We start from the raw sequence: 1038273 nt of genomic DNA on the forward strand, positions 1-1038273 counted from the left end.
CGATTAGGGGGGAACATTTTCTAACTTGTAGAAGGAGTCCACTGTGACCATGATACAGGTGCAACCTAGGGAGACGGGTAAGTCCACTATAAAGTAATTTGAGATGTGTTTCCAAGGTCCAGGTGGAATTGGTTCTTGATGAAGTAGTCCCAAAGGCTTCTGCGTGATGTGTTTGTTTTATAAACAAACGAGACAGGTTTGCACATAGTCCTGAGTATCAGCTCCCATGTTGGGCCAATCGAAAGATCTTTGGAGCAATTCCAGAGTACTGCATATACCTCTATCGCTGGCCACTTTGGAATCATGGCTTCATTTGAGAACTTTTTGTCGGAGATCGGGGGATGGAATAAACAGTTTTCCATGGACAAAGAATAACCCATCTCTTCTGACCACTGGCTGCTTTAGAAGGACAGATGCAGGCTGTTCCAGGCTGAGGGAGGCCTCTTGAACTTGTTGCAAAAAGGATGTCACAGTGTAAATAATCTGAGTATGAGGGAACATCAGTTCCTTGCATTGTGTAGGGTTCTTTTCGATTTCTTCTTTGCGTGATAAAGCGTCAGCAATCAGATTTTGAGAGCCAGGTATGTAAGTGATAGAAAAATGGAATTGGGCAAAAAAGTGAGCCCATCTGGCTTGACATGTATTGTAGCATTCTTGTTGTTTAAGAACTTGCAGGTTTTTGTGATCTGTTCATATTTGAAAGGGATGCAGACTTCCTTGAAGTAGGTGTCTCCAATCCAGACAGGCTAGTTTCATGGCCAACAGCTCCCGTTCGATAACAGAATAATTCCGTTGGCTCGGGCTCAAAGTCTTGGAAAAGTAAGCAATGGGATGTTCTAATCCTTGATTGGATTGAAGGAGAACAGCACCCACCGCTGCTGCAGAGGCATCGGTTTCCAAAATAAAAGACTGTAGTTGGTCAGGCTGTTTTAGTACAGGAGCGGTGCAAAATCTTTGTTTTAAGCTGGAGAAACTGTCATTAGCTTCCTTAGACCAAAGAAAAGGATCGGAAGTCTTCTTCAAATGAGAGGTAATAGGAAGAGTGAGCTGGGAGAATTCAGGGATGAATTTTCGGTAAAAGTTAGCTAGTCTAAGAAATCGTTGGATTTCTTTAACCGAAGAAGGAGGTGGCCAGTTCAAAATTGCCTCTACCTTCTTTGGATCCATGGTGATCCCATGGTCGGATAGGATGAATCCCAAATAAGATATTGAGGACTGAGAGAAAGTGCACTTTTCAGGTTTAGCCAAAAGGTGATGCAACTGGAGCCGGCGTAATACCTCCTTAACATGACACTGATGGTCCTCTAGATTGCGAGAGAAAACCAGTATATCGTCTAGGTATACCACTGTGGTTTGAGCCAACAAATCTGAGATTAATCGGTCCATAAATCGCTGGAAAACAGAAGGAGCGTTGACTAGTCCAAACGGCATCACCTGGTACTCAAACAGGCTGTATGGAGTGCAGAAGGCCGTTTTCCATTCATCACCTGCTCTAATGCGGAGCAGGTGGTATGCATTCCTGAGATCGAGCTTTGTGAACAATACTGAGCCTTGAACAGACTGTAACACTTCTGTAATGATGGGCATAGGGTAACAGTCCTTAATGGTTAGCTTGTTTAAACCCCTATAGTCCATACAAGGTCTTAGTTCTTTTGTGTCTCTTTTTGGAATGAAAAACAAGGATGCCCCCGCAGGGGACCGAGAAGGTTTGATGAGCCCATCAGCGAGATTGTCATCCAGATATTGCTTGAGTACCTTCTTTTCAGATACCGAGAGTGGGTACATCCGGCCAAAGTGAACCAATGCTTGAGGAACTAGGTCGATTCTACAATCCTCTGATCGATGTGGAGGTAGTCTACGGGGAGACTGTTCCTTGAAAACATCAGAACATTCGGTTAGGTAACTGGGTATGCAATGGATTGCACTGGTCTCGGTAGAACATACGGTTTTAACATGTTCAAACAGTGGCTCGGGTAGACACTCCTCTTTACAGTGCTTGGAATGAAAGCTCAACAGATTGTTGGTCCAGTTGATAGTAGGATTGTGTTTTCTGAGCCATCCTATACCCAGTATAACCGGGAAGTGGGCTGCACGAATGATGTCAAAGCTCATTATTTCTGAATGTTGTTGGATGAAGACTTTTACTTCCTCGGTGGTATGAATAATAAGACCGGAACACAGGGGTGTTCCATCCACTCCTTCCACCTTTTGAACTTCCGTCTTTGCGAGTCTCTTTAGACCCACCTTGTCTGCCCATATGGTGTACAAGAAGTTACCGGCAGCTCCACAATCCAACAGGGCTTGTGTGTCAACTTCTTTCACTCTGAACTGTATCTTTACTGCTATGACCATCAGACGTGAATCCTCGGATGACTTGGCGGAGGTGACAGAAAGGGTTGTGTAGGGACTGGGGTTCGCGCCTCGATAGTCCGTCCTAGTAACTACCGAGGGTGTTCGTTTCCCGGTCTCCTAGGAGGAACATCTGGACAGTCCCGCAGCAGGTGGGAGGAAGCACCACAGTACATACAGAAGCTTCCCTCTCTTCTTCTTTTTCTCTCTTCGGGAGTTAATGGCGCCCGAGTAGTCCCAATCTGCATAGGTTCATCTCGGATGGGACGCGTGGCAGGAGAGGAGGACAAGGGGTTTGCTTCAGGATAGGATCCCGAACTGCGAATCTTCTTCTTCTCATTCTTACGTTCAGTCAAGCGGAAATCGATTCTTAGAACCGCAGTGAGGAGGTCAGAAAAAGTCTCAGGGTGAGGGATACGAGCAAGCTCGTCTTTCAGTTCTTCTCGCAATCCTCTGTGAAAAATGGTATATTGGGCTTGTTCTTGCCAACCCGCCTCGGCCGTCAATTTTTTGAAGATTGAGATGTAGGTGAGCAGGTCAGAATTTCCTTGATGAATATCCAGCAGATCCTCACTGGCTACGAAGGCACACCCTGTCCGGAGGAAAGTCTGTTGTAGGAGAGCTTAAAAGGCTGTGAAATCTTGCCGAACCAGGTCGGACTGGGATACTAATGGAGTTGCACATGCCAAGGCATTACCCGACATATGAGTGAGTAATCATGAATCCCACCTTGGCATGATCGGTAGCGAAGGCGCCTTTCCTAAAGGCAAAGTGAATGTTACAAGCCTCCAGGAATTATTTAACTTTCCTTTCTGAGCCGTCCAATTTCCCTGAAACCAGGGGTAGACGAGGGAGATCATCAGTTTGCTGTTCTTTAGCAGCCACCCTTTGCTGTAAGGCGGCATTGTCGGCTTTGAGTGTCTGTACTTCGAGATTAAGGTTTTGAACCGCAGCCAAAAGTTCTTGAATCTGCTATGGTGTGGCCATCTCTTCAATCTGGCGTTGCAAGCTATCAGGTTTGATGGTAATATTATCAGGTAGGTTGGTAATATCTTCTTCTTCATGGAGCTCTCCCTCTCCCCCTTCCTCCTCACCTGATGTTGTAGAAGAATAATCCAACTTCTTTCTTCGAGGTCGCCGGGTCTTCAGCCTTCTTTTTTTTGTGCAGATATGGTCTGCTTCGGAAGGAAGCCACTGTGATTCCAGTCCTGTGAATCTCCGGTGACTCCTCTCCGCAACAGCCGGAGCGGTGGAGGGAAAAAGCCACAGGCGTAAAGAAAAAACCAGATCTTCACGAGTAAGTACCGCCGCCGGTCAGAATGGTATGTACCAAATGAACGTAGAATCCAGGACAAATGGTGGTCGGGAAGGAAATCTCCCTGCAGGAGATCGAGAGGAATCCAGAATAAACAAACAGCCAAAAACGAAAAATGGTAAGATAACGGAACAAGAGCTTTCACCGACAGGAGGGAATCACACAAATTAGACAAATAAAGACAGAACAGGGGAAACAGAAAAAGAGGAAGGAAACCAAGAGGGATAAGGGCGACAGGCAAACAGCGATGCAGAGAGCCTGAAAGGAAGCAGAGAGGAATACAAACTGTCAGCAATAGAGTGGGTGGATCACCGCCAAGGGAAGTAACAAGGAGCGAAGGCAACAAGGAGAAATCCAGTAAGTTGCAACGTGCCGAGCCGCCAAGTACTGAATCAGAAATAGAACTCGGCGGCAGCCATGTTGAAAAAGACTAGACCGCTGCGGAACGTTGCAAAACAGCGTGATGGCACACTCTAATGGCGGTTGAGCTTCCATTTCCTCCATACTCGCCAGTCTCCCGAGTTCGTGATAATATGAGCCTCAACACTTCAGTTCCAGTGTCTCGAATGTGACTACCTAGCCACTTCTCCCCACTAACAATTCAGGCACCTCATTGGGGTGGGAGGCTGCCAGTTTGAACAATGCTTATTTCACCTTCACCAGTGTAATGCCATGTCACTTTTTATAGCTAGCTCTAACTGGTGCAGTTACGTTGCTGTGTAGCAAACACTAAGTGTTACTATCACAAAAGTATATATGCATTCGAGTTTATCCACCTCAGGCATAGGAAAGGCTGGGTCAGCCTTGCTGGAATTTGGTACTGTGATCTGCCATGTGAACACACATCCTTTTAACAAGTGCTTAACAAACTGAGCTATCTTCAGATAAATCATGGCACTCAAATGTATTCCTATCCATTTCAACTTTCAGTTTGGCACAGTATCTATATATTCCACGCAGACGGGTGAAAATACTACAGGAGTTGCGGGGAGTGAATGGACAAACTGTGTGTACTACAGTGAACACAAAAAACATTATATGATTAATTGATAAGAGCAGAATGTACTTGTCAGCAACAGCCTGGCAGCAGGTTTGGCGCCTCAGTAGTGCACCATAAAACACCCTGTTATGCATTATTTTAGTTTTGTTAAAAAAATGGACACTGACTCCTTTCGATCCGGCAGCCATGTGGGGCCCCTGCCAGGGTGGGAGCCCGGGGCATATGCCCCTTTTGGCCTGCCATAAAGACGTCTCTGTTGGCCCCTATGCCCATCCTGGTGGGTTGTGAGGGAGTCTTCTTTGATAGACTGAGAAGAGGCTGAATGCTCCGGGTCCATTTCTTGTGCGCTTTGCAGAAATCAATGAAGGCAGGCTTCTCTGCTAAGAGGCGTAAGTGCCTTCTGGATGCGCCATCCAAAGATAAAGGTAAAAGGGGGTACGTGCAATCAGTACAAGGTAAGTGGGTGTAAAGGCTTACGTTACCTATAGTGTGGCCAACCAGCCTGTGTTTTTTGGGACCGTCCTGATTTCAGCGGCTGTGTCCCATGTCTCGCACACAGCCTGCCCGGGACAGGTAAATGCCTTGACTTTTGCTTAGTTTTTACAGGCCATTACAATAAACACTGTCGGAGGTTGATGATTGTGCTATGCACACCATTAACTGTATTGACTGTCCCCACCATCAGAATGCTACAGGTGTAATGGAACCTGAAGAACATGAACGCTCTAGGTTGGGCAGTTAGAGAGGAATCTGCAGGATGAGAGCTAGCCTGGGCGGATGCCAATATACAGCTCTCCTATTTCCCACCTTATTCTTAATCTGTAACTAAATAAACCAAGTTTCCTTTTGTACTTCATGACTCCTGCCCCATCCTTACCTCCAGCGTGACTTACCTGAAGTATGATGACACTTCATTTGCCCAGGCACCCAGTGCTTGGGGAAGGATTATGGTCCTTAAGAGGTACAATTGGTGGGTGATAATAAAGGGGAGGGCAGCATAACACTGCATGCTGAGTGACGAAATGGGTCATACAGATGAATATAAATCGCATTGCATTTTATCTCACTCTGGATACAGGTTTAAAAGCCCACTGAGATTTGTTTAGGCTCCTGTACCGTTACAAGCTGATACAGTAATTTTCTATTCAAGGTGAGTAACTTGAGTTGTAATCATTCTTTTGCTCAACATGTTTCTATTAAAAATGATATATATTCAGGTGAGTTTCTTATATCATTTCTGTACTTTTCAAGGCATTGCAGTAAACATTTGTACTGTTTAGGCTTTCGAACCCCAAAGCTTAACAATTACTTATCCGAAGTAGCTGGGAAGACATCTGGTCACGAACTTACATCACACAATGACTCCAAATCCCGGTTTTGCCCCTTAACCAAGCATTGGAATCTGAGGCAAATGTTAAATATCGCTGTTTTTAATTGTACAGATTTTTATTTATTAAGCAAATAAATTCATAACAGCAACCATAAGTCACAATGACTGTAAATGAGTTTAATACAATATATATATAGTATACATAAGGTATTAATATGTAAAGAACATTATAAATATTTAAATAAATACAATCAAGCCGGTTTGGACACAGGTAAATGGTTTGTAAAGGTTACTGATAAATGTCCATTATATATGTACAAATCATAAGACATACAGGGAACACATACGAGAGACCACACGAAACAAGAGGAAAGAGACAAGAGGAAGGGGTAAATAGGTGGAAAGTAAACGGTCAAATAAGCTTCTAGCTTCATCATTTCACAGATACAGATAAAACAATGGGGCGAGAAATATAAGATAATAATATAATGAAATATTTTCTATGAGCCATGAGCCGACATATTGTGATAGTCTAAGTAGTTAAGGAAAGGAGCCCATTTCAGGTATAATTATCCAATTTATCTAAATAGTAGGCCATGGACTGCTCAATTCTGTGAGTATGACAAACGCTGTTCCACCAGTTCTTGCAGGAGAGGTTTTGAAGTTGCTTCCAATTAGTAGTGACGAGCTTGATGAAGGTAGCTATAAGAAGATCGTATAAAATGGAGGACGGGAGAGATATCTTTCCCTTAACTGCCACAGTGGCAAGAAAAATATTAGCAAAAGAAAGAGGAATCTGAACTTTAAAAATTATCATCATGTATTTCCAAACATCCTGCCACAACCGAAAAACATAAGGACAGTCATAAAACATATGTTTGTATGACCCCAGGGTATTTCCACAAGATCAACAATTTCCATCAGTGTGCGCCTGAGATTGCATGAGTTTTAAAGGAGTAATGACGGCTCTATGCATGAAAAATAGAAGGTTTTGGGTGATGTTGGCCGAAGTTGAGATTCTCCTGATTCTAGACCATAACAAAGACCATGTATTATCAACAAAAGTAGTGCAACAATCGGTTTCCCATTGAGTTTGGACAGTCCATTTCGACATTGATAGTTCTACAGGTTCCAATAGTTTATAAAGTGTGGCAGCTTTGACATCAGAAGCGGTGGAAAGCAGCAGTAACTTTGGGGTGTCAGGTGATAAGACATTGTTATCATGAGCCTGAAGTCTGTCTAGGCATGCATTAACCAATTTGTTGTAGAAAGTGAGATCTGATAGAGGAAGAGAGAAAGATTTCCTAAAATCTTGAAATGATGTTATAATGTGATTTTGGACGATTTGGTCAATATATCTAATAACTTTGGTAAGCCAGACCTTCCAGAAAAATATTCTGCTATTGGTAGTGACTGATTTGTTATACCACAGATAAGGTGAGAGCATTTGGGAGGGGGATTTCATTGATGGAAAAAGGAAAATTCTTAGGGCAGATTTGGATGCTTTAATGGGGCCAGAGAGGATGGAGGCTGCATGATGAAAGAGGAAAATGTTGTGGGGATGCGCCGTTTGTTTTTCAAGTTGACACCAGGATGGGAGGTCATCAGAGTCAAATGGGGCGTACAAGTAGCTAGTCTGTTTAAGTAGGAAAGCAAGGTGATATTTTTTGAAGTCATGAAAGCAGACTCCTCCCTGTTCAAAGGGGGTTTTGAGTTTGTTGAGTGCAGTCATTTAGATTTGTCTTTGACCCAAAGAAAATTGGGTAAGATGAAGTTGATGGATTTGAAAAAGGTGGTGGGAAGAGGAACAGGAAGCATTTGTAGCATATATAAAATAATGGGGGAAAGCATCATATTGATGGTGTTGAGACGTCCCCACCAGGAAAGAAATAAAGGGGACCAGGTAGAGGTAAGTTCGGAAAGCCTATTGAGGAAAATGTCTGTATTGATTTTAAAAGTACTGTTAATGGTGGAGGAAAACTGTATACCTAAATATTTGAAGGAGTTAGTACACCATTTGAAACCAAAAACGTCTAATTGATGTTTAAGGAAAAAGGAATTCAAAGACAGTAACTCTGATTTGTCTCTGTTGAGTTTGTAGCCCAATACTGGTGAAAATTTCTGTAGTACAGCTAGAAAGTGTGGAAGGTGTTGTTTAGGGTTCTTTGACAGGATAAGAATATTGTCAGCATATGCAGCTGTTAGGGAGAATTTGCAAAATGTGCTAATGTCCCTTACCTTTTGAGAGCCCCAGCAAAATTGCTGGATTTCTAAGATTTTATTTTTTACTTGCAAAGAGTGTGTGCCTTTTTTCCCACTGTTTCATGTATTTTGATGTGTGTTTTACTTTTGTGTTCTTTGGTTATGGAGTTTTAACACAACTCCATTGGCATCATATTTTTCTGTGTGTCACACAGCACCTTCAGTGCAATGGCACAGGGTTGTCTTTCAGACTTCCCAAGGTTTAAATACCTTCTCTGGGTCTGACTACCATCTCCCAGAGCCAGTACAGTTAAACTGATTTTGATAGTCTCTTTAAATTTACTGACCCAGCACACACTATCTTCCCATAGAGTGCTGGAGGGGTTACCTAACTTCCCCTGAGTCAAAACACTCATGTAACAGTAACATTTTACCCTTTCCTACTTTAAATGGCTGGTGGCAGTGGTTTAGATCAAACTGCCATGATTTTGCCCGACCTCTTACAATGGTAGCTAAAAATCGGGTCAGCCATGTTTTTCAATATGGCACCCAAGACCTATCTGTAAAAACAGACTCCGGTCATTTTTTTTCACCATTTCTTTAGGAAAGCTCCTTCGTGTGTTTGTCTCTGCGCGCCAAAACAGGTTTGGTCCCTTTGTCCATTGGCCTTTGGCGGGCTTCAGTGCTGAAGCCCTACTCTGGCGCCAGGGTGTTTGGGGTGGTCAGGTTGTGAGGGAGGTGGCCAAAACTTCCCGTGCGTAGTCTCCTAGGAGACCCGAATGCACTCTGGTGTGATTGGCCAGCTGGCTGTCCGGCAAGAACAGCCACCCTGCTGTGTGAGTGACAGCCAGGCTGGAGTGAATGGGGGAAAACTGTTTAAAAACAGGTCTCTGGGACTTGGCAAGCAGAGTCGACCACTGGAACAAAAGAACCGAAGACGAGCTGAAGGAAGAGGACTGCTGCAACTCCTGGACGACCGGTGAAGCCCTGCTGCAGGTCCGAATTGCCTGAAACTCCATCGACAGAGAAGCCTTTCAAGGTTAACTTCTTCCCTTGAGTTTGGTGGGAACAACCAACTCGCAAGCCACCTGGACAACGTCCCCATCTGGTCGAATTTTCAACAGAGTGCTGTTGAAAACCGTATAGCCAGAGGGAAGGAAACCAGCTTGTGGACTTTAAGGCACTCACACCTTAAACCGATGTCTTGCTACAGTTTTTGGCCTCATCCCTGGGCAGTGCAGGAACCTCCCGACATCCTCCTTCTTGTCCCCACGACGGAAGCTCAGGAAAAGCGAGATCTGCTCGAACTGCCAGGAACAACTGCCTCAGCTACAGCTTTCTTCATTAACAAGCTACTGTGAAAACGCGGTCCGGAAATCTTTTCGGCCATCGAGAAAGTGCGTGAAACTTTTCTCAACTATGAAGGCTTGCCCTTCCCTTAACATTCGTCAAACTTTTCACCTAGCCAAATTCTTCTCATCTCTGTGGCAAAGACTTAACCGTTATCTACCAGAACTGTGCTATCCTATACAAAAGACTCGAACCATTGACTTTGGCCCAGGCCTATTGAGAAGAATTGCTGGTTGTATTTAACTGAAACCCTTTGCCCTGCCTATTAATGTATTTGGGCTGTCTATTCGTATAATCTTGTCTTTTTACTCCTTTAAGAAGTATCTGAAGTGCCATTTTGCTCCCACTTCATTGGAGTTAAACTTGTTCATTTACTTACCGGTTGTATTTTTGTGGTTTATTAGTGTGTGATATTGAGCTGCTTATGCTAGTGTAATCTTTTCTAACTGACTGAGTAAATAAATGTATATTCTTTTACCAAGAAACCTTGAGTAAGTGTATATTTGAATCACTGTATTTGTTGGTCTTTTGTGTAACTTGTTCTACTGCTCACTTAAACTCTTGAGATAAGTCTGGCTGCTCAGCCATCGCTACCACTTTACTGTGTAGTACAGGCTAGTACCAAGGGTGATATTGTGCTTACACTTGCAGTCCTAATTGCCTGTAGTGTTCCCAAAGGGTACTGCAGGTGATTCTTCCTATCAGCAGCGACTTTAGTTTCATAATTACCAAAAGAAACACCAAGGATATTTTTGTTTTGCCTAGTGAGTTCTAAGAGAGGTTCAAAAGTGTACACATATAAAATAGGGGAAAAGGGGCATCCCTGTCTAGTAACTCTTTGTAAAGAGAAAAGTTATGAGGTTTGATCATTGATGAAAATGGAGGATTTTGGGTTTGAGTAAAAATGTTTTACTAGGGAGATGAAGTCTATGCCACACCTATGCCATTTTACAGCATGGAACATATAATGCCAACTAACTCGATCAAATGCCTTTTTGGTATCTAGTGCAATGGCGGCGTAACCCTGTTTGTCATTTTTATCTCTGGCAGTAATGTGTAAGGCGTTCAGTAAAAGTCTGGTGTTGGCTCAGATGTTTCTGCCCTTAACATATCCTACTTGCTCGGGTTTAACCAATTTGGAAAGGTGAGATTCTATTCTATCAGCTAATATTTTGGCGAATATAATGTACTTTCTACATTAATAAGGGAGATGGGCCTATAATTTTTAGAGAAGTTGAGATATTTCCTGGTTTAGGAAATAGAATAAGAAGGGCTTCCGAAAAAGTGCTAGGTGAAAATCCTTTAGACATATAAGAAGAAAATAAGGTTTTAAGTCTGGGGGTAAGCTGACTCGAACATTGATTTATAAATTCTGTAGATAGGCCATCAGGTCCAGGGGCTTTGCATCTACTCATTCCTTTGATGGCTTGGTTAATTTCACTAGTTGTAAGTTCTCCCTCGAGATCTGTAAGATCAGTTGTAGGGTAGGAGCTTCTGTTAATACCTCTAAAATAGTTCGAAAGATTGGATGCTGGGATCATAGAATCTGGGGAGTATAAATCAGAGTGGTATTTCTTGAAGATTTCGATGATGCCTAAAGGATCAGTAATTACAGTACCTATGGTATTTTTGATACTAGCAATAAGTATTTTTTCTTTTTTTTAGCTTTGAGATAAGATGCAAGGGCCCTACCTTCCTTATTCGAAGTTTGATAGATTTTGGATTAATACTTTAATATAGCACCAGAGGCTTCTTCAGTGAGTTTTTTATTAATTTGAAAATGTAGGGAGAGGACAGCACAGAGGTCTGAATTAGAGGAGGACAGATAAAATTGTTTTTCAGCCTTAGTAAGAAGCAAGTAAAGAGTGTCAAGGTCTTTTTTGTATTGTTTCTTTTTCATGCTGGAATAGGCAATAATGTGTCCTCTAAGAGCGGCTTTAAAGGAATCCCAATTATTACTTACAGAAGTATCATTGTCAGAGTTGTCAACAAACTAGTGATATTGGAATGAAAGTAATGATTGAATGAACTTCTTATCCTGAAGGAGGCAGTTGTTGAATCTCCATCTAGAGGATGGTCTTTTAATATCTGTGAGACCTAATGCAGTGATAACATGAGCATGGTCAGAGATAGTAATATTTGAGATGTGGGAGTCGGTAATGGAATTTGTAAGGGATTTGACATAAAATATGTAATCGAGGTGTGAAAGGGTATCATGGGGATGTGAATGGAATGCATAGTCTAAATCCACCGGATGTGCAAGTCTCCAGGTATCAATAAGAGTTGTCTCAGCTAGACATTGTTTAAAGGCCTTGTGTGACTTAGAATTTTTGAATGAACGTTTGGATTTTCTATCCAGTAAGGGGTCAAACACGTGGTTTATGTCCCCACATAGAATAAGGTTGGGGAAGTTGGATGTAAGAATAATCTATTTGATAGAGCCAAAAATCCAGATCAGGAAGAGTGGGACCATAAATGCACATGATTGTGATGTTGTCAGATCCAATATGCAATTTGAACCAGGCCCATCTCCCATGGTGTCCACATCCTGACCAACAATCTTATATGATAGTGTTTTACTGATCAGAATAGCCACGCCATTCCTCTTACCCACAGCAGCACTTGCTATTACATCCTTTACCCAAAAGGATTTGAGTTTCATAGCTTCTGAGAGGGAGAGATGGATTTCTTGCAAACATGCAATGGAGGGATTAAGCTTGTTCAGATGGGAGATGATCTTATATCTCTTAATTGGGTGATTACAGCCTTTAATATTCCACGTTACACATCTAAACACCATTGTGAATTACAGAAATTGTTAATATAAATAAATAAGAAACATGAGGGTAAAAAAAATAATTACGTATTCTAAGCAAGATAATAACTACCGCACTCTGTGCCAGCATATGATACAATAACCAATGCACCACCTATTGTAAGTATGACCGCGAAAGGGGGACACAAAGGGAACATGGGAAGGGTAAACTTAACCAGAAGGATAGAAAAAAAGAGAATAAGCCAGGTATTGAAGCACATAACAGTGATGATATAAAGAGGATTAGAGATACAAAAGGGATCAAGTACCCTTAGGATAAAAAAAGGGAGAAAGAAAAGTGTAGTAGATGACACCAGCAGGGCAAGAACAGCCCTGAGAGAAGATGGGTACCCAGAGGTGCCGGACCCACCACATTAGTGAGTGAATTTTAAAAACTGCAGCATAGCTTGGTATAGTAAAAATAGTCAGGTTCCAGATGTTGACAGGATGATGGGCAGAGATGTATCCATGTTTTCAGTTTTGAGAGAACGGATTAATGCCTTGAGATCTGCAGGTTCATCAAGGTTTACCTTAAAGGAGCAGGGATGATATAGTCCATACATGACGGTGAGCTGTATAAGCGCAGGATGGTAGGAGAGAAACTCGAACCTACGTTGGGCAGTCTTCCTGGCAACATCCTTTGAGATGTGAATCCTGTTACCGTGCCAAATTAGAGAGTTCCTCTCCTTGGATTTTGATATAATGAGCTGTAATTAGGTATACTCCAATAAGCAAAAAATCAAAGTGCGCAAAGGGCGTTGCAATGGTAGTGAACTTCTGGCAGGGCCAATACAGTGTGCACATTGAATATTGAGGGTTATTTCTTTAGGTATATGTAGTACCGCTAAAAGTAGACTTTGAAGAAATTAAATGGCATCATTCCCTACACATCCCTCCAGAAGCCCTGTAATGCGAAGGTTATTATGCCTGCTTCTGTTTTCTAAATCTTCGTTATGTTTTTGCAGTTCTTTAACAGATTTTTCCAACAGTAACACTCTAGGGGAAATATCTTCCGCAAGACCAATTCTATTTTCCATTTCTGCCATTCACTTTTCAAAGACATTCCACTTTTCATCCAGTTGTTGCAATTTTTGGTTGTGGTTTCTATGAAAGGTTTAAGTGACCTTATTTCTTGCAGTATGGTATCAATTGCATGGTCCACAGAGGGCTACGGCGGGGGAGACTCACTTTTTATCCTTTTATTGGCAGTAGAAGCTGCCTGTTTATCCTTTAAGACTATGGGCAGTTTTTGATTATTTTTCCCTGAAGCCATGTTGGAAATGATAGGAACCAATAATCGGAGGAAAATATCAAAGATGATGTATGACCAGCCCAAAAAGAGTCAAATTGTTAGAGCAGAGAGCAAGGAGTTCCTAAAGTAATAATATGTACTAAGTACGTTATATTTAAAGTGTGCTTCACTTCAAATTGCCATGTTATCCTGAACAAAGAGCTGGAATCTCATAAAGTTCATATAATGCACTTAAATCATGCAGTTAAGGTGTGCTTCTCTTCAAAATACCTTTAACCTTGTTTGTTTTTCTCCCTTTTTTCCTTTTTATCACAGGTGACCACTAGATGGCGCTGTTACAGCTGTAGAATGCCGACTAGGCCCGAGCCGGCAGGTTGCTTAAGTGCTGTTGCCGAGGGCTTCCTCACAAGTGACAGGAACATGAAGCCAACAGCTGCTGTGGGACCATGGACTCCGTGGAATTTAGGAGCCCTGCGGAAAATGGATAGGAGTCCTCCTCTGCGACTGCTGCCCACGTCCCTGGACATGAGAAGAAGAAATACATTAAAACGAAAAGCTGCAAGGTAAAAATCTGCATGTTGTGGTGAGCCGAAGGTACGCACTCAAGCTGCCGTTCACTACAGCGCCAAGCCACGCCCGCCCGCCCGCAAATATCGCTGTTTTACCTGCCAAATCAGGAGACCTTGGAAGTAATTCAGTTTTCATCTTTTCCTAGCAATAAGAACCCACACTCATGTTTTGCTAGAATATAGAGTTGTTACATGTACAATGATAGTGGCCATTGAAATATTGCACTTCACAAAATGATTTGGCTCTTGACTTACAGATGGAACCCTCCTTTAATTTCACTACCAGTGATGCGCTAGTGTATGGCCTGTTGACACTCCTTGCAATGTTCTTTTCTGTGATGACACTTCTGATGATGGCCATACATATGCAAATGAAGGGGTCTGCATGGCTTTTCTGCACAAGGCGTCATAAAACCCAGGACAGGCCCTGCACAAAAATGTAAGAGGTCAGTGCCATGTATTTATAACAGACCTACATCCCTCCTCGTTTTTTTTAGTGCTTTGTGTGCGTTTCCTAAACTGCCTTTGTCACTAATCTAACCATAAAAGTGGATATGGGATGACAGAGTGAGCGAATGAGGCTGTACGGAACCGTGTATACCAGAAACTGCTTCTGAAGTGCATCCACATGTAAAGTGTCCTGCTGAACCATTTTGTGAAGTTGGCCATCCTATTTCCCTGGGGATGCTGCTTTTTTTTAAAACATGCTGGGTGGCATGCTGTAACATTTGCAATGTTCAAATACAATTTAAACATGTTCTCCTGTGTAAAGGCAACCTTGCAATGGTTTTAAAGATTTAAAAAATGAAAGACAACCCTTAGCATGGCTTTCTGTTCAACAAGTCATCGCCAGCAAGTCCCTCTTCCTCGTCCATTACTTATTTGTGAGGGTAGCGCCCTCCCTTGACAAGAACCCTTCTTCTATTTCTTTCTTTGTTGCCTCGACCCTATTGCTGACAGTATAACCCCAGCATGCACTAGTTAGGGGTGGAGGGGAAGAACAGGCCCCATCTCCCTCAATTTAAACACACCCTAAAGACTGGGCTTCCTCTTTTACAGGAGGCAGAGGAGGAAGTACTCAGGGAATGGAAATGCCGAGAGAGGGCCTGCTTTCCAGGATTCATGGCAAAGCTGTAACCCCTAAGAGGAGAAGAGTAGGCACTACCCCTGTCTGCCACTAGAGGTAGCAAGCTAAGCCTCAAGGGGAAGCCATCTATGGCCCTGGAGGATGCCAGCGTGGACAGAAACGTGGTCTCCAGTTTGAGAAAAGTCTTTTCAGCACTCATTTGGCATTCGCATCAGCTACCTATGCCTCTTACACATCTGAGATAGCATTGGGATCAGTAAAGATGCTGGCACACACTTTGGAGGAAGGAGCAGCCTCTGTGCCAGTGTTACGTGATTTAAAATGGAATTTCAAGCTCCTTTCAGATCTGGCCTACTACGATGAGATAAAGGCAGCAGCTGTATCAGTGGAACCAGCCATTGCAGGCCATAGGTATGTAAACACCAGAGACTGGCATACAGAGTCCCATCAGAAGGCTGCAGCGATGAAGATGCCATTCGTCAGGATGATGCTCTTCAGAGACGAATTGGAAGACAAGGTCCATAAAGACTTTAGGGTTGATAAACAAGCGGGAATGTTACACAGAAGGCAGCAACCTACGTACTGATGGAAGGTGGAAAGAAATATGTCAGGATCCAGGAAGCCAATAAAGGATTTAGGAAGAGGTGGGGCAAATGGAAATAACAGACCCCAAGGAAAACAGGGACAGCTCCTTCTCCGGTACAACCAAAGATATCCTTACGCCCGGCCACTAGGGGCAAGTCTCTTTCAGCATATCTCCCCCTCTGACTCCAGCCTGTAGTTATGGCATTCTTGGGCTATTTCACCCCACACCTTCCACACAGTGTGGAAGGTGTGGGGTGAAATAGCCCTAAAATGCCCTAACTACAGGCCGGAGTCAGAGGGGGAGATATGCCCCTCAGCAACAGGCCTGCACTGGAGTAATGTGCAAATTGAGGCCTAGCAGTTGCAAAGTGAAAAGCAGCAAAATGAGGTGTCCAAACATGGAGATACCTAGAAATGTGCATTGCCTACTCGAAGGGAGAGACCAATGACATAATTTGCCAAAGTATGAGAAAACTGAAATAATATCCTCCTGAACTACTGTCCACAGAACCCTAAAAGGGTTTTTCTCAAGAAGACAGAATTAACGCTCTTCAGGACTAATCCAGCCAGGGCCAAATTGAACCATCAATACAAGCTTTTCAGCATTAATGAGTCCCAAATAAAGATCGTAAATAAAGTCAAAACTTTGGGGATGCATATGGAAGCAACACTGAGCGCAGAGGCTCAAGTTATGCAACTGAATAAGAACTGCTCCTATTACCCGAGACTCTTTGTTTGTTTGTTTGTGTGTTTGTTTATTCACTTGTAACACGCTCCAGACCTAAGAGTATCAGGACACGAAGGTTACAGGTAGGTTCACAGCTTAGTTACACAACAGATAAATTAACAATACAGATACATACATGCACAGAATAGTTGTAGGATAGCAGGAGACAATAAAGTTATACATTTTGATACTGTCCGCTTGGTGGAGTTTTACCGCTAGTGTACACACGGCTGGGTTAGATATCGGAGGATTTGAGCCAGATGGTGCATTTGGATCTGAAGTTTTGATATGGCTGAACTTCACGGATCTTACATAGAATACGTGCCTACTTAAGTGGGGGAAATTGCCCTACAGTCGCAAGAGCCACCATACTGTCCAGGTTGGCTTATGGCAATGCCCTATTATTAGGAGCAAATAAAGGGCACATTGCAAATACCCAAAAATCCAAAACAGGGCTCTGAGAATTATCAAAGAAGAAAGGAAAACGGAAAACATTAATGAAGACAGGAGAAACCTACACTGGTTAACTATTGAGGACAGAATTAACTTCAAGGCGCTGACTTTAGCTCATAGGTGCGTCCATGGGAAAGCTCTGGCATATCTTAAGACGAAACTGTTTGCCTATGTGCCGCGTCGTGCCCTCAGATCCGAAGCTCAGGGTCAACTCTTAATCACCAGATTTAGGAAAACAAACGGACTAGGCAAAGCCTTTCACATTAAGGTTGTGCCATTATGGAACAAGCTCTCACCACAAATAAGATTAGAGTCCTAATACAGTATTTTTCTGCAAAAAAACTCAAGACTAAATTGTTTAGATAATATCCCTGAATCAAATCAAGGCCCGCCTGGAATGGAGTTCCCCCAAATGCTGCTGTTCCTACTCCCGTTGTGTCCGTGTCTGTTGATCCGGTGTCTCCAGGGGAGATGGTGGCCAAAGTCCCAAATGGGGTCCTTGAGACTGAAAGGCAAGAGTTGCAGAGATTAGCCATGCACCCGCCATCCGCCCACAGAGTTCAATGTGCAAGAAGACCAGCGACCTTAAAGGCATATGACGGGCGCTGGGGGAAATTCTCAAAACAGTGCAAAAAGAAGGAGCTACTGGCTGTGCAATGTCCAACTCTGTCAGCTATGCAGTTTTTGAATGATGGGGTTGATATGGCATTGGCCGTTTCAACTTTAAAAGCACAATGGGCCTCCATCCAGGCTGTAAGGGACCCATGGGAAGTGGAAGCCGCGAATGAGAACCTGATAAATAGATTGTTGAAGGGGTTTGCTAATTCCAGACCACGTTTGGTTTTAGGCCTTTTAAAATAGGACTTGCCATTGGTGTTAAAACTGTTACAGGAGTCTCCCTTTGAGCCCCTTCAGAATATTGACCTGAAATATTTGATGTTTAAGACTGTGTGACCCTTACTTCTGTTAAGGATTTCAAAGGCACAGTGCACTCCAGACCAGGACTCTTCCTACTGGCCGAGGATGCAGCGCACAATCAAAATACTTTTATTTTATTTATTATGAATTCAATTTGAGAAGGTACCCAATCCGTCTCACACCCACCTTTACAAACACCCCGGGACACAGTGGACCATGAACCAGGCTGGTGTGTAATAATACAATATTTATTTACTTTTAAATTCCAATGAAAATCACACAAATTTAATATATGGCAGCAATCACCAGTGTGGTAATAATTACACTGTAAAATGACAAAACACACTTAGTTTTACCTTTAAACATCAGATATATAATGCACAAGTGAATACAGACAAGATTATTTTTGGGAGGTGTTTTCTGATAGCACCACTGTTAGTATTTCCCCCTGCAATGCTCCCTCAAACCCCTGTTGTGTGGGTAGAAAGGAGTAGCAAGGATTCAGGGATACTACGCAACAAACAGAATGCAAATCCGACCTTCCCCCTCTGAATGGCAGAATCGGATTGAAAACCTTTGAAAATTGAGCAAAAGAGCACTAGGAATTGGCTAAATACTTCATTTACATGTGCGGTTGAATGAATGAGGTCGAAATGAGTATAGCAGTATAAAAGATGTAAGAACACTAGCAAACTACAATGCAATGTACTAACAACGTGCATACAGTTCAGAAAATCGACTTGGGAAGGAAAAGCACAGTGCAGCCAAATCACACGTGGAGAAATTGCATTTGCTTACTTTCACGGGTTTAAAATGACAAAACAGCTTGAAAAATTGGTTAAACAGACAAAATCGGAATACGGTTTTGATGCTAAGGGACACATGCACATCACAGCTATAATATGAAAGTGAAAGGGTAGCTCTGAATGGATGACAGGATGAGATTCTTAACGGGAAAGAAAACTCAATTTTAAAAAAGAAATAATTTCACGGGACAACTCGGTGTTCAAAGGAAATGACAAGTTTTATTGAGACTAGATTTTAGTGGCTAGAAAAAAGGAACACCACCTGTGAAAAGGGTTAAACTGCATTTTCAACCCCCTCACGCTGTGTGCCTCTTTATGGGGGAATTAATTTATGTATTCAAAATAGTTCTAAGGACTTGCACAAGGACTGAAATGAATTGGAAAGAATGGCGCTAACACTTGGAGATCACTACAGTTTTTCCTCAGAACAAGGTACACGGAGGATTCTGACAGTTTTAAGGATTTTTTCTAGGGCAGTTATAGGATCTCTATGGAATTTGACCTAATACAAGGTAACAAAGCAAGGGATGCAGTTTGTGGTTGCTGGGGAAGGGAAATACTCACAACAAGCAATTGAATGGGGTAGCTTGGACAACAGACCGGGTTTCTGGACAGCGAGGAAAGGTCTGTTTACTGCACACAGCGGCAGGTTCTCCTAGAAGGGGACGGCTGGGCCTAGTCTGGTCACTGGACAGTGAGGTGGATCAGCTGGGAAAGCAGGTAGCGGGGCAAAAGCTGGTCTGGTCACAGGATGCTCCAAAGAGGGTACCACAGCTTTTCCCCCTTTCTCCCTGAATTATTGGGATTTTTGTGGGGTATTTCTAGATCAGTGGTTCTGCCTGAATAGGGTCAGCTAGCTCTGGCCTGGCAGTGGACTCTGGAATCTTGCAGGGTAAATCTGGAATGTCTGTGTCTCTGGATGCGAGGGGGCTGGAAATGTCAGAACAGAGTCTAGAGCTCCCTATGCCTCCCCTTTATATAAGGAGCATGACATCAGAGGATTTTATATGAGGCTGACTCAAGCCAGACACACCTCTTAACATCTGATAGGTCAGCTGTGGATGTCGCCTCCTCCCTGGAAGCAGATTGGACTGAAGGAGGTGACTCCATTTTATGGTGAGTGTTTTTACAATGTGCTTTGTGCTACCAAAGTTACTTTTGCCAAAATCAGTTATGGAACAAAACACTCATATTTACAAATGTCATCATTAGGAAACTTATAGGGCAGCCTACATATCTTACAAGACACATGCTGATCCAAATTCCAAGATGGTATGATGCTGTTTAGTCATTCTGGTAATCTTTCATCATTTCCATGGAAAATAGTTCACCTACAATTCTACAATTTTATATATGTATACATATTATCACTGGTCATGTTCTCATTAATTTTCAAAGTTGTACCATGTATGTATTCCCCAGAATTCACATTTTCCTGGCGTTTGCGTTCCCAACATGCTAGAAAACCCTACATCTTATTTAAATGGTCATAATTTCACATTAATATGTCTTTTGGTTACTGAAATAAATGACATAGCTGAATAGTCCCTGAAATCAACTGGGCTGACTTTGTGTTCCAAATATGGGCATTCCTTTCCAGGTCACAGCCAAATGTCAGGCTCTGGTCACTTTAGCCAGTGTTGTCATGGATTCGCCTTTGAAGCCCTTCGGTTTGATTTGAGGGGAAGTGTCACCAGGAATTCACACCTATTTGTCCTGGCCGTCCATTGTCTCATGCTGGAGCAGTGCCGCTTCGTCTGACGAAGGTGCGAGATGCTCCCCCTTGGCCCATTCATAGTTTCCAGGGGGCTGGTCCACTTGGGGGAAGATGATCCTGTTCCCAGGAAAAGGCAGGGCCCTATGAAGCCAGGGCCTGCCAAACCTGTTCTGGTGGCCTCAAAGTAATTTAATTTATTGCTTTATTTTTCTTTCCTTAACCAGAAAGCATGTCTTTTAGAAATAAATATCATGTATATGTTTAAAGCAAGCTCCCATCACATTTCTATGCAAGCACAGGGCCTTAGTTTAACATTTCACTTTTTTTTTTAAACGTATTTTTATTAGTTTTTTAAGTGATACAAAAGGTAAACAATCCCTCAACTCCCAATCCCGCCTCCCCCCACCCATCCTCTTCCGGAAGTATAGTCCTTGTTCCATTGAACTCGGGGCTGATTAAGAGGTGAATATGTCCATTATTTTTATGGAGTGCGGGCACCACTGTGCCATGTAGTCTGACTGGAGATATTCTAGCACTCCTCCCCATTCTTTTGTGAAGGAGCTGTGCGTTCCGTGGAGATTGTGTGTGATTTTTTCCATGGTCATTTGGGTCCAGACCTTAAGTAACCATGTGAACAGCATCGGTGGGTCTCTTTTTTTCCATCCCTGTGCGATTGTTGCCCAGGCCGCTATGAGTAGGCCCATGAAGCTTTTCCTTTGCGCCTTGGTGAGTGTGTTGTCATAGTGTTCTGTGAATCCACAGAGCCAGGTTTTCTCCGTGTAACGATCCACGTTTGGGAAGATCTTCTTCAGTTCGGCTAATACTTCTGTCCAGAAGAGTTTGACCTTAGGGCAGTCCCACCAGATGTGTCTCCACGTGCCTGCATCTGTGCAGCCTCTCCAGCAGCGATTAGGTGTATGTGGGTACATGCTGTTTAGCCTCTCCGGGGTGTAGTGCCATTGCGTGATGACCTTTATCCACATTTCTTTGGTTTGAACTGCTCTGGTCAGTTTGTGGATATCGGCCCATAGCGACTGCCACTGCTGTATGGTGATGTCTACCCCCAGCGTCTTTTCCCATCTTTTCATGTATGCCCACTTGATGTCTTCTCCCTGGGTATTTATGAACCTATAGAGGTTGGAGACTAGTTTTCTGTCTCCTGAGTTGGTGAGGAGAAACATTTCGAAGGCGGTAAGCTCTCTTGTTGCAGCTCGGATGATCTCAGGCGTGGTCAGCCAGTGTCTGAGTTGTTCATATTTGTACCTGTCCGCGTTTGTGAGGTTCCAGAGTGATTTGCAGTCGGCAAAAGATCTCATCTCCCCGTCTACGAACATTTCCCCTATTTTCCTGCAACCAGCTTCCTCCCAGTTCCCATAGGCCCCTTGCTCTGTCCCCGGAGGGAATTGCCGGTTCCTGCAGATTGGGGTGAACGGGGCAGTTGCCGTGGTGATATTCTCTTTCCGTGTCTGCTCGTCCCAGGCGTTCAGCGTGGTCCTCATGATCTCACTGATGCACAGATTTGTATGCCTGTGCTGCTTTGGTGTCCATAAGAGGTCTTCCAGTGGCGTTCTGGCGACTGCCCTGTCCTGTGTCACCCATATCGTTCGTTGATTGTCCCCTAGCCATTCTTTCAGGATCCTGAGTTGTGCCGCTTGGTAGTAGTTTTTAAAGTGTGGGAGAGCCAGGCCCCCTTCCCTAGTATTGGATGTGAGGATGGTTCTGGATACTCTGGGGGGTTTCCTGTTCCATATGAAGGACGAGACCGACTTAGCTAGGGCTCTGAAAAAGGAGTCAGGGACCCCAACCGGTAGGGATTGGAAGTAGTACAGCGCTTTAGGGAGGATGTTCATTTTTATCGATTGTATTCTCCCCCACCAGGAAATATTTAGGGGATTCCACCTCTCTAGATCTTTCTGAATCCTGGCAAGGAGTGGGGGATAGTTCTTTTTATACAATGTCTCTAACTTATGAGTGAGTGTTATGCCCAAATATTTTATGCCCTCCTCCGCGACCTTTAGGTCCAGATGGCCTGCCTCCCTTCCCAGTGTTTCACTGCTCCCGGCTAATATAAGCATTTCTGATTTTTTCTTATTTATTCTTAAGCCAGATATGTTCCCAAATAGTTCTAGTAGGCGGATCGCCTCTGGGGCTGAGTGGGTTGGGTCCTCCAGTGCCAATAACATGTCATCCGCATAGGCAATAACCTTATGTTGTCTCCCCGCCATCTCGATCCCCCTGATTTGGTCTGTTTCCCTAATTTTAATAAGTAGGGGTTCTAGGAATAGCGCATATAGGAGTGGTGATAGCGGGCAGCCCTGTTTCGTTCCCCTGGAGATTTCCACCCTCTCCGTTAACTCACCATTTACCGCTATCCTAGCAGAGGGGGAGGAGTAATTGGCTTTGATCATGTTAATATATTGATTCCCAAATCCCATGTGTTCCAAGGTTTTAAAGAGCATAGACCATTCTACACGGTCAAACGCCTTTTCGGCATCCAAGGAGAGTAGAACTGCAGGGGTGTGGGAGAAATTAATTTTCTCTATAAGGTGTGCTAGTCTTCTGGTGTTGTCGTGTGTCTGCCTTCCCGGGATGAATCCTGATTGATCTGGGTTAATTAATGAGGGGAGCAGTGGGGAGAGCCTGGCCGCCAGGATTTTGGTGTAGATTTTTGAATCTAGATTAATTAGGGCAATAGGTCTGTATGAGCCCGGGAGGGAGGGATCCTTCCCTTGTTTATGGAAAACTAATATTTTTGCCTCATTCATAGATGGGGTAACATTCCCGCTATCTTTGAAGGTGTTTAGTAGTCTCGTGAGGAATGGGGCGAGAATGTCTACATATTTTTTGTAGAATGGGGCTGTGAAGCCGTCCGGGCCGGGTGCTTTGTTGCGTGGAAGGCTCATTATCGCCTTTTTCACTTCACTTTCGGTTATCTGGGCCTCCAGGTCTGCTCTGGCTTCTTCTGATATTTTCTGACAGGGGATCGATGCCAGGAATCTGTTTTGGTCAGCTTCATTCGGGTTCTCTGTGGAGTACAGGTTCTGATAGAACTCCCTGAATGTGTCCCCTATGTCCTCGGAGTTCGTTAGCGTATCCCCTTGCGCACTTTTGACATTCCTGATGGTTGTTACGTTCCGCTTCGAGGAGAGCAGCCGGGCAAGATACCGGTCTGCCTTGTTGGCTTTTATGTAGTATTTCTGTTTGAGGTATAGGAGAGATCTCTGGGCTCGTTTGCTACGGAGGTGTTCGAGTTGTCCCTCGGTGTGTTTGAGTGTCTTTTTTAGGTCTCTTGTGGGGTTTGCCATTAATTCTTCCCGGATATCTGACAGCTTCTTTTCCAGTTCTGATTCCCATTGCCGTGTTTGTCTATCCCTGGTCGCCTTGAGGGCTATTAAATGGCCCCTGATTACAGCCTTGCACGCCTCCCATACGGTGCTCAGGGAGACCTCCCCCGTGTCGTTATGATCAAAGAATTCTTCTATTTTTTCCCTTAAGGATTCTCCCATCACTGGGTCAGATAGTATTTCTTGTGGGAGTGTCCATCTCCAAATTCTCTTTTCGTTCCTTGGAGTCGTCAGGTCCAACCAAAGGGGTGCATGGTCTGACAGAGAAATGGGGCCCAGTTCCAGGTTTTGAATTTTACCCAGGATCCCCACTGACACCCAGAAGTAGTCTATTCTAGACATTGAGTTGTGAACGTGTGAATAGTAGGTGTATCCCTTGGTTTGACCTTTGTGTTCCCTCCATGCGTCCCACAGAGCCATGCCTTCCATCTGTTTTTTCAGTCGCTGAGAGGGGGCGCTCTGGTGGAGGGGTCCGCTCGCGCTACAGTCAGATTGGGGGTACCAGGCCAGATTAAGGTCTCCTCCTATAATCATTTCCCCCTTCGCGTACCCCTCCAGCTTCCCCATAGTGTCCCTCAGAAAGCCATCCTGGCCCGAGTTTGGGGCGTAAATGGAAGCCAATGTCAGAAGGGTGTTGTGTAGTTTGATATTAGCGAAGACATACCTTCCATCCTTGTCTGATGTTTTGTCGATCACCTTTACTTCCATACTCCCTTTCACAGCAATTAACACTCCTGCCTTTTTTTCCCCTGCATTGGATTGTGCTATAATCTCGTAGCCTCTCAGGCGTATTTTCCCCCTATCTTGAGCTTTAATGTGGGTCTCCTGGAATAGTAGCACATCCGCCTTTTCTCTTCTTAACATGATCTCCACTTTTTTCCGTTTCACCGGGGAGTTCAGACCCCTAACATTTAGAGTTACGAATCGTATCTTCCCCATTTCAGATAGTCAGATTGTATATGTGTTAGGCCCGAGGTAAATTTCCCCTTCTCTCTTCCGGAAGATCTTCCCTCCCCCCCCAAACTGTAAATAAGTCCCTCAACCAAAAACTTTGTTCCAACTTTACACCCGAGGAGGGCCCGGGTACCTATGGTAGCTTTGGCGTTCCGCCTGTCGCTCCCAGCCCTCTGTAGGCTCGAGGTTAACTTAGTGGGGAGTCCTAAACCCCACAACATTCCTTGACCTTGATGTGGGTTGTTCCGGCTCCATGCCGGGCCAATTATGTTTGTCGTTTGCGAGTTCCATCATTGGGTGCCGTTTCCACGGCTGCCTTCCGCTGTAGAGCCCCAGGTCTCGTGTACTCTTAGATTTGCATCCTCTATTTTATTCCGCTTGACCCCTCCCCTCCCCCCCGCGCCGCTTTCTTTTCTGTCGGACCATTTCCCATCCCCCCAGTCTATTTTGCGATTCCCCCTTTTTTCTATCCTTTCTGGTCGAGGACTCCCCTGTCTGGATGTCCAATATGGTTAGCCCCTCTTCCAGGGAGGTCACCCTCCTTTGTTTCCCATCCCAGTCGAACAGCAGACCGAAAGGGAATGTCCATTTATATTTTATCTCTATTGTGACCAGTTCCCTCGTGAGTGGGGCCATCTCTCTTCTCTTTAGGAGTGTAGCGGCTGATAAGTCCTGAAACAGCTGAATGTCTACCCCGTTCATCCTAATTTGATCCATCTGCCTTGCTCTTCGTAGAATAAGCTCTTTTTGTGGATAGGAGGACAGAGCCGCCAGGACGTCTCTGGGTCTTTCTCCTGGTGCCCCTGTGCGTCTCGGGCCTACTCTGTGTATGCGATCGATCCCCACTGCCTCTGGGTCCTGTGCGTCAATGATATCCCCGAAGACCTCCTGTACCGCCTTCCTTAAATCCCTGTCTGGGACCGATTCTGGCATATTTTTAATGCGAATATTCGATCTGCGGGACCTGTTCTCTAGGTCTTCGCACTGTATTTCCAGATTATGGGTCAGGCGAACTAGGTGCTCTTGTGTTTCGGCGCTCTGCAGAGCCTCTTCTTCTGCGTTTTGTACTATTTTTTCTAGGGTGTTCGTCCTTTCTTCCAGGTTGGCAATGTCGTGTTGTACTCCTTGTATTGCCTGCTGCATATCCTGTTTGATTGCTGCGAACTGGTCTTGGACCGTTGTCATTAGTTTATCTTGTAGTTCTTTAAACCAGGAGTGCATATCGTCTTTTGTCGGGGGTTGGGAGCCGGGGGCCATGTCCCTCGCCTCGGACGTGTTCGCGGTCTGCAGGGAAGAGTCCTCCTGTACTCTGCTCCTAGTAGTCACCGGGGTCTCCACCGCCCACATTTGTATAAGGCTGGAGTCTTGTTTGGGGGGCTGCTGAACCTGTAGGGTTCCCCCCCCTCTCTTCTTCGCTTTAGACATATCTTCCTCTAATAGTTCTTGCCTTTGCTTCCCCCGGACGAGCCTTCCCCCTCTCCTGTTTCTATGGTCGGGGAGATGCCTCCTGAAGGGTGGGCCTTTATGCGTCCTGCTGCGTGTTTCGTGTCCCTTCTTGAGTTGCTGGTTGTAGGGGGTGGCTGCGAGGGGATACAGGGGAGGAGGGGGGGGGATAGCCTTCTTAACTGTGCCACCCCCTGTATGGTCCCCACGGGCGCGGCTGTGTTGGGGCTCCGGACTGTACCTCCCTTGGTGATTGCTCCGTCCACCAACTTTTGAGACTCAGGGAGGGCCCGGCCCCAGTGCTCCAGTCCTTGGCCGCCTTCAACTGTGGGGGGGGGGGGGGTGGTGGTCCCCCTCCGCCCCGGCCGAGTTGGGCCTTCTTGCAATTCTTGCCGCCCGTGTGGGGGGGGGGCGGCCCTCCAAGTTCGCCTCACCTTATAGTCCACCGGACTGGGGACCGCCGTTGGTGTCTTATGCCTCAGGGCGAGTGCTTGCGTGCGGTGCGACACCCAGTTCCTTCCCTCTCCTCTGCGGGGTCCTGTGCTGGCTGGGGGGCGTCCCTCGTCGGCGCCGGATGAATGCTGAGGCTCCGGTCAGTGGCGCCTCCCGGATCCCCACAGCCCGCGCCGACGGCCTCCGCTCCGCGTCTCTGGGGGGGGGGCCTGTGTCGCTCTTTCGCTGTGCGAGGGCCGCACCTTGTCCCGATGGGGGAGGGGGAGCTTCACTCCTCGGCACGGGAGGCGACTTCCTCGGCGCGGGAGGCGACTTCCTCCCACGGCCAGTGCCGTGAGCCGCACTCGTAGCTGTGTGTGCGGAACGGCCGCCCTCCGGATCGCTGCTTCTGAGGTGCTTATGTGTGGCCCGGCGGGAGCGAGACTTACGCACGTCTCCTCGCTCCGGCGGCCATCTTGGAATCAACATTTCACTTTTTTAAAAGGCACTTTCTTTTTCATCAAAAGCACCCTTATACACGTGGGTTGATTCTTCTGGGATGTCACTTTCACAAATTCAGCTTTCTCTAGCATCTAGATTCTGAACATTATTTATAGCCCCAGTCAATTTCTAATACACAGAAATCTGTCCAACACAAGGGTCCTATGAAACTGACATAAGCAAAGAGAGAGAGGGCTTCTTGTGAAGAATTTGCCTGGGTTATTTTGTTGCAAAAGGTGAAGCGTTTGCCATATGGCTTGGAGTGAAGTTCTCTGCTATTTCACAGATTTTGCTTGACACAGCATGCCATTCAGTGAGGAATGCCTTCATTTGCTGGTGTACACCCTGAATATGGGTGTACATGAATGTGCCTTACTGGAACCAACTGGGTAATGTTGAAAAGATGAAAAGAGCATCAGTGCGCAGTCATTTTAAATGCAGAACAGTTTCTTTTTCAGTGGGAAGTTTTGAGCTGGCAGCATAGCAGTGCTGCCTTTGAATTATTTTCTTTGGTGCACATAAAGAAAACACTGGCAGCCATTCTCAGGGTGTTCCGGGTTCCATCTCGCCCCATATGTGCTTGGTAAAAACAGCGCAGCCATTATTTTGTTGCCTGCAAAACGCAGTTTTGATGCAAGGCAATGGTGCTCAACAGAGCCAGCGCAGCCATTCTGCTGGTAACTGCTGAAATTGCAGTTTGGTGATGTAGGGGAGTTCTGCTGAGCTGATAAATGTACCCCACACTGCAGCACGAAGGCTAGCAGAGATTGGGGCCCTGTTATACAAACCTCCACATTTAGAGAGGGGATGGGCTGTATTTGAAATGTGACCCAGCTTTCCAGCCAAAGGTAATCTCCAAGTGACACTTGGCACAGGATACAGTGCTACCTTCCTTCGTCCAGGCCTTCCCCCAGCTACCCCTCTCCGCAGGTCTCATGCTCCGGATGTGAGGCGGGATGTACTCATGCATCTGGGTAAGACAGCTTCTATTCGTAAATCAGTTTAATCTTCACTTTTGGGGGTGCAAATCCAGGAAGGAATCCCTAGCACCCGTCGTTGCACAAGAGATATTATTAAGATGGTGCATGAGGTTTCAGGTCTACCCCTACCAGAGTTCAGGGATGTTACACCAGGGCAATGTCAACACCCTGGGCGGAGGCCCAACGGGTATTCTTACAGGACAGCAACCTGGGCAGAGTCTAACACCTTCACAAGATGTTATCATTTAAATATGCACACTGAAGGGGCAAGGTTGTTTTGGAGGGGCGTTCTAAGTGCAGGAGCATTGTGAGCAGACGTTGAATATGCCTAAAATAAAATGGTGCTGGGGTGCGCACACAGTGTACTTTTTGGTCAGAGCCTGATTTCTTATAATGCCTCATAAGTATGTACACTATTAGGTAGAGGAAAGTTAGGTAACATTCAGATTACTTACTGGTAATCTTCATTACTCATAGTCTCGCTCTTCCTCGTCTGAGTACTTACGGCCCACCTCTGCCTGTTGCATGGTATGAAATGAGACTTTGCATCTTTGTTGCAAGTATAAAGAAACTAGTGTGTAGTATAAAGCCGCCCAAAGGAAGACAGGAGCCAGGCAGGCTTTTCAACAGGGCTTTATTACCAACAGGTCTGCAATCATGAGGCACTGATAATGTCCTGGATTAGCTGGGCCAACGTGGCCAAACAAGGGTTTGGGTGCCGTGTCTCTGGAGCACCGTTAAACTAACAAAAGACTCCCGTGCTCGGAGGAGCCGGGAAGACGCTGCTTTCCGCGTCCTCAGCTCGTCCCGTAATGCGCGCGTAGCGCGCGGGGGCGGAGCTGGTCGCGCGGGCGAGATCTCGCGAGAGCGGTGCTCTCGCGATGCCTCTACACACCTCCCTTTTCCCAAAAGCAGAACGAGTTCATTGTAGTGCATAGTCATTGTATCTCACCGGTCTTCTGCATACCCTTCGGGGCCTCTCGCTGATTTCAGGGCATGGTCTCTGCTGTTCTGGTTCAGGACTTTCACATGGTTCTTCCCGTTCCTCTACGCTAGCATCTTTTTCTCCTTCGCTTCCTTCTGCTTCTTGCTCCTCATTTCTCCTAACGTCATTTCCGGTTTCTACGTGGGGTGTCTCTTGGGTCCTCGCTTCTTCTTGCCTTCTCTGGTATACTGCTACCCTTTCCAAGTTCCACGAACGCCCGTCTTCCGTGCGGACGTGATTGGTCCCTTGGTGAGTTACTTTTATGGGCCTACTGTATCGGGATCCCGTGTCTGGGTCCTTTCTTGGCAATTTGATTTTGACCCAGTCCCCTTCTCTTATGTTGGGCGCTTGCTTCGTCCTTCTTCTTTCATCACTCCACGCTTTCATGCGTTTCTTGTTTCTCTCCATGCGCCATACTACTTCAGTCATGTCGACTGCTTCATCTTCCCTTACTTTCGCCAGCCATGGAGGAATGAGGGTGGATGCCGCACTCCTCCCTCTCAACATTTTGAATGGGGATATTTGGGTAATCCCATTTGGCGTAAGTCTGTGAGCCGCTATGGCTTCTTTGGCAGTTTTGAGGGGGTTCATTCCTGACGCTGTTGCCAGTTGGATGGCCCCTTTTATGAACCTATTGGCCCTCTCCACCAGTCCATTTGCTTGGGGGTGATACAAGGCCGCCTTCTTTTGTTTGATGTGGTTCTTTCTTAAAAATGCTTCCATATCTTTGGATACTAGTTGCACCCCATTGTCCGTGACGACTTCTTTGGGGAGGCCTTCCCTCTGGAAAATTTCAGTGAGTACCTCTATGACCGTCTCTGTGGTTATATTCGGGACAAACTCAGCTTCGACCCACTTGGATAAGTAGTCGACCAGCACTATGCCGTATTTATGTTCCGTTTCCATCGCCTCCAGGGGCCCTATGAAGTCAATGCCCACTTTGGACCATACCGCTTCTGGTATCTCCGTGGGAATGAGAGGCGCTTGTCGGACCTTAAGTCTTTTGTCACTGTTCAGGCATTCATGGCTGCGCTCTATCATGGCGCGTATTTCCTGGTCCATAGACGGCCACCAGTAAGCTTCTCTCACCCTGCGGCGAGTCATCGTGTTCCCTAGGTGCCCCGCGTGGGCCCTGCAGAGTATGGTGCGCCTCATTCCTGTGGGGGGAATGATCTGATCCATTTTCATGATTATTCCCTCCGTTTCCGACAACTCATCTTGCACCTTCCAGTATGCTCTCATGCCTTCCGGCAGCATTTTCTCATTGGGCCAGCCCTCTTTGATCCAATTGCGTATCTTGGCCATGATTGGGTCCTTCCCATCTTCTTCTTCCCAGTGTCTTTCGCTGAGTTCCAGGTAGTCTGGGGTCCTTATGTCTGATATGGATGCGACTATGCATTCCCCCTGTAGGAATGTGGTAGCCCTTTCCTTGTTCTCGGGCAGTCTCGACATGCAGTCGGCTTGCGAGTTTTTCCAACCCGATATGTGATGGATATCGAATGTGTATTCTTGTAGCTTTGCTGCGATGCGAGCTAGCCTGGGCGTGGATGTTTTGGTGCCTCCCGGGCTGAGCATGTGGATGAGTGGCTTGTGATCTGTCACCAGTTTGAACTTTGTGCCCCACACATATGTTCTGAAATGTTCGACTGCCCATGCGCATGCTAGCATCTCCTTTTCAATCGTTGAGTAATTTTGTTCTGCTTCTGATAGTGCCTTAGACGCGAAGGCCACCACATGTTCGGTGTCACCTCTCCTCTGCGTTAGCACTGCTCCTAATCCGTACGCACTGGCGTCCGTGGTAATGACCGTGTCCCACTCTGGGTTGAAGGGTTGCAGACACGGAGCTTTCATGATGTGGTGCTTTATGGTGTCCATTGCCCTCTTCTGAGGTTCTCTCCACGAAAATTCTGTTCCCTTTTTGAGTAGATCGCGTAGGGGAGACGTGGTTTCCGAAAACTTGGGTATAAATTTTGCGTAATACTCAGCCAATCCCAGAAACGACCTCACCTCTTCTTTGGTGGCTGGTTCGGGAGCTTTGGTGATGGCTTGCATCAGATTTTCTTTCGGGCTGATCCCTTTTTCCGAAATTTTGTATCCCAGATATTCCACTTCTTTTACTCCAAACGAGCATTTCTCGTGACGTAAACGCACTCCTGCGTCTTGTAGTTTGTTAAGAACCACTTTGAGGGTGGTATCATGCGTCTGCTTGTCCTTTGCATAAACCAATATGTCATCCTGAAAATATACTACATTTTCGACTTTCCTGAGTAGGACGTCCATCATGCGCTGAAAGGCCGACGCAGCTGACGACAACCCGAAAGGCATTTTCGTGAATTGGAACGTGCCAAAGGGCGTGATAAAAGCTGTAAGGGGTTTCGACTCTTCATGGAGCTGTATCTGATGATATGCATTTCTCATATCAAGCTTCGAGAATATTTTGGCCTCCTTCATTAATAATATGAGTTCGTTTATGCTTGGGAGTGGGTAGTTGTCCGCGATGACTTCTAAATTTAGACTGCGCAGGTCTATGCATACCCTTAATTCCTGTGAGTGGGGTTTCTTTATCAGGACGACTGGGCTCAGCCATTCGGACGCTTCAATTTCTTCTATCACTCCTTCCCTCTTCATTTTGTCCAGCTGTTGTCTCAGGGTGTCCCTTGCTGTGGCCGGTACTGGTCTCACCCGATGTTTGACAGGGACGGCATTTCTTTTGAGCACGATCTTGTGAATGAAGCTTTTAATGTGTCCCGGCTCCTCCGAGAAAAGTGTTGGGTAGTCGCCCTTTACCACCGATTCACTCTTCATATTGACTGATAGAACTTGATCTTCTGTGCTGGGATCCAGTCTGATTTTTAACTTGTCTTGATCATCCCAGCCCAATACTGCCGGCCCTTCATGGCTGAAGTAGACCCTGGTGATGGTTTCCCTTCCTTTGAATTCGACTTTTCCGTTGATATACCCTAAGAGTTCGACTGAGGCCCCCCCAAACACTGTGGGCTTGTGTCGTGTGGTGAGCACTTCCACTTTCTCTTTACCCACCATGTCTTTATATGTCTGAAGGGGTAGGATGGTGAGATCCGACCCGGAATCTGCCATGACCCGAGTCTCTCTTCCGTCGATTCTGATGACGCAGTGAGGCTTCTCTCTCCTGGCTCGGGTGCTGTTCACCATTATGACCGTGGGTCTCCCCTCCTCATCTGACGAGGATTCTCTTTCTTTTGTGTGGTCCGTGGTGAGGCTCGCGACTTTCTTGTTCCTCCATCGACACACTGTCGAGAAGTGTCCTATGCGTCTGCAGATTGAACACTCCTTGTCTCTGGCTGGGCACTCTCTGTCATAGGCCAGGTGTTTGGTGCTGGAGCACCTATGACACTTGAGGGGTTCTCTCTTGCTGTTTCTTGACTCTCTCGTGTCTGGTGCGGATTTCTCCTTTCTTGGACGGAATCCAACTGCTTGTATTTCAGTGGGGACTTGGGCTCCTGTAAACTCTTTCCTTCTCCCCGCGGTTTCTTCTACCGCTCTGGCAATTTCCACAGCTTTTTCTAACTGTAATTCTTTTTCGAGGATGAACTTATCCTGGACTTTGCGACTGTTGGTATGGACGATTAGCATGTCGCATATGCGGTTTTCCGCGTCGGTACCAAAGTTACACAAAGCTGCCAGTTCCCTTAACTTCGTGACGTAGTCATCGACAGGTTCGGACTGTTCCTGTTTCCGAGTGTAAAACCTTATTCTATGGAGTACAGTGTTCTCTTTGCTGGCGAACCTCTTAATGATTCTCCTCACGGCCTCCATGAACACATCGTCATTGACGTCATCTACTGGTATCGGGGTAAGGCCTTCAAATATTCTTTGCCCTTCCACCCCTAAGGCGTTAAGTAACATGGCCCTGCGTCTCACCGCTGAAAATCCAGATCCGCCCATCGCCTCGACGTAGGTCGTGAACAGGGGCTGCCATTGTGGCCAAGGAATGGCAGGCCTACCTGGTGTCTGTAGAAAGGGTGGTGGCGGTGTGGCTCCCTGCATGTTTCTGCGCGGTTTCTTGTGGTGATCCTCGTCGCCAATTTATGTAGTATAAAGCCGCCCAAAGGAAGACAGGAGCCAGGCAGGCTTTTCAACAGGGCTTTATTACCAACAGGTCTGCAATCATGAGGCACTGATAATGTCCTGGATTAGCTGGGCCAACGTGGCCAAACAAGGGTTTGGGTGCCGTGTCTCTGGAGCACCGTTAAACTAACAAAAGACTCCCGTGCTCGGAGGAGCCGGGAAGACGCTGCTTTCCGCGTCCTCAGCTCGTCCCGTAATGCGCGCGTAGCGCGCGGGGGCGGAGCTGGTCGCGCGGGCGAGATCTCGCGAGAGCGGTGCTCTCGCGATGCCTCTACATAGTGCATGCTGGGGCAAGGGCAGAATTATAATCCCAGGAATATGGTAGGGGAAATAGAAAGTGGGTTCTGGACAAGGAAGGGTGCTACGCTCATAAGTAAGTACTGTGAGAATGAGGAGCATGACTAGGAGTAATGCAGATTACCACTAAGGAATAGGGTGTTGAACTTATCATAACTTTACATTAAAAAAACGAATCAAGCAGGCAGCCCAGTGGCCAGTCGGATGGATGGGAGTGCCGTGAGAGCTCGATGCCACGCCCCCAGCCACTTGGCCCCGTGCATTAAATAAGCCTCTTTAGCTACGGGGTTCGTTGGCAGGGAGGCAGAGCGGCGAGTACTATAGCGCCCACGCTGTCAGCTATGCAGGTGCGATATCTTTTTGGCACAGCGCTGCTGCTCTGTGTTTGGAGTCTGAGGGGTCGGAGCGTGCGCGCTGAGCAGGTGAGAAGCCGCGAAGTACCCTGTGCGGGGGAAGGACGGGGATCCACAAGATCGAGAGGGATCACTGAATGGGGGGCGTTGGGAGGAGAAAACAGCTGGAGTCATCAGCGCGAGAAACAGAATGAAGGAGCAGAAGTTAAAACGGGCTAAGTGATGAGCAAGGGGCAGACACGTAGGTAGGCGAGCACCCATCGAAGCGCGACAGTAAGGAGGTTATTGACAGATGGGGAGCAGGAGGGGGGCTTTGGAAGTAGGTGTACAGCGCGCGGGACATGCAACAAGTGCCTAGAATTCCACATACTGCCCCCGCCACACACAGCCTTTGGGGGCACAGAAGGAGTGTTTTAAGAAAGGTATGCCACTTTGGAAAGAAAGGCACGCAGCAATGCAGGTGAGTGGACGTGCCAGCCGTACTCTACGACCGATAAGGCAGCAGGACATGTCACACATGCACGACATCCTCGTGCTTGTCGGCTTCGCAAATAATTCTGCCAAATGCACCAAAACTCTCAACGCTGATCTGCGCGATATTTTTTAAGGGGTCTCTTTCTGCAGAATATTTGAACAACGGTAAAATAGTACATTGGACAGAAAATGTGTCCAAACGAGCCAAACACGAGAAGAAAAACTGCCCCAGGCACCAAGAGACCGGGCGCACTGCTCTTGAGTCCCGTGATGAGTCCGCGTTTCCCCTGAAAAGGAAACTGGAGGTCAAGAACGCGACATCAATTCACAAGGCACTGCTGCACCATTTAATGAGTGTGTAATTAGCAGTGAAGAACGGTGTCAAGCGAATAACACGCATTTACACAGAAGAAAGAGAGACGCTGGCCAATGTTTACCAAATCTCCAAGAACAAGAACGGAGTCGTTGTTACTTCTATTTTTTGTGTTGTATGGTAAACATATACACGTCTATAATAGATCATATACATTTAAAAAAAGACATATATATGTACACACACATACATATATTGATATATCTGCGCATAATCACATCCCCAATCATACTTCATACTGGCCGACATAATTCACCACCAAATTAACAACTCGCTTTAACATGACTTTGCCAAGATCCCCCTTGACTGTAAATGGCTTTCCAGAATGACTAGGGTAAAGATCCCTGACGGCCGCCGCCGCGGATTCCTGCAGAGTCGAGTTAAATGTTAATTGTTAAAGGTATTTGTACCGCGCACCGTCACCAACGGAATTGGTCCCCAGGCGCTCTGGCGGATCTGTAAACGATAAGGTGGGATGGGTTAGTAAGGTGAAGAGGGAGTAGGATAGTGAATGGAGTGGTGTTCTGTTGGCAGTTTCAGCTCGGTTAGCACCGGGTGCTGAGCTTTGGTGCGGGTATTGGATCGGATCAGTCCGCGTGTGCTGTTGCTCCGGCTTATGTGTTGTTGCAGTGCTGTGAAGTGCGTGCGGCTTGTTGTGCAAGAGGTGGTTGTGTGAGTTGTTTGAGTGAGATAAGTATGCAGAGTTTGAGCTTATATTGGTTAGTGGGTTACCTGACCTTTAGCATGCTAACATTCACAGTTTTGTCTAAGTGTGGCACTTGTTGGCCTTCATAATCCCATCTAGATGCGGCACAGGCCAATGTTTGCTTGGCTCTGGCTTCTGGCAAGGGCGGCACATCCTGCCCAAAAGATGTACACGGAACTCCCCGAAGCTTTGATCTCCCCGAAGCCCCTACGCTTTGCCCGAAATAAAACCAAAGATGTCTGGGGCATTCATTCTAATATATACTTGAAAAGCAGCATCTTTTTCAGGCGAAGTGTGTTCTGAATAATATCCGGAGCCAGCACTTTTTACTCGAAAATCTTTTTTTAATTTAAATCTTTTTGTTAATAGTAAGGCAACCATGTCAGTCTATTCTACATGACATTTACATGTTTGCACACATCCCCCAGAGGCCAAGTTCCCTAGTGAGAGGAATATCTGCACCTTTGACAGCAATGACAGACCTTTCTCTTTGCTTCTGCCTTCGCTCCCCCTCTCCCCTGCTGATCTGTTCTCTCTTGGCACCGTGCACCTGGCCACCCTCCGCCCTCCGGGCCCAGGTACCTGCTCACCCTGCCACCCCCCGCACTGCCTCTGGACCACCCCTTGCACTGGGGTCTGTATCTGTACCCATACAGTCCCACCTCTTTTTTCTTCCTGCACTTATCAGACCTACCCAGTCTGCTGCTTTAAACCCAGCTCTTGCCAATTGCTGGCTGCACTACCACTGTTTGTTGCCTTTATTATTTATTTATTTATTATTATGTATCTGTTTCTCCTTTGCTACGCACTTTCCACTTCTCCCCCTTCCATGCACTTTCCCCTTTCCCTCTCCCATGCACTTGCACGTTCACAATGTCACTGTGCCTAGTAAGATGGCTGTTTACTTCTTCCCTGTTCCCCTCCCTTGCCTTGTCGCGCTCTGAAACACTTGTGTACGAGCGCGATAGAAATAAAATATCAATATCAATGTCAGCTCTATCAATCTGTACGAAGTAAGCCACAAGTTCAATTCTGACCAATATAGCCATTGAAGGCCGGGTTTCCCAACCCTGCTCTGACACATTATATCCGTTATCCACGTGGCAGTCCTAACAAGGAACTTATCCAGCCAGGTTGAGTCTCCCACTGCCCAGAACTCCGGACTGCAAAGGAAACCTAATTAGATGTTCAGTATCTAAGCTGTATGAGCGAGGCAAAGGCCCCCATGCTTACACTCGAAACCAGCAATTGTTGGTGTGTTCTGTTAACGACAGACTCTTGGTGTCTTTTCTATTTAAGTTCTATAGCCAATGTTTATTTTGCGCTACCTTCTTCAATGAGAGTCACCGAATTGTAGTCATGAAATAATGACAATATCTGTATACAACAGCCAAGGTGTGTGCACTGAGCTCAATTTAGGAGGTAAATAACCCACTTTCCCCAAGTCACAGTGCAATTAGACAAGGGGAAAGTACATATTATGCTTGAGTGCTCTGTTGGTCATTCATTCTATTGATAATGTTTTTAATGCGTCCAATCAGATCTGAACCAGTGTGTTTAAATTGAGTTATATCAACAAACCCGTTTCTTGAGGCATGCAAAGTGGGCGGCTGGCCAAGGAGCAATTGCCCTGATGGGGCGCAATTGCCCGAGGGAAAGTAGTGGCAGCAGGGGCTGTCTCTTACTCTTCTGACTGGGGTTACGAACTTGCCTAGTACTTACGTGAGTCTGGGCTATCATTATCTTGGGTTTTGTGCCGCTTGGGACATAAAAGGGTGCAAACATGTTAAGGCCCTCTCACCGGTGGGCGCCTATGGAATCCAACTGTCCATCACGATCGATTGCATAGAGGACATAAAGGTGTATTCCAGTCCCCTAAGAGCCAAATTGCTCTCTACCTGGGGCGTGAATCCCCCAGATTCTCCTCTGGCTGCTGTAAGGTTTGTTCGAGTGACTGGCTGGCTTGGCTGTTAGTTTTTAACCTTAAACCTTTTTACCTAATGTAGATACCGAAACGGATTCACCGAAAATCTGTACATCAAATTATTATTATTATTTTTTTTTTAATTGGGGTGCGGGGAGGTGCCCCCCAAACTCCTGTTTTCCACCCTTAGAAACACCCCAAACATTCCCAAATAATGTTTTTGTTTTATTGGGGGGTTTGGCGGGTCCCCCTAACCTCCTATTTTCTGCCCTTAAAAACACCCCAAACATTCCCAACTAAATTTGACTCTTCAACCCACCCAAACATACATACATGTATTTTTCACCTAAAAAAAATTAAGTGAAAGATTTTTTCGGGGAATAAATCTTTCAATTAATATTTTTAGGTGAAAAAGCCTTGATGAAAAATCTCTAGGTGAATAGTTTGTATACCTTTGGACTGCAGTGACCTATACTGTGTGTGTGGGCAGTCGTCACTCTTACTGTAAGTCTGTAGCTGTCCCTCTGTGTAACTCTGCTCTTCCGGCCGCCTTCTCTGTTTCTTGAAGTCGACTGACCAGATGTTTAGTTTACAACATGCACATTGTTTCAGTTTTGGGTGTAAATTGTACGTCCATTTCACCAAAATGCCAGTGGTAGCGAAGTGACATCACACAACCCTTGACCTCTGATGACATCACAGGATGTGATGGAATTTTAGCCCACCCTGAAGTGATATCGCGGGTAGCGATGGAACACGACCTTTCAACCCTTGACAAAACACGAAATTTCATCACGTAGCATTGTTCCTAAGTACACTAAGAAAAATATGGTTACGATATCACTATAATGTGATATATATTTCATATAAGAATGGATCGCCATATGTATTGTTAAGATCAGTGTGTATAGGCCCATATTACCAAATTGCTGTGAATGCAAGCAGACGTTCATGGCAGAATTATAATGATGTGTTATTATATAGGACTTCAGCTTAACCCTTTATATAGAAAAATATACATACCATATTACGCTCTCTGTGTTGGTACTCATTTATCGACCTCAGAAGGATGAAAGGCTGAGTTGAGGTATTTAAGAACAGACTAAATCAGTGACTCACCCCGTGAAGTGTGCCCGAAATAAACCTTTAATGAGTCTAGCAATTATTCTATAGAATTCCAGAAAGACACATTTTTTGGTATTCCTGTTCTTTCTTATTTAGGGTCACTGCTGAAAGTGTTAGACTTGTGGGACCGCTGATCCTTTTTAAAAAATTTTTTTTTAAGAGGCCTGCATAATCAAGTCTTCCACTCCAGAAGCAAAGAGCCACATGATGCTGGCCATAGCCCAGGAGCTTGCATTAAAAAAAATATATATTTTTGCTTTTTTTAGGGGTTGCAAGGGAGACCACAGGGGTAGCAAGGGAGACCAGTTGTGACCCCTGGCGACCCCTAAATGATGTCCCTGATTCGATATAACAAAAGGCAGGCTCTGATGTATTGTTTTTTGTTTTCCTGCCTTAAGTGTATCAAACAAACTACCCTGTTCTGTTAAAGTGTGCCAGGCCATCGCCTGAAATTAAGATACGACTTCATAGTCTGATGAGCTGCAGAAGAAAAATAAACTAGGATTCTTAAGCTATCAGCAAGTAGGCACTGAAGAGAATACCACCAGAAAAAGGTGTTGCTATCAGTGACGTCGTTTAGGGATCGCCAGGGGTCGCACCTGTGAGCCCTGAGGTCTCCCTTGCTGCCTCTGTGGTCTATCTTGCCAGCCCAAAAACAAATAAAAAAAATGTATTAATACAAATAATTAAATTAGGACTCCTAGGCTGTGTGCCAGCAGCAAGTGGCTCTTTGTTTCTGGAGTGGTGGGTTTTCTGATAGCTATAGCCATTAAAATGCTCAGTGGGTTGAATGCTCGCTCCTGCAATGTGTGTGTGATCGGCATGCTTCAGGTTTCACTCCTGGCAAGGTCAACTCAGCCTTTCATCCTGCTGAGGTTGATAAATGAGTACCAACACAGGTTGGGTAATATTGTATGTATATTTGCTCTATATGAAGCGTTTAAGCATAAGTGCTATGTAATAACATATTTTTCGTAGTGTACTCAGAAACAATGCTATGTGATGCCACTTCCTGTTTGGTCAAGGGGTGAAAGGTCGTGTTCCATCGCTTCCAGTGATGTCACTTTGGGGTGGGGTCAAATGGCATCACTTCCTGTGATGTCATCAAAGGTCAAGGGTCGTGTGATGCCACATCCGCTACTCCAGGCATTTTGGCATTTTGGTGAAATGACGTCCCTGTATCGAATTGCAGTTATTAATGTGCGCAAGTACCTTTGTGCTGCCAGGGAGATTTTTGCAGTGTCCCTCCACATTTTCATATCACAGCCAGGACGAAACACCCACTGCTGTCAAAATGTTTTATGTTGTCCTTCTGTTAATCAAGGTTGTACTGTGCTCTAAGTCATCGATGAAGACTATGAAGCTTTCTCCTGCTCCCTTAAAATTCATGCATAAGTGCCATTCACACGAGCTTATCTTTTACATTCACAGAAATAAATCACAATGCCATTTCTTTCTTTGTATAATATTAGTACCAGCTACGTTCAATGCAAAACATACAAACATATTGGCACCCTCGAATGAAAAAGAACATTGCCAAATAAGCTGTTCTATTGGACATTCCTCGCTCACGATTGTCCCCAGCCATGTTTCTGTGCCTTTCACAAAGGACACGCATCCATATGAAAATCAGTGTGGTCCCTCCTGCAAGGACAGTGCAGCTCCAGAATGCTGGGCAATTCTCCACTGAATGAGGGTGTTAACAGCAATCCTGGACACACGTGCCCGCCTTGATCGGCATCATCAGTGAGCTGCCACTGTACCGCTATAAGCACGTGGCTGTTTGCCCTCCTGTGTCTGAACCACCAATAGTGGACTGGTTTACAGGGATCTATGGAGATTTCACCGTGGGTCCTCTGCACCATGGGCCTCTTTTGTGTGGTTACCTATTTTATTTTAATATGATATTTGACTGGTTAATTGTCACCAGTCGACTGGAAGGACTCGTGTGGATATCCCACTAAATTTCTTCTTATTTACTTTGTATAGAAGTTGTCTTTTTGTATTTGATTTCTTCAATAATTCTTGAGAAAATGTTGATAATTCCGATGAATTTATGGTGAAAATATTTTTATTCAATCATTTGTATTTTTGTGAGGCCTTTAGCAAACATTATACTGTTCAATGCATTTCGGTCAATAATAGACCTTCATCAGGAACTGTTAATAGTAAAGAAAAGAATAATTAACTAAAGTTTTTGTGTAATTTTGCATTAACAAAGAGATAATCATGTATTCTAAATTGTAACTATACACATTGTGAGAAAAGTACCTGTGTAAAACGTTGCTTCAAATCTTTGGCCTGATTTACTATTTTTCCTTATTGGTAATTCCAATTTCTCTTCACTCAAGCACATTTGTTTATGTTAGCCGTTGCATGTCTTTTAATGTCACTTCTTTGACTTCCTGGTAATATAAATAGTAACCAAAATATATTCAAACTCTAACAAATAACATATATAAATTATTCTGTTGGTTAAAGTTCACCCTCCCCACAGGGGGAGTCTTACCTGTTGTGTAGACCAAGGTAATAGCATTCGGGCACCTTGCTCGCGTGAAAACGCGTTGCTGGTTGTCCCGTTTGCTTTTATGTTGAAAAAATGGCGCCGGCACACAACGCGGTGACGTCATCAACGTGATGACGTCATCGCGCGCCGGCGGCCATTTTGAATTAGTCAAAAATCGTTGTTGGATGATTGTAAATAGTTATATTCATGTGTAAAGCTCTTTAAATAAAGCCTTCTCATTGCTAAACTCTAAGGGAACCTCCTAAGATCCAACATACTTGATAATCCAATGTAAAAATAAACATAAATTAAAGACATGATCTAGTAGCTATATAAACTATGGTTGCTCCATTTAAAGTGATACACGTGTTTCCAAAGTTATTAGAGCACGACAATATACATTTGATCTTTTTCAATGTGAACTGCTACTAATATAAATGAGTTACTTGCTTATTAGAGCTCTATTACCATGTAATTCAGTCTTCTACACACATTATTGAACATATTATAGTTGACAACATACTTACGTTCTAAAATGCAAGGTATAATTTCAACTTTATAATTGCCTTTAAAGAAAACATGCAAAATTACATTCCTCGTTGAGACCATCCGGTTGCATGGAGTTGAGTTTTTCAATCCAGAGAGTTTCTTTCTGGTTTAAAAGTCTGTTAATATCCACTCTCTGTCCTTGATAAACTTCTAGTACATCCAAGATTTGAAATTTCAATTGTGCTATCTGGTGTTGAGCTTCTTTGAAATGTCTCGCTACTGGGGATTTGGTGTTGCCTGTGCGAATGTTAGAACGATGTTCATTCCATCTAATTTTCGCTTTACGAGCAGTCTGTCCCACATAAAATTTGCCACACGGGCATTTGATACTATATATGACGTTCATGGTGTCACATGTTGCACATTTTTTCAAGTAGATTTTGTGTCAAAAAAATTGTCCTGAAACATTGGCATTTCTTATCAGAAGACAGAACATTGGGATATCTGTACACCACTCCACCAATGTTTGCTTATACTAGAAGTAAGAACATTAAGGATATGCTTATACGCAGTGACTCTCAAGTACAAAAACAAAGAACAACAAAGAAGGGAACTTATCCATGTTTAAATTGTTCAAATTGTAATATGGTCCAGAAGGGGGATGTTGTATTCCACCCAAAAACAGGACACAAAATCTACTTGAAAAAATTTGCAACATGTGACACCATGAACGTCATATATAGTATCAAATGCCCGTGTGGCAACTCAACTCCATGCAACCGGATGGTCTCAACGAGGAATGTAATTTTGCATGTTTTCTTTAAAGGCAATTATAAAGTTGAAATTATACCTTGCATTTTAGAACGTAAGTATGTTGTCAACTATAATATGTTCAATAATGTGTGTAGAAGACTGAATTACATGGTAATAGAGCTCTAATAAGCAAGTAACTCATTTATATTAGTAGCAGTTCACATTGAAAAAGATCAAATGTATATTGTCGTGCTCTAATAACTTTGGAAACACGTGTATCACTTTAAATGGAGCAACCATAGTTTATATAGCTACTAGATCATGTCTTTAATTTATGTTTATTTTTACATTGAATTATCAAGTATGTTGGATCTTAGGAGGTTCCCTTAGAGTTTAGCAATGAGAAGGCTTTATTTAAAGAGCTTTACACATGAATATAACTATTTACAATCATCCAACAACGATTTTTGACTAATTCAAAATGGCCGCCGGCGCGCGATGACGTCATCACGTTGATGACGTCACCGCGTTGTGTGCCGGCGCCATTTTTTCAACATAAAAGCAAACGGGACAACCAGCAACGCGTTTTCCCGCGAGCAAGGTGCCCGAATGCTATTACCTTGGTCTACACCACAGGTAAGACTCCCCCTGTGGGGAGGGTGAACTTTAACCAACAGAATAATTTATATATGTTATTTGTTAGAGTTTGAATATATTTTGGTTACTATTTATATTACCAGGAAGTCAAAGAAGTGACATTAAAAGACATGCAACGGCTAACATAAACAAATGTGCTTGAGTGAAGAGAAATTGGAATTACCAATAAGGAAAAATAGTAAATCAGGCCAAAGATTTGAAGCAACGTTTTACACAGGTACTTTTCTCACAATGTGTATAGTTACAATTTAGAATACATGATTATCTCTTTGTTAATGCAAAATTACACAAAAACTTTAGTTAATTATTCTTTTCTTTACTATTAACAGTTCCTGATGAAGGTCTATTATTGACCGAAATGCATTGAACAGTATAATGTTTGCTAAAGGCCTCACAAAAATACAAATGATTGAATAAAAATATTTTTACCATAAATTCATCGGAATTATCAACATTTTCTCAAGAATTATTGAAGAAATCAAATACAAAAAGACAACTTCTATACAAAGTAAATAAGAAGAAATTTAGTGGGATATCCACACGAGTCCTTCCAGTAGACTGGTGACAATTAACCAGTCAAATATCATATTAACATTTTTTACCACCCTAAGCAACGGGGAGGAATCTGGCGACAGGACTAAATACCTCACCGAGTATAGACTACCTTATTAACTAACGAGTAGTGCCCACTCTTTCTCTTATTTGGACATTACCTATTTTATTTTCACATTTTCTGATGGGGAAACGGGTTGGGCTGGCTCATACTATGTATATGGGGCCACTTTCAAAAAAGCATGTCTAGAGCCTCCTTTGTTTTCTTAGTCCACCCCTGGCAGCCACCCCATGGAACCGCTTATTTGACCATGTTTGTCTTCAGTAGAGGGACTCTCACATTTTTGTAAATATATTCGCTACAAGTTGCTTAAAAATAAACCATTGCACAGGTCAGAATAATTGACAATTACTATTCCCTAAAACCGAATGCTTTTAAGCTAGCTTTTCTTTGAAATCATGCATACATTGCACAGTTTAGACAACATTTTGTAAACAAAGTTCTAGGGAATAACCCCCCACCCCAACAATGACTCCCTCTATGGGGTTCATGCTGCACTGGTGCACTCACTTGAGAATTTGGGGTCAAGCATTTTCATGCTGGTAGAAAACCAATGGATTTCATATCCTATGGATTCTGCCTGTTTTTAGCATCTGCTTAAAGCAGGTGGAGTCCAAATTAATCCACTATAAATGCTGCCTACGATGAATTAATGGCAGGCAACATAAACACTTTTTTTCTCTAACCGTGTATAAAAGCAAGGCGTAAAGGCATTGTCACCTGTTTTTTCACTTAACTTTTGCACCCCTTTTTGCAAATCTGGAACATTGAATAGAGGAAACCCAACAGCACGCACATGCTAACGTTTGTGGTCTCATACGTGCATAAACAAAATAGGCCCCTCTGTGTTTATCTAGGGAAAAAGCAGAGAAGTAGACTTATTTCTGCTAGAACCCCCATATTAGAATAGAAAGGAAGCTAATCAGAAGATGCCTTAAGCATCATTGATATGTTCATCTGCAAATGTTATTCACAAAGGTTTGCTACATGGCATTGTTTTGTGGGAATGCAGGTATGCAATACAGAGACAGGATTACCAGTTACAAACGATCTCTTTGTTTCCCACACCTGCTACACCAGGGGCTGTTGGCTTGTTCTCCAGCCTGTCTCGTATTCCCCCAGAAGTAAAGTGCTTCCTGCCCCTCACCCTATTTATGATCCCTTGGCCATGTGGATTTAACCAAAGCCCCATCTTGACAAATGCCAGCCTTCAAGATGCTTCAACCAGGAACCTGGCTGTTCCTGGGTGGGAGTGGTCCTTGGGAACACAACAGACATCTCCGCATTGGCTCCAGTGTTAGGCTTTGTGAATCAGGTGTATAGTTGTAGGTGCAAATCCGAGATGATCAGAAGTATCTCCTGATTTTCTCCAACGCACACATCTGCGAACCCGCCCCTCATAGAACAGTAATGTGCTGAAACTGATTAATACCAGCACAAATATTATCCTGTTGGATAATAACAGCACTTAACATCTGCACAAACCGTTTTTTTAGAAATTGTTCCCTGGAGGATTCTGCTGCCATCCACCGACCAAAAGTAAAAGCCCTGGGATGTATATTTAGACCCAGCACTCACTAAGGAGGATTCAAACTAGACTGCACATATATGAATATTTGCTTCGCATTGGATACTGCAACCCCCTTCACCCTGGATCTAGAAAGGAACTCTTTGTCGGATTACAGGGGCTGCAAAGTGAAATTGCGGGATGGTCAGACCCAGCCCACAGTTCTGGGCTAGAAAGAGGCGGTTTTATTAAAACTCAAATGCATTCAACCAAAAAAATAAAGGTGAAATCAAGGCAAAGGTTGGCTCTAGCTTTATGAAGGGAAAGTCACCACAATGTTACACAATCACATTTATATCCCTATTTTTCACACACAACCACCCATTTACATAATCAATTATATTTGTATATTAAGTTCTAAATTACAATAGGTCTGATGATTTCACTTTTGTATCTTGCCAGTTAATATGTCAATACCTATGCACATAAAGTTAGATGTGCAAATGCTACAATGATCTTTGCTTTTCCCAAAAATCCTATACATGCTAAAATCAAAGAACTGTTTCAGGTCTAATGCTTCCCTGGTAGATATGCTGTGGGGGGCTTCTAATATGTGTGCAGTTTACAATCGGCTTATAAGGACTTGCATTACAATTCTGCAATATTTGTATACACATAAACATTACAGGAACTGCGGTAGAGGCCCTGCAGTTATGGTTAAGTTGCTCAACTCATAGAAAGAGCACTTTTTGGGTGGCTTATAACTTTGCCCCCCCACCAGATGGATCCTCACCGACCTTGCAAAAAAAGGTATATCGCCCCCTGCTTTATTGAAGTTTGGTGTGGTTTTGTTCAGGGGGGTCAAAGTTATAAGGGGGGTCCCAAAATGTGTGGAAATCCTCATAGACGCAGTAGAAATATAATGTGCTCAGCCCAATCCGCTGGACCGATTTTTACCAAATTTTCACTTGGAGCGACTGCTTGGTCCTGAAAGCGTGCTTTTGTAAATTTGCTGTAAATTCACCCAATAGTTTTTAAAGAAATTGCCAAAAAGTAGGTAAAATAAAATTAGTGATATCTGCGTCCGGTCCCTGGACTCATTTCCTGATTCGGAGTCCGCAGACATCTCTGGACCAATCAGAGAGCAGAGTGGTGTTCACAGACATCATACATGCTCACTGATTGGTCAATTAAAAACAAGAGGTGCGTCATATTTTTTGAAATAGTCGCCATATTGGATACACGGACTGCCGCCCGTGTCTGCGTATAGTGCAGTGAGAAAAAAGTGTGCAAAACACATTTGGGGTTATTTGGTGAAAGAGAGGCTGATAACGGTGGGGGAGTGGAATAAATTTGATATGGAACTGTTTTATAGGTGAAAAAAGGGTTTGCAGGTGCCGCCGAGTCCACAGACATCGCCGCTGACCCCGAACAGTGCAGTGGGAAAAAAGCCTGGAAAACACATTTGGGGTTATTTGGTGGCTGAAAGAGGGTCTGGGAAGGGTGGGGGAGTGGAATAAAGTTGGCATGAAGCTGTTATTAGAGCTGAAAAAAGGGTGTGTAGGTGCTATGGAGTCTGCAGCCAATTTTAGTGTCCAAGGACATCATTTGGATTGTAGGCGGGTCAGGGCGAGTCTTGATATTTGAAGGTGTATTGTACGTATGTGTTAAATGGTTTAATTGCATTGTGGTGGTTGTTGCCAGTGGCCAGATTCTTGGGGGCATGGGCCAAACTCTAGCCGCTGGAAACACGTAGGGCCTGATACATGGAATGTTTTCCCATGGGATTGCACCATTATAAAACACTTCCATGAATCAGGCCAATAGTATACTACTAAGTATTGATTTACGTGTATTCCCACCAAGAGGTGTAAAGATCCTGGTTCATTCCCATCAACATTTTGAACTTAATTTCAGACAAAGCGTTCCTAAACTGTGGAACTCAAATAATGCAAGACCAAATACAAATATTGAGTTGCTGGGGTTAAAAAGACTTGTGTAGAAAGAAATGATGTGAGATCATCTTCTGGTTTAGACTAGGTAGATTGGCTCGAGGGGTTAGTGACTGAGGAAAACACTGACAGTCCTCTAAAAACCCTCTCATGGAACATAGCGGGCCAAAGAAGAGTAATTTCGTATCTGGCCTTGTGCGACTTTGTGAGACAGTACCAGGTTCTAATTTTTCTGGAAACATGGGCTCTGGACCTGATTGACTTTCAGGGCTATGTACATTTTACGATCCCAGCCACCAAAGGCCCTAGAGGAAGATCGATGGGAGGTCTGCAGATTTGGTATGATGTGACATTGGATTGGAAGGTGGACCCTATTGAAACAGGCTTCTCTGATCTTCAGTTGGCCATGCCAATAAAACTGGGTGAGCAGTGTTTGCTCTTCAATTTATATAATAGACAGAGTATGGGATATGGCTGGAGGTCTTATTGAAGATGCAGGAACTCACTAATTCCAAAAACCCCTTTATTCTACGAAGTCAGTTCACCCTGGTGGCAGGGGATATGAACTTGCAGATAGAACCACTGGCAGCCACAGAAGATCTTTGGAAAGACCAGGATTTGACCTGGAAAATCCCGCCTTTGCTGTCCGCCCACCCCTAAAAGAACGCACAAAGTTGCAGTGTAATCAGCGTGTATTATCGCAAATTTAAATCTCAGAGCTTGCAATGTAAGCTTGACAGGCGACAAACCTGCTAAAACAACATTTAGAGGTGCGAAGGGGTAGTCTCATATTGGTTACATATTTATAACTGGTAGTAGCTGGTTTAGAACCAGGGATCTGCCTGTAGTTGACAGGAATGAGAGTGATCACAACCCTCTCTCATTCAAATCATGCATAGGGGTTGGTGGAACCAGTGGGGTGAAGGGACCAATGACTAACCAAATTATTTTTTTGGTTGGTCATACCAGAAAATATATTAAGTTAGCTATCTGGATCGGTAGGGAACTTAAAGGTGAGACATATACAGCAATTCTAGAGAATGTGGGGAATATCTGCAATCCCAAATTATTGGCTAGTGCTGTGGTCGCAGAACTTTGACCCTGGGCATGAACCTAATACAATTCTTGACTACTTTGGAAGACAAAATAAAAAAGGGGGTACTGGTGATGAACCCCCGGTATGATGAGGTGTGTTGTATGGCTAGAAAGGACTTAGTCAGATGTGCTGGATCAGATAAAATCGTAGATGTTTGGCAGAATCACATGTAAGTACCCTTTGGGAACTACAGTGGTAGAGATGGCTGAGCAGCCAGACTTATCTCAAGAGTTTAAGTGAGCAGTAGAACAAGTTACACAATGGACCAACCAATACAGTGATTCAAACAAACACTTACTCAAGGTTTCTTTGTAAAAGAATATACATTTATTTACACAGTCCATTTGAAAACATTACACAAGAGAGAGCAGCTCAATATTACACACTAATAAACCACAATTACACAACCGCTAAGTAAATAAACAAGTTTAGCTCCACTGAAGTGGGAGCAAAATGGCACTTCAGATACTTAATAAAGGGGTAAAAAGACAAGGTTATAAGAATCAACAGCACAAATGCATACATAGGCAGGGCAAAGGGTTTCAGTATACTACAAGTAGCAATTCATCTCATAGGCCTGGGCCAAGGTCAATGGTTCAGAGTCTTTGTGTTGTGTAGCACAGTTCTGGTAGTAATGGTTGAGTCTTTGCCACAGAGTTTAGAAGAATTTGGCTACGCGCAAAGTTTGACGAATGTTTAGGGAAGGACAAGCCTTCGAAGTTGAGCAAGGTTCCACAAAGTTTAGCGATGGCCGAAAAGATTTCCGGATCGCGTTTGCAGAATACCTTGTTAATGAAGAAGAGCTGTAGCTTCAGTCATGGGGACAAGAAGGAGGATGTCGGGAGGTTCCTGCACTGCCAAGGGATGAGGCCAAAAGCTTAGCAAGACGTCGGTTTAAGGTGTGAGTGCCTTAAAGACCATGAGCTGGTTTCCTTCCCTCTGGCTATCCGGTTTTCAACAGCACTCTGATGAAAATTCGACCAGATGGGGACGGTGTCCAGGTGGCTTATGAGATGGTTGTTCCCACCAAACTCAAGGGAAGAAGTTAACCTTGAAGGTCAAACTCTGTCGATTGGAGTTTCAGGCAATTCGGACCTGCAGCAGAGCTTCATCCAGGAGTTGCAGCAGTCCTCTTCCTTCAGCTCGTCTTCGGTTCTTTCGTCCCAGTGGTCCACTCTGCTTTCCAAGTCCCACAGACCTGCTTTTAAACAGTTTCCCCCCATTAATTCCAGCCTGGCTGTCACTCACACAGCAGGGCGGCTGTCCTTCCTGGACAGAAAGCCAGCCAATCATGCCAGAGTGCATTCAGGTCTCCTAGGAAACTAAGCACATGGAGTTTCGGGACCTTCCCTCACGTCCTGTCCACCCCAGACACTCAGGCGCCAGAGGAGGGCTTCAGCGCTGAAGCTCGCCAAAGCCAATGAACAAAGGGACCAAACCTGGTTTGGCTCGCAGAGACAAACACAAGAAGGACTTTTCCTAAAAGAAATGGTGAAAAAAGATTACCAGATTCTGTTTTTACAGATAGGTCTGGGACGCCATGTTGAAAAACATGGTGACCTGATTTTTAGGTACCGTGGTTAGCGGTTGGGAACAATCACGGTAGTTGATCTAAACCACTGCCACCAGCCATTTAAAGTAGGAAAAGGTAACATTTTACTGTTACATGAGTGTTTTGACTCAGGGGAAGCTAGGCAACCCCTCCAGCACTCTATAGAAAGATAGTGGGCCTCATTACATGGTAGGCGGTAAGGGTTTACCGGTACCGGTATTTTACCGGTACCGGTAAATCCTTACCGCCTTACTACGAGGTCCCTTTGCGGGTTGGTGAATTTAACACCTGCTTTTTGCAGGTGTTAAAAATCCAACCCGCAAAGGGACCTTGGTGCTAATTACGGTACCGCAATTTGCGGTAACGTAATTAGCGCCTTCCCCATTCCCATTATGCCCTATGGGGCACAAATGGGAATAGGGAAGGGCAATGGAGGAAGGAGGAATTACCGCCTTCCTAACCTTGGAATAGGGCGGTAATTCCCCTTTCCTCCAAGGCGGTACCGGTAAAATACCGGCATGAACCATGGCGCTAATAGCGCGATGGTTTACCGCCTACTGTGTAATGAGGCCCAGTGTCTGCTTGGTCAGTAAATTAAAAAAACTAGTACAGCCAATTTCTCTGGGAGATGGTAGTCAGTCCCATAGAAGGTATTTAAACCTTGGGAAGTCTGAAAGACATCCCTGTGCCACTGCACTGAAGGTGCTGTGTGACACACAGAAAAAGATGATATCTATGGAGTTGTTTTAAAACTCCATAACCAAAGAACACAAAAGTAAAACACACACAAAATACATGGAAGAGTGGGACAAAAAGGCTCACACTCTTCCCAGGAAAAAAATAAAATCCTAGAAATCCAGCAAAGTTGCTGGGGGTCTCAAAAGGTAAGGGAAATTAGCATGTTTTGAGAATTCTCCCTAACAGTGGATAAGAGTGCACTCTGATCCTTAAGAGTTAACTATTTATTTATTTATTTGTATAGCGCTAAAGCCTGCGGGCATCAGAGCGCTTGCCAAAGAGACAGGACCTAAACAGACATAAGATGTGACAACAAAACACAAATATAAGTCAGTTCTGTGATGTGCTTGAATTTGTGGTCTGGTCGGGTGCTTATTTGAATAGCAGGGTCTTTAGTTTCTTTCTGAATTGTATGTAGTTTGGTTCAAATTTCAGTGTCGCAGGTAGTTCGTTCTATTTAAGGATACATCTGCTCGAGAATGCCTTGCCAAGGCCGTTCTGCTTTTTAGCTGGAATAGTTTGGAGGAGGCCTTTATTAGCTGATCTAAGTTTTCTGATTGGTTCATGCCAATTGAATTGTTTCTTTAGATATGCTGGGGCTTTACCGGCATTGATGGACCATGGTGAGGGACTTGAATGTGATTCTCTCCTCAACTGCCAACCAGTGCAGGTCTTTCCTGTCACTCGTAATGTGCTCCCTTCTTGATTTTCCCGTGATTGCCCTGATTGCATTGTTTTGCATCACCTGACACTTATCAGGCATTTGCTACTTGCTCCCAGTAACAGGGAATTGCCATAGTCAAGTCTGGAGAGTATAGTAACTCTGGCTATAGTAGCACTATTTTTCTGATTAAGATTAACTATAAGTTGTTAGTACAGAGGAAGAAAGGGGCATACGCAAAAGCCTCCTGTTAAGCATTATTTGGCTCTAGAGGAGAAAACTACCATTAGATTTTGGAAACCGGTTACGCCAAATGTACTCGATGGTGAGCAAACTTTGCATTATTGCGTGTCAGGAACTGTATAGAGGAGTCATTTCTCCAGACTACATGCAGCCCTGGAGGCTGTTGAACAAAATGAATGGATTGTCCCCTCTTTCACCCGAAGAGGTATTCTGTCTCCAGGGAAGAGGGTGAACAGGCCCTGGTTGTTCAGAAATCTGGGAAAGCTGCTGGCCCTGATATGGTACCTCTGGATTTTTATAGGGATGAACTTAATCTCTGGGCCCGGTTTTGACCAGAGTATTTAATGTGGCTATATACTCAAGGGTAGTCCCTAGAACATGGAGGGAGGCAACAATAATACCAGTGTATAAAAAAGGAGTAAGAGGGCACCCATGAAATTACTGACTGATTTCGTTATTAGATTGTGCTGGGAAGACATTCGGGAATGTACTCCAAGTTAAAGTACAGAGATGGGTGGATGATTTAGAGATTATTAGTGATGCCCGGGCTGGGTTCTGTGCCAGTAGGGGCACTGTGTATCACTGCTTCCTACTCCTTTTATTAATTCTGAAATATACCAAATTGCTTAAACTATAAGCCGTATTCTTAGATCTTACAACAGTCTTTGCCTCAGTGCCACAAGAATTTCTGTGGCAAGTTCTAGAAGGGAGGAAAGCACCGACTGCCTTAGTAAATGCTATTAAATTGCCACATGTGGAGACAAAGGCCTCAGTTCGTTATGGGCTAGGAGGGGAACAAACCGACTCCTTTGCTGTTCAGAAGGGGGTCTGCCAAGGATGTGTATTGGCTCTGCTCCTGTTTTCAATATATATTCAGGAAATAGTCAATGCCTTAGAGGTGGGAGCCTTAGATGCTCCTAGAATTCAATCCAAGAGGTGGCCAACCCTCTTCTTAGCAGATTATACGGTTATTCATGCTACATCACCCAAGGGGTTGAAAACATTGCTTGCCATCTTTCTGGGAAAATGTAAGGAGCTTTGCCTTGATTTGAATGTTAACAAAACAAAAGTTATGGTTTTTAAACCATCGTTCAACAAACCCTGTCGTGTGAACATAGAGGTAGAGGGCTCACAACTGTTGATTGTTGCAATGAATTGTGCTGAGGTCTAATCTGAATAAAGCTTTAAAATGAATGAATGAGTATACTAATATGTGTATAGTAATTTCAGGTACTGTAGGGGAGAACACATTATTTGTAATAGGGTGGAAGGATATATTTGAAGTATATATAGTATTTATGATTGTAGTACAGTTGAGGATGGTGCTTGTGGAATATGTATTTGTTTCTTTGTGAAGATAACAAATAGGATAATACTTTGTATGGTTACTTAGTTAAAAAAAACTATTATAATAATGTGAGTGTAAATGTGACAGTATATGTTTGTTTGAAGTGTGTTGTAATTATGGGCATATTCTAACTACATTGGACTTTACAAGACGTTTTTCAGTAAGAATAATTGTGATGACATATTTGAAGTGTATTGCATTGAAGGGTATTTTAGAAGTAGTTAGATACCTGTTGGCATATTCTAATTGTCTTGGCTTTTAAAAGTACTATTGTAGTATTATGGATGTAGTTAGATACCCGTTGGTGTATTCTAAATGTTTATTGTTCTACAGTTTAGTGGTTAAATTTGGGTTGAAGGAATATTGCATAGGCATTTGTTAGATTTGCCGGTAAACTATGTTTTGGAGTAACAGAGGTGTTGTTGCATTCAAACCAACCTCTTCTTTTTTGACATATGCAGTATAGTGGCCTGGAGTGGTTGTAGCACTAGTGTGGTAGATTATGCCCACTGTTGTGAAGGTTTTCTTGCCAAGAGATACTTGGCTGTGTGTGAGGCTAGTAAGCCTACACTTGTTTTTGGTACCATCTGCACTGTACCTTAGATGCATTAGTAGCACATATTGGCCATTTGAATTTATTTGTATGTTGGAACGATTGTCTGAATTACAAAAAGGGCATAATATGCTATGGTTTGCATTCTGGAAAAGCTGGTGAAATTGCATGGATTCAGAATTTGGTGTGGATAGATACACAAAAGTTTCATTAGGGATGTGCTCTTGTGGAACATGGTTGCGGAGAGTGCATGTATGTTTCCATGTGTATAAAATCTGGAATATTTCATTTATTGGGATGTTTAGTATTAAGTACATGGGGAATTCTTGTGGATTTTCCTGTATGTCTGTGACGAATGTTACCATTCATGTAGAGTAGTCTAATTCTTGCCATATACCAGAGACAGTGTAAGTGCTGTCAGAATTATTTGTGGTATTTCTATTAAAGACAAGCATTTGTAAACACATCTGTTTAAGTAAATGTTCTGAACAATTGGTGGCAATTGGAAGAGAAGATTGATTGCTACATTTGCACAGCAGTTTACCCCTGTTGTGTTGCTGAATTTAAATGGAGCAGAGAGTTGTGCCTCTGGATCCTTTGATGGGCCTGCAGTTGTTTTCTGAGAAGAGATATTTGTCTCTGTATCTTCTGACAGACGTGTAGTTGATTTTGTACTAGACAGTTTTGTGATTGTATTATTTGATGGAGCAGCAGTTGGTCTTAGTTTCTTTAGCAGTATTTCTGGGAGATCTGTCCTATGTTCCGTTTATACTAGTTTTCTTTTGAAAGGTTTTCTTTTTTGAGCTTCAGGGTACAATCTGGCTGGGAGTGTACTGTGCGCATAGCCTGTTGTATTCTAGGATGCAATATCAGTGTTGATTTTGTTTGCATCAAAGTTAACTAGGAATAAACCACTGAGTTTACAGAGATGTGAAAATGCTGCGTAACACATACCTTCTTTGAAGATTGTGCTGCCAATGTTAATCAATGCATGATCTAGATTTATATCTTGCAATTTGTGAGTAGTGACAGCATATGCAAGAGATAAAGAGAATTGTTATTTTGCGGCCTATATTTTAACTTCTGCAAGTTTGTTAAAGGGGATATTAACAAAATGAATGTTATTGTCATGTGGATAGGTTTCGAAGCCAACATCTGTACCAATTGCTCCATTGACTAAACCTTGTTCTACATCAACGTTACAGTTTAGAATTACTCTGCAGCTTAGACACAGAGTTAATGCTTTTTCTAATCCAGCTGTGTTGGAAATACATTTGTCTAAGCTATTTAGTCATGCTGTTGCTTGTTGACTCATAGGAAGTGTCATGCCACTGCACTTTTAGATTGTCTGTGGAGCTGATGTTCAGTATGGGATTGCATTTCTTTTTTCAACATTATATCACTGAATTGACTACAGCTTGCAAGGGTTGGAATTAAGGACATGCATTTTATATTTTTTTGAGTTAGTTGTTCCATGACATAAAAAGCAGATGGGTTTTGCCCATTTAGCTCATGGATTAGTCTAGTATGTAAGATGGAATTTGCATCTTTATCAAGCAGACCAGTTCTAATGCTTTATAAAATGTTAGCATAGGTTAAATCTGTAGACTGATGCATGTTTTGAGTTAGTACTCTGTAGCGAAAATGTTGCCAGAGATTTACTTTTCCAATGCTGTGTGTTTAGCATTGTCCAAATCTGCGACAGGATTCACAAAAGGTGGATGCTTTTCTGGGTTTTTTATGATAGGTCAGCAAGGGTTCTTTAACCTGTTATTGTTTCAGACTTTAGGAAGGAGATGGATAATGCATTGTTTGTGTCCTAATGATTTGAAAATAGGTTGACCTTTTACTAGTGTTAACTGTAGGAGGTCTCCGCAAAAAATAACATGTTTTCATCCAAACAGTTCTTCGTAGTCGGTTTTTAGGACTTCTTGCTTGCATTCTAAGATGAATTAAAGCCAACATGAGTTTGGAAACCATGCATACTTCATCTATGAGGAGCACTTTCATTTGTTTCATAATTCTGCTTACTTCAGTAGCAGCTTCTGCTGATAATTTGTAGTATTCCAATTTCTTTTGGTGTTCTACTTGTAGGAACAGTAGTCGGTGTAAAGTTACACCTCCTATGTTGTAGGCAGCTAATCCTGTCGGCCCTGTTACACCAGATGAAAGGTTGTTGTTTGATATGTCTTGTAGAAATGTGCTGATTATTTTAATTAAGAACATTTTACCAGGACCAGCTTCACCACTTACAAACAGGAGCAGAGGTTTATAATTTTTTACAGCTGCACGTTTTAGTTTCATGCTTAAAACCATGTTCAATTTCTTCAGTGACTCTGTTTGGGTAGTAGGTGTCAAATTGTTTTTTAAAATGTCATCCCGGAGGTCTTTTAGTTCTGTTTTCTCAGCTTTGGTGAGATAGGCTGTGACATATCTTGCAACTGGAGTGGAATTGTCCTTTGCAACTGCAGTGGAATTGTCTGCAATGCATTGTATTTCTATATTTGCATTCCACAAGAGAGCAATGATTGCATTGTAATCATTGATGTACTTGGATGCTTCGTCCCTTTTATTGTCATATGTGTTTATAGAGGATTTGCCTATTACACTCTGTCTGACAGAAGATATCAAGCTATTTACTTTTACCTTTTTTGCAAACTTCTATAGTGAAGCAAAAGCGAAAGTTGGTATAGTATTTACCTTTGCTTTTATATCTATGTCAGCAAAATGTTCCACACTTATGTTTTTGGAAGCATACGATTGGTGTGCGTAGGTCACTTTGTGTGGTTTCTGAAGGGATGTCACTGGTAATGTATTTTCCAATAAACTGTAAAATAGTGGCATCACTGTCAGGCCAATTTGGGAGCATCTTTTATCCACACAAGCATGTGGATGTGTGACGCTCCTCTGTATTGATATTCTTTTCACCAAAAGAAGTGTTCAACTTCTCAGAGTGGAGGAGTATTATTGTTGCAGATGAAGTGCAGCATGGCAATGAAGCAATGGTGAAAGTACCGTGTTACATTGGCAGGGTCAAGAGAACAGAGTTCCTCTGGTGTTTGGATATCTAGTGCCACCTTATTTTGGTTTGCAGTGCATAAGAAGTCATGCAAGTCATCCCATGCCTATTCTGCACAACTTAAAGTAACAAACCCTGTAGGTGGGCCTAGGTTCCTTAACATACAACATACATCAGCGTGATATCGGAACCAGAATTATTTTATACCTTGCATGTTTGCCAAGAGATTTGGACTACAAAACCTCATCTTTGTCGTTTATCTTTTGAAGCCGTTGGGTAGCAGACATGTTTAAAAAATTAGAGCATGTTTTTAATTTGTGTGCAACTCCATAACATAGAGTTGCTAGTTCACTTTCGTAAAGGGGGTGGAATGGTGTCTTTGGAGTGTAGTTGGTATGATATGATATGATATGATATGGTATGGCATTTATAACGCGCCTATACACAAGTGTTTCACAAGGGTGAATTGTATACTGGTCTAAAATGTTGGCTACACTAACAGAATCTATGTGCTCAAATTGGCCAGTTGCTGGTGAATCTTGCATTATTTAGGTGGTTTCTCTTAAGTTTTCCTCTATATTTATATCTGTGTAGTATTGATTGTATTCTTTGAGATATTATAGAGGTTGTCTAACTTTGTTTAAGCCGACTAGCTGCTGCCACATTTTTTTGTCTTTTGTTAGTAAACCATTAACTAGTACAATCAATGATTGATCTATTAAGTGTTGCACTCCTAGAGTTTGTACATTTTCTTTAAGATCTGAACGCAAATAAATGCAAATATACTACTTGGCCACAAATGCCTTTTAGTAACTCAGATGGAGGCAATTTGGCCGTTTTCAGTTAAAGCCGTATTATAGCTTGAAATTGGTGTACTGCTTGGATTATAATACTCTCATATAAATGAAGTTGTTGGAGAGCTTTTGGAAGTGGGAAGATTTCTAAGTTGTTAGTAATAGCACGTGATGGCATTTGGTTATTGTCAAGCTTTGTATTGCAGATGGTGCAAACTATTGAGGGGTCTTTTATTTAGTATTTATTTTATGTTGTTATATATAAAGCTAATTGGGACCATTGGGATTCCAAAACAGATACAAACTTGGTCTGGTATTTCAGCAGATGTGTTTTGAAACGTAACTATTTCTTTTTTGTATATGTTAGGAGGTTGGTGTCTGTGAGGCTTTTGCTAGTGTTTTCTGAGGTTACTGGATTTTGTAAGTCAACTTTAGTTCCAAAATATTTACTTTGGATGTGCTCTATTCCTCAAAGGTGTTCTTTGTCTGTTCCATGTCGGAGAACGTTATTTAAACTTTGGACTTCCAGCGCAGGACCTTTTGCATAGTACAGTCTATGCACAAGATTTTGTATAGTGGAATGGTGTATTGCTAACATTTTGATATAGTGGAAGGTGCTTTTGCAATCAGTTTCTGAAATGCAGGCTAATGAATGTCCTTGCAGTCCAGTGTGGCAGCGCACTGGGCAGGAATCTATGGTTTGTAAAGTTTTACTTTTGTCTTTTATTTTCACATTGTGATTGAGGAATTGTCGTACAGATTTGAAGGATTGTTGGCGTACGATACATGTTGCTGCGTGTCCATTTGAACTTTGGACGGTCTGTTTGGGTGAAAGGAACATTTGTTTGAAAGTTTGTATTTTCTGTAAGGGTTCTTTTGCCATAATGGTGTCTCCTACCATTTCATACCCTCGGACATTACTGTCTATTGCAATTGTTTTTTTGTTCTTGTTTATAAGCCTCTTCATTGAAATATGGTTCTGTGCTGTTTGTGTGAATCCATTCACCTTCACAGAAGTTTGAAAAGGTATCTATATTGACATTGCACATGTTTAGAAGTACTTTTTTGTAATTTATTGATTAATTTAGTTAGTGGTTTCATTCTGTTTAAAATCGATATAAACAACTTTCTCTTTAGTAGAAAAGCACTGTCAACTAGAGCTTCGAGGATTAGTCTTCTGCTGCAGCTTTTAAGGATAGATTGTGACTTTTAAGCTGTCTTTATAAGATTGTGGAGATTTTCACAGTGGAACATTTTTTGCAAAAGTAGTTTTTTGGAATGCTTTACTGTGGCTACGTTAACACTGGTAGATTAGTAGGTATGCTTTTGCTTGTCCATGTTTTGTTACTTGCAAGAGGGGCCTTACATTTTTTTTTTGTTGAGTGAGGTTACTAGCTGTTTTGTTTTAACGTTTTCTATACATTGTTTTGGAGGTGGATGACTATAGGGCTTGCCTTTATTCTTATATGCTCTATTTTCTCTTTGTTTTCAATGGAGTTGCCTCTTAGTAGGCATTCTGTTCTGTCTGTTGGGAAAAAAGAAAGTTTGGGTTTGAAAGTTGTGGATTGTATATGCATGTATTGTGCATGGGTGTGTGGGTGTGATTGTAGAGATGCATAGAGTGCTCTGCGATTGTGTAGTGGGATGATAGGTGTGGTTAGGAAGGTTGTAAGAGTAAGAGTCTGTAGAGGTGTGATGGGCTTGGGTTAGTGAATAAGGGAGTGGTGGTGTGATTGAATAAGTAGGGACATTATTATGTTTTGAGGAAAACAGTGGGTGTTTGAATGCTGGTGTTTGGATGGGAATAGATGGGAATAGAAAGAGTGTGCATGTTGCAATATAATAGGTAAGAGTGAAATAAATGTTGTTGATTCAAAAAGAAAACTCTAGGCTAATATATAGTGAAAGTACATTGTTACAATTAGAGAGATATATATGCTATATTAATGTACTTACTTTGTAGGATGTGAAGAGTGTTCTTTTTTTGGTAGCTGTCTTTGGCAATCCTCTTCTTTCCTGTAATTGTAAAAGAAAGTTAGTTGGTATGTGTGGTTATGATGAAGTACTTTTATTAAGAAAGGTTTTTATATATTTATGAAGGTAGGAGGAGCTGTTGGGGAAAAAGAGTTAATGAAGTTGTGTTGCAGTGTTTTTAAAGAATAGGGAAACTGTGGCCTAGTGGTAATGCAATGGCAGATTGTTGCTGCTGCAGTGTTTGGTGTCTTATAGTAGAGGTTGGGAAAGAAGAGCATTTTATATGTAAGGTGAAGTGTTGTATGTAGATACTTTGGTGGTATACAGATATGTGTGAGCAGGTGGAGAATGGTGGCAGTGTAAGTGATGTAAAGAGTGAGGATGGAAAGTGTGACATTCAAATGGAATCAAAACTGCTGGCCATTTAAACATGTTTCTTTTTAGGAAAATGTTCATGAAAGTAAAAAAGTACAATTTCTAAAAGGGTTGCCCTGTGCTACAGTGTCCACAGACACCGCGGTAGTCTGCGGACACCACACGTGCCATTCAGGTCCTTTAAGGATGCCAGGCATGGAAAGGGTACTGCGGAATCGCAGACAGTTGTGGATGTCTGCTGACAACAGCGGATAAGCCAATCCGGTTTCGCGGGTGTGGTGTACAGGAAGACTATGTAGCAAGAGTTATCTTTGTTGTGTGCAGTGGAGATGGCTATGGCGATGGCTATGGCTTTGAGGAAGCAGAGTGTTTGGATCATGGACGATTCTTGGGTCCACTGGCTAAAGGGGTATTCTGAGAAGTGTGGATTGTTTGAGAATCTTGGATTAGATGAATTTCAAGTTTCATGGTATGGAGTGCGTGTTCGAGGAATGAAGTGGGCGGAATTCCTCCGGTTTGTGAGAATATGGTTAACTTGAAGCATCTGGACATCATAGTAGATCACTGTGAAGGCAACAGTTTGGGCTATGTTACTGGAATTGCATTACAGTTTACAATGAAGGATACATTTGGAAAATTGATGGAGCTGTTTCCACATTCAAAAAATAATTGTTTCTCGAATAGCTCAGAGGCAAATGTTAATGTGTTCGAATTGATTTTGTTCACAAATTGAGAAAGCAAGGTGCAATGTGAACAAAGTTGTATGTGCATTATTCGAGAGATAGTGGCAAAGAACAACGTGTTAGTTTAGTACATACAACCAAATAATCCAAAAATATATATAAAAGCCAGAAAGAGAAAACAAGTTACTTTTAAGAGCCACCATTTTTGAACGAAAAACAATTAAAATGATTTTGATTCCTCCATCTCACGCCTGGAATTTTGTGATGTCATCTTTGATGTCTGGGTGTTAGTCTTAGCAGTGCACAGTGGTGGTGCAAGATATGGTTACTTAGCTTACCATAACTAGCATTTCTGGTGGTGTTCGGTTTTACTTGTAACCATAACGTCTCTTTTATAAAATCTTTTCACTGAATATATTATATATATTATTATTATTTTTTTTTTTTCTCACTAGAAAAAAACTTTGTTAGAGGGACGTTATTGTTAAGTTGCACTACTAAAAACCTGTGAAATTCACAAAAAATACTTTATAAATGTGACATTATGGTTCAAAGTACAATCGAAAAACCCCTGAAATTCGACAGTTATGGTAGGCTAAGCAACCATAACTGCCCGCACCACTGTGCACTGCTAACACTAACACCCAGGACATCAAAGATGACATCACAAATATCATTGATGACATCACTGATGACATCACATGTGCATTTACTTTTCAACGAGAGGTTGTGAATTTAGCTTTAGCAAAAAAAATCTGGTAATATCGGGACATGTGTAATAAAGTACATACTTCATCACGCAATGTAGTGTTGTAAAGAAAATGTTATTGCAGTGTTCTTTCTAGTACAGGAACCTACTCATACAGAAATGTAGGTATTGGCTGCAGCATACACCACAGAAGTGCTAAGTTTGTACTTTCCAAAGTTGTATAATAAAAAGGTGAATGTTTCCGTATCACACTTTTCTGGTCAGTGAAACATGTACTAAGTTGCTAATAATGCATCACTTACTATATATATCTAGTACTACACACAAAACATAAATAGACTACAATGCATACAAAGATGGGGCTTATATGTGGAGAGTAAAGTAAGCATACAAGAGGCAGTATCATTAGCAACTGTGTATAATGAACATGATTGGATTCATGCACAAAAATGATTGCTGTGTTTCATGCCTGCTACTTCCGCTGTATATGTACATCAAACGCTGCGATTAAATTCTAAAGAAAGTAGTGTAAGAACATGTGAGAATAGCAACATTAATAAATGTAATACCTTTTGAAAGTGAAGTTTCTGACTGTCAGTAAATAAACCCACCTGGCCTAGATATGGCAGTGAACAAAAAACGAAGGGGATACACATGTGATGTCATCAGTGATGTCATCAATGACATTTGTGATGCCATCTTTGATGTCCTGGGTGTTAGTGTTAGAAGTGCACAGTGGTGCGGGCAGTTATGGTTGCTTAGCCTACCATAACTGTCGAATTTTAGGGGTTTTTCGATTGTACTTTGAACCATAATGTCACGTTTATAAAGTTTTTTTAGTGAATTTCACAGGTTTTTAGTAGTGCAACTTAACCATAACGTCGCTCTAACAAAGTTTTTTCTAGTGAATTGTACGGGATTTTAGTAGGCCAACTTAACCATAACGTCCCTTTAACAAAGTTTTTTTCACTCAATTTTACAGGTTTCCAGTAGAGCAACTTAACCATACCGTCCCTTTTGCAAAGTTTGTTTACTAAAGATGATCGGTTTACAGTAGTGCCACGTAACCATAATGTAAAGCAACTTCTGACTTATTTAAACACCTTGCGGAGAATACCACTTGACAATATGCTGGTGTACAGCACGGTAACGTGTCCCCGAATCCGTAAACACTTAACAGTAAGATGTTGGTGTCGTGGACAATGTGGAAACAGATTTTATATTGATGTAGGAACGTCCACCTGCAACATTTGCCTTGCACAGCACCAACACGTATTGGTAGTTAGCCATTAACAATGTAGTACACATTGCATACTTTCAGCAAAAGTTTTAGTTATCTGAAAATGACATCAGCTAAGGCCATCCCTCCTCCCCAAGAAACAGCAGCACTACTGTAATGAAGGAGCATGACAAACACTGCCCCAACCTTAGAAATAACAAACGCACAATATTTTTGCACCAGACACCCACTCCCCCATATCACTGTTTGATGCGTCTTTCCTCATTTCCATTTGCAAATGGCCTTATTAGCTATCCCATCAAAAAAGAAAACCAAAGTAACAAAGTAAATGTTGCGTTAAGGACCACCTTTCACAGTAAAGGACATAGACGCTATAAGATTTGACAGTAATAGTATAGATGTGCAAAGCATTAACGTATGCTATGGAAAAATAGGATTTCTGGTTATAATCCGGCCTGCCGCGGGCCGGATTACAAAACAAAATCCTTTTTCAAGATGGCCACCATCGAAAGGAAAGGCGGTTGTTCCATACATAGCCCCTCTTTGCTTTCCATGACAGCAAGGAGAAAGCAACAGGATTTACCGTGACGCAGAACCTGTAAATAACCATATAGCAACGTATAACGTGCTACTTTACATTTTGAAATGATACATGTGATTTTAAAAGAAAACAGTAACATTTTAAAATTTGGAAAGTACTTTTATTTAACAAACAACTGTCAGAGATGAATGAACTAATTCCATTTCCAAATAATTTGTAGCAATGTCTCTAAAGCCAACATTGACAATGTTCATGGAGAGACACATGCAGTTAATTTTGCATACACAAAGTATACGTTTCTGTGAAAGCACTCGATTTGTTTGCACAGGTATGGCCTCACACCACCATAAATGATATTAAGTCGCTCCTTGTCGCTAGTTCAGCATGGGGACAGAGCGGCCCTGGCCTGTCATCCCATAACATTATAATGGACAGGCACCCGGTCACCAGCAGTTGCATCTGGCGTGCAAAGAAGCCGGCATCTGGAAACCATGGCACGCACAGTACGGCAAAATGTAGCTAGGCGGAAAACGTAAGAGAAAATCTGTGTCAATACCCAACCTTTACGAAAAATTTCCAAAACAGACACAAAGATTGTGGAAAATACTACACTAATGTAAGTTGGCAAACATGACATTTTAAAGAAATATTAGAGTTGACCATGGGTACATATAATGACACCCTACAAACGCAGATAAACAGCACTTGCCGTAAGGGTTAAAAAAAAGGACAACTACACAGTGAGATGGTAATTCAGTTATGGAGGCAGCATGAATGGACAAGCAAGAAAAAAATGACATGTCATAATGTTACACAAGACCAAAAGAACATGCAAACTGATACACAAAGCTATGTGGGCAAGCATAACATTTCAAAGAAAAAGAAATAACGGTCATCAACGGTGACTCGAGTCATAGCCTGCAAACTCGAACAATGTACACTCTTTGTTATTGGAGGAAAATTACAACTGCGCAAAAATATAATACTTCAGTTACATTGTCACAATTAGTGTACAGTCGTCAAAATTAAACTTACATCATCTTGACAGCCTCCATTAGTTTTGCCAAAGTCAGACAGCAAACTGTTTGCATCAAAGAATCTTCGTAAACTGATATTTCATGTTCCTTACAAACGTTTTTAAAATATAGCCTTATCAAATAGTATTTTTTTTTCCAAGCTTTCATTCCTTGAGTAGCTTTTAAAGTTTCACTTTCGCTCAAGGTAAAAAAACAATAGCCCCTTATGAATTGACTTTGATGCGTGGGCCTACTGAGCTCGCAACCAAAAAAGCAAATCAACTGACCTTCACTCAGAAGGCAAATACATTCTCACTTTGCAGCAACATATCCTATCATGAGAACCGCTGCTCCCATACTCTGCATAAACCAGTTTCCATCAAACACTCCAGGTGGCCGCCTCAGATTTCAAAACATAGGATGCCAGTCCGACTTCAATATTAATCTGAAAACATTGTAACACAGACGCAGGCATTGGTCGCCGTGCATTGAGCACCAAATTCCACTTTACCGTATGAATTTGGTGGCAAGCAAACACCACTTTTTCAATTTTCCGCAGCCACATTCCATTCCAACCTAAAGAAAGCTCACCTTCGGAAACATTATTTCATAATTTTAACAAGTGCATTAGTGTCTTGCTTTGTATGTGTTACCGGCGATGTCCGTGTACACCAAAAGATGAATAAAATATGGCGGAGACCGTGAAGAAATCTGACGCACTTCACGCTGTTCCACAACCAATCAGTGAAAGCGCCACATGTCCGCGGACATGAGGCTACGGATTAGCCAATCGATTTCTTGTCCGCGGAGCAAACAGGGAAGTGCGACCGCGGAGTGGACATAGATATCACTAATTTTTCCAGACATACTTTTACATCGTTTTAAAGAAAAGTACTGGACGGATTTTCACCAAATTTACAAAAGCATGCTTTTGAGACTAAGCCACTGCTCCTGCTGCAAATTTGGTGAAAATCCATCCAGCGGTTTGAGCTGTAGGCATGCGCAAAGTTTTTTCCCTATCCATTCTATGGGAAAAAAAGACGTTTTGGGACCCCCCCTGGACCAAACCTCACCAACCTTGGCAAACAAATTCAGAGTGGGCCATATACTTTCTTTGCAAAGTTTGGTGAGGATTCGTCCAGGGAGAGCGAAGGTATAAGCCGCCCAAAAAGTGCTCTTCCTATGGAAACAGCAACTTAACCATAACTACACGGCCACTACTGTGGCCGTGTAATATATATTCATATTTATTCACTGAAAAAACCTTAGTTACAGTGCCGTTAAGTTGGGCAGATGTAAAGTAACAAAACTCTTGACATTCAGCAGCTGTGGGAAGTCAAGATCAGCTAAACTCAGAGCATTCCCGTTGATTTCTCCTATAATCCATGTCCCCCATAATGCAATGTTGTATGCCATTGTGAATCCCTTCTCTCATAATATATATATGTGCTCATGGGCTTTACAACGGGAACGTGCTGAGTTAAGCTGGTTATGATGCGTTAAATCTGCACAACTTAAATGCAGTTTCACTAAGTATTTTTCAGTGAATTTCCTGGCCTTCGGCCGTGTCCACTGTAGATGTTCCCCCAATATGTTTCAACCATTGCCAGTTGGCACGGCCTCTGGCTGCTTTCGGACCCACTAACCAGGGCCTTAGTCACTGGCCAGTGAGCACAGCCTTTGGCCATGCCCATTGTATATTTTAAAACACTACCGGGCCACCAGCCATGGCCTAATCCAGCGATAACTGCCCCATAGTTAAGGTAATCACCTTGAGTCATAGGAAATCTGAAAATTCTATTGCTAATAAGTTTTGACTTGCAGGACGGATATGGCTGATATTTTCCAAACAAAAAGCCAGACTGGACAATTTGGGAATGATTCGTTAAAAAATGAAAATGTTGTTAAGAAAGCAAAAAAGCGCTGTTTTCAGCCTACTCCCATTCATTTCACCATAGAGGAAAACGTCAGAATTTGGTAAAGCCAAAGTGCAAAAACTGCTCAGCAGATTTGGAGCAAATAAGAAACAATTTGGGCATGAAGTGTTGACTTAATTTACGGGGCAGATTTGGGGTTATTCCAATCAGGAGTTTTTAAATATTTGATGGGGAAAGGCATGCACTCCTGCTCCCAAAAATGTAGCAATATCTCCCATGGTGCTTTGCAGCAGAGAGCATTTCAGAAATCAAAAGTTGCCTTTTTTTTGCTCAATGCGAGCGATTACCTGGGTTATACCAGAGAATGCGAAAACAAAAAGTACTCAAAAAGCTATTTGGAGGAAGAAAAATTATGAAATGGCATCAACGGAGAGGTGGGAGGGGGAAGAGGATAACATGTGGAATTGGAGACTTGGGGATAGTCTGGCCAGCCAGTTAGAGTTCAAACATTTTCGGATTATCGGGGGAATACCAGGGGTATTTTGCAAGAATACAGCGGCTACAACATAAGACGTGCTCTGAAATGAAAATGCATCACATGAACCATGGAAGAGGGTAGTGGGCGAGGGCATGGGAGGGGAAAAGTAGCTGAGGGGGTGCAGGGACCATAGAAAGAGGAGGGGACATGTGGTGAGTGCCTGTGAGGGCAGGGAAGAGTTTTTCATGTTCAACCATTTTTGCATTATCGGGGGAATATGGGAATATCGCCCAGGCATGGGTAGTTCATTGCCGCTGTATGTGTAGTTCATTGCCTTTATTGGGGGGAATGTCAGGGGAATCCCACAGGAATTAGAAGAGAGAGGAAACTTTTACACCTAGTGGTCCCAAAGGACCCTTTTGGTGCAACATGTGCGGTGGTCATGGCCAAAGGCCATAGCTAGTGGGTCCCAAAGGAACCTATTGCTGAAACATGTACAGTGGCCATGGCCAAAGGCCATAGCTAGTGGGTCCCAAAGAAACCTATTGGGGCAACATGTGCAGTGGCAATGGCCGATGGCCAAGATAAGTGGGCCCCAAAGAAACCTATTGGTGCAACATGTTTAAACATTTTTTTATTTAAAAAGGTATTTATTACTTTTTCATCAGTCTTTCACCTTTACACTAAAGTTCACAAAATTGTTCCTAACAAACATGCCTCGATAAATCTTGATGAGATCCATTTCATTCCTCCTTCTTTGTCAGGGATATATTGTCTTTTTCGTTGCTGCATTCAAAAACTTTGTCCAAACAGGCAATTACAAGTGTCGTCCTTTCCCCCTGAATACACCAGTCATTGCTATCACATGTTTTAAATTCTTCGAAGAACCCTCCCGATATCACTGTTTTCTGCGTGTTTAGGACCTTGCAGGATAATACTAGATGTTTTGGCGTTTCTTTTTCATTTTCTGACCGTACATAACCTGCAGTCCGTGTTTATTGGGCCGTCCTTTCCATTAATGTCTAAGACTTCAGGGTTGGATGCAGATTTAGGCGAACTCTCATTAATTTGGATCTGGTAGGGCATGTCAGTGATCATTTCCTGGTGACATAAGTTCACTCTGTTTTCTTTTTCTAGAGTCCGAATCCAATCCTGTCTCCAGAGTTTGATCTTTATTGAATTTGGGTTAGATTGCAACTGGTCTTCATCGTATTCAGGTAATGTAGGACTTTGTTACATTCTGTTCTCTTGTCTTGTAGGTCTTTATCACGTCCTCTTGTCATTCCCTCCTTTACTGCTCCGAAGCCTAGTACTCGGTTATCCAGGCTACAATTACAAAAGACATTCAGCTTCTTCGAGGTGACTTGCAGGTGCAGGGAAATCAGGCCTAGTTCTTGCCTTATTACTGATGCTGGCATACAGTTTGGAATTTTCAACAGCATTTTCCAGAATAGGCCTTCTAGTATGTCCTATGTTTTCTCAGGGATTTCACCAAAATCTTCAGCCCCAAAAGTCACTATTGGGGCGACCTTCATTTTGTAGAATGTCAGAGTAGGGCTAACTGAAAATGTACCGTATTTTCTATAGACCAATCTGCCTTGATTAGCCAGTGTCTGCATTCTAGATCTCAACATGTTTACTTGATGTACTTCTCTTAGAGAAGTACTTATGCAGCTGCCCAAATATAGGAATGCAGACACTTCAGGTAGGCCAACATTCTCAATGTGCCATGGTTCTTTGACCGGCTTCCTTCCCCTTGCTGATTGAAGTGTCAAAATCCTTGATTTAATTAGATTAACATTCAAGCCATTTGCTTGCATGTACTCGTTAAGGGCTTTTAGTTGTCGCTGTAAGCCCACTGGGGGTTGGTCTTTTAGGACCAAGCCGTTTGCGTACATCAAATGGTCAATGCTGGTCACAGCAATGTTTGGGGGAAAGCACCTAACTTCTTTCAGTGCCGCTATTAGGTCTGACAGGAAAGGATTAAACAGAGAATGTGCCAAGGGGCAACTCTGTTTTAGGCCTCTAGTTGTTGAGATTGGGCGAGACATGGTGACTCTTTGGTCCATATTTATCTGTAATACTGTGCCTGAGTTTAGGTCCTTGATTGCTTATAGTACGTCCCAAGGACAGCCCTATTTGGCCAGCTTGGTCCAGAGCATGTTCCTGTTAATCAAATCAATGCCTTGGATAGATCAATGAAGGCAAGAAGTTTTCTTTTTACGGCAAATGGATCGCTTTTTCAGTAGGTTAAGCAAGAATACATTCAAACCTGACTGCTGCCATTTGTCCATTTGCCTTGAGGTTAGAGTATTCACATTTAAAACCGGCAAGGTCAACTTAGCAAATGTCTTCCCCCACCGCGTCTAGGAAGGCGATAGGCCGGTAGTTGCTGGGGTTTGTCCTGTCACCCTTCTTAAAGATGGGGACGACTATGGCTCTTTTCCAGGAAGACGACACTTGCTTCAGTATTTTTATCAGTTCGAATAAGATCTCCATATATTTTGCCCAGAGTTCTGGTTCTTCTTTCAGAATGGTGTTCGTCAGGCCATCAGGCCTTGGGGCTCTCGAGCTGCTGGCTTTTTTAATAAGGTTACAAATGTCTTCAGCCTTCATTTTAAAGGTCGACTCTACACCGCTGCTAGGGCTCATTGCGGACAGTTGATCTTCTTGCTCATTGAATACCTTCTCGAAGTGTAATATCCATGTCTTTTCCTCTACCACATTAGTTTGCAAGGCGGTAGTTACATGGTTAATTGAGTTTAGAATTTTACAAACTCCCGCTGTTTATCTTTTGCAGATTTTTTGCATCATTGATTCAGCATCTTCTTGGATCATCAGGTATTTATGGGCTTTTACCCAATTTGTGTATGCTAATTTCCTTTGATCAGATCAGCTGTTGTCTACTCTTATCCTTTTTATGTCCGATCTCATTTTTTTTCCTCTCTTCGACAAGGACCTGTTGAAACAAATGCTTATGCTGGAAATCACTCTTTTGGGTCCCCTTCCTTTTTTCCATAAAGGCCATCAGTAGCTTTGGGTAGTCCACTCTCAAGCCTTTATCTCTGTTCATATTTTGTGGTAGGTCCTCCAGTTCTTTTGTTAGTTTCTTTTTTCTTACTGCATCTATTATTAGGCAGTTCCCCCTGTGGTTAATTACCATTGGGCAAGTATAGCGATCTCTGGGCGGGTTGGGAACTCTAATACAGGATATCTTGATTATGTTGTGGTTACTCTGGGATGTCAAAGTTACTTCGAGGGAGGCCACCAAAGGAAGTAGATTTCCAGACACAAAAATGTAATCCAGAACTTTTGTGGAGTCTTCCCGCTTCAGGTATGACAGGCTGGCGTGTCTCCCCTGGTTTGCCTGTTCATCAGATGTACGTCGCAGGGCTCCAGTTCTGCTGTTCACAACCTTCCTTTAGCCAGTCCAATGGTCTTATGGCCCAGATTGTCATGGCCTGCCACCTGATGGTCTTCCAATGCATCCATGTTGAAATCGCCACGTATGACAATTAGTGGGTCTGGTAGGGAGAACATTAAGTTATCTAGCAGTGACATGATCTCCATGATGAATGTAAGGTTATCTATCCCCGCGGAGTTCCAGAAGATGTTACATAATATCAACCATTCAGGTATGTCGGACCTTATCCCTGAGCTTTTAATCAAAGTCACTTGCGTGAACTGGTTTGGGTTCCAAATTTCAAAGACATTATATGGATTTGTGTTTTTATCAGCGTTAAGAGTCCCGATGCTGGTATTCCTTTTAGGCCTTTAGTGGCAGGGTTCAGTAGGGTAATCCATCTAAGACTGGTGGAGTTCTCAACTAGGTTCATAGAGGCAAATTAGCTTGTAGTCGGCCTATCTACGTTCTTCTTTGTCAAACAGATGAACGACTACCCTGGTGTTCCAGCATCCAATTGTCCACCCCGTTAATGAGGGGGACATACATTGCTAGACTTTCCCTTTTTTCACCACTAAATCTTCTGCCATCCATCCTGATGAGTCGGCCTCGTCTCCACTTGGGGTCTTGTTTGAGTGGTTGGTGACTCTCCTTTCCGATGCAGCAGAGTTATCCACAAAGATATGTAAGGGGGACGTCACGTTATTTTCTCCGTCAGCTCCTTTCCGCTTTGGAGCTTGTTTTCGGAGCCGTGTCTCAGTTAACGTTGTTTGCGACACTCCTTCTTGCAGATGTAATCTGGTTGTTTTTTATGGTGCCCAAGGATTCCCTTTGGGCTCCCCATTTTCTGTTGGTGTCATTATCTCAGAGAGGGAATAACCCACAGATATGTGTGAAGCCTCCTCAAGTATGGTGTCTTTTATTACTACATCTTCCAACTTTCTCTAAGTGGTCCTCTCTCGTGAATGCCACTCTGGCAATATCGTCTGTTGTTATCAGTCTTACTTTTGGAATCCGATGTAACATTTTCAGGATGTTTGCTCTGTTCAAAGTTAGGCCATTGTTTATCCTGGCGGTCCGTTCAAGAACAATGCTTGGGTCCCAATTGTCAAGTTTCCTGGATCTGTTCCACTCTTTAAGGGGCCCTCTAATGGTTCTGGTTCCTTCACAGTGGTTGTCGATGCTAATTACGGATAGGGGAGAGTAGTTTTGGACCACTGTTGGTGGGGGATTATCCCTCCTGTTTATGTCTGCTGTTCTAGTCTCACTGAGGTTTTGTTCTGGCTTGGGTGTGAGCACTTCTGGGTGAGGGTTTTAGGCTTGTCCCTATCTGGGAACCTGGACTCACGGATGGCAACATCACAGCCAGGGCTAGGTGCTTCTGTACCAGAGTTCTAAAGCCATCTTGCTCCGTCACGCCAAACAGGCTAGTGTGTCTTTTTTTTTTATCAGGGCCCCTGTGATGTTCAGGCCATCTCCATATGTTTCATCTGTTTTAGACAGAGGCGTGTTCGAGAGCTCCTCCCTTTCTGATACAACCGAGTATGTGGAATAGTCCAACATTTGTTCCATGAGCTTCTCCTCACCTGGTGAGGTGTCTACATGTTTGTAGACAGGGCTTTTTTGGAATTCCTACGTCTTCCCTTTTTGTTCCAGGGATTTCTGCTTCGAAAAAAGTAGTTAGATTCTTGCTGGGAGATGGGGAGGGTTAACTTCTTGAAAAATTGGTGGCCACTATTAGACTTGCCCTTGGCCGGTTTTGTGTGGCCCATATGACTTTCAAATCACTTGTCTGTCAAATATTGTGGATTTTCTTTTGAGCCCTTTTTTTGCCTCTTCAATTTGACAAATAGTGGGTAATCTGTTGCAGGGTTGGATGGAAGGGCAGCTGGGGGTTCTCGCCTGGTCCAACAGTTGTCTGCCTCCTTGACCGTAGTATTAGGATGCTCTTCCTCTTCAATTGAGGCTTTTTCATCTTCGCTCCGGAGAACTCCTTTGGGCTCACCCACAGAAGCCTCCTGCTCTGCTTCCTAGCCATAGGCTCACGTTCTAGTTGGTTAGTTTTGTTTGTTATTTCTGGGTCATCCATCTCCTTTTCAATAACTGTGTTGGAATTTCCTGTCCCTCGCCTATTTGGGGGGTTCTGCGGTGGCTGCTGTGGGATGTTTTTACCCATGCATCCGATCCCTACCTCAAAAACTGTGCAGTACTGGCATTGAAAACATCATGATGGCCAGAGCTTCCCAGAAAATGCCCAGGGAAAGGCATGAAGAATAGGCTGCCACCCATTTTTGCCGATGTTATGGGCACAGAAGGGCACTGCCTAAAACCACCATTGGACTACCCACACAGTAGCCTGAAACCATTGGTAATGGCAATGCTGATTGCCAAAAGCAACCTAGAATTGTGGGGAATTCATTTTCTTAAATCCCAAAAATGGGTGCATTACCAGTACTCACCACTATCAGAAAGCCGGCGTTTTAAAACAACACCAGACTTTTTTTTTGTGTAAAACTGAATAAATGAACCCAAAGCAGGCCAAAGAAAGACTTACTGAGGGGTGGATACAATGTAAAGTTATATTCTGAAGTGACTTGAAGGTTTATAACAAGACTGGCTGAGCTGTGGATTTCAGCAGTTTAAGTAAATTTGGACTGAAAGACACTAAAAATCTAAATGTTTAAAAGAAATGAGTGACCTACTTTGAGTGTCACATGGGTTGCAATTGTTTAAATGAATCAGCATTCTAGCTGCATATGTAAAAATTGTTAGTTTTATTTGAATGCAGAAAACTAGGTAACTAAAAGTGACAATAGCTGGGGCCTGGCTTAAGGAACTGAATTCTGCCCACCAGCTACCGCCGACAGGAGTTGAGACTTGCACAACAGCTGTGTTCCCAGGCCTAGCTGCCTTTTGCTGTTCCCACCAAAAGGGATATGACACTTCTCTGATTGAATTACCAAGGGACTGCTAGAGACTAAACATAGGACCCAGGCAGAGGGTTTATTGGGGGGAGGCCATAAATGGCTTCCTCTTGAACAATGGGCCTTCCAGGACCCAGGCAGATGCTTTATTGGGGGGACCATAAAACAGCTTCCTCTTGGCAGAAGCTGGGAGGGGCAGGGTCTCTGAGCTTGGCAGAACTGGAAAAACCAGAAATTCAACCTTGTGCTGGGGGGAAACCACACCCCTTTGGGGCCAGAACATAACTCTAAAAAGATGGATCATTCATAGAGCGGACTTGTGAAAATTATTTAAATGATACCATAATTCTTGTGATTTTTCTGCCCACATTTTAAGAGGTTTTTACAACCGGTATGATCTGGGGGCAAGCTAGCAGTTAAGAGGGTATTACTTAAAATGTATGCATGTTAAAAATCTGACACTTCATCAATTAATGTCCATACTCCTTGCGCACATGTGTGTAAATTTGGGTTAATGTCCGATATTGCAAAACCAGTTAAAAAGTGCAAATGTTGCCATTTCTGAATGCAAGCCCCCAGGAAGAGCAGATTTGGACAGGGTATACCTCCTGTGATATGTGATGGGTGCATGTAATTTTAAACAAATGTGTACCTGTGCAAATATGTCTTTTTGATCAAATATAGATTGTGTGCAATTTTACAGGGGAGTGTCCTTTCTGAAAGCCATTAAATGACATCATTCTGACACACAATCCTGCTCTCCAGTGAGAACGCAAAGAATTCTCCAACCTATCAGAACTCTGAAGGGGTTGGGCCTAGAAAGCTAGCCTCTCCACCCACTTTCAAAACACATAAAAGCAGACAGTCAGGACAGATAGGGACATTCTATTCCATCTGCTGCGGGACGCTCTGCCGGGAAAATCCATACTTTACCTCCATCAACCTCCAGAGAGCCAACATAGAGACTTCAATCTATCCACCTTCAGAGACCAAGACTTTACTTCAGAATTTGTAGCAGAGAGGTCAACTACAAGCTAAATCCCTCTTTAGCAGGCCTCAAATCATTGCCATTATCACAGCCAGGCGAGCTGTTTGAATTCTTTGCAAGAACTCTTGCCATTTGCCAGAGAGCAGTGTGGTATCCAGAGAGAGACCAGCTGAACCGAGACCGCTGTATCCGGACCCACAGACCTGATCAGAACCAGAGACCCAGACCAGCAGAGTAGAGCTGACCCCGACGCTGTGCGCAGAAACCGTCCGTGGCGAGTGAAGAAAACCTGTTGACCAGATCCGTGGCGAGGCCCATTTATTTAAAAAATATATTGTGAGTACCTAGCAGAACTGTGCAGAACCAATCTCTTAGTTAAAATAATATAATTCAATCTATTTTAATCTAACCAGAACTGTCTCCTAGAAGTTGTACCTGTCATTTGCAAAGCTGTCACCTGTCATTTTCTAGTTGCAAGCTGTAACTTGTCACTTTGAACTTTTAAAATTTCAAATCTGAAAAACGACCTTTACCATATCGCTCATATCTCCGTGACCGTTTGTCTTAGAGACTTGCAGTAACTTTCCTCTGAAAGCTGGGAATCTTGGCTTTTCAACGAACCTAGAACCGCATTCCTAGTCCCTATACTTTTGCCGCAATCGCGGAAAAACGCACTCGCGAATTTTACCGCGATTTGCAAATTTCTCCACGTGTGAAAACAGCAGCTTCCTTGCTTTCATTTGCCAAAAATTCGTTTAACCTGCCAATCATTCCTAGAACATTGCTAAAGTAAGCCTGAACTTATTTAAACCAACTAATCCTCAACCTGAACCTCCAGAGGGAATTAAAATCATTTTAGCACATTTTCCAATATATTGCTATCACATTTTAAAGCATTTTGAGCCTGTGTAAAACTCATATCTATTCTCCTCTAAGCTTGCTGGGAAACTGGAACTCTGTATTACATTGTGATTGTATACCTGAACCGTGTGCTCTTCCTTCCATCTCCTTACATTGTATAGGGGGGGTGAATTGCCACAAAGGGAAAGTGATTACCTTGTCTTTTGTGAAACCATATCAGTTTATCTTCTATACTGCATTTCATTCATTCAACCTTGCATTTCCTTGAACCCTATAAAGCATTCTCTACCACATTATTCTTCTGTCCCTATTTACCAGTGTGCTACCTTATCCATTTCATGTCAACTCCTTAGTGATTATAAAGAAGTGGGCTAGTGCCAGATTCTCTGTTGTTAATCTTTATCATATCAGATTAAGTGTGATATTCAATTATTAATTTATTATAAAGTGTGATATATATATATATATATATATATATATTGTTTAAATTCTCAAATAAACCTTTTAACTTGCAAAACAGAACTACTTCTTGGCTCAGTGGAGTCAGGGGGATTCCAAGAGAGGGGTGTTATATAGGGGTAGTCATCCAGAACGCATGAACTGGACATAAAGATATATCAATAAGGGTTTCCATTCAGTATCCCAGACTAGGCATTGACATAGCTGTATTGTTGAATTGAATCCTCTTACACTGCGGGCCCACTGGAGTATGTAATACCCAGAGGTTTCTAAGCGCAGACTTAGTGATCGCACCTATGGTGCTCTGTGTCGTCTTGCTTCCAAAGCAAGCACGTTGCCCCTGAGCTATCCTCACGAGACATGGTGGTCGATCTGATGAAGTGTATGTGCTTCAATTTCCTTTTTTTTTGGACGGCACGTCGCAACCTTTTTTCTTCAATAATCAGACTCAAGATCAGATGTAGCATATTTTGTCTCTCTTCTTTCTGCATCTCCAATTTGCTTTGGACAGCTGAACCCTTACACAAATATCATTTTTGAATGAAGCATGGCCATAATGGTTGCCTGGTCCTTTACGTGGTTGTCAATTGCCTCGTGCAATTTCATAAATGGTGCCAATACCAATGTTAGTGCACCCATAGTACTGACATTAATTGGTGTATCCACTTGAGCCTTACGTTGCATACACTTCTGTTTTTGTTTTCCCTTTTTTTTGGTGTTGGTGAGGGTTAGCCCCATTTCCTCCAGTGCCTGGGTCGAGGTTGAGTCGGTACTTGTGGCCGATGGTAGTGGATCCATTATCACGCGATCCTACTCTGATTATTCTCAAGATAACTCATGTCTGTGCCTCTTTCTGCCTTTTATCCCCCTTTTAGTTTTATGCAGAGGGTGCACTCCAGAGTTTCCCGGGACCCCAGTCTGCATTATTAGTAGTTTTCCTTCTTGTTTACTACCCCGTAAGTGCAAGGATCTTCTTTGACTGCCTGTCTGATCCGGGCAAGTCGGTGCCACTCGAGAGTTTCCCCTAACAGGCATGCTTCCTTCAAGTTCCGTAGTGTAAATCATGCTGGCCAATTCACTAGGCCCTCTTAGGTCTTCAAGGGCGTTTGGGAGGTGGCTTTCAAGCATGGTGTATTTTATTTTTGGTGCGTCTAATCCAAGCCTACTGCTAGTAGCCATCCCACATCTTTCCAGCAGGTTCCAGCTTGCAAGTAGCGTGGAGTCTTCGACCTCCCCAAGGCCCTCCTCTTGATCAGTCCAGGATCTTGTCAAACATTTCGTCGCTTTGGAACCAGTGTTCCTATAGTGGAATCTTGTTGAGTTTGTGATGTTAGTTATTCCCAGACCTGGTGGCTTCCATTGGTAGGGCCCCTTGAAAAGAGTTCATTTTTTTAGATTTGTGGGTTCACCCCATGGGGCTCTCTCAGTTGAGGTTAAGGGTAATAAGTCTACATTGTACCTAATATAGGGTCCCTTTCCACTGTGGAAAGTGATTGTGACTCCAATACTTGTTGCCCTTGGCCCACCTTTTATCCTGAGGCCAACAATGTCTGTTCTGGGCCAGCAGGGGTGTGGGGCTTCATACCTAGGATTTCAGGAATATGTGGCTCTGTGTCTCTCGTTTTGGGGCCTCTGCCACTGTACCTGTAAGGATCAGGTCCAAATGTCTGTTTAATAATTTTAGCTGTAATGGTTTCCAGCGTTCTGCCAAACCACTGCAGTGATTCATTTGAGCCCTCTCTGCTGTCCCTTGGATCAGTCCTTAGTGGCATAGCTGGCCTTAAGGCTTCCGCCATTGATTCCTGGTCGCATTTGGTGAGGGGACAGGTTATCAGAGGTAATAGGACGGGGTTGGGTTGAGACAGGCCATATTTTTCCAAATATGAGGCAGTGTAGGCAGTTACAAGTATTCTTGGCATCAGAGCGGGAGGTGCTGCAAAATCGAAGTGGCTGAATGTATTACATTGTGTGTCTCCAAGGGGCTTACACAAGTTAGACCTTGGAGACAGGTTGTTATGCGTTATAGTGTACCACTTTCCATTTCACTCACCTCCAGCAAAAGGTTCTTCTCTGAGTCTCCCGAATTCCATCCATTTGGGGTAGACTTCGGAGGAAGGCCCATCTTTTCCATTGATGGGGCAAGTCACCCAATGCACGCCAGAGGGGGGATCCCAACCGGGCACTCACCAGGGTGACAGCAGTATGGGTGGCGAAGCAGTCCAGCAGTAACTGCAGGTAACTGCTTACACTCTGCTTTCACTCTGCTTCACTCTGCAAAGTGAGGCAGTGTTTTTAAAGGCTCCTCCTCTTTTCCTCTACACAGCAAAGGCAGACCAGCAGCAGTCCACCCAGCATGGTTCTGCAGGTAACTGTTCACACTCTGCTCTCACTCTGCTTCACTCTGAAAAGTGAGGCAGTGTTTTTAAAGGCTACTCTTTTCTTACAAACAGCAAACAGCAAAGACAGACCAGCAGCGGTCCGCACGGCACAGCTTTGCAGGTAACTGCTCACACTCTGCTCTCACTCCGCTTCACTCCGTGAAGTGAGGCAGTGTTTTTAAAGGCTCCTCCTCTTTCCCTCCAAACAGCAAACAGCAAAGGCCGACCAGCAGCGGTCCGCACGGCACAGCTCTGCAGGTAACTGCTCACACTCTGCTCTCACTCTGCTTCGCTCCTTGAAGTGAGGCAGTGTTTTTAAAGGCTTCTCCACTTTTCCTCCAAGCAGCAAACAGCAAAGGCAAACCAGCAGCAGTCCACACAGCATGGCTCTGCTCCAAGAAGTGAGGAACCTATTGGTGCAACATGTACAGTGGCCACAGCATGGCTCGTGGGCACCAAAGAAACCTGGTGCTGCAATATGTTCAGTTGCCGCAGCCAAATGCCATGGCTAGTGGGCCTCAAAGAAACTTAATGGTGCACCATGTACAGTGGCTAGTGGTTGTGGGCCAACTCCCAATGATTAGATCAAGAAAATACAAACCTCTAGGGAAAAAGACTAGGTGAACCCGCTTTTGAGAAAGGCAAGAATTTTATTTTTGTATACAATGTCCCCCCACACACTCAGAGCATCGTAAAGTTGGAAATCATGTGGAGTCATTTACGGGTAAGGCCAGTGCCCAGGGCCAGCCGTTTTCCAAACTCTCCACACTGTAAATGTAGTACAATACTGAGGCCCCCTGTCGTGGCTCCTAGTGTTGGCTGCGACTGCCCTGACCACCTCACTGCGGCAGCCACAGGAGCGTACCATGCAGGCTCCATGATCCTCCCTTCAGGCCCAACACAGCAATGGCACAGCCTGACTCAGGGCCCTGCACACAGACTCCTCTGTGGAAGTTCCTCCGGGGAGCACGCAGATCCTACAGCTGCAGTGTTTGTGGCACCAGCCCTCATACGGTGCAGGAGGCACAATGATCACAGGCCTCTGCTGCATCTGACTCGCCAATGGCTGCTGTCCCTAAAGCCCCCTCAGTTCCTGGCAACAAACTTCTCCTGGCGCACCCTGAACAGCCAAGATGAGCTATGGGCAGGGGGCAGGGTATACAACCATCCTAGCCGCTCCGATGGTCACATATATTTATCCCCAGGTGGAGCTCTATCTTCAGGTGCCCATTTTCTTTGGCACCCTCTAGCTCTACCCAGGGCAGGGTCTGTTGTGATGGAGAGAGTTATAAAACGTAGACAGCTGCAGGGACATCAGCTAGGGGTCACGAGGTCTCCCTTCCTACCCTTTAAAAAAGAAATTTAAAACATAAAACTTTTTTTTGAGGCTCCTGGGCTCTGGCCAGTAGCGTGTTGCACTTTGTTTCTGGAGTGGCTGGTTTTCTGATAGCTATTGCCAGTAGGATAGCTCAGTGGGATGAGGGCTCACTGCTGCAATGTGTGTGTCATCTGCAAGTTGGAGGTTTGAATCCCAGCAAGGTCAACTCGGCCTTTCATCCTGTTAAATTGTACCAACACAGGTTGGGTGTAATTGTATGCATATTTGTTCTATATGAAGCGCTTATGCGTAAGTGCTACATAATAACACATCATTATCGTTTGGTCTTGGACGTCTGCTTGCATTCACAGAAATGTGGTAATATGGGCCTATACGCACTGATAATAACTATACATATGGTGATTCATTCTTGTATGAAATGTATATCACTTTACAGTGATATTGTAACCACCATATTTTTGTAGTGTACTTAGAAACAATGCTATGTGATGCCACGTTCTGTTTTGCCAACGGGTGAAAGGTTGTGATCCGTTGCTTCCCGTGATGTCACTTTGAGGTGGAGTCAAATGACATCATTTCCTGTGATGTCATCAGAGGTCAAGGGTCATGTGATGTCACTCCCGCTACCATTGGCATTTTGGTGAAATGACATCCCTGGACGGCTGGCAGAAGAACCTCCCACACACACATGGCAAAAAATTAGAGGGTTAGCTAGTTTATCAGTACAATGGCATATTCTGCAAGAGTATCTAGCCCAGGGAAGGTTTTTATTTTAGTTTGCAAGTCCTGTTTAGGTCCTTAGATGGCCTTGTGGACCATATATAATGCCTGGGCCTGAACCCTAGATTTTACAGGTGGACAGTGCAAAGAGCAGCAGACAAATGATCTTGAGGACCCAGATAGCCTTCTCTAGTAGGCCAAATAAACAGTTTTGCAATACTTCATTCTGCCTGATACGAAGACACTGATCATTATAAGTTGGGCATTGCTGGAAAAGTACTTGAAGACTTCACGTAGTAGCCTTCTCAGACGAAAGAATCGATTTTTATTTCACGGGCACATACATGATGTCCACACATCTTTAGTGCATTGGTTCTGGGGGCTGGTTATTAGAGAATATCTCCTGTAAATTCTCATCAAAGTGATTGCAATAGTTTCCCATCAAACTAAGAAACTATTAATCACTGATATGCTGAGGGCCACGTGACGTACTACTTTCTCATGTGTTGCATTTGTCCGAATGCACATGTAACTAAATGTGCCAATTAAGCAACATTGAGACGGGATTGCATGAAAAGATCGAATAAAAAATGCTGAATGCGCGTTTTTGTTGCATTCGGCATAGGTAAAAAATACTGAATCTGAAAATTCCGAATTAGGGGAGGGTGGGGTTGCGGGGGTGTTCCCCGCTCACCTAATTTAGTATTTTCTGCTTTAGAGGCTGTGGGGGTGCCCCCTGCATACTAAAAATATAAATAGCAAACAACCAAAAGCTTGAATTGCAAAATGCGGCAAAGTGGCCCACTGTATTTTGCAATTCGAGCTATTTGTGATTCACTATGATCACGTACATCCCATTGAGACACATTTGAAATGTTGTTTTGTACAATGGCATTTACTGCACAATCTACAAAAGTATTTTCAGAAATTGTATTCTAATTGCTTATTTATAATGCACTTAATACCCAGGTTTCTAAGTGTTAGGGAGAATTTTCATTTCAGTGCTTAATTACTCCCACCTTAGAGACCCCTCCAGCTCTTTTGCTGGACTTTGGGACTTTTTACCTTTAACCCTATGGGTTTTCTTTGTTTTTGGAGTGTGGCAAACTCCATCGGCTTCTACTTTTATATGATGACACACAGCACCTTCAGTGCAGTGTCACAGAGAGGTTCCTTTGATTTTTCATAAGGTTTAAATACCTTCTCTTGGGTAAACTACTGTTCCCAAGAGTAGAAAAGTGAAATTGACTTTACTTACCTGTTTTTCCTATGTAGGTCCAGTACACCCCATCGTATGTGGAAGTGCCGGAGGGTTACTTAGTAGCCCCTTTTCTTACTTACTCATGTAATATTTTTTATGTTACCCTCACGACTTTAAATAGCCGGTGGCAGTGGTTTCATTTTCCTACCATTTTGCATTTCTACTGCAATCTGACCCCTCAGCTTCAGCAGTGCACCCATGGGTGCCCATTTTGTTAAAATGGCCCCGGTCTTTGTTTTTTACCATTTCTTGTTTGTGAGGTTTTTCTTGGGTTTTACTCTGCGCGCCAAACCCTGTTTAACCCTTTTGTGTGTTTTGCCATTGGCAGGCTTCACTGCTGAAACCTGCCTCCGGCCCCAGTGTTTCTGGAAGGGCAGGAAGCGAGGGAGGTGCCCGAAACTCCCTGTCCGTAGTCTACTTGGTTACCTGAATGCACCCAGTGTTGATTGGCTGGCTAGTTGTCCTTAGAGGACAGGCACCCTGCTGTGTGAGTGGCAGCTAGGCTGTCCATGAATGGGTGGAACCTGCATAAAAAGCATGGCTTCTGTAAGCAAAAAAAGAGTCGACCACTGGACCAAACATCCGATGAAGGAAACTGGAAGAGAAGCTTGCTGCACCCTCCTGGACCGTTGAACTGCCCGGTGAAATCCTGCTGCAGTGCTGAAGCTCCAACTCCGAATCAACTAGAGAAGACCCGGAACGGATGACTTCTTCCCTTGGGTTGGTGGGACCAACTAACCCCAGGATGAACTTTGCTGAAGGACCTTCCCCAACTGGTTGTACTTCTTTGCGGCTGCTGGAACCGAGTGCCAGGTGTTGAGAAATCCGTAATCGAGTGCATCTTCTTTAAGCCAGACTAGAGCTCCAGGAAAATCCTGAAGCAGGACGAACCAAGCGAGTCACCTCACCAGAGTGCTGGACTCCAAAAGCAACGGAAGCCCATCAAGTGTCCAAGAACCAAGGTGGTGCTATTTGCTGGTAGCTGAAACCGTGAAGTGCTGCTGATCTGAAAAGACCCTGTAGTTGCCGCCGACCTTCAAACTGCAGTGCAGGAGTCCTTGGGATGTCCTCCCTCTTTTCCCCACGTCTGAGGCCCAGGAGACAAGGATCTGCAAGACTGCCACCAGAAGAGAAGTCAGCTGGATCCTCCTCTTCAAACCTAAGGTACTGTCTTGACTGAGGGGTACTTAACTTTTTTGTTTGTAGCTTGATTTGATTTTTATTCACTGGAGACTTGTAGTAGCTGCAGTTTGCAGAGTTGATTCCAACTCTGCCCTTCACAAGCCTACCGGCTTGTGGCCCAACAGTGGTTCTTTTTCTACAAACTCTCTGAAACGTTGTGCAATACCTTGTGCTATTTAAAGGAGTGCCTCAGCTCCATAGACATTGCTCAAATTGACTTTGGCCATCCTGGCTCCCTGCAAACTCTTCTGATCCATTGACTTTGATTCTAACTGTCCCTCATTGGTGGTGCATAAATTTAACTTGTATTGCTGGGAAAGATCTAATCTAGACTTCATTGAGAGATTGAAAGGTATTCACATGTTCTGAGAACCTGTTAAACCTTTTCCTTCCCTAACCTGTTCCTTTTCCACAATCTCAGAACTGCATTAAGTACCAAAAGTGATATATCAATGCCAAACATTGTCTTAGTAACGGAAGTCATCTTAGGCATCCCAAAAGGTTATCTATTTGCTATCTGAAATCTGAGGTAGTGAGATGAAGTGTATTTTTATTGTTGCATATTGCCCCTTTTAAAGAAGGCATTTTTAAAACTGACCATTAAATAAATAATTATGTGTTAATTGGATACTTGTAATTGTGAATCTCAGTGTTACATCTCTACAGCTCACATTTACCCCTCTTGAGATACGTCTGGCTGCTTAGTCACTCTACCAACTTGTGTAGTACACACCTATACCAATAGGTGCTTGAGTGGAGTTGTGGGATCAATCTCTACAGATGCGCTAGTTACCAATCACAAAATATTATTGTTGTATAACCACTGTGTTTCCAAGAAAAAGAACAGTGGCAGCGAGTACACTAATTCCGTCAAACTTCCCACAGAGTTTGTAAACAGTAACACACTAGATTGAGGTTCGGGACAGTTTCTCGCGCTAAAAACCCTTGATTTAGAAAGTTCATCAATATCAAATGAATATATCACTCCGCAGAATCAGATAGTAATATCGATGATATTTATTCTTCTGAAAAGAAGACAGCCGACACGTGTTTTGACCCACTGGTCGTTGCTAAGGTGGTGTCATATCAGGAGCAAACAGAATGATTGTACATAAAGTAATTTAAAAAAAAAAGGAGTTCAACATTCAAAATGTTCAACATGGCAAAAATAAGATAATATTCAAGATATCATCATTGTTACAATATTATTGCACATACCATATTGTTGTTACGCTCACCTGGTATCCACAGGGATGCCACCCAGCCGTGTTACTCGCTGGTATGCTTCTCAGCTTTGCCCTGATGTGGTCTGCGGGTGTCACGCTCACCTTGCTCCCACAGGGGTGTCTATCGGACCCGGACAGCTGCGGTCTCCTCCAACGTGAAGCGTAGTGTAGAGATGAACGACTGGACTGGCCCACCTAATCTCATATGCTTGACCCGTAGAAGTATTCTCCTGCAAGTGGAGAAAGGGATTTAGCCACCCGTGGATTCTAGTAATGGCACCCCACTGTTCTCCCCACTAATCACCTCCGATATTCCCTTTCAGTAATCTCACCTTATGTTTTTGAATGATGAGCTCTCCATCCTGCATGGAATGCAGATACCACAAGATAGTACAAAGGACTTTACGTCTTTTCACCAGGTGGGCCACCAGAATTGTCTTTTAATTTTAGCTTCTGTTTTTGCGATACCTGGGTGTCCTTCCATCAGAGCATCATGATAATTGGAGATAACTAGTTCTTGTAGTTGTGTGGTAGAAATAGACGCCCTTGATAGTAAGGTAGGTCATTGCTGATTGAATAATCTTTGCCTTTCTTTACCCAGTCCTGCAGGATCGAAAAGTTGTTGGATTTTTAAATTAATATCTTCTAAAGTCTGTAGAGTGGTTATGCCAAGAATTCTTTGTTCTGAAATTATAGGCACCGGTTCTGGATTTCAATATGCTTCTCCGATCCCTATTTGGGATAAGGCATCTGCCTTGCCGTTTTTACAACCTGGTCGATAATTGATCACGAAATCGAATTCGGCAAAGAATAATGCCCATCGAAGTTGACGCGATGATTGGGCCTTGGCTGTTTTCAAATACTGCAAATTCCTGTGATCTGTGATTACAGTGATGTTATGCCTGGCACCGAGAAGATAATGCCGCCAAGCCTTGAAGGCAGATTTGATGGCTAATAACTCTTTATCAGTAACTGCATAGTTTAGCTCGGGTGCAGAGAACTTTCTTGACCAGAATGCTACTTGATGAAGTTGACCGGTTTCAGGATCCTTCTGGGACAGGACAGCTCCCATGGCTAAACTGGATGCATCGGTTTCAACTATGTATGGAAGCTCACGGCGTGGATGCTTTAAGACAGGTGCAGACGTGAATTTCAATTTTATTTCTTGGAAGGCTCTTTCAGCCTCTTCAGTCCACAAGAAGCGTTTGTTTTTTCCCAAAAGTGCTGCAATGGGGTGTACACTATGTGAGAATTCAGGAATAAATCTGCGATAGAAGTTAGCAAATCCAAGCATGCTTTGTACCCCTTTAACTGAACTGGGTGAGGGCCACTTGAGGATTGTGTCCACCTTTCGAGAGTCCATTCGAACTCCTTTTGGAGTCAGGATAAATCCAAGGAATTCAACTTCTGTAGAATGAAAAACACATTTCTCCAATTTTGCGTATAAATTGTGCTGGCGTAGTTTCTCAAGGACTGCACGAACGTGCTTAACATAGTCTGATTCTGAGGAGGAGTACACTAGAATATCGTCTATGTATACGACAACACAGACGTCAATGAGTTCACGAAGGACATCGTTCATAAAATACTGGAAGGCTGCTGGTGCATTGCACAACCCGAAGGGCATCAGTTGTATTCGAATAACCTGTACTTGGTGTGAAAGGCAGTCTTCCATTCATCGCCTTTCTTTACACGTACCAGATGATATGCCCCTCGGAGATCCAATTTAGTGTAGATACAAGCATCCTTTACTTGGTCTAGTAATTCGGGGATCAGAGGCAATGGGTATCGGTTCTTTACCGTAATCTGATTTAATGCACGGTAGTCTATGCACGTTCTAAGGTCACCTTCCTTTTTAGGCACGAAGAATAAAGCTGAGGATGCAGGGGACTTGGATGGACGAATGAAGCCATTAGCAAGGTATTGGTCCAAGTATTGTCGTAGGTGAAGATTTTCGGGTTCCGTAAGGGCGTAGATCCTACTGCATGGAGGTTGTGCACCGGGTATGAGGTCGATTTGACAATTGTATGATCTGTGTGGTGGTAAGGTGCCTGTTCTTTTTGAAAAACATCCTGAAATTCTTGATATTCCTGAGGCAACTGCACGACTGGATTAGTGACTGTGGCCAGGCCTTTGTTCAAGGTTTTTTCCGGGTAACAGGTGTGTGCACAATCCGGGAAGGTCACTCTCTTCTCTCGCCATTCAATACAAGGATTATGTGTTTCCAACCATGGCATTCCCAGAATTATTTGGAATTGCGGGGCCTTGATTAAATCAAACACAATAGTTTCTCGATGCCCATCTTGACCCAACAGTGTCATCTCAGTAGTGGAATGAGTTACGGGCCCAGAGGCAATTTCAGTTCCATCGACTGTGGTGATGACATCCGAAGCGGTCTTTTTACAAAGGGGTAGATTAATCCTTGAGGCCAATTCGTGGTCCATGTAGTTTCCTACGGCCCCACTATCAATGTATGCCCCTACTGCGTGCATACGTAATGGCTGCCTTGGATCAATAAGGACCATTGGTACGATTAGGTGCGAGGTCTGAGTGTCCTTCTTTAAGCTCGGCAAGCAGACCTCTACGCTTGTCGGGCGTGGTCGTTTCCCGAATCAGGCTCTGTTCGGCTTTTGTCAGCAACTCCTACTAATTTCTTGGGTGGTTTTATAGGACAATCCCGTAGAAAATGTCCTGCGGTTCCACAGTACAGGCATAATTGCATCTGCCGTCTCTTTTCTGTTTCCTTTTGAGTTAAGGGTCCTTTAACCCCCCCGATCTGCATAGGTTCTGATGCATCTGTTCCTTTGGGGGTAACGTTGGGTTTAACCCATACCCGATTCTCGACCTTAGCTCGATCAGCCTTTCTATTCTGAAGTTGGTGGTCTAACTGGACCACTAAGTCTATATATTCTGCGCAATCCTGAGGTGGGTTCACAACTTGAGCCAAAACATCTTTGAGTTCTCCCCAAAGTCCACGATGAAATAATGTAATCGTTTCTCTTCAGGCCATCCGGTTTCCACCACCAACCTATTGAAGGTTGCGATATAGGTTAGTAGATCCTGGTTACCCTGTCATAGGGATAAAAGTTCGTTATCCAGGGCCTGTCCCTGTGAATGTCTGGCGAATAGTCTTTCCATGCTCCTTTGAAAACCCTGAAAATCCCGAAGAAGAGGGTCATCCTGGTTGACTAGTGGAATTTACCAATCAGCTGCACTACCACTAGGATATGATAGAACAAAGGCTACTTTGGCTTGGTCATTTGGAAAAGCTCCAGGTCTGCATAAAAATTGCAAGCGGCATTGGTTCATAAACACTGCAAACCTTTTTGGGTCCCCAGGTGGAGCTAAAGGAATAGTCCCTGGTAGTATTACTTGCACAGGATTGCTCGATGAAACAGGAGTTGGGTTCCCCCCGAGTCCAGGTAGGGGAGTTTGCCCAGCTTGGTTCTGCAGCAGTTGTCTAGCAAGATCATCAGTGTGTTCCTTTGACACAATCAGTTCTCTCCTGAGGGCATTAGTTTCTTGGCGCACGGAGTGCACTTCCGCCCTAAATTCTCCTAATAATTGGGCCAGTTGGTCGGTATCTGAGGTTTCCATAATGCCCGGGTGGGGATTTGTAGATAGGCTTTGCGTTCTGTTACGCTCACCTGGCTCCCACAGGGGCGTCGATCGGACCCGGACAGCTGCGGTCTCCTCCAACATGAAGCGTACTGCAGAGATGACAGACTGGACTGGCCCGCCTAATCTCGTCTGCTTGACCCGTAGAAGTATTCTCCTGCAAGTGGAGAAAGGGATTTAGCCACCCGTGGATTCTAGTAATGGCACCCCACTGTTCTGCCCACTAATCATCTCCGATATTCCCTTTCAGTAATCTCACCTTATGTTTTTGAATGATGAGCTCTCCATCCTGCGTGGAATGCAGGGGCGAGTAGATACCAGTTACTTCACTGGTTCGAAGGTGTTGGAAGAGTTCCGGATGAATATTGACTCCGAGGTTCCTGGCGAGAACCCGTAAGTAAAAAGTCCCAAGAGTTCAATATGTCTGATGTTCACTCTTGTCCCATTCCCTTCTTGAGTTGCAGCTGGGTCCAAGAGAAGATTGTCTTGTGGCTGCTGTTGGCGTTCAGGTAAGAGTCTGTATTACTTAACACTGTCCGGTAAAAGATGCGTGTATTTAACTTGTTGTTTTCTCTCTCTTTACAGGTGCGGCATAAGATGTTGCGGGATGTTAAAGAATAATGCCTCCAGTGGTAAATAAGGTAAGTCTATGGTGGTAAAAAGAGATTGTATTTATTGGCTCTCTCTCGGCTCACCTTATATTTCTTTTGTCTTCCAGATGGTGGAGTTCGGCGAAGAAAATGATGGAGGCAGTGCCGAATCGAAAAATGCTGTGAGGACTGGTGAGTATGGCGCAGCACTGCAGCTGGCGATGCAACGCATGCAGAAATAATGTCCTTTCCAAGTTCGAAGACATGATGGATCCAGAATCAGGTAAGGAATTAAAATAATGTCCATGATCTAACCTTTCCTTCTTCTTTCCTCTTGTTCTAGGAGCTCTGGATTCGAGGCGGGCGTGGCAGAAGACTTGAGGCTGACTGTAGGCACGGTGAGCGTTACACTGCTGGATGCAGAATAACACGAAGCATGTGCTGCTGTTCGGGCATGGTTTAAATAGCCTGAAAAGTAATCCCAGGTAAGAAGTTCCCCCAGAACCACACCCAAGTAAAAAATTGTCCCTGACGGTAAAGTAGTCCCATTCAGGCCTCACGTTGGCTTGACTTCATTGCAGCATGGTCTGCATGAGGTAAGTAATGTACATGAGCCTGGCGCCTATGGCGCCAGGACTGATTTCCTCTATGAGCCTGGCGCCAATGGCGCCAGGACTGTACCCAGACAGCCCCTAGCCGGGGCTGCTGGGCTTTTAGTAAGCACCTGGATGCCTGCTCCCAGGGCTGATGGGCTTGGTCCGGATGCCCGGGGGTAGGCATCCTGACAGCGGGAAAGTTTCTGCCTTGTGGTAGAATCAGGCATGCTCTCCGTCCTGCCTTCTTTGCAGGGCCGCGTTGTCTTTCATGGGCGAGTGCGGTCCAGTTACTTCACTGACGCCGGCCCGTTTGATATTGTTCAGGTAGGTCTTATTGCTGTTCGTTAGTTTTGTTGCTATCCTGCATGCCTTTCTTTGTTTAATTTGTCTCTTTTTTCTCCCTTAGGTATGCAGAGCTTCAGCACAGGGAACTGGCTTGGTTGAGCCCCGCTGGTAATGATGGCACATTAAGAGCAGCCTCCATGTTGGCTGACAATACAATAAAGTAGGTCCCAAGCACATTGTTTTTCATGGTGTATGAGCCGGGCGCCAAAGGCGCCAGGACTGGCCCCATGAGGGCTTTTGAAAAGGATGCCAGGCTCTAGAGGCCCGAGTCCTGACTCCACCTGGCCAATGGGTTTGCCAGAGGGGGTTTTGGGCGAGGGTCGTGACAATTGTGTCACAGGTCAGGTCAAAAGATGGAGGGATGGATTCAAATGTTGACCGGTCGATTTTGAAGAGAAGTAATGAGAAAATGCATATAAGAATAGGAACCATAAATTAGCAGACTAATCAAGATATTGTTTGACAGTCACTACAAAATGTGACAGTATCCCAACAATGGATTTGAAACACCATTACACACACACTGTGCTTCTAACACACATGCAAAGCCAAATATTATTATTAGAATAAATGGTATATTCATAATGATCAGTACCAATTTATTAGTATTTCAGAAACGTGAGATCATATGGCCACACCTATTATAAGTCCGGTGCAAATTGTAACGTGGTGTCATTAAAGCTATCAGCACCTGCCTAGTGAGATAGTGCATGATGTCCTTGATTTCTATGATCTTATTAATGGCGAGAGCAAAGAACACTGAAACAAAACACAAGTGATAGTACAAATAATAAGGCTCATCCTATATGTTTTCCAAAGATCATAACCCCTTGAAGGGGCCGATGAAGTCACAAATATGATGCTTTAAGCACCAATTCCAATATAAGTTACTGTTAATGTTCAGATTGATCGGATTCTGTAAACGATTGAAGAAATAATAATAACTTTCTCAACAAAACATATTGTTTGTTGAATAGAGGCATGAATGCCAAGAGACGGATCTTACCTCCCAAAATTGGTCATATTGGTCAATAACTGTTGTAATAAATTTTAAGTCGCTGGAATAGCTCTAAAGAACCTTGTTCATGGTCAGTGCTACCGATGATTGCGAAAGTGCATCTCCTATAAACAATATAAATAATTGGAGATTACCGCAACTTGTGATTTACTCAAATGGAGTTAATAAGTTACATATTTATTCTATATTGATTGGATGTCAAGCTAAAAAATGAATCACTGATTCACTGTTTGCACTTGTTACATTGACCATTGCCTTTTAGCCTAATTTGAATAAGTATCACATATAAGAGGCTCACCCCAGTTGAATTAGAATAGAGATCCCCAAAGTATGATTAATAAACTGCTGACAAGTAGAAATGAAATCCCTCGTGGTACTCTTGTGAGTAAAGCCACGAATAGCCCAAGTAGGGAATTATACAGTCATTACTGCATGCCATTACCTATAAAATTCGGACAGATCCCCTCAAAGATTTTGATCAGCCGGGGCCCGTAACAAGATTGCCTTTCCTCTGGTTACCGCGATGCACAGAAGCGGCGAATGAGAAATCATGGTGCCTAGAACATCATGCGTAATGTGGCGCATGATGTCATAAGTAAACAACACATCTGAAACGTCACTTTCGAGTGGATTTTGTCCTCCAACGTATTCCTCATCTCAGATGTATTCCATCCAGCTTTGCTACTCTTCGGAAATTTTTTCGGCAGAGGGCGCCGTGCGTCGATATCGTCGAGTCAATGGTCCCTCAAAGGCCTCTGTTGAGGGTGACGTCATCGGGTGCATAAGTAGCACGCGCGGCGCCCGTTGGCCTCAGTTCCGTTTTTCTGCAGTATACGTTGCTTCGGACATTCGGCGCGCCTCGAGTTCTGTGAGAAGATATATAATAACGAAATATGTCCTCGTCATCGACGCCGACCACGACCCCAAAATCGGGATTCAAAAAGTGCAAATCGTGCGGGTCAAAAATGTCCGTGTTTGTGGTGCCTCGGAGAAGGCCACGACATGGAGGCCTGTACGAAGTGTCAGGCGATGACGGGGTTTGGCCTTGCGAGAGAGGAGAGGAAAGCTACAGGTAGGTCAAAAAACCGATTGAAAAACCTCTAGCGTCGAGTCGAGATCCCATGCAGAGAATTCTCCTCGACGCGAAAGGCATCGATCGAGGTCCCGTAGCGATTCCCATCACTCGTCGTCTTCGTCAAAAAGATCGAAGAAACGACGCCACTGGTCTCCCTCCACCTCGTCGTTAGACGAGTCTCCAAAAAAGATGAAATGCCCCACGAAACATTTGTCTACCGAAGAGTGGGAAGCATTCAGGGTCAAAATGATGGAGGTGTTTGAAAAAGCAAAGCCTCGGTCCATGCCTTCTTCAGAAGCCGGCCGGGAGCGTCATCGCTCCGACACTCGCACGCCCTTGAGCCCGGGTGATCGAAAAAGGAAGGATAGGGAACCTTCCAGGACGCCGAGTGAAAAACGCTTGAGTCGAGTCGACCACTCGAGGTCATCAACGCCATCCGAGACCCATCATATCTTGAAGGAAAAATCTTCGAAGGTCGCCTCGACGCCCTCGAAGCAGACCCTGTCGACGACCACGGTGTCGTTGACGCGTTGACGCTGTTATCGACGTCGACGCCGAAACCCTCGGCGCCAAAGGCTCCAGCCAAGCCAGGGAAGTCAGAAAAAGAGAAGGATAAGGTTATAAAACCTGTATTGTCCTCAGAGCCAGGTACTAGACCTCTTCCTCCTCCTCTCCCAGAGAAGGTTTTCAAGCCTCTCCCAGAAAGGAGTTTTTCAAATCCCTGACCTCAATTTCTGAGGAACAGGAGAGATCTGATGAGGAGAATGTACCTTTTGGGCTGGAATATGGCACCCCAAATGTGCCAGAATGCTGGATTTCAGAAGAAAGCAGAATGAGGGACTTGGTGGAATCATTACACAATGCAAGTGGAATTGACACATCTCTTGAAAACGACTTTGGCAGACCAGAACCAGGAGAGCATGCCAGTCCATCATACTGTCAATTAATGACAAAGGTAGTAGATTATTTAGGATGGGCTAAACCATCAGCCCAATTCATCCAGGATGATTTAACAGATATATTGGACCATGGTCCCACCGAAGACCCAGTACTACCCTTTCATGTAGCCCTGCAAAAAGGGTGGCCAAGAATTGGGAAACTCCGGATTCTATTCCTCCGGTAAATAAATCCCTCACCTCAAAATACCGCCCAGCCAGTAACGACCCCAGCTATCTGTCCAAACACCCAACTCCTGAGAGTCTGGTCATACAGGCAGCCACAGCTTCTAACAAACTTGCATACCCGTCTATCCCTCCAGACAGGGACGATAAGCGTGTGGATGGTTGGGCACGGAAGGTATTTTCAGCCGGGAGCATGGCATTGAAATCTGCCAACTCCACATGTGCCTTGGCAAAATTTTCGTACACTCCTTGGGAGTGCATTGCAATGGCGGCTGAGCACATCCCAGAAGGGGAAGAAGGGAAGGGTTCCTAGCCATCGTTAGAGATGGAAAGGAAGCCATGCAGGAATCCCTTCAATCTGGATTGGACACTGCGGATAGTGTAAGCAGGTCCATGGGCATTAGCACGGTAATGCGCAGATTTGCGTGGTTACGGAAGTCGGGTTTCGCACCGGACGTACGGAACCGCCTTCTGAACATGCCTTTTGACGGGTCTCACCTTTTTGGCATCAAGGCTGACGAGAGCCTTGAGAGGTTGCAGACCACAAAAGCAGCTGCCAAATCTTTAGGAGCTGCTATTAGGCAACCTCAGCCTTTTCGTGCGCAAGGACAGTCATGGAGGGGACGATCCTATCATTACTACACCTCATATGGAAAGGCGAGAGGAATGGCCAGTACAGATAATAAGGCTCATCCTATATGTTTTCCAAAGATCATAACCCCTTGAAGGGGCCGAAGAAGTCACAAATATGATGCTTTAAGCACCAATTCCAATATAAGTTACTGTTAATGTTCAGATTGATCGGATTCTGTAAACGATTGAAGAAATAATAATAACATTCTCAACAAAACATATTGTTTGTTGAATAGAGGCATGAATGCCAAGAGACGGATCTTACCTCCCAAAATTGGTCATATTGGTCAATAATTGTTGTAATAAATTTTAAGTCGCTGGAATAGCTCTAAAGAACCTTGTTCATGGTCAGTGCTACCGATGATTGCGAAAGTGCATCTCCTATAAACAATATAAATAATTGGGGATTACCGCAACTTGTGATTTACTCAAATGGAGTTAATAAGTTACATATTTATTCTATATTGATTGGATGTCAAGCTAAAAAATGAATCACTGATTCACTGTTTGCACTTGTTACATTGACCATTGCCTTTTAGCCTAATTTGAATAAGTATCACATATAAGAGGCTCACCCCAGTTGAATTAGAATAGAGATCCCCAAAGTATGATTAATAAACTGCTGACAAGTAGAAATGAAATCCCTCGTGGTACTCTTGTGAGTAAAGCCACGAATAGCCCAAGTAGGGAATTATACAGTCATTACTGCATGCCATTACCTATAAAATTCGGACAGATCCCCTCAAAGATTTTGATCGGCCGGGGCCCGTAACAAGATTGCCTTTCCTCTGGTTACCGCGATGCACAGAAGCGGCGAATGAGAAATCATGGTGCCTAGAACATCATGCGTAATGTGGCGCATGATGTCATAAGTAAACAACGCATCTGAAACGTCACTTTCGAGTGGATTGTGTCCTCCAACGTATTCCTCATCTCAGATGTATTCCATCCAGCTTTGCTACTCTTCGGAAATTTTTTCGGCAGAGGGCGCCGTGCGTCGATATCGTCGAGTCAATGGTCCCTCAAAGGCCTCTGTTGAGGGTGACGTCATCGGGTGTATAAGTAGCACACGCGGCGCCCGTTGGCCTCAGTTCCGTTTTTCTGCAGTATACGTTGCTTCGGACATTCGGCGCGCCTCGAGTTCTGTGAGAAGATATATAATAACGAAATATGTCCTTGTCATCGACGCCGACCACGACCCCAAAATCGGGATTCAAAAAGTGCAAATCGTGGGGGTCAAAAATGTCTGTGTTTGTGGTGCCTCGGAGAAGGCCACGACATGGAGGCCTGTACGAAGTGTCAGGCGATGACGGGGTTTGGCCTTGCGAGAGAGGAGAGGAAAGCTACAGGTAGGTCAAAAAACCGATTGAAAAACCTCTAGCGTCGAGTCGAGATCCCATGCAGAGAATTCTCCTCGACGCGAAAGGCATCGATCGAGGTCCCGTAGCGATTCCCATCACTCGTCGTCTTCGTCAAAAAGATCGAAGAAACGACGCCACTGGTCTCCCTCCACCTCGTCGTTAGACGAGTCTCCAAAAAAGATGAAATGCCCCACAAAACATTTGTCTACCGAAGAGTGGGAAGCATTCAGGGTCAAAATGATGGAGGTGTGTGAAAAAGCAAAGCCTCGGTCCATGCCTTCTTCAGAAGCCGGCCGGGAGCGTCATCGCTCCGACACTCGCGCGCCCTTGAGCCCGGGTGATCGAAAAAGGAAGGATAGGGAACCTTCCAGGACGCCGAGTGAAAAACGCTTGAGTCGAGTCGACCACTCGAGGTCATCAACGCCATCCGAGACCCATCATATCTTGAAGGAAAAATCTTCGAAGGTCGCCTCGACGCCCTCGAAGCAGACCCTGTCGACGACCACGGTGTCGTTGATGCGTTGACGCTGTTATCGACGTCGACGCCGAAACCCTCGGCGCCAAAGGCTCCAGCCAAGCCAGGGAAGTCAGAAAAAGAGAAGGATAAGGTTATAAAACCTGTATTGTCCTCAGAGCCAGGTACTAGACCTCTTCCTCCTCCTCTCCCAGAGAAGGTTTTCAAGCCTCTCCCAGAAAGGAGTTTTTCAAATCCCTGACCTCAATTTCTGAGGAACAGGAGAGATCTGATGAGGAGAATGTACCTTTTGGGCTGGAATATGGCACCCCAAATGTGCCAGAATGCTGGATTTCAGAAGAAAGCAGAATGAGGGACTTGGTGGAATCATTACACAATGCAAGTGGAATTGACACATCTCTTGAAAACGACTTTGGCAGACCAGAACCAGGAGAGCATGCCAGTCCATCATACTGTCAATTAATGACAAAGGTAGTAGATTATTTAGGATGGGCTAAACCATCAGCCAATTCATCCAGGATGATTTAACAGATATATTGGACCATGGTCCCACCGAAGACCCAGTACTACCCTTTCATGTAGCCCTGCAAACAGGGTGGCCAAGAATTGGGAAACTCCGGATTCTATTCCTCCGGTAAATAAATCCCTCACCTCAAAATACCGCCCAGCCAGTAACGACCCCAGCTATCTGTCCAAACACCCAACTCCTGAGAGTCTGGTCATACAGGCAGCCACAGCTTCTAACAAACTTGCATACCCGTCTATCCCTCCAGACAGGGACGATAAGCGTGTGGATGGTTGGGCACGGAAGGTATTTTCAGCCGGGAGCATGGCATTAAAATCTGCCAACTCCACATGTGCCTTGGCAAAATTTTCGTACACTCCTTGGGAGTGCATTGCAATGGCGGCGGAGCACATACCAGAAGGGGAAGAAAGGGAAGGGTTCCTAGCCATCGTTAGAGATGGAAAGGAAGCCATGCAGGAATCCCTTCAATCTGGATTGGACACTGCGGATAGTGTAAGCAGGTCCATGGGCATTAGCACGGTAATGCGCAGATTTGCGTGGTTACGGAAGTCGGGTTTCGCACCGGACGTACGGAACCGCCTTCTGAACATGCCTTTTGACGGGTCTCACCTTTTTGGCATCAAGGCTGACGAGAGCCTTGAGAGGTTGCAGACCACAAAAGCAGCTGCCAAATCTTTAGGAGCTGCTATTAGGCAACCTCAGCCTTTTCGTGCGCAAGGACAGTCATGGAGGGGACGATCCTATCATTACTACACCTCATATGGAAAGGCGAGAGGAATGGCTAGTCAAAGGGGCCAGAAAAAGGCTGCTTGTGGTGGACGAGGAAAACATGCTAAACCAGCTCCAGCTGCAGCCTTTCTGCCATCAGCGGCTGCAACATCCGCCACAAAACCACTTTGAGGACTTGCATCACAAAACACCTGTAGGGGCAGGCTGTCACAGCATCTGCAAGAATGGCGAGCCATTTTTTCAGATGTTTGGGCTCTAGAAATAATAGCCCAAGGTTACTGCCTTCCTTTTCTAATGCAACCTCAAAGCAATCCACCAGGGAGACACCCGTTGAAGTCTTCAAACCCGCTCCTACAGCAGGAAGTTTTAACCCTGCTGGAGAAAGGTGCTATAGAACCAGTACCTGCAGCGGAGAGGAACAAGGGATGGCACTCCCCGTATTTTTTGATACCCAAAAAGGATGGAGGACTGAGACCTATCTTGGACTTAAGAAACTTGAACACGTTCCTCAGAAAGGACAAGTTCAAGATGGTTACCCTTTCTCAGATCCTTCAGTCCCTTCAACTTCAGGACTGGTTGGTGTCATTGGACCTCCAGGATGCTTATTTTCATGTGGCGATTCATCTCAAACACAGAAAATACCTGAGGTTCATAGTTGGCGACTCACATTATCAGTTTTGAGTCCTGCCTTTCGGGTTGACCTCCGCCCCAAGGGTCTTCACCAAGTTAATGGTAGTGGTGGCAGCGCATCTCAGGAGAGGGGGGATTCATGTCTACCCCTACTTGGACGATTGGTTGATCAGAGCGAATTCTGCCGAGCAAGCACTGGATGATCTGAAAGTCACCTGCCACTTCCTCAACAAACTGGGCTTCTCCCTCAATTTCAAGAAGTCACAGATGACACCTTCCCAACAGCTTCAGTACATAGGAGCTGTATTAGACACGTCCTTGGGAAAGAGCTCGCCTCCCAAGTTGAGGGCTCAAGACATTCTTCAGATGGTTTCCAAATTCCAAAATACCCAAAATCTCCAGGCTTACGACTTTTTAAGGTTGCTCAGCCTCATGGCATCCTGCATCTTTCTGGTGCCAGAGGCACGCTTGAGGATGAGATCCCTTCAATGGGCCCTAAAGACTCAGTGGTCCCAGTTCTAGGGTCAAATGACGGATCTTCTTCAGATTCCGAACAAGGTCAGACAAGACCTTCTATGGTGGACCTGTACAGAGAACATCCTAAAAGGAGAACCCTTTTTGGCAACCATGGCCGGAGATCACAGTAGTGACGGACACCTCACTCCTGGGGTGGGGAGCTCATGCCAACGATTTGAAAATCAACGGTCGTTGGTCTCCATCAGAGTCCAAACTACATATCAACCTTTTAGAGCTGAGGGCAATCAGACTAGCGCCTTCCTGCCATCTGTCAAGGGAAATAATGTCCTGATAGTGACGGACAACACACTGGCCATGCACTACCTAAACAAAAGAGGAGGTGTGGGGTCACTACCTCTGTGCAGAGAGGCAATTCAGCTCTGGTATTGGGCGATTCAGGAAAGAATCTCTTTAACGGCAATTCATCTAGCCGGGGAAGAGAATATGACGGCAGATGCTCTGAGCAGGCAGAGCACGGTATCCCACGAATGGGAACTGGCTCAGGAAGTCATTCAAGAGATCTTCGCCCTTTGGGGAACCCCTCAAGTAGACCTGTTTGCAACCGGAATCAACCGAAAATGCGAAAGGTATTGCTCAAGGGAATTTCCCCCAAGAGGAGCCCTAGGGGACGCGTTCGTGGTGGAGTGGAATTTCCTACTATTGTACGCATTTCCTCCGATTCCCGTCATTCCTCAGGTCATCAGGAGGCTGAGAAGGTTTCGGAGCCGCATGATCCTAATTTCCCCGGATTGGGCTAGGAGAACGTGGTACCCAGACCTTCTAGACATGTCCATCTGTCCTCCAGTACGTCTTCCTCAGAGAGAGAACCTTCTCTCTCAAATGGAGGGTCAGGTTCTCCATCCAGAGGTCAAAACGCTCAACCTTCATGCTTGGTATCTGAAAGGCTGAGATACAGGGATTGGAACCTTCCAGATGACGTTATGGAGGTGTTGCTTTCGGCAAGAAGGCCAGCAACAAAGTCTCTATACCGTTGCCGTTGGAAAAAGTTTTGCAATTGGTGCAGAGAAAAGAATGTCGATCCTTTCCTATGTTCTATTCCGGAAGTATTATCTTTCCTTCTGACCCTAGCACATAGAGGTCTGAATATCGGAACAATAAAAGGTTACCTTGCGGCGCTTTCCATTTTCAAGCGCTCATCGGAAGAATGCTCCTACTTCAAAATTCCTTTGATAATACAATTCTTAAAGGGACTCACTAATGTGTTTCCTCCTCACCCATTTCAAGTACCGATCTGGGATCTAAATTTAGTCCTAAAATTCTTAATGTGTGCACCATTTGAGCCTATGCACACGTGTCCATTAAGATTACTAAAGTGGAAAACAGCCTTCTTGGTTGCTCTAACATCAGCAAGAAGAGTGAGCGAATTGCAGGCACTGTCTTCTGGGCCACCCTATACTGTGTTCCATAAGGACAGAGTTGTGTTGAGGGTAAAACCATCATTTTTACCGAAAGTAATATCTGATTTTCATTTAAGTCAGAAAATTGTCTTACCCGCATTCTATCCTCCACCCCATCCTTCGAAGGAGGAAGAAAGATTACACAGGTTGGATCCGAAAAGAGCTTTAAGCTTTTACATCTCTAGACTTTCCAGACTTAGCGTGGACAACCAGCTGTTTATAGGTTACACAGGAAGGAAACTGGGTCAATCGGTGACAAAACAGACAATTTCACGCTGGATTGTGCTTTGCATTTCAGAATGCTACAGACTAGCTCAAAAAAGACCCTGAGGAAGGGTTAAGGGCTCATTCCACCAGAGGCATCGCCTCCTCCACGGCCCTTCAAAGAGGTGTTCCAATAAGATCCATCTGCGAAGCAGCAACTTGGTCTTCGCTACACACCTTCTCAAAATTCTATAACCTGGATGCTTCCCAGTCTAGGGAGCTAACTTTTGGAAAACCAGTACTATACTCAGCCATCTAAGAGTATCGAAAAATCTACCCCCTCCTCCAGAGGAATTGCCATACTGCTTTGGGAGTCTGTCTAAGATGAGGAATACATTGGAGGACACAATCCACTCGAAGAACAAGTTACTTACCAACTGGTAACGTTCTTTCGATTGGATGCTCCTCCAACGTATTCCTCTTCGCCCTCCCAGCCTACCCCTCTGTAGATTTTTCCAGGTTATTGCCATCTCAAATCTCGCAAGGCTCATACCTGTCTGCCGGCACAATCTACACAGTACAAGATCAAAGATAAAAAGGGGAAAAACAGAACTGAGGCCAACGGGTGCTGCGCGTGCTCTTATACACCCAATGAGAAGGGACCATCGACTCGACGACATCGACGCACGGCGCTCTCTGCCGAAAAGATTTCCGAAGAGCAGCAATCCTGGATGGAATACATCTAAGATGAAGAATACGTTGGAGGAACAGCCAATCGAAAGAACGTTACCAGTTGGTAAGTAACTTGTTCTCCTCGTGCAGTAAAGAGAGATGTAATTCCTCTGTGTGTAGATAGTAAATGAAGAATTATTTTACCTTATTGGCCATGAATTAATAAGGAGCACAATTATTGCTGATTATATCACTGTTCTGCTATTCAAATTTGCTGAAAGATATTGGAGAAAAGAATGTTATATATGAATGAACCATTAAAAGTAGGGTGCCATGAGCCACACACGAGCTGCCCCTGCTCATTAAATTGTTATTATGTCTTTTTGGAGAAAGTTAAAGCTTAAGGTTTAAAGAAAACTGTCGTTGTTGACCTAAGGAAAATGCTAAATCATATTTACAGGGGAGATTTAATTCCAAAAAACGGTGTCCAACTCTTTATTCCATATAACTCCTTAAGAGATTGTAATGATACCACAAAACTGTATCACTATGCTGGGATTTCTAAATAATGTTGAGAGTCAAATTTTGAAACACATCCCCAAAGAAATATATAAATAAATCATTTGCCACCTGTCAGTAATTAGTGGAGTAGGCAACAGAGTTTTACAGTCTGAAAATATCTCAAATACCGTCTTCCATTATGACATCAAATGTTGCATCTACTGATGTACATCTTAAGGTCTCAAACAATAATTAAAAAACACATGTATCTCACAAGCTACTCCTCACTGATGACGCCCAACAAGGCTGAACCATGTCTGGGGATGCTTGTGGTCTCATGCAGAAGGGATGTGACCTAGCAGTTCGGGCTTGACTTTCCCTTTTGGGGTGGGACCAATCCTGATTTGCATATGGGTTTTCCCCTTCTGTAATGGCTTGGCAGGCTGAAAAACTATGGTCTGGAGGGTTGCCCAGAGCTGTGCCTGTGGTTATGATTCATTCAAAACCTTCCAGCCATCACCTTTCTGTTTTGCATACTGTGCATCAGCCAGTTTATGCTTATAGTCCTTAGGAGCAGCCCATATATCTTTGAGACAACATCTTGCCCGAGGAAGCGTAGCATACAACCCTTCCATATCATTTGCCCGTGGCATATTTGACTTCCACATATTGGCCGTGGGATATACATGGTTTAGCTAGCAAAAGCCCAAGATTTAACAATCTGCGCAGGATAATAGTAATTGTGCACTCTACGCCAAACACAGATGTTCGTCCATATGCTTCCACCTGAAAGCCAGTGATGTCCAATGCACACCTCTGACAAGTATGACACCAGCATTGGGCAGGCCCAAAGCATATGTAGGAAGTCTGCGTCAGGGGTTCGGCACCTGGGACATCTGCCCTCAAATTCTGATTTGAATAGTAAGATTCTGGCTGGGGCATAATGAAGTCGATTAAGAAAAGTAGATGAGCCTATATTTTGAGTTAGTCTACACATGCTCAGCCATTGCACATCCGTGAACCCCATCTGCAAGTCTCGACTCCATTTGAGTCTAGCTTTTGACTCTATCTGTGGGGCATTCTGTTGTACTAGGTTATACAAGCCAGATATCCCTTTCACCCCTGCAGAATTATTTATGTGGCCAAACATGGGTGGGGAGCGGGCTCTGATGGAAAAGAAGGACAATGTGCTCTGAACAAAGTTTGCATGCATTTTTATTGTAATAGTTGCAATGCCCCGCTCCCAGTCCTAGCCCTGACTCACTCCCAGTCCTAGCCCTGACTCACTCCCAGTCGATGAAATGACCCTCCTCAAACATATCACCCAGCTTTTGGAATTGTGCCGCATGCCAATCTATGATGAGCCTTCTGTCCATGGTGGGGTCTTAGGGCCTGATTCATAGAGGTACCTTTTTATCAACTTGGGTAAGATTCTACACCCGCCGGATCAGTTTCCTCCAAGCAAGGAGGGTGGATCCCACTGGGCCTACAGGATTGTCCTGTTTCTAATAGTCATTAAGCAATAGGGTTTGTAGATTGGTGTTGCTAGAGGTCCCAATTTGCAGTTTAACGTGGGGAGGGGCCTTATCTGTCCTGGACCGATATGCTGTGGACTGAGCATGCGCAACCAGGTCGTATAGTTCGAAATCTGGAGCTTCAAGTCCCCCAGATTCATAGGGTAGTGCTACCATTTCATTCTAAGTCCAGTGACCACACAAAATCGGAGCACATGCTGACCAATTTGGTGCAAACGTATCTAACTGACCATACCGGTGTAACCTGGAACATATATAGTATCTTGGGAATGAGGATCATTTTTAGGAGTGACATTGGTAATTTGCTGCAGTTGGATCAAATAGACTCCATAGTTACAGTCAAGGACTCCTATGTTTGTGTGGGGGAATATTGCACCCAATGATTTAAGTGGGGTGTTTGACCATTGGAGTTCGCCCATGTTTGCGTGTCTCAGTGTTTTTTGGGTGAATGGAAACACTTAAAATTTAGCTCTATTGATGCAGAGACCTAAGTATTATCTGAAATTAGTCACCACTTGGATCACAGGCTCTATGCTCAGTTACGGATCACTTGCAAAAATGGTAAAGTGATATCATTTCAGGGGTGCCCTCTCACCTGATGCCCTTATGTTGGAGTGTACTTCGAGTGATTTCTGCCAATGGTTCTACTACCAATGTCAATAGTAGAGAGGAGGCATCCCTTACTCATGTCCCAGGCCAAATGGAGTATCGAGGAGAACATACCGTAGTGAAATGCTTTGTGTTTGACTATCTAATCCAGGATGTAACATTGGGGCTAAAGCTGCATTTCTCTAGAATTTTGAAGAGGAACAACCAGAACACAGAGTCAAAGGCCTTCTGCATGTCTAGAGAGACTGCCATCGCATGTGATTCTTGGTCTCCTTGTAACAGAATGTTAAAGAGTCTGCACAAATTTAGTACCATAGAGCGTTTCGGGTTGAAACCAGACTGGCTTGGGTGTATTGGATGAGGCATAGGGGGTAAAAGTCTAGTTGCTATTATTTTGGTGTACATTTTAATATCCATATTAAAAAGCGAGAATGGGTAGTCTGATGTGAATCTCCCTGCACATCTAACAACTGCAAGAGGGACATTATCAGAAGAATCGCCAAAGCTGCAGCTGAATGGAAGCATGGAATTGTGGAGGAACGGTCAGATCAACATCCATCATGATATTAAAGTCCCCCCATATAATGGAAATATCTGCTATAAACAGAATAGTAGTCATTTGCCTGTAAAATTCTGGGTCATACACATTTGGCCCATATGTATTGACCAGTCCTACTGCCATTCCGGCTAAATTTCCCCACACAATCATATACCTCCCCATGCCCCTACGCCTGTGACGAGCAGTCTGTATAGTACCTATGGTTTCACCATTTCCTGGCAAAGGCCTCATGTATCCTTCCCGCTGCAGGAGTCTCCTGCAACATAAGGATTTGTGGGGAATGTTGTTCCACATATGCAAGTAACTTTCTTGCTTTGATAGGGTTATTCAGCCCACGGACATTCTAAGTGTGGAACGCTATCACATCATCACAAGTTCAGCGCCATGGAGCATCCCTGGTTGAAACGAGACTGGTTTGGGTGTATTAGATGAGGCATAAGGGGTAAAAGCCTAGTTGCTATTATTTTGGTGTACATTTTAATATCCACATTAATACGTGATAATGAGTGGCAGGAGCCACATTTCTCTGCTGGCTTACCAGGTTTCAAAAGTAAAATTATTATGGCTTCCCCCAAATGATTCTGGTAGTGCCCCATTTCAAAGGGATTCCTCCTAGACCTGTAAGAGATACAGGCTTATCAGGTCCTGAAACTCCTTATAGAATTCTGGCCATAGGCCATCCGACCTGGGTGCCTTTCCATTAGACAATTCACAGAACGCCATTTTAATTTCTTCTTGCGACGTATGACTTTTGAGTAGGGGTCTGGCCTCACCAGAGAGTAGAGAAATCTGAATACCATCTAGGTATTGCTCCACTTTGGTACTGTAATTGTAAATTGTAATGGTTATTTATAACACGCTTAATACCCAGAGGTTTCTAAGCGCACACCTGGGGATTGAAACTGTCTTGCTCAGCATCGTCTTGCTACCAAGCCGAGCACGTGGCCCCTGAGCTATCCTCCCGCGACCTGTCCTCCTCCTCCCTTGGGCCGCAGAGTTCTGAATAAAACTGATAACAGGTGTCATTTATCTCTGCGCTAGAGTGCAGTACTGTTTTCTATTTACAAATGATATATTTAACGGTTCAGAAAACACCCCACCCGAGTACAGACAGATTCAGTACAAATCCAAAAATCTTCCCTATATTTTCTCAACTACACACAGTCGCCCAGCATTCCAACGTCATTTCACATGGCAGTCTCCTCATCAAATCTTCCAACAATTTAGCATTCGCTTTCACCTTTGACACAATAAACTTATAATATTTGCTCACCAAATGACCTTCTGACTCAGCGTGCACATTCAGCCACGAGAAGTCAATGTCCTCACCATCCGGCATTTCTCCAATATGGGGAAATTCAAAATTGCAAGCGACAAGATTTACTGAGACTGTCCACTCTTCTGACATTATGAACGGGATAGTGTTAATACAGTCTCTTTCCTAACCACATGGACCAATAGTATACTCGTCTACCTGCTTCGTCATATCGTCCTGCCATCTATGGGCTATCCAGTACTTTTATTTCCCTTTGAGCCGCTTCAAAGAAGGTATCTAACACAGTTTTATTTTCTATTTGTAAGTGTGTTGTGGGCGCTGCAGCATGTCTGGACTCAAGCACCGTGAGCCTTCTTTCAGTATAGATATAATACTTTATCATTTTTAGGATGCTGAATATAGTAGACATGGCCATCCCTCGCACAAACACTTTAAAAGCCTACCATAAGGAGTTGATGAATGAGACTGACACCATGTTGTGCTCGAAGTATTGAGTCATTTGATCATGCATATTGACAGCAAACGCAGTGCAGATGGCTTGAAATGGCATGCTGGTTTGCGGCCTCCATCCACTGAGAAATTTCAGATCAACTTGGTGATGGAGTGGTCGTAGAAAGTTCTAGGCACATGTCTCTGGAGTACATGTTATGCACTGAGGAGTAAAATGTGTATTCCCTGTCCACCTTATGTAGGACTCTCCTTCTGCCATCCTCTGCAAAATGGTAGGGACCGCATTAGTCAACCCTCTGTATGATCTACCTGTGCAATCAAGTGCAACATCTAGAATAGTGTTCATGTCATGTACCCATATCCCGGAGGCCGTGGGGTATCCCATACACAAAGTAAACAGCTCCTTGTAAAAGTCAGTGTCCTTTATATTCAGCACGTAACAATTCACCAACAGCACTTCCAACTGGTACAGTTTACCATGCAACAGTACATATCGGCCTTGTGTATCAATCTTGGTGCCCAGCTCCAGAAAATGTTGTGATCTATGTAGAAGGGTCATTAATCCTCTTGCCCGAGAAGAGAAGGATGTGAAGAACCTCTGGTCCCCGGAGTGTTTTCCAAGAACGCCAGTGTGAACCACGATAGCATACATCTCTTGCAAAAACATTATGTAGTCACCAGGCCTCTGGCAGTATCTTACAGGCTTTTATTGAGTTGCCCAGACCTCTCATATTTTAACTATAAAATATTGTCCCATTGGTTACATTACGTGACACAGCCATATTGGGCAGCATGACCACTGACTATCCCCACAACCAGTTTGCTGTGTGCCAGCATCGTCTGCACATATATCAACAAGTGCCATTTCTTTGTTAACGTCAACCCAACCCCAGCTCTCCCCACTGTGACTCCCCTTGAACGGTGGCAGTGTAATGATGCCCCCATACCAATTAACCAAATAACAAACATTTGCATAGGGGCTAACTGCTTAGGCACACAATATCAGTTATGATATGATATGATAGTTTATTTATATAGCGCCTATACACAATGTGTTTCAAAGCGCTTTAAGGCAAGGGAGGGAACAAGGGAAAAAACAATGACATTCTTTTAAGCCATGAACAGTAAGGATGTGAAATTAACGATCATACTCGGCCTGACGACATTTCAGATAGTGCAAGAGCTAAGACATAGATAAGGAAGGGAGGGGGAGATTGGGAAGGAAATGGAAACAGACAGGCGACTACCATACTAGGCCTGCCGACATTGCTGGTAGAGCCGGAAAAAAAAACAAGAGGTGAGGGAGAGGGGTGCAGAAAGGTAGGGGAAGAACAAAACAAGCGACTATGATATTAGGCCTGACGACATTTCAGATAGTGCTGGATGGGAGGTGGGGAGTAAAAAACCAGTAAGGGGAGGGAGGAGGTTACAGACGAGGTTGCTATCATACTAGATCCATGGACAATTCTGATAGAGTAAGTGCATAGAAGAAAGTAAGGGGAGGAGAAAGGAAAAGGAAGAAGGGAAAGGAGGAGAGAACAGAGAGTTAGCAGTCAAAAGAGTGGAGAAGCAAGAGGGGAGAGTGAATACAATTGCAGAAGTCAGTAGTAACACATAATGTTGCGAGCCAGGATACAAGATGAAGATGGGCACAGCATGAATCAGGGCCACCATGAGTACAAGATGCAAAAGAAGTTCACCATGAGAGTTGAGAAAGGGTGACGCATCATGAATGAATGAAGTCCATAAAAGTAAAATCCAGCATTGTACACAAGACGGTGATGGTGAAACCAGAATGTATCAGTACAGACTCCTGCAGAAGTAGGCTTGAGTGGGGTGAGGGGGAGCAGGGTAGAGGAATCAAGCAAAACCGGCAACACCTGTGTGCGAGAATGGGGGGCGCAAGGGAACATAACGGGGGACCAGAGGGAGTAACACATGTTGGTGCATGCCTACCTGCTGTCTGAGCAGGGGGTCAGGCCCTGGGTCCTCCAGGTCCAAACAGGAATTCCCCTTTTCTTCGTCTGCCCTTCGCTAAGGACGCCCGGGCGAGAGACGCCCTTGATCTAATAGTTAAGAGCATGAAGGAAGAGGCAGGGCTAAGAAGGTGGGTGGTGCTTGCTAAGTGGTGAAAAGGAGCGGCAAGCAGGAATGCACCAGGTGGGCGGGGCTTGCTAAGTGGTGAAAAACAGCGGCAAACAGGAAGGCACCAGGTGGACGGGGCTTGCTAAGTGGTGAAAAAGAGCAGCAAACAGAAAGGCACCAGGTGGGTGGGGCTTGCTAAGTGGTAAAAAGAGCGGAAAAACAGGAAGGCACCAGGTGGGCGGGGCTTAGGCCAGGTGACCGAGATCCACTTGCACCTGCTCCCCATCTGCAAAGGAAAAGAGGCTGGAGGGCTCCTTAAGTAGGGAAAAGGAGCGGCAAACAGGAAGGCACCAGTGAGCGGGGCTTGCTAAGTGGTGAAAAAGAGCGGCAAACAGGAAGGCACCAGATGGGTGGGGCTTGCTAAGTTGTGAAAAGGAGCAACAAACAGGAAGGCACCAGGTGGGCGGGGCTTGCTAAGTGGTGAAACAGAGCGGCAAACAGGAAGGCAGCAGGTGGGCGGGGCTTAGGCCAGGTGACCTAGATCCACTTGCACCTGCTCCCCATATGCAAAGCAAAAGAGGCTGGAGGGCTCCTTAAGTAGGAAAAAGAGCGGCGAACAGGAAGGCACCAGGTGGGCGGGGCTTGCTAAGTAGTGAAAAAGAGCAGCAGGCAGGAAGGCACCAGGTGGGCGGGGTTTAGGCCAGGTGACCTAGATACACTTGCACCTGCTACCCATCTGCAAACGAAAAGAGGCTGGAGGGCACCTTAAGTAGGGAAAAGGAGCAGCAAACAGGAAGGCACCAGGTGGGCGGGGCTTGCTAAGTGGTGAAAAAGAGCGGCAAACAGGAAGGCACCAGGAGGGCGGGGCTTGCTAAGTGGTGAAAAAGAGCGGCAAACAGGAAGGCACCAGGTGGGCGGGGTTTAGGCCAGGTGACCTAGATCCACTTGCACCTTCTCCCCATCTGCAAAGGAAAAGAGGCTGGAGGGCTCCTTAAGTAGGGAAAAAGAGCGGCAAACAGGAAGGCACCAGGTGGGTGGGGCCAGTTGCCTCAATGTGATCAGCTATCAATATCAGATTTTATATGAAGACAAATCCCTACAATTAACCCAACCTTATCTTAGGTTAGCAGGTTATCCAGCATGCATGTACTCACAACCCCAACTGGGAAGCAATAGGATCAGGGATCACAGGGATGGGGATCTTGACTTCAATAAATGAGACTGCTGCATCCGGCAGGGCAATAAAATATGTTTTGTCCTCGTATTGAAACCTAAGGCGTGCAGGAAAAAGCACTGCATATTGGTTCTTCCTTTCTCCAAGAAGATTCTTGACTCCAAGGAACGAGTGTCTTTCTGGCTGAAATGCAACAGAACTGTCAGGATAGTGTACATTAAATAACCCAAAATCCAAATGATAAACAACAATCCCAAATAATCGATGCACCTTTTGCAAGAAAAACTGCATTTTATTACATGCAAAAGTATCAGACGGTCCAGTTGAACCGAAACAACATGGAGCTCGCTCCACCCAGTTACGTCTTTGATAGAGGAAAATCCAAATAAACAAAACTATGCATAATAAAGATTACAACATTATCCCACTCTCCCCATGAGGTAACACTGATATACAATTCTAATGATCCCTTATAGTCCATTATCCTATTGGTCCCATATTATCTGAAACACATTCCCCTAAACACGTGACCTACTACTTCATCACTAGGAGTTGATTAACTACCAGGTACATTGTTACCATATCACATTTAGTTGACGAGTAAATATTCCTTACCATCACGTGATGTGCACCCCTCTGTTGTCCGGGATGATGGAAGAAGAGCGTCAGCGGGATGTTTGTGTGTCATCTGCGTAACACTGGCAGTTAGGGGAGAAGGAGGAAATGGGGAGTTCAAGTTGAACAAGTTAAGTGTTAAAGAGCCAAGGAGAGAGGTTGGAGCCCTGCGGAACACCACAGGTGGAGAATGAGGTGGAGGAGGAGAAAGTGTCTAGAATAACCTAGGACGGAAGGTCACTTAGGAAGGAGGTCTGCCAGTCCACTGCCCACTCCATGATACCTAGGATATCGTCGAGCTGTTTTATGTGGATGGAGCATAATAACATTATTTAACAAGGATTATATAATTGGTGAAATGGAAACGTTGGGATTTTAGCACAGTTTTCAATGTCTTACAGTTTGTAATTTGATAGCAGTCTAAATTACCTCACATCCCATCTTTAGTTTTAGAACAATGTGAAGAGGTAGCGAAGTCAGATAATTCTTTGATAGAGCAGAGCTCTTGCTGAACCAAGGGGTTTGTGTTTTCTGTCAGAGCCAAACATGAGCTGGAATGGCAAAAAACCCATACCTGGCTTGTTTCCTTCCCAGCCCACAAAACAAGCCCATACCTGCACCCTGTGTACCTACCCCCACAACATTAGACACTTGCTTGTCATCCTCCCTCCTCACCAGTGTGCTCAACATAAATTGTTAAAATTATAATTATTTATAGAGTTATACTATAGAATATAAACCCATATGAGAGAGGCTTTCACTACAGATATTTAAGGAGGAAAATAAGGCACAGTGATGAAAAGTGATTTGCTTAGGATATACATTCACATAATGTATGAAGTGTGGAAGGTGGGGATTTGGGCTCGGTCTTCCTGGCTTCACAGTTGCCAATTAAGAAAGCAGGGGAGACTTCATCTTCTCCTATTCCACCTACAATATTAGAAACAGAAAAATATTCCTGCAAAGTTGTTATTTAAGGGCTAAACTAGTATACTGTTCCATAAAACTGGTTTTCAAAGCACCAATGTATCTGCAAGGGTACAGTGTATTAATCATCTGTATCCTGAGGCAAATACATCTGAGAAACAAACTTAGATTATACTTTTGAAGCACCAAGTTGTATGATAAAGCAACCCGAAAATGTATATGAGAAGTAGTAATTGAAACCTATGTTTATAAAGCAAGTATGCATCAGTTAGTGAGAAAAAAGAAAGGTGATACAAGCCAGTCCCACAATTGGGTGCAGTGGCATGCAGGTGAGCCAGAGATGTCAACAACAGTCAACCTGCTTAACTACTGTTCCAGATTCTTACCTCCATCTTATTCAGTTAGACAGTAGACCACCTTGATTTGCCAGTCAGCTACTGCCAGACACGACAAGAAGCCGTGGTCTGGGTCTCGCTGGTAATTGTGGCTATGGGTTCTACATTTGGACAATGCAGAGTGAAAGATTGTGAGGGGGCATGGCTTTCTTTGTGCTCCCAAGTTACACTTTCTTGGAAAGTCGATGGCATATGTTAATTTACGGAAGCAGAGAGAACTGCAAGGGGAATACATCATGGTCATGGTGATGGAGAGGGAGCAAGAGCGACCTATTATATTTATGCGTTTTGTCAAATAAGGTGGAGTGAGTGTGTGTGTGTGTGTGTGTGTGTTTCCGTTTCTGTGTCTGGGGTAATGTGTTTGAGTGTATTTGTGACAGTGTAAAGTATAGGTGGAAGGATGTAACTGTGTTCATGTGACTATTGTAACTATAAGAATCTGGTGTTGATTTTCACTTGTGTCTTTTGTTGGTCACATAAGAGAAGAGTGTTCTGAACAAGACAATGAAAAACTATAACAAACTTAGGGGTTCATTCAGAGTTGGATGGTAACAGTAAATTATCAATATTTGGGAAATACCGTTGATTTTACCATGCACCGATTAAGGATTTGATCAAATGCCGTTGGTGGTATTGCATGGGAATACCAGCTGTTGGATTTTAGGCAGACATTTTGTACAAAATCCACCAAATGTTTACGTCCGCCTTGTAGTTGGATGTAAAAAATACAATCTGGCACCAAATTATATAAATCTTTCTTTTTACTGTACAGAGTCTTAGCACAGGTCCCTTCAATAGCGTGAATGTTTTTACAAAGATTAAAAAGGTTTGTATGTCTGATCTCCTCATGCCACCTCACCCATATAATTAATAAAATTGCCAAAACCTATCCTTTTGTGCATACATATATCAACACTAGAGATATGCACCACCACTGTACATAATACATTTCTTCCTTCACATTGATGCTGAAAATGGCGGAAAACAAATGTTAAAAAAAACGTTTTACATTACTGTCATTGGAGGTGGTGTTTCTGAAATAGTAAGGTGCCCCTGCAGCCTAGACTCCTCTCACTCACTGTGGAGGCCCATGTGCGGTGGCCTCCCATGCACATCTAAAACATTGCTGAAATGAAGATGAATGCTTTGCCCAATTTACACAATCTGAGCAGGCTTTCCAGCTCTCTGTTCCTTTGTCGCAGGCTAGATTCTGAAGGAGTTCTATTTCAATTATTTATTTTTACTTTGGAGCTCTGGCCCATGAGGCAACAGCCGACCCAGCCTGGGGGACAATTGCCCCTTTACCCCATTGCCAGGCCGTTCCTGAATACGTACATTGTTACGGCATGATCTGGACTCTAAATCTTCACGCTTCGATCGGGCTGCCACCAATTCCTTCCAGACCACGGCCATCTCAGCAGTATGTCGTTCAATTTTATCCTCCAAGTCACTGAACCACATCACGACTTGTGTTATGTGACGGATCTCTCTATTTAATTTGGATTTCAGGGAATTAATATTGGCCATGTTGTCATCCAGCTTCGAGTTTGCCAATGCAAACCCACTTTGCATAGCTGCCATGATCAACTCTAAGTGAGTAGGAGGTGTTGAGCTTCCACCCGGGATGTTATCTGGTGTGGCCATCAATGTTATACCTTTAGCAGGTGCGTTGGTATATTACGCCATTAGCCCATGCTTTTTACCAGCTCCTCTTGTCATATAAGGTGTGGTTTTGACAGCAGCCCCACTGTGACGCAGGATCACCTCACTTAGCAATCATTACTTCACGTTGTGATCTCACATAGCTGTGTCAATTCCGCTCCAAATTATTGATCCAACGTGTGAGGAAAGCGCATCGTAGTATCACTGATGATTACCACTGATTGTATTCCTGTCTCTGTCTCTTCAGTGGTCCCCATGAGGTGGGCGTCATACACAACCACCCCTCAGCTCTTTTCCATAGCGGGAACAAACAACAGTACAGTGGTAGGTGGCTACACTGCACCACCCGTATTTAATGGCACCTCCTCTCCTGAGTCTCATAAAGAGCGGATGATGATGGCCAAAATAACTTAGTAGATCTTGGGCACACTGTCCCTCCCCACCATGGCACAGGATATTCTCACCACGGTGGCCTCAGGATCTGTACCAAGTGCCGTGGCACATTGCCTGCCAGCCTCAAACTGTAGCACACACAGCTTGCACTAGGCCGAGCATAGCCCTGACCTCACACTTCCCATGCATCCGAATGAGCAAAGAGCTCATAGTGTGATCACACAGCCACTCATTCCAAAGCCCTGCTGCGCTCACCAAAAGAACCCAAGCCGCCTGAGACTTTCAATCGTTGCGCCCACCAGCCTCCGACACCAGCACTAGCATGGTGGAGAACCAGATGTTTCCGCTAGTCACATTAGACGGCACTCACAGCCCATCTGTCAATGGGCGCAGAAGAGCTGTGGCCTCACGTCCACCAGGAACCCAAAACGTAGAAGAGCCCAGAGTGCGTTCTCGTCATCTCTCTCCTCGTAGCTCCGCAATGCACACCTACAGGATCGATCAGTCCTAAACTTTGTGTGGCTGTACCCAACGGTCCTCAACACCGGCACAAGCACAAGGAGACATCAACTGGCACCCGGTGCAGGATTGATTCAGCAAAGGATCTTGTCGGGCTCCAGGGCACAGACATTACACAGCAATCCTAGTTGCTGCTCAGCAGCTCCCCCTTCTATACAAATCTTCTACCTATAGCTTCAAAGTTTATATCGTTCTGCAGCTACAGCTAAGTACTTTGCTACTGTGGGGTCCAGGATTGTTAAATTATTTAGGTACTCCTTTGAAGGGGAGCCCACATTACTTTACCTTTCCCATGGGAAGTGTTCTTTGAGGTGTTAGTCACACATATGAGCGCCTGGAGACTGCCCTTGGGTGGTATCAGTGTGACGTATAAATCAACATAACATAACATACCACCAACATGACTGAAGCAAAGAGGGAAAGTGGTTTTAAAACCTGCACTACATGCAAGCTGAAGAACATCTATGTTGAAAATGCCCATAGGTTGTCTTCTCCAAGTATGCTGATTATCTCTCGGGAGCACAGACATTGCCATCAATGCCCCCTCCAGTGCACTGTAACCACAGCTAATGGAACAGCTTGGTTTCTACCAGCTATTAGCTGGGCCCCTCCCAGCCACCAGAACAACCTGGTCCCTCAGCATGGAAATTCCAAGCACCCTTCAAACTCTGGTGTCAGAACTTTAAACATGGGTTCCTTCAATCCCTCCTCTATTGCCAGTGCCTTCCATACAGTGACCTCCTCCACCTACTATGCACCCCAGACTGCCTTCTGGCTGAAGATATGCTGGTTCTATACCAAGTTGATACCTACCTCAGCAGCAACTCAGGTGCCTATGGCCGCAAATGTTTGGATGTACTCAGAAAAATGCACATGTCTAACCCCTTGTTTGATTGTTGAACATTATACTATGGTCTCTCCTGAGAGAGAAGAGAACTTGACCCATGCTTATGCGAGCCTGCTAATTGAAATTGCTATCTGTATCTAGCCTGTCTTTACGGTGACATCTAGAATTGCTCATAGCCAGATAGCTGCACGTAGTCTTGCTACACTCTGTCAGATGTTACTGCATTCAGCCCGCTAATAGCATAATTATAGCCTATCTGCACTCTGACCTACGCAATTGCACCTAGCCCACTAACTGGACCTAACCTATCTATGGCCTGCTATCTGAAATTGCACCCAGCCTGATTGTCGCATTTAGCCTGCCTGTACTTAGCCATTCTAAATTGTATTCTGACTACTGAAATTGCACCTAGCCTGTTAGTCGCATTTAGCCTGCCTGTACTTAACCATTCTAAATTGTATTCTGACTACTGAAATTGCACCTAGCCTGTTAGTCGCATTTAGCCTGCCTGCACTTAGCCATTTTAAATTGTATTCTGAGTACTGAAACTGCACCCATCCTCTTAGTCACTCCTAGCCTGCCTCTACTCAGCCACTTAGCATGTACACCCTAGGTCTTGGTAAACGTACCACAGCCGTTTCCAGGTCACCTTGGCTACCACTGCATATCACCTCGCCATCATACTCGTAGTACAAACACTTAGCTTGACCACCAAAGCTAACACTGTGAGCCTCTGCGCAACGCCCTCTCCAACCCATCTCGCCTACCCCATCATGCTCGACACACAACAACCTAATACAGGATTTAAAATGAACCAATATCAAGATAATACCACCATACAAAGGCCATGTAATACTGTAGACAGAAATCTAAGAATACGCGCCCGCCTGTCCAAACTGCATGAGCCTCCAGCTAAGAAAATTGAACTACTTAATCTCCAAAAAAATACAGTTTCCCTTGAAGGTTACTGCAGATCCCACCAGGAAATATTCCAATCCCAACAGACCTATACTAAATGGCACCAAACAGACCGCTAAAGTTAGTCATAATACTACCTGCCCAAACTTAGAAAGCCACAAACCTTATCTCAAAGGAGCGCTTATAAACGCCAGGTCTCTAGTCGCACACGCAACAGAGATCTCAGATATCATTCTTACAGACAACTTAGACTTCCTGGCCATCTCAGAATCCTGGCTACATGACGCAGCAGGCCCTGCCCTATCATTAGCAGTCTCGGACAACTACACAATTCTACGAGCTGACAGACACACCTCCCGAGGTGGAGGCCTAGCAATCATAGCTAAAATCAGCTTAGACATGAGAATTATCACAACCACCACTTTGAAATCCTGTGAATGCCTCACGGTCAAAATAGCCATCGCTAATTCACAAACACTAAACATCATCCTTATCTACAGACCACCAGGTCCTATTGGAACCTTCGCTGAGGACATTTCTACATCCTGTCCAATAACCTAAAAAATACATCCCAAACAATAGTGCTAGGTGACCTTAATCTAGGCTATAATGATATTAAGGGTATCCAATCTACAGCGATTGCCCTGACCCTGAGAGAGCTAGGAATCTCCCAGAAAGTTAACTTACCCACCCACAATAAAGGTCGTATCCTTGACTGGATAGCAGAACATAACTGTGAAGTAAATATCACGGATTCCGTACCTCAGATCTGGACTGGCAACCACCTGCTATTATTCACAGTGACGACTAACCCGGCTACTGCCCAGTCCTCACTTGCCCCACCCTTGCCCACGAGGAACAAAAAACTCATGACAGCGGAAAATCTGATGCCCATCATAATACCTAAACTGAACTCACTTCCAGGCATTATGGATCCTAATGTGTTAGTTGAACAGTATAATGAAGCCATGCACTCAGCCCTCGACCAAATAGCTCCGCTCAAACTAAGAAACAGCAAACCGAAAAAACACCTCAACTCATGGTTCACGAATCATCTAAAAAATCTCAGGCTAACTAAAAGAAAACTTGAAACCATTTGGAGACTCTCCCCATCAGTCGAAAATAAACTCAACCTTTCCAAAGCCTCCTCCCATTACAAGAAAGAAATACTATTAGCCAAACAAGAAACGTATAATACTAGAATATCTAAATCGAAATCTAGTGTCAGAGACTTGTTCAATATTCTGAAAGAATTGGAAACCCCCATTGTACCTCAAGAAAACTGCACCAATGATAAAAAATGGTGCTCTAGCATACAACTTGCCCTAACAAATAAAGTAGCTAATTTACAAACTAAAATTGCTCTCAAGAAGGCATCTCTAACGCCTCACATCCCCCAGAGCTCAGCGCCACCACCACAGCCCAATCAAAAAGCCCGATTCTGCTTCTCCAAGGTATCGACCATTGAGGTAGAAAAGGTCATTCTGGGACTTAAACCCTCCAACTGTAAAGGCGATCAATGCCGAGCACAACTTATCAAGGATGCTCCATGAGAACTATCGCCATTTATAACCAAACTTATCAACTCCTCCTTTACCACAGGCATAATACCGAATAACCTAAAAGAGTCCTGGGTACTGCCACTATTGAAGAAACAAACCCTCGACCCTGCCATTCCCACAAACTTCAGGCCCATCACGACTGTGCCCTTTATTCTAAAAATTCTAGATAAAGTGGCCTACATGCAAATACAAAACGTCCTAGAATCCAACCACCTACTCGGAACCCGCCAATCAGGATTCCGCCCACAGCACGGAACTGAGACAGCTCTAATAGATCTTAAAGCCCAAGTAGACGAATGCAGAGATAATGGCCAAGCAGCCCTACTCCTCCTTCTGGACATATCTGCGGCATTCAACTTAGTGGACCATACAGTCCTATGTAGCCACCTTGACTCTGCAGCCCATTTCTCAAATGAGGCTATAACATGGATCAAGTCATTTCTGAGTAACTGGACTATGAGAGTCTTCGCCCCATCAGCCTCAGCAGACCCGATCCCTATAACCTGTGGTGCACCACAAGGATCTTGTGTGTCACCCACCCTCTACAATGTCTTCACGAAGCCCCTCTTTGACGAAATGGATCATCTGGGTATCGCCTACACTAACTACGCAGACGATAGCCAGATCCTCCTTCCGCTCTCAGGAGTTTACGCCAAGGATTTGGCTCTAGTGAACAGAATCTATGGCATCGTTCAAGCATGGATGGCCACCCACGGCCTATGCCTGAACGATGATAAAACCGAGATTATCATCCTAGGCACCCCAACCTATGTATCCAAACTCAGTCCTGATTATGCCAACTTCATTATTGATGGGAACAACATAAAAGTTGCTAACGAAGTGAAAACCCTAGGATTCTACCTACACGCCACCATGAACTTTACCAAACAAGTTAACTCTCTAGCCTCTGCTACGGCATACACATGCAAACTTATCAGAGCTAGTAAACAATTCCTCTCCACAGACAGCTGCATTACACTTGCTAGAGCTTCTTATACTATCCAAACTGGATTATTGTAATGGACTCTACATTGGGGCAAATAAACAGACCATTCATAAAATCCAAGTACTCCAGAACAATGACTTGAGAGCAGCACTCAAGATTAACAGAAAGGAGCATATATCCTCTATAAGAAGAGAACACAAATGGCTCTCCACATTTGATAAAATTCAACTCAAGATCGCCTCCCTCACCCACAAATGCCTCAATAATAAAGCACCACCATACCTTATGGACAGGTTATGTAAAAGAACCTCATCCAGACCCACAAGAACAGCTAACGCAAACTGCCTCCAAGTCCCGCGCTTCAAACTCTCCACTATAGGAAGACATAGCGTCCCAGTCAAGGCTGCACAGTTATGGAACTCCCTCCCCCATGACATCAGAGAACCTCAGCCCTTCGCCAACTTCAGACAGAACCTAACCAGGTGGCTGAGAGCCAATGACATCTAACTACTCTACTCTAACCTGCACTTCCCTTTAATTGCTCTGCCCTTGACTCCCACGCTCCGCCCTTAACTCCCACTCTCTGCTCCTGGAGCTCACTTACTATGCGATTGAAGTTCCATGTGCAGCACATCACTCTGACATTGGTGACCCGATATGTCACATTGTACATAACTGTATATTACTGCCCCATAACTATGCAGGAAACATGCACCTGTTTCCCTTTGTTCCTGACCTCTCCTTGTACATACTTGCCTATTGTAACATGGTTGATGTCTGTATTTCCTTGTACATACCTGCCTATTGAAACACTGTTGATGTCTGTATTTTTCCTACTTATCATGTACCTGTAACTAAGTTGAGCATATCCTTGTCTGTTTGCGCCCGGATGCCCCAGGGTATGGCGCTCTATATAAATAATAAACTAAACTAACTAAACTAAACTAAACTACAAGGACTCTGAATTCAGGGAGGACAATCGCCAGGATACCAATTCCACACACAGTTCATCTTCTGATGTATTGGTTGACTTGGCACCAGATGACAGAGAACCAGAACAACACCCTCCATGGGATTCAGCCCGGACAAATTCAGCGTTTTTCATGCCAAAGTTCACTTAAACTAATATCCATTAGATACAGTTCCTTCTTGGTTTGTTGAAAAGTGCCCCTTCCAAGTTCCACAAAGAAAACAGCACCAAAGGTAATCCTGGATAAAGTTTTTAAAAAGTACCACTTCTGCTTTGACAACAACTCTTCTCTTGCAGCGTCTTGAATACAATTAATCAGGATGCTTCCTCTAATGAGGTTGCTCTCTCTTTGGAAACTCCTTTCCCTAAATGATACAGTGAAAGCAGGCTCCTCTACCTCACAGTATACTACTGCTTCAACTACATCCGAAGGAAAATGTTCTAAAAAAATGATAGACAACCACAGCTTTACTGCTTCTGCGACAAATGGTAACTTTAAAAATATGTTAGGCAACTTAAACAAGACTCTTCAACCTTTACGGGTTGTCAAGGCACTCGTCTTTCTCCGCTATAAGAGGGGCAGCCTCTTTGCCTCTCCTTTTTGTCTTTCAGCTACCACATATTGACTTCTAGACGGCTTCTTTCTGTCAGCTTCAACAGCACTCAGCTTCACAGATTTTTTATTTCTTTTTAACAAGCAACCAGCTCCTTACCACAGTGGTATGCACACCTTCTGATTTCCAGTAGTTACCCCAAAGCTGTATTGCCACTCTTTCAGCCTTGGATAATCTTGTCACCCTTGTATCAGAGGCCTCTGGGTTTGTATCAGCTTCAACAACTTCAGAGCATCAGTGTTCAAATCTTAATTGGGCTGGTTTCACTTTATAAAGGAACTGTCTACTGGCTTGGGTAATGATTGTTCTGTTCGTGACTTCAGCATCTTCGACAAGTCTTAAGTATTTGTTCTGAATGTTACAAGAGGCAGTTTTCACTTTTGAAACTAATATAGGTCTACACAATCTCTCTTTGATGATAAATTTAGTTTACAAACGTGTCTTACCTTTTATTCAGGTATCTTTATACTTGAACAAGGATCCGGAAACACAGTTTCTTATACGTGACCTTTCTGTGATGTGAAATATTCTTGTAACACTTTGGGAAAGTCAATTACTACTTCTTGACCAATTACCAATAACGCTCTCCCGCTTGATAGGAGGCATGCAGCATCCCGGTAATGGTTTTAAAGACAACAATGGGAAAAGAACAATTTTCTTCTCACACGAGCACTGTAACTTGTGCTGAAAATGTGTGATACAAATTTCCTTTGTTATTGAAAACGTACCATCGCTGCAAACAACTTCACTCGCTCCAACTTCTACGCAGGTGTGAATTCAACTGGCAACATTTACCGTCAAGGTAATTCTTGTGCTTTGCGGGTACGGAGCTTCACTCACTGGCTCCAAAGTCACAGCGTTTGCAGGCGGCTTCCACTTCCTGACTTTCTTACTTCTGCTACTACTGCTATAGGCTCTATTGGGACCCACACCCTTCTGGAGCATGGAATCTGGGGTCCGGACTCAACAATGAAGAGTCTTCTTTGCTCCAGCTTCGCTTTGCACACAGGCCTTGGGTGATATCATGACTTCAACTCTGCGGTCACAGCAATTAGACGCAAATGGAAAGACTGCTAGTTTCTCCCAGTCTCTTCCAATGCAGCCACAGCACAGTAGGATTTGTGAGCACAGGACTTACTTAGAGCCTGATGGTGAAATCCGCTCTTCCTTAGCTCCTGCGTCTCTTCTGTGGTCACACTTCCTAGTGATCTGCCAGCCTTGTGCTCTGCTTCTTCTTCTGCTACTGCGGCCGACCTTTCAGCTGCTGCTCTGGCTTTCTTTTTTTATTTTTTACTGCTCCTTCCTGCAGCAGCCTTTTATGCCTGTCAGGTGTGTTAACTGACTTCAGGTGCAGGCCCTTAGAGCTAAAGGACAGGCAGTGGCAGGGTCAGGCATTTAACTCTATCTACCTCTTCAGCCAGATTTTGCATACCAAGTATCTTTGGGTCTCACCTTAAGTTACCAGGGGAATCCAGATGTGGACCTTCTGGATTCACTGCTCTAAGAGAGGCACAGCTTCACCTCACTGATGATGCCCAACTAGGATGAAACACATCTATGGGGGTTGCTGTGGTACTCTTGTTCAGAGGAGAATTGCCTAGCATTTCGGTGCTGGACTGCCCCTGGGCAGGACAAAGACTGATATGCGGGGATATTTCTTCTCTGTGAAATGAACAGTGAGCTAAAGACTTGGTTGAGACTCTCACAGGGGCCACCCACCCAAGAACAAGTCAATGGGCTATTTTCGTGCTGGTAGATAGTTTCCCAGACCCCCTTCTGTTTTGCATACCAAGTAACTTTGGGTCTCGCCCTAAGTTACCAGGGGAATCCAGACGTGGACCCCTTGCTCACTGCATTAGAGAGGCACAGCTTCACCTCACTGATGTTGCCCAACTAGGCTGAAACACGTTTATGGGGTTGCTGTGGTACTCTTGTTCAGAGGAGAATTGCCTAGCATTTCGGTGCTGGACTGCCCCTGGGCAGGACAAAGACTGATATGCAGGAATATTTCTTCTCTGTGAAAGGGACAGTGAGCTAAATACTTGGTCGAGACTCTTCCAGGGGCCACCCACCCAAGAACAAGTCAATTGGCTGTGTTCTTGCTGGTATAGAGTTTCCCAGACCCCCCTCTATTTTGCAATAATAGGTAGAGGTTGTAAGGGAACAGTAGGAGGAATTTCTGTACTGGTCTTTTGACAAAGTTCACAGGTGTTTATGTACTTCTTGATGTAAGCATAGATGCTAGGTCAGTAAAATCAATTCACAATTTGGGCTTGTGTCTTGAGGATCCCTAAATGTCCCCCTGTTAAATGAGCATGCTTCATCTCCAGCACTATGTATTTATGGCTTTTTGTTACTACAATCTGGGTTCGGGATTTACCAGATGGATCAACATCGCCTCTATATAGTAAACCATTCTGCTGGAAAAAAATGTTCCCCCTTTTTCTCTACTTTCCTTTTCATTGGTAACTTGTTTAAAGGCTTCAGCTAACTGAGGGTCATTATGCTGAGCAAACGCTAAATCAGGCATGATTTCTTCCTCTTGATCTACATTCAATGGAGGTTTTAGGTTGTGATCTGCTTCTCCAAACCCTTGGGTTCCTCTAGACGTTGTTCCTGAATTCTTAATTTCTTTATGCTTTGGGAACATGGTACACCCCAAGATTCTTGTGCTATTCTTTCCCAAGCCTTAACTTGATATGCTTTCTTTCCGTCATGCATTTAGATTTTTATGTCACCTCTAGAGTCTGGATCAATCACCCCTGCCAACATGTCCAGGCAATACCATGAGGCTAGGCCAGACTTCAAGGCAAGGCAAATATAAGTACCATTAGGGGGTGTGAGAATTAAATCTGTGTGGATCAATGCTCTTTCCCCTCGTTTAATTAATTCTCACCTGCTACAACCAATGTCAAATCCAATAGTGTTCAGTAGCTATAGATGGACTAGAAACTCTTTTACTAAGTTTTTCAAATCGTGGGGTTCCCCAATTTGTATCAATTGAGTCTGATCCAACACCTGATACCATATTAGAGGGGTCAATAATGCGAGGCAGACAACTTCTTTTAGTTTTCTCAGTATTTAACATTTTATTTCAAAGGAAAAATACAAGTAAAACCTATCCAAGCCTACTCTACCATGGAATTCCCTACCTAGTCTAGGATCTAAGGGGAAAATCTCTGTACATATACAAAACTGGCCCTCGCTCTAAACAACAAAACATTCCAAACAAACCATGAACAACATAAATACAAGATTACCAAACAACCAGTGTCTTGGATGACTTCTGTCTGCACTGGGTAGATCTTCTTCCCCAGGAATGTCCATAGTACATTTCTTCAAAGGAAAATAAAGTCTTAAATCAGTTCTTGAAAAGTTCCAAAGAAACAAAAGTTCACTTAAAAAAAAATTCATTAGATATAGTTCCTTCTCGGTTTGTGGAAAAGTGCCCCTTCCAAGTTCCACAAAGAAAACAGCACCAATGGTAAATCTGGATAAAGTAAAAAAAGTACCACTTCTGCTTTGACAACAAATCTTCTTTTGCAGCGTCTTGAATACAATTCGTCAGGATGCTTCTTCTAATGAGGTTGCTCCCTCCTTGGCAACTCCCTTCTGTAAATGATACCGTGAAAGCAGGCTCCTGTACCTCACAGTTTACTACTGCTTCAACTACAACCGAAGGAAAATATTCGGACAAAACGATAGACAACCACAGCTTTACTGTTTCTGCTGTAAATGGTAACTTTAAAAATGTTAGGCAACTTTAAACCAGATTCCTTGACCTCCACGGGTTGGCAAGGCACTCTACTTTCTCTGCTATAAGAAAGGGCAGCCTCTTTGCCTCTTCTTTCTGTCTTGCAAATACCATAGAAGTCTGTCTTTGTTTCTAGACTGCATCTTTCTGTCAGCTTCGACAGTCTCAGCTTCACAGGTTTTTTTGATTAGTTCTTTTTAACAAGCACCCATCTCCCTACCCCAGCTTTATACACACCTTCTTATTTCCAGTAGTTAACCCAAAGCTGTATTAACACTCTTCCAGCCTTGGATAACCTTGTCAACCTTGTATCAGAGGACTCTGTGTTTGTATCAGGTTCAACAACTTTAGAGCATCCTGTTCAGATCTTAATTGGTCTGGTTTCACTTTATAAAGGAACTGTCTACTGGCTTGGGTAATGCTTGTTCTGCTCATGACTTCAGCAACTTCTACAAGTCTTAAGTATTTGTTCTGAATGTTACAAGAGTCAGTTTTCACTTCTGAAATGAATTTAGGTATACACGATATCTCTTTGATGATAAACTTCAGTTTACATACTTGCACTCTCTTTTATTCAGGCAGCTTACTACTTTAACGAGGATCAAGAAACTCAGTTTCTCATACGTGACCTTTCCTGTGATGTGAAATATTCTTGTAACTCTTCGGGAAATTCAATTACCACTTCTTAATCAATTACTGATAACGTTCTCCCACTTAATAGGAGGCAAGCAAGATCCAGGTAATAGTTTTAAAGATAACTATGGGTACAGAAAGACTTTCTTCTTATGCAAACACTTAATACAAATTCCCTTTGTTATTGAAGACTTACCATGACTGCAAACAACTTCACTCACTCCAACTTTGATGTGAGTGTGAATCCAACTGGCTACAGTTACCAGCAAGGTAATTCTTATGCTTTGGGAATACAGAGCTTCACTCACTGGCTCCATTGTCACAGCATTTGCGGCCGTCTTCCACGTCCTGACTTTCTTACTTCTACTACTACTGCTACAGGCTCTGTTGGGACCCACACCCCTCTGCAGCACGGGTGTCTGGGGTCCGGCCTCAACAATGGAGAGTCTTCTTTTCTCCAGCTTCCCTGGGCTTGCTTCTGCACACATGCCTTGGGTGGAATCACAACTGCATTTCTGCACTCACAGCATTTAGGCACACCTGAAACAACAGCTGGTTTCTCCCAGTCTCTTCTTAGGCAGACCTTCCAGCTCCTGCTCCAGCTTCTTTTTACTGTTCCTTCCTGCAGCAGCCTTTTATGCCCTTCAAGTGTGTTAATTAGCTTCAGGTGCAGGCCATTAGAGTTAATTGCCTCACCCTGCCACAGGCTGCTAGGTTTGACTGCCTGTCCTTTAGCTTTACATGCCTCTTCAGCCCTCTTCTCCATCACAGTTTCTGAGGGATTCTGGAACATGTAGTTTGTTTTAAGGAAATTAGGTTTATCTTCCTCCGTAGGTTGGCAAAAGGCCATTAGAAGGGCAGAGTCATGAGGAAAGTGAGAAAGGGGCTCCTCTCAGTCTTTCTGGTCTGATTTCTCTCCCCCCAACAGGTGATGCTCCTGCAGTACACCACCCCCTGGGTTTGGATCAGAGAGTGCCTGCCTTCACCTGGCCACATGAGAACAGTACCAGACCAAGGTTCTGGGGGGAATCTCATCAGATTCTCCACAATACCTCCAACAAATTCTTACTGTATCTACAACATCTATGCTGAGGAATCAGGGGTAGGACAGACAGTCCTTCAAATCCTGTTTTCCTGCAGTGAGGCACGCTTCCCCTTCCCCACCTGCTCATGTTTAAGTTACTGCTTTGTAATCTATTCTACAGAATGTGAATCTATGAAAGATCCAATGCTGTAGAAATAATTAGTTGCTTACCTGTAACTCCTGTTCTCCAGCATTGCTATCTTTCATAAATTCCCATGTAACCCCCTCCCTCCGCCAAACCGAAAGAGGCTCATCTCTGCACTGATGAAGGCCACTAGGAGAGGAGCTAAGGAAGGCTCTTCCGTTTGGCTAAAGAGTGAATGACCCAAATGGAGTTTAATAGCAAACTAAAGTGAGTGAAGTTTCTTATTTCCATTGAAACTGCTTTATTATTATCGGGGATTCCATCCTGATGATGAAGAGTATTTAACAGCATGTGAATCTATGAAGTGTACCAATTCTGGAGAACAGGAGTTACAGGTAAGTTACAGGTAAGTAACTGATTCTTTTTTTTAAAACAATTTTTATTGATTTTTACAACAAACAGTCAACAATAAACAAAGAACCCTAGCAGTGCTTTGTCATAGCATTTTAGCATTATGAAAATAACATAAGTATCTACTGCTTGCCCTTATCCCGCCCTCCAACTCGAGCTTACTACACTTTGTCCTCCGTCTCTTTGTCCTCTGGGGGTATCAGTTCTTTAATGCAAAAGCCTGTGATGTTAACTTGCTTTACTTTTTTCTCTTCTTTTGTTTTAAAATACACTCACAAAGAATTGTGTAATCTAATTGATTAAAATAACCCACGGAGGGTACTTTTTACTTTCATAATAGTTTGTGTCACGAAATTGGTTTCATCGACAGTGTTGATCTGAGAAACTACAAATCTTAAAATTAATTAAGTGCTTAACGTTCATACACACCCACATTTGGTGTAACCACCATTACTCCTGGGAATAGCCATTGACTTCCCCAGACTTAAGTACTCTAATTCCCTAAGCTAAAAAATTGTAAGACACACAGATCTATAATTGCAAGTAGTAGGGCTCTTATCGAACTCCACTTACTAGCTACATTCACTCATTAGGATTGAATTCCCCCTGGAGTGCACTGAGGGTTGGCAGGTAGCAATACATGTCCTTCTCCTCTCCTCTGGGGGTACCTACCCATCTGTATTCTCAGAAGAATCATCACTTGAGCCGTCCTGGGTGGGCCTCGACAGGGTGGCCACTAGATGTTTCCAGGCCGTCAGGGTTTCTACTTCACCCCCCCCCTATAGGCTGCTTCATCCCATACTACTGTTTCTGCTTCAGTCCATTTACGGAGATCGTTCCAACAGACCTCTATCTTAGGTCTATTACATGCTTTCCACCTCATGGCAATTCTGCGCTTAGCGAGTATATAAACCAAATCTTTAAGTTTCCTGACAGGTTTAAATTGACGCGGTCTAGGAACCCCCAAACCATGCAAGCCCACACTGATTCCACCTTTAAATTGATCCCTTTCTGGTTTAATCAGTGTGCTACTTCTCACCAGAACTTCCCAATTTCCAGGCATGCCCAAAACATGTGTATCAACCCTGAATTTTCTTTTCCGCACTTGGGGCATGTTTGTCGTTCTGCGCTTTTGAATCAGGAAATTCTCTGGGGGGTCATATATGCTCTGTGGGTTATCAACTGTATTTGTTGTAGGGCTCGCATTCCTAGACACTTTTTTATGATACCCTTGAACACGCTCCCACAACCCATCAGTCATAAGTTCCCCTGCTTCATCCTCCCAGTCCTGCCTCATTTGGGTCACTTCCTTTCCCACCCTGGACATCAGTAATTCGTAAATTCGGGAAACCTCAGGCCCTCCATCTGCGACATCATATAATGTTTCGATGGCCGTGTCTGGTTATTCATAGCATCATTTCCGACCCTTTCTCCCTTACCCGCTGTACCAGTCTGGTATAAGTAATATACTGCCCCAAGTGTAAACCCGTTTCTTCCACCAGCACATTAAATTCCTTTATTTCTCCTTCTTACCATATGTCTCCCATTGTTGCAATTCCCACCGGTTCCCAATGCCTATGAATCGTCTTCCTTAGTTGCGGTCCCCCCTGGTCAATGCCACTAGCGGCACTTGCGGGGAACCCGGGGTCGGGTTCTCTATGGTCTGGCAAGCCTTACGCCATATTTTCCATCCTAGTTCCAGCATTCCCCGGCACCCTTTTATCTCTTGTTTAGGCAGCCATATCCATTATTTTAAGAAAAATGGGGCACATTCAGATCTCAACAGTCTGGATTCTGATGTTGAGTCTTCCGCTAACCACTTAGTCACGTATTGTAGTTGACTGGCCAAATAATAGATCTGAAAGTTAGGCAGCTTAATACCCCCTTTGTTATATGTGTTCTTTAGTTTCCATAGGGCTATCCTATTCCTGGTTCTAGCCCAGAGGAAGCCCCTGCATATGCCTTGAAATTTAACGAAGAATCACTTAGGTATCAAGTATGGTATGTCACCAAAAAAGTGTAGTAGCCTGGGTAATATGACCATCTTCAGCAGCGCCCCCCCTCCTCATCATGGTCACGGGGAGCCTAGTCCAGAACTTCATGCTATTCTCCATGTTTTTCACTGCTTTCTCAGTGTTGTATGTATATTCTGCTTCCACCGTGTGGTAGATGTCAATCCCCAGGTATCTAAAGGTACTGGTCTCCCAGAGTATTGGTAGTACTGGCAGTTGTTCACACGGGACCCCTATGTACCTTCCCAGGGGGACTATGCATGACTTTTTAGGGTTGACTGCAATGCCGAAGAGCAATGCAAATCGCTCCATGACTTCTAGGATATATTGCAGATTTTCTTCAGGGTACCTCAAGTATAGCAACATGTCATCTGCAAATAACGAAATTAAGTGTGGTCCCCCTTTTGTGTAGATCCCCACTTCCATGTATTGTTGTCTCAAGTATATCGCTAGGGGTTCCAGTGCTCGAATGTACAGCATCGGGGACCAAGGGCATCCCTGTCTAGTGCCCCTGCTGAGTTGCCACCTCTCTGAAATAGTCGCTCCCGTCCTGACTCTGGCTAATGGTGAGCTACACAGTAATTTCACCCACTTCAGGTACCCGGGTCCCATCCGTATTATTTAGGGCAGCCAGCAGCCAAGGCCATTTGACGGAGTCAAAGGCCTTTACTGCGTCTAATGATACAACAGCCAACTCGCCCGAGGCTCCTTCTGTTTGCTCTATGACAACATATCCGGTCTGATCAGGATATATTAGTCTGCGTATGACATGTTTCATTCTATTTGCCAACACAGCCGTGAGTATCTTGCTGTCCTAGTTCAGCATAGATAGCGGTCTGTACGACCCGCAGTCCATGCTTGGCTTATTGGCTTTGATTAGTGGAATAATTATCGCTTCTCTAAGGGATTCTGGCAATATACATGTTTTAAATGCTTCTTTAACATTGCCATTAGTGGGGGGAGCACTTCCTTCTTATACATTTTGTAGAATTCGCTGGGAAGTCCATCCGCTACTGGGGTCTTACTGGTAGGTAGTTGCACAACCACCGCCTCTAGCTCTTCCATTGTGATTGGGGCTTCTAGGTTTTCTTGCTCTTCAGCAGTTATGTATGGTAAGCCAATATCCTCTAGTGTTTCCGCTATCGCGCTCCCTCCACCACCTCCTGCGTCCCCGTAATATCGTTTATAGGATTCAAGGAACTTTTCATTCACGCCCTCTTGGATATCTAATATTTGTCCACTCTCAGCCTGTACCACTCTGGTCATTTGTCTGGGGGTCTCGCTTCTATACAGCAATTCTAGCGATCTCCCCGGCTTGTCTCCCCCAGCATGCTGTCTTTCTATGTAATTCTTATAGTTTAAATTGCATAATCCCTCCCAGTGTCCCACACATTCCTGCTGCAATTGGTTGATGGTTTCAGCATCCTCCCGGGAGTTTCCTCCTCTACCTAGGATCATCTCTAGTTTCCCCTCTGTGTTGTGTAGACTCAGTAGTATGCCTCCCTACAGCCCTTTAGATTTGGCTATAGCTGCTCCTCTCACCACCACCTTAAATGCTTCCCATAGGGTTCCAGCCGATTCTACACTCCCTGTGTTATTTCCAAAGTATTCTATGATTTCTCCTCTGAGGTCCTCTCTGAACAGCGTATCTTTCAATGCTTCTGCTCTAAGTCACCAAGTAGGGATTTTAGCTCTCGGAGCCACGTATTGCCATGCTGAGACCAATGGCGAGTGGTCAGAAAGGACCCCCGCTTTATACTCTGATAGCATTATTTCTCCCGTTATCTCCTGTGAGGCAAACACATAATCTAGCCGTGTGTACAGGTTTTGTGGGGCCGAGTAATGTGAATAATGTCTATCATGTGGGTGATGTAGCCTCCACATATCCTCTAATCAAAGATCTCCCAGCAGGGTCCTCAGTGCTCCGGCAGTGGGGGTGGGTTTGTTGAATTTCCTGTCTGACCTATCCACCCTTGGGTCCAGCGTGCAGGTGAAATTGCCGCCCGATATAACCGCGCCCCCCAGGTACGGGCTAATTTTACTATATAGGGTCCTAAAATAGGCCACTAAGTGACTGATTCTTTACCCAATTTCTTTGAATATATTTGCTGTAAAATGCACAATTTTAACCCAAGTTATTACAAAACTTTCTCAGGAAGTTCGAGCTAACTTTTTCGACTAAGTCGTTGACACATTCGGGGCACATTTTAATGCCCCACCAATCAAAAACGTCCCAGTTGCTGCTGCATTGCCCTCATTTGCACAAATCCAAAGCTCGGAAGGATACGGTTCCAGGCATTCTAATGTGCATCCCAGTAAAATACTGGAAAAATAATACAATTCCCATGTACCTGTTAGGAATTGATGCAGATATAGACACAATGCACAAAAGGATCATTACTGTCCTTTCTGTGCCTTTCTTTCACTTAGGACAGAAGCTGCCTGGAGTGTTTCTGTTTTGAACATGGGACAATAAAATTAGAGCTCCAGTAAGAGTGTTTCTGTTTTGAACATGGGACAATAAAATTAGAGCTCCAGTAATTCCATTTCACCATATTTCCAGGTCGCCACCACAACCCCATGTGCCCCTACAAGGTGACAAACATGTAATGGGTCCTAGCCCAAGAAAATAACACTTGCTAATTTGGGAATACCATGTGTGATTTGTTCATTTATATTTATTTTTAACACACATATGAAAATCAAGATCTATTTTTTTTACAAAAAGCGCTTCTTCAAGAAGATTTTTAAAAATCATAGTGTCTGTTTGGTATAAGGTACATTCTACTCCAGGAAAAATAGTGAACACGGATGATAAGTGAGTTCATAGTTGTTTAGATTGCACTGATCCACGTTCACTTTCGTACACATAGATGCAAACCCAGGTTTTCAATATTATTGGGTCTCTGTTTCGGGGGACAGTGTGCTCGTGCATGCAGTGACACACGGAATACAGACACATCAATCAAGTGTATCTAGTGTTGGACATCATTGGCAATATTGATTATTATAAGACCTCAGCGATCCCCAAACTCCCTCAATGCCACCCTGTTTGCCAGAATACAGAAAACCTACTGACTGTTTCGGAAAGTTGAAAACAGATCATTTCAATTCATCGAAACATTGGTGGGATTTGAAAAATTAATTGCAGAATATGTGAATCTTTAGTGGAGCATTTCATAGTTCACATGCCTAGCTGTACTCCAGTTTAGTATGAGAAACGAAACTGGCATGACTAAGCAGGAAAAGCGGTGAGGTTATTTGTCAGTTGCATGTTACTCATTGAGTTGCACACCTTTTCAAAATGTGAAAGTTAAAATGTGAAAGACACGTCTGCCAAGTACTAAGAAAAGATGCAGCTAGATGCCTCCACTAATGATATGTTAGAGAAAACTTGCATAGCTCCTTGACATAAGATTTGATGGATTGGGGGGTCGCTATTTCAAGGTTTCTGAGTAAAGGAATATACATTTATTTACACCATCACTTATAAAGTAGTACACTATTCTAAATCAGCAGAAAATCACAGTCTTAATATACTACAATAACACCCATTCAATTCTGGACAAGTTAAACTCAAAATGAAGTGTGAGCAAAATGGTACTCCAGCAATTTAAAAGGGAGAAAGGACAAGGTTATTCAAAATCAACAACACCAACACGTTATAGGCAGGGCAATCTAGAAAAGGCTACTACAACTAGTATTCAAGTCAATAGGCCTAGGCCAACGTTAATGGTTCAGAATCTTTGCAGAGGATCACACAGTTCAGAGTAGTTTGCGGTTAATTCTTTGCCAAGAGTTCAAAACAAAGTTAGTCGGAGGAAAAGTTGTTTAAAGGAGAAGAGAAGGACAAGCCTTCGGAGAGGTGAAAGATTTCAAGCACTTTCACCACGCTCGGACGGAGGGAACAACCGGATTTGCACAGTGCCTTAAAAGAAGAAGAATGCTGCAGCTGAGGCAGTTGTTCCTGGCAGTTCCTGCAGGCTCACAGTTCCTGAAACTTCAGTCATGGTGACAAGAAGGAGAATGGCTGGAGGGTCCTGCACTGCCCAGGGAAGAAGCCAGCAGCAGAGCAAAACGTTGAATAAAAGATGTGCTCCTTAAAACCCAAACTGGTTCTCTTCCCACTGGCTATCTGATCTACTGCAGCAATGTACAGTAAATTCGACCAGGATGAAGACCGGTGTCTGGCATTTGGTGAGCTGGTTGTTCCCACCAAGCTCACGGGAAGAAGATTCCTTGCAGATCTCCTATGTCGTCGAAGTTTCAGGCAATTCAGACCTGCAGCAGGGCTTCACCGGGTGTCCAGTAGTTGCAGCAGTCGTCTTCCTTCAGCTCCTCATTGTTTCTCTCGTTCCACTGGCGACTCTGCCTTCCAGATCCAGAGACTGGCTTTTTATGCATCAAATCCCCCATTCAAACAGCCTGACTGTCAATCACAAAGCAGGGTGGCTGTCCTGGAAGGACAGCCACCTAGCCATTCAAACAAGATTGTGATTTGGATCTCCAAGGAGACCCTGTGCAGGGGGCCATAACCCTCCCCCACATCCTGCCCACTCAGACACTCAGGCGCCTAAGGAGGGCTTCTGTGCAGAAGTCTGCCAAAGGACGGCGAACAAAGGAACCAAACCTGGTTTGGCGCGCAGAGTAAAACACTAGAAAGACCTTTACTAAAAGATATGGCAAAAGAACTCGACCGGAACCAAGTTAGAATAAACGTGGATTACCGGTTTTTGTTCGAGGCTACCACCATAGCCTCTAATGGTATCAAGGCTATTTCCATAGTCCGCGGTAGAATAAAAATGGTAGATACCAGTGCCACCAGCCAAATCTTAGAGAAAGGGGAACAAAATAATGTTCCCTGAGAATCAGACAAAAAGGGGATAACTTTTAACCCCTCCAGTACTCTATTGGAAGATAAGGGTGTACTGGGTCTGTAAATTTCAAAAGACTAATAAAGTCAATGGTAACTTTACATGCTCTGGGAGACAGTAGTCAGTCCCAGAAAATTGAGTTTAAAGTGGGAAGTCAGAAAAGACAACCCTATGTCACTGCATTAAAGGTGCTGGGTGACACACAGTAAAAAGATGATGCCTATGGAGTGGGTAAGACTCCATAGTCCATGAGCATAAACATGTACAACACACAGCAAAACACAGGAAAATAGGCTCATGCTCTTACCAGGTAAAGAATTTAAAACCTAGAAATCCAGCAAAGCTGCTGAGGGACTCAAAAGGTAAGGGAAATTAGCCATTCTGGAGAATTCTCCTTAACAGAGAGCCCCTCACAAAGCCCTCGCACCCTCTGGCGAAACCCAGTCAGGGAGGCTGTGCACACTTCTACTACAGCCCAGGTACGTGCATTGCCCCTGGCCACCCTCCTCGTGTCCACTCTGATGGATTGAATGATGGCCTGTACATGCCCGTTGTGGGCTTTGGCAAGGCCCTCCATGTGGCGCTGGCTTGGCTCCATGGCATCGAGGCGCTCCATTACAGTGCTCAAGGTGGCAGTTGGCTCAGGTGGGGTGCTGGGACGTTGCCTGGTGGGACCTCTGACTGTGGACCCATAGGAACTAGTGTCTGTATCTGGCTCCAGTGTGTGTGCACGTCAGCGCTGTGCCTAGCCCTGTGGCCTCGGGCTGTATTCGGTCTCCCAAACTGGGCTCTCAGGTGGTGTGTGTGTGATTGCTCACATTGTCTGAAGACTTTTGCTGGTGCCGCGGCTGCATGTTTGTCATCACCTCTCCCTCCTCCTGGGTGCCAGTTAGGGGGGGCTATATCCTCACTTGGCAGGGTGACTCGACATTAGCCACTGGTGTGCACCTGGCAAGCAGGCCTTGGGCAGTGGGTGTGCCACTGCTGTGGCGGGGAGTGGTGGAGTGCGTCTTGCGACTGGGAATTGACTGAAACAGGGCTGTTGGACTCATGCACAGGCCTGGCCTGCTTGCATCTGGTAGCGGATTGGTAGAGATGGGGTCACATGCTGAAGGGGGTTGCACTTTGGATGTGAATTTGCTCTGGTGACATTGCTAGCATAGCCGCTGCTTGTCTCGCATGCTCCTGATTCCCATGACTGGCTGGACTGTCCATATGGTGTTTGGGGGGGGGGTGGGTACTTGTCACTGCCAGCCACCAATGGGGCACTGATGTGCCCTGCCATGGTTGTGGTGCATGGCGCTTGGATGTGTCCCTTGGCTGCCCTCCCGACTGTTCTGCCTCACAGGGGTGGCCTAGGTGTACTGGGACATGGGTGCTGCTGTAGGTGCCTGTAGTAGCTCCCAAGCACTGCCCCCAGTCACAATGCCTGGCTCATGGCTATTTCCACTGGGGGATGCTGTGTTGGACTGCTGTCATTACATTTTAAAGGGGGTGGGGAGGCTTGACTCACCTTCTTCCTCCTGGGTGCCAGTGTCGGCCTAGGCTCCTCCAACTCTCTCTATCCCCTCAATGTCGATCAAGGTGCTGTAGATTTCCTCCGAGGGCATCATGTTGAGCTGTGGTGATGAGCCTCCCCCTTGGCCATGCTGTCCGTGCGATGCTGCACCAACATTCCCCGCAGGTCATTCCATCTGTTTCGACAATCTTCCCCGGGGGAAGCGGCCGAATGCTGACACATTCTGGCTCACACCCAGGCAGATCTGGTTGCACCGCTGGGAGGAGGACATTATTTTGCCTTTCCCCATATAATTCTGCATGGTGGGCCACTACCTCATCCACTAATGCATTCAATTCTGCCTCTGTAAACTTAAGTTCCTGTAGACGATCTTGGGATGCCTTGCCCCTTGCCCTCTCCTTTGACATGTGTGGTGTTCAAAAAGTGTAAATGGCTGCCAGGGGTTTGGATGTTGAATGGATTGTGAATTCCAAGATGGTTGCCACACTCTTTTCCGTTCTGGTGGTGATGCATTTCCCGTCGGCTAATAGAGCGCGCTAATGGCGATGCCGGCAGTAGCGCTATTTTCGCTGGTTTTTCAGATGGTAGGCTAATTGCCGGTGCTGTTTTCGTCAGGCGTATTTAGCGTTACTGTCGGGGCCATTTGCGCATGCCTGCATACTTGTGCCACGGCACCCAGCGGTATCGCTAATTACGCTTGGCGGATTTAACGCCTGATTAACGCCCAATTTATGATGAGGCACTAAGTTTCGCTTTGTAACACTGATGAGCCAAAACTAATAGGGCCCTGTAAATTACGTCCAGGGGACTAGTTACATTTGAACTTTGGTTCAAACAGGTGCCCACCACGTAACATTTATCTGTTGCACATTGGAGTGCAAAACGGGGGTGTAAAGTGGAGGCAACATCACTTTTACGCCTCCAGCTTGCACTCCACTATGCAAACCGAGTAAACACTGCCTGCCATTTATGCATGGCAGCCAGCGTTTACAATGGTTTCGGTAATAATTCACAGCATTTTTGCCACCATGATGTGCGGGCGTAGTTGGAGTGTTTGTATGGCACAGAGGATGGGGGAGGCGGAATCCTGAATTAAAATCTATGTCTCCCTCCCCTAAGAAATGATTGAATATATGTCATTAAGTAAAAAATGCATACATTTTACACGCGTTTTACTCCACACTATGACAAACTTGAGCACCCATTGATTGAAGATTTTAAAGATATGACTTTGTTTCACATTCTGAACAGTGACATTACTCTCGAATGACAAATCTCTGGTCTTTCATGGAACTGAAGCAAACACTCTATTTGCATATGTCATCACTGCTTACTGACAGGAGCGTTATTCTAAGAAGGACTTTTAGATGAAGAACGGTTAATTGGCATTGCTGTCCTTGCAATTATGTGTAGGAGTGATGCTTGCTAAAATATCACTATTCCATCTAAGCGTGGCGAATGCTAACATTCACATTTCTATCTAGATGCGATGCAGGCTAAAGTTAAGAATTCCATCTAAGTTTGGCGCATGCTAACATTCACAATCCTATCTAGGTGTGACCTGGACTAAGTTAAGAATTCCATCTAAATGTGTTAGTTAAGTGCACATAGAATGTTTAATTACAAGATTATCATAGATTGCCGATATGCCCTATGTATCTATGTACATACAGTCAAAAGTGAGACTGGGCAAACCTGCTCAGATATAAATGCCCAACTATAGTGTGTTTTTTTGAGGCGTCGAGTTTTTAAGTAGTCGAGTTTTGAGGAGCCGAGTTTTGAGGAGTACAATCAGTGGTACTGGCAAATTGTTTCAGGTGATTCCCACTATTCTTGTATAAAAAAGGCATTCATGTTTTTTCTTCCTTGTTAGGAAGAAGGGTGCTAGTGAAGTTGAGGCATACACTTTTACTGAGGGAGAGGTAGAAAATGAATAGGATTTAAAGAAGTGGTGGAAAATGAAAATAGGATGTTCTGGAGGGAGAGGCAGAACATTACAATAGGATTTAGCTGAGTGATATGTACACACATGAATGAGACAGGCCACCTCTTCGTCACTATTAATTACGCTACTACTTCTCAGTGGCCACCTTGTATGACAGACACATGTGGTGTTTCTTGTCAGTGGGGTGTGAACAACACAGAGAATAGTTTAGATGTAGGAGAGAATAGTTTAGATGGAGGCAGGGTATTGGATTACATTTAGTGGCTGTAAATGAATGTGCCATCATTTAGTAATCAGACCAAATACTTGTTGATGGCAGTGTTGCGAATAAGAAATGTTAGAATTCTTTTGAGGCAAGGGAGTGCATCCAGTTGCTGTAAATGAGTGTCCAATTCTAGCTGCCATACCGAATACAAGTTGTTTTTGGTTCCAAGTCCCCTTCTACTTACAGTCCTTGTTGGCAGGATGCGATTATAGTCAGTGGCCGTAAACGAGTGCACCATTGTTTGGTGGCTATACCAAGTACGAGCTGCAGAGAAAAGGTCTTATATTTCTTGGTTGTCAAGAGGAAATTATAATCAGCGTCTGTAAGTAACTGTGTCATCTTTATGAGACCATTCCAAATACTTGTTGATTGTGAAGTTGAATATATCACATTTTAGAATTCATTTCAAGCAGGGCATTCAGTGCAACTTGTGCCGTTTTCTTGTGGCAATGGAGAAGTGGCTATAGTTAGTGCCAACATGCTCAGCGGACCTAAATGTGCCAGGGGAGAGAGCATGCAGAAGAGATTCATGCCATTGTCTCCCGGGCATAAGGGGGATCAAGATTGTATTAACCAACGAGCCGGGAGAAACAAGTGTTGGGGCACATGTTGTGAAATGTTCTTGGTCTCTTCTACCACTACTCACATCACTGTTGATGGGTTTGAGGAGGATATTAATGATGGTCATGACCAAGATGAAGGTGGCTGCCTCTCTGAGCTCAGGCCCCAACACATGATTTTGGAAGCCAGTGACACATAGGAACGGAAGGAGGAAGATGATGCCACAGTTGCAGAGACAGGAGGAGGGGACCGGGGACAGACAAAGCTACTCTTCCAACTTTGAACAAGGTCTAGCAAAGACAGCCTAATCTGAATGCGTGAGACATTTTGGACATTTATTTTAGTCAGGATTTAATATTGGCTTTGAATTAAGAGCAGGCTAGGTGCATTTACCACATGTCACCACAATGGCAAATACACATTGTCCTATTGTCCTCTCTTCCATCCATGACAGGAGACTGAATAATGGAAGGAGCCTATTCCTATCTGGTAGCAATTTAGTTTCTACAGATGAAAAATACAATTATGTACAGTTAGGTCAGGCGAAACATTAATTGGATTTCTGGCACCTGAGGGTTTTATGTAAGTGTTGCAGCATGTTCGCAAATCGTAGCCATGTGGGCCAACATTTGGTCCATTACTTTGATTCCAGTCTGGCTTAACTCCTTTAGTGCCAATAAATGCCTTTCTCAAACTTTTTCAACTATTTTTAACCCCAAACCCTTTACCAATGGAAAAGAAGAGGGGAATGGACCAAGAGAAGGAGGCCAGAATAGAGGGGTCCATAAGATAGTGGTGGAGGGCGGTGGGAGCACCACAATTACCTCCTTATCACTATTTATGTAAAGCCAGTTGTTACACATCCATACTCCCATATCCTCCCAGCAGGCCTTATACCTATCCGCGGTCTCAGGGATTGAGATATCAAATCGAACCAAGATTTCAGTGTGGTCTGCATATGAACAGCAGCGAAAGCTGTGGGAGAGGATGAGCTTGGTGAGACGGTGGATATAGATATTGACCAACACCAGAGATATGGCGGTTCCTTGTGGGACACCACAAATGAGAGCTGTGGGGGAAGAATGAAAAGGAAGAAGAGAAAGGGATTGTGAACACACTGAGAGAGAAGATGCGAACCAGGAAAGAACAGCACCTGAAAGGCCTGCCGCGGCAGCGCGGTCAAGCAGGACATCATGGTCGATCTTATCAAAGGCGGCAGAGAGGTCAAGTGAAATTAACGCTCCGACGCCACATTGATCAAGCATCCATATCATGGGACCGTGTGGGACTGGACATTCTGGGTCCTGTGAGAAGCCAAGGGAATCTTAAATATTGCATAGCGTTAGTAGATATGTTGTCTCAATGGGTAGAGACATCTTGTGTACAGAACATATGTATTGGTGATAGGTTTCGTTTTCTGGACGCCATTTTCAAGAGGGAAGGATATCCCTCTATACTGTTTACTGAAAATGGGGTGCAACTAGTGTCTGAACAGATGGAGCCATTTTTTAAGGGGAATGGTATAGATCATTGCACCAGTGCTGTTTATCATCCGGAAACCAATGCTATTGTGGAATGCTTCCATAGGGTCATTAAGGACAGCATACGGGATGCAATTTTGGGAGGGAGAGTTTGGAGGAAGGCTGTTGATGATACAGTAGTAGTTTATAGGTTCACACCACAATCGACCACAGGTGCTCAGAGGGAGAAAGTCCAATACTAGAGTGCCCGCTGTGGCTAGAACGGGCCAACTTGAGCAAGATTAACATTCATACGTTTAGGGAGAAGGTTAAGAGGACACAAGATGGAAATAAAGTTTATTTTGATTTGAGGAAAGCTGCCGAAATAAAGGTTGTCGGTGTGGGAGATTGGGTGCAAAGAGAATGTTCTCCATGAAGGAAGGAGAAATGCAGCTTTAGTGTGGTCTGAACTGGTCAAGGTTGTAGAAAGCTTGCATGGAGCAGTAAAACTGCGGATGGCAGAGTTTAGAATGTGACTTAAGTATGCAGACAGTCTGGAATGAGTAATTCAGGAAGGGTTTTGTTGTGAGAGGAGGTAGGAAGGGAAGAATCAAAGAATGATTGCTCCAAAAGGGAATGTCGCAAACCAAGCTACTTGAGGGAGTATGTGGAGTAAATGTTACAATGGGAATGTACATTTTTGGGATCCACCAAAGGCTATCAATGTGATTGTACGTTTTGGGATCAACTTAACTGTTTTGTGTTTTATGTTTTCTATTTTTTTAGAGTTTTTAGTTTATTTTATTCAACAAACAGGTAAACACCAACACTCTCCACTGTGACAATGTGTTCATCTACATATTCTTTCAAGTGGGCATTACGTCATCATCACTACTGGCTCAATATCTTGACAACCCCCCGACACGATTTGTGCAAGTGCACCAGCTACTGCCGTTTATCATGTCATGTGCCCCATTGGTTCCAATAGTCTGTGGCTATGTGCCGCTACTAGCTGCCGTTCAGGGGTTTCAGGTATCCACAGTGTTGGACATCATCTGTGTCATTGCATTCCATGCTTCTATTCCATCCATCTCCTCATACATTCCTTTCTGCAATGCCCTGTGCCACACTACAGTCTCAGCCAATAACCAGTGTCTTAGGTTTGCCCACCAAGCATATATCCTGGGACCCTGAATTGACTTCCAGGCCATCGCTATCCTTCGTTTTGCTAAGACATAAATCAGGTCCTTCATTTTTGAGAGGTGAGCAGCCTGCATTCCCCCTCTCGGGAACAATCGCAGCAGACAGAACTCCGGGGGCCATCCTTGCATCTGGCTCCCTCCCCACCATCCCCGCTTTTACTCTTTCTGCGGAATTTTTCCAAATGTGTGCACATGTCTGGTCAATAGTTACCCTAATTTCTGGCAATGCTTATTTCTTCTTTTGTTTTAACCATCATTTAAGAAGACTGCACCTAGTTCATACCATGTTGAGTTTTGGGTCACATGGAATGGAGGTGTGTAATATTCTGCTCTATGCAGAACTAGAATGGGGAAGGTGGAATGGGGCAGGAGAGAGAACGCAATGGGGTTGAGAGAATGCGAAGAGGGAGACTGCAAGGTGGAGCCGGTGGGGCGCTTAACGATTACTTAATAACAAGTTTAAGTTGCAGTTGAGTTCAGCCACGTTATTTCAGAGCCCTTCAGTACTTTTCCCCCACATAGGGACTGCCTCATGACAGTAATTTGATGAACCATCAACTGGCCACTTAGCCCCTTACAAAGAACTCTGACTACTTTGTCATGTTTAGCCCAAGAACCTCATGACTCCACCCTCCTTTGGCAACTGCATATAGTTCCATGGGTAAAAGGGATATATGTCTAAGTGGGCTAGCAGAAGAGTGACCTTCTGGAAGTTTGCCCTAATTTGCACTAGTGCCATAGCTGGTCATATAGCACAGTGAGCTAGACGCTCGCCCCTGATATCTGTTCTCAGCCTGCTGTGGTAGGTTTGAATCCCAGCAGGGTGAACTCAGCTTTGAGGCTGGTAAATTGAGTACCATTCTGTGGGATAATAATGTATTCTATTATTTCAGCGCTCTGAGACCTGTGGGTGTGTAGCGCTATATAAGAAATGTAAATACAAAATAATACTGTACCTTTTTAGCAGTGGGGTAAACTTTACCCTGGTGTAAACATGCCTTTTAGCAGTAGGGCAAACTTTACCCTTGTGTAAACATGCATTGGAAATCTAAGTTTTTGACCGAGGGCAAGTTTGACCTAATGCAAAGTTGCTCTTGCAGCAGTGCTACGTTTCTGTAATATGGCCCCAGATGTGCCTCGAATATGCAGCAAATTAAGCAAATGTGCAGTTTTTCTCACTTCATACGCAAATATGAAAATGGAGTAAAACATCAGTAGCTGAGCACAGTTCGCACTTGAACACCTTAACACCACCTCTACGAATGAATGTAAATTGCTTGCCAATCTAACGCCTGATAATGAACACTGTACCAAAATATACAAGGCAATATTGCAGTACCCCCAAAATCAGGACCGCCGGTGGTGTAGCTGTTGTTATATGCAAGTAAAACATGCTTACATTTCAGGGAGGAGCTCAAGACCCTCCTGCTTAAGGAATGGATCCCCCTAACATTTAAATACACGCACCCTCCTCTTTCCACCCAACCTGAAATTCCCCCTATGACTTGTAAAGCTCTCTGTTGCTTCCTGGAGCGAGGTCTGCCCTCAATAAATACCCTAAAAATAAAAGATAACAATAGGTGTAGAAGTGAGAATTCCATTTACTCTTGCAGAATTTCAAAGGCATTTATTTAATATTATCTTACCTAGGAAAAGGGTTTAGAGGAATTTGGTGAAGTGTTTCTTCCTTAAAGGGACTCATTGCAACTGAGCAAAAGCGAACTAAAGCTGAGCTTATCTGAACGTGCTACCTCATCTGCATCACACTTACTGCCCCCACACAGATTGCTGAAATGTTTCAGATGGGTGTTCCTGTGGCGTCTTCACTATTTGACACTTCTCTGATCTTTATCGTAATTTGCATACCAATATTTTCTTGTAGGTGTACTTCAAGGAGGGAAACTCCAGGCAAAGGAAGTAAGGAAGGATGTGTGTGACACACATAATGATAATTGCTTCAATTCTATTGTGACTAATGCAATGACACAGTGACTGCATGCACGAGGTGTTGACATACCTAGAAATGAAATTATTTTGTAAGCTATTCGAAAGCATGTCTGCTCTGGCTGCGTTCCTCTTTTACAATGTTTTACCTGTATCGGAAGCTTGCTTTACTTCCGCCCCCCTCCTAACCTCATCGCGCAGGTGGTATGGACTACATGGCCGAAATTATTTGCTTTTGCTTGGTCTTTTGAATCTCTTTGGCTGTACAGTATCAACTGTTATTTGGAAAAGATGATCAACAGTGCCTTCGTACCCATAGATAGAAGTTGCCAATAGCGTCACAACAAAGAGATTGGCAGTCCAGTTGTATTTAATGTGTGCGCATGTGTCTGCCTTTTGGCAGAGCAGTGCAAATCAATCTCACAGGTTTGTTTGTGAAAAAGGTTGAATCTAACTAAGGGAGATTACAAGGTCGTACCCACTGCCCACCTCCGCTTCTACTTAACAAACCAGAATGCCCTAACCAAAGTTTCAATGATTTACCTGCACCACCTCCTCGCTCTATGAAGAATCGCAACTGCTCCAAATGACTGCCTGGCCCCCCCACCCTAAGAACTATTTACTCTCCTGCTGGGCATTCCAGTCCCTCATCCCTCAGGACAACTTTAAGGTTTTCCTTGACGACCCCAGTCCGAAATCAGGATTACTGGCACCGTTTCGAATTTCAGCCTACTAGCCCATCATGGCACCCTAGCCGCCTAATGTCAGCGTTCACCTTTTTTCCATTCCTCTGTTTTTTCCCCATATAACTTTAATTCAAGTAATCCTCAATTGGCATCATTTTCATTTTCAGCACCAAGAGAATACCTCCCAGACGGTGTAATATCTTCCTCCTAAAGTCGCCTTTATGGCATATAACCTCTCCAAATACCACCTCACACCAGGGACGTCATTTCACCAAAATGCCAGGGGTAGTGGAAGTGGCATCACACGACCCTTGACCTCTGATGACATCACAGGAAGTGATGTAATTTGACCGCACCCCAAAGTGACATCACTGGAAGTGATGGAATACAACCTTTCACCCCTTCTCCAAACAGGAAGTGCCATCACATAGCATTGTTTCTAAGTACACTACGAAAAATATGGTTACAATATCACTGTAAAGTGATGTACATGTATACAAGAATGGATCACTGATGGATCACCATATGTATTATTAATATCAGTGTGTATAGGCCCATATTACCAAATTACTGTGAATGCAAGCAGACGTCCAAGGCCAAATGATAATGATGTGTTATTATATAGCACGCATGCTTAAGTGCTTCATATAGAACAAATATACATACAATATTACCCAACCTGTGTTGGTACTCATTTATCGACCTCAGCAGGATGAAAGGCTGAGTTGACCTTGCCGGGAGTGGAACCTGCAACATGCAGATTACAAACACATTGCAGCAGCGAGCACTGAACCCACTGAGCTATCTTAATGGCTATAGCTATCAGAAAAGCAGCCACTCCGGAAACAAAGCGGCACATGCTGCTGGCACAGCCCAAGGGTAGAAGGGAGACCTCTGGGGTCATAGGTGCAACCCCTTGTGACCCTTAAATGACATCCCTGCCTCTCACCATCCATCTCCCTATGTTTTGACATTTCACTTCCCCTTAATGAAAGCTAGTCTGCTATGATAGACCATATTTATATTTGTTTTTGTGTTTTTTTGCATCACAAAACTTGCTCGCGAGAAGCAGAGGGCTGAGGAAGACTTCAAGGAACCGGAGGGCAGTTTACAAGGAGTCCAGAGTGGTGCTAGAACCGGGGGAAGAGCTACATAAGTCATTCTTAGAAATTGCCTGCAGAGCATGGTTTTCTGTTCTTTCCTGAACTACAGAAGCGTTGGGACGGTCCTGATTGCTGCTGTGATGGTCTTCTTGTATGCTGGGGCATAACATTATAAGGACTGTTTCCTGATTTTTCCCTGCTGGGTAGTTTAGTCTCCAGCCAAGCAATGGTCTGGCACCTAGAAGAGCCTGTACCACCCGAGATGTTTTTTATTTATTACATTTTCTTATTTTATTGTGTATTTGTTTGGCACTTATACAGTAAGTCAATTCTGTTTCAATGCGCCCAAGAAGTGATGATGGGCCAGGTGTACTGTGCGGAGCCTGGCAAAGAGGGCATTACTCCTTTCAAGGTGTGCAATCATGAGAGGCTGCACCATGGCCCGGGGAGTCCTTGTGAGGGAGCAGGGGGGTCTGGTATTACGCGGTCTCGGCTTTCTTATTGATTTGCTGCTGAAAGGGGATGTTGCTGTCAATGATGAACTTGAAGCATTTGGTGGTCGGGGCAAGTTGGAGATTGAATCCGTACAGGTGCATCTAGTTCAGACATCCTTGGATGGTTTCCTGTTAGGGATGTTTGAGTGGCATGAACACCATTTTGGTTGAGTCAGGTTTTAGGTATGCGCTGGTGATTAAAATTAATTGGTGGTTAGGCATTTCTAGAGGTAAGTGAAGTAGTGGGAGAAGTTTACTTTAAGGTTCAGCTCAGTGTCATCCGCGTACTGGTGCTGGGAGATGTTTGGGTTTAATAAGTGATCCCAATGGTTGCATGTATCTATTAAAGATCCTGCAAGAGAGGATTGAGCTCTGTGACACCCAGCAGGTAACCTGGCAGCGGTCAGATCAGAGGGTGCCCATCTGGATAGCATGGTATCTACACAAGGTGATCTAGGAGGAGAACCGTTTGGGAATGCTTCCTAATAACAGGTAATAGCTTTCAGTGTTTCAAACAAAACAACCTCATCTGTGTGAACAAACTCTTGAACTCCCTCTTTACTTCCCTTTTAGCGTTGGGTATAGCAACAGTTTTCTTAACCTCTTGCCAAATCTGCCATGGTTGAACTACCCTCCAGCTCGCTTTTTAATAAGGGGCTGTAACTAGCAAGTTCTCTGACATTCCATGTCAAATCTTGTTTCTTGCACCAAATCACTCTCAACCAGCTATATCAGCACCACCTCAAGATGTCCCTTCTTTAGCTCCAAATCTATCAATGTTGCAAATGGGCCGTATTCTTGCTCCTACCCAAACCATTCCATCTCCACCTCTTTACCAGGGTTGACAATTTTTACATTTATTGGTGTAGAGTGAGCCTTATTGTGCAAATGTTGACCAGGGTGATGCCATGGGAAGTGGCAGCACATGGAGTGCCATCAGAGGGCATGACATCAAATGCACTTACATGTCGGTGACATAATAATTATGCTTATTTTTTTAATGACACTCCATTTTACACCAAACTAAACATTATGGAATAAAGTTTTTAAATGAATCATAACCAGTAGCATTGCGTTCGGTAACCTTCCCTATTGTAATTATTTTAGTCGTCTACACTATTACAAAAGTAAAACAGTTATTTGCAAACTTTTTTGTTCCTCAAGCATTGGGAATAGTCCAGTCGGAACTGCTAAGTCATGTCCCCTGTACATGCAACACAACAACCCCATACTCAATCAGTGAGGTGCAACTTGATTCCCCAGGCTTAAGAAATACACTCTCTCACTTAGGGGGGCATCTAAAATGAAAAGGTGATGGATGGATGTCTTTGAATCAATAACCTGTGTCATTTCATAGGCAGCGTCCTGTACCAATGTTGTGGTAGACAGCACCATCAACACATGGTTAGGGTGGCTGGTGTGCCTGTTCAGAAACACATGTTCTAACGGCTCCTACTGGATTGCTGCTGTTGACAAGACAAAGACTATTTGTCATATGGATGGTCTTGTTCTATAATGATTCTTGTTGCCATTCTTTTTAATTTCAGGTTCTCTTGATCATTCAGCATTTCTTCTATTTCTATTTTTCATTTCTCTCTGTGTTGCTCCATGTTAATTAATGGTAATACCTCACAATGTCCTATAATTGTTTAGATTACCATTTTACAACCCGATACCCTTACGATCAGTGGTAGCAATATCGCATCGCCCCGCGTCTATGAGGGACGCGAGGCGTTCATGTGGTACTTATGAGTAAGAGCAAGAGCTGCGACCACTCGTGCAGTTCTAGGTATGTCCTTCACCAATTTAGGTTTTCTGTGAATAACACCGCACTTAGAGACTTTATAACCAGTGCTTAATTACCTTGCATTTAGCTGCAGAGGGAAAACGCGCAATTGCACGAACGCCATTTATGGCCACCAGCACTTAAGCAACACCGTTTTTCTTCCCTTAGATACCTGCCATACCACAGAGGTAAAGGTTTCAATCTTTTCCATCTTTTGCCACACATTTTGAGCATTTTACTTGTACGAGCCCTTTTTACTCATTCTCACATTTCTCTCTTCCTCCCCTACACTATTTGGTACTCTTCCCATTATTGAAACTTCGACCGGATGGAATGTATTTTCCCTTCTTTATTATTTCCATTAATTATGTTGGTATGTCATACCCCCCTACAATATGTCACTTTTGAAATCCACATTTTGTTATGCATTTGATTGTTTTAACAACAGATTGGCCCTGATGAAGGAAATAGGTTTCCGAAATGCATTGGCATATTTAGTCTGTTTCACTCATGAGCTGTGGCAGCTAGTTCCTTACTAAGAAATTATTGGTGACTGTTTTACTTTAAGACTGTTTTTGATAAATTACCATTTGTGAAAAACAACAGCGACTTTTTTGTTGGAAGACCCGAATCAAGTTTTGATAACACAATTGAATTCTTCTGAACTTTGATTTACTTCACAACCCGTATTGGGTTAAACTGAGAGCGGCCGTGTGACTTGGTTTTTTTACCCGGTCTTTTGCTGCACTTGTTCTATAATGGGACATGCAAGCTAAGAAATTATGATATGGAATGCAGAGAGCAATGATAATAATTATTACAAAGCTGTGCATCCATCACTTTTGGATTTGACTCCTCTTTCCCTTCATATTTCTATCATTCACCAACCAATATGTTTTAAATTATCCTTCTGTAGGTAAACCCATGGAATAGATAATTAGAATATAATTTGTCAAGTATCTCAGATGCTTACTGCACCTTCTGCAGAGATCTCTGTACTAGCCACACGTGTGCATCCTGGATGAGCCATCAAAGCATTGTATACTTCTGAGACTGATAAAAATTAGTAACCTTGAGTAAGTTCATGACCTCTTGTCTGGGAAGCATTAGGGGGAGTGATCAATGGAGCTGTTAGCAGCCATAAGCTTTATGGAAGCTTTCCCCAGTCCCTCAGAGGCATGAGTGTAAGTGTAAAGAAGGTCCTTCTGTATCCCCTCAAGCATTCTGACATCTGTGGATTCTGACACTGGGACTGGACCATAGGAAGAATGGACACCTGGGTACAAGTTCACAGTCATCTTTAATACATGTTCAAAAAGACACACTGGAAGCAAACAGAGCTCCTTCAATCAGCTTGCTTATATAGGTATTTTCAATGATGCCATACTTTCATGCAAATTCAGGATACACATCTGATTGGTTCTCTTAGCAAGAATAAAAGCCCTCCTTATCTTTGATTGGTTGGCTTATCTGTCACTCAATAAGCCCACATGAGTTGATCATTGGAAAGCCCTGGCTGACTGACACATAGACTGATAATCTTATTTGAGGTCCAGCTGGACACAATTACACACCTACTTTAACTCCTGCCAAAAATCAGTCCTTATCTGCTTCTCGAGGTCCTGACAAATATAATTGGCAGCTTATACCGTGCAAAACTCCATAAGCTAATTTTGTTTGCTGCCAGGTATTTCAACTGATCTGTACAAATTGGTAACTACCTTGTCTTTTTCTGATTTACCATCAATCATATCTACTTTCCCTGCCAAAAAGTCTAAATATATCCTTTTAGACATGCTTATGTTATATTAAAATGCTGCCAAAGAATATTCTTTGTCTGCACGAGTCAGGGCTTTCGACACCTGGTCTCACAACGCCATTTTGTATCTGACATTCATTTTAGAAAATATCTCAGTCTGTTCAGCCTCGCTACCAAATGGTAAGCCGTTATTTACTTTTTGAGCATACCTCATTTTCTATCCAGTTTCCAGAATATATGTTCACATATTCATGATGATCAAACAGGGGTCATGTCAAGCGGAACAACATTTTTTAAAATCTAATACATGAGTGTTAGACCGACAACAATTAGAAAAAAGGAGCCCAGAGTGAGAACAAGGAGGCCAAAAACACCAAACAATAAACAATTTTATATCATTTAAAAAAATATACATATTGTCATTTTATTATTATATCACAAATAGATAAAATGCATATTCAAACTGTATATGCCTATACCAGATATTGGCTCATTATGTTACAGATAAAGTACATCAGAATTGAAATGCATTGTACACCATTAGAGCAGACCACCTAGAGGGTCCATCTCGCATATAAAAGAGCAAGGCACCGGGGACCCAGGGTGAGTGAAGGGGATCACTCAAGGAGGGAAAACAGTGTCCACTTGTGTGTCTGCGATATCCTAACAAAGGTCTAGGAGACATGCAATCACACAATGTTTTATAGTATCAATTCAAATAAAGAGAATTACACAGATAATTGAATTGGGATGCCATTTGTTGACTAACCTAGTGTGGAGACTACAGAATATTCTAAAGTCAACACAATACTTGGGGAAAAAATCATGTTGGTAGTTTCAACGGGGTGAAAACGTCTAGCCACATTGTAGTTGATGCCCGTCTACCTCAGGACGATATGCTACCTTGTTGTCAACAGCCTCAAATTGTGGCTGAATTCAATTATAAGCATTTCTTGAAACATAGATAAATAGACAAACCCAAAGTGGGTAGTCGATCCATTTACTGAACCGGACTGGCCAATCCCAGCATCATCTATACAAATCTAGTGACGTGTAAGTCCTACAATATGTAGATCACATTGGATGAGTCTAATCAAGGTTGCTGGAGTAAAGAGACTTGACGGAATCAGAGCAATAGAAAGCCTTAAGTTGATCAAGTTGGTTAAATGGCATAAATCACATAGCTCATGGAGGCAGGGGGATGGCACTGGTAGCACTACTCCACCATTGTCATATCATGCATGCATCAAATGCTCGCATACATAGAAACTCTTTCATCAATACCCATCCAGACGATCCAGATACATATTCATGATGTGCATATAATACCTGAGGCACCCTTCACATCTTGTGTCATTCTGACCCCCCAAAAAATGCCACCCCACATGCACGCTTTACCTTCAAAAAGCACTATAATTCTGATTTTTGCAATATTGGAACCATTCATCAGCCTATCATGTTATCTATACTCAGTTTGAGGGGGGGCCTGGTACCCTTATACGCTCCCCCCCTTTGGTCAGTATTAGAACTCTGTTCAATGCACGACCACTATACCCATTGTCCACCCTCCCCCTTGTTAAGTGTACCTGTACATCCCTGTCTCAGTCACCTCCCTCAGTGTTGTGATTTATCTGAACTTGGGAGGTATCATAAAAATATTTCTACAGAATCAACAGTGACTTCAATCATTTTCTACTCTCTTAATCTAAAACATATATGTATCTCGTTTTGCCAAAAAATCATTGCAACGTTTCTCCCTCTTTGAACTTTTATGCGTGTATCCTCAAAGAATAACTTTATTTGTACCTGTCTGGATCCCACCGCCATTACCCAATTAAATGTAAACATAAAATAAACAAGTGATTTTTTTCTCACACACTACGAGAATCAGGAGAAATCATTCCTTGTTGAAGCCCACCATCCCATTTTTCTCCTGTTCCATCCACATGCAACATTTAGTTCATTTACTCTTTTTCCTTTCTCCCACCCCATGACATTTCCTTGTTTCATGCCTTTTCCACATGCACATTTTAAATTTTGCCCTGTGTCTTCCGTTGACACATCTTCCACCCAATTCATCTCTTTTTCCTTATTCTGCATCCAAGGACCTTCTTTATGATCAGTCCATTTATTTGTATTTGTCCTTTGGGCTGCTTTGCTTAAAGATCACAGGCCCCTTTTCATAGGCCAGTACTTTTGATTTTATTATTCTTTGCCATTTGCCATCATAGAGTACTGGAACTCTCAATCTTCTGATTCAAATTCAGATAGTCAGTGGGGGGGCATTCGATTGTTTCTTGGGAACCAAAGATGGGGGAGTCTTATAGGGACACATTTTTAAAAAAAGTTGCAACTGGCTGGGTCCCTCAAAACCCTTTTCACACTGGGATTTTCTCCCTGCTCGCAGGATCAGTTGCCATGATTCATCTGGTGTGTAGCTATCTGTCGTCCATCTGTAATATAAAACTGAATATGTTTCTTGAAAAATAAGTGTATCTTTATCGTCAGTACTGCCTCCTTAAACACAAACCTTAGACTACTTATGTCCCTAGTTTAAGCATTCCTACCTCCTAAAACAATTTCTACTGCATTTTCTCTTTTTCTAATATAATAGGATGGCTGCTCCTTCTCTCTTTTGAGCATATCTGGGTACCACTTTATACTTAATAAATACTGGCTGATACCTGAATGTGGCTATGACATAAAGCATATGCATCTTTGCCTTTTTCCTGGCATTGCCCTATTTTTCACGGGCCTTCTTTCCAACAATGTTAATAGCAAAGGAAACATTTTCTCTGTGGTTGTCACTCTTCTCCCCACAGATTTGTACAGTCTCCTTCTTTATGATAAAATAATAAACTACAAAACAAACAACATAACAAATTCAAACATTTTTTCAAAAAAAGGATGTGTTTTCTTCAATTGCTCCCCTTCGTTCTTCTTGGTGCATCCATAGCTGAAGAAGTAGATGCTGGTATTGGTTCCTGCCCCCTGTAGAAAACCAAAATAGAGGCAAAATATTTTTTTTTTACATTAGCAGAGCAATCAGTTATGTCCTCAGAGCGGTCCTTTGCTCTTTCCTTTTGATCAAGAAATGTTTACTGAGGTCATTTCTTGACCCTCTCAGCCCACACAAATATAGGCTCACGTTTCTAAAACAAAAAAGAGACATTGGTGCACATTTAACTTCCTTTGAATTTTCCATACGTATTCTGTGTTTAGTCGTTTCTGCTATGGTGAAAATGTTCTCTGTACTTTTAAAGTCCTCCACTAAACACAACAAGAGGTTGAGGGAATAACAATTCCCACTACTAATCGACCCTCATTTAGGTGCGTCACCTTTAGATACAAACACAAAGGGTAGAGGGGCTACCAGCTCTATTTTTGCCAATTGATAACCAGGGAGAAGTCCTCTTCCTAATGGAGTGGGACCGTGGCCATCTTCTTTCTTTATTGTGTTTATTCTGTTCAGACATAAGTAACATTTTCCATTGTCCTACCTACACCAATCTTGCCTACCCATGTTATTGGGAACCCAGCACTGTTCCTATTAAATGCATGCAAGAGTAATATATAGGCATACATCGTTTTGCCTATTTTTTATATTTCCTACATTTGCCAAATGCACATTTTTGGCACGCCACCTTCTATCCAAAGGTCTTCTTATTCTTTTCATTAGATATGGCCATTCCTGTATATCTATGCTATTCTATGCTCACACCTGGTTGTACCCTTCTTGGGAAAATTCTATCTATTTTAAAAAACTGTATCCCTTACACTCTTCTTACTCCTAATAATGATCAATAAGGTTTGCTCACACACTTGCTGTGTCAACTGGTACTTACCTTTTCATTTTCTACTTGTCCACCAACACTTACCTTTGTCATATATAATGTTTCTTCCCATTATATCTACTAAGACCATATTGACATTCCTCCCGTGCTCAAAAATGACAATAATTTTCATCTGTAAAACATAAATCAACATCATCAGATACATACACTGTTTTTTATTTACTCTCATATGTTCTTTGGTATAGTTCTATTACAAATTCCCTCATACTGTCAGATCAATCTTGGCCATACATACCGCTTTGGCCTTTCATTAATCATATTTTCTTTTCTTCAAAATACACTACACTAATCAATTATAACCAGCACCATCAATTGTGGTCATTATTTGCAAATCTGGATATCTTATCCAGACCTTCCTTCATCACCCTTGTCTCACAATGTTACTCTTTGTTCTTTTATTTGCACCTTCTATCAACTTGTGCTTTTTAGTGCTTTAATATCCATTAATTAATTATTTATTGATCTATTTCACTCCCTAAATCATCGCCAATCTTTTCATTTTGAACTTCTGCGCTTTTATCCTTATCTGTTTATGATCACTTTACATTAATTAGTCTAATTGCAATGCAAACCTCTCCCTTTTTACATATTTATAATCCCTTACATATGTGTACCTTTTTATTTTGTTCCTGTATTCCTTTCAATAGACTCACGTCATGAGGGCCTATGGGGCCCTGCTGCATCATTGCCATACGCTATAAGATTTCCCCTTCCTTCTATTTTTATCCAGTATGTTATGCTCCTAAAAAACACCACTTCATCATCTGTTGAGTCCTCTCTAAATATTTCGTCATCAGTGATATCAGTCAACCTAGACCCTTCTTTGCAAACTATCATGTTCTCCATAGTCTACCCTCATCATCCATTCCTTCAAGCATTGCCATTTTCCCTCGTAATATGGCTGCATCTAATTCTTCAGGGATTACCTGTTCCCCCTCTTTGTCCTTAGGTATCTGTGATTTTGTAAACAAATTCATTAGGTATTCTCACCATCTTCTCCACTAGGCCAGATAGCCATGTTAATAGAATGCTCACCCCATAAATAGAAAAACCTCCAAATCAACTGGAACATCTCGCAGAGCCACTTGCTCTGTGAGTGACAGTATAAATTCACCACATTTAAATAGTGTATTCCAAGAGCGGAACACACTATCCCCTGTTCAATAAATAAAATATCATTTTAAGATTTGTCATTAAATCCCTTCCCAAAATATTGACTGGTGACTGTCGCAAATATAACAAAGGATCAGTCATGTCACACTCTACTACAGAGATTGGTAATTCATCAACAAAAGGAAGTCAACACGTAGCTCCAAAGAACCCTTAATCATTTATGACAATTCCCACCATTGGATATTTGTCCTCCTTTGTTCATGGATGTGCAGTGCCAGTGTCTACTAATAAAGCAAAGGTTTTGCCTCCTAACATCACATTAACCCTTGGCTCCTCTTGGGGGTCTAAAAATTCTGAACACATCAAGTCGGCCTGTGAGCTGTCCTATTCTGGCTGCATGTATACCCCTGTTCCCGTGAAAGGATTTCCTCCTGCCACAGTGGCACCACCTATTGTGGGTGTCAATATCTGTCCTGTGTTTGAATATCACTAAATCTGCATGGGGGCTCGTTACAACTGCCCCTGTAGTAAATTAATTTGAACTTGCTTTAGCTGCTGTACCTGTTGCACTCTCAGCGCTTGTGTCTGATACAATGTCTGATCCTGGGCGAACCCTTCCCTAGCTTGTGAGGTAATGCTGGAGGATAAGCTGTCCCCCTCTTGAGAATTGCCCATTTTATACATTTCCTTGACCCCCACATGTGCGCACAATGTGCCCTGTCATTCCACACATCCAACATATATGAGGGTTTCGTCTAATTAGCCCTCCTTGGTTAAATCCTTCTTGCACATTCTAATTCTAATTTTGCCCATTCTGAAACACACTTTGAGTGCTTTGAAATCCACCCTTCCTCTGTAACCCATGCCTCTATTTTTTGGTCTAAACCCTTATCCTCCTTAATCCATCGGGCGCTGATTATTTGTCTGTGATGTACCTACTGTTTGCTGTATTCCTAGCCCTTCTCTGCCTTGTCAATACCCCCCTTCTATGGCATATTCTGACAATGTTTTTCTGAACCAACTTGGCTTCCTCAATGTTCCTAGCAATGGCTTTCTTCTTATTCTTCTCCTGTAACACCTGGCAATGATGTACTATAGTCAACTGTATCTCAGGTCATAGTTTTGTTTCATTTCCACTTGCTTCTTAAGTTGCCTCTGTACCTGCCCAGGCAATCCCTGACATAAAATGTGTTAAAATACTGCCACTGTTTTTCCCCACAGCTCACGCACTTCAAGAGTTCAGTGCACCTAAATGTACGCAAGCGGACCTTCATCCTCTTTTATTTAGTCTTCAAAAAATCTAACTTCTTTTATATCATATTTTAGCAATGTCCCTAACTGGTATTCCTAATATAAAGTGAAAGCATCCTGAATGTATGTGTGTGTGTGTTCTTATTGCAGTATTGAATTCCTTCCTCTGACTACTTATGTGTATTTTTGTGTGCATTGAGCCTGCAATCCATTCATTGCCTGTACTTCCGCAAGATCATGTGTGCATGTGTGTGCCTGCACATGTGCATGTGTGCATGTGTGCATGTCACTCCCCCTCTCCTTATAATTATATCATGAAAGAGATTCTAAACTTAATCATCTCTATTTTTCCCCAATAAATCAATCCATCACATATAATAATAATCCATGCTATGCTTCAATAATTGTGCCAAGCCTCCTTCATTCTTTGGCCGTGTCCAGTCCTGCTTGTACTTATTCAAAAATACACTTTATTCAAACAAAGGTTTACACAAACCTAAATAATGCACTCCTTATTCTTGAAAATCATATCAATCAAGGTGTGTGCGCTATAGAAAATGCTCTTTACCCTAATATTTTCTCAATACAACTGTTTAAATATATCATGCCCTTTGTCCATATCATGTGTAACCTTAGCCCGGTGCGCTTTGCGAGCAGTTCCCCTCATTAACCACTGCTTCCTCATTCTAAATACACATTATTGCATCAATACATGCTTTTCCAATATTTTAACCCAAAAGGTGTTTTTTTCATTTTTTCTTGCTATTTCCCATATATATTCACAGTGCTTAGTTTAATGTAATTCATTATTGCATTGATATACTATTTACTGTAATTTGCACTCATAATTACATTTCTATTTTCTGCGACACTCTTTCACAATTGTGTGATTTTAAACACATCCTTCATCATTTTTCTTTTTTCTTCAAATGCCTCTATATAGTATGGTCATACTGTTGCAGTGGGGTAAACACTGCCCCCCCCTTGAAGCCTTGGTGCACATGCCTAAATCGGCATGTATAACATCCCCATGATTCTACATTGCATTGTGGTGCATATCCTGTCTCTTCTCTCTCTGTCCTTGATTAACAATGTTCTCACTGTTCTAACCACCCACAGCACACCTCTGTGCCTTTCATTTGCAATCTGTCTTTCTTGTTATAGTGCACTGAAAACCTTTTAGTGAAGACAACTTTCCTCCCTCCTTCATCCGTGCACTATACTCTGTCAAAAATGTCCCATCAATCACCAACAAGAAACAGCTACTTGCCCAGCATAAAATGAACAAATCAGGGGTGATCCAGTGTGTGCCCAACAGAGAAGCATCCAACACCAACCCCAGAAAAAAAACAACCAACCCCCTAAAAATAGGAAGTGACCTGTGTGACCCTGAACAGTGACTCAATGGGGTCTCCCCAGCTCACATTTGTATAATAATTTGGAGCAGCCTCCCATTCAAAACAGTATATTTAGAATAAAGTTCAACCACATAGTTTTCCTGTCCAAAATCAAAATTTCTTCAAAATATACACAACCAGGGGTTTAATTACCCCACAATATAGGAATCCAATCCAGTGCTTCTCTCAGCATCTGGCTTCAATAACCATGCACTAATGCTATGAAAAAATTGTGTTTCTCAAAACTTACTAATTTGTCAATTACACTGCGTGTGTCAACCAAATCAACCCATAAATGAGCATCCCTACTCCAGAACACATAAATCATATATATATGTCATAAAAAATCCCAAAAAAGAACACATTCATTTAATGGGTTTTGGTTCAACTCCTTATTTCGTTAAGAGTCAGGGATAGCCCCGGCTCACTTTCGGCTCAGTATCCACAAGAAAATGCATTTTCAAAACTACACAGATGAACCATTAAACATATTTCTTGCATACTTAAACACATATCAGATTTGATCTTACTAATTGTCACTGTTTTCAATCATCTGTTCATATGTATTTCTTTTCTTCCTGTTTTCAATGTGAATACACATACAAATGTTTTCCTAATTTGCCCACAGCTTCGCTAAATATAATTGTCAACAGCATATTGCTGCTTCTCTGTGCAGGCTGGTTCAACTGCATTAACTCACAGGACTATACTTGTTTTTAACTGTAAAACAGCTCTGTTTTTTCCTGCAACCGTTCATTCTTTTTGGCTCAGCTGGCTTTATCTCGAGCCTTGAACAAGAGCTTTAGCTACTCTCAGCAGAGTGGTTTTAAACATAAATCTTCATTGTGCACTGCCAGCGCTAGCCATTTTTCTCTGCTGTGCACCGCACATCCCGTACAAGATTGCTTATATCTCTGTGTTGTTTCACTTTTAAAACATGTCATATATCACATTCCCTTCACTTTCTCAAGGAGGAAGGGAATCTAGTGTCGGATCTTGCCTTAAAAACAAATTTTAAGGACTTTTTCCTGTTTTAACTACACAGTTGTAATCAGCAAAATATTCCCTCATGTGCAATTTCCCTTTTGTCTTCTTTTCTATGATGTGCTTGGTGGCTTTCTACCGTGCAAGGCTTTTTCGCTTCCTAAGGCTGTTATTTCTATAAGTATACAAACATTAACCCCCTAGCTACCTACCTGAAGTCACCCACCTGAAGGGTGCAAAGTAGTCCCAATTTTGACTTCATTTTTCTTTCGTTTTACCAGCAGTCTTAAAACATCTCAAAACAACAAATGTGAGCTCGCCCGTCAATGGCTTGCTCAAACCTCTTCCTTTTTCACTGCTCTCTGCCTATCTCTGGGTTGGTGCAAATCACCTTCTCCAAATAAATAATATAATTTCTTGATTTTGTCTCAACGTTTTACAACTCATTATTTCTCTTCGACACCTTAATTTAAAACAGACACACTAACAGACAGACAGACTAGTTGACTCTTTTACATTTAAACCTCAGTGCTTTTTTCTTATCTCTGCCCCTAAATTTACCACAATAGGTGTTTAAGTTGTTATCTTATAGGGATCTATCCTCTGTATAGCCTAGATTACTTCGACTGAAATGTACAACGACTTATTCTGAAAGCCCCTTGGACCAGGACTCTCCGGGCCTCTTATCTCCTTATCTCTTATCTATATACACAAAAACACCACTCATTATCTTTTCTACACTATTTTCTAGGTCCCCTGTTACTTTTTAAACCACTGATTACTTTTGTTAACTGCTGATTACTTACTGATTACTTTTTAAACAACCCCAATACTTTTCCCTTTATACATAACATGTCTTATTATTATTTCTTCCCTTGCCTCTGTGCCCCACAATACATACCACAATCCATAGATGTCAAAGTGCGCCATGCTGACAGCCACGGGAAGCCCTCCCCTGACAAATGAGAGCACACTAGAGATCCAATTACCCTGTCATTTCTCCTGGGGCTCTCCCCATCTCTGTCAGCATGTCAGCATAAGCCTGGGTTCTTGACCCTGAAAGATTTGTAGGGTCCCTTTGTACAGTCGCCATGTGTAAAGAATGTCCTTCTGCATCCCCTCAAGCATTCTGACATCTGTGGATTCAACACTGGGTCTGGACCAAAGGAAGAACGGACGCCTGGGTACATGTTCACAGTCATCTTTAATACGTGTTCAAAAAGACACACTGGAAGCACACAGACCTACTGCAATCAGCGTGCTTATATATGTCTTTTCAATGATGCAATACGTTCATGCAAAATCAGGATACATATCTGATTGGTTCTCTTAGACAGAATAAAAGCCCTCCTTATCTTTGATTGGTTGGCCTATCTGTCACTCATAAAGTGCACATGAGTTTATCTTTGGCAAGCCCTGTCTGACTGACTCATAGACTAAAAAGCTTATTTTAGGCCCATCTGGACACAATTACACATCCTTTAACTACTGCCAAAACCAGTCCTTATCTGCTTCTCGAGGTTCTGCCAAATTTAATTAGCAGCTTATACCATGGAAAACTTCAATAATCTCATTTTGTTTGCTGCCAGGTATTTCAGCTGATCTATACTTATTGATAACTACCTTGCCTTTATCTGATTTACCATCAATCATGTCTACTTTCCCTGACAAAAATTCTAAATATATCCTTCCAGACGTGCTTATCCTATATTAAAATGCTTCCAAAGAATATTTATTATCTGCATGAGTCAGGGATTTGCACACCTGGTCTCATGACGCCATTTTGTATCTGGCATCCATTTAAGAAAATATCTCTGTCTGTTCAGCCTTGCTACCAAACTTTTGAACATAATTCATTTTCCTGAATATATTTTTACAAATTCATGATGTGCATATAATACCGAGGCACCCCTCATTTCCTGGGTCATTCTCACCCCCAAAAAAACATATTGCCCCACATGCACTCTTATCTTCAAAAAGCACTATCATTCTGGTTTTTGCAATACTGGAACCATTGATCAGCCTATCATGTATCTATACTCAGGTTAAGTAGGGGCAGGGGCCCTGTACCCTTATACACTAGCAAAAGTGTCACTCACATATACTGGGTGGTGGGAAAAAGTACACTGTTTTTCTGATTCGTAGTCAGGGAATAGTTCAAGTAGTATTCTGTGCATAGGTATCAACTTCTTAAGGTTTTGTGTTGGGGGCCCATTCTTAAGGCACAACATTTCACTGAACCAGAAGTGACATCAAAGGAAGGGAGAAACTGCCCCCAAAATTGTGGAGGGGTGGCTGAGCTTCAAATGTGTTCCTTTTTTAGACTAGACAAAATAATGCTCTCTGGTCCTCCATTCTGTCAGTCCCATATAACCCAATATTGTAAAGGAAAGGGCAGTAAGGACGAACCGATTGAACGTGCTGCCTATTTACACTCTTGTATCAGAAAATGTAGAAAAAGCCTTCATTTTGTATTGGGTGAGGGTAAAGATGTTTTGCAAGATCTGGCTTTCAGTTCATGTACTATATTATTGTGCATCATGTGTAGCTTGATTTTCCTCTTGTAAATGCTGGTCTGCATGTACCAGTGTGTGAAGTGTTGGGAGCCTTAAAGCCAGGACTGGCTGAGAATCTTACAATGGACATGCGCCAACTCAAGATTTCACCCTTTTGGGTTTTACACTAGTGGTAAAGACACCTACCCTAAGGCATTAATTGCTACAGTTGTACAATTTGGTTTGCATGATATGATTACAGGATGGATTCCCTCCGAAAATACAAAATGTTCAGCAAAATAAAGAAATCAACAAGTGACGGTGGTTGTCAGTATAAGAAGATGGTTTAACTTGGTGCTGTGTGTATTTCCCAGAGGCTGTAATACTAAGTTAGCAAGACTCATTTTAGTAAGAGAATACAGGATAGCAGAGATGATACCTTTTTATATAGATGTAAACAGGTGCTCCTGAGCAAATAACAGTATGCTCAGATAGGGAGAATTTCACACTGAGGTGTAAATGGTCCTACATCCAGCTCCTGACAGCTCAGGCATTTGCTACTTTGTCAGGACCATGCATCAGTACTGCAGTTGTATATGACAGGTGTGTGTTTCACATGAAAGACAATGTTGTTATACAAGCATTCCGAAACAAGCCTCTTCCACCTTCATTATACCCGAGTGCCCCTCCTGTATTACCTATTTACCATTGCCACCACACTCTCATTATCCAACAGAAATGTCCCCCTCTTTTCCCACCACTAATCATCCCACAAACACTTGGCTGCCTGCCCTGGAAAGAATTCCCAAAAAGGCTACGCTTTGTCCCTGTCTTTTTCTAAATCCCGGGCATTGTTCAGCAAAACATGCAGTCCCAGTACAGGCCTAAACCGAAGGCCTCAGTTGTTTTTGTAAGGATTCCCACATTCCATAGAACTGATTCTGAATGCACCCACATAGAGACGCCATTGAAAGCCTTCAGGAATTTCAACCATAAATCCAGGTCCCGTCTCAGCCTAGCCTACACACATACTGTATTGTGTAGCTTCTTAAGATCTACCAACGACATACCTAACATTTGGCAAAATGCTCTCCCTAATGACTCAACTTTACAAGTGAAATTGAGGTGCCCCAATAACTCATGGACTTCACGCTTCCTGGCCACATAATCTCTCAACCTTAAACACTGTCAATCTAGACCCCATAGCCACTGAGTCAGCTTAATCCTTAGGAACATCAACAGCATGGAAACCCTTCTGTCTTTTGCAAAACTAGCAGTAGGTCCCCTGCCAACTTCTGAAATGCCCCCCCGAAGATGAGCGCATACATCACACACCTCACCTCCCCCCACCAACAACATTTTGCCCAAATAATGGACTTCTCCATGTATACCTAGAAGTAACTATGATTATCAAGCAGGTGGAAATCATCTGGGTGCACTGGCAACAATGTCAACACTGACTTGATGTTGTATTTATCAATTTGTGCCCTTCTTCGGTACCACCTCATCAACTTCATAGCCTCGTCAGAGCTCGAGGAGATCACCAGATAGTCTTTCAGAGAAATTTATGGTATTTCACTATCCCTCTCTTCAGGCCATGACAGGTGAGTAATTAACCAAAATCCCCCTCTTCTTTTTAGGCACAATGCCCGTTGTGGAAACCATCAAATTCTCTAATGACACCCACGCCAAAGGGCCCATCATCTGACATCCCCTCACTTTTCATATGTCCACCCCACCAGCTTTCAGAGATCATCCACCAACTCCAAATTCTCAGCCCTCTGCCACCCTTTACACCACCATAGCAAATCCAAAGAGCAGCCTCAAAACCCCTTCTCAACAAACAGGCACTGTCCGGGTAGTGATCCAGTTAATCCCAACAGTTTCCTACCACCTTTTCTATCTCTAACTGCTCCCAGATCTCTTGCACTGACTTTGCAAGGCAATACTTAACTTCACATGCCAGTGATGCAGAATCCTTTGATTTTCTCAGATCTGTGAATAATCCTAAATAAATCACATTTTGTGTGACTAAGGGGCCGATATAATAGTTTGCTCAACCCCGATCCTTCCTATTATTGGCTCTTACCTCTTAAACTTGTCCTCTTCCCCATCCTCTCACCATTCAGGTTCTTGTCTTGACCTTTTCTTTTCAGCACTCCCCTCTCTTGGGACCATCGATGCATATTCTGTTTACTCTTCTGATCACCTTTTACTTTCATTCTCCTTTCCCTCTCTTCCGCCTCCTGCTCCCTTTATTCCATCCAATTCTTTCTCTCATTGGAACCTTTGTTCTTTTGATTCCCCTACGTTTCTTTCTTCCCTTCCTTCCCTTTCATCCTCTCTTCAACCCTCTCTTCCTCTCTTCCCCATCTCATCTTTCTCTTACTTTTCTCCTGAGGAGGCTGTCAATTTTCTTCAGTCTTCTCTTGTGTCTACTCTTGACCATAACCATTACTTCTATCACAATTTGCCATGAGTTCCGCACAACCAAACTGGTCTGCAATAACCAGGCCTAGCCCTGCTCCCATCATGAAGTACAAAGCCAGCTGTACACCTTCAAACGACAATGCTTTGCTGATTTAAAGAATAATGGGATACATAAGGATTCTCAACTTCAAATCTGTTTTGAAGCAATGCACCATTATCTCATGAAGGAATTGTTTTTTAAAGAACTATAACATGCTAACTTCCTGATGTTAGTTTCAGATTTGTCATTTCCATCACCTTGTTGTCCTGCCCGTTTGCCTGGTGCAATGTCTGCTTGGACAGGCATCATTTGAAATGTATATACTAAAAGCACAGTGTTTCTCTTTCATTACTTGCTACCTATGGCATCCAAGAACCTTTGGAACAAAATGTTGTGGACTACAGTTTTATCAACTAACTAATTTAGAGTTAGCTTGTCCTTGGAGCGCTGCTAAAATAGCCCCTGAATAATAGCTGCTGGTAAGCCAATCTATGTACAGCGATTTTGTGTTCTCAGACTGAGGGTTTCTCAGAGAATTGTCTGTTATTTACAGTGCTTCCACGTTCTCGCTTCTCTACTCTTTCACCACCTGTGTATGGTCTACAAAGCCCGCACAATGATACACCTGTGCCCGCTTACTTCTTTTTGTTAAAACTCGACTGCATAGTATTTTAGACGCATATCCTCTAATGCCATGGCTTTACATCTGTCATGTAACTGTTGGTTCTCAGCTCAGACTAGGCAATGTTTAATGCATATGTGTATCTTTCTGAATGTGTCCAGGTGTGTTTCAATAATTGAATGTATTGAAAATATTGGTGTATTCTGGTGTACCTTTGTGGTGAACTAATAAAGCGACTGATGAAGGCAGGTTTCACTAAATGCTGTGCTAGGACAATACATGCATTATATGTTGGTCCTTAGTAAGGCTGCTGTTGATAACAAGCAGTGGCGTATAAACTGATAAACGAGTACCGTTCTTTAAAATATTAACATTTCTAACGCTCTGTTTCTTTCTTTTGTTGCAGTCCCTGAACTGTACTCTTTATGAAGGTATGTATATATATATATATAAAAGTGTCATTTCTCCTTTCTCCACCACGTGCCAATTAGATGTTTGCTTCATAGCAATGCCATCCAAAATTATTATTACTGTATAAACAATGAAGAGGTGAAGACAATCTTGATCATGTGATGCCAGGGGTAATACCGCCGGGATACCGCCAGGGCAAAATGCGTTACCGCTACTCAGTCCGGCGCTATTTGCATTGGGTGTTGTCATTAAATTACAAAGCTGGCAATCAATGATGGAAGAATATGCTTGAGCCAACGATGCTTGACCACCAGAAATCATAGGGACGCAGCCAACGCTGGACATGTTTCAGCCATGGTAGGGCTTGTGAGTGAAGTGTGGGTTGATAACCATAGGATTGCTTGTGCAGATGGGGTCTGGCCTATTACATCAAGAAGGACTTCTACATTTAGGGGGCAGCGACAAGAATGATTTGAATAAGGCCGATAGCCTACTGTGATAACACGGGCCATGTAGCGATGCAATAGAATGCCATTCAAAAGAATTTGCATTGTTGACTGAAGTATTTTCATACATCACTTTGTGTACTCGTCGTATTGTATGGCCTTGAGGGGCATGATGTGACCTGCACTGTGCTACTAAATGACTTCTTTATAGTAACCAGCTGAATGAAACCAGAACATATTTTCATCATGTATGCACATCTCTGCAGGGCTCATGCTCTAATTCCACAGAAAGTAAAATAGGTTCTTAATGCAGGTGTAGCTATATTACACCTCTGTTAACACCCTGTATTACACTGCAGAGATTATTTTCCGTTTTTAGAGGCAGAGTGGTCCATCAAACAGGAGTACCATTTCCTCCTAATCTTCCTGCTCCAACTCCAAAAACCGAATCGTTTTGCGCAAGAATGTTCATTTTCATGCTTGTGCTGGTGTAAAATCAATGCATTACTATGGAATCCTCCTGTTTCTAGCAACTGGTAAAAACAGATGGGTTCCATAGGAGTCCATTGTTAATTCAGCTGCCATGCATAAATGGCAGGCAGCATATACACTTTTTGCAATACTACTTTGTGAAAAAGTAAGTATATCAACGATTGTGCCTGTGTATACACCCTTTTTTCCACTTTCTAGTGCAAATGACTACATTTGCATTGTGGAGACCTGTTTCCAAATATAGCTGGCTCGCTCTGTGAAAATTTTACAATGTGGTACATTATCTTTGGTTTTAATGACATTTAAAATAAAATGCCAGAAATTGTGCAACATGCCCACAATAGATGCTCATCTAATATATTTACATAGTTGCTCACATTGATAACGTATTTCTGAGATGTCTTAGATGTGTGCAAATCAAAATAAAACCTGGACCTGATGCTTAGAGAGAAATAGATGTAGTAACCCGGAAGTGACGGAGCGGGATGGGACGCGAAGGCTGAAGCTCATCAGCTTGTGGAGATGGGACTCCTCTACTTTCTAGTTGTGTTCTAGGCTATTGTACATGAATCTAATTAATTATTTGTCTTGCTTCAAGATATATATAGTTCTGTAAATACAAGATTAAACAATTTAGTCATACTGGATAGATCAACGATTGGTCTTCAGCGCCTTTTAAATAAACTTGGGGAATATGCCACCGTAAACGGGTTTTCAATCAGCCCTCTGAAATCCAAGATACTTATATTTAAACATCCGAAGAAGAAAATAGGTTACGGAAACTGGGTTTTGGATGGTAAAGCAGTCCCCCGCGTCAAAGATCTCACCTATCTGGGCTACGAAATCTTTGCCTCTCCCGCTATCTACAAGGTGAACACAGCAATCTTGGAAAAAGCCAAAAAGATAATTCCTCAAATAAAAAAACTGAATGTAAAATTTTGTAAATTTTCTATTCTCCCACTTATTAAGTTCTACATGGCCAAAGCAGTTCCAGTCCTTCTCTATGGCCTGGAAGCAAATCCCTTGCTATGGCACACTAATTGGAACAAATTAGAGGGTCTTTTGTGGAAAGAATATTTGGGTCTTCCAATGTGCACCCCTCTGGTGAGCCTATGCTTCGAACTTGGTCTAGTTTCTCTTGGATGTCGAGCAGACTGGAAAATTATTTCATTATTCTGTGAAATAACAATCGCAAGCAAAACCTCTCTCTACTCCGACGTGAATTAACATCTCAAAAACTCAAGATCCCAGTTACTTCTTGGTTTAGAGAAGAAAGTCAGAGGCATCCTGCTTAGACTCGACATGACATTAGAAACTCTAATATCCAATCCCTTGAAAGTGAAAAAGACCCTAGAAATAAGTGATTGGATCGACACCATTGACTGAGTGAGGAATCTCCATCCCCCTACCTTCAAGTTCCTCGCTACCTTCAAGTTTCCAGACAAGGGAATAAGAAATAACTTCTTAAGACTCAGGCTATATCTAGCCCACACTCGGGAAAATTTGGCCAGAAGAAACTTGGGGGACCAATCAAAAAAACTCTGTAGACAATGCGACTCTCCAAGCCAACAATCCCTAAAACACCTTCTATTGGACTGCGAAGGAACTTGGGAAACAAGACTGCTGTTGCTTAGGAGATTTGTGGATAAGGAAGAGAGTCTAACATCAGAGTTTTTCTGGGACAGGCTGATTGCCGGCAAGGAGAACATGTTGACGGCAACAATAGTAGAAGTCATGGAAAAATGCTCTTTTCTATCATAAAGGAAATCATTCGCCCCCGGAAAGAGCGTTGCCATCATGTGATTGGTCCCCTGTGTTGCCCCTGGGTTCTTCTTGTATTCCTTTTTTTGTTTTGTTTATATTTATCCATTTTCTCTTGCATTCTTCTTCCTTCTGCCTGCCCACTGTAGTTTTATTTTTATTTTATTTTATTGAGCTCAACTGTGAAAAACTTATTTTTATTTTTGTAAAGGTTTTTCTTTTTAAAAACCAAAACAAATAAATAATAATAAAAAAAGGATTAAACAATTTGCATAGAAAGCAACATTAATATTTTGTATATATAAGAAACAAACCAACTGCCTTCACTGTTTTCAAGCTGTATTCCTGGAAGTATAAAACTAAGATATTATGCATATTAAACATTTTCAATACTTTTCAACATCTAATTATACATTCTATTAAAGAAAGGTACATTTGTTCACAGTGGGGAGGCAGCTTTTGGTGTCGGGGGTGTGGGTGGTGAGGGCGTCTCCCAAAGGGGCCTCAAGTTTCCCTTTTATTTATTTTATTGTTTAAAGTGCAGACCTAGCTTGGGAGCAGTGGCACACATGCTCCGAGTGCAGGTAGCTAGTGTATGGGCTGGCATCTTTTAACAGTAGTTCAGTGATGTGAAATGAGGTCTGTGCATCGTTATGTGTGTCCATCGGGATTAATCCTTGGTTGTGTTGATGAAAAAGCTACGTTTTGACAGATGTGCGAAATTGGAAAATTGTGGGGGCATTCTGAGCCATACCTCAGAATCAGTGACAAGAGAAGATTTTTTTGAGGGTCTATGCTTTGTGCATGAGTTGTGATTCAAACCGATTAGTCGATTTGCTTCGCTGGGAGCGTGTGCTCCTGGATACATGGAGTTTAACCGCCAGGTACGCTGGTGTACTACTCGTGACTACTTTGAAGACGATGCATGCAGTCTTGAACAGTATCCTGGGTTGGAGTGGAAACCAATGTAGTTTGCATAGGATGGGGTTGATTCAGTCATATTTCTTTGCACCCGTAATAAGGCGTGTACAAGTGCGGTGGACTGCTTTTAGAGGAGCCAAGTGAGCAGCTGGGACCCCTATCAGGAGTGCTTTCTCCGATCGATGTGAGAGACAACAAGGGCCTGCACTACGGTCCTGACGTCCTGCAGCAGGATGAAGGTTTTGATTTTGCTACGGGTGAGATTTGGAGCCAGTCTGTTTGGTCCTTATTGGCTATGTTTTTCTGTAAGGACAGGCTGCTGTTAATGGTGAAGCCTAAGGATTTTTCTGAATCCGAGAGTTGTGGATCAAACCCTTCTCAGTGCATATCATTGTGCCATGGTTGGACCAGTCATTTAGTGGGTGGACCGATGAGGACAAATTCATTCTTGGGTGGGTGAAATTTAAGGTAGGCAGTTGACATCCAGGGCTGGATGATGGCTAGGTAATTGCAGAGATGATGTCTGTCCATTGGGCTTTTTACTCTTTTGTACAACTGAGTATTGTCAGCGTATTGGTGGATGGCTGGATTGGGATCGTTATGGAGCGTGCTGAGAGGCTCCATGCAATGGTAAATAGGATTAGTGGGAGGATGGAATCTTGGGGGACTCCACAGGGAGGGTGGAAGCAAGCTAGAACATAGCAAGTTCATCTAGACAGCCTGGTGTCTCCCCGAGAGGTAGCAGGTAAACCAATCCAGGACAGTGCCAGACAATCCCATCCTATTGGCAAGGAGGGAGAGGAGGATGCATTGGTCAACGGTTTTGATTGTAGCTTAGAGGACGAGGGGGAATGAGTCGCCCTTATCCATGATTTTGGAGAGCCTCATCCACCACCTGGATGATGGCTGTCTCAATGCCGCACTTGGGGCGGGAACCTGACTGATTGTCATTTAGAAGTTAACGTAGTACTATTCTGGTGATTAGTTGTGTAGCAACTACTTTCTCCAGGATTTGCCAATAAACGGGAGGTTCGTAATTGGCCAGTAGTTGGCCAGGTGGTATTCATCTAGGGTTGTTTTATTTTTAAAAGAGGTCCTATGAGGCCAGTCTTGAGGCTGGTTGGGAATTACCGTTCTGTGAGGGAGGTATTAATGATGCCGAGGAGCGGTTTGAGCGCCTGGCCTGTCAATTGTTTAATGATGTAGGCCGGGATTATATAGTCAGAATAGTAAGTAGGTTTGAGGAAGGCAATCGTTTTTAAGAGATCTAGTGAGAGAGAGGAGAGAATTAGATCCAGAGAGGCAGTGTGTGTGCTGGGGCACAGGGGGTGCTAATGCTATGGGAGGTTGTTTCGACAATCTCTTGGATTATGTCATTTTTTCCATACAAATGTGTCCAATTCCGTCGTGTTTTTCCTGAGTTGCTGGTTCAGGTGAGGGTTTGGTACAATGCTTTACTACTTCAAAAGGGCTTTGCTCCTGTTAGAGGCTGACGCGATAGTGGTGGAGTAGTAAGCAGAATCCTATGATTGATGTGGAGAGATTCGAGGTTGGAGAAGTTTGTTTGTTTGTTTGTGTATTTATTTATATAGCACGCCTGACCCGGGGGTAAATGGGCACTTAAGGTAATGGTTACAGGATACAGTTTATACATTTATTAAGTTTATGCAGAATATACAATTTATACAGTTTAGACAGTTTATATAGTATATACACAGGTATAATATAAAGATGAAACCTTCGAGCGCAAAGGCAGGAAAGAGTGAATGCTAGGGTATGTATATGTGAGGTCCGGAGTGACATGAGGTAATATTAATTTTTATTCAGTAGCCAGGTAATGACATGGTTTCTGAATGATTGAAAGGTTGAGATAGATTTGATGTTCAGTGGAAGTGTGTTCTAAGTTGGGAGGCTAGAACTGGGAAGCTGGTTCCGCCGGCTCTTTTTAGGGTGTATCTGGGCACCACCAGGCATAGTATGTTGGTGGATCTGGTGATTCTGACAGATGATATCATGGTAAATTTGTTAGTGATATATAGAGGGGCTTGGTGGTTTAGGGCTTTGTAGGTGAGGCAAATAGTTTTTAGGTTGATTTTTTTGTTGTATGGAGAACCATTTTCACGATTTTCTAATAGTAGAAATGTGCTCTCTCCTGGGAATATTTAGTGCAGCTCGTAATGCATTGTTTTGGAGAACCTGCAGTTTGTTGATTATGGATTTATTCGCGCCTAAGTATAAACTGTTGCAATAGTCTAATTTTAACTGTATAAGTGCTCTGGCTAATATGAGGCAATAAAGGTCTGCAGGCCTTGATCAGCTTACCTGTGTGGGCAGTGTCTGAGGCAGTCATGTTGATTTGTTTAGAGAGGTTGGTGTTGGCATCTAGGTAGAAACCAAGGGTTTTTACGCTTTTAGCAATGGGTATAGTGTTTCCATCGATAATGATGCTGTTGTAGTTAGGGCTGAGTTTCAGGAGGTTGTTAGGTGAGCCGACAAGGAGCAGTTCAGTCTTATCATCATTCAGGCAGAGGCCATGTGTGGCCATCCAAGCCTGAATGATGGTGAAGACTTTGTTAATCCGGCCGACGTCAGAGCTGTAGTTACCTGATAGAGTTAGGAGTATCTGGGTGTCATCTGCATAGTTAGTGTAGGTGACACCCAGATGGTCCAATTTGTCAAATAGTGGCTTTGTAAGTATATTATACAAAGTTGGCGAAACATAGGAGCCTTGTGGAACACCACATGTGATGCGGATTGGGTCAGCCGCCACTGTAGGTGAGAAGAGACGCATGGTTCTGTTTGCGAGGAAGGATTGGATCCATGTGATAGCAGAGTTGGAGAAGTGTGCTACTGATGATAGGTGGTTACATAGGATTTTATGGTCAACCAAGTCAAAGGCTGCTGAGAGGTCTAAAAGAAGTAGGATGGCAACACTACCTTTATCTTTGAGTTCATCAATCTGACTTTTGAGATCAACAAGTGCCGTTTCTGTTCCATGTTGAGGTTTAAAGCCAGATTGACGGATTCCTAGTAGTTGGTTTGTCTCTAGATAGTCTTGAATTTGCAGGCAAGCAACTCTATCTAGGATTTTCAGTAGGAACGGGACAGTGGTGATAGGTCTATAATTGGTGGGTATAGACGGGTCTAGTGTTTGCTTTTTAGAAGTGGGAGAACCCATGATTGTTTCAGATTGCTTGGGACTGAGTTGTTGGTGAAAGACAAGTTTATTAATTTGGTAATAAAGGGGGCTAGATCCCTGGCTGCGTCTTTTATAATCTGCGAAGGGCACCTGTCCCCTTTACAGTTGGATGGTTGCAAGGAGGCTATATGTTTTTGTACTTTAGGTAGTTACCTTATTGAATGTAAAGCGTGAATTGATGTCAATAGGAGGAGGTGTGTTGTACTGGTAGTTTTACCCGTGGTTAGTTGCTGTCGTTTGTTCTCTATTTTAGTTTGGAGCCCTGTGATTTTGTTGGCGAGGGCATTCTGGATGCTAGTGCACCAGGGTTTGTCCTTCGTACAGGTATCTGCAGGAGGATTAGGGTTTTATAGTTCCTTTAGAATGTTGAATAGTTCTCTAGTGCTAGATCCTGCCTGGTTTATCCTGGAGTTGAAAGTTTCTTTTTTGGTACATATTATCTAATTTTTTTTATAAAGAGGTGATATTAGTGAGTTTGGTTCTGTTTTCTGTGGAGGGTTCCGTTTTCCACAGTGTCTCAAGTTTGAGTTCAGGGGTGTACCAAGTGTTCAAATGTGCTCAAGGTTTCCCTTTACGCATTTTCAATGGGGGAATGGTGTCGATGGCTTTAGACATGGACTCGTTGTAGGTGTTGACCAACAGGTTCAGGTCAGCTGTGACAGGTAGTGCGTTAAGAGTGGGGGCTACCAGGGGTATTAAAGCTTCAGCTGTAATGTTCACTTGTTCCTAGTTGGGCAAACTGGTACATTAGGGGCTCTAGGTTATTGATATTGATATCTAGCGAAAGGAGATAGTGATCAGTCCATACAAGTGGTGAGGAGTCCTTGAAGGTAATATTGCAATTAAGGGCAGCTATTCCTTCGAGCGTCCTTCCTTTCGATTGAGTGGGTTGAGAACTGAATTGTGAGAAGCCATGCTAAGCTAGTGCATTAGCCAGGGAGGTAGCTGGGGGGTCACTGGGGTCCTTGTAACCAAGGTTGAAGTCCCTGAGGATGATCATTTGTGCTGAGGGTTTAGAGCTCTCGGCTACTAGTGATGTGATATCTTCTTCGAACGATCCAGGAGGACCTGGGGGCCTGTATATTAGGTGAATCATAATTGTGCTTTTGGGAGATGTTTGAAATTTGACTGTAAGATGTTCACATGATTTTAGCGGAGAAGAGGTGGCTAGTCTAATGTCTAGAGACGATTTAAAGATGATCTCCATGGCATGTCTCCATGGTAATGGTTTTGTGCCACTGTTTCTCTAGGGTTCTGATTGAGCACTTGATGGAGGCAAGCACGGGGATGTACCAAGGGGCAGATGGTTTGGTAGTGGTGCTGGTTTTTAGGGGTGCATGAGTGTCCACCAGTTTCATGGCCAAGTTGTTGGATAATTCTGGTAGGACCGATGTACTCCCTGTGGTGGGGAAATCTGTAAAGTTTGCTAATAGCTCATTGACCAGAAAGGTTTTGAATATGCAGTGTTGAGTAAGGGGGTGTTTAGCCTGAGCTTTGTGGGTCGTAGTCGAGTGGGTGACCGATATTGGGATGGCGCATGGTCATACCTGTTGAGTGGAATAGGGTCTGTGCAGATGATGAGGGTGAATGATGTTAAGATTATGTCTAGGGTGTTGCCTTGTTGTTGTTGTGGAGAAGAGCACAATCAGCTTAAGGCCCATAGATCCGATGAGTGTGAAAAGTGTGCCTTGAGGGTGGTTGGTGGCTTGAGACTCGGGAATGTGAACATCTCTGAGAAAGTCATTATTATAGTGATTGATTCACGGTCAGTCATCGGTGGTGAATATTTTCAATGGAGGGGCCCCTATGTTTGCAAAAATTAGCTTGGGTAAACAAGGGTTATCTCCCAAGATGTTTTCTAAAATAATGTGTTACAATGGTGCATTTTACAGCACAATGTTGTAGAAAATGGGGTTAAAAGCCAAACAAATTACAATTGGTTATCTATGGTAGCACATGATATAAAACAATACCATGCCACCAACAGTACACAGGAGCAAGGCACAACATTCTATCTTGGGCTGCAGTGGCCGCTGTAAACAACTTGCACAAAGCTGCGACAACAGCCTACATTTACCACATTATTTATCTCTGTAAAATGACTTGCATAAAATTGTGGCCACATTCTAGGCTAGTAATAGCCACTGACAGTGACTATTACTGGCATAGAAAATTGCATGCATGAGACTGCACCCACAATATATCTATGTCAGTAGTGGTCACCGAAAATCACTTCCAGAAAGCTGCAACAACAATCTATCTTTTCCAGTAACGGTCAATGTGACTTACTTGCATGAAGCTGTGGCCACAATCTATTTGTGGCAGTAGTGGTCACCATAAGTGCCTTCTATTAGGCTTTGGCAGCAACCTATCTATGCCCATAGTGGTCACTGCAGTGACCATTACTGGAATAGAACATTACTTGCATGAGGCTGCAGCCCAATACTTGCTGCTGTAAATCACCTGCATGAATCTGAAACAACAATATTTTTTTCCAGCATATCTATGCAAGTAACTGTAAGTTACTTGCATGAAGCCATGTCCACACTCTATCATGCAAGGTATGTTCCTTGTAAATCAATTGCATGAGGCTTTGGACACAATCTATATTTGCCAGTATTAGTCACCGTGAATGACACAGAACATCACTTGCATGTGGCTGCACCCACAATGTACCTACACCAGTAAAGGTTACTGTAAATCACTTCCCAAAACTGCCCAATACGTGGGTATTGGTACTTTCCCCCGGCCCTGCCGCCCCGAAGCCCATGCAAACACATGTGTAATGGTGGAGATAAGTGTGCAAGTAACACCTCCCCCTCCTCACTACTCTAAAAATGAGAAAGAGTAAAACAAGCCCAGCCACCCAATGAGCCTAGGTATTACAAACGATAAACGTTGAGACAGAGTATATTTAACAGTCAAACATTAAATGCACATACATCTGTCATAAAGAATTAGTTAGGTTGAACGACACAAGTAGAGAATATAGGCAATAGAATGTACATGTAATATGCTGAAAATAACATATGTTCCTGCCTACCAAGAGAGGGACTCACTACATTGATAGGGGCGGATGAAACTATAGGTAGATAAAGGTGCTGTATACACAGGCAGGAAAACCAACGTATGACAGATGTACAAGGTGATGTTACGCTCACCTGGTATCTACAGGGATGCCACCCAGCCCTGGTTGGATGATTTGCATTCTCGAACCTTCTCCCGATCCCTTGGTAAGGCCTCTGGTTAAAGATGGGTCTGCAATATAGGAGAGCTGGATTCAATACCAGATTGTCTTTATGTTTTCTCACCTCCCTTGGCCTCAACTTCTTCCTCCCCCTTGGGCCCTCTCCTCACCTTAATATTGTAGAAGCTGGATTCTCCGTCCTGCTCCTCGTGGCTGGGGCGCGTGGATGTGGGGGGCGAGCAGTGACCACGTTACTTCACTGGTGCAAGCCCCCCCTGTGGGAATCCAGGCCTGTTGCGACTCCGTAGGTTTTCCTGCTTTACATTGTTTACACGCAGTTCTTATGTTCCTCTTAGTTCGAATAATAATGTCTTGCTTCTTTCCTTTTAGGTATGGAAAGGTATTTTGGAGTTGTCATGCAGTTTGAAGATAAGCATGGGCCGGTAGGCGAAAGCGCAGTGTGCGCAATGCTGTCCGGTGAGTAATGCGCGATGTGCGGCGCTGTTTCACCTTTTATATTGCTAACCTGTGTCTTTTCTCTTCTTGCAGGTTGCGATGTTCCTCGCCGAGCGCTGTAATGTTCCAACAATGATACTGACCAGGAGATGACTACCCAGGTAAGAATTGTGTGGCTTTCTTCATTCGGAAGGAAACGTGAGTTAACGCTTACTAATGCTGTCTTTCTTTCTCCTCTTTCCAGGTTATGGTATTCCAGGATGTATGCGGTGCCAGGTGATGGAGTCCGTACCTTCAGGTGAGTGAAACTGAAGTTGGCGATGGATTGAAGACAGGATACTGTTCCAGGTAAGTTTTGTAGTGTTCTTTCTCTCTCTGCAGGTCCTTGGTTTCAGGTAAACTGGCATCAAAGAACTGGACACGGTGAACGTTACGCTGCCCACAGCAGAATATCGCAAAGCATGTTCTGCTGTTTGGGTGTGGTTTAAATAGTCTCAGGTAAAGTAGTCCAGGTAAAACACTCCCAGGCCTGCCACTCCCAAAGTAGTCCAGGTAAAGTAGCCCCAGGCCTGCCACACCCAAAAGACTAGACCGCATAGCTCAGTTCCTTGTAACTGAGCTATGTGTGTGCCTCCATGTTGGCTGAACCCCCACAAGTTAAATAGTCCCAAGTAAATAGTCCCATTCTAATGTTGTTCTTCATGATGGTTATGAGCCTGGCGCCAAAGGCACCAGGACTGACTCCAAGAGAATCTTGCATGAGGTTTTAAGGCCTTTGATCTGACCCTAACTGGAAGGCTGACTTGCCAGTGAGGGCCAGAGGCAAGGGTCATGACAGGCGAATGTGAAACAAACTAACGTCGAGATAAGTCGCCAACATGCAGGCCAAGGTGAAAAAGTACAGCCATTTTCTTCAACATGGAGGCCGCAGCAGGCCCAAGAATTAGCAAAAGTATTAGACAAGATGCTGAAACTCATGACAACACATCTATTTCACAAGCTTTTTGAAGCTGGACAGACAGCAGTGCACAGTGAGTGCCAAGGTCAGAACGCTGGGAAGGGAGTAGTGGATGAACAGAACCAAGAAGGAAGATACAGTTCCCAGAACTCTGGAGCCAGGATTGTCTCACAAGTGGGGCCTATAGCTAATGTAGTTGGGCACACTACAGTGACATTACCATCTGTAAATCCCCACAGAGCGCTGCTGAGTGGGCATTTACAGATCTTGGGTGGCCCTTGCCTGCTCAGGCACTACCCTGTCTACGCCTCTGAGAACGCAAACCAGCAGCCTCCCAAGTTAATTCAATTAATAGAAGCATTGATGCCCAGGTGCATGAGAATGGTATGCCAAAAGACATTGTAGAGAGTGGACGAAGGGTGCCCCAAGTGGCAACACGAAATACACATACACTCGAATTAGCTGAAAATGAAAATAAATAGGAAGCTCATTCTCCAAGACAGTCCTCTAACATGGGATCAAGACACCCGAGAACACTGGCTATTCATTATGAGACGAGTATAGATGAGACACCTGCTTAACTCCCTAGCACACAGATATATGCAAAATGATACACAAGGCCATGTACAAAGAAAAGGGAGGGCCTCATCGCCTGGGAACGATAAGGAGATGGTTTCGTTGGAATTAGGACAGCACATCGACTTCCCACCCCACCCTATGTCTCTCTTTCTCGTATCTTGATGGCTGTCAAGATGTCCAAGGTTGGTGGGCAACTGCCAACCGATACAAATCGCTTGTGTCACACCGCCTATAATGAATAGTGCCAAACAATTAATTATCAATATAATGATGCTATTGAAAGCATTATCTCAAGTAGGTTTGGCCCAGGAGGAGCCATCCGATATGTCTAACCCAATCACGGAACTAACACCTTCATGCTCTACATGTAGCTTACAGTTAACCAATTAAATGTGTTCATATGTTTTGAAATCAAAATTGTATTATGACGACACAAATGACGTGTCGTCTATTTAAAAACCGCTCACACCTATCATAATGTTGAGAGCTGATTCTATGCTGGCCTGGATGAGTTTGTTGCTTTGAATAAAGCTGGGTTTTCCTGTGCACTTTAAGTACTCCATTGTTGAGTATTGTTCTTACCAGTGCAGTAAACTGGGCCCTCTTTGCACATGCACATGATCCATGCTTTGCATTTGCACTGCACACACATACCAGGCAGATATCCATCTACTAACTCAGACACTGGTTTGCGTGCACGCCCATCACACACACACACTACTACTACTAAATACACATGTAGACTGACTCAAAACTCCTGCATAAACATATGCGCACTTGCACTACATGTGTTCCATTCAAACACGCACACATACATACAGTTTTTACCTTTAGGGAACGAGGGCGCACAGAGTAGAACACTGGATCAGGCCTCGCTGGTGCACTCAGAAGTACTTGGACATATGGGTCACGCTTAACTTGGTAGCTTAGCAACCTGAAGGCAACCTGCCTAACACGCATGCACTTTAAACAACAAAAATAACTTGATAAAAGATAAAAACAAAATGTAATTAAAAATCAATAATCAAGAGGTAGTTGTCTTTTCTGGAACTTTTCTGGAACTCCTATTTTGCATTTTAGATTTTTTGTAAATGGTGAAGTCCCAGCATGCAAAGTGAATCACCAGAACGGAGTCTAGGTGCTTACCTAATGTCTGATCTGATCTCACAGTTTAAACCTACAGATGTCTCTCAGGTTTTTAAAGGTAATGCTTATTCTATGTGTATAGGTCCAGCAATGTTCCTGGAGTATTTGCCATCTGCCCCATTTTGTCATTCACAACAAAAGCCTGGCTGCATTCCAGTACTCCACCTTTCTAGTCACTCAGGTAACTGCATAATCACGCTCCGGTGTTCATTGGATCTGTTTTCCTGGTTCCATAGTTGCTTTTTAAAGTCTTCTGCCATGATCTACCCACTCTAGGACAGAACTGCAGCCTATGACATATAGAGCCTCCAGCATCTGTGTGTATCCTGCAGCCTGAGTGATAACATTTGACCCTGGTCCAGTACAACCCATGCAGTACATTTTGCTGGATTAGTTTTGGGAGTCAGATCACTTTTACTGTCGAAGACCACGCCCAGAATCCTCTTACATTAGTCATTCAATAGCACTCTACCTTGGTAATGTGACCATGGTGTTATAACTGTATCCACATCTGTGTCATCCCCTTACCAGTGGAGGGAGAGGTGCAACTGATCTTGTGCCGTAAATGGTTCTGATGTAACAGGTGACTTATCCTTGGCTCCTCGGTTCAGGAGCATTCCCACCCTTTCCCAAAGTATGTCCTGCATCAATACGTATTTGGTTTGCTCTCCTTCCAGGAGCTTGAATCTTCCTCTGTGAGAATCAAATGAACATGGTGAAACCTCCTTCCATACATCTTCAATGCAGTTTATGAGAGCCGACATCTGTATCTACAGACCAGGTAGCACTTATTCAGCCAGGTAACTGGTTTCATCAAGAGAGAAGGCGGTATGCAGAAGAAACGTTTCCCATACAAATGATCACTGTTGTAGACGGTCTCTTAACTTCTCTATAGTAAATCTCGGGGACACCGGCATCCCAAGGTAGTTCATCCTTGCAGCCCTTGAAAGAAGTGTGTACATGTCTTTTGGTGACATAATGGAGCTCTTTTTCAATTGAGCCGTGACGCCAATGAAAGGTGTAAAAGCCTTGCGTAAGATGCTCACAGTAACGTAGTCAAAAAGCTGACTAGTGTTTTGTACATTTCCAAACATGTGAGAAAGGATTTCTAAAGCATGGTTTATTGAATTTCATAATATGTATATTTCTGTTCATAGTAAACATGTGTTGGAGTGCAGCGTTTAAATGACGGAAGGAGTGTTAGGGAGAATTCTCATAAATAAATGGCAGATTTCCCTTACCTAATGAGTCCCTCAGCAGCTTTGCTGGATTTCTAGGGTTTATTTTTTTCACCTGGTAAGAGTGTGAACCTCTCTTATATGTGTCCTCTAAGATATTTACCAAAGTATTGCTCAAGGAACTTAATGATTGGGTTAGTGAAAATAATATTTTACCTCCCAACCAAATAGGTTTCCGTGACAAATCTAGTACTGTACATAACTTGATGATGTTTATATCTTCGATAGAACATGCCTGGAAAAAACGCAATCTAAATGTTTATTGCGCATATATTGATTTTTCTGCGGCATTTGACACCATACTTCGAAACCGACTCTGGAAAAAACTAAGTACATGGGGGATTCCCCAAGGTCTGTTAAAGATGTTAATGCTGTTACACTCTGATACATTAGTACGCTTCAGACTCAATGCAGCTGGTAAACTTTCGAAATTTATGGCCACTAGCTGTGGTGTTAAGCAAGGCTGTATGATTGCTGCCATCCTTTTTAATCTGTATCTATCAGATACGATGAATGCATTCTCTATCCCAGAAGCTAACCCCGTGAGAGTTAATGGAGTAACTATTGGATGGCTTGCCTATGCTGACGACCTGCTATTGTTAGATTATACCCCGGCGGGCCTTCAGCATATGCTTGACTCTTTGGCTATCTACTCTGCTGAGAATGGTTTAACCATTAACATCGATATGAGCAAGATAATGGTCTTCTCTAATAAATGCAGACCGAAGAAATACTCTTAGAGCTTGGAAAGCAAAAAAGTGGAACAGTTCAAATCATATAAACATCTGGGAGTTGTTATTGATGAAAAGTTGAATTGGGAGGAACAGTGGTCATCTATCAAGAGCAGATGTACTGTGGCTGCAAACGCTTTAAGTGTTTTTATTGGTCGCAATTGCTGTTATTCGGTCATTGCAGTTCTCAACATTTACCTTGCAAAAATAAGATCAATGCTGCTCTATGCTGTGGAAATTTGGGGGCATACGTTTGTCAAACGTATGGTCTTTGAGTCTATTCTCTTAAGAAAATTACTACGTCTCCCTCCGAGAGTGAGTGTGGAATATCTGTATTTGGAATTCAACATCAAAAGTTATCTGTATGCATATATCTGCCAATGTGTTCTATCCTATGAGAAAGCTGCAACACTCCGCACTGAAACTATCTTCGTGCCATTTATAAAAGCATATCTTAGTCTGGAAGGTAATGTGTTGATTGGTACCATGGTATCATTCAAAGACTACACTGTACATGGACTAATGGGTCTGATCCAGGTACTCTTTCTCTACTATCTTTAAAAATGAGACTTAAGGTCAAAGTGCAGGACTATTGCCATGAACAAAATATTGTAAACTTAGCATCTAAAAAGCATTGTGGCAGGTTTCTTGATGAATATATGAGTAGAGTGTTGTCTCCCTCTTATATTCTTGCTTATCCCAATGCTGGCATAATTCGCACCTACCTAATGATGAAATTTAATGTGACTGATGCACTAGAAACAAATTGTGCGAACATTGGTTCCACACATATGTTGAAGTATTGTCGCCTATGTGGAGTAAATGTAGTTGAGTCCCTTCATCGTCTAATCATGTGCTGTGAAAGTCTAAATGATCTGCGAACTACATGTTTTAAATCTTATAACAATGACACAGTGATGACTGAGATCTCTGAGCAATGGATGAATTTTATGCGAGGCAATGATATTAACTTGATATATTTTATGGTGGTATTTTATTTGAAAATTGTGGCAATTTGAAACTGTATTGTAAAGCACATGTGAAAATGTAATATGTTTTTAGATTGTGTGTATTTATGTTGTTTTGTTAATGTGTTATACAAAGCCAATTGGCTATATGTATATCTAATAAATAAATAAATAAATAAATATGTGTTTTGCTGGGTTTGTTTTTACCATTTATGTGATCTTGGGCTCTGGAGCCTCACCTACTCCATGAGCATCATTTTTGTGTGTGTTACACAGCACCTTCAGTGCAGTGACACAGGGTTGTCTTTTAGACTTCCCACTGACTCAATTTTTCTGGGACTGCCTACTGTCTACCAGAAACATGTAAAGTTGCCGTTAACTTTATGTAGTCTCTTTAAACTACAGACGTAGTACACCCCATCTTACATGGAGTATTGGAAAGGGTTCATTCTTATCCCTTTTTGTTTCTCTTGGAGCACTTTTTCGCTCCCTTTTCATCAAGATTTGGCTGGTGGCAGTGGTAACTACCCTATTTTTCGGCCGCGGTTATCTTATATAACCATGGTATTGTTTTAGGCTATTTTATTAGCCTCGAACATAAACCCGCTTGACCAGATATATGTTATTTTGGCTCCGGCTGGGTTTATTCGCCATTTCTTTTTGTTAATGTCTTTCTCGTGTTTTACTCTGCGCGCCAAACCAGGTTTGGTCCCTTTGTTCGCCGACTTTTCGCACAGAAGCCATCCTTAAGGTGCCTGAAAGTCTGGGTAGGCAGAATGTGAGGGAGGAGTCTTAGGACCACTGCCATGGGATCCCTTGGTAACCCAAGTTGCACTTCTGTTTGATTGGCTGGGTGACTGTCCTTGCTAGGACAACCACCCTCCTGTGTGATTGACAGCCAGGCTGTGTGAATGGGGGAACACTGCATAAAAAGCAGGTCTTTGGGACTGGAAAGGCAGAGTCGCCACTGGAACCAAAGAACCAATGAGGAGCTGCCAGAAGAGGACCCCTACAACGACTGAACCACCTGGTGAAGCCCTGCTGCAGGTCCGAATCTTCAGAAACTGACAACAGAGAAGATCCTCCAGGAAACTTCTTCCCTTGAGCTGATGGGACCAACCAGTTCACCCAAACTGCAAGCCTGGACCCCTCCTCTGGTCAATTTCACTGTACAGACCTAACCAGATAGCCAGGAAGGTTGGACCCTGCTTGGGTTTTAAGGAGCGCACCTTTTATTCATTGCTTTGATCTGCTGCTGGTTTCTTCCCTGGACGCTGCAGGACCCTCCAGTCTTCCTACTTCGTGTCAGTCCGACATTCGCTTCAGGAACCGTGAGCCTGCTGGAACCACCAGCCTCAGCTACAGCTTCTTCTCCGAATTAAGGTACTCTACAAATCCGGTTGTTCGTTTCGTTCAACCACGGTGAATGTGTTTGATATCTTTCTCCAATCCGAGGGCTTGTCCTTCTTTTCTCTTTGAACTAACTTTTCTGCCAACCAACCTCCTTCGGAATCCGTGGCACCAACTTTACAGCGAACTACCCTGAACCGTGTGATATTGAGCAAAAGACTTTTGACCCATTGACTTTGGCCCTAAGCCTTTTCTACCTGATTCTATCACTGTAGTTCCTCATGCACAAATTTCCCTGAGTACTTACCTGTTGGTGTGGTTCAATTTCTATTAACTTTGTCTTTCCCTCCCTTTTAAATTGCTGGAGTGCCATTTTTCTACCACTTCAATTTGTGAGCTTAACTTGTCTGGAACTTATTGGGAGTGGTGTGGTGTATTAAGCTTGTGATTTTTAAACTGCTTTATGATAGTGAAATATTATATAATTAAAGAGTAAATAAATGTATATTCTTTTACTTGGAAACCTTGAGTCAGTGTTTGTTTGAATGATAGAAATTGCTGTCGTTTTTGTAACTATTTGATACTGCTCACTTGCTCTTGAGATAAGTCTGACTGCTCAGCCATCGCTACCATTTTACTGTGTAGTACAGGCTTGTACCAAAGTTGAATTTGTACTGTCACTTGTAGTCTTAATTGTGTGTGCTGTCCCCAAAGGGAACTGCATATAATTCTGCCTAACAGGGAGCATGGTTAGTCTACTCATTACACAGGTAAAAGTGCATTGCTGAAAACATGCACCAATGCTCAACATTTCTAACTCTGCGGCTAAGCAGAATGGGGTCCAGTTCTAAATAAATTGCTGCGCTAAAACATCATTGGAGTTTTTAGATAATGTAGTTTGTCATCACTGAATGGGACACCCACAGGTTAACGCTTGTGTGACGTCTGTAAAGATCTGAGAATACATTTAACTAAGGACAACTTCGTATAATGTTCATTTACATTTTTTAGGTAATCGTATCCCTGTTAAGTCAGTTTAAAGTAGCCAATTTTTAGGTCATCAGAGAATTCATTATGTTCTTGTCCTTAGATGCAACCTTACTTAGGCATTGGTTTTGAAGGTGGTCATTCCCCAAAATACAATTTGTAAGCTCATAGTAAAAGGACACACCTCAGTAGGGAATGAGACCAGGAGAAGGGTTGAGAGTAAAACAAAGTTTTATAGAAGTAATGCATGCAGAGGAGAATACAACAACAGTACATTATAAGCCTTAGAAACGTCACTAATGACGTTTCCCTATAGGTACATCAAGTTGCATTGGGATTGGTGAAAGACTTGGATACATTATAGTGGTGTAGGGACCAGTTCCACAGGGTTGGCTGGCAGTTTGGAGATCTGGTAAGCATTACGTGTGTTCATCTGGGCTCATCCTTGCGCGGTGAAGGTCAGGACAGGTCCATGGGAGGAGATGCTCTATCTAAACTAAGCTATACACTATCTCCTGATATGCAGTGAATAATGCGAAAACATAAACCACATACTATCATACGAGGATACCTATAAATTGTAGACTTTTATTTATACATTCCCGCCTCAAGTCTTTGTAGAAGTACAGGGTACAAGGGTCTTGCCCTCCAGGTGCATTATCAGGGGGCTTGATCTCAGACTTATTTGTCATGGCACCCAAAGCTTGAGGGAATGGATTGATAGGTGTTGGTTTTAGGCGATATATGATGACATGAGACCAGTTATATTGGGGGCACTCTAGGGTGGTCAGTGGGGAAGGGTCACACTCCTGCTACATCAAAGGGATAATGGAGGAGCAGAAGGTGGGGGTAAAAGGAGCAAGAGCAGATTTGTGGAGACAAATGGGCCACAAGTCAAGATTCGCCCCGGTCACACACAGGGCAGTGATCTCAGAGGAAGGAACTGAATACACTTTTCACTTGTAACAATTTGCGCCAGAGCATCTGTGAGAAATGAGCTTTGGTGCCACAGACACGGGAGGAGGAGGTGGGGGCTGTCAGTGTTCGCTATGTATAGCGCTGCAAAGGAGAGAGAAGGCTTCTTAGTTAGCAGGATGCTGCCTAGTCCAAATATTGAGCCTGGAGGTGCACAAAATGGAGTCTGAATGTGTCTTGCAATAGCCCCTCTTCTGCTGTTGAAAGGGAAGGGCAATGGAGTATGTTTCCCCACTATTGCACGAACATTAGGTTTCTTTTCGTGCCGAAAGTACGGGGGGCAAACTGACCTGTCCTCCCTTACAGTTTTTAGTCAAAAATACCAATACAAAATATCGGGAACATTCTTTAAAGGAGCAAGAAATGAGCAAGAAATGAGAAGCATCTTCTTTGTTTCGGAGCCCTCAGTAGGAACTGAGTGTTTCTAACCCCTGCTGCGCTCCTGTGGTGTTTGCATCTCACCTCGGCATACCGATGGTCTGCTTCAGCAGTGTAATTTTTTCTTTTTAATTCTGATGATCATCAGATATACAGGACACCGAGGTACTGAGATGTACCTAGAGGTGCCTGAAAAGACTTGAGTCTGCAGGGTCGCCCCCTTACCACCGACATATTCGAACAGCAGATGAAGGGCTATGGTTGGGATCCCATATGTAATCCCACCACTGCATTGAGTGTATGAGAGGCGTTATGCACTCAGACAGCCATATAGAATGTATCCTCTCACTGAAAGTGTGGAAGGATGCCGAATGGAATGATGTTAGCATGTACATATGGACATCATGGAGGATAAAGTGAAATCTGATGAGTGATGTCATGAAGAAGATATATGAACCTATGCTGAAACGATAAGAAAATACTTAAGAGTGAGGATGTAACTGAAGCACCAAGGGAAATATGTACCTAAAGCTAAAGTAATCATGCCTATATAGAAGAATTAAGTAACTTACTGGTCAATAACTATAGATGCGCAGTAGCGCAAGGTAGATGAGACATAGAAGCTTGCTATAGAGGAATATATAACGTGGCAAGGACAGCCATAACAGGAAAATGGACGTTGGCTCATGTCGAATTCAACAAAGCTACCTCAGAGACAGACAAAGGCTGCAGAATCAGGAGATGCTGAAAATAAGGTTTGTGTGCAAAACAGCAATGAGTCGAGATTGGCCTAGATTGGCCTAAAATGAAGGATACTATTTTAAGGAATAATTGCAATGTACAAGAGAGTTACACGGATAAGCCCTGAATGTGAGACATTCCTCTTAGATTAAGGAAGAAGAAAACATCTGCAACAGTCAAAGTATTGGACAATTAAAAGTGTATGAAGTCTATGGAAGGTAGAGTGAGCAAGTCTCGAGAGGCAAAAAGGAGCCACAGCACCCGGCATAATTGAAACACATAGCATTAAATAGAAGGCTGAAATTGATAAATTCGTGGTCTCTTCACATGTGACTCAGAAGTCGAAGACAAGGTCTATTTGTTAGAGCCTTAGACGAAGATAGTGGTGTGCTCACAATCCCTCAAATGTTCCAGGAGAGTGAGCAGGCTACAAGGGCAACTACAGATGGAAGACTTTGGCTCTTGGCTGATCAATGAGGGATGATGGATTAATTGGGAGAACAGGGAGTAATCGGACACAAGTCAAAGCATCTAAGTTTCATTTCACGTACGTGCTGCTAAAGAGCCGAAAGTCCCAGGTTGGGATAGTATGCCAACCAATCAGTGGGTCTAAGGGGCAACCTAACATACAATATTGCATTGACCAATCTGCTGCTATTTTGTCCACTATAATCTATAGTATACGTATTTAGAAGTAGTTCAAGGCATGTCCTACAGATAAGGAGCAGTCAATGATGTATTAATTCTTATATGTTCTATTATTAGATATGTTCCACTAACCAATCCCTCCCTTCGATCGGTTTTATGATTTTCCACATAGGATGACATCATAGATGACGCCTATTTAGGTATAAGACCTCTGTGTAATCAACTTTGTGTGTGAGTGTGCATGCATAGTCCGATGCCTGTGAGTTGTCCCTGCTTTATCAAATGAGAATAAAGTGGTACTTCGCCATAATCCTTGAGTCTGTCCGGTTATTTGGTCTGAGATCTTTATTTGTAATTCCATCTAGCACAAGAGATGCTTCAAGGTGCTAGAGCACAGAGCCAACCACTATGATGATATCACCACCTTGGCCTCATTACAAGTTTGCTGGTACAGTAACAACAATACCGGTAAGCTTGCTGTTACCGTTGTTACTGTACCGGCAAACAACGAGTTCTGCTCGCGGGTGCCTTACCGCCAGCCAGGACTGACGTGCCGGGTCAGACCGGCACCCATGAGCAGACCATGTCGGATGCACCGGCACCATTCAGAATGGTGCCTGTGCATCCGTCCTCCCCATTCCCATTGTAACGGGGAGCATTTTTTACCGGCGCCCAGGAATGGGCAATTACTGGGTCCAGCGGGGCCGTAATGACCCAGTAATTGCCCATTCCCGGGCGCCGGTAAAAAAACTACTTTGGCGGTTTTATCGGCACGGCTACCGCCGTAGTCGTAATGAGGCCCCTTAACATTTTCCTGTTAAGCCGACTAGCAGACCTCAAGTCAGATGGACCAAACCCCAGCTTTCCACCATCAAGCCTTTGATGGAGACTGATCCCACAGACTACGCCGTGCAATCCGTACCGTCAAGATCTTCGGGCAGCCAGCTCGAAGAACCCGTTGCAGTAACTGAGTTCTGTCAAGACACAATGCACTATTTCACAGATTCCCAGTAGCATCTAGCATGCAGAACACTACTGTTTTGTAGTGCAAAAAGGTTACCCTGGTCACTTTTCAAATTGATACTAATCCACATATAGGAAGAAGTCTCAAGTGTGAGAAATATGTTCATAATATGAAAATCCCTGTAGGTCCAACCTTCTAGGGTCAATAATATGAGTACCATTGAGCTGGGTAACAATAATGGGCCTCATTCCGAGTATGGCGGTAAGGGATACCGGTCACCGTTAACGAGACTGGTGCCGGTAATCCCTTACCGCCACATTCCAAGTTCCCTTCGCGCCCTCGTCCTTAACACCTGCTTTTAGCAGGCGTTAGGAACGAGGGCGCAAAGGGGCTTTTAAGCCAATAACAGTGACCGTAAAGTACGGTCACCGTTGTTTGCAATTTCCCCATTCCCATTGAGCTCTATGGGGGCTCATTTGGGAATGGGGAAGAGCCCTGGGGAATGGGAAATTACCGTCCTGGTTAACTTGGAATAGGGCGGTAATTTCCCATTCCACCAGGGCGGTGCAGGTACGGGTCCGGCGCCGACCAAGGTGCTAATAGCGCCATTGGTTAGCGCCAGACTCGGAATGAGGCCCAATATCTGTTACTTTCTATAGCGCCAAGAGGCTCCCCCCCGGGTGGGTAGTTGAATATGCACACTAGAAATACACCTGTTATGTTATGTTGAAAAGGAACACAGTAATTTGTCTCTTAGAGGATCATGCTTTACCGCCGTAGTTCTATGTTGAAGTGTACACTCTAATCATGGACAGAGCCTTTGGTAATGTCAGATTACATTTCTCATTTGTTTTTGACTTAGCATGATTTAGTGTTCAGTGTGAAAAGGTGAAATAAAGTACAAAAAGCAACAGATTATAATGATGTGCAAATAGCACAGAATGACAAGTGACACTGGGGCAAACATTACAAATGATGCAAACAGCTCCCGAAAAGAGAATGAGACTAAGGAAATCCCCAGAAACCATGCAAATAGCTACTAAATCCACTACTGCCCATGCAACTAAAATACACAGAGGCCATTAAAAACTTTCTCCAACACCCAAAATGAATACAGAATATGACAGAGGGCAATGCACAACCCAGACGCTGTGCACATTTGGGCCTCATTACTACAAGTATGACGGAGCGGTAAAATATTGGTGGTAATGGAATTACTGCCAATTATCCCACTGCGTCATATTACAGGTATGGTCCTGGAGTTGAGGATTTACCTCTAGCACAATGCTGGAGGTAAATCCTCGAAATCTCTGCCGACAAATGGGCAAAATTGGCGGAATTCTGCCAAAAAGCCCCACCGCCACTGCCACTTGTAATCCGGTGGTAATTCCACCAGACCAAGTGCCGGTAATAGTAATTCAGTTACTATATACCACCAAACTCGTAATGAGGCCCATTATGATCAATTCATGCCCAGTACTGTGCGTGTAAGGTGGGGTGCTCTTCGCGGAACTTAAGGTTGCGTGCTCTTCGCTGAACTTAAGGTTGCGTGCTCTTTGCTGAACTTAAGATGGGGTGCTCGTCGCATTCTGCTCCCACTACTCGGTGCGTGCAAGACAAGCCCATCATTTTCAGAGGAAATGTGTGTGTAGTGTTAGGTGGGACCCTCCTGTGTGCGTTGCCCCTTTAAGGGGATGTGTTTTCTTGATGTGTATGGCCCCTTTAAGATGGGCCATGACTGCGCCATGGCCCAAGCTAATAAAAGGAGCCCCTGCAGGCACGTGAGATAGAGCGGCTGCAGACTCCCAAAGAGGAACGACTGAGTCCGTGTCTCATTATCAATGTAGGTCCCAGGCCTACACGTGGAGGCACAGGCCTGCACGCCCAGATGCTGAGGGACCCGCGTGCCAGGATGGCAGCCGAGGTCCCCTCAGTCAGAGGCCTGGCAGGCTGTGACCCCACGCCAGGGTGCCGAGACCCATGGCACCCGGGGCCATGCCGGATGTCCATGGCAGGCCCCCACCCCACACATGGTGGGCCTGCACGGCGCTAGCAGAGATAGCGCCCAGGGGCGCCTGCCGGATGACCATGGCAGGCGACCCCCAACAATGGCGACGAGGACCATGAGCCCGCGTTGCCCCCCCTGCTGCTAGGAAGTGGTGGGGGGGGGGAGAAGAGTTTCCAGCCCCACCGCGGTTTCGCGTGGCCTGCGCCTTACTGCCGTGGCACTGGGCGGTGTAGGCCCGGGCTGCCCCGCAGTGAGGCATACACCCGGCAACGTTCCGCCGCAAATAAGATGGAGGTGAGGTGATCCATGGCGTGTTTCGCCCCGGCCGCGGCCCTCAGTGGTGGGGGTGCTCGTGCGGCCGGGATCGAGGCACGGTGGCACCCTGACTCCTGCGACGTTCATTTTGTGCAGGGGGAGGGGACGAACACCACCCGGTGCGGTGGGACATGTTGTGAATTATTCCCCGACATCCTGCCATACGGAGGATGAATGGGTGTGCCCCCGGAATTGCAATGAGCGGTGTACGCCGCGAAAGGAGGGGCGAATGGCAGACCCCTGCGGCATCCGCTGTGCGGAACCGTCGTATCGTGCCTGTGGCCCTGGTGCACCTGCCGTTGCAGAGGCCCAGTGGCCATCCCGCCCCAGAGACTGCGGATGCTGCTCCAGTCCGGAGCAAGCAAGAAGAGGTACGGTCGCAGCGGCAGTGGTGCGCCCCCATGGGAGTCGGACTGTCTTCCCCCAGCCGCGAGAAGGTGGAGGACGCGCTGGCCCGCCCCGTGAAGAGGAGAAGGAGCGGCGTCTGCCGCGAAGCAAGAGGCCGTGCTGGCCCGCCCCTGTACGGTGGGTCCTCTGTCTTCCCCCAGCCGCGAGAAGGTGGAGGACGCGCTGGCCCGCCCCGTGAAGAGGAGAAGGAGTGGCGTCTGCCGCAAAGCAAGAGGCCGTGCTGGCCCGCCCCTGTACGGTGGGTCCTCCCCAGCCGCGTCCCTCTGCGTGGAGGGTGCTCGTGCGGCCGGGGGAGAATCCAGTCTGCTGCTCCCTGCGGCGTTCGCTGTGCTGTGGGGGTGAGGTGGGGATGCCAGCCTGAATTTAAAAAAAAAAAAAAAAAAAGAAAAAACAAAAGAAAAAAAAGGAAGCTGACGCGTGTGTGTGCTGTTCCGGCACCCCTCCTCGGGGTGCGGGGATGCCAGGCAGCGGAGAATGTCGCGCTCCAGTCTAGCACGAACAACGGGAGGTGGATTTCCCCTGCAGGTGGCAGTGCTGACTGGTGTTGTGCTACCGCCAGAGTCCCCACAGTGATCACAGGCCCGGCAGAGCTGTCGGATGCTCCAGTCGGGAGCAGGTGGATAAGAAAATACCCGTGGAAGATCCCGGGCCGCTGCGGGTGAATGCTACTGTGCTCCAGCGGGAGCAGAATGGAAATAAAATACACATACATGCTCCCTGCTGGAGCGTATTCAAGGACAGCTGATGGCCCTCTGACAAGCATGGGCCCGGTGGGGAAATAGAAGAAGAGCTCCAGTGGGAGCGGACGCCTGGAGGTGGGTTTCCCATGCAGCAACAGCATGGTTATGCGCGTTGCAGTGCTGTTGGAGCCCAAGGATGATTCTGGGCTGACAGGCGGTGTGAAGTTGGGTGCAGAGTCCAAGTCCCTGCAGAAGACCATAACTCCCATATGACGGGAAACAGCAACACCACAGCCTATCAGTCAAGAAAGATAGCTGTTTTCCCCTAAGAACTGTTCAGACATCCATACAATCTGGAGAGGACAAGAAAGGCTAACCTCAGGCATACCAGAGGGGAAGGGCAGGACGGCAAGATCTGAATTTGAGGCTATCCTTCCTCGGGTGCTGGTGCAGTCATCCTTTCCTACTACGGGGTAGGTCGGGGAGGTCGTCGGGAAGTAGATGAGCAGCAGCCCCCACAGCGATACAACCCACACCCAGACCTGAGTGAGGTGGGCAAATATGGACCACCAAATGCTTTTGGGGATTGGCTGCCTGGAGCTGTGTCCTGTTGTCAGCTCGAGGAGAGCACAACAAAGAACGCGGCCACAACAAGCGGGGGAAAACACCCCATGTCGACTGAGGCAGAAATTTGACCCCGAGGCCCAATGGCAGCAATATGTCACTAAAGCGGAGCATCTCCAGCAGCGCCAGGATGGTTCTGCCACCCTCCGGCTCATCAGAATTCCACACATCGACAGTGGGATCTCCACCCTCATGCTCATTGAGGCTCTCAAGCCAGGACGTTGGAACTATCTGTTCACTGGACACCGCCCTAGCAGCGCCATCAATGAGGCGGTGCCGGTGCTGTCCATCAAAAAAATGTTGTGCTCACGGGGCAGGGGGAGAAAAAGGCCCTCCAGCACCGGGGAAGTGGCGCAAGGTGCTATCAGGTGGCTCGAGAGGGTGGCTCCCACCACAAACCTGTGACGCCAATCCAGCCCAGCGGTGGCAGCCGGGTAAGACCTGGCACACCGTTACAGTAGTCTGAGGGGAAGGCCAACCAGCGCAGGGGTTATCGTCTCCCGGAACAGCACCATCAAGCATAAACCACCCTGCCCACCATATCGGTGGCCCTGACTGCCCGCCACTGAAGACACCCTGGCGGTCTGTTGCTGATGACACCTTGCGCGCGATGCCGTCGAAGGGACAAGCTCAACGGGGTTTGGGGAAGATACCTGCTGGAACCCCTGAGTTCAATCGACAACTTGTGTCTGACCAAGTAACCAGGCAGCTGTGGGCCCTAAAACCAAGAATCAGTGCATCAGTCGAGAAATGGGTTGCAGCTCATCATGAGTGCTTGTGTGCCCTTCTGTGCCCCTGGAGGAAAGAGATGTGCCAGAGCGGGGGAGCATCGCCAACAAAAAGGGGTGAGTGATGCCATATCACCCCGTACTTGATCAACAGCACATGGAGCAGCCTGGATGCCCCGCAACCGGCGTCTCGCTGCTCTGCTCGGAACATCAAGGGACTAGGCCGATGTGGCCCCTGGTGCCCGCCAGGTGCGGCTTTGCCGGCCGTGAACTATACCATCCATGGGCCGGAACTCGGGAAGTGACTCCTGAATGGATGCGGATGGGAGATGGACTGGTCTAATGCTGCCCTGCGATTGTTTAAAGAGGGCTCAGTAGTATTGTGCTTTGATGCTGTGAACCTGCATAGTAGCTAGATGTTTTAAGTAGTTTCAGCAAAGAATAATAGGGTGAGGCTGTGATCCCGCAGTGGCGTGTGTGCATGTAACACCAGCCGCCAACCATGGCATCTGTTTGTGTATTTCCCGTTCCGAGCCCCAGGTTAATAAAGGGTTTTTGCGAACTGTGGTGGAACTGCCCCCATTCATCTGGCAGCTCACTTGCCACGACTGTCACCTGTTTCAGTGTGTTAGAAATGTGTTAATATATGTTAGGGTTGTAGATAGTATGTGTTAGGTCTTTAATGGTTTGAGCAGGCTGAGTATGTGGCGGTGGCCTGTCTCGTTATTTGCCTGCCCCACAAGTTTTAGACCAAAAGGTACGTCATTGTTTTTATCAGGTGGAATGCCTGTGTGTTTCAGCACTGTCTTGTTTGTTCATTATGAAAAAGGAGGAGTGTTAGGTGGGACCCTCCTGTGTGCGTTGCCCCTTTAAGGGGATGTGTTTTCTTGATGTGTATGGCCCCTTTAAAATTTTACCTGGTAACCCTACGACCTCCCTCCGTGCAACAATCAAATTAGTGGTGGACAAATGGCTTACAGCAGGCCTGTTAACCGATGTGGAAAGACAATTCTTAATTGTTGATGGGCCAACAATGCCAACTGCTTATTTCCTGCCAAAAATTCACAAACCGTTTGTTAAAATACCAGAAGGGAGACCTATACTGAGTGGAGGTGGTGGTATCCTGGAGCCCACCTCCCTGTACATCAATGAATGCATTTCACCATTAGTCAACAACATACCTACTTTCATTCGTGACACAATGCACATTCTCCAGATGCTTAACCAACTGCCTATGTTACCTAATCTTGTCCTGGTTACACTTGATGTAAAAGCGCTTTACACATCCATTAATCATCGGCAAGCAATCAGCAGTATAGACTTTATCTTTCGTGCTCATTCAGCCTCGTTTTTCGAACATATCGAAATGATCAAAGATTTACTATCTGTTGCCCTTACCAACAATGTATTTCTTTTCAATAACACTTACTACAGACAGTTGATCGGAGTTGCAATGGGGGCAAGTTATGCCCCAGCGTTAGCTAACATTTTCATGCATAATTATGAACAACAACTCGTTTTCTCTAACCAGCTTTTCACGCCACATATTCACATGTGGAAACGTTATATCGATGATGTGCTTTTGGTTTGGAATGGTTCTATTGAGCTTTTAAATGAATTTGTTGCTTATCTCAATTCCAACAATTGGGGCATTCAATTTACACACACGTATAGCCCCATATGTGTTAATTTCTTAGACCTTACTATCAGTATCTCAGATAATCAGTTTGTAACTAAAACTTTTAGAAAATCTACATCCGTGAATGCAGTTCTGCATGCTACTAGCTGTCATAGGAAAACTGTAGTTTCCAATATACCCAAAGGCGAATTCATTCGGGCAAGACGGAATTGTCTGCTTACGAAAGACTTCGACCAGGAATGTTCATTGATACGCCAAAGGTTTATAGCTAGAGGCTATGACGTACGCTCAGTAGTAAAAGCAGAACATGATGTACGGACCATGAAGAGATGCGATCTACTCACTCCGAAAATAAGGAACGAGACTGTTCATTCTCAGAAACTCAAATTTATTACTAGATTTAATTCGGATAGTTCGCTGCTTTACAATATAATCAAACGGCATTGGCACATCCTACAACTTGATCGTGATATTACTCCTTGGGTGGACAACTCACCAAGTTTTATCTATACTAAGGCAAACAACCTCAAGAACATACTTTCTCCTTCATTCATGTCAATCCCACCCAAGCAACATACTTGGTTACACCAGCCCCCACGCCCTGGTTTTTACAAGTGTGGGGGCTGCTCCACGTGTTCACATGCACTGGAGACTACCTCCATCGACTTCGGACACTTAGGTACACATAAGATTTTGTCTTTTATTAATTGTAATTCGAAATTCTGCATTTACTGTATTAAATGTGTCTGCGGCCTATTCTATATTGGCAGTACAATACGCCCGCTGAAAATTCGTATCAGGGAACATCTGTACTCAATTACTCAATCTGACTCCAAATATCCCCTAGCTTTGCATTGGCAAAGATCCCATCAAATGGATAACAAGACAATGATCAAATTTGCTGGGATGATGAAGGTGTCACTTCCACAACGTGGAGGCAACCAGATACTCAAACTTAGACAATTGGAAGCCCGATTGATTTGTCAATACCGTACTGTAGAGTTTGGCCTGAACACAGACCATGAACTATCTGTCTTTTTGTGATTACATGTTGTTTAAAAGTTATGGTACACGTGTGTTTTTTAAGGTCTTCGCACATGTCATGCCAATAGGTACCGATTATTTGTATGGATGTCAATGGTAATCAGCCGCTATCTACATGTCATTACTCAACTATCATGCTATCTACCCGGGTGCAGCGCCCCCCCCTTTTTTTTTTTTTTTTTTTAATGAATACACTTGCTAGCATGGGCGCAACCGTTTTAACACAATCCTTGCATATCCAGTCAGGTCGAGGCGCACTTCCTTTATTTAGCATCTTTTTCAGCACATGCAACACTCTTTATTATAGATGCAGGCACAGGTGTTTTAAAATACACTACTGCCATCCGTGGACAGCTCAAGTGACTTCATACTCCAATTAATTAACTAATGTCTTCCGGATCTATGTCCTTCTGTCTCGCAATTTTTTTAAAAATTTTTTTTATTTATTTATTTATTTATTTATTTTTTATTTATTTTTTTGTAATTCCAATTCTACTTGTGCATTTACCATGCGCAATTTATTTCCGGCATACGCACACCTCAAACATATCCTTGTCTATATGGAGTAGCCTTAATGATTTCCTTTACATGATATCTACACTAGTCCATCATGGCGCTCTTGTTTTCCCATTAACTCTGTGGTGACTCGCCTGTGCACGGGCGTTTTCACTGTTGCTTCCCTCACATCTCCGAGTTATACTCGGCACACAGAGGGTTCCCGTTTGGCTCCAGTTCCCCACATAGCAGTGAAAGTACTGGTGAGTCAACGTTGACAATTTGTACACGGACCCTTCCAGCAAGAATTCTTGCTGCTTCAGATGTCCACAGAGATAAACCACTCAATTAGCTAATTGACCTCTTGTTGCTTTGTTTTCTTTGGCTCTTGCCGCACCTGCATTCTTCGTTTCCTGCCCGTGCTGCAGCAAGATAATAATTTACTGAAAATTCATTCGTGCAACTGCAAAATAATGGTATGTCATTTCTTTATTTTCAAATGACTGCTAGGTGGAAATCTAGTCAGTCAGATTCCTACATAAATAGCCATCCCGTCTTTTGCTTTATAGGGAGCCCACGCCTAACTTTGTCAGATTACTCAACTTCTACCTTTGGTAAGTGGGATAAAACTATATATATAATATTAAAACAATTTTCTATGACGCAACATATTTGCAACCCCTCTTTTTATCGTATTCGATTCATTAAGTTGCCACTTGATAAAACATTTTTTAATTTTGCATTTTTCTCTAGTATTCAAAATACACACTAGCCAAGATTAAGGTACAATTTTAACAGTCAGTGGCCTTATACATGTATTTCTGGCTGATTACCATGAGCATCTTCTCTCACTGAATAATTTTGTTGTTCTTTTGTCTTTTTTCTCTCTCCTCCCTCTTTTCATTGTTTTATAATGTGTTATGTTTTTTCCACCGAATTACGCACTTTTTGTGTTTTCATTTTCTTTCTTTGAATTGGGTTGATTTGATATGTGCATTCGTTGCAACTGTCTGTTACTTTAAACCATATACTCAATGTGTTGGTTTGGCAAACCCTAACTGCCTCCTTGCCCTGGGTCTGGGGACTGGTTTGTTTTGCTGTTGAATCATGCTTAACAAATGTTGTCGTTGTACATCAATGTTTTATAATTTTGCACAAGCAGCCTCAGTAGAAGAGCGGGAAGCTCGAAACACGTGTCAGGCTGCACCAATTCTGATTAAAACCACTCATTTAATTTGCAATTGCTTATTATTCTATGTGTGTGCGCAGTTTGAGAGCAAACCCTTTCTTTCTCTAATTCCAATTTCCAGTGGGAATTTGGCAGGCTCCTACTCAAGCTCTCAGCCGCAGCCCTATCACAGCCACATAAGTTACCGTTCTATGCGCTGTATCCTGCTGGCCTTTTCTGCCACTTTTTCTTCAAACCCATTTATTGTAGTCCATAGTACTCCATGGGGATTTTGGCAGAATTACCACAAGTGGTAATTATGACAATTTCGTTTATTTTTGGCAGTAACGCAGTGGATTTATCTCCAGTTGTTTGCTGGAGGTATGTCCTCCACTTTATCACTGAACTTGTAATACAGCATTGTGATAATGCTGCAGTAACGGACAGTGCCTTAAGTGGCACTACAAATCGAGCCGGGGCTCATCGATGGGGCGTGGCCTAACAGCGGGGGTCCTGCTGGCCCGTTAGGCCGCGCCCCCTTGACGAGACTCGGCTCAATGGGCTACTGGCACTCCTGCCAGGCAGCCTTTTGTGGAGATCAACACCCTCTCCCCATTAGGGAGAGGATGCTGATCTCTGCATTTATTTTTTATAGGCTTGCCGGGCAGGGGACAGCGCCTCGCCTATTCAGCCTTAATGGTGGCGATGCCCCTCGCCAGCTGGGGAGGGGCTGCGTCACCATTAAGGCTGAAAGGGTGAGGCTGCTGGAAGCTGAGGCCTTTTTCCTAAAGACTGAAACTCCTGCAAATCCGTGGGAGCTTCAGTATTTAGAAAGCAAGGCCTCTGCTACCAGCGGCCTCACGTTATCTCCTTAATGGTGGCGCCGGCCCACGGGCATAATTTGATTAAAGGGATGCCTCGCAGGTGCGGCGCCACCATTATGGCTGAAAGGCATTTTTTTCTGAAGTCTGAAGCTCTCGCACACGAGCGAGAGCTTCAGGCTGTAGAAAAAAAAGCCTTTTCGTGTAGTGGCCGGGGTTGCCAGGGGAGATTAGTGGGCCCTGGCAGGGCCCCGCCTCAAAACTAAATTTCGGAGCCTGCCGAGGCTCTGCCCCGGCAGGCCCCGGCCCACTTAAAGCCCTGGTAACGGAACTACCAGTCCATTACTGTCGTTTTTTACTGCACCACCATACTTGTAATGAGGCGCTGTGTCCCAGAATCAAACTTTTACAATAGGTGACTCCAATATTTGCTCAGACTGATTGTTGTTGAAGGGTTTGGAAAACCTTTGAGCCTTGCCCAGGGAGACAATACTTTGGCTCTGACAGCACGTTTGCAATTTTTCTGCAAAGATGCAGTTTAAGCAAAACGCAGAAAAGAGGTATGCCCAGGTTCAGGGAAGGATCTGGTTCTCCCTGCCTCGTCCTTGCCACATGCTATTCCGGAGAAGCTTATCCAGCCTTGGTTTCAGAGTTCATGAAGTTAATTATCATAGAGAGGGCAGGGGTGTCTTAAAATGTGACACCACATATTTAACTTCCTCTTTAAAGCCATCTTTCTCATTAACCATTCCTCTGATTCTATAGGTTGCAAGTTCACCATTTTGACCATATATATCCTCAGAAAATGGTGCAAAAGTGCTTTCTTTATATAGTAGAGGGATGGACAAATAAAGCCAAATCATTACTGGACTAATGACATTGCCTGTCAAAACACCTTGGCAAGATGATCTTCTGTTGTGTGGCACTCAACAGAGGCACACCTGCTTGGCAGTGTTGTTTCCCCTGGCCTTGCCACTTTGGTGGTGCCATTAGCTACTGATTATCCTGCTGTTGTCTTCCTCTGCTGAGTGCCCCTCTGCCTCACTAATGATACTGGACACTATGCAGTACTGATTGAAGTCATGGGCCATTCAGTGTTAAGGTCTCAGTGAGTTGGTTGCCTGGCACATGCAGGGACGTCATTTCACCAAAATGCCATGGGTAGCGGAAGTGACATCACATGACCTTTGACCTCTGATGACATCACAAGAAGTGATGCCATTTTCCATCCCACCTTGAAGTGACATTACAGCAAGTGATAGAACACGATCTTTCATGCCCTTGACAAAACAGGAAGGGACATCACATATTGTTCTTAGATACGCTATGAAAAATATGGCGGCGATATTACTATAATGTTATATACATTTCATACAAGAATGGATCACCATATGTATCGTTAATATCAGTGTGTATAGGCCCATAATACCAAATTACTGTGAATGCAAGCGCACGTCCAAGGCCAAATCATAATGATGTGTTATTGTATAGTACTTACGCTTAAGCGCTTTATATAGAACAAATATATATACAATAGCACCCAACCTGTGTTGGTACTCATTTATCGACCTCAGAAGGATGAAAGGCTGAGTTGAGGTGTTTAAGAACAGGCTAAATCAGTGACTCACCACCTGAAGTGTGCCTGGAAATAAACCTTTATGAGTTTAACAATTATTGTATAGAATTCCAGAAAGACAAATGATGCGTTATTCCTATTCTTTCTTATTTAGCGTCACTGCTCAAAGTGATTTTTTTTAAGAGGTCTGAACAAGAATGTCAGCCACTCCAAAAATAAAGAGTCACATGACACTGGCCAGATCTCATGAGTTTACATTTAGAAAAAAAAGTTAAAAAAACAAAAGTTTTAAAAAAATATTTTTTTCTAGGGGCAGCAGGAGAGACCACAGAGGTAGCAACAGAGACCTCAGGGGTCACAACTGTGACCCCTTGCGACCCCCAAAAGATGTCCCTAGGATCAAGCCAGGCACATGCCTGGGTACTGAAGTACATCATGCTGGCTGAATACCAGAAGAAAAAGGGGAAGTGCCCAGGTTAACAAAGCCCTGCATGTGCCCACTGCGAGGCAGCATTTTGACACTGGCATATACACACGTGCATGCCAGCACCTGCACCTTATCCTTGGCTGCCTGGCTGCTGTCCGCCCTACATGCAAGTGGCAGAAGCTCACCAATGATAACCAGCACAAGCGCACACTGCGGTTACCGGCGGTTACCTCCTATCACATTACTATTCATAAAACTGGATAACTAGCACCGCAGTGCCAGCAAGGTCCACACTATTGCTTGTTGTGTGGCTGAGACTGACCAACTGTTCAAAAAGAAAGTTGCCAAAGAAGCACATCTTAATGGAAATGAGTGTGAGACAATAGGTGCAGATGCTCAGAAATAAGTCCCAGGCCTCAGCCATGGCAAACAACCCCACAAACAAAGCACTGCCCACCCCTAAAACGTGAGGCAATTCTCATTCTCTCACTCAGATTTCTTTGGTTTTCCTTTTGGTTTAAAGATGCCCTCAAGAGCATCCACAATACCCAAACACATCTGAACAGTAGGATTTCATTCAGAGGCCCGTTAAGTAAAGCATTGCAGATCAAGCGCTCGACCCTGAATATTGCAAGCTCCTGCCAGAGTAAATATTTCCTGGTATACTAATCTAACTCTGGTCTAGAGTTTTAAGGCAGGAAAACATTTCTATAGAAGGATCAACAAAAGGCACACGTGTCAATTCAGTCAAGGCCTTGAACTTTAATCTCACAATATGCTTAACCCTTTCACAAACACAGTATCCCCATGTCCAAGAAATTGCATAACAGCATCCCTGAAATGTGTCAAGTTGTGAGGGATGTGACTGAGCCTCCCCTTAAGGCACCATTGGCTCCCTGGTGTCCCTCATATATTTTATTTCCCCCAACTCTCTACCTAACGTACAACACTGCCCCCACACCAGCTCGATCTGGGCATTAGCCAATGAGGACATGTTTGCAATATTGACTGGATTTGGCCATTGAAAGGTCTGAAGGCCTTACAAAAGGTAAATTCATCCATGGGCAGATAAGAACTCTGTCATTTCTGTTTTATGTAGCGAACACATTTTTTAGCATCTTTTAAAGCATCTGCATTCCAATGAGCTGGTACATTTACCTGATTGGGAAAGAAACCAATACACATCTCCCTTAGTTTCCAGAGGAAATATGGAACCTCATTTAAAAGATCCAATACATTGTTAAGCCCTGAAGAAACATCTCAAAAGCCAAAACATAGGCACATACCTAATATGGTAATACCTTTTCGTATTATGGTTTTGCCTTCTACTCTTATGTGAGCAAACTGACATGAGATGCTCAAATTAGGAATAACAATAGTGGTTTTATTTGGAAGAGAATAACACAGAAATTACTTATTGCATATGATTGTGTTTGGTGGGGTATGTGAAATAGCTTATCATACCTCATATTGTTCAAACAATATCACAAGGTTTTGTATTAACAATGCGAAAGATTTGCTAAACAGTGGGGACCCCAGAGCTATTACACTAATTATTCCACCCAAAGCCGAGGTGCCCTTACTCTAATACACAGGAATCATAGGTTCTCATGTCTCCACTCGCGAATAGACCCACTTGGGCGATATGTATTAGTCATCGGCAAACTGCAAAACCAGGAGGTAGCCATCTTGAATATATATGGGATGAATATGGATGACCCCGACTTTTACCTGCACCTGGCCTCTGTCCTGGAGAGTTACCCCTGGTCCAGAGCATATGGCGAGGCGATTTCAATATGATACTAGATGTCACCCTAGACAGATCGGGCTCTAGACCTCGCCAGCTCTCCAGAGCAGCCCACACTATTCTTCAACGCTCCCTCAACTGGCAGTGGTGGATGCTGGCGGCTAATGTACCCCGATTCTCGCACATACTCCTACTATTCCTCAGTTCACAACTCATATTCTAGGATAGACAGATGGCTTATATCAGACATACTGGTCAGGTGCCTGTCCCATCTGGCTATCCTCCCCAGAACATTATCAGACCATTCACCAGGGAACATCTCATTGAACTGGGGCCAAGACTATGATAAAACGAGACAGTGGAGGATGAGGCCCCACGCCCTTCTTGATCAGGTCTTCGCCTATGAACTTGAATCTTCCATCGAAGAATTCTTTGAGATCAACACGAACTCTGTGACAACACAAGCCACCCTCTGGGAATCCTTTAAAGCATGCACGAGGGGCATCGCCATTTCCAAGGGGTGTGGTATTTTGAAGAAAATCCGGGTGGATATCTCTAGTAGCGCATCGACCGTGGCTAACCTTGAGACTCAATACGCCCAGGATCACTCTCCTACCACACTAGCATCACTGGGGTCGGAGCTGGACAGGTTCCGCAGACTAGTAGAATGAGAAGACAGATTCCTGGACAGCCCCCAGTTGGTAAGGAAATAAGGTGAGGGAGAGCGGACAGGCCGCATGCTAGCCAGGCTGATACGCCGAGAATTTGGAGCCCGCAACATACTGGCAATAGTGAGGCCCGATGGTACACTGGCTACCTCACCACAAGACATTAACTCTGAATGTCTACCATTTTATACCTCCCTGTATTCGAAAGTGGATGGTCCCCATATATCAGAAATCGACTCCTATCTAGAAAAACCTCCCTCTTTTTCGGTCCTGTCCACTCCAGCTAGCATTTCCCTGGAGAGACCTTTTACTCCTGAAGAACTCATGGAAGCCATTGAGTTGTTGGCATCGGGAAAAGCATCTGGTCCGGATGGCCTCCCCATGAACTTTTATAAGCAATACAAATCTCACCTGGTTCCACATTTACTGGCCCTATGGGAGGAGGCGTGCAAAAAGGGCATATTTCCCCACTCTCTCTGAGAGGCAATGATAACAGTCCTCCTCAAACCTGGCAAACCCCCCACCCAATGCGCCTCATACCGCCCCCTTTCACTAATTAACTGTGACCTTAAAATATACACTAAACTACTGGCCAATCGACTAGCTTCATACATGCCCAACATCATTCACCCTGACCAGGCGGGTATTTGTCCCAGAGAGGTCCACATCCCTGAGCATAAGAAGGCTCTTCAATGTGATCAGTAGGATCAACCTGAATGCACAGGCGGTGGCAGCCACCTTAAATATGCAGAAGGCATTCGACTCAGTGTCATGGGAATATTTGTGGCGAGTTCTTGAGAAATGTAAGTTTGGCCCTGATTTCCGAACCTGGGTTAAGCTGCTCTACACCGGCCCATCAGCCAGAGTTCGCACTGAGGACAGGTGCTCCACCTGCTTCCAGAAAGCCAGAGGGACATGACAGGGATGCCCGTTCTCCCCGCTAATATTCGCCATAGCCATGGAACCCTTTCCTGACATGATGCGCCAGTCACACACTCACAGAGGCTTGCGCACAGTGGGCCAATCCGATATTGTTTCCTTATACGCCGACGACGCCCTCCTGTACATCCGTTCTCCAGAAACCAATCTTGCCCCGATTTTGAGTGATGTAGGCCGATTTGGACACATATCTGGGTTGGAAGTAAATTGTTCTAAATCTGCCCTATTCCCACTTACAGACTCCACGCAACCCCCCTCTGATCTATGGGGATTCACTTGGTCTCAATCCAGCATCACTTACCTGGGGGTGGCAGTTTCCCGGCATACGGCGAAGTTGCGCGAGGACAACTACCGGAATTATCTCACAAACCTGGCTACTAAAACTACTAGTTGGACTAGACTCCCCATTTCCCTAGCAGGTAGGATTGGAATACTTAAAATGGTAGTGTTACCTCAACTCCTCTACCGATTCACCAATCTCCCTTTATGGCCGAGTGATGAATTCTTCAAGTCGCTACGCCACATAATCAACACCTTTCTTTGGCATTCCGGCACAGTCCGCCTCAAACTGACAACACTGACCACCCCTAAGGCATTGGGCGGATTAGGCGCCCCCGACTTCATTAAGTACTGGGTGGTAGCTCAATCTCAATTTGCTTCCCATTGGTTTAACACCATAGATTTCCTCCTCATGTCCGGTTAGAGAAACTAACGGTTAGTGACCGAGTGATTGGTTCCCTCATCCTTAAACCTGTCGCACTTGACCCCGATTCAGCAGAACTCGTGGTTAGCACATCCTTAGCACTCGCCAAGTTCTGGAGAATGGTCGATACAACTCACCCATTCCATAGCGACCTCCCACTCTGGAACTTCTTCCCTGATGTCCCATACAGTCCACAATCCACTGTATCTCGCTGGGCTGATGCAGGCTTCTTGACACTCCGCGATGCCTATAAACAGGGCAACTTCCTTGAATGGACTGACCTCCCTCTCTCCCTCAAGGGGAAGCATTCAGCATGGCTACAATACTCCTCTCTCCAGAAGAATCTTAAAGCCAGATACCCCGACTTCCCCATGCTACCACCTGACGAATGCATAATTACAGAGCTCTGTTCCTTTGGCTCCTTCAAAGGGAACGTGTCAAGGCTTTATACCCTATTACAGAATAGAGCTGCCCCTCCTTCACTAAACTGAGACTCAGGTGGGAGGAGGATCTCAGAGTTGAGATTACCGATGAACGTTAGTCCCGAATGTGCGCTTGCACCCATGATGTTTCCTATAACTCTAGGTTCAAATTAATACAATTTAAGGTGCTGCACAGATATCATCACACTCCAAATAGACTGCATCATATCTTTCATGAATGTCCTCCCAGTTTCCCCAGATGTGGCACCGACCAAGCATCCTACATTCATATGATCTGGTATTGCCCACATCTGACTCAATTCTGGACCGAAATATGTTCCACATTGTCGGACATACTAGATCACACTATTGACCCCTTCCCAATGTGCTTTCTCTTCCACGACTTTCCCCAGTTGGGGCGTGGTTCTAAGAGGCTTGCGGGACTTTGCATGGTATTGGCTGTACGCTGAATATTGATGTGTTGGCTTCGCCCTAGGGTGCCCACGTATGCACAGTGGCTCAGGACAGTCACTTGGGCGTATGATACCGAAGAGGCCTGGAGTGTACTGCAACATCCACATTCGAGACCAAGGGATATCTGGCGAACGTTCCGCAATTACATGTCTGCCTTGACCTCAACCTCAGATTCTGAATCATCTTCCCCCCCTGGTCCCCTCAACAGTGCCGCTCTGTGAACTGTGTCTCCTTTAATCCAGATTCCAATACATCACCTAGAACCTAACCCTTGTGACCTGTACAGAATCCCAACATTGTACTGTAGAGTAGGTATTGTGTAAAGTGTATATTGATGTCGCTCTGTGACCATCTCTGTCTGCCTGTGTGTTGTCAAGTCAAATAAAGGCTAAAAAAAAAAACTGAGGACAACTCCGTATAGTGTTCATTTACATTTTTTAGGTAGTCATATCCCTGTTAAGTCAGTTTAAAGTAGCCAGTTTTTAGGTCATCAGAGAATTCATTATGTTCTTGTCCTTAGATGCAACCTTACTTAGGCATTGGTTTTGAAGGTGGTCATTCCCCAAAATACAATTTATAAGCTCATTGTAAAAGGACACACCTCAGTAGGGAATGAGACCAGGAGAAGGGTTAAGAGTAAAACAAGGTTTTATAGAAGTAATGCATGCAGAGGACAATACAACAACAGTACATTATAAGCATAAGCCTTAGAAACGTCATTAATGACGTTTCCCTATAGGTACATCAAGTTGCATTGGGATTGGTGAAAGACTTGGATACATTATAGTGGTGTAGGGACCAGTTCTACAGGGTTGGCTGGCAGCTTGGAGGTCCGGTAGGCATCACATGTGTTCATCTGGGCTCATCCTTGCGAGGTGAAGGTCAGGACAGGTCCATGGGAGGAGATGCTGTATCTAAACTAAGCTATACACTAACTCCTGATATGCAGTGAATAATGCGAAAAACATAAACCACATACTATCATACGAGGAAACCTATAAATTGTAGACTTTTATTTATACATTCCTGCCTCAAGTCTTTGTAGAAGTACAGGATACGAGGGTCTTGCCCTCCAGGTGCGTTATCGGGGGGCTTGATCTCGGATTTATTTGTCATGGCACCCAAAGCTTGAGGGTATGGATTTATAGGTGTTGGTTTTAGACGGATAAATGATGACATGAGACCAGTTATATTGGGGGCACTCTAGGGTGGTCAGTGGGAAAGGGTCACACTCCTGCTACATCAAAGGGATATTGGAGGAGCAGAAGGTGGGGGTGAAAAGAGCAGGAGCAGATTTGTGGAGATGAATGGGCCACAAGTCCAGATTTGCCCAGGTCACACACAGGGTAGTGATCTCAGAGGAAGGAACCGAATACACTTTTCACTTGTAACAATTTGCGCCAGAGCATCCATGAGAAATGAGCTTGGGTGGCACAGACACGGGAGGAGGAGGTGGAGGCTGTCCGTGATCACTGTGCGCAGCGCTGCAAAGGAGAGAGAAGGCTTCTTAGTTAGCAGGATGCTGTCTAGTCCAAAAATGGAGCATGGAGGTGCACAAAATGGAGTCCAAATGTGTCTTGCAATAACCCCTCTTCCGCTGTTGAAAGGGAAGGGTAATGGAGTATGTCTCCCCACTATTGCACGAACATTAGGTTTCTTTTCGTGCCGAATATACGGAGGGGGGCAAAATGACCCCTCCTCCCTTACAGTTTTTAGTCAAAAATACCAATACACAATATGGGGAACATTCTTTAAAGGAGCAAGAAAGGAGCAAGAAATGAGAAGCATCTTCTTTGTTTCGGAGCCCTCAGTAGGAACTGAGTGTTTCTAACCCCTGCTGCGCTCCTGTGGTGTTTGCATCTCACCTCGGTATAACGGTGGTCTGCTTCAGGAGCGCAATTTTTTCTTTTTAATTCTGATGATCATCAGAGATAAAGGACACCCAGATACTCAGATGTACCTAGAGGTAGCTGAAAAGACTTGAGTCTGCAGGGTCGCCCCCTTACCACCGACATATTCGAACAGCAGATGAAGGGCTATGGTTGGGATCCCATATGTAATCCCACCACTGCATTGAGTGTATGAGAGGCGTTATGCACTCAGACAGCCATATAGAATGTATCCTCTCACTGAAAGTGTGGAAGGATGCCGAATGGAATGATGTTAGCATGTACATATGGACATCATGGAGGATAAAGTGAAATCTGATGAGTGATGTCATGAAGAAGATATATGAACCTATGCTGAAACGATAAGAAAATACTTAAGAGTGAGGATGTAACTGAAGCACCAAGGGAAATATGTACCTAAAGCTAAAGTAATCATGGCAATATAGAATAATTAAGTAGCTTTCTGGTCAATAACTGTAGATGTGCAGTAGCACAAGGTAGATGAGAGATAGAAGCTTGCTATAGAGGAATATATAAAGTCAGGAGATGCTGGAAATAAGGTTTGTGTGCAAAACAGCAATGAGTCGAGATTGGCCTAGATTGGCCTAGGATGAACGATACTATTTTAAGAAATAATTGCAATGTACAAGAGAGTTACACGGATAAGCCCTGAATGCGAGACATTCCTCTTAGATTAAGGAAGAAGAAAACATCTGCAACAGTCAAAGTATTGGACAATTAAAAGTATATGAAGTCTAAGGAAGGTAGAGAGAGCAAGTCTCGAGAGGCAAAAAGGAGCCACAGCACCCGGCATAATTGAAACAAATAGTAAATATTTGTTAGAGCCTTAGACGAAGATAGTGGTGTGCTCACAATCCCTCAAATGTTCCAGGACAGTGAGCAGGCTACAAGGTCAACTACTGATGGAAGACTTTGGCTCTTGGCTTATCAATGTGGGATGATGGATTAATTGGGAGAACGGGGAGTAATCGGACGCAATTCAAAGCATCTAAGTTTCGTTTCACGTACATGCTGCTAAAGAGCCGAAAGTCCCAGGTTGGGATAGTATGCCAACCAATCAGTGGGTCTAACGGGCAACCTAACATACAATATTGCATTAACTAATCTGCTGCTATTTTGTCCACTATAATCAATAGTATACGTATTTAGAAGTAGTTCAAGGCATTTCCTACAGATAAGGAGCAGTCAATGATGTATTAATTCTTATATATTCTATTAGTAGATATGTTCCACTAACCAATCCTTCCCTTCGATAGGTTTTGTGAGTTGCCACGTAGGATGACATCATAGATGACGCATATTCAGGTATAAGACCTCTGTGTAATCAACTTTGTGTGTGAGTGTGCATGCAACAGTCCGATGCCTGTGAGTTCTCCCTGCTTTATCAAATGAGAATAAAGTAGTACTTTGCCATATTCCTTGAGTCTGTCCAGTTATTTGGTCTGAGATCTTTATTTGTAATTCCATCTAGCACAAGAGATGCTTCAAGGTGCTAGAGCACAGAGCCAACCACTATGATGATATCACCACCTTGGGCCTCCTTGCTGATACCGGTTTTATAGTACCGGAAAACTAGGAGTTCTGCTCACGGGTGCCTTACCGCCAGCCAGGACCGACCTGCTGGGGCGGGCCGGCACCCGCGAGCAGACCATGTCGGATGCACCAGCACCATTCAGTATGGTGGCGGTGCATCCGGCCTCCCCATTCCCATTGAGCCCTATGGGGCTCAATGGGAATGGGGAGCATTTTTTACCGGCGCCCAGGAATGGGCAATTACCGGGTCCAGCGGGGCCGTAATGACCCGGTAATTGCCCATTCCCGGGTGCCGGTAAAAAACCTACTCTGGCGGTTTTATCGGCACGGCTACCGCTGTAGTCGTAATGAGGCCCCTTAACATTTTCCTGTTAAGCCGACTAGCAGACCTCGAGTCAGATGGACCAAAACCCAGCTTTCCACCATCAAGCCTTTGATGGAGACTGATCCCACAGACTACGTTGTGCAATCCGTACCGTCAAGCTCTTCGGGCAGCCAGCTCGGACAACCCGTTGCAGTAACTGAGTACTGTCAAGACTCAATGCACTATTTCACAGATTCCCAGTAGCATCTAGCATGCAGAACACTACTATTTTGTAGTGCAACAAGGTTACCCTGGTCACTTTCCAAATTGATACTGATCCACATATAGCAAGAAGTCTAAAGTGTGAGAAATATGTTCATAATATGAAAATCCCTGCAGGTCCAACCTTCTAGGGTCAATAATATGAGTACCATTGAGCTGGGTAACAATCATATCTGTTACTCCGCTAAGAGGGCCCCTTTGGGTGGGTAGTTGAATATGCACACTAGAAATACACCTGTTATGTTAGGTTGAAAAGGAACACAGTAATTTGTCAATTAGAGGATCATGATTTACCGCCATAGTTCTATGTTGAAATGTACACTCTAAACATGGACAGAACCTTTGGTAATGTCAGATTACATTTCTCATTTGTTTTGGATTTAGCAGGATTTAGTGTTCAGTGTGAAAAGGGGCAAACATTACAAATGATGCAAACAGCTCCCGAAAAGAGAATGCGACCAAGGAAATCCCCAGAAATCATGCAAATAGCTACTAAATCCACTACTGCCCATGCAACTAAAATAAACAAAGGCCATTAAAAACGTTCTCCAACACCCAAAATGAATACAGAATATGACAGAGGGAAATGCACAACCCAGACGGTGTGCACATTTGGGCCTCATTACTACAAGTATGACGGAGCGGTAAAATATTGGCAGTAACGGAATTACCACCATTTATCCCGCTGCGCCATATTACAGGTATGGTCCTGGAGTTGAGGATTTACCTCTAGCAAAATGCTGGAGGTAAATCCTCGAAATCTCTGCTGGCAAATGGGCAAAATTGGCAGAATTCTGCCAAAAAAGCCCCACCACCACTGCCACTTGTAATCTGGTGGTAATTCCGCCGGACCAAGTGGCGGTAACAGTAATTCAATTTGGTGGTATCTGCAGGATTTACCGCCCCGATACTACCAAACTCGGAATGAGGCCCATTATGATCAATTCATGCCCAGTTTTGTGCGCTTAAGGTGCGATGCTCTTCGCTGAACCTAAGGTGGGATGCTCTGCTCTTTGCTAAACTTAAGGTGGGATGCTCTTCGCTGAACTTAAGGTGGGGTGCTCTTCGCTGAACTTAAGGTTGAGTGCTCTTCGCTAAACTTAAGGTGGGATGCTCTTCGCTGAACTTAAGGTGGGGTGCTCTTCGCTGAACTTAAGGTTGCGTGCTCTTCGCTGAACTTAAGATGGGGTGCTCGTCGCATTCTGCGCCCACAGCTCAGTGCGTGCAAGACAATCCCCTCAGTTTCAGAGGAAATGTGTGTGTAGGAGGAAGTTCTAGTTTCAGTGACGTTCAGCCAAATCCTCCATGTATTCAAACATGTTTAGCGGGTTCCAGACAATACATTTCCAGTGATTCAATGCAACCACATAAGTACAGAGTTCTCATCTGCAGTGACATGCCTTGATGGTCCTGGGCACTGCAAATGCCATTTTTAGTTGTGGCTGAATAGTGTAGAAACGACCTGGGTGGCCAAAATAATTCTCCAGGTGAGCTTGCTGCTTTCATGTAAGGATAGAGCACTGTTGCATGATGTCTCCTTCCTGTTCATTAAAATGTGGCTGCCGGTACCAAGTCTACAACACGCAATATGGATTAGATGAATGTAGCGCCACACCCGGCGAAGAAGGCATGCATAAAACGTCTTCTGTCATTGAAATCATTGTGTTCTGAAAAACACAGCATTTCCAGCACGAATCCATTGCACAGCACTACACCGAAAATGAGCCGCTAGAGGCTGACAACAAAACAAGGACAGCCTTGGTAAAATGAGTGGGTGCGCCTGAATTAACAAAGCTGGTGTTGCTTTAAGACTGTTATCACAGGGGTCTGCAATCTATGGTTGTCCAGATATTTAGGACTACCACACCTATCATCCCCCACTATTGTCTATGGTAGATAGAGCTGATGGGAGGACTACAACAGGGCTGATGAGATTTGTAGTACAAAACATCTGGACAGCCAAAGGCTAACGACTCTTGCACTAGACAAAAGTAAGGACATGGCGTATTTCCAAGTTTATTGTTTCTTTGAAGCACTAAGAAAAGTTCATATGCGCACACATTCATGACACTTTGAGACTTGTCGCTGTCTGCGTGCCATTGCTTTAAATGATAATTTATTATTTATATAGCGCTTTTGCCAAAGTGCTGTGCATAGAACATTTACATACAATTATCACTCAAACAAAGTTGGTTCCTAAACATGACACCTTTTTTAAATTGTTTTTTTTTTAAATGATTGGCCCATGTCTTTGCAGTGACCTGCAACCTGTAGCTCTCCGGATGGTTTGGACTACGACTGCCATACCTCACCATTGAATATGCAACATTGGCCAGTGCGAGTTGGCCAAATCTTCCAGCGAGCCAAAGGTTGCATATCCCTGACGTGGGTCAAGAACTGCCTGCTCATAGGTGAGGGGCGCTGCAGGAACAGCTGCTGCTTCTGTGCACAGCACCTCAGAGAGAGGCCAGTCTCTACCTTGTGCTCTATGTTGACAGTCAACATTACTGCAGGCCTACTACTGTCCTACTCTCAGCCATGCTCCCTCCCCGCTCCTGCAGAAGCCTCCACGAATGCCACTTAAGCATTGCCATTTACTACTTGTAGTTCTGCTCTGCCTCTGGTGGATAGCACTGGAAACAAGCATTGGCAATGCCAACAGTTTGGGCTTTTGTGTAGGCATGGGAAAGGCTTTGCCAGGCACTGCCATTGTGGTATTAACTGGCCATCGAAGGTAGCAGCTGCAAAACTGTGCGAGTATATGGGCACATAATAGCATTGCCTGGAAAATGCCTAATACTTATACACAAAGCAAAACTGTTGGCTCTGTCTGTGCTTATTTTTAACAGGACTTCCGTGCAGGACACACATAATGTATATGCATTGAGTGGCTGAAGGTAGACCTGGCTGAGACATTTTTATTCCACCAGTGGTACGTTTACAGCACAATTAAGTCATTAACTCTCAGAAGACTGATTTGAAAAAACACTGACAGGCACTTAGAGCACAACGATTGATGGGAAGGCTTGATATAGATAGCTCAAAGAGGTCCCAGGAGGATGCGTTTTGGGCTGGAAGTGGGTATGAATGGCCATAGTGATTAACATGGCTTTCGGTAGTCAATGAGTTGATAAATAATCAAACAACACCCAGAACACCCACAATCTTTGTGTTCCTCCTCATATACCATTTCTCCCTACCTGTACCCTAATGCAATAGTTTCGGCTTGTAGGTGGCATGTGAGTGCAATGCCTCCAGGATCACTGCTGGGGACTTTTAGGACCTTGGCAGTGTGACTTCAGGAGCTACATTGATTGCTACAGCTGATCAATAAAGTGCCTAGGTGAGTTTCGTGCTCTGGCTGCCGGAGCTAAGCTCAGTATCGGTAGGATCTCTGCTAAGTGGCAGCAGGAGCAGTAGTGCGTGTTCACAGGGGCTCAGTATTGGCAGGTGCTTAGCGAGTTAGCAACTGGAGCTCTGTGTGGAACCTACAGGACCTCACTTGGGTGTTTTCTGTCGCTCCGTTGTGTAGAGTACATGCAGGTGGTCACTTGTGTAGCAGCAGCTCAGTGGAGTGCCCACAGACACTCAGTTTTGTGGCTGCAGGGGATCATTGTGATGCCTTCATGTGCTCCTTGAGTTGCTGCCAGGAGCCCAGTTCATTGAATACTTGGATTGCACATTATTAAAACAAGCTAAGCGGCATTTACACTGGAAACATTAAGCAAGTATCTTTAACTTCATGATCCCATGGCAAAATATATGAACACAAGGCAAAATATATCTATCTCCACTTGAATAACTCACAATGTAAGTGCTACTCTATGACATGGGTCTATCCTGCCCTTCACAATTTAGAATGCCACGATCCCAACATTTCATCACTCCTAGGTCGATACGTTGCTTAACATTAAATTGTGTAATAATAACACCTCTTATGATTGCAGCGCTTAGAAGCATGAGGAATCTGGCATGAAGCACTACATAAGAACAGATATTATAGCTAAAGCTCCAAACGGTGCAGTGAATTCTTTCACTTTTCGGCCCCTTCCTATATGTGTCTTGGTTATTTTCTCAATAGGAGATTAAATAAACGCCTTTCGGCCTCCGATGGTAAATCAGATGGAATACCGCCAAACGAAATTACTGTTACCGCCACTTGGTCCGGCTGATTTACTGTCAGATTACAAGGAATGGCAGGCAGTGTAAGTCCCCATTTATTGTAGTCCATAGGACTCCATGGGGATTTTGGCAGAATTACCACCAGTGGTAATTATGACGATTTTGTTGATTTTTGGCAGTAACACAGTGGATTTATCTCCAACTGTTTGCTGGAGGTACATCCTCCACTTCATCACTGAACTTGTAATACGGCATTGTGATAATGCTGCAGTAACGGAACTACCAGTCCATTACTGTAGTTTTTTACTGCACCACCATACTTGTAATGAGGAGCCGTGTCCCAGAATCAAACTTTTACAATAGGTGACTCCAATATTTGCTCAGACTGATTGTTGCTTAAGGGTTTGGAAAACCTTTGAGCCTTGCCCAGGGAGACAATACTTTGGCTCTGACAGCACGTTTGCAATTTTTCTGGAAAGATGCAGTTTAAGCAAAATGCAGAAAAGAGGTATGCCCAGGTCGAGGGAATGATCTGGTTCTCCCTGCCTCGTCCTTGCCACATGCTATTCCGGAGAAGCTTATCCAGCCTTGGTTTCAGGTCTGGCTAGACTGTGCTTTAACTCGCGGACAGAGCTCATGAAGTTACTTATTATAGAGAGGGCAGGGGTGTTTTAAAATGTGACACCACATATTTAACTTCCTCTTAAAAGCCATCTTTCTCATTAACCATTTCCTCTGATTCTATAGGTTGCAAGTTGACCATTTTGACCATATATATCCTCAGAAAATGGTGCAAAAGTGCTTTCTTTATACAGTAGAGGGATGGACAAATAAAGCCAACTCATTACTGGACTAATGACATTGCCTGTCAAAACACCTTTGCAAAATTATCTTCTGTTGTGTGGCACTCAACAGAGGCACACCTGCTTGGCATTGTTGTTTCCCCTGGCTTTGCCACTCTGGTGGTGCTATTGGCTACTGATTATCCTGCTGTTGTCTTCCTCTGCTGAGTGCCCCTCTGCCTCACTAATGATACTGGACAATATGCAGTACAGATTGAAGTCATGGGCCATTCAGTATTAAGGTCTCAGTGAGTTGGTTGCCTGGCACATGTAGGGACGTCATTTTACCAAAATGAATGCCATGGGTAGCGGAAGTGACATCACATGACCGTTGACCTCTGATGACATCACAGGAAGTGATGTCATTTGCCACCCCACCTTGAAGTGACATCACAGGAAGTGATGGAAAACGACCTTTCATGCCCTTGACAAAACAGGAAGGGACATCACATATTGTTCTTAGATACACTATGAAGAATATGGTCGCGATATCACTATAATGTTATATACATTTCATACAAGAATGGATCACCATATGTATCGTTAATATCAGTGTGTATAGGCCCATAATACCAAATTACTGTGAATGCAAGCGCACGTCCAAGGCCAAATGATAATGATGTGTTATTGTATAGTACTTACGCTTAAGTGCTTTATATAGAACAAATATACATACAATAGCACCCAACCTGTGTTGGTACTCATTTATCGACCTCGGAATGACGAAAGGCTGAGTTGAGGTGTTTAAGAACAGACTAAATCAGTGACTCACCACCTGAAGTGTGCCTGGAAATAAACATTTATGAGTTTAGCAATTATTGTATAGAATTCCAGAAAGACAAATGATGCGTTATTCCTATTCTTTCTTATTTAGCGTCACTGCTCAAAGTGATTTTTTTAAGAGGTCTGAACAAGAATGTCAGCCACTCCAAAAATAAAGAGCCACATGACATTGGCCACAGCTCATGAGTTTACATTTAGAAAATAAATGTTAAAAAAAGAAAAGTTTAAAAAAAGAAAAGTTTTTAAAAAATCTTTTTTTTCTAGGGGCAGCAGGAGAGACCACAGAGGTAGCAACAGAGACCCCAGGGGTCGCAACTGTGACCCCTTGCGATCCCCAAATGATGTCCCTGGGAACATGCCAGGCATATGCCTGTGTATTGAAGTACATCTTGCTGGCTGAATACCAGAAGAAAAAGGGGAAAAAGGGGAAGTGCCCAGGTTAACAAAGCCCTGCATGTGCCCACTGCGAGGCAGCATTCTGACACTGGCACATACACACGTGCATGCCAGCACCTGCACCTTATCCTTGGCTGCCTGGATGCTGCCTGCCCTACATGCAAGTGGCAGAAGCTCACCAATGATAACCAGCACAAGCGCACACCGTGGTTACCGGCGGTTACCTCCTATCACATTGCTATTCATAAAACTGGATAACTAGCACTGCAGTGCCAGCAAGGTCCACACTGTTGCTTGTTGTGTGGCTGAGAATGACCAACTGTTCCAAAAGAAAGTTGCCAAAGAAGCACATCGTAATGGAAATGAGTGTGAGACAATAGGTGCAGATGCTCAGAAATAAGTCCCAGGGCTCAGCCATGGCAAACAACAAGCAAACACTGCCCACCCCTAAAACGTGAGGCAATTCTCATTCTCTCACTTAGATTTCTTTGGTTTTCCTTTTTGTTTAAAGATGCCCTCAAGAGCATCCACAATACCCAAACACATCTGAGCAGTAGGATTTCATTCAGAGGCCCGTTAAGTAAAGCATTGCAGAGCAAGTGCTCGACCCTGAATATTGCAAGCTCCTGCCAGAGTAAATATTTCCTGGTATACTAATCTAACTCTGGTCTAGAGTTTTAAGGCAGGAAAACATTTCTATAGAAGGATCAGCAGAAGGCACACGTGTCAATTCAGTCAAGGCCTTGGACTTCAATCTCACAATATGCATTAGCCCTTTCACAAACAGAGTATTCCCATGTCCAAGAAATTGCATAAACAGCCTACCTGAAATGTGTCAAGTTGTGAGGGAAATGAGGCTGGCCTCTCCTTAAGGCACCATTGGCTCCCTGGTGTCCCTCATTTATTTTATTTCCCCCAACTCTCTACCTAACTTACAGCACTGCCCCCAACACCAGCTCGATCTGGGCATTAGCCAATGAGGACATGTTTGCAATATTAACTGGATTTGGCCATTGAAAGGTCCGAAGGCCTTACAAAAGGTATTCATCCATGGGCAGATAAAAACTCTCATTTCTGTTCTATGTAGCAAACACATTTTTAGCATCTTTTAAAGCATTAGTATTCCAATGAGCTGGTACATTTACCTGATTGGGAAAGAAACCAATACACATCTCCCTTAGTTTCCAGCTTCTTATGTGAATAAACTGACATGAGATGTGCAAATTAGGAATAACAATAGTGGTTTTATTTGGAGGAGAATAACACAGAAATAACTTATTGCATATGATTGTGTTTGGTGGGGTATGTGAAATGGCTTATAATACCTCATATTGTTCAAACAATATCACAAGGCTTTGCATTAACAATGCAAAAGATTTGCTAAACAGTGGGGACCCCAGAGGTATTACACTAATTATTCCTCCCAAAGCCGAGGGGCCCTTACACAAATGCACAGGAATCTTAAGTTCTCTTGTCGCCACTCGCGAATAGACCCGCTTGGGAGATATGTATTAGTCATCGGCAAACTGCAAAACCAGGAGGAGCCATCTTGAATATATATTGCCCGAATATTGATGACCCCAACTTTTACCTGCAGCTGGCCTCTGTCCTGGAGAGTTACCCCCTGGTCCTGATCATATGGGCACTAGATTTCAATACGATACTAGATGTCACCCTAGACAGATCGGGCTCTAGACCTCGCCAGCTCTCCAGACCAGCCCACACTATTCTTAAAACGCTCCCTCGACTAGTGGTGGTGGATGCCTGGCGGCTAATGTACCCCGATTCTCGCACATACTCCTACTATTCCTCAGTTCATGACTCATATTCTAGGATAGACAGATGGCTTATATCAGACATACTGGTCAGGTGCCTGTCCCATCTGGCTATCCTCCCCAGAACATTATCAGACCATTCACCAGTGATCATCTCATTGAACTGGGGCCAAGACTATGATAAAATGAGACAGAGGAGGATGAGGCCCCACGCCCTTCTTGATCAGGCCTTCGCCTCTGAACTCGAATCTTCCATCAAAGAATTCTTTGAGATCAACACAAACTCTGTGACAACACAAGCCACTCTCTGGGAATCCTTTAAAGCATACACGAGGGGCATCGCCATTTCCAAGGGGTGTGGTATTCTGAAGGAAATCCGGGTGGATATCTCTAGTAGCGCATCGACCGTGGCTAACCTTGAGACTCAATACGCCCAGGATCACTCTCCTACCACACTAGCATCACTGGGGTCGGAGCTGGACAGGTTCCGCAGCCTAGCAGAACGAGAAGTCAGATTCCTGGACAGCCCCCAGTCGGTAAGAAAATATTGTGAGGGAGAGCAGCCAGGCCGCATGCTAGCCAGGCTGCTACACCGAGAATTTGGAGCCCCCAACATACCGGCAAAAGAGAGGCCCGATGGTACACTGGCTACCTCACCACAAGACATTGACTCTGAATTTCTATCATTTTATACCTCCCTGTATTCGAAAGTGGATGGTCCCCATATATCAGAAATCTACTCCTATCTAGAAAACCTCCCTCTTTCGGTCCTGTCCACTCCAGCTAGCATTTCCCTGGAGAAACCTTTTACTCCTGAAGAACTCACAGAAGCCATTGAGTCGTTGGCATCGGGAAAAGCCTCTGGTCCAGATGGCCTCCCCATGGACTTTTATAAGCAAGACAAATCTCACCTGGTTCCACATTTACTGGCCTTATGGGAGGAGGCTTGCGAAAAGGGCATACTTCCCCCCTCTCTCCGAGAGGCAATGATAACAGTCCTCCTCAAACCTGGCAAACCCCCCACCCAATGCGGCTCATACCGCCCTCTTTTGCTAATTAACTGTGACATTAAAATATACGCTAAACTACTGGCCAATCGACTAGCTTCATTCAAGCCCCACATCATTCACCCTGACCAGGCGGGTATTTGTCCCAGAGAGGTCCACATCCCTGAACCTAAGAAGGCTTTTCAATGTGATCAGTAGGATCAACCTGAATGCACAGGCAGTGGCAGCCACCTTAAATATGCAGAAGGCATTCGACTCAGTGTCATGCGAATATTTGTGGTGAGTTCTTGAGAAATATAAGTTTGGCCCTAATTTCCGAACCTGGGTTAAGCTGCTCTACACCGGCCCATCAGCCAGAGTTTGCACTGAGGACAGGTGCTCCATCCCCTTCCAGAAAGCCAGAGGGACACAACAGGGATGCCCGTTCTCCTCGCTAATATTCACCATAGCCATTGAACCCTATGCTGACATGATGCGTCAGTCACACTCTCACAGAGGCTTGCGCACAGCGGGCCAATCTGATATTGTTTCCTTATACGCCAACAACGCCCTCCTGTACATCCGTTCCCCAGAAACCAATCTTGCCCCGATTTTGAGTGATGTAGCCCGATTTGGACACATATCTGGGTTGAAAGTAAATTGTTCTAAATCTGCCCTATTCCCACTTACAGACTCCACGCAACCCCCCTCTGATCTAAGGGGATACACTTGGTCTCAATCCAGCATCACTTACCTGGGGATGGCAGTTTCCCGGCATACGGCAAAGTTGCGCGAGGACAACTACCGGAATTATCTCACAAACCTGGCTAATAAAACTACTAGCTGGACTAGACTCCCCATTTCCCTAGCCGGTAGGATTGGAATACTTAAAATGGTAGTGTTACATCAACTCCTCTACCGATTCACCAATCTCCCTTTATGGCCGGGCGATGAATTCTTCAAGTCGCTACGCCACATAATCAACACCTTTCTTTGGCATTCCGGCGCAGTCCGCCTCAAACTGACAACACTGACCACCCCTAAGGCGTTGGGCGGATTTGGCGCCCCCGACTTCATTAGGGACTGGGTGGTAGCCCAATCTCAATTTGCGTCCCATTGGTTTAACACCAGAGATCCCCCCCTCATGTCCGGTTAGAGAAACTAACAGTCAGCGACCGAGTGATTGTTTCCCTTATCCTTAAACCTGTCCCACCTGACCCCGATTCAGCAGACCCCTTGGTTAGCACATCCTTAGCACACGCCAAGTTCTGGACAATGGTCGATACACCTAACCCATTCCATGGGTTCTCCCTCTCTGGAACTTCTTCCCTGATGTCCCATACATTCCACAATCCATTGTAAATCGCTGGGCTGATGCAGGCTTCTTGACACTCCATGATGCCTATAAACAGGGCAACTTCCTTGAATGGACTAACCTCCCTCTCTCTCTCAAGCGGAAGCCTTCAGCATGGCTACAATACTCCTCTCTCCGGAAGAATCTCAAAGCCAGATACTCCGACTTCCCCACGCTACCACCTGACAAACCCATAATTACAGAGCTCTGTTCCTTCGGCTCCTTCGAGGGAAGGTGTCAAGGCTTTATACCCTATTACAGACTAGAACTGCCCCCTCCTTCACTAAGCTGAGACTCAGGTGGGAGGAGGATTTCGGAGTTGAGATTACCGATGAACGATGGTCCCGAATGCGCTGTCTCTTCCACGACTTTCTCCAGTTGGGGCGTGATTCTAAGAGACTTGCGGGACTTTCATGGTATTGGCTGTACGCTGCATATTGATGTGTTGGCTTCGCCCTAGGGCACCCATGTATGCACAGTGGCTCAGGACAGCCACTTGGGCACATGATACCGAAGAGGCCTGGAGTGTACTGCAACATCCACTTTCGAGACCAAGGGATAGCTGGTGAAAGTTCTGCGATTACATGTCCACCTTGACCTCAACCTCAGATTCTGAGTCCTCTTCCCCCCCGGTCCCGTCAACAGTGCCGCTCTGTGAACTGTGTCTCCTTTAATCCAGATTCCAGTACATCACCTAGAACCTAACCCTTGTGATCTGTATAGAATCCTAACATTGTACTGTAGAGTATGTATTGTATAAAGTGTATATTGATGTCGCTCTGTGACCATCTCTGTCTGCCTGTGTGCTGTCAAGTCAAATAAAGGTTTAAAAAAAAAAGAAAAAACTAAGGACAACTCCGTATAGTGTTCATTTACATTTTTTAGGTAGTCGTATCCCTGTTAAGTCAGTTTAAAATAGCCAGTCAGTTTTTAGGTCATCCGAGAATTCATTATGTTCTTGTCCTTAGATCCAACCTTACTTAGGCATTGGTTTTGAATGTGGTCATTCCCCAAAATACAATTTATAAGCTCATAGTAAAAGGACACATCTCAGTAGGGAATGAGACCAGGAGAAGGGTTGAGAGTAAAACAAAGTTTTATAGAAGTAATGCATGCAGAGGGCAATAAAACAACAGTACATTATAAGCCTTGGAAACATCACTAATGACGTTTCCGTATAGGTACATCAAGTTGCATTGGGATTCGTGAAAGACTTGGATACATTATAGTGGTGTAGGGACCAGTTCACAGGGTTGGCTGACAGCTTGGAGGTCCGGTAGGCATCACGTGTGTTCAACTGGGCTCATCCTTGCGAGGTGAAGGAAAGCACAGGTCCATGGGAGGAGATGCTCTATCTAAACTAAACTATACACTATCTCGTGATATGCAGTGAATAATGCGAAAACATAAACCACATACTATCATATGAGGATACCTATAAATTGTAGACTTTTATTTATACATTCCTGCCTCAAGTCTTTGTAGAAGTACAGGGTACGAGGGTCTTGCCCTCCAGGTGCGTTATCGGGGGGCTTGATCTCGGATTTATTTGTGGCGGATTATATATGGCGCCCAAAGCTTGAGGGAATGGATTGATGTTGGTTTTAGGCGGATATATGATGACATGAGACCAGTTATATTGGGGGAACTCTAGGGTGGTCAGTGGGGAAGGGTCACACTCCTGCTACATCAAAGGGATAATGGAGGAGCAGAAGGTGGGGTGAAAAGAGCAGGAGCAGATTTGTGGAGACGAATGGGCCACAAGTCAAGATTCGCCCCAGTCACACACAGGGCAGTGATCTCAGAGGAAGGAACCGAATACACTTTTCACTTGTAACAATTTGCGCCAGAGCATCGGTGAGAAATGAGCTTGGGTGGTACAGACACGGGAGGAGGAGGTGGGGGCTGTCAGTGTTCGCTGTGCGCAGCGTGCAAAGGAGAGAGAAGGCTTCTTAGTTAGCAGGATGCTGCCTAGTCCAAAAATGGAGCCTATAGATGCACAAAATGGAGCCCGAATGTGTCTTGCAATAGCCCCTTTTCCGCTGTTGAAAGGGGAGGGCATCTTTTCGTGCCGAATGTACGGGGGCAAAATGACCCCTCCTCCCTTACAGTTTTTAATCAAAAATACCAATACACAATATCGGGAACATTCTTGAAAGGAGCAAGAAATGAGAAGCATCGTCTTTGGTTCGGAGCCCTCAGTAGGAACTGAGTGTTTCTAACCACTGCTGCGCTCCTGTGGTGTTTGCATCTCACCTCGGTATACCGGTGGTCTGCTTCAGGAGCATCATTTTTTCTTTTTAATTCTGATGATCATCAGAGATAAAGGACACCCAGATACTCAGATGTACCTAGAGGTAGCTGAAAAGACTTGAGTCTGCAGGGTCGCCCCCTTACCACCGACATATTCGAACAGCAGATGAAGGGCTATGGTTGGGATCCCATATGTAATCCCACCACTGCATTGAGTGTATGAGAGGCGTTATGCACTCAGACAGCCATATAGAATGTATCCTCTCACTGAAAGTGTGGAAGGATGCCGAATGGAATGATGTTAGCATGTACATATGGACATCATGGAGGATAAAGTGAAATCTGATGAGTGATGTCATGAAGAAGATATATGAACCTATGCTGAAACGATAAGAAAATACTTAAGAGTGAGGATGTAACTGAAGTACCAAGGGAAATATGTACCTAAAGCTAAAGTAATCATGGCAATATAGAAGAATTAAGTAGCTTTCTGGTCAATAACTGTAGATGTGCAGTACCACAAGGTAGATGAGAGATAGAAGCTTGCTATAGAGGAATATATAATGTCAGGAGATTCTGGAAATAAGGTTTGTGTGCAAAACAGCAATGAGTCGAGATTGGCCTAGATTGGCCTAGGATGAACGATACTATTTTAAGGGATAATTGCAATGTACAAGAGAGTTACACGGATAGGCCTTGAATGTGAGACATTCCTCTTAGATTAAGGAAGAAGAATACATCTACAACAGTCAAAGAATTGGACAATTAAAAGTGTATGAAGTCTATGGAAGGTAGAGTGAGCAAGTCTCTAGAGGCAAAAAGGAGCCACAGCACCCGACATAATTGAAACAAATAGCAGTGAATATTTGTTAGAGCCTTAGACGAAGATAGTGGTGTGCTCACAATCCCTCAAATGTTCCAGGAGAGTGAGCAGGCTACAAGGTCAACTACAGATGGAAGACTTTGGCTCTTGGCTTATCAATGTGGGATGATGGATTAATTGGGAGAACGGGGAGTAATCGGACGCAATTCAAAGCATCTAAGTTTCGTTTCACGTACATGCTGCTAAAGAGCCGAAAGTCCCAGGTTGGGATAGTATGCCAACCAATCAGTGGGTCTAACGGGCAACCTAACATACAATATTGCATTAACTAATCTGCTGCTATTTTGTCCACTATAATCAATAGTATACGTATTTAGAAGTAGTTCAAGGCATTTCCTACAGATAAGGAGCAGTCAATGATGTATTAATTCGTATATATTCTATTAGTAGATATGTTCCACTAACTAATCCTTCCCTTCGATAGGTTTTGTGATTTGCCACGTAGGATGACATCATAGATGACGCATATTCAGGTATAAGACCTCTGTGTAATCAACTTTGTGTGTGAGTGTGCATGCATCAGTCCGATGCCTGCGAGTTCTCCCTGCTTTATCAAATGAGAATAAAGTAGTACTTTGCCATATTCCTTGAGTCTGTCCAGTTATTTGGTCTGAGATCTTTATTTGTAATTCCATCTAGCACAAGAGATGCTTCAAGGTGCTAGAGCACAGAGCCTACCACTATGATGATATCACCACTTTGGGCCTCATTACAAGTTTGCTGGTACAGTAACAACAGTATCGGTAAGCTTGCTGATACTGTTGTTACCGTACCGGCAAACTACGAGTTCTGCTCGCGGGTGCCTTACTGCCAGCCAGCACTGACCTGCCGGGGTGTACCGGCACCCGCGAGCAGACCATGTCGGATGCACCAGCACCATTCAGAATGGTGCCGGTGAATCTGGCCTCTCCATTCCCATTGAGCCCTATTGGGCTCAATGGGAATGGGGAGCATTTTTTACCGGCGCCCAGGAATGGGCAATTACCGGGTCCAGCAGGGCTGTAATGACCCGATAATTGCCCATTCCCGGGTGCCGGTAAAAAAACTACTCTGGCGGTTTTATCGGCACGGCTACTTCCGTAGTCGTAATGAGGCCCCTTAACATTTTCCTGTTAAGCCGACTAGCAGACCTCGAGTCAGATGGACCGAACCCCAGCTTTCCACCATCAAGCCTTTGATGGAGACTGATCCCACAGACTACGTTGTGCAATCCGTACGGTCAAGCTCTTCGTGCAGCCAGCTCGAACAACCCGTTGCAGTAACTGAGTACTGTCAAGACATTTCACAGATTCCCAGTAGCATCTAGCATGCAGAACACTACTGTTTTGTAGTGCAACAAGGTTACCCTGGTCACTTTCCAAATTGATACTATTCCACATATAGCAAGAAGTCTCAAGTGTGAGAAATATGTTCATAATATGAAAATCCCTGCAGGTCCAACCTTCTAGGGTCAATAATATGAGTACCATTGAGCTGGGTAACAATAATATCTGTTACTTTCTATAGGGCCAAGAGGGCCCCCCCGGGTGGGTAGTTGAATATGCACACTAGAAATTCACCTGTTATGTTAGGTTGAAAAGGAACACAGTAATTTGTCACTTAGAGGATCATGCTTTACCGCCGTAGTTCTATGTTGAAGTGTACACTCTAAACATGGACAGAACCTTTGATAATGTCAGATTACATTTCTCATTTGTTTTGGACTTAGAAATATTTAGTGTTCAGTGTGAAAAGGTGAAAAAAGTACAAATAGCAACAGATTATAATGATGTGCAAAAAGCACAGAATGACAAGTGACACTGGGGCAAACATTACAAATGATGCAAATAGCTCCCGAAAAGAGAATGAGCCTAAGGAAATCCCCAGAAATCATGCAAATAGCTACTAAACCCACTACTGCCCATTCAACTAAAATAAACAAAGGCCATTAAAAACTTTCTCCAACACCCAAAATTAATACAGAATATGACAGAGGGAAATGCACAACCCAGAAGGTGTGCACATTTGGGCCTCATTACTACAAGTATGACGGAGCTGTAAAATATTGGCGGTAACGGAATTACCGCCAATTATCCTGCTGCGTCATATTACAGGTATGGTCCTGGAGTTGAGGATTTACCTCCAGCAAAATGCTGGAGGCAAACCCTCGAAATCTCTGCCGACAAATGAGCAAAATCGGCGGAATTCTGCCAAAAAAGCCCCACCGCCACTGCCACTTGTAATCCGGTGGTAATTCCGGCGGACCAAGTGGCGGTAACAGTAATTCAGTTTGGTGGTATCTGCAGGATTTAACACCCAGATACCACCAAACTCGTAAAGAGGCCCATTATGATCAATTCATGCCCAGTATTGTGCGCTTAAGGTGGGATACTCTTCTCTGAAGTTAAGGTGGGATGCTATGCTCTTCCCTGAACTTAAGGTGGGATGCTCTTCGCTGAACTTAAGGTGGGGTGCTCTTCGCTGAACTTAAGGTTGAGTGCTCTTCGCTGAACTTAAGGTGGGGTGCTCGTCGCATTCTGCGCCCACAACTCAGTGCGTGCAAGACAAGCCCCTCAGTTTCAGAGGAAATTTGTGTGTAGGAGGAAGTTCTAGTTTCAGTGACGTTCAGCCAAATCCTCCATGTATTCAAACATGTTTAGCGGGCTCCAGACAATACATTTCCAGTGATTCAATGCAACCACATAAGTACAGAGTTCTCATCTGCAGTGACATGCCTTGATGGTCCTGGGCACTGCAAACTCAATTTTGTGTTGTGGCTGAATAGTGGAGAAGCGAGCTGGGTGGCCAAAATAATTCTCCAGGTGAGCTTGCTGCTTTCATGTAAGGATAGAGCACTGTTGCATGCTGTCTCCTTACTGTTCATTAAAATGTGGCTGCCGGTACCAAGTCTACAACAAGCAATATGGATTAGATGAATGTAGCGCCACACCCAGCGAAGAAGGCATGCATAAAACGTCTTCTGTCATTGAAATGATTGTTTTCTGAAAAACACAGCATTTCCAGCACGAATCCATTGCACAGCACTACACCGAAAATGAGCCGCTGGAGGCTGACAACAAAACAAGGACAGCCTTGGTAAAATGAGTCAGTGCGCCTGAATTAACAAAGCTGGTGTGCTTTAAGACTGTTATCACAGGGATCTGCAATCTAAGGTTGTCCAGATATTTAGGACTACCACCCCCACTATCCCCCACTATTGTCTATGGTAGATAGAGCTGATAGGAGTACTACAACAGGGCTGTTGAGATTTGTAGTACAAAACATCTGGACAGCCAAAGGCTTCCGACTCTTGCACTAGACAAAAGCTTCAGTAAAGACATGGCGTATTTCCAAGTTTATTGTTTCTTTGAAGCACTAAGAAAAGTTCATATGAGCACACATTCATGACACTTTGAGACTTGTCGCTCGCTGTCGGTTGAAGCACTAAGAAAAGTTCATATGAGCACACATTCATGACACTTTGAGACTTGTCGCTGTCTGCGCGCCATTGCTTTAAATGATAATTTATTATTTATATAGTACTTTTGCCAAAGTGCTCTGCATAGAACATTTACATAAAATTATCACTCAAAGTTGGTTCTTAAACATGACACCTTTTTTAAATTGTTTTTTATAAACAATTGGCCCATGTCTTTGCAGTGACCTGCAACCTGTAGCTCTCCGGATGGTTTGGACCATGACTGCCATACCTCACCATTGATTATGCAACCTTGGCCAGTGCGAGTTGGCCAAATCTTCCAGCGAGCCAAAGGTTGCATATCCCTGACATGGGTCAAGAACTGTCTGCTCATAGGTGAGGGGTGCTGCAGGAACAGCTACTGCTTCTGTGCACAGCACCTCAGAGAGAGGCCACTCTCTTCCTTGTGCTCTATGTTGACAGTCAACATTACTGCAGGCCTACTACTGTCCTACTCTCAGCCATGCTCCCTCCCCGCTCCTGCAGAAGCCTCCACGAATGCCACTTAAGCATTGCCATTTACTACTTGTAGTTCTACTCTACCTCTGGTCGATAGCACTGGAAACAAGCATTGGCAATGCCAACAGTTTGGGCTTTTGTGTAGGCATGGCAAAGGCCTTTGCCTGGCACTGCCATTGTGGTATTAACTGGCCATCGAAGGTAGCAGCTGCAAAACTGTGCGAGTACATGGGCACATAATAGCATTGCCTGGCAAATCCCCAATACTTATGCTTGTGGGATGTTTCAACCCACTATTCCAGGCCCTGCAACATTACTGTGCATTGCTTGCAGCAGAATCATCAGAATGGCAGCCGGAAAGCATGCTGCTCACTAAAACTCACCAGAAAGTGCGCAGTAAAAATCTGAAAAATAGGCTGCCATCCACTTTTGCCTATGTCAGTGGTAACACAGGAGACGACTGCCAAAACCCATCATTTGGCTGCCCACAGAGCAAAATCATTGCAAAAGAAACACAGAGCTGTTTTAAAAATCCATTTTTCCCTGGCTGTCAAATTTGCAAAACTCATGGCTCACAAACCACCCAAAAAGATCCAACCTCCTTGTTGGGTGGTGAACATCATTCTACTTCAACAATCCACATAAATATAATGTCAGCAGGAGTATATGTTATCAGAACAAAGTCCACTTTTGAAGATGATTGCTGGAAAGAAATCTGTCAAAAATGGAAGTAATACCGTTACTCACCTCTGTCAGACTCTGGCGATTTTAAAACCTTTCATGTTTAAAGTTATACATTGAACTAAAACTATGCCAAAGAAAAACTTGCTATCAGAAGCGTAAGAGGTGGTTACAATTCAAAACTATATTTTAAAAAGGCTTGAAGTAAGAAATTGGTTGATGTATTTGTTAAAAATTTAAGTTATATTTTAGGACAAGACAATTTCAGACATTGGCCCTCATTACGAGTTCGGCGGTAACCTTGCCGCTATTGGCGGCATGGCTGCTGCCGAAATTGCGTTGGGGTCCGGGTCCTCGGAATGGGGACTTACCGGGCCATTCCGAGTTCGGAAGCCCCGGTAATTCCTCCCTCCAAGGACCCGGACACGGTCCTTCCCCATTCCCATTTCAGCCCCCATAGGGCTGAATGGGAATGGGAGAGGGAGAAAACAATGGGCCATTATGAGATGGCCCGTTGTTTGCTCCCTCTTCCCCTCGCGGGACCCGGTAAGCACGCCTGGTTTTCCCAGGTGTGCTTACCGTGTCCCGTGAGGGGAACTCGTAATGCGGCGGTACGGAGTGAACGGCGCCAGCACCTTTTACGGTGCCGTTCACTCCGTACCGCCAGGGTCGTAATGAACCCCATTTTGTTTAAAAGTTAAAGTTTCCCACACTGAGCTTCAAATACATTCCACACCCTTTTACCCAACAAAGGAATATTCCCCCTGCTCTCTGCTAAGAAACTGGCAGGCTGGTGTGGAAGGAACTAGGAGGGACACTCTGGCATGTTGCTCTGGGAAAGAGACAATGGAGTCCTTGAACTGAATGGAAATGCTAATTTGGATGTGACTGACAACAACTGCCCTGGCAGGAAGTCAAGCCATGTGACTCTCTGACTCAGCCAAGCTTTGGAGGTGGGCCAGACTGAAAATGTAGAATTGAAATTGGACTAAATACATGTTTAAGTAAAAGACTTATAAAATATTGTACCGAACTGACAAAAATATGAAACTTAGAGATTATTAAAATGAAAAATTCGCTCACAGTTTAAAACTAATCTGAAATCTGTGAGACATTCAGAGACTGAACCACAACATTTTTAATATTGTAGCTATTGTGATTGTGTTAGAAACATGAAAAATTACAGGAATATGCCCAGAGGGTATGTGCATGTATGTATAAAAAATCGTACAGATTCGAAAATGTGTAACCAACCAAAAGCGCGAAAAATTGTCATTTATGAACCAGAACTCGTAGGAAGATAAGATTTTGACAGAAACGTACCTTAGGCACTCTGTGATGTGTAAATGTATTATTAATAAGTTGTCCATATTGAAAATATGTTTTTTGGGAAAAATAGATCTTCTGGGTAAAAGCAAAGGGGAGGTTCTTCCCTAGATTGTAAATGGCGGCATCACTCTGACACATGATGACACCTCATGACACACTGTTCCTTTCTCAAATCAGGGGACAGGGAAGTCTCTGACCTATCAGATCCTTAGAGGGTTGGGCATAGACAATCAGCCTCCCCACCCACTTTGGAAAATGGATAAATAGGGACGGCTGAGGACAGGAAAGACACACTTTTCACTCATCAACTGATCCACTGGCGAAGCACCCTGCAGGAAGATCCAGACTCTAGAACCAGACTCCAGATCCAGACTCTAGAACCAGACTCTAGAACCCTGAAGCAGAGGCCTAAACCAAAAAGCTGAACCCTTTTCAGCAGGCCTTTAAAAATCTTGCAAACCTGATTTAACCCCTAACTTCCACGGGGCCTAACCTAACTGATCCAACAGCCTGTCAGAGCTGTTTTGCTGCTACTGGCCAAGAACCGTGCTAGAACCCAAGAACCAGATCAGTCCAGCAGAGCTGTAACCCAGAAACCATCAGACCCAGTCCAAGAGGCTGCGCAGACCAGAGTGCCTTGCTGAGAGCAGAGTCAGGTGCCCTGAAGCCTGTGCGGTGGCGAGCAAAGTCCAGTCCAAACCTTTGACCAGATCTTTGATGGGCCCATTCCATTCCAAAGCCATAGTTGTAGGTATTTAGTGTAAAACTGTCCATAACCAACCTCTTAGTATTAAGTACCCCAATCCAACTATTCCAACCTATTCATAACTGCATTTTTGAATCTCTTTTGTCTATCCTAAATTCTTCTCTCCTCCACATAATCCTTGATAATTGTAGTGATAATCATCTTGTCTCTAATATATATTTTCTGGAGAAAGGCAATCGTCTCGTGCAGACAGAAACCATCCGGAGGCGCCTCTGGATAGGTGGCTGGGCTGTCGTGTAGTTTGCGCCTCCACAGACTCTTTAGTGTAACGAAATCTTTGTTCCAAATCTTCAACAGTGCATCTTTCATTTTGAAATCTTGACTCTTTTGAGAAAAATCTACCTTTATTAAAACCTCTGTACCTTTTGCACCATATGTGCTAGGAACAAAATTCCAATTCCTTATAGTTTTTCCGTAAGCGCGTTTCCTGCGCGCAGAAAAGTTGCAGCGAATTTGCATTTGGCTCAATTTCACCACCTGTAAAAACAGCTATTTCTTGTTTTCAACTTCTGAATTTCGTTGTCCATCTGCTAATCATTCAACAATCATTGTTAGTGGCTTTGGATTGGTTCAGGTAGACACTCTCACTAGTTCTGAATCCCATTTAGTAAATTAAAATCATTTTTAGCATTTTTGCCATTCAATTCAACCACATTTAAAAGCAATTGACCTGTTTTAAAATCATTACTGTTCTCTCTAAGCTTGCCGGGGGGAATCGAGATTGAAATTGAAATTGTTGATTGTTATTCCTGAAACCTGTGTGCCCTCATTCCATATCTTCATATTGCATGTTGGGGGGAGTGAGTAGTAACAGGGGGAAAGAGTGATCACATTGGCCCTCATTAGGACCTTGGTGCTAAGTGTTTAACAGCGCTGTAAAAGGCTGCGGCGCTGTTAAACACTTAGCGCCTTACTACGAGGTCCCTTTGCGGGACCCGACCTGAACGGCTGATGTAGACCAGCCGGTAAAGGGACCTTGGTGCTAAGTATGGTACCCCAATTTGCGGTACCATACTTAGCGCCTTCCCCAGTCCCATTGAGCCCTATGGGGCAAAAATGGGAATGGGGAAGGGCCAATGTTCAATGGGAAATTACCGCCCCGCCAACCTTGGAATGGGGTGGTTATTCCCCATTGAACATTGGCGGACTCGTTACGATACCGGCACCAACCATGGTGCTAATAGCGCCATGGTTTAGCGCCAGTATCGTAATGAGGGCCATTGTCTTTGGTTAAATTCATATCAAGTTTATTTCTGTGTTGCATTCTTTCCTATCATTGCATTTCATTGAATCCGCACAAAGTATTCTCTGCTACATTAATCCTCCTATTCCTACTCCTAATTGATTAAAGAGATTGTTGATATTGTAATATTACCAATTGCTGATCATTGTTCATATTCATAAGTGTGATATTCAGATATTATTCATATTCATAAAAGTATAATCTATATATTGTTCAATTCTTCAAATAAATCTTTTCATTTGCAAAACAAACCTATTTCTTGGTTCAGTGAGACCGGGGGGGATTCAAAGAGAGGGGCGTTATATAAGGGTACATCATCCACAATTAAAAGAACTTTTGACATAACAATATATAAATAAGGGTTTCCATTGGGCATCCCTTGCTAGGCATTGACTTAGTTGTAGTTGGAGTGCTGGATTGAAATCACTTACATACACAAACCAAAACTGTTCGCTCTGTCTATGCTTATTTTTAACAGGACTTCCGTGCAGGACACGCATAGTGTATATGCATTGAGTGGCTGAAGGCAGACCTGGTTGAGACATTTTTATTCCACCAGTAGTATTTTACAGCACAATTAAGTAGTTAACTCTCAGAAGACTGCTTTGAAAAAACATTGTCAGGTACTTAGAGCACAACTATTGATGGTAAGGCTTGATAAAGATAGCTCAAAGAGGTCCCAGGAGGATGCATTTTGGGCTGTGATGGGCTGGAAGCGGGTATGAATGGCCATAGTGATAAGCATGGCTTTCGGTAGTGAATGAGTTGATAAATAATCAAACAACACCCACAACACCCACAATTTTTGTGTCCCTCCTCATATACCATTTCTCCCTAGCTGTACCCTAATGCAATAGTTTCGGCTTGTAGGAGGCATGTGAGTGCAATGCCTCCAGGATCACTACTAGGGACTTTTAGGACCTTGGCAGTGTGACTTCAGGAGCTGCATTGATTGGCTACAGCTGATCAATAAAGTGCCTAGGTGAGTTTCGTGCAATGGCTGCCAGAGCTAAGCTTAGTATCGGTAGGATCTCTGCTAAGTGGCAGCAGGAGCAGTAGTGCGTGTCCACAGGGGCTCAGTATTGGCAGGAACTTAGTGAGTTAGCAAGCTCTGTGTGGAACCTACAGGACCTCACTTGGGTGTTTTCTGTAGCTCCGTTGTGTAGAGTACCTGCAGGTGGTCACTTGTGTAGTAGCAGCTCAGTGGAGTGCCCACAGACACTCAGTTTTGTGGCTGCAGGGGATCATTGTGATGCCTTCATGTGCTCCGTGAGTTGCCGCCAGGAGCCCAGTTCATTGAATATTTGGATTGCACATTATTAAAACAAGCTAAGCGGCATTTACACTGGAAACATTAAGCAAGAAGCTTTAACTTCATGATCCCATGGCAAAATATACGAACACAAGGCAAAATACATCTATCTCCACTTGAATGGCTCACAATGTAAGTGCTACTCTATGACATGAGTTCATCCTGCCCTTCACAATTTAGAATGCCACGATCCCAACATTTCATCATTCCTAGGTCGATACATTGCTTAACATCATTAAATTGTGTAATAATAACACCTGTTATGATTGCAGAGCTTAGAAGCATAAGGAATCTGGCATGAAGAACTACATAAGAACAGATATTATAGCTAAAGCGCCAAACGGTGTAGTGAATTCTTTCACTTTTTGGCCCCTTCCTATATGTGTCTTGGTTATTTTCTCAATAAAAGATTAAATAAATGCCTGTTGTCCTCCGATGGTAAATCAGACGAATACCGCCAAACGAAATTACCGTTATCGCCACTTGGTCCGACTGATTTACTGTCAGATTACAAGGAGTGGCAGGTGGTGTAAGTCCCCATTCATTGTAGTCCATAGAACTCCATGGGGATTTGGCAGAATTATCACCAGTGGTAATTATGACGATTTTGTTGATTTTTGGCAGTAACCCAGTGGATTTATCTCCAACAGTTTGCTGGAGGTACATCCTCCACTCCATCACTGAACTTTTAATACGGCATTGTGATAATGCTGCAGTAACGGAACTACCAGTCCACTACTGTCGTGTTTTACTGCACCACCATACTTGTAATGAGGCGCCGTGTCCCAGAATCAAACTTTTACAATAGGAGTTCATGAAGTTACTTATTATAGAGAGGGCAGGGGTGTCTTAAAATATGACAACACATATTTAACTTCTTCTTTAAAGCCGCCTTTCTCATTAACCATTTCCTCTGATTCTATAGGTTGCAAGTTGACCATTTTGACCATATATATCCTCAGAAAATGGTGCAAAAGTGCTTTCTTTATATAGTAAAGGGATGGACAAATAAAGCCAAATCATTACTGGACTAATGACATTGCCTGTCAAAACACCTTTGCAAGATGATCTTCTGTTGTGTGGCACTCAAGAGAGGCACACCTGCTTGGCAGTGTTGTTTCCCCTGGCCTTGCCACTCTGGTGGTGCTATTGGCTACTGATTATCCTGCTGTTGTCTTCCTCTGCTGAGTGCCCCTCTAATGATACTGGACACTATGCAGTACCGATTGAAGTCATGGGCCATTCAGTGTTAAGGTCTCAGTGAGTTGGTTGCCTGGCACATGCAGGGACGTCATTTCACCAAAATGCCATGGGTAGCGGAAGTGACATCACATGACCTTTGACCGCCGATGACATCACAGGAAGTGATGTCATTTTCCACCCCACCTTGAGGTGACATCACAGGAAGTGATGGAACACGACCTTTCATGCCCTTGACAAAACAGGAAAGGACATCACATATTGCTCTTAGATACGATATGAAAAATATGGTTGCAATATCACTATAATGTTATATACATTTCATACAAGAATGGATCACCATATGTATTGTTAATATCAGTGTGTATAGGCCCATAATACCAAATTACTGTGAATGCAAGCGCATGTCCAAGGCCAAATGATAATGATGTGTTATTGTATAGTTCTTACGGTTAAGCGCTTTATATAGAACAAATATACATACAATAGCACCCAACCTGTGTTGGTACTCATTTATCAACCTCAGAACGATGAAAGGCTGAGTTGAGGTGTTTAAGAACAGGCTAAATCAGTGACTCACCACCTGAAGTGTGCCTGGAAATAAACATTTATGAGTTTAGCAATTATTGTATAGAATTCCAGAAAGACAAATGATGTGTTATTCCTATTCTTTCTTATTTAGCGTCACTGCTCAAAGTGATTTTTTTTAAGAGGTCTGAACAAGAATGTCAGCCACTCCAAAAATAAAGAGCCACATGACACTGGCCACAGCCCATGAGTTTACATTTAGAAAAAAAAAGTTCAAAAAACAAAAGTTTTAAAAAAAGAAAAGTTTTTAAAAAATCATTTTTTTCTAGGGGCAGCAGGGGAGACCACAGAGGTAGCAACAGAGACCGACCCCTTGCGACCCTCAAAAGATGTCTCTGGGAACATGCCAGGCACATGCCTGGGTATTGAAGTACATCATGCTGGCTGAATACCAGAAGAAAAAGGGGAAGTGCCCAGGTTAACAAAGACCTGCATGTGCCCACTGCGAGGCAGCTGTGGCACAGCAAAGCCTGTGTCATTCTGACACTGGTACATACACACGTGCATGCCAGCACCTGCACCTTATCCTTGGCTGCCTGGCTGCTGCCTGCCCTACACGCCCCAGCCACTCACACTAATAGAGGAGTGCTGTAAGTTATTACAAGTGGCAGAGGCTCACCAATGATAACCGCACAAGCGCACACCGCGGTTACCGGCGGTTACCGGCGGTTACCTCCTATCACATTGCTATTCATAAAACTGGATAACTAGCACTGCAGTGCCAGCAAGGTCCACACTATTGCTTGTTGTGTGGCTGCGACTGACCAACTGTTCAAAAAGAAAGTTGCCAAAGAAGCACATCTTAATGGAAATGAGTGTGAGACAATAAGTGCAGATGCTCAGAAATAAGTCCCAGGGCTCAGCCATCGCAAACAACCCCACAAACAAAGCACTGCCCACCCCTAAAACGTGAGGCAATTCTCATTCTCTCACTGAGATTTCTTTGGTTTTCATTTTGGTTTAAAGATGCCCTCAAGAGCATCCACAATACCCAAACACATCTGAACAGTAGGATTTCATTCAGAGGCCCGTTAAGTAAAGCATTGTAGATCAAGCGCTCGACCCTGAATATTGCAATATTGAAATATTTCCTGGTATACTAATCTAACTCTGGTCTAGAGTTTTGAGGCAGGAAAACATTTCTATAGAAGGATCAACAGAAGGCACACGTGTCAATTCAGTCAAGGCCTTGGACTTTAATCTCACAATATGCATTAGCCCTTTCACAAACACAGTATCCCCATGTCCAAGAAATTGCATAAACAGCCTACCTGAAATGTGTCAAGTTGTGAGGGAAATGAGGCTGGCCTCTCCTTAAGGCACCATTGGCTCCCTGGTGTCCCTCATTTATTTTATTTCCCCCAACTCTCTACCTAATTTACAGCACTGCCCCCAACACCAGCTCGATCTGGGCATTAGCCAATGAGGACATGTTTGCAATATTAACTGGATTTGACCATTGAAAGGTCTGAAGGCCTTACAAAAGGTAAATTCACCCATGGGCAGATAAGAACTCTGTCATTTCTGTTTTATGTAGCAAACACATTTTTGAGCATCTTTTATAGTATTCCAATGAGCTGGTACATTTACCTGATTGGGAAAGAAACCAATACACATCTCCCTTAGTTTCCAGAGGAAATATGGAACCTCATTTTAAAGATCCAATACATCGTTAAGCCCTGAAGAAGCATCTCAAAAGCCAAAACATAGGCACATACCGAATATGGTAATACCTAATTCATATTATGGTTTTGCCTTCTACTATTATGTGAATAAACTGACATGAGATGCGCAAATTAGGAATAACAATAGTGGTTTTATTTGTAAGAGAATAACAGAAATTACTTATTGCATATGATTGTGTTTGGTGGGGTATGTGAAATAGCTTATCATACCTCATATTGTTCAAACAATATCACAAGGCTTTGCGCTTTCTGCCTCTACACTACAGGTGTGTTAATCAAGCAATAAGCCCCGAGCTGGCACCATTACAGCGTCAGGTAATGCCCCCGGGGCCCATACGCAAGGGCCTTTACAAAGGCCTCAGGGGCATTACCGGACACAGTAATGGCCTGCCGGCGAGGGGCTTATTGCCATTGGTACTCCGGCCTGTTAGACTGGGGTACTAATGGTCTTTTTTTTTGGTTGTGAGATGCGTTGCGTTTCGCAGCAAGGAAAAAAGGGAAATAAATGGTTGCCACAGACTGGGAAACGTAGTCCATTTTCCCTTTCCGTGGCGGCCATAGTAAACAAAGTAAATAGGTGCCATGGAAGCTGAGACATAGACTCCGATTGGTTATGGACAAGGGAGTGGGCTAATCTGATACACCTAGACTATGATTGGTTAAGGACAAGGGAATTGGCTTAGGTGCCTGAATGACGTGGTCTCAGAAGAGCTGACTCATTCCAAGAAGGTGGGTGGAAGTGGCGATGGGAATGGTTGGTATCCTCCTTCTGCCATACCACTTTTCCATAATTACGGTTTGCTGCAGTAAGACTCACTGATCAGGAAATGCAGACTGGCGACCTTCTGCTGGCATAACATGGCTGCTTTTCTGCATGCTGGTGCCCTTTTTTGAAATGTTCTTTTCTACTACAATAGACCAGGCTGCCTTCATCAAAAACGTCGAGGGGAGGGTAGCGAGTTACAGGAATGGGGGTAATTTATTAATCAGTGCCCCAATGGGGAGGTATATTGAATCTTCCTTTGTGCCTCTAAAAAAGCATTAACTTATATTAACTTGATATGTAATGAATCGAATATATCCTTGAATGTTCAAGATTGAATAGCCAATTCAAGCAGCACTCCATTATTAAAAGAAAGAAAACTATGCTCTTGCATTCAAAATTATTTCTTAAAAGAAACTCATTTCAAGTAGGAGATGAGTGAAACCCAGATGCATTGTAAACTCTTTCCGGAAAAACACTTACTTTCCTTTTCCACAAAAAGCAGAGCTTTCTGAATCATTATTTGCAAGATGATCTCCTTCACATTTTCAGGTGCAACGAGGTAGGAAAGGTGGTTCCCGGGTGATTGCTGAGCAAAGATACCACATTGCTGTGTATACATGCGACAAACAAGAAGCATGAGGATATCTCTTGATATGAAACTGGGAGATTCTGATAGGGGAGCCAATAACTGCAGGTGAATTTAATTCTGTAATAGACCAAAAATGTACACATTCAGTTCCTATTCCCCAGCTAGAAATTCGACCACTCCATCACAAATTAAAGGTGTTCTGGTACCAGAAAATGGACAGATGCTCTTGACCTTCTTTGCATGTGCTAATAAAGGATATTCCTAAATATAATGCTTTTTGCTACACATTCCAGTACATGCCAACAGAAAATTTTGCAATCGATTAAACTATGTTATCCGACCCCTGTATTTCCTTCTAAGTATGGGAAACTGCACAACAAACCCCAGGTTTAGCTGTAGATTAAAGGACACAACCATAGGTCACACTGCTTTGACCGACAGCTTGTCCAAAAGGTTTGCCCAATGCATTGCACTAAATGTCAAGTTGGATATGACTTAGAAGGCACTCGGAGAAGCAGCGACCACTAGAGAAGTTACCAGCTGGACCTCTGCTCTTCACATGTACAAAGCCCCTGTGCGAACAGAGCATGTGCTGAAATGGAGAGCCCATGGATGGGAAACACTGTATGCATCCATGGGATTTATAAAGCGCAAAGCAAGCTGGGAAGCAATGGAGTGCTTTGCAAAGGGGACACACTGTATGGGTTACAAGTAGAGTGCATGCATGGTAAAGGGAATTGAAATGGGTAGAGGAAGCAGGGGAAAGGGGAACTCCAGAGATGGAACAATAGTGTTGAGTGGAGTGATGAGCAAATAGTATGCATCTTGTTAGAATTGAATCGTCTCAGATGGGAGATGCCACGTGCAATCTGGACGCAATGCGGGCAAACAGAATGGCGCCATCCCGAACCAAGCATAAACAATTTACTTTAGTCAACCAAAAAAAGGCTACTACAATTCATTTAAAGTATCATTATTCTAAAATGAACACCACGATACATAGCAAGACATTAATAAATGCAAAGATATAACATTCGCCAAATATTGCTAATACAGATTTAAATGAAGGTCATAGGTAGCCAAAAAGAAATCCTTTAAAAATAGAAACTCCGAAGGGATTATTTATGTATGTGTTTATTAGACAAATGCGTGGATAATTTGTGACTACTATACAAAATGATCACCAAGGGGCTGCAGACCAGCAGGTACAGTAATGATATGTAGTAAATATTGAATGCAGAAATATTGGGGAATATATCAATCCATGTTTGGAAGCCCCCATCCAGTAAGAGGATGTGACCCAAAGAAATCATGTCATTTGCAAGCATCAAAGCCTCCAGTTTGACAGTCACCCTCTCTTTTAATACCAAGTTTCAAAAAGGAATTATGCACGCTCTCGTCCAGGTTATACGTGCTTTTATTGCCACACCAGTGGCAGACTCAAACCTCACTCTAATCCAAAAGCTAGCCAAAGACCCACACGACTGCAAATAGTAGCACCCGATTTCAGTAATGTGTCTAGATGACAACATTTTTATCATTAGCTCAATGCTGGCACAAGAATCCTATTAATCACATTTATTCAACCCTGGCCAATCTTGCTATTTAAGCAGAAAAACATGTTCGAAAATACTACAATGTTAGTCAGTTAAATTAATATTTACATCACATATTGTTTAAAATCCCATGTGTAGGAGGTTTAGAAGTAGACAGCCGTCGCGCTATGAGGGAAGTGCCCAAAGTATTTGTATTTGTATTTATTGTATTTATATAGCGCCTTAATCCAAGGTGCTTTACAGTTTAACAACAAGATTACACAAAACATAGAACAGTAGAAGCAAATAATATACATGAATTAGACCAAAAAACAGTGTGTAGAACAATTTGCATATGAGAAGGAGGAGAATGGGAGGGGGTCGGGGAAGGAAGGATGAGGGAGAGAGATTAGGGAGTAAATAACATAGTAGGAAGAGAGGTCATAGGAAGGAAGGTGGAGAGTGAATAGAGTTGAGATGGGGGTAATAGAGGGAAAGAGAGATAGAAAGAAATAAAGGGAGAGAGAGAATAGGGTGTGGGGGGAATGAAGGAGTGATTTCAAGGAGGAACGGAATGAAGAATAGGTGGGGATGGAGCAGAAAGAAAGAGGCAGGGAGTTCCAGTGTAAAGGGGAAAGGAGCTGAAAGGAGCGGAAATGAGAAGAGGCACAAGGGGGTGTGGGAACAGAAAGTAAGAAGAGATCAGCGGAGTGAAGGGAGCGAGAGGGAGTGTGGAATGAGAGAAGAGAGGAGAGGTATGGAGGGGCAAGGTCATGAGAGATTTAAAGACAAGAAAAAAGGTAGTGAATTTTAAGTTGAGAGTGGAAAGGAAGCCAGCCTAGGTTGGAAAGTGACTTAGAGATGGAGTCAAGGGGGGAGAGAAGGCAGAGGGTGCGGATAGCAGAGTGGTAGATGGATTTGAGGGGGGTAAGGTGAGAGGCAGGGGGACCAAGGAAGAGGGAAGAACAATAGAAAAGGTGAGAGAAGATGAGGGAGGAGATTAAAAGTTTGGTAGCATGAAAGGTGAGAGAGGAACTGACTTTACGGATGTTAAAGAGGTTGTAGTGACATGCACGAGAAGTAAGGGAGATATGATGGGAAAAAGAGAGGGAAGGGTCGAAGTAAATGCCTAGATTACGAGCATGGGTGGAAATAGGAAGGTTAGAAGGGGGGAAATGAATGGACGGAGGTGGAGTGGGGGAAGGAAGTGTGTTAGAGGGAAAGATTAGTACTTCAGTTTTATCAGCATTGAGAGAAAGATAGTGAGATGACATCCAGTTTGTAATGGCGGTAAGACAAGAAGAGAGCTTTAGATGTAGATCAGGGGTAAAGGAAGAGACGGAGAGATATAGTTGGGTGTCATCAGCGTAGAAATGGTGAGAGATCCTGAAGGAGGAGATGATAGGGGTGAGGAGTGAAGTGTAAAGAGAGAATAGGAAGGGACCCAGGACAGAACCTTGGGGAACGCCATGGTCCAAAGGGAAGGTAAGGGAAGATCGACCACCCCAGGAGACAGCAAAGGAACGTTGGGAGAGGTAAGAGGAGAGCCAGTTAATGACAGAGCCTTTGAAGCCAAAGGAGGAAAGAGTATTGATAAGTAAAGGGTGATCGACAGTATCGAAGGCAGCAGAGAGGTCTAGGAGAATGAGAATTGAGGATTGCTTAGAGTAGTGAGCGGTGAGGAGGGAGTTAAGGACATAGGTGATAGCGGTCTCAGTGGAGTGTTTAGGGCGGAAACCAGATTGAGAAGGAGGAAGGAGAGAGAGGTTAGTGACAAAGGTCGGGAGCTGACAGTAGGCTTAGCATTCGAGTATTTTAGAGAGGAAAGGTAGAAGTGACATTGGACGAAAGTTGGAAGCAAGAAGGGTTTAGCAGAAGGTTTCTTCAGAATAGGGATAATAGTGGCGTGCTTGAAGGCAGTAGGGAAGGAGGCCGCGGAGAGACAGATATTGAAGAAGGAAGTAAGATGAGGGATAAGAGAGGGGTAAATTGTAGGAATAAGGAGGGTAGGGATGGGATCAGAAGGGGCAGCAGAGGGGTGGGATTTAGCAAAGATGAGGGAGACGTCAGAGGGAGTGACAGGAGAGAATTCAGACATCCAAGCAGAGGGGGAGTGGAAGGAAGGAGGGGGAGGGGAGCAGAGAGGATAAGAGTTCATTTTTTTTTAAGAGAAAGAATTTTAGCAGAGAAGAATTCAGCAAAGTCAGAAGGAGAGAGAGGAGAGGAAAGAGAGGGGTCAGGGGTGGGAGGGGAGAGCAGACGAGAGTTTGAAAGACATGACGAGGGTGAGAGGCTTGTGAGTGAAGAAGGTTAGAAAAGTAGGAGCGTTTAGCAGCGTTAAGACAGGAATCATAGAGAGAATGATAAGAGAAGTAGGGGGTTTGGTGGGAATGAGTAGGTATTTGAGCCAGCGTCGCTCAAGCTGACGAAGGAGATGACGCATGGACAAAAGGTGAGGGGAGAGCCAGGGTTGGGAAGGCTTACGGGTGGGACGGAAAGAGGAGAGGGGGTAGAGTTGATTAAGACTAGAGGAGATGGAGGAAGACAGAGAGGATAGGGCAAGGTCAGGAGGGAGAGTGAAGTCAGAGAGAGGAGGAAGAGAGGAAGAGCAGGTTTCAAGGAAGAGAGAGGGGTTAAAATTCCAGAGGTCACGTTGAGTAAAAGAGTTGTCAGAGGGTAGGGGAATGGGAGGTGAAGAGCAGGGGGTAAGGGAGAAAGAGAGAAGAGCATGATCTGATAGGTAGGTGGGTAGTGAGTAGACAGATGAGGAGGAATAGGTTGAATTAAAAATGAGGTCAAGAGTGGAGCCAGAACTAGCCCAATGGTCCGCCAAAATGGACGCCTGCGCAATAAAAGAACACAGAATATACACCGCACAGGGATGCCCAGCTAAGGCCACCAGGATCTGGGGGAAATGGGAGGAGGGTGCGGACTGAGGACTGGGGTGTGGAGGTGGGCGGACGGTTGGGAGAGTACTCAATGATGTAGCAGTGGGGCGCACTGCCATAGAGGCAAATAAGATGCGGCACAGCGAAACCTCATGGACCTGATACGGCGGCTGGAGGCGGCAGGGGGTGGGGGGTGTTTGCAGTTTGTATGTTGTACAATGTTATTAAAACTAATAAAATGTGATATTAAAAAAAAAGAGTGGCGCCAGAAGAGTGAGTAGGAGAGGAGGGGAGAGGGGAGAGAAGGTAGGAGTCAAGGATAGAGAGAAGAGGTGACGGTTGAGGGAGAGTGGGAAGGTGAATGTTGAAGTTGCCGAGTACAGTGAGGGTAGAGGGAGAGAGGGAGATAAGAGAAGGAGGTGGTCAAGATCATCGTCGAAGCAAGTAAGGTGACCAGGAGGTCTGTAGATAATTAGGAAGGAGATGGGGTGAGGGGAGGTGAAGGATTTAAATAAGTATTCAAAAGAAGGGAAGGTAGGAAGGGACAGTGAGGAGGTAGATGAAAGGTAATTAGGGTGGAAGAGGAGTCCAACGCCTCCGCCATGACCAGTGGGACGAGAGATATGATGAAAGGAAGAAGAGGGGGTAGTTAGGGAGGCAGAGACCATAGAGTTGTGAGGAGGGATCCAAGTTTCACTTAGACAGAGGAAGTGAAAGTTAAAGCGAAGGAACATATCCAAGGCAGCTCCAGGCTTATTGCAAAGAGATCTGACATTCCAAAGGGCATTGTTGATTAGGCTGGAAGAATGGATTGGGGGGTAGATGAGGTTACGATGATATGGAAGGTAAGGGGAAGGGGGTTGAGCAAGGGAATAGACATGAGAAATAGGGGAAGGACAAGGAGGAGAGGTAGGAGGGGGAGGGGCAGATGGGAAGGAGGGGGGAAGAGCAAGGAAGGTGAAAAGGAAGGATTTTGGTCCATGACAAGGAGAGAATGCAATGTTAAAGTGATAGGGATTGAAGGTCAGGTGATGGAGGGTGCTTAGTGGTAGAGTGGATCAGGTGAAGGTGAGGGCTCAGAGAAGGGCTGAGGGGGGAGAGAATGCATAGTTAAAGTGATAGGGATTGAAGGTCAGGTGATGGAGGGTGCTTAGTGGTAGAGTGGATCAAGTGGAGGTAAGGGATCAGAGAAGGGCTGAGGGGGCAGAGGAAATGCTGTTAAAGGTTGTCAGGTTGTGGACAAGAGCAAATCATTAGGAAAGTATGGGGGCGGAGATGGCAGCAGGGCGGCTGAGGGTACCACTCTTGGGAGGTTTATGAGTTAGAAGTCAGAGCAGAGAGTCACGGTAACAGCAAGAAAAGGGGGTGTCCATAAACTCTCTACGGACGTGAGGTTCTGAGCAGGACTCAAGATAGATGCTGCAGCAGCACTCCAGATGGTGTAGAGGAGGCGCTGGACCTCATTACCCTAGAGCTGCGCTCAGGAGATGAGGGTCGTCACAGCAGGTTGGAAGAAGATGGCGAGACCTGCAGAGCGTCCGTGGGGTGCAACTGTGGGAGGTATGAGTCAGAGCAGGTAGACACGGTAACAACAAGAAAAGTAGGTCCATAAATTCTCCACCGGCGGGAGGTCCCGAGCTCCGACAGCAGAACTCAAGATAGAAGCTGCAGCGGTACTCCAGATGGAGCAGAGGAGGCGCAGGATCTCACCACCCAGGAGCCACGCTCAGGAGATGAGGGCAGTCACCACAGGCTGGAAGAAGAGGGGGTGAGACCTCAGGGAGGGATCTTACTGGAGGAGGGGTGGACAGGAGCGAGCAGGACCCAGCGGAGATCACAGCAGCCAGCCAACTGAAGTAGCAGGAGGCAGATGGTGTCCGGAGGTGGGAGATAAAACTGCAGGCTGGAGGGATCGTCCGGAGGAAGCGGAACCCAGAGCAGCAAGAGTCTAATGAGGGTCGCAGGTGTGAGCTGTACCTGTAGGCTGGAGGGATGGTCAGGAGGAAGCGGGACCCAGAAGCAACAAGAGTCCATTGAGGGTTTCAGGTGTAAGCTGTACCTGTAAGCTGAAGGGATGGTCAGGAAGAAGCGGGACCCAGAGGCAGCAAGAGTCAATGGAGATCACAGGCGTGAACCGTACCTGTAGGCTGGAGGGGTGGTCAGGAAGAAGCGGGACTCAGTGGCGGCCAAGCTCAACAGAAGGTCTCAGGAAAGGAGCAGCAGTGGCACACCGGATGGTGCAGTAAAGGCACGGGACACCAGCGCCCAAGAGACGAGTGCCGCCACAGCAGGACACCAAAGAGGGGCCTTGGAGGAGGAGGAGTGGCCCGCAGAAAGCGGGATCCAGAGGAATCACACCCACCAGCCAACTGAAGCAGCAACAGACAGATGGTGGCCGCAGGCCGGGGCTACAACTGCAGGCTGGAGGGACGGCCTGGAGGAAGCGGGTCCAGAAGCGGTAGAAGTCCAACATCAGGCACAGGCGTGAGATGTCCCCGCAGGCTGGAGGGGATGACAGGTCAAGACAGCAAAGAGAGGCCCTGCAGAAGGCCAGATGGGAGTGGATCACCGTAGAGACCCCACTGATCACAGCAGGAAAACATCCGCCGGAAGGCCCTGAGGAGGCTCGGGCCGGGAGAGGTCCAGTTGAAGCCCAAGTTGAAAGGGGGTCACCCACAGTGAAGAGGCCCCGAGGGCTCTCAGTCCATAAGCCTGTTGAGGAGGCTGATGAGAGGCGGCAACGGCAGCAAGCAGGGCAGTGCAGTGGGAGCGAGAGTGATGCTGATTACAGTGGGAAGCAGCAGCCGGCAAACACCGATGCACCCTCGGAGTCGGAGCTGGGAGAGGCCCGGGGCGCTCACACAGAGGCGGGAGCAGGAGGAACCGACAGTCAAGAGACGGCTGCTGGGCTGGTTGGAGGGTCCGAACTTCAGAGAACTTGATCCATTGATACCTCAAGGTAAGAGCTTGAAAACGTAAAGTGGAGTAGTATGTAATAGTTGTAGATACTGTTTTAAAAGGTTTAACTCAGCCCCAGATCAGGGAGACATCGAATGAGGCAGCCGAGCTTCTGCGCCCCCTGGTGGAAAACTAGTAGTAGAGAAGTAAACAAAGTAGTGAAGACGGTGAGAAAGTAAGAAGTGAATTGATGAACTGTGACTGTTATAATAGAACTGCTCAAAGGGGTGGGCCAGTTTAAAGAGATTTTGAGTATTTTAAGTGTTGTGTGAGAGGGGCCCAAAGGAATGAAAAAGGTAAGGAAGATATACAGCTGTTGCGAGAAATTATTGATGAGAGATGGGTAAGGAAAGAACAGGAGATAGAGGAAAGTGAGGCAAAGTGGGCAGAGGTAGTCCTGAAGAGTGGGAGGAGGAGTGGAAAAACCCTAGGAAGGAGAAAGAGGAGGTGAGAAGGAGAAGTGTGAAGAAGGAACATTGGGTTACCTCCAGGAGGTGAAGGAGGAGGAATGGATGAGGTAGTAGAGAAAAGAAGGTGGCAGGGGATTATTAAAACCTGGGTGGTGCACCCTAGACGAAAGAGGGGTTCATGCAAGTACACAGGTAATATAGTACAAGCATTTGTGGTAGTGAGACAGATGCTAGGGAGGGGAGAGAGATTGGAAGATGTGGCTTGAGCAGCAGAACCCTGACAGAATGGGGGTGGTGGGGCAATGAGGGGGTATCCGGATAATATTATCCCCATATATATGGTCGCCGTACATAATATCGCCGGGAAAAGGTTGTGGCGATATTATATGGGTGACCATATATATGGGGATAGGGGCAGCCAAAAAAAAAAAAAAAATAAATAAAATAAGGGTTTGGGGGGGTGTCCCCTGCATGTTCCATGCAATAATGTCCCCACACAAAACGGCCATTTTTTGGCGATATTTTTGCATGGCGATATTTTTGTGGGGACATTATTACATGGAACCAATGAGGGCTCTAGCGAGAACCCTGTTCCAGCTTTAGACCATCCTCCTATTAACCATTGGGTCCAACCTATTTTGGAAGGCCTGCCACTCACTGCCCCACTTACAGAAACCTCCCACAGGCTCCTAGTATTTAGATTACTCTTGTGACTGAGAACCAAGGAGAAGCAATCCTGAGGACTTTGAGAACGAGGTTCTTAGAATCTTTAAACCTGGGACTGAGAACTCGGGAGTAGAGACCCCAAGAACTATGGAAGAGTAGGTTATGGGAACACCTTAAAACCCAGGACTGTGAACTTTATTGGCTGGAATTGCCGGGAGACATTCATCCCCAGACTTACTGAATGCTGGCAGAACATGTTGTTGGAACACTTTACTTTCAAGAAGACACTTTCCCAGAGCACTACTCAACCAAGGAGAAGAACCATCCTGACAACCCTCAGTTTAAGTCAGACTCTACGTGTTTGTTTTGGCCAATCCTGTTCACATTTCTTTATAAAAAACCTTCCCTTGCATTGCATGTTTTTCAGTCAATGTCCTCTATGTGACCAGGTGCAATTTGTGAGATCGACAGGCTGCCCTGCACCACTTTACATTCAGGCCAGTTTTGGGACTACCAACCCTGGGGTAACACTTGAACTCTGAGTGAGCTATAAAAAACCCTTATTATTCCCCAACTCTCCCTCTCTCTGAGATCCAGTAGCCCCTATCTCAGCGTTTTCCTGTCCTGAGCAATCATCCTTAGAAAAGTGGATGCAAGACAAGTGGAATGCATGTTGGTGGCCAAGAGATAGGATTCTCCAATAAAAGGACTATGCTTTTACTGCTTGAATACCAAATATAGGATTCCCATCAAACACTCCCTAGCTATCTCCATCTTGTTTGGCTCAAAATTATTACATCCTGGGGAGAGAGAAAGTCTTGAGAGGGATTGATGTGCATGTGGACCTGTCACCTCAGTGTTGTGGGATTTTGTCTCTACTGCCATACAAGTTCAATCTCCCCTAAGAGTGGCTTGCACCCTGTTACACACCAAATACCCTGGAAGCTAGTGGTCTTACGACTGAACTATTCAGAGAAGCCCCTCTACATTTATCATGAGGAAGCCATTGGTCATTTGTCTTTGAGGCTCTATGATTCACAAAAGAAGCCTGAGAACCTTGTGAACACATGAAATCTGAAGGTAGAGATCCCAGTTTCCAGAAGGCGAACAGCAGAGTAGATACCAATGCATAGCCCAGACAGTCAGAAATTAGAGGTTCTCTAACACTATCCTGCCTGCTGGTGGCATAACATCAGCCTTACCCTGACCCGTCTGAACAACCCGAGCCAGGACACGGACAACATTGAGTATACTGGTAAAACCTGCGGGTGACGGAAGGCCCTGAACACTCCGAATGAAGGCACCAATGAAGAGCCAGTGGGTCCACACCTCATACACAGAAATGTACAGTGAGACATTATCCAGGACATCACTAAGCCTTCTATACACCCTTGGGTCCACAGTGGGAAAGACCAAAGTATCTCCATCTTAATGTACGGGTGTGAAGCTGGAAATGCTTTGGAGGTACAGAGCCTCCGCGTCCTTGTCTCACTACTTCCCCTGTATGTGTTTTTTTGGTATGTTTTCTTCCACAGGGGTCCGGTCTGGACCTTTGGCAGTGCAACTATTCATCTTTATTTTGTGGTGAAAAATACCCATGGGCTTGTAGAGGAGCAGTTCATGCCTCTGCAGGAAATCCCGCCCCACTACCTCCTATATGTTGGGAGCCTGAGATTGTGCCATGCTTAACACCAGCGTTTGTAACCATACCACAGCGAGTATTCGAAAGAAGGTATCCACTAAGAAAACCATATCAAATGTATCCCCGAAGAGACGACAATCCGAGGGAGGAACTCCCTGAAGAAATATCAATAAGTGTGAAAGAGAAGCTGGTGAGGTCACAAGAGACGAGCATGACACACTGAGAATATTGGCTGAAGAGAATGCATGGATCTTGCAGAAACTGATGATGAAGTTAAGAATCCAGTGAACTTTCATTTGCGAAAAGAAGATTGCATGTGCGCGAAGCACTGCAGAAAATGCAAGTCGTTCAATAACTGTACAGATGCTGTAACGCAAGTAGACAAAGTGATCATAGAAGCTGGCTATATGTAGTGAATCGACTGCAGGGGAAGCAGCCATTGTATATAAACTGGACATCAGTGTCATGAATTTAGTAAGCCAGGACCCATGGAGAGGAAAGGCCTGAGAACTGTGTCGCAGACAAGGATAAACTGAGATTGTGGAAACAAATGGCGAGGCTGTCTGACCTGGTATTAAAACTGAAGCAGCCAAGTTCTGTTATCTATTCTTGAAGGCAGTAAATGTGAGAAGAGGAAGCATCCCTTGTTAAAGTGCAACGATAGAACACCAGTGTGCCAAGTTTTTTTCATTTAAGACATTTAAATGCTGCAAAATGGCCAAATCGTGGTTTCCTGTCACACGAGCTAAGGATGGAAATAGAGTTCATTTTCCCATATATTCCCAGAGACAAGAACACTTTGCAAGGCAGAAGGCATGGGTGATGAAGATTGCGTGGTTTCCTGTGGAGACCGGCCGATAGAAATAAACTTGCAATAGGAACCGAGATGGTGGGAAGATCCCCTTTTGACGAAATCCCTGTCCAGTTTCCATGGGTGATCTGTGGACGGAAAGCGAAGTGGTCGGATTGGAGGAGGAGTCAATACCGAAGGCCTTCGAGTTGATTAACGAACGAATGGTGAGTAGACTAAGGGGAATGGCAAATGAAGGGGATGGGATCGTGATCATTTTAAAGTAACAGGAAATATTGTGTGAAGAAAAAGTATCACCTAGAGTGCTGGCTCAAGGGAGTTTCAGAAGGAGACATTTCAAATCCAAACTGGGGTAGAACATAAATATATAATGCGCAAACAGGTTTACGTTTGGTGAAGTCTCAAACCGTGTATCGGGTAATAAAGTAAAGGCGAGAGAGACAAAGGTGATCACAGTGTTTATTAATGTGTAAAGTCGACTAGTCTGTATGTTGTTTGTTGAGTAAAAATATTGAAGAGCGATAAAAGTTGTGAAGTAATTGATAAAGGTTGCGGAGCAATAGTGATTGAGCATTGCAAAATGATTGGTACCAATCAAAAGGTAGAGCTAGCCTAAAGGGTGTTGAAAGACTGGTGATTTAAGTAAAAGTATAAAGGTTATTTCATAGGTCTGGTAAGTATTGACAGTCAATTGAGACTTGTCATTATGGGAGATACTCCTCTGATGCACTTATGTAAAGAGTTACCAAAGCACGTGCCCAAGCTCAAACAGTATAGTGCAGAATGGAGGAAAGGCATGGCAGATAGAATGTTCATGCTATGGCCACAAGGGGGATCATTGTCAAAAGCGGTATTACAACACATGACCACATACTTGCACGCTGCATACACGGGGAAGAGATTAGAGAAAAGATTAGCAATTTTAGAGCTCTGGAAAATGTACCAAGAAGAAAGGGAAGACCTGCCCCCTGAAGAGTGGCTGCTTAGTCAGTGAAAGGAGGAAGACTTTGAGCCTTCAGCTTCCCTCACCTCGCCTGCTGTAAAAGACACTAGTACGGGAGAACCAGGGTTTTATCCTTTAAAAGAATTGAAAGCAGCAATGGTGTATAGTAATCCGATATACGAGCCTCCAGCCTATAGTAGCGATGATAGTCCAGGGGAGAATAAGAGAAAAGAAGAGATCTAGAAGATCATACAGACATCAAGACATCAAATATAAGACTATTCAGACATCAACATTGGCTGCACTCTTATCCCAGTCCTTAATCAAGTTAAAACGCTGGGCGTGTATTTAGACACCAATCTAACAATGTCTAAGCACATAAACGCTCTATCATCATCTGCTTCTTATACAGCTAAATTGATAGCCTTGAGCTGGCAATTCATATCAGCACAGAACTTCGTCACTCTGTCCCGGGCTCTCATCGTATCGAAATTGGATTACTGTAATGGATTACTCCTAGGTACATCAAAAACACATTTTTTGGATAAAATGCAACTCCTTCAAAACAAAGCGCTGCACGTAGCACTAGGTCTACAGAAGTCTGAGCACATCTCTGCCATCCGAAGAGAAGCCCACTGGCTTCCCATAAAAGCTAGAATTGTATTCAAAACCCTCTGCATCACGCACATGTGTCTTGCTAAAAAAGCTCCCATTTATCTTAACAATACTGTCACAGTAAATAAATCAGCCAGAATGCTCAGGTCTAATACAAATGCCCATTTGGCAGCTCCCCGATACAAATATGTTAGAGCCAGGGGCAGCAGATTCCCAATAATGGCCTGAAAAATTGGAATAAGCTCCCACTTCTGATCAGAAACGAATCATCCCACCAATGCTTCAAAAAAGCCCTAAAACATGGCTATTCAACAAATACTAGGCAAGGGTTTGGTAATGACTACCTGTACCCTATCTGTAAGCCTGCCTGTCTGCACCATTGAGTTACCAATTTAACCGATGAACCTAACGCTTTTGTAGCTGCTGCACTAGTCATTGATGCCTGATAGCAATTTAGCTAGATTATTTGTATTCACTGCCTGTTTAATTATTTGTCATGTATTTGTAATTGTGATTGAATTTTGCCACACTGTCTGTAACTACGCGGTGACACCTGAGGGTTTGGGCGTATAATAAATGCAATAAATAAATACAAGAATACAAGACAAAGTAGAAAGAAGTGAGCGGTCGAAACTGTCGACAGAAATAGATAGGGAGATTAAGAGATGGAAAGGAGAGAAGGATAAAGCTGTTGTGATAGTGCTCGTGCAGAATGAACTGATGGGAGGGCAGATATTACTTAAAATAGATGGGAAAGGCATCAAGGAAGTTAAGCAAAGAGAAGATAATGATGAACAAGAAAGAAAAGATAAAGAACGAGAGAAGAGATTGAAAGAAGACAAGCAGGAAAGGAAGAGCAGGGAACGATGAGAACAGATATATCAGGAGGTGCAAGAGAAAAAGAAGAACAGGTAGAAGAACAAAGAAAGTATGACAAGAGTCATAAAGCGACAGAGATAGGGTTAGAAGAGAAAGGAAGAGAGAAGAGGAGGAAGCACAAAGACTAAGGGACAGAGTGACGAAGTTCTGTGCTGATATGAATTGCCAGCTCAAGGCTATCAATTTAGCTATACAGAGACAAAGGGAAGAAGAGGGAAGAAGGGAAGGAGTAAGGTGAGAAGAACAAAGGCAAGAGGAAGAAAGAATAAAAAGAATAAGAAGGGATGTGAGAAAGTGAAAAGAACTAGATGAAGAAATAGAACGAAGAAGAAGACAGTGGGGTCTTTATACCAGTCTCATTCGTAAGGAACCAATAGGGCCAAGCCCAGAAATACGATGGGACAGAATAGAAGAGATTCCTCTGATGAAGGAAGGGTAGTATTGGAAGAAGGAAACGTTGATGCAGTGAGCATCAGAGAAAAGATCAATAAAGTCTATCAAGAATTAAAGGAACATATCAAGTATGGAATTGAGGGAAGAAGGATCAATCACTAGCATTTCAATCACGAAGCGAAGAAGAAATTCTGTTCAGTCATGAATGTAGAGCATTGTCCTTAAGCAGACTGAACCTAGACAAAGGTGAGGAAGATAATAGCCACACTAGTTGGGGACAAGACGTATCAGACGACGAAAGAGAGTCCAGTCTTGGGGTAGGAGAAGGGAGCATGTGCAGCCCTGAAGGAAGCCTGCAAATGGATAAAGAAGTAAGATGATCACATCTGGAACAACCTAAAGATAGGACGCCAGATCCCATAGCATATCCAAAGGGTCCACAAGGACGATCGTACAGTGAGAAGGGAAAATCACCACCATATGTGAGCAGGTTAAGATAATTACCGACAAGGAGGCAGACAGAGACGAATATCCCTGCCATGGATAGACAAATGATGGAAGCCAACTCTGGGTTTGGGTTCACGCAGTTTCCCTTGTTGGAAAAAGGGGGAGCCAGAACACAGTATATCCCATGGCCGCAGATGGACAAGGATAATTTAAGGTGTAAGCTCCCGAGTTTGACTTTGGGTGCTGGGAAATGGATATATGAAATAGAAAAAATGATGAGAGGAAACACGCTGGCCATAGGGGACATACATGTCTCCTGGCAGCTATTCTTGGGGAAAGGGCTGATGACATATGGAGGAGACCAGGGTATTCAGGTGTGATAGCACAAAAAACAGCACATGACGGAGCACTTTTTAATAATTGTAGAGCAGACGTGTGGAGCGCTCTCAGGTACAGTACCCCGATACATCAGATATGGGTGCAATTATGACACATAAGATGAAGGAAGATGAAGACCCTATTGCTTACATTCAGGAGAAATGGCAACTTGAAATTTGCGAGCCTAGTGGGAATGGAAGCAAAACCTTGGCCTGAGATACAGTTGACGATAGTACACCATTGTCGGTTATTACAAGAAAAGAAAGATGAGGCTAGGAAAATTGAAGAAGCCAAGTAAGTCGGATTTCTTTTTATAAATGTGCCATATAAGGGGCAGTATTGACAAGTGGAGAAGGATTGGGAGAGCAGGAAGCAATGGGTGCACCTTGGGTGCATAGTAGGTGAGTAATTAACCGCTGGTGGATCAAAGTGGATATGGGTTTGTGCCACGAGGCAGATGTATGGGCTATAGAGGAAGAGGAGGTGGATTCCAAAATAATCAAGGTGAGTTTCAGAATACACAGAATGAGAATCAGAGTACTCAGGGAGGATATAACCAAGGGGGACTTGTCAGATGGGCACCCCCAGTATGTTGGACTTGTGGGATGACAGGGCACATTGTGCACGTACGTGGAAGCCAAGCGTATGTACAAAATGGACAATTTTCAAGAGGGGGACAGCTTATCCTCTGCCATATAGTACACAAACTAGAGAAGAGTTTGCCCAAGATCACACAGTTTATCAGACACAAGTGCCGGGAGTACAGCAGGTACAACAACAAGAACAAGTTCAAATGAATCCACCACAAGGGCAATCACAACAAGCCCCTATGCAGACACAGCAGTATGCAATCACAGGACAAGTGCTGATACCCACAATATGAGGAGTCACTGTGGTAGGAGGAAATCCTTTCACGGGTACGGGAATGAGCCTCTACCCACAATAGGACAGCTCACACAGTGACTTGATGTGCTCAGTACTATCTGTGACGCCAGACCCCAAGAGGAACCCAGGGTCGATGTGATGATAGGAGGCAAATCCTTTTCTTGTTGACACTGGAGCAACTTGTTCGTGTATACGAGAAAGAAAATATCCAATGTTGGGAATTGCCATTAATGCACAAGGGTTCTCTAGAGCTACGAGTCGAGTTCCTTTTAATAATAAATTACCATTCTCTATAGGAGAATGTGATATGTCTTTTCCTTTGTTATATTCACAACAGACACTGGTTAACATTTTGGGAAGAGATTTAATGACAAAACCTAACATGACGATTTCATTCACTGATCAAGGGATAGTGTGTTCCACCCCAGGAATACACTATTTAAACATGGGCAAATGTATACTGGCGTTGACATGGCAAGTGGCTCTGCAAGGCGTTCCAGTAGATCCAGAAATGTTTCTATATGGAGTAAGCATTCTACTGACATGGCTACCTGGCTTGGTGGGAAAAATTGTGAGGATACCTGATAAGTTTCTGTTTAGACCATGAATACCTATGGACGAAAAAGGGGACAGATAATCCCTATAGAATTAGAAGCAGCCATAGTATGAAGGAAAATGGCAATGCTCGAAGGAGTAGATGATGAGGATAGACCATGGAGAACAGTAATAGCTCTCACGGAAGGGCACATATTGACTGACATCACAGTTGACAACATGTTCAGGGAAGACCAAACAGATGATGAAGTAGTGTTCTTTATGAGCATCACATACTGGATAAGGATAGAAAAGAGGGAAGTCCCACAGCGAATGGCGATAATGAGGCAGCATCCATAGTTTTTTCAGGAAGACTTGGAGAAGGTGCCCAGCGTCCTTATGACGTAGGTTTATTAAAGTGAATAGGGGAAGTTCAAATAAATCTGAAGCTAGGAGCGATTTTGCCTTGAGCAAAGCAGTACCACATGTCTCGAGAAGCTGATGAAGGTACATTTAAGACCTTTTCAGCATTGATGAAACAAGGGATTCTGGTGCCATCAGAATCATCGTGTAACACTGCACTGTATCCGATAAAAAAATCTAAAGTAGTATCATGTAGATTTATACAAGATATGAGACTGATTAACCAGATTATAGATGCAGAGTTTCCTGTAGTACCTATTCCAGCAATGATACTATGCAGTATCCCGGTGGAAGCTTGATATTTCACGGTGATCTGTTTCTCGATCGCACAAGGAATCACAAGACTTGGCGTCATTTACATTCCACTTGACTGAAACATACTTGTTTGCCCCTGGGGTACTGTGAGTCCCCTTCGACGTTTAACAGAGTCCTACAGATGGATTTAGGCAATATTGATCTTAAGAGTGTGGTGATACAATACGTAGATGACATTTTAATTTGTAGCACCATGGAAGATGAGTGCAGACAAAATTCTATTCAGTTGATGACTATTCTAGCAGAAAAGGGATATAAGGTAGACACGGAGAAGTTACAATATTGCCAAGAACAGGTGTTATACATAGAGCAGTTGATTTTGCATGAAGGAAAGAAGGTGACACCTGAGATAGCTGAGGCGAAATACAGTTAAAGATATGCATCCGTTTCTGGTGTTATGCAACTATGTTAGAGCCTGGGTGTATGATTACAGTATATATGCAAGACCCCTTTTTGCAAGCTTTAAAGAAAGCACAAGTGGATAAAGTAAAAATAGAGTGGACTAAAGAAATGGAGGGGTTTGAGGAGTCGAAAAAAGCCATTTGTGCAGACCCTGTTTTAGGAATTCCCAATTATGCTGAGGAGTTTTATCTGTTTTCACACACAAATGGGACAGTTATGACAGCAGTGCTCATGCAGAGAACTACATTGGGGTACAAGCCTTTAGTGTATTACAGTGGGATTTTGACCCAGTAATGAGAGGACCTTTCCTCGCGAACAATCGTTGGCTGCTGCCACGTTCACAATTGAGAAGTCTACAAGTATTGTTATGGGCTGCTCTATGACTCTTTTTGTTTAGCATGCTCTTTTTGCCATTTTAGAGAAACCCAAAGGTGCGTTGACATCCCAAAGAGCTTCAGCATATGAGGTAATGATTGTGAACCCAACAATTAAGCTTGCAAGATGTAAAATAGTGAATCCTGTCATGTTAATAGCTGATCCAATAGGAGAAGGTGATCAGGTGCATGACTGTGCTAATGATGTTGAATTTTATGACGATATACCCTGTGTGAAGGAAAATGCTTTAGCGGGAGGGGAAATTCTCTTTATTGATGGTTTTTCGAAAATTGGTCAGACTAGTGGGGAAAGGCATTCAGGCACAGCAGTAGTGAGACACAGATCAAATGGAGAATTTGAAGTTGTAGCAAATGCAAGGCTACGTCTCACTTTTCAGCGCAAGCTGCAGAATTAGTAGCGCTTATTGTCGTGCTCGAGCAACACTGTGTACAGTGACTCCACCTAGGTGCATCAAACTTACATGCAGGGTTAGCACGTTGGAAAAGGAGGGGCTACCTCCGTGCAAATGGCACTCCAGTGCAGCATGCATTCTTATTACACATGCTTATCAAGGCACTACAACTCCCAGTAGCCATAGCGGTCATTAAATGCGCAGTGCACACTAAGCGAACAGATGTTCTCTCTTGCGGGAACGAAGCCGCAGACGAAGAAGCCAAAAGGGTTGCATATTCCCCAGATATTTTGAGTTTTGACACAGAGTTTTAAAGAAAAAGTAGTTACAACCATGTTAGTGCAAGAAGGGTTTAATAAATTGTCGATAACCCAACTAATGGAGATTCAAGGGAGTGAACCGTAGGAAGAGCAGGAATTACGGAAGCGAAGGGTGTGTTCTTTATCCTCCACAGAAGCATTATGGCGATAAGGCAGCACTGGAAAGCCGGTGATGCCAGTAGCATTATTAAAGGTTGTGCTTGAACAGCTGCATCAACCAGCACATGTAACTAGGGAGAGTCTTGCTGCTACGATTGCAGAAGACTGGTTCATTCCGAATTTGTTGGAGCATGTTGCACTATTTATGGTTAAGTGCCTCATTTGTCAAAGGTTTACTGCTGGGCATACACTGAGAACAATCAGAGGGGTAATACCTTGACCAAATGGTCAGTTTCAGCATGTACATATTGATTATGTCAATATGCTGCAGGTGTGTAATGGATATAGGTATCTATCAGTGGTGGTGTGTCACTTCTCTAGGTGGATCGAGGCAGGTCCATATACACACCCTGATGCCACTTGCACAGTGAAGTTTTTAGTGTGTGAAGTCTTCCCGAGATGAGTGTGTGTGAAGTGCTGAGATCCGACAATGGTCCACATTTTGTTAATGGGCTATTTGAACAAATAAGGCTTCAATTGAATATAAAGCACAGGTTTTCTTCTGCTTATCACCTGTAAGCAAACAGATTTTGCGAGAGACTCAACGCCCCCTTAAAGAAAGGATTGCCAAGATTAAATTGACTTTGAAGAAGAGATGGCTATATTGACTACACCTAGTGTTATATGCCTGTAGGAACCAGCCAGGATCAGACCATCACCTCACCCCTCATGAACTAGTGACAGTGAGGCATATGAGAATGCCCTTTACACCTCCATCTTGGAGTAGAAGTGATGCCCAGAGTGTAGCTAAAACTTTGGGTGATGAATTGCACGACTATTTGACATTTATGACCTCTAACATCAGATCAAGTCAAGCGCCAGGTGGGTTGGTCTTAGAACACACAAGAAGACAATTCAACAACCAACCTGCCTAAGTTATATGTTGGAGACCTAGTGCTCATTAAAAACTTTACTAGAAAGAGGCATGAGCCACAATTCAATGGTCTCTTTTGCATTGGGAATAGAGCCCCTTCAGCTGTAAAAGTCCAAGGGAGACGGGCTTGGCTTCACCTAGGGTGTGTAAAGGTCTACAAGGGTGAAATCTGCCCTCTCACCATTGGCGATCCAGAAGCAAGACAAGAAGAAGAATTTCAGCATGTGCAGACTCGATCAATGACGAAGATAAAGGACGATAAAGCAGATTCACTTTGAACTGAGATTTGAACGGACATTTCAGGAATTTTGAAAAATGAACTTTAGAAATACACATTGAAGCATTAAAGTTATGCCAAAACATCAGTTCTTGATCAGAAATTGGAAACAAGATCAGTATCTGGATTCATTTCATGGTGAATACCTGTTCTAAGCAGTTAAACATATGGTACTTACCGGCAGTGATCATCGGCTTGTGCTTGTTGTTTTAGTGTTTATGCTACAAGCTTATCCTGCCCTTATCAAAAGAAACAGTGATATTCACATTTTTACAGGATCCTAAAAATGTCCCTGTGATAAGTATTTCTATTATGAGGAGCTGGTTCTTCTCGATAAACGCTACTCCTCCTCCTCCCTTCGATAGTATAGCTTTCCAGTATGGCCAGGGAGAGTGCTGGGCTGGCAGCTGCATGGAGCCATGTTTCGTTGATAGCTAGGAAATCTAGATTATTAGTAGTGATAAGGTTGGCGATATCAAGCACATGTGCTGGGAGTGATATTGCATTGATAATTGCGCCCTTGAGCGAAGGTACTTCTAGGTTGGTGTTGTCTCTGGTGGCCAAGTATATTTCTGAGCTTGGTGAGAGCGTTGAGGCTGGTAGCATTGAAGAGTTTGGGGTGTAGATAATGCTGATGATGCGGCAGGCTTTGGTGACAGTGGTGAGATAGCGTTGGGCTTCCGAAGTTCATTGTGGGTATCCATGGAGTTAAGTGTAGTATCAAGGTGGTTATCGCTAGTGAGTTAAGTGTATTGTCCTTCAAGTTGCACAAGGTGATTGGAGGGGGTGGTTGGAAGTTCTTCTTTAGAGTTGGGGTAGTGGCTCTTGAGCTGTGTGAATTTTTCCTAGTGGTGGTTGGCATCAGTTGCCAGCATGAGGCTAGTTGAGACCTTAGTCTGAGATTTTGGGTGGGCAGCAGGCATGGGAAGTTGCGGGTAGGTGTGAAATTGAAGGTGGTGACCCGAGGGACTAAGAATTTGGAATGGCTAGGGCAAGGCAAGTGCTTCGGTTCTCTGTCCAATGGGATGTCTATGGAGTTGGCTTGCATGGTATTGGGCAGGAAGCAGGTTGGTGGGATGGTGTGTGAGTATGGGAGGTTGTGTGACATTTTTAGGGTTATGGTGTGTTTGTAGTTGGGAGTGTCATGGAGTTGGGGAGTGGTGAGGCGGGTCATTTGTTTCTGGCTATCCATATTTTGATGGTGCCCAGTCATAGTAAATCTAGGGGTGATGGTGCATCGATATAGTGTAGTAGTGACCTGCGAGGCGGCAGGGTACAGACATTGAGGTGCTAATCACATAGGCGCTTCTAAGTGCTGATCATGGGGGGACACAGAGAGCTATAAATCATCACTAGTAGTACTAAAAATGAGTTAGGTAGTGGCAGCAGAGTACAGTTCAAATAGGCACTACAACATGCAAATCACACATGGGCTGCAGCATTCCATTCAAAGAAACTCATCTAGGTGCTTATCACACATGGGCAGCAGAATTCAGTTCAAATAGGCACATCCAAGTGCTAATCACATATGGGCAGCAGAATGCAGTTCAAAGAAACACATCTAGGTGCTAATCACACATGGGCAGCAGAATTCAGTTCAAATAGTCACATCTAGGTGCTAATCACACATGGGCAGCAAAATGCAGTTCAAATAGGCACATCTAGGTGTGAATCACACAAGGGCATCAGAATGCAGTTCAAGTAGGCACATCTAGGTGCTAATCACACATGGGCAGCAGAAAGCAGTTCAAAGAAACACATCTAGGTGCTATTCACACATGGGCAGCAGAATGCAGTTCAAAGAAACACATCTAGGTGCTAATCACACATGGGCAGCAGAATGCAGTTCAATTGGACACTTAGATGAGGGAATGGATACAGAGCAAACCTGGGCGCTTCTAGGAGCTAGGAGCATGGGGGACAGCAGGATGGTTGCACCAAGTGGATGTGACAGGATGCGTTTGGAAAGTACCGCATGGCAAGGCATTGAAATTAGGGCTTTCAGGTATCTACTTTCGGGTCAGTGTTTGATTTAGAGCACTGTTGGGGGAGACGAGTAAATCTTGGGAGAGGGCTTGATTTTTCTGATGAGCCTATGGCAAGTTTGATGGTCCTGGTAGAGACAGGCTAGTAAAGGGAGGTTAGTGTTATCGGAAGGGCGAGGCCAGTGCAGTAGTAGATTTTGTGATCAACACTCGATGATATTTAGTGACTGTGTTGGGGCAGGCCTCCTTACCGTTGTAAGAAGGGGCTGTTTCCTGCTGATTTTGCATCAAAATGAAGCAGGCAGACCTCGTAGACTCGCAGCTCCTGCAGCCACAAACTGTGAAACTAGAAAATAATGGTGCACTGTGTTACTTAGGTGCATTTAAGAACTACAGCAAAATTGCTATGCTATGGAACAAACAAACCATGAAAAGAGACACAAAAGAGACACAAAAAGAAGACACAGAAATGGGTTAAATTCCAAACACAATACACTTTATTCATGCCTTGCATTGCATGACAAAATGACAGCAAATCACTACATAAGCAAGCAAATCAGCACTTCTCTAAGCATAAGTGCAACTAGCCCAACACGTCCGGCTTCTCCTAGCAATGCTCTCAGACCAGCTGAGCCTAACCTACTGCATCCCTAGCAATGCTCTCCCTAGTATTAGCAAATAGCAAAACCCCTAAATAGCATTTCGCTGATCCACACAGCACTCTCTAACCCCCCTGATGAGACAGCACCCTTCCCTATAGCTCTCTCCAAAAATCCTGATCTCCAACACACTCATGCCTCCCCTCATCTGCCATCTGCATCTCCTGGCAGCCCTGCATCTACTCAGTCAGATGCCCTCGACAGTCTCCTGCTCTCTTGACAGACAGCAGACAAAGTCTACTCAACAGGGACCCCCACAGTTATACATTGTGATGATGCAAATAGCAGTCTGTTCATTTCTATGGCTATGCATGCATATACTATAATCATACAATTTCAGCCAGCTTAGCATATTGCAATAATTTGACATGACATTTCTACATTCTCAGAACAGGACATCATATTGTGTCTTGCTCGAGACATGGAGACATTCTATTTGCTAATCCAAAACAATCTTTCTCCGCAGTCAACCAAAAAGCACATTCTCTCCTCCCAGCTCTCTGCCAGGCAAGGCCATCTCCCTCTGTGCCAAACAGCTACTGGCAAAGACAATTGTTTTCATTCCATTCCACACTGTGCAAAAACATTCTTCGGTGCACAGCAAAGCCGATTCAGAAAGGGAGAGGGAGAACAGCTTCTCTCTTGCGCCTAACAGCACTGCTATACTAAAATGACTATTGATTCGCATGACTTTCAAGCAAATATGGAACCATTATAGCTTAAGCAAACCCATCATGTTAATATGGCCTATTTCTAGTTAAAAGCATAAATGAATACATGCTCAATGGATGATTTAATAGATGAATTACTCACGTGATAACTACCATAGAAAAATGTGGACTAACAAATTATCCTTTTATCATTCTGATAATTCATCCCAGGAATACCTATACTTAGACAGATAGTCAGTGTGATATGAAAGCAAATAGCTAGATTCTCAGAAATACTCAAGCAATACTAACATGGACATTTCAATGATGCCACTGGAACAGCAAAAGTGACACTCTATCAGTGGTGTTCTGGCAGAACCAAGCAAATCTATCATAGCTGACAAGGTGTCAGATTTCTGGAAACATGCACATGGCATGGTCAAATAAGCAGGCTGTGGCATTCAAATAAGCAGGCAGATTTCTAATGGTCACTGCATGCAAATAGCAATGCAATAGTGCCAAAATGTGGTGCATTTCATTCTAATAACCCCAAATCATTTCTCTAAATGATGCATAGCAATCCGTGTCAATATCAAACAGCAAAAAGCTGAATTTAAGGGTTCATATATCTCATCCTGGTGTTCAAAATGCATAACTATTAAGCATGTGTATTCAAACGAAAACAAAGCATAGCAAATCAAAGCAGGTGTATTCAAAAAATTAAGTGACAAGGTGTCACATAATCAGTCTCTAGCTGAACGGAACTGATCATTTCAGTCTGTAGCCAAACAGTATGTGTGTGGACTAACAGGACAGGCACAGACAGGGGCCAAGGAAAGAGGGCCTTCGATTTTGGGGGCTGACTTACACCTACTGACATTACTATTGGCTCTTAATAAAGCCCAGTGGCCAATTGCCATGTAGTAGCATCCAGGAAGGAGGCATGGTAGAGATCTCGCCGAACCACAAAGGAATCAGACATTTTGTAGTAGTTTCCGATAATGATGTTCTCTTGGTAGAAACAGGCTACTAGAGATAAAGATGCTCGGACGTGACTCAATAACCATTCTACACGATGAAGGTACAGCCAAGTAGACTTGTATCACAGTGCAATGCTGGCGTTGATTCCTGGGTCTGTGCAGATACATTGATTATTTAAAATCTGTTAGATGTGTGTACTCCACCCATAAGACTTACCCAGTGGGTTGCCGGGCTGCGCTGTTCCTGCAGTGAGTGAGGGAGTGTTGGGGTCTCCTGCCTACACAAAGTGGTGGATGAAGGGAGGGTTGGGGGCTTCTGCCCACACAAAGTAGCTGATGAGGGGAATGGATGTGGTCAGGAACTCGGGCACAGACAGGGGCCTTGGAAATGGGGGCCTTTGAGTTTGGGGGCCAGTTTACGCCTACCGGCATTGCTATTGCTCTTAATAGAACCCCGTAGCCAATCACCAGATAGTAGCATCCAGGAAGGAGGCATGGTAGAGATCTTGCCGAGCCACAAAGGAATCGGCCATTTTGAAGTTGTTTCCACGGATCTACGGGATCCGACCGTGGCTGATTTTGCCACGGCTGAAAAGTTTGCATGTGAAATGTATGAACCACAAAAGGTTTGTACATTTCCCATGCAAACACACGTTCATAACCCCTACATACCCACACCCCCACCCACACCCACAACATACACAGGGCACCCCCCCACACACCCCCACCCATACCCCCAACATACCCACACCCCAATTACCTTTCATTGCGTCACGCTGTGTCCCTGCAGCGCCAGTTCCCTTTCACTTCCGTGATCGGGAACCTGCACCAAAGGGACTTTTTCTGTTTTTTTCGGGAGCTGTGGGGGTTTCCCCCCACTCAGTAGACTGTAAAGTATAGTGAGCGGGGTGCTGCGGGGGACAACCCCGCAGTCCCATTTTCTTTTTTTTTCGGTTGTACTGCGGAGGTGTTCCCCGCAACACCCCGCTTTCTTTACCACACAGTATAGGGAGCGGGGTGTTGCGGGGGACACTGCTGCAGTCTTTATTTTTATACTTACCTACAATGCTACCATCAAAGGTTTGAACTTTTGGTGTTCAAACCTTTGGTGCTAGCATTTTACGGTCTTTTTGTATGGTCGGAGCTTTTGTTTTTGGTCCGATCATACAAACCCGTTTCCAACAATGATGTTCTCTTGGCAGCAACAGGCTACTAGGGATAAAGATGCTAGAACATGTCTCAATAACCATTCTACACGATGAAGGTACATCCAAGTAGATTTGTATCACGGTGCAATGCTGGCGTTCTATCCTGGGTTTGTATAGATAAATTGATTATTTAAAATCTGTTAGAGGTGTGTACTCCGCCCACAAGACTTACCCGGTTAGTTGCGGGGCCATGCTGCTCCTGCAGCAAGCGAGGGTTGGGAGCTCCTGCCCACACAAAGTGGCTGATGAGGGGAGGGTTGGGGGATCCTACCCACACAAAGTGGCTGATGAGGGGAATGGATGTGGTCAGGAACTCGGACACAGAAAGGGGCCTTCAGAAGAGGGCCTTCGATTTCAGCGGCCGGCTTACGCCTAGCGGCGTTGCTATTGGCTCCTAATAGAGCCCAGTGGCCAATCGCTAGATAGTAGAATCCTGGAAGGAGGCATGTAGAGATCTTGTTGAGCCACAAACGAATCAGCCATTTTTAAGTTGTTTCCGTCAATGATGTTCTCTTGGTAGCAACAGGCTACTAGGGATAAAGATGCTAGAACGTGATTCAATAACCGTTCTACACGATGACAGTACAGCCAAGTAGATTTGTATCACAGTGCAATGCTAGCGTTCAATCCTGGGTTTGTACAGATACATTATTTGAAATCTGTTAGAGGTGTGTACTCAGCCCATAAGACTTACCCAGTGGGTTGTCGGGCCGCGGGTTGGGTGCTCCTCCCCACACGAAGTGGCTGATGAGGGGAGGGTTGGGGGCTCCTGCCCACATGTAGTGGCTGATGAGGGGAATAGAAGTGGCAAAGAGGGTGAGGGAGATGGTAGAGTTAGAAGAGACTTTGTGAAGAGACTGCGTTTTTAAGTGTTGTGAGGGAGGGACCAAAAGGGGTGAAGAAAGTGTTGAGAATAAACTGCTATTGTGAGAAACTATTGATGGGAGATGGATAAGGAGTGAACAGTTGAAAGAGGAAAATGAAGCAAACTGTATGGAGGACGTGCTAAAGGAGGTGGAGAAATGAAGAAACCTTGGAAAGGTGAAAGAGGAGGCGACAAAGAGAAGTGAATTAGAAACTTTGGGTAACCTTTAGGGGGTGAAGGAGGCTGTATTATCATAATTATATTTATGATTATAATATATTTTTATAGCACAAACTGAACTCGAAGCATTGGTAGTGAGAATTTAACAAGTCATGAAAAGATTACTAATAATTATCACAGTACAATGCGGCTATGTCGGTGTGCACAAGATTTCTGGAATCTGGGTATTAGGAGGAATTGAAGAAAGCACAACAACGAACGTGAAGGACTATGGGAGAGTATAGTAATGAGAATCAGGAAGCAGGGCATTATTAAAGCCAGGCGCTGCCTAAGTTAAGAGGGTATTCCCATGAAGACAGATAACAAAGCAGAAGGATTTATTGGTGCGAGACTTGAGGCGAGACATGGGGAAGACAGAGAGACTGGAGTAGGTGGCTGGAGGAGCAGAACCCTGACAGAGACAAAGGCAATGAGAGGACTATTGAGAACCATGTTTTATCTTTAGGCCACACTCCTCTCATCCTCTGGCCCCAAAGCATTTTGTAAGGCCCACCGATCGCAGCCCCACTTACAGATTCCACCAACGAGCTTCGAGTATGGGGCTGATACCTGGTAATGAGACCCAAGAGGAAATGCTTCTAAGGACTTTAGAAAACAGTGTGCTGAAACCCTTAAACCCTTGACTGAAAACGCAGCAGAAGAGACCCCGAGAACTGTGGGACAGCAGATCGCAGGAATATCTTAAAATGCAGGACTGTGAACTCAAGTCATTGTTTTGAACTGGCATGGGACACCCAGTCCCAGACTTACTGAACATTGGCATACTTTGTTTTTGAATACTTTAGTGCAGCCCATACTTGTTTATTTTGGCGAATCCTGTACACATTCATTAACGAAAACCATTTATTAATCTGGTTCCCTGGACTCGCCTGTTTGTTGATTACAGTCATCTGTGTGATAAACAGAATGTATGAAGTTTGGAGTGGCCAACCAGGAATATTCACCCTAGACAAAATATTTCAGCGGGTGTGGGTCTCACTTTAGCACATTCCTGGAAATTCCCAAACTCTCCAATGATGTTTCTCTATGGGGACAAAAATATGGTGTCTCCCATTGATGGAAGGAATGTAAACTACCATTCCTAACTGCTCCTCACATTCCCAAATGTATGCATTTCTTGTATAGACTGTGTTACGCAAAGTAATAATGTATTAAGTGCTATGCCTACTTCCATGGATAAGTTGAGTACAGCATTCAGAGCTGATGGGGCTATAAGTGAAGTATTGCGAACTAATAGTCCTTCAATGCGTTGGAACTGCTACCTAATAAATGCAGTCAGCAGGTACCAAAGATATTGAAAGACATGTTTAAGCTCATTCTATAAATCATTTCTCTGTATGTTTCTAAACGTATTTATCGTCATTGTTTTGTGTTAACTGTTTGAATTTTTCTTTGATTTATCTGTTTGCTATTCATCGATCAAAGACAATTAACATATGGTTTTAATTAATATTTACTAAAGACTTCAAATGCTGTTTGTTTATATCGTTACGCCACTACAGAAACATGTTTCTGGGCTATAAACAGGTTCATTTGAAATAAAGGGAGTAGGCCTTATCTTTCTAAAGAATTATGTGCAGTAAATCAATAGGAATATGTTGACTTAGGGTTCTGAAGAGAATAATTTTTAAGTGTTGTGAGGGAGGGACCAAAAGGGGTGAAGAAAGTGTTGAGAATAAACTGCTATTGTGAGAAACTATTGATGGGAGATGGATAAGGAGTGAACAGTTGAAAGAGGAAAATGAAGCAAACTGTATGGAGGACGTGCTAAAAGAGGTGGAGAAATGAAGAAACCTTGGAAAGGTGAAAGAGGAATAGTTTCTGAGGTTACTTTCGAAGTCCCTTTAATTTTAACTTGGCAAGCGTTGCTGAATTTGCATGTTTGATGTTTGTGACTGTACAAATATTTGCATCATTAAAGCACAACGTATTATCATCTTAATTAAAACTGTAGGTCAGAGGGTGCAGGCCATATCAGTGACTATTGATTTTAACATGTGCTCACAAACAACAGCTGAAGACTTGGTCTAAAATACTTTAATTAACAGAGCTCCCTATGAAATCCTGCTGTTCAATTCAGAATTGAATGCTTGTTGTTCGAATGAACATCTGTCAAGTGAAATAAATGCTAAAGAGACACACCCCTGTAGACTTGATTGAGGGGTGGGTGCTGGCACCTGCATATTACCCATAGCTTGTGGGTAGCCTTTTGAAAATGTGCTATCCATCATCTCCTGCCATGTACAGTAGAAGGGATTTCTTGGCAACATCATCTGGTTCCACACTGCTGCAAAATACAGCTCTAGCCACCTCCAACATCAGGGAATAGGGGAGCAGAAGACCCTCTTGCATCAAACGTACCATTGGGTATCTGGGTACCTAGCCATGGTGGTATGGCCAGGGCTTTGGGTCCCTGAGGGGATAGCCTCACAGTGCCATCACCGAGGCTCTCCTTATCCATGACACGATGGCTTGCTTGCATTTCGGACGTCGTTCAGCTGTCACTTCCAATTGTCCTAGTGGGCAGCGTGAAGCGGGCTGAGATGCTGTGCAGGAGGCCTGCAACAGTATGCGCAATGCAGCCGTGCGCTAATCGAAGGCACCACTGTTACTGCAGGAGAGGCTTGGAGAAGTGCTTAGTGGGACCGCAGGCCAGGGGATTGTAGGCCACATGCAATGGGGTGAGGAAAGTATGGCTTCTTCTGTGGTAGAGCAGCCGAATGCAAGAAGCAGCTGTGAAAATCCTGGGCAATGCGCACCGCTGCTGGGCAGAGGTTGACTGCCATCAGGGGGCGTAGGATACGCATGGAGGGAGTAACAAAGTTACCCTGCACCCTCATCGCTGTCAATCGTTGTGTTCCTCCTCATCCTCGTGGGTGGATGGAAATCCCACAGGGCACACAAGCGACAGATGGTCAAAGTGCTGACATTAATATTGATGTACTCTGTTCATGTGGTTACATGCTGGTATTGACTCTGCAGATCCCCAGTCACCTTTATTCAATTGATGCATGACAGTCGGTGCATCACACATGATCATGTGTATGTACCTCACAGGTGGGAATTGGATCAACAGCGCAAACACGGAAAATCATCCAGCCCGCAGCTCGCCACAGGAAAACGCCTCAGGTAAACTTGATGCGGGTGGACACATTGCATTTGACTGTGATATGATATTACCAGCAGATCGCTCTCTTCCCATGCGCCGCTGGAAACAGTCCAGCATACGCAGCCTATCTCATCACAGAATTGAAGAAATAAAACCACATCCCTCCAAATGCACTGTGCACTTCCTATCGGATTAAAATCACATGCTGCCTCAATCCAGTGGTCGTTCATTTCCTGAGTAAAATCCTATGCTTTACAGCAACATGTAGAGTGTGCTTCTGCCTTTCTCCGCTATCAGCATTGCTTCGCTTGTTTTCTGATTGGCCATTGATGCTTCTCAATGAAGTGTAGTGATGGAAGAACATTCATTGCAGATGGGGGTGGCTAGTCATAGCCACAATTGCCCATGAACTGCGGCCTCAACAGCTGAGATTGACTAAGAAAGATAGCCTCTCACTAGCCCCCATTATTATTATAATTATTATTAAGTTCTACAAAGGGCAACGCGCCCCCAGGCCTCAGTGCGCGCAGGGCAGAGGGGAACACTGAAGAAACACAAGGTAATCACAGAGAAAGGTCTGATAAGAACCAAACAACGGTCCCTAGAGCATCTGAGGTCAGCCCATGAGACTGTTATTAGAGGGGTAGAGTTAGTAGAATCTGTGGTGCCGGTTTCAATAGTTGCTTTTGCCCAGGCTGCAGAAAGATGACTACGGGTCCTTCTTAGAATGCCTGACGCTCACTTAAGCTGTCCATGACTGTCCCACGGCCTTGCACTCTGTTTGAATGCTGGGAAGTGAACCATGACGGGGAAGAGCAGTGCCTTAAGTGGCACGACAAATCGAGCCGGAGCTCATTGAGAGGCCGTGGCCTAACAGCGGGGGCCTTGATTGCCCATTAGGCCACGCCCCCTTGACGAGCCCCAGCTCAATGGGCTACTGGCACCCCTGCCAGGCAGCCTTTTGTAGAGATTAGCACCCTCTCCCCTATGAGGAGAGGGTGCTGATCTCTGCATTTATATTCTATAGGCTTGCCTGGCAGGGGACAACGCCTCCCTATTCAGCCTTAATGGTGGTGCTGCCCCTCGCCAGCTGGGGAGGGGCAGCCTCACCATCAAGGCTGAAAGGGTGAGGCCACTGGAAGCAGAGGCCTTTTTCCTAAAGATTGAAACTGCCGCGAATCCACGGGACTTCAGTATTTAGAAAGAAAGGCCTCACGGGTTCTCCATAATGGTGGCGCCGGCCCATGTGCATCACTTGATTAAAGGGATGCCTCGCAGGTGCGGCGCCACCATTGTGGCTGAAAGGCATTTTTTTCTGAAGCCTGAAGCTCTCGCACACGAGCGAGAGCTTCAGGCTGTAGAAAAAAATGCCTTTTCGTGTAGTAGCCGGGGCTGCCAGGGGAGATTAGTGGGCCCCGGCAGGGCCCCGCCTCAAAACGAAATTTCGGAGTCTGCCGGGCCTAGGGCAAGCCCCGGCCCATTTAAAGCCCTGGGGAAGAGGGAGTGCGCGACAATAAGGGGTCCGGTGCCTCAGTATGACGGGTAGGAATGCTGAGGACTGTTAACAAGGGCTGCTGAGGTGTCCTGTGAACACCTGTGTTTCCAGTTACGCTCTGAATTGTAGGGGAGTACTGGCTAGTCTGATGTTCCAGAATCACGATGCATGTTTGTTCTGGTCTTTTTCTTTTTGTATTTCTTGATTACCAGTCTCACAATATTGAGACTTTCTGTGTTGTGTTTCCCTCCTAAAATGGCTGAATTTTCAGTCTGGTAGGTGGGAGCATTGGTTGTCATAGCCCCCTAAGTGATACATGTAGTCTTAGCTCTGGACGACTTCTTCTAGATGAAGACTCTCACAGAGTGAATTCGAGTAGGAGTGGGATCAGGGCCCCCAGTAACTTGTGGCATGTATTTAACCATATCATGTTCCATAAATGCATCATGGGATCAAGTAAACTTCCTGCTTTGACTACACATTTCTGTCATGCAAGGGGAATCCCAAAGCCATGCACCCCTTCTTCACTCAGCAGTGAATACTACATATGCAGTCATGCAAAGTTTAAAGGATTTGGACGCTAGCCTCTCACGTCGAGTAAATAAACAAGCATCCGCAAAGCCAGTAGTTTTGGCGCTTACTGCTGTTCTTTGCATTTTGCATTTATAGGCACCGGGGTGTTAGGAGAACAGTGCAAAGTTTCAAAGGAGGATGCGATGAGGGACATGGGTGTCCAAGAACATGAGAAGGAAGGGCAACAGAGCAAGGGAGGAAATGATTGAGAGAGGGTGCCATTGATGATGAGCAACAGGAAATATGAGTGAGAAAGCTTGAGAGTGGGAGGGTAAGAAATAAAGTGACAGTGTGAGAGGAAGAATGAGATGGTAGACAGTGGCAGAGGGATAAGTTGAATTTTGTAGAGAGAGTGGGGCAGGTTCGGTATGGGTAGAGAGAGTAGGGATAGGATAGGTGGTTGGGGGTAGAGAGAGTTGGAGGTAAGGTAGGTAGCTGAGATAGAGTGGAGGTAGGGTGGGAAGGGGTAGAGAGTGGGAATAATGGTGGGTGTAGATAGAGTGGTGATTGGGTGGCTGGGTGTAGGTAGGCTGGGTGAGTGGAGGTTGGGTGGATGGGTGGATGTAGAGATAGTGATGGGTGGGTTCCAGGAGAAAGTGGAGGTCGGGTAGATGGAGTAGAGTGAGTGGGGAAAGGGTGAGGGGGTGGGGTGAGGGGGTGGGAGCAGAGAGAATTGGGGTATTGTGGGTGGGGGTACAGAGAGTGGACATAGGGTGTGAAGGGGTAGAGAATGGGGGTACGGTGGGTGGGGTTAGAGTGTGGAGGTAAGGTGGATGAGTGGTGGTAGGGTGGTGTGGGTGAAGAGAGAGGGGTGGTAGGGTGAGTGGGTGTAGAAAGAATGATGGCAGCGTGGGGGTGAGTGGTGGTAGGGTGGGTGGGGATGGGTGGTGGTAGAGTGGGTGTGTGGGGGTGTGTGGCGGTAGAGTGGGTGAGTGGAGGTTTTTGTAGAGATGGTGGAGGGGTGCTGGGAGAAAGAGTGGAGGTAAGGTAGGTGGGGGTAGCGTGAGTGGATGTAGGGTCAGAGGGTGGGAGTAGAGAGAATGGGGTACGGTGGGTGGGGGCAGAGAGATTGCAGATTGGGAGGTTGGGTAGGGGTAGAGAGAGTGGGGTTAGAGTGGATGGGGTAAAGAGAATGGGGGTAGGGTGGGCAGGTGGGGGTACAGAGAGTGGAGATAGGGTAGGTGGGGTAGAGAGAGTAGGGCTGGAGTGGGTGGGGTAGAGAGAGTAGGGATAGGATGGGTGGGTGGGTGGGGTAGAGGGAGTGTGGGTCGGGTCAGTGGGTAGGGTAGAGAGAGTGGGGGTACGGTGGGTGGTTGAGGGTAGGGTGGGTGGGGATAGAGGGAGTGGGTGTAGGGTGGGTAGGTATTGATAGAGGGAGTGGGAGTAGGGTGGGTGGGTATTATAGAGGGAGTAGGGGTAGGGTGGGTGGAGTAGAAGGAGTGGGGGTAGGGTGGGCGGAGTAGAAGGAGTGGGGGTAGGGTGGGTGGGGTAGGGTGGATGGGGTAGAGGGAGTGGGGGTAGGGTGGGCGGGTCATATAGAGGGTGTGGGTCGATGATGGCTGGGTGGGTAGCGAGAGAGTGGGGGTATGGTGGGTGGTTGGAGATATAGAGATTGGGAGTAGGGTGGATGGAGGTAGAGAGAGTGAAGGTAGGATGAGTGGGTAGGGGTAGAGAGAGTGAGAGTCAAGGTAGGGTGGGTGGGGGTGTAGAGGTTGTGGGTAAGGTGAGTGGTGGTAGACAGGGTCGGGTTATAGAGGATTGGGTGGGTGGGGTAGAGAAGGAGTGGGTAGGGTGAGAGGGTTGGTAGTGGTGGGTAAGTAGGTGTGGTTAGAGAGTGGGATTGGGTGGGTGTAGGTAGAGAGAGTGGAGGTTGGGTGTGTGGGGGTAGAGATGGTGGGGGTAGGGTGGGGTAGAGAGTCACAGTTGGGTGGGTTGGGGTAGAGAGAGTTGGGGTAGGATAGGTGAATGGGGTAGAGAACAGTGGTATGATGAGAGAGTGGGGGTAGGATGGGTGTGTGAGGTTACAGAGGCGTAGGATGGATGGGTAGGGGTAGAGAGAGTGAGGTTTAATAGTAGGTGGGGGTAAAGAGAGTGGAGTTAGGGTGCGTGGGGGTGGAAATGGTGGGGTTAGGGTGGGTGGGGGTGTAGAGGGTGGGGTTAGGGTGGGTGGCCACTGGTAGAAAGGGTGGAGTTACAGTGGATTGCGTGGGTGGGAGAAGAGAAGGAGTGGGTAGGGTGAGAGAGTGGGTAAGTAGGTGTGGGTAGAGAGTGGGGGTGGGATGAGTGCGGTTATGGTGATGGAGTGGCAGGTAGAGAGTGGGTGTCGGGTTCAGGTGGACAAATAAACAGGTCTTTCATCAAAAGCAGCCCCAAAAATAAGCCAATTGACTAAAAAAACAGCCCAAAATAGCCCAATATGAAATTGTGGCGCAGCTGAGAAATGGAAAGCCCAGCACCTGACATGCTTCTTACACAGCTGCTGATTAATGCACATTGTTAGGGAGAATTCTCTTAAAAGGCTAATTTCCCTTACCTATAGAGTCCCCCAGCAGCTTTGCTGGATTTGCAGGGTTTATTTTTTTCTCCTGCGAAGAGTGAGACTCTTTTTCTCACTGTTAGACATATTGCTGATGTGTGCACCCTCAGTGTGCACCCTCAGTGCATTAACACAGGGGTGTCATAGTGACCCCCAAACATAGACTCCATACCCTGGGGCTGACTATTGTCTCCCAGGGCTTGTAAAGTTACCATTGACTTTACTAATCAAACCTTATGAACTTAACCAGTACAAACCATCTTATGTGGAAGTACTGGAGGGGTTAATCATTTCTACCCTGTGTCTGTTTTATAGGAGACAATTGGGGTCATTACGACCCAGGCGGTAAGTACACCAACTTTACCACCATGGTGTAAACTACGTTTACACCATGGTGGATGGCGGATTTGCCGCCCCATTCCAAGGTGAGTGGGGTGGTAAATCCCCATTTCCCATTTACCCTTCCCCATTCCCATTTTTGCCCCATAGGGCATAATGGGAGTGGGGAAGGCGCTAATTACGGCACCGTAAATTACGATGCCGTAATTAGCACCAAGGCGGTTTAGCGCCATGGATTTTAACGGCTGCTAAAAGCAGCCGTTAAAATTGGAATCAGGCGTTAAGGGTTAACGACGGCATTAACCCTTAACGCCTGAGTTGTAATGAGGCCCAATGTCTCGTCCCCCTTTTATCGAAGTATGGCTGGTGCCAGTGGTTCTACCACTTTTCGTTTAACCGCGAATAGTTTCCTATGGGAATTTCCCATTGTTCGAGGCAATTTCTTTAAATAGTAGCCTCGAACATACCCCCGGTTTATTTAATTATTATTTATACTCCGGTTTGGTATTTTTGCCATATCTTTGTTAAAACTTCTTTCGAGCGTCTTACTCTGTAATCCTAACCCAGGTCGGAGTTCCTTTGTTCGTCCTTTTGGCGGGCTTCTGCAGAAGCCCTCCTTTCGGCGCCAGTGAGTCTGGAGTAGACATGATGTGTCGGAGGGGGAGTAGGCCCCCTGGATAGGGTTGCTTCAGCAACCAAAGTCGCACTCTGCCCTGATAGGCTGGGGGGTTATCCCGCCAGGATAACCACCCCGCTGCGTGAGTGACAGCTAGGCTGTATGAATGGGGTTTTTTCTGCATAAAAGCAGGGATCTGAGGATTGGAGGACAAGACGTCACCACTGGACCTGAGAAAACTGAAGAGGAGAGAAGCCGAAAGACATCTGCAACGACTGAACCACTGGTGAAGCCCTGCTGCAGATCCTCACCACTTTTCTCCCACGACAAGAGAAGATCTTCACCTTCCCTTGAGCTGGTGGGGACAACCAGTTCGCCAATCACCTTCCAGGGCCTGCCTTGGTCGAATCACCAGTGCCAAGCACTAGGAGACCGGATAGCCAGGCACCACGACTGCGATTTAAAAGAGCATACCTTTTATTCCGTTTTGGCATCACCGCGGCACTTCTTCCCTGGGCAGTGCAACGACTCTAACCTTCCTCCACGACGAGAGCCTCTCTTCCTCATCTGTATCTCCCGAACTGCAGGAACAGCCAGGAACCAGCGCCGCCACAGGAGCCTCATCCACCTTTAAGGTACATTGTTCCGCCAGGCCTCCCGTTTCGTTCGATACTGCTAAAGGTGTTTTAAATCCTTTACTTTCCTTCTGGGCTGGCCGTCCCTATTGCCTAACATTGTCTTTTTACCTACTGCACCCTTGTTTTCAACCGTTAAACAAAGACTTGACTGCAGCTATTAGAACCGTTTGATCCTGGGCACTTTGCCTTGTACCACTGACTCTGGCACAGGCCTATTGACTCTGGCTAATTCTGTTACAACTGCCCACTCTAGATTGCTTTTCATCAAGAAATGTGTTGGTGCACCTAAACTCTTATAACCACCTTTTCCTTCCCCTTTATATATTGTTGAAGTGCCATTTTGCTCGGTTTTCACCTAAGTATTGCTTATGCTAAAGTACTGCCTTGCCTAACCTGTTCACAATCCAATTGGGAAGTGTTGCTGGTGTATTTAGGAGTCTAACCCTGTATAACTTGACCTTTTCCTCCCTCTGAAGAAATTGTTAGAATGCCATTTCTGCTTGGTTTACACTGTGTCATTTTGCTCAGTTTTCACTCTTGCTCAAACTTGTCTACAATTTAAATAGGAAGTGGTGTATACTTTTATTGACTGTTTTAACTTGCTTTATTGATAGTGATTTGTGTGTTAAGAGTGTGTAAAATAAATATATCTATTCTTTTTGATACCAAGCTTTGGTCAGTGTTTCCTTGTCCCATAGTACTGTAGTCCTATTGTGTAAACCCTGAATACTGCTCATCTCCCTCTTGAGATAAGTCTGACTGCTCAACCACAGCTACCAACTACATCTTTATGGTACAGACTGATACCAAAGGGGATTTATTGCATATACCTGTAGTCGTAGTCTTCTGCAGTGCTCCCTAAGGGAACTGCATAGGATACTGCCTAACACAAATATTGTCAGGGAACTTCTTTTTGTGTAGTATGGTGGAGGTGTTTGGAAAAAGAGATTTGAGTGATTCTGCGGTTTCATGCCATGGCATTGCCCGTTGCTATACCAACCAGATATTCTCAATCCAGAACCCCAATTCCCTGTCTCTCTCTTCTGTAACAATGGTTTCGGCATCAGAAAACCACCTAACCTGTAGAGATGCAGAATTAGTGGAAAGTGGGGGAAGACTGCAGCACACAAAGTGATAAGAAACCATGGGGAAATGGCACTCATTGCAACAGTAAGAAAATATTGTCTTAGTGCTCCCAACACTATACCTTGATGTATACATTGCGCTAGCCCACTTTTCAGATCACAGAGATGAGATAATATATGCCACATGCTTTTTGTTCTATAGAATGAAGAGGACACATCACACAGAGTAAAACACTCTATAAATTCCCACTTTTTTGTGGAATTCATTTTAGATTCTGTCAATGAGTTCAAATTTTATTTTTGGATTGTTAATTAATGAAGATTACCAAGGCGGCTAGCACGTGTAGTCTTTATTCTATTAAAGACGTAGAGATGAGCATTATGCTTAACTCTCTTATTGCCACTTCCCACAGCAGCCAAAATTTCAAAACTCTGAACTTCAAATATAAAAACGTTCTTCTCTTTTTGCAAACCACAACACCAAACATAGAAAGAAAACAGTCCACATGACCAAATACACTTAGAACTACAAGTCCCCACAATCCTTTAAGGCCCTTGTAGTCTTGACCTCCACCACAGCACCAATCCGAGGTCGGCACAGTCCATGTCTCACTTCCTGTCCCAAACTCCTTTATCTTTCTTTGATGATTCGATAACCAAACTGTGAACTCCTTCAACATAAACCGGAAATGTCAACAACTAGACAGCTTTCCAAAACTCTGTGTGTGCTCATTTCCTTCGAGGTACCTTCTCCCTCAGCCGTTCATGGCTTCCTCCCCTAGAACCAAATCAGAAAATACATCATTAGGGCGGGAGAATGCGGTCTCCAGTTACGAGACATCAACAAAATAACTAAACCGATAATATCAGACTTCCATTATTCCATTTAAATTATCAACTTCATCATCCAGATGATCACTTTACCTCACCATCCAAACCTTCCTCGCGTACAAGGGTGGGAATAATGCTCCCCTCCGAGTCTTTAAGAGAATCAAGACTACTTGCACTAGCCGCCTTGGTAATCTTCTTTCCATGACAAGACTGGAGGCGAGCATTATGCTTGTTCAAAGCTTTCCAACACCATCTTGGCCAAAGAATCTACCGGTTTGAAATAGTCCTAAAAATAAATTCTGAAGACCAATCTGCTGTTTTTAAAATATCATGCAATGACACTCCTGCCGCAAAGGCTCTGGAAGCCATCGCTCCTCTCACGGAATGCGCTCTAAACATGTTTTAACATGTTACAGTTTAAGCAAACCCATCGTGTTAATATGGCCTATTTCTAGTTAAAAGCATAAATGAATACATGGTCAATGGATGATTTATTAGATGAATTACTCACATGATAACTACCATAGAAAAATGTGGACTAACAAATTATCCTTTTATCATTCTGATAATCCATCCCAGGAATACATATACTTAGACAGATAGTCAGTGTGATATGAAAGCAAATAGCTAGATTCTCAGAAATACTCAAGCAATACTAACATGGACATTTCAATGATGCCACTGGAACAGCAATAGTGACACTCCATCAGTGGTGTTCTGGCAGAACCAAGCAAATCTATCATAGCTGACAAGGGGTCAGATTTCTGCAAACATGCACATGGCATGGTGAAATAAGCAGGCTGTGGCATTCAAATAAGCAGGCAGATTTCTAATGGTTACTGTATGCAAATAGCAATGCAATAGTGCCAAAATGTGGTGCATTTCATTCTAATAACCCCAAATCATTTCTCTAAATGATACATAGCAATCCGTGTCAATATCAAACAGCAAAAAGCTGAATTTAAGGGTTCATATATCTCATCCTGTTGTTCAAAATGCATAACAATTAAGCATGTGTATTCAAACAAAAACAAAGCATAGCAAATCAAAGCAGGTGTATTCAAAACGAAAGCAAAGCATAGGAAATCAAGCATAGGAAATCAATGCATGTGTTCTCTGGACATAGGCCAATCATTTCAGTTTTCTCTGATGTTGTACATTCATTCTCTTGAACACAAGAGACATTTCAGAATATTTCCAGTCATTAGCAAGTGACAAGGTGTCACATAATCAGTCTCTAGCTGAACGGAACTGATCATTTCAGTCTGTAGCCAAACAGTATGTGTGTGGACTTACAGGACAGGCACAGACAGGGGCCTTGGAAAGAGGGCCTTCGATTTCGGGGGCTGACTTACACCTACTGGCATTACTATTGGCTCTTAATAGAGCCCAGTGGCCAATTGCCAGGTAGTAGCATCCAGGAAGGATGCATGGTAGAGATCTCACCGAACCACAAAGGAATCAGACATTTTGTAGTAGTTTCCGACAATGATGTTCTCTTGGTAGAAACAGGCTACTAGAGATAAAGATGCTCGGACGTGACTCAATAACCATTCTACACGATGAAGGTACAGCCAAGTAGACTTGTATCATAGTGCAATGCTGGCGTTGATTCCTGAGTCTGTACAGATACATTGATTATTTAAAATCTGTTAGATGTGTGTACTCTACCCATAAGACTTACCCGGTGGGTTGCCGGGCCGCACTGCTCCTGCAGTGAGCGAGGGAGTGTTGGGGTCTCCTGCCTACACAAAGTGGTGGATGAAGGGAGGGTTGGGGGCTCCTGCCCACACAAAGCAGTTGATGAGGGGAATGGATGTGGTCAGGAACTCGGGCACAGACAGGGGCCTTGGAAATGGGGGCCTTTGAGTTCGGGGGCCAGCTTACACCTACCGGCATTGCTATTGGCTCTTAATAGAACCCCGTGGCCAATTACCAGATAGTAGCATCCAGGAAGGAGGCATGGTAGAGATCTCGCGGAGCCACAAAGGAATCGGCCATTTTGAAGTTGTTTCCATGGATTTACGGGATCCGACCGCGGCTGATTTTTCCACGGCTGAAATGTTTGCATGTGAAATGTATGAACCACAAAAGGTTTGTACATTTCCCATGCAAACACACGTTCATAAGCCCTACATACCCACACCCCCACCCATACCCACAACACACACAGGACACATCCCCCCACATATCCCCACCCACACCCCCAACATACCCAAACCCCACTTACCTTTCATAGCGTCGCGCTGTGTCCCTGCAGCGCCAGTTCTCTTTCACTTCCGTGATCGGGAAATGGCGCCAAAGGGACTTTTTCTTTTTTTTTCGTGAGCTGCCGGGTTTTCCCCCTACTCAGTAGACTGTAAAGTATAGAGCGGGGTGCTGCGGGGGACACCCCCGCATCCCCATTTTCTTTTTTTTTCGGTTGTACTGCGGGGTTGCTCCCCGCAACACCCCGCTTACTTTACCACACAGTATAGGGAGCGGGGTGTTGCGGGGGACACCGCTGCAGTCTTTTTTTATACTTACTTACAATGCTACCATCAAAGGTTCGAACTTTTGGTGTTCGAACCTTTGGTGGTAGCATTTTACGGTCTTTTTGTATGGTCAGAGCTTTTATTTTTGGTCCGATCATACAAACCCGTTTCCAACAATGATGTTCTCTTGGCAGCAACAGGCTACTAGGGATAAAGATGCTAGAACATGACTCAATAACCATTCTACACGATGAAAGTACATCCAAGTAGATTTGTATCACGGTGCAATGCTGGCGTTCAATCCTGGGTTTGTGTAGATAAATTGATTATTTAAAATCTGTTAGAGGTGTGTACTCCGCCCCCAAGACTTACCCGGTTAGTTGCAGGGCCATGCTGCTCCTGAAGCAAGCGAGGGTTGGGGACTCCTGCCCACACAAAGTGGCTGATGAGGGGAGGGTTGGGGGATCCTGCCCACACAAAGTGGCTGATGAGGGGAATGGATGTGGTCAGGAACTCGGACACAGAAAGGGGCCTTCAGAAGAGGGCCTTCGATTTCAGCGGCCGGCTTACGCCTAGCGGCGTTGCTATTGGCTCCTAATAGAGCCCAGTGGCCCATCGCTAGATAGTAGCATCCAGGAAGGAGGCATGTAGAGATCTTGTCGAGCCACAAACGAATCAGCCATTTTGAAGTTGTTTCCGTCAATGATGTTCTCTTGGTAGGGATAAAGATGCTAGAACGTGATTCAATAACCGTTCTACACGATGACAGTACAGCCAAGTAGATTTGTATCACGGTGCAATGCTAGCGTTCAATCCTGGGTTTGTACAGATACATTATTTAAAATCTGTTAGAGGTGTGTACTCGGCCCATAAGACTTACTCAGTGGTTTGTCGGGTGCTCTTCCCCACACAAAGTGGCTGATATGGGGAGGGTTGGGGGCTCCTGCCCACATGTAGTGGCTGATGAGGGGAATAGAAGTGGCAAAGAGGGTGAGGGAGATGGTAGAGTTAGAAGAGACTTTGTGAAGAGACTTTGCGTTTTTCAGTGTTGTGAGGTAGGGACCGAAAGAGGTGAAGAAGGTGTTGAGAAATAACTGCTATTGTGAGAAACTATTGATGAGAGATGGATAAGGAGTGAACAGTTGAAAGAGGAAAATGAAGCAAACTGTATGGAGGACGTGCTAAAGGAGGGGGAGAAATTAAGAAACCTTGGAATGGTGAAAGAGGAGGTGACAAAGAGAAGTGAATTAGAAACTTTGGGTAACCTTTAGGCGGTGAAGGAGGCTGTATTATTATTATTATATTTATGATTATAATATATTTTTATTGCAAAAACCGAACTCGAGAGAAACAGAGCACTGGACAGGACAAGAAGCATTGGTAGTGAGAATTTAACAAGTCATGAAAAGATTACTAATAATTATCACAGTACAATGTGGCTATGTCGGTGTGCACAAGATTTCTGGAATCTGGGTATTAGGAGGAATTGAAGAAAGCACAACAACGAACGTGAATGACTATGGGAGAGTATAGTAATGAGAATCAGGAAGCAGGGCATTATTAAAGCCAGGCGCTGCCTAAGTTAAGAGGGTATTCCCATGAAGACAGATAACAAAGCAGAAGGATTTATTGGTGCGAGACTTGAGGCGAGACATGGGGAAGACAGAGAGACTGGAGTAGGTGGCTGGAGGAGCAGAACCCTGACAGAGACAAAGGCAATGAGAGGACTATTGAGAACCATGTTTTATCTTTAGGCCACACTCCTCTCATCCTCTGGCCCCAAAGCATTTTGTAAGGCCCACCGATCGCAGCCCCACTTACAGATTCCACCAACGAGCTTCGAGTATGGGGCTGATACCTGGTAATGAGACCCAAGAGGAAATGCTTCTAAGGACTTTAGAAAACAGTGTGCTGAAACCCTTAAACCCTTGACTGAAAACGCAGCAGAAGAGACCCCGAGAACTGTGGGACAGCAGATCGCAGGAATATCTTAAAATGCAGGACTGTGAACTCAAGTCATTGTTATGAACTGGCATGGGACACCCAGTCCCAGACTTACTGAACATTGGCATACTTTGTTTTTGAATACTTTAGTGCAGCCCATACTTGTTTATTTTGGCGAATCCTGAACACATTCATTAACGAAAACCATTTATTAATCTGGTTCCCTGGACTCGCCTGTTTGTTGATTACAGTCATCTGTGTGATAAACAGAATGTATGAAGTTTGGAGTGGCCACACAGGAATATTCACCTTAGACAAAATATTTCAGCGGGTGTGGGTCTCACTTTAGCACATTCCTGGAAATTCCCAAACTCTCCAATGATGTTTCTCTATGGGGACAAAAATATGGTGTCTCCTATTGATGGAAGGAATGAAAATTACCATTACTAACTGCTCCTCACATTCCCAAATGTATGCATTTCTTGTATAGACTGTGTTACGCAAAGTAATAATGTGTTAAGTACTATGCCTACTTCCATGGATAAGGTGAGTACAGCATTCAGAGCTGATGGGGCTATAAGTGAAGTATTGCGAACTAATAGTCCTTCAATGCGTTGGAACTGCTACCTAATAAATGCAGTCAGCAGGTACCAAAGATATTGAAAGACATGTTTAAACTCATTCTATTAATCATTTCTCTGTATGTTTCTAAACGTATTTATCGTAATTGTTTTGTGTTAACTGTTTGAATTTTTCTTTGATTTATCTGTTTGCTATTCATCGATCAAAGACAATTAACATATGGTTTTAAATAATATTTACTAAAGACTTACATTAGGAAGAAATGAGCTTCGCGTTTAGCAATTAAAGTAAATGCATACCGTGTTCAAATAAAAGGGAAATGTGTTCTCGAGGTCAAATGCTGTTTGTTTATATCGTTACGCCACTACAGAAGCATGTTTCTGGGCTATAAACAGGTTCATTTGAAATAAAGGGAGTAGGCCTTATCTTTCTAAACAATTATGTGCAGTAAATCAATAGGAATATGTTGACTTAGGGTTCTGAAGAGACTGTACTGAATAGTTTCTGAGGTTACTTTCGAAGTCCCTTTAATTTTAACTTGGCAAGCGTTGCTGAATTTGCATGTTTGATGTTTGTGACTGTACAAATATTTGCATCGTTAAAGCACAACGTATTATCATCTTAATTAAAACTGTAGGTCAGAGGGTGCAGGCCATATCAGTGACTATTGATTTTAACATGTGCTCACAAACAACAGCTGAAGACTTGCTCTAAAATACTTTAATTAACAGAGCTCCCTATGAAATCCTGCTGTTCAATTCAGAATTGAATGCTTGTTGTTCGAGTGAACATCTGTCAAGTGAAATAAATGCTAAAGAGACACACCCCTGTAGACTTGATTGAGGGGTGGGTGCTGGCACCTGAATATTACCCATAACTTGTGGGTAGCCTTTTGAAAATGTGCTATCCATCATCTCCTGCCATGTACAGTAGAAGGGATTTCTTGGCAACATCATTTGGTTCCACACTGCTGCAAAATACAGCTCTAGCCACCTCCAACATCAGGGAATAGGGGTACAGAAGACCCTCTTGCATCAAACGTACCATTGGGTATCTGGGTACCTAGCCATGGTGGTATGGCCAGGGCTTTGGGTCCCTGAGGGGATAGCCTCACAGTGCCATCACTGAGGCTCTCCTTATCCATGACATGATGACTTGCTTGCCTTTCGGATGTCGTTCAGCTGTCCCTTCCAATTGTCCTAGTGGGCAGCGTGAAGCGGGCTGAGATGCTGTGCAGGAGGCCTGCAACAGTATGCGCAAAGCAGCCGTGCACTAATCGGAGGCACCACTGTTACTGCAGGAGAGGTTTGGAGAGGTGCTTAGTGGGGCCGCAGGCCATGGGATTCTAGGCCACATGCAATGGTGGTGAGGAAAGTATGGCTTCTTCTGTGGTAGAGCAGCCGAATGCAAGAAGCATCTGTGAAAATCCTGGGCAATGCGCACCGCTGCTGGGCAAAGGTTGACTGCCATCAGGGGGCGTAGGATATGCATGGAGGGAGTAACAAAGCTACCCTGCACGCTCTTTGCTGTCAATCGTTGTGTTCCTCCTCATCCTCGTGGGTTGATGGAAATCCCACAGGGCACACAAGTGACAGATGGTCAAAGTGCTGACATTAATATTGATGTACTCTGTTCATGTGGTTCCATGCTGGTATTGACTCTGCAGATCCCCAGTCACCTTTATTCAATTGATGCATGACAGTCGGTGGATCACACATGGTCCTGTGTAAGTACCTCACAGGTGGGAATCGAATCAATAGGGCAAACACGGAAAATCACCCAGCCCGCAGCTCGCCACAGGAAAACGCCTCAGGTAAACTTGATTCGGGTGGACACATTGCATTTGACTGCGATACGATATTACCAGCAGAACGCTCTCTTCCCATGCGCCGCTGGAAACAGTCCAGCATACGCAGCCTATCTCATCACAGAATTGAAGAAATACAACCACATCCCCCAAATGCACTGTGCACTTTCTATCGGATTAAAATAACATGCTGCCTCTCTATGGTGCATCGCTAAAAATCCAGTAGTCGTTCATTTCCTGAGTAAAATCCTATGCTTTACAGCAACATGTAGAGTGTGCTTCTGCCTTTCTCCGCTATCAGCATTGCTTCGCTTGTTTTCTGATTGGCCATCGATGCTTCTCAATGAAGTGTAGTGGTGGAAGAACAGTCATTGCAGATGGGGGTGGCTAGTCATAGCCACAATTGCCCATGAACTACGACGGCCTCAACAGCTGAGATTGACTAAGAAAGATAGCCTCTCACTAGCCCCTGTCATTATTATAATTATTATTAAGTTCTACAAAGGGCAACGTGTCCGCAGGCCTCAGAGCGCGCGGGGCAAAAAGTCAAGTCAGGGGAACACTGAAGAAACACAAGGTAATCACAGAGAAAGGTCTGATAAGAACCAAACAAAGGTCCCTAGAGCATCTGAGGTCAGCCCATGAGACTGTTATTAGAGGGGTAGAGTTAGTAGAATCTGTGGTGCCGGTTTCAGTAGTTGCATTTGCCCAGGCTGCAGAAAGATGACTACGGGTCCTTCTTAGAATGCCTGACGCTCACTTAAGCTGTCCATGAGTGTCCCACGGGCTACGTCTGTGGGGCTGCAGCTCATGAGTTGTGCAAAACCTGTGCTGAAGTGGTTGTCTTCCTGGCCTTTATTTATTTATTTATTTATTTATTTACATTTATATAGCGCACAAGCAGCCCAGGGGCATTGAGGCGCTGTTACTTGCATTGAAACTTAGTTACATGGTACAGGTAAGATAGCGGATGTTGACACATTGTAAATGTTGCAGGATGACGTACTGTTGTTATAAGTATTGCTTTTGATCATATGATACAATATACATGGGGCCTTGCACTCTGTTTGAATGCTGGGAAGTGAAACATGATGGGGACGAGGGAGTGCGCAACAATAGGGAGTCCAGTGCCTCAGTATGATGGGTAGGAATGCTGAGGACTCTTAACAAGGGCTGCTGAGGTGTCCTGTGAACACCTGTGTTTTCAGTTACGCTCTGAATTGTAGGGGAGTACTGGCTAGTCTGATGTTCCAGAATCACGATGAATGTTTGTTCTGGTCTGTTTCTTTTTGTATTTCTTGATTACCAGTCTCACAATATTGAGACTTTCTGTGTTGTGTTTCCCTCCCAAAATGGCTGAATTTTCAGTCTGGTAGGTGGGAGCATTGGTTGTCATAGCCCCCTAAGTGATACATGTAGTCTTAGCTCTGGACGACTTCTTCTAGATGAAGACTCTCACAGAGTGAATTCGAGTAGGAGTGGGATCAGGGCCCCCAGTAACTTGTGGCATGTATTTAACCATATCATGTTCCATAAATGCATCATGGGATCAATTAAACTTCCTGCTTTGACTACACATTTCTGTCATGCAAGGGGATCCCAAAGCCATGCACCCCTTCTTCACTCAGCAGTGAATACTACATATGCAGTCATGCAAAGTTTAAAGGATTTGGACGCTAGCCTCTCACGTCGAGTAAATAAACAAGCATCCGTAAAGCCAGTAGTTTTGGCGCTTACTGCTGTTCTTTGCATTTTGCATTTATAGGCACCGGGGTGCAAGGAGAACAGTGCAAAGTTTCAAAGGAGGATGCGATGAGGGACATGGGTGTGCAAGAACATGAGAAGGAAGGGCAACAGAGCAAGGGAGGAAATGATTGAGAGAGGGTGCCATTGATGGTGAGCAACAGGAAATATGAGTGAGAAAGGTTGAGAGTGGGAGGGTAAGAAATAAAGTGACAGTGTGAGAGGAAGAATGAGATGGTAGACAGTGGCAGAGGGATACGTTGAATTTTGTAGAGAGAGTGGGGCAGGTTGGGTATGGGTAGAGAGAGTGGGGATAGGGTGGGTGGATGGGGGTAGAGAGAGTTGGAGGTAAGGTAGGTAGCTGAGATAGAGTGGAGGTAGGGTGGGAAGGGGTAGAGAGGGGGGGTAATGGTGGGTGTAGATAGAGTGGTGATTGGGTGGCTGGGTGTAGGTAGGCTGGGTGAGTGGAGGTTGGGTGGGTGGGTGTATGTAGAGATAGTGGTGGGTGGGTTCCAGGAGAAAGAGTGGAGGTCGGGTAGATGGAGTAGAGTAAGTGGGGAAAGGGTGAAGAGGTGGGAGCAGAGAGAATTGGGGTATTGTGGGTGGGGGTACAGAGAGTGGACATTGGGTGTGAAGGGGTAGAGAATGGGGGTACGGTAGGTGGTGTTAGAGTGTGGAGGTAGGGTGGATGAGTGGTGGTATGGTGGTGTGGGTGAAGAGAGAGGGGTGGTAGTGTGAGTCGGTGTAGATAGAGTGGTGGCAGGGTGGGGGTGAGTGGTGGTAGGGTGGGTGGGGGTGTGTGGCGGTAGAGTGGGTGAGTGGAGGATTTTGTAGAGATGGTGGAGGAAGGGTGGGTGGCTGCTGGGAGAAAGAGTGGAGGTAAGGTAGGTGGGGGTAGAGTGAGTAGAGGTAGGGTCAGAGGGTGGGAGTAGAGAGAATGGGGTACGGTGGGTGGGGGCAGAGAGATTGCAGATAGGGAGGTTGGGTAGGGGTAGAGAGAGTGGGGGTAGAGTGGATGGGCTAGAGAGAATGGGGGTAGGGTGGGCAGGTGGGGGTACAGAGAGTGGAGATAGGGTAGGTGGGGTAGAGAGAGTAGGGCTAGAGTGGATGGGGTAGAGAGAGTAGGGATAGGATGGGTGGGTGGGGTGGGGTAGAGAGAGTGGGGGTACGGTGGGTGGTTGAGGGTAGGGTGGGTGGGTGGGGATAGAGGGAGTGGGTGTAGGGTGGGTAGGTATTGATAGAGGGAGTGGGGGTAGGGTGGGTGGGTATTATAGAGGGAGTGGGGGTAAGGTGGGTGGAGTAGAAGGAGTGGGGGTAGGGTGGTGGGGTAGAGGGAGTGGGGGTAGGGTGGGTGGGTCATGTAGAGGGTGTGGGTCGATGATGGCTGGGTGGGTAGCGAGAGAGTGGGTCTAGTATGGCTGGGTGGGTAGCAAGAGAGTGGGGGTATGGTGGGTGGGTGGAGATATAGAGATTGGGAGTAGGGTGGATGGGGATAGAGAGAGTGGAGGTAGGATGAGTGGGTAGGTGTGGTTAGAGAGTGGGATTGGGTGGGTGTAGGTAGAGAGAGTGGAGGTTGGGTGTGTGGGGGTAGAGATGGTGGGGGTAGGGTGGGGTAGAGAGTCACAGTTGGGTGGGTTGGGGTAGAGAGAGTTGGGGTAGGATAGGTGAATGGGGTAGAGAACAGTGGTATGATGAGAGAGTGGGGGTAGGATGGGTGTGTGAGGTTACAGAGGCGTAGGATGGATGGGTGGGGGTAGAGAGAGTGAGGTTTAATAGAAGGTGGGGGTAAAGAGAGTGGAGTTAGGGTGCGTGGGGGTGGAGATGGTGGGGTTAGGGTGGGTGGGGGTGGAGAGGGTGGGGTTAGGGTGGGTGGCCACTGGTAGAAAGGGTGGAGTTACAGTGGATTGCGTGGGTGGGAGAAGAGAATGAGTGGGTAGGGTGAGAGGGTGGGTAAGTAGGTGTGGGTAGAGAGTGGGGGTGAGTTGGGTGGGGTTATGGTGATGGAGTGGCAGGTAGAGAGTGGGTGTCTGGTTCAGGTGGACAAATAAACAGGTCTTTTGTCAAAAGCAGCCCCAAAAATAAGCCAATTGACTAAAAAAACAGCCCAAAATAGCCCAACATGAAATTGTGGCGCAGCTGAGAAATGGAAAGCCCAGCACCTGACATGCTTCCTACAAAGCTGCTGATTAATGCACATTGTTAGGGAGAATTCTCTTAAAAGGCTAATTTCCCTTACCTATAGAGTCCCCCAGCAGCTTTGCTTGATTTGAAGGGTTTATTTTTTTCTCCTGCTAAGAGTGAGACTCTTTTTCCCACTCTTAGACATATTGCTGATGTGTGCACCCTCAGTGCATTAACACAGGGGTGTCATAGTGACCCCCAAACATAGACTCCATACCCTGGGGCTGACTACTGTCTCCCAGGGCTTGTAAAGTTACCATTGACTTTACTAATCAAATCTTATGAACATAACCAGTACAAACCATCTTATGTGGAAGTACTGGAGGGATTAATCATTTCTACCCTGTGTCTGTTTTATAGGAGACGATGTCTTGTCCCCCTTTTATCGAAGTATGGCTGGTGGCAGTGGTTCTACCACTTTTCGTTTAACCGCAAATAGTTTCCTATGGGATTTTCCCATTGTTCGAGGCAAAACAGTAGCCTCGAACATAACCCCGGTTTATTTAATTATTATTTATACTCTGGTTGGGTATTTTTGCCATATCTTTGTTAAAAATTCTTTCGAGCGTCTTACTCTGTAATCCTAACCCAGGTCGGGGTTCCTTTGTTCGTCCTTTTGGCGGGCTTCGGCACAGAAGCCCTCCTTTCGGCGCCAGTGAGCCTGGAGTAGACAAGATGTGTGGGAGGGGGAGTAGGCCCCCTGGACAGGGTTGCCTCAGCAACCCAAGTCGCACTCTGCCCTGATAGGCTGGGGTGTTATCCCGCCAGGATAACCACCCCGCTGCGTGAGTGACAGCTAGGCTGTATGAATGGGTTTTTTTTTCTGCATAAAAGCAGGGATCTGAGGATTGGAGGACAAGACGTCACCACTGAACCTGAGAAATCTGAAGAGGAGAGAAGCCGAAAGACATCTGCAACGACTGAACAACCGGTGAAGCCCTGCTGCAGATCCTCACCACTTTTCTCCCACGACAAGAGAAGATCTTCACCTTCCCTTGAGCTGGTGGGGACAACCAGTTCGCCAATCACCTTCCAGGACCTGCCTTGGTCGAATCACCAGTGCCAAGCACTAGGAGACCGGATAGCCAGGCACCCGTCCACCACGACCACGATTTAAAGGAGCATACCTTTTATTCCGTTTTGGCATCACCGCAGCGCTTCTTCCCTGGGCAGTGCAACGACTCGAACCTTCCTCCACGACGAGAGCCTCTCTTCCTCTGCTGGATCTCCCGAACTGCAGGAACAGCCAGGAACTAGCGCCGCCACAGGAGCCTCATCCACCTTTAAGGTACATTGTTCCACCAGGCCTCCCGTTTCGTTCGGTACTGCTAAAGGTGTTTTAAATCCTTTACTTGCCTTCTGGGCTGGCCGTCCCTATTGCCTAACATTGTCTTTTTACCTACTGCACCCTCGTTTTCAACCGTTAAACAAAGAATTGACTGCAGCTATTAGAACCGTTTGATCCTGGGCACTTTGCCTTGTACCACTGACTCTGGCACAGGCCTATTGACTCTGGCTAATTCTGTTACAACTGCCCACTCTAGATTGCTTTTCATCAAGAAATGTGTTGGTGCACCTAAACTCTTGTAACCACCTTTTCCTTACTCTTTATATATTGTTGAAGTGCCATTTTGCTCGGTTTTCACCTAAGTATTGCTTATGCTAAAGTACTGCCTTGCCTAACCTGTTCACAATCCAATTGGGAAGTGTTGCTGGTGTATTTAGGGAGAATTCTCTTAAAAGGCTAATTTAACTTGACCTTTTCCTCCCTCTGAAGAAATTGTTAGAATGCCATTTCTGCTTGGTTTACACTGTGCCATTTTGCTCAGTTTTCACTCTTGCTCAAACTTGTCTACAATTTAAATAGGGAGTGGTGTATACTTTTATTGACTGTTTTAACTTGCTTTATTGATAGTGATTTGTGTGTTGAGTTAAGAGTGTGTAAAATAAATATATATATATTATTTTTGATACCAAGCTTTGGTCAGTGTTTCCTTGTCCCATAGTACTGTAGTCCTATTGTGTAAACCCTGAATATTGCTCATCTCCCTCTTGAGATAAGTCTGACTGCTCAACCACAGCTACCAACTACATCTTTGTGGTACAGACTGATACCAAAGGGGATTTATTGCATATACCTGTAGTCATAATCTTCTGTAGTGCTCACTAAGGGAACTGCATAGGATTCTGCCTAACACAAATATTGTCAGGGAACTTCTTTTTGTGTAGTATGGTGGAGGTGTTTGGAAAAAAGAGATTTGAGTGATTCTGCGGTTTTATGCCATGGCATTGCCCGTTGCTATGCCAACCAGATATTCTCAATCCTGAACCCCAATTCCCTGTCTCTCCCTTCTGTAACAATGGTTTCGGCATCAGAAAACCACCTAACCTGAAGAGATGCAGAATTAGTGGAAAGTGGGGGCAGGCTGCAGCACACAAAGTGATAAGAAACCATGGGGAAATGGCACTCATTGCAACAGTAAAAAACCATTGTCTTAGCGCTCCCAACACTATACCTTGATGTATACATTGCACTAGCCCACTTTTCAGATCACAGTGATGAGATAATATATGCCACATGCCTTTTGTTCTATAGATTGAAGAGGACACATCACACAGAGTAAAACACTCTATAAATTCCCACTTTTTTGTGGAATTCATTTTAGATTCTGTCAATGAGCTCAAGTTTTATTTTTGGATTGTTAATTAATGAAGATTACCAAGGCGGCTAGCGTGGGTAGTCTTGATTCTATTAAAGACGCAGAGGCGAGCATTATGCTTAACTCTCTTATTGCCACTTCCCACAGAAGCCAAAATTTCAAAACTCTGAACTTCAAATATAAAAACTTTCTTCTCTTTTTGCAAACCACAACACCAAAACTAGAAAGGAAACAGTCCACATGACCAAATCCACTTAGAACTACAAGTCCCCACAATCCTGCAAGGCCCTTGTATTCTTGACCTCCACCACAGCACCAATCCGAGGTCGGCACAGTCCATGTCTCACTTCCTGTCCAAAACTCCTTTATCTTTCTTTGATGATTTGATAACTAAACTGTGTACTCCTTCAACATAAACCGAAACTGTCAACAACTAGACAGCTTTACAAAACACTGTGTGTTCTCCTTTCCTTCGTGGCACCTTCTCCCTCAGCCGTTCTTGGCTTCCTCCCCTAGAACCAAATCAGAAAATACATCATTAGGGCGGGAGAATGCGGTCTCCAGTTACGAGACATCAACAAAATAACTAAACCGATAATATCAGACTTCCATTATTCCATTTAAATTATCAACTTCATCATCCAGATGATCACTTTACCTCACCATCCAAACCTTCCCTGCGTACAAGGGTGGGAATAATGCTCCCCATCGCGTCTTTAAGAGAATCAAGACTACTTGCACTAGCTGCCTTGGTAATCTTCTTACTATGACAAGACCGGAGGCGAGCATTATGCTTGTTCAAAGCTTTCCAACACCATCTTGGCCAAAGAATCTACCGGTTTGAAATAGTCCTAAAAATAAATTCTGAAGACCAATCTGCTGTTTTTAAAATATCATGCAAATACACTCCTGCCGCAAAGGCTCTGGAAGCCATCGCTCCTCTTACGGAATGCGCTCTAAACATGTTTAAGTCAATGCCCGCCCAGCACATGACTTCCCGAACCCAGCTAGATATGGTGGCTGAAGCTACGGCATCAAAAGGCCTCCTACACGCTATAAGTGACTGCTGTACCCCAGCAGGTCTCACACTCTCTGTCACTCTCTCATACTCCTTAATGCAACGCACCACAGACAACTTGGGCTCATCTGGAAAGTATGGATATGAAACAACTAAAGAAGCGCTCTTCGTTCTCTGTGCAATTTGAAATGCTACCCCATCTGGATAGAAGATCTTTCTGTCTACTTCGAAGGCTTTCAGATTTGAAACCCTTCTACATGACACTAAACACAACAACATAGCTAACTTGCCCGACAAACGCTTAGCAGTCAAACAATCGTTGTCCGGCCACTGCTTAAACAGTGGCAAACTTTCTCAACATCCCACATGACTGAGTATTTGGGAACGGGCGGCTTCCGCATCTTCATTCCTCTCAAAAGTCTCACTACCGCAGGATGTTCCCCGATAGGGCGACCCTCGAACCGCTCATGCGCCACTGAAATTGCAGATCTATAAACTCCTAGCATATGGAAAGCTTTCCCACTTGCTGCCATCTCCACCAGAAAATTGAGAACATGTACTATAGAAGCCGAAACGGGATGAATACATTGCAGCCCACACCATCCTGCCCATTTCTCCCATGCAGCATCATTGCTCCTAATGGTAGAGGGAGCCCAGGAATCCCTGATACAATCTGCAGCCTCTCTCGAAAGGCCTGGAAAATCCCATCTTCTCCTGAAATCCTGCAGGCTAACAGCTGCAGAGCTCCCGTCCGAACTAAGGGATGCTTCTGACCAGAAGGGTTGCAAAGCAGGTCCTCTTCCCATGAAATCAACCTCGGAAAATCCAAGGAAAGTTCCATCAGAGTCGAAAACCAAGCTTGAGACTTCCAGCACGGCGTCACTATTACCACCTCCGCACGTTCCCGATGTACCTTCGCCAGGGTCCTCATCATTATAAAAGAGCGCCCCCCCAACTGTGCAGGAACGCATTTGTCCCTAAAGCCTCTGGGTTTAGCCTCCAGCTGCACAATTTCTGCAGCTGTGCGTTCAGTCTGGAGGCAAAAAGGTCTATCTCCATCGGCCCCCACATGCCTGCAATTGCTCTAACACTCTCCTGTGCAACCTCCAGTCGCTGGAATCCATTAGATACCTGGAGTTCCAGTCCGCCATCGTGGTCTGGACTCCTGGGAGATACTTAGCAGTTATCACTAACCTCCTCTGCAGGCAGTATCTCCGCTAACATCCTCGACTTCGTACCCCCCAACTTGTTTATATAACGCACTGCTGATATGTTGCCCATTCTCAATAGAATGCAACAATTGACACAATTGACCTTGTCCTTTGCAAAAGCTTGCACTGTGAACGACCCTGCCAATAACTCTAGACAATTTATATGTAGCCTTAACTCTTCTTCTGACTAGCGGCCTCCTGTCTGTATCTGACTGCACCTGGCGCCCCAACCGGCCCTGCTCGCATCTGACTCTATGACTATCACTGGCTATCTCTGGCACGTCCCCGAAGATATATTCTGAAACCACCATTGCAATTCTACTCTCCCTTCCTCATCCAGAGGAACTAACTGGTGATATCTTACACCTCCTCGCAGGTGCTTGATCTTCAACCTCTCGTGCGCTCTGTAGTGCAGAGGCCCCGAAAGATAGTTTGAATAGAGGACGCCAGAAGCCCTACTATGCGAGCGCAACAAAATGACCCTCTTCTCCATTGCTATCCTCAACTCCTTCTTTATACTTCTCATTTTCTGCTGGGGCTGTTCTAATGTGGCTTTCCTGGTGTCTACTACAAACCCCAGAAACTCCATCCTCTGTCTCGGATCGAGCTCCGATTTCTCCCGATTGACCAAGAATCCTAGAGAAGGCAGCAGGTTGCTGACCCAGCTTACCTGCTCCTTCAGAATCCATTGCCTCTGGGCCAGAATCAAGATATCGTCTAGGTAGACAATAATTCTGATACCCCTGCTCCTGATGGCTTCTGCAACCGGCTTCATCACTTTAGTGAAAGCCCAGGGTGCTGAGGCTAGCCCGAAAAGGAGACAAGCGAAGCGCCATCTTCGCTTCTGCCAAAATAATCTGATATAATCCCTGAATCCTTGCTCTATGGGGATGGTAAAGTAGGCGTCCTACAAATCTAGCCTCTCTAACCAGTCTCCCTTGCGAAGTAAATCTCTCAGAAGATCCATCTTGAAATGCCTGTAAATCAGCCACACGTTCAACTCTTTCAAGTTTATCACCGGCCTTGACTTCCCTTTCCTGTGAACCAGGAACATATTGCTGTAAAACCTGACAATTTCGTCTGAACGTTTCTCCATTGCCCTTTTTCTGCTAGTGCACACAGCTCTCTCTCGAGCAACAACTCCTCCTCTCTCGACATTCTCATCCTGTATGGAAACCTGGCCTGACGCGGCACACTCACAAACTCCAGCCTTAGCCCCACTACGGCTTGCAAAACCCAAGCATCGCCTGATATCGCGCGCCACCTGTCTATACATAATGCTGTGCGCCCCCAACTTTGGGGTAGCCCTCTCTTTCAACTCTTACCTCCGGCAGGACTCTGTTGTCTGAAATTTCCTCTGCCTCTTCTCCCAAGAAAACCTTTCCCCCTGGCGGGGAAGAAGGCATCGTGCTGCCTGCTCTCTCAGTACTGTGACCTGGGTCCTTGGGGTCGTCTTGTAAAGGAATGACCAGCTGCACGACCCCTTTTTTGCGGCCGGTCCCAGCCAGGGCTGGACTGGGAACCAAAAGTGGCCTTGGAATTCGTTTTCAAAGTGGCCCCATATTTCACACGTGAGCCCAACCCTTCTATGTAGGGATTGAGAGTGTCCCCCAATAAAATGTTGAATACAAAAGTTATGTTTTAAATGATGCACAAATGAGAGACCGAATGTTTCAAACGGTCCCTTGCAGACTGATTGTCTGACCTCTCGGTACAGCCTTTTGCACAGAGCTCTTCAATCTCGCCTAGGCTCACTTCCCTTGCCCTCCAATTCCCTCACCCCTTTGTTTCCCTACTTGCTTTCTGTCTTCCCCTGTCTGCCACCCACCTTCATACTATGATGCATCTGGCCTGCAGCGCAACCCAATTAATACCACCGCCCTAAAGCGCATGCAGTCACTGCATGTGCATGTACAGTTATACAGGCACGATAAATGTATTCTTGGAATAATCATTTAAACTAGGGGGGCAACATCAATGAACTTTCCACTCCCTGTGGACTGCTTCCCAAGGCACATTCATCACTGAATGAAGGAAAGTAAGAAATGCAGCGATTAGAAAATCAGCCTGCCTGCCAATCCCTCGCCTTCCCAATATTCAACCACATCTCTCTACCCTTCAAGCCAAAGCACTCGCTGCTGCCAATGGGACATTGACAGGCGCATGATTGCAGGAGAGCTGGGGGTAGGGGGGAGGAGGGTCGAGGCAACGACTCATTCTTCAAGCAATACTCAAGTGTCTTGCTTCAGACTGCAACTCTTAAAGCTGCACCAGAACAGCCTCCTTAGATTGTGTAAAGAAGTGAAATGCCCTCACACAAGTTTCCCCCTGCCCCACCCCACACACGTTCTCTGAAGTTAACCCCACTTCCAAAATATGAGGTGTTACACCTCACACCCTAACCTAGAAAGAAGGACCGAGCACACAAGACCCCCATGACGCCTTAAACTCAACTGCCCCATCCGGGGCTTCAAAGATGCCGAAATCAAACAAAGGCAAGAGGCATATTTCACAGAGCTCCGGGCCATAAAACCCCCACCCACCGAGCAATCTATCCCGCTCCTCCACCGCAGAAGCTGCAGTCCACCCTCCACGGCACACTCTTTTGGACGATGGCCCTCTGCTCTAGCACTGCTCAGAGTATGCCGCACAGATGCTGGGATATTGCACGGGTGCACATGCTCTGAACATTCAGGGGCTACGTGCACCACGAGGGCTAACATGATGCACACAATACAGAGGCCGAATGTTTCAAACTATCCCTTACAGACAGATTGCGGGACCTCTCAGTACAGCCTTTGCACTGTTTGCTCCAGAGATAGTTCTTCATTCTTGCCCATGTAGATCAGCTGGTTGAGCGCCTGCTGCGGAAATACGTGAGTAATCTGTTACAAATATACAATAGGGCTACCTTTTCACCCTGCCCCATTCCCCCGACCAGAGATCGGTAGGGAGAGTAGCAAGCAATTCTGATTAGAATCAGCAATGAGTGTTTATGGCAATATCTAATGCATGTACAACATGGATATGCATTGGATGTAATAGCACGTGACTGTAGCACAAACTTCCAAGTGGTGCTTTCCCGGGGCAAGGGCTAGCATGGGGCAGCACCTGCTACTTAAGCCACAACAGGCAACCCGAGTTGTGCCAGTGGGCGTTGTGTACATTGTGAATATTTGTATTTTTGAATTGCACATTCATTGAGTCACTGTGGATTGAATGGTCATGCCACAACCCCTTTGTTGCGGCCCCCTCCTAAAAAAAAGTCGCCCCGAAAAATGGGGCCGGCCGGCAGCTGTAACACAAGAAGAATGATCCCACTGATTGAGTGGTTTGTTAGCTTGTTAATATATTCATTTTCCTATTTTAATACTTAAAGCAAGCAGTGAGCACCTGCTTAAGAGGGCAGAGAATACATTGGAAACAAGGTAAGATTAAGCCGAAAAGAATGGGATACGACACGGAGCAGCATGCAAGCGGAACGATATAATGCCGAGTGCCCCAGAGAATCATTTGAATTCCCATTAAAAACCAAAGCAACTACGGGTTCCCATCCCTTCCTACAGGTAACCCATTGCCACCCTCATGCACCACGTGCAGCTTTTCACAGAAACTAACGGAAGGGTGCAGGACCATGCAGGGTCTGTCCTGCCTCGGTTTGTTAAAGTATATGCAATGACAGCTAGCAACCCATACGTGTACCCTGTAGTCTTCCCCATACACCATTCCCCATGTGCATATTTCCAGAAAAAGTAACTCATGCAGAGGTCTCCATGTGGCTCAGCATAATGAGAGGAATGTGTTCAAGAAAGACACCCACTCCTCATCATAAAAGTGAAAGCATTGGCACGTGGCATGCAATACCCATCGCCATATGTGCAGTGCTGCTCCCTTCATTGGACCAATCCTGGCACCACTCCCTAGCAGCATACGCACCTGAAATCAGTGAAGAAGTGCCGGCACCGGCACCCCGGGGCCTGTGCAAGCTTCCCTGCCTGTTTTCCTAGTCTTAGGAGCAACGCAGCAGAGTCAGCAGTGAGGTCGCCTGGACTGCTCTGCACCTGCGCAATGTGTGCATCATGTGATGTGAGCACTGCACAGCAGATAGTCTAGGGCTGCAGGGCACGTGTGGTTCCCTTGCCCTGCCCTCAATGAAATGTGCAGGCGTGAGGCCGTCTGTCGCCCCGCCGGGTAGGGGCACAAAAGAAATGCAGCATCCAGTATGATAGTGAATATCGAACCTCCAAGGTTGGCCTGGATGTTCGTTCATAATTCATGTATCCTTCCGAGCAAGAAAAGAGGCCCTATGACCCCAAGGCCTACCAGGGGAAGTCCCGGTATCACGGTGGGCCAGTCCAGCACTGGTCCCAGCGAAAACGTGCCCCGGAAAGATCTTGCGGATGGAGGATTGCGCTTTCTCTAGTGCTGTGTATCTACCTACGAAACAGGATATTTCCTTAACAAACGCCTCGCCAAACAACAGCCCTTTAGCTGCCTGGCCTGCCTCATAATTGGCGAGGTACCCTAACTTGCTGTCAATCTTCAGCAACAAGCTCTGTCGCCTCTCCGCCGAATGAGCACTGCCTTAGCCTTTTTCAAGGCCAATTAAGTTTGAAGGTGAATTCCGAAAAGTTGAGGGCTGATCCTCCCAGGTGAGGGCGTCAGGGTGGCTGGATAGCCAGACAGTGCCAAGTTCGGCCTGAGCTTCTAAAACGGGAACTCGTCTTAGAAGCTCAGGCCGAACTCGCCCTGAAAAAGACTAAGGTTGAAACGCGTGTCGGCTGTGTTGTTGTTTTTTCACCATGTCAAAAAATTGTCATTCATTAATAGAATGATGTTCTTTTTGGTGCCAACCAACCAAGAAATAAATAACACTTGTAAATGACAAAACAATAAGACGTGATCATTGATTTTACCAACTCGCACAAACTGTGACACTATGGACTAACATATCCAACCAGCGTCAAACCGATCCATGGATTTGTCATCCCCACAAAGCATGTAACCAAACAGGAACCTTGGAGTTGGTCCCTAGACAAACCAGGATTAAGGCTGCAGGTAGATCTAGTAAAAAGCAACAAGCAGGTGCCCAGGAGAGAGGGAGTCCCAACACCTTAACTCCAACCATTGTAATACCGGAAGAACCTGTTTCTTCCACCTATACATCCTAAGGCATATCTTCCCTTACCTCACTTTCCTCACTGTTTTTCCGCCATCATCTCCATCATCCTCTCTCGCTTAGACTACGCAAACTGTCTTTACCTAGGTGCACCAGCGTTTCAGCTAAGGAAGCTGCAAAGAACTCAAAATGTTGCAGCCCGCCTGCACATTAGCCTACCTCCCAGAGAACACATCCGCCCTACACTGAGAGTCTGCCATTGGCTCCTTTTTGGCCTATGCACTACCTTTAAAGCCATGTGAATCACCTACTGGGTCATCCACAAGAAAGGGCTGGCATTCCTTCAATACAAAGTCACCCACTACCACCCTTCAAGGATGCTCAAATCTGGCACAGCATCTCTCCTAGTAGTCCCACAGTACAATTCCTCCAGACTCGGCAGATCCTACTTCTCTATCCAAGCACCGACCATCTGGAATTCCCTACCTCAGCACATTTGCAATATTGACAATCACCTGGCATTCAGAAGGGCCCTCAAAACCTGGCTTTTCCCTGCCTCCTCTTGAAACCCTCCCCCACTCTACAATCTCGATAGGCGCACATAAACGTGTACCCAAACACAACACTCATATCTGCCAATACCCCCCACGCAGGATTGTAGTTCCCAACTCCAACTTCCCTAGAAACCCGGAGCGAACGCGCCGTCGCGCACTGGCAGGCACAGTCTGCTGCAGTTTGTGAAGGAGGTGAAAGGGAGGTGAGTCCGTCCTAAACCCTTGTCATTTTATTTTACTGGTGATAATAATAAGCAAATAAGCGCCTGTGCTCTGATCAGATTAGTGTAAGTGCATTAATTACCTTAACTCATTTGAGCACTCGGTTAATCTATTAATTGAGCTGGAAAGTATTATTCCGTACGGTGGTTTGAAAGTGAAAGTCAACCGATCACGGGACTCGCCTATGGTGAAAATAGGGCTACTTAACACGCGTTCCTTGAACAAGCATGCTCATAGTGTCCATGATCTCATCCTAGAATGAGACTTGGATATTATGTGCATCACGGAAACGTGGCTCAAAGACCCTATAGGTCCAACTGGCAGTAATGCTACGCCAGAAGGATATATTCTATATAACAAAAACAGAGAGTTGGGGCAAGGTGGAGGCGTAGCAGTTATAGCAAAAGATGTGTTCCATCTTTTTAAAGTTAACTTTGACTGCAGTGGATGTGACACCATGCAGCTAAAGTTGACTCATACACCTAATGACTGCCTTAACATTATTGTTGTTTATAGACCCCCTTCCCTGACCTCCGATTTTGAGAGTGAACTAGGCTCGCAACTAAGCAAACTGGTTTCTGATCATTCATCCTCCTTGTTAGTAGGAGACATGAATAGATGGAGAGGAAACCCTGAGGACAAAGAGGCTACTGCTCTGGAAAATGCCTTGCACAATTTGTCTTTTCAAATAGTAAATAAGGAACCCACCACCCCACAAGGTAACCAGTTAGACTGGGTCTGCACCAATAACCTAGTCTCCTCTCAGATTAAGACAGAGCCATGTATCTGGTCTGACCACAGTTTGGTGACATTGGAAATAACCCTAAACTCTCCAATCAAGCTGTTAGAGAACCCACATGTGAAAATCGCAAACCGAAACTTTAAGGGAATCGGTCCTGAGCAGTTAAAACTGTGCAAGAGATGATCGATAAATATGCACCTCTTAAAAACAAGATGGTTAGGAAAAACAGCTGTAAGGCGAAATGGTTTAATGAACATATATATTTGCTCAAACAGAGTAAACGCGCCAAAGAACGTGTATGGCATAAGACCCACACGCAGGCAGACAGAGAGAACTGGAAACGTGCCGACCAAGTGTACCAGAAGGCTATTAGAGAGGCAAAGTCAAATTACTACAACATTGAAATCGAGGCAGCCCCAAACTCGACAAAAAAACTCTTTGATATTCTTAAGGACATAGAAAAGCCCAAAATCCTCTCCCCTCCTCAAATCACCACTAAAGAGGATTGTGAAAGGGTTCAAGCGGGTTTTGCCTCAAAAATAACCAAGGCCAGGAACAATATAATCCTGGCTAGAGAGAACACCAGTTTGGAGCCCCCGACAAGAAAGAACTCCTATCCGTAGGAAAGGAAAGCTTTAGCTTTGCAGAAGTCTTAGAGGAAGAAATGTGCAGGGTAATGGCAGGCATGAAAGCCACTTCCTGCGCTGAAAACATTCTTCCCACTAAGATCATCCTGGATAACAAAGAACTTTTTGCCCCGGTACTGACAAGGCTAGTCAATGCCTCCTTCCTAGAAGGTGTAGTCCCGAAGGACTTAAAAAAAGTGACCATTACACCGCTTGTAAAAAAGGCAGGCTTGGATCCCAAAGAACCCAATAACCTCCGTCCGATTACCAACTCCAATTTTATCTTAAAAATTTTAGACAAAATTGCAACCAATCAGCTGCAGAAACATGTCGAAAATGCAGACTTGTTACATGACCAACAATCTGGCTTTAGAGCGGCCTACAGTACAGAGTCCACAATGCTAGACCTACAGACACATATGCTAGAACTGACAGAGAAAGCGAAGACTGGGTTACTCATGCTGCTCGACCTCAGCGCTGCATTTGATCCAGTAGACCACCAATTGCTACAGTCAGCATTGGATAAACTTGTAGGGTACTCAACTAAAGCACAGGCCTGGTTGGCCTCTTTCCTGAAGGACAGGATGGCACGAATACACTGGGGCGAAAACTTCTCAGAAGCAACCCCGATACTGTTTGGAGTTCCCCAAGGTGCCCGTTTGTCCCCTCTCCTGTTTAACCTTTATATAAGAAGCCTCTGCTCGCTGTTAGAAAAAAATGGCGGGATTTTTACCAATTACGCTGATGATACTCAGCTACTATTTGGGTTAACAGGAGACCATGCTGTGGACAGTGCGCAGATCGAGAAAGTTTATAATATTATCGACACCTGGATGCAGAAGCACTGGATGTGCCTAAACAACACCAAAACGGAATTAATGATATTTGGATCGAATCAAGCTAGGTCCAAGCTAGATCCCCAATATAAGAATTTCCGTATTAAAGATACAGCCATAACAGTGGTACACAAGGTAAAAACCCTAGGAATGATGGTGGAAGCTTCCTTGGGATCAGGCGCACAGGTTAGTTACTTATATAAAAATAATCTGTACTACCTGCGTCTCCTAAGAGCTATCAGACCATACATTAATGAGATCAACGCAGCCTCCATCGCCAGAGCTATTCTGCTATCACGCCTGGACTACCGAAATCCGCTGTTATTGGGAGCGTCAAAAAGGGAGCTAGTTAAATGCCAGGTCATGCAAAACGATGCTGTTCACATCATTAAAAGGAAGAAACAAAAGGACCATATATCAGACAGTAGGAGGTACTTAACACTGGCTCAGAATCGAGGATAGAGTCAAATTTAAAGCGCTAACGATTGTCCATCGATGCCTCTTTGGAAAGGCGCCTGCCTACTTTAAGAAGCATTTCTCCTGGTATGCCCCCCGTAGAGGCCTAAGATCTGCTGATACTGGCCTACTAAACATCCCAGAAGCCAAACGGGCACCAGGAAGGGGCAAATCCTTTCCCGTCAAAGCATCCAAATACTGGAATAAGCTCCCCAGGCAATTAAGACAACAAGAAAACTACGCTACTTTCAGGAAAGCTCTGAAAACTAGACTTTTCCAATAACTTAACGCAGCAAATTATCGAGAGACTTAAATTGCAAAGGACCAAAACTGCGCTTCACCGCGCCCTGATGCCTGCGGGCTTTCGGCGCGTAACAAGCATAAAGTAAAGTAAAGTAAAGGATGCCGGCAGCATTCGCAGTGGCACATCGTGACAAACTCTTCCTTCCCAAACACAACAAGAATCATACCCACCAATACCCCACGGATGCTGGCAGCTTTCACAGCGGCACACCGTGACAAGCTCTTCCTTCCCAGACACAACAACACCCCTCCACACCGACACCCCATGGATGCTGGCAGGATTCACAGAGGCACACCGTATCAAACTATTGCCCTCGCACAATCCCGGGCCGCCATCCCTCTGGGCCCTCTCCCACTGCTCAGACTTTTGTTCCAGGGAGACCATGAATAGCGACACCAGTCAATTGCACTGAACCAAGAAGAAGAAAGCAGTGGAACTACAGCCAAGACAATTATGTTTACCCTACACCATGTCTGTGGACACAAACCACAGGCATGGCCACCCATCCATGCACCCTAGAATGCAGCTATGGCTATGCTATCCCGGCCTAGCAGCAAACATAGCCATCCACACTGAAACCCGTGATGTATCTCAACACCTCTGCCATTAGTATACAGCAACAACCAATGAAAAAGATTTGGTTTAGCTGGGCACACATTGAATCTTCAGCACTAGACCCCTATCCTAAAACACCAACAGCCTGACCTCTGGGCTGCTTACTGAAGCCTAGCCATCCCACCTAAGTCTGAACCCGGCAGAAATGCACATAAGCATCTTTAATTCAAACTCTTAGAACCTCCTGCACATGGACTGTGGTCACCAAGGGCGTTCCAACCACAACGCACATTGAGGCATACAAATGGGTAAAGGGCACTATATCAATCATAAATATAATGCAATAAAATACAATACTAAGGACTAAGCTTGGTCTCTTGTATTCCAGACTGAATTTAGTAATCATCCTAAGAGTCAACCTGCAGAGGTATCAAGTAGGAGGCAAATTGTATAAATATATTACTTTACAGGCATTGTTGGGGTGGTCAGGAAAGGTCATAATCATGAAGAGCGGTTCATGTTGCATGCGCCATATTTGTGACTGTGGGTGTGACAAAGTTAGTGTGAGGTCACAATTTTATATATGTATCCAGTGTAGTTAAATGTGAATGGGATATGTTACTTTAGTGTTACTTTGTGTACAAATGGACGTATATTAGATTTGCATGCACGTAGAAAGACAAATACCAAAACCACCAAATCAAATATAAAAACTGATCCAGGCATAATGTGTGATGAAGTGCCTAGAGGCTGGGCAGCGAGGACTTTGATAATGCACATACAATGAAGGGGACTGGTGATAGAGAACCCACTGTGAAGAAAACATGACAGTTATTAAACAGGCATGCAGACTGATATACATATACAGGGAATTATAAATTCACAAGTGGTGTTTTTTTTATAAATGGATTAAAACTCGGCAGTCAGGGTTTCGCAAGATGAATTTTAAGTGATTTGGAGAAACTGGTTTTGCAGATTTTCAGATGCCAGAGGTTTGTGCACTCATGTTTGCAAGAGTGTGTATGCAGGTGCTCTGATACCATTTCTACCTGCTGAACAGTGCGTGTGTTTTCTTAGAAGCATATTGTAGTTTTCCGATTGCCATGCATTAAGGACACCTGTTAGATAGGCTGAACAATGGGAAAGCATTTTTCTATTGGGACATCTCTCGCTACGATTTTGCTTTTGCGTTGTGACAGACTGTAGTTCACTGGAACTACAATACCCATAACCCCATGCCCTGTTATTCCTGTGGGCGGTGCGTCAGCACTGGCGCGTATGCAGAGGCCAGTTGTCGCCGGCTTGCTTTCTGCTGCTCTCCCTCTCTACTTATCTCTTGTGCCCATGTAAGACTTGGGGCCACTCCTCCTCATCTACTACCGCATTCGGGTTGACACCTGATGCCGGTCCAGATATAGCAATGTGCCCTTGATAGTTCGACCTCATTCTCCGACGATGCTTCCATTCCAACGAAGGTTGTGGCAAAGGAAGGCCTCTCCGGCCCCCCCTACTTGCTTTTTCCCTACTTAACACATGTTCCCTTATGCAACATGGATTGAGGTGGAAGATCTACTTTCCCACTCTAATTTTGACTTCCTCGCAATCATTGAGTACTGGCTCAGTAACTCCATTCCTACTGAAGCCATCCTAGCGGTTTCCCCCGACTATGAGATCTTTCAGGCAGATTGTGAAAGTACGAAGGGAGGGGGCGGTGCCCTGTTATACAAAGCCAAGTATCAGTGTTATCTCTCATCTCATGACCCCCCTGACGATTGTAAATCTTTAGTGGCTAAGCTACAAATTAAAGTAAACACCTCTCTTACTATCGTGGTCATCTATTGCCCCCCTAGACCTCTTCCCTTGTTTTAGGAGCAACGTCTAAACCTTCTTAATAAAACTTCCAAGGTTAACACACCAGTCCTGCTACTGGGGTACCTCAACCTCTGAGCCGATGTGGCTACGGACAAAGCTGCACAGTCACTGCTCGCAGCGCTTAATACCATTGGGTTTGCCCAACAAGTAAAAGATCCTACTCATACAGGAGGCCATATTCTAGATTGGATTTTACTACATCAGGTCTCCGCCTCCGCACCCTCCATCTTCCTCTGTCTCTGGTCCGATCACTATCTCCTGACCTTTTTTGTTAACCTCCCGGTATCTCCACCTAGAGTCACTGCCCTCCCAAGATAGTCTATTAAGACCAGTTGGGCTGTCTTGAGGACTATAACAAGGCCTCCAACCTTGCACTTCACCTTACGGACACACTTGGCACGGTCATGGAAGAACTAGTGCTCCTCATCACCAGATGTGTGAAGCCTGAAACTCCTCCTCAAAGATGGTTCAATAATGATATCCTGACCTTCAGACATCTAAGGAGGTCCGCTGAATGAGCCTGGCAGAAACAGCTCTCCCCAGCTACACTAGCCCTTTATCAATTGGCAGTGAAAAACTTCAAGGCCGCTGTGATGCAGGCTAGATCCTCCTACTACAACAAAATAATCATACAGGCCAAATCAAGCTCTAGGGAACTATTTGCCTTTTTGAGGGATGATTTTAAGAGCCAACCGCTCACCACAGTGCACCATCTAAGGACTCTGCCTGTTGCCAAATATTTCATGACACCTTTACCGCCCAAGTTGCCTCACATCTGCAATCCAGCATATCTCACAAAGATCTGACCGGTACCCCTAGGCCTCCCCCCGTGAGCACAGTACTCCCCTCGATCCCTATCGCTAAATCTCAAGCTATGTTCTCCTCCCCAAGAACCCTGGCTAAAATTACCCGGATCATATCCACCATGAAGCCTACCTCATGTAAGGTTGATTCCTGTCCCTCAAGGCTCGTGGTCAGCTGCCTTGATATTCTAGGCCCCTGGTTGACCAAACTCATCAACCTGTCCTTTGTCGAAGGGTGGGTCCCCACCTGAGACAAGTTTGGATCAACCCCTACTCAAAAAGACAACTTTCACCCTCTTCAGGTTATAAACTATCGTTCAATCATAAATGTCCCGTTCCTCCTTAAAATCATGGACCAGGTTGCATACCTGCAATTTCAGAAATTCATAGAGGAAAACAGCATACTTGGCACCCGGAAATCTGGCTTCAGAGCTCCACATGGCACGGAGACCGCCATGCTTGACCTTAAGTCGAATTTTCCTTTATCATTGACCAAGGCCACCCCGCCCTTCTTATGTTGCTGTACCTTTCTGACGCTTTCGACCTGGTTGACCATGAACTGCTGACGACCAGGTTGCAATCCCTGGTAGGTTGTTCCAGTTCAGAAACACAATGGTGACCTCCTTTTTGGGCCCCCGTACAGCTAGGGTCACCATAGATGATGCTTGCTCCTCACCCACATTACTTACCCATGGGTATCTCAAGGCTCCTCCCTTTCACCCACTCTGTTTAACATCTATATGCTCCCACTTCTTGCGATTCTTGTTGACATGGGTGTCCTGTATACAAACTATGCAGATGACACTCAGGTCATCCTAAAGTTTTTATGCATTTACTCCCAGGATCAGACCATCAACTCCTTATACTCCACCATCCACTCTTGGATGGAAGTGAATTCAATGGCTCTCAATGCAGAGAAAACCGAGATCCTTATCACTGCATCCAGTCATATGCTAAAGAAACAGTCCCCAGAGTATGCCAGCTTTTCCATCGCCAATAATACAACCATACCTGTTTCCATGAGCATCAAAATGTTGGGTGTTACTTTGGATGCTGAACTTACCTAACTCTTCAGCCTTATTCACCACTTTCACTTTCAGAAAAAAATGTCTCTGCTGGCCTCATCCTTAGTCAATTCGCGGCTTGACTACTGCAACAGTCTCCTGGCTGGCACCTCCCAGTTGAACTTCTCTGCTCTTCAAGTGACCCTCAAATGGGGCAGTAAGAGCCGTTCTAGGTATTCCTAGACGACATCATATCTCCAAGGAAAGAAGAGAGCTGCACTGGTTGTCCGTGAGGCAATGTGTGTCTCATAAGATCTTGACCCTAGCCCACAAGTTCCTGACCCATGAGACACCTGTCTACCTCACAGGGTAAATGAGTAACTTCGACCTTCAGATGGTCAGCTCAACTAACAAACTGGCCAGAGTTTTTATGGCCATGTAGTATCGCAAAGGCAGATGTAATCTTGTTTAAGTGTATGGGGGCTTTACAGAGGGATTCAAACATTTGCTTTTGACTAACAATAAACATGGAGTGAAGGACGCCTAAGGCCCAGGTTGACTGATAATGCCCGTATTTTGATTGTTTTGAGGATGTGCCATGCGTGCTGAATTGGTAGTCGTTAAATTAGAATTTTCCCAATGACACCAGTAAGCAGGGGTGGATGACATGGCTATCGACATTTCAAAGGGAACCTGTTCGGTCTGCTCTCTCTCATGTCGTTTGAAGGATCCGTGCAGACCATGTGCAAATTACACTTAGGATAAGGAGGTCTAAGACCAGCTGGGACTTGTAATGAATTACGTTTGTACTGAAATGTATAACTGTGTGATGATGTCATGACTTACCATGGACGAATCCTAAAAAGGGGTGTGTTCTACACATAAGCTGAAGATGGTAGCTAAAATAACGGCTACCAATGAGAATGGAAGAATTGGCGAAAGATGGGATTTATTTGCGCATGTTTTAACCAATCATGTGTTGGGGTGGTTTGTAATAAAATATATATGAGTGTTTTAACTGTTGCTAAAATGTATATAATGTGTCAACTTGTGTGGTTCTAGGAGACGTGGATTAGTTTGACTCCATAGGGTCATCTAGCTTCTCGGCCATTTGTACAATAAATTTGCTTTACGTACAAAACATGCACTCACTTCTTAGGTGGAGGGCCCGCATTGGGTTAAGGTGATTAAGGTCCCACCCCTACAGCACTACTGACCAGATAAATTATGAGAATATGATATGTGAAATAATATTGACAACTTCCTCCTCCCCTTCATCCTGTATGAGACTTTCATCAGTCCCATATAATTTCATCGGCAGGCATTTTTAAGCCTGCAATTTAAACATGTATGAAATAACGAAGAGTTAATCGATAAAAAAATAAAATAAATGCTGTATGGGGGTTTCCCCCAAACCTCCCTCCTGCACCTATTTGTAACTATACCCGACCCCGCAACCACTTATCTGCCTTTTCACAACCCCCCCAAAAAGATTCGATAAACTTTCTCGTTATTTCATACACGTTTAAATTACAGGCGTAGAAATGCCTGGCGATGAAAGGACGTCGTACCCTTTCATCGTGGTAAGGGATCATTTCAGAACTATTTGTAGGAGTTCAAAGAGGGAGTCAGGAGCGAGTCTTCCCCCTGAACATTTTGGGTGGCAATAGAGCCAATGGGATATATGTGGCACCTTGGCTATGCTGGGGTGTGCAGGGTGTTTATATGTAGCAAAGCTCCGGAACTTTCAGCAGTTTGTTACAGCCCATCGCGCCACTCTCTTGCTCTCCCTTCCTTTATATGGCTGTCTTGACGGAAGCTTTCTTAACTGGTCTAGGAAGTAGGAGGATATGACATATTCTTTATTTTCTTTTTATTTTCTCGGGTGTGACGGTGCAGCCTGGTCCGACTGTTAAGGTTTTGGGGCGGGTAGGTGGGGTATGTTATATTGGGTGAGGAGGAGGATGTGTGGGTGGCGGGGGGGAAGGGGTTTGAGCACAGAGTTGCATTACATGAAATCCTTAATTCTGGTTGACATCCAGCTCATTTTCCTATGTTTGCAGTGAGATGAAGCAAGAACCTAACAATCCCATTATCAGAAATTATATTGGAGTAAGACCAAGAGAAATATAGCAAAGTATCTGCCTCTGATTGTAAGACATTTGAACTCTGGCTCTTGCACTGCATGTCTTCAAATTGTTAGAAGCCAGGGAATTGAGACAAATAAAATATAGAAATTATAACTTGAGAATTATTGTTTTTCAAATTACCTTTCATTTGGACTCAGATAAGGAGGCAATGCAACCAGATTGTAAATCCTCTGGAAACAGCACCCCTTCATGACAGCCTCAGAACTACCATTGAGAAACGTGAATGTGTACTTCTTGGCAGTAGTATATTTGAAATTCCGCTCTATTTTGCTTTTCTTCTACTGGAACCCTGTTAGTCCATCAGTCTCCAAGATAGCTAAGGTTTGGAACGGGCAAGTGAGGCACATTTTTTTAACATTGTATAGAACATATATATAGTGTGCAGCCACAAAGCTTATGCGCAGTGGAGTAACTTTGCAGAAAATGTTGGGGGTGACATGATATCTGAAGAAAAGTTGCTCCAGCCAAATGAATGGGCACAAAATGGTGTGCCATGAAAGTTGGGGGGGACAGACACCCCTGTCCCCCCTAAAATTACGCCCATGCTTATGCATGCCAATTACAGCCTCATAAATATTGCTGACTGTTAAATAGATGACTTCTTGTATAATAAATATACTATTTTCCAATTGTGCTGGCATCCTTCTCACTGATGTCCTCTGCTGTTATATGTCTCAGGAAATTAAATAGAAGTGTTTGTACCTTAGGTGTTCCATGAGTGATTTACCTAGCAAATCACTGGTGAATAAAAGAGGGTTCTCAGATTGTGTTACACATTTTATGCAAGGTATGTGTAACAACAACTTACTCTACTTTCTGCCTGATTTTCCTTTGTTGTTTTAAATGGACTTGAATGTTTGTTTTTGTTGAGTATGGGCTAGGGTCATAAGTAGTTTTCAGTTTGTCAACCACAGGTCTCATTAATTATTAAATGTGCACATTCAACTTTCAATTTACAGTGAAGTAGCTACAGCATGAACAACAGTATAACCAAATGATACAATTATTTGTGATTTTGCAGTAATGAGGACAATACCCTGACTTTCTCACATCTTCCTGCTTCTTTTCTAGAAACATCAATATACACAGTAATACCTCAGTCTTTGTTTGAGGGCCCATTGCCATGGCAGTATTGTAATGGGCCATTGTTGTACAATTGCAGAATTCTTTCATCTCTGATGAAGCACCAAATGTCTGTTGGGGTTGAAACATGTTGGGGTATTGATAGGGAGGAGAATGTATCATCTTCTCAAGTGGATACATTTTAGATTGATCATTGTTCTGTTTGTCAAATAATAATATTGACTGTTTTTAACAATGTATCATCCAATTCTCGACAAGTGACATATATGGTGATGGCTTGATGTGATAGATGTAATGTCAGTAAAAATACTGCACGTTTGGACTAGCAACAACATAAATAAAATACATGTGTTAGACAAAGCAGTAGTGCATTCTGCAGTAAGACCGGATGAAGCCTGGTGTTTTTGAATAGTTGACTAAATCGATTAGCTCCATGGCTGCCTCCAAACCAGGCTCCATTACCGTGTTCCTGTAATGGGGACTTACCGGGTCATTCCGACATAGGAGGACCCGGTAAGTCCTCCTTGCAGGAACAATTCCCCATTCCCATTTGAGCCCCCATAGGGCTCAATGTGAATGGGGAGGGAGGTAACAACGGGCACATTACAAGTGTCCCGTTGTTACCTCCCTCTTCCTCTCGAGGGGCCGGGAAAAGACGTCTGGTTTTACCAGACGTATGATCTGGGTCCCGCAAAGGGAAACTCATAATAGGCGCTCCCGTAATGAAGGGGGCGGTCCCGTACCGGCCCCCTTCATTACGGGAGCGCCAGGGTCGTAATGAGGCCCAAAGTATGCCTTTTTGATTTGTAAGAACTGGCTGAGGGCGAGTGTACTTTTCTTTAAGCGATATAGTTTAATTTAATCTACTGCCTGTTCTAATGACTGTACTTAGAGACATGATGTATTGCCATACTGTATATAAGGTACTTCCAAGTATCACTGTATAACATCATTTTGGGTACAGCTCCAGAGAATCAGGCATAAATGCTGTCCTGTCACCTCCTTCACAGGCTAGCCCTCTCTCTCTCTCTGGGAACTACCTCCCTTTCATGCCAGCCACATACCTTTAAATTGAGAGTGTCAATAGAAACAAAGAAATCAATTTACCTGAAGTGTCTTGTTGTCTTGTTGAGACAAAAGGTCTTGTACTGCAGCAAAACGTACCTCATTTGTTGGTTGATGTCACAAATGTCGATAGCAAGTGTACATGCAAAGGAAATGCACTCTGGTGGTTTCTATTGAAGAGCAGGCTCATTGGGTGTGTGTAATAGATACAACTGCAGTCTCTGCTTTACCTGGGGCAACTGTTTACATAACTGATTACAGAACCGCTAAGAGGGCATAGTACAACTATAATTCCTGGGCAAATACAAATATATTTACATATGCTTCTGTGAGCTTTGTCCATATGAGGTGTATCTTTGTTGTATTTATTTATTTATTTATTTATTTATTTATTTATTGAGCATTTGTTAGGCACCTTATACAACAGAATTGTGTTTCAAAGTGGCCCAAGGCTAAAAGTGCAGGGAAAAGGGGGAATAATAACAATGGCAAAAAACATAAAATACAGTCATGGCCCTACTGGGCCTTGTAGCATTCGGATGGGCTAGTGCAGGAGGAAGGGAGGGAGGGAGGGCAGCGGAGAGGACAACCTCCGGTGGAGGGCCCGGAAGGGAAGTGCAAAGGGGAGCCAAGGCGGAGAACCTCAGGCTAAGTGCTAGTGCAGGTGGCTCCCAAGGGTGGGATGTAGGGACGCCAAGCAGGGGTCCGCAAGGGCAGTGGGGGGAGGGTGCTAGTATCGACTGGGAAGAAGGGCCAGGAATCCTGTGAGTTTTGAGCAATTTCTGCAACTTAAGGAGGTCCAGCTCAAGCCTGTTGACAGCCGAGGAGAGAGACCTGCCCCCCGCTCTCTTCTTGGAGAAGCATTTGGCAGTCAAGGAGTTGGAGTTAGAGGAGCATAGGGCTCTAGTAGGGGAGTATGTTGGGAGGGAACATTGGAGATAGCATGGCCCCATGCCCCAGAAGGCCTTGTAGATGATGCAGATGGTCTTGAATTTGATCCTTGCAGCCACTGGGAGTCCGTGGAGAGAATCTAGGGCTGGAGAGATACAGTCCCTGGGCTTGACGCTAAGGATAAGTCTTACAGCCCTATTCTGGATTAGCTGGAGAGGTTGTAGGGAGGAAAGATGGAGATTGAGAAAGAGGCTGTTGCAGTAGTCCAGTCTGGAGAGGGCCAGAGATCTGGAGACATTGAGCTTCTGGGGAAGGTGCGGAAAGGAAGAATGCCTCTTAGGAGGTAGTGCTGGAAGTGGGGCTTCTTAGTAAGGTCCATGATGTGAGGGGTGAAGGAGAGAGCGGAATCGAAGATGACCCCAAAGTTTTTGGCCTTACAGGATAGTGGGGTAGTGGGCCTAAGGAGGGTGGCCACAGGGTAGGAGGAAAAGAGGGCGCAGGTGTCCCAATGAGAAGGATCGCCATCTTACTGGCATTAAGAGAACGATGGTTAGCTGCACACCATGCTAGAATGGCAGACAGACAGTCAGAGATCAGAGAGGAGGAGGGGTTTAGTAGAGCGAAGTTTGACGGAAAGCTGTGTGTCATCAGCATAACACTGGAAATGTGGAGAGAAGGAGGACATTAGGTGAGCAAGAGGGGCAAGATAAGTATTGAAGAGCCAAGCATGGTGAAGTGAAGTGGTGGAGGTGATAGGGCCCAGTTTCATCTGGGAAGGGCGGTTAGTGAGGAAAGAGGGCAGCCAATCCAATGCCCAGTCAGTGATGCTGAGGGTGTCACAGAGTTATTTTATGAGGATAGTATGGTTGACTGTGTCAAAGGCAGAGGAGAGATCAAGGGGAATGAGAACAGTGGGAGAGTTGGAGTCGAGATTTGCAAGCACGGTTTCACAGGTACTCAGATTGATGGTCATGAAAGCAACCAATAAGATCAGTGTGGAGGGTCAGTTGGGGGAGGACCAGCTTCTCCAAGAATTAACCCAGGAAGGGGGTAGTGGAAATAGGGCAATAGGAGGGGCCAGTAAATGTCTTTTTTAAGCAAGGGTGCACAAGGGAGTACTTGAGGGCTAGATGGAAAGAGCCAGTGGCAAAGGAGTGGTTGCAGAAGTCAGTAACAGTGAGGGTGAGAGAGGAGATGTTGTCTTTAATGGTTCTGGAAGAACAGGGGAGCACCTGTTTGCAGGAGACCTTAATAGGGCGTACCACTTTAAAGACCTCATCCGGTGCTGTGGCCAGGAGGGAGGAGAGTGAGGGCGGTGGAAGGAGGGGAGCCAAGGGAGGCAGGGGAGCAGGCATGGAAGTGGAGATGGGGGTTGTGGAGAGTGTGGACAAGGTTTCCTGAGATTTTGATGTGAAATAGGAAGCCAAAGCAGTGCAGAGTGCCTGGGAAGGAAGCAGAGCGTTGAAGCCTGCAGCTGGATTGGCAAGTTGCTTGCAGATTTTGAACAGTTTGGCTGTGTTGCTAGTGGCTCCAGAGATCTGGGCTTGAATTTGGGCCAGTTTCTTGGAGCGGATAGAGAAGCAATATTGCCTTTGGAGCAGGCGGCAGGCCAGTTTTTCAGAGGGTAAACCCAAGGTCTGCCATTTCCATTCATCTACTCTGCACTCGTTTCAGAGATGCTAGATTAGAGTAGTACCAGCAGTTGTTCTTTGAGGCATGTTCTAGGCAGATCCTCATGACAGGGGCAAGGATGTCAAGGGTGTTAGAGGTGCAGGTTAGCAAGGACAGAGTCAGAGGGAGAGGCAGTGGTGGGGCAGGAAGGGGGATGAAGATGGAGGCAAAAGCAGCGACTGACACTCACTTGATAGGTCGGATGACGGCAAAAGAGGCTGGTAGTGCTGGGGGTGGCTCGGATAGAGGGCCCAGGGGCACCAGGCAGGAGAAAAGGAAGGAGTGGTAGAACCAGGAGAGGGGGTGGTGACCGGATTAAAGATGTCGCCAGAAATGAAGGCATCCAGAGTGTGACCGGCAGACTGGGTCACACCAGAAGGGAAAATAGAGAGAGAGAGGGAGTCACAGAGATAGGGCCAGGGGGCCTGTAGATAGTGGAAAGGGTGAGATAGAGAGTAGGCGAGACCCCAACCTACAGACAAGGCATTCAAAAAGAGCTGTAGGATTCAGTAGATATGATGGAGGCAGGGACCCACTTAGGGAAGATTAGGGCCACTCCATATCCAGGCCTGTTGGGTATGGGTTTGGAGAGGACTTTATAGTCCACAGGAAGGAAAGTGTCAAGAGCAGTGAAATAGTTGACATTGAACCACGTCTCAGTAACGGTGAGGATGTCTAGGTCAAAGTCTTTGAGAAGACGACAGATGTCAGAGGAGTGTTTGATAGCAGAGCAAGCATTCAGATAAGCTAAGCGAAGCTGGTTACCACCATTGAAGGTTTTCTGAGCAGGCATACAGGGGTATGGTAATGCCGTTGGTGCAAATATGAACCTAGGATTGCAAAAATGTAGAAATGATGAAGAAGTTGTTTTCATGTGCAGAATAAGGTAGTTCCCTGGCCTGGAGTACAGGATTCTATTTCGAGTGATGAATGCAGAGCACAAAGAGTTGAATGAAAAGACCATGTGCGTAAGACATATTTATGTTAAGATTAGGAGAGGCAAGAACATTTGTAGGAGCCAAGTGTTGGATACATAAGATGGCAAGAACCCATGTGGGGTGCAGTGAGCAAGGTATGGGTAGGTGCATAGCTAAACTTGGCAATCAAAGCAGCTTTCATACACTCATACTGACCTCTCTCTTCCACACACAGCTTCAGAATGCAGTCATTACCAGTTTAAGATACTGTACTTAACAAACACTTAGACCAAACCTTCTGGTCAACATCATGGATATCACAAGCCATTTCAAATGCCTCTATACATTGGAGAATATCAGAACCCTCCACATACACACCAATCAAATCTTTCATTTGGTGGCAGAACACCTGACAGCCCCAACTGGTCTAGCCGTAGTCTCCACTTTAGCTTTCTCCATCTGGATTCCTTGGTTTTCAGTGTCTCTGTCTTTGAGTATTACTTGTCCCAATTCCTCCTTTCTCAGCTCACCTTCTGTTTCTAACTTTTTGTACGGAAAGGCTAACTTCTCTCTTGGTAGCTCCAACATTAGTAGTTCAAGTCTCAGAGCATTCCCCTGAAGAACAGTGCTGGGTTTTGGAGGTGAAATGGCAGGAGAGGGGGCAGTCCCACTGGTAGATTCATTAATATCTCCAGGGGCAAGATCCCCAATGGTTGCCATAAAGGTGAAGTGCCTAGGACCTTCAAGATTTATTGGGAAGATGAGCTCCTTTATAGTGAGTCCGCTGAGCCGGTACCTGGTACAGTTAAAAGGGTGGTTGTACCCAAGATCTACAGGTACTTCCTTCTGCAGGTGGCACATGAGGTGCCCTTGGCTAGTCATCTTGGCACTAAAGACCAAACAAAGGATCTCATCATAATTTTACTGGCCCAGGATGGGGGTAGAAGTGGAAGCCTTCGCAAGACCTGCCCCACTTGCTATTTGTCTGCTAGGCAGTGTCATTGGCTCACTTCAGCCTTTAACAGTGGTAGGCTCACCATTTGAGAGGGTAGGCATCAGCATTGTCGGTCCCTTATACCCTGCCACATCAGGGGTACATAGGTTCACACTGATTCAAGTAGATCATGCCACCAGGTACCCTGAGGATATAGCACTTTGGATGATCCCTGCCAGGGTGGTTACCAGGGCTCACCTGGGCATCTTCACCAGAGTTGGCTTCCCTAAAGAGGTGGTCTTAGACAGAGAAACCATTTTTATGTATAGCTATATGCCAGCAATGTGGAAGGAGTGTGGTGTAACTTACAAGGTCAACATCCTACCACCCCCAATGGTCTGGTTGAGAGATTTAACACAACTCTCAAAGTCAGACTGGGTTCTTTGGAAGAGCCCCTGAGGAAGAAATTGGACCCCCTACTATCATACCTGCTGTTTGCCTAAAGGCAGGTGGCTCAAGAGGGTGTTGGGTTCAGCCCTTTCGAGCTCCTCACTGGCCATCCTGTGAGGGGGACTTTGTCTTTTTACGAGAAGGTTCGGAAGCCAACCCTACAGGTCGCGCCAAGCACCGGGAGGACCAAGTGTTAAGTGTCAGAAGGAGAATGGCACAGATGATGGGCCAGGCATCAGCAAACCGTTAGGCAAGCCAAGAGTTTAATACGTACTGGCATGACCTTAAGGCCTCCCAGGTGGACTGTATTCCTGGCCAGGAGATCCTTGTTATGGAGTCAAACAAGCCTAGGGATTTGGCAGACAAGTGGACAGGACCCTTCAGGATAATCGTCAAGGTGGGCAAGGTCAACTGTCTGGTTCACATGGGTACCCCTGGGGTCGCCCCTGAGGTCTTCTGTGTGAACTGGCTCAAACTCTACCACCGAACGAAGGCAGTCTCATGTCTTTTGCTAGCTTCAGAGCAAGTGGAGGATGAAAGTGAGCCCCTTGCTGATTTTCTGCATAGAAGCCCTCAGGGTGGCTCAGTCGAGGGAGGCATCACTCTCCAGATCTGACATCAGAGCAGCAGAGGACCTGCAGGGCTTTCTCCAGAAGTATACCCCTCTGTTTTCACTGACACTAGGCCTAACCCCATGGTGCAGGCATTAAATTGACACTGGTGACAGTGTACCTGTCAAAGGCAGATGCCACAGGATGTCAGACACTTTAAAGAACCACATCCAGGCAGAGGTCACCAAGATGTTGGATTTGGGTGTAATTGAACCCTCAACCAGTCCCTGGTCCAGCCCTGTGGTCCTTGTTCCCAAGGCCAGTCCCCAGGCAGGTACCAAAGATTGGAGGTTCTCTGTGGACTATAGAGGGGTCAATGCAGTCACCAAGATTGATGCTCACTCCTTGCCCGGGGATAATGACCATAGCTGCTGCAAAGTTTGTATGCAGCTTTGACCTCACATCAGAGTATTGAATAATAGCTCTCACTGACCAGGCCAAGGGGAGAACTCCTTTCTCAACTCCTTATGGGCTCTACCAGTTTAGGGTTGTGCCATTTTGACTGAAGAGTGCCTCTGCAAGTCAATCATGCCCTCAGTGGACAAGAGGCCCTCTGTGTGGCCTATCTAGATGACATTGCTGTCTACAGTTTGATTCGGGAAGAGCATCTGACTCATTTGGATGTGGTGTTGCACAGTATGCCATGGACAAGGATAAGCAGTTTAAAACTACTACGGTGGTGATTTGATATAGTACAAAATGATGGTAACATAATAATACTTTTGATGCCAAGTGCATTTAGAACATTTCTTTGTTTCCTAATCTTTGGTCCAATTTAACAGATTCACATGCACTTAAACTGTCACAAAACATTCATTTTCACCTTCTACACCACCCCAACTGCACATCTGTGGCATTTCACCCCAATTTTCATCCTTTTATTTTATCCCTACTCTTTTTCTGCCACATACTGGATACCCTGGGAGAAGGCACAATACACCAAACCCCAGGCAAGCTAGGCACACTGAGACCTCTAGCATGCTGCTTTGGCACAGTATCAAACCCCTGTAACATAATATGGCATGAATTCCCTGTCGAACCACATCTTGCACACTCCTCACCCGCCACTGGTTTGGAAAATGCTCCTGCAGTGTGACGGTTACATTCCTACAGGACACACCCCATGACAATGTGTGCTTCCAAATACAAGGCCAGTCGCCACCACAGGGGATGACTTTGTCACTGCAGCTATGTGGTTTACATATTATGTCTTCTTTCTGTCATCTTCTTGTTCACATATTTGTAAGAGATCCATGCAAAACAATCTCCTTATACCTTCTGTTTGCCAACAACGGCCTTACCTTTTATTAATTCAATATTATATGCAGATGCATAAATCACAGATGCATTTCGGACTACAAAGTCCTTCCTGAGGTCACATACAGGTCATCTACAACATATAAGTCAAACAACAGTCAATATATCAGGTGATATTACGATTGCAATAACCCACATATCAAGACAATTAGAGCGCAATTCGCGCCACATACATTAATAATATTGCAAATCAGTGTCAGCCAGTATTGGCCAGATCACAATTATTCATATCCATGTATAATATGTATTCATAAAGCAGGGTTTATAGTCATAATCTCGAATACAAATATGTCGAAAGTCATAATGTCGAAAAAATAAAGTCGAAAACAAAAATGTCGAATTTCTTTTTTTTGTTGATTTTTATTCGAAATGGGGGGGTTCCCCCCAACCCCCCTTTTTTAATTTTTTTTTATGTTTTACCCCTTTTTTACCACCGGAACCCCAAAAAAACATGTAAATTAAAAAAAAAAACAATTCGACATTTTTGTTTTCAACATTATTGTTTCGACATTATTGTAATTCGACATTTTGTTTTCGAGATAATGACTGGACACCATAAAGCAGACATCATATGAAAATAAAGCAATGATAAAATAAAAGCAAAAAATGTGCAATTGGCCACAGTACTTAAAGAACAATTAACACAGATAGACAACGTAAAAAAACAGAGATCAATAAACAGTATATAGGTCAGAACAGCATATTACAGTTACATTTGTTCAATCTCCACACACAGTCATATATAGAAGTTTAGCCAGTTTCTATCGCAAGAGAAAAAGGGGAAAGGAGAAAAGAAAAGAGAATAGAGTGCAGTCTATCCGCATGATTGCCACAGCTAACGGGACTCTCTGGTGTTGCTACTGTCCATCTTGGTGTCTATCCTAGGTGGCCAATGAGGGCCTGTTAATCATATCAGTGCCTAAATCTCTAAAACAGTTGCTTCCCAATTCACCTTGTCATGCTTGTTGTACTGTAATCAGACCTGCAAGACTCGTGCTGATTCTAATCTGTTCCCGGCCGGCCGGCACGCCCATCTAATTCGCAATCTATAAGATGATGTTCATGATCAAAGACACGTTGTCAAACGCAACAGACCTAGTAGTAGATCTGTCAAGCAGAACATTTACTGATCATGAAACAAGGACACTGAAGAAAGGAGTAATGTGTGTACCAACATATAGCACCAACATGTTTGACACAAAAGTTGAACTCCACCAATTGGTACACAAACTGAAACTTAAGGTGTTCTTTGTGGAATTACCTCCACCAAAGGATTCAGGCGGAAGATCGGAGGAATAAATCGAATGTATCCCTAAGAGCACATTCACCGCCCCTAAAGTGTTCCAGTAATTCACATTTTTCACAAGATGTTATTATCAGACATGTAGAAACTCCATTTTCGGAAACCCAAAAACAACAACCTCAAAAGAGGCAAATTATCTCAAATAAGGGCACTACATACAGATCCGACCATCACTATTCGTCCAGCTGACAAAGGAGGGGATAGAGTGTTACTTGATACTAACGATTACAAAATTGAATGTGAATGGCAACTTAGTGACACTAACATTTATGCCAGTCTAGAACATGACCCTACCACAGGCCGATTTGGAACAGATTGTATCTTTAGCTGAAGAGATGGAATGGATTTCTCATAAAACAAGATCATTCCTATACACTCTATACTCCCAAATACTACATTTTTACCTACTTCCGAAAATACATAAAGAAATTCATAAACCACCAGGAAGACCTATTGTGGCTACTACAGGAGGGATTTTACAACCACTTAGGAGAATGCACTTCGATTACTTTCTACAGATTACTTTATACAGAAAACTCCAACTTCTATCAAGGACAGCACACATTTCCTACAAACACTGGATCAGATTCTACCCCGCGACAATGGCATTCTCTTCACTATAGATGTTAGTAGCCTGTACACTAGTATGCCATACGACCAAGGACAAGAAACTGTGGAATGGCTATTACTGAAACAAGAAGATATTGGAGCATCTAAAGAATTCATTGCACAATCTTCAAAACGAATGAGCAGAAAGGCAGAAGATAGGACGCAGACTTGAAGGGGCAGCAGAGCAGAGGATCGAATGGACTAAGGCAGCAGCAGGAAAACGGACTGGAGAGAAACCAAGAGAGGAAGAAGGTGGGCAAGACAAGGAAGAAGCAGCATACAGGGAGAGAGGTTCAAGGAACAGGTGCATCAGTGCAAAAGAGGAAGCAGTTGCAACACAAAGTTTGACCGTTTGCTAGGAGGTTTTATGGCAGCCGGCTTCGGAGTACCAGTGTTCTGGCATGTGACGTCAGCCGACATGCATACTGTGGAAGCCATGCTGGAGTGGGCCAGATAATAAATGCGACTCCGCCATCTTGGTGAGGGAACGGCCCATCTCTACCGCACCCATAACGACCAACAGGGATGTAGCCTCACATTAGTAATGTGATTGAGCCCAAAGGGAAAAATGAAACTATACATATAAGACATATTTGCACATCTAATAATAAAAACAATGATGGTACTGCATAACATCTAGTATTCACCAATGCAACTTTGACCATCTATGGAGGTTTTTTTTAATTGTGCTGATATAGTTTCTATTGTTGTGAGTAAACCTCATAATAAAAAAGATACTTGAGAAAGGATTGCTAGTTTTATGATCAGCATAGGCAATTTGAAGTCCTGTCTATGATACTAATCTCAGATAGACATGACTAGCCCTTTTTCTCTCCAGAAATATCCAATCGTATCGTTTGTTATTTTGCCAAAAAAACCACAATGGGGTATATGTTCAATCTGATTTACATCAGCAGCTCGGTTCTCTTTTCACAAATAGTTTATTTTATTTCTGTTCATTGCTATTTTTCAAATCCGTTAATGTTTATGAAAAGTTGGTGTTTTATTAGACAATAGGGTAATTTGCAATTAACCTAGGAAACATATTATGGGCCAAAAATGCCGGAGCCATACAATTGACTTAGTGCTGAAGTGGTGCTCTGTGATATTGTAAGAACAATGAAGATGCTTGAGAGGTATTAGACTTTACACTGACTTCTGACTTTCACCTCCACACGAGGTACAGGTAAAGTTGAAGCTGTATAAAAAGGGCTGTAACATCATTATAATAGTGATAGGTTGTGCAACAGAGATACGTTTTGAATTGGCAAAACTTTTTGATATTACTTTACAAATGGTACTGTTCCAAATACGCTACGTGACAAAACATCTAAATTTAAAAATGGATTGAGATTTAGGCAGACTGAATGTTATTTGCTTCTGCCAAATTGCCTTAGGTAGCGATTAGGCACTTTCCATTCTAATCACAAGGTCACGTTGTTCAACATTTTAACAATGATACCATTAACAGAGCATGTGATGGGCCTACAGGGCTGGATTTGGAGGACCAGGGGTTTAGCATCGCTCTCGGGAAAACCTTCCAATACACTCATTGATGTTCAGTTTAGAATTATGACGATGATTATTTTTAAATATACAATGAAATTCACCTCAGCTAACAGTTATCTTGTATATTTGTATCTCTTCAAGGTCTTGTTAATCCTCCCGAGATGTCCCAACATCACACCCTCACCCCTTCAGACCTTCATAGCCTCCGGGCCAACATTTCGGCAATTCAAAGCGAGACCCCCTATTTAAATGTAAGCTGGACTGTGAGTGGGTCTGGTAAGTACATCACATTCTTGTAGTCTAGGACATATGTTTTAAGACCATATAGTGCTCTACAAAAGGTGCTTTTGGAAATCGTTCCAACAGGAGTGGGAAATGTAAATTCAAATGTGTTATTTAGTGTTAAAGCCCACACTTAAGGGAGGTAGCATAACCATGATCAGAATGAAATCAGACAGGAAATAACTAAGCAACGGGAACGAGTCTTACAGTGAGCTCGTAAGGTAGACAAGGTAACTGTGCACCTTCAGAAAGTCTGACGCCTCAGAGTCAGATGGAACGACCTTGCATAGAGAAGCACATAACCTTATGTGTAGTCACTCTTCAGTTCACCACTCATGGCCGAAGATACATTGGTCCGGTTCCCTGCCAAGCTTTGAAGGTCATACTGACCAGCTTCTTCTTCACATGTGCACAACAGGAAAACGCATTTTAAGGACAAAACCAATTGAAGATCTCTCCTGCATTGATTTAAACATGCCCCATTTCATAACTACATGACGGATGCATGGTTCTGGATGTTTGCCTCACACTAGATCAGGGGTTTTCAACCTTTGGTTCTCCAGATGTTTTGAACTACAACCCTCATCATCCCTAACCAGCATAGTCAATAGCCAAAGATAAAGGGAATTGTAGTCCGAAACATCTGGAAAATCAAAGGTTGCAGACAGCAATGAAGGACCAATAATGTTAGCATAAGGTTCCAGGTTGTATTCTCACAGATATATTGCCAGTATATATTAATATTCCTTATCTCTGCCAAAATTGTAATTTCAATTTGATCTTTTAGGTGCTACTTTAGAGTTTTTAGTGTACGGCCTCAGATTGTGGGCATAGATACTGACCTCAGCCTTGATGTTGGCTAATACGTGGCCATAAGAACTGTCAAGAAAAGCTGCACAGTTTTGGCTTTTAGGCGGTGCTTTAGTCCAACTGGCAGTTGTGGATTAAAGTTGGCACTTGAGCACCACTACTAGTTGTGCTTTATATAGGCTGCTTCACTATCACCTAGCACAGTCTAATGAAGCTACACAGTGTTAGCTCATAGGTAGTGTTTTAACCCCACTGCCAGTTTCAGATTAAAGGTGGCAATTTAGCAACACCACTACCTTTGGTTCAAATATGGTGCTTTACTATCATCTAGTGTGATTACATAGTTTTCGCTTGCAGGCGGTGCATTAGCGTGCAACATGGTGCACAATTAAACACAGTCGAATCAGGGTGATGAGTGAGGCAGAGGGAGCGCAAGGGAACTACACTCCTCTACCATAGTTCTGCTCCTTTAGCAGGAGGCTAGCAGAGCGGAATGAGTTTCTTTTATCAGGAGTAGTCCACTCCAACCCTCCCCATGTCTTTTTTCCCCTGCTGCGGGCCCTATGTGCCAGGTGTTACGCTCAGCTATCTGTGCTGTGTCTGGATGTCATTCTTAGGGTGAGTTAGCCAGGCGAGGACATGCCTCAGATGGACTGTTTCATTGTACCCCACATCCACTGGACTAGAATCCTACTGCTGCCCCTCTTGGTTTGTTTTGGCTTAATTTGGGTGAGTTGTCTCACCTCAATGCCTCTTCCAATGGGGTGTCTCTGCTCCACTTCTCAGGCAGCCATGGATGGCTTTGTGGCTGGCCTGGAGAGTCCACTTGCTGCAGTTTTTGGCACTCTGCCTCACCCTGATATCAGCTCTTCCTTCCATGGAGGCCCAGGCTGCCATTCCTTTCTTCCTTGTTGCTGTTTTTTTGTTGAATTCAACTAGTAAATATGATTTTAACTGGATCTTTTCATCACTGGAAAGAGCTTGTAGATTATACTAGAGTCTGCTCTCTCAGTGTAATTACGTATTGCGCTAAGCAGGTAATAGCCAGCTAAATTGGGACTAAGCTGGATGCCAGGGTATCCCTGCGGGATGTTCTAGCAACCTTAATAGGCGATCATGCTGGAGGCTGGAGTCATTTCGGTTGACCCTTTTGGTCAGGTTCTGTCTCACTTCTCACACCATAATGTGGCAAATCGACAAACCATGTGAAAAAAAGTGTTAGGTAGAAATCGACGTTTACCTGCTGATTTAGGCACGTGTACATTCTAGTGGCTTTTATGGGTTTTAAACTGTATTGTTCCGCCCAGCCTGGCTCAAGTATTGCTCTGGCTTTGTGTGCTCTGCCTTAAGAATCCTTATGACTACTAAGGCAGTGGTACCCCACATGTAATCCACATTGTCCCAGAGTAGGTATCTCCTCTCTGTTAGTCATGAGGAATTGGTGATGGTGGCGTTTTGTTTGTGTAAAACTGCACTACTTGCTGGACACCATTTCACCTGGCTGTGTCTTTTTTGACTTCCTCGTCCATTTAAAAAAATGAGGTTATATGTGTTTGCTTGAAAGCCTGAGTTGGCACATTAATATCCCTTGTTCCTATTTGTGTGTGAGAGTAATTGGCCATCGTTGGCACTAGATCAGATCCCTTATCCAAGGTATGGGGGTGTAGTCAGCCTGGAACCATGTTCTTAATGGCATATGGATATCCCCCTCTGAAATAATCTGCATCCCGCCCTTTGTGTGTGAGTGTTTGCAGGGATGGGCAGCCATTGGCTGTCCACTCTTCTGTTTAATCTATGCTTGGTGTGTGAGTGGGTGCTGTGTACACTCACCGCTACCCAAGAGGGATACAAACAGACTGTTAGGGACAATTTTCAGAAATGTGCTAATTCCTCTCTAATTTAGAGACTCCTTTACTGCACCATTGCTGGATTTTGAGGACTTTAATATTTCACCTGGAGAGAGTGAGAGCCTTTTCCCACTCTCTCATGTATTTTGTCTATGATATGAACACTGTGTTTCTTTAGGTTGTGGAGTCTGACACATTCTATAGGCATTATCTTTCTACATTGTGACACACAGCACCTTCAGTGCAGTGGCACAGGGAAGTCTTTCAGATTTCCCAAAGGTTTAAAAGGTATAAACCTTTAAATACCTTTCTGTTGGATAACTACTGTTTCCAAGAGCAGTAAAGTGAAATTGACTTTACTTACCTTGGTACCTTTCTAGACCCAGCACACACTATCTTACCATAGGGTGCTGGAGGGGTTACTTAGTATCCCCTTAGTCTAGTTTCAATGTTATGCTACCCTTTCCTCGATAAATGGCTGGTGGCAGTGGTTTACTTTTAACTACCATGATGTGCTTTTAGCGCGGGTTGCGCTCACAGCTACGGTAGAGCACCCAAGGGTGCTATTTTTGTCAAAATGGCCCGGTCTGCTTTTTTCGCCATTTCTTTGTGGAAAGGTCCTTCTTGAGATTTACTCTGCGTGGCAAACCAGGTTTGGTCCCTTTGTTCATTTTGTCTTTGGTGGGATTCACAAGTGAAGCCCACCTCTGGCTCCAGTATGTCTGGCGGGCGCAGGAAGTGAGGGAGCTGCCCGAAACTCCCTGTGCTTAATCCCCTTCATTACAGAAATGCACCCAAGGTGATTGGCCAGCTGGCAGTCCAGAAAGGACAGCCACCCTGCTGTTTGACTGGCAGCTAGGCTAGAATGAATGGGAGAAACCTGCATAAAAGGTGAGGCTTTTTGGCTTGGAAGGCAGAGTCGACCACTGGATGAAGGAATCTGAAGAAGAACTTGGAAGAGACGCCTGCTGCAACTCCTGGACCATTGGTTTGCCCGGTGAAGCACTTCTGGTGTGCTGACGCTCTCGGACCAATCAACTCCAAAGTAAGTCCGTCTGGACATCCTCTCAAAGCTGGTTGTATTTCCACTGCTGCTGGAACCAAAGAGCCAGGGAGAGGAACACCAGATTGTGTGCGTTGCTTTTAAGTTGGCCAAGAGCTCCAGCAAGATCCTCCGGACTCCCAGGAAGCAGGACTGACCGAGCTTGAGCCACCTCAACAGAGTGCTATACCCCAGATGCAAGGAAAGCCCATTACAACAGCCAAAAGTCGACAGTGGTGCTATTTGCTGAGACGCGGGGAGCTGAAACCGTGAAGTGCCACTGAAAAGAAGTTGGTCCTTTTTCTGTCGCCGACCATCCCGTTTTGTTGCAGGAGTCCCCAGAAGTCCTCCCTCGTGTCCCCATGACTGAGTCCCAGGAACAACAGGATATGCAGAGCCACAGAGGAATAGAAGCCCGCTGGAAGCATTTTTTCTAATCAAAGGTATTGTACAGTCGAAAAGAACTTACCTCTTGTTGTGGTAGCCTTACCTGATCTCAGTTGAGACTTGTCTTGGTTGCTTCTGTAGAGATGCTAACAGCTTCTTTACCTCAGAAGACTAATCAGCTTTTGGCCCTATGTTGATTTCTTCTTTTCTACAAAGACTTCTAAAACATAGTGCAAGACCTTTACCTACCTGTAAGAAGTGCGTCAGCTCACCTAGACTTTTGTCCAATTGACGTTGGCCTGGCCTGGCTCCCTGAATGACTCTTCTTCCTTCAGTCTTGGTGTTTAGTCTTCCTTCGAAGAAGGGGTTAACTTACTTTGCATTGGGGGTTGCCAAAAGTACTTAACTGCTTCAGAATATTTGTGTGATCTCTTGTTGTGTTCTAATAACCTTTTTCTTTGACATACTCCTAAGTATTGCTCTAAAACAGTGATATATTAATTTCCACAGTGTCCTAGCTATTTAGGTCACCCGAGGGTGTAGGAAGTGTCTGTGTGTCATCCCAAATGGGTATTTGCTGATTTAGAGAAACTAAGAGTGTGTATCTTGGAGTGTATTTGTGTTACTATTATATTGCTCCTTCTGAAGAAGGCTTACTCATACTGACTGTTAAATAAATTAATAAGTGTTTAATCAAGAAACCTTGTGTATAAGAGTTTATTTGAGTACTTGTCACTGTGCATCTCTGTGTAACTCCCCTACTGCTCCCATTGACCCCTCTTGAGATAAGCCTGGCTGCTCATCACACTACCAACCTGTGTAGTGCAGACTTATACCAAAGGCTGGGTTCCTATTGCCAGGAGTTCAAGGTTGTTGTAGTGCACCCAAAGGGTACTGCTTCAAATCTTGCTCCAAACCTTGCTTTACACAGACCTTTTCACTCACCTTATCTACTGCTTGAACTCTTCACCTGCACTCATGGAAGGCCCTGCTGCGTGAAGAAGGACCAAAGCTGCACATCAGAATCCTGTGACTATCCACTCAATTTGACAGTGAAGCTCCTCCTCTCCGGAAGATCAGAAGGACCCCACTGTGGTGCTCCTTCTCCCTGATCTGGGGGATTTTGACAACACCTCCTGCTCTGAGCTCTCATCTCGCTGACGCTCCTGACTGTACCTGCATCACCAATCCAGAAGTGTGAGTCCCTGGACCTTGAGGACTCTCAAGCATTTGGACCTGAGGTTCCCCATCCTAGGGCACAAGGCAGGTGCTCTAGTTCAATTTCCTCCATCTCGGATGGTCCAGGGACCTGAGCTGCTTTCTGTCCTACAACCACACTGCCCAACACACCTCTTGTTTCTTCTGTTGTGGTTTGCCCCTTTGCAGTGTGACTTAACAAGTATATCTTCAATATAAAAACCTTCCCTGGGGTCCTGTGACTCTCACTACATCCTCAAAAGCCAATCCTGTGCCTGAGGAGGATGGAGGACACTTGCTTCCAACTACTAACAACCACGGAATCTTTGCTTTTCAGGTCCTCGGGTTTGGACCCTAGACCCTGAAGACTTTGAATCTTGAAATGTCTTCCTTTCAAATGGTCTGGGGGTTCCTTCTGCACTGATGATTAATTGCTGGAACCTACGGTGGTTACAAAACAACGTGAACAGTGATTGCCTCGAGAAACCGCAAAACAGCCTGTGTTGCAGAACAGACATCAGTGAAACAATGCATTAAACACCCGTCAGTGACCTAAATACAAGGTGTACAAAAGAGATTATCTATTTTGAAAGCTTTACTATTAAGAATTGAATTGTTCACTGTGAAGTCATGAACCAATTCGAAGTTAAAATACTGAAATAGTTGTGTGTAAAAGGGGAACTACGTTTTTCTGGTACTAAAGCAAAACTCACAGATACAGTTTCTCTTTTCGAAGACCAGTTGTTTGCAGAGGAGGAGCAATCCTCGAAATTTCCATTGTTAGTCCCCAGCCCATCCATGGATGAGTCCATCATCTTGCAGCAGATGGAGTTTGATTTTAAATGACACATCTGGAAAAAGAGAGGGGGGTTGAGTTAAATACATTGTATTTGGGGCACTTGAAGCTCAAGGAAGATCTGGAAAGAGACAGCATCGAGCAGGAAAACGCAACAGCTAACAGAACCAGAGAGCTGGAACTAAAACTGATAATCAAGGAGTTGGAGCTTGAAGCAGCAATGCAAATTAATGTGAAGGGATTAACCCTGTTGTGCAGAACTCCCTGATGATTGGTGGATGTAGGACGGTTGGAATGTCTGATGCTCTAAGCCTGGTGGGTATCTGGCTCAGAATGCTTTAGAAGCACTATTCAAATTAGATGAAACTGAGCAACAGAATTAGGAATGTATGAAAAACAGATTGATTGTGAAATTTGGTAGGACTACCACTCAATACCTTTAGAAGATTAGGGAGCATAAAAACATAGACATTGTGACGGGGTCCACTTGGGTAACTGCTTCCAATAAAGACCTGCATGGTTGGAGGAGAAATTACAAGGTGGACTCCTTTTGAAGGCCTTCTGAATGCTAGTTCCTCATAACTATACCAGTGTCTTTCTGACTCTAAGGAACCTGGCCTAAAATGCAGCTGATCTCCTGGTTTGCTACAGAGTATCTAAGCAGTGGTCTCCTCGGAAGAATGAGTGGCACAAGCCTAACGCTGAAAAACATATATCCAAACAAGCTCACAAAATAGAAGGGGCTGGGTCCCATGGGGTGCTAATAAGCCTAATGGAGTGCATGCCCTGAAAGAAGTTAAACAAAACCTTTGTGGGATGTATTTACCCATGCATCCGAGCCGTACCTCAAAACTGTGCAGTACTGACATGGAAAACATCATGATGGCCAGAGCTTCCCAGAAAATGCACAGGGAAATGCATGAAGAATAGGCTGCCACCCATTTTTGCCGATGTTATGGACACAGAAGGACACTGCCTAAAACCACCATTGGACTACCCACACAGTAGTCTGAAACCCTTGGGAATGGCAATGCTGATTGCCAAAAGCAAACCCATAACTGTTGGGAATTCATTTCTTAAATCCCAAAAATGGGTGCAGTACCAGTACTCACCACTATCCAAAAGCCGGCGTTTTAAAACCACCCTGTGTTTCTCTGAAGGCAGGCTCAAACTGTCTATTTTAAACATTGCAACACATCTAAAAACTCACTGGACACCAGCAGACATTTGGTAGAATGAAGTGTTGTGTGCCTACAAAATCCGGGAAATGAAGAGCCCAAAACAATGCTTATAACAAAACTGCTATGGAGTCAGCAGTTTAAGTTGCACTGGATTTAAAGACACTAAAATCGAAATGTTTAGATTAAATGAGTGACCTATGTTTGGTGTCACATGCCTTTGTAACTGTTGAAATGCCATAGTTTTGCACTTAGAATCAGCCTTCTAGCTGCATATGTGAAAATGTTTAGTTTTATTTGAATGCAGAAACTGGGGAACAAAAAGTGACATTTTATCTGAAACCCGGCTTAAGGAACTGAATTCTGCCTGGCAACTACCCCCATCAGGAGTGAAACTTGAGTCACAGCTGTGTTCCCAGGCCTAGCTGCCCTTTTGCTGCTCACACTAAGGATATGCCATCTATCTGATAATTGAATTACCTGTGCTCTACAGGAGCTCTGAACAAAGCCTGTCTTGACTCATGCAAAGGTTTTATTACAGCGGTCGTAAAATGTAGCTTCCTCTTGGCAGAAGCTGGGAGGGGCACTGCCTGTGAGAGCAAGCTGGCTTGGCAGAACTGGATAAACCAGTATTTCCACCATGTGACCTGGGAAACCACACCCCTTTGTAGCCAGAATATTGTTTAGAAAAAGATGAATAACTCATGGTGCGGACATGTGAAAATTTTATAAATGATACCATAATTCTTGTGATTTTTCTGCCCACATTTTAAGACGTGCTAGGACCCGGTGGTATGTTCAGGGGGGTTTTAGCGGAAAAGAGGATATTACTCAAAATGTGTGCATGTGAAAAATCTGACACTTCATCAATTAATCTCCATACTCCTTGCGCACATGTGTGTAAATTTGGGGTAATGTCCGGAATTGCAAACCAGTTAAAAAGTGCAAAATATTGCCATTTCTGAATGCAAGCTCCCAGGAAGAGCAGAGTTTGAACAGGAGATACCTCCTGTGATATGTGAGGGGTGCATATGATTTTAAAACAATATGTACCTCTGCAAATATGTATTTGTTTCAAATCTAGATTTGTGTGTAAGTTGACAGGAGGAGTGGACTCTCTGCAAGCCATAAAATGACATCACGCTGACACACACTTCCTTCCCCAATCAAATGAGAAATGGAAGTTTGACCAATTAGAAGCTGAGAGAGAGGTAGGGTCAGTGATGCTAGAACACACCCACATTCTAAACACATAAAAGCAGACAGACAGGACAGATAGGGACTTTCAAATCCATCTGCCGCTGGAAGCTCTGCCGGAAAAATCCATACTTTACCTCCATCAAACCTCCAGAGAGCCAAACTAGAGACTTCAATCTATCCAGAACTAGAGACCCAGACCAGAGAACCAGAGAGAGCTGACCCAGATCACTGTGAAGTGCAGAGACCAGAGGCGAGTCTAAAACCCTGACCAGATCCGTGATGAGGCCCATTTCACTCAAGAATATAGTGTGAGTACATAGCAAAACTGTGCAGAACCAATCTCTTAGTTAAAATAATATAATTCAATCCTATTTTAATCTAAGTAGAACTGTCTCTTAACCGTCACCTGTCATTTGCAAAGCTGTCACTTGTCATTTTCTAGTTGCAAGCTGCACTTGTCTTTTTGAACTTTAAAATTTCAAATCTGAAAAACGACCTTTATTTAATCGCTCATATCTCCGCGACCGTTTGTGCTAGAGACTTGCAGTAACTTTCATTTGAAAGCTTAGAATCTTAGCTTTGAATCGCACCAAGAACCACATTCCTACCCCTTATAGTTTTACCGCAATCGCGGAAAACGCACGCGCGAATTTTGCCGCGATTTGCACATTTCTCCACGTGTAAAAAGACAGCAGTTTTGCTTTTCCTTGCCAAAAACTTCGTTTACGTGCTAGTTACTACTAAAGCATTGTTATGGTGATCCTGAATTCATAGAGAGTAGCTATCACTCACCCTGAACCTCTGAAAGGGAATTAAAAGCATTTCCAGCATATTTCTCATCCATTGCTAGCACATATAAAAGCATTTGGGCTTGTGTTTTCAAAACTCCTATCTGTTTTCTTTAAGCTTGCTGGGGATTGAACTGAATTACATTGAATTGCATTTCTGAGAATTGTGTGCCTTCCTTCCACTTCCTTGCATTGCATAAAAGGGGGGAGGGGATTGCCAGAGAAAAGTGATTACATTGTTTTGTTGAAATCATATTGAGTATTTTCTGTACTGCATTTCATTCCACATTGCATCCATTTGAAACCATAAAAGTATTGTTGCTACCTTATCCATTTCATGTCAACTCCTTAGTGATTATCAAGAAGCGTGTTAGTGCCAGATTCTCCGTTGTTAATATTTATCATATTAGATTAAGTGTGATATTCAATTATTAATTTATTATAAAGCGTGATATATATATTGTTTAAATTATCAATTAAACCTTTTAACTTGCAAAACAGAACTACTTCTTGGCTCAGTGGGGTCAGGAGGATTCCAAGAGAGGGGTGTTATATAGGGGTAGTCATCCAGAACGCATGAACTGGACATAAAGATATATCAATAAGGGTTTTCATTCAGTATTATAGACTAGGCGTTGACTTAGCTGTAGTGTTGAATTGAATCCTCTTACAAAGTGGGGGCTCGTCCGGGATCGTTGGGTTAGATTTACCACTTGTGCAGCTTAATACAGTGTGCTAACTGACGGGATACATACATCCGGTCGGATCACCACGCTGCATTACGCTGTGAAGCATTCCTCAAAAGGGACACTCCAAGAAAAGTTCTGTTCTGCAAAAATAAAACACTAACTTCTGTAAGTCAGGACAGAGACCAATCTCTAGAATGACGACCTTGGTAGATATGAAAATAGCCAGAGAGCACTTCTTACATAAACTATTTGTGAGAGGTGAATGGGTTGAGCAGGGCCAGGATGCCTGGTTGCAGGCCATCACGCGACAGGTCACTGAAACAGGGTCAGACTTATGGAGAGATCAGGGTCCATTACATGTGGCCCTGAGTGAACTATATATGGCTCCTAAAGCCAAAGAGGAACACAATAAGATTGCCAGGATAGCAGCATACCTGTACCTATATATGGAAGACATGCAGGATAGATGTGCTGAAAGCCAAAATCTGGCAAATAGGCAACAGATGGTGTTAGAGAAGGTCCAATCTGACCTGGTCTCTTCTGAGCAGAGGCTGCAGAGGAGCCAGGAGTCAGAAAATGACAGCAGACTGTACATCACTAAAATGAAGGAGGATATGGATGTGCTGCAAAAGGAAAAGTCAGAACAGGATACCAGATTTCTGGCCTTGCAGAAGGAACACCAAGAAGGTTTGGACTCCCTACTGCAAAGCCAGAAAAAGCTGGAGCAACAGCTAGACTTCAATAGGGCATGTGCTGAGCAGGTAGTCACCCTGCAAAGCCACCTAGATAGAGAGAAGGCAGAGAGCAATAAACTGATTTTGAAAGACCTGGATACCCAGACAGAGTTTGACCAGGAGCGCCAGAAAGCTGGTACCTTCCAAAGGCAGAGGGACGACCTGGCGGCACAAATGCAGGCTCTTAGTCAGGAAAGAGACGCCATAGGCCAGGAAGTCTGCCATCTAAAAAGAAAAATGGAAGAAAATCACCTGGCCCACCAGGGACTGGGTGACCTCCAAAAAGAACACCAGAACTTGTTAGAGCACACCAGGAGGGTGGAGGATGCTCTAGCAAGAAAGGAGCAGGCCAATAGGGACACAGCTCAGGAGGTAACCCTCCTGCAGCAAAGACTGGCCCAGTGCTCCAGGACCAATCAGGAAACACAGAGAGAGAATGAAGCTCTCTGCCAGCACAATGATAGGCTCCAACAGCAGGTAGCGATGCAGGAGAGACTGATAGAGTCGAGTAAGGCCTTAACTGAGGAACTGAAGGCACAAATGCAGGCTCTTGCATTGCAACAGGGAGCAGGGGCGGATAGAGATGAGGTTCGCTGGGAAATGGAAACTCCGGAGCATAACCTCAGGAGCCCTAGTACCAGAGGCCCTCATACCTCTCAGTCCCTGGACTCTGCCACCCCCGTGTCCCCTGGCGCACATGAGCACAGGGCCACAGGGATGGCAGATTACTATCCAGCCAGAAGCATGGGGCTCATAGGCCAGTACCATCCAGGAATGGAGGGGCGGGCATCCGGGTATGGGCACCCAAGCATGGTGCAATTCAGTGGGGAACCCCAGGAGAGTAGGCCCATTAAGGGCATCCTGAAAACCTCTGCCCAGTTAGGTCAGTGGAGGGGGTACCCGTCAAATCCTGGCAGCAAGGAGGAATCTGAAGACTCCTCTGAACTGCGCAGGACACAGGAGACCAGGTCCCCACATTCTGCCAGCCATTCCCAGGCTCGCAGAATCCGGGAAAACCTGGAAGAACAGACGGGAACCTCTGGGAGCAGTGCCTCTGAGTCCGAGGACGAATGGACAAGGGTTACCCGAACCAAAAAGGCCAATAAGGCAAAAAGGGCCTTGCTGAAGGACCCCTTAAAGCAGATTAAGGCGATCAGGAGCGTTATCACGCCTTACCATAAGAACGCTAAGTATTCTGTTTGGGAGCAAGCGTTGTTTGAACAAATGATGGAGACTTTCCATTTGAAGGACAGCCAAAGCTGTATTCAATATGTAAAGTGGACCTTCTCCCCGGAATACTCCAGTTTCTTTGCGGGGCTGGAGGACCAAAATCATTTAAGATGGTCCACCTATAAGGCGGCCATCTTGAAACATTTTTCTGTTCACAGAAATCCTCAAGAGGCTCGCAAGGCAGCCTACAATTTGCAATGTGGGGAGGATCAGGCCCCACAAGAATTTGTGCAGGAGTTAAAGCGTGCTTTTGCACAGACCACAAGAAGGGTGCGCACGGATAGCAGGGAATTTATTAATACGTTTTTCCATGCCTTGCCCAAATATATCATGACCCAGCTCGTGAGGGATTTTCACGAGAAAAGATCTTTAGACTGGGTCATTGAACAGGCTACCCGGATCTATGAGGTGCAGAAACCGGTAGATAGCAAAAGTAATGCCCAGAAAAACCCCAAAGCCAACAGCACCCCTGCTGCTGCCAAGGTGGCAGAGGTAAAGGTTACCCCCGTTTTGGATTTGGAGATGGGGGGGCCTAAAAACCTACCTGCACCTAATAATGCTAGGCCCAGAAGGTCCTCGGGTCAGTCACAGACAGGGAGCCAAGGAGGCAGCCCCACAAATGGGGTCCCTCGCTCTCCTGATTATGTAAGTCCCCGTTACAAGGGAAATCGACCCATCCTGGGTTATGTGTGGACTCCTCCAGCCCAAGGGGGGGGATCCAGCCAAGCACCTAACCCAGGGAACTTCCCTCCAAACTTCCCACAGGAGGGCAGAAATTCTCTAAACCCTGGGCAGAACTTTTTCCCCAGATATCCTCCCGACTTTCAGCCCCAAAACCATCCATCCTTCTTTCCCCAATTCCCTGAGCCCAGACCACTGAATCCGGGAGAGGGGAGGCCAAGGGTGGAGGGGTACCCAAATCTTCCCAACCCGGGGTATTACCAGAGGAGGGACAGCTACCCTTCCCGGGATCAGCCCAGGGGAGAAAACAGGGCCCCGTATCAGCCTAAGCGGGTTTCCCAGTTAGAGCGCCAGGTTCAAAACATGGCGCGGGATATGGGTCATATACTGATGGCGCAGCAGAACCCTCAGATCAGCATGCCGGCGCAGAACGCACCCAACTCTGGACCTGGTGCTCCAGAACAATGACGGGGGCAGCACCCCGATAACTCACCGGTTCCCAGGGAGGAGGCACAAGGGGAAGGGGGGTGTAAAGCCTTGGAGGAAGCTTCCTTCCTCACTTGTAAACAGCCCATGGAAACCCAGGAACCGGAAACAAAATCTCTTGCCCCTGAAAGTCTGCCTCCTAAGGAGCAGAGGGGGGGTAGGAGAAACAAAAGACCCAAACAGACTCAGTTTGAGGAGGAGGTACAGATCTTCCAATTTGAGGGAGAGGGATCCTCAGAGGATCCTGGGAAAAGGATCTTCTCCTTCAGAGAGGGGGGAACTCCTCCCAAAGAAAAATGGGTCCTTAGGGATGAAAATCCAGACTGGGGAGATGTGGAGACTGAGCTACCGCCGCCCACCATCTCATCCCAGAACCAACAGCAAGAAAATCCCCGGGTTCAAACCCATACTGGGGACTGCCTCCAAAAAGGGGGGGGGGCGGCCCAGAACTGGAACCAGGGGAACCCACAATGGCTCTGATCTCCAGTTGCCAAATTTTTCTTTCAGATTCCCAAGACTCTCCACAGAATTCTGCCCAAATCTCTTCGCTAGCAATGTCCAAAACCAGAAAGTTAGCCCACCAGTTGTCCAAAAATGTACATTACCTGTGCCCCCTTGAGGAGAAGGAGGGAAGATATTATGCCCCGGTACAAGTACAGGGGCAGGGTACAATCTCGGCACTGGTGGACACTGGATCTCAAGCTACCCTTCTGTCCAGAAGGGCCTTTGACAAACTGAATGCAGGAAGGGGAGAGGATTACCAAATTCCTCTCACCTCTCTTCCGGGACAACTACAGAACTTTGACGGGAAGGAAATTCCCGTTGAGGGGACTGCAGACTTGGACATTAAAATTGGGCGACATAAGTTGAAACACCCGGTCATAGTTGTGACCCCGGAGGGCACCCCTTGTTTACTAGGGAATGACCTCCTGAGAAGGTTGTCACCCCTAATAGATTGTGTAAACAAGGTCCTCTGGACCCAGACTAGCCGACCAATAAAATTAAAATAGAGTGTCAACCATGTTAGTTTAAACGGCACATGCCACATGGTTGAACAAAAATCTGACCAAGTAGAATTTCACTTCCAGAACAACCAGATTCCAGACGTGACAGTAATAGCAGTAGGACAACAGACTAGTGATGGGGGGTCCTCTCTATTTCTGAAAATCAACCTTCCTTCCAGTTTAAGGTGGTATTCCACGCTGGAAGGAAACACTCTGAAATTCTATACCAATCCACAATCTGAAACTCCCACTCCTATAGTCCAGAAAGATGTGAAATCAGCTCAGAGCCTGGCTGATATTCAGCAAATTGGAGAGCAGTTGTTCATCCCTGTTCAGTTAAATGATGGGAAGGACTCTGTTCTCGCTCGGGTGTGTGTGAGCAACGGTAAGAGCTTCATCAGCGAAGCCATGTTTCGCCAACTCCCAAAAGATCCAGCCATTCCCACCTTCAAACTGATAGACAAATGGGAAATGGACCTGGAAGCACCTAATTCCAAACATCTCCTGCCAAGCAGGTGTATGCTCAAAATCTCCATTGGCAACAAGAGCATAGTCCATAATTGTTGGGTCGTGCGAGACGTCCCTGCCGCCTTTTACGTAGGCAGTGACATTCTCAATCGCTTTGCCATTAGTTTGGACCTAATAAACTTCAAAGCTTGGTCCCGATTAGCGGATAATCCCATGGGCTTTGATGATCCAGAAAAAGCATTTAGGTCAGCTCAATTGCTACCTTATGCAGTTGAAATTCAGGTTAAAGAGGAAGTCACCATCCCAGAAAGGACCCGACAATTCTCCCTGGAAGTGAAAGTTAAAAGGGGACAAGAGTTGAAAAACCCTGATGCTTACATACATCTAAATGCTTCTCTCCAACAGCAAGGGTTGGGGGTAAACCCAACACCATTAGTCAACATAGAACATGACACCATTCCAATAGAGGTGGATAACAGCGACTTAAAGAGTATTACTCTAGCCGCAGGCACCATTATTGGAATGGCGGTTGATGACCGACATTTCTCCATTGATCTTAGAAATGAACTGTTAGGACCAATCCCCAAGGACTGTTTTGACAGTGACAGTGAGGACAATACAACACCAGACAGGATTTTTACCCGGCATGGGGGGAACTTCCTGGTGTACACTTCCTGCCCTTATGGTAAGGAAGATGTGACTTGTGAATTCAGGAGGGATGAGGTGATTTTCCAGGTTCATGAAGGCTGCCTTGCCCACCTGAAGCCTCGGGTCCAAATCAGCACTCTGACCAGGGACTTCTCCACCCAGCTGGAGGAGGCCGCGGAGATAGCCAAACCAGAAGTCTTTCCAGGCTTCAGGCAGATGGTGGAAGAGAGAGTCAACCTAGCTGATGCCTGTGTGACTCTGGAACAAAAGCAAAAGTTGAAACAAGTTTTCTTGGATTTCCAAGATCTCTTTGCGGTAGACTCATATGACTGTGGTCGCACTGACATCCACACAACAACAGTCCCCACGGACCCTGGCATGACTCCTGTGTTTGTGAAGCAATATCGCTTGCCTCTCGCATCAATGGAGTCCCTTACTGAAATAATTAAGAACCTTGAGTCCAGGGGAATAATCCGTCCAGTCCACAGCACCTTCAATAACCCGGTGCTGGGAATATTGAAGCCGAACGGCCAGTGGAGACTCTGTGCTGACCTTAGGGAGCTCAAGAAACGGGTCCATACTTCCCGATGGCCTCTGCCCTACATTGACCAAGGGCTGGCCCAGATTCAGGGGTCACAGGTATTCACTGCAATAGACCTGACCAATGGATACTGGACCGTGCCTGTCAGTAGGGAGGACCAATACAAACTGGCTTTTACCTTTGGGGGCCAGCAGTACACATGGAGCCGGACTCCCTTCGGATACCTTAACTCCGGCAATGAATTCAACATTTTCCTACATAAGGCCATGCCCGACCTGGGTGCAAGGGGTAACCTGGCTTATGTAGATGATGTCCTCATCAAAAGCTCAACTGTTGAGGAACACATAGCGGAGATCCGTTATGTTCTGACACAGTTGAGGGCCGCCGGAGCAAAACTTTCCTTTCAGAAAGCACAGTGGTGTAGAACCCGTGTTAATTTCTTGGGGCATGAGATTACTCCTCAGGGTCTCTGTCCCCAGGAAAAGAAAGTGGAAGCACTTCAGAAACTGAAAGACCCCACAACTCTGCGAGAACTAAGGAGCCTCCTTGGACTGACTAATTACAGCAGAAAGTTCATTGAGGGCTACGCAGAGATTACCAGACCCCTGATTCATCTCCTGAAGGGGGGGGTCAAGTGGGAATGGGGACCAGAACAAGCCGAGGCGGTAAAACAACTCAAGAGAAGCCTCTCACAAGCGCCTTGCCTAGCTTACCCTGTCAGAAACAAGGAGTTCTTCCTGGAGACGGGGTTCTCTAATACGTGCTTTACGGCAGTATTATATCAAAAGCATGACAAGGTCAATAAAGTAATCTCCTATGCGAGCAAAACTTTATCCTCTGTGGAGGAAAAATTCAACGATTGTGAGAAGGCACTCCTGGCAACGGTGTGGGCATTGAAGAATTACCGCCCGTTTATCCAGGGGGAACACATCATAGTGGAGACTCCACACCAGCCTCTGCAATATCTCCAAAGTGACAGAATCCGGGCCGGAAATGTGAGTAATTCCCGAATTACTTCCTGGATTCTGTCAATGCAAGGCTTTCCTGTGGAGGTCAGATATGGCCAACACAAGAAGAGTCCACTCACGCAAGGTCTGGCTGACTTGCATGATTGTGCCAGAGAAAACTGTTTCGAGGACGAAAGTCTAAAAATAAAGGACAACATGGAGGCATACCTTAATTCCCCACACAAAGTCTTTGAAGAAGACAAGTGTGAGGGAATGCCCACTGTGTATGTGGATGGATGCTCTTACCATGTTGACAACAACGGGGAGAAAGAACTGGTGGCCGGCGTAGGGAATGCATGGGTGAATGAGTCCCCAGAACCCTCCGCTGGATACAAAATTGGTCCCCGAAGTAGTCAGGTGGCAGAATTGATGGCTGTGCATCAGGCCATCCTCACTGCTGTCCAGCATCAACTCCACAAACTGGTCATAATCACAGATTCGGATTATGTACGGAACGGGTTCGTGGAGCACCTGGTTAATTGGAAAACCAGAGGCATGTTATGTGCTAACAACAAACCCTTGAAACATGGGAAGTTGATCCAAAACATTGATGATCTGGTCACCTCGAAGGGGATGACCATCTATTGGAAGAAGATCAGGGGTCATTCCAAAGTAGAGGGACCAGACAAAACTGGAAATGACTTAGCTGATCAGCTGGCCAAAACCGGGGCCATCCAAGGGGATCTAATTGAGATTGAGTCCCTGTTGGGGGAAATCCAGGTCACTGCTATCACTAGGTCCCAGACAAATGCTCACAACGACCTTTCAATTGCACAATGGAGTAAGGAGACCCCTGATGCTGATTTGATTACAGCTCAGAAGGGGGATCCAATAATTGGTAAATTTTACCAGCACCTTGAGGACCCTGAGAACTTTCCCCTGACGGATACCGATTACATTGGGAAAGAGGACCTAAGAGTGTTGATGAAATGTCCAAAAATGTTCCGAATCCAAGACGGTTTGCTGGTAAGGAAATCCAAAGCTGGCCACGATCAGTGGGTGGTTCCTACCTCATTCCGAAGCCTGATGTTAAGTCACGCCCATGATGCGGCCACTGCCGGTCATAGGGGGTTTCACACAACATTGGAAATCTTAAGAGAGGTTGCATACTGGCCACACATGGGGCAGGACCTCGACCAATACTTGAAGGGGTGTCTTGTGTGTGCACAATTTCAGCCATCATCCCTCACGCATCGTGCACCTCTCCAAAAGAGGGGGATGACACTGCCATGGTCAGATTTACAAATCGACTTTTTAGGCCCCGTGATTCGCTCTGCTAGGGGGAATAAGTACATGTTGACCGTCACATGCTTGTTTACCAAGTGGGTGGAATGTCTCCCAGCCCCAAATTGCAAGGCAGAAACGGCAGCTGCCTTGATGATTAACCACATCTTTTCCCGTTTTGGTCTACCTCAAAGGATTGAGTCAGACAGAGGTAGCCACTTCACCAGTGAAGTAATGACAAAGATGTGGGAGATACTGGGGGTCAAGAGAAAGCTGCATATTGCTTATAGACCAGCTTCTTCTGGGGCAGTAGAGAGATATAACCGGACAATTGTGAGCATCTTAAAAAAGTTTGTGGCAGATTCTGGGCCAAGTTGGGATATCCGATTACCTCTGGTCCTAATGGCCATCAGATCTACCCCTTCATCTGCAACCAAAATGTCACCATTTGAGTTGATGACTGGGCGCAAGATGGTGCTTCCTCAGCATTTGCTCTACAGGACCCAAGAGCAGACACTGATAAATGCCTCCACTACTCATGAGTATGTGGAGAATTTAAGGAAACACCTCCAACATGCTTTTGCTTACGCTCAGCGGAATCTAGAAAGATCGGCTGATAGCATGAAGACCCATTATGACCTGAAAACTTCCAGGAAGGAATATCAGGTGGGAGACCGGGTCTATCTATACAACTTCCAAAGGAACCAGGCCAAGCAGCGCAAATTTTTGCCTACATGGAAAGGACCCTATGAGATCATCGACAAGATCTCCCCTGTGGCCTACAAAATCCACATCCCCAAAGATCCTTTGGCAGCGGGGGAAGACAAGTGGACCACATAAACCAGTTGAAATGTTGCCATCCCAGGCACGCTCTGCAACAACTGGAGGAATCCTCTGGAATCCTAGCGGGTACTGTCTCAGATTAATTCAGTTCCAACCATAAAACATACCACATCTAGTCTCTAAAATATTGTGATTTGCATGAAACTGTCTCTTAGTTATATTGTTTTTTTTTTCAAAATAAGAATGTAATGTTTTGTTATGATGAAATGCATATGCTGCCCCACTATCTCAACAGTGGTGGAAAAACGTCTATGAGTAGGTATTGCCGCTCTTCCTTTGTCGTCCTAGGAGAAAGAAAACCTGAAGACGGGCCAAGGAGGGCGATCCGGAGACCGGGAACGAAGATCCAATGGGCCCAGTGGACCGCCAAATATTCCCATCAGGACCGGCGAGGAGAACCGATCGATCAGTACCGGATGGAGGAAAAGATGCTGAACTGTGCCATCTATTGGAAGAAGATGAGGAAACATCCCAGGTCTTGCGAGTCCCATTCGTGAAATAGAATGGCCATCTCAAGAAGGGGGCTTGTGGGATGTATTTACCCATGCATCCGAGCCGTACCTCAAAACTGTGCAGTACTGACATGGAAAACATCATGATGGCCAGAGCTTCCCAGAAAATGCACAGGGAAATGCATGAAGAATAGGCTGCCACCCATTTTTGCCGATGTTATGGGCACAGAAGGACACTGCCTAAAACCACCATTGGACTACCCACACAGTAGTCTGAAACCCTTGGGAATGGCAATGCTGATTGCCAAAAGCAAACCCATAACTGTTGGGAATTCATTTCTTAAATCCCAAAAATGGGTGCAGTACCAGTACTCACCACTATCCAAAAGCCGGCGTTTTAAAACCACCCTGTGTTTCTCTGAAGGCAGGCTCAAACTGTCTATTTTAAACATTGCAACACATCTAAAAACTCACTGGACACAAGCAGACATTTGGTAGAATGAAGTGTTGTGTGCCTACAAAATCTGGGAAATGAAGAGCCCAAAACAATGCTTATAACAAAACTGCTATGGAGTCAGCAGTTTAAGTTGCACTGGATTTAAAGACACTAAAATCGAAATGTTTAGATTAAATGAGTGACCTATGTTTGGTGTCACATGCCTTTGTAACTGTTGAAATGCCATAGTTTTGCACTTAGAATCAGCCTTCTAGCTGCATATGTGAAAATGTTTAGTTTTATTTGAATACAGAAACTGGGGAACAAAAAGTGACATTTTATCTGAAACCCGGCTTAAGGAACTGACTTCTGCCTGGCAACTACCCCCATCAGGAGTGAAACTTGAGTCACAGCTGTGTTCCCAGGCCTAGCTGCCCTTTTGCTGCTCACACTAAGGATATGCCATCTATCTGATAATTGAATTACCTGTGCTCTACAGGAGCTCTGAACAAAGCCTGTCTTGACTCATGCAAAGGTTTTATTACAGCGGTCGTAAAATGTAGCTTCCTCTTGGCAGAAGCTGGGAGGGGCACTGCCTGTGAGAGCAAGCTGGCTTGGCAGATCTGGATAAACCAGTATTTCCACCATGTGACCTGGGAAACCACACCCCTTTGTAGCCAGAATATTGTTTAGAAAAAGATGAATAACTCATGGTGCGGACATGTGAAAATTTTATAAATGATACCATAATTCTTGTGATTTTTCTGCCCACATTTTAAGACGTGCTAGGACCCGGTGGTATGTTCAGGGGGGTTTTAGCGGAAAAGAGGATATTACTCAAAATGTGTGCATGTGAAAAATCTGACACTTCATCAATTAATGTCCATACTCCTTGCGCACATGTGTGTAAATTTGGGGTAATGTCCGGAATTGCAAACCAGTTAAAAAGTGCAAAATATTGCCATTTCTGAATGCAAGCTCCCAGGAAGAGCGAGTTTGAACAGGAGATACCTCCTGTGATATGTGAGGGGTGCATATGATTTTAAAACAATATGTACCTCTGCAAATATGTATTTGTTTCAAATCTAGATTTGTGTGTAAGTTGACAGGAGGAGTGGACTCTCTGCAAGCCATAAAATGACATCACGCTGACACACACTTCCTTCCCCAATCAAATGAGAAATGGAAGTTTTGACCAATTAGAAGCTGAGAGAGAGGTAGGGTCAGTGATGCTAGAACACACCCACATTCTAAACACATAAAAGCAGACAGACAGGACAGATAGGGACTTTCAAATCCATCTGCCGCTGGAAGCTCTGCCGGAAAAATCCATACTTTACCTCCATCAAACCTCCAGAGAGCCAAACTAGAGACTTCAATCTATCCAGAACTAAAGACCCAGACCAGAGAACCAGAGAGAGCTGACCCAGATCACTGTGAAGTGCAGAGACCAGAGGCGAGTCTAAAACCCTGACCAGATCCGTGATGAGGCCCATTTCACTCAAGAATATAGTGTGAGTACATAGCAAAACTGTGCAGAACCAATCTCTTAGTTAAAATAATATAATTCAATCCTATTTTAATCTAAGTAGAACTGTCTCTTAACCGTCACCTGTCATTTGCAAAGCTGTCACTTGTCATTTTCTAGTTGCAAGCTGCACTTGTCTTTTTGAACTTTAAAATTTCAAATCTGAAAAACGACCTTTATTTAATCGCTCATATCTCCGCGACCGTTTGTGCTAGAGACTTGCAGTAACTTTCATTTGAAAGCTTAAAATCTTAGCTTTGAATCGCACCAAGAACCACATTCCTACCCCTTATAGTTTTACCGCAATCGCGGAAATTTTGCCGCGATTTGCACATTTCTCCACGTGTAAAAAGACAGCAGTTTTGCTTTTCCTTGCCAAAAACTTCGTTTACGTGCTAGTTACTACTAAAGCATTGTTAAGGTGATCCTGAATTCATAGAGAGTAGCTATCACTCACCCTGAACCTCTGAAAGGGAATTAAAAGCATTTCCAGCATATTTCTCATCCATTGCTAGCACGTATAAAAGCATTTGGGCCTGTGTTTTCAAAACTCCTATCTGTTTTCTTTAAGCTTGCTGGGGATTGAACTGAATTACATTGAATTGCATTTCTGAGAATTGTGTGCCTTCCTTCCACTTCCTTGCATTGCATAAAAGGGGGGAGGGGATTGCCAGAGAAAAGTGATTACATTGTTTTGTTGAAATCATATTGAGTATTTTCTGTACTGCATTTCATTCCACATTGCATCCATTTGAAACCATAAAAGTATTGTTGCTACCTTTTCCATTTCATGTCAACTCCTTAGTGATTATCAAGAAGCGTGTTAGTGCCAGATTCTCCGTTGTTAATATTTATCATATTAGATTAAGTGTGATATTCAATTATTAATTTATTATAAAGCGTGATATATATATATTGTTTAAATTATCAATTAAACCTTTTAACTTGCAAAACAGAACTACTTCTTGGCTCAGTTGGGTCAGGAGGATTCCAAGAGAGGGGTGTTATATAGGGGTAGTCATCCAGAACGCATGAACTGGACATAAAGATATATCAATAAGGGTTTTCATTCAGTATTATAGACTAGGCGTTGACTTAGCTGTAGTGTTGAATTGAATCCTCTTACACCTTACATTGATGTCCAACAAACTGTGGAGATTGTGCTTCTTGTGTCCAAAGAAAATTGAACCTTATGTGGAAGGGGATAAAAGAGGAGATCCAGACCACAAGCTTCACTTTCCTACTTGGGCTGGAGTCCAATGGGACTTTGTCTTCCTTGGTGCCCATTAAAGTTTTCTAACACTGCAGCTGGAGTGCTCAAAAGTACTAGAAAATACATTCAAAGGGTTTCTATCACTGGTCATGCGACCACTGGTCTTAGAGGATATCAGACTAACAGGATATCAGTGGACATGCCTCTGATTCAGCTCTAGGTCGAGCTACACATCGAGTCTCAGATCACTGCACCTACTAGTGGGGCACCTAGAAAATGCCCTAGTGCCCAAGTACTGTAGAGATGTGTGAATTAGCTACTCCTATTCCAGGGGTTGGCCAAGAAAATGTCCATTCCATTGTTTTTTGGAGAATGTCCTGGAAGAACTTGGCATGGTAGTGCCAGTACTCTGATAGCTGCTGCTATGTTCAACAGGTCACAACCGTACGAGGCACAAGACGACAAGGCTGTCCTCACACCAAAGAAGCATCAGTCCTCTAAGGTGTCAAAAGGCTAAGAGGAAAAAGAAAGCCACCAGGAAAACATTGGGTACTTCAGCTCTAATACTTGAGCCAGTGCCTGGGCAAGCACCTACAGCAGGGTTTTGTTCCTATAGGGGAGATCCTGAGGACCCTCTAGTGTTAGGACCACTTGACATTAAATCTTATCCTGAACTACATCTTATAGTAGAAGAGGTCCCTGCAGGCAAGTAATTTGCCAAGGCCAGCTAGAGTGTCCTACTCTAGAAGGCTTGACAAAACAAGCAGATTCCCAGTCTAAAGGGTTAGCCCCTGGGAAATGCAAATGCTTATGGGAGGTTGGGCTTCTTTATAGTGAGCCTGTGGAGAATGAGGCTCGTGCCCACAAGAGGTTGGGGTGCCCAACACCTTGATGTCCATCTTACTCCAGTTAGCCCACATGTTTCCCCTGGCTGGGCACCTTGGAGTGAAAGGTAAGAGGTTGACTCTTAACATGTGCTGGCCTAAGTTGGGGGTTGAGATAAAGGGCTACCAAAAATCTTGTCATATCTCCAAACATCCGTCAATGTGGGTGGCAAGTGTCAGGGGCCAATTTATTTGCTTGTAGTGGTTTTGGTATCTTTGCAAGTGTTGGAATTGACATAGTCCAATAGAACCTCCATCCCCCTCAGGTAGCCTATTTATTATGGATGTGGTTGACCATGCCACCATGTATCCTGAGGCAATTGCAATGAGAACTGCCACTGCAAAATCAGTGGCACTCCTGGCTATTTTTATTCCTCAAAGAGGTTGTCTCTGAAATTCCGTCCAACTTCATGTCTCAAGCTAAGTGGCAGTACTGCATGTGAGGTATCCTACGCATTCTCCACAGTATATCATCCTCTGACCAATGGTTTAGTTGAAATATTCAACAAAATCCTGAGGATGGAGGATCTGGAAGATACCTTAAAGAAGAAGTGGGTATTCTTTTACTGTGATTTGTTCCTGCAGCAAAGTTCTTAAGGAGAGAGTTGGATTTATTCTATTTGAATTGAGTTTGTCCACCTTGTAAGTGGTCCCCTAGCCTTAGTCAGGGAAGGTTGGACAATATCTTCACATAATCATGCCTTGAATGTGTTAAAATATGCCCTGGGCCACAGGAGAACAATTATCAGGATGATGGGTGAGAAAAGGAAGAACTTGAAGGCAAGTCAGACTCTGATGAAACACTGGTTTGATCAGATGGTTGGTCTAGCTGAATGTGAAGAAGTTCTAGCCATAGAGGCTACCAAGCTGAGGGCTATGAAGGACAAATGGACAGGCCCCAACAAACTTGCTTTTACAACTATAGGAATTCAATTACTGATTGATTCAGGGATTAACAAAGAGGCTCTCAGAGTCTATCTTGGCTTCCATAGATACATAGATATGAAGTGTCTGGCTTGCTTTTGGTCTCGGATAAGAAGAAGGGTCTCCCAGATCTTCCCCAAAGATGGCTCAGTGCAAGGGGTAAACCTCCCACCACAGTTGACTCCTCAGCACCATCAAGACCATTTAGCTCTGCTCCAAGGATTCTTCTCCCTATTTTCACTTGAGCACAGTATAACGTCATTGTGCAAACATGAGATAGACACTGGGGATGGTGTGCGATGTATAGAACAGCACTGCCCATGCAAAACAGACATTTGAGCTAATTTGCCTGGCCACAATGCATTCCCTGTTTGGCTCTGAACTAGAGATGAACTTCTGGTGATGGCTACTGGGTGACTCTGTCCTGTTTGTGACTTGCCTGAAATGGCTAATTCTGCTTTCACATTTCAGGTGAAGGTTTTGTTTTTCATATTAAGAAATTCACCACTCATCAAGTAATCTAAATCCCACAGAAGGTTGGTAAGCATCTTCCACAGCAGTTGTCAAAGCAACATACAGGCATCCACAGAACAGGACAACATGAAGACCCCAATCCAAATGCTCAGACTGAATACAGTATGGCAACCCCCCTTCCCTGGTTTATATGGCTTTTACATCTCAACATAACACGGCCTTCTATGGAAGGGGAGTACCAGAAAACCTTTGATGGAGACAGTATACAATGTATCACAGTATCCCCAACCTGTTCGACATGTTTTGTATAATACGGCACATAGATATTGACTATATTGCCACATCTGGGTGAGGGCACATTAAAACATGGAACAGACATATTCAGGTACATTTTCTAGCAATTCACCGGTTTCTCAACTTACTACAGTTCTCACAGGGATCAAGCAGGGCCTGGTCTGCTTAATTAATGTTGTTAATTATACACACATAAACCGTCTCGTCTGGCGAGGAGGTGTTCTAACTGTCTGAGCCAAAGCGGAAATATGTGAGAATCGGACAATGTGTGAAGCAGCGTACCTTTTGTACATATGGTTAGAACATACGCACAACCGCATGGGTTAGGCTGGTTTGAGGCAGCGGATCATAATTCAATATGGCAAATGGGAGTGGTGCTTTAGCTGTGCGAGTAAGGCTTAAAGGCATTATATGACTAGTAGCATATATATATATTTCCCAAGATAATATATATTACAGGGCCAGTGGTAGAGGCCATGTGGCTATGCTCAAGTTGCTCAACCCATAGGAAGAACACTTTTTGCACATCTTAAAACTTTGCCCCACCCACCTACCCTAGATGAATCCTCACAAAACTTGGCAAACAAACATATATGGCCCCGTCAGATTGGCTCTGTGGAGCTTGGCGAGGTTTCACTGAGGAGGGGCAAAGTTATAGGGGCGTCCCAAAATGTGCGGTTTTTACCATAGACGCAATGGACAACAACTTTGCTCACACCTACAGCCCAAACCGCTGGATGGATTTTTACCAAATTTGTGGCAGGAGCAGCGGCTTGGTCCCGAAAGCATGCTTTTGTAAATTTGATGTAAATCCATCTGATAGTTATTTTTAAAACAGCCAATAAACATTGGTTACAAACATTTTTTGATATCTGGGTTCGGTCCATGGACTCACTTCCTTGTTCAGCCACTTCCCTGTTCGGTCCACATATGGGCCTCCGATTGGCCCAGGGGGGACGTGATGTCCGTGGACATCAGGGGATCCCACTGATTAGTCAATAAAAAGCATGAGGTGCGTCATATTTCCTGAAACAGCCACCATGTTGGATTCACAGACATACGCTGGTGTCCGCAGATAGCGCTGTGAAAACATATTTAAAACACAGCATTGCACTTGTTAAACTAATGAAAAAATCTCTGGGGCGGTGATGGGTGATGAGGATGGGATGATATATGGCTATAAAAAGCCAAAAAACAGGTGTTTTGCCCTCTCTGAAGTCCGCGAACAGTTGGGCTGTCCTTCGATCTTTCTGGATATCTCAGATGTTCGGGAGGCATCTATACATATTTCTGCTTTTCAGGGTTTGTGAAAAGCAGTTTTTGGATGGCTTGCAACTTTGATGTCACCCAATGAAACTCCATGGAATTATGAAACATCATTCTGGACCTGAGGGAGCGAAATTAGAGTGGGAGTCCCACAATATTTGAAAGCCTTACAAATGTGGTGACGTTTGACAAATGTGCACAAACATTTGCAAAAAGATTTTAGATCTAGATTTTAATGTTTTTACAAAGTTTGGTGGGATTTTGTCAAAAGGGGACAACATTAGAGAGGGGTTTGAACATTTTTAGATGGCTTATAACATTGTTGCCATTTGACGAATCTGCAAAAAAGTTTTCAGAAACATTATTGACCCAACCTTGAATGTTTGTGGAAAGTATAAATGGATTTTGTTGAGTGGGGGCTAACTTATATGATTTTATGTATGTACATCTTGACACTTTTGAAAAAATAAAACATGGATGGATTTGTAGCAAACTCCTGCAAAGAGTATTGGCAAGGACCTGAAAGCATGCTTTTGCAAATGTGTCTGTGTTTTATTTTTTGAAAAGTGTGATAATGTAGGTACAGAAAATCCCTGATTGTCTATCCCTATCCAGATATTGTGTGTGGCTAATAATCTCTGTGTGAATGGTAGCAAAATGGAGATTGTTGTTGTGGGAACACTGGTACCCTATTACTTTCCTATGTTCTGTCTGATGTCCTTGGGCTCTATATCCTCACCATTTGGTGAGGCTAAAAACGTTGGGGTTACCTTTAACTGCTCTCTTTCCTTGACTCCTCACATGTTGGACCTTTTGATGAAGGTCAATTTTGATCTTCACCTCTTTGCAAAAATTCTGTTTCTTTACATTCCCTTACAAGGTGAATGTGCGAGAGCCTTGTTATTCTGTAGGCTGCCCTACTGTAACAGCCTCTTTGTCAACCTCCACCTTTCTTCTGTACGGACCCTTTAGCTAATCTAGAATACGGCTGAAAGTGTTATGCTTGGCCTGAATGCCAGGGATCGTATCTAAGCAGTCCTACAATGTCTACACTGGCTTCTGGTGGCTGCAAGCATACAATTGAAGACCCTCTGCATCATCCACAAGGCTTTCTGGGGCCTGGGACCACGCCATTTCCAACTTTCTGTCCCTAAATACTCTCCTGCTAGAGCCTTCTGCTTGTTTAAGTCCAATAGTCTGTTTGTGAAACACTTCTCCAGACAGAGAGGGGAGGGAGAGCTCTCTGTTTGGCTGGTACCTTTGTTTTGAACAGTGTTCCTGCCAGTTTTAGACTTTGAGATGGACATTCTTAAATTCTGGAAAAATTTCAAAACTCTGCTTCTGTCTTTGTCTTTCCTTTTCTCATTTCAATGCTAACGTATCCCACTGCCAATAACACTGGTTACCTGGTGCCTCATTAACTTTATAGGTTTAAGGCACTATACCTAATTGAGACCAGTAGCTCCCTCCCACAGCTAGCCCTTTAGCTATTGGTGGATGGATCTGTGATCCGTGACTGTTTGAAAGCAGGCAATGAAGGACTGTTGCAACATAAAAGTGAAAAGTGTAGAAGGGCTGTCTTGTGCGATGGTGTGCATGTGCTATCTTGGTGTTTCAATGATGCCTGGTCTGGAAAGGGGACTGCGGAGACAATGGATAATTATGAAGGTCCATTGATTATGGTCATTGTTGTATGCTAGAGAAAGGTATTTGGGACAGAAAATATTTTCTGTGCTTTTTTCCTTTTCTCTAGTATAACCTTGTCCATTACTTCCATTAGCATAGTACAAAATACTAATGAAAATGTTAGAGAATCTTATTGAGTCGAACTACTGTATTGAAAAATGTAAAATAGATAGCCTCTATAAGCCCATTTTTTACTTCTATTTTTTAACTGTGAAAGGTGGTTCGTAAACCTTTTTTTGTGTTTTTTCATTTTGTGTTCTTTAGTAATTGTTTTTGCAGGAGAGGTTAGGAAATAAGGTGGGGGATGGAAGTAAGGGAAGGGACACTAACCACAGATAAAAAGAGGCAGGTGGACAGGGGAAGGTGTTGGGTGTTGTGGGATATACTGTGTGCACCAGGACCTCAAAACTGCCTTTGGCAGCAACAACAGAAAAATGGCTGCACCATTTTGCCTCACACACTTCAGGCAAAATGGAACAAGGGGACACACTGAAAAATAGGCCAGTGTGTTCTGAAACATATATGGAATCAAGTGAAAAGGAAAGCCTGCCATTGCTGCAAAAGCCAAAATCCTCTTCAAAATGAAACCGTTTTCACCCTTTCAAAATGCTGCTTTGATGCCAATTTCATCTGTCATTCTGAAAACACTGTGAGTAAAAAGGCCCAGTTAAAACCAACTCTCAGAGAAATCAAAAGCAACTTCATTTTAACTTCACAGGAAAAACGCATTTATTTCTTGACAAAATGTAACCAGTCGCAGCAGTTCAAAGAGACTTTTTATCCTCTGAGCCAGGTCAAGGAGAACTGTATCTATACTTTAGATAGGAGTCCTGCTGCAAGGAAAATGACTACAGCTGCCAAGACAGTGGCAATCTGAGGATCTGCAAACCGAATTAAAGTAAGAAATTAAACAATTTAAAACACATAGGCTGGAGTTGCAAGTGCTCAGAAACCTGTAATTCCAGTTGCCAGATATGAAACTCCTCCTTGAAACGGAGATACACCCTAAATCCAGGACACTTAGGTGCGAAGTACCAGCTTGAAAAACTTTGAATGGGATAGGACAAAGACAGTTCACATGCTCATCAGACATTCATCTTTGCTCCAGGCTGGGACAATTGCAGTCCCGAAACAATTAAGAGAGAGGCCCCCCATCCTGCTTGGAAGAAACTGCCAGTTGGTGTTAGCTGGGAAGACAAAAATGACAGACAATGACTCCCATTTGTCCTTTGACTATATTATAAAGAACTTTAAAAAGACTTATATCCCAGCTGTCAAAATTGGTAAAAATGTGGAATTTTCACCACATAAAAGTGGAATTGTGGGCTGTTTGAAAACTTGGTAGAATGTCGTGGCACACTCTGGACAGAAATGGTGATATATGTTGAATTACTAGAAAAGTACCAATGTTGCAAATGTCAAATATTGTGCATACATCCCCGGGGACAATTCGCATCTGTGTACAATTGGGGAATTGTGGGCCAAATCTTCAATGTGTAAAATTACGGAAATGTGTCAGAAAGACGAAACACGCTCGCACAGACTGGAGGTTTGGACTAATCTGTGCTGCACAAAATAGGTAACCTGTGTATCTGATTTACTAAGAGGTGGCAACTGCATAAATATCTGTTTTTGGCAAAATTGGATTTTTAGTAAAGGAAATGTGGGAGTTTCTAGATAAAGTAAAAATCACCTCATAATCCTGACATCACTTTTCTGATATCCAACCAATTGTGAGCAAGGCAGAGACTATGCCCTTGCCCAATCCTATTGTTAGGGGCGTTGGTAGTGAATCCTGCACCTGTCATATACTGTACTGATGTCATCTGGCATTATAAATAAGAGCCCCTGACTAGCACTCAGAACACACACACTGATTCCTGATTCCTATTCCATCCCAATCTCTAAGTCATCCAAACCTTATCCTGATAGCTGTAATATTGTCACAATCATTCTTGAAACCCTGCCTTTGATTCCTTGCGCTAGTGCTAACTTCTTTAATAATTTTGTCTTGTGAAATCCTAAACCCTTAGTCCTCCCTCGGGTGATCGGACTGGGTCGGCCAGGGCGGGCACCGAGGTGTTAGGGTTGATTCTGCGGATCAACTCCGGAGCTTACTGTGTCTCAAGCTGGTAGCCTAGCCTGAATGCCCTAGGTTAGAGTAAAACTGTCCTTGTCAAAATTGATTTCTGTTCCTTTTTAGCGCCTTTATTTTCCAAAAATGCACCTCACTAGATCTTGCATAACTCACTCAATTTAACAGCTAGAGACCTCATTTCACTTTCATATTGTACCTAGGATCCATAGCTACACACCACACCAAGAACTGCATCCAGATACAATATTTCACCTGTTTTTATTAAAAAACGTTTTGGTAAATTCAGGTGGGATTTGTGTGTAATTTTACAACGTGTCATTTTGGTTATAAACGGTTTTCAATCTTCCATTCAATTTCGAATTGTATGCTTTTGCTCAATCCATTGCTTTTGATTGCTAGTATCTTTCCAGTGTTGATCCAGTAAAGAATTGTTCTTGTTTCAAGAGTTTTAGACACATTCATTGTTTATCCATCCATTTCAGAGTGTCATTTTAGCATTGCCAGGGTTTAAATCCGTTTTACTCTCTTGTTTGGTGAGGGAAAGTCGGATTTCTATTCTGTTTCTTATTTGGCATTCCTGATTACCTGCTGATTCTGCTTATCCCCTTAAAATTGATTATTTGTGTGTTGAGGGAACATTGCAGTGGGAAATTGTAACTCCTGTGCTATCTTACCTAAAAGTACTCCTATTCCCTGGTGTTGTTTAGTTGTGTTAATGGAAGGTTAAACTAACTGCATTGCTTACATTCATATTGTTCTTATCACCACATTGGTGACTGCTGCCCCATATATTAAAAAGTGTGTGATTTTCTTGAATTTCTAAATAAATAAATGAAATAATATTACCTTTAGCTACCAGCCTGGTTCCTGGTCCATTGTGACCCGGGGTATTTGAAAAGGGGGTATGATACGAGTGGTGTATCTCTCAAATATTGAACCTATATATAACAAAATAAGAATTTCAGTTGTGCGCTGCATACTAGACTGAGACCAGGGCGTATCGCCTGATTGAAATCCTTAACAGTGTGTGTTAATTTTAAGGTATGGGGCAGTATTTCTCATGCTCCTTTATTACAGACTCGAAAGCACTTTGAAATTGCTCCCCCCTCTACAGAGTGGAGTGTTGCAGTATATACAGAATACTGTTGTTTTGGAATGCTATGGATCAACAGCTTCTGTTATGGCTTTCAAGGTAGCTGGTGGGATTTTTTGCCCCACAGGAGTATCCGGTGTGGTGGTAGTATTGGTTGAGGAAGATGAGGTAGAGGAAGCCAGTTTACTACTTCCTGAAAAAGGAACAGCCTTTCTCAGAGCATCCCAGTGGTTGGATTAAGTGCGGTAGCGCATGGAGGTGGTCCCATAGGAGTACTGGTCAGGTTGTCCGTGACTGAGTACAAAGTTGCACTCAGTGCTTTTGACCTTGGTAGCCTTAGCCTTTGGTACTCCCCCAACAGTGGTAAAGAACTGCCACACCCATGAATGTTTCTGGGTGCTAGAGGTAGCCATTAACTCTACTTCATCTTCCTGGTTCTCTTGATTGTTTTCTGCATGATTGCACTTCTTCCTTGTGTATGCCCTCTAGCTTTTTTTAAAAAACTTGATTTTTAGATTTTCCATACATAACAAAACATAGATGCACCAAACAGGTGCAGTCGTAGCCGTCATGGCCAACAGTGATTTACAGTTCCCGCCACCCTGTCCCATGATATTAACTTTAAAACAATTATTGTCGACTTGTCCACTATATCTCAGATCGCCATGTGTGATGCCGCTGATGGGTTCACGTCCACCCTCTGTGTTTGTGGGGATTGTGTTTGAGAGTCTGAGGTTTCTGTGTTGGAGAGTAAATATGCAATATATGGCCCCCAGATATCGGGGGGTTGTGCATGAAGAGGCAGTGTTCTTATGAATTCAGGGTCCATGTCTTGGCAGTACAGAATGTCTTTTTTCCAGGCTGTCAGCGTGGGACCAGGGCCCTGACCTCATGCCATGGCAATCCTCTTGCGTGCCAGCACTAGGAGAAGGGCGGCGAGTTTTCTCGACAAAGGCTGTAGGTATTTGGTTAAGCTTAGGAGGGCAATTATCGGTAGTGGGGTTAGATCCTCTCCAATTATCTCAGCAGTCGTTTGTAGGACCGAGGACCAAAAATGGGTTATCTCGGGGCAGTTCCAGGCGAGGTGAAGAAAGTATGCAGCCGCGGCACCACATCTCTCACATTGTGCCGATAGTTCTGGATGGTGCCTGTGTGTTTTGGCTGGGGTGAAGTTGGTTTGGTGCATGAAGTTAAAGTGAATTTGCTTGAAGTGGGTGTTTATGGCAACTTTCTGGGTTTGATGAAGTATGTAAGTCCAGTCGTCGACCAGTGTTGTAGCTTGAATGGCTGCTTCCCATCTCTGTTTCGCACAGGCGTCATTGGCTACCGTATCAGTTAGGAGGGACTTGTATATCATGGATACTAGTCTTCCTTCCCCTTTCGCCTGGATTACATTGTGTAGTAGGTCCCAAGTCGCTGGTTGTTTGGGGAATGATGGGAACAGGATCTGTAGGGTATAGCGTAGTCTGAAGTAGATGAATATGTCGAGTGATGTCGTGCCTCCTCTCTCTCTGGCCATCTGTGGGGTTATGAATGTGCCCTCGGGGAAGAGGTCTCCAAGGGATTGGAGGCTGACTTTGTTAAGCCATTGATGAAATATATTTTCAGCTGTCAGGGGTATCCCTGGGATGAATTTGATTGGCAGCAGGGGGGAGAATCTCGTGTGTACGTCGTATTTCCCTGCAAATTTCTTCCATATAGCGTAGGTGGAAAGGACAGTGTTCATCATGTTGTATTGTACTGGAAGATTGCTGAGGATGACAGCTCTCAGCAAGTTAGGTGATGCCAGGGCCTGTTCAATCTGTACATGAGGCCGAATGAAGTGTATTGTGTACCAGTGACTCAGGAATTGTGCCTGTGCCGCCCAGTAGTACCTCTCCATATCTGGGAGTGCCAGGCGCCTCGTGACGTTCGTAATGTTAATATTGCATGGGCTACTCTCGCTGGCTTCCCTGCCCATATTAGTTCCAGCTGAGGCTTTTAACTTTTTGAAAAAAGGATCGCGGTAGGAGAAGTGGTATGTTTGTGAATAAATAAAGATGTTTGGGGAGGCTTACCATTTTGGTCAGTGAGGCTCTCCCCCATAGTGTTAGTGGGAGTGACTTCCATCTCTGGATGCGCTCCTTGAGGGAAGTTAATGTCGTTGCATAGTTGTCTTTATATATCTCGCTATTATTTAGGGACATATAGATGCCTAGGTAGCGGACTTTGGAGCTTTCCCATTTAAAACCATGATCATCAAGGAACTCGGAGGTGTTTGGCGTCAGGGGAAATATTACTGATTTGGAGTGGTTGGTCTTAAAGCCTGATATATTGCTGAATCTGATCACTTCTCGCATTATCGGATTGAGGTTAGTTTGGGGGTTGTTGACGAATAGGATAACATCATCGGCGTATAAGGAGACAACTAGTTTATTGGGTCCCAGAGTGAGACCTCTATGGAGTTGGTAGGTTCTCAGTCTTGAGGTAAAAGGTTCCATTATTAAGGCAAACATGAGGGCGAAGAGGGGACAACCTTGTCTGGTACCACGTTCTAGCCTGATACTAGGGGATTTTGAGTTGCCTAAGGTAATATAGGACCACAGGTTGTTATAGAGCAGCAATATCATTTTAATAAAGAGGTTCCCGAGTCCCATTTGTTTGAGCGTCGTGAAGAGGTATGGCCATACCACGGAATCAAAGGCTTTTTCGGCGTCCAACAAGACGGCTATTGCTTGCTGTGTCGGATCAAGTGCCGAAATGACGCCGAGTAGCCGCCTGATGCCGTAGGTTCTGCTGCGGCCCGGGATAAAACCAGCCTGGTCTCCTAGCACCAGTGCGGGCATTAGAGGGAGTAGTTGTGTGACTAGGATTTTCGCCAAAATCTTGTTGTCGAGGTTGATTCGGGAAATTGGCCTGTATGAGGTGCAGTCTTCCGGGGGTTTACTTACCTTGTGCATAAGAAACACATTAGCTTCACGCAGTTGGGTGGAAGAATCCCCTGTTCTAGGGCTTCTTCATAAACTTGGAGAAGTAGTGGGGTAATGGTGGCTGCAAATGATTTGTAGAATTCCCCTGTGAGGCCAACAGGGCCCAGTGCTTTAGAATTTGTGAGAGTTTTGATTGCTTCTAGAATTTCATCTAGTGAGATTGGTGCATTCAGAGGTTTGCAGAGTTCCCTGTCTACCCAGTATAATTCGGTATCGTTAAGGAAGTGTTGCAGTATCTCAGGGTTTACATTACTTTTAGAGCTACATAGGTCTTGATAAAAGTTACAAAACGTATTAACTATTTCTTCCTCCGTGTACACTAGGTTTCCTTGTGTGTCACGAATATGCCCTACGCGGGTTGGTGTTTTGTCGATTTTTAGTAAGCGTGCTAGTAATGCCCCTGGTTTCTGGCCCTCGCCGTACTGGCAGATCTGAAGTCTGCGTCCTAGGAAATTCAGCTCGTGATGAGCAGTTTCTTTGAATTTTAGCAGTTCTTCCTTCAGTTCAGCTTGGGTCTGTGGTTCGTTGGAGGTGGTGAATTTAAGTTCGAGCTCCTTCAGACGTTGTTCACTACTTGCCAGTTCTCGACGTATTAGTTTTAATATGCCATTCTCTTTCGCCATGCACACTCCACGTACATAGCACTTTAGTGTTTCCCACAGAGTGCCGGCAGAGCTGACAGGGTTCTGGTTTACCTCGAGAAATGATGTGATTTCCTTTTGCAGCTCTGCCGCAAATAGGGCGTCAGATAATGATCCTGATTTGAATCTCCAGTTAAGGACTGGTGTCTTAGCGCTGGCTAGAGTGAACTTGAGTGTCACCATTGAGTGGTCAGAAAATGATTGTGGGAGAATTTGACTTGACCTCTAGTTATATGGGCTGCGAGTTGACACCATAATGTAATCTATGTATGAGCTGGTGTTATGGATTGCTGAGTGGAACGTCAATTCTCTCGCGTCTCATAAGACTCCAAATTCTTCTATTGCATGACATGTGTAAACAACACCTAAACAACAGTGTAGGAGGATACATGGGAAAAGGGACTCACTGATGCGGAATGGGGGCGATTGTGCAATTAGGTGTTTCCAAATATCGACTAGATTGAATGCTTGACAGATCTCTTTAACTTGAAGACTTGCTTTGGAGGGCTTGCTGGCCACATTTTGTGATTTATCGGTCTTGGGGTCTAGTGGTGTGTTAAGATCCGCACCCTAGATGATTGTTGCTGAGGTGAGCACCCCCAGATGTGTCATGACCCAGTTGAAGTTGTTTGGTCTGTCTGTGTTGGGGGCATATGAGTTTACCAGGGCAATTTCCTTCCCGGCGAGGATTCCTCTCACTAATAGGGATCTTCCTTCTGTGTCTTTCTGCGATTCGATTAAACTGAAGTTGGCTTTCTTGTCAATTAAGATTGCACCCCCTCTTGCGTATGATGAGTAGGACGAAAAGTACCTGTAGCATCCCCTGGAACGGGCCCAATGCTGTTCCGAGGTCGGCAGAAGATGAGTCTCCTGCAGCATGGCGATACTGATTTTGTGCCTCCTGTGGTATTGAAGGATCCTCCTGGTTTTTGTTGGTTGATTGCCACCCGGATGTTCCAGGTGGCTACTTTAAACATTTCTAAAGTAGGGGCGGTGGATGGTCGGTGACGGGCTTAGCGTTGTCGGCGGGTTTCGGCAGACGCATGGGAACATATGAGCATCTGATGGATTTTGTGGTTACCGTGACAGGGATTTGTGCTATCTCTGTGATGGAGCGTGGGTGAACTGTCGATGATGTCTTCAAGTATTTGATGTCCCTCCCTAGCGTGGGCAACCCCCAACTGGCCCACGATGATCCCTCCCTTATAAACGAAACAGTTAACATTGCTGTGCTTCGGGTGTTAGTAGCCCTCCAAGAGGGGGAGGGGCTCCCTTAAGTTGTAGGATATTCTTTCTGTTGTGGTTATTTTGAGTAGTGATGGTGGTGGTTTGGTTTTGCCTTTGCTTGATGCTCGGGGGGTGTTTCATGGCGGGTCTCTTCTCACTCAGTCTCCCCGTTGTGGTCTTGCATTGTTGGGGGCAGGTCTGCAGCCGGGCTTTACCTGCATGCTGTATTCAGAGTTTTGTGGGGAAGAGCATTGACTACAATATTTGATTGTCTTGTAGTCGGCGTTTGACAGCTGTATATGATCGCCTTTGTGCCTGGACCACTGGGGAGAAGTCTGGAAAGAATTGGGTGTGGTCTCACTCATATTGAAGGTCACCTTTTTCTCTCGCAGCTCTGAGTATCGTGTCACAGTCTTTGTAGTTTAGCAGCTTCGCTATAATCGGGCGTGGGTTTGCACCCGGGATTGGATTGGAGGTGGGGACCCTCTGTGCTTTTTCTAAAATGAATAGTTGGGAGAGAGCCTCTTTTCCAAATAGTTCCATGCAGATGTTTTCCACATGTTCTTCCATTTTTGTTCGAAGCTGTTGTTCTCTGACCCCAATAATTCTGATATTGTTTCTGCAAGAGCGTCCTTCAAAATCTTCATTTTCGGAGCATACTGCTTTCATTTGAGACTCTAGCAAGGACACTCTGGAGGTCAGTGAAGCTGCGCCGTCATCTAGATCCGATATGCGTTGTTCAACTGCATCTAGCCTGTCGGCATGCTTGTCTAAGCAGTGTTGGAGTTGATCGACCTTCGACGATAGTGTGTCGAGCTTGATCCCCAGGCCTCCAATTCCTGCTTTCAGATCCAACAGGATTTCCCTGATGTCGAAGTTCTGGGTTTGCTCGTCTGTTGGGGGGCCTCTTCTATGGGTGACTCTGGTCTACTGCTGGTGCTAGATGCTTTACTGGAGGAGCTGGCTTTGAAATTTAGTTTCTTTTAGGACTTGTCGGTCTTCCCCATGGTTGGCTTCGCAGTGCCTTCCGTTGGTCTGCAGCTGTTGGTTGATTAAGATGGTATTGGTGGCGTCTCAGTGAGGTCAGCTTCTTACGTCGATGTAACCCATTGTTCTGGATGTCTAATGGGGACTGGCCACTGGTGGTTGCGTGCTATGGTTAATCTGCACTCGGGACTGGTCCGAGGATTACGCCGGGATACTGTTGCTGGTCGGTGCCTTCTTAGGACTTTTGAAGCATGCAGTTATGACAGGATTTAGGGCGGACCACCGCGCTTTTGGCTGACTACGATGGTCAGGATTCGTTAGGTGGCTCTTGTCGTGGTTTTGGTGCCGTGTGGTTTTCAGCGCTCAAGCAAGGGTGGGGTTCTCCGCTCGCCTCATGAGGGACTGGATTGAATAGATTGATTGGAAGTGTCTTAAGATGTTTTCTTTTGGCTTCTCATGAAGTGCTATCTCCTGGTGTTTAAAGTGTCTGCCACGTTGCTCTTGGTGGTTGTGGTTGCTGTTCCAGGGTTGGGAACAACCTCTGCAGTCTGTGCGGGGGTTTAGCTTGCTAATTAGGGCTTTGCTGCTGGATCTTGTTGCTTATTCATGCCGCTGTTATTTGGTGGCTAGGAGAGAGATTGTAGAGCCTGATATATGCTGTTTGCTGTGCGCGTTGAGTGTAGACAGTTGAGGAGTGTGTCTCCCAACTGTCTGTTAGGCTGTGGGTTGTGAGCAGCGTTTCGGGAGTGTCTTTTTTTGAGCGAGGATTTTCCCCTTGGAAGGGGAGGCAACGCTGACTGGGCTGGAGTGTGCCCCCACGCTCACTGCTGACTTCGTATATCACACGGGCAGACCGGGGTGTCTGATGGAGCGAGTGCACGCCCAAGGAGCCGCGCATGCAGCGGTGCGCTCACACCTGTTTCAGTTCAGGGGTCGCCTGGGAGGAGTGGTGCAGCCTTTTCGCTTCCCGCTGGGTTGCTGCGGATACTGGAACACTTGCGCCTCCACAGGCGCCGGGGCCGCGCACACCCCTCTGCTTCCTCGTTGCAGCCCAGAGCCCTTGTCGGATCGTCTCCGGCTCTCGCCTGCTGCTCTCTCTCAGCGGCAGTCTATGTTTCTGCAGGGCTTCTCCTACTCGGGCTGTATGCAGCGCTGTCAGCGCGGGGACCAGGGGAGCGCGGTCGGGCGGGCCTTCGACTCCAGGGCCGCAGATGTGGAAACTCGGCCGTCTAATGAAATACTGGGCTCAGACTATGCTGCTATGCCTCACGCAGAGTCTTGACGGTGTTAGCATATAAAAATGGCATCACAGGAACGACCATGTAGTAGGATTTATTGGGAGCTACACAGAGCAATCTAGGAAGCCGCCATCTTGGATGGCCCTCTAGCGCACTCTCGTGTATGCCCTCTAGCTGGTGGTGGTTGTGTATACTCCTGGGAGAAGGGATGGAAATAGCTGAGGTCATTTTTGAAGATACATGGCAGTTCTGCTAATATTCTTGGAAGGATGTGTTTTCTCCTGGATTGCAGATGGAGAAGATAGTCTAGGAGCTGTGCAAGGGTAAACTTTCACTTTAAAACTTCCCATATAGGCTAAAAATACAGTTCTGAACTGTTTTCAGAGCATGGACCTATTTGTGAAGTGCGGACGCGTTCACAAAGTGCAAACATGCTTGCGGGCACGTCATCATGCCGTATGGGTACGTGTGGTCACGTGACACTGTCCAGAAAGTCCTTGGTGGTGTCAGATGTTCGCAAACATTTGCAAACACAAAAACAGTGGAAAAATTTGGAAAAACTGTAAAGAAGTGTTAAAAATGTTGCTACGAGGTGGGGATTGCCACAGTTTTAACTTAAAACTTTCTACAACTTTCTGAAAATGCATCTCCATTGGGGGTAAGTATTATATTAGGAAGTTGTCGCAAATTGGGGTGCATCAGTAAAAAACCCATGAAATTCATTGAAAAAATGTTGTTAAAGGGACATTATGGTTAAGTTGCACTAATGAAAATCGATTAAAACACTAAAAAACCTTTGTTAAAGGGATCTTATGGTTAAGTTGCACTAACAAAAAACCATGAAATTCAACGCAAAAATGTTGTTAAAGGGACTTAATTGTCACATGTAAAACCCAAAAACCCTTAAAATTCACCAGTTATGATAAGCTAAGCAACTATAACTCAAGCCACCACGGTGCACTGCTAAGACTAGCACCCAGGACATCAAAGATGTCATTGATGACATCACTGATTACCTCACATATCAAATTAATTCTGTTGAAAAGTCGGTAGAAGGGGTAGTGTAAAATGTTGGTAGAAACGTATCAGGGATGATCGGGGACATCTAATGAACTATTTAATGTATTAAAAATGTACTAATTTAAAGAAAATGTTCTTGTTAATAAAACAAGCTAATAATACTACAAATAGGACGTGGCACAAGTTATAGTTTCTTAGCTTACCATAACTGCCGAATTTCTAAGGTTTTTCAGTTGTAACCATAACTTCCCTTTAACAAAGTTTTTTGATTGAATTTCCTAGGTTTTTATTAGTGCAACTTAACGATAATGTCCCTTTAGCAACGTTATTTCAGTAAATTTTATAGGTTTCTATTAGTGCAACTTAACCATAATGTCCCTTAAACAAAGATTTTTCATTGAATTTATGTTTATGTTTATTGAGTTTATATAGCGCTTTAATCCAAAGCGCTTTACAGTAAAACAACAAGATACAATAATGAAAGAAGCATATTTACAAACATGAAACAAGTCAAAGATACAGTATGTTGAACAATTTACTTAATAGAGGGGAAGAGGGGAGGGTAGGGGAGGAGAGAGGAGGTAGGAAGGAGGTTTCAATGTCGGTTTTGAGGATGGCGGGAGTGGGGGAAGGGGGAAGGAGGGAAGGGAAGTGGGGGAGCCCCCAGGTGATCTCCTTGTGCCCCTGGTGGTTTCAATGTCAGATTTGGGGTCAGAGGGAGGAGGGGGAAGGAGGGAGGGGAAGGGAAGTGTGGGGGGGGCAGGGGATAGGGGAGAGAGGTAGGGATTTTTAATGGAGATTTGAATCCAGCCTGAAGAAGTCCAAGTCACGAACGGAACATGTGGCAATTTACCATGTAGCTGATATTGTATTTGCATGCCATGTTTTGGATGAGAGAAATGTTATCTCTTTTTTTTTTTTTAGATAAAGGCTTATTTTTATGCGTGTTTAAATAAAAAGTCAGAATTTAGCTGTACCTTTTTGCCCCGACACACGAGTGTCCGGATTTGTTTTTAGCGTCTTAACATCCTAGTTGCCTAAGAATATATTTTGCAGACTATGCCGATAACGCTTCTTGTTGTTTATTAGGGGAGTTTTTTGTTTCTTTTTACCCGTTTGATCTGGAGGCATCTGTTTATTTAAGAGAAAGAGCGTCTCTTTTACACAGGAAGTTGAAAGTTGGAGTTGCAGACTAGATCGACAGCTGTCTCCCGCCTAAGCGAATCGTGAATCGAAATCGGAGTAATTGTGATAAGTGTAGAGCTTGGTTTGCCTTCGCGGTGTAGCCACGGCTCGAGCGCTTTCATTTTCCTGAACGCATACGGCGGTGAAACACTCGCGCACACGGGCACGCAGCATTGTCTGCTTTGCATACCGTGGGAACAGGGGTGGACTGGGAACCAAAAGAGACCCTGGAAATAATGTTCGAAGTGGCCCCATAGTACACATTTTCAGAAAGCCCAACCCTTTCCCTGTGAGAAAATGTGGAAATACTACACAAAAGAAGCCCAGGGTACAAAAACCTACCGGAAATCTCCAGTTTCCTGGCTATAGGCCAGTCCACGCCTGCATGTCAAACGTTTGGTGGGTCCGCGCTAGCTTAACACTGTGATTTTTCCGTGTGTCATTTGTGACTGGAGTCACTTGCTGGCGCTAGATAGGAGTTTTGGGATATATAATGCACATCATTGCAATTTTTGAAAGAAGCAGTTCAACATATGCTGCTTTACTTGAACATAGTAGACGACCTAGGGGCAAAACGCAGGGCAGCAGCAAAAGTATTATTTAAAGTTGGCACTGGCGCTGGTGTGAAACAAAATGAACTTACATGTTCAGCCAGTCTAAATTGGCCCTCTTCCTGTGCCTACCTGCAAGGCAAAAAACCTTGGGGTCATCTTCGACTCCACACTCTCTTTCTCTCCACACATATCTGACGTCTCTAAGAAGTCACACTACCAGCTACACCTCCTCAGAGGGATCCTTCCTTTCCTCTCCTTCCCCCAGAAGCTCACTGTCTCTAGAGCCCTGGTTCTCTCAAAGCTGGACTACTGTAACAGCCTCTATCTAAATCTTCCTGCCTCTACTCTTCGCCCTTTGCAACTCATCCAGAACAGGACTGCGAGACTTGTCCTTGGCCTCAAGCCCAAGGACCGTATCTCTCCAGGACTGAAATCCCTGCACTGGCTCCCAGTAGCTGCGAGGATTAAGTTCAAAACCCTCTGTATTGTCCACAAGGCCTTCTGGGGCCTTGGGCCAAAAGACCTTCAACTCTCTCTTCCTAAATATCTTGCTTCTCGAGCTCTTCGCTCATCCACCTCCAACTACCTCAGGGTCAGCCGCTTCTCCAAGCAACGAGCTGGGGGCAGATCTCTCTCCGCAGCAGGGGCCTCCCTCTGGAACAGCCTTCCTGCCTCCCTGAAAGTTGAGGAGAACCATCTCCGGTTCCGGAAGCACCTCAAAACTTTCCTCTTTGCCTCTGCTTTCTCTCCCTCTCTCCCCTGCTAAAACCACTGAACCTGCACCGAATCTGCTACTGGACCACTCACCGATCTCGGTCCTTGGCCCAGCCACTCTTCCCTTTCACTGCCTACCTGCACCACGGGACAGTCTCTGTATCCCACAGCCCCTTCTCCCGGCACTTACCTTGCACTTGCCACCAGCTGGCCCTATTATTTATCTTGTATTCTACTAACCTTTACTGCACTTTCCTTGCACTTGCCACCAGCTGGCCCTATTATTTATTTTGTATTTTACTAACCATGTACAGCACTTCCCCCCTCTCCCCTTCCCCCTGCACTTTCCCAGTCCCTTCTACCCTTGCGCTTGCGCTGTCTGAATGACACCTGGCCTAGTAGGATTGTTGTCTGTCTCCCCGTGTTCCCCCCCACCTCGTCGCGCCTTGAAACACTTGTGTATAGGTGCGTTACAAATGCCATATCATATCATATCATAACCATCCAGCAAAAAATAGACCAGCTTGAGACTTAAAAAACGTGAGACTTCAAAGTGGTGGGAAGTGATGACGCTGCAGACTTATTTGGAAGAACAGAGGATACAGAGGGGGCTCAGAATTTGAACAGTTCCAACATATGAAGAAAATGACCCCCTATTAATAAAAGAGTGGACTGATCGTGCACATAATTGTTCTTTCAAAAAGATGGAGAGTCTTATGCAAACACGGACAGACTAAAGATGATTACGGATATTGCGGAAATAGAAGAACAGTTATTTTCCTCAAACAATGGGATGAACGCAAGAGGAGAATGTCATGTCTTGAAGAGAATCTTGAAAGATTTGTGGGCGAAAACCGAGTTCGTAAGCGAATTAAATTTAAAAGCAGCCAAATAGACTATGAACAAGGATGAATTTATACATTCCACAAACTGTTCGACAAGCAAATCAAGGAACGGGATGCATTTATCAAAAACCATCGTTACAACTAAAGAATCCATCATTCAAGAAACAAGTAGTTCTGATGTCGAGTTAACAGACTTGGAAGCATGGCCTATGAGGCTTATTTTCTTAGAAGAATTCAAACTGCTTCACCTGGACATCAGAATTGAAATGAAGGGCAGACCACCTACAAGGGGGAGAGCAAGAGGAGGAAGTAACAGAATGCTCAGACAAGGAGGGGCCCGCCACCGCCCTATTATAAATATACTCACAAATGCATAACAAGTACTTTATAAAATAAACAGAAATTCCGTCAAAGGGCAACCACTGCTTGTCACAAATGAACATAGTTGGCAAGGCTTCATAATGGTGTGTACGCCCCATAATATGCTTATGTGAGGAGTGCCTTACAGCCAAAATTGTTGCCAACAAAGAGTGCCCAAGGAGTTTCTCCAATTCTAGAAGTCGGAATAGCAAAAGAACAGGGAACGGACACATTTGGTATTACTGGTATGACTGGACACAAGATAGCCACATATGTGGCTTCCTTCACAGGATAGAAAGTGGACAGCGCAGTGAAGGAACAACGCACCATCAAATGGATGAAGCCACAGTGCTGTTCTACTTGGAGTCTATTAATGATGACCATATGTGAGATGCTCCTGGCGCGGGGCCACAGTGGCTACCCCTGTGGATCTGGAGTTTCGAATGGTGGCCCAGCAGATTTCCAAGTAGGTCCTGTGGACGTCTGCCGGAAGGTTCTGACAAGCCCTCATCCCCATCAGCAAGCACATTAGCCAATAGGTGGGAGGAGGCTAAGTGAATGGTGCATTTTTAACCATCAATATTTTATATGTAGTATGTAGTATATGCATAATCATAACATTACTTTTCTTATATTGTATAAGGTTTTGAACAAACCAATATACAATAAATTTAAAAATATTAAAAAGCTGGTTGTTATACCTTCCTAAAGCCAATGTGTTATAAGAAATGATGCGATTCAGAAAAGTCGGGATTGCACAGTGACAATAAATACTGTCATATTGTCTTTACATGTTTTAGTGTAATATTTCTAAATAAAAGATGAGTCCATGGCCAATATATATCATATTTTATATGCTTCTGTCACCAATAGAAAATTGAATTAATTCCTATTCTTTCATTTACAGGAGCCATCAAAGAGCTGAAGGCCACATTTCTCAGACTTCAGATAATTAAAGATGGAATTGATGAGAGGACCTTCAGTGTTCGGTGCGATTACAAAGAGCCATTTGAAAATGCGTCCACTCCTAATGGTCAACTAGTAAGATAAAGAATACATTTGAATATATATAATTGTAATTTGATGACTATACTTCGCGCCTAGAAACGCTTGTGTACAGGTGCGCTATAAATGCCACATCATATCATATCATATTCCAATGTGCTTCCTATGTGGACACCCCTACTCAAATATGCACGTGAAATCGTCTTTTACTTTTGGTTTTTAATAAATAGTCCTGTTAGTGACTCAGCTTGTGTTTGGGATTAGACATTTTTGACATCGGAGCGCAACTCCAGTTTTAGTGTACTTAAGTGATGAAAAAGAGTTTAGGCATTTATGATCCCAAACAAAGCAGGCAGGTGATCACACATAGACCATTGAGCAAAGATGATATTTAATTGAGCTTCTTCTTTTCAAAAGTAATACATTGTATTGCTGTTGAAAGGACTGATGAATGTTAACCAATACATGAGATGAAAAATTTGCTAAATTCTGTAACAACCCTCCCCAATTTTTGTCTTACAAAACTTAATTTGTTTTAATTATATTTAGGGTATTGGTTTTACATGTATAATTTAAGCAGATACATTGCACATTCAAATTAACTGTACATTATTTTTTATTTATTTTTTATTTGAAAGTGCGTTAGTTTTACAAGAAACCTTGTTTACACATAAATCCATACAACAAGAATCTACTTCGCTTCTTTCATTTTTCCATAGCCTTTTTCATTACAATGTTTACTTAATTAGTCTTTCTCCAAACATATAACAGTTTCCAAAAATCTTCCTTTGAAGAAGTTTGTTTTTATTCCTTAGGCAATGGTATTATCTCTTTCAGTCCCTGGCAATGCTCATTCATTACAAAATTAAAAAAATGTATTCCAGCACATGTAAAACAGGTGTTAGCCACTAAAATGAAATCTGACCACCAATCATCTGCTGATTTAGCTTTATAAACTGACAAGTATGAATTTAATCGTCTCGATCTTTGTTGCTTCAACGCAGGACATTCCAGTAGTAGATGCTTTGTTGTTTCCCAAACGTCTTTGTTTCTACAGAATTTGCATGATCCGTTCATTACTCCTTGATTACCAGTGAGGTGCATACATTCGTTAGTTGGATAAACGCCTAGCCTTATTTTCATCAATGCTTCTCTGAAAACATTTCCTGGAAACTTCTTACGGTATTTTGGAATGGAGTCCCTTTTCCGATGTTCCACAGGTCAATTTTCTTGTGTTTTGTACTCAAGCCGTGTTTCTCTGGTATTTATCCAATCTTGTCATTTTAGTTTCTCTTTCACTTTATTTGGATTGTCAATTAATTAGTCGAGGGAAGAATCAATCATCTTCAATGGTGAGTCCAACTATCTTTCTTGTTATTTAGGAGTTCTGTGTTTTTGCCTATCGCCTCGTTGGCCAGAATTTTATAGCCATCTAATGGAACTTTCATTGTGATCTTTCTTAGTAGCGATAGAGATCTCCATCTCACTGTTCCATATAAAGATTGTAACCCTAGTTCAGATCTTATTGCGGCCATAGGAGTACATCTAGGCAGTTTCAAGATAGGCTTTTCAAAAGATGCTTTCAAGTTTAGTCCATATTTTCCATTTTAAGTTCAACCCCACTTCACTTCCATATGTCAATATTGGTGTTACTTTTTGGATATAGAAGGAACAAACCACACTGATAGTGAATTTCCCAAACATTCCATTCAGCCTTTTGCCTTGTGCACATAATTTCTTGGCCTTGATAATTAATTCCATTCCCATTGTGTTATTGATTTTACCTTTTCCAGTCTCTGGTTACCTATTTTCCAAACAAAACTGTTTTTACTGCCCTTTTTTGTTCCTCCAATTGTGAGAATCTTGGTTTTGTTGATATGTATTTCTAACTTATTTTATTCCATATAAGCCAGTAATTCGTTCAGCAGATGACGTAAGCCAATTTCAGTTCTGTCAACCACTACCATGTTGTCTGCATAACACATCATTGCTATTTCAGTGTTGTTTTTTTGGGGGGGAAAATGTTGAGCATGACCCAAATCTTGAGGGAGGTCCGCGATCTATAATTTAAAGGATAGTTCCGGGACTTTTTTTTTATTGTCCCTACGGGTCGGCCATGTGTTTGTAAGCATAAATCGGTAGATCGTAGGAAACTTTCCTATGGACCTTACCCGACTTTTCGCCCATTATCGCACTCGAAATCAGCCTCCATTTTGTGATAATCCTATCATTTCGCCCCATCGACCTGGCTCACCTGCCTTTGCGGCACTAAATCCCCCGCCCCTGAGCCTGACATCAGCAGACGCGTACTGCCCATTTCAAGCACCTCTCGTGTCAACAATCGCTGCGCCTCAGCTATTGACGTGTTGCCATGGAAATGGCAGGACGCCTCTTTCCCCAATAAGTATAAACAGACCGTTTCACAACATACAGCAGCAGATTTTCGATTCCATTCCTCTCTCTGTGTTACTTTGAGTATTCTGTGACTCGTTTCAGTGCTCTGGTCAGCTACCTTCGCCGCTTGTAGCCCGTGTGAACACCTGTACCATCTCTGTAAATTATTTTACTATCTTTACCGCACAATGGCCACAATAATGCCGTATATGTACGAGCCCGAGTACACCGAGGAGGAACTACTGGCTAATGCCAACTGAGGAGGAGAACTGCTGCTGCCGTGAAAATTCCGGGTGCTTGGCCTACATTTCGGAAAGCGAGCAAAGTCTGCAGGAAGGCGAGCAAAGTCCGCAATGCATCACCGAGCTGCCAGAGTTCAGGGAAGCCTGCCTCTCACGGACAGTGTTGAGGATGATGATGGTGCTTATGCACGAACTTCGTGGCACTGTTCATCCGCGTAATCCGAGTAACGAGTAAGTATACTCTGTTTGTGATGTCAGTGATGCCACCACTATTTCATGGTCGTCTCCCACATATAAAATTACATTTACATATCATTCGAACACATGTAAATTGGTTCCATATAGTGCATTTTCTAGATATAATTTTTTTCTAAGAAAAATGACATGTGTTACCTGAATCGACATTGATAAGAAAGTTTGGTCAGTTTAATACAGTTTGCATCTTTTTTTTTCACAGGTGGTACAGGCTGGTGGCCTATCGTTGCTTCACTTGGTGGCTTCACGGGAGGCTCGGACACCTCGTTCGGAGAGTAATACCTGCCTGTGCGGTACTTGCCATTAGACAACATTTCCCCAATGACATTGGACAATACCGCAGATTTTCCCTCGATGTGCTGCAACCTCAACTTTACAATGTGTAATGTTTATTATTTATGTTTAATTAAAATCTAAAATAAAGCCCAACATATATTTTAACAATGGTTGTTTTGATTTTTTAAATGAATCTAGTGTGTCTCCGTTGAATAGCCTTCCAGTGCCTTGTCTTGTCACACCACATGTCTCCGGCCAGCATCCTCCCTCACGCTGGCCGCACACCTTCAATCCACATAACCGTTGAACCCATATATGCAGCAGTCATACATATATTATTTTGTGGGTTGGCATCAAGCGTTGGCAATAAAAAGCTGTTGGATTTTATTGATACAAAACATGGTTATAGGTAAATAATAAATATGGTTGATCATAATAAATCCTCTTTTTGGGCACCGGGTACAGAGATGACCCCCATATATTCTCCTGGGAGGGTGAGGTATTTATAAACTCACCCCCCTGCCTTCCATGTAGTAGATCCTGCAGCCATCCTCTTACATTCAGTTAGATGGCCTCTCCTTGGTGAGGCCCTGCGGCAAACGGGTCTTGTCTGCACGACCACCGCCCCGATCCACCCCCCGCCCTATCAAAGGCAGTTCGCACCAGGGTACTTGCGCTGCTGGCAAGTGGAGCTGTCAGGGAGCGATAAAGGCCAAGAGGTGCCAAAGACCATGTACACTTCAAAGTGGTCTATAGAGCATGGGTTGTTGTTCCCATGTCTACCTCCAGACCCCGTGTCTCCTGCCAAGCATCCCCCCTCACGCTGGACGCCCCCCTGCAATCCACATAAGTGTGTCTCCATTCACGAGTCTTCCTGTGTCTTGTCTGCACGACCACCGCCCCGATCCACCCCCCGCCCTATCAAAGGCAGTTCGCACCAGGGTACTTGCGCTGCTGGCAAGTGGAGCTGTCAGGGAGCGATAAAGGCCAAGAGGTGCCAAAGACCATGTACACTTCAAAGTGGTCTATAGAGCATGGGTTGTTGTTCCCATGTCTACCTCCAGACCCCGTGTCTCCTGCCAAGCATCCCCCCTCACGCTGGACGCCCCCCTGCAATCCACATAAGTGTGTCTCCATTCACGAGTCTTCCTGTGTCTTGTCTGCACGACCACCGCCCCGATCCACCCCCCGCCCTATCAAAGGCAGTTTGCACCAGGGTACTTGCGCTGCTGGCAAGTGGAGCTGTCAGGGAGCGATAAAGGCCAAGAGGTGCCAAAGACCATGTACACTTCAAAGTGGTCTATAGAGCATGGGTTGTTGTTCCCATGTCTACCTCCAGACCCCGTGTCTCCTGCCAAGCATCCCCCCTCACGCTGGACGCCCCCCTGCAATCCACATAAGTGTGTCTCCATTCACGAGTCTTCCTGTGTCTTGTCTGCACGACCACCGCCCCGATCCACCCCCCGCCCTATCAAAGGCAGTTCGCACCAGGGTACTTGCGCTGCTGGCAAGTGGAGCTGTCAGGGAGCGATAAAGGCCAAGAGGTGCCAAAGACCATGTACACTTCAAAGTGGTCTATAGAGCATGGGTTGTTGTTCCCATGTCTACCTCCAGACCCCGTGTCTCCTGCCAAGCATCCCCCCTCACGCTGGACGCCCCCCTGCAATCCGCATAATGCCACGACATATACACGTCATTCATTCACAAACACACCCCTGTTTCGAATTCTTTATAACCCACTTCATATTTCTAATGAGAACTTCTTTGCGCTTTGCTAGTCAACCCGTGAAGGTGCTGGTTATCTGCTCTTCGTCTCTGTGAACTTCCGTGACCACTTTGAGCAAACTCGTCAGTTTGCAACCTGTGAACTGCTCCCTGTTCTACGACAAGAAACTACTCTTATCCCTGCATCTAACTGTTTGTTCGTCAAGGTAAGTCCATGTACCATAATCATTTTGCGTCCAATTTTTTAATTTATATCTATTTGCTAGTAGTCATCAAATTGCATCCATGTTTTCTTTTCGTTCACGACAGTACATGCAAGGAACTAGTCACATGTTCTGAGTTTAGTCAAATTACTTTTTCTATTTTTTGAAAGTTATTGAAATACTTATCCGCATGTGAATAACGTGTATAGTTCCAAGAACCAAAACGGACCTTGCATTGAACCTTTTATGTGTCATTTAATGTTTTAACACATTGGTATTCATAGAGAATTGTTGATCTTTACTTTTCAGAACTTTCCATAATGCCTGCCTGTTCCATTGGCGGTTGCCCTTCGAAGACCCATAACAAATCTGAAGGTACTATAATGCATGTTTTCCCTAAGACAATAGATCAGATAAGAGAATGGGTCCGATATTGCGGATATCCAGCCTCTGAGATAGAAAGTAGAGTCCTAGAAGTCTTTGCGGACAAGAGGGGTGATCGATACCGCATCTGCAGCAGGCACTTTAGCCCAGACATGTACTCCACATCATTGCTAATAAAGAAGAAAACATCGCGAGCGAGGCGAAAATTGCTCTCAACCGCTATTCCCACTCTATTCGTCCACATCCCTCCACTGGTGAGTCAAGTTTACGTATTTATCTCTCGGCATTGCGGTAGTGTGTAGCATTAGCTAACAATAATTTCCCCATTTATGTATCCACTCAATATGAAGGCGGAAGATTCTCCATCCGTGTCGTTATTGCAGTCATCAGCCACTTCAAGCGCCTATCGGGTAATCTTACTTAGCTATTCTGACACTGACTTGTTTTAGGCATGTAAATCAATAGTTTTAATTGATCGTGTAATTATTTTACCTAATGGTACACCACAGTACTCGTCCTCTAGTCTTTGTTTTCAGTTATAATTATTGTTATCCAAAATAATGCAAGTACTGTCTTTCAGGGAGATGCTGAGGAGTCCAACGCATTGACGACAACCGTAGATGTCACTCAGATGCTCGAGGTACGTTTCCGGACAGTTCCATCGATGGAGATCATCAGATCTTGCATTCTTGTAGCGTGATTGTTACACACAATGTTTCTTTCGTTTTTAGCCATTGGTATGTCCTTCTGTCGTCGCCCTCCTATGTGTCTTCTTTTTTCAATATTGTGTTCATTACTAATGAAAGTCCTATGTTTCAGGGAGTCGATGGAGCATTAGTCCAAGAAGAAGGGGGAGCATGCAGTTACGGGTCGGCGCAACAGCTTGCAGAAGTGTGCACCGCAGTTACAGCGTCCCTTGATGTTCTTATGCATTTCAAGGTATGGATACTGACAGATCAATCATGCGAGATCAAATGACGTGATTACATCCGCTATACTTCCTTCTTTATTAACGCAAGTACTATGTTTCAGGGAGCTGACGGAGCTTCTTCAACAAGAACATCACCCCTAGTAGTTGATGCAGATCTCTGGGTGGTGACACTTCCAACGATGGAGCAAATCGAATAATATTTAGATATCCATTATTTATTTTAGACAACTGATCATTTGTGCAGGTCTATTTAGATGAGCCGTTGACGCCTGCAGAAAGTTTATGTTCTTTTAAACAAAATAGAAAACCATACTAATGCAATTACTGTGTTTCAGGGAGTTGCTGAAGCGTCATCTTCAATAATATCATCAATGGAAGTCTATGCGGAGCCCGAGGTATGGATCTTGACAGTTCAATCTAACTAGATCAACAATGCGTGAACTATTGTCGTTTGAATGTTCTACACAATGCGTTCATTCGTGTTTTGCTATTGAGATGTACGTATGGGTATTGGTCCCCAAGGACATTTTGTGTTTTCAATATTATTATACATACTAATGAAAGTTCTATGTTTCAGGGAGTCGATGGAGCCTCAGTGAGTGATGGATGTGCTTATCATGAAAATATAGTCGTTGCAGCGCGAGAGGAAGTGGAGACATGCACACACGAGTCGGAGCAACAGCGTCCAGATGTTGAAGTTCGAGGCAAGAAAGTTTCAAAGAAAAGAAAGCAAAAGAAGGTTAGTGTCCTGTTCACTATATTATGTTGTCTTTCACTGTCAATAGTTCAATACTGTAAGTTGTGTTTAAACTGAACATCCCTTTTCTAATCTGTCCTCTAGTTGCGAGTGGGTGTAAGAACTAGATCTACACAGACAGTGAAGCGAACGAGAGATGTTGCTTGTCAAACCTTTTGGCAGGGACTTGAGACTGGAGATGCATCGTGCCAATGGGAAGAATATGAAGTGATTGACAACGGAGCTATACCACCACCAGCCATTGATAGTGAATGTCCTCCTGGTAGTTTGGATGCAGTCGGAGATCAATTCACAGAATCCACACCCGCAAAAAATAAGAGCGCGCGAAAGTTGAAGACATTGTTTTTTTCTCCCATCTCCGGACAAGGAACAGTTGTTGCAGTGGAAGAGAATGACATGGACGACAATGAAACACCATCAATATCACTCAGCATAGCGGAAGACGATATCAGAGATTGTATCTTTCATGCGAGTGACATGTCCTCAACGTTACAGGCCGAACCAGCTGGGATGCAGAGTGACAGTATAAGGAAAGAGGCCAAATTCATTGTATTCGATAGCTGTTTGATGGATATTATTATGATGATGAAATGTGGGCATTGGGTTGGTGGGGAAGTATGTGGGGAGCCATTGATTAATGTGACTCGTGCAATTCGAGGCACTAACCTTAAAATACATGCCACCTGTACACAATATCATCCGTTCGCATGGTCTGCACAACCCATGCTGGGGCAACTGCCAGCAGGCAATCTACTTTGTGCAGCGGCCGCACTTTTTAGTGGTTCAAGTTTTAAAAAGTTACAGTATTTCTTTCAGTTTGTGGGAATCCATTTCATTGCGAAAACTCAGTTCTACAAATACCAAACCGATTATCTATTTCCAGCCATCAGCGAAGCTTGGAGAATGGAAAAAATGTCAATGGAAAGTACATTCGCGGGCAAACGCTTCAGGCTAGCCGGTGATGGACAGTGCGACAGCCCAGGATTTTCAGCCAAGTACTGCACCTACCACTTTCAGGACATGGAAAGTAAGAAAATTGTGAGTTCGGTGGTCGTGCAGGTGTCACAAAGTACATCCTCAGTGGCCATGGAGAAAGTTGGCTTTGTAGCATCATTGCAAGAACTACAATCGCGGGGAATGGTGATCGACCTGATAGCCACGGACAGACACGTTTCAATTGCCAAGACAATGAGAGAAGAGTACAAAAATATAAATCACCAATTTGACGTATGGCATCTTGCAAAAACAATCAATAAAAAATTGTCGGCTGCAGGAAAAAAAAAAGATATGCAAGGTATTTCACAGTGGTCCAAGTCAATCAGCAACCATCTTTGGTGGAGCTCAAAAACATGTGAAGGGTCGTTGGAAATTCTACTGGAAAAATGGCGGTCAGTAATGTTGCACTGTAGCAACGTACATCGATGGTCGACAAATGAACATTTCCACAAATGTGAACATGGCCATTTGTCCACAGAGGAGGCACGGAAGAAGAAGTGGTTGATTCCTTCATCACCCACTCACAAGGCCATTGAAAAGATTGTATTTGATAAAACTATAACAAGAGATTTGAGGGGACTCACGGAATTCTGCCACACAGGAGATTTGGAGGTGTTCCACAATATGTGCCTAAAGTACAGGCCCAAAAGATTGCATTTTGGCATGGAAGGCATGATAAATCGGACTCTTCTAGCGGTCTTGGCACATAACCATAATGTTGGCCGTCAACAAAGTAGGACGACCGGAACTTTAGGGACGCTTCGCTACAATAAGGCCTTCACTAAAAGAAGTAAACAATGGGTGATCAAACCAGTGTTTGAGGATATGCAATATGAGTTTATTGAGAGACTTATCGTAGATGTCCTCGATAGGCACATACATGGAGTGGTGAACGAACCTATGCAGGGGACAACTGCATTGCCACCCAACATTGCCTCTGTTCCATGTCCACCTAAAGCAGAGCTCATTGAGAAATACACATCACGGTTTAAATGATTGTAATTTGATTGTCTGTTCTCTCGAGTCTCCTCATGTTGCAGGCCCAAACTAGAAATGTGTGCTCGCTCAAAGTGAAGGTCAGCTGCTTTGATGTTTTGCTCGGGTGGCGGAACGGCCCACGACCCAGTATAAGGTTCTATTGTGATTTGACCTTGACAGGCCGGGACCATCCCGAAAGACTAAGAAAAGATAATGAATAAAATTTCAGAAACGAAACGATGAGCCACGTTCATTAGAAGAAGTAACGTCGGCAAAGAAGGAGTGGTGTTTCGGGTCTGCCCTACACAGAGACACAATGGAAAATGCAAATATAATGTAAGTAACTTTTGATGAGTTTATACCGCAATTTCATTACTATACAGTGGCTTTAAAGACGGGTTCAGTTGTACTTGTTCGTTCTATGTGGCATATTGTTTTCTACCGCGCACTATCTTGAGGAGAAACATCTGCTTTTACTGAAGTACCTCAAAACCTTCCTCTTTGCTTCTGCTTTCTCTCTCCCTCTCCCCTGCTACAACTGGTCCACTGTCTGCGACCTCGGTCCTGGGCCCTTCCACTCTCCACCTGCACTGCCTCCCTGTCAACCCCTGCACTGGGGGACTGTCTCAGTATCCTACAGCCCCCCCCTTCCCAGCACTTGTTCTGCACTTACCTTGCACTTGCCACCAGCTGGCCCTATTTATTTATTATTTTATGCTACTTACCTTGTACTCCACTCCCCCCCCTCATGCCTCGCCACGCCTTTAAACACTTGTGTACACCCAGTAGCGCTGTCCTCGCTATGAAATGAATAATTTTAATAAGGATCTGATGGTGAGACTAATTTCATTTTTTATGTTTTTAGGTACATCATTCACTACTGTCTGTGTCACGAGTACCAGACACCGGCGGACGGCTTCTACAGCCGCCAGTTGCTTCTCCGCGTGAACAACGTTACCACCCTGACCATTTTATGGGACGATCGCCAAGTACAAGTATGCCCTTACGCGGTACTAACGGTTAGATGCAACATACCTACCGTTGTGGTGGCCTAGTGCCTCGTTGTTGGAACAGCCATGCGATTATCAGTGCGACCGAAGAGCTTATTTTTATCGTAAACCAACACCCTGTGTACTGCACACGAACATCGCTTCCCTCAATACGAACTTTTTGGAACATGAGCAAATAAAAATGCAAATCGCTGAATATTCTCTAAACATTTGATGTCAAATAAATGTACTTTACCACATTTACAATCTTGCGGTTTGATTTCAAAGTACAGTTTCATATTCCGAATTGTGGTGCGCTGTATTGTGAGCTGATCTGTGTTGATTTCCGGGGTCTGTGTGGAGTCGCGTAGAAGACGCCTGGGCGCGTTTGCCTACGCAGCTCAGTCACGTCACGGATAGAGGCGGGGAATATGAATGTTTTGATAAAGTCTGTTTCAGGGGCGGGGGATTTGATTTAGTGCCGCAAAGGCAGGTGAGCCAGGTCGATGGGGCGAAATGATAGGATTATCACAAAATGGAGGCTGATTTCGAGTGCGATAATGGGCGAAAAGTCGGGTAAGGTCCATAGGAAAGTTTCCTACGATCTACCGATTTATGCTTACAAACACATGGCCGACCCGTAGGGACAATAAAAAAAAAGTCCCGGAACTATCCTTTAAATAAGGTCGCCGCTAACAGGCAACCTTGTTTTACCACTGTTTTAGTTCTTATCACCGTTGTTAGGTTACAGTCTTGAGATCTTATTCGTGTCAATGTATTTTCGTGCAGGGCTTTTATTGGTATCGAAATGTCCTCAGGGCAACCCCACTTTTGGAGTTTAGTCCAAAGAATTGCCCTGTCAACCCCATTGAACGCCTGCTTTAGATCTATGAACGCCTGATGTATTCTTTTGTCGGTTTGAATTGCGTTCAATTTTAGTAAAGACAGGAGAAATAGATATAATTCAGTACCAATGCCTTTTGTAAAGCCTGTTTGACGAGTATCAATGATTGCAATCCTGGCAGCACATTCAGTCTAGTTTGTTTGCAGGTCTGAAGCAAATATTTTCCCAATAGTGTCAAAAAAGGTGATCGGCCTGTAATTTCCCAGATCTTCTCTTTTCTCTTTCTTGAATATTGGTACTATGATCCTTTTGGTCCATGATTCTGGCAATTTCTTTTACTCATGGATATTTTTAAATCTCAAGTTAATCCATTTTGCACATTTTGACGGGTTCTTTTTGAGATGAAGTTTTGTGACTTCGTCTGGACCTGCTGCGGACGAGGCCTTTAATTTTTTTATTTTCTGCTCTATTTGGACTATGGTCAATGGCAAGTTCCAAGTGCAGTTTTTGGAACTTTTCTCTGTCTTCGTGGTTAGTAATTAACTTCCAAACACCTTGGAATAATGCTTTGCCCAATCATCTTGTGTCACACCGCTTACCAACTGGCTTTTTTGATTCAATGTCCGATTATTAATTATTGACCATAAGTCCCTTGAATTTGAATTGGTAAGGGCCATCAGAATGTGTCCCTGCTCTCGCTGCTGACGGAATCCTATTAAATAGTTTTTATAATATTTCTTCCGTTGTTTGATCTTCTGTAATTGAAAGGCACCAACAGATCTAGTCGTAGTTGTTGCTTCTTGGTTGCCACATTACTACTGTATTGATGTTTTGGCTTTAGCAGTGTTAGTTTCATCCCTGTCCTTTTCGTTTCATAGGCTTTTAGTAAACTGTTGTAGCAGGTGTCCATTTCATCGATTCAGACTTTTTAATTATATTTTTCAGTTAATGTTGTGATGTCGTTTCTTCTTATTCTTAACCGATTTTCTCCATTATTTAGTTCCAGTGGAGAGAAATTTATTTTAGCCCAATCTCCTCTTGTTTTCCATTTCCAATTAAGTTTCAAGATTGCAAAATAATCTCAAGGCTATCTACTTGGTGAAACCACTGGTTTAGAATCCATATAATTGTCGAGCTTGAGGAACCATTAGTCCAAGTTGGCTTACCAGGGATATCTCCCTTCAATATTATTAGATTGTTTGCTTCTGTCATCTGGATCCATTTTGCTTCATTCAAATCTTCACGCTTCAGATTTCCCAAGTTCGGAGTGCCCTGCTTATTTAAGCATTTTATATTTAGGTCTCCACACATGATCAGGATCAGATGGGGATCTTTAGAAAGTTTGTTCGTTATTATTTCTTCAATACTTCCCAACAGTTTTTTTGCATTCATTCTTACCAGATTCCAGTAGATATTGAATAGTAGTAGTTTTCGTTCACTCCTGGGGTCTTGCTCTACTATGTTTATTAAGACCCATTGTACAAAAGAATTCAGATTCCCTTTTTTATAAAAGTGACCCCAGGCTTGTGTTTTACTAATATCAGTGATCCCGCGTAAGGTCTTCGATTGGGTCTTATCAAGGCTGGATTAATGAGAACATCAAAGTTTTCACAGAGGGGTTTATCTATGAGCCACGACTCTTGTAGGCATATTATCGAAGCATGTCTCAGTTCTCTCCTTGATTCATTAAACAAATATCTAAATCCCCTAGTGTTCCAAGAAATCAAGGAGTCACGATCGAGTCCAGGTTTTTCTTCTTGTTAATTTACTTTTTTAATCACTAAAGTGCTTGCGACCCAGGACCAATCTTCATTTAAACTCAATGCTTCTTGTTGCATCTGTTTGCATTCCTTAAGTGTGATTCCATCAATATTATTTCCTATTGTAATCTGGATATTTTCAGCCTCTTTATTCAAAATAGTGTTGGGATCCAATTTTTTGGTATTATTATTATTTTTCTTTTTTTACCATTTGTTTGTGTTTATCCATCCTTGGTGGTGTTTTCTTATCAAATGGACTAGGGCTGTTTGGGTCAGTAAGTTCGTATCCCCTTTTTCTTAACTTTCCAACATTTTTTTAATCAATTTCTTCTTTGTTCTAGTGGAATTTAAGTGCAAAATTACTTTGTTGACCCTGTCTTCATTACAGTATTCAATGATCGCAATGTCATCTGAATCTATTTCCTTTCATTAATTTACACAATGTAGTCACTTTAGCACATTTTTCCTATTTAGGTTTATTTTGTTTGTTTCTGTAAGAACACTTTCTATCTTCACTTTTAAGTTGGGAGTCACTCTACGATGCATAGAGCGTGCTCGTTCCTTGTCAGGAGTATTTTTATCCTGACATTTTGCTGGTTTTGAGGGGTTCTATTTGACTCTGATTTTATCTTGGGTCTTCTTAGGAGATGAGTTTGATTTTTCCACCTCACTTTGCTTCCGTTTACGTTTGTTTTCCGTTGTAGTGAACAGCCGCATTTCAATTAGTGAATCGTCTTCGTCTTCGATCTCACTCATCGAGACCCCCGTATTTGTTTCTGATTCACTCAAGTCATCCTTTGATTTATCGGTTTCTCTACAGTCTGATTCATTGTTTTCCTGAATGTAAAATGATGCATCGTCGATCAAGTCCTGTGTCAGCTCTTTTTCATCGTCTTTGAGTTCCGAATCACTGTCATCTATGACTGGAGCTCATTTATGAACGACTCTGACTATTTCCTTACTCGATGTCCCAATCCTTTCTTTAACTGAGAGATTCTTTGTTTTGTTGTTGGCCTTTTCCGATATTGCCACTATGTGCCCCAAAAAGGCTCTGAATCCAGTCTGTTTCCCGTTAGAGCAAGATTTAATATTTTTTGTTTTTTTAGCTCTAACGTTAACAATTTCCCTGTTGTTTTTGACAGACTTTTAATTTTTTTATTTCTCTTTGAGCACCAATGATTCTTTTAATCTTTTTGATGGTACATTAAATTCCCGAATACATACTGTCTTCTGTTGTGATGGTTTTCATTTTTCCCATTTTTCCTGCTTCCATTGCTGTTAAGGGCATCGCAGGCACCTGAGGTTTCTGTTGTTGAAGAGTCTCTCGTCTAGCTTGTTGTTGCATTTCTTTACTATCGCTCTGATCTGTCCATATGGTCTCTTGGGTTGCAGCAGTTTGTGTCACGCTCACCTGACTCCCACGGAGGCGCAGGCCTGGTTTGGAGCGCTGTTGCCTCTTCTATGGTGAAGCGCAGGACTCGGAAGATGGACAGGACCGGACTCTCAAATCTGGCTTGTCTGACTCGCAGAAATATCCTTCTGTGTGTGAAAAGGGAGTATTAACAACCTGCGGGATAATGTGTAAGCCTCCCACTCCCTTCTCACCCTCCACGAAACCCTTCTGCGATTCCCCGTGAAGTCTCACCTTAGGGTCTCAAAGGACAAGTTCGCCATCCTGCTTCTGATGCAGGGGCGCGTTGTAATCCAGTTACTTCACTGGATCATGGATTGTAGAGAGTTCAAGTTTGCTTGAACTTCCCGGTAAAGTACTGTGAGAATTCTGTTTATAAGTATGAGCCCGAAATAATAAATGTCCGTTGTCTCTATTTCAGGTGCAGAACAAAGATTCCGAGATGAGCAATGGAACCGACGAAGGAAACTCAGGTGAGTTGTTTGATGAGAGGTTCCTTTAGTGTCCTTGCTTTAATGCACTAATGCTTGTGTCTTTTTTCCCCATAGGGGCCGGGGTTCGGAAATGCCAGAGATATGGCACCGGCCCGAAGTGAGAGGTGCAGTTCCAGTAGATATCAGGTAAGTCTTTAATGAGCGTTCAGGTAATGTCTTAGCATTCGCTCACTAACGCTGATGTCTCTTTTTTCCCCTTAGGGGCCGGGGTCCGGAAATGCCAGGATGCGGCACCGACCCGAAATGAAGTGGGAATGACCCAACAAGTAAGTGTTATGATGGCAAATTAAGGTTTTCTTATTCTCTTCCCTAGCTCACCTTTGTTCTTGTCTTTTTCTCCCTAGGCGCTGAAATGTGCTGCGGATCCAGATGGTCGCTGATGAACATGGAGGCACCTAGTAAAGGTGAGTGGAATGCGGCGCTGCAGCGATCAATGCAATGTGCTTTTAAAATGAATGTCTTCCTTTTCAGGATTGTCAGCGAAATGTCTCCGGAATGTGGATTTAGCAGGTAAGGACTCTTCTTTCTCCTATTCTCTTCTCTTCTCCCTTTGCAGGTGTTCCAGGATGCTGGCGGGCGTGGCAGAAGTCAGGATGCAGGACCAGACACGGTGAGCGTCCAGCTGCTAGATGCAGAACAACGCAAAGCGTGAGTTGCTGCTTGGGCGTGGCTTAAATAGCCTTCAAAGTAGTTCCAGGTATGCATCCCTCCTCTCAGGCATGTATTCTTCCTCCGGCCACACCCGTGTGGTTAAGTAGTCCCCAAAGATAAAGTAGTCCCATTCAGGCCTCTAGATGGCCCGGATGTTGCAGCATGGTCTGCATCAGGTAAGTTTACCCAAGCACCTTTAAACACAAAGTCATCTTTTATGAGCCTGGCGCCTATAGCGCCAGGACTGTTGTCCAATATGAGCCTGGCGCCGAAGGCGCCAGGACTGAGTCCAAAGGGCCCCTACTTGGGGCTGCTGAGACCTCCCTCGGGGACATAATGTCTGCCTCTGGGGTAGCTGGGCCTGGTCTGGCTCCTTGGAGGTAGACATCAAGACAGTTTGGCTCTGTCCTTTCCTTATTATCCTCGTTGTGGTGATCGCTGTCATTGTCAGTCTCTTCATGGGGAGCTTTACTACAGTATTTGTCATAATTTGGGACTTTGGTGCATGATCCAAGGGGTCCCTAAACTCGTTTCTTTTCCCTTGCCCCCTGCACTTAACATACTGGTCTCTCAATCTTTATTTTCTGCTGATTTTCTCATCCATTTCAGTGACTCCAACAGGGATTGCATCATTGTTTGTTTTTCACCTTGCTCGCCAACTGCTAGGTCGCATAGCCTTCTTTGGCAACCTATAGAGGTTTCTGCTTCCTCATCTAGTCGTTCTTCTACTTTTTTTAATAAAGCATTCCATGGCGACCAGAATGGAGAGGAGATATCATGGTTGTGTTATCCTTTACATTTTCATTAATGTATTTGTATAATTTGGTGTATGGGGCTAAGGAGATTGACAGTACTGCCATGACGTTGTTATGTATCTGTGTACTGGTCGCCATTGACAGTTGATTTTTATCAGATGTTGAGATGTTTGTCTCCTCTGCGGTTATTTTCTTCTCGCCCCCAGACATTTTTTTGTGGCGAGGTTCTCCCCGTTGTTCTACTCAATCGCTGAGCGTATCAGAGTTCACTTCTTGTCTAATCCTTTTCCCTAATTCTCTCTGCAGATACACTTCCTTTATTAGCATCTCATTATCTGCATCATTATCGATTTTTTGTGTTGTCTCTGGAATAGGACAAGTAGCTACTTGTTGTCTTTCTTTGAATGAGGTAGTATAGCAGCTTCCTTGGGTCACCTCTTGTGCACTGTCTGTGGCATCATCACAGTAGTAGCCATCCCTTCGATTCATTCATGGTTCACTGTGCATTGCTTTTTTTAACTTATATTTTTGATAAAATGTTGCCGCCATTCATGTTCAATTGTTTCCTCTGCAATTGAGGTTTTGTTTAGGCTTAAATTCCTTTTAAGTCACCGTTTTCCAATTCATGAAGTGGACATTTGATTTTGTGTAGGATTTTTCAGTTGGGATTTTGATTCCACCACTTTATTTTGGCCCTCAGCTACAGCAATATTTTGTATTGACATTAACTGTTTGGTTTTGTCGCCTTGAGGTGAAGTTTCTTCCACCCAAATCTCCTCCTCATCTTCCACAGTTGTGGATTCTTTGCACGGGACCATTAAGCCAGCGTCGTTTACATGCACTGTTTCTTCAGATCTTTCTTCGTTGGTCCTAATGTAAATGATTTCTGTGTTTGTATGACCACTATTTACATCAAGGTGACCATTACAGTCAATACGTATTGAGTGTATCTTGGAGATTCCTTTGGAATTGCTGGTTTTAAACTATTTTCATGTCTGTCACTGTTTGGTTTGTGGTCAAAGGCACTGTGGGTTTCACTATTGATATTTATGTTGTTTAAGATTTCTGTTTCATCGTTGTAACCCAACAGATCTATCTCTAGGTTTGATGTTTTGTGCAGATAGGTACTTTGCTAGGTTTCAAGTGCCGACTCGCTGATTATATTTTCTGTCAGCACATGTGTGTTCACCTCATTTCCACAAATATTGTCCTTTCTTCCCTCACTATTAATCACTTGTGTAGGAGGCAGTGAGGTAACAGGTAGTTGTGATGGTATTGAGGACTTAAACTGTGTCTCAAGTGACCAAGTGAGTTGCTTTACTGACTCTGTTGTCACTTATTGTGGTTCAATCATCTTTACAGTTGACTGCCCTTCGGCTAACGTCTCTGCATTCTCTGCATTCTCTTTGTTTACGAGGGATGTATTATTACCAACATTTTCATTTCCATTTGCAAGTAGTACTGCCTCTCCCTACAGATCTATGAAGGAGCCAATTTCATCTAGCTCAGCACATGTTACGTCATGTTTCACTGAACTAATAACGTTCTTTAATTCTTTGCAGTCTTTGCCGTCTTTCTCTAGAGGCTTATTCAACGCTGATGACTCAAACGGCTTATTTACAACCCCCCCCCCACTCCTTGCTCGCGGTTGACATTAACGTTCAAATTTGCTCGATTCCCCGTAGATGAATCAATACAGAGCGCCACCGCCTGGTTACTTTATTGAAAGCTGGGGGGGATGGGACCAAGTTTCCGCGTAATCTGCTGGCTTTTCGCTCCATACTGAATCGGACGGGGGAGACAGAGCTGATTCACCCGGGTATTTGGCCAGACGACATGTTTACGTGGAGATTCGTCCTCCATGCGTCCTCCTGGAGTCCAACAGTAGTGTAACTGGACTCAGCACGGACTCAACGTGTGGTGCTACGTGCCTGGAAACAGCTTTTAAGGTCAGTCCTTCCAATTAAAGGAGCAGTACTCCATGGGAGATCGGCAATAGGTCGGTCTTCTCTCACTGAACGCTGGACTCAGCACAGACTCAACATGCCTACAGTTGTACACTAGAGCTGGGGGATTTTCAAGAAGCATGGTAAACGGCAGTGCTGAGTGGGCATTCGGGGTATGGCTCAGTACGTAGAGGGATTACGATTACAAACCACTTGCAGCAAATTATCTTAGTCTTTTTAATTGCTTGGCCCAATTGCTTGGCCCAGAATATGGAATCATTTTTGAATATTTTTTAATAACAGTATGCGGAAGGAAGTATTACATAGATATCATTAGTCTGAAGACATTTTTACTGTTCATTAATGATATGTCTGTATATTTCATTCCAGTCCAGGCCTCATTACTTCCTATTGTTTTACAATATTCAAGTAGATCAGAATAATCTGACTCCAAAGATGATCTGTCCTTTAAAAACGTTGTAGTGTGAGGCATCCCTCAACAGGCCAGCCCTACCCAATACTGGCAACTGACACACTCACTGTCTGTTTTTTCAGTCTATCTGGCAGGTCTGGAATTGGTGTGATCCTCTGTGCCATCCATTTTTGGAGAGAAGCCATTTTTAAGTTGCTAAACACTTATTTACCTATCTCTTTTCTGCCTGTTAGCTAACATGGTTCCCTCACCTCTAACCTGCCTCTCTCCCTTGCTTCCTCTGTCTCCACTCTAGAACTTCACCCTTCATGGTCACATCCCGAGCAGCTAGCCGTACTGCCTACCTGATCTTAAAAATTGCCGATGTTCATTGTTCTTAATCTATGTATGTCTACTTATTTATTGTCCCTAGTGACTGTTCCATTTACTCCCCTCCACAACCTAATCAGAATGTCCCTCAAACTCATTCCATTGTAAGAACTTCACTGCTTCCCATCAAATCTGATTTTGTATGTATTGTGCGTTCTTTTGTGATCAAAAGAGCATTGTTCCTCTTGCATATAAATTAATTAATAAATAATTATTTTTCATTCCTTCTTTGCTTCGTTTGCTCCATGTCACTCTAACCAATGTTTCCTTAGCAGCGGTTTTCAACAGGTGATCAGTTGAAATTAGTTGCAGAACAATGCTGATATTGTGAAGAGGGAAATCATATTGGGCACAGCAATAGTTGGACAACTTCTAGTGTGAGGACAGGCCCCGCTCATGTTGTTCTAGGCTCCTTAACAACTATTTGTGAGAAAGCAGACAGATGCAAGTTTGGGTAATTGGTACCGGATTACCTATTGAAACTAATGAGTTCTTTATCCTCGAGTACTGACCCGCACAAGCAAAGGATGCTGTTGCACTGATCAGGTTTAGCAAAATCCTCCAAATGTTTACCTAATGCCCAGACAATCCTCTTGCTCTGGGGTTAAGTCCCACTTCCTCGAAAGGCCCCAGCTCCTATTCATGCCATTTTGTCAGCTTCTAAGATTTGTTTACAATTTCAAAATCTGTCCAGTGAACTATTGTCATGGTTCCCAGGGGTTGGAGGCTTCGGAATCGATGGAGGTGCCAACTACATTGATTGTTCCTTCACGTTCTAGCCGCGTTTCTTCTTCGCAGTCTAGTCTTCTTGCAACATGGCCGCTGGCGGGAGGCACTTAGCCATTCAGCTCCCGGTGGCGGACGCATTGCAACTCGTCAGGTTTCTCTCCCTGCTTTGTTGCCACGCTCCCTCGCATTTTCCTCTTTGCGGTGCTCCATTTCTCTACTTGCTCACCTTGAGCTTGCTCACCTTTTCCTCCTCTTTTTCCACTTTGCTGCTTTTTCTCTGGCTCGCCTGCCAGCTCCCTCTCTCCCGTTTGGTTTCTGCTTACCCGCTTTGTTTCTGGAGTTTCGCTGCCTGCCCTGCGCTGACAGCTTTCACCTTCTTCCTCTGGATATGTTCCGGCCTGCTTTTCTATATTTCTCCCTCCGTCTGTGACACCAGTCTTTTTACGGTGTTCAGACTAGTTCCAGCGAGTTTATCTTGGAACACTGACTTCTGCCACTCCCACTCAATCCCTATAGAGCATGTGTGCAGGGTTTGGTGTCACTATCCTTGTGGATCATTTACTGGTTAACTGTTCAACTGGATCTTTGGATTTCATCCTTGATACTGCACTCCAAAGGATTACGATCCAAGGTTCCCTTGGGTTTTTTTATGCCTAACAGCTTTTTCCCCACACGGCTGTTCCGGGAATGGAGTCACTGACTTAGCCATTCAGCAGTCACAGTGGCTCCCTTCCGTAGCAGGCCATATCTTCAACAACAAAAAAAGGAGATACTGGTTCAAAGGAAAAAGAAGATACCTACGCCAGAGCCAAGTTCTTCAGGTGAGGAGGATGAGGGGGACTTTGATACCGAGTTATCTACATCTGAAGAAAGTATTGTTGACAGTTTGCAATGCCAAGAATCCGACATGGCAACCGCAGAACAGATTCAAGAACCAGTGGCAGCAGCTTGAAAACTGAAATTACGGTTCTACGTCAGCTGGTGTGCAAAGGGGTAGATCAGTAGAAGCACTCCCTGATATTATATAATTAAAGATTGATTTACTCAATAATCTGTAGAAATATAAATATTTTTTTTGAGGTGCGGGGGAGGAAACGTGAACCTGGCACAGGATCACAATAACAGTATAAGTAGAAACAAAAGACCAGGATCCGAACTTAGGAGCCCTCCCGTCCCCTGCACTCTATCATAAGTCCATCAAATGATGGTTCAGCAATTTTAAATGTGTTTCTTGTAGTTAATTAATAATGTTCTGATTAAGTTAGTAGTAAGACTGAACACTCAGTGATTTCGTAAAAAACCCAAAAACAGGGGGGGGGGTTAATTAATGTCACAGTAAATTCACCATACAGATTTGAAGTGAAAAAGCCAAAATGACTGTCTACAAAAAAACAACATGAGAACAGTAAATAATGATAGTCCATTTATACAATTCGTGGCTGACGCGTTTTGGGATATTCATCCCTTCTTCTTGAGCCTATTGGATTTGGCCTGCAAAACCTAAACAAACATGAAAAAAAACCATTTCAACAAACATAGTATTCGCATGTAAAATGCTCCTGGTCCTTGTTAATCCCACATCAAATTTACATGTAGAGGTATATCTTAACTAGAATAGTTCAAGTGTAACTATCTGAGGTATTCATAAACGTTACTCCCCAATAAGGGGTCCCAACTGTGGCCAGTGCACCAGGAACAAATCCATATTTTACATCAGAAGATAATCAAAGGAATAATAGTGATTGCCCATCTGTGAGAAACATCTCCAGGGAGTGTGTGCCAAAAAAGTAGAGTGGCGGCATACCTTAAGTATAGTAGAGGTGAGGCGTAAGAAAACCCTCAAAGTTTGGTGAACTCGTGTCTCTCAGTTCTACCCACCAGCTGGTGGAGAAAACCCTCATCTCAGGCGTGCAAGATGCCTATACATGAGACATAAATGAAGCGGTTCTAAAAGTTTGGATATTAATAACACATGTAAATGGTCAAAGAGTATATTGAAAGATTATTCACGGAATACACTAAAAACAAAGAAATAAAGGGACAACAGTCCCTTATGAATAGAGATGAGTAGAGATGAATTAGGTCCATAAGTACGAAATGGGCGTGAAAAATCAATGGAAGTCATATGTAAAGCTCTCGCTTACCTTACAACCTGCAAGTTAAAACGGGAGTTACACGTGCGGATGCACTGCTGGCCCGGAAATATTCATATGTCCCAAAACGCCCTCGGGAACCAGAGTCTAAAGTGCTCTGCTGTAAAAATGAAGGAAACAAAAACTCAGAATGCTCCCCAGTGGAAAGGGGGGATCTGATGGATCGTGGTTTATAATAGGTAAGGCGCCATTGATATCGTGTTGTATTTACCTCTGCCAAGTAGTTTCAATGAAGCTATATGATTGCGTGTGAAGACAAAAACCGCTTCTGCTGCTAAATGTAACTCAAATACGAGCGCCTCCCGATCAGGGAGAAGAGTTGCTCGTGTGGACTGTGGTGGGTCTCAGCGTCTCCCTGGCAATGATCTACACAGACACCAGCCCATCCAGGACCGAGTGTGTGTGTGGGAAAGATAAAAAAAGGACTAGGTGAGATTTTCATGTGCATCAGAGCTGTAATGCTGGTGTTTAAATGAGCGCCATTATGGAAAGTGTATTGCACAACAGAAAAGTGCCTGCTGTTGGATGACAACAAGCAATAATCCACATTGGAAGACTGAACAGTGTGTTAGGGATGAGTCTCATGGATGCAGAGAGAATTATAATTATGTTAGTTGTCAAAGGACCCCAGATAAATTATTACGGACAATACATGTTAAATGAATATACGTGTTGAATACTATGGCCACAGCGGGGAACCTCCCAAGTGGGAGCCCTAGTGTATGGTAAATGTACCTAAATACAGGATATGTTATACATATGCTAAAGTATAAAGTGCACTGATGTAACAGTGGAAACGCCCCCAATGGAGCAACATGAATACAAACTCCATATCAATGCGTTAAAAGAAAGAAATAACGCATTGTAGGACATAAGTTATTGAACAGTGGGCCGGTCAACATGTCCCGGACTCATATGGTTTTAACAGTTGTTCCACTGTGGAAGACAGTAATGACACTCAATATGTCTATTGGAGTGGGTTCCATTATAATTAAATTCAGTCAAAACAGTTAAAGAGGCAGAACAGAATTTAGAAGGAGTGTGAGCAGGGTAAAATGTCTTTATTTACACACAGTATAGACCAGAGAGGACAGTGAAAGAGGATATCTTAAAACGCTACAGTGTGTTAGCACCATTGTTCTATAGGAGAACATGGAGTAAGGTCAAGTTCAGATAAAGCACCTTAAGGAAAACTCCTCATAAACCCTTGTGGGTTAAGTGTGTCTAGCTGGCTTATCCAAAACTTCTCCCTGCGGGAGAGGATGGATTGGTAGTCTCCACCTCTATGTGGCTTCTTGACGACCTCCAGAACTTGAAACTTGATCTGGGCAACCGTGTGATGATGTTCCAAAAAATGTCTTGCCAATGGGGATTTTGTATTTTTGCACCTGATGTTGGATTTATGCTCGGTTATTCTCTCCTTAACCGCTCTTGTGGTCTGGCCCACATACAGTTTGCCACAAGGGCATTTGATTGTGTAGATAACTCCTATCGACATGCAGGTCGCGAAGTCTCTGAATTTGAATTTCTTGCCCGTAAGGGGATGTGATATGCTTTCACCCTTAATCACGTTGTTACAGTGGGAACACCCCAAGCATGGGAATGTGCTTTTAAAGGCCATCATTGGGTATTTGGGGAGTAGTCTTTCCAGTAGTGGATCATTATGTAGAATGCTCCAATGTTTCTTAATTGCTCTACCGACTTGAAAGCTTTGACGGGAGTATTTAGAGATGTAAAGTAGTGGAGTATCCTTGTTTTTAATTTTGGGCGTGAGAAGTTGTTCCTTACTTATGTTAGAGGATCTCTCATTTGCTTTTTCCAAAATAGGTGTGGGTATCCCCTCTTTTCAAATTTGTCCAATAGCTTAGTGCATTCCACATCCAGCCCCGCTGGGTCAGAGACAATTCTCTTCAATCTAAGAATTTGGCTGTATGGTAAACTGCTTAGCATTGACTTCGGATGAAAACTCAAGAAGTGCAATAAGTTATTGCACTACTCCACTACTCCACTACTCCACTACTTTACATCTCTAAATACTCCCATCAAAGCTTTCAAGTCGGTAGAGCAATTAAGAAACATTGGAGCATTCTACATAATGATCCACTACTGGAAAGGCTATTCCCCAAATACCCAATGATGGCCTTTAAAAGAGGCCAGAACCTGAGGGATAAACTTGTGAGAGCTGAAAAACCTCCGAAAGACAGACAAATGCTTCTACAAACAAGGAAAAAAGGCACATTCCCATGCTTGGGGTGTTCCCACTGTAACAACGTGATTAAGGGTGAAAGCATATCACATCCCCTTACGGGCAAGAAATTCAAATTCAGAGACTTCGCGACCTGCATGTCGATAGGAGTTATCTACACAGTCAAATGCCCTTGTGGCAAACTGTATGTGGGCCAGACCACAAGAGCGGTTAAGGAGAGAATAACTGAGCATAAATCCAACATCAGGTACAAAAATACAAAATCCCTATTAGCAAGACATTTTTTGGGACATCATCACACGGTTGCCCAGATCAAGTTTCAAGTTCTGGAGGTCGTCAAGAAGCCACATAGAGGTGGAGACTACCAATCCATCCTCTCCCGCAGGGAAAAGTTTTGGATACACCAGTTAGACACACTTAACCCACAAGGGCTTAATGAGGAGTTTTCCTTGAGGTGCTTTATCTGAACTTGACCTTACTCCATGTTCTCCTATAGAACAATGGTGCTAACACACTGTAGCGTTATAAGATATCCTCTTTCACTGTCCTCTCTGGTCTATACTGTCTGTGAGTAAAGACATTTTACCCTGCTCACACTCCTTCTAAATTCTTTTCTGCCTCTTTAACTGTTTTGACTGAATTTAATTATAATGGAACCCACTTCAATAGCCATATTGAGTGTCACTACTGTCATCCACAGTGGAACAACTGTTAAAACCATATGAGTCCGGGACATGTTGACCGGCCCACTGTTCATTAACTTATGTCCTACAATGCATTATTTTTTTCTTTTAACGCATTGATAGGGCGTTGGTATTCATGTTGCTCCATTGGGGGCGTTTCCACTGTTACACCAGTGCACTTTATACTTTAGCATATGTATAACATATCCTGTATTTAGGTACATTTACCATACACTAGGGCTCCCACTTGGGAGGTTCCGCGCTGTGGCCATAGTATTCAGCACGTATATTCATTTAACTTGTATTGTCCGTAATAATTTATCTGGGGTCCTTTGACAACTACATAATTATAATACTCTCTGCATCCATGAGACTCATCACAGTCTTCCAATGTGGATTATTGCTTGTTGTCATCCAACAGCAGGCACTTTTCTGTTGTGCAATACACTTTCCATAATGGCGCTCTTTTAAACACCAGCATTACAGCTCTGATGCACATGAAAATCTCACCTAGTCCTTTTTTTATCTTTCCCACACACACACTCGGTCCTGGATGGGCTGGTGTCTGTTTAGATCGTTGCCAGGGAGACGCTGAGACCCACCACAGTCCACACGAGCAACTCTTCTCCCTGATCGGGAGGCGCTCGTATTTGAGTTACATTTAGCAGCTGAAGCGGCTTTTGCCTTCACACGCGATCGTACAGCTTCATTGAAACTACTTGGCAGAGGTAAATACAACACGATATCAATGGCGCCTTACCTATTATAACCAACGATCCATCAGATCCCCCTTTCCACTCGGGAGCATTCTGAGTTTTTGTTTCCTTCATTTTTACAGCAGAGCACTTTAGACTCTGGTTCCCGAGGGCGTTTTGGGACATATGAATATTTCCGGGCCAGCAGTGCATCCGCACGTGTGACTCCCGTTTTAACTTGCAGGTTGTAAGGTAAGCGAGAGCTTTACATATGACTTCCATTGATTTTTCACGCCCATTTCGTACTTATGGACCTAATTTATCTCTACTCAACTCTATTCATAAGGGACTGTTGTCCCTTTATTTCTTTGTTTTTAGTGTATTCCGTGAATAATCTTTCAATATACTCTTTGACCATTTACATGTGTTATTAATATACAAACTCTTAGAACCGCTTCATTTCTGTCTCATGTATAGGCATCTTGCACGCCTGAGACAAGCGTTTTCTCCACCAGCTGGTGGCTAGAACTGAGAGACACGAGTTCACCAAACTTTGAGGGTTTCCTTACGCCTCACCTCTACTATACTTAAGGTATGCCGCCACTCTACTTTTTTGGCACACACTCCCTGGAGATGTTTCTCACAGATGGGCAATCACTATTATTCCTTTGATTATCTTCTGGTGTAAAATATGGATTTGTTCCTGGTGCACTGGCCACAGTTGGGACCCCTTATTGGGGAGTAACGTTTATGAATACCTCAGATAGTTACACTTGAACTATTCTAGTTAAGATATACCTCTACATGTAAATTTGATGTGGGATTAACAAGGACCACTATGTTTAGCATTTTACATGCGAATACTATGTTTGTTGAAATGGTTTTTTTCATGTTTGTTTAGGTTTTGCAGTCCAAATCCAATAGGCTCAAGAAGAAGGGATGAATATCCCGAAACGCGTCAGCCACAAATTGTATAAATGGACTATCATTATTTACTGTTCTCATGTTGTTTTTTTGTAGACAGTCATTTTGGCTTTTTCACTTCAAATCTGTATGGTGAATTTACTGTGACATTAATTAAACCCCCCCCCCTGTCTTTGGGTTTTTTACGAAATCACTGAGTGTTCAGTCTTACTACTAACTTAATCAGAACATTATTAATTAACTACAACAAACGCATTTAAAATATTTGAACCATCATTTGATGGACTTATGATACAGTGCAGGGGACAGGAGGGCTCCTAACTTCGGATCCTCATCTTTTGTTTCTACTTCTACGTCAGCTGGTCACAGCCAGAGAACAACACCCTAAAGACCTTCCTCCAATGGCCCTGTTATCGGGAAAATGTGATCCCTCCCCCAAGAAGGTGAAGAATTCATAGAAGCCTGTGGAGTTCACTTCACCTTTAGATCTGGAACTTTTGCCTCAGACCATGCCAAAGTAGGGTTTATGATTTCCCATATGACGGGAAATGCCCTAGCTTCGGCAACACCTCTGGTATCCCAGGCAAATGAAGTCCTTCAAGAATACGGGGCATTTGTGAATCTCCTCGGACAGACTTTTCAAAGTCCCAAGACCATCTTTGTCGCCTGTGAGGAACTGCTTGACATTCGTCAAGGCAGTTCGGATTTACATTACCACATTTAAACAGTTGGGCGCAGATGCCGGCTGGCCAGAACAGGCTCAGTATTCGATATTTCGCTGAGGTTTAAGGGAAGAACTCAAAGATGAGTTGGCACGTACCCTGCGCCCTCCAACTTTCTCGGACCTTCTATCAGCAGTTCTCCAGATTGAGTTCCGTCTATCAGAAAGGCGAGTAGAAAGTAGAAATAAGCACGGCTTTCCCTTATCTCCAGACAATCACACCTCATCCTCCCCCTCTTCATCTCGTCCTCTAAGAGACAAAGAAGAACCTACTCAAATAGGAACCGCCCGGGCTCCCTTCACTCCGGAGGAACGGCAGAGAAGAAGAGAAGGGATCCTTTGCATGTATTGCGGATCTGAGATACACCTGTTAAGAGACTGCCCGGAAGGCCCTCCCATTTGGTCGGGAAATGGATATCCTCGGTATTAGAAGGGACGGATTACCGAGGCACCACTCCAGGTCCCTACACCACTATTGCAGTCTCTACTCCCACGTCCTCCGAGGATACTCGCCTCATGGTTATGCCAGTCCAGTTCCTTTGCAAGGAAGAAAGGGCTACTCGATTGTGGCGCTGCCGAGAATTTCATCAACACCTTATGGGCTGAGAAGGAAGGTATCCGACGCATTGAAAAGAAGGAAGACCAGAAAGTGGAATGGGTTGATGGTGACCCCTTGAGCTCTGGCCTCATAACCCATTCTACCGAGGAGTTGTTGGTGACCATAATGCAAGATACCGACATGCTATCCTTTGATATCATTCGAGCTGCCCCTTTTCCTGTCATACTGGGCATTGGATGGCTATGTCGCCATAAACCCTCCATCAACTGGTCAGAAACCTCCTAAGTTTCCACTCCTTGCACTGCAAAAAGAATTGTCTCAAGGGAGCGGGGTTTGCGGCTGTTAAGACTGTCTCGAACACCGAATCCCGTTCTATCCATTGCCTTCCCGGTTACGTTAGGGAATTTCAGGGTGTCTTCTTGGGAAAGATCTCCCTGGAATTACCACCACACCGACCAGAGGACTACGCGATAGGTCTCACTCCCGGTGCTTTGGTACCCTTTGGTAGAATGTATTCCCTCTCCTTGATGTTCAAGAAATCTTACACAGGGTCAAGTTAAATCAATTGCTAGTTTAACCCAAGAAATGTGTGTTTTCTTCTTCTACGATCCCCTATTTGGGGTTTATCCTGTCAGATCTGGGAGTCACTATGGATCCGGGCAAGGTGTCTGCTATCTTGGATTCGCCTTCTCCTACTTCTGTCAAGTAAGTCCAGAGATTTCTAGGTTTAGCAAATTTCTATAAGAAATTCATTCCGGAGTTCTCCAGTGCAGTGCTACCTATCATCTCTTTACTCAAGAAGTATTCTGCCTCTTTCTGATGGACTCCAGCTGCCGAGGACAATTTCTCCAAACTCAAACACCGTTTTTGTTCGGCACCCTTCTTACGACAACCCATTCAAACCAAACATGTCATCCTGGAGACAGATGCATCCTCTGCAGATATAGGTGCTGCACTCCTTCTAATTCATGAGGGCAAGGAAAACCCAGTGTCTTCTCTAAAAGCCTCACTTCTAGTCAAAGGAACTACTCCGTGAAAGTAAAAAGAACTATTGGCTATGAAGGGGGCTTGTGGGGAGTGGCGGCACCTTCTACAGGGCGGAGTTCTCCCCGTTCTTATTCACACAGACCATAAAAACCTCCAGGTCCTCCAACAAAAGGAGTCCGTTAACACCCGCCAAGCACGATGGGCTAATTTCTTCTCTCAGTTTAACTTCACCATCACTTATCTACCCAGCTCCAAAAACATTCTGGCTGATGCTCTTTCTAAGAAGACAGGCCAAGAATTCGAAAACATCAGAGAGCCTATGTTCCCGCACATAAAGGTAGTGCCCGTGGTCTCTACCTTTCTGCAACAGGTCAAGGATGCTTCTCATGGTATCTTAGGTACATCGGTTCCTTTCGCCCGCAACAGATTCAACCTGAAGGAAGGGCTACTGTTAATGAAACAGAGACTGTACTTGCCCACAGTGGAAGTGCGCCAGTTGGCCCTCTTCTGGTGTCAGGATTCAGTCACTGCAGGTCATCGAGGTGATAAAGGAACTATAGATTTGCTCAAACAATCGTTTTATTGGCCGGGTATGGCTAAGGACACGGAGGAATAAGTGAAAGCATGTCCAGTTTGTATACGCAGCAAATACCAGACTCAGGAGCCCATTGGACTCTTGGAACAGAGTCCGATTCCTCCAGGTCCATGGAGTCATATCTCCACTGATTTTGTGGTGGAATTACCTCTATCTCGCGGTTGCTCTTGCATAATGGTGACGGTTGATTCCTTTATGAAAATGGCACTTTTATCACCCTTGCCCGGCATACCAACAGCATCTGAAATGGCAGACGTCTTCATCAGAGACATTACCTACTTCACAGGTTGCCTCCTAAGATTGTGTCAGACTGAGGTAGCCAATATACCTTGCGTTTCTGGAAGGCCCTCTGTGGTCGGCTGGGGATTGAATGAGCTATGTCTTCTGGTTTTCACCCTCAATCCAACGGCCGGATGGAGCAGTTGAATGGAACTTTGGAACAATACCTTTGCTAATATATAAATCAACTACAGGATTACTGGGTTTGCCTTTTGCCTACAGCGGTGTTTGCCTATAACAACACCATACATACCGCGTTGGTCATGAGTCCATTCGTTTTCATGTACGGTTTATTCTACCAGTGTTACCAGGTTCGACCAACATTCCGCCTCTAGAGAGTACCCTCTCTCAGATTTCAGAAGCACACTCTACTGCCAAACGGAGCTTGCAGGAATCCAGAGACTGCTACAAAGTGCAGGCTGACAGGCACAGGCGGAAGACTCCTGACTGGACAGTTGGATCCAAAGTATGGCTGTCCACTAAATTCCTCCCACGGTGGGTGCATCCCACCAAGCTATCACCCCGGTACATAGGAACCTTTGAAATATGCTCTTAGATCAATCCAGTAGCCTTTCGTCTGCATCTTCTCAACACACTCAAACAAATCCATCCCGTTTTCCACTCCTCCTTAGTCTGACTTTTTGTGTCTGCTGCTCTAGCACGCCCAACCCCTACCTTTTTGGGCTCCTGTTGAAGCCCCCCTGAGGAATACGAAGTCCAGCAGACATGTGACTCAAGATATTGTAAGGGCTGGCTTGAGTATCTGGTCAAATGGAAGCAATACCCGAGTTCCGAGAATTTCTGGGAACTGGTGTCTTATGTCCATGCGCCACTTCTGGTCCGTAAGTTTCATCGGGCCCATCCAGGCAAACCAGGGGCTTGAAACACAGGAGGGGGCATACTGTCATGGCTCGTGGGGTTTGGAGGCTTTGGGATCGATGGTGGCGCCGACTCCATTGATTGTTCCTTTACGTTGAAGCCGCGTTTCTTGTACGCGGTCTAGTCTTCCTGCAACATGGACGCCGCAGGAAGGCCCTTAGCCATTGAGCTCCCGGCGGCGGACACGTTGCAACTCATCAGGATTCTCTTTCTGCTTTGTTGCCCCGCTCCCTCGCGTTTTCCTCTTTGCAGTGCTCTAATTCTTTTCTTGGTCGCCTTGAGCTTGCTCACCTTTTCCTTCTCTTTTTCCAATTTCCTGCTTTTTCTCTGGCTAGCCTGTCAGCTCCCTCTCTCCCATCTGGTTTCTGTTTATCCAGCTTTAACTCCCAGTATGTTTCTGGAGTTTCGCTGCCTGCCCAGCGCTGATGGCTTTCACCTTCTTCCTCTGGATATGTTCCGGCCTGCTTTTCTCTATTTCTCCCTCCGTCTGTGACACCGGTCTTTTTACGGTGTTTGCACTAGTTCCAGTGAGTTTATCTTGGAACACCAACTTCTGTCACTCTCGCTCAGTCCCTATAGAGCGTGTGTGCAGGGTTCAGTGTAACTATCCTTGTGGATCTTTTGCCAGTTACCTGTTCAACTGCATTTTTGGATTTCATCTTTGATTCAGTACTCCATTGTACTACGATCCGAGGTTTCCCTTGGGGTTTTTTATGCCTAGCGGCTTTTTCCCCACACGGCTGTTCCGGGAATGGCGTCACTGACTTGGCCATTCAGCAGTCACAGTGGCTTCCTTCTGTAGCAGGCCATATCTTCTAAAAGAAAAAGGAGATACCGGTTGAAAGGAAAAAGAAGATACCTACGCCAGAGCCAAGTTCTTCAGGTGAGGAGGACGAGGGGGACTTTGATACCGAGTTATCTACATCTCAAGAAAGTAGTGTTGATAACTATTCACTGTTTCGCAGAGACCTGAGACATCATTCTTTTTATTCACTATACGTCTCTCCAGTGATCCCAAATGTTCATCCATCCTTCACTCCACCACAAGTTTCTTCAGTGTTTTGTTGAATGGTGCCTGATAACCAAATATGCCAATATGTCAATATTCCGGATAGCAGAGAGCTGGGAAAAAGAGCAACATTTTTGTGAACAATAGTTGAGTTGAGGTTGTCGTCATTTCCAACAACCACCAAAATATATTTGTTTTGTTGCAATACATTGATCCAAATGTCTCTTACCTAAGGTTCTGTCACTGACTTTATACTGAATATGTATATATATAGTTAAGTTTACATTGATACCTACATAGGAAAATGCAAAACTGCTTTCCTCTGTAACTTTTGTTTGCACCCTTTAAAGTTCATCAAATTTGGCATGCCATTGATCTCACCACCTAAGCACACTAATTCAATATTTGGCAAGGTTTCATTAATGCTTTTATGCCTACTTTGTTAAGAATTTCTATGCATGGGTATTTCTCTTAGAGGCTTAAAAATGCATTTTTAGCCCAAGATAGCTCTAAATTGTCCATCCGCATCAATTTTCGAGATGTTTGGTGCACATATAGCTCTCACTTTGATTTTGTGAATACTGAAAAGATTTTGCAAATTTGATCAACCAAATTCAAGATATCCACTTATTAAAGCCAAAAGTATTATCAATATTTACAGGCATACAAAGCAGACCCGGTGGGCAAAAGGAAAGAAAAATATACAGAAAGACACACAAAAACATCTGCAGCCCCCGATCACTCACACACACCTATTTGGTCATGCTCAGTAGAGTTGGGGGACAAAACAAAATGAAAAATATACGGAGAAATGCTGCAAATTGTACAAGATAACACTAGTACACAACAGTCCAAACCAAATGGGCGAGTTAAGGTTCCAAAAAGGTTGGTTTTATTTTATGTGTAGTGTTTAATAATAGGTTAAACCTTGACTTTGGCATTCCCAAAGTTCGTAGATTGTAATTTCTTGTAGGTAGTAACCTTATCAGAGAAAAAACCTTACTTGAAGTAAATTGATTAAGCTTACACTATAAAAACCATGCACATTCAGTAACAAAACTTCACTTTAAGGGACACAAAATTGCAATATCTTCTTGCAACTGCCTGGTAAACTTCCCTGCCAGGACTTCTCATTCATTTGTGTTTGCCTGGAATACTCCCCTGCCAGACTTCTTGTATTCACACTTATCATTGCCTGGTATACTCTCCTGCCAGGACTTGTTATGATATGATATGGCATTTATAACGTACCTGTACACAAGTGTTTCTAGGTGCGATATTCACACGCCTTTTTATAATCACACAAAACTGCCTGATGTACTCCTGTCCCGGGACATCTCATTCACTTGTTCCTCTTTTACTTTCACAGTTGTGCATACCCTTCTTGGTATAGTATGTCTCCTTGATACATCATTCAATTTGTATTCCCCACATATTTGTATTCCATACAATCATATCTTGTTATGGGCCATATTCACAATATACTTCAATGGTTCTCATTCAGTCTCTTTACTTTATTCCCTTCTCTGGCTTAATTATGATAGTTCATATTTGGCGCCGTTATCCAAATGCCCTGGGGTCCCCCCTGTGTTTGGGTTGACTCGCCAGCTCTTGTTGGTGTCCTGGCCCCATTCAAGCTCAAGCGGCAAATGAGTCCCATCTGCTTTCCTCGCTGGACTGCTTTCGCTTCGATGTCTCCCGCAGCCTCATCTCAGCACGTCTGTTTCTATCCAGGGCCCAGTAGGTAGAATGCTGCTTTCCGTTGTTGCCACACACCGAGGAGAATTACACTCATTCCTGGTATGTCTGTGGCGCAACCTGTCTTCGCAGCGTTTCACATCTCCCCTGCAGGAGAGCCACTTGGCTCCGCCACACTGGTTCATGCTTCCAAGCTTCACAAGCCTTGCGGTTAAATGAGATGTCCTCTTCCAAACAGCAGCAGCACCAATGACTTGGCTTCCGGTCTTTAAATCTCTTGTGTACAGGTGCACTATGAAAACAACTAGACAGTTAATTGAGCTTGTGGCTCTTTTCGTTCTGTATAGCTCTTTCCCTCTTCCACATCCCAGTATTTGGGTAATTATGTGAAAATTAGTCTATTGTTGTCGGGTAATGTAGATTACTTGGAAAAATACCTTTAACAGTTCTCAAGGATAAACCAGTTTTATATGGTAAATATTTAGAGCTGGAAAGTGTGGTCTTGGATTTTCCATATTTTAGACCAGGGATTGAAGTTTGTTCTACAGAGTTTTGGGAATGGATTTTTCTAGTTTTTATAACAGGGGGGTGTAGATGTATGCTAATAGGCCATGAGGGTATTGAGCATTAAGGGGACATCTTCACGGGCAAATGGGGGATACCATGTCTCATCCAATGAAGCCATGACATCTACACAGAGGCTGTCTCCTCCGAAAGTGATCCTCCCTCATATAGCCGCCCCCAGGGTCAGGATCAGGTAGTGGCTGCCATCCCCAGGCCACATGGGAGGAGGTTACCGCTGGGAGACCAGTGATGACTCAGTTGAATTCATCACAATGGACTTAGGGTCTAACTCTACATCAAGCAAAAGGCATGTGTGTGTACATAGAGAGTAAACTACTTAAAGCATTGGTGCATACAAATAATGTGATGCACAATCAGGTACTATCTAAGATCTCTAATTGCTGTTACTAAGCAAGAAGAGCTTCATAGTACATATCCATTGTGCATAGGTTTCTCAACGTGTCACCATGTAGTCCGGACTCCGAGCAGTATGAAATGCCAAGAAGTAACAAAAATGCAAGTAAAAACTTGAAAGTTAAATGAAAACAAATTTATTGAAAAACAAAAAAACAACAAACAACGGAGGCAGTACCCAGTGGGACATGTCCTGTTACACCGCGTTTCACGCTTTACATAGCGCTTGTTCACGAACAGGGGGCAAAACAAACAAGGAGCTTACATAACTAAAGGTCCTTTCGTTATGTCTACTAGTTTCAGAGTTCACCATGTAAATAGGTGACACCAGCGGTAGTCATCATGAAATGTGTCAACATGGTAAAATACAACAAGCAAAGTATACAGGCTATGTTAGAAGTCAGTCTGCATATAGTACATCATTGACAAAATAGTATATAATGAAGGTACACAATAAAACCCAAAGTGGGTACAATGGTCAGTGATTTTCCCATATATACTAATAAACAAAAAATAAAATGCATAGTGCAGAATTTCAAAGTCTGTTTTAATGCAGTACACAGCAGGATGCCACAACATCATAATAGAGTGCAAATACAAAAAGAGTAATGATAATTAGACCAATGACATATATATTGTATTGTGTTATGGTTTAAACGCTAAGGGCCTAATTCACAGAATCTTTATATAATGGCAAAACCCCATTGGAAAATGCTTTGTGAATCAGGGCATTAGACCTTTCACAAAACGCTTAATATTCAAAATCATTACATACATTTTATATATATATACTTTATTGTGTTTCAGTTCAAAAGAACTTTTCACAAAACAGTATAAACATACACGTAGCAAATTAAAATTAAAATCCAAACATTTCATACAAAGTCAGTATCATAAGCAAGAATACAAGATAAGAATAAACGTACCTACATTTACATCTGTCACAGATCTAGGTATAATTATTAAAATTAAAACTAAGGGGCTTTCATATTTACTTGCACTAAATTGTTAAATTGACATACCTATGTACGTTTCTCCTGCAGGTAGCTAGATCCCAGTAATTTCCTTTTCAGGAGTGGGTTACCCCCCCCTCCCCCGAGAAACTTTATAGCTCAGGTCTAGCCCTACTCTTATATAGAGCCAACCTATAAATCCGCTAATAATTTCACATTTGCTTCAAACTGCCTTAGCCGGAAGTTTACCACCTTCCAGATTTGAGTGGTTGCAATTATAAGATTCTTATTCCACCCTGCTAAACATCTCAACCAAAACCTTTCACTAGCAATATGGTTAAAATCATGTTCATATTCTGCTAGATATTTTTCAAAATATTTCTCATATATAGAGCTCATGTTCTTACAACAGGTTATCACATGTCTTATGGTTTCTTTCTCTTGTTTACTGCCACACAGTCTACACATTCTTCTTTCCTCCGGGATATTTAACCAGGCACCTCGCACACCGAGAACATTAAGTCGGTTTAGCCTCATATCCAGGAAGATTTTCCGATTAACCTTTGAGGGCATAAGCTTTAGATAAAACTGAGTTTTTTTTATACAGGAAAGGAAGTTTTGCATATGAATCTAAAGAGCCAAATTCTGCAACCCTATCATTACTATGAGTCCAGTCCCACTTTTTCAAGGAATCTTTTAGGGACTTCAACACCGCCCCCTCTCCGTAGTCCCATTTAGGGACAAAAGCAGTTCTCTCAAAGATATCCTCGATTTTTTTCTGGAAATTATTCAAAGCCCACATATTTCCTCCCTTAAGCCCATCATGAACTATATGCAGTAGTGAACCTTGCTGTGCATATTTCATTTTGATATAGAGCTTTGCTCTGTTTAGGTCGATTTGGGTAGATAGAGATATCAGCCCCAGTTCTGACCGGATAGCCTGGATAGGTGTATAATTAGAGAGGCCTAATATTCTCCTCCATATCACACCTTCCATCACATCCGCCCAATCCGCCCAATCCGAGAAGGAAGTTTCCAAAGCATACAGGAACATTGACACCAGCTTTTGCTTATATAGGTTAATGATTCCCAGTAGGCTAAATCCCGCTGTTTTCTTGGAGAAGTTTACAACAGCTGCTAACGTTGCCATTATCTTGGTTCGTTTATTCTTTTGAACTAGTGGATTCATTTTCTTCCTTTCACCACATATTTCCTGGCCAAAATATTTATAGCTATTAACTTTTTTTATTGTTCCCAATGAGCATAATATGGAATTTTTTTTATAGCAATCGGTCCAAAAGCTCATAAATTGATTTTTTTTTTAGATTAATTATAAGACCATTCGTCTCTGCATATTCACTTAGGGGCGAGGCACTATTACAAATACCCACATATGTGTTGTCCATGATTATTATATCGTCTGCATAGCAGATCCACCCCATCTTATGGTAGCCAATTTTGGGAAAAGCATTCATTTTATCTTTAAAGATATTACCAAAGTCGGACATAAACAGATTGAAAAAGATGGGCGCTAACGCACAACCTTGTCTCACACCTTTTAGAATATTGGAGGGTTCAGATAGAGTTCCTCGATTATCTAAACGTATCTGGGCTTTGCTATCATCATAAACCATCCTGCACAGATACAACAAATTTGCAGGCATGCCTCAAGCTTCGAGTTTCTTCCAAAGACGCTCTATCGAGTTGAAGGCGGAGGTAAAATCAACAAAGAGAACATATAATGGTAGATTTTTAGCTTGATTAGCCTTCTCAATAAGTGTATTTAGTATAAAGATATTATCTGTCGTTGCACAGCCTTTCCTAAAGCCTGTTTCGGCTTTATCTAGTATATTTTTGCTAATGATCCACTTATTGATTTCTTTAAATATCAGAGTGCAGAAGATTTTACTAGGAACATCCGTAAGTGCTATTAATCTATAATTCTCTGGCAAATTGCGTTGACCACTCTTAAATATAGGTATGATGTTAGCGGTCTTCCAGGAGTTAGGCATCCTTCCAGTATCTATGATTTTTTGATACATAATTAACAGAATGTCAGCCCAAACTTCTGGATTATCTTTTAAGATAATATTGCAAAGGCCATCGGGTCCTGGGGCTCTAGAGTTCTTTAACTTCTTAATTATTAACAGTATATCTTCCCTACATATTTTCATGTTGGTTATTGGGCAGATTTCAAGTTTTAACACTTCACCTTTAAACCTTTCGGTAAGGAAATGTATCCAAGTATGGCTATCTATGGGAATTAACAGCTCTGGGTTACCAGCATTATTCATGTTTCTGAAGTAGGCCCAGAATTTCCTAGCATCTCCTTCATTTAATATTTTAGCCATATTTGCCAGACTACATTCTTCTCTGAAATCTGATAAAACTTAATCATGTTGGAATACTTATTACAAATCTGCCTTCTACCTTTCTGGCTTTCTTCATAGCTCAAGCATAACTTATTTAATTGTCTCAGATTTCTGCGCTTCTCCCTTTTCATGTCCCTTATGTTTATGTCAAACCGTCTACTATAGGTATCCACTTCCTTCTGTGGGCACACATTCCCTGGTGATGGCATCATATCAGAAAGACTATGGGAGAACCAGGCAACCATGTTATCTACGGAGATATCAAGTAGCTGCAGCGGGTCAATTGTTTTACTCCATCTTTTGGCCTTTACCAAATTAGTATCCGACCAGCGAATTCTTGTACCATTGCTGCTACTATATACCTCCCCCACTGAATCTCTAGCAGGTGGTATCATGTGCAAATCCATTGTACTTTGTAATATATAATGGTCACTATATGTATTGATCAGGGTTTCAAAATCTAAAGTTTGACCAAACAACTTGTCACTTATACAAATATAATCCAATGTGGAATTATGAACATTATTGGTCCATGTTACAGTATTAGGGGATTTATCGTAGTTGCTTCCATTTCGATATATTTTATATAATAAAAGTGAAAGAATGAAAGAAAATAAAAGATAAACAGCAGAGGAAAATAAGCATATCATTTATACATTAAAGTAGTTAAACTAATTTGGATTTCTAAAATGGTTAAAAAAAGGTATGTATCTACAAGCTTAAAAATCAATTGGATACATTTCAAGGCTGCAATAGGTAGAGGGGTATAAGAGGACTCCAGGGTTTTTGGGAAGCAGATGGAGTAGAACAGTTTGCAAAGCGATCAAAGAGACTATGATGAATAGCAGTTAGAGGAGGACATATGGTAAATAAGTGTTACAAAATTCTCTATTTTATCTCTATCTCTGCAGAATCTGCATGTTCGTTGCTCTGCTGGGAGTGTCAGTCAGATTCCCTGAAACTCCATTGTGGGCAGAAGATTGAGTAACTGATTCACAGAGTGTTTTCCTATGGGATTGCACCTTTATGAAACCCTTCTGTGAATCAGGCCCTTTAAGTCTCAATCATAGAAGATTTCCACAATCCTTTTTATTAGGGAATTTCTTCAAGTAGGGAAGAGAGTTAGGGGTTTCTCTATAATAGTAGTATGTGAATAGAGCTTATAGGTTTTTCATAGGTCGCTGGTCGAAATCCAATCCATTCTCCATAGCTTGCGTTCAACGAGGCTTGGATTCTGAATAAGTTCTGCAAGGGATGAATACATTTTTCCAATGTTATCACAATCTCAGATATCCAGTTATTCAAAGTTTCACAGAAGGATTTGTATGCACAGTCACTCATTTTGCGGTATATCGACTCCGAAGGAGGTGACATACTCTTGGCCAATAATTACAGCCTCTTCCATGTAGTTATGGCGTTCAAAGAAAGTAAGCCCAGTTTGAAGAGTATTATGGCATTTGGAGTATGCAGGACTGGATTTCACTCTGTAGGTAATACAAGGGACCTATTTCCCTTTATCATATTTTGTTAACGGGATGATAGAAAGATTCCCATATTAATAGTCTATTTTGTATGGCTGGGTCGCATAGGCAATAACCTTAGGAAGGTAGTCTTTTGTAGTTCTTTTAAGGCTGCAATGACTAATCGTGATACCCAAATATTGCAATGACTGCACATCTTCGAATTGTTGCTTGACTAGGAACCAAGAGAATTTCCTTATTTTTCTTATTTTAGGTTCTAGGTTTTAGATACATTTAATTCCAGGTCTAGGTCCATTAGCTAAGCCTAAAGCACATCTAACAATCTCTGTAAGCCGAGAGGAGTTTGGTCCATCAGTACGATATTGTCCGTGTAGACAAAGTGCTGAATATGCACATGCCCAAGCCTCAGGGTAAAGGATGCTCTCTGCGTTAGAAAAGCACCCAGATCTTATATGTAAATGTTAAAAAGGGTGGGTGCCAGAACACATCCTTGCCGCAGCCCCCAAAAGATAGAAACTGTTTAGGTGGATTTGTACCGTAGAATCACAGTGTAAATGTTTAATTATGTTACTCAAAGAGGAATGACAGCACAGGCTGTCTAATTTTGCCCACAGTTTATCTTGATTCACCATATGAAATGCTTGAGTCAGGTTCATTAACGGCAAAGTACAATGGGAATCCTGTCCTTTTATCCTTTTGTTGGAGCACAGATCAGGTGAAAGTATTTGCAGAGATGCCCAAGCCTTTCCTGAATCCTGATTGGTAATGATCCCTACGCTGCAACATCTTCAGCCATTCCTCCACATTTTTTAGTACAAGTACTGAGAACATTTTGATGGAGGTGTCCAAAAGAGCAATGGGTCGATAATTGCAAGGTATCTTTTGGTCCCCCTGTTTTGAAAATTGGAACAAGAAAGGCGATCTTCCAGGAACTAGGGGCTCATTGATGTTGATGAATAATTAAAAGCAAGTGAACACTTTATGTGATCACAAATGCAGATTGCCCTTGAGTGTGGTCATGGCCAGGCCATCTTGAACGGGAACCCGTGAGGGGTTGGCTTTTAGAATCACCTGCAGTATATTATGTTCGTCAAAATTTAGATGCCATGCAACCTTTGGGTTTGTTATAGATTGATGGCTAATAAGAGTAAAGAGAGGAGCATATATTTGGGTGAAAGGATTTATCCATGTTGATTGCTGGATGGTATTGGTTTGCCAATAAATCTGCCATCCAGGTTGATTGTTAATTATTGCCCAGAGGTTAATGGTCTGTTTTGCACATACAAGATGCAGCATAGTTTCCACATCTGGTTGGTACATGAGACATCTGTGCGATTTTAGCCAATTTCTGTAGTTGTTTTTGAGCAGCTTCTGTTGGTTATTTGATTCTACCTTATTATTCCTCCAATGGTATCTGTTTTTATTCCTAACCTCCTGATCAAAACTGGAGCACATCTTATCCTACAAGAATTAGACACAGTTTTCTAATGAAATACTTAGTCAAGCAGTTTTTTACGTCCCATAACCATATCTGTGTTTGTTCTTAGAAGTGCCACTAGACTGCCATAGGTATTTAGATCGAGATTTGGAATGTGATTTAGAATGTTCCAAGTATGTTAACAACAGGGTGCATGCCCAGTGCATGAATGGCATTTCCTGAGGGGGAGGGAGGACTAGAGAAAGTAGAGGAGGTGATTTGGGGGATCTCATGGTCTTCCTGGAATAGGTCTGTGTGGTAATGAATTCCTATATTTAGCAACCTGTACCACCACTGAACGACCTCCCCTGCCTGAATCTGTGGGCAGAGGCCAGCATGTGGGAGGATGAGCATGGCATACCCCATGGTAGATGATCCTTCTGGCTGGGAGGTATGTGAGAAAAGCTGGACCCTCCCTATGGTTAATAGGCTGATCCATGAATCAATTGAGGTATCAGGGATACATTGGCAGCATTTGAAATTGCTGTCAGAGAGGGCCCTAAGGTTGTGAGTCTTTGGGTGATAGCTTTTGGGGTAGGGGGTTGGGGTCTGAGGGAGAGGTAAGGGGTTGGGGCAAGCTAAACAACCTTACCATCCTCCATGCACTCTAAGATCAAGTTCTGCGGACCTCCTAGTCATACCAAAAACCAGCTCAGTCAGGTTAGGTGGATCATCATTCTCAGCCCTGACCCCCACTCTGTGGAACACACTTCCACCCCACATCCGACTCACCGAGGACCTCATGTCTTTCTGCAAATTACTGAAAACATGGCTCTTCCCCTAAAATCAACTCTTAACTCAAACTCGATACCAGCAAGCAATGACCTTAGCCCAAAGCTGCTTTATTGTAAATAACAACCCAGCAGCATGATCCGAGCGAGAAATCGAAAACTAATAACCCTTAATGTAAATTAAAACAGATAAACTGAATAGAACGAGTGAAGTGGATGAAGGTAGTGAAGTGGTTGAAAGGAATAAACTGGATGAAAGCAGTGCAGTGGATGAAATTAAGGAAATGCATGAAATAAATGAAATGGCCGAAAGGATCAAAGTGGACGAGAGGAATAAAGTGGACGAGAGGATGGAAAGGAGGAGTACATGATACAGATGGAGTGCACGGAACAGATGCAGTACATGTAATATATAGATGGCATGGAATGATAGGGTGCATGGAATGAACGGAACGAGCGAAATAGATGAATCAAGTGCATGGGACGGATGGAGTCCATGACATGTATGGAGTGCATGACATGTATGGAGTGGGGTGCATGGGACGGATGGGGTGCATGGGATGGATGGGGTGCGTGGGACGGATGGGGTGCGTGGGATGTATGGGGTGCGTGGGATGTATGGGGTGCGTGGGACGGATGGGGTGCGTGGAACTGATGAAGTGGATGGAACGGATGAAGGCGATAGAACAGATGTAGTGGGTGCAGCGGTTGGAGTGCATGGTACAGATGGAGTGCATGGAATGCATGGAGCATGAAGAAGCTCGATCTCAAGCACCTACTGAAAACCGCCATATCACATCACCACGCTTACTCTCTTCTATACACCACCCCTCAACTAGAACACAGTGATACTATGACCCATTCAGTATAGCTGTTCTCATACCAACACCTGCCGCATACTCCCCATCATCCTAACTAAACACAACCGGCAGCGCACCCGTCAGCCTAGGCGTTCTCCTCAGGCCTAACGCAGCCAGAAACAGTCTGGTATCACCCTGCCAGAACTAACACATACTCCTAATCTCCCAACCACCACACCTACTGTCAAGAGTAGCTATGAAACGAATGCCACACCTACTCCACACATATCCGGTGAACACATGCACCCTATGACTCTCTCTCTCTCTCTCTACTGACTTGAACTACGGTTCCCGAGGGGTTCAACCTACCAGCGCCTTGAGATCATACCAATGGTACATAAGGCGCTATATAAATGCAAAGTAACGTAACATAACATAGCATATAATATGCGAGTTCCATATTAGTCCTGTGACCTGCTTATTGACCAATATGGGTGCACTAGCTATACGTGTCTCCAGTTTTAAATTAATATAAAAAAGTCACATTGGTCACTGGCAGTTGATTCTACAATTAGGAGATGTTTACATTAAGAAAATAAATAAGGTAAAAGGAAAATATAATGGATGAGTAATCTCTTTTACACCAAGTAGGTCTGGGTGAAATATCGGATTTGAATTTTATGTTCACCATGGCTAACCCCATGTCTTAAAAACGTTGGTTTAATGATGTACCCTTCTATTGGAGGCCTCCTTGTGGTGCAGAAAAAAGACACAAAGCATTAAAGTCACCCATCACCTGTATGTCACCAGAAAAAGAGTTTGACCAGAGTTCAATGCATTCTCTGATAGATTCAAAGAAAATAGAAAAGAAGTATTAGAAGGATTCCAATATATGTTCATCACCAAACAGTCTTGTTGTGAATCCCACCTTTTGTCCCTCCGGGCAATATTAACATGAATCTTTTGTTTTTTTTCTTTGATATGCAGCTTCTTTTTCGATATACAGTTTTCAATATACAGTTTCTTCTTCCACAATGTTTTGTGAAAAATCATTAATTTGATTAAACCAACTAAATATATAAAAAAAATATTAATTATTGATAGCGATCGGAAAGCTTTTGAGTGTGGTTTGAGCCAAAATCATATTGTTTATGGCTATGAGCAGACCTCCTTTAGGTCAGCCTAAATGTCCTCATATAGCGGGTTGGTGGTAGTCTGCAAAGCTATCAAGTGCAGGTTTGTCCCTGAGCCAGGTCATCATAACTATTCAAATTAATTGATTAGTACTTTCAGTTCGTTAGATGCACGTGACCATGCATCTTCCAAGAAATCAAAGCGAGAAGTTTATTCTCAGGAACTCATTCGTTATTGCCGGGTATGGAAGTTCTGCCATGCATAGTGACAGCCAAAGCATATTCTCTTTCCTCCTCCCACTTGGAAGATGATAGATCACATTCCTCCACACAGTACACTGCCCGTTTGTACGTGTTGTTTTTGGCCAGAGGTATGGCCAGGGTTTTCTCATTGTCCTTGTTATTTGGAAAGAGAGACCTGCGTTGGTTATTGTAATTTCTTTGCCACAACCCCGGGCATATACCTCATATCCCAAAGACAGCAGCAAGGATAATTCGCCCAGGAGATTAACTTCCAGTAAGTTGGATGCAAAGTTTATGACCACTCTATCATTTCTAAAGCGTGAAGTAAATTCTACTTTAAGTAAATCCTTTGAGGTCATCATTCCCAATCATAGTATCTCCTTTATTGGTGATGTAAAATGTGATGCCATTTATGATGCCATTAGTGATGTCATCTATGATGTCATGTTAACTAACGAAGAAGCCTTGTGCGCATGAACCTGTATGACTAAGAAGCCTTGTGCGCATGAACCTGTATGACAAACCTCTTTCATATTCTTGTAAAAGCGCCTCGATGCCTCCGGGCTCCAAGCTGCGCGATACAAATGCAAATAAATAAATGTGTGCCAGTATGAGCAGTGCACAGTAGGGGCACAAGTTATGACCAGAACTCATCAGATCTGGAGCTGCGTTTCCCACGGCTAAAAATCAACAATTTTTTTGAAAAAAGAAGGGCCATATCCCTTCTCTCTCTGGACATCCCCATAGCATACTACAGAGGTTCTCATGCGTCCCTTTTCAAAAATATGTCATGTCATCATTTGCTAATGGACCCACATGTCCAAGATGGCCAGTACCTGAAATTTTCCAGTAAGAGTTCAGCCAATGAAAAGACACCACAATCTGACGTAGCAGATCTTATCTATGTATCTGGTCCAAGCCAACTAAACTGAATTCTTTTCTCATCAGCCACTGCAATTCAAGCTTTTCAATTCAAACTTGCAAATCCACAATTGTATCTAAATAAATATGATAAAATGCTTCACATATATAGGGACGTTATGGTTATATGTAAAACCGAAAACCCCCTGAAATTCGCAAGTTATGGTAAGCTAAGCAACCATAACTCGCGCCACCACCGTGCACTGCTAAGAATAACACCTATGACATCAAACCCCTCTAATTTTGCCCCTCCTTGACAAAATCCCACCAAACTTTGCAAAAACATTTATATGTAGATCTATTATCAGTTTGCCAAAGTAAGTGTAGATTTGTCAAATGGCACCTCATTTATAAGCCTTTACATTATTTTGGGACTGCCCCCTCTTGACAGAATCCCACAAACTTTGCAAATTCATTCGGGATCAGGTCAGGAATAAAGGTGCAAAATTTCATCAGTTTCATTAAGTAGCGCCAAAGTTATAAGCCATCCAAGAACTGCTTTTCACCAACCATGTAATGCTGAGGTGTCCGCAAACTTCTCAGGACTGTTCGCGAACATTCGAACCCAGGGGAGTTGCTAGGTCTGGAAAAGACCCGGGGCTAAGCTGATGTCGGAACTGTTGGCACTGGGGGCTAGCTAGTGTTTTGGCTGTAGCTCCTGAGATTCTATCTGGGGCTACAACCAAAAGATCAGGGGCTACAGCCCCCTTAGCCCCCCCCTAGCAACGCCCCTGTTCGCACCGTTTGCGGGGGAAAACACCCGTTTTGTTGCTTCTTGCAGCCATATCCCATCCCATCCTCATCACCCCTCACATCCACAGAGATTATTTGATAAGTTTGACAAGTGCAATGTTGGGTTTTTTAATATGTTTTTACTGCGATGTCCACAGACAACGGTCGCTGTCTGCGAATCCAAGATGGTGGGCGTTTCCAAAAAACTGACGCACTTCATACTTTTCACTTTCCAATCAGTGGGCGCGTCTGATGTCCGCAGACACCACGTTGCCTTCCAAGCCAATTCGAGTCCTGTCCGCGGAGCGAACAGGAAAATGTGTCCGAGGAGCGGACATAGATATCACTAATTTTTTGGGACCTACTTTTTGGTACTTTTAAAAAAACTACTGGACGGATTTCCACCATATTTACAAAAGCACCCTTTCGGGACCAAGCCGCCACTCCTGTCGCAAATTTGGTGAAAATTCGTCCGGGGGTTTGGGCTGTAGGCGTGAGCAAAGTTTTTTCTCCATTCAGTCTATGGGAAATAAAAGACATTTTGGGACCCCCCCATAACAATTGCAATAAAATTCATAGTGTGCCAAATACTTTTTTTTGCAAAGTTTGGCGAAGATTCGTCCAGGGGGCGCGAAGTTATAAGCCGCCCAAAAAGTGCTCTTCCTATGTGTTTAGCAACTTAACCATAACTACATGGCTGCTACCGCAGACCATGGGCCTCATTACGACCCTGCCGGTAAGGGGTTTACGCCAGCGTTAGCTGCGCCGGCCCCTTACCGCCAATTACGAGGTCCCCTAGCGCCATGGTGCTTTTAACACCTGCTTTTAGCAGGTGTTAAAATCCATGGCGCTAAGGGACCATGGAGTTAATTACGCCACCGTAATTTACGGTGGCGTAATTAACGCCTTCCCCACTCCCATTATGCCCTATGGGGCAAAAATGGGAATGGGGAAGGGTAAATGGGGATTGGGGACTTACCGCCCCGCCAAGGTCGGAATGGGGCGGTAAGTCCGCCAACCACCATGGCGTAAACGTAGTTTACGCCATGGTGGTAAAGTCACGGCCCAGGCGGTAACTTACCGCCTGGGTCGTAATGAGGCCCCATGTAATATATATATGTATATATATATTTAGTGAAAAAACTTTGTTAAAGGGACGTTATGGTTCCAAGTAAAACCGAAACACCCCTGAAATTCCCCAGTTATGGTAAGCTAAGCAACCATAACTCGCACCACCACCGTGCATTGCTAAAACTAACACCTAGGATATCAAAGATGACATCACAAATGTCATTGATGACATCACTGATGACATCACATGTGCATTTACCTTTCATAAAAAGTCTGTGCAAGGGATTGTTATTGTAATGTTAATAAAAAAGTGTCAAGGATCATTAGAATAAAAATCATGAGGTACGTAGTGCATTAAGTAATGCATTAATCCAAATAGCATTGTATTATGAAGTTTATTCCAATATACTAAGGAACACATATAGTAACATAGGCATAGTGTGCATCAGAAATGATGGAGATGCAATATTAATAACCTTGCCATGTTAAATACTAAAATTATAAATGATTTCTTATTAGAGTCTTGCATACTGTGAAACATTTAATAAGTACCTTAACAATCCCACTTACTACATTATTGCATTACTGCACACAAAACACAAACAGACAACACATACAAATAGAGCATATACAGGGAAAGTGAAGTAAACTAAAAAACAGCAGTATTACCCGACAATCTTCATAACCTAACTGATTATCTTCATGCACAGAAATGATTGCTCTGCTTCAAAGCTACTACTTCCCTATGTATAACTATCACATATTGTGACTAGACCTTAAGGAAAGTAGTGTAAGTGCAATGTGTCCAAATATGAGCATATCCAGGGAAAGTACAGTAATAAAAAAACAACAGAACTATAAGACAGTGTTGATAACCTTACTAATCATCTTCATACATAGAAAGCATTGCTGTCTTCCAAGTCTGTGTTTTCCCCTTTGTATATGTTTCATATTTTTTGAGTGGACCCTTAGTGAATCACTGTAAGAAGATATTTGAAGTATAAGTCTACAAATATAGTACTTTGTACTATAGTATAGTGAATGTTTAGTTCCTGACTGTTACTGGCCTAGATATATCAGTAAAGGAAAAAAGAGTGAGCCAGACATGTGATGTCATCAGTGATGTCATCAATGACATTTGTGATGTCATCTTTGATGTCCTGGGTATAGACTGCATCTACTTTATATTTCTCAGTAAAGTACATAGACTCAATAAGATTTTCCAACATTTCCATTTGCATTTTGTGTTATGCTAATGGGAATATTCTGGCGTTCATCCTCCGTTCCAGGGACTGGAAAGGTGGATACCAGCCCAGCAGCCCAAGTTATTAGCCCAAGCGAAGCGAGGGTGGATAACAAGGTCTCTGGACCATTATCCCTCCACTGCAGCCCCTGAAATGGGCAATTAGCAGCCCAGGTTCCTAAAGCGGGAACCCGGGGTACTAAAAAAGCGGATTTTACTTCCTACACCGGGACGCCTTTGGAGTCCCGGTGTAGGAAGGAATTCCTTTTCCAAGATGGCCACCATGGAAAGGGAAGGCGGGGATTCCATACCGGGCCCCTCTTCTCTTTCCATGGCAGCTGCAGAAGGCAAAAAAAGAACCCTATGACCATATTACCACAAGCACTCTTCACCATCCAATCAGCGAACACGTTGCATGTCCGCAGACATGATTTAAGCTGATTAGCCAATCAGGACACTGTCCGCGGAGCGAACAGGGAAGTGTGTGTGTGACCTAATTTTTGGTTATTTTAAAAAAACTACTGCCTGGATTTTCACCAAATTTACAAAAGCACGCTTTCGAGACCAAGCCGCTGTTCCTGCCACAAATTTGGTGAAAATCCGTCCAGCGGTTTGGGCTGTCGTTTTTTCCCCATTCAGTCTATGGGAAAAAAAGACATTTTGGGGCCCCCCCTATAACTGTGCCCTCTCGGACCAAACCTCACCAAACTTTGCAAATAAATTCAGCCATATACTTTTTTTGCAAAGTTTGGTGAGGATTCGTCCAGGGGGAGCAAAGTAATAAGCCGCCCAAAAAGTGCTCTTCTATGGGATTAGCAACTTAACCATAAATACACAGCCACGGCAATGGCATTTCTCTGTAGGTGAAAGGGAGCTATGTGATTGTCACAGCACCAAGCTGCATGAGTTCCAGACAACAGGAGAAGGCCCCTCATTCATGGTTGGTTCCAGTTACAGGTCCACAACTCTCAGCTGAAGAAGGATTACCTTAATGATAGAGGGCTCAGAACTATATAGAGACACCAATGAATGGGATAGAGACACTGTGGAAGGTCTCCCCTGTGGAAGTGCAAATCTTCACCTTGCTGTATCTGACTTGGGCAATGGTTGTCCCAGCAGCAGTCTTCCAGTTTCTCTGTGTCTTCTCATGCTTCGGATACTTGGTGCAAATGGTTGACTGCCAGAATTGCTCCAGATGCTTCCCAAATATACAGAAAACCGGAGTGGGGAGACTCCAGACCAACAATGTTCAAACAACTCTGCTGTCCAATCATAGAGAGCAAGCTCGGGTACAGCAATGACCTCTCAACAGGTTTGGGATATGTACTGAGGTCTTCTGCCGTCCCTTAGCCAGCCCAAACCAGTTCCATGCACACAAAGTCTATTTCCTGGACTCTGGACAAAGCCTGCAAAGATGATTGCCCATATACGGCCATTTTCTACATCTACCTGGGACGAACACAGACAGAAGGACAGTTAAGTACACCAATAGTGCTCAAACAACATTAATAACCACAAAAGGCAGCCATGAGGTAAACAAATGTTTATAGGAGACCATCAACAATGGAAAGATAAAGGTACCACTGCCCCCGTCCTTTCTGGACTGCAGTAAGTATGGACACAATGCCCATATTGCCAACTGAAAATGGAAACTTGGTGCGTGCCCACTACTGACAATGTGGGAGGTAGTAGTGCTAGGCCATTGACCTAAGTGGGGGACAGGTTTCCCATGCACTGCTGTGCTTAAGGACTAACCAGTGCCTCCACAATTAAATGAATTAAGCAATTAACGGAGTTAGGTAAAAAATAGCATCCCTCTCAGAAAATGAGGCCAGGGTCTTAAAACATCAGCAGATATTTTGGTGGTCCCAGTGAAGTCGATGGAAAGGCTGGCATTTCTTTTATAGGGGCTTCATTTTGGAGCATCAATGGGAGAGTAATATATTGGGGCGTCTCCAAAACACACTTTTTCCTATTAATTTCCCATAGACAAAGGTTTTCCCTCACCTGCAGCCTGACCTGCTGCACAGATTCATGCCAAGTTTCGCAAGGATAATGTGTCTTCATGTGGGCAGAATGGATGTACGTTGATGCTGGCATTCCTAACCCTTGTAGACTTTCCATTACCTATACGCTGAGGGTTTGTAGATGAGAATTGTCATTCCCAACACCTGTAGACTTCACTTCTTTCTGGGTAGTAACCTAAATTTTTTTAATACTTTTTGTTTTCGCTGATTTCCACTTTTTTCCCTTTTCCTTGTCTAGTCTAAATGCGATTTCTGTGTATATTGCACGTTTGGTGTGCGTATGCATGTCCTGTGCGTATTGGCTACATTCTGCCATGCATGCCCCATGCAGCTCCGTGTGTGTTGTCTTTCTGCTTTATTCCGATCATGTTATTGCTGCTCTTAGTGTGACCTTGTATGCACATCGGGCTCATGACACAAGGCGTGTAACTGTCATGTCATTATTCACGAAAAGTGTGCTGTTGTTTGCAATCATGTGGCACACAAAAGTGCATGTGACATACTACACTCTGTCATGAAGCCCCGTGACATAAAACAAAGGCCAGATGTGAATGAATTGTTTTAACATTTCTTTATTAGGGTATTTTACAGGAGAGTCAACATCAACTCTCTTTAAGCCAAGAACGTGGACAAAATAACAATATATGTGTCAGGACAATTCTTGACCAAGATGTGATCACATATAAGTTAGCGTCCATCAGGGAGGTGCAAAACTATTCAAAGTAAACGTTCTTCTGTCCTTGTTAGGCCCAGGTGCTAGTCTTTCCAGGTGGCTTAATGCAACAAAATAGTTTTGGTGAATAGGTGAAAATGAATCCAAACAAAACAAAAGACAAATGCTCCTTGGATCCCGCTGCATCCTTCACAGTCCTTTAAAAAAGTGTCAATCTCTGTAATACATTACTTCCATGGCAATGCTCTTGTGCAGGTAGGGGATGTTGGGGAGGCTTCCACTACCTGGAGCCTGAAGGTTGTTCTGTAGTGGGGGAGGGGTCATGCTAGATCTGACCTAAAATTCAGGCCGGGAGCCATAGAAAGAAAGGAGGTGTCCCATTCAAATAATTGGGATTCTTAGCTAAGGGACCTCTGCCTAATCTCTCCTTAGGTACCCCACTGTCTGCTGACTTCTCTCACCCTACATCCTTCCACACCGTTTTTTATTCCGTCTGCGCCACTGCAAAAGAGGTCCAGCCATATGCAAATCAGTCATATACTGCCACCAATGGTAGCAGCCCAGCCCGAACTGCTAGGCCATGTCCCCATTGCACAGAAACACAAGATATTCCAGACATGTTTCGACCTTGCTGGGCCTCCTCAATGAGGTGCAGCTTGGTTCTGTATGCCACAGCGAGCCTAGAGACTCAAGCTATTCCTCACTGATGACGCCCAGAAACATTTCTGGGGATGCTTATGGTCTCGTGCAGAAGGGACGTGACCTAGCGATTGAGCTGCACTGCCCATTTTGGGGTGGGACTAAGCCTGATTTTGCATATGGTCTTTCACTTTCTGTGATGGCTTGGCAGGCTGAACAATAATGGTCTGGAGGGTTGCAAAGAGCTTTGCCTGTGGTTATGATTAATTCAAAACCTTCCAGCCATCACCTTTTTGTATTGTTTGACTTCTCTCACACATCCACTAACCGCAGCCACTTGCTTGTTCCTCCTTCCATCTTACACAACCACTGGACTTAGGGTGATTGAGTGCCTGTTTGTTCTTCCCCTTTGATATCAGGTTCTTCCAAGCCCCTCCTTTTCACTGCTTCCTATATTTTTCTCCACAGTTCCTTTTATCAGCTGCTCCTCATCTCCCCTTAGCAACTCTTCCTTAGATCCTCTTTTTGAATCTTCCTTCACCCCTCTTTTCAGCCACTGTGTAGTTCCTTTCTCCAGCCGATCCTTAGTTCCTTTCTTCCGCTCATCTGTGTTTTACTACTGCACCTTAAAGGTTTAAAAACATGCAACAAATGAATTTGCTTCATAATACCTCCTCCACATAGTCATTGCTTGAGACAGACTTGCTTATTGTTGTTCATGGTGTGAAAAAAAAAAAACTGTTCTGTGTCATATAGGCAGGCATGAACATGTGCTTGCCATGGGCATATGACATGCTCTCACGCTCTTTTGTTTTGGACCCCTTCCAACGAAATAGCCTTCATGAAAAGAAAGAACGAGCAGTGGGCTAAGCTTTGCCCCCAGAATGTGAGATGGCATACATTTCGTAGAAGACAGCACAGTACTATATTGTGAGAAAAGACGATATATCTAGGATGACAGAATAGTCCAGCGGCAATGGCTGGATATATGGCCATCAACTCTTTGGTTCCATAGTCTCAAATTTGGCTGACTGATCACACTCACCCCCACACTAATGCTTTATGCTCTTCATTTGGGGTGGCTGCCCAATTTTTACAACTCTAGCTCAAGGATTCGATCTTTAGATCTGTACCATGCTGATTTATTTGTTTTTTATATTACGTAAACATAGATAGGAGCAACAGAATGCTGTAGATGCTGTTGAAGGTAATATATGAGGTAAGAAGGGGTGTTAGAATATGTGGCACAGGATGACCCGGCTATGGGGGTGGGATGTCATGCTATGTTTAATTTTATAAGTAGCACTTTCTGGTGCTGGTATGTTTTGTAGCACAGTAGGTGTTACTATCACCAAAAGTTATATACTGAAGTTTATTGAACTCAAAAGAGAGGAGGAAAGGCTGAGTCTGCCTTGCTGGGATTTAGTATTGGGTTCTGGTATATGAACACAGAACTCTACAGCTGCGTAACCCGCTGAGCAATTTTCAGAACCATTGTGGCATCCACATATATCAATATGAATTTCAACTTTGTTTTATGTCCATAATCAATATGTTCTCCAAGGAAAGATGAGAACTCTCCACAGGTTGTGATAAAGTGAATGCAAAAACGGTATTGCTACAGTGAACAATGAACAATGAATCCATTACAGGATCCATTGGTCAGATTGAACAACAACAGCAAGGCTGCTGGGTCTGAGTCACTAGACAATATCATTGTTTTTCAAAAATATTGTACTGACATATTTTCTTAATGCAACTAGGTGGTGGGCCCTTTCACCCTGTGGCCTTTCTCCAATCTGCCACAGTCCTACCTATTATAGGGCCCTGACCCCTCCTTCCAGTTTATCTTTGTCCTAACAGAACTTACATGTATCTTGCAAAGAAGGCTGGTATGGGAATTGGGTAGTGTGCCCAGCCCCTGAGGATGGTTTACACATTTGATGTGGGACTTTGGGTTAGTTAGTCCCTCCCCATGGGCGGTCCTATCTCTGCTTGCCACACCCTGACCCTGCCTTCGGAATGGACTCCCTTAGCCTAACCTAGCTTAGGTGTAGGAGTGTGGAGACATTGTGAGCCGCTTCATTTGCCCACCCTGCTCTTCCTGTTGTTGTTTTGTATAGGATTTCTGCACCTTCTTTCCTACCTGAAGGGGAGCCGAGTAAGCAGGTATGGCTGGCTTGTATCGGGAGGATATCTCAGGGACAACATGCTCGCCTTGGAAGCAAGACGACAAAGAGCAACACAGGTTCGATCCCCGGGTCCACGCTTAGAAACCTCTGGGTATTAAGCGTGTTATAAATAACCAATCATATCATATCATACCTTATCACCACTCATACACGCTTCCCTTAAAGGAACAGTAGGCCTATGTGCTTCCATGTGATAAAAGCTCTGCCTTTGTTGGTGATTAGTGGAGTCACCAGCATGCTTGGCCACTCCGCCATTTACTAGTAAGGTCAGGAAGGGGTCTACTGCACAGATCTGAATAAATACATAATGTCTGTTGCTAATGTAACTAGTACGAGTATAGCGTATTCTTATTCATGCATAGTTTCTACATTCCGCCATCAAATGTATGAGACATGCATGTTCATGGTGTGGCCTTTTATGTGGATGCATCATACATGCCATTAGGCCTATGACACGTGCCGGTTGTGTGTGCATGTTAGTCTAATTGTGTAGATGTTGCTCATGGTAGGGCTTTGTGTACACTTGCATCATACTCGGAAGTATCTGTGTGGTAGGCCCTGTCAAAGGAAGGGTGGGGCTATGTGAAGCCTTCTTTTTTGTTGAAGGGGTGCATGACTCATGAAGGCACTGTAACGTAGTGAGAGAGAGAAGAGTCAACATCTACCCCTGTTACAACTGTACAATCTGTACAGTAGTGGTAGGCTAGAAGTGGGCAGGTAGCTAGTTTATACAAATCCTAGCTAATGCAGGTCAACATTGATTGCAAGGTCATTTTGTGATGATTCAATTTAATCATTGATTCAGACATATATATAAAAGCTGAAGGTTCGTATAGAAAGGAAAAGACAATTGTTGAACCTTTAAAAACTCACATTTAAGGCCACATTGGGCTTACAGAAAAACATTTGCAAACTGTTTTAAACATCACAGTTCAGTGAGTGAGGGTTAGTAGTACAAGTATATGGTGCGAAATTCAATACTACTTGTGAACTAGTAGTATATTATGCTTGTCGACACATGGTAATGTTTCTGGTTTGGGGTGGAGTCAACCTTCACTTGTGTTGAATTGTTCGCAGGTGAAGGGTCCGAACTGTCATCAGGACGTAGTTCAAAAAAGAAGGGTGAGCGCCTAAAGGGACAGATGACACGTGAGTGGGGGTGACCTGGCATACAAATTAATCTATATAGAGTCTGCATGCTAAAAACCTACCTTGGTAGTGTCAGCAGTTGAACTTTGTTGGCTGCGCTGGTTACTGGCAGGTATTTGTAGCTATAGTCTACAAGAGGGAGTAACAGTAAGTTACCTAGGTATTATGGCGATTCATAGCAACTCGAAGTAATAATCGAAAAACAAAGGCATACCTTCCGAGGCCGGTATGGCAGGATCAATATGCCAGAGGGTTCGCGGGTGCACGGGTTAATTGCGTGGTTACAGGGACCAGAATAGGTTGGCAGTTGGCTGTGCATGGTTGCTGAAATGGGTGAAATATGTTGCAGGTAAGTATTTAATGGACTTACTCTTAACGATTAGAGAGATTTAAATAGATTGTATGACGTTGGGTGCCTGTGATTTCAGGGCAATTTAATAATTCCTATGACTTGTGACTGGGCACGGCTGTGAACGTGCCTACCATGATGGAAACAGGCTAAATGGTCTATTAATTAACTGACGCGAAAGCCGTGATCTCAAGACAAATTAATAAATCTTGTGACTGGGCACGACAAAGCAACTAACAGTGAAAGTGCCTAACACGATTGAAAAGGTCAAGGGGTCTGTTGAGTAGCCGGCGCGAATAATTGCAAAAACGAGTTAAGGTGCATTGTGGACACCGCATATCCATGAGGAAATTAGCGTATCCGTGCGCTGGAGGCGTGGCTAGCAGCCAGAGCTTAAAAAGCTCAGTGTTCTTACCTTGGTGGCGTAATGTCTTTCAACGCGAGCTTTGCGATTAGAGAAAGAGATGTGACTCTGCTGGGTAAAGAAGGAGAGTCATGGTTGACGCGCATGCGTAGTACCAGATCGGTTGAACTATGCGCATGCGTAGTTGGATCTGATCTGGAGATGCTATTTAGGAGCAGTGCACGCATGCGTGGATCAGCGGCAATGATTTCTAATTGGGTACTGCAAAAGGAGGGCAAATGGGTGAAAGACCACAAAACAAAACACGGTGCAATTGTCAAATATTAACCTAAAGTACGTTGTATGCAAAATATTGAATTAATAATGTAAGTGTACAGCATATTGTCTGTTAGGTTCACGGGGCCTCAAAAATGGCAAAGAAACCGTGGAATTCAGGATGTATGGATGGAACATGTTCTAAAAGAAGTTGTTGGTTAGTGGCAATTGGATGACACATGGATGTCTCAAAAACCTATAAATTATAGTGGTTAATTTGAGGTATATAGATGGCATGTGGTAATTAATGAATTATGTCGTTGCCGGACAATACAGGGGTGGTATTGTGGCTACAGGACTGGTTAAGTGATGTATCCAAACCATATGTGTTTGGTGCCATTGGTAAAACCTCTAATTAAAAGCATTTATGAATCCATGTTTATTGTGACATCGTAACTATAGAAGAAACATAATTTAACAAAGGTTTCAGGTGCTCAAAAAACTTTATAGTATAAGGAAGAACAACACGCTAGTAGTGGATTGACCAGAAGGGAAGTTGGAGTGTTATTATTTGAAAAAGAGGTTCCATTTGATAGCCACATTTAGACCTTGTTTGACTGAGTTAAGGCGGTAAATCCATCGTTGCTCCAGTTTACGAAGTGATAGGTCTCTATCTCCTCCTCTGAATGGTTTTCTGGATGTTTGAAGAACTTACCAGAAGATATCGCTGTGAGTGTGTTTTTTCTCTTTGAAATGTGCCACCATTGGCTTGTCTGGGATGTTGTTTTTTTATGCATGAACGATGCTCACAGATTTGTTGTCGTATTTCTCTTTTGCTTTTTCCGATGTATAGTAGCTTGTACGGGCATTGGATTGCATATACTGTCCATTTGCTTTTGCAATTGGTGAATGTGTTGAAGTTCCAGGTTTTACCTTTCAATTTGATGGATTTCATATCTTTTGTCAGACAACATACTGAACAGGAGCCACATTTGTGGTGGCATATGACGGGAGGTAGATTCCACAGAGTATTTTGTTGTTCAGGTTGTTTGGTAGTTTCAATGAAGGTATTCACTAGACGGTCTCTCAACGTTTGAATGCAAAGCGTGGTTTGGTGGGTTTGATGACAGGTCGGACCCTTCACCTGCGAACAATTCAACACAAGTGAAGGTTGACTCCACCCCGAACCAGAAACATTACCATGTGTCGACAAACATAATATACTACTAGTTCACAAGTAGTATTGAATTTCACACCATATACTTGTACTACTAACCCTCACTCACTGAACTGTGATGTTTAAAACAGTTTGCAAATGTTTTTCTGTAAGCCCAATGTGGCCTTAAATGTGAGTTTTTAAAGGTTCAACAATTGTCTTTTCCTTTCGGTACGAACCTTCAGCTTTTATATATAGGTCTGAATCTACGATTAAATTGAATCATCACAAAATTACCTTGCAATCAATGTGTGACCTGCATTAGCTAGGATTTGTATAAACAAGTTACCTTCCCCCTTCTAGCCTACCACTATTGCACAGTTGTAACAGGGGTAGCTGTTGACTCTTCTCTCTCTCACTACGTAGGCCCTGTCAAGCAACTAAGTGGATATAGAGAATTCAGACATCAGATACATTTGTTTAACATCTTTTAGTGCACTATTGGTTTAATCTGGGTAACCGTGGCCTTAATTTACCTAACAGGGGCATAAACCATGTGGGAGGTTTGCGTGTATCCTAGTGTAAATAGTACCTAATGCCACTGTCCAGGTTTCCATAGGCTTCACTGTAGATTTTCTTCACACATTCTATCAAATCCAACGGGTCAGCTTTTAGTTTACATTAACTCAGTGAAGGTCGAGTTCAATAATCAGACAAAAGTGGGTGCTTACATATTTTCATATATACAATGTATTCCACATCCACACATTATTGTTGGCATTAACATATAAAAGATCATAGATTCTCTCATACTGTTCTGCAATCGAGGGACCCTTAGCATGCCTGTGCTGCCTCAGTGCGGGAGTCCTGCATTGGCAAACTTTGCAGAGCTGCTTTCTGGGGTGTTGACATAGCTTCAATGATTAGTACATTAGCATAATGACATGATGATATAAGCCGAGAATCTTTGACCACCTTCCATCTGTATAACATCTAAATCTTAATATCCATCAAGGCCTTGCACCGTAACATCTGCTGTTCCTCTTTAAATTGGCAGTGTACAACAGATTGCATTATACACATTCACTGTTGGTTAACCCTTGCATTCCACACCTCTTCAGCAAGCTAAAATAGATCAAAATGTGGGCATGTCCATCTCACACAGTCACTCAGTCACGGCAAATCAAAAATGCACCAGGTCTTTCGAGGTCTTCCCTTGCAGGACCCATGACTGAATCATCTATTTCAACCTCTGCCTCTTTCACTTTCTTCCTGTCTTCTTCCAGCCCTGAATCACATCCGAGATCCAGAAACTCAAAACAAACATGTGCTGCATACAAACCACAGATCCCACCTTACTCCCTGTCTACACAAATGCCCTTATTGTCCTCACCTCTGCATTGGACTCTGCCAAATCATCTAACTTCGCACATCTAATCTCCTCCCTTTGTCTACTCCTAACCTGTACTCCTAACCTCCTTGTCTTTGCTCCACTATATTTCCTCTCAATTGTCCAAACTTTGTAACATCCTCACAGCCCTCCTACCTCTCCCTTACCCATCCTCCTTCTGTTTACTGCCTCTCGTGTACCCCTATATTCTTGGCTACTTCTCCCACACCTCTCCTACCAAATTAGCACCCATCCTCCACAGGGGTAACCTATCTTCTGCTACTATCGACTTGTTCGCTCCTCAAACAGTCAAAAACATCCTGGCTAACTATCACCCAGTTCTCTCTACCTATTATTCATAGGCCCTTGAGCATGAGGTCTTCAATTGGATCACTACGTACCTTGAGGATAATGTCTTTGTCGATCCACCACAATCTGGCTTGAGTAGTAAACACTATGCCGACATTGCACTCATGCATATGTTGAGCTTTCTCTCTGAGGCTCATCACTCTAAACTCTTTGCTATACTCATTCTTTTGGACCTCTCTCCAACTTCTGACAATATAAACCATTCCTCTCTACTCCTCACTCTCCAGGACCTTGCATTTCACAAACCTTCTCTCAGACTTATTGCCTATCTCCCTGCCGGTGTCCCCCAAGAATCCAACCTTGGATCCCTGCTCTTCGCCCTCTGTACCTCTGCCCTCGAAGACTTATAGCATCCATTGATTTGTACAATCACCTTGTTGCTGATGACACTCAAATCTTATTCTTTTTTCCCTCCTTTACCCCAGCCATATCAGACCCAATAACCAACTGCTTCACAGCGGCACGTCACTGGGTGGCTATTTGCTACCTCATGCAGAACCTTTAAAAAATGGAAGTCATCTTGTCCCTGCTTTCAACACCATCGCTACACTCCCTACTGCTATCTCCTTCTGACTCACCTTTTTGCGCCCTTGTCCAAGTCTTATAACCTTGGGGTCCTCTTTGATAGCGACCTATCGCCTGCAACACAACATCACTACTACCACCTGTGCTGCTCAATTTAACCTTCTCAAAGTTTGGAAAATTCATTTATTTCTTACCCATCTACAAATACTGCACAGTCATGCTCCTAACTCGACTACTGCTAATGCCTACTGCTTCGCTGTGCACCACCACTTCTACCTATTGACACCATGTTGGTTGGCTCCTCATGCACAAAGTGGCCCAAGTTCATACTCCTTGTCTACAAAGCTATCAATGGTCTTGCTCCTCAGTACCTGTCTGACTGTATCTCTGTCTACTCACCATCTAGTTCCCCCTGCACCTCCTCTTCATTGAACCTCACTCTCCCATGTGCCCCCTCTCGCAAAATAGTAATGTAATGAAGTATTTTCGAATATTTGCACAGTATTCCTCTTTAGTTTGACGCACTTGCCCACCATAGGTTAATCTTGCCTTTCGAAGTCACCTGTTTCTTATATTGTTTGTTTTGAACCTGGTCAGGTCCAACTTTGTCCACATAATCATAAAGTGGCTAACAACTTGTTCTGATCTGTTGTGCTATTGTACATGCAACCTACCGGGATTGCCTCTGTTATCTGTAAATGTGTTAAGTAATTACTGATGAAAATTGACATACCTGTTCTTCAAATAAATACAAATACACTCACCCGTTTAATATTTCACACACGTTATGCTAGTGTTAGTAGAAGTGGAAACTAGGAATGAATATATGCATTGATCACTCCACAAATGAATAAACACACATAAATGTACAGTCTTGTGTACATTTCCATCTCTGCTGCTGAATTATTGCTCTAATCAATATTGAATTCTTGCACTACTGATATTCCAGCTTTTTATAACTGGCAATGAGGCTATTATTGACAAAGCTTCCTTCACTCTTGCTTTCTCTATGTCTGTCAAAGAGGGATTGCAACCATTCCGTAGATGACGGGACATGCTCTATATTTTCGTCACTGCAATAATAATCTTTGATAGAACTGTGTGCGGCAAGTGAACTGACAGTACTTTGCTAGTAAAAGGATTTGCCAAAACATTCATTCCGTTATGAAATCGGATATACAAAATTATAGAAGGTTTCCAAATGTACTTGCTGACCACACATAACAACACACAATCTTACCAGCAGAAGAGAATGCCGTCATGACAGCTATTTTCAAATGAATTGTCTAACTAGTCCCACTCCATCCACCTTGGAGCATTCACCAGTGGAGGACATGTTCTAGCTGGGAACAGCTGCTTCCCCATAGGAGGGAGCACATGTTCTAGCTGCGAACAGCTGTTTCCCCAGAGGAGGACATATTATAGCTGGGAACAGCTCTTTCTCCACAGGAGGGAGGACATGTTCTTCATGGGAACAGCTGTTTTCCCAGAGGAGGGAGGACATGTTCTAGCTGGGAACAGCTGTTTCCCCATAGGAGGACATGTTCTAGCTGGGAACAGTTGTTTCCTCAGAGGAGCATATGTCCTAGCTGGGAATAGCTGTTTGCTGTGGATGTTTGCTCACAGCCTGACAATCTAGAAAAAAAAAATGTTTTTTTTTCCTGTCACATTTCATTCAATCTGATCAATAATATCTGTCTCTTTTTGCTCACTCTCACAACTATTTGATGGAAAATGTCTGACATTTTCTAATTTAAATCAATCACTGCTCCTTCCAAAGCCCATCAATTTCGAGTTGAGCTCCCTCACAAAAAACTAGCCAACCATTGTGGTGCTAAATGATTTTCCGTTTTCTCTCTGAAATTTTGAATCAATTCATGTTCCTTTGTAATAACGCTGTAGTGTGTTCACTTGATAGCCTCACAAACATTTTACCCAAACTCCCAAACATCAACTCAGAGGACTTTAAGTTTACTTCTTTGCACTACCAATGGATCACCCTTGTTGGACATTTGAAAGCTTGTGCCTTAAGTTAGCAACATTCAAATATTTGGGAAAAGAAATTCAGGCACCATCACAAGTTCTGGAAGGTGTGAATTCTTTCACAAAATGATTCTCCTATGTAATGAGTCCAGCGCAGATAACAAATGCATATGTTTCAATTTATGGTAATTGTTCACCTCTGTACTTGACCTCCATGTTCCCTCACAAGTGCTGCACGACCTGCTGTGTCCGTATCCCTTGACTCCACAATGGGAGGTTTGCTCCTACGACATGTCATCGTTGTTGAAAGTGTATATATATGGATGTTTGACTGTGAATAGGTTGTGTGGTGCCTTTGATCCTTTGGTTCAACATTGGATACCACCATTTCTAAGATTGTTCTAATGTATTATAATTGTAATTTTTTCCAAATGAACTATTTAAATGATGCATGCCGATGACTATCCTAGCATGATTGTAATTGGTTTGTGTTTTTATATTTTAGTGGAAATATTACTATGATAAATTCCTTGTAGAGCCTCATACTGATTATTTCATCAGCGCTTTCAATATACCGACAGCAAATCCAGGTGATGACGCACCTTCACACACTGTGTCTTTCACTTCACCAGGTACTACTTTTTAGAATTCAAATAAAATGAGTTTGAATTAAATGATGCATGGATTTCTGATGCTTTATGCTGGTGCATTCATTTAACAAATGCCTTTCTGCTGAGCATGCATTAATTTGGAGACAAATTGTAAATAACTTTTTTTGAACATCATATGCTTTTACATTTTAAAGATACATTAGAACTACCATCTAATCTGTAAGTACTTGTGTCATAAGGACATTATATTTTACGGTGTATGAATACACATATATATATATATATATTTTCACTGAAAAAACATTAACGTTATGCATGGGCGTTTCTAAGCGGGGGCTAAGAGGGCTATAGCCCCTGATCTTTTGGTTGTAGCCCCGGATAGAATCTCAGGAGCTACAGCCAAAAGACTAGCTAGCCCCGAGCCCCAACAGTTCCAACATCAGCATAGCCCCAGGTCTTTTCCAGACCTAGCAACTCCCCTGACGTTATGGTTAAGTTGCACTAATAAAACCCTATGAAATTAATTGAAAAAACATTGTTAAAGGGACGTTATGGTTGCAAGGTAAAATCTAAAAACCAAAGATATTTGCCAGCTATGGTAAGCCTTGGTACCATCTCATCTGTAAGTACTTGTGTCATAAGGACATTTTATTTTAAGATGTATGAATGCATATATATATATATATATATATATATATATATATATATATATATATATATATATATATATATATATATATATATTCACTGAAAAACATTAACGTTATGGTTAAGTTGCACTAATAAAACACTAGGAAATAATTGAAAAAACGTTGTTAAAGGGACGTTAGGGTTGTAAGGTAAAATCTAAAAACCAAAGACATTCGCCAGTTCTGGTAAGCCTTGCAACTATAACTTGCACCACCTCCATGCACTGCCAAGACTAACACCCAGGACATCAAAGATGACAGCACAAATGGCATAATCAATGACATCACTGATGACATCACATATGGGCAGTTGTTTTTGTTCAGTGACACTAAGAGATTTAAGAGGAGGACTTGATCTAGTCATACTGCATTGAAACATCATACACATACTCTAAAAGTGCTGTATATCTAGACCTTAACCTTGTGCAATGTTCGTAAGGTACTTTACTTAGGGTTTGGCCTGAGCACATGGTACACATACATGGAACAATAAGCAGGCTGCAGACAGACAATACAATTTGTATACATGATTATGAACTCTAATATTATTGTAATTGTCTGGTCATGGTATTACTTTCCTCCATAGTAGAGTTTCCCTTTATGTGCCTCAGATGTGTATGCATTGATACTCGCCATATATATTTTATGTACTAGTGTGTGTGCAGTAAATCTTGTATTGTTAGTTGCTATATCCAAGTTAAACATTAGCCAAGATTCTGATAGGCTTGGATTTTTTATTCATCTGGCCAAATACACTACTTCTATGGTTCATGCTGCAGCCATTGCCTATGTGTATGTATTACTAGATTTCTGTATTAACACCAAAGCTTCAGTACAACTTTTCTATTTCAATAAGTACATGTTGTGATACATGGAGTAGTTCATGAGAGGCCCCCTGATCACCCTTCATATGTTGCTAGCAACACTCTAAACAGAACCCTTTGTAAGGACTTTCCATCAGGATTGATGTCATATCAACAGTGATGTCAATGATGCCTCCTCTAGGCAAACCCTCACCGACATCCTCTTTGTCGTTCCCTCGCCATACATATGGTCTCTGTGTTTTATCCTTTCCCCTCTTCTCCCATTAATGGTGGCACCCATGGGAGGCCCTACTGGCCATCTTCGACTCCTCTAAGGTCATCATTAATGTTTACCTAAATGGTAGAATCTTGGTCAAAGGCCCTCAGGCCAATCTTCCCCTCTTTGACAGATGCTGCCCGCACCTCCTCAATTTCCTTCATTCTCCCGCTGTCCCCTCGCTTCCCTCCACAGCTTCCTTGCCTTTCCCTGATGCCTCCTCCTTGGCTACCTTGCCCTCTCCTCCTTCCTCTTCTGCCTCCTCTTGGGCTTCTTCTACACTTCTCCAGGGCGTACCTCTGATTTGTACCCCTCCCCAGAAGTCTTTCAAGGATGGCAACCTTCCCCATATTGCCACTCTTAACTCTCGCTCAGCTGTTAAACACTCCTCTGATATCTGCCGCCTCCTTGAAGAACTTGACCTCGAAGTCCTCTGTCTCACTGAGACATGGTTCATGGCAACCCTGTCATGAGCTTTCACACTCTCCTCCCTGACGGCTACAAGATCCGCTCAGCGCCCAGGTTCAACCGTTCCAGAGGGGGTGTAGCCCTGATCTTCGCCGAGTGGATTCCTGCCTCTGTCATTCCTACGCAAGCTTACTCCTCTTTCGAATGTCTTGTCTGCAGCAACTCTCTCTCTCCTAGCCATTCCCTTACTGTGGCTACCATCTATCGGCCACCTGGTCAGATCCCCTCCTTCCTCTCTGAGTGGGTGGACCTCTCCTCTTCCCTCCTGGTCTCGACCACTCAACTCCTCCTTCTTGGAAACTTTAACATCCACGTGGATGCTTCATGTCCTTCCTCTGGACTCTTTTGCGACCTCTAAAACTCTCTCTCACTCTCTATCCTCCCCTCTTGCCTGATTCACTATGCAGGGCACAGGCTTGATGCTCTGATCTCTACAGACCTTCTCCTCTCTATTCCTCTCACCACTCCTCTCTCCTGGAGTGATCACTTTCTCCTTTCCTCCCAGCTCACTCTCTCCACCCCTCAAGCCAAGCCAACTCCAACACTGCCACTTACCTTCTCGGTTATCTGACCCATGAAGCGTGTGTCAGTTGAGGCTTTCGCCAGCACTTTCTTACCCCCCGCCTCCCTTTGGCTGACTCACACCCTGACACAGCCCGCTCCATGCTCCACTCTGCTATATCTGATACTCTCGATGTTCTTGCCCCTGTCATGAGGATCCGCTTGAAGCCCAAACCAAGTGCAAATCCTGGTATGACTCAGACCTTGCCACCTTTAAATACAAGTGCAAGGTGGCTGAGAGAAAATGGCATGCTTCCGGTACATCCTCTGACAAAATAGCCTGCCGTCAGCCCCAATACCGGCTATCTGTCCACACCAAGAAGAGAGCCCATATCCAAGTCTGCATCTCTGCGGCATCTAACAACTCGGCCAAACTCTTAAAATCTGCAAGGAGCTGGCCAATCCTGCTGCAGTCTCTACCTCTCCTGTCCCCTCCCATGCCCTCTGCATGGCTGTGGCTTCTCATTTAATCTCTAAAGCTCAGGACTTCCTGTCCTTTCACTCTTCCTCTCCCCCTGCCCCCTCTTTTCGCTGTGTCACCCTTCTTCGGCCACCTCTCCTTCCTCCTTCTCTGCCTTTCCCCTGTTCTCTGCAGATGAGGTTTCTCAACACGTCTGATCTATGCAAGTCTCTTCAAAACAGGTTCATCCCTGTTCCTCCAAAACCATCAAAGACCACATTGACACCTTGGCCCCTGCTCTGGCTGACTTCTGCAACCACTCCTTCCCACTGGAGTCTCCCCTTGCCCCTGATGCACTCCCTTGTGCACCCTCTTCTTAAGAAACCCTATGCCGACCCGTCCTGCCCAGCTAACTATCGTCCAATCTCCATCACTCCTTTCCTGGGCAAACTCCTGGAAAAGATGGCCATCTCGCAGCTTAATCTTTACACTGAATCTGTTGGTTGTCTCCATGACCATCAGCCTGGCTTCAGAGCTGCCTGAAGCACGGAAACTGCTCTCCTGAACATCCGTGAAGACCTGCTCTCCAATCTCGATTCCAATACCCTGTGTGTCCTCATCTTAATTGATCTCTCTTCTGCCTTTGACATGGTCAACCATGCCATCCTGCTGAACCGTCTCTGTGATAACTTGGGTATCACCGATCAGGCCCTGGCTTAGCTGACCTCCTTCCTCTCTGATCGACCCTCCCAAGTCCAACGTTGGTCGTTCCTCTCCTATCTCTCTATCTCTACCTGTGGTGCTCCCCAGGGGTCTAACCTCTCTCGCTGGCTGTTCAACCACTACCTGGAACTTCTTGCCCACCGCATTGCTGCTCTCTGCCCCAACTTTCAGTGCTATGCAGATGACACTCAACTCATTTTCATGCTCCCTTCCGCCACTTCTTCTCCTTCTCTCAACTCTGACTGTCTGTCTGCTATCCAGGAGTGGTGTGCCACCAAATATCTCTTCCTTAATACCAGTAACACCGAGATTCTCCTCATCAGCACACCTGCTCCCTCCTTTCCTGTCGCTCTCTGGCTGGCCTCTGTTGGCCATCTTCCTGCTCCCACCTGTGAGGCTAAAAACCTTAGGGTCATCGTGAGGATGAGTGATGTGTCAAAATGTCAGATAGTCAAGCTATGTGAACAGCTGGACCGATTTTTTGGGTGGGACACAGCTGTATTCTATGGGTTGTAGCACTTGCGGGTTGAGGGCGATGTATGTTTAGGGCAAGGTGCAGTCAAATTGCGTGTATGTTAAAGGTGTGCGGCTGTGCAAACAGCTGGGCTGCATTTTTTCATGGGACCCAGTTGTATTCTGTGGGACACAGTGCACAAGGGTCCGGTGAAGAAGGACTGAGGCATATTAATCTTAGCCATGCAGTGTTAATCATATATGCATGGGAAGGAGTGCTATGTTCCACCTAACTGACCCCTCTTGTTCACCCGATTTGCTCACGATGGAGGGTGGGCGGCGGTAAGTACTTGATTTGGGAGTGAGATACGGACTAAGTGTGCGAGGGTGCCGAGGGAAAGAGTTTTGAGTGCCTTCCAGAAGGCAATGTTTTCCTCTATATGGTGGATGCTTAATGGGAAGGAGTTCCAGAGGTGGGTGCTTGGACAGAGAAGGAGGAATCCTTATAGGGGTTGATTTTGTCCCTGGAATGACAAGAAGAAGTGCTGCGCCTGATCTGAAGTTTCTTTAGGCCTGTAACATGTACATTTATGCTGCAGGATCTCCGGTCCTTGGTTGTAAAATACTTGATGGGTGATGCACATCGCCTTGAAGGAGAATTGACATCCGATCGGAAGCCAGTGAAGGACACAGAGGGTGTGGGGAGATGTATTCTCTGGGGCCTAGGGCTAGGACGAGCCTCATGGCATTGTTTTGTGCTCATTAGAGTTTTCTTAGCTACAATCCAAGGCCCTTCGGTATAAGGCGTTAGCATAGGCCAGACATGAAAAGTTGATAGCAATGATCGTGGAGAGTCTGCGTGGGAAGGCCAGGTAAGGATAAAGGCAGCAGCTAATGCTGCTGCATTTTTTGTGTAACCACATTTTACCACAGAGTTGATGTGATGTAGTAGGGTCAAGTCTGTGTCCATAATGCATGTGAGATTTTTTACTGTGTTGGATGTAGTGGGAGGCGTGGCTGTGGTGTGGGTTGAGGGAAGAGGGTGGTCTTTCGACATAGCATGATCTCTGTTTTGCTTGGATGGAGTAGGATGTGGTTGGCCGTCATTCAGCATTTGATCTCTGAGAGGCAGGTTGTGAGATTGGGGAAGGTAGACGGGGGAGCTATTCAGGATTTTGAAGATGATTTGTGTGTCATCTGTGTAATTGAAGCATGATAGACAGTGGGATCGAATGAGTGCAGGTAGTGGGCTCAGGTAGAGGTTAAAGACGAGCAGGTAGAGAGAAGTGCCCGGCGTTACTCCGTGGACGACTGTGCAGGAAGTCAAGGAGAACGGAGGCAGGTGTACTATTTGAAATCTGTTGGAGAGGAAGGAGGATATCCAATTCAGAGCTGAAACCCTGATGCCAGGGATGTGTAGATTCTTGGTGAGGATGGTGTGGTCATTGGTGAAGCACACTGCTAAGAGGTCGAGTCGGATTAGGGCACTGCAACCTTCTCAGTGTCTTTTAAGATCATCCCAGATGGAGACTAGGCAGGATTTATTTCCTCAAATTAACAAGGGGGGTCCTGGGAGTCCCTCTGCAAGACATTAGTCCTGGTTATGAGAGACTTACCCAGATTCTTTAGCTCACTATCCTTCACAGAGGAAACATATCCAAACATATCAGTCTTTGTCCGGCCCTGCTTAGTCCAGCACGGAAATGCTAGCAATTCTCCTCTGAACAAGAGTACCAACAGCAACCCTCATCAGTAGGGTGGAGCTGTGCCTCTCTATGAATAACGAGCAATGGGTCCACGTCTGGATTCCCCCAGTAATTTAGGGTGAGACCCAAAGTTACTTAAATTATGCAAATTAACAAGAGGGGTCCTGGGAGTCCCTCTGCCAGACATTAGTCCTGGTTACGAGAGACTCACCCAGATTCTTTAGCTCACTATCTTCACAGAGGAGAAATATAAAAAACATATCAGTCCTTGTCCCGCCCTGGGACAGTTCAGCACCGAAATGCTAGGCAATTCTCATCTGAACAAGAGTACCAACAGCAACCCCAGACATGTGTTTCAGTCTCGTTGGACCTCATCAGTAGGGTGGGGCTGTGCCTCTCTAAGAATAGTGAGCAAGGGGTCCACGTCTCGATTCCCTTAGGAACTTAGGATGAGACCCAAAGGTACTTAAATGATAAATGATGCAAATTAACAAGGGGGGTCCTGGGAGTCCCTCTGCCAGACATTAGTCCTGGTTATGAGAGACTTACTCAGATTCTTTAGCTCACTATCTTTCACAGAGGAGAAATATCCAAAACTTATCAGTCTTTGTCCTGCCCTGGTGCAGTCCAGCACCGAAATTCTAGGCAATTCTCCTCTGAACAAGAGTACCAAAAGCAACCCCTGACACTTGTTTTGGTCTGGTTGGACCTCATCAGTAAGGTGGAGCTATGCCTCTCTAAGAATAGTGAGCACGTGTCCATGTCTGGTTTCCCCTAGTAGCTTAGGGTGAGACCCAAAGGTACTTAAATTATGCAAATTAACAAGGGGGGTCCTGGGAGTCCCTCTGCCAGACATTAGTCCTGGTTACGAGAGACTTACACAGATTCATTAGCTCACCATTTTTCACAGAGGAGAACTATCCAAAACATATCAGTCCTTGTCCTGCCCTGGGACAGTCCAGCACCGAAATCCTAGACAATTCTCATCTGAACAAGAGTACCAACAGCAACCCCAGACATGTGTTTCAGTCTCGTTGGACCTCATCAGTAGGGTGGGGCTGTGCCTCTCTAAGAATAGTGAACAGGGGTCCACGTCTCAATTCCCTTAGTAATTTAGGGTGAGACCCAAAGGTACTTAAATTATGCAAATTAACAAGGGGGGATCCTGGGAGTCCCTCTGCCAGACATTAGTCCTGGTTATGAGAGACTTACTCAGATTCTTTAGCTCACTATCTTTCACAGAGGAGAAATATCCAAAACATATCAGCCTTTGTCCGGCCCTGGGGCAGTCCAGCTCCGTAATGCTAGGCAATTCTCCTCTGATCAAGAGTACCAACAGCAACCGCAGACACGGTTATTTCCTCGTAAAGGTCTGAAGTCAGATTGAGCGGAGTCGATGATCTTGTTTGATTCTGAGAAGAGGTATAGTTGTGAGCATGCAGCTCGGTCAGCTAATTTAGCTATATAGCAGTTGTTTGAGATGGCCCTTTAGTTGGCCGGGACAAGAGGGTTGAGGGAGGTCTTTTTGAGGAGGAGCTTGATGTCTTAAATTCTGCTGGGAAGGTACCGGAAGTGAGTGATGAGTTGACGATGGAGCTTGCGAGGTAACTTGCACAGGTAGCTGTCAAAACTTCTTTTAGCATTGAGGGTGGGCAGAGGTCCCCCAGGGATCCTGAGGCTGACTGAATGATAGCAGCCTGAGGAATTCTAGGGAGAGAGGTGAGAAGGTAGAGAAAAGTGGAATAATGGAGGCAGAATCTGATGTTGTGGGTGAGGTGCAACCAGGGAGAGAGCGATGGGATTTTTGAGAGGATGGATTTGTGTCTATTTTGGGCTATGTTGTGGAAGTGGTCTGAGAGGGAGTCACAGAGGGATTGGAAGTTTTGGTGGTGCAGGAAGGGGCGTTCAATTCAGAGATGAGCTTGAAGAGTTCCCTCGATGGGTGTAGGGCTTTGGAGATTTTAAAGGATTCAATAGTTGCACCTCTCTTTGGAACAGCCTCCCTGCCCCTCTCAGATGTGGGCCAGACCTCGTTAATTTCCAGAAACAGCTCAAAACTCTGCTGTTCTCTACCTCTTTCCCTCATTCCCTTCCCTGTTAATCACCCCACTACTGTTGTGACCAGTGGCCTGAACCTCATGAATCTCACAGGATTTCAGGCCCTTAATCCCAGTTGGGAATTGCCTGCACTAGCACTTAGCCTGAAGTTCTCCTCCTTGTCTCCCCTTAGCACTTCCCGTCCAGGCCCTCCATCAGCACTTGTCCACTCCTCTGCTCCCCCCTCCTACCTCCTTTTCTCCTGCACTTCTCCTCACTGCACTTGCATGTCCGAATTCCACAAGGCCTAGTAGGACCACAACTGTTTCTTACTGTTTTGCCATTTTTATTATTTCTCCTGTTCCCTTCCCATTTAGCCTTGTGGCACTTTGAAACACAAATCTGTTGTATAGGTGCCTAACAAATGCCCAATAAAAAAATTAAAAAATATTAGGATGTTTATGGCTTTGCATATTTCTGCGTGATAAAACTTGACCTGGGAGGCATATGCCATTCAGCTGGATGACGACGGGTCTGCGCGCCATCTATGCTCCAGGATATGGTTCAAGGTTTTCGGAGTTTTGAGGGCTGGGATAAACCATCTGGATGAATGGCCTTCTCTGTTAGAGACATATCTGATGGGGGAGAGGGAGCTGAGTGCTTCTGAAAGCCAGTGATCAAAGTTAGGGATGGTGACCAGAATAAAGGTGGATGGAGGTCAGGGAGGTTAGTAGGGTCTCTGCCAGGCCAACTTTCATTTCCTTCCAGAGGCGGGATTGGGTTAGTGGCCCCAGATTTGCCAAAGGGGCAGGTGGTTCCACAGAGGAGAGGGTGAAGAGGACGGCAGAGTGGTCAGACCAGACATGCAGGCGTGGGAGGACTTCTGATGATCTTAATATCGCGCCTAGGGTGTGACCAGCAGAGTGGGTTGGCCCTGAGGCTAGCTGTGTTTGATGCATGATTTCCAAGTTGTCCAGTATTGGGCAGGTCATTAGGTTATGTGGCATGTTGAACCAGATGTTGAAATCCCCTAACACTATGAGGTGCTGGTGGGAGTCCATGAAGGCTGCTACGGAGTCACTTGGGGATTCCGCAAAGCTTTAATTGTATCCTGGGTGTCGATAGATGAGCAATAAGCTGTGAGTATAAGTGTGTGAGAGCAGGAATTTTACCAAGATAGATTTGCAGTATGTCACGTGTGCCTGTTCGTCAGAGTGCGAGGTAAACAGGGAGGCTTAGTGATGGATGGCAATTCTGCCTGCCCTGCTGGCCCTATTATGCACAATAGGTTTGTAACCCGGTGGGAAGGTTGGCCACAAGTGCTGTCGGCCACAAGTCTTGGGAGAACCAGGTTTGAGAGATGAAGAGAATGTCGGGTCATTCAATTTGGTTGTATATAATGTGATGATTTTCTGTGACAGATCGTTTGTTGAGGTTAGAGGGGGTTTAGATTCTGGGTGGGTGCTGTCAGAGGGGATGAGGTTGGCTCGATGCAGAGGTGAGAGAGGGCGATGGCTGATGCAGTGATGGAGGGGGTGAAGGGGAAGGAGGGCTAGGAGGAGAGGTTGGGCGGTTGGATTGTCATGTAGCGGAAGGGCAAAGTGGGGATTGGTGCAGGTCTGAGATGTGTGTGTGGGAAGGGTGTCCCTAGGGGGAGGTCATTTGGTTTCTGGTGGAGGGTGAGGAGAAAGAGGCCCTTCACTTTATTGGTGGACGTGCAGTGAGGGCTAAGATGGTGGTAGAGGTCTGGATGTTGGATGGTAATGTGGCTACAAGGGATGGTAGTGTATGTGGGGGAGAGAGTTGATTAGTGTGACAGGTGCTGGGGTGAGATAGGTTAGTGGAGGTGGATTCTGTAGCATTAGAGAGGGAGAAGGGGTCGGATAGGTAGGGGGAGTTTTGCTTGATGGAATGTCGCTGGAGGCGAGGTGTCTATTCCTTAGATATTTTGAGGGAGCCGGGGTCATGTGGATAAGGATTGGAGGGTCGACTGAGCACAGAGTTGAAGCAAGGATAGCACAAAAGTGGCTTAGAGATGCAAAGTGGAGATCTGAAGGGGTGGCTGTGGTGCTGGTGGGCAGGTTAAGCTAGTGGAAGTGGAGTGGTCAAAAGTGGGGAAGGCCTGGTGGAAGGTAGAGAGCTGGAAAGACAACCTATGTAAGGGAAGGTGGATGATCGAAGGGGTGCTGAGGTGATGGTTGTCTCAGCGGGAAAGGGGGTTGGTCATTGCTTCTCATGAGTGCTAGGTTGGGAGGGGGTAGCAACATGTAAGGTTTGTGTCTGACTGGGTGAATAGGGGCCGTTTTGGTGCACCAATTGAAACCTCTAATTTAGGAGCTGTTAGCCATAGTGAGAGGTTGTGACTGTGGGGGTGCTAACTTAGTGGGAGAGTGGGAGTTACTTATTCAGGGTTTTAGGGGGTAGAAATTAGGTCAAGGCGGCTTTACCTGGTTCTGGATGGGTGTCACTGGAACCAGACTCTGCAGTGCCTCCAAGAGGCAAAATGAGAGTGCAGCAGAGGAGGGATCAAACGTGGCACACTTACGTCAGTAAGATTCTGGGAGACAAAATGGAAGTGTGGCAGAGATTCCAAGTAGCAAATCCAAAGTGGGAACACTCTGGAGGCAAAATGCAGGTGTGGCAGAATGTCCTTACCTGCCAAACTAAAACTAAAGAAAGATGACCTATGGTCTCATTACGAGTCTGGCGGTAGCCGTGCCAGAACAACCGGCAGGCAGCCGGCGGACTCGTGAATTTTTCCGGCACCTAGCTCCATGGAAACACTGGGGGATTATGACCCTGGTGTTCCTGTAAATCAGGCGGCAGAAAAATGTTAATCCACATTCCCATTTGAGTCGCATAGGACTCAATGCGAATGGGGATGATGAAAGCATCAGGACCATTAATAACGGTGCCGGTGCTTCCTGGAAAGTCTGTGGGCGGGTGCCGTCCCGCCCGCCAGGTTAGACCTGGCAGGCGGGACGGCAGCCGCCCATAGACTCGGAGTAAGCCGGTAGGCTTACCGGCACCATTGTTACCGGACCAGCATGCTCGTAATGAGGCCTCTAGTGTCAAAAACACATCTGAGCCTCACAATTATTAAAACAATACAAATTAATAAGAAATAGTTTGGCTATCTTAGGTTCAACAAACCAGTATAACAGTTCAAACTTCGAGTTCTTGAAAAGTACTCCTTGTAACCAGGGTTGGACTCCCTTCCCCTGGATGAATTCAGGAATAATCTTAGACAAGTTCTGATTCAACAAGGATCTGTTCAGTTCAATACAAAAACATATTTTCCATCCACTGCATTGGCAAAGCAAAAGTCTTTTCCATAAACACGTGTTCAAAACTAAAGTAGTAGTTCTCCTCCACAATACCTTTCTTGATAAACCCGATGTATCTTTTATAAACACTTTTCATAAAGCAAGGCAATTTTATCCATAACAACATTTTATTTTTCAGGTTTCAAAGTAAACAGCTTATCACAAGCATTCTTCCAATGGAATGCTTTTTCAGGACAGCACAACCATTACTCGCAGGGATACAACACTCTGTTAAAATGATGTAGTTATCAATTTCTCACCACAACACCTTTACCACAACCACGTTTCCTTCATTCAACTGTTTCTTTCCTGGTCTACTCACCTGCCAGGACTAACTCTAAGTGGTCCGTTTCCTGGTTCACTCTCCTGCGAGGAAGAAAACTCCTACTAGTACAATTGATCTCTTCTTAGTGGCAATATGGGTTACAAACCTCCCCAAACTGGTATTTCCTAATTGGAGAATTGTGCCCTTTTTGCAGTCTTACTCATTCGATTAGATAGCCTTTTAGCTGTTGGTAATGGGGTTACAGTTTTCCCAAAATTGACTTTTCATGAATGGAGAATTGTGCCCTACTTGCACTTTCACTTCTTTTACATAGCCCCTTGAATGTTGGAAATGCAGGTTACAGGTTTCCACAAATTGACTCATCATTAAGGGAGAATTGCACACTTCTTGCACATTCACTTCTTTTAGATAGCCTCTTGGCTGTTGACAACGCGGGTTACAGGTTACCCCAAATCGGCTTCTCATAAGTGGAGAATTGCACTCTTTTTGCACTTTCACAGTTCACCAATTCAGGGGGTTGATTAGGCATGCATCCAACTCTCTTTGCCACCCCCTTCTTATGTCACTTTGCTCTCTGACTCCCAATAACTCAATGGTGGGAGCTGTCAATGCCATGAAGCACCCCAGTGCCCTGCGTCTCTTCTGAGGCTCACCGGTAACTGATGGCAGCTCCGGCATCCTTTCCAGGTTCTGCGTATTCCAGCGGATCTTCTCCGCAGCGTCTTTGCATCTCAAGAGCCTCTTCGGCTCTTTCACCGTCTGGATCTCTCTCCAGGAGCCTCGGCTGCTCCGCCTTTAGTGACCAGGGCTAACCTGACCTCTCTCCTTGCATACGGCGGCCCATCCGCTTCCTTGCCTCTCTGCACACCTGCTGCTATGCACGCATCCCAAGCCGTGGTCTAGGAGAGTAACGTCTCTCCTCCTCCTTCTTCTTCCACCTCCACCACATACACTTTTAGATTTAAATGTCCCACTCAGGTGTCTCGCTTCCCAACAACTAGACTATACCTTTCCATTAGTGGCATTTTTGATCTGCATCAACTCCTGATCCCTCTTCCTTGTCTCTGTACTACAGGTATTATGAATCTTGAAGTCTATAATGAAATTGAGTCTAATGATCCTTGTGCACGTTTGCTGCAACCATGCCTATCTAGATTTTGAAAAGTATACCACATAGCCAATCCCCATTTGCCATGCATGCTTTATTCCCTATTACCGGTCTCTGGTAGCCATGGCTAGTGGCCACAGGCTATGCCTCAGGCATGAAAGGTATATAACTCTTTTATGCACCTGTCCTTGCTGGGGCATGCCCACTGCCCATTTTGACCACATAGCGAGTCCCTTGAGGCAATGCCCACTTTAACACCATATCTAAGCCCTGGTGATCATGGGCAGTGACCAGATTGCCTGGGCATGGCCTTTGACCATGCCACAGCCACAGGCTATGCCTCAGGCACCAAAGTTATATCACTATGTTTTGTACCTACATGTTGACACTTTTGAAAAAATAAAACACAGGACAGATTTGCAAAAGAATGTTTTCAGGTCCTTGATGATGCTCCTCACTCAAGTTTGCTGCAAACCCATCCAGCACTTCTGGCTGTAGCATCAAGCAGAATTATTTTTTTCCAATTCAGCCCTATCCAGATTTCGAAAATGTTACCACCTAGCAGTCTCTGGTGGCCATGCCTACTTTATCCCCCACAGACTACGCCTCATCACCAAAGTTATATCACTATTATTTACACCTTTTCTTTCCAGGGTCCATGCCCACTGTACACTTTAAGCACATTGTCGGTCCCTGGTGGCCATGCCCACTTTAAAAACATAACCATGCCCTGTTGGCCATGGTCATTGGCCAGATTGCCTGGACAATCTGGCTTCTGGCCACAGCCACCAAAAAAAAAAAAACAAGGAAAAAAAAATACATATATATATATATATATATATATATATATATATATATATATATATATATATATATATATATATATATTTGTTTTACCTGTCTTTGCCAGCACCCTTGTGGCCATGCCCACTTTAACCCCATTGCCGTTCCTTGGTGGCCATGGTTAGTGAATGGACAGATTGTCCGAACAATCTGGTCACTGTCTATGGCCAAAGGGTGTGCCTCCGGCACCAAATTTATGTCACAAATGTGTGCACCTGTCCTTGCTGGTTGCCAGGCCCACTGCCTACTTTAACCACATAGCCGCCCCCTGGTGGCCATGCCAACTTTAAATTGCCTGGACATTCCAGACTCTGGCCATGGCCACAGGCTATGCTTCAGCCACCAATGTTATATCACTATTTTTTGTACCTGCATTTTGACACTTTTCAAAAAATAAAACACGAGAAAGATTTGAAAAAGCATGTTTTCTGGTCCTTGCCAATGCTCCTCGCACAGGCTTGCTGCACAAAATCACTTCAGACTTTGCAAAAACATTCAAAGCTGGGTCTATAATCTGTTTGCAAACATTTGTGCAGATTTGTCAAACGACCCCAAAAGTTATAAGCCATCCAAAAATGTTGGGCTCCCCACTCTAATTTTGCCCCCTATTGGTGAAAAAGGCACCAACCTTTGCAACTACATTTAAAGTTGGGTCTATATTTTAAGTGGGACATTTTGTTTCAATCAACGGTGCCAAAGTTATAAGCCATCTAATAACTGCTCCTCATGAAACCTGAAATGCTCACATATGCATGGATGTCCTCAAACATTGGTCAAGATCGTGGACATCATAGCATTGTCCCCAAACATTGAAAAACCACTCGATTATCGGCTTTTTCTACCCACATTTCATCCCATGCTCATCATTCCTCACCTGCCCAGAGATTCTTTCATTTGTTTGACAAGTGTAATGTGTTTTAAATATGGTTTGCCACGAAGTTCATAGGCTACTGGCGCAGTTCACAAATCCAATATGTCATTGATGTCAAAGGTTTTGATGACCTTCACGTTTTTAATTGACCAACCAGCGGCCGCGTACAATGCCCGCAAACGTTATGTGGATCTCCGATTGGCTCAGAGGTGTACGGAACCAGGAAGTGAGCGCAGGGATCACACATTTTTTGGATCTTTTTTTTACATTATTAAAAACTCTACTGGACAAAATTAACACCAAATTTGCAAAAGCACGCTTTTGGGACAAGGCCACTGCTCCTCAGGCAAGTTTGGTGCAAATCCGTCCAGTGGGCTGTAGTAGCAAGCAACATTTTATTCCATTCATGCCTTTCTGGATTTCACCCCTCCTATAACTTTTTCCCCCCTTGATGAAACTGCACCACACTTTGCAAAACTATTCAGAGTTGGGGCTATACTTCTTTTGCAAGTTTTTGTGAGGATTTGCCGCACAGCGCCAAAGTTAGAAACCACCCAAAAACTGCTCTTCCTATGGGAAGAGCAACTTCACCATAACTACAGGGTCACTATCTCTGACCATATATATATATTCAAGGACAAAACTTTAGTTGCAGGGATGTTAAGGTGAGAACGTAATGCAACAGAACCTCTGAAATTCAGCTAAAGCCACCTTAACTTTGCGCCCCCTGTTGCACATCCTTTGACCACAATTATAACATCACAGTTTACATCACTGATGACATCACTAATGACATGCTGTATGAGAATACTGATGACATTACAAATCACATCACTGATGCCATCACTGGTGACAAAACTAATTGCATTGAATATAGCTGATTACATCAAAAATGAAATTAAACAGAACATCATTTATAAGAACACTTTGATTACCTTAATAACAGTTTAGGTTACGGACTTGACCATGACAAAGGCTGGGGTGACTGGCCAGTACCAGAGAGCATAGCTATTTGTTGGTTACTGTTCAAAAATACAAATGTGCATCATTAAAAGCCATGCCTGTAGCCTGTCACTGTTTTCAAATAAACAGTGGGCAACATTCAGAGCTGTAGTCAGTGGCCATGGCTAAAGGCCATAGCTAGTGCCCATTAATATGTTGAAATATACTGTCCCCAAGCACAGAATCATGTCCACTGACTAGTATTGTGTTGGAGACCATGGCTACTGGCTGGTTAGTGTATATAATATACAATGGGCACGGCTGAAGGCCATAGCTAGTGTCTGGTTAGTATTCTATAATACACAATGGGGACAGCCAAATGCCATTGCTTATTGCATTTTATTATTGTAAAATATACAGTGGACATGGCCAAAGGATATGCAAACTGCTCAAGGTCAAATGCTATGGCTAGTGTCTCATTTATATGTTAGAATATATAGTGCGCACAGCTAAAGATAGTAGGCACTGGACTGTATTGTGCTAATGTCCATGTCTAGTGCCTGACCAGTGTATACAATATACATTGGACACGGTTGAAAGCTGTACCACTGGTAAAGGCCAAAATGTATGATTGGTAGACTGTTAGCGTTTTACAATATTCAGTGCACATGGGTAAAGGTTGTCACCACTGTCCATAATTGAAGGCCATGACTAGTACCCATTCATGTGTTAAAATATATTTGACCATGCACACTAACCATGGCTGAAGGCCAGTTATTGTTGTAATGTAATTAGTGTTGTCTCCAGTGATGGCATCAGTGATGTGATCTGTAATGTCATCAGTGTTTTCATACAACATGTAATTAGTGATGTCATCAGTGATGTGATCTCTGATGTCATCATTGTGGTCATAGGCCGTGCAACAGGGGGCATAAATGTAAGGTGGCTTTAGCTGAATTTCAGGGGTTTTGTTGCATTACATTGTCACCTTAACATCCCTGCAACTAACATGTTTTACTTGAATTTCAAGGGTTTTGTTACAAGGTATTGCTTGCCTTAACGTCCCTGCAACTAAAGTTTTTCTTTCAATTTCAAGGGTTTTATTATTGCATACATAATTCACATTAATAATACACACAATTCAGCCAATCAAAACACTGTATTATGTCTACAAAGTAAAATAAAAAGAAACTGAAGAAACGCATACCCCCACAAATAAACCTGTTGTTACAAAAAAAGAGTGTGCATATGTACTTAAAAGTATTGTTAAAGTATTTACATGTATATGTACTGTTCATGAATAGTTATTAGAATCTTACAGTAACTACAATATATTTACTAGACTACTGTCGATATATATGTAGATATATTTTTAAAAAACTGTTAAACAATTTTTGTATAGCTGCGTCTACTAAGGATACATGCGTGGCTATGCTTAATGACTGGAGGGGCGCAGGTAATCCGTGTTCGAAATGAGCCAATAAAAACGTCTGCATCCTTCGATGTCGCTATGCACCTTTGTGCCTACTACAGCAGCCAATGATTGAATGCCCTGCGGTTTCGCGCCCACACGTTTTACCCGACAACAAATGAACCAATCACACTTGTGGAATATGGACGCGATTATACCTATGCCATTTAATGTAACCCGTGCACACGAATAAGCCAAGGAGGTCTCTTCTCGAAACAATACATCAGTCAGTCATAATATACACTGCGGCTCCATGCTTACACAGGACTTGTACGCACGTCAATGATTCATCCAATCAAATGTTGCCCTGCATCGACACGGCTATGCCCATGCCGTTCAACGACATCCGTGCAAGCGAGACTGTCCAATCAGGCGGTGTGGCAGTTTGTAGCCAAGAAAAGTCAACAGACCCACAAACACATAACTTTACATTAATCATTCCTTTCTGTACTTGCTAGTGAAATGTTTTCTGAGTAACTACAACCACCTTTTGCACTTTACCCCTTAATCTCCTCATCCTTTTTACCCAATTTTCCCAAAATCCAATTTTTCTTTGTATTGTGATTTGTTTAGTTTGTCTATTTTTTGTTTTACTTTTTTATTTTCTTTTTCATTTTTTGCAGCATTGTCTTTTTCGTGTTGTCATTTTCATTCTTTTATATTTTCCTCCCCGCTTGGACATTGCAACATGTCTGACCATGACAGTAGGAGCAGTGAGGATGACGTTATCATTTGGGTGGACAATCCTTCACCACCAAGGATGAAGCACGCAGGCATGAAGAAAAATGCAGACTGTGCGCTTCTTTAAAGTGAAGGAACACCACTCCAGGAAAGAGGTGGAAGAGGTACTGTGCACCTTCTGCAGCAAGACTCTACGCCATGGCCCTTCCAATATTCTGCCTCAAAGTCGGGGACCATTAATAATGATTAACCATCTTGTGAGAGTCCACTGGGACGATGTCGATGATGAATATCGAAAAGCCCATGTACATCACAAAAGAACAATACATGTGATCCATTCTTTGAATAGACAAATATCAGCACCACCTTCAGAACCTCCATCCACCAGTACAGCAACAACGCCAAGTGCACATCAGCAGTGGTATCCACTACACTAACTACTCTGTTGCCGACACTCGACTTTTCCAAGATGCAAGTCATGTGTAAAGGATGCTGCGAATGGGTCGTCAAGGGAGATGCCACAATTGAGCAATGGCTAAAGTTAATCGCACAACATCAGATTACCTGTCATGCATAGTATATTATTTTAAATTGCAATTTTTCCCCTTTTTTTCTAACAAAAAAGGTTTCCAAAAAATATATGTTGTATTTTAATTGTATTCGCTTTGTTAAATTTTTCATGTATTTTCCTCCTCTATTCCACCTACCTCTTTCCATCCCCCCAAAATGGCCCTTTTAAGGGCCACCTTTTATATTACAAAAATAGATCAAATTAAACACAGACTGCTAAAATATATCACAATATCTATTGTAATTTATTTTATGCAGTTTTAGTACTCAGAATTAGAATGTCTGTAGCCACGACTATCAGAGCAGCGAGTACAAGCGCCCTAGTCATTGCTTACCTTAGCCATGCAAAAACAAATCCTGCTATGGATTAGTTGGTACTGTAACTGCGGCTAAAAATAATATTATAAAAAAATAAACAATTCTTTGTATGTGCATATATACATTGCACATATATATTTATCCCAAGTCTTACCAAATAGCTATGTCCTTCCATCTTTCTTCCATATATGAAGTGTGAAAAGAAAATGTTGTTAATATTAATGGTAAATGCCATTTATACTATGCACTATCACCACTGCATTGGTACTATGGTGTTCATCATAACAAAAGAAATATAACATTATTTGTTTTTTTTCTCATAATGATACTAAAAGAATACGGATTGTATTCCATATATACAACCATTACCAAGTTGTGTTCATTAATCCAGTTTATAGTCATAATGTTGAGTGAAATAATATCGAAAGTCATAATGTCTAAAACAAAAAGTCGAAAAAAAATGTTGAATTTTTTTGGGTCGTTTTTTGTTTGAAATGGGGGGATCCCCCAGCCCCCTTTTTTATTTTTTATTTTGTTTTACCCCTTTTGTTTACCCCCGGAACCCAAAATAAACATGTAAATTAAAAAATAAAAAATTCAATTTCTTTTTTTTTACATTATTGTTTAGACATTTTTGCAATTCAATATTATTTTTTCGACATTATGACTGCACACTCATTGATCCTGCTATAGAGGAAAAAAAACGTCTCAATGGAGAAAAGAACCATCTGTGCTATTATTTATAATATTTAACATTTAAGTTATTACGAACTACTATTTGCAAACGCAAATTCAAAAAAGAATTGCCTATAACATACATAGTTCGTGCACCAATAAATACATTTCACCACAATGCACAGATCTTACAATACCTTACATGGATTACTTTATGCTACATGATGACTAATTTACACATTACTTTATGCAATCTTCACCAGGAAACCAAGAACTATAACATAACTGTGGCATTAGTAAAATAAATGAATGAAGACATGCCAATACTGTAACATAATTTTGATTATTAATCTTTTTAAACTATAGCCATATAGATATTATCAATAATAGGTAGACAACATAAACTGTTGTGAATAAACATATTAACACTTAGCACAAACTACACTTATAACATAACATAACAAATGTAATTTCCATACTTCTCATAAAATGTGTGCATCCTTTGTTTGGCTACCTGCACACATGAAAAGTTCATAATGGCATTTCATATTATACACATCATTTTTTTTAAACTTAAAACTACAAATTATTATATAAACTTCTGTTAGCACTGATAGCGCTACACAGTGTGGAATACCTTGTTTTACAATATCAAAATTAATTCTAAATGATATCTACATTGCCATTTCATAACTTCTTTCATAATTTGGTGTGTGTCCTTTTTCTGGCCACCTGCACACCTTAGAAGCTAATCACAATTATCTTAAACCTACAATGTAAAATGAAACAATATTCACAGTTTAATGGCTGAACAGATTGTCCGACTTTTCTAAAAACTCCACACAGCACATAAAACATATGTATACATTTAACAAACTAAGCTTTTCAGTAAGTTATTTTGATTTTGTATTTTAATGTCACTATATGTTTTTGTAACTACAAGCTACTGTGTACTTGTTTCATATGTAAATATTCATGAGCTTCTACACTCCCTCACACTCAAAATAATGTACACTGAACCATTTATGTAACTTGGCACTTATAGGGAACACTTGTACATATTAAAATATACTGGCCCTCATTACGACCCTGGCGGAAAGTGACTGACCGGACCGCAACAGCGTAAATAGCGTTTCCGCCATTGCACGAAGGAGCATCGGGCACGAGCACCACGGCATGGCGGAAGTGCAAAGTCCGCGATGGCGGAAATGACCCCAAAACGGCCCACACCGCCGCCGTACGGCGCCCTAGGTGCAATACCGCCACCCATCACAGCGGGCACCGCAGAGTGCGCCTACCGGAAAGTACGGTGACCGGAAATATACGGAAACGGAAGTTAAAACATGGTCCCGGAACGGGAAACATCCCGCCGTACACCTATAAAACCACAAAAACCACACAACCACTAAAAACACTACCCCGAGACACACCCCAACCCGTCATCCACCCTAGCGAAACCAAGAAAAATGGGAAAAGTAGCGAAGAAAGCGTGCGACCGCAAGCGGCAGGTCCACTTCTCCCGTGAGGAACTCACCGTGCTAACAGAGACCCTCCAGGAGAATGCTGCCGTCGTCTTCTCCACGCAAATGACCAGGACGGCACTTGCGAACAAGAAGGCCATATGGGCTCTGGTGGCACAGCGGGTAAGCGCGGTGGGGACCGCACCCTGCAACCCACAGCAATGCAGAAAGCGGTGGGACGACCTGCGGATACGCGTCCGCAGCATACTCTCTGCCAACCGCAACATTGCCACAGCCACCGGGGGAGGTCCCGAATCACCCATCAAGTTGACCCCCTGGGAAGAAATCTGTGCCTCCACCATCGGAATGGAGAGCATAGAGGGAGTCGGAGGGATGGAGAAAGGAGAGCAGACATCAGAAGAATCAGGTAGGTGGCCCAGATAAAACAATGCTAAATCCACAATGTCCAATCATGTGAAGTACCATGTGTCCACATAGTGCAACAGAAACACATGTCCAGGAGAACGTCCACACACATCGCCCTGATAGCGCACCTTAAAACCACAATAAATACATAAATAATTAAAAACCCCTAAAACACCCACCACACGTCCAGCAGGCACACCCTAACTGCAGGCTGCCAAACAACTGCACCCTCACCCCACACACAAATAAAAGCACCTCCAAGGCACCGACCCAAATCACCCTCATGTACCACCCCAATGCATGTGATACAATGCCATTCCAATACCCACAGACCCATTAATAACCCTCGCCCTCCTTTACTCCACCACAGGCTCCGATCCAAACGACGAGCATCAGGACACCCCTACCAGCACACCTGCAAAGAGGGCCAAGACCAACGGCCAAAGACCCTCCACCTCAGCTGCACGCATCAAGACACGGCAGCAGCACAAATCAGGTGGCAGCACAGAGGAGGGAACATCAACAGGCACCCCAGCAGCCAGCATGCCCACAACACCACCACCACAGGTCCCCCCAACGGATGCCACAGAAGGCACTGCCTCTGGTGGCAGCAGCACCATAGGTGACACCCCATTGATGGCAGCATGCTCCGACACAGAAGACGGGGATGTCGAAGTCAGATCCATCCATGACCTGTCCCATTCCCCCTGTCTGTCCCATCCCGTACAACATGAGGATACCACGCAGGGGCACCCACAAGACGACGACTGGCCATCCCCCCCAAGCCCTGTGGCAAGGCAACATGAGGTCAACAGCCCCTCTGTGACACCCCCGCAAATGGCCATGGCCCAGCAGAGGCAACAGTCCCTCGACCAGTTAATCGTGCAACAGCAGCAACTGGCCACGCTCCTCAAGGACCATGCCGATGAATGTGGGCGCACTAAGTCAGACATAGAAACATCAACTGAGACACTCAGGGCAGAAATGGAGAGAAGTACAGAGACACTAAGGGCACAAATGGAGAGTAGCACCAAGAGCCTGAGAGTCCAGATGGAGAGAAGCACCGAGAGCCTGAGGGGGGAACTGCATGCGACGTCCAAAGACGTATGTGCCGAACTTGCCGCAGTGCGCCGTGTGCTCACTGAGCTCTCACAAACCCTTAGGGACATGCATGGACGTGAGCAGGCAGACACATCATCCGTAGCAAGTTCCGTCCAGGGCAGCCCCCAACGTAGATCTGGGAGGAACCTGCGCTCCACAGGCAGGGGTGCCCCTGACACCCGCAGAGGGGGCTTGCAATAGCGACAGCCCACTGACAATGAGCATCTTTGGACACTGGTGTTCGGGGGGGAGGTAGGAGGGTGGAGGGGGTGTGTTGGGCTCACTTGGGTGGCGGGTCGATAGGGTGTTCAACATGATATCACATATGCCATAAACAGTGCACGATCAACCAATGAGATGTGTGGACAATGATCTTTGTGTACTAGGCCATCATAGGCGTACAGTCCATATTGTGCATGTACCAGACACACACAGTGCCACGAGTCCCGTGTCCATGTATCAGCCACCAGGCGTGAGTGCTAGAAGCATGCATCAATGAGATGCTGACGAATGTCACGGCCCTCCGGTGCCTCGCAGACTCCTTGAGGTGCTGCCACATCCCCACCCTCATCATGACCATCATCAGGTGCTTGCAGTTCTGTGTCAGGGGGCATGGGCACATTTCTACGTACGCACATGTTGTGGAGCATGACACATGCCATGACCATCTTTGCAACCTTCTCATGGCGGTACAGGAGTCCCCCGCCAGACCTGCTGAGGCAGCGGAAACGAGTCTTCAGTAGGCCGAATGCCTGTTCAATGACTACACGGGTGCGTGAGTGGGCATGGTTGTAGTCCTCCTCATGCTGGTCCCGTGGGTTCCGGACTGGTGTGAGGAGCCATCTCTTCAGTGGATACCCAGCATCACCTGTATGTGGACGATAAACGTATGATGTGGAATGCCATTGCTACGTACGCACACCCCCCCCCCTTCCTGCCAGTTCATTGCCGCATCACATACCCCACATCATCATGCATGAAATGAGACTCACCGAGTAGCCAGGATCTGTTCCCTGCGTGTCGCTCCATGTAGCGTGGTATAGTAGAGTTCCTCAAGACCATAGAATCATGGGTTGATCCAGGGAATCTGGCACAACAATGTGTAATGATCCTGTTGGAGTCACACACCATTTGTACATTCAGGGAATGAAATTGTTTTCGGTTGCGGTACTGGGCCTCCATGGCATGTGGGACGACCAATTCCACATGGGTGCAGTCGATGGCACCAATGCAACCCGGTATGCCGGCAAGTGCATGGAATCCCACTTTTGTGTTGGTAATTTCCTGCTCCGAGCGTGGTAGAGAGATGTAGTCGTCTGCGTGCTGCAGGAGGGCATCGAGCACTTGCAATAGTGTCCGTGAGAACAGTGGCTGAGAAATGCCATGCAACTGTCCGACTGTGTGCTGGTAGGTGCCTGTGGCCAGGAAGTGGAGTACAGACACCACCTTCAGTAGGGGTGGGATGGCGGTTGGGCTATCTATCATGCTGACAAGGTCAACGTGTGTCATGTCCACTATTGCGGCTATGGTGTCCCGGTCCAAACGGTAGAGGGTGTGGATCTGCTCATCAGTGAGGTTGAACGGATGTGCTCGGAGGCGTGGGATTGTGGGCTGCCTGCGTGGTGGTAGTGGCTGTGCTGGCGGCCCTTGCTGGCCCTGCCTTGGCCTCCTCCTCCTCCTGCGTCTCCTCCGTGCGGCCGGTTGTAGTTGGTGTTCGTCTTCTTCTTGGAGTTGGAGTACTTGCAGTGCTATCAGGTCCCCCAGGGCCAACATCGCGAGTCCTGCCGGTAGCATTTCGGAGTGGGTGTGGTTGTGGGAGGAGACTGGGTGTGCAATTTATGTGTTTTCAGGCTGTATGGCCTCCACCTGTGGTGATTCATTCCACCTGTGCAAGCTGCTCTCCCCTTTGGCCGAGCACGTCCCGCACACAACGCTGCAATTCGAGGAATGGCATCTTGCTATTGCAATCATGTATTTGTACCCGATGGCCGTGTAACATTTGTTGATATGTACATTCGGCTATGGTCCCATTGTTTCACATACAATCTTTGCAGTCGCGAACAGACTTGTGATGGGTCAGTGGAACGTAGTACTCGAGTAACGGTGGGCCCTCATGCATCACTGTACCGAGTTGCACCGACGGGCGGGGCGTCCCATTCGTGGGTGAAGGCAGTTGCCATTTTCACACACAGCCGCACTAGATGGATTAATTTGTGATTTCAAACGGCCACAGATGCCTTTTCGACGTGATGTTGCAAATGAGGAATTCGAAGGGCGGCGCTTTCGGTTTTCAGCTAGCGCCGGGGAGATGCCCACAGGTCTGACTGCAAATATAACGTTCTTTTGTTCGATGTCCTTGAGACAGGGGCCATGGCGAGGAAGCAATGATTGATATGAATAGTTTTGGATGCGCAATAGTGACGTGGGCGATGAGGCCGGACGTTCCCAAATACATGTAACTTCACAACACTGGAATTACGGGCTGGGGCACTGTGGATTTTGCAGGCTGCATAACGCACAGACTCAATGGAAATTTCGAATGTTTTGTGAGTAAATATTCAGGCGTTTTTATAACAGGATGAGGGAATGATGAATGGATGCATGGGCAGGTGATTTGATACAGGGTTTGCCATGTACAGGGCTTGTTGGAATCTATCCGCCTCCCCTGCGCTATGTGATGCAGGGCTGCCATAGTGGGACCATCGTCTATCTGGCCTTGTTGAGCCCTCCCTGTCTCGACGCGCCTTCAGACACTTGTGTCCATGCACGTTAACATTCCCATCTGATGGAATCTGTTTTGACAGACGCATGCACAGGTACACTCGTTTGTGATGGTGTTTACACCTCGATATAGATAGTTATGAGTCGCAAGTGGTTTCGGGGTGGTGATGATCCTTTCGAGTGGGCTAGCATGCATATGACTGTGGATTTAGTGTGATCATTGAAGTGAGTTGTTCGAATGTAGTTCTGATGGCCATTCTGTTCTTTTTCTTTTCTTTTGGTTGACAGGTATCTCCTCCCCTTTTGCCACTGCCATCTGTATGCCACTCCTGCAGATGGCGTTTACTCCCGACACCTGCTGCTTCGTGTTAATCAGTGGAGCAGCATTACGATCTTATGGGACGATCGCCAATGGGCCACATGCCCTTACGCAGTACTAGTGGCTCGGAGCAACATTTCGGCCTTTCAGCTGGACTAGTGCCTCCCCATTGGGACGGGCCTGCGGTTCTGTGCGCTTCCATGTTGCCTTTTCGTACGTGAATGTGGCTCTGTGTACCATGATGGAACAGGGCGTCACACAAGTAGTAGCTGGTCATTCCTTGCGGATGCAGCCCACAATGGTGATATGTGTTTTGGAGTTCATGGACTAATGGCTGTATGGGCTTGGTGATTTAGTTGTGCATTAAATTTCTATTCTGATATGGGCCGTGTAGCGTTCTTCTTTGCGAGTGATGTGGCATATTCCTATTTGGGGAGCGATGTATTGTGAGGAGATCTGCATTGGGTTCCAGCTTCGGAGTTTAGTCGCGTGGTACTGTGCTGGGCGCGTTTGCCTACGGAGCCCAGTGAGGTCAGGGATGGGGGCTGCCAATATGACTGTTTGAATGTTGTCATGCTCAGGGGCGGGGGAATGGGTTTTGTGTAACAGATGCCGGTCAGCCAGGTGGACTGGTGGAATGTTGTGATTTTCGGAATATTGCTGATCACAGGTGCCTGTGTTTGCGTGCGTTTCTGGGGGGGGGACTGTGGTCATGTCCATTGGAATGGCTTCTGTATTCGTGCCATCTGTGCCCTGCAGCTCCCATTGGCCCCTCTTGTGTTTCTTTTGTTCGTTGGCATGCATGGGTGACTTGTACATTTCACTGGTTGCATTGTGACTTCATTGCACCTACGGGGAGTTGTACTTTGTGGGCAGGGAGCGGTGTACAGGCACTCAGTGGGGCCGTTTACGGTTGATTCGCGATGCCGTACTTCTCACCATGGCGGATTGGTGCTTTCCGCCATGCTTGATGGCGTTAGGTACATGTCCGCTAGGGTCGGAATTCGCGTACCCTTGCGCCATGGTGGTATTTACGGTTTGGCATGGCGCGCGCGCGCGCGTACTTGGTGCAGTTAGCGTTGGCGTTCACTACGGTGTCGCTAATGGCTTCGTACTTTGCGGTGACGGGTCATAGTCGCACCGAGCGGTATTCGATGGCGGTATTGCATTTCCGCCATCGTTTTTCGGATTCCGCCAGGGTCGTAATGAGGGCCACAGTGTTTTACATAATAAAATAGAAGTTGAAGATTGCAGAATGCTATTTTTTTTCTCTTTTCAATGATATAACCTTCACAATACTACCTCTACACTTATTTAGTACTATTTTTTTTAAAAACATCCTACTAGCAAACCATGTCCTACTTTACATAAACCACTTGGTGGAATAGGCTGATATTGGGGGACAAAACGAAATGGACACTAACTACGGTAATAATTATAGAAAGTGCTTTTCAAAAGATCAACGCACAGACGGACAGAGTGACCTGCTGATCAGCAGGAGGTCCACCTGAATCAATATTCTGGACAGTAATGAGCCTCAAGTGAGGGTTTGTTTATTCTTCTTGTCTTCTTCCTTTTCATCATCTTCTTCTTCATCTTTTCTTCTTCTCTTCTTCTTCCTTTCTTCCACCATATCCAGCATCATTCTTGTAAAAATTGCAAATGCGATTAAACACAAGTAAATAAAAAATTAAAAAATAAACCACTTATTAGCCTATTTTTCTATTTCAAATTTGTATTTTGCATATTTAGATTAACAAATAATATTACAAATATTTTTCAAAACTTTGCTTCTAAGAACATTAAGTAAGCATTTGTTAACCCCTTTGGCAATCTAGCTTGGTGTGTGACTATAAAGTCAGTACAAACAAGTCAATCTACTTCTGTATGCACCCATGTTGTGAAATGTCCAGATTCAATTGATTCCCCCTCATGAACAATAATTGCACACATTTTAAAAAATTTCTTACTAACAGAAACTTGACTGTTTACAAAATTCATTATTGACGTGTTCATTTTCCTACAATCAACATTGTATCTTTCAAGCATAATCTTACGTACTAGATTTTGCAGTGTTGATTGTAAATTACAACCACAGTCACTGCAATGCATGTCATGGAATGCTTTAGTTACAAGTTCAGAAATGTTACACTTTTCTGATCTGGCACATGCAGATACACAAATATTTCACAAAGATCTGGAATAGAATACCCTTTCTTACATTTTGGACACACATGCTTACACTCGTAACTAATTCCAACATACTTAACTACATTAACAGTTTCTTTCACTAATATCTCAAAGACATTCATTACAAATTCTTGAGTATCCTCCTGTGTATTTTCAGAACATTTTTCATTTCCACTTGCAGCAGCTACTACATTTCGGATTGACATTGCCGAATGTAAACTGTGTGAATTTTCATCTACAGACATTTTAAGAAATTAAAGTTCAACACATAGCTGTTTCTCTGCTGTTGAAGCTATTTCTTGCATCAATGGAGTCATTTGAAACAACATACACAAAGCTGCATTACGAGAGCATTCAACTCCTATTTCATTACTAAAGCTGCAATCAAAGTATGTTGCATTTGAACGGCTCTCCAACTCCATTCAATTCCATTGTTTTTCACTCTTGCAAGGACTGATTATATTTGAATGTGCTTTCACTGACTACTTACATTTCCTGGATGACTGCTTCACAGGTACAGGTATAAGATTCAGGTGATGAGCATACAGTAAACGCAACCTATTATATTATTCAATGCAAGAAATGTCAGCTGTCATTTTGCTTTCATCAAAGTTTATTAAAAATAAACCTTCCATATTTTTCACATGTGACAAAGCGGCATATGATTTTCGTACTTTAGACACGGTATAAGCAATGTCAATAAGTGCTGCTTCTAACGTCAACCCTTGTGATTTATGAATAATTATTGCATAAGCAGTGCACAACAGAAACTTTGCTCTTTTCACAAAAGTATCCTTAAAAAGCATCAAACGTGCAGAGCTCTGAGAAATCAAGTAAGTTCCTTCAACATGATCAATACTTGTACTGTGAGGTAAAATGTGAAATGCAATCAATCTTCCCATTGCTCCATTGACTAAACCAATTTCTACATTCAAATTCCTCTTCAACATTACTCGTGCATTGATGCACAGTTTTAAAACTCCTTCCAGACCTGCAGTTTTAGACATGGAATTCTCTAGTTGACCTAATCAAGCTTTTGCTCTCTCATCCACCTATAAAGTCACAACATGACCATCTAAAACATCACATGATTTATCTTTATCATATTTTGCTTCACTGATAGTAGCATTGTAGAGTTAAACTTGTTACACTCTGTAAGTGTGCACATCAAAGCGACACAAAAGATGTTTCTTTCCTTAAGAGTCAACATGACATCAGAGAGACTGCAATCTACATGTACAGGCTTCCCTTCAAGGCTACTTTCACATTTTCCTCAAGAACATCTATACAAATCTTATCTTAACAAAATTTGTAGAGCGCAACATAAGCCGGAAGGCAACTTGGCGCTGACGAGAAGGAGGAGGTCCAGTGCACAGAAGTTAAAACAGAAATGTCTTTAGTGCACAATTGAACGACTCAGTGCTGTTTAGAGGGAAGGGAAGCTGGTTCCAGGCCTTTGCCGCAGCCACCGAAAAAGCGAGCAGAAAGGTGGAAGGGAAACAGACTGAGGAGAACCAAGCCAGAGAGACCCACATGGAAATCTGGGAGATAAGGATAGAGTGGTGTAGGGTGTCAAACGCTGCTGATAAATCAAGCAGAATCAAGGCACCCATCCCTCCCTGAACAACCAGGCGAGTCAGATCATCCAACACGGAAACCAAGACCATTTCCGTGCCCCTGCCAGGATGGAACACAGATTGAAATGGATCAAAGAAATTGAAAGATTCCAAGAAAGTGCTAAGACGCGGATATTCCAAGAGCTTCATCAGTCAAGGGAGCAAGGTAATTGGCCAAAAATTAGACAGAACCGCCTGATCAAGCTCAGGCTTTTTTAACAGTGGAATGACAAAATCATGTTTTAAATTGTCAGGAATGATCCCAGAAGTAAAGGAATCATTAACAGCCTCAGTAAGTTGGGTGACAATGTCCCAAGATATTTTTTTAAGTATGGATAGTGGGACAGAATCCTTGGGAGAAGCAGACTTAAGGTTATACAGTGTGTACAACACTTCATCCTCTGTGAGTACTGGAAAAGAGGACCACTAAGGGACCGGCTTAGCGGTGGAAATAGAGCTCAGAAGAGAGAAGGGGCTCTGCAAATCTTTTTAAGCATTTCTGCATACTCTAGGTCTCCAGATTGCCTCATATTAATGGTAAGTTCCTGGAATTCAAAACAATTCCAAAGGGTCAAATGACCAATATTTCCTATACTTTCTTTGAGCATCCTTAGATTGCAGCATTCTAAAAACTGGTTGACCTTTCACAGGAGGTAATTGTAACAATTGTCCAAAAACAAATACATGTTTACCTCCTGTGGTAGTCAGTCTTCAAAACCTCTTGCATTTGAAAGTGAATGAAAGCTAGCATCAAGTTAGACACCATACTTACCTAATCTACAATCAAGGTATTTAATTTTCTAAGAACTTTTCCTACTTCTTGTGCTGCACTTGATACAAGTTTCCGATGTTCTAGTTTGTTGTCATGCTCCACTGGTAACATTAACAGGCGATGTAAAGTAACACCTCCTACATTAAATGCTTGTCATGATGCCTACCTCCAAAGAGCCAGGCTGGGCCCAGCAACCCCAGAGGCAGACATCATTTTCCCCAGGGAAGTCTCTGCGGGCCCAAGTCAAGGCCCTTTGGACTCAGTCCTGGCGCCTTAGGTGCCAGACTCATAGCGGACCCCAGTCCTGGCGCCTTAGGCGCCAGGCTCATAGAAGAGGATATGTGTTTAAGTGCTTGGGTGCACACTTACCTGATGCAGACCTTGCTGCTTCATCCAGGCCCTCTTGAGGCCTGAATGGGACTACTTTACCTGTAGGACTACTTCACCACCCGGGTGTGGTCGGGGAAGGATACATACCTGATTGGTGGAAGGATACATACCAGGAACTTCTTCCAAGGCTATTTAAAACCCACCCGAACAGCCACACGTGCTTCGCGTTGTTCTGCACCTAGCAGCTGGACGCTCACCGTGTCAGCTCCTGCATCCTGACTTCAGTCACACCTGCCAGCACCCTGGAACACCTGCAAGGGGAGAAAGGAAGAGAATAGGAGAAGAAAAGCCCTTACCTGCTAAATCTGCATCCCGGAGTCATTTCTCCAACGGCCCTGAAAAGGAAGACATCATTTTAAAGGCATTTTGTTTCGATCGCTGCAGCGCTGCATTTTACTCACCTTTGCAAGGCGCTTCCATCTTCAGCAGCGATCTTCCGGATTCAGCTACGCCCCGGCGCCTAGAGGAAAAAAGACAAGAACAAAGGTGAGAGGGAGAAAAGGAATAAGGAAAGCTCAGTTTCCTTTTAAGTCTTACCTGTTGGATTATTCCCACTGCATTTCGGGTCCTGTCGCTTCCTGGCATCTCCGGACCCCGGCCCCTATGGGGAAAAAAGACAAAGACATTGAATGAGCGAATGCAAAGACATTACCTGAGCGCTCATCCAGAACTGTTTCACTTCGGGTCGGCGCCATATCTCCAGCACTCCGAACCCCGGCCCCTAAGGGGAAAAAGACATAGGGCCTCATTACGACCCTGGCGGTAAGGGGTTAACGCCAGCGTTAGCTGCGCCGACCCCTTACCGCCAATTACGAGGTCCCTTAGCGCCATGGCGCTTTTAACACCTGCTTTTAGCAGGTGTTAAAATCCATGGCGCTAAGGGACCATGGAGTTAATTACGCCACCGTAATTTACGGTGGCGTAATTAACGCCTTCCCCACTCCCATTATGCCCTATGGGGCAAAAATGGGAATGGGGAAGGGTAAATGGGGATTGGGGACTTACCGCCCCGCCGACCTCGGAATGGGGCAGTAAGTCCGCCAACCACCATGGCGTAAACGTAGTTTACGCCATGGTGGTAAAGTCACGGCCCAGGCGGTAACTTACCGCCTGGGTCGTAATGAGGCCCATAAGCATTAGCGCTTGCTGCAATTAGACAACAAACATTATTATTAAGCTTGAACTTTTGAACAGAACTTTTACAGCACCTTACCTGAACAGTCAAGCTTACCTGAACTCCCATCAATCCTCAATCCAGTGAAGTAACTGGGTTTCAACGCGCCCCTGCATCAGAAGCAGGATGGAGAGCTCATCCTCCCAAACCCTAAGGTGAGGCTTCACAGGGAATCGTGGAGGAGGTATCGTGGAGGGTTGGAAGGGAGTGGGAGGCTTGAGCATTGTTCCACAGTTGGTAATACTCCCTTTTCACGCACAGGAGGGTATCCAACGAGCCAGGGAAGCCAGAATAGAGGGGCCCTTCCTGTCCATCTTCAGAGTTCTGCGCCTTCGACGCCGCGCCTCCGTGGGAACAAGGTGAGCGTTACAGAACGCAAAGCCTTACCACAATTTCCCACCTGGGCGCTATGGAGACTTCCGAGACAGATCAGCTGGCCCATCTTTTAGGGGAATTACGGGCAGAACTGCACTCAGCCCGGCAGGAGACTAATGCTCTCAGAAGGGAACTAATCCTATCCAAGGAAAGAACTGATGATCTGGCCAAAAGGTTATTGCAGGGCCAGGCAGAGCACACTCCTTTACCTGTTTCCGGAGATATTTCTACAACAATGGGTTCGAATAACCCGGTACAAATCAATCTACCTGGACACATGCCTTTGGCCCCGCCGGAACGTTTTGCGGGGGATCCCAAGAAATATGCCGTTTTTATGAACCAATGCCATTTACACTTTTTATGCAGGCCCGGGGCCTTCCCCAACAACCAGACCAATGTAGCCTTTGTACTATCTTACCTCAGTGGCTGTGTTGCCGATTGGTCTATTCCATTGGTAAATCAGGATGATCCCATTCTCCGGGATTTCCAGGGCTTCCAGGCCAGCATGGAAAGATTGTTCGCTCGACACTCGCAGGGACAGGCCCTTGACAACGAACTGCTATCCTTACGACAAGGTAATCAGGATCTTTTGTCCTATATCGCCACCTTTAATAGACTAGTTGTGGAAACCGGATGGCCTGAAAATAAAAGGATCACATTGTTTCATCGAGGCCTGCGCGGAGAGCTTAAAGATGTTATAGCTCAGATAGTAGATCCACCCCAGGCCTGCGCAGACTACATAGACTTAGTGGTTCAACTTGATCACAGACTTCAAAATAGAAAAGCAGATCGGCTCAAGTATGAAACCAGAGTACCTATCAAGACCCACGTTAACTCCAAGAGTACTGACGTTTCCGAACCTATGCAAATTGGCAGTGTTAAAGGACCATTAACGCAGAAGGAACGAGAGAGAAGGCGACAAATGCAACTTTGTCTGTATTGCGGAACTTACGGTCACTTTCTTCAAAGTTGTCCAGTTAAACCACCCAAGAAGGTGGTTGGAGCCACTGATAACGAGTTATTGACACCTGGTTCAGGAAACGACCTAGCCCGACAAGCGTAGGGGTCTGCTTGCCGAGCTTGAAAACAAACTCTTTGACCTCGCATTTTGTCATGCCAATGGTGCTTGTGAACCCAAAACAGCCTCAGCAGTTGCATGCTATAAAAGCATACATAGACAGTGGAGCTATTGGAAATTACATAGACCGTGAATTGGCTTCCAGGATTAGCTTCCTCTCCGCCCGAAAGTAACCCAAGATGTAATTACTACAGTTGATGGAACCGAAATAGCATCAGGGCCTGTAACTCATTCCACAGTTGAAATCACTCTGGTGGGTCAGGACGGACATCGGGAAACAATTGTGTTTGATGTGATCAAGGCCCCACAATTTCAAGTACTTCTTGGTATCCCTTGGTTAGAAACACATAATCCGAGAATAGACTGGCGAGCAAAGAAGATAACTTTTCCTGATTGTGAACCAACCTGTTACCCAAGGAATCCAGCTATGGGTCTAGCCTCTGTAACTTCCACCCCTGTACAGCTACCATCTGAATACCAAGAATTCCAAGACGTTTTTCAGAAAGAGCAGGCTAACACCTTACCTCCCCATCGATCTTACGATTGCCAAATCGACTTGGTACCCAATGCACAACTACCTTGTAGTAGGATTTATGCTCTTACTGAACCTGAGAACCTGCATTTGCGCCAGTATTTGGATCAATACCTGGCCAATGGCTTCATTCGCCCATCAAAGTCACCAGTCTCTTCCGCTTTGTTCTTCGTACCTAAAAAGGAAGGAGACCTTAGGGCCTGTATTGACTACCGCGCCCTAAATCAGATAACAATTAAGAATCGTTACCCTTAGCCCCTGATACCCGAGCTTATCGACCAAGTAAAAGATGCTCGTGTGTACACCAAGCTAGATCTCCGAGGAGCTTACCACCTGGTACGTATAAAAGAAGGCGACGAGTGGAAGACTGCATTCCGCACCAAATTTGGGCTCTTCGAATATCAAGTAATGCCCTTCGGTTTGTGCAACGCACCTGCCGCCTTTCAGTACTTCATGAATGATGTTCTTCGGGAACTTATCGATGTTTGTGTCATCGTTTATATTGACGACATCCTGGTGTATTCCTCCTCAGAATCTGATCACAGAAACCATGTTAGGGCAGTTCTTGAGAAATTGCGCCAGCACACATTATTTGCCAAGCTCGAAAAATGCGTTTTTCATACCACAGAAGTGGAGTTTCTCGGATTCATCCTGACACCTCAAGGAATCCGAATGGACTCGCGGAAAGTGGACGCCATTCTCAAATGGCCATCTCCTAGCTCTGCGAAGGGAGTGCAAAGCATGCTTGGCTTTGCCAATTTGTATCGAAGGTTCATCCCGGAATTTTCTCGAACTGTTCACCACATCACAGCTTTCCTTAAGAAAAATAAACGCTTTGAATGGACTCTTGAGGCTGAACAAGCCTTTCAGGACCTGAAAACCAAATTCACCTCTGCATCTGTATTGAAGCACCCGCGCCCAGATCTCCCTTACATCGTGGAAACCGATGCATCCAGTTCGGCCATGGGAGCTGTCCTGTCGCAAAGAGACCCAGAAACTAACCAACTACACCCTGTAGCCTTTTGGTCCAGAAAATTCTCTCCACCTGAACTCAATTACGCAATTACCGACAAAGAACTACTGGCTATTAAATCAGCTTTCAAGGCTTGGCGTCACTATCTTCTCGGTGCAAGACACACCATCACCGTAATTACGGACCACAGAAATTTGCAGTATTTAAAGACGGCCAAAGCTCAATCTTCGCGACAACTCCGATGGGCTTTATTCTTTGCGGAATTTGATTTTGTAATTACCTATCGCCCTGGCTGCAAGAATGGTAAGGCAGATGCCTTATCCCGGATAGGCATGGAAGAACCCAATTCGAGTTTAGAACCTGTGCCAATCATACCGGAACAAAGAATTCTGGGCTTGACTTCATTGCAAACCATTGAGGACATCCAAGCTCAAGTAAAACAGCTTTTTGACTCTTCTGCCTTACTGGAATGGAGTCAAAAGGGTCCTCACTACACCGTTAAGGATGATTTACCCTACTTCCAAGAGCGGTTATTTCTGCCAAGTAAAGAATTGCAGGAACTTGTCATTACCTGTCATCATGAATCATTAATGGAAGGACACCCCGGTATCGCGAAAACAGAAGAAAAGATCAAACGCCACTTCTGGTGGCCTTCTTGGAGAAAAGACATAAAGTCATTTGTGTTGTCTTGCGGAATCTGTGCCCAAAATAAGAGTCAAAAGAAAAGGCCAGCTGGCCTACTTCAACCTTTGGACATTCCACCAGCACCTTGGCACACCTCGTCAATGGACTTTATAACTGACCTGCCTCCTTGTGGTGGTTACAACACGATTCTCGTAATAGTGGATCTATTCTCCAAAATGGCCCATTTTATCCCTTTAAAAGGATTGCCGTCAGCTTCCACCTTGGCCAACGAATTTATGGAAAATATAGTGCGGTTACATGGTTTCCCTTCCATATTAGTCTCAGACCGTGGAAGTCAATTTATCTCCCACTTTTGGAAGAAATGTTGCCAACTAGCACAAATAGACGTGCGGTTATCCACCAGCCACCACCCCCAGACCGACGGACAAACCGAGAGAACCAATCAGACTCTCGAGCAATATCTGCGGTGCATGTTACACCAATCCGAGTTAAATTGGAAAGACATCCTTTGGATTGCAGAATATGCATACAACAATTCAGTGCATTCTGGAACCGGACAGACTCCTTTTTATACCCTGTATGGTCACCATCCTCGGACCTCTGACCTAGATCCACCTCTGACCCTGGAGATGCCTGCAGTAAATCACCTACATTCCACAATAACCCAAGCCTTCAAAGAAGCTACAACCCACTTACAGCAAGCCAAGAAAAAGTATAAAGAAAACGCTGATTTGCACCGAAGTAAAACTCCTCCTTACCAAGTAGGAGATCAGGTATGGCTAGCAACTAAACATCTACCCCTCAAGGGTCAGCGAACTTTTAATCCCAGATTCATTGGGCCTTACCCCATCAAAGCTATTATCAACCCAGTGGCCTTTAAACTCGATTTACCATCCAACATGCGGATTCATCCAGTTTTTCACGCATCTCTTCTAAAACCAGTACAACCTGGAACCAGACTGTCTGAGCCCCCAGGCCCTGTCCAAATTGATGGAGAATTAGAATTCGAAGTGAAAGACATTTTAGATTCCAAGATAGTTAAGTCGAAACTCTTCTATCTTGTTGATTGGAAAGGATATGGACCTCAAGAAAGATCTTGGGAACCCAGTAACTATGTTCAAGCACCACGATTAATTCAACGATTCCATCGAAGATTCCCGCACAAAACCAAAACCCCCGGAGGAAAAGACCTTGAGGGGGGGTACTGTCATGATGCCTACCTCCAAAGAGCCAGGCCGGGCCCAGCAACCCCAGAGGCAGACATCATTTTCCCCAGGGAAGTCTCAGCGGGCCCAAGTCGGGGCCCTTTGGACTCAGTCCTGGCGCCTTAGGCGCCAGGCTCATAGCGGACCCCAGTCCTGGCGCCTTATGCGCCAGGCTCATAGAAGAGGATATGTGTTTAAGTGCTTGGGTGCACACTTACCTGATGCAGACCTTGCTGCTTCATCCAGGCCCTCTTGAGGCCTGAATGGGACTACTTTACCTGTAGGACTACTTCACCACCCGGGTGTGGTCGGGGAAGGATACATACCTGATTGGTGGAAGGATAGATACCAGGAACTTCTTCCAAGGCTATTTAAACCCCACCCGAACAGCCACACGTGCTTCGCGTTGTTCTGCACCTAGCAGCTGGACGCTCACCGTGTCGGCTCCTGCATCCTGACTTCAGCCACGCCTGCCAGCACCCTGGAACACCTGCAAGGGGGGAATGGAAGAGAATAGGAGAAGAAAAGCCCTTACCTGCTAAATCTGCATCCCGGAGTCATTTCTCCAACGGCCCTGAAAAGGAAGACATCATTTTAAAGGCATTTTGTTTCGATCGCTGCAGCGCTGCATTTTACTCACCTTTGCAAGGCGCTTCCATCTTCAGCAGTGATCTTCCGGATTCAGCTACGCCCCGGCGCCTAGAGGAAAAAAGACAAGAACAAAGGTGAGAGGGAGAAAAGGAATAAGGAAAGCTCAGTTTCCTTTTAAGTCTTAGCTGTTGGATTATTCCAACTGCATTTCGGGTCCTGCCGCTTCCTGGCATCTCCGGACCCCGGCCCCTATGGGGAAAAAAGACAAAGACATTGAATGAGCGAATGCAAAGTCATTACCTGAGCGCTCATCCAGAACTGTTTCACTTCGGGTCGGCGCCATATCTCCGGCACTCCGAACCCCGGCCCCTAAGGGGAAAAAGACATGAGCATTAGCGCTTGCTGCAATTAGACAACAAACATTATTATTAAGCTTGAACTTTTGAACAGAACTTTTACAGCGCCTTACCTGAACAGTCAAGCTTACCTGAACTCCCATCAATCCTCAATCCAGTGAAGTAACTGGGTTTCAACGCGCCCCTGCATCAGAAGCAGGATGGAGAGCTCATCCTTCCAAACCCTAAGGTGAGGCTTCACGGGGAATCGTGGAGGAGGTATCGTGGAGGGTTGGAAGGGAGTGGGAGGCTTGAGCATTGTTTCACAGTTGGTAATACTCCCTTTTCACGCACAGGAGGGTATCCAACGAGCCAGGGAAGCCAGAATAGAGGGGCCCTTCCTGTCCATCTTCAGAGTTCTGCGCCTTCGACGCCGCGCCTCCGTGGGAACCAGGTGAGCGTTACAATGCTGCTAAACCTGTTGGAGCAGTTACAATACATGACAAAGAGAAATCTGTTACATTTTGGCTCAAAGCTCTCATTGCATTAATTGAAAAAGATGTATCTGTTCCTGCTTGTCCACTAACATACAACAAAACAGGTTTGTATTGCACACAAGAGCATTCACGCTTGTCATGCAGTAAACCATGTAAGAACCTATCTTTATTTTTATGATAAACTTATTTTTGCTCTATATTAGGTTTACTAACAATTTCATCACAATTGACATCTGCAACTTTACTTTGTTCCATTGCAATTTCTACTTCCTCCACAGCAAGCTCAACATCAGTTTGAATATTTGGCTCAGCAAGAACATTTTGACTTCCTGATGCAGATTCTTGACTGCCCTCAGGAGTCTCTTTTGCCAATTTAGCTGCCAAAAGTTCTTCTGTTCGTAGTTCTTTCTCCAGTAAATCCAAATACTGCTCACATTTTGAATATGTAATTAATCATTTTTTAGCAAAACCAGATTTTTCAAAAGTTTCAAAACTTCCAAGTAAATCACTCTATGCAAGCCATGGGAAGAACAACTGCAAAATACAGAAATAAAATGATTCCTTTTTCTCTGCACTTTGGCAAGAGAGTTTTATGTGGTTAATGAGACTTCCCTTTTCATGTCTCACTGAACAACCACTACATCCATATACTTTAAACCGTCCTCTGTCACTGTTTGCGTCAATATTTCGATATGAGTAGTGTGCTACTTCATATAAACAAAGATCCTCCAACAATTCAGATCGATTTGTATAATATGTATCAATCAAGTTGGTTTTCAAAATCTCTGTACTGTCAGATGCTGATTCAACTAACTGCTCAATTTCAGCCAAAGGCTTCAGTACCTGATTTCTAGTACTAGCTGGTCCAAGTCTTCGCTAATCCTTCATCAGATGGTTCAACAATCATTTATCTTTGGTTATTGTTTTTCAATTAATATTTTATATGCATTTGATATTCCAAAAACTGTTCTGATAAAAAGGCAATTATTTATTTGATAAATACTCTCTTCAATCTTTGTTTCTTAGATGCAGAAAACAAAAACAAAGGAACAGCGGATTTTGTAGATAAATTTAACAATTAAAATGGCTGACATGTTTTGAGAATTCAATCTCTTCTTCTAGAGCCAAAATTTGAACCAGAAAGAAACAATAAATCATATTTTAGAAACAAAAACAAAGCTAGGTTTTTGTGTTGTCTCAATACACCATTAGTCGTTAACCAAGAAATTCATAGTTCACAATGATCATCATGTTGGCAAAGTCAAAGGCCAAGTAACCTAAACACACGTTATGTTAACTCAATCAGAGATATCATGATTCGTGGTGACCAGTACATAAAGAGAAGAGGAGGATGCTTATGGTATACTTAAGACACAAGGTACCTATCACTCAAGGTGTGTCAATGGAGGGATACTTATGATCATCCAAATAGATAGGGTGTACATTGTATTGCTAGAATGTAGATTCTGATAGGCTAATGGAGAGTGGCTAGTAAAATAACCAGAATCACGGTATAACATTGTCAATTATGTGTTCAAGGCCAGGAAGCTCTGCCCAGCAAGAAAATGAACCAAATACCTTAATGATAATAAGTGGTTGCTCCTTATTCCTGATCTAAGAAAATATTTGAGTCATTCCAAAATGTGGTAGATGGCTTACAGTATTCTATTTTCTTGCTATACAGGTTCCTGTTGGATTCAAAGATACACAATTGATTGTGGAGGTGCAGAGGTAACCAAGACATTCATAAAGAGGCTACGTATATGCTTATAAAGGGGCACATGGTTAGTCAAACCTCATCTATTGAAGCCTGTGATCTTTATCCTGTGGTGGATGGAGCCACTCCAGAGCAATATGCTTGCAATTCGTTTTGAAACTAAGCAAGCAAGACGTTGTCTTCAAACCAGGGGCACATGCGTGCAAACTGTGGAAAAATAAAATATCCCTGTTATTCCAGCACGAATTTGACACTGGTCACAAGTGAGCTGTATACTTCATAGAGAAGGGTGAGTTCATAGCTTACAGCTATTCACCTTATACCTCAATCATTGCAGGTTACCCTTTATTCACAATCATAAGACCCACTTGGGATATTTTATTTTTCCACAGTTTGCACGCATGTTTACTCTTTTTAGAAGGGGCCTAAATGAGGAGCTTAAGGATGAGGTGTCTCGAGTCCCTCGTCCTCCTAACCTTGCTGAACTAATTTCCATGGTGATGCAAATAGATTACAGGATACAGGAACGACATAGGGAGCGTCGCAGACCCAGAAACCCGTGTCTTGCTTCAGGATATGTCCCGAGTCCCACCAGGGTTCCACCCGATGAACCGATGCAGATTAGCTTGGCACAGGGTTGTCTGACACCAGAAGAACGCAACCGGCGAAGACAGCAAAATCTTTGCATGTACTGTGGGGCCAGAGATCATTCTGTTCAGAATTGTCCCATCACTCCGGTAAGGAAGTCGGGAAACGCTCGTTCTCTACCGTCAGGGGAACCGCAGATAGAGAATTGAGAAATGGTTCCTCACCTTTGTTCGTGCCTACTCAAGGCACAGAACTTTCTAACCTTCAAATGGTTGTCTTGAACATTTCTCTTCAGTGGAGTAATGCAGAGCCCGTGCAGGTACCGGCTTTGATCGATAGTGGAGCTGCAGGAAATGTTATCGATCTTCAATGGGCCCAAAGGGTAGGAGTCCCTTCTTCTTCTAAAAAGTTAGTCATTCCAGTTGAATCAGTGGATGGAAGCCCCTTGGTTTCCGGGCCTATAACTAAACAAACTCTACCTCTGCATATGAAGATAGCTTCTCATACTGAGACCATCACGTTGGACCTCATTCGAACCGCCCACTATCCAATCATACTCGGATTACCGTGGCTCAAGATTCATAACCCGTATATTAACTGGACAGCAGGGACTCTTTTTATGGGGTCAGAACATTGTGTCAAATCCTGCCTGAACAACGAGGCTGTTGGGTTTCATCATAAATCTTCTTTGCAAGAAGTTTTTCCCACGTCCAAGATACTCAACCACCTTCAGGGCGTCCCAGACGTTTATCAGCCCTATAGCATGGTTTTCTCTGACACAGATTATGCTGAACTCCCACCTCACCGTATGGACGACTGTGCTATCGAATTAACTCCAGATGCTCCTATCCCATTCGGTCGAATGTACATTTTGTCGTCCCAGGAAAAGGAAGTTTTAAAGGAATACCTCCAAAAGAATTTACGCCATGGTCTCGTAGCTGAATCGACCTCTCCGGCAGGAGCTTCCTTATTTTTTGTGCCAAAAAAAGATACTAAAGAACTTCGACCCTGCATAGATTATCGTGGGCTGAACAAGGTCACTATCGCTGACAGATATCCAATGCCTTTGATTCTGGACATACTGGAAGCCGTGCAAGGCGCCACAGTCTTTACAAAATTGGATCTCCGCGGAGCTTATCACCTCATCCGAATTTGAGCAGGGGACGAATGGAAGATGGCCTTTCGTACACCTTTTGGGCATTTTGAGTATCGGGTCATGCCCGTTGGTCTCTCTAACGCCCTGGCCGTCTTCCAGCGTTTTATGGATCATATCTTCTCGGATCTCCTTCTTCACTCTGTGCTCGTCTATTTGGATTTTCTCCTCTTCCCGTTCTCAACACATTCAGCATGTTAAGAAGATGCTTCAGAGACTGTCTGATAACCACTTATACTGCAAATTGGAGAAATGTGAGTTCCACAAGGACAGAGTGGCATGTCTGGGTTACATTCTGTCATCACAAGGAACGGCAATGGATCCCCGGAAAGTATCCGCAATAGTTGATTGGGCGACTCCGGGGAATGTGAAGGATCTTCAGAGATTCCTCGGATTTGCAAAAACACGATTCGTTTTTGGGCCCATCCTTCTCACTCCAGACCAGTCAAAAAAGTTAATTGTGGAATTGGACGCTTCACACCATTCCCTGGGGGACGTTCTGTTGCAGGAAAACAAGCAGGGAATTGAATGTCCGGTGGCCTACTTGTCTAAGACCTTATCTCCTTCTGAAAGAAATTACACCGTTCTTGAAAAGGAACTATTGGCTATTAAACGTGCCTTTGAAGAGTGGCGCCATCTTCTGCTCGGTGCTCGACATACCATTAAAGTTCGAACAGATCACAGCAACCTTCGAGCCCTACAGTATGCACAGACTCGAAACAGCAGACAAGCCCGTTGGGCACATTTCTTTTCCCCTTACGATATTACTTTTACATTCATTCCTGGCAGAATCAACCTCAAGGCCGACGCCTTGTCAAGAAAGGATTCCACGTGTTTTCATTCTTTTCGATCTGAACCCTTATTTCCCAGGGCTCGCTTTTTGCTCATGGTTACAACCTTTCTACGATCCACCTCAGATGCTACCACGCTGTATCTGAAGAATAATCCTACGGCTTAACATGATTTTAAGATGGTTTTGTCCCAGGGGTGCGCCTATCGAGATAAACGGCTGTTCATACCTACTGAAGAATTGAGGAGGAAGGTGCTGAAGTTATGCCATGACTCGCAGATGGCAGGACATCGCGGGAGGGTCAACACCCTGGAACTCATACAGCAACACTTTTGGTGGCCTGAATGGATTAAGGATTACATGATTATGTTGCGGCCTGTTCTATATGCTTACAAACCACGACACCACATTCAGCACCCCAGGGTCTTCTCTCCAGGATTCCTGTTCCGGTTCGTCCCTGGCAATTCATTTCGACTGATTTTGTGGTTGACTTACCTGTCTCTAATGGTTTCACCGCTATAATGGTGGTTGTGGACTATTTTACTAAAATGGCCCATTTTATCCCGCTTCATCGGATTCCCACGCCCGCTCATATGGCGAGAATTTTCATCACCCGGATTTTTTCTCTTCATGGCCTTCCAGAGACCATTGTCTCGGATCGTGGTTCTCAGTATACCTCTCGATACTGGAGCCAGATCTGTAAAATTCTGAAGATCAATAAAGCCCTGAGTTCCGGTTTCCATCCGCAGACCAACGGCCAGACGGAGCATCTCAATCAGACTCTGGAGGGTTACCTACGTTGCTACATTTCAGCCTCTCAGGATAACTGGCACAAACTTCTCCCCTTGGCTGAGTTTGCCTACAATAACTCAAAACATTCTGCTTTGAACTCTAGCCCATTTCTATGCTCTTACGGATTCCACCAGATCTGCTTCCCTGTGGGTTTGGCTTCTCCTTCTAAATTTCCAGATGTTGATAGTCTGCTCTTAGCAATCCGAGATTGTCAACGGTTGGCTCGATCCTCTCTGCTTGCTGCCCAGTAACGCGCCAAGATGTTTGCCGACAGACGCCGTTCCACGGCTCCTCAGTTTGAACCTGGGGAGAAGGTCTGGTTGGCTTCTCGCTTCCTGCCCCGTCATCTGGAGCCCTCCAAGCTCTCACCGAAGTTCTTTGGTCCTTTCCCTATTCTTCAACGGGTTGGATCTGCTGCCTTCCGACTTCGTCTCCCTCCCGCTTGGTCTCGGATTCACCCTGTGTTCCACGTCTCCCAGCTTAAGAAGGATGTGGGGGGATCGCTTCTCTAGGCATCGGGGTCTTCGTCCTCCTCTGGTTTCTACTCCGTTGGGTCCTACATTTGAGGTTGCAGGGATTTGTGACTCCCGAATGCATCGGGGTCGTCTGCAATTTCTAGTTGATTGACGTGGGTATTCACCTTCCGATAGGTCTTGGGAGCCAGCTTCTGCGGTACATGCCCCGGATTTGGTTCGGCAGTTCTTTCGTTTGCATCCTGGTAAACCCGGTTCCTCTGCCCTTCGGAGGGGGCATACTGTCACGCCTCTCAGAAAGCGCTGGTCTTTGTGGCACCGTTGGATCCGGAGAAGTACGGCGGCCATTTTTACACCCAAGATGGCTGCTGCTACAGTCAGCTGCGGTCTAGCGGCCTGGTTTCAACATGGCCACTCCGCTCCTCCCTCCCGGCCGGGCACTGTATATCAACACCGCAGCACAACAGACGGATGCGTTGCTACTCCTAGCTACCAACGCTGCGTGAGTTTGGATCTAGGGTTTGTTCTTACCTGTCCTTTCCACATCCTGTACTTTTTATTTACCTTCTGTCTCCTATACTACCAGCTCCCGCACGTTCCCAGGAAATACACGGTCTGCAGTACGCCTACCGTCCCGCTCCCGCTCGCTGCTCGTTTCCTCTCACTCCCGAGGAAAACAACCGGACCGCCGCGGAAGTTCTTTCACAGTCGTCCTTCAGCCTCAACTGAGGTACCCAGGCCGGACTGACTGTTCCTTATTCTCATTCCACTTATAGGTCATTCTGACGTTTCTCCCTATCTTGCAGACAGTCCTACTCTTCCGTCTATCCATGGAACCTCCGTCTAATCCACAGTTTAGCGGGCAGACAATTCTTACCTCAGGTACCTCTTGAGCATTTGATCCCGTTTCCCATTTCTTCTTTTTGATCTTAACTAACCCCCTACTCCCATCTTAGAGCTGTCCTCCGAGGTTCCCGAGAAACAGAGACTCCGGCATCTCTTACCTCTATCTCCCAGTTCGCAACAAGGTGCTTACTGATACCTCTTATCTTACTTGTTCTAACACTGCCAAACACTATTACTTATTGTGTTCTGTCTACTTCCTCGTAGCCTATGGTACGAGATAACCTTATCCGGAATCTTCTCCCTCCTCAAGAATTCAGAAGCAGACGATCGACTGAGATGCAGGGTTTTCTTCCCCCTGAGGGTTTCCCTGGACTCCCTCTCCGTCCCTGGGGCTTGGCCCCGGGGAGGAAGGGGCGATCAGTGGAATCTACATCAACATCGCTACTCCTGATCTCCGGTCTCAAGTGATACTAGCCTCCTTCACTGCTGGTGAGTTTGTCCTGGATTCTCTCCTTGTCATTTCCACTGTTTAAACTTATTGAATGGTAATATACATAACAATTTATCAAATAAATAATTGCTTTTTTATCAAAACAGTTTTTGTAATATCAATTGCATATAAATACAATTGCAATAAATGCAACAATAACCAAAGATAAATGATTGTTGAACTGTCTGATGACGGATTAGTAATAGTGTGCAGGGGATCGAAAGGTTCCACAGTTTTGGATCAGTTTTTTTTCTTTACATAGTTATAGTAGTAGGCCTGTGCCAGATCTACTTTTCCTCCCCCACACCTTAAAATCCTTCAATAGATTGAGAGTAACCTTTATCCTTTAATTTAACACTTTTGGAGTGCATCTTCACATTTTCTTTTTGCCAAGACTTAACCAAACTACATTAAAGCTATATCCATACAGAGGCAAATTAGTTATCCGGTCTGCCGCTTCATAGCTACCACACTCTCTATGTGAACGCATCTTCAAACCAAAGCTTACAAGTTTCTGACTGAGACTTTTATCTCATGATAAATCTGCCCATACTTCAGCTACATTGCTCTTTTCTGCTTTTGTCATGTATGCTGTAACATAACGAGCAACAGCTGTTGAATTATCAGCACTACACTGTACGCATTCACATTCCATAGCTGAGCAATGATAGCATTGTAATCATTAATAAATTGGTATTCATTTATTTTTAAATGATAGATATTTATTTGAGACTTACCATTACCATGTGTCGAACAGATGACATTAAACTATCCAGTCGAGCAACTGGTGTCACAAGCCTTGGAAAGCCAAATCTACATTGCGTGTAGTACTTGTCATTATGTTTGTGTTTTCTTTGACAGTACTTTCCACATGACTTCCTTTGAAACTTTCCACCTTGTTGCATAGATCAGAATTCACGTGCTGAGCTTGAATAGAACAAGTAACATATTTTCAATGAACTCCATCATATAACCACCACTTTCCTTACCAAAGCGAGGAGCAACTTTAATCCACAACAGCATTTGTATATGTGGAGCCCCATATGCTTGGTACTCTTTCCTCCAAAAGAAATGTTCTATAGGGCCTAATGGACCATTTTCTTTATTACATATAAAGTGTAACATGGCTAAAGATCTGTGATACAAAAAAACTATGATACACATACAGGATCCATAGAACACAATTCTCCCAGAGTCATGTGTTCTGTGTTGTCTTTCTCTGCATTACTTTCCTGAATCCACTCTGCAAGATGATCTGATCCATACTTGGCACAACTTAAAGTCAAAAACCAGGTTGGAGATCCCAAGTTTCTGATCATGCATCTAACCTCAGAGTGTCTCCTATACCAATATTCTTTAGTTCCTCTCAATGTAGCAAGAATATTGGTAAGTTTGCCCTCTAAAACTTAATTTTATTTTACCTGTTGCAGCATCTCACATGCAGAAAGATTTTTAAATCTAGTTTCAGTCTGAAGTGTATGAGCAATAGCATAACATAATGTTGAAAATTCACTTTCATGCAATAAGTGAAAAATATTTTCAACTCTGATGCAGAATCGCGAATCTTCTGAATACATTCTTCTACAATGATATTCTGAAGCACCTTACAATCATCCAATCTCCCTCCAGTACCAGTTGTAAAAAGCATAGGAAAACAACAGGCTTCTAATGTCTTTTCCCAGATTCTAAATGGTGCACCTTTCATTGCTTTCATTTGATACAATTCTAAACTGTCACCCATGACTTCAGGAGTGTGTAGAAGATGAATAGTGTAATGTTCATACAAACTATTCCCTTCTGCAACATTATACATGCCGAAAATAACATTCACTGCTCTTGTTTGTTGACTCAACATCAATCATGGACAATTCTGGTACAGTCAGACAGCCTTTGTATAAATCATTGTGCTCCAGTAGAAACACCAATGCGTTTTTCACTTTTCCAATATCAATAAGCTGCTGCCAAATCCTCTTATCTTTAGTGACAACACCATTTACTAAAACAAACAAAGAATCTGCAATGTCGTGCTTCACTCCTAGATATTAACATTTCCTTCCAAATTCAGAGGTAAATACACAACTTTGCCTCTCATACCTTGCACTAATGACTTCTTAGGCAGATTTGACATCTTTGTTTGCAGTCTAACAATAACTTGAAAAGGATTAATAGTTTGCAATGCAATCACTTCAAACATGTTTGAAGCACAAAAGGGATATCAGGCACTACCATATCATTTAAGACACTTCTTGGTGCAATACATGTTTGATTATAAAATCCAACAAAGTGGGTCTAATTACGAGGTTGGAGGTAGCTTTGCCGGTAAGAGCGGCAAGGCTACCTTCATACCACATGAAAGTCCAGCACTCGCGAATGGGCAATTACCAGGGTATTCCGACCGGTAATTGCCCTTTCGCGGGTGACGGTAGATCCCCATTCCCATTTCAGCCCCATAGGGCTCAATGGAAATTGGGATGCCTGTAGCACTGCTACCGTTCATAACTGTGCCGGCATGCGGTCCGCCAGGCATGCAGTGCTCACGTGTGCCTTTCATTCCGCCAGGGCAGACCAGGGCAGACCTGGCAGAATGGAAGGCACCCGCGGCACAACTCAGAGTTTGCTGGTCCGGTAACAACGGTACCAGCAAGCATACCGGTACCATTGTTTCAGGACCGCCAACCTCGTCCAGGCCCAGTGTCCACAAACATAAAGTGCCTCACTTGTGTCAAATCATTCTTCTACAATCAAATACAGATGAAGTTCTTTCAAACATCTTCTACAGTGTGTTTAATTTTGTTCTAAACATACACTAGTTGCACTTGTCAACAAGATACACAAATAATGTCAGGTCTTTCAGTAGAAGACAACTCAAACATTGCAATACTTCTTTTATACTGTTGCCAAATCTGATCCTTTGAAAGCATAGGATCATCATTTCCACTTCCTGTAAGTGTTTCATCTGCATACACATACACTTTTAAATGCATCATATGTATCATTTGCATTGTAGAAACTAAACTTTATACAGTTCCAGTCACAAGTATTTGATTTGAAACTGCAAGAGAGATACTTGGTTTTTGCACTCCTATAGTTTAACTAGAAGGTATCTCATTTTCGTATGATGTGCAGCCAGCATCCGTATATGATGAAACTGACTCTTACATCTACTTTTATCAAGACAAGCTAGAGGGTGACCCAAAAGTCCTGTTTTTTCACGGATTTCACAGTCATCTATTCATTGTAGCATCTTGATTTGTCTTTGGACATTATAATTTTTGCGCAATACTAGCAAAAATCTCTTTAAAACTTTACAAGAAAACATATCAATATTGTACAAATAATTCCATACCTCATAATCCTTCTTTCATCTCATTTTTGAAGAACCTACAGTTTCCATTTCTGCATTATTACACTGTATGAATTCTTCTTTTTTACAAATCACACCATTTCGGACTTCATAGCTATGTCCCCTGTCATCAATGGCTAGTGGAACATTCTTTCCTTAAATGTAACTCTCCTCATTAAAAATATCTTTCAGTATGAGAAGTGTGTTTCCACCTTCCATCAAAGATGTCACAAAAGTTGTCATGTGTAAGAACATGAACTGTTTCTATGTTTGTATAGAATGGTGTAGTCAATTTAAGTAATTTCTTAAGTTTATTTAATACGAAAATAGCGTTCTTAATGATTACTTCTACTTTTTACTTTTGCATTACCACATATCTAGATTTTGGTTTCATGCTTCTCCAAAGATTGGTAAAAACCTGGGAGTGATACATTCTCCTATATATATCCTTATTCCTCTGTTTCACATTTGAAATATTTTTTCTTTTTTTATTTTCAATAAAAACATTGGGTCTGATTCACAGAGCATTTTACGATGAGGTTTTACCATTATAAAATGCATCTGTGAATTAGGCCCATTATTGGTTCCAGTAAAACTTTGTGTTGGCTTATCTCTTATTTCAACTTCAATATTTCTATAAATATCCTCAACACTAAAAATGGTTGCATTATCTACAGGATTTGAATCTACAAATTTGAAAACACTACTTTTCCAAAAATGATACTGTTTAACTCTACTTGAAGATGCCCCTTTCTTATAGCTCATCGTTCTTTTCTTGAAGGCATCTTATAAAAAAACCTGTATATAAAAAAATTGAAATGATTAAGTTCACACATTCCTTTCTTTATATTTTCAATATAAAATATAAGTTTCAAACCCAGGCTAGCAGGTGGAGAAGCACTTTATGGCCTGCCAACCCCGGATTTCTAAGGCCAAGAAAAACAAGACACTGGGCCTCATTACAAGTTTGTCGGTCCGGAAACAACAGTGCCGGTAAAACTATGAGTCTGCCTGCCGGAGCCGATGTGCCCGACAGGTCGGACCCTGCCGGACACAGCGGCCACGGTAAGCAGACCATCATGGAAGCACTGGCACCGTTATTAACAGTGCCAGTGCTTCCGTCTTCACTATTCCCATAGAGTCCTAGAGGACCCTATGGGAATGGGGAATTACAATTTACTGGCGCCTGACTTTCCAGACTGCCAGGGTTGTAAACCCCCAGTGTTACTGGCAAGTTGGGCACCGGTAAAATGTACAAATCTGACGGCAAACCGCTGGTAGTACCCATCAGCACAAGTATAATAGTTATTCGCACCCTGGGAATTTTCCTGCGTGCAGCTAATTTTCTTTTTTTCTATTCCTGAGAAAATATATACTAAAGTGAGTTCACCTCCCACCAGAAAAAAAAGATACACCATGATTTAAATCAAAAAGACACCTGTTCCCTTTTCGAATGACATCAAACATAAAATAAACTGTTTCAAATTGGCCTCCATAATTAAAAAAGGAACCTTTAAAATAAAATGACTACTACTACTCTACAAAACATATCAGCATGTCCACCCTTCCTCCACTATCCATCCCTAATATAATTACAGTTTCAATGGCTAAGTCACCTAGTAGCACCATAAAACGCCTCACAAACCTCTACTTAACAGATAAACGACAACTCCAAGTACAGAGCATTAAGTGCATTAGTGTTCACATAACTAAACCCTACCACACCCTTTCTTCTCCCAGCACCCATTTAATTACTCCTCTGCAGCCATCCTCAATAGAAAACATACACAATTAACTAGGTCTCCTGATTCCACCTATTTCAGCATAACACAATAGCCTAATGCACTATCCTGTCCTTCCTCTACAAACTAATAGCTACTAATGCTAATTAAAAAAAAAGATATCAGAATCTATGTCCTGTCCATCTTCACTCTACTAAAGTTTCAATGGCCATATGCCCTAACCAGTCCCTGAAAACGTTCTTAGCAAACCTCATCAATAATACTATTTCCTCCAACACACTACGCAACACCATTAATTTGACATCTTATACGCTATATTACCCATTTCCTACAACCATAAAAATGTCACATCCACACCATATCCAGAAAAAAGGATGTAATATGTCGAAATCCAATACATACCATAACAGAGAAAACAGGATTTAGAAAAAACAGTAGATAAACTAACAAAACAGATGCTGGAAAATGAGTCATTTGCTCTATCTACAATGCCAGATTTTGCACATTAAACCACCAACATAACCTCCACCATTAAGAAGGTGGGCATGACTGCAGCATGCTCTGAAAGGAAGCAAAGACCCATCCACTTCACCACTGTGGACATGACAAGCCTACCTGTACCTCAGAGAAGACTCAGGGTACCTTACAACCTGGTGGAACTCTCCTTCTGTATATTGTGCAGCTATATCTACTGATTAAAGGCATAACAACATTCATGCAACACATGGCCCTGCACGTAAGGAGGACATGATAGACACACATATCCAGGTTGACACTGTCCCAATAGGAACAAACAGAGTAAAAAATCAGGAAACCGTATTAGCTGCACCAGCTCACATCATTTACATACTCCAACACATTTATAGACACCTTGAATACAAAGGAAGTATACACACTACCATGACACACCACTTGAAGTTGGTAACTACATGCCATTGTTTAAACACACTCCTCCCAATAGGCTGTTGGCATGGTCCATGACCTGATAGAGTCAACATGTATTGCCACACATACTGACAAAGGTGGTAATGGCTGCCTTACACCATGTTACAGCACACATGGCTACCCAAAATCCCAGGGGCAACAGATGATATAAAAAGATGATTTTATATAATTGACCAGTTCGCAAACACCAATAGTTTCCTGTACTGCACACATGTGCTATATGCCATGTGTGTCACCGATTGTGAGGAAGCATGTCTTCCAGAACTGTAAACAATAGAAAACCCTAAATGAACAGATTACATGTGATGCAAACATAACTTGCACACTCTGTTTCATCAGGTTCTATAGGTCCACACAGCACTTCATGGTACTGTAAAACAGTACCCTGGATATATTCATGGCCACACACCTGGGACAACCGGCATATCTCCTTGGTAACTGAAACAAAGGGAGTGACTCAAAGGTTCAACACTAAGTGCCACTTAAGGTAGAGGGCTCAAATACCACTGCCTGTGACAGTGAAGGTGATGGGACAAATCTCATTGAGGTGGACAGTTATCATATAACCCACAATTATCAAATATACCCCCAAGAAAATCCCAAATCATAAGAAATCATAACTCATTTATAATGCAACTGTACACAAGTATTTATAGGCACAACAAGAGAAGAGAGGGAAGACAGAGGGAAGACAAGACACACAATCTTACTAGGCCTTGTGTCATTGTGTCATTCAAATCATTCAAATCATACAAGTGCAACAACGAAAAGTGCAAACAGAAAAGGAGGGAGTAAGTGCAAGGGAGAGAGGAGGGAAAACAGGACACAAATGCTGTGAGTAAGTGCAGCCAGGGCAGCATGGTTCTGGGTAGTGCAAGGATACTACTAACTGCTTATCCTCTTTCATGCACACTAGTATTATTCTCAACACTTGTGTCACCTGTTCATGAAGAGAGGTGGAAACAATGTACCCAGTGCTTTACCCAAACATGATAGTGAAAATCAATCCGGTAAATTCTAATACCATATGTGGTAAAGAGATGTACTGAATGATTACAACTTTGCCGCCAATCATGCAGTAATAGCAATTACCGCGTGTAAAAACGCACGCGGTAACATGCATTTGAGAAAACCATGAATGTATTATTGTTTCCAGTAATGCTCATACCAGAAACAAAAACACCACATATGCTCAAGTAGACACCTCAGAGGGTAGCCACCATAGCAGGTCAATCCATCAATAATAACAGCCAAGGAAAGGCATCCATTTTTCAGGATGGTTTGCTTAGATGCCTGTGATTAGCAAGTGTACATTAAACAAGAACTCTTTAGGATAACATTTATGGTTAAAACCTCTATTCGCATCGTACGCACCCACCTTAACAAATACAGTATGAAGACGTTTTTTATTAGTACAACATATTAGGCACTACTACACTCTTGCTTCTCCCACCACCCATTTAATTACTCCTCCTTAGCCATCCTCAACTAAAAGCATACACAATTAACTACCTCACTTGAGCGAGAGAACAATGAGAGTCTTCTCCCCATCAGCAGCAGCAGACCCCTCTCCTATTACTTGCGGAGTCCCACAGGGCTCATGCGTCTCCCCCACATTATAAAACATCTTCACCAAACCTCTGTTCGACGATCTGGATCATCTGGGTGTCACCTACACCAACTACGCAGATGACACTCAGATTCTCCTCCCACTTTCAGGGGATCACAGTAAGGACAGAGAGTTGGTGAATATGTTGTATCTCATCATTCAGGCATGGATGGCATCTCATGGCCTATGCCTGAATGATGACAAGACAGAGCTCATCATCCTGGGTACCCCCGCTAATATCAATAAACTAGGCCTTGAATATGCCGAATTCAACATAGACGGCAACACTATCAAAGTATCCAGGGAGGTAAAAACCCTCGGCTTTTACCTGGATGACACTATGTCATTCACTAAACAGGCCAACTCACTAGCATCCACCACTGCGTATACCTGCAAATTAATAAGAGCAGGCAGACCATTCCTATCCAATGATAGCTGTGTGATCTTGGCAAGAGCACTCATACTCTCCAGGCTCGATTATTGTAATGCCCTATATAGCGGTGCTAACAAAGCCATAACCCATAGGTTACAAATCCTACAAAATAATGCCTTGAGAGCTGCCCTCAGCATTAATAAAAGAGAACACATCTCCACTACCAGACGCCAACACAAATGGCTCTCCACTGACAATAAAATCAAACTAAATTTGGCCTCCCTAACCCATAAAGCCCTCAACAATGCTGCCCCTAGTTATCTGATGGACAAAGTAAAGAGAAAGTCATCCATCAGACAAACAAGAACTATCAATTCCAACTGTCTGATAATTCCCAGATTCAAACTCTCCACCATTGGAGGTAACAGCTTCCCTGTGAAAGCTGCTACATTTTGGAATTCTTGCCATACAACCTGAGAGCCGATCAACCCTATTTGCACTTTAGAAGGAATCTCATCAGTCATTTGAACTCCAACAGCCCCCGCATTTAATTGTACATTTTACACTTCTGTATAGATACTGATACTTTCTGTTTGAGGCCTTTGCACTCGCCACAAACAGCCTCTGTACATATCTGTATATTTCACTCCTTTGTATAGATATTGATATTTTTTATGTGTGAAGATTTGTATTTTTCTCATCCCTGTAACCCTTAATTGCATATATCTATAATTTTATCTCAACTGTATATTTCTGTAACATTGTAAGCTTTGCATATTCTTTCTGACTGTGCCCTGCTGCCCCTGGGTATGGTGCGCCACATAAATAAATAAACAAACAAACACAGTAGCCTAATGCACTATCCTGCCTTTCCCCTACAAACTAATAACTACTACTGCTAAAAGGATATCGGCATATATGTCCTCCCTCCACTGACCATCCCAACTGAACTAAACTTTCAATGGCCATATGCCCTAACCAGCCCCAGAAAAATGGCTTACCAAACCTCATCATCAATAATGCTGTTTCCCCCAACCCACTATGCAACCCCATTAATTTGACATCTTATACACCACATTACCCATTTCTTACATACTCTAACAATTCGACATCCACATCACATCCACAAAAAAACGGTGTGATATATCAAAACCCAAAACATGCCAGAACAGAGAAATCAGGATTTAGATATAAACAGGATGTAGATAACCTGAAAGAGCAAATGCTCGAAATTCAACCATTTGGTCTGCCTGCAATACCAAATATAAAACATTAAACCACCAAAATAATCTCCACAACTAAAGAGGTAGGCATGGCTGCCATGTGCTCTGAAAGGAAACAGAGATGCAACTGGCCATTAAACTTGCCAACTTCAAATATATCTGCTCTTGAAACCACACATTTTTCAATGATACACCTAATCACCAATATAGGGTCACAAAAACATCTTAATATCCAACTACAAAGCACACACACAGGCACAAATGTTGTTAAGGGTAAAGTTATACTGCTTGGTTCACACTAGGATTTTGTATATGCACCCTCATTCATATCACATCTTCCAATGTCACTAAGAAACAACCTTTATTTGCAGATATATTTTCTGGCAAACATAAGCATAGCATACCATGTCATCCTGCTTCACCACTCTCCTAAAAGCACTGAAGTAAAATATAGAAAACCCTACTTTGCAAACAATACTTATAAACTTGACCAAATGAGACACCTAAATATACTTCGGTTATCTTACAAATACAATAATTCTAACTGTGCATAATGTATATAAAGTACATAAAAACACGCTACCACTCACCTTCAGCTGCTCCAAATAATGAGAGCCAAACTCAGTAAATGTGCACACTCTGAGTTTTGAAATAATACTGCCAAAAGTTCACATAAATGTCACTTTCATAGCTTTCCCAATTCAATAGAACAAAAAAAGGACTGTAGAATGCAAACAAGTAAAATGACAAAACACATTTCTATCACAAGCTATATCAATCAATAAACCCCAACACAATCTTTCAAAGAATATGGTATACAATGTTTACACACCACATAAAAAAACTTTAATTTTCTTCCTAATTTTTCCCCATAACATACCCGCAGCTATAACCTCAGTTACATGACGAAAACCCGCCCATAGCCCTAGCTACACAAACATTTTTCTAACACGCTCAAGAACACATATTAGAATAATTTGAAAATCAATTTACATTAGCCTTCAAGGGACAACATCAAAATAGAAACACATTTACAAATCTGAGCTAAAATATCCATAATATAATATGATCACTGCACCAAAATTCAACCAGCTGTAGTCGCGGCTATAGCGATGCTATAGCGATACTCACGGCTGCACCCGCCACAAATACATGACGTGCCATTTGCCTGATCGTACTCACGGGTATAAAAGACTGCAACATGTGATTACTGCACTCATACCCGTGGCTAAGATGCAACAGTTATAGCCTCGGCTGCACCTGGCAAAAATACACGACATGCCATTTGCATGCTTGTACACACGGCTGTGGCCTGTCCCGTGGTTGGCATCTATGGCCGCAATACACCTGACAGGACACGTTTAATTGGCTGTTATTGTAGCCGTGACTATTTTAATAAAGGACAACAAACGCATTTTCCTTTTCCTTTCCTTTTCCTTAAAACGTTCTCTAAGTGGCTCTTAAAAGAGCCTTTTCGGGTCTTCTACCAACTCATCACCAGAATTTTCAATCAGAGAAAAACTCTTCACCTCCATGATGATTCAAAACATTTTGAAAAACCTGTCTGTGCCCTTTCTTTAGATGAGCAATTAATTTTCTTTTTCCAAAGAGAAACAAACCTGTGCTCCCTGTCAAAAATATTTCTCCACAATAGCAGCATATACCTCTCATTTCAAACACTCCATTTGATATAATATTTTAAAACCAAAAAACCCTGTAAGCCAATGCTCTGAGAACTCATCACCTATGTCCTCAACATCACTATTAACACTATTCTCAAACAATTCTCCACAACCTTCTGAACAGATACATTCTCTCCTTCTAGAATTTGCTCCTTGTTTCAAATATCAAATACAACAATAAATATATCCCAAAAACAGCACTGGTTCCTAAAGTTGCACCTCACCCATCTACACCTCACCAATTTTATTGGCATATATAAACATCACTCAAAAATACATTCTCTCAAACGATTCATACAATTCAACAGCATCTGAGCTAAATGAAATCCTATTGCAGCCACCCACCACATAATGAACACCCAATCACAAAGAAAACACAAACATTCCACCTTCTCCCCTCATTAATCTTCCTCCATTCCAAATTCTAACCCTGAACTGACAAGACGTATGCGTCAGTGCCAGTGCCACTAGAATAATGAAACAATACATGGAATGGCTGGATGAGAACTACCCTACAGAAGAAAAAATTAGAAAAGAAGACAATGCAAAACAATGCTCCAGAAGAAGATTCACCATCATCAGGATTGTGTAAGTACATTCTATATATTCCTGTAAAATGTGACTAACAATTACATTTAAATTAACAAATGTTAGTCTCCAAACATATACATTTTCTACCTATTGTCAAACTATCTAATGTGTATACAACCAACCCACATATTTTGAAAGCGTGTTATACCTTCAATAGTTTAAAAATATTTAAAATATTTTCAAACAGATGAAGAAGTGATTCAAGTGTCCAGAAGATACACAAAGGAAGCACCACAACACAGACCCACCAATCTGATTATGGATTCCTTGATATAATTAAACAAAATAATTATGAATATACAAAAAGACATGCAAAAAATTAAAAAGGACATTGAACATTTATAAGTAATTATGGAGAGTAAAAATGTGGCTACTGAACAAGATATCATGTATTAGAACTAAAACTGAAAGAAAATCCATAACCACATCTCCCCAAAATAAACTACTTTTCGACAAACTGTGTTTAACTATTTATTTACCTGTTTCAAATATGTACACCTATATGCATTAGTATTGATTAAAAAGTATTTCAAATGTTAAACTAACTGTTTGAAAACACTTCACTCAATACACATTCGAAACATATTCCAAATTCATTTTTTTAAATATATAACTTTAGCCACTGTGCTAAAATGTCCAATCACGCTGCGCAATCGAAATCCTGTCTGGACACCCCGCCATTGCTGTGGTTACCCGCATCTCCAATTGCAGATGGCTCCGTGGGCTGGATCCTGGCTGCGGCTTTACATCTATGTTTTAAAAAAAATGATGATATCCTTCTGAAAAAAAGAAAACATAATCAGTTCAATAACACACACACTTTAATATACACAATTTAATACACACATTGTTCTGACCCTCATATTGTATATGCAGTGCATCACAGGCACTATATATAACAGACACAACATTAGTGCATAGTACACTGTTGTTCTCTTTGCACATACTAATCAATGGGTCATTGGGAAAAAACATCCAACCTGGATTAAAAAACACATACAACAATATAAAAAAGTATAAGAAAACACCACTAAAAAAAACAACAGGGATTTATCAAACGGGTGAAAGTAAACAAAGAACATTATGGTGGTAGCATGCAGAACAAATTATGAGATGGTAAAGAAAACCTGGAGAACAAGAGACAATAGGGTAGGATAAATAAACTTGGAGAACAAGACATCAAACATATATAGTCCATCAAACTACTTTTTTAACTTTTCCATTTTGGGCAGCATTGTCTTTTTCATGTTGTCATTTTCAGTTGGCACGTCTTCAAAGTCAAGAAACAATGTGCAAAACAAGAGGTAGAGAGAGGAGGTACTCTTCACCTTGTACAATAATACTCTATGCCATGGACCTTCCAATGTTCCAAAGCAAAGTCTAGGAACATCAATAATAATTACTTCATCATAAAATAAAACACATGGGTCTCATTACTTACATAGATGGAGATCAGCACCACCTGCACACCACCATCTACTAATCCAAGAACGTCAACAGCGGTATCAAATGCACAGATTCCTCTTTTACCGACTTCCCTCATCACTGGAGCTGTGAGCCATGGTTGTACAAAATCAATCACCACACATTGAAGGTGCTGCCATGAGCAGCCATAGTCTGAAAACACCTGAACCACTGCATTTAAAGAATCATCCAAAATGCTAGAAAGGTCACAAAGGAGGATTTTTCATGAAGAGTTTACAGATATACTGCTCCCATCTCAGACAGTACCACTATGTTTTGAACCTAGGTTGGCCTTTTACAGGAGTTAACTGTACAACACCTAGTGAAAATCCACAGCTACAAAAACAATAGAAAAATAAGCACATTACAAACTTGCACAACACCACCAATTGAATTACCTCACAAAATACTAGAAACATGTACAAGTAATGCATAGCTCAAAATACATTACAAGTACAAAAGGTGCAATCAAAGAAACCTTCAGCCTTAATAACAAATACAAACGCTACATGTCCACATTTTTCAAACTTAAAAAAAAGTACAAAATACTTTTCACTCAAGCACAGCAAATGAATCTGATAGCAATGGTCAGTACAACTAACACACAGAATACTGCAAATAAACCTTCAAATCTGTACGTATGGAGCAACACTTACTTTCACATCAGCCACACTCCTGCCATGCTGCCATGTGCACAGTTAGAATTCAGGAATCAAAAAAGACAAAACTGCAGAAAATGGTGGCTTTTATACTTTCCAAAAGAAACACCAAAAAAAGAGGACATATACCAATAAAACTACTAATATGGCTGACACATTTTCAGCACAATCTATCACTAAGCTCTACACAAATGCAAAAGTAACAACAACCATTAACAGACAATGAAACTGACACAAACCCACATGGCATATTTCAAAGCAATGGCTATTCCACGCAGATCCGGATCCCAATTTGTACCCACGGCTACACACACATTTTCCTGCAAGCACCAAATCAAACTAAACTGGCTTTCAAACATTCAAATCAAATAAGTGAACAGCTAAGTACATAAAATAACATACACATATAAAATTGTGTACTGTATCATGCCCATGAACATATGATTATTGCACAGAAATTGTATATTTATAGACATGGCTGTAAATGTACCCGCGGCTCAGGCTGCAACCAATGAAACACAGAATAGTATTGACGCACCTACACCATGCTTTTTATAGACACAACTATTCTAACACCTGTCCTACACGTCCACTGGTAGTTGCGACTATTCGCAAAAACTTTGAATTCAAAATTGCATTTCCACTGCAACAAGTGTCAGAAACTGTTCCCAACATACCTACTAACCCACCCTCTACTCCTCATAGTCCTCCCTCCACACCGCTCGTTCCCACAATACCCCAAAACACTCATTGGATATAAGATGCCACCCCAACCAAAATTCTGGGTAGTCGTGACTATTACACGTCCACAAACACATGACGTGTCACTTGCTCTATCAAAGCCGCAGCTACAATGGGGGAGGTGCAGCACCATCCACCAATACAACACACACGTCATTCATACTCTGCTCATGCAAAGTACTAGAAATTCAAACTAGCAGTCATTTTCCTGGGAACAGAGAAATACTGCAGATATCATGGTTGGTTTGAAATCTGTGTGGCTGATTGGAGACAGTTGGCTGTTTTGGTTGTAAACTTTTTGTGAGAAACTAAATATTAACAAAGACCTAGGTTTGACAGATTTTATCATTAAATGTTTTGGATTGTGGGGAATGTGTTGGTTCCAGGTTTTTCCAAAATTGCTAAGTCTGAGAAGTACAGGGCACCCAGACGTCATCCTAATTCATTATGGAGGAAATGATTTGGGGAATGTATGAGGGGTGTCCCTTACTTTAATGATGAAACAAGACATGGAAAACCGAATGTAACTATTTCCTCACACCATCTTTATCTTTTCCAATCTCACTCAGAGGCAAAAATGGAGATGGACCACCAGATTTAATGGTAAAATTGAGAAATTACAGAGAAATTTTAATAAAGCAGTTTCAACATTCATGACCAACCACAGTCAATTATGGATTGCGAACAACATCATACAGTTCTACATGGGCAATTTCTATAGGCATGATAGAGTACACCTAACCGATGAAGGAAATGCAGTATTCCTTCATAACATCTAAACAGTACTCCTGTTGTGCAGAAGTTCTACACTCAGTGTACCCCAAAACAGTCCTTTTAAGGACTACTCATCATACATGAATACAATAAATAATAACTGAAACATTTTATTATTATACCCACGGCTACAATTCATTGGGCCTCATTACACGGTAGGTGGTAACCATGGCGCTATTAGTGCCATGGTTGCCGCCGGTATTTTACCGTGTCCGCCTTGGTGGATGGCGGAATTACTGCCCTACTCCAAGGTGAGTGGGGGCGGTAATTCCCCATTCACCAAGGCACTTCCCCATTCCCATTTTTGCCCCCATAGGGCATAATGGGAATGGGGAAGGAGCTAATTACGTTACCGCAAATTGCGGTACCGTAATTAGCACGGAGGTCCCTTTGCGACACCCTACTTTAACGGCTGGTTGGGTCCCGCAAAGGGAACTCGTAGTAAGGCGGTAAGGGTTTACCGGTACCGGTGCCCTTACCGGTACTGGTAAACCCTTACCGCCTAACGTGTAATGAGGCCCATTGACTTTTACCTTAGCAGCGGCTACAAAAAGTCAGTTAAAAGGGAGACTGACTTCAAGTTTTATACTAAAATCCAACTTAAATGATGAATACAGAAAACTACTCATGTGCTAATGTAAAGTAACAGAAAATAAGAATCATGAAAAAAGTCATAACGGTAAACTAGATAGAAAAACGTTGCACACCCAGACAACATAATACCATAAGTGAGAATACACAACCTAAAATACATTGTTTGTCGCATCTAAAACTAGACTACAATTGCTCCATTTTATATTAATTTTGTTGAAACTATTTTCTTCTATCTTTCTCAAAAGTCTCACATGCTGAAAAGTCTGAAAACACACATCCAAAATATAAAACGCTCTCTGATACCTACCAGGTCACTGACCATAGCCTTTGGCCATGGCCAGTGATTTCTTTCCCCCCGACATGACTGTACCTAAACAAACTACTTTCAAAAAAATATAAAACACAGACATACCAAACTATATAGCCACAGCTACCAAACTACACATACACTCAGCTATCTATAGTCCTTTGTAGGCCCGGATATAGCTGCAAATATCGCCAAAACGGCTGGCAAAGAAATCATTCCTACTCCCACTCCCTGCACCTCACCAAGTGGCTCTCTCATCTGTGCCAGCTCCCCCCACACCTTAAATGGCCTCCTCATCTCCCCTGCCCCTCCCTCTCAGCCCAGAGCACACGCTGCTTCTGTGACGCAGTTTGCTTTCAGATGTCAGCTATTCGCGGCTATAGGCGAGGCTAGAGAAAGCTTTGTGTTGCAAACTCAGTCCCTGGACCCCCTCCAGCTCCCAAATTTAACTCAGTGCTTTCTAGCCACCCCGCCCCACCTCTACCCTGATGGCATTTGTATTTGTATGTTTTTTGACCTGCAAATAGCTTTTTACTGTGTTTCATTTTCCCAAAACCTCGGCTGCAGCCACGATTATCTCTCGCATAAAGAGAAAAACAAGATGGTGGTCATTTCATTTCTGAAAACCATGATCCTGCAATGCATCATGGGATATATAACTATAGCCTTTCTTCGTCAAAGTTTAAAATAACCACATCACGGAATAACCCCAAACCACGCATGGTGTATGAGTCAATCTTTCGTGCCCAGGTTGTTTCGGACCTGGGAGCAAATCCGTCCAGAAGTTTGGGCTGTGCGCTTTGGCAAAAATTGACGTTTTTTGTCTATGGGAAAATGAATTAAATGGAATAGGGTGCACTTTTGGAAAAAAAAAATATATGCTTAATAACTTTTATTTTTTAACAAGTCTTTACAAATCTTTGCAGTCTGGGGTGCCCACAGACTTTTAATCACTTTTGAAATTTGGCCAAATCCGTTACTCAAATCAAAAGTTATTAACAACAGAATTTTGAGGGATTCCTATGTATCTCCGACTCACCTTAAGTATCTTTCTTGGAGATCATTGACACTATGTTGGGAGTGGGAAAAAGAAGTTGCTGCACCTCTACTCATGTTTCCTTAAGGAAAGTTTTTGTAACACATTTCAGTGACTTGATCCCATTTCTGTTGATATCCCAAGTTTGTTGATGCTGCTTTTCCATCATTGCTAAGGTAGTTCCGACTTTCTGATAGGTCGATCTGGTAAACTCTGCTGTGTTAGAAACTTTTTTGAACCTAGTGGTTTCGCTCACAGAAACATTAATAAACGCTGCACGCCACTACCAGTCCAAAAATATAGGTGAAAACTGCCCAAGCTTGGAGGATAATGAGTTCTTTATGGTTATTAGGGAAGCTTAAAATATAAAACCTTAAGAGACAAGGATGAAAGAATGACTCTTGAGCACATTAGAGCTGAACGTGGGCCTTCTGCAGGTATTGTTTGTGTCCTGCTTGCATGGTTGCATGAAAAAGCCTTTTAAACCTGTATCCGTCTTCAATCTTTAAATGAAAAAAGAAAGTGTAAAGAACTGTTTAATTTCAAACTCACATAGGAGATGTAGGCACAGGAATGGTGTTTATGATTTAGTTAGTAAGTCGTCCAGAAAATGTAAACAATATCAAATTAGTGTAGGTGCATTAAGTGGAAACTCTAATCGGTTCATTGTTTTGACTGCTAACAAATGTTATTAACGGGGTAATTTCCCAGTATCCATCAACAAAATATAGGTTCTGAACATTTCTGTGTTGAAATCTCACCTTGAAGCTTTATTGTCCCAGTGTTAAATAATTGTATTCGACTTACTTCATTATAAAATACATTTTGAAGGTTTTTATAACACAATACAGTACATTATAAACCATTTCATAGTAATGTGCAAGCAAGCATGCAGTTTTTGCTTTATAAAAGGAGGCGAATGTCATACTCAGTCACCCATGTGTCATGCTATCATATGCATATACTCTGGATTGGCAGTTCCATCTGCCTGGGTCAGGCCCTGCCACCAGGTCACCTCTGGCCCACTTACACTGCTGCACCTGCAGTCCTGACTCTGGCCCACCTGGTCCAACTCTGAACGTTTGAACTTGTTTGCAGTTTTATCCGGCCAGTCCTTTCCTGGCACTAATTGCGTGTGTTTGCACTTACCTTTTTTTGTTTTTACATCTGATGCCTGCACTTTCCTTTTCCACACCCATGCACTTATCTGATCTGAATGTGCCAAGGGTTTGAAGATCAATATCCTATCCTCCCTACCTTTGTACTTGAAATGCTACAAAGTGATATGTTAATGATAATGTTAATGTTAAAGGTATTTGCACTGCGCCCTGTCACCACCTGAGTGGTCCCCAGGCGCTCTGCCGGACCTGAAAATTAGGGCGTGAAAAGAAGGGGGTAAAAGAGGTTCTAGGGTGTAGTGGGGATAGGAAAGTGAGAATTGTAATGTCCTGTTGGCAGCCTCACCGTTTGCTGAGCTTAAGTGTGGTTTTCTGGTCGGTGTGAATTTCCATGTACTGTTGTACCGGGTTACGTGCTGTTTATCTTTTGTTCCAATGTGGTGAAGTTATTGCACGTTGCCGTGCAGAAAAGTGATTGTGTGAGTGTTTGTATGTGAAGTGTATGCGGAATGTTGAGGTTTTAGAGTTGAGGTAGGGGTTTTCCTTAGCTCTTTGTCTTTGTGTTTCTGCGCACAACATCTATGATTATCCTGTGTGTTTGGCATTGTAGTTTGTCCGCATAGTGGCAGGTACATTAAGGAGTGGCAGTTTTCTTCTGTATTACTCTAGTGGTATGTGTACCTAGCTAAAGCAGAGCACGCCTTACAAAATACCTTTGAACAAATAAATAAAATACCCCATATCATTTTTGCCACCATGCCTGAAGTGCATTAGTTTGAGAGATACCATATAGTTAAATCCAGCTAAAATACTATAATTAAAAAATCAGATTGCTGAGAGCCAATAATCTCGCTTTAGTCTGAAGTATATGAACAGCCACGAGGAATGGATGAAGCCACAAATTAACGTCTTCCCATATTTCAATATCCGTGGCCAAAGCATAATAACATAGAAGATTTATAGCACTTAGGAGGCGAAGTAATGCCTCTAATATATTCCTCCTTCAATCCTGCATTCATACAATTAGTTACCAGCTGGTCACACAAACCAAAGCTTTTTCTCACTTTGCAAAGTTGAACCCCATTATTAGATGGCCACCGCTTTGTAAATACAATAGATTACAAATTGTGCCAACAAGTCCAAGGTCTGTGCAGGGGTGGTCTGGAAACCAAAAGAGGCCCTGGAAATAATTTTCAAAAAGACTCAATATTACACATTTTCAGCAAGCCCAACCCCTTTCCTATGGCATAATTTGGAGAAAGAAAAACAAAAGAGGATCAGGGTGCAGAGGCCTACAAGGAAATCTCCAGAGTTCCCTATAGGCCAGTCCACCCCTGGGTCTGTGCCAGTGTGTACAGCTGCTTCTTGCAGCTTGTGACATAATCTGTGGCAGGCAAGCAACATCCACGCAATTACATCCAGCACTGGACAAAGCGGCAGGAGCTCATAGCTCCTGTTCCCAGACAAAACCTCAGTACTCGATTTCCCCTCGCTCATGTTATTTCCTCCAGCAGACCAATGTCTGGATACCCCTGGCGTAGGCAGAAAACACGACTCCATGGACATGCCAATGCGGCTTAGTCCAGACAACAAAAATGCTTCATTAATTTCCTCCCTCAAGGTAGAAATTTTCTTGAAACATGCACAGGTAGATGTGACAATACCTCTCTGGCTGAAGGTGGTAAAAACATATCCTAACTATGTCTCTTAGTCAAAGAGACATAGAAATAATAATTGTCTCTCTGAACATCTGCATCTAGCATGAAAAGGAAAAAGAAACTTAAATAAGCCTAGTGACCCAATTATGATCCCATACATAGGACCAGACCAGTCTGATCACATACAATAGAGAATACAGAAAATTGATTGTGCAAACCCAATGCAGTATTATCATAACCATATCACCTACACATCTATATCAGAGTATCCTTACATTTTGTGACACTGCAATCCAAAATAAAGATATTTCCCCTAACCCAAACTCGCTGTGAAAGTGTTGCTGATTCCATGCATCAATTTCCTGAGCTTCCCTAGAAGAGTTCAGGTGTTGATTACACTTGTGCTTTCTATTTTGGATTACACTGATAGCATATACCTGAGTTTACCTAAATCTCATTCAACCCCTTTATTGCTAAGGGCAAGTATGTTCATCCTGGATTCCTGAAAGGAAGTAATGTAGGCTCTGCCCACCCCTAATTAAGTAGCAGCTGCAAAGACTAAAGGGCACTGTAGCCTCATCAATATCACCCATGCCCCCATCCAGCACCCTTGGACCACATGCCCTCTTATGTTGATCAATGCTCGCTCAGCAGTCGCTCATGCTGCAGCGATCACTGACCTCATCTCGTACAACAACCTTGATGTCTTATTCATCACTGAAAAATTGTTTACCTCATCCTCCCCCCATATTTTTGACAACCTCTTACCCCAAGGCTACTCCATCCAACATGCCAGGAAGAACAGGAGGCGGAGTGGCAATCTATTACAGGAGAGATTTGCCATGCGCCATCATCCCATCTCCCAGAACAAGCTTGTTTGAATCACTTGCCTCCCGGTTCCCTTTATCGCACGAGGAATCCATCACCTCCCACCTCATTTACAGACCACCTCGCAGGGGTGACACTATCATTGCCAACATCGCCAACATACTCTCCTCTGCCAAATTAGCACATTCTGATAATGCCTTTCTCAGAGATGTTAAAGGCCCAGAGTCCCAGGCTGGCAACCACACATGAAGCACGCTTTTCACAATTACCAGTTCCATGGACCTTAAGCAGATTTTGCACTCCCCCACGCACAACAAAGGCAACACCCTAGACTTCACCCCCCCCTCATCTCCTGTGCAGACACTATCCCACTTGACTGGTCTGACAACGCCGCCCTAGCACTATTGGTCATCCACTCGACTACATCCCACAAAGGTCAGGTTAAATGCCCCTTCACTTAACGCGGCTCATTGAAAACCTTCCCATTCAATGACCTAGAAGCACATTTTGCAGACTTCCCCACCACAGGAAATGCCTCGGGCCACTTGGAATTTTTCAACAACTCTGCTATGAAACTAGTGGACACCAAACCACCCATCCTTGGTACACCCCCGGGTTCACCTCCTACAAACGCTCAATCAGATCCCTAGAGAAATGGTGGCATAAACACAGATACCCTGGAGACCCGACCAACATCAAACCTGACCTCTCACAGCTTGAGCATCCCCTGCACCCTGGCATGCTCACTGCCCACTCTCGACCAAATTCTCTCCTTTCTCTCCCCCGGATCTCCAAAAAACAATTGCCTCCCTCCTACATCTTACCGCAAAGAGAGGACGTGCAAACAATACTTCTCTTGTCATGTTCTCACTCTCTGGAACTCTATTGTGGTGTCCGCTCCGAATGCCACTACAATTCTCCAATTTTGCAAATTTCTGAAAACAAGGGTTTTCCAATGGACGCACATACCTATGCAAAGACCTCGACTTACCCACACTCTGTACAACTCTCTGCTGTTCTCAAACTAGGTCTGCGCTTTGAACAACAAAATTAAAATTAAAATAGAGTGTCTATTGCTCACACTACAAACATCCGCCATTCCTCCCCCCATCTTTCATCACTGCACTGGTTGAGGGTAGAGAACTGGTCGATAGAGTTTAACACAGTGTTGTGCCCTCCTTTGTGGTGCAGAAATCCCACAGACATATGCCTTGCCAATCGCATTGGTCTGGTGGGCGACTTCTCCCTCTCCCAAAGGCCACAAATGAACAAGAGGAGGAAACGGTGCAACTGTCTTTTGCAAAGCGATCGTGCAGAAACGGCATTGAAAATGACTTGCATGTTAGAGAAGCATTGACAATTCTTCTCTTTTAAGGTTCATTGTCATTGTTATAATGCTGAATGAAATGCAGGTTTAGTGTTGGTTAACAGTGCTGGGAATCTACCCTTTGTGCCGGCACTATTTGCAACTCTTAAATAACACTGGCTATTATTTCGGCCTTTTCTGAACACCAGTCTTAGAAAGGTTTCCAAGAAAACTTCCAATGGTGTAGACGGCTGTATTTTTTTTAATGCGTACACAGAGAGCAAACTCTCCCTAACCCCAAAGAAAAATTGCCCTCAAAATGATGGACACGAGGGGAAGAGCGAACGAGGCACGGTCGGGTGCAAAGGTGCATGAACATTTATTTTGTTTTGATTTTTGGAGGAGGGGCTGCAAAACAGGTAGGATGAAGAGAGCCAGTCGAGGCATAAGCATCATCATACTGTTCAGCATGTAGCTTTCCCCTGTGCATTGTGGCTGCATCCAGAGCAGCCTGATTGGCTGGAGGACCCACAGGGAGTCCTAATGCAACGTTTGTCTCACTTAAGGTTATCATTATAAGTGTTCTTTTATAACTCGCTTAATACCAGAGATTGGTTTCTAAGCGCAGGATTGGGATTCGAACCTGTGTTACTGCACACATTATTGCATCAACAACGCAGATACAGTTACACATGCGGACTAAAACCCTCACATGGCAGGTATTCCCACTATATACCCAGATATTTCTAGATGTCAAGGATCACCATCATGCATATACATGTGCCTATCCCTTTGCAATGTATTATCAAAATAGACAAGTACTATTTTTATATACCCAAGTTCTGAAATCATATGCTATGCGTTTTCATTTATTGATTCCATAAGGCCAGGTACTGCCATTATTTGACCAGGTACCTGCAACATACGAAAGGTATTGCCATTATATGCCAAAGTACTTCTGCAGTGTGCTAGGTATTGTTTTTATATGCCCTGGTATTCACATCATATACCAGATATTTCCAACGTATGCCGTGGTACTGAGATTAGGTACATTCATCATATGCTCAAGTACACACACATCAGGTGATTGATCGGGCCATCATATGCGCAGGTTCTCTGATTTTTGTCAAGAATTACCATAGTGTTGCCAGTACTGGCCTCCTAGACCTGTGCTGTGCCATTCATTGCACGGGTTGCTGGGCTGAAATTTGAAGCTTGTCGGAAAGTGTGGTTTCTTGAATTTTGACACCGCCCACACTCAACTTGGATCATCTCACACTTTTACTATAAATATCGCAATACAGTATTATTTTTTGTTAACGCCCTAATGTAGCAAATTATAGCATGGTGTTCTGGCCCACTAGGTCAAGTTTCCATTAAATGGTCACATACTCACATCATTTGGTAGGCAGTGGCCTTAATCTTTTATTATGCGATTAATACCGGAGACCAGTCTCTAAGTGCAGGACCTACATTCAAACCTGTGTTGCTCTGTGTTGTCTTGCTTCCAAGGCAAACGTATCAAATGAAGAGGGACTCAAACCATAAGCCAACATCGACTATCAGATATTGAAGCCCTGCCATCAATTGACAGACATTGGCATGATGTGCCCAGGTACACATATTATATACCAGGTGTTATACTCACATGCCTCGGTATTCATCGGTTTTGGAAGTAATTGCCATCATATGCCCAAGTAGTCCACCCATTTGTTAGGACTCCTCTATCACTTGGTTAGGTACTCACACCAGTTGCCAGTTATGTGCATCATCAACCCAGGTGCAGCATTTACCAAATATTGCCAATATATGGCACCCCATTGACCAAGTGTTGTCATCATTTGCCCTTGTGATCACATCATTTTTTATGAATTTCCATCAATTCCAGTAGTGCTCATCATGTAAAAAGCCATTCTCTTCCAAGATATTCACAGATCTTCCAGCTATTATCCTTTTTCCTAGCACTCACACATATCCATAGGCATTACCATCAGTTGCAAAGATATTGCAAAGGTACACACATCATTTGCCATTTATTGACATGTTTTGCCCTGGTAGAGAGATCAATTGATATGTACTGCCATGATTTGCCCAGTTACCCTGTCATGTAGCATGTATTCCCACTGTTATTTGTCCAGATCTAGAGACGAGGAGCATAGTTTGAAACCGAAAGCCCATATTTTGTCGGATATGATTTACCAGATTTTTCCCTAATGAGCTCTCATTTTATTCCTCATCAGGGGTGTGAGTGCAGGTTGTGCCCCAGAGAGAGCCTCACAGCTAAGGGGATCCAATGCACCCTGTTTTCCCATGCAATTCTCCTTGCACAGCTGTCTGCATGGGCTCCATTGGTTTGTCACAGCGTTTGTTTGGTTTCTAGTGGAATGCAGCTTGCTGGTCCCCAGGGATGTGACTAACAGCACATCTCAATATATCCACTACTGAATCCGATGGCCCGGCATTGTTCCTTGAAGAGTGTCGGTGTGATATGTATTTGCCATGTATGGATATGGCTACTACCTGGCTCAGGGAGCGAGGGCCACAACCTCCAGAATTAGATAGAACCTGTTTTGGAACAGTGCCAGGATTCACAACCCTATGCGGATGATATGCTACTGGAGTACAGACACATCTGTTCCAACCACAATGAGACAAATCAACAACTTCCATGTGCACTTGGGATTAAAGATAAACTGGTCAAAATCAGAAGCAATGCCGGCTTCAGAGGCATTTATTGGTCAACGGCTGAGTAATTATAGCTTCAGTAGGTGGCCGGATGGAATGCAATACCTGGGCATTTGGCTGACACGGGATGTGGAACGTATGATGGATGTTAATTTGTACAACGTAACAGAAAACCTGAAAATGACTTGCGTAGCTGGAACAAATTGAGGCTGAGTCTGTGGGGGAGAATGAATGCAATCAAGATGACTTCTGCTCCACGTATTAATTAGATCCTGAGTATGATTCCTATGGTAGCCAAAAAGAAGGTAATAAAGAAGATAGACAGTTTGATACAGTCATTCTTGTGGAATGGGAAACAACCTCTTCTGAAGGTGTGGAATCTACAAATATTGACTGAGAATGGTGGATTGGGGGTGTTGATTTTACAAACTACCAGCTGGCTTTCGGAGCAAGACAATTGCTTCCGTTCATTGAGAATTCTACGGATGTTTGGACGCAGGCACACAGTGCGATACTAACATCAGAAGATGCGAATGGATGCAAATCATATGCGCTGACAAAGGTCTTGAGGGAGTATTGTGGCAAGGCCTTATGAAGCAGACCCACAAAGATGTCTCCTGCTTTAGTAATTCATTGTTATGGCAAAACCCTGAGATTAATTTGGAAGGGAAAACGCTGTTGTGGCCAAATTGGTTTCTGAGCAGTATCCAATGGCTGGGCAATCTGTTTGAAGATAAAAAAAATGTATCACTTTTAGCAGATTAACTACTGAAAGGAGTCTAAAAGATTTCACATTCGGGGAATATCAAAGACTGAAGAGAGCTGTGGGGGAAAGAATTCCTAAAGAGTAGAAAGACTGGATGGATTAGTTGCGAGAATTCAAGTTGGAAGGACACACTGCCTCAAAGGTCTATAAACACCTGGCACAATTTAAAGAAACTAATGGGAAGTTACTGGACAAATGGTCAGAAGTGATAGACCCAGAAATGAGTGTGGTCAGGTGGAACAATATATGCAGTAATTGCGACATTGACATCATTAAATCTTAGAGAAAGAGCTAGACAGATCAAAATTCTGGACAGAGTGTACTGCACACAGCAGAAACTGTATGAAAGGAGTTTGTTCTAGTGAGACTGAACACCAGTCTTAGAAAGGTTTCCAAGAAAACTTCCAATTGTGTAGACGGCTGTATTTTTTTTAATGCGTACACAGAGAGCAAACTCTCAATAACCCCAAAGAAAAATTGCCCTCAAAATGATGGACACGAGGGGAAGAGCGAAGGAGGCACGGTCGGGTGCAAAGGTGCATGAACATTTATTTCGTTTTGATTTTTGGAGGAGGGGCTGCAAAACAGGTAGGATGAAGAGAGCCAGTCGAGGCATAAGCATCATCATACTGTTCAGCATGTAGCTTTCCCCTGTGCATTGTGGCTGCATTCAGAGCAGCCTGATTGGCTGGAGGACCCACAGGGAGTCCTAATGCAACATTTATTTTTTATTAACGCCCTAATGTAGCAAATTATAGCACCCCTTCCTGTCTAGGGTGGCCAACTTTACAAACCGATTTTGCAGGACACTCTCCTCATTGTCCTGAGCTCCTTTGAGAGCCAGGAGACGCAGTGGAGGTGGGGCACCGAGGTGCAAAGGCGCACGGGGTGGAGTCGGAGGAGGCAGCTGGAGCGTTTTGACAATCAATGCTATAGAAACCCTTGCTTAGAGCACAAACCTCAGCCCCTGGAGCACGAAAATAAACTACATAGCAATCAGAAGTGGAGCACCATCTAGGAGGACAGTCGGTGGGCGAACAACCTATTATATGGGCCCCCCAGTGCCCAGAGACAGCGGGAGGTGGATCTGGCCCTGCCACAACAGGAGCCCACAAGAGCGCTAAATCAAGAAGCTCCCGTGGGGAACGGTGATCCGACGTTAATCCATGGACAGAATCGATCATAAATTGGTCTGACACACTCCACTGAGCAGTGAAGATCCAGCTGAACAGAGTTCTCCACTCCCGACATAAACACTGAGGGATTAATGGAGGAACCCATTGCACGCATTGGAGAATGAGTGGCACACAAGATGGTGGCCCGAGAGGGACCGGCTGTTAAACGGCTGGGTACCGAGCTGTGCTGAGACATGGTGTTCTGGCCCACTAGGTCAAGTTTCCATTAAATGGTCACGTACTCACATCATTTGGTAGGCAGTGGCCTTAATCTTTTATTATGCGATTAATACCGGAGACCAGTCTCTAAGTGCAGGACCTAGATTCAAACCTGTGTTGCTCTGTGTTGTCTTGCTTCCAAGACAAACATATCAAATGAAGAGGGACTCAAACCATAAGCCAACATCGACTATCAGATATTGAAGCCCTCCCATCAATTGACAGACATTGGCATGATGTGCCCAGGTACACATATGATATACCAGGTGTTATACTCACATGCCTCGGTATTCATCGGTTTTGGAAGTAATTGCCATCATATGCCCAAGTGTTAGGACTCCTCTATCACTTGGTTAGGTACTCACACCAGTTGCCAGTTATGTGCATCATCAACCCAGGTGCAGCATTTACCAAATATTGCCATTATATGGCACCCCATTGACCAAGTGTTGTCATCATTTGCCCTTGTGATCACATCATTTTTTATGAATTTCCATCAGTTCCAGTAGTGCTCATCATGTAAAAATCCATTATCTTCCAAGATATTCACAGATCTTCCAGCTGTTATCCTTTTTCCTAGCACTCACACATATCCATAGGCATTACCATCAGTTGCAAAGATATTACAAAGGTACACACATCATTTGCCATTTATTGACATGTTTTGCCCTGGTAGAGAGATCAATTGATATGTACTGCCATGATTTGCCCAGTTACCCTGTCATGTACCATGTATTCCCACTGTTATTTGTCCAGATCTAGAGACGAGGAGCATAGTTTGAAACCGAAAGCCCATATTTTGTCGGATATGATTTACCAGATTTTTCCCTAATGAGCTCTCATTTTATTCCTCATCAGGGATGTGAGTGCAGGTTGTGCCCCAGAGAGAGCATCACAGCTAAGGGGATCCAATGCACCCTGTTTTCCCATGCAATTCTCCTTGCACAGCTGTCTGCATGGGCTCCACTGGTTTGTCACAGCGTTTGTTTGGTTTCTAGTGGAATGCAGCTTGCTGGTCCCCAGGGATGTGACTAACAGCACATCTCAATATATCCACTACTGAATCCGATGGCCCGGCATTGTTCCTTGAAGAGTGTCGGTGTGATATGTATTTGCCATGTATGGATATGGCTACTACCTGGCTCAGGGAGCGAGGGCCACAACCTCCAGAATTATATAGAACCTGTTTTGGAACAGTGCCAGGATTCACAACCCTATGCGGACGATATGCTACTGGTGTTACAAAGTACAGACACATCTGTTCCAGCCACAATGAGACAAATCAACAACTTCCATGTGCACTTGGGATAAAAGATAAACTGGTCAAAATCAGAAGCAATGCCGGCTTCAGAGGCATTTATTGGTCAACGGCTGAGTAATTATAGCTTCAGTAGGTGGCCGGATGAAATGCGATACCTGGGCATTTGGCTGACACGGGATGTGGAACGTATGATGGATGTTAATTTGTACAACGTAACAGAAAACCTGAAAATGACTTGCGTAGCTGGAACAAATTGAGGCTGAGTCTGTGGGGGAGAGTGAATGCAATCAAGATGACTTCTGCTCCACGTATTAATTACATCCTGAGTATGATTCCTATGGTAGCCAAAAAGAAGGTAATGAAGAAGATAGACAGTTTGATACAGTCATTCTTGTGGAATGGGAAACAACCTCTTCTGAAGGTGTGGAATCTACAAATGAAAATGGTGGATTGGGGGTGTTGATTTTACAAACTACCAGCTGGCTTTCGGAGCAAGACAATTGCTTCCGTTCATTTAGAATTCTACGGATGTTTGGACGCAGGCACACAGGGCGATACTAACATCAGAAGATGCAAATGGATGCAAATCATATGCGCTGACAAAGGTCTTGAGGGAATGTTGTGACAAGGCCTTATGAAGCAGACCCACAAAGATGTCTCCTGCTTTAGTAATTCATTGTTATGGCAAAACCCTGAGATTAATTTGGAAGGGAAAACGCTGTTGTGGCCAAATTGGTTTCTGAGCGGTATCCAATGGCTGGGCAATCTGTTTGAAGATAAAAAAAAATGTATCACTTTTAGCAGATTAACTACTGAAAGGAGTCTAAAAGATTTCACATTCGGGGAATATCAAAGACTGAAGAGAGCTGTGGGGGAGAGAATTCCTAAAGAGTAGAAAGACTGGATGGATTAGTTGCGAGAATTCAAGTTGGAAGGACACACTGCCTCAAAGGTCTATAAACACCTGGCACAATTTAAAGAAACTAATGGGAAGTTACTGGACAAATGGTCAGAAGTGATAGACCCAGAAATGAGTGTGATCAGGTGGAACAATATATGCAGTAATTGCGACATTGACATCATTAAACCTTAGAGAAAGAGCTAGACAGATCAAAATTCTGGACAGAGTGTACTGCACACAGCACAGAAACTGTATGAAAGGAATTTGTTCTAGTGAGACTGAACACCAGTCTTAAAAAGGTTTCCAAGAAAACTTCCAATTGTGTAGACGGCTGTATTTTTTTTAATGCATACACAGAGAGCAAACTCTCCCTAACCCCAAAGAAAAATTGCCCTCAAAATGATGGACACGAGGGGAAGAGCGAACGAGGCACGGTCGGGTGCAAAGGTGCATGAACATTTATTTTGTTTTGATTTTTGGAGGAGGGGCTGCAAAACAGGTAGGATGAAGAGAGCCAGTCGAGGCATAAGCATCATCATACTGTTCAGCATGTAGCTTTCCCCTGTGCATTGTGGCTGCATTCAGAGCAGCCTGATTGGCTGGAGGACCCACAGGGAGTCCTAATGCAACGTTTGTCTCACTTAAGGTTATCATTATAAGTGTTCTTTTATAACTCGCTTAATACCAGAGATTGGTTTCTAAGCGCGGGATTGGGATTCGAACCTGTGTTACTGCACACATTATTGCATCAACAACGCAGATACAGTTACACATGCGGACCAAAGCCGTCACATGGCAGGTATTCCCACTATATACCCAGATATTTCTAGATGTCAAGGATCAGCATCATGCATATACATGTACCTACCCTTTGCAATGTATTATCAAAATAGACAAGTACTATTTTTATATACCCAAGTTCTGAAATCATATGCTATGCGTTGTCTTTTAAACTGCCATCAGTTTTCATTTATTGATTCCATAAGGCCAAGTACTGCCATTATTTGACCAGGTACCTGCAACATACGAAAGGTATTGCCATTATATGCCAACGTACTTCTGCAGTGTGCTAGGTATTGTTTTTATATGCACAGGTATTCACATCATATACCAGATATTTCCAACGTATGCCGTGGTACTGAGATTAGGTACATTCATCATATGCTCAAGTACACACACCAGGTGCTTGATCTGGCCATCATATGGGCAGGTTCTCTGATTTTTGTCAAGAATTACCATCGTGTTGCCAGTACTGGCCTCCTAGACCTGTGCTGTGCCATTAATTGCACGGGTTGCTGGGCTGAAATTTGAAGCTTGTCGGAAAGTGTGGTTTCTTGAATTTTGACACCGCCCACACTCAACTTGGATCATCTCACACTTTTACTATAAATATCGCAATACAGTATTATTTTTTATTAACACCCTAATGTAGCAAATTATAGCACCCCTTCCTGTCTAGGGTGGCCAACTTTACAAACCGATTTTGCAGGACACTCTCCTCATTGTCCTGAGCTCCGTTGAGAGCCAGGAGACGCAGTGGAGGTGGGGCACCGAGGTGCAAAGGCGCACAGGGTGGAGTCGGAGGAGGCAGCTGGAGCGTTTTGACAATCAATGCTATAGAAACCCTTGCTTAGAGCACAAACCTCAGCCCCTGGAGCACGAAAATAAACTACATAGCAATCAGAAGTGGAGCACCATCTAGGAGGACAGTCGGTGGGCGAACAACCTATCATATGGGCCCGCCAGTGCCCAGAGACAGCGGGAGGTGGATCTGGCCCTGCCACAACAGGAGCCCACAAGAGCGCTAACTCAGGAAGCTCCCGTGGGGAACGGTGATCCAACGTTAATCCATGGACAGAATCGGTCATAAATTGGTCTGACACACTCCACTGAGCAGTGAAGATCCAGCTGAACAGAGTTCTCCACTCCCGACATAAAACACTGAGGGATTAATTGAGGAACCCATTGCACGCATTGGAGAATGAGTGGCACACAAGATGGTGGCCCGAGAGGGACCGGCTGTTAAACGGCTGGGTACCGAGCTGTGCTGAGACATGGTGTTCTGGCCCACTAGGTCAAGTTTCCATTAAATGGTCACGTACTCACATCATTTGGTAGGCAGTGGCCTTAATCTTTTATTATGCGATTAATACCGGAGACCAGTCTCTAAGTGCAGGACCTAGATTCAAACCTGTGTTGCTCTATGTTGTCTTGCTTCCAAGACAAACGTATCAAATGAAGAGGGACTCAAACCATAAGCCAACATCGACTATCAGATATTGAAGCCCTCCCATCAATTGACAGACATTGGCATGATGTGCCCAGGTACACATATGATATACCAGGTGTTATACTCACATGCCTCGGTATTCATCGGTTTTGGAAGTAATTGCCATCATATGCCCAAGTAGTCCACCCATTTGTTAGGACTCCTCTATCACTTGGTTAGGTACTCACACTAGTTGCCAGTTATGTGCATCATCAACCCAGGTGCAGCATTTACCAAATATTGCCATTATATGGCACCCCATTGACCAAGTGTTGTCATCATTTGCCCTTGTGATCACATCATTTTTTATGAATTTCCATCAGTTCCAGTAGTGCTCATCATGTAAAAATCCATTATCTTCCAAGATATTCACAGATCTTCCAGCTGTTATCCTTTTTCCTAGCACTCACACATATCCATAGGCATTACCATCAGTTGCAAAGATATTGCAAAGGTACACACATCATTTGCCATTTATTGACATGTTTTGCCCAGGTAGAGAGATCAATTGATATGTACTGCCATGATTTGCCCAGTTACCCTGTCATGTACCATGTATTCCTACTGTTATTTGTCCAGATCTAGAGACGAGGAGCATAGTTTGAAACCGAAAGCCCATATTTTGTCGGATATGATTTACCAGATTTTTCCCTAATGAGCTCTCATTTTATTCCTCATCAGGGATGTGAGTGCAGGTTGTGCCCCAGAGAGAGCCTCACAGCTAAGGGGATCCAATGCACCCTGTTTTCCCATGCAATTCTCCTTGCACAGCTGTCTGCATGGGCTCCACTGGTTTGTCACAGCGTTTGTTTGGTTCCTAGTGGAATGCAGCTTGCTGGTTCCCAGGGATGTGACTAACAGCACATCTCAATATATCCACTACTGAATCCGATGGCCCGGCATTGTTCCTTGAAGAGTGTTGGTGTGATATGTATTTGCCATGTATGGATATGGCTACTACCTGGCTCAAGGAGCGAGGGCCACAACCTCCAGAATTAGATAGAACCTGTTTTGGAACAGTGCCAGGATTCACAACCCTATGCGGACGATATGCTACTGGTGTTACAAAGTACAGACACATCTGTTCCAGCCACAATGAGACAAATCAACAACTTCCATGTGCACTTGGGAAAAAAGATAAACTGGTCAAAATCAGAAGCAATGCCGGCTTCAGAGGCATTTATTGGTCAACGGCTGAGTAATTATAGCTTCAGTAGGTGGCCGGATGAAATGCGATACATGGGCATTTGGCTGACACGGGATGTGGAACGTATGATGGATGTTAATTTGTACAACGTAACAGAAAACCTGAAAATGACTTGCGTAGCTGGAACAAATTGAGGCTGAGTCTGTGGGGGAGAGTGAATGCAATCAAGATGACTTCTGCTCCACGTATTAATTACATCCTGAGTATGATTCCTATGGTAGCCAAAAAGAAGGTAATGAAGAAGATAGACAGTTTGATACAGTCATTCTTGTAGAATGGGAAACAACCTCTTCTGAAGGTGTGGAATCTACAAATATTGACTGAGAATGGTGGATTGGGGGTGTTGATTTTACAAACTACCAGCTGGCTTTCGGAGCAAGACAATTGCTTCCGTTCATTGAGAATTCTACGGATGTTTGGACGCAGGCACACAGGGCGATACTAACATCAGAAGATGCAAATGGGTGCAAATCATATGCGCTGACAAAGGTCTTGAGGGAATGTTGTGACAAGGCCTTATGAAGCAGACCCACAAAGATGTCTCCTGCTTTAGTAATTCATTGTTATGGCAAAACCCTGAGATTAATTTGGAAGGAAAAACGCTGTTGTGGCCAAATTGGTTTCTGAGCGGCAGGGGAGTTGCTAGGTCTGGAAAAGACCCGGGGCTACGCTGATGCCGGAAGTGTTGGGACTGGGGGCTAGCTAGTCTTTTGGCTGTAGCTCCTGAGATTCTATCCGGGGCTACAACCAAAAGATCAGGGGCTATAGCCCCCTTACCCCACCCCTAGCAACGCCCCTGCTGAGCGGTATCCAATGGCTGGGCAATCTGTTTGAAGATAAAAAAAATGTATCACTTTTAGCAGATTAACTACTGAAAGGAGTCTAAAAGATTTCACATTCGGGGAATATCAAAGACTGAAGAGAGCTGTGGGGGAGAGAATTCCTAAAGAGTAGAAAGACTGGATGGATTAGTTGCGAGAATTCAAGTTGGAAGGACACACTGCCTCAAAGGTCTATAAGCACCTGGCACAATTTAAAGAAACTAATGGGAAGTTACTGGACAAATGGTCAGAAGTGATAGACCCAGAAATGAGTGTGATCAGGTGGAACAATATATGCAGTAATTGCGACATTGACATCATTAAATCTTAGAGAAAGAGCTAGACAGATCAAAATTCTGGACAGAGTGTACTGCACACAGCAGAAACTGTATGAAAGGAGTTTGTTCTAGTGAGAGGCATGTCGGAGATGCAAACACAGAGTGGGATCATCTGAGCGTATGATGTGGGAGTGCAGCAGTTTAAGGGAATTCTAAAAACAAGTCACATTGACAATGAATAATGTTTTGATGATTGATGTGGATTATGATTTTACAAGTATTTTCCTAGCGGAGGAGGATTTACTAGTGATATGTCTTTCCCGTATCAATGTTGGTTCTTCAGGGCATCGTTATCTGCAAAAAGAATTATACTGCGTGAATGGAAGAGTCAGCAAGTGCCTTCTGCCTCACCTTGGTTAAGAGATTTACAGCAAATGTCAACAATAGAGAGGGTGATTATGTACAGGAATATGAAAAGCAACCTATATGAACAAATTTGGGAAAGATTTGTGGATTTGTAAATCTATACATCAATGTCTTCTTATTCTGTTTCAAAGTAGAATGATATAGTAGGAGTGATGTTGTTATTGTTTGTAGACCACTAATGTGAAGAAGAGTGGGTGGAACTATCTGTGTATTCTGTAAAATGTGTTAAATCATGGATTGTAATGTTTTAAATTCATAATAAATATGCAAGTCCAAAAAAAAGGATTCACGACCATACTTGCATTTCGCTTGTTATGAGGTATATGTTCACATTACCTCTCCACAGATATCCCTTTATTCAAAATAATACTGTTAGTCCGTATGCTGTCCACCCGAACACCTCCTGAGAGTGGGCGGTAACTGCTTGAGCACATCTCCCACTTAGGGGCAAAGGACAACTTAAGATTGTGAAGATTTAGTAATGTAAATCACTATCCTGGACACCAGACTTGGAGATTACCCCTAAAACTAATTTCCCGCTAACCTCCTTTTTCATGCTCAATCACTTAAAGCAAAGAAAGGTGGGTCAGGGTAAAGCACAAATCCTCTGTTCCTCTCATACCATCCCGTTGAGTGGGTTCTCTGAGAGGCCCTTCTCAATAGCAGAAATACCCTATGATAGAGCTGCTCACCAGCTTTGTCGGGTTCTTATTCCTGCCATTGCCTTTGGCTTGTGGCAGCAGCAGAAAGGTCTAAACAAAGGCCATCAGTCCTACAAGGACTGGAGGTGAGGTACAGCATTGAGGTGTGGTGGAAAGGCAGATGTAAGAGTCAAACATGTATGGCCATTGCTGTATCTCCAAATCTGACTTACCCATATAATACATTTTGGCTATTTTAGGTGGTGCTTAAAAATCACCTGCAAGACAACACCTAAAGAAATATACTCCCATGTTTGGGTCTGAAGTGGAGCTATAGGTCTGAAACAATAACTAGTGTATCAAGCATGCTTTTAATTTCTGAGCAAACTAGCAATTTTAAATGGAAGTACAGTTTACCCATGGTGTGCTTTCTCCAGGTTATATGTTTGTCATTCAGATGTCTTACAAAGTAACAGTGGTCTATAGATGAATGAGGCACCTGCTAATTGTGAGCCTCATTGAATCTCAAAACTGAAGGTGGTGAACATTTCCTCCCACAACATGTGGTTATGCGCCTTCAAACTCTATACATACAAATATCAGTGTACTTTGAAAATTACAATCTTCACATTTGTAGCATATTAACATTTATTTTCAATGTTTTATGCTTACAGGCTGTGATAAAAGTATAATGAAACATTCTGTGAGATGTATTGAAAGGGGTAAGTAAATGCCTTGATTTAACTCTTTCTCTCTCTCTCTCTCTCTCTCTCTCTCACTCTCTTTCTCTCTCTCTCGCTCTCTCTCGTTCTCTCTCTCTCTCTCTCTCTCTCTCTCTCAGATCTACAGTAGCGTCCATGCATCTTTTTTACTTTAACTGTGTTTTCACCTTTACATTAATGCATCCTAGTAATTGAACTCAAGGGCAAGATTCTTGATGCCCGCCCTTAAGCACCAGTGCCCGGGCTTACACCATAGTCACACTGGCGTAACGGGGGCCCTCGCAGCCGCCACTGTGTGGGGGACCCTCTAACACATGTCCTGGGATGGGGCCGCACTTGGAGAAAAAAAATGAAAACACATATTTTCTCACATTTCTTTTTAAAAAATGTCTTTTGAATTCACTTGCATTCATAAAGAAATAATTTCTGTAACAGAAATAATGTCTTTATGAAGGCAGAGTGACTACAAAAAGAAACTTTCTTTTTGAAGTCTGAGGGCTCTCCCCACCCCAAGACATAGAAGGCCCCAAGCTGGAAGCCTCTATGTCATGGAGTGGGGGGAGCCCTATGACTTCAAAAAGAAATAGTTTATTTTTGAAGTGACTCTGCCGTCATAAAGTCATTATTTGTTATGGTTCGGTTATTAACGGAAAATAATTCTTTATGAAGTCAGAGTAACTTCAAAAAGAAACAATTTCTTTTTGAAGTAATAGGGCTCCCCTCAACCCCATGACGGTGTGTGTGTGAGTGTATTCTTAAAGGGTGTACACTTAAATGTGTAGGTGGCTGCCTGTGTGAGTGTATGGTGAAAGGGTGCACACAAATGTATTTGTAGCTGGGTGTGCGTGTATGGTGAAAAGGTGCACACTTAAATGTATGGGTGGATGCCTGTGTGTGCCTGCCTGTGTGAGTGTATGGTGAAAAGGTGCACACCTAAATGTACATGTGGCTGCCTGGGTGTGCCTGTATGGTGAAAGGGTGCACACTTACATGTATGGATGGCTACCTGGGTGTGCCTGTATGGTGAAAGGGTGCACACTTAAATATATGGATTGTTGGGTGTGCGTGTATATATATGGTGAATGGTGTGTGTGCTTGTGTTCAGGAACGCAACAAAACCTACATTTCGGGGAGGCTAATCCTTCAACTGTTGGGAAGGGCGCTAACTTCACGGGCGGTGGGGGTGAGGCAAACTTGTTTGTGTGGGGGCATCTAACTTCTTTAAGCATATTAATGAGACTATTCTAGTGCTATTCTCTCTCCTTTAAGTCTGAAAGCACCCACTTATGGACTGATGTGAGAATGAGTGGTCTCCTGTTCCCTCTCTATCCTTCCAATCACTCCCCTGGCATGCAAGAACTAAACCCACATCACGATTTAAATAGCCTAAAAAATGTGCCATTTGAATGCAGGTACTAACAGTGAAATGATTTACGTTAGTTACAAAATATAGAAAAGGGTTGTGACCATGGGGTTGGTTCGCTCAGGCCCTTGAGTTTGTTGTTGAAGGCTTGCTGCGTAGCTGTCACAGGGTGGTCAAACCCCCACCCATCCTAGATTGCAGATTTTTTGGAACTTGGTGTGATGCTAATCGCGCTCAGCCAAATAGGCCAATGGTAGTCAGGTTCTGTTTACTACTATTGGTCCTTGAAAATACATGAACAAAGTCCATTGAAAGTGTTTCTGGTTCTTTTAATCTTGTTAGCCATTAAAATAAGATTAAAAGAACCAGCAAAACTTTCAATGGCCTTTGTTCATGTAGTTTCAAGGACCAATAGTAGCAAACAGAACCTGACCACCTTTGGTTTATTTGGCTGAGCGTGATTAGCCTCACACCAAGTTCCAAAAATCTGATTTACGTTAGTAATTGCTGGGCCCTTCTTAACAGCAAAACCCAAGTGCCATTTAACATCTGAGTCCTGTTCTGACCGGCAACTGCTCTGAAGGTCATCCAGGTTGAGTCAACATAGCCCGAAATTGCAGGGGGGAGTGCTGAAGCCCAGTCAACTCAATGGTGTTACGCCACTACTTGTGTTTAATGCCTTGATTACTTATTGGTAATCGTCATTACTCCTAGCCATATTCTTCCTCATCCCAGTACTTGTGTATGAGGCAGTACTTGTGTATGAGGCACTCTGCCTCATACACAAGTAATGGGATGAGGTAGAGGTACATGGAGGTAATGCTTGTCTTAGCGACCTGTAATCCTCATTACTCCAACTCCCACTCTTCTTCATCCCAGTACTTACGTATGAGGCAACAAGCCTCATACGTAAGCTCTGGGACAAGGAAGAGGGATGTGAAGGTAATTTAGGGCCAAGGAGCTGATTTTGGAGGTTGGGGTAGGGGGTGGGAGGGAGTGGGGATGTGTGGGGGGCAGGATTGTGCGATAAATCATAAAGGTTCTCTTGTCCAGGTTAAGCAGGCATGATATGTGGTATTAGTGGCTAGAGGGGCATTTTGTTGCAGCCAGTCTAGTCATTCCTCAGTTTGGTATGACTTTTTTTAACTGTGCATTTCTGATAAAGCAATCCTGCTAATTGTAATTACCTGGCTAGACTGGCATTTGGGTGCTGCCAGTCTAGCCGTTTCTTACTGCAGCATTGTATATTTTTTTGGGCAACTGTGATAAAATTATATGATATTATATAAGTAATTTATAACACGCCTGTACACAAGTGTTTCTAGTTGCGACAAGACAAGGGAGGGAAGATAGAGGGAGGACAAGACAAACAATCTTACTAGGTCTTGTGTCATTCAGATTGTGCAAGAACAAGAAATGCAAGGGGGAAAGGGAGGGGGGAAGTGGTGCAAAGAAGAGGGGAGGGGAAAACAGGGCAGTAATGCTCTGAGTAGGTACTCGCGGCTCTGAGTAGTGCAAGGAGAACAAGCGACTGTAGGGTTACAGCCCCTAAGTGTGTGGTAGGCCCGGAGGCAGCGCAAGGGTAACTGATCATGGAAGAGCCAGGACTCAGTGACACTCTGAGGGTAGCCAAGCAGCAAGTCGGTACAGCAGACAGGTAGGTCAGGTAGGTTAGCAGGGGCGGGAGAGAGAGAAAGCAGAGGAGAAGAGGACATTTTTGAGCTGCTTCTGGAACTTCAAGTTTGAGAGGGGCCGGGAGGCCATTCCAGAGGGAGGCACCTGTAGAGGAGAGAGATCTACCCCCCACTCTCTGCTTGGAGAAGCATCTAACCCTTAGAGAGTTGGAGGTAGCTGGGGAAGGGCTCGAGAAGGAAGGTGTTTCGGAAGAGAGCATTGGATGTAGTGTGGGCCCCGACCCTAGAAAGCCTTGTGGACAATGCAAAGGTTCTTGAACTTGATCCTTGCAGCCAACGGGAGCCAATGCAGAGATTTCAGGGCTGGAGAGATATGATCCCTGGGCTTGAGGCCAAGGAAAAGTCTCACAGTCCTGTTCTGGATTAGTTGCAGAGGGCGGATAGTAAAGGAAATCAGATTGAGAAAGAGGTTGTTGCAGTAGTCCAGCCTAAAGAGAAACAGAGCTCTGGAGACAGTGAGCCTCTGGGGGAAAGTGAGAAAGGGAAGAGTCCCTGTGAGGAAGAGCAGCTGGTAGTGGGACTTCTTGGCGATGTCTGAGATGTGAGGAGAGAAAGGGAGAGTGGAGTCGAAGATGACACCAAGTTTTTTTGCCTTGCAGGAAAGCGAAGGAAGAGGGCCTAAGGTGGGCAGCCAGAGTGAGAGAGTGAAAGCAGGGGCGGGTTCCCAATGATAAGGAACTCCATCTTACTGGCATTAAGGCAGAGATTGTTGGAGGCGCACCAAACCTGAATCATGGATAGACAGTCAGGAATGAGCAAGAGAGGGGAGGAGCCTGAAGGAAAGCTGAGTGTCATCCCCATAAGACCGACCATTAGAAGAGAAGGTAGAGATCAGGTGGGCCAAAGGGGTCAAGTAGAGGTTGAAAAACCAGTGTGAGAGGATAGAGCCCTGGGGAAGCCACAGGTAAAGAGGGAGGTGGCACAGAGAAAAGGACCAAGTAGGACCTGGGAGGGGCAGTCCAAGAGCAAGGAGGTCAACCACTCCAGGGCCTGATCCATGATGCCCAGGTTTTCACGTAGTCGATTGATCAGGATGGCGTGGTTGACTATGCCAAAAGTAGAGGAAAGATCAAGGAGGATTAGGACAGAAAGAATGCTGGAATTAAGGTTAGAGAGCAGATCTTCACGGGTGTTCAGGAGAGCAGTTTCTGTGCCTCTTGCAGCTCTGAAGCCGACTGATGGTCATGGAGACAACCAGCAGATTCGGTGTGGAGACTAAGCTGGCAGATGGGCAGCTTTTCCAAGAGTTTTCTCAGGAAGTGGTGATGGAAATTGGGCGATAGTTTGCTGGGCAGGTAGGATTGGCAGATGGTTTCTTGAGGAGTGGGTGCACAAGGGAGTGCTTTAGGGGAGAGGGGAACGTTTCAGTGGCGAAAGAGTGATTACAGAAAGCGGCCAAGGCTGGAGCGAGGATGTCAATATGGTCATTGATGGTTCTGGAGGAGCAGGGGAGCACTTGTTTGGACAACACTTTCATAGATCAGACTTGTCTAGAAAACTCTTTGGGTGTTGTCGGAGAGAAAGAGGAAAAAGGAGGAGGAGAGGTAGTGATGGCCAAAGGGGGGCCGAGAGAGGAAGAGGGAGAGGAAGAGGAGATAGAGGAAAGGGTGTCCTGAGTTTTAGTGGAGAAGTGAGAGGCCAGATCCAGGGTCTGGAAGGGAACAGGAGGGTTAGAGACTGCAACGGGATTGGCCAGTTCCTTGCAGATTCTAAAGAGTTTGGCTATGTTGTTAGAGGCCGCAGAGACCCAAGCTTGAATGTGTGCTCTCTTCTTGATGAGTGTTATTGCTTCGACTGGCATTTTGGTGCAACTGGTCTAGGTATGTCTAATTGTGGCCTGGCATGCTTTGCTTTAATGTTATTACGTGTCTACACTGGTCTACAGTGTGCAGCCAGTGGGGCATGTTTTCAATGTGGCATGGCATTTTTAATAGCACAGCATTAATGTTCCTGTGTACCATTGGTGACTTGCATGTATTGGATTGGTGTTACCCTACAAAACAATTGCAAACACTATGACTTTTTAGCCAATTTTTCTCAGAAAGTGTGCAATATATTGCATTAAAACTCATATTTATATCTTTCTCCTCGTACAGTGTGCGGCATACCCCTTCAGCAGCATGTACGTGCATTTTGTGCAAGCGTGATAATTTGGGCCGGCCCAGAGTGTGGCACGACCTGTGATTTGTTGTAGAGTTATGGAGGACCTCAGCAAGGCTCGTAGGGGGGGCCCCCACATTTTGTGTTATGCCACTGCATAATGGTACCTCTTTTTGCCAACGTGAATGGATGTGAAGAGTCCATCCTTGTGAGTGTCTGTTCTTTCAATGTGAAGGTACACAGCAGTGCTCCTTGACATTGTCCATTACTTCAAAAAGCCAGAGATGAGATGCTACTGCCTGGATAATTCCTATGGGCAGTGTGGGATACAGATGCGGCTTTATGTGTCACTGGCTAATCTTCCTCGAATTTTTCAGATACGACCCAAGAACGGATGAAGTCAGTGTGGTTGTGGCGTCAGGAAGCTGGATTGACATCACACATTGAGCGTTTACCTGAGAAGAAGCCTACAAAAGTTGAACGTTAAGACCACCACTGATTGGTGACCATCAACATGTTTGAAAGGGGTTTAAGACCATTACACTTTGTTAATTTCCCGCAAAATATACAGAGTATGAAAATCTTATTTGGAATAATAAGGGAGAATAAACCTACCTGATAACAGAGTGAGGAAACTCATAAAGAACACACAAAGACTCAGCGTTCTGCTCATAGTAAAGCTCGGCCTAGTACCTTGGGGAACCAGACTATAGCCTCACAACACGGGAGAACACTCCATTTGTCTCCGTGGGCACTCCAAGTCTCCCCCTTGCCATGCCGTTTGCATAGAAATCCCTGGAACTGAGATGAACAGCAGCGGGCAGAGCTGAACATTGCACAAGCTGAACAAGCCTATTTTTACCAGTTGCCACCCATGTAGTGTCCGCACTCCTGTGAGTGTCTACTTGCCTGCTCTCCAGCTTTCGGGTCAACCAATACCAAGTCTGGCGCTTCTACCACCATAGCTCTGTTTCCTCTGGATCAGGAATGGTCAGTCTTATACCCCTGTCTTATTGAGCAGTCCCCTGTGTCTTCTGGGCCGTGCTTAACTCAGAAAGCCCTACTTGCCACAAGGCCAACACTACTGCTGAGACCACTCCTTGAAAGAAGGCGCTGGAGTCCAAAGTGTATTGTAGATCCTGTATTTAGTTCAGTAAGGTAAGGGGTAAGCTGCAAGTTGTAACCAGTTTGGTACCCACCAAACATATTATTGTAACTTGGTTGTTATGGTGTAAGCTGGCTGGGTAAACTGGCAGCGCATGATGGCATTCCACTATGGAATGTATGTCTATGCCTTCATGCACAGGATGGAAATGACAGTTCGGGAGATTGCTGTTGCCTGCCAGTGCTGTCGGGGCCCAGTATACTATTAAACTGGTGAATAATTACGGGGAACTTACTTGTACGTGTTTACTTACCTTCCGTGGATACAACACAATATCCTACCCCTTCTGGGTCTTGCTCCATCTGACCCCAGTGGAATATGCACGCACATTCCAGGCCCAGCAAAGCACTGAATGCACACAATGAGACAGACAGAACCTCACATCTCCTGTCTGTTCACACTCCCAAAGGCAATAAGACATCACAACCAATGATCCTCCGAGACCTACACAAGAAGACTATGAGAGCACATAATCCTAGCAGAGCCAACGTATTTGACAACACTCAATGGGACTACCCAAGCTAACGTGTTTTACAACTCTCAGCGGGACTAGCAAACACAACCAACCAAGAAGTACTTGACAGTAAAACAAAAAGATAGCCGTAGAGTTCCACGAGGTACCATTGTGCTATTTTCAAAGAAAACTCTGTCCCATTCATGCAAATGCCTGGGTAGCAGATCTTCGCAGGGGGATTGTGCAGACTAGGTCCCTGAATTCCTGGACTGGGCAGTAGCTATAAATCATAACTGTAGAGCCCCACGCCAACCAATCTGAGCATATCAAGACCATTGGCTGCGTCAGTGCTTGACTTCTTAGCTGAAATACTGAGTCGTCACTGGGTTGAGCCATGTGAGAGCCTCTACATTTATCCAGGGCTAAATAGTGAACATGTATGGGCATTACTGAGCTTGGTAAGTCTTGCTGATCCTGCAGTTGACCCTAACACTAACAGTCATAAAACAAGGAACATGTCCACGTAGAGGTGAGAGACCTTCTGTTAATACCACTTTCATAATCTTTAAATGTCTGGGGCTAAGCGATACTGTATAAAATATTTAAACAACAGCTGTCTAAACATCCTTTTACTCATAGCACTAATATAAACTTGGTTTCTCATCTGCCCCGCTCCATCCCTAAGTTTTTTGCAACGATTGCTCAACCACGTTTGCGACTAGGTGAGCAGAAGGAGGGTTTTTGAGCCCTGTTAGTCTATTCCTGGAACTGTGTTCACACTCTACAATAGAGCCTGGGGAAGAACCCTCACGTTAATCAGATATGAATTATATGGCTAATATGTTCCTATCCCCTTTGTAACAGTTTATTGAGAGGCCACCCTCAACACTGGGAGTTCCTTCCCTCCCCAAACTAAGTGTCACACAATAAAAGGTTACTGTCGGTACTTTTTATTTAGCCCTATCTCCAATTCATCTAATACTCATTTCATCCCTCCCACTGAGCTACCAATGATCCAAGAACAGGCCGGTGTACAGGAAATATATTTATTATTATTTTTTGTTATTAGATGTTTTGAATTATATGTTAAGAAAATCCAACTAAAATGTCAAACACTACTTTATCCATGGCACAACCGAATAAACTTCACTCAACATAAATAAATCATACAAGTGGGTTGAAAAGAACAAAAATCATAATTCTTTATTTTCTACACATTTCACTTCAAGAAATAATTAAACTGATCAATACATAAAAAATTAAAAATGTACTGCTGTGCAATTTCGATTTTCCTGTGTGCTTAAAAGGTTAGCAGTAGGGTTTATATATTGGTGTAAATGCATAAGGCAATTATGATTTCACTGACACTTTTGGTTTAAAATAAACCCAGAGTGATTTAGCGGTTTGTGTTTCAGGACTCCCCCTACTTTGGTCTGTGTTGGGGAAGTAGGAAAGACAAATTGGAATGATTTGGGAATTTTGGATCTCAGACCCCCTTCACTTAAAAGCCAGTGTTGGGGAGGCTGGATGGTAAAAATTGGGATGATTGAAGAATTTGGGGATTTCAAACCACCCTCCCCTTAAAGACCTGTGTTGGGGAAGCTAGCAGTTTAGGGATTGTTTTAGTTTAGGGACAAAGACACCCCTCTTCCTAAAGAAGTCAGAGTCAACAGGAGAAATGGTATCACCCAATTAAATTACAGTCTATAGTTTTCAGCGCACACCGAGAATGAGCTTTGTTAATTTCAAATTTTAACATAAATCACCCTGTGGTGTCCCACCAAGGGGAATTCATTAAATGAATACATTTAGTTAAATAGGCTAAGGATCTACACAGTTTTCCCCCTCCCCCCACCCACTATAAAGAGAAAGAAATCAGGGCCAGCGGATTCCCCCACCTTTTTGTTACAAAGGGCTCAAGTCTACTTGCATTGAAAACCTCTATTTAAATTTCAGGACAGCCAGCTGCATGTCAGTACCCTCTGGAAAGATAGGGCAGAGGTCTTGTCACTCCACTCTCAAGGATTGCCTCCCGCTCTCCACCATAGGACCCAGTCAGCTTTTAAGCCTTCCTAGAAATAGACGGCTCCACCCCGAGGCAATCTCTGCAAAATCTCCTTTTGGTGTTTCCTGGCAGCTGTCAGATGCTAATTTTCAGCAGCTCTCCCCAATGGTAAATTTCAGCAGCTCTGTTGCATGGTAAATTTCAGCAGCTCTGTGCCTTGCTCATAGTGCATTCCACTTTATATATCAACAATTACACCATCAAGTTTACAACCTTGGGGGCGTACCCTGCAAGAGTTCTCACAAATAGGATTGGACAGTTACCCTTCTCTCTCCTCCCAACTCCCACCCATCTCTAAGGATTAGTTTAGGAGATTGGAGCAGACATATGTCAATACCCATTTGTAATCGCCATTTGTTCTCATGTCATATTTTTGGCAAAAACTAGTTATGTTGCAAAACATCATAATTGTACTAATTACTGTCATACTATACATATTTGCTGATTCAGCTAATTATGGGGAATTAAATAACACAACACCAGGTCGGCACCATGTTGCACAGCCTTGTGGCAATTTTCTGTCATTTTGACCAAAAGCATAATAGTTAGCAACATGTAAATTATTACCCATATTCCCAATTTTACCCACGCCAACTCTCACATTTGGAATATTTTCAGATCAGTCAGAAACCCATCTTAGATGGTCATTACAGTTCCCTGAGTCACAGGTGGATGAAATTTATATCACCAAAATTGCCTGGAAATTATCTAAAAAATTAAACATACGTATAATTAGTAAGACTTATGGTATGACTAAAGGCCTCAGTTATAATAGTGCTTTTAAATTAATAGTAAATCTTCATGTTGGACAAATTGTAGCTCTCCTGCCTCCAGGCCATTTATTCACATTGGGCCAGTGTTTTTTATTGGTCTCTTTGAAGTTGGTTGTTTGAAGTTGATTTCAGCTCGTAAATACCTGCAATGCAACAGCTAGAGCATTTGGCCTGCTCAGAACTGCCCTTTCAGAGACACCAAATCTAGGGAAAGTCTGTTTTCAACACCTCTTAGCAGCCACACTTTATTGCAGTTGTAAACAGCTGGCGGGATGTAACAGACAAGCTTCCCGTGGAGGAGTTCTTTGTGAAGTTTGCCTAGAGCCCAACCATTTCTTCTTGGATGAAATGGAAGTCACAGATTGCAATTTCTAACCTCAGCCTTTACTCTTTGACATGCAGTGTGTTTTACTGATCAGGGTTCACTTTGCTTTTGCGCTGAAAGTGCAGGGCTGTTGCTTTCAGTCATTAATGAAATATACTTTTTATCATCTGCTGTTCGTTTTTTTCTGCTGAAAAGTGGGTCTGAATTGTTACAGTGTACCCCCTTTTGATGGGTGATAGTTTCATTGAAAAATAATGCATTTATTTCTCAGCCTGCAATGTGATATGCTTTTCCAATCAGCAGTCAGACTACATTTCTGTGTTCACCTTTCTCTGGATTTCCCTTGCAGAAAGACATCCAAATAGACTGCCTTAATAGGCACACAGGAACTTTTCATGGCAACCAAGCAGGCCTTTCTTTTCAAAAGTTTTGCCGGTATTTTGCATGTGAAGCATAATCTACCTTACCCTCAACACACGCAGCATGGGCCTCATCACGAATTGGGTGGTATCCCCGCGCTATTCCTGCTGGAATACCGCCCTTGTGCCAATAGCACTACCGCCAACCCCCCCGGCACTATTATTGCCAGATCACAGGTTTGGCGGAACAGTAATTGCCCATTCCCCATTGGGCCCATTCAGGAATTCCCCATTGGACCCAATGGGGAATTTTAGGTGTGATTTCCCGCCAGCGGTATTACCGCACAGTAATTGCACTGAAAATCAGCAAATTCCCGATGCATTAACCCCCTAGCTCAGAGCTGGGGGTAAATGATGCCAAACCTGTGATTTAGCAGACCCTTAAATGCAGCAGTAATAGCGTTACCACCACATTTAAGAGTTACCGCCAAACTCGTGATGAGGCAGCATGTCTTTTCCTTGATATCTTTATATGTTGGCTGGGGAACATTTTTCGTATGTGTTGCTTTAACTTGCAAACACACATGCAAAGCCGTTTTTGTGTGAGTGTTTAAAAATAAAAAAATGTATGTGAAAGTGACCTTTGACTTTCTTCTGGCACAATGAATTAAAATGGTGCTTTTCCTTTTGCAATGACAATTGGGCCTTCCTCACATGGCCCTCCCTTGTGCTTCTTGCAAAAACTCCAGAGTTTGTCTTACTAGGCTTGTTTTTCAATGTGAAGGATCTGTTATTTATTTTTATGAAGGCTGGCAGATCATTTTTTCCAGTGGTTCTTTTAGTTCTTTTGGCTTTGGGCGTTTGATTGCACCCCACACTTTCATGAAAATGATTTTAAGTTGGTATTTTAACTTTACTGTTCAGCACATCAGAGACCTTGTTTGGCACTGCACAATCTCTGCAAGGGCCGTAAACAGTCCCTCGACAAAATATGCTTTCTCCCTTAAGTTAAGCCTATTGATTTGGCTTGTGAAAGTGTGGGTCTGTTTAAAATTCATCTGTGTTTTGTGTTTGGTTTTTGAGGTTGTGCATGAATGGGATCAAGGCATGTGTTGTTAGTCTCAAGGGAGAGTTCCATCAATGAACGGCTACGCCGTCTTAACTCACACTTAACCCTCCACAGCAGTTATAATACATATTAATGGGAAGTGTGACATGCCACCAGGACTTGATCCCTTTACTTATGTGACAGTACTAGCGTTCCTGAACAGGGCTAGTGTACATTTACAAGGACAGTGTGATTCATTTTAGCACAGTTGCTGGATTTTTAGTGGAACAGTATCAGAACTTCTATTCGGGACTGCTACATGTTTTTGGGGCAGAACCTTTACTTCTCTTCACGGCTAGTAGTATAGTACACATGCACCGATTTGTCATGGCATCTGAACTCCACATTTATTCTACAGAGAGCATGTGCACATGTATACCAGCGTTTTAAAAATGTGCTGCAGAGAATGCGACTGGCCCTGGAGAGTTGCTTGCAGTTTATACATTCAGCTTTTCCTAGTGATTGTTTCGAATGGCAAAGTTTCGAAAAGAAATCCATCGAAAAAATGATTTTTTTTAATGGTGGGGTCCCCCTCAATGCTTGTTTTTTTTTACCCCTTAAAACCCATTATTGTAAAAAAAAAAAAACTTTACCTAAAAAACGCATTTTGTCAATGCTTTTTCTTTCTAAACTTTGGCATTCGAAACTATATATTGTAAGCAATGCCTGGATACCACATTTTCTGCTATCTTCTAAATGCACCCCTAATTTTAATCTAACTGAACAGAAATTCAAGCATAGGTGTAAGGAATTTTAAAAATGGGATAGGAAGCACAAATGTTAAAATAAAAAAAGAACAAGTAAGGAGAGTGATCTCTGAGAAGCACATCGGAAAGGTTCGCCATCAATCAAAAGAACAGTAAAAACACCAGCGCAAGATTTGCTCACACATACATCGGGTGTAGTACACAGAGCACCAGAATCTTTGCTCAAAAGCAGAGAATGTGCAGCATTGTAAGATTTCTTTGCACAGTCAAAACAGGTACCACGTCAGTGGCAGATTTACGGCAAAGGGCCCAGTGGGCAAAAATTACAGAGGGCCCCAGGTGGGTGGGTTGTGGAGGCGGAGCCTAGAGTGGGCAAATTTGCACAATGATAACATTTATGGACAAATGCTTCAGTTGTGTTTTTTACAGTTTTCTGTGTTTTGTGGTCTGACTCGAACTTGAGACAGCTGTGCCTCCTCGCCAGGTTTTATTGTCAATGGTGGTAATATCAGTGCTTAATTTGTGGGGGTGTTTGCCAGAGCTCAGCTCTGGCACTTATATTTGAGCCCTGCCACTTATTCTCATAAACTCAGTTTGATTATGATGTGTTTTGGAAACAGTATTATTTTATTTATCAGTCAGTAGTAGCAGAATAACAAGCAACAACTGGGTGCACTGGCCACATGTCTCTGCATGCTGGGCTGACTCATCGTAATTCATGTACCTGATCTCCCTCACTGATGTAGCAGTGCTCGGTATGTATTTTAAGAATACCAATGAGTTGGAATGTGAAAATAATGTGCTCCGATGCTGGTAATACCCTCAGCCTGCTTTAGTCATTCTGCCTGACATTGGTGCAGATCTGCTACTGCAATAACCACAATCACTGCCAAAGCAGGGTGGGCTGACAACAGGACAACCAGCAGCACCAACACCAGGGCAATGCCAGGTAAACGGCCATGGTCGAGGATGAGTGCATGTCCTGAGTGCCAACTTACAAAAGAAGATCTTGCATTTAAGAGGAAAGCTCATCTGTTCAGCAATGATTTTGCCTGCATTTGTGCATCAATTCACCATAGGAAGAAAGCATGCTTTGTTTGTTTTTGGTGCTTAGCCTTCAGTAGTTCCACTTGCCATCTAAAGATGCACAGCACAATGATAACAATGGTTATATGTTTAACGAAACACTTAAACATGTGTCTCATTTCAAGTCACAACTAGTATGTTATTTTATTTTGTGTTATGTTGATTGCTATCTGTAAACCGAATATCTGCCACAGTCAATGCAGCCAAAAAAACCCAGTGAGCCTGTTTACTCACAGATTTTACCCCAAATATGTTGACACTGTGGGGTACAGCATTGATGGGTGGCAAAAGGGGCAGGGAGCTGCCCGCCCCGATGTGTCACAAGCGTACTAGAAGAAATGTGGGCAGTGGTACATATTTTTTTTAACCATTAAGCACTGAGTAATATTGAATGACAAAGCCAGAAGCTTATGTTGAAAATTATAGGGTTCAAGGCAATGGGGAGGGACATTACAGGAGGAGATATCCCGGGATAATTCCGACAGCATGCGAACCATTTTGTGCATGTCCTTGGTGTTCTTATACCCAAGTTGGCAGATAAAAAAGCCCAGATGAAACCCAATGTTGGGGACAAGCCTGCGTGCGTCTGTAAGATGGTCAGTCATCCTGCATTTTGCGGAATTGTCCCAATAGCATGGTCCATGTCCCATGTCTCGCACACAGTCAGCTCGGAACAGGAATAAGGCCTGACGTTTCTCCTCTAAAACAGGGTCAGCTGTCCAAAGTCTTCCGAGCTAACAAATTTTCGTGTGACAGTTAAAAGCTCAGGGAAGCAGATTGCCTTTCCCACTCCATCCCCATCACTCCCAGGTTCAGCTTTGTGTCAACCTCATTTCAATAAACCGATTAAAGGTTGATGCCACAGACACAGGGGTGCATGAGTAAGGACTGTTGTCCCTTAGAAGGTGCAATTGGTGGGTGATAATATATGGGTGGGGAGTATAACGTTGCATGCTGTGTAAACTAATGGCTCAAGCAGATTACCTTGCATTGAATTCTCTTTCACTGCAAATACCTTTTTTAAAAAAAAATTAAAAAATGATGCTGCTTTTAGGTCCACATTCCCTCGCAGGCTGCTACTGCAATCGTGCATCGAGGGTGGGGAAAATAAAGCTATACATGTATTTGTGCTTGGCCTATGCCTATATGATAGGTTATTTATAGCACACTTAATACCCAGATGTTTCTAAGCGCGGACACAGGGATCAAACTTGTGGTGCTCCATTTCATCTTGCTTCAAAGGGGAGCACGTTGCCCCTGAGCTATCCTAATGTCAGTTTGCTTTCTTTTGTAATTCTTGAACTTTTCAAGACATTGTTAGAAAAAACAATTATTTTGTTTTTGGAATCCCAACCTTAAAATATATTTGTGACCCATCACTGGGAAGATATGTAGTCAAGTGCTTAAATCACAGCCTGAGTCCAAATACTGATGTCACCACTTTAACGAAATGTGTGGTCCTGGGAAAAGCATTTAATACCACTGTGCCTGCTCAGCACAGTCTGAGTGGCAATTGAAGTGATTTAGTTTGCAATTTTTGCTATGTCAATCTCTCTAGGTTTACTAAACTATTCAGTAGTTGCATATTAATAATAGTGGATATGTATAAATTACGCAGCGCATTATTCTCTTGGTTTATATGTGAAAACATTGTTTGATGGCTTTACCAATAGTGTCCTAGAGTACTGAAGACTGATGCCACTGGTTGTAATATTATTTAATGTGATGTTGCTTGTGATTGTGTAAGAGGAAGAATAGCTCAGGGACAACGCGTTCGTCTTGGAAGAAAACCAACGTTGTGCAACGCAGGTTTGAATCCCAATCCCACGCTTAGAAACCACTCATTGGTATTTAGCGCGTTATAAAAGAACAATTATAATCATTATAATCCATAGCCTGCAAATTAGGGTTCTGCATATCTTTTGCTGGACAGGTCGGGAAGAATAATTACAACATATCAGTGCCTTGTATGCCTAACAGTCCTACAGTGTTGTGATTCTGTTGTTCTGTGTATGTATTCAGGGGTCTCAGGGAAGGGGGAGGGCCCAAGCTGCTGCTCCTATTTTTGCTACCACACATCCACATATTTCTTACTTTCATGGCATTAAATGTGTACGTTGTCTTGTGTGAATGTTACAGGCTGTCCTTTACTGGCTGCTCTCAACTTAACTGAAGACTTTAAATGTGCGCTTTAGAGCAGGTTAGACTCTTTGCCTTTTTGCTCTGGTTTCATCTACATTAGCATCTTGCTGACAGAGCAATTACTACTTGCAGTTTAATGTTTCAGCTCACCTCTGGGTGCCTTCCCCATGAGATTAAACAGCATTCTTTTGTATCCATTCTTATTTAAGCAACCCAAGGATGCCAGAGTCTGTGTCCACCCCATAACTGTAGGCAAGGGGGGCCCAATCACATTGAAATGGGCTCCAAAGGACCTGATGAATTTCTTGCCAGGCCCTGTGATCCAGAACTAAAACTGCTCTTTGGTATTACTCTGTGCCTGACTGCCAGCAAGCAGAGATGAGGGTGTGTGTGTTGTGGCTGATGTTAGGAGATTGGGAAGGTGTCGGACCAGGACAATGCAGGGCCCACTCGTCCTTTGTCTGTCATCTGAGTGCTAAATCCGTGGTAGCATGGGCAGCATCAATAAAATCTTCTGTTGCCCATAGAATTACTTACACACTGAAAAGAAACAGCATGTGCATCAACATTAACAGTCCAGGATGAGGGTATCTGTGGTCTATGGTAGAAACATGACAGATTTTAACAATGGCAGCCACGAGGAAGGTATACAGGCTATAGAATGGATGCAGGCTGCAGATGAGTAGATATAAGGTATACATACCTCAGCATAGATGCAGAACGTACCTATTATTAGCCTCATAGAATGTACAAGTGCTCAAACATGAATCCAGGAAACAGCTTGGAAGCAACGAGGAAGGTACACACAACACATTGAAACACATTGTGCATAGGGCAGTATAAATACCAAATAAATAAAGTAAACATTAGCTTGGATAGAGGATACAGATTAGAAGTTACCAGGGAGTTATAGGAATCTGAATATAATATAGACTGAGATTGGAAGCAGGCTATGGTTTTAGTGGTGTTGTCATAACTGAGCAAAGAAACAACTTACATTGTGTGTTGCACCTTTTTCAAGACTCCGTGAAGGACGGTTGTCGTGTGGTAGACTTTGATCTGGTCCTCAGTTGTCATCTCAGTTGAGGGGACTTTCAGGAGTGGGATGTAGCCTCTGATGGTCCAGGAGGATGATTGCAAAGTTTCAGACTAAATCGCACTTCATGTGATGTTGCAGGTCGTGGAGGTCGCACCGCTTCCAGGAAGGGCGCAAAATGCAGTTCCTCTTCGGACTGGTTGGGCCCACCAGTCCAAGGGAGAAATGTGTCCACTTCGGGGCTTCCCTGTCACACAGACACTGAGGTCAGGACTGCAGTGGCTCTGGCGGTTGCTGTAGGTGGCTGCAGACGTCCTTCTTCTTCTTAATTGATTCTTTAGTTCCAGTGGTTGACTCTGAGTTTATGCTCAAATACCCTCGTCTTTTATGCAGGAAAACTCGCTGGGCCCCCACTAATCACTAAACAAGCCTTCATGCAAATCTGGGGGTTGGCTGTCCAAAGGGGACAGCCAGCCTCCCAGCATAAACTGGTTCCAGGCAGGCACACTGCAGCACAAAAGACAGGGTCATTTCGGTCACCTCCCCCAGTTCCTGTCCTTTCAGGTGCTCAGAGAACTATAGCGGGCTTTCCAAGGGAATCCTGCCAACGACAAAAGACCCATCAGGACCTCCCCCAACCAGGTAGGTAGGAGTAGGCTCATGTAAGAACAAGTCATCATGAACAGGGCTTAAAAAAAAGACAGCCACCATTTTAGGCAAATGGTGACCCTACTGTCCATTGTCACAGCTGCAATGGCAGCCTGCGACACACATCCAGAGAAAGTCATACAAAAGGATACCCTGCCACCAGCCTGTCTGATGAACTTGTAACAGTAACTAAAAGTTACTGTAACAGTGAGAACAAAGAGACAATGTTCCTCTGCACTCCACATAAGGTCGGATGCGCTGATCTCAAAAAATAAAATACAGGAGGGCCACAAGAGTGTCCCCCTGCCCTGGTAACTTGTGCTAACACAGGTAAAGTAAAAAGGAAAGCTCAAGGAGCTTCCAGCAACACTACACAGAAAGTGTTGTGCGCTGCAATAATAAAATGTAGATGCCAGAAAACATGGTATAAAATATCAAAAGGAGATAAAAAGCGGTCCCAAGGTTAAAGAATGAGTGAGTGGGGAAAAAGGTTCCCATTCACTCAGGAGAATCAGTCAAAAAATCTGATAGTCCAGCAAAAAAGTTGGGGGACTGACAAAGTGGGGAGAATTTCACTCAAGAAGGAAAGTCTACCTAACACACTGAGAGTGGAATCAAAACATCTGGGTTTGTGATGGGAGTGGGTAGCAGTAAAGTTGGTTTACAGTTTCCTGAGCCAGCACAAGTGGCTGTGGATTTATGACACAAAATATATTAGCCTTACCGACTAACCCCCAACTTTCCCTTAACACATCACCTAAGATTCTAGAAGCCACCTTAGACATGTTGTTTCATATCCAGTGAAGATCTGGGGGGAGAGATGGCTGGGCCGAAAGCTTGAAAGTGTTGTTCACTTTATGTCACTGTTCCAGTGAGGCAGGTGTAGGAGAGTGGCTGTGTTTTTGACGCCCACCGGGTCAGTGTTAGACCCTCTTTGCTGACATCTGCTAGTTTCTGAATTAGGCCTTTTGATTTGAAGCCCTGCTGCAGCGTCTCACCACTTTTCTTCCCCACAACGAGAGGGAATCTTCTTCACAAGAGCCTTCTTCCCTTGAGCTGGTGGGACCAACCAGTTCACCAATCGCTCCCTCGGACCTGCCTTGGTCGAATTGCCAGTGCCCAGCACTTGGAGGCCGGATAGCCAGGCAGCCATCCACTCGGACCGCGATTTAAAGGAGCGTACCTTTTTTTCGTTGGGCAGCACCGCGGCTGGTTTCATCCATGGGTAGTGCAGTAACTCGAACCTTCCTCCACGACGAGAGCCTCTCTTCCTCTGCTGGATCCCCTGAACTGCAGGAACTACCAGGAACAACCGCCACCGCAGGAGCCACTTCTTCATTCATCGGTACTTTGTTCCGCCAGGCCTCCCTTTCTGCATGGTAGCCCTTAAGGTGTTTTAAATCCTTTATCTACTTGTTGGGTTGGCCGCCCTTTTGTCTAACATTGTCTTTCGCCTTGCATCTACCTTTTCAATATTCGTTAACCAAAGACTTGACTGAAACTACAAGAACATTTTTGCTCCTAAGCTCTTGGTCCTGTACCACTGACTCTGACTCAGGCCTATTGACTCTGGCTGATTTGTTAGATCTGCTCTCACTACATTGATTCTCAATGAGAAATGTGTTGATGCACCTGGATTTTCTAAACTCCTCTTCCTTCCTACTGTTTTAACTTGTGAAGTGCCATTTTGCTCAGTTTTCAATTACTTATCTTTCTGCTAAAGTATTACTGTGCATTACTTGTTCACAAAACTTCAGGATGTGTTGCTAGGGGGTGTCTGAAGATATTTTGTTTTAACTTGTGCTTTCCCTCCCTTTCGCTAAATTGCTAGAGTGCCATTTGTAGTTGGTTTTCACTGTGCCGTTTTGCTCAGTTTTCACTATACCATGAACTTGTCTACAATGGACTAGGGAGTTGTATATACTTCCCTTGACCAAACTTAACTTGCTATATCAACTGTGATTTATGTGTTGAACTAGATGTGTATAAAATAAATCTATATATCTCTTTTTGATACAAAGCTTTGGTCAGTGTTTCCTTGTGCCATAGTACTGTAATACCTATTGTGTAAACCCTGAATACTGCTCATCTCCCTCTTGAGATAGGTCTGACTGCTTAGCCACAGCTACCAACTAAATCTTTGTGGTACAGACTGATACCAAAGGGGATTTTTCGTGCTCATACCTGCAGTCTTAATCTTCTGTAGTGCTCCCTAAGGGAACTGCACAGGATTCTGCCTAACACTGGTGTACAGCGGTGAGGATGAAAGTATTGGATTTACATTTTAGTGTGCTGCTAGTACCTTGGTTCAATTAACCACAAGGTTAACAGTCACAAAAAGTTTATTTTAACAAAGTCAAGTATGGAAAGTTATAGTCAGGAGACCCTCCTTACTAAAACGGCTGATTATCTTAAAGATTTGTGCAGACAGAAAGGTCTTCCTGTCAAAGGCAAGAAAACAGAATTGATTGATAGACTGTTAGAGAAACAAAGTCTAGATAGTGGTGCTGTAGGCCCTTCTACTCCAGGAAATGTAGCAAACAGTAATCAGGATAATGTTGAAGATGTTATTGTTGAGACAGATGAGAAAGAGGAGGATAACAATGTCATCCCCTCTGGCCCTCTGCCTGCTCAAAAGCCTCAACCTGTGGCTACTGGACCCTTACCAGGTCCCACATTAAGTTCTGAATTTATCTCACTAGAAAAAATTAGACTTGAACTAGAATTCAAAAGAATTAGGGCCCGAACTGAACAGAGACATCAAGAACTAAGGCTCAAAGAAATGGAGTTCAACCATGAGCTTGAGATGAAGAAATTGTCTTTGGAAAATGCTTCTCTCCCCGAATCCTCTAGATCTTCCATTCCAAAAAGCCTCTGGATGCCTAAAGAGATTGTGGGTATGTATGAACCGAGGTTGGATGTATTAGACTGGCTTGCTATGTTTGAATATAATCATGAGCTACAGATATCACAGGGAATCAGTTGATCCCCTGGTTATTCACTAGGATATCCCCTGTTGCATCTCATGTGGTAATGGAGTTGGGGGAGGTGTATAGGATGGATTATGAATGTGTAAAGCTAGCTTTGATAGCTAGATTTGGGAAGACTCCTTCCCAGTACCTTAAGAGGTTTAGGACCCTCAAAAAGCATGATAGTACCCCTTAGGCTACTTGGGTGAATGAATGTTTGAAGAATTTAGAGGGATGGATTAAGGGTTACTAAGTTAACCCTTATGAAGGAATGAGAAATCTTGTTATGATGGAGTCTATCTATGATGCCTGCTCTCCTGATCTCAGACAGCACGTGGCTGATTCAAAGGAATTGGATTCTAAGAAGCTAGCTAGGGCTGCTGACTTGTGGGTTGCCAACAGGGCTACTCGCAAGGATTCAGGGGTAACTCAGAAAAAATATGAGGGAACGCAGCCTAAGAAAGACAACAAAGAGAATTCAACTAATTCCAATTCCAAAGAGGGCCCCAAACAAAATTCTAAGGGTAAGCCACAAGGGAAACCTAATCAGGCTAGTGTACCTTCTGGTCCCAGACCAGAAGGAGGTCAGAACAAGCCACCATTCATAAAGACATTTGGGAAATGTTATGTTTGTGGCTCTACTGATCATGTGAAAGGGGATCCCAGATGTAAGGGTAAACCTTCAGGACTCCACACTGTCTCCTTAGCCTTTGCTCGAGAGGAGGAAGTACATATGGTCAGTGGCAATTTTCAACTACTAGCTGAAGACCCCCTTGGAGTCTCAGGTAGTGTATCTTTAGTATCCCTAGGGTTGGGGGAACAACAGAATTTAGATGTGTATAATTCTATCCCTCCTAATACTAAAGATTATTATAAAGACAGTGTCCTAATCAATGGTCAGGAGACCCCTGCCATTAGAGACACTGGGGCCAGCATAACTGTGGTGGATGAATCTTGTTTCAAGGTGGAGGATGTTGCTAAGGCACCCAAACGCCTCACCAAGTTAGCTGGAGGGCCTGTGCAGATGCTTCCCCAATTACCAGTTCTCATGCAGTATAATGAAATGACTGTCAGGATACCTGTGAGTGTACAACCTGAAGTACCAGGAAGGGTGCTGTTGGGCAATGATCTGAAAGACCTGAGAGTAGTGTCAAGTACTACCAGACCTCCTAGAAAGAGATTACAGGAGTTTACCAGACCTGCAAGGGAGAGGACCTTGAGAGGCTCTCCTGAGGAGATGATGGGAAAAGAAATCACTCCTACTCCACTGGAGGTACTGCTATTTCCAAGCAACCAGAAGCAAAGGGGAAACCCAAGACTTCAAAGAAGAAACCGGCAAAAAGCACTGCAGTGCTGCCAACCAGGAAATCTCCTACGTTGTCAAGAATCACACCTGTGATTCCTCATCCAGTTGAGGCTGAGAGTGAGGTACAACCCTCGGTGGTAGAACTAGAGCCTGAGGACTCAGATCTAGTAGGAGGCCAGGAACTAATTGGAGGTTTTGACCCTGTGGACCATCCTGAGCTGCAGTCTTTACTGGCAAAAGGTGGGCCCCAAAGAGCAGACTTCAGTAAGGGACAATTAGAATGTCCAACTCTGGAAGGTCTTTGCCACCAGGCAGCTTCTCAGCTTGAAGGGCAAGAGCCTGGGAAGTATAGGGCACACTGGGAAGATGGCCTCTTCTATAGTGAACCAACAGAGTCAACCCCTGGAGACTACAAGAGACTTGTAGTGCCCCAAGCGAACATACTCCAATTCCTGCAACTAGCCCATGAGATACCTTTGGCTGGTCACTTGAGCTTCAAGAAGAACAAGGGAAGGCTCTCTCTCTACTTTTATTGGCCTAAAATGGGGGTCGAGGTAGATAAGTATTGCAAGAGTTGCCACACTTGCCAAACTTCTGGTAAAAGTGGTTCCAAGAACGTGGCACCTTTAGTGCCTCTCCCTGTGGTGGGAGTACCATTTCAGAGGGTAGGAATCAACATTGTTGGTCCCCTTGATCCTCCAACTTCTTCAGGCAACAGGTTTATACTTGTTGTAGTAGACCATGCTACTAGATACCCTGAGGCAATTTCTATGAGGACTGTTACCACTCCGGCTGTGGCTAAGGCCCTCCTTGGTATTTTTGCCAGGGTTGGGTTTCCTAAGGAGGTAATACCCGACAGGGGGTCACATTTTATGTCCCACTACATGAAGGCCATGTGGAAAAACTGTGGAGTTACCTACAAGTTCTCAACAGCATACCACCCTCAGACAAATGGGTTGGTAGAAAGGTTCAACAGAACCATGAAGAGCATGATAGGAGCTTTAGAGGACCACCTTAAGAAGAAGTGATATCTTCTACTGCCATGCCTTCTCTTTGCATATAGAGAAGTCCCTCAGGAGGGAGTGGGTTACAGTCCCTTTGAGCTTCTCTATGGCCATCTGGTTAGAGGTCCATTGGCCCTGATCAAGGAGGGGATGGAGAGTGCTCCTTCCCCCACATCAGTCAGAGTCACTGACTATGTGATAGGACTCCGGAGGAGAATGTCACACATGATGGCTGAGGCAAGTGATAACTTGAAAGCAGGTCAGGCTCTGGTCAAGCATTGGCATGACCAGAAGGCCAACATGGTTCAGTTCACTCAAAACCAGCTAGTTCTTGTTATGGTCCCAACAAGGCAGAGGGCCTTGCAGGACAAATGGATGGGACCCTTCAAGGTTGTGGGAAAACTTGGAGAGGTGAACTATCTGGTGGAGTTAGGCAATCCTAAAGCGGCTCCTAGAGTCTTTCACATCAACCGCCTAAAGGCTTACGTCTCGAGACTAGAACTGGGAGCTTTGCTTCTAGCCTCAGCTCAAGAGGAGGAGAGTGAACCTCTGCCTGACCTCCTCAGAGGCAAACCTTTAGATGAGAAAATAGAAGGAGTCAATCTCTCTTCTAATCTGACACCTGAGCAACAGGAGGAATGCAAAGTTTTGTTGAATCAATTTTCCCCTCTGTTTTCTCTAGCACCAGGTTTGACCCCTTGGGGGCAACATGATATCCAAACTGGTGACTGTTTACCTGTCAAAAGCAGGGGTTACAGGATGTCAGAAAATGTAAGAATAGAGCCCTCTACTAGTCCATGTTCTAGCCCAGTTGTGTTAGTACCAAAGGCAGGATCCAAGGAGTTGAGATTCTGTGTGGACTATAGAGCTCTAAATGCAGTCACTAAGACTAATGCCATCCTTTGCCAAGGACAGATGAGCTGGTGGAAAGACTTGGCTCAGTCAAGTTCCTCAGCACATTTGATCTCACGTCAAGCTATTGGCAAATAGCCCTCACTGACCATGCCAAGGAGAAAACTGCATTCTCCACCCCAGTTGGCTTATACCGGTTTAAGGTTATGCCTTTTGGACTAAATAATGCACCTGCTACATTCCAAAGGATGGTTAATCAGGTTCTGAATGGGATGGAGGACTTCTGCATTGCATACTTGGATGACATTGCAGTGTTCAGCCCTACTTGGAAAGAATATGTTGACTACCTAGGATATGTTTTGCAGGCTCTTGAACAGGCTCATCTGACCATAAAGGCAAGTAAATGCCAGATTGGTCAGAGTAAAGTGGTCTACCTTGGGCATGAGGTAGGAGGTGGTGAAATAAGGCCTTTGCTCAGCAAGATTGAAAATGTTATGTTATGTTATTTTGCATTTATATAGCGCCTTATGTACCATTCGCATGGTCTAAAGGCGCTGGTAGGTTGAACGCCCTTGGGAACCAAAGTTCAAGTCAGTAGAGAGAGTAGAGAGAGTCAAAGGTGCTTGTGAGCACCAGATATGTGTGCAACTGGTATAGCATTCGTTTAATAGCTGCTTCTTAGCGGTAGGTGTGGTGGTTGAGAGATCAAGAGTATATGTTCGTTCTGGCACGATTTATCCAGACCGATTGTGGCTGCGTTAGGCCTAAGGAAAACACCTGGCTGGGAAGGGTGTAACCAGCAGTGATTAGTTAGAGTAATGGGGAGTATGAGGCAGATGTTGATATGAGAACAGCTATACAGAATGGTGTCATAGTATCTCTGTGTTCTAGTTGAATGGTGGTGTAAAGAAGAGAGTAAGCGTGATGATGTGATATGATGGGTTACATGCTCTTTCAAACGTTCCATGCACTCCAAACCATTCCATGTAAGTCACGCAATTCTATGCGCTCCAATCCGTTCCATGCACTCCGGTCCGCTCCATGCACTCCTGTCCGCTCCATGCACTCCCGTCTGCTCCATGCACTCCCGTCCGCTCCATGCACTCCAGTCCGCTCCATGCACTCCAGTCCGCTCCATGCACTCCAGTCCGCTCCAAGCACTCAGTCCGTTCCATGCACTCAGTCCGCTCCACGCACTCCAGTCGGCTCTACGCACTCGGGTCCACTCCACGCACTCGGGTCCACTCCGCGCACTCCAATCCGCTACACTCACTCCAATCCATTCCACGCATTCCAATCCGTTCCATGCACTCCAATCCGTTCCACGCACTTGAATCCGTTCCATGCGTTCGAATCTGTTCCATGTACTCCGATACGTTCCGTTTATTTCTAAGTTGTTTTATGCACTGAATCCAGGTATTTCACCCGTACCATCCACATACTTCCTTGTACTTTTCACATATTACACCAATACCTTCCACATATTTCACCCATTCCATCCACATAGGAACACCCGATTCCATCCACATACGTCATCTGTTCCATCCACATACGTCACCCGTACCATCCACGTACGTCACCCGTTCTATCCACATACGTCACCCATTCCATCCACATACATCACCCATTCCATCCACATACTTCACCCGTTTCATACGCTCTACGCACTCAACGGCTCTACGCACTCATCCGCTCTACACACTCATCCGCTCTACGCACTCATCCGCTCTAGGCACTCATTCGCTCTACGCACTCATCCGCTTTACGCACTCATCCGCCCTACGCACTCATCCGCCCTACGCACTCATCTTTTCTATGGACTCGTCCGCTCAAGGCACTCATTTGCTTTATGCACTCACCTGCTCTATGCACTCACCCACTCTACGCACTCACCTGCTCTTACACACTCCTCCACTCTGGACACTCCTCCGCTCTGGGCACTCCTTTGCTCTGGGCACTCCTTTGCTCTGGGCACTCCTCCGCTCTAGGCACTCTTCCGCTCAGCGCACTCTTCCGCTCTGTGCACTCTTCCATTCTGCGCCCTCTTTTGCTCTGCGCACCCATCACGCTCTGCGCACTCAACCGTTCTGCGCACCCATCTGCTCTGCACACTCATCCGCTCCATGCACTCATCCTCTCCCCGCACTCATCCGCTCTATGAACATGTTCTTTCCACACACTCATCTGCTGTATGTACTCATCTGCTCTACAAAGTCATTTGCTCATACGCACTCATCCGCTCTATACACTCGTCCGCTCTATACACTCCTCCGCTCTATATACTCCTCCGCTCTATATACTCCTCTGCTCTGCACATTCATCTGCTCTATGCACTCCTGCGTTCTACACACTCCTCTGCACTTACGCACTCATCCGCTCTACACACTCATCTGTTCTACACACTCATCTGATCTACACTCATCCGCTCTGCGCATTCATCTGCTCTATGTACTCCTGTGTTTTACACACTCCTCCACACTTACGCACTCATCTGCTCCACACACTTTTCCGCTCTACACATTCATCCGCTTAACATACTCATCCGTTCTATACACTCATCCAATCTACACACTCATCTGCTCAGTGCATTCATCCGCTCTGCGCATTCATACGTTCCACGCGCTTCATCCATTCCAACTATTTAATCCGCGAAATCACTTTGTTCATTCATCATGCGTTATCGATTCAGGCCATGTCACCTTTCGTACGCACTGGATTTGTCCCGTGCTCTCTATCTGTTTCATGCCCTACCCCGTCTCATGTACTTGAATCGTCTATTCTGTACTTTCCATTTATGCCATGCACTCATACAGTCAGTGTCATCAGTCTGTGTACTCATCAGTCTCTTGAATTCATCTTTCCATCCTCTTCTTTTTATTCATTTTGCCCATTTTATTCATTTTGTCCACTGCACTTATACCATCCATTTCATTAATTTAAACCTCCTTACTGTTTTGTACCATTTATTCTTTTTATCCACTTCACTGCTTTGATTTAGTTTACTCGTTCTATTCTGTTTGTCCTTTTAGTTTACGTTGGTGGTTATTAGTTGTCGATTTCTCGCATGGATCTTGATGTTGCATTGTTATTTGTTTTATTGTTATTCAAGATTTAGTAGTTTGTTGGGTTGGTGTCATTGAGATGCTGTTATTCAGTTTGGGTTAGTTTGCGTACGGGTTGGTTTTAGGGGAAGAGCCAAGTTTTCAGTAGTTTGCGGAAAGACATTAGATCTTCAGTTAGGCGGATGTGGGGTGGCAGTGCGTTCCAGAGCGTGGCTGAGAATGATGATCCGCCTAGCCTGACTGAGTTTGTTTTAGGTATGACTAGGAGGCCGGCTGAGCTTGATCTTAGAGTATGTGGAGGGTGATAGGGTTTTAGCTTGTCTTGAAGATATTGAGGTCCGGTTTTATTCAATGCTCGATGCGAGATGCATAAGGTTTTGAAAGTCACCCTTCGGGCCACTGGAAGTCAGTGCAGAGTTTTAAGGGCTGGCGAGATGTGGTCTCTCGGGCTGAGCGCTAGTAGAAGTTTGGCTCAGCGTTTTGTGCTCTTTGAAGTTTATTCAGTTGGTAAGCATGGACTCCGAGGTAGAGGGGGTTAGCGTAGTCCAGTCTTGATATAACAATTGATAGAATCGCGGAGAGTCTGTTGGGAAAGGAGAGATATGGAAAGATGCGCCTAAGAGTTTTAAGGTCGTAGTGGCAGGACTTTGAGACATTGTTGACTTGGCGCGAGAGTGTTAGGTCAGAGTCAAGGGTGCATCCAAGGTCTTTTACCGAGTTAGAGGGAGTCAGTGAGTTGCTCATGACAGATGGCCAGGGTAGTGGGTGTGGAAGAAGTTCGGAGTTGCCACATACCATGATTTCAGTTTTGGAGGGGTTTAACAAGAGGTGGCTTTTGGTCATCCAGAGCTCTATATTGAGGAGGCAGGAGGCGAGGTCAGGTCGGCAATTGAGTTTTGAGTTCAGGAGTTTTAGAATTAGTTGAGTGTCAGCGCAGTTGTAACACAGGATGTTGTGTGAATGAATTATTGGTGGGAGGGTGATCAAGTAGAGATTGAACAGGAGGGCAGATAGGCATGCTCCTTGTGGAACTCCCGTGTCAACTGGTCGGGCATGGGAGGAATAGGTGGAGAGTAGTGTTATTTGGTACCTATCTTTGAGGAATGAAGCTATGCATTTGAGAGTGGTTCCACAAATTCCTATGGAATGGAGGCAGTCAAGTAGGATTGAGTGATTGATTGTGTCGAAGGCGGCAGATAGGTCAAGAAGGATTAATGCGGCGCATCCCGCGGAGTCTGATGTGATTTTAAGGTCATCCCAGATTGAGGTTACGGTGGTTTCTGTTTCGTGTCGGGCTCTGAAACCTGATTGTGCGGGGTCTAGGAGATTGTTGGCTTCGACAAAGGCATTTAGTTGGGAGTAGGTGGTTTGGTCAATGAGTTTGGCAAGGAACCTGGTGTTTGAGATGTGGCGGTAGTTTTTGGGCTTGAGAGGGTCGAGGGAAGGTTTTTTTTTTAGAGGTTTGACATGAACCGTTTTGAATGCGTCGGGAAAAATACCTGAGGAAAGGGAGTCATTTATGATGGATCTTGTGTGTTCTCCTGCGCAGGTAGAAGCGAAAATGTATTTGAGGGTTGTGGCCGGGCAAGGGTCTAGTGGAGAGCCGGATGGTTTACAGGCAGAGAGAAGTTGAGAAATTGGTTGGGTGATATTGGACTAAAGGAGTCAAACTTTGGATGCACAGTGGTCGCAGCGGTGGGTTGGCCGGTATGAGGGGAGGGTTGTCTGGTGGATGTAAGAGAGCCAGTTTGGTGGTTAGCGCATTTGTTCTTTCGAGAGCCGTGGCATAAAAGTGGAGAGAGAGTGAGTCGCAGAGTGATTGTGAGGAGGTCGGGACAGTGTTAGTGTTCTCCTGCGCAGGTAGAAGCGAACATTTCTTTGAGGGTTGTGGCCGGGCAAGGGTCTAGTGGAGAGCCGGATGGTTTACCGGCAGAGAGAAGTTTGAGAAATTGGTCGGGTGATATTGGACTAAAGGAGTTGAACGTTGGATGCACAGTGGTCGCAGCAGTGGGTTGGCCGGTATGAGGGGAGGGTTGTCTGGTGGATGTAAGAGAGCCAGTTTGGTGGTTAGCGCATTTGTTCTTTCGAGAGCCATGGTGTAAAAGTGGAGAGAGAGTGAATCGCAGAGTGATTGTGAGGGGGTCGGGACAGTGGTAGTGCATGCCGGTTTGGTGAATTCGCTGATGATTTTGTGAAGTTCTTTGCTGGGGTTTTTGCAGTTTAGGATTCGGGAGTTGTAGTGGACTTTTTTCCTTTCCAGGTTTCGGCCTTGTACTGATGAAGGTGTCAGGCCAAGGCTGCTCTGCTCTCTTGGGTTTTGTCTTTCTGCCATTTGCGTTCTAGGTATTTATATAGTTGTTTAGTGGTCTTCAAATCAGGAGTGAACCATCTAGGGAACAGGCCACGGCGGGTTGATGGTTTGCAAGAGGGTGTGAGCCGCATTAGTGAGGTGTTGAGCCATGAGTCAAAGGCATCGGGGGTTAGTTGATTATTGAGTTGGCAGGTAGATGGAGGAGACTGGAGGAGTGCGTTGGCTAGGTCAGGAACGATTATTAGTTTTTTCCAACATTTGAGTAGATTCAGAGGTTCAGGTTTGAGTACAGGAAGCGGGTCGGGTGAGCGAATGGCGAAAGAAACAATGAAGTGATTGGACCATATGATAGGGGTGGGGAGGTTTAGAAGTATCCGGTTGTGGGAGCTAAAGATGGCATCAAGAGTGTGTCCTTTATAGTGAGTCGGGCCGTTTAAGTGGGGTTGGAGGTTAATCGCGCCTAGAATGTCAACCAGAGAGTGTGTCATAGGGTTGGTGGGGATGTCGAGCCATATGTTGATGTGTGAGCTATTGACCTATTCAATCATACCAATCCTATGCATGTGTAAATATGCAATAGACGCCACGATCATCCATACCTTCATCAACCTGCTAAATGACAGTCACCTACCTAGGCAAATAGACTATAGCCAAGCATTGAACATGACTGCCTCACTGTCTCACGTAACAAACATCAAGTCAACTGCAGTCCGACATAACATCTTAATATCCAGCACTAAACCCACCTCTAACACCAACTGTAGTGGAGCATGCCTCACTCTAGAACAATGGATAAACACATTTGCTCGAAAACCCACCCCAAATGTAGCATACCCAACTACCATCAGAAATACTAGATTAGGCTACAGATTCACCAGAAGGCACCCCACGCTCTCGCCTAGACTCTCACCAACGCTCTGCAGCAAATCAGACCCAAATAAAAACATACACCCTATACCACCAAACTTCCAGCCATGACACAATACCCAATAATATCAACCCACCCCTATCACAGGCCAATCATACCTCTACTTTGAAAGGCAGCCTCATCAACGCAAGCTCACTAACAGCCCACGCCTTGGACATCAATTACCTCATAACAGCCAACGACCTCGACCTCCTTGCCATCACAGAGACTTGGCTCCACCCCGCATCAGGTCCCCTCCTATCATTGGCCATCCCAGACCAATACACAATCATCAGACAAGATAGAACATCCTCCAAGGGTGGCGGCGTTGAAATCATTGCTAAATCCTCATTAGGCATCAGACAACCCCCCCAGCCAAACCCTCTGCTCTGCCGAACACCTAGCCTCCAAACTATCACTATCACCCACACAGACCATCTCAGCCCATCTGATCTACGGACCCCCTGGCCCACTCTCCTCTTTTCGAAGAAGACCTATCACTGCTGCTCACTAATAAAGCTAAACCTAGCCCATAAACTCTCCTCCTTGGAGACTTTAACTTGGGGCTTCACGACACTAACGACAAAAAAGCCACAAAGATAAGCAAGAGCATAACCGATCTAGGCCTCAAACAAAGGCTTGCACAATCCACACGCAAAAGGCCGACAATTAGACTGGATTGCAGACTGCAATTGCAACATTGCTATCATATCTAACTACCCTCTCGCATGGACTGACCACAATGCTATCCTCTTCTCCATTCCGAGAGACACTCCCATCCATGCTAAATCTATAGCCCCCTCGAGACTAGCAAGAAACACAAGAAATATAACAGCGGACAACATACTGCCACTTTTACAACTACTCCTACAGGGATACGTAGTCTCTGAGCTTAGTGAAGACCCAGCACATTTAGAAAACCTTTACAACACGACCATTCTTAACGCCATCAACAAAATAGCTCCACAAAAGCTTTGCAAAGCCAAGCCACACGCCCACCTTAATACCTGGTTCACCCCACATTTGAGAACCCTGCAAAAAAACAAAAGAACAGCGGAAGCCAGCTGGAGAAATACCCCATCAGCTCATAACAAAGAACATTTTAGATTAGCCACTACCACCTATAAATCTGCCATCTGTCTTGCCAAATCAGACTCCTACAACAAGCCTATTCAAAATGCTACATCCAACACTACAGAATTGTTCAACATTCTCAAAGAATTTGAATCAACCACACCCCATCCTACAACCTGCCTGAAGGACACCACTTGGTGTCAGAACATTCAAAAGACCTTATCAGACAAAATGGAGCTCCTACAAAAAAAGATTGAAAATAAAAAAGCCACTTTAACTAATAACCTGCCTGCTCCCACCACAACTACAGCACACTCTGACTGACATAACCTATTCAAATGTACCCCACTCAGCATTAAAGAAGTAGAAAAAATTATATTAGGTCTCAAACCATCCAGATGTAGGAGCGACATTTGACCAGCACCTATCATTAAAGAAACAGCAAAGGAGATCGCCCCATTTGTCACTTCACTTATCAATGCGTCCTTCAAATCCAACACAGTCCCCACAAACCTCAAGGGTGCATGGGTCATGCTCCTCCTTAACAAACCATCTCTTGACCCTAACAATCCTTCCAATTACAGACCTATCACCACCGCACCTTTCCTCCTGAAAATAATAGACAGAGCAGCCTGTCTGCAGATCCAACACCACCTGGAAAATAATAATCTGCTAGGGTTACGTCAATCTGGTTTCCAACCGAGACATGGCACTGAAACAGCCCCAATAGATCTAGTAACCCAAATTGAAAACATCAAAGACTAGATCTAGTAACACAAATCGGAAACATCAATGACTAGATCTATCAGCGGCGTTTGACTTGGTTGACCATAAAACCCTCCACAATCACCTCTCCTCAGCAGCCCACTTCTCCAACGAAGCAATCACCTGGATCCAATCATTTCTAAATAACAGAACCACCAGAATGTTCGCACTGTCGGCCTCTTCAACCCCCTCATCTGTCACCTGCAGAGTTCCACAAGGCTCCTGTGTCTCCCCCACAATCTACAACATATTCACAAAACCTCTTTTTGACAAACTAGACCAACTGGGCATATCTTACACTGACTACGCTGACGATACACAAATCCTCATACACTTATCAGGCAACCACGACTTAGACACACAAAGAATCAATGACATCTATCTTATTATCCAAGTTTGGAAGGCACAACATGGACTTTGCCTCAAAGACGATAAGACTGAGCTTATCCTTGTGGGTACTCAAGCCAGACTCAACAAACTTGACGACAAATTCAACACCTTCACCATTGACGGCATAATATCCAATATAGGTATAGGTGCAGTACTCAGTCAACTGGATGAGAAAGGTAGGGAGCACCCCATTTGCTTGATCAGTAGGAAACTGAAGGAACCTGAAACAAGGTGGCAACTATTGAGAGAGAATGTTTTGCCATTGTGTGGGCTTTGAAGAAGTTTAGACCAATATTGTATGGATCTACTTTCATCATTCAAAGACACCACCAACCCTTCAGATGGTTGATGCAAATGAAAGGGGAAACCCCAAAACTGCTAAAATGGTCACTCTGCCTCCAAGGGTTTGAATTTACCATTGAGCACATGTCAGGATGTCACCACCAAAATGCTGATGGTCTCTCTTGGATGTTTATAACCGACTAGAGGTAAGAGACTCATCCAGGAGTGGATTAGATCCTCCTGACTCTTAGTCTGGGGGGGCGAGTGTTAGGGAGAATTCTTATTCTATGGCTAATTTCCCTTACCCATAGAGTCCCCCAGCAGCTTTGCTGGATTTGAAGGGTTTCTTTTTACCTGCTAAGAGTGAGACTCTTTTTCCCACTCTAGGGCATTTTTGCTATGTGTGTTCTAGGCTATTTTTGTGTTTAATGCCTATGGGATTTTCTCTCCCCCATAGGAACCATCTTTATTCACATGTGTTACACAGCACCCTCAGTGCAGTGACACAGGTGTTTCGTAGCAATCCCCAAACATAGACTCCATACCCTGGGACTGACTACTGTCTCCCAGGGCATGTAAAGTCCCCATTGACTTTACTAGTCAATTCTTATGAGCTTAACCAGTACAACCCATCTTACTATGGAGGTACTGGAAAGGTGTAATAGTTTTTCCCTTAGGTTCATTTTCGAGGGGGTACCATAAAGTCCCTCTCTCTAAAGTTTCTGGCTGTGCAATGGTTACTACCATAAATATTCGACCGCAAATATTTCCCTATGGGATTTTCCCATTGTTCGAGGCTACCACTTTTTCTGACAGCCTCTAACATACCGCCGGTTTATTTTATTATTAACTTTACTCCGGTAGGTTTTATTTGCCAGAACTTTAATATAAATTCTTTCTCGTGTCTTACTCTAAACTCCTAACCCAGGTCGGGGATCCTTTGTTCGTCATTTTGGAGGGCTTCTGCCAAGAAGCTCTCCTTTCGGAGCCACTGAGTCTGGGCTGGGTCCATTGTGTGGGAGGGGGAGTAGGCCCCCTGGACAGGGTTTCCTCCACAACCCATGTCGCACTCTATCCTGATAGCCTGGAGGGTCTCCCACCAAGATGACCACTCCACTATGGGGGTCTTTTTGCATAAAAGCAGGGTCCTGAGGACTGGAAGAGCAAGACGTCACCACTGGAACTACGGAACCGAAGGGGAGAGGAGCCACGGACATCTTCAACACCTGCACTACCGGTGAAGCCCTGCTGAAGCGTCTCACCACTTTTCTTCCACACGACGAGAGGAGATCTTCTTCGCAAGAGCCTTCTTCCCTTGAGCTGGTGGGACCAACCAGTTCACCAATCGCTCCCTCGGACCTGCCTTGGTCGACTCACCAGTGCCCAGCACTTGGAGGCCGGATAGCCAGGCAGCCATCCACCCGGATCGCGATTTAAAGGAGCGTACCTTTTTTTCGTTGGGCAGCACCGCGGCAGGTTTCATCCCTGGATAGTGCAATAACTCGAACCTTCCTCGTACCCCGCTCGCGCCAGTGAAAACACATGGAAAAAGTCCCCCCTGTGGAGTGGGCTGCCTGAAGGAGCATGCCCAGGGTGGATGGGCTTCCTGCGGGGTATGGACTGGGGTGATGGGCTGCCTGTGGGGCATGTCCAGGGTTGATGGGCTGCCTGCGGGCCATGGACTGGGGTGATGGGCTGCCTGCGGGGTATGGACTGGGGTGATGGGCTGCCTACGGGGCATGCCCAGGGGTGATAGGCTGCCTACGGGGCATGCCCAGGGGCAATGGGCTGCCTACGGGGCATGGACTGGGGTGATAGGCTGCCTGCAGGGTATGGACTGGGGTGATGGGCTGCCTGTGGGGCATGCCCAGGGGTGATGGGCTGCCTGTGGGGCATGGACTGGGTTAATGGGCTTCCTGCGGGGAATGGACTGGGGTGATGGGCTGCCTGTTGGGCACACCCAGGGTGGATGGGCTGCCTGCGGGGCATGCCCAAGGTGGATGGCCTGCCTGCGGGGCATGCCCAGGGGTGATAGGCTGCCTGTGGGGCATGCCCAGGGGTGATGGGATGCCTGCGGGGTATGGACTGGGGTGGTGGGCTGCCTGCGTGGCATGCCCAGGGTGGATGGGCTGCCTGCCGGGCATGCCCAGGGGTGATGGGCTGCCTGCGAGGCATGTCCAGGGTGGATGGGCTGCCTGCGGGGTATGGACTGGGGTGATGGGCTGCCTGTGGGGTATGCCCAGGGTTGATGGGCTGCCTGTGGGCCATGGACTGAGGTGATGGGCTGCCTGCGGGGCATGCCAAGGGTGGATGGGCTGCCTGTGGGGCATGCCCAGGGGTAATGGGCTGCCTGCAGGACATGGGGAGGGTGGATGGGCTGCCTGTGCGTATTCTGGGGGTGCGTGTAAAGTTTTACACGCGATTGGCCTGTCGCGAGCGGGGTACGTGTATTCCGAGGTGTGTGTGTGAAGTTTTACACGTGATTTCGCTGGCGTGAGCGGGGTACGTGTATTGCGAGGGGTGCGGGTGAAGTTTTACACGCGATTTCACTGGCGCAAACGGGGTACGTGTATTCCGATGGGTTCCCTCCTGGGTGTGCCCCCCATGCCCCGCAGGCAGCCCATCACCCCTGGGCATGCCTCACAAGCAGCCCATCACCCCAGTCCATGGCCTGCAGGCAGCCCATCACCCCTGGGCATGCCCCACAGGCAGGCCACATGGCACCATGCACTAGGGAACCCCGACACATGTCCCCCACCCCACCCCCATTGACGGGCACCTGCCAGCAGGCCCCGACTCATGTCCCCTCACCCACCCATTGATGGGCACCTGCTAGCATGCCCCGACTCATGTACCCCCACCCCCACATTGACAGGCACCTGCCAGCAGGCCCGAATCATGTCCCCCCACCCACCCCCATTGACGGGCACCTGCCAGCAGGCCCCAACACATGGCCCACCAAACAACATGTCCTAACAAAACAGACCCATGGCCCTAATGCCAACCCAAATCCCCTCTCCCCCCAGTACAAGCATGCAACCATCCACTGCACCCACTCCCAAATTACCCATGCCATGAGAGTCTTAAAAGAACCCATTGAGAAAGGGGGCCTGTCCTCAAGAATCCTTTGTAAAGGGAAGATAGTATTTATTAAACATGCATGCACACTGAGAAAACGTATAAAGGGGATATATGAATCTACATGTAGTGGGCTTTTTATAAATCGATTAAAACACAGCAGTCAGGGGTTGACTTTGAGAAACTGGTTCTGTAGAGTTTTATAGGCAGGAGGATGGGTAAATAAGTAACTTCAACCTAAAGGAGCCGGCCATGGTTTTTGCGGTCTGGTAAGTATCGCACAAGGCAGTTGTAATCTCTTGACTACAAATGAGCTTGACAGCGGGCTTTCGCGATTTGATCTGACCAGCAATAAAGCATGGGGTGAATCAATGCTTGAGGCTAAAGTGATTGGAACCCATGAGTTTCAATTGTATTTTCAGATGTGCTGTGTGCGATGAAAGGGCAGTTATTTAGATTAGAATGTTCCAAGGGAGCCAGTGAAATGGGGGATGAGATAGTTACCGCTAATTCAAACAGAACCTGTTTACTCAGACTTTTCCATATTGCTTGAAGTATTTATGTGAACAATGTGCAATTAAGAGTTAAAGTCAAAGTGCTCAGGCCAGTTATTACTAGTAATGAATTATGATTGCACACAAATGTTTAAATGGATGTCATGACCTACCACGGACAAATCCTAAAACACGGACACATGAGCTGAAGATGGTAGTTAAGATAACGGCTACCAATCAGAATGTAGGAATTGGAGAAAGATGGGATTTCTTTGAAGAAGTTTTGCCCAATCACATGTGGGGGGGGGGGTCAATTGTAATAAAATATATGGGAGTGTTTTGAACTGTTGCTAAAATGTATATAATGTGTCAACACTTTGTGGTTCACTGAGACTTGGGTTAGTTTGACTCTACAGCGTCATCTAACTGCTCCCCGGACGATTGTACAATAAACTTGCTTTACATACGAAATGTGCAGTCGTTCCTCAGGTGGTGGGCCCGCTTAGGTTGAGATAATTAGGGGACCACCCCCACAATCTCATAACAAATGAAGTTGCTGTCCCTAACAAAACAAAATGCAATTGGCTAAGCGGATAGGTCTGTTTTTGTGTAAGTGTGACTAAGTAATAATAATAGCAGTAACAATATTATCAGGTTTTCATATTGTGCTTGATGCCACATTCCTCCTGCTGCCAAGCCCTGCAATTATTACCCAATTAGGTATTCAATGTACCCATTCCAGAAGGATGAATGGGTGATTCTGCCCTGCCATATTCCACCTTATGATGTGCAGTCTGAACATCTGTCAGAGGCATGTGCTTAATGCTTGTGCTCTCCTCCTAACCTAAGTGAGTGAGTAAATAGGGTTGTATGGGTGGATGAATGAATTGCTGAATATGCTTGTATGGGCCGATGTATGTGTGGTTGTGTGGTTGGATGAATATAGATGGATGAATTAGTGGAGGAGTAAAGTTAACGATTTTGTTGTGAGCAATTACAGAGAAGTAATAACATTAGTTTTAAATTACCGTGACAGGTTTTACAATGAAATTATTGTAATCAACTGTGAATTTGTATCATTATGTATTTGCATAGATATGACATAGAAGTTCTAATTCATTTTTGTATGTAAATGCCACTGTGTAGCATGCATGTATATATTCTGTGTAAAGTTTGCATAAACTAAATCACACCGAAATAAAAAATAAAAAAAAGAATATGGGTGGCCGGACTGTGAATATGGATTGGGTAGACTATGTAAAAAGGGGAAGGATGTAAGAAGTATTTATATGATATGATATGCTATGATATGGCATTTATAACACGCCTATACACAAGTGTTTCAAGGCGTGACGAGCCAAGGGAGGGGTAACACAGGGAAGACAAAGACAACAATCTTAATAGGCCACGTAACATTGAGATCGTGCAAGAGCAGGAGGGGGAAAGTGCGAGGGGGAAAAGGGGAGGAGAGAGGGAGGGGGAGTGCAGTACATTGGATAAACAGTAAATCAATAATAAATAAATAAAAATAATAAATAAGAACAATAAATAAGAATTGTGGCCAGCTGGTGGCAGGTGCAAGGGTAAGTGCAGACATTGGGTGTCAAGTGCTGGTAGGGGGCTGTAGGGATACAGAAACAGTCCCAGAGTGCAAGGGTTGCCAGGGGAGCAGTGCAGGTGTGCAACTGGCAGGGAGGGGACCTGGGCCCAGGAGCAGAGGGTATCCAGGTGACCAGTGCAGTTTCAGTTTCAGCCTGGAGTTCAGCAGGGGAGAGGAGGAGAGAAAGCAGAAGCAAAGAGGAAGGTCTTGAGGTGCTTCGGTAACCAGAGGTGGTTCTCCTCAATTTTCAGAGAGGCTGGGAGGCTGTTCCACAGGGAGGACCCAGCCGAACAAAGAGATCGACCACCAACTCGTTCTTTGGAGAAGCGACTAACCCTGAGAGAGTTGGAGGTGGATGAGCGAAGAAATCGAGAAGGAAGATATTTAGGAAGATAGAGTTGAAGGTATTGAGGACCTGGCCTCAGAAGGCCTTGTGGACAATGCAAAGGGTTTTGAACTTAATGCTTGCAGCCACTGGGAGCCAGTGCAGGGATTTCAGTCCTGGAGATACGATCCCTGGGCTTGTGGCCGAGGACAAGTCTTGCAGTCCTGTTTTGGATGAGTTGCAGAGGGCGGAGAGTAGAGGCAGGCAGATTTAGAAAGAGTCTGTAGCAGTAATCCATCCTAGAGAGAGCCAGATCTGGAGGTGCAGCTGGTAGTGTGACTTCTTAGTGATGTCAGAGACGTGAAGAGAGAATGAGAGTGTGGAGTCGAAGATGACCCCGTGGTTTTGAGCCTCACAGGTGGGAGCAGGAAGAGGGCCAAGAGAGGCTGCCCAGAGAGTGACAGGAAAGGAGGGAGCGGGTGTGACAATGAGGAGAATCTCAGTCTTACTGGCATTAAGGCACAGATCATTGATGGCACACCATTGCTGGATAGCAGACAGACAGTCAGAGATGAGAGAAGGAGAATAGGTGGCTGAACAGAGCCTGAAAATGAGCTGAGTGTCATCTGCATAGCACTGAAAGTTGGGCCGAAAGCAGCAACGCAGTGGGCAAGAAGTGTCAGGTATTGGTTGAACAGCCAGGGAGAGATGTTAGACCCCTGGGGAACAGGTAGTGATAGAGATATAGGAGAGGAAGGACCCAAGTTGGACCTGGGAGGGTCAGTCAGAGAGGAAAGAAGTAAGCCAAGCCAGTGCCTGCTCGGTGATATCCAGGATATCACGGAGACAGTTGAGCAGGATGACATGGTTGACCATGTCAAAGGCCGTAGGGAGATCGAGTAAGATGAGGACACAGGGTGTTGAGAAAGTCTAGAGAGAAAGTCTAGAGAGAAAGTCTTCATAGATGTTCAGAAGAGCAGTTTCCGTGCTTCTGGCAGCTCTGAAGCCAGACTGATGGTCATGGAGACAACCAACAGATTCCTTGTGAAGATTAAGCCGGGAGATGGCCAGCTTTTCCAGGAGTTTGCCCAGGAAAGGAGTGATGGAGATTGGCCGATAATTAGCTGGGCAGGATGGGTTGGCAGAGGGTTTCTTGAGAAGATGGTGCACAAGGGAGTGCTTCAGGGGGGAATGGGAAGACTCCAGTGGCAAAGGAGTGGTTGCAGAAGTCTGCCAGAGCAGGAGCCAGGGTGTCAATGTGGTCCTTGGTGGTTTTGGAGGAACAGGGGTGAACCTGTTTGGGCAAGACTTTCATAGATTGGACTTGTCTAGAAACCTTGTCTGGGGAGAGCAGTTGAAAGGCAGAAAAGGAGGGAGGAGAGGTGGCCAAAGAGGGGCCAGAGGAAGAGCAGGGAGAAGAGGGAGGAGGGGAGAGGAAGAGGGAGAGGACAGGATGTCCTGAGTTTTAGAGACAATAAGCCAGAGCCGTGCAAAGGGCCTGGGAGGGGACAGGAAAGGTAGACTGTAGCAGCATTGGCCAGTTCATTGCAGATTTTAAAGAGTTCCGCCAAGTTATTAGATGCCGCAGAGAGGCGTGCTTGAATGTGTGCTCTCTTCTTGCTGCCGACAGAGAGCCGGTATTGCCTTTGGAGCAGGTGGCAGGCCAATTTGTCAGAGGATGTACCGGAAGCAAGCCATTTCCTTTCAGCCACTCTGCACTTGCGTTTGAGGGTGACAAGGTCTGAATCATACCAGGAGCTGCACTTGGCTTTGGGTTTCAAGTGGAACCTCATTACAGGGGCAAAAACATCAAGATTATCAGATATAGCAGAGTGGAGCATGGAAAGGGCAGTGTCAGGGTGTGTGTCAGCCAAAGGTGGGGGGGTTGAGTAAGTGGCACCAAAAGCCTCAACTGACACAGGCTTCATGGGTCGGATAACCAAGAAGGTAGGTGGCAGTGCAGAAAGTGGCTTGGCCTGAGAGGTAGAGAGAGTGAGCTGGTAAAAAAGGAGACAGTGATCACTCCAGGAGAGAGGAGTGGTGAGAGGGATAGAAAGGGGAAGGTCTGAAGAGATAAGAACATCCAGCGTGTGCCCTGCAGAGTGAGTCAGGCCAGAGGGGAGAATATAAAGTGAGAGAGAGTCGCAGAGGTCACGAAAGAGTCCAGTGGAAGGACAGGAAGCATCCAGGTGGATGTTAAAGTCTCCAAGAAGGAGGAGTTGAGTGGTTGAGACCAGTAGGAAAGAGGAGAGGTCCGCCCACTCAGAGAGGAAGGAGGAGATCTGACCAGGTGGCCGATAGATGGTAGCACCAATAAGGGAATGGCCAGGAGAGAGAGAAAGCCTGCAGACGAGGCATTCAAAAGAGGAGTAGGCCTGCGTATGAATGACAGAGGCAGGGATCCACTCAGGGAAGATCGGGGCTGCACCCCCTCTAGAACGGTTGGATCTGGGAGCGGAGAGGATCTTGTAGCCACCAGGGAGGAGAGTGTCAAAGCTTGTGACAGAGCTGGCCGTGAACCATGCCTCGGTGAGACCGAGAACATTGAGGTCAAGTTCTTCCAGGAGGTGGCGGATGTCAGAGGATCGTTTGACAGCAGAGCGAGACTTGAGAGTGGCAATATGGAGAAGGTTGCCATCCTTGAAAGACTTCCGGCAAGGGGTACAAATCAGAGGTATGCACTGCAGAGGTGTAGAAGAAGCCTGAGGGGGGGCAGAAGAGGAAGGAGGAAGCAGAGGGGAGCAGGGAAGCCGTGGGGGACAAGGGAGCCAAGGAAGAGGCAGAGGGGGGAGGCAAGGAAGCCGTGAGGGGATGATGGGGGGTGGCAGGATAGGAAAGGAAATTGATGAGGCGCGGGTAGCATCTATCAAAGAGGAGAAGGTTGGCCTGAGGGCCTTGGACCAAGACAGTACCATTCAGGTAAACATTAATGATGACCTTCTAGGAGATTAAAAGGGGCCAGGAGGGGCTCCCACTGGGTGCCACCATTAATGGGAGAAAGCACAGAGACCATATAAATGTCCATAGATCTGGCGAGGGGATGACAAAAAGGATGTTGGTGAGGGTTTGCCTGGAGGAGGCGCTGGAATAGGGGTCAGCGATAGGGAGGCCAGGGTTGGAGACCAGGATGTCCTTTTTAAACTTCTTCACACCCGATTTAGTGAGGAGAGCAGGATAGTCGATAGAGAAGCAGTTAGAAAAGATAGGAGAGACAGAGAGCACCATAGAATAATTAGGGAGAGAAGAGAAGAAGGGGCGGGGAGAACACTAGGTAAGGACACAGGAAAGGGTGCAAGCAGACGAGACAGAGAGAGACGAGAGAGTAGAAGACAACTGGACAAGACGACAGGAACTGAAATAATAGTAGACAAGTTTGCTAGAATAATGCTTTGCTAAGAAGGCAAAACCACAGAACCGCAGTACATTCACAATGCAATTTTAAATACAGGAGAAAAACACCTAAGTCGGAGAGTCCTGTATAGTGGGGAAAAAGGCCTAGGTTTCACAATGCAATTTTGAATACATTCACAATGCAATTTTGAATACTTTCACAATGCAATTTTAAATACCAGAGAAAACACACCTAAGTCGGAGAGTCCTGTATAGTGAGAAAAAGTCCTAGGTTTCACAATGCAATTTTGAATACTTTCACAATGCAATTTTAAATACTGGAGAAAAACACACCTAAGTCTGAGAGTCTGCTAAGTGGCAGGGTTGTCAGGGTAGAGTGAAGGCTCTCATCCTAACCCGGGCCACTCCTACCTTACTTAGTAGCTGATGGTTGATGGCTGGCCACTGGTTTCCCCTGCTGACACCTGCAGACACGATATGGAGCTGCTTCGGTTGGAGCCGCCCTTTTCTGTGGGGCCCTTAGCCGCAGGGGCTGCCGGGCAGATTGCTGCCCAGGGAGGTTCAGGAATGACCAACAAGGCCGCCAATCAGGGGAGGTGGGCGGGCATGGAGGCAGGAGGGAAGGGGATCGCAGAAGTGGATGCGGGGGAGGGAGGGAGGAGGGAAACCAACAGCACTGGGAAGCACAAGATTTAAGGCAGCAAGTTAACACAATTAAGCCCAGGAGGGGCTCAGGCAATGCAGTGCTCACCTGTATGCAGCACGCCAAAAGAGATTGAATCAATTTGTCAGAGAGAGATAAAGAAATATATTTTCTTCTCCCAACCAGCCCAATGAAGGCAAGACGCCTCCCAAAATGGAGGGGCTGCTGGGTTGAGAGGGTCAGGGTGGCAACAGTGAAAAAAGCAGGGGTTGAGACAACGCCTGCATCTGGATTCGGCTGGATTAGGGCTCTTAGGCCCGTGGGGCTTGGCAGCAGGTTTGCAGGCTTTGTTGGGCAGGGTGCTGGCGGCGGCAAGAAGGAACACCGTAAAAGGCGGGTCCGGGGAGGGGTGTTCATCGGCTTCCCCATCTCAGACTCCATCGCTGTCATCGGTCCCTGCCCCGCGAGGTTACCGTGCCTGGAAGAAATAATTAATAAAAAAGATTGCCTTACCTTCAGAGATTCCTTCTACACCCATTCGGGATTTGCTTACTAACTCCGCCAAGGCATGCATGTTGCTAGTCTAATAACTGTGTTCAAAGTGCCATCATGAAGAAAACCTTTCCTTAACCTTTCATACAGCTATCACCTATTCCCAAATACCATCAACATATTATTAAATAGAAACATCTTTGCGAAAAGTGACCATGCTGTAAAGGTTAGCACGTCGAGATCACAACTAGAGCAGGATCCGGGAAAGACATATGCTGATTTGGCACTGATGGAACACTTCTGGAAGAACCCTCCAATTTCAGTGAGAGGAGAAGATTGCAGCACTGCGCCTGCTTGGCTTCCTGCAAGGCCCACCCCCCCAATCTTCTTGTGCCAGATAATAAAAGGACTGCTTTTTAGGTTCGTTTTAGGAAAAATTTTCAATAATCTGTTTAGGAAATGCTCTGGGTTAAGTCACTCTTTCAGACAACGAAATTGACTTTACAGGCCTTTCAATTGACTCAAAATGGAAACCAGATATTCACTACAAAAGAAACACCCACCTGCCTTTGAGTGCTCTGAGCAGCGGGGAGTCCCCTTTTCTTGGCTGACAATTCTGCTGCAAGAAGGTGAAAGGTGTGAATAGGAGAAATCAGACTAGTGAGGATTGGCACAAGTCCAACCGCCTTCAAACTTTCACCCAGCACAGATGATGACAAATATCAGTATGCAGCTCGGGCGGAGAAGAAAGAGTTTACGGCATGCCACGCACACCTCCATACGCCTCGGCTTATAACGAATGTCAGGCTTTAGACAGGCACGTATATCACTGATGCCACCCGCCCTTCAGATATCGGCTGTCACCATCAAGAAAGAATTACCAGTTTAGAAGAGAGTGCCAGCTATTGCTCCAGATCTAAAAACAATTAGTGGGCATTGCACGTGAACGATGCGGAGACCTGGAGGTGGCTAGCTATCCCCTCTGCCAAGGAGACCAACACAGAACTACCTCTGGTGGTAGGTTTAATGTATAATGGTTCTTTTCATTAACGCTAAAGCAGTGACGCGAAACTCGCCGTGGAAGAATTGCTAGGAGCTAAATGGTGTATATAGCTCATACAGTAGAAAGGGAAACCCTGAAATGAACGTGAACGTTTGACCCTGTAACATCACGTTCTCTAGGAGTAGGAATGGTAAACACTGCGTGTCTGCTAATGCCGCTGAAAGGAAGGTAGGTTGGAATATATCACTGTTATAAAGCCGATGTAAACTTTCTGCAGCTCTGCGCGCCTCCGTTGCTAGGAGACTAATCGGTGTAATGAAAACAATTAGTATAGGGAAGAACCCTTGCACCATTCTTTGAGACAGTATTCACCAATGGCATCATGCATTAACAAAACAAAGCGAGCAGTTCGCTAAACGCGACCCAGTCCAGCCCCAGATGTCAACGTTCAGCCTTCTGCGAACAAGCACGATTTCCCCGATTAATGATAAACAGCGCGGATTTGTGCAATGCGCCCGAATGCAAGTTTACATCAACGTTTTACTTAAAGGCAAGGCAAAAGTTCTTCAGCTCCGTCTTCATCCGTTGCTAGAAGATTAATGATTGTGAACATATAAACAATTCTAAAAAGGAAGCCCTGTGTTGTGACTGGTTAAATATCTTCTAGTCGTGGTGGCCATCTTTAATGCTAATGGTATGTTGATGCCTGAGTGTGACTGACGGCTTAGGCACACGTTGAAGAGTGGTGGGTGATCACAGAGTTCTGAATGTGCCCTTTGTGGGCCTGAGCTGGAGTGAATGGGGATGGCCGTGGGTGGTCTCTTTCGTGCGGGTATGCGCGCGTGTGCGAACGCACTGGTGGAACCCATGCAGCCTCATTCAACTTTGATACAATGCTCACAAAGGGGATAATGAACGGCATTAACAAAACGATCAATTTTCGCTAGTGATAAATGAAAATTAAAGAAAATGTCTGCCCAAACTCCACTTAGATCTCTTAAACTTTTACTAGTATGGATACCTCCTTCGCCTAACTAACCCCAGAAAGCAAACATAAGTCTCTCAGTGCCCTATGTAGACAAACTATTCACTTGCCCAAATCTCACATGATTTCCCAAATCCACGCAAGCTTGATCTCGACTGAATAATTACAGGACCTTCGACTCCATGCACTAGTTAGTTATTTCGCCCAAACTCTGTGAGAAGTTCCACCATCACAATTCGCTTGGGGTAAGGGCGCTGGAAAAATTACTAAAAATCCAGCTGTTGACACAACTGAAATCAGCAATCGGTGCATGTTTTTGAGAGATTTGCCAGAGATTCGAGCTGCACACAACGAGGACTGTTCCCATGTCGACCATCCAAAGCAGACAGAGGTAGAGTGCCATCTTGAGAGAGACATGTTGCCTAGTGCTGGAAGGAGAGGATTCAAATCCAACAATCGTACTGAGGCGTGGTTGAGGGAACCTGCTGCTTCCTTCAGGTCTTCACCCCCTGTTTGGAAAAAATAAATGTACATCTTTTCTTTGATTTAAACACTCCCAACGTGTAATTCTCCCAAATCTGTTCACATCCATTGTCCAAGGAGAATTCGACATTCACACAACTGTTTCAATTTCTTATCTGAGGATGATTTGATTGTTCCCTTTCTGATCTGAACTTTGATTTAAAAGGGATCTAAATTATTTGTTAATTTTCTATAGGGCATCCTAGTTCCGCTAAGCCAAAAGAAGCCGTAGAGGCTTCCTGTTGATTCAAATTACTGCAATCAATACAGCAGACGAAGCAACAGAAAATGTTAATACAATACATGATATGATTGTGAGGCATTCGACCATCTGCACGGGGAGTAGGCACTTGCCTGGGCTTTTTTGAAGTTTTTAAATGAAAATGAACGATGGGAGATCAACCTCAGAAAATGTGTGGGGATAATCTGCACACATTTCTCCTCTGCTCACCGCACAACAAACATATAGTCATGTGTACTTCGAAGGGACACAGCCCATAGGTGCAGTCCTCACTGTCATGTTCAGCTGTAATGTGACAGCCACGGGTACATCAAAGCATCCCAGGAATGGGAAGGAAACACCATTCTCCGACCATGGCCAGCTAAATTAAAATATCAAAGGTTCCATGGATCCGCCCTGTTCTATTGTAGTTCTGGGTGGTGGCAGCGCATACTGATGATAGTTAATTGAAGCAGGCCTGCGAAGGTGCTTGTTCACAGAATACAAGGGACAGGAACCACCAACACCTCTTTGATATGTAATGTGTCAACTTGAAGTTAGCTCCCACCTCTCTGTATGAAGGGCAGTGAATGGAATGTCTGGGACAACTGATTACAGTAGGCAACCCCTGCAGGGAGACCCCCTTTCAGAGGGAAAACATGTGTGAATTGATGGAGACAGAAAGTTTGTTCTCGCCACAAACTTCAAGGGATACCTGCACTTTGAGCAAGAGTCACAGAGAGCTCAATTAACCAGAGAGACACTTTGATCCACAACAGACAGGAAGATGGGTGGGACTTAGTAGTACATGTTGTCACCCCTTACCTTTCCTGTTGCAAAGCACTCTGGTAATGACCTCACGCACAACAGAAGATTGTTGCTGGGGACTCAGGATTGGTTCTTTAAGTTAGTGTCATGGCCACAGGCCCCAGAACACAAAAACCACACCATCTAGTGATGGGGGCAATGAGTCACTTAACTCACTTATGTCCCTTTGGGACCTATAAACACAGGGGCCCTGGCTGAACTCAGTCCTGGCACCTTTGGCGCAGGCTCATATAGAGATGTGATCTGGAACACTTTATTTCAGTGCAGGAGTGTTTTTACTTTAGTTCAGTGCTGGGGTGATTTTATTTTACAAGAACTTTCCAGGAGCTGAAAGCCTTTATTCCAGGGAACATCCTCATGTGCTGACTCATTGGGTGTGGCTCCCTTGCCCTGGTCCTCATGTGCTGACTCATCGGTGTGGCAGGGTGTGGCAGACAGGCAGGCTGAACCTGGTGGGTCTGGCTTCAGAAGCTCAGCTATATAAGGTGCTCCATCCTTAAGGCCGGTGCTTCGCGTTACTGTGCACTCGCATGCAACCTGATGCTGACCGCCGCTTGGACCAGTTTACTTACCTTTCAAACCAGGCGTTCTCCTGCATACTCACCTCCAGGAAACCGGTGCTTCATCGCTTCATCTGCAGACTCATCTCCTGACATCCAGTGATCTTGATCCCGAAGCTGCAGCACTGCACTCTGCATCCACAAACTCAGACCCTGTGAAGAAGAAGAAAGACAAGGTTAGAACCTCCGTCATAGGGCCGCGCCGCATTTGAACCCTGCGCACCTCCTAGTTAACAACTTACCAGCTACTGTACCGCTGCAGCTTCGTTCCTCATTCCCTTCGTCTGCCACCTCGAGCTCCACAGCTTCTGCCGGGCGTGCAACATCACCTGCAAGGGAACAAAAGCAAAAGAGCAAACATTAAAAAAGTCGAGCGGACAGCAATACAAGACAACAAACTTCACAATACAACAAAAACAGACAAGGAAAGACAAAGGCAAACAGGAACACTTACCTGAAGTATAGTGGCAAGGGACCAGTGAAGGAACTCGGTCCAGATCATACAAGCGCCCCTGCCTGAAGCAGCAGGATGGAGTGCTCGCCAAAACAAATCAACGGGTGAGCTTTCCAGGGACAGCGCATCCCACGGGTACCACGGTTTGGGAGCAGGGGTCTGGAAGGGTATCAGGTGCACAAGCTGGCATACTCACGCCCACTATTATCCATGCAGGAGCAGTCCCGAGCATCATCACCTATTACCACCAGTCACCACATAAGCACAGAGTGCAAAGTCCGACCCGAGCGACCTCACCCCCGGGAGGGCTGCAACCATGCCCCAACGCCTCCACAGAGACCAGGTGAGCGTAACAGGTACGCCTAGCCTGCACCAATCACTGGTGCCCATTTGGCTTTAAAATAGGGCTGAGACCCTCACTTAGCAGATCATCCAATGACTTTGAAAGGAGTAAGAAGGACCCATTTGGACCCTGACTAAAGGTACAGTCTGCCTTACAGCTTCTGCCAGAGATGCAAGGCCAGGATTTCCAAGAGAGAAGCAAGATCCCTCCACTAAACATCTCCCAGGGAACAGAGGGAGATACCAAGCTCAGAGGACCCATCCAGCAGCTCCAGAACCGGTAACCAGCCGGAACACATCGTGCCCCGCTAGGTTCTGTCAGCAAGCTTCCTAGTTGGGAAGTTCCAGAGAGTCTCTGAACAAAGGACAAGGCCATTGCCTGTAAACACTCTCCTCAGCTTTGGGCCATCCACCTTAAAGGACAAAAAAAGCACTGCGAAGAAGCTAGGAGGAGTGCCACAACAAGCATTAACCAGCTTCCATCTTTTAAGGACACATTTGAGGCAGTCAAGTCCTTGAACCACAACTGGCTGCACCACTGACTGTTGTCACTCTGCAGTCACTAAAGCCATCCGAGATGCCTTGGCCAGTACTCCAGATCAGCCAACCAGCAGAGAGACAATTATTGACCCCGGGCCGCTGTTCAGGCCAGCCTGCAGCCCTCTGTCCAGCCTTGCTTGCTGAGGTGTCTGCCGCCTGATACTCGCAGCTGTCTCTCATCTTAAACTCTGTCACAGGAGCTGAAAAGTGTCCTGGAACCGACTCAACGCTGTACTGCATCAAGATCATCTCAATCACCAGGTACATAGTGGTTCTGTCCCCTTGGTCCTTTGCCGAAGGCCCCTAGTGACACCTATGACCCCTTTCCCCCCCTTGTGCTGAAAGCAAATAACCTTGAACAGTTAAGACAGATTATTTTACCGACTACCCGCCTGTCAGTATTCACAGTGCATCCCTCTCCTGCATGAAACTGTCTGTCCTCTGTGTTCCTTTACAGGGTGCTAGAACTGTCTGTTGTAGTACTAATAAAGTTGATATTTTTACACAACCTTGACTGGACTGTCCCTTTTATCATTGGGTAATAATAGTATTTTCGCAGTGTTGCAACTAACCAACGATCCACGACCTTGCGGAGAGAAGCTTGCCATTCCGTCCACGTTACCAACATTGGACAAGGAGATTTATAATTTACTTGTGTTTCCAATCTGTTCAGATCCCTTCTGGTGTACTAGAGGTGTGGGGCTGATTGATGGTTTAGAAACTGATATTCATCCCAGGACTGCTGGTGCCCCGGAAGTTGATTCATCGCAATGATATGATATGATTTGGTATTTATAACGCGCCTGTACACAAGTGTTTCTAGGTGCCACAAGACAGAGAGGCGAGACAGAGGGAAGACAAGACAAAATATCCTACTAGGCCTTGTGTCATTCGGATCGTGCAAGTGCAACAACGAGAAGTGCAGGGGGAAGGGAAAGGGGGAAGTGCATGGGAGTGGGACGACGTAAAGTGCGATCAGAGCCACAAGGCTCTGGTTAAGTGCAGCCAGTGCTCCGCTGCTCTGGGAAGTGCACGGAGGCAGGGGAACTGAAGGAGTTGCAGTTACATGGGGATAATAGTTTGCCTGTATTAATATAAAAGCATTGACAATGCTAACATTTATGACATGTGACATCTGTGAACAACAGCAGGTGCCTTAACTCCTCATACATCTGTCTCCCCATTTGGACTGTGCCCCATAGAAAACAGTTGAGTCCCACGATAAATTTGGTCTAATTGTAGACATTTTTCCTGCGCCTTTTCCTTCTCATGCCTTCTTGAGCATCTTATCTATTCTCAGCCATCTTCCCAACTATCTACCTGACTTTGCTCCTCCCTACCACTACTGCACGCTCTATCATACTCTTCCTTTGCCTCACTGACAGGCAAAGCACTTCAACGCCATACATTATGGCAGGAGGTGCTATACAAATTCAAGATAACATAGCATACGTATGTATGTCCCATCCCTGATTAATAGAAAGTGTGCATAACCTTTATTCCATTGGGAATTAGGAGGTGTTTAAAATGTTGTCAAACTGACGCTTGTATGAGTAAAATGTTTGCTTAAAAGGTAAGCTGCCATTGCAAGGTTTATAGAGAGTATATTAGTTTGTGTTAAGATGACTCACACATATGTAGCAGTAAAATCAATTGCATGTTTTAAAACTGTGCTTTTCTTTAGCCTTAAGCATCTAGTTAATTGTTTGTGGTGTTCCACCTGCCTAGTCATCTGAATTAAGAAGTGTCGTTTGGCAATATTGCAGGGAGTGGTAGGACGTACGGAGTGGTAATAGCCCATCGCCTGAGCTGGAAGGCCAGAACAAATTAAAATCGAACTCCCTTAGTCTGGTTGCCAAGGAATAAGGACACCAATGCCAGAATTACCATGCAGTACTTTGTACCCTACAGAAACTCAAATGTGAGTTTGCCTCCCTGGTTCATGAAATCCTGTGTTCTTTGAATCCTGATCTCCTGCTCAGATGCCTCAGGATCAGGAATGCCTTCTCTGGCTTCTCCATCTCTTCCAAAAATGCAGGTTTGTGACTCCCCTCTATCACTGCCTCTCATACACTACTACCTCAATTCAGCTTCACCCGCCTCTCCTCTGGCTTTGTCATCCTCGCTCCTCTCTCTCTAGTTTATAGACTACCCTTAATATCTCACTTGGGATTAAGTCCCCCCATTGGCTCTGGTACTTTTCCTTCAGGAAACTTAACTCGACTTCTCTTGCGCTTGATGTTGCTACGGCCAGCTATCCCTCTCACAATCTAGTTAGATCTGTCTGGCTTAGGGGGGTCCTTCCACTCCCTACCCTCTGCTTGTGATCCTGGGTTGCCGGGTTTGGGCCAGAGCACTGAAGTTACAGGGAGTCTGTCACCCCTATTAAGCCAATGCCCTGATCATAGTGGGCGAGAGCTTGGGTGTGAGTGAGCTGAGGGTTGTACGTTCCTGGGAGGCTTGGGTATATCCACCTGGGGAGATATGTATGTTGATTGGAAGTTCCGAGATTTAGACAGTCTGCTCCAATTGCAAGGTCTTTCTGGGGGGGGGTCAGTTCTTGGGTGCATACCGGTGATGAGGATTACTAGGCATCAGTGGGAGTCATGGTGACCTGCTGAACCAGAGGTAAATTCACTTCTGGCCCTCCTGTACACGCTTTAAGATGGCTGGAGACCTGTTACTAGACTTTGGCCCTCATTACAACCCCGGCGCTAAACCATGGCACTATTAGCACCATGGTTGGTGCTGGTGTTGTAACGAGTCTGCCATGGTGGAATGAGGAAATACCGCCCCATTCCAAGCTTGGCGGGGCGGTATTTCCCCATTTCACCATGGCCCTTCCCCATTCCCATTTTCGCCCCATAGGGCTCAATGGGACTGGGGAAGGCGCTAAGTACGGTACCGCAAATTGCGGTACCGTAATTAGCACCGAGGTCCCTTTGCGGCACCCTACTTTAACGGCTGGTAAAACCAGCCATTAAGGTCGGGTCCCGCAAAGGGACCTCGTAATCAGGCGTTAAGGGTTTAACAGTGCCGACACCTTTTACGGCGCCGTTAAACCCTTAACGCCAGGGTCGTGATGACCCCCTTTATGAATGTTTGTTAAAGGGGACCAGCACTAGCAACATCACGCTAAAGTCGCGCTGGGAGTCTGATGTTAAGCCTGAAATATCTGACACGAAGTGGGACAGAGTGCTCATTTTTACCAAACATGTCTTTGGGATTGCCAGAGTCCGACTGCTCCAGGTAAACTTGTTGCACCGAACGTACATTACCCCTTGTAGGGTGGCTAGATTTAACCTGAATACTACATCGGCTTGCACCTGGTGCAAACGGAAGGGCGCTGACCTGATCCATATGTTTTGGAAATGTGCAAAGGTGCAAGGGCTCTGGGCTCAGATCGAACGGGCTTGCACTGCAGCTGGAGTAACAAGGACACTTGGAGCCCACTTGAATGCTTGCTGGCTGTGTATCCTAGGCAAAGTTAATATCAACATGTTGTCAAGTTCATGAACATGGCATGCATTCTGGCGAAAAGACGCATTCCATGGCTTGGAAACTCAAAAAAGGGCCGCAATATGCGTTGTGGCTTCATGACTTCCGCCTTTGGTGTGAGGCTGAAACAAAGGCGTGGCTAAATGCATTGCAACTCAACGATGACTCCACAGATGTCTTGGAAGCCTGGAAGCAGCCTACCTTAGCATTTCTTCATCCCTCTGATGATAAACCTCCCTGAATGCGTTGCCATTATTATTTGAGGTACTGTGCTTGATATGTATGTAATGGCGCACTTGAGTTATACCTCCCAATTAGGATTGGCTAAGCGACACTCCCGCACTCCAGCCTCCCTTGTAACTCCCCCATAATGCAGAGATTATTAGTTAACATATTGTACATTCAAGCCTTAGTTACATGTTTATATTAAACTGTTTATATTAGTTTTGTTTATGTGCATTTAAATCCTGATGTAATGTGATCATCGAAATGCAAATAAAGAGACTTTAAAATAAATAAATCCCTGTCACAATTCTGGCTCTGGTGCACATCTCCTCATTCTCATTGCCCCTCAGTGACTCAGTATCAAACATCATCCAGTTGCTGTAAGAACTCTTCACCCTCTCATTACTCTTTTTCTCAGGGTCTTGTTCCCTCTGCCTCAGAACAGCACTCAGCAACTCAACAGAGCTACAGCAAACCTGTATGGAAAAGTATAAGAAAGTATAAGGCCAAAGTCAAAGAAGCGCATACACATTGTTATGCTATAAGCAAGAAACTCTTTAAAAATCTAAAATTTTATGGCCAACAGTCTCATACCAAATACTTGAGCTCAGGAATACCCAGTTGGATAGCCTTAAGAAAGCACTCTTGCCACAAAATGTATGTCGGCTGTCTTTAAATCACTACTAGCTAAACCAGTAGCTGGATAGACGGATCGATATCTCATATGTTACATTACTAAAAAGTTTTATTAATTAATTTTACCTTTTTATTTTTACTTAGGATATAAATGAATGTGTATGTAGATGTTGATAATCTTTTTTAAGGAATATGACATTTTTATTGAAGCTTTTGTTCATATATGCTTATGTATGATTTATATGTGCGTATAATAGGCGAAATGAACTAAATGTACTTTGTATTGAAAGGTTGAATTTTTCAGCCAAATCAAATAAATAAAAAAATAAAATAATTACTAAAAAGTATCACATTACTGAGAACAAATGTTAAACAGTACAGCATAAAGGATGCAAAGCACTTAGTTATCATATAGCCAAAATTCACCTCCTATTGATACCTGAATATAAGGAGGGTTTGCCCCCACATTACTTATCATGCAGCCAGGACTCTGATCGCTACCCTAGTACTCAGAAAATTTGACTACTACTGTAGCCTATTCCTCATCCTCCCCCTTTATTATTTCTCCCCTCTCATAAAGGTCCCCAACTTCACCACACACACTCGCTGTAACATAACCAGAGACTCCCCAACCTCCACCTACAGACACCATGGTGGCCTGCTCTTCAAGTACATTTGCTTCCTCTTCAAAATACTCTTTCCTTTCAATGGCGGGCCCGACAATGTCTTGCTGTCTATATCTCTCTTTACTCTCCCTCTCATTCTTTGATGTCCTCTGCTCTCCACCTTTCGGTGCCTCCTCCTGCCTCTGCCCTTTTTCCCTACCTACCTCCTCCACTGGAATGTTCTCCCTATAGACATCAAACTCAGACAAAAAGTCAAAACCCGACACAAATACCACCTGCTAGCTAGTGAGGGAGCAACTCCTACCCCCTCTGCATCACCACTTCCCAACTGACACTCATATCCTGAGATAGCGCCTCAATTCCAATGTCACTTTTTTAGTGGTAACAGAGTTGCTGCTATTTCTCCTTCACTTTTGCGGTCATGGGTTACAAAACAAGGGGCACGAAGTTAAGGTGGCTTTTGCTGAATTTCAGTTTTTTTTGTTTTCACCTTAGCAACCCTGCAACTAAAGCTTTTCCTTGAATTTCAAAGTTTTGTTTTGCAATGTATTGCTCACCTTAATGTCCCTGCAACTTATTAAGTTTTTCCTTGAATTTACAAGGTTTTTATACCGTCGTTTTTTCCCACACCACTGGACATGGCCGGTATATTTTAGAACACTACAAGACCGCTAGCCATGGCCAGCGGGCACAGCCTTCGCCCGTGGCCATTGTATATTTAGAACCCTACCAGACCACCCACGGCCAGTGGGCCTGGCTTTCTGCCATGACCCCTGTGCATTTTTAAACACTACCAGACTACTAGCCATACTTTTTTTACATACTCAAAAAACGTTATTACCATGGTTTCAAGGTTCAAATGACACAACGGTACATTTGAGGGCATGGAATCAGAAAGACATGTAAAACTGTGTGCTGAAACAGCCATGAAATAATATGATTACTGCACAGAAATGTGTATTACAATAGCCATGGCTCTGACGGCAGTTATACCTGCAACTAGACATACCTGCCAAAATACATGATGTCCTATTGACTTGTCGATACCAGCAGCTATCAAAGTCTCGGAGGGTGTAATGTTTCATTGGCTGGTCTTTAGCCAGGCGCATAAGAAAAGCCCTGTGTAGCCACGGGTATATGTACATTTTAATATAACAGAAAACACAGATGTGCAAAAGCTGCAAACTTTAAAGAACATAAGGCTAGAGGTGAGGAGACATACAAATTATGATATGTGAAATTTGAAAAACGAATGAGTTCATTTGGTCCAAATTTCATGTTACCCGGGGCTATGAAAAATAGACAACAGAGAACATTTTCATTTGCAATAATATTTTATAACTTCTATGGGTGGCTCTTAAAAGAGCCTTTGGATTTTTATGGCAATATATAACCCACACATTTTGTTTCATTCAGACAAATGCTCCTCTCCTCTATTACAATTCAAAGAATCTTGCAACATTTCTCTGTGCTCTTTCCTCAGATGACAAATACATTTTCTTTTCCCAAAGAGAAAAGAACCTGTGCTCCCTGTCAAAAATATTTCTCCACAATTTGCGCACAATCCTCTCATTTGAAATACCCCATCTAAAGTAATATCATAGAACCAGAAAATGTTACTAAGCCAATGCTTTTGATACACCTCCCCTTTGTGCTCAACATCACTGTTAGTCCCATTTTCCAAATTCTCTATTCCTCCACAATCTTCTGAGCAATGAGATTCATCACCCGACACTCCACATTATGTATTGACACAATATCCTTTGAAATGTCCTCCATTTCTGAAATATCCAACAAAAACAATATCTATATCCTCTTTAACTCCACAATCTCCTAAAACGCACCTCACTCTCACGGAATACCACCTTACTATATAGAAAAACACTTAAGCTTATTAGGAAATAGAACCTCCAGTTTCATTGGTACATATAAACAGCATTCACAAAATGACATTGACCTATAGGCTGAACATCTGAACAGCAGCTGAGGACCTTGATGTCCTATTGGCAGCTGCCCATCATAGAAAAAATGAAGACCCAATCAGAAAGTAAATGCAGGGAATCCCACCTCCTTTCATCAGGTAATGTTCTTCCATTGTTCATTCTAACAAGTGAGGTGACAGACGGTGTTTTTCACTCTCACTCTTCAATGGACAACTACATGGTTGACTAGAAGAAAATTATCCCAGAGGAGGAAATACTGAAGGAAGATGCTCAAGAGAAGCAGCCACAAAAAAGAACACATCATTCTGGATTTTGTGAGTTTACTCTTTATGTGTATGTGAAATGTGAGTAAAAATAATATTTGTAAGTATCAGATATCATTCAACATATAGGTAGACCTTAGCTTACTGTTTTTTAAATGTCTGTGCTACCAGCAAAAGTACTTTAAAGTTAATTTTGTCTTCATTTGTTTAAAACTATTTTAAATATTTTCAAACAGATGAAGACGTGATTCAAGTATCTAGAAGGATTAAGCAACAGCCACCTCAGGAATTTCCTACACATACAATCATGGATACTTTAAAAGAAATGAAAGAAGCGTTCTAGAACATGCAGCTCCCGGGATGGCAGCTTGAATGCTGAGCTCCTGCGCCCTGCACTCATCTCTCTACATATATATCCACAATGGCTGATACCGACCCTTCTGAGACATCCCAACTGGCAAAGAGACAGAAGGGAGAAGGAGAGCACACAATAGAGGGCGAGAGGAGGGAAGATATACTACAGGAACTTTTGACCGAGGTGACTGTTGACATTGCAGAAATTAAAACAAAACTGCCTCAGAGGAAAAATATGTTGAACCTTATAACAAGATTACTTCAGTGGGGAGTAGCCTGAGCTTAGTGGTTTATGAGTCAAGGGGAATGGCTGAACAGATATGAGAGCAACAAATTCAAACTGAGAAATGAGTGCTGAAGTGCTCTGAACAGGAACATTCCTCAAGAAGAAACAATGGGCCTCATTACACGGTAGGCGGTGAGCCATGGCGCTATTAGCGCCATGGCTCATGCCGGTAAAATACCGGCACCGCCTTGGCGGAAAGGGGATTTACCGCCCCATTCCAAGGTTGGAGGGGCGGTAAATCCCCTTTCCGCCATTGCCCTTCCCCATTCCCATTTCTGCCCCATAGGGCTCTATGGAAATGGGGAAGGCGCTAATTACGCCACCGCAATTTTGCGGTGCCGTAATTAGCTCCGAGGTCCCTTAGCGGGTTGGATTTTAACGCCTGCAAGAAGCAGGTGTTAAATCCTCCAACCCGCAAAGGGACCTCGTAGTACGGCGGTAAGGGTTAGCGGTCATCGTTGCCATTAACGGTGACCGTTAACCCTTACCGCCGTCCGTGTAATGAGGCCCAATGTCCCTATTGTAGGATTTCCAGAGACTATTCAGAAGGCAAGGCCTGTGGACTTTCTGGAGAAAACCTTAATTAAAATGCTTAACTTGGATCCCAAACTCCGGTTTGAAATAGTGAGAGCTAACAGATACCTGGTTCCAAAACCAACACTTGGACAAAGGCCATTGTAAATTTGTAAGATTTCATGTGAGAGAACACATTTTAAGAAGAGCTTGTGAGTTGGGTGACCTTGCTTGGGGAGGCCACAAAATAATGATTTTTGAAGACCTGAGCAGAGACGTCCTAGAGAAGAGGAGAACTTTCAATGTGGCGAAATGGAAAGCAAGAAGCAAGCACCTGAAGTACTATATGGTCTACCTTTCAATTATTAGAGTGATACTGAATGCCAGGTTCACTCTTTCATAGATCATTAGGTGCAGAAGCGTTTTTGTCTGATGTTGACCATGAACCAATGGAGGAATAATTGACAACACAGAGACATATGACAGCAGGGAAGAAGAAAAGATGAGGAACCGGCATTTGTTGGTGTATTTGTGCATTGTCTACTTTGACTTCTGCATGGGAGAATTACATCTCATCTGAAGATTTATATGATTTCTTTTTTTATCTTAGGAAGTGTTTTGCATTATTAACACGTTCTATGCTTGATTTTCAAATAATAACATTATCATTTAACATATATATGCGCGTAGTTTCAATCAGTCGTTATAACCATTTCCAGTTTCATATTTTTCAATATAAACTTTGTGCGAGTTAGCCACTAGCATAGAAGGATTTATTAGAAAAGTGAACCCTATAGTGTTGCTGGACGTGATGGCGGAGACGTCAGGAAAGCAGTGACGCATGCAGGACGGAACACGCGGATATAGCAAATGATTGACATGGCCGGCAAAGGAGACATGACTAGATGTCATTCGTGAGGGTAAAAATGTTACGGACAATCGGCCGGAGAATGATCCATTAGAGGTGCACGTGCAGTGTATGTAAAACTGCACTTTGAGGTGGGCCACTGTGTTACTGTATTTAAAGACTCGTAATAAGAGTAAACGCCTTGTTGGAAGTGCTGTATGCAGTGACAATGACTCTACTGCGGCAGAGGCTACTTTATACGACAAATGTTGGAGAAAGTCATCACGGGGGGGATCGAGTGCGTGCATACAACAAGAACTCCTTTGCAAGTGGGAACTGTTTGCAAATTGTTTTGGGGTGGTATGTCCACTATTCTGTTGCTGTTCCTTTGCAAACGTTCACTTGTTAAAATAGTAGTGATACGTAAAAGCTCCACAACTATTCTACAATGTTCAGAGTATCCTATCTGGCATGACAAGTACTTGTAACCATTTCTATTGTGATCCCTATGTCATTACTATTGATTATGCCTCACGGGTCAACTTAGACCCAGAAGAAGATGATTTGGTAAGCAAGACCAGTGGAGAGATACTCAGTGGAAATTAAATAAGGGCAAATAGGGCTTTGCTGTATTGTCCATGAGGCATTTTGATTCATGTAAGGTACCTTGACATACAAATGGTTGAACAACTTGGGTATACATCAATTGTTTTGTGGCCATTTTGAACTTTAAATGTAATCGAAGACAAACAGACAATGGAGGATACATTCATGTTCTTAACTACAATGCCCAGATGAGACGATTGTTTATACTAGTTAATTGTGTTTGCTTATTCTCATTCAACTTTTGTTGGTGCCTTACAAGGATTATCCCAGCATGTCAAGTGTGTTTAAGGAACATCTAGTTGATACATATTTTCGATAGGGCTAATTGGTGTAGAGGCGTCTTTGTAGTCAAAAGTGCGGAGCTTAGAATGAAATGACCTATGATGTTTAGTGAGGAGGGGAGGATGGTAATTCTCCAGTATGAATGAGAATGGGGTATGGCACACTTTAGGATAAGATGGTTGGGGCTGAGGGGAGTACATCTTTTGATTATAGGGGCTAACTTGTTGAATCAATCCACCTGTTCTTGCTATTGATTTCAAAACCCTGCAGAAGTGTTCTTCAGATGAATCTGTAAATATTTACATGGGAAACGTACCATGTTTGATGGAAATTACATGTGCACTAATAAACGATGTGATGGTGGGAATCGGGAAATGATGCTGGAGCTTAAGTGACAAATGTTGGGTGGGAGAGCATACTTGATTGTGGTATATCTGGGTTGGGCACTGGCAAATGGGGAGTCATGGTTCGGAATACACTGTATATTGTAAAGGTCTTTGCTTATTTAAGGCCCGGAAGAATGCTCTGGACTGTCCTATTGCCGATATGTTGCTGTGTTTTTGGTTTTTGTTTTGTTTGTTTTTTGTCTTTTCTGTCTCTGTTATCTACTTAATGGATGTTCTGTGGGACAGATTTTATGTGGCCCAGAGTTCAGGGCTATGGTTTTTGAGATGACAACAGTAATTTTCACTCCCTTATCTGAAGTATATATGACAGGAACGCCTACCACTGCAAGGTTGAATGAAGAGTTTTCAGGCTATGGAGAAATAGATTTTGATTTTGGTAAAGAATGAGTGCATTGACAATTGTGACCTTGAATGTCAAAGGACTGAATTGCCCACGGAAGAGGAAGAAGGTGATGGCTAGGATATGGCGGGCAAAGGCAGATTTAGTCTTTCTACAAGAAACGCATTTAACTGATGAGGCCAAAACATTTCTCACCAATTTGAGATATCATCAGGAATGATCAAATTGTTTTTCCACGAGATCTAGGGGGTTAGTTTTTTTATTGAGGAAAGGCATGAAATTTAAAATTAATAAAGTGGCAATTGATGGTGAGGGATGGATGATTTATGATGATATTCTGTGCAGCGGTAACATCATTACATTGGGTTGTGTATATAGTCCTTGCCCACCAGGACAGATCTTTTTTGAAGGGATTGTTTAACTTTTATGTGAAATACATGGGGAAACAATCATGTTGGGAGGAGACTTCAATTGTGTTTTGACAATAAATTGTATCGTACTAGCAAATGCATATTCACCAATTTCGGAGTATGTAAAGAATTCAAACTTTTTCTTCAGAGATTTGACTTAGTAGATATGATATATGGGGGGTTATGCATCTATCTATAAAAAAATATACATTTTACTCTCTGGTTCATGACTCTTTTCCTTGAATTGACTGTGTATTGATTTCTGCTCAATTAATAGATAGAGCTTCCAGTGTGGACATCAGGGAGCGGGAGATCTCAGATCATGCAATGGTGGATCTCTGTTTGGATCTTGATAGGGAGCTATCTTATTTTTTACGGTGGAATCTTAAAGTAGGAGTTTTAAGAGATGCTGATGTGGTGGCGGGTACTCAGATGTTTATTGAGTTGTTTTTTAGAGACAATGCAGGTTCCGCGAAAGTCAGGATGGTGTGGGATAAATTTAAGGTGGCGTTGGGGGGAGAATTAATTAATAGAACCTCGTATCTTAAGAAAAAATGTATACCTGAATAAAAAATGCTTGAGACTGAACTATGTAATTTGCAGCAGAGCTATGCGCGATCTGGGAAAGCCAAACATCAATTGGAGATGGCTCTAGTTCAAAAGGTTTTAGCTAATAAAACAAACTCGATGGCAGACCAGGGTCTCTTCTTTATGAGACAAAGGTATTGGAAATGTGGAGATAAGAGTGGCAAAATGTTGGCTAACAGGCAGAATGGGTTAATTGAAAAATCGTATATCCAGTGTATAGAGGATGAGCAAGGCTATATGATGTTCAGAAATGTTGATATATGTAGGTGTTTTGGAACATTCTATGAAAGGTTATATACAGAGGATGTGTTTCCTCTGCAGTCTGATTTGGAAGAATTTTCTGAAACTGTGGATATAGCTTTGTTGACACCGGAGGATGGCACTGCCTTAGATGCCCGAATAGAGGTTGGGGAAGTTTTGTTAGCAATTAATTAACTTAAAGCAGAGAAATCTCTGGGGTTGGATGACTTACCTATAGAGTTCTATAAGTCCTTTGGAACAGTTTTAGCCCCCATTTTGAGTGAATTGTTTAACATCTTTATTACAGGATGAGGAGATATGTCCATCTATGCAGGAAGCTATGATCAAGCTGATCCCAAAACCAGGGAGGGATTGAAAGAAATGTGGTAACTATAGACCCATTTCATTACATAATGTAGATGTGAAATTATTTGCTAATAGGTGAATAGACTTGATAAATGTATCAGGAACTTAATTCATGTAACACAGGTTGGATTTATGAGGGGCATGATAATGTAAGGACCATCATTGACGTGTTGAGTCTACGTCAGGGAGAAGTGTTGAATCTTTTAAATATTTTTATTTTATTGTGCATTAGTCACATAAAGGACTTCTTACACATTGTTTATCACATAATAAATCATAAAACAACCAAAATAAGACACATATGACAATCAAAATATATCAATTAACACCAAATATTACAAAATAAATACACATAGTCTAATTCAGGTTATCGGATTGACACAAAAAAATAGTTTTTTCCAATCACAAGGATAATTTTATAAAATCCAATTCATTTAAGAATTTTAGTAAAGCAAGAGATAACAGAATTTCTTTCCCAGATGATATCCTGTGCCAAAAAGCCTGAGTATAAACCCAGGAGGGATCATGGACAAAATGTGCAAAGTATTTTACTCGCTGGGCTAGGGGGCAGAACAGGATATAAGCAAATGTAGCGATTCCTGTATAAACCCCTCGCAACAAAAAGTACATTTGGCAGCAGAAGGGTCTAATTTTTGCCAAATGCATTGCATTTCATTGGTCTTAAGCAAATGAATTTGAAAGCGCATAATTTCCGCCCGCCATGATGGGTTTGGAAAGCGTCTAATATACGCAAGGACATACTGACAAGGTTTTTCGCAAGTAGCATAACTTTTAGTGTACTTCAAGCGTCTGATCAAAGCTTTGGCATGGATCCAATTGTCCCGCATCAATGTGTGCTTCACCTTATCAGGATTTGCTTTAAGAGTATCATTAGTACAGTCACAGTTTTGGTGAATAATTTCAGCATCAATGTATAAAGTTGTCAAATAGGGATTCTGCTGATATGTGAACAACTCATCATGAACATCTAAGTACAGAGACTGATCTGTTGGAATTAGGATGAGTCTATAAAGAGCAAGTACCTTCCAATGATAATACGATTACAAGGAATGAAGACTCAATTATACCTTAATTTTGCAATGAGGAGTGACAACGGGAGGGATAAAGAATTCTTCCATATACGGCCTTCAAGCCGGTCCCAGTTGATTATTATTAGCGGAGGGATTGCATTCCATGCCGTATAAGATTGAGGGGAGAATCTTGCCCTCATAGAATCTTATAAGTGGCATTAGGGAAAATCTACAAAATGAATGAAATCATTTTTTCACTTGACTGGTGAATTGCAAAACCTTGCTCTCAAGTCACCTTGTAAGATTCATCAATGAATGATTAGTTCGAATATTGAATCCTAAATACTTGATATTTTTCTCTATCAACATTGTCTGATGGATTAATGACCAATGTAACTTGGGTGTTTTCTTATGAGTTTTATCGAACACAAGTATAGCAGATTTGTTAGGATTGACAGCAAGCACGTTTTTAATTACATACACCTCAAGAGCATTGAGAAGATGTTGCAGCCCTACTGGAGTATTATCTATCAGGGCTATATTGTCGGTGTATGCCAAGAAATTACATTTTCCTATGACTAGGGATACAAGGGTGAGGTTTTGTAGAAAGGAACCCAAATCAGATAGATATAAATTAAAAAGAAGAGAAGCGAGAAGACAACCTTCCTTACGTCTTTGCAATGGGAATGGAAGAAGATAAGTCACCCATTTGATTTAGCTGAATCTTAATTGTGGTGTTATTATGTAGGGCGATAATAATTTGCAGAAGTTCTTTGATTTAGCTGAATCTTAATTGTGGTGTTATTATGTAGGGCGATAATAATTTGCAGAAGTTCCTCCGGAATGTCCCAAGATCTTAATTTTAGCCAAAGTTTTGACCTATTTACAAGATCAAAAGTCTTTGATAGATCAATTAGGGCGATGCATTTCAGTCTTGCATTTTTCTTTTGGGACTGTGCCTTTAAGGTGTTAAATATTGCACCAATGAGTAGTGTGGAAAGGCCTTTGCGGAAACCAACCTAATATTTAGACAGTATTCCCTTATTATGAACCCATGCTTCAAGATCCTGCAAAACTAATCTAGCAAAAATCTTGCTATCGCCATCCATTAAGGCCATGGGTGAGTAGTTTGCAGGATCTGATGAGTCCCTTCTTATAAATAGGGATAACTATTGCTTGTTTCCAAGAAAGCAGGAATTTTACGGTCTTGATTATCCATCTAAAAAGATGACCAAGTATAGCTGCCCAAATGGTCGGTTCAGCTCGAAAGATCTCATTTGTAAGTCCATTACGACCTGCTGCGCGAGATTTAGATAAGTGCATGAATATGTTTAGTATATCACCCTCTATTATCTTTAAGGTCCACAGTGTTTTAAACTCAAGGATGTTTTCAGAGAAAATATCTGATTGTGTGTTATCAGTAAAATATGTCTCCCAAGTAGATGAGGAAATGATCAACGTTTGGAGCTTAACTTTGGGACTCGTTTTTAGTTTTAACCAAAGCCCAGAAGTTCCTTGTGTGCAAGGGCAGAAGAGAAGTTAGCATATTTTACCCATCTTGAATGTTACGTAAGATTCTGTGCCCTCGAGACCAGTGCTTGTAATAGTTGGCTAATTTATACTTCTCAGAGAGGTAAAATTCAAGTCAAGCTCTGCTAATTTTAAAACGCGAAAGTATTTTTTTACACATTTTTTTAAAATGTAGGTGATTTCATCAAATGTGTGTACATGACTTGCCACATTGGCTGCTAGGGTAAACCTAGGCAGATTCAGGTGCCAAATAAAATTCACAAAGTGGTCTGGGGATCAAAACCTTTTCAACTCACATGCATGGGCACAATTTACAATGGAATCCAATTTATCATTTAGCAAACGTCCACATTTTCTAAAAGAAGCAACACGATTCCCTTGCACATTCATAGACAATTGTGGTATCATAAAATTTAGCAAGCTCATACGGTTCAATGGAAAAAGCAATTTGCAGAGAAGAATGGTCACTTTGTAACATAGGAACTACATGTAACCATTGAAAGTATTGAAACAAATTGGTGCAAACAACAATGTAATCTATTGTGGAGGAACCTTTACTGTTAGACGAAGTCCAAGCAGGAGGGCAGTCAGATGGAATATTGCCATTAACAATGATTAAATTCCATTCCTTAAACAGTTGGTCCCACATTTCTCCATGGCAGTTATTAAGCTTGGATTTAGATAAAGACCTTACAGTAGGGGCGCAACAAGAAATAAAGTCTCCTGCCGGGAATCAGATTTTCAGATCGGTCAGAATTGATGAAAATTATTCTAGAAAGGGGAAAGTTCACAGGTTTCCGGATGCTAGTATATATTGACCAGAAGTAGGCCTCGGGTTACTGAACCCCATAAAATCATGATTCTAAGGAGTAGAATGCCACGGATGTTATTAGTGAGGCTCAAAACATCAAATTCTGTAGAATTGCGAAATGCGTTGATAAGGCAACCTGAAGGTTGGCCGCAATTTGGACAAATTGCAAGTTGGGAGATCATGTTGAAACAGTCCAGATATATCTCAGTCATCAGCCAAGTCTCTTGAAATAGGGCAAAATCAAACTTAGCAAACATAAGCTCCCTTGTGTCCCCGTGTCTGAATGACAAAGGGCCACAAGTGTTCCAACCTAAGAACTTGATCCCATCTTTTACCTAGCGTGTATTTTCAGAGACATGGAGCTGCTGAAAGACTTCAGTAATGATGTCCGGTAGTAAAGACAATAACTTAGACTTTTCATTCTTTCCAACAGCTGTGCCCATTACCCGAGGGTTACTTGTATCCATGACAGAGATCTGAGTGCCAGGCGAGAAGGTAAGTCTGTCTTTAGTAGTCGATGTAGACGGACCATTGGGATTTCCATTCTGTGGCAGAGATGGAAGAATTAGAGGTACCTCAACGCCTATTATTTTTTAATCCATTGCTGACGAAAAAAGCGCTTGAACACCAACATTAGACTTTAGAATCCGTTCCACAATTTGTGTGTTGATGTCATAAGGGAGTAGCACTACGATTTAATGCAGTGTGCCCTTTTTTTATTAGATTGTTTAAGCCATAATTTTGGAGCTGCAAATGGCTTAACTGCCAACAATGAATCAAGGCATTTAACAATTTGTTTTGGCAATGGTGGTAAACCACTTATAGGTATCTCCTGCAGAATTGAAGTAGACGAAATTGGAAAGGAGTCTGTTGTTGAGTCAGCCTTCAAAAATTTATTCATAGCCTTCACAGGTTTTATTCCACAAAATATAGGGGCTAATTTAACTGGTTTTGTGAGAGGAAAATCTTTAGATAATTGTGTATCAGTTTGGGAAGCTGTTGTAGATAGCACAGGACAGTTTCGGACCTTTTGACTTTTTGACATGTTTATCAGATTCTTTTGCAATGTTATCAAGAGCTTTGAAAACATTATTTGTTTCAGTTTACTTTTGTTTACTACTTTCAGGGTGTATTTTAGGATTTTGGTGAGAATCCAAAAAGTCATTTATAGTTGGTACTTGTTTAAGATTATTCTTTTTCTTTTTCCCTTTTAAAAAAAAATATTTTGGCATTAGGCAAGGGCTGGTCATCAGCAGATGCTAAAACAGTTTGCTGTCTGGGAAAAGATTTTGAAATATCGACACTTGACAGCCCTGTTTTGTCTTTAGGCTTGAAAGAGGTATAAAGAGTGTCCAGAGACTTAGGCACGAGATCAATACATTCCCCATCAGATAAAGCTTTCTCATCGACCGTCTGTGCTAGCTGAATAAATTCTTCCATCACAGAAGCAGATAATGGTGTATTGTCAGCATAAGATGATAACTGAGGAGAAGATGTTGATGGAGCTCCAGAGTTAGTGTCACAATTATTTTGGGCCTGGAGTGTGCATTTGAGTTCTGACCATATGCAGTAATTATTTGATTTGTAGGAACTAAAATAATTTGCAAAGTTATTCATGCATTCTGAATGCGCCTTTTCATTTGCAGAAACATGGGATGCAATTTGTTGGAACTGAGTGAACATGGTTCCATTTAGGCCAGTAAGAGAAGAGTCAAAGATTTAGTAGGTTCCATGATGATGCCTGAGTAGGTGTGCACTTCATCTTTCAATGACACAAAGACATTCACCAAGTAATTTTACTCAAAACTCGAAACTGACATGGTTGAGTTATGAGAATTGGGAGAATGAGGTAAGAGACTTTTCTCAGGAGATTGATTTCTGTAGCTTTGATTTGCATGTGGGCTACGCATCCACGCACCCTGACTTGGTGTGATTCGAGGACAATGAGGTGTTATTGCTGTAGTAGAGGAAGAAAGAGCGTTATTATGTTGATCAAAATTTCCTCTAGGCACTCGCTCTTTATTATGGTAAGTAGATGTCAGTGGTTCACAAGAATGGTCTGAACGTCGATGAAAAGTGTTAGAATCAGATTCAGGCAATAAATTGAGCCGAATCGGACTTACTGACCATGAGACATTTGCTAATCCATTCAGGCTGCAAGATCTTTTTTTTGTTTTGTTTAACAGTTTCGTTAATATTGCGCTTCCTAGAGGAGGTTGAGATAGTGTAGCCAAATGACTCTGGTAAAATATCCCTCACTAAGGTATTTGATGTTATAGACATACGAGGGAGGGATTCCAACACCCTCTGTTTCGAAGCAAGCCATATGAGACTGAGTCTTGTGTGCATCAATTTGTATATGTGCCATGTCTGTCAAAATGGCAGAATAAATAGCTGTGGGCATGGTATTGCAGAATGTTATTTAGGGAGTAAGTTTCTCATGTGGGGCTCAAGGGCACAGTGTACGCCCCAAAGTCAGCCCACAGGAGTTCAAATGTTAACTCCGGTAGAAAGAGGGCCATAAAAAGATGAAAAGACTGGAGCTTCTAAGGAGAACGCCGATGTGACAGATAGCGTGCTTGCCGTGCTCAATTTACGACAGTAGAAACAGTCGAGACTCAAAGGGAAAGTATGCCTGCAGTTACCTCGGCTGTTTTGTTTCCAAATGAAACGCTGTATAGAGTGTTTGTCAGAAGCGGTCAGTAAAGCAAAAAGCAAAGTGTTGGAGATAACGTCATTTCATTCCGTAGTTTACTTGTGGCGATGACATCCTCAGGTTTCCTCAGACCTTCTCAACCGAACACAGCCAAACACTTATAACACTTTGCTACGCTTTGCGTAGCGCGTCTGGTTACATGCTCCCAAAGACCAGCCTTCTTAAAGGAACAGCTTTTAATTCTCGCTGACTTCACAAAGAGAAACTAAAAAATAGTAATCCATTAAATCGGTAGCATTCCAAGGCAGCAGGCAGCCAAACACTTCTGACACTTCGACAAAGTGTTGAATGCTGTGCTAGTATTCATGGATTCCGACGGTGTCTGACAGAGTAAATTGGACTTTTTTAAAATCACAATGTAAAAGATGGGATTTGGAAATAATTTTCTCAAGGTTATCAGTTGTCTTCAGAATGCGATGAGAGCAAGCATCTAGGTGAATAATGAGGTGTCTGATTCATTCACCCTTACACACGGAACGGGACAAGGTTGCCACCTGTCGCCCTTTTTGTTTAATATTGCCTTGATGTCTGAATATTGGACATAAAGAGGTCAAGGTACTTATTTATGCAGATGACATGGTGGTTATCCTCTCTAGTCCAGAGTAGGGTAGCATGATTTTGAAAAATGCCTTCGACAAGATAGGTAGGGTTTCTGGCCACAGAGTTGATTGGGATAAGGTCTTTTCTTCTTTCTGTGACCTGCAGGAGAGGGGATTTTGCCAAATGGGAACTGCAAATGGTCAGATTGTCATGTAAAATATTAAGGTATTTAGGGATTTACTTGATTAAAGATATGAAGAAAATTGTTTATTTGAATATGAATGAATTGGCAGAGACTTTGAAAAGAGGCATAAGGAAATGGGAACGATTAACCTTGGGAATCTGGGAAAATGCTAACGTGATTAAGATGTCTTTACTACAGAATGTACTTTATGTTATGCAATCATTGCCCCTAAGCTTCTCACAGAAATTGCTAAAGTTGGTTGATCAAGTTCTTCAGCATTTTTTGTGGATTGAAAAGAAAAGACGGAAAATTCCTAAATTCATTTTTACTGCGCAGTATTAAGGAGGGGTTCTTGGTTACCCAGACCTTGAAAAGTATTATAGAGTATTTGTATTGAAGAAAGCAGCACTTTATATGCTACCTGAGAATGGGCATGAGCCAATCTGGTTATCGATTGAAAGAGATATATTTTCCCTATTGAAGTTGAACAATATTTATTTAATGGGGAAATTGCTTGGTGTAATTGGAACATTTCAGACACGGCTGTGACTAGAGAATCACTTGTCTGGTGGTTGTCTAACTTTAATGGGAACTTGTATTTACATTATAAGGCTTCTATCTGGCACAACCCTGGTCTTCAAATTGCAAATAAGACCTTATACTGGCAGAGTTGGATCTCTAAAGGGGTTCTAATTATAGGAAATGTACTATGAGATGGGCAGGTGTTATCCTTTGAGGAATAACAAAGTGTATACGGTTTGGGAAATAGAGAGAGAGAGGTAGGTTTAGAGAACTTGAATCCCTCTAGATACAGAGGTAAGCCAATAGAGAATGACCTGGCAGGTTGTCCAATATGTTCATCCTTACCGCTCATGTTATCCACTTACATAAATCTGATGCCTATAGGTTGTTCTACGGTTAATTCATGGCGAAAGTTGATAGGGGCATGGGAAGACGATTTAGGATGTGGTATTATGGATAGTGAGTGGGGACAAATGTGGTGTGCAGGCATTAGAAGTATATTGGATCTGAAGTTGAGAATCATCCATCAGAAGATTCTAGGATGACTATATTGGACTCTGGTTTGCATGTATAGTTTGGGTTTGATTGATAATGATGTTTGTTGGGGGTGTGGAAAAGAGAGGGTACGCTTATTTATTTGTTGTGGAACTATGTTAGGCCAGTGGAGGTTTTGGGGACTGTACTGGACAGATGGGATGTTTTATTTTCAACAAACATTCCTAGGATGCCTTTACAAACTCCTTTGTTATCTAGTAGGGGGTGGTGTGGAAATGCTAAACAATATAGTCAGTGGATTGACAAAATACTATTAGAGGCCATAAAACAGATTTTGAAAGTGTGGCAGACAACAATAAATCTGCAGGTAGAGAATGGGGTGAGTGATGTGTTGATATTATCTAAGTTAGAGAAGGTTATGTTTAAAAGGCAGGATCGAAAAGATGTTTATTTGGAACATTGGACAACCTTTAACTTCTTGTATGGTGGGTGAGTATTTGGTTGGTTTGGAGGTGGTTACAGATGACTTGAATTAATAAAAGGAATTCCGGGCAATGAGAATATTTGTTATGTCCGTCTACTTGATGTGTGAATGCAGAGGTTCTGTGTGAGTGATATCTTTTCTTCAATTTTCCCTTTATTGTTCTTGTTCATCTTGTGTTGTTGTCTTGTGAATCTTGTTGATTACGTAGATGAGGCAAATATATTTGGAAAGGATTGAGTTATGTCATGATTCTTGTAATGTGTAATTGATTCTGTGGAATTATTCAATGTAGTAGTGTAATTGCTTCCAGGGGGAACTGTAAATTCAGGGGTACATTGTTGAAAGTGTTCACTGTTGCAACTGATTCTATATTTGTTTGGGGAACCATCAAATAAAGAGTTTAAAAGAAATGAAAGACATTTAAATTAATCTTCAAGATTATATGGAATCAGTGAAAAAGGATATAAAAGACCTGAAACAAAAAATAGATAGTAAAAATGCAAACAATTAAAGATGCAGAAGAATACTACAAAAAAAGAAATCCCAAAACCACTTTCCCTCCCAAATAAATATTTTTACAAAACACTTTTATAGTTATATTTATGGTTGATGAAGAGAAAGTCATTAAATTCTTACAGTAACTTTCCACAAAGACTACTCTCAATATATCTAAAAATTGAACTTTTCAGAACTACCTATCACACATATATCTAGATATGTAAATTACACGGCCCACGGTAGCAGCCGTGTAGTTATGGTTAAGTTGCTAAATCCATAGGAAGACCTCCTTTTGGGTGGCTTACAACTTCGCTCCCCCTGGACAAATCCTCACCAAACTTTGCAAAAAAAAAGTATATGGCCCTTTTGGTGAGGTTTCGTTAAGGAGGGGTCAAAGTTATAGAGAGGGTCCCAATTCCGTTTTTTTTTTCCATAGGCTGAATGGAGAAAAACTTTGCTCACGCCTACAGCCCAAACCGCTGGACGGATTTTGACCAAATTTGTGGCTAGTGTGGCGGCTTGGTCCCGACAGCGTGCTTTTGTAAATGTGGTGGAAATCTGTCCAGTAGTTTTTTTTTTCCAAATGACCAAAAGGTAGGTCCAAAAAAATGTGTGGTTTCTGGGTTTGGTCTGCGGACCCATTTCTCTTTTCAGTCCGCAGACAGGGCTCAGATTGGCTTAGAAGGCAATGTGGTGTCCGCAGACATCCGGCACGTCCACTGATTAGATGGTGAAAAGCGTGAAGTGCGTCACATTTTTGGAAACACCAGCCATCTTGGATTTGTGGACAGACATCGCGGTAAAGACATATTAAAAAACACAACATTGCACTTGTCAAATTTATCAAATAATCTCTGGGGAGGTGAGGCGTGATGAGGTTGGGAGGGAATATGGCTGCAAGAATTTTAAAAAACAGGTGTTTTTCACCGTAAAAGTCTGTGAACAGTCCAGATGTTCGCGAACAGTGCGGTGAAGTTCGCGGACACCTCAGCATTGCAAGGTTGGTGAAAAGCAGTTCTTGGATGGCTTATAACTTTGGCGCCACTTAATAAAACTGCATGAGATTTTGCAATTCTATTCTTGACCTGACTCCAAATGAGTTTGCAAAGTTTGGTGGGATTCTGTCAAGAGGGGGCAAAATTAGAGAAGGGTCCCAAAATAATGTAAAGGCTTATAAATGAGTTGCCATTTGACGAATCTATACTTAAGTTGGCAAACTGATAATAGATGTAGCTATAAATGTTTTTATGAAATTTGCTGGGATTTTTGCAAGCTGGGGCAAAATTAGAGCGGGGGTCCCAAAATATTGTAAAGGCTTATATATGTGGTGCCATTTGACAAATCTACACAAAGGTTTGCAAAAAGATTATATATCTAGACATACATGTTTTTGCAAAGTTTGGTGGGATTTTGTCAAGACGGGGCAAAATTAGAGGGGGGTCCCAAAATATTGTAAAGGCTTATAAATGTGGTGCCATTTGATGAATTTACACAAAGATGTGCAAAAACATTATAGATGTAGATATAAATGTTTTTGCAAAGTCAGGTGAGATTCTGTCAAGAGGTGGCAACATTAGAGGGGGGTCTGAAAATATTGTAAAGGCTTATTAATGTGGTGCAATTTGACGAATCTAAGTCTGAATGGATTTTGTCAAGTGGGGGCTAAATTATATGACTATTGTATGTGCATACATTTGACACTTTTGAAAAAATAGAACATGGGTGGATTTCCAAGAAACCTGTGTAAGGAGCATTGGCAATGACCTTAAAGTGTGGTTTTGCAAATGTGCCTGTGTTTTATTTTTGACAAGTGTCATAATGTAGGTACAAAAAATAGTGATATACCTTTGGTGACTGAGGTGTAGTCTGTGGCCATGGGCAGTGGCCACATTGTCTGGGACATGGAATAAGGTCATGATCCTGACATCCTGGCTACTGGCCATGACCACGAGGGACAACACAAGGGGTTAAAGTGAACATGTCTACCTGCGACTGGCTTTGTAGTAAAGTTCTTCGAAATTGGGATAGGTTTGAAAGGGAAGAAAAATGTGCTTGTGGTAATATGGTCATAGGGTTCTCTCTTTGCCTTCTGCAGGCTGCCATGGAAAGCGAAGAGGGGCCCTGTATGGAAACCCGCCTTCCCTTTCCATGGTGGCCATCTTGGAAAAGAATTTTTCTTCCTACACCGGGATGCCACAGGCGTCCCGATCTAGGAAGATTTTTTTTTTTTTTAGCACCCCAGGTACCCGCTTTGGAAACCTGGGGTGCTATAGGCCTTCATCCCCCATTGCAGTGGCTGGAATGGGGGGGATAATGGTCCGGAGACCTCGTTATCCACCCTCGCATTGCTTGGCTGATAACGTGGGCTGCCGGGCTGGTATCCACTGTTCCAGTCTCTGGAACATGGGATCAACGCCACAATATTTCCATTAGCATAACACAACATGCTAATGGAAATGTTTGAAAATCTTATTGAGTCAATGTACTTTACTGAGAAATGTAAAGTAGATGGAGTCTAAGTTTCTTTTTTTGTTCTATTTTTTAACTATGAAAGGTGGTTCCTAAAGGAACATTTCTTTTGTTGTTTTCTGATCTATTTATTTTTTTGGCAGGAGAGCTTAGAACGAAAGGTGGGGAGGGAAAAGAGGGAAGAGGCACTAACCACTAATATGGAGGGGCAGGTGTACAGGGGAAGATGTTGCACATGTGTTACTTCTAAGGTAGTGGGCAGTGTTTCTCATGCTCCTTGATTACCACATCAAAAGCACTTCGAAATTGCTTCCCTCTGCAGAATGATGTGTTGTAGTATATACAGAGGACTGTTGTCTTAAATAAAATATGGCTCAACAGCAAGTACTGCGCTTTTTTTGTTGTGAAGGTCCACCAGGTGGTGGTGGCTCTTGGGGAGGAGGGATGGCAATAGGTGATGCCATTTTTAAGATAAATAGCAGTTTTGCAAAAATTCTTCCAAGTATTCACTGTGTACTAGATTGTAGGTGTAGGAGCTGTGCAAGGTTCATTTTGAAGTGTAAAGTTCCGAGATCAGTAGAAAATGCGCTTAACTACCGCAAAGCACGATCTGATCATGAAGTGCAGACGCGTTCTCAGACACATCATCATGCCGCGCGCCAGTGTATGGTCACGTGGCACTGTCCTGAATGTCCTCATATATTTCTTTGCATTGTTTGATTTGTGACTTTCTTTTCTTTTTAAAGTTCATAACAAATAACTGCCACTTAAATAAATAAATATATATATATATATATATATATATATATATATATATTCCTATCAGCAGCAATTTGCCTGGTGTTCTAAAATGGCCCTTCCCCAACCATCTAGGGTGGCATCTACCACCATCACCCAGTTGTGACATTGTGACATTTCAAACACATTATCTTGCAGTCCTGCAGATCGGGTGCAGGCAGGGTGGGATGAGGTTGGGTGGTGGTGGATGCAACAGAGGAAGCAACAGAAGTGGAATATAGTGTCACAGAGGTGCTTTTGTCCAGCAGATACCTGCATGCAGCTTGTGGACCATGGGCTCTCACCTTGTGATGGAAATGAGCCTTCCGACATGGTTCCTTCACATCATCCCAATGGACCCCGACAAGGTGCTGAATCAAAGAAGAGGTTCCTAAACATTGTGATGGTTTATTGGAAGGTCCCCTCCGCAACACCTTCCTACAGAAAGCACAGTGAACTTCCTCAACCTCCTTCTCACTCCGTTGCTCCTTGACATGAAAATACTACCAGCTATCAGCGACAGTTTTCTGGGCACACTGCTACTTCCATGAAGGTAAGACAGTACACTCCCACTCCGCCTCTTCATAACTGATGGTTCCAGACATACTTAAACTTGGGATCAGGAAGGAAAATACAAAACCATAAAAAACACATCACAAAAAGGACTCTGCCACTTAGAATGGAACATTTTTAAAATATATATATAACAAGCTAAAAGAAAAAAAACATAAACTACAAATTACTGGAAAAAGATTAAAGGTATAGGAACACGAGTGGTAAAATGCTCTTTAAAAGTTTCTAGAGGCTCACAAGCAAGTTCACCCACCAAGAGAATACAATCAATGAGTAAAAAATAGAAAGGTGTCTTTGGGTGTGAAGAATAGCCACGGCTACGCCAACAAGCCAACCACAGCATGACTTTTATATGATATGATAGGGCATTTATAACGCACCTATACACAAGTGTTTCAAGTGGCTATGCCCAGATGCAAAGGCGTGTTTGCACCTAAAACTTCAACCAATCAGATTGTGCGCTATGCTTATGCACCTACGCATGACTTGTAGCTGCGTCAATGGGAAGGGAAAATCAGGCAGTGTAGTTTGTGAATGAGGCAATGCGCCTTCTGTGCCAACCAATCAGATTGCGCACACTATATAGCCGCGACAACGAGAAGGCCCAATCAAGTGGCGCAGGTTGTTTATGTGGCTACGCGGATTTGCATGTATGCAATTGGAAATCAGAATGCATGGCAGACTTACGTGCCTACACATGACATATAGCTGTGTGTACAAGTTCAGCTAATTGGGTGATGCTGTGCATTAAAGCAGATAAACCCAGGCGCAATGACGTACCCGCTTGTACTCCATTGGCCATCAGATTGCATGCTGCGGTAATGTGGTGATACATGACTCATACCCGCGTCTATTCATTCTGATGTCTATTGGCTGAAACCATACGCGTACCATTCACAATTTATTCTTTGAAGCCGCTGGTATTTTAATTGACCTTTACTCATAGCCGCGGCTAACAAAGGCCCCGTTATAGCCGCGGCTAAAATACACTCTGTCCCATTGATCTGAAGATAGCCACTCATAAGTGCTGCTAGGTTGGCGGAGTTGCAATGAACGATATCGTAGCCGTGGATACGACCTACAGCTCACCACCTTGTTGAATGCTGCAGTAGCCGCAATTATGAATTTATGCTTAAAAGAAATCCTATTATTTACATATGTATATATGTGTGTATTCAGTAGTGCTTGTAAGTTACATTTTGAAATATATAGAGTAGGGGTGCCTTACTATTTGGCCAAATAGTTGGCCTAAGTATTTGGCCGGAGCCAAATAGTGAGCCGAATAGTAGTTTACTACTAGAAATGTGTCAATATATGCATAACAAGCCACAACTGTTGACTTTGTCAATGCTTGTTTTAACAGGACTTTAGTGAAGGACATGCAAAATGCTTATAAATGGATCATAGCTGTAACTAAGCTTCAGAAAGGGAGTTTTTTTATTGCTTGCTTTCATTGCCTAAAATGAAATTCCTTAGGGAATTTGGGCTGTGTGGGTTTTTTCAGTGAAACGTTCCTTCACAACTCCAATTACTTAAACATTTGTATATTAGAATAGGCACTGCTAATAACAAAGAAACAACTTTAAAAAGTTATTTCCCAATCTTTACAAATCAATCCCTGCTCCATGAAATAAAAGGTGAAGCCCACTTAGAGAAATAGTGTTCGTTGCCTAGTGTGTTGAGAGCATGTTTGTCTCTCCATTTGTTCTGCAGGGTGGGCCGTGGAGAGAGGAAAAGGGAGAGAGTTCAGTGCATTTCCTGCAACCTAAGCCTTTATTTTTGTTCCATTACATGCTTATTGCCATTTGCTGCTAGAAGTTGCAAAAACTCAATTACACCACTTATCCCCATATCTGCACACTGGTTTGCACAAAGCCCGAGACCCGCCTCTGCTGGATTGTCTTGTTTGTGTGCCCTGCGAATCGCGCCATTCACAGAAAAAGTTCACTTTGTTCTGCTAATTTTGCTGTCCACGGATTCCACCCCCTGCAATGGGGACAGGGGGCAGAGGTGCTGTAATCGTGCAGGACCGCTGAGCTGACTGTTCCTAGTTCCCACTGTAGAAATCCTGCAAAGCTGCAGTGGTTTGCATGGGAGGTTTCTGACTTCACTATCCCAGCTCTCTTCAAAAATACATGCAGCAACACTTGACTCAGCTGAGAATCTATCCCAGCCCGCCATGTCATTGTTTCCAGGGTAAAATGTCCCGTGTTCAGTAGCATCGGATTGTCTGCACATCCAGGGGCGCTTCCTGCATGCTTTGTCTGGCCATCCCGTGTAGGTGAACTGGATTAGTAGGGTCAGGCAAGAAGAAACACATGACTCCTTTGAGGCGATGGGGGGCTAGGTGTGTGGGCTGTTTTAAAAGTGCAGGCTGCCGGGCGACGTCACGCACGGACAGGGCTCACATGTGGAGCTGCCTATTGTGTGATCTGGGCAAATCCATTTTGGAATGCAATCAGGGTGTTTTTGTTGTTCACAACTCAAGGAAGTTTCCCAAAACCCTCTAATCCCAAGTAGGGAGGAGAGGGGTGGGGGTTTGGCATGTCAGCAGCTTGATGTCATTGTTTTTGTTTGGGAGGTGGGTTCTCAAGGCAATGTTGAGCCTTGTTTAGGGAAGTACATTGTCCCCAAGGTCTGCCATGTTATCTGATGCCGGGAAGCAGTTATGGATTTTTTGCACATACCACTATGCATTCTGGGACATGCTGTGTCGTTTTTCCCAAGGGCACTGTGATCCAACCAGCCCCAACGTGCGGATTTGCTGTTGGTTGAAATGTCTGGCTGACTGTAGGTCAACTGCAGAGCTGCCAACTGGCCACATGTCGGGACTCAAGAGTGTCCAGCAGAACCGCCCTTGACTGCCCTCAACTCTGGGTGGAAAGCGAAGACTTGCACATAGCCCCTTTGTTTTAGGCATCTGAAGGGGAAAGGCATTGTCGGACGGGCACCCTGCATTTCACTCCCATGCCTGCTCAGGGGGAAGGTAAGCATCCTGTGGCTTTTGCACTGCGCGGGCATAGAACTTGCACAGCCAGGACTTCAGCTATGAGTAAGTATTCAGCCAACGCCGAATAGCTGTTTTTTCAGCCGAAATTCGGCTGAATACTTACTGGAAGCCAAAGTTCGGTACACCCCTAATATAGAGTGTAAGAGATGATCGGAGTAGGGTGCAGAAGCATGAATATATTCAGTAGCGTTATGGTGGGTAGGAGTCAAGAGTATGCAGGTAGGTTGAGTGAATGCAGAGAAGCAGGCATAGAGGAGGTGTGCATAGGTAGGGACACTAGCCATGGCCAAAGTAATATGTGCAGAGTGAATATATAATGAATATGAACATTGTAAATAGAGTAATGTTGTTATTTGACTTACAATTTGCAGTAAGCATCAAATTAGGAATAGAAACCTAGTTAGATATGGTGAGAAGGGTATTTACACTTTTCTGTCTATCAAACAAAAGAACATATAATTAGTTAGAGAACATACTTTATGAAATACAATTAGTTACAGTTGTACACATATGTTGTATTTTTTGTTTGGTCCTCATATGCACTATGTTCGATACATTTGTGCGTACTACACTGTTGTTGTGTTCACATATAATTAACATTGGGTCATTCTGAAAAAATACAAGGTGGATGAAAATAACACGAACTGTCTAACACATTGATAAGGTGAATAGGTGGGAGTAGAGTGGGTGGGGATACACTAAGTGGGTGTGGGTACACAGGGTGCAGTAGGGTGGGTGAAAGTACAGAGGCTGGAAATTCGGTGGGTGGGGGTACAAAAAATGGGGTACAGTTGGTGAGGTTAGAAGGGAGGGAGTAGGATGGGGTGGATATAAAGAGTGAGTGTATGGTGCACAGTGGTTGGGGTAACATGTATGGGCAAGGATACTTCATGATGAAGGAGCACCATTCCTAAGAAGAGATTAAAAAAAGGGGTAGTGCAAGTTCTGCAAAGAACGGCTACACTGTGAACCTTCCAACGTGCCATCACAGTGCTTGGGGACATTCATCCTCATACAAGACTTACACCAACTCCACTGAAAGTGTATACAGTTTTTAAAAAGTTATTATTTCTTTATTGAAAAGTAACCTGCGTAGAAAAAGGGAAATATCTGAATATGAATGCTGTTCTTTTAAAAATGTACTTTCTAGCAGCCTTTTATAGGAAGTAAAAAAATAAATGCATAGGTGAATCAGGAGCCGCGCCATTTATACCGCATTTACAAACATCTCAGGAGGATAGCTCAGGGGCAATGTGCTTGCCTTAGAAGCAAGATGGCATGGAGCAACACAGGTTCTATTCCCAGGTCTGCGCTTAGAATCGTCAGGGTATTAAGCGCTTTATAAATAACCAATTAAATAAAATAAGTACGGATAAAACATTTGCAAAACATTTCTACAATACTGGTAAGTGGAAGTTGGAGAGAGCCGGTGTATTTTGTTGGCACTAGAAGTAATCTGATAGAAGTGCTTATAAACTAGTGTAGCTTTATATGTAGGGAAACATGCTACAGTTTAGGGATAGATATTTTTAATAGCATCAGAATAAAACACTGCTTATGCATAGGTGAATGAGCAGCACTAACATTTTTCTAATTTTGTAAAGGTAAGAAGAATGCACATTCTAAACACTTTTATAGTACAATTAAATGCCAGTTGATGTGAGCAGTTGGAAAATAGTGGCAATATATGCCATCGGATCGTAGTGGTTAATATAGCTGACACACACCAAACTGCAAATAAACCATTTAAATATGTAAATATTTACTGACACTTACTTTCACATCAGCCAAAAATGATTTTCTACTCTCCCAAGCACTCACCTCCACTGCCCCATCCTATTCCCCCTTTAACACTTGCAATTTCTGTGACGTAGTTTCGGTTGAGATGTCGGGTAGATGCGGTTACGCAGTCTGCCCAAATTCACACAGCATCCTACTGACCCGTAGATGGCCATGATTACACACATGCCCTGCATACATGCCCTGCACACATGCCCTGGAGATAGAATTGACTATGTGTGCCATGCAGTGATTGGCACTGTCATAATTGCATTTACACCCTTCATCCTTTGCTGCAATTAGCCGTGCAGGTGGTTCACCCAATCGTATCGCTTGTAACATATTATTTACATATGTATATATATGTCTATTCAGTAGTCCTTGTAAGTTGTACTTTGAGATATATACAGTTTAAGAGATAGTGGGAGAATGGTGTACAATGGTGGTACAAAACATGTAAGTATGGTGAGTAGGTGGAGTAGTTAGAGTTATGGAGGAAGGGGATAAAGAGAGTTGGAGTATGGTGGAGTATGGTGCGTGGTTGGGGTAGAGAGAATGGGTAGAGGGTGGGTGCATGTGGAAAAGGTGGGATATGGTAGGTGCCCAGAGGTAGAGACCCTAGCCATGGCCACAGTAATATGTGCACAGTGATTATGTCATAAATTGCACTTTTCTATCAATAAAAAAAGAATATATAATTAGTTTGAGAACAAACTTTATAGAACAAAATGTGTTACAGTTCTACACATATGTTTTATTCTTTTGACCTTCATAAGTAGTAGATCATATGCACTTTCATACAACATGTGTGCGCATTTCACTGTTGTCTTCACATAGAATAATCATTGGGAAAACAATCCAAAATGGATTTAAAAAACTCATAAAATATTGCATCCCAGCAAACTCATTATGAACATAAACTGAAGGGCCATGAACCCCAGTCAGAATTTCTTCTCTGTCCCTTTAACATATTCTGTTCTGATCTAAGTGGTGTTATAACGTGTGCTCATTTCATAGGCAAAATGGCCTTAGAGGGCGGCCCTTTCTCTGCTTTGAAGCTAAGCAGGGTTGACCCTGGTTACTGCATGAATGGGAGTCCTGGATGCCTCTCATGTCACTGGCCATGGCCAGTGAATTTTCTTCCTCGACCTCACTGTAGTTGTAAACATATATTTAAAAATAAAAAGTTGTTCCTATAGCCATAGGTACAGGACTAAAGATACCCTTGATTTTCTGTAGTCATTCTACGCGCGGTTATCAGGAAAAAACAGAAAAACCCAAAAATGCTTCCCTCCTGTGTGCCTACTCCCCCCTGCGTCCACAATGGCCTCCTAACCTCCCCTGCCCTCTCCACAACACTCACTGTTTCTGTGATGCAGTTTGCTCTGGTATGTCGGCTATTTGCAGCTATTCTTTCCGATAGCCGAGGCTACAGTAAAGCTTTGTGTTGCATATCATATCATATCAAACTCAGTCCCTAGACCTTCTCCAATCCCGAAAGTTCATTTGGTATCCTCTTGCCTCTCATCCACATCTAGCCGGATAGCGTTTGTATATTTTTTGACCTGCAAATGGCTATTTTTCTGCATTTCATTTTCCGATTACCCTCAGCTTTAGGCACAGATATCTCTTGCATCTAGGAAAATAAAAGATGGCACGTTTTTCATTTCTGAAAACCATGATCCTGCAATGCACCATGGGGGATATAACTATTTTGTTTGGGGTAGAAGGAGGCACCCCTTCACCATCAAATATTTTAAAAACCACTGCACGGAATAACCTCAAACCACAAAAGGCCTTGAATTAAAGCTTCTTGCCCAAGTTGTTTTGGACCTGATCCAGATCCGTCCAGCGGTTTGGGCTGTGTGGTCCAGCATAAAACTACCTTTTTTGTCTATGGGGAAATGAATAGGAAGTAGACCACAATTGTGTTTTTTTTAATTGTTTCATAATAACCTTTTTTTGTCCCTAATTGTCTTCAGAATTTCAGCCAAATCCGTTGCAAGGGTCAAAACTTATAAGCAATTCATTTTTTCTGTTTATTTCAGGTTTCCTATGGGAACCCGAATCACCTTAACTATAGGATGGCTACCACCACCCTATTATATATATATATATATATTTAAATATATATATATATATATATATATATATATATATAAATTCTTTCCTTTTCTTTGAGGTGGAGGTGATTCTGTAACACTTATCATTGTATTACTAAATGTAGATTCACACATTATTTGGGGATGGTTCTAAAGGTGAATAGTCCGGGAGTTACTATTAGAGATGTTTGGGTTTGTTCTTCTCCCTTGTTTTGTGGTTGCTGTTCCCTTCTTCTTTTCCATCTAAGGTAAACATTAGATTTTCCAATATGGTAATAGGGAGAGTTTTACTTAAGGGAAAGTATTTCTATATTACATCATATTATGACAGTGATTTTAATATCAGTTTTAGGTGACTGGCTGTGACATTATTTTGGTAATAACATGTATTACTCTGGTCTGAAAATATTTTACTGTCCTTTTTCCTTGTGATATGTTACCTTTTGGACACGACTGGAAATATGCAGTTTTAGACATCCCGTAATTTGTTTACTTGCTCATTTGCCATTTTGCACATATTGAAGCACTTTATTGAAACTGCTTACATGCAATTTTGCACAGCACCTGGACACTTTAAGGGCCTCATTACGAGTTTGGCAGTAACCCGCCGGTGGTTGCTGCCAAACTCATAACAGCGTTTCCACCGCCTTATATCCCGGTGCCACCAGGACATTACAAGTCCCGATGCCCCGGAATCATAGGCGGTGGAAAGTGTAAGTTCCCATTCCAGTGGAGTTTGATAGGACTCCACTGGAACAGGGGCAAGGACACACCGGTGCTAACGGTGCCTGTGCTTTTGTGTAAAAAAAGCTTGCAGGGGCTGGTGCAGACCTGCCGGGAGCAACGGCCCCTGCAGGCATACTCGTAATCTGGTGGTCCAGAAAGGGTGCCGGTACGTTGCACCCTTATTTCCAGACTGTCGAACTCGTAATGAGGCCCAAATCTGAATTTTTTACATGCAAATTTGCAATGAGCTGCTTTTATCATATCTTTGCTTGAGGAGTATTTACAAAGCTTTTAATTTCAGTAGCTTTTATGGTTTTGCTACGTACACAATGCCAAAGTAAGGGTAATGGACATGACTGCATAAATGCAGTACCAGAGATCCTATATACTGTTTTCATGCATTTTTTGCACAAACTTGAAGCACTTTATTGAATTTGTCGACATGCAATTTGCACAATACGTAGGCAACTTATATGATTTATACTAATTGGTGTCCAAAGCGTGTGCATTAGCTTACAAAATGAAGTGGCGTCAGTGAAACAGAGCATGTTTCATGGTCCTGTCGCGGGCAACACTGTGAACGAATATATTGGAGGTCATTACGAGGTTGACAGTAAGGTTTTAAAGGGGCTGGTAAAGCTGCTGGCCCCGTTAAACCCCTACCGCCGCATTACGAGGTTTGCTCGCGGGACCCGCAAAGGGCGCCTGGTAAAAACCAGGTACCCTTACGGGTCCCGCTAGCAGACCAGGGAGCTAACAATGGGCCCGTTATTAACTGGCCCGTTGTTAGCTCCATCCCCATTCCTATTGAGCCGTATGGGGGCTCGAATGGGAATGGGGATGTACTGGGTCAGGGTTCCTGGAATGAGGAATTACCGGGTCCTCCAAGGTTGGAATGGCCCGGGAATTCCTCATTTAAGGAACTCAGACCCGGTACGCGGTAAGGGGGTAACCATGCCGCAAATTGCGGCATGCTTACCTCCAAGGTCGTAATGACCCCCATTATGTTCTAGTCCGATAATAGGTTGTTTATCTTTTTTGCTTTTCCAGTACATCGCTTTGTTTTGAATCAGGAACCTGGAAGCACTAAGCTAAAATAGAATGTGTAATGCAGTGTGATTACTTCTCAAATGCACAATATGCGTCCCGCTTCTTGTGGGTTTCAGTCTTAAAGGTTGAATAGTCAATTATATGACTAGCCTGACTGGATACATGTCTATGAAATTCATAACGAGAGTACGTAAGAAAGGAAAAAGAAAAAAGATGCACTACGAACTTTATTGATGTAAACTAACGATCACCACTTTGACACATGCATGATGTTGTAAAGAGTACGCATATGCACAATTAGTGCTCCCATATTAGTTAAATTAGGCTGATAACTTGTATGTGTTAAGAAGGCGCTGTGCTTTACTTGATGTCACTACATGAACAAACAAAGGGTAGACACTAAGGAAGGACATCCCTTCTTTTCATTACCATTAAGTTGTATACAAAAAGTCAGTACCAACAAAGAAAAGAATATGTGATCAAGCCACCAGAGTGTGGTAAGACGCATCATGTGGCTTCATTTCTCCGCCTTTTAACCATCAGAAATGTGCTTCTTATTAAAGATTGTGTGATTTATTCTTTGGATGGCTGTTTCAATTATTTGGAGGAACATGAGTGAGGTCCATGGCATTGGAGTGCCTGTTTCAAAAGTATTAATTTATATAAGTTTTTTAAATGTTTATCCTATCTATGTCTAGCCCCTTTGTTAATGCCCATGGTCTATGTTCCTTATTCGATCTACCCCCCACCCCCCCGATCACCAGGCTTACTCACTAACGACTGCATACTGTATAGGCAATAGACTGTCTCTGTCATCTAATACTTTATGCCATGTAAATTACTGGCAAAGGTACCCGTTCCCCCAAATGGGTTCTGTAGACAGACCTGATGACACTCTCATCAATTGTTAAAAATCAATGATCCTGTAAGTCGCTGTTCGGATTTGCTTATCGTTTGATGCTCCCTGAAGGAAACTGCACTGAGAATGGGTATGTGTAGCTGGCTGACATACCCTGGAGCATATGTTAGGGTGCTTCTGCAATGGGTCTGCTCTCTGTGCATCTTAGGGCCTTGAAACATGTTTTCTGAGGTCCCATAGGGACGTCATGTTTTGTTCCTAATGTCGGGAACGGTCCATCGACGACCACATGGATGTTTCGACAATTTCAGGCAATTGTCTCATGTGTGAAGGTGCTGAAATCCAGGGAAAGGTGTGGGGTGTTTGAATGGCATGTAGCCAGTAATGTCTGGAAGGTCCTAACAGGTAACTATGCAAAGTTTGGTGAAACGGTATGGAATTGTATGAGGAACAACGCTTCGCCAAGCCAAAAACACACAAATGTTGACTTGTACTGAAATCCGGGGAAATGGGTGGGGTGTCCACATGTTTGTAGCCAGTAACGCCCGGAGTATCCTAACAGGTAAACATGCAAAATTTGGTGCAGATTGGTGAAACAGTGTGGAATTGTATAAGGAACAATGCTTTGCCACAAACCCAGCCACCCACAAATGTTCAGTTTTATAGATATAGACTTTTGTTTGAAATGATATAATCACTGTCTAAATACAAACATACAATAAATAAATTATAAAACGCAAAGTGCAGAACAATATAGAGGTTCAGCAAGGGGCCTATGGATTTCATTATACTGTTTCTTTCCTTTGTTCTTCCTGGGCGATAGCTCCTGCAGGTGGCTCTAACTGCTGTATGCATGCTGTGCATTTACACTGGCTTAATGAATGGTGGACACTCGGAGATCAAATGATTTGCAAACCTATGTCCTGCTCTGGTGTGGATTTCATAACCTTTCTTCTAATAAAGCATTTCCCTGATTACAAACATCATCAACAACACCAGTGTATAATCTCTTTAAATGCTCACATTTTTCAGTGCCTTTTAGGTCCTGTATGCTATATGATTTCAATGTGACTAGCACAAAATTCATCTTCATTTTATTTTTGGACTGCATATTAAGAGCGCTGCAGACTAATATGTAAATCTTGATATCCTTTACCCCATTTTGCACAGGAAGTCTTTGGAGTCCAAACATATCTGCCTGCATCGTGGAAAAGAATGTGGAAGTGAACTTTACACTATATAATTATGGAACAAAATATGTCGTCCTGCTGTATAATTGTTCGTCGACATTCCCCCTTCCCAATCGCAAATGTAAATATATTGGTGAAAGTGAAATTATTAAGGTATGTAACACGTAAACTCAGACACTCTTACTATGTGCCTGTTCTGTTTCATAAATTTGTGCACTTGAGAAAATGAGGAGACGCCCATAAGCATTTCAGATTTGCACCTGCTACCATATACCTGATTAACAAAACCTAAAACTCAAGCGCATTTTTAGATGACCGGAGTCTATCTAAAATGCCTATGAACACATCTTTGTGAATCCCGTTTGCACATGAGCATTTCAAAGATTTCCTTCGGCTTTAGGCAGTGGTCGAAGTGTACAAAAAGAAGTAGTGCAACTATGTTCCCTACTGGCCTGCACGATTCCCATAGACCCCGTCGCCACGCCCCCTCCCATGCACAATAAAAAAACCAAAACACATGTTCTTGCTGTTTAAGGGGAGGCCCAGTGCAGTGCACTGTAAGTGCAAGTTTTAACTTTTTCCTCCACTTTTATTTTAAAACGAAACCATTCCGGTATGTTTTCTTTTTAAAATTAAAAGTATAGGAACGGTAAAACTTAATTAAAAGAAGTAGAGGAGCACCTCTCCCGACCGCTCCCGCCCACTTGGACCACTGGCTTTAGGCGTTGTATATCAATAGAAGATGCTCGCCATCTTCTCATTTCCTCCTATGCAAAATGATATCACTCAGTGCTCTCATTTGTACCCAGTAATAGCGTATTTTGCGACTAAATTTGAGTTCATAACATTATCAGCACTTCACAAGTTAAATCATTTAATTTATTTATTTATTGGGCATTTATACGGTGCACTGTACAACAAAAAAAAAATCTCTAGGAGCCTCAACGTAACAAGGGGGAGGAAGGACAGGCTAAATTAAACAGTAGGGGTTTTACTAGGCCTTGTGACATTTGGGTCGCGCAAGGGCAGGAAGAAGGGCTAAGGGGTTGGTGGGGGGTAAATGCAAAAGAATAGATGCAAGGGCTGGGGATGGAATTCGTTTTGACTGGATACATAGAGTAAACCTTTTAATGTGTGTGTTCTTTTTGTTTTAAATTACATTTCAGAATAACGACTCAAGAGCATCTGTGCTGTTGCCAATCACGACTGAACGTGCACATACTAGAGTTTCGGTAAGTTTATTTTCTTTACTTAACTCATTTAAAAAGATGAATGGGTGGACGACCGGATGGATGACCACATGGATGGACGCCTTTATGTGGCACTCCTTAAGCACCTACACTGGAAAAGAGGCAAGTGATGCCAAACTGGCGCAGGGAAAACTCAATTAATACTCAACTTAGCTATTTAAATACGAAGAACATATAGAAGACGCCATGTATTAATACTCAGAGGCCTTGATTGTGAATTTTGCAGTATGTCGTAACAATTTGGCAACAGATTATCTTTAACACAGTTTCCTCATATTTCTTAATAAGGGTGTGGGGTAAAATATGCAGTAATTCAATGTACGGCATATAGTAAGCAAATATTACATTTCTGACAGTACTGAGGTATATTTTAGATATCACAGTGAGTGTTTAGCTATGATTTTACTAACACAATCAATAGAGCCATCTAACTAGTGCAATTTCTATCTATGCCTTCCAATTCCAGCCCTTCGATCAAGCCTTCACTTGCTCTGTGTGATTCTGTTTCCTCCTTTTTCCATTCCAAGATTATTGCCATATGATATGTGAATATATCAAAGTCAGACTGGATGCTTCAGAAAAAAACGAATCCTTCCCTGACCCTCCCACTCCTACTGCTTCTTCAGTCTCTTTTCCTGTGGTCTCTGAACAGATTGCTCTGAAAGCCATTCAGGGTCTCAAGCCAGCATCCCCTGCTGAGGCCATCCCCCCTGATATTATTACTGAAATCACAACAGCCATTAAAGCATCCTTTCAAGAGGGGTTGATACCTGGCTTCCTGAAACACGCTCAGGTGCTTCCGCTCCTGATGAAGCCCTGTTTGGACCCTGCTCTCCTGGCGAATTTTCATCTTATCTCCCTTCTCCCATCTATGATGAAAATACTGGAGGCATTGGTCTCTTTTTCAATCCGGATTCCGTCCTGGGAGAGGCACCGAATCAGTTCTTAATTCTGTATTCGATGACCTCACCCAGCTTGTAGATCAGGGGGGGGTGGGATCCTTGCTTTTACTTGACCTCTCGGCCACGTTCGACACGGTTGATCATTCTATACTTATATCCCGTCTGTGGACGCAGGCCTGGGGGGGCCAGGTACTGAGCTGGTTTGCAGATTTTCTGACCGATCGGTCTCAATCAGTCACTCTGCCCAGTACTGTTCGAAATCAGTTGCACTGTTCTGTGGAGTTCCACAAGGGTCGGCTCTATCACCAATTCTTTTTAATATTTATATCCATCCGCTGCTCCTTCTCATTCTATCTCACGGTTTTCGATATTATCCCTACGCAGATGACATGCAGATTGTGGTACGTCTGGATCTCTTTCAGTCTGACACTGCGGCCCGCCTTAGGAACTGTCTTGAAGATTTAGGTGCGTGGATGGCTACCAACTCTCTCAAGCTTAATGGTAGTAAAACAGAAGTCCTGGTGGTAGGGACAAACACCCCCCTTAACTACTGGACTCTGGACTTCTGGCCCACGTCTCTCGGCCCCTTCCCACTCCCTTCTCTCACAGTGAGAAATGTGGGAGTTAAGGTCTCATCTTCTTTGATGATGACTGAGCAAGTGGGTGCTATCTGCAAAGCCAGCCATTTCAAATTGCAGACTTTGAGAAAGGTTCTTCCTTTCATCCAGGGCCATTTTCATGCCCAAGTGGTTGGGGTATTGGTTCTTAGTGCAGTGGATTATTGTAACTCGCTGTACCTCGGCCAACCATGCTATCTGCTCAATCGGATCCAAATGATCCAAAATGCTGCTGCTCGTGCAATATTGCGCCCACCAGCACGCTCGCATATGCCCCCCCTCCTGCGACAGTTACACTGGCTCCCCATTGAACAACAGATTCTATTTAAATATATGTGCCTTGTTCATCGGGCCTTCTATAAGGCTGGAGCTGAATATTTGCAGGAGAAGTTTATCCACTATGTGCCTAATCGCCCTCTATGCTCCCAGACTGCGCTACTCCTTCTGGTTCCTCGCGTCAAATGCACTCGAACTGGAGGCCGTGCCTTCTCGGTGGCCTCAGCCAAAGCATGGAACCAACTCCCTTGGGCTCTCCGTGCTACTGCTAATCATCTGGCCTTCAGACGTGCTCTGAAGACTCTTCTCTTCTAGTGCTCTAAGAATCTTTTCTCTCACCTGCTACCCCTAGCACCAAGATGCCATTGGTGTACGCTGCGCTTTACAAATTTACATAACATAATATAACTGTGGGGTAATAGACAGACGATGTCAGACGTCCATATTTCGAGTGGGTTTAGTTATTTTTCAAGCAAGTAAAGAAGTTGTGTTTGCTGGTATGGCCATGCTCTTTGTTTTACATCATTGGAAAATGCATTGAAAGATGGGCTTTTGGGTCACTCTCAGGAGTGTGACCTGAAAGAAGGGCAATGACAGTTGAAGAAAGTAGCCCAGACTCTTTGGCTCTTCGGTTGTGATGGTGACCCCAGGGATTTTGTGAAATTTGAGCCTGTAGGCAGAACCCATAAGGCATATCTCCAGATCGCTCTGAAGTTTAGCGTGGCGGGCCTCAAGTCCTAGCTGTGACAGGAGAGTACTTCATGGGGGGAGAGTGTTAGGTGTATCTCCAGAAGGCTGCCAGAGTTGGTATGCTCAGCATAGATATTCTGAGAACATAAACAAGCACATGATCCTAAAATGGTTGGTTCTTGATGTGGGAGACATTGCAGGTCTCCATACATGGGGGTTGTGTAGTTCTGGCACCTCAAGCTAAATATAAGCTGGTTGGTTCCATTTTACCATTGTTGGAGTTTAAAATTGATTTTTTTCAAGAGGATATTACCACAGTGAGGACTAGTTCAATTTTGCGAGAGAATGAGCCCCTATAACTATGAGTAGGTCTAAGTTGTGGAACACCTTCTGAAAAACAATATGAAATTTTGGTGTGAAGAAAAGGTCTCTGACAACAAACAATGCCAAGAGGTGTGCTTTCAGCTGTGGCACGGAGGATGAATCCACTAAGTCAAGCCAGGTGCATGATCGTGATGAAGTTCCATTGGAATCGTGAGCAAGATCTCTTTTTTTCTGTTTACTGTTGCAGTTCCAATCCATCTAGTGTTGAACTTGTCTTAGGCCATTTTCCATTCAGTGAGAATCTCAAGAACCTTCATCAAGCTTGAGGTGTATCTCTCTGCGATAGGCATTTATGTGGTATCTTATAGTATGGAATTCCATGATACTGTGAGGATATGCGTAGATTGAAGAGGACTATCAAAAGAACTGGTGCTAGAGGTTCTTGCCAGATAACAGTGGTTCTAGAATGTGGATAACAGCTTGAGTTGGTGTGTGTGTGATTTGTGAAGAACAGATGTAGATAACTTGAGACCATCCAACTGATGTCTGCTGAAGTCATTAATGGCCACATTTCAATTTGTAGTCCATAGTGTCATAAACCGATGATAATTTGTGTGCAATGTGCCCAGCAATGTCACCCAGCGGCAAGAATTTGCTTTCATCTTGGAAAAAGAATACCTTTTCCCTCAAATGTAATATTCACTTCCCTGCCATGATCTGAACGCTCACAGGAAATATCTTTCCAGATGATCAAACTCCAGGTGGGAGGAGATTCACACGATTACCACAGTTCCAGTGCATTTGCAAAGCACAAAAGGCCAAAACATGGGTGGTAATTTGCCAATGTACTAAGGTCTGCTGGGTTTTCAGGGTTGTTTAGACAACATAGGTTACAGTGGGAAATCAGAGGTAAGAAAGGTTCTCATGATTTATGTGAATGGGCAGGACGCTGCATGCCTCAAGTTGTTGATCCGTGGATTGCACATTTCAATACGTCGGGGAGACTTTTTGAAAGACGGCAGGATCCTCCTCATGTCAACCTCTGAAAAAGGCCAAACTTCCAGGCTGGCTACTGACAGCGCAACTCTGAAGCGTAAATGGAAACAATTATATCATACCACATATGGTGAATGCATCACACTAAATGATCTTTACCTTCTTGCAAACTTCCTTGGTGGTGATGGGTGTGTGCAAGCCTAGTGGCCAACAATTTGTAAGAATAGCTTGATGGAGTTTTCAGCCATACAAGCCTTGAAGTGGGTCTTTTTTGCCCTGGTGTAGGCCAACGTAAACCCTGTGAATGTGTACCTCAATTGGGGCATTTTCTGCGGAGTGCAACCTTCCCATCTTAGTAGACAAGGTATTTTGGCAGATTAATAGACTTTATGTAGGCAAATGGGAAAGGAGTTGCAGGTGTTAAAGGTGACCACTTTACTGACGTTGATAGACCTTCCTATTAAGATATCAGTTGGGGTCTCCGTCATATGGTCTTTTGTATCCAGGATCGCTTTTGTGAAAGCAACTAGGTGAATCTTATTCCATTAAGTTCCACATTCGTATGGATAGAGGCATGCATTTTGTGCTCATTTGTCTATCAATGATGCATATGAGGATAACATTGCAGGAGCATTACAAAGACTAGCCTTTGGTCTGCTGCCTAAATACCATAGCGAAAAAGAGGTTGAGACTGATTTCCCAAAAATCTAGATGAAGCCCAATTAGACCATATCTTCTGTGATTGCTCGGTTGTAAATGTTATTGTAAATTTGTGAATATGCCCCAACTCTGTATCCATGTAAATATGTGCTGTGTATTCTTGCATTTGTGAATATGCTTGTAAATATATTCCGTAACTGATTGGGCCTCATTACGAGTAGCGCAGTAAAAACGGGGTCATTACCGGCATGGCGGATCGAGCGGGTCCGTGCTCGTATGACGCCGGTAATAGCGGGTGATTACGAGTGCGCAAGCATGCGCGAACCCCCATGCCGGTAATGGCCATACCGGCATGCCGCAAAAGGCCCTCCATCCCCCCGATAGCACCATCACGGGACCCGCCGATACCGGCACCGCCTAGGAGTAACCCCTAAATACCGACCCGGTAATACCAAAATGCTAATACCGGGCTCGTAAAACCGGACCCGTAAATAACTTCATCGCGTTGGAATGGGAAATGGGCCGACGGCCATCTTTAAAAACACAATCCATTGCAATCCTCCCAAACCACCTGTTGATTCCTGTTGAGCTCTGTGGCAATACTCTGAGGATGTCCAAGGCTACCCGGAAGACCACCCCCCAGCTGCAGAAACAGCATTTCTCTGACACTGAATTGAATATGTTAGCGGACACTCTTGCTGCACATGCAGCCCTCATTAAATCCCATGATATGAAGCGTGAGGACCAGCAGAAGAAAAAGGACATCTGGCAGGAGGTAGCCCGCAAGGTGTCGGCTGTGGGGACCACCCCACGTACTGTCAGGGACTGCCGGAAGAGGTGGGACGACCTCCGCTTGAGGGTCCGCAACATCATGGCAAGCAACAGGAGGGCGGCCATGGCCACAGGTCGGGGTCCCCACCGTCCTGCAAAAATGATGCCCTGGGAGGAGACCGCAAGCGGCTTCGTAGATCCAGAGTGCATCGAGGGATTCGGGGAGATGGAGATGGGTGCAGCATCATCCCCAGAACGAGGTGAGTGACCCTGCAGATCCCTGTAGGGGAAACCATGAAGTAGCACAAGTGATGTGGAAGAGAGTCTAGGTAAGACAATCCATGTCCCAACAGCCACATTAACATATCCAAGTCCAGATTGCGGGCCAAACCCTGCATGCTGAGTGCCAATCCCATAACCAACACACGGCCAACACACCTGGACCGTGCCCATGTAACACATCAAACAAACCCCAAATCAATGGCATGCCATCTGCCATGCAGTGAATGCCATAATGCCCCCTCAGAACACCCTGTGTGACACACCTGTAAGACATGAATGCATGATTGAATGAATATAGAACAGCACAATTGTATGCTTCTGGCATGTAACACCATCACTGATGCCCTGCATCTCTTCTACCCCCAAGGCACCGAAGAGGAAGATGCCAGGCAAGACAACACTGCAAGGGCATCCACGTCCCACCCCAAGAAAAGGGCTACCACCACCACCACCTCCGTGGCAGCCAAGCAGGCCACACCCACAGCCAGTGTGCCTGACTGGGCCGTCAAACAGCCAACAACACCTGCTGCCACCTGCGGACACACTACAGACCCAGCAGCCCACACCCACACCAGTTGAAGGGGAGTCCCTACATGCATCAGCCACCACTGAGGAAGACTTGGATGGCAATGTGGACCAGGAGGGAGTCACAGAAGTGACATGTCCACCCGGCCCAAGCCCCGTGTCCACCCCCCCACCCCATATCGAGCCCTCACCCACCTACAGCAGTGCTGATCCCTGCCTCCATGACTCGGACATGAGCACCATCGAGGAGGACAGCACCCAAAACGCAGGCCCTGTGAGTGCACCACCCACCACTCCAGCTCCCACCAACACCATCGAGTCACGACTGTCGAGGGTGGAGGCCCGACAGGAGGCCATCTTGGATCTCCTGCGGCAGTACATTGTTGATGGAGAGGACACCAGGCGGGGAATCGCCACTGCCATTGAGGGGACCACAGCGGCCATTGCAGCAAACACAGGCGCTGTGAATGCGTCGGCTGTGCTGATGCGGGACTGCCTGGGGGCAGTAACACAAGTCCTTACTTCAATCCTGCTCCACATGCAGCAGCCACGCCTTGGAGCAGGCATGGACCCTGCCACCGACTCATCATCAGCCACCACACCTGCTTCCTCAGTCCCCACCAACCCTGTGCGCCAGACCCAAAGGAGTGCACGGCACTCCGAAATGCTGCCCCCGGACAGCAAAAAGTCCCGCAAGTAGTGTGGGCGGACAATGGGAGTGGAACACATGGTTGGGGGTGAAGGGGAGCATTTTGTGGAGTTTATTGGAGGTTTTGGAGTTTGTTGGGTGGGTATGGGAGTTCACTGTGGGTTCTTGGAGTTTGTTGGGTGGGTATGGGAGTTCATTGCGGGTTCTTGGAGTTTGTTGGGTGGGTTTGGGAGTTAACTGGGGGTTGGAGGGGAGTGGTCACATTTTTGCTGTTTGAACTAATACACCCATTGTGTGAAAAAAACATTCAATGGCTGGACATTGTTCATTTTGTGTATATCCATTTAATGTGTGATGGTGTTCAGTGGCCAACTCCCAACAATCCCTGTGTGCATGTCCATATGGACCCAGTGTGTCACTGACACATGTCTATCATAATCCCTGTGGTTCAGAAGTATTCGTGAATCAGTGCTTGGCGTACTGCATGGCCATCCCGTGCATCACGTACTGGCAGGGGGGCTACTTCACCTCCGTCTCCATCCTCATCAACCTCACCCGGTGCATGCATGTCAATGTCAGGTGGCAGTGGTACATTTCTCCGGACGCACATGTTGTGCAGCATGACACAGGCCATGGTGATCTTTGCCACCTTCTCAGGCCTATAAAGGAGTGCCCCACCAGACCTGCTTAGGCAGCAGAAACGTGCCTTCAACAGGCCAAAGATCTGCTCAATCACAACACGGGTGCGGGTGTGAACACGATTGTACTCCTCTTCATGGCTGTTCTGCGGGTTCTGCACAGGGGTAAGTAGCCACGGCCTCAAGGGATATCCTCCATCACCTGCAAGCGAATACAAATAGGTGTCTGTCACTCTGAGCTGCCACCTTCACAGGAGGCACAGTCATGGCCGCAGCTATTTGGTGTGGACATGCACATGTCCCTGTACGTATGCCAGAATGTTAACTAGATGCATACTATACTGCTATGAGGTGTGGTCATCTGGATGTCGTTCAATAGATGATGCAGGGTGAAATAATGCATGCTGAGGCGGATGTACTGTGGATGTACAACAATGTTTAGCCTCCCATTTATGCTGTGTATTATACACTGTGCATGGTGGGAGAATGGAACAAAAGGCTCCCACCAATCCCCTCTCGCCCCTGGCCTAGAGGATCACGGCCAAGGCACCCGCCAAGAGAGGAGTTTGCCCATCTACCAGACGACCAAATACCCTGGTACAGGAACATACGGATGTGCCCACCCACCCGCCTGCCCAGCAGCCTGCCCTGCCCATGCCGACACCTGCGGCATGGATGAACTCGACTAAACCAACACATCGTTAGAGATGCCATGACGACCTAGCCAACGGTCAGCACACCTGTGCAAACATGCACACTGGACACTCCCACACCAATCCACACGAAGAACATACTCAGTGCTATGATGTAGGTGACGGACACACCCACGGACGTGCATCTTTATTATTTTTCACATAGGCTTTTCAAAATACAGAAACGCAAGACGCACAATGAACTCATCTAAAAAGCTTGCTCACGCTTCTCCTAAACCCAGGCGCCATAATGAGAAATATGACGAAGACACGATACTGGGGATAAAGCAATATGATACCATAACCTAAAGCGCCTGTGTATCAAACGGCTCCACCTATACACCAGACCCAAGTAGGCCACAAGCAAGAGCTTCCATGAACATTAAATGAACAAGAGTTCGGTTGCTGACCCTGCAGAATGAGCCCGCCGAAAGCAGACAGCCAAGGGCACAATGTTGCAAACTCGCATGCCGCAAGCCAACGCCAAGGTCACACCTGCAAATTAAACCAGGCACACAGTGGAAAAAACAATATTAATTGTGCAGAATTCTGCCTCAACCACGGTCCCACCTCACGTGACCAAGCCGAACCTGACAGGGTGCCAAGCCCAGGAGGAGGGAGGCGCCTGGATCCCTCGTTTCAAGACACAGGCAGATACAATTAAGCGACCCAATGAACATCTGCGGCGGTGGGAGTAGTCGGCCTTCCAGCACATGAATAAATCCTCACATTGTCTGCACATACCCCTAGTGAAACATTGTTGCAAATGACAGGTGCACCGCGAGCTGGGAACAGCAATGGTCCCAGACTGGGAGGCTCGCGAGTGGACCAATCAGAACATGGGGCTCTTATCACTGACGCCATTAACATTGACCAATCCTCAGGGGTCTTCATGTAACAATTTTCATGTATCAAATTGAAGGGACAACCCAAGCATACCACCTGACTAACCCTTAACCACTAAAAATACTCTCTATACGTATGCTATACTAACCCTACCACTCGAGCAACTAATCCAGAGTGGCGATAGGTTTTTTGCTAACGTTCCAAGGTGACGCAAGTAGCGCGTCATACTAAGGTAAAAAGGGCCTGCGAGCCCCACGATTAGGTGTGTCAGGACGGACGCGTACGATCCTTGACCATCCCTGCCGTTTTGTCTAATAAACAGCAGAACCACCTTGCTTCTTGCTTGTGTCTCATACTCTGTTGGTTTTGGGATATACGGGAGGAGTTGGGGCCTCCCTGCCCGGAGGTCCGCGGACGGCCCAGCCGACCCCGGGAGAATTTCCCCCCGACAGTTGCAATCCTGTTCAGTCATGCATTGCTTGACATAACCATGGTGGCGTGGTTGTGCCTCTTACTTGTTGTCATCGATATGCATAATTGGTAAAATGTTTGCCAGTGATGTGTAATTTTGGGTTTAGGAGATTCAGGTCAGGAGTGTCTAGCTCTGCATGCATTCTCCAATCACCGTCAATTGCCAACCAGGTGGAGTATGCAGCCCCCTCCTTTCCCACCCAGGTGCAGTATGCATCCCCCCTTTCCAACCCAGGTGGAGTATGCAACCCCCCCTTTCCCACCGAGGTGGAGTATGCATCCCTACACATCAGTAGCCCATTGCACTGCCATGACCCACTCAGGCAACTCACCAAGCAGCCAGGCATGTGGTCCAGCATGTCGCTCCATGTGACGGGGTAGCGTGGAGTTACGCAGCACCATGGCTTCATGTGTTGATCCGGGAAATCGGGCGCAGCATTGTGTGATGATCTTGCCGGAGTCACATGCCATTTGCACATTGATGGAATGGTATTGCTTACGATTGCGGTACACCACCTCTATGTCATGGGGGACTACCAATTCCACATGGGTGCAGTCCAGGGCACCAACACAATTGGGCATGCATGCCAGTGCATGGAAAGCTACTTTAGTGTCGGCTATCTCCTGGGCAGTCCGTGGTAGGGATATGTGGATGCTTGCGTGCTTCAGGAGGGCATCCAGCACTTGGTTCAGCATTCGTGAAAATAATGGTTGTGAAATGCCATGCAGCTGCACCACTGTCTGTTGATAGGTGCCTGTGGCCAGGAAGTGGAGCACAGACACCACCTTTAGTTGTGGGGGGAGGGCATTGCGTATTTCTATGAGGATGGCAATGTCGTTGTGTGTCATGTCCACTATGGTGGTGATGGTGTTCCGGTCCAACTGGTACAGGGTGTGGATCTGCTCAGGGGTTAGGTTGAATGGCCTGGGTCTGATGCAAGGGATTGGTGGCTGCCTAGGAGGCACTGCTGGCTGCGCTGGTGGTAATTGCTGGCCCTGTCTCGTCCTCCTTCTCCTCCTGTGTCTCCTCTATGCTGCCTGTTGTTGCTGCTGTATTTGTTGTTGTAGTTGGTGTTGTTGCTGTAGTTGTAGCAGTATAGGCATGTCCTCCAGCACCATGATTGCAACAGCTAGTGGTAGCATTTTGGTGTCGGAAGGGGTGTGGTGTGTGGGTGTACTCATTTTCTAGTGGCCCAGGCTCCATTGACTCCACCTGTGGTGATTGTGTGCACCTGTGGCAGTTGGCTTGATTGCTGATTGCTGTTTGCAGGTGGTCCACGATGCTTGTATGTATGGCCGGCATCGTGCAGCCCCTGAATACCGCCTTCGGGATGCCGGTATTTGCATGTCCGCGTGGGTTGTGATGTCCTCCTATTACCGGCATGCCGGTATTTGCTCCCCGAAGGGGTGTGTCCGCCCATGTCGGTATGAGGGGGCACGGTACGGGCGGTGCCGGTATTGGCGGGTTGTCGGGTCGGAAAGCCCCGGACCCGTTAACGATTCTTTTAACAGCAGCACAGTACTGTGAGTTGCGGTCTGTGGGCCTCATTACGACCCTGGCGGAACTGGTTAACGGGCTCCGCTCAAGGCATCGTTACTGGATCCCGCAAGGGGAAGAGGGAGTTAACAACGGGCCGCTCGTAATCGGCACGGTGTTAGCTCTATCCCCCATTCCCATTCAGCCCTATGGGGTCTGACATTGGAATGGGGAAGGTCCGGCCCGGGTTCCAGGAGGGAGGAATTACGGGGCCCTCCGAACTCAGAATGGCCTGGTAATTCCCCATTCTGGGATCCGGACCCGGACCCGATTTCAGTGCCAATAGCGGCATGGCTAGTGAAGCCCAGTGCTCCAGATAAGATTTTGAGGTCGGAGTATTTTACTCCCTATTATTAAACTTTGAGAGTAAATGTGATTTCAAGGGAGTAAGAATGAGTTTTCTCCTTCACAAGAGAGTAAAGCACATGTGTCATCCTGCCGACGTGTGCAAAGCGTTATCTGTATGGTCATCATTATCATGTGGTCCACATCATGACAGAAAAGATTTCTCTCACAACTAACAGATAAAGCACAGTGTGCAGAAGCACAAGCATCCTGTCGAATGGAAGAGACTGTCGGAAGCGGCTGCTAGCCGTTCTCAACGTTGGTCGGAAATAGTGCAGCTTGACACATCCCTTGGTGATTTCCTCTAGTGATTTTCTCAGCATTGTGTGTCTGGAGCAAAACTGTGACGCATTGAGAGAAGTTGAGGTGTTGCGGAGTGCGTGTAAGGTGCCCAAGAGCCTATTGGATTGAGAACTGTGTGAGGGGCACTGCCTCATTTATCATATATCATTTAATACATGTGCACTGGCAAGAGCTAAATAAGGGGCGAAAAGCGGGTAGAAAAAAACTGGTGGAGAAAAGCTCACAGATCGTCCCCTATTTTTACCTCACCCCTCCTGTGTATTGTCTGGTTTAGATGACAACTGGGTGGTGCTGTTTTGCGTTGCCTTCAGACAGCTTGTAGACCGCTCTAGAAGGGGGCAGGAGCAGGTTTTTCATTTGTTGCAGTGGACAAAAGTAACTGCACTGTCCTTTACACACTTGCAGAGTACACGTAGAGGGCTGGTTGGGCTACAATATATGATGTTGAGGAGAGCAGTTGCCTCCTGAGACTGCTGTGTGCCTGGCTGTGAGGAGGGACACAGCTGTTTGTAATTGTGCCGGGAAGGCATGTTTACCTGTACTACAAAGATCCGCAGCGCAGCGAGCGAGCGAGAGCAGTTGTCTGCAGCTAGTAGAAGTAAGTAGAAGTGAACAGATGGGGCTAAACAGGGCTGGCCGGGTTTTTAAACACAGTCTAAACCCAGTGAGTAAAACATGCATAACTTCGTAACTTGTAAACGGCACTGTATTGCCCAATAGTGGGAACTTGAGCTGTAGTTCATTTTACAAATTGAAAAGAAACACAAAACGGTGGCATGCCGCATGCCGCCCACACTGAGGAGTACAATAATACCCCTGGAGAGGGAAACGGTGTCAATGGATGAAACTAATCAGGGGATTTGTGCTCCTTTACCAAAAAAACCATAATACCCTGACTGGAGTGATTTGGGGATAGAGAATGTCATTCCCAGGAGGATAGCTCAGCGGCAACGTGCTTGCATTGAAAACAAGACGACACGGAGCAACACAGGTTCGAATCCCGGGTCTGCACTTTGAAACCTCTAGGTATTAAGCCATTATAAATAACCTATCATATCATTCAAGAGACAAACTCACTTATTTTCGTCTTGGGAATGCAGGATCCCTAACGCCCATTCCGGTGGAAAAGCTGAAGCAGGGGAAAAACAATCAACCCAAAAATTACTGCGTTTTTTCACAAATCAAGTTCACTGGAAGGCAGTGGTGTAGCGAGGCACCCCGCAGCCCTCCCAATATGGGGAGCCTCGCTTTCATATATCCGGGCGGGGTGGGCTCTTCGGACCTCAAAAATAAATAGTCTCTTTAATATAGAAGAAATTATTTCCTATACAGTCGTGTATAATGGAAATCATTTCTTTATGAAGGCAGAACGACTTCAAAAAGAAACTATTTCTTTTTGAAGTCATAGGCCGCCCCCACCCGTGACATGAAGGCTTCCAGGTTAGAGGCATCCATGTGAAGGGGTAGGGAACCCTATGACGTCAAAATAAATGTGTTTATTAGTATTTTTTAATCAGTGTTTTCCAGTTTACAAGAAACTTTTTACACTTAAAAAGAGAAAAGAAAGTACAAAACAATACAAAACAACACATCAGCAGCAACATTGCCCATTAATACAAACCCCAAAGGGTCAGATGACATTTTTCCAACACTACTGTTTCCTAATCATACCACATTTTCCACCATCCTTCCTCACCTTGCTGCACAATCAGTTTCAATTTTGCAAAAATGAATTCCAATAATTTACACAACGGTAGAATCAATGATTGATTATTCGTCATCATTAGTCTATCACATACCAGGTCTGCAACGACCGAATCCGTAGAGTGCACAAAAGAACCCAATAGTCCAGTCTTATCCCCAGAAATGCAGGACATTTTAGCACTGGATGAAATACAGATTCCGTTTCAGTGTTTCCACAGGCTCTACAGTCACACAGAGCTCTTGGAAGTTCCAATTTAGGACCAATAACTTTCAAAGTGGGCAATGCATTTAATTGAAGTTTCAGATACAATGTCCATTATTTCTGTGAAGGGAATTTAAGGATATATAGTCTTAGAGTTACTCTCGGTATATAGTATGTTTGTCTCTAAAAAACTTCAGTCTCTCCAAGTCCAAGACATCAGTACTCTTGTCCCATTGTCTCATCTTATTCTTACTAACATAATCAGAGTCTGACATTGCTATTAGCGTTAAATCTTGAAACAAAGTGCACAGCTGTTGTATTTTTTTCAAATATGGGCATTCCTCAAACTGTGTTAGACCCTCACTCAGGTAAAACCACAAATTAGGCTCTTACGCCATTAACAGCTTACTGAACAACATCAGACTGCGTTTCATGCATTGTGCCCACCATGATGTGAGGTCCAACTCCAGCCGTATGGCACTAATAGGTGTGGACTTTGGCAGTCCGAAACTGCCTTCCAGATCTTGCCTTCCAAAGAGTCCAGAAACTTTAGATTTTAAAAAACAATCAATTCACAATCATATAGAAACATTGCTGAAATTTTGAGTTTGTACAGTTCAATCAATGGTACAAGAGAGAACATACGCATTTTCCTCTTTGCTACTTTCTTTAGAGAAATACAGGACACCATTTTCTCCTTCATTTTGCCTTTTCGTTTTTTGACTAAGCCTTTAGTGCAGATCAGTAAACCAAGGTAACTTATAGTAGTTACCACGGTAACAGGTTGATTGTTTAGTCTACAAGGAAAAGGTCCAGTCTTTGCTTTTTTCATGAAGGACATAATGAACGATTTTGTGGGATTTATCTTTAGTTGATTTTCGTATGGATAAATGTCCACGCCCTCCAGGGTATGTTGTAACCCTGCCAGAGTGTAGTCTATCAACACAAAATCATCAGATCTTTCCATGTTGGAGCTAGACTCTTCCACCCTTGGCTTTTCTCGTAAATGTCTGCCATGTAAAGATTAAACAGTGTGGGCGCCGAAGTACAGCCCTGTCTCACTCCCTGGGTCACATTAATCACAGTTGACAATTCCCCTGATTGTTCAATCTTACTTTAACTTTCGTACCCGTGTACAATAACTGTATCATCTCCATAAGGCCACTATCTAGCTTCCACTTTCTTAGTTTTTGCCAAAGTCTATTTATATCGATATTATCAAAGGTTGCCTCTAAGTCGATAGCAGCAATGTAAAGTGATTTGCCACATAGTCCACCTATATATGAGCTACATGCACCTAAGGCAAGCACACTCATAATAGTCCCAACCCCATTTCCAAAGCCTGTTTGCAGAAGGCTAAGGATCCTATTAGACTCCGCCCAAGCAGTCAGCTCCCACAAGATTAGCTTAACAAAAACCCTTTCAGACAAATCTATCAGGGCAGTTGGGTGATAATTGGATGGTGAGGCTCTATCACCTCGCTTGAAAAATCGGTGCAATGACAGCACACTGCCAGGATTTAGAGAAGACACTAGTCTTAGCAAAATGTGTGAAGAGTCTAAGTAGAATGTCAGACAACAGTCCCAGATCATTTTTTATAGACACAGTTGGAGACCCTGTCTGGGCCACATGCTCTCTGTGGGATGTTTTTACCCATGCATCCGAGCCCTACCTCAAAAACTGTGCAGTACTGGCATTAAAAACATCATGATGGCCAGAGCTTCCCAGAAAATGCCCAGGGAAAGGCATGAAGAATAGGCTGCCACCCATTTTTGCCGATGTTATGGGCACAGAAGGACACTGCCAAAACCACCATTGGACTACCCACACCGTAGTCTGAAACCATTGGGAATGGCAATGGTGATTGCCAAAAGCAACCTAGAATTGTGGGGAATTCATTTTCTTAAATCCCAAAAATGGGTGCATTACCAGTACTCACCACTATCAGAAAGCCGGCGTTTTAAAACCACCAGACTTTGTGTAAAACTGAATAAATGAACCCAAAGCATGCCAAAGAAAGACTTACTGAGAGGTGGATACAATGTAAAGTTATATTCTGAAGTGACTTGAAGGTTTATAACAAGACTGGCTGAGCTGTGGATTTCAGCAGTTTAAGTAAATTTGGACTGAAAGACACTAAAAATCTAAATGTTTAAAAGAAATGAGTGACCTACTTTTGAGTGTCACATAGGTTGCAATTGTTTAAATGTCATAGTTTTAAACTTAGAATCAGCATTTTAGCTGCATATGTAAAAAATGGTTAGTTTATTTGAATGCAGAAAACTGGGTAACTAAAAGTGACATTAGCTGGGGCCTGGCTTAAGGAACTGAATTCTGCCCACCAGCTACCCCCGACAGGAGTTGAGACTTCCACAACAGCTGTGTTCCCAGGCCTACCTGCCTTTTGCTGTTCCCACCCAAAAGGGATATGACACTTCTCTGATTGAATTACCAAGGGACTGCTAGAGACTAAACATAGGACCCAGGCAGAGGGTTTATTGAAGTGGCCATAAATGGCTTCCTCTTGAACAATGGGCCTTCCAGGGCCCAGGCAGATGGTTTATTGCAGGGGTAATAAAAATGGCTTCCTCTTGGCAGAAACTGGGAGGGGGAGAAACTGGAGACAGAAACTGAGCTTGAAGAAAGTGGAAAGACTGGTTTCTGTACCATGTGACCTGAAAAGACACACCCCTGTAGCCAGAATATGGTCTTAGAAAAAGATGAATAACTCATAGTACGGACTTGTCATAATTATTTAAATGATACCATAATTCTTGTGATTTTTCTGCCCACATTTTAAGAGGTTTTTAGAACCGGTGGCATGATCTGGGGGCAAGCTAGCAGTTAAGAGGGTATTACTTAAAATGTATGCATGCTAAAAATCTGACACTTCATCAAGTAATGTCCATACTCCTTGCGCACATGTGTATAAATTTGGGGTAATGTCCGATATTACGAAACCAGTTAAAAAGTGCAAATGTTGCCATTTCTGAATGCAAGCTCCCAGGAAGAGCAGATTTGGACAGGGTATACCTCCTGTGATATGTGATGGGTGCATGTAATTTTAAACAAATGTGTACCTGTGCAAATATGTCTTTTGGGTCAAAATATAGATTGTGTGTAATTTGACAGGGGTGGGTTCTCTGTATCATAAACAGACCTCATCATGATGACACTTCATTTCATTCCCCCAATCAAGGGGAAGAGGATGAAGTGGCCAATGACAAGTGGAGAGGGGTAGAGCCTAGTGATGCTGCACACACACCCATTTTCAAAACACATAAAAGCAGACAGTCAGGACAGATAGGAACCTTCAAATCCATTTGCTGCGGGACGCTCTGCCGGGAAAATCCATACTTTACCTCCCTCAACCTTCAGAGAGCCAACATAGAGACTTCAATCTATCCACCTTCAGAGACCAAGACTTTACTTCAGAATTTGTAGCAGAGAGGTCAACTACAGGCTAAATCCCTCTTTAGCAGGCCTCAAATCATTGCCACTATTCACAGCCAGGCGAGTTGTTTGAATTCTTTGCAAGAACCCTTGCCATTTGCCAGAGAGCAGTGTTGTATCCAGAGAGAGACCAGCTGAACCGGAGACCGCTGTATCCGGACCCACAGACCTGATCAGAACCAGAGACCCAGACCAAACCAGCAGAGTAGAGCTGACCCAGACGCTGTGCGCAGAGACCGTCCGTGGCGAGTGAAGAAAACCTGACCAGATCCGTGGCGAGGCCCATTTATTTCAAAAATATATTGTGAGTACCTAGCAGAACTGTGTAGAACCAATCTCTTAGTTAAAATAATATAATTCAATCTATTTTAATCTAAGTAGAACTGCCTCCTAACTGTCACCGGTCATTTTCTAGTTGCTAGCTGTCACTTGTCTTTTTGAACTTCAAAATTTCAAATCTGAAAAACGACCTTTACCATATCGCTCATATCTCCGTGACCATTTGTCTTAGAGACTTGCAGTAACTTTCCTCTGAAAGCTGGGAATTTTGGCTTTTCAACGAACCTAGAACCTAGAACCGCATTCCTGCGCAAATTTTACCGCGATTTGAAAATTCCTTCACGTGTGAAAACAGCAGCTTCTTGCTAGAACTGTTAGAAAGTCGTTTGCAACCTGCCAATCATTCCTAGAACATTGCTAAAGTAAGCCTGAACTAATTTAAACCAAGTAATCCTCAACCTGAACCTCTAGAGGGAATTAAAGGCATTTTAGCATATTTTTCACTTCATTGCCAGCACATATAAAAGCAGTTTGGGCCTGTGTTTCAAACTTCTGTAGTCTAAGCTTGCTGGGGTGAACTGAATTACATTTGATTGCATTTCTGAGAACTGTGTGCTTTCCTTCCATTTCCTTGCATTGCATAAAAGGGGGGAGGGGATTGCCAGAGAAAAGTGATTACATTGTTTTGTTGAAATCATATTGAGTATTTTCTGTATTGCTACCACCTTATTCTTCTGTTCCTATTCACAAGTGTGCTAGTGCCAGACTATCCATTATTGATTACTGCTTAGATTCAGTGTGATATTCAATTATTAATTTATTATAAAGCGTGATATATATATATATTGTTTAAATTATCAAATAAACCTTTACACTTGCAAAACAGAACTACTTCTTGGCTCAGTGGGGTCAGGGGGATTCCAAGAGAGGGGTGTTATATAGGGGTAGTCATCCAGAACGCATGAACTGGACATAAAGATATATCAATAAGGGTTTCCATTCAGTATCCCAGACTAGGCATTGACTTAGCTGTAGTGTTGAATTGAATCCTCTTACATCTCGACATCTCTAGATCTCCTGTAGCCATTTCTATGTCTATTTGATCAAATTGGGGTTCCCACCCAGACCTCCTTTCATGGCTTTCTTCCAAAAGACTGACATTTCCAGATTTCGTATTACATTTTTTGTTCATGTACTCCACCCAGGCCCTTTCTGACACACAACAACTTTGTAGGCTGGTCTAAGGATCACCTATCCCAGTCAGAATTCTCAAAATAGCATGGGTATCTTTCATAGTAATCTTCTTAAACAGTACCTGATTCTTCTGAATATGCTTTTCAATTTTATGAAATTTTGAGCATCTACAATAAGACTGTCTTACTGGCTTTATTCGACTTTTACTGTCTGCCCTGCTTAAATTCGGATAAGGCCCCGTCAAAGCTTTGATACCTTTGTGCAGTTCTTTTTTCCTCTCATTCATCAGATTGTCAAATAATTGTATATGCCTATCAGGAATGAGTCCCCCCACCAATTTATCTTGCCCAGACCCAGTAGGTCCCAGTTTGCGCAATACCTGATGAAAGACATAGGGGACAGTGCAAATATTTTTAGTCGCATTTGGTAGGGAGACCCACCATGTTCTCAGATTCTTATTTTGTTCAGATTCTTAATTGGTGGAAGCCTGTTATTCTGTCCCTGTACAATAAGATTTCTGAGTCTGCCACACTCATCCACTCTCAGGAGGCCAACGTCCAGGACCATATGTAACATTGCACAGTCAATTCGACGAGTCCCAATTATTTCAAACATGCAAATATTAATTGACTCCACGTTCCCCACAAATAGATAATCAATAGTAGAAGCCCCCATCGGGGACTGCCAAGTAGGAACGTTCTTCCATTTTTCATTGAAGAGTACTTTTGTCTGTAGAAGGCCCCATCTGGCAAACAACAAAGAACAAGTTTTACCATAGGAGCTTCTCTTGGACCCGTCATTTGTTATAGGTACTAAGGCGATTCCTCAAATAATACAGCGTTTGCTACTGTACAACTACATTCACAATTAAAATAACCCCCACAACCACTGGACATCTTGGATGTAATTGGTGCCATTTCATCAGTATTTCATTGATCTCTATAATGAGAGAATCTAGCTTGGCACATATCGGATTAAAGTAGATATTCAAAATTTGTATGTGCATAGAGGGATCATTAATGGACTCAACATCCTCTGTTGCCATGGCTGCATCAGATATACACTGCCAATTCTGTACGGCACAATTCTGAGCTGCCCTTATCACCGCTTTGTTTGCTAGTTTCACATGTAACATAAAGCCATCAAATACTGGACAAGTAATCAGCCATGTCTCTTGCAACAAGACAAAGTAATATTTATTAAGCGTGTACTTTTTGCAGAAAAGAGTTATATCCTCGTGAGTTCCAACTGAGGACCGCCACCTTAGAAACTTGGCCTTGAGATTGGATTTCCATGGCGGGAATTTGTAAGCCTTTCCCGACCAAAGTATTATTTTCTCTGTTGGAATGCCTGCGATAGTTGTTTTCGTAGTGACAGGTTACTTCTAAGTTCCTTCGTTGCTCCAATCGCCACTTGTTATTTGCAGGCTTCATGTAGTAACTCTCAACGCCATTCACCAAATATCCTCTTGCTCTTGAAACACTAGATTTAACACAAGTTTTGAATGAAAATGAACAGCGCATTTCCCCATGCAAAGGTTGTCAAATAGATGCACAAATCTCAGGTTCCCAACTCTGGAACTGTGGATAGAAAGCTCAAAATCCTAGATCTATTTAACTGAAACCCACGTTCATCATCACGGATGGATTAAGGCAAATTCTGACATATGGAAACCTTAAATAAGGATTCATCCTCACCCCAGTCCTTTTCAAGTTATTTGTGTCAAACCTAAAAGTAGACATGGCTAAAGCCATGGCATTTCCACCAAGAATAAAAGGTCACCAAATTCAGTGGCTATTTTATGCAGCGATTTGGTGGTATTCGACCAAACCCCAATCGGACTGTAGAGGTCCCTGAAAGCTCATGAAAGTTACACTGAGCGTAACCATCCAAAAGTAAATATTAAAAATTCAAACATTATGGTGATTGCGGTCAAGTAATATAGAAAGAAAAATGAAATGTTCTCCTGAGTCCTTTCAAATTCAGAAATGACTAGAGTTGAGATTTAGGTTACAAGTTAAATAAGCCCTGAGGCGAAAGGGCGAGGTGATTCCTGTTTGGCTGTGGCGAGTGGACCTGCAGTTGAGAAGAAGGAGACAGAGAAGGCGAAGCCTCCCTGCTATCCACCATATTACCTGTTCACCCCCTCAAGGTGCGTGTGCCTTTAAGATTTGTCAGGTGACTGACTACTTAAGGCCGCCTTGGACGCCCTTGTGGCGTAAGCCCTGAGGCGAACGGGCGAGGTGATTCCTGTTTGGCTGTGGCGAGTGGCCGTGGCAAGGGAAGCTTTTCTTCAAAACTACAAACTCTTACAGTGCCTGACATGATTGCCGGCATTTCAACCCTTCTATCACCACGGACTCAAGCGCAAATCAAGCGTTGTGCCAGGAACGAAGATGCTATGGCACAAAGATCGAGACAATCTCAGGCTAGTCGATACTACTCCTGCGCCTCGGATCAAGAAGAAAGATCTATTCAGGTATTTGATTTAAATGCCCATATTACTACTGCTGGTGGCGCAAATCACACTACTGATCCCGAAACTGCTACTGAGATAAAAGTCTTTGATGAGACAAACATTGATGCATCATGCACAGATAACAATAACATTGTACTTACACCACGGATTGATGCTGTGCTTAGACCGAGTGCTTTGCCGCGGCTGTCGATGCCTGACTCTGGCAGCCAGGAGGGGCGGGGTGACTCCTTGATGAGTGGAGCTGTGCCGGCGTCCTTGTATGCCTTGGCCGCGTGGGCTGTCGAGCTCGTCGGCGAGTGCAGTGTACCCAGACCGGGGAGCAAGGGTGAGGTGGCTAACGCAGTTTCACCGCAGGTTGTTCTTCCGGGTTTGGGCTGTGAGGATACTGGGGGGCCTCTGGGGCTTGATGCCGTGCGGCAGCTCCTCCATGTGGCTGCTGTCTGTGATCCGCTGCCTTGAGACGACGCAACTGTATGGTGTTGAGGCTGTGCTTGCAGCTGCCGATGCGGTGAACGTCCCCGGGGACTCCGGACGCTCGAGCGGGGCAGCTGTGGTGCTGCCATTGCCGCTTGTGCCAGATCCATTGATCCCTGCTGTTCTCGGTGTTCAGTCTACTCCGGTGGAGGTGCTTGGTACTTCACCTTCATCGGATGACCGTATTCCTGCGTGTAAAGACGCACACGCTTTCTCAGATGCTGCCTCTTCAGTCCTTAGTTCTGCCATGATGCAGAACCCCGGATCGACAGCAGTAGGCAGTTCTGAGCGGAGAAATTCTTTGGAGGTGGTAAATAGGGTGCTAGAGAACCTGCTCCAAATAAACAAAGCACGTTCTCCAAAACACCTATCTGAACCTATTTTAGAAAATGAAGGTGGCACTAGAATATCCTTAAAGAGACATAATCATAATCTCTTGAATTCTAATGAGGATATCTGGCCAAGGGTCACATACAAACGCCCGAGGCTAAGTGAAGGGCATTAGATTCTTGAGCCGAATCAGACTTCTCCGTTGACAGTGCTTGACTCTCAAAAGCGAATTTCTAGTAATCGAAACATGCGTGTCTTAAATCAACACAATGCATTAAATACATCTGACTTGAGACCGAGTACTGCTTCAGTCTCAGATGATTCTTCAGCATCTGACTCTTCATTTGTGGATCGTCCTTTCCCAAAAGTAAGGAGGTCTAATATGGCCATGCCTCAACAAAAACAATTTACAAAAGACTTATCTCATAGCCTGCGGGCTCAAAAGCCTAGATGTGACCACATGCCATTTAATGAATTACAAGCTCTGTTAACCTCTTCAATGGTGCCATTCACAAAGCTATATGAGCCCATTAATGACAGCACTAAAGATTTAACAACCCTGGTAGCTCTAATGAACTCTAAATTAATACACCTGGAGGAATTGCAGTCAAGACAAAGTAACACGCAAGAAAAAGTAATTCACAAAATGATGATATTACTCTCATCTGTGAACGACCATAAAAGAAATGATGCCCTTGACAAAAAACTACTGGCAGAGGTTGCTAAAGAGGCTTTGGCGCTGTTTCGCCACAACCATCGGGCCGCATCTCCGACATCTCAAACTCCAGATGCAATGGTCCTAGTTCCTGATTCCCACGTTCCAATCTTAGCACTGGCAAACGACGCTCAGTCAACTTGCACTGATCAAGAAGAGGTCTTTGATGCCTCAAAACGTAATCCTGCTCTGCCGATTGCGGGAACAGCCTCAAATGATTCTATTGGAAGGGCCCGAAAATCAAAGGAAGGAAGAACTCTAAGTGCAGAAACTATTACTGGCAAGACGAAATCATAAGTCACCTGTGAGTCGCCTACGAACAGCGAAACCATTACTCTAGACGACATAGTCACTACTGTCCCGACTGGATTTGCGGCTGACACTTCCTTCAACAGTGCCTTTCTGCAGGCAAGAAGCACAGCTAACCTGGCCCAACTTAGTGTGCAAGTTGCATCATCTTCAACAGATCCGAATGTTGTAATAACATCTACCACTAAAGAAATGGCTGTTGAGACAACTCATCCTAAGACAGCCGATTTGTTTTCCATCTTTAATGGTGGCTCTCACCCTACTTCGTTAACAACAAAACCGATACAGCCTCAAAAACAACAAACAAAGAAATCTAAAAACCTTCCAGGGAGTAAGATGAATCGAGCTTGTGGGGCCCGAAAATTTTTACGGAACATTAAAGTGGTACAACTTGTAGAGAAAGTAAAAGCACCTATTATTGGTCTTCCTTTGAAGGGGCCTGAAAATAATACTCCAACGATTGTTCCACCACCTACATCAACAGAGAAGGAAGTCATCCAGATCGACGATGCCTTGCATGAAAGCTCGGAGGAATTGTTGGATCTATCTGTCTATAATGATTCAGATTGCGAGAACAGCGAGCAGCCGCTGGCCCGGTCTGTAGGGATGGCTGCATCAGATAGTCCAAAACTACATGAACCACCGAGAAAGGTTACACTCACTTTGCCAGTTGATAATGGAGCTGCGCTACCTAAGAAAAACGCGCTCACTTCCTCTGACGGGATGACTAACGCCAGAGATGTGATTAACAGTGAAAGAAGATGCTCAATTATTGTTGAAAACTCTACTGACGTGGCAAACAACACATTGCCGTTAAGTCCCGTGTTCCATACCCTACAAGAAAAAAGGGCTCTATCTAGGGCCAATCTAGAGGGAACCACCGTATCTATTATGAAGCCTGACCAACTGCCATCCGCTGGGGCAAGTGTTGGTCATGAGATGCATGACGGTAATGATTCAATGCCACCACTAAAATGCCCACCACACGGGCCCAAGGTCAAACAAATTACGGAGAGATTTGTCAAGTCCACTGCTACAACAAAATCTCAGAAAAACAAAACTCATGAAATCAATAGCCCTGTATCAAAGATCTTGATTGAGAGAATTGACTCTTGCGATAGTCTGATCTTGAATCGCACAAATGTTATAAAGCTGTTACACCATATTCCCCAATTACGAGCATTGAGCTCTCAGGACGTAAAAATTGTAGAGTTCCCTGATGAAAAACGGAACGACAAGGTGATCTTGCATCTAGCATCAAACATCATTGCAGGAGCTATCTTAGAGACTGCAGATGCCTTATTTTCATTGGGTTTTGAAGCTTACAGGTTCAACAAATCAACGCTGAAATATGTTACGGAATCAACGTCATCTGACCGACTCTCTCACACGAGAGAAGGAATGCCTGACTCAATTACTTAGAAGGAGCACTTTGATGACCCACATAACATCAAGAAGGTAGCCGACAAGCAAAATCTTGAGTCTCAGAAACCACATGGCATCTTAAAATTTGGGTTGCCGAAGGTCTCGTTTTCTGAAACTCATCTGGATGCTTTGAGTAGTAAGATGGACATTATTAGAATCACCATAAATGGAGGAATCAATTGTAAGACCACCGCAAACACTCCATCAAGCAGCCCGATGATTAAGGATCAAATGGATAATTGGAACTGGCTGGCAAAATCCTTAAAAACAGATTAAGTTAATGCCAGAGTGAGGAATCAAATCCATCCTGCACGTTCATATCATAGAACATGAGAGGATTTGTACATCTGCTTAATTCAAACTGGCTGCAAGGAATCCATGTAGCTTGCTTGCAAGAGACATGGATGATTACCTTACCTGTGGTCTCTGAATTTAATGGCGTCATCAATCCAGCCATTATACTAGAAAAGGGTCGTCCTATGGCAGGGTTGGTTACGCTTATTAGGAGATCATCGGGCTACCAATTTTTGAATTCGACAAACTTCTCCTCTTACATCCAGGTGTCTGAGATTGGGAAACACCATGACTTAAAGGCTTGCTTGGATCGCATACATATTATAAACATATATTGGAATCATGAGAGGGCGGGCTCGTATTCCTTTATAGATCAAATTTCAACAATTATTGACGACTTGATGGAAGCTACACGACCAATAAACTTAATAATCTGTGGTGACATTAACATAGTCTTCTTTAAACCATTAAAACCACAAAAAGAAAACATTGCAAAGGAATGGCTAGAAGAATTAAGAGCTTGTGACTTATCGATGCTAAATGGATGTACTCTTGGAGACATTCCACATGGTGCATCGTGGCATCGAGGCGACCTATCATCCACCATTGACTATATGTTTGCATCGGATGCCCTTCATTCCCGAGTCAAATCTTTAAAGGTGGTCCACATGCTTAATAGCGATCATGACATGTTAAAAATGGAGTTCGTAATTGCTAGTAATAAGCCTGGTTTAGAGTGGAAACCACAGGTTGAGGTGGAATCTAGTAGAATAAGATTGTGGTTGAACACAAATGAAGTGGTAAACTTATCAGAGCAATTTCACAGAGATGGTACAACAGTGGAATATACACCGCTGTTATCTGTGTTCAAATCAAAGAATTTAGGGCTAAAAAATGTGTCATTCAAAAATAGCCATTGTTTCGATTTAGAGGTGCTAAAGAGGAAGCGTCTAATGCGCTCGATAATCCGTAAAAACAAAATGCTTCCGATTAATGTAAGAATAGCGAAAAACAAGCTGGCGAAACAAAACTATAAAAACTGGTTAAAAGGTCACAGGCACCTATTGGTACAACAGGACGCAGAGAAGATGTTGACGTGCTTGAAAAACAAAAATAGTGGAGACTTCTGGCGTATTATTAACAATCTCGAAGCACCTCAAATGGCAATCCAAGCCTGCATGGTGAAAGAAGCTGAGTGGCAGTCACATTATGAGACTCTCTACAGTATACCGGACGTCACTCCAATTCTACCTACCCTACTGGAAGCATCGTGGGACACATATGCCCTCATTACAAGTCAGGCGGTGGACCATGGTGCTTTTAGCACCATGGTCCATGCCGGATTCCGCCATGGTGGATGGCGGAATTACCGCCCCATTCCAAGGTGAGTGGGGCGGTAATTCCCCATTCACCATTTGCCCTTCCCCATTCCCATTTTTGCCCCATAGGGCATAATGGGGATGGGGAAGGAGCTAATTACGGCACCGTACATTACGGTGCCGTAATTAGCACCAAGGTCGCTTAGCGCCTTGGACTTTAACTTCTGCAAAAAGCAGGCGTTAAAGTGTGAATCAGGCGTTAAGGGTTAACAGCGCCGACGGCGCCGTTAAACCCTTAACGCCTGACTCGTAATGAGGGCCATACTCTTCTAAAGAAGATATTATGGCCATTATAAAAAAAGCAAACAACTCCAGGGCCCCTGGACCAGACGGTCTAACAAACTTCACAATCAAACAACACCCTGAGATCTGGGCAGAGGTGTGTCTGGAGTTGTTTGACAGGATAAGAATACAACAGCAGACTCCGAGGACCTGGAAATCGGCTATAATTGTGCCCATCTTTAAGAAGGGAAACAGAGCCTGCCCTAAAAACTACCATCCGGTGGCACTGTTAGACGTTCTTGGTAAAATCTACGCTACAGTACTACAAAGGAAATTGATTGAATGGTCGATAAAGGCAAATAGGGTGGATATAAAACAAGCTGGGTTCGTCAAATACGTTGGATGTTCGTTGAACTTACTTATTCTGAACTTGTTGAAGATGGAGGCCATACGTACTAACACCAAAGTTTACCTTGCCTTCATCGTTTTTCCCACACATTTGACACCATCAACCGTGAAATGCTGTGGAACAAGTTGCGTCTATGGGGTTGTCCACCTGGCTTGGTAAATGCAATCAAAGATCTACACACAGACACATCTATTCGTATACGACTAGACCAAGCAGGAATGCTCTCCAACGAGATTAAGACGTTTAAGGGAGTGAAGCAGGGCTGCCCATTGGCCGCCTCTATTTTTAGCCTCTTCATATCTGACATTGGAGACGCCATAAATTCTGTTCGATCTTTTCCTCCCAAACTCCATATGTCGCACATTAGCTGGCTGTTATACGCAGACGATTTGATCATACTAGATATAACAGCGATCAGCCTACAAAGAAAGCTGGATGCACTACACAAATACATGAACACGAACCAATCAGAGATCAATACCTCTAAATGTGAAATCCTGGTGCTTAACAACTTGAAGTCTGTTCGAAACAGAACCAAAAGTAAAACCAAATGGAAGCTGGGTCACGAATTGATAGGCTTATCAAGCAGTGTGAAATATCTGGGCATGCGGATAAGCTCTAATATAAATGATGGCCCATGGATCATTGAAATTAGGAGGAAATGTCAGCAACTTGCCAACCAAGCGTTGATCATAAACAGAAAATTTGGAAGGTTTTCGCTCATTCCAGTTTGCAACTTTTATCAACAAAAGGTTTCTCCAATTCTCACGTACGGAACTGAAAATGCGCTGGGATGTGCCGACACCTTATGGGCTACACTAGAGAACATGTTTTGGACCAAAGCATTGAGTTTGCCAAAGGGGCTGTCCACGGCATGTATAAAATATGAATTGGCACTAACCTCACTGCATGGTAGAATTTGTTGGAACCTCTTGTCTTTATTTCATAAAACACAGAAACGCGAGAACATTCTGCAGTTTCAGATCCTACATGATATAGCTTCCGAGGGTCATACGATGGTAGCAATGTGGGCCAAACGCTGTGAAGTCCTACTCGTGGAATTCGACATTACCATGGAAACATTGCACGACAATCCGGATGCTGCAAAGTTAAAAATCTGGCATGCTGACTGGGCGGAGACATGCGCTCAAAGATCTGACAAGACCTTGGTGGCTGATGTACTGACTGAAGTAAGGACATTTAACTCCCTACAAAGGTACATAGTCCTGTTCCCGAGTGCAAAAGCAAGGAGAATGATCATGCTATTCAGACTGAACGCTTTCAAAACTAAAGAGCGGCTCAAAGAATGGGACCGTAACGGATCCCTAGATACAGCATGCAGGTTATGTGCATGTGAGGTGGAGACCCTTAAACATTTGGTATTGTTTTGTAGTAAATTGAGGGACGTGCGATCAATACATCTAGGCTCATGGGCCAAGGACCATCCTTCACTATGTGCTGATGAATGGTGGGAGGAAATGTTCCTCGGGATCGACATGAAGCTGATACTTCCACTCACATCTTTCCTAACTGTGATTGAGAATTTGTTGAAACCGACTTACCTCAATCTTAATGTCTGATTGTGAGAAAGATGTAATAGACAATTTGGGCTTTGGCAGGATTGGGCTTATTCATTGAATCTTGTGTAGGAATTGATGTTTGTAACAAAATTTTTTGAAGGTTTGTTTTTAAACCAATAAAAATATAAAATTAAAAAATAAAAAATAACAAAGCAAGTGAGGTTGTTTGGCCCAACGCATTAAGATCAAGGATGGAGTCACTAGTTATAAAAGGACTACTCATATTGGCAACATTTGGGAAATACACTTTACTTCCGGTGATTCAACATTACAAACCAAAAGGTCCCTATAATAACAATCAGGGCAGATATGCTCCTTTCTGTAATGCCTATAAATTGGAACTGACTCGAAGGGATTAGCTGGAAGAAAGTATTGGGACTACCTAACAGTGTCCCTATCCAAATCACTAGGTACGAGCTGGAAGCAGCACTAATCTTAAATCCCCAACAGATAAAAACAAAAATTTGAAGGACTGATTGGATTAGGACTTTGGATCAATCCACAATTTATAAAATGTTCAAAAACTTTAGGGATGAAGCAAATGCGCTGGATCACATACCACAATATTTGCAGAAATACCCAGACCTGAATTTTAGAAGTGCCTTTATGCAGATGTGCTTTAATTTTTTGCCCACACAGGAGGTTTTGGCCATTAGAGCAGCTTGGCCGGTTCAATAAAGATGCTGCAGATTGTGTATAAACCTGTATTACCTGGAAATCGTTAAGCATTGACTGGTAGATTGTAGAGATCTAGCAGAGATAAGAAGTTCCAGAATAGCTAAATATATAGTGCAGCATAGTTGGTTGGACCCAGATGATTGGCGGGCCATAATGTTTACTGGGAAATACCTAAGCCTCTCGATAACAATAATTGGTTTCTTGTCCAAAGTGCTGGAGAAGGATTTGATCTCAGTTAGTTTGATTCAAGGACTTAATAAGTCAATGAGTATTTGGAATGAGGGGGTTTAGGAATCAGGACTGGTGCATTTTAGTTATGTTTCATGCTGAGTTGATGTGTTTTTGTGGTTTAAGATTCAGATTCAATGATAAAAATTGTTTTACGGAAGAGTGTTTTTATTGAGGTATTCAAAGAGAAATGTGTTTTGTTTTGTTGTTGTATTTGATGAAGGTTTGCTTGCGCTAACCAACATCAAGAAAAAAAAGAAAATGGAAGAGATGAGCACTAACACTGTGAGCTTCCCCTGCATGCAAAGAATAGGTACAACTGAAGAATAAACTGCTTATCGCTTCCCTCAAACAGAACAGGCCAGCTTCAGTAGGAGCCGTTCAGGCTTCCCTCGCAGAAACAGAGAAGGCAAATCAGGACACCAGCAAACAAACCTTCATCACGTAGAACAGGTGGAGTTAATCCAGGCAAGGCAACGCAAGGGTAGAAGATACCCACACAGAACAGATAAGGAATGGGTCTCTGCAGTAAAAGCTCCTCTCACATAGCACAGGTGAACATGTCCTTCAGGAGTGCACATTCCCTAATATGGAAAGGATATGCCGTGGGCCTCAGTAGATAATTATTTCCTCACATCAAAAACAGGAATGACATGGGTCTCAACTGAACAGGATTAGTACAGATAAGGTCACAGTAATAGATGTTCCACTCTGCATCCCCACACGCAAGCTAGATGTGTATAGAATGGGAACAGCAAAGCCTCCCATCACAAAGAGCAGCACCCACATAGAACAGGAACAGTTAATTGCCTCTGCAGTACAAGTTCCTCAGAGATAGAACTAATATAGAATTGATAGTTACTAGTTCAAATAAGAAGGATCCATCTGCTTCCAGAATCAGAAAAACATCACATAGTAGGAAGTTAGTAAACCATAATTAGAAGGAATTAAGACCTAGAACAACAAATGGTGTGTGTACCAATTCCTAGCCACTATTCAGCTGGTTAATTTCCTGAAGCATATTGAAAAAGGTGATGTTAATATTAAAGGAGGATAAGTCACTCAATACGATTGTCATTGATCCTGCTCATTTGATCTCTTCTGTGTGTATTTTAATTTTAAAGACGTAGGCTTTGAGGTTTGATGGTAGAATTGTCTGATGACTAAAGTCTGCATTTACTGGAACTAGTTCTACCTAATGGTATGCCAGTGGTGTGATACGATAGCGCAGAGAGGTAAGTGCTCAATGCTAAAATCTACATTTAAACTCATAGGCACATGTTGCCTGTCCCAAGTTACAACTAGATCCTTCAGAGATCACTAAACTATTGACTGAGGTAATAATAATCACACTGCTTGGAGGTTGAAGGGACCGTGCATGAAGCACTACATAAAACAGTTAAATACCTATCTCGATTACCACTAAAGTAAGTGAGATTCAATTTCATTACAAATGCAACAATTACATTTTTGTTTCGTAATAGTGCTTGCGCTGATTGGAGAGTCAGGTTTGAATTGTTTAAGTGTAGGTTTGAAGATTTGAAAGAGGCTGTGACCACTATGATTGCTGACAACCACTTACCCTTGAGCAAGGGCCTTGATGCCTCTGACAAATTATAGTACCATTTACAACATTGAGTGATTGCATGATAAGGTTGTATGGACGTTTAAACTAGACATTTCATACTTATCCATACCCCAGATAAGGTTTTAAGATGGCAGTAATATAGACACTGTTTTAATAATTAGAGTGTAAATTATATTGTAGGAGTAAACATAATTTGCCTTAGCAAGAGTATAAATAGTATGTGAAAGGCAACCAGAACATTACTAAACGTGAAAATGAATAGAACACACCTAAAATAGTTGCATAGCAAAGATGTCTGTTTTCAAACTAGTAACCCATTTGTAAAAAACCTTTCCTCACACATTAATATGTATGAGCACACCACATAGATGCATCTTGATGCATCATGCGCCAGTAAGATATTTCAGCCAGTTGAGCGCTCGCTGCAATGTCCGAGTGATCTGCAGGTCGCTGGTTCAAATCCCGGTAAGGCCCACTCAGCCTTTCATCCTTCTGAAGATGAATGAGTAACAACTTTGTTTGAGTGATAATTGTATGCAAATATGTTCTATGTACAGTGCTTTGGTAAAATTCCTATATAAATAACACATCATTGTCATTACCATTAATGATAAATGCACACAACACCTGAACATTGAAAAATACTTTGAGAAGAATATGTTTTGAACACACCTTGTTACTGCGCCATAGTATAAGATAAAGTTCCAGAGTGCCGTTTCTTGTTAAACTAATTGGTTTTATTGGTGGCCCTTTTCATGATAACACGTGTTTCGGCATTATAAATTACTTTTTCAAATCAGGGCATATCTCTGTATCCTTTGCCGCTGGTCATAAGTGCATGATAGCCGAAAGTTTTGAATAATACCTGGCTAAATCTTGTCTGAAAATGATTACTTTCTCGTGTCCCGCGTCAGTTGAGAAATGTCCATTTCTGGTTTGTTCAAAACCTATTCTTCTACTTAGACAAACGGAGTAGGGGAACTCTTGGTCTCCGTTCTTTTGACACACCAATGCAACATTTTTGGAATTGCAATAAAATACTGGTTGCGGGGGTCGCATAGTGATATTACTGAAAGGTTCTCAGAGTTCTGTCTGAAAAATACTTTGGTGCGATGCAAGCAAGCTTTCACTAAAAAGCATAATTTGTTTGTTAAAAGAATACTTCCCAATTGTATGAGGTTTTCCATCTTATTACTACTATGATCCCAAATTGCAAGGAAAATAAATATGCATGCATTATGAAATGCATCATTTACATGAGCATCTACAGACCTAAAACACAGCAGAAATTGAACAAAAGAAACCATTCATCCTCTCACTGTGTGTTGTTTCTGACAGGCTTGGTGCATGCAGCACAGAGAAAAATGTCTGAACTGCTCCTACATGGCTTGCAATTTCATCCATGCAGATAAGACTCAAAAGAGGCATTCTGATTTCCATCAAGTCACATGCACTTTGCATTGCACTCTGTTACGTAAATGGTATGCATAGAAAGATACAAGGTGTCATAGTTACAAGATTCTAATACGTAAAAAGGCACAGTACAATGCTTATCTGGAGGCCTGTGGTTGGTCTGAGTGTCAATTGGGATTAGCCTTTGTTCAGTGTTGAAAAATCCACGTTTTGGGAGATTTCTGATATTGGAGAATTGTAGGGACATTCCAAGCCAATACCAGGATCGAGTTCCAGAGGTTGAGTGCGTGACAAGAGAAGAATTATATGGTGTCTAGTCAAATGGTCGACACAATTTGGTCAATAGGTCAAATGGTCGAATTCTTTTTTTAATTTATGTATATATTTTTTAGGTTTTCGTTTAGGAAACAAAAGGGTTTTTTAGCAAAAAAAGGGGGTTGGGGGGACCCCCCCAAAAAAAAAGAAATGTGGAAAAAAAAAATACATTCGACCATTTGACCTGTCGACCTTTTGGTGTCGACCATTTATCCTGTCGGCCATTTATATTCGACCAAATGACCTAGAACCGAATTATATATGGGTCCTCTTTTTGTGGATGAGTTGTGATTTGAGTGGTTCAGGGATTTGCTGTGCAAGGAGCGTTTGCCAGCAGATATGTGAAGCTTAGCTGCCAGGTACGCTGGTGTACTACTTTATAGATGGTACATGCAGTCTTGCACAGTATCCTGGCCTGGAGAGAAAGCCAATGTAGTTTGTGTAGGACAAGGGTGATTCACTCAAATTTCTATGCACCCTTAATTAGAAGTGCTGCAGCATGGTGGACAGCTGTTAGGGGAGCCAAGTGAGCAGCTCGATGTGCGAAACCACAAGGGCCTACGCATCCAGAAATGCTGTGGTGGGAAGAAGGGTTTGATATTGGGAAGGGTGACGATTTGGAGCCAGGCTATTTGGTTCTTCCTGGCTGCTGTCAATTGGGAAGCCTTGGGAGTTTTCTGAATCTGGCAATTGCGGATCAAATCATTCTAGGCGTATATCATTGAGCCATTGTCAGACAGGTTGTTGTTTAGCAGGGATACCGATGAGGATAATTTCTGTTTTGGAGGGGTTAAGTCTGAGTATAGAATGGAGTCAACCTCCAGGACTCTATGATGGCTAGTTAATCCCAGAGACAACTGATGTCCTGTTGTCTTTGCACTGTCATGTATAAATGAGTATTGTCTGCGTATTGGTGAATGGCTGTAGTAATATATAATATTAATAATGGTGGCTTCTGTGACTCTTGCCATCATTGTTTTTGAATTCCCAATGAGTTGATCCACAGGGTACAGTGGTAGACAGTTAAAGATGGAAATACCAAAATCTCAGGTAGCTGAATATGAGGGCTTCCCCCTTAGGGCTGGTTCAGCTGGTTGCACCACTCGCACAGCACACTGGGGGGACACAAACAGAGTGCACCACTTGGGCACAATTACAAAGGGCCCAATGGCAGCGGATGGTCAGAGACCACAACTCCCAGCACCTCTTTCAATCATCTGGAGACCAAGACACTCACAAGACTATTGAAGCCACACCCTCCTCAACAGCCGTGCCTTACGTTGTCTTCAGTTGTCTTCAGTTCATAAGCCTTACCTGTATCTTCAACGCGTTCTGCCCATCCACCACTCCAAATTCCGCTGAGAACTCGGGATAAGCCTTGGAACCTGAGTAATCAAGCGAAAAGGGCACTGTTAGGTCATACTTACCTGGGCACCTGCTTTTCTCTGCTCCAACCCTCAAACCACTTTTCATACTCATCTGCACAGCTGTTCTTTGCACAGTTTGCACTGTTTCAACACTCGAGGATTATTCACGGTTAGTTAACCCCTGCCTACCACCACGATTAGTGTGTGACTCGCTTCGCGCCTTACACCAGCATCTGTGTGGACGGGATCTCTTAACTGTTACTACAGATCCATGGCATTGCCTTTGGTATGACCCGGGAGACCTCCAAAAACAAAGAAATCTGGTTAACAAGCATTGGAAACCTTGCATTACTTTGAGAAAACAAGAAAAATCTTGTTATCCAGCATTGGATTACTGAAAGAACTGCAGAACTAGGAAACCTTGTGCACCTTGTCCCGGGAGGATAGCTCAGCGGCAGCGTGCGCGTCTTGGAAGCAAGACGACACGAAGCAACAACAGGTTCGATCCCCGGGTCCGCGCTTAGAAACCTCTGGGTGTTTAAGCGCGTTATAAATACGTAACTAAGATAACAAAAAATATACGCAACTAAGAAAAACAAACAATTCCTGTAACAGCGCCTCGATGCCTCCGGGCTGTGTGAGCGCTTTATAAATGTAAAATAAAAATAAGCATTGGGAGGACATGGAATAAAGCCTGTGAAGCAGCTGGTGGACCCATATTGTTGCTGCAAACAATAGCATTGGTGTGATAGCAGCATCCACAAGCCAACCCGAAGTATCTGGACTACAGACCGTCCTGCCAGTGCCTACTTCAACTGGTTGGAGGAGTTGGCAGACGTCAGACCCTACACCAGAGTTTCCAACTTCAGGTAAACAGCACAGCTTGAGAGGGCCCCGGGAGAACAGGAGGGAGATGGGGGGGTGCATAAGAACGAGAGATTGCATTAAGTTGTTCCTCCTGTCCACAGCATCCTGGGTGGGTGCTGTGATGAGTCAGAAATGAGAGTCTGATGCAAAGTTACCATGTATTGGCTTAAAGACTTTGATTTGAAAGTGAGTAGTTGAGAAAAGGCCTCTCTGAGCCCGCTCTATGAGGATTTTCCTACCTGTCCGTGTCAGGATGTCAAAAACAAAACTGTCCTGTGTCCAAAGTTCTATCCTGACTCTCACACTACAAACGTAGCTTTAAGGATAAAAGGGGATTTGTCTTTAACATTCTTTGGTTTGGAAAAAGTGTTCATAAAGGAAGGATACATAATTAAACAAAGGTTTCTTCAAGGATAAAGTTCTTGGACTCCGAGGTTAGCTCCCTTCCCCTGGATTCTTCTTTACTCCTTGAGATTTTCACATATCGTAGTTCTATGGGGCCTCTCTTGGCCAAATACAACACTTGTACAACAATCCTTTAGCTTCACAGTCTTTGGCCCTATTTTAGCCAAGTATAACACTTGCACAATAAATGTTTAACTTCACAACTTTGGTTTCTTTTCAAGAATAGTTCTTTGGGCCTCTCTTGACCAAATGCAACACTTGTACACAACACTGTTTGTCTACTTATAATCTTCAATTGTCTGGTATACCTCCCTGCCAGGACTTCTGTGTTGCACACTTGAATTTGCCTGGTGCACCCTCCTGCAAGGACTTTTGATTCACACACTTAAGGCTGCCTGGCGTACTCTCCAGCCAGGGCTTCTCTTTCACTCCACAGACTCGTGACTGCCTGCTATACTCCCCTGCCAGGACTTCGGCTCATTTGGGTTTCTCACCTACTCCCAAACTTGTCTGTATATAATATTCAATAATGTATCTTCCTGATATATTATCTTCCTCCTGCTTTCTTCTTATTGACACTGTGTACATTTTCAGATTTATAAATGGTTTATTTGCAAGTTAAATTCCTTTTTAGTATACCCATCTCTTTTCTCTCTCTCGGGTAAGTAACTTTCAGATATACATCTTCGGTGTGTTCGCCGATATGCCCCAGTGTCCACGTTGCTTTCTGGAGGTCTCACCGGCTTCTGCAGGCGTTCGTTCCTTCTCTTGCGGTTGGTAGGGAAGGATTCCTGCTTGCATCTCTCTTGCGGTCTTCTTTCCTTCGCTCGCCGAACTACTGCATTTTTCTCCCGATAAGTCTGCTATCCTTTTGGCTTCAGTAAGTGAACTGCTCTTCCCCTGCGTCTGTGAACACCCAGGAGTTTTTCACCTGCTCCTGGTGTTCCTGCAGCGCCTCTCAGTTCCACAGTTCCTCCTTTGCTTGGTGGCGAGCCGTTTGATTACACCACACTGGTTCTGGCTTCTCGACTCTCCGCTCTGTGCAGGAAGGGGGAACTCTCTCTTGCCAGTCGCCACAGCAGCTGCCCCTCATTCTGTGTTTGGGCTGCTTAAATTTCCCAGGCACAGGTGTGACCCGGGAAACACTGGAACACTCACTAGGTTTGCAGTCTCACCTGTTCCACATTACTCAATCCCTCCTCTTATTTATGTCAGTATTTGATTAATTCTGGGAACAGAAGTCCATTGTAAATGATTGAGTCATGGAACTTGCATGAGCATTTCCAAAAGATCTTGATGGCAAGACATCTTTAATAAACTGATAAGTGGAATTGAAAGAGGTGATTCTATCAGTTTGACGGCTGGTTCATAGTTTTAACTGAAGGGGTTTTCCTGTTCTTCATGGGAAAAGGAGTAGACACATTGCAATAAGCCATGATGGCCTTAGACATGGGAAGGTTGTTCTCAAAGGAAAATGGGGTATACCATGTCTCACCCAATGGAGTCATGACACCTCCCCGGAGGCCGTCTCCTCCCATGTGATCCTCCCTTATATTGCCGCCTCAAGGGTCAGGATCAGGTAACGGCTGCTGTCACCTGGCCACATGAGAGGAGGTTACAGCCGGGTGTTCGGTGATGACTCCACCAGATTCATCACAGTATACTGCGTCTGTCTCCTGGAGTGAGGGTATCAGCAAGACAGAGATCAAACCACACCAAAACCACATTCCCTTTGCTGGGACTTTCAGGGTTGTACATTATCCCAAACCTGGAAGACGTGGTGGAGGAGGTGGTGAGTCCACAGCGCTCTCGTTGGTTCCAGAACGTAAGACAAGCATGACACTGGACAAGGGGTGAGCATGTGCATTAGGTTTGCAATATGTTGTTTTTTGGATAGTTTATGGTGGAGGCAAGGCATCAATTTCACAGTTTTGATGGGGTGTATTATAAATCATAGAGGGCTTTGATGATTGGAATGTATACTCAGTAACACTGTTGTCTTTATGAAGATGTTTCAATGCATATCTGGTAGGTGACCATAGAGCCATGTTCCGTGGCCCACCATACCACTTTGCCATTTATGTTTGTGTGACACACGCAATGGGATAAATATAGGGTGCAGTTTCGCCAGAGGCAGCTGGAATGGGTAGGAGGAGCAGAGGAGTGGGGAACTCCAGAGAGGGTGGAAGTATAGTCGAGGGGACGGATCAGAGGTGGGATAAATGTTCTATGAAAAGTAATGTCTTCAGTTCCTTCCTATAGTGTAGGAGGGAGAGGGCAGTCTTATCCGTGTTGGTTACGTATTCCAGGGACAGGGTGCATGCTAGAAGAAGGCCTGTTTCATAGGGCCTCATTACGACCCTGGCGGAAATCGTGGCGCCAAATGCACCATGGAGCACGGCGGAAAGCTGCCGATAGCGCCATGGGGGTTGGCGGATTTACCGCCCCATTCCGACCTTGGCGGGGCGGTAAATCCCCATTCCCCATTTTACCCTTCCCCATTCCCATTTTTGCCCCATAGGGTATAATGGGAGTGGGGAAGGCGTTTATTAAGCCACCGTAAAATACGGTGGCGTAATTAACAACAAGGTCCCGTAGCGCCATGGATTTCTCCGCCCGGAAAAACCAGGCGGAAAACGCTCCATGGCGCTACGGGAACTCGTAGTAGGGCGGACGGGTCCGCCGCGAATACCGCTGGCGTAAACCCACTCCGCCAGGGTCGTAATGAGGCCCATAGTCTTTTACCTCTTGCAGTTCTTTTTCTTTCCAGCCTGGCAATGTCCTGATTTCTGGTTTTTATTCTGCCTCTGAAGATGTTTCTCGGGCAGGTAGAGCTCATCATCTACCAAGTCAATGAAAATCTGTTAATCTTGGGGATTCTTACTTGTCCTAGAATATATATGTAAGTGCTAAATAAAGTGCACAGTTAAGGTATGGCACCGGGCCTACAAACATAAAAAGATACTTATTCAGCTGTAGATAGTTATTTGTGAGATTATGCATTTTATGTCAAGACCTTGAAATGTCTGTATTGCCACATCGCATTACAGGTGGCCTCATTTTGCTAGTCTGCTTTAACCCATTTGTTAGCAGTGTGTCAGAAAATCACAGGAAAACTGGGCGTGGCCTATGCTTGTGTATTTTCATTGAAATTGGGAATTGTTTCAATTGTATTGTTCCATACTCTCAAATAAGTATTTCAAATCTAGAACTTAGTTTTATCAAACCTTTTTAAATGTCCAGGTTTAAAAGATAGTCAACATAGTTGTTATTTTGAGGAATGATTTCAAAGCAAGGTGAAATTGCATTACGAGTATCTGAAAATTGTGATAGTGCATATTCAATGGCAGCTCAGAAATATTGTCTAAAGTCAAGAAGAGTTCATTACCGCCGACTATTTATTTATTTATTTATTGTTCATATGTGTATCTTTTTATTGAAACCGTCTCTGCCTGGAGCGGATGTCAGAGCTGTCTTTATCACGTTTGATCAACTCGAGAAGTATCATAAACATGGTACTTGGTCATAACGGATAGCTGGAAACAACCTTGCCGTCAGGAGAACTCCAGACACTAATTTCATTTATCTTCTATCTCTGCGTGTATATTTAACAGTTTGGTTGCACCGAAATAAGTATTTTCATTCCTCATGAATGCACGAATTTAGAACACTGTTCCTATGCAAGTCCTGCTTCATAAGTTATCATATTGTGCTTGCGCTGTGTTTGTTTATTGAGGGTGGATTTATTTTTAAAAGTGCCATAGCACATTTCGAGCCTTGAACAGCCTTTGTTTTAAAGCAATGCTATTTCCATTCGTCTAATATGTCGTACCGTATTACTTTTGGTTCTAACATTATCCTCTTGACTTTAGTATTCAGTGTCACTTTTTCAAAGAATAGCAGTATTCCTATTGCGCACATTCCTTTGGCTTCCTAGTTGAACCACCCCCAGCAAGATAAAAACAAGTGTGTGCTATCTTTTCCACAAATACCCCTCTACAGGCTACACAGGTGTTAATCAAAATAAATCATTGGATCAATGCCAAGGAAGGATTTCTAGAACAGTAGCACAGTCATACAAACAATTCGCACCATTTAGGTTCCTGATGTGAGCCAGGTGTCACAACGGATCAATGTCAAGGAAGGCTGTCTACAACAACAGCACAGTTTAGGTTCCTGATATGAGCCAGGTCAGGGAAAGCTATATAAAACAGTAGCACAGTTAGGTTCCTGATATGAGCCAGATGTCGCAATGGATCAATGTCAAGGAAGGGCATTTAGAACAGCAGCATAGTCATACAAAATATTCTCACAGTTTAAATTCCAGATATGAGCAAGGTGTAGCAATGGAGAAATGCCAAGGAAGGCCTTCTAGAACAGTTGCACAGTTTAGGTTCCTGATATGAGCCAGGTCAAGGAAGGCTCTCTAGAACAGTAACCCAGTCATAAAAACAGTTCTCACAGTTTAGGTTCCTGATATGAGCGAGGTGTAGCAATGGATCAATGCCCTAATCTATTAGATCTTTTGGCGGCATTCAACACTGTTCACCACTCCACCCTGTTGTCCCGGCTCACAGCAGCTGGCCACTCTGGGGATTTCCTAGCCTGGTTTTCTTCCTTCTTGATGGACAGGAGTCAATGGGCCTCATTCCGAGGTGGGCATAAGGGGTTAACGGCGCCAGTGCATTACGAGGTCCTTTAACCAATTCCGCTAAGGGCGGCTGGTTTTACCGGTGGGAACCGCTAAAGGACCAGCAATCAAGGGTCTTTTGAATGCTTATGCAATCAAGGGCCTATTGAATAGCCCCCTAAAACTGTACTTAAGAAGTTGTTTGCCCCCACGAGCACTCAAAAAGGTTGCACTGTTCCAACTTCTAACAAGCTGGATTTTATTTGAACAGGAATTTCGTTACTAATTCACCCTTCTGATGAATGTTCGTTATTGATTTATTGAGAACAGAAACATGTTGAGACAATTATTCTTGGGACTGAAACTGAGATATCAAATTCGTTCTACATGTTAATAATTTGAGAAGTGCACACAATGAGAGTTAACCCTGATGCACACACCATTTCTTTAAAACGAATCATTAACTGAAGATTGATGAATTCCTATGAATTGTGGTTTTATGTATTTGTCATTTAATGTTATTGATTGTCACTTGATTTAATAATTTTTTAATGATGTTTCAAAATGAATGAAACTTTGTTATTATTTTTTTAAGTTAATTTGCCACATGATATCATCTTAACCAGTACAACCCGTGGCCTATATCTCTGTCTCATTTATAATTACTGAGATGCCATACTGCATGCATCAAGAAAATAAAAATGAGAACTGAAATCATTCATTATAGTTTATTCATATGCACCGTTTTATGTATATTCATAAAAGGTGATAGCAGAAAATGACCCAGAGTCTATCAAACTCTTCTGTTTCCCATGTCCTAAAATGAAAGATTTAGATTAATAAATACATACTAAATGCATTTATTTTAAGCCAGAAAGGCTTGAATTAATTATCTTAATTATCAATGCTGACATTGTGGCAAACCTTGAGCGGTAAACAGAAGAGACAAGCATTGGCAAAACCAATACATTTGATTTTCCAAATGTCGTATGGGGACTTCACAAACAAATTACAATTACAAAACCAAACCTTTTTGCTTTGCCAAAACTAATTTATTTTCTTTGGTAGACGTAGGTGAAATTAATAGATGTAATTACGGGTATTATCCTCAGACCAAACTACAATTCTTCTGAGGTGTGCGAGTGAGACAAGCAAGTTAATACACAAAAATCAAGTTTATAAAAAAATGTATGTGTGCCAACCCGCCTTCATGTCTTCTTGACATCCCTCCTTGGCTGGCCCACAACTTTGTATGTCACCTTACAGTGCATGGGCTCCTCACATGTCCCCATGAAGACTTCACTCACACTAAGAATCTATTAAATCCCATTTCAACACTAGAGCGTCAATGACATGGACATGCTTGTCCTACTGCCTACATAACAACAGTTCTCTGCAACCCCAGCATGACTCCAATGCAGTGTTCCAAGGGTAGCCTGATTTCACTGCTCCTGAGGCCATATCATGTCTAGTTGGCTGAGAGGCAATTGGGACAGGCATAGATTAGCAAGGGTAAGTACACAGAAGAAAATAGAACTAAGTTTATTTTCTTAATCTTCATTAGAAATGTAAGGGATTGCATCCAGAGCTAAAGGCACACAAAGGGATCCTGCAATCAACGTCTCTCATTCTTTGCGCTCTATTAGCCTCTGTTTGCCACTGGGTGCCACAAAGCATGCCTCACGCAAACAACCTCCAAATCAAACTCCAACACAGCACTCCACTGAAATCTCTAATCACATACACTTGCATTCTGCTCAACTGCAACGCTGCACCTTCACACACACACATGAAATCAATTAACTAATTTGGGCACACTCCCCAGACCCACCCTTTCTAACAGATATATGGCTCAAACCTCACCACAAGCCTATTATCCCTGACATGCTTTCCCCACACTATCTCATCCACCATAGAGGCCACCCACACAAAGATGGTGGTGACACTGCCATCATTTACAGAGACACACGTACACTTGGCAACCCCATACACCACTATAAACATCCTTTGATGTACTCTCTTTCACTTGCTCATCTGCAGGACACACACACCATATGTATCCACTACACTGTAGAGGAGCAACCTGATGGCTCTGCAGGAAGTCCCACCCCCCTACTACCTATATGTTGGGAGCCTGGAATTGTGCCATGTTTGACACCAGCAGTTGTGACTATTCCGTGGCGAATATTCGAGAAAAGGTATGCATTGAGAAAGCCATATAAAATGTATTCCCGAAGAAAAAACAATCTAATGGTTGAGCTCCCTGAAGGAATATGAAAATGAGAGAAAGAGAAGCTGGTGACATCACAAGGGACGAGCTTGATGCCCTGAAGAATGGTTGAAGAAGAAAATGCATGGATCATATAGAAACTGATGACGAAATTAAGAATCGAGTAACTTTAAAGTACGAAAGAAGATTGCACCTTTGAGAAGCACTGCAGAAAAAGCAAGCCACATACTTTCAAGACTTCGCAAATGGAGAAACAACCTGGATGGGAGAGCAAGACGCTTGTGCATCCTGCAGGTCGACAGGAAGAAATAGTCATGAAAGATTTGAAGAGAATTGAATGCCCTGATAAAACAGAGATAGCTGGATCGCCTGGATGTTAGGAGCATACTCAATTCTTGGTTTAAGGACAAGTAAAATCTAAGAAAGAATGGGAAGCAGGAATTATGTCCTGTGCAGCTAATCTACTGAAGTCAGAATAGGTGCAAGAAGTACAAAGAGTAAACGATTGGTGTTTGAAGTCATGGGTGAAACATGCCAAATTTCTGACATGGGTAGAAAATGAATCAGGTCCAATGATGGAGATTCCTTTGACAAAAGCACCATTGTGTTTCTGTAAAGTAAAAATAATTTGTGTGGGAGATAACAAAGGCTGCAAAACTACAGTGGTTGTCTCCAGAATGGGAGCAGTGACAGCTGTTCTAATGAATCAATATTGGGCTTGTGGGTCCAGGGCCTACATGAAGTTGCCCAAAGATTGGGGAGGAACGTGCTCCTCAGTGCTCATCCATGTTCCAGCATTAGTGATTCCTCAGAGTGACCTGAATATTGGAGAATTTCCAAAAGTAGATGCCCATTTGAGGAAGAGAAGAGAGCTTTCCTTTCTTAATTGAACCAGAAGAGAGAACTACTTCTTAGTAAAATCAATAGAAGCCATTGAATCTATCCCTTACAAGCACAGGTTTTTTAACCAGGCTGATTCAATATTTACATCTATCTTCATGCCAGGGATCCAGATGATGTCTAATGCTAAATGGTTTCGGATAACGAGATGGGAGCTTCTGCAGACAATTAACACCACCATAAAGGGATTCAATGCCATCAAGGAATAGCTGAGGGCCATACGACTGATGACCCTGCAGAACAGATATGTCCTTGACATGATCACTGCAATGGAAGGAGGAGTTTACGCCAGAATCGGGCCATCATGTTGCATGTTCATACCTTCTCATGATGACGAGAATGAAACCTTGACAGAGGCCATAACGTTGCTGACGAACCTGCACACCAAGATGGAAGACGAGACAGAGGACTTTACAGATGACAGCTGGTTTGCAACTATATTCTCATGGATTCCCATCCAGACAGCAACTCCATACCAAACAGTATCCATAGTCCACTCCTTACCATGACCTCACACACTCATCATCTACCCCACACACATAGCTAGCTACACCAACACCCTACTGTGTGCATCAAGTGTAAATCAAAAAAGAATGCCATCACCAAAGAAGCCCTGTGTGCAAACATTTAGGAGTGGGGGCAAAACACACAGACAGGTTCACCAGCATATCCACACACAGCAAAATGCTTTTATATATATATATTTCAGCAACATCCTCACCAGGGCAGGAACCTGTAGGATCCCCTTCCCCTACCCAGGGCTGAAGGAGCTGCAACATCCGGCCCACCGAGAGACCGCCTGAGCAGCAACTAAACTGCAGGATCAGCGTAACCCTAAGCGCTGTGAGACCTAGAGGCATATTGCGTGCCGACCTGATTTCGAGTGAATCTGCGAGGCTGGGCAGCTACCATTGTGCCTGAGCCCACGAGGTGCTGTTCGCTCTAATGCATCGTTTCCCTAAGATGGCTGCCGCATCTACGACCCATGTTTTGTTTATGAGCCGTTGCCTAGCAACAGTGCATTGCTTGGCTTTATAACCAATAGGACGGAACCGGAGGCGGAAGCCGGCCCGTCCAGACGAAGGCCCTCAAGAATAAGGCCATTACCTGTATGCGACCTGTCCACGGATGGGGGCACAATCCGTGAGTAGAATGTAGGTGACAAACACTTTACATTATCTAAACTGTGCCAATACATAAGATTCCCCTCCATATTGACTCATTATCAAAGGTATGACGCGTTAGTGCTTTACTGCTGAGCACTGCATCCTTGTGGTAATCTACTGTACTGTATTCGATGCAGCTCATTTGGTCACACCTGATACTGGTATCGAGCTACTGGAATTAGCCTTATAGATGCTAGCGTTGAATTTCAAACTAGCCTACCTGTTATTACAGCCGTAGTTACATGCCAACCAGCCTTTGTATACTAGGTGCTACACTTCTATCCTGACTTAATCTAGTCCGCAAGTTATTGAACTATACCAACTAGGCGCTTAACGTTCTACACTGCCACCTACTCTGTTACGGCAACACATTGTGACCTGCCGGCGGAATGTATATTGAGTGTCTACCCCGCTGCTTAGAACTGTTATGTGACCTTTGCATTATCTTTTGAATTCCTTCTGCATCGCTTGGTTATTTGCCTGCAGAATTTACATTGAGTGATTGCCCTGCTATGCTCACCATCTGCATTGCCTTCTGATGGTTATTTGCCTGCCAAAGGTTGAATTGCTATTTGCCTTTTGTATTGTTACTTGCCTGCAGACCGTACATTGTGTGATTGCCTTGCCCCCTAATACTGCTATGCTCACCATCTGCATTGCCGCTCCGAATTTGACATTGCATCGCACTCTTATCTGCCGGATGCATGTATACTGAGTGACTGATAACCTGCTGCCCACTCTCCCGCTAATATGCATCCCCAGAGTGCAGCATTCATCCACCGTCAACTTGCCTTTTGCCTCTTAATCAATCTTATAGCACATCTAGACTCAGCATCACCTTGCCTTAACACCCACACAGTAGCATTACCACAGAGCTACACACACGTCTTCCTGTAATCCTTTAGTACCACACAACACACATTTAACACGCACCCTACCGTGCACGAACAACGCCTCAGCGGTTCCTCTGATAACATACACCAGCAACTCCCTGCTCATTCAACCATAGACGTTCCGCTGGCTAACCCTTACCTCAACTATCCAGCTCTCTGGTTACAACAAGTTGCCAGGAAGCCCACACCTAACCAACCCTGCACTGTCTCATTGAGAAACTTGAGACTAGGGTCCAGACTACCTCACGTCTCCTACCACCGTTCTATCAGTGCCCAGTTAGCCAAACCATCTGACATTAAGCTTACAGCAGCCACCCAATACTATGCTCCCACCCCTCTATGGACACACCTTCATTGGACTCCACTCCTGACTCAAGTACCCTACTGTCCACTACGCAACCTTCAACAAGTATTAAAGCAGCACTGATCAATTCCAGGTCTCTCACTGCCCATGCCCTTGACATGGCTGACCTCATCACTACTCATGACCTGGACCTCATAGCCATCACTGAAACCTGGCTCCATGTGGCCTCAGAACCCCTGCTATCCCTGGCAATCCCTGAAGGCTACACTATCATCAGAAGTGACCGCAACACTGCTCAAACTAAAGGAGGAGGTATAGCTATTATTTACAAAACCACGTTAAATCTCTGTCTATCCACTTCTTGCCAATTCAAATCAGCAGAATCCCTCACAGCGAAGCTCACCATCTGCCCCAACCAGACCATCACTGCCCACATTATATACACCCCGGACCCTTATCCACCTTTACTGTGGATCTCGCCCACACGTTGTCTGAAAACACCAAGACTATTTCTCAAATCATCGTATTAGGCGATTTTAATTTAGGCCTCCTAGACCCCAACGATGCAGCTGCCCATGATGTCAATAGCCTACTACTTAACCTAGGCTTCACACAACGTGTTACCGCACCTACTCACACTAAGGGCAGAATCCTAGACTGCATAGCGGACCTTAACTGCAACGCTTATGTCAACTCCAACCTATCATTTACCTGGACCGACCATCACCTTATCACTTTCAGCATCCCCACTAAAACTACCCACTCCATTCCTAACATAGCATCTGCTACATCCACCAGGAACAAGCGCAACATAACTTGGGCCAAACTTATCCCACTCATCCTCCCTACCCTCAATGATCTTGCTTCCGCATGCTCGGATCCTACTGTCTTGGTAGACACTTACAATCAGACTATGCTAAAAGCACTTGATCTTATCGCTCCCTCCAAATTACGTAAACCTAAACCCAGGGCTCACCTTAACTCCTGGTTCACACCTCAGCTGAGAACCTTACGTAAGGAAAAAAGGACCCTTGAAACTCGCTGGAGAAGCCACCCTACAGAATCAAATAAAGCAAGTATGGCACTAGCTACGCTAAACTACAACAAAGCCATACCGTCTACTAAAAAAGAAACATATAATAACGTATTAAACATGCCCAATCCAACACCAAGGAGTTATTCTAAATCTTAAAGGAACTGGAATCCCCTGCCACTCCTCCAGACACCTGCTCCAAAGACAGCACTTGGTGTACAAACATCCAAAAGGCCCTCTTGCGTAAAATCACCATGCTCCAAACCAAGAGAGAAAAACAGCCTGCACTCTTTTATATCACAGCTTGCCCCCCAGGCTAACTACAAACCCAATACTGTATCCTTGCAACCATTCTGCTTCTCACCTCTCTCAACCTCTGAAGTTGAACACATCTTTAACAGCCTTAAGCCTTCTAATTGTCAGGGAGACTCTTGTCCTGCCACCATTATCAAGGAGGCCTCACATAACCTGGCGCCTTTCATTACTACACTCATAACTCCTCCTTCAGTACGGGGATCGTCCCTGACAACCTTGCCTGGGTTATTACTCTTCTGAAAAAACCAACCTTGGACGCCAACATTCCCGCCAATTACAGACCAATCTCCACTGTGCCATTTCTCTTAAAAAATCTTGATCGAGCGGCATACCTGCAGATCCAAGAATATCTAGAAACCAATAACCTCCTGGGTCTAAGGCAATCGGGCTTCCGCCCTCGCCATGGCACAGAAACTGAGCTTCTAGACCTAAAAACGCAAATTGAAGACTTAAAAGACAAGGGAAAATTGGCTCTCCTACTCTTATTAGACCTTTCCGCAGCATTTGACTTGGTTAATCATCAAATCATATGCCACCACCTCAAAACTTCTGCCAACTTCCCGGAGAAAGCTACAGCCTGGATTACTTCCTTCTTGGACAATAGATCCATGAGGGTATTTTCCCCCTCCGCCACAGCTGAACCTTCCCCTATCCATGTGGAGTCCCCCAAGGATCATGTGTGTCCTCGACACTCTAATTTGTCTTAACAAAACCTCTATTTTACATCTTGGACCGCATGGGCGTCATGTACACTAATTACGCTGACGACACCCAAATACCTATTCCTATCACAGGTGATCACAAAACTGACTCCCTAGCTATCAATGAAATTTATCAAGTCACCCAGGCTTGGATGGCACACCATGAACTGTGCTTAAACGACGAGAAGACTGAACTCCTCATCTTAGGTTCACCTCAAAAACTCAGTAAACTCGACTCTTCGTTCAAGTCCTTCACTATTGATGGTAATTCCATCAAAGTGGCCAAGGACACCAAGACACTAGATATTTACCTTGATTCCACCCTCTCCTTATCTAGACAAACCAATGCAGTCTCCTCAGCTGCATATTACACATGCAAGCTTATCACAGCCTGCCGCCCCTTTCTGTCTCCAGCCAACTGCACAACCCTAGCCAGGACTCTGGTCCTCTCCAAAATTGATTACTGCAATGCCATTTATTTGGGTACCAACCAATGCAATATCAGAAAACTTCAAATTATCCAAAACAACGCTATCATAGCGGCCCTTAACATCCCTAGGACCTCACACATCTCCGAATACAGACGGAGACTCTGCTGGCTTTCAGTTACCCAAAGATTCTCTCTTAAATTCCTGGCTCTTACTCACAAAAGTATCGCAAACCAAGCCCCCAGCTACTTATCCAACAGATTCACATCTCATTCAGCTGCGAGACCTCTCAGAAGTGCCCAATCTAACTACCTTGTCATCCCATGCTTCAACCTCCAAAAATCTGGAGGTCGCAGCTTCCATGTCCTCGCAGCTAAGTTGTGGAACACATTACCTAACCCACTCAGAGCTGAACCCTCTTTTCCTGCCTTCAAGCGTAATTCCAAAGCTTGGCTGTCCACCTACGACTAAGCTTGACCTTGACTGTAACAGTAATCATGGCATCATTGGCCTCTTGCATTATATCTTGCCTTGTATTTTGCTCAGCCTGTGCAACCTGCATTCCCTTGACTATGTAACATGTATATTTTGTATATTTCAATGTAAATACTTCTGACTGTAACCTGCCTGTAACTAAATAATGCGCCCAGTTGCCCTTGGGCCTTGTGCGCTATACAAATACATAAAATACAAATACAAATACAAATACAGATATATATATGGTTCATGGGTCACCCATAGTGTATATGTTTACTTGATTGCCATCTGACAGATCTGGCCTTTTTATCATCTATGCAACTGCAGGTACACTGTCATTCCGAGTGGGGTATTTCAAGTTTAATACACCATAGTGGTCTGGCCAAATCCGGTTATTACACTGCTTATAATGAACTGTGCATTTATATTTAGTATGTCCCTCATATTAATATATTTTTTTTTTGAGGATTCAGACTTAATTTTGGGACTATTATGGCCCACACAGTGTTTTACATCCTGGTCAGGACCACTTCTAACCTGCAACGAAATTGTTTATGCACTGTGCTTTTACTTCTCTGACTTTGCCTGTATTTTTAACCCTTTCTAATATGGCCGCTTTGTTTCCTCATGTTTTCCAAACAAATTGTTGCCATTGACATAGTTAAGGGACTGCACCTCAGAAGGGTATTTACCTTTGCTAATCTCGCTCCCCCTTACGTGATCAAGCGCTTAGTATAGCGCGAAACGCGTTGTTTGATGGCTGCTACCCCTAGGTGTCCTGCTGTTGTTTTGTTTTCTATGTGCTGCTTGTGTGTTGTGCATTCGGTTTTGCACGATGCATTTTTTAAATCTTTTTGTAAACATTAAAGCCACCAGTATTCTTTCTACTGTGTCCGTTGTGTTTTGTCCGACTTTTTTCTGAACCTGGCACTAGTTTTTGTGCCTGCGGGAGTGCGGTTCGCCTCTTCCTCCTTGTTTTGCAATCTTGTCCAACACGGAGCCTTCCGTGTTTGAACCTGCACCGGGACCGTCACCTTGTGCACGTCCTACTTTGATGCTTCGCTTGCTGAAGAGGATTGCTGCCGGTTGTGGCAGACCATACTGCCGATAGGACTCGGATCGAGTACACGCACGGGAAGACAACAACTGAAGCCACCTTACCGACCGGCGATTTCGTGTGTGCCGGAGGACACACGAGGGACCGTTGCAAGGTAAGAGTTTGTTTGCGGTTTGTTTTAACTTCCGTTCTGCCACACAAGTACTTACTGCATTCCTGATTCTAGCCCGCACCAGCCCTCAGGTCCTTTTGGTTACCGTCCTTACAATTACAAGGTGGTACTCCGCATTTTTTGGTTCTTTCTAGTCAAACTCTTCTATAATATTTACACTATTTCAGCCATAGTATGACAAGCACGCAGGACGCCTGGGTAGCAGCCCGGCTACTTCAAGCCAAGGATTTATTTTGTGAACAACAGGAATCTGTTGTTACATTGCCCACTGTTGGGGCTAATAAAAAGGCTAGCATTAATGTTAACAAGGAAGTGTCTTTACCGAGGTAGTATGAGAGACTCTGAAGAAGGGAAATAACTAAATGTTGGGAGGAGCATTCCCTTCAGATCTACCTGGACATTGAGAGAATACCACGAGGTTTACGCATCATGACGACTCCGTCTTTTGAGGACCAAGATCCATTGATGCTTGAGGAATGGGGTGCAGCGAGTAAAGGCTGCTCTGGCAAATTTTTGACAATTTTAGTAAAATATGCTAAATTGGATTGCGAACAAGCACTCAAAGAATTGGGTAAAGTAGAGTCTGATCTTACCAAAGTCCCTATAACAGAGGAAGGCAAATCTTTGCGTATAAAAATTGACAAAGCTTTAATTTCCTTTGAAGATGAAATCAAACAGCGTAAACACAGAACATTTCTCAGAGATAAAACAGACTATGAGATGGGTCGTGTGTTTACCTTTGCTAAACGCTTTGACTCTCTCTGCAAAACTAATGCTACACAGTCAACACCTGTCCAGTCTGGTGATCTGGCCGCGGCCACTTCTGAGTCAGATATCTCTGCATCTGAGACCGACAAGCCCATTCCTAAAATTAATTTTTTAGATGAAATGCGACTTTTATGTCAGGATGGAAAAAATCAAAAAAGAGGCAGAGGCCGTGGGAAGCCAAAAGGACGAGGAAGAGGACAGAAATCACAGGCAAAAAAGTCATCCGCCGAGGCCGACATGGGAACCGGTCCAAAGGCGCTGCAACAGGGCAGATCAACGCGCTCTGGGGCCAAAAACCAATCATAGACAATATGAAGATCTGTCAAATTATCAACCTGTCGTCCCATGTCCTTACCAAATCTCAGACTTCGCTTTTATCTTTGGGTCTTAATTTCTGTTCCACTGTGAATTATGATTACGCACAAGTACGCATAGACTTTGATAAGTTTATGCGTAAAATTAAGCTCAAGAAATTCTTTGCTAATACCACTGCCACTATAAAGCGTTCTGCATTACGTACCGGCGGCACTGATCTCTTAATTTCGGACATCCCTTCACTCATGGATCTGGCATGCCTCGATGATGACAAATATGATCCGATGAATGTTGACTTTTCTGATTTTGACATCAATCCCAATTGGGATACACGGACCAAGCTTAAAAACAAATCCAGATTCAACCCTCAATTTCCTGTTGGAGGCTGTGTCGAGGCTTTCCATGATTTGTGTATTGATGACCTCAGAAAACTTAGTCAAAAGACTGGCACAATTAAACAGAATCTTACAATTGCCCAACGACAAGCGATGAATGAACTTCAATTGTTATCCAATATTGTCATCAAACTGGCCGACAAAGGCTCCAATGTTGTTATCCAGGACAGAACGAAATATGTCATAGAGGCCAATCGACAATTACATGATCGCCAATGCTACACGAAACTGTTGAAAGATCCCTCGGAAGAAATCAGGACAGATTTGATTGCTCTATGTACTAGGTGGATGAATGAAGATCTATTGGAGGATGATCTGCTTAAATTCCTCACTCCAACATCTTATATCATACATAACATTTACTTCCTCCCTAAAACACACAAATGCCTTTCTAATCCCCTGGGTAGGCCTATTGTCACTTTATGTGGCTCACTATTGGAACACCTAGCCCAATTTATTGATGAAACACTTGTTCAATTTGTATCAGTGTTACCTTCCTACCTGAGGGATACTAAGGACTTTTTACAACACGTTACTAATACACCTTGGGAGGAAGGTTTACTTTTGGCCACTTTAGATGTAGTTTCTTTATACACATCTATTAGCCACACTATTGGTATTTCTGCATGTAAATATTTTTTGGACACCCGTTCTCTAAACTACCTTGGACACAGTACTATGATTCTGGACATGCTCTCACTCTGTTTACACAATGTTTTTCTTTTTGAGGGATGCTTCTATCGGCAAGTAAGGGGGACTGCGATGGGCAGTACTTTTGCACCACCCTATGCTAATCTCACAATGGGGTGGTGGGAGGCTACTTTCTTGTCTGATTTACTATTATCTTGTTTTCCGACACAGATTATTTCTTGGTGGCGGTATATAGATGACGTGTTTATCATTTGGAAGGGTACCGAAAGTGACTGGCTGCTATTTGTTAAAAGTATTAACAACAATCAAGTCAATCTTAGCTTCACCAAATGCCACAGTCGTTCAAAGATTGTGTATTTGAATGTGACTGTAATGATGGATGATTCAGGCATCAGCACAGCATTACATAAGAAACCAACCAATACTGGTCTACCACTCCATGCGAACAGCTGTCATCCAACACCTTGCAAAAAATCCATCCCTTACGGTGAATTTATTCGGTATCGCCGTAATTGTTCCAATGTTGCTTGTTTTGATCATCATTGTGCACAGACGGCAATGGATTTTTTGAAACAAGGATATCATAAAAGAACGATTGAAATGGCATATCTTCGAGCACGTGGAATGTCTAGGGACACATTACTGTATGACACCAGTCCCAAGGCTGCCATTAATGATGATCCTCGACTCATCATCACATTTGATACTGCCTCCAATGATATTCGTAAAATTGTGGAAAGGCATTGGCATGTTCTTACCTTGGATAATGACTTGAAGCCCATTTTGGGCAATCGACCCACCTTGACGTACAAACGAGTACCTTCTTTAAGGGACAAACTTGTGTCCAGTTTTTTACCTCCAGGGGGCAAGACTAAATGTTCTAATACCTGGCTTCCAGCTTCACATACGGGCTTTACCAAATGCATGAAGTGCAAAGCTTGTGCACATGCAATTGGCAAGAAATCTTTTGTGCATCCCATTGCACAAACACAGCAAATGATACGTCAATCCATTAATTGTGATACCACTTTCGTTGTTTATGTGCTCTCTTGCCCTTGTCTGCGTTGGTATGTTGGCAGTACTACATGCAAACTGAAACTCAGAATTCTACAACATTTGAGAGCCATTAAGAACTCTGATCCGACATACCCCATGGCAAAACATTTTAAATCTGAACATAACAATGATGTGAAAATGTTAACTTTTTTTGCTGTGGCGCATGTACCTCCTCATCCAAGGGGTACTGACCACATTTTGAAGCTGAGACAACTTGAAGCCAGATTTATTTTAGATCTTGACACCAAATACCCTAGGGGTCACAATGTAGACGAGGAGTTGTATACTTTTTTGGGTACTTAATTATTTGCTGTAGTCAATTTGCTATTTCTCTTGCCATTCTGTTTTGTTTTTCTTTGCTGGGGTTTTTCTGTTTTCCCAGTGAGACACTCTCTTAACTTTATGATTCCTGTCTTCACTTCTGTTGGTTTCATGCAGGTATTGACTTATTGACCCTTTTTTTTAAATTTCCTTTTCTGTACCTGCATGTCTTAGCTGATTATTTTGCATTATAGGGGGGGTACTTTATCTATAATATTTAGCTTATTCTGATGGCTCACATGCAGTCCTTTACACATCTATGGTTTTCCCTTTGTTTTTTGGAACTGTCTATTTTTCCTTTACTTTCATGATTGTGCTTGTCCAGCCGGTGGCCTGGTTTTAATTTGTCATGCTGCTTATAGCTTCTGGCTATGTGTGTCTTTTATATTTTCGATTGTTATTACCGCGTATGTACTTGCACTTTGACGGAATGGCTGCTAATTTTGCATTTTGCACAATTCATATTGTTGATGCACTTGCACTTTATCTGAATGGCTGCTATTCTGCCAGTTTGCACAGTCAAACGTGTTGATGCATTTGCACTTTAAGACATCCTCTATTTTGAGGTGGGCTATACATATTCTTGTCTGGCTGTTCGTTTTGCTTTTTTGCACTGAACATAGACACTTCATGGTCCAGCTGCTATTTTTTGCACTTTGCACATAATAACTTGCCTTTTGTACAGCTATGCTGACATCTTTATTCTTGTTGGCTTAGCTCCAACTTTTGACCATTTTTTCCATCTTTACTTGGCTGGCTTGTTTTTATCATAATTTTACCTGATTGTTGGGACTAATATGACTTGTTTGTTTATCTAATGGGACAGATTGAACATTTGCGGGTTTTATTCTGTATTCTTAGGCCTTGGTATTATTGCTCATATATGCTGGTGATTCCCATGTGACGTGATTCCACTGCTGATGGTGATTGTTTCTCCACAGGGGGTTCATGGGTCACCCATAGTGTATATGTTTACTTGATTGCCATCTGACAGATCTGGCCGTTTTATCATCTATGCAACTGCAGGTACACTGTCAATCCGAGTGGGGTATTTCAAGTTTATTACACCATAGTGGTCTGGCCTAATCCGGTTATTACACTGCTTATAATGCACTGTGCATTTATATTTAGTATGTCCCTCATATTAATATTTTTATTTTTTTGAGGATTCGGACTTAATGTTGGGACTATTATGGCCCACACAGTGTTTTACATCCTGGTCAGGACCACTTCTAACCTGCAACGAAATTGTTTATGCACTGTGCTTTTACCTCTCTGACTTTACCTGTATTTTTAACCCTTTCTAATATGGCCGCTTTGTTTCCTCATGTTTTCCAAACAAATTGTTGCCATTGACATAGTTAAGGGACTGCACCTCAGAAGCTTATTTACCTTTGCTAATCTCGCTCTCCCTTACGTGACCGAGCGCTTAGTATTACGCGAAACGCGTTGTTTGCAGGCTGCTACCCCTAGGTGTCCTGCTGTTGTTTTGTTTTCTATGTGCTGCTTGTGTGTTGTGCATTCAGTTTTGCACGATGCATTTTTTAAATCTTTTTGTAAACATTAAAGACACCAGTATTCTTTCTACTGTGTCCGTTGTGTTTTTTCCAACTTTTTTCTGAACCTGGCACTAGTTTTTGTGCCTGCGGGAGTGCGGTTCGCCTCTTCCTCCTTGTTTTGCAAATATATATATATATATATATGGCCCTCTCATCTTGGGATGTAGACACGCTGCCTGACAGGAGGCCTCTTCTGTCAGGCAACGTGAACACGCTGACTGGAGAGGTCTATTTCCTGTCAGGAACCCTGTGTATGCTGCTGGCATAATAATGAGAGCCAGCGAGGTGAGTCTTCCGATGACCTGTGTCTACCATTATTCACCACTACATTTGGTGAGGAGTCCTTTGGCTCAGCTAAAAAGCAATAAAAAAAACAAGTGTAGCGGGGGACGTGCCCCTGCAGAGAGGCATGCAGCACAGTCCCTCATGCAAATAAAGCACACAGGGGACAGTGCTGCCTGTCACTCAGGCGAGGTGGCGGCTGTTAATGTTTATATATTAATATATGTGCTGGGTCTGTGGCCCACGACCAAGAATGACAGGAGGCACGTCAGGATGTAACTATATCTATCTTTATTCTAACACATCCCTTTACCTGCTCCACCCTTTCTGGTCCATCCACGTGACCTGACAGTCACTCCTTATAGGGGCTGACATCAACCCACACATATCTCCTTACGTCCGTCTCACATCTCTTTAATGAGTCTCTTTTGTGCTGTTGACAGTCCTCATTGACCGTCCCATGTCCATCAGCTCAGTTTCCTCCAGCTTGGCTCTCTTTCCTGGTGCTGTTTGCAGATCTACTTCTTCGCTTCCTTCACTTTGGACGAGGGCCTCTTGACCCGTATCTCTCTTGACTGCTCTGTTCTCCTCTTCCTCTTACTTTTGACGGATGAAATGTTTGAAGAATGACACATTCTTGGTCACTTCTCCATTCTCATTCTGCGCCATTATCATTGTCCCTCTTACTTACTTCACTTGCAGGCGTGTGTCTGCGAACTTCGCGTCTGTCTTTCTCTGGATCTTCTGTTTCACTATCACCTCAACACCATCTTTGTGCTATTTTTCTCTGGCCCCTCTCTTCCAGTCAGTCCACTCTCTTGCTTGTTGCCTTATTCTAGCGTCTGCTTTCTTTATCTCCTCAATCACCATCTCTGCTTCCGGTTCCACCCGAAGTAGTCTCTTTCTTGAACAATATACCACCATGAGTTTGGTAGGTGTTTTCCCTGTGGCCTCATGTGGTGTGTTTCTATTGTGTCTCAGCATTCTGCACAAGGCTTGTTGGACGTTCATGTCATCAATCTGGGCTTTCTGAATGGTTATTTTAATTGATTACATGAATCTCTCCGCCATGCCATTGGTCGGCGGCCAGAGAAGAGTAATCTTTTGATGTGTAAAGCCCATGTGCTTCGGGAATCTGTCAAATTTGTGGCCATTTAAAGGAGGACCATTGTCTGTCTTCACCGTGTACGGGATTTTCCATTCACTGAAAACTTCATCAATTACTCCCTCTAGCTGTGCAAATGCCGTCATGTGAGTCCACTTTACTAGCAGGAATTAGAAGTCACCTGACCCCATTGGTCCATAGAAGTCCATGGCTACTTGGTTCCACACCCTCTGCGGGATGGCAGTGTCTTGCAATGGGATTGGCGTATCGCACCTTGCTGTGCACTGACATGTCAGGCAACGATGAACCATGTCTTCCACCATGTCGTCAATGAAAGGGAACCAAGCATGTAGCCTGAGGAGTTTCTTTGTGTTCTGTACCCGTCTATGTCCCTCTTGGGTGGCATGGACAGTGTTTCTCCTCAGGGACTTGGGCAATATCAGCCGACATCCACACAGTAGTACTTGCTGATAGGACACTGCCAGTTCGGTGCAGATCTTTGCCAGTCTATCAATTTAATTTCCCACTTGTCTGATTCTGGGTGCTGCTCTAGTCTCCTCTTGAAATCTCTCCACCTGTTATCCTTTGTTAATTTGATCGCCATTGCAATGGAAGGATTATCAGCAGATGCCTTCCAGCATGAGCGCCGGTGGCAGCGCATTTGTAGTGATGCATCTGATGTGTTCAGCATCTCCTTTCCTGGGTCCCTTCCCCATCTTCTGAGGATAGCATGAAATTTGGTCAATATGGTTATTCCCCCCCACCCCACCCCGGCCAGTATACCATCACATAGTCATACTCTTGGAGTCTTATTGCCCATCTCTCTATGCATGGCAGCATTTTTGTTCTTGAATTGCCAAAGGGGGATAGCAGTGTCTGGTGATCCATCACCAGTGTAAATTACTTTCTGATGACAAAATGGTGGAAGTACTCACACAGCGCCCAAGTTCCCTTTCTCCGCTTGGGAGTATGCACCCTGAGTAGTGGACAGTACTTTGCTTTCAAACGCTACGATGAGGCTCAGCAATGAGCCTTCTGGGTCTCTCTGGTTCAAAATGGCCCTAAGGCCAACCAGGCTAGCATCAAAAACAGTTTCAGTGTCCCACATCAGATTGCAATAACCCTCGCATTTGCGTAACCTTTCTTGATCTCCTCGAATGCTTTCTGACAGTCTTCCGACCATGTGAACAGCACCTCTTTCTTTAGCAGTCGTCGGAGAGTTCCGTCGTTGTGGCGTAACCAGGCAGGTATCTGGCACAGTACCCTGACATTCTGTGGAAAGACCTCATTTCTGACACTTGAGTTGCCGGGACCAGGCCAAGGATTGTTTGGACTTTCTCTGGATCTGGTTTCGTGCCCTCGTCCAAGATCACATGCCCATAAAAGAGCAACTTTCTTTTGTTTATTTTACATTTTTCAAAGTTCAGTGTGAGACCCACCTCCTAGAGTGCGTCACAGACCTTGACAAGAGCCTGACGTGTTCTTCTTGAGAGATGCTATACACCAAGATGTTGTCACTATAGTTATAAGCGGTCCTAATCGGCAGCAACACCTATCTGATGGATTATTGGAAAATCACTGCCACCGAAAAGATGCCGAAATTCAGGTGTTTGTATCTTACAGGCCGTTGTGTGTAGCAAAGGTGGGGAAAGACTGAGATGAGGAGTGCAGCTCCAGCTGGTGATAACCTTGAATAAGGTTTTATTTAAAGAATCTCGTGGCTCTGTTGAGTTTCACTATCATATCCTCGATCTTGGGACATTCTCTTTGCATGGCTATGTTGACCACCCTCATTTCAATGCACATCCTAATGCACCCTCCTTCCTTGGGGAATACAACAGCTCTGTTAGCTCCTAAGACACAGCCTGCTGAAGGCAAAACCCCACCCTCCAGGGGTGTTAGGGAACAGGGCACACTTTCTCATGAATGTGGAGTTTAATAACAGTCCCTTTCAATTTCCCAAGTCCTTTGAAGAGGGCTGGTTATGTCTCTCACATCTGTTCTTTGGACATTGGTGCTCTTGTGATGTTGGCGATGATGCTATCAACCACTGGCTGGCCGGCACTCCACATCACAACTTCTGTGTCTTGGCACTGTATGTCAATGAGTCCTAGCGACTTTACCGTTTTGTAGCTCTGCAGACATCTACCTCCTGCCAGGCTCCTAAGTACATGTATTGTGGCAGAGGCCAAACACCCTCTTTGTGTCAATGTCTGTTGAAATTGTCCAAGAGATGGTAGGGGTGTGCAAGCTCACCATTGGGAAATTCTGGCCATGGACTTTGATAGCATTTGTCTGTTCCCCATTTGGAGGAATTTTTGCTCCCCCATAATGTTCACTGTTGCCCATGTGTCAATAAGGAAACAGTGTGCAACTGGTCCCATTTCTAGCAGTACCTTAGGGATATCCTCGTCTTCCTGGTCCCCCTTCATCAGGTTGACATATTGTGATGCTGGAAATGCCTTATGACGGGACAGGGTCTCCTGTCCTTGTCCTACTTCTTTCTGTGTGTTTTCTCTATGGTTTCTGCCACTGAGGTCCCGCCTGGACCTCTGGCAGTGCAGCTCTTCATTCTTATCTTTTGGTGAACATCACCCATGGGATAGCCATATGGCACCCATGGGTGGGGGTACACCCTTCTACCCCTTATGTGTGTGTTTTGGGCACCTGTGTGTGTCCCACATAGCAGGGTATGGGCTGGTGGCAGCTACATGCTGACTTGACAGTGGCTCTGAGTATCCTCCTTTTTGGGATCAGTGGATTCCTGTCAGAAGGCAAGATGGCCCCTGTTGCCTCTTGGTTTCTATTGCCTTTTGCCTAGTTTCCCAAAAACCTGGGAAGCCCTGACTCTGTCCCTTCCTCCTGAATTGCTGTTGGTTGGAAACACCATGGGCCTCATCACGAGCCTGGGGTAACCCTTAAATGCGGCAGTAGCACCATTACTGCATTTAAGGGTTCGCCAGATCATGGCCTTGGCGGATTTGCCCCCAGCTCTGAGCTGGGGGCAAATCCGCCGCAATTTTGCAGATTTACGGCACTATTTCCACCAGCGCTAATACTGCCGGCGGTCATAGCGTGAAAATTCCCCATTGGGCCCAATTGGGAATGGAGAATTCCCGAATGGGCTCAATGGGGAATGGGAATCAACCGGTCCACCAAACCCGTGATCCGGCACTAACAGCGCCAGGGGATTTAGCGGTAGGGCTAATAGCCCCGGCAGTAATACCGCTGGGGTTACCGCCCAAGTCGTGATGAGGCCCCATGTATGTTTCTGTTGTTCCCTTTCCCCCTGACTGGCTGGTGGGTGGAAATACCATATATTGCTCTTTCGGGCTGCTTCCTATCAGACTGACTGGAGCCTTCCCAGGCGTTGTGTGCTGTGGGTACACCCTAGAGGTGGGACCTGTGTGAATGGAGTCTGAAGTGAATGCACATTCTCTGTTGTGGGTGTCTGGTTTCTGTGTGTGTGACACAAAGAATGAGACAGTCCTGCCGGAAACTGACATGAATGCAGTAGAGTGTGTTGAAAGGCTGGGTACTTGCCCCATTCCACATCATTTGTTATGGGAGTAAAATGCCTGAATGCCTGTGAGCCTGATTGTTTGTCTGCCTGCATGAATGCCCTACTGTGGGATTGGCTGACCGAGTCTGGCTCAGGCGGAGTGAATGAGGGACAGATGTGTATATCTGCAGACCTCTCACTTACCAATTTGTTCAGCAGCTGAAGTTGAAGCTTAGCAAGAAGAACCCGCTCCTTGAAGCCCAGCTGGAATAGAAGTCTGCTGCTGCATTTCTTCAACAATCCGAAAGCTGTCGTGTCTCCCAAGGACTGATACTGAGAGGACCTGCAAAGGAGACCTCTACCCGAGCTACAAGGTACCTTCGTGAAAAACTGCTACTCTTCATCAAAGTATCCTGGAAGCAAGTCATGAATGCCTACCATCCCGAGAAGGGGTCTTCAAAGTCCAGAGGAGGAGTGCCAGACATCTCGAGCCAGAGAAGTTCATTGCTGTCGCCAGGGTCCGGAGGTGCATCTCGTGACTGCTGGAAGCCATTGCGATCTACCACCCAGAAGAGGGGGTGTCCTGGCATTGTGCTGCTGGAGACCCGGAGCTGCGAAAGTTCCAAACTGCCCAAGAACATTTGAAAGGACATTCTTGCAGTCACCACTGACCACTTTTTCCAGCCAGAGAGAGCCCAGAGTCGTTGGGTTGTGTCGTTGGGTGCTATGGAAGGTCCACCAGTGGGTTTAACACCACCAGATGCTATCAAAGTCATTCCGAGGGTCCAGATTGGGTGAGGGTCTGAGGTCCAGTCCAGTGGTCGAGTCCAGGTCACCAGAAGTCATCCAGAATGTCAGAAAATCATGATATTCCAAAACCCGACACCAAAAGTGACTCAAGCACCTGTCGCCACCAGAAATCATCAAAGGGTGCCAGGGGTCTTATCTTCATCCACCATGCCATTGTAGGGACCACAGCAAGTTTCTTCTTCACAGGACCTCTACAGTCTGAGAAATCGTCGACCAAAGGAGAGCACCACAAAGAGCCAAACTGCTGTCATTACGCAAGACTTTGGTTGCTTTTTATTCTTGGACTCAGCATCAGAGTGGCTCTTTCTTCCAAAGGGAGTCCATCCTTGGAGGGAATTGTTGAATAAAGCCAAAAAACTCTGCCACTTTGCTTGCCAAGGCACCAAAGGTAATGTGACGAGGAGGAGCATCTTCTAGCCTCAGGAGTCGTCCAGGGGTCACAGATTTGTCTTGGATCCTGTTCTCCTGCAGCCTCTCAGATACTTTGGGGTGGTAGAACCTTTTAAAGAAAGCACAAGGTTGTTGAACAATATTGGACTAGACTGTAAAAGACAACATAAGTTACTCCTTAACCTTTCTATTACAGGTTGCCCAGGTGGGGGGAACTACTTGTCTAGTCTAAAGAAAGCATTTTGCCACTGTTCATAATTAACCTGCCTTATATAGCGTGCCCATGTGAAGTGGCCTGTTATGCCTGGGAGACTCTGAGTGATCGACTGTGGACTGTTACGTTTGTGCTTTCCAACGCGTCAAGAAACTTGGCCACGTCCCCTTGATTGCGTTTGTTTGAAAAAGGGACGCCACGCGCCCATGTTAAGTGGCCTGAGAAGTGGCCTGTAATGCCTGGGAGACTCTGAGTGATCGACTGTGGACTGTTATGTTTGTGCTTTCCAACGCATCAAGAAACATGCAGCACTTGGAATACTGGACAATTAAGTACTTAAATCACTTGGGAACGTATATATTCCACTAACACGCTACTAGTCATTTGTTTTTTTAGTGGCCACGCCCCCTTGATTGCGTTTGTTTGAAACAGGGAGGCGCACGCACCCATGTGAAGTGGCCTGAGAAGTGGCCTGTTATGTATGTTAGGCTGGGGGCTGGTGCATGGTGCTGGTAAGAAGTGTTTTTTCTCTTTTCTTTATACCTCTAGCACTTACTGGAAGTTTAAAAATGCAATTATATATTGATGTGAGGCACAAGCATGCAACAGACAGAGTAAAAGAAATGTGTGTTTCCCTAGATGAAACTGTACAAGAGGGCGGAGCGACCTCTGACGGGCCCATGGGATCAGACCTCACCCTCAAGTACTTTAAGACGAGATAGCTGCACCTTGTGGAGGATGGGGTGCAGGATCGAAGTACAAGGTCTAACTAGTTCTACAAGAGATAGGACCCTACATTATTTGGTCCCTTGTGATTGGGTAGGTTGCACCCCTAGGCATAAATCTCCACTTTAATTAGCAGCATGCAGAATGTTCACCCAGATGCAGAGTGCCCCAAGATTCACCCGGTCTCCTTTCCATTAATCAGTACTTTAGGGCTATGTGTCAATTAGTTGGCTGAGGATGGCCTTGAAACTGTAGCCTCTTATCAGGAAAGGTTATGGCATCCTCGGGTTCAGGGTGACATCAGACGTTGGTACCTCTTCGCCCTTGGCTGGTCACGTGTCTGTTCACCGTGAATCTGATTCACCGATTCTTCAAAGCTGCCGCTCTCCTCCCCTCTTGGCGTTGACCTTGAATTCCCAAGCATGAGCTACTTCTTACTGAGTTTCGATTCCGCTCTTCCCTTCTGGCTTTGGCTGGAATATGAATCTTGGCCTGTTTTACCCCTTGCGGCCTGGGCTTAATTATGCTTTACAAAATGGAGTTGCACTTGTATAATGTGCTTCATTGAGGTAGATATATTATTAGCGCTTGCCGCTCTATTCTTCTACTAAGCATTGCAAGCAGTACCATTTCCTTGGCTTCTTGCGTTCCAAGCCTATTTAGAGGCATTTGTTAGTTGCATATTTTCATCTCACTTCATGGTTACGTTTCTTTATATATCAACACCGTTTCTTCTTACACGTCCATTACATCGTTATTCTTTGCATTTCGCCCTTGTGTGTCATCTTTCAATCGTCGTTTATGTTCATCTGTACGTCTGTCTGGGCTCTTATGTCGTCACCATTTGCCCTCCATTAAGGCTCGTTGGGTCTCTTCGGGGACATTCTGTAAGTAGTCTTCATTTCTTGTCAGCTGCTGCTACGGTTGTCTCAGTGGGTACCGAGCTACCCATGGTTGTCTGGTTATAGGCACTTCAACAGGTATTGCACTTCTGATGGGCACTGGGCAGAGGCCTAGAGCTGCTCTCTGTTGGTTCATTTGTTCCTCATACGTCACATACCTTGGCGAGTATGTCCCTGGTACCTCAAAATGGGGGGCTGGGGTGCAGGCCATGTCTGGGACCTCCTCTATACTCCCCCCGGTCGGTTCATCAACCACTTCTGCTTCTTCCTTTGGGTTCGTCTTACTTGGCTCTTCTGCATCTTGTTCATCGTCTTCTGGGTTTGTACATGATGGTGTGAACGTAGGTCTCTTTGGAGTCCATATTTTTCATTCCTTTCAGACTTCCTGCTGTTTTTACATGTTTGTCTTTGTTTCAGGTCATGAGCTGACGTTGTCCATTTGGGCTGCAATAGATCCACTTTCCTTCATACTTTCTTCGTTTTCTGGGATACACAAACTTTGTTACTTCTGGCGCAAATTCGCTGGCCTTCACACAGTCTCTTATTTCTTCATCAGTCAGGTCTCTGGGCTTCCATCCTGGTTCGACATCGACCATGATCTTCATTCCAATGGCTTTCTTCGCAGTTTTCTGGCACTGTGTGATGATTATCTTGATAAAACAGGATCCTAGCAGTATCATTACTAGTAAAGCTCCCAGAAACTTGAATATATCCGCCATCCATTGTGGGACCCATGAGAATGGTGTTCCAAACCACGTCATCATCCACTTCATCGGCTTTGTTGATCATCTGGTTCTTTAGGTTTGTCAGCATACTTATGGCTTCTGTTAAGGTTCCATTTTCTTCGTCATGCGAAGGTATAAATGTGCAACATGATTCTCCGATTTTTGCGCAAACACCTCCATCCATCGCTGTGATCATGTCAAGTACATATCTGTTCTGGAGGGTCATCAATCGGATTGCTCTTAGTTCTTCTTTGATCATGTTGAATCCTTTTATGGTGGTGTTGATGGTCTGCAATAACTCCCATCTGGTTATCTGCAACCATTTAGTATTTGCTCCAACTTGGATGTGTGGCAAGAGTATTGCTGTGAATACTGATGAGGAGAGGCTAAACAGCCTCTGTTCATATGGGATTGCATAAAATGTTTTTTCTGATTTGGCAGAAAAGTAATTCTCTCTCTTCATTCGGGATACCAGTTCCACAGACCTCCTCTTCCTTAGGTGAGCATCTGCTTTCGGGAAACTGTCAATACTCAGGTCACTTTTTGGGATCACTAGTGCAGGAATGTGGACGTTCACTATTTTGCGTATGCCTCCCCAGTTCTTCGGCAGTCTTATGTATGCCTTGGATCCACACACCCAGTAATGATCCATAATTACTGCGGTTCCATGTACCATTCCTGGAGCGTCGAAGACTCGTCTAGAGTTCTGATTCTTTCCCATCTCCCTTGTGCCATTGTTTTTGAAACAGAATTTTGGGTTTTCTAGTGGCACTATCTGCAGGGGTCCTCCCCTGTCTTCGACCCATGTGAGTAGTTTTGCAAGTTTTGGCCATAATGGCTTGCATCAGTTCCGCACTATGTTGATGGTAGGTTTGTATTGACCAATGACCACCCAGGTTCTGCAGACCACCACTCTTTTCTCCCATCCGTCTGGTGAAAGCACTGTCCCCCAAATCTGCATTTGGCCTCTGTTCTTCCAACTTTGAGCCTCCTCTGGAGTTTTTCCTTGGACATTTAGCTTCTGGTTCACTTCCCATCTAATTCCAGTCCCTTTTACTCCAGGGTTCTCGTACCTGATTACATGATTCTTAGTATGGGCTCTGTTTCTTGTCTTTATGTCCTGAACATAATCATCCTCGTCAGGGTCAGTTGCTTCAGTTGCCCATTTCAGGGAGGCATGAACTTAACTGGCCTTTGGTCTTGCACATTGCTATGTGTGACATAGAGTGTGCTGTCTGGACATCAATTTATACAGCCACAATGATCTTGGATTTTCCCATGCTGTACGGTAGAAGTGCACAGACGAAGCATTCTCCTTCTGATTTTCTTCTTCCGACCTCCTTCATGTGTTGGTACCAAATGTTGTTTCCTAGATGTGCTGTGTTGTCCAGGTAATTGTTTAGTTCATTGCTATCTTCGTGTGGGCTTCTCTTGATTCTTAGTGTCTTTTTGTAGTTAGCTATAACTACATCTCTAAACATGTCGGTGTGACTTTTCTTTGCTGGAGGACTCTCGGCATTCTGGTCAGTGAAGCAGGCTTCATTATCTGTATCGCTGTGGTAGGAGAAGGTTTTGCGGTTCTTTTCCTCTCTTCTTGTATTCTCTCATAGAGCACCTTCAACCACCATCTGTGTACCATCTGTCCAACGTATGGCTGCGTCTTGGGCCTGGTGTTTGTTTCTTGTGTTGGAACTGGCGTGCTTATCACTGCAGTCTCTGTGGTCCTGTTTTACAATTCTTCATGTAGTATCCTTGCTCTGGTTATAAACGAGAATAAATGATCTATCAGCATTTGTGTCTTTGCAGTGAATTCTCTTGTAGCTGCTTCTGTCTTCTTGAGGGCTTTTGCTATATCTTCTTTAGTTGGTCTTTCATTTGCTTCTTTTCGGTCACCTTTATTATTTTCAGAGACCAGTTGTTTGATAGGCAGTCTCGTACCCTCTGTTGTCTTTGTTCGAGGTTCTGTAGCCATTGACACTTGCCCTTGTTCCTGTGCATTCAGTGTGTGAGTGCGTGTAGTGGTCAGTGCTACATTTTCATTCATTCCGTGCTGACCCTGTCTCCAGCTTTTCTCTTCATTTGTTACCTCAAGTGTGTATGAATCTCTGCTAATTACATTCAATTTTAGTTTGTTCACTTTACCATCAGATTTTCTTGGAACCGGAATGACTATGTAGGGTCTGGGTACTTTCGTGGGATTCATACGTACATTATGTGGTGGGTGCACTGAAATTGGAACGCGTCGTGCACCAATAAAGAATGCAGTTCTGATTGTTAATGATAGAAAAACAATGATAATCACTATGCATATACATATAATCGAGCGGCATGAAAGTTGGTAGCATTTCCTTCCAAGGAAGCGGGCGCCCCTCTGTTTGCGGGAGGACAAGGTTACTGTTCTGGGCGCCATCTCAATCATATCAATTGTTAAAGTTCTATTCTTTTCATTTACTCCACTATTGTCTTTCAGAAAGTTTGTAACAGAAAGGCCCTCATTACAAGTCAGGCGGTGGACCATGGTGCTTTTAGCACCATGGTCCATGCCGGATTCCGCCATGGTGGATGGCGGAATTACCGCCCCATTCCAAGGTGAGTGGGGCGGTAATTCCCCATTCACCATTTGCCCTTCCCCATTCCCATTTTTGCCCCATAGGGCATAATGGGGATGGGGAAGGCGCTAATTACGGCACCGTAAATTACGGTGCCGTAATTAGCACCAAGGTCGCTTAGCCCCTTGGACTTTTAAAAAGCAGGCGTTAAAGTGTGAATCAGGCGTTTAGGGTTTAACAGCACCAACGCTCTTTACGGCGCCGTTAACCCCTTAACGCCTGACTTGTAATGAGGGCCAAAGTGTCTTGTGCTTCGTAAGTGTCCCCCCTCTTGCGGTGACAATTGTCTCTGGTTACGGGATGCAGTTCCCTTGCTAGACTATGGAAAAAGATCAGACTATCCCCTTTGGTGTGTCACATTTATTGAGCATATTCAAAATAGGTCAATTCCCAGTCCACCCGCTGAATTTGCTTCAGTCCTGAAGACATGCTGGGTTCTGTTCAATGTAAACAAAATGGAAAAATACCAATCAATTCAAATCAAAGTCAGAAAAATAAAAAATAAAAATAGAAATAAAAATAAACAGTGGAGTTCTCGTCTCTGCTCTCTCGATCTGTCCCTGGGCGGAAAGATGAAGAACTGTGTCTGTCTCCTGGATCTGTCCCTCGGCAGAAAGATGAAGAACATTGTCTCATTCTCCTGGATGTGTCCCTCTGCGGAAAGATGAAGAGCTGCCTTGGTTTCGATCTGTCCCTCGGTGGAAGGTTTCACTGGAATCTCCTTAGATACTCTCTTTGAAAGTTGGACAGCTCCACTTGGAGCATGATATCATGGAGGAGCGTTCCCATGTGTGCGACATTAGCTGGATCTCTGATGAAGGGGATGACGTCCACCTCGGCAGGTCTTCCCACCCTTTCTGGAAAGTCAGTGGGCCTCATTACACGGTAGGCGTTGGACCAAGATGCTATTAGCACCTTGGTCCATGCCAGTAAAATACCGGCACCACCTTAGAGGAAAGGGGAATTACCGCACTATTCCAAGGTTGGCGGGGTGGTAATTCTCCCTTCCCCCATTGCCCTTCCCCATTCCCATTTTTGCCCCATAAGGCATAATGGGAATGGGGAAGGTGCTAATTACGGTACTGCAAATTGCGGTAACGTAATTAGCACCCTGGTGCCTTTGCGGGTTGGTTTTTAACGCCTGCTAAAAAGCAGGCGTTAAAGTACCAACCCACAAAGGGACCTCGTAGTAAGGCGGTAAGGGTTAACGGTCACCGGTACCATTACCGGTGACCGTTAACCCTTACCGGCTTCCATGTAATGAGGCCCAGTGACTAGGCGGAACATGACATTGGGCCTCATTACACGGTAGGCGGTAGCCATGGTGCTATTAGCGCCATGGCTACCCCCTTGCCGCATTCCGGGTCCGTGTTCTGGGAACAGGGACTTACCGGGTCATTCCGACCCTGGAGGACCCGGTAAGTCCCCATTCCGGGAACCATTCCCCATTCCCATTTGAGCCCCCATAGGGCTCAATGGGAATGGGGAAGGAGCTAATAACGGTACCACAATTTGCGGTACCGTTATAAGCTCTGAAGTCCCTTAGCGGGTCCCTTCCGTAACGCCTGGTAAAACCAGGCGTTAGGGGAGGGACCCCCTAAGGGACCTCGTAGTAGGGTGGTAAGGGATTACCGCCAACGGTGCCCTTACCGGTGCCGGTAATCCCTTACCGCCTACCGTGTAATGAGACCCATTGTGAGCCAGTCGGCTGTCCTCGGGTGATAGGGATATTTGTCTTGCTTTGTTGGGTTCTGGATCACAGGCCTTTCTTTTTTTTTTGATTAAACACCACTTTTATTGGTTTTATTGCATAATACACACACAAAAAAAAAAAAAAAAAAACGATGAACCAGAAGGGGTCCAGCAACCAAAAACATCACAAAAGTACATAGGGCCTCATTCCGAGTACGGCGATAACCAATGGCGCTATTAACGCCTTGGTTGACGCCGTACCCGGACCGGCAGCGCCTTGGTGGATGGCGGAATTACCACCCCATTCCAAGGTTGGCGGGGCGGTAATTCCCCATTCACCAAGGCACTTCCCCATTCCCAAATGAGCCCCCATAGGGCTCAATGGGAATGGGGAAGATGCAAATAACGGTGACCGTTCATTACGGTCACCGTTATTGGCTTGGAGGCCCCTTTGCGCCCTCGACTTTAACACCTGCTCAAAGCAGGCGTTAAGGGCGAGGGCGCAAAGGGAACTCGGAGTATGGCGGTAAGGGATCACCGCCACCGGTCTCGTTACCGGTGGCCGCTATCCCTTACCGCCATACTCGGAATGAGGCCCATAAGGTCCAGAATTCAGCAACACAAGGTTATGTTAGCGATTACATGTACACTCTTACATTTCATTTACATTCCGGCCACAGGCCTGTGTTGTACAAAAGTCTTATTGGGCGTTCTCCCCCTTTTCCCAGATTTTCCCCGCTTTCCCAGGACAACCTCTGGCCGCATACACTCTTCGCTCCATCGCAATGCATGCGTCTATCCATTGTGCATGCTCAGGGGTTACACCCGAACCCCATAGCTTGGCAATGTTGCGTTTGATCAGTGCCGTGGTGGTTGCAAACAGTAGCTTGTCAGTGCGAGACATCTCACCCCCGTCCTTGACACCCAGCAACATCAATTTAGGATCTCTGGGCATGATCCGACCCAGTACCTTAGTAAGTGTGTCGCAGCAGTGTTGCCAGTATAGCGTGATGTGCGGGCAGTCCCATATGATGTGGAAAAAGGTGCCCTCTTCCTGGTGGCAGCGCAGGCAATTCGGGTCTGTGGTTTTACCCCATCGGTACAATGCTACCCTTGGATAGTAAAATCTATGCAGGATTTTGAGCTGGGCAAGGCGTAATCTGGCCGAAATGGCAGTTTCTCTCGGGTACATTAGGATCGTTATCCAGTCTTCAGGCAGTATCTCTCCCACATCCCTTTCCCACTTAGACTTTAGACTCGATAGCTCTGGTGTGGCAAATGAGGTGAGAACATTATACATCACCAAGGTGATTTTGGCATCTATGCTATCTAGGACCAGGTTCCTCTCTATAGGGTTGCAGTCTGCCATGTCACGCAGGTCAGGCAAGTGCCACTGTAGGGCATGACTTAATTGCGTATGTCGGTATCGGTCAGTAACAGGGAGGTTGAACTCATCCACCAACCCCTCAAATGGCACAATTCCCCCATCCCGAATCACATCCCCCACTTTTGTTATTTCCGCAGTTATCCAATTCCGCCATTTTGGGAGCCTGTCCAGCTCAGGGATATGTTTATTTGCCCACAATGGCTCTACCGGTGTGGTTTTCCCTTCCCAGTTTATATGTTTATGCGCCTCTGCCCAGATTAGTGCCCGGTAAGCAGCCATTGTTTTGGTGGTGTTGGTTTTAGTTTTCCGGTATAGGGACTTTAGTGGGGTTATGTTCGCTCCATCTAGGGTGTCGGATTTAATGTGAGGTAGCGAGGGATTGCCGTGTAATAGGTCGTTTATTACTGCCATCTGACTCGCCCAATAGTACGTCTGTATACGCGGCAATCCTATGCCTCCCTCCCAGATGGAACGCTGCAGGGTGTGGAGCGCTATTCTCGGGTGTCCATTGTTCCATAGGAGTTTCCGGAGGGTTCTGTCGATTCTGTGAAACTCTTGTGTGGGGATGTGTAACGGGGCATTTTGGAGGATGTACAGGAATCTAGGCAGTGCCATCATTTTAAATAGTGCTGCTCTCCCCAGCACGGTCAGTGGAAGGGCGTTCCAATGTTTGACGTCCTCTGCAAAGCGGTTTATGATTGGGTGGAGGTTTTTCTCTACGTAATCGTTTAAGTTTGTTGTTATCTGAACCCCTAGGTATCGAAATTGGTTAACTTCTACACGAAAGGGGCAATTCTGTATCCCTATGCTACCCATCTCTTTCAATGGAAACAGTATGGATTTCGACCAGTTTACCCTCAAACCACTAAAAGATTCGTATTCATTCAGTAAGCGTATTACTGTTGGGCAAGAGGTTATGGGGTCTGATAGATACAGGAGCAGGTCATCAGCATATAATGAGACCTTATCCTCCCAATCATCTGTCCACCGGAAACCCTTCCACATTTGTGATTCTCTTAACAGAATCGGCAATGGCTCTATGGCAAGCGCAAAAAGCATTGCAGACAGCCCTGTCGTGTCCCCTTGCCCAATCTAAATGGCTGCGAGAGCCACCCATTTACTCTGGTCATGGCCTCTGGGGACTTGTATAGCAGCTGCACCCATCCCAGGAATTGGTCACCGAAACCCATTCGATGCATTATTTCCCACAGTGCTGGCCAGTGCACCGAGTCGAAGGCTTTCTCAAAGTCTATTGTTAATAACGATAAGGGACCCTGCAGGAGGGAGGATTTTTCGAGTGCAGCGTGCAGTCTGTGTATATTCATACGCGTAGACCTATGGGGCATAAAGCCGCACTGGTCTGGATGTATCAGTGAAAGGATAACTTTCCGCAGTCGATTTGTTAATGCTTTCGCTAGGATCTTGGTTTCAGTGTTGATTAACGAGATCGGCCTGTACGAACTACATTTCTCTGGGGGCCTATCTGGTTTGGGGATCACTATTAAGGTTGCTCTCTGTAGATCTGGGGGGAGCTGTCCCTGCTCCCTCGAATGTGTGTAGATCTGCAGGAGATGTGGAAGTATCGCGCTTGATTCTATCCTTTTCCATGTCTCCAACGGGAAGCCGTTCGGCCCCGGTGTTTTCCCAGGGTGTAGTTGTGACATGGCCAACTCTAGCTCCTCTTCAGTAATGGTTGCCTCCAGTAGTTCTCTCTGTGCGCCCGTTAGGGTAGGGAGGATAATCCCATTTAATACGGAGAGGTTGGTGGGGGCTTCCGGTGACCCATAGAGTGTTGCATAGTAAGCTGCAAAACCTTCTGCAATATCCTGATCTGTCCACAGCGGTTCTGAATTATCGGGTTTGATCATCCAGACCTGCTTATGCCCTTCATATCTGTGCTCCAGCCAGGCTAACATTTTACCCGCCTTTTCTCCAGTCTCATATAATCTTGCACACATCATAGTGTGTGCCTGTTTAGCGTTGTCTAGGGCTACATTGTGCATTTATTTTTGTGCAAGGACCAGTGCTCGGTTAGTTTCAGGCAGGTCTCGCGCCAGGTGTGCGCGTTCTGCACGTTCCACCTGTTCTTCAGCCTCTTTTACTTTTTGTACTTGAGCTTTTTTGTGCACCGTTGTCCAGGAGATAATCTCTCCCCGCAACACCGGCTTATACGTTTCCCATAACAATCCTGGGTTATCAATTGACCCTGCGTTTAGTTCAAAGTAATTGGTTGTAGTTTCTTGAATGCGTTCTACAAGCTCCGGGAAGTCTAAGTAATAATTGTTAAGGCGCCATTAAGGTGGAGGGATTGGCCTTGTCGCTGATAGTTCTATAAGTAGGGGCGAGTGGTCAGAGATGCAACGCGGAAGTAGGGTGGCGTTAAGTACTCTATGCACCTCTGTGTTTGGTACGAAAAAGTAGTCAAGTCTAACAGGCCTTTCTTTTGACGTGAACAGTCTGTACACTTTCCTGCTGCGTGGATTGCGACCACGTAGTTGAGCTTGATCCACAGCTGGTTCAAATGTTTAGTGTTTCTTGGGTCTCTAATGAAGGTAAGTGTGTCCATAGTTCTCCTGACGAGTCCTGGGCATTCCTCTATGATGCGAAAGAAAACTGTGTATGTGAGTCCATCTATGATCACCTGTGGTGGAAGCATTTTGTGTCCTTATCACTGTATTCAGGTAATTCTGCAAAGGCTTCCGCGATGACAGTCAGCAGTTGCCGGATTACTTTCTTGTTGGCAGGATCTTGAACAAAGTCTGTGACACTGGTGGCTCTCCCTACAAGTGACGGATATGATATTGCCACTAACTGGAAGTAGGTGTCAAACTCTCATAAGGGACGAGGGTATCAATCCCCTCTCCTGAACCACAGAAGCCTAATGGATCGACCCTCCCACCGTGGTTGGCACGGGTACCTGAATATCAATGAATACAGGAACACCACGTGGCAGCCAATGGGGGGAAGAAGGAGTTAGGGAAAGGGGATGGATTGACAAAGGAAAGATAGGGAACAGAACATACACATAGCATAGCAACTAATAACAGCGATCTTAACACCCTGAATATATCCTCCTAGTCCTATCAACCCTACTCATAAACCCTACATGTCATAAGTTCCTACAAAGGGCTTGTGGAGAGTCAGCTTAATACCCCTGAACACAAAGAATAACTCACCTGACCTACACAAAACATAACAGAGAAGTGCCCGGAAGTGCCTGTTTCGCCTGTGGAGAGCCTGCTGTGCCTGCCGTGCTTGTGATCACCGTGTTTCCGTGGATTTTCATGTGGACTTTCATGGACTGATTTAAGCTTTTTCTGTTGCTAAGGGTGAGGCATTTAGTACCTGAATATCTGAATATGCATATATACTTTTCAAGTATACATTAAGTCCCCCAAATATTCATATATATCTCTTTTAGAGACAAGCCCCGCCCACAAACCCGGAAACGTTGACAAATAGGCACTGCCGCGCGCACCGAGAAGTGCCCGAAAGTGCCTGTTTCGCCTGGGGAGAGCCTGCTGTGCCTGCCGTGCTTGTGATCACTGTGTTTCTGTGGATTTTCATCTGGACTTTCATGGACTGATTTAAGCTTTTTATGTTGCTAAGGGTGAGGCATTTAGTACCTGAATATCTGAATATGCATATATACTTTTCAAGTATACATTAAGTCCCCTAAATATTCATATATATCTCTTTTAGAGACAAGCCCCGCCCATAAACCCGGAAACGTTGACAAATAGGCACTGCCGCACGCACCAGCGCGTGCGCACCGAGAAGTGCCCGGAAGTGCCTGTTTCGCCTGTTTGTCCTGCGGGTCCAGGGCTCGGGGCCACGAAATGCTGTTCGTGTAATTACGAGCATCGAGTGAGAGAGGTGAGAGAAGTTGTAATTGGTCTTCGTCATAGAGGTAGAACGAGAGGTATCGCGATTGAAATATCATTCTGTATCCCGGGCTCTGTCGAAGGGCTTGTTCACTTTGCCGCATAGTAGCAGGCGGCAAACAAAGTCCTGTGTCCTCTCTGGTGAATTTGTTGCTACAGTAGCACAAAGACGTGAACTTTGATAGTGATTTCCGATAGTAAGGGCTGTGTTACATGTCCATCACACGTCCATTAAATCCAGAAGTAAGCAAACTCCCTGTGGGTCGCCGCGGGACTGGAAAAGAAAGCCGTCAAGAAAGGGTTCAGCCGGGAATTTAATTGACTCTGAGGATTTTGCAAACCTTGGTGCTCTTGGTGCATTGCACCTTGTATTTGTTCCCCGGAAAGGTTTGAGTCCGGGAGAAATAAGGGCAGTGTGCTATTTCGATGTGAAGGACTTCAAACGTGTTGCATTCTACATTGGCACTAACTAAACATCATTTGTAATCTGTGGTGGCAGAAAGGTTTTGATTTTTGATTGTTAAATTCTGTTTGGTTGACATAGGTAAGGGAGACATTGTCAGTGTGGATTCTCAAATTTATGCACACAAAATTAAGCGGATACCTTCTAAATGACACAATTGGGCTAAAAGAAAACAACGGGAAGGTAAAAACTGAAAAAAAATAAAAACAAAAAAAAAACTGCCCCAGGGAGAGGGTGTTTCTGTACGGGGAGTATGGTGGGAACCCTAAGGAGTGGCACAATACCAACGCAGGGTGGGGCCCATAAAAAAGTGGAGAAGCAAAACACAAGAGGCAAATTGACGAGGCAAAATACAATCACTGCAAGTGGGTCTTTTGTATTTACACAGACAATAAATCCCTTAGTGATAAGTCCCCTCCCCACTAAAATGAATGATGAAGATAGTAGGGATGCTCTGGGGGTGGTTGAGATGGACAAATGGGAACTAACTGGTATAGACTTTCTGCTGCTAACAAATGTAGTTAGTGATCGGATAATGGCACAAATGGAATCATTCAAGAAGACAGACCTCCTTGAACAGACAGCGCAGAAAAGTTTCTTAAGCATGCAAGAAATACCGGTAAGACCGTCGGTACTAAATATGGATGATTCCGTGCCCTCCACACTTCAGCCGGACAGGTCCCTCCTGGCCCCAGCAGTAAGTACGGAGTTAGACAGAAGGGTCAGGCTGTCTACTGGCCCTTCCACTCCTGCGAGGGCTAGGGGAGATGGACTTGAAAATGTACACCTACACAAATCCACTATTGGAATAATGGACGAGTACGAGATTTTAAAAAAATATGACCATTATGAAAACAAAATGGGTGAAACAATGGCCATTTTTGTAGGTGGGGAAATGGGCGATGGCAAGTCAACTGCAAACAAATGCTCTAGCCCGACCAACTCTGTTCCCACTAGGAGTCAAGAGACTGAGGAACTGATGTATACCCAGCCCAGCAAGGAACTAGAAGGGGGTGAAATCATGTCAGAAATTGAGTCTTTTCCGGTCCTAACCAGGATACTCAACCTCCTGGATGAGGGGCACGAAAAGACTCATGGAGAGATACAGGAGTTAAGATACATGATGGTAGAGTGTACAGAAAAAATGAGAAGGCTGGAGGGATTTCTACATGCCTTAAATATGAGTAAAAAAGAAATGTCTACAAACCCCCCTAAGAGTAATAAGATAATGCTTAATAAAGGCTCCCAAACAGAAAAAGAACCTTGCGAGAATGAATGTAATGGGAAAATAATTAAGGAAGAGGCTAATGAATTGAAAAGAATGATACTAATTAACTAAGATAAAATTAAAACTGTGGAGCAACAAGGCAAGAGGCTGCGGGGGAAAACAGAAATTAATACAGCAATGACCACAGAGCAGAAGTAAGAAAAATGCTGGATAGTCCATCAGCACTACTGAAGGTGATGGAGGATGAGGATGCTCAAATGCAAGTACAAAATCAGGAAAATGGAGGTGATCAGAATCAGGAAGAAGAGACACCGTATGTGTATGCCGTTTCATGCAGAGAAAAGAAAATGAGAGCAAGGGCCCTGAAGAGAAGAGCCAAGAGTGAGAAGGGGAGTACTGCAATGGAGTCTAAAAAATCAAAAAATCAACCTTCTCCTAAAATGAAAAATACCTCCTCTAACATTAAAGATATATGTAGCCTATCAGTAGAGGGAGGCCAACTAGACTTCACCCAGTTAAATGAAGAAAGCAAAATAGCTTTGGAGGTGAAGGAAATGCGGGATAAACAAGATTCTTTCAGGAAGAATGGAATGGGCACTACTCTGGGTACCCACTCGGAGAATAACAGTAAGGAATATGGAGAAGCCACAAATACACTATCAGAAGCTATTAAATGATAAAGAGAAAATGAGCAAAGCTAATTCTAAAAATAAAGGGTCCAAGGCAAATAAAAAAAATGATAATAAAAAAATAGAAAAGAAACAGAACAGAAGTAAAGTCGAAATTATTAAGGAGGAAAGGAGCATTCAGCAATTTTTTGGTGTAAAAAATAAGCAAAAGCCTATAGCAGACAGAGTCCCTGATAAGGTGGAAAAAGCAGAAGAAGTCAAAATACCCAGTAAGGCAGTAGATAGCCAAAAAGATCTTATTAGCACTAAACAGTCTGAGGAGACGAAATCAGCGGGAGAGCATGGTAGTGAGGATACAAATAGTAGTGAGCTGCAAATGACACCTAGTGAAGATATTAAAAAATTGGTACAAGAGGCTCTTATCAAAATTCTGCAGAAACCCTCTACGTTGGGATCTACTCCTCCATCTGGACCATCGTCATTTGCTCATAAAGGTTTTGAGAGACAACAGCAGAGATTTGTTTCGCAAGGAGTTGTGGAAGAAAATAAAAATCAGGAGGAGCAGGGTCACAGGGCCCAAATGAATGAAGCTGGTCCTGATACACGAGAGATCGTACAGAAACAAGGGACGGTTCTGATAAACACACAGGAAGGTGGGAGGGACCGGGGAGCGGAATGTAAGGACGGGGGGCCAATAGTAAATAAATCTAGAAATGAGCCTAAGGATTTTGAAGACCGGATTAGGGAGATAGCCGAAATGTGGAACATAAAGCAGGGCCATGAACAAGGCAGGGAGTACAATTGTGATAAGGAAGGGAAAAGTGACAACGAGAGGGAAGAATAGGGAGAGGGAAACTAGTAGAAACTCAAGGATAGAGGAGCAAGAGCAAACTCTATATAGTGCTTGGCCAGAAGATCAAAGAGAATGGAGAGAGCCGAAATTTGTGGATGACCCTAGTGTCATATTAAATTTCATGCTCACAATAGGAGGTCCCTCCTCATTACACAGAGGACGGATACTCTCCCTGTTCAATGAGATACCCCAGCTCTCCCTAATTACATTAAGTGATATTAAGCTCATTGATTACATACACCCTACACGATATGATTGTGTTAGGATTGTGTTCTACTCAAGAACCACATATGAACTGGCACTTACGGAAGGAGTGGCACTTCAACGATTTGGGTACGACATAGTAGACTTCAGTCAGGGCTCTGGGAAAAAACAGGGAAGAGAGATGGGAGGATATCCCAGTGAGACGCAAGGGAGGAAAAATCGAGAAGAAGAAAGAAGCTCGACAGTACAGACTCATTTAAATGAGATGGCTGAGTTAAGGCGGCTTGCACTGACTCTGCAAGAATCAATCTCCAAAATTCAAGGCATGAAAGATTCGACCTAGAGTATGGCAAAACTCAGCTTCCTAGCATGGAATTCTAGGGGATCGCGAGCCTTGCTATACTCTTATGATACATGTTCGGTGCTCTCTACCTATTCTGTCCTATGTATACAAGACACGTGGGCGGTTACCCCAATAGTATTAGATGGTTTTACTGTATTTCAGGAACTAACACAGAAAAAGCTAAAGGGGAGACATTCAGGGGGTCTCTTAATTGCTTTGAAGAACAATATTGACTTTAAAACCTTAACATTTTTTAATATAAGTAAAGGATATATAGCCACCCTCGTTAAAATACGTTGCAGGAAGCAACCCATACTCCTCTTAGTTTTAAATATATACTGGCAACCTGAAGGTGATCTAAAGGCATTTATTAATGCCATATACACTGTAATACAAGAATGTCAGGATATAAATGAGGAATTACACATAATCATGTGTGGGGATTATAATTCTGAAATATGCTTGGACGAAGGTAGAAATGAGTACACGTCTGGTCGTAAAATTGGTGAAAGAGTTGACTCACGGAAATGTCAACAGGGGGACATATGGACCGTCTTCCTGGGAGGTTGGGGCCGGCAAGGAGTAAATGACTTAATGGAAGACTCAATGGACAAAACAACATGGTCTAATGGTAAATGGGCATCCACTATAGATTATATCTTTGTTAGTACCAATATTTTTAATCTTGCCCAGGATTTTGCTTTGATTAGTACAAAGGAGAGTGATCATAAAATGTTAATAATGACATTGTGGGTAGACACGTATGAGGGGGGTGAGAAATACTATAACATAAGAGTGGAAACGAATACCAATTTGAACAGAATCTCCTGGCATAAAACGAACATCGAGAAAGTAAATGTACTATTCCAGGCAGATTTTGAAAATAATGTGTATGCCCAAAAAAAAAAAAAAAGTACTGTCACAACTCCTTTGGATATTACATCGAATCTGTAATCAGAGATAAAGCAGGAATCAAATATAAGGTAAAAAGTACGGGAGGGCACAAGCATGCATACTCTGTCGAAATGAGAACACTTAAGCAGGGAAGAAATCGTGAAGTCTCTGGTTTTCGTAGGCATTGTGCAAGCCCTCCTACAATGGAGGAAGTCGAGGAACTTCACGAAATAAAAAATAAATGGAAATCGAAGTTAAGATGTATGCGCGCAAAGCTCCTTCAGGGAGAGGCAGAGGGTATACTAAGAGCGTTGTACGATGTAAATACCCGTAGATTCTGGGCACTGGTTCACAATGGAGGGCAAGCTCAAACAAAAGTTCTGACAACTTGTGTTAATGCGGAGAAGTGGGAAGGACACTTTAGTAGCCTGTAACCTCCACCAACTGTGGTATGGGTCCCGTTACCAGAGACTGAAGATGCCACATGGAATATTCCCTTTTGTGTTAAAGATATTGAATATATCATTGTGAAAAGCTCTCCATCCAGGGCCCCCGGGCCAAACTTGCTCTGCAACAAGGTTATGAAAGAGAAAGCTAACTTATGGGCCAAAATGCTATTTTTTCTTTTTAAAGACATCATAAAGAAACATCTAATTCCAAATAGCTGGAGAATGTCTTACATAGTCCCAATTTATAAGAAAGGGGACAGGGCTTTACCAACTAGCTATAGGCCAATAGCCCTTTTGAATGTTGACTCCAAAATATTTGCAAGCCTAGTTTTAGAGCGTATTCTGAACTTGATGGATCTGTGTAATATTCTGTCGCCCTTTCAGTTTGGCTTTAGAAGGAACTGATGCAGGAGGTCTTTTAATAAATATTATGCAAAGAGTGGCATGGACCCCCGGAAATCTTCCTATCTATTTGGCGTCAATTGATTTAACATCTGCTTTCGATTTAGTCGATAGATCAATATTGTGGACAAAATTAACACACCTTGGGATGCCTGATTCTCTATTGTCAATTGTATACAACATGCACCAGGACTCTAGAATTAAGATCCGATTTAGTATGGAAGGAAATTTGTCCCAAGAAATAAGGGTTAAAAATGGACTTAGGCAGGGCTGCATATATGCGCCATCTTTATTCAATTTATACTTCTCCGATATAGAAGAGATTTTAAAAAAATTGGTTGTAAATTCACCTAAAGTGGAGGGAACTAAGATCCAGTGGACTGCCTATGCAGATAACGTGACTCTCTATGATCACACCCCAATAGGCCTCCAACGACTCTTAACTGCTTTTAAAGAATACATTATCAAAAATGCACTAAAAATTAATTATTCAAAAACAGCGATTGTTTGTTTGTCAAATAAGAAAAAACAAAAAATGAACACTCTATTTCTAAATCATGAAAAATTACCGACAAGGAACGTAATAAGATATCTAGGCTACCCAGTTTTTGGAAACAAGAACAAGGCAAACTTTAGGGCTTTATTGGAATCGAAAATCACTCCTACGGTTTCTCAACTATGTAAAGTTGATGGAAAATATGGTAAATTCTCTTCATTGCCCTGTATTCGCCTGTATAAAAACAGAATAGTGCCTCAACTGTGCCATGGACTAGAACTTGCAACGTTATGGTGCCGGATGGAAGTAACTGCATTTGAATCCAAAATCGTAAAAACGATGGTACGTTGCTTGCCAAAATGCATGCCTTTGGTAGCATTAAGATATGAGCTTGGCTTGCATTCGATTAGAAGTACCACAGAATGGCGCAGAATGGCCCTATTCAGGAAGCTGTTAATTAGCAAAGATACCACTCTATATGATATAATGGGCAGAGGCATTAGGAGTGGCGCTCCTACATCAAAGTACCTCAGGGACATGTTGGAAGAAGCAAATGAAATTCTGGACAAACTAGGGATCCATAGAGATACACTTATTACGAATCCAATGAAAATAAAAAAACTCTTGCTTCATTCCGATTGGAATTCAATTGTCCAAGAGGTTAAGATGACTCATTTATATAACCATATGGTCTCGGAATATAAACAAATGGGGGAGCTTGCACCATATCTATTAAATTTTCCCGATAAAACCTGGAGACATGAGTATATGAGATTTCGTTTCAATGTGCTAGGTACGGGACAAATAGTAGATATTAGAAGTGGTCAGAGTGAGGGATATTCCTTTTGTAGATTTTGTAAACAAAAGGAAAATCTGGAGACCTTGGAGCATCTACTGACCAGGTGTAACAGACTTAGGAACTAACGTATTAGTCACTTTAGCATGTATGTACCAAATACAGAATGTGTTCATTTAGATCTTTTGTGGCTCGATATGTTACACGGTACAAGAATCAAACTACAGATTGCCGTAGTCAGCTTCTTAAAGAACTATTGTTGTCTTTAAATAAAGGGTAAATGGTGTATTCTACAGGGCAAGCGATCAAGCATTTAGTGCAATTTTTATGAATGGAAAGTATCAGGATATGTTATAAGGGACATTCAGAATTTGGGTAAACGAATTTTATCTTTTTTTCTTTTAACTGTACAGTGTTGTAAACACTGAATCATAGGTGGGAAATATGAATTTCGTATGGAGGAAAATATGTTATGTAAAACTTGTATTAATTATGCTGTTTTTAAACCACAAAGAAATCATTTGTAATAGTGACTATGTAACTATAAACAAGTAAAATAAAAAATAAAAAAATAACATGGCAGTAGCAGAAAGGCACACACTAGGGAATTCCCTGTTATGAAGTAGACATACACATGGCCCGTATGGGCAAGCAAAAGCACATACACAAGTCACGTATGGGCAAGCAAAAAGCACAACACATGTCCCGTATGGGCAAGCAAAAAGCACAAACACATAGAGAACACAAAGAAAGTCCATTAAACTGCTCGTGGCTTACAGAACCTCATTGTTCCGTTTTTCCCCGCAACCAACAGTTGTATATACTGATGCGGGAGCAATAATCTGTGCACATATTTTCATGTTAAACATTAACCATTAGTATTTTGTTGTGTTCTGATGCAAGCCGAGTTAACTAACGCCTGCAAGAGCGTTTGACTTGCCACACTGTTAAATGGAAACCCCCACTTAACTGAATGCTCAGATGCCTTCTGAGAAAGTCCGAGCCTGAAGTGAAAAGTGAACTCCGTCTGCTGGCCTTTGTTCACCGCCGCGGCCTGAGTTATAGCAATGTTCCCCAACACCTAATAAGACATACGAGAGTGGGAGAGGTACTTAGCTTTATGCTCAGACGCCTCCGAAGGCCGCCCGAGCCAGATGAAACAATGCCCGATGTTGCCTGACCGCCTTGCGACACCACAGCGGTCCAGGCAATTCAAAAACCCAGCCTTTGCTCCGCTCCGTGGGACAGCTGCTTCAATTGAGATCCTGCCGCTTCTGCCTCCTAGGCCGCCTCCGCCCGTGTTCCATGACCGTAATCAACTGCACCGGAGCGCTGGCGGTTGAAGACTATAAGCCTCCGCCCTGATTGCTTACAGCTGTGTGGCGTGTAGGCTGAACTACAATCTGTTCCCATGCTTCCTGGGAAATGTAGTCTTTCTCCTCCTACTGCCTGCTCCACGCCCTTGCATATCCAAACCCTTCATTCTGACAGTAGGTGAGTACATCCCATGTGAGATTTCTGCTGGGAGATACCATGAATTCTGCGAAACAAAGTCTTGGTGTTGGTTGCTTTGGGCCACTGTTTTATGCTCTTAAATGAAAAGTCTTTGCTCACAGTCTATCAGAGTCTTGTTTTCCAACAATGCTCAAGTATGGCTTGATTCAAAAGTTCGTATTATCAGTGTGTTGTGGCTTAGATGTGCAATTCTCTTCTTCACCCTGCAACTATGCTGCACAGAGTGTCCATTTTAATCCCTTACCCCCTTTTCGTTCTTCTTCACCCTGCAGCTATGATGCACAGAGTGTCCGTATTATATCTTTATTCCCCTTTTTTTGGTGGAAATGTCCAGTCTTTTAAGCCACAACTTGCAGAGGAGTTCCTTTTCTTGGCTTTTGCTGCTCATGCATCCTTCTTCCTCGTCATGTATCTTGTCTGCACGTGCTGAGGTTCTTCCCCGATGTCTGTGATTTCTTTGCGGTGGGGTGCAGCTAGAGGGATCTCTCCAATATAGGGTTTAATGTCATTCAGGAAGACCCATGCTCTCCTGCCCTGCAATTTAACGGCTGACGGAGTGTAGTCCTCTACGATAAAGGGGCCGTTGAATCTTGGCTCATCCCACTTTTTTCTCGTGTGGTTTTTTACCAACACGGCATCTCCAGGGAAGATGAGAGGCGCACATAGACCTTGAACTGCATCTGTTTCTGCATCTCCTGCTGTGTTTTGTGCTGCGCTGCACCCTTTTCATTGTTGCTGTAGTTGGGCTGAAACAATAGTAAGGCTTGATGTCATGCACTTCAGGTATTCCTGCAGCTCGGTTCCCAAGATCTCTCGGGTTGCCTGGGCATCACATCTAGCTCTATCTCGTGGGGTAAAGGGGGTGTTCATTCTCCTTCCTGTAGCTATCTTGTGCGGCGTAAGATGATGGTCGGAGCCTGGTTGGTTCCGAAGAGCATACAATGGCAGTGGTAGACAGTGCAGCCATCCCCTCTTTAGAGTAAGCTTCAACTTGGCTATCCTTTCCTTTAACAAGGCATTGAGCCTCTCCCAAATACCATTACCTTCCGGATCATACGCCGATGAGAACTTTGCTTTATACCAAGCAGCAAGCTAATCTGCTCAAAGACTGAGTTTACAAAATGAGCCCGATTGTCTGACCTCATCACCTCACACACCCCCATCTAGGGAACACTTCACTCACCTGGAATTTGGCAGCACAGGTTGTGTCTGGGTGTGTACAGGGTCCTGCTTCTATCCATCTAGAGAATGGACACACCACTACAATTAAGTACCTGTACCCGTTACACACTTGAATCATGTCGACATAATCGATATGTAAGTGCTGAAAAGGCCCATTTGGCCGGGGGATGACTCCTCTCACTACTTTTAATGTGTGCCCAGCGGTGAATTGCTGGTTAATTATGCAGTTCACCATAAAGAATGCGACATGCTCTGCTAAATTCGGTATAAACCAGTCTTCTGCGAGCGTTGCAGCTAGATTTTCTTTTGTCATGTGAAATGGGTAATGTAACTGTTCCAATGTTATTTTTAGTAGGGGTACAGGCATTACTGGTTTACCAGTGCTGTTTTGCCACCACAATCCGTCAGAGGGGTTTAAAGAACACCCTTGACACTTCCACTAGTTCTTTTTGTCCTGCGGTGCCTCCCCTTGAAGCTCCATCACTTGAGTCTGCCCCATATTACTATAGGCCTTTGGTGTGGCTCGAGCTACCATCATTCGTTCATGGGTGCGTGGCACTTCTACTTCCATGATCGTCTCATTTTTAGACACCATATGCTTGGCCTCCGTGTCTGCTGCATGGTTTCTGAGTGACACAAAATCTGTCCCCTTAGTGTGGGCGGCGCATTTCACGACCGCTACGCCCACTGGGAGCTGTAGTGCCTTTATCAGCCTGTCCAATAAGGCTGCATGTTGCACTGGCGTGCCGTCTTCTCGGAGGTAGCCCCTCCTTTTCCAGCGTTCCAGTCCTGCGTGCACTGTGGACGTCACGTAGGGCGGAGTCACTGTACACCGTTACTTCCTGGTCTGCATGATTCTCAACTCAATGGCGAGTATCAATGCCAATAGCTCTGCAGCCTGTGCTGAATACTGAGATGATATTTGTGCACTGACGAATACTTGAAATTCTCTATTTGCTATATGTTTTATTACGGCCATGCCTGTATATCTTTGTCTGTCTTCTTGGTTGATTCTCGAAGAACCATCAATGAAAACGATCTCACCACCCGCCAGGGAATTCTCTTTCACCCTGGGGATATCGTCATAGAATTCTTCATAATTTGCACCGTCATGTATCGACTCTCCTTCAGTGACTGGCTCAGCTATGAACATAGCTTGGTTTACTGTTTTACATCAAACTATCTTGATCAATGGATTAGATATGATCACCTCATAGGCAGGGGCCCTTCGAGATGTCAATGTACCCTTTGGTTTCTCTAATATGGCAAATAATGAGTGCTCAACTTATAAAGTCATGGAGCATCCCATCACAATAGTTGTCGCCTTCTGCATAGCGAACGCTGCTGCAGCTAAGCTTTGTTCGCATGGGAACTGGCCTCTCATTTCTGGGTCCAGATTCCCACTGTAATACGCCAGGGTTTGTACCCCAACGAGGTTCTTTGGGCAAATACTGCCATCATAACGTTGCCATTCGTGTGTGAGAACAGGTAGAATTTCTCTGCATAATTAGGAATCCCGAGAACTGGAGCCGTACAAATCGCTCTCTTGAGTTCTGTAAACCCCTTTTCCATTGTCTCAGTCCATTCAATGTTTCCCTTTGTCGCCTGGGCCTTTTTAGGGCCTGGAGCAAGGGCTTGGTATACAAGCTGTAATCGAAGACCCATGCTCTAACATAATTGCACAGGCCTAAGAAGCTCTGCATTTGCTTTATCGTGAGTGGCTGAGCCGTGTTCATGATAGCTTCAGCCCTTTCTGGGGTTACCTTTTTCCCTTCATGTGAGATTAGCTGGCCTATGTACAGCACCTCTTGTTGACAGTATTGTAGCTTTTCCTTGTCAACCTTATATCCTTTCTCAGCCAGTATAGTCAGTAGCTGGATAGGATCGCGCCTGCATTGCTCTTCAGTGGTGCTGCAGATCAGAATGTCCTCCACATACTGCAGAACAATACTGTCTACTGCAATATTGCTTAGGTCCATTTGCAGGACTCTGTTAAAGATGGACGGGGATTCACAATACCTCTGTGGCAACTTTGTGCTTTTCAGATTTGTCTGAAAGTAAATGACGTAAGATCTTGTGAGTCACGGTGCAACGGGATTGAGAAAAAAGCATTTTTCAAGTCAATCACCGTGAAATATTTTGCCTCGATTGGTATGTTACACAGGATCGTAGATGGATTGGGACTAGAGGGAACTCGGCTTCGACAATATCGTTTAATGCTCTTAAATCTTGGATTAAACGCCAAGACCCTCCTTTTGATTTCTTGACAGGATAGATCACCGTGTTACAGGGTGACTCTGACGTCACTAGGATGCCTTGGTCCATCATGGCGGCGATTGTCTTCGTAATCCCTTCATCCGCTTCTCTGGACATGGGATATTGTTGCGCTCTTAGTAAAATTGCTCCTGGTTTCAGTTTAAATTTCACTTCTCCTACCCCTTTTCAGGAGGCTTACGTCATAGGGTCCTGTAGTCCATACTGTGACAGGCACCTGGGCCATATCGTCATCAAAGTATGCGGGACGGATCAGCGCCAACATCATTCTCTGTGGCACTTCTCGTTTGATCATTTTGACCCAGAATATGAGACTTACTTCTACCCTCGTCTCATCTAAGTCAGGGTGTTCTTCGAACAGATCGTCATTGGTGACGTCAGTCACTCAATACCCTTCTTCAATGGCGATAATCGCACACCATTGTCAGCCTTCATCATTGTATCCTTCGACCAATGCTACTTTCCCTCGTACTGCTGCAATATGTATCATCAAGGGAAATACTGTCCCCCTTCTTCATGCAGAGGTATTCTATCTGCAAGGCCTGGCAATCCCGCCATAAGCACACGCATGCCATATACAAAGACTTCTGGTTCTAATGGTATAGCTCTCATGGCTATGCATCCAGAGTATGCTCTGATCATTTTGCACACGTTTGAATAGTGCATTCCTGGAGTGGAGCATACTATGCTGTCCTCCGTGAACGAGATTGTCATATTCAACTTTGTCATTAAGTCTCGACCCAAAATGTTTACTGGGATCTGACATGAATACAATAAAGGCACATTCATCCGTAAAGAGAACTCTGCTGTGAGCTCCTGTAAAGCTCGGACTATCTATGGCCTGGCCGGACAAGGGGACAAGGAAAACTTGCCTTCTCATATGCACGAGCGAGTTGCACCTCTTTCCTCCTATGATAACATTCACCCTTGGTTCCCTGTTAGGGTCTGGTGTCACTGATAGGATAGAGCACATCAGAGTTCCCAGTGAGCTGTCCTAGTTCATATATAAGTTCGGTCCACTGTACGCTTGTGGATTTTCTCCATTCCCAGGGTTGCCTCCCCTTCCGGAGTTTGCGCCCTGAGACATTTGCGGTGGTGCCTGTTGGGATTGCCCTTGTGACGGGTTCCCTATGTTCAAGGGTTAAACCCCTTGCTGTGCACCTTGCTGCAAGCCTGGTGCTTGCTGCTGCACTGTGTGATTTTGTGCAATGCCCTGTTGGGGGATTGCAGGTGGATTCACCGTACCTGCTCCCATTCCTTGACCATTTTGCCACATGCCTTGGCTTCTGCACGAACGCGCCACATGCCCTGTCATACCACACAGCCAACATACTGGCAGTGGGTGGGCTATCTGTCCATTTGACATATCTGGATTGCCCATCTGTACGATTTGAAAGCCTCCTTGGTTTCTCTGGAAACATCCCTGATTACTTTGAAATCCTCTTCCTCTAAATCCCCTTCCCCTCAGGTAGAATCCCACTTTACCCTGGTTCTGTTGCGGTTTAGCCACCTGTTGTACATCTGTTTCAGCTGGGCTTATCAGCATGGCTCCTTCGAGAGCATACTTTGATAATTTCTTTTGCACGAGCTTCGCTTCCTCACCCTTACGGGTTGCTTCTTTTTTCCGATTCTTTTCTTGCAACAATCTACAGTAATGTGCAATAGTCAACTGTATTTCAGCCCAAGGTTTAACCTCCACTCCTACCAACTTCTTTAGCTGTTTCTGCACCGGTTCAGGTAACCCTTGGCACAATATATGGTAGAATACAGGGATAGATTTCGTCCAAGATTCATGCGTTTCGAGCACCCACGCGTCTTGGAAATTCTGGCTATAAACCAACAGATCTTGTGACTCCTTTATTTTTTGAGTCATTATAGCTCCCATATCGGAGTGTCTGGGTACAGCACTCGTAGCGCTTTCCACACTGCTGCTCTACAGTTATTAAATGGTGCTCCGTCATGGGTAGTGTTAATTATGGTTACCCCAGGGTACCCTGCCCGTTTCCACACATCGTCTGCCCTTTCACCAAGTATGGCGATTAGGAGGCCCTTAATGTCCACTATAGCTAACGTGACACCCCCTGTCATTTTTTCTAACTCATGTATCCACTTCCCGGCTCCCGATGTCAGCATTGGAAGCTTGTTTTTCAGGTTCTCTCGATCCATGTGTTGCCATGGAATATATTGTGGTCTTACTCCTCCTTTTTCTAGCAGCGGAAATTGTAATGCGCAGTCTTCCTTCTCTTTGCCCATGGCTCTCCTGTCTATCGCCGGGGTAACATTCCCGCATCACTGTCTACCTAGCCATGTCCTCAATCTGTATACATAAGCAGGGGGCTGACACCCCCCTCTGACCGTGGGGTGTCTCACATGTTGGTCAGGCTGCATGGCAGACTCTGATGTCCTAGGTACTGATTCGCTAGCGTCTGACCATCGTACCCCTTTGTCCCTTGGGAGCCGCTTTTCGCGCCGTCTCCCTCCCTTCTTCATTTGTCTCATCCTCCGTTTCCCATCCGGAGTTGGATATTGATTGTTCCGAATTCGCACAACTCCTTGCATCTTCGTGGTTCTTACTAATTTCTAGCCTGTCTAGGGGCAGTCTCCTGCTCCCACTACTTCGGTGACATCCTCTGTGTCATATAGCTGAGTGTTTTCCAAACGCTTGTCTTCCCTTCCCCGTGGGATGTCGGCTCCAACCCCATTTCATCATATATTTTATCGATTGTTTCCCCGATGCTTCTGGTGTCAAAGTCATATTCGATATTTGTCCCACTCGTGCCTGGTACTGAGTCATACACAGGAAAGAATTCTTCAATATTGTCCCATTCTACAACAGGATTGGGTTTTTCAACTTCCCGCTCCAAATATTCAAGATCGCGTGCCCTCTATCTACGCTTATGTTCTATATCATCGTCAACTTCCTTGCGCTTCCTTGCTTCTTCTCTAGTCTAATCTTCCCTTCTCCTTTCATTTCCACGTTCATTTGCCCTTCTAACTCCCTCATCCTTTCGCCTCTTTATCCTTTTCTCATGTACTCTTTGCTCTTCTTCCAAACTTTGCTGATTCTGTCTGTACTGGTCATAGGCTGCCTTCTGTTTGCGAATAAGCTGTTTTTCTTGCTCTTCGCGATATAGCTGTTCTCGCCTCAGCCTATCTTTCTTTCTTATTCTCTTGTCCCTTATTTCCTTTTCCTTTTCCCTTCTCTATGCCTCATCAGACCTATCTCTCGGTCTCACATCATCACTTCCTTTATCATCAAGTTTCAACAATATCTGTCCTCCCATCCATTCATCTTTTGCGAAGGCTATCTCATCAGTTCTGTCTTCACTTCCTTTCCATTTCTTTCCCTCTCTCTCTTTATCGAGAGGTGCAGTAATCTGTGCCTGGTCCTTCCTTTCATCATCGCGTCTCTCGTTGTCCCTCATGACTGTGGAGGTAACATTAATTTCCTGATCCTCCCTTTATTGTCGTGACTACTGTACACAGGCGACTCATTTGCGGGGTTACTATATCCCGTAGCTGCCTTTAGCTCTCTTAGTGGGTAGACTCCCTCTGACTTACTTCCCTTGATTTCTGGCTCAGGCGGGGCTGGTGGCACGGTAGGCGTCTCACCCCCTCTGACCCCCCTCCGTGCATACGTTTAATATCCAGTCTACGGGTGGCTCTTGCTACTTCGGCTGCTCGAGCATTTTTCCAAAGTTCTAGAACCGCAAGACGTTTCTCTAGTTTTTTACCTGTATATGTGGCCTGTAGATAAGTTGTCATATGCTGTAAACCAGCTTTAGATAGGGACCCGTTCTGTGGCCACGGCATAAACATCTTGTGGGCGGTACCCTTAGCCCACTTGGTGCTATATTTCTTGAGCTTAGGTGCATGTTTAGGCAACTGCTTACATAAGTGGGCAAGTGGGGTAATCTCCTCCATGTTTGAACTCTGTTACCAACAATACTTTCATGCAATTTCACCACCCCCAACAATATGAGCGAGCACCAAATACTGCAAGCTCCAAACCAATCTTTCCCGCAAAAAATGTAATATCATCACTTTACTCAGGAACATCAATCTGTGTGCGATTCCCTCTACATTACGGAATCGCGTAAAACCCAAAACTTTGTTTCAAACTATCAATGATACACAATTCTTTACATGTGGCATACAACAGAACATGTACAATAGACACTTGACAGACTAGACAGACACCAGCTGGACACATATATCTCTGCCTTCTAATCAATACCCCGACATGGGGTGTAAACGAACCCCCTTAACCATGTATTTAAACGTGGTCGTATCCTAATCGTCCCCTATTCAGTGGGCTCCGAGTTTACGTTTCTTCTGACTGCTATATTAAATTCAGGAACAAGGCAAATCCTCTCATTTTTATCTCAGGTGTCCTCCCTGGTATCCTCTGTTTTTCTTTCGGGTGTCTACCCGGTACCCCTCTGTTTTCTCTTGGGTGTCTATCCCGGTAACCTCTGTTTTCTCTCGGGTGTCTATCCTGGTAACCTCTGTTTTCTCTCGGGTGTCTACCCCGGTAACCTCTGTTTTCTCTCGGGTGTCTATCCCAGTAACCTATGTTTTCTCAATTATACTTGAGTCATTACCCCCTTATATATATACAGTCTTCTCTACTTCTATTTTGTTTTTTTCTGCCACCCTCCGTTACCTTTCCCTTCCTTGTTCTAATGCCTATAAGACGTTTGCCAAAGTATTGAATTTTTCGGTTCACTCACCGCTCGCATGGTTCCTCTCTCGATCTTCGGGATCACCGCCCCTCCTTTACTGCCTCCTTCGGTCTTTTCGTCTGATCGGCTGCCCGTAGAAATGAGAAGGGTTATGCTCTGTAAGGCAGGTTCCTTCAGACCCACTGCAGTTTTTGATGGACTTACACTATTATTGTCCACGGGAAGCTTCTCAGTCTACTCAGCTGAATGGCGAAGGACTCGTGATATTGCCGAAGACCTAGAGTTACTACGTGTCAACAGTCAATAGGTGTCTTATCAATAATTAATCAATAGTTAATGGTCAAAACCATCCCCACCGCTACCAAGTGTACAAGAGGGTGGAGCGACCTCTGGCGGGCCCATGGGATCAGAGCTCACCCTCAAGTACTTTAAGACGAGATAGCTGCACCTTGTGGAGGATGTGGTGCAGGATTCTCCTACTCCAACACAAATCAATAAGGACAACTCAATGGTTTGGCAAAGGGAAGTCCGTTTGATGACAAGTACAAAAAACGGGGAAACAAATGGAAATCAGCAGTGTTGCGATCAGCTGTCTCGCTTCAACTCCCACAATTTTCATTCAAACAGTAACAGTTATACCCAAAATTCGTCATCATTGACGTGTAACACTCATAAATTTGTCATGCAATTCTATTGGTCAGAAAAGGTAACGTAAGTATAGGTGCTATATCTGTATATGGTAACAGAGCGTGAGGATTGGATAACTCTCATCAGGTGGGCGTCTATGCCCATCCCTCTACATCACTCGTGATAGACTTCACTACAAGTACGACATCTAATTGGTTCTACAAGCTATAGGACCCTAGATTATTTGGTCCCTTGTGATTGGGTAGATTACACCCCTAGGCATAAATCTCCACTTTAATTAGCAGCATGCAGAATGGACACCCAGATGCGGAGTGCCCCAAGATTCACCCTGCCTCCCTTCCATCAATCAGTACTTTAGGGCTATGTGTCAATTAGTTGGCTGAGGATGGCCTCGAAACTGTAGCTTCTTATCAGGAAAAGTTATGGAATCCTCGGGTTCTGGGTGACATCAGACGTTCGTACCTCTTCGCCCTTGGCTGGTCACGTGTCTGTTCACCGTGAATCTGCTTCGTTTTCCTTCTTTTCATGTATTTAATTCTTCCTTAGCCTCGCCACCTGCCTGGGGCCTCTTTATCTCGACCTTCTGTGGCTGGCTGCTATACTCTGAAGTTTCGATTCATCGAAGATCCCGCTCTCCTCCCCTCTTGGAGTTGACCTCAAATTCCCAAGCATGAGCTACTTCTTACTGAGTTTCGATTCCGCTCTTCTATTCTGGCTTTGGCTGGAATATGAATCTTGGCCTGTTTTACCCCTTGCGGCCTGGGCTTAATTCTGCTTTACAAAATGGATTTGCACTTGTATAATGTGCTTCATTGAGGTAGATATATAATTGGCGCTTGCCGCTCTATTCTTCTACTAAGCATTGCAAGCAGTACCGTTTCCTTGGCTTCTTGCATTCCAAGCCTATTTAAAGGCATTTGTTAGTTGCATATTTTCATCTCACTTCATAGTTACGTTTCTTTATATATCAACATCGTTTCTTCTTACACGTCCATTAAATCGTTATTCTTTGCATTTTGCCCTTGTGTGTCATCTTTCGATCGTCGTTTATGTTCATCTGTACGTCTGTCTGGGCTCTTATGTCGTCACCATTTGCCCTCCATTAAGGCTCTTTGGGTCTCTTCGGGGACAGTCTGTAAGTAGTCTTCATTTCGTGTCAGCTGCTGGTACGGTTGTCTCAGTGGGTACCGAGCTGCCCATGGTTGTCTGGTTATAGGCACTTCAACAGGTACTGCACTTCTGATGGGCACTGGGCAGAGGCCTAGAGCTGCTCTCTGTTGGTTCATTTGTTCCTCATACGTCACATACCTTGGCGAGTATGTCACTGGTACCTCAAAATGGGGGGCTGGGGTGGAGGCCATGTCTGGGACCTCCTCTACAAAACAGAGGTTTGAAAAATCAAGCATAATTAGGAATGATACAGTTACCCAGCCCGCTGGCGTGAAAACGAGGCGAATGAGTTATTTAGAAGCGGCAGAGATGCCGCCACAAGCGGCTAATGATACAGACGAGGAATTGCTTAAATGTGCACAATGTTGTTCTTTACAATCTATAGGCAATATAAATTGTGAGGATGTAGGTAACGCGGTTATTGTTTTGGAATCCTCTCAATCTCTATTTTGCGATGACCACCCAACTGATATTCCTAGCAAAGACAGGGCGGGGGAGGCGAAAAGTGATTTGGATAATGTTTGTAATCTGTCGCTATCATTTTTGAATACTCCACCAATATTTGGCACAGGCGAGATCTTGTTGTTATGCTTATCACAGCATCTTGAAAATAGGGATCATAATGATGAAATTGGTAAATTGAGCACGATTCAGGAGCAACCATATGAAGCTGGTTGCGACATAATGGCTAATAATGGGATGTTTGAAGAATTGCACAAACAGACAAGGTTGCTGAATGAAATTGTTCTGGTTTTGACTGCAATGCCTGATATATGTTGTGAAACCTGGTTGCGAATGACGGAAGTGAAGGTACAGCCTAATAACAACTTAGATATGCAGGGAAATGTTTCCCAAAGTATTCATGAGGAATTAAAAGGCAACGGAGCGGTACCAGATGGCGCTGCCAAAATGAACTCGGATGCAGCTGCGGTGGTGCCAATTAAAGGCATTATGCCCCAAAGTGATGATAGAAAAGTATCCTGTGTTGAGAAAAAAGCTGAAATACCTGATTTCATAATTAAAGTGTCGAGAAAAAAAAGAAAAAAGACAAAGAGAAAGAATGCTCAGGCGCATGCTCAGGTGCAAAAAGCCCTTAATACTTCCTCTAGGAAATTCCTAAGGGACCCTAACATAAGGGAGGGAGAAAAGCATGTAATGGTGAACGATGAGGTTATCTTTGTGAATGAGGCATTAGGTATTAATCATGAGAGCCTTAAGGTAGATCAGATAAAGAATAAGGCGTCTCATTGTACCTATATAGAAGGCCCGAATACACTATCTGAGGCTATGAAAAATAAAGAAATGTCTGGAAGAATAGACAAAAATCTGAAATCTATAGAATTAGGAATGAAAAATATTTTTGATTTATTTAAAAATCCAAATGCCACTATGAACTTAGATAGTCCTGTATCAGATGTACCAATAAAGGCTTCGAAGGTGTCATGTTGGAGTGCTAACACTCAAGCTCCCCTAAAAAGGTACAATGATTGTGGCAAAGATATTGCGGGTGTGAACAGTGAGATGAATGTTGTTGGACAGAATGAAGAGAGGTTGAGAAATAATAAAATTAATGATTCTAAGGAATATCCGGAATTAAATAGAAAGGAGCAGAGTAAGGGTGAAGGTGGGCAACGCACCAGTAATATCATGAAGGGGGAAACCAATACAGTGTTAAAGGTGTCAATTGAACTGGAAGGGAAGGAAGTGAGGCAAGAGAAAACATGATTGAAGAAAGAAAAGAAGGGAATAGTCAGAATTTTAAATCAGATTTAGATATTAGAGGAGATACTAAGCAAGAAAAAGTATTCTCCTGAAAAAAGATGACTGGGACGGTAGAGAATGGTGTAAGAGGAACTGATATAACAAGGAATGAATCTATGATTGATGAGAGAAGAAATAGCATAAGGAATGCAGAGTATATGTGTGGAGAAGGATTCGGAAGAAATATATGCGATCAAAATGCCAATGAAAATACTAGAAAACTTGAAACTCAGCCATATTTAAGAAAAACGATATATCCGCAAGAGCATAGTCTAATCATGTGTAATATATACAAAGAAGACAAATATCAACCGTTAAATAGACCATTTATTTTGAGTATCTTTTCTGAGATTCCAGAATTAAAGCTGATCTCGAAGGCAGATATTAAATTGGTTTACTTTATACACATGTGTAGGTGATACCTGCTCCTTTGGTGAGAGCTCTGATCCTGAAAGAAGTTGCCACAATGCAGAAAAAAGGCTTTAATATCTATGAGTTCCATCAGAAAATGGAGAAAGAAGGATCTGGGCCCTACCCAAGTGCTACTAGGAATGTGCAATCTAAAGAGAGGCATCAGCCTTTTGTCATCCGCCGACATGTTTGGCGATTCCTTCCGCGTGGGCGGCTTCAATGCGGAAGACGGAACTGATTGTGCTACTACGTTTCCTCTAAACGTCTGGTATGGGTCTAGTGGTTTTCAAGATGGCGACCGCTGGAAGGTACTTAGCCGTATCTCTCCCAGCGGTCATCGCGTTGCAAATCCTTGCTTGGCTCCTTAGCTCTCTTTGGGTTTAGATGCTAGTGCTCTCTCTCCACAGTCCCTCTCAGCCGTTTCTCTCTCTACGGTCTGCTATTCTAGCGTTCCATTTTCTATCTTTCTCAGTCCCGTTGCTGGCTCCTCTTACCTCCGGCTGTGTCTCTTTCTTTTTCCCTGCTCGGCGCCCCTCCGCCGCGGCGAACTTTTTTCTCCACCTTCCTGTCGTCCTCTCTGGACTTGGCTCTGTGAGTATCCCTGCATCTTTTCAGTGCTCTGTGGGCTCTGGTCCATTTGTTCGGCTGCTCCAGCTTACTTCCTCCAACACACCTACTTCCTGGAATTCGATTATCAACAGCTTCTGGGTCCAGCGCCGACTTCTGGCATTGTTACTCGGCTCAACAACTCCCCAGAAGGGTTTTTTCTGCCTTTTTTTGGCTTTTTCCATTCTGCATGGCCTGATCACGGGAAAGGAGCTGCAGGACTGCTTACTCTAATAGCATTCACTGTGACTTCCTTCCGTGGCAAGCAATTCTCACACAAAAGAGAGAAAGATTATCTGGCCCATCAACATCTACGCTGTGAAGACTTCGAATCAGGTGAGGAGAGTGGGGAAGAAAGAGGGTTGGAGGAGACTCAAGAACAGTTCACCTTCTGATATTCATGGAGTTGACACCGGTTTGATAAAAGACATGCATGAGTGGCGAGAGTTAGCAATGTCACCGAAAGAATCCATATCTCAATTAAAGACTATGGGAAAGCCCCTTTAGTACAAGGGTGAGCTAGGGTCTGCTATCATGGAATATCAGGGGATGGTCTCACCTCGTTTCCGACAAAACATTATGCAATTCTGTGCAGAATTATGATTTTAAATTCTTGCAGGAAACTGATCCCTTTTATGGGATGGGTATGAGACTATATGCATAAAAGCAAAGGTGGGCAATAAGGGTCACCCGAAGAGAGGAGTTGTGATTGCCATAAAAAAAGATAATAAAGTGAAAAGAATTTCAGATGTTCAATTAGAGGACTCAATTCTGATTGTATCATTGGAGCTAGAGGCTGATGAAGGTGTGATTGATGTTATACTGATAAACATTTATTGGAATGCTTTAGCTAAATCTGATTAGGATTTAGAAGAGGTTATGCTGAAGATAGACAACATAGTGGGTGAATGGAAGGATCATAAAACTGGAGGTGTAATTATTATGGCCGGTGATTTAAACACAGATTGCCAATTAGATGAAAGTGAAATGTTAACTCCATCGATGGAGGAGGGGGACAGTGATCCTTTGGAGAAAAGTAAAAAGAACCGTGGAAATTTATGGTTAAGATATGCAGAGAGCTGGGGCCTTGAAATTATGCATAATATGATCTCCACTTGGAATGCCAGATGTCTAGAGTCTATAATTGACTATATTTCTGTAAGTACGTCTGTATTACTAAGGATGGGCAACCTTGTTGTTTCTAAGGCTGAATCAAGTGATCACTCTGTGCTATCTTGCATACTACCCTTGTGGAAAAAAAAGGTACAATGAATGATTGTGCTGTTTATAGTATGAATATAGAGGTCAATGTTAGAGGTTCTAGGATAAAATGGAATCCTGGCAAAGATTCGAAAAGTTTAACAATTTGGTGTTAACTGTCTATGATGCTCAGACCTATGAGATCAAAATTAAGTCATGTGCTATAGGCAAATATGATATGGTTATTGAAAAAGTGTTAGTGGAATATTGTATGCCTGGTAGGATGAAAGAAGCTATGTATAAAGATCACAAGCATAACTATGATATTGAAATTAAAAAGCAGAAAAATGCCAGGAATAGACAAATTTGTGATTTACAAAAAACTCTCCAGAATGGCGATGTACATAGAAATAAGGTCAAACAATGCAAACAGTATTACAGGAATTGGATAAAGAATCATCAAATATTCAAACAGCAAAATGACGCTGAACTTATGTTTCAATCAATGAGGAGTTCTACGACAACATCCTTTTGGGCTCTGATAAATAGCACAGAGAAAACCTAAACCCAGATGGTAATGAACCCAATAGCTTCTGAGGATTGGAGAACATTTTTTGAAAACCTATATAGGGAATTGAACTCTGAGGCTATAAAATGGGATACCATTCTCCACAAAAACTGGGCCCTAGATGTGTCTCCAACAAATATTCAGAGATACATAATAAAAGCTAAAGCTTCAAACACCCTATGACCAACTAACCTTTGATTTATGACGTTAAAAAACAATAAAGTGTTATGGGCAATATACTTCATATTTTATTTGTCGATGTATTACACAAAGAGAAGCTACCGAAATCATGGCTATTATCTTATGTTATACCTATATTCAAGAAAGGAAATCGATTGTGTCCTAGGAATTATCGACCAATCTCCTTAATGAACGATGAGGCCAAAATCTTTTCCTCCATAGTTTTGGATAAATTGGATTGAAGACAATAGCTTACTGGATATAAGACAGATCGGTTTTAGGAAAGGTATAAGTACAGACGCAGCTGGTATGCTATTGATGCAATTGCAAGGTGTTCCCAGATCCCAGAATTAAAGTAGGGGACCGTTATATATTGCATCAATGGACCTTTCTGCTGCCTTTGATAGGGTAGATAGGCCGTTACTCTGGAGGAGATTGATGGAGTTGGGTATTGACAATGATTTGCTAAATATTCTGGTTAGCTTATATTCAGATACCAGGATATGTGTAAGAATGAATAATGTAGGCTTAATGTCATCTGAAAAAAATGTTCCCAATGGCTTGAAACAGGGCTGTGCATTGGCTGCTATTTTATTCAATCTATATGTATCTTCAGCAGACCTAGAGCTAGATGGGAAAGGTTTGGCTCCACCGAAAATAGGAAAAATGCACTTTCAATGGTGCGCTTATGTGGACGACTTTTTGTTGTTTGAGACATCCAAAATAGGGCTGCAAAGACTAATAGGTCCCTTTGAGGACTTTATTATGACATTGAAACTCAAAATAAATGCAGAAAAAACATCTATTATAAATATAGGGAGAAGCACTAAGGTCTCATAGGGCTAATCATGGTATTGTGAAGGAATTAAAATCAAATCACAGAAAACTCTGAAGTATCTTGGCTTTGTATTTTCAAATATACCAACAAATAGCTTTATAAAAGAACTGTCTAAAACAAAAAGCTTTGGATTCAGCCAAGCAGTTAGTAGTAGAGTTAGGATAGTAGAAAGGAAATATGGAAATATACCCTACTTCCCTGTTTAGAATTCTATTCTAAAAAAGAAAAATACCTAGAATAATTTATGGTATAGAATTTGTCCCTGATGCTCTATCACATTATCTAAAGGTAGTAGAAGGAATGATGTGAAGGAATGTCCTTTTCTTTTTACCCAAATGCCTACCATTTGAAGCAGTAAAATATGATCTTGGCTTATATTCACTTGAAAGTTACATGAAGTGGAAAAAGGTGGGTTTACAGAGGAAATGCACGATAAGTGATTTCAATTTGCTAAGATGATTAATGATGACATAGGAAATTTCTCAAGGGAATTTAAGGCATCGGTTGAAAAATCTATGTGCAATCTCGGACTATCGCTAAATGTGTTGATAGAGAAGGAGCTGAAAATAAAAAAGATACTAAAAGCCTTTGATTGGCTTGAGAATAATGCTTATTTAATAAATACTAAATTATATATGAACGCTGTATCATTTTGGAAATGGGAGCCGAAAGCGGAACCATATTTACTTAAATACCCTTCTCTTATGATCTGAAACTGCACGATGAGATTTCAAACTAATGTGTTAAATACTTAAGAAATACGAAATGTACGGTTTCCTGATGTAGAGGAATTTAAATACTGGCACATTGTATGGTACAAGGTGAAAATGAAACATTATATCATCTATTAGTAAAATGTCCGAAACCTATGGGGAAGTGACGGGAATATTTTGAACAGTTTGTTACAGATACATCATCTGTAAATACTGAATTGCTGTGGTATGAAATGCTACATGGGAAATCAATGTTGAAATCAATGGTGCTAAAAATAAGACTCCTTTAGACGATGAGACACCAGAAGATTCTGAAACTCCGACAGGAGAAGCAACCAATACACACCCGTCGGCTTTTTTGGAACAAATACGCTGTTTCAAAAAAGGCAACCGGCAAGCTGCACTCGCCGCACTGGAAAAAATTCGATTTCAAGTACCACTCACAACAAGTATTTCGAGCCCAGGCCCAAGCATAGGGGCACAAGGGGTGGTAAACCCAACAGGAGGAAACGTTCCACCACCTCAGCGAAGAGTAAACAGGGCATCTTATCAGCAGAATCTGAGGAATCAGAACAGATAAACCTAATTTGTAACTTGCGAAGTTTTTCACTCTCCCCATGCAAATGTGCAGTACTCAATAAAGGACTTTCCTTTGCCCCATCTGGATACAATGAGTATGTATGGATTCAAATCGACCTTTTCAAGTTTATTCGTAAACTTAAACTTAAAAAATATTTTGCAACCCAAGTGAATTACTACAAGACCAAACCCACCATACCCAGTCCTTCAGACATCACACTGCAAATGATGCTTAAGACACACGTATTGTTGTCTCTTAATGAATGTGAACAAAATCCAATGATGAATGTAAGTGATCTTATGAAAGAATTAGATATACAACAACAAAATTAAAGAACTATCCAATAAATCCAAATTTGGACCAATTTTTCCGAAAGACAACATAATTGATACGTTTCATCAGGCTGTAATCAATGACATCCATTGCATAGAGGATATTTCTAAAAGCAAAAAATGCAACAGTCAGAAACATAACTTATCGTCTTCAGAACAATTAGCATTACGCAATTTAGTGGCCATGGATTCGCTAATCATTAAGGAAGCAGACAAAGGGGGCAATGTAGTGATCATGGATAAAAAGGATTATATTAGCATAGGATTAGAACATCTTAATTCTCCAGGCTGTTATGAGCAACTTTTAGCCAATCCTTTGCCCCACCTTCGGAACACAGTTTGTACATTACTGTGCAACTGGCACTCACGTGGCCTTCTTACAGATGTGGAAAAACATTTTCCTCTTGTAAATGGTCCCATCATGCCCACCGCATATTTTCTGCCCAAGATACACAAGCAATTCACACATATACCTGAAGGGAGACCAATCTTAAGTGGGGTCGGTGACATCATGGAACCCATTTCCATTTATATCAATGAATGTTTAGCACCCTTAGTGACCACGATACCGACTTTTTTGCGAGATACAATGCACATACTTCAAATTTTGTCAGAATTACAAGTAAATCCTGGGATGTTGTTGGTAACGCTTGACGTTAAAGCTTTGTACACTTCGATCAATCATGATAAAGCAATTGCAAGTGTTGATTACATCTATCGCAAACATTCTGCATCCTTTTTTGAACACATTGTTATGGTCAAAGAAATGTTGTCTTGTGCATTATGCAACAATTGTTTCTTGTTTAACAATTGCTATTACAAGCAGAGAATTTGTGTAGCCATGGGGGTTAGCTACGCCCCGGCACTCGCCAACATTTTCATGCACCATAACGAGGAGCAATTTGCATTTGTTGACAATCCTTTTGTTCAATTTATCCATGTTTGGAAACGTTATATAGACAATGTGATTTTGGTTTCGACGGATACAGTGGACTGCCTTAATGAGTTTGTAAATTACTTGAATAACAATGATTGGGGCATACAATTTACACATGAATACAGCAGCACTAGCATCAATTTTCTAGATCTTGTAATCAGTTTGGTGGACAATAGCATTGTAACAAAAACGTTTCGTAAGGCAACCTTAGTCAATGCAATTTTACATGCTTCAAGTTGCCATAAAAAAATCAGTTATCACAAATATACCAAAAGGGGAATTTATCAGAGCCCGCAGAAACTGTTCAAATGATAGTGACTTTTCAGATGAATGTACATTTTTATGCCAGAAATTCAAAGCAAGAGGTTATGACCAATGCATGGTGAACAAAGCAGAACATACTGTGCAAAGCATGAAGAGGGTGGATTTACTCACTCCTAAAATCAGATCAAACTCTACTCATACCAATAAATTAAAACTTATTACACGGTACAACACAGATAGTTCTAACTTGTATAAAATTGTCCGATGCCATTGGCATTTAATTCAGCTAGATCATGAGATAACACCCTGGTTGGATCCCTCACCTAATTTTATCTACAGCAAAGCAAGCAATCTCAAAAATATTTTATCTCCGTCATTCATGTCCAACCAGCAATCCACTATACCTTGGCTCAGCCAGAGAAGCAACCATGGTTTTCACAGGTGTGGAAGATGCTCAATGTGTTGTCCGCATTAGAGACCTCTCAAATAGATGTTGGTAAACTTGGAACTTTCAAAGTGAATTCTTTCATTAATTGCAACACAAAATGTTGTGTGTACTGCATTATGTGCATATGTGGCAAGCACTACATTGGCAGTACTATTAGGCCTCTTAAGATTAGGATACGCGAGCATCTATCCACCATTTCCAACCAGGTTTCCAAATATCCACTTGCCATGCATTGGCAAAAAATCCATCAATTGGACAACAAGTCACAGATCAAATTTGCTGGCATGGCAAAAGTAACTTTACCACAACGTGGTGTCAATCTCACCCTTAAATTGAGACAATTGGAAGCACAGTTAATTTGTCAATATCGAACTGTGTCTGATGGACTCAATAGCGACCATGAACTTTCTGTGTTTCTCTGAAGTCATGCTGAATAAATACATTATACCAGTATGGGGTTCCATATATTGTTAGTATACATTATGTAAAGGATTGTCTTGTGCACCCAACACTGGTCACCTTTATTGTCTGTTTGGATTAGCATCCACTTTATCTAACCCATGGCACAACAAATTTAGCCTCAATTTAACGGCATGGATGTAACACTCGTATGGGGGGACATCAGGGTTTTTTCAACACACGCTAAGTAACTTTTACCCCCAATTGGTTTTTCATAACACTCCTCACAGCTTAACTGCTTTCCTTTCTCAAATGGTTCAATCCTTTTTGTCCTGTGTGTCTGCAAGTGCTAGCAAATTAATGGTGCTCTCACTGCGGCACCCTTTTTTGTACTTAGCTCAGCATAAAAGCAACTGTGCAGAGCTTTTTCGCTAGCTAACCAGCTCCCATTATTCTTGCCAATCCCTAGGACTTACTGTCTAAGGCTTGTAACACTAAGTATATTCTTTCGAGTATTCACTCTTTTAGAATAGTTTGTCATTCAGTACATGCATCAGCACTATTATTGTAAACTGATCATTCATTCTTATTTATTTGAAATATGCATGCTCTCCATGTATTCTTGTTGTTGGGCACACACCCAACATGGCCGCCTTGATACTATGTACGCTTCCGGCTCCAAAGTGGAGCTCACGGCATACGACAAATGTAAAGCAGCAGCCCAGCCAACACGTGCGAGGCTCCTATTACATTCAGTGCGGGCGGAGACGCCGGTAAGCTTAGGTCATTCGCGCAGACCCCTTTGGACTTGCTTAGTCCTGGGAGCATGCGCATGTGACCGTCTCGCCGTTGCGAGGACTAATTACTTTTACTAATTAGGCCTTTTCTTCTCTGTCTCCCTTCAACTTTGTTTCGCGTGTGATGCTGGTTGCTATGGACATCTTCACCCATTGTTATTGAATTGACCACGGCTAGTTTCACTACGCAAATGCAGTTATATAGGTATGTAAACTGTACTGCATTAATCACGCACAGCATAATGTAATTTCAATGGTGTGTAACATAGACGTTTTCTGCTTACAGTGGAGCCCGGAATTGAATTCTATACATCAGTATTCATACAACTACATAGGTAAGGAATTCTGGTTATTCGCCATCACCTTCTGGATATAATTAGGCACAATTCTCATAAACCTTTCAACATTGTTTTCATTCGATTAAGTTTTTTAGTGCCAGATCTAGTTTCAATCATCTCAAGGTAAAACAAACCTTTTATTTTAGTATTATTATTTAGTAGCAGGACACATGTGTGACCAGTTTTGAGATTACAGGACAGTTCTTATCACTGATTATTGTCTTCTCTTTTTGTTTTTCTTTCCATGTATGGCACTTGCATTTATTTTTCAATCAAATTTAATGACCACTCAGTTCAATATCCTTTTATGGAATTTTATAATAATGCCATGTCATGGTCTTGGACTTTATTTAATTTGCGCAATTAATACTGTCTATTTGCAAATTGTGTAGGGCTATTATGTTGTTTTAAAACACCACCCCTATGTCCCAATTGTGTTTTTAGTTTGGATGGTTAATTCATATTGGTTTGTTCCAATTTATTAATGTCAAACATGTATATATAATTTAAATAAACTTGCAGCCTTGGAAGAAGAGCATTCTAGCTCGAAACATGTGTCGCTGTCTTGATATGCATTAAAAATGCTTAATTGAGCACTTTAAATTGTGTTTCTGTGCGCAGTTAATGGAAGCAAACCAACCCTCATCATAGTCTTTTGCGTAGACATCTTTGGCAGGGTGTCCACAACTTGCTCCCACCTGCAGCCTCTTAACAAACCTAATTCATTGTCAGGGTGGCAAACCTTAACTGTCCTCTTCTGCCAAATACTCGTTTCTTTTGCTAAAAATAAGAACAATTGCCTTTTTTTTAAATGTATGCAGTCTGGAATAGGAATAGTGATGTGGACCGTATACCAAATTTAGTGCAGGTTTTGGAGCACAGAAACTGTATACAGGTTGTAAATAGATGATGAATGTACTGAAATGATATATTTATATTCACATAGTTATGATTTTAAATGAAAGAAGGATTTTAGATGTGTAGAAAGGAAGGAAAATTGTAAGAATCATTATACATATATAATGTGATATTGGTAAAAGTGTAAAGGTTTGAATAAACCAAGACAAACAATAATAAAAAATTTAAAAAATTAACCTGCCTTTCTTTCATATTCTATGCTGGTAACACCTTATTTAAGAATTCACCTGCCATTTACAACTGTCTGCAGTTAGTGCAGTTATTACTGAATCTAAGTTGTGTGTGGTACCACATAGAGTGTATATATTTTCCTTTCTTTGAATAAGTCTTTCCAAGTACAAAGTGTTATTATTTATATGTGTACATATTGCTGAAGAATATTTTATATAAAGCTGTGTTATCACCTAACATAGTGTGTGGACATTCCTTTGTGGGGGCTTTGGGTAAACACTGTACTTAGGAACCTGCCTGCATCACCTCCTGAAAGCTTAAGCCTGGCTGCTCGTCCATAGCTACCAAATTGAGACCCTTGCTGGGGTTTTTCTGTGCTTTTACCCTACCAGATAGGGGTCAGAAGTACAGATACCCTCTCCAGTCTTTACACATATTCGTCTGTCAACTCATAGTAAAACTCCTGCTGCTCATCCGCATAGTCTGGGTAGTACTCAAGCTAATCTCATACGGATCACCATATTCCACATATTGGTGTTAGAACTCCTCGTATGCTACTGCCTCGTAGTCTGGGCCATGATCTAGCACCCTGATAAATCTCCACAGCATCTGCAAAAAAGATCTTGGAGCTCTCTATATCGGAGCCTCGGAGGTGGCGTTAACTCTTGGTTGCTGTGCGGCTTGACGCTCGCGTATGTTCTTTTCTCTAATCCTTTCTGCCTGTGTAGGCGTGCTGACGTAGGTAACGATAACGGTCTAGCGGCTTCCTGTGATATGAAGCGGAGAAGCCGAGATCGCATGGAGCTCCTCCGCAAGATCCCCCTGCATTTTTGGGTACTCCAGCTGCCTCATAGCCGGCTTGGGCGTACTTTAAGGTAACCCGACTGGTTATCTGTCAGGCCGCTATAAAGGACAGCACAATGCAGTGTGCTCTGATGCAGTAAGCGTGTCTCTTGATTGCAGGCACCGGTATGATAGCCCCTCCTCTTGAGGGAGGTGCAGCCTGCTGGTCATATTTTTTCTTCGGTTCCTTATTGACTATTTCCCGATTTTGAGTTTCCCTGGTCGATAGTATGGCCCCTAATAAGATGGTGGGTGTCTGCAGCTTACTGATTGAGAACCAGGAGCTTATTGACCTTTCCCTTGGGGCCATGTCGCTTGCAAGACTGGCGGATGTGGGCTTAGAGGGCTTAGTGGCATCCCCACCTTTGACCAACAGAGATCGTGTCTCAGAGGTCCTGGCACTCAGTTCTAGCAGAAGACTGAGATTGAAAGGTAGACACTTTGGCTCAGAGGTGATTAAAGTTGTGCATCCTGCCTCCCCTCGCAAATGCTTAATTCAGGAATGGGGCAGCCCATCATTGAAGACTGGACTTACAGGACTTGTAGACCAAGAGAGCATACAAAATTCTGGTATTATTGACTCCAAAGCACCAGTCCCGCCCCCACTGTGTCTCCATTCCTGGAAGGGTTTGAGAAATATGCTGGTAGGAACCTGATTCACTTAATTCCAACACCCCCTGCTTTACAGGGGGGGCTTGGCAAATTTATTTCAATCTGAACATACTGATCACTCTCAATGGCCCGCTCTTATGACTAGTATTGCCAATGAGCTACTTCTTTTCCTTTGACCTCGGTTTATTGGCAGATTCATTAAATGGCTGGGTGTTGGATTTACGTCCGCCTAGAGTGGACGATGCATCACAGACAGACAGGCTTTATAATCCAGCAGCCCGGTCACAGGTACATAATGCCTTTCAAGTCAATATACAAAGGGAGAAGATAGACAAAGCTCTACAAACCGACTCCTGCAGTGAGGAGTATCTGGTGACTTCTGGACCAACATTGACCAGCAATGAGAGGGCATATACCCCTAATGTAGACTTTAAAGAAGTAACACATGAAGTACCTCTACGCCCCCTGGTAATCTACCTGAAGGCTGGCCATAAAGAGGTTAATAAACATACAGCAGAGAAGGCCAAATTTAAGATGGTTCGCTCGCGGAATTTACAACTAAGAAAGTCACAGATGCCAAAAATAAACAACACAAGCACTCATGACTTTATTAAGTTCCACAGAAATTTCACTATTACCAACATTCGGAATATTGAAGGAAAAGACTCTAGAGAAGCACTGTGGAACAAAGTTCTTGCGGGGCTATGTCAGAGAACAGGACCAGGGGTGGTTAGATTGTCTGATTTAAAGATCCTTCGTAGGATGGACCTGAGGGGCTGGTGCTTGCAACCAAATAGTGACTGTGTCCTGGTTGGTTGTGGGGTCAGTACTCTACCTGCTTTCCTAAGAAGATGTAAATATCTCCCCAGAGGGTCCTCGAATTGCAACCTGATTCTTTGAGATATATTGCTTTAGGGAGTATCTCCTTGGACTTTTCCACCATCCTTAAATTGCTGTTATTGGATCCTTGTTTATTTATCCTTTTATGGCTGTGTTCTATATAACCTTGCTGACTATTTTTTGTTATATGTTACCTTGTTTGTATTTATGTTGTTTGTACTGTATGAGCCCTCAAGCCTCCGGGTTATTGGTGTGCAATATAAATGAAATCAAGTGAAAAGTAAAGTAAAGTAAAGTCTGTTTGGAGGCACTCATTGTTCGTCTGCACATGCTCGGGTGCTGCAGTCTTAACGACGAGAATGGCCTGCCCTCATGGCAAACTGTGAACAAGTCCTTCCATTCCACATTTGGAACCATGCCTGATTTATCGCAGGGCATGTCCAAGTATGCAGGAATGCAAACCCGCACCTCAAACACATTCTTTGTGGCCTTGCTAGCTGTCCGCTCTGTTGGTATGGGAGTCACAGGGGCCATCTCGAGGGTGTTGGACCTCCCACGGCCCATTTGTCCAGCTCTCCTGCGGTGCCAAGAGCTGCTATAAACTTCTCTTTCATCCTTGGCGTATCAATGGCGCTGCCTGCACAGTAACGCGCTCGTGTATTTTGGCTAGCTCCTATCAGTTTCGTCAGTAGTTGCTTCCTGAACGCGGATGATGTGCAACCCTCTATCACTCGAAGTCTGATTGCTTCATTGTCTGAGAAATTGGCGAATGGGCAATGCACCAGCTTCTGTTTTAAACTGATGATGAAGTCATCGACCAATACATGAGGCAATTGAGAGCATTGGTTGAACACATATCTCTCATAGACACAATTCGGTTTCGATAATCAGTTTTGTGTTCAATGTGTCCATCAGCAATTTGTAAGATGTCCTCTCAACTGCGGAAATTGTCTTGATAATCCCTTTTCCCTCTTACCCAGCCAGGTGTGGGAAAATGTCAGCTATGGCTGGTGACTTCTTCTCCAACAGCACGGATAAAGTCAGTGAATTTCTGTACCAATTCTGCCCACTGGGGCCCTTTGATATGTTGGGGTTGTAGTTGGAAGGGGCTAGGCTTCTGTAAGAATGTTGTGTGTGTGCTTGATCCCAGACTTGCATACTGATCAACTGCTTCGTTCTCCATCATACTGTGAACACAGGGATTCTGCTGACTTGTCAATGGGACCACACTTTCTCCTTCTTCCTCTTTTCTTCTGTCACCCTTCTATCTTCTCAGTATGTAGCACTGAGGCGCTATCTAGGCCCCTTCCACCTAGTACTGCTGCCCCTTTACTGTTCATTTCCCTTTTTAGTTGGCAGTGTATACGGATCTACAAGGATGTGTGTAGGCTGGTAGGCCAGGTCGCTGCGACATCTTGCTGATGGATGGGGATGGCTGCAATGTATGAGCCAGGATCACTCCTGTGTGCCTTGTCAGCCTCGGCGGTTGCTGGTTGGCCCAACAAAGTCCTCAGAGCCTGTGAGGAAGGAACGGGGCACGATGGGATAAGCAAATTGCTTTACCTCCCTTCCGGGGTTTGGAGTGGAAGGCAGCGGTGCGACCAGTTTCACTTCTTATTTATATTTCTTTTCTTTCAACTGTCATGCTCATGAGCACGTGTGGGCGGTCAAGCTTGCCCTGGGACACAGATCCAGTGAAGTCTCCGACCCCCTGGGAGGTGTCACGGGACACAAGAGTAGCGGGTGGTGTGGCTGTGGAGTGCAGCTGGCCGGTTCACTGTTGTTCCGCTGGACAGTGGAGGACAGTAACCTTTGGTGGGCTGAGTGCCGCATGTAATGACCCAGGATGCTGTGGAATAAGTGACAAGGCTGCGGATGGTAGCGCTCAAAGGCCCGCAGACAAGGGAAGTGCAGCGGATGCTGGACCACAACGTGGTCCGTAAATCTTGTTGCCAGTTGTTATTTATATATATATATATATATATATACATATATATATATGTGCTGGGCCAGAAAAGGATGACAGGAGGCACGTCTGGATGTAACTATAGCTCTCTTTATTCTATCTCCAACTTGTGCCTTCTCCTGCTCCACCCTTTCCGATCCATCCACGTGACCCGGCAGTCAATCCATCTTAAAGGGGCTTCCGTCAACCCATAACAGTGGCCTACCGCTCAGGTGGTGGGGTGGCACTCCCACCCATCGTGGCAGGCCGCCACTGTATTCAATACCAAAATAAGCATACATAATGCAAAAGGCAATAACCGAGCTTCAGGAAAAATGTTATACCAACAACATTTTTACTTTCCTAGCTTAAAGGGTATAGTTTAACAAGACTGCCAGACCACAGAGGTTCTTTTGGCTCTCTAGATTTAATAGGAGCATCAATACCTCTTTACGACTTCTACAATTTCCCTTATGAAAGGTAAGTGCCCGTCCTTGTCTTCTAATACCACATACAAAACACAAGAAAATGTTCCCTGTTCTCGACCTTTGTCCGCTCACAAACACATAATACTGATTTGTCTTTCTATCCTTGCCAAGTGGACATAGTCTGCAAAATATTCAGCTGGTACCTGTGAAGTCTAGTTATTAACAACCTGTGTGTCAAATTGGGAATATTTCTAGATGTGACATCTTGCAAGATGTGTTCATAACTTTGGCATACCTGCTATGCAAACAGCAGGGACAAATTTGCATAAAGGGGAGCTACGCCTGCAAAGATTACATGAAGGTTAAGAAACAGCCAATCAAGAATCAGGATTTCACTGGGAAAGGGGAATCGTTTATTGGGGAGACAAAAAACAATCATGCTAATTGTAATTGGTTATTTATAACACGCTTAATACCCAAAGGTTTCTTAGCATGGACCGGGGATCGAACCTGTGTTGCTCTGTGTCGTCTTGCTTCCTAGGTGAGCATGTTTCCCCTGAGCTATCCACCCGAGACAATCATCCACCCTTTCAAAAAGCACAAGGACCCGCAGTAAGTACCACAGATTGGACTAGCATTATAGAGGCAAAGACCAGAGAAGAAGAGTCTAACAGAGAACCAGGCTTTGGGAGAACCCAGAGAACAAATCACAAGGGAGAACATTAGAAGTAACAAAGGACTAAAACCTATATTCTGAAAGAGAATTCCAGAAAAGGAGAAAGAAACAAGAATGTGCTGAGGCCTATATCTTAGAAACCGACAGAGACCAGACCAGGGAAGCGTAATAGAATGCCAAGAACCTGAAGAGCACTATTTTTCAGGCACTGACAGAGACCAGAACTGGATAAGGAGAAGTGAATGTCAAGAAATGGTTGTGATCTATACCTCAGACCCCAGACCCAGAGAAGAGGAAGAGAATGTCAAGAAGTTAGAGATTCCTATATTGCTTTTTTGGACAGAGGCCTGAAACTGATACAGGGAAAACCTAATGATGGCTATTTCAGAAACTGGGAGGAGGCCAGACATTCAAGGAAACCAGAGAACACCCTGGCCTAAGAGCGTGAACTATGGCTGGTAGGTTATAAAGCACTGGCAGACTGAAAACCCGACACAAGGATGAAGAAGTATTTGCTAGTGTGTTCAAAGTAATATCATCATCATCAGCCTGGAAGAATGATTAGGAGTTAGAGGACGTTAATATCTGGGCTTGAACCAACTCTAAAGCAAGGAAGCGGGGTTATTGCCATTAGGAAAAATTCAAGAGCATACTGGATGCCATAGTCTAGATAGTGATAACAGAAAGTGAGCTGGGCACTAAAACCCTGAAACTGCGAGTAATGCCAAGAAATGGCTGTATAATGCCTGAGACTATGGAATCAAGAATGTGGGATGCAAGGAATTAGCTAGTAGTAGGGAAGGCACATGTTCCCATAGATAGTGTCTTGCACTATGTTGAGTTAGTTCAAAGGAGGACTACTTTGCAGATATAACCTGATAAAATACTCCAGGCAACAAAGTAGGCACCATGCAGAAAACAAAGACATTTATTAAAACCCCACAGCTGGGAGAAGTAATTAAAAAACAGCCCTGCAAGTTTGATATGGTTGAAGAAGTTCTCAGCCCTGCCCACTGCTAACACAACTTTTTATACAAGAAGACATTGGGCCTCATACAATGTTGCCAGTCCGGAAACAAAGGTGCCGGTAAGCTCACTTTCACCCTTGTTTCTGGACTGGGAATCTACTTGTTTGCCTGCCCCTGTGCCTGACAGGTCTGACAAGTCTGAACCTGCCGGACGCAGCAGTCATGGTAGGCAAACCCTTCACAGAAGCACCAGCACCATTAGAAACGGTGCCGCTGCTTCCGTGTCCCCATTCCCATTGAGTCCCATTGGACTCTATGGGAATGGGGACTTGCAATTTACCGGTGTTGACTTCCTGGGCTGCCGGACTAGTAATGAGCTGGTGGCACTGGGAAGTCAGGTGTCAGTAAATTATTACAAGTCCGGCTGCAATCCGCCGGTAGCACCATCAGGGTTACTGCCGGACACATAGTGAGGCCCATTCATTACATTTTGGAGCAGGTCAACAAGCTGATTGGTTCAACTATCCTTAGTCCCCAAACATTGGTGTATCCTATTGGCTAACATATTTCAAAACCCATACCATCCACTTCTGACATCACACCCTGAAATATCCCTCCCCTCAATGACATCACCATGTGCTGACCAGCAGAAAACTCTTAGTTATGCTTTGGCAGGCAAATATACAAAATAGCTGCAGTTACAAGATTTCACTGGATTCTGTTTGCTTGAATATAACATGAGACACGGACTAGAACATCGCTCCATTGCTCCCTAATTGGTTCCCTGTCTCCCCCTATCTTTTAACTTACATCATGCCGAGTCTAGTTAAAAACACTCTGCAAAGCACTGCTGAGATTTGTATTTTCAGCTATTTAATTCTTATTTTGCCATTACATTTTAATGTAAGAGCCTGTGCACCTGGATTCTGGGCGAAACCCTCCTCGCATTTCAACCTTGAGGTTTAGCATTGAAAATTCTTTTGTGCTCATTGAGCCTTTCTGATTTGCATGTGTTTTTGTGAATTCAGCCTTGTTGAGTTTTCTGAGGCCTGGAAGTCCTTGCTTATTTTGAGCTGTGGTGCCTATTTTAAAGAAGATGGCTGCCTAATCATGATTTCTTTAACGTCTGATGAGTTCTATGTTAGTTCTTCATGTATAAATGGATGCAGTTAAAATTCTTCATATATAAGCGCAAATATTTGACCTAGTGTTCATGTTCTTCATGTTGAGTGCATATTTTCTTCATGTCTAGTGCATGTGCACTTTGTGGTTACAAAACCCTATTTGCATATGTGCTAAAAGTCCCTGCACACAAATGCTCTAAGGAATAAAAACAAAACCTAATTATTGCGACACAGGTGACTATTATTTACTATCACTGTGCTCTCACACCCCTATATATCTATGTCTTGGAATTACATCTTGGATACTGCATTCACCTCTCTTCATTAGCCTATGCTGCAACCTTTAGTATTAGTAGCTACTATAATTTCTATAGTAATCCCCCCTGCCCCAATAGGCATTATCCTCACCCATTTTTGTAAATAATAAAAACCTGTTGAACCATATCCATGACTACTCTGTTCTATTAATCTTTTCGTTACACTCAAATTCACCATTTAGAACTAGGACGATATCTAGTCAAGTGTATAACTTGCATTCTCGGCTCAAATCCTGTGTTCCACAGATAACCAAAGTGTGATATTGGGCAAATCATTTAAGCTCACTGTCCTTATCTTCTAAAACTTTGAGTCCTTGTTAGCGATTCAATTCTCAGTATGTGCTATTTAAATACATAAACTCACTCATGGTTTTCTAGACTATAGTGTAGCACTGACAAAGCCAGCACGTGTTCCGCTGTAGCATCTTATTCACAATATAAAGAAAAATGTGTTGTTTCCATATGTGTGGGTTACTCTGAGAATGTTAGTTTCATTTCCAGTTATTGATTCATAGCAATTGAGACCAGGAAGATTAAAACAAATAGATCAAGTAGCAGCAATAAATGCTTTAGTGAAGCTAATTCAAGGAGAGTGCACCTTGCATATGCATGAGAATACAAACGTTAAGTCTATCCTTTACTTATCCCAAATCTGCTTTGTAATTACCCCTTGCTTACTGAAACATTTCCTTTTTATTCTGAAACACACTTCCATGTGTACTATCCTAAAGAAACCATCTCTTGACTCTTCGCTGCCTTCTAGTTGTCTTCCTATATCTCTTCTTCCCTTCCTTTCTAAAATGTTGTAATGTGTTGTTAACAACCAAGTCTCTGCCTACATAAATCACTCCGCTCTTCTTCTTCTTGATCAGTCGAGTTTCTGCCCTCTTCATTTGATGGAGACCGCTCTTCTCTCTTCTGTCTGCAATTCCCTACTTTCGACCGCTATGCAAAATAATCGTGTCTTCTCTTTTTTATTGACTTGTTTGCAGCCTTTGATACAGTCAATCATGCTATTTGACTTTGTTCTCTTTCATACCTTGGTTTTCAGGGTTGTGTAATTGATTGGTTTCGTTCCTACCTAACCAATCCCATGTATTCTGTTTCTTTGGGCGGGCAATCTTCATTGGTTGTCACTCTTCCTTTTGGTGTTCCCCATAGCCCTGTTCTTGGCCCTTTCCTCTTCTCTTTATAAACAACTGCTCTTGCTTATATTATTTCTTCCATCTCTTCCATCTGTATGCAGACGATTCCCAAATCTATCTTTTTTACTATGACACTTCTCTCGATCTGCCTGACTTTCATCTATTCAATCTTGGATGTCTGATCATTACCTTCATCTCAATCCATCCAAGATTGAAGTGCTATTCTTCCGTGCTACTACCATAGCTCTACCCTTCATCTCGTTTCTTCCTTCTTCTCTTCCTATTTCTTCTACAGCGCATAATCTCTGTATCACTTTTTACCCCACTTTATCTTTTACTTGCCATATCGCCTCAGTGGCTCGTTCCTGCCATTTTCATCTTTAAAACAATCGACGTGCCTGTCCTTTTCTTTCTTTCCCCAGCACTAAAATCCTTGTCTCCTCTCTTATCTTCTCTCAAATTCTACTTATCCGCACTTCTGCTCGGCCTTCCTGCATATTAGTTAGTCCCATACCCAGGTTCCTTTGAATCTTGGCTGTTATTTAATGGGCACTCAACCATCTGCAACAACAAAAAATGATTATGCATCAGCTCCTTAAGGGAGAGGAGGGAGGGAGGGTAGTTATGTTGCCTTAACACTTAACATGTCCGGAAGCACAATTGTGTACATAGCAGTTCAGAGGCATAGATGAACTGTAGAACATGTTTAAACGTGCATTTGCTTTTGCTTACATTAATATATACAATCTAGTAAACTAACAAAATATTAAAATATTCCAGTGGTGGATTACTTTCTCAGAAAAGTTGGATTCCTAGACAAAACACATATTATCTCATTTGATGTTGGGCTAAATAACAGTAGTTTGAACAGTCGTTGTCATTGCTCCTAAATTGCACCAGATTCAGTAATGCAGAGTGCTCTGCTGCTGGCAGGCTGCCAAAATTCCAGGCATTGTGGCATCTACTCTACGAGATGCTCATTTTATAGATGACCCACTGTAGGGAAGTATGTGGTTTTTGAGTAGAAAAAAGTGGTTCTTCTGATCCAAATGATATGATATGTTATTTGTAATGCACTTAATACCCAGAGGTTTCTAAGCGCGGACCCGGGATCGAACATGTGGTGCTCTGTTTCGTCTTGCTTCCAAGGCAAGCACATTGCCCCTGAGCTATCTGCCCGATAATGCTAAGTTAATTAGAAGACAAATAATAGGAGGGACGGGGTCAAGATAAAGATAGGACTACAATTTGGTCCTGAATTGACAGGTGTATGAGATAAATTTCTAAGGAGTGTGTGCCATCATTTTAAAATGAACATTAAAAATACTGCTTTAGTCGAATATTATGGATTGGAAGCCTATTTGGACCATTTCTTCTCAACTTCAATAGCTCAACTCTCTCCTAAAAAATGTCCGCTGCTATAACACAGCTTTCGCTAAGATCCACTCGATCTGCGTAATGGAGCAGTGAGTTGCCACCTGGGACCCTTTCCTGTATTAGCTTCAAGAGCTCTGGCAGAGAGCTAAAGCTTCCTATTGCAAGACCTAATAAATGGAAGCGAATGAGTGTGTTCTATTCAAACACATTTTCCAAAAGGGATGTTATACATTACTTGCTTACATTTTTTTTTAAAAGCCTTTCCCATCCGTTTTACCTGAGAAAATAGAAAGGAAGGACTATTGTTGGGAGAATTATGGTGCATATGTGACATTTAAAATGTATGCTTTGTGGGTAGGAATTTGTCTAAATGAGGACATACATAGCAAATAGGACGGGATACCTGCACATCATTTTCAGTTGTCAAACCACTCTACAAGTTCACTTAAGACAAACCTTGCTAAACTCTAGGTTAATTATTTTTGTATCTGTTTTTCAGGTAATCCCCTTTTTTCCTGGATGTCAGAATTACTGCCAAAGGCATCAAAAGCTGGTTGACTGCATTCGTGTTAAAGGTAAATAGCCTTATTGTTCTAAAATCTGCTAATCACAATTCATCTGCCTTTGGTAATTGCTGCAACAAATTAAAACCAAAAACTGATAGATGGAATGCAGGTGTCGCATTAATCATCATCGCTGTTATTGCTCTAGGCGACATTCAATACAATGGGCCTCATTACGAGGTTGGAGGTAACCATGCCGCAATTTGCAGCTTGGTTACCTCCTTACTGCATACCGGGTCCGGGTTCCTCAAATGAGGACTTACCGGGCCATTCCAACCTTGGAGGACCCGGTAATTCCTCATTCGAGGAACCCGCACCCGGTACATCCCATTCCCATTGGAGCCCCCATAAGGCTCAATGGGAATCGGGGAGCCCGTTGTTAGCTCCCTGGTCTCCTCGCGGGACCTGCTAAGGACGCCCTTTGCGGGTCCCGCGAGGAGACCTTGTAATAGGGCGGTAAGGGGTTAACAGCAGCGGCACCATTACCGGCGCCGTTAACCCTTACCGCCCACTTCGTAATGAGGCTCAATATGTTTAGGCCATCTGTGCCTTCCAGAAGCGGATAAGCCATATGCAAGTCAGTCGATATTACCGCAAAAAGGAGAAGTCTAGCCCTGACTAATAGGCCAGATTTCCTTTGTGCTGTCTGCAACAAAGTCCAATCCAGCTAAGTTTCAACCTTTTAGGGCCTACGCAGTTAGGTTATACGTGTTTCCCTATGGCACAGTGAGTGAAGGACCCCCGGCTGGGCATACCCTCTCTCACTTAGAGAGACAAATTAAAACCTTAAATAGTAAAAACCCATGGCATTGGTCATAGCCCAGTTCAGAAGGGAAATAGCCATCTGCAAATTAGCCGTGGTCCGGCGTGATGCACTATGCCACATTCCCTCTTGATAGAAACACAAGCAGCTCCAGACATATTTGGGCCTTTTTGGCCTCATCAAAGAGGTGCAACATGGTGCATTGGCCTGGAAAAGGGACTGTTTATACCTTTGAAATGAGTATATCAAATCGGGCTCCTTGTATCGAAACCATTCGCTGCCAGAGGGGTCTTTAGTTCCACAAGAGATAAAAAGTGCAGGTAATTCCTGCTTGTGTAAAGCTGTATGAGTTTCCTTTTTAAATTCTTTATTTACAGTTTATGTACAAAAGTAATACACCTCCAAAAACATTCTCAAAAAAGTCAGTTACAGAAATAATGTGTATTAATGCAAGAAACAGCAAATACATATAAAGCATGAACCAAAAAATAAAAAATAAAAAAATAAAAATTAAGCTGAAGTCAATAAACATCATTACATTTTCCACAGATCTCGGGGGTCATTACGAGGTTGGAGGTAGCCATGGTGCAATTAGCGCCATGGGTAACCCCTTACTGCATACTGAATGGGGAATTACCGGGCCATTCCAACCTTGGAGGACCCGGTATTTCCCCATTCAGGGAACCCATCCCCATTCCCATTCGAGCCCCCATAGGGCTTAATGGGAATGGGGACCATGCTAACAACGGGCCCGTTTATAGCGGGCCCGTTGTTAGCATGCTGGTCCTTTAGCGGCTCCCACTAAGGGCGCCTGGTAAAACCAGCCGCCGTTAGCGGGACCCGCTAAAGGACCTCGTAATGCGGTGGTGAGGGGTTAATGGCACCGGCACCTTTACCGGCGCCGTTAACCCCTTACCGCCAAACTTGTAATGACCCGCTTGTCAAAAGAGGTCAGCTGTTTTTTCCGCATATCGATCACCCTTTCAACCTTAGCCAGTTTGAACATCTCCTCAATCCAATCGTCTTCTGAAGGAGCTATTTTAGTTTTCCAACCTCGAAGAACCAGGCGATTGCCCACTATAGCACTCCTGAACAACCAGTTCTTTTGAGCAGCGCTCAGTTCATTTAACTCAATATCAAATCCTAATATCAAAGTGTTGAAATCCAAATCAAGACTCACATCCAAAATTTGTATTCATGCTTCACATACTTCTGCCCACAATCCGGAAACTCGCCCACAACTCCACAACATGTGTTCCAACGTGGCAACATCTTGCACACAGCACCAACATTCATCTGTATTAGACATGCCTCTTTTTTTCAATCTTTCGGGACACCAATAAACTCGATTTAATATTTTAATATGAGTTTCTACAGACAGATGTGAGAGCCAAAATGGGAATTCATACATTTCTTTTATTTAACGCCTGTTGTAACTGCCTATTAATTCTCTGTAAAGCGCTGCCAGGCTAGTTTCATTACCAATCTGGATTACAAACTTCACATGTCTTTAATGGGTGGGACTGATCCCACCCATTAAAGGCTGGATGCCAGCTGCTATCATGCTGGGACAGGACAGGGCATGTTCTACAGCATGGAAATTCTAGGCATGCACATAGGGTGTCAACATTAGCAGAGCAATCAGGGTCACCCCATTGGCTCTACAACAGAAGATAATCTGACTGGAAGAGAGGGGCACCAAAATGTACATGAGTTTGCATAAATCCAAGCTCTGGCCTTGTAACTGTGTTAAGGAGTGCCGCTGGCTACTACTTCTCAATGGTGGGATTAGCAGAGAAGTCTTTTTTGAATCAGTCTGGCTAAGGAAGAGCAATATAAATAAAGCAATCCTGGCTTTTGGACCATCGCTCAGGCCCATCGTCCACATTATTTCATTAAATCATTTCCACCCAAAGGAGTGCTATCTGAACCTCCCATGAAGACTGTGAAGCAACCGTTCCTCGTTAATTTGCAGCGCAGCTGGGAGAGGCTGCATCAGGCCCACCGGAGACGGATTTGATAGTTATTTATTTCTATTTATTGGAGTTTTATATAGCGACGACCGTGCTGTATAAGCACAGCCCATTCACACCACCTTCAAGGCAAAGGCAACAAGAAACCTGATCTTAACAGGCTCTGGAAACTTTAAGTTTGGGTAAATGCAAGGGAGGTAGGGAGGTAGAATGGGAAAGGTAAGTGCTAGACAAAGTGCTGGCATGTCAGAAGGGAAACAGTGGAGATGTACAATAAGAACCATAGAGAATAAAGCACCCACATATCAGTGGTCAGGAATCTAGCAAAATGATATCCTGAAGAGGAAGATATTGAGTCTTTTAAAGAATTGCATCGGGTTCTCCGCCTCTCTGAGGGTTACCTGAAGATCATTCCTATGCCAGTAGTCTCTGTCTGCATTCAGGGGTCTGTCTCCCAGATTCATTTTCCTTAATTTCAAATAATAAGTGACCTACCAGCAGCCAATGTCAGGCGCAAAGGTGGTAGGTATTTATGTATTCTCTGTTTTAGGTACACCAACCACTTATTTCAATAACCCCTATGTCTGATGGGGAGAACTTTGAATCTGATGGACATTTTGACAGGGAGCCAGTGCAGAGAGAGGAGATCAGGTCAGAGATTAACCCAAGGTTTCAGGCTCAGAAAGGGCCTAGCTGCTTTATTCTGTACAGTTTGAGGTTGTTGAGTGAGGGCATTATGGAGACCAAACAGGACCCAATCACAATAATTGATGGGTGTGAAAACCATAGAAGAAGTGAACTAGGTTCTCAAAAGTGTTCAAAAGTGGGGAGCATGCATCACAAGAAAGGAGATGAAAAATGGACTACCTCGTGAGGTCATGTTTCTGGAGAGCAAAGAAAGAAATGTTCAATTGTGAAACCCATTAGAAAGGAAGAGAACAGGGATTGGAGATGTTGAAGTAGACAAGCGATTAGTGTATGTTCAGAACATAGAGGCAGAGGCAGTTGCCAATCACCTAACCCTGGATTTTGAGGTGACAATCTGTATCGACTTCAAAATATCAGGACAGCTGTGCAGGTTAAAAGCAATTTGCTTATTATCTGCATTTGAAAGATATTAGCAAACAGTATGACGAGATCAGCAAGTAGTTTATGGTGCACAATGACGAGGTACAGGGAAATACTTGTAGGACTCCATAGAATTGAGTGACAGGTTTTCATATAAAAGGATCAGACCATACTTGGGGCTTCCTGGCTGCCAGGAGGAAAGTGCCCAGGTTATGCGTGTTCTTTGACTCATTAGAAAATACGCTCCACTGAATGGCCAATCCAAATGCTTGGCCTACGGGGCCGGGAGTTTCTGTGTGGATTAATCTTGCAGTGCAGCAGCCGTTTGCAAAGGTTTGGGTGAGTGGAGCAGGGTGAACACCGCTGGGCAAGGAAGTGGTTTCGTGACTGAGTCCACTCCATTACTCTATTGGTGTGCCGCACAAGAGGAAAGAGGATGCACAGCACCTACAAAGTATGGAGATCTGGGACCCACATCCTGCACCTGTGGTGTGTGACCATTGTGCTTGAATGGTTCCTAAAATATAAACACGGCCTGGCAACATTCAGGCTTTCCCCCAGTCATCAGCTGGACGCAAGTATGCATTTGGTTCACACACACCATTTGACCGTGCATCTAGTGTAGAATATTTTGGCAGCACTGAGGTGAGGATGTGGCTTTAGGCGTCTCTGCAACGGTGCACTGTTACACTCAGTCATTTATTTTCATGTCATGCATTGAAATATTCCATACCACCTCTCTTTTTCTATCATTCTTCACAGTTCTGTTTGATTTCCCATAGTAGCGTAGCTGGCAATGTGCAAATGGAATTGATGTCCCAGCAATGCCATTGTTTACCATTACTGATGGCTCAATCTACTTTAAACCAGACAACTGAGCATTGAATTGCTTGTGAGTAAAACAGAAAACAACTAAACCTCAAATTATGATGTTTAAAGCAAGGTTGTTTTTGTACATTGACAAGACAATATTAGCACCTAGGAGTGGCTGAGCATCCAAGACGCTTGTCTTGATGGCTGGCGTTACCCACTGGTACATGACGGCATCCGGAGCAGCATGGCTGGCTGCTCAGCCTCTCGTTTCTGTCTCCTTGCCACCTATGGATTCCCCACATCTAACGTCACACCACACCACCCTTTCCTACTCATGCCTGTGTAGCCCCTTGCCCGAATAGGGCACGGCGATGTGGGATTAAATATATATTTAACAACTACAGGGGAGAAAATAGGACTAATATACGGACACCTTGGGATGTTTAGACAATGTTTAGTCAGTGTCTATATGTGTGCTTACTGCGTTGCTTACTTACCGTTATTTCAGCGGTGGAATGTACCACAAGTCAAGGGGACCCATAGAATCCTGGACGTAAAGGGACAATGGAGAGGTCACCCCTTAGGTGACCAGGATAGTGAACCGGCCTTTCCTCACTGAACGAAGCAAGCATAACGCTCAGAGTTCTACATTAAAAGTCTGTGGCATAAAGACTGTTCGAAAATGGCAGTTGCAGGAGAGGAAGGAGCAGGCACTTCTTCCACCCCAGTTTCACTACCATTGTTTGCAGCTCTTACTGACTCCCTCCTAACTCAAGCACACACAACGGCTGTCCTCTTGACTCCCTTCCTTCTTCTTTCCTTTAAAATACCCTCAACTAATTTCCTATTTAACCTGTCTTCTCAACATTTTTCTCACAATCTCATGCTTCGAGTCCTCTTTCAAGAATGCAATGGTTGGCCCTAATTAAAAAGCCCACCCTTGACCTCACTCGTCCTGGAAATTTCCACCAGATATTCCTGGTGTTTCTAAACCTTTTAGTGCGTGCTGTTTATCCCCAAGTCTCTTCTTTTTTAAATCCGCATAATCACTTCTCTCTCACAACTGAGACGGCATCTATCTATCTGTCTGTCTGTCTGTCTGTCTGTCTGTCTGTCTATCTATCTATCTATCTATCTGTCTGTCTGTCTGTCTGTCTGTCTGTCTGTCTGTCTATCTATCTATCTATCTATCTATCTATCTATCTATCTATCTATCTATCTATCTATCACATTGTTGTATAGCGCCACTCGCCTCAGGGCACTCACAGATGGACAGGGACAAACACATACAACAGAAAAGTGTTGCACAGAGCAACAGAAAACTGGACCAGAAGTGGTCCATCCAGGCTTATTTTGAACTGATAACATCAGATCAATTTTGAATCAAAGAGATACGTTTTTGAACGTTTTCTGAAATGTTGCGTGGAAACACACCCCTTAATGTCCAGAGGGAGCGAGTTCCAAAGAGACGGGGCCCAGGCATTGAAACTCGCTCCATCCAGCTTTTCCAGGACAACATGAGTTTGTTCCAGTAGTATCTTGTTGTTTGAACGTAGTGTCCGAAGAGAGGAGGATCTTTTCACTCTGGAGAAAAGGTAGCTAGGTGCTCCATCCTTCAGGCATTTATACACTATGACAGCACCTTTAAATTGAATGTGTTGCTCATCTTGGAGCCAGAGTAGTTTTCTGCGATAGTCCGAGCCGTGAGAACGGCGGTCAAGACCACAGATAGCTCAAACTGCTCCATTTTGTAGGACTTGAAGTTTCTTAATGTTGCCTTTGGAGGTCCCCAAGAGAAGGCTATTGCAGTAGTCCAGTTTTGTTTTGACTATGGCCGCCGCAATTAAAGCCCTATTAGACTCAGATAAATAGGGGGGGATCTGCCACAGCAGGTGGACATGATATGAACACGATGATTTCAGATGGGAAACATGCTTTTGAAAGGAAAGGTGGGAGTCAAAATAGACCACCAATGTCTTTACTCTATCTGACACTGGAATAGAATTCCCATTTATCACAAAGCTTTTGTATTTTGAGTCTGGATCCTTCAGTTTGCGGGGTGTTCCAAGAATGAGGGCCCTCATTACAACACCGGCGCTAAACCATGGCGTTATTAGTAACATGGTTGGTGCCGGAGTTGTAACGGGTCCGCCATGGTTCAATGGGGAATTACCACTCCATTCCAAGGTTGGCGGGGCGGTAATTCCCCATTGAACCATGGCCCTTCCCCATTCCCATTTTTGCCCCACAGAGCTCTATGGGAATGGGGAAGGCGCTAAGTACGGTACCGCAAATTGCGGTACCGTACTTAGCACCAAGGTCCCTTTGCAGGTCCCTACTTTAACGGGTGGCCTAGACCAGCCGGTCAGGTAGGGTCCCGCAAAGGGACCTCGTAGTAAGGCGCTAAGTGTTTAACGGTGCCGCAGCCTTTTACGGCACCGTTAAACACTTAGCGCCAGGGTCGTAATGAGGAGTGCCATGGAGTTTAAGGCCATCCATTTCTGGATTGCCCTGAAGACTTTGTTTACCTTTTCTACATCTTCCTTGTAGACACCAGATAGCTTGAATATGATCTAGGTGTCATCGGCGAAGTTAGCGAATTTCAATCCCAGGGACTGTAAAAGCTCGCATAGACATTTAACATGAATGTTAAATAACAGAGGGGATAAACAAGATTCCTGGGGGACACCACATGTTAAAGGTGTCTTCTGTGACTGGGCGTCACCACTAGCTACATATGCCATTGGCTTTTGAGCCAAGATATTGCCATTTCCCTACATGTTCTAGTCTGGTAGTAGGTCATGGTCGACCAGGTCAAATGCACATGATAAGTCTAAAAGGAGCAGCAAGCCCATGTCTCCATCCTCAATAATTTCAAAGATATTTGTTTTCAAATCTAGGAAATCTGTTTTAGTTCAGTGATTTACCCGAAAACCTGATTGGTCACTTGCCAAGATGTTTTCTGTGTCTGCAAAGGCCTGGTACTGGCAACATGCCACCTTATCAATTATTTTCAAGATGAAAGGTACGTTCGTTATTAGTTGCCAGGAACCAGCGGCTCAAGACTTTCCTTTTTCAGAAGCGGTGTATCTACATATATAATACACTCCCTTCTGCCCGTCATGATAAAGTCTCCTCTATCCTGATTCTCCGTGACCTATCTGCAGCCTTTGATGCAGTCAGTCACTCTTTCCTTTTCTTGCCTCACTCAGATTATCTGGTTCTATCCTGTAATGGTTGTGTCCCTATCTTTAAAATCAAACTTATTTTGTTTCTTGGGATGGACACATCTTGTCTCCTACTTTATGGTGTCCCTCAAATCTCAGTGACTGTTCCCCTGTTCGCCCTGTACACTATTCATCACTTGGCTCTTATCACATCATATAATCTATCATGTCACTATTGTGTTGGCAACACTTTAATCTTTTTTTTTTCCTTCCTTTGCTGACTCCCTTCGCTCCCTACCTGCTTTTTGGCCATCTAACATTGTATGTCACTATCTTCACCTCAATCCCACCAAGACAGAAGTCCTATTCTTCTACCTCTCTTCCCACTCCTCTGCGCCCATCAGCTCTCTCCTTTTCTCCGTCTTCGCTCTTCCTATCTTCCTTGGCTCACAACACAGCTGTTACTTTTGGCTCATCTCTATCCTTTTCTTTGCAGATTTCAAGCACTGCTCAAACGTGCCACTTCTTCCTCCTTAATATCCAATGTGCTTGTTCATTCTTATCATTTTAGGTCAGCAAACTCCTCCTTCTATTACTTTACTTCTAATAACGAGCCAGATAGCCCAAAGGTCTGAAGGTGCACTGAAAAGACGCAACAAGACACACAACCACAAAGCAGGGGGTTAATGAAGAACCGTCTCTAATCTACACCTCGATTGAAAAGTAATGTCTTCATTGTCTTCCTGAAAGAAACCATGCTGGAAATTGCTTTAATAAATAAAGGGAGCTCAATCCAAATCTGAGGGGCCCGGCAGCCAAAACTGGTACCACCAAATCTCTTAAGATTATACCTGGGAATGAATAGATAGTGAAGATTGTTGGACCGAAGGGTCCTTCTAATGGCGGCCTCCTTAAGGCACTCAGAAAGGTAGTTCGGCGCCAAGACATGCAGACATTTGTAAGTCATAGTAGCCACTTTATGGTGAATTCTATGTCTCACCAGCAACCAGTACAATTCACGCCTGGCAATTGATACATGCTGTTGCTTCCTGAGACCAGCCAAAGCCCTGACTGCACCATTATGAATAACCTGTATTTTATTAACATTAGCAGTAGACATGCCATCCATAAGAATATTGCATTAGTCATGCTTTGAAATCATAAGAGCAGCCGCTATGGAGGCTCTGTTTTTAACAGCAAGGTAAGGATGTATTTGCCAATGAAGGTTATTCAGACACGTGCAAAATTATCGTAACTGAGCTACGTGCTTATTAAAAGAGAGATTGGAATCAAAAGAGCCTCCCAAAGTCTTAACATGGGGCGAAACTTGAATGGGACATCCAGCTATGGTAAAAAGATCCAGTTTTTATAGCCTGGGGGAGGAACCCAATATTAGTAACTCTTACTTGCCAGATAATTCAAAGTCTTCCATGATTGGATGGCAGAATAGATGTTATTGATGTTTATGGAGTCAAGATGGCAATCTCCATACAGTTCCAGCAAGACCTGGGTGTCATTGGCATAGTTTGTGGACTGTACCCCCATGCTATTGTGCCAATCGGCCTCTAATCACCTTAAAACAAAGCATACCCACCACTTAAAAAGCAAGTGCATGTTTGAACGTAAACCAAGTTTATTGTACAATAGGATGGTAGGGGCTAGATGGTTCTATACAGTCAAACTAACCTGAGTCTCTCTGAACCACACGTTGACCCATTATATAAATGCAACAGTTAAAGAACTACCATATATTTTATTACAAATGACCCCTTACATATGATTGGTCAAAACCTGTACAAAGGAAATCCATTCTTTCTACAATTCCCCCGTTCTCACTGGTCACAGTTATTTAAACTACCATCTTCAGCTCATGTGTACAACACAACCCTTTTTAGGATTTGTCCATGTTAGGTCATGACATCAACACACAGTTACAGCAAAAATTGTCAACAATGCACTACTATATTAGAATATTCAATTTATGGTATCTGTCTAGTATGTTCTGTGATTTCAACAAATTGAACATGAAGCTTAAGGTGCAGGGGAGAAAATCCACTCCTGCCACACGGACCGTACTAATATGCAGTACCTAAGAGTAAATTCCCAAAGATGTAGGAACTCTCATCCCTTGCAGACTATGAAGGGCCAGATATCCACCAAAACATTACTGTATATTTTGTATATATTTGCTACAAAGACATTTCCAGATTGTCTTGATAAGGTACATTTTTAAACAAACTTTCTTCAAGAAAAAGAATTTCACAATGTTCTTTTATCTTCACAGATTCTGGTTTAATGGTAAACCCAAAGCATTTCGAGATATAACACTCTTCGTCAGGGGGACTATACTGTGAAGATTGCTGCAATTTAACAAAAGAGAGCACCAATGAAAACACTTGAAAATACTATCTTAAAATACATATCAATATTTTACATTTTCTGAATCACCTTAAGCTCGATAAGTAACATTTTAAATAATAAATCCAGAAATCTTCTGGTTGTGTGTATGCTCTATAGCCAATATCTGAGGATCTCCCAACTGGTGTGACCATTGATCTTGGAAAAAAAGGGTAAAAAGAAATTTGACCTATGTATCTATTTCTAAATGTGTGGGTCCCAAACTAAGCGGGGACCTTTGTTAATAAAATTAAGTAAAAAGAAGAAAAATAAATGTATAAACTGTGCCTTACTACTATAGGGATAGTGTCCAAAATTGTGCTGTATAATGCTGCCATATGCATAACATCATCCTTCTAAGGAACAATTCCAAATCTCTGAAAAGGGAACTAAAGGTCCTCATTACAAGTTTGGCGGTAAGTGGTAAATTTGGCAGTAAAACTGTTACTGCCAAATTTACCACTGTGCCTAATTACAGGTTTGGGCATGGAGTGGAGGATTTGCTTCCAGGAAAACCCTGGAGGTAAATCCTCCAACTCACCGCCGAAAAAATCAGCAGAATCTGTGAAATTACTGCAGCGGAAATTCTGCCATGGTAACTCTGCCAAAAAAGCCCCATTCAGTCCAATGGACTCTAATGAATGGGGACTTAAATCGCCACCACCACTTGTAATCTGGCGGGAAATTCCACCATACCAAGTGGCGGTAACAGTAATTCATTTGGCGGTATCCAAGCAAATTTACCGCCGCGATACCGTCCAACTCATTATGAGGCTCAATGTCTCCCAAGTCGCATTCTTAGTATGAAACTGTCCTAGTTAACCATCATTATGCCTTTGGTATCTTACCATATTACATCCATGGGATGTGAAGTAGTCAGGTAGAATATACTTTGTATGGAGTATTGCTTTTAATACACAGATTAGAGTACCTATGAGTAATCTGCATGTGGTGAAGATTAAGAATTCTGTACTAAGAAAGTTTGTATTGTAATCTCCTACTAAAAGACATAAACTGTCCTATCTTGATCAGTAAAGATGCTAATAGTAGAGGGTAAGTGGCTAAGTCAGCTCAATAGGTCTTCTAAAAGTTATTGCCATTCACTTACCAAGAAGTAGATAGCTGTGGAGCCTCTTGTTCCACAGTGGATTTTCAGATACAACAGCAAACAAATTTGCAGAGCCAAAATGGCAGCCATTGTATATAACATGCGCATGACGCGATGACGTCATTGCGCACGTTACCGTGACTCACTGTCATTGTTTACATGATCTTTTACTGTGAAGATGGCTTTGTCTCAAAAATAATAGTAGGTGATGTAAAATGTAAAAAGTTACATAAGTCCCGTGGGATGCCCCAATGTTTGAAGGCATTAGAGGTGTTATTCATATAAAAATGGGGGGGAGGGTTGTAAAAAATGTATATATATGAAATATATAATAGTGTAGCTCAGCATGAGTGTCTGTTATAGAATAACAGAGTGCACCCAATAACAGAGCGCTACCTGATTTCTCATAGTCCAAACGGTAGTAGATGCCTGATACCCCCAATGATGGATATGTTTATGGTGCAGAAAATAGAACAGGGTTACCATACGTTGTGTATTAGGTATCATAGGCTGATAAGTGCATATGTGTTAGGGATCCTTTATGTCCCTGTGACCTGTGCTAAAGTATGTTTTTCTTATGTGACTCTACTGAGATGTCACTAAGGAAATGTATATATTAATGTGGATGGCCTCCCAGTATGTAGAGGTTTCCTTGTTAGGCTGTGACCTATGTCTCCCCCTGTAAAATATAGAGATTATAATTGGTCAGTGACAATACTGGGATGTCACTTAAGGAGTTGTAAATGGGTATAGTTAGAAATATCAGAATCGGAAGAAATGACGAATAAAAGGTTCTGACCTATCAAAAAGGTCATAAATGCATGCCACCAAAGGTTTGAACACCAAAAGTTTGAACCTTTGGTGGCATGATTTTAGATAGATAAAGAAGAAAAAAAAAGATTGTGGGGCTGCGGGGGTGTCCCCCGCAACACCCTGCTCACCATACTATACAGTATAGTGAGTGAGTGAGGGTTGCAGAGGGCACCCCTGCAGCACACCCGAAAAAAAGAAAACAGGGGCTGAAGGGGTGTCCCCCGCAACACCCCGCTCACTATACTACAGAGTATTGTGAGCAGGGGTTGCGGGGGGGGGGGGGGAGAAACCCTGCAGCTGTCCAAAAAAGAAAAAAAAGAAAAGGACCCTGCAGCGCCGGTTCCCAATTACGGAAGTGAAAGTGAACCGGTACCACAGGGACACAGCGCGTCTTAAAATGTAAGTAAGATGTGAGTTGGGGTATGTTGGGTGTGTGGGTGGGGGTGTGTTGGGGGTGTGGTTGTGTTGTGGGTGTGGGTGGGGGTGTGGGTTTGTAGGGGTTTTAAATGTATGTTTGCATGGGAAATGTACAAACCTTTTGTGGTGCATACATTTCTCATGCAAACCTTTCCGTCACTGACTTTTCCGTGACGGAAAAATCACATAGATACGGAAAGTCTGCATACAAACTAGGACCAATGTCATCTCAATACCATTCAGGGTGCTCCTAGAGAGGGCACCATCTAATTATATTAATATTTTAGAGACTCTGATATATGGAAAACATCTGCCCAGTATTTTTCGTCTGCAATTCCATTCTAGTGATATCACCATTAGGTGAATGAGCAAGCTTATAGTGTCACGTAGTATATGAAAGGCAGTTCCAGGTGAAATGTACATTCAGTCAACTTCCATCAATATGTCTAACAGCAGTACATGGCTTGACCACTACATTAAATTAGTGCACCTCCATCTGTGAATCTTAAGACATTGCATGCCTAATCACGAATGCATACAATTATCTACTATTGTAAAGATGTAAGCACAAGCTTGTCTCCCAAGCGGTTAATGTGTGTATGCAGTTTAAACATGACTGTGTACCCAAAGTCAATGGTTAGTTCTCATCCAAACTCTAGTAATGGTACTATCCAGAACTTCTGATGGGTTGCCTCGTTTTTTAAATCTGTCAAACATCAGATTGTTTTGATTCTGCAGTGTGGTTGTGTTTAAATATATCTCTTTAGCCTCAGGAACTGGCTGTAAGGGAGACTTTCTTTTAGATTGTAGAGGAGCAGGTAGAAACTTTCTCACTAGTTCCCGCCCCCAATTACAGATGGATTGAGCTGATTTAGCCACTTACCACTACTGTTAATAGCTTTACTGATCAAGATAGGACAGTTTATGTCTTTTGGGAAGAGATTACAATACAAACTTTTTGAGTACAGAATTCTTAATCCTCACCACATGCAGATGGTTTTGGACCATTAGCAGACATAGGTGAGATTTATTTTAGTGCATAACGGCAGTATGCATATAGCATCACACATTATATTGCTCTTATTGCTGAATATAAGAGAACGTTTCAACCTGTTCTCACCCCTCGAAACCCTAATCTGTGTTTTAAGAGGAATACACCATACAGAGTATATTCAACCTGACTACTTCACATCCCAAGGGTGTAATATGGTAAGACACCAAAGGCATAATGATGCTTAACAAGGACAGTTTCATCCTAAGACTGTCACTTAGGAGACATTATTTCCCTTTTCAGAGATTTGGAATTGTACCTTAGAAGAATGATGAATACATATGCCAGCATTATACAGCGTCATTTTGGACACTATCAGTATAGTGGTAAGGCACAGTTCATACATTTATTTGTTCTTCGTTTGACTTAATTTTATGAACAAAGGTTCCCGCCTAGGTTGGGACCAAAACATTTGGAAATAGATACATAGGTCAAATAGCTTTTTACCCTTTTTTCTCAAGATCAATGGTCACACCAGTTGGGAAATACTCGGATATTGGATATAGACCATACAGACAACCAGAAGATTTCTGGATTTTTTAATTAGAAGGTGACTGCTCAAGCTTAAGGTGATTTCGAAAATGTGAAATATTGATATGTTTCTTAAGATAGTATTTTCAAGTGTTTTCATTGGTGCTCTCTTTTGTTAAATTGCAGCAATTTTCACAGTAAAGTACCCCTGATAAAGTATTATATCTCGAAATGTGTTGGGTTTCCCAACAAACCAGAATCTGTGAAGATTAACTAACATTGAGAAATTCTTTTTCTTGAAGAATGTTAGTTTAAATATTTACCATATCAAGACAATCTGAAAATGTGTTCATATCATATGTTTAAATATATGCAATATATACAGTAATGTTTTGGCTGATATTTGGTCCTTGAAAGTGTGCAGGAGATGAGAGTTCCCTCCTCTTAGAGAGTGTGGTCTTTGGTATACTATCACACAATTACACATTTACATATAAACATAATTCATTACAAGTCCCTGCTGGCCTGAGACATCCAAACCCCCCAGACATAATTGCACATGGTTTGCAAGATTACTTCAACAATATGGGGAGGGTCTTCAATATACTCTAATCTAAACGACGACCAATTCAACACGCATAGCCTCCGGTCACATCCTGAGAAAACAATTGAAACCCATGAAGTATCCATCAACTCTGGCCTCAGGCGTCCCTTCACGCCAGGTTTATTGCTGGTCAGAAAGTAAATGGCCAGATCCCCATAACAATAAATAACAAGCTCCCATGAACGTAAAAGATTGCATCTTTCTTCTGTGATACTGTGGAGACTTAAAAGTCCTCGGCCTGGCCTGTTGGATGACCATCTGCTTAATGTTGCAGTTACTCATTACCTTCCCTTTGGCCTACAAACCCTACAAAACAGTTTTTTCCTAGTCACTCAGAATTCACCTCGCAAACCATGACTGCAGAGCTTAACCAATTTATGAAAAGAGCACACTACATATAGATTTGTAAATTCCCAATGTTTGTATATCAGTGCATACATGTTTAATAACTACTGTGTCTTCTTCACAGTGGGTTCTTCATGCCAAATCCCCTTCCTTGCATGCTCATTATGAAGTTCATTGTTGCCCATTTTCTAGGCACTTCGTGGCACACCTTACCTAGATTGTGTTCATGTTTAATAGGCGATTTTGACATTTTATCTTACTGCGTGCATGCAAATGTAAAAAGTATCAACTTTAACACAAAGTAACACTTAAAGTAACACATCCCATTCTCATTAACTATGCTAGATACATATAAAATTGCACCTTTGCGCCAACTACACCGCTCCCCGAGTCACAAATACAGCACGCACAATGTGAACCCCTCTTTCTCATTGGGACCTTTCCTGACCACCCCAACATTCCCCCTTAAATTAATACTAATAAACCAAATTCTTGTTCTTTAAAACCATCTTCTCAGGGAAAAAACCTACAATCATCTCTCTCATTGGTCCCAATATTGGCCTATTCCTCCGCTGAACAACCATAACCCATGGTGACACTACCATTTCCTCAACCTACCTACTGCTCTGCACAATCATCCCAACTAGGTGGAGGACACAAAACAGCTTCAGTCTGAGTACCAATGTGATATGAAATGGTATAGGTGCTATCTTTTGGACAGGGTCGCAGTCATCATGGCAGCCGCTTTCGGTACCTGGGCAGAACACTATTGTCAGAGCATTTGGCAAGAACAGAAGATAACAAGGAAAACGAAAAAAATAACCATTAAGATGTTGACGGCTAGTCTCATCCAAAATGGCACCTAAATAAAGGGTCATTTGCGTTTTCTGCCTGGTTCTCCATGACCTCCCTAAGCTTGTGCAAAGTGGCAATAGACTGAGTCAGGGTCCCATTCTCTGAATCATTAGGAGGCACAAACATGCAATAAACCTGGCGTGAAGGGACGCCTGAGGCCAGAGTTGATGGATACTTCATGGGTTTCAATTGTTTTCTCAGGATGTGACCGTTTGCTGCAGCTTGGACGCCAGGTGCCAGGGCGGAAGAAAACAATATTTCCTTACGACTAAACAAATGGTACTGTTCCAGGATGTCCATCATATCCGAAGATGCCACCTAAAGGTAGCTGGACCACTTGGTCCCTCGCAACAGTCCATCCTTTCCATGATCAGACAGGGTTATTGTGGTGTTCATGTATGATGATACATGGGGTGCAAGGGGCACAGGGGACAAAGGGGGCACGGATGTGGCTTTGAGCATCGTGCAGGAGAGGATTAAATGTTCCTCAGGAATAACAAGGACAAGCACATCTAAGGTGGTGTAACTGCACAAACCTCGCCAGGCTGGAGGTATCTGCCTGTAGTCAAAAAATTATTGAGAAGTGCAGCTGTACCTCAAACCAGATCAGTGATGTGAAGCGTCCAGCTACAGTTCCTATTTGTGCCAGCTGGCACCATGCCATCGCCCTTAAAACCCTAAAATATTTCTGCCACAAATTTCCACACTCTTGATTTACAAGTTCCACCCCTTCTTCTGAGAATCCCTTCATCCCTCCAGCCTTACAACTCTTCATCCCTTGCTCCCATTGGTTATTGATGATAATAGCCCCTTTCCAGCTCCACTGCACTGCATACACTGAACATTCTTCTACTCTTTACGCTCTGTTACTGAACATTCTTCGTCAACTGGTAAAATAGATGCTGTGACTGATTGCCCATGAAAGTGCCCTCGGATCCTGCACAAAGCTAGGTGCACTGGACACAGAGTGCCTCGCTAGCTTTATTTCATCTGGGATAAACACATTAGGGACACCAGAAGCATGGGGGATGAGAGAGCAAATGTAGCAACATCCTACAGATATCTTTCTCCCAACTCTCCTCATATAAGTATACTATACATGATATACTATACATTATCTGCTGAAAAACCCTGTGCATTTACTATTGAGTCTACATTTACATTGCACTCACTGTCCAGGAAATCAGCGTCAACATTCCTTTGTGACCTCAATAATGTGTCATCAAATTCTATGATACTAGATTTATTTAAACAATTCACATCCATACTGTTGGCCATCTTTGAACATGATGACAAGAGAAACAAGAAAGACATAGAACCAATCATTCTAATATACATTATAAATCCAACGTTTTCTCCTCATCCTTGAAAAAAGAATTCCTGATTTTTATTTGCTCCCCCGTTTTTCATTGGAATGAACTGCAAATCGCTAGGGCACACTTAACGTTGAGCCTGCTCTTGTGCTGGTGGAGGGGCACAGGTACCCCTTTGTACGTCGCTGATATGCAGTGGGAGTTGCAAAAAGCATGCAGTGAGGCCCATGGAAATGCTGCTCATTCCAGCATTGCACAAATGTACGAAGGAAGGTCAGGTCCCCAAGGAGCAATGGTTGCTTGTGCAGATCATTGGATTCATTGCCGCTTCCTCTTGTAGGCTGTTGGTGAGAAGACACAACCTGTGAAGATATCATTCTGACACTTTTGGTTAAGGCCCTAAGGTACTCGCTAAACTTCTCACCCAGGACCTCTGCTCACTTATGTGCATCTGATGCCGTGCAGGCAAATGAGAACAGTGTGTATGTAACCTATGCCCCATCACGATCTCATGAGGGCTACGGTGGTGCTCTTTCCATTGCTGATTCCTCCACTAAACTAAAACCAATGGCAAAAAAATATAACCACTTTTTACCTAAATCACTAGACATTTTGAGCAACTGTACCCTAGGAAACTGCATTTAAGCGCTCCATGAATCCTTTGGCCTGTGGGTGGTACACAGCACACAAACTGTCCTTGATTCCCAAGAGCAAAGTCATTTCTAAGAGCAAGGCATTAAAAAAGTGGGTTTGTCGGACTTCAGGACCACACAAATTCTCCAATGTGGAAATACCTCCTCATCTGAAATTTTGCTGCAGGCATCAGGGTGTATGAAGGGACCAACCTCAAGCCATCGGGAAAATGGGCAAACTATGACTATAAAATACCGGTAGTTATTACATTTACCAATCATATAACAAAAATCAATATGGAGTTCCTGAAATGGCCTAGAGGGTCTCGGCAAAACTCCCCTTACTAACCACATGGTGTTTCCAGGATTGAATTCCCTATAAACTATTCAGTTTCCTATAAATCTACTTACCTGTTCCTGTAGGTTTTGTATGAACCATTCCTCCTGCTGCAATTTGTCACCGAGAAGTGTGCACCAGGTAATGTAGTTGCTCTGGAGCCACAGGAAGCAATTGTACAGGCATTTCTGCCTTCCCCACAAGCCTCTTTCTCCAAAGCAAATCTGTGGGCGAGAGGGCACATCCTCTCTTTGCAAAAGCTTCTGTTCCTTTTAGGCACTTTTCCCTGCATTTCTATAATTTGAAGCAACGGGACTGCAGTCTATCGAGCTGGCAACTGTACCTCCTAGGTTCTATTTTCTGGACATTTGGCAATGGCAAATATGCAGCTTCTTTTGCTGCCCTGTCTGCGGCATCATTTGCAAGTGCTATTAAGTTAATAAAATTAGTATGCAAAGTTGTATATTGTTGAGAAGAAAAGAGGGTCTTCCCTCTGTCCTAGGCGATAACGAATGAGAAATAAACACTAAGAGAGCACATCCAGGGAGAAGAGGGCTTGGGGAGCTCATAGAGGAGGGTGTGTGATCACCTATGTCATATATTACAAGCTATATGGTAGATTCAGGTGTGAACGCCATCTTGGTAAGCGCCAGCCATCGTAGAATTTAGGCCCAAGCGCGGCGAACAACATTTTGTTTGTTAGTATTAGACCCCTTGAATGAGCTTGAACACCACCCCCACCCTAGCCAGGTTTCAGAGATCCACAGCATCCTCCATTGTCCAGAAAGTAACAGGCCCTTGTGCCCTGGAAAGAATGCATCCAGCAAGGTGATGAGAAAGGAGCAGAGCGCCTCTTGGCAGTATCATCCCACAGAACAGATAGCAAGGCCCTCCTACCCCAACAATCCCCACATGAGAAATACAGCTTTGCCATGTTTTCATCCCATGACCTCTGCCACATCACCATACAAACCCAGACCGCCAACCATAAAATCCTTACAACCCTTGATCGATCACTAAGATCAAAAGGCAAGGCTATTGAGCCTTCAGAAATGGGTCATGTGATTTGTGCAGTGAAGTGCAGGGTGAATCAAAATTATAGCCTAAAACTAAGGTGGAGGACCTTGGGAGTTGCTGATCTGTCTGGGAGCGAGTGAAGCATGTGAGTTAGTGTGACCTTGGCTCTCCCCCTCAAGCCCATCCCTGTATCTGCCAGGTGCTTGTTAAAATGATAAAATAACATTGTGTTAGTAGCCAATACATTTTTAGGCAAACTTCACCTCGGATGATGATCCCAGCAGCGCCCACATGGATGGAGATAGACAGATGAAGATGGACCAATGGCCAGGCATCCCATGTTGAGCAGGCCCTACATGGATAGAGCTCATCCAGTTAGGATTGTAGAATTGTTCTATATACAATTACATCATCGAGACATTGTTTGTGCTTATAATGTGTTGCACGTGCCTATGGAACGCAGAACGTTTGGTGCCAGCAGAGTTCTTTGCTGATTCACTTCTATTTTGTAAAAATAAATACTTGTTATCCTTGCAAGTGTGTCTTGGGCCTTTTTCCCTAGATGGCTTTATTTTCTCTGGTGTGACTGTGCAGGGGCATGCCTTCACTACCTCGGTGGACAGGGTTAGCGCTACAATTAATTTTATAGCAGCACAGCATGCCAGACAGGGGTCCCGTCAGATCTCCTAAACCCTCTTCCCTGCCACCTTGATAAGCCTGAATGCACTGTGGGGGTTACATATGCAGAGGTAAAATAAATAGCGACTTCCTCCCCCTTACTCATTTCTAGCACCTGTATAAGTGCCACTAGTTCCACCACTTGCACGGAGTAATGCAAAGGCAACCATTTCTTCAGTCTAACCTGGTACTCCCTTTCCACAAGGCCCACAACGGCTGTACCGTATGCCTCTCACAAGTGTCCAGGTTGATTATTGAAGACCCATCAACAAAAAGTACCTCACCTCCCTCCAAACTATCCCCCTTAACATTCAACCTCTCTTCCTCCTCTACCTCATATGTTGTACAACCATGGGATTTGCCATCAGGTTTCATTGGCCGGGCTACAAGTGTCACTGGATTGACTAGGTGATACCGTACAGGTTATATGGATGTATTAGATAACCTCATGCCCCAAAACTCTTTGGGTAGTCAAAGTCAACTTGGATTTTTCCAAGATCGCAAGGACCACATGCTCCATGTACAATGTCACTGGGAAACCCATAGTAATGGTTGAAGACTTTTGAAACAAAAAAGCTGCTGCCGCCCAAGCTTGTTCACATGGGAACTGTCCCTGGATCACTGGATCACTGGATCTAGGAGTCTGCTGTAGTATGCTAAAGATTTATGGCCTTGTGATGTTTGCTGGGCCAGGACGACTGTCATTACTTGCCCGTTCGAGTGAGAAAACAGATAAAATGTGTTTTTTTAGTTGGGGTTTACAAAACCAATGAATTGCTCATCGCTGCCTTCAGTTTCCGAAAGCAGGTCACCATTTCTTCATATCCGTCACCTTCTTGCACTTCCTTACGTTGCTGCAGTAACGGCCTCACATAACTAGAGTAGCCAAAGATCCACGATCTACAATTGTTACAGAGTCCCAAAAACTACTGCCTTTGTCTCACCAGACCAGTTGAGGCGCATTTTGAACTGCAGTGGCTCTCTCTGGCATTACCTTCCTTCCTGCGGGCGATATCACTCGCCCCAAATATACTACCTCTGTCTGTCTGGCAGAACTGCAATGTTTATTTGTCCACTGTATACCCCTTCTCCGCAAGCAGGGTAAGGAACATTATTGAATCTCCTCAACACTGCTCTTCTGAAGTGCTACAGACTAGCAAATCATTTACTGTACTGGACACATGTAAATTCTCCAAATCCATTTGAACCACCCTGTTGACAACACTCTGAGATTCAAAATACCCCTGGGGCAACCTTGTGTGCTTGAATTTCTGACCACAATACGTAAATGCTGTGAGGTACTGAGAATCAGGGTGTAAGGGGACCGAGAAAAATGCATTCTTTAAATCAATCACTGTGAAGTGGGTCGACCCTAAAGACATATTACAGAGAATAGTAGCAGGATTCAGTACCACCGGGAATTCTGCCTCAACAATATTATTGAGGGTGCGCAAATCCTGGACCTTTCTCCAACTGGACCCCATCACTTTCTTCACAGGGTAGATTGCTGTGTTAAATGGGGACACAATAGGTTGTATAATGCCTTGCTTCAACAATGCCATAATGGTCTCATAAATCCCTTGATCTACCTCTCTAGACATGGGGTACTGCTTAACCCATGGTAATATCGCAACAGGTTTCAATTTCATCCACACTGCTCCAACATTCTTTAACAACCCCACATCATGCTGATTGCTGGTCCACAGATGGCCCGGCACTTTTTCAAAATCCTCCTTCCAATGTGGCAGTGTATTTCTAATGATGAGCTTGGTCTGTGGTACTTCCCTTTGCTCTATCCCTATCTGGCAAGGCACCCCAGTCTCAAAAACCATCTCTCCTGTGTCTTCAATGTCTTTGAACAATTGCTCGTCAGACGCATCCCTTAGCGATAAGGTTGAACCGATGCTCAAAACAGTGTGCCACTCTCCGCCTGCCTCATCGGTGCCTGAGAGAACCATTCCGTTCTTCTTGATAACTACTGCTTCTAGGAGAATTGAAACAATGGTGCCTGGTGTTACCTCCTACGGCACATTAGCCCGAAACAAAAATTCCATCGGTTCCCGCCATGTCTGATCTCTGATTCCCTGGACCCAACTCAACAAAACCATTACCCCATAGAGAAACAAAGTTGAATACCCCCCTTATCATGCTGTCACTACAGTATGCATGCAAACGCACTGCTGCTCTTACTGGATACAAACCTGGAGTCGAGCATACTATACCTTCCTCTGTGAAAGCAATCAACATGTGGAGTCGACTGAGATGATCTCTGCCCAAGAGATTCACTGGGGTATCTGTGAAATACAACAAAGGATACAACAAAAGAGCAGTTACATTTTGTGCGCCTACCTTAGTACATAGATCTTCAGTGTCAGGACAGGGTAGCCCTAGGGAGTCCCTGTTTGTCCATTGTTTTGCCTGACAAGCGGAACTCACCTTCCTGGATGAAAGATTTTAGCCCCTGTATCGACCATGAATTAAAATGTTCAGCCACCTACCTGCACACCTATTGGGGTTCCTCTTCTGGATCAGTGGTAATAAACAGGACTGGACACATCAGAGATCCCTGTGGGCTGTCCTAATCTTGATAAATATTAGCACTGGGTAGCGAGAATAGATTTCCTCAAAAAAGACTTGCTCCCGTGTAATGAGTTACTGTTCTTTGGGGTAAAGGATGTTCTTCCTATGTCTGTACTGGTGCCTGTGCTGGCATGGTTGGTTGATACACATAGGTCTGTGCAGCCCAAGTGGATAGGTTCATAGCCTCATGGCCAGTCAGGGATTGCATTTAAAATACTGTGGCCTGCTCTGGCAGACTCGTGCCATGTGCCCCATCCTTCTGCACTACCAACACTGGATCCCATATAACCCTCCATAGTAATTTCTCATTAGCCTGTTAAACCGGGGCCCCATTCCTCCAAACCCGCCAAAATGACTCATTTCTTTGTGATGAGCCTCCCGTACCCCTCAGAAACCCTCTCATTTGTCTTGGACTGTGAGCATACTTTTACATCAACCCTTGTGTCATACCTGCTTCACTATGTCCCTGTGGTCCCAATTGTCCTTGCTGTCCCTTCCTGGAGCTGGTAATCACTACTCCTTCCAAGCACATTTCTGCTAACATTTTCTGGACAAGCTTGGCCTCCGCCTTTTGTGCCTGTTCTATACTCTCCTTTTCCTTCTCTTGCCTCCTTTTACAAAAATGTACAATATGGGCCAGAATTTCTGGCCAACTCTTGTCCTCCATCCCTACTACTTTATATAGATTGTGCTGGACTTCCTTAGGAAGACCCTTCTTTAGCATTTGGCAGACAATTGCCACATTCTTATCCTATGCTTCTCCTGTCTCTGCCCTACAGGTCTTGTAAAATAACTAGATGTGTGCGGAAGGATCATCATCTAAGTTCATTGTTTTGGCTAGAATAGAATTTATATCGGGCATATCGGGATACATATTCTGTAGGGCCCCCATACATGCGCCCTGTAGTTATTAAATGCAGCTCCATCATGAGTATTTGTATCTAACTGAACTCCCGGATACCCCACTCGCCTCCAAAGCTTGTCTGACTATTCCCCCATTAGAGCCGTGAATAAGCTTTTCATAACCCCATGTCCAACATAACACCAGTAGTGCATTTTTCAAATGCATGTATCCACTTCCTCACCCCTGCAGTGACCGAAGGGAGTGTCTACATCAAATTATTCCAGTCCATGTGTGACCACGGGACATATTACTCCTTTTCCTGACCCTTCTGGAGCCAAGGGAATTGAGTTAAACCCACTTTTACTGGGGCTTCCCCCATCTCTCTCCTACTACTTACTACGGTCATGCAAGTACCACAGCATGTCCTAGACCCCATGGTGTACTCTCTATCGCTGCTACTGGAGCTTGTACTGTGAAGGGTGTGAGCTTGTTCCTGGAATCAAACAAATGCAAAATGACATCCTTTGCTGCCGTTTCTGGTCGCCTTACATGTGCGCAGAGCAAGGCCCACGGATGACCCCTCTACGCCTTCTTGGGTGCAAATCTTTTCTCAGGTGGGCCCATCAGTCAAGGTGACATTACCTTTCTCGAACCCTCAGTGCAAAATATGTTTACTGGTGGAAAAACCCAACTCAGTATTGATCCAAGTCACTCACCCCTCTCCCATTTCGATGCCCAGCAGCAATTTGGGAGGCGATTCTCTGGAATGCACCTTATCAGTGGCTAGGTCAGCATGTCCTTTTGGCTTTGTTTTCTCATGTAAACAAGTACCTTTTTATAGTAAATGGTAAAGCCGCTCTTGCGAAAGCAGAGTGTTTCAGGCAAAGCTGAATACATGTATTGTGATTAACCCCTAGTGAGCATCTTTGTGCTTTTCTGTTTAAATGTAGCTTACTAAAATAGGCACTGAAGCACTACTAAGTCACCATGTAAAGAAGCATAGTCTAAGATTGCCAGCATTCAGTACAGTCCTCGAAAAACCATTCAGCCCTATTAACTCAATACAGCAGACTAAAAGATCTAATAGGTAGTGTGGTTAGCGAAGCAAGTTTATGTGCCTTCCTTCCTCTACGTCCTTTGTCTGTCTATTCACCTCTTCCTGCTATTCACTTCTCTGCTGTTGTAACAGCACTACCTTTTCTTTCGCTAGCCTCAGTGCTCCTTCCAATTTGTTCGGTTCCTGTGTCTCTACTGCCATTCGCAGACTATCGGGCCTCATTACGAGTTTGGAGGGAGCCATGGTCCAACATTGGAGGACCCGGTAATTCCTCCTTGAAGGAACCATTCCCCATTCCCATTTGAGCCCCCATAGGGCTCAATGGGAATGGGGAGGAAGGTAGTAACGGGCACATTATAAATGGCCCGTTATTACCTCCCTCTTCCCCTTGCGGGACCGGGAAAGGACGTCTGGTTTTACCAGACGTTTGTTCCAAGTCCCGCAAAGGGAACCTTGTAATCAGCGCTCCCGTAATGAAGGGGCCCGGTCCCGTACCGGCCCCCTTCATTACGGGAGCGCAAGGGTTATAATGAGGCCCAGAGTCTCCACTTTTTCACTCATCCTCAACCCTTCATCTACTCTTCAGGCTGGTGGTCTCACTCTCTCTTGTTTCTCCACCCTTAATCTGTCTGCTAACCTAGCAGTTACGGGAGTTATTCCCTTTCCGCTCTCCATTCTCAACCTTGTTACAGCCATAACCATTGAAGGAGTTACCCTTCCACTTGCCTCAATATCCCATTTTCTATAAATCATAGCTAATGGAGGCATTACCTGTGGCCGTATCGCAACCACTGGAGTGGCCACTGATGAAAATGGAGGTTCGAACTCAGTGTCTGTATACCCTTCTCTGGGTGATAAAGGATAGCACCCATATGAGGATGGTGCGGAAGGAATTACTGAACCATCCTTTTTTGGCCCTGCCTCTGAGAATTTAACATTATGGGCCTTCCCGCCTTTCTCATACATCCTCCATAGCTCTAAGATGTTTAACTGCTTCTCTAATTTTGAACTCTTGTGCTTTATAGTTAAAAAAGTATGCATGTTTTCCAATATCCCCTTATCATAGGTCCCCTCAGTTGGCCAAGAATTGAGCATTCACCCTTAGTTTCCTGCAGCCATTCCCGGTGTTACTTTAAAATCTTCACCTTGTAGCCAGGAAGTAGCTGATACAGATGATTCAGTGGAGTCTCCATACTGCACCCCAATTTAACCAAAACAATTTCAAGCAAAAAATAACACTGAAGCCAAACCTGTAGCACATATTTTCCACCCGAGGAACCCCTTTTTTTCCCCTTCACGGGTTCTTAGTTTTGCTGTAGCACCTTCAAGTGTCTTTTGTGCTAGATGGAATTACAATAATACATCTTAGACCAAATAATTGGACAGACTTAAAGAGTATGGCAAAGTGCTACTTTATTCTCAGTTTAATAAAGTAGGGCCAACTGGCAGACATCGGACTGATGCTTGCACACTCACAACCAAGTTTGATTACATGGAGGTCGTATGCCTCAATATGCTTCATATATGACATCATTCTACATGGCAAAGTCCAAAACCTATTGAGGGAAGGGATTGGTGAAGGGAACATACCTACTTATAGAATATATAAGGATCAGTGCTTCATTGGCTACCCCTTGTCTTAGGGCACGCCTTAAACTACCCCTAAATACACATAGCACTGATAACAACGATCAAAACATCAGTGGATTGGCTCCTGCAACTTTGTATGTTAGGTTATCCCCCAACCCAACTGATCGGTTGGTATTCGATCCCAACCTTGGACTGTTAGCTCCTTAGCAGCATGTACTCCCCATTTTCCCAATTAGTCATCAGTAGACCATCAGCCAAAGTCTTTCGTTTGTAGTTGACCTTGTTGCTGCTCACTGTTCTGGAACATTCAAGGGTGTGTGAGCACACCACTATCTTAGCTTAAGGCTCTAATAAATAGCCTTTGTTTTCGGCTTTTGAGTGACGTGTGAAAAGACGACGAATGTGTCAATTTCAGCCTTCCATTTACTGCTATTTGATTTAATTATGCAAGGTGTAGTTGCTCCTATTGGCTCCTAGAGACTTGCTCACTTTATCTCATATGAACTTTATACACTTTTAATTGACGAGCAGCTTATCTCTCACATATGTTTTTGCCTTCTATCTATAAAGATGGAAGAAGAGCTTATCCATGTACTCCCTTTGTGCCCTGCACTTATCCCCCAAAATAGCATCTTCGCTCTGGGCCAACCTTGACTTATCATTGGGTCTGCTCACGTGGCTGTCTTTCCGTGTCTCCTGATTCTTACAGCCTTGGCCTGTCTCTGAGGTAGCTTTGGCAGGTAAAATATTGAGAATGTCTGATGAATTTTTCTTCAGGCCAGAAATCCCCATGGACGATGAGAAAGGGCAGATTATTCCCTTGGAATTAGAAGCATCAGTGATCAGAGGGGAAAGAGTGATGCTTCATGGGACAGATGATGAAAGAAGGGGATGGAGAACAGTGATAGCCCTCAGTGAAGGATCTAGGTTGACATATGAAGAACTGTTTAGAGATGACTATTCTGATGATGAACTGGTGTTTTTTTTATGAGTATCACTTATTGGATTAACGTAAAGAAGATAGAAATACTGCAGAGAATGGCATTGGTAAACAAAAGACTGCATTTCAAGACAACTTCGAGAAAGTGCCCGAGATTTTCTGGACTAAGAGCCCATATGATGTAGGTTTATTAAAAGCAAGGGGTCAGTTAAAATTGAATTGAAACAAGGAGCTCTTTTATTACAAGCAAAGTAATACCCCCTGTCTAGAGTGGCGGATGAAGGTATATTTGCGAGCATTTCCTCTTTAATGAAGCAAGGCATATTGGTGCCATCAGATTCATCATGTAACATGGCTGTGCACCCTTTGACGGGGCGGGGAGATTTATCCAGGACCTTTGCCTCCTAAATAATATAGTTGAATCTGAGTTTCCTTTAGTTCCAAATCCTGCAAGGTTACTGTGTAACATTCTGTCTGCATATTTCACAGTTTTTGATTTAAAAAAATGCATTCTTCTTGATTCCCCTTCATGGACTCACAAGATTTGACTACCTTTTTGTATAGAACGATCCGCCTGAAACATACTTGTTTGCATCAGGGGGATTGTGAGTCCAGATCCCTTTTTACAGAGTCTTCCAGATGGACTTCAGTAATGTCCAACTCAAATGTACAAGTATGTGGATGATATTTTGGTGTGTAGTGAGTACGGAAAGAAGGTGCAGAGAAGACTCAGTTAAACTCATGAATATATTCTCAGAGAAAGGATACAAGATAGATAAGGAGAAATTACAATATTGTCAAGAAGAAGTCTTGTATATAGGACAGTTCATCTCTCACGAAGGGAAAAAGTGGCAGATCAGAAGCAATCATGAAAACTGTAGTACCTAAAGCAGTGAGGGAAATGCAACAGTTTCTAGGCTTGGTAAATGCAGGGTGGCTGAGAGTAAATGAAGTGCTTCTGGTACAACCTCTGACAAACTGGCCTGTCGCCTTGTCCAAAGGCAATACCAGCTCTCTATTCGCACCAAGAAGAGAGCTCACCTCCAAGCCCGCGTCTCTGCGGCATCCAACAACTCGGCTGAACTCTGCAAGGAACTGGCCAATCCTGCCACAGTCTCTACCTCCCCTCTCCCTTCCCAAGCCCTCTGCACGGCTCTGGTTTCTAATTTCATCTCTAAAACTCAGGACATCCTGTCCTCTCTCTCCTCCTCTCCCCTTCCTCCCTCCGTGCCCTGCTCTTCCTCTGGCCATTCTTTGGCCACCTCTCCTCCCTACTTCTCTGCCTTTCCCCCATTCTCCCTGACGAGGTTTCCAGACAAGTCCGATCTACGAAAGTCTTGTCAAAACAGGTTCACCTCTGCTCCTCCAAAACCATCAAGGACCACATCAACTCCCTAGCTCCTGCCCTGGCTGACTTCTGAAATCCTTCCCTCGCCACTGGAGTATTCCCCTCCCCCCTGAAGCACTCCCTTATGCACCCTCTTCTTAAGAAACCCTCTGCCGGCCCGTCTTGCCCGGCCAACTATCGCCCAATTTCCATCACTCCTTTCCTTGGCAAACTCCTGGAAAAGCTGGCCATCTCCCATCTTAATCTTCACACTGAATCTGTTGGTTGCCTCCATGACCATCAGTCTGTCTTGAGAGCTGCCAGAAGCATGGAAACTGCTCTCCTGAACATCTGTGAAGACCTGCTCTTCAACCTTGACTCCAACACCCCCTGTGTCCTCATCTTACTTGATCGCTCTTCTGCCTTTGATACGGTCAACCATGCCATCCTGCTCAATCATCTCTGTGATGACCTGGGGATCACTGTTCAGGCCCTGGCATGGCTGACTTCTTTCCTCTCTGATCGACCCTCCCAGGTTCAACTTAGGTCCTTACTCTCCTCTATCTCTATCTCTACCTGTGGTGTTCCCCTGGGGTCTAACCTCCCTCCCTGGCTGTTCAACCAATACCTGCCACTTCTTGCCCACTGCATTGCTGCGCTCTGCCCCAACTTCCAGTGCTATGCGGATGACACTCAGCTCATTTTGAGGCTACCCTCAGCCACCTCTTCTCCCTCTCTCATCTCTGACTGCCTGTCCGCCATCCAGGAGTGGTGTGCTGCCAATGATCTCTGCCTTAATGCCAGTAAGACTGAGATTCTCCTCATTGACACACCCACTCCCTCTTTTCCTGTCACTCTCTGGCCGGGCTCTCTTGGCCCTCTTCCTGCTCCCACCTGTGAGGCTAAAAACCTTGGGGTCATCTTCGACTCCACACTCTCCTTCTCTCCTCACATCTCTGACATCTCTAAGAAGTCACAGTACCAGCTGCACCTCGTTAGAGGTATTCTTCCTTTACTCTCCTTCCCCCAGAGGCTCACTGTCTCCAGAGCTCTGGTACTCTCTAGGCTGGACTATTGCAAGAGCCTCTTTCTAAATCTGCCTGACTCTACTCTCGCCCTCTACAACTTATCCAGAACAGGACTGTGAGACTTGTCCTTGGCCTGAAGCCCAGGGATAGTATCTCTCCAGGACTGAAATCTCTGCACTGGCTCCCAGTGGCTGTGAGGATTAAGTTCAAAACTCTCTGCATTGTCCACAAGGCCTTCTGGGGCCTTGGGCCTCAATACCTTGAACTCTCTCTTCCTCAATATCTTCCTTCTCGAGCTCTTTGCTCATCCGCCTCCAACTCCATCAGGGTCAGTCGCTTCTCCAAGCAACGAGTTGGTGGTAGATCTCTCTCTTCAGCTTGGGCCTCCCTCTGGAACAGCCTCCCTGCCTCACTGAAACTTGAGGAGAACCATCTCTGGTTCCGGCAGCACCACAAAACCTTTCTCTTTGCTTCTGGTTTTTCTCCTCCTCTCCCTTGCTGAATCCCTTGACTGGTTACCTGGCCACCATCTGTTCTCGGGCCAAGGACCCCTCCAGTCGGACACACGCACGGCCTTCCTGGCAATCCCCTGCACTTGTGATGTCTCTGTATCCCTACAGTCCCACTACCAGCACTTGACACCGGATGCCTGCACTTACCCTTGCACTTGCCACCAGCTCGCCGTACTTTACTTATTGTTATTATTATTATCCCATGTATGGCACTCCCCCCCTTGCACTTTCCCCTTCCCCTTCCCATGCACTTGCGCAATCTGAATGACACCTGGCCTAGTAGGATCGCTGTAAGTCTTCCCTCTGTTCCCTCTCCCTTGCCTCGTCGTGCCTTGAAACACTTGTGTAAAGGCGCGTTATAAATGGCATATCATATCAAATGCAATTATTGCAGGGCTTGGGATTTCGATTACAGCACATGCATTCAACCACTTTTAAAAGGACTTAAAGAAGCCGATGTAGATAAGAGCACAATAACATGGACAGATGAGATGACGAAGGTTTTGAGGAATTCAAAAAAGCAATCAGTACAGCCCCTATGTTGGGGATCCTTAATTATAGTGAAGAATTTTGTTTATTCTCTGATTCAAATGGAGTTATGACAGCAATTCTTACGCAGAAGACAACATTAGGACACAGACATAACTCACTGGTATATTACAGTGGGATTTCAGATCCAATAATGAAAGGACACTGCCCCTGTGAGCAGCATTTAGCTGCTGCTGCTGCATTTGCACTTGAAAAAGCTTCAAGTATAACGATGAGGTGTTCAGTAACGTTATTTGTAGAGCATGAATTATTTGCAATTTTAGAGAAACACAAAAGTACATTGACTACAAAGAGCATCGGGGTACAAGGTGTGGTTAAAATTGTTGGATGTAAGGCAGTGAATCCAGCAATGCTTAACCACTAGGAGAGGATGAACATGTGCATGATTGTGCAACCTATACTGAGAATGATCATTCTTCAAAAATAGACCAAACAACTGGGGATAGGCCTACAGGATTAGGTGAATTTGAGGTTGAATTTGAGGTTGTCTTCATATTATTCAGCAAACGCTGCAGAATAAGTGGTACTAATCGAATCGTTGTAGAGCTTTGAGGATGAGGAAGGGATAGAGTACTATGACTCCGCCTATGTGACGTCAACTGTGAACACAGGTCTGTCACACTGGAAAAGGAGGCGCTTCCCTCATGCTTATGGCACTCCAGTGCAACTAGCGTCCCTATTGAATAGGCTTGTCGAAACATTGAGTCTCCCACTGACCCTAGCAATCAGCCATTCTAAATGAGCACATTTAATTTCCTGCAGAAACGAAGTCACAGACATAGAGGGCAAAAAATCTGCCTATTATCCACACATCTAGTTTAGAGAAAGAAGATATTAAACAAATGACTGGATGATGCATGTTGGTAAACGAGGGCTTTAACATGCTGTCTATTGTTCAGTTAGTTGTTCAGGCAATTGAAGTACAATGTCAAGCCCTACAAGAAGAACAAGGTTTATGGAGAAAACAAGGGTGTTCTGTATCCCCCACTGAGGCATTTTGGAGGTTGGATGGAAAGCCAGTTATGCATCTAGCATTATTGAGAGTGATGCTGGAGCACCTTCACTACCCAGCACATACAACTTGAGAGAGTTTAGCTGCAACTATTGCAGTAGAGTGGTTCTCACCTAATCTCCTGGAACATTTGGCACAGTTCATTGTAAATGCATTGTGTGTCAGAAATGTACTGCAGGAGTCACTTTGCGAACAGTACGAGGAGCAATTACTAAACCCAATGGCCCATTTCAACATTTACATATAGATTATGTAGATATGCTACAGATATGTAATGTCTATAGATATATGTTGGTTCTAGTATGTCCTTTTTCTAGATGGATAGAGGCAGGTCCGTGTACACACCCTGATGCCTCGTGCGCTGCCAAATTTCTGGTACCTGAGGTGTTCCCCAGGTGGGGGGTGTGCAAAGTGTTCAAACTTTTTGAAGAGATAATACTTCTGTTAGGTATAAACCTGCAAACCTGCTTATCACCCACAGGCCAATGGTATATGTGACAGATTAAACAGACTCCTCAAAGAGACGACAGACAAATTCAAGATCCCTTTTTAAAAAAGGGGTAGTTGCATTGTCTGCCCCTTGCTTTGTTTGCATTAAGAAACCAGCCTCGTTCGGATCACCCTCTAACTCCTCATGAGTTGATGACTGCCCATTGTATGAGAACACCATTGATTCCTCCAACTAGGGTAAGAACTGATTCCCACGATGTAGGGAGGGTGTTACATGACGAGATGCATGATTATTTAACAAAAATGATTGCATGTGTTTCTACCATGTCTCAACAGTTCAAGAACATAAGGGAGGGCCAAAAGGAAGCAACAAAAACAATCAAGTGCACAAAACAGAAGATTTGCTAAAAGCCTCAAGGTTGTACCCAGGAGACCAGGTGCTAATGCGCAAATTCATACGCACCTGGAGTACACCTCACTTTGTGGGTCCTCATGAATTAGACGAAGCAAGCTTCACTGCCGTGAAATTGAGGGGGCAAAGAGCATGGCTACATCAACACAACGTCAAACCATATGACGGCGAAACATCAGCCCCTCCCGAAGACATCCCAAGAGAAGCAAGACAAGTAGTTCCACGTATGCAGACCTGCCAAATGGCAAGAAATGAGAATAATGAGAAAGAAGGGCACACAAGCACTATAGATTAGGGTTCAATGTTTTACAAAATTAACTAAAGATCATTGGTTTCCAGATTTTACAAGGAGAAAATAGACTTGCAGCTATCTTGAAAGATTCCCTTTAGACAGGATTCAAGAGACAATGAGAGAAGAGTCCACACCTTGAAGAAAAAAGAATATTGACTATTGTTTAGGATACCCATCATCACACTAGTATACACATTCTTAGCTGTTATTTTTTCCTATATACTGCAGACTTATCCAGCTTTAGTTTGAAGAGGAATACACATTATTACATTTTTGGAGGACCCAAAGCACAACTGTATTGTCTCGAGAGTGATAATTGCAATAATACTCAATTTTTTGATATAGAAGTGAATAAAAAGGAGATAACAAATGTACATATTAAAGTAAACACAAGATGGAGAAGCTTCAACATTTGGAGATTCATTGCCATCCAAACAAATGATTAGGTTTTCATGTGATATTGTTCCAATGTATCGGGATATTGCACTCTGAAGCGCTCGCCATACGTCTGCTCTGCAATTATTAAATGGCGTTCCATCATGTGTCGTGTTTTGCACAGTCACACTAGCATATCATGCTTGCTTACAAATGTCGGCAGCTCTCTCCCCTAAAATACAGTCCTTTTATATCACCTGTAGCCAACATAATTCCTGATGGCATCCTTTCTAATTCATAAATCCATTTTCCTGCACTGAAAGTTCAACTCAGCAATTTACACGTTAAATTATTTTTATCCATCTGCGGCCATGGTATATATTGTTGCCATCCTCCCCCTTCTCTAATAATGGGAATCTTGATTCATAATCATATTTACCTACACTTCCTGTCTTCATAGCAGAGCTAGCCTCGCCCATTTGTTTCCTTCCTGGTAATGATCTTAACCCACTTGCATATGCCAGCATGTGCCCCCTGTATTGTGCGATCGTGCTGGTGGTCAACATAGGGTGTTGATTCTGGTGTCCTTTGTTTAGGGTCCTCTAAATCTGAACATTTTATCTGTTTTTCTGCACTTGATTCTTGTCTTTGCGCCCTTTTCGTTCTCCTCCCTTTCTTCGTCTGACATCATTATACCCCAGCTTGTGTGACTATGGTCTCCTTCCATACCGTCGAGGTTTAATCTGTTCAAAGACAATATTCCATACTTATCTGTTATGATGTCACCTAATCTACCTTCGGTTCCCTTTAATAGAGATCCTTATATATTCTCTTGTGTTTCTTACCTTCCTCTGTCCCTCATTTGCCTATATTGCTTCCCAAGCCAATGCTCTATGTCCTCTGTATCCTGCCCACAAGCCCATGTTGATCGCAGCATTCCTTGCAGCTCCCGACGGGGCTGTTGTGACCCTCTCTCCTCCTCCAATCATTCTTGTGCATCAATTGCGACTATGCTCCTATGGCATGAATATTCTATTTGTCTTTTAACAACCTGCTCTTATTCATTTCTTCTTCTCTTCTCCTTATCTCCCTCAATTCATCTTCCTCTCCCCTTCATTGCAACCTTCGTACTTTCATTCTGTAGGCTTCTATCTCTTCCCGTTTCTTCTTTTCTAGCCTCTCCTTCTCTTTTCTTGCCTAATGTCTTCTTCGTTCTTCCCTTCGCTTGTACTCTTTGTCACTCTGTTCTTTATATGCTCTTTCTTCTTCTTCTCTTTCTTTTTCCGCTCTTCTCTCTCCTCTCTTTCTCGAACCCCATCAATGCCCTTATTGTCTTGCTTAAGAAATATTTGTTATCCCATCCATTCATTCTGTACTATCATTATTTCCTTAACTCAATCTTTAATTTCTTTCTGTTTTCCTGCTTTTCCTCTATTTATTTATTTATTTATTTATTTGTTTATATAGCGTTAAAGCCCACGGGCATCAGAACGCTTACATATAGACAGGACAACAAAGAATGAAGACGGGACTAGGCGGAAGAGACCTGGATTAATTCAACGTGGTACAGTGTGTTTCCAGGATTTACTTAAAAAGTAAGGTTTTCAGTTTTTTCCTGAAGATGAGATAGTTAGGTTCAAGTTTTAGTGAAGTGGGTAGGTCATTCCATTTACCGATGACTATTGTCGGGAAAGCCTTGCCGAGACCATGTTGTTTTTTAGTGGTAATGGTTTGTAAATTGCCTATATTTGATGATCTGAGGCTTCTGGATGGTTTGTACCATTTAAACTGTTTCATAAGGTAGGCCGGGGCTGTGCCATAAAGACAACGATGTACTATGGTGAGAGACTTGAAAGAGATTCTCTCCTCCATAGCCAACCAGTGGAGGGCTTTCCTTTCTCCGGAGATGTGTTCTCTCCATGATTTTCCAGTGATCGTTCTGATGGCGTTGTTTTGGATGGTTTGGCATCTTTTCAGGCACTTGCTGTTGGCTCCCAAGAGTAGGGAGTTTCCGTAGTCCAATCTGGATAATATAGTGGCCCTAGCAATGATGGTGCTGTTCTTTTGGTCTAACAGTGGCCTGATCTTTTTAAGGAGGATTTGGTGGTACTGGCAGTTTTTTTTAAGGTAGCTTGTGTGTGCTTCAGCGCCAAAAGAAGCTTGAAGATACACACCTAGGGTCTTTACTTTTGCTGATATTGGAATCTGGATGTTTTTGATGGTGAATGAGTTAAAGGCAGGGCTCAATTTTTTTCTGGCTTGTGGGGATCCGAAGATCATGAGCTCAGTCTTAGAGCCATTTAAGCACATCCAGTTTTCTTTCATCCAGTGTTCGATGGTATTGTAAAGGATATTAAGTTTATCGTTGTCTATTTGATGGTTTCCACTGAGTTCAAATACCAGTTGGGTATCGTCAGCGAAGTTGGTAAAAAATATGCCCATCTGGGATAACATGGTGCAAAGGCATCGCATGTAGAGGTTAAAAAGTAATGGGGAGAAGCTGGCTCCCTGAGGGACCCCGCAGTCGACTAGCTTAGCGCTAGATGTTTTATCTCCCCAAACAATCTTAGATTGTCTGTTTTGTAGAAAAGAGGCGATCCACTCAATGGCTTCCTTTGAGCAATTGCCTGATTTTTCAAGGGCCTCGCGGAGTTTGACATGATCTAGCAAATCAAATGCTGCCGAAAGGTCCAGCAGTATCAGCAGCCCCGACTTGCCTCTGTCCAAAATGGAAAGCATTTCAGTTTGGAGGTCCAATAGTGTTGACTCGGTGCTATGACTGGATCTGAACCCAGATTGTTGTGGGTGAAGTAGATTGTTTTCATCAATATAGCTTTGAAGTTGGTCAGTGGCTATTTTATCCATAATTTTCAGCAAAAAATTGCAATTTGTGATGGGCCTGAGATTGGCAGGGTCCTGTTGGTTAAGGTCTGGTTTTTTTGGTAAGGGAGTGACCGTAACTGTTTTGATGGTGTTGGCTACAGTATGGTCTCTAAATGAGGCATTTACCATTCTTGTGAAGAAGGGACAAAAGATATCGGGGTTTTCGAGAATGAGCTTAGGGGGAAGAACGTTTTCTGAACACGAGGTACACCTCATGGTGGATAGCGTTTTCTTCATTGTGTCGACTGTGATGGGTCGAAATTGAAATTTAGGGGCTTCTGTCTCGATGTTATGTTCTATAGAGAGAGTCTTAGCTGAAGTATTTGTAGTCTGGCAGTTAATGATGGTTTCTCTGGCTTTGGTTATTTTGTTTTGGAAGGCAGTCTGGACATTCTCACAATCTGTGTCCGTTGGTTGGAATGGTGGTGTGAGATCCTTATATATCTTTATTCATCTATCTTGTCTGTCCTTCCTCTCATCACGCTGTTTACTTCCATTGCATGTTGATATATCTTTGTGTTCTCTGCACTTGCTCTCTTCCACATTATCCTCACTACTCTAAGCGGGGGGTGCATACGTTGAATTAACATATGCCGCTGCAGCGTTTAATTCCTTCTTCTCTTCAGGAGGGGAAAGGGGAGCTAAAGGCGTTTTAACTTTCCTTTATGCTGATTGAAAATCCACTCCCCATAGGCTGGATCTTCCCTCTCTGCCTCTTCCCTCTCACTCTGGTACATTTTCCAAAGCTCTAAAATGGATATTGTTTTCTGCAACTTTTCCCCCTCATTTGTGCCATGCAAGTATGTCGTCATAAACCGCATTACATATTTTGACAGTGAACCCACCTGACGCGACGGCATAAGTGTCTTATTGGTCATTCCTCTGACCCATTCCGAATGATATGTCCTTATTTCGCTGCATAGCTCTCTAATGTCCTAGATACATGTAAAAAGGTGTATCCTCTCCATGATGACAGATCAGTTTTGATCGTCGATACTTAACCGTTCTTTTATTTGATTCTTTATTTTATTACATATACCACGCCGATCAATTGGCGCAAGGCACCATCAGCACTGTTTATAATCCCAGTCGGGATATATTTTAACTGCTCACTTTATTTTTTTAAATCTATGTGATTATTTTGTTTCCTCCTTCATTTACACTTTCTATCAATTTTTATTAAATAATTTTTATATTATTAGTATATTAAGAGTCTCTTATTTACTTATATATTACTTTCCTTTAGGGTTTCCCTTTCTGACTGACATCAAACTCTTGGTCAACATTTTTCACTAATCTCATTAATATTTTACTATCGTTTGATATTCATCAGTCTAGACACAACAAAATATTTATATTGACAATGTTATAACCCCACATATGTGCACTTTAAAAATCTTTTTACTGCATAGGCCTTTCTTTACTATGTTAGTAAATGTATCCCATTTCTGTTTCACTCCGATCTGGAGTTTGATACGCACTCTTCTGCAGTTATTGCCTCAGGAATCTTTAATAACTTAGTGCATTCTCTTCTGCCTCCTTGGGATCAGGAATCGAGCCATATATTTCTCTTTATAAGTTCCCCAAAAAATCCCATACATTTTTACACTTATTATTAACACCACAATTCCTCCCCCCTTTTATGCCATTTTCTTTGTTCTACTTACATCCATGACTCAGTTCAAGTCCTCCGGCCTTGACTCTCCCTCAACCGACCAGTTTGCCTTTCATCCATGTGGCGCCTGCGGGGACCGGACATGAATTTCATCAAAGAGGGGCAGGTCAACCAATTCCTCTTTACATGGGTCTCTGCGTGCCGCTGTGCACAAGAACCTCTGCGGCCGTCTGGCTAATGGCAGGAAAAGCCAAGCATCCAGGGGTCTGGATCTGGCCTAGGTCGACTAGACCGTAACCATACGCACCACTACCAAATGTGCTCTAGTACCTTGAAGCGTCTTTTGTGCTAGATGGAATTACAATAATAGATCTTAGACCAATTAATTGGACAGACTCAAAAAGTATGGCAAAGTACTACTTCATTCTCAGTTTAGTAAAGTGGGGCCAACTGGCAGACATCAGACTGATGCTTGCACACTCACAACCAGGTTTGATTACATAGAGGTTGTATACCTCAATATAGGTCACCTATGATGTCATTCTATGTGGCAAAGTACAAAACCTATTGAGGGAAGGCATTGGTGAAGGGAACTTATTTACATATAGAATATATAAGGATCTGTGCTTCATTGGCTAACCCTTGTCTGTAAGGCACGCTTTAAACTACCTCTAAACACATATATTATTGCTTATAGCGAACAAAACATCAGTGGATTGGCTCCTGCAACTTTGTATGTTAGGTTGTCCCCCCACCGCACTAATTGGTTGGCATTCTATCCCAACCATGGACTTTTAGCTCCTTAGCTGCATGTACATGAAACGAAACCTAGGTGTTTAAATCCCCTCAGACTACACCCCATTTTCCCAATTAGTCTATCATCTGTCATCAGTAGGACATCAGCCAAAGTATTTTGTTTCTAGTTTACCTTGTTGCTGCTCACTGTTCTGGAACATTCAAGGGAGTGTGAGCACACCACTATCTTAGCGTAAGGCTCTAATGAATAGCCTTTTTTTTCGGCTTCTGAGTCAGGTGTGAAAAGACTTTGTCAATTTCAGCCTTGAATTTACTGCTATTTGATTTAATTATGTAAGGTGCTGTTGCTCTTCGTAGCCTCTAGAGACTTGCTCACTCTATCTCATATGAATGTTATACACTTTTAATTGACCAGCAGTTTGCCTCTCACATATGTTTTCATGTTCTTCCATCTGGAAAGAATGTTCCACATTCAGAGCTTATCCATGTATTCCCTTTGTGCTTCATGCTTATCTTCGCTTTGGGCTAACCTCGATTTACCATTGGGTCTGCTCACGGGGCTGACTTTCCGCGTCTCCTGATTCTTACAGCCTTGACTTGTCTTTGAGGTAGCTTGGTTAAATTCCTTTCATCCATTTTCCTAATATGGCCGTCCTTGCCACATTATATATTCCTCTATAGCAAGCTTCTATACGTTGTCTTTCTACCTTGCGTTACTGCATATTTACAGTTATTGGTCAGTGAGTTACTTAATTTTCTTTAGATCCATGATTACTTTCGTTTTAGATTTCTATTACTCTCGGTGCTTCAGTTATATTGTTACTTAATATTTCCATATCGTTTCAACATAGGTTAATATATCTTCTTAATGACATCACTTTGTCCTTGTCAGATTTTATTTTAACGTTGCCCTTACTACGCAGACCAAACGAATAGACACCAAAGTTAAACAGGTAGCACAACCTACCCTCACGAGGAGCAAACGGAACATAACTATGGATAAATGTATGCCTCTTCTATTACCTACCTTAAACGCTTCATCAGAATCATCTAACCCTGCGGAGCTGGTTGAATTATACAACTCCACAATGACCCGTGCTCTAGACACTATTACGCCACTTAAAATGCAAAAAGGCTAGCCGAAAGCCCACCTTAACATTTGGTTTACCCCTCAGTTAAAAGTTATGCGTGCAGAATAAAGAAAACTAGAAGTCCTATGGAGAAACTCTCTCCTCTAAAGATAATAAACTCAACTTGAGCAAAATATCTTGCAAATACAAAGCTGAAATCATACGAACCAAAAGAGAAACATATAATGAAAGGATTGATAATGCCATCTACAGTACCGAGAAGCTTTTTCTGATCCTAAGGGAATTGGAATCCCCTATAGCCCCTGAAGATCCTTGCCCCAAGGACAAAGCATGGGGCACAGACATACAAAATGCTCTATCTAATAAAATTGCTACTCTCCAAAATAAAATTGCAGCCAAAAGACTGACCATCCCTAATCTAGATTCACACCGGGAACCTGAAGAACTCCACAGAAATTGCCCCCCCCAAATTCAAATTCTCACAAGTCTCTACCACAGAGGTAGAAAAAATTATCGCATCACTGAAGCCCTCAAGATGCCATGGCGATACCTGCCCTACCTAAATAATTAAAGAAGCTGCCAGAGACCTGGCCCCATTTATTACCAAATTAATAAATGCTTCATTTCGCACTTGCAGAGTCCCTACGAATCTTAAGGACACCTGGGTCCTACCACTATCACTTGACCCAACTATTCCTACTAATTATAGGCCCATTACAACGGTCCCATTCCTCCTCAAAATCTTACAAGGGGCTGCATATTTCCAGATCCAGCAATTCCTCAAGACTAATAATCTCCTAGGTCTAAGACAATCAGACTTTAGACTACTCCATGGCACTGAGACAGCACTCATTGACCTGGAAATGCAAATTGACTTACTCAAGGACAAAAGACAATGTGCTCTGCTCCTTCTACTAGACCTTTCGGTCGCCTTCGATCTGGTGGACCACAACATTCTTTGCAAACACTTATCTTCTGCAGATAACTTCTCTCACGAAGCCTCTGACTGGATTCAATCCTTTCTTAACAACAGGTCAATGAGGGTTTTTTCCTCAGTCGGCAGCCGCTGACCCCTCACCAATTACATGTGGAGTCCCTCAGGGCTCATGCGTGCCCCCTACAATGTAGAACATATTCACCAAGCCATTATTTTAAAAAACTGGACCAAGTGGCTATCCATTGAGGACAGGATTCAATTCAAAATAGTTTCCATCACCTACAAATGTATAAATAAGGTTGCCCCACAATACCTCCAAGAAGAAATCATCAGAAAATTGTCCTCTCTACCCACCAAGGCTGCTCAGTCCTACTGCATTACAGTTCCCAAATTCAACCTGAAAAGAGCAGGTGGGAACAGTTTCCCGGTAAAAGCCACCCAATACTGGAATGCCCTCCCTTTGCACCCATGTAGCGACCAGACCTTCCAAAGTTTCAGGAAGAAACACAAAAACCTGGCTTATCTCTAACGACATCTGAATGTGACCTTGTCACTCTGTAAATCCCCTCCTTGTACTATTTTTGTACTTTACCTTACTTGAAATCTTCCTGTAATGTAAATTGTAATATCTCTCCTATAATTACCCTGTACTGTATATAAAAACTGCATATTCTTGCTGCGCCCAGATACCTTCGGGGGGCAGCGCATTACAAATAAATACACACACGTCCATCCATGATGTTCACAGATGCATTCTGATATCTTGGCAGGTGACATCCTTCCATGTAGCTTTCTTCCATGTCACATCCTTCCACACTTTCAGTGCCAGGGTATATTCTGCATGGCTGCCTGAGTGCATAACGCCTCTCATACACTCGATGCAGTATAGGAACTATACAGGGGGTCCCATTTATGACTTTTCTTCAACTGGTCCAATATGACTGTGATGAGGGGGTGGGAACTGGCGAGAAAATGTTTACCTGATCCTCTACAGTCTTCCCCCACAATCTTTCACCTTGCTCACTTTCACCCCAATCACCTCACTTAGCTATTTACTTTAATTATACTATATTAATTATAATTCACTCTTACACAAAAGACAGCATCTTTATCCAAAACACTCATGCTGGCCAAAATCTCAGAGATATCTCCTTCACTCGAGCACAGAAGGAGCCCAATGTTTTCCACCACAACACACCACTGCTCTCACTCTCTTCATGACTAGTACAGTATTTTTTACTACAACACCAAAATTCCCTGACTACAGGAAGATTGCCTTCACTGCTTCTACTAACCAAGTAAAGCGAGGGGAGGGCTCCGTCTGCACAGTCAATACAAAATGAAGGGTGCCACGGGTATACTTCAGGAAGGTATCTACAAGTGGTCCTACCATAAAATGCCACCTCACACCTAGGTGAGGGCTTCAGCCAACCAGACAAGCAAACTGAAGGGTATCAGGTCAACCCTCACAATGGACGCGCTGATGGGGATACCACCTCACACCTCTAAAATAACAAACTAGGTAAAAATATATACAATGGGCTTATAGGGCAAAACAGTTCACTCACTCTTTGAAAGCATTCACCTTTACAATCCCCGTAAACCTCAGCTAACTCCACACATTGACTCTGATTCTTCCCTTACCAAAACCCTTGAATCAAAGAAACAACCCTCATTTTCCCCTATTTCATCCTGGCTTTATCCTCTAAAAGTGCACTCATGTGGACCAGAAGCGCACCAAAGTGGTGCTCCTACAATTCATCCTGCACAGCTGGACCACAATACCACACCTACGGGGAACAAACAGGCCACTAACCAATATGTTGCCTCTGTAAACCTCTCTATTTTCACTGTCCACGGAAGACTGGTCCCTGCAGAGTAACGTTGCAGTAGAGTTATGCGGTCAGAAAACCCTCAACGTTTGGGAAAACCTGGGCTCCTACGTGGCTCACCAAATGTGCAGATGGGCCTCTAATCACTGTAACCCAAAGCAGGCCCACCACTTAGAAGCAAGTGCACGTTTGTACGTAAAGCAAGTTTAGTATACAATTGACTGGGAGGGGCTAGATGGTTCTAGAGAGTCAAACTAACCCGAGTCTCCCTGAACCAGACAAGTTGACACATTATATACATGTTTGAAACAGTTAAAACACTCCCATATATTTCATTACAAACCTCCCCCCACATGATTAGTCAAACCCTGTACAAAAGAAATCCAATCTTTCTCCAACCCCCTGTTCTCATTGGTCACAGTTATCTTAACTTCAGCTCATGTGTTCAACACACCACCTTTTAGGATTTGTCCGTGGTAGGTCATGCAATCATCACACAGTTACACATTCACATATAAACATTACAAGTCCTAGCTGGCATGAGAAGTTATAACCCCGGACATAATTGCACATTGTTTGCAAGAGTACTTCAGCAATATGGGGAGAGGAAAATAAATGGGTTCCCTTTGAACTAGCAATAACATTCTCACCCACCCCGACTTGTCGGAACACTCTGATCTAAATGACTACCAATTCAACACAAATGGCCTCTGGTCACATCCTGAGAAAACAGTTGAAACCCATTACGTATTGATCAACTCTGGCCTAAGGCGTCTCTTCACCCTAGGTTTATTGCTGGTCATAAAGTAAATGGCTGAATCCCCCTGAACAATAAATAACCAGCTCCCATGCACTTAAAAGATTGCATCTTCCTTCTGCGATACTGCCTAGCCATGAAAAACCCAGGTCGACCTGTTGGGTGACCATCTGCTCAATGTCACAGTTACTCATTACCTTTCCCTTCGGCCTCCAAACCCTGCAAAACCAGCTTTTCCCAGTCACTCAGAATCCACTTAGCAAACCCTGACTGCAGTGTTTAACCAATTTATAAACAGAGCACAGTGCATATAGATTTGTAAGTTCCCCATGTATGTTTATCAGTGCATGCAGGTTTAATAACTACTGTGTCTTCTTCACAATGGGTTCTTCATGACAAATCCCCTTCCTCGCATGGGCATTATGAAGCTCCTCATTGGCCAGCTTCTAGGCACTTAGTGGCACATCATACACAGATTGTAGTCATATTTCATTGGCGATTTTGACATTTTATCTTGCTTTGCCCGTGCAAATCTAAATGTATCAATTTAAACACAAAATAACACTTAAAATAACACATATCATTCTCATTAACTATGCTAGATACATATAAAATTGCAACATTGTGCCAACTTCACCACCCCCCAGCAAAACTCGGCACATGCAACATGAACCCCTCTTTCTCATTGGGATCTTTCCTGACCCTCCCACCATTATCAAGCAAGTCAAATAGAGGTCTAGTATACATGTTGAAAAGGATGGGGACAGGCAAGAGCCCTGAAGGACACCACAGGTCAGCTGGAATAGTGAGGCCTTAAAATCTCCAACTGCCACCCTGGCCCTACGAGGTTCTAAAAAATAATGGATCCAGTCTGCTGCAGATTGAGAGCAACTACCCAGCTCAATCAATCTCTTCACAAGCAGCTGATGATCAACTAAGTAAAAAGCTGTGGAGAGGGCCAGTAGCATAAGAAGTGCTACGTGCCCTTGATCGATGATGGAAGTGATATTAGATTTTAAATCAATGAGCGCTGTCTCAGTACCAAAGCCCGTATGAAAGCCTGATTGCAGATCTCCTAACATGTTATTATTATTATTATCTTTATTGTTTTTGGTTTATACAAACCTTTACAAAATAAATTCTTTTCATAGTACAATCGAATAGTGAAAATAGTTTACATAAAAATACATCATAAAAAAGAAGAAAACACAATACATTACACTACACTTTTTAAAACACATTTGCCTAATACAATACCGAACCAGTAATTGATTAAACAGCTAAAAACGGACAATTCATATTAAAATACCTAGAGCCTAGTACTTCTCAATATACATAATAATTGTACCAGATAAGTGAGACATTATTAATAAACTATGACTTCAACTCATTGTTTCTTAAAAGCTTCCTGAGTATTTAGACATTTAGATAGTCTTCATGTTAATTCACAGATAATTCTCAAAAATTCATTAATACGTATTTTTAAAACCGTCGAGTTACCATGAAGCATTTCAAACCACAAGTTGCATCTATTTACATTCGATATATCATGGACAAACATTGCAAAGTATTCTATTCTTTGTTTCAGTAAGGCAGGACAAACCAGCAACAAATGCATTAATGATTCATTAACCCTGGTGCCAGCACAATGTCTGCAGGATTTCTTAACCTCATACCTGCACCTTATGTTCTGAATTTCATGAGTATTTAGAACATTAAAACGAAATCTCATGAATTGATTTCTGTATGCTCTGGATGGATATTTTTCTAGATATTTCTCAGGATAAGATTTCCATTTCCAGAATGATATAGCTTGTGAATATATCGGGGAGTTTAAGATTATCACATTGTTCTCCAACCAGTCTGAGGCTTTTAGTAATTCTTTCACTTTAAGAGGATTCCTTTTTAGATTTTCTATTGTAAGGCCTAAATCGCTTAGAATTTTCACACAGTCTTTTTTTAACTCACAGATGAAAACTCCAAGCAAGTCAGCACCCATGAAGTAATACAGTGTGTTATCTTCAGACATCATATACTTTCGTAGTAAAGATAATTTTTTCCAATGTACTGTACACTTTAAAGACGACAGACATAACTCATAACGTAGGAGTTCCATAGGCACACATTTCGGTAGATATCTTAAAACCCTTCGCCATACTTGTGCTTCAACTGTTTTCAAATAAGCTACCAATTCTTCAGAGTAAAACTCAAGACCGTATGTCAATCGAGGAATGGCTTTTGACCGATAAAACAGAATACAAGGCATCATTGTAAACCTCCCATATCTTCTCTCCACAGCTGATATCTGGTTGGCAATAGCAGAGGCTTTTATGCCAAGATGTCTTTTTATAAACCCCAACGAATGAGGAGATGTGTATATATAGCCCAGGTATTTTAGCATTGATTTGTTTTTTAATTTTAGACCACCACACATAATCGAAAAAGAGTCTTCTTTTATATTTTTCACACCAGTGTAAAATATTATTGTTTTATTTGGGTTTATCAGTAGCTTTCTATTCAAGATGAATTTCTCAAATGCTACAATCAACCTTTGCAAACCCACCTTAGTCCCGTCAAACAACAAAAAGTCATCCGCATAAGCTAACCAATTTATTCTTATTTTGCCCAATTTAGGTGAGACTAAACCACTATCATCTAGAAAGCTCCCTGCTTTTGAGACGTAAAGATTGAACAGTGTTGCTGCCAATCTGCAGCCTTGTTTTAGACCATTATGGGTAGAAATTTGATCAGATAGTAGGCCACTGTTGTTAAGTCTCACTCTAAGCACAGTATTCGAGTAAAGAGCTATTATAACATCTAGCAGGTTTTTTTCAATGCCAAGATCAAGTAAAGTTGTCCATAGGGTTTTTCTATCGACCATGTCGAAAGCCATGGATAAGTCCATGGATGCTAAATATAATGACGGCTTGTCTTTTATTCTAGCCATACTCAACAGATTTGCTACGATTGATCTGCCCAAGTCTGTACCCATCCCTTCTCTGAAACCTATTTGTTTTATATCTAATATGTTCTTATTTTTTATCCATAGATTTAACTCATCCAAAACAATTGCTGCAAAAATCTTAGCTTCTACATCTGTTAACATAATTGGCCGATAATTCAAGGGACTTAGGCGGTTACCCTTTTTGTATATCAATATTACATATGACAACTTCCAGGATTTAGGAATTTTCCTCTCGTGTATAATGGATCTAAACATACAGTTCAATAAACCTGCCCATAATGTTACATTGTTTTTCAGTGTAATGTAGGAAAGATTGTTAGGACCGGGGGTGCATGTAGACTTAACTTTATTTATGTGCCTGGAGATGTTATTTAATGATATGTTCAGCGACCATAACCGGTCATTAATATATTGTATTGAGAATTGGGAATCTGATTGTTGGTACAACTTCTCAAAATGGTCTACCCAGATATGCCCAGCAATCGGATTTGTTGTCAGTTGTCGCTGAGACACTTCAGTTCCATTGATTATAGACCATATATCCCTAGAGTTGCCATAATCTATGGCATTAATCATCGCTTCCCCGTCCTTTTGTGCCATGTTTGCTCTGTGAGACAGTAACCAGTTTTTATATTTCTGTTTGATCTGTTTTGTTTTACAGATCAATTCTGTCTGATTTGGTGTTTCCTTTTTAGCTATACGTAGTTCTTTTCTTAACAAAGCCTTCCTATTTCGTACTTCAATATCAAATACATGTAAACATTTGTTATTGGGTATCTGTGAAGTTGATTTTATGATATTGCCTTTTGCCAGCATATATGCTACATATGTTTTAAAACAATCTCCTGAATAAGTTGCAATTCTCAATTGGCGAAGATAAGTAGTCATGTAACATCAGGGTATTTAACTTGGTTATGTTTTCAGGGGTCCATTTTACCTTAGTACCAGCAACATTAACTGTGATGTTCCCCATATTTTGCACTACATCTATATTTGCCTTCCTCCATGGTAAAACTGTAGATAGCATTGCATGATCACTTTCCAGCAGACAAGTCACCTTTAGTGAACAAAAGTAATCTTGAAAATTATTACTTACAAAGATATAGTCCAATATGGAGCTAAGGCCCCGTGCTTGCCATGTTGGAGTGGTATTAAATAAAGGATGCATTCCCCAACTATACATAAAAAACACCCACATACTACCTCTATATATTTTATTACGGGCCCCCAAGGCCTCCAAATCTGTGGATGCGAGAATCCAGGTTGCATCATCATATTCCATGCTGCAATCTGCATTCAAATCTCCTGCAAGCAACAAGGCACTACCCATGTTTGAATCCAACCAATCATGCAGTATTTGATTAAGCATTGCGAATAGCTTTAGGAGCTCTGTGTTTGTATGAGTGGCGGTATTCCAGTATACATTTAACAACATTATGCAGACATTGCCATTATCTGTAGCTAATCTAAAAGTACCAACAATTGCACAATCCATGACCTGCTGTTCAGAAACCATCTTTATATTAGTCTCTGATCGATAACCCAGTACAAGGCCACCACTAGGACGGCCATGCGGACCTTTAGATGCCTTCAAATTAATTGTACCATAGCCATCCCATAATAAATTGCCTGTGGCCCAGGTCTCTTGCAACAAGACAAAATCAAAACATTTTAACATTTCAACAATTTTTGCATTAGCAGTCAGATGTGAGCATCCCCTAGTATTCCATGATGCAAGGTTAAAAGCTGTATCTATGCTAAAGTGGATCCTTCATTGTTTTCAGCTTATCTATGGATTCCCTGAGAGATAGGGCTAACCATCTCCATTCTTGAATATCAGATAGTTAGCTTCCGTCATTACCTGCTTATCACCTTCTTTATCGATGGAACATCTAACCTCTTGTGTATAAGTGCCTTGATTAGATGGATGTTTCATGTAGCCATCATTTGAACCCAAATTTCCGTCAATATTATATGACTCCTGAAATTCCATCACGTCAAATCCTCTTTTTTGAAGAGCACCCGCTTCTTTCAATATAAGTGTTCTGACCAGAGGAGAATTGATTATTAATCTAACATAGTCATATCTCTCTTCGTGGATAAAATCTACAAGTTGTATGTCTGAGGAGGTTATTAGGCGTAATTCATCAATGTCATTAAATAAACTTAGAATGTACTGCCTATTTAGGGACCAAGGTCCCCCATCATCAAAGACATAATAAAGCACCAGACTTGGTTCATTTGGATACACAGGACGCCTTAGGTTGCGGGTCTCGTTTCTCTTGTTGCTATTATGGTCAGATTCTAGAAATTGATAGCGTTCCTGTCTGCCTTGAAACGACCCTATACCTATGTTTTTACTTGAAACTGCATCAGGCAACCAGTTGTTTCTGCTTACGCCACTTTCCATAGTGGGATTATCACGTTTGCCTGCAGAAGGATCCGCTAAACTTGGGTAGAGTTTTTTTACTTCGCTTAGCTTGTGATTCAGAATATCTTCCACAATGCTACTAACTGCTTCCCTAGACAAATTAGGGTATTCAGTAGTGCCTATATTCTGATTCACATTTTTGTCAATTTTTGATGTTATATTTTCAACATTTTTTTATTTGGGGAGACTCAAGAGTTTTATCTTTTACAATGAGTTCGGGATACTTGTTCTCATGCAGGCCCTCTTTAGGATTACCACGTGAGGTGACCCCACCACCCCTGTTGTCAATTTGTTGAGCCACTATAATTTCTTTAGCTTGTGCTACTGGGGATATGGAACAAGCGGTGGGGGTATAATCCATGATTGTGGGAGTATTTGGTCTAGATAAGGCATTCGGGTTCTTGAAGATATCAAAAATATCTTGAACCCCCCCTTTCTAGGGCACGGAGATTGCTATCAATCCTTTCAGAAGTAACTTTATTTTTAAGTACCGCTGATAGCATAGAGGTGCCTTCTGTATACTCTGATTTGTCTGGATTTGGTGTGGCGACCGATGGTAGGGCTGCCAATTTAATTGATGATACTGGAGGGGTTGGTTCTACTGTATTATTATCAACCCCCACCTTGTTGATGTTATTATTATCTTTCTTATCTAGCCAAGCCTCACGTATATCAAGAGTTCTCATAAATTTACGAGATGTGGTGAGGCTAGCCTTCGCTTGTTTTGCCTGTTTTTTTCTATTTTTTTTCTCCTTTTTTTTCGAAATGTTTTCAATAAAAGCATCATTATCGTCATCACTTATAGTAGTTACACCTTCAACAACAGTGGTGGGATCATTTAGACCTGATTTTACAATGTTAGTCTCTAACACAACAGGAGCCAGTCCCTGCAAGGTCTTTAGTGGAGTTACATTTGTGGCCAACTCTTTTATCTTTGTAATACCACTATTGTCTGAATGCTTTTTCATGCGGTTGGGCTCAATACCGTAATTTATGATCATTTGTGTAAGCATTTCAGGTAAAGCTGTAAAAGCCAACACCATCTCATTTAGCAGTCTAGAATGAGTCTTTAATTCAGATAGAACCAGTGCTTGAGTCTCTATACAACATGTCCCCGGGGCCACGGCTGAATTTCCATTATTTATTTCCAATACTGAGGTAGTGTCGTAGCTTAAATCCTGAACCAAGTGTTGTGATACATCCAACATTGAGGTTACTCCAATGCTAAAAATTGGGGGAGTATCAGCATAATTTGGGCTCTCATTCATTCTGTTTTTTTTACTGTTGGGTTCAGTTTCCCTATTTACGTCAGCATCAGTGATTAAGCCCTCCTCAGCAAATAGGGATTGCGAACTTTCTGAAAGTTGAACATCATTGATTGATGCCTTTGGGCTAATTGTAAGTTTTTGTTCCATAGAGCATGATTGCGCGCAATCCACCATTTCCCTTTCGGAGTTAGTTAAATCAGAAGCAGATAGGGCCATTGCACGGGCAGTACTCAATCTGGTGGCCATATAGGGCACAGACACGCTGGAGGAGCAAAACTTTATTTTTGCAGATTTTTTTTCAGCTACTTTAGCAGATTTTTTTGGGCTCATGACTCATTATACTATATCTAAGATGAGACTTCGACCATATTTTCAGAAGATGAAGGCTATAACAAATACCATAGGATAACAGAGCAGTGTGGGATTACCAAGAAATCCAGAGAAATGGACTATCACCCCACAGCCTTACCAGACCAAATAAACACATCGAGCCACTTCCAAGGCCACTTCTCAAAGCACCCTCTGTGAGAGAAGAGGATCGTATACCTGTAATCATGTTATACATACATGCGCGCGGTTGGGATAGAGTAGCCAAAGATGAAGGCAAGCACTCACAACGCAGCTCGCTGCGAGCAGCGAACAGCCGAACAACCACTTACAGAGCCACTTGCTCTGAGCGCGCGCGCATGAGCGCGCGGACACCACTTCTTATTGAATTCTGGGAAAGTGGGAGGGGCCAATCTAAAAGATTAAATAAAAAGATCAAATTAGGCTCTATAATTCATGTAAAGTCCTTATAATTATATTAGGTAGTCCACAAGTCACAGTTCCTTTAGCACAGCTCCTTTAGCAAAGCGAGCGGCAAGCTCTCTAGCGTACCAGTAGAATCTTCTTAGGTTTCACGAGTAGAATGCCCAGCCGAACAGCCACTTACAGAGCCACTTGCTCTGAGCGCGCGCGCATGAGCGCGCGGACACCACTTCTTATTGAATTCTGGGAAAGTGGGAGGGGCCAATCAGTAGAATCTTCTTAGGTTTCACGAGTAGAATGCCCAGCCGAACAGCCACTTACAGAGCCACTTGCTCTGAGCGCGCGCGCATGAGCGCGCGGACACCACTTCTTATTGAATTCTGGGAAACATGTTATTAGCTTCAATGAAGCCCTAAAGTTGGCTATATGCTATTTTGTCTAAAGCTTTCAGCAAAAAAGGAGCATTAGTAATTGCCCGATAATTCCCAGATATTGCTGGATCCAAATTGTCCTTTTTTAACAATTGAGTAATCTAGGCCCCCCTGATAAATGACGGGACTAGAAACTCAGAGAAGGAAGACTTTTTAATCCTGATAATCCAGGTAATCAACGCCTCTGAGCCCTTGATTATAAACGAGCAACATAAAACCCCAATACACAAAGTAGTTTTCATGCCTTTTAGAGTATGTATAACTTAACCCTTGGATACCTGGTGAAAGAAGAAGAGGGGTGAATCTGAAACCGGGACAGATTCTATGGCTGTCATCCAGTGATAAAGACAAAGGCGCGCACCCAAGCAAGTCCCTTGAAGTCCCGCTTGGCCGCTAGACGCTGTTGCTCCTGTTGTTCCTGACTTCTCCTATATGGATTGAACTTTGGCATTTTACAAGCTTGGACTACATTGACCATAAGGTGAACAATGGTGAACATTGGATACGTCTATATTTAGGGCTTTAGCGCTTAATATTAGCACTAAATACGTGTTTTTTCTTGTTACTTAGGCTTTGCAACCACCATCTTGTAGGAGGGACTATAAAAACCTGCACGCCTGCGCGGTGCGCGCGCCCACCCAGGCAAGTCCCTTGAAGTCCCGCTTGGCCGCTTAGCTGCGCGGATGCGGCGCTGAGGCCCGGGTCTTTTCCGTTAGTTGATAGTAAACACAAAGGTGATGTTTGAGGTTTTTGGAATTATTGTGATATTATAAGTGTGATTCAGTGAGTAACTTCTGCTGTATACGTCCTCTTTCGTTTTAACTTTTTAATTTTGTCACAAATCAGGCTAATCAGGGTTAAGTAATTATTGGCATTGTATTGTATCATTAACCATGAGTATGCTCCCTTACACGTTAAAATCTAACATGCTTAATGCAGTCAAAACTATAGGCACACCCTTGTCCTCAGATGTAATAGGTGTAAAGGCAAGTGCAAAAAACAAACAAAAAAGAGTGTCTACAAGTAAATCTATTACACTCACACCGCAAGTAATGGCGCAGACATCAACCAAAGATATAAGACAGTTCTGTACGCCATCACAGACAGAGTCTCCAGCTGTCGTCTCAACTGTTGCTCAAATCAATTCTAACACAATGACACCAACGAACCATCAAGCAGGCCAAGAACAAGATGTACATACGTTACAAAGGCCGATTTCAGCAGCTGTTCCAAGCACTGCTCAAACTAATACTGCAAAAAACAACTCCAACGAATCATCAAGCAGTCATAGATCAGGCAGTTCAACGAAAACAAACAGAATCTTCAGTGCTCGTTTTTAGTGCCGTACAGATCATCCCTGCTGAAACTACTTTAACAATTCTCCAAGCAGTGCAACCAGTGCAAGACCAAGAACCACAACCGGTCTCTGATACCACCATGCTTCAGGCTCTTAAAAAAGCAGAAAAAGATGTGGTTACACGTCCACAACTGGATCAAATTAAAGAAATCTCAGACAATGAACAAAATGAATAAGTGTTTTCAAAAAATTCGATTCATGTAACCCCATGCGGCCCGATTTCCTTACCGTGCTCTACATCAATAGATAATCGTGAACGCTGCTCAATGGACTCATCCATCTCTCTCGCAGCTTCATACATTTTGCCGACTCCTCGACATCAAGCCTCCTCCAGAGAACCACAAACAACAACGTCCAAGAATGGTTTGATAGAAATCACCCTGGTAGCAGTCAATTCTACAATTCAATCATTACTCAAACTTTTTGAAACTCTTGAATTGAAAATAAACCAGCAATCAGAAAAAATTGATCAAATAACCATTTGGATGAAAAATCATCCTCATCAGAAACTGCTAGTTCCACGAGAGCCATCAATCGAAAACAAAGAACACACTTATACCCCTAGTGTGATGACTTCAACAACAGCACCTTCAACACCAACCCACCCTTTACCTGCCATCGATCATATCATCCGGCCAATTGGAAGTAACACTCCACCCAGAATTGATCCTCATGCGTCGTGGATAAGCGTTGAAAATGATCAAACGCCGAAGTCGCAGCAGCCTCAAAAGGTGACTTATGACATTTTCACCAAACGTCCGCAAGCTAAAGGTAAAGCAAGAAATTTAATGACAAAACCGGATCAACTGAGGAATAAATCTAGTAAAGGCAGTCATCTGCATTCCGACACCCCCATGATCGATCTAACAAAAGGCAGTCACAAAACTGGAGAACAATCAAGGATGAATGTTCAACCTACACAAACGCGAGTTAATATGGAAGAAATGGAAAAACTTCCATCTGCTTCTAGTAGTCACTCGCCTTTGAATCAATTAATCACAGTGTTAGAGGCAAATACAGCTGAACACCATGATGGAAACAATCTACAGTGTGGTATAGAGATTTCTATGCTAACCTCCAACTCTGCTCCTCCTCAACAAGCTCAATTGTCAAAAAACTCAAATGAGCAGTTAGACCCGATCCAAAAAGCTGTTGATGCATTTTTCTCTCAAAGAGCAGCCGAGTGGAAGGCTGCTTCTCTGTCTAAACAGGATGGCACAAATAACTTGCCGGTTAACTTTCAAGGAACAAATTCAAGTGTCATTCAATTGCAACAGAATCATCAAGATGTTTCAATAAAAGAGAACCAAAACAGCATACCCTTACCTCGTGTCACAACAAAGGAAAAAAGACTGTCTCACGACCCTAATGAGCAGAATGATTCTATCAAGAAATCATAAACTCTTATCTATCACAACACATTCAAGATCTAAATCTTTTTTCGCGACAGAGAACAGTTGAAGATATAGCCCCACACTTTTATAGTGAGTGTCTAACAAATGACTTTGCAGCCCGACAAAAAATGGCTCTAGCTGCAAAAGATTTACAGCAAAAAACCTTGACGAAAGAAGTTAACTTCCAACCCAGAAAAGAAGCGATCACTTCTAAACACAAGAATATCGAACATAAGAAAAACAAGTTTGCCAACTACCACACATTGATACTAAAATGTCGTGAGGCGCTGCATCAGAAATATGATCTCTCCAGGACAAGTGTCCTAAATATCTTCAATGATATTCCAGAACTTGAAGACATAACGTCAGCTGATATCGATCAAGTTGAATTTATTTGTGACGTAAATCTATCAATAGTACGTCTGTGGATGAAATCTGGTCTGGTCATGAACACCTTATGGAGAGCGAAGATGAATCTCTTCCGAATGGGCTTTCTATTAGCCCAAGATCCGGAACGGAAGCAACATGAGTCAGCCTTGGAGACTCACTCAACCGAAATACCCTGCATTCCTGAATGTCAATGTGCATTTTGCATGGTAGAACAAACAAAACATACAGGAAATCAAAATCAATATCGAGCATAACCATTATTGCAAAATTTTGATGACAAATTAAAGACAACAAACATTCTAATTCTTGCAAGTTGGAATACTAGAGGTCACAATGGGAACAGAATGAAAATCTAATTGAAGCAGACATAGTGGTCCTTCAGGAGAGCTGGATGACTGTCCCTCCTTTATGGGATAATCATGATATCGCCATTATTCCAGCAATTGCGGCGCAGAAAGGCCGCCCCATGTCAGGCCTACTAGTCGCAGTTAAAGTTAGTGCTGGCCTAAAGTTAGTGCTGTGGGCCTGCCCAAATAATTACACCCAACTTGTAAGAATTTCAGTTGGTGCACAAGATCTCGCGCTTATCAATGTTTATAGAAATCCTGCTGCAATAAAAGACAGCATCTTCTACAAGGACCTTGCTATGTTATTTGAGCTAATAGCTAGAACTAACGGAATTACAGCCATCATTTTGGCGGGAGATCTTAATCTTGACTGTCTTATTAATTCACATTGAAAGAAATCGCAAGAAATTAACAAATGGAACAGCTTCATGAAATACACCAGCATGAGAATGGCCAATGGGTCACTACCAGGAGACATTCCAGCACAAGTGACCTGGCAGAGGGGAATCTCGAAGAGTACCATCGATTATATCTTCACTTCTGAATCCCTATTTATGACGGCAATAAGCTTTAAAATTACCATACAATCATCAAGTGATCACCATATGCTTAAGCTCACCTGGCCTAGAATTACTTCTGTCCACAAACAAGAAAGACATTGGATGCCTCAAGGATTAAGTGTTAACAATGCCAAATCCCGTTTTAAGTGGACAGCGACTAAATTAGTAGCCCTAAACAACACACTGAATGCGCAATCGAGAATATACCATTCTGGATCTTACCTCGATGCATTAGCAATATACCGAAATCTATATATTCCAACTTCGAAGAAACATATACACTCTTTTGACCTAGCTATGCAACAGGCAAAAGAACTACACCGGAAAGAACTCAGAGCTGCTAATCAACTCCCATTACTTGAGAAGATTCAAGCTCGAAAAGGTATTAAATCTCGATTTCGAAATTGGTCTAGAGAGGACAAAGCTAAACTATTTCAACAAGATGGTGAAGCATTCCTAATGGCCACCCTTAATAAAAATGCTCCCCAACTTTTAAATGAAAAACCATCACTTGATCAATTCCACATTCAACTAAATGGTGTCTCGGAGAGTCAGTGGATAACACACTTCTCGGCTCTTTATGTAGACAAAAGTTTTGATGTATTTCTTTATGAGACACAACTGATCCAACCATGGACTTTAGAATGCTCAACGACTATTATAGAAGAACTTATACGTAGCTCATCATCTTTGCGTGCTGCAGGACCTGATGGTATCACCAATTTTATGTTAAAACAACATCCAAAGCAGTGGGCCTGCATACTTAATACCATCTTCCAACGCATCCTCAGATCACAGAAAATACCAAATTCTTGGCGAACGTCACTTATAGTCCCTATATTTAAAAAGGGTGACCGTGGTACTCCTTCCAACTATCGGCCAATAGCTCTGTTAGACTCTCCAGGCAAAATCTTCACTCGTCTAGTCCTTCGTGATTTCAACCAATGGGCTCAAGCCAATAATCACCGAGATCGAAATCAGACTGGATTTGTCGCCGTTTTGGGAACAGCAGTTAACCTATTAACACTTAATGCCCTTAAAGAACAAGCATATAACACAAAATCTTCCCTTTACTTTGCATTTATCGATTTAAACGCTGCTTTTGATTCAGTTTCGCGAGTGAAGCTAATTGAAAAATTACGTAAATCAGATTACCCACCCAGTTTGATTGACATCATATACACGTTACACTCTTCAACCTCCATATGAGTAAGACTAACGAACATGGGGATGCTTTCTGCGATAATTGAAACATCACGGGGACTGAAGCAGGGTTGTATCCTTGCTTCAGCCCTGTCAAATTTTTTCATCCACGATGTGAGAGAGATTTTTCTTGATCTAACATCAGACTCTCTGAAAATGAATTCGACCATAATTCAAGCATTGTGGTATGCAGAGGATTTAGTCCTTGTGTCTAAGACCCCGACTGGGCTACAGAAGTTGTTATCGGCACTTAGCATTTATTTTGATAAAAATGAACTTACGATTAATGTTAATAAGTCACAGATAGTTGCTGAAATGCCCAAAGCTACTGTTAGAAACAGATTTGAGTGGAGGGTTAAAGAAATCACCCTTGATATTGTACCCAGTTACAAATACCTTGGTCTACCATTTGAAGGAAAACATTCTGGAACTTTACAATTAGACATGCTGCGAAGTAAACTCACATCAGCCATATCGCAAACAAAAATCATTCTCTATAGATATGGCAAATTTTCCAGCTACCCAGCGCTCCATTTTTGGCTACAGAAAATAATGCCATCGTTATTATATGGATTAGAAGCGAGAGATATAATTTCGACTGTTTGCCTAGATAGACTAGAAGCCAATTTTTGGAGACAGATTCTAAAGGTTCCTCAATCCACTGCTGCTCCTGTGCTGAGATACGAGCTGGGTCTCACTTCATTAAGTGCCAAATATTACTGGCAGTTGTGTACTTTGCTTCGCAAATGTCTGGTTATTTTTAATGAAACATCTATCCTTGCTGTGCTGTCATCTTATATTTTTACATCAACTCATATGTTTGTTGTGAAGTGGACTGAATATGTGTACACAATTATGACTCTAGCGGGTGTCAATCTAGAAACATTGATTAGGAATCTTGTAAGAGCAAAAAAATATATATCTTCGAGACTGGATTGACACCCCCGCAGCATGCTTACATTACAAATATATGAATAATGTATATCATGTCGAAAAGAAATTGGGGGCCGCTGAAGCATATTTGTACAAAGCCCCATCCCCACAAACACGTATGGCAATCACAAGGATGCGCTTAAACCTATGGCATACGAGAGAGGTTTTGTGTCATCGTAAGCAAATAAGTAAAACTGAAAATGTTCACAGATTCTGCACTAATCAAACAACAAAAGAAACCTTAGAACATCTGGTTATCGAATGCCCAGCATTATCCCATTTGAGATCCAAATATTATGGTACACATATGTTGGTGGTAGAATGTGTTCCACCCGAGCTCAGATGGTCTTTTTCAATTAATTCTGCAAAGATGAGCCTAAAGATTGCATCGGTTAACTTTCTCAATGCGTTAGCCTTGACTCAATTAAATATTTTACATTGAATGAAGTATTCTACATTGTTAATGGTTTAGTTAAACTTTACCTATGTTGCAATATATTTTGATATGCGTTTTCTAAATGTTAATCTAAGTTGAGTGACCATGGGTTTTCCTTTTTAATGTTGTCATTTAAGGTTAAGTTTGCTTCAAAATTAGTTTTTACCTGTATAGATAACTTAAATTTAAATGTTTCTTTTTTTTTTTGTAGAAGATTGTGCAAAATAGATATTAACTTCTTTTCATTCTGTAACATAGGATTTTTTAGAAAAACAATGTAAATGTAGGAATTTTCTTGAAAAAATTGAAAAAAGTAGATTGAATTCAGCTAAGTTTCAATAAAAAAAAAAGGCAAAGGACAAGTGTTTAGGAATACTTGACGAGCTACGATGTTAGAGGCTTTTTTGATAAGCTCGTCTTGGATAGTTTGGCACCAAGCATCACTTTTTTCAATCATAGGGCGCTTGTTGTTTCCTTCTAACTCTCAAAGGATAATGAACAGCTCCAGCGAACTGGATTTAGCTTCCATTATTCTGTTATTGTAGTTTTATTGCTTGGCAGACAGAATACCTGTTTCTATTCTGCTGCATCCATTTTATATTCAAGGACAGATTCAGAGCATGGATGTTTGCCTCATTTGCGTTCTTTGGCACTTTTTTTATTGCCTAGGGAAATCAATTTACTGTCAAAACCAGGTGTTCTTTTTTAAAATCTTTTTTTGATGCGTTTAGGTGTAAATGGAGCAAGAGTATCGATAGCTTTAGTTATTATCTGCTGATACTGTAGCACAAGGCTCTTCACGTTTACAGGTGTGTCAGATGTATCAGATGGGTATATGAATATAGATGCTAAAACTTGAGTGGGTAACCTTGCTTAAGGTCCTGGTCATCTTCAACATTTCCATAGGGGAGGACACTGAGATGTTGCACCCTGAGAGACTGAGCGAAAAGGACACAGTATGATGGTCGACCAGGGACATGGGGTAACTTCAAGATGGGAAGTCTCGATGTTGTGGCCAGCAAGTAATCAAAAAGTGTTACCCTCATGATGGATGGCAACATGGACTTCCTGTTTAAAACCCAATCTATCAAGAGAATTAAGTAAGGAAGATGCATCTTTGTCATGAGGATTGTCATCCCATAGATTTAAATCACAAAGAAACAGCCTGTGAGCTGGTTTTAAATGTTTTATGACAAAGGGAAAGACATTTCTCATCACAAAAGGGCATTTTGGATGGAGGACGATATAACACTAGAAAACTAATGGCAGTCGTAGAATTTAACGTAAGTTTTATCAGTATGGATTCACAAGTGAATCGGGATGATAACTCAGGGACAAAGTGCTCGTCTTGGAAGCAGGATGGCGCAGAGCAAAACAGGTTCGATCCCTGGGTCTGCCCTTAGAAACCTCTGGGTATTAAGCGCATTATAAATAACCCATTACAATTACAATTATCCGGTGCAGATGTGTTAGAAAGATACAGTTTGAGAGAATCCTTATAGATTACAGCAACCCCACCACCTCTTGCTGAGACTCGGTCGGCTCTCAGAGAATTATATTCAGTGGAAGTTGCCAGGGTGACAGAGTGAGTAGCTGCATCGTGAAGCCAAGTCTCTGTAATGACCAACAATAGAATACTCAACCAGGTTCTCTGCTAATTCAAGTGCATGTTGCACCAGGGAACACGTATTTATCAAAGCAAGTTTTTGTCTATAGAAGCCCTTATAGGAGGACACCTTTAAAGAGCTAGAAACATAAATAGCAAATAAAAGTGTATCCATTACTAAGACATTATTATCAACATCATGTGTTATATTGCTCATCTTCTCTCAGATGGGCTATTACTCTGCTTCTTATCCCGCTTCACTGAGTTTACAACTCTGCTTTTCACCCTCTGTTTTCCTCTGCCTTCCTCTGCCTGGCTGTTCTATCACTCCTTCTTTCCTATCTATCTCATTTCGACTCTTTTACTCCTATCTTTCCCACTTTCTATCTTATCATACACATATGCATGCACAGCCTCTCTCCACTCTATCTTTCTTCACTCGTCTCCTTCTACTCTCCCTCATGCCCCTACTGCTCACAATTGCAATTTCTTCTTACTGTCCTTGAGCCACCCTGTGTTTCATCCTGCTTCTGTTTATTTTCCCACTTAACTCCAAAGCATTGGAACTCTTCCTTTAATTATCCACTCATCTCTTTCTCTTCACTTGTTCCGTACTCAGATTAAAACCTATCTTCATTCTGTTCTTTCCAGTGATACATTAGTCTTGTTTTCTGCTGTTTAACTTATCCTTTTCATTATTGTTTAATTTTCTGTACCACTGGCTGATCTTTGTAAAGCACTTTGGAGAAAGCACCCAATACATCTAAATAAATATTAATACAAACAGAGCAGCTCAATGGGAGAGCTGCTGTCTTGGGCAACCCCACCAGGATAAAGGAGAGTTTGGAGCGGGGTTCTTTCAGGTTTCATGGGCGCAGGGAAAGGACTGCTTCACCTATGTGGCCCGGGGAGAAAATGGAGAACTGGGCAGCATCAGCATTCAGGGGGGAAAACCCAGTATCCTACCCCTGGGTCCGGTGGGATAGGCACTGAAGAGCCAGTGTCATGCGCAACAGATGATATGATGGGTTATTTATAACGCGCTCAATACCCAGAAGTTTTTAATCGCGGACCTGAAGTTCAAACCTGTGGTGCTCTATGTCGCCTTGCTTCCAAGGTTAGCACATTGCCCCTGAGCTATCCTCCCAAGACAATGAACGCCTGCACTGCATTTGCCAGGTGCCACCTTACAAGGGAACGGCTGGTGGTAGGCATCCCCCTACTCTGGTGACAGAAGGGATGAGCATGGTGTGAGGACAGCCGGCTGGAGAAGAATGGAACTGACGCACCAGCATGGAGGATCTACAGAGAATGGTCGACAAGTTTTGGTGGAGGGCTAGGCAATGACAAGAACTAAAGTGTAACAGTCAGGACAGATGGCAGCTGCGCCAGTGTAAGTACATTAGGACGGGCCTGCCCAATGATGGAGCCCTCCAGGCATGTGATGTGGAAAGGTGGCATGTTCAGCCCATGGGAGGGGAGCATTCCTTTGCCTAAACTTGGGTAAAACGGGTTGAAGCGCCACCATGGAGGAAACCTGAGAAGCATGCAGTCCCTGTTTTGGAGAGAAGCTATAAAGCCGTGGTTGCCACCTGCAGAAGAGTGGGGTTGGAGGACTTGTGGCAATGGTTAATACTGTCAAACACAGTAAGAATCAGTACTGACTTGAATTCATTATGAGTGTGCATGCAATTTAAATGTAAGGCATTATTGCTGTCCTTTATGTATAGTGCCATTTCTGTATTATGTTTAAGGTATGCTGGCCCCATTATCAGTTTGTTTGGCGATATTATTTGAGGTTATAAGATGAACTTTAGGACGTGATCCACGCAATGGTATGGGAATTGGCTTGTTCCGAGGCAGGCTTGAGGGATAGGGGTTTCTTTGAGCTACGCCTACGTCGCTGATGAGGGGCAACCATCGATGGGTTGTGGTTAGTGAAAAGGGCACTGCTCTGGATGCTCCCCTCAGGGAGCCTTCTTAGTGAATACATGACGGTGGGGTGGGCAGGCTAGGCAGAGACTCAAAAGCTGGAGAGGTGCAAAGGGAAATCTGAACATGAACATGTGTGTATCTAGGATTCTGACACGTGTCTGGTTATTGTTTCAAATAGAGTCCCCCTCCGGGCCAAATTCATACTTTTGTGACATGTGTACCGTAAGACTCTTAGGGCCTCACGAGTAGGTGGGTAGGCCATAAATCAATCACGAGTTGGGCGGAAAGGTGGAGATTTACCTCCATTTTTTAGCTGGAGGTAAAAATCTCCACTTTCTGCCTGTTTTCGTCAGCGATATTACCGCTAGCGCTATTACCTGCTAATAGCGTCGAAAACCCAATAGAGTCCTATGGACTTTTCAGAAAATGGGGATTTACAGCCTTACCACTACTCAGTATCTGGTGCAAATTGTGCCAGACCGAGGAGTGGTAACCCTATTTACGTTGGCGTTATCCTGCACAATAGCGTCCGGGATACCGTCAAGGCTGTGATAGAGTCAGTCATTATTGGAAATTCGGGAGATTGCCCATCACATGCTTTCTATTGCAGGTTGCTCTACCTGTGCCTATCTGTTACACCTGGCCTGGAGAGGGATGTTGGCATACAATGCAATGGTCTGTCCCTGACATGGTAGCAAAGGCCAGCCACTAGGCCAGGCCCAAAAATATCCTGGGCTGCATACACACTTTACATTACATTACATTACATGATATTTATATAGCGGTCTATGGGCCTGTAGGCATAAAGGTGCTAACAGAAGTACAAGACATACAACAGATGAGGACACCTATACTAGTCTAACAAATCCTATCTAGAAGTATATGCAATGATCCTATCTAGAAGGATATGCAATGACCTATCGCCAGAGCCAACCTTTGAGCGCACAACCAGCGTGTAAATTGGCTGCTTTTTTGTGAGGGACGTCAGGGCACATTTCTCTGCTCTGCATGACACATACTTTCACTGAAAAAGGCCCTTAAAACCCAGAATATCTTGCCAGGATGCTAATAGCAATAATGAGTCTGGAGGGCCATATTAAAAAGCCAACTGCCCTCATTAAAGGCCATCACTTTGCTCTGGCCTATTAACTTGTCAACTAATCGTAACCACCAGGTACTTACTGCCTGTCAATATTATCATTACATGTACGTGTGGCCTGACCTATTTGGAAGGTGTACGACTATGTGTTATGCACCCTTTTTGTTGACTCCGTATATCAGTACTCTCTCCTAAAGTTTCACAGGCCAATCATAGAAATGTGGGATCCATAAACCTGGAAAACACTTGATAGTTAACCTCTTCTCCCCTATCGAGTGTATTATACCGTAAATATTATAGGTGATGCACTGTAGTGGCATTAGGGCATACATCCCTGGATCTCCCTTCCTAATCTCTATGCAATAACCATGTTACAATAAAACGTTGTTATGAGTAATGAATATTCTTGTTTAAAGTCATCTGCTTCAGTCAAATGTTGTCGTGGTCAAATGTCTCCCTGTTTTGTGGTAATGGTATATGCCAAATATGGTAGATCGTTGTTAAGTTATATCAAGCTTATATGTCTACTCTCCTTGCCTATTTATTGAATGCAATGATCTGAATAAAAAAAAGGTCTCATGTATGCATTTCTCTGTTTCTTTTAGATTCTCGGCCAACAGAATTAGTTGCCAGAACCAAAATTCTCATCATTCTGTTTACTTTGTTATTCACGGTGTGTGGGCTTGCTGTGGCAGTGTTCTGCATTTGGAAACATGGTAAGAACTCTCCTAGTTTGTGTAACAAATTAAGATGCTGACATTGTTATCATATGGTTAGCACAAATGATTAGCTTGTGTACCACAAAAGAATCAGTTTCCATGCTTGCATGAAAGACAAGCATTGGCAAAGCTCGGATTTTCTTTTATTGTGATTTGATATGCTTTTTTTGGCAAAGGCCTTGTATGACTCAAAATGAGGCTTCTTGGCACTTAAAGACGTGTGCAAACAATGTGACATATGATCATAAATAACGCAATTAAAAGATATAGAGTACAAGCTAGCATAGATAAGTAACCCAATGATATAGAAACGTGATTAGGGTAAATTAGTCTTCAATGTGCTTGGATGTAAATTAGTACGGTCTTTACATGGAGTTGGGAAAACCGCAGTGATAGTTACGTAGAGCCTAACCCTAGACCCTTATGTTAAAAAAATCTCAACAAGATAACTATGGCCCTGCGCCAGCCAAATTTGTCTAAATAAAACTCAATCACTTCAAATGGGTTTATAATTCTTTATATTTGTATTTAGATTTATTGTATTTATATAGCACCTTAATCCAAAGCGCTTTAAAGTTTAACACGAATACAACAAAACATGGAACAGTAGAAGCAATAACAATAAACATGAATCAAACCAAAAAACAGTATGTAGAACAATTTTCTTATGAGAAGGAGGAGGAGAGAAGGGGGATGGTGAAGGAAGGATGAGAGAGAGAGAGTAGGGAGTAAAGTGAGTAGTAGGAAGAGATGTCATAGGAAAGAAGGGGGAAGATGAATAGAACTATGGTGGGGTACTAGAGAGAGAGAGAGAGAAAGGGTAAAAAGGGGGAATAGGGTGTCACGGAGGGGAATGAAGGAGTGATTTCAAGGAGGAACGGAAGGAAGAATAGGTAGGAATGGAGCAGATAGAAATAGGCAGGGAGTTCCAGTGTAAAGGGGCATGGAGCTGAAACGAGCGGAACTGAGAAGAGGCACAAGGGGGTGAGGGGACAGAAAGTAAGAAGAATATTGTTCAACAGTTTATCAAAACCTCAATATTCGAATTGAGCAAATTATAAACATTACATTATCTGGTTACACTTTGTGAAATCATAACAAAATATACCCTTTTCAATAAGATAACATACATTTAGAATTCAAAACAATCTCAGTCTACCAAATTATAATTGTTGATAGTCAGTCAGTCAACATACTTTTATTCAACATAAAAAATAAAATCTTCAAGTCAATACATAAAAGTCAAGTATTCCATAAAAATCCTCATGGTTCACAGGAGTATTTTGGCGATCCATTTTTGGCGACAATAAAAAAACTTTAAGTTAAATCAACTTTAAAATAGACCCAAGGAGGAAAGCCCAGCTTGCCGCCTCTACCTATACGGTGGTTACAGTTACATTAATGGAGTAATTTAATTAGCTTCCTTATTTAGCAACCACGCTCTGTAAGTATATCTGGCCACTGCAAAGACTACAAGTTGCTGGGCACTTTGTCTTAGGTATCTCATTGCTGATTTTGGTTTCTCTTATTCCAGCTTCTCTCAGCACAGTTTTTAAGTAGACTTGTCTCAGATATTTCGTTTTTTCACATATCAACATGAAGTGTGTCATTGTTTCTGCTTCGCCCCCACACAACACACATTATCAGAATTTCCGTTTGGCCGTGAAGCTTGGCACTTGGAGAGTCCCCAATCTTACTTGCATGTAAAGGGATTGTTCATAAGGGGGTGAACAAATCTTGGTAACATTTCCTGCCCAGGGTCACAAGCTCGAGATATGCCAGGTCCAGTTTTAACTCTCTTGCGCTAACCATCAATTCATCCCTTGCTTTTCCAATTGTGCGTAACCTTTGCTCGTTTCTGGTGCCATAAATTACCAGCATCTAGTTCCTGGAAAATCTTTTTTATGTGGAGAACCCACTCCAGGGGTTTCCCTCCCTCCATAGACATTGCATGGTTCAGAGCTTCTCTATATATTTCCACAGACCCTCTTGATTCCAGAGTCTAAGCCAGAAAAGGACTGGACTCAATGAAGCAAGGGAAGCCACTGGAGTGACCTCTAACTCCAGGAGTAACAATATGGAGGGAATAATTTTTGGTAAAAGGATGAGTTTTTTCAAAAATGTAACCTCATTAGTGGACATTTTTTCCAGGTTGCCATGCCCCCACAATTCAGCCCCATACAGGGCGCCAGCACTGCCTGTTTCCCATATAGATCTAGCGCCGGCGAAATTGCACAACGCTCATGCCTTGCATGAAATGCAACTATGGAACCCCCATATCTGTCAAGGGTGATTGCAGAACGCTTCACTTGGGCAACCCAGCCCTCTATCTCTTGGAAGCAGATCCCCTGATAGTCGAAATCTTTTACCTGCTCTATTTGATTTCCCTTCACCCCTAATTTTAGTGGCCTGATTTTTGCAAACCTGGGCCTGAACACCATTGATTTTGTCTTGTCTGTGTTCAGGTGCAACTCTAATTCATCACACTTTTGCACAAACAGAGCCAGAGATTTTGCCAGCTCTTGCAGCGTTGTAGCCAGAATGACCATGTCAGCGGCATAAAATAGGGCAGGGATTTTATCCTTATCTATTTTGGGGCAGTCCTGCCATTCCAAGAGCAGAGCATCTATTATTTCCTGAATGGATAAGTTGAATAGGATGGGAGCCATAGGGCAGCCCTGTCGCACCCCCCCTGAGGACATCAAAATCCTCAGTCGTTTCCCATCCTAACCCGTACCGGACTGTGGCTTTATTTTCTGTGTAAAGAAGAAATGGACCGTGGCTTTGCGTAGGGATAGTATCTTCAAAGGTTTTCCCCAGGAGACAGAGTCAAAAGCTGTCCTCAGGTTGCGGAACACAGCATACAGTTTCATGCGCTTCAGCAGCGTATATTTTTGAATAAGAATATACAATAAAAAACCGTGCTGTTTTTCCGGATGCCTGCCTCCAGATCGCTGATAACCTTATTGTTGTCGGCCCAAAGCTGCAATTTCTTCAGGATAATTTTCCCAAACAATTTGCCGGCGCTATCCAGAAGGGATATTGGTCGGTAATTGGCCGAGGTTTGCATCCCGCCTTTTTTGGAGATGGGAATTATAGTGGCCCTATGCCAAGACTCTGGGATCATACCCTTCCTGATTACTGCATTAAATACCTGACACAGAACCGGGTCCCAGATACCCACTTTTTCCTTAAATAGATCTGCAGGAATAAGGTTTGGACCAGCAGCTTTGACCTCTTTTTGGGTAGTGATTGCCTCAACTACATCCTCTAGTGTCATACTCACAACACTGTTACCCGAGTAATCGACTTCCTTAGACAACACTTCTGATTCACCAATGTAGCCAATGTCCACCTGACCACCATAAAGGATCTCAAAGTGAGTAGGTGGCTAAAGAGCCAGGCAGTAGGACGTGATTCGTGTGGCACCTGCTGATCTGAAAATGATTCTGCCCTGAAAAGGAGGTGAAAAAGAGCGTCTGCGCATGTTAACCCATTACAGCTTCAATGAAGGTGGTGTTTACAACTGGGCTCAGTTTGAACACTGGAAGTGTGACAGGAGCGGAGAACCGGCTGGCTGAAGCCCAAGACCTAACGTGCAGAGAGGAACAAAAGATGGTGGCGCCAGGAAGACATTAGCCTCCGTGGATGCAAAACACCACAACACAGCATTGCGCCTGTGAGGGATAAACAGATTGTGAACAGCCTGGTGAGGACCCACCCAGGACGATATCTGGGTCGGATTTTGTCAGCTTATGCTGCAAATATGTGCCTTGGGTCATGTGGCCGCTGAGTTGCTAGAGACAAAGGAACCCATGGAGTGAGGAGCCTCAACGTAGACACTTGTGATTGCGAATAATGGTGAAGCTTTGGTACGATAACATGAGGGACGAGTGGACATCTCGTTCGTCCGGGGTTTCACACAGCACAAAAGCGCTGACTATAATTGACTAGGAAGCTGAAACACATCCGTAGAGGAATGTAAACAGAGCCGTGCTGGCGAAATACTGCACTTCAAAGACGAAGTGCCCGCTGCACACTTATGACGGAGGGCGAGCAATGAATAGTATTAGCCCCAATCACTAATGACTGTCCAAGCGGCAATCAAGGGTGCAGTTGCTACCTAGGACATAAGGGACACGGCTCGTGTGTTGTGGCCTAAATAGATGACAGGACGCTGTAGGGTTTCTAACAGTCTTTATTGACTGGCAACAGGTGGAGAGGTTCTAAGGCGGCCTGATGGCGCGGGGCGCTTACTCACTGTTCTATGCGACCAAGTCCTGTGCTTCCCCAGTTGCTTCACTGTGGATGGGTTGTTCTCACCGGTGGCACGCTGTAAACTCCTAGGGCCCCCATGAAGCCTCCAGTGGCTGTGGTGTTATGCCCTAGGAGCTGTGGTGAGAGTTCTGCAACTCACTCTCCTTCTCATGTAGTCAGGAGCAGTGCTCCTGCACGACCGCTTCAGCTGGCAGGGTCGCCAACTCTCTCGCGGGAATGTTTTCCCGCGGAGCGTGGGCTCGCGAGATCCCGTCTCACGAGATCTCGCGAGAACACGCTCCCGCGATCACGTGATGTCCCCACACACCTCCTCTGCTGGAAAAAAGAATGGGAGGTCACTCCATGATGAAGTCCGCATATTTCCTGGGTTTCCTTCTCTCTCTCTGGGTCCTGCCAGGATCCGGGTATGGAGTGGGATCGATGAAGTGTCCTTGGGAGGGTGCTGGTGATTCGGGTTCTCTTTGTCCAGCTCCTTGCTGTGATCCCCTGGGTGTAGTTGGGGGAAGGGAGCTTGCGAAGTCGTTGTGATGGTGCGGCTCTATGATGTCTCCACTTGGGAGGTGATGGTTCTCGTATGGCTCTTGGCAGACTTGATCTCCTCCAGTGTCTCCTGGCGAGTGTACAGTGTCTTCTTTCCTGCGGTACATGGCTACCCTCTCTAGATTCCATCTCCTGCCATCGCTGGTGCAGATGTGGTTTGTCCCTCTCTCCATGACTTCTATGGGACTGCTGTATCTGGAACCTGTGGAGGTGTCCTTGTGGGGAAGTCGTATCTTCACCAGATCCCCTTTGTTGACTTGTGTGTGTGGAGCGGCTCGGCGCACATCCCCCTGTGCTTTCATTGCTTCTTTGTTGCGCTGCATGCGGCACGTTACGTCAACCATGTCAACGTCTTCGTCGGCCCTCACTTGCTGAAGCCATGGTGGTACCAGTGAGGATGCCGCCCTTCTCCCCCTCAGCAGATGGAACGGTGAAACACCTGTGACGGTATTGGGGGTGAGACGGTGGGCCGCTACAGCTTCTTTGACCGTCTTGTATGGGTCTAGGCCTGAGGCGTGAGCCAGTTGCAGCGCCCCTTTGATGAAGCGGTTGGCCCGCTTGACTAGGCCATTTGCCTGTGGGTGATATAGGCTTGCTCTTCGCTGTTTGATGTTGTTGAGCTTGAGAAATTTTTCCATTTCTCTGGAGACTAGTTGGACTCCGTTGTCCGTGACGAGTTCTTCGGGCAGGTCCTCCCGCTGGAATATGGCGGTGAGTGTTTCAATGACTGTTCCCGTGGTGATGTCCGGGGTGAAGTCAGCTTCCACCCATTTGGAAAAATAGTCGACCAAGACTATCCCGTATCTGTGCTCTGGGGGCATGTTGTCCAGCGGCCCTATGAAATCCAGCCCCAGTTTTCGCCACACCCCTTTGGGGACTTCGGTGGGCAGCATGGGGGCTTGCCTCACGGCTAGGCGCTTGTCGCTGTTGGAGCATTCGTGGCACCTATCGACCATCTGCCGAACGTCCTGGTCCATACCTGGCCACCAGTATGCGTCGCGTATCCTTCTTCTGGTCATGTTGCACCCTAAATGGCCCGAGTGTGCTCTGCACAGTATGACTTTGTGGATTCCGCTGGGTGGGATGATTTGATCACCTCTGAGAATGAGACCGTTCATGGCGGTGATTTCCTCGTTCACCTTCCAGTAGGGACGAAGGCCTTCGGGGATCGCTCTCTCGTTGGGCCATCCATTTCGAACCCAGGTGCTTACGTGCATTAGAGCGTAGTCCTGCTCGAACTCTTCCTGCCAGTGGCGCTCGCTCATTTCCATGTACTCGACGTTCCTCAGGTCGCCGATGGACGCAACGACACATTCGTCTTCCAGGAATGTGGTGCCGGGGGCGCTTTGGTTGAGGAGCCTGGACATGCAGTCCGCTTGTGCGTTTTTCCAGCCCGCAATGTGTTGTATCTCATAGGTATATTCTTGGAGCTTCGCGGCGATCCTGGCCAGTCTGGGGGTGGCCGTCTTGGTGCCGCCTTGGCTCAGCATGTGAATTAGGGGCTTGTGATCGGTGATCAACTTGAATCTTGTCCCCCATACGTATGATCTGAAGTAGTCGACGGCCCAAGCGCATGCCAACATCTCTTTCTCTACCGTAGAGTAATTCTTCTCGGATGAGGATAATGCCTTGGATGCAAACGCCACAATGTTCTCCGTGTCGCCCTTTTTCTGGGTCAAGGTGGCCCCTAGACCGTATTCGCTGGCGTCAGTGGTGATGTGGGTGGCCCATTCAGGGTTGTATGGTTTAAGGCACGGCGCGTGTAGAATCCTATTCTTGATTTCGCCGAAAGCCTCATCTTGTTCTGGGCCCCAAGAGTACGCTGCCCCCTTCTTCAGGAGCTCCCTCATGGGAGACGTGGTCTCAGAGAACCTGGGGACGAATTTGGCATAGTACTCAGCTAGGCCTAAGAATGAGCATAGTTCCTCTTTGGACATCGGCGCCGGTGCCTCGGTAATGGCCTCCATGAGGTTCCTCTTGGGGCTTACCCCATCACTCGAGATGCAGTACCCAAGATACTCTACTTTGTTCACCCTGAGGACACACTTTTCATGGCGTAGGTGAATGCCTTCCTCCTGAAGTCTGCTTAGGACTGACTTGAGTGCTTTGTCATGGGTCTCGTTGTCCTTGGCGTATACCAGAATGTCGTCTTGGAAGAATGAGACATTGGTGAGGCCTTTCAGTAGGGAGTTCATCATCCTCTGGAATGCGGATGCTGCGGACGATAACCCGAAAGGCATGCGGGTGTATTGGAAGGTGCCAAAAGGAGTGATGAACGCCGTCAGGGGGCGGGAGGACTTGTGTAGGGGAATCTGGTGATAGGCATCACGCATGTCCAGCTTCGAGAAAATGGCCGCCTCTTTTATCATGAGGACGATCTCATTGATGCTGGGGAGTGGGGAGCTATCCGTGATCACCTCCAAGTTCAGGCTTCTCAGGTCGATACAGATCCTGAGGTCGTTGCTGGACTTTTTCTTTACTAGTACTACCGGACTCAGCCACTCCGAGGATTCCACGGTTTCGATGGTTCCTTCTTCGACCATCTTCCTCAGGTGGGCGTCCAAAGCTAGTCTTGCGGTGGCAGGTACTGCCCTTACTTTGTGCTTGACTGGAGTGGCGTTGAGTTTCAGCCGAATTTTGTGGACGAAGTTTTTCACTTTTCCCGGTTTCTCGGAAAACAGGCTTGGAAAGATCTCCTTGTAGTTTTGCGCTGCTCCTGACGAGATCATGAGCACCTGTTCCGGAGTGCTGGGATCTAGTTTCATGCTGAGTTTGTGTTGGTCATCCCACCCCAGCACGGCTGGACCTTTGGGAGAAAAATACACTTTGGTGGTGGTAGACCTCCCCTTGAAATCGATACGGGCCTTGATTTAGCCCAACAGGTCGACCGTTGCCCCTCCAAACACGGTGGGTTTTTGCCTGGTTGATCTAATCTCCACTTTTTCTTGTCCCATCATCTCCTTGTACGTGTTGATGGGCAGAATGGTGAGGTCGGACCCCGAATCAGCCATGACGCGCGTTTCCATTCCGTCCACTTTAATGGTGCAGTGGGGCTTTTCTCTTCTGGCATGGGGGGCATTGACCATGACAACCATGGGTCTGTCCTGCAGTTCATCCTCATCGGTTGAGGTGCAGTCACCGTCAACACGGGACACAGTTTTCTCCCGCCACATGCATGCTGGAGCCACGTGGCCAATGCGTCCGCACTTGGAGCACACCTTATTCCTGGCGGGACAGTCGCGGTCGTTCGCCATGTGCTTGAGGCTGGTGCATCTGTAGCATTTCGGTGCCTCCTTTTTCCTGGGACCTTTGTCTTTGGGGCCGTCGCGGGATTGCTTGTCTCTGCGACCTCTCCATTGTAGCGCCGCCATTTCGGGCACGGGCAGGTGACTTCCCGCCTCCTTGCGTCTGCTGGAGGTTTCTTCCTCCGCCCTGGCAATCTGGATGGCTTTATCGAGGGTTACCTCCTTTTCTTGGATGAGCTTGTCCTGTACTTTCCTAGAGTTGGTGTGGACAACGAGCATGTCGCAGATGACCTGTTCTGCATTTTCTCCGAAGGCGCAAAGAGAAGCGAGTTCCCTCATCCTGGTGATGTAGTCATCCACGGATTCGCTCCCTTCCTGTTTGCGAGTGTAGAATCTCAACCTGTGCAGTACAATGTTCTCCTTGTTGGTGAACCTCTTCATGATGCGACGAGTGGCTTCTTTGTAAACATCGTCGTCTTCGGCGTCATCGTCGGCCGCAGGTATTTCTTTAAGGCCGGCAAAGATACGCTGACCTTCAACCCCTAGCGCATTCAACAGCATCGCCCTCTTCCTGATGGGGGCATATTGCGTGTCGCCCACCGCTTCCAAGTAGGTGGAAAAAAGGGGTTCCCATTGCATCCACGGAATCGCCGGTGTCCCTGGCAAGGGGAGAAACGCAGGGGGTGGTGTGGCACCTTGCATGGTGGGTCCATGGGACTTCAGGTATCCTCGTCGCCAGTTATGTTGTGGCCTAAATAGATGACAGGATGCTGTAGGGTTTCTAACAGTCTTTATTGACTGGCAACAGGTGGAGAGGTTCTAAGGCGGCCTGTTGGCGCGCGACGCTTACTCACTGTTCAATGCGACCAAGTCCTGTGCTTCCCCAGTTGCTTCACTGTGGATGGGTTGTGCTCACCGGTGGCACGCTGTAAACTCCTAGGGCCCCCATGAAGCCTCCAGTGGCTGTGGTGTTGTGCCCTAGGAGCTGTGGTGAGAGTTCTGCAACTCACTCTCCTTCTCATGTAGTCAGGAGCAGTGCTCCTGCACGACCGCTTCAGCTGGCAGGGTCGCCAACTCTCTCGCGGGAACGTTTTCCCGCGGAGCGTGGGCTCGCGAGATCCCGTCTCGCGAGATCTCACGAGAACACGCTCCCGCGATCACGTGATGTCCCCACATCGTGTTATCCCTCATCCAGGCGGATAAAGCATAGCGCTGCAGAAGAACCCATGCTGGATGGGGAAGAAGACTGCCAGTGATATCAACCAAGCCACATCAATGGCTCTGACAGAATGCAGGAAACAGTGAGTAAGCTGCAAAGTTAATCCTAAGGTAAACGGGTCGCACGGAGGAGGCAGCTGCACAGTAGTGATCTACTGCTGGGTGCAGTGCCAAAGGAAGCTGTGCACATGAAAATGCATGCATGCGCACTTTGGTGACATGTTGTTTTGGTAAAGAATCACACATACGTGATCTGAGGCCGTAACTTTAATAAAAGCACGGGAGCATACAGACCAATTCTAATGACAGTGTGACTTTGGTGCGAAGTGAGGAACGTGAAACATGCAAAGGGAAAATCAAGCAGAATTCTACATGCATGGTGTGACCCTGGCGTGAAGTGAGGAATGGCATGTGCATAGGGGGCAAATCAAGCTGGAAAGGCAAGCGGGCCACTGCACACAGTCTCAGTGGAAGGCACAAGACACCTATGCGTGCAAAGGAAGTGAGGACTTGCAACGCTACCTCCCACCTGAGTGCACATAAGTCAAGGCTTGAGTGCTGCCAAGTGGGGTGCCCAGGAGAAATTGGAGGCCACACTGAGGGAATAAGTGAACCATCAAGAACAGCAGACACTATAAGGGGCGGAGTGATTATAACACGCACCAACATTCCTGGACATCGATATATTACCAAACAAGTCACAGCTGTGGGTGGTCTCTCACCATTAGGACAGGATTTATGGTAGAAGACTAGTACAGTGCACTGCCAGCACACTTGACATGCTGGAAAGACCAAACGAATAAGGGCAAGGGGAAGCTGACCCACCCAGGAGGGGTGGTCAGCAAGCAGCACAGTGACACGAACTGGAGGAGTGCTCACGACGGATCGATCATAGGAGCGCTAAATCCACCAAAGCAACAGGCCATGGCATCCAAGAACCAAAAAGGTAAGGGGAAGCACTGCCCAGGCGACCTCAACACCACAAGGAGATGACATGATGCCCGCTCCCGGGGAGCCGGTTCAAGCCCTGCGTCCCCGTAAGCGGACATCCAGTCCCCAAGGAAGGACCCAGCAAACCCATATAGGGGCCCTTTGGACAGTCTCATAAAAGACATCAGTCCTGGCGCCATAGGCACCAGGCTCATTATGAGAGTGCTTGGGTGTACTTACCTGATGCAGACCATGCTGCAGGATCCCGGCCTCCTTGAGGCCTGAAAGGAACTACTTTACCTGTGGGACTAATTTACCATCCGGGCGTGGTCGGGGAAGGATACATACCTGATTGGAGGAAGGATACATACCTGGAACTTCTTCCAAGGCTATTTAAACCCCATCCGAACAGCCACACGTGCTTCGCGTTGTTCTGCATCTAGCAGCTGGACGCTCACCGTGTCTGCTCCTGCATCCTGACTTCTGCCACGCCTGCCAGCATCCTGGATCACCTGCAAAGGAAGAGAAGAAGAGAACAGAAGAAGGAAAAGTCCTTACCTGCTAAATCCGCATCCCGGAGACATCTCGCCGCCAATCCTGAAAAGGAAGACTTTTATTTAAAAGCTCATCGCGTCGATCGCTGCAGCGCTACATTCCACTCACCTTTACAGGGCGCCTCCATGTTCAGCAGCGATCATCCGGATTCGCAGTCACGCCCCAGCGCCTAGGGAGAAAAAAGACAAGAACAAAAGGTGAGAGAGAGAAGGGAATAAGGAAAGCTAAATCTCCATGTAAAGACTTACCTGTTGATTCATTCCCTCTTCATTTCGGGTCCGCGCCGCATCCTGGCATTGCCGGACCCCGGCCCCTAAGGGGAAAAAGAGACATTAGCGTTAATGAGCGAATGAAAAGACATTACCAAAAAACGCTCATTAAAGACTTACCTGATTTCTACAAGGATTTCACCTCTCATCTCGGGTCAGTGCCTGTTCCCCGGCATTCCGTACCCCGGCCCCTATGGGGAAAAAGACACTAGCATTAGTACATTAATGCATGGACACAAGGGGAACCTCTTATCAAAAGGCTTACCTGGAAGCCAAGCAAGTTTGGTTCTCACCAATCCGAAAATCCAGTGAAGTAACTGGATACCAACGTGCCCCTGCATCAGAAGCAGGATGGAGAGCTCGTCCTTCCAAACCCTAAGGTGGGAATCACAGAAAGGTTTCGAGGAGGGTGAGAGGGGAAAGTGGGAGGCCGATTGCATTACCCCGCAGACAGTTAATCCCCTATTTTCGCCTACAGAAGGATACTTCTGCGAGCCAGACAAGCCAGATTTGGGGGCCTGGTCCAGTCCGTCTTCCGAACCCTGCGCATCACCTTAGAAGAGGTCACAGCAGTGCGAACCAGGCCAGCGCCTCCGTGGGAGTCAGGTGAGCGTTACAGAACGCGAAGCCTTCCTACAAATTCCCACCCAGGCGCTATGGAAAGTTCTGAGGCTGATCAGTTGGCCCAATTACTGGGGGAATTACGGGCCGAAGTACATGCCGCTCGTCAAGAGACTAATGCCCTCAGGAGGGAATTAATAATATCAAAGGAAAGAACTGATGACCTGGCCAGACAGCTTTTGCAAGGTCAAGCTGGGCAAACTCCTCTACCCGGTTCCGGAGGGAACCCCGCTCCTGTGGTTTCCAGTAACCCTGTGCAGATTAATCTACCTGGAAACATGCCGCTGGCCTCACCCGAACGCTTTGCTGGGGACCCCAAACGATTCGCCGTATTCATGAATCAGTGTCGTTTGCACTTCCTATGCAGACCTGGGGCCTTCCCTAATGATCAGACCAAGGTAGCCTTTGTATTGTCATATCTCAGCGGCTGCGCTGCCGATTGGTCAGTTCCACTGGTTACTCAAGATGACCCGATTCTCCGTGATTTTCAAGGGTTTCAAGCAAGCATGGAAAGGTTATTTGCTCGACACTCTCAGGGGCAGGCTCTGGATGACAAACTTCTATCCCTGCGACAGGGCAATCAGGACCTCCTATCCTATATTGCATTCTTTAATAGACTAATTGTGGAAACGGGATGGCCAGAGGATAAAAGAGTCACGTTGTTTTATCGAGGCCTACGCGGAGAACTTAAAGATGTCTTGACCCAAGTTGTAAATCCACCCCAAGAATGCACCAAGTATATAGACTTAGTGGTCCAATTGGATCACAGACTTCAAAACAGAAAAGCATATCGGTCCAGGTTTGAGACCCGGGTGTTGGTCAAGACCCATGCTAACCCCAAGGGAGTTGATGTCTCTGAGCCTATGCAAATTGGAGGGGTTAAAGGACCCTTAACTCAAAAGGAACGTGAAAGGAGGCGGCAGTTAAAATTATGTCTTTATTGTGGGAATTCTGGACACTTTCTACGAGATTGCCCGGCAAGACCGCCCCAAAAGGCGGTAGGAGCCGCTGATAAAAACCATGAAGACTCTGTTTCGGGAAACGACTCCGCCCGACAAGCGTAGGGGTCCGCTTGCCGAGCTTGAAAACTAACTCTCAGACCTCGCATTTCATTGTGCCAATGGTTCTCGTAGATCCAGAACAGCCTAAGCAGTTGCATGCAATAAAGGCATACATCGATAGCGGGGCTATTGGAAACTATGTGGATCGTGAATTGGTCTCTAGGATTAACCTCCCTCTCCGTCCTAAAACCAGCAAAGATGTCATCACCACAGTCTATGGAACTGAAATTGCCTCTGGACCGGTAACACATTCCACTACTGAGATGACTCTTATTGGTCCCGACGGCCATCGGGAGGGTGTTGTGTTTGATGCAATCAAGGCTCCACAGTTTCAGGTTATTCTTGGAATCCCTTGGTTAGAGACACATAATCCTCGAATTGATTGGCGAGCTAAGAGAATAACCTTCCCGGATTGTACACAAACCCGCTACCTAGAAAACCTGAAGATTAATCTAGCATCTGTAACCTCTGCCTCCATGCAACTACCTCCGGAATACCAAGACTTTCAGGACATCTTCCAAAAGTAACAGGCCAACACGTTACCTCCTCACAGATCGTACGATTGCCAAATCGATCTGGTGCCCGGTGCACAACCCCCTTGTAGCAGGATTTATGCCCTTACCGAACCTGAGAACCTGCATTTGAGACAATATTTGGATCAATACCTAGCTAATGGTTTTATTCGCCCGTCAAAGTCCCCGGCATCCTCTGCTTTGTTCTTTGTGCCCAAAAAAGAAGGTGACCTTAGAACTTGTATCGATTACCGCGCATTGAACCAGATAACGGTTAAAAACCGTTATCCTCTGCCTCTGATCCCTGAACTCCTTGACCAGGTGAAGGACGCTTGCATATACACCAAGTTAGATCTCCGGGGGGCTTATCATCTGGTACGAGTTAAAGAAGGCGACGAATGGAAAACTGCCTTCCGTACTAATTACGGATTATTCGAGTACCAGGTGATGCCTTTCGGATTGTGTAACGCGCCGGCTGCCTTCCAATACTTCATGAATGATGTCCTTCGGGAACTCATCGATGTTTGTGTAGTCGTATATATCGATGACATTCTGGTGTACTCCTCTTCGGAATCTGATCACAGAAAACATGTCAGGGCAGTACTTGAAAAACTGCGCCAACACAAACTATTCGCTAAATTGGAGAAATGTGTTTTCCATACCACAGAAGTCGAGTTTCTAAGTTTCATCCTGACACCCAAAGGGGTCTGAATGGACTCAAGAAAAGTGGATGCCATCCTCAAATGGCCATCACCTAGCTCTGTAAAAGGGGTTCAAAGCATGCTCGGCTTTGCCAATTTCTATCGCAGGTTTATCCCGGAATTTTCACGTGTGGTACAACCCATTACTATACTCTTGAGGAAAAATAAACGTTTTGAATGGTCTGATGAAGCCGAGCAGGCCTTTCAGGATTTAAAAGCTAAGTTTACCTCCGCACCTATATTGAAACACCCGCGTCCAGATCTCCCTTATGTCGTCGAGACTGACGCATCCAGCCTAGCCATAGGAGCTGCATGCATCCTGGCATTTCCGGACCCCGGCCCCTAAGGGGAAAAAGAGACATTAGCGTTAATGAGCGAATGAAAAGACATTACCAAAAAAACGCTCATTAAAGACTTACCTGATTTCTACAAGGATTTCACCTCTCATCTCGGGTCGGTGCCTGTTCCCCGGCATTCCGTACCCCGGCCCCTATGGGGAAAAAGACACTAGCATTAGTACATTAATGCATGGACACAAGGGGAACCCCTTATCAAAAGGCTTACCTGGAAGCCAAGCAAGTTTGGTTCTCACCAATCCGAAAATCCAGTGAAGTAACTGGATACCAACGCGCCCCTGCATCAGAAGCAGGATGGAGAGCTCATCCTTCCAAACCCTAAGGTGAGACGCTACGGGGAATCACAGAAAGGTTTCGAGGAGGGTGAGAGGGGAAAGTGGGAGGCCGATTGCATTACCCCGCAGACAGTTAATCCCCTATTTTCGCCTACAGAAGGATACTTCTGTGAGCCAGACAAGCCAGATTTGGGGGCCCGGTCCAGTCTGTCTTCCGAACCCTTTGCATCACCTTAGAAGAGGTCACAGCAGCGCGAACCAGGCCAGCGCCTCCGTGGGAGTCAGGTGAGCGTTACAGGAGAGCAGATGCATGGGTATCGTGACCAGCAAATCCTGAAGGCCATTTCTGCCTTCAAGGTGGCTCTGCAACCTAAAATAGACACCATCAGCATAGATGTGAACCTACTGAGGCAGGACGTGTGGTCACTAGCCGAACGCACAGGAACCCTTGAAAAAGAATTAGCAGTGAACACAAGTGGCTTGAAAGACACCTCAGCGGAAGCTAAGGTACAGCAGCAGGTACGCAATGCTGAGGACAGAATGGAAGACACGGAAGGAAGAGCCAGGCGCAATAATGTAAGGATTATTGGGCTCCCGGAAGGTGAAGAAGGAGCAAACCTGACTAACTTTATAGAGAGCTTGCTGCTGCAGGAAATAGGCCAGAGGGCTCTCACTCAAGGCTTCACCGTCGAAAGGGTGCATAGGTCATTGAAACCGCTGCCTGGAGCCCGGCCACGGACAATCATAGCTCAGATACTTAACTATAAAGATTGAGAAAGAAACCTAGAACACTTCCGTAAAGATGGGACAATCCAAGAGGCATCTGCCACCATCACTGCATACCTGAACTACACCCTACAAGTGCATAAACAGAGGATGAACTACATATCAGTAAAAAAAGGAGGCTACGATTAGTCAACCTTAGGTACATACTGCTGTATCCCGCTAAAGAGAAAATAATAAACAATGGACGTGCATTTTCTTTAACAATCCTGAAGAAGCACATCAATGGATGGACAGGGAGAACATGCCAACCGGAGAAGACGCCCGTGCGTGCAGCGAAGAACACGCTTGCTGAGGATAGGTATAGCAGCAATATGGTGGCAAACAACCAAGACCACGAAAAGATGTGGAAGCCTCAGGAGCACATTCCAACAACTGCAAGGGCCAGCATCTTAGAGGCCATTTAAGATCGCACTGCGATGAAATGTCCTACACATTCGAATACTAGCAGTTACGGATCCACTTCCTACGCCCCACCACCAGGACAAGAACCTGAGGTGGGGGCAAGAAGTGGGGATGCCTGAGCACAAGTTATTGAGCTGGGCAATTGTTGGGGGTGGGTTGGTTGGGGTGTTGGGATAGTTAGTTGGGAATTAGCCTATAGTTCCACACATGTATAGTACACTTGTGCATTAGACAACCAGGGATTGTTAGAGCATTAGGATGAGATGGGGAACTTAAAATAGCATCCTGGAATGTCAGGGGCCTCAATAGCTATATCAAACGTAATAGGATTATGACATATTTAAAACGTCAAAAAATTGACATAGCAGTCCATCAAGAAACACATCTCAGGAGAGAGAAACAAAGTGCCCTCGCCAATAAATGGAGAGGCCTAATGCTTGGCTTGCCATATTCAGTATATTCACGAGGGGTACTATAAGGATAGTGCCCACAGTGCCATTGAGGGTGCTTGAGACTGTTCAGGATAAAGAGGGCAGGATGTTTGTAATGCGCGGCAGCGTGGAACATAAAGAATTGTGCATTGTCAATACATATGCGCCAAACCAGGAGACAGCAGCCTATTTCTGCACGTTATACCCACAAAAAAGCTCCCACAAGGACGTTACGTTGATTTGGGGAAGAGACTTTAACTGCACACTTAATTCTGCGCTAGACAGATCTAATGACAAATTCATACACCCTGCCCCTTCAGCAAAAGCCCTGAATACGCTGTTGCAGGCATTCAAACTGTCAGACATATGGCGGTCCTTACATCTGCTGACCCATGGATACTCGCATTAGACTTTCTCCCAACAACTATACACTAGATTGGATTATTTCTTCACTGTTGGGGAAACTCTGGGAGAATTGAAAGTGGCAGAATATAAAGTGTGAGTGTTATCAGATCATGCCCCTCTAGTGGTTGTATGGAGCGCTCCCCAACGCCCCCGCCCCGAGGGCATGCATCCCAACATGGAGGCTTAGAAGCGATTATCTGGTGGATGGAGCATGTCGGGAACACCTGCAATTGGGAGTTGAAGACTATTTTGCACATAATACAGGTAGCGTTGAATCCGCTAGCACAGTATGGAGGCCTTCAAAGTGGTGACTAGAGGGACGGCAGTTGCTAAAGCAAAGGGGATCCAAGCCACCATAGAAAGGGGCTTACATAAAGCAGAAGATAAATTAGAAGCCATGAATGGTTCTGGAAAGTTGTCTAAAGAACAGGCTAAGGAAGCTGTCAGACTGCAGCAGGAGTGCCTAGAGCACTGGAATAGATTGGGCATGTTGAGTTATAAGAAATATGTGGAAAGGCAGCATGCTGAAGGGGATAAACCGGGACACCTACTGGCCTGATTTTATTAAAGCGAATCCAGGCGAGATATAATACGAGCAATAGTAGCAGAGAATGTAGTGGTTTGCGAGACAAAGGAAGACATAAATTAATGTTTTTATGATTATTACAAGATGTTATACGTGGAAACATCAGAGTCCAATGCAGCAGGTATAGATGAAGCACTGGCACTGATAGAGTTTCCAAAATTGTATGCTGAGGCTGCAGACAGGTTGGATCCCCCCATCACCACAGAGGAGTTAGAATATACTATGCAAGTGTTACCGACAGGTAAGACTCCAGGGCCTGATGCACTGCTGAGTGAATTTTATGTATTTTTATTTATTTATTTGTATTTGTAAAGCACACTAACAGCTCTCGGGCATCGAGGTGCTTTTGCAGAGATTGTCTTATTTGCACATATTTGTCTTAGTTACGCAGGTGTGATTAGCTCTTGGTTACATTGAGCTTGAAAACAATGTTGCCTTAGTTACATGTGGAGATATTGGCACAGGAGAAATGCATTAGCTGTTGGTTACAGAAATCAGCAGTCAAGCAAGAGGAGCGTATCTGAACAGCAGGTTTTTGATTAGTTTCTTGAATGCTAGGTGAGATTCAGTGTTCCTAGCTTGTGGAGGGAGGGCATTCCAGTGTGTTGCTGCCAGTACTGGAAAGCTGGATCCTCCTGCTCACGCTCTCTTGGTTTTGGTAATGGATATCCTGTTAGCATAGGCTGTTCTGGTGGGTCTTGTGGGTACTTGCTTGACAACCCTTTGCACCAGGAATAGGGGTGCCCGGTTGTGAAAACATTTGTGTGTTATGGTGAGGGCTTTAAAGGCTATCCTCTCTTTGATGGGGAGCCAATGAACTTGATTTCTTGTGTCAGAAATGTGTTCCCTTTTGGAGATGCCAGTGGCTGCCCTAAGGGCATTATTCTGAACTGTCTGTAGTTTGGAGAGGTTTTTATTGGAGGTCCTAAAGAAGAGGGCATTACAATAGTCTAGTCTAGATCCGATTATTGCTCTTGCAATGGTAAGACAGTTGGGCTTCGAGAGATATGATCTTACAGCGTTGATAAGTAGTTTGGAGTGATATGAAGAGGTCGAGGTAATGGCATTGACCTGCCTGTTCATTGAGAGGTCAGAGTCGAGGTAGACACCCAGGGTCTTTACAGTTTGCTGTACTGGGATTGACAAATGGTCAATAGTAAAGGAGCTGTATTGTTTATCCAACTTCTTGAGTGTGGCTGGAGATCCAATTATCAGAAGCTCAGTTTTATCCCCATTGAGGCATAACCAGTTTTCTGCCATCCACGTTTGAATTGTGGAGTAGATTGACTGGAGGGTAGCCTTATCAGCTTCATAGTCACCTGTAAGGGAGTAGATTGACCCTACAAGCACAGCTCTGAGGCACAGGGCCTCCCACCACTGCAGGAGCAGTGCCACCCTCCCTAAGGGAGGCTTGGGATGCAATGGCGTGTTTCACTGATCGCTGCACCATCGTGGACACTTTCCGTCCAGATCAGATTCAATTCCTGCACTACGCTCCATAAATCCACGTGAGCTGCAGGAAATCATCATTTTTTTAAAAATCCTGGCATTGCTTGCCAATAGCTGCCACTTACTTCCAGACGCCATTGGCCTCCATGAGGCAGCCGCCGTTCCATCATGGCCACCTGAAAATCTGCCATGGATTCCACAGCCCCCTGCATGCTGCAGTCGCAGTGATTGGCTCACGGATCCCACTTCAGCCAATCACACTTGCCGGCAGGCGAACGCCGGCACACCACTAAGGCTGCCCTGTCTTGAGCCTGTCTGGAGCCATAGGAGCCTGAGGCCCAGAACTCTGGCCACCGCTCTGCACCATGTAAACAGACCTACTACAGTGCTCCCGGTAACACTAAATTCCACAGGTATACCCCATAACAATGAACAGCGAGTAGACTCGCAAAACCCACGTTCTTCAAAAATGGATCTCTGCCTCTGTTTATCCACTCGTCGGCAATCCCTCTGTAAAGCCGCAAACACATATCTCACTATGGCTTTATCCCACAGTATGTACCACACTGCTTAATAGCCATAGCTGGCACCAAAGCAACAGAATGTATAGTCACTATACTCGTTGCCTCTTGCCTTGTAGTAATCAATTACAGTGTATGTAAGTGCAGACGGGTTACTGTGTTAGACACCCAATACTCTAAATATTTTTAATTGTTAGCCTAACTATTGCTCAGATAGCCTTGGCATTACCACTATTGCTCGCTAGCCTCTAGTTATTGCCTTGCCACTACTGTTTCTCAGCCCTACTGATTGCTCTGCCACTGCTGTTTTCTAGCCCGTATTGATTACATTGCCAATTCTGTTTCTCAGCCCTACTGATTGCTCTGCCACTACTGTTTTTCTAGCCCGTATTGATTGCATTGCCAATTCTGTTTCTCAGCCCTACTGATTGCTCTGCCACTACTGTTTTTCTAGCCCGTAATGACTCCATTGCCACTACTGTTTCTTAGCTTCTAGTGATTGCACATCGCCCACAGTGCTAACAGCCTCTCCAGGTTATTACTGTTCCAGGGATTAAAAACCAGTTAGATTGATCAGTCTTGATTTCCACTACCATTCAACATGTACATCCTGCCTCTACTCATATGCATGTTAGGCACCCTGCTTACACGCGATCGCAGGCCAGGTCCAGATAACCACGCGTACAACAGCTGCCTTAACGCCAACACTTCGGACTTCCTGCCTAGTCCTTTCCAACACACCACGCTCGCAGCCATGCACCCCACTACACTGAACTCCAGACCCCACAGACTCAGGAACCGCACTCACCCTATGAACTTTGCTACCATACCCTCCTCTGTTTCACTCAGAAATAATCACTTAGGATCTAGGACCCTCCTCAGAGCTAACACCAGTCACCTCTGCCCAACCAACATTAGCTTTAGCAGCACTAAGGTCTGCCACCAGACTTCCATCCATAATAATACCAAACAATCCTCCTTGTTTCTTAAATCAGAAATCACAGAGCCTACTAAAATTAACAACCAACCCCTTCGCTAGAAATGTGCCCTACTTAATGTTCGCTCACTCAATGCCCATGCGTTAGAAGTCAATGATCTTATCACCAACCAAGATTTAGACATAATTGCCATCACGGAAACCTGGCTCCACGAGGCCTCCAGCCTAGCTATCACAATTGCACTTCCCAAAGGTTACTCTATCCTCAGACAGGACAGGTTAGCCAAAACAGGAGGAGGAGTAGCCCTAATATTCAAAGATAGCATATCTATCAGACCTATACCCTACCAGGGAGAAGGAAAGGTAGACATCCTATCTGCCAAAATAGCCCTATCACCAAAAAGTACCATAAATATACACGTGGTCTACTGCCCACCAGGAACTCCGTCAGACTTCATAGGACAAGTTACCCACCTTCTAGGAAACAATATAAAAAAATCCACTAAAATGCTACTCCTAGGTGACATCAATCTAGGCCAATGACGCCAATGACAAAACCGCCACATCCTTCACGAAGGACCTTAGTGACATTGGCTTCTCTCAGAAAGTCACTTCTCACACACACGCAAAAGGTTGCATCCTAGATTGGATTATAGACCACAACTACGACACAAACATGGTTTCCAATACGGCCCTCCCATGGACAGACCACAACTGCCTACATTTCACCATCCCCATAACTCCATGCGCCAAGCTCACCACACCAGCACCGGCTACAGTAACCAGAAGCGCAAAAATACTCACGGCAGAGAACATCAGTGCCTACCTCAATCTCCCATGCCTAGCGCCACCATTCTCACCTGACCCCGTCATACTAGCAGAACTATTCAAAGACACATTGACTAGCGCCATCAGCACAGTCGCCCCGTTAGAAAACAAAAAAGAAAAGAAATCATTCCACTCCAATTCTTGGTTCACAGAAGAGCTCTTAAATCTGCGCAACTCCAAACGTCAGGCGCTAAAAACTTGGCAGTCTAACCCCTGTGACACCACTAAAGAGTCCTTCCAAACCATCTAAAAAAAATACAAAGAGTCCATATTCAAAGCCAAATCAGAATCCTACAACAATAGAATCTCCTCGGCCAATTCACAATCTAAAGAACTCTTTACCGTCTTTAAAGAATTAACAGTACCTTCCACCTGCACTGACGAAATCGTTAAAGATGAAGCCTGGTGCTCCAGCATACAAGCTGCCATGCTAAAGAAAATAGACCTCCTCCAGAACAAAATCTCTGACCATTACAAAGCATTACCTAAACAGAAGCACCAGAAGCAAACCCACAACAATCGCACAGCTAACAACCCTCCTAAATTCTCCTTCTCCGAAATATCTGAGGTAGATGTCTTAGACATCCTTAAACATCTCAAACCATCGCTATGCAAGGGCGATGTATGCCCCCCCAAAATCATCAAAGAATGTGAAAAGCAACTCGCTCCTCTAATTACCGTCTTCATAAACGCCTCATTCAAAACAGGTAGTCCCCAACTGCCTCAAAGAGGCTTGGGTACGTTCACTCCTAAAAAAAACCTTCATTAGAACCCTCTCAACCTAATAATTACAGACCAATTACAACCGTCCCATTTCTTCTTAAAATATTAGATAAGGCTACCCATAGGTAAATCCAACTGTACCTCGAAACCAACTCAATGCTTGGAAAGAGACAATCAGGGTTCCGCAAAGGACAAGGTACGGAAACCGCCTTACTAGATCTGAAAAACCAAATCACCTCCAACCTTGACAAGGGTAAGCCTGACTTACTCATGCTCCTAGATCTCTCAGAAGCTTTTGATCTCATCGATCATAACACCCTCACCAACCACCTCACGCATGCAGCGCACTTCTCCAATCACGCAGCAACGTGGATCACTTCCTTCCTAGAAGGCAGAGCCATGAAAGTGTGCTCCAATATAGCAAACGCTGAACCCACTATTGTACACTGTGGTGTTCCCCAGGGATCCTGTACTGCCCCAACGCTTTACAATCTATTTAAAAAGCCACTCTTTGATAAACTGGATGCACTTGGGATCACATACACAAACTATGCTGATGATACCCAAGTGCTCCTTCCCCTCACTGGGAGCTATCTCCAAGACGCTTCAACCCTTCAACAAACTTACTCCACAATCCAAGCCTAGATGGCCACTTATGGCTTATGCCTCAACGGGGGTAAAACTGAAATCCTCATCCTCTGTCAAAAATCCACGCTAGCCAAACTGGGTCTGACCTATCAAAACTTCTGCATTGACAACTGTGTCATCCCAGTCCTATCCTCAGTTAAAACGCTCAGAGTCCACATTGATGCTACACTATCTATGGATAAACTAGTTAGCGCCATTGTATCGGCCTCCGCTCGGAGTACCAAACTGATCAATGCCATAAAGCCGTTTATAACAAAAGATAACTGCCTATCCATTGCGAGAGCCACCATAGGATCTAAACTGGACTATTGCATTTCCCTCCTAGCTGGTACATAAAAAAAAACCTAGCCAGACTCCAAACCACTCAAAACAACTCCCTCAGGGCAGCTCTCAGTATTCCTAAAAGAGATCACATCTCTCAAGCTAGAAAAAATGCACACTGGCTACCAGTTAAAGACCGAATCACTTTTAAGATACTCTCCACCGCACACAAATGCATTACTTAACCGCACCCTCTTACTTATCGGACACTCTAGTCAGAACACAATCCACTAGACCCACTAGACTAGAGTACACCAACCAATTTACAGTGCCACGAATTATCAGGGCCAAGGCAGGAGGAATAGAATTCCCCTACCTGGCACCTAAGCTTTGGAACACGCTACCCACAGCCCTCAGAGCTGAAACCTCTCTCCATGCCTTCCACAAAAATCTAAAAACGACACTCTTCAATTAGCTGCTAGCTCACTGTATGTACTTGCTCACAGCTATGCCCTCTGCACCTATTGTACAAGCGCCACAATGCTACTTCATGTTGTATGAACTCAAAGGATGGGGGGTCATTGCTGTTCATAGTTTGTGCAAGGGTTATCTGGTGACTAAGGGCTTGTTGATGGGCTAGGATTTTGTTTTGGAGTAGGATAGGTTTGTCCATCATGGCTGGTTGGATTTTGTTGCACCGATCTTCATCCTTGTGGAGCGTTGGTGGAGGGGTAGTGGGTGTTTCCAACTCGAAAAGATGGCAAAAATGTCATTGGTATCAGATTTTGCATTTGCTACCCTTGAGTTGAACGAGGAGGCTTTTGCTGTAATTATTGCCATTTTATATTCTTTGGATATGGTCTTGAGGGTAGACTTGGTGGCGTCATTAATTTCACGCCCCCGTTATTGGCAATGCTGAACGAATCGCTAGACAAAGGCATTTTGCCTTTGTCGCTGAGAGAATCAATCATTGTCCCACTGTTGAAGCCCAACAAACCCGAAACCAAATGCGGCTCTTATAGACCCCTCTCGCTGCTTAATCAGGACAGAAAGATACTAACAGCTCTGATGGTTAACAGGCTGAAGCCAGATATTCACAAATTGATACACCCAGATCAGACCGGATATTTCCCAGATAGAAATATCACATGTAACTTGAGGCGGTTACATCACATTATAGACCATACACACGATAGCACTAGACCACTGGTGGTAGCTTTGCTTGTATCAGTCAAGGCGTTTGACTCGGTCAGGTGGCCATGGTTGCTGGCGGTGTTGAAAAGCTTTGGTGTGGGTACTGAACCGTTAGGCCCTTTTAAATGAGATGGTTAGATGGATGGGGAAGCAGAATAACTCTGAAATAGGAAGTTGGCAAAAGTAATCTGTTTTATTCTAAATTGCCTAAAACAGGGAGTACAATGGACATCAATGGACGTCTCACATCATAATCTCAACGCATCACATAAAAACACTTTTGTAGTGAAAACTCGTCATACTTGATGTCATACTACATGGCAAACTAAGAAAACATATTTAGGGTTGTAGTTGGTTTATGGGGAACATCTATACTGTCTGTAGGGGACTGGATTGTGACTGGGTCTCTATAGTCAGGTGGAGAATGTATGCCCACCACGTGTACAAGTCATGCTCCATATTTGTTAGATACATGGCACACCATTGGCTCTCAAACTATAGGGCTCTTCAACACATGGCTCTCTATAATTGGTTAGCACGCTTGGAATATTCGGCTCGCTACCAGCACGCAAGCTGGTACCCCAGGTGCTGGTGGGTGTACTTGACCATGCCTCCCCACCCAATTAGCCCATCATCCATCATCACTCCTGCCTTCTGCCATTTGAATTGTCTTTGAATTTGGCCTTGCAAAGTATCACTGCTCCTGAGAATAGAAGGGAGTGCAAGCACATTTTTATCTTCAAGTCTCGGTGCTGCTTGCCCATGTTCTATTTCCATCTATCGCATGTGACAGGAGACCGTGTTTTAGCTCCTTCTTTGCATTTAATGATATTAAATGAATACAACTTGGCACTCATGGTGTCTTTCCATCGCACCTTAAAGAGAGCTCACCTCGCTTCTTACATTCTTTGTATCTCCTTGAATAAATAACCAGTTCTTGGCTGCCCCAACCCTTGACACTGGGCCAGACAGCCTTCTAGATCCTTCTTAGATTTTGAGCTGTTTTCTCTGCTGTGCCATATTTCCAGCCCTTCTCTTTCACGGGTCCTGGCTTACTAAAGTTGTGACATCAAATATCCAGATTCTATACATATATATATATTGCGGCTACGCCTGCAGTCTATTCACTACGTATAGCCAGCCTTCATGATTACTTAGTCTACTTGCGTTGCAGCACCTGTACAGTTATAAAATGACTTATGTTTTCTTCAGTGCTCTTCGCATGTGCAATCTTCATTCCGCAAATGAAAGGTTACTCCATTCCTTATTTCATCATCAGATTCCATAAGGTCCATATATTCTCTTCTTTGACCATTCTTCTTAGTGCGTAGTCTTCACCTCATGTGACGCCACCCATCTGTTTCATGCATCTTTACACATCTTCAGGGATCTCTCTTAAGAGACTGTCATCTCTCTGTGGGTACATCTTATAGGGCTCTCTCAATGGATACCTTGTTTCGAAGATCTTTCGTGTTATAGGTATCATTACTGGCGTTGTGCATGTCACAAATTCCGGCTTCCAACATATAGGCAGAATCGTGGCGGGACTTCTGGTAGAGGCATTTGGCTCCTCTACAGTCCAACTTACATTAAATGGGTAAAGCTACTATACAGTAATCCAATAGTGAGGGTCAAGATAGGCACCAATATTTCAGAACAATTGTGGTTAGGTAAAGAGACACAGCAGGGCTGTCGATGACCCCCTATGCTATTTATAATGGCCTTAGAGCCGTTTGCGGCGTATTTATGGAAGGAATATCCGGAGGCGGGTATAACCGTGCAGGGCAGCAATCACCTGATCTCCGTATATGCGGATGATATGCTCTTTTACCTACAAAATCCAGAAACTAACTTGTAAAATATTCTAGTTGTGTCAGAGCGCTATGCGGACCTATCTGGTATTACAATTAATGCACAGAAGTCATGCTTGTTCTCCCTAGCAGGGTATAAAGGGAAGCCCCAGAGTTATCGATTAAATGATAAGTGAACACATTTAGATATCTAGGAGTAGATATTTTTCAAGATCCTAAAACAGAACACATACAAAATATGCTTTAGGCGGTTGTCAAAATTGAGAAATCTATGAATTTCTGGGCCAAGCTGCCGCTCTCATTGATGGGTAGGGCCGCATTATTGAAGATGCTGGTGTTTCCGAGGCTGCTCCTTTACTTCACTAATGTCCTGTATGAAATACCCAAAGCTTTTTTCGGTACCTTTAATACCATATGTCGGAGCTTCCTATGGCACAATTTGAGATGTAGGTTGCGTTAGCGAAATTACAGAGATCACACGAACGAGGAGGGATAAGGGTGCTGGATTTTGAAGCATATTTTTTGGCATGTAAACTTCAATTCGTCACAAACTGGTTGTCAGATGAACAGACCCTAGACACTCAGTTGCTACAACAGGCATGCACCCTGTTCTTTTTGAAAGAGGTGATATGGACCATAACACCACGAGAATCTAGGCCGCCATTGCTTTTGGGGTTGGGCAAGATAATTTGGCATATGACGTGTCACTTTTTAAATATAAATGCACCTTACTCCCCCCAGATCCCATTGGCAGCACTAAAGAGTGAAGATGCCCAATTTAGGTTGAATGTAAGGCAGTACTGGGAGCCCAAGGGAGTGGTGACAATAAGCAATATGTTACAGGAGTGGAGACTGATAGACTTTAGTAATGTCACTGCAGAAACAGGAGTCCACGAAGGGCAACACATAACGTACACCTCACTCCTCCATATAATAAAGCAGAAATGGCTGGGAGGGGACAGGTTAATGCAGGCAGATGAGACACGCAGTATCAAGAATATACGAGTTGTTAATAGCAAGGCCAGACGATAAATCAATAGAGACCAGACGTAGCTGGGAGGTGGACTTGAAGGAGCATTTGTCAGAAGCAGTATGGGATAGGGCGATGGCATATCACAAGAAAGTGTCCAGAAATGCTAAGCTCCAGCTGATCCAATTATATGTCACTCACAGGCCATGCCTAACACCAGAAAAAATTGATAAGTTCAGCAAAGCGACGGTACAATCTTGCCCTAAATGTGGCCTGATCAATGCTAGCCTGGTGCACATGTTTTGGGCCTTTTCCGAAGATTTGCCAGTATTGGGTGGAAATAGTTCAGACCCTGGCTAAGGCAGACATAACAATAGATACTGAATCTCCCACGGCTTGCTTGATAGGAATATTTCCAAGACCGAAACATGTGAGACACGTTATTTAATTGAAAGACCTGGCATATATCTTGGCAAAACGTAGGATAGCAATGGGCTGGAAAGCACACAAGTGTCCAGTGGTAAGCCTGTGGTTGAGAGACCTCCAGAAATGGTTACTAGCTGAAACCGCAGTGTGGCAAGAAGCATCCCGGCGGGGTCTAGTAGAGCAGAATGTAGAGTTAGAGGCTTAGAAACATATGCTGCATGATCTATTGGCCTCTGTACGTGAGGACACCCAGATTCAGACACAAGCACCAACACAAATGGGGAAATAGAGATGTGGGCACATACTTGGTACAATCAGATGCATAATACAAGTAGACAATCTAAGTGGAATAGGCTAGGAAGGGGGATGGGGAGGGTTGGGGGGATGGTGTGTACAGACATAAGTTGTAATATATTATCTTGTGAACATTTATAAAAGTCTGTAAGTTAATTTGTTCAAAACTAAGACAATTGTTTTAAAAAAAAAAGGATCTCAAAGTGAGATCGCCATTCCTCTGCCCCTATACAACAATTAAGTGTCTGTTCTCCTCTCAGGTTTTTACCTGTTACAAGCTGCCAAAAGAGCACATTATTTTTATTTTGGAGTGCCTCATACATTAGTCTCCACTTTTCCTGTACAGAGTCCTTCATTTGGTAGCTATCAAATGCTTATACTCCAAGCGGGCCTGTCGCAATTTATTTTTATCTACTGATCCCTTGCATTTATGCAACCCAGGATTATCTTTTTGGCCATTCGGCACTCTTCATCATACCACTCATTTTTACACACTACCTTCTTTCTAATAGACCTCTTGTGCTCAGAGATATGGGGTAGTAGGTTATTTTTCATATTTTTTTCGAAGGCCTCCAGTACCGAATGACCATCAAATTCTGGGGTACAGAGAATTTCTATATTGGGGATGATTGTATTATAAAGGTCTTGCTTCCCATTCAGAGTCATCAGCTTTGAACACTTCACTGATTTACGGGCATGGCCTTCCACCCGTAGTGAGTGTGCATGTCTTGGTTCCATGAAATCTACTACCTTTTGTACCCAACTGCTGATTTGAAGACACAAGGGAACATTTCCACTCTCTATTTTTTGTTGGATTTCAAAATCCATGACCTTAGCCCAGGCAGCCCCTGATACCAAAATATAGTCAATGACCGATGAGCCATTGTGGCTCTTATTTGTTGTTTTTGCAGGCTGGTGTTTAGGGAAACAACCATTACACACTCTTAAATATAAACTATGCAACAGACAGGTTGTTTCCACAGCAGCGTGATGTAATCTTACTGGTGCAGATGCCACTACATCGGGGATATCCCAAGCAAGGGCTTGGTCTTCCCAAAGATCGTTCAACAGCCCCACTGGTTAGATCTGGAGATTAAGGTCTCCTGCTGCTAGGGTTATCTCTCCTCTGGTATTCCTCCTCAATATTGAGTCGAGGCTTTTCCTTAAGCAGTACACAGCCTCCAAGCCAGTTATTAGGGAGGGCCTGTTATAGATATTAAATATGTCTAATGGTTCCTTATCCCCATCAAGTATAGAAAGCCATTGCAGGTCTACAGAATTTGTGTGTTTCACTTTAGTCTTCCAACCCAAACCCACATCTATCCATATTAACAGTCCCCCGCTCGCTCTTTCCTTTTTCCCTTTTATAGCTGGCTCACAGAATGTCTGGTACCCTTGAAGATATTTTGGAGCCAAGCACCATGTTTCCTGAAGAACAATTACTTTGAAGCCTCGCACATAGGCATCCCAGTCATCATTGTCCATTAATCTGTATAGTCCTGCAGTGTTCCATGACACCAACAAGAATCCCTCAACCCCCCGGCGTGGCTGTCCCGTCCCACTCCCAGTCAATCTATGTCCTCTGTATTGCCTTTTCCTCTTCATTCTGAAATGGTGTGGGAGCCATAACCCTCCTTGGGGGACCAGTTGGAACATGTATTATTTCCCAGTTGCTCCTCGCATCATTACTACTCCTGCTGTTAAATGGAACACTATTACTTAACATTTCTAGATAATCTGGGGCCCTCAATGCAACCGCTGACTTCCCTACTGATAATACCATGCAATTTATACTTAATAGACCTTCTACTTGGGACCATGAGCGAAGGAAGATCTGACTGTAGTCTAAATTAGAGTTTGGCAACCTAGCTCTTTGGCAATAAACCAGATCATCTCTGATGACTGACAGACAACTTTCTTCATGACATATCGAAAAGATGCATTTGTTTTTGAGGCCCTCCTGGTCCTCATACAAACCCCAGGCCTTTTGTGGAACATTCGTCATCACTATTAAGGGTCGGGGTTCACTCCTTGATGGTGTGCTCATACGTATCCTTTTTGGATCATTTGATGGAAACATTTTCATTGCTATTGTGTTCAGGCCTATCAGCGGAGGCACCCTAGCAGGGAGCGAGCCTTCCAATCCCCAGTTATTATTCATGGGGTGGCTCGTGGAGTTAACATTCCACCCCCTCCAGGGGTTCCTTCCAGGGGTTCCTAACAGCCTTTCCCCGATTGGACATACTGCTTAAAACAGTATTATATTGGGCAGGACTCTGCAGCCCTATAATCTCTTGTGGCTTTGCCATCTCGGAGTTGCATCATGGCTTGTGTCTTTCTGCTAGACCTAGCTTATCCACCTTGCATTTAATCCGTTTTTTCTCTGCTAGTGCGTCCTTTAACAAAGCCCCTATTTTGGGTAAGACTATCTCTTCCAATTCCTTTTTTAGCTCTTCAGCAATCAGTTCTTTTATACATTTAACTAGGTCATCTGTCTCCCCTTCTTGGCCATATATATTGTCAGTCTAGGTACTCACTGTATGTGACTTAATAGTCTTAGTGATTTTGGGAATTCCTAAAGCCCCCGTTTATACGTTCATATTCCTTAGTTGTAGCCTTCCTCTTGCCTCTTTCCCCTACTTTACATATCACTTGATCCTCTTTCCTTTTCTGTGTTATTTGGGAGTTGCCTTGAAGGTCTGTGTCCAACAGTACCGGTGTTGGAGGGAGGAGGACATCGTAGCGATCTGATATCTCTATTGTGGGGGTGTTTACAAAAACATCTAATGCTTCATCCATTTTTGTTCCTTCTCCTATCCTGTGGGTAGTAGGTGATTTATAATGTTGAACATTTACTGGTGCATTAGAGGGGGACTTAGATTGGTGAGCATTTACTTGAGGCATTTGTTCTTTATACCCGCTCGTGACCAAGAATGATTGCTAATTCATTTCTATGATTTTAGGCGTTTGTACTCCCTGGCCCATAACCTTATCGTTTGCTTGGAATTGATAGTTTTTCCCGCCCAAATGTCCTGGAGATTGTAAAAACTTCAAAGGGAGCCAGCCGATCTCCTTTGATGGAAAGTTTGCTAGCGTTTCCCGGGGGACTGACGCTTGCCACTGGCTCATGGTCATATAGATCTATCAAATCTAGATCTTTATTTATTATTACACTGTTTGAAGTTATATCCCTAGCAGGGACTTCTACATTTATTTCCGTCAGTGACCTGCCTTCACTCTTATTTTCTCCCTCCTTCCCTACTGCACACTCAATCCCATCTTAGTCATTTAGAAATACCTTGATCTCTGACATCAACAGGTTAACATGCTTTATCGGTTGCAGCATTTTACATATTTTGTTTCTGGTGCCACCTGGGTGATCTGGCACCTCTGCTTTCCTCTTTACCATTTTCCTGGTTGGCGGTTATTTAAGTTTTCAACCCTGCACATTTTGCCTCTCCTGAGGCTCCCCAAATACAATTTGGGGTCGGTACTAAGGAAACCTACAGACACAATACAGTAAGAGGCTAGATTCAGTATGCAGCGGTGCAAGTGTGATTCCACCAACAAGGGACCTCAGGCCATGAACCACAAGATAGATCCTACAACTATGCACTATAAAGTGCTAGTGCAGTATGCACATTGACAATTGCTAGACAGAACCTGTGGACTGAGAGCTGAATGCAATAAAGTGCTGGTGCCTATAGTTTATGAGTAGAGTTCAATAAATAACAAAATACAAGTGCTAGTATAATTCACCCACTGGTGTTTCCACCTCAAGCCATAGGTCACAAGGCTGACCTACAACTTCATACAATAAAGTGCTAATGCAGAATTATCAAATAAATAAGACAGTACTAACCAGCCTGTTGACTGAGTACTAATCTGATAAAGTGCAATAGGTGCTAAATATGATGTGCAAAAGGTGCAGATGAACTTGATGGGGAATCTCAGATCTCAGACCTCGGCCGCCAAATTGGTCCTACTACTCCTGCTTTGGGACAGTTCCTACACTTGTCCCAACCAGGATATAAACCACATAAAATCGTTGGCAATAATATTAAAATAGACTTGATATGTTACATCTATAAAAAAGAAAGCATACAGTATGGTGACACAAATAAGTTAGCACAATATTCCGTTATCAATAGAATTGAAAAGAAGCCCTCTGACAATTTTGTTTTCCCACTATCTCAGCAGCGAGGCATGCCCGAGTGGTACAAGGGTCAACCATATCCAACCTCCCCGCCCCTCGCTGCCTCCTGGCTGTCACCTGGGAAACCAGACTCTTTTACTGGCTGTGCGTTCTGCCCCGGTCAAAGCCCAAACAATTTACCAATGTGCATCTTGCCTAGTTTTCAAGATTCCCAGGAGTGAAGCACACCGGAGGGGCACGAGGGTCGACAAGAGTCTAACCCCCACCCCTCGCTCCCTGCTGTTTGTCAACTGTGGCCCACTGGAGTGCCGGGCAACCTTAGGCTAACTTTAGCACACAAGCGTGGATGGCCCTTCTGATCCTCTGTGCTCTAGCCCTATGTTGTTTTACTACAGGTGTGTTTTAACCTTGTCTATTTGACAGTGGTGTGCCCTGGTTACCAGTTAGTCACAGCCTTACTTGTAGATCAGTGAGACAGTCACTGGGCGTTTGTAGAATGTTTGATGTTAGATGTTGTCACAAGCATTTAACCCCCAATCACGGCTCACACTCTCAGCAGCTGCTTTGCTTACCCCCATGTGGCGCCAACACCAAGCAGCGCCAACACTGTGCCCTTCTCACTCGTGCTGGCTTCACCACTGTGGGACCAGCCAGGAAGTTTTAAGTTTTCTGGGACGTGGCCTCCTCGGTGCTTCAATGGAGGGTGAAAAAATCCTCACCACACACCGACACTGCGCCCCTCTGACTCCTGCGGGCTTCAACACTTTGTGGCCGGTCAGGAAATGTTAAGGTTTAGTGGGCATGGCCTCCCGGTGCTTCAATGGAGGGTGAAAAAATCCTTGCTCCACACGCTGACACCGCGCCATTCTCGCTCCCGCGGGCTTCTTGCGCTAACCAAATTTGTCCAAATAAAACTCAATCACTTTAAATTGGTTAATAATTCTTTATATTGTTCAACGGTTTATCAAAACCTCAATATTCGAATTGACCAAATTATAAACATTACATTATCTGCCCACACTTTGTCAAATCATAACAATAAATACCCTTTTCAATAAGATAACGTACATTTAGATTTCAAAACAACCTCAGTCTTCCGAATTATAATTTCTGATTACATGTGAACCTAATATTGGTTGTAACTCACCGTTATACGAACACAGCATACATAACAATGCAATAGATATATCATATGACAGCCAACATGTGTTTCGACCGGTCGTCTTTCTCAAGGCTGAGATATATCAATTGCTTAGTCATCCATTTAACAATATAAACATTTGACTTCACTCTCTTTTCGGATGATTAAGTAATAAGGGGAAAGGAGGGGAAAACATAGGAGAAATAAACAAAAGACAAAGGGAAAATCAAATTGTAATGCTCAACTCACAGATCAGATAATTTTGTCCATTTATATAACATCTTGCAGCTTCTTGTGCACATCTTAATTCTTATGTTAGTCCTACTAGCAGACTTGGTGAAATACCCACAATCCATTGCCATGGCCAATATGGTTGCTTATATTACTCCTTTTGAGGAGAGTTGCATGCACATATTATTTTTCCTTAAACCTGTATTAAGTGCCCATGCGCATGCACTTGGTGCTATATATCTCCAACTAAGGTGTTAGTTGCATTTTACCGGGTTTACCATTCCATTGAAATACCCCTTGGTATAAACCCATCCATCACTTTGAGCTAACTAGTAATGCTCAGAGCTGGGTGTAAACACGCCGGAAAAAGGCTGATTTTTGGCACAATGACCGCGCAGTAATACCGTCAGCAGTAATTGCGCTGAAAATTCCCAATTGGTTCAATGGACCCAATGGTGAATTATGCTTACCGCTCAACCTGTGATCTGGCGGTTACACCACTTGACGGGTGGACGGTAACGGAAATACAGTTGGGTAGTATCCCAGTCGGGATACCACCCAACTCATGATGAGGCTGCATGCATTCATATGATTATTTATAAGACATACTAAGTGTCAAACTAGTAATCCCAAGTAGACAAATTCAACTGAATTTCTGGAACAGGTGATAGTCTAAATTGAATAGAGATTGTCAAATTATCAGTAATAACCCAAAACATGTAACCTCAATATGCATGTATCCTAATTGTCCAAGTCAGTTATCACTACTTGTACCCCTTTGTATCTCGGCACCACCATTCATCCCAATGCATATTTGTGTTATTACTTGCCAATGCTCTTATCCAAAATCTCATAAGAAAACATTCATTTCATGTTCAGTATTCAAACCCTAGAAGGTACTACGTAATCTGCAAATGCATTTTGCTTCCATTTGCCTGAGCATTCATCTCTGGTACCCTCCTTGGTTACCACGTTTGGCTCTTTGGAAGCTTATGAATCTTAAATCACCTTTATTATCATTCTGGTGGTCCTTCTGCCAGTGGTTGGCCAGAGGTAGTCTTGGGTCAGGGTTAGTAAGACTCAATAAATGTTCTTTGATCCGTAATTGTTGTATCATGCTCCCAATATAAACTTTATGACATATGCACACTATTGCATAAATGAAATATTTGGTTTTGCAGTTGATACAATCCTTAATATAGGTTTTGATACCTGTATTTCTCACGAATTTGACAGACACACCGCTGCTACCTGATCCTGATCCTGGGGGCGGTTACATGAGGGAGAATCATATGGGAGAGGTAGGGATGATTCCATTGGATGATACGCAGTATTCTCCCCTTTCCCCTGAAGAAAACCTTAAAATACCCAAACTGCTGCTAATAATATACGGTCACTCGAGACAAAACTCCATGTATACTCCAAACATTCGCAACACACATAAACCCTCTTCTGTTTCTGACATTTCTTTATGTGGAGTTTTTGAACAACAACATTGTAGAAATCCAATTGCACTTATGGACTTCATCTCCCATAAAGCCTAAAGTACTGAGACGAAGAAGAGGAAGGAAGAGTTAACGCAGATTAAGCAAAGTCCAAGGACTAATGTGCAATCTAATTGTTTTGGTCAAACTAAAAAGCTGGGTATTTTAAAATAGCATCTGCAACATCAAACGCAGCAGTACGGGCGAGAACTGTACAGGAGAAGATGGGCACATCCATGCAGCGACTCGCGAAACCAAGAGACATATACCGACATGGCATAAGGTAAGGCGAAGGTGAACCAAGAAAAACAGCAGAGCTCCTGGAGGTATGGTTGCATCAGTAAACAGCGGTCTCCAGTCCAGGTCATAGAAGAAAGCCGGCGAGTGAACTCGAAGCTGCAGGAAAAGTCTGCATCATGGAGGAAGCCAATCCAGGGATGAAACTTCACTGCAAAGGCATGCCAGAAGTCGGAGAGTGGCAGGTTAGTGGACCAGGAAGAAGAAATTGGGGTACTGCAGTGTGGTTGAGAGTTGTGAAAGAAAGAAAGTGGCAAGACCACTAATGTGTTTGATTAATTGTGATAAAACCATCCTGACAAAACATTGTTGTTAATCAAAAAGAATTGTAGAAGTGTTTGTTTTCCAAGGAGGAGAAGTTATGTTGAAATATTGACTATAGGTGTGGAGATAAGGTGCCTCATTAAGAGTTTGGAGGCAGCCATGGAGCTATTAGCTCCATGGCTGCCTCCAAACCGGGCTCCATTACCGGGTTCCTGTAATGGGGACTTACCGGGTCATTCTGACATAGGAGGACCCGGTAAGTCCTCCTTGCAGGAACCATTCCCCATTCCCGTTTGAGCCCCCATAGGGCTCAATGGTAATGGGGAGGGAGGTAACAACGGGCACATTACAAGTGTCCCGTTGTTACCTCCCTCTTCCCCTCGCGGGACCTGGAAAAGACGTCTGGTTTTACCAGACGTCTGATCCAGGTCCCACAAAGGGAACCTCGTAATCAGCCCTGACGGAATGAAGTGGGCCGGTCCTGTACCGGCCCTCTTCATTCCATCAGCGCAAGGGTCGTAATGAGGCCCAAAGACTTTGTCGTTTTGTGGAAGTCTTTGCAATTGCCAAGTGAAAGACTTTGTTGTTTTGTGGAAGCCTTTGCCAAATGCCAAGTGAAAGACTTTTAGAGTGAGAAGAACTTTGTGTTATATTCAGAGCAGAGCATGGCTACAAAAAGGAACTTTATCATTTGGAGTCTATGTTTCCTAGTTGTTCCCTTCTAATTCTAATGTAAAGAGCCAGGTTTTAAGTAGTTTTATGAATTCCAGGTGATCCTTTGTATTGCTTATGTTTTTTGGTAGGCAATTCCAGGTTTTTGCAGCCAGGTGAGAGAAAGATGATCCCCTGATTTTCTTTTATTTTAGGGTTTTGATTATGGCAGATGTCTTTGCTTGAACTGAGTGGTCTTGCCGAGCAGTAGATTGTTATTTTCTTTGTTAGAAACTCTGCTCCTTGGCCGAGGATTGCTCTGTGCTTTATGCACATTGGTTTGAACCCTATTCACTGTTTTATCCGTAGCCAGTGTAGCATTTTCAGCGCTGTAGTAATGTGTTCTCTTTGTGGTAGTTTGAGCAGGAGTCTGGCTGCTGGGTTTTGGATACGCTGAAGTTTCTTTAGTAGGCATTCCGGCATTCCTATGTATAGGTTGTTGGCATAGTCTACTCTGCCATGATGATTGAGATGATGGTGAGTGTTTTATGAGTGAAGGGGAGGAACGGTAGTATCATTTTCACTGTGTGGAGAAGGAAGAGAAATGTCTTCATTATTGTGTTTACTTGGTGCTCTAGTGTTAGTTCATTGTCCATCAAGACTTCAACGTTTTTTACTGTTACTGACGGTGTGAGTGCTGTTCCTAGTTCGGTTGACCATTGGATGTAGTGGTTGTATTCCCCATTTTTGGATATAACTATTATTTCCGTTTTGTCCCGGATGAGTTTGAGGCTGTTGTGTTCATCCAACTGTAGAGTTCTTGTAAGCATTGTGTTTTCTTCATGTACGACTTGTACTTTGTAGATGATCTGTGTGTCATCAGCATAGTTATAGCATTAAAGGCTGTGTTTTTTTAATGAGTTTGATTAGTGGAGTCCAATATATGTTGAGGAGCAGTGGAGATACGGAAGTTCTTTATGGTATGCCACAGGTGGTTTCCCTTGGAGTGGAATTGAAAGGTTTAATCCAGATGGATTTTGGTCTATCTGTTAGGAATTATTTAATTCAGAGTAAGGCTAGGTCTGTGATTCCTCTTTCTTCCAATCTCCTGATGAGGATGTCTTGGTTGACTGTGTCTAATGCTGCGGAGAGAACCAGGAGTATTAGAGCGGTATTAGTCTTTAGAGTGTCTCAGATTGAGAGCAGTGCCGTTTCCATTCCTCTCATAGGTCTGAAGCCGACTTGTGCATGGTCCAGCAGTAGGTGTTTTTCTATGTATTCTTGTGTTATTCTATAGATGTAGGTTTCAGGTAGTTTTGTTTGGTAAGGGATGTTTGAGATGGTTCTGTAGCTGGAGAGGTCTTCCATGTTGCCTGCTGTGTCCTTGACGAGTGGCTTGATGTACGCCGATTTGACTGATCGCAGTACTTTCCCTGTTGAAAGTGATAGGTTGAGATGTGTTTTTATTCGGAAATTTCACATATTCTTCAAATAGTTGTTGGCTCCCATTCCAGACAATAATAATGTCATCTATGTTCCTTCTCCATATGATGACATTATTATTGTAGTCAATGCCCCATGTACCTATGATTTTTTGCAAATCCTGAATTATTTCTCTAGTTGAATTTGATGCTAGTTGCCTATAGCATCCCGGTGTCCTTAAGTGCTTTAAGCCCATAATAACGTAATCTTCGCCATTAAGTATTGTCACATGGCCGCCCTTGTCTGCTTCTTATATGACAATGGTAGTATCCTAGTATGACATTCTCTCATCAACAATCAGATTTGATCTTGAATTATGTCTAATCTTATGTTTCTTGTCCAAATGTTGATGGAAATCTAGAGTTACTGACCTATGAAAAGTTTCAATTACACTTTCACCAGTTGTCTGTGGCGTGAAGTTCGATTTAGCTTTGAGTTCTTGCACTTCCATATTCAGCTCTAATTGTTTCATAGTCAGGACTAATATCCTGTTCAAGAGACATGAATAAGTGATTATTCTCAATGTCTAAAATAGTCAATTGACCAAGTGGCCTCAAAACCACCTGTGTTTTGAAACATATGCTCTTTATTAACAAATTACTTTTTGAGCTTCAGTTTCCTTATTAATTTAAATAAGTAACATTTGAAATTCTATGAAGTTGGACCCTACCGTGGGGGCAAATGATAGTCCTTTGTTCAATACTTACTTTTCGGATACAGTTAATTGCCTAATAGATGATCACTAAGCATGTACTGGTCTCTTTGCCACATGCCTCTTCATGCTTATTCTCGTCAATCTTTTTGTTAGGTCTTGGTCTTCGTCTGTCTGTTGCTCTTCCCCCCTCTTGCCCCTCTTGGAATTCTCCTTGTTAAGATATCTTGTTCTGGCAAATCTTGGAATCTCACCCTTGATGATAATTCTTTGATTCCCTCTTCTGTATCTTCTAATTTACTATAAAAAAAAAGCCTTTCTTTGTCCTATTGAGCTGGATGTTGTGATAGAGGATTGGGCACCTGATGTTTGTATCACTTCCCCAACTGATTTGATATCAGAGCTACCAGGTAAGGTGTTAGGAGTACTCACTCCCTCTTGACATTGGCCTATGACTTTCGTGAAACTTAGACTGAAAAGTGTAGACTTGGTTCTCTCGAGAATCCCAATCATCTCTGAAGTATGTATACGATTTTCTCAATTTTACTTTATCTGGATACATTTTAAGAAGATCATACAATTTTGTGTAGTTTTTTTGTTTGTGGCTCTCAAGACTGTCCATATCCAAAACTTTGTGTTGCAATTTATCAATATGAGCCTGAAATCTACTGTGTTCCTTGGTGGCATGCTCCACTAGTGGTTGCATCATAATGTTCAGTAACCCCTAAATGTTCACACCAGAAAAAATATAACCCACTAGGGAAAGCGGTCTAGGACACCTCTTGCAAGGAGAACAAGGTTTAATCTCAAAAACTACAAGTACGCGTCAACAAAGATCTCTGCTGTCATGGAGCGCTTTGACATAAACTGTGTGAGTAATAGCTATTAAGGATACACAGCATCACAACTAACTTACATTGCATAGGTTACAAATCCAGGTAGCTGGTTGGTGTAAACCTATACATATATACACTGCTTCATACAGGATGCCAGGTCGATTGGTCCCAGCAGCTTCGACGTGGGGATCTTCTGTTGTTATTTAGTACAAAAACAGAAATTTGCAATTATTTGCACATGCCATAATTTCACAGGTCTACAGTGCTCCGGGTACCAAGGACATGGGCGAGGCGGCTACTTCTGGGGTTACGATAACTTCTCAGAACTACGTGTACCCCGCTCCATTCCCAGACACGTTGGCGCCTCCACATCTTTCCCACCCATTGCATAAATGTGTTACCTTCTCCCCTGGCACCTCTTAGCACAAATCACATGGACTAATAATGGGGCCTGGCCTCTCCTGTTCTCTGATCTATTGGACATTTTACAGTTTTATGACTATGGGTCTTGGGCTGGACAGCGTACACAAATGTTTGTATCTGGGGCAGGAGGGTCTTGGCCACTATAAATTATAGTTCTGGACAGTGAAGTCCTAGAGCCCTCAACCCCCTTCCTCGTGCGACAACTCTTCCATTCCATCCCTCTCTTGGCCTTTCAGGGCACATTTTTTTCTGGGGTTGCATAGAGAAAGAGAAAGAGAAAGAGAAAGAGAGAGAGAGAGAGAGAGAGAGAGAGAGAGAGAGAGAGAGAGAGAGAGAGAGAGAGAGAGAGAGAGAGAGAGAGAGAGAGAGAGAGAGAGAGAGAGAGAGAGAGAGAGAGAGAGAGAGAGAGAGAGAGAGAGAGAGAGAGAGAGAGAGAGAGAGAGAGAGAGAGAGAGAGAGAGAGAGAGAGAGAGAGAGAGAGAGAGAGTTTTTCTTTCTTCAAGTAATTAACCAGGGCTTCGAGCAAAGCACTCACACACCCCCTTCTAACCTTCGGAACCGGATACGAGTGTAGCCATGGCACTACGCCTCAATTTCAAAATGCTGTCTAACTTCGGAAATGGAGTCAAAACACGTGCCAGCTGTCATATGATATATCTATTGCATTTTTATGTATGATGTATTCATATAATGATGAGTTACAACCAATGTTACGTTGACATGCAATCAACAATTATAATTTGGCAGACTGAGGTTGTTTTGAATTCTAAAAATATGTTATCTTATTGGAAAGGGTATTTTTTGTTATGATTTGACAAACTGTGACCAGCTAATGTAATGTTTATAATTTGGTACATTTGAATATTGAGGTTTTGACAAACCGTTGGACTATATAAGGAATTACAAACCAATTTGAAGTAATTGAGTTTTATTTGGACAAATTTGGTTAGCGCAGGGCCACAGTGATCTTGTTGAGAAAAGCAATGATAAAGAAACAAGCCATACAACTGAGGGCACACAAAGAGCAGGACATCGTTACTGCATTGTCATAAGTCTAGTGCAGCTTCAAACGTACATTGTCATCATATGTATGCTATAGTCATCATATGCTAAGGTATAACCCCACGTGTGTAGGTGCTGTGATCATATAGTAAGTTCAGCCTCAAACACCCCAATAACATCTGCATGGTGGGTCATCATATGTAAATTACAGCCTTGCAGGTGTTGCCATCGTTGCCAAACACAGCCTCACATACCCCAGTATTGCAATTGTAAACCTGTTATGTCATCATTCATAAACTATATCTCCACATGTCCTGGTGTTTTCAACATATGTCCAGCACACCCTCAAATGGCTGAATAAATCAGCCTGATATGGTCCTCATATGTAAGATGGGCTTTGTAATTAAGATTTAGAGGCGTATTGCCAAAAGGGCGGGACATCTAAAGTCGCTCCATGCCAGCTTCTATTAAATACTGTTATGGCACATTGAGCTTTAGACATTCAACTATGTATTTATATCCACCTGATAAGCAATGAAAATAACAACTTCTACAATAACATTCCCAATGCAATCCAGTATAAGTACAAAACCCACAAACCAGTACCTGGAACCAGTAGAAACTATTAAAAATAATTTTCCAATGGATCCATGTGTGCTGCCATATAGGTTTCTATTTGATACTAGGGTAAACAGTGCAAACGCCAGAAAATAAATAGGCACCCTTTTTATGCACGATCCCAGGTGAGATTTGTGCAATAGGTATCTTATGTTATTTCGATATTAGCCAAATTGTTTGTGTATAAGTGATCGAGCCAGTACCATTCGATCGATTATAAAACATACTGAATATGTGGAGCAGGTTTTGCGGGGGTGTCTTCCACTCCCCATGTTCAGTATGTTTGGCTTTGTGGGGTTTCATGGATGTCCCCTGCTTCCTCAACATGGGAGTCAGGGAGCCAAAAAAGAAAAACAAAGGGGACCCAGCTGCATCGGATCCGACCCACATTAGAAGCATGGATCTGATGCTGAAGGGGTGCAGAGGACATGGAGGCGAGCAAACCGGTAAGTAGTGGGGGGTGGATGGAGGCGGACACATTTTAGTTTCATAGTTATTGTGGACGTTTGTTCATCTGATAATTGTTCTAATACGAGCAGATGTATTGCAGACAGTTCACCACAAACAATTATCAGACGAACAAACAACCCCAATCCGATTCTTCATGCCATATCCTTAACAGTGCCTCCACGAAAAGGCGTTTCTGCTGGTCACATGTATATTATAACGAAGTGCTATTTTCATTCAAAATCAAAATGCATTTTATTTATTTTATGAAATAACTAACATTTGACCTGCATGTGCATGATTTCTAGTAAATGCAGACAACAAAATGTAGAGCTATTGGTCATTGATTGACATGCGCTATCATACAAAAGCTTTTAATCATAAGTCAGGTTCCTTATTAGTCAATAGTAGCTTGCCTAATAAACACAAAAATACAGCATAAACACAACAGGTAATCCTTTAATTTGCATGCATACAGATGCTCGACACTACATAGAGTAAATGAATAGGCGTTCTTTTGATGCACTATAGTTATTTTCTGTATACATGTTTTATTTTAATTGAAGACTGACCCAGAGGCTAGATGTTGGAACCCCTAAAGATATAAAAAGGCACGTGTAGTACTTCTCAGAGCTGTTTGGTTACCCTGTGTTCCAAATCTGCTGCCAATTAGCGTGACACAAGGCAATTTAATGTGACCGGCATACTCATAATGAGCCCCAAAAACTGGGGCTGAAGCTAAACTTCAGCCCCAGATTTTGGTGCTCATTATGAGTATGCCGGTAAATCGGTGGTAATACCGGCATGCCATTATTACGATTACTGGCAGGGTGCTCCTGGCGTATCACAAGTCCGTGGGCACTTGCACATCCCCCTTCTGGAAATGGTAATACCGGCATAACCCAGTATTACCGACAACAAAAAAGTGCTGGCAATGCCGATACATCACAAAAACTGCCAGAATTACCGGTCCCAGAAATACCAGTGCCGGAATATCCAGCAACAGTATTACCTACACAGGAAATAGCGTCACTGACGGAACGGGAAGCTCACCAGCAGCCATCTTGAAAAACACAATCCACTCTCAATCTCCCACTTCCCATCCAGTGTGAGAGGAGGCAAAACCATGTGTCCCTAAGTGCATGCTGGACATTTACGTTCCACCAATAACGTGAGTTCTGCCACAGAGAATTGGTGGACGTAAATGTCCAGCATGCTGATGAGCTTTTTGGAGATGGAGACCGCAAGACAAGCCAGAAGCAGAAGAACGCCATATGGCATGAGGTTTTGGACAGCATGACAGCCTTGGGGACTGTCTCCCGCACAAGCAGGGACTGCCACAAGAGATGGGATGACCTGCGTATGAGAGTGCAAAAAATCATCGCCATCCACAGGAGGGAATCCTCAGCCACAGGAGGAGGGACGTTATCACCCCTCAACCTCATTCCCTGGGAGGATAGGTGCAGCTCCATCCTGCGCTTGATGAGCATCAAGGGTGTTGGGGTGGCAGAAGCTGGAGCAGGAACCCGAGATGGTGGTGGTAAGTACAAAACCCCTGTGTAAATGCCATTACTGCATCCAAATACATGCATCCCAAGGCAGAGAGTCCAACACTTGTCAGACACAACAAATGGCCTGATCTAAGACACATGCAAGGGGATGCGGGTAGAAGTAGCCATGCACAAACACTGTTTCCAAGATGTACAGTCCCACACATGTGTGCCAAGGGACGACAGAACACAAATCATAGGACCACGGCACACACAACAACAGGCCACCTTGGAAGACCAACATGCAATGTACACTCCCACCACCCACATGTAGATGCACACATCGGAGGAAAGAGGCCAGAGAAGCCACATGACAAGAGCCGTACACACACAATGTGACATGAATTAAATGTGAGGCCGCAAGTCGTGGCACCCAGAATACTAACTGCATGCTCATCTCTTCTCAACTGGCACACAGACCTCGGCAGTGACGGGAAAGCTGGGCATGCAGACAAACTCCCTGCACCTGGCTGGCTATTCTGCACGCTGCTAAGCTAGTGGAAAAGTAGCTTAGTGGGGTCATTGGCAACCCAATCATAGAGGACCAAGTAATCTAGGGTCCTATAGTGAGTAGAACCAATGAGACGTCGTACTTTTAGTGATGTTTACAGTAGCCATTTATGAAGGTAGGGCTTAGGTGCCCCACCTGACAGTGTTTGTCCAATCCCCTCACTCCGTTACCATATACAGATATAGTACCTATATTAAAGTTACCTTCCTAGAACCAGTAGAATTGCATGCAACATTTTAAGCGATATACGTCAGTGATGACGGGTTTTTAGTATAAATGATGTGATTTTTATGAAGTTTGTTGGAGTTGTTGAAGTGAGGATCCAGAGAGGAAAACATGCGAACGGTGAGTGAAAAAGACTAAATGCTTTGGCAAAAAGTTGCATGCCTTAGAACAAGTAAGGGAAGGTAACGGAGGGAGGTGGGACAAAAATAAAGTCAGAGGTAGAGTAGAATATATATATATATATATATATATATATATATATATATATATAAGGAAATAGTGACTCGAGGGTGACCGAGAAATTCATAAAGGTACCAGGAGGATACCCGAGCATAGAGGATACCAGGAGGTTACCCGAGCTAGAGAGAGAATACTAGGAGGATACCTGAGCAGAGAGAGGATACACCCAGATGCCTGCGCTTTAATATAGCGCTAGAAGAAGCCTGCATTCAAAGTCTTGAAAAAATAGTACGCTGTAGGAAAACCAGAATCGATGAAAGAGGAGATCTGAAAGGGATGGGCTTACATCCCATGTCAGAATAATAATAGGGGCAGGAGATTTGTGTAGCTGGCCGGAGTCTGTCTAGTCTGTCACGTCTGTCTTGTTTTTTCTTTTTCTGATGTCATAGACTAAAGGAATTTTTTTTTTGAGAAATTAGCACAAAAATTGTGCGATTGTTTAGCTAAGATATTGTATAATATGAATTGATGGTTGTTGTTTGGAAAAGTAAAAATCATTTTTGTGAAAAAAAATGGGATTGGAGCTAGCGAAGATTGGTGCTCGCTCATATTGTTGGGTTTGTTTAAGAAACGTAAAAGCATGACAAAGTGTTATATGAAGAGAAGGTGAACAGATTTAAGCGTGAAAGACGTTACACCGTTAATACACTTGTGCAAACAGTTGCCAAAACATGCACCTAAGCTGAAAAAGTACACTGCAGAATGGGTTAAAGGAACCGCCCTCAAAATGTTTATGCCATGACCCCAGGGTGGATCGCTATCTAAAACTATCCTGCAACACATGACGACATATTTGCACGCCACATACACGGGCAAAAAGTTGGACAAATGCCTAGCGAATTTAGAACTTTGGAAGGTGTGCCAAGAGGATAAGGAGGAGGAGCCACCTTTAGATTGGATACTTAACATATGCACAGAGGGGGGTGAGACGCCTTCTGCGCCACCCGCCCCGTCTGAAACAAAAATCGAAGCCAGTAAAGAGGAAGGATTAAAAAACCGCTGAGGGAACTTAAGCAGCCACGCGATATAGCAACCCGGCATATGAGTCACGTATGCAAAGTAGTGATGAAAACCCAGACAAAGATAGAGACAAAGATATCACCTCCAAAGTCCCGAGGGACAAGGAGAGACGTGAGAACGAGAGGAAAGACCAGGCACAAGCAAGTACATCTCTAGATACAGAGAGAGAGGGCAAGAGATGGAAAGGAGATGAGAATTGAACTGATGAGATAGCATTCACACAGAACGAATGGATGGGAGGTCAGATTCTATTGAAACTCGATGGTAAAGGCATTGAGGGCTTGAGAGAAAAGGGAGAACCAGAAGATTTAAAAAGGAAAGAGAAAGAAAAGGAAAAAGGATTGCGAGATGAAAGAATCAGGAAAAAAGATAGAGACGAGAGCACTTGTATCATGAGGAGCAAGAAAGGAAACACGATCATAAGCAGAGAACAGCTAATGATCAGAGCAGGCAGGAACAGTGGAGAATAGAAGAAGAAGAACAAAGGATAAGAGAGAAGAGAATAAAAAGACGAAGTGATGAGGAAAAACAAAGGGCAAATGAACGTAGAGATGCAAAGAAACAGGAAGAAGATAGGGACAGAGAGGAAGCGAGGAAGCGCAGAGAGTTTGATGATGACATAGAAGGTAAGCGAAGACAGAGAGCACTCAATCTTGAATATCTGGAGAGAGAAGTTAAAAAACCCGATCCAGTAGTAGATTGGGAAGACATAGAAGAATTCTTTCCTGAGTATGATTCAGTACCAGGCACATCCAGGGCAAATAATATCGAAGATGACTTCGACACCAGAAGCATCAGAAAAATGATCAACAGAATATATGATGAAACGGGGCTAGAATAAGTACCCCAAGGGAGAGAAGAGGACAAGAGGCTTGAGAGTACTTAGCTGTACGATACTGAGGACGCCTCTCGAGGTAACAGAAACAAAGAGCTGTCCCTGGATAGGCAGACACTAAACAGGAATGAGGAGGATGAGAGAAGTTGCACGAGTTGGGCGCAGACAATATCAGATGCAGAAAGAGAGGAATATGAGGAAAAGGAAGAAGAGAAAAGACATGAAGAATGCTTCTCTGGAGGAAAAGGGATGAGATGGTCAGATTCTAGCGAGTCTGCACCTAAGGCATCAGAGTCAGCCACACAGTCAGACCGACACGAAGGAGTATCTTACGGTCAGAGGGGGGTGTCTCCACCAGCCTATGTGAGCCGACTAAGGACATTGCCAGGTAGATGGTGATGTGTGACTATCACCCCTGCAGTGGATAGAAAAATGATGAGAGAGGAAAAGGAGTGCCATGTATTACAATTCCCGTTGCTCAAAAAAGAAGGAGCGAGGCCACAGTATATTCCATGGCCACACATGGATCGAGAAAATCTGAAAAATAAGCTTCCAATGTTGACATCGGGAGCCAGAAAATGGATACATGAGTTGGAAAAAATGATGGGAGGGAACATGTTAAATAAGGGGATATCAAGTGTATTTTAATCGCCATACTTGGTGATAGAGCCGACGATGTATGGACACGTGCAGGTAATCCTAGCGTGACTACAATTAACACTGCACACGATGCAGCTCCATTTAACAATTGCAGAGCCACAGTATGGAAAGCATTACGATTGCTATACCCGGATACATCTGACATGGAAGCTATAATGACACAGAAAATGAAGGCGTCAGAGGATCCTTTGCTTTACATTCAGAATTTCCAAGACGCATGGGTGCTAGAGACTTGTGAATCTTGGGGGAAATCTATACCCGTATTTTACCATATATTATGCCAAGGTCTGCCAGATCAGGTGAAGAAGCAGCTCAAGAAATTGGTAGGAATCGAGGCCAAACCATGGTCTGAAATACAGTTGACCATAACTCACTATTGCAGATTGTTGCAAGTGAAGAATTGCAAAAAAGAGGCTGCACAAAAAGATGAAGAGGCAAAATTAATGCAGAAAAAATGGTCAAAATATGCCACTGAAGGGGCAATGATAACTAGCACAGACGGATCGAACATACAGCAGGTCAATAACCAACAGCAGGTTAATCAGGGTAGTAAAGGGTTCTACCCAAGAGGGAGAGGCTTTCAAGGAAGAGGATGGCAGAGTCATCAGGGAAGTTTCCAAGGTAATCAGGGAGGTTTTCAAAACATGCAAAATGGCAATCAGAATATGTCCAATGGGCAAATAATCAGACCACCGCCAATATGTTGGACGTGTGGGATGACAGGCCATCTAGCACGCACATGCAGAAGTCAAGGCATGATGCAAAATGACCAAGGAACAAGAGTAGGAATGGTGAACCCACCTGTGTTTTTACAGCAGGGTCGAAATGGAGTTGCACAAAATCACACGGTGCAGCAGCAAGCGCCGGGAGCACAACAAAGCTTGCAACCTCAGACTATGACAAATCTTACGCAAGGACAGTCTCAACAGCCCCCTATGCAACTGTCACAGACAACAAGTGCAGGACAGGTCCTGAATTCTGGAATGAGAAATAACACTGGTGTGGGAGGAAGTCCATTCACTCAGCATGGGACAAAGTTATATATGGATTAGGACAGCTCACTGGGAAACTGATGTGTTCTATCCTATCAGTGACACCTAACCCTCACAAGGAACCAAGGGTAGATGTTGTTATAGGGGATAAAGAATATTCCTTCTTAGTTGACACAGGTGCAACACGCTCGTGTACACGTGAAGGCAAGTTTTCCTTGTCCGGCGATGCCAAAAAAACTCAGGGCTTCACAGGAGCAACACGTCATGTTCCTTTTACAAATGAACTTCCAGTCTCTATAGGAGAATGTGACATGAATGTGCCACTGCTATATTCAAGGCAAACCCCAGTAAATACATTGGGACAAGACCTAATGACGAAGTTAAACATGACAATCTCGTTCACGTTGAAGGGCATAGTATGTTCGACTCCAGGAATACATTATTTGAACGTATGCGAAATGATTAGAGCATACTCGGGACAAACAGCTATGAGGGCTGTCCCATTGAAACCAGAAATATTTGCATATGGAGTGCGTGTGTTAATGGCAGGGCTACCAGGCCTTGCAGACAAAACCATGAGAACCTCAGATGAGTTTCTATTCAGGCCAAGAATACCTATGCATGAAGAAAAGGGACAAGTATTTCCCTTGACAATACACACAGCCATAGTGCGAGGGAAAATGGCTTTGATCGATGGTTGTGATGATGAAGGCAGACAATGGTGCACAGTAATCAACATTGAGGAAGGGTACAGATTGACTGATGTCACTGATGACAATCTGTTTGATGAACAAACAGATCTTGAGGAAACAACAGTTGAGGTAAATCTAATTTTGTGGGTGAGAATGATCAAAAGAGAGGTGCCCCAGAGAATGATGCTGGCACAAAACCGTCCTGAATATTTTGAGGACGACATTGCCCAGGTGCCTGTCTCAGTGTGGACCACAGGCCCCTATGACGTAGGCTTACTGAAAGGAGTCGGAGAAGTGAGGATTAAATTGAAACCTGGAGTAATTTTGTCAAGGTCACAACAATATCCCATGCCTAGGGAAGCAGATGAAAGGATTTTCAAGACAATGGGCCTCATTACTCGGACGGCGGTGGACCAAGATGTTATTAGCACCTTGGTCCATGCCGGTAAAATACTGGCACCGCCTTGGAGGAAAGGGGAATTACCGCCCTATTCCAAGGTTGGTGGGGCGGTAATTCCCCCTTCGCCCATTGCCCTTCCCCATTCCCATTTTTGCCCCATAGGGCATAATGGGAATGGGGAAGGTGCTAATTACGGCACCGCAAATTACAGTACCGTAATTAGCTCCCTGGTCCCTTTGCGGGTTGGTTTTTAACGCCTGCAAAAAGCAGGAGTTAAAGTCTCCAGCCCGCAAAGGGACCTCGTAGTAAGGCAGTAAGGGTTAACGGTCACCGGTACCATTAACGGTGACCGTTAACCCTTACCGCCGTCCGTGTAATGAGGCCCAATTTCTGCTATGATGGAGCAGGGCATCTTAGTGACATCAGAGTCGTCATGCAACACCGCAGTTTATCCAATTAAAAAATCAAAGGGAGGGTCGTGGAGACTAATTTAAGATTTACGCCTGATAAATGATATTGTAGAGGCAGAGTTCCTTCTAGTCCCTAACTCTTCCACAATTCTATGTAATATACCCGTTGAGGCAAAATATTTCAATGTGACTGACTTGAAAAATGCATTTTTCTCAATCCCATTGCACAAAGACTCACAAGATTTGATGTCATTTACATTCAGACAGATGTGTCTGAAAATCACAAGGTTACCCCAGGGGTACTGCGAGTCTCCGATTTTCAACAGAGTCCTGCAGATGGACTTAAGCAATGTTGCATTAGAGAGTGTTGTCTTGCAATATGTAGATGATATCGTAATTTGCAGCACAACAGAGGAAATGTGCAGACACGATTCTATTCATTTATTGACTATATTGGCTGAGAAAGGATATAAAGTTGACAAAGAAAAGTTACAATATTGTCAGCAAGAAGTGGTGTAAATAGGCCAGCTGATCTCGCATGAGGGGAAAAGGGTTACCCCTGAAAGGGCTGAGGCCATATTTAACACAGCCAAGCCACACACAATAAAACAGAAGCAGAGTATTCTAGAACTTTGCAATTATGTCAGGGCATGGGTCTTTGACTACAGCTCATATAGCAAGCCCTTGTTACAGGCCCTAAAGAAGGTTGTGAAATGCGTCGCCCACATAAAAGGGACAGATTTTATATCATGAGAAAATCAAGCAGCAGACACGGAAGCCAAGCGTATGGAGACCAAGGGCGAAACAATAATGAATGTAGAAATAACTGATGTACATGAAAAAAATATTGTTGCATGAAGTGAATCCGAGGGTAATAGTAACATGGGGCAAACCCATTTAATGGAACTCCAAGGGGAAGTAACACAGGAGGAAAAGAATCTCTGGAAGCGGCGAGGGTGTTCTTTAAACCCCTCCGAAAGCTTGTGGCGACAAGACAGCACTGGTAAACTGGTGATGCCTATATCCCTGTTAAAAATAGCATTGGAACAATTGCATTATTCAGCGCACATGTCAAAAGAGAATCTAGCAGCAACAATCGCTGAAGACTAGTTTACACCAAACTTAGCGGAACACATTGCATTTTTCATTGTGAACTGTATAATCTTCCAACAGTTCACGGCTGGGCATACGCTAAGAGTAATTAGAGGAGTCCTCCCAAGGCCCAATGGACCTTTTCATCACTTGCATGTCGAGTATGTCGATATGATTCAAGTATGTAATGGGTACATGTATCTAATTGTTGTGGTGTGTCCATTATCTAGATGGATAGAAGCAGGTCCATGTACACACCCAGACTCTAACTGTGCGGCCACATTTCTGGTGAGAGAGGTATTTCCCAGGTGGGGAGTATGTGAGGTCATGAAGTCAGATAATGGTCCTCACTTTGTTAATGCAGTATTTGAACAGATCAGCTTGCTGCTTGGTATAAAGCACAAGTTCTCGTTGGCGTATCATCCGCAAGGTAATGGGATATGTGAGAAGCTCAATGGCTTGTTAAAGGAAAGGATAGCCAAGTTGAAGCTTATTCTAAAGTAGGGATGGTTGCACAGACTCAGAAACCAGCCTGGTTCTGACCATCATCTTATGCCACACGAAATAGCAACAGGCAGAAGGCTGCACACTACATTGACACCCCGAGAGAGAGCTAGATGTGATGCTCAGCCAGCAGGGGAAATTTTAGGATCAGAAATGCAAAATTACTTGAATTGCATGACACCCTGTCTTACTGTAATTTCAGGACAGCTGCAGTGACGACAAAAAGGGTGCAGGGCAACACAGAAGGAGATACTTCAACAAACCCGATTCAGAGATTATGCTTACCACCAATTTTCCCTGGAGACACAGTCCTGGTGAGGAACCACATGAGAAAAAAGTGGGACGAGCCAAGGTTCAACGGACCCTTTACAGTGGAAGACATCACTCCCTCTGCAGTCAAGCTACAAGGAAGAAGACCTTGGATCTTCCTGGGTGACATCAAGCCATACAACAGAGAAGGCCCCCTGCCCGCACCCCAGCACGTAGAAACTACAGACGACGAGGAAGAACCGCAGCACGTGCAGATGAGATCCATGACGAGGAAGGAGGACGCATGATCAGCAAAGCAAAGGCAAAGAACTTTTGTGCAAGGTTGTGGCTTCATTTTGGACATTTCCTCTATGCAAAAAAAGTGGATAAGGACATAAAAACGTACACTCAGTGCATCCTAATTGCAGGGTGAAGAACAGAATTGCATGCATAAGCCACAACATAGGTTATTAACTGGACTGAGGCAAAGAAACACAAATTGGAAGAAAATACAGCATCCAGACTCGTTCCAAACAGGAGCATTGTTTGGACTCACTTATGGTATCCCACAGCAGTGACATCACTAAAGGCGTTCTAAATTACTTTGACTTAGTCTTGCGATCAGACCCATCACTAGTGGGAAGGCTCACTAGCATCACTGAATTTCTTCAATACCCTGAAAATGAAAAGACAATAAGGAGGCTGCTCACCGTGATCACTGAGCAGTTCCTCCTGCTTCCGGAATACAGAGAGGAAAAAACAAATGTCCCAAGCAGAAGAAGAAGCGAATAGGCTTGTCAGTGTGTTATTCTTTTGTTTAATTAAAGACTGCCCAGATTTTGTCAGGAGACACACTGACGTCTTGATATTTCTTCGAGATCCAGCAAACACAGAACATTTTAGTGTAATCCTGAACTGAATCATAATTCAGGTTGTTCTTCATGCTCATCGAAATCACAGAAGCTGCTCACAGTAAGTGCCAAGCAGTTACATTCACAGCAAGGACAAGACAAATGTCCCTGCCACCAGAAGATAGCAGATTGGCAAGCAATTTCTTCTTTCGCCTGATTGAGGACTTTCAAGAACTTGTGGGGAGGCCCACCAGTGTTGACGTCCTCACTTTCATCAGAGACGATGAGCATGCCCCTGTATGGTATTGTGATGCAAGTTGAAATTTCTAATCATCATCAGCATTTCCAGAGACTGTAAGACTTTCCACCGAGGGACAGATCGAGAAAGTGTTGCCAGAGATTTCACTCTTGTTTATACTGACAATGACATGACATGTCTTCCGGAGTGAAACAGATAATAAGAGGAATCGATTTGGAGCGTGTGTATTTTGAACACGTACAGTAAAAAAGGACTTGCTGAACTTATTCTGTTAAGTGACATTTTTCGTATACAGAAAAGTAAACTGTATCCAGAGACAATTGACAATCCATTGTCCAGACAAAGGAGGACAATTGTTCCAGTACCTGCAGCCGACAAGCAGAGACAGCAGAATCCAGAGATATTGTTGCCTAGAATGTATTAAAAGTTAGTCGTCTTTCCCTAGATGATGGAAATGGGCAACCAAAACAGCAGCATTGTCATCCCTCAGGAGGAGAGACGCTCTTATTGTTCCAGAACTAAGTGTTGCCGACTAACCTATAGTGGAATAATGTATATATGCATTGTATTCATTGTTGTTTTACTGTCTCTGATGATTCGAACTGCATTTTTCATTGGTGCACAAAGTGTTCCGATTCCAGTGCACCCTCCTAATGATGTACACATGACAGCCACAAAAGCACCGAGACCCTTTAAAGTGATTTCAGTCCCTAGAAGGTGTGACAAAGGAGTGAGTGAACTTGAAATGGATGTGATTTGCAATGACACACATGTAGTGACAAGCAAGTTGAAAAGCCGGAGGCAGGATCGGCAGAGCAAGAATGAGGAAAGGTTACTGACAACCACACGCATGCAAATGATGAGTGCACATACACCAGATCTAGTGTCAATAACTTCAGAACCACAATCCAAAGAATGGGAGATGGTTGGACAACCAACAATGAGAAGCACTACTATAATTGAAGTTAAAAGACAAATGGAAAAAGCTGAACTTTTAAAGAAACAAAAGGATTTGGAGAAGAAACCACCAGAGACAGCATTGATAAGCAACCCTGACCCAGCACTGAGAAAGGCAAGTGCAAGCCCAGCAAAAATCTCACGTGCACAGATGATAGCAGAATCATTATGGCCTTTCATAGCCAGAGCTAGGAAAAGACAAGAGGTCAAGGAAAGAATTGTCAGACTGTCGTCTACCCAATTGGTGCAGATGAAGAGATCTGAACCATGGATTGAGGTACCTGAGAATCCTCCAGCAAGAAGAAGCCATACAGATGTGTTCAAGGATGTGGTTATACCAAACTACATGAAAACCTTGAGAATCAAAAGATGCATACAAGGAGATGATAATGACCTAAAGGACTACCTGGACAGCACAGCACACTTGGGAAATAACATCTGGTAACAACATATGAAAGAAGTTGGAAGACAACATTCAGAGGAGGAATGCATTGTTTGTGCACTCCTACCTTACAGCATGGGGAAATCAAAGATCTTTGTAGCTGTTGAAATATATGTGCAGACAGCACACTGTTTATCACACGTAGCAATGTGCAAGACCAGAGGCCAGTTCGTGGGAAGTGATACCTCACTGGAATGGGCAACTGAAGCAACTGATCCAAATGAAGACGATTATGTCCAAGACATAAAGAAAAGAAACAATGGAAAAACAAAGCACATTATGAGCAGATATGAGAAGCCTGGAGTTAAAGGAGCAGAGATGAGAAGAGAGGCAAATCAAAAACTAAACCTCAAAGGAAAAACTCCAGCAGAAGCTCGGAAGTGGAATAACAGAGGCCAAATGCAAATTTGGGGAACAGTGCTTTCACCAGATGGAAGGGAGAAAGGAATGGTGATCTGCAGAGCATGGATGGTCATTGGTCACTACGAGCCCACCATTAACATAGTGCGAAATGGATGAAAGCCATTATGGCCAAAACTTGCTGAACTACTGACATGGGTCGAAGACCGGGGAGGACCCTTGCAGATAGTGCCGTTGGAGAACCCACAATTCTGATTCAGGAATAATGGCACAAGGAAAATGGGGGAAAATCAAAACTGTGGACGGGTTATTGATGCTCCAGGAATAGTACATGGTATTGCAGTGATCATGGATCATTATTGGGCATGTGGATCCAAAGCATATATCAGGCTGCTGAGAAACTGGGGAAGTATATGCACAATAGTGAAAGTCCATGTTCCAGCATTGGTGATTCAAAAAAGTGATCTGTATATTGACAGCAGATGCTCACCTGAAGAAGAAGAGATCTGTGGAACTGATGAATCGAATGAAGAGAGAGAATTACTTTTCAGCTAAATCAGAAGAAGCTTTTCATGCAATCCCGTATGAACACAGACTGTTCAGCCTAACCTCATCAGTGTTCACAATAATTTTTATGCCAAGAGTTCAAGTTGGAGCAAATACTTAATGGTTGCAGATAAACAGATAAACAGATGGGAGTTACTGCAAACCATCAATTTGACCATAAAAGGATTCAACTCAATCAAAGAAGAGTTAAGGGCAATCCGACTATTGCCTCTCCAGAACAGATATGTCCTTGACATGATCACAACTATGGATGGAGGTGAAGGTGCAAAAATCAGTGAATCATGTTGCACATTTAAACCGTCTCACAATGAAGAAAATTGAACCGTAACAGAGGCCATAGGTATGCTGACGAAATTACAGAATCAAATGATTGATGAAACTGATGAAGTGGATGACCACAGTTGGTTGGGATAACTATTCTCATGGGTTCCACAATGGATGGCAGATGCATTTAAATTCCTAAGAGCCCTGCTAGTGATGATACTGCTCGGATTCTGTGTTATCAAGATAATAATCTCTCAGTGCCAGAAAACTGCGAAAAACGCCAGTTGGATGAACTTCCTGATTGATGTTGAACCAGGATGGAAACCCAAGGACCTGACTGATGAAGAAATATGGGACCTTGTAAAAGCCAGCGTTTATGCACCAGAAGGAAAAAAGTTTCGATATCCAAGGAAACATAGAAATTATGTGGGAAAATTGATCTATTGTAGCCCAAGTGGACAATGTCAACTAATGACATGGAACACAGATGAACATGTGAGAACAGCAGCAGCTTGAAGGGAGTCAGAGATATGGACCCCAAAGATGTATTTCTTCAAACCTCTATGTGTGGATCCAGAGAAGGAAGTAAAAGTGGATCCAGAGGATGAAGTAAAAGTGGATACCAAAGAAGAAGTGAAAGTGGTCGATGAATCGCCCAGAGGGGGAGGGTACAGAAGGTCCCAAGCACGACCTGCACTTCAGCCGTCCATTTTGAAGTACCAGGAACATTCACGCCGAAATATCTGACGTATGATGAGCAAATAAACCAGCAGAGAGCTGCCGTGGGGCTCTGTCCAGTACCTATCAAAAGAACAGCACCTGTTGAAGTACCAACACCTAAGAAAACCTGGACAGTAAGGTACCCATTCAGAAAACCATATCGACAAATGAAACAGAATGAAGATTGTCAGAACGCAGTCCCTGAAGAAGCTAAAAAAGATACTGAAGCAAGATGAATGGTGACGTCACAAGAACCCAGAATAACTCACACATCATAAAAGATATGACGACCTGCGAATGATGAAAAGAGACGAAACACCATGGATACGGGACATCATGAACCTAAAGTGAAATAACAATGTCAAAATGTCCGAATCTTATGCTATGAGCATGATGAAGATATTCAGTTAGTTTACACGTGTACATATGCACGGAACCACAAGAAGCAAAGAATCATGAAGCTTGCTTATGCTTAGTAGTAAAATATATTGCGGTAAGCGCCACCTATACATATCTACCTCAAAAGGAGTGCTTTATATAAGTATTCTTCCACTTTGCACACAAGCAGAATCAACCACCAAAGGTTACTATAGGTCTTAGGAGAAGAGCCCCGCAGCAAGCAAATCGAAAACTTACGACAGAAAGAAACTCAGACGCATGCAAATCGTGCCAAGAAGCTAAGGCACGATTTCCCTCCCATCTTGTCCTGGGAGGATAGCTCAGTGGTAACGTGCTTGCCTTGGAAGTAAGACGACACGGAGCAACACAGGTTCAATTCCCGGTTCCGCATTTAGAAAACTGGGTATTAAGCGCGTTATAAATAACCTATCATATCAAGGTTGTATCGGCTGAAATAGACCAACAGTGGATAGAAATTATGAAAGAAGAACAGGGTATCCTGTTCAGAAAGGTCAAGATAAGTCACAGAAGGCAGATGGCTGGCATAATTAAATCAAATACACAAATTGCTTGAAGAATAAGACAGCTTCACGGTGTCTGAATCACGTGACCAGCCAAGCAAGAAGGGATGAAACTTTCACACCTACCTGTGGCCTTGTGCCATGCACAGATATCTTAACTTTTCCAGACCAAGAAGCAGTCTCAAGCCAACCACAAAGAAATAATTGACACATGACTACTGAGGTGAGGATTGATTGTAGCAATAATTGGAGGAAAGCTGTGGGTGCAGACAAACTCCCTGCACCTGGCCGGCTATTCTGCACGCTGCTAAGCTAGTGAAAAAGTATGAGTGAGGTCGTTGCCAACCCAATCATAGAGGACCAAGTAATCTAGGGTCCTATCATGAGTAGAACCAATGAGACATCATACTTTTAGTGATGTTTACAGTAGCCATTTTTGAAGGTAGGGCTAAGATGCCCCACCTGACAGTGTTCGTCTAATCCCCACACTCTGTTACTATATACAGATATAGTACCTATACTAAGAACCAGTAGAATTGCATGCAACATTTTAAGCATTACACGTCAGTGATGACAAGTTTTTAGTATAAATGATGTGTATTTTAGGAAGTTCGCTGGAGTTGTTGAAGTGAGAAGGAAGATCGAGTGATTGCTGATATTCATGAACTCCACATTTTTTGTACTTGTCATTAAACAGACTCCCTTTGCCAAACAGTTGAGTTGTCATTATTGATTTGATACTAGAGTATTAATCTGCATCCCCATCCATCTCATGGGTGCTGCTACTCATCTTAAAGTGCTATTGGGTAACCCCCAGCGTTATGGGCCGGTTGGGGTGCTAGTTCACACCACTTTCCCTTCTGTGACCACCACTCCACCATGGGCACAGCAACCACCAGTTCATCATGGCTGGGTTGTCACAGAGGTGGAGTATGATGACGACGACAATGGAACAACATACCCCTTCGCCAGTTACAGACCCTTCTCACACCAAACCCAGCCCACCACTACCACTTCCCAGTCTCCATACCATTGATGCATGCCTGCATGCAATAGAGGCCAAGAAGGGGTACTTACCACTATTGCACAAGAACAGCTCACTGAGATGAAACTGATGAGGGAGTGCATGCAGGCCTCCAGCCACAGGAGTGCAAAGTTCTGAAGCCTTGCAACTGCAGCCCTCATCACCCTTGCACAAAGAGTGAGCGAGGGTAATGAGATTTCCTCCTCCAGGGTGGAGGTAATGAGACATCCAGTGCAACTCTGCCTGGACAATATGCAGTTCAAAGGGTCAGACCCACCCACATCAGTGACCACCACTGTGGTCTCCCAACAAGGCAGCCCAAGGTGCCAATCACAGGGGCTACGGCCTACTCAGGAGTCTGGCAAGAGCCCCATGGCCAAGAGGGCTCGCAAGGGCTCGCAAGTGACAGTGACACTGACTGGGGTCTCTAATGGGTGTGTTTGTGTAGGGGATGTGTGGGTAGTGGGGTGTTTGGGTAGGGGGCATTTGGGTAGCTGTGTGTGTGGGTAGGGGATTGTTTTGGTAGGGTGTCTGGCCAGGGGGTGTTTTGGTAGGAGTGTGTGTGGGTTGTTTAGATAGGTGGGTGTTTGGGTAGGAGAGTGTTTGGGTAGGTGTGTGTGTTTAGGTAGGGGTGTGTGTGTGTGGGTAGGGGGGTGTTCATGTTTCTGTTAAATACATTATGTTCACTTGAAGCAATGACTGGACATTCCATTTATTCAATCAAGTGTTTACTGTGATTGCGCAGGATATGCAGTTAGGTGCAAGGGAAGTGCTGAGGGAAGGGACAACTTAGAAAAAGTTTGCAATCAGTTCTTGCCGGGTCATGCGTCCATCCATGGCTTCAATGCACTCAGTGGGTGAGTGCATATGACCGACTGGCACAGCATAATTTTCCTCTGGGGGAAGAATGTGCAGATCTAGGGGCAGTGTATGTTGCACCTGATGCAGATATTGTGCAATATTGCACAGGCCAATACAATCTGTCCCACCTTCTCAGGCCTGTACATGAGCACACCTCCAGACCTGTGCAGGTACCTGAATTAGGCATTCAGGAGGTCAAAGGTCTGCTCAATGACCACCCTGATCCTCACATGGAAGCAGATGTACATCACTTCCTGCAGCATCTGGGAATTCCTCAGAATGGTCATCAGCCAGGAAGCAGTGGGGATCCAGAGTTACCTACAAGCTGGAAAGACATAGGTGTGAGTACTGTTGATTGGTAATGGCATTGCCTGTGATGTTGGCATTTGGTCAGTCTGTGCATGCATGTGCTATTTCACATTGTGTTAGTGTTTCACTTTCCAGTCCTTGCATGCGTATTGCACTGCTAGGGTGTTGTCCCAGGACATGCATTTGGTGACCCTAGTTGGACATGTCTGATCATATACTGCCTTTGCAATATGCAGAGCTGGGGGTGAGGGGTGGTGTTGCATCCAGGTACCTAGAGTGCATCTATTGTGGATGTCCCATTGTGGTTGCAAAGGCCTGCTCCATGACTGCTACGTCTCAAGTCATGTGAGTCAAGTCGTTGCTGGGTTGTAGCACATTTTCTCATTCCTTTGAGCATTCATCCATAGTCTTTCCTCTCTAGAATCCTGTAATTGAGCCCTCTATTCTATCAAATATATTACGTAAGAATTTTTCTTCCAAATCACTCGTACATTTACAGATTTATTCAAAGTAAGATGAAAGTAAGATGGTAAGCTGGTCGAAACTATCACTTGTGCCATTCTGAATACCAGAGAGGAGACCAGCTGATTTGTAAACATTTATGAGGTTTAATGTCATATCAGATGTAAACCACGATGGGCACTGCCATCAGCAGGGTAAACAACTATGACATTCCATCACTGAAAAGATTGTGACAGTGGAATGTTCATGAAAATTAGCGACGCAATTAATACGACTTGGTATACGCACTTGAGGATTTCTGCAGATAGGTTTTTGACTGATTAAATACTAAGCCATAGCAGAAACACCTCAGTACAACTCTCAGGACTCAGTAAATCAGGTCAAGTTCACAATTCCAAAAAGAGTGCCATTGTATGTTTTTTCACAGCATGTCAACTAACATCCATGCATTGGGGCTGCACCCAATATCCTGAATGTACAACATTGGCGTGGAACTTACCACAGAAAGCACTTTGAAGTCCTCTGCTGCTCCCTGCTCCTGCTGTGAACGCTGCTTCACCACGCTTCCTGGAGGAGGCGTGGCATCATAGACACGTGACCCGATCACGTGACTCGGGCCGGCCTTCAAAGGACAGAGGCTGCCGCCCGCTCAGTGCGTGGAACTTACCACAGAAAGCACTTTGAAGTCCTCTGCTGCTCCCTGCTCCTGCTGTGAACGCTGCTTCACCACGCTTCCTGGAGGAGGCGTGGCATCATAGACACGTGACCCGATCACGTGACTCGTGCCGGCCTTCAAAGGACAGAGGCTGCCGCCCGCTCAGTGCGTGGAACTTACCACAGAAAGCACTTTGAAGTCCTCTGCTGCTCCCTGCTCCTGCTGTGAACGCTGCTTCACCACGCTTCCTGGAGGAGGCGTGGCATCATAGACACGTGACCCGATCACGTGACTCGGGCCGGCCTTCAAAGGACAGAGGCTACCACCCTTGCGGCGTTAAGCCCGTCAGGAGTAAAGCCCAGCGACTGTTAAGCGACTGTTAGGCACTGGTGGCCTCATTCTACGTACAGTTGCCGAGCCGTCACAAAAACAATGACTCTTTCGGCAGACGGCCCCCAGACCCGAAAAAAATGCTTACAGCAACGACGCTCTACAAATCCTTGGTCCATGATGAAAGCAGCAGTCGGCCCAAAGGTAAGCAAAGCTACTGGACGTGCACTCATGGCCACAAATGAGTTACTACCAACAGAAGCTAGCAGCTCTCCAAAGTCTTTAGTCTTGTTGACTCTCGAAGAGCAATGCGCGCAATCTGATGCTTTAACTCCACCAGCATTGCTCACAGTTCCATTCCATGCCTTTGCAACACAGGCAGATAATTCCGATCCATCGAGACTCTTCAACACCAATTTGGAATGTAATTCAGCCCCTAACGATGAAATCTCACCCATCAACGAAACAGACACATCAGCAAACAGAGTGAGCAAAGTGGTCTCACCGAACTTAGTGATCGCTTTAGGCGACATTCCGGCGCCTCAGTTCAATGTTAAGACATCTGATACATTACGAACGACGCGACCGGCTATAATTGCATCTACATCCCATCAAACCAATAACTTCATGAATGCTGCTAGTCTCTCTTCAGACAAAGGTCTCTTGTCGCATTTAGTGACCGATGAAGAACTGTTAACTATCCCGAATCTTGAGTCGGGAAACTGTGGGATGAATGATTTACTTCCCAAACAAATTTTGAATAACAAACGACCTTCTACGCCAACTGTGAGGCTGACTTGTCGCCCCATAGCCAATGACACTCTATTACAGAAGAGAAGCATTTGTCACCTTCCGGTGCAGTTGTGTAGCTCCAAGAGCACACTGGCCAGCACCGAAAATTCTATGATGGCCCCTGCTAATATCTCACGTCTCTTGGCCACAACTAAGCTAACTGATTCCCAAATGGATCCTCACACTTTAAAAATAACTAGTCATATTGCTCCAGGAGCAACCTTTGAACCCACCGAACTCGACAACGAAAGCGCTTTGGCATGCCAAGCTCCAGACGTTGGCCGCTCTTCCATTTCGAGTGCAAATGACCAGCTTAGCGACGTTCAGCCATTTAGCACCCCTCAGCTACCGGCACCGGCACTCAATCCACCCCCTATTCCATGCGATCGGAGTGCGATTGCTCGTGCTAGTCGTCTACAAAGAGTTGCCGAGCTTAAAGCAAAACGCACTTCCATCATACCCCCTGTTTGTGAAAACACAACGCTAAATGCAAGTACTCCACACCCAAGGCCATCTCAGCTTGGCGAAGAAGTCCATCCGATGATTTCTGCAAAATTATCTACCACTTTTAATCCACACTACAACTTGGACAATTCTGTTGGCTCCTTGTCCCTTCATGACTCTGTACCTCAATCATTTGGCATTTCACCGAAGCGCTTTCTCAGATACACAACAACGTCTTAGCAGCCTCGGCCGTTGCCTTAGCTCCATTTACAAAAATTTTTGAATCATTGATTGGATCAATAAGTGACCAAGGCGCAGCCATTTCCAACCTAACGGCAAAACTCGATAAACTTGAACACTTTTCGTGCTTCCTTCAAGCCCAAATGACGTCAAATGCTGAAAATGCGGTGCGATGGCAAGACAGGTTGAGCGATCTCGCTGCTCGTCACCACTGTCAAAACGATTCCTTAATGGAAGGCCTGTTGGACGCCGTGAAATGGATGCGAAAAAACACAATCTCTGCCTCCTCAGATCCACGCAAGAAACATGAAAATTCATCAAGATCCCCCCATTCTCAAGTATCGACCGCATTTGCGACATTTGGGAAAGAACCACCGCAGTCTGATCCAACAATGAGAAATCCGGCTCTCTCCCATAACATTCCGGTCTCAAACTTGACAAACCAGGGATCAGTCCTGCAAACAAGCAGTCACACAACAAAAGAAATCTCGTCACAAGGACTTGTACCGGCACAAATCTCCACATTAGTGAACTCATTTAATATATTCAAAGGGCCAGCAAAAACAATCACTACAAGTGTTGAAACTAATTCGAAAAAGCCTGCCGGACAGCAGACAGAGTTCCCTAACAAAAAAAGCACACAACCTAAACAAAAACAACAACAAATCAAAAGAAAATTTATAAGGAACCTAACAACCCCCAAGAAGACAAGCCTGTTCACTCGGCATGTTCATACAACGACTTTAACAAAACCTACAAACAATGCACCAGCAAGATCCATAGGCGCTAGACTGAGTCCCTCAAAGACCTCAACAAAACGGCGGCGCATAGCCTCCAATGACGTTTCCACTGGAAATGGTTCTCAAGATTCTTCTGTTGACCTATGTGATCTATCGACTTATTCAGCTGATCTTGAGAATTCCATCAATGCTTCTCTTGTAACTCCAGCTGTAATATCAACTGGGCCATCAATGAGAGAGAAGCTAGAGGAAAATAAAATTTCGAAGATCGTACAACCAAGGCCCAATGCTCTACAAATCTCACCCTCAACAAAGAGGAAAGCACAGCAACCATTAAGCTGTAGGCTAAATCCCAAACACACGTCAAATCAGCTAAAATTGTGCTTGCCTTCAGTTCAGCGTGCCCCCGGTCCCGCCAACTTTGAGTCTCAAACTAGCAAGTGGAAACTCCGTCTCCAAAACATCCACTCAGATGGCAACGAAGTTAACCTAAATAGAGGAAACATTCTAAAACTGTTCGCATGTATACCACCACTGCGAGCCATCTCATCAGATGACATCAGAATTGTGGAATATATAACAGATGCGTCTTCCGACCAAGTGATTCTCCACATTTCATCAACGGCGGTAAAAAACATGCTGCTCCAAGCATACGAAGATCTCCTGTTTTTCGGATTCGACCTCACCCTCGAACCTCTTACTATGAGAAGCGCTTCATTTTCCAAGGCAAATCGTGACCATGAAGCTAGTCACTACACCGCCAGGCGTCAGGCCCTGCGCCAATCTTTAGTCTCATCACCCGACATTTTAGACGCTGCCACGCATCAATCATTTGAACGGAGAGCCAACAACGCAAAACGATTCCCAAATGGACCACGCAAATAACAATGCGCCAACGTCAAAAAACAAGAACTAATCCTACTGTCATGGAACACGAGAGGATTCACGCATCTGTTTAACACTTTTCAAGAATCTCTGGTGAATGTCTTTGCGATATGTCTACAGGAAACGTGGCTACGAGATCCCCCGACTCGTGATGGATTCATTACGCTGATAAATCCAGCTAGAAAGAACCCAAACGGTCGACCATTTGCGGGCCTGTTAACACTTCTGAAAATCCAGAACTGGTGGTCGCTCGTTGTCTCCACGAACCCTAACCCATTCGTGCAAAGCGCCTTCATCAAACTCTCATTAAAAGCAACCGTTTCCAATCTTCTAATAATAAATGGATACTGGAATCCCGCCATGATATCATCAACATCTTTCATTCAGTCAGTATTGAATGAAATAGATCACACCTTTGTAGAACACAACAACGTTTCAGTACTCATCTGCGGCGACCTCAACTGCGGTTGGTTTAAATATGATCCACTCACTAAAAAAAATGTTCGACTTCCGGATCTTGAAGTAGCTCAGCGAGGTCAAACTTGGTCAAAGGAGCTTTTGGAACGCAATTGCCAGATGCTAAACGGAACTACAAAGGGTGACTCTCCTGCAAATCCGACGTGGCATAGCATGGCCCGAACAAATACCCTCGACTATATCTGGGCCTCGGCTGATCTATTCCACAAGGCCTCTTCCCTTAAAGTGCAGCCGATGTCATCTAGCGATCATAACCTGCTGCAGCTTGTTTGGCATGAAGAACTCTGTAAAACACCAGACAAATACTCTTTTCAATTACAAACAAATGCAGCAGGAAATCGACTAGTAATCAATGGCTCTGCCATCGTCAATTTATGCCATAGCGTAAACAAATTCGAGACAGTAGAATACACACATCTGCTAATGGACCACACACAAATAATTTCCAATTCAAGATCGTTCGGATCACTGCCGAAACATTTATATAGTTCTGAAATTGCACTGGCAAAAAAACTACTAAGGAAAGATCTCAGGCAAATTAAAAGAGAGCCGTGCAAGCCATGTTATAAGGCAATGAAGATCAAGAACCGACGACAAGATTATCGAAATTGGCTAAGATCACACTCAACCATCATCGATCAAGGTCGAGCAGAAACGATGTTAAAATTCCTTGTTCAGAAAAATACCCGTGAAATCTGGGCCATCCTGAATAAGCGCTGCGCCAAATCATCCCCAGCAATATCTAACGAAATCACCAGCGACAAATGGCGCGAATACTTCACCAAAATGTACGAAAAATCAGAGCCTGAAGATCCCCCGCAGCCTGATGTGACACTCTCTACTTGGGTCATTATACCTTCTTGCAAAGAGATTGAACATGCAATCTCCAAGCTGAAAAATTCAAGAGCTGCTGGTCCAGACCAAATATCAAACCTCATGCTCAAAAAACATAGCACACATTGGGCGAAATTTATCTATGAGCTATTTTGTAAGATTACAAGCTGCAAGAAACTGCCTTCCTCCTGGTGCAGGGCAATTGTAGTCCCGATATATAAGAAGGGATGTCGAGCCGATCCTACTAACTATCGCCCAATTGCCCTCCTAGATACTATTGGGAAAATATTCGGCTTCTTTTTGCGACAACAGCTGGTGAATTGGGCAATCGCAACAGGAAAACTTGACTGTCGCCAAACAGGGTTCACGAAAAATGTGGGGACTGATGTGAATCTGACAATATTATCATTCTTAAAGTTGTCAGCGATGGAGGCGAAAAAAAGAATCTTCCTGGCGTTTGTCGATCTTCGACAAGCATTTGACGCCATAAACAGGTCCAAACTATGGGCCAAACTACGTCTGTGGCACTGTCCAGAGCATTTGTTAGAGCCCATCATCGCCTTGCACTCCAACACGTCCATCCAAGTCAGAGTCAATTCACAAGGCGATCTTACAGATCCAATAAGAACATTTAAAGGCGTCAAACAAGGCTGCCCCCTCGCAGCAGACCTTTTCAAACTCTTTATAGCTGACTTACCCGACTGGCTAAAATCTGTCCATTGTTTTCCACCTAAGTTAAACGGAATCTTCATCAATCATCTGGTTTATGCTGACGACATAGTGTTGGTTGATCAAACCCAAATTGGCCTTCAACATCTTCTACTTCGCCTGCATGAGTTCTTATCCGTTAACGAGCTCTATCTAAATGCAGAGAAAACAAAAATCATGTGCATCGGCCAAGGCAGGTCAAAAAAAGACAGGTCTTTCCAATGGCACATAGAAAAAAAAGTGCTAAATGTTGTCAAGTCCATCCGCTACCTTGGAGTAATAGTAAACGACTCGGTGTGCGAAGATGCATGGACCACTGATTTGATGGTCAAAATAAAGATCCTGAGTCTTCAAGCTGCCAAAATAAACACTGAATACGGGAAATTTTCTATCACTCCTGTAGTAACGTTTTATCTTCAAAAAGTAATTCCTACTATCACTTTCGGCGGCGAAGCAGCCTTGAATATCAACTACAACTTATGGTGCCAACTGGAGGGAAAGTTTTGGAGACGCGTCCTAAGGCTTCCGAATCATATTTCCATGTCAGCGTTGAGATATGAGTTAGCTTTGAATATGTATATGACAATTGTTTGGAAATCTTTATCTACTCTGCGTAAAATACTACTCAGCTCCACCATCCAGGCATATAACATCTTTAAGCCTGGGCTGGATTCCACCGACAATGTCCTCATTCACACATGGAAGCGCAAACTAAATTCTATCATGGCTGACGCAGGAATTTCAGAGGAAGAGCTTGTCAAACGCCCACAACATGCCAAAAAGAAGCTGGCGGAATGGGATTGGATCACAACCTACAACACCCGCTTAGCCCTTAAATCAGCCCTGCCCACTTCCAAAAGTCAAGTTAAACTGAATCGTCAACCAAAATATCTCACGAACTGTCCGTCTCGCCACCACAGGGCACAATTCTTAAAGCTGCGACTGAACGCTTTAAATACTAATGAGTTGCTCTGGAGGCAAAAGAACAAAGAAACAACGAATAACTACTGCCGATTTTGCAAAACCACAGAAGTTGAATCTCTAAAACACCTAGCTATATTCTGCCCAATGTTGACAGATCTCCGTGAGGTGCATCTAAATGAATTCAAAACACAATCTGAGGAACCCGACGATTGGTGGGATAATGCAATCGCAGGGCATAATGTCAAGCTCTCATGCAACCTCATCAACTTTTTTGATGAAGCCTTAAAGCCAGCACCCAACTGAAGGACGTCAATATCTGAAAGATCTGCCTTTTCGGTGGTTGTCCTTTTGATAACTATGTTACCCCAAAGTACAACATCTATTGTCAAATTTAACTAAGACTAGTAAAGGAGGAGACAGAAGAATCAGAATTTTCTTTCTTTTGGAAATGTAACAAAAACATGATATGAAATATCAAGTTGAAGTTTTACAATAAAATTAAAAAAAAAAAAAAAAAACAACATTTGCGACACTGTAGTTAGATCGCCAGGTGCATTTGAGTGCTTATCACTTTACATGCTGCTGGTAGTCCAAAGATGAGCTTCTTCAGGTACTGTCTGCGAAACAGAGGGATCCGAGTTTGACATTAATCATCTTTAATGCAACGCCACGCCAATTCTGCACACTTTATTTATTGTCTATTGTCAAGTGATGATCTATAATATGTCTGAACAATGAGATCAAATTAATCCATTGATCCTGTACTGATGTGTTATGGAAGGCAAGCCAGAAGAACTCTGCAAATATATATGATTTAGAGGTGTATTAGCTCACAATGTTAGCATGTGAATCCTGCTGATAACAAAATGTCACTGGTGGCATTCCCCCTCTTCTCCAAACAGATGGTAAGAAGCCATGATTTACTCAGTGAGTGGACCGTGATGGACCGTGAGCACAGCCTCACAGGAGATGTGAGAGACAATTGATAGAGGGAGCAGATCCTCTTACTGGCCTATGATTCATCACAGTTTCCCACATCTCCTGTAGGACTAGGATCACCTTCCATACACAGTCCAACATATCCCCCCCATAGAGGTCAGAGGAAAACATTGTTTCATAATCATTGGGGTACGTTTTCACAAACAGACTCAGATCTCAAGCTTGGTAAATCTTTAATAAAAGAACTGCAGGATGGAGCACACCATCTCCATGAAATCCATGACTGTGTTACTCCACCACCCCTTTATCTACAACCTTTAATGTTTTGTATTCAGTACAGTAATAATAATAATAATCATAATAATAATAATAATAATTTCTCATTTATATAGCAGTACAAAGCCTCGGGTATCTGAGCGCTGCTTATTATTACCCATGGTGTGTGGTGCTCATTTATCGACCTCAGAAGGATGAAAGGCTGAGTTTGGCCCTGCCAGGATTTGAACCTGCATTAGCAGACTCTGCACGGATGTCAAAGCAAGCGCACTCGCTGTGCCACTTGCCCGGCTAATGTAGACCATTGACTACATTAGAACAAATGCAAGATTCTATGACTTCACTAACGAGGATTTCAGTCTTCCCAATTAGCACAATGGTTTTCTACGTGGGGCCAGGCAAACCTAGACATCCAAGGTCATTTCTACAGTCTTCAAAAGATAGCCAGCATTGATGTCCAACCTTAATAAAATTAAGACTTCAAATTTTGATCATTCGTTTGAAATAACCTTTGTTTTTGATATATGGCTATACTTTTGTCAGTGTAGGCATATTTCTAAATAACTTTGTAAAGTCAGCAGAATACAATATTTATCAGTAAATAGAACATTAGTTGCCAATTTTCAATTCTACATTCTGAATGCAAGCATATAATTCAAAACAAAGTCTTCCTCATAACTTCATAAACCCTAGTACTGATTATAGAGGGCTAGTCTCTCCCAAATCAGTATACTTCTTTTACTGACATCATTCACCATACTATATATATCAATTACCTCATATATTTTGTTTAACCCTTCATCTCTTTCCTACTTCTATCCCCAATCTGCTTCTTTCCCCCTCATCTCCCCATTAATTTACATCTTCTGTCATGTAGCACATCTTTTTTTTTTCTACGTATCCTACTTGTTGATTTTACATGACCATATATGTTGCTTGAATTTTTTACTAACTACCATTCATAACACTAACAAGGTATTCACCCCCAGATTTCCCATCAGCTAGGTTCATACCCACACTTGACATACAACCATTTCCAATGTGCTATACCTATTTATTTTGCTTATATCTTTGTTCAATAGCCATAGGATGTTATAGTATAGAATGCCACAGGTTCAGCTATCAAATATATCTCCTAATACGACAGACAGTGGTACCACAACACCCAATGTTCTCAGCACCTAAAAACATGAATGCTCAAAGGACTTATATAAACAATGGAAACCTGAAAGACAACAAGTTTCAGCAATATAACAGTCAACTTTATTAACTCATTTGCTCTACAAAACATCTCATGTGACTTTTCAATTAAGTTAATTGACCCCATAGCAGTGCTCCTATTTAGAATGTCCAGTATATACATCACCTCAATAAAGGAGACAAACATATCTATATAAATAAAAATGTAAATGTTTGTTTGTTCAAAATCCGAAATCTCCGAAAGTTCTTCACTGATTGCATTGAAATTTTGACACAACATTGCATTCGAATATGCACATGTTTTTATATACCTACTATACATAGATGTCATACCTGTGACAGGTAAAAACATGCTTTTCTGTCGATGTAATAGCAACACACGCTATACTGAACATTTTACTGCAAAACAGTGCCATCTGTCGAACGTAAAAGCAACACATGCTATTTTACGATTCCATTTCAATGTTTCTGATTTAGAATGGCTCAAATACGTGCCGAGGAAGCAGCAGAGCGACGTGCAGCCAGACTTTTTTAAGGTGCACGGTTGCCAGCACGGCGATCGCGTTCTGCAGCTTCAGATCTGCTTTGTTCTTAACAGAATGAACGTGACAGGCTGAGAGTGGCTGCAAGAAGTCAACGAGAAACAGCACATCAGCGTCAAACACGACTCCGTGCTCAGCAATCACATCATTACAATCGCCTTGCATTCTGGTACAACCCAGCTGATGATTACAGTTTGAGCTTGCATATTCTCATCGGCACCGTGATTGAAGTGTGTCCTTATTGCAAGGCTCTGAAATTTAATGGAGAAACAGAAGGAATGTGTTGCGCCGCCGGGAAAATTAAACTGCCTCAACTTGGAGAACCGCCAGAGCCATTAAAAACAACCCACAAGCATTGGCAAAGTAAACATATTAGAAACGTGCGCTTTCTCTTTTCTTTCTTTTCCATTCAACCAGACTGAGCCACAGCAACGCGTGGCCGGGGACAGCTAGTTACTTATGTTTTTTATGACGGGTGTTCCACCAACAGGTTTCTCATATATGATATCAAAGTCTACTTTTTGGGAACTTTGTCCAGAATGTCTATTAATTCAAACTGAACTTGCAATATAACTCAATTGTAGTATGTGTAAATGCTAAGCACAAGCAGTGATTCCTTAGCATTTACGCATACTGCAATTGAGTTATCTTGCCTCTCCTAGGGCTCTACTCGACCACACTCTGCTGCAGCCCAGTCTTTCAGGAAGTTCACCGGAAGACTGGGTGAGTAGATTGGTCTAACTCATTACTCCTGTGGTATAAATTTTGATCCGCCTGTGTGAGTATCGACATTTACGCTCTGATGCTCTGACACTTATTGTCTCCTTGTATCATTATTAGGTTTGTCACGTGGCCCCCACTACAATATTGGAGAGGTTAGTTATTTTGACTTTTTACCAATCACTGTTGATATATTCGAGTTCACTCAAATCTCTAAATAGATGTTCACTCTCATTGCCCTATAGGCTCTACACAAAGGACGTGATTCTGATTAGGAACATTAAAGCTCTAACCCTGAAGATGGATCAATGATCCGAAACACGTTGGTTATTCTAACACTCAGAAGGGGCTTTTTTGTATAGATGAGTTACCTCAATAGACTGATTATGCGAAAGTATATGCATACCTAAGTCTGTTGCTACATTGCCTGATATTTGGGCATATCTTTTTATGCTTTATACCCAAACAATGGAGTTGGAGGTTTTGTTTCACCTGTATAACATGTACAAAAAACTCTTATTGTTGTCAAGAATAACATTGAAAATTGTGTTTGATTGACAATTATGTTTCACTTGAAATTGAGATTGAATTTCTTGAAGGTTACTTACCAACCAGTATATTGATTAAACTTGATACAAGATAAAGAAATATTAAGTTCATATGTCTGCCATCCTGGCGAAGGTACATACGTTAAATAGCAAACTGTAAGTGGGACATTAGTTCCCGAAGGAGTGCATAGGGCTCACTGTGTAGCAGTACATGGTTCTGGTTTTGTGTGATTTTCTTGTCCCAAGTGGCTTTGTGACGTCAGCCCGTCTGCACCTGAAACAACCAGTAGACACTCTTTGAATTTGCTAGAGATAAAGGTCCAATGAAATAATAAACTCTGAATGAGTCATTAGTCAGATCTGTGCGCCCCTATATCCCCTATTTTAAGCTAAATATTTTCCCAAAGAGCTTGCAGCTAAATGCCTGTTATGTAGATGTGTAGTGTGATTTTGCTAAAAAGCTATATATATTTTATGAATATGTATTTGCCTGTAGACACCTGATGATTTTTCATAAACCAAAACATGTTGTGTGTCAATCAGGTATAGCCAATCTACATTATTCAAGCAACTATTATTAGGTTATCGAATTTCTGAGAAAACAAGTGACATAATTGAAATGAAAAAAACTCATTAAAGGTGACAAAAGGGTTGGAAAACGCATGATGGTTATTTGTTTCTTCATATAAACTGGGTGCCACTACAAGATAATTATTCTCCCATATTTAACCAGCGTTACAATCCTGAGTACGGATAATAAGAGGCAGACAGCCATTCATTTATGCTAAAAAGAGCAACTTAAAACCATTTGAATGAACTTGGCAGTGACTGCTGCAGTGCTGCTTCTTCCAGGTCTACAGAAAAAAGTTCAGTCCGCCATCTTGGATTTCATTGCCAATTCTCTATGGGGCTATTTGGTCAGAGGTTAGTGTTCACTGTTCTCTTGGCTTACCAATGATGACTGGCTGTGTTTTTGCTTCCACTGATGGCTGCATGCTGCAGAAAAAGCCCCCTTTTCTGTTAATTTGTGATGTAGATGGGGGCACTTTGCCATTCGAAGTAACAGTGAGTAAAAGAGACGGAGAATAAGAAATAATGTGGTGGTAGAGAGTGAAGCAGAGCTAATACCAGTTGACATACAGGAAGATTGTATAAAATAAAAAGTATCGGAGGTACACAGATTGGATTATACACCAGTAGTGCTTCCTTGACTGCTTGTTAAGCAGAAAAATATTTGACAAGACTAAACTAATTTTAATTCTGACCCCCAAAGTCCTCTCCAGTAGAATAGCAGGCTAGTCACAGTAACACAGTCATAGAGATTACAGCGATACATCTGATATATCAGAAATGTCCCTGTAGGGACAGTCATTTGCATAGAGCTTCAGTTAACTCTTTGGGAGAGGAGGTCATCAAATGACACAACTAAAACGTTGGAAGGGAACCTATTTTTTTGGAAATCAAAATATTGCCATTCTTAACAAAAATTAGAGTAACTGATTTTCATGACAAAAAAATGAAAGTCGATAGTACGATGTAGAAAATGTAGCCAGTGTATTTTAAAAAAGCCCAGATCTGGCTACAGTGAGGTTGGACTTGAGATGACGGGAAAGGAAAATACAAATAGCATCACTCTGTTTATGCATATTTCTGTGGGTCCACAATTAGAGATTGTATTTTAAACACAGTCCAATCTATGCAAGTCTTTTAATATATGTGTAACATTCTGCACTATCATGTAACATCTGAGCCTGGAACACTAGAATGTAGAGCACTGCAGGTAGAATGGTAACAATATCCATATTCCATTAAAATGTGCATCTTTAGAAGCACAGAGTAACAGAAACAGAGCTGACTTGAAAGGAAGCCAGTGGGGCGTAGATAATCTCTTAAATAAAGAATAAAGAAGAAGAAAGAAACTCACCTGTCTGCTGTATCCTTTCAATATGGATACTTTTGTTTGGCGTTTATGGCTTCTTCTGGAATTTAAAACATCCAAAAGGGACCTAACTGAAGCACTGCAAAAGTGTATAATTTGTTTGCTCCATAGTAACGTCTGCTATCACTCATATGGTGCAACACTTCCAAGCCATGTATGATAAACAAAATGTGCATATTCTGCAGCTTTGTGTGGACTGACTGGTCCCCATTCTAAAATGATAGCCTTGCAAGCACTACATTGTTTAGAGTGAGCTTTCTGGAGTATAAACAAAGCCTGGGAAGTTCAGTCAGTAAGCTTACAGACAGAGCTCCTGCCAAAATGAAAGCAAATACAAACAATATGTATGCTTGGGTGTTCTCAGTAAGAGAGCGGGCAATGTGTGTGTCTGACCCCCGAAGAAAGGGACTTTTGTGAAAAGGATAAGATGTGCTGTGGATTGAGCTGTACATTTGCTTTTCTATGACAGGTTCTCGACCACCTACTGAAAGGGAAATATAAAATATGTTCATGTAACTGCTGAAAGTTGTGAATTCTTTCACATACTACTCAAAAGTAATGTGATGAACCTGAATTGGGTCAGAAAGGATATTGTAGTCCTAAAGGATTTTCTGGACATTTTTACAGACCTTGGGTTCAGTGCACGTGTCGGTCTCCACCTGTCACTCATAAAAGTGATAACTGAAAGCTGAATATCATACTATAAGACTTATAACACTTAAATAAATAACACACCATCGTGAAAAAGATATCAGGTTTAACGTGCACTATGATGAATAATTTAAAATGCCCCTGAATATTGAATGCATATTCCTTATTTTGATAAAAGTGAACATTGCAACATGCAGTCTGTTACCCTCGCAACAGTGAATGTGTGTGATGCTATTATGTTGAGTGGAAAATATATGATGCGCCCTTTCAATGTTGGGATGTGTAGTGTTCATATATGAAACAGGTTACTTACCTGTAACTCCTGTTCTCCAGCATTGGTATCTTTCATAGATTCACATGCTGTTTGAATATTCCCCCCCATCAGGCTGGGAATCCTCTGTAACGTTAAATTATTACATTAAATTATTATTAAATTAGCAGTTTACATTTAAATTATAAAAATGCAGTCACTTTAGTGCTGTATTACAGTAATTCTGGGTCATATTAGCCCAAAGCCAATTGACAGGTTTCCCTTAGCTCCACCCCCGGAGGCCATTTTCAGAATTTGGCAAGCGTGAGTGAACGTGGCACTATGATTCAAGAAGAGCCAAACGGAGTATGCGGGAGGATCGTATGGAATCTATGAAAGATACCAATGCTGGAGAACAAGAGTTAACTGTAAGTAACTTATTCCTTCTCCAGAATTGGATCTTTCAAAGATTCTCATGTCGTTTGAATAGATTATAATGCAGTACACCAGAAAAACAATTAGTGGAGTGAAGCTCACCTGAAGGAAAAACTCACCTCAAAATGACTCACCTCACCCTAACATGTTGGGTAGCACTGCCTGGTCGACCCTGAACCTCTCTGTGAAATCCAAGTTGACACAGCAGAACCATGTGAATGCATGCATCCCAGCACCAGCAGGGGAACACAGAAGAAGAAAGCCGTTGTAGCCGCAGAAACCCTTGTAGAAAGTGCTTGAGGCCTGCCAGGAAGAGGTCAGCTGATGAGAGTAGGAAAGGACAGCCACTGTGCAATCAATGACTTTCAAATAAGGTTGCCTATGCCAGATAGACCAAAAGTCGCAAATATCTGAGAGGACTTGCTTACTTGCTGAAAGTCCTAGTGCAAGAGACATGGAATTTCGGGGCTGGCACCACATCCAAGGAATGCAGACAGCGTTCCACAAGAGAGGAAGGGGAACCAAAGAAGACAGGCTCTTTAAGAATTGTGCAAAGAGCCCCCAGGGATATTTGGGAAGTCAAATAGAGAGACTTCCATGAGAGAGCCCAGAATTCACCCACATGCATTGCAGAGGTGATGGCAACCAACAGGGCAGTTTTCTAAGACAAAAACCATAGAGAGGCTTTGTGCATGGGCTCAAAAGGAGGCCTCATGAGTTTGGAGAGGACCACATTCAATTCACAAGCTGGAGCAGGGGCTCAAACAGTAGGGAACGAGCAGAACATCTCTTTGAAAAATCCCTTTTTGATTTTCTGAGAACACAGAGAAAGCATCCCAGGCGAATATGTAAATCTGGAAATGGCTGCAATTTATCCCTTGATGGCGAGGCCACGACCAGAAATCCAAATGGAGAAATACTTCCACTTGCTCTTGTAGCAGGAAACTGCAGAGGAAGCCAGGGTTTTAGATAGAACCTCATGACAGTCTGGAGGTAAAGGTATACTCCAAAACTCTAAGAAAGCAGGAGGCAGGCCGTCAGATTGAAATAGGACCGGTCATTCTGTAGCACTGCTTCGTGGTCTCTGGACAGCAGGTTGACGAGTGATGGCATCCTCATTGGTGGTGCTATTTAGAGGCTGAGGAGATCTGAGAACCAGAATTGCCTCTGACAAGATGGGGCCACCAAGATCAGCTTGCACTGATGGCATTTGAAAACGTCAATCGAGGGACGAGTGGGATTGGAAGAAATGCATACAGGAACATCCCCTCATAAGGGGATGTGAGGGCGTCCTCTAGGTTCCCTGCATGATGGAATCTGCTGGCAAAAGCACACATTTCTTGACTCCTTGGTAGCGCAGAAGTTGACATCCGGGGTTCCTCACCTGTTTAAGATGCTGTGGACATGGTCCTCCAGAAGTTCCCACTCATGGCAGAATTGCATCTCTCTGCTGAGGGAATCCACCTGTCTTGTGTTTCCCTGGCAGGTGGTATTAAATGAGGAAGAGATTGTGGGAAAGAACCAGACCTCAGGGCCTGAGCACCCTTCGACAGAACAGAGGACTGGGTACCACCTTGCTTAGGAATAGAAAACATTGTGGCTGTGTTGTCGATAAACACCCGACCATGGAGATGTGGTACAGAAGCAGGGTCTCGTATCCAAAGAGCGAGAGACTTGCTACCATTGTACGATGAGGAACTCTGGAGAGGTCTCATCCAAAGCTTGCAGTGCTGGATCAGGGTAATGCAAGATGACATCATCCCCAGCAGGGACTTCAGGATGCAGATTACGCAGATGGCTTTTGCGAAAGCCAGAGAGCCATTGCCAGAATGGTTTTCACTCTGTCCTCTGATGATGTAGCGATGCAAGACAGTGTGTCCAGATGAGCTCTCAAGAAAAGAGTGCATTGGGAAAGGGTCAAGCAGGATTTTGCACAGTTGACAGAGAACCCCAGTAATGTTAAGCACCGGATGGTGGTCTCTGTATGCTGAAGAGCCAGAGGAAGACACTTTGTCTGAACCAGCCAGTCATCGGGGTACAGGAAAACATGAATCCCCTAATGACAGAGATGAGCCACCACAGTGGCTAGGCATTTGGTGAACACCCTTGGAGTGGGAGCCAAAGGGCAAGGCCTTGAAGTGGAAGTGCTATCCCATGATGGTGAACCGTAGGAAACTCTGGTGCCCTAGTTGAAATGAAGTTCCTGTAGCTGGTTAGAACATGCTGGAAGGGAACCTTCTTGAAGTTTGAAGCCATAGGAATTTGTTGAGGAGACGCAAATTGAAAAACTTGGTCTCCAGCCCAAGGATGTATCATGAGTACACCCCTTGTCCTTGTTGATGAAATGAGATATGTGTGACTGCCCCCTTGGAGAGGAGCGACTGAACTTGTCGCAGCAGTAATGACAAGTACCTCTCGACCTTTGACAAGGGAGGCATAGAGGGCAGACACCCAATTAATTCTGGTGTGTGTCTCTGCTGGATTAACGCCAAAACCCCTTCGTTCGTGGTGATGGAATGCCACTGTTCAACGAACTTGGAGACACATCCTCCCACTAATGCATTGAAGTGGAGGGGCGGTATCAGAGCCTTATCAGGTCTGCTTGGTGAATTGGCCCCTGGTGTCTGAGGAGCCAAAGTGACACGGATTCCCCCTATAGGCTTTGGATTTCCCCTTGCTGCTGAGGCAGCACAGGTGTTGGACCGGTATGTCTGGGACCAATGTGAGGGTCTGTATTTGAGGGACATCCTTGAGAACCGCGTCTTTCTTGATCGAAGGCACTGATGCCGTTGCTGGAGTGTGCCCAGAAAATGGCCCATATCTGTGTCCTCTTTGATGGACTGAAGCGTGTCATCAGCCTACGTGCTGAACAGGTCCTCCCCGTCAAAGGGCATATCCACCACCTGCAACTGGACTTCTGGAGTGAAATTAGTGCCCTTGAGCCAGCCTTGTCGGTGGAGAACTGTGGCATTTCCCATCTGTCTGAATCTACTGTCTGCAATATCCACGGCTAATGAAATTGCGTAGTCTGAAGCAGCCTCCCCTTCATGAAGGAGATTGAAAGCTTCATCCTTCTTGTCATCCAGAAGAAAATCCAATACAGGGCCCATTTTATACCATAACTCCCCATTTTAGCGGAATAGGATAGCCATAGCATTAGCCGCTTTAATGGTGATTGCGGCAGTGGAGATGATATGTTTTCCAAAGGAATCAAGCTGCTTGCCCTGCTTGTCTGGGGTTGCTGTTGGTACTCTTGTTCAGAGGAGAATTGCCTAGCATTTTGGTGCTGGACTGCCCCAAGGCAGGACAAAGACTGATATGTTTAGGATATTTCTCCTATGTGAAAGATAGTGAGCTAAAGACTCTGGGTAAGGGTCTTGTAACCAGGACTCATGTCTGGCAGAGAGTCTCCCAGGAACCCCTTATTATTTGCATATTTCAAGTAACTTTGGGTCTCACCCTAAGTTACAAGGGGAATCCAGACGTGGACCCCTTGCTCATGTAACGCTCACCTGGTATCCACGGGGACGTCACTTAGCCTGTTCTGACCTCTTACGACCTCGAACCCTTCCCTGGAGGCTATTCGACTGGAGACTGGGCCTGAAACACAGGATTGGTAGAGTTTAACTCCCTATTGTCTCTGTGTGATTGAACCCCTTCTTCCCTGGGGTCCAACCCTTCCCTTTGATCCACACCTCACCTTGTTTTCTTGGAAAGTGTGCTCTCCGTCCTGCCTTCAGCGCAGGGGCACGTTGATTGATGCGGGCTCGTTGCTGCCTAGTTACTTCACTGGCAAGAGTCTGACAGGTAATTATAATGAGTCTTTTGAACAGTTCTCTAACTTTGTTCCTTTCCTTCCTTAGATGATGGCCGGCGTCCGGGGATGGCGGCGTGCTGCTGAGATGAGTAGCGCTGAAGGTGAGTGAGAGCGCGATGCACCCCTTTCGTATTTGCATTGAACTGAGTTCTTTTTCTGTGTCTTTTAGGTGCTGCAACGTTTTAGGTGTGGATGCGGTTATGAAGAACAAATGCGGTGGGTAAGCATGGTATGCGGCGCCTCTAGATGTTTCCACGCTAACCTGGAGTGTCTTTTCCCTCTTGCAGATGGATGAGAAGTTCCAGAGACAGAGTTCCCCCAGAGTGGCTGGGATTCAGGTAAGCGTTTGAAGCTCGTACAGTATTTAAAAATAAGCGAAGATTTGCAGAATGCTTACTAATGACTTTTTCTGTTCTTTTCCCTTTTCCTTAGGAAGCGGCGTGCCGGGATGGGAATGACACCGCCGAAGATGCCCGCAGAACAGAAGAAGCAATGACTGATTGGCAGAAGCGCCGCAAGGTAAGGCTGTTCCTAACGGTGTTCTTGTTCTTGCTGAGCTGAGCGCAGAAGAAAAATGCAGGCCTACTGGAGACCGATCCGAACACAGTGAGTGTCACGCTGCAGGTGCAGAAAACGCAAAGCATGTTTCTCAGCCTGGGTGTGGCTTAAATAGTCTTTGGGTATCCCAGGTGCCTCTGGGCTGAACCACACCCAAAAGACTAGACCGCACATGCAGTTCTGGGAACCGAAATATGTGGGGGCATCCATCTTGTCCCCATCAATGCACTACAAGTCCAATCCCCAATGTTATCCTATGGGAGTGAGTGAGTCTGGTGCCACAAGCGCCAAGTCTGACTCCAAGTGGGTCTTTGGAGGGATGGAGAGGCCCTTGAGGGCCATGTAGGTGATTGTGGCCTGGCTCCAGCCTGACATCTTGGAGGGCTGCGGACATGAGGGGCAGGAATCATGACAGCACTCCCCCCCCATGGCCCCTCTCAAGGTGACTCTTCTGCCTGGTCCTGGTTTGGTTGGATGGTTTTGATGAAATCGTCTAAGCAAGCGAGGTGCATGGATGTACTCACAAGGCTCCCATGTCCTGTCTTGTGGACCATACCCCTTCCAGTCTACTAAATAGTATAATTTGGATCTGATGTACTTTGAATCTAGAATGTCCTTGACTTCGAATTCTGGCTCCCCGGCGACTACTACTGGCTCCGGTGGCGTTGCTACCGGGTCCCAGGTTGAACAGGTTTAAGGAGAGACATGTGGAACACAGGATGAATTTACATGTTTGAGTCTAGTCTGACCGCCACAGGATTTATCACGGAGGTGACGGTGAATGGACCTAGGTATCTTGGACGGAAAGTTCGGGCTCCTTTAATGGACACGTGTTTAGACGCCAGCCAGACTTTGTCTCCCACTTGGTAGTTGGGGGCCTTTGCTCGGTGTTGATCAGCAAACTTCTTTTGGCAATTCTTAGCTTGAAGTAGGTGTTCAGCTGCCCTTTTAAAGGTTTGAGAAATGGTTGTGTGCAAGGTTTTGACTGCTGGCATTTCCAGGGTTGTAGGAACGTCCAACTCAGAAGTACATGGGTGCCTGCCATACATGGTATAAAAGGGTGTCTGCCCAGTGCTGGTGTGTAGGGAATTATTATAAGCATATTCAGCTATCCATAATAGGTCAAACCAGCTTCCTTCAGCTTGGTGTAACAAGCAACGCAGATACTGCTCGAGCGTCTGATTTGTCCTCTCAGTTTGACCATCTGTTTGGGGATGGTGACTGGTGGATAGCCGGATGTCGATCTGGGTCATAGAGCAGCATTTTCTCCAGAAGTTAGATCCGATTTGAGTACCTCGGTCAAAGACCAAAACTGAAGGAAACCCATGGAGCCGTACGATGCCTTCAAGAAATACCTTTGCCAGAGTGGAAGCTTTTGGGAGCCCCTTAAGAGGAATGAAATGTGCCATTTTTGAAAATAGGTCCACGACCACAAGAATAGTCTTAAACCCTTGACTGGATGGTAAGTCAGTAATAAAATCGAGGGACAACGTGTGCCAGGGTGCTGGTGGGATTTCCAATGGTTGTAATAGCCCAGCCGGTTTCTGCTTGGATGACTTGTTTTGAGCACACACTCCACAAGATAGGATGAATTGGATAATGTCTTTACGCCACGTGGGCCACCAATAATTTCGTTTTACTCTGGCTAGGGTTTTAGCAATTCCGGGGTGGCCCTCGATCAAGGAATCATGATAACCGGACATGACTTGTTCTCGTAGTTCTTGGTTTGGTAAGAATAAGCGATTCCTGAAGTAGGTCAACTGATCTTTTATCATCTAATGTTCTCCTTGTGCACTCCACCCTTGTGATTGCTTCGGCTCATCAGGTTTTGGATTTCTTCATGTAATTCTTTCTGAGTTATGGTTGCTGTGATTCCTAGGAGCTTGTCACTCGGTATGATTGCTATTGGGTCAGGGGTCTGATACCCTTGCTCTTCCACCCCCATACAGGAAAGGGCATCGGCCTTCCTGTTTTTCACCCCTGGTCGAAATGTAATCACATAGTCATATTCAGCAAAAAAAAGAGCCCAACATAGTTGTCGTGAGGATTGGGTATTTGCCGTTTTTAGGCACTGGAGGTTCCGGTGGTCAGTAATTACGGTGATTGTGTGTCTGGTGCCCAAGAGGTAGTGCCGCCATGCCTTAAAGGCTGACTTAATGGCCAGGAGTTCTTTGTCTCTGATAGCATAATTGAGTTCAGGGGTGTGAATTTATGGGACCAGAAGGCAACATGGTGTAACTGGCCCGTTTCGGGGTCCTTTTGTGAGAGGACGGCTCCCATAGCCACGCTTGAGGCGTCCGTTTCTATCAGGTATGGGAGATCAGGGAGAGGGTGGCATAAGATTGGGGCAGATGTGAATCTTGCTTTGAGTTCCTGGAAAGCCTCCTCGGCTTCTGTTGTCCACTGGATCTTTTTGTTGCTTTTCCTTAGTAATGACGTGATGGGATGCACGATTTGCGAAAATCCTGGGATGAACCGGCGGTAGAAGTTTGCAAAAACCAGCATACTTTGAACCCCCTTGAATGAATTTGGGGATGGCCAGTTCAGGATAGGATCTACCTTGTGTACATCCATTTGGATTCTATTCAGGCTGAGAATAAAGCCCAGGAATTCCACCTCGGAGACGTGGAATGAGCACTTTTCGAGCTTGGCGTAGAGCTGGTGTTGACAGAGTTTCTCCAATGCGGATCGGACGTGTTTAACGCGGTCCTGCTTTGATGCGGAATATACTAGGATATCGTCGATGTACACTAGTGCACAGACATCAATCAATTCCCGTAGGACATCGTTCATGAAGTATTTAAATGCAGCAGGCGTGTTGCAAAGGCCAAAGGGCATTAATTGATATTCGTACAAGCCGTATTTGGTGCGAAAAGCGGTTTTCCATTCGTCCCCCTGTTTTACGCGAACAAGGTGATATGCCTCCCTCAGGTCTAGTTTTGTGTAGATTTGAGCATCTTTGACTTGATCAAGCAATTCAGGGATCAGTGGCAGGGGTAGCAATTTTTTACAGTAATCTGGCTCAGTGCGCGATAGTCGATGCACATTCTCAAGTTCCCCTCCTTTTTCGGTACGAAGAATAGAGCACTGACTGCTGGAGACTTCGAGGGAAGGATGAACCCGTTGGCCAGGTATTGGTCAAGATAGGCCTTCAGGTGCTGGTTTTCTGGTTCCGTGAGTGCATAAATTCGCCCACAAGGGATTTGTGCGTCGGGTATCAGGTCGATTTGGCAATCGTATGGTCTGTGCGGTGGCAGGGTATTAGCCTGTTCTTTCTGAAAGACATCTTGAAAGTCCTGGTATTCACTTGGTAGGGTGCCGATTGCCACAGTCGCAAGCGTGGAGGTTCTGGTGTCTATTGGTTGTTTCACTTGGCGATAACATGTGCTCTTACTGCGTGCATCCGAGATGGTTGTTGGTGATTGATCAAGACCACAGATACTGCAAAATGGGAGGTCTGTAGTTAACTTTCTTTGCTCGACAAGTGGACCCCTACACTTGCCGGGCTGGGGAGTTTTCCGATTCCTTGATGGTATCTTCCTTGTCCGTGGCCCCTACCATCCTCCTCGGTGGCTTCACAGGGCACTCTTTAAGGAAATTACCTGACCTTCCACAGTACAGACATAACTGCTGCTGTCTCCTTTTATCCCTTTCTGCTTTAGTCAAGGGTTATCTGACCCCCCCAATTTGCATTGGTTCTCCTGAACCTTCCGTTGTTCGGGCAGTATTGTCCTTTGAATGCACATACATAGGGCGAGGGTCCGGTCTGGTTCGATCTGCTCTTCGGTCCTGCAACCTATGATCCAGTTGAACAACAAGGTCAATGAAGTCTGAGCAGTCTTTCGGGGGGTTCACTACTTGTGCGAGAACATCCTTGAGCTCCCCCTGCAAACCCTGATGAAATAACGTGGTTCTCTTCTCCACTGGCCATTCTGCTTCAACTACGAGTCTATTGAACGTGGCTATGTATGTTAATAGGTCTTCATTCCCTTGGCGTAGGGACAGAAGTTCGTTGTCTAATGCCTGCCCATGAGTACGACGGGCGAACAGCTTTTCCATCTCCTGCTGAAAGCCCCTGAAGTCATGCAGCAAAGCATCGTCTTGGGCCACAAAGGGTACAGACCAGTACGCGGCACTACCACTCAGGTAGGATAGCACAAAAGCGACCCGTGATTGGTCATTCGGAAAGGCCCCTGGCCTACAAAGGAAGTGCAGGTGGCACTGGTTCATGAATGTTGCAAACCTCTTGGTATCCCCCGTAAATCGTTCGGGCGGGGCCAATGGAACTGCCCCAGGAAGGGTTATCTGAACGGGATTGGCTGATGGCCCTGGCATCGAGGGCACGCTTCCCGGCAATGGTGCATATCCTGCTTGTGACTGGAGAAGTTGCCTGCTTAAATCATCAGTGCGTTCTTTGGCTACTATCAGCTCTCTCCTCAGGGTGTTGGTCTCTTGTCTGGCTGCATGTACTTCGGAACGTAGCTGCCCCAACATGTGGGCTAACTGGTCAGTTTCTGATGTTTCCATGACGCCCAGGTGGATTCTGATGTGAGGCTTTGCGTTCTGTAACGCTCACCTGGTATCCACAGGGACGTCACTCAGCCTGTTCTGACCTCTTACAACCTCAAACCCTTCCCTGGAGGCTATTCGACTGGAGACTGGCCTGAAACACAGGATTGGTAGAGTTTAACTCACTTTTGTCTCTGTGTGCTTGAACCCCTTCTTCCCCGGGGTCCAACCCTTCCCTTTGATCCACAGCTCACCTTGTTTTCTTGGATAGTGTGCTCTCCATCCTGCCTTCAGCGCAGGGGTGCGTTGATTGATGCGGGCTTGTTGCTGCCTAGTTACTTTACTGGCAAGAGTCCGACAGGTAAGTATAATGAGTCTTTTGAACAGTTCTCTAACTTCATTCCTTTCCTTCCTTAGATGATGGCCGGTGTCCGGGGATGGCGGCGTGCTGCTGAGATGAGTAGCGCTGAAGGTGAGTGAGAGCGCGATGCGCGATGCACCCCTTTTGTATTTGCATTGAACTGAGTTCTTTTTCTGTGTCTTTTAGGTGCCCCAACGTTTTCAGCGTGGATTCCGGTTATGAAGAACAAATGCGGTGGTTAAGCACAGTATTTGGCACCTCTAGATGTTTCCACCCTAACCTGGAGTGTTTTTCCCTCTTGCAAATGGATGAGAAGTTCCGGAGACAGAGTTCCCCCAGAGTGGCTGGGATTCAGGTAAGCAATTGAAGCTCGTACAGTATTTAAAAATAAGCGAAGATTTGCAGAATGCTTACTAATGACTTTTTTTCTGTTCTTTTCCCTTTTCCTTAGGAAGCGGCGTGCTGGGATGGGAATGACACCGCCGAAGATGCCCGCAGAACAGAACGAGCGATGACTGATGGGCAGAAGCGGCGCAAGGTAAGGCTCTTCCTAACGGTGTTCTTGTTCTTGCAGGAGCTGAACGCAGAAGAAAGATGCAGGCCTACTGGAGACTGATCCAAACACGGTGAGTGTCACGCTGCAGGTGCAGAAAACGCGAAGCATGTTTCTCAGCCTGGGTGTGGCTTAAATAATCTCTTGGTATCCCAGGTGCCTCTGTGCTGAACCACAACTAAAAGACTAGACCGCACATGCAGTTCTGGGAACCAAAATATGTTGGGGCATCCATCTTGTCCCATCAATGCACTACAAGTCCAATCCCCAATGTTATCCTATGGGAGTGAGTGAGTCTGGTGCCACAAGCGCCAAGTCTGACTCCAAGTGGGTCTTTGGAGGGATGGAGAGGCCCTTGAGGGCCATGTAGGTGATTGTGGCCTGGCTCCAGCCTGACATCTTGGAGGGCTGGGGACATGAGGGGCAGGAATCATGACAGCTCACTATTCTTAGAGAGGCACAGCTACACCCTACTGATGAGGTTCAACCAGACCTAAACACGTCTCTGGGGTTGCTGTTGGTTGTTCAGAGGGGAATTGCCTAGCATTTCGGTGCTGGACTGCCCCAGGGCAGGACAAAGACTGAAATGTTTAGGATATTTCTCTTTTCACAATGAAAACATTATGTTTTGAAGTACACACATTTTTCGCAGAGATGGAGTACAACTTACATCTTACTTATGCCGGCAATCAGATTTTTCTGCGAAATATACAAAATGCATTACAACCTTTCTTGGAATTATAGCAATCCATTTTGCAGTAGGTGTTGACCATTTTAAGTTTTCAAAACACAAAAAAACACCACAAAAAGGCTCTTTTCAGAGCCACCACTTCCTCCCAGTGAAAAGTGCAATGGTTGTGACAGGGCAGCACCGCAAAGAATTTAGAGGTCCGCGGACATCCACGCTGTCCCCGAACATTTTGAACACCAAGAAAGGGCTAAAAAAATTCCAAAAAGTATGTAGATCGCCAGGGACATAGTGTGGGACATGTGCAAGGTGGAACTTTCCCAGGAAAATACCTTGGACTGCTCAGAAAAACACTATTTAGGTGTCCGGTGGCCCGGACAGTGTTTCTTACGCTTAGCATGGGTACGGTCACATGATGATGTCGAAGACACGTTGGCGAATGGGACGGCTGTCCGTAGGATACCAAATGCAGGGGGTCGGGTCTACGCATGCGTGCGGGTGTTCTACGGACAGTGTTGCAGTCCACGCACTAATAAAAAGTGCGACACACGTACAGCGGACAGTTGCAGACAGGCACGATGTTCATAGGGCCAAGGGTGTGCTACGCATGCGCGCGGGTGTTCTATGGACAGTGTTCAGGTCCCCGAACAAAACAAATGTGCATCAGAACTTTGCGCACAGGCGTACGGGCTATGTGTTCTATGGACATATTAATTCTGGTTACGGACAATGCGAACAGGGGAAATGTTCTTAGGACACTTTATTTTGCATAGCTACGAACAAGCGGATGTATTTAGTGTTCTGCAGACACCCCCATTTTGACTACGGCCAATTTAAACAGGTATAGTGTTCTTAGGACACCCCCATTTTGGTTAATTACGGACAGGCAGACGTCTTGTGTGTCCTAAGGACACCTCCATTTTGATTGCCAACAATACGAACAGATATAGTGTCCTTAGGACACCCCCATTTTGGTTAATTGAGGACATCCCTGACAGCGGCGCTGACCGCGGTCACCCTACCTGCCTTTTGCCTTTTAAAAAAAAATAACACACAGAGGAATATAATATAAGTCTGTGTCGGGCACCCGTGCTGTGTGCGCTTCATTACAGCAAGCTCTTTATCGTTCAAACTGACACCGGCAACACCGGAATTGGAGCTGTCTTGTCCCAGTTAGATGACAAAGGAAGAGAACATCCAATCATATTCATCAGTAGACAACTTAAGGGTAGGGAACTTAGGTGGGCTACTGTTGAAAAGGAATGTTTTAGTATTGTTTGGAGCCTTAGGCGTTTTAGACCCTACCTACCGGGTCTACCTTCAAGGTCCAAACCGATCATAAGCCCCTGAAGTGGCTTATGCAGATGAAGGGTGAAAACCCAAAACTGCTCAGGTGGTCCATTAGTCTGCAAGGACTAGACTTTACCATTGAGCACAGACCAGGTAAGAGTCACGATAATGCAGATGGCTGTTCCAGAAGGTATGTTGACCGTCTGGATGATGGTGTCTATCCCGTGGGAGATTGGGGACTACACTGTGCTTAAGAACCAGCTCGCATCACCTCCCGAGAAGCTAGGCCTTGATTGCTCGTCCATTGCTACCGTAATAGAGAATCTTGGCAGGGGTCTCTGTGCCTGCCCTCTACCATATAGAGAGCGGAAGTGCAGACCACCCCCCCTCCGGTCTTTACAATGATATGCAGAAATAAATTATGATGAACTTCACTGCACTATGCAATTGGTTTCAGGTAAGAAGGCATGAGCTGGTGAGATATAGATTACTCAAGAGGTTGCTATTACATATGTCAGATTTGTTGCATGCTCTGCTTGAGGACAAACTGGAGTTATGTAAGATTTTTGATTCACCGCCGTGTATGGTTTTGAAATTTCTTAACATGATGCGTGTAAGCCCGGCATACACTGAACGCTGGGATGCACTGCAGCGAGATTGGGAAACAGAGTTAAATTGTTATAGTTCAATGGAACATTGGGAATGTGCAATGAGAGCGGGCTTTAGAGCAAGATTGGATTTGAATTTGAGACTAATTCATCAGAAGATACTTGGGCGTCTATATTGGACACCTGTGCGCATGCACAAACTTGGATTGTTCGATAAACATCTGGGGTGGGTTTGTGGAATAGAAAAAGGCGCTCTTTTGAATGCCTTATGGGACTGTACAAGAGTTCAAAGTTATTGGAAGGATGTTTTAGACAGGTTAGACTTGATAATGTGTCCATTCCTAGATCACCTATGCCGACGATCCTACTATCCGAAGTGGACAGGTGTGATCACTCGCAGTCATTATCGCTGGATACATAGATCGCTACTAGTGTTGGTTAAGCAGATATTGAAGGTCTGTTAAATGAGGAAAAAACAGCTGGTGGATGACTGGGTGAATGAATTGTAGATATTATCTAGTTTTGATAAATTCATGTTTTCAAGGCAAGATAGGACTGAGGAGTATTTGGATCTGTGACATCCTTTAATGAGTTATATGGGTAGTTTTAGACTAGCTATTTATGCTGTAATATATATAATGGGGGGAGTTGGATGGTGTGCTATGTTTGGGGTGGAATATGTTTATGTTTGTATTTCCTGTGTTTAGGTTCAATTTAGCTCACAATAAACTGTTATGACTACATTATTCTTTTGAGACATAATATGAGATATTATTTAGTATATTTATTTATTATAATTATCAATTATTAGTAATGACTTTTAATTATAAGGCTGAACTATAAGGCATGGATTTTATTTACAGTGTATGTCTGGTTGTAAATGCTCAATTGTTTTGTTCCTTTGAAAATAAAAATTAACATAAACAAGAAGTACGGTTCACATGCTTTGTTTGCACAATAAGGCTGACAAAAGTAATTAAACCACAAACCAAGTCTCTCGCGCCAGCTGCGATGCCTCTCAAAGCAGGTTTTCAAGAGGTTTGTGGACCCTCAAAAGCCTCTCAATAGAATGCTGTAGAATTCCCTGGGGCTCTCTAACCCTGTTGGTAATTCTTGTTCCACAAAACTACCACAAGTGAGTCTTGTACCGTTAACAAAACCGATGATATAGGTACAATTTCTTTGGGGCCTTCCACTGTTGATTGCTCTAGACTATGTGAATCTTGTTCCTCCGCCCACCTTCTATTCCTCCCTAGGGCCAATGTGGCCCACTGGAACCTTCCTTTCACTCTAGCAAGGGATTTTCCCTCCTTGACCCCAATCATGGTCTTACCACCTGGCCTGAATCCTTCTTTATTGGCTCCTTCTGCTCTGCATGTTGCCTCCTCCTCACTTCTAATGTTACCACTTTCTCCTCCTCTCTACCACCTTCCCCTCTGAATGTTATCTTCTTCACATCCTGATGCGTGACTAGAAGATTCTCCCCATATGCCCCCTGGCTGCATCATCCACTAGCTCGAGGAGAGGGGACTGAGCCAAATGCCGGAACTGGAGGATGTGAATCCCATTGGCGCTTCTCATCAGAACTAATCTGAAGCTAATCCAATTTAGTAAGCAGTATCTGGTGAAGGAAACAACGTTGAATAAAAAATTATTAAAATTGATTCCAAATTAATTATTCTGAAGGAGTAAACAGAGAATTTAAAAATACCCCTTCTCTCCACTCACTCGTCACAATCCTAAAATGATGCCTGTTGGTGCGTCAGAACAAAATTAGGCACTGGTAGCATCAGAGGCTCTCTGACAGCAGGAGGCCTGATATTACGCACTCAGCATCCTTGGCAACCTGGCATGCGTGTGTGTTTATGGGGCCGGCCGCCCAATTTAATATGAGGATGCTGTGCACTGTGGTACTTCTTCTGTTCCTCCACTGGGAGATTTATTCGTTATTGTACTGCGGTGGTCAGAGTAGCTGGTTGTGGAAGAATGGACGTCCCTGCAGTGGCTCTCTCCCAGTGGGTGCTGGAGTTGTAGAGCGATGCTGGATGGTGCTGTGCATTTGGAAAGAGGGAGAGGTGGACACGGCATAGTGAGTGCAAGCCAGCCCCCACCATTTCTTGCATCTCTCAGAGGGGTTTCTAGGAATATATGCTTTGCAGCAGGAAAAACACAGGCTTCGGGATCATAAAGGATACAGGAGAATTTGGCAGCCCATGCACTACACTGAGTCAAATTATTCTTATACAGCAGTAAATAAAGAGAAGAACATGCATCAGGGGAGGCCCTCAAGAATAAGATTGGAATGTTGGCGCCAGAGGTCTCCTTCATGTGACAGGATTTTCAGAAAACAGAGGAATGGATAACAACATTGGTAAGTGAGTTTCAGGAAGTGCAATCCCAAGTGAAGACTTTGGTCCAACAGACACACGGTCTGGAAGAACAAGCAAAGGATGTAAAAGGAGTTTCCTGCAGAACATTGGTCAGGGTGGTTGGCAGGTGAGAGTTGTACACCTTAACATCTTATTGAGAATAGGGTGACTAAGGTGATGGCGAATTTCTGTCTCTCCAACTTATTTATGATGGAGAGGGCCCGTTGGTAACAGTGAAGAAGCCTTTGCTGGGGGCATCCCCCAGGGCCATAATCATTAAGCTGCTCAACTATAGAGATAGGGACTACGGGCATCATTATGAGTACAGTGTTGCCTAAAAAAAATGAAGTAACGTGGTGGTAATTCCATTGCCGCCACATGAATGCACCGCCATACCATACGTTTGGTTCCAAGGTGTTGGATGAACCCTCAGCAAATTTACAGGCAAAATCAGCAGAATTACTGCCAGTGGTAATTATGTCGAAAATCCCTATAGACTCCGAAAATGCACTACCACCACTTGGAAATCCGTGGTAAATCCGTTGGACCAAGTGGCAGTAACAGTAATTCAGTTTGTGGTATTTCAGCAGATCTACCACTGGTATACTGCCAAGCTCACAATGAGGCCCCATATCCTGAAGACCTAAAGGGAGAAAGTGCTATTTCATCTCCATAACCAAAGAATATATCTGTACCCAGATTATACACAGGTGGCAAAAAAAGCCAGGCATTTCTTTGAGGAAGTCAAGCACTGACTGCATGGCCTGTTGATTAAATAGATGTTTTATTCCCTGCCAAACTGGAGAAGATGGATGAAGAGCACTCCCTATTATTCTTGACCAGCAGGAGGCATGGGATAGGCAGAAAGACCTGAATTGATGCAAAGACCTGAAAGGCATAGGCCACCTGGACCAGATTTGTTCATTAGGGACTGGTGAATGGAGGAGACAGAAGAGGATGGAGCTCTGGATCGGTTGAAACCATAAGAACTGACTGTTGATTAGCATTGTATTTGTATTTATCGATTCATAAAGCACTTTCGTCAAAGCGCTGGACACTAAAAATCAGTACAATATAATGCATTGTTAACATAAAAACCAAATGAAAGAAAAATTCAAACATATTAGTGCGTTTTAAGTTGTTTGCGAAAAAGGGAATAGGTAAGGGTAGCCCTAATGTGGAGTGGCAGATGGTTCCAAAGTTTGTGGGCAAAGAGAGAGAAAGAGCGAAAGGGATATTGGCCACAGGGTGGCCTTTGAACAGATAGCCGAAAGAGTGATTGGGACCAAAGGGAGCAGGGAGGAACATATATAGATACACAAGAGCAAAGATAGGGAGGAGCGAGCCCATAAAGGCATTTGAAAGTGATGCAAAGAAAGCGAAGCAGAAGTTGACATTCAAACGATACCCAGTGGAGAGAGTATAAGGAGGAAATAATCGAAGCAGGAGGAGAGATTCTGCACAGAGAGCGAATAGCGGAATCAAAGACAGAACGAAGAGGGGCCAGATGAGAGGCAGAAAGGCCAACAAGAAGACCAGAACAATAGAGCTTGCCTAATGAAGTACAATACGAATCAAGCTCTGGTGTTTGCGCCTTTTGTGGAATCTACTTGGCTGCAGTATAGGAATTGTTAGTGTGATAGAGGGAAGGCAGATGTAAATTATGTGTCGTTGATCTTGCAGGCTGGAGGTTCCAAAGTCCTAAGTGTGTCTATGATTTTAGGTAGTGTCACATATGGCCTCGAAAACACACCAACTCCTAAAGACGTTTCAGGGGTTTAATTTATAATTTGAATAGGGTCCACCTAAGGGCCCTCTTTCTCTCTCGTTACCCACGGGTCTCTCCCCACCCTAACCCAGACTTCCCTAAATCCCAAGGTGGCCACTAGAGATCAGTAACTGCTACTGTGTAGAATCTGACTAGGACTATAACCACAGGCAGCAGCATTTTTGTTTAAATATAGAACCTGAGATTAGATCCTGCATCTGCCCTCTTTCAGCTCCCCTGTAATCTTTTATATTGTATGTAGGACAAATTAACTATATTCAGTTTATTTCTATGCACTCCCAGCTGGGGCAGATAAGGATATTGGAGAGCAGTTAGCAAAATTGATATGGCTAGCAGCAAACAGTTTAGGCCACGTTTTAAAGCTGTGGTTATAGTCCATAAAATCTCGTTACACGGTCTACCTACAGTCTAGCCATTAACACATTTCCCTTCAGTAATTTTGGTTTCATTAATCGCTTTATAATAGTGTCCATTTTATTTCTAAGAACATCACATTTGGCAGATAAGTAGGAGCACAGGCAGATAGTGATGTGCCATGAACCACAACATTTAGGCATAGTGGCAAAGCTGGGAGTCAATCTCAGATGTTCTGAATCTAGTGTTGGCAGTTTACGAACTAGACTGCCTCTTCAATTCCTCTCCTTCCTTTTCCATCCTCTTCTCATTTCCTCTCACCCACCATATCCTCTGATCCCCCAATTTCCTTTCCACCTAGGTGCCTGCGATTAGTGTAGAAACTTGTCTGTAAGGCATACACGCCACTGCGTAGGTATGACTGGAAGGTGATGCTGTTTCTGTGAATGTTTGATGGGGGATTGCGTATGGGCTGTACTGTTAAAATGGAGGTTTGCTTGTTACTATGTACTCCCATACTTTGCCTCAATGTGGGCAACTGAACAGTGAGCTAAGGTCTGTGGAACTTCTTTCTGTACTTCTCCACCTCCTCCCCCCCCTCCCTGTCCGCCTCTCCCTAACCCTCTCCCTCTCTACCACCTGCCTCCCCCCAAAGGGCTCATTCAACAACAATGAAAGAGCAATAGCCACCTTGCTGAAATGTTTGAATTCGTTCATGGCATTTCTGTAAACATTAATGCTCAGCTCATGTCACATTTCTGGAACTGAACCCCAAACAAACAACCTGATTCCTTTGAAAACCTTCTTAGATCAACGAGTGTCCCTTTTAATGCCTTGGCCTTTACTGAATATGGTAGAGTAAAAAAGGGCCCACATGGCCATCATAACGTGCAACGCGGTTGCCAAAAAGGCAGCACTGCTAAAAACAAGGCCTTCTTTATGCCATATTAAATCTTCAATCCTTACTAAAAATGATTGCATCCTCCAGAAAAAAATATCTAACATTATGGCAGTGGTCAGTAAATTTGATTATGACATCCTGAGGCTTTAAATCAACCGCCAACCCCACAATATCACAAGGAAGAGTGAAACCCATTAATTTCTCTTCAAAAGTCAAAAAGGATTTGTTTTATGCATATGACTCTATGTGGAGCTTTCTGCTGGCGGAAAACCGGTCTGAAGCCAGTCTAATGCAAACTTTAAATAGGGTTCTTTCTGCCGGTAGAAACCCAGCTGGTTTCCCCCCTTCCGCCACGCTCTAAATGAGGCCCAAGGTCTGCTTTGATGTTGCTGGTAGCTGAACCACCAAGAGCCAATCCTCATGGTAGCTGAAAATCAAACCCTCTGTGTCAGACAATGTATTTCAAATTTGCGGAGGACCAATTCATTGTCTCAAAGGTTTCAAAAGGTCAAAGAGTTGAAAAATGAATTAATTGTTACCCACCTGCAGCAGCCACCTGGCTGCACCAATCAAGAGCAAAATCCTTTGTCCTCTATTCCAGATATGTACAGTTCCCTTTGGAATACTTCCTTGTAAATAAAGATTCTTAGGCTTCAACAGCCACATCAATGCACGCTGCCATTATTGTATCGGAGCCATACACTACACAAATCGAACTTGTCAACTACAAATAGTTGAAAACCACCCAGGAAACATCGGAGTTACATTTGGCAACTTGCAAAATGTTTGCAACACAATAATTCTTTTTCTGACTTCCAGAATTTCACAGCTCCTTTCATGCATATTTAGAAGTAAAAGTACATTTCATGATGCGGCACTTTAAAACGTGCACTAGTCTTCTAAATTACTTTTGTTTGTAATGTCTGTGTTTCATTTTTGACTTAAGATGTTACAATTCAGTCACATCGATTGAAGGCACTTCTTTGGATTTTTAAAAAACGATATATTTTTTTTTCTCCTATATCCCCTTCCTTCACTCTATTAGATACGTCTTGGTAACTCACACTTGTATTATCGCTGTTTCATTGCCACATCGGTCTTCTGCAAATGTATTATAGATTAGATCTTAATATTTCTAATGTATTCATCATATAATTGTCACCTTATTAGCAGTTTGACTGGTGATATGTATTGTGATATAACATAGAACATTTAAACACAAAAAACGATTTCATTGCTCACGGTTAACAAAAATAAATATGAGTTGAACGTTCTTTGATTTGTCTTCTGCATTAGGTCAATTAATGACGCCAGTGTGGATGTACCCGAGTGGTCTACAGCGGGATGTGAAAGTGCTTGTGGTATACCCAGAGGAAAGTCTTATATTTCAGAAAACAGTGCTTTCTTTTGCCGATTTCCTGCACAATTACTGCAACGCGGATGTCATTTTAGATTTATGGCAGAAGAGGCGCGTCGCAGAAGTGGGACCTGTGCAGTGGCTTGTTACTCAGAAAGAAGCGGCAGATAAGATCATCTTTCTCAGCTCAAGCAGCAGAAAGAGCCACGAGATTAGCTCTTCTATTCCGAACAAGACAAGCCACAAAGATGTAGATAGCTCTGAAAACATCTTCCCACTCGCCCTTAATCTGTTCTGCTGCGACCTGCTGAACCCGTCCTGTCTGAGCAAGTACATGGTGGTCTCCTTCTCCGAAATGACACTCAAAAGCGGCTTTCCAAATGTCCTACAAACCTGCTCCAAGTATTGCCTGCTGGAAGATATTGATAATTTCTGTAAAGATCTGCACAACGTTTCAAGGAATCAAGAGTCTCTTGGCAAGAAACTAGCGCCCAACATAAAAAAGAACGTCAAATATCTGCAGAAACTTCAAAAGGCAGTGTTAGAGCAGAAACAGTGGCAGCCCAGGAGTCCTGACTCCATGGCAGCAGAGCACGGTGAAAAAGAACAATTGGTGGCCTTCATTTAGAGACCACCGGCTGTAGGCCTGGAAGATCTCGGACACCAACTATGTTCAAGTTCCTGAGGCTCATCCATCATTGCCAGTTGGTTTCAAGTCTTTTAATAGCTTTGTTATCTTGGGCTACAAGATACGTTGGGGCATGTGGGTGGGGGTTGAGGGATGCTTTCGAGGATCTTAGTGGTCCATATATACTGCATTAATGTGAGTGGTTGTATTTGCGCACTGTGCTTTATTTCCCGCATCTGAATATATGTTGGAATTATTTCATGGTCCAAGCAATCCGTGGCATTCGCTTCAACTGAAAGAAAAACTGCATGATATGACAAAAAAACCTAATAAAAACGTTCACTTACTTTCTTCCTTCTCTGAGGCGATCCATTTTCGTAATGTTGTACCGTTTATTTTGAACACCCCATTTGAAAGGGATACACCATTAACAATAACACTTCTCAGTGTCCCAATTGCTGATACTGGCTGGCAGTTTTGAAACTTTGCAAATGACAGGTGTTTGCGAAACCCAATTTAAGTTAGCTCTTTTTGACATTGTTCCACAAATTAGAGCCTAAGGTGCACCTGCTCGCACGCGAACCAGCTTTCTGCAGGTGGCACCCCAGATTCATTAGAGCATTAGGCCAGCTCAAAACATTCGCCTCTAATTTAGGATGCGATTAGACATTTTTCAGTCTAGCTGACGTCAGGGAAGGCGCACAGGAAGTAAAGGGGGCACTTCTCCCAACATAATGGAACAGATTCATTGAGAAGCCATCATCGGTACTTTCCTGTAGAAGTGCAAAATTACAGATGTGCTAATGTAGGTACTGCACGTTTTGCAAGATATACAATCGATAGAGATAAAACCACACACGTGCAGAAACACAAAAAACTGAAACGTGTACTCTATGAATAGGGTAGAAATCTGCAAAGAATTTACAGATAAGCAAACAAACTTTGAAAAGTGAGTGTCAATCGGGAAAAGTGAAAGGCTTGAAAATGGAGACCTTCTTTTCTAACCCGATTATCGTATATTAGATAGATTATTTATAATGCACCCAGAGGATTCAAAGCGCAGACCCGGGGATCAAACCTGAGTTGCTCCATGTCGTCTTGCTTCCAAGGCAAGCACGTTGCCCCTGAGCTATCCTCCCGAGTATGGTAAACCTTCTCTGGTGACTGCAGGGCAATATTTCTGTCTATCTGGAGCAACCCTACACATGCAAAGCGGACATCTTGGGATCATCAAAGTTCACGTGAATCTCATTACAAGGAGGTATATAGATTGGCAAATATTGGGCATGTTAGTGCATCATTTGGTCAGTACATCTTCAGAGGGTTATTTGCATATACCTCACACTTCTTTGATATGAAATTTCAACATGTGTACAAATTAGCACTGATCTTGTGCACATTTTAAAAAGTGCAGCAATTCCCACGGTTAGCAAATTACGCACTCAGGCTCTGGCCCATGGGGCAATGCCCGAACCAAAAACGCAAAATGCTATTGTGGGCTGGTTTTTGCGGTCAAAGTGGACCACTTTTTTGCCCACGTGGGCCAGTTTGATAATTTACTTCACCATGCGGCTAGTAGTTTTGGTCAGTGTTACTGAATACATATTCCTTAAAATGTACAATTTGCATCACATTTTATCGAATGCCTTCCACCTTGGGTACTACTCAAATAGTCTGTCACAAAAGGAATTAATTTGCCATTTGCATCTCTGAGCCACTTTTTCATTGGTGCCCGAGACAATTGTATGCCCCAATCCGACCCTATGCACACTACTTTTAACATGTGCATTAGAGTTTTGGAATCCCTAAATGCTCTGTGGGATTACGCCAGCACGCCTTCTTGAGGAAGCAGTCTAGACGTTGCTTACAGCAGTTTTGGTCGCACTGTTTCTACCTCAAGGAAATGTGAGAAATTGCGGTCTAAGCAAAACAGCAAGAAAGCAGTGACAATGCCAATGGAGGTGGCATTATTTTTTGCCCAGACGCAATTTGCCAATTACACTTATCCTACTAGAAGCTAGCCTCATCTGGCCAGGTTTAGCTTTCTAAACTGATTTCATGCCAAGTGCATTATACAATGCAACGTGCCCAGTAACAGTCTCACATTTTCAGGTGAACCTCAAATGGTGGCTTATTGCCATCGTATGCCATTTGTGGCCTTGCATGCACACATGCAGGCATCATATGCAAGCCACAGCCTCATATAACAAGATACGTGGGTCATATGCTAAGTGCCATCGTGTATGCCCAGGTACTGTTTGCTTACATAAATTGTGCCAACATGCATCTATGAAATGTCTAGTTACTCCCATCTTTTGTCAGGTGCAGCATCATATTATTAGGTACAGATATTTAAACTGAACATAGTCACATAATCCCCAGTACAAGCTAATATGTTATGCAGTGATAAAATCGTGGCAAAAATGTCGCCTATACAAAAACATGCCCTTGTTTGACCCGTAAAGGTGAACCCCGTTATACCATTTAAGGGGAGCAGGGGTTGCGGGGGTTTCCCGGTCCCCTTAAATGGTATAATGGGTGTGGGGGTTACGGGGGTGTCCCCTGCATCCTTTACATGAAATACAGCGGCAACACCACGTCATTTTTGCAGCGATAATTTGTAACCACAGCAATTGTGCAGCAATTTTAACACATGGAACCGCTAATATTCCAAGTTAAAGCCTTCATATACTCTTGTTCAGTCTCATACCCACAAATGCAGCCACTGTACACCAAAGCACTATTCCTCATACAGACTAACACAGGCTGTTGCAATAATGCATGCAATGCTTATTTAGGATGCCGCCCACTTTTTTGCAATGAACTATGACGAAATAACAAGACCGACATTTAAGATAACTGGGGCTAACAATGGGTCTGGGTGCAATGGAACCTCGAACCACCTGAAATTCAGGCGATTCAATCAGGTCGCACATTTGACAAACTGTTTAAAATGTTTGTCCAAAGTTTGAACAAATGGTTTAAAGGGCAACACACTGTTGGCCCTCCTTTTTGGTCTTAGGCAGCTGCCAGAGAGGTAGGATGTCATTGCTAGAGGCAGACTCAGGTCATTTGGAGAAGGGGACCAAACTGGAGTGGAGCTAGAGTAGTTGAGTAGGATGAAAGATGTGGACAGCTATTGAGAGACTGGGTACTGAGAGTTAAATGTTATTCAGGTTTTCCTTACAGAGCTCAGTGAGACGCATTCATTAATGTGCCATCCAGTGTAAGTTTCGGGTGAGGTAATCCCTGTGAAGTAAAGAAATTTGGGTGACTACAAGAGATACACGTGCATGAATCTTAATTTTGTAGGACATCTCCACAAGTATGGAGAAAATAGCAAATAATTGTTGGCAGCATTCTTTGTCTATGTGACTGCAAGCAGCATACGTGCATGAGGACAAAGAATCCTGGGTGAAGCGTGTCCTTAACGTGCAGGAGGAGCAGGAAGTCACTGAGGGCAGCTTGTCGGAGAGGCAAACTCACATTTGTTTGGTGGGAGGAAGCAGCAAGGATTCGGTGTGGCGGGTGATGCACCATTCAATGTCTGTCTCTTGAAGTGAGTGGGTGAGATATGTGCCATCAGGTGACACTTGGGGGAAGGAGGAGTAGGGAATCCCTGAGACCAGATGGTGGGAGAGTCCTGCCGCTTGGATATTGGTGGAAGCAGCAGAGATGTAGGGAGGTGAATGGTACACCAGTCAAGTCTGTCTTTTGAAGTGAGTGGATGAAACATGTCATCAGGTGGCACCTGCTTGGAACAGCAGGAGGAGCTGTGCATTTATGAGGGCTGCATGTGAGCATGTGGAAATGTCAATCTAATGTGACTTAGGTGAGAGGAAGCGGCAGAGATTTGTGGTGAAGGATTCCAGAGGATAGCTTGTGAGATACGAGATTTTTGTGGGAGCAAGCAGCAGAGATCTATGGATGTGGATGATAAACTAGGCAGTGAGTGAACAGAACACTGGGAAAACTTGCCAGCAGCACGCAAAGGAGCCAGATGCAGGGATAAAGCTGCTGCTCACATCTGCAGCTGCACTTGGGATGTTAGAATTGCATGCGGTCAATTGAAGTTATCATCCAACTCACATTCCACACCCAGTTATAACTTGCAGTGCAGAACATGCACCAGCACAAGGACATCCATGAGTATTCCACCACAACAATGAAGATCCACCAAGAGCAATAGAGGAGGTTGCACTTTTAAGGCATTCGACCATCTCAAAGATAAATGGGAGAGGGGTAAACATTTCATCTGCCAAGGGTCAAGGAAGAACAATACAGAGTGTAGTTGAACAGCAGGAAGGGATTTACAATACTAAATCTCTATGTCCACCACCTCATACTGACATACTAATAAGTCTGACAATAATGAGTATGACAAAAACGACTTGGATTACGATCAAGACAAAGACTATAATCTGTCAGAGTCCAGGTGGGGTTGCATGTTTCTGCAGGAGAATGGTCCTACAGTCACAGTGGCTATAGTCTACTGCAAGCTCTCCTATCATCTATGATAAAGGTGTATTGGGCTAATATTGTGATAAAATAGGCTGCACCCCTGGTGGATCCAAATCTAAATTATAGCTGCCACAGGCCTACTCTACAAAACCACTGTGGGAGATATAACCACTGAAGGGCCAAAATAGGGTGCTTATAAACCACCCCTTCCCTAGTAGCCACATGGGCCACCATAAGACAATATGGTAGTAAGAGTTCTAGTGGAAGTCCCTCTGACCACAAAAGCCAGAGATCCTCCAAAACAAAATGGGGGGTAAAGTGTAGGGGTCCCATAAAATGGCCCAGAAAAAGCCCCATATATTGAATTGCGCCCTAACAGGGGGCAGCCCAAAGTATTTCAAAATTCGCCAGAAATGTTAGACATCACTAATCACTAATGAGGATGAACACAGCCAAAATAGCTTGTTATCTGGGTAGGTGCCCACTCAGGAGGGTCTACACCCACATTTTAGCATGCTCCATCTTATTGGAGAAATATACACATGCAAATCAGTTTTGTCTTGCCCACAAGCTAGGCAATTTTCCTCTGAATATGAATACCAACAGAAACCCCAGACACTTGCTTCTGCCTTATTGGGCACCATCAGTAAGGGGAATGTGTGTCTATCTAGGCACAGAGCGCAATGTCGCCACCTCTGCATTACCATTCATAATTTAAGATGAACTTTGAAGGTCACAATCTAGGAAAGTCCAGAAAAGAGTTTCCCCCATAGGTTTGTCATGGAAAATCTGAATTTTCTGAGCATTTGGCCCTTTATGAACGTACATATGTAATGGATGGAATCACACCAGAATAATTCTGAGTCCAAATAATGGAACCAACTCCAATGGCAAAGTACTGTTTTATTAACAATTATCTAAAACAGGGAGGTTGCAACGAACATCAACAAAGGAATGCTCAGACTCTCAATGAATTCTACACAAAATATGTTTTTTAAATAAAATATGCATCAGAGTGAAGTCATACTATGTGGCAATAGTGAAAAAACCTATCAAGGATCGGGATTGGTTGGGGTAGACATCTAAGTATACTTTTCAGTAGGAGCTAGGATTGTTATTGGTTGCTCGTTATAAGTTGGAAAAGTTATGCCTACCTCTAAAAAACATGTAATTTCAGATACATTAGATACACAGTTTCTCATTGGTCTTCAAACTACAAGGTCCTTCATTATAGGGACTAATACAATTGGTTGGCACGCTTGTGCCATGTCTGGAACATTTGGTTCCGTTAGCAGCACGTAAGCCCAGACCCAGGTGCAAGTAGATAGGGCATGAAAGTACCCCACCACCCAATTAGCCCAGCATCTCTCAATGCCCATGCCTTCTGCCATGAAATTGTCTTTGTACTTGGCCTTGCAGTATATCCTTGTCTTTGAGAATGGACGGGAGTGAGGGCACTCGCTATCATGTCTGGGACTTCAAGTTCAAGCTCTATTTCCATCCTTGGTTCACCTGACGGGAAACTACAATTTGGTCAATTTTGCAGCTTTTAAATGCTCTAAATGAATAAAAATGTGGCATCCTTTGTGTTCTATCTTGCACCTTAATGTGAGAAGGTTCATCCTCTGCATACTTGTTCTTCTTCAGAATAGATAGCTGACCTTTCTTCTTGAATCTTGACTCCAGGCCAGGCAGCCTTCAAATACAGCTTCACAAGCCTGTTATTCTTGCTGCGACACAGTTTTCTATTCCAGCTTCATGGGTTCTGGCATACTACATTCATGATACCAATGTACAGTTTCTATACAAAAGTGGCTTTGACTGCATTCTATTCACTACTCATAGCCAGCTTCTATGATGACTTAATCTACCTTGCATTTCAACAACAGTACATTTATTGAACGGTTGTTTTTCTGCAGCACTTCATGCCGTGTAATCTTCATTTTTATATTGAGAAAAACACTCGATTCTTTACTTCATCATTAGTTTCTTCAGGATCTATACATCAGCTATAGCCAGTATCTTGAGATGTCGTGCACACTTCTTTATGATGTTTACAATTCATTGGTTAGCTTCTTTTCACACTCCTTCAGGTTTTTGCCTCCTGCAGGTTATCATCACGTTGAGGGTACATTTAGTAGGGTTGTCTCAATGGGTATCTTCTTTCAAACACTCACTGCGATATTGGTATTATGGCTGGTGTTAGGCACGGCACGATTTCATGTCTCCAATACACGGGAAGTAGGGGGGCGGGATCTCCGGCAGATGCACACAGCTGCTCCTCTACACTCCCCCCTTTGGTCAAGTCATCAACCAGCTCCTCAATTCTCTCAGTGTCCTTGTATTTCTTCTTGAAGAAAGGTCTCTTCAGTATCCATATCTAAGTCACCCCCTTCAGGGTGCCCGCTGTTTTGATGTGTTTGTCCACACTCCAGGTCATGTAGTTACATTGTCCATTTGGGGTACAATAGACCAATCATCCCATGTATTTCTCATGATCCTTTTGATACCAGAACTTTGTTCCCTCATCTGCTACAATGCTGCCCTTCATGTAATCTCTGATGGCGTCATCAGTCAGCTCCTTTACTTCTGGTTCCTCCTTGGCATCAATCATGATCTTTATTCCTACTGCTTCCCTGGCAGTTTTCTTACATTGTGCAATTATTATCCTTATCAAACAGAATCCAAATATGATTATCACCAGTATTGCTCCAAGGAACTTGAACAAGTTTGCCATCCAATAAGGAATCCATAAGAACAGGAAAGCGAACCTACTGTCATCATCAATGGCTGATGGCTCGTCCACCATTTTTATGTGCAAATCTGTCAGCATTGATATGGCCTCTGGCAACATCCCGTTCTCTCTGTCATGAGATGGTGTGAATGTGCAACATGATGGCCAGATCTTGGCGCAAACACCTTCTTCTATAGCTGTGAGGACATACTTTTAAAAAAGAATGTTTATTTGTGTTGGTTTTACAAAACGTTTACAAAATGACCAAAAGAAATTAAAACATAAAAATTCAAATCGTAACAATTAAATTATTTATAACAGTAAAACAATTCTGCTGACCTGTATACCAGCAACAAAGCAAAAGAAAGTCTGTAGTCATTTTTTCCATAGCCATTTTTGAAGACCTTGAACATACCTTATGATGTTTTTGGTTGCTAGATGTCCTATCTTTCCAATACTTACAGTCTTAAATTCAAGGTCCATTAACATGGAAAAACCCTATGTGAGAAACCAAAATATTTTAGAAATTCAACTACAGAAAATGTCAGGAGAGTTTCATGTCCGGAGATGATTCTGTTCCAGAAGAAGTCAGAGATCAACCCTTCATTGTTTCTTACATATTTCCTGAAAAGCGAGTATCTTAGATTCCAGGTGCCTTCACATTCCATTAACAAGTGCCTCAGAGACTGGTATGAGGGAATTTCACACACTTTACATAATTTCTGTGAGTCTTCCTCTTGTCTTCTTTGTGTCAGCACTTCCCCAACTGGTAAAAGGTTTAGTCTTACCCTAAGAAAATTATTTCTCGCCTGCCTATCTGGAAATGTTATCAGATATCTCGCTATAAACCCCAGCTTTGTGTCCACAGATTGGAAGACGTTTGGTCTATTCGCGTTTCTGACAGTTGCAATTGTTTTGATCCGATCACCTCTTTCACCAACTGCTTTCACTTTCTGGGGTATGTTAATTAAAGTCTTGAGTTTTAAGTCATATTCTGACAGAAGGTCTTTGACATTTTCTTCCAGGTGGATTAGGTGTTCAGACCCCGAGCATTCCAAATGAACTTTGACATCCCCATACAATGTGTGACAATCTACTGTGATTATCTAGCGATAAAGTGATGCTAACTTCGAGCTTGTCAAGAAGTCAAGGGAGTTCAGGCCTAGTTCAAACCTCAAATTCCAGGATGGTGCACTAGATGGCGCAGACAGAACTGACTTCCAGACAAGTGATTCCCATTTCCTCCAGTCTGTATTCCAAAGTGACGGCTTGGCCTCTAAGCTGTAAAGAATAATTGGAGTCACCTTTGCCCTAAAGTATCTGATTAGAGGAAGAATTGAAAACCTAGAGGTATTTAGTATAGATCATCTTTATTTGGGGAATGAGTTGAAGAATCTTCATATCCACATTTGTCTCCACCTTATGGATTGCCGGAGAGGCATACATTCTATAACCCAAATACATCAGATGTTCTACTTTTGGGATTATATCAGTTTCCAGGACCCAGTTGGAGAATAGGGACTTTTTTTGAGTGTGCTTGAAAGCTGTTTTTGTCATAGATTTTCTATCTAGAAGCAACTCTTCTAATGCCTGAGAAGTGTGATTGAATCCTTTCACTACTAAACATGCCAACTTAATTAAAGATTTATAGCCCCCAGCAGCTAAACCACAAACCCCCACCAATGTGAAGGCAAGAGCTAACACCTCGGCTTCTGATAAACGCAATGTGAATCGCAGTTTGGGGATAGCCTTACAGATTCAAAAGTTGATCTCTTGATTCGATATACTGCTGGGGGCAAAGGAAACATCATGAATCCCAGATGGGTTAAGGCACATGAGCCTCTGGAAATGTTCTCTGGAATGTACATGATTGTGGTGTTGAAAATAACCATTTGTTCTGAAGTTTCACATGATTCAGATGACTGGCCACTACAACCGTGTGATTACAGGTCATGGTAATGTTTACATTGGTACAGGTGCTCAGAACGCGTGCACACAACTGCCTATCAAGTACAGTTTGATTCTTCTCACTAGTTAGGTTCAGCTGCTGGCATTTGCCAATCTCTTTCGGTTCACAGATCATACAATAACAAACGTCACCTTGAGTGACATTGTAACTTCTTATCTGTGTAGAGGAGGTCCCAGATATGACCTGCACCCCTGCCCCCCATTGCGAGTTGCCAGTAAGGTACTCGCTGTGGTACGTGACGTCTGAGGAGAAAATGAACCAACAGAGAGCTGCACTGGGACTCTGCCCCTTGTACGTAAGGAGACCAGTACCGGTTGAAGCAGCCATAACGCGACAACCCTGGGCAGCATGGTACCCTATCAGACAGCCATACCAGCCACTGATACGAAATGAGGAATGCCTACATATACGATCCGCGAGGAGACCCCTAAAGCCTTAATGGAAGGCCAATGGAAATAAACCAAGGGCCCGAGCAGCTCAGAGAACAAACAGAATTGTCTACTGATAGCACATATGTCAGTACTAGTAACTACAAGGATAATTATAACGCATACAGGGGAGAGACACTGTTAAAATATAAGGGAATAGTGCCACGAGACGAGATGGAAGCAACCACCCTGTTGAACGTATGTAAATAAGCTTGAAATGCAAGATGCTAAGAAATCACTACTGCCTGCAATGCTTAGTAGAAGAATAGAGCGGCAAGCGCCAACCTTATATCTACCTCAACACAGCACAATGAACACGTGCAACTCCATTTTGTAAAAGCAGAAGTACACTCAGGCGGCCAAGGCCTGACTGGCCAAGCTTCATATCCAGGTCCAAGCTGAGGAAAGGAGCGGGATCGAAACTTAATAAAGAGAGGCTCACGCCGGGGAAATCGAGGTCAACCAGAGAAGGGGATGTGAGCATGAGCCCACGAGGCTCCAGCTTCAGAGCATACCAGCCCGCCCGTGAAGGTCAAGATAAGGGAGGCCCATGCCAATTTACTGAGTCCTGATTATTGAATCTTGCTGGAGCATGTGAATCCTGCACTCTGTCCTCACATGGTGCAGCTATCATGCATTACTTGTTTTCGAGGGGGAGTACTGACCAATGGGCCCGTCAGTAATTTCCTCTCCTCGTCAACACTTGGTAGCGTGAGGATGGTTTTGGCCATCGATTATAGATTATCGATTTATATAGTGTAACACACCTTTAGACCGACGGCACAAAGTAACTCTGGGCCTTCGGTTACATCACAAGTCCATTCTCTATTCTGGCTGAGTAGGCTGAGAAGCTCCCTGTGGACAATGATAGTGTAATTATTCCCAAAAAATCTGCAGTGGGTCTGAAGGAACCCGCCTTTCCAAGCATAACCCTTCTCATTCCCACAGGCAGCGGATTGGACGAAAACCATAAAAGCAGGAAGAGGAAGGGGCGGTGATCCTGAAGTTCCAGAGAGGAAAAGAGGCGATTGGTGAGTGAAAACAATGAAACTCGTTATCCTGGCAAAGGTCTTGTAGGCCTTAGAGTAAGAAGGGGAAAGGTAACGGAGGGTGGTGGAGAATATTAATACAGTTAAAAGTAGGAAAGGCTGTAGAGATATAGAGGGTAAAAACCTGGGCACCTGAAGTAATTGGGAAAAATACTGCGGGGGCACCTGAGAAAAAACTATAAGGAATACCGGGGGGCACCCAAGAAAAAAACTGTAAGGAATACCGGGGGAGGGGGGCACCCGAGAAAAAAACTGTAAGGAATACCGGAGGGGCACCCGAGAAAAAAACTGTAAGGAAAACCGGGAGGGCACCCGAGAGAAAACTGTAAAATTTGCCTTGTTCCTGTGCTTTAAAGAGTGGTCAGAAGGAACGTAAACCCAGTGCCCACAGAGGGGGGACTTTAGGCTACACTTACGTTTAAAGACGTAAGAATGGGGTTCGTTCAAATCCCATGACGGGGTAATAATTAGAAGGCAGGTATACGTATGACCAGCTGGTGTCCGTCTAGTCTGTCAAGCGTCTGTCCTATATGTCCTGTGTATGCTGAATGTGGAATTATTGTGTTATTAATTGATGGCAATGTATTTTTGCTTCATGCAATTCTGTAAATGAGAGGGAATCGCCACTGAATTGATGTGTTTTGAGTAAAACTGTTGGTATAAAATTTTTCAGGAAAATTGGATTGGAGTTCACGTAAGTGGTGCTTGCTCATAATAGCGTAAAGGTGAAAAACTGTATGAACATTGTTGGTGACAAAATTAAGAATGGAAGACGTTACCCCAGTTGCCAAAGCATGCAACAAAATGGAAGAAATATAGCCAGGAGTGGGTTAAGGACACCACAAATAAAATGTTTATGCCGTGGCCCCAAAATGGGTCATTGTCTAAGGCTGTTTTACAGCCCAAGACCACCTTCTTACATGCCACATATAGCAGGAAGATGTTTGAAAAACGCCTTGCTGTTCTCGAGCTTTGGAAAATGTTTGAACAAGTAAAAGAAGAAGAACCCCCCGCATACTGGATATTAAATGTATGTACGGAGGGGGGTGAGATGCCTACTGCGCCACCTGCCCCGCCGGAACCAGTTGTTGAGGGAAGTAAGTCGGAGGGCCTTTACCCACCAAGAGAACTTAAGGCATCCACAGGTTATAGCAACCCTGCATATGAGTCACATGCGTGTAGCAGTGATGAGAGGAAAGAGAACGAACAGGAAATTGACTCGGCCTCCACAGTCCCTTGGGAAAAAGAGAGGCGAGGTGAGGAAAGGAAGGACCAGGCACAAACGAGTGCACCTCTCGATAGAGAGAGAGAGAGGGAAAGAAGCAGAAAGGAACCGATGAGTTAACATTTACAAAGGACGAATGGATGGGAGGGCAGATACTGTTGAAGTTAGATGGAAAAGGAAGTGATGCTGCAAGGCCGAGTGAACGGTCTGATGAGGCGCAAAGAAAGGAAAAGGAGAAAGAAGTGGACATAAGAAACGAGAGGGCAAGAAAGAAGGATAGGTTGAGTTGAGAACAACTATATCGCGAAGAGCAAGGTATACCGCTCAGTCGCACGCAATATGGAGCCTATGAAAAGTACAGGCAGAACATGCTAGGGTTAGAGGAAGAGAAGAGAGTGCACGAATGAAAGGTAAAAAAGCGAGAAGATGAGGAAAGTAGAAGGACAAAGGAACGTAGAGATGAACGGATGAGGGAAGTTGATAAGGCTAGAAAGGAAGCGAAGAAGCGAAGAGAAATGGATGAGGAAGCAGAACGTAAACGCAGACAAAGGGTGTGAGATTTAGAATATTTGCAACAGGAAGTGAAGAAACCCAATCCTGTTGTAGACTGGGAAGACATAGAAGAGTTATTTCCTGCAAGCGATGCGGTACCAGGTACAAGTGGGACAAATATTGATGATGACTTCGACACCAGAAGCATCGGGGAAGTGATTGACAAAATATATGATGAGATGGGACTGGAACGAATCTCCCAAGAGGGAAGGGAAGATGAGCGCTTAGAGAGCACTCAGCTATATGACACTGAGGATGTCACCCAAAGTAGTGGGAGTAAGGGACGTTCCCTAGATAGACTAGAAGTTGGGCAGAACGAAGCTGATTTGAGAAGTTGTGTAAATTGGGAGTACTCGGAATCAGACTCCGATGGGGAAGCGGAGGAAGTGGCGTATGACGAAGGGAGGCGGTGCGAAAAGCGACTCCCAGGGAACCGAGAGATACGATGGTCAGATGCTAGCGGGTCCATAGATAGGACACCGAAGTCCACTGGACAGTCCAGCTGACATGAAGAGACACCCCATGGTCAGAGGGGGGCGTCGGCAGCTGCCTATACAGATAGGTTAAGGGCATTGCCAGGTAGAAGCTAAGGCGGGAACGCCGCCCCGGCAAGAGACCGAGGAGGTATAGAGAAGGAGGATTGCACATTCCAATTCCCACTGCTAGAAAAGGGGGAGCAAGACCACAATATATTCCATGGCCACACATGGACCGAGAGAATCTTAAAAATAAGCTTCCAATGCTGACCTCGGGAGCCGGAAAGTGGATACATGAGCTAGAGAAAATGACGGGGGGCGTCACTCTAGCCATAGGGGACATCAAGGGTCTTCTAATTGCTATACTTGGTGAAAGAGCAGACGACGTGTGGCAAAGGGCAGGATACCCCAGGGTAACCATAACTAACACCTCTCATGACGGGGCGCCATTTAACAACTGTAGAGCAGCAGTGTGGAAAGTGCTGCGTACGCTATATCCAGACACATCTGATATGGGACCTATAATGACTCAAAAAATGAAGGAGTCAGAGGATCCTTTGCTTTATATCCAGAATTTTCAAGATGCGTGGGTGCTCGAAACACATGAGTCTTGGACGAAATCTATCCCTGTATTCTATCATATATTGTGCCAAGGGTTACCAGAACTGGTGCAAAAACAGCTAAAAAAATTGGTAGGAATAGAAGCTAAACCGTGGGCCAAAATCCAGTTGACAATTGCCCATTATTGTAGACTGTTGCAAGAAAAGAATCAGAAGAAAGAGGCCACGCGTAATGGAGAGGAGGCGAAGCAGTGCAAAGGAAGCTCTCAAAGTATGCTCTCGAGTGAGCCATGCTAACAAGTCCAACTGAATCGAGTGCACAACGTGCCTCTCACCCGCCACAAAACAATCAGGGTAACGCGGGATATTACCACAGAGGAAGGGGATTTGGAGGAAGAGGATGGCAGAGCAATCAGGGAGGATTTCGAGGTAACCAAGGAGGTTTACCGAATGTTCAAAATGGTATCCAGAATGCACCATGGCCAGTCCGACTATGCCAGATGGACAGATGGCCCGACCGCCGCCAGTGTGTTGGTTGTGCGGAGTAACAGGACACATGGCGCGCATGTGCAGAAGCCAAAGCATGTGGCAGATCAACCAAGGGTTGGGCGCAGGCATGGTGAATCAACCTGCTACCCCACAACAGGGCAGTGCACAAAACTATACCGTGCAGCAGCAGGCGGTTGGCTTGCAGCAAGGTGCACAGCAAATGGTCCAGCCACTGAACATGGGGAATGTACCACAGGGACAACTCCAGCAGACTGCCGTAAGTGGCTCAGGGCACTAATTCCGGTGGGGGAAACCCACAGGTATACAGTGGACCAAACCTATATATGAAATAGGACGGCTCACAGGGAACTCTGATGTGCTCTATCCTATCAGTGACACCAGACCCTAACAGGGAGCCTAGGGTAAATGTCACCATAGGGGGGAAGGAATATTCCTTCTTAATTGACACAGGTGCAACGCGCTCGTGCATACGAGAAGGAAAGTTCTCCTGTCCGGCGCGGCCATAGATACCCAGAGTTTTACTGGAGCTCATAGCAGATTTCCCTTTACTGATGCACTCCCAGTCTCAGTGGGAGAGTGCGACATGAATGTACCCTTATTGTATTCTCGTCAGTCCCCAGTGAATATCATGGGTCGGGACTTGATGACAAAGTTGAATATGACCATCTCGCTCACCGAGGATGGCATAGTATGCTTCACTCCAGGAATGCATTATTGAAACGTGTGCAAAATGATCAGAGCATACTATGGACGTGCAGCCATGAGAGCTATACCACTGGAACCAGAAGTGTTCGCATATGGCATGCGAGTGCTTATGGCGGGACTGCCAGGCCTCGCAGACAAAACTATGAGAACCCCGGATGAGTTTCTATTCAGGCCAAGAATACCCATGCACGAAGAGGAGGGACAAGTATTTCCCTTAATGATACAATCTGCCACGGTGCGAGGAAAGGTAGTATTAGTTGAAGGATGTGATGACGAGGGCAGACCTTGGTGTGCGATTTTCGCCATCGAAGAAGGGTATCGAGTGACTGACCTCACCGATGACGATCTGTTCGAAGAACACCCTGACCTAGAAGAGACACGGGTGGAAGTGAGTCTCATATTTTGGGTCAAAATGATCAAGCGGGAGGTGCCGCAGAGGATGATGTTAGCGCTGGTACGCCCAGAATATTTCAATGACGATATGGCCCTATGCCAGCCAAGGTATGGACTAAAGGGCCCTATGATGTAGGTCTCCTGAGGGGGGCCGGCGAAGTAAAAATTAAATTGAAACCAGGAGCAATTCTGCCATGGGCACGACAGTATCCCATGTCCAGGGAAGCAGATGAAGGGATCGCAAAGACAATCTCTGCCATGATGGAACAGGGCATCCTGGTGACGTCGGAATCACCATGCAACAGTGATTTACCCTGTCAAGAAATCCAAGGGAGGGTCTTGACATTTAATCCAGGATTTACAAGCATTGAATGACATAGTCGAAGCCGAGTTCCCTCTAGTCCCTAATCCATCCACAATTTTGTGCAATATACCCACTGAAGCGAGATACTTCACGGTGATCGATTTGAAGAATGCATTCTTCTCTATTCCATTACAACGTGACTCACAAGACCTGACATCATTTACTTTCAGACAAATGTGCCTGAAAAGTACGAGGCTGCCACAGGGGTATTGCGAGTTTCCATCTATTTTCAACAGAGTCCTGCAAATGGACCTAAGCAATATTGCAGTGGACAGTGTTGTTTTGCAGTATGTAGATGACATTCTAATCTGCAGCATCACTGAAGAGCAATGCTGACACGACTCTGTCCAGCTATTGACTATATTGGCTGAGAAGGGGTACAAAGTAGACAAGGACAAGTTGCAATACTGCCAACAGGAGGTGCTGTACATAGGGCAACTGATCTCACATGAGGGGAAAAAGGTAACCCCAGAAAGGGCTGAGGCTATCATGAACACGACCAAGCCGCGCACAGTAAAGCAAATGCAAAGCTTCCTAGGCCTGTGCAACTATGTTAGAGCATGGATCTTTGACTACAGCTCGTATACCAAGTCCTTGTTGCAGGCCCTTAAAAAGGCACAGGCGACGAGAGAAGAAATTGAATGGAATGAAGCGATGGTGAAAGGGTTTACAGAACTCAAGGGGGCAATTTGTAAGGCCCCAGTCCTCGGGATTCCTAATTATGCTGAGGAATTCTATCTGTTTTCTCATACTGATGGCGATTTCACGACGGCGGTACTCGCGTAGCGAACCTCACTGGGATATAAACCCCTAGCATATTACAGTGGAAGTTTGGACCTGGTCATGAAAGGCCACTTCCCGTGCGAACAAAATTTAGCTGTCGCCGCGTTCGCCATTGAGAAGGCGTCATCCATTGTGATGGGGTGCTCCATGACATTATATGTTGAGCACTCATTATTCGCCATACTAGAGAAGCCAAAGGGTACGCTGACTTCAAAATAGTGCGATGCAAAACGGTGAACCCTTCTATGTTTATTGCTGAGCCAGTCACAGAGGGAGATCCTGTGCATGACTGTGCAAACTATGAAGAATACTATGATGAGATCCTCAGGGTCAAGGAAAATGCCCTGCCAAGTGGAGAGATCATCTTTATTGACGGGTCTTTGAGGATTGACCAAGAGGACGGGCAAAGGTATACAGGCGTGGCCGTGATCAAACACATGGCGAATGGAGAGTTCCAAGTACTTGTCAGTGCACGAATACCATCTCATTATTCGGCACAGGCCGCAGAACTAGTGGCATTGATACTCGCCATTGAGAATCACACGGACCAGGAAGTAACAGTGTACAGTGACTCCACCAATGTGACGTCTACAGTGCACGCAGGTCTAGCGCGCTGGAAAAGGAGGGGCTACCTCCGAGCGGACAGCACGCCAGTGCAGCACGTGGCCTTAAAGGACAGGCTGATAAAAGCATTACAGCTCCCAGTGGGCATAGCGGTCGTAAAATGCACCGCTCATACCAAGGGGACAGATTTTGTGTCACGTGGAAACCATGAAGCGGACACGGAAGCTAAGCGCATGGCATCCAAAGCTGAAACAATCATGGACGTGGATGTGGCACGTACCCATGAACGAATGATGGTGGAGCGAGCTACACTAGAAGCCTATAGTGATATGGGGCAGTCTCAGTTAATGGAGCTCCAGGGGGAGGCACCTCAGGAGGAGAAAAATTTGTGGAAGCGTGGAGGTTGTTCTTTAAACCCCTCAGACGGATTGTGGAGGCAAGACTGCACTGGTAAACCAGTAATGCCTGTTGCCCTTCTAAAAGTAGCACGGGAACAGCTTCATTACCCCATTCACATGGCAAGAGAAAATCTTGCCGCAACGCTTGCCGAAGACTGGTTTACACCGAATGTAGCAGAGCATGTTGCATTCTTTATGGTAAATTGCATTGTCTGCCAACAATTCAACTCTGGGCACACATTAAAAGTAGTGAGAGGAGTCATCCCCAGACCAGGTGGACCTTTCCAGCACCTGCATATCGATTATGTCGATATGATTCAAGTGTTTAATGGGTACAGGTATTTAATTATGGTGATGTGTCCCTTTTCTAGATGGGTGGAAGCAGGTCCTTGTACACACCCCAATGCCGCCTGTGCTGCTAAATTCCTGGTGAGGGAGGTCTTCCCTAGATGTGGGGTGTGTGAGGTTATGAGATCAGACAATGGGCCTCATTTTGTGAATGCAGTGTTCGAACAGATTAGCTTGTTGCTTGGTATAAAACACAAGTTCTCGTCGGCGTATCATCCAGAGGGAAATGGGATATGTGAGCGAATCAACGGCTTGCTTAAGGAGAGGATAGCCAAGTTGAAGCTCACATTAAGAAAGGGATGGATGCACTGCCTACCACTGGCATTGTATGCGCTTCGGGACCAACCAGGCTCCGACCAGCATCTCACGCCGCACGAAATAGTTAGTGAGGATGAAGACTCCCTTTACCCCCTGAGACAGAGCTAGATATGATGCCCAGTCAACTAGGGAGGTTCTGGGAGAAGAGATGAAAGCTTACATGGACTGTCTCACATCCAGCGCCACTATCATTTCAGGCCAGCTGCAGCGACGGCGGAAAGGAGACAGCACAGCACAAACCAGTGCAGATAGTGCTGATGCAGGCGCAGCTTTCAGCCTTGGCGCACCCCTTGTCTTCCCTGGAGACAGAGTTCTGGTAAAAAACTTTACGAGAAAGAAATGGGAAGAGCCGAGGTTTAGCGGCCCCTTCATCGTAGAGGACTGCACCCCGTCCGCTGTCAAGCTTGTGGGCAGAAGAGCCTGGATCTTCTTGAACAACATAAAACCGTTTATAGGAGAGAGCACTCCTACTGCATCTACTGCCGGGGAATCCACAGACAACGGGGAAGGACCGCAGCACGTGCAGACAAGGTCTATGGTGAGGAAGAAGGATGCACGAGCAGAAAACACAAACTAAGGAACTTGCTGTGAAAATTGTGGCTGTGCACTGAACTTCTCCTCCAGGCACTGAATGAGGTACAAGACCTTCAAACAAACGCAAAGTGCAGCTGAACTCGAAGGGTAAAGGAAAAAGCCAGATACTCTGAACCTGCAGTGACACTGATAGCTTGATCACGTTGAGCCACAAAGCATTGAACACAAACTCTCAGGCTCTGATAAACTGTAAAAACAGGACACTCTTGTAAACTAAAACTGGTATCCTGAAGCATCCAGTATCAAGACTTTGCTCATGGACATATGGTTCACCCCAGCAGAAGTCTCAAGTGGGATGTGCTCACCTATTTTCAGCTAGTAGTACTGTCCTATCCGTCACTCATAGGGAGAGAAACAAGTGTCACAGAATATATTCAAGATCCAGAAAATAAGAAGGTAATCAGGCAGCTACTGACTGTCATTGCAGAGGTCTTCGCCGAGTTGCCCGAGCACAGTGAACAAAAGACTAATGCTCCCGCCTCAAGCAGTTATTGATGAAGTTACCTACACTTTATTCTTTCTAATCATTGAGGAGTGCCCAGAATTTGTCGGGAGGACCACAGATACCCTGACTTTCATCAGAGATCCCCGAAATAATCACATCCTGAATCAAATATGGAGTAAACTGAACCATGTGGTAGCAGACCAAGCAGCAGGAAAGTGCAAGACCTGTTCACGACAACGAAAAGACTTGTGATCGGGACCCAGCAAAACAAAGCAAATGTCCCTGTCCCACGCAGACACGCAGCTAGCCCACAACGTCCTGATTAGACTGATTGCAGACTATCCAGAAATGGTGGGAAGGCCTGCTGATGTCGATGTTGCAACTTTCCTTAGAGATCCAGTCAATTTCCCACACATGAAGACCCTTCTCCATGGCATTATGCTCCAAGTGGAACTGTCCAACTTCCAGCGAGAATTCCTAAGGAGATTCCTGTGAGACTATTTGGCGAAGGACAGATCGAGGAGACAAAGACTGATCACACTGCATGAAAGGCCTGTGACCTAAGAGCCAAAGAGTCAGAGCAAATGTCATTAACACCCGAAGACAGTCGGTATTCATTTCGTGTTTTCTTTCATCTCATTGAAAATTTTCCAGAACAAGTGGGCAGACCCCACAACATTGATGTGCCCGCTTTGCTTAATGATCCAGCAAAAAATGCCCAATTGAATCGGCTCCTGAGGGCTATTGCATCACAACTAAGAAGCAATTATGGACATCCACTGCTAAGAATAGCCTTAGAAGGGTGAGATCCAAGATAAAACTTTCCATCATCCCCCAGCCGGGGACAGAGCAAAGAAACAAAGACACAATTCTTCATGCTTCCAACGTAGAACGGACTGAAAAGGCGGAAACAAGGACAACGACATCTTGAACTTCTTTTCCTATTTTTCTTATTTTTTCTATTTTTGCATCATCGTTCCGCAGTGGAGTAAATGGGGGAGAGTGAGACTGTTCACCAACTCGGCCACGAAAGACCAAGTGAAAGGAACAGAGACATGAACTTCACTGCCGTGTTTACCTTTTTCAAACTTTTTCTTATTTTTTCCTACCTTCTCATATGTTCACTTTTATTTTTATTTTTATTTTTTCAATATTTTATTTTTGCGTGATGTGTAACGAATCCATCCTTTCATGCTGTCACTGCGAACAAATTCCTGTATGTCCCCAAGCCCAAGGCGAGTTAGAAGAGTGCCCTGGGAATACGTTAGCCATACAAATACAGGATAATTATGATGTACTGAAAACGATAGTCTAACCTTTTTCTATAGCCTAGCAAAGGAACTGTACTCCATACTCAGAGGCTAGCATCATCATCACTCGTAAGAGGGGGGGACATTGAACTGCACTTGTCACTTTAGTGTTTACTGAACTTTGAGCGACAAAAACAGAATAAGAAGAAAAATAACCTATTGACTGTGAACGTATTTGAAATAGGGGCCCAAAACAGTAACTTAGTCGTGCCACCAGTGGAAGGGCACTCACGGTTCCCTGGAAGGAGATGCTGCAAGCTGTCTTTCAAGGCCGTCATATGTATATGCATTGTGATTATTGTAGTATTTTTATCATTAACTATTAGAACTGCATTTTTTATTGGTGCACGAAGCGTCCCAATGTCTGTGCATCCACCAGGTAATGAATGTCTGGGGCCCACAAAAGCACCCAGACCTTATATTGTCATCCCTGTTCCAAGAAAAACTGATGATAAAGCAGGCGATTTACAGTTGAATGTAATTAGCAGTAATACGTATACACTTGAAGTAATGAATGGTGAGAAAGGCTGGAAACAGGGTCAGCACGGAATGAATGATAACATAGCACTGTCCACGGCACGCACCCATACACTGAGTGCCCACGAACAAGGGCAAGTGTCAATGGCTACGAAACCGCAGGCCAAACCAACTGAAAGAGAGAAATCACCTGTGGAACAAGCAGCTCCAGAAAGCAGGGAGCAACGTGAGAAACCAAACTGAAGTGAAAGAGCAAAATCACTCAATAGAATAGAGGAAGGAACGAAAGAACTCACTGAGAAAACACATGCGGTAGTTGAGTATGTGTTTCCACTCACACTTAGAGCAAAGAAGCTGCATGAGGAGCTGAGCAAGACATTCACCACAACTGTGATAACGAGCACGACAGCTCCAATGCCAGAAGTAACTACCGAGCCTACGACAGAGCCACATGTTGGAAGGATGGTAAGTCAAATGTGGTGGGAGGAGGTCTACAAAAGAATGCAGGAGGGAAGGAAAAGAAGCGCAAACCCTCCCCCTATTACTGCAGGGCAGGAAATTAAACCTGCCCCTCCAAGAATAACACCCGAGAACCTGCCTGAACCGAAGAGCAGTACAGACGCATTCAGAGACACAGTGATAGCCAACTACAGAAAAACGCTAAGGATCAAGAGAGGTCCATATGAAACCGATAATGAGTTAAACGATTACTTAGACAGCACGGCCCATCTTGGAAATAACATATGGTACCAGCACATGAAGGAAGTTGGACGAAGTCAATCAGGAGAATGTTTCATCTGTGCACTCCTGCCGTACACCATGGGCAAGTCCAAAATCTTTGTGGCTGTAGAAATAGATGTCCCCACAGCACACTGCATGTCACATGTGGCAATGTACAACACCAGAGGACAATTCATGGGGAGAGACGCCTCGTTGATATGGGTCAACGAAAAGGACTACCCTGATGAAGACTGATATGTCCAGGACATCAAAACAAGAAACAGGGCGCACACCAAGAATCATGTGATTAGATATGAGAACCCTGATGCCAAAGGATCAGGAATAAGGTGGGAAATAAACTCAAGACTGAACGTCCAAGAGAAAACGGCAGAAGAAGCTCAAATATGGAAGAACCGAGGCCAAATGCAGATCTGGGGATAAGTAGTTTCCCCCGACGGTTGGGAAGAAGGAGTTGTAATCTGCCAAGCTTGGATGGTCCTTGGAGCCTGCCAAGAAGCCATAGAAAACTCTCAAAGACTATGTAAACCACTCTGGCCAAAATTGGTAAAGCTGTTAATGTGGGTCAAAGACAGAGGAGGCCCCCTGCAAATAGTACCGCTGGAAAACCCAAAACTGTGCTTTAGAAGTAATGGCACAAGGAAAATGGGGGAGAATCAAAACTGCGGGCGAATATACGAAGCCCCAGGGATGTCGCAAGGGACCGCAGTCTTGATGGACCACTATTGGGCATGTGGATCCAAAGCCTACATAAGACTACCGAGGAACTGGGGAGGCATATGCACACTGGTGAACGTCCACGTTCCTGCACTAGTGATCCCGAAAAATGAACTGAATTTGGACAGTTTCCTGAAAGCAGACGCTCACCTGAGGAAAAGGAGGTCTGTGGAACTAATGTCAAGGATGAAGAGAGAGAATTACTTCTCCGCCAAATCAAAGGATGCATTTTATGCCATTCCCTACGAACACAGGCTGTTTAGCCTAACTTCATCCGTATTTACAACAATACTTTTGCCGCACATCCAGGTTGGTGCAAATACCAAGTGGTATGCAGATAACGAGATCGGAGTTACTGCAGACCATCAATACCACCATAAAAGGGTTCAACGCAATCAAGGAAGAACTGAGAGCAGTCAGACTGATGACCCTCCAGAACAGATATGTGCTTGACATGATCACCGCAATGGATGGAGGTGTATGCGCAAAAATTGGAGAATCATGTTGCATATTTATACCATAACACGACGAAGAAAATGGAACCCGCACAGAGGCCATAGACATGTTAACAACCCTGACAAACCAGATGACCGATGAGACAGATGAAGTGGACGACGACAGCTGGTTTGGGAACCTATTCTCATGGGTCCCGCAATGGATGGCAGAAATATTCAAGTTTCTGGGAGCTTTTCTAGCAATGGTGCTGCTAGGAGTCTGTGTTATCAAGATAATCATCACACAGTGCCAGAAAACAGCAAAGAAGGACATTGGGATGAAAATTATGGTCGATGTCGAGCCAGGCTGGAAGCCCAGTGACCTGACAGATGAGGAGATAAAGGACTTTGTGAAGGCCAGTGAATTTGCACCAGAGGGAACAAAATTCACTTATCCCAAGAAACGAAGAAGGTATGAAGCCAAATGGATTTACTGCAGTCCAAATGGACAATGCCAGTTGATGACCTGGAATACATATGCGCATGTGAGAACAGCAGGAAGCTTGAAAGGGGTGATAAAGATATGGACACCAAAATTGCATACTTTCACACCTTCTTTTGTAAACCCATGGAGACGATGAGCAAGAATCTGAGGAATCAAAGAAACTGAATATAAAGGAGGCAGTAGGAGTGGTTGATGAACCGACCAGAGGGGGGATTGTAGAGGAGGTCCCAGATATGACCTGCACCCCTGCCCCCCATTGCGAGTTCCCAGTAAGGTACTCGCCTTGGTACGTGACGTATGAGGAGCAAATGAACCAAGAGAGAGCCGCACTGGGACCCTGCCCCTTGTACGTAAGGAGATCAGTACCGGTTGAAGCAGCCATAACGCGACAAACCTGGCCAGCACGGTACCCTATCAGACAGCCATACCAGCCACTGATACGAAATGAGCAATGCCTACATATGGTCCATGAAGAGACCCCTAAAGCCTTAATGGAAGGCTAATGGAAATAAACCAAGGGCCCGAGCAGCTCCGAGAACAAACAGAATTGGCTACTGATAGCACGCATGTCAGTACTAATAACTACAAGGATAAGTATAACGGATACAGGGGAGAGACACTGTTAAAATATAAGGGAATGGTGCCACAAGACAAGATGGAAGCAACCACTCTGTTGAACGTATTTAAATAAGCTTCAAATGCAAGATGCTAAGAAATCGATACTGCCTGCAATGCTTAGTAGAAGAATAGAGCGGCAAGCGCCAAACATATATCTACCTCAACACAGCACAATGTACACGTGCAACTCCATTTTGTAAAAGCAGAAGTACACTCAGGCAGCCAAGGCCTGACTGGCCAAGCTTCATATCCAGGTCCAAGCTGAGGAAAGGAGCGGGATCGAAACTTAAGAAAGAGAGGCTCACGCCGGGTAAATCGAGGTCAACCAGAGAAGGGGAGGTGAGCATGAGCCCATGAGGCTCCAGTTTCAGAGCATACCAGCCCGCCCGTGAAGGTCAAGATAAGGGAGGCCCATGCAGGTGGCCAAGCGCACACAGAATTAAATGTACAACAAGTTGGAAACTGAAGCAGATTCATGGTGGACCAGCACGTGACCAGACAGGCGCAAAGATGTACCACCGCCTGATGTCATCCAGAACCTGAGGGTGCCATAAGTTTTCCTGATAAGAGACTACAGATCCAAGGTCAGACCCAGCTAACTAATTGACACATAGCCCTAAAACACTGATTGATGGAAGGGAGGAAGGGTGAATCTTGGGACACTAGGCACCTGGGTGTCTACCCTGCATGCTGCTAATTAAAATGGAAATTTATGTTTAGGGGTGTAACTTGCCCAATCAAAAGGGACCATGTAATCTAGGGTCCTATAGACACTGTAACCAATGAGACGTCGTACGTGTAGTGATGTCAATCACGTGTGTTGTAGAGGGAAGGGCGTAGACGCCCACCCGATAAGAGTTATCCAATTCACTTGCGTTATTTCGATGTACAGATATAGCACCTATACTTAAGTTACCTTTCCCAACCAATTATATTGCATGATGATTTTTTGTAGAATTAGACATCAATGATGACGGATTTTGCCCATAAAAGAGGCTGTTCAGGGAAGTCGGTGTGAGGCAGGTATTTGTGATGCTGCTGATTTCCATCTGCTGATGTATGTATCATTAAACGGACTTCCCTTTGCCAATTTACTGAGTCTTGATTATTGAATCTTGCTGGAGTATGTGAATCCTGCACTCTGTCCTCACATGTTGCAGCTATCATGCATTACTAGTTTTCGAGGGTGAGTACTGACCAATGGGCCAGTCAGTAATTTCCTCTCCTCATCAACTTCTGTGTCAGGTTTCTACATTTGCAACTTGTTTCCTGACAAAACCTACTGTACTCGTATATGGAGAATGACTGCCTTACATTGGAATCCTCCACCAAAGAATCATCATGCATGACCCCAGAAATGTGTCTCAGGGTCGGAGGAGGCGTTGGCACCACTACTAGACATCTGGTCAAAAAGTCCCCTGCATTGTGCACGTCAGTCAAACAAAAGTGTGAAATATTCAAAATCTGTAGTGCTAGATACGCCCACATGTTCTCTGTTTCGGCAATCATCTGCAAATACATTTGCCGTGCAAAATACATCTCTTGCATCAGTGTTTCCTGAGCTTGTACCTGGTGTGTTTTCAACGCTTTGCGAATCCTTTTCTTCGTGCTGGCTGATATTTTGTCATTGGCCTCGGGCTGTTTTTGACATCATTTCTCATCATTGTCAGACTCCCATGGATCGCCTGCACAGTGGTGGCACCTCTCATTTGTTGCAGCGTGTTGCTTGACTCTCCCGAACAGAGTCCATTTAGTCCCACAATTACACTAGCTAGGCACATGATCTACGGGCAAGTGGATAATCACTCTAGTAAGTAACATTTGTCTAAAGGCACATATCTCCATCTTTCCTTGCCAGGCTCTATAACTAAAACTAATTGTTCCTTGCCTGATGATATGACCTCTGTGGGTACAGGCAGCCCACTAGGTTTTTCGACCCACACTTTTGCACCCGGTACCATGCTGTCTGAAGAGTCAAAACCACAATCTCCACAAGTAGCTAAGACAGTAGGGGGCTCCCCATTTCTGATTATGGACAACTTAACAGGTATGAAAACCAATTGGACTACCTGTCTCCCTCATGAATCGGTAGCACTGAGTCTCCACTATTAAAGAAATGACTAATTTCTCCTTGCTAGTCAGCATCTATTACTCCTCCTAGCACTTGAATGCCCTTCAATGCTAATCCAGATTGAGGGGCAATCCATCCCATATGTTCTGGTGGAATCTGTACTCAAATCCCTGTTTCAACCACAATTTTCACTCTTGGTTCTAACCTGATCTCTTGATGAGAACATAAGTCTACCCTTGCAGATTCTGGGGTCACTCAGTAGGGAGCTAGAGCAGCTGGCATTATCTCGCAATACATTAAAGTCTCTTTAGGTGAGTTGGGTTGCATCTGTAAGGCAGGCGTCATCAGTCACAATAAGGGGGTCTCATTATTTGTCACCGGCCTATTAATCAACACCTGTACTGCATCAGACATCCGATCACTCCAGCCTTTTAGACTGCAATTACCGGATGTGTGCAGCTGTTCTTTCCCCATTCATCCTCTCAATGAACCCTGATGCTTCTGGGTGGTAGAGCACATGATAGATCCACTCAATGCTTTTTTGTTGACAATATTATTGAAACGACTTGCCTTAAAGTGTGAGCTGATGTCACTCTGAATTTGCAAGGGTACACCATAATACCGCGTAATCTGATCTAACAATTTAATGGTGCTCAGTTGTGTAGCTGTTTTACACAGCAATACCATCAGATATCCAGAATATGTATCCACAATTGTACATGCATATTGACAGCCTTTGCAGATTGGCATAGAACCGATATAATCGATCTGCCAGATTTGACCTGGTAACTTGCCTCTTCGTAAAGTGCCCATGACAATATGAGTGACGGGTCTATGCTGTTGACACACAGGATATTGCAAAATAATTGTTTTCACTACCTCTAAAGGGATATTAATCACTCAAGCTTGTGTCCGCCTGAGAGTAGCTTTTTCTCCAGGGTGCCCACATTTCTGGTGAGTCCAATTGGCCAGGCCCTCCAAATCGTCCTCCTGATCCTCTGCATCCACAGAAAAGTTCTTGGAGTGTTCATCTGCAACAGAATGGAACCATCATTGAGTTGGTAGCAGGGTGCATCCAGATGATACACCGTTAATTCACTTTGTGATAGCATTTCTCATATATCTTGCCACAGTTCCTTGATACACAACTCTTTTGAATGAATGTTCCATTCATTGTTTTGCCATTTTGGCAGCCACACAGCTCACCCATTGGCCACTGACCATGAATCAGTGTACAAATGACAGTGACCAGGCATTTCTTGTTTCAAAGCTTGATAGACTGCATAGAGTTCTGCAAACTGACTGCTCTTCCTTTTGCCTGACGTCAAGATCTTTTTTGCTTTAGGATTATATGACACAGCTTTCCAATACCGCTCAGTTCTAACATAGTGAGCAGAGCCATCTATAAACCAGGCGTGCTCTGTCTGCTCTACTGTCAGATCACCATAGGGTACTCCCCATTTCACTGGAGACTCATGTACTTCAGTAACTTCCTGTGGTATGTAATCTACGGGTGGTATGTTAGCCACTTGCTCATGCAATTTCTCATCCCCACCCTTTCCTGATTTGGCTCCATCTTGAATGTACCATTTCCACTTGATTATACTGGCTTCTTCAGCATGCCCAATTCAGTGTGTCTTAGGAGAGCTCAACACCCATTGCATAATCAGGATTTCGGGCCTGATCAGTACATTATGACCCACTGTCATTTGCTCAGTATCAACAAGAGCCCAATACCATGCCAGCAATTGCTTCTCAAATGGAATGATCTGTTATCAGCCTCAGGCAACTTGCGTCTCCAAAATCCCAAGGGGACACGTTTTCTGTCCTGTTTCTGCCACACACTACAGTTAGCATAATTGTCTTGTACCGACACATTTAACTGCCTTCAGTGGCCACACATCAAGAACCCACTGCACTGGGTCTTTTGCCAAATCAAATGCTCTTTGCTGCCCCTGCCCCACTGAAATTCATATTTCTTTCATGTCACTTTATAGATGGGGGCCAATAACTGCTCTAAATGTGGTATATACTGTCTCCAAAACCCAAACAGCCCCATGAACTGCTGATCTTGTTTTTGTTCACTGGAGTCGTCAACTCAACTATTTTTTGTCCGGCTTTTGGCACCATCTCTCGATGCCTATTATGCCACTGAATTCCTAAGAATACCCCGGTCTCAGCTGGTCCTTGAATCTTGTTAGAGTTAATCTCCCACCCTTCCTTCTTGAGCACGTGAATGATTACTTCTAACTGAGTTTGCACACTTTGATCATCGTTCCCCTGAATCAAAATATCGTCAATATAGTGGGAGATTTGTATCTCAGGTTTGCAAGGTATTTTGTCTAAATGTTCTGCCAACAACCGGTGACAAATGGTTGGGCTGTGCAAGTAGCCCATACGCAACCGCGTGAAGGTGCACTGACGCCCGTTCCAAGAAAATGCAAACTGCTCTTGGCACTCATTAGCAATTGGCACAGAGAAAAATGCATTGGCTAAGTCTATCACTGCATACCAGGTTCCCTCAAATATGTGTACATACTCAATCAAAGTGATGGCATCTGGGACTGCAGGCACTAAAGGAGGAGTGTGTTTGTTCAACTCTCCATCCTACACAGTCATCCTCCACCTCCCATCCCCCCTTTTTAAGAGGCCAGATGGGATTGTTCCAAGCAGTCGTAACAGGGCTTAACACTCCTGCTTCTACATATCCCTTAAGGGTGTCTGACATTTCCTTAGGCCCCCCGAGAATGCGGTATTGCTTCATGGATACACGCTTTGTGGCCAAAGGTACCTGCAGCTGGGGCATTTTTTATTTACCTACAAAAACTGGTGTGCAAGTGAATGCGTTCACTACGAACTGATAGGTCTTACCTCCCAGTCCCAAGGTCAACTTTCCAGAATGTCAAATCCAATTATATACTCAGGTCTCTGGACACTCAACACTTAGTATTTCTGCCTTCGCAAAATGTCTATTTTCATCTCGACTCCTGTCTATACTGTCAGGGATTCCTTCTCCCCTAGCCCAGTAATGGTAAAGCAACTACCTTTAAATCTTGACGGATTTCCATGAATAAGGAGGCCTCCGCCCAGTATCTATCAAAGCTTGAATCTCTTGTGTGTTTCCAGGCTTCCAAAAAATCTTAACATTGACATGAGGGTGTCTATCAACTTTTAAACGAGCAGATACTGCAAGGGCTTGGCCATAACCCTAGTCAAATTTGGAATGAGTGTATCCGGACTCTGACTTTAGCATTGCACTCACCACTTTCCTCAAATCAGCTTATGTTGGCTAGTACTGGGAAGGGATCCCCATAGACCCTTCTTCCTGTTCCTCCTCAGGAGGAGCTGAAGGTGAGGTGTCCCTTTGCTGCTTAGTCGCCACCTGCCTCTTCACTTGTTGATAGTGCTCCTTCACAGCAAGCCCTCACTTTTTTGTATAACTCGTACATCTCCCTGGTTTCAATACCATCAATCTCATCTCGTAATACACAGTTTTTCAACAAATTCCAAAAACATGTCCTTTTTCTTGACACTCTGGTTTCTATATTTTTTTATTTATTTATTTAAATTTGTATAGCGCGCAAGCAGCCCAGGGGCATTGAGGCGCTGTTACTTGCATGAGCTTAGTTACAGGCATAGTATCAGTAAGAGGCGTAATACAGATAGGAACAATCAAGGTTATCATTACAGCTTATGCGGTTGGTCAATACAGATTAGGCAGTGGGTCATATGGTTGGTATTATGCAGCTGCGAGGGACCTTATGAGAAGAGGGTGGTTTTCAGTGCTTTGCGGAAGGCTAGGAGGGAGGGCTCACCGCGGATGGTGGGAGGTAGGGCATTCCAGTGAGTGGGTGCGAGATAGGGGAAGCTGGATCCCCCTGCTCTGGATCTTTTTACTAATGGCACAGAGAGCATGTTGGTGTAGGGTGATCTTGTAGGTCTTGTGGAGGCGACGGATTTGATTCTTTGTGAGAGGTAATCGGGGGCAGTGAGATGGATGCATTTGTGTGTCAGTGTGAGCGCTTTGAAGATTATTCTTTCCTTTATTGGGAGCCAGTGGGCTAGTTTTCTGGCTTCCGAGATGTGGTCCCTTTTGGCAATACCTTGGGCTGCTCGGAGAGCATTATTCTGGATTACTTGTAGCCTCTCCAGGTTTTTTTTTTGAGGTTCCTAGGAAGAGTATGTTGCAGTAGTCTAGCCTGGAGCCGGTGATGGCTCTGGCTATGTTTGTGCAGTTCTCTTTGGAGAGGAAAGGCCTGACTGCGTTGATCAGTTTAGCATGATATGCGGCTGAGGAGGCAATGGCGTTGACTTGTCTGTCCATGGAGAGGTTAGAGTCTAGATAGACTCCAAGAGTTTTGACTGAGTCTGAAACAGGTATTTTGATGGTGTCGATGGTGAAGTGACTGAATTGGGAGTCAAGTTTTTTTAGCGTTTCGGGGGAACCTACCAGTAGGAGTTCTGTCTTGTCAGAGTTGAGGCATAGTCCATTGTCTGCCATCCAGGCTTGGATGGTGTTGTAGAGGTTGTTAAGGGTCGTGGAGTCGGTGTCGTAGTTGCCTGTGAGGGTAAGGAGGATCTGGGTATCGTCCGCGTAGTTGGTGTAGGATATACCCATAGCGTCGAGGATGAGGAAGAGGGGTCGTGTGAAGATGTTGTAGAGTGTGGGGGAGAGGCATGAGCCTTGGGGCACGCCAAAGAGTATGGTAGTGGGTGAGGCAGAGGCTAGGTCGGAGAATACTTGCATGGTTCTGTCTTGTAGGAAGGATTTGATCCATGCTGTGGCGTCAGGGGAGAACTTGGCAGTGAAGGAGAGATGATGGCAAAGGACGTCATGATCTACGAGGTCGAACGCTGCAGATAAGTCAAGGAGTAGGAGAAGAGCTGATTTGCCCATGTCTCTGGCATCGTCCATTTGGTTTTTCAGGTCAAGTAGGGCGGTTTCAGTCCCATGTCTAGGGCGGAAGCCAGATTGGCGGAGTCCCAGGAGTTTGTTTTCTTCGATGTAGTGCTGAACCTGCAGATAGGCTGCTTTGTCGAGTATTTTGAGGAGGAAAGGGACGGTGGTGATGGGTCTATAATTGTTGGGGGAGGTGGGATCGAGAGTAGGTTTTTTTAGGAGGGGGCGGACCCATGCTTCCGTGAGGGAGGTGGGGACTTTCCCTGCTGTGAAGGAGGCAATAACAAATGCTGTCAGGAAGGGAGCAAGTGCTTCAGTGCAGTCCTTGATGAGAGTGGCTGGGCAAGCATCACCTTTACAGTTGGATGCTTTGATGTTCTTCATTATGTTAATGATGTCCTTTTCCTGTATAGGTTTGAAGGAGAAGGGTTGGGGAGGGTCTTTGGCTGGTGGTGGGACAGGGATATGAGTATTGGGCAGGGCTTGTTTGGTAGCTAGTATTTTGCTTTGGAGGCGGCTCAGTTTAGTTAGCATTGCCGTTTGAATTTCGTCGCACCAGGCTTTGTCTTTGGTGAAGTTCTGGGGGGTGGGAGTAGGAGTCTCTAGCTCCCTAAAAATAGCAAAGATTTCTTTTGTGCTAGATTGGGCTTCCGAAATTCTGGATTCAAAGGATTTGGATTTTGCCCGGGTGATAGCTTTTTTGTACTCGGTGGAGCAGGCTTTAAAGATCAGCTTGTCTTTGTCAGTGTGGGACGTTTGCCACTGAGTAAGTGCTGCCTTTTTCTCGTTTCGGAGTGCGAGCAAGTCTGGGGTGAACCAGGAGTTAGAGTGGGTGGTGGGTTTGTATTTACGGGGTTTTAGTGGGGCAATGGAGTTGATAGCTGCTTTAATGGCAGCATCGTAGGTTGATGCAAGAGTTTCTGGGTCTGCGGAGAAAGGTGGTCTGAAAGCTGGGCCTTGTAGAAAGGGCAGTAGTCTTTCCTTAGTGAGCTGGCGGGAGCTTCTCGTGAGGCAAGGTGGTAGGGGTTGGGGTGGCGGGGTAGAGGAGCTGGTGGTGAGGATGCTAAATGTGATGATATGATGGTCAGACCATGGGGTGGGAGTGTTTCCAGTGATGATGAGTGGGCAGTTGTGCTGAGCAATCCAGTCGAGTGTTCTGCCCTGAGTGTGCGTTGGGTTAAAGATGGTGTTCTTATAGCCTAGTGTTGTTAGGGCTAAGTCAAAGGATTTAGCTGCTGGGTCCTTTTTATCCTGGAGGCCTAAGTTGAGGTCCCCAAGGAGAATGGCTTTCGAATGTTTTTTGAGGTTGTCAGATATGAGATGGATGAGGGCGGCTTGGAAGTCTTCTAATGGGCCAGGAGGGCGATAGACAATATGAGCGATAATGGTGCAGTTGGGGGAGAGGATAAATTTGACTTGGAGGTAGTCATAGTTGCTGTGTAGGGGTTTTTCTACCTTTCTAATACTATAGCAGTCCTTAGCGATGATTGCGACCCCTCCACCTTTAGAGGGGCGATCTTGTCTGGTGATGGAGTAGCCAGAAGGGAGTGCCAGGGAGAGCGCAGGGCCAGAGGCATCGTGCAGCCAAGTTTCTGATATCATGAGCAGGTCAAGGTCATGGGAGGTTATGAGGTCGTGAATGTCTAGGGCATGGGCGCTGATGGATCTAGCATTGATCATGGCGCATTTGAGGTGGGGTTCTGTGACGACTAGGGAGGGGTATGTGGGAGGAGAGGGTGAGGTGATGGGCATGGTCGGTGTGGAGCTGGGGGCTCCAGTGGTGTTGTGGTGGACGGCAGTAGAGGAATTGGATATGAAATATTTAGCACTGGGGGGCGCAGTTTTGGGAGTGGTGGGCACAGGTGAGATCACATTTGGCATAATAGCATTCACAATGGGGGTAGAAGAATTGCAAATCACACATTTTGCACTGGGGGGGGCAGTTTTGGGAGTGGTGGGCACAGGTGAGATCACATTTGGCACAATAGCATTCACAATGGGGGTAGAAGAATTGCATATCACACATTTTGCACTGGGGGGCGCAGTTTTGGGAGTGGTGGGCACAGGTGAGATCACATTTGGCACAATAGCATTCACAATGGAGGTAGAAGAATTGCATATCACACATTTTGCACTGGTGGTAAATGAGAAGGCTTTAGGCTTTGGGGCTAACCACCTGGATATGGCCATGTAAGTGGGTGGGTTGGGTTGCGAGATACGGGAGCATAGCCGCGCATTGCGGATGTTAGTGGGAAGGGGGTTGGAGCTGATGGTGGGCTCTATAGTGCGAGCACGTAGTCTGGAGCTCCTGGTGGCCAAGTCTTGGTGTAGGAGGCGGCAGTGGGAAAGCTCCTTACCTCTGTGATGATGCAAAGTATCGTGGCAGATGGCAGCCGAGCAGCGAAGAGCTGCAAAGAGGAGTGCAGGCCTTGTCCTCTGGCCTTCTCCTCGCGGCTTCGCCTGGCGGTGAGCCCCGTCTCCCTTTATGGTGGGGGGGTGGAGCCGGCAGGGCGGGAAGCCGTATCAGGCTACGGGCTGCGGGCGGGAAGCGGCGTCGTTTCGGCGCAAATTTCAAAAGATGCTTTAACAAAAGCATTGTCGGCGGTGATCATGCCTTCCATGGCGGAGGCCTTCGCGATGTGCGCGAGATGCGTTGGATCAGCTGGAGCTCCGTAAAGCAGATGGAATTCTGCTGCCAGCTGATCGAGCACAGCTGATGGAGGCACTCGCAGCGGAGCTGCAAAGAGGAGTGCAGGCCTTGTCCTCTGGCCTTCTCCTCGCGGCTTTGCCTGGCGGTGAGCCCCTTCTCCCTTTATGGTGGACGGGTGGAGCCGGCAGGGCGGGAAGCCGTATCAGGCTGCGGGCTGCGGGCGGGAAGCGGCGTCGTTTCGGCGTGAATTTCAAAAGATGCTTTAACAAAAGCATTGTCGGCGGTGATCATGCCTTCCATGGCGGAGACTATCTTGCCTCCTGCCCTCTGTTCTTCTCTCACTGTGCCCCTCTCTCACTCTCTCTCTCTCGCGGATTGTACACATCTTTGTCCCATTCACCCAGGTCTGCCAGTTGCCGGATGGCATCCACTACCTCATCAGTGGGTTTGCCAGTCAAAACTACGAGCAAAGTCATGATGACACTTTTGTATGCAGGCGAAGCAGCTCTTATTACCGTATTTCTGATTGACACTGAAAGTGGCACTACTCCCAAGTGTCCTGGCCCATCGACAAGAAATTGCCCCCTTCATGGCATGCTCTCACATTTTCTGAATTGCCTCTTTCAAAGTATACCACTTATTTTCCACACTAGGCCAGTCAGTGGTAATAGGATACTTGCGGTTACACCTTTGGGCCTCTAAGTGCAACAAGGACACCTGCCAAGGTTGACCATTGTCCTCAGGGGGAGGCCCTGCCCTCAGTACCTCGTGTATATTGGTGTCACTAGACAAAGGCAGGAAGCATGGGGAATCTGTGGCTTCTACTAACAGACCAGCGATCCCACATCAAACATTCACACCATCTATGCTAGTAAGGGCTCCCCTGACTTCTGCCTCAAACGAGTAATGGTTTCCCCAATGTAAGGAACCTGAGGGTATTCTCCCAGTAAGACCTCAGGAATCCCTTATTCAGGTGGCCAGAACACGGCCATCGCTGTTGGTTCCAGTTCCTGGGGGTTGACCCGTGGGGGAGGATCACCTGGATAGGGAAACCCAGGGTTATGCTTGGGAAATATCCAAGGTGAGACACAGTATTATGCCGAAGAAAGGGACGAGGAAGACGATCCTCAGGAAGCATTTATAGGTTGCATCATCTCAACTGCCATTTCACCTAAAATATCTCTCTTACTTAGATCGAACAACCCCTCCATGCGTAATCAAACCTCTAAGGTCCCAAATCCTATTACACCCAAAAAGCATAACTCCCAGAATCCTTGTTTTACCAGTCTCCATTTGTATACTCCCCATCCTTCATCTTCTCATCCCTCTGATTATTTTCCACATTACCAACCTGATCAGACAAAACACTACTAATCCTGCAATCCCCTTCGTTCATGTCACAACCCCTGTTATTCCCGCTTACCCCGCAAACCCTACCAATCCCATCCCTCTGAGTATCATCTTCCAAAATCCCAATCTACTATGACAGAATACTACCATTCCCACAATCCCCTATGTTCTGTCCTTCATCCCGGTCATTCTCGTCCATTGCACAAACCTTGCCTGTCCTTTCCGAGAGCTCTGACACTCCAATTCCCCCCTTTTCCGATACAAATACTTTTTCACACCCAAGACAATGGACTGAGATAAAACCTGTTTACCTGACATGTCCCAACTCAAGAATCAAGCAAAGTCAGGCAATTGACTCAAATCACACACACCTGACCGCCCTTCCTTTTCCCTACAGGGATAAAAGGTAGAACAAGAAAGCGCAGTACGAGGTAGGCGAGTACAGCAGACAGCATGACGAGACAGCTACCACGCAGCAGTTCAAAAGAAGGATAAAGGTGGCAGGAAGCAAGAGGGTCGCGGGAAGAGAAGTGAACTTGCCCTTTTCGTCCCAGTCCCGCAGAGCCTTTGTGAAAGAGAGCCTAAGACTGAGAACAATGGCACAAGTGTCCTGCTGCAGATATTAACGGTACACAGGGCAAACCTATGCCGATAAGCAGGAGCGAGGGACGCTCCCATGCCCATGGTACCAGCCTTGACTCCAGAAAGACAACAGCCAAGTGGTTCGACACAACCAGTGAGTCGAGAAGAAAGCAGATAAGAACCGGGCTGTAATGATTGAGAATCAAAGTGGTACGTTTTGAACCAGAGCTGATGAACTTTGAATGAACTGTTAAACGTGTGAAGGGGGGCCCGGTTATAGAGGGAAAGCGCACCACGTGGGTGCTAACTTGAGAGACTCTGGTCGAGCCCCATATGAGAGAAGCTACAAGTACCAGAAGGCCATAGGAGGGCCAGCAAAATAAGTCCAAGTGGTCATACAGAGGGTCAAGCAAAATACCTGTACAATCAAAAGACTTTGATCTAAAAGCAGTGTAAGAAACAGAGAAGTGAATCCCACAGCAAAAGTGAACATTAAGGAACCAAGGGAATTGAATCCTGTTAAAGTCAAGAGGGGTCCGAGCCCGACCAAGGGAGATCCAGGGGTGAAGCCATCACCCAAGCCAAAGACTTTGAGAAAATAAGGGAGGAGAAATCCTGCAAGAGGCAAGCGGGGCCCAAGCCTGAATGAGGGAGATCCCGGGGTAAAGCCAACACCTGAGAAGATAAAAGGCAAGAAGGGCCCAAGCCCGACAGATGGAGATCCACGGGTGGAGCTATCACCCAAAGCTGTTTGATAAAGAAACTTTGGAATATTTTGGAATACGATATGAGAAGGGTTGACTCCCAGAAGAGGGGGATCAAGGGGTGAACCCATCACCCAGTGAACATTGAAACAAACTTTCATTTGTTAAAGGAACTTTTGTTTTGTTGTTTGAACATGTCAGGTCCTCAAAGGCAAGAGACTTTCAAGTGAAACGAGACTTGGCCATGGAATGCCCTGATAACTGAAAGCTTGAGGGTTAAAAGCTGAACTGACAGCCCAAGAGTGTGCCCTGAGAGCTGCCATTGGAACTGTCGTTTCGTGCTGGAGAAGCCCAAGGCTGTATTGTGCTTTAAGCTCCCATTTTACCATGTGTCCAAAATGTGGGGAAGGGAGACCTAGGCTACTTCATCCTGACATATTATTTTAGAACACTTCTTTATTTTCTTAAGAACAATCCCATGCCCCTTTTTGTATTAGTTGTGAGGTTTGGCAATAGGTTTCTTAGTATAGGCCCCTTTTGCAAATAGGGCTCAATGGGAATGGGAAGGCTCTATGGGAATGGGGAGGGAAGTAACAACGGGCACATTATGAGTGTCCCGTTGTTACCTCCCCCTTCCCCTCGCAGGACCCAGAAAACACACCTGGTTTTATCAGGTGTCTAATCCAGGTCCCACGAAGGGAATCTCATAATCGGCCCTTACGGAATGAAGGGGGCCGGTCCCGTACTGGCCCCCCTCATTCCGTCAGCGCCTGCCTTGTAATGAGGCCCTAAGAGTCGATGGAAAAAACTTACGACCTAGCCTGGTGACCGTGCTAATAGAGAATGAAACCCATTGGCAGCCTTTTTCTCATAAAGACTCAAAGGAGGTCTGGATTACGGATGGAGTTGCAGTACAGGCTAGGTTAGAGCCGGTCTTAGATTCCTCAGTTAGTCAAACTTTCGCCATTCCTGGGGTTCGGCTGAAGCATTTAAAAAAAGAAAAGGATAAAAAGACTTTAAATCCCAATGCCATCTTGTCAGCATTAAAGACCATTCCTGTTCTATTCCTCTTGTCAACTATTGAAATAGAGTATGTTCGCTTCTCACATGGAAACTGTACATTTATAGCTGAAATGGGTTTAAAAACAGGGCTAGACGCAAATGAACTTTTGGTGGCTAGCACAAAGCTAAAAAACAGAGGGTATGAGATTTCATCAGAAACTATCAGCTATAATTTCCAGGATAGCAATCATAGGAAAGAGTCAGGAGGTACAGGGCAGAGCAACACATCAGGCTGGCATTTCTCCTACAGCAAGAATATCAAATACAAGAACAGCAATGTACGACTCATGAGAGCCAATCACGCCGAACGAGACTAAGACAATGGTTTGGTCTCTGTTATCGGACATTCTGAGCCAAATCTTTCAGAGGTTAGGGGTGACCGAAGATAATCTCTAGTGAATAGAGATTTCCAAATGTTCGGTTGGGACACGCGGGGCTCCAGTCCCTTTAAAAACAACGAAACGAGAGAAGCAATATTTGGCAGCTACAGTCCAATACAATTCCAAAAAACCTGGTTAATCCATCGTTTTAAGATGGATGGCTTCTTTATAGTGGAGCAGTTAGCTATTCAGTGCAAGACTGGGCGACAGGCTGGAGGCCTCCTGAATGCAATGCAGAGTTCAATAGGTACTAAATTCGAACTAATTCCCGTTTTAATTCAAGGCCTGTTAGCTGCCAAAGTATGAGAGGTGGTTTGCCTCCAGAGGAAATCATGGTGATTAATATTTAGTGGAACTCTGCCTGCTAGAATGTAACAGCCTTTTTGGAGTCATTGTCAGACTTGTTGAGAGTAAAAACTGCACATGGATCCGCAGGTATAATACTGGCAGGAGATTTAAATTCACAATATATAACTTTGCGATTGGTGAGGTTGAAAACATCATACAGAAAGCCCACTGTAAATGGCAGGAAATGGTTGACTTTCTTCTCAGACTGCAATCTTGTCATCGCAAACGGGAATCTGCAGGGGGACACACCATCAGCGTTAACTTGGAAGAGGGACCTTCTGGGCTCAACCATAGACTATCTAGACCTCTCTGAAGAGTTATTTGGGAGGTGTAAAGACTTCTGGCTACCAAGAGTTGGGAGCAGCGATCACAATATGCTGACAGGTGTTTTCATTCATAGAACATTAAGGGCGGAAATAGGAAATCATTTTCACCCGAGGGTGAATATTGGTAAAAACAGAATAGTAAAATTCAGAGAGTATGGTGCCTCTTTGAATAACAACCTACAATGAGCAGTTATAATCTGAATGAGCTGGAGCTCCCTAGAGTCTGCAACCCAGCCAACGTTTTGTATTTCATGTGGGATGTTGATCCGCCTGGTCCGTATGGTTCCATAAAGTGTCAGACTCACAAACATTCCTTTGACGAGGAAACATGACTCAGAAAAAGAGCCTTGAGAAAATCAATTCAGGGTTTAAAACACACAACCGAAACACACCAAGAATATCAATCCAAATTGAAGATTCTGCTTAACTTCAAACATTGGACTCGCTCACGTAGATATTTATGTCATTAACAAGATGTGGAATTAATGTTGAGAGCCCTGGCGCATAACAACTCACAGAATTTGTGGTCCCTAGTTAATCGTCCCCTAGGATTTACAGTGTCATGCCCAAAGCAATGTTATTGCAGAGTCATTTTGCTGCAACTATTTTAGTGCCATCTATAAGAGACCTACAACTTCTGTAGTCAAAATGAGATCTCGCATAGCTTGGAGGCTGAACCTGAGCAAAGACATATCAGACTTAATTATAAGGTCTTCATCCCCTAGGGCTGCGGGCCCGAATGGTTTGACCAATTCCAAACTCAAATCCAATGATTCGTGGAAATCTGCTGTTATTATTCCTATCTACAAGACGAGAGATCGGGTGGATCCTGCCAACTACCGTCCGATCGCCCTGCTGGATGTGGATGGCAAGATTATTGCAGGGGTTGTATTGAGGGCCTTGGTAGCCTGGGCCAAAGACAAAAAATATCCTTTCAAAGCTGCAAATAGGCTTTAGAACTGGAATCTCTACTTCACTTAATGGCCTAGTAATGTCTATTGTGTCAAATAAGTCCTGGATGAAGGGTGGTCCCACACTATATATGGGGCTTGAATAGCTCTCTCCAAGGCCTTTGACACAATTAATAAGGAACGTGTTTGGTCAAAGTTGGAGGCATGGGGCCTGCCAGAATCCCCGTTAGCAATATTAGGGAGCTTGCATGAAGACTCTAACCTACCAGTAAGATTAAACGTGCAGGGTGACGTATCCGCTCTGGTTCCAACTGGGAGAGGTGTGAGGCAGGGGTGTATTATTGCCCATTGCCTCTTTAATCTCTACCGCGCTGACTTATCAGAAGCATTAGATCAATAATCGTTAGTCAGTCCTAAGATTGGCCTTCACCCCATAAATTGGATTGCCTATGCAGATGATATAGTCCTTCTTTGCTGTACGCTGATAGGCCTACAGCGTCTTTTGTGCGCCTTTGGTAACTATGCTATTAAAACCGATCTCCAAATAAATCCAGACAAATCTAATATTGTTACTTTTAAGAGGCCCTTGAAACTCCACAATTTAAGTGGACTTTGATAGATCAATTGGTCCCCCTGGCTAAAGAAGTCACCTACTTAGGTTTCAAACTGTGTTCCTTTCCAACACTTACTCAGTTTGAACTTGATGTAGAGGATAAATTGGTACAGTTAGTATGCCAAATGAAAAAACTGTGTAATAATGACTGTAAATTCTCAATATCGCTCTTGGTAAGATTTTACATAGCAGAGGTTGTTCTATCGTTACTCTATGGAACGGATAAAAATTCCAATCCAAGTGATGAACTGGGCTCGAATAGAGGGGAAGATATGGAGGAAGGTTCTGTGTCTACCTCAGAGCCTCCTAATGGCAAGTTTGAGGTATGAGTTAGGGTTTCAGTCTCTACAGATGTATATAGATCACAACATCATCTCGCCATACAGATGCATAGTGATGCCTCAGATGAACTCCTTGTATGAAGATATAGCTCCCCTGCTAAAAGAGGGGTCTAGTTCAGTGCTAGTTCAGTTGGAGAAATATGTAATTAAGACCCTGCTACAACGTGATTGAGTAGTGACTGTTTTAATAACCAATCCTGGCGGCGTTAAGATGGATTTGGCGCAAATAGACTGGATTCGAACTATAACAGATGCGCAGATTGGCAATTTCAAGATCTTTGTCGATTTATGAGAAGCCTAGAGGTTTTGCCACAACTGAACTTAAGGGAGGAGGATTTCAATCCCCTCTCCCGAACCACAGAAGCCGAATGGATCGACCCCTCCCACCGTGGTTGGCACGGGCACCTGGATGTTCGAATTACAGGTAGCCACGTGGCAGCCAACGGGGGGAAGAGGGAGTTAGGGAAAGGGGATGGACCAATAAAGGGAAGGAAGGGAAGACAACAAGACATAAAATTACAAAAAACCCCTGCAATTCCTGACTAGATAGCTTAATACTCCTGCAACCTGAGCTGACTCCATCTTCAGTAATTAATTAACACATAACACGCCACCCTACACACATCGTGAGCAAACATGGATTAGCACAACATAATGCACATAGAAAGGCGCTTTTCTCCATTTTGGGAAAAGCGAATAACATTGAGACGTTCACATGCCTCACAAAACATGGATTAACATAATACACTGCACATAGAAAAAACTTAATACTGGAAATGCGGATTAGAAGAGTTGAATTTTTCCTGGTGCTTAGAATGTGAGGTAAGCAATGTGCCGGCTACCAGACTGGCATTTATCTTGCCCAAAAACCAAGGATTTATGTGCCTGCACTTAACTTTTGGTCCGGACGTTTTCCTGAGACCGGCCAAGTAAACAAACATAGAAACACTTAACTGATGGTCCGGGAGCCTACTGCGGCTGACCCGGACCTGTAGCTCTGGAGCAGATTAAGGAGCGTGTGCCGCCGCACCCCGGGATATAAAGATGCCTTGCGACATAACCGGCGTGATTCCTTCCCGCCACTCGCTTACACCTTCAGCGTTCCTGCTTCGCTCCTGCCGCCGTCGTCGCCACCGCCCATGCTCTCCAAAATTAATCAACAGCACATGAGCACGGGCGGGCGGCCGTTAAGAGCCCAATCCCTAATTGCAAAGTGCCGTCATCTGAGTACCGACAGGCCCAAGGGACTACACATTTCCCCATGCCTGCTGGGAATTGTACTTTTTAGATATGCCGTACCTGCTTCCTCCTGCACCACAGGCCCTTATTCCTGACATTACCTCCCCTTCCAGGGCTCTTCCCAGGACCTGCCTTTTCCGGGTACTTTACATGAAACATTCTTACCAGACGAGGTGCATTCACTGCACTAGCAGGTTCCCAGGAGCAATCTTCCAGTCCATAACCAGTCCACCGGATCAAATACCATAACACTTGTCTCCTCCTTTTTGAGTCCAAGATCTGCTTTACTTCATATTCCGCATGACCCTCTTTGTGGATAGCTGGAGGTCTCTGCACGCGTGTTCCAGGTGCTGCGGGTTTAAGCAGACACACATGGAATACCGGGTGGATTCTCAGGGATTTAGGCAAACACAGTTTCACAGCAACCTCTGACACAATTTTTACTATTTCATAGGGTCCAATAAATTTGGGAGCAAATTTTCGAGATCCAATTAGAGGCAAATTGCGTGTGGATAGCCATACCTTATTCCCCACCTTGTACTGCGGAGCCTCCCTTCTCTTTCTGTCTGGGTACAACTTATATTGAGTTTTTGCATATTCCAAATTATCTTGCGCCTTCTGTCTGATGGTTAGAAGCAATTGTTTTCTGTTTTGGAGTGTTGGAAAATTCTCAACATTTGGTAGCTGTTCTGGTAACATTTCCTGTACCTGCCCATACAAGCACTCATTGGGAGCCATTCCCAGGGAAGCATGTTCTGCGTTATTATAAGTGAATTCCGCTAACCATAAGGCTTGAACCCACGACTCCATTCCTTCATGTAAATAACAGCGCAAATATTGCTCCAGCGTCTGGTTAACTCTTTCAGTTTGTCCATCCGTCTGGGGATGGTAACTAGTAGACAGGGCACAATTGATTCCTAACATCTGACAGAAAGCGCGCCAAAACCTTGATGTAAACTGCGGTCCCCTATCGGAAACAATAGTACGTGGTAGTCCGTGCAGGCGAACCACATGCTGTAAAAACAATTCTGCCAATTCCCCTGCTCCTAGAATGCCTCTACAAGGCACAAAGTGAGCCTGTTTAGACAAGTAATCTACTACCACCCAAATCGTATCATACTGATCATCCGGTGGTAAGTCTGTGATAAAGTCCATTGATATGTGTGTCCATATTTTGGTGGGAGTGGGCAAGGGTTTAAGTAACCCTGACTTCTTGGTGTGATCAGCTTTACTTCGTACGCATGTTTCACATTCCTGCACATACTTGATTATCTCTTTTTTCAAATTGGGCCACCAAAAGTATCTTTCCACTAAAGTCTGTGTCTTTTTACTCCCTGAATGTCCAGCCAGAGGGGAATTATGGCACCAATGCATAGCCTTCGTTTGAAGTTCCAAAGTGGGCAAATATAATCTGCCATCATAATAAGGGAGATTCTCTTTAAATGTTTCCAAAGGGTTATTCACTCCCCAACTCTGATTCTTTTGATTCCTCATTGCCTTTTTCACCTGCTTCATGAACTTAGAGACTACGGCTCCTACCACCTTCTCTTCCGGAATTATAGATTTAGTTTCCGATACCATGTTGTCCATGTTTTGTTGTCGTGATAAGGCATCTGCTTTTCCATTTCTTTTTCCCGGGCAGAAGGTCACCACAAAATCAAATTCGTTGAAATTGAGACCACTGTAGTTGTCTAGGACTCAATGTGTGAGCCGTCTTAAAGTACTGTAGGTTTTTATGGTCTGTCACTACCACCACCTGATGTTTAGCCCCCAGTAAAATAATGTCTCCATTCCAAGAAAGCTGCCCTGATAGCTAACAATTCTTTATCAGTGATGGAATAATTTTGTTCACATTGAGTGAGCTTTCGTGAATAATAGGCTACTGGATGCCAACTCCCTTCTGGATCCTTCTGAGATAATACTGCTCCTATGGCCACATTGGACGCATCAGTTTCTACTTGAAACATCCTATCCAAATCTGGATGTCGTAATATTGGAGCTGTGGTAAATGCCATTTTTAGTTCTTGAAAACCCTTCTCTGCCCCCACATCCCAACAAAAACTTGTTGCTTTTCTTAATAACCTTGTTATCGGTGCCACAATCTGAGAAAAATTAGTAATGAATCGTCTATAGAAATTGGCGAACCCCAAAAAAGATTGAATATCTTTGACACACTGAGGTTTTGGCCAGTCCAGGACTGCTTGCACCTTGCTTTTGTCCATAATTATCCCTTCCGGGGTCAAAATGAAACCCAAAAACTCCACTCTTTTCACATGAAAGGCACATTTTTCCAATTTCACATATAACTGATGTTCTTGCAATTTCTTTAACACTGCCCTTACATGTTTTACATGCTGTTCTTGTGAATTAGAATAAATTAGAATGTCATTAATATATACAATAACAAAAATGTCCAAATACTCACTGAAAACCTCCTGCATAAAAAATTGAAATGCCGCAGGAGCATTACACAAACCAAAAGGCATAACCAAATATTCAATCAGTCCAAACTTAGTTCTAAATGGAGTTTTCCACTCATCACCTTTTTTGACACAAATCAAATGATAAGCTCCACGTAAGTCAAGTTTTGTGTATACCACTGCTGTTTTCACTTGATCCATCAATCCAGAAATTAAAGGGAGTGGATATCTGTTTTTTACTGTCACTTTGTTCAAGGCACGATAATCAATACATGTCCTTAACGTACCTTCTTTTTTAGGCACAAAAAACAATGGAGATGAGACTGGTGATGTGGAGTGTCGAATGAATCCTTTCTTTAACATATCATCCAAAGACTCTCTCAGATGTTGGTTTTCGGTTTCTGTTAATGCATAGATTCTGCTACATGGCAGTTTAGCCCCGGGTTCTAACTCTATAACACAGTCATATGGTCTATGGGGAGGCAATTGTTCCGCTCCTCCTTTGTCAAACACATTTGCAAACTCTTGATATTGAGCTGGAACCTGGAACCCCACAGCCCCCACCACTTGACCTGCCCGTGGCTGATCTGCCAAAAACAATTCAGGACTCGCCTCCTCCTCAATGTGACCAATGCATTCTGGATTCTCAAAAAAAATCTCTAGCTACCCAATCAATTCTTGGATTATGCTGAGTCAACGAAGGAATTCCTAAAATAAGACCAAATTGGGGAGCTGCAATTAGATCCAGTACAATGTTCTCCACATGTCCAGTCTGACACCTCATTTCTATGGGTTGAGTTTGTTGACAAATGGGTCCTGAAATTAAAGGCGACCCATCCACCGATTGCACCCCTTCCACCTGAGTCTTTTCTCGCAATGGTAACCCCAGTCTTTTAGCCAAATCAATGTCAATAAAGTTTCCAGTTGCCCCTGAATCTATCATGTCTGACACCATCTGTTTTGTACAAGCAAAAAATAAAGTTACCAAGATATACAAATGAGAATTACCTTTTCGTGAAGTATTTGCTACCCAAGTGGGGAACTTTTCAACCACTGAGCCGGACACCTGTGTTCCCCCTAAGGCCGGCCCAATCCTTTTCCCGACTCGCTTTTGCTCTCATCTCCACCACCTATCTTCTTGGGGGTATTTGGACAAGTACGAATATAATGTCCAGGTTGACCACAGTACAAACACAAATTATTAACCTTCCTCTGCTCCTTTTCTATAGCCGACAAAGGTCCCCTCACCCCTCCAATCTGCATAGGTTCCCCTTCACTGTTTCTGTTCATCCTTCCTCTATCCAATCGTACAAAAGGTACCACCTCTGGTTTTTTCCTATCTCCTTTTCGTTCATTCATCCTATGGTCCAACCTTAATGCCAAATCAATCATAGCTGTACATGTGTTGGGCTGAGGCTCCACCTGTGCCATAGCGTCTTTTAATTCTTCTTTCAATCCCTGATAGAATAAAACTGTCTGTTTATTTTCTGGCCAATCTGTTTCAATTACCAGTCTATTGAAGTGTGTCACATAAGAAACCAAATCCCTGGTACCCTGTTTTAGTGCCAATAACTCCTTGTCTTGTGCCAATGACACTTCCCTTCGGTCAAATAATCGACCAAATTCTGCCAGAAAATTATCCCAATTATACAATAATGGGTCATTTTTCTGTACCAATGGCATTGCCCAAGCGGCCGCATCTCCTGTTAGATATGAAATCACAAAGGCAGTTCTTGCTTGAATAGTCTCAAAGGCCAATGGTTTACACAGGAAATGTAACCTACTCTGGGTCAAGAACGTCATGTATTTTTTTGGATCCCCAGAAAATCTTTCAGGCGCAGTAGTGGTACACTACTAGGAGCTTGAACCACCACAGTGGGCGTTCTTGTTCCTGCTCTACTGGTAGAAGACCCTGCTTCCTCCAAAGGAGTCCCTTGTGCTACCAATCCTTGTACTTGATTCTTCAGAGTACTAGATTCCTGTCTGACATGTATCAATTCCACCTGAATCTCCTGAAGTGCCTTTAGCACTTCCGCTAACGAGGGAGGGTTATCCATTTGGCGTGGGTGGTTCAGTAATCCCGAAATCGGGGTCTGTTGATTCTGTCACAACTGAACTTAAGGGAGGAGGATTCCAATCCCCTCTCCCGAACCACAGAAGCCGAATGGATCGACCCCTCCCACCGTGGTTGGCACGGGCGCCTGGATGTTCGAATTACAGGTAGCCACGTGGCAGCCAATGGGGGGAAGAAGGAGTTAGGGAAAGGGGATGGACCAATAAAGGGAAGGAAGGGAAGACAACAAGACATAAAATGACAAAAAAACCCTACAATTCCTGACTAGATAGCTTAATACTCCTGCAACCTGACCTAACTCTATCTTCAGTAATGAATTAACACATAACACGCCACCCTACACACATCGTGAGCAAACATGGATTAGCACAACATAATGCACATAGAAAGGCGCTTCTCTCCATTTTGGGGAAAGCGAATAACATTGAGACGTTCACATGCCTCACAAAACATGGATTAACATAATACACTGCACATAGAAAAAACTTAATACTGGAAATGCGGATTAGAAGAGTTGAATTTTTCCTGGTGCTTAGAACGTGAGGTAAGCAATGTGCCGGCTACCAGACTGGCATTTATCTTGCCCAAAAACCAAGGATTTATGTGCCTGCACTTAACTTTTGGTCTGGACGATTTCCTGAGACGTCCGGACATAAATACTTGAAGCTTTTGATTTACCGTAAAACCGGCCAAGTAAACAAACATAGAAACACTTAACTGATGGTCCGGGAGCCTACTGCGGCTGACCCGGACCTGTAGCTCTGGAGCAGATTAAGGAGCGCGTGCCGCCGCACCCCGGGATATAAAGATGCCTTGCGACATAACTGGCGTGATTCCTTCCCGCCACTCGCTTACACCTTCAGCGTTCCTGCTTCGCTCCTGCCGCCGTCGTCGCCGCCGCCTATGCTCTCCAACATTAATCAACAGCACATGAGCACGGGCGGGCGGCCGTTAAGAGCCCAATCCCTAATTGCAAAGTGCCGGCAGCTGAGTACCGACAGGCCCAAGGAACTACACATTTCCCCATGCCTGCTGGGAATTGTAGTTTTTAGATATGCCGTACCTGCTTCCTCCTGCACCACAGGCCCTTATTCCTGACAGGTTTCTTGCAAACTTATTTAAGACGTTTTCCAAATACAAAATTGAGTTTGGAATTTCTAAGGTTCCACTTAAATTTGATTTGTATGGTTGAAATCCAGTCGATTCGGGATAAGTCTTTGGGTGGTGTCAATCTTACCTCTCTTTGTGATGAGAATATAATGCAGTCCCTAAAACCTATCATGATCGATTTTAGGGGCACTGTGGTAATGAGAGCAAGTTTGCTTGGTCGGTTTGTAGATCGAGCAGACTGGTTGTCCTCAGAATCTTTCTGGAAAAGATAGACAGCCGGGCATGAAGTACGTGTTACTATTGAAGTGTTGAAAGTGCTCCAAGTTTTAGGTTTTATAAGAAAATAATGAATGTATTTAATGTGTAATTGTATGAATGAATGTCAATTTTAATGTTGTTTTGTGTAATGTAAATGTGAGAAGTCGCACGTTTGATTAAATCACAAAAAAGAAAAAAAAAGAAAATATACCCTTCCCCCCAGCACAGTACTTACAACGATAAGGAATTTCTAAGGAAATGGTGGGTAGCATGGTATTCTGCGAAGTGGTTTCGACTGTGTGGTCAGATCATGATTTGGTTGTTATGGAAGCTGCACTGGGGGGGACTGAACTTGCATGACATGCTGTGGATGTGTAATGATTCCCTTCGGAAGGACGTGGTCTATGAGGGAGAGATACTGAGGAATTTTAAGGAATATTTCAAGGTTATTGATACTGACGAAGTGGACATCTGCATGATCTGGGAGGCGGCAAAGGCAACTTGGAGAAGTCTGTTGATTAGGGAGCATGCAAGGAAGAAGGCAGAGAGATTGCTGAGAGAAGAAAACGTATGCTGAAAGATTGCAGTCCTGGAAGGTAGAATACAGGGCTCGACTGTTGTGGTGGACGATCTCTAAGGAGATGTCAGGGAGAAAAGGCTGGAGTTTAAACAGCTGGGGACAGGAGATTTAGTCCGGAAATTGCAGTTTCTGCAACAACGGTGTTATGAAAAGGGTGATAAGGTGGACTTGTTAGTGGGCAGGCTCCGGGCACAAAGGGCAGAGAGATGGATGGTCGAAGAAGTTTTGAGGCCTGATGGAGGGTTGAGCTCAATGCCAGATGAGATAACGCAGAACTTTTCAGCTTTTTATGAGGTTCTTTATGAGGTTCTTTATGGTGTTGAATCGGTAGATCAATATTTGAGAGACACTCACCTTCCCCGGTTGAGTCTGGAGATGGTTTAAACGGCCGATGCTCCTTTCGCCCCAGAAGAGATCCAGAGAGCTATATCTAGAATGCCCATGGGTTAGGAACCCAGGAATGATGGCTTCTTGACTGGGTTTTATAATAAATGTGCATTACTCTTATGCCCGTTTTTAGTAAAACTGTTGAATTCTATTTTGGATAATAGAAGGGCCCCTGCCACATTTTGTCATGCTTTAATTGTGGTTCTCCCAAAGGCTGATAAAGAACCTAAATTGTGCGCATCGTACAGGCCAATATCGCGCTTAATGTGGGTGCGAAACCTTTCACAAGGGTTCTTGCATCGAGATTTAAACAGGTCATGCCGCACTTGGGTCATCCAGACCAGGTTGGGTTTATTCCACAGAGAGGTTACAATGCAGAAGACCCTGAATCTAATGGATCTGGTGAGGTGAAAGTGGGGAAACCCAGTGCTCCTTGACCCGGATGAGAAGAAAGCGTTTCACAGGGTGGGGTTGGAGTGTCTGTATGCCATACTGGGGAAATCTGGATTTGGGAATAGGGTTCTCCATGGGATCAGGGCAATATATTCCGATTCTAGTGCACGGGTTGCAGTGAACAGGAAGGCCTTGAGACGGTTTGGTTTGGTTTGGTTTGCAGAGGGGGATAAGACAAGGTTGGCTGCTGTCTCCTATGTTGTGTTCTCTTTCTCTAGAACCGTTAGTGGAACGAATAAGGGTTTAGCCATGGGTCGGGGGTCTACGGTTAGGAGATAAAGAGTTCAAGTTGGGGATGTATGCAGATGATACTTTGCTACACCTGAACAATCCTTGCAGCTCGATATCAGTGGTGTTTGAGGTATAGGAGGAATATGGGTATTTTTCAGGCTTTTTATAAATAGAAGTCGATTTGTTTCCCATTTGGGAGTGACTTAGAAAGGTATCTTGCCACCTTGGAACCTTTGGATTCGGAGGTTTATCTCAAGAACATCAAATATCTAAAGGTTCTGGTAACCCAATCTCTTGATGGGCTCTTTGATGTGAACTACCCCACCCCCCCTTTTGGGTCACTGTATAAAGGTGTGGACTTGTGGGGCAGGTTAACTCTTTCCCGGATGAGGCATAGTAATGCCCTGAAAAATAATTTCCTTGCCTGGGGTCTTTATCTATTTCAAATGTTGGTGATCAAAGTACCAGATTTTACAATGGGGAAGTGTGCGGGAAAGGCTAAAGAAAAGGTTACATGTGATTTTAACGAATCACAAAACAACAAATGAACTTTTAATGAACCCAAACCCAAAATACCTATTGATATATTTTATCAATACTTTTCCCCCACCGCAAAACTACTATTCCCATTCCCAACCACATATATATAGTTTTAAGAAATTCGTAATTTTTTGGGGTGTGTTTTGGGTTTGTTAGATATTTAATTCATTATTTTTGATTCGTTAAAATCACTGCATAACTAGAGAAATATACTTGGAGAATAGTACAGCACTGCTACATGGTGCAAGTGCCTCACGGGAGGGGGAATGGTGCTTTTTCCTGCTCAAGTATGGGGGCAATAGAGACTAACCTTCCAGTTAAGGGTTGGTAAGCTCTTAAGGGCGAGGATAGGAAAGTGGTATGCCTGGTAATCCTCCTCCTCTCTCACTTTTTGATAACACGATTGTGAGTTCTCAGATACCGATGGTTTTTGGGGATATGTGCCCTAATTGGTTTTTGATTTTGTGACTGTTAGCTGATTGACCGTTGTGGGATGTATGGGGATATCTGCACCAGGGAGGAGGAGGGAGGGGCGGAATGGAGGAAAGGGATATTTATAACGGGTTAAATTGATACAATTGCTTGTGAGTCCGGTTGTATTGTGCATTGAAAAATGGTAAAAAATAAGGAATACAACAAAAAATAGATACTGCACTACACCCTTCACCATCCAGACATCAAAGAAAGTATGCCATGTTTGCAGAGATATGAGGCTGGGGCAACACACAAGGACCTGGGAATGTGTTTTTGTGTTTGTTTTCCAAAGATATTTTTGGCCGTTCTAGCTCCTTTTTTGATTTTTCCTAAAAAAAATAATTAAAAAAAGGAAACCCCCACCAAAAAACCGTTTGTCCTCACCTTTCTAGTGTTGCCAACCCAGCTCTCCAAAAATAGAAAATGGCTACATGCTCTGTATTGTTTTTTATCATGTTAAAAAATAAAATCGTTTTTTCTGGGTTAAACAAATGGGAGTGGATGTTAAATTTTATGGAAATGTTGACAATATATTGATCAGGCACGTTGCCATTATAATTTACACATGCTTTACTTAAAACGCTGTGTTGCATAGCTTATGAGCACATTGCTACTATCATTGTGAGTGACAATCACTGTTGTGACAATTAAAAAGAACAAGTAATCAGAACTATGCAGTTCAGTGAAAACACTTTAGTTAAAGGGATATTAAAGTCTGAGTTCAATAAACAAAAAGAAACTCAGTGCCACCAAACTCTAACGCATAAATGACATCATCAATGGTAGTGGTAGGGTGATATAGCATTGGTTAATATTTTAACAAATGAAAACATTTTTTATATTTTGATGATTTGTTTGTGATTGGATTAGTGGGTGGATTTTTCTACAAGTCTGCTGAAAGAAAATGTAAGTATCTGCATTTCAGGTTTTAAGGAGTATTTCGTACCAGTGGAAAAAGAACTGACTGTTTCAAATGAAAGAGGTGAGAGCCTTTAAATGGTATTGACACATCTTTGAATCAGAATATTTTTGATTTCCCTCTAATTTTGGTATGAGACGATTGTACTTTGCTGGGCTGCTGTGGTTTTACGTTTAATCAGACACTCTTCCTTTTTAAAAGGATTTTTTTGAAAGGCTGTTTCTTGACTTCTCAGTAGATACACAGAAAACAACCAATTACCTGTAGTCCAGGAGAGCAGGCAAAAACGTGCTTGAAGCCTCAGGGAAAAGCCACCACCCAGATACCACTGAGAAGCCAAGGTGCTTGTTCACATGAGAAGAATAGAAGCGAAAGAGACACAGATTTTAATAACGGCAAGAGCGAGACTGTAGGTGAGGGAAAGCGCTCAGCAAGGAAGGCCAGAATGTACTCTTTGCAGGCATGGAGGCCAGAGCAGAAGCACTGCTGGTGAAAAACGAACACCAGATCTGTAGATGGCCGGAGCACAGAGCAAGAGAAAGTCTGAGTTCACAAAAAAGCCAAATGCCACAGGTGCGTACAGAGAGGCATTGGGGAATGGAGGTGGGAGAAGGAATACTGAGAGGAAAGGGAATGTGCAGAGTAGACAAAGGTCTGACACAAGGTGGCAGGTGCAGTGAGAACGCTAGGAATCAGAGTGTAGAATTATCACGGGCACACTGTAGATAGCCCTCCACCTTTAAAGTAAACCATCTGTTGCTTGGCTACCTGTAATTTACATAGAATACGGTAGGGGCTGGAACAAATCCAAGCGTGGATCCCAGCTCTGAAATCTTATAGTTTTGTTCAATCGTGTAATTGATAAATCCTTTTCCTATGTTTTCAGCCCAAATTCTAATCCAGAGGTCATTTAAAAATTATAATTTGTGTACTCCATGTAAACCACAAAGCCTAGCACAATCTCTCCTGCCACGTTATAGCGCTTAACTTCCACCAGGGCCAAACTCCCTCTTTTCTCCTACCTCTTTTTTCCTAAATCCTGACAGTGTAACATTGCCAGGTTTTGAGAAGTGTGGCATACTTTCAAGAATAGAGACTTCAATTGCATATTTTATTAGTGTTGAACTGTTTCTTAAGAATAACACAAGAAGCATTTTTCTCATGGGTGCCACATCTATATTTAAAAGGGAGAAATTCTTTTCCGTCATACTCCAATAACTACATGCAGTTGTTCTATGCGAAATCTAGACCGTATATTCAATAATTCATGTCTTATTTGGCTTCACACCATCTCAGCTTCAGCAATGTTATTTATCAATTTTGAGCAATACCAGGGAGGTCATTTCACCAAAATGCCAGGGATAGTGGAAGTGACATCACACGGCCCTTGACCTCTGATTATATCACATGATGTCATTTGACCCAACCCCGAAGTAACATCTCGGGAAGCTATGGAAGACAACCTCACCCCATGACAAAACAGGAAGTGGTATCACATAGCATTGTTTCTGAGTAGCCTATGAAAAATATGCTTATGATATACATTTCATACAAGAATGGATCACCATATTGAGCATTAATATCAGTGTGTATAGGCCCATGTTACCAAATTACTGTGAATGTAATCAGACGTCCAACACAACCACCTGGACTATTGTACATCACTCAGGCTAAACTGTAAACAGAGAATGTCAAAGAGACCCAAACCCCAAAGCGCAGACATCCAGTGCCTGCCAAGTGTCCGGCCACAGACTGGAAACAGCAACTGACCAACACAGTCCTACCAGAAAACAATCAGAGGCTGTACCACTTCATGCTTTTACATTTGGACATCATGTGCAGGAGTTTTCTTGTCAATAGTGCATTTTGAACCATTGCACAGTAACCCACTTCTGCCCATCGCCCAGACCCTGAATATCCCACAACCATTTTCACCACGGGCACCCCACCATCGTCTGCGAGTCACTAAGGGCCCTCCGTCAATAGCTTTAAATGTCTGAAACCCACTCGCCGCCATCCAACACCTTACACCTTCAATGCCTTGCTCCAATACCTTCATGTTTACACAGTGCCACACTCCAGCAACTTAAGTCTCCAGCATTCTCCAACGCATCAGCCTCAAGCGAACTAGCAACGTAAGTCTCCAGTACCCTTCTTCAACACCTCAACAGTGTGAGTCTCAATTACCCTACTCAAACATCTTATTTCTGCATTCAATGCATTTCAATTTTCCAACTCAAACACTCTCTCCCAACATCTGTAAGTCACTAGTACAACATCTTTAGTCTCCAGTACCAGCCTCTAGAACATTGGACCTAAAGTACACAACTCAAACCCAGAGCTGTGCCAGTGGTTATGAATTATTTGAAACCTTCCAGCCATCACCTTTCTGTTTTGCTTATTTGGTAAGTAACCCACCATTTTTTTTTGGGATGGGAGACAGAGGGGGAGGATGTGTTGCAGGTCACAGGAATTGCAGTTGCTTTAAATGTTAAAATGTAAACAGCAGCATCTCCATGACATCTCCCCGAGAAAAGGGCCATTTAATTTCTTTCTTTGATCCTTTATATTTTGCTGAATGCCAGCCTCCACCAGCTTCCAAACACTGGGAAAGGAACTCAACCATGTAGCACTGCATCCTCTTTTTACCAAAGCAAGTGAGTTGCCCCTGAGCTATCCTTCCAAATATGTATAAATTCTTTGCTTGCGGAAGCAACAGATGGTTTACTTTAAAGGTGGAGGCCATCTACAGTGTGCCCGTGATGCAGGTCTGGCAGATCTGGGTTAGGTCACATTGCCCAGGGAGGATTGGTGGCAGAAGGCACTGGGGCACAACCCACTCATCACAGGCACAGTGGCTCACTGGATGTGCAAAGCAGACAATGAGAAACACTGATGAGATTTGTGTTTCATGCTGTGCTGTCATAGGTGTTCAGAAGAGCAGTTTCCGTGCCTCTGGATACTCAGAATCCAGATTGATGGTCGCAGAGACTACCAACAAGTTCAGTGTGCGAGTTCAGTTGGGGCAAAACCAACTTCTCCAGCAGTTTCCCCAGGAAGGAGGTGATGGAAATAGGGAGGTAGTTGGCAGGGCAGGTAGGAACTGATGAAGGTTTTTTCAGGAGTAGGGGCACAAGGGAGCAATTAAGGGAGGAGGAGAAAGATCTTGTGATGAAAGAGCGATTGCAGAAATCAGCGAGAGCAGGGGCAAGAGAGCCAATGTTATCCTTAATAGTCCTGAATTGGCAGGGGGAAACCTGCTTAGAAGAGACCTTCATGGAGCGAACAACTCTGGTAACTTCATCAGGTGTGATGGAGGAGAAGGAGGCGAAGAAGGGAGGGGGGATAGAGGTGCAGGATGTATGAAGGGTTGTGGGGGAGAGTAGCAAGGGTGGTAAGGATGTCCTGTGTTTTGGAGGCAAAGTAAACGAGGCCAGTGCATTGCAGAGAGCCTGGGAGGGAGAAGGGGAAGAGGAGACTGAGGTGGGCTTGGCTTGTTGCCTGCAGATCATGAAGAGTTCAGCCGTGTTATTGGATGCACCGGAAACCCATGTCTGAATGTGGGCTCTTTTCTTGGCATGGATGGACTGTCTGTATTGCCTTTGGACCAGGCAGCAGGCCAGTTGGTCAGACGATGAGCCTGAGGTTTGCCAATTCCATTCTGCAGCCCTGAATCTATGTTTCAGGGTTGAAAGTTCGGTGTCGTACCAGGTGTTACGCCTAGAGGCAGGTTTCAGGGGGATCCTCCTGACTGGGGCAAGAATGTCAAGAGTATTGGTGATGTAAAGGTGGAGGTTGCTGATGGCAGAGTCAAATGTAGAGTCAGAGGTGGGGAGCAGAGTGGGGATGAAGGTGGAAGCGAAGGCAGCCACAGACACTCGTTTCATCTGGCGGATGTTAGCGAATGAGGTTGGTGGGTCTTTTGAGGGAGGGCAGTCAGTGGACTCAAGTGGGAGGAGAGAAGTGAATGGTCAGACCAGGAGAGAGAGGTGACTAGTGGGGCAGGAGAGAGAGGTCAGAGTGTATGAGGGCATCCAAAGTGTGTCTAGCTCAGTGGGTTGGCCCAGAAGGGAGAATGGGGAGGGAAAGCGAGGTTCAGAGGTCAGTGAAGAGCATGGATGCAGAGCTTGGGGAGTCCAATTGGATGTTGAAGTCAACCATTAGGAGGAGGTTGTATGTGGATGAAAGTAAGGAAGAGCAGAAGTCTGCCAATTCAGAGAGGAACAGGGAGGTTGCAACGGGAGGCCGGTAAATGGTGGCAATGGTCAGGGTGGAGATGGGAGAGATGACCAACTTGTAAACCAGGCTTTCAAAGGTAGAGTAGAGCTGGGTAATGGAAGCAGGAACCCACTCAGGGAAGATTAAAGCAACTCTCCCCCAACCCCTGGCCGGTGCAGGGCTTGGAGATGATCTTGAAGCCTTCAGGGAGGAAGGAGTTAAAAAGCAGTGATTGAGCTGGCATTAAACCATGTCTCTGTAAGAGCGAGAGCATAGAGTTCAAAGTCTTCAGGGAGGCAGATGTCTGCAGAGTGTTTGTTGGCTGAGCGGGTGTTAAGAGTTGCCAGGTAGAGGAGGTCTGTGACTTTGAAGGTTTTCTGAGGTGGTGTACAGGGGCGTGGTACATCAGTTAGAGGAGAGGGGAAGAGAATAGAAGGCAGAGATGCAGGAGAAGGAATTAGGTTCATGAGAGAAGGAATGCTCCGGTCAAAGAGGATGAGGTTGGGTTGTGGACCCTAAACTAGGATAGTGCCAGTGATAGACATTAACGAAGCACCGAGAGGATGAGCAGCCAGCCAAGAGGACTTTGCACTTGGTGCAACTGTTAATGGTAGAGCATGTGGAGGGAGGGAGAATAGAGATGAGACGGGGGGTCCATAGATCTGGAGAGGGGACAGAGAAGAGGATATCAGTGAAAACCTCTCTAGAGGAAGCACTGACATTTGTGTCTGCAATGGGAAGTGCAGGGTTTGCACTCAAGATGTCTTTTTGTTCTTTTTTCTACTGGACTTTGTGAGAGAGGTGGGATAGGTGCATGGTCAGACTGGGACAATGCAAGTGATTTCAATCCGGCACTTCACCTAAGTCAATGCCTAGCGTGTAATGCACAACTGAAATCCTTATTTAATTATTTGTGTCTATTACTTCTTTTATTCTGAACGATGTACCACTTATATCACGCCCCTCTCTTTTAACCTCCCGGTCACACTGAACCAGGAATCAGGCTGGTTTGCAAAGTTAAAATATTTATTTATGTATTTCACAATATAATCACACTATTTTAATGGGTATACAATAATCACCAATGGGGTGATGTCACACTAAGCAATCTCTTTAATCACAAGGAGCAATGATGAGCAAAAACAATGCATCACAGAAATAATACTTCTGGGGTTATATTCAAATCAAATAGTAGTGTGGTTACTCTTTCCCCCTGCACACCCCTCAACCCTCCAATGTGCAATATAGAGGGATAGAAAGAGAGAGAACAGGTTACAGGAATGCAGAATTCAAACAAATGTCTATCCCAATTTCCCCCCAGCAACACAAGAGAGAAACAGGAATGATTGGAAAAACTGTCAAAATGGTTTAAAGTTGTCTTTGAATGGATTGGGTAAAACACTTAGGGGGTAATTCATAGACTCCAGCGCACAAGTGGCGCACGTGGCTGGTGCACAGTGTGCGCGTGCGACAGTCTGTGCCACCCGCGTTTGACAAAATCCATTTCCGCGCACAGCGTATTCATGGATTTTAACATCCATTACCAGCCGTGGTGCAGAGTGGCGCAGCGACCCTGCAGCAGCGCCAGTTACGCCCCCAACGCCTCCCCGTATGCCATGTACAGCGCACAAATCCCGTACATGGCGCACAGGCCCCCAACCACGAAAACGCCTGTAAAACTCCCCGCGCACCCCTCCGAATACACGAGATTGGCCATGTGCGAGTGGGGTACTTGTATTACTGGTGTGCGCGGGAAGATACACAAGCGATTGGGCCTGTGCGAGTGGGGTACATGTGTTACTGGGGTACGTGGGAAGTTTCACACGCGATAGGCCCTGTGCGAGCGGGGTACGTGTATTTCAGGGGTACACGGGAAGTTTCACACGCAATTGGCCCTGTGCGAGCGGGGTATGTGTATTTCAGGGGTACGCGGGAAGTTTCACACGCGATTGGCTCTGTGCGAGCAGGGAACGTGTATTACTGGGGTGCGCAGGAAGTTTCACATGCGATTGGCCCTGTGCGAGCAGGGTATGTGTATTTCAGGGGTACGCGGGAAGTTTCACGCGCGATTGGCCCTGTGCGAGCAGGGAACGTGTATTTCGGGGGTACGCAGGAAGTTTCACATGCATTTGTCCCTGTGCAAGCAGGATACGTGTATTTCGGGGGTACGCGGGAAGTTTCACACGCAATTTTGCTGTCAGAGCGGGGTACGTGTATCCAGTGGGGTGCATGGGGAGTCCCACACGTGAATTGGCAGTGTGGGTCCACCCAGGTGTACCTTCTACCCCCTCCACGGCCCTCTGCAGGCAACCCACACCACAGGGGACTACCCTGCACCCCTGGTCATGTCCCACAGGCAGCCCATCCACCATGGGCATGCCCCCCAGCCAGTCCACATGTCACCTTCCACTAGTGATCACCAACTCATGTCCCCCTACACCCCCACCCACCCAGCATTGACGGGCACCTGCCAGCAGGCCCTGACTCATGTCCCCCAGCACCCCCACCCCCCAGCAGTGAGGGGCACCTGCCAGCAGGCCCCGACTCATGTCCCCCAGCACCCCCACCCCCCAGCAGTGAGGGGCACCTGCCAGCAGGCCCCGACTCATGTCCCCCAGCACCCCCATCAGTGAGGGGCACCTGCCAGCAGGCCCCGACTCATGTCCCCCAGCACCCCCACCCACCCAGCATTGACGGGCACCTGCCAGCAGGCCCCGACTCATGTCCCCCAGCACCCCCACCCCCAGCAGTGAGGGGCACATGCCAGCAGGCCCCGACTCATGTCCCCCAGCACCCCCACCCCCCCAGCATTGAGGCTAGTTACTGGGTGCCACCGCGTACTGCGGGAGGTTGATTCCACCCACGTAGGCTGCAGGGTTGCATGCGTGGTTTTACTGCAGTTTTGGGGTGCCTGAGAGTTGCGTGACCCGTCACTACATCACCGGGGTCACATACAGACTTGCAGGTGCAGGGGGGCTGTTAACATCTTGCATCCCACCCCATTCGCCCCAATTGCCCAGGACAATTGTGGTGTACACCTCCCATTGGCACTCCACCATCTGTGCCGGCACTACTCCATCTGTGCCATGGTTGGGAGGCCACCTAAGGTGAGGGGCGCCTCAGCTGGGCGTCCTCCTCGTGGCAGGCGTGGTCAGCGATGTGGCCGGGGTGACTAGGGAGTAGGGGGACTCCAGGGTGTCCAGGGTGGCTGCAGAGGGGGAAGAGGCAGGGGTGTGCCACTTGAGCATGATATTGTGCCATGTGTCGGTGCAGTCATGCCACCACCCCCTGTGGTTCCGGGAGATGCAGCTTCTGCATCTGGCACTGGCACCCGTGTGACCCGGAAGTCTGTTTCATCGACTGCCACGGGCCCAAGGGTAGTGGTAGCTGCAGGTGCAGCTGTGGACACCACCACCCAGGCTCAGGGTCTGCCAGCGCAGGCTGCGTTGGCATTTGAAGAGCCCTTGGAAGATTTCCAACAGGCCAGGAGGGAAACCGTAGGTGCACGCAGCACTACCCTGACCAAGACACATGTCCCTGGGGCAGTAATGTCATCTGCTGCCCCGAACAGCCGGGTGTTGGCAAGTGCAGAGGCAGATGCAGCCAACAACACCCCGGTTGAGAGTCTGCCAACCAGTACAGTCGCGGTCAATGACCCTGCCACAGCGGCTGTTGCTGCGCAGGGTCCATTAGAGGGCACCCAGCTGCCACTGATGCAAGTCAGGCCTTTGGTCATCCCTCCACCTGCCACTCCCTTGGCTCAATCCACCAGTGCTACTGGCCATAGTGATCAGGGTGGCATTTGCCAGCCAGGGTCTGTGCCACAATCCAAGAGGAGGAAGGTTGTACCTGCAGCACAGGCTGGGACCCCACACAAAGCTAAGACCTCCTGCATGTCGAGGAAGAAGCCTTTCTGCATCCAGGAACTGGACTTCCTCATGGACTATATGCGGGACCACAGCCGTGACATGCTAGTGGGTCCTAATTGTCCGACTATGGCTGCCCACCATGATACCCACTGGAAGCAAGTTGCGGAACATGTGAGTGAATTCGGCCATGAGGTGCGCACGGCGCAAGAGTGCAAAAAGCGTTGGAATGACCTCAAACACAGCGCTAAGGCTAAGCATGCCTCAAATTACAACTTGACTCTGGTGACTGGCAGTGGGCCTGCACCTGAGGAGGAAGACCTCACTCTGCATGAGTCACTCGTTGCGGAGTTCATACCATCTGAATCGGTCCCAGGAATGGGAGAGATGCCGGACTTTGATGCCCAGTCCAGTGAGTGTTGCTGCGTGTTTGTTGAGGACATGTGTTTTACTTGTGTGATGTGTTGTGCATGACTGCCACTACATGTCACGTGTACATGGTTTTGATGTGCAAGTAATGCAATGCTTCCCTGATGCATGTCTGCTCTGCTGGATGGTGGACATGTGGAGCGGACGGGGACTGTCCGCATCACCACTATTGTACCCTACTCACATGCTGGTCACCAGGATGCCCCTCCAGTCCATGTTCCAGCTCACTGGCCCTTCTGCATGTAGCATGGGATGACCTTCCTCTCAGCCCAGGGACTATGTCATAGCATGACTGACGTGCATGTGCCCTCTGTCTGCATGTGGGTACTCCATGTAGGCATGCTCCCTTGCCCCTCCACCCCCCTTCTGCACCCCAATTCCACCGTATCACTGGCATGCTTAAATTTTGGCGTTGAGTACTTCCCTGTTCATGTGTCCTGTGTACATGCTAACTTCCAGCAGCCAATCTGCCAGACATATGCTGTGTGGTACATCCTTTGTACTTGATGCAGGATATCTCACTTGGACTGTGCAGAGGTCAGATGCCCCGCAGGGACATGAGTGCCCATTCATGCTCCATGTGTATTCCACTCATGCTGGATGATCATTGTAGTACGAGTCCAGGGGGACCTACATCGCATGGCATTTCATCAGCCTTCCCATGTCCACTGTGGCTCAGTCCTGCGTCGCACACATGTTTAGGGTGTGACAGTCTGTGTGGGTCACAGGCCTCAGCCTGTATAATGGCCAATGACTCTGTCCAACTGGTGTAGTGTCTTCTTCACACATTGGTGTACTCTGGAGGTTTCATCATGTATCCTGCTTTCTGTCCCATCATCATTTGCTGTGTTGTCACTTGACTCACATGATGCAGTTGATGCTAATTTACAATGTCTGTCAATGCACAGGTCTATGGTCAGCCTTTTGATACCATGCTAGGCATCCCTGCATTTGTACTTGGGTGGAGGGGTGGTTTGCTTGTAGCCATGCTAACCATTGAATGCACATTGCACGTGATGGCTGAAGTTGACCTTGCACTGCCTTCACATTTTCAGATACACATCATGAAGTACTTGTACATGTAGACAGTGCATAATGTACACATTTGCTGCACTGCATCAACCCACTTCTGTGCAAAATGACACCATTCTACATGCCTAATCACAGAAGCAGTGTCAAGTTGACCCAGCATGCATGGCAGGTTCTCTTTTGTGTGCAACATGTCTGCTTGATGTGTTTGGTGTCTGTGTGATGTCTATGTGTGTGTTGTGTGCTTCTAACATGTGTAGTGACCTTTTTTCTCTCGACTTTTCAGATGATGATGCAATGGAGCCAGAGGATGGTGTTGTCATGCCAGGCACAGGGTTGTTATCAATACAGCAACCCGGCACAAGTGGGGGTTGTGGGGTGGTAGGCCACAAAAACCCACATGTGCTACAGTCCATCTTGTCTCTGGCTGACAATGAGTCCAGCCCTGATGACCACTCTGACGTCCATGTCGAGTTGGATGAGCATCAGGTCCATATGTCAGGGGTGAGTGATTCTGATGTGGGCACTCCTCTGTCCGCGACACCTGCACTGAGGGGTCAGACAGTCTTGGAACCTCCGCCTGTGGTGGATCGGGATGCAAGGTCACCCTCCACACCAGTCACTGATGTGCCTGGGCCATCACGTCGACGGGGGCATGTAGTCGTGCAGCTGCGGGTGGTGCCTACGCAACGAGGACACCCAGTCCGTGGGACCCGCAGGGGTCAAGCCCAGCAAAGCGGTCACCGCACGCAACTGCTGTATACTGAGTGGGAGCAAGACATGACTGCCAATTCTGAACGCCAGGGGGCAGCAATGGAGAACATCGCTGTGAACATGGAGCGTGTGGCCCAATCCGTGGTCCCCCCTGCTAGGCAGGTGCTTCTCCAGCAGCAGGCGGCACGGTCCATGGCCCGCTCGCTCAGGCTGGGCATGGCGGCCTCAGACAGGGCACGCCAGGCTGAGATGGCGTCTTTGCGTCGAGCAATTGCTGCTCACGCAGAGGCACACATGGAGACCATGAGGGAGGAGTATGCTTCCCTCAGATCCACTCTGGGTGTCCTTATGATGTCCCAGAGGGAGCGGGCAGAGGAGAGGTTTGGCTGAGCTACTTGCTTGCCGGGAGGTGCAACAGTTGTCCAGCCAGGCCTTGCAGGAGGAACTCCATGTTACCTTGTAAGAGGAAGAACGCGTATCACGTGAGGTCCTGCATGCAGACCTACGTGTGATCGCTGCACAGAACCAGGCTCACCCATCCGGCAGACTTGCTGCCGATGAGGGGCAAGCTGCAGCTAGGTGTGGTCAGGGTCCTGTGCCACGTCCTCCTTTCCAGGAAGAGCCAGACTGGGACGACAATCTATCTCCCACATAGGTCGGGCTGTGCAGGCGTTGAGCCCATGGAGGTTTTTTTTTCCTCAACATCATTGCATGTGGGTGTTGAGCAGCACCCTGTACTTCCCCCCTCCTGGGTGCTTCCCCCACCCTCCCAGGTCGTATGTGGCCATTTCTGATTTTTCTTTTAGTTTAGTTAATTAAGTTTCTATTTGATAGTTAGTTTAATTAGGTAATGTAGGTTTTTCATAGTTAGTGTAATTAGTTAATATAGTTTAAAATTGCTCGTCTATTGTGCTTTCATGTGACGGTGTGATGCTTTGTGGCTTTTGAAAACATCCACTGTCTGTTCCAGCTGGGCCCTTCAAGCTTGTCTTGTGTATGTGTTTGCAGCTTGGGGTCCTTGACTCACATATGCCACTCCTGCTTCCCTTATCCATGGGCTCGCAAGTATGGTTTGGTGTAACAGTGTAACAGCCTATTACACAAGGGCTTTGGACTGTCATATCTGTGGCATGTCTGCTGCTGTCCAACTTGTGTTAACACCCCAAGTGGGGATGATAGGGGTGTTATTGACCACTGTTCTTCTTTCGCTAGATGTGGGGTTTCATGATTCATGTGTACATTCATTGCTATGCATTGTGTAGTATGTTTCTTATCTTTACTGTACATGTGCTTGCTGCAATTCATGCCGTAGATACTGTGTTCCACACTTTGCTTATGAAAGACGGACTGATGGTGTGATTTCTGATGTACGTCTCTGACATGGTCCAGTCATGAAATGCCTGAAGAGACACACACAGATTATTTTAAAGCATTAATCATGTGTTTCATGCCCTTTCTGCAGGGGATGAGCTTCCAGACCACCTTTGCCAGCAGACATAGGCCATTGGACGTCTGGAAGCTGGACACATTTGTAGTACCGACATGCGCATGTGTGCGCAAGCAGAGGCACAGGGATTGCGCTCATACATCCGAAAACAGCTGATGTGTTTTAAGGGACTCCAGGCAAGGTGAGCAGCACAGGGGGGCCACAACAGAGCAAACCTTCCACCAGGCCAATTGCACATGCATGCTTAGTAGCAGCACTGACGGTGAGCTTGGACAAATATTGGTGTTGAAGCACACAATACAGATGAGATGTGTTGGTGGACTAATGGCTAGTTGATGGAAAAGTTGTCTGGGGCACCTGCAGGGGCAGTGGCATATACCCTCCGATCCACCATGGTCCATTGAGGCACTTGTATTAGCCATGTAGCATTCCGAGACATGGAAAGATGCAGCTCACAGGGACAGACAGCAAGGGACAGACTTGTGTGCAGTGCATTTCATTTCCATGTAGAATTTGACACATGCACTACCTACTTTATTTCGGTCATGGTCGAACATGACTTGTTCTGAAGTCATACCTTGCTATATGCATCTGGCTGCTTGCCCAGGGAAAATTGCATGTTGTGTGAATCGTGACACATTGGTCTTCCATTTGCCACGCACCCAGCGGCGCCTGACTTACTGCATTGACTGTGTATGAACCATCACAGGGGTAATGTTACGTATGGGTACGAAGCATCCACACCAGATTGTTTTGTTTGTAGAGTAGTTTGTTAGTTTGGGGCATATATGGTGGTGTGTTTGTGTGTTATGGGCACGCACAGATTAGTAACTGTGGCTCTCTTTGCAGCATTGAACTGCTCCTGTTACCGGACCTGAGAGTGCGCAGGCAGGAGGCCAGCACTCACCCCAGAGTTAAGTTTCTCTTTGTCTTCCATTTGAGTAATTTGATATTATGTGCATGATGATCAAGTTTAGTGTACTTGTGAATGTGTTAATGTGAGTAGTACAGTTTTGTGCATTTCCTACTTTCCTGTGTCAATCCTACTCCCCTCTCCTGCGCTGCATTCCGGTTATCCAGTATAGCAATGCCTGTCCCGACTGCATATCCCTGACCCTCCTTCCCCACGAGGGTATCAGAGGCCTGTGTGAGTTTGACCTTGCAGGCACCCAGACCACGGTGGGGGTGGTTGGTTCGTGCCACTCCTGTGCCTGTACACGGGAGCTGTGACAGTACACATCAGTTTGTGGTGCATCATTCTGTGTTATGTACCACACATGGTACACATCCTGTTGTGACATTGTTTTACTGTGCTACCTTGGTTGTTACGTCATTGTGGCAGTATTTGGGCTTTGTGACGTACTGCTACTTCAAGTCATCTACTGGAGGCTCTTCTGGTTTGTTTTGCTGCCTGCAGGCTTTTTGCTTGGCTTCTGTGTGCCTGTTCATGTGTTGTGTTTACCTTTCAGGTGTGAGGGAATAGTTGTGGCTTGACATGCTGGGATGTACACATGGTGAATGTTCGCATGTGATGTGTAGAGGAAACTGATGGTCACTTGATTGCACATGCATATATTGAGTGCATGTCCCTACTGTCCCACACACTCGCACTATGATCCACTACATGTACAACCACCCTTCCATGTCCACATGTACACTCTGTTTGCCTTCTGGTGCCCACTGTGTCCCTGCAGCACATGATCTATGACCAATTGTGGATCCTGTACATGCGTAATTTGCTTTTTGATGTAGTTTGTCGCTTAGATGTGATGCTCAGGGTGTGCGTCACACACAATGGCTGTTCACTATGCTGTGCGCTGAGCAGTGTGTTGCAGGAGGTGGACATGGCACACAGAAGCTGCAGTGTTTATTTTGCAATGCACAATGTGCATGTAGACAGGCATTCATTGTTATGTTACAACTGTTGGAATGCATTTGGGTATGACTTCTTTTGGGTGGGAGGTTATTAGTCAGTCATTTCATCTGATTCCATGTCAGGCATCATTGTCTGATGCCACTTTACATTTTTCACATGTCAATGTTTACCTTATTGGTACTGTGTTGGTGTATAGCTATTGCTTTCCATGTCATGTTGTGGTTTGGGAGGGTTTGGGTGACATACCAGTGATAATCATGGCTTGATTTGCAGGTATGTGTGATTCACACCTTGCATGTGTGCCTTTTGGTCACACAGGATTGCTTATGTTTAAGTAGCTAGGGATGCACACAATGTGGCACTTCCATGGCAATATTCTCAGGGTGGTAAGGTTGTGACAGTTGACTGTCTCTTTGTCATCATCGATTGTCACCTGGTATGTGCCAGGCCTGTGTGCACTCCGCAGGGGTGGGAGTTCAGGTGAAAAATGTGGCCACAAACTGGGTCCGGGCTTCCTCGCCACGTGCCCTGTCCCCTCCCATGGGCAGCGCCTGTGCCTGTGGTTGGGGATGTGGGGGCACCACCATGTCCACCGGTACCCCCTGCCGTGTTGCAACATTGTGCAGGACACATGCTGCCACAATGATCCTGCACACTACTGGGGGTGCATAGAGTAGCTGCCCGCCAGAGCGGTCAAGGGAGCGGAAGCGTGACTTGAGCACTCCGAATGTGCGCTCCCCTATGGCCCTGGTTGCAATATGGGCGGCATTGTATCTTACCTGGGGTGGTGTGGTGGGGTTCCAGATTGGCGTCATCATGTGGTTGCTCAGAGGGTAGGCACTGTCACCTGGAGAGGTGATGATGGTTGTGATTATTGGGGGGGGTGTATTTGTGTGTGTGTGACATGCATGCATGTGCACAGGCATTTGTACTCACCTAGGAGCCATGTGTCACCATGCTGCCCAGCTTCCAGGGCCTGGCTCAGGGCGGACATTCTGTATATGAAACTGTCATGGGTGAAGCCAGGGTAGTTTGTAAAGACAGAGGTGATGATTCCCTTTGCATCGCATACCACCTGCACATTGACGGAATGCCAGTGCTTGCGGTTTCGGTAGATGTCCTCAGTGGCCCTAGGTGGACGTAGGGCCACATGGGTGCAATCTATGGCACCGAGCACTTTAGGAAAGTGTGCCACCCTGTAAAAGTCCTGGACAACGGCCTGCCCTTCTGCGGGTGTTCTGGGCATGTATATGTGCCTGCGGACTCAGGGCTGTCATGATTGCCAAGACCTGGTGTAGGCAGCGTGACTGCGTGGCCTGTGAGACCCCCCCCACTATGGCTGTACTCTGCTGAAATGACCCAGTGGCCAAAAAATGCAGGACATTGAGCACCTTCTCCAAGGGGCTCAATGCTTGGGAGCAGAGGGTGGGGGATGTAAGGTCATCTTCCCACTCCCTGACCCGGTCTAGGATGATACGAGGTGGAAACCTATACCTGCCATAGACCTGGTTGTCAGGCATCCCAAAAAGGCTTGTCCGTGGTGAAATATTGCGTGCCCTGGCTATTCTTCTCCTCCTGCGGTGTCCCACGATCAGTGCTATGACAAATGGGGCATTCATCGTAGCTGTATATACGTGTTTACTGTTTGCGTGCACTTTTATACTGTGTGCGGGGACGCTTCCGCCTGCCTTCGTGTGGTGGACGCGTTGACGCCTATTCGCGTCTTTTGCCGTGCGCAGGTTTCCCGTATTCGAATCCATGAATACGGGTTATTCGCGTGCGTGTGGGCGTTCCGTGTAGTTCCCTGCAGTACTTCCCCAGTTACGCCTTCTTTTTCACGTGTTGTTCCCCATTCCGCATGTTACGCCTACTGTTCCATCCACTTTTGTTGTGTGCGCCACGCTATGTGCGCTTTCGCTGTGCGTGTAGCGCACACCGTTTGATGTGTGCGCCGGCGTGCGCCACGCACGGATTTGGCACACAACTAGTGGAATACACACGCTGCGCCTTCCTTGAATCGCACGCATGCACGTGTGCTTGGTTTCTCACGCTTGCGCCACTATGTGCCTGCTTGCGCTGGGATTTTCGGCGCACATTTGTTCCATGAATCGGCCTCTAAATCTGTTTTAAATGACTGAAATTGGTTAAATTCTAATGGGAGCCACTTTAAATGTTTGCAGACAAACACTATCAATGATTTGACACCAATAAGCAATGTGCAAACTGAAATTTGAGGTTGGGTGCAATGAAAAGCTATTTTACACGTTATAGATTTTGCCAAAACTAAAAAAAAATTGCGGCAAAGTTTTCCACGCACCATCGCAGGAGAACTATAAGGATTTGGAATGCGGTTTTGAAGAAGTTACGGACGTTTCCGTGGAGGTCGTTTTTTTCAGATAGGCGACACAATGAGAAACAGGGATGCACTTTTAACAAACAAACAGGGTTTCTTTACACTAGGGTCAGAATATGAAGAAGCAATTGCTACACGAAAGCTCAGCCACTTGATCAAGGCAACTGCCAGCCGAGACGCTTGCCTTCTTCAGATGCAATATATCAGCGCAAAGATCATTTTAACAAAATTAGTACAGAAGGAATATAGGATAAGCTGGAAATTTCAGGCAATTCAAAAAGATTTCTAACAATGCAGGTTTCTAAAGATAAGATAGGATGGATTTAGATAGGGATTACTATGGACAGTATATATGATGGTGACACAGTCCTATCTATGGATACTCACTATATAGGTTTGAACAGAACCGTCAGGGATTCAGGTCAGGGATTCTAGGATTCTGCTGGGCACACCGGACTGGACAGGGTCTGCAATCAGCAAGGCGTTCTGGTCACCGCACGACAGGATTGGACAGGGACTGCAATGGCTCTCTGGTCACAGCACAGCACGGTACAAGATTGGGTTTAATCTGCCCTTCTGGTTCTGAAGATAATTATTTAGCAGGCAAGCAGTACAGCACAGCCCAGCTGCTTCTTTTGTTTCCCCTTTACGTTTGTGGGATGGGTTCTGAAAGTGAAGACCCAGCTGAAAGTGGTTCAGCTATGCAATGAGCCTTTCTTCTTGCAAAGTTTCTGCAGTCTGGAGTCTGAAATATGGATAGTTCTCCTTCAGGGTGCTTCGTCAAGAGCGGGATGGTGGGTGGATCTGTGTGTCTTTCTAAGTCCTCAGCTGTCTCTATTTATGCATTTGATAAAGGGGTATGTATGCTGAATTATCCTAAGCGAACCCCCTAGGTAGGTTATTGGCTAGAGTCTGCTCTCTCCCTTGATTGGAGGAGAAAACAGGGTGTCACCATGATGATGTGGTTTTATGAGTCAGAGAATCCTCCCCTTGGCTTTTGAACATGAAATCTTCTTTTAGTATAATACATATTTACAATTTTACAAACTTTATATCAACAACATATCTAGATTGCATATTTTGTGGAGCAGATGCTCTTCCAAGCCCCGTCGCGGTAGGATCATGGTTCTGGATTTGACAGAATTTTGCACTTTTTGTCCGGGACACAATATCTAGTTTGTCAGAAAATGTGTACACGTGTGCGCATTGTATATGGGCATAAGCATGTGAAGTTTCATGCTTCTGACATAAATACATTTGCTACAAAACCACACGTTCTACAGTTACGTCCCAGAACATAGCACAGAGTTCTGGCTCCTCTTAAAATGTGCAGCAAAAATGTAGGTTCAGAAGTCTGGGGTTTACATATTTTTTACAATTGTCCACAGTCAATTGTCAGTCTTTTTAGAAATATACTTTCTGTCCATTGTGAATCAACAAAAGTTGTCTGTCCCTGCCTCCTTTTCCTCCTGGCAGGTCTGTTGCAATCCGCCCCCTTCCTTCTGGGAGAGGCAATTTTTGACACTTCACAATCTGCATATCCTTTTTCAGCCAGAGAAAGTCCATTGTGCCCTTCCCAGAGCAGCCCAAGTGCTCCTCCCCTGATCTAATTCTCACAAAGGTGTGATGTCCTGGCCTTGGTGGGAAGCAGAAGGGAGATGCCTTTTGTTGGGGGAAGCTGTGGAGCTGGTTTGGTGGCTTTGAGTTCAGCTTAAATTCAATGTCATTTTATTACATTTTTCTTGGTTTAATACAAAAGCTTCTAAACCATAGAAATTAAATGGTTACAACCTAGGTTCCTCTTAATAACAGGTCACTTAGTTTCCAGACATTTGATTTCAATTGCACAAGTTTAAACTCCTGACAGCTATTATACAGGCGGCCGCTGGTACTGCGCCCAAATTTTGACAGATTTCACAGGCAATCACCTTTTTGCTGTGGATATTTTGATGACAGATTCCGCTTTTCATGACATTGTATGTTCATAATGATTTCTTAAATGAAGTGACGGGTAACACCAAGCAAGGATATTGGATGTGTTATGGTGTTTTGGACCAGCATTCTGTATTTTCAGCAACCAAGAAAAGATTTAAAAACAAGATTCCAGATTTATTTCAGCAAGCACTGCTTTTCATGCAGGCTACATCTTTACTGATTGGGCAGCCCAATGACCTGTTTCATCAGTGAGGTCTTCATTCCACCATTGAAATCAGGCAAGGTAGCTTTGGCAGCCATCTTTTGGTGCTTTGTCGAGCGCAATTTTCACAGTTTTTGGCACGCCCAGGGGTTTTGCGGCCATTTTGATAATTCTTACACTACCAGGACACAGGGATGCCACAGGGCAGAGCAGAAGTGGGTCAATGCATCCCACAACAAGAAATAGGGCCACACACTGAAAAATAAAGTGGCCCACCCATCGCCCTCAAACAATCATCCATGAATCGCGTCAATTCACAACTTCTTCCGAAAATGATACTTATGGAGGGTTAATGGTGTTTATTGCATGTAATGTTTTGTGTAAATGAGAAAGTGATAACATTCCTTTTGTTCTTTTGATGCTTTTCATTTTACATAGTGCACATTTAGTTCAAAGGCTGAAGAAGAAACAGGTCCTGGGTGCTCTCTCTTTATCCCGATTCAGTTATAGAATTAGGTCAGGCTGCACATTCAAGCACTGCCAGTTTCCCAAGTCACAGCTAAGCAGACACACTCACAAACATAGCGTCTGTGGCTCTGCAGGTGGTTAAGGTGCTTAGGTTGCAAACTTGTATCAGTAGCAGAGCTTTTCATATGCATGATGGAACAATTCCAACTCAAAGAGCTCACAAAGCACCGCAAATCTGTGATAGTTAAAGTAAGCAACCCAAAGCACCCATATAAAGATATGCTTGAATCCATGATGTCTACTATCTTGACATGGAAAAAATACAGTTGTTTTAAGTCACTAATCAAATATTTTGAACATCATGAACATCAACGAGCTGTAAGATAGTGAAAAAGATTCTGCATAGCTTTCTTTGTTTATTACACAACTTCTCGTATTACATCTCTTAAATAACTGAAAGTACAATGGGGTTAAGTGGATGTTTCAGGTTGCCATTAACGCGCATTCTGGGACTTGTAGTTTACCAATCAGATGTGAAAATTAATGCTATTGTTTTGGTTTAACATGTTGCTTTAAGGATTAACATGTTGTCATGTGCCTTTATTATGCAATTTGTGTTTTTTGTAAGTAAACTCTATAAGACATTATTACTTTGTAGACCTTGAACTCCAAAAATTTGAGCCAAAGTTTGTGATCCTGGTCACCACATGCTACACCATCCCCAATCTGTCCGACCTACACACCATCTTTTTTGGATGAGTCATGCCGCCAGAGTACCACAAGTTCCTTGTTTCCACTTCCACCACTGCATACAACGGAGAAAAGGGAAAACAATCACTTTCCCATGTACACAGAGGTTGCACCAGTAGAGCCAGCTAGCAACCTAAGGGCCAACACATAGTCACGGAAGCGGCTATAATGTGGCCAGTACCTAGGGGGGTGCTGCAAACTAAGTGCACCAGACATACATTTATTTTCCTCTAATTCATTGCCCTGTTACGACTATTTTGCAATGATTCCCCGACATGTGACTGACCTGACCAGGTCCAGCAGCATTGACACACTAGAACTAAAACATTGCTCATGGTGAATCACAGCTGGCAAGGCAAGGGCAGTCCAAACATCTGCCCTCTGGAGCAAGACCTAGTTAGGTCAGGACATACTACATTACCTTAGACAAGGTAGCTAAGCTATCGCTCAGGTTATGCACTTGGCATAACAGGAACAGGGCAAGCCTGCAGCTCACACATTATCTTACCGGCAAAGAGAGCAAAGTTATCTCTCCAGACACCGCGCAGGCGGGCGCGCAGCGGCCTCAGTTAGTAAACAGCGCGAGCGCAGGTCCAGTAGTTGTACTCAAGTCTCATTGATCGTGTGTATAAACGACGGGATGCAGTGGTCACAGTGACAGAAGTTCCCCTTTTCCTACCCTTAATACGTTTAAAGTCAGTTGAAGGTTTCACTCTCGCTTCAAGTCAGAAAAGGCAATTTGTCTGAAAAGCTGACATGAACACCCCATTGTTGAAAGAGAGGAAAACACGGAACGCCATATAGACTGAAGGCATGTGCATGACACACTGGTTTTACAGTATTCAGTCAAGTTGCATCTCTGGGACCCTAATTTAGAGGCACTTTGATTTTATTTTTACATCAAGGATTACAGCTCATCAGGCCCGGGCCAGACTCAACATTAGAAGGCCCAACAAGAACAGTGTTTATACACACTAAGTTGCACAGACTCTTTTCAACGCGCCAATGCCTATAACTGACTCATTTGAGTACTTCCTTGTACTAGAACCTGCCCACGTGGGGGGTATACACGTTCGTAGGTAGGAGCGGTAAGCATTTCCTCATTTCTATTGAGCGGCACTACGCTTATACACAGACTCCATACAGGCTTGCGCAGTTGCACTTGCACAGTCTATCACAAACTCTCCAGTCCCCATCCCTGCCCCTCACTCCCTTTCTCACCTGCACAATTCCTTATGTGGATCTAACCTTTGTTTAGTTCTCACCCACCCTTAGCCCACCAGCAGGGGAGATTTTCTCAACCCACCAGAGTCTCCAGGGAGGCTTTGACAGATGGTTGAGGTATGATGATGTACTCCCTGGTGGCAATTTCATGGTCGTGGTCCCACTTCTCCACCCCTAAAAGAGGATCACCACCCGAATGCAGTTTATTTAATTTCCCTTTTCAAAAAAAGGGCCCTTTAAGGTTTTTGGGGAAAAAACAAACCACACCCTCAGATTAATGGAGAGCTGTATAATCATAACACGACTCATATAGACAAAAGCAACACTAAGTGTGTAGTACTTACTGTGTTTGAGTGTGACTGACTTCACTCTGTGAGGGGCTGAGCAGTGCAAACTGGCCCGTGTAGTCCAGTCCTCCTCTCCTCGGTAAGGCCTGGGTCAGGCACAGGCTGCCAGTGCCTGGTGGGGCACTGCTGAAGCAGCCAGGCAGCTCCAATCGGGTGGCTCGGGCCCCTCGCTTGTCGATGATTGGTTGCAAGTGCAACTTGCAGGCTGGCAGCACCGGCATGCATGCCACACCTGCTTTTTCCTTTCGCCAGCCACAGAGAGCAGCAGTCCGGTCCACCTGCTCACTCAGGCTCCGAGTCCTGCTGTGTATCCTGCACTGCCTTGTGCGGGGTGTGAGTCACTGACATGGCTACACAAAGACACAGGCCAGTCAGCCTCAAACCACCATGCACCTGGCCCCTACGGCCCTTCCTCCCTCCTTGAAACTTTCAGCAAACTTGATACTCCATGGCAAAGGAAATCACAACATGAGAAAGGCACCTGCACAAGCTCACAGTTCAGTCTCAGGCCCTCAGCTCAGAAACAAGTCACGATTGGACCACCCACCGCATCCCTGGCCCTCGGAACAATTTGTTGCACTTGCAACAAACAAGTTTCAAATGCAATTTGTATATATGAGTACAGGCAGCCTACTGAATGGCGCCACACCATCGCTGGCAGGTGGCTTGTCTCAGGGGCACTGCCAGGCCAGCACGCCTACTCTCTATTGTGATACATTCACTTTCGTGTTACCTTTCTTTGATGAATGGATGCATCAGATAGACGTGCCGTGAGGCAAGCGCTGGGCGGCTGTCCCTGGCAGCTTCAGCAGGATGTAGAGTGGAATTTTCATTCTTAAGAGTCGGAGCCTCTCTAGTAATTATTGGACCTGCTCCATTCTTTCTTGAGTTAGGAGGTGTCACAATCAGCCAGTGACTGACCTAACTTGTATCTGTCTTCCCGAACATGGCGTGGAGAGAATTCCTGCTCCTTTCGAGAAAAAAAAACGGAAAGGAAAAAAAAGTTTGTGTTTGTGGTAATGACTTGCTGGAGCAGGTCTCGCTAGTGTCAGGCAGACTGGCAGCAAATCACAGGGAATGCCCTGACGCTTGGAAAACAGACAGGACAACAAATAATTTGCTTCAGACTGAGGGGGCTGCAGCCAGCAGGCAAGCAAAGTAACTTACGCTAATTAAAGTAACTTAAGTTATAAAAATATTGTAACGTCAAAACCGGCTCAGGGTGGTGGCTTATGAAACCAGCCCCCAGGAACTCCAAGTCATTTGGCCACAAGCCGAATGACCGATGGCCCCAGTCCGACCCTGGATTGGTGACAGTGTAGCAGTTAGAGAATATAGGCGAAATGGAGAGAGCCATGGGCCGGCAGAGGTTTGGACAGGAAAAAAAACAGGAGTGGCTGCAGAATACAGTTCTTGCTAAACTCACCAGGAGGCCCAGTAGGAGATGTCAAAATGGGGGCACAGCACAGAGAAATGCAGGAGGTTCACAGATAATACAAACACACCTAAAGCCGATTTTAAAAAGGAGGCACAGATGGAATAAAAACACATCTAAATCCGATTTTAAAAATGGAGGCAGATCACAGTGAAATGCAGGAGGTTCACAGATGGAATACAAAGACACCTAAACCTGATTTTAAAAATGGACGTACAGATGGAAAACAAACACACCTAAATCTGATTTTAAAAAGGGGGCACAACACAGTGAAATGCAAGAGGTTCATGGAATACAAGCACACCTAAATCCGAAGTACCTGTAGTCACAAGTGTATTGATGGAAAATTAATTAGTGTTGATTGCAGCAAGGAAAGAAGTAGTGTAAGGCACAGTTGACGTTAGTAGAGATAGTGTTGGAGGTCAGCCATACTCACTTTCATGACAGCAAGAGGCGTAGATATCCCAGGATCCCATTACCAGGGAGTAGTTGGTCAGGAGGACGGAGCATAGTTCGAGAGGGTTAAGGCCCTCCAGGCCTTCCTCTGCCCTTACAGGCACAGACAGGGCCTTAGATTTGTACCACTCACAGACACACAATAGGAGGAGTGGTCACTAAAAATCACCCAGGCGCTGCTGCAGATTGGGGTGGTTAAAGATGTTGAAGCTAGCGCTGTTGTCACTTCACCTTAGGTTGTGATTATCGTGAGATGCAGCCCATAAATGCTGCTCAGTCAGTGTCTCTTTCTATTACTTACACTGCATGCCAGAAGTAAGACCAACTCCAGCCTGGCAGCATGAAGAAAAAGGCTGAGATATGTGTAACAGCCTGCCAGTCGTCATGATGCTGGGCTCCAAATGTTTCCACCCTCACAGCTAGTATGTAATAGATGCCAGCAGACCTCCCTCTAGGCTACCATTCCCCCCACCCCAAAAGCTGTATGCCCGACACAAAGGGAGGCCCCTGTGCGTTGGGTGAGCTTCCCCAAACTAATATGAAATAGCACATTAAATGCTACTAGCGTGGCTCAGATCGTGAGGTACGGGCAACAGCAGCCTCTGCAGGGGGAATCTGCATCACTGTCACCTCCGGGGCGAAGCTGCAGGAGGGTGAGGACCGTGTTCATTGATGGGCAGGAAAGTCACAGCGGGTAGCGACCTTCTGATCAATGTCCAGTCAATGGGTGTCTGCCTAAACTAAAGTCCTCACGTTGTAACTCCAGCCGCCGCACACCACATTACGGGGGCAAGCCCACGCTACACAGCAAAGCGCCACTGCTGGAGGTTAGTAGGCCGGGAGCAGAAAGGGGCACATCCAGCAACGATCCTTCGCTGGAGCCTCCAGAAATCACGGCTCACTCCTTCATGCCGGGACCAAGACGGAGGCACCATTTCCCAGCCTAGCGGCCTGTGTCATATCCTGCTCCTTCTTTGTGCTGCGGGTGCCATCAGAGGTCGGAGAAACACCAATTAGCAGCTTTGGAGTTGGTGCTGCACACAGCTGCTTTTCGTATTAGCCCTGTTATTTCTCCAGCTAATGAGATCTAGATTCCAGGTGAAGAAAGGTGTGGCACATTTAGCTGCATCTACAACCGCCTTTTTTAGGTGCAACACAGATATTTGCTCTTGACACTGCCTCTTTGTCCAGTGGCCCAGGGGTTGCAAGGACAGGTCTAGGGGTAGCATAGGGGGAGCAGGGAGAACACCTGCTACCACTGGAAACACCCAAATGACATCCCTGGAGTTAGAGAAGAGTAGGGGGTGCACCCTCATTAAAAAAATTAAAAACGGGCCCAATCATATCGACCAAAAGTGCACGAACAAAGTGCACACGTTCAAAAAGGTGTCTAAGAATAAACGTAGAACAGTACTTTGTTAATACTAATCGTGTATTCAGTTGTCACTAACACTAATTGATATTCTTCTTGTTTTCCTCGTTCGTAACACCCCTTGTATTTTCAGAGAATCCAAGTTGTTAAGCAGTTAATTTACAGTTGTATCTGCAATTGGATGTGCGTGGGGTGTCGCAGTGTGGTATTAAAAAGCTTGGGTTTTAATAACTATTAATATGACGTGTCACTAATTTCTGCCAGCTCAAAAAAAATCTAATTCAAACACTACATTAATGTAGAGGTTAGGAATTAGTAAACCGACTTGCAGAGTTTTTCATATTTTTTCTATTGCCCATTAATGATCAATCGTTCATCTCTTTACAATGCGAAAGTAAGAATGTTTATTACTAAATTAAGATTGTATTAGTACTTCTTAAAACGTAATAGCGCCGGTTGGCCTCATGATTATTCAGGCCATTGAGCGTGATAATTATGTGAATTCAAATATGCAGATTTACTTTTTTGTCCTTGATGTGAAACACGGGGAGTGTTATATTTTGCCCCTTTTTATGCCTTGTACATTTTCGATCAGCTAAGCCTGTCTGCTAGTATTCGACGCTCGCTTTGGATCCCAGTGCAGCGCTATACATTAGAAATCGGAAATGGCTCTAGTGGAGATGCATTGATTTTTCACTTTGTGATCATATTTTATGATTGCACTCTTATTGCACGTATTCTTATTATTGAAGTAATGAAGGAATTCTATGTGGATATTTTACGTACATATTGTTCAATGTTGCATGGATTTATGTCTAAAATAAACATAAAATGGCTGACGGAGCAGAGGATGCGGTTTAAAACTGCACATTGGTTAGTGTGCATGGGAATTGTTTTAAATCACACTGTCGATTAAATTCGGTTACGCAATGCTGTGTTTTGGTGGAAAGAATCAGTGCTCGGTAGGTGACTTTGGATTCCCGGACATGAGGTAACAGATATTCCAGTGTGTAGTTTGTTGCAAAATGTGCTTAGTGCGTGTGAAGTTGCACTGTATATTTGTTAATCCACTGAGCTGAGCATCTTTTGAAAGTGCACAGTGGTAACCTTGAGTGGAATGTTTTAGTATGTTTGTTAATAAGCTGTCCAAGTGTTGTGAAATAGTTGCTACCAGCTGTATCTGTAACCAGGTAGATTGTGTGGGATGCGGCAGTGCGGGTGGTAACATGCTGTTCTACTCTGACATATTGAATGACTGAAATGTCACACGCCTTATTGAAATTTAAAGGAACTTAATAATTACATTTGTAAAACAAAACAAAAAAATGTGGTTAGTGCATGTGATGCTTAGGTGTACCATTTAATCAATTGTGAGACTGGGACATCTGTCTTTTAAAACTGCTCATCAAGCAACATGAGTAGGATGTTTCCGTATGTACTATTATGCTGCTCAAGTATAGCATATGATTTTAAAAATGGCACCCGATTCATGGAATTATTTGCGTGAAAAACGCAGATGTGCGCGCCTTTGTGCCCGAAAATCCCTGTTTGAAGTATGGGAATTTTCAGGCAGAAAGACGCGCAAATCTGCTTTTTCACGCAAATAATTCCATGAATCAGGCAGATTTCTGCCCATGTTAGTTGTTAGTTGTTAGTGCGTGCAACGTTTCGATGCGATTATTTGCATTTTCCTGGGTGTGCGAATCAGTGCTGCAGGGGTGCCTCTGAGAATCCGTGGCAGTCACTAGGTAACGGATGAATCTTTGTTTCTATGATGCGCTCTGAAAAAAAGTATTTTCTTGTAATTGATTTGTGATGTCTGCTTGTAAACTGGCAATGGTGTGCACGAAGGAGTGCGATTGTGGTGGTCTTTGGTGCATTTCATTATGAGGGGTGTGTGTTTGTGTGTGATGTTGTGCAATGGTCCTCTAGGCGTGGCCAAGTGCAGGTTTTCGAATTTACAGACTTGCTGCTTGAATAGTGTGGTAGACTCTCTATGGTAGACATCCTATTAAATAAAATGAGAACATTCAAGTTGTAATGTTTAATTCATTAATGCTGCATGTCTTAGCGGGGGTGGTGTATGCATAAATGCCGATACATCTTGATATATGATAGGTTATTTATAACGCGCTTAATACCCAGAGGTTTCTAAGCGCAGACCCAGGGATCGAACCTGTCTTGCTTCCAAGGCGAGCAAGTTGCCCCTGAGCTATCCTCCTGGGACTGCATGTCGCAGTTACTAGTCAGCCTTACCCCGCTCATCATGGCTATCTTTCCCAGGATCAATATGTGCCATCTAACAGCTTGGGTCCCAGTGACGCCCCCCACCCCCCTCCATTTCAAGCATGGGATGGTCCGTATGATTCTACTGCCTTAAACTCATGGTATTATCCCACCTGTGAAAGCTATTTTGGGTTCCAGGGTGACCCGAAACCTAGCCATGATGGACCCCGTGGAAAAGTTAGAGCAGAGAATGTCTTCTGATCTCCTAATCTAGTTTTTTTTTTATATAATACAGATTGCCCTCCACACGCCCTATCACATTTTGGTCTCAACCAGCGGTTGGCCCTTCCTCTCCAAAATCATAGTAGGAAGGCAAATTGGACCAAGATGGACACACAGTCATCACAGCAATATACTAGGTTTTCCATTTCCCACCTCTTATACTGTTGGGATTTCTTCCCAGGCTGTGGGTAATCATGTACTGAAGCACTTTCTGAGGTTTCCTCCAGAGTGCTTGCCCATTGGTTTATCGGTCGTTTCACTATAAATTGGAGAATATGCTATCCAGCGCCCCTGAGTGATCTTCATTTGTATTAAGTACGGAAGTTCACAGGATAACCAGCACACATCCCCTTTGTAACACGCATGTACGCATGTGACTCATGTAGATCATTGGATGGCAACCTTTGGAATGGAATCAGGGTTCCTTCCTATATCCTAGACCTGGTTGTCTGGCAGTTGAGCTCAACCTCATGGCACAATTCTGTGCTCCCACTCTGGAACTACTTTGTCACAGTGTGAGGGATTAACAGAAGCTCTCTCCCTTGGATGTGCACAACATGGGTAAACGATTCGTTGGCTCAGGTGTGCTCTGCCTGTGATTGACCGATGGCCCACCCTGCTGCGTTTCTTTGGTTCCTTCCTCCCCCTCCCAGGTGATCCTTTGCCTCCAGCCCTGTGGCACTCCTATCTTTCACTTTGTTCTAGTGAGTGTTAATGCATTGTCATTCTTAGAACTTCGCATGCTGTGCAGGGCTATGATGCTGTGTCCATGATTCCCGATAGGGTTAGTATTTTGAGGGGTACAGCGCTAACTGGATTTGGATATGTTTCCTAATCAAGTCTCCTTCTCCTTAATGGAAAGGCCGGGCTTTTTAGAGTTCTTTCTGATCCAATTTTAAGGAATGTCCTCAAATTCATAATGCAAGGTGTCCTAAGGCCACAAAAAAAGGTGGACAGACATTAGGGGAGGAGACAAAGTCCCCTGGTTGGTGCTAACGGATGGGACTGGTGGCCAGGGACTGACTCATGCTCTGCTGCGCATGCTCCTGAGGAGGTACATTGCAGGTCCTCCAGCCTAATTTGTGCTGCAAGCCCTATTTGTCCTAAGACTACCTTGCCCACTAAAAAAAAGGAGTTAACAGAAATGAAAGATGGGGCCATCCACTCGCAGAATCGCTAGGTCTATGAGCCCCTCAATAACAATATGGAAGCTTTGTTTGCTATGAGGTTCAAGCAACACTCGAAACGCAACCTGTATGATCCAAACACTATCATTTGTGGACACACACACACAAATCACAGTGGAAAAGCCTTACAAAGCAGGAGAGTAGCAGATGCACCAACAACTCTCTAAGGCTACAGGAACAAAAGCTGTGCACACACTAATTCCAAGGTGGTGGCCACATGTTTTAGGGCCTTATCTAGCGGGGCTGCAGGGCAGTCTGCTGGTCAAGTGTAGTCTCCTGTTTTATCTCTAGTTCTCAAAGCTGTTACCCCGTCACAAAGTCTGAACTCTCAGCAATCACAGCTGATCCATTTGAAGTAATTGAACATCCCATGCCCAATTTCATGCATGCACGTGGGATCAAAGGGAGGTGCGGACGTCAGGAGTCTCAAAAGTGAGGTGCAGTCTAGAACCAAGCGCTTTGGTGAGGAGAGAGAGTGGCGAGGAGGAGCAAGAGGGAGAATGGAAACATGGAGGCGGAGGAGCCAAAGATAAGAAAAAAGGTGGCAGAAAGTAGAGGAGGTAAGAGTGAACAGAGCAGAAGAGGAAAAAGGGAGATGTTTGGAAGAAATGGAGAGGAGGGCGAACATGAGGAGAGGGCAGCCTAGTACATGAAAGAGCAACAAGGAGAAAAGGGAGTAAAGGAAGAGGGAAGACAGGAGGAAATGGTAAGCAAGAACAAACAGGAGGGTGGAGTGGCCCAATAGAAAGGTCAGGGAAGGCCCAGAATCCTGCTGAAACACCTGAGGTGATAGCAGCAGAGGCCAGGACAACTCAGAAAAGCTTCATATTCTTGGGGTGCAACAGTTACCAAAGAGTCTGATGTTGACCCAGGGGTGCTAGTGCCAGATGCTCAAGTCCAGAGCACCAATGACACACCCACCAAGGGCCCTCACAAGCCAATAAAGAATCCATGAGAAGCAAAGAAACATTGCAGAACACTTTAAATCCCAGAAACTGTGTGACTGTTTGCGCTAAAGAACGTGAAGCCTTTGGGGAGGGAAAAGGAAGTATCAAGGAAAGGTATCCTATGGAGTTTTGGAGAAGCCTCAGATTCTAAGGTACACAATCCAAGTTTTGTTTTGGTGTGAAAAAATAAACCTAATGTCAACTTTTACTTGGTTTTGAGTTCTTTGTTGTCCAATTCGGTCGTGACAGAGTGTTTTTTTTCTTTGGCCCCTATTGTCAGCTGTGAGAAACCTGAGGGTATTCTCACTCCTAAACCCCTTGGATCCTCTGTGCAGGTGGTCAGGGAAAGGCAATAGCCATTGAATCCCAACCATGGAGGCGGAGAAGCAAGGGAGGATCACCTGGGTGGAGGATCCTTTGGACTGGGAGAGGGATGCCCTTGGGCGAGACATGTCATCTCCCCTTCCCTATTGACAACCGACCCAACCTTTCCCCAACCTTCATATGCAGTTCCCCTCATTTCTCCACAATTGACAGTATTGGGACGAAGAAGAGGCATCCAAGAGCAATGAAGACTACGCTCTTTTTCTAATCTGGTACTGGGACGAGGAAGATGCCTGTTAAGAGGTTTGAGGGTTGGCATGTCCTTTTGATTGTGGTCAGGCAGGGCTAATTGGACATTCTCACCTGCAGCCTGTCAATGGGTTGCAGGTGTATAAAAGGAGACCAGCTCAGTGGGGAATAGAGCTACAAGAGAAGCAGCAAGGAGGCACAGAGAATCCTACTGGAGCAGGATGCCAAGACGCTGAGGATTACGGAGAGAGCCAATCACTGTAAGCGTGGCATGGGAGCTGGGACTCCCTGGAGCAGGCTAAACAAGGTGAAGGGAGCTCCGTGGGATGGCTGTCCCTTTCTCTTTTGCTCGAAGTACTTGTTTCCCTGTGTTAAAGGACCAACACAGTAGTGTCAGCGGGGCAGGAGCTGGAGCCCCGACACTGAAAGTAGAAGGCTGTGTGATCTGCACTGTAGCCAGAACTGTTAAAGCGACCAGTGAGTTTCTGATGAATGAGAAACCAAATGCGCAAGTGTGTGAACTTTATTAATTGCTGAATACTTTGTATCGGAGTGGTCGCGTGCCTCGAATGAGCACGTTTTCGAAAGTATCCAGGTTTTTCATTATCAATTACCAAACAGCTCGGAATACTTTGTATCGGAGTAGTCACGTGTGTCAAGAAACATGTTTTCGAAGGTCTCCCAACACTGGGCAATTCAATTAAAGTGAAATGAACAAATATTGAACAATAGATAAAGCGAAAATGAGCCATAAGCAAAACTCATAACTATTGAATACCAAACTGAATTAAATACCTTGTTAACAAACAGACTTAAGACATTTGGAACCCAAAAAGGGAACATAACTTCAAATCCAAGCAAACCATTATCTGTTGAAAAGCTGAAATGAATATAACTTGAGGATAAGCAAACCACAGTATGCTGAGCTTTAAAATGAACAAGCAAACGAAAGATACTGAAGCTGTATTTACAGTGGAACTTTAAAGGTTAAAGGGATATTGATATCAGCTTGTGTGAAAGCTACCAACTATAGTAACACATATTTGAAAACAAAATTAACTGAACTGTTGAACTTAAAATGTAGAAGATAAGGATACTTTGTATTTGAACTTTGGTGCTTAAATCTTGGGGAAGGGAACCCCGAGTCCTGACCTGGGAAAGAGATCCCCGAGTTCTGATTAAGGGAGGGAGGATAGCTCAGGGGCAACGTGCTCGCCTTGGAAGCAAGACGTCATAGAGCAACACAGGTTCGATCCCCAGGTCTGCGCTTAGAAACCTCTGGGTATTGAGCGCATATAAATTACCTATCATATCATATTTCACCTTAAGTCCAAGGAAGTTAATTTTGAGACTTTTTTGCAGAACTCCTTTACACTTGGGAAGGGAGCTGAAAGGAAGCTACGAGCTGGAAGAAGCTCAGAACCTTGTGTTAAACACTTTTTTCTTTTGGTTGATGAAATCCCTTCGCATTGTACAGATTTAGTTATGAGGGCAAGTATAGGTTTTGGACATATACAGATTCCTAAGTTGAACTCTTTGACTCAGACTTTCCTTAGTTTTATTTAAGTAGGGAAATCCCTCCTTAGCAAAGGGCAAGTTAGGCCTTTTTCCATCCTGAATTTAAGTTACTAAAGTATTTGATTTTGAATTCTGAATCTGTTGTCTGTGTCTTGCTTCATGATGCCTTCACACAGCCTGTAGAAACCCTCAGGGTTTTCCCAATTCAGGTCTGGGTTCCTGTGCAGGTTAATGGATTAATCTAACCTACTCCTCTGGGGGTTTCTGACTCCTCTGATCTCTGGCGTTTGGTTGGATCCATGATGGGCCCCCTACATGCCTCAGCAGGCCATTTGTCCAGGTTGAGGTCCCCACTCACTTCAGTGGAAGCTGCTATATTAACATCTCCCCTTGTGTCTTATCTCTAGCCCTGGAATCTATATACATGTTGCATGGTCTGTTATCTCTTCAGGAGTTCATTACATTGAAGGTTGGGGAGAGAGGGGCATACACAATTGGGCATTCCCCATATTCCACCTTCAGGGGTCACTTTGTGTAGCTTGCAGCTTCTCCTCACCCTTCATTCTATAGGGGGACTATTTCATAGAAATTTGTTGGAAATTGGCCACCCTTGTGAGCTTGCCTGTTCTCTTCGGGCTCAATCAGTTTTACTGTTCTGGTAATTAATAGAAGTGAAAGAAAATATACCAGTTTGTGTAAAAGTATTCAAACCCTATGGGTGAGACACATGTTACAGTATAGAGTATATCACTATATAAAATAGTTGCTGGACAAAACAATTAATTGGAAATTCAGAAAGTTAACAGAGATCCATCTAAATATTACATTTCTCTACCTCTATTGTGGCATCAGCAAGGATCATCGCTCTTCACCTAAATCATCTTGTGAAAATGACTGCATTTGTAAGAAAATAGAGGGCATGTAAACACACACCTTGCCATGGCACACAAGGAACATATTTATGTGATTTTTTTCCAGCAGTACAGAAACTAAGCATGTAACTACTATAGCATTTATTTGATTGTGATGCACTACTTTTTATTAAACAGCATGCATTCTTTGGGGTTATGCATTGCAATATCATGTAACCTAATATTACACTTGTTGCCCGTCTCAGCACTAAACCAATTTAAGGCCTTGTGCATTATCCACCGGGCAAGGAGTGGGAAGGGCTGTGTGGGTATCCAGGATAAAATTCAACGCTATTATCTTGGGTGAATGCTGTGATCTGCGCACTCAGTGTTACTGGAGATACCAAGCTACCGTAGAGAACGAGTAGCAGCAGAGCATTTTCCAACGCTCGCCCGAAACTCTGGAGCATCCTGCTGGTTGCGCTGAATATTTTGAGCTGTTTAAACACATGCTAAAAACTGTTTGCTAGAAGTGTCTTCTTTCTCTCTGCATCTAGATAGCGCCATGATGCCTGTGGTGACAGTGTGCTCTACAAATATCTGATTGATTGAAACATAACAAGGCCAATGTTTTATTTGAAAAATTAAATTAGCTTATGCAACAGTGTTTCTGTACTTATGTATCTATGTTGCAAGAACAACTTGCAGACTTATTCAAATTATATTTTAGTGTTCTGCAAGGCTATGATCTAATGTGTATGACAAGTTATCTGATGGATTGAGTTAAATTTGCTGATAGGCCTACAATTTGCACAATTTTTACTGTTAATTATAATTCAATAAAGAGTATTTTCCCTTTTACATGTAAACTCAAAATGGTCAACTTAGATTAAACTCTACTTAAAACTAAATTTTATGTTGATGCAGAGCTGTCCAGAGACCAGGAATGCAAGTGGCTTTCTTAAAAACAGGGCCCATTACAAGAGGTTAAATGACACAGCTGTGTGTACGCTAGATAAAAAGCCAATTAAATAGCAATAAAATAGAGTTGAATACCATTTACATATTGGATTCACTGCAATTCGTTTAAGAGACGAACAACGTCAATACGTTCAGAGTCTGATGAATCCGTAAAATGCATTCTTTGTTGTAGAGGCTTCGAACAGACCGTAAACCCCCAAACTGGCCATATCCAGTAAGTATCTTGTGCATGAAAGCAGCCCATTAAAATCATTCCTTTGTTTCACAGGATATCGGTCCCAGCAGATGGTTTATGTGGAAAGCAAGACCCAAACAAAAGTAAATCTGTGTAGCCTATAAACAATGTATTTTGTTTTTATTTCTGAAGGGAGGACTAGCTCACAGCTAAACATATCCCCTTTTGACATGTTAAACTAGATTGGGTTAAGCAAAGCAAAGAGGAAGATCCTCATGTGAGTAAGTGAAGGGATCCTGTTACATGGTCCGTCCAATACAAAATTGCTGTATCAAATGATGCCATTTTTAAGTGAAAAAATCGACAGTTTTTAGAAAAGCAGCATAGGCAGAGTGCATGTCCTCCAGGAGAAAAGTAGATTGGAATTCAGACTGGAAGGAGTGGATGGAAATTCTCGTTAAGGCCTTTCCCAGTGGGAACTGAATGCCAGATTGTCTACCTGCTTCCAAATCCCTGTCGTACAGACTGAAAAAAGCTTGCCTGGTAGAGTTGCTTTGAGCTGTTGATGTCCCTTCCCGTTCTTGGCCTTTAAAATACAAACCAGATGTGAGTACAATATTACCAGAGTATCAGATGAATGTCCCAAGACTGAATAAAATACCACATAGCAATTGAAAGTATTTTGGGGGAGCCATGTTAGGTCAATGAAAGGAGAACTGGGCAGGTAAATGACAATGTGCGGATGTATATTTAAAATTGATTGTCCTATAATCTGACAGTAAAAATATTTAATTAATGTTCTGGGTTTTCACAGGAGCACATTATATCTGGGTTAGTGAACATGGTGTACATGTGTCTCAGATTTTCAGGGATTGATAAACATCTTGAACTGTGAAAAGCATAGCTTAGATTAAAAGAAAATTCCTTAATAGAGTCTTCCACTCCCCAAAGTGGAACACATAGGTGGTTGGTGTCTTCTCTTCATTCCTGACAAAATGTCAATTTAATTAACTGTTATTTTTCCAAATAATATTGCACAGGCACCTATGGTGGATTCCTATTAGCAATTATAATGAAGTTGTTGATTCCTCTTCTATTTCAATTGTCTTATAACATTTTGTTTGAACCTTTAATATATCAAGATAATTTGCTCTCAAACAATATCGTCTACCCTGAAACCAAGCATCTAGCATAAGTGTCACCAATTTAACCATACCAAACATTATTTTATCTATGTCTAAGCTAGAAACCAATAGTGTCCATAATTTTAAAAGTTGAATCAGTGCCATGTTAAACCAATATTTTCTCAGATGCCAATACTTGTCAATGGTTTCAGAGAAAATAACTTTGTTTTTAATAGTTATTCTAAGCATCGTTTTATCTTTTTGGATCCAACAGCCAATGTCAATTTGTATGTTCGTATTGGAGAGGATTTCAGTCTTGTCTAGAATAGTTATTTAGATTTGCTCCTATATGTATGAAAGTTTGTGTGTATTGCGAATGATAAACATTAACGAGATAATAGGAGGCAGGTTGTGTTTCTTTTCTCTAGATAAGATGCCTTTATTTATGTGGAATATTGTGGGAGACATTCCTGGCAACTGTATATTTTAAATAAAACAAGATATTCAGATTAAAAACAGCCTGTTTCTTGTCCCCGATGTTGTGGTGGGGGTATTAGGTCAGGGATTATTCTTTGTAAATAGAATCAAACATTAGAAATGTAGATATATTCCACAGATAGAAGCCATTACATTACTTGTGTGTTTAGACATCAGTCCTGCTAAATCAATTTCCAAATTTAAACGAACGTGGTAGATAGAGCTAAGGATCTGTGTGAAATTATATACATGGACATCATGCCAGTCTCATGATTCCATTTGGATTGTTTTCAAATTAATTAAAAAAATTATGGTGGAGTTGTAGTAAACATGCAAACTCAGCCTCGGCAGGCATGAAGTCTCACTCGTCCCTTTTGTATACAAAATACTAGTAGTTAAGTGAGCCTTTTGTGTGCGAAGATAATCTGATCACATTCCAGAACTCTTACCTGCTGAAGGAGGGCCTTTGTCTAAGGACTGAAAGGGAACTTCTAAGACAGGATTCACCAACTGGTACATATTGTGATTTATCTTTCGTGTTCAGATACTTGCCCTGTGATTCAATGCCTGCCAGGTAAGGTGTCACTAACTCTGTAGGCACGAGGAAAGTACATTTATTAGCTTGACCTGAGAGATATCAGGAGACAGGCAGTACAGTTCATATCAGCCCAACATCCATCCTGTTGATTGGAGAACTCCCACACCTTCCCTTGCCCCCTATTTAAAGAAGGTTTACCTTTACCACCGTTCCTCACCACTTCCCACTAAGCTAAAGTGAGATTATGGATCTAATTTCAGGCTCTGCCTGTGACCAGCTCCCTTTTAAGAGCACTTTTCTCAAGGAAACCGGATGAGGAAAACCAACCAGGAGAAATGTACCCTCTATTCAGAATTTTCACACTCTAATTTGGCCTCTTTTTTCCTACCTGGAAATATTCGTTCATTGAGACTAAATGGTCTACACTCAGCCTGGCCTGGTTATTGATACCAGTCTGAGGCACTAATCTGATTCCGATGTTTATCTGAACGTTTCCCATTGCATTTGCTGTTTCCTAGCATCTCTACCTTAAGTTTGGGAACACAATCCAAGCAAAACCAAGTGTATGGGGAGTAACCCTTTTTTGGGGACAACCAGATTGAGAAGCTTTAGTAGTGACAGCAAACCTCCATCTTCTCATCCTACCTCTTCTGCCAGAGACATTCACATAGAAAACCATGAAGATACAATAGTTTACGTACTTGCATGCCCCAGATTTAGCTTTCACCCTCATAAACATGTGATTTGCGCTTCAGCAAGTTATTTCACACTTCGGCCTATGAACTATAACCGCTTTTCATTCAAAATGTATTCATAAGGCTTTGTGCAAAATTACTAAAGATGGAATTTAAAATACAACCTTGTAGGTTCGAATTGTCCATTGTCTTAATACAATTTAGGGAAGTATACTTAGTATTCAATGATTCACTGCTTAATCGTGGAGGAAACCCACATGGTCTTCAGAGATAGCAACCAAAAAATAGGAGTTACGAAAAATAGGATAATATCTTTGCAAGATCCTGTGTTTTATTGAATTATTAAAAATAAACTAGCTTTCCTCTTCCTCACATGACAATCTGAACACTTATAACTAACATTTCAATATACTAAGTCTGTTTGAAGTTACTTTTTCACATAAACGATTTATATATTCAGAGGATGTGGGATGTTCGGTTCCATGTGTTTACAATGACACAGTAAATAACGACATACATTTTTAGAGACACCTAAATAACAGAAAATATGTTGATTTTTTTAAAATTGGGGAGTCCCCCCAAGTTCCCCATTTCCCCTGCTTTACTAACCCCACCCCAAGCCCTCTCACCCTTTTGTATCCCGCCCCCACACACACTTTTATAAAAAAAAACTCAAATTGTTTTTCGTTATTCAGGTGTCACTGAAAATGTTTGTCGTTATTTATTTTTCTATATTAATACTGTATACCAAAATGTTCACTGGCTGCACTCCCATAGATATCCCCCATAATGCCATTTGGTATGTCATTGTGAATCCATTCTCTTATACAAATGTATATGCTCAAGGCCTTTGCAACGGGAATGTGCCGAGTCAAGCTAGTCATGACTTCACACATCTGGCGAATTTCAAGGGTGGTGTTGTGTTAAATCTGCTCAACTTAACTGCACCGTAACTAACGTTTTTTTAAGTGAATGTCAAGGGTTTTATTATACAATTGCGGGACCAGTTAAGCTGAGGGAAGGTCCGAAAGCAGGAGAGTGGCTGAACACACTGCACCGGAGGGGGGCCGCAGTAGTGGGGACAAAGGTAGTGAGAAGCTTTAGTGGTGCCAGCAAACCTCCATCTTCTCATCCTACCTCTTCTGCCAGAGACATTCACATAGAAAACCAAGAGCGGAGACACACGACTGAATGGCACGGCAACAGCGACCCGGAGACCCTGTTGGTGAGACGCGGCTGGAGGAGACCAAGCAACGGAGAAGAGCTGCGTACCCACTGCCAGAGCGAAGACTGGCGAAGAGGACGTGATGCGTGGCGCCTGAGCGGAATGCGAAACGGACACTGAAGAAAAGCGGCGGCACAGTGGCTGGGGAGCCGACACGGCGGGAGACCGGCGAGAGGAGGAGGCGCGGACGCGCCGTGAGAGCAGACAGGAGAGGCCAAGCTGAGTTACCCACAAGAGGTGAGGGGCAAGATTGACTTAAATACATATGCGCTTTGGGGGCGCTGGGTGCCTTCCCTTGCCAGCCCATGCACAGAGGAGACCCTAACATTTGCGCAGAGGAATAGATGGCTCCCGAGTGGAGCTGATTAACAGAGAAGCTCAACGGGTCATAAGAGGGAAGAGCAAGATCCGAACTACAGCCAGGAAAAACAAAGGTGGGCAGAAAGGGGTTGAACTGGTGAGGGAGCCGGATGACACGCAGCGCTACACAGGCGCAGTGGCTCACGGGACACTTAGAGTGTGATTGTCAGCGCGGGAGGGACCCACACGCCTAAGTGGTCTCCCAATAAGCTGGGGGTCCGAGCTTGGACAGGTTGCCCCACGCCTGTATTAAACGAACACAAGGAAGCCCTGCACGTGAGGCGCAGCTAGCTTTTGGCGTGCACTAGGCGACTCCCCCGGCACAACAACGGAACCTGGGATCTGAAACAGAAACCTGCATTGAGAACATTATCAGGTCCAGGAGTGTCACGCAAGTTGACGTCCAAGGTACCCCTACTACGGCAGCACACAGGGCAGCCGCAAGAATACAGTGCCACCGCTTTACGGCAAGACATCTGGAAAAGAACATACAGCCCTAAATCGGGACCCACAAAAACCCCTCAGCCTTAAGAAAATGACCACTAAGGGGGCAAAAGCCAGGCAAAAACAGATCACAATGGAAACTTTCATGGTCGGGGGGCTGCCAAGATCCGAGGCCGTCCCCGTGGGTGCTGAGATGGCGTTGCCCGGACCTAAAGAGGTAACAGCGGAACCAGGCAACGCACAGATACTAGCGGCCATCAAAACACTAAAAACAGCCATAGAGAACAAAATAGATGCCGTGGCCATAGACTTGGGCCTACTGAGACAGGATGTACGCAATATTTCAGGAAGGACAGACAAGCTAGAAACCCAAGTTCGCGAAAACTCTGAGGCCAAAACACAGCTCTTGAGAGACGTAGAAGAACTAGCACAGAAAGTGAACCTCTTAGAAGACAGGGCTAAAGAGGCAGAAGGAAGGGCATGCAGAAATGGTCATGATGCCCGCTCCCGGGGAGCCGGTTCAAGCCCTGCGTCCCTGAAAGCAGACATCCAGTCCCCAAGGAAGGACCCAGCAACCCCATATAGGGGCCCTTTGGACAGTGTCCTGGCGCCTATGGCACCAGGCTCATAAAAGACATCAGTCTTGGTGCCATAGGCGCCAGGCTCATTATGGAAGTGCTTGGGTGCACTTACCTGATGCAGACCATGCTTGAGGCCTGAAAGGAACTACTTTACCTGTGGGACTAATTTACCATCCGGCGTGGTCGGGGAAGGATACATACCTGGAACTTCTTCCAGGGCTATTTAAACCCCACCCGAACAGCCACACGTGCTTCGCGTTGTTCTGCATCTAGCAGCTGGACGCTCACCGTGTCTGCTCCTGCATCCTGACTTCTGCCATGCCTGCCAGCATCCTGGATCACCTGCAAAGGAGGAGAAGAAGAGAACAGAAGAAGGAAAAGTCCTTACCTGCTAAATCCGCATCCCGGAGACATCTCGCCGACAATCCTGAAAAGGAAGACTTATTTAAAAGCTCATCGCGTCGTTCGCTGCAGCGCCGCATTCCACTCACCTTTACAGGGCGCCTCCATGTTCAGCAGCGATCATCCGGATTCGCAGTCACGCCCCAGTGCCTAGGGAGAAAAAGACCAGAACAAAAGGTGAGAGGGAGAAGGGAATAAGGAAAGCTAAATCTCCATGTTAAGACTTACCTGTTGATTCATTCCCTCTTCATTTCGGGTCCGCGCCGCATCCTGGCATTTCCGGACCCCAGCCCCTAAGGGGAAAAAAGAGACATCAGTGTTAATGAGCGAATGAAAAGACATTACCAAAAAATGCTCATTAAAGACTTACCTGATTTCTACAAGGATTTCACCTCTCATCTTGGTTCGGTGCCTGTTCCCCGGCATTCCGTACCCCGGCCCCTATGGGAAAAAGACACTAGCATTAGTACATTAATGCATGGACACAAGGGGAACTTCTTATCAAAAAACTTACCTGGAAGCCAAGCAAGTTTGGTTCTCACCAATCCGAAAATCCAGTGAAGTAACTGGATACCAACGCGCCCCTGCATCAGAAGCAGGATGGAGAGCTCGTTCTTCCAGACCCTAAGGTGAGACGCTACGAGGAATCACAGAAGGGTTTCGAGGAGGGTGAGAGGGGAAAGTGGGAGGCCGATTGCATTACCCCGCAGACAGTTAATCCCCTATTTTCGTCTACAGAAGGATACTTCTGCGAGCCAGACAAGCCAGATTTGGGGGCCCGGTCCAGTCCATCTTCCGAACCCTGCGCATCACCTTAGAAGAGGTCACAGCAGCACGAACCAGGCCAGCGTCTCCGTGGGAGTCAGGTGAGAATTACAGAACGCGAAGCCTTCCTACAAATTCCCACCCAGGCGCTATGGAAAGTTCTGAGACTGATCAGTTGGCCCAATTACTGGGGGAATTATGGGCCGAAGTACATGCTGCTCGTCAAGAGACTAATGCCCTCAGGAGGGAATTAATAATATCAAAGGAAAGAACTGATGACCTGGCCAGATAGCTTTTGGCAAACTCCTCTACCCGGTTCCGGAGGGAACCCTGATCCTGTGGTTTCCAGTAACCCTGTGCAGATTAATCTACCTGGAAACATGCTGCTGGCCCCACCCGAACGCTTTGCTGGGGACCCCAAACGATTCGCCGTATTCATGAATCAGTGTCGTTTGCACTTCCTATGCAGACCTGGGGCCTTCCCTAATGATCAGACCAAGGTAGCCTTTGTATTGTCATACCTCAGCGGTTGCGCTGCCGATTGGTCAGTTCCACTGGTTACTCAAGATGACCCGATTCTCCGTGATTTTCAAAGGTTTCAAGCAAGCATGGAAAGGTTATTTGTTCGACACTCTCAGGGGCAGGCTCTGGATGACGAACTTCTATCCCTGCGACAGGGCAATCAGGACCTCCTATCCTATATTGCAAACTTTAATAGACTAATTGTGGAAACGGGATGGCCAGAGGATAAAAGAGTCACGTTGTTTTATCAAGGCCTACGCGGAGAACTTAAAGATGTCTTGGCCCAAGTTGTAAATCTGCCCCAAGAATGCACAGAGTATATAGACTTAGTGGTCAAATTGGATCACAGACTTCAAAACAGAAAAGCAGATCGGTCCAGGTTTGAGACCCGGGTGTTGGTCAAGACCCATGCTAATCCCAAGGGAGTTGATGTCTCTGAGCCTATGCAAATTGGATGGGTTAAAGGACCCTTAACTCAAAAGGAACGTGAAAGGAGGCGGCAGTTAAAATTATGTCTTTATTGTGGGAATTCTGGACACTTTCTATGAGATTGCCCGGCAAAACCGCCCCGAAAGGCGGTAGGAGCCGCTGATAAAAACCATGAAGACTCTGTTTCGGGAAACGACTCCGCCCGACAAGTGTAGGGGTCCGCTTGCCGAGCTTGAAAACTAACTCTCAGACCTCGCATTTCATTGTGCCAATGGTTCTCGTAGATCCAGAACAGCCTAAGCGGTTGCATGCAATAAAGGCATACATCGATAGTGGGGCTATTGGAAACTATGTGGATCGTGAATTGGTCTCTAGGATTAACCTCCCTCTCCGTCCTAAAACCAGCAAAGATGTCATCACCACAGTCGATGGAACTGAAATTGCCTCTGGACCGGTAACACATTCCACTACTGAGGTGACTCTTATTGGTCCCGACGGCCATTGGGAGGGTGTTGTGTTTGATGTAATCAAGGCTCCACAGTTTCAGGTTATTCTTGGAATCCCTTGGTTAGAGACACATAATCCTCAAATTGATTGGCGAGCTAAGAGAATAACCTTCCCGGATTGTACACAAACCTGCTACCCAGAAAACCTGAAGATTAATCTAGCATCTGTAACCTCTGCCTCCATGCAACTACCTCCGGAATACCAAGACTTTCAGGACGTCTTCCAAAAGGAACAGGCCAACACGTTACCTCCTCACAGATCGTACGATTGCCAAATCGATCTGGTGCACAACCCCCTTGTAGCAGGATTTATGCCCTTACCGAACCTGAGAATCTGCATTTGAGACAATATTTGGATCAATACCTAGCTAATGGTTTTATTCGCCCGTCAAAGTCCCCGGCATCCTCGGCTTTATTCTTCGTGCCCAAAAAAGAAGGCGACCTTAGAACTTGTATCGATTACCGCGCATTGAACCAGATAACGGTTAAAAACCGTTATCCTCTGCCTCTGATCCCTGAACTCCTTGACCAGGTGAAGAACGCTTGCATATACACCAAGTTAGATCTCCGGGGGGCTTATCATCTGGTACGAGTTAAAGAAGGCGACGAATGGAAAACTGCCTTCCGTACTAAATATGGATTATTCGAGTACCAGGTGATGCCTTTCGGATTGTGTAACGCGCCGGCTGCCTTCCAATACTTCATGAATGATGTCCTTCGGGAACTCATCGATGTTTGTGTTGTCGTATATATCGATGACATTCTGGTGTACTCCTCTTCGGAATCTGATCACAGAAAACACGTCAGGGCAGTACTTGAAAAACTGCGCCAACACAAACTATTTGCTAAATTGGAGAAATGTGTTTTCCATACCACAGAAGTCGATTTTCTAGGTTTCATCCTGACACCCAAAGGAGTCCGAATGGACTCAAGAAAAGTGGATGCCATCCTCAAATGGCCATCACCTAGCTCTGGTAAAGGGGTTCAAAGCATGCTCGGCTTTGCCAATTTCTATCGCAGGTTTATCCCGGAATTTTCACGTGTGGTACAACCCATTACTGCACTCTAGAGGAAAAATAAACGTTTTGAATGGTCTGAAGAAGCCGAGCAAGCCTTTCAGGATTTAAAAGCTAAGTTTACCTCCGCACCTATATTGAAACACCCGCGTCCAATTCTCCCTTATGTCGTCGAGACTGACGCATCCAGCCTAGCCATGGGAGCTGTCCTGTCCCAAAGAGATCCTGAAACCAACCAACTGCATCCCGTAGCATTTTGGTCCAGAAAATTCTCGGCACCCGAGGTTAATTATGCAATCACGGACAAAGAACTGTTAGCCATTAAGTCCGCTTTTAAAGCCTGGCGGCATTATCTGCTTGGCGCTCGACATACCATCACAGTGATCACTGATCAGCGGAATTTACAGTATTTGAAAACCGCCAAGGCGCAGTCATCACGGCAGCTCCGATGGGCTTTGTTTTTCGCTGAATTTGATTTTGTGATTACCTATCGACCTGGCTGCAGGAATGACAAAGCAGACGCCTTATCCCGAATTGGAATGGGAGAATCTGATACAAACTTAGAACCAGTACCAATAATTCCCGAACAGAGGATTCTAGGCATGACTTCGTTACAGACGCTTGAAGACATTCAAGCCAGAGTGAAACAACTCCTGGACCCTACAACCTTACAGGATTGGATACAAAAGGGATCAGACTTTACCATAGATAATAGTTTACCTTATTTCCAAGGACGCTTATTCCTGCCACATAACGAATTACACGAACTAGTTATTTTCGGTTATCATGATACATTAATAGAGGGACAACCCAGTATTGCCAAGACAGAGGAAAAGGTGAAACGACAATTTTGGTGGCCCTCTTGGCGAAAAGATGTTAAATCTTTTGTGATGTCCTGTGGTGTTTGCGCCCAAAATAAAAGTCAAAAGAAAAGACCAGCCAGTCTCCTTCAACCTCTAGACATACCGCCAGCACCCTGGCACACCCTATCAATGGATTTTATTACGGACCTGCCTCCTAGTTCGGGGTACAATACTATTCTGGTAATTGTGGATTTGTTTTCCAAAATGGCCCACTTTATTCCTTTGAAAGGTTTACCTTCAGCTTCTGTCCTAGCCAAAGAATTCCTCGAAAATATTGTTCGGCTACATGGATTCCCATCTATACTAATCTCTGACCGGGGAAGCCAATTCATTTCCCACTTCTGGCGCAAATGTTGTCAAATGGCGCAGATCGACGTAAGATTATCGACCAGTCACCACCCTCAGACCGATGGTCAGACAGAGAGCACAAATCAGACCCTTGAGCAGTACTTACGGTGTATGTTACAGCAATCTGAAAGCAACTGGAAGGACATTCTTTGGATAGCCGAATACGCATATAATAATTCGGTACACTCTGGAACTGGCCACAGTCCTTTTTATACTTTGTTTGGGCATCACCCTCGAACCTCAAACCTTGACTCACCTCAGAACCTCGGAATGCCTGCAGTAGAACATCTGCATTCTACAATTACCCAAGCCTTCAAAGAGGCAACTACGCATTTACAACAAGCCAAGAGAAAATACAAGGAGAATGCTGATCTACATCGGAGTGAAGCACCTCCGTATCAGATTGGGGATCAAGTGTGGTTAGCTACCAGACATTTACCACTCAAAGGGCCTCGAACTTTTAACCCAAAATATCTGTGACCTTATTCTATTACGGCAATAATTAACCCAGTAGCTGTTAAACTTGATTTACCAGCATAGTATGTGAATTCACCCTATTTTTCATGTGTCACTTCTGAAACCAGTGGTACCCGGAACCCGACTACTCAAACCTCCACAACCTATTCTAAAAGATGGGGAGCCCGAATTCGAAGTGAAGAACATTTTAGACTCAAAAATGTTTAGGTCAAAACTGTTCTACCTAATTGATTGGAAGGGGTACAGACCTCAGGAGAGGTCGTGGGAACCCAGCGACCATGTGCATGCACCTCGATTAGTCAGGAAATTCCACCGACTCTTCCCAGACAAACCAAAACCCCCGGAGGGAACAACCTTGGGAGGGGCCTTGGGGGTGGGGGGAGTGCTGTCATGATGCCCACTCCCGGGGAGCCGGTTCAAGCCCTGCGTCCCCGAAAGCAGACATCCAGTCCCCAAGGAAGGACCCAGCAACCCCATATAGGGGCCCTTTGGACAGTGTCCTGGCGCCTATGGCACCAGGCTCATAAAAGATATCAGTCCTGGTGCCATAGGCGCCAGGCTCATTATGAAAGTGCTTGGGTGCACTTACCTGATGCAGACCATGCTGCAGGATCCCGGCCTCCTTGAGGCCTGAAAGGAACTACTTTACCTGTGGGACTAATTTAGCATCCGGGCGTGGTCGGGGAAGGATACATACCCGATGCGAGGAAGGATACATACCTGGAACTTCTTCCAAGGCTATTTAAACCCCACCCAAACAGCCACACGTGCTTCGCGTTGTTCTGCATCTAGCAGCTGGACGCTCACCGTGTCTGCTCCTGCATCCTGACTTCTGCCACGCCTGCCAGCATCCTGGATCAACTGCAAAGGAAGAGAAGAAGAGAACAGAAGAAGGAAATGTCCTTACCTGCTAAATCCGCATCCCAGAGACATCTCGACGACAATCCTGAAAAGGAAGACTTTTATTTAAAAGCTAATCGCGTTGATCGCTGCAGCGTCGCATTCCACTCACCTTTACAGGGCGCCTCCATGTTCAGCAGTGATCATCCGGATTCGCAGTCACGCCCCAGCACCTAGGGAGAAAAAGACCAGAACAAAAGGTGAGAGGGAGAAGGGAATAAGGAAAGCTAAATCTCATGTTAAGACTTACCTGTTGATTCATTCCCTCTTCATTTCGGGTCCGCGTCGCATCCTGGCATTTCCGGACCCCGGCCCCTAAGGGGAAAAAAGAGACATCAGTGTTAATGAGCGAATGAAAAGACATTACCAAAAAATGCTCATTAAAGACTTACCTGATTTCTACAAGGATTTCACCTCTCATCTTGGGTCGGTGCCTGTTCCCCGGCATTCCGTACCCCGGCCCATATGGGGAAAAAGACACTAGCATTAGTACATTAATGCATGGACACAAGGGGAACCTCTTATCAAAAAACGTACCTGGAAGCCAAGCAAGTTTGGTTCTCACCAATCCGAAAATCCCGTGAAGTAACTGGATACCAACGCGCCCCTGCATCAGAAGCAGGATGGAGAGCTCGTCCTTCCAGACCCTAAGGTGAGACGCTACGAGGAATCACAGAAGGGTTTCGAGGAGGGTGAGAGGGGAAAGTGGGAGGCCGATTGCATTACCCCGCAGACAGTTAATCCCCTATTTTTGTCTACAGGAGGATACTTCTGCGAGCCAGACAAGCCAGATTTGGGGGCCCGGTCCAGTCCGTCTTTTGAACCCTGCGCATCACCTTAGAAGAGGTCACAGCAGCACGAACCAGGCCAGCGTCTCCGTGGGAGTCAGGTGAGCGTTACAGAAATAACATTAGGATTCTGGGCCTGCCGGAGGGCATCGAGGGAACGGACCCCACTAACTATGTGGAGAACCTACTAATACAAGAGATTGGGGTGCAGAAACTGTCACAGGGCTTCACCATCGAAAGGGCTCAACGCTCCCTCACCATACGACTGCCACCCAGACCAATCATAGCCAAAGTGCTTAATTACAATGACAGAGAAACAATTCTGTTTTTTTTTTAGAATGGGAGGTAAGATCGAAAGAAATTCAACGAAGGTTGCCATATATCCTGATTACACCTTCCAAGTGCAAATGAAAAGGGCACAATTCATTTATACAAAAGCCAGGTTGAAAAAAGCTGGTCTACGCAATAGGCTCCTTTACCCAGCAAAACTTAAAGTACTGCAAAATAACAAGACGCTGCTCTTCGAGACGCCGGCCGAAGCCAGGGAATGGATGGACGGGAAGCAAATCCAGGATCTCGAACCAAAAGAACGTGGGGAAGGTTAAGAACAGCCCAGTGAAGATATAAGCAAGTCTAGTCCACCTGCTTCACAAGATGGACTAGAATACACAGGAAACAGATGGAACATACACTTGCGCACAGCGGACAGATCAGCTTTAGGAGCGAACCGAAGATAGCCTGCTTCCCCATAGGAGCAGACTGCAGCGAACCTCTTAAAACCCCGGAAGTTATTTGGGTATTATTAGCCCGCCCGTATGGCACAAGGAGACAAGGACAGGGTCGAATGGAGCAGAAACGGGATAGTCATAACGGGGGAACCCCGCTGGACAATGGTTGTTATGTGGGAGTTCAAAGGTGGGGGGGCAAATGGGAGTTGGCAGGCAAATTGGGGAAATGATGAGAACACAGAAGAAACCACCTAGAGCTTTACAAATGGTCGATACAAAGGGGGCGGCACTGTAGGTGCCACTCACAAGAACAAACAGACCATAAAACGCCATGGCTGACAAGATCAAGATTATGACGGGGGAACGTCCGAGGTATGAACAGTTTTGTCAAGCAGCACCGAATCCAAGCACACATCAGGCGGAACAAGGTCGGAATCGCCCTGCTGCAGGAGACCCATCTAGACGAAAGTAAGCAAGCTGCATTAACTAGAAGCTGGAGAGATACACTGATCGGCTCTGCATATTCCACCTACGCCAGGGGGTCCTGATATGGGTAGACCCAACTATCCCCCTTAAAATTATCACCACAAAAACAGATGACGAAGGGAGGATGTCCTTGTTACATGGCACGATAGAGGGGGAAAGAGGTCTGTGTAATCAATACTTATGCCCCTAATAACAACACCACCGTTTTGTTCCATTCACTATATAAACGGCTGAGTCCCTTTGGAGATAGTACCCTGATATGGGGAGGGGTTCATAATTGTACAATAGACCCACAGAAAGATAGATCTTACAACAAACACGTACGCCCATCCCCTCCAGCTAAAATCTTAGTGATATTATCTCAACAATTTAGGCTAAAAGACCTATGGAGAGAGCAGCATCCAGAGACCAGAGAGTACTCATTTTATTCACCACTGCATGCTGTCTACACTAGATTAGACTATATATTCGTCAGCGAGGAGCAACAAGACATGTTTGGGGATACATATTACTTGGCTAGAGTGCTATGAGACCACACCCCACTCTTGACTACCTGGATGGTGATTGCAGCCAGGCCCCCCCATACCAGCGTGGAGGTTTAGAAGTGAGGCCCTGCTAGATGCAGCCTTTCAAGAACAGATTGGAAAACGCACACAGGAATACTGGCAGCCAAATGATAACAGTGTACGATACGTAGGCACAGTGTGGGAGGCATACAAGGTTGTTGTAAGGGGGTAAATGATTGCCGCAATAGGGGGAGCCCAAAGATCCATTGAAACTACCTTAGCGCGCAATGAGGGGGAACTAAAAGAATTAGAAGGGCTGAATCAAACCCAGAACACCTGGCAAAGGAAGTTGAGATTAGACAAGCATGCCTAACGTATTGGGAACAACTGAGTAAGCTCAGTTACAAAAAACAAATCAAAAGGAGCCATGCCCTTGGGGATAAACCAGGTAAACATTTAGCTAGGCTATACAAGCGGGAAGCCCCTAGGACACCCCTATGCCAAGTCCGTAACTCTGAGGGCAGGGTGGCGCACACACAAGCTGAAATAAATTTGGCCTTCTCTGCTTTTTAACAGGACCTCTATGCTATTACTCTCGGCCACAGATGATGAAATAGAAGATATCTTAGACATCATTAAACTTCCTAAGTTGGATGCACAAATGGCAGAAGCCCTAGATGACCCAGTAACCCCCGAGGAGGTCCTGGTCACTATCAGATCCTTACCATCCGGGAAAACCCCCGGGACAGATGGGCTCCCAGGGGAGTTTTACAAGGCATACGATGAAATACTGGCACCACTCCTAGCTGAAGTATATAATGAGGCATATGAGGTGGGGACACTCCCAGAATCCATGAGGGAAGCTGTTATCATCCCGCTATTAAAACCCGGGAGGTATGGGGAGGATTGCGGGTCATATCGGCCGTTGTCAATGTTAAATCAAGACAACAAAATATTGACGGCACTCCTAGCAAACAGACTGCGTAAAGTCATCCTCTTATTGATCTACCAAGACCAGACTGGTTATGTGCCAGGGCGGACCATCTCCTAAAACCTGCATAGACTACACCACGTCATATACAGCACTAGCAACAGGACCGACAAATTTGCTGTGGCGTCACTTGATGCCACTAAGGACTTTGATTCGGTTAGGTGGAACTGGCTGTACGCTACCATGACGAAAATGGGGATTGGGCCTGTTTTCTTAAAATGGACCAAACTCAAACACGAGCCCTATGGCGAGAGTGCACACCGGGAAAACATTCTGTGACAAATGGCAGCTATATAGGGGCACGCAACAAGGCTGCCCTCTATCTCCCATGTTATACAGCATAGCTACTGAAACGGTGGCTGCGTATCTAAGGCAGGAATAAGGAGATGGGGGCATAGTAGTAGATGGAGTGACCCACTTGGTGTCGATGTATGCAGATGACACGCTGCTATACCTGAACAACCCAGAACACATACTACCATACATATTGGAGACATTAGATGGGTTCCAGAGGTACACGGGGATTCAAATTAATAAGGAAAAGTCATGTCTCGCTGCCCTCCAGATCATGGCCTTTCAGTGGAAAGCACCTCCTTTAAGTACCTGGGAATAACCATTCATCGCAACCCTGAAACTGAACACGCACTCAACACGATAAAAGCCAGAGAAAGCCTAGAGAGATCAATGGTTTTCTGGAGCAAATCATCACTGTCGGTGGCGGGTAGGGCTGGAAGATGGTCGCATTACCACGACTGTTATACTGCTTTAGTAACGTCCCATATAACGTTCCACCACGGTTCTTTAGGGACCTAGATAAAATCTGCAGAGGGTTCCTGTGGAGGGGAGGTAGACACAGAGTTGCACTACAGGTGATGCAGAGACCCTATGAAAAAGGAGGCCTGAAAATACCCAATTTTGAACTCTATTACTTGGCAAGGCAACTGCGACATGTAGTGAGCTGGATGGCTGACAAGATCATGATGGACACCCGGCTCCTACAGCTGGCCTTCCCACAGCTGCTCCTAAGGGATCTACTCTGGACCCCGCAAAAGAGAACTCAAAACTACCCCTACTTGGCGAAACTTGGAGTTCAGCTCTGGAGACGGACATGAAAGGCTTTGAAGATAGCAGACCCTACCTCTCCGCAGATCCCCGTTGCAGCGATCATGGTGGGTAGACCCTGGGGACAGAAGGAAGTAAGAACTAGGTGGGAGCCCTGCGGAGTAGGTACAGTGGGGGATCTGCTGAATGACCAGGGAACCCTGACATTCTCTGAAATGCACGAGACCACGGGGCTGCTTGCTGGTCAGTTTCTGCTCCACAGAGCAGTGATAAGGGAGCTCAGGACAAGATGGCCTGATATAGGCAAGCAAACAACAGAACATGAAAACATTGAACGCTTGTTCAGTGTTGCAGAAGGGGGCCATGAAATCGAGGCTCTATGAAACCCTAATGAACAGCACAATCAACGACGAGCTCAGAAGCATTGTGAAATGGGAGCAGGAACTGGGCTTAGAGTGTGAAGATGAAACATGGGGAACCATAACCCAGTATCACAAAAAGGTATCCAGGAATGCCAGATCGCAGCTCATACAATTTTACATCACCAACAGAACGTACCTCTCACCTGAAGTGATCTCCAAGTTCAAAGGGGTGGGAACCAAGAAATGCTCTAAATGTGATGAACCTAGAGCGGGAATGACTCATATGTTTTGGGTATGTCCAGTGATACAAGCCTTCTGGACACAGATAGCTGTAAAGGTGGAGGTGGCGGACATAGTCCTGGACATACAAACCCAGCAGCATACACCTTGGGTAAATACAAGAGAATCTGAAAGAACAAGCTAAAGATTTGATGTACATTCTTGCAAAAAGACGCATAGCCGTGGGGTGGAAAAACACCAGGAGTTCAAGTGTGGCACAGTGGTGGGAGGATCTTCAAAAGTGGGTGGCGGCGGAAACAGGGGCATGGGAGAATGCACTCCGGGAACAGAACCTAGACTTCAGCGAAGACTTGCAGCAGTGGGTGGCGCTGACGGTGTCGTTGCTAACCTCGACTTTGGACAACAGTACTGCATATGAAGCAGGGAGTCCGCAATCGGCGGCCGTATTGGAGGAACCCTAGAATAGAAGGTGGAACGGGGAAGGGGGGAGGGAAGCGAATTGGGGGTTATCTATGTTAATGGAATAATGCAATGATGATCAAAACAGTTTGGTTTATATACTGATTGCAAAATCTTAATAAAAAAATGTAACAAAAAAAAGTTAATAGCAATTCATTTTTTGGGTTTCCAATGTATAACGATACTCAACGGCAACCGCTGCACTATAATGATAGTCGCAATGTGAAGGTGCTGAATAGGCAACTTCATGCTAATTTTGAGGACAGCAATGCTAATTGTGCATCTGATGCATCCCATTCCAAAGCTGGTGTCAATTTCACGTGGTTTATAGGACATCCATTTTATCTTTTGAAACCATGACTGTGTCTACATAGAAAGTCTAAAAACCCTTTCATGAGCCCCAATCCATTCCTGGTGTCTCTTTAGAAAGGGTTGCATATCTATTGATTTTTGGGGTGGTGGGTCTCTTGTGAGGAACCTGAGGGCGACCTTACTTCTTTTGCCCATGGATCCTCCTTTCATGTGGTTAGGGAAAAGCCATCGCTTTTGGATCCTGACCCTATGGGTAGAAATGCGAGGAAGGATCACCTGGGTGGAGGGAATTTGGGGAGAGGACGTCCTTAGGTGAGACATGGGGCCTCAGTACAAGTTAGGAGGTAGCCATGGTGCTATTAGCACCATGGCTACTCCCTTACCGCATTCCAGGTCTGGGTTCCGGAAATAGGGACTTACTGGGTCATTCCAACCTTGGAGGACTCGGTAAGTCCCCATTCTGGGAACCATTCCCCATTCCCATTCGAGCCCCATAGGGCTCAATGGGGATGGGGATGGGGATGGAGCTAATAACGGTACCGCAATTTGCGGTACCATTATTAGCTCTGAAGTCCCTTAACGGATCCCTTCCATAATGCCTGGTAATACCAGGCGTTAAGGAAGGGACCCACGAAGGGACCTCGGAATAGGGTGGTAAGGGATTACCGGTGTCCTTACCGGTGCCGGTAATCGCTTACCGCCTACCTTGTAATGAGGCCCATGGTTTCCCCTATCCCTTTTCACAATAAACCCTCTATTCCGCAAGCCATTGTAGGCTGTCAGCACTTTCCCTTTTCTTCCCCCCAGAATGTCTCCCAGAAACATGTAAGGAATTCATGGTGGCAACAGTAAAGACAGACACAAGTGATCACAGTTCAAGAGTGTTTATTAAACTCTATATTGGGTGAGAAAAATGCCTAATGTAAACCTAAATCTAAGATGGGAGCAAGCTACGGCCATCAAATAATAAAGCAGTCCTAGTGGCGTCTTGTCAAAGGAAAGGGCCCATATAAAAAAACCTATTGCCAAACCTTACAACTAAGTTAAAACATAGTGTGGGATAATGTTCTCAAGAAAAGAAAGAAGTATTCACCAAATGATAAATCAGGATGGTATGGATGGGGTCTCCCTTTCCCACATTTTTAGCACAGGACAAGGCAGGATCGTTGAGCGCAGTACACTCCTGGGCCTCGTCAGCACAAGGTTACAGTTCCTTTCAACGATGCCAGAACCTTCAGTGGCCAAGTCTCTTTCCTGAAAAAGTCTCTTGCCTTAGAAAATGCAGCTGTACCAAAACAACACACAATCAAAAGTTACTTTCATAATCTTTCACATTGGGTGATAGCTCCTCGCCCCTTTTATCCCCCTCAGATGGGCTCTGATCTTTCTCACTACGGCCTTTCACTCAAGAAACGTATCATTCAACAATCTCAATATCCTTTTCACCAACCATCCATTGTGGACATCCCTCAGCCGGGTTCACACTTCACGGGTAGATCACTGTTTACCCTCAACTCGCAGGCATCCCTCTGTCAGATTCACATTTGGAAATGAACTATTCATTATGGACATCTCTCCGCCGGGTTCACACTTGTCGCCACAATGCTCCTAGGTTTTTTAACACTATGCTGGATTCACTTCCCTTTGTTTTCTATCCCCCTGTCAGGCTTTCTCTTAAACCAGCAGTCAGGCTTCACATATTGCTTGTTCAATCAGTTTTCTTCAATGTATCCAAGCCTTTTAAGTGCACGCAAGGCTTTGCCCGACCCTCGTAGGACCACTTTAATACTTCAAACTAGCCTCTCCTAAGGCCTCTTGGTTTTTGTAGTTTCAACAAAACACCACAACCCAAAAGGGCTTCAGTCAGAGTCCTTCGAATGAACGTCCCCATGACGCCTGACCACTGTGCTTCTGAACCTCTTACTTTGGCTTCTTTAAAGTTCAATTACCAAACAAAAGTTCCTTTGTTGAACAAGTTTGCCACCTGCAACGTTGGGCCCAGCACAGCTCAGTTTTTCTATCAGTCTTCTCTGGCTCACCAGCTGTGCTGACCGATTGGAGTTTCTTGTCTCAGGAGTCAATCACAGCACCACAGTTGCAAGTGCTTCTCCCCACTTTGGTTATCAATGCGGGCGGTCCTGTATCGTTGACACCTGTCACACCACACGCCAGTTGGATGTCCCGGTCTTATGGTTTCCATTTTCGGATGCTTCGCAGGTCTGAGTTGAAAAGGGAAAGGGCAATTTCCTCCTCATCGTCCCTCCAGATCTCTCCACCTTTCTCCTCAGTTTGAACTGCTGGTCCAGAATAGCTGCTTTCTTATGCGTTTGGCTTTGCTCGAAGTGTGCTTTCGTGCTCTACGTTTTAACCCTGTGGGGAAGGGAAAGGGCCGTCAGGTGTGCGTGGTTATTGTCAATTGCCTGACTCTGCCTGATCCTTGTGTTGGGATATGGCAGATAAACGGCTCTAGTGTTAGTCCGTTGTCTGTCAAGGTGTAGGAAAGTGTTTGTGTTGGAAAAGGGGGGTGTAGAGCTTCTGAATATCCTACAGGGTAGGATGAGGAAAAGGTATTATAGGGAAGGAGGTGATTGGCCAACTCGGAAAGGTGAGCTTTGTGAATTGAATAGGTGAGGCCGTGGGAAGGGTAGTGTTTTGTCAAAACAAACTGGGAGTCCGGGAAATAATAATCAGAGTGACGGGGAGGAGAATGACTGGCGTATGCAGGTAGGGCACATAAAAAGAGGTATACTGGGAGAGATAGTTTATGAGTGTGATGGGGTCCGGGTTCCTAGGGGATTTGTCATATACAGAGAGGTTGTTGGATCTGGGAAAGAGATTCATTGGGAGAGAAAGAGGCAGATGTGGTACAACCGACAAGGTTCTCAGGGATCCCGTCCTCCTCTTCTTCCCCGGTATAATACCGTGTTTCACCTGGGTTATTCCCCCAAGCACAACCTCGTGCTCCCCCATCCAGGTGATCCTCTCTCTTTCGTCCAAATCCAGGGTTGGGATCTGAGAGCATCAGCCACTCCCTGGCCACCTGAATAAGGGATTCTCGAGGTCTGCTTTGAGAATACACTCAGGTTTCTCACCAACACTACTGCAATACTGGGATGAGGCAGAGGCCAACTAGGACGACACATCCTCATTTGACTGGGACAAACACATATCAGCAACAACACAGAGTAATACATACTTATTTATTAAATCTAACATCGGCAAACACCACGCTGGTACCGAGACGAAGAAGGGGGCTCTGGAGGTATACAGGGGGAACAACCAGGCATGTCCACCTAATGAGAACCACCACAGCCAGTTTTGACTTGATGACCCACACATGGGGGCCACTTAACACTTCTAATGGATATAAAAATGTTTGCTGCAGGAGGAACGGGCTAAAGAGAAGGTAGTTGGAGACCGAGGTTCCCGGGAGCCGTGCCAACCAGGAGAGAGATGCAGAGTATGAGGGCCTTGCGGTCCCAATACTGTCCTTTTGTACACAGACACAGTTGATTTGGACTTCCTGACACAGACTAGCCTTAGCTTTCTTTAGGTAGGAACATCTTACCTTAGCATAGGACAAGTTAGGCCATCCTGAATTTTAAGTTAATACAACTTTTGAGAACAATTTTACACCCCTTGTCTGTGTCTACTTCATGATGCATTCACACTCACTTCAGACAATATTTGACGTTAAAAACTCCAAGCTGACATCTCAGATTAAATTCAACACAGAATAGTCCATCTGGATAAGAAGCCAAAAGCCCTATTCAAGTTCTATTACTTCACTCTTCAATTGCTGCCGATTAATAAACGTGAGAAGTAAAACCTGTTGATCAATTATTTACATACCCACTTTCAAGATGCATCCTTCATATGTACCACATTTTTCTCTGACAAACTAAGAGCAACTTTCCCATACCATCAGCCCTCTATTGTCCTAGAGGCTTCTGGGATGCACAAGTGAATGGGACTCAGTAAGATTCAAGATTTGCACAAGTCTAAAAATTCCAGGTGTTCAGATGGTGCAAGCGGATGTGACCTCTGCCTCACCCGCCTGCTTAGCCCTGCCCCTTTCTTTTATGTTTAACTCTTAGGTCGCATGGACTTCCTCCATTCTATCTGAAAAGGGTGGCACATGAATAAAAGGGCAATTCATGCTTTTCATGTTAGGGCCTAGAAAGGGCTGGTATCCCTGCATTCCAGGTGAGCCAGCAGCATTTGACCTTGCTCTTCACAGCTTATGCCTGCCATCCACTGCTGACCACACCCACCTCAGGCTTACATTAATAGACAACAGCGGGATAGCTAACCTGTTACAGCCTGCAGCTGCAGACATGGTGAGACTAGGCTATGTGTCCTTGCTATTTCCGTCTTCTGGCCACCTTCTGCTAATGACCACTCCCGCCACAGTTATCAGTAAAGCCGTCTCTGCTAGGCACCTTCATCGCTGGGCGTCCTCAGTAAAGGACATATGAAGACCAGCATGTAGCATGTTTTACCTGCACGGGCCTGGCAGTGGAAAGGGCCAGCCTCTCTGCACCTCACTACTATTAAGACATAGCAATGTGTCTCACATACCCAACCCATCCCAACACTCTACAGTGACCGTTTGGGCGAACACACTGTCCACACTGCACATCTAACCCAGCCTAATTTCTTCAAATCCCACTTGTAACCGCTTGCTCTTCCCCCCACATGCCTTACAAGCTCTTTAATACAGATTAATGTCCATTCAGCCACCCTACACACAACAGACATTTCAGACTTGATCTCCACCAACACACACAATGCTAGATTAATTACCAAAATGTTGCTTACACCAACATCCTCCCAGATCTTTGATGTCCTCGTCGAACTTGGATACAGCATCCAACATGTTGGCCGATCAGGGAAAATAGGGGATATAGTGGCAGTTATCCACAAAATGTACTGGCCTTGTTCTGTACATAGCCAATCAGCACTACAATCAATGGAAACTCTCTTTTACCAATCTCCTCTATCATACAAGGACTCTTTCCACCTCAACTACAGACCACCTCACAGGTGTGGTTTCTTTCAAGATGAAATTACTTTCTATAACATATGTCTCTGACACAACCATCATTTTCCTTGGCGACTTCAAGCTCCCCTTTACCCAAGCAACTGAAACAGAGATGAATTCCTGTCCGAATCACTTGATATAACCCAATGTTTACTAGTCCCCTCAGAAATTAGTGTTTATACCCTAGACTTTGTCATTTCCTTTTCCCTCTTCTAAGCTATGCATACGCCATTGAATGCGACTGGACAGACGATGCAGTCATCCCATTCTTCTTATCCCAATTCCTGACAGGTCACAAGGGGCAAGATAAACGCCACGGTGGCACACTGCTCCTTCAAAACCCCACCACTTCATACATCACTGCGCTGTTTGAATCCTTTAGCCAAACCTCAAATGAGCTGGCAGATACCTTTGCTCTGGAAAGAATGGGTCACAAGAGAACCAAACCATCTGCCCCCTGGTATGCTCAAAAGCGCTCAAGGAAAAAACAGTCCATAAGTGCTCTTGAGAAATCCTGACATAAGGACCCCAAACAAAAGGACCTTCTTTCCCTCAAGGCCTTATGTTCCAAACGGCAGACCCAGATATCTGAACCCAAGTCTACTTATTACACCACCACCATTACGGCAGCATTTAAAAAGAGAAAAGCCCTTTTCGCAGCAGTCAAACACTGATCAAACCCCACACCAGACTCAGAGGTACCAGAATCCCAGTGGACGTGTGAGACCATCAATAATTCTTTATCAAAAAGATCCATAACTTTAGGATACCCATCCAGGTTTCCAAATCCTCTCACTCCCCCTTCCTATAGCCTCTCATGGACCCTACATCCATGGAGCAACTTCTCTTCCCCTCTCACACAAAGATCTTACGTGCCTGTTCACATCCTTAAAACCAACCAATGTCACTGAAGATAACCTTCAGGCCACCATTCTTAAAAGATGTACCAGTCCTAATTAATGTTCTTCCTGAGGATCATATATTGAGCCCTGGACTACAAATTTGCATTATTAATCATAAACCAATGTCTTATTTGAATTATAGCTGATACTGAACAATCTATTATTTACATTGCACGGTAGCCACAATAAATGAAGAATTAGATTGCTTCTTCATGTACTGATTTATTAAAATTGCAATTGATACTAATTTGTCGCTTATTCGGCTTAGATAGTAGTTGCAATTAATAAATAGTGAAATGGCTAATACGTGTTTCACACTTTAGTGGATATGTCAACTGCTGCATTTACATCTTAAAATCCACTTCATATAGCCAAAATATTAAGACAAGAGCTACATAATATGCAAGGGAAGAAAAAGAAAAAATATATATTCTTCTATAATTTCGTTATAACAAATATAAAAAGTATAAATGATTAACTTAATTTACCTTTATTTTTTCAAATGCAATAATTTCATCCATAAAGTACTTGTTGATATTAGTTTCAATGAGTATTTGCTATTCTGGTAATATCGACAAACAGTGTTTAACATTAATAACATTAGCATAAGGCTCAAATGTTGTTGTTTTATGAGATTTGTATCAAATCTTCAATTAAAGTCAAACTTAATTTCTCTTTTATGATACGTAGGGAGTGTGCGTTGTTAAAGAATAACATTTTGGCACTTCAAGTTTCTGTGCTTCAAAATTATGTGATGAAAAGCAATAGTTATAGGTGTGGTTTATGGTGAAATCAGTTTTCCTGTGCCACTATGCAAAGCTGTGCTTGCACTGCATGTCTGGGGCTGTGTGTCTGGTGCCGCTTGTCAGTGCGGTGCCATTTTGTAATACTTACAAACACCACAACAATAGGGTAGTGTTGATTCTAGCCTCTTACAATGCGTGCCCTTCACACTGAAATGATAAAAGAATTTTAATATAATGGAAATTAACTGTGCATGATATTCTATTTGCTGAAATTATATCAGACTTCGATAAAACTATAATATCTCATAAACATACTATTATTTAATTAAATGTGGACTATTTTGCTTTGTTTGCAAAGTAATTTTTAAGTGGTCGATTTAGTCAAATGTGGCGATGATGTCCAGTTATTCCTCAACTTACCATAAAACATTAACTTCAATATTGACTGGTGTTCATTTTAAATGAACTAAAATAGTTAAATTAATCGGGAGATTGATCCTTGTACAAATATTTTATGATTTATACACTATGATATATTTGTGTTACAAACTCTTTATGGCAACATTTTGAAACCTAATGATCATTATTGTAAGAATAAATTTGAGTTATTAGTCTTTATAGAGTCCCAGGGTTGTGGATTTGTAATCAAAAATGGCCTTTGGTGCTTTTTGTGTCCTCCCTTTTCAGTTTGGGAAATTTTCTCCATGCCAAAGAAGTACATTTCAGAGATATGTTCATTTTTCCAATGTACACCAAGGGAAATGTGTTTGCATGGTCCTTAAATGTTCCATAATTATCTCTTAATTTTCTTTTTGTACTTTCTGTGTATAGCTGCTGGCAGACACAAATTATAACCAACAATACACACAATTGCTGTTACAATTGATGAATTGTCTAAGGAAACATCGATTAATGTCCAAGTCAGTATGCAATGTTACATTATTCAAAGCGTATTGGCAATTATTAAACGATCGATGCAGAGTGGAGCTTGAGTGGTTAGCAGTGGCTGCAGTGATTGCTGTTGAGTATTTTTTCAGTGTCCTTTCTTGAAGGCGGACTTCTGCAGCTGAAAGATGGAGAGTACCAATATAACCCTCATTCTTGCACAGAGTGGCACTTGAGTGGTTGGCAGTGGTCGGCAAGGGATCGACCGGGAGGTGCTAGGAACTCTTTGTGTTGGCGTCTCTACCAGTTACCTCTCCAAACACCCAAATACGAGTGAACTGTACATGCTGTATGCATCCTATGAGCTTGCATTGTTAAAAGCTTGTCGCCAGCTGTGGCTGCCAGTTTGCCATTTGAAATCTTCTCCAGATGGGAGGAAAAAAACAGTCTGTATTTAATAATGCAAATTGACCGCATGGACTGTGAGGCGTAATCTCGAGTGCAAGTGGGATAATTGAGAGTAATGATGGTGACTGCGGGAGGGCTCTACCTTGGATCTGAAGTGCTTGATTCATTGGTTTCAACTGTACCTCAGACTGTAGGAAGGCTCAACTTGATCTGTCGCTTCTTTCTCTCTACGTACGTATGCTCCTCTTCCAATCCACACCACTGCCACATGCAAACTACATTTGGAACAGTGTACTATTTATAGGATTTCTTCTTTTTTATATATATGTTTTACTTTTAGGATTTTAGTGATTTTACCAGCTGAGGAAAAGGGGCTATTTCATAAATAATTAAATTTGTCATTTTATAAGTTTTAGAAACTATTTTATGAGACTATCAGGATTTTCTCATCATGAATAATGTGAAAGGGCTTAACAAGTCAATCTGTAGCAACTGAACAGACTTTTTAAACATTAACCATGGAAGGAAATGTGGACGCAGCATTGCAGGTCCCACAGCTGAATAAGGAAATGGCCATCAAGAGGATTTAATTGTGGTGGCCATTGTACATAATTTAAGAGAAGATCATTCAAATATGTAATTTTCTAATCTATCTGACACTGTGGCCACAAATCCAGGATCAGTATGTGCAGGCTCATTTGTTTCTATGAGCCGGCTTAAGAAACCTATTTTTAAAAATGTAGGAAAACCATTCTGTTATCTCCCATTGCAGGCCAAAGAATTTCAATTTATTAAAATTAAAAAAACATGTACGAGTACTGAGCTCAAATCCATAAACCCAATTAGGGGGGGGTGGCTAGGCTGGACCATTTAATGATGAATGAAGACAATGTGATGCCTATGGATATAGAATTGCAAGATCTGAACCTTATAGAAGTTGCAGGCCTGCAGTGGTGAATAATGGAAATACAGAATTGGAACTAGCGGCCCATAGTGTGATACAACAAACATGTGATGCCTCTATTAGGGGTTCCCCTACTGAGTGAACTAATTTTGTTGATGAATATACGAAAAAGCAACAACAATTAAGAGAGAATAGATTTCAATATTTGTCTGAACAAGTTGATCAAGTGGAAAAGATTCAGAAGAGGCGGCATTCACCATACTCTCAGGGAAGCAGACAGAATTCGACTAACACAGCCAACTGTCTCGGCATTAAATATGGTTCTCAACTAGTTTGTGAATCTTTATGAGAACATTTGGTCTGAAGTGAGAACTCACACTGAGTTAATGACAGAGATTTATAAACGATTGGAGGGTTTGGAAAAGAGCTGTGAATCCATTTTAAAACAACAGGCAGGGGTGAGTGGTGAGGATCCTGCGGTTGGGGGTCAGTTAAAAAAAAAAAATCAATTAACCAGTGTGGTCAAGGAGACTATAGAAGAAGGTGTTGGGAACATAATTGGGAATGCCTATTACGAATGAGATACTGCGAGCACCGCAAACTGTGAGAATCAAGTCTGTTGAATCTGAGGATGGGATTATAGATTTGACTATGGATGAGGTACAACAGGGAAAACTGGGAAATGGAAGAAAGGGAAAGGGATATAAGCCCAAGAAATAAAAAAAATTGAAAAATATTGAAAAAATGAAATACCTCCTCCCATAAATATTTACATAATCTAACCATACCAGAGTGAATCCTTAGGGGTGGAAACAGTGGGATTCATGTACCTAGGGTGAGAAGAAAGTATGACAGAGTATATTGAGTTGGGGGACCGCAAAATTGTGGTTGGGGAGAGGGCGTTAAATGTATCATGTACTAAGCTCAAGTTATTGGGGGGTGGAAATGTTGTATTGGGTCCTCTAATGAGGTGGTGTGAATTGGGAACTCAAACTGAGCCTATAATGGGCTCTACAGGGGTGCAAACAGAGGTATTGATTAAGGACAAGGAGCTCTGATTAGAACTGATGAAACAGGGGTAGATTCTGTGACCAAACAAAAATGTAATGGCTGAATCAATGGAAATTGTTCGAGTACTGGTCGCTACGGCCACCCCAGAGATAATCCTAACGGGTGAATCTCTGTTTTCAAAAAACATTCTACTTTCCTGATGTGGTGAGAGAATTGGCACCTATGACATTGGAGGGAGACAAACTGCTACAATGTGAGGATATAGGTGCATCTAATGGTAGTTTAATCCAGTCCTTGGGTCATGACTCATTACTTAAGAAGCTTTTTGTTCCTAATTTTGCTATAGCTTTGGATGGTGTACCTAAGAAGTCAGTGCAATCTAACTTGGATAGGAAACCACGGGGGCTGGGGACTGATTGATCTTTTAGTATTTTGAAGAGTGCCAAAGGTAGTGAGGTTTGGGAACAATCTATCCACGAAAACAAACAGGGGATCAAATGGACACTCTGTGGAGCCAATGTTAATAAATGTATGAAGTTTCAGGATCCGCATATTTTGCAGATGTCAAGCCTAATGGGCCCAAATCTGCCTGTATGTTTGAATCGTGGAAATGTATTGAACGTGTTTCTGAAATTCCTAACTTGAGTTTCATTTGATCTGAATAGGGTCCAGTTTCAAGATCGGGCCCAGCTGGCAAACTGTAATCTTCATTTTAGTTCCCAGCTGGTTATGAATTTTGGATTTTAAGGTGGAATTAGTTAGGGGCAGAAAATCATTAATAGGTCTAATTATGGAGGAAGTTTGCAGATAATATTCCAGGCTTACAGGTCGCTAGCGAGGTAAACGAGGGAATGTAATCAAGTCTCTAACAGACAGGACGAGGACTGGGCCAACATCAAGGCCGACTTGTGGAACTGAATTGTTTGCTCATTCTGATGATTTTGAAGTATCTTGGAATTCTAGGGGGAATAATCATTTGTTAACCAATTAAGAAACCATTGCTATGCTCAAAGACAGTAACTGTATTTTTTTTGCAAGAAACGTGGATGGTAGAGGTTTTTGTTCAGCCTGCCAAAACGAGTAAGCCAGGTAGACCGTCAGGGGGGCTGTTGGTTGCCATAAAATCTACTCGGTTTGACATCTAGATTAATTCCAGGTTTGCCTTTTGGGGTTATGGCACTGGGCATATACTCAGCGTTGACAGACTTGGAAATACTCCTTTTAAATGTCTATTGGCCTAAGGGTGTGGCAGACCATGACCATTTCTTGGAAGCTATTACTGATACCATTCTGGACTGGCAGTGGTCAGTTTCGTAGGGTAGGGTTATTTTAGAAGGTTATCTTATCTCTGATTGTTGCATGCTGGGGGTGGATGGTGAACCCTGGGAGATCTTGCCTGAAATGGTATCGACAAATCTTAAGCACCAATGGGGGGAAAAATTGTGACTGGCGCTTGCCTTTCTGGGTTTTGTTTGCTTAAATGGTGGAGGACATGGGTTGGAACCCACAACGCCAACATGGAATAGAGGGGGGAGTAAATCGACTATCGATTATGTCTTTGTCGACGCCCTTTTGTTCAAACGCTGCTTGGGCTTTGAGATTGTACCAAATGATTGGAGCAATCACAGAGTGTTGAAAGCTGGCATTAATATTACTGTGAATAAGACCTTAAGAGGTGCATTAGTAAATTATAGAACTATGGGTCTGGGTAAAGCTATTCGGTGTGGTCACCACACAATATTGGGATATTGAACATGGAATTGGAGGGTCTAACGAGCTCGAACTCAATGGAATGGAAGCTTTATATGTTCAACTCACTATGCTTTGATACATTCCTAGGTAGCCTGATGGAAAAGGTTTATCAAAATCCAGGGACAAGAAGTAGTATTCCAACTGTAAAACACCAACATGTATTTGATCAGCACCAGGCTAGAGAAAGAGCGCTCATGCGACGGAGTCTTAGGACAATGGGCCTCATTACGACCCTGGCGCTAATGGGTTAACGCGCCATAAAAGGCTGCAGCGCCGTTAACCCATTAGCGCCTGATTACGAGGTCCCTTTGCGGGACCCGACATTAACGGCTGGTCTACACCAGCCGTTAAAGTAGGGACCCGGAAAGGGACCTTGGTGCTAAGTACGGTACCACAATTTGCGGTACCGTACTTAGCGCCTTCCCCATTCCCATTGAGCCCTATGGGGAAAAAATGGGAATGGGGAAGGGCCAAGGGGGAATTACTGCCCAACCAACCTTGTAATGGGGTGGTAATTCCCCCTTTCTCCATGGCGGAGTCGGTAAGTTACCAGCATGGACCATGGTGCTATTAGCACCATGGTTTTCCATCTGGGTCGTAATGAGGCCCAACGAGTTGTTGCAATTTGGACCTGGGCCTTAAATTAAGTAGAAACCAATACTTCAAACAAAGGTATAAAAACTATTGCACGTCTAGAAGGGCCGCTAAGCTACAAAGGGATGCTGAAGCAATGCTTTAAAAAAAAAAAAAAAAACGTTATTGTATTCGGACAAATTAATCAACCTTTACAAAAATTTGAATTTCAGCTCAAAACATAATTTACACATTAACATTTCATTATCAATTTGTTGTCAAATCGAAACAATATATCATTCATCATACATCATCTAAATAATTCACAATCATCTAAAATATCATTCTTTAAAATCTTATCAACATATCTTTGCAAACACCATAACAAACAATACAAAAAAAAAGAAAAACATATTGCAAACTAACAGCAACCTATACATTCTTTCTAAAATACCTTGCCCTACATTTGAAGATTAACAGTGCTTAGAAAGCGAGTTAAAGCTAGGAAAAGAGCAACATTGTCACCCCACATAAGTCTTGACCAGAAAAGATTGATATAATAGTCGGATTTTGTAGACAAATCATAGGCAAATGTCTAATCTCAGAGGACTAAAAATGGGCATTGAAGTACCCAGTGTTTTAACGTTTCTACCTCTGTAGACAATTTACAAAAGTGACAAAGCGACAATACATGTTCTAATTTGATGTCTTATTAGCAATACAGTTGCTAGTGCGTTCGCACATTGAAAAACAGTTGAACCGAAAACGTATATAAAGTGCTGCTGCTTTGTTACAAGCAAATCTCAAGATAAATGGGCACATTTGGTTCCTCCTTCTTGGAAAACACACATACTCCTTATGGAGTCTATGGGTTCCCATGGTCTCAATGGTTTTCAACCAGTCATAGGGTTGAATATATTTGTTTTAACTTTCTCTGGACATTGGGTCAGTTCCTCCTCACTTGAGTCTATGGTACAGAGCAAATATTGTATTCTATGGCCATACATATTCAGATGTTTAACAGAAGTTTCCTTTAACATTAGGCCTCATATGGAGAGTTAGTAGCTGGATCTAGGATTTTTTAATAATTGTAAAGTTGCCTCCAATGCAGTCTTGAAGATAGAGATACTAATCCTAACTCATGTCACATTACTGCATTAGGCAACAAGTTTGTTTTTTATGCCATACTGCATGAATAGTATAAGTTTAGCTTACAACCTCATAGGCGCGCCCAGTCTTACAGGAATTATTTTGTCATTTTTCCAAATTTAATCTATATCACTGAGATAAAGATTAAATAAAGTGGATGCCATGCAACACCCCTGCTTAACCGGGGTGTATGTCAGAATGTGTCTTGTTAGAGATCCTTCCTGTGTAAAACTAATTCTGTAGGTGGTATTGTGATATAATGCATCCAACAACCGACCTAATCTCATAGGCATGCCACATATTAAGAGTTTGTTCCATAAAATTGGTCTTATTACATATTCAAAGGCAGATGTCATATCTAGTGAAGCCAAAAATATTGGTCCCGATTTACTGTGCTTGACCATTTCTAGGAGATGTGCCAATATCGTCGCATTGAGAGGAGTCCCCATCCTTTTACGGAAACCAACCTGAAAGCGTGATAGAGCCACAGACTGATGTAAGATACTTTAACTCCCTAAGTACCAAATTTGCAAACACTTTAGATGAGGCATCAGTAAGGGCTACAGGCCTATAGTTTGAGGCCCCAGAGGTATCGCACTTTTTGAGAATAGGACTAACAAGAGACTGAGACCACGAGCCTATATATAGAATTTTATTTTTAGTATAGAAGCCCAGAGTGATGGGTCATTTTTCAATACGAACGATGAATACCATCTGGGCCAACCACTCTCAAGGGATTGGCCACTTGATGTCTTCTTCGTCCCAGGGACAAAGGCCCTCTAGACGTGAAACTTCACATGGATTGCTCACACCATTGAACATTTTTTGGCATTTTGTATTTATCCAAAAAGAAGTTGAGCCAGATATCTTCTGAAATTTGAGATGCTATATTAGCCCGACACTTGCAAATAGTTTGGTTCATGGTGGAGCAAAAGGCTTTTGTATTAGTATTAAACGCATTTTTGATCGTAGCCTGATTGTCTTGTGTATAAATACCAATTCCCAATGATTCAAGTAGGTTTCTATGGGCCTTGCATATACGTCTCTTTTCCTCTTAATATTGTGACCGTGGAAGATTCAGCTTTTGAAGATGTCTAAGTTTTCTATTTTTAGTACTTTTAGATGGGGCAATTTCCTTACCATAGACATGTGTTTTTAACTGTACAGATTTGCACCTGTTTGAATCAACAGTTTTCTTCAGGCAATTTAGGACAATCTCCGATATTAGGTTATCTCTATCCAAATAATACACGTTTTCTTTACATAGAATTCCATATGAACGGATGACAGATTTTAATGAATACTGTGCTTAATCTGTTTTATTTTAGGGAAAGACCCGGACAATCAAATTCAAGAAACCCAAGAGAGGGATTTATTTCAGAGACTTGAACTTGCTTTACATAATCAATCAAACTCAAGCATCATGTGGTCACCCACCCTCTGGTGTCTATATACCCACATTTGGATTCAATATTTGAAGATACATAAATGTAGTCTATTGTTGAGTAGGAACCACGTCTATGCCAAGTATGGGTCGGAAGGACATTTTTATCACGCATCTCCATCTGACATATCTCCCATTCTGCAAGATAATTATCCCATGTGCTACCTTTGTGCCCACTTTTAGTGGACGCCGACTTAGCATAGAGTTATTGTTAATTTTTAAACCCTCTGAACAGTCGCAATTAAAGTCACCACCTATTATAATTGAAATATTAGGATAAGAATTGACCCAATTGTCCAAAAGAAGTGATATTTTGTGTGGGAAGTCTTCTAATTTAATTTTCCCCGAGTTCCAGTACACATTCGCTAACAGTAATAACGATTTACTTTTTTCCAGTAAGTCTACATTTACAGCCAAGAGGCCAGCTGAAGAATGAACTAACTAGGTCTTGATTTTAAATTTCCATCAATTGCTATTGCCAGTTGAAGGCAAGTCCCTTTACGCTGATGCCAGAAATAATACAACCCTCTAGGGAAAAAAGGCTAAGTGATTGCTTGCAAAGATAACAAGATTTAATTGTACAAAAGGTAAATGGGTCAGCAGAGGACTTTGCTGCCCGAGAACGTTCCGTCTGAATTTTCATGAACAGTACATTATAAGAGTGCACAACGTCACTACATAGGGACTTAACCCGCACAAATGATTGGTGAGACCTTATACATGGTCTGCTCCAAAGGGGATGCCAGGCTATGATTGTTTCTAGTCTCAGCCATCTGTCTTTTCACACGTGGGTCAGCTGGGCACATCTCTCCAGGGACTGAAGTTCAGGCTCTACACATGTTGCTGTTTCAAGGCTACTATTGTACACTAAGGCTGCTACTACATCATTACGGCATACACCTGAGAGGCTCAGGAACTGGCACCAGGGGGGAGGGAAGGAATACAATCATGCTGATCCGCACATTCTGTGCCCTGTCCATATGGCACCCCTTCGCACTCAAGGCTTCCACCCTCATTTTGATCTATAATATATCCCTCCCTGTACCTCCTACTACAAAAGGGTGTATTTATGGGAAATGGTGAAATGGGCATGCATGTTTAGATCTTTTATGACCATTGGTTTTATCGCTGGTGGACTGGGGTCACTCACTATCGTGCAATGTAGGGGTTCTAGGGACGGGTCATTGATAGGTGCCATTACTCTTGGAAGGTTGGTGGGGTTTCGGGGGTCTGCAGTTAGCCTAGATGTGATGCATGTGCTGCGAGGAGCGTGGTGCTGCTACGTGGCCTTGCAGAGTGCATTCTTTCTCTGGGGTTACAAGTAATTGCAACAGTTAGAAGTACAATGGGAGGTTTCTGTGGGAATTTAGCAGCACAGTTTTTCTTCCCCCTGTGTTTGAGTCAGCTCCTGTCTCTTCCCCCGACCCAAATTTTACCCCACAGCCATGTAGGTCTACCTGTGTCTTCCATTACTACAAAATGGTGCCTCAGTATATATACACCCTATGATTATGTATCCATTATTTCTCCAATATTATGTTCGGGCTGGGTCTCTTAGCACGGCTTTCTCCCCCCTGGTATATTGCACAGCTACTTATGGGATTCGACTCATTCTAAAGGGCCTAGGAGGATGGGACAGACTCATTTTCACCCCAACATTTCCCCCTTTCATTACTTTCACAGTAACACATTCTTCCCCATATTTGCACTTGTTTGCTTCATATGGGGGTGTTCTCTTTATTGGCACCCAGGCCCTACACACATTCTGTAGGCTTTCTCCTGCTCGCGCATACTCTTCAGGAGTACATGTCATATAAATGCAGCCCCCGTCCCCTGCCAAATCTACCCATACTTCCTTATAATTTTCAAGGTCTGCGGAAGGGACAATGGTTGTGTGGTATAGTCAGGCAGCTTCATCTCTGCAGGGGATAGGGACCATGTGGGAAATGGGGTGGTCAGTTTTTACTTCTACCTCCTTTGTGTTATGAGGTACTTTTGGAATGCCGATAGAGACCATCATTATTGTGCTACTAAGCAGTGCTTTGGCACAACACCAGAGACCCAACTGGCATGTGCAGAAATGACCACGATGATGGGCATGAGCATCTTCACCAGTTCTCCCAGCCATGTTGGAGCCCAACTAAAAGTCATTGTGAACCAGTCCTCATCTTGAACGCCTGCCTCCTTTTTCATTTTGGCCCCTAGATCATGCACTGCAGCGATGACATGTGACAGAGTCTCCCATTTTCAGCATCTTCGGAAGGCATGAATGTGCAACATGAACTGTCTATTTCCACACAACACCTTCCATCACCGTCAGCATATCTAGAAAGTAGTGGTTCTGCATGGTCATCAGCCTTAGGGTTCGCAGCTCAACCCTTATGATGTTGAACCCCTGCTCAGTGTTGTTAGTCAACTGGACCAGCTCCCAGAGCTCAATTTGGAGCCATTTGGCATTAGCTCGTGCGTGTACGCTGTGTAGCAATAAGGATGCACAAAATTTCTCTGCTGAGGTGAATAGCTTGAATTCTTCAGGTATTTCTTTAAGCAATTTCGATGAGACTTTGGACAGATAGTTCGATGTTCTCTTATTTCTCCGCAGTTGGCCATACAGCTCTTTCCCAGGGAGAATGCAAAAGTGTGGTGGTGGCAGTGTGTTTTGTTCTGCGATTGTTGGGGGCACTGTTGGTGCTTCGTTGGGCTGTGGTCCCCCCTTTGAGGTGTTCTTCTGGGACTACTAATAGGTCTGAGTGTAGCGTAACTAGCGAACAGTAGCCCCTTCATGGTGGGAGGTGCAAATATGCTTGTTGGCCACACACCCAATAGTAGTCCATCAGTGCTGCTGTGCCCCTCTTTAGATCTGGAATCAACACTGTTCTGTTGCATCATTCATTTGAGCCGACAAAGACAGTTCCTTTGCTGAAGAAACACAACTCAATTATTTTCCTGGTGCATTTTTACTGGCTTCTCCATTGCTGCAATCCATGTCAGTCTCATGATGTGCTCTGTCCATGTTTGTGCACACATTCGTTCCACGAGGGCCACAGTTCTTTCTTGAAACCCCATGGGGCTTTTGGCTCGACATTTGAGGGTCATTTCCTGCCACTTGTTGTTAACATACTTTGCTTCTTTCGATTACCAGATATGGTTGCTTTAGACAGTTGGTGTTTGCAGGACTGGCTTTACATTTCTGGCGTCTGGATCGACACGTTGTAGATGCACGTTCCATGCCTGGAAAGTGCCTTTGATCCTACATAGCACAAGATGAATCAGGCATTGTGCCTCTATAATCGGTACTTGTTGTGGTATTAGAACCTTGGGTGCCCCCGATGCGTGCAGTATTAACGAGCAAATGTAGCAACTGCTATTGATTGTTCGTCTGCCCACTGCACTCATGTCAAAGTACCAACTATTCAAAGTGCTCAGGATGATGGACATCTTCAACTGCATCCAGGCCTAGGCCACGGGATGCATCATATTTGAGCCAACGTGCTTGTCTTTTCATTCTGTCATGGCACAATACATATCTTCTTGGTAATCTACTCCTGCTAATCGTGGAGTTATCACTACTATTTGTGCTACAAAAATAGGTTTTTAACAGTTGGAAGTAGTATTTAAAACATTTTACTTGTGCATACAGTCATACGGGCACTGGTGTTATTTGCTTGGGACATATTATACAAATATACATTTGTGTTTAATGGTTCAGTTAAATTAAGAGGTGTGCTTCTGATCAGGGTCCCACTCCTCCTCTCTTTTAGATGGCTTGCCCAGATAAAAGATGACCCCCAATTTATTCCCAAAAGTAGCATAAGGAAGGTGAACAAAATGGCTGTGAAATGCAGGCCGCATTGGTAGGAATACATTATAGTAGAACTGATAACATTTCTATCTCTATGCAATGAACTCTTTGATGTTGAACTCTTCATCTTCTTTTTGCCTGTAATGGGGACAAGAATGGGTATGAAAGAGGGATGATTGGGCAAGGGTAGGGGGAAAGGGGAATAAGCAGAAAGGAGAGAGAGTTGTTTTAATTTACAGAGCGTATGCTTCTAGCAGCAATGCATGTTTTGTTTTTTGTACATGCACTTATATTGTCAGCATTAAGCTAAGTAAGGTGACGTAGACTGGTTGTGTTAGTTTTAGGTTACTGGTGCAGAATTCGGTGGGGCCCTGCGAATGTCCGAGAAGTGTAGCTCATATCGAACCCCTGGCAAATTTACTGTGAGAGGGATGGAAAACACTACTTCGTAGGGCCCATGTAACCTGGGATTGTTCCACTTGCTCACAAAACCTCTGACATAAACCAGCTCCCCCGGCAACAGTGGTTGGGCGGGTGCGATTTGTCATGAGATGCATTTGATCGCACGTGTTCGGTTTGTCAAATATTCCTTGAACTCCAAAACTTTTGCAGCACTATGGCCATCGGAGATGGGTGTTTGGACGCGCCTGCCTGTCACTATCTCATGTGGTGAGAGGTGATGGTCCTTACTTGGCTGAGTGTGCAAATTGAACAAGGTCAGGTAGTGCACCCAGGTCTTTTTTAGGGTGTTGCACAATTAAGAAAGTCTACTTATTCATTCCACAATGCCATTTGCTTGCGGGTGATAAATGGAACAAATGCAGTGTTTAATGCCTAACAGCACTGTGATTTCCTTAGAGATCATTAAAAAAGTGAGTGCTGTTGTATGATCTCAAAACATCACACCCCCCCATCGGGGGAATACCTCACGTACAAGGAAAGGAATTTTGCTGCACACTTGGTGTCTGGGTGGGCACAAGGACTGGCCTCAACCCACTCTGAAAACGGACACACCACAACAATGAGATATTGAGCTCTGTTACATCTCTCGCCCATGTCCGCATAATCAATATGGAGCTCACAGTACGGCTTTATGGGGCGGGCAGGATGCCTCACAATGTGCGGAGTGTCATTCCAGTAATGAACACTTGACATGTGGTGCATTACACAACCATAGTTGAGGTGTTCTTGGAGATTTGGTATAAAACAATCTTCCTGTATGTCTGCTGCAATGTGTTGTTTGGAGCTGTCAGAGGGGTAGTGCAACTGCTCGAAGGCTGTGTGCAGTAGTTCCACAGGCATAACTACTTTCCCAGTGCATTTTTGCCTCCACAAGAGGTCAGTTGGTGACTGCACACACTCCCACTTGAGCCAGATCTCTCGTTCTTCCTGTGGTGCCCTACACTGAAGCTCTATTATCTGTTCTATGGGCAATGCTGTGTATGAGTTTGTGTCTGACCTCGTGGTGATGGCTGTGATGACATACTCGGCAGGTGTGGGCCCCCAGAAACTATGCTGATGCCTTTGCTGCTGCGTCAGTGCCAGCTGCATGTTCGAAAAAAATTACGGTGCTCTGCACTTGATGACCGCCACCACAGATGGCTCTGCCAGGGTGGAAATCAGGGTATTAATTAACACTGCATGTTGCACTGGGGATCCGTCTGCCTGTCTGAAGCCCCTCCTTTTCCAGCATGCAAGACCTGCATGCACCGTTGTGGTGAGGTATGCAGAGTCTGAATAAATGGTGGCATTACACCCCTTTGATGCCCAAAGTGCTTAAATGAGTGCTATGAGTTCTGCTGCTTGTGCTAAGTAATGCATGGGTGATCTTTTTATCACTAGTGTCTCATACTCCCAGCTTCTAAGCACAACCACTGCTACCCTAGCATGCCTCTGCCCTGTGTTCTTGTCGATTGTCGCTGAACCATTAACAAATAGTACCTCGCCCTCCTCCAAAGGACTGTCTTTGGCTTTGGGGATATCATCCTCCTCGCCCTCCTAAGTGCCACAGTCATGTTGCTGTAAGTCTTTGTCTATGCACTGTTCTGTTAGGAATGCAGCAGTGTTCACACTGTTTTACATCTTACAATCTGGATATGGATGGCTTGAGAGGATAATCTTGTATGCTGATGCCTGTTGGGGGGTGAGAGTGGACTTTGATAGTTCTATCATAGCAAATACTGAGTGTTCCACGTATAATGTCACGGAGCACCCCATTACAATTGTGGAGCTCTTCTAAATTGCAAAGGCAGCTTTAGCGAGAGATTGTTCGCATGTGAATTGTCCCTGCATCACAAGGTCTAGATTACCGCTATAGTAGGCCAGTGGCTTGTGGCCCATTGTGCTCTTTTGCGTTCATACCACTGTCATAAGTGTGCCATTTGAGTGTGAAAATATGAAGAACTCCTGCGTGTAGTCTGGCGTGGCAAGGACGGGGCTGTCGAAATTACTTCTTTTAGTTCATGGAAACTCTGAATCATGTTTGCAGTCCAGTCTATTTTACTGCTTTCTTTTTGTGCTTCCTTGAGATCCTGTAAGAGTGGCCTTGTGTATGCTACATAGTCCAGAATCCAGGCTCTGCAATAGTTACATAACCACAAGAATTTCAGCGATTCCTTTACTGTAACTGGTCTGGTCGTGCTGCGCACTGTTGCTGCCCTGTCAGGGATAGTGCTTTTGCCTTTCGCAGAAATGAGGTGCCCTAGACAGAGTACTTTCATGCTGGCAGTATTGGAGCTTGGCATGGTCAACCTTATACCCCTTACAAGTGAACAATTGCAATAGGGCGATGGAGTCTCTGCGACAGTTAGACCAATAAGTCGTCTACATACTGAATTACTGTGCTTGGTAACTGGATGTTACATAAGTCTTCGTGCAGTGTTCTGTTAAATTTGCTGGGACTCTTGCAGTACCCATGGGGCAAATTAGTATGTTCATAGCACTTTCTGCAATGCATAAATGCTGTGAGATACTGTGAGTCTGGGTGCAGACGTACCGAAAAGAAGGCATTCTTTAAATCGACCACCGTGAAATGGCTCGCTTCCTTGGGGATACTGCACAAAAGAGGCCAGGATTGGAGCAAGTCGAAATTCTTTATGCACTACGTCATTGAGGGGGCAGAGATCCTGGTTCATCCTCCAACTGCTCCCATTGTTTTTCTGATAGGGTATATGGCTATATTGCATGATGTGGTAGAGGGCACCATGATCCATTGGTGTAGTAAGACCTGTACAGTATCTCTTATCCCCTCTTCTGCCTGTCTGGATAATATGTATTGCTTCATCTGTGGAAACAGTGCTCCGCTCTTTAGGGAGATTCTTACAGGGGTCACTTCTTTCAGCATCCCTACATCATGTGGGTTGGTTGTCCCCTACCTTTACATCTAAATCGTTTGTGTATGGAGCCGTCAAAACAGCCCCAGAGAATATGTTTGGGTCGAGCATTTTGCCTGATAACGTGATGTCACCTTCGCTAATGCACAACTTCTCGGGTGCTGAGTTCACCATAAAGATTGTTTGTTCCCCATCTCTGCCCCACCAAGGGTTCCTCTTCTGGTTTAGGGTCATTGACAGGACTGGACACGCAAGTGCTCTCTGTGGGGTGTCCTAGTCAGGGTATGTGTCTGTCCCAGGGAATGAAAAAGGGCTTTCCCCTACCACTGTAGCAGCTTGAAAGGGGGCAACTGTGCCATTGGGCGCGCTGCAGAAGGCGTTCATGTTCCCAGCTTGCTGCATGTTGGAGTGGGGCTGATAATGCTGTACTGCCTGTTGCGGGTGCCACGGTGGAGGGTGGTTGGGTATCTGTCGGGGCAGCTGTGTGTAGGCTTCATGGATCTCATATGGTATTGAGGACATCCTGGGGGGGTGGTCCCTGGGTGGTCCCTTGCAGTGGGGGGGGACATAATTCTGCTGACTGTAGTTATACCCCATTCCCTATCTACTCTGGCATTCTCTCGAAAAATGTCCCCACTTCCGGCATGTCCCTGCACACTTTAAGATACTGTACAAGACAGTTAGCAAATACATTCAAAAGCTTTCCATATACTAGTTCAGTGAATTTACCCAACAAGACATGTTCGTGCAAAGTTTGTAGAAAAAATACAATTTTAATTGTAGATATTTTTAGGCAAAACAATCTGCGTGTCCGGTACCTTTGGCTGACACGTTTCGAGGTCTGTACCTCTTTTTGCTGAGCCTTACGGACTGCAGAGAAAATATCATACAAAAGGACATGTCAAGTACAAATTAAGTGAAGTTATATACAGCCTATACACTTAATGAAATCAACAATATTTTGTTTAAAGAGTAGCAAGATAAACATTAAGCCAATCATTAAGGGCACATCGTGCATTCATGGAGCCATCTAGATGTATCCCAATTCAATTACTTCCAATCCTCTTAGTATCATATCTAGAAAGAACTCAAATCACACCATTATCTACAAGCAAGCCAAAAGGGTCGATTAGAGGTGGAGTACTAAATAGTACCTTTCCTTGCAGTCACCACGGGACTCTCGTCTTCTTCATGAAGATGACTAGACCTTCATTCTATCTTCATTTCCTATATATTCCAACCAGTTGACAGCATAATCAATCACCTCCACCAGCTATAACAGCTATACGTGTTCCTAATTGCTACAGCAGATGTTTCACAAAGATAATCAAAACAATAGATATTAATAACGTGAAGATGTGAAAACACTCACCACCCGCAGTGGTGCGTTCCACTGATGTATTCAGCAAGGGGAAGTGGCACTCCTAAAGGACCTAGTTCACGCTAAAGTTCTACAGCTCACACTGCAGGTAATTCAAAGTCAGGGAAGCTGTAAAGGATAGTAATGACTGGTAAAGATACATAAACCTATTGATTGGCAATATGCAATACTTGCTATTGCATATTGTATGAGCTAATCTATTACAAAGATAACACTTACCCCAACCTGCTTGTGTCCCCGATAGGTTTTTCAGGGTGGGCAGATGGCGTCTGTCTCACTAAGTACTCCTTTTGCTGTGCGTTATGGCCTCTGAACGCATGTTCATTCTAAAAAGAATAGAGGGATGATCTGAAGTGAGCAGCCCTATAACAAATGATGGTTAATAACTGCACCAGCAATAATACTCACCGGCCCGAGGTATCGGCCGCTGTTCTGCAGTTTGGAAATGAGAATGATGGCGTCAGTTACCACGGTAACAACACTCGCTGTTGACTCGTGGCAAGAGGCATCTTATATATGTTATAAGAACCTAGCCCGCCAGTGTTAAGAAAATGGACTAGGTAAAGGATCTTAAGCCCAGTATCCATCTTGGAGTGGAGTAACCCATTCCAGAAAACCTCCGATTATGGATGCTACAGCTATAAATCTGATTAACCTTACAACAAGGGGTTCGAGTAAATTCACTCTGTGTTCGAAATTAACCATGCTGGTCCCTACTTGACAAAAAATGAGATAAAATGGAACACCATTCATTTGGAGAAAGCAGCTATAAACCCAGTTTCCTATACAGTAAGTGAAACAAGCACATTCACTCTGCACTCAAAATCAGCCATACTAGTCCCTTCTCAGCAGGAAATGAAATAAAGCGGAGCACTTTTCATTAAATTGTGGGATGCCTAAGAGGAGTCAATGAGAGAGGCATGTTTACACAGGGAAGGCGGGTGACGGACACCCACATTTTTAAATGGAATCAGTTCACTGTAAATGTAATGGGTCAGCATCCAGTTGGCTCACGTGTCATACCATAATGTCAAACATTCTTCCAATAGTTACTATCGGTAATCATATTTCGGACTGTCTATATGCTCCAGCAATTCTCTTACGAAGGGGATATACAGCAAAGTACATAGATGCAGTATAGACACTCACAATCAGAGCAAGAATTTTTATTGTATGAAGAAATTCAAGAAACAATTTTCATCATCACCCATTAGTTGGGCTATATTTACATAGTTACACTCAATAAGTTATGTATACACTAGTGGACAAATCAGTGTAGTATTCATAGGTTACCCAATAATCCACTATATATGTTGATCATATTCTAATGTCCAGAATGATGTATTATAGACAATCACAGCATGAGAGCGGGCACACGTATTATAGTAAACTGTTTAATGAACATTCCTCATTCAAGCCCCTTGGTTGAACAGTATCCAATAGATGGATCCAGTACATCTCTCTTTGTGAAAGAAGTGAATGGTAATTGCCACCCCTCTGAGGGCGTTTAACAACCACCAATACTTTAAGTTGGGCAATGGTGTGGTGTTGCTTTGCGAAGTGTCTTGCTACAGGTGATCTAACATTGTTGCACCTTATGGTGGATTTATGCTCCGTCCATCATTCTTTGACGGGTCTCATTGTCTGCCCTGTGTATATTCCCCCATCCATCCATCTCCCCATCTCGTCCCAGGCCTGCAATCTTAGCCTCCACCTCGACTCCTCTCTTTCCTTTTCTAACCATATCTCCCTAACCTCTCGTGCCTGTGGGCACCGCCTGTTCAACATCCGCTCCTCCCTCACCTTCCACACTTCTAAACTCCTAATTTCCACCCTTATTTTCTCCTGCCTTTTCTAATGCTCCTCTCTTCTTTTTGGTCTCCCTGCCTCCCACCTGACTCCCCTAAAATCCATCTACCACTCCTCCATCCGTACTCTATGTCTTCTTGGTCCTTGTGACTATCTCTACCTCGCTCTATCAACTCGGCAGGCGTCCCTTCCTCTCACAACTGACATTTCAATTCCTCTGTCTTGTCTACAAATCTCTCTATAACCTCGCCCCCCCTATCTCTCTTCCCTCCTCTCATTTTACCATCCCTCCCATTCTCTCCGGTCCACCAATCTCTACCTTCTCACAGTTCCCCCTGCCCCTTGCGCCACTTCACGCTTCCGCTCCTTCCAACACTTGGCTCCCCTCCACTGGAACTCCCTACCTCTCTCCATCCGCTCCTCCCCCACCTACTCATCCTTCCGCTCCTCCTTGAAATCCCTTCTTCTCCACTCCCCTCCCTGACTCTCCTCATGCCCCCTCTTCCCCCCTCAAACCCCTAACTCCCCTCCTCCCACTGTCCTCACTGACACTGCTACCAAGAGACGCAGGAGGCCACCTGGTATACACCCCCTCCCCCATTCTCCCACCCTGATAACATCGAACCTGACTCTCATACCCCTTAACCTTCCTCCCCTCCCCTCTCCATCCTCCTCCCCTCCCCGAAGTAAATTGTTCCATATACTGTACTTCTGGTTTGTTTCACGTTTGTATATAAGCTTCTTTAAATTTTGTATCTTGTTGTTACTCTGTAAAGCGCTTTGGCGTAAAGCGCTATATAAATTCAATAAACATATAACATATAGTTTCCCTCATGGGCATTGTATGCCCTAGATCACCCCTGGGGTGAGGCAGGTTGAAGAATCCCTCAACTTAATTTTTTTGCCAGTCTGTGGTTGGGAGATTTTCCAACATTGTTGCAAAGAACCTTGTTATTAAGATGTCGAGCAAAATTCTTACAAGTGGCCAATTGGGCATCCTCGGATGAGCCCCAATCCACTATTACTAGTATTCTTTTGTAAGAGCAAGAGGACCACTTAAGTCATTTAATTCCTGCTTTACAATTAGAGATCATACTGGTGAATGCAATACTCTGGTACTATGTTGCAATCTGAATTTGCATAATGCTGCTATACACACAGATCGGTTGCCTACATATGTATATCAGCCACACACTTTTTAGAGAATAATTGGTTTACTCTCTATGGACCACGGCAGGGACCACCCGCAGATATTTGAAACACTGCAGTTGCTTAACAAATATCCTGCAGAGATGTTAAAAAGAGCAGATAAACATGCACGCAGGAGAAACACTTCCATCCAAGGAATGCGATTACACTGCAGACGCGACCTGTGCGCATGCGCAAAGTGACAGCGGTCCTATTCCAAAGACCATGTCGTTCTCTTTGTGCATGCGCTGTGGGCGAAATAGAACGTAATAACAACATCCGGGCTCGAGTCCATTATACTCATGCCGGACATCAGAAGCCCGACTCGGCTCCCGACAAGAGGTAAGCGACAATAGAACGCCATCCATGGGCCTTACGAGTTCTCGTAAGCCAGCATATTCAGCTCCTGTACAGTAGTTATACTTGCATGTTAGAAGAAGTCAATGCATGACTGCCTCGCAGTCACGGAACTAACGTAGCGTTTAGAATAACTCTTGGGAGAATATAGAGTTCGGCTAGATCACCTGTAGCAAGACACTTAGCAAAGCAGCACCACACCATATCACAACTTAAATTTCAAGTATTGGAGGCTGTTAAACGCCCTCAGAGGGGTGGCTATTACCATTCACTTCTTTCACAAAGAGAGATGTACTGGATCCATCTATTGGATACTGTTCAACCAAGGGGCTTGAATGAGGAATGTTAATTGAACTGTTTCCTATAATAAGTGCACCCGCCTTCATGCTGTGATTGTCTGTACTACATCATTCTGGACATTAGAATATGTGCAACATATATAGTGGATTACTGGTTTACCTATGAATAAGACACTGATTTGGCCACTAGTGTATACATAACTTACTCAGTGTAACAATGTAAATATAGCCCAACTAATGGGTGATAATGAAGATTGTTTATTGATTTTTTTCATGCAATACAAATGTTTACTCTCAGAGTGTGAGTGTCTATACTGCATCTACATACTCTGCTGTATATCCCCTATGTAAGAGAATTGCTGGAGCATATAGACCAAGTCAGAAATATGATTACTGATGGTAACTATTGGAAGAATGTTGGACATTATGGTATGACATGTGAGCCAAATGGATGCTGACCCGTTACATTTAGAGTGAGCCAATTCCATTTAGAAATGTGGGTTTTTGTCACACCCGTTGCCCATGTAAACATGCCTCTCTCATTGACTCCTCTTGGGCATGCCACAATTTTAATGAACACTGCTCTGCTTTATTTAATTTCCTGCTGATTAGGGACTAGTATGGCTGATTTTGAGTGCAGAGTGAATGAACTCGTTTCACTTATTGTATAGAAAACTGGGTTTATAGCTGCTTCCTCCAAATGAATGGTGTTCAGTTTGATCAAATTCTTTGTCAAGTAGGGACCAGTATGGTTAACTGGCTACTTTGAACAAAATACTGTTGATTTCATTAAGTGTATAGACTGTATAGCAACTTCACTGAATTTGTACTTGACATGTCCTTTTGTATGATATTTTCTCCGCAGCCCATAAGGCTCAACAAGAAGAGGTACAGACCTCGAAACGCATCAGTCAAAGATACCGGACACGTGGATTGTTTTCCCTAAAACTATTTACAATTAAAATTGCATTTTTTCTACAAAATGTATACAAACATGTCTTGTTGGATTTATTCACTGAATTAGTATGTGGAAAGCTTTTGATTTTTTTTGCCAACTGTCTTGTACAATATCTTAAAGTGTGCAGGGGACTGGAGGATTCAACCTTTGGATCTTCTTTCTTTCTTATATTGGGGTGGTTCTGTGCCAGTACCTTAATTCCTCCTCTGCACCTTAAATCTTCTTTAATTGAGTGACTATGTCATGTAGCATTGAATTGAAAATTGGTATGCACCATAAATTCTTGGTCCCACTTTTGGATGTCCAACACTGCCCCTTTACTCCTCCTCTGGGGCCCATACCCCAAACACACCTCCCCTTGATCCTCAAAACCCACCTCATCTTCGTTGCTGTCCTCCTTGCCACTGTGAACCAAAGAATTGGGGGGTTTCCGCCACACTGTCCTTGCCCTCCTTCAGCCCACACTGCAGGTATTCTGGCACTCATAGCAATACGGGCGTACTCTCCCTCCTCCATCTGTGTCGGCGTTGGCTCCGACGCCACTACGGCTACCTTGGCTAATTTATTTTGTACCAGTTTTTCTTCCTCTGCCCATTGCCTCTCAATCGTTTCTTTATTGTGCTCTTTTATTCTTCTACAATGGTGAACTATAATGCTTAGAATTTCGGGCCACACTTTCGCCTCAATTCCCACTATTTTATCGAGCACTTCCTGCACTTCCTTGGGTAGGCCTTGCCTCACTATAAAATAGAAAAAGGGTGTTGACTGGTCCCAGGCGTTGCCCGTTTCCCCCTCCACATCGCTTGGACCCCAAGTATGAATTGCACAGCGTCTTCATAATCCCCCATTGTACATTGCATGATGGACTAAATCTGGAGTGTGTGGGAACACTCGCCACAGCGCATCACATACCTTGGCTCTAATCTGATTGAATGAGGCTCCATCATGGGTGCCGTTACTCAGTGTTACTCCCGGGTGCCCCGGCTTCACCCACACCTCTGCAGTTTGGTCCCCAACTGCGGCCGCAATGAGCTTTTAATGTCTCCTATTGCCAAGGGTACTCCCGATGTATGCTTTTCAAAAGCGTGTATCCATTTCCCCGCACCATTTGTGAGTGCCTTAAGGATTTATTTTTTTCTATCTGTGCCCATGGTACATATTGCCCATTTGTCTATCAGGGGCATTTGCATTCTCATCTTGCTTTTTCCGCCCTTAGATACACTTCCCTTTTACCTCGCTAGTGCTATCCGGCTGAACCGCTCCCTCAATCTTCTGTCGCATAACTTTCCACCATCGGGATGCGTTGATGCACCTGCTCTGCCTCTCCCTTCTCATTGACCTCCGCCTCATCAAATTCCCTCCACACTTCATCTCCCCTCCATGACCCGACATTCTCGTAACCCAAGCTGTCTCTCTGTCATGCTCTACATGGACGGTTCTTATGGGTGCGTTGTCTATTCTAAAGAAGTCTCCTTAACTTACACTCCTCCCTCGTTGGTTGCACTGGCGTGTCTGTCTTTGTTACATCACATGCCGCCCGTAGCCTTGCTAATTCTGTTTGTGTTGATGACCGTGCTATTTCTCGGTCTCTTGCGCTTACCCCGTTGTGTGTAGTGTCACCCGGGTGGGAAACATAAGGTGGAGTTTCGGTCACCCATTGGTTGTGATACTTCTTGATCTTCTCACAGTACAAAGGCAGGGTATGGCACATGGGTTGTATGGGCATCTCTTTACCTATGGTCGCGTCTCCTGTGTATCTGCTAGTGGGGCTAGGCCTATGCTGCTGCGCCACAGTTCTACAATAGTTTGTAAAAAAAAATGTATTCCAGTTTCGTCAACAATACCGCTTAATGTCGTCAAAACCTCCAGTTCAATCCCCTGCCCCTCTATTCCAAGTTAGGGCTTTTTGTTTGTACACACCACACTCTTCTTAAATGCCCATTCACAACCCACACATGCCCCTCGCTACGCCATAAAATATACTAATAAAACAAACAAAATAAACTAAAACAACAACCACTACTATTCCCGAGCGCTCCAATTATATGGAGCTCCTATGTATTTCCTCTTTTCACTTATTGTTTAAACAATGATTGTGATGCCTCCGCCCCCCTCAATCTGGGAGGTCCCCTCTTTTCTGTTTTCCTTATTATCCTTAGAAAATGTATAAAAACCATGAAATAAAAACCACTCCCACAGGCATGCCACACTCGTAATTTCAGTCGCCGCGTGTTCACACTATTCCATACATCCAACCGCACGTTGTTATCACTTGCAGGCTATATTCACGTGCGCGTGTCCACCCGAACTCCTCCGTTTATGGGGTTCCAACACCGGCCTTCACCTCTCCTTGGGGCCAAACCCCGCTCCAAAGAGCAGGGAGTATTCTGCAAAGATGGCTCCTGCAGGGCCACTGGGCATTACGCGTTTTGGGGCTGGTCGATGTAGGAGCCGCGGCCCTTCCGGAGTGGTCGGCTGTATACCTCTCCAAGTATGGAGGGGACTGGGATCGTGTCAGGGTCACCAAATGAAGGCAAGTCCCTTAACGCCAATGCCAGAAATAATACAACCCTCTACAGAAAAAATGCCAATCGATTGCTTGCAAGGATAACAAAGCTTAATTGTACAAAAGGTAAAGGGGTCAGCAGAGGACTCTGCTGCTCAAGAACGTTCTGTCAGAGTTTTCATCAACAGCACATTAGAAGAGTCCACAGACTCACTAATGGCATCACTACATAGGGTATAAACCGACACAGCTGAATGGTGAGACCATATACGTGGTCCTGCTCCATAGGGGATGCCAGGCTATGATAGGTTCTAGTCTCATGTCTTCTCCCACGTGGGTCAGCTGCACTCATCTCTCCAGGGACTGAAGGTCAGGCTGTTCACATGTTGCTGTTCCAAGGCTACTATTGTACACTAAGACTACTACTACATCATTATGACATGCACCTGGGAGGCTCGGGAACTGGCACCAGAGGGAGGGAAGGAATACAATCATGCTGATCCACACATTCTGTGCTCTGTCCATATCGCATCCAAGGCTTCCACCCTCGTTTCGATCTATAATGTATCCCTCCCTGTACCTCGCACTACAAAGGGTGTATTTATGGCAAGAGGTGAAATGGTTGTGCATGTTTAGAGCTTTTATGACCATTGGTTTTATCGCTGGTGGACTGGGGTCACTCACTATCGTGGAATGTAGAGGTTGTAGGGGCGGGTCATTACTCTTGGATGGTTGGTGGGGCTGTGGGGTCTGCAGTTGGCCTAGCTGTGATGAACGTGCTGCGAGGAGCCTGGTGCTGCTCCATGGCCTTGCAGGGCACATTCTTTCTCTGGGATTACAAGTAATTGCAACAGTTAGAGGAACAATGGGAGGTTTCTGTGGGGGGAATTTAACAGCGCGGTTCTTCTTCCCCCCATGTTCAAGTCAGCTCACGTCTCTTCCCCAGGCCCACATTTAACCCGGCTGCCATGCAGATCTGCCTGTGTCTTCCAAGATTACAAAATGGCGTCTCAGTATGTGTATTATATATATATATATATATATATATATATATATACATACATATATATTCAGTAAAATAAACGTTGTTAAAGGGACGTTATGGTTAAGTTGCGCAACTAAAAACCTATGAAATTCAGTAAAAAAACATTGTTAAAGGGACGTTATGGTTCCAAGTAAAACCGAAAAACCCCTGAAATTCGTAAGTTATGGTAAGCTAAGCAACCATAACTCGCGCCACCACCGTGCACTGGACATCAAAGATGACATCACAAATGTCATTGATAATATCACTGATGACATCACATGTCTGGCTCTCTCTTTTTCCCTTTACTGACATATCTAGGCCAGTAACAGTCAGGAACTAAAAATGCACTATACTATAGTACAAAGTACTATATTTGTAGACTTCTACTTCAAATATGTTCTTACAGTAATTCACTTAGGGTCCACTCAAAGCATATGAAACATATACAAAGGAGAAAACACAAACTTGGAAGACAACAATGCGTTGTATGTATGAAGATGATTAGTACGGTAATCAACACTGTCTTATGGTTCTGTTGTTTTTTTATTATTGTACTTTCCCTGAATATGCTCATATTTGTACACATTGCACATACACTACTTTCATTAGGGTCTAGTCACAATATGTGATAGTTATACATAGGGAAGTAGTAGCTTTGAAGCAGAGCAATCATTTCTGTACATGAAGATAATCAGTTACGTTATGAAAATTGTCGGGTAATACTGCTGTTTTTTGTTTCCTTCACTTTGCCTGTATATGCTGTATTTGTATGTGTTGTTGTCTGTGTTTTGTGTGCAATAATGCAATAATGTAGTAATTGGGTTTTATTAGCTATCTATTAGAGGTTTCACAATATGCAAAACTCTAATAAAAAAAATCAGTTATTTCAGTATTCAACATGGCAAGATTATGAATATTGCACCTTCATCATGTATGCTGCACACACTGCTTATGTTTCTGCATGAATAGCTTAGTATACTGGATAGAACTTCATAATAGAATGCTATTTATATCAACACATTCCTTGATGCACTTATTAGCTCATGATATGTATTCCAATGATCCTTGACACTTTTTTGTAAACATTACAATAAGAATCCCTTCTACAGAGTTTTCATGAAAAGTAAATGCACATGTGATGTCATCAATGACACATTTCTGATGTCATTTTTGATGTCCTGGGTGTTAGTCTTAGCAGTGCATGGTGGTGGCGTGAGTTATGGTCGGTTAGCTTACCATAACTTACGAATTTCAGGGGTTTTTCGGTTTTACTTGGAACCATAACGTCCCTTTAAGTTTTTTTTACTAAATTTCATAGGTTTTTAGTAGCACAACTTAACCATAATATCCCTGACTTTATATACATGTAACATAGAACATATTGAACCCCCAGCTAGTGATTTTGATATCCGCGGACTGTGCGTATGCCCGCGGACAACAGCAACACTACCCAAAAACTCAGGGGGTATCTTGAATTATTATATTGTGCCATAAGAACAGTGCACAAATTCAAAAACCAGCACACAAACACATTATATGTAGTAATATAAGAAATAGAACCTATATATCTAACACATCAACCATCCATCTAAATACCATATTTACTAAATGGAATATACCAAAATTAAAAGAAGATAGCCTTCAACATAATTACCTCACAGAAACTGCACAACTAGGAGCAACAGCAGATCTACACACCAGTAAGAACACAACTTACCAGAAGCTAGTAAGTGTACTTCATTTTTCTTATACATTTCTAAAATTTCTGTATTATATACAATAAAAGTAATATATATATATTTTTTCACAGAAATGTCCAGTACTTTGGAGTGGCTTGAGGAGAATTTCCCACGTGAGGAAATGTCTGAAGACAGTGATACTAATGGTAGACACTTCTCTATATAACCAAATTAATAAGCATTACTTTATGTACACTTAACATATATATGTTTTTTTTAACAGACCATACAAACATTGAAAATAGTACACCAAAAGATACATTGGATAAGACTCTCCAGCGCATGCAAGAAAAAATGGACATGCTCATGGCAAATTTCAACCATTTCAAGAACTTCATAGAGGACCACAAAAGGAAAAATTAAATATTATTGTCCCATGGCAAATTTCAACCATTTGAAGAACTTTATAGAGGACCAAATAAAAGGAAAAATTAAATATAATTGTCCCACATGTACCTGTCCCCCCCTCTCCATATCCCAGACAATTACCCCCAAACCCTCGCCACGAACAAAAACGTTTTGATGAGACTTCCTTCCCTTCATCTCCTCCTATCCATCCTCTTGTAACCACCAATTCTCCTGAGTTTGTATCCATTTCTGCGTCCCCTTCTCTTTCATATATTGTACATCTATATATAATAAAACAAAAATATTATGTGTCTTAATTCAGTTATTTTTTCATTTTATTTTTAAAAGTCAGTTAGTGTGTCCGCGGACAGTGCAGGGTCCAGAATGTCCGCAATTAACCAAAATGGGGGGTGTCCTAAGGACACTATACCTGTCCGTACTATTTGCAGGCAAGTTACACATTTTCTAAGAACACACTCTGTGTCCGGGATGTCCGTAAAACCCAAAATGGAGGTGTCCTAACAACACTATATCTCTCCGTACTGTTCGCAAGCAAAATGGAACCGTTCTGAGAACACAATTGGTCCGTAATTAACCAAAATGGAAGTGTCCTAAGGACACTATACCTGTCCGTATTGTTCGTAGGCAAATGGGAACTGTACTAAGAACACAATTGGTGTCCAGGTTGTCCACATATATATGTAAAATGGGGGTGTTCTAAGGACACTTTACCTGTCCGTACTGCCTAAAGAACATCTACGCACATGCGCACCACACCCGTAACTTTTCCGAACATCGCGCCTATCTGTAACTCTTCGTGCCACTTGTGTCACACTTTTAATTAATTTCAGGACCCGAACACTGTCCGTAGAACACCCGCGCACATGCGCACAACCATTCCCATTCATTTGATGTCCTGCGGACACAAATCCCTTTCGCGGACATGTTCGCGGCGCCATCATGTGACCGCAACCCACGCTGATCATGTGTTCTGAATTGCGGACACTGTCCGGGTCCCCAAACATTTTTAAAGTGCATTTTCAGGCTATCCACAGTATTTTATAGTAAACATTCACCATAGCACATGTCCCAGACAATCACCCTGACTCGCTACATACTTTTTGGACCTTTTTGAGCCTTTTTGGGATGTTCGATCTGTCCGCGGACAGCGTGGGTGTCTGTGGAGCGCGCACACGCCCCCCTATAAAAGGCCACACCCCAGAGCTCATCCTCATTGTGCTTTTGGCTATTTGACAAAGCATTGTCTACTTTGGCTGGTATTTTGCTGCCAACCTTCAGATTTTTCTGAAACCTGATGCCATCCATTGCTTCTCTGCTGCCACCTGGTGCTACATCTGCCTCAGCACCACCCCTACCTCCTCCACCACCACCACCTCCCCAAGGGCCTGAAGAGGGGAACAGGCGTGAGGATGCAGAGGAGGAGGATGACGAGGATGAGGATGAGGTAGTGGAAGTCCCTACTACCAGCACTCGCCGTGAGTCTTGGGTGTGGCGGTTATTTACCATTCATGGTAATGTACCTAAGGTGCGTGCGAACAAAGTCACCTGCAATGAGTGCAAAATGATGCCGAGTCGCAGGAGGCTTGGTTCGTACAGCTTTAGTACAACTACAATGAAGCGACACCTAAGGTTGTTCCACAGTGGGGCCGTTCGCAAGGTTGTACCTTGCGGGCAGCGTAGTAGGTGGAGTTCCTCTACTTCATCCTCTGTTTCCGCTCCTCTCACCACAAGACACGCACTCCTGTGGGAGAGCGCATCCCTCCAGCTGCCTCACAGGCCATGTATGTACTGCGACGCAGTACTCTGCAGGGGGAGAGACTTCGAAGTGCTTTCGAGACTACGTCTCGGAGCACGAGAAGACCTGCCCACTACCTAAGTAAGGCCCACCCTACATCTTCCTTTCTCCACCCGCCTTTTCTTATCCCCATGGTTGGTGTCCCCCGCTTTCCCTCCTTTCCCCTCCTCTCCTAGTGTGTTGTGTATAAAAAAAACAAAAACAATTTAAAACAAAAATCCAAAAAAAGGCCACCTTTCACAGTCAAAAAATAGAAGTGGCAAATAAATTGAGCAGGCCCCTGTGCATTTTTTTTAGAAGTCCGCGGACAGTTCGCAAACATCAAAAATGTTGGGGTGCTGCCCTATCAAAATTATTGCACTTTTATCTGGGAGGAAGTGGTGGCTCTGAAAAAAGCCTTATGGTAGTATTGTTTTCTATTTGAAAAACTTGAAATAATCAACACCTACTGCAAAAAAGATGGCTGTAATTGCACAAAAGGACACAATGCATTTTGTACATTTCTCAGAAAAATCTGATTACCAGCATAAGTAAGATGGACTCCTTCTCTACGAAAAATGTATGTGCTACGAAACATAATATTTTCATTGTGAAAAGAGGACATGCCAACATCTCTTAGAAAGGCACAAACAGCCTTATTAAAATTGCGCCTCGCTTTCTCCATTTGTGGACCAAATGAAGAAGAACGCAGCCACATTTGTCTCTGCGCAATAAGAGAAAATATTACTTGCGAATTTGGAAACATTTCCTTGACCTTCCTAAGTACTTCTTTCATCACAAATTGCAAAGAAATTCCTGACACATGTCCCACACTGTTCCCTCCACAATGAAATAAATAAATAAATTATAATTATGTCTGGATGATGCTCTGTCTGCAAACTAGCACAGACAGGTATCAAGTCTAGCCACTTCATTCTGCGCCAGCGCACTTCCACATGAGGGAATCCAAGATCTGCAGCTACTCCACAGTGTTGTGCATGCACCTCCAACCAATGTATCCATGAGTGTCCCAAAATCCACACAATCTGCTTTCTGAAACACACAGCCATAGCTAACTGTTCTTCTTTCAGAAAAATACTTTCTGACACACTCTCTCCTTAAAGAACACACCCACTAAACTTTACTAACCAATCAATTGCTCTGCTCACTCACATTTACATGCCTCTCCACCCCAAAATCCCAATATGTAATACGCGATGTCCGCGGACCACCGCCATGTCCACGGACATATCGTAACTTGGACATACCTTCTACCATTTCCACTTCACTCTCTGTGTATTCCCTCATTGGATACAGCTAACCAGTCACACAACCATCCACCAATCACATCCACGAACTCTACATCTAACTGCATCATCAGAGTTCAGCACTTCAAATGTACAGTTGATCACTCTGAGTACAAGTCTCATATCATTGGAAAGCACTTACTCCCTTGCCTTAATCATCTCCCTCCCCTTTCCTCTCCCCCATTCTCACCTTTAACCCCATCTGTTTCCCTCCTCCTCCTCCTCCTCCTCCTCTTCCCCACCCTCCCCTCTCACTTCTACTGCACTACTCACCTTCTTTCCTTCACTTTAATTGGTCTACTTACTGTTTTCTTGATCTGATTTTCAATTTTAAATTGTTTCCACTGTTACTGTTATAATTTAACTTGTTATATTTATCAACTTGTAATTAAAATGTATTACTCAAACACACTGTGCAAGTGATTCATGCAATATGTGCACCAATAAAACAAACATTTGTGTACCATTCTACCCACAAATCACCATTTAATAAACAGGGATTAGCACGCAGAATGGCACACAAATCTCCGTTTTTCAGAGCACAAATAACATAACTCAGCCGCTAGAATATTAGTATTACAAAACAAAGTAAAATAGTTTTAATTTTATACCATTTGATTTACTATTAGTGCTTATCCTGACCACTAGCTCACTTTTTACTATCATCTGTACCGCAGTATAGTAACACACAAATAGAAGAGTAGCCTTCCCAACTAATTGTAGCTGCCCAATGCACAATCACACACTACCAGATACATCTTTACAATCATACTCAACCACTCATGCATACAGCACACATACATTGCACAACAGCTTTTGTTTCAACAGATCCCACAGAATGCCTACCAGAAAGCAAGTCTGTAGAAAGCAACACAGAACTAGAGCAAATAAAAATAAAAATGTCCAAAGTAAGCATCCATCTCTAGCAGAGTTTGTACAAAGAGTTCAAACAAAACAGCTAATACATTCATTTAACAAAACTAAACAATCTTCCAGTACAGAAACTTTGCCTCCTCTATCAAAATGTAAAAGAAAACAGAAAATAATTAACAGTAATACAGGTACCACTACTGCTAAAACTTCTCCTATAAATCTTGATATAGCAGGAAGTAACCATACCAAAAAAAGTATATTAACAAAAATGTTCGGCCACAGAGTCCTTCAGAATCACATAAAATCAGGAGACAAATCATGCACAAGCCTTAAAAACTACCGTAGAAAATTTATCATAGAAGCTTTGATAGACAGTGCAATCCTTCTCAAAAGAAAATTATTAATTTTAGTATTAAACAGAATGAAACCACTAACAAAACTAACTACTAAATTACAAAACAAGCTTCTCAATAAACGGAATGTCAACAAAAATAACTTCTTAAATATCTGTGGAGGTGAATGGAGTCACACCACAATCACAGAACCATATTTCAATGAGGAAGCATATAAACAAAAACAAACACAATTGACATCCATAGCAGTGGAAGGGGTTATGAAAAACTTAATCCCATAATGGAACAAGAAATACTGCTTACAAAAATATCTCCAAAGGACTCGGAATCAATTCTCCATTTCACTGAACCAGAACATCCAGTATACAAATGGCCATGCACATCAATGTGTAACATTGCCAAAAAATCTTTCAAATCTTTACACCAGTTCCTCAATCAATATGTGAAAGGCAAAGACAAAATCAAAATAAAACTGCTGCAAAATATGGATACTTGTCCAGTGCGGAAATATACAGGACTGCAAGGACATTCATTGGCCTGCATTTCAGGACCTATTTGCAAAAGCAGCTTCCATCATATCAAAATGATTTCAACACATTATTCAGCTATAAGAAATCTAGTTTATAAACTGTACTATGCTAAAAGTCCTGCTTTAGCACTAGCCAATTTAAATAATCTTCTACATGGTACAGCCAAAGACCTACTTGAAGAAATCAACCATATCCAGAGTAAATATTTTGGAAGTGAAAACCACTTACAAAATGCAATAGCTTTACAACAGACTAGCAACAATTATGCACATGGCAACCTTCTACTACACACATACAAAAAAGAAATTCTAAAATTCAAAAGTACATCCGCTGAAATACCAAACCGTGTGTGTGTGTTGCCGCAGAACTTTTTATAAAAATAACACAAAAACTATAGACATAACATACAAAATATTTGACAATGAAGATTCCAAATGGTTTGAATTAGCTCTCTACCTTATAGCAGAAAACAAATACGAAATAACTGACCCCTTTACAGTTTGCAGTTACTGCACTACAAATCTTGACAACAAACAAACTCCTTCACGTGCTATCACAAATAATTTGGAATTATTCCCTCTACCAAAACCCCTGCAACAACTCAATTTATATGAGAGCATCATAATTCAAACAGTAGACCCATTCCAAGCAATAATACGCCTTCAACCAAAAACAGCAAAATTACCACCCTCTGAATTGGTGAAAGGCATTTGCGGCAAAGTAGGATATTTACCATTAGATCTAAAAGAAAATGTGCACACTCTGGTAGGCCAACGGCCAATACAACAATCTTTAATTGTCATAGTAAATGGTGTACCTACAAAAGACAAATACATTTGCCAATAATTGGTAGATTTACATAAAGTTAGACAAGCCTTGCAATATCTAAAAGACAATAATGAATACTACAAAGAAATAAAAATTGAGGAAAAGTTAAGAGAAACAACTGAAATAATACAAGAGTCACCAGAAACTGGTCAATTTGAACTTCTAGATCCTGCTACAATATCAAAAATTTAAGACCATTATACAATTCATCCATTACACTCTAAAGACACCATAGATGATGTACTAGAAATGTACCAAATGCGACAAACAAAAGGAACACCAATCAGCATATGGGAAAAAAGTATTGAAGCACGTGCTTTTCCTTTACTCTTTCCTACTGGCAAAGGAGGAAGGTACGATGATAGACGCACTGAGATAACAGCATCAGAATACTGCTCATTACGAATGTATTCTGAAGATCCAGATTTTGTCTAAATCTGGGAATACATATTCCACCTACTCTTTGAAAGTGAACTAGCAACTCTATGTTACGGAAATGCACACACATTAAAATCAGGAACCCACTTTCAAAATATGTCAGCTACGCAATTACTACAAAAAGTGCAAGGAAAAGAAGAAGTTTTACAATCAAGCATTACAAATCTGTTAGCAAACATGCGTGGTAAGAAAGAGTACTGGTTCCGACGTCATGGAGATGTACGTTGCATGATAAGAAACCTTGGCCCACCAACTTGGTTTGTTACATTAAGTTGTGCAGAATATGCATGGAAAGATCTACATGATTTCCTATGCATATCAAACAAAAACAAAACAAACAGATATACTAACACCTGGAGAACTTTGCTCTAGATCCTGTTAATGTTTAAAGATATTTCCATCACCGCTTCATTGCTATGCTACACTTTATTTGTAATAAAACTGTTCCTCCCCTCGGAGAAGTGCAACACTTCTTTTGGAGAAAAGAATACCAAGCCAGAGGAGCACCACATATCCACATGTTTTTATGGATTAAAGATGCTCCTAAATTTGGTCAAGACAGTGATACCACTGTGTTACAGTTTATCAAAAAATATGTCACTTGTGAAATTCCAAGAAAAGCAACAAATAGTGATCTTCATGCACAAATTGTACAATTTCAAACACACGAATGTGGCAAATATTGTCATCGCAAATACAAAAACAAAGGAAAATACTACACCAAATGCCGTTTTGGTTTCCCTAGACCGGTTACAGAAACAGGTGAAGTGAAAAACTTCATGTCTTCAGTTAGACATAGTGTTAAAGGTAAATCACCTAAAAATACATATTACATAAAAAGAACAGAAGAAGCAAAACATATCAATGATTACAATGCAATCATTGCCCTATTATGGAATGCAAACATAGATGTGCAGTACATTGCAGACAATTCCACTGCAGTTGCATGGTATGTTACAGCCTACTTAACAAAAACAGAAAAAACAGAGCTTCAAGACCTCTGGAATAAACTGTCATCAGACAAAACACTGTCTCAGAAATTGTACAGCTTGGGCATAAAAATGCTCTCCCATAGAGAATGTGGCTGCTATGAAGCTGTAGATCATTTAACCGGTACTGCTTTGTATGGAAAATCTGGAAATTTAGTATGGCTAAGTCTTGGTCCTGCTAAATCTAGAAAAAGAGTTCTCAAATCATACGACGACGTAGAAGCAATAGCCAAAAATGACCCGAGCAGCCAAGATTTTTAAAAAAAAATTTAATAGACAAATACTACCCAAACAGAAGTACCACTTTGGAAACCATGTGTCTATAACACATAGCTCAAACCTTCACATACAAAAATAAAATCAGATGAAAAAAAGGTAGATATAGAATGACAAATTGTGAAGGCAGTTAAGTAAAACTTACCAAACCAAGTTTAAATAATCATATCAAATTGTCATTAAAAACTCCTTAACAGAAAGAACTATATTACACGTCCCTGCTACAACTCTTTAAACCATGGGGAAAAGAAGAAGAGTTACTAACAGTGCCACCCTCTTCAGGTGAGGCCAGGGATGAAATTCCATGTTGCATAGGCCGCCGCACCTTCGTTGGACACTTTCTGTCCAGAGCAGATTCGAAATCTGCATTGTGCACAATAAATCCTTGTTAGCTGCAGGAAAACAGCGTTTCTGAAAACTCTTTGTATTGCTTGCCAAAAATCGCCATTTGTTTCCTGACTCCATTGGCCTCCACGAGGCAGTTGCCTTTCCATGATGGCTGCCCGAAAATCTGCCCTGGAAACTACAGCCTTCTGCAGGCTGCATTCGCTGTGATTGGATCCCTGAATCCTCATCAGCCAATCACCCACACCGGCAGGCGAACGTCGGCACACCCACTAAGGCTGCCCAACAAGGCAGCCCTGTCTTGAGCCTATCGTGAGCTGTCGTGGCAAGGGCCCACAAATGCTGCCCCACCTTCATGACACTGACTGCAGAGCACTCATCTGGGTAAGTGGTAGCCTGGCACCTTGTTGTACCCATGTCTAACCTCTATCCACCCTCGTAACATTACCAGAACCTTGAATTGTGCTACACACGTGTCTTGCACCGCATATGACCCTCCACTCTCTTGCAACCTTCCCGTCCCGTATGACTCCGATTTCACATGCGCATTAAGTATTGTTTTTATATACTGTCTGGCCAGCATAGTGTGCAATATTTTTAAACTCCTGATAACAGTAGAGTGATACACTGCATCCGACTTGCGCACCGGGCACTGTCTATCCACTATGCTCCCACAGTCAGCCACTCTAGGCCTGTTGCACACGGCCACTGCCAGTCATTTGTAAGGCATTGCCCCTCTTTTTTGCCTCCTCAGGGTGCCTTCTCTTGATGTAGCCTGAGTATATTGCCATAATGCCTGCTAGCATACTGTGTACTTGTATTTAGATTGTGCATATTGAATATTGGGCTGCAGCACCCAATCTGTGTACCTTGCATTGCCTGCTCGCTATGTCTCCACAGCCAGCCACCCCAGGTCTGTTGCACACTGCCACTGTTAGTCATTTGTAAGGAATTGCCCCTCTTTTGTGCTCCTTCAGCGTGCCTTCGCATAGTGCTGCCTGAGTATATTGCCACATTGCCGGTTAGCATTCTGTGTACTTGTACTTAGATCGCACAATTAGAATACTGTGCCGCAGCACCCAATTGGGGTATATTGCTCCACCTACTCTATTAACTCACTCTTCGTGCCGCCACTGATTGCCATTCTTCCATGTGCTTATGTTCCCTGCTAGTCAACAGTAATGCACAGCTCACCTTAGTCACTAAAATGCTGCGTACCTTTGGTACACACTACTGTGCAGCATATGAGAGTATCCTAATGCATATACATTTGCCCATCCTGCCCATCCTACACTTCGCCACTTACGTACTACTCACCTTACAGGCCTTATCCAGGTCACCATTCAGCCCCATTACTGTCCAGCACTAGTCACTGACTGCTACTACAACGTGCATAACCGCACATCACGAGCCACCCTCCCACTCAACATGTCGGATTCCAATCCCTATTTAAACTCGCCGGCTCTCTGGCTACAACACTTCACCACCAAACCCACCCCTAACCAACCTTGCCCTACCTTTGTTAGGAACTCCAGGCTCTGCTCGTGCCTGTACCACATACCCGGCATCGAATCCACCACTCCCAACAACTTAACCTCACCCTTCAGTCACAACACTGTACCTGATACAGCCCCACTGTACCACGCTGCGAGTTCTCACTCCTCCCCATCACAGGCTTATACAATCGTCACTAAAACCCATCTATCTCAACCGTCCAAACTGACCCCACCTAACCTACCTATTCAACCTTGTGCAACTTCAGTCAGAGACCTTAGATTAGCATCCAGATGTCACCACTGATCTTATCACCTGAATAACATCTCTACTGACAATATTACTAACCCTAGCATGATTATCACCACTGCTCCACTGGCTCCTAAAACTGACACGGCTCTCCCCGCACATAAGCCCAACGCTGCCACTAAACTCAAAGGTGCACTCATTAATGCACGCTCTGTCCCCGCTCTTGCATTAGACATTGCTGATCTCATCTCCCGTGAAAATCTTGACTTTCTTGCAATCACTGAAATGTGGCTGCATGTGGCCTCAGGCCCTGCCTTGACCTGGGCCATCCCCAACAACTATTCCATCAAGTGCGACAGGGATACTAATCAAACCAAGGGGGGCGGTTTAGCCTTTATATTTAAGAGTTCACTTAACCTCAGAGCTGTCAACAGCCTGCAGTTGCCTTCAGTGGAACTCTTCTCTGTTAAAATACCAATCTCACCCAATCACACCGCCTCAGTGCATCTCATATACAGGCCACCGGGACCTACCTCCTCCTTCGTGGAGGACATCTCTTCTATCCTAGCTACTTGCACCAAGCCTAACTCTCAAATCATATTATTGGGTGACTTGAACTGAGGATACCTAGACACTAATGATGCTAAAGCCGTTGACTTGGCTAGTGCTCTGACCGACTTCGGCCTTACCCAACATATTAGAGAACCTATCCATATCAAGGGGCGCACCCTGGACTGGGTCTCTGACATGAACTGTGGCTCATCATAACCTCTATTTCTCCATGTGCTTGGTCTGACCACCACATAATACTGTTTTCTATCAATTCCAGCCCACCTATTGACAAACCTAACCTTGCCCCACCCACCGATACACGCAAGAAGGATATCTCGGCTGAGAAATTACTCCCACTTCATCTACGTGCTCGGACCCTACTGTCCTAGTAGATACCTACAACCATGTCATGTTAAAAGCTCTCAACACCATTGCCCCTCTTAAACTGCGCAAACAAAAACCTTGAACCACCTTAATTCTTGGTGCATCCCTCACTTACGTGAGCTGCACAAAGAAAAAAGAAAAGCTGAGGCCCATTGGAAAAGCTCACCCTCGCTAGTCAATAAAAACATCCTCACCACAGCTTCCCTTACTTACACAGAAGCTATCCTATCAGCTAAAAAAGAAGTGTATAACAATAGGATTATACAAGCACAATCAAACACCAAGGAACGCTAAGATCCTCAAGGAACTTGAGTCTCCAGTTGCCCCTCTTGATACGTGCACCCCTGACACTGAGTGGTGCTCTAACATCAAAAAGGCACTATTAGACAAAATTGTCTTGCTACAAGCCAAAATGAATATGAAAAAAAGCCACCTCTCAGACTCACCGGGTTACCCCTCATCCTACAAAACCCCCCCACCTAAGCACTCCTTCAAAACTTTTAGCTTCACCCCCCTTTCCATTAAGGAAGTTGAAAATATTCTGAAGCTCAAGCCTTCCAATTGCCAAGGAGATGCTTCTCCTGCTCGGGTTATAAAGGAAGCTGCATATGATCTCGCCCTATTGATTACCTCCTTCAAAAATGCCTCTTTCAAATTGGGCTCTGTACCTGACAACCTTAAGGATGCATGGGTCATTCCTCTTATCAAAAACCCTAACCTAGATCCTGGCAACCCAGCTAACTACAGGCCCATCACCACGGTGCCTTACCTACTTAAAATTCTGGACCAAGCAGCTTATCTCCAAATCCAGGACTATCTTGATACTAACAACTTATTAGGGTTCAGACAATCCAGTTTCCATCCCAGACACAGCACAGAGACTGCCCTGATTTATCTGAAAACCCAAATTGAAGACCTGAAAGACAAAGGCAAACAAGCACTTTTGCTACTCCTAGATCTTTCAGCTGCCATTGATTTGGCCGATCATCAAATCCTCTGTCATCATTTTAAGATTGCTGCTCACTTCTCTGACGCAGCGATATCCTGGATCAGCTCTTTCCTTGCAAACAGATCCATGAGGGTCTTCACCCCCCCAAGCTGCAGATGACCCGGCACACGTTCCATGTGGAGTCTCTCAATGCTCCTGTTTATCTCCCACGCTTTATGACGTGTTTACTAAACCGCTCATTGATATATTGGACTATCTGGGTGTCTCCTACACCAATTATGTGGATGACACCCAGATACTCATCCCTATCACTGGCGATTATGTAACTGATGTCAAAGCACTAAATGCCGTTATTCAGGCCTGGATGGCTCATCACGGGCTATGCCTTACTGATGAAAAAAACTGAGTTACTCATCCTAGGCTCTCAGTCCAAACTTGCTAAACTAGATTCCAAACACAAATCTTTCATTATCGATGGCAACATTATCAAAGTCACTAATGTCACCAAATCACTTGGTATTTACCTAGACTCCACTCTTTCTCTCAACAGACAAACTAATTAAGTTACTTCAGTGTCTGCCTATACTTGTAAACTGATCACAGCGTCCCGTCCCTTCTTGACAACGGGCAACTGTTTAATCCTTGCTAGAACCCTCATCATGTCCAAAATCAACTATTGCAACACCCTATATCTAGGGATGAGCCAAAGAAATATCGATAAACTTCAAGTTACTCAGAACAATGCCATGAGGGCAGCTCTCAATGTCCCCAGGCACTCCCACATCTCATCCACCAGACGCAACCTGCATTGGTTACCCATTACTCACCGCATTTCCCTCAAAGCACTCACCCTAACACACAAAGCCCAGAATAACGCAGCACCTGCCTACTTGTCCATGCGCTTTACACAACACACTGCAACCAGACCCTTGCACTCGGCTCAGGTTCACACTCTTAACTATTCCCAGTTTCAAGATGCAGACAGCCAAAGGCTCGAGCTATCCAGTCCTAGCGGCCAAGCTGTGAAACTCCCTACTGAATGCTCTCAGAAATGTTCCTGCCTTCCAATCCTTCAAAAATAAAACCAAACAGTGAATTTATGAACAAGATTCCCTGGCCACCCCACTGTAATCTAGGCAACTGTTAGCAGTGAACTGGCTGCACACTGTATATACTGTATACGTTGGTCTGTTCTTCTCTCCTTTGCAATTGTTTCATCCTCGCTGTAGACATGTATAAATGTAATGTACCTATTACTGTAACCTGTATCTGCCTTCTAAAGATGCGCCCAGATGCCCCTGGGCAGGGTGCGCACTATGAAGACGCTTTCAAAGCAAACGAAAGCACTATCATCGATGTAAACTTTACACAGTACATAACAATGTTCCACAATGAACAGCAACACGAAAAAGAACTCCAGGCTTAACTAGATAAGGACACTCCTGACAGTAGTCAACCTTCTGTAACAGGAAGCCAAGAACCACCGGGACAGACACTAGTAGCAAATGAGGCAGAATTAGCTATGACAGAAGTAGAAAACGCCATGTGTCAGTATGAAGATACAGAAGACTTAAGTATACTACAATCACAACTAAACAATGAGGAGCGTAGCATTTTTCAAGAAGTAACAAAAGAAATTGCAGATGGTGTACAACATGAAAATAAAGAATGTACCTGTCAAAATTACAAACCTATACTATTATACGTTAGTGGTGAAGCTGGTTCAGGCAAAACATTCTTAATCAAAATCATCAGCAAGTTCCTTCAACAATTGACAAACAACAAGCTGTCAGCTGTTGTAACTGCCCCCACAGGTTTAGCTGCCTACAACATAGGGGGTGTAACTTTACATCGATTATTACTCCTACCAGTAGAACACCAAAACAAATTAGAATATTACAGACTTTCTGCAGAAGCTGCAATGGAACTACGGAGAGTGTTAAAACAAATTAAAATGCTACTAATAGAAGAAGTGAGCATGGTCTCCAACCTAATGTTGGCTTTGATTCACCTCAGATTACAAGAAGTACTTAAAACAAACTATGAAGAGCTCTTTGCAGGAAAACACATTGTTTTCGGACATCTTCAATTGACACCAGTGAAAGGTGAACCCATTTTTAAAACCTTAGGACACAAACTCTGCTGGAAAACTATTGGTAGCATAGGAAATGTCAACCTTTGGCAACATTTCCAATACAGAGAATTAACAGAAAACATGCAACAGTCTACAGACCTCACCTACGCCAACATTTTAAAAAGTATTAGAGTTGGTGTACTATCTCAAGAAGCACAAGCAATATTAAAAACCCGGCACATCCATGCACTTAATGGGCATAGCTCATGTGCTACTGATGTTCTGGAACAATTAGTACACAATAATATCAATTGTATGGCCTTAATTCCAACTCTAGTAAGCGGTTCCAAATTTGATGAAACAATGTTGAAAAAAGAAATGCAACCAATAATTGAAAGTTCCCCAACAGACAAACTGGTATGACACTACCCATGTGTGAACAAGCCACAACAAGACCAAATACCTTAGAAAATTCTATCTCCAACACATCTGGTTTGGAAAGAATATTAAAATTATCCTTAAACTGTAGAGTAATGCTTAAACGTAACCTTGACGTGGAGCAAGGACTAGTTAATGGAGCACTGGGCACAGTTGTTGGCTTTCAAACATACCCACGTGACAATAACATTCAGCTTGTCAATATTCTCTTTGACAAACTTTCAGAAATAAAAAGGATAGGCCGCTCAACAGCTCGATTCCTTCTCTTCAAAGACACCATTCATAAATCACAAGGTCTTACCCTAGACAAAGCATTGATAGATATTAGTAACACAGTCTTTAAAGAAAGCATGAGCTACGTAGCACTATCATGCTTACGTATACTTGACGGTCTATTTTTAATCAACTTTGATGCAAATAAAGTAAACACTGATATTCCTTGCATTTTAGAATACAATAGACTACGTTCTCTATACACTCCCCATCTAAAAACATATCCTGTTCCACAAAAAAGAAAATGTTGTAAAAGGAAAATAATTAAAACAAAAATGCAACAGGATCTCACTGCAAATCCTCCGAAGAGACAAAAAGAAACACATACTTCATCAATTACCACAACCAAAGAAGAACCTATTACTCAAAGTAACTCAGGTACTTCTTTAAAGAAGCAACAAACACTCTGAAACAATTAATTGGACACAGACCTATCTGGTCGTTTCAAATATAGCTGGTGTAAGTTGCTACGCAAATGTAGCAATGAATATTCTATTTCAATTACCACCAATTGTTGAGAACATTTACTTACACAGTACAGACCAATTGTGTTTGCAAATGTTAGTACTTCATAGATACGCAACAAACAGTCCTGACAACACGTATAGTGTTCATGGAATAAGATAAGAATTATACTACTGTGCTGAAATGGTGAAATTCACTATAAACTCACAAGAAGATACACAAGAATTTCTAATGTACTTACTACAAGTACTTGAAAACGAAAACATACCTATAAATGAAATCTTCCAGATTTCATACATGTGGAAACATACATGCACTCTCTGCAACAATGTGACACAGGAACAAATCCGTATTGAATGCTTCGTGTATGTATCCATACCTAATTGTGAATCCATTCAATTTCAGCAACTTGTACAAAATGTAAACCATGGTAGATTATGTACTACCTGCAATTCAGATGATCGCTCCACCATACTAATACAAACACATAGTAAATACATAATACTAATGCTTCTAAGTTACAATGTAGATGGTACCAAAAACAACTGCAAACTGACTGGATTCACACTTGGTCAAGTATCACTTGGTAAAAAAACGTTCACAACAATAGGTTTAATGTACCAAGCAGGAGCCACAACCAATGAAGGTCACTACACTGCATATATTAGAAAGAAATGTGGTTGGTTCGAATGTAATGACAGTACTATTACTCTAAAGCAAAGATTACCAGCAAATCTTACAAACCTTATTTAATATTCTTAAAACCAAAATTTAATAACTAATCTGTACTTAAACATTAACAAAACTTCAATTAAAAAACTGCAAACAGTAACAATACACCAACAGGTATCTAACTGTTCCAAAAATATGTCACAAACCAACAGATAGAACATTAACCAGAAACAACAAGTGAACTCTGAAAACAAACAGACTGTAGCATAACAAAAAAAGTTTTTTTTTTAATCCGACATGGATTTTTTTTCTCCCACAGACCCAATGATTAGAAAAACAAACACAGTAACTGAGCAAATAGCACAATACACTGGTTTGTAATCTACTAAATATGAGGGTCAAAATGAATAAACAATGTCCATTATTCAGTGCTATAAGTCCTTACAAACTACCAATACTAACATGATCTTTTCTTCTATTACAGAAATTGACAAATAATATATGTACTGCAGTTACCCAACCAAACAGTAAGTATACTACAATAAGTATAACTCATAAATACTGCTCCATAACACAACCACTGCAGCATATCACACCCATGAAAGATTATAACTTCGGTACTTATAACCTTGGTCTTGCGTAGACCCTGGCCACAACCACCACATACTCCCAAGACTCTAGGCCCTGACCATGTGAGATGTCTTAACCCACTAATCTGAGCCCTGCAACATCACTGTGCATTGCTGGCAGCAGAAACATCATAATGGCCGTCGGAAAGCATGCTGCTCACTAGAAATCACCAGAAAGTGCCCAGTGAAAACCTGAAAAATAGGCCATCATCTACTTTTGCCTATGGCAGTGGTAACACAGGAGACCACTCGCAAAACCCATCATTTGGCTGCTCACAGAGCAAAATCATTGCAAAAGAAACAGAGCTGGTTTCAAAAATCCGTTTTTATTTGGTGTAAAATTTGCAAAAATCATGGCTCACAAACCATACAAAAAGATTCAACCTCCTTGTTGGGTGGTCAACATCATTCTACTGCAAGAATCTACATAAATATAAGGTCCACAGAAGTGTATCTATATCTGAACAAAGTCTGAACAAAGTATACTTTTGAGGATCGCTTGCTGGAAGAAATCTGTCAAAAATGGGTGCAATACCGTTACTCACCTCTACCAGAAGCCGGCGTTTTAAAACCATTTTGGGTAAAGTTGAACATGGAACTCAAACTATGCCAAAGAAAGACTTGCTATCAGAAGCCTAAGAGGTGGATAACATTTAAAACTATATTCTGAAAAGGCTTGAAGCAAGAAATTGTTTAATGTATGTGTTAAAAATGTGAGTTATATTATAAGAAAAGACAATTTGTAGACATTGGGTTAAGAGTTAAAGTTTCCCACACTGTGTTTCAAACAAATTCCACACCTTCTCCCTGGACAAAGGAAACTTCCCCCTGCCCTTGGCTAAGAGATTGACAGGCTGTTGTGAATAGGAACTAGGAGGGGCACCCTGGCCTGTTGCTCCGAGTGCAGACAAAGGAGTCCTTGGACTGAATAGAAATGCTAATTCGGGTGTGACTGACAACAAACTGCTGGCAGGAAGAAGGACATGTGACCCTCTGAGTCAGCGCATCTCTGGGGGTGGACCAGACTGGGATGTGGATTTAACATTGGACTAAATATATGTTTAAGGAAAATGCTTCTAAAGTATTGTAACAAACTGACAAAAATGTGAAACTTTGAGATTGTTAAAATGAAAAATTCGCTCACAGTTCAAGACTAAGCTGGACTCCATGCGATGTTCTGAGACCAAACCGCAGAATTATTCATATTGTAGCTATTGTGTTTATGCGGGGAACCTGAAAAATTATAGAAATGTGCCCAGATGGGGTGTGCATGCATGGATAAAAATTGGTGCAGAACTAATACTGAGAAACCCAAAGTGCAAAAAAAAGTTGTCATTTCTGAACCAAAGCTCTTAGGAAGATGAGAGTTGAACAGAAATGTACCTTAATTAACCTGTCATGTAATTTATGTAATATTAACAAGTTGTGTATGTTGTAAATATGTGGTTTATGAAAAATAAGATATACTGTGCAGAGACAAAGGGGAGTGTTTTTCCCTAAGCCATAAACATGACACACTGATTCCTTTCTCAAATCAGGGGACAGGGAATTCTCTAACCTATCAGATCTTTAGAGGGTTGGGCATAGAGAATCAGCCTCCCCAACCACTTTGGAAATACATAAATAGGGACTGCTGAGGACAGACAAGACGGACACTTTCCACTTCTCAACTGATTTCTTGGTGAAGCACCATGCAGGAAGATCCAGACATAGATCCAGAAACCAGACTCCAGAACCAAGCTCTAGAACCAAATTCTAGAACCTTGAAGCAGAGAGGCCTAACCTACAAGCTGAACCTTTTTCAGCTGGCCTTCAGAACCTTTTGCAACCTGATCCTAACCCCTAAACTTCCAAGGGGCATCTCAAAATCCAACAGCCTGGCTGAGCTGTTTTGCTGTTCTAGCTAAGATCCCTCTGCTAGAACCCAGATCCAGACCCAGAGGGCAGAGCTGTATCCAGAACCCATCAGATCCAGTCCAAGAGGCCGTGCAGTGCCTTGCTGGGAGCAGAACCCAGTGCTGAGATCTGTCCGGTGGTGAGAGAACCCCAGCAAAACCCTTCACCAGATCTTTGACGGGGGCCACTCCATTCCAAAGCCATAGGATTGAGTATCTAGTCTAGAACTGTCCAGAGTCATCTCTTAATTTAAAGTATTGATAACTGCATTATTAAATCTCTTGTCTATCCTAAGTTCTTCTCTCCTCCACATAATCCTTGATAATTGTAGCATCAATCATCTATGTGCTGATATTTTTCTCAAGAGGGAGAAGTGTTTTGACGGACAGAAGTCAGAGCGGAGGCACCGCTGTTCTGGTGGCTGCCTGTTGAATGTCTTGCTTCTTCATAGCCCCTTAGTATAAATCCATATTGCGCGATCTGTCATTTTCAAATCTTGACTATTTCTGAAAAACCTACCTTCACAAAAACCTCTAACTTTTGAACGCACGTCCTAGAACCAAAATGTAACTGTCATTTTGAAGCTAAGATCCTAAGCTTTCTAATGAACCTAAAACATTCATTATAGTTTTGCTGTAATCGCGTTTCACGCACGCGGAAAAGTTGCCGCGAATTGCAGATTAGTTCAATTTCATCACTTGTCAAAATAGCGGTTTCTTGTTTTCCACTGCTGAATTTCGTTTTCAATCTGATAATCATTCATAAATCATTGCTAGTGTTGACCTGAACCAATCCAAAGTGACTCTCACTTATCCTGAATCCCATTTAGTGAATTAAAATCATTTTAGCATATTTTCACATTCATTGCAATCACATTCATAAGTAATTGACCTGTTTTAAAATCATACCTGTTCTCTCTAAACTTGCTGGGGGAACTGGGATTGCACTGCATTGTTGATTAATATTCCTGATACCTGTGTGCCCTCATTTCCATCTCTTCATATTGCATACTGGGGGGAGTGAGTGGTGACAGGGGGAAAAAGTGATCATATTGTCTTTTGATTCAAATCATATCAAGTCTTATTTCTGTGTTGCATTTCTTCCTATCCTTGCATCTCTTTGAACTCATACAAAGTATTCTCTGCTACATTCTTCTTCCTATTCCTACTCCTAAGTGATTAAAGAGATTGTTGATATTGTAATACTACCTATTGCTGATCACTGTTCATATTCATAAGTGTGCTATTCAGATATTATTCCTATTCATAAAAGTGTGATATATATATTGTTCAATTCTTCAAATAAACCTTTTAATTTGCAAAACAAACCTACTTCTTGGCTCAGTGAGGTTGGGGAGATCCAAAGAGGGAGGCATTATATAAGGGTTCATCATCCAGATTTAAAGAACTTTGACATAAAAATATATAAATAAGGGCTTCCATTGGACATCCCATCCTAGGCATTGACTTAGTTGGAGTGCTGGATTGAAGTCACTTACAACCACAACATGCACCCAAGACTCTAGGCCCTAACCACAACCACCAAATGCACCCAAGACTCTAGGCCTTCCCACAAACACCCCAGCATATCACACCCATAGATCACACCCATGTTTGATTCTATGGGTGTGGTCTATGGGTGTGATATGCTGCAATGGTTGTGGCCAGGGATCACACCCATAGAATCAAACATTTTAACCATGCCATATAGCCTTTTAAATGTCCGCGGACACCATCCATGTTCTACGAACAGTACGGACAGGTGCAGTGTACTTAGGACACCTCCATATTTTTTTTTTTTTTCGGATATCCCGGACACCGTGTATGTTCATATAAGAGTATCACCTTGCCTGCGAACAGTACGGACAGGTATAGTGTCCTTAGGACATCCCCATATGCGTCGATTATGGACATCGAGGACAGCGCGGCTGTCCGCGGACACAACAAACAACAGCAGTGCCTACCACCTAAATAGATACAATATTTGAACCATCTCTTACTCCCCCACCATCCCCAAACAGTCTTACAGGCCAACACACTTGCCAAAATTGTATTTCCCTACCATTTGTCACTGTGCTGTCCGCGGACACAAGATGGCGGGTGTTTCCGAAAATCTGACGCACGCCACGCTCTCCACCATCCAATCAGCGGACACATCGCATGTCCGTGGACATTACGCAAGCCGATTAGCCAATCAGGACACTGTCCGCGGAGCGAACAGGGAAGTGTGTCTGTGGACCGAACATCACTTTTTTTTAACCTACTTTTTGATCCTTTAAAACAAAAAAACTACTGGACGGATTTTCACCAAATTTACAAAAGCACGCTTTCAGGACCAAGCCGCTGCTCCTGCTCAAATTTGGTGAAAATCCGTCCAGCGGTTTGAGCTGTAGGCGTGAGCAAAGTTCTTTCCCCATTCAGTCTATGGGAAAAAAATACATTTTGGGACCCACCCCCTATAACTTTGCCCCCCCTAGACCAAACCTCACCAAACTTTGCAAAGTTCGGTGAGGATTCGTCCAGGGAGAACAAAGTTATAAGACGCCTGGAAGCAGCAACTTAACCATAACTAGACGGCCACTACTGTGGCCGTGTAATATATATGACAGAAAGTGGGTGAGGGGTGCACTCCGGTTCCCAGCTTGTTGTACCTTTACACAGTCCAGTAGATCTTCTCCTCCTAGCGCTTTCTTGCCTCTTGCAATCATCAGGGAGGCAGACTCTTCAGGTGTTAATGGTTAGTACCAATGATGGCCTCATTGGGGATTTACACTGTGTAATTGGAGGGTGAGTTGGTTCCTGGCTACTTGAATTTAGTACAGCAACCAGAATTCCCTGAGGCCATCATTGGTATTAACCATTAACACCTGAACAGACTGCCTCCCTGATGATTTCAAGAGGCAAGAAAGCGCTAGGAGGAGAAGATCTACTGGACTGTGGAAAGGTACACCTTGCTGGGAACCAGAGTGCGCCCCTCACCCCCTTTTCTGTCAAATGTTTTTGGGAGTCCCGGGCTCCAGAGGTGGCGGCAACGGGTTGACATAAGCCCCTACTAAGGAGAGCCACACTGTTGGTTTTCCCCCCCTACCCCCAATTGGGAATTTACACTGTGTAATTGGAGGGCGAGTTGGTTCCTGGCTACTTGAATTGACTACAGCAACCAGAATTCCCTGAGGCCATCATTGGTATTAACCATTAACACCTGAACAGACTGCCTCCCAGATGATTGCAAGAGGCAATAAAGCGCTAGGAGGAGAAGATCTACTGGACTGTGGAAAGGTACACCTAGTTGGGAACCAGAGTGCGCCCTTTTCCGTCATATATATCGAAAAGATAAAGAGGAAAGGGGAACCGCACTCTCCACGGACACAATAAAGGTAGCAAAGTGGAGAAAAAATTGCGCAGCTCACAACGTAGGAATGGTCATAAATTTAATAGGTAATACAAAAATTATGTAAAAACACGGCCGGAAAAGCAGCAGCAAAGACAGAGGCAGGACGCCCGAAGGCACGATCCGCACACAACTCGTTTCACGCTCAACTGAGCGCTTGATCACGTGAAGGAAAGAAGGACCAGAGCACACTCATATCTGAAGGGTGTAGTCCTATTACTATGTCAGTGGAACTGTGAGCGTGCATGGAGGGATGGAAAGGGTGACAGCCATGTTGGAATGGGGGCGGTGGTGGTGGCCGACAATGGGAACCAAGGCGAATCCCAATAAATAGGGGACGATGGGTTGGAGTGTCTGTGCAGTGCATAGTGCACAAAAAGGACAGTGGCATAAGAATGGTCAAGGACCCAAAATTGTATGGTCTGTACCACAAATCCGTACCAGGCACGCCCACAGTTCCACCGTGAATCCAGTTTAGTTTGCAAGTTCAAAAAGGAAAAAACCCATGGTCATAATATGCATACAATTGGTAGAGTAAAAATACTGCACACAATGCAAGATTAAAAATACATGAATGACAATAGATAAAAAAAAATACAAAAGGCGACCATTTCCCAACACCATATTGAAATAGAACAGCTTGTGTGTGAGACTAATAGCTGGACATCAATATGTCAGTATGACGCAAGCAATGGTTAGGGTAAAGTGCAATTACAGACAAAAATAGCAGCATATGCATGTGCAAATATGCAATGACATGATAGCAGCATCTATGTGTGCAAAATTGCAAAATACAACCCTGGCTCAGAAAGAGCCTAACAGCATCAAAATGTGCAAATATGCAAAGCCAAAATAGCAGCATACACATGTGCAAAGTTGCAAAGTACATTTCTAACCATAAAATTCATACACAGTAGCTGGAAATAACACTAGTCATGATCCTAACACAAGCTAGGGGGGTGGGGGGGCGGTGGAATGCAAATAAAGGGAGTAATGGCTGCCTCTAAATGACAAAATATGCAAAACAAGAATGGCAAAACTGGAAAGCAACAGAGGAGCAAACTAGGATTAAGAGAGCAAAGGACTACAAAGAAATAATTAAAAAAGATAATAGAGGGCTCGTTTCCCACAGAATCGTGACTGGAGCAGCACAGAAATGAGACAAAATGAGTCTAAAAACAGAAAAGACAGGATCACCGATGAAATAAGGTGAATAATAATAAAAATAATACAAGCAGGTCAAGGATAAAGTGAGCAGAAATAAATGCCAAGAGGAAACAACTAAACCAGAAAACACTCAAAAAGCATCAGAGAAAAATGAAACAACATAGATGTATGTAAATCAAGCTTAAGTGCCCAAGAACGTATATAGCTCCTCATCTAAGTTGTGACAATTGGGAGACTTGGTGTCGCAGTCCAAAATGAATCTGGTCTCAAATTGCCTTAGCTTTAACACAAGGTCACTGCCCCTGGGATGAATGGGAATGTGTGCCACTGCAAAAAAAGTAAGCAGATTCAGGTCATTCTCATGTTCCTGCCAGAAGTGCTTGGCCATGGGGTACGCGGGATCAGAGTTTTTAATCGCCCTGAGATGCTGCAAGATCCTGAGTTTGAGCTTGCATGTGGTGCTCCCGACGTACCACTTCATGCAGGGACACAAGAGGACGTAGACAACAAAAGTAGTGTCACAATTCCTAGAGTACTTGATAGTCTGATTACTTTTGGTGACCGGATGTATGAAAGATTAGCAAGCAGTGGCATAAGCACAGGCTTTACATTTGGAGCATTTGGTAAAGCCAATGGGGGAGACCGCCAACCAATTGGAAAGGGGAGGACTTCTGTCAATGGGTGGCAGAAAGCTGAAAATGAGCTTGTCTGTGAGCAATGGAACTCTTTTATACGTGATGGTAGGACGTTTGGAAAGTAAGGGGCATAGGTCTTTGTCTAAGATCAAAACACGCCAGTGCCGTTCAATAATCCTGCGGACATGGTTTGAGGCATTATCAAAAGAGACAAGTCTCAGTTCATCATGAATAGCAATCTTATCGGACTTGATGCCATACAATAGTTTATCCCTACAAAGTCCACAGGCCTTCATATAGGCCATTTCTATAGTATGTTTTTCATAGCCTTGTTGCAAGAAATCGATGGCCGCTTGGGCTGTGAGTGATAATCCAACTATGCCAGGTCAGTACAATTCCTACGGTAGCGAATTAATTTGCCGTAGGGAATACTTCTTTTACATGACATAGGGTGACAACTAGTGGCATGCAGAGGTAGACCGGTATTGGAGGGATTTTTATGAACAACTGTGTGAAAACCAGATCTTTCAAGGGTCACAACCACATCAAGATAAATAACTTTGGTGGTGTTATATGGCATTCTGTAAACCGTATATTGGCCATGTTGGTATTAATGCTTTTAACAAACAGTTGCCAATCAGTTTCCGTACCCTTCCAGATTACAAACACATCGTCGATATAATGCCACCAGGCGATAATTTGAGTAGGAAAACTGGATATATACACATATATATGTATGGGATACATTACTCACCGTAATCGTATTTCTGATGCTTGTATCTGCTTAGATTCACATGCTGTGCATAGGCCGACATCTAGTGGAAGCTACGGAGTATTACAGTTTGTTTTTCGAAAGTCGAAAATGGGCGTCGACACAGGGCGTGCCATTAATACTATCCCTAGTGTGACGTCCACTGTACCCAAGATCTCTCACGCGTCTAGGATCCTCAGATTGTATTTTTTCTGACATGAGGTAGCATGAGGAGTAGCGCGAGTACAGATAATCCAAGCAGATAGACAGAAAGGTAAGACTACAAGCCATCATGCACCTTCTCTCAGAGGGGAGGAAGGGTGGGTCGCATGTGAATCTAAGCAGATAAAAGCATCAGAAATACGATTACGGTGAGTAATGTATCCCTTCTGAGGCTTGTGGAATCTGCTTACATCACATGCTGTGCATAGATTAGCGAGCAGTACCTGAAGGAGGTGGGATGTGAGAAGGGTCATGAGCAAATAAGTGTCTTAGAACCGCTTGTCCCACTTGTGTATCTGCCTTGGAATGGGTGTCAATGCAGTAATGCTGAGTAAAAGTGTGAATAGAGCTCCAAGTAGCTGCTTTGCAAATGGTGTCAAGGGGTACATTTGCAATGAAAGCCAGAGTGGCCTCAATGCCTCTAGTAGAGTGGGCTCTTGGCGTCAAAGGCAGAGTTCTTTCAGAAAGTGAGTAACACAGCTGGATACAGTTAATAATCCACTTCGAGATGGCACCTTTAGAGACGCGATCCCCCTCTCTGCTTGTAGCTACGGAGACAAACAGTTGATCTGTTTTTCTTAGCGGTCTGGTCTTATTTACATAATAGAGGACCGCCCTACGCACATCTAGGGTGTGTAGTTTCACCTCAGCCGAGCTTTGCGGGTCCTGGAAGAAAGCCGGAAGCTCGATGGACTGGTTTACATGGAATTTAGATATAAATTTAGGTGAGAACCTAGGGTGTGTGCGTAAAACCAGTTTGTCTTTATGGACAGTAAAGAAGGGATCCTGCACTGAAAGAGCCTGAATTTCACTGACCCTTCTTATAGAAGTAATAGCTACTAAGAAGGCCGTTTTATAAGTCAGGTGTTTGAGACTGCTTTTATGCATGGGTTCGAAAGGGGGGCCCATGAGCGTGACTAGCACCTCATTAAGGTCCCACCCTGGTGGTGGGTTTGAAATAGGAGGGTGAAGTCTCTTTACTCCTTCCATGCAGGCTTTAACTACTGGTACTTTCCACCACGAAACCTTGCTATGGGAAGTGGTGTAAACCGACAGGGCTGCCAGGTGTACTTTCAGTGAGTTAAAAACCAATCATGCATCCAGCAGGTGGAGCATGTATGTAACAATAGTGGAAGGAGTGCAATCAACGGGGTTGATTGATCTACTCTGGCACCAGAAAACGAACCTCTTCCACGTGTCAAAGTAACAGTGCCTTGTGTTTGGTTTCCTAAATTCCTTTAGGATGTCCATACACCTCTGTGGCAAATTGAGATGTCCAAACTCTATGACCTCAGGAGCCATGCTGCCAGGTTCATTGAGTTGGGTTGTTGGTGCACTGTTTGGCGTTGGTGCTGGGACAATAGGTTGTACCAGGCTGGAAGTTTGATGGGCTCGTACACCGCCATCCTGCGTAGGTGTGGGAACCACGGTTGTCTTGCCCACATGGGAGCAACTAGGACGAGCGTCATCGACTCTCTGTTCATCTTGTTCACCACTTTCCTAATGAGAGGAGTTGGTGGAAAAGCGTACGCAAACATCCCTGACCAGTTCATCCACAGGGTGTTCCCCTGGGAGTCTGGTTGGGGGAACCTGGATGCAAATCCTGGGCATTGTCTGTTTTCGCTTGTGGCGAATAGGTCTATAGTGGGGAACCCCCACTGAGAGAAGATATCTTCTACGACCTCTCTGTGTAGAACCCATTCGTGTTCCTCTGGGAGGGAGTCTCTGCTCAGAGCATCCGCTAGGGAATTGAGCACCCCTGGAACATGTTGTGATGACAGGAAGATGTTCCGTCTGAGTGCCCATATCCAGATTTTCTGGGCAAGCTTGGACAGATTTTGTGAGCGAGTCCCTCCTTGCTTGTTCAGGTAGAACATGGCTGCTGTGCAGTCCGTCCGGATTTGCACTGACAGGTTTAGTAGGTGGGGCTCGAACGCCTGAAGCGCTCTGAATACTGCCAGAAGCTCTAGCAGGTTGATGTGGTTCTTGGCCACTGAGTGAGACCAGAGACCCTGAGCTGTGTGGTGGAGATGGTGAGCTCCCCACCCCATCAGGCATGCATCTGTAGTGACTATTGCCTGTACCTCGGGATTGTAAAAGGGTTTCCCCTATGCGAGATTCTCTCTTGTCCACCAGTGAAGGCTTTGTGCCAGTGTTGGTGAAACGACCACTAGATCGTCCCACTGACCACTTGCCTGAGACCACTGTTTCGCCAACCATTCCTGCATGGGACGCATGCGCAGGTGCGCGTGGGGGACCAGGTAAATACATGACGCCATCATGCTCAGTAAACGCATTGCTTTGCGTACCGTTATTTGTTGACCGGACCGATAATGCGAAATTTGCAGTAGTATATTTTCCGAATTCTTTCTTCTGAAGGAAAGGTCAACCCCTCTTGGGTATCTAGGATTGTTCCTAGGAATTGATTTGAGGTGCTTGGCACTAGGCTTGACTTTTTCTCGTTGATTGAGAAGCCTAACTCGTGAAGGAGGTCGATAGTCCTTTGAATGTTTGTCCTGCAAATTCCTGGGGTTTCCCCTGTTATGAGCCAGTCGTCCAGATAAGGGTACAATGGGAATGCCTCCCTGCGTAGGTGTGCAGCCGCCACCGCCAGTACCTTGGTGAATACCCTTGGTGCTGAAGCTATCCTGAAGGGCAGTACCTTGAATTGGTAGTGTCGACTGACCACCTTGAAGCGCAAATACTTTCTGTGCGGTGGGAACATGGAAATATGAAAATAAGCATCTTTCATATCCAAGGTTGCCATGTAATCCCCCTTTTTTATGAGGGGGGATTACCTCTTGTAGCGTGGTCATACGAAATTTTTGGGGCTTGACATACTTGTTGGCAGGCCATAAGTCCAATACTGGGCGCATTGTCAAATCTTTCTTTGGCACAAGGAAGTAAGTTGAATAAATACCCTTGTTTACCTGGTGTCCCGGGATGAGTTCTATCGCGTCCTTTTCTAGCAGAATGGCGATCTCCTCGAGGAGAATCTTCTGATGTTCTAAAGAGTGTACTCTTTGTCATGGAGGATGGTTCCGGGGACGCTGCAGTAGTTCTATACAATATCCTGTGGATACTGTTGACAGCACCCATCTGTCTGATGTGATCCCTTCCCAAGCCTGGGTGAAGTTGGAAATGCGTCCCCCTACTGGGATAGCATGAGAAGGGACCCTGAACTGAGCGTCACTGCTTTGGTGGAGGCGTGCCGCCTCTCCCTTGTTGGGGCTGCCTCTGCCTTCACCACGACCTCTCCTATTACCCCTGCCGTAACCCTGGGTAGACTGTTGGTTGTTGTTCCACTGTGTACCCTGCCCCTGGGAATAGGTAGATCCTCTCTGGGAATTTTAACCGCGTGGGCGACGAAAATTACTATTCCCTCTCTGGTTAGGGGGTTTATTGGTTAACTGGCCAAGGGACTTGAGTGTTTCGTATTCGTCCTTGGCATTCTTCAGTGCGTCTTCGACCGCCTTACCAAACAACAGATCGGTTTCCACTGGTTTGTCCAGCAATGATGCCTGGGTTTCTGCCTTAAAACCAGACTGCCGTAACCACGCATGTCTTTTCATAACAGTGCCTTCCGCTATCAATCTGCCTGCGTTGTCCGCCGCGTCGAAGGTTGCTTTCAAAATGCAACCAGACACGGCTCTACCCTCTGCGGAAATCCGAGCTAACTGGCCCTTTAAAGGTTCAGGAGCAGAGGCTATGAGTGCTGCGACTTCTTCCCACTGATGGCAGTTGTAGCTGGCCAACAGGGTGGTGGAGTTTGCAATCCTTGCTTGATAGGCGGACGTTGAGGCTACTTTCCTGCCGAAACCGTATGGTTTTTTGCTCTCCTTGTCGGGAGGAGCTTTGGACGATGACAAAGGTGTTCCAGCCCTTTTACGAGTGTTGGTGACAACTAGGGAGTCTGGCTTCAGATGTCCTCTTATATAGAGAAGGTCAGACTGTGCCACCCTGAAAAGTTTTTCAACCCTGGGATTGACTGCTCTGGTGAGGTTCGGGTTCACCAGGGACGGCTCTATTCTCCGCTGAATGGATTTAAGGATATGGATGGTCTGGGCAACAGGCCTCCTTTCTCCCACTAACTCTTCTGTCAATGTGGAAATGTTCTGCTGCGCGTGCGAGAACCTCGTTTAGGAGGGGTTGGTTATCGACCGGGGAGTCGGTAACCGGGGCTTCGTTCTCTACCGGGGAATCTACTCTGTATGTTTCTGGGTCCTCCTCTTCCTCTTCCTGGTCCTCATCATCCCCATAGTAGCCTGTCCCGGTTTGCTCTTCTATCATACCAAATTCTTGGTCCAAACAAAAGGAAGCCTCTCCTTGATACAGTGAGTATGGTCTTGCGTATGGTTGTACCTCGAAGGGTTCTGACCTCATCGGAGTTTCAAACCGGGGCTTCTTACTCGGGGGATAGGATCAGTAGAGCCTGAGGGTGTCGCCCCCTGTGGATCATACGAGAGGAAATGTTCTGGATTTTTATCATAAAAATCTGCCAAAGAAGACATTCTTGACATGACCCTATCTATGTCTTCACTGGACCATTTTTTGGAACTGGGGATGACTCTCTCAGCAAGTCTATGGGATTTATCTTGAGTAGCTTTGCTGGTTTTAGTCATATCAGCAGACCTGGTCTTGTCTGCCTGTTTAGGGGGAGTGGTGTGTTTCACAGATGTGGAAGAGTGCAAAGGTTGTTTCTTCTGCTGTTTTCCCCCCTCCCCGTGAGTGGAAAAATGTTTTCTCTGTCCTTTAGTGGCTCCGGAGGTTTTCGACGCCTGGCGTCAAGGATCGGGGGTGGTGTCCCTGTCCTTCGAGCGTGGGGCCTTGCTGGTTTTAACTGCGGGCTCCGACTCCTGGAGCACGGCCTGGGGGTGGAAGTCGTCTTCGTCTTCCGACGATCGAACTTCTGTTAGCCTAGGGAGCGAGGCACTATTGGCAAGAGTGGATGATTGCCTGGAGTCATGCGGCGATCTTGATCGAGAGCGCCCAGAGGACACCGAATCGGACCGTTCTGTTTGTGCCTCGTTCCGAGAACTCGACGTCGTCGAGTCTCGGTTGGACTTCGTGTGTTTAGTGTGTGTAGTATGTGAAGCGCTTGTGTCGCCGGGGGTCTTCCCCATAGCCGCCCTGCCGAACGACCTTCCGAGGTCGGGACCTGTGCTCGGCTGTCTTTCGACGCCGTAATGCACTCGCCGTCCGAAAGTACGGCGTCGCTGAAGGCGCCCTACGCTGCCATGGCCGCCTGCCTGGGGTGGTGGGCCCAACGCTTCGTCGAACGGTCCTTAAGTGTCTTATGTTTAAACCTACTACACGCTCTGCAGTTCGCTTCGGGGTGGTCCCTCGGCAAGCAGAGATTGCACGTGGCATGCCTGTCGACCCAAGGGTATTTGCTATTGCACTTGGGGCAGAATTGAAAAGGGGTACCCTCCATACGCACCTTGAGGCAGCAGGCTGTTAAGTGTAGGAAATGTATAAGGTGTACCTATATACCAAGAGTGTAGAGTATGTACCACCCCCCACTCTCCCTACTTGCAGGCCGAGGCCAGAGGCCTTCCAAGGCCCGGGCCGAGGCCAGCGGCCTTCTGAGGCCCAAATCTGTCGTGCAGCAGCCGACGGTTGATTTCTTCTCCTGCCGGCGTCGAGTGTCGAAGTTCGACGTTGGGGTGGGGAAGGATGTCAATAGATTATTTTAAATTTTTAGCAAAAGTATGGCTAAGGCCAGGGGACTCCGCAAAATGCTTCCGACCAGTATGGCGGAAAAAAACAATCTGAGGATCCTAGACGCATGAGGGATCTTGGGTACAGTGGACGTCACACTAGGGATAGTATTACTGGCACGCCCTGTGTCGACGCCCATTTTCGACTTTCGAAAAACAAACTGTAATACTCCGCAGCTTCCACTAGATCTCGGCCTATGCACAGCATGTGATCTAAGCAGATTCCACAAGCCTCAAATATATATATACCCTACAATTATGTATCTGTTATTTCCCCAATATTATGTTTGTGATGGCTGTTATAGCACAGTCTCTCCCCTGGTATATTGCACGGGTACCTATGGGATTCGCCATTCCAACATTATCCACCACTAGGTCGACCAATGACAGAGTCGCGGGACAAGTAAATGGTTCATATCCATCTAGCTAAAAGAGCAAACTTACTATGGCTTCCTGGATCATTGCACTAGACTGTTGAGCTGGATTAGGAAACCACGAATACAAATTATTATGCCACAAGCGTTCCATGCCATTATGGTGATTGATTGAAGGCTAAAATTGGGAAAGCCCCCTTTGGAGTGCCATGAAAGTTTTTATTGCTGGTTCTTTCCAAGACCAATCCTGACCTACCTTGTTTAATCCTGATATTTGGGCCGCTACCGAATTCATGGCTGCCGACTCTTTCTCGCCCAGCTGAGGGTCTTTATTTATAACACTAGGTAATTCGATTTGAAACTAGATGAATTCCTTAGCAACATCCAAGGAAACCATGACGAACTACTCTAGCCTGGAGTCCTTAGATTCTGGTGCTGTTCCCATATTAGTCTGGAAAAAATGAGTTTGATATCCACAAAACGTACAATTGTTACTCTGAGGCAGAGTACGCCATTCAATGTCATCTGAATTTAATGATCTTAATGCTGGTATTTGTTTAAAAAGATTCCACATACACAATCTGTTTATTCTACCGACCCCATTTATTTTAGAGTCACTTTCCCATCCCATAATCTTGGAGGAATGGGTCTCTGATTTTGGTCCATTTTGATGACTGATAGAAAGTTCAGCAATAGGAAGCATCGTAGGCACAGAAGATGATGCCGTAGTTGTCTGCTCTTCATGAACAATATTTGAAGTAGAATCCAATTCAGACGCACTAAAATCTGTAATGTTAGCCACTAGCTTTACATCACCTTCCTTAGATTTTTTTTTTTTACCCCATGTTGGAAAAAAAATGCAGACAGTTTGCTCTGTTTAATGCCCTCACCCCTTTTAGAGAAATGGGACGGTAGGATCATTGAATCAACCTGCATAACCTTAGGTTTGGTTGACAAACTGACCCTCCCGAAGTGAGGGAGCACACTGCTGCACACCCCTTCTGTGTCCCAGATATTTTTGAAATTAAACCACAGGCCTTATATTCAGAGGATTCCTCCCCTAGAGGCAGTTTGCACATCACCCCCTTTTTCTACTGTATTATCCAATGCTTTTAAATCAATCAATGATCTCATTCTCAGAAAGCACATTAGGCAAACTTTTATTATAGAATTATGACCATGGATTTTAAATGCTTGCATATTATTATTTTTTCTTTATAGTTGTAGGAATTCTTGTTTGTCTTTCTTCTGGCTTTATCGTCTTTACATCTATTTCTACAGGAGTCTAGTATATTTATTGAGGGAGACTTTGGAGAATCTGCCTCTAAGATGGAGGTATGTGCAAGCTCCTGTTCTGAAGTAATTTGTCTCTGCAATATTAGTTCCACCAGTCACGTTGGACTATTCAGTGGAGTTTAGTCCAACACTCCCTTATTCGAACTTACCCTTGTTTCCATATTCTCTGTTGAAAAGCCCCTTCCCTTAATGCACATCAGAGTCTGAATAACCCTTTCTACCTTTACCAATTTAGACATATTAGGGTTCACAGTGACACAAACATCTTCCCCATTGGCTTTTTGTACAGACGCCACAGACAATTTTCCTTCTTTACAGACACAGTCCTGGATATTATCAACCTCCAATGTGTGCCTTAATTCATCATAGCATATTGCGGCTGATATTGAGGAGGTCTCAACACCAATTGATACCTGTACAGGGGGATTTGAGGAATGTTCAATTATCCTTTATGTCTGACATGCAGTCGAAACTCTATGGTCTCTTCTCAGCAAACCCATCATTTTTTATTAAGATTTTAGAACCACAGGCCAGAATAAAGCCTTCCAGAATATTTATATTGTCCATGATATCAATTAGAGTCGACTTAACATCCCGACTCTCAGTTTGTGCCGTATCATGCCCCCTTATCCAGTAAATTCAAAATTCTCATTAGTACTGGGAAGGAGCAGATATCGACTGGACAGGAATCCAGAGGGAGAATGTTCACCCCTAATGGTGTAGATAGACATGCTCTTTGACTTGTGTCATGATCCTCTTGATCAAACTGGAAAGATCTCATGGTTTCATTTAAGTCACCATGGGTAAGAGGACCTTTGTTGAATAACAGGATCAGCAGAGTAAGAGGAATAGGTTTGCATTTTACACAAGGTATTAACCTCTGAACATTTAGAAAGCACACTAGCCTGATTAAATAAGCATATTCCGTCGACCGCAGGAGGCAATAATGATCGTAGAGTTGGTGGGCCTTACAGTGACGCACTTACCCGGCTCAGTTAGTACCACTGGTGCTAGTATTGAGACATAAGAAATAAAGTTATCACAACAATTTAGAAGGGTCCTCCGGGTCCACATGAGTTAGGGAACACCAAGAAGGGCCCACTTGTTGATTGTCTTACTATTTACAATGTGTGCATTCAGCACATGTGTATCATCTTGAGGTTTCTCCCAATTCAAAAAAGATTTGATTAAATGGCGTGTTAGTACCCACATTAAGAGGACCCGATCCATCAGGTGCATTTTTTTAACTTCTTGAGACCTGTTCCCTTAGAGACTTACCACTTCTCAAACCTACCACCCAGAGGTGAGTTTGAGCTCTTAATTTTGTTTTCTTAACAATTCCAATTTCACCCTTCACAAATGTCTACAACACAATAATTACAAATTGTAATTCTTAAAGGCTTCAAGCTTATGGCAATATGGAACAGGAAATGTGTGCCCCGGCTCAAAAACGAGCGCCTTTTCCTACACTGTATAATAAGTTTGAGTTGATACTAAGGAGATTAAAGGCAAATTGCCCACACTCACCCTTGAAGATTTTTTTATAAGTCACGGTAACAATTAATAAAATGCAGTTGAATTAGAACAAGGACTGAAAGCCCTGTGACTTTGCGTTCTTAAAATTCACACGTGAAGTAAAGATTTCTTTTTTTTAAACAATTCTTTTTATTGCCATTTTTAAACACAACCGGCATCTGCATGCCAACTTAAACTCTTCCCCAATCATCCACCAACCCCCACATTAGTGACAATACTTCAATCATTGCATCACATTTTGTTACAGTTTCTTGGGTATCACATGTAGGGGGCATATAGCATGCTGACTCTGGAGCATATTAATATCCATATCCTTCGCTGCCATCTTTTGGTCGGGCTTGACCACCTTCTTGTATTCTTTTGGCTCTATATCACGCTACGCATGACTCTTTATTCCCCGGGGGGTTGTGGTGGGATGTCATTCACCCTACAGGATTGTGATAACAGGTAATTTACATACAGGCCCCACGTCTCTTGTGTCAGTTCGATGAATCGATAGTCCATTGTATCCCATCGCCATATCATTACAGTACAGGATATCAGTCCCCCATTCCCCAATTTTCAGGCGTTGGGTTCCACCCCACACCATTGCCATGCGCCTCCAGAAGCGGTAGTCCTCCAATCAGTCTCCTCATGCCTCTGGGGGTTGGGTTGGAGTATCCAAGTTTGGCTCCAGTCTTTCCACAATTATTTCACGCAAGAGTCGCAAACACCAGCTCCCAAAATGAAGACTGGGGGGCATCCCCACGCTACATGCGTGAAGTCGGCTGTCATGGCGCCACATCTGGCACATCCACTGGAGGCCGCCGGGAAAAAACGGTGTAGTTGAACAGGTGTGTAATAGTATTGATGCAGGTACTTCCAGTGGATAAGTTTAAATCTAGCATCGAGAGCTACTCTCCTCGTCCCTTCACAACAATATCTCCATGCCTAGCTAGTTATTGTGTGCCCCAGAGAAAGTTCCCATTTTTCCCCCCTTCCCTGGAGCTGGGGCACATGGAATACATGGCTGAGACCACTCTATTATTGTATCCCCCTTGGGGTACTTTGTCCAGTATGAGGGCCACCATTGGTTGTTAGGGGAATGTCGGTAATATTTGCTGTAAGGAAGTTATGAGCCTGTAATACAGGAACATTTCCAATGCAGTGAGGTCACCTTTGGTCTTCAACTCTCCAGCCCACTAGGGAATAGTCCATGATAACAGCCCACCCTCAGTCGTTTCAGAAGGTTGACAAAGCATAATTCACCAGTAAGGTGGATCCCAGGTGGGTATATGACCGGCAGTGCCGGGGAGTAAAGGACCTCTCCTCTAGACTTATGTTCGATACGGGTCCATGCACTGCATATCAGGTCCACCATATTGCCTGTACTGGATACCCTGTATGGCGCAGTAAGGGGAATTGATCGCAAAAGGAACGGTGCTGCAATTGTGCACTTCACCTCCATATGCCTCCTGTCGCCCTGGTCTCCGAATTAATAAAGGATTAACCCTGCTTGGGCTACGTTGTAATACGTTTAATCTGCCCTCACCATTGCATGCATCAGAGGTGCTAGCCGAGAGTCTAGTATTCTAGCCAGGATTTTAATGTCTAAATGAATGAGTGAGATTTGTCGGTATGATGAGCAGTCATTGGGGGGGCTTATCTGGCTTAAGCAGCACCACCACCACCACTGCCCCTCACTGGGATTCCAGTAACTTGCCCTCCCGTAGAATTTGATGGTACATCTGCAGCAGGTAGGGAGCAAGCTTTGCGGTGTAGTATTTATAAAACTCTGCCGTAAACCCTTCTGGCCCAGGAAACCTCCCGGACGGGAGAGACCGGATAGCACCCAGCACCTCATCCAAAGACAACAGTCAACCCAACCCCTCTCTCGCCTCCTCTGTGCACCAATGTAAAGCAACCAATTCAAGTATTTATTTATCTCGGTTTGGGAGACCTGCATGTGGGAGGGGTATAGTTGACCATAGAACTGACAGAATTCTTGTATGATTTCCAGGTCCGCAAATCTCTCCACACTTTGTACGTCTGTTACGGACAGGACCCGTTCTGTGTGATTGTCCAACCTCGTGGCTCTTGCCAATAGTCTGCCGGCTTTGTCCCTCCCCATATTGCCATACTGCTGTTTTCCACCCAATTAGTTTAGCTTCCTTGTGTGCTAGGTCTTTAAACCTTCACAGGTGCTTCATAATCTCTGCTTGTTCTAGTGACATTGGCATGGCTGCCGGCGTTTGCAGTGCACATATCTGGGCTTCTGTGTTGGCTAGTTCCTGTCTGATTTGTTTCAGCATGCCCAATTCTCTCGATATGCACTCCCCCTTCATTACGCATTTAAAGCTCTCCCAGAGGACCCCTGCTGATCCCACTGACCCTTCATTGATATCGAAAAATGTCTATCGCACCTGTAAAGCCTTCTTGGAACAGCGCATATGTCAGGCCCTCACTCTCTAAACACCCAGGGCATCCTCCCTCTCTCACTGCCCATCACTTCCACATTCAGAAATACAGAGGCGTGATCCAAAGTGCGGGATAGGATGACTACCTCTGTGACTGCCCCCAACAGTGCATGAGAGACCAAGAAGAAATCTAGTCGCGATGGAGAGTTCGGTACAGATGAATGAAAAGTGTATTGTTGTGCCTCCTGATTCCCAAGTCTCCAAACATCCTCAACTTCCATGTTTGACACATGCCCTGCAATTTGCCCGTCCCTCTGGTTGCTAGGCGGTGGGAGCCTCCTGTGAGATTACGTTTCAGGTTCATTACTGCATTGAAGTCCCCCGCCCTGATGATGTCCCCTACTGGGAGTTTCCCCAAGTGACTGTCTATCCATTCAAGTGTTGTCACAGTGTCTTGATTCGGGCCATAGTAATTGACCAGAGTGTAGAGTCGACCTTGTATAGTTCCCTGTACTATCAGGCCAGTCCCCTCACGGTGTTTGTGGTGACCAAACGAAACCCAATGGAGCTGTGAATGAGAAAGCACACCCCTCTCGCATATGAGGAATAGGATGGAAACTAGCAGTGGCATCTCCAGTTCTTTCCAAATTTCGACTGTACCTCGGTCATTAAATGCGTCTTCTGTAAAAACGCTATTCCCACCTTATGTCACTGCATGTATAGTAGGACCTTGCGACATTTAGATGGACATTTCAGCCCCCTTACGTTCCATGTGATACGTCTAAGTGACCCGGTCACTGCCAGTCCTTGGTGACATTCCCGTCCCGGGTTTATTAATCTGCTCAATGCGGTCCCATGTGATACACCTTTGCCCGTCCCAATTGCTTGACCCTTGGCCTTTCTGATTATCAATGTTCCTCACCTTCCCATGTTCCTCTCCTTCCCATCTTCCATCCATCCACATCCCCCCTCCCCACTGACAACCGCAACCGGTCGGTAATCTGACCCCCCTCCCCACCCTCAGCTGATAAGCCCAACTAATTTGTATCACACTTTCTCTCCCTTAAACGTGAGCTTCCACTTGAGCGGCAACTAGACACCCAGCCATCCTGATCACCTCAGCTACATAAACATTTGTATCTCAGCCATTATCAGGACCCGTTCCCATACCCGTGTCTTCGAGTGGTCACGAGCAGAGCCAGGTATACAAGGCGCAGTGTCACCCATTGTTTCCCCCGTGCCTGGGATTCTGTGGTAACGGTTCAAGGAAAGCTTTGGCTTTGTCCGGGGTGTGGAAGAATATTATGTGTTCCCCATGTTCTATTCGTAGTTTGCCTGGGAACATCATGGAATAGCGTATGCCTCTCCCTCGCAGTCTTTTTTTCACATCCATGTAGGTTCTCGAGAGGCTTGCACCTTATCAGAGAAATCCGAAAAAGAGTTTAATGGTGTCTCCCTTTTATGTCAAGGTTCCTTTTTCCCTAGCTTTGCGAAAAGTTAGATCTCTTATCCCGGTAGTTCAGTATTCAGGCTGTGATCGGGCTTTGTGGGGCCTACTCCCCTCCACTTCTACTCCCAGTGCTTCTCTCAGAATCTCTTAGACTAGAAGTTCCATGAATCTTTGCTCCACCGCTTCAGGTACTCCTATTATTTGCAGATTGTTCTTCCTGGATCTAGAGCCTCCTGTTTTTCGGCGAGTTATTTTCTTGCCTGTTTCACTTGTGACATTTCCCTGGATGTCGCAATGATACATCCTCTACCGTAGAGATTCACTCTTCTGCTTCGTCCGATCTCTCTCTGTGCTTGTCAAGGCGGACATGCATGTGGTCCACCTTACATGTTAGAGTGTCCATCTTCCCATCAAGAGATTGTATGCTGTTTTGCAGCTGATTGAATAGATCTCCTTGATGTTCCGAAACGCGACTGAAGTGTTGTGGGTCATAGGTTGAATGCTCTCGTCAGGTACATCGTCCTTGGTCTTATGATTTTTCACTTGGCAGGGAGTGTCAAATTGAAGTTTAGATTGATGTTTCTCCCCTTTGCTCGCTTTCAACATCTTGCTAGGCATCAGGGATATGGCCATTTTCACTCTGCAGTTCTCTTAGATTCACCCTCTGAGCGCAATTTCCCAATATAGATTACAGTTGTCCAGCCCAGTGTCTCATCACAGGCCCGACCCTCTGGTTGAACTTTCGTGTGCTCTCCGTTCCCGGCTCCAACTGTTCAACCCGCGAGCTACTGTTCAGCCGTATTTGAGTGATCACTGCATGCGAAGTCTGGTATGCCCTCTTCCCCCTCTTCACCCCCAATCACTATGATGTTTACTGCTAGTTTGTTGTTGTAATGGGCCATGGGCAAGTGATCTGTCCACTGTCTCGCTTGGGGTGTGTCAGCACGACACTGATGTATCACCTTGGAGGGGGGAGGGGGGAGATTTAGGTCTGTGACCAGTGTCTCAACATCCCTGCGTGAATAGGCAGGTTTCACATTTATGTGCACACAAGGGGTCAATGGCCCACAGTTCCGCTATTTGTTGCTATATTTAGTGGGTCAGAGGTGCTCCTCCTCCCAAGCAGTCTTCGGTAGCACTCCTTGCAGCTTGTGTCCAGTCCCGGATGGCACGGAGGGAAGAGGGCCCTAGTTCCACATCCTGTGTCCCGCCAGCCTCCAGCGCAGTTTGGCTGTTATGCTGGGGGAGAGGGGCAGGTAAACAGTTGTGTGTCCTTAAGTCCACCTGCGGGCTGCGCCATGCAAGCTTATCTGTTCTGTGCTTCTTCCTTGCTGGGTGTGATTCAGCTCCTGGTCGCACTGTGTGGATCGACTCACTATCTTCTCCAGAGCTGCTCCTTGGGTCACCTCACAGGGGTCGAAGGTCATTCTTGGCTCTTCAGGCGCTCTTCCTCCGCTCAGGGTTGCCGATTGCTTGTGGCACCCGATCCCTCCATCAACCACACTGCTGTTTCCAATTTGGGCTGATGGCTGCCAGACACTGCTCTAGGCCGTAACGTTCCCTGCCTCAGGGGCATGACTAACCCCCTCTCGGTGGTCGATTGATCCTCCCAGGAGTCGCATCCAACTCTCTACATTGCAGCGGGCCCCCCACCACTCTTGTCCTTCCTCTTCGGCGTGCGCACCACAGCACGCCGGCTTGTATTCCTCTTGGGCCCGCCTCCATCTCGGGAGAATCTTGCGGCCCACTGCATGAGGTTGCATAGCGGGGAGGGGAGAGGCCCCTCCAGCAGCGCTGATTATATCTCTGCTTCTCGGGGTCCAATGGGCACCAGATTTCGCTTCAATGCGAACAGGACCTTTACAATGCCTGGCACCGCCTTAGGATGTTCAAATTGCCCAGTGGGTCAACAGGATCTTGACTGGATTTAGTGACGTGCAGGGAGCTCACAGGCTCGCTGCAATCTAGGCTGAGCTCTCTAGCGCCCTCCCCAAGTAAAGATATCTTAAAAGTTCGGTTTCTTGGGAGATCAAAGGCTCATTTGGCCCACAGGGCCTGACCCCTGTCCCACCTCTCAGGAATAATAACCGCATAGTGGATGTTTTGGCGCTCAACACCAAACGCAGATTAAAATTGCAACAAGAACAGCTTGCTTGTGTTAAACTCCTGCATTTCGGCAAGGGAATCCAGAATGATGCATCTGGCAAAGCCGATGCTGCTGACCCACAGATTCCAACCTTAATACCTCCGCAGCCAACACCCAAAGTAACATTGGAGTATTAAACAGGGGTGATAAGACCAAAGAAGCGGATCATCTTGAAGGACACATTACAAAAGGAGTCTCCCATGAGCCATTGCAGCCATCAACAACGGTTGATCAATTGGGACACAATGCAGTGTCCAGTGCGGTCAAGGGGATGGTGGCCTCCAAGCCCTCTGAAACTTGGCTACTCCTTAAAGAGCAGTTCGTGCAGGGCCTTGAGGCTTGCTCTGACATAAGGAACTTCCAGAGATGGGTGGCCAGTGTAGGCTCCAATACACCTTCCATATCACCTGCCCGCTGCGAAGAAGTTGAATCCTCCTGAAAGTGAGAGTGGATAATTACTCACAAACCTCCCCCAATCTTGTTGGCAAGCAGTTCACACAGTGGTGTGTGATCCAGGAGCGCCCCACTTGGCGAAGAGCGCCAGCCCCGTTCTGGGAAGGGGGGCTAATGTCTCACGAGGAGCTATTAGGCTACCTATTAAAGGCATGATTCGGTAAAAAATGTTATTGTCCCTACGGGTCGGCCATGTTTTTTTAAGCCTAAGTGGCTCGATTTTAGAAAAATTTCTTATGGACCTTACCCGAGTTTTAGTCCATTAAACGCACGCGAAAACAGGCACCTGGGCGCTGCCATTTTGTGATAATCCTATCATTTCCCCCATCGCCCTGGCTGACCTGCTTTTGCGGCACTAAATCAAATCCCCCGCCCCTGAGCCTGACATTATCAAAACATTCATATTCCCCGCCTCTCTCCATGATGTTATTGTGCTGCGTAGGCAAACGCGCCCAGTCGTCTTCTGCGCGACTCCACACAGAACCCGGAAACCAACACAGATCAACTCACAACACAGCGCGCCACAATTCGGAATATGAAAATGTACTTTACAATGAAACAGCAACACGGTACATTTAGTAAAGTACATTTATTTGACATTAAATGTTTAGAAAATATTCAGCAATTGCCATATGAACTCCGAAAGCCATTTATTTTCTTTTATCTGTATCCGCAATAACTGTTCCGTTTCATCTTGAGTCACGCGCTGTTCCTTTATGGTACACAGGGTGTTCATTTTCATAAAAAGAATCACTTTGGAAGCACGGTGAACCGCAAGGCTGTTCCATCAACTAGGCACTAGTCCAGCGTAAAGGTTGACATGTTGCTTCTAGCCGCTAGTACAGCGTAAGGGCATGTGGGCCCTTGACGATCGTCCCATAATATGGTGATCGTGCTCCAGTTGTTGACACGAAGCTGCAGGTGTCTGCTGAAGAATCCATCCGCCGGTGTCTCAAACAGATGGCAGTGGCAGAATGGGATCAAATACATGTTATGAAAACAAAAAAATTATAATTAATCTCGCTAGCCTAACTTCATTAATATTACTCATTTTATTTATTACGGCCGATCAGAAACTATTTGCTTGCAAGGATAGTTCAATGGAGTATGTTCGTCTCTAAAATCAATGCGAAAAGTAACGAGATAAATCGAGGCCAACACACAATGAGAAATCACTGTCTACATGCCTGTGTAATGATATGATATATGATATGGCATGTGTAACGCGCCTATACACAAGTGTTTCAAGGCGTGACGAGGCGGGGGGGGAACAAGGGGAGACAGACAACGATACTACTAGGCCAGGTGTCATTCAGATCGCGCAAAGGGGAAGGGGAGAGGGGGGCAAAAGTGCTGTACATGGTTAGCAGAATACAAGATAAATAATAGGGCCAGCTGGTGGCAAGTGCAAGGTAAGTGCCGGGAGAAGGGGCTGAAGGATACAGAGACAGTCCCGTAGTGCAGGTAGGCAGTGCAGGGCAGAGTGGCTGGGCCAAGGAACAAGATAGTTGCGACCTGTGGACCTGCATGCCTATGTGCCCACTACGAACACGTTTCCCTTTCTTTTCCTAGCTCTTCATTCATTCATTTATTCATGCATCCATTCATTCATTAATTCCGGTATAAAAGCGTCTAAAGATTTACTCACATTATATTTGAAATTTCCATTGTGTCTCTGTGTAATGCAGTCTGTAAATCTGACTGTGCTCTTGACAACGATTTTTTGTATACTGAACTAACATGAAACTCGGTCTAGTTTCAGAATTTTCGGCCTTATCGTCTCTTACGTTATTGCGCACCCCCTTCAAATGAAGTTTTTTCGGCATGGTCCCTGTCTCAAGGTCAAAAAACAATAGACCCTTATACTTCCAGTGCGACTTGTGGGCCTCTTCTGGGCGCGAGCTGAAAATCAAAGCCGTTGTCCTTCGCATTCTTTATTTGAAACATCCCGTAGTAAAAGGCATCTGTGAGAACTTGAAGTTTCGAATCCATCTATGTAGTGCGCCTCAATGTGAAAATGCGAACTGGCTTCTCTCCCAAATGCCACGGCCCGCTTGGCACGTTCTAAGGCCCCCAATTTTGTCCCCGTTGTCTGCGAGCTTTGCAGCCCTAAAGAATCATAACTACGGAGACATTGAATTTTTGGATGAAGGTCAGGGAAAGTATAAAGTACCAGAGGAGTTCAGTTAAAAGTGAGATTTATGGTTTGTTTTATTGTTTGCAATACGCAAGCCTCCCCTCCAATAACAGTGCGCAACAGTTCGCAGCATTTACATGAGATGAGACATGAGAAAAATATATACATTACACATATATGAGGTGAATAGAGAGAGAATTCAAAGATGACACCCAGCAATTTCGCCACCCATGATGGTGAAGGTAGGGGTTAGGGTTCCAGGTACACTGTACAATAACATTTATTTACAAAAAGACAATCGTATTGCAATTATAGACATATAGACATGGTCAGCAATATTCAGACAATGGTCAGCTTGTTCGCCACCCATGATGGTGAAGGTAGGGGTTAGGGTTCCAGGTACACTGTACAGTAACATTTATTTACAAAAAGACAATCGTGTTGCAATTATTTAAACCGGGATTTGTACCTCACAACCAGCTCCCCTTTGGGTGGACATGGCACAGTTGCAATGTTCGGTGGTAACGCATCACTGCTCTGCACAGAAACGTCCAAAATTCCATCTCTGTGCTACTCTAACACAGCAACAATAAGGCCTTTCACAAAGTCGAACTGCATTTCATCATAGACTGGTTGGATCACCCATTGCTTCGTTCGTTTTGAAAAGCGCTTATTGTAGCGAGGCATCCTTACTTTACCCCTAGTCCTAGATTGTTCACGTCCGACATTGCTGTTATGGGCCAAGACCGCTAGTAGAGTGTGATGTTTCATGCCCCGATAGCTAAAATGCAAGCGCTTTGGTCTGTACTTGAGGCACATATTGTGGAACACCTCCAAACCTCCTGTGTGACAGAATTCTGTCAGTCCGCTCAAATCTTTTGATAGAGTTTTGTTGAAAACAATCTTCTCAATGACTTTGTGTGTCGGTGAAGATGGAATCAACCACTTCTTCTTCCTTGCCTCCTCTGGGGACAACGGCACATGTTCACATTGGTTGAAGCCTCTAACTTTCTAAAACTGGAGCCACTAAAAAGTGATGCAGCTGCACACAGTAGATTGCCTGCTGGCATTTTCCCCAGCACCGGTTGTGCAGACCATGAGAACATATGATTTAATCTACAGGCGGCCTTTATTTTAACGTTACTGCCTTTTATTTGACGAGTCACATTATTCAATGGCTTCCCACATACTTTCCCTCTAACGGAATGCCCACATTTCAGCATACTTATAATATCCATCAAACAACTGTTGAATACAATGTATTTGCTCTCTTTCATTAGATTGTCATCCGGCGTCAACGTTGTTTCGGCCTGTGACGTTGTGGAGATTTCAACACATTGGAAAGTAATATCGCTGATATCAAGTTCTGATGCGTCGATGGATGCTGCTGGTTCAATCTCAGTCATTTCAACATCTGTTACTTCAGCATTAATGGGAGAACACAACAATGTCGACAGGTTTTTGGGTGGCAATTTTTTGGCGGGTGTAGATTGTGTGAATTGATCTTCAATATGCGGTGGTGCGGTCTCACTGTACCAATGGTCCAATGCAACTTTGCTGTATTCTCCAAACTGGACAGGAGCATCTCGAGCCTGAACATGCTGCGCCTCAATGAATAGTTCCTCCATAGTGTACATGGTCTGGCAAGCAACATCTCTCATTCGCTTCACTGTCTGTGTATGTATAGTTCTGACACCCACGGGTAACTAGAGGAGAGATTGGAAAAGGGATGTTCAGTTTAAACACAAGATAAAGTGTAGTCCAATTGACTGGAAAAAAACATAATAGTCTCCAGCACAAACATTTTTGAAAGGTTATGAACTGTTTGTGACTAACCTTTTTTTGTTTTTTTTTCTTTGCAACTTTTTTGACTCGACCTTCAACATCTGCACGCTGTAGCTCCGATTCGTTTCCGCATGTCCTCCCTTCCTCTTGCACTGCAACGACTATATTTTCTGTATCCGCATAGACAGCACGGAATGAGGCTCCATCGACTCCCTGAAACATAGTACTTTCATTACTATGTATCAAAACATTGTTAGCATAAAACACACGTGAGGACGAACACACCGGTACATCTCAATAGCCAAACACGATTTAAACATTGTTTGGAACAATCAAACGACAAGTATTCGACCAGTGATGATGTAGTTCGATGGAACTGTCAGTATCCATACCTCTGGCTCCGCACGGACTGCCATGAATGGTTGTATTGGAGCGGAGGCATCAGCATGTCCCTGAAACACAGTACTTACATTAGTATGGTTTTCAATATTTGCAACATAACACAAACTTGGCGTCGACGGCACAGGTACATATAAAGAGTTAACCACAAATGATGCATTGTCTAAAACAAAAAAGGAAAATCAAAATATGCAGATTTCAACGACTGATTTCACCGATTCCTTTACATCTGCATCTAAATGGGATGTTGTGATTGTAGTGGAAGCTCTGTCGTCTCCCTGAAACACAGCACTTGCGTTAATAGGGAAGAAAGTCTAGCAAATGTATTCACGTTATATGATCATGCATGATGGAGCTGTCAGTATCCATACCTCGTGCTGCTGAAGAATATCTATGGATGTTGCAAATGTAGTGCGCACTTCCAAAAGCTGTTGCGCCGATTCGTATACACAAGGTCCCGCTTCCACTTCCCCTGGAATTACTTGAATGTCAGGCTCTGCATCAAGTGCAGGGGTTGACGCTCCATCAACTGCCTGAAACATAGTACTCGCATTAGTAAGGATTACAATATTGAAAACATAACACACACTTGGGGTCGACAGCACTGGTACATATCAATGGATAACCACGAAAAACATTGCGTAGAACAATCAAACGACAAGTATTAGAGCTCTGATGATGACGCTCGATGGAGCTGTCAGTATCCATACCTCCTGCTGGTGAGGAACATCTAGAAATGTTGTAGATGTGGCGGACGCTTCAGCATCTCCCTGAAAGACGGTACTTGCATTAGCATGGATAACACTAATTATAACTGAAAATAAACACCAGTGGACGGTAACTAAGGTGTATATCTACTGGAAAGCACTAACCAAACATTCGAAAAAATCGTTACACGATAGAATAAAACTATTACTTGACACGCATAAAACAAGTCTGTAGCGGAGTAGCGTAGCAAGATTACCTGATACGCGCTAGAAGTGGTTGATAACTGCGAGCACGTCAAGGATGTAGAATGTTCTTGCTTCAGATTGAAGGGAGAGTCAAGAAGTTGTAAAGGTAAATTATTGATTGATAATGAAATGCCAATATTAAAAATAGCCATGTAAGGCGATAGAATACTTGAAAAATGCGCAATATATAGCGCTGTTCCCTGTTCCCATATATATATATATATATATATATACATTTCGTTTGTGGGTTATGAAATCGAAAAAGAATTTATTGAAAAATGTAATTATTCAAAAAGCTATACACTCATATCAATATCGAAAGTATTACAAGGGATACAACACCTAAAATATCAATCCATTAGTCTACCTACACACTGCCGCAAGGCCTAAAGCTAAATCCGGACACTTGACTCACCAGAGGCGGAATGTGGACGAATAGAGTGGGAATAGCGTTTGCGAGCAATTTACGTGTCGTTCGCTGTTTATTCTTCTTTGTTACCCAAGATGTGGCGTACATGAACGAGGAAAAGTGCAGGCTGCAGATGCGGTATCGATCACCCCTCTTGTCCTGTAAGACTTGTTGAACTCTACTTTCAAGCTCATCCAGTGTATATCCGCAATGTCTGACCCATTCTCTGATTTGATCAACAGTTTTCGGGAACACATGCATTGTAGTGCCTTCAGATTTCGCATGGGTCTTCGAAGGGCAACCGCTAATCGAACAGGCAGGCATTGTTGACAAATCTGAAAAGTAAATATCGACTCATTATACAATATTCATGAATAAAGATTTGATGCAAAACTCTATACTAAACTCTGAACATGTGACTCGTCCCTTGGATGTTCTGTCTTGCACGAGAAGGAAACATGCTTACATTATAGACTGGACCCCCGAAGGATGCAATTCGATGACAATTGACACAGATGAAAATAAATAGATCTATTGATAGCATAGCAATGGAAATTCAAGTCAATAGCAATGAGACCAATGAACATAGCACTATTGGGTACTCTACTCGCAAATAGATAGAAATTTAAAAATCTGCGAAATATGACCAGGATACATGGCCTTACCTTGACCAACAAACAGTTGGATTCAGCAAGCAGAGCAGCATGTTGCGGGAGAATAGGTGGATGGCCACAGGTAGCGCACTGATGGGTATGCTCGAAGCGGTCACAGAAGTTCACGGATAGCACGACGACGAGCAGATTAGCATAGATCTCAGTGGTTCCCAGGTAGCACGTTCAGGAGTTGACTTGCAAAGCACAAAGATGTTCTGATGAGACATATCGAGTGGTTTTTAAAGTATTAGAAACTGGGGTGTGTTTGTGAATGAATGACGTATGTATGTCGTGGTATTAGGGGGGCGGCCTGCTTGAAGGGGAGGCCTGCATGGAGACACGGTGTCTGAAGAAGCCATGTGACCGATGGCCCCTTGGCGTGGGATACCTTTTCAAGTGTACATGTAGTTTAGCACCTTTGCCTTTTGTGCCCCTGACAGCGCGCATCCACTGGCGCGCACCTCCTTTGATAGAGAGTGGGTGGGATCGAGCGGCTTTGGGCATGCAGATAAGGCACAGGAAGACTGCCAAATGGTGACACACTTATGTGGATTGCAGGGGGGCGGCCTGCATCAAGGGGAGGCCTGCATGGAGACACAGTGTCTGAGGAGGCCATGTGACCGATGGCCCCTTGGCGTGGGATACCTTTTCAAGTGTACATGTAGTTTAGCACCTTTGCCTTTCGCGCCCCTGACAGCGCGCATCCACTGGCACGCACCTCCTTTGATAGAGGGTGGGTGGGGTCGAGGGGCCTGGGGCGTGCAGATAAGGCACAGGAAGACTGCTGAATGGAGACCCCTTGCCCTCTACTGCAGTATATCGTTGCCTATCAATAACAAATGCCACATACCGGAGATTCTTGTGAGCACAGACCCACACTTCAACCAGTGTATTATAGTGGTCAAGACCCTTGACCTAAGGCCTGTATAATCCAATGTTAATTGATATTATAGATATATGTGTGGCTTTTATAGAGACATAACCTAATGAAAGACTTTGAACAAGTGTTATTTAGTGCATGCATTATCAAGAATATTTTATTTTAGCTTAGATAGATAGTGACCACCATGCTTCACAGCGACCATAACCTTCACCAATTCAGCGCACAGATGTCTGACGTCCATCCTTGAATGGAGACACAGTTGATTCATTTAAAAAATCGAAACAACCGTTGTTAAAATATATGTGGTGTTTTATTTTGTAACTTATTTTCATGACACAAAAATACAAGTCTTTAAAGATTATACAGGTCAGGTTGCAGCACAGCGAGAGAAAATCCCCTGTACTGACCGCTGTCACTCGGGAACGTTTCTCTTATGGCACGAACGGCACAGGCGGGTATCACTCTTCAAACGCGGTGTCCAAGCCTCCCGTGGAGCCACCATGTAAAGGAACGATAGGCCACCTGCCTGTACCACCTGTGAAAAGGAATGAAAAACTGTTTTTAAATGACCAAGATAAGTTTTTTCCCCCCAGTGCCAAGCCCTTTTGGGTGATTTCGGTATTGCAACACTCAATACCTTCTAACATTTTCTCCTTAATTAACCCCTTCAGTGCCAAGGACGAGCTATCTCGTCCTTGGCACTGTGGAGGTAATCCCAAGGACGAGATATCTCGTCCTTGGCACTTAAAAGGTTAATAAGCGTTTGTTGTCAATGACAATTCTTGTAACTAATGGCATTCACCACAGACAAATGCTATCTAGACAATGCACACCATTGAACGACTTTCATGCGTTACTATGAGATGAATATATAATTTTGGATATAGTAGAAGACCATGAAATAGGAGTGGCATGACAAGCAGAGTATACTTACTCATTACTCGGATTACGAGGGCAAACAGTTGCGCGAAGTTTATGCATAAGCACCATCATTATTCTCAAAACGGCCCGTGTGAGGCAGGATGCCCTGAAGTCTGGCAGCTTGGTGATGCATTGCGGTCGTGGCTGGCCTTCCGAAATGTAGGCCTGGCATCCCGAGTTTTCTCGGCAGCAGCAGTTCTGGTCCTCGGTTGGCATTAGCTCGCACCGATTGCATGTGCACCAGGTGGAGACGCCGTCCATGCGACTAGGCCCAGGCGCTTCATCTGTTGAATCGTCCTCCCAACTGTTGTCCGAATCCCCATGGTTTTCGCGTGCTTCCCTTTCCAGTAGTTCTTCCTCGGTATACTCGGGCTCGTACATGTAGGGCATTATTGTAGCCATTGTGTGGTAAACAAAGTATAATAATTTATAGAGATGGTACAGGTGTTCACACGGGCTACAAGCGGCGAAGGTAGCTGACCAGAGCACAGAAACGGGTCACAGAATACTCAAAGTAACACAGAGAGAGGAATGGAATCGAAAATCTGCGGCTGTGTGTTGTGAAACGGTCTGTTTATACTTAGAGGAAAGAGGCGTCCTGCCATTTCCATGGCGACACATCATTAGCTGAGGCGCAGCGATTGTTGAAACGAGACGTGCTTTGGCGTTGGGAAATGGGCAGTACGCGTCTGCTGATGACAGGCTCAGGGGCGGGGGATATGATTTAGTGCCGCAAAAGCAGGTCAGCCAGGGCGATGGGGGAAATGATAGGATTATCACAAAATGGCAGCGCCCAGGTGCCTGTTTTCGCATGCGTTTAATGGCGAAAACTCGGGTAAGGTCCATAGGAAATTTTTCTAAAATCGAGCCACTTAGGCTTAAAAAAACATGGCCGACCCGTAGGGACAATAACATTTTTTACCGAATCATGCCTTTAAGGCACCGTCTACTAAGGCATTGGGCCTCATTACAAGTACTCCGGTCCGGAATTAACACTGCCGGTAAAACCATACCGGCACCGTTTCCATGTCCGCGCAATCATGACCCGCGGCCCCGGTAATAGCACCACCCTAAACCGCCACCGCGGAAATAGGGTTCCCCTTAAGTCCGTCTGCACGGAAACCCCTCCGTTACCGGCAACACTAAACACCGTGAGCATCACAACTAGCGCGGACACGGATATACCGGGAAAAAAATGGCGGAAATACCGTGATCACGGTGGCGGAACAGCCGCCAGCGCGAACATGGCGTTATACACTGCCTGCTGAACTGAATCAGGGCACAGGTACACCAAATCAGCCCAGCTGGACCTAGCAGGCCACTGGGAGCCTACAAAAGGGCCACACCCAGCCCAACACAACACAGAACCATGCAGGCAGCAGGTCTAGTAGCACTGGGACTGGGCCTACTCAACCAACAGGCAGTACTGCACATGGTGGCAGTAATGGCGCAGAGGAGGAGGCGCAGGCGGCAACCAGCCAACCCTGCAGCTATGGCAAACCCAATTGCCCAGCCAGCCCGACCCCGCCGCCAGCCACCAATACCACGCATCAGGGCCTCACCCTGGAACCTCACCCCAGGACAGATCCACACCCTATACCGGCTGGACCGTGCAACAATCCTGCACATCACCGCCATGATTGAGAACAACATCAGCAGCCTAATTGACACCCCCACCGCCATCCCACCCCTCTTGAAGGTTGTCTCAGTTCTGCATTTCCTTGGCACCGGCACCTATCAACACACGGTTGGTGAGCTGCACGGCATATCACAATCGTGTTTCTCAAAAATCCTGGTACAGGTACTGGATGCCCTGTTGCGCCATGTGTCGGAACACATAGCCCTACCCCGCACCCTTCCCGAGGTAATTGCCACCAAGTTGGCCTTCCATGCCATAGCAGGCATGCCAAATTGCATAGGCGCAGTTGACTGCACCCACGTCGAGCTGACAGTACCACATGCAATTGAGGCGGTGTTCCGCAATAGGAAACAGTATCACTCTTTGAATGTCCAGATGGTTTGTGATGCCATGCAACTGATTACACACTGCTGTGCACGTTTCCCAGGCTCATCACATGACTCAATGGTACTGCGGAATTCCACGTTGCCACGGTACATGGAAGCTATGCCGGACAAAGCACGTGGCTATTGGGTGAGTACAGCTGACGATGCTACAACCCTGTCGGAGTGGTGTGTGTGTGTCCAGGCCAATGAGCATTGTGAGTGTGCCGCTGTGACCGCACATGCATCACCCCCCTTCCATCTACCAAATACACAGCGGATGCCAAACATCATGAAGGAAGACATGACAGGGCACCACAATGTGCCCGTGCACACGCTGCCACAGCCAATCCCGTCACTGTCCCATTAACCCTGTGCCACTGCAGACACCCACCCTCAATTGAAACACTGCCCCCAAAAAGCACGGGAGGCGTGTAAATGAGACGACGTGTATTTACTACTTCCGTACAGTGGAGTCACTCTGCCATGTGTGGACAGCACTGCATCATGACATGCACACAATCAAATTTCACCCGCAGGGCACAGTAAACATGCAAGTTAATGTGTAGGCCCATATGCAGTCAGCGACATACCTCGTGATGGCCGAAACATACCTCCAGACACTGCATGGTACATATGCATGAATGAATGATGATACAAGAATGCACAGCAGCAGATGAGGACATGATGCCACAAACACTGACATGTTCCCCCATCTACATCCCATGAAGGTGATGCGGGATATGCACTCACGCCATGGATGATGACACCTGTACGGAGACCAAGGAACAGGCATGAAGAGGCATACAATAGGGCACATATCCGCACACGTGGAATGATTGAGAGGACATTTGGACTGCTGAAGGCCCGTTTCCGCTGTATGAGCAGATCTGGCGGATCACTGCTGTACAGCCCAGTGAAGACGGGCAAAATCACGCTCGTATGTGCCATGCTGCACAATATATGCCTGTGCAGGAACATCCCAATGCCACCAGACGCAGATGAGGAGGATGGGGATGGAGATGGGGATGGGATGGCACCGCCTCCCCCTGGGGGTCCACATGATGGCCAGAGAGCACGGGATGCCCTGATTGGCATTTACTTTTGAGTCACAGCACGTTCACAGAAATGCACAAACATGGTGACGACAATGAATTAATAGTTGCACTGCAAAATAAATGATCAATGTCCACACATGTATGTCTTGATTTGAAATGGTGATGTATTGATGTGATAACAACAGGGAAGAAGGTGCATTGGTTAGGGAAGCTGTACACCCGGGGCCACCCACCACCCAAATGTGCCCACCCCCACCCAGCGCCCATTGTCCAAACCCCCAAAACTACCTACCCCACCACCCAAACGTGCCCACCCCTCTCACACCCTTGTAGTCCACATGTGTCCTGCACTGCCCCACACACATGCCATCACTTCCGCGTGCGCTTCTGTGCCTGTGCAACCTTGCCCGAAGGACCCGTTAGCCTACTCGAGCGCCTCCTTGGACTGGCAGTAGTGGAGCTGGATGGGGTGGTAGTGTTTGATGGGCCAGAATCTGGGATTGAGGGCATCCGTGCCAGATTTGCCTGTTGGCCAACCAACATGGCCTCTACAAGCCTGGAGGTGTGGTCGTTGCCCTCCCGCACATGGCGTGCAAGGGTCACTATGGTGCTCGAAAAGCGTCCAATGGACCTCGACAGGCGACGCACTGAGGCGCTGTAGCTCTCCCTCTGCAGCCTGGATTCCTCTAGCTGCCTCTCCACCAGCTGGGTGAGGGTAGCCTGCTGGTCCTCCATCCGCTGCATGCGGGCATTCAGTTCGGCCATGGATGGGGTGGGCGACCTCATGGGACTCCCCAGTGAAGTGGGGCTGAACCCCAGCTCATGGAAGGAGCCCAGGTCTTCCAATGTGGGCATCTCCCCCTGTGGCCCCGTTTCCGAGTGCTCTTGCGGGGCACTGTTATCACTGCAGGCCGCCCCCTCTGCAGTGCTGCTGCCTTCGGTGTTGTGTTGGGTGTCCATGATAGGTTCCCGTGGCACCTGTCTATACTCAGCCAGTGTGGAGGCGGTGGGGATGTCGGTGGTGGTGGTGTGCCGCACATCTGTAGTGGCTGGTAATGTGGCCAGAGGTGCAGAACTGCCGGCAGCATCCTCCTGTGTGGTGGCGGTGGCTAGTGTACTTGCCGATGCAGATTGGCTGGCCTGTTGTGCAGTATCACTGTCACTTGAAACGGCTGTGGGGACACAAAGGGCATGCAATTAGTGTTGTTGTGGTGGCAGATGGGTGCATCACATGCGTCATTAAGATTGTACATTGAATAGTGTTAGTCACATGCATCTGATTGCTGGTGTCTGCATTCAGTGATATTGGTTGCCATACGGATCATGATGGGTCCTTTGGCCCACACATGCACTGCCTGGGGGGGGGGTTGTTCATGGGTCCTTTGGCCCACACATGCACTGCCTGGGGGGGGGGGGGTTGTTAATGGGTCCTTTGGCCCAGTACTCACAACTGCATATTTACATGTGGCATTCATGTTTGGGCACTTACCGGCATCTGCAGGTGGGCTCACTCCTGCCTCAGCCTGCCCGATCCCATGGATTCCCTCTAGGTGGAGGACGCTGCTGCAACGCTCCTCCCATGCTTGCAGCCTCAGTGGGGAAAGGGGTCCTCCGCCTGTCCCACTGCTGCGTTGGCGGTGCGTGGAAATGAGGTTGCGTACCCTCAGCCTCAGGTCGTCCCAACGCTTGTGGCAGTCCTTCACGCTCCTCACTGCCACGCCCACGGCGGTGCACTTGCGTGCAGCTTCGGCCCACACCTCCTTCCTCCGCTGCTGTGTGGCACGCCGTTGGTCGGCGCTGAACAGCATCTCAGCATTGTCCACAATGTGCTCCACCAAGACGGTCAGCTCCGCCTCGCTGAAGCGCTGTTTGCGCTGCCTCTGAGCAGGAATCCTGGCAGTCATGCTGGTGGTCCCTTTTGGCTTCTCAGAGTTAGGATTGTGCTTGTGCTGGCTCTGGATGGCAATGGATTGTGCTTTCATATGAGGGCCGCCTCTCTGTTTCCTGTTTTGGCGATCATGGTATTTCCGGTTCCGTGTCCGTGGTGGCGGAGGCGGAAACGGGTTTAGCGCCACTTGTGGCTTCGTTATTTCCATTTCCGTTGGGTTTTCCGTGACGGCGGTAACAACGTTTCCGAGTCCGTGTGGTGCGCGCGACCGACAGCGTGTAATCGGACGGTTTTTCCGCAACCTTGCGGACACGGAAACGTTTTTACCGCCGTCACAGATTTTGCACGGTCCCGGAATGGCAGGTTGTAATGAGGCCCATTGACTTTTGTTAGGGACTTTCGACAAAGGAAATCCAAACAGCCCATTATTGCGGACCCAAGTCTTAGGAGTTTTGCCATGGATACCAGGTACTTCATTGTTACCAATGTCGCCAGGGCAAGCCAGTTTGAATCCGGGAAGGCCCTGAAAAACAACATTTTGCCTTGGCTTAATTCCATACTGGGTCTAATCGTGTAAGAATGCAAGACTTAAAAGTCCTCCAGAGAACTCAAATTGCAGAATGGGGTCCCACTGCTAATAGCGACTGTATCATTATGGGATGTGGCTCTAGCAGCCTACCTCAGTATCTAAACAGGAGTTTAATCCCACAGCATGTGTGTTCCTCCAATAATCTTAGAATAGTATTGAATTAAATCTTGAATTGTTACATGTCAGTTTAATAATTGGTTTCCCACCATTATTTTGGTTATTTAGTAGTTTTGTACTGTAGCACATGGCTTTTTCCAATCCCTTATAGCTTGGCTGTTTAGCCATGTGTCATATATATATATATATATATATGTCTGTTTTTCTCTGCGTTATGTCCGTGGTTTTTATATATGACTTGTATAATTTATGTGAAGCATCCTGCTGCCCGCGGGCTTTCGGCGCTATATAAGCATACAAATAAAAAATAAATAATAAATAAAACAGTCTCTGCAGTAACCTGTCGCCACACACTTAATGTTTAGCCCGTTATCAGTCAGCACAAGAAAAGACTCGTTAGGGCTATGTGTCCCACTCCGATATATGATATGGTATTATATTTATATTGCGCTCGCACACAAGTGTTTCAGAGCGCGACAAGACAAGGGAGGAGAACAGGAAACAACGATCTTTCTAGGCCCAGTGACATTGAGAACACCAAAGTGCATGGGAAAGGGAAAAGGGGACAGTGCAAAGAAGGGGGAGAAGTGGAAAGTGCAGAGCAGGAGAAAGAAATAAGTACATCAAAATAAATAAATAAAGGCAATAAACAATGGTAGTGCAGCCAGCAATTGGCAAGTGCTGTGTTTAAGGCAGCAGACAGGGTATGCCTGATAAGTGCAGAAGAAAAGAAAGGAGGGAGACTGTATGGGTACAGATTCAAGCCCCAGTGCAAAGGGGTGGCCCGGAGGCAGCGCAGAAGGGTGGCAGGGTCAGCAGGTACCTGGACCCAGAGGACAGAGGGTGGCCAGGTGCACGGTGCAGAGAAGAACAGATCAGCAGGGGAGAGGGTAGCGGAGTAGGAAGCAAAGAGGAAGGTCTTGAGGTGCTTCAGGAACTGGAGATGGTTCTCCTCAAGTTTCAGAGTGGCAGGGAGGCTGTTCCAAAGGGAGGCACCAACCGAAGACCAAGATCTACCCCGAGCATGCTTCTTTGAAAAACGACTGACCCTGAGGGAGTTAGAGGTAGAGGAGTGAAGAGCTCGAGAGGGGAGGTATTTACGGAGGAATAGTTGAAGGTATTTTGGACCCAGGCCCCGAAAGCCCTGTGGACAATGCAAAGGGTTTTTTAATTTAATCCTTGCACCCCCTGGGAGCCAATGAAGGGATTTCAGAGCTGGAGAGATACGATCCCAGGGCTTGAGGCCAAGGACAAGTCTTGCAGTCCTGTTCTGGATTGGTTGTAAAGGGCGGAGAGTAGAGGCAGGAAGATTTAGAAAGAGGCTGTTACAATAGTTAAACCTGGAGAGAACCAGAGCTTGGGAGACAATTAGCTTCTGGGGGAAGGAGAGGAAAGACAGGGTACCTATGAGAAGGTGCAGTAGGAAGTTTGACTTTATAGAGACATAAGAGATATTGGCGGAGAAGAAGAGTGCGGAGTCAAAGATGATCCTGAGGTTCTTAGCCTACCAGGTAGGGGTAGGAGGAGGGCCAAGGGAGGCCAGCCAGAGAGTGGGGGGGAAAGGATATTGAAGATAAGCAGATGAGGAGGATCTCAGTCCCGCTCCTTCAATATACGAGTATAGTTTCTCATCTCCAAGTCAATTTTTATAAAATGCAATTGTAGTCGAACAAGCGCTGCAAGCCCTGCAACTTTGTGGGCTTAAAATTCACAGGTCATGTGTACAATTCTTAACAGGTCGGCTTCATGGGAGATCAAATGCTGATTAGCTTGCAGGCTCTCCCATGGCGTATCGTCACACAAGTGATGTTTAGCACATTATCAGGCAGCGTAGAGGAAACTTGTTAGGGTTATATGTCCCGTTCTAGGACGCAAAATCCCAAAATATACAAATATGATGAACACTGTACCCTAGCAAGACGTTTATAGCAATAGAGGATCACACCAAAAAGTCAAAATTTCATAATGTTCAGCAGGAAGTTCATCAGCAGCTTTGGCCTGGCCCCCACACCACGCACTAGCCACCAAACAAAACGCGCTGTCTCACATCACTCCATGTGCCGGTGTGGTGGTTATATGGAACTGAACCCCCTTCTTGTTCAATGAAAAGTGGCAAAAGACTCAAGGATAGATTTCGGTAAGGTCCTGCCAGTACCGCTAGACAAAACACACTGTGCCTCACACCTCATGCTTTGTATTTTGGTTAAAAGGGATCCGAGGGCTTTCTGGGCTTTGATCAATGATCAGGATCTGCCAATGGGTGAATTTGTCTCTGCCCTCTATAGGGCTGATCCGGGGGCCCTAGTGGAGATAAAGATCAATTGACCACATTGGAAAATAACGATTGGTAATTTACGGATGATTATGAGGTGGTACTGAGGCTGATAAAAAAAAAAATCTTAATATCGCCCAGGCAGCAGGTCCAAATGGCCTGACAAATAACACATTTAAGGGTGATCAAGCGGAGTAAATGGGCTCATGTTTTAACTATGGTGTTTAAAAGTATACCCAAAACTGGGGTAATATGATTTCGTGGCAAACAGCACACGTGGTGTCTATATTTAAGAGAGGAGAAAGAGACAAACGTAGGAATATCGCCATCTTTCAGGTATAGATGCGGACTGTAAAATCCTCGCATCTATTGCTTATGCATTTGAATGAGTGGATGATTGACCCAGCATTTAAATAAATTAAGACTGGTTTTAGGCAGGACCACTCGACTAACGTGAATGGTTTAGTGAGGAGTGCGTTACAAGAAACAGCTTGGGGAAAGTGCCTGGAGATATCTATGTGGCTGCAGTTGACCTCTCAGTGGCCTTTTATCACGTTAACCGTACTCGTCTTTTGTTTAAGTAGACAAATTGGGGGTTGCCAGATGGTGGGGGGGTCTGTTGAGGCTTATAATGGCTCTCTATGATAAGGCAGGATACGTGTTAGACTGAATTTGGAGGGAATTATGTCCCGAAGAATCCAAACTGAAGTTGGCTTGAGGCAGGGGCGAGTGCTTGCCCCCTGCATCTTGAATCTAGATATCTCTGACATTGATGAACATTTAACTGAGACTGGTTTGATTACCCTGAAATTGGGTAACTTGCGTATACCCTGGTTGGCATATGCGGACGACTTCCTGCTCCTCGTCAGCACCAAGATGGGACTTCCGCGTCGGTTAAATACATTATGCAGAGGACAATGAACTGAAAGGTAATCCAGGCAAGACTCGTATTATGGCGCTGTAGAGGGGTAGGGAGCGCTGAATCCAGAGATGGAGTATGCAAGGCCCATGGTTGATTGATAGGTTATTTATAATGCACCTATACACAAGTGTTTCAAGGCGCAACCAGGCAAGGAGGGGTAAAGCAGGGGAGAGCAAGACAAACAATCCCTTTACGGGTTT

The 1038273-nt window shown here is 44.2% G+C and overlaps 1 protein-coding gene across 3 annotated transcripts; it reads left to right on the forward strand.

Annotated features, from left to right (window-relative positions):
• Window positions 1-13958: 13958 nt before the first annotated feature.
• Window positions 13959-847463, forward strand: IL17RB (interleukin 17 receptor B). Of its 3 annotated transcripts, none has more exons than XM_069643631.1 (11): window positions 13959-14176; window positions 158842-158866; window positions 310070-310204; window positions 354006-354139; window positions 414725-414851; window positions 494604-494651; window positions 577792-577964; window positions 578978-579043; window positions 691960-692035; window positions 754395-754505; window positions 846424-847463. In XM_069643631.1, the coding sequence occupies exons 3-11, from the start codon at window positions 310090-310092 to the stop codon at window positions 847110-847112; spliced, it is 1539 nt and encodes a 512-aa protein (XP_069499732.1). In that variant the 5' UTR covers window positions 13959-14176; window positions 158842-158866; window positions 310070-310089; the 3' UTR covers window positions 847113-847463. The 3 variants fall into 3 exon arrangements, with proteins under 3 accessions (XP_069499732.1, XP_069499731.1, XP_069499734.1); XM_069643630.1 differs by lacking the exon at window positions 13959-14176 and adding an exon at window positions 33823-33940; XM_069643633.1 differs by lacking the exon at window positions 13959-14176 and adding an exon at window positions 66983-67064.
• Window positions 847464-1038273: the final 190810 nt, after the last annotated feature.

The sequence above is a fragment of the Ambystoma mexicanum genome, chromosome 2p (assembly GCF_040938575.1).
Source record: "Ambystoma mexicanum isolate Mex_15411 chromosome 2p, UKY_AmexF1_1, whole genome shotgun sequence".
Classification (NCBI taxonomy): Eukaryota; Metazoa; Chordata; class Amphibia; order Caudata; family Ambystomatidae; genus Ambystoma; species Ambystoma mexicanum.

Bases quoted from the DNA above. Each gene is read 5' to 3' on its own strand.
- IL17RB (XM_069643630.1), top strand. From the start codon at position 33,860: ATGCAGGTGCGATATCTTTTTGGCACAGCGCTGCTGCTCTGTGTTTGG. The intron at 354,140-414,724 runs GTAAGATAAAGA...TTTATATTTTAG, and splicing joins CCACTCCTAATGGTCAACTA to TGGAAATATTACTATGATAA. The intron at 579,044-691,959 runs GTAAGTTTATTT...TCTGTTTTTCAG, and splicing joins GTGCACATACTAGAGTTTCG to GTAATCCCCTTTTTTCCTGG.